The sequence below is a fragment of the Ambystoma mexicanum genome, chromosome 10 (assembly GCF_040938575.1).
Source record: "Ambystoma mexicanum isolate Mex_15411 chromosome 10, UKY_AmexF1_1, whole genome shotgun sequence".
Lineage (NCBI taxonomy): Eukaryota > Metazoa > Chordata > Amphibia > Caudata > Ambystomatidae > Ambystoma > Ambystoma mexicanum.
In genome coordinates this window covers 101,758,157-102,911,589 of record NC_090932.1, presented here as the reverse complement: position 1 = coordinate 102,911,589, position 1,153,433 = coordinate 101,758,157, and the positions used below count along the sequence as shown (strand labels likewise).

At 47.1% G+C, this 1,153,433-nt stretch overlaps 1 protein-coding gene and 1 long non-coding RNA gene across 2 annotated transcripts; one reads left to right on the top strand and one right to left on the bottom strand.

Moving 5' to 3' along the window:
• Window positions 1–9,048: 9,048 nt before the first annotated feature.
• On the bottom strand, window positions 9,049–15,812 carry LOC138493130 (uncharacterized). The gene is made up of 2 exons (XR_011276273.1): window positions 15,472–15,812; window positions 9,049–9,400 (listed from the first exon to the last, which is right to left on the bottom strand). It is a non-coding gene; the product is annotated as an uncharacterized lncRNA (long non-coding RNA).
• A 207,705-nt stretch (window positions 15,813–223,517) lies between these two features.
• LOC138491200 (cytochrome P450 2J2-like) lies at window positions 223,518–1,065,006 on the top strand. Its single transcript, XM_069617585.1, has 9 exons — window positions 223,518–223,714; window positions 270,543–270,705; window positions 474,039–474,188; window positions 562,597–562,757; window positions 665,073–665,246; window positions 808,845–808,986; window positions 811,438–811,625; window positions 916,022–916,163; window positions 1,063,583–1,065,006. The coding sequence occupies exons 1-9, from the start codon at window positions 223,544–223,546 to the stop codon at window positions 1,063,777–1,063,779; spliced, it is 1,488 nt and encodes a 495-aa protein (XP_069473686.1). The 5' UTR covers window positions 223,518–223,543; the 3' UTR covers window positions 1,063,780–1,065,006.
• The last annotated feature ends 88,427 nt before the right edge of the window (window positions 1,065,007–1,153,433 follow it).

The following is a 1,153,433-nucleotide window of genomic DNA, read 5'->3' as shown; positions in this document are numbered from 1 at the left end:
TGTGCTGTATCCATCATGCCGGGTGTCTAGCTGTGTAGTAGAGGTAATACGCTCAGCCCTTGGTGCTGGGAAATGAGCTTGATGGAAGCGTGTCAAACCCCACTTATCTAATGTTTCATAGGCAGTAGTATGTCTGTAGGTTGGCTCATGGGTGGCGCCTGAACATTTGGGCGGCGTCTGCTCAGTGCGAAAAAGCAGAGGGAAAACGTTCCGGGTAATGGAGGGTTTACAAGCTGTGTTTGATACGTGATGCGCATGTGCAGGGAATTAGTGTCTGAGCGGACCTGTTGGGCACATGCGCCCCAGCTGGTGCGTACCGTTGTTGGTGGCAACCTGGGCGAAAGCGTTGAACTAATGGTCTGGAAGAGGCTCGAAGAGAAGATAGGGCCAGCTGTTGGTACGCCGTGGGGGCTGCTGGTGCAGGATAAGTTTTAAGGAGACAGGTGCCTCAGGCTGGCAATATCTATGTTGGCGCATGGGCATCTCGCATGGCGCCGTGCACATACAGCAATAGCAGCACGTGCAGCTCTAGAAGCATTCGTAGAAGTCACATCTGTGTCAGCGAAGGTACAACAGTGGAAGGCGACTGTCCTTCTGGGGGTTAGACCTAGTGATAGGTATGTGGGCATGTGTGCGACCTCTGGTGTGAATCTAAGTGGCCTGAATCTAATTGTAAGGGCCAGTAGATTGTACTTCATTAAGGCCCCTGGTGGTGGATTTGAGTCTAAAAATCCACCAGGATTCTTTGTGATTGAGGGCGTTTGTCGCATTGGCGGTGTTGAGAACTTTATCAATTACCCACCACATCATGTCGTTGGGGCCATGTTGGTGCTCCATATAGTCTGTAACTAATGGTGCAGTGTGTGTTTTGCAGCGAATGTGGGATCTATGCTCTCCAATTCTTTATCTGCCTCCTAGTTTGTCCTACATAACGTAGTCCACATGGGCATTCTATCACATAGACTACATTAGATGTCTTCCAATTAGAGAAGTGCTTAAGTTGCCACTCCTTGTCTTCCACCATGAACAATGGAATTTTTTCCTCAGTCTGCATACTGTACAAGTTCTGCATGGGTAGTGTCCTCTGATCTCCCTCATGTTCCATAGTTCAGTCCTCATGGTTTTTTTGTTTAGTCTTGCATGGATTAGGAGCTCCTTCAGATTTTGTGCATGTTTTAGTGCCATTCTCTGTAGCGGTTCTTCTGGGAGGCTAAGCTGTATCAATGGGCAGAATTTTTTAATGAGTCCTTTAAGTTTAGTGGTAGTCGGACCAAAAGTTGTTACACATGTCATAATGTTTTCCTCTGTGTCGCGCACTTTAGGTAGAAATAGAGACTCCCTAGGTGTGTAACAGGCTCTTTTCTTGGTGTTCTTGAGGAGTTTTTTGGGGTATCCTCTTGCTTGCAGTCTCATTTTCTGGTCTGTTGCATGTTGTTTGTACTGATCCATGTCTGTGCAGTTTCTGCGTACTCTCAAAAACTGCCCGTAAGATAAATTGTCCCTTAGATTTTTAGGGTGACTGCTCCTATAGTGAAGGAGGGTGTTGCGGTCTGTGTCTTTTTTTTCAAAAGGGTGCATGTAAGTTTGTTGTTTCTGGGCCGGATGGTGAGATCCAGGAAGTTGATCTCCAGGTTGCTCCTATTCAGGGTGAATCTGATTTCCTGGGTCTGTGAATTGATCCAGATAAGAAAGTTGTCCAGAGAGCCACTGTTGCCTTTCCAGATGAAAATGATATTGTCGATGTATCGGTACCACTGGGAGATTTTATCCACAAAGGGGTTGGTGGTGTTCAGAACATAGTTGTGCTCGTATTCTGACATGTAGATGATGGCCATGCTTGGCACGAAAGCTGCCCCCATGGCAGTGCCACAGATTTGTTGGAAGAGCACATCAAATGTAAAGACATTTTGAGTCAGGGCTAGTTCTACAGGTTCCACAATGAGGTTGGTGGGAACCCGCCTCTGTGTCATATGGTGTATTAAGTAGTGGTCTATACATTCCACTGCATCTTGGGGTATGCGCGTGTAGAGACTCTTGATGTCCGTGGTTGCTAAAAGTTCCTCAGTTTGAATAAATGGTTGGTTTTCAAATACCGTTTTAGTGGCCATGGTATCACGTAGGTATATGGATGTGTGTTGGCTGAGTGGTTTCAAGAAGTGATCCACAAATTTGCGTACTGGTTCTAAAATTGACCCGCAGCCTGAGACTATAGGTCTACCTAGTGGATTTATCCTGTCTTTGTGCATCTTGATGAGGGTGTAGAAAGCCAGGATTCTGCCTTCAGAGGTGTTCAGGAAAGTTTCTTATTTCTCCTAGATCCAATTATGTTCAAGGGCGAACCTCGTCATTTCCTGAATTTTCATCTTGATCCCAGTTGTGCAGTCATTCTTAAGTTTCTTGTAATTGGATTCCTCATTGAGAAGGTTCATTACCATCTCTTTGTATTGATTGATATTTTGAATTACAATTCCCCCACCTTTGTCCGTCGTCTTTATTACTAGCTGCTTGTTTTCTTCCCGTTTTTTCAAGGCGCTTCGTTCTTCTGTGGTCAGGTTGTGTTTAAGATTTTGGGGTGCCTCCTGAAGTGTCTTCATTTCCTGCTTGATGCATTTTTCAAATGAGACTGTGGAGCGGGGTACTTCATTCTCCCTCGGGTTAAAGTTCTAGTTCACACTGAGGCCGGAGTACTCTTCAAGTTCTGAGTAGTTGCTCTCCTTGAAATATGATTTACGCCGGATTGTTCTAAATAAATTAGAGAGTTCTTGGTCAAGTTTAAACCAATTTGTTGGACTCATGGGCACAAATGAGTCCTATCGCAAGTACTGAAGTTTCTTCTTTGGTGAGGGTTAATCCTGAAAGGTTGAAGATTGGAATCTATGTCTGGTTTAATACCTCCATTGATTGCGGCATCTCCCGTGAGGTTGTCTCCATGGTGGATAACAGTAGAGTTGCATGGGCTGTGGTGGTGGACCCCAGTACCCTCCTCTGGGGCTCCCTCTCCCTAAAAAAAGGAACCAGGGGTGGTGGTGGTGGATGTTGTCCCTGGTATTGATGTATTCCTCGATTTTGAGACTGGTCGTCGGCAGAGGAGTCCGAACTCGATGTGTCTGAGAATGACACCCATTTGTGTCTGTTTCTGGTGGCGCCTGTCTGGTTCCGTGCTCTCGCCTTATCTTTGTTGTCCTTGAACTCTGGTGTAAGGTAATGATAAACATGCTCTATCTTGACATATTTTATGTCCTTGGTGAGTTTTTTATGTTTTTTTCTCAAGGGTGCAAGACATGAATTGGTCCAAAGCTGTATTAATCTCTTTCAATTTCTCACGTGCGTTGTCCAGGCTGGTGTTACTCAAGAATTTCACCTCCTCAGCTGCCAGTTGTTCTTGGATTTTAGTGTGTATTCGCTGGGCAGTAGTAATGGTTAAAACCATCAGGACTCTACTGCATTTCGTGGCTATTTGACTGTACCCAATCATATATTCTTTGTCCTCCAGAAAGAGAGCACTTTCATTGCGCACGGTCAAACATAAGGATACCAAATTAGCCTTCAAATACTCCCGCAAGAAGTGACTGTGTACCTCGGCTCTAAAGCATTTCTTTTTGAGCTTTAGTAAATCACCTCCAGAGGCTGTCGATGCTACATGTTGTTGTGCGCCATCCATGTTAAACAGTGTGGGTCCCTAGATAATGTCATTAATTCGCTCCTCGGAGAAGCTAAGTGTTTGTTCCATGATGGTCTTTGAGGGCCAGCAGGAAAGCTGTGTTGAATAGGTACCTTGGAGAACCGACAGGGGGACAGTGGTACTGGCTGTGCATGCTACGGTGTGCAAGTTCCTATTGTTCTATGTGCAAGCAAGCTTGGTACACGTAGCAATTGGTGGGTCCCTATTACAGCTAGTGCTGTATCTAAATAAGGGGTAACTGAAGGGACAGCCCTATTGGTGGGAGGACTTAGGGCTAAGTAAGTTATAAAATAAGGGGGGCGTCCTGCCACATATATTTTTGTATTCACATTCATTAATTCATGCAAATATTTTGATTTTTCCATCCAATTCTTTAACTGGGGCTTTTATTAGTTAGCCCATTGGTGATCTTAGCTTAGCCACCCATTGCTGTTTTCTTTTTGTAAACGCCATGGCGTAACAAAGCATACCAAAGCATACCAAAAGTACCTCCTGTTCTAGCTTGTTCCCTACAAATGTTCTCATTGTGAACAAGTACAGCCAGGATTGTTCTGGCCTCCATATCTTCTATGCTTGAATGCAACCTTTTAGGTCTGTACTTTAGTCACATATTATGGATACACCTCCAAATCACCAGTGTGGCAAAATTAAGTTAGGCCCTTCTAATTTCCTTACCATCGTGTTCATGTACACATTTGTGAAAATGCTCGTTATCCACCTATGAGTGTATGTTTGAACTATGATGGAGCACTGAACGCCACTTTTCAACCAGACTTTCGACGAAACACTCACAGGTTTTTGAACACCACCATAGATGCTTGCTGATTGACTGTGAGCATTTCAAAATGTCCTCTGACACCTTTTTGTTACATGCAGCAGTGATTTTTTGAATATTGATTTTGCGTTGTGCGCGGGAACAGCTCTCGCATGACCTATGCTATTCCCACATCCCTGTCCATGGCTATGCATTCTAATTGCAACCCCCTTGATTGCAGAAGTTCAATGAATTTAATGAAACCATATTTCTCCACGGCAACACAGGATGTAAATTCTGACACTTGCACTACAACAGAACTCACTATTTTTTGTGTGTCCATGTCCTGGAAGTGGTAAGTGCAGAACTTAGCTGAAAATCCAGGACTGTCGCACTGCCCATCACCAGCAAGCCTGACCCTTTTGAATGTGAGAGCATGTCTATGGTTATCTGTTTAAGATTGCAGGCATAACTAATATCAGGGAACAAGAACTGTCTCTGATACGTGTAGTAGGCAGTTAAAAAAAATATATATATATACATACTCCTACATGAGAGTGCCGTGTAACACAACAGGATATACACTCCAATCGGAATGGTTAAGAATTTGTGAAAAAACACCTTCCCTCTTGTCGCCACAGCTACAAACAGACCTAGTTATATCTTGGCACTCAAAATCTCCTAAACCAAATACACAACTCATCTCCTGTACATAATAATCAAATTAGTGGTGGTTAAACTCAACATCACAGCAAGCCATAAAAAATATAGATTGCAAAGAAACCACTGCTCTGTTGTTCAGTGGATAAACGTTTAGTAAGATGTCAAGTTTCTGTAACTCTGTAGGACTTGAGTTCATTTCTAAACTGCATACGTCTCAAATATTTGTGGGGACGCAGTAATGTACTCCCACCCTACTGGGCAATCTATCAGAAACAATATACTCAGCTCCTACATGGGAGTACCGTGTAACACAACAGTCTATACACTCCAATCAGAATGATTAAGAAATTGTGAGAAAAAAACCTCTCTCGTGTCGCAACAGCTACAAACAGACCCAGTTGTATAGAAAAATAGATTTAGTAAATCTCATACATCATAAAAACAAATGCAAAACAACTGCTCTCCTGGGACTCAAAATCTCCTAAAACAAATACACAACTCAACTCATGCACATAATCAAATGTGTGTTTTCTTTTTATGTGAGACTGATTACTCACTCACAGTTTTACACAAACATTGCGTGGGTATCACAATTGAAATACATTGTATACATGTGTGGTCTTTCACAGTATATTTAATTCACTGTTGTCACCCAACTGTTGATAGTCTTCACATAAAAAGATTCATAATTTCTAAACACTTGTGGTGCTGTGTCTTACGCCAAGCATTTTCATTGTCTCATGTTCGTGCAGCCACCAACATACGCTCAAATGTAACCATGTAACATCTCAAACAAGGTCTATAAACAAAACATTGATACTACTGTCTTTCGGCCCTAAGGTTCTTCAAGGTCTCCCTTGCATCATGCTTGGAAGCCTACTCTGTTACAATCTGGCCTTCATCAGGACTAGACAACCCACTTCATGCCCTTCATTGCTTTCTTGATCAGCTGTGTGAATTCCACAAAGTACAACAAGAACGTTTTCTTTTTCACTTCAACCAATGTGAAATGCCTGCAATCAAGCACAAAATGAGGGTGTAAATGAAATGAAATTATATTTTATTTATATCGCGCTCGTACACAAGTGTTTCAGAGCGCGACCAGGCAGAAAGGAAGGGGAACAAAGAAAAAACAGAAAACAGCGATCTTACTAGGCCGAGTGACATTTAAGAAAGCGCAAGTGCAAGGGAAAGGAAAATGGGGGAGAAGTGCAGGGGGTCGTGGGGAGTGGAAAGTGTGAAGCAGAGGAGAGGAAACATAAATAAATATTAAATAGAATAAATAATAAATAAGGGCTTTAAACCATGGTAGTGCAGCCAGCAAGTGGCAGGTGAGTTAGTCAGAAAGGCATATCTGATAAGTGCAGAAGAAACGTGGGAGGGGGACTGTATGGGTACAGATAGAGAACTCTAGTGCAGATGGTGGCCTGGAGGCAGTGCAGGAGGCTGGCAGGATGAACAGATACCTGGGCCCGAAAGAACAGAGGGTGGCCAGGTGCACAATACCATGAGAAGAAACAGATCAACAGGGGAGAAGGGGGGCAAAGGCAGAGGCAAAGAGGAAGGTCTTGAGAAGTTTCTGGAACCGAAAATGTTTTTCCTCAAGTTTCAAGGTGGCCGGGAGGCTGTTCCAAAGGGAGGCACCAGCCGAAGACAGAGGTCTACCCCCAGCTCGTTTTTCTGCAAAACGACTAACCCTGAGGGAGTTTGAAGTAGAGGAGCGAAGGGCTCGAGAGGGGAGTTATTTACGGAGGGATAGTTGAAGGTATTTTGGACCCAGTTTTATTCGTGATTGAATAAAACACTGCAGCACTCGTCACCCTAGTGCTACCTTCACCGTGGATAGGAGTGTCAGTAACTACGGACCTTTAAATGGCTCCCCTTCTGGACACAATCCAATTCTTGCCGATATGATTTCCAAATAAATAACTCTTTCATTGATCAGAGACACGCAAATCGCACGCCAATCAATGCTACTCCACTTTCCTGATTATGGAACGAAAAGGGATGGAGAGATGTGCTTGATTCCATCATTCATTGAACTCACTACACTCAGTTCCCACTAGTTTAGTGCCTAATTTCCAACCGCAAAAAAACACTTACTCTAGGGAGAATACCTTTTCTCTTCTTAGGAATTCTACTCTCCACAATACTTCGGTGTCTAGGCAGTACCCTCTTACGACAGCACCCTTATGTCACCTCTGCTTTTTCTGTAGCAAAGAGGTTTATATGTTACACAGTTTACATATAAGATTACTGCTCTGCCACTGCAATTAGGTACAGTCATGCTGTCTTATTCCAACTCACAAGTGTATAACCTATGCTTGTTTTAAATCATCCTAAAACCCAATCCTTATTAGTAAATAATGTCACTAAACTACCATTCTGCGTAGTTGCAACAAACAAGAGTAGGGCATCATGTACTAAAATGACCACACCATTGAGGATTACAAAAAACAGGAAAGCATATGTCTTTGAAAGAATGAAAGCTCACTGCATACTAGGGATGTCACGATATTGATTTTTTGACGGTATGATAACCTTCATTTGAAATGACGGTATACCGCGGTTATTGCAGTATGGGGCGCACGTGTGCTGCCATTTGCCAACATTTGTCATGGACAGGGTAGATCGCGGAGATCATCGACTTTACCAAGTACTGCATTTTAAACATTCCATGGAGTGAGAGCACGGGATCATTTGTGATGCATGTTCCCCGAGACCAGGGGAGGGCAGGATATGCTCTTACGGTGCTAGTCAATTATGCGAGTATACAGACTGACACTTCCTCAGGGAATATGCGCACACAATAAGCCCCCACCAGGCTTCATTCAGTGACAACATCTTCAATTAAGCAATGCAAGTGGGATAGATGTGAGTAGCTACAGATTAGGTTTTGGCCTCTGCACTTAGCACTACAGAACAAAGAAAGGTGGCCAGTGGGCTGCCAACTGCCGAAACCCTAAATGACCACATAAAGAAGTGATTTATGCTTTGTTTGCCAGAGTCACAGGGCCGCTAGACAGCTCTAAAACATTTAATTTGAAAAAAACTAAGGTTCTCACACCTGGCCTGCACCTAGACATGGTTATGGATTGTTATATGGAGAACAATGGGGAGAAAGGAAGGACGTTAGAGCTGTTTTTGCATGGATATGTTTGCTGAGGGCTGGTAGCTTACTGAAGAAAGCACTATGAGGGGAAGACGAGTGGGGAGGTATAATTAGAAAGGGCAGGGAGGTTGACGATAGCTGGCTAATTTTGAATGGCTGGCAGTCTGGCAAAAAGATTGGATTTAGGTACAGACGTTTCGACGAGAGAAAAGGTAACTTGAGTGACTCTAAAGTGCTCCTTGCCTAATCATCAATGCTGGGATTTTCTATACAGAGTTAGACGCCTGACAGTCTGCGCTTGCAGCTAGTGACCATGGATGTGCTTCACTATGTGCAGCCAGCAGGATGAGACAGACAGGACCGTCTTTGTGGTCAATTTAGAAAGCATAGTGAATGAGGAACCCCTCTGCAAGCTATTCCTGCAGGCTGGGCCATTAAGTAAAGTCAAAATATACAGGGACAAAGAAGGAAAACCCAAGCCATTTGGATTTGCCTGCTTTAAGCACACGCAGCCTCTGTGCCTTATGCTATGGCTCTGCTTAATGAAATCCGGTTGTATGGAAAACTGATTAAGCTTCAATAACGATTTGGGAGCTTGCACTTAACAGAGATGAACAGCCCTTACCAGGGTACACTACAGACAACACAAACCGAGATCCTTCTACAAATAGTAATGAGTGGTGGTCTGGCCATGCCTTTCCCCCACCTTCTGGATCAATGGAATCTGCCTTTTTATGTCCACATCCTTTCTTTTTCCAGGGAATAATGAATAATGAAGATTCCCCCTGCTAACAGCGCAGGGAGCTCTTGATTCTATTAAAGACAAGGAGGCGAGCATTATGCTTCATCTTCTCATTTATTTGCTCTCCAGCAGTTTCAACAAAGTCAATAAAATAAACATTTTTTTTTTTTCTTCAAACTTCCTTTAAAACTTAATTTCCCATCAACCCTAGGTCCCTGTTCCCAGTGTCCTGGTCATGTGACCTAGTCCTTCCTCTTCCTGTAACCTCCTCTTCTTTGACTGCTTTTCAACTGCAATCATAACTAATACTGAACTGTCAACTTGTTCCGGAAAGTCTCTGAACTGTAGACCTCAGCGGAAAACGATCCCTCGCCTTCTAACTTGCGATCTTGATCAACTTGTCTCGTTCTTCTCTTGAACTTCTTCAGTTGTTCTTCGAATCGTCTCCTAAGGCGGAAACAACAATACATGTTAGGGCGGCGGATACACACCCTATTCTGAGAGGAAAATCTTGTTATACATTCAGATACATAACACAGTACATTACTTTGTCCCCCCTCGGTCTCTCCTTTGCATCTAGGGCGGGAAAGTAATGCTCGCCTCCTTGTCTTTAATAGAATCAAGAGCTCCCTGCGCTGTTAGCAGGGGGAATCTTCATTCTATGTCAAGACGGAGGCGAGCATTATGCTTGTTCAAAGCTTTTTACCATAGCTTCTGCTAGTGAGCTAATAGGTTTAAAGTAAAACGTTTTGAACGTATTATCACTAGCCCAATCAGCTGCTTTCAGTATATCCTGTAACGTTGCGCCCTGCTTCAGCGCTTTGGATGCTCCTGCTCCTCGCACTGAGTGTGCTCCAAATTTCGGGATGAAAACCTCTCCTCCTGCACCACCTTGACCATCTGCTCCATGCTGCGTCGTAGCTCCTTCTAGTCGACGGAGCCCATGACTCTGCGATGAGACTCGCAGCCTCTGCCGAAATTCCTGGGAGATTCCAGCGTCTCCTGCTATCCTGCACGCCATCAGCGGCAGCGTCCCCTTCGCTCTCAGAGGGTGATACAACCCAACTGGGTCTGTGAGAAGGTCTTCTCTTTGTGGCAATATTCTCGGATAGTCTGCTATTAGTTCCATCAGCGCTGGAAACCATACTTGCGACTTCCATATCGGGACTACTATTATCAGACTCGCTGCCTCCCTGCGGACTTTCGTCAATGCTCTGCTTATCATTATGAATGGTGGAAACGCATAGAGTATCTCCTCCCTCCAGTCTTGGAGGAAGGCATCTGTCCCTGCTGCTGCTGGGTCTAACCTCCAGCTGAAAAATCTGGACGCAAACAGATCTGTGTGAATCTGTCCCCAGAGCTTTTCTATCTGTAGAAAGACTGTCCTGTCTAGTCTCCAGTCGCTGGAGTCTGTTAGATGTCTGGAGTTCCAGTCCGCCACTACATTCTGGGCGCCTGGTAAATACTCTGCTATCGCTGCCGTCTCGGACTCCAGACAGGAGTGCCAAAAATCCTTGGCTATCTCTGCTAACAATCTGGACTTCGTGCCACCTAAGTGATTTATGTATCTGACTGCTGAGATGTTGTCCATCTTCAGCAGTATACAAGAATTCACTTTGTCTTTCGTGAAGGCTCTGATTGCAAAAGAGCCTGCCAATAGCTCCAGGCAGTTTATGTGTAGCTTGAGTTCCTCCGAACTCCCTCTGCCTCCCGTTTGGAGCTCCCCACATCGGGCCCCCCAGCCTGCTCTGCTGGCGTCCGATTCTATCACTATGTCTGGGCGATCGCCGAAAATGGCTCTGCCGTTCCATGCCTCCATGTTCTGGATCCACCACTCCAGCTCTGTTCTTGACTCTTGGTCCAGCGGTACCTGCTGGTGATATTCGAGCCCCTGCTGCAGGTGTCTTATCTTCAGCCTCTGTAGGGCTCGATAATGCAGGGGTCCTGGAAAGATCGCTTGGATCGATGCTGCTAACAGGCCCACAATCCGAGCTATCGTTCGCAGAGATGTGGTCGGGCTGCCGAGACAGTTCCTTATCTCCCTTTTTATGTCTCTGATCTTCCTGCTCAGCAGCTCCAGGGTCGCTGTCCGGTATCTATGATAAAACCTAGGAATTCTATCCTTCTTGTTGGCGCCATTTCCGACTTCTCTATATTCATGAGGAAACCCAGGGAAGTTACGAGGTTCGCCACCCAGCTGGTCTGGTAACGGAGAATATCTGCGCTGCTCGCCATTATTAGGATATCGTCTAGGTAGATGATAATCCGTATTCCTTTCTCCCTGATCGCCGCTGCTACTGGCTTCATCAGTTTCGTAAACGCCCAGGGAGCGGACGCTAACCCGAACGGCATCGTGGCAAACTGCCATAATCGCCCGTTCCAGTCGAAGGCCAGGAAGGATCGGTATTCTTTTTCTACTGGAATCGTGAGATATGCATCCTTCAGGTCTATTCTGGCCAGCCAGTCGCCCTGTCTGAGTGTGTATCTCAGTTGGTGTGTCCCTTCCATTTTGAAATGGTTGTAAACTACCCACTTGTTCATGTCCTTTAAATTTATGACTGGTCTCACTTTTTCTTTTCTGTGAACCAGGAACATATTGCTGATGAACTTCGGAGCCCTGCACGGCTCGATAGCTCCCTTCTTCTCTAGGCTCTGTAGTTCTGCATGTAACAACTCTCTCTCTACTCTTGCCGACACTATAGGTCTGGGGGCATTGCACTGGGTCGGGGTCTGGATAAAATGTATATGTAAACCTCTGACTGACTGCAGCCCCCAAGCGTCGGTGGAAAGCGCGCGCCAGTTTTCCCAGTACTTCGCTGTTCTCCCCCCTACTGCAGGATATAGGGATGCTCTCACCTGAGGGGACATACTGTCCTCTTCCTTGACCTCTTCCTCTCTTTCCTCTGGGGAAACAGCCTCTGGGTTGGAAGAAGGTGTCTGGTTTCTTATCCTCCCAGTATTGTGCTCTGTTTGAATGAAGCCTTCTGGACGTTTGATAGCGACTGGCCGCTCGGCCTCTGTATCGACCGATCCCTCCAAAAACCCTTCCGGGAAAAATCTTTCTTATTGAGGCCTGTGCTTTTTCTAGCGAGGTGTAGGTCCCTACGAACCTCCCCATCTCCTTTCCGAATGTTTCACCAAAAAGTAGGCCCTGAGCTGCTTCGCCTGCCCCGTAAGAGGATAGGTCTCCTAATTTCTGGTCTATTTTCAGGAGTAGGCCTCTTCTGCGCTCTGAAGATATCGCAGTTTGCATTCCCTAACAGACATACGGCTCTTTGAGCCCAGTTTGCCAATACTTCCGGGTCGATCTCTTCTCCTGTATCCTTCGCTCGTTCTGCTGGGTCCATAATCTTTGCCAGAGGCCCAGCTAGATCTAGGACCTTCTCCTGGCAACTCCTCCAGGAGCGGTCAATCCCTTTTCTCGGATCTCTATTTGACTTAGATACAAAGGCTAGCATTTTGGGGTCTAATTCCGGTGCTTCCGCCACCTTTCCTGGGAGTTACGGTCTGGGGCATTCCGCCCTCATCCTTTGCCTCACCTCCTTTTCCAGTGCTTTTCGAAGCCTCTGTGTCATATATCGCGCCACTCTCGGAGAGGGCACCCATTCTGAAGATTTCGGGTTTCTGATCTCCTCTGGCTGAAACATGTCAGAGGTTTCAACTTTCTCAGCCTCTTTTTTGGAGGTGGCAAGCTCCCATCATCTCCTTCTTTCTCACCTTCCTCCTGCGAGGATGTCGGAGATTCGGCGGGTTCCTATTCTAGAGGGACCTCTTCTTCTGTATCTCCCATATTATCTTCCCCTGGGTAGGGGGTCATGAGGCATGGCACCCCCGACTTGGACATAAAAGCTTCTTTCAGCCTAAGGAAAGCGTTGGATGCCTCTGGGGCTTTAAGATCTACCCCGTCAAGTTGGCCCGGGGGGTCAGAAGAGTTCGCGCTTTTCCGGGCCTTACTACACCCCTGAGGGCCCTCTGGCGCGGCCCTTGTGGACGTGCTAGGTCGTGGTGAGGTGCTTTTATCTCTTTGGCTCAGGAAAGATTTGATCGTGTACAGGCGTTCCTGCAGGGGTCTAACCCCAAGAGCCACTGCCTCTAGGAGTGATTCGCCTAGCACATCTTTGAAGCTTTGGGCTAAGTCTTCTGAATATGTGGCTTCTTGCTCCTCCTCACTCCATTCATATTCAGCCATGATGTGTGTGCTGGCTGGTGCCCTGTAACACCTGTGTAGGTGTCTTGGCACGTCCACTAATCACTCTCACCTGAGGCTGCACCTGTGCTGCAAGGCAGTTTCTATGATATTGAGTGCAGGGCACTGTAGTAATGAGAAAAAACTCTCACTGAGCTGTGAATCTGCAATATTTCGTTTTGAAATTATTTTCTTTGACGGCTCCGTGCCTCTAGGTAAAACTATTCGCGAGTGTCACAGACGGGAGACCGAAGCGCAATGCCGGCGAAATGCTCCGGAGCGTTTCCGGCTCCTCCTTCCCAAGGGAGGGGGGGGGCCGAGCGCTCCTCCAATCCTAATGCCGGTCTCTCGGCGTTAGGCTCCACCCATGCGAAGGTGGGGGCTGTGAGCGGAGCTCTGTTCGAGCTCTCGCTCCGCCCCCCCAAGGGTGGGGGCCGCTGCCGTGCTCGCGTGCGAGCGGGCCGCGGCGCAGACAGGCTCGAAGCCTCTGTCCTCCTCCACCCGAAGGGTGGGGTTCAATCCTTCGCTCGCGGACTGCGAGCGTGAGGCGAGGAGACCCTCACAGGCTCCTCCGGGTCCGCTCACGGTTCCTTCGCTGTGAAAACGGAACGTTCTGGCGCCACCCCTGAAGTGCTGGAAATGCAGCACGGGGCCGCCGCGTTAGCAAAACTACCTAATCCGAACTCGGAATGATACGCTGCGCGGTCTCTGCCTTCGCAGCTCATATGCTCATATACAGTTCTAAAATACAAACTAAAATACTATCCAACCCTCATACAAACGCTGTGGTGTTACGCAGCTAGATGAAAAGGGTACTTATCTCTGGAGAGCAGGAAAAGAAGAGGAGGTTACAGGAAGAGGAAGGACTAGGTCACATGACCAGGACACTGGGAACAGGGACCTAGGGTTGATGGGAAATGAAGTTTTAAAGGAAGTTAGAAAAAAAAAAATGTTTATTTTATTGACTTTGTTGAAACTGCTGGAGAGCAAATAAATGAGAAGATGAAGAATAATGCTCGCCTCGTCTTGACATAGAATGTAGCTCAACAGTACGGCCCAGTCACTGAAAAACCTTACCCCCAAATGATTCCACAACATATTGGGAACTGGCCCTTAGCCACCTATGACAAGTGGTGTTCAGGATTTCTTGGCTGCACCTAGCCCAATGGAGTGTCTGCCCCAAAACCAGAGGGATGAAAAATGTAAACCGAATACTCGTCGGAGTTTCAAAACAAAACGACAGTTGTAAGTTGGTTAACATGACTATGACAGCAACCAGTGGTCGAAGTGTACGAAAAGAAGTAGTGGAACTTTGTTCCCTACTGGCCTGCAGCATTCCCCACAAATCCCATCGCCACACACCCTCCCACACACAATACAAACCCCAAAACACATGCTCCTGCTGTTTAGGGGAACGCTCAGTGCAGTGCACTGAAAAGTGAAAGTTTCAACTTTTTCCTATACTTTTATTTTGAAACGAAACCATTCCCGGTTTCTTTTTAAAATATAAGTATAGGAAAAAGTTAGGAACTGTAAAACTAAATTAAGCACTGCTCCCGCCCACTGACAGCAACATGGGAAAGAAAATGCACTGCAATCGAAAAAAACGTCAAAGCACGGAAACACTAAGGAGTGTCATCTGATCACGTTAATGCTTGCCTTATAATGCACATTGTAAGGAGTAACCTGGGCTCTTTGCACTTAAACAGATGAATGTATAGTGTGCAACGCAGATTGGGGCACTAAAGCAGCAGCCAAAAACGAATGTGTAAAGTGTGTGTTTTTTCTTTTTCTTTTAAAAGTTGATGCTACGCCTTTCCAAAGCTCACCAGTAAATAAATAAGTATCCCCTATAGGAACAATATTGCAGGTATAGCATGGGCATGGTGGGGCCCTTGTTTGCTTCCCATGTGCTCGGCACGTTCTTTAGTGACAATGTACAAGTCGGGATTCAGGAAGGATCTACACTGGCTGTTTCATGTCTGTAATTCTAAAGGAATGTCTTGTGTTTTAGACATAGTTAGTTTGGTGTGTACAGCAGATCGGGGGTTACTGGCAACAACTCACAGCTTCCAAGTGGTTCAGGCAAGACCAATAGGTAGCATTTCACACCCTCATCTGCAGTGCCTGCCGAGTATGCACACATTCGGGCTCACAATAACATACATAGAATAACACCTTTGAGACGCACACTAACAGGCACACATGCTAGACTTCAACAAAGGAGGAGAAGCGGGACAGAACAGACAGGTGGAAAGAAGGCCATGAGACAGAAAGGGAGGGAAGAAAAGAGGATATCGGTCCCGGTGTGGGGGCTGTAGTGCTCACCTACCTTCCTGGAACATTTAAACTCCGAGGCACAGAGTGACAGCAAGGTTCTAATATGAAGCCCGAACAGTGCACTGCTCAACTTTCGCTGACATATACATAAGGATTCTGGAATGTTCCAGCCTGGGCCCGGGCAAACTCCATCTCCTGCACGCTGCTGAAAAAGCCAGCCCAGCCTGGGCCCAGGGAAAACTCCACCTCCTGCAGTCCCAGGCTTCTGCAGCCAGCCCAGCCCGGGCAAACTCCACCTCCTCCAGGCTGTTGAAAAAGCCAGCCCAGCCTGGGCCTGGGGAAAACTCCATCTGCTGCAGTCCCAGGCTCCTGAAGCCAGCACAGCCCAGCCCGGGCAAGCTCCACCTCCCCCAGGCTGCTGAAAAAGCCAGCCCAGCCCAGCCTTGGCCCGGGAAAAAAACTCCACCTCCTGCAGTCCCAGACTTGCAGAAGTCAGCCCAGCCCAGCCTGGGCCTGGGCAAACTCCACCTCCTCCATTTCCAGTTTTGCTAAAAGCCAGCCCATTTGCAATTTGCAATTGCAAGCAATCATTGAAGTTCACTCACTGCACAGTGCATAGTTCACGTGAAAAACAAAAACATAGTTGGAATCGGTTTACCGTTACAAACAATTGACCACAGTGTTTATACCGGTATACTGGTATACCGTTACAACCCTACTGCATACAGTGGAAAGTCTCCTATTCTTTCCATTGCTTTATTCGCAAATCACCCACGTTTTTCACATACCCACGAAATAACTGGGCGCCCACACCACACGCATTCTACTAAAACAAAGGCTTGCACTAAAACAAGCGCGCTGCGCCTTCTGCAGCCATCCATGTGGCGCACTCCTGCTTCGCCGGCTTTGCATGTGTCTGCGCACTGGTCAAGCATTCGTCACACTAGCACACTCACGCTGTCAATAGATTGGACGCAGTCTGACTCCCAAAGGCATCCTGGAGGTGCACAATCACTGCCTATGCTCTGCTGCGATCAGGACAAGGATGTCCGTCTCAGCGGCTCTTCAAAGCCTAGTAGCTTTTAATCTAAAAAAAAAAGATCTCTGTGTCATCAACTTCAGCATTATACAGATCAACGTCACTCTCCCGTCGTAATCAATCTACTGGGCTCATACGCTCCGGGTCCTCTCTTGACATAACTGCTGCTATTACGGTGCCGCTATTTCATGCACCGATTTGTGTCACTGCAGACTTACCCAAGGACTAATATCGCTGCATGTCATTCAGCATGCAAGTGTGCCCCGGGCTGCTAGTGAGCGTGGCTGCTCACCATGGAAAGCAAACAGCCACTCCATGTCGGAGACTGCGCTAACGAAATAACCTCGGCTCCGCGTGCAATGAAGGTGATGATGAGAAAAACCCAAAAATGGAGGAGATACCCCGATAACTCGGGCAGGGTCCTCCTCTCCTCCCTCCCCCCTGGGTAAAGGGAGGAAAAATGAGTAACGCGCCAAAGCGCTGGAAAAGCCTGCAAAGGCTGAAAAAAGGAAGGGGGCGGGCTAAGCCCATTATAAGCGGCAGGCGGCCAGTGGTAGGAAGTTCCCAGCCCCTCCAGAGAAGGACTTACCCCGCCGCAGCAGAAAGGAGTTTTTGTTTTCGTTCGTGTTGCTGTTCCCAAGCAAGAGGAGGAAGAGTTCCAGCCAGAAGATGAAGGGTTCCTGTCTTATGGGGTTCCAGCAGAGCGGCGATAAGGTTGCAGTCAGGAAGGTGCGTCGGGTAAGGAGCGGGCTAATTCGCTTGGTGGAGGTGCCAGTATCGGATAAAGGGTTAGTAGTACAGTCGGCAGGGTGGCGAGTTGCTGACAGCAAGGGGTTCCAGCAAGTTAGTGGGCCGCATTGAATTTCCACTGTTACCAGCTGTACGATGGGTATGCCGGACCAAATGGTATTAGTGTACAGGGTTGCCTTGCGACATGGGGTTAGCCAGCAGTCGGGTGACCTGTGGTTAGAGGGGCTGGCAAGGTTGGGCGGTAAGGGGACACACTGGTTTGCCATTGCCCAAGCCGACATGCGTTAAACAAGGATAGACGTGGTTATATTGTATGTATACTGTGGTCTCATGGGGCATGTCGGGTGGCGAATTAGCAAAGGCCTGGACAGGTTTTCCACTGTGGATTGCATCAGCGCCCAGCGTCCGGGCATCCAGGGGTTAAAACGGCTACCGCACTGCATGGGAATGATGAGGGAGGATCTGCGGTTCACGCACGTTTTCCAGAGTGCACAAATTAGGTAGTGGACGTTTTCAATGTCGATAGGCCTGGCGAGGTAGGGTTCCAGGGTGGCACTTAGAAGTGGCGCACTAATTGCGAAAAGGTACCGGCGTATTTACTGTATGTACCTAGGATGATGGGTTGGGAAATACAGGAGCAACGCTTAGGACGACGTGTTATCTGGGGGGCCTTGAAGTTGTAAAGGGTTTGAGAAATATGTACATTCAGAGGCGGCCGCTTTGTCTGTGGGGGTGCTGCTATAGCCACCGAATTTAATGATCGGGGGAAAGGATCTATGTGATCACTGCGCCCCCGCAACTGCGACGGCCGAAAATGCCGACACCAGTTACGGCACGGCACGTCGCAGTGAGCATATGGATCACTATGCCTGCTTCCCCCGGCCTACATTACCCCTCCCAACCCCCCCACTCCACTCACCTTTAGGGCGGCACACGCAGAAGTGTGCCGCCCGCCCCCTGTGATCCCTGCAGAGTCAGCTCTTCCCACTAACATGGGTTAGAGCTGACGATGCAGGGTGCTTTTTTTTCTTTCTTTTTTTCTTACGTGTCCCCAGCTTTCCGAAATGGTAAGCGGGGGACACCCCCGCAACCCCTGACCCCCGTTACTACACCCAGGTAGAGCGGGGGACACCCCCGCAACTCCCGCTCTGCTTGGACGCAGTAAATGTCACCCTCATTTTGTGCGCCGCCAAAGTCGCAGTGACTGCGGGGGCGCACAAATGAGGGCAACATTTTTGTCCAATACCGGGGAAAGAGGTATGTTTGGACGATGAGTGTCCATTGCTGGAATGACAACACACGGTTTTTATTTACCTCCGCCACGAAGCTTCTGAAACAGGAGATTCGAAAGCCACCCGAATGTTATTTTAACTGTTAGGGGGAAGCAGCTCTTCCACAGGCCACCTGCTGATGTTGTATTGCCTACCAGCCTCTTGGCTTGAAACTGCAGACTTCTCATGTAGCGGCAGTGATACGGAGAGTCCTTTTATCGCTGCCTGTACACAAGACGCAACTACTTTGGGAGCATGCGAAATGTAGATTCTAAAAGACTGATGAAAAGTTGTGTATGGGTTCTTTGCATCTAGTTGTGGATCTGTGCACTCACAACTACAGCAGTGTATGACCTAGTAACATATGTTAGTCTGAGCCTTATTTTATAATAGGTCCCAAAAAGGGATGACGGAAGTAATGTTACGAAAGCATTGTAACGACTCCTTTCTTAACGTTCACAGTACCGTTAAGACCAAAGGGAGAGAAAACTGGACCCGGTAAAAAGAGGCAAGAAAAGGAAGGGTGAATTGAAATAGCAGGGGCAGGCGACGGTAGTAAAGGGGAAATAAACTCTGCATTGTTGTCCATTGCAAGCCCCCACTACCCTCAACCCGTCCTCATGACCAGCACACTGTTGGCTTAGTGGGCATTGTTGTTTCAAGGTAAAATAGCTATTCCGAATATTCTCCAAAAGTTTGTAATACAAGTAGTGCTACATTCAGGGGAGTTGCTAGGACTGGAAAAGACCCGGGGCTAAGCTGATGTCGGAACTGTTGGGACTGGGGGCTAGCTAGTCTTTTGGCTGTAGCTCCTGAGATTCTATCTGGGGCTACAACCAAAAGATCAGGGGCTATAGCCCCCTTAGCCCCCCCCTAGCAACGCCCCTGGCTACATTGAAGACTTTTAAGTAGTTGAGGCCTTCTCTGTGGTGTTATAGAGCGGCTCCCTTGGAAGAGCTTATAGGGGGGACTCCAGACATAGTTATTTTACAAATAAGGAAAGTTCAAGGGTGGTCATTTTATCAAGATCCCCCAATGACGACACAGAAAATTAGATCAGACATCCATTGACCCGGATAACATCACAGGAAGGGACATTTGTCAAACTGTGTAATGTGCCTTTCGGCATCCACCTGTGCCAGCGTACTGTGCCATAATAGGCCAGAGTTGTGTTTTTTCCTAACACTACGTGTAGGATCCTCTTATCGCATGGAGAGGGGCGCTTGAGTGCCTCTACACAAGCTCCAGCCTCCACGCCAGTGAGCTACTGGATGGCTGAAGAGAATAGCGTGGGCTTCAATACCAACCGACCCGTCAGACCACTGCTCCCCCTGTGATGTTCTCTTTGCAGCAGCATCTCGCCACTCCTACTTGTATGTTTAGTGGAAGCTTGTTGTAGAAGAACCCCTGCCACGTTTTCTCCCCAAATATGTCTGCTGCTGGGGGTTTAGGGGAGGCACAAGCAGTGGGAAAGGCGGGGAGCACACTGGACTCTAACAGAGTCTGTCTACTTCTGAGAACATAGTGGCCAAATGTGGGATCCTGCACTCGGGAACGATGGTTGGCCCACATGTCCATGTGGTGCTGCCGGCAGGTTAGAGGGAGGAGTGCCTACACCAAGCACAAGGCTTGCACGGAGGAACGAAGCAGGCAACGGTGGCTGCTTGCCTGGTGCAGCGTGTACACAGGCGAGGACGACTCATAATAGTCAAGGATAGCGAAGTCGCACTTCCCGTCGTTGGTGCCCCACATTAGTTAAGATCAGTCAACACAACTAAAGGGGTTCGTTGGGAGGAATATTAGAAGCAGCTTGCAGTGCCCGCGCTGGATGCGCGTTATTTTACCTTGTAGTGCGCAAACAAGCGTTAAGGCATAGGTGGGTGTGAAGAATTCTTCACTGCGCACTACAAGAAGGCAGGAGGAGAGGCCTTTGGGAAGTGGCCAGGATTGGCGTAGGGAGAGGTTGTGATTGGTACGATGATATTAGACGGGTACGCAGTACGCAGTCGTCAAAGGGAAGTAACTGAGGATGCAGGGAGGAGTCGAGCAGTTGCCCTAAAGCCCGGGGATAAGATTACGCTTCGAGGTGGAAGCGGTCGCCGGATATCATTGAAGCGCAGTAGCTTCAAATAGGATGCTACAAAAGGGGGAAGCGAATAGAGGTCTGGGTGCTTTGATCGGATGCTGTAGGGGTCATTTAGCTCTCCTGGGCAAATGAGTTATGGTACAGGTGGTAATATCAGCACACAAACAATAGACCATATGTGGTATATATAATCAGTGTAACAGTAATAAAAAGAGAAATACAAAGGTTTCCATCAGCAGTGTGGTAGCCAGTGCTGATGTCCCCAGCAGTTCATCCAGCAGGCTTGAGTTGAATTCCCAAAGAGGGAGGTTAGATCTTGGTTGGGTCATGATGGAAGTTGGTGATTAAGGTCCACGGGGCTCTGACTGTTGGTTAAAAATACATTTCAAACCCCTGGGCGAATGCAGGGTTGTGTACATTCAACGGCATTGGGCCGGGCATTAAGGGGTGTTACGCAGTGGTCAAAGGCAAGGACGGGGGTCTGAGGAGTATTTGGGGCCCGAGGGCCGAATGAGTAGCAGGATCATGGGCCAGCGGCATGTGGGCAGTTGGTTATCAGTTTGGCACACAACTGTATGGACCACTATTCTGCACATGTCGGCAGTGCCAGAATACAAGTGTACAGTAGCCTCGAGTTTAGGTACACTAACACAGGGCGAAGGCCAGGGGCAGAGTTAAGGAGATTGGTGCAAGGAGGCTGGCCGAGATAATAAAATAGCACCATAGATAGTACAATAGAACTGGGGACTTGGCGGGGCGCAACTCGCATCTCACGGAGGGATTAGTAATATGATCACGGACTCATGGGATAGTGCGAGTTTTTAATTTATGACTGGGGGCCATTGGCCATGCATTACCAAACTACACTGTAAATGGGGAAAGAGAACGTTCTGAAGGGTATTGAGGAGTACAGGGGATTAAGCAACGCAGTGTGGTACATCGATATCATTGGAATGGTTTGGAGGTGCAGGTTGTCAGGCCCTACTCCACCTTTTTGCCCGACTGAGACAACAAACAAATACACCTGGTAATTAGCAACATAAATATTATGTTAATACTACTTATAGGGGCAGAAGGCTGGGCGAGTCGGGCCTAAATAAAACAGGGACAAGTCCAGATAATTTGGGATTTGTACAGCATTACTCCACCCTGGGAATGCCGGGAGAGTAAGCAGTCTGCTTGGTCCATGGCAGGGGAGCTTCAGCTTGCACAAGGAATAGTAGAGAGGAATGGGGTCTGGTTAAAAGGGGTATGGCCCAGCCCACCCTAGTCATGATCGGCACTCCTCTAGACCAGGAAAACTCTGGCAAAGGCTGGCGAACCACAGAGGAGTGGGGGGGGAGTGAGCGTGGGCCTATATGTCAGGCGAGAATAGGAGGTGGGAGCCTCCCTTTGAAGCCTAACGGCGAGGGGGACTTCAATAAACAAAGGAAAAGGTCAGCTGCCCTCCGGCAGAAACGGCTCCTCACCAACACGATATCTCCAACAAGGGGTGTGCAGACCGAAGGTCTTGCCAGAGGCAAGTGAGCCTGGTAAAGAAGGAGGAGGTCTGAGCGAAGGTGGTATGGAAGCGAGCCTGGTTTGGATATGGTAACAATAGGATAAAGTAACTTCACCTGTCAGGAACGGCGCTCCCCCAGCATGATGGCTCCTGCAAGGGCATGCTGAGTAACAAGGATTTGGTGGGGAGCGTTAGCCCAATAAGAAGTGGAGACGTACAGTTCAATGGTGAAGTAGGAGCAATGAAGGGGGTACCCGGGAGCCTGGTTAAGCTCATTTCATGGTAAGAAGGGATGGTCGCTAAAGCCAGTTACTACGAAGCCACAAAGGGGGTACGCAGGAGCCTGGTTAAGCTCATTTCATGGTAAGAAGGGATCGTCGCTAAAACTAGTTTCTACGAAGCCACTGGAGTTAGGAAGCAGGAAGAGGGGGAGCCGTGGTGGGCGGTAACCCACCTTCGGCTTATCGGTGTTTTGGTGACCAGTGACAAGAGACCGACTCCGAATGAGCCATGGGAAAGTCGGAAGGGTCTTCGCTCTTCTCGGACCAGCGCCTCTTGGGAGTCTAAGTGGTGGCGGCGTCTGGTGGAAACAATGAGAGGCTCGGCTTCCCCGGAACAAACAGCACTCTCCCTTCTATGGACTGTGTTGGGAAAAAGGGAAAGCAGGTTTTGGACACGGAGCGGTTTTCACGGATGTTGGCTGTGTTTTTATTATGTGTGTGAAAATAAAATCCGCAGCCTTTTATGCCAAAAAGAAAACATGTCTCATTCTGCACCTTACTGGCTGGGAAAGGAAGGGGCCAAGAGGAATGAGCAAGAGTAATGTATGTTGGCCCAATAATGGACAAATGGCCGGCTTATGGAACGGCCCTCTTCCGACAGCGCCCTTATGTCTCCTGCGATTCTTCTCTAGCAAAGAGGTTTATATGTTACATATTTTACATATAAGATTACTGCTCTGTCGATGTCATAACATTTTTTTTTAAAAAAGATTACAACTCTGTCACTGCAATTAGGTACAGTCATGCTGTCCTATTCCAAGTCACAAGTGTATATCCTATGCTTATTTTAAATCATCCAAAAACCCAATCCTTATTAGTAAATAATGTAACTAGACTGTCATTCTGCGCAGCTGCAACAAACAAAAGGGGGGCATCATGTACTAAAAATTGTCATCGCATTGAAGATTTCAAAAAACAGGAAAACATAAGACTTTGAAAGAATGAAAGCTCACTGTATACAGTGGAAAGCCTCCTATTCTTGCAATTGCTTTGTGACTGGGGATGCCGTCAAAAACATTTTAGATCACATCCCTATCGGATCCAATAACACATTTTGAAAAATACTCCGCATCCAAACGAGTGACATGTCTCATACAAACAGTGTGTTTGGTAATACTACGCTGAATGCAATGGAAAATAACGGGAACGCTGCATTTCCTCTACTACTCTGGAATTACAGTAAGGGGCCCATTCTACACATGTATCCAGGGCTTTTTTCACGGTGTCAATCAAACGGCTTCATAAGTCTCTGATCCATTCTGTGCATTTGTTGTTCAGCCTCCCAGAGGCTGATTTTGTCTGTATTTGTAGCATCACAAACCATAGTAGTTCCTCAATTTTATGTTTCTTAGTGACCCATTGTTCTACCAACACACTTGTGTATAGGCGCGCTATACATGCCATATGATATGATAGGTTATGTATAACGCGTGGACCTGGGGATCGAACCTGTGGTGCTCGTGTAGTCTTGCTTCCAAGGCGAGCACGTTGCCCCTGAGCTATCCTCCCGAGACTGGTCAATGGTTTGTCCTGTACCTGGTATTTTATAAAGGACTGCTGCTCACACATCCTCTTTCTCACTCCCATTTTTCTTTTACCTATATAGGCCAAATTGCAAGGGCACATAATACCGTAAATAAGCCATTTGCTTTTACAATTTGAACAAATCCTTCAGTCTAGAGGTTTTACAGTGGATTTCAATTTCTTTGATATTACTAGTGAGGTCACACACTGAACAGCCCCTGCACTTAAAATGGCCTGTTAGAGGTGCAAAGCCCCACATTTGTCTGATATCACTCCTCTCTATGCCTACTATTAGCGTTCCTTTTGAACCCAAAAAGGGGTTTCTTGATGTTGCTACCAACGCCTCTGCAGTTTTCCTTCTAGAGTCTGAACTTCCACCACAAAATATGTTTTGTTGGTGCAGTTTCTTCTGATACGAAGAAACTGTCCAAATGGGAGGCTCTCTTTCATGCCCTGGGGATGGTAGCTGTTAAAATGTAACACACTGTTCCGATCCGTAGGTTTCTTATGAAGGGCAGTCATGATTTTCCCTCCTTGTTTTCTGACTCGGAGCCGGGTTATTTCGCTAGTGTTGTCTCTCACATGGAGTGGGTGTTTGCTTTCCATAGTGAGCCGCCAAGCTCACTAGTAGCCTGGGGCACACTTGCATGCTGAACGACGTGCGGCGATATTAGCCCTGTGGGTAAGTCTGCGGTGACACGAATCGGTGCATGAAATAGCGGCAGCGAAATAGCAGCAGCAGGCGGTGTGTGGCACAGTGTGTCAGGTGGAGTCAGGAGGAGGACCGCTGTGTTTTTTCTCTGCGGATCAGTGAACTTTGAACTTTCTCTTCAAAACCAACGCGCAGGCGCGGAGCGCGGCGCGGTGTGTGGCACAGTGTGTCAGGTGGAGTCAGGAGGCGGACCGCTGTGTTTCTTCTCTGCGGATCAGTGAACTTTGAACTTTCTCTTCAAAACCAACGCGCAGGCTCGGAGCGCGGCGCGGTGTGTGGCACAGTGTGTCAGGTGGAGTCAGGAGGCGGACCGCTGTGTTTCTTCTCTGCGGATCAGTGAACTTTGAACTTTCTCTTCAAAACCAACGCGCAGGTGCGGAGCGCGGCGCGGTGTGTGGCACAGTGTGTCAGGTGTCGGGAGTCGGAGCCGGAGCAGTGAGAGGAACCCAGAAGCGGACCTGTGAAGCGGCTGGTAGGAACGTTTGAGAAAAGTACTTCTGGTACTCTACCCTTCCTTTCTTCCTTCCTTCTCCCCCCCTCCACCCCTCCCCCCTCTTTCTTTTTCCTTGTCCCTAGATTTCCCTCCCCCCTCAGGGTTCCTCCCGGTTCCTTTTCTTTGTCCCTAGTCCCCCCCCTTTTCCCCTCTTCCCCTCTCCCCCTCTCCCCCTCCCCTCCCCCCCGTGCCTCTTCCTGATCCTACCTGGGAGTCGGTGATTCGGTGAATCGACGAACTCTTTTCTCCGCCGCCGACTAGCCTGGTGGTCTCTGATACCCGGAGCTACATCGACGGACAGTAGTGTCCAACGGCGGTTGTCTGAGCGCCTTAGGCACCATGACGTCTCCTACCGCTACCAACGAAGCAGAGTCGGGTCGATGGATGCGCAGTAACAAACTGCAACCCGAACTCGCAACGGATCTCAGAACCACGCCTGACAAAGTCGCGGCCATAGTTACAACGATTACCCCTGCAACGCAGGCACCACCCAGCAGGCTTACCGCGTCAGCGAATGATCATGAGCCGAGCAGCGGAAGACCTAGGCGGGGGTCGGCTGGGCAGGGGAGATCTACAATTGAAGAGGCCGACCCTCCTATACGGGTGCTCCCAGGTGAGCTGGGGGTTGAGGGGGAAAAACCCACAAACAATGGTGACCAGCAAATCGAGAGGGCGGATACGCCGCAATTCACTACAAGCTCTTGTCAGGGCATGATATCGACACTAACACCAGAAGAGTCAATTAGTAGGATGGCCAGTATGGTGTCATCAAAAGACGAGGCAGTCTCTCGTGACGCAGAAAATAATGACGACTCGGTGTTTGAAACACAAGACTGCCTAAACTCCTCAGGTCAGACCTCGTCGTCTGAAATTAGAACAACCAGCAAAACGAGTAGAAGACCTAGAAGAGCAAAGAGCCAGGAAACCAACGGCGACATAGGCGGAAAAACTACTGAAGTGTCTTCAAAGAACTACAAAACCATATCATCATTGGACGTCGACTCTGAATCAGAGAGGGAAGAAGAAAAGAGTCGAAGGAATAATCACGAGGTCCCAATAAGACCAAGGCCCTCATTACGACCCTGGCGGAAATCGAAAAACGATGGCGGAAATGCAATACCGCCATCGAATAGCGCTCGGTGCGACTATGACCCGTCACCGCAAAGTACGAAGCCATTAGCGACACCGTAGTGAACGCCAACGCTAACTGCACCAAGCACGCGCGCGCGCGCCATGCCAAACCGCAAACACCACCATGGCGCAAGGGTACGCCAATTCCGACCCTAGCGGACATGTACCTAACGCCATCAGGCATGGCGTAATGTACCATTCCGCCATGGCGAGAAGTACGGCATCGCGAATCAACCGTAAACGGCCCCACTGAGTGCCTGTACACCGCTCCCTGCCCACAAAGTACAACTCCCCGTAGGTGCAATGAAGTCACAATGCAACCATTGAAATGTACAAGTCACCCATGCATGCCAACGAACAAAAGAAACACAAGAGGGGCCAATGGGAGCTGCAGGGCACAGATGGCACGAATACAGAAGCCATCCCAATGGACATGACCACAGTCCCCCACCAAGAAACGCACGCAAACACAGGCACCTGTGACCAGCAATATTCCGAAAATCACATCATTTCACCAGTCCACCTGGCTGACCGGCATCTGTCACACAAAACCCAATCCCCCGCCCCTGAGCATGACAACATTCAAACTGTCATATAGGCAGCCCCCATCCCTGACCTCACGGGCTTAGTAGGCAAACGCGCCCAGTACAGTACCACGCAACTAAACCCCGAAGCTGGAACCCAATGCAGATCTCCTCACAATACATCGCCCCCCAAATAGGCATATGCCACATCACTTGCAAAGAAAAACGCTACACGGGCCAAATCAGAATAGAAATTTATGCACATCAAAGTCACCAAGCCCATACAGCCATCAGGCCATGAACTCCAAAACACTAATCACCATTGTGGGCTGCATCCGCAAGAAATGACCAGCCACTACTTGTGTGTCGCCCTGTTCCCCCATGGCACACAGAGCCACATTCACGTACGAAAAGGCAACATGGAAGCGCACAGAACCGCAGGGCCGTCCCAATGGGGAGGCACTAGTCCAGCTGAAAGGCCGAAATGTTGCTCCGAGCCACCAGTACTGCGTAAGGGCATGTGGGCCATTGGCGATCGTCCCATAAGATCGTAATGCTGCTCCACTGATTAACACGAAGCAGCAGGTGTTGGGAGTAAAATCCATCTGCAGGAGTGGCATACAGATGGCAGTGGCAAAAGGGGAGGAGATACCTGTCAACCAAAAGAAAAGAAAAAGAACAGAATGGCCATCAGAACTACATTCCAACAACTCACTTCAATGATCACACGAAATCCACAGCCATATGCATGCTAGCCCACTCAAAAGGATCATCACCACCCCAAAACCACTTGCGACTCATAACCATCTATATCGAGGTGCAAACACCATCACAAACGAGTGTACCTGTGCATGCGTCTGTCAAAACAGAATCCATCAGATGGGAATGTTAACGTGCATGGACACAAGTGTCTGAGGGCGCCTCGAGACAGGGAGGGCTCAACAAGGCCAGATAGACGATGGTCCCACTATGGCAGCCCTGCATCACATAGCGTAGGGGAGGCGGATAGATCCCAAGAAGCCCTGTACATGGCAAACTCTGTATCAAATCACCTGCCCATGCATCCATTCATCATTCCCTCATCCCGGGATCAAAACGCCTGAATAATTACTCACATAACATTAGAAACATCCATTGAGTCTGTGCGTTATGCAGCCTGCAAAATCCACAGTGCCCCAGCCCGTAATTCCAGTGTTGTGAAGTAACATGTATTTGGGAACGGCTGGCCTCATCGCCCACGTAGCTATTGCGCATCCCAAACTATTCATATCAATCATTGCTCCCTCGCCATGGGCCCTGTCTCAAGGACATTGAACAATAGAACGTTATATTTGCAGTCAGACCTGTGGGCATCTCCTCGCCGCTAGCTGGAAACCGAAAGCGCCGCCCTTCGAATTCCACATTTGCAACATCACGTCGAAAAGGCATCTGTGGCCGTTTGAAATCACTAATTATTCCATCGAGTGCGGCTGTGTGTGAAAATGGCAACTGCCTTCACCCACGAATGGGACGCCCCGCCCGTCGTTGCAACTCGGTACAGTGATGCATGAGGGCCCACAGTTACTCGAGTACTACGTTCCACTGACCCTTCACAAGTCTGTTCGCGACTGCACAGATAGTATGGGAAACAATGGGACCACAGCAGAATGAACATATCAACCAATCTTACACGGCCATCGGGTACAAATACATGATAGCAATAGCAAGATACCATTCCCCGAATTGCAGCGTTGTGCGCGTGACGTGCTCGGCCAAAGGGGAGAGCAGTTTGCACAGGTGGAATGAATCACCACAGGTGGAGGCCATACAGCCTGAAAACACATAAATTGCACAGCCAGTCTCCTCCCACAACCACACCGAAATGCTACCGGCAGGACTCGCGATGTTGGCCCTGGGGGACCTGATAGCACTGCAAGTGCTCCAACTCCAAGAAGAAGACGAACACCAACTACAACCAGCCGCACGGAGGAGACGCAGGAGGAGGAGGAGGCCAAGGCAGGGCCAGCAAGGCCCACCAGCACAGCCACTACCACCACGCAGGCAGCCCGCAATACCACGCCTCCGAGCACATCCGTTCAACCTCACTGATGAGCAGATCCACACCCTCTACCGTCTGGACCGGGACACCATAGCCGCCATTGTGGACATGACACAGGCTGACCTTGTCAGCATGATAGATAGCCCAACCGCCATCCCACCCCTACTGAAGGTGGTGTCTGTACTCCACTTCCTGGCCACAGGCACCTACCAGCACACAGTCGGACAGTTGCATGGCATTTCTCAGCCACTGTTCTCACGGACACTATTGCAAGTGCTCGATGCCCTCCTGCAGCACGCAGACGACTACATCTCCCTACCACGCTCGGAGCAGGAAATTACAAACACGAAAGTGGGATTCCATGCACTTGCCGGCATACCGGGTTGCATTGGTGCCATCGACTGCACCCATGTTGAATTGGTCGTCCCACATGCCATGGAGGCCCAGTACCGCAACCGAAAACAATTTCATTCCCTGAATGTACAAATGGTGTGTGACTCCAACAGGATCATTACACATTGTTGTGCCCGATTCCCTGGATCAACCCATGATTCTATGGTCTTGAGGAACTCTACAATACCACGCTACATGGAGCGACACGCAGGGAACAGATCCTGGCTACTCGGTGAGTCTCATTACATGCATGATGATGTGGGGTATGTGATGCGGCAATGACCTGGCAGGAAGGGGGGGGGGGTGTGCGTACGTATCAATGGCATTCCACATCATACGTTTCTCGTCCACATACAGGTGATGCTGGATATCCACTGAAGAGATGGCTCCTCACACCAGTCCGGAACCCACGGGACCAGCATGAGGAGGACTACAACCATGCCCACTCACGTACCCGTGTAGTCATAGAACAGGCATTCGGCCTACTGAAGGGCCGTTTCCGCTGCCTCAGCAGGTCTGGCGGGGCACTCCTGTACCGCCATGAGAAGGTTGCAAAGATGGTGATGGCATGTGTCATGCTCCACAACATGTGCGTACGTAGAAATGTGCCCATGCCCCCTGACGCAGAACTGCAAGCACCTGAAGATGGTCATGATGAGGGTGGGGATGTGGCAGCACCTCATGGAGTCTGCGAGGCACCGGAGGCCTGTGACATTCGTCAGCATCTCATTGATGTATGCTTCTAGCACTCACGCCTGGTGGCTGATACATGGACACGGGACTCGTGGCACTGCGTGTGTCTGGGACATGCACAATATGGTCTGTACGCCTATGATGGCCTAGTACACAAAGATCAATGTCCACACATCTCATTGGTTGATCGTGCACTTTTTATGGCATATGTGATGTCATGTTGAACACCCTATCGACCCGCCACCCAAGTGAGCCCAACACACCCCCTCCACCCTCCTACCTCCCCCCCGAACACCAGTGTCCAAAGATGCTCATTGTCAGTGGGCTGTCGCTATTGCATGCCCCCTCTGCGGGTATCAGGGGCACCCCTGCCTGTGGAGCGCAGGTTCCTTCCAGATCTACGTTGGGGGCTGCCCTGGACGGAACTTGCAACGGATGATGTGTCTGCCTGCTCACGTCCATGCATGTCCCTAAGGGTTTGCGAGAGCTCAGTGAGCACACGGCGCACTGCGGCAAGTTCGGCACATACGTCCTTGGCCGTCGCATGCAGTTCCCCCCTGAGGCTCTCGGTGCTTCTCTCCATTTGGACTCTCAGGCTCTCGGTGCTACTCTCCATTTGGACTCTCAGGCTCTCGGTGCTACTCTTGATTTGTGCCCTAAGTGTCTCAGTTGATGTTTCTATGTCTGCCTTAGTGCCCCCACATTCATCAGCATGGTCCTTGAGGAGCGTGGCCAGTTGCTGCTGTTGTTCGATCAACTGGTCGAGGGACTGTTGCCTCTGCTGGGCCATGGCCATTTGCGGGGGTGTCACAGAGGGGCTGTTGTCCTCATGTTGCCTTGCCACAGGGCTTGTGGGGGATGGCCAGTCGTCGTCTTGTGGGTGCCCCTGTGTGGTATCCTCATGTTGTACGGGATGGGACAGACAGGGGGATTGGGACAGGTCATGGATGGATCTGACTTCGGCATCCCCGTTTTCTGTGTCCGAGCATGCTGCCATCAATGGGGTGTCACCTATGGTGCTGCTGCCACCAGAGGCAGTGCCTATCCATTGGGGGGACCTGTGGTGGTGGTGTTGTGGGCATGCTGGCTGCTGGGGTGCCTGTTGATGTTCCCTCCTCTGTGCTGCCACCTGATTTGTGCTGCTGCCGTGTCTTGATGCGTGCAGCTGAGGTGGAGGGTCTCTGGCCGTTGGTCTTGGCCCTCTTTGCAGGTGTGCTGGTAGGGGTGTCCTGTAGCTCGTCGTTTGGATCGGACCCTGTGGTGGAGTAAAGGAGGGCGAGGGTTATTGATGGGTCTGTGGGAATTGGAATGGCATTGTATCACATGCATTGGGGTGGTACCTGAGGGTGATTTGGGTCGGGGCCTTGGAGGTGCTTTGATTTGTGTGTGGAGTGAGGGTGCAGTTGTTTGGCAGCCTGCAGTTAGGGTGTGCCTGCTGCACGTGTAGTGCGTGTATTGGGGTTTTTAATTATTTATGTATTTATTGTGGGTTTTAACGTGCGCTATCAGGCCGATGTGTGTGGACGTTCTCCTGGACATGTGTTTCTGTTGCACTATGTGGACGCATGGTACTTCACATGGATGGACTGTGTGGATTTGGCATTGTTTTATCTGGCCCACCTACCTGAATCTTCGGATGTCTGCACTCCTTTCTCCATCCCTCCGACTCCCTCTATGCTCTCCATTCCGATGGTGGAGGCACAGATTTCTTCCCAGGGGGTCAACTTGATGGGTGATTCAGGACCTCCCCCGGTGGCTGTGGCAATGTTGCGGTTGGCAGAGAGTATGCTGCGGACGCGTATCCGCAGGTCGTCCCATCGCTTGCGGCATTGCTGTGGGGTGCGGGGTGCGGTCCCCACCGCACTTACCCGCTGTGCCACCAGAGCCCATATGGCCTTCTTGTTTGCAAGTGCCGTCCTGGTCATTTGCGTGCAGAAGACGACGGCAGCATTCTCCTGGAGGGTCTCTGTTAGCACGGTGAGTTCCTCACGGGAGAAGTGGACCTGCCGCTTGCGGTCGCACGCTTTCTTCGCTACTTTTCCCATTTTTCTTGGTTTCGCTCGGGTGGTTGACGGGTTGGGGTGTGTTTCAGGGTAGTGATTTTAGTGGTTGTGTGGTTTTAGTGTATTTATAGGTGTACGCCGGGATGTTTCCCGTTCCGGGCCCATGTTTTAACTTCCGTTTCCGTATATTTCCGGCCACCGTACTTTCCGGTAGGCGCACACTGCGGTGACCGCTAAGAGGGGTGGCGGTATTGCACCTAGGGCGCCGTACGGCGGCGGTGTGGGCCGTTTTGGGGTCATTTCCGCCATCGCGGACTTTGCACTTCCGCCATGCCGTGGTGCTCGTGCCCGATGGGTCGGAATGGGCCGCACTTTGCTCCTTCGTGCAATGGCGGAAACGCTATTTACGCTGTGGCGCTCCGGTCAGTCGCTTTCCGCCAGGGTCGTAATGAGGGCCCAAGACTCGATAAAAAACCAACGAAAAGCAGACCAAAAGAGAAAGTCCCGGAAGAGAAGGTCTGTGTAAAAAAAGGGCGGAAAACGGCCCTAAAAGCAACAGTAGGAGCCAAGGAGATGACAAGACCACCAATACTCCCCTCGCTGAAGGATTATTTCCTAAAACACAGTAAGAGAAAACTCCACTCGGATCAAGAGTTGTCTGACGCGGAATTACTAGAGGCAGCACAAGAACCTCCGCCAGTGAACAAATTTCGGAAAACAGATCTAACTGAAAGTAATCTAGCCCCCATGATCAAATGGCATGCGCGCAAATCTAGCAGAGAAGGTGGGATCCCAGTTGGAGTAAGGGCGGAGGCCGGCCAGCAAAACGACCCGCCTAAATCGCCGCCACAATTGGGAAATCCGCGCTTGGAGCATTCAAGGAGCTCAGTGGAAGAAGCGATATTGGACGAACTAAACACACTGTGCAATCTGGTGGGCGAACCAGTGCAAACAACAAGAGCCGAAGAGCTTATTTCCGTACAGGCGAAAAATGTAAATGACCTCCGACCAACAGACTCCGCGAAAGAATCAGTAGCAGCCCCACAGATCCAAATGCCTTCACAGAGTGCGTGCATGGAGTTGAGTGATAGACCCCCAAGTGCAACGAGACACACTCAAGCAGAAGACCGTAACGCCTGGACTCGCCCACACTCACAGCGCAACTACGAGAGAATTGGGGCGGACAAATCAGCTGACAACCGGGAGTCTTCATCAGTATTGGAAAAAAACTACATAGAAAGAAGACAGCAGCTACAAGCCGAAAGAGGCCTACATACGCCGATTAGACTAAGAGGGCAAAGTGACATGTCGGGGCTGTCCGACAAAGAAATACCATCAGCCAAAAAAAAGACGGACCTTCTGACAATTATGTCGGCACTCACAATAGCCCTCAATCCATTCAGCAAACTTTATGAATCGATTCATGAAGCACTAAAGGATAACACAACAATGATTACTTCTCTAAAGGAGAAATTGACATTTATAGAAGGCTATGTAACGGCCGTAGAGCATAATTAAAAAAACATGCAACTAAGTCTCGAAGAAAAAATAAAGAGTCTAGGGAAGGAGCTGACCAACATTACCCCCAGAGCTCCATATACTGCAGCGCTAATTACTAACAGTACTCAAACGGAAGAAACACCAACAAAAAAGAAAGATATAGCTCCAATCTTCGCAAAAGGTACAGTGAAGTTACGAGAGGCGCCCTCTGTGACAAGACAAGCAACAACAAAACATATTGAAGTGAAAGGCCAGACAGAAGGACCACTCCTGTGCATCTCCAGAGAGAGGTCGCCAGTACATACACCCTGTCTACTGGCCAGTCCGCAAACTAAGAGTGCAAAGTCACAACACCGGAGCCCTGTTATAATAAGAAAAAAACAGGGCTATAACAAATCAGACATGGAGACCACCCTAAAGACCAACAATGACCAGATAGTACTGTTAAATGGGCCCGGTGACGTAAGCCCCGAGCAGGACTCTCCAAATGATTGCCAGCTGGTGGAACATGCCAACGCTATGTCATCTCCCACAGAATCACCGCGAGATGTAGACGCAAGGAGTCCACCCAGAGATGAGCATAAACTGGCAAGACAACGGAGTTCGCCGAAAGAAGGAAACTTGGGTTCTTGGAGGACTAGTCGCCGAGAAAGGCAGAGGTCGAGCTCACCCAGTCTGGGATTAGAAGCGATAAAAAATCTAAAAAACAAAGAATTGAACCACCTCGAGAGCAGAGAAACCAGAAAATCGGTTTGGAAGTCCCGAACACAAGAACAACGGTACCATCGAAGACCCTCGCACGCAGATCGTAGTAGACGGAGAGAAACTAATGTAAAAAAAGATCTAGATCTCTCTGATGTCTCTCTATTTAAACTAGAGCAAATTTCGGCAAGAGACAGTTACATGGTCCTAAACAGAAGAGCGGTCCTAAAAGTAATATCCAAAATAGACAAACTTCGACACCTGTCAACAAGCGATTTGGTACTGATAGAACCGTACCACAGAGGCCATAAAGCGAAAGCCTACCTGCACGTAAGAGCCAATGCTCTTAACGAAGAACCCCTAGAAATATCCAAAGACCTTCAGCGTATGGGCTTAAAACTGGAAAAACTACAGACAAGGAGAAAGGAGTTGGGAAAGGACGGAAGGACAGAAGAAAGTCCTGCGTTAAGCGAGAAAGCGGAGCGAACAGTCGCACTGGTCCCAGAAGAAAAGAGCCGAAGAGACGGCGTAGCAGACCGCCAAAAAGAAGTATGGAAAAACCAAGACCTTGATCCTACTAAAAGGTTTGGATCTAGTAATAGAGCACAAAATGGTCGGGGACGACGAGAGGGTAGTCTAAGGCCTGATCAGCAAGGCTGTGCCCAGATAGTGCGGTCCAAGCAAACCACCGCAGCAACAAATGCATCTAAACCGTGGCAATGGATTGCTGATACCTTCGGCAGGAAGAAAAAGGATTAGCAGTTAATCCATGATGCCGTCCCTTCAAGTAAGCCGTCTAACAACAAGGCCCAACAATGGCAAGAAACGGTGCTGCAGATGGCTTCATGGAATACAAGAGGGTACCATCATTTAACTCAATCAAGCGGTACAAACTGGAATAAAGTTGATCTAATATGCTTCCAAGAAACTTGGCTAACAGACAAACCGTCGTTAGAAGGATTCATAATCGAGGTATCTACAGCCCATAAATCTATGGTGGGTAGACCATCAGGTGGACTGCTAACTGCTATACGCCTGGGCTCAGGAATAACTATGGGAAAAAAAATCAGAGAGGAGTATGGCATGCTAGCCATAATGGCCAGCTGGCACCATCAAGGCGAGGGCGAGAAGGGGAGGCTCTGCTCTGACCTTGCCATACTAAATCTTTATTGGAACCCTGAAAAATCTGCTATAAAAGACTTCTGCAATCAAGTGGCGGACACCATCGACGACATAAGAATCAGTTACGATATCCCCAATCTTATCATCTGTGGGGATCTGAACGCCAAATGCGGTTCAGGTCATCTGGACTAGAGGGTGTGCCCAGCCCTTAGAAAATCTGATGAGAGAGGCACTGCATGGCTGGCCCTGATGAGGTCCAGACAGTTGTGCAACGTGGCCACACTCCAAGAAGGAGGAACGTCATTCCCGACCTGGGAAAGAGGATCATCTATGGCTGTTCTAGATTACATCTTTATCTCAGAGGGCCTAATTCCATACTTCAAAGAATTCCGAGTTAAAAGAACAACTGAAAGTGATCATAATCAACTGCTCCTGTCCTGGAATGGTGAAGTAAAAGACCGCGTAATCTATCCTTTCGAAATTGACACGAACAAGCAGCAAAACCGAATCCGGTTGACTTCGAATAACATAACTGAAGTAAAAGAAAGATTACGGAAAAAGCAACGACTTAACAACAAGGGAGTAGAAGTTCAACGTCCAGAATATGTATCATTATTGATACCACACAAAGTGAACTTTGGTGGGAAAGCCCGACAGCAACCTCCGCATGCCCATACTTATAACGCTGTGATTGTAAGGAAACGCAAAGAACTCAGAAGATTAAAAAGAGTAGCGCTAAAAAATCTAAATGAAGAATGTTGGGAAGCCTACAAAAGGGAAAAAATAACATACAAAGCATGGTTGACACAAGAACGTCACAATTTATATCACAAAGATGCAGAGGCAATGCTGAAAATTGGGATCTCCAAAAGCAGTCGTGACTTCTGGTCTATACTAAAAACGGTTAATGGCCAGAAGCCACTTCAGATTACAAGTAACGTTACTGAACAACAATGGAGCACTCACTTCACCGAGTTATTTGCCTTGCCATCAACTGGAACTATGAAGAGTATAACTCCATGTCAACAAGAAGACCGGACTGAGCCTTGGGTGAACATGGCTGTCCGGGAAGACATTGTGAGCACGATCTCACGTTTGAAGAACTCGAGGGCCCCAGGCCCGGATGGTCTTACCAACCTGGACCTGAAGCAGCATCCCCAAGCTTGGGCGAGCCTGATTTGTGAACTGTTTGAGCAATGTTGCAAACAAAAACAAATTCCAAAGACCTGGACAGAGGCGGTCCTAGTGCCGATCTATAAAAAGGGGACCAGATCGGACCCAAACAACTACAGACCGATTGCCCTACTTGATATCATTGGGAAAATATTCGCCACACTGACATTGAACCACTTCAAAGATTGGGCCAAACAAGCGCCACTGCTCGATATTTTCCAGACCGGATTCCAAAAAGGAGCGGGAACAGCGATTAACATTCTAATCTTGAACACCATCAAAATGAGAGTTAAAGGAGGAGCACCGGGAGTTCACATGGCTATGATTGACCTATCCCAGGCGTTTGACACCGTGGATCGAGCCAAATTATGGGCAAAGTTAGAAAACTGGAAGTGCCCGGAATCAATCTTGGACCCGATTAAAGCCCTCCACTCTAAAACAACGCTAAGAGTGAGGTTGTGCCAGCAGGGAAGCCTGTCGGACCCAATCCGTACTAAAAGAGGGGTTAAGCAAGGATGCCCACTAGCCCCAGCGCTCTTCATCACCTTTATTGGTGATTTTCAAGAGACTGAAGACTCGGTGCGTGCGTTTCCGCCGAAGCTGGGCGAGGTGAAAATGTCTCGACTGTGGTATGCAGACGATCTGATCTTGATGGATCAAATGGCCATCGGACTGCAAAGACAGATTGATAATGTGTCAACGTACATGGAGGCTAACAACCTAAAGATCATCTCGCAGAAAACAAAAATCATCTCTTTTCACAAAACGTCGAAAGATCAGAAAAAAACATACACATGGTATCTGAATAAAACTAAAATTGAGTCCGTGAATGAATTTAAATATCTAGGCGTTATGATAGACAATTCGTTGAAAGACAATTCCCTTTTGAACTCATTATGGGAAAAAATGCGCAACCTTACATCACAGACCCGAGCCGTGGATAATAAATTCGGCAAATTTTCGTGGACACCAGCTATTCAGTTTTACAAGTCGAAGGTCATACCAGCTATAACTTATGGAATGGCGGCAAACTTGTCCCTACCAGCGGAAATTTGGCTTAAGCTGGAGGGGCACTTATGGAAGTCGGTCTTAGTACTCCCCAAATCTGCACCCATGCCAGCCATTCGCCGTGAACTTGGATTGCCATCGTTAACAGCAGTGATAACCCAGAGTGCGGTTCAATTGTACAGAAAAATCCTAGCGCCTGACTCACTACCAATTTTCCAGCTCATGAAAAGCGAAATCACAAAAGGCGCCTGTAAACCGCTCGTGACCTGGGTTAACAAAATACACGGAAAACTGGAAGAGGTGGCCTGCTCAGACGAAACCCTCCTCAATAACCCGGGGAGGGTAAAGAGGAAACTGGAGGATCAAGACTGGATTAACACGATCGAAAGAAGCCTCCAATACAAATCTCTGAAACACCTACCTCCCGCACACAATCGGCTGAGGGAGCCATTAAAATACTGTGAAAAATTTCCGGAAAAGAATCTAAGGAGGATATTTATGAGAGCCCGATTGAACTTATTAAATACAAGGGAAATCCTAACGACTCGAAAGAACACCATAGACAACAGTTGTCGCTTATGTGGAGACATCACCCAAAAGGAAACGATTTACCACCTCCTAATGTCATGTACAGCTTTAACAATAGAAAGATTAACATTTCTGGCACCACTTGCATCAAATGAAATCAGTCTTGACGATGAAACCCGCTGGAGCAGGCTAATCGCGGGCGACTCGCCAAGATGGGCGAGGATGACCGCCAAATTCCTGGACGTTGCCCTAAAAAGGGCGAATACCCCGGCCGAAGGCGAGCAATTACTCGGCGCGGAGCAGTAGTCGGGGCCGGGCGGTCATTAATCCAAAGCCGACCAACTCAAGTGGTGTCCTAGGTGTCCTAGGTGTTCTAGATGTCCTAAGGAGAATGACTGTTTTGTAAAAACCTAAGGGTTAACACAATAAAAAAAAAAAAAAAAAAAAAAAAATAGCAGCAGTTATGTCAAGAGAGGACCCGGAGTGTATGAGCCCGGTAGATTTAGTACGACGGCGGCAGTATAATGCTCAAGTTGATGAGACAGAATATTTTTCTGTGTAGGCTTTGAAGAGCTGCCGAGACGGACATCCTTGTCTCCTGATTGCGGCGGAGCTCAGTCAGTGATTGTGCGCCTCCAGGATGCTTTTGGGAGTCACGCCGGCACTGATCTATTGACAGCGTGAGTGTGCCCTTGTGACGAATGTTTGACCAGCGAGCAGACACATGCAAAGCCGGGGCAGCAGGAGTGCGCCCCCTGGATGGCTCCGGAAGGTGCAGCGCGCCCGGTATAGTACAATCCTTTGTTTTATTAGAATGCGTGCCTGTGGCCCCCTTCATTTCATGGGAATGCAAAAACATGGCAGATTGCTTTCCTGTTTTTTGAAATCCTCAATGCGATGACAGTTTTTAGTACATGATGCCCTCCTTTCGATTTCTGACCTGGAATAAGGCAGCATGACTGTACCTAATTGCAGTGACAGAGCAGTAATCTTATATGTAAAATATGTAACATATAAATCTCTTTACTACAGAAAAAGCGCAGGTGGCATAAGGGCGTTGTCGGAAGAGGATACTGGTCAGACGTCGAAGAATTGTGGAGAGTAGAAGTCCTAAGAAGAGAAAAGGTATTCTCCCTAGAGTAAGTGTTTTCTTGCTGTTTGAAATTAGGCACTAAACTAGAGGGAACTCAGTGTTTACTGGGTGTAGTGAGTTCAATGAATGATGCAATCAAGCACATCTCTCCCCACCTTTTCTTTCCATAATCAGGAAAGTGGAGTACCATTGATCACCGTGCGAGTTGCGTGTCGCTGTTCAACTAAATAACTTTTTATTTGGAAATCATATCAGCAAGAATTGGATTGTGTCCAGAAGGGGAGCCATTTAAAGGTCCGTAGTTACTGACACTCCTATCCACGGTGAAGGAAACACTCGCATGACGAGTGCTGCAGTGTTTTATTCAATCAATTATTTACACCCTCATTTTGTGCTTGATTGCAGGCATTTCACATTGGTTGAAGTGAAAGAGAATAATTTCTTGTTGTACTTTGTGGAATTCACACAGCTGAGAGGGCGGACCTCTCCTCCTCACTCTGGCCTCTACCACTTAACTGCTCCTTCATGGAGACTTCAACATCCACCTGGATACCTCCTGTCCTCCCTCCGGTCTCTTTCGCAACCTCTGCGATTCTCTCTCACTCACTATTCTCCCCTCTGGCCCGACTCACTCTACAGGGCACACTCTGGATGTTCTGATCTCCTCAGACCTTCCCCTCTCTGTCCCTCTCTCCACTCCTCTCTCCTGTAGTGATCACTTTCTCCTATCCTCCCACCACATACTCCCTTCCCCTCAGGCCAAGCCACCTCCATCACTGCCACCCACCTTCTCGGTCATCCGACCCATGAAGCGCGTGTCAGCTGAGGCTTTCACTGCCACCTTCTCGCCCCCTCCTCCCTCTTTGGCTGACTCTCACCCTGACACAGCCCTCTCCACGCTCCACTCTGCTATATCTGATACTCTTGACATGCCCCTGTCATGAGAATCTGCCTGAAGCCCAAAGCCAGGTGTAACTCCTGGTATGACTCTGACCTCGGAACCCTAAAACACAAGTGTAGGGTGGCCGAGAGGAAATGGCGGGCTTCATGTATATCCTCTGACAAACTGGCCTGCCGCCTGCTGCAAAGGCAATACCGTCTCTCCGTCCTCACCAAGAAGCGAGCTCATATCCAAGCCAGCATCTCTGCGGGATCTAACAACTCAGCTGAACTCTTTAAAATCTGCAAGGAACTGGCCAATCCTGCTGCAGTCTCTACCTCTCCTGTCCCCTGCCAGGCCCTCTGCACGGCACTGGCTTCTCACTTTATCTCTAAAACTCAGGACATCCTGTCCTCACTCTCCTCCTATCGCCTCCCTCCCCCTACTTTTTGCTCTTCCTCTGGCCCTTCTGCAGCCAGCTCCCCCCCCTCCTTCTCTGCCTTTCCCCTTTTCACTACAGATGAGGTTTCTAGACAAGTCCGATCTATGAAAGTCTCATCGAAACAGGTTCACCCCTGCTCCTCCAAAACTATCAAGGACCACATCTACTCCCTGTCTCCTGCCCTGGCTGATTTCTGCAACCACTCCTTTGCCACTGGAATCTTCCCACCCCCCTGAAGCACTCCCTTGTGACCCTCTCCTTAAGAAACCCTCTGCCGACCCCTCCTGCCTGGCGAACTATCGCCCAATCTCCATCACTCTGGGCAAACTCCTGGAGAAACTGGCCATCTCCCAGCTTAATCTCCACACTGAATCTGTTGGTTGTCTTCATGACCATCAGTCTGGCTTCAGAGCTGCCAGAAACAAGGAAACTGCTCTCCTGAACATCCATGAAGACCTGCTCTCCAACCTTGACTTTAACACCCCCTGCATCCTCATCTTGCTTGATCTCTCCTCTGCCTTTTACACTGTCAACCATGCCATCCTGCCCAACCATCTCGGTGATAACCTGGGTATCAGTGGTCAGGCTCTGGCTCGGCTGACTTCTTTCCTCTCTGACCGACCCTCCCAGGTCCAACTTGGGTCCTTCCTCTCCTCTATCTGTTTCTCTATCTGTGGTGTCCCCCATGGGTCTAACCTCTCTCCCTGGCTGTTCAACCAATACCTGGCACTCCTTGCCCACCGCATCACCGCTCTCTGCCCCAACTTTCAGTGCTATGCGGATGACACACAGCTCATTTTCAGGCTACCCTCGGCCTCCTCCTCTCCCTCCCTCATCTCTGACTGTCTGTATGCTATCCAAGAGTGGTGTGCCGCCAATGACCTCTGCCTTAATGCCAGTAAGACTGAGATTCCTCTCATCGGCACACCTGCTCCCTCCTTCCCTGTAGTTCTCTGGCTGGCCTCTCTTGGCCCTCTTCCTGCTCCCACCTGCAAGTCTAAAAACCTCAGGGTCATCTTTGACTCCACACTCTCCTTCTCTCCTCACATCTCTGATGTCTCTAAGAAGTCACACTACCAGCTGCACCTCGTGAGAGGTATTCTTCCTTTCCTCTCCCTGCCCCAGAAGCTCACTGTCTCCAGAGCTCTGGTTCTCTCTAGGCTGGACTATTGCAACAGCCTCTTTCTAAATCTGCCTGCTTCTACTCTCCGCCCTCCGCAACTTATCCAGAACTGGACTGTGAGACTTGTCTTTGGCTTCAAGCCGAGGAATCGTATCCCTCCAGGACTGAAATCTCTGCACTGGCTCCCAGCGTCTGCGAGGTTTAAGTTCAAAACCCTTTGCATTGTCCACAAGGCCTTCTGGGGCCTGGGGCCTCTGTACCTTCAACGTTCTCTTCCTAAATATCTTCCTTGCCGAGCTCTTCGCTCATCCGCCTCCAACTCCCTCGGGGTCAGTCGCTTCTCCAAGCAACGAGTTGGTGGTAGATCTCTTTCCTCGGCTGGTGCCTCCCTCTGGAACAGCCTCCCTGCCTCCCTCAAACTTGAGGAGAACCATCTCCGGTTCCGGAAACACCTCCAAAACCTTTCTCTTTGCTTCTGCTTTTTCCCCTCCACTCCTCTGCTGACATCCTGGCTGTAACAGGAACTGCAATGGCTACTTGTACACCATCTGATCTTGGGACAAGGTCCCTCCTGCGCCAGCGTCTCACACCTGCACTGGCCTCATGGCAACACCCACACTTGGGGACTGTTTCTGTATCCCTACAGTCCCCCTCCATGCCCGTGACACCTGTTGTCTGCACTTATCCATGCACTTGCCACATGCTGGCCGCTACTTACTTACTGTTATCATCTTGCCATGTACTGTACTGTCCCTGCCCCCTTCCCACGCACTTGCGCGATCTGCATGACACCTGGCCTAGTAGGATCATTGTCCGTCCTCCCTTTGTTCGCCTCCCTTGCCTCGTTGCGCCTTGAAACACTTGTGTATAGGCGCGTTATAAATGCCATATCATATCATATCATATCATATCATATCAAGAAAGCAACAAAGGGGATGACATGGGTTGTCTAATCCTGATGAAGGCCTGATTGTAACAGAGGAGGCTTCCATGCTTGATGGAAGGAAGACCTTAAAGAACCTTACGGCCGAAACACAGTAGTGTTGATGTTTTGTTTATAGAAATTGTATGAGATGTTACATGGTTACATTTGAGCATATATAGGTGGCTGCACAAGCATGAGACAATGAAAATGCTTGGAGTAAGACACAGCACCACAACTGTGATGAAATTATGGATTTTGGTGTCAAACTAGTGTTCCCTCTAAGCTCTGTGCATGTGCGCCTGCCCAGCTTCCTTCTAGGTGTAACGCTCACCTGATTCCCACGGAGGCGCCGATCTGTTCTGGACTGCTATGACCTCTTCTAAGGTGATGCGCAGGACTCGGAAGACGGACTGGACCGGACCCCCAAACTTCGCCTGTCTGGCCCGTAGAAGAATCCTTGTGTAGATGGAAAAGGGGATTAACTGTCTGCTGGATAATGTGTCGGATTCCCCCCTTCCCCCTCTCACACTCCTCGAACCCCCTCCGCGATTCCCCGTAGAGTCTCACCTTAGAGTCTGAAAGGACGAGCTCTCCATCCTGCTTCCGATGCAGGGGCGCGTTGATTTCCAGTTACTTCACTGGATCTCGGGTTTGGTGAGTATTCAACTCCGCTTGACTTTTCCGATATGAGGCCGTAAGTATTCAGTTGCAAAAGTTCAAGCCTTAATTGTCCGTTGTCCTTTCCTCTATTTCAGATGTAGGATGAAGAATCCGCGTAGAGGAACTGATTCGCCGAAGGTAACTCTGGTGAGTCTTTTTGATGGATGGTTCCCTTAGTGATCTTGCTTTCACCCACTAATGCGTGTGTCTTTTTCCCCTTAGGGGCCGGGGTACGGAAGTGCCAAAGAAGCGGCGCCGACACGAGGTGAGGAAAGATTGTCCCAACAATAATCAGGTAAGTCTTAAGGTGGAAGAATCAGGCCTTCCTCAATCTGTTCCTTCGCTCACCTTTGTTTTGTCTCTTTTTCTCCTTAGGCGCTGAAAGGTGACGGATGGTGCCAATGGTGGCTGAAGAGCCCGAGGGTGCCTCGTGAAGGTGAGTGGAACACGGCGCTGCAGCGAGCGATGCGATGCGCTTCTAAAAAATAATGTCTTTTCTCAGGATCATCGGAGTGATGGTTCCGGACTCCGGATGGAGGTAGGTAAAGTTCAATTATTCACCTTTCTCTCCTTTCCTTCCTTTTCAGGTGTTCCAGGTTGCAGGCAGGCGTGGCTGGAGCCAGGATGCAGGAGCAGACACGGTGAGCGTCCAGCTGCTAGATGAAGAAAAATGCGAAGCGTGAGCTGCTGTCTGGGCGTGGTTTAAATAGCCCCCAAAGTAGTTCCAGGTAAGTATTCTTCCTCAGCCACGCCCGAGTGGTAAAATAGTCCCATAAGTAAAATAGTCCCTTTCAGACCTCAAGGAGGTCTGGATCCGGCAGCATGGTCTGCATCAGGTAAGTCCATCCAAGCACTCCCATAATGAGCCTGGCGCCTATGGTGCCAGGACTGATGCCTTCTATGAGCCTGGCGCCAAAGGCGCCAGGACAATGTCCAAAGAGCCCCTATAAGGGGTTGCTGGGTCCCTCCCTGGGGACATGATGTCTGCTTTCGGGGACGCTGGCCCTGAACTGGCTTCCCGGGAGTAGGCATCATGACAGCACTCTCCCCCAAGGCCCCTCCCAAGATTGTTCCCTCCGGGGGTTTTGGTTTGTTTAGGAAGATCCGGTGGAATTTCTTAATTAATCGAGGTGCATGTACATGGTCACTGGGTTCCCACGACCTCTCCTTAGGCCCGTATCCCTTCCAATCGATTAGATAGAAAAGTTTTGACCTTAACATCTTTGAATCTAAAATGTTCTTCACCTCGAATTCAGGTTCTCCATCTATTTGCATGGGTTCTGGAGGCTTGATTAGTCTGGTTCCAGGTTGCACTGGTTTCAAAAGTGACACAAGAAAAACAGGGTGAATTCGCATGTTAGCTGGTAAATGAAGTTTAACGGCCGCTGGATTGATTATGGCCGTAATGGAGTAAGGCCCCAGATATTTTGGATTAAAAGTTCGAGGTCCCTTGAGCGATAAGTGCCTGGTAGCCAGCCATACTTGGTCCCCAATTTGGTACTGAGGTGCTTCACTCCGATGCAGGTCAGCATTCTTCTTGTATTTTCTCTTGGCTTGTAAATGTGTAGTTGCTTCTTTGAAGGCTTGGGTAATTGTAGAATGCAGATGGTCCACTGCGGGCATTCCGAGGCCTTGAGGCGAGTCGAGGTCTGAGGTTCGAGGGTGATGCCCATATAAAGTATAAAAAGGACTTTGCCCAGTTCCAGAGTGTATCGAATTATTATATGCATATTCGGCTATCCAAAGAATGTCTTTCCAGTTACTTTCAGATTGCTGCAACATACACCGTAAATATTGCTCAAGGGTCTGATTCGTCCTCTCTGTTTGACCATCGGTCTGAGGGTGGTGATTAGTCGATAATCTTACATCGATTTGTGCCAATTGACAACATCTACGCCAAAAGTGGGAAATGAATTGGCTTCCCCGGTCTGAGATTAGTACAGACGGGAATCCATGTAAACGAACAATATTTTCAAGGAATTTTTTGGCTAGAACTGAAGGTGAAGGTAAACCTTTCAATGGAATGAAATGGGCCATTTTGGAAAATAAATCCACAATAACAAGAATAGTGTTATATCCTGAACAAGGAGGTAAGTCCGTAATAAAATCCAATGACAGGGTGTGCCAAGGTGCTGGCAGAATGTCTAAAGGTTGAAGGAGACCGGCTGGTCTTTTCTTTTGGCCTTTATTTTGGGCGCAAACACCACAGGACATCACAAATGATTTAACATCTTTTCGCCAAGAAGGCCACCAGAATTGTCGTTTCACCTTTTCTTCCGTCTTGGCAATAGCAGGGTGCCCCTCTATTAGTGTATCATGATAACGAGAAATAACAAGCTCTTGTAATTCCTTGTGTGGCAGAAATAAGCGCCTTTGGAAATAAGGTAAATCATTATTTATAGTAAAGTCAGATCGCTTTTGTACCCAATCCTGTAAGTCTGTAGGGTCCAGGAGTTGTTTAACTCTAGCTTGAATGTCTTCAAGCGTTTGTAAAGAAGTCATGCCCAAAATTCTCTGTTCGGGAATTATCGTTACAGGTTCTGAGTTAGTATCAGTTTCTCCCATTCCTATTCGGGATAGAGCGTCCGCTTTGCCATTCTTACAGCCAGGACGGTAGGTGATTACAAAATCGAATTCTGCAAAAAACAAAGCCCAACGGAGCTGTCGAGATGACTGAGCCTTCGCGGTCTTTAAATACTGTAAATTCCGGTGGTCGGTGATCACCGTGATGGTATGTCTAGTGCCAAGTAGATAATGCCGCCAGGCTTTAAAGGCAAATTTAATGGCTAACAGTTCTTTGTCAGTGATTGTGTAGTTAACCTCGGGTGCCGAGAATTTTCTGGACCAAAATGCAACGGGATGCAGTTGGTTAGTTTCGGGATCTCTTTGAGACAGGACAGCTCCCATGGCTAGGCTGGATGCGTCAGTTTCGACAACATAAGGGAGATCTGGGCGCGGGTGCTTCAATACAGGTGCGGAGGTAAATTTAGCTTTTAGTTCCTCAAAGGCCTGCTCGGCTTCTTCAGACCATTCGAAACGTTTATTTTTCCTTAAGAGCACAGTAATGGGTTGAACAACACGAGAAAATTCCGGGATGAACCTGCGATAAAAATTGGCAAAGCCAAGCATGCTTTGAACACCTTTCACGGAGCTAGGCGATGGCCATTTGAGGATAGCATCCACTTTTCGTGAGTCCATGCGGACTCCTTTAGGTGTCAGGATGAAACCAAGAAACTCGACTTCCGTGGCATGGAAAACACATTTTTCAAGTTTAGCAAATAGTTTCTGTTGGCGCAATTTCTCGAGAACTGCCCTGACATGTTTTCTATGATCAGATTCCAAAGAGGAGTACACAAGAATGTCATCGATATATACGACAACACAAACGTCGATGAGTTCCCGAAAGACATCGTTCATGAAGTATTGGAAGGCAGCCGGTGCATTGCACAATCCCAAAGGCATCACCTGGTACTCGAATAGCCCATATTTGGTGCGGAAGGCAGTTTTCCATTCATCGCCTTCCTTTATTCGCACCAGATGGTAGGCCCCCCGGAGATCTAACTTGGTGTATATGCAGGCATCCTTCACCTGGTCAAGGAGTTCAGGGATCAGAGGCAAAGGGTATCGGTTTTTAGCAGTTATCTGGTTCAATGCGTGGTAGTCAATACAAGTTCTGAGGTCGCCTTCTTTTTAGGCACGAAGAATAAAGCAGAGGATGCAGGAGACTTAGACGGGCGAATAAAACCATTTGCTAGGTACTGATCTAGATATTGTCGTAAATGAAGATTCTCGGGTTCGGTAAGGGCATAGATCCTGCTGCAAGGGGGTTGTGCACCGGGCAATAGATCGATCTGGCAATCGTATGACTTGTGAGGCGGTAGAGTGTTGGCCTGTTCCTTTTGGAGACGTCTTGAAATTCTTGGTATTCTGGCGGTATTTGCAAAATGACAGGGGTTACTGTAGCTAGGCCAATATTTGGATTTCTTGGATAACAGGTTTGTGCACAATCTGGAAAGGTTATCCTCTTTGCTCGCCAGTCAATTCGAGGATTATGTGTTTCCAACCAAGGGATTCCTAGAATTACTTGAAATTGCGGAGCCTTGATTACATCAAACACAATTGCCTCCCGATGTCCGTCTTGACCCAACAATGTCACTTCAGTAGTGGAGTGTGTTACCGGCCCAGAGGCGATTTCGGTTCCATCCACTGTGGTGATGACATCCTTACTGGTTTTAGGGCAAAGAGGGAGGTTGATCCTGGAAGCCAATTCACGATCCACATAGTTTCCTATAGCCCCACTATCGATGTATGCCTTAATGGCATGTAACCGCCCGGCTGCTTCGGATTTACGAGGACCATTGGCATGATGAAATGCGAGGTCAGAGAGTTAGTTTTTAAGCTCGGCAAGCGGACCCCTACGCTTGTCGGGCGTGGTCGTTTCCCGACTCAGATTCCATCAGGTTCTTATCAGCGACTCCTACTGCCGTCTTAGACGGTTTTATAGGGCAATCTCGTAAAAAGTGTCCAGAAGCCCCACACTAAAGGCATAATTGCATTTGCCGTCTTCGTTCACGCTCTTTTTGAGTTAAAGGTCCTTTAACTCCTCCAATTTGCATAGGTTCAGTAACATCGGCACCCTTGGGGTTAACATGGGTTTTGACCAAAACCCGGGTCTCAAACTTGGACCGATCTGCCTTTCTGTTTTGAAGTCTGTGATCTAATTGGATGTAACGCTCACCTGATTCCCATAGAGGCGCCGGTCTTGACTGGGCGTATACCGTATCTTCAAAGGTGATGTGTAACCCACGGCTGGCTCTTTGGGCTGGACCTCTGTGCACTGTATGTCTAGCTCGAAGGGTAAGATGTCTGCAGATAGAAAATGTGGGATTAATGAACTGGGTTATTGAATGTCTCTCTCTTCTTCCCTTTCTCTTCTCCTGTAGAACCCCAAAGGTTAACGCTCTCACCTTAGGTAAGTGAACGCCGTGCTCTCCATCTGCCTCGAGGCAGGGTGCTGTAACCAGTTTCCTCACTGGATAAGGGGAGCAGGCCTCTTGACTTCAGAGGACTGCTGTCCGTCGTTTACTGCACGAACGGTAAGTTTCGAGTAATTCTAATGTCTTTAAAGTCTTTAGTAATGATGTCTCTTGTTTTGCAGGGTTCCGGCGATGGCGGATGGCGGGCTGAAGTGAGTTGAAGATGGAGCCCGTGTGATGAATAGAAGCGCCTGGAAGCACGTAAGTAAGCGCTTGTTGCCTGCTTCACGATGCGCTCTAACTGTCTTTTTATTTTGCAGGTACAAGTTTGGGGCGGCTGCAGGGTGCCGGAATACCCACTGGGTTAGATGTGGAAAGGAGTAATGGCACATGAGTATTAAAGTTCCCCAATGTCTTTAAACGCACCTTGTTTTGTCTTTCAGATGCGGGATGCAGCGCCGAAGGCCTCCGGAGCGTGCGAAGAGTTGGTAAGCTTTTGTCTTTCAGATGCCGGAATGCAGTGTGAAGACCTCCGGAGCGCACGAAGAGTAGGTAAGCCTTTGTCTTTCAGATGCCGGAATGCAGCGCGAGGCGTTGGTGACAGCCGATGGACCAGGTAAGTGAAGAGCTGTCACTGAAGACTGTAATGCTAATCTGTTCTTTCTTGTCTTTATAGGTGTTGCTGAAGACTGGATTCAGGATGGTAAGCCTTTTTCCTTAGGCACAGGATCAGATGCAGAAGACACGATGAGCGTTCTGCTGCTGAGGATGCAGAATAACGCAAAGCAAGATTCATCCATCGGGTGTGGTTTAAATAGCCTCCTGTAGTGCTTAGGTGTCTCCTTCCACAGCCACGCCTAAGTAAGAAAAGAGTTCCTGCTTTCCAGAAGAGTTCCAGTGTTCTGAATCTAGGGAGTGGCTCCTGCCCCACCCTACAGGAAAAGTAGTTCCAAACAGAAGAGGATCAGAGACTCAACTGGCAGGCAAGTAAGCAGCATGGTCTGCTGCAGGTAAGTCCACCCAAGCATTATGAGCCCGGCGCTTCCAGCGCTGGGACTGGGCATATTTATGAGCCTGGTGCCACTGGCGCCAGGACTGGGTCCAAAAGGTCCCAATTGGGACTGGTTGGCACTCGGAACCTGGGTTATGGATCTGCTTCCAAGGGATTTCGGATAACCCTGACCTTTTGGAAGCAGAGATCATGACAGTACCCCCCCTCAAGGCCCCTCCCAAACCGGGCTTCTCCGGGGGTTTTGGCTTGTCAGGAAATGTTCGGTGAAATCTTTTGATTAGGCGAGGAGCGTGGACATATTCAGCAGGTTCCCAGGATCTCTCTTGGGGGCCGTAGCCTTTCCAGTCAATTAGGTAGAATAGTTTAGATTTGGAGATCTTGGAGTCCAGAATGCTTTTGACTTCAAACTCGAGTTCTCCATCAACTAGGATAGGTTTTGGAGATTTGGTTAGTCGGGTTTGAGGTTGCACGGGTTTTAATAGAGAGACGTGGAAGACCGGATGTATCTTCATGTGCGGGGGCAAGTCCAACTTGACCGCTACTGGGTTTACTATGGTAGTGATGGAATAGGGACCAAGGTATCTTGGGTTGAATGTGCGTGGCCCTTTTAGAGGTAGATATTTGGTGGATAACCAGACTTGATCCCCTACTTGATATTGAGGGGCTTACTTCCGATGTTGATCTGCTCCTTTCTTGTATTGTTCTTTAGCCCTTTGAAGGTGAGAAACAGCTTCCTTAAAGGCTTGGGTGATTGTAGAATGCAGGTAGTCTACTGCTGGTGTTTCAAGATCTTGGAGGGGATCCAACTGCGAGGTTCGAGGGTGACTGCCGTACAAAAGAAAAAAAGGGGTTTTCCCAGTTCCCGAATGGACAGAGTTATTGTAGGCATATTCGGCTATCCAAAGGATGTCTTTCCAAGTTTTTTCAGTTTGTTGCAGCATGCAGCGTAAATACTGTTCCAGAGTTTGATTGGTCCTCTCGGTTTGTCCGTCGGTCTGAGGGTGGTGACTGGTCGATAGTCTCACATCAATTTGAGCCGACCGACAGCAACTTCGCCAAAAATGAGAAATAAATTGACTACCTCGATCCGAAATTAGAACCGAAGGAAAACCGTGCAGTCGGACGATGTTTTCGAGAAATTCTCGGGCCAGAGTTGCTGCTGTTGGCAAGCCTTTGAGCGGAATGAAATGCGCCGTCTTGGAGAATAAGTCCACGATTACTAGAATCGTATTGTATCCGGAGCATGGAGGTAGATCGGTGATGAAGTCCATAGAAAGCGTATGCCAAGGGCGAGGTGGGATGTCAATAGGGCGTAAGAGGCCTGCTGGTCTTTCCTTTTGACTCTTGTTTTGGGCGCATACTCCACAGGACATTATAAAGTCTCTGATATCTTTTTTCCAAGACGGCCACCAGAAGTAGCGCTTGATCTTTTCTGAGGTCTTGGCCATACCGGGATGTCCTTCCATTAAAGAATCGTGATAACAAGAGATTACTTTTTTCTGTAAATCTGTGCTGGGTAGGTATAATCGTTCTTGGAAATACAATAAGTTGTCCTTTACTGCAAAGTCCTTTCCCTGCAGATGCCAATTCTGTATGTCTGCTGGAGTTACAAGTTGCCTGGCTTTATCCTTAACTTCCTCTATGGATTCTGTGGCGATTACACCCAGAATTCTTTGTTCGGGAATGATTGGTACAGGTTTAGGGTTGATCAAGTGTTCTTCCACTCCCATCCGAGAAAGGGCATCAGCTTTACCGTTTTTTGTACCAGGTCGATAGGTAATTATGAAGTCAAACTCGGCAAAGAATAATGCCCAACGGAGTTGTCTAGAGGATTGGGCTTTTGCGGTTTTCAAATATTGCAGGTTTCGGTGATCCGTAATCACAGTAACGGTGTGTCGGGCCCCCAGCAGATAATGCCGCCAAGCCTTAAAGGCAGACTTGATAGCCAGAAGTTCCTTGTCAGTAATCGTGTAATTGATTTCAGGAGGCGTGAATTTGGGGGACCAAAATGCCACGGGATGCAACTGATTGGTTACCGGGTCCTTTTGTGATAGAACTGCCCCCATGGCAAGGCTTGAAGCATCAGTTTCCACGATGTAGGGGAGTTTGGGGCGAGGGTGTTTTAAGATTGGTGCAGAGATAAATTTAGTCTTCAAATCCTGAAAAGCTTGTTCCGCCTCGGTAGACCATTCAAAACGTTTGTTTTTCTTTACCAAGGCAGTGATGGGCTGGACTATTCGAGAGAATTCGGGGATAAACCTGCGGTAAAAGTTAGCGAAACCTAACATGCTTTGCACACCTTTTACGGAGGATGGTGATGGCCATTTGAGAACTGCATCGACCTTCTTTGAATCCATACGCACTCCGCCAGGTGATAATATGAATCCCAAGAATTCAACTTCAGTCACGTTGAAAACACATTTTTCCAACTTGGCGAAAAGTTTGTGTTGACGCAATCTTTCGAGGACCATTTTCACGTGTTTCCGATGTTCAGATTCCGATGAAGAATAAACGAGGATGTCGTCAATGTAAACAACAACACACACATCTATGAGCTCTCTGAGGACATCGTTCATAAAATATTGAAAGGCGGCCGGGGCATTACAAAGTCCGAAGGGCATGACCTGATATTCAAATAGCCCATACTTGGTGCGGAAGGCCGTCTTCCATTCATCGCCCTCTTTTACTCGTACCAAGTGGTAAGCTCCTCTAAGATCCAGCTTTGTATATATGCATGCTTTTCTGACTTGGTCCAGGAGTTCAGGGATCAAAGGTAACGGATATCTATTCTTAACGGTGATCTGGTTCAGGGAGCGATAATCTATACAAGTTCTAAGGTCTCCTTCCTTTTTTGGAACGAAGAACAAAGCTGAAGAAGCAGGGGACTTAGAAGGACGAATAAACCCATTTGCCAGGTATTGATCCAGGTATTGTCGAAGGTGAAGGTTCTCAGGCTCGGTGAGGGCATAAATTCTACTACAAGGAGGAGTAGATCCAGGTATCAGGTCGATCTGGCAGTCATAAGACCTATGAGGAGGTAGAGAGTTAGCCTGATCCTTCCGGAAAACATCTTGGTATTCTAGGTATTCGGGAGGTAACTGGGGAGTCTCTGAAGAAATTGCTGCCAGTGCAACACCAGGTGGAGGGTGACAAGTAGAGACACATTCTGGAAACTGGACCGTTCTTGCTCGCCAATCGATCAGAGGATTGTGTTTCTCTAACCAAGGTATTCCTAGAATAATCTGAAACTGAGGGGCCTTGATCACATCGAACACGATCTTCTCATGGTGTCCATCTTGACTTACTAGCCTCATTTCTTGAGTGGTATGCGTTACTGGCCCGGAGGCTATCTCCGTACCATCCACCGTAGTAATGATGTCCTTTACAGCCTTGGGACAAAGAGTTAGATTCATCCTCAAAACCATTTCATGATCCACATAATTGCCGATGGCACCGCTGTCGACGTAAGCTTCAATTGCATGTAATCGATCCGGATTATCAGGGCTAATGAGGACCATAGGTATCACGAAATGCGAGGTCACGGAACTGGTTTTCACGCTCGGCAAGAGGACCTCTATTCTTGTCGGGCGAGGTTGTTTCCCTGCTCAGAGTTTGTAACTTTGGTAACTGCAGCTCCTACTGCCTTCTTGGCAGGTTTCACCGGACAGTCTCGAAGAAAGTGCCCTGAGTTTCCGCAATAGAGGCATAATTGCAACTGTTTTCTCCTTTCCCGCTCCTTTTGTGTTAGAGGACCTTTCAGACCCCCTATTTGCATGGGTTCCCCGGAGTCTACTCCTTTGGAAGGAGTTGGCGGTTTGGAAAATACTCGAGCATCAAACTTGGAACGATCGGCCTTCCTGTTCTGCAGTCTGTGATCTATTTGAACAACTAAGTCTATATAGTCCGAACAATCTTGTGGGGGATTCACTACTTGGGCTAACACATCTTTGAGCTCTCCGCGTAGACCTCTATAAAACAGCGTAATCCTTTTGTCCTCAGGCCAGTGGGTTTCCACTATCAGTCTGTTGAAAGACGCAATATAAGCCAAAAGGTCTTGATTACCTTGTCGCAACGAAAGAAGCTCATTGTCCAAGGCCTGCCCCTGTGAATGTCTTGCGAACAGTTTTTCCATACTGAGCTGAAAAGCTTGAAAATTATGGAGGACCGGATCATCTTGATTTACTAGAGGGATCGACCAGTCTGCCGCATTGCTACTGAGGTACGAAAGCACGAAAGCTACTTTAGCTTGATCAGTTGGAAAGGCTGCTGGCCGGCATAAGAAATGCAACCGGCACTGATTGATAAATACTGCAAACCTCTTTGGGTCACCAGAAAATCGTTCGGGCGGAGCCAGAGGTACATTCCCAGGTAGGTTGATCTGCACTGGATTCATAGAGGATGTAGAAGGAAGATTTCCCCCAGATGCGGGTAACGGGGTCTGTCCGGCTTGTGACTGTAGCAATTGTCTAGCGAGATCATCTGTTCGCTCCTTGGAAATAATCAGTTCCCTTCTTAGAGCGTTCGTTTCCTGACGGGCTGCATGCACTTCTGCCCTTAGTTCCCCAACTAACTGGGCTAGCTGGTCGGTATCCGAGGTTTCCATAGCGCCTGGACGGGAGTTTTGTGGTAGGCTTTGCGTTCTGTAATGCTCACCTGATTCCCGTAGAGGCGCCAGTCTTGACTGGGCGTATACCGTATCTTCAAAGGTGATGTGTAACCCACGGCTGGCTCTTTGGGCTGGACCTCTGTGCACTGTATGTCTGGCTCGAAGGGTAAGATGTCTGCAGACAGAAAATGTGGGATTAATGAACTGGGTTATTGAATGTCTCTCTCTTCTTCCCTTTCTCTTCTCCTGTAGAACCCCAAAGGTTAACGCTCTCACCTTAGGTAAGTGAACGCCGTGCTCTCCATCTGCCTCGAGGCAGGGTGCTGTAACCAGTTTCTTCACTGGATAAGGGGAGCAGGCCTCTTGACTTCAGAGGACTGCTGTCCGTCGTTTACTGCACGAACGGTAAGTTTCGAGTAATTCTAATGTCTTTAAAGTCTTTAGTAATGATGTCTCTTGTTTTGCAGGGTTCCGGCGATGGCAGATGGCGGGCTGAAGTGAGTTGAAGATGGAGCCCGTGTGATGAATAGAAGCGCCTGGAAGCACGTAAGTAAGCGCTTGTTGCCTGCTTCACGATGCGCTCTAACTGTCTTTTTATTTTGCAGGTACAAGTTCGGGGCGGCTGCAGGGTGCCGGAATACCCACTGGGTTAGATGTGGAAAGGAGTAATGGCACGTGAGTATTAAAGTTCCCCAATGCCTTTAAACGCACCTTGTTTTGTCTTTCAGATGCGGGATGCAGCGCCGAAGGCCTCCGGAGCGTGCAAAGAGTTGGTAAGCTTTTGTCTTTCAGATGCCGGAATGCAGTGTGAAGACCTCCGGAGCGCACGAAGAGTAGGTAAGCCTTTGTCTTTCAGATGCCGGAATGCAGCGCGAGGCGTTGGTGACAGCCGATGGACCAGGTAAGTGAAGAGCTGTCACTGAAGACCGTAATGCTAACCTGTTCTTTCTTGTCTTTATAGGTGTTGCTGAAGACTGGATTCAGGATGGTAAGCCTTTTTCCTTAGGCCCAGGATCAGATGCAGAAGACACGATGAGCGTTCTGCTGCTGAGGATGCAGAATAACGCAAAGCAAGATTCATCCATCGGGTGTGGTTTAAATAGCCCCCTGTAGTGCTTAGGTGTCTCCTTCCACAGCCACGCCTAGGTAAGAAAAGAGTTCCTGCTTTCCAGAAGAGTTCCAGTGTTCTGAATCTAGGGAGTGGCTCCTGCCCCACCCAACAGGAAAAGTAGTTCCAAACAGAAGAGGATCAGAGACTCAACTGGCAGGCAAGTAAGCAGCATGGTCTGCTGCAGGTAAGTCCACCCAAGCATTATGAGCCCGGCGCTTCCAGCGCTGGGACTTGGCATATTTATGAGCCTGGTGCCACTGGCGCCAGGACTGGGTCCAAAAGGTCCCAATTGGGACTGGTTGGCACTCAGAACCTGGGTTATGGATCTGCTTCCAAGGGAGTTGGGAAAACCCTGACCTTTTGGAAGCAGAGATCATGACATTGGACCACCAAGTCTATATATTCAGAGCAGTCTTGGGGTGGATTTACGACCTGGGACAGGACATCCTTAAGTTCTCCACGTAGACCTCGATGGAATAACGTGATTCTTTTATCCTCCGGCCATCCAGTCTCCACAATTAACCTATTGAAGGTCGCGATATAGGCTAAGAGGTCCTGGTTACCCTGTCGTAGGGATAGAAGCTCGTTGTCCAGGGCCTGTCCCTGAGAATGCCGCGCAAACAGTCTTTCCATGCTTGTCTGGAAGGCTTGAAAGTTCCGAAGAATTGGGTCATCTTGAGTAACCAGTGGAACTGACCAATCCGCAGCACAGCCGCTGAGATATGATAGTACAAAAGCGACCTTGGTTTGGTCGTTAGGGAAGGCTCCAGGTCTGCAGAGGAAGTGGAATCAGCATTGATTTATGAATACAGCGAACCTTTTGGGGACCCCGGCAAAACGTTCCGGTGGGGCCAGTGGTATATTTCCAGGTAGATTAATTTGCACGGGGTTATTAGAAACCACTGGGGCGGAATTACCCCCAGAACCTGGTAAAGGAGTTTGACCAGCCTGACCTTGTAATAGCTGTCTGGCAAGATCATCAGTTCGTTCTTTAGATACAATTAACTCTCTCCTGAGGGCATTCGTCTCCTGGCGAGCGGAATGAACTTCAGCCTGTAATTCCCCCAATAGCTGGGCCAGCTGGTCTGTCTCGGAAGTCTCCATAGCGCCCAGGTGGGAAATTGTAGGGTTGCTTCGCGTTCTGTAATGCTCACCTGATTCCCACGGAGGCTCCGATCTATTATGGACTGCTATGACCTCTTCTAAGGTGATGCGCAGGAATTGGAAGACAGACTGGACCGGACCCCCAAACCTCGCCTGTCTGGCCCGTAGAAGAATCCTTCTGTAGATGGTAAAGGGGATTAACTGTCTGCTGGATAATGTGTCGGATTCCCCCCCTTCCCCCTCTCACACTCCTCGAACCCCCTCCGCGATTCCCCGTAGAGTCTCACCTTAGAGTCTGAAAGGACGAGCTCTCCATCCTGCTTCCGATGCAGGGGCGCGTTGATTTCCAGTTACTTCACTGGATCTCAGGTTTGGTGAGTATTCAACTCCGCTTGACTTTACCGATATGAGGCCGTAAGTATTCAGTTGCAAAAGTTCAAGCCTTAATTGTCCGTTGTCCTTTTCTCTATTTCAGATGTAGGATGAAGAATCCGCGTAGAGGAATGGATTCGCCAAAGGTAACTCTGGTGAGTCTTTTTGATGGATGGTTCCCTTAGTGATCTTGCTTTCACCCACTAATGCGTGTGTCTTTTCCCCTTAGGGGCCGTGGTACGGAAGTGCCAAAGAAGCACCCGAGGTGAGGAAAGATTGTCCCAACAATAATCAGGTAAGTCTTAAGGTGGAAGAATCAGGCCTTCCTCAATCTGTTCCTTCGCTCACCTTTGTTTTGTCTCTTTTTCTCCTTAGGCGCTGAAAGGTGACGGATGGTGCCAATGGTGGCTGAAGAGCCCGAGGGCGCCTCGTGAAGGTGAGTGGAACATGGCGCTGCAGCGAGCGATGCGATGCGCTTCTAAAAAATAATGTCTTTTCTCAGGATCATCAGAGTGATGGTTCCGGACTCCGGATGGAGCTACGTAAAGTTCAATTATTCACCTTTCTCTCCTTTCCTTCCTTTTCAGGTGTTCCAGGTTGCAGGCGGGCGTGGCTGGAGCCAGGATGCAGGAGCAGACACGGTGAGCGTCCAGCTGCTAGATGAAGAACAACGCGAAGCGTGAGCTGCTGTCTGGGCGTGGTTTAAATAGCCCCCAAAGTAGTTCCAGGTAAGTATTCTTCCTCAGCCACGCCCGAGTGGTAAAATAGTCCCATAGGTAAAATAGTCCCTTTCAGATCTCAAGGAGGTCTGGATCCGGCAGCATGGTCTGCATCAGGTAAGTCCATCCAAGCACTCCCATAATGAGCCTGGCGCCTATGGTGCCAGGACTGATGCCTTCTATGAGCCTGGTGCCAAAGGCGCCAGGACAATGTCCAAAGAGCCCCTATAAGGGGTTGCTGGGTCCCTCCCTGGGGACATGATGTCTGCTTTCGGGAACGCTGGCCCTGAACTGGCTTCCTGGGAGTGGGCATCATGACACTAGGTGCCGCTCAGAAGATTTTTAGCAGCGCACACAGACAATTCTCACCTATACAAAAATATTTAATAAAACACAAGCCACAGCAATTAATTAATTGAAATGTGCGTTCTCTTAAAATAAGTAGCTAGTCTTGATATTCTGCTAATTTGCATTACACTACTATGCAAGAGTGACCGTAAACACCTAACAACAAAATACACACATAAAAGGTTAAACACGAATATGAATTGGGTCGGGGAGGGGGGGTCTTTGTTCTTCTTTCCCTTTTCTGAACCCTTTCACTCTCTTTCCTTTTTCTATTCTGTCTTTCCGGATTTGTTGGAAAATTGCTAAAAGATGTAACTTGTAGATCTACTTGTTGATTTGTACTGCCATACAACAAGTTCATTTATGTTTTGTAATAAAAATAATTAAAAAAAACTAATATGAAAATCTTGCTCCATGAACAGAAGAATCTAACCAAGATATGCCTGCACACATTAACCAAATAATGTACCCTCCCCATCTATGACTCCTAGCTTGATTCTTCCACACTTTCACCGTATGACTCTAACTTCTGCCCCAGAACACATTCAGATAGCACCGGACAACCTTGACTCCTCCTCTCTTGGCTCTATGAAAGGTTAGCAAACGTGTACCTACATCCACTTCTTTTAGGTTTGTTGTAATATGAATGACATGAATATTATGAATAACGTTCACGTGCCAGAATTTCTGTTACTTATTGTGCCTTACTAAAAGTGTCACCCACACGATACAATAGAACTACCAGCTAAAATATCGGATACTAACTGTAAGTAAGCAGGCTACCATGATGTGTAACCTCATCCCATACTTCCTCTTCTTTGTACATATGTCACGCAAGTGCTTTGAAGCGGCCCCCTTGCAAGTTAACACATTATAAAACTCAAGTATTAATTTTCCCTATAAGGATTTTGAGAAGACAAATGTGATGCTCAGCGTCTCCTACTTTAGCATTACTAACATTACCCTATAAGTGGGGAGTAACATTGCAATATTGTTAACTTTGCCTACAAGGGATAATGGGTATGGACTATGCCTGGGATTACTTGTTCATAGTATTGGGGCACCGGATATTCAGACAGGAGAATGTGTTTTTTAATTTTGTTATATTTTTATTAATTTTCAACAGAATATTACAGTACACATTCTTTTGGGCATAGACCTTCACACATTATATGGTAACTCGATGCTATGTAAAACAGTTTCTCTGAGCACTGTGTAATCCTACACAATGATATAAGGGTGGGGTACGTTGCAAACAATCTTGTATGCACTGCAAAAGAATTGCATACATGCAGAGTCATGACATTCTTAAAATGCAGATAATATGTTGAGGAATTAAATATGCATTGCTTGCAAAGTATTGTGGGTCTGCAAATACCCAGTGAGTGTTTACTGCTACAATCCCTCACTTTTTACAGTGCTCTATCAACTAGCATTGGAGGCAAGCACAGCGGCCGGGGAAGGTTATGGGCGGAAGAGCACACGTCATCACTCCTTGTGGGTGATGAACAAAGCAGCAAATTTCAAAAACCAAGTCAGATGTTTCAGTACACCAAAGGAAATGTGTTGCTTGTTTGCTAAAATATAAGAAATTCTAGTACCCGTCTAGACAACAGCACCTTCTTTTTCTTTCCATGCTCAGCTTCTGAGGTCTTTTCAATATAACCATGTGCTCTGTATTGTCTCTAGCATCTCCCTGCATCTTATTTAACTCATAACAAAGAATTACAGAAGAGGGATCCATAGTTACAGATGAAGGGGCTCAATCTATTCACTCTCTTGAGATTTGATGCCATTAACTTAAAAGGCATATATATGTGATTTTCTTACACCGGCATCCATAGTAAACCTCAATGAAGCTCTTGTTTCATTTTTCTAGGCTCCGGTGCAGAAGGGTGGTCAAAACTATGGACTACATTATGTTCCATGTCATTTCACTTTCTATGACAGGGTTACAAGCAAGGATCTAATCAGATATTGCTCCCTGCTTGGAGGCACATGATTTTTCAGGGTGTAAAAAAGTAATTAGCTTTGCCAATAGGGATACATTCTGCTTATTAAAAGTGGTTCTTCCCCTTAAAATTCCTGTTGAGTTCAGGCATTAATATTATTAGAGTTCCTTCCTATGCCACTGCTCTACTGGTCATTAATTCGAAAAAATATCAGTGGAGCTTTTTGGGTTGAAGCTACAAAATGTTTGTTGTTTTTCGTTTTTGTTGGGCACATTTTCTTTCATATTTATGGAGTACAAATGGATGGTGTTTGTTTCCTAGCTGTAAGGTTGTTGTTACCACTACCCAAAGGACAACCTAATGTGGATAGTAAGCAGAGGCACAGGAATATTTGATCATCATATTCTGAGGTGCAGTTATTCTGATGCAATTATCATCCTTACACAAATTATTAGAAGCATGTTCTCCTGGCCCTTGAATTACTTCATTAAAGTGGCACTTGAACTCCTATCAGCATGTTTTTGACACATTGCTTTTAATTGACATTAATCCATCGGCAAATGTATCTTGTCTGAATTTCTTGACAGCCACATCGGTTTATGACGAGAGATATTTGTGTTTTGTATTACACATGAGTGATTTTCCAGTGGGATAAAACGTTTGCAAGGTACTGTGGCAGATGTTGAAGTCTTGGACTGGTTGATGCGTATTCTGTATAATCACATATGATATATTCTATTTTAGCCTATGTGTTTGTAAAAACGTGTTGTAAGATTTGTCAAGAATTGCAGTGACTGGGAAGAGGAAATTCCTTTCTAAACTCTCTTCTGCGATGACGGTAGTTCACTAAATTCATATGCTCAAAAAGTGGCATACCTCATTAGTCAGTTGCGCACATGGAAAATAATGTGCGCATAACAGCAAACCAGTTCCGCACATAGAGAAAAATAATTAGATGGAACATTGGTCAAGACTATCAACAGTTGGGTGACAACAGTGAATTCAATATACTGTGAAAGACCACATATGTTTACAATGGTTTTCAATTGTGATACCCAGTCAATGTTTGTGTAAAACCGGGAGTGAGTAATCAGTCTCACGTAACCCCCACACATTTGATTATGTGTATGAGTTGTGTATTTGTTTTAGGAGATTTTGAGTCCCAGGAGAGCAGTTATTTTGTATTAGTTTTTATGAAGTATGAGATTTATTACATCTATTTTCCTATACAACTGGGTCTGTTTGTAGCTGTTGCGACAACAGAGAGTTTTTTTCTCCCAATTTCTTAATCATTCTGATTGGAGTGTATACACTGTTGTGTTACACGGTACTCCCACGTAGGAGCTGAGTATATTGTTTCTGATAGATTGCCCAGGAGGAGTGGGAGTACATCATTGCGTCCCCACAAATGTTTCAGAAGTCTGCAGTTTAGAAATGAACTCAAGTCCTACTGATTTACAGAAACTTGACATCTTACTAAACGTTTATCCACTGAACAACAGAGCAGTTTTTTCTTTGGAATCTATGTGTTTTATGCCTTGCTGTGATGTTGTGTTTTCAGTTTTATGTTTTGGTGTTCTTGGAAAACTAATTAATTTTTTAAATCATTTGTATAGCGCACCAAGCCAGAAGGTACCTAGACTCTGGTTACAGAAAGCTTTGCCATACATGAAAAGTAGGTAGGCATTTGGCCTTGGTTACAGTTACAATATATCTCACCCTTGTAGCAGGAGCCTTGGACGCTGGTTACAGAAGTCGCATCGGAAACCGCATAAGAGGGTGGTACATACATTGCAGTCTAGATCAATAGCTACTATGGAGTTCATGATTCAAGGGAGAAAAAACAAGTTTTGAGGCCTTTTCGTAAGGACCAGAAAGCGGATTCCATTCTTAGGTTTGGAAGTTAGACATTCCAATGTTTTGAGGGCATTACAGGAAAACTACTACCCCCTTCTCTTAGTAGTTTGAATCTGGGGATAGTAAGGAAATGCAATTGTGCGGCCCACGTGGGTCTGTTAGAGGGGGATTTAATGAATTTTCTAGTGAGGTATCTAGGTGCAGTATTTTAGAGGAATTTGTGTGTTAGTGTCAGAGTTTTAAAGAGGACACGTTCACAAATAGGCAACCACTTCTTCTGGCTAGAGGGATATGGTCCTTTTTGGGAATGTTCAGGGCTGTTCTGCACTGTTTTGAATCAGTTGCAGATTTTTTGGTTTTCCCAGCATTGGTGCCTGCAAAAAAGGCGTTATCGTAGGTTAGTCTGGAGATGATGAGTGCTCTGGCAATTGTCACACAGTTGTCCTTAGTGATGAAGGGTCTGCATGCATTAATGAGTTTGGTTGTGTAGGCCAAGGACGATGCAATTGCGTTGACTGGTCTGGTATGAGAAAGGGTAGAGTCTAGGTACACCCCCAGTGTTTTGACTTCTTTAGAGACTGGAATGGTTATAGCGTCAATGTTGAAGGATTTGTATTTTGTGTCAAGATTGTTTAAAAGGGTTTGTGACCCTACAATGAGTTGCTCGGTCTTGTCGTCATTTAGGCAGACAGAGTGTTGTGCCATCCAGACTTGGATGTTTTGGTAGATTTTGTTCAGAGAATTAGAGTCCGCGTCATATGAACCAGTGACGGGGAGAACGATTTGGGTGTCGTCCGCATAATTAGTATAGGAGATACCAAAGGTGTCGAGGAGGTTGAAGAGAGGCTTTGTAAAGATTTTGTAGAGCGTCTGGAAAATACAGGAGCCTTGGGGAATTCCACAGGAGACTGGAGTGGGGCAATCTGATGCCGTAGAGAAGACCCTCATTGTTCTGTTAGAAAGGAAGGAGTTGGCCCAAGCTGTTGCTTTCATCGAGAAGTGGTCTGCTGTGGTTAGATGCTGACAGAGAATTTTGTGGTCCACTAAGTCGATAGCTGTGGAGAGGTCTAGCAAGAGCAGGAGTGCAAGTTTGCCATTGTCTTTAAATTCGTCCATCTGAATATTTAAGTCGAGGAGAGCTGACTCTGTTCCATGACTAGGGTGGAATCCAAATTGACGTAACCCAAGGAGATTATTAGTTTTAAGATACTTCTGGATTTGTAGGTATGCTAATCTGTCCAGTATTTTAAGTAACAAGGGGACTGTCATTATAGGATGGTAGTTGGTTGGTATATTAGGGTCAAGTGTTGGCTTCTTGAGGAGAGGGAAGATCCAGGCATCTTTTAAGTGTGAAGGCACAATCCCAGTGTTTTTGATGAGGGATATGATAAAGGGAGCCAACTCAAACAGACAGTCTTTGATGACCGAGGCTGGGCAGATGTGCCAATGACATCTGGAAGGTTTCAGGCCTTTATAACTTTAGTGACTTCTAGGTCAGAACCGAGGGGTATCCAGTGGAGGTGGGAAGGGTCTAGGGCAGGGGTGCACAACTGATTTTGACAGAGGGCCGAAAGTACCTTACATGAGGGCTATAGTGGGCCGAAAAGTAAATGTGGGCGGGGCGGTAGGCGGGGCGTGGCAGGAGGCTTTTTAAACCTCCAATTTCTACTAAACACATGGAAAAAGAATGTTTTTTAGGGGTAACGATTTTTATTTGCATTTCAAACTTACATTTTGTACTACACATTTTCCATTGTTATAATTTATTTCTATTTAGTTATTGTATCTCGCATGTTTATTTAACTTATATATATTTTATTGACCCTAGATTGGACATGCCGTTATTTTGGACTGCTACAGTTTGCTATTTGGGTTGCCCAAGAGGAGTATGGCCTTCATTGAGTCAGGTTTCCTCAAAAAGCCAAAGATGAACATCTCCCAACTGTGCCTGTTTTAGCTTTATTATTGGGTTCACTCTTGGAGTGAAACACTATGCCCCATGTCCCTCACCCCCAACCAAACACTATGCCCCATGTCCCTCACCCCCAACCAAACACTATGCCCCATGGCCCCCTCACATCCAACCAAACATTATGCCCCAGGGCCCCCTCACCCCCAACCAAACACTATGCCCCATGGCACCCTCACCCCCAACCACACACTATGCCCCATGTCTCTCACCCCCAACCAAACACTATGCCCCATGGCCCCCTCACATCCAACCAAACATTATGCCCCATGGCCCCCTCACATCCAACCAAACATTATGCCCCATGGCCCCCTCAACCCCAACCAAACACTATGCCCCATGTCCCTCACCCCCAACCAAACACTATGCCCCATGGCCCCCTCACATCCAACCAAACATTATGCCTCATGGCCCCCTCACCCCCAACCAAACACTATGCCCCATGTCCCTCACCCCCAACCAAACACTATGCCCCATGTCCCTCACCCCCAACCAAACACTATGCCCCATGGCCCCCTCACATCCAACCAAACATTATGCCCCATGGCCCCCTCACATCCAACCAAACATTATGCCCCATGGCCCCCTCACATCCAACCAAACATTATGCCCCATGGCCCCCTTACATCCAACCAAACACTATGCCCCATGGCACCCTCACCCCCAACCAAACTCACCCACACACACAAACATGCACCCATACAGACCCCACCCCCCACCCCAAATCAGCGCACACACACAGACCCGAACCCCCCACCCCCAACTCAGCACACACACAAACATGCCCCCATACAGACTCGAACCCCCCACCCCACCCCAACTCTAAACCCCCACCCCCCAACTCAGCACACACACTCACCCATACATACCCGAACCCCCCACCCTAAACCCCCCACCCCCCAAATCCGCACACACACAAACATGAACCCATACAGACCCGACCCCCCACCCCAAATCAGCACACACAGACCCGAACCCCGACCCCCCAACTCAGCACACACACAAACATGCACCCATACAGACCCGAACCCCCCACCCCCCCAACTCCAAACCCCCACCCCCCAAATCAGCACACACACAAACATGAACCCATACAGACCCGACCCCCCACCCCCCCCCCAACTCCAAAAACCCCCACCCCCCAAATAGGAACACACACAAGCACCCAACCAGACCCGAACCCCCACCCCCCAACTCAGCACACTCTCAAACATGCAAACATACCTACCCAAACCCCCACCCCCCACACACATCCAACACCCCCCCACCCCCGCATCTCAACATACACACAAAATACATTCAAATCCAAACATCCGAGACACATCCAACACCCCCCCACCCCAACATACACACAAAAAACATTAAAATCCAAACATCCGACACACATCCAACACCCCCCCACCCCCGCATCTCAACATACACTCAAAATACATTAAAATCCAAACATCCGACACACATCCAACACCCCCCCACCCCCGCATCTCAACATACACACAAAATACATTCAAATCCAAACATCCGACACACATCCGACACCCCCCCAACCCCTGCATCTCAACATACACACAAAAACATTAAAATCCAAACATCCGACACACATCCGACACACATCCGACCCCCCCTCGCAACATACACACACAAACAAACAAAGCAAAACAGACCCGACACACAAACACAAACAGACCACTTACCGGAGACGTGCTGGAAGGCAGGCAGGTAAGCGGCAGGTAAGCTGGAACGCTGGACTCGTACTACGGCTGACGTGGTCCAAGGCTGAAATGCCTTCCGGCATCAAGCCTTATGGACCACGCCAGCCGTAGTGCTGGCCCTCCATTGGTGCAGCACACACGCATTACGTGGCTCGTAGGAGCGACGTGGTGCGTGTTTGTGCTGAGCCAAGAGGGCCAGTGTTTTGCTGAGCCAATGAGGGCCAGTGTTTTGTCCGGCCCGGAAGACAACAAAGACTTTCCTAATGGAGGGCGGCCGCCATTAGGAAAGTCTTTGTGCCTCGCGGGCCGGACAAAAGAGCATGGCGGGCCGCAACTGGCCCGCAGGCCGTATGTTGTGCACCCATGGTCTAGGGTCATGTTTCATTAGCTACCTCTATGGCTGATAGTTTATTTTTCTTGGCTAGAATTTTGGATTGTAGTACTAAGAATTTGTCAAGTAAGGCACTTTGGATGTTGGAGCACCAGGAGATGTCTTTAATGCAGCTGGCTGATGGGGGGACCGGCGACTTGAGTTCCTGCAGTATGTCGAAGAGCTCTCGGGTCCTTTTTTGATTCGGTCATTGTATGTGGAGCTTTTAGCTAGCAGAATAGCCTGTTTATAGATTTTGCCCAAGGAAGCAAAGAGATATTTGTTGGAGGCTGTGGGAAACCTTTTCTAGGTGGACTCGGCTGCTCTTTTGGATTAGCGAAGAGCTTTGATGTTGGACGAGAACCATGAATTAATGTGAGCTAGTGGTTTAGGTTTATGTTGGCTCAGAGGAGCCACTTTATCAATGACATTTAAGAGAGCATGGTTGTATAGTTCATTTAATGATGGTTGATGGTCTGTAAGGGGCTTTAAGAGCGGTAGCAGACTAGCTGGAGTTATATTCCGGGCATTTCTCGCTATAGTGGCTATTCATGAGTGTGAAGTAGCTGGGGAGTGACTCTTCAAGGGAATGGTAAAGGAAATGATATTATGGTCAGACCATGGGCAAGGACATTAGATAGGATGCTAATGTTGCAGTTGAGTTCTAATGGCCAATCTAGTGTACGACCTTTGTCATGAGTAGGGCCTGTGATGTGTTGGGGGAAGCCTTTGGAGTTAATTCTGTCTTTCCTAAAAATGGTATAGTTTGCAGGAATGGCCAGGGATAGGGCGGGGGCCGGCTGTATCATGTAGCCATGTTTCTGTGATGTCTGGTAGGTCAAGATCATTGGCCGTGATGGGGTCAGAGATATGTTGGGCATGGGCTAGAAGGAATCTGGCATTGATCAAGGCGTCTTTGATCGTAAAACACACTTTTTGGTCAGGGGTGGCTAATGCCTTTATAATTGCCTGTGCAAGTAGGTTCGAAGAGCCTGTGAGGGCGTTTGTGTTGGTAGAGTTGCTAATACAGTGGCTCATGTCTGAGAAAATCTGTTCCGTGATTATAGCGGATGCCTCATCTACTCTGACAGGGGTGTTAGTTTTATTTGCATTGGTGGAAGAGCTTGTGGCCTTATCCACCAAGGTGAGGACTAGTGTCCGTATAGGTACACCAGCAGCAGATCCATTTTCAGTACAACTTGTGGCAGGTCTGCACATAGCAGGGAAATTAGCTGGGGCATTGTTTCTAATTTCAGACACACAAACAGTGGTTGCAATAGCATTGGATATATTTACAGAAGCCTTATTTCTTGTTTCACATGCACATACAACAGGTATCATGGCTGTGACATGGTTGTTTGTTTGAAGAGCATAATCAGCTGATGCCTTTACATGCTTTTGGGAGATGAGCATGGGGTTGTTGTTGGTGAGGCCAGGTTTGACCACAGTTGGCCTGGGGGTGTTGGCTAGGGTGCTTGCATGATTTGTACTCATATTGATAGTCTGGAGGGTGCTAAGCAGGTTTTTGCTAGCACGGTTACCCAGTCTCTGATCAGTGTCAAGTGCGGGCAGAGCAGGAGCCGTGGCACATACGTTTAGATGCAGTTTGGAAGGCGCTCTAATACTGACAGGGGTACTAGAAGCAGGTGCAGTATTGGAATAAAACATTTTTTTTAAAAAACAACAGAGCACAAGAACAAAACCAATAATAAAAAAACATCAGAGCACAAGAACAAATTAAATGTCCAGCAGGAACTTTTCCAAGAATGGGTTGCGCGGACTACAAAAATGTTGAGTGGTCGTGAACACAGCTCCCTTTGATCTTTAAGGTGGTGCCTTTGACTTCCAGAGAAAACTTCAGAAATGGCTCCCCACAAATCCTCCCACATTTCCCATAGTTGCGTTTAATCATTTTTGTAATCTGTATCAAGCAGCTGTCAAAATCAATATATTTTGGTTTCCTTAATAGCCATTCATCCTGGGATATGGTGGTTTCCGATTCTATGGTGGCGGATAACATCATCATCGATGAATTCCGAAGATGCCTCAGTGATTTCTATCTGTGACATATCTAGATTTTCAGAATGTATTGGGGAAACACAGAAGCTTATGTCTTTCTTTGACGAAATTGTTTCGAAGGCGTGGATTGGGTGAAAGGGTCGGCAAATATTGGTGAAGCCTCTTCTGTACGTTGGACGTTGTGTGCTGTAACAATGATCCATTGCTACTTTCCACGGCTTGCTGGTGCTATTCAGTTCAAATTCTGGCCACTGGACATTGGCATCCTGATTCTGAACCTTCAGATGAGCAGTCGCAACCTCAAACATTAGTTGCTCCCAAGTAACATTGGTTTGGCAAGCAACATCATTTGTTAGTGGTGTGCTCTGAGTCTTCCTGTTCTTCTTCTTCCTAGGCATCTACTAGCTAAAAAAAAATACGCATTATTTTTTTCACACTTACAAAATGTATGAATATCAACCTTACAATTCGATACCAACAAACAAATGTCCAAATAACCACTTTGAAAAAAATGTAAAAGACTGGATCATATTTACCCTGGTTGTCCCAGTGCATTTTGATACAGTCAATCTTAGTGTGCCTTGTTCATCCCCCATCTGTAACAGAACATTCACAAAAAGTTGTAAACGACTGTAAATATCTTCAGTGCCAAGAAGCATAAATACAATTACAACAAATACACTATTTCACTTTGATAAACATTTTACACAATTAACGGAACATTAAAAGTCCAACGGATGATAATTGATGACTGTCAATGTGACCTGTGGTCAATGTGTCTCTTGCATCTTGAACCCTTCAATAGTAGACTCCTTGTACATAAAACAGTTGCAATAAACATTGGATAATAATTAGACAATGGGCCTCATTACACGGAAGGCGGTAAGGGTTAATGGTCACCGGTAATGGTACCGGTGACCGTTAACCCTTACCGCCTTAATACGTGGTTCCTTTGCGGGTAGGTACTTTAACGCCTGCTGTTTAGCAGGCGTTAAAAACCAACCCGCAAAGGGACTAGGGTGCTAATTACGGTACCGCAATTTGCGCCTTCCCCATTCCCATAGAGCCGTATGGGGCAAAAATGGGAATGGGGAAGGGCAATGGGGGAAGGGGGAATTACCGCCCCACCAACCTTGGAATAGGGCGGTAATTCCCCTTTCTACCAAGGCGGTGCCAGTATTTTACCGGCATGGACCAAGGTGCTAATAGCACCTTGGTCCTCCGCCTACCGTGTAATGAGGCCCCCTGTAATGTTAGCTTGTTTGATAACAAAGATTACATCTTGATAAGTTACCTGCTATGCTTGTCAAATTTCAACAAGTGATGCAACCGCCAAATAAAAGGTAAATGTATTTAAAAAGAAACAATTTTTTATAATTTGATTTTTTTTAAAAAATGTATAAAGAGTAAGTCAACCATTCTGACTAACTAACAAGTGTAAAAATAATTGATTTTGAAATGTACCTGTGGAACTTCAGTGATGTCACAGGGAATTGGCATTAGAGTTAGCACAATACTGTCATCCTTAAAAAATGAAAATAAATTATTTACACCAAAAATATGTAGTATTATAATTTTGGTTTTCATTTCTTGCACTTTAGATATACAACATAATTTTATAAATACAAACATAGAGCATTTGGAGAGTTCAAGAATCAATGTTATTGATATACAATCATACTATTCGGAATGGATTACTGTCAATGTTGCATGTTGGAAGGGGAATGACACTAATACACTGACGATTGCATGCATCCATATTTTTCGAAAATGTTATTACTTGTAAACAAAATGTCAAACTTTCAATTATTTCCACAATCCAAGATGATTACATTCTCATACATTTTACTATTTTAAATAAAATAGTTGCAATTTAAAGTAATATAATTCAATAAAGTATGACGTGCAATACCTCATCCGCCTGACCGTTTACAATAGAAGAAGAGTATGTTGCTGAAGTACCGCAATCTCCTTTGTATAAAAAATGTTTTTTTTTATAATTGTAATGGTTGAGAAGAAGTATTAAATTAAAATTCTACATTAAAATATTGTCAAAAAGACAAATAATCATCATCATCAATTTGTTGAACTTAACCATAGACATTATAGTGCAGCAGACGCCACACTATAGTTAAGTTGAGTATCAGGTTTCCACCCCAGACTGGACATTTCGGGAAAGATTTGTTAAAAAATGAAAACGTTAAGAAAGAAAAACGCTGTTTTCAGCCTACTCCCATTCATTTTCCCATAGAGAAAAAGTCAAACCTTCTGTGCAGCACACCTCAAAAACCGCTGGACATAATTAGACCAAGTACAAAACAACTTGGGCACAAATCATTGACTGGATTTCCGGAAGGGCACTGGGGTTATTCCATCGAATAGTTGTTAAAATAGTTGATGGAGAAGGGGGTGCCACCATCTCCCAAAATGTTAGCTATATCTCCCATAGTGCTTTGCAGCAGAGAGGCTTTTTCAGAAATGAAAAAGTCGCCATTTCTTTGTTTGTTTCATGCGACAGATAACCAGGGTTATTTCTGAAATAACCAGGGTAAGCAAAAAAACAAAAAAGTGGATAAAATGCCATTTGGAACAGGGAAAAGTGTGAAATGGCATCAGGCCAGAGGTGGGGAGGGGTAAAGGGGACACCATGGGAAATAGGAGGGGTTCGAGTGGCTGGGGACCAACTTTAGAGCTCAAAGGTTTTCTCATAACAGTGATTATTTCTGCATAACTGGGGTTATAGTAGAAAAAGGGATTGGGAATGAAAGTGTGTCACATGAATAACCGGGTTATTTTACCAAAAACCAAGGTTATTTTATGAATAACCAGGATTATTTGTAGTGCATTACTATTATTGCGGTTATACTAATGGGGAGAACATCTGCCACTCAAAATTGCACAATGGACACCTGGAACACTGTGTGCCTGGAACTTGGGATGGACACACAATGGAACACGGCCTGGTGAGATGACACCAAGCACACGAGATGCCCTAGTCCCACCAAGTACAGAGTTGTGAGGCAGACACATCATCCCCAAAAGGAGGGGAGCGGGCACACGAGTGGGATGAGTGTGGATTCCAGACGCGTACCACCAAGGAACAGCCAGGGAATGCACAGATGACGTGAGGCCCAGTAACTGCAGGCCACAACAAGCTGAATGTCAGTAAGTGTTAACGTATGCAACCACAGAGTACACACAACTCATGATGACACTGCAACGCTGCCCTCGAGGGTACTGACAGTGAGGATTGGTTGGGAACTGCAAATGCTGATGCACACTGCATACCAGAACCACCTTGCATGAGAGATCAGAGGGAGAGGGCACCACCTAGAGCGGCCTTGACACACCATTAATGGCCAACCACCTCATGGCAATGACTCCACCACACCCCCCACAGACAACTCCACTCCGTAAGAGTGCACCTCCCACATCCCTCCACCCAATATGACAGCCCATGACCAAGACATCAATAGTGTGAACATCAGTGGACCTACCTCAACAGTCGTAGGAACCCGCCCAGCAAGCAGTAGATTGCAATAGAACCCCTGCATGGACCACATGGAATGACATCTCTCCCCACACCCGCGCATAGCCACCTGGCATGAACGTGAGTGAAGCAGAAAGTAGCCAAATGCGCGTAAGAGCTGCAGCATGAACAACAAACACCATGTATGACACACAAAGTACCAGGTTATTTTACCAATAAACATTTGAAAAATCACATATTTACAGTATCAACAATCCTTTCGCCATGAACATCAGACTGTGGAGTCGTTATATTGACGACATCCTGGTGCTATGGGAGGGCACACGTACTGCTGCTGATAATTTCTTCACCTGGCTAAACTCTCTAAACCCCCATCTACAATTTACGATGCCAGCCAGTAATGAATTCACTAATTTCCTTGATCTGACCATCTTTCTTTAAAATGCTGTTTTAAAGATCAAGCCTTACCACAAAACCACAGACAAGAACTCGTTATTAGATTACTCCAGCCGTCACATTAAACATCTGCGAGATAATCTACCTTTTGGCCAATTTTTGCACCTAAAAAGGAACAGCTCAGACAAAGATACATATGAAACAGAAGCTGCCTCCCTTAGTAAAAAACGGAGACAAAGAGGCTATCCCAAGAGGCTAGTAAAAAAATCGGCCAAGAGGGCCTTTAATAATAACCGTGAGGCGCTGTTGGAACCAAAACCAGTTAAAACGAAAGATGATCGTATTGTCTGTGTCAATAATTTTACGTACCAGAGCTTTAAAATTACCAATATCATCAAGAAACATTGGAGAATTTTCAATACGGCCACTCAACCGCTACCAATGCCGATTTTCGCTTATAAAAGAAGCACCACTGTAGGCAACAGAGTGAGTAATAGCAAATTGAAATGCATAACTACACCGGCTCCCAAACTGACCACTATATGGGGCCTGCCTGACGCCACCGGACACTACCCTTGTGGGTCCTGTGGGGTCTGTAAATTAACCTCCAGGAGTAAATAAATTGATATTGGCCTTTCAAAGCTCTGGATCCAAAAAAGCCTCACTAACTGTAATACTGAGTTTGTTGTCTATCAAATTACATGTAAATGTGGTTTACTGTACATGGGAAAGACTATTCGAAAAGTGAAGACCCGAATAATGGAGCACCGAAGTTGTATAAAAAACAAAACTGAGAATGCACCTTTAGTCAAGCACTTCAGCCGCCAAAAGCATAATCATGAGGACTTTACATGGACTGTTTTGATGTCATTGAAAGGGGGTAATTCTCAAGAACTTGAAAAAAATCTGCTTGAAAGTGAACAGAAAATGAATTACATGCTGCATGGTGATGTCACAGGCTTGAACGAGTCCGTTGAATGGCACAAGATTTAGTCCTAGTAATATGCAAGTTTATTTATACAACTCCTCTCGAGAATGCTGAACTCTGGCTATGCACCACTGTATTCTGCTCCCGAGACAACTGTGTTGCCTAGAGCCGGGTGGACTTTGTGAGCAAGCTCGGGCCTCATTGTTTGACCCCGTTTGCACAGCCTTTTGCTCGTACTAACAGCCACTTTGTGCTCTATCCAGTCTACTTCCTTAAATTTCATGTAACTTATGATGAGGCTAGTACAGATAGATTTTCCTGCCTCAAGGTACTGCCCTTTGTCAGTTGGTGCCATGTATGGGTGGCACCTTGTTTTACCTCTCCTGATGGGGCATGGTTGGGTATACATTGATTCTACTATGTTGGTACACTCCTCCCTCCTCCCCCCACTTGTCCTCCATCTGGACGTTTCTGGCTTCAGCCGTCGTCATGTCGATGGCTTACTCGATGTCCTGGCAACATTTGCCATGTACTCTGGATAGGGCCTCCTATCCATATTCTATCTCCTGAGCGCCAATCCTATTGGCCGCCAGCCGCGCAGTGGTACTGACTGCTGATTACGCCGTACACATAGTCAGCTTACTGAGTGTTTTTTGACTGTATACTGAGTGATCCTTTCACTCCCATGACTCGACACCTTAGTTTCCCGCACACGTGATTCATGTACGTTCACCAGTTCACTTACCCCTGGGGAGGTTGTCCCACACGTAGCTTCGTTTTTTTATTTCTTTTACTGTTCTAAGACGGCCGCCCTCTTATCACACATCTACTTCTTCCACTCTATAAACATAGCTAAAGGACTTAGGCTGTCTCCATGACGATGCCTATGCTTTTACTCACCTCGCACGGCCAGCCTCTCCCCAGTGTTATTTGCAGCGTTACGAGGCACATTCCGATGCCCGACTACGACATTCAGGTACGCACCCTTTGATGGCAGTCGGAACACTGACTCATCACTAGATCAGCACTGCAGTCTGACTTGGGTTTTCCGTCTTTTTTTTGCAGTGTCGTGAACGGGATATACACCGCATTCTATGAACACGGGAGTTAGATAGGCCACGTTTAAGTGTTGTTGGAGACTTTTTCCTTTGCCGATACGTGCGTCTCATGTACTTTGGCCGTCACTAGCGGCAGGTATGTAACTTTGGAATCCTGTGGGTTCTCTTCGCCTCAGCTATCAGCGGGCAGACCTTTTAGTTACGGATTGCCACTTTTTTAAGGGTGTTGCTTTTCTGACCCTTCTCACTGCGCTATGCAATTGCCTTTTCCATTCACTCCTGTTCTCGCACCTATGGCCACTCTGATGGTACGTCTTCATCCGACCTCGGGTCATTTTCACCTTTCCGTGGCATTTGCCACGCTGGCCCAGTCTGATTTCTCTTCTTGCTGGCTCGCTAATTTATGATTTGGGACTTTCTCCCCATCTGTCTTCTTAATGGGCTCTCTGCCGGGTCTCTCTTACTATCTTCTATGGCCCTCCTGTACATTGAGAACAGCTCCACTGACACCAATTGGATCTCCACCTTTTCGTGATCTGTTTCTTTGGCATTTGCTACTGGATTCTGTTTGCAGGTTCACGCTTGGGGTTCTACTTGTCCTGTGGTAATTAACTGCAGTATTGTGTAGTGAAGATTCTCACGTACCGGACTTGTGACGTTGTGGTTGCCTGCCCTCTACCTACATAGGCAGGTGAGAGTTCTACCCTCAGCATTACTTGTAGTACTTTTTCTACTTGTAATTCGGCCCTTCTGGGTTGTTTTACTGATTTAGTGTGTGTTTTGTGAGCACTGATATTGCTATGTGTAAACGCTCATATTAGAAGCTTTTCTTGTATTATATACCTTGTAGGATTGATTCATCCACCCTTATAGAAAGAATTGATTCATCCTCCTACTCCAACTTATCCATTGAAGTTGAGAGCCCCCACAAGCACCAGATAAGGTAAATTATCCCCTTTTTGGTCCTCCAGTTCAGTAATTTAGAACTTTCCGAAGTATTTAAGCTATTCACCAGCTGATCCTTTGTTTTTATATGTTTTAACTATACATGTGCTATGAGACTGACCCAGATCAAGTCTGTGATTCTATAGGAACTAGGTTTTTCATTGTAATTACTCTCTCCTGATGAATGTTCGTTATTTGTGTTTGTGAACAGAAACATGTTGAAACAGCTCTCTGGATTAAAAACAGAGACATGAAAATATGACATACTAATCCAAATGGAGTTTGGTACACAGCAGGTTGCCCTATATGTACCCTGTTTTTTCTTGAAATTGTTTTAACTAGCATTTCTTGCATAGTACGTAATCCTTTGTTTTGATATATTTTTTGCTTAGTTTTGTATTGTGGACCTGTGAATTTAATCATGTTTTTAACCATTATGATTTATTATAAAAAATTATGCTAATTTTTTAGATGTTTCTGGTCCTCCCCTCTCTTTCAGAGGTTTAGAGTGTAGCACCTGTTTCACTAGCTCTGCCTTCTATTATATTTTGACACAGACTACTCCATGGTGCCAGGAGCGACTGTAAACTTTATTTGAAATCTCGCACATTGCATCACAGAGGCAGCACAAGTATGGCTGTCACCATTGTGAGGGGTCAGCAATGAGAGGCGGACAATTGTTTGATGTCTGGTTAACATATGCCATTTTATTAAAAAATAAATGAAGAAAAATGACTCACTGTCCCTACTCTGCTGAGGATTTCCTTGCCTCACGAAAGCGAAAGGGAAACACTAACACAGAATGTCTGGCACTCACACTAAACAACAAATACACAAAGAGAATATATGGCATTTCAAATAACATCAACAGTATTCACAGTTTCTTGATAACCTCTGGATAGCCTAGGTGGATTCTCTTCCGCCGGGTTAAAAGTGAATTCTGCTGCAATTTTCAAATGAGGAAAGCCGGGTGTGTAAGATAGTCTCAAATCAGTTCTTGATGTTTCGATGTCAAAATAAAGTTTTGTTAACCAAAGTTCCAACAATAGCAAATCTTTTCTCCTTGGTGAAATATGGACTTTCCAATTCCTCAGAACAGCACCAATGGTATTCCCAGCCAAGATGCTTTGTCACAACTTGCAGCAATCCAAGAAGCCCTGCACAGTTAAAAAAGAAATACAACTTCTACAACTTCCAGTGAAGCACAGTTCTTTGTTAACAGTCAGTATGTCATTAATTACATGATTAGGATTCACAATAGGTATATTTATCAGGATGACCTCACAGTGCTGCAGCTGCTTCTACTTCAACAACTTCCCTTCTACTCACGTTTACTATGAGAACAGTCTACTTTGCCTCATAGTATTCCACTTCTTTTAGACTACTGAAATGTTGCATCTACTGACAACCAGATGTATTTCCATTGCTTCAGTACTTTGGACTACTACCACAGCTTCAGTCATTTGTGATTCAAGACAGGATTTACTGTAAAGTACTTGAACACCTTCAAGTAAGCAAGGCGCTCTTCCTCTGAATATCTATCTTTAAAAGGGGCAGCCTCTTTGCCTCTCTTGTCTGCCTGCCACAACAACTTAACAAAATGTTCATCAATAGCAAGTTTCCCTTCCCCAACTTTGCCTTCACCTCTCTGCCAACTGTTAGCCCAAGTAATTACATAGATGCCTTGGTGCCACTTACTTGGCTTCATGCAATGCTTGCACACTTGTAACTTGGGCAAAGTTAAACTGTTATTGTGTTCACAGTAATAGTTAGATTGCTTTTTGGCTCTGAGAAAGGCTGCTTTCAATCTTAGTATGGGGAGACTCTTGTCTTGGGCAATGCTTGCTCTTCTCTCCAATTGTAGGTACAGTGTTTCACAGTTTAACTTATTTTATAAGAAACGAATGCCCACGTGAAATAAAGGATAGAGTTAAGTCTTCCTTTGGAAAGCACAATTAGGCACACGCAACCACTTCTTCATGTAGATTTGAAAGGTTGAAGGTTTCACAATGGTATTAGCAACGTTAAATGTTCAGCAATGGCCTCTGCAACATTTACTCTTCCTAATGAGAGACACATGACCACTTCTTCATAAGGTTTACAGTCATCTTTCGTAGTGTATACTCTTCACGTGAGTAAATGGGAATTACCTGATACACACAAGTGCCACATTTCCAATGTTCCCTTATTACAGCTTCAACAAACAAATTCAGCTCTCTTCTGAATATTCGCGAGTTAATAGGAAACTGGATACTGTTGTCGGCAGTGCTCGCGCAAGGAATCAGAACGTCCGGTTTCACTCACTGACTTCTTTGAGCTGTTTTCTGCAGGTTCCACAACTTCCACGACTTCTGCCACAACTTCTACTGCTTCTGGCTTCTCAGGGACCCACACCCTTCCCTGCTGAAGGTGTCTCAGGTACAGCCACTCGTTTAAGGAGCCCCTCTTGCTCCTGAGACCGTCGCTTGACAACAGCTCCTCGCATTGGTCTCCGACACGTTCTTTGCACAGCAACCACTGCAATCAAGCTCACATGGGGAAAGACAGCCTTCTTGCGCGTCTTCCGCTGCGCAGCCTATTCACTTCAGAGTTTGGCAGAGCAGGACCCTCTCAGAACAAGCAGGCGAAATCTGGTGCATCCACATTCCGACGTCCCTCTGGTTCTCCCACCTCTGGTTTGTTTGCCAGTTCTATGCCTTCTTCTGCTTCTGCTACTACAGCACACACTCCAGTCCCAGTTCCAGCTCCTTCATATTGCCTGCACCTGAGGGGGCCTTTTATGCCTCACCGATTCCTTCAGGTGTTGGCTGATAGGATTAATTGCCTGATTTCTACTACAGCATACCCCTTCAATCCTCTTCCTCGTCTCAGTACTCACGGGATTATGGGACTCAATGTCCCCAACAACATTTTTAAGGATAGATTTTGTCCCCTTAAAGTTATTTAAAGATAAATCTGTGCTCTAGCACCTTGAAGCGTCTCTTGTGCTAGACGGGATTACCAATAAATATCTCAGACCAAATAACGGACAGACTCAAAGAATATGGCAAAGTACTCCTTTATTCTCAATTTAATAAAGCAGGGTCAACTACCAGACATCGGACTGATGAATGCACACTCACACACAAACTTGATTACACAGGCGTTTTATACCTAATATGCGTCATCTATGATGTCAGCCTACGTGGCTGTCTTGATATTGGGAAAATCGTCCTTGGGACCAGCCCTTGAGAGCAAAAATTACCCAATTCAGCCCAAAATACAGTTTCTCTAACCTGGCCTACACAAAATACGTAAATAATTATTGTATAGCAGCATGCAGTTAGAATATAAAGGCAATCCGGTGTAGTCTAATCTACAATGCACTATTGCATTTATGTATGCTTACCAATTCTAAACCTGGCAGCCTTTCACTCTAAGGGCCTACCCTCCCCCTGATCCCAGGGCATTCAAACGTGACTATGGGCTGTGTGATTAGACACTTCCCCCATGTATGTGGAACCTAACCAAAAACCATCTAATTCCATGAGCAAGGTGAACCCATGGGCACCAGGTTATCTTAAATAAAAACAATTCTACTCATTTGCATTAAAGCATGGCATGTGTTATTCATGCAATCAAAAGCAAGCAATTTGATCCAAATGTTTGCTGGTAACTGTAGCTCTGTGTGCCAGTGTGTTGAGGATGGTCGCCCCCACTCAGAGTGAAAAGCCAACACCTGCTGATTAAACAATGTTTTCCATAAAATGCATTGGCCCTCATTACGACCCTGGCGGAAAGCGACTGACCGGAGCGCCACAGCGTAAATAGCGTTTCCGCCATTGCACGAAGGAGCAAAGTGCGGCCCATTCCGACCCATCGGGCACGAGCACCACGGCATGGCGGAAGTGCAAAGTCCGCGATGGCGGAAATGACCCCAAAACGGCCCACACCGCCGCCGTACGGCGCCCTAGGTGCAATACCGCCACCCCTCTTAGCGGTCACCGCAGTGTGCGCCTACCGGAAAGTACGGTGGCCGGAAATATACGGAAACGGAAGTTAAAACATGGGCCCAGAACGGGAAACATCCCGGCGTACACCTATAAATACACTAAAACCACACAACCACTAAAATCACTACCCTGAAACACACCCCAACCCGTCAACCACCCTAGCGAAACCAAGAAAAATGGGAAAAGTAGCGAAGAAAGCGTGCGACCGCAAGCGGCAGGTCCACTTCTCCCGTGAGGAACTCACCGTGCTAACAGAGACCCTCCAGGAGAATGCTGCCGTCGTCTTCTGCACGCAAATGACCAGGACGGCACTTGCAAACAAGAAGGCCATATGGGCTCTGGTGGCACAGCGGGTAAGTGCGGTGGGGACCGCACCCCGCACCCCACAGCAATGCCGCAAGCGATGGGACGACCTGCGGATACGCGTCCGCAGCATACTCTCTGCCAACCGCAACATTGCCACAGCCACCGGGGGAGGTCCTGAATCACCCATCAAGTTGACCCCCTGGGAAGAAATCTGTGCCTCCACCATCGGAATGGAGAGCATAGAGGGAGTCGGAGGGATGGAGAAAGGAGTGCAGACATCCGAAGATTCAGGTAGGTGGGCCAGATAAAACAATGCCAAATCCACACAGTCCATCCATGTGAAGTACCATGCGTCCACATAGTGCAACAGAAACACATGTCCAGGAGAACGTCCACACACATCGGCCTGATAGCGCACGTTAAAACCCACAATAAATACATAAATAATTAAAAACCCCTAATACACGCACTACACGTGCAGCAGGCACACCCTAACTGCAGGCTGCCAAACAACTGCACCCTCACTCCACACACAAATCAAAGCACCTCCAAGGCCCCGACCCAAATCACCCTCAGGTACCACCCCAATGCATGTGATACAATGCCATTCCAATTCCCACAGACCCATCAATAACCCTCGCCCTCCTTTACTCCACCACAGGGTCCGATCCAAACAACGAGCTACAGGACACCCCTACCAGCACACCTGCAAAGAGGGCCAAGACCAACGGCCAGAGACCCTCCACCTCAGCTGCACGCATCAAGACACGGCAGCAGCACAAATCAGGTGGCAGCACAGAGGAGGGAACATCAACAGGCACCCCAGCAGCCAGCATGCCCACAACACCACCACCACAGGTCCCCCCAATGGATGCCACAGAAGGCACTGCCTCTGGTGGCAGCAGCACCATAGGTGACACCCCATTGATGGCAGCATGCTCGGACACAGAAAACGGGGATGCCGAAGTCAGATCCATCCATGACCTGTCCCAATTCCCCTGTCTGTCCCATCCCATACAACATGAGGATACCACGCAGGGGCACCCACAAGACGACGACTGGCCATCCCCCACAAGCCCTGTGGCAAGGCAACATGAGGACAACAGCCCCTCTGTGACACCCCCGCAAATGGCCATGGCCCAGCAGAGGCAACAGTCCCTCGACCAGTTGATCGAACAACAGCAGCAACTGGCCACGCTCCTCAAGGACCATGCTGATGAATGTGGGGGCACTAAGGCAGACAAAGAAACATCAACTGAGACACTTAGGGCACAAATCGAGAGTAGCACCGAGAGCCTGAGAGTCCAAATGGAGAGTAGCACCGAGAGCCTGAGAGTCCAAATGGAGAGAAGCACCGAGAGCCTCAGGGGGGAACTGCATGCGACGGCCAAGGACGTATGTGCCGAACTTGCCGCAGTGCGCCGTGTGCTCACTGAGCTCTCGCAAACCCTTAGGGACATGCATGGACGTGAGCAGGCAGACACATCATCCGTTGCAAGTTCCGTCCAGGGCAGCCCCCAACGTAGATCTGGAAGGAACCTGCGCTCCACAGGCAAGGGTGCCCCTGATACCCGCAGAGGGGGCATGCAATAGCGACAGCCCACTGACAATGAGCATCTTTGGACACTGGTGTTCGGGGGGGAGGTAGGAGGGTGGAGGGGGTGTGTTGGGCTCACTTGGGTGGCGGGTCGATAGGGTGTTCAACATGACATCACATATGCCATAAAAAGTGCACGATCAACCAATGAGATGTGTGGACATTGATCTTTGTGTACTAGGCCATCATAGGCGTACAGTCCATATTGTGCATGTCCCAGACACACGCAGTGCCACGAGTCCCGTGTCCATGTATCAGCCACCAGGCGTGAGTGCTAGAAGCATACATCAATGAGATGCTGACGAATGTCACGGGCCTCCGGTGCCTCGCAGACTCCATGAGGTGCTGCCACATCCCCACCCTCATCATGACCATCTTCAGGTGCTTGCAGTTCTGCGTCAGGGGGCATGGGCACATTTCTACGTACGCACATGTTGTGGAGCATGACACATGCCATCACCATCTTTGCAACCTTCTCATGGCGGTACAGGAGTGCCCCGCCAGACCTGCTGAGGCAGCGGAAACGGCCCTTCAGTAGGCCGAATGCCTGTTCTATGACTACACGGGTACGTGAGTGGGCATGGTTGTAGTCCTCCTCATGCTGGTCCCGTGGGTTCCGGACTGGTGTGAGGAGCCATCTCTTCAGTGGATATCCAGCATCACCTGTATGTGGACGAGAAACGTATGATGTGGAATGCCATTGATACGTACGCACACCCCCCCCCCTTCCTGCCAGGTCATTGCCAATTCACATACCCCACATCATCATGCATGTAATGAGACTCACCGAGTAGCCAGGATCTGTTCCCTGCGTGTCGCTCCATGTAGCGTGGTATTGTAGAGTTCCTCAAGACCATAGAATCATGGGTTGATCCAGGGAATCGGGCACAACAATGTGTAATGATCCTGTTGGAGTCACACACCATTTGTACATTCAGGGAATGAAATTGTTTTCCGTTGCGGTACTGGGCCTCCATGGCATGTGGGACGACCAATTCAACATGGGTGCAGTCGATGGCACCAATGCAACCCGGTATGCCGCAAGTGCATGGAATCCCACTTTCGTGTTTGTGATTTCCTGCTCCGAGCGTGGTAGGGAGATGTAGTCGTCTGCGTGCTGCAGGAGGGCATCGAGCACTTGCAATAGTGTCCGTGAGAACAGTGGCTGAGAAATGCCATGCAACTGTCCGACTGTGTGCTGGTAGGTGCCTGTGGCCAGGAAGTGGAGTACAGACACCACCTTCAGTAGGGGTGGGATGGCGGTTGGGCTATCTATCATGCTGACAAGGTCAGCCTGTGTCATGTCCACAATGGCGGCTATGGTGTCCCGGTCCAGACGGTAGAGGGTGTGGATCTGCTCATCAGTGAGGTTGAACGGATGTGCTCGGAGGCGTGGTATTGCGGGCTGCCTGCGTGGTGGTAGTGGCTGTGCTGGTGGGCCTTGCTGGCCCTGCCTTGGCCTCCTCCTCCTCCTGCGTCTCCTCCGTGCGGCTGGTTGTAGTTGGTGTTCGTCTTCTTCTTGGAGTTGGAGCACTTGCAGTGCTATCAGGTCCCCCAGGGCCAACATCGCGAGTCCTGCCGGTAGCATTTCGGTGTGGTTGTGGGAGGAGACTGGCTGTGCAATTTATGTGTTTTCAGGCTGTATGGCCTCCACCTGTGGTGATTCATTCCACCTGTGCAAACTGCTCTCCCCTTTGGCCGAGCACGTCACGCGCACAACGCTGCAATTCGGGGAATGGTATCTTGCTATTGCTATCATGTATTTGTACCCGATGGCCGTGTAAGATTGGTTGATATGTTCATTCTGCTGTGGTCCCATTGTTTCCCATACTATCTGTGCAGTCGCGAACAGACTTGTGAAGGGTCAGTGGAACGTAGTACTCGAGTAACGGTGGGCCCTCATGCATCACTGTACCGAGTTGCAACGACGGGCGGGGCGTCCCATTCGTGGGTGAAGGCAGTTGCCATTTTCACACACAGCCGCACTCGATGGAATAATTAGTGATTTCAAACGGCCACAGATGCCTTTTCGACGTGATGTTGCAAATGTGGAATTCGAAGGGCGGCGCTTTCGGTTTCCAGCTAGCGGCGAGGAGATGCCCACAGGTCTGACTGCAAATATAACGTTCTATTGTTCAATGTCCTTGAGACAGGGCCCATGGCGAGGGAGCAATGATTGATATGAATAGTTTGGGATGCGCAATAGCTACGTGGGCGATGAGGCCGGCCGTTCCCAAATACATGTTACTTCACAACACTGGAATTACGGGCTGGGGCACTGTGGATTTTGCAGGCTGCATAACGCACAGACTCAATGGATGTTTCTAATGTTATGTGAGTAATTATTCAGGCGTTTTGATCCCGGGATGAGGGAATGATGAATGGATGCATGGGCAGGTGATTTGATACAGAGTTTGCCATGTACAGGGCTTCTTGGGATCTATCCGCCTCCCCTACGCTATGTGATGCAGGGCTGCCATAGTGGGACCATCGTCTATCTGGCCTTGTTGAGCCCTCCCTGTCTCGAGGCGCCCTCAGACACTTGTGTCCATGCACGTTAACATTCCCATCTGATGGATTCTGTTTTGACAGACGCATGCACAGGTACACTCGTTTGTGATGGTGTTTGCACCTCGATATAGATGGTTATGAGTCGCAAGTGGTTTTGGGGTGGTGATGATCCTTTTGAGTGGGCTAGCATGCATATGGCTGTGGATTTCGTGTGATCATTGGAGTGAGTTGTTGGAATGTAGTTCTGATGGCCATTCTGTTCTTTTTCTTTTCTTTTGGTTGACAGGTATCTCCTCCCCTTTTGCCACTGACATCTGTATGCCACTCCTGCAGATGGATTTTACTCCCAACACCTGCTGCTTCGTGTTAATCAGTGGAGCAGCATTACGATCTTATGGGACGATCGCCAATGGCCCACATGCCCTTACGCAGTACTGGTGGCTCGGAGCAACATTTCGGCCTTTCAGCTGGACTAGTGCCTCCCCATTGGGACGGCCCTGCGGTTCTGTGCGCTTCCATGTTGCCTTTTCGTACGTGAATGTGGCTCTGTGTACCATGGGGGAACAGGGCGACACACAAGTAGTGGCTGGTCATTTCTTGCGGATGCAGCCCACAATGGTGATTAGTGTTTTGGAGTTCATGGCCTGATGGCTGTATGGGCTTGGTGACTTTGATGTGCATAAATTTCTATTCTGATTTGGCCCGTGTAGCGTTTTTCTTTGCAAGTGATGTGGCATATGCCTATTTGGGGGGCGATGTATTGTGAGGAGATCTGCATTGGGTTCCAGCTTCGGGGTTTAGTTGCGTGGTACTGTACTGGGCGCGTTTGCCTACTAAGCCCGTGAGGTCAGGGATGGGGGCTGCCTATATGACAGTTTGAATGTTGTCATGCTCAGGGGCGGGGGATTGGGTTTTGTGTAACAGATGCCGGTCAGCCAGGTGGACTGGTGGAATGATGTGATTTTCGGAATATTGCTGGTCACAGGTGCCTGTGTTTGCGTGCGTTTCTTGGTGGGGGACTGTGGTCATGTCCATTGGGATGGCTTCTGTATTCGTGCCATCTGTGCCCTGCAGCTCCCATTGGCCCCTCTTGTGTTTCTTTTGTTCGTCGGCATGCATGGGTGACTTGTACATTTCAATGGTTGCATTGTGACTTCATTGCACCTACGGGGAGTTGTACTTTGTGGGCAGGGAGCGGTGTACAGGCACTCAGTGGGGCCGTTTACGGTTGATTCGCGATGCCGTACTTCTCGCCATGGCGGAATGGTACATTACGCCATGCCTGATGGCGTTAGGTACATGTCCGCTAGGGTCAGAATTGGCGTACCCTTGCGCCATGGTGGTGTTTGCGGTTTGGCATGGCGCGCGCGCGCGTGCTTGGTGCAGTTAGCGTTGGCGTTCACTACGGTGTCGCTAATGGCTTCGTACTTTGCGGTGACGGGTCATAGTCGCACCGAGCGCTATTCGATGGCGGTATTGCATTTCCGCCATCGTTTTTCGATTTCCGCCAGGGTCGTAATGAGGGCCATTGTGTGTATTTAGCAGTATTGTTGACCTGCCCTATGGCAGTAAAAATGTCTTCATACCTAAAGTTTTGCCATCTGCAGTGGTGGCCAATACTTGTAGCAGTGTAGGGCGTATCAATGGACCCACTAGGCCAGACGTTTTATAGCAGAGCTGGCATCAGAACTCATAGTGGCTAGCTTATTGTGCACAGTTTCTATGTCAAAAGCGTATAAAGCTCCTGTTACCCCCCGCTGCTCCCGCAATTAATGAATCTAGCTCCTAGCTACGCGCACTTTGGTGATGGGCCATAGGAATTGACTCCATTTGTAGCAGCTTGGTAGTACTAAGGAAACATTGCCTTGTGATAAATATATGTCTAAGTGTATCACTGTAATAATAGAGGTGTGCATTACCAGCCTACAATTTAATTGTTGCCTTACTACTGGAAAATCTAACATGTTCACAGTTTCTACCTTGTGTGACTTGGAGAATACCCTTCTTCAAGTGGGATGCCTACCATATACAATATTAGTTTTAGATACAAACACCATACTACCATCCGGCAGTGGCTGTTTCATCGTACCATTGTGTGAAATGCATTTAGTCAAATTATAGTCCATAAAATCTTGGCAAGAACACTCGCTGCAGTTCTTGGTCATAAAAAACATAAAACAAACAAATTGTTGGATCCATTCACTGAAACATTTGGGCCTAGGATTTCATAAGCACCAGTCATATGAGTCAGTGACAAAAGATGCCCGACAATGTGCCAGGCCAGTACGTTAGCAATTCCATGTGGATACTCATTTGTAGCGCTTTTCCAAGGAATTATTCTACATGTCTACAATCAAAAGGTGACTTTTTGCATCAGCGTGCTGGAGACAGCTGTCCCCACGGAAACATGAAACTGGTTGGTTTAACAAAAACTGTGTCACACACTGTGTCATAAAATCAAATATCAAGTCAGTTTTGGTTTCATTTACCCGCCTTAAGGCTGGCTGTAAAAGTATCCAGTGTTTCAAAGGTTACCATCTCAAATTAGAACTCACACACTTGGCAGCATTACTACAAATTAAGAACCTTAACCTACGCACAACTAACTTTGGTGTGCGCACTCATTTTATCTCAAAATATATTACGCTCCTGCTTGCATAACCCTGCTGCCCCAACAACTCATAAATCATTTTCCTGCCTACGTGCAACGTAAAAGTTTTTTTTTTCTTCAAAAAAGCAAAGCATCTCTGGTTAAAGCAATTCAGTTGGAAGAGCAAAACATTTCGTTTTTTCAGATTCATCTCAAAAAGTGCATTTAAAAACCATTTTTCAATGTGTCACACAACTTTTTGTGGTGCATGATGTCACAGTTCACAACCCATTGTCCACAGTCCTTTAAACAAGAAAGGCAAAACATATCAACCAGGTTATTTCCAGCAACTGAATCATTTGAGTGTGCAGCATCAAATGTTTGATAACTAGCCAAGTCTGCACCGTGTCAGTTCAGCAAAAGTTATTACTCTGTTGGACATCTTTCGCAGGTTGCAGAACAAATGTCCTCATACGTCATGCATGTTAGCAGCATTGAGTGCGGTGCAGGACAAGTTCAAGGTTCACATATCATCTCGCAGTGACTCGCTTTCTCTGAGAATGCGTCTGCTTGACTGATCAGTGTCACCCGCAAATTGCACACATCTACCCCAATCATGGCACGCAACTGTCTTAGTTTTTTGCCTAGGCAAAATACAAACAGAAATGTTAGGATTTCATCAAAAGTACAATGTCATTGTTCTTCAAGTTAGGATGTCATCAAAACTACAATATCAGTGTTATCCACCCCTTCCCTTAACACCACCCCCACTTTCAGAAGTCTCATCAGGTAACTACACACTTTATCATTGCTACCACAATTATTTGGTCACCCTTCTGCATGTTACTGGGGGATTATTTACACTCAACCATACGGGGTGTAATTGCCTAATCACAAACTCATTTGTGCAATGCGATCATAGTTGGTCAATGGTACTTCAGACTGATCTGTGATTTTACAAAAGCCATATAATAAGTACCCAGGTCGCACTTCTCAATGGATCAATGCTTTTCTTTTTTACCAAAGCGATCACGAATGCCAGGCGCCAACTTGCTTTCAGTGTTTCATGATCTTGATTTAGGTTGCCCTGCTGGCATCACTCCATTTTTCAAAGGTAAAGTCCTTCAATCCAATACCGCCTGCAGTTGCACAAGCAACTTTGTTTATTTTTCTCCATACAGCTAGTGTCTTTCAAGCCTCTGGTTTTCCACTTGTCATTTTCCCAAAGGGTGTCTGCTGATTTCTTGGGCCACCCCTTTGAGCGCGATAGTCTAAGTCAGTTTCTTTATTTGCTTCAACAAATCATTCATTCTTGCACTGAGCCGTGAGGCTTCTGGATCATGGCTAATCTGCAGTGTTCATGTTATACTCCAAAGCCCCGCTCTGCATGTTGTTTCTTGCAAAACGGCTACCTTTGTCAGTTTTGCTTCCATCTGGAACACCATAATGTCTTTGTCAGTTACTCCAGCCTTGGCAATGTAGCTTGCATTTTTGCCAGCTGTGTATTTTCACTTCTCAAAGTGCCTAGAGGTTTCTTCTCCAGTGCACAGCGCTTTACTTCAGTTCACATCACATGGAGTAGTAGGATGCAGCTTGCACGGCAATGTCTCTTGAAATGGGCAGCTGCCTTTTCTTAGCCCATTCACAGATGCACAGGTTCCCCAAATGTTCAGATGCGATGAGCCCATTCTGCATGCAGCATTTGTTTTCCTTCCAGTATTGATACTGGGTTAATTCTTTACTTCTGATCAGCTCTGTTATTGCATGCCAGTGTCAGAAAGCATGCATACATCAGCATGTGTAAGGTAGATTGCGCTCTTTTTCATCTTCTCACTCACAGCAATTATTGCCTTCAGTTCTGTTTCAGCATTCTGTCTTTGCACCCCCCTCCTCAGTCTTTGCTCACACTGATGGTGTCTCTCACAGGGGATGGAATGCAGGAATGTCATTGTTTATCTTTCCTGTGCACATGGCAGCGCCATATACACGCAGCAAGCTTATCTCTTTGCCTATAACTCTTAAACTGTGGCGGCTTCAATGGAAGGCACTCGTTTCAGACAGTTCATTCAGATTAACTGTTTTCTGCACTGCTTGAGCAACTCAGAAAAGCTCCCATATCTGCCAGCTTTTATAAACACCATTTTACTGAACAGGAGCACGGCATTCTGCTTTCCTGCCTTCCTCCAACAGTTTTTTTTTCTTTCTTTCGCGCACCTCGCCCAAGACAGTGCAAGTTATCTTCAAGGCACAAGCTCTGCACAGCAAAACTCTTATTTTCAAAAGAGACACTTTTTCTTGTCATCAGATTCTACTCCATGTAATTTTGCAAATCAGCAAAGCGTCTTTTAGCCTGTTTTGAACTGATCAATGTTCCATGTAAAGGCATACATTTTTCTTTTTCCTCGTAACCTTGTAGTTTGGCTTCACAAACTCACTCCAATGCAATGTGCGATCTTTCAAAAGAACCCGCAACCCACTAAATCTTTGTGCTGTCTTATCACACACAGATTTTTCATTCTGTTGTACCATTGCCAAATTGTAACCACTTATTTCAGTGCATTTAAAACATGTCATGTGTAGTGCAGCTCCCTGCACATTTTTCCTGCAAAAGCAACCCACACTCTATATGGCTTGTGGGCTGTTAATGTGTCAACAACATTTTTCACCATGTACCGCAGTCAACAGGTCACTATTTCCAAAACATACATCACTTATAACTCAACAGTGCTTTAATCCATAGCATAGTGTGGGAACAGTCAAAAAATACTCTAGGGGCAATTTAGGGGCAATTTAGAAAAATATAAATTGTCTTTTCCCCCAAACCATTGCAAACTGATTCTGCAATTCCAAATCAATACACAAAAATCGAGAATCCAAGTACCATTCACTCACTTTCTCTTTGAAGTGAGTCTCTCACCCATTGTAAGCATGGCACAGCTAAAATGCAATGTAGCCATTTTAGTGTGTTTCCTTAAACAGAATGCACCACCAGCACATGGAATTCACAGTTGCCAAAAAAACAAACCCTTTAGGCTCTCAACACAGATGTTACTCTTTCTCCTAAACACGACTCATTCCCACGTTATCTTCAGGGATGTCAACACTTCAAAAGCATACATTTAAAAAGCGAACCTTCGCCTCCTTACATTACAGCCCCCCACTCGCTAGCACACTGGGGCTGAATCAATGTTTAGATCTATTCACAATTTACATGTCAAATCCTCGCAACTGTTTTTCCTGCCCTCATGACAGAATAGAGTTGAGAACTCCGTCTCACTTTGCATTTCAAATTACAACTTTAAACTGGGGAAACCGCATGATAAAATTCTTTCCTAATTGAACATAAATCTTTCTTGACCATTCATCGGAGCGCTTTAAACATAGCCATTTCCCGCTTGTTTATCGCCTTGTGCTCCCTGGCTTCGTTCCCAAGCAATAAGTCAGCCTCGACTGATTTACTGAAGGGGAAAGTCTTAACCACACAAGCTATCGGCCGCGGCAAGCCGACACAAACGTTGCTGTCTTTTTGAAGTCTCAGAGCTGCAGTGAGACCACCAAGGAAATGCGACAGCCTGCTCCTCACTCTACACTGTGTTCTCTCACACAATTTGTCATTTCACAGCAAGGCACTGCTCTGCACAAATCCCCAAGCTGCCACCAAATGTCTTGATATTGGTAAAACCGTCCTTGGGACCAGCCCTTGAGAGCAAAAATTACCCAATTCAGCCCAAAATACAGGTTCTATTGTGCCGAGCAATGAACTCATGCTAGTGACAAAATGACACCTTCAAAAAGTTTTAGCATTTATTCTAAACAGTGAATTTCAGCAACATCTTGGGATTCAAGTTAGAGAAGATCACAAAGCACAAAACTTAGAGAAATACAAAATATAGAGAAACATAGAACTTAGAGAAACATAGAGAAACACAGTCTTACGCCCCTTCAATCAGCACTGGGAGACCCTGGCCCTCATAAGCTAGCTGTTGCCAGCCCCGCTCAGAGGACAGCGCTGCAGGGTGCCGACAGAGCAGCAGGTTCTGGACACTCGATTTTGCTCGAACCAAGTCCACAGATCCATCTCCCACCTGAGTCATGTGGGCATGCATTTTTATAATCTCGTTCTGTCAGTCCATGACGCACAGTTCTAGAACCTTCCCTGTGCAAAATATAGGCTTGCTCATGGAAAAACCCAACTCTGTGAATTTCCACTGTGCTCCTTTCCTGTGCCCCTCCCTGCTTGGAGCCCATCTGCGCGAAAACTCAGGAATGTCTTATCAGTGCCTTCCCAGAGAAAGAGGATTTGTTTACGAAACCATGCAGGGCTACAGTTAGAAAGGCAGAATATTCTAAGAGAAGTCGAGATGAATTAAGCCTATGTGAGCAAGCTCTAAAAGGCATGCACTCATAGCTTAGTGTTCATTGCGCTTAAGATTGGCTATCTAAGCGCTATATAGGTGCCATAATGTTCCAAACACTCCAATAATTTCTATTAGCTACAGAACTGGGGCCTTCGCCCTGCCTGTCTATCTACAATGCATAATGTGACCTACCACCCCTACTAGGCCTGCATATTCCTTGTAGCTCACTACTGCGTAATGGAAGTGCTACAACAGACTACTGTCAGCATTTTTGGCACATACTTTGAATAAACTATTGGCTTTCAGCGGCTAATGCTGTCATCTAAAGCCCTGATTGGCAAATTTGCAATTTTGTGTATCACTACAGTGGCAAACTAAAACCTATCAATGGGGGGGATTGGTTAGGGGAACATATCTATTTATAGAATACATATGGGTAAGTACTTCATTGGCTGTCTCTTATTTGTGAGGCAGACCTCAAAGTACCTCTAAATACGCATGACACTGATTATGGCAGACAAAATGGCAATGGATTGGTCTATGCAACATTGTATAGAAGGTTGCCCCATAGACCCACTGATTGGTTGGCATTCCTACCCAACCTTGGACTTTTGGTGGGCTAGCAGCATGTTAGCTTAACAAAACCAAGGTGCTTGAGTTACGTCACATTACTTGCCACTTTCCCAATTAGTCCATCATCTCTCATCAGTCCGGCCATGAGCCAAAGTTTCCCATTTGTAGTTGACCTTGTAGCCTGCTCTCTGTTCTGGTACATTCAAAGAAGTGTAAGCACATCACTATGTTCATCCACAGCTTAATTAATAGCCCTTGCTTTCGAATTTTGTATCACGTGTGAGGAGACTGCAAATGTGTCCATTTCAACCTCCTATTTACTGCTATTTGATTTAATTGTACTTGGTTTCATTGCCCTTCTTGGCCTCTAGAGACTTGCTCATCCATCTTGTAGGAGCCTTATTAATTGTTAATTGTTCAATACTTCAGATCTTGCAAATGTTTACTTCTTCTTTAATCTAAGAGAAATATTTCTCATGCCCATGGCTTATCTGTCAGCCTCCCTTTGTGCTTTGCAGCTATTCCTTGAAATAGCGGTATGCAGTGATTTGATCAAATTAAAAATAATTAATAACATTTTTATCTAAACATTTTTGCTGAAAAGAATACTGAATTTTAAAAAATATATATGCGGTAAGGGGTCAAAACGGGTGGGATAGGGTTTGGGGTGCAATTATAAGGGGGCGCAGGGGGCTTTTTTGGTGAAAATGTTTAGTTAAAAAGGTTTTTGTTATTTTCTAATTCAGTAAAATTACATGTAACCGAAATAGCATCCTTGATCCCAGGCCAACATAGACTCCTCTTTGTTTTGCACATGAAGCTAATTCTCCAACGTCTCCTGACTCTGTAACCCTGGTCAGTTTCTGAGGTAGTTGAAGAGAATCTTTGCATGAGCCGGCATCCGTTTTCCTGGCCGTCCTTGCCACGTTATATTTTCCTCTAAAGCAACCTTCTATATGTCCAATCTACCTTGCCTTGCTGCGTATTTACACTTATTGGTCAACAAATTACTTAATTCCTCTTTGTATATAGGCTTACTTTATCGTTTCGTACATAATTCTCTTATCACTTCAGTTACATCATTACTATTCAGTATATTCATATCGTTTCAGTAGGTTCTAGGTCATTTGGTCGAAAATAAATGGTCGACAGGACAAATGGTTGACACCAAAAGGTCGACAGGTTAAATGGTCGAATTTTTTTTTTTTGTTTTTTCACATTTTTTTTTTTTTGGGGGGGTCCCCCATCCCTCTTTTTTTTGCTAAAAACCTGTTTTTTTCCCTAAACAAAAACCTACAATATATATATATAAATTAAAAAAAAAATTCGACCATTTGACCTGTCGACCAAATTGTGTCGACCATTTGTCTGTCGACCATTTGACTGGACACCGTTTCAGTATGTCTTCATAAAGCTTCTTTGCCATCACTCTCCCCACATCAGATTTCACTCAGTACATGATATCCAGTGGTGCAGGCTGACATCCCCCCACACAACATCCTTCCACTCATTCAGTGCGAGGATACATTCAGTATGGTTGTCTGAGTGCAAATCTTCTCTCGTGCACTCGATGCGATATTGGCATAACACATGGAGTCCCACATAGGGCCCGTCTCCTGCTGTTCCAGTATGACGGAGGTGCGGGTCAGGAGTTAGGGATTATGTGCCCACATGCTCCTCTACATTCCCCCCTCTGGTCGAGTCCTCAACCACATTTTTCTCTTCATTCTACTTTATACTGTTGTTTCTTTGGGATCCATATCTTTGTCACCCCCCTCAGGTGACCTGCATTTTTTATATGTTGATCCACACTCTAGGTCATGTGGCAGCAGTCTCCTGATGGTGGACAAAATATCCAACGTCCTACATATTGTACCTTATCCTTGAGATAGTACAACTGCATTCCTGGAGGTGCATGGGTAACTTTCTTCATATTCTCACGGGTTCTTTCCTCCTTTGCACCTGTTCAACCAGTTCCAGCATCTATATCAATCATGATCTTCATCACAATAGCTTTCTTGGTTTGACTTCTGGCACTGTCCCAGGAGGATCCTTACAAGACAGAATCCCAGCAATACCAACACGAGTATTGCTCTGAGTATTTTGAAAGCACTGGCCAGGCAGGTTGGAATCCATGACAATAGGATTGAGAACTAGACATCTCCTGCTGTCTCATCAGCTTCATCTTCAATCTTTGTATGCAGGGTTGCCAGCATAGTTATTGCTTCTGTCAGGGCTTCTCCATCTTGGGATGGTTTGAATGTAGAGCAAGAAGGCCCGACCTTGGCGGACACGCCTCCTTCCATTGCTGTAATTAAGTCCATGACACACTTCTTCTGGAGAGTCATGAGCCTGATGACTCAATTCCTCTCTGATTGTATTGAATCCTTTTATTGTTGCATTAATCTTCTGCAGCAGCTCCCATCTGGTGATTTGCAGCCACTTGGCGTTCACTGCAGTCTGGCGTCTTGGCATAAATATAGATGTCATTATCATTGTTGTACTGCTGAATAGTTTGTGTTAATCTGGAATGTCTTCATAAACCGTTATCGTTTTTGATGAAAAGTAGTTCTCCCTTTTCAGCCAGTGAAGAATAAGCAATCTCTTCCTTCTCTGTTGTTCATTCATCTTTGGAAATTCACTGATATTGAGATCACTTTGAGGGATCACTAATGCTGGAACATGTATTAATTCAATGCAACATATTCCTCCCCAATTTCTATGCAACTGCATGTAAACTCTGGATCCACAGGCCCAATATGGGTCCATCAGTACAGCAGTTCCTCCATTCATCCCTGGGACCTTGAGTGTCTGTCCACATCCTTTGTTCTCTCTGACTAGAACCGAGCCTCAATTCTTGAAGCATGTTGTTGCATTCTTCAATGGTATTATAGATACTGGTCCTGCTTCATTTTCGACCCATGTTAGTTACTTGGAATACTTGTCCCATGATTCTAGGCATCTGTCATTCACTATTTGCACTATGGCTACTGGTTCTTTCGTCAATAAATGTGCAGGACAAGATAATAGTCCATCTTCCCATCTGGTACTGGTGGTAACACTCTCATATACCAATAGCTGAGGTCTTTCCCAACATCCTGGCTCTCCTGACCTTTCAGTGATGTCTGAGCAATCCACCCCCTTCATTTCCAAAATTTTGATTTGTTCTCCAGTCTAGGATACATACATTTGTTGCTTGTCCACCCCATCCCACCCATCATCCTTTTTGTCTTTACATAAGTATCTTCATATGGAAATATTCCACTTGATCACCATCGTAAAGTTGCCCATTTTCCTTCAAATTGTCTTCCTGTTGTAAACGCTGCTAGATGACTGAGGCATATTGCATTCTGTGCAGGCATCTCTTTGGCAATAAATGTCCTGGCTGCACTCATGGCATACGGTATTAAGGAACAGACATAACAGCTTTCATCTGACATTCTCTCTCCCACCTCCTTCATGTGCTGATACCATAGGTTATTCTAGAAATGTAGCAAAATATCAAAATATGTGTTTATTTTTTTTAATTTTTTTTATTTGTAGCAATTAGTTTTATTACAAAACTTTAATTACATATAAGATTCTATCAACATTTTATTTTCCTTCATTCAATTCATTTAGTTAGAGATTATGTGTTTATATATTCATGATCTTCTCCAATATCCCTTTTAAATCGAAATAGATTGCTTGTACGAGTATAAAGGATACTGTTTGTGCGTTCATCAGGGGAAATAGTAACGGTTTCATTGTTGCCCTCCATGTCTATATCATTTCTCATAACATGGCTAAATGCCATAAAGATCAGGAGGAAAATACAAACTATAACACAGAATGATATCACAATTATTACTCCACGAAGGCTGATCGACTTTCTTTATGGCAATGAGCCTCTTATATTATATTCTGAAACCTCCCCATTGTTTCCCAGATCTTTACTATATAGCTCTGTAAGTCTCTATGAATTACACCTTTATATCAAGAACTGCAAGATGATTATTTCTATGATTATTCTGAAAATAATATTATTGTTTTAAGATTGCCAAAAAACATCACTATATTTACATATCTTCTACCTAAAGCAGGATATGTAATAAGTATGTAAAAACAGCATGCAAGAATGTGTGTATTGTTATTGTAATGGGTAACATAAAGATTAAATGTGCTTCTCTTCTTTCAGCTCCGGTAATTCAACGCATTTTTCCTTTAGCCTATCTAAAAGGGTTCCAGGATAACCACAAGTCTGTTTATTATTTGTCAAATGTTAAAAGATATTGGGTGCTGTGTTCTTCAATTTCCTTGTCTTTACTCTTGGCCATAGAACAAATCTGCATACGTGGAACCTCTTCTCTTGCTTCACAGTCAAAAGTTGCAGGAGGGGTCTGGGTTTCTCCTTTATATGGTTTGATGTCGTGCAATTTCAGCCAAGCTCTTCTTTCTTTTAACTTGACAGGTATAGGGGTAACTTCTTCCACCTCATATGGACCTTCAAAGCGATCCAAGTGCATACACACTTTAGTACAGCACCTGGTACCCTGGGTATAGGCTGGATTGTTTTAACAAATCTCTCTTTGATCCCCCACCCTTCAGTTTTTGACATGTTGAGACAGGAAAGAAACACTAGCAGTCATTGTTGTTAGGTAATCAAGCATCTCATCACCTAATGTCTTTGCTACACTGTGGGCATCAGTTTTGAACCTAGTTGGAGGAGCCATGGGGGTTCTCATACAGCGTCCAGTCACCAACTCATGAGGAGTCAAATGGTGATTTGAGCCAGGCTGGTTTCTTAGGTCATATTAGGCAAGGGACAGGCAATATAGCCATCCCTTCTTTAAAGTCATCTTTACTTTCGCAATCCTCTCCTTCAGTAATCCATTTAATCATTCACAGACACAATTTGCTTTTTGGTGATAGGCAGAGGAAAATGTATGTTTAATGCCTAGTAGAACAGGTCATTTACAAAATGTGGTCCATTGTCAGTCTCCAAAACTCACACACACCCCATCGTGGGAACACTTCACGCACAAGGAACTTGGCAGCACATGTGGCGTGAGTGTGTGTGCATGGATCTGCCTCAATCCATCTGCGAAAAGGACATACCACGACCAGCATATATCTGTAGCCATTGTATGTCTGCAGCATATCCACATAATGTATATGTAAATGCTAAAATGGGCCGTTGGGTCTAGGAATTGCTCCCCTCATCGGTCACAAAGTGTGCCCTGCAGTACATTTCCTGCACACGATGCAATTTATAATAAACTGCTCAACATGTTCTAACAGATTTGGCGAGAACCACTCTTCTGCTATTGTAGCAGCTAGACTCTCTTGAGTCACATACGCGGGTTAGTGGAGCTGCTCCAACGCTACCCTCAATAATGCTAGAGGCATAACTGGTTTTCCGGTGCTATCCTGTCTCCAAATTGCCTCAGTGGTGCATAAAGAACACCACTGCTTTTTCCATAAAGCTTTCTCTTCTTGTGGTGCTCGACCTTGTATCTCAATTAACTGGCCAATAGACAGCATGTTAAAGCCCTCTTTTGCCAATATGCATCATCCTGTCATCTGTATAACACTTTCTATTTCGAAATTAGAAATGGTTGGGAAATAGGCTGCCTTTTTGGCTTCTTAGTTTGCAGCGTCGGATCTGAAGGAAAATACATATTTTCTTTTAGTATGCACCGTGCATTTTACGACTGCTAGAGTCAATGGGAGTGCTAGTACTTCAATACGTTTATCCAAAAGGGCTGCATGTTGCACTGGAGTGCTGTCTGCGTGGAGGAAATCCCTCCTTTTCCAGCGTGACAAGCCTGCATGTACGGTTGACGTCATATATGCAGAGTCAGAGTACATTGTCACTTCCTCACCTTCAAATCGCTGAAGCGCAGCGATAAGCACCACTAATTCTGCAGCCTATGCTGAGCAATGCGAAGGCAATCTCATGCTTGTTACTACTTCAAATTCACCCTCTCAGTTCAGCTTTACTACTGCTTATCCAGTATGCCTTTCGCCAGTCGTTTGGTAAATTTTTGATGGACCATCAATAAAAGCAACTTCCCCGCTCCCGAGGGCATTTTCTCTAGCTTGGGGAATTTCATTATAGTTTTCAGTTGTGCAATCATGTACATAATCCTCATCCCCTAATGGTTCAGCTATGAACGTTGCTGGATTCACAGTCTTACATCTGACCATTTTAATCACAGGATTCAATATAATTACCTTGTATCCAGATACTCTTTGTGTCTTCAATGTAGTTTTAGGTTTCTCTAAAATCCCAAATAATGTATGCTCCACAAATAATATTACTGAACACCCCATTGTTATACTTGAAGATGTTTCGATCGCGAATGCAGAAGCAGCTAAAGACTGCTCACAGGGATAGTGCCCTTTCATTACTAGATCTAAAATTCCACTATAATAGGCCAGTGGTTTGTGTGCATGTCCTAATGTCATTTTCCTTATAAGGACTGCTGACATGACTTCTCCATTTGAATGGGAAAATAAGTAAAATTATTCATGATAATCCAGAATTCCCAACACATGGGCTGTACTGATCACCTTTTTTAATTCTTCAAATCCTTCAGTAATTTCATCTGTCCATATTATTTTGCTCTTGCCCACCTGTGTTTCTTTAAGCTCTTTTAAAAGTGGTAGAATATATGTACTGTAATTGAAAACCCAGGCCATGCAATAGTTACATGGGCCTAAAAATGGTTGCATTTCCCTCACTGTTCAGGTCCTGAGGTCTTCATAATGGCTTCTGCTATCTCAGGTGCCACTTTCCTCCCCTCATGAGCAATCAGCTGTCCTATATACAAGACCTCTTCCTGACAGTATTGTAGCTTCTCTTTGTCCACTTAATATCTTTTTTCTGAATGTATAGTCCTGAGCTTAACTGAACCGTCTCTGCATCTTTCTTCTGTCTCACTACACACCAAAATGTCATCCACATATTAGACGATTGCACTTTCGAGCTGAAAATTACCTAGGTCCATCTGAAGGACTCTATTAAAGATTGAAGGGGACTCACAGTACCCCTGGGGCAAGCAAGTATGTTTCAGGCAAATATTTCTATACGAAACAGAAGTCAGATCCTGTTAGTCTTCATGAAGCGGAATTGAAAGAATGCGTTCTTTAAATCTATGACTGTGAAATACTTGGCCTTAGATGTGATGTTGCACAATATCGCCACAGGATTTGGAACTAAAGGAAACTCGGCTTCGGTTATGTTGTTTAGGGAGTGATGGTCCTGTATAAATCTCCACCTCTCCCCCATTGATTTTCTCACTCGGTACACAGCAATGTTACATGGAGAATCGGATGGTACTAATATTCCTTGCTTTATTAGAGAAGAGATGGTTTCAAATATACCTTCATACGCCTCCCTGTACATGGGATATTGCTTTGCACGTGGCAATAGGGCTCCTGGCTTAAGTTTGATTTTAACTGCTCCTTATCTTTTTAATAGGCCAACGTCATATGGACTTGTGGTCCATAAAATGTGTATGACTTTCTCTAAATCCTCCTGAAAAAATAATGTATTTCTTTACCAACGCCATTCTCTGTGGTATTTCTCTATTCTCTACTTTAATCCAATAAATGAGACTTATGAAAAATACGAATTCATCATCTGAGTACTGATCCTTAAACAACTCCCCATCTGTCAAATCTGTCAGCTTGTATCCTTCAATGAGGGCTATCACTGTTCTCCATCCTCTTCCCTCATAATCTGTCCCATGAAGAACCACACTTTCCTCTGTGACCACTTCTGCTTCTAACTCCAAGGGGATAATCTGCCCTTATTCATCATCCATAGGGATTTCTGGTCTGAACAAAAACTCATCAGGTATTCTTAATACTTTACCTATCAATCTGGATAACCACGATAGTAAAACAGTCACTCCATACAAAAATACTTCTGTACCTAAGGGAATTCCTCGTAATGCCTTCTGGCCTGTAAAGGCTAGTATAAACTCTCTCACATTCATATACTGTATCCCTGGAGTGGAACACACTATTCCTTCATCAGTAAAAGATATTGGCATGTTAAGTTTTGTCATTAAGTCACGCCCCAATATGTTAACCAGCATTTGCTTAGTATATAATAATGGCATTAACATGTAATGTTCTCCTATAGAGATTAGTAATTTGTCTGTAATAGGAACTAAAGTCATTGACCCAGAGACTCCCTGCACATTCATTTCAATAACTGGCATTGGATATTTCACCTCACAGACACAGGAATGAGCTGCTCCAGTGTCCACAAGAAGTGAACATGTCTTGCCTCCCATCGCCACCTTGACATTTGGTTCCTCTAGGGGTCTGGTGTCACAGATAGTACTGAACCCATCAGGTCGCTCTGTGGGCTGTCCTATTGTGGATATAAATTCATCACTGTACCTGTGAAAGGATTTCCTTCTACCACAGTCACACTCTCCAATTTGGGTGCGGGTACTTGCTGATCTCCTGTAGTCATATTCCATTGTGGCACCATAGCCTGCTGTGTCTGTGCTTGCTGAGTTTGTACTTGTTGTGATTACATTTGTAATGGTGCTTGCTGCATTTGCTGTGGTTACAGTGCATATTTCTGAGCTTGCGTGTGATCTTGGGCATAATACTCCTGCGATTCCGCATTATATTGGGGTACATAGACCATCCCCCTCTTGGAGCTTGCCTATTTTGCTGCATGCCTCCTCTGCTTCTACATGTTCTCTCTGTGTCCTATTCTTCTGAAATTCCAGCATTGTTGCGGCTGTCCGCCATTAAATCCTCCTCTTCCCTGAGGGTTTTTAAATCCCCCTTGTCCTCCTCTAGGCCCATTTCCTCTTCCCCTTGGCCGAAAATGTTACCCTCTCTAATCTCTGGGATACACTATGTTGTTTTGCTACACTGATTGCATCTCCTGTGTCACCCCACCTTCATTACTCATCAATCCTGCACCTTCTATGGCTATTTTTGTAAACTTTTTCTGGACTAACTTCGCTTCCTCCTGCTTTCTACTCTCAGCTTTCTACTTATTCTTCTCCTGCATCAATCGGCAATGGTGAACGATCGTCCATTTTTTTCTGCCCATGGCTTCGCTTCTTTTCCCACCTATTTCTTCATCTGCTGTTGCACTGGCTCATGAGGTATGACACAAAATATGATAAAATAATGCCACTGTTTTATCCCACGGTTCACACGTCTCAAGGTGCAATCTCTCTTGAAAGTGTTGAATATAAGTGACAGGGTCTTCATTTTCCCCCCATTTTCCTAGTCATAATCGCACCCATATCTGATGTATCAGGGTATTGTACTTTGAGCGCCCACCATACATCTACTCTGAAATGATTAAATGGCGCTCCGTCATGTATCGTGTTTTGTGCCGTCACACCTGCATATCCTGCTCGTTTCCAAATGTCATCAACTCTCTCCCCATGGACTATATCGTGGTCGTCCCAATAATGGAAATTGTGAAATTCATGCTCCATAATCATACCTACTTACACTTCTTGTTTTCCAGGCGTGACTAGTCTTGCCATTTTGTTTCCGTCCTGGTAGTGCCCTTAATCTGCTTACATAAGATGGGGATACGTCTCCTGTACTTCGCAATCGTGCTTGTGTTCGCTCCGTGAATGGTGCCGTTTCAGGTGTTTTCTCTTTGAGGTCCTCTAAATCTGACCATTTTACCCCTTTTTCAACAATCGATTCTTTTGTAAACCTGCATGTGCCCTCCCTTGGCACTCTCGTTTTCTTCCCTTTCTTCATCTGACATCATTATGCCCCAGCTTGTAAGACTATTATCGTTGTCTCATCAAGATCTAGTCAACTTAAAGACAGCGTTCTGTGCTCCTCTGTCATGTCGTCATCTAGCCTTCCTCCAGTTTCCCTTGATAGAGATCTTTCTATATTCTCTTGGGTTGTATGCCCTTCTTTATTCTTGGTACCCGTTGCAGCTCCCTACGGGGCTGGTGTGACCCTCTTTCTTCCTCAAGTCGTTCTTGTGCTGTGATCAGCACTATGCTTCAATGACAAAGATACTCTATTTTGTCATCTTTTAGTCCCCTACTTCTGTTCATTTCTTCTTCCCTTCTCCTTATCTCTCTTAATTCATCTTCCTTTCGCCTTTGCTGTAACTACATTCTTTCATTTTTTTTGCGCTTTTACCTCCTCTCTTCTCTTCTCTCTTCTTTCCTCACCTCGTGCCTTCTTTGTTCTTCCCTTTGCTTGCATTCTTTCTTTCTCTTCTTTATATGTCCTCTCTTCTTCCTTTTCTTTCTTTTTCCGCTCCTCTCTTCTCTTTCTCAAACCCCATCAATGCCCTGATCAGCCGGCTTGAGTAATATTTGTCCTCCCATTCATTCATTATGTACTATTGTCATTCTCTTAGCTTTGTCCTTTATTTCTTTCTGTTTCCTTGCTTCCTCCTCTATCTCCATCTGTCTTTCTTGCTGGTCCTTCCTCTCATCACGTTTGTTTACTTTCAACTTGTGTCGAGATATATTTGCCTTCTCTGCTTTTAATCTCTTTTGCATTGTCCTCAATGTTAAAAGTGGGGGGCTTACTGTTATACACGGGGGCCTCATATATCCCTTCTCCTCTGTGTCTACACTCTTATTTCCAGTAGGGGAAAGAGGAGCCAAAGGCATTACATCCTCCCCTTTATGCTGATTAAGCATCCACTCATTCTCAGCTGGAACTTCTTTCTCGCTCTGATAAATTTTCCATAATTCTAAAATAGCCAACATTTTCTGTAACTTATTTCCCTTATATGTGGTATACAAATCTGTCGTCATATTTCATAATACTGTTTTTGACAATGAACCCTCCTAAGGCCACGGCATAAGTGTCTTATTAGTCATGCCTCGAACCCATTCCGAATGATACTTCTTTATCTTAGCTGTGTATTTTGGTAATGTTCTGCATAAGTGTAAAGGAGGAGTGTCTCATATGATGAAAAGTCGTTCTTGACTGTCTATATTTACCTGACCTTTTATTCTTTACTTTATTCTACCAAATATACCACACTGATCAATTTGGGCGGGCACCATCAATCACTGCTTAGTAATCCGAAAAATCAAAACTATGTACATATGTGTTTTTTAACCACTTTTAAAATCTATGCAACACTGTTCTTTTTCTTCCTTCTTTTGCACTTGCCATCAATTTTTAGTATTGTGTTGTTTTATCATTGATATTTTAAGAGTCTCTTCTTTATTTATTAGTTTCCTTTGATTTTTATCCTCCTGATTGACGTCAATATCTTGATTAAAAAATCTAATAATCACCTTCATTTTTAGCTATGATTTTATATCTATTAGTTTAAACACAACAAAAGCTTTATACTGGCAGTCATGACCCCACACATGTGCACATTTAAAAATGTTCTGCGTACGCCTTCCTTTACTATCTTTAGTAAATGTATCTCATCTCATTTTTACTCCATCTTGGAGCTTGATACGCACTCTTCTTGTTGGCCTTGCCTCAGGAATCCTTAACACCCCTATTTGGAGTCTTTTTATTGCCTATCCTTCCATCCCCCTAGAACCGGGAATCGAGGTATCTGCTTCTCTTCTTTATAATCCCCAAAAATCCAGTTACTTTTATATATATTATTTACAATACAGTCCCTCCCCCTATTTTTGCCAGTTTCAATGTTCTTCTTACATCCGTGGCTCAGCTCGAGTCCCTCGGCATCGACTCTCCCTCAACCGACCAGTTCACCTTCCATCCAAGGGGCTCCTGCGGGGACAAGACAGGAATTTCGTCAAAGGGGGACCTGCCAACCGTACCTTCCTACACGTGTTTTGTTGTGCACCATTATCCACAGGTAGCTTCGGATTCTTCTAGCTAATGGTGGGAGCAGTCGAGCATCCGGAGGTCTGAATCTGGGCTTAGGTGGATTAGACCTGAGCCATCCGCACTGCTACCAAAATGTGCTCTAGCACCTTGAAGCGTCTCTTGTGCTAGATGGTATTACAAATAAAGATCTCAGACCAAATGGTTTCACACAGAAGATTCATGACTTCCTCAATTTTAACACAAAATGTGTAGTGTACAGAATAGTTTGTCACTGCGGAAAATGGTACATTGGAAGTACCATCAGAAAACTTAAATTAAGAGTCATGCAGCATCTAAGAGCTATATAAAACAGGGACACAAGATACCCATTAGCTGTCCACTACGACCTAGAACATCAGGATAAAAAAATGGAGGACCTCAAATTCCTAGGTTTATCAATGACTAAAGATACCTGATGAAGAGGAAACAAGATTCAAAAATGGAGACTTCTGGAATGAAAGTGGATAACCCTAATGGACAGTTGCAACAGCGGTCTTAAACAAGGCAATGAGTATTGGTATTTCCAGTAAATTAGGCTAGTTCAGCCTTTGCGTCTAAATAGTAGCATAAACTAAAAAATAATAATAATAATATTGAAAAAACAAATTAATTAAAATTAAACAATAAAAATTACATTTAACGAAGCAAACAATTTCTTGGTTAGTTTCCAATTTCACAACTCACATTATCTCTATGTAGATTTTGTGACATCATACCTTTCTCCTTACCAAGAGCTTTTCAAATTTTATCTCTTAGATTACGAAACTGATCTCATGCACAGATTTGTGAATTTGAGGCTGTTTTTTATTATTTTAAATATTTTTACTATTCTCATTCCATAAAATATCTAAGAGAATTGCCTTGTTTGTGATGAAAAATCATCACCTCTTTAATCAGCGGTTCACTTTATTCCGCAGTAAACAGATTAAGATGCATACACGATTACGCCATCATGTCAAATATGCGACACATTTGACCATGATATAAGCAGCCAATTTGTAGACATTTGCCAAATAAGCAGGGATTATCGTACATGCCTGCATTGAGAGAAATCTCAAATTATTTTCTTCTAAAGGTAAGCCACAGCGAATAGCACAGTTGGTATTCTTTGATGGATCCCTATTTTGAGAGCCCATTTCGACTGTTTGTCAACACATTATTTCACCTCTTTATTTCTCCATGAACAGATTAATTACCATATTTAGGTATCTTTTCGATTTTCTTTTCGTACTTTTTAGTATTTATACCAAGTGCCAAATAATCTATGGGTGCAGCATAAGCTTGAGAAAACAAAGGCCACCCATTGAAACAGCCTATGAAAAAATAAGGCAGGGTAAGTTGTTAACACTCCATTAGCTAAGCCAATACAATATTACAACCAAAGCACATGGGGGAACTTCTTTTTCATACAACTCAAACCCAATGAGATTATAGTGTGACCACCATCACCAAAACATTTTCATTTCCATTTACCTTTTAGATTGAACTTTTTCTTTGGACACACATCTAGCTGCCAAGTACAACATAATCATTTTGAAATTCTCCTCCTGAAGAGCCACACACAGGTGGTGAAACATGTGTAGAGTACAAGAGGATACGATACAAAAAGGGACACAAGAGGATACAAAAGAGGACTGAATACAAAGAGGATAATTGAGGATATATAAGAGGACAGGACACAAAGAGGAAATATTAAGAGGATATAAAGAGGACAATGCTAAGAACAAAGGCTCATAGATGAGCATTCACAAGGACCTTCAAATTAAGATTTGATACCTTCCTGCGGTCGAAGAAAACTATTTCCTTTGTATTTTTCGTGAATAAAAAGAGGATACGATACAAAAAGGGACAAAAGAGGATACAAAAGAGGACTGAATACGAAGAGGATAATTGAGGATATATAAGAGGACAGGACACAAAGAGGAAATATTAAGAGGATATAAAGAGGACAATGCTAAGGACAAAAGGCTCATAGATGAGCATTCACAAGGATATTCAAATTAAGATTTGATACCTTCCTGCGGTTGAAGAAAACTATTTCCTTTGTATTTTTCTTGAATAAAAATGAAACATTTGTTTTGCTTACTCACTGGTCTCCCCAATTATTTCTGGCGCACACGGGCGAGTACCGGATTGAGTACCGCTTACCCGTACTGTTTCCTGCTCGTGTTTATTCGCACTGTTCCAAGTGCCGGACTATTGGACTGTTAGTGATTCTACTTGGAGTTGAATCGGGCATTTGGCGCCAGAATTGCGCGAGCATTTTTTCGGCTCCACCCCAGCTCGCAGCGATTGGCTGTACTGCGCCCCTGCCTAGCCTTCAAATCTATTGCACACGCGCACAGCGCGCGCGCACACGGGCGAGTACCGGATTGAGTACCGCTTACCCGCACTGTTTTCTGCTCGTGTTTATTCCCACTGTTCCAAGTGCCGGACTATTGGACTGTTAGTGATTCTACTTGGAGGTGATGTGAAGAACTGGTCAGAATTGAAAAAGGAAAACTTTATTGCTACTGATATGAACAAAACTGAAGTGACATTGTGCTGTTTGTTTGTTTGCTATTTCAGTTGAATCGGGCATTTGGCGCCAGAATTGCGCAAGCATTTTTTCGGCCCCACCCCAGCTCGCAGCGATTGGCTGTACTGCGCCCCTGCCTAGCCTTCAAATCTATTGCACACGCGCACAGCGCGCGCGCACACGGGCGAGTACTGGATTGAGTACCGCTTACCCGCACTGTTTCCTGCTCGTGTTTATTCGCACTGTTCCAAGTGCCGGACTATTGGACTGTTAGTGATTCTACTTGGAGGTGATGTGAAGAACTGGTCAGAATTGAAAAAGGAAAACTTTATTGCTACTGATATGAACAAAACTGAAGTGACATTGTGCTGTTTGTTTGTTTGCTATTTCAGTTTAATCGGGCATTTGGCGCCAGAATTGCGCGAGCATTTTTTCGGCTCCACCCCAGCTCGCAGCGATTGGCTGTACTGCGCCCCTGCCTAGCCTTCAAATCTATTGCACACGCGCACAGCGCGCGTGCACACGGGCGAATTACGGATTGAGTACCGCTTACCCGCTTTGCCGCGTTGTCGGTTGAGGGGTGAGGGAGCCGCTTTTATATCTTGACTTACGAGTAAGTGCTCATTTTAGCCCCCCCCCCAGACCTTAATTTATAAACAGCTCTGAAGATTTAGCATTGGTGTGATCTTGTCGTTCTATTTGTTTTTTTCAGTCTTCTTGAAATGTTGAAGCGGGGTCGGCTTTACTCACTAAAAACCGACATGCCATCAATAGTACATGTTGACAATAGTTTTAATGGTAATCAAAATAATTTACACAAAAATAAAACGTCCGCCAACAAATCTATTGTTCTGACTCCTTGCCCCATGACCCCAAAAGGACCCAGTACTACCATGTTTGACCCTGTGTGTCTGTCAACTCCTAATCAAAGTGTCCAGTCGCTTACCCAATTTCCACGGCCACTTAAGTCTTTTAAGTCTAATAATAATTATGACCTACCACATCAGCGACCACTCATTAGAACAGTGGCTGATCTAAAGACACCATGTGAACTCTCAGATAATACTATGTTAAACTCACCCTGTCATGCTCAACCAGCTATAGTAGACCGAACCATTCATTCACCTGTGTCTATTAATTACAGCGCAGACTCTATTGACCCAAATGAGAATCAAGAGGTCTCTCTCTATGCGAGTCAATGTGATTCCCCAATTCCGATCCTCAACTCGCAGATTTCTCACCAAATATCTAATGTGTCACTACCAGCTCATTCCGTGTCTGCGATTTCATATGTACATCCTACACCGCGCCGTCCCAGTGCACCTCCTCAAGGTGATTCTGCAGCGGCTCAATCTCTGTTGTTACAAACTACATTGACAGCTATCAATACAACTCTAATGTCTCTGTTTAAATTATTTGAAGTATTGAACTCCAAAATAACAAACCAAGAATCTAAGTTAAATGATTTGTTGTTATGGACACAGCAAGTAAAGCTGGCACCTCCGCTTCACTCATGCCCAACAGAAGGAACACAGTGTGGTGATTCCTCTGGCACTCGGATGGTTGCTGACCTAGTCCCGTTAACACCATTGCACACGCCTTACCCGGCGTTGCCTTCTATTGCGCAGATTATTACAGTAAATCCTCCAAAACTGGCTGTTTCCCTAGCTCCTTCTAATCAATCGTGGGTGAGTGTGCAAGACTCACCAATTCCTAACTCTATGCTGGAAAACGCCCTGTCTGTAATGAATCCTACAGCCCCAGATGCATGTCCCTCTGTAGTTTCTTCGAAAGTTAAGAAGATTGTCAAAACCAATGCCAAAAAAAAGACCAAGAACATGCCTGCTGCACGAATGTCCAAAGCCTCAATACATGCTTTTTTTAAAAAAATTACTATGGACCGTCCCGCAGCTGCAGAAATAGTAAAACCCCCTTTAACCTGTCCTGTATCTATTAATCTTGATGAACATGCTCCACCTAAAGTACCTGTGACTTATGACCCATTAGACTCCCTTGTTGAGGCTCTTGAAGCTGATCATACCGATAACATCGATGTTCCGATCTGGACTGACACTCGGGCTACCTCTTCTGCTCAACAGTTACCAACTTCTAGCAATCAGGACTCTAAATTACAACGGTCTGTTATATTGAGTGAAATGCGTCGCGCTTTGGACGCCTATATGGATGAGCGATGTCTGTCAGTGAATGATCATGCTTCAAAGCCAGCAGTTGATTCCCAAACTAAATCAGTCTCTTGGACGTCCCTGGTGGTGCAATCTAAAACTCCTCTACATCGACCTAATAATAGAGGTCTGTCTTTATCTAAACACGTTTCATGCCAGTCTCTAGAACATCAAAAATACACCGTGGAAAGAAATAATGTCTCATTCAATAATCTTGAGACGAAAAATGTCAGCAATAGGCAATCTCGCCACCTTCCCACTACTGCGACCACCTGCCACACGCTAATTCTGAAATGTCGCGATGGTCCTTACCCTAAATACAATCTGAACAGGCAAAGTGTCTTGAATATATTTGGGGATGTACCTGAACTAGAAGACCTAACATCACACAATATAGCTCAAGTCGAATATATTTCTGACACTACTACAGCAATTGTGAGACTATGGATCCCCTCAGGTTTAGTCTTAAATACTATATGGCTTGCCAAAATGTCTCTATTTGAAATGGGTTTCTTGCTGACGCAAGACCCGGAGCGTACCACAAAACACGTAGATGCCCCTTTAGTTCATCAACCTAAAATTTACATGAGTTCCCGAGAGGACATGCAGACATCTAGATATTAACCATCATCCACATTACAGCCTCATGTCATTAAAATAGCTTCCTGGAATACTCGTGGCCACTCGCATTTACATACCTCATTAAAAATCCTAGCAGACTATGCCATAATTGCTTTGCAAGAGACTTGGTATCTAGAACCTCCAACCTGGGACAATTTTGATGTCATTTTATTATCTGCAAAGATGGGAGCACGTGGTCGACCCTCGTCAGGGCTTTTGGTGGCCGCTAATAAGAAATTGGGTTTTAAAGTTGAAGCCTGGAAGCATGTCAGCGACTATATGCAATTGGTGAAAATTACCTGTAAAAATCATATAATAGCCCTTGTTAACATCTACCGTAATCCGGTTGGAATATCGGACGAGGCTTTCTTTGAGGGTCTAACAGGACTCATTGATTTGATAGCAGTCATGCCCGGCATTACTGATTCCCTTATCATGGGCGATTTAAACATGGACTGTTTATCTCTGGCTAATAGAAATAAGACGAGGGCGGCTACCACGTGGACCCACATCATGTCTGACTGCAATATGTGTATGGTAAATGGTTCTGTAGATAGTGACATTCCACCGAATCCAACATGGCAGCGAGGCACTAGTCAAAGCATCATTGATTATATATATGTCGATCGAACCATGCTTAACCGCATTCGTCTGTTTGAGATAATACAGGGGTTTGTAAGTGATCACAACCTTCTCTCCCTTCAGTTAGCTTGGACGCCTATAGATCCTTCTAGACAATGGCTTGACCAGCACTTCATGGTCAATAATACCAAAAATCGGTTTAGATGGACGCATGGAAATCTTATGAAGTTCACGAATGCAATTCATCAACACGATAAATCATCTAAACTGATTGAGTATACAGCTTTTCTTGATCCGTTTCGGCACACAATTGTCCCAAATCCAAATATAAAAACTCATAAGCATACATTTGACTCTGTAATTAAAGCTTGCAAGGCCGAATATCGCAAGGAAAAAAGAGTAATACTTATGACAAATAACGCTAACATTAATGTCAACTTAAAAACAGCTAAATGCAAATACATGAATTGGATTCGAGGACACCGAGCCAAGCTTTTTCAACAAGACAGTGAAGCGATGCTATCTGCAATTTGTTCTAAAAACTCAGCAGAAATATGCCGATATCTTAACCAAAAATCAAATGTAGCTCAAGCCCATGTACAATCAAATCCTGTAACAGAGGCCGCTTGGGTATCGCATTTTTCTGATCTCTATAGCGATCCAGAATTTGATCCGAACGATTACCAGATCCAGTCCTCTAAACCCTGGGACATTCATTGCTCCCCTCATCTTCTTGAAGCAATGATTAAAAAATTAAGCACATCACGAGCTGCCGGTCCGGATGGCCTCCATAATGTCATTTTGAAGGATAATCCAAGACTTTGGGCTTCAAATCTTCATGCAATCTTTGTACAAGTGCTGACTAATCGCAGACTTCCAGCCTCCTGGCTAAATTCTGTGATAGTCCCTATCTATAAGAAGGGTGACCGCACTGATCCTCGTAATTACTGGCCAATCGCCCTACTAGATACCCCAGGCAAACTGTTTGCAAAACTAGTATTGTCAGAGTTCAATCACTGGACCGAAACTTGTGGTAAACGCGATCTTTATCAAACGGGTTTTGTTGGGGGCATGGGCACTTGTGTCAATCTCTTTACGTTGAACACAATTAAAGCCCTCTGTCAGTCTCATAAACAGTCAGTTTATTTCGCGTTTATTGATTTGCATGCTGCATTTGACTCTGTCTCTCGTCCACTATTATTGGCGAAACTAATAAGAGATAATTGTCCATCAGACCTCTTTGACATCATCCATGCATTTCATGGTGCAACCTCTATTCGCGTAAGGCTTACTTTGGGGGGGTTGTTATCTGCTCCTATTAAGACTGCACGAGGCTTAAAACAGGGTTGCCTACTAGCGGCAGCAATCTTCAATTATTTCATACACGATCTGAGTACTTCCTTCTTACAAATATGTTCTGATGCCCCTGTTTTGAAAGGGTTTAAAATCACTAACCTGAACTATGCTGATGACATTGTCCTAATTTCTAAAACACCGACAGGCCTACAGAATCTTTTAGATGCGTTTAACCTGTACCTACGTAAGAACCAACTGGTGGTCAATACTAAAAAAACACAGATTGTAGTCTACCAAGCTAATAAACTTAGTAGGTCTAGGCCAGTGTGGTCAATAAATAATACACCATTAGATATAGTACCAACTTACACCTACTTAGGCGTTGTCTTTGATGGCCTAACCAATTCACGCAACCAGGTAGAGCGCATGGAGGCAAAATTGACCGCGGCCATTTCGCAAACTAAAATAATATTGTATAAATTTGGAAAATTTTCCATTAAATCGGCAATAGTCTACTGGACTGTTAAAGCCATCCCATCGATTATATATGGAACGGAATCCATCTTGAATTGTCAAAACCTTAGAAAGTCTATTTTTGATAGATTCAAGGGTAAATTTTGGCGAGCGGTGCTATCATTGCCGAACTGTGTTCCCGGTCCCTGGCTGTGTTATGAATTGGGTCTCGTCTCAATGCATGCTATCTATACATGGCGCTGCTGTATGTTTTTGCGCAAATGCATAATGGCTTCTCAAAAAGTTACTATTCTGTCGATCCTCTCTGGCTATATATTAAAAACAGATAAATTGTTTGTAAAACTATGGATTGACTTCTGTTTAGAAGCTCTTGCGGCTGCAAGCATACCAATAGCCTTGCTAATCGCTAATCCAACAAAGGAAAAAACCTTTTATACCAATTAGATTGGATTAAGACCATAGAGAAATGCCAAAAATACCACCAACCATGCAAGTATCGATTCTGGCCTAAACCGGTTAAAAGTCCAGAATCTTATCTACTAAAATTTCCATCAGTAGCATTGAGATCAGGAATAATAAGGGCGCGATTTGATCTATGGCCCACTCATCAAGTCCTAGTGAGACGCAATTTGAGACCTCGAGCTCTTATGTCATGCAGATTCTGTAATGATTCCACAACGATTGAATCTCTCGAAGGTGAGTGGGGCGGTAAATCCCCATTTCCCATTTTACCCTTCCCCATTCCCATATTTGCATCATGGGAGTGGGGAATGCGCTAATTACGCCACCGTAAATCACGGTGGCGTAATTAGCACCATGGTCCCTTAGCGCCATGGATTTTAATGCCTGCAAAAAGCAGGCGTTAAACTCACCATGGCGCAAAGGGACCTCGGAATCAGGCGTTAAGTTTACGGCGCCGTTAACCCCTTAATGCTTGATTCGTAATGAGGCCCATTGTATCTTTCTGCACGCATGCAAGTCTAATATGTATCAATTCTAAGCAAAACTAACTCTTGAATACTAAAGTAACATATTCCATCCATAATTATGCACACTGGATACATATGAAATTGCAAAATTACGTCTATTCACCACACCCCCATTCATCAACATGGTGCCTGCAACTTGAACCCCTCGTGCTTGTGGGGACCTTTCCTTACCAGCCCAACATTCCCACCTTTAGTTAATACTTTAACTAACAAATCATAATCATCTTCTTGAGGACCAATCCTACAATTATCAATCATACTGGTCCCAAAATGGGCCTACTCCTATGCTGAATAACCCCAACTTGTCCACTCATCAGGTCAGCAATCTACCCACTGCTCCACACAATCAGCACAACTTGGTGGAGGACACAAAACAGTTTCAGTCTGAGTACCAATATGGGATGAAGTGGTAGTGGTCCTAGCTTTGGACAGTATCACAGTCATGGTAGCTACTTTTGGTACCTGGGCAGAACAACATCATAAGAGCATTTGACAGGAACAGAACTCAATAAGAAAAAAGTCAAAAATAGGTAACAGCATCTTCACAGCGAGGCTCTTCCAAGAAGGTACCAAATAGAAAATAGAGTCAAACCAAGAATGATCAATAATACCTGCCTCATTTTCCATGATCACTCTGAGTTTATCAAAGCAGCGATAGTTTGTGTTAGGTTACCATTCTCCGTGTCACTGGGAGGCACAAATGTGCAGCAACTACTCCCAAATGTTTGACAGACTCCCCCCTCCATTGCTGTCAGGAGGTCGGGGATGTAGCGATTCTGCAAAGTCATTCTCCTCAGTGCCCCTTATTCTTCCTTAATAGCACTAAACGCTGGCTCAGAAGTGTTGACAAACAGTAAAAGTTCATATCTGGATACCAGGGCTGGCGCAAGGTGTGTGCGGTTGCACTTGGCTCTGTGCTGAGGGAGCTGTTGCCTCCCTCTTGCAGGCGGCAGCATGGGCCGTGTGCTCAGAATCCCTACGTTTGCTGTAGTCCATTCTCAGCACACAGGCGGCACATGCTGCAGCCTGCATGATGACGGGGAAGCTTGCCGGAATGCCATTTTCAAAAGCGTCTGCTCTCCCTCAAGGTTTGGCTCCCTTTTGTTTCTTCTGGGGAGACAACTTGTCACCTGTCAACCTCCTGCTGTGACTCTGGGGAGACAACCCCCACCCCTCCCAGCATCCTAATAGGCGATGCAGGCCTCATAAGCACTGCTGATCACTTTCTTTCTTAAAGTAGAGTGTTTAAAGTGGGTGCAATGTACTATTCATGGCTTATTTAAGAGACCATTTTTGTGTTATGAAATTTATTTTTATTTTGAAAGCACATGCAAAGCAGAAGTTAGCTGCTTAAAATATGTGCCTTCCTCCAGCACAATTAAACAAATTGCACAAAACCGTTTTAGCTATTTGCATTTCCACATGTTTATATTTCCCAAGCCAAAAAGTGTTTAAGTAGAATGTAACATTTTCCTCACATTATATATGAAGCATGCAAGTGAGCCATGAATATTTACCATGGATGTGACAAGAGAGGTTGTCATCCTGGAGAATGGAGGGGATATTTTCTCTGGTTCTGGCCCTGTACTGATTTTCAGGGCACAAGTCGATACATGTGAGTGGACACCTTTTTCAACAGGTCAACGCAAACCCGGTTCTGTGTTTTTAAGGCCAGCATTAAAAGAAATGTGCTTGCTCAAGTGTTCAGCTAAAAGGATTTCACACCAGGTAGTCACGTTTCTAATGCAGATGCTTACCCACAAGAACACATAGTGCCATTAAAGCTCATGTCTGATGTTTAGATTTTGTTTTCTTTAGAATATTTCATTATAAATTGTTGGGCTTAAAAGGTGCGCACCTTTTATATTGTGCTAGTGTAGTTATTGGAAATGTTCCTCTCGATTACCATGTTTTCGCTGCTGCATACATACATAGTGGTAGTTATCTTGTGATGTCACGTCCTGTGATGTTATCACATGCAAATTAAGGGGCCCACACTTAATTTGGTGCACTTGGCCCTGCAAATCCTAGAGCCGGCCCTGCTGGACACCTGGAGCCACTTGGCATTCCCTGCGGTTTGGACGTCAGGTGCCAGAAGCGAGGTGAAGAAGGTTTTGGTGTGGCTGAACAGTCGATGCTGATCAGGAATGTCCATTAAAGCTTTTAATGAGGCTCCTGACAAGTAACTCGAGCGTCGGGTGCATTGCAATAGTTCCTGATTTTCATTGTCGAACAAAGTAATTGGCTTGTGTATATAAGATGATGAAGGGGACGCAAGGGGCATAGGGGACAAAGGGGGCACAGGTGTTGCTTTGGGTACTGGATGGACCAAGACTAGATGCTCCTCAGGGATGATGAGCACTGGCATGTGAAATGTAGAGAAACTGCCCGCACTTCGCCAAGCTGGAGGCAACTACCTTTATGCTTTTATTCCACAGGTCAAATTGTCCAAAAGGGCAGCTGTACCTCCAGCCAGATCAGCGATGCGAAGCGTGCAGCTGCAGTTCCCATTTGTGCCAGTGAGCACTGTGCCATCGCCCTTGAAACACAGAGAAAAATGGGTAAGTGTATGTATCTTAACAGGTTTTTCTGGCTCTTTAAATCAAGTCAGATGCTTCACGTTACTTTGCCACAGAGTCCCACATTTTTGGTTTATTTGTGCCACGCCTTCTTCTGAGAATCCCCTCATTCCTCCAGCTCTGCAACTCTTCCCCCATTGCTCCCATCGATTTTTTAGAAAAAATAGCCCCTTCCAGACTCAATTGAGCTTTTGGATACAGGGTATATTTTCTGCCCTTTATTATCAGCAACTGAACAGTCTTCATCAATAGGTATGATTGATGCCGACTTATTTCCCTCATACCCTGCACAGCGTCAGATGCACTAGGCATAGTGCATCTTCTACTTCTACATCGTTTCGGGATAAACACCCGAGGGACACCAGAAGCCTGGGGATGAGAGAGCAGATGTAGCCATATCCTACTGATCTCTCTCTCGCAACCTTCCTCATATGACTATACCAGACATTACCCACTGCAAAATCATGTGCATTTGTTGTGGATCTATTGTGTCATCCCCATTATTAAATAAAATCAATATTAACATTTCTTTGTTTCTCTTTAATATACATCTTGCAAGTACCTCAAGTATCGCTTTGCCATGGGACGCTCTTGCAGTTGGATCATTATTTGTATGGAACTTTACTGTGCAAAGAACGTTTAGTTCACTGCTAATTGTGAATCTAATTGTGAAGCCACACCCCCTGCATTGGTGCTGCCCATTTCAACGGTAACCCGCATGCGCATCCAAGCAAGTACCTCAAGTACCGCTTTGCTGTGGGATGCTCTTCCAGTTGGATCATCATTTGTATGGACTTTTACTTGGCAAAGGCGAATGTATACATAACTCCACTCTCACTGTACACTAACTGTTTTATATATATATATATATATATATATATATATATATATATATATATATATATATATATCAGGGATTCAGGGTGTGGGTACGATCTGGCTTGTGTGCACTATTGACCACTCTCACATTTATATGAATCTGGTGGCCCAGAAAGAAATAGGTGGCAGCGAGCACCCTATTCCCGCAAACCTCCCACAAAGTCTGCAAATTGTGAACATTAGAATATGGATTTGGGAGGTTATCTCGCGCTCAACCAAAATTAAAGACTCATGCACTTCCAGAAATGATATCACTGTGACAAATCAGTTTATAAAGAGTTTACAATTTTAATTATCTGTATTGAACAGCCGACATGTGTTTCGACCACCTGGTCGTTTTCAAGGCTGTTAAGGATTACCAATAAGCATTAAAATCATACCAACAGAAGTTAGACCATCACATATGCAAGTTCAAAATATTAAAAATCAAATTATATTCATTAATTTTCAGGGGGGCGGGGGAGAACACAAGTTATTAAACCATCTGGATCAACATTAAATTGCAATAATAAGATTATGAAGCATACCATAGTGTGTCACAGACCAGGTCAGAAAGGAGAGTTGGAGTCAAATGGAAACAGACGTGAAAAAAAACAAATATTAGAATACATCACCATGTTGGTCACAAATGAATTGCTGATTATTTTTTGGGACACTGCAAGTGAGTGATATGAATTATTGGTGGACTTGGTCATACCCCCACACTCTTCAAAAAGATAAGAACTATCACATTGTGATGCCATCCTGTGTATCCATTGTGCAAGTCGCGCATTATTTCCCACTTTTGATGATATAACCAAACCAATCAAAATGATCCCCAGATGTGAGAGAAACCAAACCCGGTGGGAACCATATATAGAGTTATTAGTATTGTGTTAAAGATACACATTCCTGATTATATGTAGCAAACTTTGGTGAAATAGTAAGAGGCATTCGTGACTAATGAAGACTGGATCAGCTTGATTACCCCACTGATCAGCAGAAGGTTCTTGTGCTTTTCAAATTAAATACTCTCCTTAAACGAGAGTGGAATTCAAGCCGGACTTCACTGATTGGTTCTAGGAGTATGCTACGGGCTGCACTAAGACGTACCAGCCAAGGTTACTCCAGCACAGGGCTCTGACGATGCTGCTCAGGTCAGGACACCAGCCGTACTTGCATGCACCACATCCTTGTTTTTATTGATGTGGGCCTCCCCTCGTCGTGCATGGCAGGTAAGGCCGGGGGCTATGCTTTTTTGTAGCGGAAAGGTCCCTGGAATGGTTCGGATACCCAAAGACATCCAGGCAGAATCAGGGTCGGACTGGGACAAGAAATAGGCCCAGTCACCTAAAAAAAACAGTAGCCCAACACTCTCCTCACGACTCTGGACCTCGATGACATCACCGGAAGTGATGTCATTTGACCCAACCCCAAAGGGACATCTCGGGATGCGATGAAACACGACCTTTCAGCCCTTGACAAAACAATTGCCATCAAAAATCATTGTTCCTAAGTACACTAAATTACTGTGAATCCAAGCAGACGTCCAAGGCCAAATGATAATATGTTATTTTATAGCACTTACGCTTAAGCTCCTTTTTTAGAAAACAAATATGTATCCAATATCACCCAACCTGTAGTGGTACTCATTTATCGACCTAAGAAGGATGAATGGCTTTTTGAAAGGAAAAAAGAATTGAAAAAAATAATCTTTTTTTTCATTTTTTTTCTTCTTCCAAACAGGCCCAGGCATGGCCCCACACCCCAGGGACGATTTCGGCCGGGGCCAGGGGCCGAAAGGCCGAAGAGCCAATCCAACCCTGGGCAGAATACAGACTCGATTACCCGAGTCTCGTGGCTGCATATGCCAACAATGGAAATGTCAGCCTGTAAAATGGACGAACATGTTTAGTTCTCAGTGTTAATTAACATCTATTTTTCAGCAGTCAACACAGTGAGGGAGCAGGTGCGCAGAAGACTACATGATTTGCCCAGGAACACGTGTGGCCAAATGCAGAAGCTTAGATCAGAACTCTAGTCTTCTTTTCCATAGTTGTGAATGTAGCCACAAACCCCCAAGTCGCTCTTGTAGTTTCCCTCTTCTACTTACGTTGGACATGGGGTGTTGCTAGCTAGGTCTGGAAAAGATGTGAGGCTAGGCCAATGTCGGGACTGGTGGGACTCGGGGCTAGCTAGCCTTTTGGTTGTAGCTGCTGAGCTTTTATCCGGGGCTACAACCAAAAGACCTGGGGATATAGCGCCCTCATCCCCGCCCCCGACCCCAACAACAGCGCGGCATTGGACGCAAATTGCAAGTTCGTTTCCCTTCCCGTATACCCCCACGCACCCAGCGCAGTATGAGTCAAACGGCCGCTGTGGTTTTAGCATTAGGCCCCAGCACTGACTCGCTGTCTGATTACAGCACTCGGCTCCTTCCAGGAATGTGTCTGCCTGGTCCGGGCAGATCACACGGGACAAGCCCCCTCCCTGCTGTGTGTGCAGACCCCCTTCTCTCTCTGATGTCCACCATGTTCCTGTCCTGCATTTTTGCAGAAGTGTGCTCCCCGAGCCAGGGCTGTGCCACCGAGGATGGAAATAAACACCCGCCGATCTGTAAAGGACTCAATGCTCCACTGTGAACTTCAATGTGCCAACCGAGGATTGCATGCCTGGACAAGATGATGAAATGCTGGACCCTTGGCAGATCCACTCGACTCTTCCTCGGCCGGCAGCTGCCTCCAGTCGAGGAACAGGGTGGGGGTGACTCGGCCCCTTGCACGAACATGCCAAGCAGGGCTGGTTAGACCAGATTGCACCCCAGGCGGGAAGCATTGTTGGCGCCCCGCCATCCCCAAAAATGACAACCAAATAAATGGTATGTTACAAATGTTATAACTAGGGCACCCGATAAATAACTAGATGGAAATACCGACCTTAGAGCGCTGCCCGCCTAGCAACCCTGCACTCCACACCCTAGGGTGCTCTTCCCCCTCTCATGTCCGTGCATTACCAACCTAGAGCACTGCCCCCCTTAGCAGCCCTGCACTACACACCCTAGGGTGCTCTTCCCCCTCTCATGTCCGTGCATTACCAACCCAGAGCACTGCCCCCTTAGCAGCCCTGCACTACACACCCTAGGGTGCTCTTCCCCCTCTCATGTCCGTGCATTACCAACCTTAAAGCGCTGCCCTTTAGCAACTCTGCACTACACACCCTAGGATGCTATTCCCCCTCTCATGTCCGTGCATTACCAACCTAGAGCGCTGCCCCCTTAGCAGCCCTGCACTACACACCCTAGGGTGCTCTTCCCCCTCTCATGTCCGTGCATTACCAACCTAGAGCACTGCCCCCCTTAGCAGCCCTGCACTACACACCCTAGGGTGCTCTTCCCCCTCTCATGTCCGTGCATTACCAACCCAGAGCACTGCCCCCTTAGCAGCCCTGCACTACACACCCTAGGGTGCTCTTCCCCCTCTCATGTCCGTGCATTACCAACCTTAAAGCGCTGCCCTTTAGCAACTCTGCACTACACACCCTAGGATGCTATTCCCCCTCTCATGTCCGTGCATTACCAACCCAGAGCACTGCCCCCCTTAGCAACCCTGTACTACACACCCTAGGGTGCTCTTCCCCCTCTCATGTCCGTGCATTACCAACCTTAAAGCGCCGCCCCCTTAGCAGCCCTGCACTACACACCCTAGGGTGCTCTTCCCCCTCTCATGTCCGTGCATTACCAACCTTAAAGCGCTGCCCCCTTAGCAACCCTGCACTACACACCCTAGGGTGCTCTTCCCCCTCTCATGTCCGTGCATTACCAACCTAGAGCACTGCCCCCCTTAGCAGCCCTGCACTACACACCCTAGGGTGCTCTTCCCCCTCTCATGTCCGTGCATTACCAACCCAGAGCACTGCCCCCTTAGCAGCCCTGCACTACACACCCTAGGGTGCTCTTCCCCCTCTCATGTCCGTGCATTACCAACCTTAAAGCGCCGCCCCCTTAGCAACCCTGCACTACACACCCTAGGGTGCTCTTCCCCCTCTCATGTCCGTGCATTACCAACCCAGAGCACTGCCCCCCTTAGCAACCCTGTACTACACACCCTAGGGTGCTCTTCCCCCTCTCATGTCCGTGCATTACCAACCTTAAAGCGCCGCCCCCTTAGCAGCCCTGCACTACACACCCTAGGGTGCTCTTCCCCCTCTCATGTCCGTGCATTACCAACCTTAAAGCGCTGCCCCCTTAGCAACCCTGCACTACACACCCTAGGGTGCTCTTCCCCCTCTCATGTCCGTGCATTACCAACCCAGAGCACTGCCCCCCTTAGCAACCCTGTACTACACACCCTAGGGTGCTCTTCCCCCTCTCATGTCCGTGCATTACCAACCTTAAAGCGCCGCCCCCTTAGCAGCCCTGCACTACACACCCTAGGGTGCTCTTCCCCCTCTCATGTCCATGCATTACCAACCTTAAAGCGCTGCCCCCTTAGCAGCCCTGCACTACACACCCTAGGGTGCTCTTCCCTTCTCATTTCCGTGCATTTCCAACCTTAGAGCGCTGCCCCCTTAGCAGGCCTGCACTACACACCATGGGGGCTCTTCCCCCTCTCATGTCCGTGCATTACCAACCTTAGAGCGCTGCCCCCTTAGCAGCCCTGCACTAGACACCCTAGGGGGCTCTTCCCCGCTCATGTCTGCATTGCCAACCTTAGAGCGCTGCCCCCTTAGCAGGCCTGCACTACACACCATGGGGGGATCTTCCCCCTCTCATGTCCATGCATTACCAACCTTAGAGCGCTGCCCCCTTAGCAGCCCTGCACTACACACCCTGGGGGGCTCTTCCCCGCTCATGTCTGCATTGCCAACCTTAGAGCGCTGCCCCCTTAGCAGCCCTGCACTACACACCCTGGGGGCTCTTCCCCCTCTCATGTCCATGCATTACCAACCTTAGAGCGCTGCCCCCTTAGCAGCCCTGCACTACACACCCTAAGGTGCTCTTCCCCCTCTCATGTCCGTGCATTACCAACCTTAGAGTGCTGCTCCCTTAGCAGCCCTGCACTACACACACTGGGGAGCTCTTCCCCTGCATTACCAACCTTAGAGCGCTGCCCCCTTAGAAGCCCTGCACTACACACCCTGGGGGGGGCTCTTCCCCGCTCTTGTCTGCATTGCCAACCTTAGAGCGCTGCCCCCTTAGCAGCCCTGCACTACACACCCTGGGGGGGCTCTTCCCCGATCATGTCTGCATTGCCAACCTTAGAGCGCTGCCCCCTTAGCAGCCCTGCACTACACACCCAGGGGGGCCCCTCCCCGCTCATGCCTGTGCATTACCAACCTTAGAGCGCTGCCCCCTTAGCAGCCCTGCACTACACACCCTGGGGGCTCTTCCCCGCTCATGCCTGTGCATTACCAACCTTAAAGCACTGCCCCCTTAGCAGCCCTGCACTACACACCCTGGGGGGCTCTTCCCCGCTCATGCCTGTGCATTACCAACCTTAAAGCGCTGCCCCCTTAGCAGCCCTGCACTACACACCCTGGGGGGCTCCCCCCTTGCATTACCAACCTTAGAGCGCTGCCCCCTTAGCAGCCCTGCACTATACACCCTAGGGTGGTCTTCCCCTCTCATTTCCGTGCATTACCAACCTCAGAGAGCTGCCCCCTTAACAGCCCTGCACTACACACCCTGGGGCGTCTCCCCCCCTGCATTACCAACCTTAGAGCGCTTGCCCCTTAGCTGCCCTGCACTACACACCCTGGGGGGCTCTTCCCCTCTCATGTCCGTGCATTACCAACCTTAGAGCGCTGCCCCCTTAGCTGCCCTGCACTACACACCCTGGGTTGCTCTTCCCCTCTCATGTCCGTGCATTACCAACCTTAGAGCGCTGCCCCCTTAGCTGCCCTGCACTACACACCCTAGGGTGCTCTTCCCCCTCTCATGTCTGTGCATTACCAACCTTAGAGCGCTGCCCCCTTACCAGCCCTGCACTACACTCCCTGGGGGGCTCTTCCCCGCTCATGTCTGCATTGCCAACCTTAGAGCGCTGCCCCCTTAGCAGCCCTGCACTACACACCCTGCGGGGCTCTTCCCCGCTCATGTCTGCATTGCCAACCTTAGAGCGCTGCCCCCTTAGCAGCCCTGCACTACACACACTGGGGAGCTCTTCCCCCTCTCATGTCCGTGCATTACCAACCTTAGAGCGCTGCCCCCTTAGCAGCCCTGCACTACACACCCTAGGGTGCTCTTGCTCGCTCAGGTCTGCATTACCAACCTTAGAGCGCTGCCCCCTTAGCAGCCCTGCACTACACACCCTGGGGGGCTCTTCCCCCTCTCATGTCCATGCATTACCAACCTTAGAGCGCTGCCCGCCTAGCAACCCTGCACTACACACCCTAGGTTGCTCTTCCACCTCCCATGTCTGTGCATTACCAACCTTAGAGCGCTGCCCCCTTAGCAGCCCTGCACTACACACCCTAAGGTGCTCTTCCCCTCTCATGTCCATGCATTACCAACCTTAGCGCGCTGCCCCCTTAGCAGCCCTGCACTACACACCCTGGGGGGGCTCTTCCCGCTCATGTCTGCATTGCCAACTTTAGAGCGCTGCCCCCTTAGCAGCCCTGCACTACACACCCTGGGGGGCTCCCCCCTGCATTACCAACCTTAGAGCGCTGCCCCCTTAGCAGCTCTGCACTACACACCCTAGGGTGCTCTTCCCCTCTCATTTCCGTGCATTACCAACCTTAGAGTGCTGCCCCCTTAGCAACCCTGCACTACACACCCTAGGTTGCTCTTCCCCTCTCATGTCTGTGCATTACCAACCTTAGAGCGCTGCCCCCTTAGCAACCCTGCACTACACACCCTAGGGTGCTCTTCCCCCTTTCATGTCCATGCATTACCAACCTTAGAGCGCTGCCCCCTTAGCAGCCCTGCACTACACACTCTAGGGGGCTCTTCCCCGCTCATGTCTGCATTGCCAACCTTAGAGTGCTGCCGCCTTAGCAGTCCTGCACTACACACCCTAGGGTACTCTTCCCCTCTCGTGTGTGCATTACCAACCTTAAAGCACTGCCCCCTTAGCTGCCCTGCACTACACACCCTAGGGTGCTCTTCCCCTCTCATGTCCGTGCATTACCAACCTTAGAGCGCTGCCCCCTTAGTAACCCTGCACTACACACCCTAGGGTGCTGTTCCCCCTCTCATGTCCATGCATTACCAACCTTAGAGCGCTGCCCCCTTAGCAAACCTGCACTACACACCCTAGGGTGCTCTTCCCCTCTCATGTGTGTGCATTACCAACCTTAAAGCACTGCCCCCTTAGCAGCCCTGCACTACATACCCTGGGGGGCTGTTCCCCGCTCATGCCTGTGCATTACCAACCTTAAAGCGCTTCCCCCTTAGCAGCCCTGCACTACACACCCTGGGGGGCTCCCCCACGCATTACCAACCTTAGAGCGCTGCCCCCTTAGCAGCTCTGCACTACACACCCTAGGGTGCTCTTCCCCTCTCATTTCCGTGCATTACCAACCTTAGAGTGCTGCCCCCTTAGCAACCCTGCACTACACACCCTAGGTTGCTCTTCCCCTCTCATGTCTGTGCATTACCAACCTTAGAGCGCTGCCCACTTAGCAACCCTGCACTACACACCCTAGGGTGCTCTTCCCCCTTTCATGTCCATGCATTACCAACCTTAGAGCGCTGCCCCCTTAGCAGCCCTGCACTACACACTCTAGGGGGCTCTTCCCCGCTCATGTCTGCATTGCCAACCTTAGAGTGCTGCCGCCTTAGCAGTCCTGCACTACACACCCTAGGGTACTCTTCCCCTCTCTTGTGTGCATTACCAACCTTAAAGCACTGCGCCCTTAGCTGCCCTGCACTACACACCCTAGGGTGCTCTTCCCCTCTCATGTCCGTGCATTACCAACCTTAGAGCGCTGCCCCCTTAGTAACCCTGCACTACACACCCTAGGGTGCTGTTCCCCCTCTCATGTCCATGCATTACCAACCTTAGAGCGCTGCCCCCTTAGCAGACCTGCACTACACACCCTAGGGTGCTCTTCCCCTCTCATGTGTGTGCATTACCAACCTTAAAGCGCTGCCCCCTTAGCTGCCCTGCACTACACACCCTAGGGTGCTCTTCCCCTCTCATGTCTGTGCATTACCAACCTTAGAGCGCTGCCCCCTTAGCAGCCATGCACTACACACGCTGGGGGGCTCTTCCCCCTCTCATGTCCGTGCATTGCCAACCTTAGAGCGCTGCCCTCTTAGCAGCCCTGCACTACACACCCTGGGGGGGCTCTTCCCCCTCTCATGTCTGTGCATTACCAACCTTAGAGCGCTGCTCCCTTAGCAGCCCTGCACTACACACACTGGGGGGCTCTTCCCCGCTCATGTCTGCATTGCCAACCTTAGAGCGCTGCCCCCTTAGCAGCCCTGCACTACACACCCTGGGGGGCTCTTCCCCGCTCATGTCTGCCTTGCCAACCTTAGAGCGCTGCCCCCTAAGCAGCCCTGCACTACACACCCTGTGGGGCTCTTCCCCGATCATGTCTGCATTGCCAACCTTAGAGCGCTGCCCCCTTAGCAGCCCAGCACTACACACCCTGGGGGGCTCTTCCCCGATCATGTCTGCATTGCCAACCTTAGAGCGCTGCTCCCTTAGCAGCTCTGCACTACAGACCCATGGGTGCTCTTCCCTCGCTCATGTCTGTGCATTACCAACCTTAAAGCGCTGCCCCCTTAGCAGCCCTGCACTACACACCCTGGGGGGCTTTTCCTCGCTCATGCCTGTGCATTACCAACCTTAAAGGACTGCCCCTTAGCAGCCCTGCACTACACACCCTGGGGGGCTCTTCCCCGCTCATGTCTGCATTGCCAACCTTAGAGCGCTGCCCCCTTAGCAGCCCTGCACTACACACCCTAGGGTGCTCTTCCCCTCTCATGTCCGTGCATTACCAACCTTAGAGGGGGCCCCTTTAGCAACCCTGCACTACACACCCTAGGGTGCTCTTCCCCTCTCATGTCCGTGCATTACCAACCTAGAGCGCTACCCCCTTAGCAGCCCTGCACTATACACCCTAGGGTGCTCTTTCCCTCTCATGACTGTGCATTACCAACCTTACAGGGCGCCCCTTTAGCAACCCTGCACTACACACCCTAGGGTGCTCTTTCCCTCTCATGTCCGTGCATTACCAACCTTAGAGCTCTGCCCCCTTAGCAGCCCTGCACTACACACCCTAGGGTGCTCTTCCCCTCTCATGTGTGTGCATTACCAACCTTAAAGCGCTGCCCCCTTAGCAGCCCTGCACTACACACCCTGGGGGGCTTTTCCCCGCTCATGCCTGTGCATTACCAACCTTAAAGCACTGCCTCTTAGCAGCCCTGCACTACACACCCTGGGGGACTCTGCCCCGCTCATGTCTGCATTGCCAACCTTAGAGCGCTGCCCCCTTAGCAGCCCTGCACTACACACCCTAGGGTGCTCTTCCCCTCTCATGTCACTGCATTACCAACCTTAGAGGGCGCCCCTTTAGCAACCCTGCACTACACACCCTAGGGTGCTCTTCCCCTCTCATGTCCGTGCATTACCAACCTAGAGCGCTACCCCCTTACCAGCCCTGCACTATACACCCTAGGGTGCTCTTCCCCCCTCATGGCTGCATTACCAACCTTACAGGGCGCCCCTTTAGCAACCCTGCACTACACACCCTAGGGTGCTCTTTCCCTCTCATGTCCGTGCATTACCAACCTTAGAGCGCTGCCCCCTTAGCAGCCCTGCACTACACACCCTAGGGTGCTCTTCCCCTCTCATGTCTGTGCATTACCAACCTTAGAGCGCTGCCCCCTTAGCAGCCCTGCACTACACACCCTAGGGTGCTCTTCCCCTCTCATGTGTGTGCATTACCAACCTTAAAGCGCTGCCCCCTTAGCAGCCCTGCACTACACACACTGGGGGGCTCTTCCCCGCTCATGTCTGCATTGCCAACCTTAGAGCGCTGCCCCCTTAGCAGCCCTGCACTACACACCCTGTGGGGCTCTTCCCCGATCATGTCTGCATTGCCAACCTTAGAGCGCTGCCCCCTTAGCAGCCCAGCACTACACACCCTGGGGGGCTCTTCCCCGATCATGTCTGCATTGCCAACCTTAGAGCGCTGCTCCCTTAGCAGCTCTGCACTACAGACCCATGGGTGCTCTTCCCTCGCTCATGTCTGTGCATTACCAACCTTAAAGCGCTGCCCCCTTAGCAGCCCTGCACTACACACCCTGGGGGGCTTTTCCTCGCTCATGCCTGTGCATTACCAACCTTAAAGGACTGCCCCTTAGCAACCCTGCACTCCACACCCTAGGGTGCTCTTCCCCCTCTCATGTCCGTGCATTACCAACCTAGAGCACTGCCCCCCTTAGCAGCCCTGCACTACACACCCTAGGGTGCTCTTCCCCCTCTCATGTCCGTGCATTACCAACCCAGAGCACTGCCCCCTTAGCAGCCCTGCACTACACACCCTAGGGTGCTCTTCCCCCTCTCATGTCCGTGCATTACCAACCTTAAAGCGCCGCCCCCTTAGCAACCCTGCACTACACACCCTAGGGTGCTCTTCCCCCTCTCATGTCCGTGCATTACCAACCCAGAGCACTGCCCCCCTTAGCAACCCTGTACTACACACCCTAGGGTGCTCTTCCCCCTCTCATGTCCGTGCATTACCAACCTTAAAGCGCCGCCCCCTTAGCAGCCCTGCACTACACACCCTAGGGTGCTCTTCCCCCTCTCATGTCCGTGCATTACCAACCTTAAAGCGCTGCCCCCTTAGCAACCCTGCACTACACACCCTAGGGTGCTCTTCCCCCTCTCATGTCCGTGCATTACCAACCCAGAGCACTGCCCCCCTTAGCAACCCTGTACTACACACCCTAGGGTGCTCTTCCCCCTCTCATGTCCGTGCATTACCAACCTTAAAGCGCCGCCCCCTTAGCAGCCCTGCACTACACACCCTAGGGTGCTCTTCCCCCTCTCATGTCCATGCATTACCAACCTTAAAGCGCTGCCCCCTTAGCAGCCCTGCACTACACACCCTAGGGTGCTCTTCCCTTCTCATTTCCGTGCATTTCCAACCTTAGAGCGCTGCCCCCTTAGCAGGCCTGCACTACACACCATGGGGGCTCTTCCCCCTCTCATGTCCGTGCATTACCAACCTTAGAGCGCTGCCCCCTTAGCAGCCCTGCACTAGACACCCTAGGGGGCTCTTCCCCGCTCATGTCTGCATTGCCAACCTTAGAGCGCTGCCCCCTTAGCAGGCCTGCACTACACACCATGGGGGGATCTTCCCCCTCTCATGTCCATGCATTACCAACCTTAGAGCGCTGCCCCCTTAGCAGCCCTGCACTACACACCCTGGGGGGCTCTTCCCCGCTCATGTCTGCATTGCCAACCTTAGAGCGCTGCCCCCTTAGCAGCCCTGCACTACACACCCTGGGGGCTCTTCCCCCTCTCATGTCCATGCATTACCAACCTTAGAGCGCTGCCCCCTTAGCAGCCCTGCACTACACACCCTAAGGTGCTCTTCCCCCTCTCATGTCCGTGCATTACCAACCTTAGAGTGCTGCTCCCTTAGCAGCCCTGCACTACACACACTGGGGAGCTCTTCCCCTGCATTACCAACCTTAGAGCGCTGCCCCCTTAGAAGCCCTGCACTACACACCCTGGGGGGGGCTCTTCCCCGCTCTTGTCTGCATTGCCAACCTTAGAGCGCTGCCCCCTTAGCAGCCCTGCACTACACACCCTGGGGGGGCTCTTCCCCGATCATGTCTGCATTGCCAACCTTAGAGCGCTGCCCCCTTAGCAGCCCTGCACTACACACCCAGGGGGGCCCCTCCCCGCTCATGCCTGTGCATTACCAACCTTAGAGCGCTGCCCCCTTAGCAGCCCTGCACTACACACCCTGGGGGCTCTTCCCCGCTCATGCCTGTGCATTACCAACCTTAAAGCACTGCCCCCTTAGCAGCCCTGCACTACACACCCTGGGGGGCTCTTCCCCGCTCATGCCTGTGCATTACCAACCTTAAAGCGCTGCCCCCTTAGCAGCCCTGCACTACACACCCTGGGGGGCTCCCCCCTTGCATTACCAACCTTAGAGCGCTGCCCCCTTAGCAGCCCTGCACTATACACCCTAGGGTGGTCTTCCCCTCTCATTTCCGTGCATTACCAACCTCAGAGAGCTGCCCCCTTAACAGCCCTGCACTACACACCCTGGGGCGTCTCCCCCCCTGCATTACCAACCTTAGAGCGCTTGCCCCTTAGCTGCCCTGCACTACACACCCTGGGGGGCTCTTCCCCTCTCATGTCCGTGCATTACCAACCTTAGAGCGCTGCCCCCTTAGCTGCCCTGCACTACACACCCTGGGTTGCTCTTCCCCTCTCATGTCCGTGCATTACCAACCTTAGAGCGCTGCCCCCTTAGCTGCCCTGCACTACACACCCTAGGGTGCTCTTCCCCCTCTCATGTCTGTGCATTACCAACCTTAGAGCGCTGCCCCCTTACCAGCCCTGCACTACACTCCCTGGGGGGCTCTTCCCCGCTCATGTCTGCATTGCCAACCTTAGAGCGCTGCCCCCTTAGCAGCCCTGCACTACACACCCTGCGGGGCTCTTCCCCGCTCATGTCTGCATTGCCAACCTTAGAGCGCTGCCCCCTTAGCAGCCCTGCACTACACACACTGGGGAGCTCTTCCCCCTCTCATGTCCGTGCATTACCAACCTTAGAGCGCTGCCCCCTTAGCAGCCCTGCACTACACACCCTAGGGTGCTCTTGCTCGCTCAGGTCTGCATTACCAACCTTAGAGCGCTGCCCCCTTAGCAGCCCTGCACTACACACCCTGGGGGGCTCTTCCCCCTCTCATGTCCATGCATTACCAACCTTAGAGCGCTGCCCGCCTAGCAACCCTGCACTACACACCCTAGGTTGCTCTTCCACCTCCCATGTCTGTGCATTACCAACCTTAGAGCGCTGCCCCCTTAGCAGCCCTGCACTACACACCCTAAGGTGCTCTTCCCCTCTCATGTCCATGCATTACCAACCTTAGCGCGCTGCCCCCTTAGCAGCCCTGCACTACACACCCTGGGGGGGCTCTTCCCGCTCATGTCTGCATTGCCAACTTTAGAGCGCTGCCCCCTTAGCAGCCCTGCACTACACACCCTGGGGGGCTCCCCCCTGCATTACCAACCTTAGAGCGCTGCCCCCTTAGCAGCTCTGCACTACACACCCTAGGGTGCTCTTCCCCTCTCATTTCCGTGCATTACCAACCTTAGAGTGCTGCCCCCTTAGCAACCCTGCACTACACACCCTAGGTTGCTCTTCCCCTCTCATGTCTGTGCATTACCAACCTTAGAGCGCTGCCCCCTTAGCAACCCTGCACTACACACCCTAGGGTGCTCTTCCCCCTTTCATGTCCATGCATTACCAACCTTAGAGCGCTGCCCCCTTAGCAGCCCTGCACTACACACTCTAGGGGGCTCTTCCCCGCTCATGTCTGCATTGCCAACCTTAGAGTGCTGCCGCCTTAGCAGTCCTGCACTACACACCCTAGGGTACTCTTCCCCTCTCGTGTGTGCATTACCAACCTTAAAGCACTGCCCCCTTAGCTGCCCTGCACTACACACCCTAGGGTGCTCTTCCCCTCTCATGTCCGTGCATTACCAACCTTAGAGCGCTGCCCCCTTAGTAACCCTGCACTACACACCCTAGGGTGCTGTTCCCCCTCTCATGTCCATGCATTACCAACCTTAGAGCGCTGCCCCCTTAGCAAACCTGCACTACACACCCTAGGGTGCTCTTCCCCTCTCATGTGTGTGCATTACCAACCTTAAAGCACTGCCCCCTTAGCAGCCCTGCACTACATACCCTGGGGGGCTGTTCCCCGCTCATGCCTGTGCATTACCAACCTTAAAGCGCTTCCCCCTTAGCAGCCCTGCACTACACACCCTGGGGGGCTCCCCCACGCATTACCAACCTTAGAGCGCTGCCCCCTTAGCAGCTCTGCACTACACACCCTAGGGTGCTCTTCCCCTCTCATTTCCGTGCATTACCAACCTTAGAGTGCTGCCCCCTTAGCAACCCTGCACTACACACCCTAGGTTGCTCTTCCCCTCTCATGTCTGTGCATTACCAACCTTAGAGCGCTGCCCACTTAGCAACCCTGCACTACACACCCTAGGGTGCTCTTCCCCCTTTCATGTCCATGCATTACCAACCTTAGAGCGCTGCCCCCTTAGCAGCCCTGCACTACACACTCTAGGGGGCTCTTCCCCGCTCATGTCTGCATTGCCAACCTTAGAGTGCTGCCGCCTTAGCAGTCCTGCACTACACACCCTAGGGTACTCTTCCCCTCTCTTGTGTGCATTACCAACCTTAAAGCACTGCGCCCTTAGCTGCCCTGCACTACACACCCTAGGGTGCTCTTCCCCTCTCATGTCCGTGCATTACCAACCTTAGAGCGCTGCCCCCTTAGTAACCCTGCACTACACACCCTAGGGTGCTGTTCCCCCTCTCATGTCCATGCATTACCAACCTTAGAGCGCTGCCCCCTTAGCAGACCTGCACTACACACCCTAGGGTGCTCTTCCCCTCTCATGTGTGTGCATTACCAACCTTAAAGCGCTGCCCCCTTAGCTGCCCTGCACTACACACCCTAGGGTGCTCTTCCCCTCTCATGTCTGTGCATTACCAACCTTAGAGCGCTGCCCCCTTAGCAGCCATGCACTACACACGCTGGGGGGCTCTTCCCCCTCTCATGTCCGTGCATTGCCAACCTTAGAGCGCTGCCCTCTTAGCAGCCCTGCACTACACACCCTGGGGGGGCTCTTCCCCCTCTCATGTCTGTGCATTACCAACCTTAGAGCGCTGCTCCCTTAGCAGCCCTGCACTACACACACTGGGGGGCTCTTCCCCGCTCATGTCTGCATTGCCAACCTTAGAGCGCTGCCCCCTTAGCAGCCCTGCACTACACACCCTGGGGGGCTCTTCCCCGCTCATGTCTGCCTTGCCAACCTTAGAGCGCTGCCCCCTAAGCAGCCCTGCACTACACACCCTGTGGGGCTCTTCCCCGATCATGTCTGCATTGCCAACCTTAGAGCGCTGCCCCCTTAGCAGCCCAGCACTACACACCCTGGGGGGCTCTTCCCCGATCATGTCTGCATTGCCAACCTTAGAGCGCTGCTCCCTTAGCAGCTCTGCACTACAGACCCATGGGTGCTCTTCCCTCGCTCATGTCTGTGCATTACCAACCTTAAAGCGCTGCCCCCTTAGCAGCCCTGCACTACACACCCTGGGGGGCTTTTCCTCGCTCATGCCTGTGCATTACCAACCTTAAAGGACTGCCCCTTAGCAGCCCTGCACTACACACCCTGGGGGGCTCTTCCCCGCTCATGTCTGCATTGCCAACCTTAGAGCGCTGCCCCCTTAGCAGCCCTGCACTACACACCCTAGGGTGCTCTTCCCCTCTCATGTCCGTGCATTACCAACCTTAGAGGGGGCCCCTTTAGCAACCCTGCACTACACACCCTAGGGTGCTCTTCCCCTCTCATGTCCGTGCATTACCAACCTAGAGCGCTACCCCCTTAGCAGCCCTGCACTATACACCCTAGGGTGCTCTTTCCCTCTCATGACTGTGCATTACCAACCTTACAGGGCGCCCCTTTAGCAACCCTGCACTACACACCCTAGGGTGCTCTTTCCCTCTCATGTCCGTGCATTACCAACCTTAGAGCTCTGCCCCCTTAGCAGCCCTGCACTACACACCCTAGGGTGCTCTTCCCCTCTCATGTGTGTGCATTACCAACCTTAAAGCGCTGCCCCCTTAGCAGCCCTGCACTACACACCCTGGGGGGCTTTTCCCCGCTCATGCCTGTGCATTACCAACCTTAAAGCACTGCCTCTTAGCAGCCCTGCACTACACACCCTGGGGGACTCTGCCCCGCTCATGTCTGCATTGCCAACCTTAGAGCGCTGCCCCCTTAGCAGCCCTGCACTACACACCCTAGGGTGCTCTTCCCCTCTCATGTCACTGCATTACCAACCTTAGAGGGCGCCCCTTTAGCAACCCTGCACTACACACCCTAGGGTGCTCTTCCCCTCTCATGTCCGTGCATTACCAACCTAGAGCGCTACCCCCTTACCAGCCCTGCACTATACACCCTAGGGTGCTCTTCCCCCCTCATGGCTGCATTACCAACCTTACAGGGCGCCCCTTTAGCAACCCTGCACTACACACCCTAGGGTGCTCTTTCCCTCTCATGTCCGTGCATTACCAACCTTAGAGCGCTGCCCCCTTAGCAGCCCTGCACTACACACCCTAGGGTGCTCTTCCCCTCTCATGTCTGTGCATTACCAACCTTAGAGCGCTGCCCCCTTAGCAGCCCTGCACTACACACCCTAGGGTGCTCTTCCCCTCTCATGTGTGTGCATTACCAACCTTAAAGCGCTGCCCCCTTAGCAGCCCTGCACTACACACACTGGGGGGCTCTTCCCCGCTCATGTCTGCATTGCCAACCTTAGAGCGCTGCCCCCTTAGCAGCCCTGCACTACACACCCTGTGGGGCTCTTCCCCGATCATGTCTGCATTGCCAACCTTAGAGCGCTGCCCCCTTAGCAGCCCAGCACTACACACCCTGGGGGGCTCTTCCCCGATCATGTCTGCATTGCCAACCTTAGAGCGCTGCTCCCTTAGCAGCTCTGCACTACAGACCCATGGGTGCTCTTCCCTCGCTCATGTCTGTGCATTACCAACCTTAAAGCGCTGCCCCCTTAGCAGCCCTGCACTACACACCCTGGGGGGCTTTTCCTCGCTCATGCCTGTGCATTACCAACCTTAAAGGACTGCCCCTTAGCAGCCCTGCACTACACACCCTGGGGGGCTCTTCCCCGCTCATGTCTGCATTGCCAACCTTAGAGCGCTGCCCCCTTAGCAGCCCTGCACTACACACCCTAGGGTGCTCTTCCCCTCTCATGTCCGTGCATTACCAACCTTAGAGGGGGCCCCTTTAGCAACCCTGCACTACACACCCTAGGGTGCTCTTCCCCTCTCATGTCCGTGCATTACCAACCTAGAGCGCTACCCCCTTAGCAGCCCTGCACTATACACCCTAGGGTGCTCTTCCCCTCTCATGACTGTGCATTACCAACCTTACAGGGCGCCCCTTTAGCAACCCTGCACTACACACCCTAGGGTGCTCTTTCCCTCTCATGTCCGTGCATTACCAACCTTAGAGCTCTGCCCCCTTAGCAGCCCTGCACTACACACCCTAGGGTGCTCTTCCCCTCTCATGTGTGTGCATTACCAACCTTAAAGCGCTGCCCCCTTAGCAGCCCTGCACTACACACCCTGGGGGGCTTTTCCCCGCTCATGCCTGTGCATTACCAACCTTAAAGCACTGCCTCTTAGCAGCCCTGCACTACACACCCTGGGGGACTCTGCCCCGCTCATGTCTGCATTGCCAACCTTAGAGCGCTGCCCCCTTAGCAGCCCTGCACTACACACCCTAGGGTGCTCTTCCCCTCTCATGTCCGTGCATTACCAACCTTAGAGGGCGCCCCTTTAGCAACCCTGCACTACACACCCTAGGGTGCTCTTCCCCTCTCATGTCCGTGCATTACCAACCTAGAGCGCTACCCCCTTACCAGCCCTGCACTATACACCCTAGGGTGCTCTTCCCCCCTCATGACTGCATTACCAACCTTACAGGGCGCCCCTTTAGCAACCCTGCACTACACACCCTAGGGTGCTCTTTCCCTCTCATGTCCGTGCATTACCAACCTTAGAGCGCTGCCCCTTTAGCAGCCGTGCACTACACACCCTAGGGTGCTCTTCCCCTCTCATGTCTGTGCATTACCAACCTTAGAGCGCTGCCCCCTTAGCAGCCCTGCACTACACACCCTAGGGTGCTCTTCCCCTCTCATGTGTGTGCATTACCAACCTTAAAGCGCTGCCCCCTTAGCAGCCCTGCACTACACACCCTGGGGGGCTTTTCCCCGCTCATGCATGTGCATTACCAACCTTAAAGCTCTGCCCCCTTAGCAGCCCTGCACTACACACCCTGGGGGACTCTGCCCCGCTCATGTCTGCATTGCCAACCTTAGAGCGCTGCCCCCTTAGCAGCCCTGCACTACACACCCTAGGGTGCTCTTCCCCTCTCATGTCCGTGCATTACCAACCTTAGAGGGCGCCCCTTTAGCAACCCTGCACTACACACCCTAGGGTGCTCTTCCCCCTCTCATGTCCGTGCATTACCAACCTAGAGCACTACCCCCTTAGCAGCCCTGCACTACACACCCTAGGGTGCTCTTCCCCTCTCATGTCCGTGCATTACCAACCTTAGAGGGGGCCCCTTTAGCAACCCTGCACTACACACCCTAGGGTGCTCTTCCCCTCTCATGTCCGTGCATTACCAACCTAGAGCGCTACCCCCTTAGCAGCCCTGCACTATACACCCTAGGGTGCTCTTCCCCTCTCATGACTGTGCATTACCAACCTTACAGGGCGCCCCTTTAGCAACCCTGCACTACACACCCTAGGGTGCTCTTTCCCTCTCATGTCCGTGCATTACCAACCTTAGAGCTCTGCCCCCTTAGCAGCCCTGCACTACACACCCTAGGGTGCTCTTCCCCTCTCATGTGTGTGCATTACCAACCTTAAAGCGCTGCCCCCTTAGCAGCCCTGCACTACACACCCTGGGGGGCTTTTCCCCGCTCATGCCTGTGCATTACCAACCTTAAAGCACTGCCTCTTAGCAGCCCTGCACTACACACCCTGGGGGACTCTGCCCCGCTCATGTCTGCATTGCCAACCTTAGAGCGCTGCCCCCTTAGCAGCCCTGCACTACACACCCTAGGGTGCTCTTCCCCTCTCATGTCCGTGCATTACCAACCTTAGAGGGCGCCCCTTTAGCAACCCTGCACTACACACCCTAGGGTGCTCTTCCCCTCTCATGTCCGTGCATTACCAACCTAGAGCGCTACCCCCTTACCAGCCCTGCACTATACACCCTAGGGTGCTCTTCCCCCCTCATGACTGCATTACCAACCTTACAGGGCGCCCCTTTAGCAACCCTGCACTACACACCCTAGGGTGCTCTTTCCCTCTCATGTCCGTGCATTACCAACCTTAGAGCGCTGCCCCTTTAGCAGCCCTGCACTACACACCCTAGGGTGCTCTTCCCCTCTCATGTCTGTGCATTACCAACCTTAGAGCGCTGCCCCCTTAGCAGCCCTGCACTACACACCCTAGGGTGCTCTTCCCCTCTCATGTGTGTGCATTACCAACCTTAAAGCGCTGCCCCCTTAGCAGCCCTGCACTACACACCCTGGGGGGCTTTTCCCCGCTCATGCATGTGCATTACCAACCTTAAAGCTCTGCCCCCTTAGCAGCCCTGCACTACACACCCTGGGGGACTCTGCCCCGCTCATGTCTGCATTGCCAACCTTAGAGCGCTGCCCCCTTAGCAGCCCTGCACTACACACCCTAGGGTGCTCTTCCCCTCTCATGTCCGTGCATTACCAACCTTAGAGGGCGCCCCTTTAGCAACCCTGCACTACACACCCTAGGGTGCTCTTCCCCCTCTCATGTCCGTGCATTACCAACCTAGAGCACTACCCCCTTAGCAGCCCTGCACTATACACCCTAGGGTGCTCTTCTCCTCTCCTGTCTGTGCATTACCAACCTTACAGGGTGCCCCTTTAGCAACCCTGCACTACACACCCTAGGGTGCTCTTTCCCTCTCATGTCCGTGCATTACCAACCTAGAATGCTACCCCCTTAGCAGCCCTGCACTATACACCCTAGGGTGCTCTTCCCCTCTCATGTGTGTGCATTACCAACCTTACAGGCCGCCCCTTTAGCAACCCTGCACTACACACCCTAGGGTGCTCTTCCCCTCTCATGTCCGTGCATCACCAACCTAGAGCGCTGCCCCCTTAGCAGCCCTGCACTATACACCCTAGGGTGCTCTTCCCCCTCTCATGTCCGTGCATTACCAACCAGAGGGCTGCCCTTTAGCAACCCTGCCCTACACACCCTAGGGTGCTCTTCCCCCTCTCATGTGTGTTCATTACCAATCTTAGAGTGCTGCCCCCTTAGCAGCCCTGCACTATACACCCTAGGGTGCTCTTCCCCTCTCATATGTGTGCATTACCAACCTTAAAGTGCTGCCCTTTAGCAACCCTGCACTACACACCCTAGGGTGCTCTTCCCCCTCTCATGTTCGTGCATTACCAACCTTAAAGCGCTGCCCCCTTAGCAGCACTGCACACCCCAGGGGGCTCTTCCCCTCTCATGTCTGTGCATTACCAACCTTAGGGTGCTGCCGTTTTAGCATTCCTGCACTACAAACATTAGTGTTAGGTTCCCCTCTCACAACCATGCACTAAATCTTAGGGTGCTGTGCCTGGCCCACGACCTCTGCACTAGAAAACTTAGGGTGCTACAAACGATGGATTGTTGGTGTGCTGCAATCCCTCCTTGCAACCCTGCAATCCATAGGGTTTCACTCTCCCACTGTGCGCTGGAGACTCGGTCACTGCTGCGCCCCACCCAAGACCACTGTGGTTTCACATAGTTATGGGGGTAGCTGCATCTCCCCAAACCCCTCATGTTCAGTTTACACTGAAACTAGTTAAAACAAATATTGTATTCAATAATATCGTGCGCAAAATAGTTTAAAAAACAATACAAATATTGCAGTACAAGATAAGCTCCTGATCCTAACTCCAGTCCTGGTGTATGTGAGTGCAAAGTGAACACACGTTCTGCAGTGCACATGCAACACATGTAGTACCCCCTCGTCCATTCCTCGCCTCCTTACAAAGGCTGACATTGGGTGGCACATTCTACTGGCCCGATTTATCAAGATGCCACATTGATAGCTGCCAGCTACTATTCAAGGCACTTTTTTTTAAACGCTGCTGTTGATGCACGGCTCCAGGGTGATGCCATTTGATCGTTCAGCCTTTCCTACAAACCTCCGGGTGTTGTTGTATATAGTTCGTGTTGTAAAGTGTCTTTTGCTCTTGAGTGGAATTCTACCATGTAGAATTCCACTCTATCTCTGATGTCATGTTTACTTCTGTTCAGATGGGAGATTCTATGAAGAGCCGTTAGAAGCTGAGTGAAGAGGTGCTGTGTAGGCTGAGTACTGCTGGCTCAGGCTGGTTACCAATAAAGGACCTTCACTCACCTGCAGTGTATGCTTCCTTATTACACTGGCGACGAGAGTAACCAGCCTCTGACACACATTGCCTTTGTAGCCGCCAGCAGTTGCCTACATTCCTCTTTTCGCCTTTGGGAGAGTGCCTGCTCCGGAGGAGGAGCGGGGGGCCATGTAGAGGTGAGCCCTCCCGCCGATGCTGTCCGCGTCGAGTTGCCCGTCCGGAATCAACTGGGAGGAGCAGCATTTCCCAGCCCCTGCCAGTTCGTCCGTGGGCTGCAGCGCCTGTTGTCCCGTGGAAGGGAGGCCCTCCGCGCATGTCAGCATCAGGACAGCCGACATGCTCCCAACCTGTACTCCCCGGCCGGGGTTTAGCGCGGTGTCTCATCTGACAGCAGGTGAGAGGGGAAGAGGGGAAGGGATCCCTGTTTTCCGGCGTGTGTCCGCCCTGCGTGGCGAGCGGGGCTGGGGGCCAGGTCGAGCCCGTGTCCGCTGCCCCCGTTCCCTTAGTGGATATCGATGCCGGCTGGAGGAGGGCGGGACCAAACGCAAGGCGCCTCCCTTCTGCTTCCTTCCTAGGGGTGTTCCCTCCAGCCGTTCAGAGAGAGAATTAACCCTCTGAGGGTCGTCCGAGTGTTTCGTGACTGTATCCTGGTCACATCTCTCTCTTTGCTCAAAGCACGTTGTATTGTACAGTGACACTACAGCATTGGTTGCTTCGCCAGGCACACGAGTACATCTGTGACCATGTAATGATGCACATATGCGATGTACGTGTCGGGGAGAGACTATGGATTGAAAAAGACCCACCCCTAGAAAAAGTCATAGAGATTGCCCGCGCAATTGAAGAATCTAGGAAGAGTGTGAGGGAAATGGCTGATAAAGGGGAAGCTGTGCATGCTGTGATCCCCCGTAGGACTGTTGAGGCCTAAGTGAGGAACAAGGATGGCAGAGCAGGACCCTCATCGAAGGAACAGTGCAAGCGGTGTGGTTGGCGAGGTCATGCAGCGGGTGCAAAGGAATGTCCTGCTACCAATGTGGACTGCAGGAAATGCAAAGCCAAGGGACATTATGCCCGCATGTTCAGGGCGCTGCCTCTACTAAGGAGTCCGTGAAAATGGTGGACGTGAATGATGATGATGATGATGATGATGATGTGATGATAGTGGGTACATGGGTTGTTCTGACAGGGGTGAAGAAGGTAGGTGTGCCTGAAGGGACATTGTTGAGTGTGGGGAGCTGCAAGAAGAGAGCTTGGGCAATGCTCATGGTCAATGGCGTTCCGTTAGAGATGATGGTGGACACAGGTTCCCCATACACTATGATATCTCCTGAACTATATGAGTCCAAGTTGCACAAGAAGGTGTCTGAACTCTCCTCTTCTGATATAAACCTGTATGCCTATGGACGAGTGCCCATCAAAGTTTTAGGGTTTGAATGGGCTGACATAGAGTTTGAAGGCAGAATGAATAGGGGTAAGTTGTATGTGGCCCACAAAGGTGACCCTGTAGTGGGTTGGGACGAACAAGCTGCCCTGGTGCTGCAAATTAGACCGGGGAAACCTGTCCCTGTGATGAGTGTATGTGAAGGGAATGACTGTGCCATGTTGCCTGTGGGAATCACAGCAGAAGTTTTGGAGAGCAAGTTTCCCTCAGTTTTTACTTCAAAGTTGGGCAAATTGAAGGGTTTTGCACACAAGATAGTTCTCAAGAAAGGTTCTGTGCCTGTTGTACACAAGGTCAGAAGAGACCCGATCATGGCTCGTGATGCTTTAAAGGAAGTGTTGCACAGACTCAAGGAGTCTGGGGTCATAGGGGAAGTAGAGTGTTCAGAATGGTTGGCCCCGGTAGTATTGGCACGCAAGGATGATGGAGGAATGAGGAGGTGCGTAGATCTCACAGATCTAAACTCAAGTATTTGGGTTGACAGACACCCCCTGCCCAACATCAATGAGATGCTTTCCCGGGTGTCTGGGGCTTCCTGCTTTTACACTTTTGATCTTTCCTCTGCCTATCATCAGATAGATCTGCATGTGGAATCTTGCCCGCTTACATCCTTTGTCACCCCTTTTGGCGCCTTCCGTTTTTGTAGGATGCCCTTCGGCCGGCCTCCATCTGCAGTTTTCCAGTGGACAATGCAGAAACTTATTTGGGGGCATTCGGGGGGTAGAATGTTTCCGGGATGACATTTTAGTATGGGGTAAGTCGCGAGCTGAACATGATGTTAGGGTTCTGGAGGTGATGTGTGTCTTGAGGGATTGTGGTCTCACTCTCAAACTTAGCAAGTGCAAGGTGGGCATTCCCAGTGTGACTTATTTGGGACATTCGTTAGATGCCCAAGGTATTCATCCTAGGGCAGAGTTGGTAAAAGCGTTGAAGGATGCACGGCCCCAGCAAACAAAGATCAGTTGAGATCCTTCATGGGTCTCGCAGAGTACTACAGTAGATGTGTCCCTTCATATGCCGACAAGACTGTTGGCATGAGGTTGTTGCTGAAGAAGGGTGTGCATTTTGCATGGTCAGACCAGAGCCAAATGGAATTTCTCAGGTTGAAGGAGGAGATTGAGCAAGACCCGTCCTTGGGTTCCTTTTTACCAGCCAGGAAAACTTATCTTATCTCACTGTGGATGCGAGTATGGCATAGGTGCTGTCTTGGAGCAGAGGGTGGAGGGCGAGTTTTGGCCTATCGCCTTTGTATCCAGAGTGCTCAGAGAGGCTGAAGGCAGGTACGCTGTCATAGAGAGAGAGGCACTGGCTGCTGTGTGGGCCTCTAAATATTTTAGGACCTTCCTGTGGGGAATTGAATACACCTTGCGCACTGACCACAAACCTTTGGTGCACGTGTTGACGACTAAAGGGTTGTCCCATGCGTCTTCAAGGATTATGAGGTGGATGGCCGATATGGCGGAGTTCAATTTCAAGGTTGAATATGTCCCGGGAGCGAGGAACGCAGTAGCAGATTGCCTGTCGCGGTTTCCGAGGTCTGATTATGTCGATGTAGTCCAGGATGTAGTGGGGGATGACTGCACCTTGGTTGCGAGTGTGGTGCCGGCTGTATCGGAGTTGGAATGGGGTGCAGAATGTTCAGCGGATCCTGAATTGATGGAAATAAAGACTGTGCTCAGTAATGGGGTTGTTGGTACTGCGTTGTCTAAATTGTATGGTCACGTGTGGGAGGAATTGTCTGTAGGTCCATGGGGTGTGGCTAGAGGTCTGAGGTTGGTTCCTCCTTGTTCCCTTAGGGGGAAGCTCATTGATTTGGCCCACGAGGGGCATGTAGGAAGGTCCATGACCAAGAGGAGGCTCAGAGAAGAGTATTGGTGGCCCCGAATGGACGCTGATGTGGAGGATGTGGTGAAGGATTGTGCGGCCTGTTCCACTAGTGACAAGAGCAAAGTTCCAACTCCCCAACCCATTTATCCTGTGGAAGTGCCCCGTGAAGCATGGTCCAAGGTGGCGCTTGACATAATGGGCCCCATAGATTCATTGGGGGGGTCTAAGATTTATTGTGGTTTTGGTGGATTACACGTCCCGATGGGTTGAGGCCACAGCCTTGGCTACGGTTACTGCCCAGAAAGTGGTGGAGTTCCTCCAGTTTCATGCAACACAAGTAGCACCCCCTTGTCCATTCCTCGCCTCCTTACAAAGGCTGACATTGGGTGGCACACTCTACTGGCCCGATTTATCAAGATGCCACATTGATAGCTGCCAGCTACTATTCAAGGCACCTTTTTTGAAACGCTGCTGTTGATGCACGGCTCCAGGGTGATGCCATTTGATCGTTCAGCCTTTCCTACAAACCTCCGGGTGTTGTTGTATATAGTTTGCTTCCCTGCCCACGTCGCCTTGAACGAGCTGTGAAGTATGCCCTAGGAGCGCCAAGCCACCCAGCAACCTCTTTAGGTTCCCATTGCCCAGATCACCTGGAGTCCCCTGCTGCCAGTGCACTCACCACAGCAGACAGCGGGCACTCTGCTCCTCACTTCACACTGTCCAATACCGACCACTCTGTATTCTCCAGAGAGAGGAGTCTGTGTATGAAAGGTGGGGGTAGGTGGTAGGTGTTAGGAAAGATTTCGTAATTGTAGGTAATTTTCCTTCCATGTGGCAACCCCTAAACTTTTTGCTGTTGTTATTCACCTTGTTCTCGACTCTGCCAGAGAAGTGCAGCCTTCTGCCGCACTCCTCTGGGCTTTCGCTCCTTTCTTACGGGGAAACTGACATGCCCTTAAGACTGTCAGTACCGGGGAACGCTGTTTCCCGTAGTTTCTTTTATCATGTTGCGGCTTTCGTGCAACATGACACAAGAGGGCACTGTAAGCTAAGTTACAGCTCTCTTGGGTCTCTAGCCTTCTACAGGCCCTAGATACTCGTTTAGGATTGTATCTGATCGGTGCAAGTGATTCAGGGACAGGAATGGTGGCAACGATCGTTTCTTGTGTTTTGAGCTCCTTTTGGCGTTCTAAGCGCGTTTCTCGCGCTTAACCCAAAATGGTGGCCTGGCTCCCAAAATGGCCAGACCACGAGGCTCCTTTGTCCTGTCCGCTGACCGTCTTGCTCCCTTCACCTTCCCCAGGTCGAGCCGACCCGGGGCCTTCCTTATTTGGGCATGTACTTTCCCGAGAAACACGGATGCTTTCGCGGACTTCTACATGTCTTGTGTGTGCCTCCAGGATGTGGGCTGGGATGTCTGGTCCCAATACACATCCTGGGTGCCAGAGAGTCTAGGGTGGTGTGAATGCCTGGGACCACCGTGGTCCGTGATTGGTCCACGAATGGTGTGAGTGTTGATGAGCGGATCTCCCATTGGGTCCCCTCCGTTTTGGCGCGAAGGGAACCGTGGATAAGAGGGGGCTGGAAACATCACTACCATGTCGATCTCCTGAGTTCTCACGAACGAAGGAATACAGGAGCCAAGTATCCTGCAACCACGAGGCTGGACCGAGGAATCGCTGGTGACCCGCTGAAGGACTTCTCCTCTGCACTCCTGTCGCCTTGTGAAACCCTTTTCACCTTTGATCGAACCAGAAGGCCTGTACTGGTACTTCGACCCTTGGAATAGCGGGAACAGCTATTCTCGGCATCTTCACCATCTCCTGCCAGTAAGCCTTCGGAAGCGTATCTGGGCCATCCAGCTGACTGACCAGCTTACACGGGAGTCTTGCTCTGTAACCGCCGCCAGGTTGTGTAGTATTTCGAGTCCTTGTCACTCTCACACGCTTCGTACACTTGGCGTTCCCAGGTCTGAAGTGAGTAGTGTACATTTGGCTCAGATACACACAGCCGCTCCGTTGCCCTGCTGTGGTAACAAACTGTGCGGGTTTCTTCGATTGGGACGTCTTTTTACTCAACACGACGACAAGGCGTTCCCTGCTCTTCTGAACCTTCCAGCTGCTGAAACTGACGCGGAGAAGCCTGGGTCTGCTTGCATCGGGGACCGGTGAGTAGCATAGCTAGGATCTGGTCGCCCTCCTGCAGGAGCCCATTGCTTTTCCCCGCTGTGTCAAACAGCACCCTTTTCCGTACTCGCACTCTGCTTCTGCCCGCTGTGGAGGCTGCGCTTGAGTCGCGGAACTTGTTCTTCTTCTTTTGTGCACTAAACTGAACTGCCTGATTTCCCTCGAAGAGCTTCTCCTTTTGCCCGTTGGCACCAGCGCGTGCAGGTACTTTTGAGCACAAGGCTCCACTCTTCGCAGGGCTCGGACTTCCATCTAGTTAGGTGCCTCTGAAGGCGAACTGGGTCTAAGCATTATTGCGCACTGCCTGTTTTCCCTCCCTTTTAGGTGTATATTTGTATATATATATTGTGTTGATATGGTATGTGTTGGTTTACTATCGTTATATTGTGATTTTCACGCTACGGTCATTGTTTTAAAGGCCTTGGAATAAATGTGTATATATTTTTAATATAACAACTGTTTGGAGTAGTTTGTAAGTGATCTTGCTTTGTGTGCTCATTGCAGGCTTTCAGTCACCCTCACCCCTCTTGAGACCTAGTCTTGACCGCCGCGATCGCTACCTTGATTGGTCTGGCTCGTCCAGAGGTTACCCTGTTCCAAGTAATTAGGTTGGCCTTCTGAACTTCTGCGCCACCAGGACAGAGTTCAGAAATCCGTCTTAACAGTAGGCACTGCGTGCATGTGGAGAGGCATCTACACAGGGAAGGGTTCTTGATGGGCAGCATTTTACCGTATAAATAATATGCTTCATGCAAACAATAGTTTCACTGTGCATGGCTGGGATTTACTGCCAAGATCTTTGAAATGAATACTAACAAATGATGATTTGTAATCGACTCTGCTGGTCAAATACTTACAGGAGATATTCAATAGCGAGGCCCAACTCCACATTTCTCTCTCCGTCCTGCATGTCTATTTCTCTACGTGTCTGTCTCTCATACTTTTATAACCATCTATATTGCCAAACATATATTCCATCATCCTTCCTACTAACCTCCGACCACCCATCCCCCGCCACCACTCATCCATTATTCTACACATCTGTCTCATTGTCTATCTTTCAATTATTCTCTAGGTGTGTGAACATTGTCAGTGAGGCATCTAAAATTGCGTTGCTTAGCTTTAAAATAACTTGAAGAGAAACATGAATTCTATTGGATGAGGGAATTCAGCTGCAGCTTCTTCACTGTGCTCAGTACATATGTATGGTGGAGGTTGATTTACAAAAGAAGGCCGGATAGCTCAGGGGACGTATTTGTCTTGGAAGCAAGACAACCCACAGCAACACAGGTTCGAACACAGGGTTCGGGTTTAAAACATTTTTTTTTAAAATAACCCTTATAACACTTGATATACATGCGAAAATAATTTTTAAAAACTTGCAAATGAGGCAAGGCACGATATACATGACAAAATAATGGCAAAGTAGTGAAAAAACATGCAAATAAGGAAAGGTTTGTGAAAATTATGTAGAGATAGAAAATGGAGCTATGCAACTATAACAAATATGGATAAAGATCTCCTTCAAACAATAGCAAGTACGTGCGCATGGTGCAAACAGTAGCCTAACCCACAAGCTGCCAATTTGCTCGTGGATAGCTGGATTAAGAGAGAGCACAGGCCCGTCCAATAACCCCATAGTAAAATGTCTTACCAATTAGAACGGTTAACACCGTTATGCCAATCTTGGCAGTGGCAGCTGGCACAAGGGTGGTTTCTGGGCTCTGGGTTCCTCCTGGCTGGGCACCTGACCACATCCTGCCTGTATGGGCCTTGATCCTGATTCCTCTGGCAATTTCAGCACCAACTGTGTGATGGTGGAAATGCATTGGAGGGACATGGCCTCCGTATCCTTGTCCTTTACTGCTTGTTATCGTGTGTTCTGTTGTGTTTTCCGCGCAGGAGTTCATGTGGGACTCCTGGCGGTGCAGCTCTCCCTCTTTTGGTTTGGTGAACGGACCCGTGGGATACCCTTATGGCACCCATGGGTGTGGGGTGCAACCCTGTGCCCCTAGTGTATGTTTTTGGGCACCTGTGGGTGGCCCACAGAGGAGGGTATGGGCTGGTGGCAGCTTCATGCTGAATTCGACAGGTGCGCGGAGTATCCTCCATTTTGGGATACCCCGGCCCTGCCATTGGGATCAATTGATTCCGGATGGAAAAGAAAATGGCCCCTGCGGCCTCTTGCTTTCTATTACCCATTACCTTGTTTTTCCAAAGTCCTGGGAAGCCCTGACTCTGTCCCTTCCCCCTGACTGGCTGTTGGATGGAAGTGCCATATATGGTGTTGTTGTGAAGGCCCGGCCAGACTAGCTGGAGCCTTCCCGGTGATGTATGTTGTGGGCACCTCCTGTGGGTGGGACCCGGGTGAATAGAGTGTGTGACGAATATGCATTCTGTGTTGTGGATGTCTAGTATCTGGTGGTTGACACAAAGGCTGAGACAGCCCTGCCCGAAACCGGTATGAATGCAGTTGGGAGTGTTAAATGGCTCGGTACTTGTCCCAATACACATAACTTGTTGTGAGTGTCTGGAGAGAAGTGAATGGCCTGAATACCTCGTGTGCCTGATTGGCTAACTGCCTGCATGAATGCCCTTAGTCGTGATTGGATGCTTGAGTGTGACCCAGCAGAATGAATGGGAGATCAACAGTATATCTGGGGACCTCTCACTGCTAGGAATCGTGTTCAGAAGCTGAAGTCCACTACGACGAATAACTGGAGTAACTGAAGCTTGACCTTGAAGCCCTGCTGGATGAGAAGAATTGCTGTTGCTCTCCTTCACAATCTGAAAGCTGCTGTCTCTCCAAGGACTGACTCACAGAGGACCTGGTAGGGCGCCCTCTTCCCGAGCTACGAGGGACCATCGTGCACAGCTGATCTTTGCCAAGGCTCCCTGGTAGACAGACCTTTGACAGGCTGCCGCCCCGAGACGCGGACTGCCGCGGAATCTCAAAGAGAAGCACCCAGACTGTTGTCCGCCACTGTCGATGACCGCCGTCGCCGACCGAAGCCGCCGTGCTCCCGTTTGCCTAAGAACTTCATTTTGATCATCGGACGCTCTCGTCTGCATCGTCGGCCGCTTTATCCCGCTGGAGAAGGCCCGACCGTCGACGTGCCGAGGAGCATCCGCCGGTGGGTTTCCCGCCACCTAAAGACCACAGAGACGCCGATGACTCGACGCCCTTGCTGGGCCACAGTTCTTCATTATCTCTTTGCGGTCCAGAACTATCGTCACCGAGGTGCCCCGCACGCCTCTTCCTTGCAGGATGCCAACGCTCTGTCGTCGACGAGCACCGCTAGGAACCTCACTGCCGTAGTTCAACCTGTTCGCCGTCGGACTATCGACGACCCATGACTCCTGCCTTAAAGGCAGGGTACTCAAGAAGGGCCGTCGATTCCCCGACACCGAACGCTGAGTTCCTCGACGCCTCTCGACGATCCATGGCTCCTGCTTTAAAAGGAGTCACTCAAGAAGGATCGGTTGACGCATCTTCGGAGAACTCTACTCCACCAGGTACATTGGGGGGGGTAAAACCTTAATAGGAGGAAATAAGACTATTGAACATTACATGGACTGGGCGTGTGCTGTATATCTTTATTTACAGGTTGCCCAGGTGGGGGGATCTCCACACAGAACGGTGCCTATTGGTAGTGGTCAGCATTCTGCCTATTGTTTCAACCATCTTACGTTCCTGCCTATCTCTATTGCTGGTTTCCTCTGTATTGATCTGTGTGACATTTTAACCGTACAGTTGATGCACTTTAATGAGATTTGATAACATTGGTGGTACCAATTTAGAATTGTATATATATCATTATTGACTTCCGAGTACAAAGTGCGTTATTGTGATCGTGTACATACCTTTGAATATTAATTATATAAAGACTGTGTTTTCAGTAATACAGTGTGTGGACATTCCTTTGTGGGGGTTCGGGGACTACAATGTACTTAAGAACCAGCCTGCATCACCTCCTGAGAAGCTAGGCCTTGATTGCTCGACTACGTTATCAATAATAGAGAATCTTGGCTGGGGTCCTCTGTGCCTCTCCTCTACCATATAGAGAGCAGAAGTACAGACACCCCCTACCAGTCTTTACAAACTGACACAGGGTCACAGCCAGGGCAAGCTGCCAGCTTAATCAATCAACCATCTGTGTCAATGCCGCTCATCGCTGAAGGGCACGTGGGGCCTGGAGCCAACCTGGGGTAGTAAAAGCAACAAATATTGCTATTTGCTGTGTGAGGCTGCTTAGTGCTAGCATTGTAAAAATGAATGTGGTGCAGTGCCTGGCTTTGCAGATGCACCCGCAAGCACGAAATTGGAACACAGAGACTCCTATCAGTTGCATGCACTCAGTCAGACTGGGTCTGGCGCAGTAAAATTGTGACCACAAACAGTATCATTCTTTTTTCACTAACTTGTGCAGCCATCCATCTTACGGGCAGCTCCAGGCAAGAGAATAAGAATTTCTGCCTCGGCGCCTCGGTAGGCCAATGCTTTGTCTTCCAAGGGCTCCTTTACCCCAGGGATCAGGCCATCCGCTACCTTGAACCCAATGAAGGTCTGAAACAGCACGCTCCCTCCCTACATTTCCATGCCACGCATGATAAGCAGAGGCGGTCTCGTACAGTTTCATACTTGCCAACATTCTGTGACCAAAAAGATGTGGGATCTTTCAAGTTTGAAAAATAATAATTCCCATAACAATGACATGACAGGAAAATACAAAACATACAAACAGCTTTACATGGAAAGATGTTGAAATGTTAAAAATGTATAATTCTGAATGCTAACACCAAATTGTTGGCAGATGCTGTGTGATGGTGTTACAGTCTGCCATTGCTTTTCACTGCTGGTTCACCTAAGGGTTGTCCCAGCAAGAGTGCAGGACAGAGTCACGCAGCTGTCAGGTCACTGGATTGGTCTGAGCCCAAAGTATTCACCTACCAGCCCACTGTTTAGACAGATTAACTAATGTGTTGCATGCTCTGTCCTGGAGCCTGCGTTAGAATCACATAAATTACTTGCCACAGTAAAAAGCAGTAGGATCTGTCAATGAAATCTGTAGGTGGTAGGGCTGCTTCAAAAGCAGTAGCCTACTGCCTAAATCAGTAGGGTTGGCAAGTACGCAGTTTATTTACATCCTGCCGTACACGCAGATCAAGCCAGCTCCTGTTTACTGCGGCACGGCTCTGCTTGCAGTAGAATGTGCTGTTGAGCTGCATCATGAGTAGAAACTCCTTCCTCTAAAAGCACGTACTCTTTCCTACTTTATGCAAATGTTCATTTTGATCCCCGGATGCCATTGCGGGTAAAAAGTAATGTTCTCTACTCTCACACCTCTATCGTCCCAATATTTTCTAAACATGCCATTTTGTTCGCAAAACCGATAATCTTTTATCTGTTTTCGGAGACGCACACCACAGACATACCCTCAGTGATTGGCCTGGACTTTCGGGGTTTCCATGCGAAACATTTTATTAGCGTCAGTGCATAGAGCACTTTCAGGTGGTCCCACAATGCCCTGTATTTTGGAAAGGGGAAGACCTCAAGCAGGTGAATATGGAATGTAGTGCAACAATTAGTACACAGGTGTTCCGGGGCCCAGGCCCCCCCCTTTATGGGATACTGGACGGAATCTCGAACTGCTGGTGCCGCGCTTCTGAGAGGCTGACATCAGGCAGCCGCCTGCACTTACTGACACAAAGACCGGCCCTGGTGCCAAGGCCACTGAGATCGGCATTGTTGGACTGGACGTGACACCCCCCTGCATTTCTATCAATCATCCTATCTATCTAGCAACTGTTCATCTATCTAGCTATCCAGGTGTATCTCTATCCATCCAAAAGACTATCTACCAAGCTAACGCTCTACTTATCTATCTGCACCTGTCGGTCTATCGATCTGTCTATTGTTAGTTATTGGTCTATATGTACGCTTGTCTACCTATCTGTTCATCTGTCTGACAATCTATCTACCTTTGTCTATCTATCCATCTAGCTGTCTTGTCTATCTACCTGCCTGTCTAGCGATCTCTGTTAGCTATCTGTTTATATTTACTTCTGTTTACCTATCTTTCTGTCTCTCCAGAGTCTCTTCATCTCTCGATCAATAGTCCCTCTATCTCTCAATGTCGCCCTCAATCTCTCAATGTCACCCTATCTCTCTATCGATCTAAGCCAGTGCATACAAATATGTACAGAAAGGCACAACTCGCCCCCAACTGCAAAGGACAATTAACGGCTTTGGGCCTCCTTAAATTAAGTGTTTCAGGGGCGAATGGCATTTGTTTCATGAAGCCCCCGCTCACCACGAAGGCTGCCTCTGGCTTCAATGCAGGCGTTGTGATGTTACACCAATTGTAATAAATAATCACAGTTGGTTATTATATCTTTTTTGTGCATGTGATCATTGGCGATACAAATAAATTTCGAAAGTGTGCCTAATAGCATCGCTGTGGTATAGTTAAATCTAGAAAGTGTGCCTAATATCACCACTGTAGTATAGTTGAATATAAAAAGTGTGCCCAATAGCGTAACTGTGGTATAGTTGAACCCAAATATTGTGCCTAATAGCGTCACTGTGGTATAGTTGAATTTAGATATTGCACTTAATAGCGTCACTGTGCTAAAGTTGAATTTAGAAAGAGTGCCTAATATCATCACTGTGGCATAGTTGCACTTCGAAAGTGTGCCCAATCTCATCACTGTGCTAAAATTGAATCTAGAAAGTGGGCCTAACAGCGTTGAATTTAGAAAGTGTGCCTTAAATTACCCTGTGGTATAGCGGAACTTAGAAAGTGTACCTAATAGCATCACGGTGCCAAGAGTCTGAACTTAGAAAGTGTACTTAATAGCGTCACTGTGCTAAAGTTGAATTTAGAAAGTGTGCCTAATATAACTGCTGTGGTATAGTTGAACTAAGAAAGTGTGCCTATTTAGCCTCACTGTACCAAAGTCATATTTAGAAAGTCTGCCTAATAGCCTAACTGTGGTATAGTTGAATTTAGAAAGTGTGTCTAATATCATCGCTGGTATAGCGGAACTTAGACAGTGTACCTAATAGCGTCCCTGTGCCAAAAGTCTGAACTTAGAAAGTGTACTTAATAGCGTCACTGTGCTAAAGTTGAATTTAGAAAGTGTGCCTAATATCATCACTGTGGTATAGTTGGATCTAGAAAGTTTGCCCAATAGCGTAACTTTGGTATGGTTGAACCCAAATAGTGTGCCTAATAGCATCACTGTGGTATAGTTGAATTGAGATAGTGTGCCTAATAGCGTCACTGTGGTATAGTTGAATCTAAGAAAGTGTACCTAATAGCATCATTTTGGTATAGCTGAACTTAGAAAGTGTGCCTAATATCGTCACTGCGGTACAGTGGAATCCTGACATTACAACCAAACCCTAACTCTGCCATAGCCACGCCATGAGTCCATCCCGCCCAGCGAGGTCCACAGAAAGAGCCTCACTCTGGCGCGCCTCCCCCCTCCCTAATTCCCTTCCCCTCGCACCCCAAACCATCCCACCCTCCACCACACTCTCAGCCCAATCCCTATCCAACTCGCAAGCCAGAAGAAGCCTCCCATCCCAAACCAGCCCACCCTCCACCACGCTCTCACCCCACCCCCTATCCAAACATCTAGCCAGAGGAGCCCGATGGCGGGCCAACCATCCTAAGACCCCTGTTCCTCCCATCCCGTCCACCCCCAGCACGCCTGCACCCCCGGCCCCTCCACCGTAATTCCAGGCACACCTAGCCCCGACACCACCCTCTCCCCTTTCCCCGCTTCAACTCCCACCAACATCCTCCACCGACCTCACACCTTCCCCTTCCTAAAAACGGCACGTCTCGCCCTGGCAAGAACAGTGGCCGCATCCTCTTCACCCTCCGACCCCACTACCCTCTCACACACACCAACTGCAATAACAAACCTGAAAATAAGGAAACAGACCTGGTCTCCTTCAATCTCCCATCACTCCTCTGCCCTCCTGTCTCGACCCACCACCTAACTCTCTCAACCTCGAACATCACCATCCTCCTCCCCTTCCTCACCCTGCTTCGAACCCCTCTCCCTTTAATTTTATCCAACCACAACTAGAACCCCTAACCCCCTACGCTTCAACCTGGAATTCCCAACCCCAAATCCGTCTTCCCTGCCGACCAACCTCACACACCCATCCAACCCCACCCTCCCCACACCCACCTCCTCCACCACCCGCCTACTCTTCCCAACCACCATCGACCAACCCGCCTCTCACCCCCCAGATTCCACTCACTCCCCTCACTCCCCACCGCCCTCCTCCCCCACCACCCCTCCTAGCCACTCACCCACCCCTCCCAACCTCCACCCCTATATCCTCCACAACATCCCCCGTACCGAAGTAAGATGCATCCTCTTTAATGCCCGATCCATAGCAAAAAACAGACACAACACCTTTGATCTCCTCGCCTCAGACAAACCAGACCTAGTCTTTATCACGGAAACCTGGCTCTCCAATGACTTTGCCCCTATTGCCCATGAAGCCTTCCCCCCAGACTACTCCCTCATCCCACTCAACCGACCCTCTAGAGGAGGAGGAGTAGCAATCGCTTTCAAATCACACTTCTCCGCCACAATCATCGACCGCCAGACAATCATCCCTTCCTGAGAATCGCTTCTCATCAAACTATCCCTCCCCCCAATATTCTCCCACAGCTTCCTAATCATCTACAGACCTCCTGGCTACAACAGACAATTCTCAAGCTACCTCTGTGATTCGATAGCCACCATCCAAATAAACCATCCCACCCTCACTCTTCTATGAGACTTCAATATCTGGCTAGACATTCCCACCAACCCTATGACCCACTCACTGGTTGACTGCCTAGATGCGCTTAACACCCGCCTCCACATAAACAGCCCGACTCACTCTAAAGGACACACCCTTGATGCCATCTTTAGCTCCCATGACCAGATACATCTAAGACCACCCACACCGATCATATGGTCTGATCACTTCATTGTGCCTTTCACCATACTTGAACCAGAACTCCCAAATCAACGCAAATGCTGGAAGAAACAAAATCAACCCGGACCTAGCTGACAAGCTCCTTCAAACTCCACTCCCAACCACCCCACGCAATGAACCCTTAACCACCAACGCCTTTGACTCATGGTTCAATATCTCATTAATCCCCCTCAGCCCCACTTGCCAATCTTCTGCTTGCCGTTGACCTTTTCCCAGATGGTTTACATAAGAACTGAAGATGGCAAAACAACTGTATAAATCCCTTGCACGCAAATGGCAGAAAGATAAATCCTTCCTGAGTAGATCGACCCTAGCCCGGCACCATCGCCACTACAAAGCCAAAATCCGAAAAGCAAAAAAAGTCCACAACTCTCGAATTCTCAACTGTGAAAACCCCAGCAAGGAACTCCACAAAATCATCTCTGAATTCATTCACCAAACCAACCTGTACCACCATCCAATCAACCCTATCTCAGTCACTCTGTGACTCACTCTCTCTCCACTTCTACACCACTGCTCTTGAAAGAACAAATTCTCTAAACAACAAACTGTCCCTCATGTCCCTGCCACGTAATCCTCCCACCGTACCTGTCATCCCCCCGCCTGCCCCAGCAAATGAAACCCAACCCACCTTCGACTCGTTCACACCAATATCAACAGATCAATTTCTCAAACTTCTCTCTGTCCAGAAACCATCCGGCTCCCCCCCTACACCCCTGCCCCGCCTCAACCCTCAAAGAAATATTCGCATCTACCTGCGCAGGAGGGCACGCAAGAACCATCATAAATGACTCCCTCTCCTCGTGAATTTTCCTGATGCGTTCAAAACTGCTCATGTCAATCCTCTTCTAAAAAAACCTTCCCTCGACCCCAAAAACTACCACCCCATCTCAAACACCAGGTTTCTTGCTAAACTCATCGATGGAACCGCATACTCCCAACTAAATGCCTTTGTTGAAGCCAACAATCTCCTAGACCCTGCACAATCAGGATTCAGACCTCGACACAGAACCGTAACCACTCTGACCTCAATCTGGAACAACCTTAAAATCACTGCAGTCTCTGCGGGATGCGCTGCACTAATCCTTCTAGACCAATCTGCCGTCTTTGACACAATCAACCCCTCAATCCTCCTCAACCGCCTCCACTCCCTAGGAATCTGTGGAAACGCTCTCAAGTGGATAGCATCCTTCCTCACCAATAGGAACCAAATAACTCTCCTCTCCTCCTTTTCTTCCGCTGCCCAACCATTCAATACCAGAGTTCCACAAGGAGCGTGCCTATCAGCCCTCCTTTTCAACCTCTATATGTCCACCCTCCCAGGAATAATCCGCTCGCATAGTATCCTGTGCTATAACTACGCTGATGACACCCAATTAATCCTAAAACTCATTAACTCAAACCCCAACTGTCAGCCCGACCTCGCTGCCTGCCTCCTTGACATTGATTGCGGGATGACCAAAAACCCCCTCCTCTTGGACCCCACCAAAACTGAAATCATGGTGTGCGGCAACACCAAGATTCTCCCCCCCCTACCCTGGCAATCATCCATTGGCAATCCACCAACCAACTCAACCACAGTAAAAAACCTTGAATGCACTCTCGATTCTGACCTAACCCTCTCTCACCAAATCAACAACGTCTCCAGGTCCTGCCATTACCATTCTTGGACTCATTTTTCTGCACCTCTCCTTTCCCAACAGACTCACTGCTGTCCAATTTATTGTAATGTCAAGACTGGACTTTGCCAACTCCATCTACCTCAGGGTCCAAGCATGCCACCTCATTAAACTACAAAGAGCACAAAACACTGCAGCCAAATTGCTTCTAGCACTTGGCCCAAGGGATCACACCTCTCCAGCTCTCAGAACTCTCCACTGGCTCCCAGTTGGACAAAGGGTTACTTTCAAATCCTTATGCATCGCCCACCGAGTAATGCATAAAACTGGACCTCTATACCTACAGGACAAGCTAAAACCCTACTACCCACCGCACGCTCCAAGATCAAGCTCTGCCCTCCTCCTAGCGATACCAAACACCAACTCAGGCTAGGAGGATCATAATTCTCAGCCTTGGCCCCCACTCTGTGGAACACGCTTCCACCCCACATTCAACTCACCGAAGACTACATGTCTTTCTGAAAACTACTGAAAACGTGGCTCTTCCCTTAAAGAATCGGTGTGCCTTGAAACACTTGTGTATAGGTGCATTATAAATGCCATATCATATCATATCATAACACCTCTGTGGTTTATAGAGATAAACGTGTTAGGACTCACTAAGAAATGAAACCATTCTATCTTAACAGGTGTATTCCTTTCTTTGAATTCTCATTTCTGGTGTCCAAGCATCTTAATAGGCAAGCAACCTATTTGATCATGCCTGACTATACTAGACATACATGAGATGTGGTGTAGATTTAAGTTTACCCAACATAGGATTTTTCATATATATATATATATATATATATATATATATATATATATATATATATATATATATATTGTAAAACAAGGGGAAAAGTCATTGCACTTCTCCACATAAGGACAGCACTCTTCGCGGTTAGGACGCCAGTATGAATCTCCAAGAAATAAATCAATTCACCATTCGCCAAATGTTCTTATGCCATATCCAGTTTTATTCAAGGCATTAAACTCACGACGCGTTTCGCAACGCTCCTGTTGCTTGCTCACATATACAATATGATGAGGTTGCAAACTGCTTTTAAGTACAGAAGGGCTCGATCTCTATGATTCCGCCCAACACATTTTGTCCTTCTTCTTTTTCAACTCTTGAAATACCCCATGAGCATTCTATGTTGAATGCTAGCGGCCATTTTGAGATGTGTGAATTCCCATACATAGTGTATTAAAGCGAATACTTTTTTAGAGATATCACAATTATTTTATAGGGCCGGTCATTGTGTAGTAACAGGTTTTCATTTTCATTTTCACAATGGTTAAAATATATTATTGCTGTAATGATTTAGAAATAAAACCTGCTCTTTGTACAATTACATATTATTCCCAATCACAGTCTGGAGTAACAATCAAATGCTGGCATCGTGTAATTCAACAATTGATTAACTAATAGTACACTGCCCGAAATGGATTTTCTATTTACAAACTGTATCCGTGTGAAGAGCTGTATTTTCCTAATCACTACGTATTTCGTAGGTTCAAGATTATAAAGTGCAAAGTGCTGTAAACATAACTCTCAGTCCATTTGTCTTTAAAAACCTAATGTGCATAGTGCAAAAGTGCTCTGTTAGTATATTGAACATTACCCTTCACACAATCAGTTGGCTTTTATAAATGATTTCTTAGGAATTCAAGTTGTTATTTGTGGCAGTTTGTTAAAGAAACTAAAGAAAAAATGATGCTAAAGTGCTCAATGCTAAACACATGCTGTAGTATTAATGGCCAGCATTGAATATATAATGTAAAAAGCAGGATTGGGACAATATTAACAGGGGTATATCGAAGGACAAGATGAATAAAATCAGACCTAAAAAGCTAAGCAATTCTCACTGTTCCATAAAAAGTCAACACACATATAAAATGTAGAAAAAATTAAAGTTAAAGTTAAAACGAGCTCAAATATCAAAATCAACAAAAAGTGTTTTCTTATGTTGCTGACTAAAGACATTATCAAGACTGAGGCATAGGAGAAGATTTATGTCCCAAGGAATGTGTACAATTCTTCATCCAGGTTATGTCCTCCTGGTTTCTTGGTTTGAAAGTCTAGGATAAATCGCATCTCCATCTGGCGTAGTTCCAGCTCACGATTCCCTCCACGTGGATTGAGTTTAATGTGGTGAACTCCAAAAAATCTGAAATTGTCCAATTTGCTCTGGTGTTGATCTCTGAAGTGTACTGCCATTGGGTAAGAAGCATCTACATTTTTGATGGCCCGCATATGCTGTAATATTCTCAATTTCAGCTTGCCAATAGTGCTTCCCACATACCAAAGGTTGCATGAACAAAGCAGTACGTATACGACAAACTCTGTATTGCATGTTATTTTAGTTTTCACCTCAATATTACGACCTAATATTGGATGTGTAGTTTGTTTTGTTTACCGCAAATTTGCACGCTTTGCACTTAGTGCATTTGGAGAACCCAGTGTTCTTGTTATTGAACCATGTGGATACAGCGTAAGTTTCTTTCTTCCGGGACATGAAGCTGTTGACCAGTGTGTCTTTAATGGAGATAGATTTTCTGTAGGTTATGTTTACTCTTTCTCTCATGAATGGAAATAAAGTTTCATCGGTTCTTAAGACATGCCAGTGTTTATTTTGTATTTTCCTTATTGTTTTGCATGTGAGCTATATGTGAGTATTAGTCTCACATCGTCAGGTTCTTGAGTCTTTTCAGATGTTCGATTGGTGGAGAGTAATGCTGTTCGATCTAGATTTCTCGCTTTGATATAAGCTCTTTCAATGATTGCCTTAGGGTACCTTTGTTTGGCAAAGTTCCGAGCTGTGATCTTGCATTCTCTATCGAAACAATCTAATTTGCTGCAATTACGACAGATCCTAACAAACTCACCGTATGGTATGCTCCATTTTAATGGAGTCGGGTGGTTGCTACTTGAAAATAAAGGCATGTCAGAACTTGTTGGTTTTCGATGACGTTTAGTGCTGATCTCTTTACGATCAGTTTTTACCAGTACATCTAGAAAGATTAGGGATTCTCGGCTGTGGGTTTCCGTAAATCGGAGATTCAAATTGTTAACATTTAATATAGTCACAAAGTCAAGCCAATCCTTTTCTTTTCCATTCCATAAGATAAATAAGTCATCAATAAACCTTAGCCACAGGACTACTTGGTTAGTATACTTTGTATTGGCATCAGTCCAGACAACACATTTTTCCCACCATCCCATTGTCAGATTTGCATAGGACGGTGCAAAGCTTGTTCCCATCGCAGTTCCGCGAAGTTGGTTATAGTAAGTATTGTCGAAGAGAAAGACGTTATTCGTTAAGCATAGATCTATAATTTCCATGATCATTTGTCCATGGCTCAAATAATTTAGCTATCTACTGTCAAGGAAGTATTTACATGCTTTTTTTCCATCATTATGTTGAATGGAGGTGTAGAGCGATACTACGTCCAGTGTTGCAAACATAAAATCTCTTTCCCAGCTGATCCCTTCAATTTTACTGAGAAAGTCTTTGGTGTCGTGTAAATATGAAGGTAGCGTAAATACCAGGGGCAATAATGTTTGATCAACATACTTCGACATATTTTCCAATGATGCACCGTTTAGAGTGACAATGGGTCTTCCTGGGGGGCAGGTGGGGTTCTTATGAATTTTCGGTAGGAAGTAGATTGTGGGTATGACAGGTGTTTTATTGAAGAGGTACTTCGAATCGTCTTCATCAAGAATATATATATATTACACAGCCACGGTAGTTAAGTTGCTCTTTCCATAGGAAGAACACTTTTTGAGCGGTTCATAACTTTGCGCCCCCCTGGACGAATCCTCACCAAACTTTGCAAAAAAAAGTATATGGCCCACTCTGAATCTTTTCGCAAAGTTTGGTGAGGTTTGGTCCAGGGGGGGGAAAGTTATAAGGGGGTCCCAAAATGTCTTTTTTTCCCATAGACTGAATGGGGGGAAAACTTTGCGCATGGCTACATGTCAAACCGCTGGACGGATTTTCACCAAATTTGCAGCAGGTGCAGGAGCTTGGTCTAGAAAGCGTGCTTTTGTAAATTTGGTGACCTTCCGTGCAGTACTTTTCATTAAAATGACCAATAAGTAGGTCTGAAAAAATGTGTGATATCTATGTCCGCTTCTCGGTCCACGGACAAGACACCGATTGGCTAAAGGGCTGGCGTCATGACCACGGACACGCAACGTCTCTGCAGATTGGCTGCAGCGAGATGTGTTCTGCGTCAGATTGTTTGGATGCGCCCGACATCTTGGATCTGCTGATAGCAGAGCGGTAACCAGCGGAAACATGCTATATTTATAAAACTCTTTTGCTGTGTCATAGTGCGTTGGGAAAGGTTCAGACAGTAAGACTTGGGTGATGAATGCATTTCTGGCGGTCGGTCTTCATGATGTATTTTCTATGGCCACCTTGTACGCACAGAAAATGAGAGGTCTAATAGCGGTAGTATTTCAGTCCATGCAGTGCACAGGGAACTTGTAACTGTTGTACGGACACGGGTGGTGTTAGCGAACATTGAAATTGACAACATGCCGAAATTGCATTACTTTTTCCTACGGATATTGCATTCATTAGTACGCCATGATGTATTTTCTATGGCCACCTTGTACGCACAGAATATGAGGGGTCTAATAACGGTAGTATTATTTCAGTCCATGCAGTGCACAGGGAACTTGTAACTGTTGTAAGGATACATGTGGTGTTGGCAAACCTCGAAATTGACAACATGCCGTAATTGCATTACTTTTTCCTACGGATATTGAATTCATTAGTACGCCGCCATGGGTGTGACATGCTACGGTGGTTGTGGCCAGGGCCTAGAGTCTTGGATGCATGGCCATCAGCAGAAGGCCGAAGGCCTTACTTCCAAGACTGTAGGCCCTGGCCACAACCACTGCAGCATGTCACACCCATGGATACACCCGTAGTATTGCATATACTTTGTTCTTGGGTGCAAGGCCAAAGGCCATGTACCCAAGAACAAAGTTATAAGCACTGGACTTCCAAGCCACTGCACACCCATCGCATGTAATATCTATGGACATACAGCTAGGAGTGCAGCCTCTGGCCAGAAGCACTTACGGATACCACACCTATAGAAAAACCCCAACTACCACACATCACTGAGGTGGTTGTGGGGAGACCCTGCACTCTTGGTCATGCACCCAACAACAAAGTTATAACCTCTTCATGATGTATTTTCTATGGCCACCTTGTACGCACATAAAATGAGGGGTGTCATAAGGGTAGCATTTCAGTCCATGCAATGCACAGGGAACCTGTAACTGTTGTAAGGACAAATGGACAACATTCTATAATTTCATTACTTTTTCCTACGTTTATTGTATTCATTAGTACGCCGCCATGGGTGTGACATGCTACGGTGCTTGTGGCCAGGGCCTAGAGTGTTGGATGCATGGCCGTCGGCCGAAGGCCTTACTTCCAAGACTGTAGGCCCTGGCCACAACCACTGCAGCATGTCACACCCCTGGATACACCTGTATTAATGCGTATCGATTGCCTGGTTGCCATGCCCCAAAAGCAAATTTGTACGTAGTGTAGTTATATGCCCCAATGGATGTCATATGGTGTGGTAGTAGTGGGCAGGATGTAGAGTATTTGAACAAAACAATAAGCACTGCAGTTGTAAGCAACTATGGATTTTATATACTGTATACCCATACATTGATAAATCTGTGGCCTCACACTCACGTCTGTAGCCTGTGGCTACAAACTACTGCAGCATAGCACAGCTATAGGTACACTTGTACTATGCAACATCATTAAGATGGTTGTGGGGAGGGCATAGCGTTTTGGGAGCATGGCCTTCAGCCATGCTCCCAAGACCAAGTTTGTATGTAGTGAAATTACAAGGCAGAATGGTTCTGATATGCTGTGGTGTTTCTGGCCAGGACCCAGAGTCTTGCCTGCATGCCCAAAGGCCATGCACCCAAGACTGAAGTGGGGTTATAAGTGAATATGGGTGTGGTGTAATGTGGTACTTGTGTGCACGTCCTAGCGTCTTGGCTGCATGGCTGCAGACGATGGTCTCAAAAGTTAACCTATAAGTAGTTAATTTACAAGGGCCATGGTTTTGATATTCAGCAATGGTTGTGGGTAGGAACTGTACTCTTTGTACCTTGGTCGTAAGGCGTAGGTGGTAGGGTACACAACCAAGATGCAAGGGCCAGCCTACAGCCACTGCAGCATATTAGTACCATAGATTAGACGTGTAGGTTCACATGTGTACAAAATGACTGCCAAAATACTTACTCCTTACTTTGTTCAGAATCCATATATGTGTTAAATGACTTTAGTACTTGGCGGAAGTATCCTTTTTTAATTACTGTGATAAAAGAAAAAAGTATGTTAGTCTTTGCATTTTATAAAAACGTACTACATTGCATAATAGACAGTTTACCTTTTTTTACCCTCATATTTAGTTTACAAACCAGTGTACTGTGCATTCTGCTCAGTTTCTGTGTTTGCTTTTCTAATCCTTGGGTCTGGGGAAAAATATCCATGTCGGATTAAAAAAAACCTTCATTTGCGATGATACTAACTACTTCCTTGTTTCCTTTGAGTGTTTCCTTCATCTTTCTGAATAATGTTATGTTTCTTGCCTTGCTGGTGATTTGTAACAACAGTTAAATACCTGTAGGCGTATTCTAATTGTGCATTTGTTCTTACAGTTCTGTAATATTCATTTATTTGTGTGTGTCGTTGTTATATCCTCTTGGGCAGTTCGATAACTGTTGGCGTATTCTGTTTGTAGTCTTTTCCATAATTTTTTGGTAGTCTTGAAGTACACATTATTTATTAAATTTTGGCTTTAAGAAGATTAAATACGCATTTGTAAGATTAGCTGGCAATCTCTGCTTTAGAGTAATGGTGCTATTATTACATTTGAACCATCCACATTTCTTTTCAATGTATGCAGCGTAGTGACCTGCATTGGTTGTAGCTCCTGCATGGTAGATTATACCTACTGTTGTAAAGGTTTTCTTTCCAAGTGACACTTGTCCGTGTGTGAATCCAGTCAGTTTGCAGTTTTTTTTGGTACCATCTGCATTATAACATAGAAGCATAAGTATTATGTAGGCACTATGCGATTGTATCAGTAAGGGGGAGCGATTGGCTGAATTGCAAATAGTACATAATCTGCCATGGTTTGCATTCTGTACAAGTTGCTGAAATGAAATGGATTCACAATTAGGTATGGAAACATACACAAATCGCTCATTTGGGATTTGTTCCTGTATCACATTGTTACAGAGAGTGCATGTATGTTTCCACATGTACGATATCTGGAAGATTTCATTTACAGGTATGCTTTTGTTTTCCATTACTAGTAGTAAGTACATTAGAAATTCTTATGGATCTTCTTGTGAGTTCATAGTGAATCTCACCATTCCAGTACAGTAGTCCAATTATTGCCTTATTCCATGAACACTGTATGTGTTGTCAGGATTCTTTGTTGCATTTCTATGAAGCACTAACATTTGCAAACACAACTGGTCTGTACTGTCTAAGTAAATATTGTTAACAATTGGTGGCAATTGAAATAGAATATTCATTGCTACATTTGCATAGCAACTTACCCCAGTTTCATTTGCAAATTTGAATGGACCAGCTAGTTCTGTATCTGAGTGCATTTTTCGGAGTTTCTGTTCCTTCTTTGAAGCCGTACCTGGTTTACATCCCCTAATGGGTTCTTCTTTGTTTGTGGTAATTGATGAAGCTTTAGCTTCTTTTGTTTTCTTTGAGGGATTTGCTGTTGGATTCTGTTGCATTTCTGTTTGATTTAGTTTTCTTTTACCACGTTTTACTTTATCTGGAACAGGATATTGTTTCAGATGGGGGGTGTACAAAGACCGCAGTCTATTGTACTCTAGAATGCAAAGAATATCAGCTTTGACTTTACTTGCATCAAAGTTCATTAGCAATAGACCGTCAAGTGTACGTAAGCGTGATAATGCTACGTAGCTCATGCCTTCTTTAAAGACTGTGTTTCCTATATCTATCAATGCTTTGTCTAGGGTAAGACCTTGGGATTTATGAATGGTAACTGCATATGCAAGAGTTAGAGAAAATTGCTCTCTACGTACATACATGTCTTTGAAGAGAAGGAATCGAGCAATTGAGCGTCCTATCCTTTTCACTTCTGAAAGTTTATCAAAGCTAATATTGACAAACTGAATGTTGCTGTCATGTGGGTATGATTGAAAGCCAACAACTGTACCCAGTGCTCCATTAACTAGTTCTTGCTCAACGTCAAGGTTACGTTTAAGCATTATTCTACAATTTAAGGATCATTTTAATATTTTTTCCAACCCAGCTGTGTTGGAGATTGAATTTTCTAAACTATTCAGTCTTGTTGTGGCTTGCTCACACATGGGTACTGTCATACCATGTACGTCTAGTTTGTCTGTGGCGCTAATTTCAATTATTGGTTGCATTTATTTAACATTGTTTCATTAAATTTGAAACAGCTTGCAAGAGTTGGCATTAAGGCCATACAATTGACATTTTTGTGCGCAATTTGTTCCATAACATCAGTTGCACATGCATTAGCGCCATAAAGTTCATGAATGTGCTGGTTTTTCAATACTGCTTGTGCTTCTTGCGATAGTACACCAACACTAATACTTTTTAAGATGTTGGCATAAGTGAGATCTGCAGATTGGCGCATGTTCTCTGTTAATTCTCTGTATTGGAAATGTTGCCAAAGGTTGACATTTCCTATGCTGCCAACAGTTTTATGGCAGAGTTTGTGGCCTAAGGTTTTAAAAATAGGTTCACCTTTCACTGGTGTCAATTGTAGAAGATCTCCGAAAACCATAATGTGTTTCCCTGCAAAGAGTTCTTCGTTGTTACTTTTAAGTACTTCTTGCAATCTGAGGTGAATCAAAGCCAACATTAGGTTGGCGACCATGATCACTTCATCTATTAGTAGAATTTTCATTTGTTTTAATATTGGGCGTACTTCCATTGCAGCTTCTGCAGAAAGTTTGTAATAGTCTCATTTATTTTGATGCTCTACTGGAAGCAGTAGTAATCGGTGTAAAGTGACACTGCCTATGTTGTAGGCAGCTAAACCTGTGGGGGCCGTTACAACAGCTGCCAGTTTGTTGTTTGTCAGTTGTTGAAGGAACTTACTGATGATTTTGATTAAGAATGTTTTTCCTGATCCAGCTTCACCACTCACTTACAGCAGTATAGGTTTGTAATTTTGGCAGGTACATTCTTTATTTTCGTGTTGTACACCATGTACAATTTCTTTTGTTATGTCTTCAAAAATGGTGCGCTGATCTTTAAGTTTTGCTTGTTGTACAGTTAAGTCTTCTGTATCTTTTTGATCCTGATACATGGTGTTTTCTACTTCTGCTATAGCTATGTCTACCTCATTTGCTATTAGTGGTTGTCCTAGTGGTTCTTGACTTCCTGTTACAGAAGGTTGACTACTGTCAGAAGAGTCCTTATGTAGTTGGGCCTGAAGTTCCTCTTCCTGTTGCTGCTCAATGTGTAACATTGTTTTGTACTGCGTAAAGTTCACATCAGTGATAGCGCTTTCATTTGCTTTAAACGCATCTTCATAGCAGTCATAGTTATCTAGTATGTCTTCCTCCTTTCTCCATGGTTTAAAAAGTTGTAACAGAGACATGTAATATAATTCTTTCTGTTGAGGAGTTATTAATGATAATTATACATGATTAATTAAGCTTCGTTTGGTAAGTTTCACTAAGCTCTCTTCACAATTGGTCACTCTATATCTACCTTTGCTTTCATCAGGTTTTATATTATTTTTGTATGCAAAGTTTTGAGCTAAGTGGTATAGACACGTGCTTTCCAAAGTGCTACTCCTGTTCAGATAGTATGTGTCCAGTAAATTGTTTTTTAGAATGTCTTGGCAATTGTTTCTATGTCCTCATATGATTTCAGAACTTTTTTTCTAGATTTAGCAGGACCAAGACTTAGCCATACTATGTTGTCTGATTTTCCATACAAAGCAGTACCGGTTAAACGATCTGCTGCTTCATAGGCGCCACATTCTCTATGCCTAGGCTGTACAATTTCTGTTATAGTGTTTTGTCTGATGCTAGGTCATCCCAGAGGTCTTGAAGCTCTATTTGTTCTGCTTTTGTTAAGTAGGCTGTAACATATCGTGCAACAGCAGTAGAATTGTCTACAATGTACTGCACATCTATGTTTGCATTCCATAAGAGGGCAATGATTGCATTGTAATCATTGATATATTTGGATTCTTCTGTTCTTTTTATGTAATACGTGTTGTTAAGTGATTTACCTTTAACACTATGTCGAACTGAAGACATGAAGTTGTTTACTTAACCTGTTTCTGTGACTGGTCTAGGGAAACCAAAGCGGCATTTGGTGTAGTATTTACCTTTTTTTGCATTTGCGGCAACAATATTTGCCACATTTGTGTCTTTGAAATTGTAAAATCTGCCCATGCATCTCACTATGTGTCTGTTGTGAAGGGATTTCACAAGTGACATATTTTTGGATAAACTGCAAAGCAGTGCTATCACTGTCGTGACCAAATTTAGGTGCACCTTTGATCCATAACAGCATGTGAATATGTGGTGCTCCTCTCGCTTGATATTCTTTTCTCCAAAAGAAGTGTTGCACTTCTCCAAGGGGAGGAACAGTTTTATTGCGAATAAAGTGTAGCATGGCAATGAAACGATGATGAAAATATCTTGACACATTAACTGGATCTAGAGAGCAAAGTTCTCCAGGTGTTAATATATCTATGTTGCTTTTGTTGCTGTTTGCTATGTGTAGGAACTCATGTAAATCTTCCCATGCATATTCTGCACAACTTAGTGTAACAAACCAAGTCGGTGGTGCAAGGTTTCTGATCATACAATGCACGTCTCCGTGCCGTCGGAACCAGCATTCCTTTGTACCACGCATGTTTGCAAACAAATTTGTTACACTTGATTGTAAAACCTCATCTTTTTCCTGTACTTTTTGTATTAACTGCGTAGCTGACATATTTTGAAAGTGGGTTCCAGATTTCAAAATGTGTCCAACTCCATAACATAGCGTTGCTAAATCACTTTCATAGAGTAGGTGGAATATGTATTCCACATTTTGTCGAAATCTGGGATCTTGTGAATACATTCGTAATGAGCGGTATTCTGATGCCCCAAACTGAGTGGGTCTATCATCATACCTTCCACCTTTGCCAGTAGGAAATAGCAGTGGAAAAGCATGTCTTTCAATACTTTTTTCCCATATACTCATTGGTGAACGTTTGGTTTGCCGCATTTGATATGTTTCTAGTGCATCATTTATGCTTTCATTGGAATGCAATGGGTGAATTGTGTACTGGTCCAAAATAGTGGATACTGTAGCAGGATCCAGAAGTTTGAATTGTCCAGTTTCTGATGGCTCTTGAATTATTTCTGTTGTTTCCCTTAAGCTTTCTTCAATATTTATTTCCTTGTAGTACTCGTTATTGTCTTTTAGATATTGCAATGCTTGTCTAACTTAATGTAAATCCACCAGTTGTTGCCAAATTCTTTTATCTTTTGTTGGTACACCATTTACCAAGACTATTAAAGAAAGCTCTATTGAACGTTACACTCTTAGAGTGTGTACATTTTCAGTTAGATCTAATGGCAAATAAACTACTTTGCCACGAATGCCTTTCACCAATTCAGAGGGAGGTAATTTTGCTGTTTTTGGATGAAGGCGTATAATTGCTTGAAATGGGTGAACTGTTTGAATTATGATACACTCATACAAATTGAGCTGTTGCAGGATTTTTGGTAGTGGAAACAATTCCAAATTATTGGTAATAGCACGTGAAGGAATGTGGTTGTTGTCTAATTTTGTAGTACGGTAACTGCAACATATTAGGCGTTCAGTTAGTTCATATTTGTTTTCTGCTAAAAGGTAGAGAGCTAATTCAAACCATTTGGAATCTTCATTGTCTTCTTTTGTATGATATGTCTACATTTTTTGTGTTCCTTTTGTAAAACATTCTGCGGCAACACACACACACACATGGTTTGATACTTCAGCCGATGCCCTTTTAAATGTTTGTATTTCTTTTCTGTATGTGTGTAATAGAAGGTTGCTATGTGCAGATTTTTTGCTACTATGCTCTAAAACTATTGCATTTTGTAAGTGGTTTTCACTTCCAAAATACTTTCTCTGAGTATGGTCAATTTCTTCTTGGAAGTATTTGGGTGTACCATGCAGAAGAGTGTTATTTACATTGCCTAATTCTGAAGCTGGACTTTTTGCATAGTATATTTCATACACTACATTTCTAACATTTGAATGATGTACTGATATCCTTTTGATGTCATGGAAGGTGCTTTTGCAAATAGGCCCAGAAATGCAGGCTAATGTAATGTCCTTGTAGTCCTGTGTATTTGGGCACTGGACAAATATCCATATTTTGCAGTACTTTCATTTTACTTTCGTCTTTCCCTTTTACATACAGATTGAGGAGCTGACGTAAGGATTTGAAAGATTTGTTTGGAATGGCACATATTGATGTGCACGGCCATTTGTATACTGATTGGTGTGGATCTGTTGAATCAAGATGCAATTCTGAGTTTTCAGGGGATACTTTTGTAAGCAGTGTTTCTTGTTCCATAATGGTACTATTGATTTTCTCATACCATCGTCCACTGCTATGGATGGCATTTGTGTTTGTTTGATTTTGTTTTTATGCTTCCTCATTAAAATATGGTTCTGTGGTTGTCGTGTGGCTCCATTCAACTCCACAAACATTTAAGAAATAATTTTTGTTCACATTCCGTTTATTGCTGAGTTTCTTTTGTAGTTTGGTACTTAGTTTTGTTAGTGCTTTCATCCTACTTAACACTAATATAAACAACTTCCTTTTGAGAAGGATTGCACTGTCCACGAGAGCTTGTAGGATTAACTTTCTACGGTAGGTTTTAAGGGGTGAGGATGATTTCGGTCCTCTTCTTAGTAGATTCTGAAGCACTTTGTGACGAAACATTTTTGCTAAAATACTTTTTTACTATGGGTTCTTGTTACTATATCAGGATTATTAGGAGCATTGTTAGCTGTACTTGTAGCCGATTTTTTGCCACGCTCCTTGTGTTTTGTGACACGTTTTGATGGAGGAGGTAAAGTTTCGGTGCTTGAAGCTTCCTTTGTTTTGCTAAACGACTGCATTAGCTGGTTTGTTCTAACATTCTCTACAAGCTCTACTACAGATGGATGCTTAGATTGACTACTTTTATTTGTATTTGCTCTAGTTCTGCGTTCCTTTCTACGAAGTTGCTTTTTGGTAGGCATTCTTTGGTGCCTGTTGAAAAAAAGAAGGCATGCTTTGGTCTGTTGTTCAATGTATGTGTGCTGTGTGCATGCATTAATGAGTCTCATAGGGAAGCTCTTTGTCATGGTGTGTGAATGTGCATTGGCCTCTTAAAATGATTTGGGAAGGCTATTTTACTGTTTGTATACTATTACAATGTGCTTCAGATGAGAGTACAAAGTGGCCTAGTGGTGACGAGAAGCATTATTAGTAAACAAAATGCCATAAACTTGAAACAGCAACTTCTTTTCTAGAGCTAACATTCTAATGATTCTGTATGTTATTTGAGTTCCAAACACACAGGGATTTGTGAGCCATTCTGCCTGTTATTCTCTGATTAATAAATGGTTATTTGTAGGTAAAATGGTTCAGAAGAACAAGTTACTTACCAACTGTAACGTTCTTTCGACTGGATGTTCCTCCCACGTATTCCTCATTTTATGATAATTCGTTATCTCCACCTTTGCTGCTTCGGAAAAAAATATTTTCTCTCTCGGCAGAGGGCGCTGTGCTCGAGGTCGTGGCATCGATTGTCCCTCGACGGACTCCGTACTCTGTCTACGTCACCGATCGTATAAATAGCTCGAGCCGCGCCCATTGCTTCAGTTCTGTTTTTTCGATGAAACATATAGGAGGAACACCCAGGCGTGCCCCGTAACTGATGCACTCTTCGTGAGAGGAAAGTGTAAGAAAACGTAAACTGTACTGTGGGGTAGGATAGGAGGGTCGATGAGGAATACGTGGGAGGAACATCCAGTCGAAAGAACGTTACAGTTGGTAAGTAACTTGTTCTTCGAATGGATTGTGTCCTCCCACGTATTCCTCATCTTATGATAGACTCCCATAGCAGTGGCAATTTTGGAGGTAGGAGTAGTAATTACAGTTTTGATGTACAGAATGCAGAACTGCTTTGGCAAATAACCCCTCATTGGAGGAGGCAGTATCTAAGCAGTAATGCTTGATAAAAGTATGCATTGTTTTCCAAGTTGCAGCTGCACAAATATCTGCTGCCAGGACTCCCCTCTTTAGAGCCGCAGAAGTAGCCATTCCCCTTGTAGCATGAGCTCGAAGACCATCTGATGGGTCTTTTCCCACCAATCTGTAACATTCAATTATGGCCAAAATGATCCATCGGGATATGGTCTGTTTTGTTACTGATAAGCCCAGTTTGTTTATGACCAGTATAACCCACAAACAATTGGTCATCTTGTCGTAATTTAGACATCCTCGAGATGTAAAAACTAAGAGCCCTCTTGGGATCTAGTCTATGCAGTCTCTCCTCTTCCTTGCCCAAATGAGGAGGAAGATAAAATGTTGGTAGTATTATTTTTTGTGACAAATGGAAGTCCGAAACTACCTTTTGTAAAAAGGAAGGTTTAACTTTAAGGACTACCTTATCGTTATAAAAAATAGTATATGGTGGTTTGCAAGAGAGAGCCAGAAGTTCACTAACCCTGCGGGCTGATGATAGAGCCACGAGAAGGACAGTTTTTAGTGTTAAAAGCCTTAATGGACAGGAGTGCAGAGGGTCAAAAGGTATGTAAGTCAAGAATTTTAGTAATAAATTTAAATCCCAAGTTGGGACATGAAAAGGTACTGGAGGGTATACGTTAGTAAGCCCATTTAAGAATTGAATTATTAATGGTATTTTGAAATATGAAACCTCTTCCGATGTGCGCTTGAAAATGGACACCGCAGCAAGGTATCCTTTGATTGTTCCTATCTGGAGCCCCAGATTAGCTAAATGTAAAAGAAAAGAGAGCACTACTGGAGTGCCACATTGAAAAGGGTCCACATCCTTATCTTTGCACCAGTTACATCGGTACAAAGATTTTGTTGCTGGCCTTCTGGCCGAAAGCAAAACTTCCATTACGTCATCCGGAAGATCCCAATCCTTGTATCTCAACCTTTCAGAAACCATGCGTGAAGGTTGAGTGTCTTGACCTCTGGATGGATAACCCGACCTTCCTCTTGCGAGAGAAAACCCTCTCTTTGCGGAAGACGTATTGGAGGGCAGATGGACATGTCTAGAAGGTCCGTGTACTACGTCCTCCTGGCCCAATCCGGGGCAATTAGGATCATGGTTTTCCTGAACTTTCTCAACCTCCTGATTACTTGAGGAATCACGGGGACTGGGGGAAACGCATACAGTAGTGGAAAGGTCCACTCCACTACGAATGCGTCTCCCAGAGCTCCTCTTTGAGGAACATTCCTTGAGCAGTACTGATCGCAGTTCCGGTTGATCTCGATGGCGAACAGATCCACTTGAGGGGTTCCCCAAAGGGCGAAGATCTCCAGAAGGACTTCCTGAGCTAGCTCCCACTCTGCCTGCTCAGAGCGTCTGCCACCGTGTTCTTCTCTCCGTCTAGGTGAATTGCCGATAGAGAGATTCCCTCTCGTATTGCCCAGAACCAGAGCTGCATTGCCTCTCTGCACAGTGGTAGTGACCCTACACCTCCCCTCTTGTTGAGATACTACATGGCCACTGTATTGTCCATCATTATCAGGACATTCTGGCCCTGTACAGAGGGCAGAAAGGCCTTCAGCGCTAGTCTGATTGCCCTCAGCTCCAAAAGGTTGATGTGTAGTTTGGACTCCGATGGAGACCAACGTCCGCTGATTGTCAGATCGTTGGTGTGTGCTCCCCACCCCGTGAGTGAGGCGTCCGTCACTACTGTTATCTCCGGCCATGGTTGCCAAAAAGATTCTCCCTTGAGAATGTTGTCATTGCAAGCCCACCATAGAAGATCCTGAGCAACTGCGCTCGGGACTTGCAGAAGATCTGACATATTCCCTGAGAACTGGGACCACTGAGTTCTGAGTGCCCATTGAAGGGATCTCATTCTTAACCTGGCCTCTGGTACCAGGAAAATGCAGGATGCCATGAGGCCGTGCAACCTGAGAAAATCAAAGGCCGGTAGACGTTGGGCATTCTGGAACTCTTTTACCATCTGCTGGATGTGGAGAGCTCTCACTTCGGGAGGCAAGGCTTTTCCAGAGGAAGTATCCAAGACTGCTCTGATAAACTGGAGTTTTTGGGATGGTATCATATGGGACTTCTTGAAATTGAGGGAGAAGCCCAATTTGTGGAGAAAATGGCAGATGATCGAAAGATGTTCCTGAGCTTGTATTGGAGAACTTGCTCTGATCAACCAGTCGTCCAGGTAGGGATATATGTGAATACCTCCTCTCCTGAGACTCGCTGCCACAACTGCCAACAGTTTGGTGAAAACCCTCGGGGCAGAGGTCAACCCGAATGGCAGAACTCGAAACTGATAATGAGAATTGCCAATCGCGAACCTCAGGTACTTTCTGTGCTTTGGATGGATTGGCACATGAAAGTAAGCATCCTGAAGGTCCAATGTTACCAACCAATCTTGGAGTTGGAGAGCCTGAAGTATCTGAGAAAGAGTCACCATCTTGAACTTGTCCTTCCTGAGGAACTTGTTCAAGTTTCTCAAGTCCAAGATGGGTCTCAGTCCTCCGTCCTTTTTTGGAATGAGAAAGTATGGGGAGTACCAACCCCTGTTCTTTCCGCTACAGGTACCTGTTCTATGGCACCTTTCTCTAGCAGGGTTAAAATTTCCTGCAACAGGAGCGGATCTGGAATTTTGACTGAGTTTGCTCCCGGTGGATGATTCTGAGGCCTTTTTAGGAAGGGGAGACAGTAACCTTGGGCTACTGTTTCCAGTGCCAAGCATCTGAGGTAATGCCCTGCCATTCCTTCAGATGCTGAGAGATCCTGCCTCCCACTGGTGTGTTGTGCAGCAAGGTCTCAGAGAGATTTGGAGGTGGCTGCAGGAGTGGCTGAGGGTACAGATGCCGCTCCTGAGGCTGATTTTGCACCTCTTCCTCGTGCTCCACGAGGGAAGTTTATTTTGCCCCTTTGAGAAGCCTGTCCTCTTCCTCTACTAAATGAGGAGTAGTAACGAAAAGAACGACCCCTCGAGGAAGATGAGCCGGAATAGGGTTTTAGAGGCTGGCGCAAGGAGGCGCTAAGCGATTTAGCTGCCGCTTTCGAGGTCTGAAGTTTTTCTAGGCTTTCATCAGCCCTGCTGCAAAACAGCCTCGAGCCATCAAAGGGAATGTTAAGGAGTCTGGCTTGCACATGTGGAGCAAACCCTGACTTCCTCAACCACTGAAATCTGCGTAGAACAATGCTTGCAGCCATGGATCTGCTGATACTATCAGCAGTATCCAGTCCAGACTGGAGACATTCCCCCATTGCCTCCTTCCCGTCTTTGACTATATTCAGGAAGCCTTCCCTTTCCTCGCCTTCCGGAATATGATCAGCCACCGCCGAAATACAGTCCCACAGGGTATGGGTAAACCTGGCCAGGGTACAGGTGACATTTGTCGATTTAAGGGCCTGTAGTGATAAACAGTACCCGCACCTCCCTGGGATCCAGCCCTTTGTGCAAAGTTAATCACTCCTAATTACCTTCCCACACAAATAAGGTTTAAGACGCACGATGAACTCAGTCTGGAAAAAAGCCAATCACACAGAATATGATGCTTGCATTTATTATCTACAATGACTAATGAAAACTAAGCAGCAATTTATAATAATGTGGAAATAGAGAGTGCAAGCTATATAATGCCAATTATCAATCACAGATGAATATGCAATTATTTGGTCTTACGCTCCTAATGAAATGTAGATGAAGGTACGATCTGATCACACCCAGGACCCTCGCCGCTACAGGTGCCTGGCACTCCTCAGCAGAGGAGGGGAGGACTGGCCAAGCCCCCACAGTCCTACACCAGAGCGGGGATGTGATGTTAGGAGTCTCGGCCCAGATAGCGCACAGCTGGTCGTCCAGGCACTGTCCTTGATACGCGCGTCTTCCCAACAGTCCAGGATGAGTCCCCCTCCCTGGTCCAAGTATAGTTCTCTTATTAGGAGCTGCACGTCAATCATCATGACGTGTCAGCTCTTCGAGAAGCTTCTAGGCTCTCCCCTCCTGGCAGTAAACATCTTTTTTGCTTGGAAAGTTACAAGACTGGAAACAGCCAGCCTTGGCTCCCAGGCTTCGGGCACTGTGTTTTGCATTCTTGCCTTATCAGTGCACCTGACTCGCAGAGCGAAGACGAGCAAAGCTATGCCTGACTCCCAAGGGCTGCACAGAGCCTCTTGTGCTAGATGTTTTATGTCTTCAGAAAAGGCCTTTGCAATTAACCCCTTGCAAGCAGGCTCACCCAGTTCGAGAGTCCTGGTTGATGTCAGCATTTTCCTCCCCTTCGAATAGGCTCTAGTACACACAAGATAGCTCAGTGGGTTAGTGCAAATGCAGGTTACTGCAAGCGCCTAGCAGCTTATCACGACAGGGCCATACTGCCTGACGTGAAAACTTTACGTGCCCATGCATCAACTTTTTATCCTCTCTATCTGGAGGGATAGTGGGATATGCAGTTTGCTTTGATGTGGATGCTGCCTGAATGACTAGACTTTCTGGAGTCGGATGCTTGTTTAAGTATTCGGGATCCGTACCAGCTGGTCTGTATTTCTTGGGAAAATTACTGTCTGCAGCAGCAATGCTCTCAGGCTTTTCCCAGTTTTTCTCCACCGTCATCTGAAGAGCCCTGTGAAAGGGGAGAACTGGATCTTTTGGAGGACCTCTGACAATTATATCCGTCATGTCATCCTGTTAAAAAACGGGTGAAGTGTTACCCCAACCCATATACTCAATTACTCTGGTCATAAGACTCCTGTACCCAGCGTCTGCATGCTCTGCAGGATCAGGTCTGGCAAACTCTAACTCTGGGGAGGTGCCAATTCCACTGGCAGAATGTAGAGTGTCACTCAGGTCTCTCATTTTTGATTCTTGATCAATGAGTTCCTCAGGAACTTGCTTTGTGCCATATGAAACTCCAAAAGGAGTAACTTCGTCTTCCTCTGAGCCAAATTCCTCATAAATTGAGGATATGGACTTAAAAAAGTCTGATCTGGGCAATGGAGTGAATCTTCTTTCTTCCTCTACCATACGCGTCGAAGGAATAGAGAAATCCTTCGAAGTTGTCGAAGGAATCTTCGATGACTTCGAAGATGACTTTGATACGGGCGTCAAGGTTGTTTTTGGTTTCGATGCCGAAACGGTCGACGCCGACGGCGTCGATGAAATCGTCGAAGCCTTCGACGACTTATGTTTTTTATATGGCACCGGAGAGGTGCTCGACTCTCGAAGAGTCCTCGACGACTTGGCGCGACTCGAGTTTTTCGAGTATCCTCGACACTACCGGTTTTTACAATGGTAGTCTTGGACTTCCTTTGTCGTCCAATGGAGCGACTTTAGGGGTATGGCTTTTCCGCGGTTCATTCGAGGGGGTCGGGCCGCATTCTGGAATACCTCCATCATCTTTTTATGAAATTCTTCCCATTTTCTGGGAGAATCCGATTTTGTCGGACATCGAATTTCTTCGGTCGACTCTGAAGATGATGATGAGGGAGATCTACGTCTCCTCTTCATTTTTTTGGACGAGGAAGAAGAGTGTCTCGATCTACTCCTAGATCGAGATCTCTTGGAGTGCCTATGGCGATCCGATTCCTTTGAATCAGTCACTTTCTCATGTTTTTTGGACATAGCCTTCTTAGAGGTTTCCCTCCCCACCGACAGTTTCCCTCTCCTCTCACGAAGAGCTTTCTCGGTCATGGATTGGCAGGAACCACAGTTGTCGGTCCGGTGACTGGAACCGAGACACCAGAGACAAACCCGGTGAGGATCCGTGATCGTCATTTTTGATCCACAATCTACGCGCTTCTTGAACCCAGTCTTGGGTGTCGAAGGAGCCGAAGATGACGACATTTTCTTCACAGAAAATCTCAAGCGCGCCATTCTCGATAGCGAAGCGATCGGAAAAACGGAACTGAAGCAACGGATGCGGCTCGAGCTATTTATACCATTGGTGACATCGACAGAGTACGGAGTCCGTCGAGGGACAATCGACGCCACGACCTCGAGCACAGCGCCCTCTGCCGAGAGAGAGAATTTTTTTTTTTCCGAAGCAGCAAAGCTGGAGATAACGAATTATCATAAGATGAGGAATACATGGGAGGACACAATCCATTCGAAATGAATGTTTGCTTTGGTGTACAAATTAAATAAATAACCCAAGCAGGCTCTTTGAGGAATAGTTACAATATAAAGTTAGTACTGTGCTTACTTTTTTTGCGAAATGACCAGGTTTCTTCGGATATGTCGTTTGTAGTGTAGATGCTGTTGATTCTCAGGAGAGTAGTCTTCACTGCGATTGAAAAAAAAAACATTAATTACTTTGTGTGTTTACAGCAGTGATGATACTGCACACATTAATTGTGTATCTTTCGTCAGAGCATTCTCCATTCATATTTCAACCCAGTGCATGTGTGCACTTCACTTCACTCTGCGCAGCTTTTGCATGTTACTTGCAATATGTTACTTGCAAGTCCTTCTGAATTGAGAACAATTTTAAGGTTAAGGTAATGCCTTGTTTTTTAAAAGGTATACTATCTATAGGAGAGAGGTTTGTATGCAATAGGGCATAATAGTAGATGTGAAAAAAATGTCTACTTCCAAATTATAAGCACAATGCCGACACATCGGAAGACCCTCAGAGGGAGATGTCACCACAGCAATGGGGAGCGCTTATTTTTCTCATGCCATCACATTGCAAGTACGATTACTGTAGGCCGTACACACGAATGCAAAATCCAGTTTCGCGCTAAATAGGCATGCTTGTAACGTATGTATAGGTTATGCGGAAGACAGTAAGAAGTCGTGCGGTTTGTCAATGATACATCGGACATCTTGCACTTAAAAGGGGGAGCGTTGGTATATATTGCGTATGCACATTTAGCGGTATTAATTTATTTAAATTACATCATAAGGGTTGCACATGTTCTCTGATTAAAATATGCGTACCTGTCCTCTATACTCATGCATGTGGGCACGCATGGAGCTGCACATAGAAATCCACAACACTTGTACAGTAGTTTGTGAAGTAGGTGCTTTGAAATGATATGCGACTTCCAGTCAGAGTCATCGACAGTACATTTGAAGTGCGCAATGTTGATGACAGAGGTAGATTTAGCGATGTTGAATGTGATTGGTGGATGGTTGTGTGACTGCTTAGTTGTGTCCAATGAGGGACTCGATTTGATACCGATGTGGAAAGGGTAGAAGGACTGGGTAAGAGTTACATGCTGCACGTAGGCAACGCTTGTCCGCGGGTAGGGCGTGTCACATATGGGTTTCTACAGCAAATCCTGCATGGAAAGGGGACTGTAGGCATCAGCCAATCAGATGTTCACATTACTCTTTTGTTTCGAAAGACAGTGCGTATACTGAAGATGGGAGAGGTGGAGAGGGTCAGGGTTTTGGTGCTTGGAGACATTTTTGTCCATGGTTTACAACACTATGCCGAGAGTAGGCATGTGGCACACCATTTCGATGTGAGAGGAGTGGAGGTGGTGTGGAGCGCTGACACTGATGCCAATGCTGCGGCAATTCTGCAAGTTTGCAGAGACATGCGTACGATGACCACTCCTCATGTGGTAATTTTACACTACGATGCTTGCCATTTGGGCTACGTGAGTTCACATACTTTGTTGGCAGATTTGGGACAGTTGGTTGAAGCACTCATGAACATCTTCCCAACAACAAAAGTAATTTTTTCTGGTTTACTCCCTTGAGTAAAATGGGACAACAATTCTGTTTTCTGCCCAGATCAAAGTATTGGGATGCGTATCATCAATTGCGGCATGCGTGCTTTCATGTTACAAGCTGGTATGTTTTTCTGAGCCACGATAACATTGTTCCAAGTAATGAGGATTATTTTGAGGCAGATGGTGTTGCGCTATCTTCTTTGGGAAATGCCATGTTCTTTTGGAATGTAAGGCTTGCTTTAGAGAAGGTTCTGTAATGGTTGTCGGAGTACAGTAAGCACAGAAAATACAAAACAATAAACAAAATAACAGATGTCTGTAAGGCATCTGCCCAAAAACAAACAAGAAACTGCTCTTTTCAGAGCCTGCCTTAAAGGGGAAAAAGGGGAATAATACTTTAATGTACCGTCGTCACGCTCTAATCCCATACATGTCCGCGGATATGGCGGTAGTTTGCAGGCTGCGCATATCAGCAACGGGGATTCTGGGATGGAGACGCATGCAAATGAGAATGAGCGGAGCTAGGGATTCGTCAATAAAGTTCAGTAGGTGTGTTCTGAACGACGAGATTCAGTAAGACCGTCTTCTCCCTGACAGGAGACCACACAGCCATGGCTCTGCGTACTCGAAAACAGATTATCTGGATTTTGGGAGTCTCATGGATACATTGGTTGAAGGTGCATGCAGAAAGCTGCCGTCTATCTGCAGATCTCGGATTTCCTCATATGGAAGTGCACTGGCATGGCGTACGTGGAATGAGGTGGCTGGACTTGGTACCTCTCTGTGTTATTTAACTGACAGAGCGTCCTCCAGATATACTTATCATTCATTGCGGAGGCAACAGCTTAGGCCATGTCTCTGGAATTTCTTTGCAATTTGCAATGAAGGATGGACCTACGAAGGTCATGGACATGTTTCCAAATTGTCAAATACTGTTTTCTCGTATTGCACAAATATGGCCGCATTCTTCTGCATTTGGTCCACAAATGGAGAAAGCGAGACGCAATGTAAATAAGGCTGTTTGTGCCTTTCTAAGAGATGTTGGCATGTCCTCATTCCACAATGAAAACATTTTGTTTCGCAGCTCTTTAATTTTCCGCAGAGATGGAGTCCATCTCACATGTGCTGGCAATCAGATTTTTCCTCGCAATGTACAAAATGCATTGCAATCTCTTTTGCATTCACAATAACCTATGTGACATTCTGTTTTCTCCAATCCACAGTTTTTGACCCACCCAACACACCACCGAAAGGCTCTTTTCAGAGCCACCACTTACTCCCAGCGTCCACTTCATTGGGTTTGCTCTGATTGCACCCTCCTTTTTTGTGTGTCCTACCACTGTCCGCAAACTTTTTCACGAATACGCAGAGGCCTATATCGGTCACTTGATAGTTCTATTGTTAAACTGAGAAAGGCGGCTCTGAAAAGAGCCATTTTCTTTATTTTTGTTGTTTTCCACTTTCCTGCTTTTGGCCACACGACACACTAGGAGAGGAGGACAAAGGAGGGTAAGGAAGGGACACCAACCACGGGGATAATAAATTGCAAGTGCACAGAGAAAGATATAGGGTGAGCTTCACTTAGGTAAGGAGCAGATCTTCTGGTGCTCCGTGACCGTAGCCTCAAAAGCACTTCAAAAACTCTCCCCCTTGCAGAGTATTGCATCACAATACATACACACTATTGTCACCTTTGAAAGGTAAGGCTCAACAGCATTGTGAATGGCTTGTGAGGCAGCTGGAGGGAGCCGCTCCCCCACAGGAGTGTCTCTTGTGGTGAGAGGATCGGACACGAAGGATGCTGTGGAGGAACTCAATCTACTACGCTCTTCACATGGCACCACCTTGCGAATGTCCGCACTGTGGAACGAAGTGAGGTGTCGCTTCATGGTTGTTGTACCAAAGCTGTACGCACCAGGTCTCCCGCGATTCAGCACCACCCGGCACTGGTTACAGCTCACCAGGTTCGCACGTGCTTTTGGTACGTTCCCATAAACGGAAAACAACCGCCACACCCACAACTTCCGGCGAGTGCTTGTAGTGCGGAGTTCCTCCACCTCATTCTCTTCCTCCTCTTCTTCCTCGATCTTTACATCCTCACCCGTATAGTTCTCTGCAGGCCCTTGGGGAGGTGGTGGTGGTGGCGGGTTTGGGGGTGGTGCAGAGGCTAATGAAGCAACAGCAGCCATGGATGCCATACCGATTACTTTCCTTTTGGTCACTACAGCAGTAAAGGCAGTACACCTCAATCTGCTATAGCTAGAAGGACAATAAAGATGCGCTCGGGGTGTGGCCACTTATAGGGGTGGCGGGGTGCGCCTCTTGACCTTCTTCATCATTGAAAAGCGTTCTGAAAATGTTATACAACATGTTCACAGGTAAGCTATTGTCTGGGATATGTGAAATGATATTTTTAGACTGTACAATAATTTGTCTTGTGTGCATAGGTTCCTTTTGTACTGTTGCGGAAGCACACAAACTGCGCAAATTAGTCCTCACGCTCAGCCTTGGTGCGGTCACATGATGGCGTCCTGAACAACACATCCACGCCAGAAACGGGTGTCCGCTGGACAGCAAATGCAGACTAACAAACTTGCGCGTGCGCGCAAGTGTCCTAAGGACAGTGTTCGGGTTCTCAAACTAATTCAAAGTGCGACACAAGTGAGACGGACAGTTAAGGTCAGGCGCGATGTTCGCTGTACTTATGGTTGCACTGCGCATGTGCGTACATGATATGCTTACTGTATGGACAGGTCCATTGTCCTTAGGACACCTCCATTTTGTTTGACTACGAACTTGCCGGCCACAGCACCTGTCCTACGGATGCCACCATCTTGCCTGCAGACCATACAGACAGGTATACTGTCATTGACACACTCCCATTTTGCTCATTCACTTCCATCCCAGACACCTGGTGTGTTCTACGAACATGTTTTATCTCGTTTGTCAGCAGTACGGCGAGGTTTAACGTCTTTAGGATGCCCCTTTCTGTTTATGTACGCACAACTTGCACAGATGGTGCCGTCAAACATCAACTCCATCGCACTTGACATTAGTAAGGGTAGGTGTACTGCCTTCACAACATCCACATTCCATTCCTTACGGATAGGTCGAACAGGCGCACAGTTCGCGAACATTTTAAGTCTTTTTTTAAAAAAAAATGTATTCCTCACCCTCTTTAACTACAACTACTATACAAAAACATTCCAAACACACACACACCTTTCATTCCAAAGAAATACCGGTGCAAGCAGATACTGACACAAATGTAGGGGAATTAGGATTCAACACGGGCTGGTTATGGGGGGGGAGATTTGTGAGGGGAAGAAGGGATGGATGTTTTGTCAAAACGTCTATTTTCTTCTTGAAGGTTTGGGATGGTTCATTAGGGAATGGAGAAGGGGCGCAGGTACAGGTGGGACAGTGGTAACGTACTTTCCCTCTCACACAGTCCTCCGCAAACTCCCTTAAACTTTTAAAATTCTCAGTCAACGTGTCCATTTTCCGCTCAATCCTTTTCATCCTGTCTTCTTCTGTCTCGTTTGTTGACCTTTCTTCTTTTCTTTCCTGGTCTGTAAAAAATAAATATATATCTATTAAATGGCCATAAAATACTGCCCATTACTTTGCATACGCAGAGTGTTGTGTAACATTGCTATCGCTCTCCTCCGACATTTCCCCATGCGGAAAGTACTGTTCCAACCACTCCAGATTACTCATCATTTCTGTGTCAAAACAACAGCAAGGCATTATTATTTCTGCACCACATACCAAAAAAAAGTCACACACATACAAAAAAATGACCTTCACTTACTATTTTGATGTTATTTCCCTTCGTCCTACTGCACCCGTCCACTGTCGGTCCAGGCTGCAGATTTTCTGTGAAGTAATTACGATGGAGGCATCCTTTTTTTTTATGGTACCATCCATTTCATTCTACATGGCTATTAAATGCATCTTTTTCATTTCACACGTTCAGGTTTCCTTATTTATTTACTTATGCTTATAATGTCTTCCAGTCCTTTTTCTAAGTTCAACATTTTTGTGTAAGAAAATAGTACATTTTCAGATACTCCCTGCCTGTTTGGGTACTGTTGACCTCGTCCGCCCCCGTCCGCAAACAGGCGCTCAGTCCGTCCCTTTCTAATATCAATAGGGAGGGGGTTGTGTATGTTCTATGATACATGTACATCAAGTACGTGCATTATACTACATTTCTCCCAAAATCACATGACAACAGTGTATATTCAGCACACCATTTCATTATCACAATCTTACCATTAAGTTCCCCTTCCAAAAACCTGTAAAATTCACTACAAAAAAAACTTTGTTAAGGGGACGTTATGGTTAAGTTGCCCTACCAAAAACCTGTAAAATTCACTACAAAAAAAAATGTGTTAAGGGGACGTTATGGTTAAGTTGCCCTACCAAAAACCTGTGCACTTCACTACAAAAAACTTTTCAACCTCCCCATTATACTTCAAAGTAAAACCAAAAACTCCCTGAAATTCGCCAGTTATGGTAGAGTAAGCCACCATACCTGCCATCACCACTATGCACTGCTAACACTAACACCCAGAACATGAAAGATGGCATCTCAAATGTAATTGATGACATCACTGACGACATCACATGTTTAGGCCCTTTGTTTACGTTCACTGCCATTTACATATATGTACATTCAGTAAAAAAACAGTGAAACCAAAAAACACTGCACATTCCCTAATTATGGTAAGCTAAGCAACCATAACCCACACCACCTACGTGCATTGCTAACACTAACACCCAGGACATCAAAGATGAAATCACAAATGTCATTGATGACATCACTGATGACATCACATGTCTAGCTCCCTCTTTTTTTGTTCACTGACATATGTAAGCCAGGTGCCTTTCTTCACTGTCAGTCAGGAAGTGAAAAGGTAAAAGGTGCTATATTTGTAGTTGTAACCCTTCTCAGATGTTCTTAAAATACTTTCCTTAGGGTACAATGACAACATATCTTACATATACATAGGATAAGAAGGAATCCTGAAACACAGCAATTTTTTCTGTGCATGAAGGTATTAAGGACGGTTATGAACAGTTTCTGGTAATATAGGAGGTTGGTGTGCTTACGTTACGGTCCCTGTATATGCCTCTATTGGTATGCATTGTGGTCTCTGTGTGTTTTATGAGTAATAGTGCAATTATGCAATAAGGGAAGCATTCGTAGATGTTTATGTTGCACAGTATGCATAAATCTGTAATGGAAGCATATATCAATGTAGGGGTGGCGTGGCGTGAAAATGAAAAGCACATTTGATGTCATCAGTGATGTCATCAATGACCTTTGTGATGTCATCTTTGATGTCCTGGGTGTTAGTGTCAGCAATGCACGTAGGTGGTGTGAGTTATGGATGCTTAGTTTACCATAAGTTTTTAATGCTTATTTATAATCCTTAAAACCCTTGAGAACGACCAGAAGGTCGAAACACGTGTTGGCTGTTCAATACAGAGAATTAAAATTGTGAACTTTTTATCAACTGATTTGTCACAGTGATATCATTTTTGGAAGTGCATGAGTATTTAAGTTTTGGTTGAGCACGAGATACCCTCCCAAATCCATTTTCTAATATATATATATATATCATATGCTGATACATATGTTATTTTGTTTCTAGAATGTGTAATTCACTGCTAATTGTGAAGACACACCCCCCATTGGTGCTGCCTATTTCAACGGGAACGCACGCGCAGCCGCACGCACGCACCCAAGCAAGTACCTCAAGCACAGCTTTGCCTCAGTGCAGCGGAAACGCAGGTTATCTCCAGTGTGAGGTATTCCACTTTCGTAATTGCCAATGCGCAACTGTTTCTATAGTCTCAAAACTGATATGATGCCTTCCCGAATCAGCAAAACTCCTGTAAATGGCAGACGACAACTACCTGACAGCACTCCCCACAAGCGAACCGTAACGCTACCGCGAAATACGCTGAGATCTCCAAAGGTAAAAATGCTGTCTGCCAACTCTGGTGGAATTCATTTGAATGGCAACATCAGGCATTTTTGCCGCGAGCACCCGGTTATTCCTCATGTCTCCAGACTAAACATGTCAGTTTCCTCGCACGAGCCGAGGAATGTAGTGACTCGAGACACGTGCAGTGAATCCATGTCTGATGTTACCTTAACCACCGGGTGCGATGAAATACCCCTTTTCAAAAAACAACATTCGGCATCATTCGAGTTTGCAAACTTTGCAGCTCATAAACCCGATGAGGTCCGCTCTGAGATTTCTTACAGCATTGCAAACGTTCTATTTATTCCTAATTCTGATGTACCAATGCCACATGATTCGAATCATCCTGTATTTTCTGCTACTCATGTCGAACCAGCTTTGATCGATTTAGAATCAAACAGCTAACGTTTCTTGGTTGATGACGAGCCAGACATTCTTTCTCAATCACCCATCGTATCTGCCAACAGGTCTGAAGTGGAATGTATATTAGACATGTCATATGCTAGCCAACCCTGAGGAAACCAACAAATCGTTCCCTGCATGTTCCGACTCCGCCAACTTCAACCCTTCTGTCCAGACTCGTAGAAACCACATTAAATGCCATGAATTTAGCAATTTCGTCTCTATTAAGATTATTTGAAACTCTTGATATGAAGTTAAATAAGCAAGCTGCCCAAATTGACAAAATTATTAACTGACAGCTTGCTCTGAGTGAATCTAGTGAAAAGTATGTATTCATTCCTGATCCTCATACTAAAGTTATTTTTTTTTTAATTGTAAAACTTCAGTTCAATTAGTGTATCGTACTTTTGTTACATTGAAGTGTCGCATGAATTTAACTTTTGTGTTCCAGTCAAGGTTAAATTAGGATGCTCATCTCCTTACTTCTTGTCGTTAATGATCTTTCGAGTTTTTCAGACATAATATAATTCTTGGTTCACTGATTTAAGATTGTTCTGTGACCAGAATTGCATCGAGGAAATTGATTATGCTACATGATAGCATGATGTTTCTTCCCGCCAAAACAATTTCCCACCATTCGTCAGCATCGTAAAGTGTGGGTTTGAATGTGCGGAGTTGTAACTCTCCTGGAATAGTAAGCTGAGTACATGCCGTTATGAGATGTTTTAACGACTCAACTTCTCCTGTTTTACAAAACCTGCATTTATCAGAGACGGTATCTTTTGCTCGACGCCGCCATAGCGTTTCTCTGGTATTCAGTGCATTCAGTCTGAATCTCAGAAATTGGTTCCTGTGATGACGTGACGGACAGATTGTTAGATATTTTGGTTGAGAGTGTAGTTTCAACATGCTTAGGGAACCGGGGAGAGAGGATTTGAGAGATGCTTGAAGCTCATAAGTAGAGATCCAATCCCAGGCTTCTAGTTTTTTTTTTGCATGCTGAGGGCGATCAAGCAGCTCATCGGTGGATATGTTAGCGGCTTTCATTATAACTTTTATTTTTGATTTCCACAGGTGTAATAAAGTCGATTGTGTGCATTCGTTGTCATTAACGAAGATTTCATACGCTGGAATTTGCAGTCCGAGCAGCATTTTCCTCAAGGACGATAAGGATTTCCATAATATCGTCATATAGAGCGAGTTCAGGGTCAGTTCATATCTCAGAGCCACCATTGAGATATATTTGGGAAGCCCCTAGTCTAACCTTCCAGCCATCACCTCTTTGTTTTTGCTATGTCACCCCGAGTGGGACGGGTATGCCCAGACGTGGGTCCCGTGCCTGCTGGGCCTAGAGACCCAAGCTACTCCTCACTGATGAGCCCCAACAAGGGTGAAACATGTTTGGGGATGCTTGTGGTCTCGTGCAGAAGGGATGTGGCCTAGCAGTTCGGGCTGGACTGCCCCTTTTGGGGTGGGGCCAAGCCTGATTTGCATATGGTCTTTCCCTTCTGTAATGGCTTGGCAGGTGAAGAACGGTGGTCTGGAGGGTTGCCCAGAGCCTTGCCAGTGGTTAAGATTAATTCTAAACCTTCCAGCCATCACCTCTTTGTTTTTGCTATGTCACCCCGAGTGGGACGGGTATGCCCAGACGTGGGTCCCGTGCCTGCTGGGCCTAGAGACCCAAGCTACTCCTCACTGATGAGCCCCAACAAGGGTGAAACATGTTTGGGGATGCTTGTGGTCTCGTGCAGAAGGGATGTGGCCTAGCAGTTCGGGCTGGACTGCCCCTTTTGGGGTGGGGCCAAGCCTGATTTGCATATGGTCTTTCCCTTCTGTAATGGCTTGGCAGGTGAAGAACGGTGGTCTGGAGGGTTGCCCAGAGCCTTGCCAGTGGTTAAGATTAATTCTAAACCTTCCAGCCATCACCTCTTTGTTTTTGCTATGTCACCCCGAGTGGGACGGGTATGCCCAGACGTGGGTCCCGTGCCTGCTGGGCCTAGAGACCCAAGCTACTCCTCACTGATGAGCCCCAACAAGGGTGAAACATGTTTGGGGATGCTTGTGGTCTCGTGCAGAAGGGATGTGGCCTAGCAGTTCGGGCTGGACTGCCCCTTTTGGGGTGGGGCCAAGCCTGATTTGCATATGGTCTTTCCCTTCTGTAATGGCTTGGCAGGTGAAGAACGGTGGTCTGGAGGGTTGCCCAGAGCCTTGCCAGTGGTTAAGATTAATTCTAAACCTTCCAGCCATCACCTCTTTGTTTTTGCTATGTCACCCCGAGTGGGACGGGTATGCCCAGACGTGGGTCCCGTGCCTGCTGGGCCTAGAGACCCAAGCTACTCCTCACTGATGAGCCCCAACAAGGGTGAAACATGTTTGGGGATGCTTGTGGTCTCGTGCAGAAGGGATGTGGCCTAGCAGTTCGGGCTGGACTGCCCCTTTTGGGGTGGGGCCAAGCCTGATTTGCATATGGTCTTTCCCTTCTGTAATGGCTTGGCAGGTGAAGAACGGTGGTCTGGAGGGTTGCCCAGAGCCTTGCCAGTGGTTAAGATTAATTCTAAACCTTCCAGCCATCACCTCTTTGTTTTTGCTATGTCACCCCGAGTGGGACGGGTATGCCCAGACGTGGGTCCCGTGCCTGCTGGGCCTAGAGACCCAAGCTACTCCTCACTGATGAGCCCCAACAAGGGTGAAACATGTTTGGGGATGCTTGTGGTCTCGTGCAGAAGGGATGTGGCCTAGCAGTTCGGGCTGGACTGCCCCTTTTGGGGTGGGGCCAAGCCTGATTTGCATATGGTCTTTCCCTTCTGTAATGGCTTGGCAGGTGAAGAACGGTGGTCTGGAGGGTTGCCCAGAGCCTTGCCAGTGGTTAAGATTAATTCTAAACCTTCCAGCCATCACCTCTTTGTTTTTGCTATGTCACCCCGAGTGGGACGGGTATGCCCAGACGTGGGTCCCGTGCCTGCTGGGCCTAGAGACCCAAGCTACTCCTCACTGATGAGCCCCAACAAGGGTGAAACATGTTTGGGGATGCTTGTGGTCTCGTGCAGAAGGGATGTGGCCTAGCAGTTCGGGCTGGACTGCCCCTTTTGGGGTGGGGCCAAGCCTGATTTGCATATGGTCTTTCCCTTCTGTAATGGCTTGGCAGGTGAAGAACGGTGGTCTGGAGGGTTGCCCAGAGCCTTGCCAGTGGTTAAGATTAATTCTAAACCTTCCAGCCATCACCTCTTTGTTTTTGCTATGTCACCCCGAGTGGGACGGGTATGCCCAGACGTGGGTCCCGTGCCTGCTGGGCCTAGAGACCCAAGCTACTCCTCACTGATGAGCCCCAACAAGGGTGAAACATGTTTGGGGATGCTTGTGGTCTCGTGCAGAAGGGATGTGGCCTAGCAGTTCGGGCTGGACTGCCCCTTTTGGGGTGGGGCCAAGCCTGATTTGCATATGGTCTTTCCCTTCTGTAATGGCTTGGCAGGTGAAGAACGGTGGTCTGGAGGGTTGCCCAGAGCCTTGCCAGTGGTTAAGATTAATTCTAAACCTTCCAGCCATCACCTCTTTGTTTTTGCTATGTCACCCCGAGTGGGACGGGTATGCCCAGACGTGGGTCCCGTGCCTGCTGGGCCTAGAGACCCAAGCTACTCCTCACTGATGAGCCCCAACAAGGGTGAAACATGTTTGGGGATGCTTGTGGTCTCGTGCAGAAGGGATGTGGCCTAGCAGTTCGGGCTGGACTGCCCCTTTTGGGGTGGGGCCAAGCCTGATTTGCATATGGTCTTTCCCTTCTGTAATGGCTTGGCAGGTGAAGAACGGTGGTCTGGAGGGTTGCCCAGAGCCTTGCCAGTGGTTAAGATTAATTCTAAACCTTCCAGCCATCACCTCTTTGTTTTTGCTATGTCACCCCGAGTGGGACGGGTATGCCCAGACGTGGGTCCCGTGCCTGCTGGGCCTAGAGACCCAAGCTACTCCTCACTGATGAGCCCCAACAAGGGTGAAACATGTTTGGGGATGCTTGTGGTCTCGTGCAGAAGGGATGTGGCCTAGCAGTTCGGGCTGGACTGCCCCTTTTGGGGTGGGGCCAAGCCTGATTTGCATATGGTCTTTCCCTTCTGTAATGGCTTGGCAGGTGAAGAACGGTGGTCTGGAGGGTTGCCCAGAGCCTTGCCAGTGGTTAAGATTAATTCTAAACCTTCCAGCCATCACCTCTTTGTTTTTGCTATGTCACCCCGAGTGGGACGGGTATGCCCAGACGTGGGTCCCGTGCCTGCTGGGCCTAGAGACCCAAGCTACTCCTCACTGATGAGCCCCAACAAGGGTGAAACATGTTTGGGGATGCTTGTGGTCTCGTGCAGAAGGGATGTGGCCTAGCAGTTCGGGCTGGACTGCCCCTTTTGGGGTGGGGCCAAGCCTGATTTGCATATGGTCTTTCCCTTCTGTAATGGCTTGGCAGGTGAAGAATGGTGGTCTGGAGGGTTGCCCAGAGCCTTGCCAGTGGTTAAGATTAATTCTAAACCTTCCAGCCATCACCTCTTTGTTTTTGCTATGTCACCCCGAGTGGGACGGGTATGCCCAGACGTGGGTCCCGTGCCTGCTGGGCCTAGAGACCCAAGCTACTCCTCACTGATGAGCCCCAACAAGGGTGAAACATGTTTGGGGATGCTTGTGGTCTCGTGCAGAAGGGATGTGGCCTAGCAGTTCGGGCTGGACTGCCCCTTTTGGGGTGGGGCCAAGCCTGATTTGCATATGGTCTTTCCCTTCTGTAATGGCTTGGCAGGTGAAGAACGGTGGTCTGGAGGGTTGCCCAGAGCCTTGCCAGTGGTTAAGATTAATTCTAAACCTTCCAGCCATCACCTCTTTGTTTTTGCTATGTCACCCCGAGTGGGACGGGTATGCCCAGACGTGGGTCCCGTGCCTGCTGGGCCTAGAGACCCAAGCTACTCCTCACTGATGAGCCCCAACAAGGGTGAAACATGTTTGGGGATGCTTGTGGTCTCGTGCAGAAGGGATGTGGCCTAGCAGTTCGGGCTGGACTGCCCCTTTTGGGGTGGGGCCAAGCCTGATTTGCATATGGTCTTTCCCTTCTGTAATGGCTTGGCAGGTGAAGAACGGTGGTCTGGAGGGTTGCCCAGAGCCTTGCCAGTGGTTAAGATTAATTCTAAACCTTCCAGCCATCACCTCTTTGTTTTTGCTATGTCACCCCGAGTGGGACGGGTATGCCCAGACGTGGGTCCCGTGCCTGCTGGGCCTAGAGACCCAAGCTACTCCTCACTGATGAGCCCCAACAAGGGTGAAACATGTTTGGGGATGCTTGTGGTCTCGTGCAGAAGGGATGTGGCCTAGCAGTTCGGGCTGGACTGCCCCTTTTGGGGTGGGGCCAAGCCTGATTTGCATATGGTCTTTCCCTTCTGTAATGGCTTGGCAGGTGAAGAACGGTGGTCTGGAGGGTTGCCCAGAGCCTTGCCAGTGGTTAAGATTAATTCTAAACCTTCCAGCCATCACCTCTTTGTTTTTGCTATGTCACCCCGAGTGGGACGGGTATGCCCAGACGTGGGTCCCGTGCCTGCTGGGCCTAGAGACCCAAGCTACTCCTCACTGATGAGCCCCAACAAGGGTGAAACATGTTTGGGGATGCTTGTGGTCTCGTGCAGAAGGGATGTGGCCTAGCAGTTCGGGCTGGACTGCCCCTTTTGGGGTGGGGCCAAGCCTGATTTGCATATGGTCTTTCCCTTCTGTAATGGCTTGGCAGGTGAAGAACGGTGGTCTGGAGGGTTGCCCAGAGCCTTGCCAGTGGTTAAGATTAATTCTAAACCTTCCAGCCATCACCTCTTTGTTTTTGCTATGTCACCCCGAGTGGGACGGGTATGCCCAGACGTGGGTCCCGTGCCTGCTGGGCCTAGAGACCCAAGCTACTCCTCACTGATGAGCCCCAACAAGGGTGAAACATGTTTGGGGATGCTTGTGGTCTCGTGCAGAAGGGATGTGGCCTAGCAGTTCGGGCTGGACTGCCCCTTTTGGGGTGGGGCCAAGCCTGATTTGCATATGGTCTTTCCCTTCTGTAATGGCTTGGCAGGTGAAGAACGGTGGTCTGGAGGGTTGCCCAGAGCCTTGCCAGTGGTTAAGATTAATTCTAAACCTTCCAGCCATCACCTCTTTGTTTTTGCTATGTCACCCCGAGTGGGACGGGTATGCCCAGACGTGGGTCCCGTGCCTGCTGGGCCTAGAGACCCAAGCTACTCCTCACTGATGAGCCCCAACAAGGGTGAAACATGTTTGGGGATGCTTGTGGTCTCGTGCAGAAGGGATGTGGCCTAGCAGTTCGGGCTGGACTGCCCCTTTTGGGGTGGGGCCAAGCCTGATTTGCATATGGTCTTTCCCTTCTGTAATGGCTTGGCAGGTGAAGAACGGTGGTCTGGAGGGTTGCCCAGAGCCTTGCCAGTGGTTAAGATTAATTCTAAACCTTCCAGCCATCACCTCTTTGTTTTTGCTATGTCACCCCGAGTGGGACGGGTATGCCCAGACGTGGGTCCCGTGCCTGCTGGGCCTAGAGACCCAAGCTACTCCTCACTGATGAGCCCCAACAAGGGTGAAACATGTTTGGGGATGCTTGTGGTCTCGTGCAGAAGGGATGTGGCCTAGCAGTTCGGGCTGGACTGCCCCTTTTGGGGTGGGGCCAAGCCTGATTTGCATATGGTCTTTCCCTTCTGTAATGGCTTGGCAGGTGAAGAACGGTGGTCTGGAGGGTTGCCCAGAGCCTTGCCAGTGGTTAAGATTAATTCTAAACCTTCCAGCCATCACCTCTTTGTTTTTGCTATGTCACCCCGAGTGGGACGGGTATGCCCAGACGTGGGTCCCGTGCCTGCTGGGCCTAGAGACCCAAGCTACTCCTCACTGATGAGCCCCAACAAGGGTGAAACATGTTTGGGGATGCTTGTGGTCTCGTGCAGAAGGGATGTGGCCTAGCAGTTCGGGCTGGACTGCCCCTTTTGGGGTGGGGCCAAGCCTGATTTGCATATGGTCTTTCCCTTCTGTAATGGCTTGGCAGGTGAAGAACGGTGGTCTGGAGGGTTGCCCAGAGCCTTGCCAGTGGTTAAGATTAATTCTAAACCTTCCAGCCATCACCTCTTTGTTTTTGCTCCGTCTCCAGAACCTGCCTTCAAGCTGCTGCCAAAGGCGATAGTCGAGGTTCCATCGTGTTTCTCCACCAAAGGTTATAGTGGGGATGAACTTTTGCAAGTAAAACGTTATTATTGGAGCAATTGAGAATTTACCATGATCTTTGTTGATGTTTGCTCCTTGTAGACCTAAATTATTAGCTCTTTCAAGTAGGTCATTTGTCCATGCAGATTCACAGATAGAGTCGTTGACCATTATGCCTAAGTATCGTATAGATGTCACGATACTTAAAGGAGCTTTTTCAATTGCCCATTGAAAGTTTTTGTCTTTCCTCGATAAACTTTTTCCAATGCACATGATCTTCATTTTTTCTACTGCCCTTCTTGTATATCGGTACCACTATTGCCTTTGCCCACGAGTCAGGCATTTTCCTTGATCTTGAAATTTGACGAAACAAACATTCCATGAATTTGGCCCAGTGAGACTTGTGTTTTTTTAACATTATGTTGGATATTCGGTCTGGGCCAGCTGCTCTCAAATTCTTTAGCTTTTGAATTGCTAGTTTGAGATCTTCACTACAAGGTGTTATATCCCAAGCTTTTATGGAGTTAGGAGGAAGATCTTGTGGATCTTGATATGGCAATTCATATGTCTTTGTGTAGTACTCGACCCATTTTGCACTTGGTATTTCATTTGACATATTTGGAATTTTTTTTTAGTATTTCCTTTATTTAGGAGTGCCCATATTTCTTGCGTGTTCTTGCTGATGATTAGCTTTAACATAGTTTCCTCTCTGTTTTATTCGATTATCACAGAGTGAGATTTAAGCCAATTTCTATAGGCCTGGCGTCAATCTTTTACTTTCCTTTGTGTGACCGCCTAATGACATTGGGACTTTCTTATCGTATGTAAATCTTTCCTCAGTGCCTTTTTTGCCAAAGCAATTTCGTTGCTGAAGAGATGTTTCGTGATATGGCCATATATTCTTACGTTGTTATATTTTGGGATGAACTCAGCCAACATCAGGGTGTATTTGACATTATTTGAGTCGACCAAGGTTGAAGTTAGTTTCCGAATTTGCGGGCCGTTGGTTGTTAGCCGGTTTCCAGCTGCAGTTATTGACAATGATGCTTCATATTTGTCAGGCTGCAAGTGTGTTTCATGGTCTAATGAAAGCGACAACATGTCGTGATCACTAAGGTCCTTCGGGATTACCTCTAACGACTCCACTCTTTCAAATATATTTAGAGAAAACCAGATATAATCTAAGGTGTTTCTACAGTGGAGTCGATTCCAGGTTGTTTTAAACGGTTGGTCGCCCTTGGTGTTGCCATTGACCATCTGACAGTTTGGTAAGGCAACGGCTTGTGACCAAAGTTGCCCTCGTTCAGGCACTTCAGATTCAGGTATCTGTATGTTTTCCAACGTTTGGATGTTAAATCGAAACCAACTACAATTCAAGTCACTGCATATAATCACTGATAAATCAGTATAATTAAGAAAAGCATCATCAATCAAAGTTGTTATGGTAGTTATGAAATCAGTGGTTGAAATCATAGCCGAGTTCCAGTAACCATTGATTACAAGTAGATAACTGTGGTTATTGGAGTTCGTCATCACAGTTTGAATTACTGTGCCTTGTACAAAAGTATTCGGATTTACCGATACTATAGGAGTCATCCAATTATGTATTTTTACTAATGTTATTAAACCTGAATATGGACGACCTTTAGCGTTTTTTTCCGCTGGATTCAAGAAAATCGTAAATCCGTCTCGAGTCGGAGCATCACGGAGCCAGGTTTCTTGAAGACAAATTACGAAAACATCGTTCAGAGATTCTGAAAAATCATTGAACAAGTAAGTAAATCCACGGGTGTTCCAGGAAAGCAACCTTAGCATAGTTCGAGTTACTCATTGTTATTGATGTTCATCGTGGCTCAGACATGTTTCGAATCTGTTTTCTCCAGTTTTGGCTTTATAGTCCGTGTCACTTCGTAGTCTGTGTGGGAACGACAATGATTTCCGTAAGGACACACGGTGGGCAACACTTTGGGATTTGTTTGTGCTTGTTTTGCTTATCGGTGTTCCTTTTGGACTTGTAGAGTCCAGTTCCAGGGTGATATCAAATCCAAAGACCAGCAACTCTTCCAATGCTTGTAATAGGGTGTTTCTTACGGCACTCAATGTTATGTGTAGTAATACCTGATCTGTGTTTTTTTCTGTTGCATGCTCAACGATTTTTATGTCGTTGGTTGTTATTGTCCGAAGTTGTGGAACACAGGCAAATCATTACAAGACATTAGCTCTGTTCAGCTTTACTTCGTTTTCATCAGTTTGGATGTTCTGTAAACAAAGTTTCCACAAACTCGTGGTAGATTTTGGATTTCTGTCACCATGGACTCTGGAACGAAGATGTGGTCCGTATTTCCTCTGGTTCATTGTTTGCTTCGGATTTAGATTTGAGCTTACAGGTGAGTGCAAGACCTTCGAAGCATAGGAGTTTCCCTTATTTGATATGTCGCAAGTGTATCGTTTGATCACTTGGTCTTTCGGAGGAATTTTCTTCTCTGCAAGTTTGTTATTGAGATTTGGAGCAGGAGCCTCAGAAGAGGAGACATAGTTGGTTTCACTTCCGATTGAGTACGCTGATAGATTACATAAATCTACAGAGCTTTCTGCTGCGGAACTGTCTGAGCTTTGGGTATCAGAGTCCATTCGTCGGCGCTTTGCCATTTGCTTAGTCGGAACTTTGTTTGGTCCGTTTACCTGAACAGGCACTTGTAATTGTTGAGAATCAAGTTGTGATTTGCCATTTTTTCGGTCAAACAGGCTGTTTTTTTTTGGCGTTGTCAGATTCTTATACATTTTTTATATTTTGTCGTGTACTTTTTTGTTGTGTGTCTTTTTGTCCACACTTAGTGATTTTTCTTTTGTCAGGCTTTGATCTCATCTTAGTAATTTTTGTTGTGGCTATGGTGTTGGCTAAGCCACTGAAGATGTTGAATGAGTTTCGTGAGGTCTCGCTGGACCGGGAATTGCCTCATGGACCGCTGGAGTATCCATCAGGGGAGTGAGCTCTCTTCCTGGGGGATCAGCATTATTCAAAGGGCCTGAAGCTTCCCTGAAGGGCTCAAGTTCTATTTGGGGAGAATGTGTTGACGAAGGAACCGAAGTGTCAACATTTAAGGGAGGGACACCATTGTTTAGAGCAGGTTTTGACACATTTGAAGGTCGAGCGTCGCCTTTGGTGACTGCTGAGTTGCTTTGTGCAATTTGGTTCATTGCTTACATCTGTGTATCTTGATTGACATTTTTTCTCATCCATTTTACGGCGTCTAGTAAACCTTCAATTAATGTGTCATTCTGGCAATGATGTCTTGCGGCCAGATCGCTGAGACGCTCTTGCCATCTGGTCGATAGGTCCGCGTTTTACGTCATATGTTTTTGAAGGAATTCTGTGAAAAGGTAAATTTTTTTTTATTTTTTTAACCAGATTTTGAATCACTGCTCCTTGGTCATTTAATTGACCTTGTAGGGATTCATATAATTTGGTGAAGGGTGCAAGAGCGACAGCAGTTGCCGCAAGAACGTTATTATGAATTTGTGTTAATGCCTCAGCAGAGACACTTGCCTGCAGCGCAGTGACTGGGGTGACTTCTTGCCCAGTTGAAGATAAGTTTGAACAATCCAAATAGAACTTTGAATTAATTGGAGAGAGGTTTCTTGTTCCGTTGAGCGGTTGAGAGTCACCATAGGAGGTCTTATTCGAAGCTTGGGGTGTGCTTGCTTATGCCGCTTGCTGATCTTGGTCTCTTGAAAGATATTGGGATTTGGACTTTAACTCGGCAATTCATTGTAGGCGACGCGCCCTTGCAATAGAGCTTGATTCCAAGTCAAGTGATTTTGGTACTGCTAGTGGCATGAGCAGGTCGGAGGGACGTCCGAGCGAGGCTCTGGGGGTTGCTCCCAGTTCCTCGGGCACCTGACAAGCATAGCTGCTGCGGTTTTCTTGGACTGAGGGATCAATCATTTTATTCAGCAATAAATTGCCCCCCCTAATCTTTGCAGTCGCTCCTGCTAATGGCGAAGGGGTCTTGCGTCCTGTTAAAGGATCTACCGTCATTGGTGATGGCAGACACGAAGACAGGCAGCTAGGAAGATTGAGGGCTGGCCTTGGTAATTGCAAACCTTTCTTTCGTACTATTTAGTAATTCGGATACAGATGATTTCAGGTGTACAGGTGGTAATGTTGCATCCGCTGAGTTTACACAGTTCGAAAAGAGATGGACAGCCTCGTCATTTGGTAGGCTTAGAAGTTCGTCGTCACTCACCCTGAAAGGAGGAGAGACATTATTGGTGAGAAGCAGAAGGTGAGTGGAGTTTGCGGCCTGCGCACAAGCTCCAAGTGGTTTAGAGGTTCAATGTACTTTTCTGAGTTTAGTTGCGTTGCAGCACTATACTTCGCGTGGGGTTCAGTCACAGTATGCAGAGGACTGGTAAACTGAGCAACCGACTATTTGTTGAGGGTGTTGATCGGCTGGTGTAGCAATGAGTTCACAGAAGAGACACAAAGAGATGCCACAGAAGCTGATTCTTCTCATACTTCCCCTTCAGTGGCGTTTGATTTCTCGTGTCGGCGATGAAGTAGATTTCCTGGGGTTGCCTTGGTGAATTGGATTCACAAAAGGATTTTCAGCTGAGCCTATGTTTAAGCGCGGCTGGTAGTCACAAGATCGAGAAACCAATTCAGCTTCGCTTACACATTCGCGGCTCCGCACTTCCAAACATGGGTGGAGTGTTTGGGGGGCTGAAGGCCGGTCAAGTGGGGCTAGCACTGCAGGTAAGGGAAGCAAGCAGAGTTCGGCTTGCGGATTTGCTTACCTTTTTCCGGCTGAGGCTTTCATCGCAGTCCATGGATTGAGTATTTGCCGATGTTGAAGGGTTTTTTTACGCGTCTGAGGGCCTTTCATTGTGAGCGTCATCAGTCAGGAGACACCGAAGGTCGAGCGGGCGGACATGCGCTCCGTGCGCCAGGAAGGTTTTTAAAGGCAGAGTCAATGGAAATAGAAACAGGGCTGAAACTCGTAGTGCAGCTCCTCTCGCAGTGACAAAACAGCAGATACTAGGGCAGACTGGATAATTGCCTTAACACTGGTTCAAGTTTGCACAAGACTTCACAATCACAGCAAACTAGCATAAAGGCTAAATGGACAAACCGCAGTGGTACCATACTTTGCATTGATCAGATTATTTTGACGGATGAATCTGAAGAACTGACGGATGTAGGCTCTGATACAGTAGCCCTGATAGTATCACAAGAAACTATTCTGATGGAAAACACCACGGTGGACAGTAATAAACGTGCATACATATGATTTGCTGCCCCACAGAAATGCAATACTAAAAAGAAGGGCAGGCAACTATTTCAGGGGAAAAGAAAATGCAGCTAATCTCTAATCATTCTACCACAAAACATTTCTTCAAATCATTAAATCTCCCGAAGAAGGACACAACCTTGGCATCAGTAGCTGTCCAAAAAAGATATTCACAAATAGCCCAAAAGAAAAAATCAATTTGAATAGTAAAACCCCCATATCTTATGCGCCTCTCAATAATTTGATTAACGTAGCTGGTGAAATTCACAAAGATGAGACTGAAAAATTCATAGAGCACTATGATACTTCAACCAGTAACATCAATACAAATCTAAAAACCCTATTAACTGATAAACAGCACTTGAATTTCAACCACAGGAAATTAGAAAGGCGGTGGATAGTTACATGGCCTCTCAAGAAATTTAGCTGCCGTTCAAAAGTATTAGTTTAGTTTATTTATTTGTAAAGCGCACCTAACTCTGAGGTAACTGGGCGCATGAGCTTGATACATGGTTACAAAGCAATTAGAAATGACATACAGGTTGAAAACAGTGGCCAGACAATTTGGGGTTACAGAGTAGGCAGCGTACAGATTAATACAGGTAAGTGCTGGAATAGCCAGTATTTACAGTTAGGTGACAATGCAGGTGTAAGGGGTAAGAGACCGTTAATAAATCTTGTCTGTGAGCCATTAACTTTGGCTTTGAAAGGCCAGACAGATTGCTCAGTTCTGATCGGGAGAGGGAGAGAGTTCCAGCATTTAGCGGGCAGGATTGGGAAGCTGGCTCCTCCAGCTATTTTTATGTTAAACCTAGGGATGCTAAGGCAGTGTGAATAGAAGGATCTGGTGGGTCTGGCTGGTTGATTGCTAGTGAATTTGTCAGAGAGATATTTCGGCACAGTGTTAGAGAGACATTTGTGCGTGTTAGCAAGCATGCGAAGCAGGACTCTGTCACAAATCGGGAGCCAGTGTGTGTCTAGTCTAAGGCTGGATATATGGTGAGACCTAGGTATGGTCAGCGTTGCCCTCAAGGCATTATTCTGGAGGACCTGAAGTCTATTAAGGTTTGGTTCTGAGGAGCTTAGGAATAGGGAGTTACAATAATCAAGCTTAGATAAGACTAGTGCCCTAGCTAGGGTAATGCAGCTTTTAGGGGAAAGGTAGGACTTACATGCATTGATAAGCTTGTTAGTGTAGGCAGTTGTGGATGCGGTAGCACTCACTTGTTTCTTAAGTGAGAGCGTGGAATCTAGATAGACTTTGAGAGTCTTAACCTCCTTGGCGACCTTAATAGTGTTAGCGTCAATGTTAAAAGACGTGCAGCGGGGGTCCAATTTGTTTAGGCGAGCCTATGTCACGATGATCAATATCTCTTTCTTGTTGTCATTGAGACACAAGCTGTGGGAAGCCATTCAGGCTTGTATTTCCTGGTAAATTTCATTTATCAGGTTGGAATCATTCTTATAGCAACCAGTGAGCATAATGAGAACCTGGGTGTCATTGGCATAGTTTGTGTAGGTGATACCCATTTTGTCAAGGCAGTCAAAGAGAAGTTTAGTGAATATATTATAGACCGTCGGGGAGACGCAAGAGCCCTAGGGTACTCCACAGGAAATAGGGACTGGCTTAGCTGAGGCTGAGGGAGCAAAGACTCTGCTGGTTCGGTTTGATAGGAAAGATTGAATACAGTTTGACGCTATTGGGGAGAAGGCAGCAACTGTGGTTAGATGATCTGTAAGGATCTGGTGATCGACAAGATGGAATGCTGCAGAGAGGTCTAGCAGCAGGAGTACGGCCAGCTTTCCGTTATCTCTGAACTCATCCATTTGGATTTTTAAATCCAGGAGTGCTGTTTCTGTTCCGTGTCTCGTTCTGAATCAAGATTGGCGGAGACCGAGTAAATTGTTGTCCTCCAGGTGTTTTTGGATTTGAATATAGGCAACTCTGTCCAGTATTTTTAGGAGGAACAGGACAGTCGTAATGGGCCTATAATTGGTTGGAATGTTGGGATCAAAATTGGGGTACTTGAGAAGGGGCATAACCCAGGCCTCTTTGAGGCTATTTGGGACTAAGCCAGTGCTGAAGGATGAGTTGATCACCGAGGCAATGAATGTGGCCAGGTCTTTTGCACCTTCCTTGATAACTGGGCAGATATCACCCTGACACCTTGATGGTTTTAGGCTACGAATAATGTTTTCCACCTCCTTAGGAGTGACTGGGGAGAAGAAGAATGGAGGGCAGGAGGGGGGTTGAGGGTCCAGGGGGGTGTTTGTGTCAGAGCTGTTGGAAAGGCTAGATTTCTTTTTCTCTATTTTGGCTTGAAGCATCGAGATCTTTTCAGAGAGGGCCTTCTGTATATTAGTGCACCATGCTTCGTCCTTGACACAAGCTTCTGTTGGTGGAGCTGGAGACTCTAATTCCCTCAGGATGGCGAAGAGTTCCTTGGTGCTGGATTTAGCATTCAGGATTCTATTATTATAGGTCTCATTTTTGGTTTCTATGGCCACGCCTTGCTACACTCTGATACATCCTTGCAAGTAAGGTTAACTTACGACGGTCTTATGATAAATACATTCTCCACGCATTGAGGGCTCAAGCAAGGGTGCATATTAGCAACTATCCTCTTTATATTAGACATGGGAGAAAACTTTATCAACATAAACTCTGATGCGCCAAAGATAGGATCTCAGCAAATCCCTTGGCTACTCTATGCTGATGATCTTATTTTGCTATCCAAAATGCAAGGAGGTCTTCAGAGGCTAACAGAGGGGTTGAGCCTATATGCCCAAACAAACCACATGGCAATAAATCTTGAATAAATCCAAATAATGGAATGTGTGAAACCCAAACGGCGACAGCCACCATTTACATGATTCTACAAAAAACAAGTTGTTAGTTACACCTTAATATAAATATCTAGGAGTCATCACAAATAATCAGCCAAATGACAACCTGCATGTAGCCAAAATACAGTGGGCCTCATTACGACCCAGGCGGTAAGTTACCGCCTGGGTCGTACCTTTACCACCATGGCGTAAACTACGTTTACGCCATGGTGGTTGGCGGACTTACCGCCCCATTCCGAGGTTGGCGGGGCGGTAAGTCCCCAATCCCCATTTACCCTTCCCCATTCCCATTTTTGCCCCATAGGGCATAATGGGAGTGGGGAAGGCGTTAATTACGCCACCGTAAATTACGGTGGCGTAATTAACAACAAGGTCCCTTAGCGCCATGGATTTTAACACCTGCTAAAAGCAGGTGTTAAATCCTCCATGGCGCTAAGGGACCTCGGAATCAGGCGGTAAGGGTCGGCGCTGTTTACGCCGCCGTAAACCCCTTACCGCCTGGGTCCTAATGAGGCTGAGTGTAAGCTGGCTACTGCTATTTTGCAAACTAAACTAGTGATTTACAAATTCGTGAAATTTACTTGCAGCCCTGTAATGGTGTATTACACTCACAAAGCTGTGCCTATTATAACCTATGGTGCTGAAACGAAACTGCTGCGAGAAAGACTATTTTGAGACAAGATTTCGGGAAAATATTGGCGAACAATTTTCAATCTACCCAACTCCACTCTAATCTCCACGATTCATTTTGAGTTGGGTGCTTTATCGCTGTTTGCCATTTATTCCTGGAAACTATGCTTATTGTTCAGGAAATGACTAATAGCAGCAAAAACTGTTGATCTTTTGTACATCCTTGCATCTCATCTGCTATTATCAACACAACCATTTTCAATAAAATGGAGAAACTTCACTTTAGATCTATTAGCTGATGCAGATATAGCAATTGAACTTTTAACACATAATCCATGTTGTGCTCAACTCAAGCTTTACCAACATGACTGCATAATGACCCATAACAAATTTTGTACTTACACAGATTTTAAATCTACATTATTTGGTTCCAAATAATTTCGAACCATGGCCTCATATCTTACAAAATATGCATCTCCACACTTTCGGAATCAGTATATGACATTCAGATTGAATTTATGGCATACAAGAGACATTCAACTCAGATGTGCGATTCTTTAAAAATGAACTTCACAAAGAAACCTTGCAGCATCTGCTAAATGAATGTCCGGTCCTATCCGAAAGACGGTACAAATGTTTTAAACACTTGTTTATTACTCTCCAAAGTTTGTGCAACTATGAGGTTTGGCAAAAAAATGTTAGCACAGAAAAACCTACAATAAGAATTGCCAATATCCAATTTTTGGAAAGTTTAGAACTGAATGCACTGTAACTTAGAGCTTGAGGTCTAGGTTCTGATATTGACAAACTACTAAGGACCTCTACATACAAGAGATATTTGCAACAAATCAATATGTTATCTCTGGTATTTAAAAATATTTGCAATTCCTTGCGTTATATTGTACAATGTATGTATATTTTATAAGTGGTTCGACCAATATTTTATGTAAACTTTATGTGAATTTGACTAACAAAGGACCTACAATCCTACATTATTGTAAATGACTGCTTCATTCTTTTTTCCTTTTGTCATATTGTGGATTCTATGTTCTTTTAAAATATGATATTGTATGTTCATATAAAACTATGACAATTTACATGATTAGATTGTTGAATGTAAAACTGTGATATTGCAAAATTGTGTTATTTTAAAACTGTAAATTGAAAGGTTGATTATTCAAGCAAACAAAAAAAAATCATCTTTGAGTTTCATAAAATGTAATACATTTGAACGTTCTATATTTACACTTGTCAACTTCAGACATGATGACAAAAGAACCATAAGGTCCATAAAAATCCTTATTTGCACACACATTATAAATGTAAACATGTTCTCTTTTTCTAGACAGAGAGATTCAAGTCCCAGATCTTTGTTCACTCCCCACCCCCTTTTCACTGGAATGCACAGTGGATAACTTTGTGCCTGCTCCTGGGGTGTGGGTATCCCTTTGGGTATCACTGAGGTGAATCCAATTCTTGTTGCACTCCACCTTCACAGCAGTCGGCGTTTAAAGGATAACGCAGTGAGGCCCATGGAAACGTTGCTCATTCAACGACGTACAAAGATACAGATAAAGATCTGGTCTCCTGGGAGTACCTGTGACTTGTGTTGATCGTCGGTTTCCTTGCTGTTTTCTCCTGTAGTCTGTTGGTGAGAAGTGAGAAGACAAAACCTGTGAAGATGTAATCTTGACAATTTTGGTTAAAGCTCTAAGGTACTCCCTAAATTCGTCTGCTAGGACCTCTGCGGTCTTGTGTTGGTCTGATGCTGTGCGTGCAGGCGAGAGAGATGTGTCTAGCCTACGCCCCATCACGATTTCATGGGGGCTAAAATGAGGGTATTTTCCTGGCTGTTTTTTTAAATAAAACAGTGTAAGCGGAAAGCAATAATACCAAGACCTTTTCAACTCAGTACACATTTTTGCTAACCAGGCCTTGAGGTCCCCATTGAGCTTCTCCACAATCCTGTTAGCCTGTGGGTGGTAAACTGAGCACAACTATAACAAAAGGTGTCCTAATAATCACATTCAAAAACATACATTTCTGTATCCTTCATTACCCCATTTTTTATTGTCTACTTTTTATTCAAAGAAATGGTGTTGGTTCATTCATTCTGTTCAAACCGAGACTGTCATTTTTCATTTTGTTCATGCCTCTTTCATGTGAAGATTGCTCAGTTTATCAAAATAATGTAAATATTCCCAACAAACATTGGAATAAGTTTATAGCACCCACCAATCAGTGCTTTCCATATACATCCATTTGTTAAAATCACATATGTAGGTATATAGACACATATTTTAAATACAACACATATACAGGTACAAAAAAAGAGGAACAAAATTCAATTAATACACCATCCAAATTTCTACTATTTCCATCTATAAAGTGTTCCTGATTCATTTAGCTGCCTGAAACAGTCAGCTATGTGCAAAACCTTAGTTTAGTTTAGTTTATTATTTATATAGCGCGCCATACCCTGAGGCATCCGGGCGCAAACAGACAAGGATATGTTCATCTTAGTTACATGTACATGATAACTAGGAAATTAGTGTTATTAGTGTGTGTGTATATTCCTCAAGATTAATTATTCATCCCGGGGGCTCTTGACTGTAGCACAAAATGTCTTGTTATTCATTATTTTCTACAAAGGTAATTTGACGAACCCTCGGTCAGCCTATGCTTGATTCCTAAAGCAAAGTAATTTCTGCTAACAAGGCATTCAAAAAGTGGGTTCCATTGTCGAATTTTAAGACCTCACAAATTCCCCACTGTGGAAATACCTCTCACCAGAAATCTTGCTGCTGACTTAGCATCAGGATCTATGCAGGGACCAACCTCAAGCCACTGGGAGAATGCACAAGCAATCACAATTAAGTATCAATAGTTATTGCACCTCATGTTCATATCTGCAAAGTCTATGTGGAGCTCCCTGAATGGCCCAGAGGGCCTAGGCAGGACTCCCCTTACTGACTTCATGCTATTTCTGGGATTGAATTCTTTACACACTGCACAGTTCCCTACAAATCTACTTAGCTCTGCCTGTAGTTTCGGGATAAACCATTCTTCCTGGAGCTCTGCTGCAATGTGTCGCTGAGAAGGGTAATGTAGTTGCTCTAGAGTCAAAAGAAGCAGCTCTACGGGCATTGCTACCTTCCCCGTCACCTCCTGTCTCCACAGCATATCTGTGGGTGAGCGAACACATCCTCTCTTCTTTCAGAGCTCCTGTTCTTCTCTAGGGGCTTTCCCTTGCATCTCTATAATCTGCAGCACCGAGACAGTGGTGTATGGGGCTGGCAACTGTGCCTGCTGGGGCACAGTTTCCAGTTTCTGGGAATCTGTAAACGGTAAATATGCCACTTCCTTCGCCACCTTGTCAACAGCATCATTTCCGAGAGTTATTAGATTAATGAAGTTAGTATGTGCAGCGCATTTAACTAACCCTATCTCTGCAGACAAAGTTAACACTTCAATTAGTCGAGAGAGCAGTGCAGCATGCCAGGACAGGGGTTCCGTCCGACCTCCTAAACCCTCTTCTCTGCCACACTGATATCCCTGAATGCGCAGTGGAGGTGACATAAGCAGAATCCGAATAATAGTGGCTGCCTTCCACTTACTAATTTCTAGTGCCTCTATGAGTGCCACTAGTTACACTGCTTGCGCGGAGTAATACGAAGGCAATCGTCTCTTCCGTCTGACCCAGTATTCCCCACACACAAGGCTTACAGCCGCTGCCCGGTATGCCTTTCACCAGTTTCCTGATTGATGGTTGAAGACCCATCCACGAAAAGTACCTGACCTGCCTTCAGGGCATCCTCTTTAACATTCATTCTCTCTTCCTCTTCTTCCTCATAAGTGGCACAATCATGAAGAATGTCTGCAGGTTTCACTGCTTTGGCTACAAATGTCGCAGGATTGACTATGTGAAACCGCACACGATGTATCGATGCATTGGATAAAATGACCTTGTATCCTGAAACTCTTTGGGTTGGCAACATCGACTTTGCTTTTTGCTCCATGTACAAAGTCACTGGGCAACCTATAGTAATGGGCAAAAGCTGCTGCCGCTAAAGCTTGCTCACAAGGGAACTGTCCCTGCATCACAGGGTGTAGAATTTTGCAATAGTAGGCTAAAGGTTTGAGACCTAACAATGTTCGCTGGGTCAGGAACGCTATTATCACCTGCCTGTGCGAATGTGAAAACAAAAAGAATGGCTTCTTGTAATTCGGGGTCGCCAAGACTGGAGCATTGGTGATCGCAGCCTTGAATTCCCAAAAACAAGTGACCATTTCCTCTGACCACTCTATCTGACCTTTCACCTTCTGGGCTTCCTTGAGTCCCTGCAATAAGGGCCTCAAGTACCTAGAGTAGTCAAATATCCATGATCTACAATAGTTACAGAGCCCCAAAAACTGAAGCTGCATCTGTTTTACCATGACTGGCTGATGCACATTCTGAACTGTGGTGGCTCCTTCTGGCATTACCTTCTATCGTGTGATAAGGTTGGATGGATGCACAGAAGAGTGCATCACTCTCCGCCTTCATCATCTGTGCCTGAGAGAACGACCCTGTTCTTCTTAATCACTACAGCCTCTAAAAGAATCTTTAAAATTGTGCCTGTAATTTCCTGTGGCACAACAGGCCAAAATAAAAACTCAGTCGGTACCCGCCACTTCTCATTTCTGACCCCTGGATCCAACTCAACAAAACCATCACCCCATAAAGAAACAACATTAAATGTACAGTGACCCCCTGATCGCACTGTTGCTACAATATGTATGCAAACACGCTGCTTCTCTTGCCGGATACAAACCTGGATTCGAGCAAACTATACCTTCCTCTGTGAAAGAAATCAACATCTGCAGCGTGCTCAGGAGGTCGTTTCCCAAAAGATTTGCCTTGGCGTCTGTACAATACAAGGGGGAAGATACATTTTGAGTACCGACCTTAATATGGAGATCTTCAATATAAGGAACCGACAGGATAGCCCCAGAAAATCCTTGTGTCCATTGTTCTGCCTGACAAGGGGAGCTCACCTTCCTTAACGCAAGATTTCATAGCCCCTGAGTCGACCATGAATGAGAGCGTTTGGTAACCTACCTGAACACCTATCTGGGGGTCCTCTTCTGGATCGTTGGTAACGGACAGGACACATCAGAGACCGGTGTGGGCTCTCCCACTCTGGGTACATAGCACTGTGGAGCGAAAAAGGACTCCCTCCAAAAACACTTTCTCCAGTGTAGTGAGTAACCGTTCCTTGGGTGAAAGAATTCTTCTCCCATGTCTGCATTGATGCTTGTGCTGGCATGGTCGGAGGGATCCCAAAGTTCTGTGCAGTCCCAGTCGCTGGGTTCTGTTCAACCCGTGCCTGCTGAGTTTTGCACAGAGCCTGGGGCATATGGCATTGTCTGGGATTGCATCTGCTGAGCTCCCATGTTGAAATACTGTGGCCTGTTCTGGTAGTAAAAGGTTAAGTCTTTGCCAATGTTCTTAGAAGTAGTTTGCCAGAAAAAGAGTTATATGTCGGTTTAGGAGCGAACAAGACTCCAAAGTTGAGAAAGTTTCATAAACGTTCACTGCGGCAGAAAGGATTTCCAAACCGCGTTTGCACAGTACCTTAAGTATGAAGAAAAGCTGTAGCTGAGGCAGTTGTTCCAGGCAGTTCCTGCAGATCTCGCTGTTCCTGAGCTTCAGTCATGGGGACAAGAAGGAGGACATCGGGAGGTGCCTGCACGGCCCAGGGAAGAGGCCACAAGCTTAGCAAAATGGTTTTAAGGTGTGAGTGCTTTAAAGTCCACAAACTGGTATCCTTCTCACTGGCTATCTGGTTTTCAAAAGCACTCTGATGCAAATTCGACCAGTATGGAGACTGTGTCCAGGTGGCTTACGAGTTGATTGTTCCCACCAGCTCAAGGGAAGAAGTTGTCCTTGAAGGAGCTTCTCTGTCGATGGAGTTTCAGGCGATTGGGACCTACAGCAGGGCTTCAACGGGCAATCCAATGGTCCAGGAGTTGCAGCTCGTCTTCGGTTCTTTCGTTCCAGTGGTCGACTCTGCCTTCCAAGTCCCAGGAACCTTCTTTTAAACAGTTTTCTCCCATTCATTCCAGCCTAGCTGTCACTCACCCAGCAGGGTGGCTGTCCTTGCCGGACAGTCAGCTAGCCAATCACACCAGAGTGCATTCAGGTCTCCTAGGAGATTAAGCACAGGGAGTTTCGGGCACCTCCCTTCCATCCTGTCAACCCCAGACACACAGGCACCAGAGCAGGGCTTCAGCACTGAAGCCCGCCAAAGGGCATCGAACAAAGGGACCAAACGTGGTTTGGCACGCAGAGTTAAACACAAGAAGGACCTTTCCTAAAAGAAATGGCAAAAAAAAGATGACCGGAGTCTGTTTTTATAGAGGGGTATTGGGCGCCATATTGAAAAACATGGTTGACTCGATTTTTAGTTACCGATGTTCGCGGTTGGGAAAACTCATGGTAGTTCATTCTAAAACCACTGCCGCTAGCCATTTCAAGAGGAAAGGGTAACATTTGACTGTTACATGAGTGTTTAGACGCAGGGGATACTAGGCAACCCCTCCAGCACTCTATAGGAAGATAGTGTGCGCTGGGTCTATGAATTTAAAAAGACTAGCAAAGTCAATTTAACTTTACATGCTCTGGGAGACAGTAGTCAGTCCCAGACAAGGTTTTTAAACCTTGGGAAGTCTGAAAGACGCCCCTGTGCCACTGTACTGAAGGTACTGTGCGACACACAAGAAAAAGATGATGCCTATAGAGTTGTTTAAAACCCCATATCAAATGAATAAACACAGAAAACACATTGAAAATTAAAAGTTCAAAGTCACAAAATAGAGCAAAAGAGCTAGAGGGCTCTAAGGTAGAGGGAATGTAGCACTTGGGTGAGAATTCTCCCTAACAAAGACTTCAATGCAACGTGAAAGATTACATCTGTTCTCTGCTGAACTACTAAGCCATAAACCTGTGTCCTGTCCGACGGCTGACCTTCTTCTGAATTATTCATTATTTCTCTGTCAGCCCCAAGCCTGCAAACCCAGAACTTCCCAGTTACCTAAAATTCACTGCGTAAACTGCCAGCTGCAAAGTCCGAATAAATTCACTAAACCCCCCTACATGCAGATTTATAAATCCCCCCCAATACATTTCCTAATGTGCAAATCTATTGAATAATACAATCTCTTTGTTACAGTGAAATCTCCCCGGCTCTCTGTTTCTGCATACTTCAGAGCACACGATGTGTGAATCATGTTCATTTTACAAATGGAGGTTTTAACATGATATCTTTCTGCGTGCGTCCAAGACTGACATGTATCAATTCTAAAGAAAAGTAATACTTGAATACTAAAGTAGCATATCCCATCCATAATTAACTACACTGTGTACATATGAATTTGCAACAGCGTGCTCAGTTCGCTGCACCCCTTGTCTTTAATATGGTGTGCGCAACATGAACCCCTCATGGGGAATTTTCCTGACCACCCCAACACAACTCATCCACTTTTGGCTGTCACCCGTCGTAGAGTCAGTTCACTCACCCACCAATCCCCTTGCCCATCCATTGGCGTCAATGGGCTCTCACCTGTCAAAAACAAAATCCTCTTTCTTTGCCCACTTGGGAAACTCACAAGGTTGACAGGCATGTACCACCATTCCACACCACCTAATGTCTATACCACTCTATGCCACCTAACCACACCACCTCTACAACCTCGTGCCTCCACAAGCCCAACCAACACACCTCCCATCTTTACCACTATTCCACAGTACCACTCGTAAATGTAAAATGCAATAAAAAACTGTAAATGCTAAAACTATTGTGTTTGCCAAGGGTTTAGGTTATGGCCATAAACCCTTCCCCTAGATTTGTTTGCCTGTCAGATAACAAAGGAATACAAAAATAAAGTATAGATGAATACACTCAAGCAGATGCACCTACCTTTTTTCAACGCAAACACCTGGAATAGAAAACCCATCAAACATTGAAAGTGTGATTCTGTGGTATCTGTTGGGAGTCAGGCACTGCTGGGGGTGCTGTGGTCAATAACCGAAGGGCAGCATTCATTGCAAAAGAAATTACAAAATTGAAAAGGAACCTGGCAAGGTTTTCTGGTAGACGACAGAGGAGCAAATAAAGTTGGAACAGGCAGCGTCAGAAAATGAGTTACAGACCTGCACACGTCGAACCATGTCTCTTCACCCGTGCTTTTTCTCTAGTTGACTTTTTTAAATTTACATGAATTCTCGTATAACATGAACATTCAATTTTAAGAGGCAAGAGAAAAACAAAGGAAGAGAACAAAAGTAATAAGGAAAAAATGTGCAAATCACATTAGAGTGCTCATCCATTCCTGTGGGCTTTTTAACTCTGCAGTTTTGACATATCTTTTATGGTCATTTTTTTAGAGGGGGTTTCTTGATTCTTCTTAATCCATTGTTTCTCTCCTTACTACTTGCCCTACTCTCCTTTAATATCTGCTTGGATTTTTTCTTCTTTTATTTGATTGCTTGGAAGGGACCCAAGTATGAATTTTCAGTTAAAAGGTACACACCACAAAAGGCGTGTTCAAACTGTGACTGAAGAAATGCGTCGCCAAGGAAGAAGTAAAGCCAGAAGTCGCAGCATTAGTGAGTGAGAGCAAGACAGCGTGAGAAAAAAACGACACAGGCACACACACACACTGGAGAGAAACATGGAGGCGACTCTACTTTAGACTGATACTGACAGTTGGAGGAAGCGAAGGAAAGCCGGCGGAGGGAGAGAACGCGCCCTCACGTGCCCTGGGCGGGGCTAAAGCCTCCGTGAGTGACTACCATTAATCACCAGGGGGGGTGTTAAGTTTCCAAGCACCTCAGAGCAGACCAGCAGAGGTGGGAGATGTTGGCGATAACTGAGATTCTAGTCTTTCTCATAGCGGCGGCCTTTGTGGCGCAGTTTATAAGACTTCAACATGTAGCAAAGAGGCTTCCCCCTGGGCCGACCCCTGTCCCCCTCTTGGGGAATTTGTGGACCTTGAAGTTCACCTTTCATCACAAGACCTTCATGCAGGTACGTATCACTCGACATGTCTGTGGTGGGATGGTCCAAACCGGAAGTAGTGCAACTAGGGGGCGGCACTTGAAGGAGGGATCTCAACAACTTATGAGCTCTATGATTAATGCGTATATAAAGTTTGACCATTTTTCACAATCCCCACTATTAGTTATTGGGAAACAGGTGGCCAATTGCGCGAGAGGGAAACAGTCATGAAAAGAGGGATTATGATTCCAGACTAACGGTTGCGATAGGGACATTGTCACATTTTATATATTTGGTTATTTATTTGTATAGCCCTGCCCAGTGGTTGTTGAGGCCCCCTCGTTGTTGTCAGTGCCGGTGCAAGGCATGTTGCCGCCTTAGGTAAAAAGCTAATTTGCCTCCCCCGTGCCACAACTGACCTCAACATCAAAGTGTAAAAAGAAAAACTGGCTGGTTAGTAACGGTCTGAGGTACTCTGGTGGGTCGCAAAAAGTCTTTGTTGTACTTTTGTTGGAAACTTTCATTTGCAAACAGCTTTATCAAATTCTCAGATGGCATACAGATATTTGTCAAAAGTTTTTAAACAGTCACAGACCCGAAACGTGAAACTTTTCCTGACGTATTACCAAAAACGCCTCTGATTTCCTTTAGTGTTTTCCTATGATGAGGTAGCTCAATGAGTTAATGTGCCTGTTGTAGAGATCTATTTGGATCCTGAAAAAAATATGTTCCATAGCCAGCAGGATAGCCCAGGGTGCCTGTTAAAGAGCTGTGTCAGTAGCCTACTGGTTGCAGTTTTAAGTACACACAATCACGTGGGCTAAGATCTAGAGAAAAAAGCTGCAGATCACAGGTTTGACAACCAGTGCGTCAAACTCAAACTTTCAACCTTCTATGGTGGACATAGCTGTGATGCAGGCCCTGACAGGGGTGAGCCTGGCCGGATGGAGGCAGATGCACAGCGCCAGCCGCACGGAACAAACGCACACAGCCACTACCGGTGCTAGAGCGGGAACTGCCCCGCACCTTTATTTCCTTGCCCACGTGACAAGGGTCACGTGCACATCACATCCCTTTCCAACTTTGGGTGAATGAAACAGACAAACAAAACAGATGAAACAGTGGTCACTTTAGTCTTTCTTGTTCTTTCTCTCGGCCGTTCCTCTGCGGCCCGTCTTGGATCTTCAGCTTCTCGTGTGGGTGTAGATGCTGTTCAAGATGTATCCTTGTAGCCTAGTTGACGGTACTAGCCATTTCCGGGGTGAATGATGTTCCCCTCGCTCTCGCTGTGCAGTATGGGACCCGGCCGCACTCTTGTCTACTTTATCCGGTGCCGGGCGATCTTGACACTGATCTTCTTCGCGTCCTTTACCTGTTGGGGGGGCTGTCCTCCTGTGTTGGGCCGGTTTCCCTGGGGCTTGTTTTCTCTTTCGACTCTTTGCATGGGGCCGGAGGGGTCAGTTAGAAGTGAGACACATTCCGGGTCACAGTCTCACACCCTCGTGTGGCGGTAACAAGGCCATGTTCCCTGTGGGTTATAGTCCAGGGGACCGACTGGTAGGGGAGGGTCACCTTTCCTTTTTGTGTTATGTTCTTCACAAGTGCTGTGTACCCTACTTGGAGGGTGCTTGGTGCAGCCTTCCTGACTCTGTCTTCCCGGGTGTTGTGCTCTCGTCGCCAGCACTCTTTTTGTTCCAGGTCTACAGGCGGGGGTCACCACGAGTAGTGCAAGGGTAGGCTCCCTTGGATGGGTACCCCGAACATCATGGTAGCGGGGCTAACTTGAGTTGCTGAATGGGGGTTCAATCTGTATGCTCGTAGGAACCTGTAGAGTTCGGGTAGCCATGGCCATCCTTTGTCTTTTGCGATCCTTACTGATTTGTTTATGGAGGCCATAAACCTTTCGGCGTCCCTGTTAGCTTGCAGCCATTACGGGGTGATGTGGTGATGTTGGATCCCCAGGCAGTCAATGATGTTCTTGTGAAAGGTGGGCCATTGTCGCTTTTAATGGAGATGGGGATGCCATGAGTTGCAAAAGAAATTTCTAGCGCAGTGGTGACTGATGCGTCTGTCGAGTTGACTGGCTCCACTTCCGGGTAGCGGGTGTGCTCATCTCTAGGCCACGAGGAGGTACGCTTTGTTTGCGATGGTGCAACCGTCAATGCTGATGGCGTCCCAGCGGCGTTCGCTCCTCGGGGGACACTCCATTGGTTCAGGCGGTCCTGGTCGGCGTGTGGCTAGTCTCGACGAGTATCATGACTTTTCGTTGCATTTGTGGTATCCATATGTAGGATTTGAGGAATGCCTGTGTCTTTACTATCCCTTGGTGGCCTTCATGCGCCAGTTTGAAGGCAATCTCGTGGCGAATGTTGGGCAGCACAATTCGATGACCTTTGAGGAGGAGTTGTTCGAGTGACACTATTAGCTCATGGTGTTTTCCAAAAATTGCCTGTGTATTCCAAAAATTCCAAATATTCCTGCGCTTGGGTCATCTTATGGGCAACCGCCGTGAGGAATGTCTTCCATTCTCCCGTCAAAGTCTGCTGGGTTGTCGGCCTCTGCCCGGTACTGGACTTCAAGATCAAATTGTTGTAGTTGGAGTAGCCAGCGCTCAAGCCTGGCTGGGGGGTGTGGTGCTGAACCTCTGAAAATGGGGACCAGCAGTTTGTGGTCTGTCGGCACTTTCACTGGGTGTCCTAGAATATACACGTGGAAGTGTTTGCACCGCCATATGATTGCTAATGCCTCTTTTTCAATGTGGGGGTAGTTCCGTTCGGTCAGCGTTAGTACCCTGCTTGCAAAAGCGATGGGGAAGACAGTCCCTTCTTTGTCAATCTGTGTGAGCACGGCCCCTAGCCCTACCGGGCTGGCATCCACCAGTAGTTCTGTTGTGCGTGTCGTGTCTAAGAATGCCATTGTGGCATCACTGGAGAGGGAGTCTTTGATTTTCCGAAATGCATGCTCTTGGGTCTCTCCCCATTCCCAGGGTGGCCTTGTTTTCGTGAGTTCCCGCAGGGGGGTGGCGATGGTGGCTAAATTGGGGATGAAGCGTCCGCAGTATGTCGCCATGCCCAGGAAAATGTGCACTTCGGTTGCTGTGGTTGGGGGCTGCGCGTCCTTGATGTCTTCCACCTTTCCTGAATCCGGTGATACGCCCTTCTCTTTAAAGACGTAGCCAAAGAAGCTTAGAGTGCGTTTCCCAAATTCACACTTTTCCTCGTGCAGTGTTAGTCCTGATTATTCCAACCGCTGTAGGGTGGCTGCTAGCCGGTCTTGGCGTTCTTCTTCTGACTTGCCATATTCTATGATGTCATCGCTGACATTTGTGACACCTGGTAGGTCTTGGAGGACAAAGTTGTCAGGTATGTACCACCATTCCACACCACCTAATTTCTATACCACTCTATGCCACCAAACCACACCACCTCTACAACCTCGTGCCTCCACAAGCCCAACCAACACACCTCCCCTCTTTACCACTATTCCACAGTACCACTCGTAAATGTAAAATGCAATAAAAAACTGCAAACGCTAAAACTATTACGTTTGCCAAGGATTTAGGTTATAGCCATAAACCCTTCCCCTAGATTTGTTTGCCTGTCAGATAACAAAGGAATACAAAAATAAAGTATTGGTGAATACACTCAAGCGGATGCACCTACCTTTTATAAACGCAACCACCTGGAATAGAAAACCTATCAAACATTGAAACTGTGATTCTGTGGTATCTGTTGGGAGTCAGGCACTGCTGGGGCTGCTGTGGTTAATAACCGAAGGGCAGCATTCATTGCAAAAGAAATTACACAATTGAAAAGGAACCTGGCAAGTTTTTCTGGCAGACGACAGAGGAGCAAATAAAGTTGGAACAGGCAGCGTGAGAAAATGAGTTACAGACCTGCACACATTGAACCATGTCTCTTCACTCGTGCTTTTTGTCTAGTTGACTATTTTAAATTTACATTAATTCTCGTATAACATGAACATTCAATTTTAAGAGGCAAGAGAAAAACAAAGGAAGAGAACAAAAGTAATAAGGAAAAAATGTCCAAAGAACATTTGAGTGCTCATCCATTCCATTGGGCTTTTTAACTCTGCAGTTTTGACGTATCTTTTATGGTCATTTTTTTAGAGGGGGTTTCTTGACTCTTCTTAATCCATTGTTTCTCTCCTTACTACTTGCCCTACTCTCCTTTAATATCTGCTTGGATTTTTTCTTGTTTTATTTGATTGCTTGGAAGGGACCCAAGTTGAATTTTCAGTTAAAAAGTACACACCACAAAAGGCGTGTTCAAACTGTGACTGAAGAAATGCGACGCCCACGAAGAAGTAAAGCCAGAAGTTGCAGCATTAGTGAGTGAGAGCAAGACAGCGCGAGAAAAAGACGACACAGGCACACACACACACTGGAGAGAAACACGGAGGCGGCTCTACTTTAGACTGATATTGACAGTTGGAGGAAGCAAAGGAAAGCCGGCGGAGGGAAAGAACACGCCTTCACGTGCCCTTGGTGGGGCTAAAGCCTCCGTGAGTGACTACCAATAATCACCGGGGGGGGGGGGTGTTAAGTTTCCAAGCACCTCGGAGCAGACCAGCAGAGGCGGGAGATGTTGGCGATAACTGAGATTCTAGTCTTTCTCATAGCGGCAGCCTTTGTGGCGCAGTTTATAAGACTTCAACATGCAGCAAAGAGGCTTCCCCCTGGGCCGACCCCTGTCCCCCTCTTGGGGAATTTGTGGACCTTGAAGTTCACCTTTCATCACGAGACCTTCATGCAGGTACGAATCACTCGACATGTCTGTGGTGGGATGGTCCAAACCGGAAGTCGTGCAACTAGGGGGCGGCACTTGAAGGAGGGATCTCAACAACTTATGAGCTCTATGATTAATGCGTATATAAAGTTTGACCATTTTTCACAATCACCACTATTAGTTATTGCGGAACAGGTGGCCAATTGCGCGAGAGGGAAACAGTCATGAAAAGAGGGATTATGATTCCAGACTAACGGTTGCGATAGGGACATTGTCACATTTTATATATTTGGTTATTTATTTGTATAGCCCTGCCCAGTGGTTGTTGAGGCCCCCTCGTTGTTGTCAGTGCCGGTGCAAGGCATTTTGGCGCCTTAGGTAAAAAGCTCATTTGCCTTCCCCCTGCCACAACTGACCTCAACATCAAAGTGTAAAAAATAAAAACTGGCTGGTTAGTAACGGTCTGAGGTACTCTGGTGGGTCGCAAAAAGTCTTTGTTGTACTTTTGTTGGAAACCTTCATTTGCAAACAGCTTTATCAAATGCTCAGATGGCATACAGATATTTGTCAAAAGATTTTAAAAAGTCACAGACCCGAAACGCGATACTTTTCCTGACGTATTACCAAAAACGCCTCTGATTTCCTTTAGTGTTATTCCTATGATGAGGTAGCTCAATGAGTTAATGTGCCTGCTGTAGAGATGTGTTTGGATCCTGAAAAAAAATGTTCCATAGCCAGCAGGATAGCCCAGGGTGCCTGTTAAAGAGCTGTGCCAGTAGCCTACTGGTTGCAGTTTTAAGTACACACAATCACGTGGGCTAAGATCTAGAGAAAAAAGCTGCAGATCACAGGTTTGACAACCAGTGCGTCAAACTCAAACTTTCAACCTTCTATGGTGGACATAGCTGTGATGCAGGCCCTGACAGGGGTGAGCCTGGCCGGATGGAGGCAGATGCACAGCGCCAGCCGCACGGAACAAACGCACACAGCCACTACCGGTGCTAGAGCGGGAACTGCCCCGCACCTTTATTTCCTTGCCCACGTGACAAGGGTCACGTGGACATCACATCCCTTTCCAACTTTGGGTGAATGAAACAGACAAACAAAACAGATGAAACAGTGGTCACTTTAGTCTTTCTTGTTCTTTCTCTCAGCCGTTCCTCTGCGACCCGTCCTGGATCTTCAGCTTCTCGTGCGGGTGTAGATGCTGTTCCAGATGTATCCTTGTAGCCTAGTTGACGGTACTAGCCGTTTCCGGGGTGAATAATGTTGCTCTCGCTGTGCAGCATGGGACCCGGCAGCACTCTTGTCTACTTCATCCGGTGTCGGGCGATCTTGACACTGATCTTCTTCGCGTCCTTTACCTGTTGGGGGGGCTGTCCTCCTGTGTTGGGCCGGTCTCCCTGGGGCTTGTTTTCTCTTTCGACTCTTCGCATGGGGCCGGAGGGGTCAGTTAGAAGTGAGACACATTCCGGGACACAGTCTCACACCCTCGTGTGGCGGTAACAAGGCCATGTTCCCTGTGGGTTATAGTCCAGGGGACCGACTCGTAGGGCAGGGTCACCTTTCCTTTTTGTGTTATGTTCTTCACAAGTGCTGTGTCCCCTACTTGGAGGGTGCTTGGTGCAGCCTTCCTGACTCTGTCTTCCCGGGTGTTGTGCTCTCGTCGCCAGCACTCTTTTTGTTCCAGGTCTACAGGCGGGGGTCACCACGAGTGGTGCAAGGGTAGGCTCCCTTGGATGGGTACCCCGAACATCATGGTAGCGGGGCTAACTTGAGTTGCTGAATGGGGGTTCAATCTGTATGCTCGTAGGAACCTGTAGAGTTCGGGTAGCCATGGCCATCCTTTGTCTTTTGCGATCCTTACTGATTTGTTTATGGAGGCCATAAACCTTTCGGCGTCCCTGTTAGCTTGCAGCCAGTACAGGGTGATGTGGTGATGTTGGATCCCCAGGCAGTCAATGATGTTCTTGAAACCTTTGCTTGTGAAAGGTGGGCCATTGTCGCTTTTAATGGAGATGGGGATGCCATGAGTTGCAAAAAAATTTTCTAGCGCAGTGGTGACTGATGCGTCTGTCGAGTTGACTGGCTCCACTTCCAGGTAGCGGGTGTGCTCATCTATAGGCCACGAGGAGGTACGCTTTGTTTGCGATGGTGCAACCGTCAATGCTGATGGCGTCCCAGCGGCGTTCGCTCCTCGGGGGACACTCCATTGGTTCAGGGGGTCCTGGTCGGCGTGTGGCTAGTCTCGACGAGTATCATGACTTTTCGTTGCATTTGTGGTATCCATATGTAGGAATTGAGGAATGCCTGTGTCTTTACTATCCCTTGGTGGCCTTCATGCGCCAGTTTGAGGGCAATCTCGTGGCGAATGTTGGGCAGCACAATTCGATGACCTTTGAGGAGGAGTTGTTCGAGTGACACTATTAGCTCATGGTGTTTTCCAAAAATTGCCTGTGTATTCCAAAAATTCCAAATATTCCTGCGCTTGGGTCATCGTATGGGCAACCGCCGTGAGGAATGTCTTCCATTCTCCCGTCAGTTTTGCTTCCTTGGTTAGCTGGAGACAGGGTCATTGTCCGTTTCTTCCTTGATTTCATCAATCTTCATGTTTTTCGGCCTGGCACAAGTAATAACCTGGCACACATGTTCTTCCGTCTCCTTGGCTGCTTCGCGTTCTGTGGCGGTAGCTGGTTGGGGGTGCCGTGACAAGAAGTCTGCTGGGTTGTCAGCCTCTGCCTGATACTGGACTTCAAGATCAAATTGTTGTAGTTGGAGTAGCCAGCGCTCAATCCTGGCTGGGGGGTGTGGTGCTGAACCTCTGAAAATGGGGACCAGCAGTTTGTGGTCTGTCGGCACTTTCACTGGGTGTCCTAGAATATACACGTGGAAGTGTTTGCACCGCCATATGATTGCTAATGCCTCTTTTTCAATGTGGGGGTAGTTCCGTTCGGTCAGCGTTAGTACCCTGCTTGCAAAAGCGATGGGGAAGACAGTCCCTTCTTTGTCAATCTGTGTGAGCACGGCCCCTAGCCCTACCGGGCTGGCATCCACCAGTAGTTCTGTTGTGCGTGTCGTGTCTAAGAATGCCATTGTGGCATCACTGGAGAGGGAGTCTTTGATTTTCCGAAATGCATGCTCTTGGGTCTCTCCCCATTCCCAGGGTGGCCTTGTTTTCGTGAGTTCCCGCAGGGGGGTGGCGATGGTGGCTAAATTGGGGATGAAGCGTCCGCAGTATGTCGCCATGCCCAGGAAAATGTGCACTTCGGTTGCTGTGGTTGGGGGCTGCGCGTCCTTGATGTCTTCCACCTTTCCTGAATCCGGTGATATGCCCTTCTCTTTAAAGACGTAGCCAAAGAAGCTTAGAGTGCGTTTCCCAAATTCACACTTTTCCTCGTGCAGTGTTAGTCCTGATTATTCCAACCGCTGTAGGGTGGCTGCTAGCCGGTCTTGGCGTTCTTCTTCTGACTTGCCATATTCTATGATGTCATCGCTGACATTTGTGACACCTGGTAGGTGTTGGAGGACAAAGTTGACAGGTATGTACCACCATTCCACACCACCTAATTTCTATACCACTCTATGCCACCAAACCACACCACCTCTACAACCTCGTGCCTCCACAAGCCCAACCAACACACCTCCCCTCTTTACCACTATTCCACAGTACCACTCGTAAATGTAAAATGCAATAAAAAACTGCAAACGCTAAAACTATTACGTTTGCCAAGGGTTTAGGTTATAGCCATAAACCCTTCCCCTAGATTTGTTTGCCTGTCAGATAACAAAGGAATACAAAAATAAAGTATTGGTGAATACACTCAAGCGGATGCACCTACCTTTTATAATCGCAACCACCTGGAATAGAAAACCTATCAAACATTGAAACTGTGATTCTGTGGTATCTGTTGGGAGTCAGGCACTGCTGGGGCTGCTGTGGTTAATAACCGAAGGGCAGCATTCATTGCAAAAGAAATTACACAATTGAAAAGGAACCTGGCAAGTTTTTCTGGCAGACGACAGAGGAGCAAATAAAGTTGGAACAGGCAGCGTGAGAAAATGAGTTACAGACCTGCACACATTGAACCATGTCTCTTCACTCGTGCTTTTTGTCTAGTTGACTATTTTAAATTTACATTAATTCTCGTATAACATGAACATTCAATTTTAAGAGGCAAGAGAAAAACAAAGGAAGAGAACAAAAGTAATAAGGAAAAAATGTCCAAAGAACATTTGAGTGCTCATCCATTCCATTGGGCTTTTTAACTCTGCAGTTTTGACGTATCTTTTATGGTAATTTTTTTAGAGGGGGTTTCTTGACTCTTCTTAATCCATTGTTTCTCTCCTTACTACTTGCCCTACTCTCCTTTAATATCTGCTTGGATTTTTTCTTGTTTTATTTGATTGCTTGGAAGGGACCCAAGTTGAATTTTTAGTTAAAAAGTACACACCACAAAAGGCGTGTTCAAACTGTGACTGAAGAAATGCGACGCCCACGAAGAAGTAAAGCCAGAAGTTGCAGCATTAGTGAGTGAGAGCAAGACAGCGCGAGAAAAAGACGACACAGGCACACACACACACTGGAGAGAAACACGGAGGCGGCTCTACTTTAGACTGATACTGACAGTTGGAGGAAGCAAAGGAAAGCCGGCGGAGGGAAAGAACACGCCCTCACGTGCCCTTGGTGGGGCTAAAGCCTCCGTGAGTGACTACCAATAATCACCGGGAAGGGGGGGGTTAAGTTTCCAAGCACCTCGGAGCAGACCAGCAGAGGCGGGAGATGTTGGCGATAACTGAGATTCTAGTCTTTCTTATAGCGGCAGCCTTTGTGGCGCAGTTTATAAGACTTCAACATGCAGCAAAGAGGCTTCCCCCTGGGCCGACCCCTGTCCCCCTCTTGGGGAATTTGTGGACCTTGAAGTTCACCTTTCATCACGAGACCTTCATGCAGGTACGTATCACTCGACATGTCTGTGGTGGGATGGTCCAAACCGGAAGTCGTGCAACTAGGGGGCGGCACTTGAAGGAGGGATCTCAACAACTTATGAGCTCTATGATTAATGCGTATATAAAGTTTGACCATTTTTCACAATCACCACTATTAGTTATTGCGGAACAGGTGGCCAATTGCGCGAGAGGGAAACAGTCATGAAAAGAGGGATTATGATTCCAGACTAACGGTTGCGATAGGGACATTGTCACATTTTATATATTTGGTTATTTATTTGTATAGCCCTGCCCAGTGGTTGTTGAGGCCCCCTCGTTGTTGTCAGTGCCGGTGCAAGGCATGTTGCCGCCTTAGGTAAAAAGCTAATTTGCCTCCCCCGTGCCACAACTGACCTCAACATCAAAGTGTAAAAAAAAAAACTGGCTGGTTAGTAACGGTCTGAGGTACTCTGGTGGGTCGCAAAAAGACTTTGTTGTACTTTTGTTGGAAACTTTCATTTGCAAACAGCTTTATCAAATTCTCAGATGGCATACAGATATTTGTCAAAAGTTTTTAAACAGTCACAGACCCGAAACGTGAAACTTTTCCTGACGTATTACCAAAAACGCCTCTGATTTCCTTTAGTGTTTTCCTATGATGAGGTAGCTCAATGAGTTAATGTGCCAGTTGTAGAGATCTATTTGGATCCTGAAAAAAATATGTTCCATAGCCAGCAGGATAGCCCAGGGTGCCTGTTAAAGAGCTGTGTCAGTAGCCTACTGGTTGCAGTTTTAAGTACACACAATCACGTGGGCTAAGATCTAGAGAAAAAAGCTGCAGATCACAGGTTTGACAACCAGTGCGTCAAACTCAAACTTTCAACCTTCTATGGTGGACATAGCTGTGATGCAGGCCCTGACAGGGGTGAGCCTGGCCGGATGGGGGCAGATGCACAGCGCCAGCCGCACGGAACAAACGCACACAGCCACTACCGGTGCTAGAGCGGGAACTGCCCCGCACCTTTATTTCCTTGCCCACGTGACAAGGGTCACGTGCACATCACATCCCTTTCCAACTTTGGGTGAATGAAACAGACAAACAAAACAGATGAAACAGTGGTCACTTTAGTCTTTCTTGTTCTTTCTCTCGGCCGTTCCTCTGCGACCCGTCTTGGATCTTCAGCTTCTCGTGCGGGTGTAGATGCTGTTCAAGATGTATCCTTGTAGCCTAGTTGACGGTACTAGCCGTTTCCGGGGTGAATGATGTTCCCCTCGCTCTCGCTGTGCAGTATGGGACCCGGCCGCACTCTTGTCTACTTCATCCGGTGCCGGGCGATCTTGACACTGATCTTCTTCGCGTCCTTTACCTGTTAGGGGGGCTGTCCTCCTGTGTTGGGCCGGTTTCCCTGGGGCTTGTTTTCTCTTTCGACTCTTCGCATGGGGCCGGAGGGGTCAGTTAGAAGTGAGACACATTCCGGGTCACAGTCTCACACCATCGTGTGGCGGTAACAAGGCCATGTTCCCTGTGCGTTATAGTCCAGGGGACCGACTCGTAGGGGAGGGTCACCTTTCCTTTTTGTGTTATGTTCTTCACATGTGCTGTGTCCCCTACTTGGAGGGTGCTTGGTGCAGCCTTCCTGACTCTGTCTTCCCGGGTGTTGTGCTCTCATCGCCAGCACTCTTTTTGTTCCAGGTCTACAGGCGGGGGTCACCACGAGTGGTGCAAGGGTAGGCTCCCTTGGATGGGTACCCCGAACATCATGGTAGCAGGGCTAACTTGAGTTGCTGAATGGGGGTTCAATCTGTATGCTCGTAGGAACCTGTAGAGTTCGGGTAGCCATGGCCATCCTTTGTCTTTTGCGATCCTTACTGATTTGTTTATGGAGGCCATAAACCTTTCGGCGTCCCTGTTAGCTTGCAGCCAGTACGGGGTGATGTGGTGATGTTGGATCCCCAGGCAGTCAATGATGTTCTTGAAACCTTTGCTTGTGAAAGGTGGGCCATTGTCGCTTTTAATGGAGATGGGGATGCCATGAGTTGCAAAAAATTTTTCTAGCGCAGTGGTGACTGATGCGTCTGTCGAGTTGACTGGCTCCACTTCCGGGTAGCGGGTGTGCTCATCTATAGGCCACGAGGAGGTACGCTTTGTTTGCGATGGTGCAACCGTCAATGCTGATGGCGTCCCAGCGGCGTTCGCTCCTCGGGGGACACTCCATTGGTTCAGGCGGTCCTGGTCGGCGTGTGGCTAGTCTCGACGAGTATCATGACTTTCGTTGCATTTGTGGTATCCATATGTAGGATTTGAGGAATGCCTGTGTCTTTACTATCCCTTGGTGGCCTTCATGCGCCAGTTTGAAGGCAATCTCGTGGCGAATGTTGGGCAGCACAATTCGATGACCTTTGAGGAGGAGTTGTTCGAGTGACACTATTAGCTCATGGTGTTTTCCAAAAATTGCCTGTGTATTCCAAAAATTCCAAATATTCCTGCGCTTGGGTCATCTTATGGGCAACCGCTGTGAGGAATGTCTTCCATTCTCCCGTCAGTTTTGCTTCCTTGGTTAGCTGGAGACAGGGTCATTGTCCGTTTCTTCCTTGATTTCATCAATCTTCATGGTTTTCGGCTTGGCACAAGTAATACCCTGGCACACATGTTCTTCCGTCTCCTTGGCTGCTTCGCGTTCTGTGGCGGTAGCTGGTTGGGGGGTGCCGTGACAAGAAGTCTGCTGGGTTGTCGGCCTCTGCCCGATACTGGACTTCAAGATCAAATTGTTGTAGTTGGAGTAGCCAGCGCTCAAGCCTGGCTGGGGGGTGTGGTGCTGAACCTCTGAAAATGGGGACCAGCAGTTTGTGGTCTGTCGGCACTTTCACTGGGTGTCCTAGAATATACACGTGGAAGTGTTTGCACCGCCATATGATTGCTAATGCCTCTTTTTCAATGTGGGGGTAGTTCCGTTCGGTCAGCGTTAGTACCCTGCTTGCAAAAGCGATGGGGAAGACAGTCCCTTCTTTGTCAATCTGTGTGAGCACGGCCCCTAGCCCTACCGGGCTGGCATCCACCAGTAGTTCTGTTGTGCGTGTCGTGTCTAAGAATGCCATTGTGGCATCACTGGAGAGGGAGTCTTTGATTTTCCGAAATGCATGCTCTTGGGTCTCTCCCCATTCCCAGGGTGGCCTTGTCTTCGTGAGTTCCCGCAGGGGGGTGGCGATGGTGGCTAAATTGGGGATGAAGCGTCTGCAGTATGTCGCCATGCCCAGGAAAATGTGCACTTCGGTTGCTGTGGTTGAGGGCTGCGCGTCCTTGATGTCTTCCACCTTTCCTGAATCCGGTGATACGCCCTTCTCTTTAAAGACGTAGCCAAAGAAGCTTAGAGTGCGTTTCCCAAATTCACACTTTTCCTCGTGCAGTGTTAGTCCTGATTATTCCAACCGCTGTAGGGTGGCTGCTAGCCGGTCTTGGCGTTCTTCTTCTGACTTGCCATATTCTATGATGTCATCGCTGACATTTGTGACACCTGGTAGGTCTTGGAGGACAAAGTTGACAGGTATGTACCACCATTCCACACCACCTAATTTCTATACCACTCTATGCCACCAAACTACACCACCTCTACAACCTCGTGCCTCCACAAGCCCAACCAACACACCTCCCCTCTTTACCACTATTCCACAGTACCACTCGTAAATGTAAAATGCAATAAAAAACTGCAAACGCTAAAACTATTACGTTTGCCAAGGGTTTAGGTTATAGCCATAAACCCTTCCCCTAGATTTGTTTGCCTGTCAGATAACAAAGGAATACAAAAATAAAGTATTGGTGAATACACTCAAGCGGATGCACCTACCTTTTATAATCGCAACCACCTGGAATAGAAAACCTATCAAACATTGAAACTGTGATTCTGTGGTATCTGTTGGGAGTCAGGCACTGCTGGGGCTGCTGTGGTTAATAACCGAAGGGCAGCATTCATTGCAAAAGAAATTACACAATTGAAAAGGAACCTGGCAAGTTTTTCTGGCAGACGACAGAGGAGCAAATAAAGTTGGAACAGGCAGCGTGAGAAAATGAGTTACAGACCTGCACACATTGAACCATGTCTCTTCACTCGTGCTTTTTGTCTAGTTGACTATTTTAAATTTACATTAATTCTCGTATAACATGAACATTCAATTTTAAGAGGCAAGAGAAAAACAAAGGAAGAGAACAAAAGTAATAAGGAAAAAATGTCCAAAGAACATTTGAGTGCTCATCCATTCCATTGGGCTTTTTAACTCTGCAGTTTTGACGTATCTTTTATGGTAATTTTTTTAGAGGGGGTTTCTTGACTCTTCTTAATCCATTGTTTCTCTCCTTACTACTTGCCCTACTCTCCTTTAATATCTGCTTGGATTTTTTCTTGTTTTATTTGATTGCTTGGAAGGGACCCAAGTTGAATTTTTAGTTAAAAAGTACACACCACAAAAGGCGTGTTCAAACTGTGACTGAAGAAATGCGACGCCCACGAAGAAGTAAAGCCAGAAGTTGCAGCATTAGTGAGTGAGAGCAAGACAGCGCGAGAAAAAGACGACACAGGCACACACACACACTGGAGAGAAACACGGAGGCGGCTCTACTTTAGACTGATACTGACAGTTGGAGGAAGCAAAGGAAAGCCGGCGGAGGGAAAGAACACGCCCTCACGTGCCCTTGGTGGGGCTAAAGCCTCCGTGAGTGACTACCAATAATCACCGGGGGGGGGGGGTGTTAAGTTTCCAAGCACCTCGGAGCAGACCAGCAGAGGCGGGAGATGTTGGCGATAACTGAGATTCTAGTCTTTCTCATAGCGGCAGCCTTTGTGGCGCAGTTTATAAGACTTCGACATGCAGCAAAGAGGCTTCCCCCTGGGCCGACCCCTGTCCCCCTCTTGGGGAATTTGTGGACCTTGAAGTTCACCTTTCATCACGAGACCTTCATGCAGGTACGTATCACTCGACATGTCTGTGGTGGGATGGTCCAAACCGGAAGTCGTGCAACTAGGGGGCGGCACTTGAAGGAGGGACCTCAACAACTTATGAGCTCTATGATTAATGCGTATATAAAGTTTGACCATTTTTCACAATCACCACTATTAGTTATTGCGGAACAGGTGGCCAATTGCGCGAGAGGGAAACAGTCATGAAAAGAGGGATTATGATTCCAGACTAACGGTTGCGATAGGGACATTGTCACATTTTATATATTTGGTTATTTATTTGTATAGCCCTGCCCAGTGGTTGTTGAGGCCCCCTCGTTGTTGTCAGTGCCGGTGCAAGGCATGTTGCCGCCTTAGGTAAAAAGCTAATTTGCCTCCCCCGTGCCACAACTGACCTCAACATCAAAGTGTAAAAAAAAAAACTGGCTGGTTAGTAACGGTCTGAGGTACTCTGGTGGGTCGCAAAAAGTCTTTGTTGTACTTTCGTTGGAAACCTTCATTTGCAAACAGCTTTATCAAATGCTCAGATGGCATACAGATATTTGTCAAAAGTTTTTAAACAGTCACAGACCCGAAACGCGATACTTTTCCTGACGTATTACCAAAAACGCCTCTGATTTCCTTTAGTGTTATTCCTATGATGAGGTAGCTCAATGAGTTAATGTGCCTGCTGTAGAGATGTGTTTGGATCCTGAAAAAAATATGTTCCATAGCCAGCAGGATAGCCCAGGGTGCCTGTTAAAGAGCTGTGCCAGTAGCCTACTGGTTGCAGTTTTAAGTACACACAATCACGTGGGCTAAGATCTAGAGAAAAAAGCTGCAGATCACAGGTTTGACAACCAGTGCGTCAAACTCAAACTTTCAACCTTCTATTGTGGACATAGCTGTGATGCAGGCCCTGACAGGGGTGAGCCTGGCCGGATGGAGGCAGATGCACAGCGCCAGCCGCACGGAACAAACGCACACAGCCACTACCGGTGCTAGAGCGGGAACTGCCCCGCACCTTTATTTCCTTGCCCACGTGACAAGGGTCTCCCTGGGGCTTGTTTTCTCTTTCGACTCTTCGCATGGGGCCGGAGGGGTCAGTTAGAAGTGAGACACATTCCGGGTCACAGTCTCACACCCTCGTGTGGCGGTAACAAGGCCATGTTCCCTGTGGGTTATAGTCCAGGGGACTGACTCGTAGGGGAGGGTCACCTTTCCTTTTTGTGTTATGTTCTTCACAAGTGCTGTGTCCCCTACTTGGAGGGTGCTTGGTGCAGCCTTCCTGACTCTGTCTTCCCGGGTGTTGTGCTCTCGTCGCCAGCACTCTTTTTGTTCCAGGTCTACAGGCGGGGGTCACCACGAGTGGTGCAAGGGTTGGCTCCCTTGGATGGGCACCCCGAACATCATGGTAGCGGGGCTAACTTGAGTTGCTGAATGGGGGTCCAATCTGTATGCTCGTAGGAACCTGTAGAGTTCGGGTAGCCATGGCCATCCTTTGTCTTTTGCGATCCTTACTGATTTGTTTATGGAGGCCATAAACCTTTCGGCGTCCCTGTTAGCTTGCAGCCAGTACGGGGTGATGTGGTGATGTTGGATCCCCAGGCAGTCAATGATGTTCTTGAAACCTTTGCTTGTGAAAGGTGGGCCATTGTCGCTTTTAATGGAGATGGGGATGCCATGAGTTGCAAAAAAAAAAATTTTCTAGCGCAGTGGTGACTGATGCGTCTGTCGAGTTGACTGGCTCCACTTCCGGGTAGCGGGTGTGCTCATCTATAGGCCACGAGGAGGTACGCTTTGTTTGCGATGGTGCAACCGTCAATGCTGATGGCGTCCCAGCGGCGTTCGCTCCTCGGGGGACACTCCATTGGTTCAGGCGGTCCTGGTCGGCGTGTGGCTAGTCTCGACGAGTATCATGACTTTTCGTTGCATTTGTGGTATCCATATGTAGGATTTGAGGAATGCCTGTGTCTTTACTATCCCTTGGTGGCTTCATGCGCCAGTTTGAGGGCAATCTCGTGGCGAATGTTGGGCAGCACAATTCGATGACCTTTGAGGAGGAGTTGTTCGAGTGACACTATTAGCTCATGGTGTTTTCCAAAAATTGCCTGTGTATTCCAAAAATTCCAAATATTCCTGCGCTTGGGTCATCTTATGGGCAACCGCCGTGAGGAATGTCTTCCATTCTCCCGTCAGTTTTGCTTTCTTGGTTAGCTGGAGACAGGGTCATTGTCCGTTTCTTCCTTGATTTCATCGATCTTCATGTTTTTCGGCCTGGCACAAGTAATAACCTGGCAGACATGTTCTTCCGTCTCCTTGGCTGCTTCGCGTTCTGTGGCGGTAGCTGGTTGGGGGGTGCCGTGACAAGAAGTCTGCTGGGTTGTCGGCCTCTGCCCGATACTGGACTTCAAGATCAAATTGTTGTAGTTGGAGTAGCCAGCGCTCAATCCTGGCTGGGGGGTGTGGTGCTGAACCTCTGAAAATGGGGACCAGCGGTTTGTGGTCTGTCGGCACTTTCACTGGGTGTCCTAGAATATACACGTGGAAGTGTTTGCACCGCCATATGATTGCTAATGCCTCTTTTTCAATGTGGGGGTAGTTCCGTTCGGTCAGCGTTAGTACCCTGCTTGCAAAAGCGATGGGGAAGACAGTCCCTTCTTTGTCAATCTGTGTGAGCACGGCCCCTAGCCCTACCGGGCTGGCATCCACCAGTAGTTCTGTTTTGCGTGTCGTGTCTAAGAATGCCATTGTGGCATCACTGGAGAGGGAGTCTTTGATTTTCCGAAATGCATGCTCTTGGGTCTCTCCCCATTCCCAGGGTGGCCTTGTTTTCGTGAGTTCCCGCAGGGGGGTGGCGATGGTGGCTAAATTGGGGATGAAGCGTCCGCAGTATGTCGCCATGCCCAGGAAAATGTGTACTTCGGTTGCTGTGGTTGGGGGCTGCGCGTCCTTGATGTCTTCCACCTTTCCTGAATCCGGTGATACGCCCTTCTCTTTAAAGACGTAGCCAAAGAAGCTTAGAGTGCGTTTCCCAAATTCACACTTTTCCTCGTGCAGTGTTAGTCCTGATTATTCCAACCGCTGTAGGGTGGCTGCTAGCCGGTCTTGGCGTTCTTCTTCTGACTTGCCATATTCTATGATGTCATCGCTGACATTTGTGACACCTGGTAGGTCTTGGAGGACAAAATTGACAGGTATGTACCACCATTCCACACCACCTAATTTCTATACCACTCTATGCCACCAAACCACACCACCTCTACAACCTCGTGCCTCCACAAGCCCAACCAACACACCTCCCCTCTTTACCACTATTACACAGTACCACTCGTAAATGTAAAATGCAATAAAAAACTGCAAACGCTAAAACTATTACGTTTGCCACGTGTTTAGGTTATAGCCATAAACCCTTCCCCTAGATTTGTTTGCCTGTCAGATAACAAAGGAATACAAAAATAAAGTATTGGTGAATACACTCAAGCGGATGCACCTACCTTTTATAAACGCAACCACCTGGAATAGAAAACCTATCAAACATTGAAACTGTGATTCTGTGGTATCTGTTGGGAGTCAGGCACTGCTGGGGCTGCTGTGGTTAATAACCGAAGGGCAGCATTCATTGCAAAAGAAATTACACAATTGAAAAGGAACCTGGCAAGTTTTTCTGGCAGACGACAGAGGAGCAAATAAAGTTGGAACAGGCAGCGTGACAAAATGAGTTACAGACCTGCACACATTGAACCATGTCTCTTCACTCGTGCTTTTTGTCTAGTTGACTATTTTAAATTTACATTAGTTCTCGTATAACATGAACATTCAATTTTAAGAGGCAAGAGAAAAACAAAGGAAGAGAACAAAAGTAATAAGGAAAAAATGTCCAAAGAACATTTGAGTGCTCATCCATTCCATTGGGCTTTTTAACTCTGCAGTTTTGACGTATCTTTTATGGTAATTTTTTTAGAGGGGGTTTCTTGACTCTTCTTAATCCATTGTTTCTCTCCTTACTACTTGCCCTTCTCTCCTTTAATATCTGCTTGGATTTTTTCTTGTTTTATTTGATTGCTTGGAAGGGACCCAAGTTGAATTTTCAGTTAAAAAGTACACACCACAAAAGGCATGTTCAAACTGTGACTGAAGAAATGCGACGCCCACGAAGAAGTAAAGCCAGAAGTTGCAGCATTAGTGAGTGAGAGCAAGACAGCGCGAGAAAAAGACGACACAGGCACACACACACACTGGAGAGAAACACGGAGGCGGCTCTACTTTAGACTGATACTGACAGTTGGAGGAAGCAAAGGAAAGCCAGCGGAGGGAAAGAACACGCCCTCACGTGCGGGGCGGGGCTAAAGCCTCCGTGAGTGACTACCAATAATCACCAGGGGGGGGGGTGTTAAGTTTCCAAGCACCTCGGAGCAGACCAGCAGAGGCGGGAGATGTTGGCGATAACTGAGATTCTAGTCTTTCTCATAGCGGCAGCCTTTGTGGCGCAGTTTATAAGACTTCAACATGCAGCAAAGAGGCTTCCCCCTGGGCGGACCCCTGTCCCCCTCTTGGGGAATTTGTGGACCTTGAAGTTCACCTTTCATCACGAGACCTTCATGCAGGTACGTATCACTCAACATGTCTGTGGTGGGATGGTCCAAACCGGAAGTAGTGCAACTAGGGGGCAGCACTTGAAGGAGGGATCTCTACAACTTATGAGCTCTATGATTAATAATGCGTAAATAAAGTTTGACCATTTTTCACAATCACCACTATTAGTTATTGCGGAACAGGTGGCCAATTGCGCGAGAGGGAAACAGTCATGAAAAGAGGGATTATGATTCCAGACTAACGGTTGTGATAGGGACATTGTCACATTTTATATATTTGGTTATTTATTTGTATAGCCCTGCCCAGTGGTTGTTGAGGCCCCCTCGTTGTTGTCAGTGCCGGTGCAAGGCATGATGGCGCCTTAGGTAAAAAGCTCATTTGCCTTCACCCTGCCACAACTGACCTCAACATCAAAGTGTAAAAAATAAAAACTGGCTGGTTAGTAACGGTCTGAGGTACTCTGGTGGGTCGCAAAAAGTCTTTGTTGTACTTTTGTTGGAAACCTTCATTTGCAAACAGCTTTATCAAATGCTCAGATGGCATACAGATATTTGTCAAAAGTTTTTAAACAGTCACAGACCCGAAACGCGAAACTTTTCCTGACGTATTACCAAAAACGCCTCTGATTTCCTTTAGTGTTATTCCTATGATGAGGTAGCTCAATGAGTTAATATGCCTGCTGTAGAGATCTATTTGGATCCTGAAAAAAATATGTTCCATAGCCAGCAGGATAGCCCAGGGTGCCTGTTAAAGAGCTGTGCCAGTAGCCTACTGGTTGCAGTTTTAAGTACACACAATCACGTGGGCTAAGATCTAGAGAAAAAAGCTGCAGTTCACAGGTTTGACAACCAGTGCGTCAAACTCAAACTTTCAACCTTTTATGGTGGACATAGCTGTGATGCAGGCTCTGACAGGGGTGAGCCTGGCCGGATGGAGGCAGATGCACAGCGCCAGCCGCACGGAACAAACGCACACAGCCACTACCGGTGCTAGAGCGGGAACTGCCCCGCACCTTTATTTCCTTGCCCACGTGACAAGGGTAACGTGGACATCACATCCCTTTCCAACTTTGGGTGAATGAAACAGACAAACAAAACAGATGAAACAGTGGTCACTTTAGTCTTTCTTGTTCTTTCTCTCAGCCGTTCCTCTGCGACCCGTCCTGGATCTTCAGCTTCTCGTGCGGGTGTAAATGCTGATCCAGATGTATCCTTGTAGCCTAGTTGATGGTACTAGCCGTTTCCGGGGTGAATAATGTTGCCCTCGCTCTCGCTGTGCAGTATGGGACCCGGCCGCACTCTTGTCTACTTCATCCGGTGCCGGGGGATCTTGACACTGATCTTCTTTGCGTCCTTTACCTGTTGGGGGGGCTGTCCTCCTGTGCTGGGCCGGTTTCCCTGGGGCTTGTGTTCTCTTTCGACTCTTCGCATGGGGCCGGAGGGGTCAGTTAGAAGTGAGACACATTCTGGGTCACAGTCTCACACCCTGGTGTGGCGGTAACAAGGCCATGTTCCCTGTGGGTTATAGTCCAGGGGACCAACTCGTAGGGGAGGGTCACCTTTCCTTTTTGTGTTATGTTCTTCACAAGTGCTGTGTGCCCTACTTGGAGGGTGCTTGGTGCAGCCTTCCTGACTCTGTCTTCCCGGGTGTTGTGCTCTCGTTGCCAGCACTCTTTTTGTTCCAAGTCTACAGGTGGGGGTCTCCACGAGTGGTGCAAGGGTAGGCTCCCTTGGATGGGTACACCGAACATCATGGTAGCGGGGCTAACTTGAGTTGCTGAATGGGGGTTCAATCAGTATGCTCGGAGGAAACTGTAGAGTTCGGGTAGCCATGGCCACGCTTTGTCTTTTGCGATCCTTACTGATTTGTTTATGGAGGCCATAAACCTTTCAGCGTCCCTGTTATCTTGCAGCCAGTACGGGGTGATGTGGTGATGTTGGTTCCCCAGGCAGTCAATGATGTTCTTGAAACCTCTGTTCGTGAAAGGTGGGCCATTGTCACTTTTAATGGAGGAGGGGATGCCATGAGTTGCGAATTTATTTTCTAGCGCAGTGGTGACTGATGCGTCTGTTGCGTTGACTGGCCCCACTTCCGGGTTGCGGGTGAACTCATCTATAGGCCACGAGGAGGTACGCTTTGTTTGCGATGGTGCAACCGTCAATGCTGATGGCGTCCCAGCGGCGTTCGCTCCTCGGGGGACACTCCATTGGTTCAGGCGGTCCTGGCCGGCGTGTGGCTAGTGTCGACGAGTATCATGACTTTTCGTTGCATTTGTGGTATCCATATGTGGGATTTGAGGAATGCCTGTGTCTTTACTATCCCTTGGTGGCCTTCATGTGCCAGTTTGAGGGCAATCTCGTGGAGAGTGTTGGGCAGCACAATTCGATGACCTTTGACGATGAGTCGTTCGAGTGACATTATTAGCTCATGGTGTTTTCCAAAAATTGCCTGTGTATTCCAAAAATTCCAAATATTCCTGCGCTTGGGTCGTTTTATGGGCAACCGCCGTGAGGAATGTCTTCCATTCTCCCGTCAGGATTGCTTTCTTGGTTAGCTGGAGACTGGAAAAGTCTGCTGGGTTGTCGGCCCCTGCCCGATACTGGACTTCAAGATCAAATTGTTGTAGTTGGAGTAGCCAATGCTCAATCCTGGCTGGGGGGTGTGGTGCTGAATCTCTGAAAATGGGGACCAGCGGTTTGTGGTCTGTCAGCACTTTCACTGGGTGTCCTAGAATATACACGTGGAAGTGTTTGCACCGCCATATGATTGCTAATGCCTCTTTTTCAATGTGGGGGTAGTTCCGTTCGGTCAGCGTGAGTACCCTGCTTGCAAAAGCAATGGGGAAGACAGTCCCTTCTTTGTCAATCTGTGTGAGCACGGCCCCTAGCCCTACCGGGCTGGCATCCACCAGTAGTTCTGTTGTGCATGTCGTGTCTAAGAATGCCATTGTGGCATCACTGGAGAGGGAGTCTTTGATTTTCCGAAATGCATGCTCTTGGGTCTCTCCCCGTTCCCAGGGTGTCCTTGTTTTCGTGAGTTCCCGCAGGGGGGTGGCGATGGTGGCTAAATTGGGGATAAAGCATCCTCAGTATGTCGCCATGCCCAGGAAAATGTGCACTTCGGTTGCTGTGGTTGGGGGCTGTGCGTTCTTGATGTCTTCCACCTTTCCTGGATCCAGTGATACGCCCTTCTCTTTAAAGACGTAGCCAAAGAAGCTTAGAGTGGGTTTCCCAAATTCACACTTTTCCTCGTGGAGTGTTAGTCCTGATTATTCCACCTCTGTAGGGTGGCTGCTAGCCGGTCGTGGCATTCTTCTTCTGACTTGCCATATACTAAGATGTCATCACTGACATTTGTGACACCTGGTAGGTCTTGGAGGACTTTGTGTATCTCATGCTGGAAGACTTCGGGAGCCGATGAAATGCCAAAATTGAGGCAGTGGTATCGTCTGAGCCCCAGGTGTGAGGAAAAAGTGGTGATGTAACGTGACTCTTTGGACAGGCGAATTTGATGGTAACTTGATCGTAGGTTCAACTTGCTAAAGACGGTTGTGCCGGTCAGATCCACAATCAGCTCGTCTATTGTGGAAGTAATGTGTCTCTCTTTCCCTATTGCCCCGTTAGGGAGGCACATGTCGATACATATGCGCACTGCCTGCAGTTGTTTGGGTTTGGCTGTGACCACCATTGGCGAGACCCAGGGGTTGGGGCTGGTGTTTTTTTTCCAATGATCCGGAGGTCTTCCAGTTTGCCCGGTTCGGCTTGAACGGCTACTTTCATGTGGAAGGGCACTCTTCTGTGCCGTACTGCATGTGGTTCTATGGTGGGGTCAATGTGAAGTTTTACTGACCTGCCCTTGAGACATCCGATTCCTGTGAACAGTTTCTTGTGTTTTCCGAGCAGATTCTTGATGACCTTGGATTGGATTGCGAAGTTGAACTGGATAACCTCTAGTCGTTCTGCCATTGGGCAACTGAGTAGGGTCCCTATCCCAGTGTCCACGACCTAGATGCGGGTCTTGCAGCTGATTCCATGATGTGCGAGAACCGCTTTGAAGTATCCCACGACAGGAAGAGGCTTTTTGCAGCTGTAGGCGTAGAGCAGTACAGACCTTCGTCGAAGGATGGGTCTGGGGTCGAGTTTTTCAAACCTGGTGGGTTGGCATGACTTTTACCGTCACCCCTGAATCGATCATTATGGTCACTGGTATGTCACCCACTGTTATGGTGCAACAGCGTGATTTGTTTTCACTGGTTTGCTTGCCATGCCTGTGCTTGATAGCCGATATCATGTGGATTTTGTCTCGCCGGGGTGTTCTGGGGCCTGCTTGCGTACTTTGGGGATTGTTATCTGCTGGATTGCTCATCGTCACTACTGTCGGTGTCTTCTCCTTCCATGGCTCGTGCCTGTCCTTTCCTGCTTCCGCGTGCTCTTCCAGGTTGGTTCCTATGTCGGCGGTCGTGCTGTCTTGGATGGACTGGTGGGTTGCCACAGGCATTTGCGTCGTTCCTCCAGTCTGGGGTGTTTCTCAGGGGTGCGTGGTCCCTGGCTTTTCGAGAGCTCAGACTCACTGATGCGTAATGGTTCACTTTTCCGCATTTGTGGCACGTCATGCCATATGCTGGGCAGGGTTCACCCCTGTGTTGTTGTCCGCCACACCACAGGCAGTCTTCGGGACGGGCGGCCGGCTGTCCTTGCCGGGGTTTTTGCTGCCACAGGGAGTTGACTGTGGACATGTTGTTGTGCTGTGTTTCGGTGTCTAGTGGCAGACGGCTTATTATCTGCTCCATCTCCGACACGTGTTCGTCAGTCCTTTCCTGCAGTTGTGCCATGGACAGGATGGTCTCAAGAGGTAGGTCGGTTTCAGATAGGATGGCTCGCCGGAGCTTGTCTGAGGATAGTCCATGTATAACCTGTTGCCTCACTGAGAAATCTTCGTTCGGGAAGTCACAGCCGAGGGCCATCTCCCGAAGTCGGCCGTGGAAATCATCGATGTTTTCCTGCGGGAGCTGTCTGGCTTGGCTCATTTTGAACCTTTCAAAGTCGGGGTTGACCTTGGGTTTGAACTTCTTGGTGAGGACATCCTTTGCAGTCTCGTAGTCAACTGCCGTGCCCTCTATGGGAGTGCATTGAACACTCTAAGGGCCATGGTTCCTAGGTTGAGCATGAGGCAGCCTCTCTTCTTCTCTTCGCTGGTGATGTCCCGTGTCAGAATGCTCAACTCGAACTGCTGGATCCAGAGCTCCCAGCGGAGTCCAGTGCGGGGCCCAAATGCCTGAAAAGGTTGCATGAAGGTCCCCTGTGTGGTGTCCAGTAATGTGCTGGTGTCGGGGTTTCGGCCTTGTGGCGTCACCGTGGGGTCGACTGCCATGGTCTTGGCTGTGTAGGATGGCTTCGCTTGTGGTCTCATGCAGTCTTTTCTCCTGCTTAACTGCGCAGTCCGGCGAGCTTCCAGCTGTGAGGTGTTGGCAGCGTCTGCCACTGTCTTCGGTGGTGGAAATCTGTGTGTTGGAGCCTGAGCTTGGCATGTGTGATGGCTGCTTGTTGTCGTTGTGCCTTCAGCGCTCCCTCTTGCTATGGCTGCTCCCAAGGGTCCCTTCGTGTCGCTGGGTGTCACGAGGGGCATTTTGGTTATTTTATTTCAATACATGTGGTGGGCTTAGTAAGGGTCCATGTTGTGAGTGTCGCCGCCTGTGGGGCTTATGTGGGCCTGTGGTTAGGTCCTGCGTGTGTGCTGGGCCTCTGCGTTGGGTCTAAGAGTGGGACCTTGTTGCCAAAGCTTTTTGTTCCCCGAAAATGCTGCACGCATCGCGGCTGGTGCACTTACTTCATTTGAAGTGCTTTTTTATTTTCTTAACTCCTTTCCGGCACCCAGGCACCTGACTGGGAGGGCGCGAGAAACTCAGCAGGCCTTGGGGGTGCCTGGGGTGTAGCGTCGAGCAGACCGTACGTCTGAGGGCTCTGTGTTCGTGCAGGCCGTCACCCAGGCACTGCGGGGCACAGGCGCGACACAGGTCTGCTGGCCCTGGTGTGCTTGGGGTAAGTCTGGCGTGACTCGTCCTTCGCCGGGTGGTCGGATCGGGTGGGAGGCGAATCTCCCCTCGTCGCCAGTGTGATGCGGGCCCTGGCAGGGCTGAGCCGGGCCTGCTGGAGGCAGATGCGCAGCGCTAGCCGCGCAGAACAAATGGACACAGACACAGCCGCTACCGGTGCAAGAGCAGGAACTGCCCTTGGCGGGCTTTCGCTGCACCTTTATTTCCTTGCCCACGTGACAAGGGTCACGTTGACATCACATCAATGAGTACCTTGAATATGAGATGCTGTCAGTACAGGCTTTGATGCCACCTCACAAAAGATAAGAATACAATGTGGGCTGTGAGTATTTGCTTCACCAAATTCTGCAAGTCAGAAAACAGTACCTATAAATGACACAAAGACAGTTTACTTAGAGAGGAGGTAGTTTTATTAAGCGCTTAAAAGCCGGCTCTTCAAGGGAAACCCATTAATGCCGGGACACAAAAGAATAGAAAAGGTGCAATTTATGGGAAAGAAGGGGTGCAGGTGATAATTTTTAAATTACACTTTGACCTCATGGTAAATGCGACCGGCGAACCTTTTGACTTCCATGCCAAACACCCCACCTTGTCTATCCCCTCACACCTTAAAATGTATTTTTATTGCACAGATAAATTAAACAGTGGGAGCTGGTGATCTTTCCTTACTGTTCAGGTGAAAATACAAGCTGCATAACAAGCAGGCACCACCAGCCTTTCCAGAGAGGTTTGGAGTGAGGTTACTCAAAAATGTAATTTTATCCAGTGACACATACAGTTTACTTTACAACAGTAATTTCCTAAGAACATAGCTTTCTGACTGGCAGCTTATGAACTATTATAATTCTTATTACCTCCACGTCCTTCCTCCTCGTTCCACTACTCATGCATGTGTGAGGTGTCCCACCTCCTCTAGGAAACCTTTCTTTATTTTAAAACTCTGTCGGTCCCGCCCCCTTGTTGACGGATATCAGCAGTGTCCACCCGACTGGCCACAGTTCTTCTTTTTGCTGCCCTGGGCAGGAACTCGCCTGCGTGGGAAGTCTTCAATAAAGTGGCTCGTCAAATACAGAGAGACGGTGAGTGGAGAACTATATGCTTAATTTTACTAGCGGATCGGCACACCAACCATCCTCCTCCTCTGTCTCTCACCAACCGTCACCATTCCCATCTGTTCTACATGCCAAATTCTACACTTGCAAACACTGCGAGTATAGCTAACATCACAACACATCCCCCAATCCAGAAAAAAAAAACAGTAAAATCCAAAACATGGGCAAAGCATATACAATAGCCTGTAAATATATAATACCAACTAAAATTACACTATTTCAAAACATAGTCCTTGGGCCAAGTTCCCTCATTTCATAACTTAGTCCTTGGACCAAAACGGTGGTCTGCGAATACTACTCCCTGCAACTGAATCATTCATATTATTCCTATCTCACAACATGTTCTCATCTTGTATCCTACCCTCACTACTTCCACTGGTGATTCTTGCCTCTGCAATATCTACATCCATATCTTCATCCACCCACAAATCACGCTTTCTTCTACAATTACCAACGCCCACACATCCACCATTCCAATTCCATCCACTCAAGCTACTGACGTTCCACATGGTTCCATCTTCAATTCTGACAGACTTGTTAAACACCTCTTTTATTCCGCCTAGATGTGAAAACTTGAAACCTCCTTCACCAGGGGACGCACCCTTTTTTTATTCTCACAACATCACTCGGCTTGAACTTCCTCTTATTAACACTCATGCTCGACCTTTCTTCATCTCTGCACTCTTTTCCCCAAACTTTCCCCTATAGTTTTAAAATAAATGTATTGTACATTTAGTTTCATATAAAAATCTTTAAACACTTAAAAAGAAAAAACAATAAAAAGAAACAACATATATTGACCCATGCTGGATTAAGCACAGCATTGGGTTCAGTATGAAGTTCATTCATCGCCCGTTTATTTTCGCAGAACTTTTTGCAGAAATAGTTTTGCTGAAAAATATCTTTGAAAAATATGGGGGGCTTATAAGGGGTAGGTATGGGTGGTGTATAGGGAATAAATAATAGAGAAGGGGAGGTTTGAGGGGACCCACAAATAAAATAAAATTCAAAGATTTGTTTTGGCAGAAATTTGTCTGCAAAAAGTTTCGCGGTAAAAAACGGCTGATGAATGAACATAGAACCTTAGGTTCTCTGCGCCTCATAATCACAAAGGGTAACTTCTCTATATAGATGTCCTTGTACACCACAATCTTTCCACAAGGGCCGATTTCACATTCCAATTGTTTCTCACAGCTTGTCTTACAGCTTCCACCATTACTCTTTTTTACACCTTTCCTCTCTCCCATTGGTCTGTGGGTGGTAAAGTGCTGCAACCCTCCACTCAATTCCAACACTGCGAGCATACTTAATAATTTCCACACTTCTAAATTGCACCCCATCATCACTGCCTATCCTCTTGAGGTTACCTTCTCTTCTGAAGTCACCTTCCAAAAACGTAACCACTTCATATGCACTGACACCTTGTATCCATTTGGCTTCAACCCATCCAGAACAATGATCAACCATCACTATAAGAAGTCTCCTCTCGTGAATCTATTGTTTCGGCCAACAATGTCAATAACCAAAAGCTCCCATGCTTGTTCAGGATTAGGTACTACACACAACTCATTACTTTGAATCTTGCAACTTTTGTAAGATGTCTGACAAGGCCACAGTTCCTCACAAACCTCTCTACCATCAAATCCATGCCTGGCCTCCAGTACTTAGCTTTTAAATTGTGTTTTGTCCATGTAGAGCCAGGATGGCCTTGATAAGCCTTCTCTACTAAGCCCACTCTTAACTTCTCCAGTGGTACTAACTTGTCACCTCTGACTAACACTCAATTGAATACTCTTCTCTAATGTCTAACTACTAAGCCATAAACCTGTGTACTGTCTGACGGCTGACCTTCTACTGGATTACTCATTATTTCTGTGTCAGCCCCCAAGCCTGCTAACCCAGAACTTCCCAGTTACCTAAAATTCATCGCGTAAACTGCCAGCTGCAAAGTCCGAATAAATTCACTAAACCACATGCAGATTTATAAATCCCCCTTATACATGTCCTAGTGTGCAAATCTATTTAATAATACAATCTCTTTGTTACAGTGAGTTCATCAGGAAAGGTCCCTTCTTTGCATGAACGTTTAAAATCTCCCCTGCTCTCAGTTTCTGCGTACTTCAGAGCACCCCATGTGTGAATCGTGTTCATTTTTCATTTGGCGGTTTTAACATTATATCTTTCTGCACATGTCCAAGTCTGATATGTATCAATTCTAAACAAAAGTAACACATGAATACTAAAGTAACATATCTCATCCATAATTCTCTTCCAGTGCTCCTTTAGCTGGCCATCCTTTAGTCATGTACTTTCCCAAGTACCTGGTCCCCTACACATTCCTCCATCCATTTGTCCTCGGAGATAACCTCACTGACTACTGCAGCAACATCCTCTTCCTGATCTTCTTCGTCTGCAACTTTATCCTTAATCCGTAACTGCAAAAGAAAATCTGCTACATTATTCCTCACTCCATGCATGTACCTGACCACAAAATTGTAATCTTGTAATCTCACACTCAGTCTTGCTAACGTTGGCGTACCTTTGCATAAACCCTTGACTGTCAACAATTCCACTAATGGTTTATGGTCTGTACACACTGTAAATCTGTTTCCCCAGATGTATTTGCAGAAATAATTTATCCCAAAACGCAAGCTAACAACTCTCTTTATATAACTGAATATCTACTTTCTACTTCTGTCACTGCCCTTGATGCATAGCAAATCACCCATTAGCGCTTTTCCACAACCTCAGACAAAACTGCCCCCAGTGCTACTCCACTCGCGTCCACCGTAAGCTTGGTCTTTCTACAAACGCAAAATCCACCAAGTTCCACGGCTCCACAAAAATAGCCTTTTATGACATTGAAAGCATGCACACATTTCTCGTCCCACACAAATCCGCTGTCTTTTTCTGAGCAGCTTCTTAATAGGTTCTGTGATACTTGCAAAATCACACACAAACTTACTATAATACTCACACAGACCCAAAATGACCACACTTCTTCCTTATTTGTAGGTGCTGGAGCATTCCTTATAGCTTCCATTGCATCCACCTTAGGTCTGTATCCTTTCCCACTCCAAATAGTCCACTTCTCGTTCCTTGAATTTACATGTGCTACTTTCCACCTTTAAACCCTTTTCACCTAACTTTTGCAAAACCAGCTGCAATCTCTCATAATACTCATTCTCTCTCTTTCTGTACATTATTATATCATCTTGGTATACTAGTGTTCCTTTAAGTCCCTTGAGCACCTGGGTCGCAGCTCTTTGGAACCCTGCGGCTGCCGATGTCAGCCCGAAAGGCATCCTCTTATAACGATAAATCCCACAGGGTGTGATGAACGCTGTTAGGTCTCTACAATCAAGTTTATCTGGTGATACGCATTAGATAAATCCAATGTCATAAAAACATTCGCTCTTCAATACAGTTTAACATTTCTGATATGATCGGCATCAGATAATTGTCCACTTGCATGTCTGTTCAGATCTCTTATGTATACACATAATCTGAGTTTACATTTTTTTTCTTCACCACAACAGCAATAGGGCTCACCCATTGTGAAGATTCAATTTTCTCGATGACGTTCTTTTTTTCCAAACTGTCCAATTCTGCTTCCACTTTGTTCATGAACGCAAAAGTGACAGGTTCGGCTTTCTTGTGGATCACCAGATAAACTTGACAGTGGATTGTAGAGACCTAATGGCGTTCATCACACCCTTCTGGATATATAACGATAAAAGGATGCCTTATAGTTCTTGAAAGCATATAGTTCTCCACTCCCGGAGATGGTGAGTGGAGAAAAATATGCTTTATTTTACCAGCGGATTGGCACACCGACCATCCTCCTCCTCTGTCTCTCACCAGCCATCACCCTTGCCCTCATTTCTGCATTCCCGTTCTACACTCGTGAACGCTGTGATTATAGCTAACAACGCAACATTCACCTTCTCTTGCTGGTCTTGAGGGGGCTCTGTACTGGTGTTGGAGTTGGGTCCGGCTGCAGAGCTGCTCAGGGTCTTCCTCCGGCATGCGCTCCGGGTCCCATAAGGAGCTCTGGGTCCCGGTTGCACGTTGCCATGTTGCTGTGGACATAGAGGCTATGCTAAAATCCAGCCTCAGTGTATGTTGTCTGCCATGCACTGGCTGTCTCCTGCAAGGCGGTTTAGGCACCAGGTGTTCACCATGCCCAGTTGATCATGGCGCTGCGGTAAGAGGTTGGGGGGAGGTCCAGGGGTCCTCGCCTGCTCCGAAAGTTCCGGTAGGGGTTGCTAAGGAGACACTTGACTCCAAGACCATCTCCATGGGGCCCTCTCAGTTACCACGTTTTCCTTTGGTACTTGTTCACTTACTGCTATGACAGTGAGTGTTCTTGTGGTGTTGGCTCCTGGTCAGGTTCTGCCATACTTCATCTCCATGGGAAAGCACATGGAAAAGAGGGACCACCTGGTGTGCTTCTCTTCTTAATCACAGTCCTCCCCTGAACAGCCTTCTAACCGTAGGGCTCAATGGTTAGAAAAACAGCTCTTACAGGGTTTTAGAAAGGCTCTACGAGAAAAGAAATCCAAATGCTGCAAGGGAGAGTCTTCGGACTTGCCCTCTGCTGTCCAATCTTTCCTCCTTTTATTCTGATTCTTCAGACTCCCGGACGTGCAGATAGGGGGAGCTTCGGATAAGGAGGCTGTGGCGTATGTGCTTATCCAAGTAGCGCATTACATGGACTTTGTCTCACCGGATCCTGTTGTTGTACTATGGAGGAGACTGTTGCGGTTCCTCCTTCTCAGTTAAAAAAAGCTCTGAAGTCTGGTCTTCCTCTTCGGACTGAAATAAAGGAGGAAGTTATAGCAGCTTGGAGCGAACCTGATCAGATTATTTCCCCTTGTTTTCTATCTAAGCTGTACCCTCTTCAGGGTGAAGAGAAGCCCCTGTGGGTGCGGGTAGATGATTCTTCCAAACCTGGTGGATTACTCTTCCGTGACCATTAAGGATAGGACTGACCGGAAAGCAGAAGGGTCCTTACAGAATACTTATGCTGGAGCGCACTTGTCTTTATGCTCGCTACGTATGCTACATATTCCTCTTATATTGCAGAGACACCACATGATGGCCTGCGGACTGTCTTGAAGGCCTTACAGGAGAGGTCCGACCCTCTGCCTCACATTCAAATGGTCCGCTCGCAGCTGGACTTCTTGTTGGTTTTGACTTACGATTGGGTCAAGGCTGCGGCCATGACCATGGGTTCCTTGGTTGCTGGGTGTCAGCATTTACATCTTTGGGACTGGCAGACAGACTCACACAAGAAGGCGGTCACCCTAAAGATCCCCTTTGAAGTGCATACTCTCTTTAAAGAATCCTTGGAAGAGCTGGAACACAAAGAGTTTCGGGGCAAATAGGCATGCAGTGAAGTTGCGTAAGAAGCCTGATTCAAAGCCTCCCACACTAAAAGCTGACAAGTTTAAGCCTCTGCCCTTGCTATGCTGCTCAATTGGCTGGCTGTGAGAGAGCGAGGTAGGTTCCTAATGGCGAACGCCCGTCCCCTAGCTGGAAACAGCCAAAGTCCTTCCGCCAGGCCTGTTGGTGTCCGTTTTTGAGGGTCCTGGTAGGTTTCCAGGGATCCTTGGGCCAACCGATCTATGCAGTGGGGCTGCTACTTGGAGTTCTGCTTCCTCCCAGCAGCCTCGGGGACAGTCAGGACGCTGCTGCCCAAGTACTTGGTGAAAAGGTCGGCCACGCGACTGGCTGTTGTGAAGCTCCTTAGGAAGATGGTGGTGTCTCTAGTCCCTCATCACGAGAGGGCCCGAGGACGCTTTTCTGTCGTCTTTTTGGTCCCCAAGCCAGGGGGGAGTTTCGTCTCATCATCGATCTGAAGAAATGGAATCTGCACATTGTCATCTACCACTTCAAGATGGAATGTTCGCAGCAGGTTATTCCTCTGGCCCAGAAAGGGGAGCTACTGGCGTCTCTCGAACTCAAGGAGGCTTATTTACAGATTCCCATCTGGGGTCCTCATCAATGCTTCCTCGGCTTCTCGGTGGGGGGGTTGCATTATCAGTTCTGTGCTCTCCCTCGAGCCCGTCTTCATCCTCTCTTGGATCATATGCACCTGTATTGTTGGGAGCCAGAGCATGACTTCAATCGCCTTCTTCCTGTGCGCCCCTTCATGAGGGGGGCCCTGGGATGGTGGTTGAGGCCAGGGATTCTTCAGAAGGGTTTTTCCCTCTCCCAGCCCTGGTTGATCACTCATACCACTGATGCCAGCCAGAGCGGTTGGGGTGGTTCTGGGGGATGTGTCCTGCCAGGGGGAATGGATGTCCTGGGAGTCCTCTCGCTCGTCCAACTGGTGGGAAATGGCAGCTGTGTTTCAGGCACTGGGTTTTTTGGCCTTTTCTGACAGGGTGGGCGTGTTGGTGTGGACAGACAATACCACGACGGTGTCATACATAAACAGGCATGGGTGTTGCCAGTCCCGGTGATTCGGGGCCCTGGCAAAGTCCCTGGGGTTCTGGGTGGAGCGGCACCGCCTGTCCCCCAAGGCTGTGCTCATCAGGGATGTGCACAACACACTAGCAGACAAGCTCAGCAAGGTGGGAGTCTTCTGGGTTCTCTGCTTGAAGTAGGGAGTCCCTTGGTTAAATCTGTTTGCTTCGCGCCAGTCAGCTGTAGTAGCCCAATTCTGCTCCCAGTTTCCTTTTCTGGTGTTGGTGGGGCTGGATGCGTTGTCCTTCCTGTGGCCTCTGGGTCTCTTTTACGCCTTCCCTCCTTTGCCCCTACTTTCCAAGGTCTTGGTCAAAATCAGGCTCTCAAATATTGTGGTGATTCTGGTCGCTCGCATCTGGCCGTGCAGGAGCTAGTCCCCCTTGTTATTGGACTTGGCAGTGGGGTCAGGTCTTACTCTGCTGCAGGTTACAGCCCCGGTCCTTCCTGTCTGGGGGAGTGGGGTTCAGTTGGGGGGGGGTGGAAGTTGAAAGGGACCAGCTGCAGGTGAGGGGGCTATCCGCAGGAGTGGTGGCCTCTATCCAGGGGGACTGGTGGGCGTCAATGGTGAAGTCGTACTCCAGGCACTAGGGGGTTCAGGGTATGTGCACTAGAGCCATGGTTACCTCTTGGGCGGAGGCACAAGGGGTTTCCCTTGAGGGTATTTGTCAGCCGGCCACATGGGTCACTCCTAATACTTTTATCCATCATTATTGATTAAATCTGCATCGGGTGGGTGCTGGGACTTTTGGTGCCAGTGTTTTCGGGCTCGGGCCTTCTGAATCACAGCTTGTGTTCTGAATAAAATGGTACTGACATTTTGCATCTCATATTTCTGGTTTGTTTGGTTCTTGCCCATTCAGCTTGTTGCCTTTTGTGTACCTCACAAGCAAGTACTAGAACGAGGAAGAGGGATGTGGAGGTAATTCAGGGATTACTTACCGGTAATCTTCATTACTCTTAGTCCTACTCATCCTCGTACAGTACTGTAGTCCGCCTCTCCCTCCCGACTTGGCTGAATGGGGATGTGCTTGGATATTGCTTACTGTGGCCAGTCGGGTGGGCATTGCAAGGGGGCGGGATCAACAGTGTTTAAATATAAAGAAAGGATTCATGGAGGAGGTGGGACACCTCACACGTATGTACTGTAACGTGTAGTACTAGGAGCAATGCAAATTGCCAGTGTGTAATCCCTGCATTCTCAGTTATCCAGGATCACAGAATTAGTTCAAGCGGTGGAGCTGGCATTCACATCAGAGATCGTGGTTTTGCATATCAGACTGACTCACCCAGTCTCGGATTTTCCTTTCCATTTTCGGATTTGTAGTTCAGCATTTATTATGCTAAATCAGGACAATAATCCCCAGAATGCATATAATAAAACAGAGGAATGGCTAAACTTCTCACAGAGACTTTTGAGGCTGGCAACTTTACCAGTGATTACATCACACTGAACTGAACCGAAATGAGCCCAAGAGTCTGGAAAACATGTTAAAGTGAAATATTGGACCAATTTGTTTATGTTTGCATTTGTTCCAACACATACATTGTAGAGCGAAAAAATAATCTCAATGTGTCCATTCAACAATGCTGTGCACTGGAACTGATTGATAAAACTAGGTTCTGTAACAGTTTCGAAAACCGTGGGGCAAAGCTTTCGTCTCTAGCTAGATTCCTCTTTTGCATAAATGTATTGACATAACAAACCTATACAATATTAGCAAAAAACGAAGTGTTTTTTTTCTTTAGCAGATGAAGATGACAGGTACAAACCTCTATCCATTTCAAAAACTATCTGAAACATGGCTCACAATAAACACTCCTCAAAGGGCTGCAGCTCTAGTTCGCCCTCAAGGTACTTTCTACTTACTGTGCTCCGACCATTGAGTGATTACGGGCCATATAGAACATTTTGATCAGTGCAAGCACTAGGGCAAAAATTGCTCTCGCGAAAAAAATTATATCTTTTTTCAATGTATTTCTGTACCAGGCAAAGAACTAGTTGAGACAACATTGCCCTGGTGAACAAAGTTCTAAAAGCGTTTTGTTTTGCACCAGTGCTCTGGCGGCCCACCTAATAATACCTCCTCAGGCAAGTATTAGATGGCCTTGCACTTGCACTGGCCAGGTCCATTTGTCCAGTGTCAACAACCAGAAAAAGCTCCAGTCCCATCACTGTGCTTGAGACTCATGCATTGCAGGTAGACAAATTAACACGGAGATGAATAGTTAAGGCAAAAGTAGTTGTGAACTCTTGTCAGCTTGTTTCAGAGGGCCTCATTTCGAAATTGGAGGTAGCCATGGAGCTATTAGCTCCATGGCTGCCTCCAATACCGGGTCCGGCACCGTTGTTGTTCAATGGGGGCTTACCGGTCCATTCCGACCCTGGAGGGACCGGTAAGTCCCCATTGAACAAACCAATCTCCATTCCCATTTGAGCCCCCATAGAGCTCAATGGGAATGGGGAGGGTGCAAATAACGGGCTCACGAATGGCAAGTCCGTTATTTGCGCCCTGGTCCCTTAGCGGGACCCGTAAAGGAAGTGTGGTCCGACCACACGTCCCTTACGGGTCCCGCTAAGGGACCTCGGAATTGGGCGGTAGGGGATTACCAGCACCGGTCTCCTTACCGGTGCCGGTAATCCCTTACCGCCCAACTCATAATGACTCCCTCTGTCTTTTCAGCCTTTTAAGCTTATGTCAACCCCTTCTTCCCCTGCCTAACCCTGGGGACTGACATTGGGGTGGGTATAGGGACAGGTAACCCCCAAGCTAGAGGATGTGGGGCCCAGAGAAGGGGAAACAGAGGACCCCCCAGACCACCCCCGCTAAGTCCTCTGAGAAGGCCAGAGCAACCTTCAATGAAAAAGAACCAAGACCACATTGATCAGGGGGCGGCACATCCCTGCCTGTTTTCCCTTGGCCCAGAGGAAGCAGTCCCTCCCTGCAAACCCGAACCTGCTGCCTCGTAGAGGAATGGGTGTCTGCCCCTTTAAGGGATATAAACGGCATGGTTCACCTAGTGAATCAGTGTTGTCCAGCTCATCTGAGGTTTCAGACATTGGGCCTCATTACACGGATGGCGGTAAGTATTTACCGGTACCAGTAAAATACTGGTACCGGTAAATCCTTACCGCCGTACTACGAGGTCCCTTTGCGGGTTGGGGGATTTAACGCCTGCTTTTTGCAGGCGTTAAAAACCAACCCGCAAAGGGACCCAGGGAGCTAATTACGGTACCGCAATTTGCGGTACCGCAATTAGCACCTTCCCCATTCCCATTATGCCCTATGGGGCAAAAATGGGAATGGGGAAGGGCAATGGTGGAAGGGGGAATTAACGCCCCGCCAACCTTGGAATGGGGCGGTAATTCCCCTTTCCGCCAAAGGCGGTGCCGGTATTTTACCGGCATGAACCATGGCGCTAATAGCGCCATGGTTCTCCGCCATCCGTGTAATGAGGTCCATTGATTCTGATACATTCTTTCCTCCGGCAGCGTTGCCAGAGGAATATGAACTTGAGAGTGGAGGTTTTGACACATTAATTTTGGAAACAGGAGTTTACATCAAATATATTTCGCCGAATTACCTATTATTGCAAAACCATTAAATCCCGATATGATCGGGTTTCAACAGACATTTGTTCGCATATAAGAAAACGTTATATATTATACCTTACATACTGTATTATACTGCTCGCCTTGTACGGTATAATGGGATGGGGGGCTGTAGCGGTGTCCCCGCTTCCATTGGAAGGATTGCATGGGAAAAACATTTCTGCAATCATGTGATACTGTCAAATTCTACACAATATGCAATGGTGCCATTGTGTGGGATGTGACCCTATTGTTAGATGACATTTCGAAAATCGCAAAGGTTCAGTGCTCTTTTCGTTTTCGATGAACGCTTTACGAGCGTTTCCTCCTGTGCTCAGGGTTATCACGTGATCAAATCGGTCGTGTTATAACCACCCTAAACCTTCAGTTCTTCAGCAACACAAATAGGAAATCGGGCTAACAGATGAAACAGATATGCATGTTCAAGACTGGTGCTGATGCAATCTTACCACAAACAATGATTGAGTAGATGTTCAACCCGGCCCACTGAATCAGTGGGGATACTTTATTACACTCCCATTGTTCTTCTAGGTAGTCAGAGAAATACTTCCTGACTCACCCGAGGGGTTTCCGACTTCTGTTCCACATAGTGGGGTGGCAGAGGAACTCAAGACCTTTACACCTTTAGCACAGCTCCAAGGAAAGAAAAGGGCAGCTCGCAAATGGCCAGAGCCATTTTGGAATCCAAGATGGCGGCAATCATTGATGTATGTAGCCTCAAACCAGGACCCAGGCAGCCCACATGGGCACAGGCACATGGGCCAATCACAAACTATGCCATCCCCCACCACAGAGTTGCTACACATCCCCTTAATCCCCACCTCTGGGGAAGAAGCACCAAACTCGAAAAAGGGGTTTGCTGCTAGTGCAGGAAGGTATTTGGGGAAAAGGTAGTTTTCTGTCACTTTAAAGCCGTTAATTGACAAAGAACTCTTTATGATAGAATGTTTACCGTTACCGTGTGCACTTCTGGAGTTCAACACATGTGAGCAAGAATCTGCATGTTTTTACTTACTTTAAAGCACAGCATGTACACCTTTTCGCTACTTTTTATTAAACTCCTTGAATTATTTTTCTGCAACACATTAGGAACTGCATTTCTGATTTTTTTAAATCCATACTGATTCTATATTGCTTACATGGATCAGCAAATGAAAGATCTCTTACATTATGTTATACAAGAGATGAGGTTTTAAAGGGAATTGACAGTGTGTGGCCATGTATTATTTGGAATAAAATACACCCTACCATACATAAAAATGTTTTTTTTATTTTTTTTATTGACATTAGTTTTGTAAATGAAAACAAACTTTTTTGTCATTCATTCCATGGTTTACATAATGAAGTCCTCTTCGACGAGACAAGAACGTTCAAAATGAAATGAATTAAACAGTGGAAGCAAGCGAAAATATGGAAACACGTGGAAATGCGCTAAGCCAGCAACTACTTGTCTCACTTTATGTCGATGTTTGGTAAAATCGAATCCATGAAGTTAATAGTTGCACAAGTTAGTTGGGTGTTTATCCCTGAAATTAGGTAGCTCCACCAATACTGCATATTTCCATCTTTTGGCGCGAATCGTGCCAAATGCAAAGAGCGTTGGGCAACGATCTCTGGGCACTCCGTTATCAGATGTTTACTCGTTTCCACGTCTTTTGTGCAAAACCGGCAGATGTTACTCAATGTCGTTGGATCTTTTCTTTGCGTCAGGACCTCAGGAGTTTTGTAGAAGTTTACACGTAATCTTAGAAATTGATTTCTGTGGTGTCGAGATGGAAATTGCGCAAGGTATCTTGGCAGGTCTCCGAGCCTGTTTGATGACAATCCTAGGTCTATTAACGAAGTTAAAGCTTTTCGTTTGTTCGTATTTGTTATCCAGTTCCATTGGTGGAACTTTTTTTTCACTACCTGCGGAGTCAACAGTAGCAGGCTCATATTGATGTTGGCGTCAAGTAAAATTGCCTTCAGTTTTTCTTCCCATTGATTTAACAAGCCTGCTGATGGATCATTGCTTTTCTCATTTAGGATCTCATAGGCTTTTTCTGATGGTGATAGATGCATTTTTTGAAGCGCAGAGAGTGACTTCCAAACCACTAGATTGTGTTATTGAAAGCTGCCTTGGAGTTCCGTGACCTTTTAAAGGCACTCAGCCTTGTTCCTGTATTTGGTCACGAAACTCCTCTGTGATTTACAATATCCTTATAACGTACGGTAGGGGGTACTTTATCACATATATACAAACTGACAATTCCCCACATCCCCACTATTAGTCTGTCATCTCCCTCTTTTCACAACTGTTTTCCCCTCTCCTGCCATTGCCCATCAGTTCTTCAAGAACTGACAATTTCCCTCCCATCACTTACATTTTATATATTTGTTTACTGAATTGTATAGCCCAGGAGTTTTTGAGACCCTTGATTGTAGTCAGTGCAACAAATATTGCAGTCTTAGCTCATTTGCCTCCCTTCCTGCCACAGCTGTAGCTAACATCTAAATTTAAAAAAACCTCTGGTGAGTGGCAGTCCGAGGCACTCGGTGGGTCTCAAAAAGTTGTATCTGTCCTTTTGTTGGCAACCTTCATTTGCAAACATCTTTAAAAGAAATGCTCACATGGGGTACAGTTATTTCTCAGTTAGTTTAAACAATCACAGACTCGAAATGTGAAGCTCTTTTCATGATTTAATACCAAAACCCCCTCTCGTCTCCTTTACTCTTATTTCTATGATGAGGTAGCTTGATGAATTAAAATGTGTGCTGTAAAGATCTATTTGTATCCTGAAAATAATATTTTCCAAAGCCAGCAGGATAGCCCAGGGTGTAAATGTGCCTGTTGAAGAGATCTGTGAGTAGCCTTGTGGTTACAGATTGCAGATCACTGGTTTGACTACAAGCCGGGGCCACTAAAAAAGTCATGGTGGACATAGCGAGTAACTTGGATGTGATAAGCTGCTAGTACAGTACTTTGATACCTCATTACAAACAACAAGAATACAATGAGGGTATTTGGGTTCAACAAATTCTGCAGGCTAGAAACCAGCAGCTGCAATTGATGCAAAGACAGTTTAGCGGTTGAGGAATGTCGATTGCTCTTAGCCTCTAAAAGAGAGTCAGGATTCTATTATTGGCACAGAGGACAGTAAAATGCATTACTTTTTTTATTTTACTCCACAACAGCAAGAAAAATACTTTCAGTTTTAAACTACCATTCCCATAATCTCACACCCCAGCCTCTCTTCCTGATCCCCTATAAGAGGCCTCGTCCAACAAGAGTCCTTCATGTTTTCGCCAGCGACACAACAGCTACCCAACATCAAGCATTGAGCTAGAAACAACAGGACCCATAGTGACGTCCATATCCATCGACACCATTCAAACAGTCCAGACTCCCCTTCAGTAAAAGGATTGACCACCTAAGCCGTCATCTGTGAGAAGACCCAAAGGCAGACCCAATGGGGGGGTACACCGGGAGGGATAATACTTACCTCAGTGCCATTAACAGAATCCCAACTCTGTCATAGGCTATGAGCAATCAAAATTCCAAGGGGTGGGCACGTAGGCTTCCTATTATTCATGTTCAAAGGTGTTCTAACACAGCCTGGGACTCGTGCGCAATAGGTTTACAACACAACCTGTAAAAATTGACCGCGCTAGACTGATCTGCAGCCACAGAACATCCTCCAGCCCAGACCATGCCCAGCAAGCCTTAGAACCCATAGCCCACTCCCTGAATGTACATCAAAAAGTGGGGCATCCACCCCAGCGTGAACTAATACCCATGGAACTCAACGTGCTAATGTGGGTGACGAGACAGGCCAGAAAGGTTTGTAGCATGACAAGAAAAGCTGGTCCGTTCTGACTCTAAGCAGATAATTGCATGACTCATATTCCCAAAGACATTGCACCAAACACAATTGCAGAAAATCTGGGTAGGAGGGAAAGGAGCTAACCGAGGAACCTGTTTTAGTCCTACAGCAAATGTGGAAACTGACCCCCTCAGCGAAAAAGAACATGCCCGAGAAGTCATAAGCTCGAAACGTCCCCCACAGACCTAAAGGCCGGAAGTGGTCTGGAAACTCTGATCCATTTTAGTAAACGACAAATGAGATTATGCTCCCCCAAGAAAAACGCAACGCCAACTTGTGCTTGGAGGAAATGGCCAGAAGGTAGACATTGACATCATCATATGACATGGATGAATCCAGGCCCATATGCACGACCCCTGCATGAATGTGATTCAGACAGTAGCAAAAAAAGACTCCCCTTTGTCCCTCATAAGACTGCGCTGTACTGAGTGCCCAAGATTGCCGAATGAGAGACGAAGCCGACTGCTGTAGTGCCCCCTGGAGCAATAGCTGGATCCAATAAGTGCGGTGGAAAGACCAGAAGAAGAATGGAAAGGGCCACAGACATTGACAGTGCCACAGAAAACCAAGGCTGCCTCCTCCAAGGAGGTGTCACCGGCACCAACTCCAAGCCCTATATTTAAGATTGCAGGAGCACTCACGCAATGACCGCAAAGAGAGGAAATGTGTAACGTCGTCTTCTGACCCAATCCTGAAAAAGGGCATCACAGTCTTTTTTGTGTTAATGGGCCTCATTATGAGTTTGCCGGTAAAACGCTGATAATTCTGGCGTGCCTGAATTAACATCCCCGGCAGGACGACCACTGGAAATACCAGCGCATTACAAGTCTTGAGGGCACGTGAAACCCCCTTGCCGGAAACGGCAATACCAGCGTGACAGTATTACCTGCATCAGCATCAATCCACTCTTATTACTGACAGAAAAGTGCTGGCAATACTTATACCGGCCCCCAAACTGCCGGAATTACCGGCAGCGGAACTAGCGTCACCACCAGAGCGAGAAGCACCCCGGTGGCCATCTTTAAAACTCAGTCCACTTTGAATCCCCACTTCCAACTATCATCCTTTGCTACACGAGATGCCAAGCATTTCTGGGAGCAAAAAGCCACAAGTACCTGACATCTGCCTGCGGAAACCAAAGTTCTCGGAGGCATAGCTGACTGCACTGTCTGACACTGTGGTGCAGCATGCCGAGACACTCTTTGGGACTTGCCACAGAATGACCAGTCAGGAGAAGGCTACTACATGGAAGGAAGTGGCAGAAAGGGTCACATCCATGGGGACTGTCCCCTGCATGCAAAGGGACTGCAATAAGTAGTGTGATGACATGCGCCAGAGGGTCTGCAACCTCATTGCAACCCACATGAGGGAATCTGCTGACACAGGATGGTGGCTCTCCTAAACCTCATGCCATGGGAGGAGAATTGCAGCTCCATCCTGCACTCGGGAGGATAGCTCGGGGGCCATGTGTTCGCCTTGGAAGCAAGACGACGCGGCGCAACATAGGTCTAATCCCCGGGTCCGTGCTTAGAAACCTCTGGGTATTAAGCGCGTTATAAATAACATATCACATAAATAACCTATCACATGGATGGAGTTGGGACAGCAGAGGCAAGAGCTGGGACCCAAGGTGATGGTAGTAAGTACACCAACCCCCATATAATTGCAAGGGAGTCCAAATACATGCATCTCCAGGCAGAGAAAAACCTAATGGACAAGGGAACACGTCCAGCACGCGTCAGTCACTGCAAATGGCCAGATCACATACACACATGCTAGGGGATTCGGGTAAATGTAGCCATACACAAGCACTGTAGCCAAAATGTACAGCCCCACACTTGTGAACCAATACACAAAAGGGAGGGAAACCCAAGAGTACTACCTAAGTAGTAGCTCTACCTTTTATCGGGAAAGTGAATGTACTACACAGAGGTAGTTAGCTCATATCAACAACGTAGTCAACATTCATTAAATCAGTGCTGTAAAAAGTACATATCTAATCATTTATTAATAATCAATTTCATAGAAAAACACATTTAAAGCTTAACAAAGCGGTGGGTCAATCCCATTCACTTAACTTGATAAAACATTAGAACACTGTCTAAAAAGGACAATTTAGTGTGACACATAGAATTAGAGGCAGTCCAATAACGTATGTCTGATCGACAAATATGAGATTCAATGAACTAGGCAGGAAGCATTTGCTGTCTTGCATTGATCGTGGAACCCTATGTTGAGATAACAATTTAATCAATCTAGTGATTGCTTATCTAGATGGAAAAAACTCAACATGTTTCAGTTCTCTGATATTTTTTTTCGGAACCTTCTTCAGGAGTTGTGTCACTGTATCTAAATAGTATTACAGTAAAAAGCAACAAGAAGTACTATAAATGTCTATCTCGAGTGATAGTCTTTCAAGTTGGCAGTGTGAGGTATCGAACTTAGTTGTTCTTTCTGCACCTGTTGATATCTACGTAAGGCAGAGACATGGTCCCACTTCCTTAGAAGCCCAACCAGCCTAACTGCTGCATTCTGGGCCTTCTGCAATCTGTTGATCTGATTACCTGGCAATCCTGCCAGCAGGCTATTGCAGTAATCTAAATGCGAGTTTGTTAGTGCCCCTACCACTATTGCTTGATCTGCCTTAGGGACAAATGGGAGCACATTTCTCAACACCCTCAGTGAATGGTATACTTCTTTCACCTTTTCTCCACCCAGGTATTCCTGACACAGACTGTTAAGGAGAATTCTCACTTTATGGCTAATTTCCCTTACCTATAGAGTCCCCCAGCAGCTTTGCTGGATTTGAAGGGTTTGTTTCTTTTTACCTGCTAAGAGTGAGACTCTTTTTCCCACTCTTAGGCATTTTTTTATGTGTGTTCGGTATTGTACAAAAATGTCGCCCTCATTTGTGCGCCTCCACAGTCACTGCGACTTTGGAGGCGCACAAAATGAGGCTGACATTTACTGCGCCCAAGCAGAGCGGGGGTCGCGGGGGTGTCCCCCGCTCTACCTGGGCGCAGTAACAGGGGTCAGGGGTTGCAGGGGTATCCCCCGCTTACCATTTTGGAAAGCGGGGACACGTAAGAAAAAAAAAAAAGCACCCTGCAGCATCAGCTCTAACCCACGTTAGTGGGAAGAGCTCACGCTGCAGGGATCGCAGGGGGCGGGCGGCACACTTCTGCCGCCCTAAAGGTGAGTGGAGGGGGGGGTTGGGTGGGGGAATGTAGGCCGGGGGAAGCAGGCACAGTGATCCATATGATCACTGCGACACGCCGTAACTGGTGTCGGCATTTTCGGCTGTCGCAGTTACTGGGACGCAGTGATCACATAGATCCGTGTGTTCTAGGCTATTTTTGTGTTTATTGCCTATGAGATTTTCTCTACCCCAAAGGAACCATCTTTACTCACTTGTGTTACACAGCACCCTCCGTGCAGTGACACAGGGGTGTCGTAGCGACCCCCAAACATAGACTCCATGCTCTGGGACTGACTACTGTCTCCCAGGGCATGTAAAGTCCCCATTGACTTTACTAGTCAATGTTTATGAACCTAACCAGTACAAACCATCTTAATATGGAGGTGCTGGAAGGGGTTAATAGTTTTTCCCCTATGTTCATTTTCGAGAGGGTACTGTACAGTACCTCTCTCAAAAGTTTCTGGCTGGTGGCAGTGGTTACTACCTTTTATATTCGACCGCAAATATTTCTCTATGGGATTTTCCCATTGTTCGAGGCTACCACTTTTTCTCACAACCTCTAACATACCGCCGGTTTATTTTATTATTAACTTTACTCCGGTAGGTTTTATTTGCCAGAACTTTAATATAAATTCTTTTTCGTGTCTTACTCTAAACTCCTAACCCAGGTTGGGGATCCTTTGTTCGCTCTTTTGGCGGGCTTCTGCCAAGAAGCCCTCCTTTCGACGCCTCTGAGTCAGGGGTGGGTCTGTTGTTTGGGAGGGGGAGTAGAACCCCTGGACAGAGTTGCCACAGCAACTCAGGTCGCACTCTAACCTGATAGGCTGGAGGGTCTCCCGCCAAGAAGACCACTCCACTGTATGAGTGACAGCTAGGCTGTATGAATGGGTCTCTTTCTGCATAAAAGCAGGGTCCTGAGGACTGGAAGAGCAAGCCGTTGCCACTGGAACTACGGAACCGAAGGGGAGAGAAGCCACAGACATCTTCAGCATCTACACCACCGGTGAAGCCCTGCCGGATCGTCTCACCACTTTTCGACGAGAGGAGATCTTCATCGAAAGACCCTCCTTCCCTTGAGATAGTGGGACCAACTAGTTCACCCATCGCTTCCTCGGACCTGCCTTGGTCGAATCGACAGTGCCCAGCACTTGGAGACCGGATAGCCAGGCAGCTATCGACCCGGACCGCGATTAAAAGGAGCGTACCTTTTAAACTTCGTTTGGCAGCACCGCAGCTGGTTTCATCCCTAGGTAGTGCAGTGACTGGAACCTTCCTCCATGACGAGAGCCTCTCTTCGTCCGCTGGACCCCTCGAACTGCTGGAACTACCAGGAAGACCGCCACCGCAGGAGCCACTTCTACACGTTTAAGGTACATTGTTCCGCCAGGCCTCCCTTTCCCCGTGGTAGCCCTAAAGGTGTTTTAAATCCTTTATCTACTTGGTGGGTTGGCCGTCCTCTCTCTTAACATTGTCTTTCGCCTTGCATCAACCTCTTCAATATTCGTTTACCAAAGACTTGACTGCAGCTACAAGAACATTTTTGCTCCTAAGTTCTTAGTCCTCTACCACTGACTCTGGCTCAGGCCTATTGACTCTGGCTGATTTGTTAGATCTACTCTCAGTAGATTGATTTTCAATGAGAAATGTGTTGATGCACCTGAATCTTCTAAACCCCTCTTCCTTCCTACCTTTTTAACTTGTGAAGTGCCATTTTGCTCAGTTTTCATTCTCTGATCTTTCTGCTAAAGTGTTACTGTGCATTACTTGTTCACAAAACTTCAGGGACGTGTTGCCAGGGGGTGTATGAAGATATTTTGGTTTAACTTGTGCTTTCCCTCCCTTTCGCTAACTTGCTAGAGTGCCATTTGTAGTTGGTTTTCACTGTGCCGTTTTGCTCAGTTTTCACTTAACCGCGAACTTGTCTACAAGTAACTAGGGAGGTGTGTATACTTTTCTATGACTGAATTTAACTTGCTTTATGAACTGTGAATTATGTGTTGAACTAGAAGTGTGTACATTAAATATACATATACTTTTTAATACAAAGCTTTGGTCAGTGTTTCCTTGTTCCACAGTGCTGTGACACCTATTGTGTAAACCCTGAATACTGCTCATCTCCCTCTTGAGATACGTCTGACTGCTTAGCCACAGCTACCAACTAAATCTTTGTGGTACGGACTAATACCAAATGGGATTTATTGCTCTCACCTGTAGTCCTAATCTTGTGTAGTGCTCCCTAAGGGAACTGCACGGGATTCTGCCTAACATAGACACCCAAGATGTTTTACTTTCTTTGAGTATTGCAGTTCTTCCCCTAATATTCGAGGGGAGGGCTGTTGTTTCTCTTGCCTCATTTTACCTTCCGGTCCAAACAATATAAGTTTGGTTTTTGATGCATTCAACTGCAATTGATTACTTGTCATCCAGCTCTTAATGTCCCTCATGCATTGCTCAGTCTTTTCGAATGCATCCTCAAAATCATATCAATATAAATTTGGGTATCATCTGCGTAGGAGTGGAATTGCAAACCATGTCTCCTTAGGATGTCAATTACCGGACACAAGTATAAGTTGAAGATCAAAGGGGACAGTGAGGATCCCTGAGGGACTCCCATGTTTCAGCCACATTATTTCAGAAAGAAACCCTCCCAGGGATACCTTAAGGAAGGAACTGAACCACTGTGTCACCTGATCGGATGCTCTCCCTACTTATGCGCTGGAGCGCGATCCGGGGGTCCACCGTTTCGAAGGCCGCGGACAGATCCAGCATTAACAATGCTGTAGATTTCCCTCTGTCCGTGGCCTCCAACAGATCATCCTGGACGGTCAACAGTGCTGTCTCCGTCCCATACGTGGGACGGAAACCAGACTGCAGATCGTCCAGGAGACCTTCACTATCAACAAATGCATGGAACTGGCCGCAAACCACCTTCTCAAGGAGTTCAGGCCCCTACCTGCAGGTTTTTCACTGAAGCATGGTTACCAACAAAGTCCTATGGAACTTACTGTACCACCGCCTCTTGTGATATCCCGGTAGCACCGGGATGTCAGGCAACGATAACGGTAATACAGGGTTACTGCCAACCTCGTAAAGAGAACATTAGATATTAGTTACACCCCTCCGATAGGGAGAGGATGTATGGCAGGCATATCTGTAGTAGAACAGAGGAGTGTGTAGATGGCGGCAGACTCTCATTAGATAGGGTAGTGCGTAGTGCAGGTGATTGTATAGTTGTGTCATTCCTTATGGGATTGAGTGATGGTACGCATTGATGTATTGGTGTGGAGTGCGCGCGGTAGAGTAGACATATTGTGGTATATTGTGTTTGCCAGGGTGAAAGGGCTGGCACAAGATGGTTGCTGTAAATAGTAGTGCTTAGTGGACTGTTGAAGTAACTTAGTGGCCGAAAGAGGAGGCAGGGCCAGGCAATTGTATTTTAATAATAGCGTAACAGGTAGATTTGTGTGGGCCTGTGGAGAAGGCTGTTAGGTGTAATCAAGAATAAGTGAGTGGGTCCGTGGAGAGGGACATCGAGTTTGATAAAGTTGAGTGTGCGGGCCTGTGGAGAAAGCCATTGGATGTGTTTTGGAGCAATTTATATGAATGGGAAGTACGAGGGAAAGGGAGTGTTGGGTGGTATATATATCGACTGTGGTAAGTAAGTCGGAGTGAACCGTTGGGTGGAGGATGGTGTTTAATGGAATGATGTACATGCCCCTGGATCATTTAGTTAATAAATTGCCCCAGTATCGGGATAGAATTTTAAAATACCACTTCCAGTGGGTGCCGGACACAGCTGGACAATTTTTTCGAGAATGGCCTGGAGAAGGAACGTTCAACAGTGACATCATCGAAAACATGTTCTCATATTTGCTGGCGAAATACAAAGGCGCCAAATTAAAAGGCAAAATATTTTAGGACTATGGAAGCTCTATGAAGAGAAAAAAGAGGAACCCGACAAAGTGGGGCGGGAAGGGTAGTGACATGGCGGCACCGCCCTGTGCCGTCCCCTCCCTAATGGGCTGTACCCTATGCTGAAGCCTGCCTGGGGGTACACAAACCCACAAAGCGCGTCCCCAGGTAGGGACAACGCAGAAATAGTGAAGGGATGCCTGTGAGCTGCCGGTGCATTATAAATACGTAAATAAAATAAAATAAATAAACAATAGTCACTACTACTGAAACAACAGCCGCCGGTCATAAGAAGTACTTAGTCGACATACAAAAAAGTGCACAGCGGCAGTTAGAAACTGTGTTCAAAACTGCCAAAAGTGTGATAGAGAAGGAAGTCCAGAAAAGGGAGGGGGGGTAAGGGGTGGCTGGACGTTAGGAAAATTATGTTTAAATTAGCTAGAGCCTCCGGAAGAGGAGGAGGAGAGCCCTGTGGAGTCCGAAGCAGTCCATGAGGAAACCGATGGTGGAGGAGCAGGGCCAGGCAGTGGGGAGATATGGGGACGACGAGCAATGGGACGAGGACAGAGAGAAGGAACAGAGAGAAGGAAAGGGAAGAGAGGAAAAGACGAAGGAAAAACAGTAGAGGAAGAAAGAAAGGGAGATAGACATCCGGAGCAGAAGGAACTAGTCCCAGACCCCACGAAACAGAGTAGTAAGGATGGCGGTAGCTAGCGCTGCAAAAGGCATGGCTACCCCGCACCACAAACACAGTTGTCGCTGTTCCAGAAAGGCTGAGGAGGAGCAAAGTATGTACCATGGCAGAGCATGGACAGAGATAACTTAATGTACAGCTTGCCATCCCTCGGAGCGGGCAAATGGATATATACTCTCAAGAAAGAGAATGCAGGGGTTACTCTGGCGATCAGAGAAATGAAGAGCCTATTTGCAGCCTTAATGGGCAAAAGGGGGGACAAAATGTGGGAGCAGGCAGGTTATAATGGAGTAAAAATGATTAGTAACATACTTGACGATGCACCCTTTAACAACTGCTGCGCACATGTGTGGAAAGTATTAAGAGCTATGTGCCCAGATACATCAGAGTTTGGCATGCAAAATGAAACCTGACAAAGACCCTGCAGAATACATACAACAGATACAGGAGATGTGGACGCTAGAGATGCGACAATCACGGGACGTAAACCTACTAATATTTTGTCACATACTGATTTGATGGCTTCCTCGGATGTTCAGACATCCATAGAAAAGATGATTGTGATTGAGGCAAAGGAATGGCCAGAAATTCAGACCACCGTTGTAAATTTTTACAAGAGGAAACAGGAAAATGAGAAGGACACAGCAGACAATGCAATTTAGGCAGAGGCAAAATTGGTGTAAAGGAGATTAGCAAAAATATCCATGGAAGGGGCTGAACATACTGACATTGTCCCAGGACAGCTCGAAGTTGCCTTTGTTCACCAAGGAGTGTTCCCTGCGGTGGGCGTGCCACAGAGAGGAGTGTATCTACAGCAAGGGGGGTTCTAAGAGCAGGGAGGGTACCAGCAACAGGATTAGCAGCAAGGGGGTATTACCCACAGACAGGATACTATGAACAGGGTAGAGGATACGCACAGAGAGGGAGGGGGTTTGGATATGGTGGAACGGGACCCAGATTTGGAGGCTCATGTTTTATATGTGGGCGAGAGGTCATTTTCAATTTACTAGGAAGGGACATACTGAGCAAGTTAAATATGACAGTGTTGTTTTCAGAGAAGGGCATAGTATGCTCGACACTTGGTATCTTTCATGAACGGGTCGCAGCCATCATATAAGCATTTTGTGCACACAGCACTTTACGCAGGCACTACACCACCCTGAGGTATTCTTTTTTGGGGTACAAGTATTGATAGGGTGGGAATCCAGAATGAATGATAAGGTATTCTGATTGGCCACATAATTTTTGTTTAGACCAGCAGTACACAAAGAAATAGTACAAGAAAGGACATGGTCATTTTATGTGGAACAGATGAAGATAACGCAAAGTGGCGCACAGTCCTTTGCCTTGACCTGATGCTCAGACTAATAGGCTTAACTGACGACAACTGTTTTCAGAGGACGAAGAGGAAGGGGAAATGGTATTTCAAATATGCATCCCTTGTCAGATGAACTTAGAGGAGACAATGAGCAAGGCATCCACTCACTAGCAGGAAGATTTGAATAAAGTACGAGAGGTACTATGGACCATTGGCCCCCATGATATAGGGTTGTTGAAGGGAGCAGGGGCAGTCTGCATAAAATTGAAGGAAGGGGCACTGCTGCCCCAGGTTAAACAGTACTCACTATTGTGAGAAGCAGACAATGGTATGTAAAATGCACTACACGCACTATGGCGACATGGTACAATACAAATGTCAGTCAGACTCCCCATGTAACATGGCCATCAACTATCTACCCTGTTAATAAAGTGAAAGGAGGGGTGTGGGGATTCATTCAGGATCTCCATAACTTGAACAACGTGGTGGAGGCAGATTTTCGATTCGTACCAAATCAAGCCACATTATTATGTAACATACCTACAGAAGCAACATGCTTCACAGTCCTTGATTTAAAGAATGAATTTTTCTCCATCCCGTTGTATCCAGATTCACAATACCTCACTGCATTCACTTATCGTGGGACAAGGTTCCAACATACTAGTTTACTAGTCAAATAGCCAGGGATATCCCAAGCGCCCCAGCGTGGTGAAGAGACCACCAAAATTCAGTCTTAGATTACTGCTTTACATCTCTGAATGTGTACGACGTAGCACAATCGTTAGAAGTAGTACGCATGCAAAATAGTGACCACGACTTAGTGAGACTGATACGGAATGCTCCATATGAGAATTTATTTTAAAAAAAATGTCTGATGAGGGTAGAAGTTGTTTCAAATATTATCAGACTGCATATTAAGCCAGAGGCAGTGAATCAATTAACAGAAAGTTGTAAAGAAAAGGTGAATGCATATAAGAGCACCACAGACTACCTACCTCTGTTGGAAAGTTTAAAGGACAAAAAGGGGAGACTGAGAAACTGTTATTGTAGGCATAAGCAATCGCCTCAGGTAATACTAGAGAATTGTGGAAATGTAACGCTTACCTGGATTCCTCAGAAGCGTAATGCCTTCTCAGCCTGTGGACCTATTACTTGGGCACTTTTAGGATTCCTTTTCTGTGTGAACAACCTTAACAACAATAGTAGTTACTGTATAACTGTGTACCTTTGGTAATCCCTCCCTTCTCACCTGTGTTTGTTTTGTGGAGCTCTCCATCCTGTGATTCTACAGGGGCGCGTTGGAATGAAGAAACTTAAAACTTGGAAGGCTGCAGTGTTCCATAGACTCTTGCCTTTATAATGTCTTTGCATTTCCAGAATTTGTCTTTGGGTAAATATCTGGAGAATATACTATAGTCTTTTAGATTTGGAAGAGTCCCTATGTTGGAGAGATCTCTCTTTCTAATATTTTCTCATTTCTCTTGCAGGTTCTTGGAATTCGGAAAGGTTAATGGCTGCGGAATGACTGCAACGTTACTCAGGATGAAGAAACGTTTAACAAACGTAAGTTCGTCTATACGGAATAAGTGCAGCCTTCAGGGAAGCGTGCGGTAATAACTGAGCTGTGAAAACTTGAAGAAAATTCAGGTACGTAAACTTATTTAAACTTCTTCTTTCTTTAATTCTATTAAGTTCGATCGTTAAAGAAATACCTTATTTGTCTGCAGGTTTTTTGGAAAGCTGGGGAAAAATACCTTCGGAAGATGCAGAGGCTGCTGAGGAAACTTCTGAAAGAAGGTACTGCGACTGCGTACGAAGACTGCTGCTCAAAGATGCTGTGGCTGTGAGGGAACTTCTGACAGAAGAGGCTGCAGCTACGAAAGAACACAGCTGACTGAAGAACTGCTTCGGAGAGAACTTCGGTTCGGTAAGTCTTTTCTATAACCATGGGATTCTGTTATTTTTTTCTGTAAAAACTAATGTCTCCGTTTTCTCTTTTGACATGTTCTGTAAGGAGAGATGCCGGTAGCGTTACCCGCTGTCAGCGGAGCAGATGCGAAGCGAGTGCTCCAGCGGAGGCGGGGCTTAAGTAGCGCCCTCTGCAATATGTATAAAGCGTGCTTTAAGTTATCAATGGATCTGGCGGCGGCCATGTTTACTGTATGAGACCACTGTAAGCACTATGAAAGACTATGGGAGCATTTGCTATTAATGGTACAAATGCCATGTTTGCCAGGCTTGTACCCACTTTTGACCTGCTGACTGATGTGATTTCCCTTGCTTCTTATGCATGCTTGAATGGAAAACTGCTCACTTACTGGGATCATGACAGGAAATTGCTAAATGACGAAGATAACCCAAATCAATCCCGTATCAGAAGCTAAGTGGGTTGAACACTTCGGAAAATTGTTTAAAAAACCATAAGGGGGGAAACTATTAGTTTAGATGCCTCTGATGGGAATATCATGTTTGAAAAAGAAGAGCTGTTAGAGCTGATCGGAAAGGCCTGTAGTTCTCAGCCCCCGAGCCCGGACGGATTAACAAACGCAATGCTTAAATCAGCCCCTGAAGAGTGGGCTGATTTTGCAATGGCATTATTTACAGAGGTGGTAAAAACCAAGACGATTCCCTCTTCTTGGAAAAGGGCAGTGGTGGTGCCTATCTTTAAGAAGGGCAACAGACTTGAGGCAAGAAACTATCGGCTGATTGCACTGCTGGATGTGCTGGGAATACTCTTTGTGGTTGTATTGTTACGAAGAGTACAGACCTGGGCAATAAAAGCAGGATGCATAGACGAAAGACCAGCAGGATTCACCAAAGGCATAGGTTGTGCTCTTAATGTATTCCTGATCAATTCATCAAATGCTAAGGCTCTGCGGTAGGGGAAGAAATTCTACGTCACATTTATTGATCTAGAGCAGGCCTTTGATGGAGTAAATCGAGAAATACTATGGTGCAATTTATCAACTTGGGGGTGCCCAAATGGCCTAATAAGAGCCATGGAAGCATTATATGCAAATACATCAATCCAGGTGACATTAAGCCAGTCAGGGACCATGACAAAAGAAATTGGTACAGCGAGTGGCCTAAACCAGGGATGCCGCCTTGTACTGGCATTATTTAGCTTATTTGTCACTGATTTGAAAGAGTGAAATTGGCCTCATTCTAACTCTGCCGGTAGCCGTGCCGGAAAACCGACACGGATACCGCCAGAGTCATTTATTTTCCGACACCCGGGAATGGGCAATTACCGGGGCATTACAGCCCTGGCAGACTTGGTAATTGCCCATTTCCAGGCGCTGGAAAATAATGCTCCCCATTGGAGTCCTACTGGACTCAATGGGAATGGGGAGGACGGATGCACCGGCATTGTTAATAATGGTGCCGGTGCATCCGTCATGGTCTGTGAGCGGGTGCGGGTCCGCCCACCAGGTCAGACCTGGCAGGCTGACAGGCACCCGCTTGCAGAGTTCGTAGTATGGCGGGACGGAAGCAACGGTGCCGGTATCTTACCGTCACCGTTGTTACCTTACCGCCATACTTGTAATGGGGCCCAATGAAAGAATCTAGCACTTTTTGACCTAGAATAGCAGGGGCGCCTCTGGGATGGCTGTTAAACGCAGATAATTTCGTTATCGTTGACCAAATCCAAATTGAGTCGCAGCGGAAATTAGTAATGCTGAAGGAGTATATAGATCGGAAAGGCCTTGATATAAATGCATTAAAGACGGAGATCGTAGTCTTTCAAACGGCAAGGGTAATGAGGAACGTACCATTTTAAATTTGGAGCTTCTCCATGGTTCTGTTAATAATGTTCTAAATGAAAAAAGTGGCCCCAATAATTTATTATGGTGCAGAGGCACTGCTATGCGTACCCTGGGAGATGGGGGTGGGGAGGAAACACTGGAGGGAATCTTTTGGAGCAATGTGTTAAGATTCCCAAATTGTGTTCCGATTACCATCATTAGATATGAGCTAGGGCTGCCGTCATTGTACACAAGAGGGGTATGGTTAACGCTGTCACTTTTCAGGAAAATAATCTGCAAAGATAGTAAAATTCCATTTGAAATCTTTAAGGGTCAAGAAAATTAACAGAACAATAAAATTGTGGTGCAATGCATGCGAGAATATCTTAATAAAATTGGGATTGTCGGAAGAACAATTAAAAGCGAACCCAGATTCTGTGAAATAGCATTATGGGCAGATGATTGCAGAGAAATGTGGGAGAAAAAGAACAAGTAGAACCTGTTTATACTTTTAAGGGAGGATGTTAAACATTTTGAACAGGTTGCCAAAATACATGGAAAAGTTTCTGAGTGGATATCACTGAGATCATTTCATTTGTTTTCGCATGAATCTATTACCCACTAAGGAAATATTGAGATATAGGAATGCAGCAATGTATGACAATGACAATGGGCGTTGAGGATGTAAAGAAAAAAGACACATTATTTTTGTTTTCACATTCTGATGGCACAGTGATGATGGTTGTCCTCACTCGCCACAGGGACACAAGTCCCTGGCCTACTACAGTGGTCTCTTAGACCCAGTAATGCAAGACCACTTCCCATGTGAACAGGCACTCGCTGCAGCAGCATTTTCCATCAAGTCAGCAATAATAACGATGGGCTGCGCAGTCATGCCGTATGTGGAGCATTCGCTTTTTGCGATTCTCGAGAAATCAAAATCCACACTGACAATACTGAACAAGTATGCCCCCAAACTAAATGTATTTAATTCCAAAATGTTTGAAGATGGCATTAGGGGCAGTTTATGTGTGCTCTCTCATTCCACACATTACAGGGGCACCAAGAGGTGTCAGCAGACGAGGGGTTGGGGGTGTCTGATGCATTTGTCATTGTCTAAGACAAGGACCCTGTTCCAAGGAAATTCAGTTACAGTACAGTCGATGGAGGAGTGGGAGGAGGTATATGCAGACAATTATTTGAAACTCACAAGAACGGTGAAAAAAGAGGCCACAAAATGCATTATATTACAATATGTCACACAAGGGGCGAGATGGGGGGTGCAATTTTTCACAACCCATAGTAGATGTTACAATGAAATGGGGCACAGCATCCTGTGGTGCCATACAAGACCATTAATGCAAATTGAGGGCTCAGTCTTCCATGATGGGGCATGGGAGGAGGGGGAAAGTTACAATGTAAGGCGGAAGGGCTGGTAGGGTTTTTAAGATGTAGTAAGCACAATGAATACTAGTTGTCGTACAGTTTGGAACAAACATGTTCACGCTTTCACTTGGATAGATGAGAAAAAACAAGCTTTGCACAAAAAGGAACTCGCGTGCTTTTCTTTGTGTTTCAGATCCATGCATTTGGGGACAAATACTAGATGTACTAAGGTGATGTGTTTCCCGTCGCTGAGAAGCGGGACTGCAGTTATCATGGACCAATAGTGGGCTTGCGGAAACCAGTCATACGTTTTGCTCCCTGCAGATTGGGGAGGCACATGTTCCCTCGTCACCCTGCACAGCCCTACCCTCGTGGTGCCTTGTTCAAAAATCATTCAGTTCATAAATCATCCTGCACTATTGAATAAAGATGTACACATTAATAAAGTATTGAGCAGGGGTGTGCGCACATGACCAGCCCAATCCTTGAACTTGAAGAGAAATTGCAGGGACAGTAATTACTGGTCAGAAAAGTATTCAGACAGACTGACTGCTATTCCACCGGAGTTGAGATTGTTTTCCAAAGCATCAAACTTCTTTGCGTTTGTATTGTTTCCAGGTGTCCAAATTGCAGTAAACGCAAAATGGCTGCAGATCACAAGCTATGAGGTAGTCGAATTGGCAAATTAGACGGAGAAAGGGCTCAACTCTCTGAGGGAAGAATTGAGGGTGGTCCGGAATAGGTATATTTTGCCCTATTAGCAGCAATGGGGTTGGGGGGGCGTTTGCAAGAAGATCGGAAGCAGCTTCTGCACTTTTTTTTAACCTGCAAATGACACAGCAAACAGAACTTTGACAGAGGCTATTGAGGAGTGATATACGCTCCACGAGACTATGACGAGGGAAAACAAGCACAATAACATCAGATAACCGGCTCAACAATCTATTTGCCTGGGTTCCCATGTGGTTGGCGACAGCCTTTAAAGTAACTGCCCCAATACTCGTTCTGACGCTCATCACCTTATGTACATGTCAGTTAGGATTACGACTTTGGATGGGAAAAAGGGAGAGGAGGAAATATATGATGTCCCTGAATGTTGACGGGCCAGAAAAGTATACACTGCGTACACCACACACAACAGAAATGTCTTAATATGGTCCCCTAGGACTGCTCACAATGCTACCCTTGGATATAGGCAACTATGAGGCCTTTTGGGTAGACTGTTCAGCTGATGGGGAAGCATGTGTGATAAGAGGTTGCTCAACGGAGCAGTACGAGGCTCAAGAGGAGAGTTTGCGGAGGGTGACAAGGGTGTGGATACCGAAGGAAAAAAGCTAAGAACTGGTAGCCCAAAATGTGTCGATTGAAGAGGGGGAATGTTGTAATGGTCCAGATCCAACACTGCCAAGGGGAAGGCACATAACAATTGCGTAAGTAACGTTGTGACATCACAAGTAATGTAGTGGGTGACATCGGCGGTGGGGATATCATTGAATGCGGTGCTGCTTGCATAAAATAAAATAGAAGCAGACAGCTCAAGAAGTCCCTTGGTGGAACTCAATGGGTGGTGGGTTTTACTGGGCTTATTGGGGGTAGTTGTGTAGAGTGGGCACAGGGTGGGGGTGTAAGATGCCCTAGGGGGTATATGGTAGGGGGCTTTTTAGCGATATGTGAACAGCAAAGAAAACATTTATTTGTAGGCCCACGTTTGGAAAGCATTTCTCGCAGGCAGCTCATAAGAACAGAGCTGCTGGTCTGTGTATGACAAGCAGTAGTATTTTTTGACCATTCAGCCGAAACAGTGTGTTGGAATGTTGCACAGCTGGGATGTTTCCCCGGAGAATGCAGCCACAGCGAAGAAACCAGAAAGCACAACCGGAACAGCAGATTAGTTGGGAAAGCGGCAGCGGAGAGGCTGACCGGGATCCTGGGAGAAGCGAAGGACAAAAGACAAGGAAAGGGGCAGGGCAGGCGAGAAAAGGGAAATGCACGAGAGGGGAAGACAAGGGGAAAAAATCAAGGCTCCGGGGATAGTTTCGAGGAAATGCTCGTAAGCGGGGCACTGCAGAACAGGCGAAAGTCCAAAGACCGACGAATGTGAGTTGCAACGCGACTCGCAGGGGGCGTGGCCTCCTTATATACCTGCCGGTCCAAAAACTACTAGAGTGTCAAGCAGACCTGTAGAGGGGTCTAATAACGCCTCCATCTTGCCCAGAGTTTCCACGGCCGCGGTGTGACAGTATGCCCTCTCTTCATCCACTCTCCCCTGGGTTTTCCCGGATGTAAGGGATGGAACTGTCTTAGAAGTCGTGGGGCGTGGATATGACGTCTAGGTTCCCATGATCGTTCTGCAACAGAATCCCCCTTCCACTGGACCAAATATTGTACCATCCCAGGCCTGTAACGTGAATCAACCAGCCTCTCCACTTCATATTCTTCCGGGTCGGGATCTTGGAGCATTGAGGAGGAGGGTATACGACGGCTCATGGGATCTGGGTGATAGGTCTTCAGGAGAGAGGTATGAAAAACAGGGTGTATCCTTTTCAGACTGGATGGCAGTCGTAATCGAAAGGCCACAGGGTTTACTTGAGACAAGATAGGAAATGGGCCTATAAAGCGGGCTGAGAATTTACCAGGACGGACCCAACGTGGAAGATATTTGGTTGACAACCAGACCTTAGTTCCCACCTCCCATTTGGGGTTAGGTGATCTCTTCTTATCGGCATACTTCTTGTAATGAATCCTACTCGCCTCCAGTTTCTGTGCAGCCTCCTTCTGGATGGAACGAAGATCATGAAGGCGCTGATCTACCGAAGGGACTGTAGTTGGAGGAACCCCAAAGAGAGGTATATGTCTCGGATGATATCCGTAGGTGAAGAAGAAGGGGCTGAAACCAGTTGCAGAATGTTGGGTGCTGTTGTAAGTGAACTCTGCCAAAGTTAAAAAGGACTTCCACTTATCTTGTTCCTGGTGACAAAAACAACGGAGGTATTGTTCGAGAGTGGCATTTAAGCATTCTGTTTGTCTGTTGCTTTGGGGATGATAACCAGAGGATAAAGCTCTCTTTATACCCAAAGAGCTACAAAAAGCTGACCAGAATCGAGACGTAAATTGGGACCCTCTATCGGACACAATGGTCCGAGGTAGACCATGCAATCTCACTATCTCTCTCAGGAATACTTCGGCTACTTCGGGTGCAGAAGGCAGGCCAGGCAAGGGAGAGAAATGAGCCATCTTGCTCAATGTATCCACCATAACCATGATTCCTGTGGAACCCATAGAAAGAGGGAGATCCACGATGAAATCAGTAGAAATGTGTTCCCAGGGTTGCGATGGTAGCGGTTCTTGTTGGAGCAGACTTAAGGGTCGATGAGTGACGGGTTTATTAGCTGCACATACCGGGCAAACGTCACATATGTCTTGATGTCCTGGTCCATAGTCGGCCACTAGAAATATCTGGATATCAGATGTAGTGTTGCCCCTTGGCCCTCATGTCCTGCCGAAGGAAGGTCATGGCACCAGAACAAGGCTTGTGTTTGGAGTTCCTTGGACGGTAAATACAGTGAACCTTGATGAAAATATAGCTTCCCTCTCTTTTCCAAGAGGGGTATATGGTCTGGAGAAACTTGTGTGAGACTGGTAGAGCGCTCTACTTCTTGTATGAAGGAGCTGACCATTCCTAGGATTCTCTTACCAGAGAGTATCTCACCCTGACCTTGAACGTCTTTGGGTTCCAGGCTGTGGGATAGAGCGTCAGCTAAGGCATTCTCCTTTCCTGGAAGGTAGGTTATCTCAAAGTCGAACTGGGAAAAAAAATACGCCCATCGGGCGTGACGAGAATTGCGACACTCCATCTGTTGCAAAACCTTTAGATTTCGGTGGTCTGTGCGGACCAGAAAAGGATGGGCGGCCCCCTGCAGTAAATACCTCCACTCAATACATGCCTGACGGATCGCCAATAATTCCCGTTCCAACACTGAGTAGTTCCTCTCGCTAGGTGTAAGAGTTCTGGAGTAATATGCTACTGGATGTTCTGCTCCATCCTCGCCTGATTGTAGAAGAGCAGCTCCGATCGCACCTCCGGAGGCATCCGTCTCCACCACAAAAGGAAGAGATTGATTAGGCTGCGCTAAAATGGGAGCGGTAGTGAATGTCCTCTTAAGTAGTTGAAAGGCCTGATCCGCCTCCTTATCCCATTAGAACTTCTGGCCTTTCTTAAGCAAACGGGTGATTGGTAGAACAATATCTGAGAAGCTGGGAATAAATCTTCTATAAAAGTTAGATAGTCCCAGAAATCTCTGTATATCCTTGGGACTTCTTGGAGTAGGCCATTGAAGAACCGCCCTCACCTTCTCGGGATCCATCTGCACCCCCTCCTTTGAAAGAATAAACCCTAAATAGGATACTGAGGAGGCTTCAAAAACGCACTTCTCTGGTTTAACCAGTAGTTGATGTTCTCTCAGCCTTTGAAGGACTTGATTGACATGACTTCGATGTTCAGAGAGGGAGGAAGAGAAAACCAGTATATCGTCTAAATAGACCACTACTGAGGCATATAACATATCCGAGAAGATCTTGTCTACAAAGCGTTGGAACACGGCAGGAGCATTCACAAGTCCAAAGGGCATTACCCTCTACTCAAAATGTCCCAGAGGAGTTCTAAATGCCGTTTTCCACTCGTCTCCCTCCCTTATTCTCAACAAATGATAGGCTCCTCGAAGGTCTAATTTGGTAAAGATTGAGGCTCTTTCCACGGCTTCAAGCACCTCCTTTATGAGGGGCATAGGGTACCTATCCCGAATAGTCAGGCTGTTCAACCCACGGTAATCTATACACGGTCTCAATTCCCTGGTACCCTTCTTAGGGATGAAGAACATTGAGGCCCCTGCTGGAGAATGAGATTCCTGAATTAAACCGTTTTGAAGATTGGCATCCAAGTACTCCTTCAAAGCTCTTCTTTCCGGGAGTGAGATAGGGTACATGCGACCGAAAGGAACAGACGCCTCAATCTTTAGATCGATGGTGCAGTCCTCAGCTCGATGCGGGGGTGAAGTACGGGGTAGTCTGTCTTGGAAAATCTCAGCATACTGTTGATAACACGGCGGAATCATTTGGACCACAGCCGTGGAAGTTGAGACTGCGACCCCTTTCCCCATCAAAGGAGGGGCCTGCGGTAGGCATGCCTTCGAGCAGTACTGTGATAAAAAACAGATGGTATTAGCAGACCAATCAATCCTGGGATTATGTTTACGTAGCCAGGGTATGCCCAGGATGACTGGGAAATGAGCTGCTCTAATCACATCAAAGATGATCTGTTCTTGGTGCTGAGACAAGGACATGGTTGCCGGAACTGTCTCCTTAATAATGGGACCGGAGGAAAGGGGTGCTCCATCTACCCATTCAACAGGCAAAGGGCAGGCTTTCTTGCGTAGGGGTATGCCTTGTTCTTGAGCCCACTGGATATCAATGAAGATACCGGCCGCACCACAATCCAACATTGCTAAGATTTCTACTGATGGGGAGGATTCAAATGTAAGTCGCACCGTAAACACCATGAGGCTATGAGCACCAACGGAATTATCCTGGTGGGTGGAATTGCAGGGATTCTTCGACTCTGCCTGGTTCTTTTCCCTGCTCAAGACCGGAGGAGGCGCGTTTCCCGAGCGTCTCGGGGGTACTTCGGGACAATTCCGAAGCAAATGTTTTGAAGATCCGCAGTACATGCAGAGACCCAGGTCTCTGCGTCTCTTGCGTTCCTCGTGTGTCAAAGGACCTCGGGTTGTTCCTATTTGCATAGGCTCATCCGATTGTGGTCGGTTTTGAGGGCTTGCAGTGGGAATTCCTACTGAAGGATGAAGTCTGAACCTCCTTCTTTCTAGCTTCCGCTCCTGCAGTCTGTACTCCAATTGCAGGGACAACGTGACCAACTCTTGAAAGGAAGCAGGACGCGCCATCCTGGCTAGCTCATCCTTAAGTTCATCATGTAAGCCTCGACGAAAAAGGGTCTGCTGTGCCGAGTCTGGCCATCCTGCGTCTGCGGCCAATTTGGTAAAGGTAGAGGCATAGGTCTGTACATCTTGATTTCATTGACGGAGATCCAGAAGGGCTTCATAGGAAGATTATTGGACCTCTGGTCTCTCAAATCTAGAACGCATCAATTGAGTGAACTGAGAGTAGTCATTTATGGCAGGATCCGACTGTGCTATCAGCGGAGTTGCCCAGGCCAACGCGTTGCCCACAAGGTTGGAAACCCAACTTTAGCTCTATCCAGTTCATATGCCTTTGGTCGAAACGTAAAGTAAATCATACAGGCATTCAGGAATTCCTTTAGGAGTTTAGGACTGCCATCATACTTCCCAAAGGAAAAGGTCAGGGGAGGCAGATCGCCTTGGGAATCTTCTTGTGCTGCTACTTGTTGGCTTAGGTTAATGTTCTCGGTTCGGAGATTCTGAACCTCAGCCTGAAGGCCCTGGATAGCGGTCACCATCTCCTGGTATTAGTCCAAGGAGGCCATGTTGGTTGGGTGGCGTTGCAATCTGTCACTGTATGCAGAAGTTCCTTCCCCCTGAGACTCCTCACCTGGATCTTCAGTGGGGTTTGATGTCCTCTGTCTCCTTCTTCTTTCCTTCGTGGGATTCTCTCCTTCGTCACTCGATTTGACAGTCCGTCTTCCCTTCTTGTGTTCGAAGAGGTAGGGACGGTCTCCCCCCGAGCCCACCTTGCCCGCCTGTTGATCTGGCAGTCAGGTGAACCCAAGGGAGACCGTCCCTTCAAACAGGGAAAAAGCCAGGTATGGCAGAAAAAACCCTGTGTAATAGTAGATGGTATTGGCCGAACCGAAGTGAAGGTTGGAGAGGCTGGTATTGTCGTGCACCAAATTAGAAACTGGAAGTTTGAATGAATGATGGTAGAAGTCTCTGATCTTCCTGGATAGGGATTAGCTCCAAGCTTATGCTCTGTATGGGAATAGGGATAGGCTGCACCTTTGGGACTAAGGAACAACCCCAAACAGAAGGCAGACCTACAGGGAAACAGGTAAGATGACAGGAGGCTGAAAGAATTAGGGAAAGCCACCAAGGGAAATCCGGAACAAAATAAGAGGAAGAGAACAAGCACGAGAGAGAACAAGAGAGAGCAAGAGAGAGAAAGAGAGAGAGAGAGAGAGAGAGAGAGAGAGAGAGAGAGAGAATGGGTGATCGAATGGAATGGAGAGTGAGAGGAAACCCGGAATAGAATGTGACCGCTCTGAAAACACAGCGGACGGATATTCGAGAGCCCACTAGACCACAAGAAAAAGGGGGAAAAGAAACCAGAAAGCACAACCGGAACAGCAGATTAGTCGGGAAAGCGGCAGCGGAGAGGCTGACCGGGATCCTGGGAGAAGCAAAGGACAAAAGACAAGGAAAGGGGCAGGGCAGGCGAGAAAAGGGAAATGCACGAGAGGGGAAGACAAGGGGAAAAAATCAAGGCTCCGGGGATAATTTCGAGGAAATGCTCGTAAGCGGGGCACTGCAGAACAGGCGAAAGTCCAAAGACCGACGAATGCGAGTTGCAACGCGACTCGCAGGGGGCGTGGCCTCCTTATATACCTGCCGCTCCAAAAACGACTTGAGGGTCAAGCCGACCTGTAGAGGGGTCTAATAACGCCTCCATCTTGCCCAGAGTTTCCACGGCCGCGGTGTGACACCTGTCTTGAAAATGTAACCAAAATGTTGTATGACAATTTGACAGGTTTTGTATAAGAAGTCCAGCCACGGGCGTCGTGAGCCTCTCTTCATTCTGTTCAGTTCGACAGGGTTGCCTGAACCGTGCTTCCCAGCTGTTTGGGTCCAATACATTTGCATTCCTTCTTGCTTGGTGTACGCTCCTTTTTGTATTACTTTTTCTTCCCTTGGATTGCTTTTGATAGATGTCCCCTGGTACACCATCATCATCAGGCCCAGCAGCTGCAGGCAGACCTGCGAAGGCCACACCACTCGCCAGCAGGCCCAGGCAGCTGCCCCACCATCTCCAGCTGCAGCTGCGTCACCACCTCCAGCTGAGGCAGCCCCACCACCTTTAGCGATGGCAACCCCACCATCATCATCGCCACCCACCACTGGAGGTGGCAAAGCAGCTGTGCATGTGGCTGCTACCATCACCACATCTGTGGTCGGGGACCCCACTGTCCCTCCTGTGCCCTTCACACCACCTCAGGCACAGCAGTCACCAGGCCATCGTGGCAGGGACACCACTGACAAGGAGGATGATAACACGTCCTACCCAACGGCATGTTATAGCCCTAAGACACCACACAGCCACCTCCACATGCCACTGCCCAGCATCCATTCCCTTGATGCATACAGGCGTGCAATTAAGGATTGCCACGTTGAACTTGCTGGTATTGCAGGCCAGCAACAGGAGGAGAGGAGGATCATGCAGGAATGCATGCAGGCCTCCAGATGCAGCAGTGCCAGGTCTCGAGACCATGCCACTGCCGCCCTCATCACTCTTGCCCAAAGAGTGCCAGAGGGCAACAAGCTTGCCTCTGTCACAGCTGAGGCCATAAACCATGCTATGTTATGGCATTTATAGCACGCCTATACACAAGTGTATATACAATTGACCCTGGAACACGTGCAGGGCCAGGGGTCTGCACCACTGACATCGGTCACCACCACTGAGAACTCCCAGCATGGCAGCCGAAGGTGCCGCTCACAGCGACTCGGGTCGCCATTGGAGTCTGCAAAGAGCTACATGCCAAAGAGGGGCCACAAGTGACACTGAACACTGACTTGGGTGCTTTACTGGGTGTGTTTACGATAGGGGGAAGGGGGTGTTTGGGAGGAAGGGGGCATGGGGTTTTTGGGGAGGAGGTCTGTGATTGGGAGCATTTGGAGAGGGGGTATTGGGCTTGTGCCTGAAGCACTGACAGGACTTTCCTTTTTTCCGAACAAGTGTTTACTGTGATGGTGCATGATAACTACAAAGGTGCAAGTGGTGTACAGAGTGGGGGGGGGTAACTAAAAAATTAGTCAAGCAGTTCTTTGCGGGCCATGCACCCATTCCGGGCCTCCATGCGCACATGCATGGGCCCAGCTGGTGCAGCAGCACCATCATCATCAGATCTGGAGGCTGCGGGTATGTTGCGCCAGCCGCAGATGTTGTACAACACTGCACAGGCCAGGACTGTCTGCCCCACCTTCTCTGGCCTGTACATGCGCGTACACCCAAACCGGTGTAGGCATCTGAAACATGCCTTCAAGAGCCGCTAGGTCCACTCGATGGACACCCTGGTCTCACATGGGCCCTGTTATATTTCACTTCCTGCTGCATCTGGGGATTCCTCAGAGGGGTCATCAGCCATGGAAGCAGCAGGTATCAAGAGTCACCTACAAGGGCTTAGGACACAGGTGTGAGTAATGCTGCTCGCCAGTGGTATTGCCTGTGACAGTGGCATCGCAATGGTTAGTCTGAGCATGCATGTCCCATGTCTCATTGTGCTACGCTGTTTCACGTTCCATTCCTTACATGTGTATTGCTTTGAGACAGAGAGAGATGGGGAGAGAGAGAGAGAGAGAGAGACAGAGACAGAGAGAGAGAGAGAGAGCGCGAGACGGGGCATTGTCTGCAAAATGCCAGGGGTAGGGATGCAGGTTGATTTGCCTTGTAAGGCCTGCTCCCACTTTCCCCCAACTGACTCCCCTCTAAGATTTCCTACCATATGGCATTACACACACACCTCCCCCCAACTCCTGCAGAAGATTACCACAGGCCTACCTGTTAGCACATCAACACTAACTGAGCAACAACTAAGCTCTCCTCTTTAGCCTTGTCACACTCTCCCACATCAGTGGCTTACCAGATCCAAAGTGCTGTAGTCGATCAGATCTTGGGCTCTTCACTATGGATAACCTACTCCAAAGTTTCTTCCGCCAAACCCAGAGAGAGCAGATTGCCACTCAGGAACCAGGTACTTCCAACCTCCACTCATCAACGCCAGAGGTTTCGCATCTGCCTTTCTCACTGACCCGCTAATGAACCCCACCCCCTTTTTCTGTTACAGAGCCAGGCACAGCAAGGCCACCAATAGTGGCAGACAGGCACTATATGAGACCACTTGCATTATATTTAAGGTACCTATTCTACACTCTGATGCATTGTTTTTCTGTTCAGACTCGGATTCTCAAGGTCAGATTTTCTGATATTTACACGGCAGCCAAACTCATTTTTAGCCTGGCAATTGTCTATCAAAGCCCTGGATTCTGATTTCAATGAAGGTTTGCAAGCCCATCTGTCAAAATATATTTTTTTTTGTTTTTTGTTGAAGGGACATTTTTACTTTATTATTTTTTATGAAGGGATGCAATGATTTTACACTGGTTTTGAGGAAAAATATTCCATTTGGGGTCAAAATTGCCATTTTATATTGTCACCTCCCGCCTCCAATAGTTTTATTACCTCACCCACAGGGGAAACTTAACAAACGTTTCCAAAAATATTCAGTGTGCGGTAAACATTTTGTTTTGAAACGTTTGCTCTATTTCGTTAATGGGTACGCAAATTATAAACTTCCAAAATGTACTTTTTTAAATAAGAAGTATAACCTAACGCTAAGTGAAAATGCCCAGACTTTGCTGGTAAAATGTATGTATAAATCCGATGATGCTGTTCCTGCTGGTTTCCCAGTTACATATTGCGACCTTGTTTAGTTTAGTTTAGTTTAGTTTAGTTTAGTTTAGTTTATTATTTGTAAGGCGCGCCTTGCCCTGGAGCATCAGGGCGCACAAGACAAGAATATGCTCAACTTCGTTGCAGGTACATCTACATGGTCATAGTACAGTATGCAATAGAAAAAATATGTACAAGGCAGGAACTAGGTCCAGCAAGCAGGTGATACAGGTGAGGGTATACTTAAGAATATAAAGGTAATATACAGTGTAATAAATACAGTAATATAAAAAAACTTGTGAAAAAAAAGAAAAGTTATTACATTTAATAGTTGAGTTCTTGAACAAAGTACGGCCATGATCATCTCTAACGCTCCTGATTAGACCACCACCAAAATGAAATGCCTGATGCAAGGCTGAGGAGACATGGTCATGTCACATTTAAGACTCATGTTGGACTCGATCAGAAGGCTCAGATAACTCAGGACTGTAGGCCCCTCTATGCAGCATAGCAGGGGCTCTGCAGAGTAAATATCGCAGACCAGAAACAGAAATCAGTTTAAACCAGTGGAGGGTCAAGGGGGAGGATTGGGAGGAAGGATGGATGGTCACCCCCTAAAGGGTCTTTTCAGATGCTAAAGGACACCATTGCCACATGTTCTTTAATACCTTCACAGTAGCAATTAGCCCCAGGGAGGTTTGGGAAATAGTACCTGCATTAAAAAAAACGGCACTTCTATTAATTACTCGACGCTGAAAGTGATTATCTGATACGTGTTGTTTCGCCATATATTAAACATCAATCCTTTTTGTAACATTCTCAGCTTGCAAAGACGTATGGGAACATTATCACCGTGTGGGCAGGACATACGCCGCTTGTTGTGGTCAATGGTTATGAAGCTGTGAAGGACGCACTGATCTACCACTCAGAGGAGACCTCTGGACGTCCACTGACACCTGCCCTAAGGGCTTATGCAAAGGAAAAAGGTACAGATGCTTAATATTTTGAAACACATGTACACGGCATGTACTAGAGTGCCTAGTGATGTGTTTGCAGGTGAGAGCCCACTGTGTAGTATAAAGCTAATTTGAGTATGAGTGTGTATTCTTAAAAGGGTGCTAGACATGGCAATGAAATGGACTTCGGTAAACTGTTGCTCCAAAAACACTACTCAAGAAAAACTACTTAATACACAGAATACTTTCTGGTAATCTTCATAAATTTGATTCTTCTGTCCTCGTACCAGTTCTTACAAATCTCTGAGATGTGCCACCTCAAGACACGCTCCTCAATTCCTCTACACCCATAGCAAGTCAGTTTTTTACAATTCAGTTCTCTCAGCTTATTTTTAAATTGTTTTTAAGGTGAGTTAGTTCCTTAACCTGCTTTCTTCACAACATTAACATGTTTCTATTCTTATGATTCAGAACAGGAGGTTGTTTGTTAAAATGGATTTCCAAAGTCAACTCTGAGACTGGACTTTGGGAGGCCAACTTCTTATGGTGAACATTAAAGACACTAAAGTCTAGCCAAACCCAATCTAGGTAGCAGAGCTGCAAGGCTTAGACTTGGAGGGATGTAAGATTGGTCTAGGGATACAATTAGTCCACAAAGAACAACATAAATAATTCCAGTTAGACAGATAAGTACAAAACTATACAATGATTTACTAGGCCTTTAAAGCACATAAGCAAATTAAACCTATAGTCAAATATTGTCACACACTTAGTATAAAACAGATATGTACATTGACTCTTAGGAGAACACAGAAAGCATTTGATTCAATAACCAGTGTAAAACAGGGAAGTATTCAGATGCATAATGTTCACTAGAATGTATTTATTTATTTGCATTTGTTAGGTGCTTATACAGCAAGTAAATTGTGTTTCAAAGCGCCCACAGGGCAACATGGAGGGAACATGGGATTGAAAACAATTAATACACTGGAGGATAAAGAGAGACCTACTAGGCCTTGTGAGTATTCAGAGCATGCAAGTGCAGGGAGAGGAGAGGGGAAGAGGCGGTGGGGGGAAGAGGGAGTGGGTGTAAGTGCTGGAGTGTCCGTGCTCGTGAGTGAGTAGCAGATGTAAGTGCCCATTGTAGGAAGTGCTAGGGAGCGTTCAGCTGCAATAAATAGCTAAGTGCAGGGCTACAATGGTATAGGCCAGTGGGTGCCAAGGCAAGTGCTGTGGGCGGGCGGAGGCTGAAGGCGATTAGGTGTGGGAGTCCAAGGCCCCGAAGGACACATAAGGGCCCTGGCCACCAATCTCAGCAACTCTGGAGTTAGCAAGAGGAGGAAGAAGGGAAGGAGGAGGTGAAAAGGAAAGTCTTGAGGAGCTTCTGGAATTTGAGGAGGTCCGGCTAAAGATGTAGAGGAAGGGGGGGCTGTTCCATAAGGGTGAGCCAGCTCAGGAAAGAGATCGGCCACCGGCCCTCTGTTTAGCGAAATGCTTGCTACACAGAGAGTTGGTACCAGAGCAACGTAGAGGTCTAGAGGGAGAGTATTTAGTAAGAGCAAGTTGCAGATAGCGTGGTCCTGGCCCCAGACAGCCTTATGGATGATGCAGAGGGGTTTGAATTTGATCCTTGCAGCAACCGGCAGCCAGTGATGAGTTTTTAGGCCAGGAGAGATGTGGTCCATGGGCTAGAGGCCAATCATAAGTCTTGCTGCTGTATTCCGGATTAGCTGGAGGGGTCGCAGGGAGGAAGAGGGTAGATTCAAGAGAAGGCTATTGCAGTAATCTAGCCTCGAGAGAACCAGATCTCTGTTAACATTGAGTTTCTGGGGGAAAGTGAGAAAAGGGAGAGAATTCTTTTTAGAAGGTAAAGTTGAAAGTGGGACTTCTTGGCAATGTCCTAAATGTGAGGGAGGAAGGCGAGAGAGGAGTCGAAGATGACTCCAAGGTTTCTGGCTTCAGATGAAGGAGAAGGGGGAGGGCCCATAGAAGATGGCCAGAGTGAAGGGAAGAAGGTGGTCGCAGGGGTTCCAATAGGAAGGATCTCAGTCTTGCTGGCATTGAGGCAGTGCTCGTTGTAAGTGCATCAGGACTGGATGTCAGATAGGCAGTCCGGAATGATGGAAGAAGTAAGAGGGTCAGCGGGAAGTTTGAAGAAGTGATCTGTGTCATCTGCGTAGCACTGGATGTTAGGGGAGAAGGTTGAAATGATGAGTGCCAGTGGATGCGCGTGTTAAAGAGCCAGGGGAGAGGTTGGAGACACCACAGGTGGAGAAAGAGGTAGGGGAGGAGAAGGTACCCAGAATAACCTAGAGTAACTATAAACAGTTCCCTAGCACTTAGTACATCCAGCCCTAAGATAGTTTGGAGCCTTGTGCCCTAAAGTCATCATTTCCAACATTATACTTTTGTTATTGGACAATGGCAGTAGTTTTGGCTAAAGGTTCAAAAAGGTGAGGAAAATCAGGTAACTAGCTCAATCCCACTACACTAGGCTAGGCCTAGGAAGGGATGCTTGACCTGGTTCCCACCAACGAAATGTCAAGAAAGAGCGAGATAGGGACAGCACTTTACACCCATGTAACCCTATGGAGGACAGGCGGGACAAGAAACAGGTATGTTAACTTGCCCCGACTCATATTTCTCCAGAGACCACTGCTGAAGTTCCGGAATCCATTGAGGGCGCACAATCTTCTGTGCTTGGTCCGGTCGAGGAAGGCCCAGGGGGCAAAGGATTTAGTTTTGGTGCTTGAGTCTCAGTTCCAGGCACCTTCCAGTTGAACACCCTTGTAAAGTAAAGTTGAAGACTTCTGTAGAGTAGGCGACCTCTTGACCTCAGGTGGCGACAGGCGATCTTCAGTGGATGAACAAAGGAGCAGGCCCTACACAAATTTCGTTGATTCAAGAAGGCTGACAATGCAGGACCAGGTGTCCTGTAGTCCACGCTGAAGATCCTCAAAGTTCCAAGGATGCTCTCTGAATGGTGATGGCTGTAGCAATGTAACCCATTAGAGAGCTGGTCAGTCCACCGATTGGTTCAGGGACAGTTCAGAAGTCACAGACCTTGAGCGGGGGTTGGCACTGGTTGTTGCCGACCAGTGCAGGGGGTCAAAGCACTGACAAGGATCTTCTGAAGATCAGGTTTAGGAGTGGGGCATCACCAGAACCTCACTGAAGGTGGTGGCGGTCTGCTGCCCCATTCGTTCTTGGGACGTCAGCAGGATGCTCTTCTTCGTAGGGGTCTTGGCTCCAACTATGATCTGTCGAATGGCTGCAGGAGTCCACCTTTTATCTTGGATTTGGACTGGAACCTCGCTGAGGTCCACCAATGGTAAGCATCTGCACCATTCAAACTGGCAGTGGCTTTCCAATCATGGAGATAGCCACTGGCCACACATTCTGCGCAGCAACAGACATGAAGGCTCCAGGATGTGGCCTGGGACCAGACAGTCAAAGTCCCCACCTCTTGCCACTCACACAGACTGCCCCTTAGCCTGCGAAAGCAGCAGCTTCCCCCGGGAAAGGGCATTCCATATAAGGTAATTTCGTCCTTAGGAAGGCAGGAAGAAGCCTAAAGATCAATATGGCCAAAGGACAGGCAAAGATCTTGTGGCACTGCCGTCTTTTACTGCTAGTCTCTCTTAGTAGCCATTTGCGGTAATTGCAGAAATGCACGAATAAAAAGGTTAAAACATGTTTGGAAAATATCTGCTACCACCAGACTATTCTGGACACATTGTATTGGTAACTCAAAAGTTACAAAAGAATAAATATAAGGATACAAAGTATTCTAACCACACTTCACTTTAGGGTGATGTGCACAGTTGTAAAAATACAAGAAATCCATAGAGACGTAGTCGCTCAGCACTGATAATCCTATGCACTGATTTTGCACAAAGCAAGGGAAGTAAAGCAAACGCTTTACTTACCTCGAAAAGTTAGGTCAGGATTGAAGACAAAGCAAAAATAAAAGATTAATCATAGAGGTTTATGGGAGGAAAACAGCAAAAAAAAATCTTTCCTAACACTGGTTTTTTCATCAATACACCATTTCATTATGGTCATTAGAGTAGCCTGATAATGAAAGTCGTACTTTTCTTTTCATAGAACAATCAATTTTATAGCATATCTCATATTACTCATTTAGCAATTGTTGAACTGCTTTTAAATATCTGTTATTTCACATTGCTATTTCCCGCTAATTGTGAGTAAATTAACTCTCGCTACACTAGCTTGCCTCCATTTTCTTAAATCTACTTTGCTATGAATGGCAATGTATTTGACTAAAAATGTTAGTTCCACTGAATCTAGCCACTCACTTTCTTGGTATATGAACCACAGATCTGAATTTTCCATATGCTGGACATGAGGGATCGCGGATAAGCTCTGCAGGGGGTGCAGAGAGTCTGAATGATCTTGTAAGAGACAAGGGTTCAAGCTGCAGAATCTAACACTGCAGTTGTTATTTTCAATCTTTTGTCAATTATTGGTGTTTGTGCATACTTTAACAAATGTGTTTTGTCAGTAGCCCTAAATTCCAAGCACTGGCCAGCATGCATAATTAAACAGTACCTTGGTGCTAACAGAAGAAACAAGATCATTTGTTTTAATCGGAGTGTAAACTTTTCCCAAACCACAGGACATTTTGAGAATAAAGAGAAATGTATTTTATTCGGACAATGCTCCATTAACATAATGATACAACAATACATCAAATTATCAACAAACGCTGTGTAAAATTAGATTCCTTTTTTCCATAAAATATTTGACACTTTAAAAGCTTCCCTAATAAAATTGGCTGCATCAGATAAAAATGTTACATCATGGAGGCCACCAGGGGGCGTGGGCAAGATGGCCGCCTGAATCTCAAGCTCCCTGCATGGCCCCGGAAAACCACGGAAAAACATGCCTTAAGTGCTTTTTAACCCCATCTATCAGCGATCGTTGAGAAGGGGAACTGCTGTGGACCACCCAGAAGCTGGTCCGGACTCCGGAGATGCCCCCGTTCCCGAGATAACGACCTGTGAATGGCGACCCCCCTGCACCTGAGGGAAGGCCCTGCGCGGGAGCCGCACATTGCCCAGCTGCGTAGCGGTGGGAGGAGTCGAAATCCCCACCCGCTCTGACTCGTGCAGCGAGGCCTGGGGTCCTCTCGACGGCTCGGGCGGGCCCTGCGTAGATCCCCTTCAGCAGCTTGGGCCGCACGGCTGACGGCCCCTGCCTCTCCGGACATCTCAGTGGAGTCCCACGCCGGGCGGGCCCTCCAAGAAGTTCCAACGGCTGCCGGCGACCGGCCCACCCATCATTGGCGATACGGGGCACCACTGCCACACCTACCGCTCTCACCACCAGTGATTCGTCTCTGCCCGAACCGACGCGGCGGCGCATCGCGGAACCACCTCAGCGGCCTACGTTTCCACACCTGACCACCGCCCCAACGGCCTACCTCCTCACAGCCCCCACGGGGTTCCGGATTAGTGGCAGAGGCGCCCACCCGACCACCGGAGAAGGCTCAGGCCGTCGCGAGAGCACGCCTGGACCACCCCGCCACCTGGCGGACACCTCAGGAGAACCTTATAGCTTGGTGCGATCGATACCCCATGAACTGGAGGGAGACCCTTGCGCAATACCAATACACGCCTGGGTCCCTCGAAATGGGGACCGGCCCTGCAGCCTCACAACCCCCGGACATGAATGCCATACAGAGCAACATCCAAACGATCTTAGAAGAGATTAGGGGTATGAGGACAGACACTGGGGCCAAGTTGGCGGACCTCACGGCCAAGGTTTCAACGCTGGAGGATCGGGTAGAAGGGGTTGAGTGTAACCAGGCATCGACGGACATCCTCGAGGCACAAATGGAAACTAGATTTCAGGAACTGCACCCCCGCGAGGAGGACCTCCGGCTCAAGGTCGACGACATGGAGAACCGGGAGAGGAGAAACAACTTGAACATTTTTGGCCTTGAGGAGACAGAGGGAGAGACCCCGGCTGGACTCGAAAGCAAAATCCAAGACATCATCAGGATTGTCCTGGGGTCGGACTCGGGAGAGACTCTCCTGCTTGATAGAGTCCATCGGGCCGGCGGGGGTGGGGCAGAGGTCCACGTTCACTTCTTGCAAAATTTCATTATTATAAGGACAAGGCTAGGGTGTTGGAGAGGGCTAGAACCCTATAGGATATTCAAAATGGTAACTCCAGGGTGACGATTTACCAGGATCTCTCGGCCCTCACTCTCCAGATGTGAAAGAAATGCGGCACTATCACCAGGTGGCTGCAGGAAAAGGGGACACGCTATCGCTGGGGCCACCCATTCCACCTAGCATTTGAATGGCAGGGCCAGAGGTACCAACTAGTCACGGAGGCGGAAATCCGAAGGGCCACCGAGGATCTCACAGGTGACATCGCGGGACCATCAAAAATCGGGATGAAACCAACGGAAACCGCCCTCGTGCCCCTCGAGGCCCAGACCTCTCCCAGGGGAAGCTAAGGGTCAAAGGCTCACGTAAATTCCGAAAAACCAGACATCCACCCACAGACCGAGGAGATCCCATATGAGCGTACGAGCAGCAACCAAAGCCCGCCGTTCATAGTGTTTACGCCCCACGACCCGTGGGGAGTTCTTTGTTTAATCGACTTCGGTCAGGGTTGAAGTGTTGCCCATTTAGAGGCTGTTGTATGGTTTCATAGGAAGTAGCACGGTGACTCCACACGGACAACGGCCGATGCCTCTCCGGGCCTCATGTTGTGATACGCCCCGCTAGGGGCAAAGGAGACACGACCAGGTACCAGAGCCGGGGGGGACCTGGCTCGGGAGTCGCTACAGCCAGTTCCCCACTGCGGATCAGAAAGGGCTGGTACTTAACAAAGAGAGACAGGTTGGAAAGCGCTACACCTAAGAAAATGTTTTCCCGGGGCCAGGGAAGCGACCCTGGTGGTTCATTGCCAGTCACATCCCCACCCGGGGACCCGGCGGCGAACGCCCCACAAAACGGGTAAGGGGAGGGGGAGGTAGGGGAGAGGGGGAGGGGGGTAAGGGGGGAAGGGTAGTTGCCCCACAGGGGGCATGAGGGGAAAGGGGAAACCAGCTCAAACTATGGACACTTTTTTTGCAACAGGCTCCTAGTAGTGGACACTTAGAGGCGATATCAGTGCGCGTAACGAAAAATGACAATGATTGAAGCAAAGATAGGCACGTTGAACGTCAAGGGCCTTAACTCCCAGAATAAGAGATCTCTCACGAGCAACATGTTCTGTAAGGAACACCTAACGGTTCTTTTCCTACAGGAGACACATTACAGGCAAGGCAGGGAATCGAAGATCAAGGGGAAAGACATCGGGTGCAATTACTGGGCCTCACACAGAAGTTCTAAGAAGGAAGGGGTGGGAATCCTCCTGAGCAGGGCGTTCCATCTCACAGACATAGAAACCAAGAGGGGTTTTGGTGGCCGTTTCTTGGGCATTAAGGGAACCTGTGAGGGTCAGCGCGTTACCCTGGCCACTGTATACGCGCCCAACTCAAAACAAATACACTTTCTCACCCAGGTCTTTTATGTCATGGATGAGTGGGCAGAGGGAGCCATGATACTGGGGGGGGACTTCAACCTTATAATGGACCCGAGGCTCGACTGGTGGTCCGCGAGAGGGGGGACACCCAGGGGCATCTCCAAGGACAATCTGGCACTGCAGGCCCTCCTGAGAGAGCACTATTGGGTGGACATCTGGCGAACAGCAAACCCGAACCAGGGTGGGTACACCTTTTTTTCACCCCCTCATTGCACCTACACCAGAATCGACCTTTTGTTAATCTCGGAGGAGGGGAACGGGGTGGCACAACAGCCGAAGGTGGAAGCCATAACTTGGTCAAACCACAAACTCCTCATAGCGAATTGGTCACTGCCCATCTCCCCAAGATCCTCCCGATGGCGTTGCAAAGATACACTCCTCAGGGACCCACTATTTCGTGATTTCATGTGGCAGGAAATGCTGGCCTATTTGGAGACAAACGATACCGGCGAGACGGATATGTCCATGGTGTGGGATGCCGCAAAAGCCACTTTCAGGGGCCTTCTCACAGCGGAGGGTTCGAGACGTAAACGGGAGAGAGGCCTAATCTAGGGTAAACTCCGCGCAGAGCTGGGCGCTCTGCGATCCAGACTGGGCCTCCCGGGGGTGGATCGAGGGGCTCTCCTGGAGGAGATGCAGGGCAAAAGACAGGAACTCCATACTATGAACGGGGAGATAAGGTGGGGACCCTACTGGCGCAGAGGGCCGGGGCTGCAGGGTTGAGAGGGGAGTCACTTGTCTCAGGGATGGAGCGGGCGGGATTCACGGGGGCCGCGAGGAAATAGTGGAGTGTTTTGCTGACTGTTACAGCAAACTCTATTCCAAAGAGGTAGGCGAATCACTGGAGGACATCTGTGCCTACCTGGTGGAACACCCTCTGCCTAGGCTGTCCGATGTGGAGCTAGAGGTCCTGGAGAGAGAGATATCGGAGGAGGAGGTGGAGGGCGCCATCAAAAGATTGAAGGTGGGAAAGGCACCGGGGGAAGACGGCTACACAGCTGACTTTTACAAACAGTCCCAACCCGTCCTGCTGAAGCCCCTGGCCAAATTGTTTAACCAGATCAGGAACCGGGAGTCCATCCCACCGACATTTTTGCAGGCCCTCATCACTGTTATACCCAAACCCGGCAAGGACCAGACGGAATGTGGGTCTTACAGACCCATCTCACTCCTCAATCTGGACGCTAACATCTTTGCCAGAGTCCTGGCCACCAGACTTGAGGGCTGCCTCCCGCGCCTGGTACACCCCGACCAAGCGCGATTTGTCTTGAACAGGCAGGGTTCTGATAATATGCGGAAGACGCTTCATGTGCTTACCTCGAGAGGGGTCCGCGACGAGGGCACGCTTCTACTGGCCCTTGACACGGAGAAGGCCTTTGACAGGGTCAGCTGGGCCTTTATGAGGGAGGTATTCACGACCCTGGGTATGGGCCCGAGGTGGCTGGGTTGGATCTCCGCGCTCTACTCCTCCCCCTCCGCTAGAGTTGTGGCAAATGGGACCGAGTCGAGGACATTCCCCCTCGAGCGTGGTACACGGCAGGGATGTCCTTTGTCCCCCCTAATTTACGCGCTCGTGATGGAACCATGGGCAATCTCGATCCACAACAATGCGGCCATCATTGGGGTGCAGGTCGGAGAGTTGCAGTGCAAAGTCTGCCTTTTTGCTGACGATTCACTGCTCTATATCACAAACCCATCCCAAACAGTCCCCCGAATGCTGCAGGGCCTCTCGTGCTATGGGGACCTTTCGGGGTACAAAGTTAATCTGGAGAAATCGGTGGCGTTGATAGGGGGTAATTTACCAGACTCAGAGATGACCTTTGTTAACGGGCTCCCCTTCAGGCTGAGAGACGACGGATTCCGGTACCTTGGAGTCCAGGTCACCCGTGACCCCGAGGGCCTATACCCGGCCAATTTCCCCCCCTCTGGTCAGCAATCCGGAAAGACATAGAGCGATGGTCAGGGTCGGGGCTCTCCTGGATGGCACGTCTCAACCTCATAAAAATGGTAATCCTCCCCAAGTTTTTATTTCTTTTCCAAATGCTTCCGGTGCTGATGCCCAAAACGTTTTTCAAGGAAACGAAGCGAGTCCTCCTCAACTTTCTCTGATCAGGGAAGAAACACAGAATCTCCTACGAGGTGCTGACCAGACCGAAGGAGGATGAAGGGGTGGGATACCCTGACCCTGTTATATACCATAGGGCCTCCCAACTGAGGGTCCTGGTCGACCACTTTGCCTCGGGGACGAAAAAAAAATGGGTAGCCATGGACAACGGGCCTCTCGCGCCGTTACCATAGAGGAAGGCGAGGGGTTATAACTGGTTTCCTGTTTATTCATGTTTAAATATTCTCTGCATTTTTGTAACACTGGTGCGAAACCTAATAAAATTTGATTTTCAAAAAAGATGTTACATCATTAGTATTCATAAAAAAAGTAAATTGCCCCTGTGCAGGTTTTAATATTATTTTGGTTAAAATGTTGCCTTATCCAGCATTTCCTCACATGAATTGTGAACCTACAGACTGTTAACAAATGAATCGGATCCCCCGTACGACCTAGACCACAGGGAGACGTTTTCTCTGACCGCAACTATGACACACTTCCTTGCAATGGTAATACATTTATCCGTGCCATAAGCAGCAACCTGCGGCTGTTAGGAGAGTGTAGTCCTGCTATTGTTGGTGAGTATTTCGGAAACATCAAGACAGGACCATAGAACCTTAAGGACGGGAGCGTAATCACTCGCTCTAAGAAGGCAGCCACTTCCAACTCAGCTGCCCTTTTAAATGCTCTGCCCGTCCCTCCTCAGCTGTAATTTTACAACAAGACATTAAGTTCTGCCCACACGAGAGACAATTTTCGCTGACTATGTTTGCTTGTTTGCTGAGTTCCAACACTGCCGCCAATACATTTGGGTTACAAAAAGAACCATGTAGCACTTTAAAAAATAGTCCAAAAAGCACTGTTTTGCTAAAAGGGAGATATTTACCACACGAAGCGAACAGCATCTGCAGGGGAGTTAGGAGGTAGACCTATCAACCTGTGAAGACCCTTGTTTTGCAATGTCTCCAGGTGTCTGCACGGGGTGGTACCCCACACTCCGTAAAGAGTAGCCAAATTGATCTTGGACTGCATTACCTACAAACATTTGTCCAGGCGTTTCGCTCCGAATTGATGGTAGAAGCGCATGAGTCCACCAAAGGCGACCTGGCCTTGGTTAGAAATGTATGCCTATATGATTTCTCCATGACCCATTGTAGGTGAATAGCAAGCCTAGGTATTTATACTCGTTCCCATCCTCAAGAGAGTCACTCTTAAGTGACCAACTAGGGGTGTGCTTCATTTTTTTCCCAAACACCAAAATCTTAGATTGGACAAGGTTTAGTGTCAGCCCATGGTTTTTTAAATACATACTGGCATAGTCCAAACTCAGCTGTAAGCCTCTGGGGGTTAAATCCAGCAGCAATGTGTCATCTGCATTCACTGATGTGCTTACCCGGACCCCGTTAATAGAGGGTGGGATAAGAGAATGTTTGTCTGGCCATAGGATTAAAATCACATAAAAATAGAGAGAAAAGAATGGGGTCCAGGGGGCAAGTTTGTTTCACCCTTTTGTTGCTGCTAAATTCTCTCGAGTACCCGCACTGATCATCACACCTGGCGGATATCCTAGACTCTCTGTATAAAGATTTAATTGCAGCCAGAAGTGCAGGCTGCACCCCAATAGATTTTAATTTCTTTCACATTAATACACGGCTAATGGAATCGAATGCTTTGGACAAGTCAAGAAATGCGGCAAATAGCCGCAGCTTCCGTCCTTTAACATACTTTGCGACAATTGCATGTAAGATACAGCACTGGTCTACTGTTGAGTAACTTTTTCGAAAATCCACCTGCGTATTTGAGACCACATCATTCTCAGAGGCCCACGCATACAATCTTTCTGCCAGACAGGCCGCGTGAATCTTATTGGACGTGTCAGCCAGTACTATTGGGCAATAGCAGTGTGGTTTGGAAATATCCCCTTTTTAAAATAGGGGGACAATCAAACTCATTTGCCAAGCAATAGGAGGGGCCTTCAGGATGGTTAGGGAATTATAAATCTGAACCAGTACCAGGGCCCACCAATCGCTGGCCTGCCCATAGATTTGAGGTCTAAGGGCATCTGGGCCCGGGGCTTTCCCTTTTTAAAAAGAAAATCCTTAGTTGACCTTCAATTTCAGTTAATTTTAGGCCCAAAGAGTGGTTCTATCTTGGATTGCGGATACGGGGGATGCAAGAACCCACGGCGGGGTCCAACATGATTTCTTCAAAATGGGATGCACAGTGTTCTGGATTAATTGCACCTGCCACTTTTGTTTTAGAACCTACCTACAAGCCTCTTTGAAACTAGACCCCAGAATCTTTTTGTTTGGTTATCTTTCACTGACCTGTCCAACAAGTCCCATTGGGACTCAACAAACAGGTTTTTCTTTTTCTTAAGCAATTTCTTATGACTTCTTCAGGTGCAAGCGGTGGCAGGTGCCTGCATTCAACTGCTTACATTCACTGGCCCTGTAACGCGCTGCAATGCTACGGAGATGGGCACAACTCATTTGCTAATTCCCAGCTGAATCCATTCAAACAGGTTCATCACCTCGGCATGCAATGAGGCCTTCAATATCTTGTCGCAACATTTTGAGAGACATAATGGTGCGCATTCATGTCAAAGGCATTCATGTCAAAGGAAGCTATCTAAAAAAAATATTTTTTGTACTAACATTGTAAGCTGTCTCTTTGCCAGTGTTTATTTCTAATAAACACTTCCAGTATATCTGATAGTCATGAGGAAAACATTGCACTTGTCTACAGAGTAAAGCACATAAAGACCTAGCATAACTACATACATTTTGTTTTGATAGAAGTTTATCATTCCAAGATGGACGGTCTACTACACTCCTATTGCACTCATGTCCCATCCTCATTTCACTTTTCACAGCACGCGCCACCATACCATTAAAGTGTTTGTGACCCTTATCCATATTTACTCATTTGGACTGCCTCAGTATTGGGTTGTCAGAAACATGTATGTAAGCAAACATTTTAGAAATTGGAGTAGTCCAATAAACTGGCGCCTTATAGAAGTTAAGTTAAGATAATGGCAAAGTATACAGCGCAATCGGGGAAAACCTTTTTTTAATAAAAAAATATGTATTCTGTTAAAAAACCACATCAAGGTTTTTCCATATGAAGCCACCAACATTGCATTACAAAAATAAACTGTCAAAGCTTAAACTGCTGACTTTAAATGTATTTTTTTAAACTATTTTTATTAGTTTACAACTCACAAATAACAAACAACTCGACAGTTTCGGTTTCCAACTTCTCAGCATACAATTTGCATATCTTTATTACTGTCATCCTCTCCCCTTCCCCCTTAACTCGAGCTTCCTCCACGTGTCATGTCTCAGGGGGCTCCTCCCCTTCACTACTCTAGGGTGTATCTTGTTCACTTGGGCTGGTTTGGGTGGATCCCGTCAGTGTGGCCACCAGTTGTCTCCATGCTATCAGAGGACCTACTTCATTTTCTTCCACTTTCTGACTGTCTCATACCATACCACTGTTTCGGCGTTGGCCCAGTTCAAGAGATCATGCCACCACACCTCTATTCTGGGTCTTGGCTTGTTTTCCAGCCCATGGCAATTCTCTGTTTAGCCAGAATGTAGGCCAGATCCTTGAGTTTGCTCACATGTTTCAAACTGCGTGGACTGGTGAATCCCCCTACCATGCATGCCCACACAGATCCTACATCTAGTTTAATTCCCTTTTCAGCTAGACATAGGTTAACTTCCCTCCAAAATGTCCCCACCTCAGGGCATGCCCAGAACATATGAATCATCCCTGCTTCCACCTCTCCACACTTGGGGCATACTTGGCGATCTTTCGTGGGGTCATGTATGCCATATGTGTTATGTACAACCTTTTTATGGTATCTCTGTGCCCTTTCCCATATCCCATCTTGCATGGGTATTCCCGCCTCCTCCTCCCAGTCCATTCTCAGCTGGGACACCTCTTTACCCACTCTAGACATCACCAATACATAGATCCGGGATACCTCATGCCCTCCTTCCGAGATATCATATATCGTTTCTATAGCCATATCTATAGCCATATCAGGTTGTTCTGCTAGCACTATCTCAGACCATGTCCCCTTCACCCGATTAACTAATCTGGTGTAAGTGATGTATTGCCCCGGTGTAACCCAGTTTCATCGACTAACGTTTGGAAATCCAATGCCTTCCCTTCTTGCCATATATCTCCCAGAGTTGCTATGCCTACCGGTTCCCAATGTTTACGAATCCCCTTTCTTAGTTGCTCATCCACCCCGCAGAGCGTCACAAGTGGTGCTTGTGGGGAGTATGGGGATGGGTTGCCCATAGCCCGGCATGCCTTGTGCCATGTCTTACAGCCTAGTTCCAACAATCTTGATCGCCCTTTTAGCTCTGATTTGGGTAGCCAAATCAGCTCTTTCAGAAAATACGGGTCACATTCGCCTCTTAGCAGTCTAGATTCTGCTGTTGTGTCTTCCGACAGCCACCTAGCGACATATTGTAGTTGCCCGGGCAAGTGGTATATCTCAAAGTTCGGCAAGTTTATGCCCCCTCTGTCATGCGTGTTCTGTAATTTCCATAGGCAATTCTTTTTCTGGTGTTGTGCTAAAGAAAGCCCATGCATAGGCTCTGAAGTTTAATAAAAAAGCATCTAGGCAACATGTGTGGGATGTTTACAAAGAAGTGTAGTAGCCTGGGCAAGACCTCCATCTTCAGCAAAGCCGCCCTGCCCACCATGGCTAGGGGGAGCTTTGATCAGAACCCCATGCTGTTTTTAATCTTTTCTACCGCTTTCTCAGCGTTATATTTGTGTTCGTCTACTATAGTGTGACATAGGTTGATCCCCAGGTATCTGAACGTTCTAACCTCCCAGGCTATCTGCAGGATTGGTAAATTTTCCCATGGGACTCCTTTGTATCTACCTAGGGGAAACATGCGTAACGCTCCATCACCTCCAAAATATACTGTACATTTTCCTCGTGGTACCTCAGATACAGCAGCACATCGTCTGCGTACAACGGTATCACGTGCGGTCCCCCCTTGGTGTCTACCCCGATCTCTTCATATTGTTGCCTTAGGTAGATCGCTAGAGGTTCTAATGCTAGGATGTACAGCATCGGGGACCATGGGCAGCCCTGTCTAGTGCCTCTGCTGAGTTGCCATTTGTCTGAGATGATCGCTCCCGTTTTGACTCTAGCCAGTGGAGAGCTGTACAGCAGTTTTACCCACCTCAGGTACCCGGGTCCCATCCCATATTCCTTCAAGGCCGCTATCAGCCAGGGCCATTTTACTGAGTCGAAGGCTTTCACTGCGTCAAGTGAGACTATTGCTATTTCACATGGGTCGCCTTCCGCCTGTTCCATAATGTGGTGGAGCCTTCTATGGTTATCAGATATACTCCTACCTGGGACATATCGAGTCTGGTCGGGGTGTATGAGTTTATTAATTACCCGTTTTAGTCTGTTCGCCAGTACCGTTGTGAGGATTTTGCTGTCCTGGTTTAGCTTGGATAGCGGTCTGTACGATCTGCAGTCTGTGCTCGGCTTATTGGGTTTCTAGTAGCGGGGGGGCATGTCCTGCCTGTATGTTTTGTAGAATTCGCTAGGGAGACCGTCTGCCCCTGTGGCTTTGCTAGTGGGCAGGTGTTTGACCACTGCCTCTAGTTCCTCTATCGTGATTGGGGCGTCTAGGTTCTCCTTATCTTCTGTATTCAATTTAGGTAACCCTATGTCCTCCATTTCCTGGATCTCCTGCTCGGCCATCTCCCCAGTGTCCTCGTATAAGTGTTGGTAGAATCTCAGGAAACTCTCGTTTACGCTCTCCTGGGTGTCCCATATTTGGCCTGTTTCACCCCTTATCTCTCTGATCACTGTTCTGGGTGTGTCGTTCCTATACAGCCATGCTAGCAGCCTCCCCGGCTTGTCTACCCCTGCGTATTGTCTTTCAATTTATTTTTTATAATTTAGGTTGCATAGTCTTTCCCAGAGCCTGCCGCATTCTGGTTGCAGTTGGCTCATGGTCTGTTTCCTCCTATGTGATGTCCCCTCCTTTCATGATTGCTTCTATTTTCTTTTCTACTTCTTGTAGTTCTCGCGTTATGCCCCCTTGAAGCCCTTTTGATTTGGATATGGCCGCTCTCCTCACCACCACCTTAAAGGCCTCCCACAGAGTGCCCTCCGACTCTACACTGCCAGCGTTATTTTCAAAGAATTCGGTTATCTCTTACTTTAAGTCTGCCCAGAATTAATTATCTCTCAGTGCTTCGGCTCTGAGCCTCCACGTTGGAATCCTGGCTCTGGGGGGCTGGTGTCGCCACGTCAGGACCAAAGAACAGTGGTCCGATAGTATCTTCGCTTTATATTCTGAACTCTGAACCTCCCCAATGAGTTCCGGAGTGGCGAATATGTAGTCCAGTCTAGTGTATAGCTTTTGTGGGGCTGTGTAGTGTGAATAGTGCCTATCGTTCTGGTGTTGCTGCCTCCATACATCTTCCAGCTGAAAATCTCCCAGCAGGGTCTGCAGGGTTTTGGCTGCGGGGGTGGGTCTGTCTAGTTTTGTGTCTGATCTGTCCATTTTGGGATTTAGCGTGCAATTAAAGCTCCCTCCCCATATGACCCCTCCTCCCAGGTGGGGGCTGATTTTGCTGTATAATGTCTTTAAAGTATGTCACTGTGTCTTGGTTTGGGACGTATGTGTTGATTATGCTCAGCTCTCTATTCTCTAACATGCCCCGCATCACCACCAACCTCCCGTCCGGAAACACTGTGGCCTGCAGAAGCAGAAAGGGCACCTATGGCGCTACCCAGGTGATTACCCCCCTGGCATATGCCGAATACGTTGCTCCAGCAGTGGTCCCCCTCCATTTTCTTTTATCACCTCCTGTTTCTCTTTGGTGAGGTGGGTTTCTTGTAATAAGGCTATGTCTATCTTTTGCCTCCTCAGGTACATCATGACCTTGTTCCCCTTCAGGTAGCTGTTGAGTGCCCTGACGTTCCAGGTTACTATTCTAAGGTCTCCCATCTTCATCCATGTCCCGTCCCATCTCCGCCCCCCCCCCCCTTGTCCTTGGCCCCATGGTATATAGGTATAAGCTTGCTCCCTAACTATTAACCCCACTTCAGACCCCAACAAATAACACTACAAATTCCCCAACTCCCTTCCCTCCCCCCACTCCTCCCATCCCCACCCACTCCCATTTCCCAAACAATTGTCCAGCTCCATCCCTGGATCTCAGGCTACCCCACATCTAGTCCCTTTCTACGGCCTAGCCGATACTCAGAACCCAGCAGGAGGATACTTTTCTAGTAGTATCCTACCTAATTGGACTACTGGGGGTGTAGGTGCGTCTCCTCGCTCCTGCATTAAAGCTACAGTTAGTAATACTTTGCTGTATGTTAGGCGCTGCGTACCTTCCATCTTTCAGATCCACTATCCTCACATATGATATAAATCTGGGATTCGGATCTAGTGCGCCATTATAATCTAGTCCCAAAGTCTGTATGCGTGCTGTACATATCTCCATTGAGTCTGTATGACCACCAGTGTGGCCTAGCGAAGGTGCAGATTTACTTCTCTTCCTCCCTTACTGCCTGGTCTCCCAGTCCTGACTGGCAGTTCCTTGCGTCTAGCCATGCCATCACGTCCTCCGGAGAGTAAAAAAAAGGGCCTTGACTTTATGGAGCACGTTCATCGTTGCCGGATACATCAGCATATATCGATAGCCCGCCTCCCGCAGCCTCCTTTTGACCGGCACTTAGTTCATACGCTGTCTCTGCACCAAGAGGGTGCAGTCCAGGTTTGCCGTGATGGTTGCCGACGCTCTGCTTATAGTCCCCCCTTTGCGGAAATGTTCCAAGATCTTCTCTCTGTCTTTAAAGTTTAGTATTTTGGCAATGATCGGCCGCAGGGAGGCTCCTGGTGGCGGCCTCCTGGCCAGAGCCCTGTGCGCCCGTTCTACTGCAAATCCCTGGCTGAGTGCTCCATCCGTTATCTCTTGTAATAACATATTTTCAACATAGTTTGTCGGGTCCGATCCTTTCTGTCGTTCCGGAAGTCCAACAATACGTATATTGTACCGACGCCCATGCCCTTCTGCTTCTACAGCTCTGCACTCGAGGTTGTGCACTTGTTGTTGTAGCACGTGGATTTCCTTGGCATTGGTCGAGCACGTGCCTGTGTTGGCTTTCACTTCCTTTTCAAGTTCCCTGTGCGCTCGGCTATCGCTCGAACATCTTGTCACAGCAGGTTTACGTCCACACTTACTGCGTCAATTTTGCACTCAAGTGCGGTCTTCAGTTCCTGGATAGCAGCGCCCATCTTGCTCTCCCAAGATACTTTCAATTCAGCTATGGTGTATAGTATTTGTTTGTTGCCGCGAGCTGTAATGTCTTCCTGTTGTGAGTGCTGTCCCTTGAGTCTCGCCCCTTCCCCTGCTGGTGGTGATTTGGTGAACTCTTCCAGGGTGGGTTGTTTCCCTCTTGTTTTGGGCACCTTAGATGCCATCGTTCCACGAGTAGGGTCAAGAGTCAGGTGCTGCTTGTGATAAGTCTCTCTCCGGTGGGCGTGCCCTCGAACAGACGCAGTACTTGCCGTTCGCTGAATTAGCTGGGGGCACTGTGGGTGTCAGTCGGGTTGATGTTGTCGCTCTCCTTGCCTCTGGCCTCCCCTTCCTGGAGCCCAATCGCCTGTATGGCAATGGGATGTATGTCCCGTGAAGGCGCCCCTTATCTACACCCCATATACCCTTGATGGCAGGGGTCGACAGGTTTAAGCCGGAGGTTGTGTAGGTCTGGCTGCTGTATTACTCGGGTGAGCAATGATGCTAGGCGCTTCCTTGGTTTTCTCTTTCTGCTTTCAGGCGTGTGTTGCAGTTCCTTGTGCCCTCTCTCCGGTACAGGCCACTGGTATCATCGGGGGGGGCTATGTTGTGCCCGTCTCTGCGTGGAATTACTGCTATATGGGCTCACTTACAGCAGTAATTGCAGTGATTGATGGTTGCGTGCAGGCATTGATGTGTCTCTTGTGCTCCGTTGCGTTACTAGTGGAGCTTCCAGGTTCAACCTCCTCGTATTGTTAAGAACGCTGCTGTTACTGACTGTTATTTAAAGTAAGCATTACCCACAAGTTCCTTGCCACCTTTTCTACTGTGCAGCCAAAGTTCGCTATTCACCCGGACGTGTCCTCTGTGTTTCTTTATTTTAACTGGTGTGGTTATAAAAACATGCACTCCCGTGGGAAAATGACCTTGCTCACCGTGTGTTCGTCAGCTTCAATACAGCCGGGGCCCCAGCGTTTATTCCACTCCTCTCGCCTGCTACTTTGTGTCCGTGCCTTCACATCGCCTCCACGCACTACGGAGAACCTACGTTTTGATCTCCTTGAACCACGATCAGGGCTCAGGCTGCTCACGGTTGTGACTATCTGCCTTTGTATTGTCCGGTCTCAACCACCATACTCCTGTCGGCCACCTCCAGCGTATAGTTCCTTTATACTCTGTATGTTGCTTTATGAGTTCTGTGAACTGTATGTCACTGTTATCGCGAGGTGCCGCTACCCTTTTCGTTCTGTGCCTGCTTAATGGGATTCTTTTTGCTAGCTTAGTTGTCACGTTTGAGATCACTGTGCCGTTTCGCTTTGTTATTCACGTCCCAGCAGCTCTGTGCGTATTAGTCGGGTCCCCGCCTCAGGCAACCGTCAGCTGCAATTGTTTGTTGCTACTCCATGGCAGCGGGGATCTATTCCGCCCCCATGCGCGTGACTTTGGTAGGGATCACTGTGCCTGTTTTGTGGCAGGATTGAGTCAGCCTCTGCGCCCCCTATTCAGAGGGAGACTTTTTATTGCCTGCAGCTGCGTTTACCATCTGCTGTTTCCGATCAGCCATGCCCGCCACACAACTCAATTTATTATTTTTTCGCTTTGAAGTCATGAGCGCCCCTTTGTTCTGGTGTGGGCGCCATCTTGGTTCTGCCTCAGTGATTTCTTCTCCTCTTATTATCCGCTTATGTCTTCATTTCTACGCCAGGTCTCTCGCCGCCAGTACTATCCATATGGACTGTACACATTCCCACAGCAACGATGTCATTTTTGTCTGCGATACTCCGGTCTCAGTACTCGTGCATCAAAGGATCATGTAGGATCTGCAGGAGCGCTTCTGAAACACGACCTACTCCATGGCTTCTTAGCCACGCTGACTTTAAATGTAATCTAAATTACATTGTAAGTATGTTACTCCAGGTTTTTCCTCCTACCCAATCAAAGTGAAAGTGACAGTGTACTTTGGGAAGGGAGAGAAGTTTCTGTAGACTGGGATGCGGAAGAACGAATTACAGTAATGAAGATTTCTACCAACTAATCAGTCCATTGCTTCCTCCTCTCCTACCTCACCTTAGGTCTTACATATCCTGAGGATTTATGTAAGCGGCGTGCTTGATCTTCAGTCAACTTAAGCCTTCACAAGCACTGATAGTAACATGAACCACAACGGCACAACCCAATGTGTCATGTCTCCCTTGGTAAGCCTCAATTCGAAGATGAAAATGGGGGGCTAGCCCTAGAAGTGCAGCTACTGATGTCTGGAAGAAAAACATAATCAAGCTGAGCTCCAGAGATGGCCGCACCACTTGTTGCTAAACCCTGAACTAAGCAAGTTAACTGCATGCCTGCTTAGGAATTTGCAGATTAAATCACCATCACTTACACTCTCCTGGCAACGCCATTTTAACAAAGAAGCTGTACAGATTATGTAGGAAACAGAGTGCTCTAGGTGTACAGTCACTTCTCTGCTTAAATTCAAAGTGGATTATAAAGTAGGTAGCTTGATCTTTTCCCATATGAAATGCAGAAACTGCCTTTGAGACAAACCCTAATCACATCAAAGTGTCATCAGAACAAGAACATTGAGAGATATACAGGAAACAAAGAAAACCCTGGCTGAAGCTATGGCTACCATGAATACCACCTTCGAGATGAACATGTCAAGGGATCCTTCCAGTAAAGGATTATAAGGAGGATCCTAGAGAAAATCCGACACTAGGGAAAAATCCAATGCAAGACAAAGAGATTTCATAACTGCACAGGAGAAAGAAAAACCCATTAGGAGCCGACAACCATGGCCCTCAATGGCAATCAGGCCTCCAAGGTTCCATAAATGTCTTCTTTGTGGGCCAGTCCTCTTTGAGCGTTAAGAATTGTCAGATCCATACTGGCATCTTCCTGGAGGAGCTGGCAAGAGTGCCTCCTGCTCGTGGCACCAGGACTGGTAAGACTTTCAGTACCCTCTGGTTAGTGCCTACTGCAGGGGCTTTGCTAGGTCTGGAAAAGATCAGTGGCTAAGCTAATGTCGGGACTTGCGGGACTCCGGGCTAGCTATAGCCTTTTAGTTGTAGCCCCTGAGTTTCTATCTGGGGCTACAACCAGAAGACCCGGGGCTATAGCCCCCTCAGCCCCCCTAGCAACGCCTCTGGCCTACTGGCAGACTACCGGAATAAGGTGCTGTAGCACCTCCCAGGTCCACAAAAGCAGATGTCTGTATGTGAGGATGGAGTCAGAGAGCAGGTTCTTTAAGGCGAGTGATGTTTGGGGCAGAGACCTACTTGAAAACAGGAATCAGGAATCTGTGACGAATCCAGGGAATTCATCCCTTCTCCCCAAAGGGGAGCCACCCCCTTTGAGACTAGGGAGGTAAACCCGCTATGCAAAACACTCCCTAGGGGATTGGGCAAGTGGATTCTCACTCGAGGTGAACCCGCGGTTAGGGGACAAGGGCTCCCCAGTGAACACATCTTCAACATTTCCCTTGCTACCAATGTCCAATTGGGTTATTGCATACATGTAGACTGATAACAATGTTAAACGAAAAAGGACCTTTTACTATGTTTGGTTTGGCTGCTGACCCTTCCCTGGGACCGGAATCCCAGGACTAATGGAATCATGTGTCTCCTTACAAGGAAGAGACCTACCAGAAACAAGACCCTTACCTGTTGTAGAGGAGCCGATACAGAACAAGTTGACAGCTGGGGAAAGAAGAACCAGAGAGAGAGACAGCACCATATGGAAGCCGCTGCTGTAGGGTGGAGCCAACTCATCGGGGAGGCAAAATGAAGATGCTTACATGGTGGGCAGAGAGCCTGCGGAACGCTGCAGAGCGCTGGAAGCCCCAGGCTCGAAGGTCCTGAGAGGAGCAAGACCAAACCATGACCGAAAGGTAAGACCGCATGCCGAAACCGCAGCAGCCGATGGAAGCAACAGGGAACTAAGAGCGCAAGGAGCCCAGTTCCACTGCAGAAAGAGTGACCACCTCCCCCAAAGAAGGCAGCCTCGAATAAGCAAGTACACAGTTCTCGGCAATGAGAGGGAGGATGGTTTTTTAGCTATGCGTGGCTCCAAGAGAAAGTCAGAATGATAAGGCAAATCAAGTGCCAAAGAAGACCGATCAGCCTTTATGTCAACACGAGACTGACAGATATACACAAAGAGGGTGAACATGGGAACCGCAACCCACAAGGGGTTATTAGAAAGCAGAAAGCAAGCGAAATACCAAATAGGGCTGAACTCGAGAACCACGACCGGCGAGGGGTTGTTAGAAACCAGAAAGGGAGCAGAATACCCAAAGGGGGTGATTTATAATGTTGCAACTCGAGAAGCCATATAGCAAAACCAGTATCAAAACGGAACAAACTTAAACCCACGGTTAAAGGTAAAAGGTGGGACCACAAGCACTTACTATTGGCACAAATATGAGATCCCTGGAGGGGTGAGAGCGAGTCAGCATTTGAACTGCAAAATCCACAAATCCAAGAGACTTGTTGTTTTCCAGAACTGTTTGAAAAGACAAGAACTAAAACTTGGTGGAGGGGCCAGGAGTGTGCCCATTGTACGTGTGTTGGGATCCAGATGTTTTTTGTTTTTTACTTGAACTTCACGAGAAACCCTGGGAAGTAAAGAGGACTATTTTCAGAGACATTGTTGGGAGAGGTCGACATGCACCAGCCAGCATAAGCCAAACAAGGGGGAGTACGAAAACATCTCTTAGCTAAATTTGTCTTTCTTTGTTAGTGGTAGGATCAGTTAAAAATATAAGATAGGTTTGGACAGAAGTAGAAGAATTTAACGTCTTCAACCTCCAGAAAAAATCATTGCCACTTCAGAAAGACAGTCTCTTTACAAAGGAGAGCATATCCATACTTGTTGCCGGATTACAAACCCACTCAGTTTACAAACCTCTCGAACTATTCCAACTTTAGTGGTCCAAATAGACCCAGTAAAAGGTGGGTCACCTTTTTCCGATACAAGTAGTACCTCAAGCGAGGAAAGATCTACACGGGAAGCACCAGTACAGACTTCAACCTCAGGACAATCTTTTTTAGGCCGGGGTACAGCACAAGGCCGACGCCCGATGAGGAGAGGCGGGGAGCAACAGAACCAGCAATATAAGGGCAGGCTATACTCCTTTGACACCAAGAGGAGGAATTACCCTTGCAAAAAATACACATCTTTAATTTAGCACAGATCATACTGAGTAAGGCCACAGAAGAGTGTATTAGAAAAAGGACTGAGCTTCGTCTGCACACAGTTTGTTTAATCGAATCAGACCAAATTAGAATTGAAGAAATCTTTCAGGACCATTGGGCAGAGAACATTCTTCCAAGGATGTAAAACTATGGAAGAACTGGCAGCAACGAAATTCAAGCCGAAGTCGACATTTACTCCCAATGATTCAGGGGTTCCTCCAGAAATCATTACCTTTGAAAGAATGGTTGCAAAAGATTTAACCAATATTTTCCAGGAGATCAACCACCACAACCATTATAGTGATATAACGCAAGCGGAAAATCAGGCACTGAAACAACTAGCGGGCAATACACATCTAGTAATTAAACCTGCGGATACGGACAGTAGGATCGTACTAATGGATAAACAGATGTACATTAATATGGTTCAGATGCTCATATTGAATGAGCAGCATTATATCAAAATATGATCCAATCCTACCAATCAAGTCCTGACTGAACCTATTGACCTATGTGAGAGGGGAAATGAGGAAGGTTTCCTCCATGGGAGGGAAGCGAATTTCCTGACACCATCAAACTGTAGGGTCTCGCGCCTAGAACCACTTGTGGAAAGGCGTGTTATAAATGCCTTATCATATATCATATAGGGTCCCGGCATTTTATGCCTTGTTTAAAATGCATAAATCCATCACAGATCCCCCAGACCAACCAATTGTGGCCCTTTGTGGGTCGATATTGGAACCTATGGGCCAATATATATTGATTCCTTTTTGCAACCATTTGTGCCACACATATCTTTTGTTAAGGATACCACTGCAGCAGTTAACATCTTTGAGGGCTTTAGTACGACCCGGTGGTCCAATGGTTAGTGAACGAAGAACTGCATTGGGCGAGTTTGATCAACAAAACCAACTTTTCGGCACTATTAGGTTCCAAGTCTGCCTTTTGCCGGCTGACATGCTGCAACTGGGTTTCTCTTCCTGCCTCATGATTCAGCCCTGATTGGACGAATCATAGGGGACCATGGACTGAGGTAGCTGGACTACTTGTCATAGGCCCAGTACAGTGTCTCTCCTTAGGGTGGTGTCCTATGCCTGTATTCATATAGGGATCCCATCATTAGACACCTCAGATATAGGATTGCAGCATTGGGATCCTTATTCCATTTGTGGGTCTCACAGTTGCTTGTATCTCCCCATAGACCCATCTTTTTTCCATATGCTATGACAGTTGGTTAAGGCCCTGCAGCTATTTATGTAGTGCAGGTGGTTTCCCAGTAACTAGCCCTTTCCGAACCGATCGTTGACAGCAGAATTGTCCCCTTGGTTGGGCAACAGTGGCACTCAGACGGTCTGTGTGAGTGGGATTCTTAAAAACATAACTAAAAAACGAGACCGTGACAGAGGACATCATGTTACATGGTCATACAGTGTACTATATTGGAGACCTATGGCAGTGACTAGACTATGATGGCCGCCATATTTTGGGAGCAGTCTAGAAGGTAGTCCTACCTTCATGTTTGGTAATTGGTTTGGATACAGACACGCTACCCGCACCGCAGCATTCAGTAGCTGGAAGCAGTGTTTTTGCCCGAGTTTTAAGTTAATAAGAAGTGGCGTGGTCCTGATACCGGTAAGCACTACATGCGCATTATATAGTTGGTACACCTTGTGTGTTCCATTGGATGTGCCGAATCTGAGTGCGCCGTGTTTGGAATTCATACTATCGCTTGTCTAGCAGCTTGGCTCATATGATTTTTGTTTGGAACAGTTTGCCCTGGAAACAATTGACAACCTGAGGGAGCCACAACTGTTTTTGCTGTGTTCATACAGGACCTTCTGATACAGAAAATTAGACACTCCTGTCTCTACACAGTTCATGGCTGTATGGTGAGTGGTGTGTCTTCCGAGTGAGGCCACGATTCATTTGGATAGATGACCGCTAACAGTAATGTTAGAATATGGCCAGTGGCCGGTTGAATAATGATGCAGCTGTTTTTTACGGTTTTGCAGAGGAAGGATACATAGACCTTGAGTAATTTGGCACAGTTATTGGCTGGTACCTGATGGATTGGGTGGTCTGATTTAGATAAACAGGTAAGAGAAGTCTACATACAGTTCAGATGGGCACCAGGAATTGGGCGCACTGGTTGTGATTCTTTCACCCCTATTAATCATTACATTGATATACCATTAATACATGTGGATCTGCTCACTGATTTACTTAGTCAGCACCTTGCATGCAGTGCATGGAGATAGTAGGGACTCTTGCACCGGACACTGAGGGTTATCCTTTGGGAAGGATATGTCCCTCGTGATACTGGGCAGGATGGCAGATTTGGGAGCACCGCCACCATCACTAACTGTGACCTGAGCAGTGACACATGGGTGAAACTAGTCATTGCCATGAACAATAGAGCCCCTGTCGGACGAGCTATACCCTAGTTGGTTTATTTTTGTATTTCTTCACAGCATTTGAGCCCCCACCGGTATCTTGCGTAATATTGGGAGTCGGAGGAATACGTTACATCTAACCCAGCTGAATGTTATGTTCCCTGAAGAAGGGTGGGTTGTGGCAAATTATTAGTGGATCCACAGAGTCAAAACTATAGTTGGCAATTGTTGATTGCAGTACATGCTGTATAAAAAGAGATGTTTTTGAGAAAAAGTCTTGTGTATTGAAATTTAGTTCATGTAGGTGTTATAATATCATTTCCACATAGTACAGGCACACAGTATTAGCTAAATCGGTGCTGGATGAGAACTAGTGATACCACCCGCTCTTCTTTATGGTTTGTTGTTATGTTTATTAATCGTATACGTGAGGAGGGTTTGACTGTGGGTTTATGCTTAGAAATCTGGTCGTGTTAGTGGGTTAGGTAGGTATGGTGTGCAAAATTAATTGTCTCTTCCTTTTGAATTTTTGTGCATTATTACCTACAAAAAAGTAAAAAACCTTTTTGATTAATAGTATATTTGTCTTTGGCACATTATTGTTGTTTTGTTCTGTGCTGCAAGTGTTTATCTCTTTGTTTTATGATGTGAATTGTGTTGGTTACGTCTAATTTGTGCAACGTCCTGCACCAGCCAGCATAAACCAAACAAGGGGGAGTAAGAAAACGTCTCTGAGCTAAATTTGTTTCTTTGTTGGTAGGGTCAATTAGAAATTTAAGATAGGTTTGGACTGAGGACAACGTTGAATTTGACACGACATCCTGACAAGCACCTTTTACTTATTTTCCTAGAATAGGGAACCTCCTCAGTAGCAATAGGGCTGGATGAGGGCTTTTTATTTTACTAAACACCCTACACATGGCCACAATGGAACAACCGTAAGGACAGGGTTGACATCTTGGGAGGGGATTCTGAAGTGGAGAATTACATGAAAGAGCATGCTAGGCCAAAGGGACAGAAGACCAATCAGCCCTGCTACCCTCAGAATCCCCATGTTGGGCACCATGACTTAAACAAAAGGAAGAGAACATTAGATGAGCAAATGTAGAAGTCCAACCTAAAACTTCTGGACCTCCTACATATGTCGGAAGACCTATTTGCAGAGAAATGGAACATCTGTGAGGATGGTAAAACCTTGATTAAGGAACACACCCTCATGTTCATCGCCCCCACAATGTGGAAAGTGGTGAAGAGCCAATCAGGAAGGTGATGGCTGCTCAAGAGTTGGCCCAACAAACCCTCCACCATCCTCCCCCATCGTTTAATACAACTTTGTTAGTAAACTTGCCTTGAATATTTCTTGTAATAGGGCCCCATGATACTGGCGGAAGCATGAATCAAGTCTTTATGTTGCTTTGTGGCCAGAAACCAACGTTGCAGCAGGTATAGAACCACCAAACTCAGATGCATCCACAAGCCTGCTGCCTAGATAGGGTAAGCAAAAACAACCTGCATCAAAAAAGCAAAGCCATTGATCAATAGAAAGTAGCTCTGTATCCAAGTGCATATACTATGTCTGGTGTACCTGCTAGCTAATCCCTACCTGAATCCTTGTCCATTTGCAGCTGCCTGGATGAGCATGGCCCCAACTTCAGATAGAGAGTTTGTCTTTGGCAGGAGAACTACTTCCAGGGGAGTCCTGTCAAGAGCACATATATGCTCTTGGTCAGAGGAGGAGTGGGATTTTCTGAGGTTAAGAAGCAATTCATGGGGCCTCTGCAATGTGCATGTTGCCTCCGTGTCCGTACAGCGAATCGGCTAATCAACCCCTTATTATACAACATATGCACCAGAGGGGCTAGGACATTTGTAAATACTGTGGGTGGATCAAAGGTGGGAGCCACACTTAGTGGCGATATGGAATAAAGCATGAGGAGGTCGACTGAGGTCGAGAATTCCCCTGAAATGATGATCAGCAAAATGTTGTGGAGAGCCTGTGTCTGTAAATGCTTTGTCTACACAAAAGCAGATGACCACCTATGTTTATGAGCGATAAATATCCAATGAAGTTCATCTTGATGAGGAACACAAATTAATAAATCCCCACGGACTGGATCTGGGACTGCAGCCCCCTTCTTGCCCAGCACCAGTGCTCACTCCCACAGAGCCTTGTTTTTGAGGTATGCAGTGATAAAATCGCAGCGAAAATGTTTAATTGCTGCAAAAATGCTGTGGTTTGACCTGTTAAAGGTGTACCCCATTACATCATTTAAGGGGAGCGGAGGTTGTGGGGGTGTTCCCCTGCTCCTCTTACATGGTATAATGGGTCCAGAGGTTGCAGGGGGGTCCCCCACATCCTTTACATGGATTGCAGCGGCAAAACCACTGTCTTTTTGCAGCAATATTTTGTGTTCACAGCCATTTTTGCCGCGATTTTAACACATGGAACCGTTTTTGACAGGAATCAGAGGCCAGGAGGTTAACACTAATCCAGCATTGGGAGTCAGAGAAGCAAAGTATATTAGATGAACACTTCTGATTATCGTAAATACCCATCTGATCAAAAGATACTTTTGGCAACACTGGGGAAAGTGAAGAATTCTCCCTCCACCTACCAGACCTAATGAGTGTGGAGGGATAATCAGCTCTGATGGCGCCCCTTTGATAGAGGAGTTGTGGATCACATGCCCACTTATCTTTTAGCTTTCTGGGCTGGGAATTTGGCCCAGAATACCCGCTAGAAGTTGCCTTATGTGTACCTCTGAGAGGCTATGAAATCCTTAGTCATTTTATGATATACATACTATGTCAGAAACCGCCTTACTAGACCCGAAGAATCAACTAGACAAACTCAAGGACGGTGGTAAGTCAGCCCTCCTCTTGCTACTAGACCGGTCCGCTTCATTTCACTTGGTGGACCACCACATTTTTTGCCATTCCTTGCCTCAGCAACTCACTTCTCCCCAGAGGCTATCGCCTGGATATCCTCATTTCTATCTGACAGATCAATGAGAGTCTTCTCAACCACTGCCGCAGCACCACCAGCCCCTGTCACATGCAGAGTCCCTGGGGCTCATGCGTATCTCTTACCCACTACAACATATTTACCAAACCTCTCTTTGACTGCCTTGATGAAAATGGAATATCGTACACAAACTATGCGGACGATAAGCAGATATTGACTGGGCACTACGATACCGACAACTAAAACTTACAATCAGTCTACCACAACATTCAGACCTGGATGGCAACCCATGGCCTTTGTATGAATGACAATAATACTAAAATACTTGTGGTAGGCACCCCAACACCCTTACCAAACTGAGCCCATCCTACAAATCCTTTTCCATCGATGGTATCACAATCAAGGTTTCTAACAATGTCAGAACCATAGGTGTCTATCTCGACTCCGCACTATCACTATATAGACAGGTCAATGCAATTGCATTCTCTGCCGCATACACCTGCAAGTTAATCAATGCTTTTAAACCCTTCCTCACATCCGAAAACTTTGTTAGTATTGCCAGAGCCCTGATAGGCTCAAGACTGGACTATTGCAATGCCCTCTTTGTCGGAACATCACAGCACAATTTGGACAAACTGCAAATTATTCAAAATAATGCTTTCAGGGCAGCCCTCAACATCCCTAAACGCAACCACATATCTGCGGCTAGAAAAAGGTGCACTGGCAACCCATCCAAGAGCGCATAACCTTGAAAGCCCTAGCCATCACGCACAAATGCCTTGCCAACAAATCACCCAAGTATCTCTCACAGAACCTCACTAAAAACACTCAAGCAGACCAACCCGCTCCCTATACGGCGTCCAACTCACCATCCCACACTTCAGGCGTTTGAGAGCGGGAGGCTCCAGTTTTCCAGTAACAGCGTCCAAGACTTTGAACTCACTATCTCCATCACTCAGATACGAACAATCATACTGGGTGTTTAGGAAGCCCCTCAAAACAGCTTTTTCGCAGAAAACCCTTCACTAGGGTGATCATGGGATCCAAAAATAATGTACTGTACTTGCTAGATCTATGAACTCTCGTTTGCTAAGTATTGTGAGACAGGCATGGTATCAAAGAGAGACACAGACTCAAAAGCAACAGTTTGAAAAACTTTATTAAAGAATGGTGTGGGGTTGGTATAATACCTAACTGGCCCTAACTCTAAGGGGTTTGTTCTCTCAACTGATGTCTCTAAATACCGTCAGTGTCTGTGAGTCCAAAACCAAAATCTGTTTGTGTCATAACCTATACTTGCATTCACTAGTTGATAAAAATGTGATTGGGATCTTCTTAAAGGGAAAAATGGTGGCTCAAAAGAAAATATAAACCAAGACTGGTTTCCGATAATCTTACCCTCAGGTGCAGTTCTGCCAGTTTCAAGAATTAATTCAACTTAAAGCATTGCCCTCAGAGCCTTCCACACAGGGCCCTTGCAGCAAGTCAACCAAGTTTCAACTGTCTCTGGGTCTCTTGGGTCTCTTTGGTCTCTTGGGGTTCCTTTCCCCAAGCTTCGAACCTTCCAGTTTCTTTTCTAGGCCTCCTAGGGTTCCCTTCCTCTAGTCTAGGCCTTTTCTCCAGCCTCTCTGGGTTTCCTTTGTAGGAAAGCCCCTCAGACGCTCACACCAGAAAAAATACATCCCACTAGGACAACAAAAGGCCCAGCACACCTTTTGCAAGGATTTAATTTCCATACAAAAGGAAAAGCGCCAACAAAGAACTCTGCTGCCAAGGAACGTTCTGGTCATCTCGGCATATGCAGTACATTATAACAGTACTCATCTGTGTGTACTTTGTACACTTGCACAGTAATAAAGAAGGCAACTTGTTCTGTAATACAACGCCCTCTGTGAAGTTCGCATTGGGAAAGGCGGCCTTGGCAAAGGATGTGTCCACTCGCCTTCTTCTCCTGATGGGCAAAAAGAATGGCTACCCAATGCATATGAAGAGTTTGATCCGCTGGCAAGGAACAATAATGGTAATGCAGACATTCCTCCACAAAAATCTGCAAGGGGGACAAGACTTATAATCTTACTGATGAAACAATGCTTGATTTGAATGAGCAAAACTGTCATACATCTCCTGTATTAACACGGATTCTGAACCTTTTAGACAAAGGGCACGAATTTACGCACTTTGCTGTAAGGAAAATGAAAGGATCTTTGGGTGAGATGTTGGGGAAGTTGAACAAGTTAGAGGGCTTTATGTTGGCACACAAGGTTATGGTAAATTCCCAGGCTAATCAAAATTCCAATATATATGCTAGCAACACAAATCTCCCCGGTGCTAACAATTATACTACTATCATCAGGACAACACAAGCGACACAGACTATTGATACAGATAATAAAGTTGATAACCCTTACATTGAGCATGAATTAATATGAGGTAAAAGAGATACATATAAGCCGTCACAGGAAGAGATAGATAAAATTGACTTAATCAAGGTGAAAAGTTACACCATGATAGACTCCTGGTACTAGGAAATCTATTTATAAAAGAAATGGTGGGAAATAAAGCTATAAGTGGAATATCTAAAGGTGAGCCAATAAATGATGTACCGAGGGTCGACGCCTTGGAAACACCTGACAGTCCATCAGCACTTACTGTGCTGTTGGGTCAAGTAGATCGAGAAAAGAAGGAGGAGGTGACTGTCGACACTCCAGAAAAAGACTCGGAAACTAATCACGAATGGACATTTTTTTATGTCTAGAAAAGCTAAAAAAACTCCAACCAAGAGCAAAAAACGCAAGGAGAAAATAAGGAATCGAAATGCTAGCAATTCTCTAAACAAAACAGAAAATAAGAAAGAGCAGCAAAGCAAAAAAAAAAGGGTGTGAATAAAAAAAAAAGAATAGTAAAGTGGTAACGATAGATCTGACACAGGAAAATGGCCTCGAACTTTGTCAGCTAGATGCTGAATCTCGGGCCCATCTGGAAATGGAGATTCAGGAGCATCAAATTGAACCCGCGAATATACAACAAGAGCTTGGGAATACACAACAGAATCCACATCTATCTCAGAATGGGCAAAATGTAGTGAAAGGATCTGCAGCTCTTAAAGGTGGTCCAGGCACTTGTACTCCAAACAGTATCAAGAGCCAAGGAACCAATATGAAACAATCTAACTTAGTTGGGTTCTACAAGTTAACACAAAATAAAAAAAAACCTTTAAAAGAGACAGCTGCAATGGACAACAAGCCCAAACAATAACTTTGCTAGGCCCACACACTCAACCACAAGTAAAAACCCCATACATATGCCTGAAACACAGTGATCCGGGTAATGGAAATGCTGGTCTCTCGGATATACAGAGTATCAGTCAAACAGTCATGTCAAGCCTCAATGTAAATGTTGAGAAACTTGGGCCTTTAAATGAATGTCAAAATCACATGCACCAAGATGGCACAGGGGTCGAAACAAAACCAGAGGGGGCACAACCAGGTATAAAAGGTATCAATGAAGTTTGTGAAAATCAGCAGTCATGGGAGGCTATTCCTAAGGAAATGCACACGATTATTGAATGCAGTAGTGACTCACAAATGCATGGTAATGACAGAATTAACCGCACTTATCTACTGAATATGTTCCAGAAAATACAAACACTCCAGAATTTGAACACACTGGATATTGAATGGATTAAGTTGTCGCTTTCCAATAACAGGATGTTATGTAAGGTTCAATCTCCCTTAATCTTCAAAATGTTATGGGATCAAAGTGATAACTTTCATATGTTGGGTTATAAATTGCATTGCATTGAAGATATGAACGAATCTACAAGCTTCATTGAATTTCAACCTCAACAGATGTTAAGCACTTCTCCTAGAGGTGTACAATTGGCCTCAGACCCAGCCATGACCCAAAATGTGTTAATCCAGCTTACCTCGGTGGTTAACGCCATAAAAGGGTTAGCAGGGTTGGAAACATTACTGAAAGATGTTGGTTCTAGATATAACGAGCAGAGTCACACATAACTGCCAGCGATTTCCATACTAAGCTGGAACTGTTGTGGCTTTAATAACCTCCAGAAATGTTTTAAGAGTAATTTGGCATTGATCAATCCTAGTATAATTTTGATACAAGAGACCATGGCTGTTAACCCCATTAACGTAGATGGTTTTAAGTATTTTAGTTACCCAGCTAAGCGTGGAGAGTTTGTTCGACCAGCAGGAGGTCTATTGACGCTCGTCCATAATAGTGTGAAAATGGCAGCCAACTTATTCTCCTCTTCTAATTAATTACTTGTTATCAAAGTAACATTAAACCATACCAACATAGTAATAATTAATTTGTATAGCAATCCGAAACGAAGCTCGTACCTTAGTACAATTAATGAATTAGATGCTATTTTACAGAAAGAGTTTATCAGGAACGAAGAATATGAAGTCATTTTAGGTGTTGATTTTAATTCTATCTTGAAAGACTCTTCCTCTTAGAAACCAACACTTGCAAGTCAAGTACACAATCCTGTGGCATATTAAAGAGGGTATTGTTGGTTGAAGTTTCTTGGAAATTGGAATATACATATCATCTCACATGCAAAAGACCAGAGTGATTGCACATGGTTTAGAGGGAACTCACAGTATTTGATTGATTACATTGTTGTATCAGAAAATGTATTGGGAATATGTAAGCCGATCGAGGTAAATAACATGGCTGCAGTGATTACATGATGCTGAAGCTAAGTTTAGAAGTTCAAATAGAAGTGTTTCCGAAATCTAGACACCTGGCTCTAATTGAAGCGGACAGACCCCCCAAGTCGATTAGATGGAATCCTAAACTATGCAGAAATTAAACATATTTGGTCAATCGGGACATGTGGTGTAGAGAGACCTGTCCCCCTTTGTTTTGGACAAAAAAGAAAATTAATGAATTCATTATTAATGTGGTAAACGTCACCTGGTCGATATTGCGCAGTCCCAAAAGATGTGTGTAAGTAGTAATCCCTGTAAATATAGTGCTGAGATTGCCGACATAAAATGCACACGCAACGGGGATATTAGAAGGGTGAAGAAGACAATTAAGATCTTAACTTATTAATTTCCACAAAAAACAGATCCAATTGTGATGCAGATATGCACCTAAAAAGGTGAAGAGGGCATAGCATTTGGCAGACAATCAAAAAATGATTGGGCTTATATGTAGGCGCAAAACTTAAGATATTTCGGCGATACTTCGCTCTCATGGTAAAGTGAATAATTCGATCTTTGACTCAGCCATTATGGGTGAGAAGTGGAGCGCGTATATCCTAGACAGAAATGCGCTACCGAGAGGTTTTGCGCCTGCCAACATCACTGCTTTAATTACCAGGATCCCAAGTGAATGCACATGGAATCTGGAAGACGTGAGATGGGCTATTAAGAAGCTAGTATACTCCAAGGCTGCAGGGCCTGACGGGATTCCGCCATGTTTACTAAAAGATGACCCGCATTTTTGGGCTAAATTGATAAAACCTACCTTTGATTCGAACTTTGAAAACAGAATGATTCCTCATTCATGGCTTGTAGCGATAATCGTACCTATCCACAAAAAAGGGCCAATTGATGACCAAGGTAATTTTCGGCCCATTTCATTGATTGATGTGCCTGCCAAAGTATTTGCCACTATTCTTCTAAGGGAACTAGATAATTGTGTAGCAGTCAATCATATGTTATCTAGATACCAGGTAGGATTCAGGAAGGCAATAGGGACTACACTTAAGGCTACAATCCTTGCCCATCTCTTGGAAACCTCCCATCACACCTCTTCAGGTGCCATTTACATGGCATCACTGGATCTGTCCGGAGCCTTCGATAGCATTATAAGGGCTTGGTTATGGAGTAAGTTGATTGGGTATGGAATTCCAGAACATATAGTGGGATTAATAGTGCTAATTCACAATAAAATTTCGTACATGGTACGGATTAATCAAGATGGGTCTAGCAATTGACACAGAAATATTGGGTGAAGCAGGGCTGTCAGTTGGCAGCTATACTCTTCAACCTTTACATCTGTGACATCGACAAAATATGGGAAAACTTGCAGTTATTTCCAAATAGATTAGGAGACACTAGAATCAATTGGTTGGCATTTGCAGACAACATCATTCTGTTTGATCGAATGGCATATGGGCTACAAACCAAATTGAATGTGCTCTCTGTATATGCGAAAACAAACAACCTTGCCAACAATCCAAGTAAATCGAATATAATAGTATTTGCAAATAGAAAAAAAGTTTGCAGATTTACTTGGAAAATGAATGAAGTGGTAATTAACCGGGTACTGGCAACTAGGTACTTGGGATATAACCGATGTGATTCCAATTCCTTAGCCATGTGGAGTAGTACGCTAAACAGAAAATAAATACATCTCATCTGTGCTCATGTTCGCGGCCTAGGCCAGGGGTGCTGTCTGCCATGCCGCGCTTAAGCTGTGTGCTACAATATGTCTGCTAATATCGAAGATGGCTGCTATTCCCGCATGCATACTATACATACAAAATGCACAATAATGTGATCATGTGGACACACCGATAAGGCCACATCCTCCACCCCACTGGTCACTTACAATGGGCTTTACCTTATCCTAAAGCGCTTGGGGGGTGTGTCAAGGGTATGTCCCCTTCCCAACATTCCCCCCTTTTGTTAATTCTACATCAACCAACTCCCCTTTCAGCCCACCCTTTCTCGGTCCCCTACGATGTTCTTCCTCCAACCGTTAAGCCTCTAAATAAGGTGGCAACCCATCCTTTCGAACCCATGCTCTGCATACGTGACTTAAACTCTGGCCAGACTTTGCATATTCTTCAGGGGTGCAAGTCATGTTTATTTACAACCCATCTCCTGCTAGGTCAACCCGATGTTCTGTATAGTGCTCGGGATTGGATGGGGGTGGAGTGATAGTACTGGGAGGGTGCAAACGCTGCTCTACTATCACCATTCGTTGTTTGTTTGAGTCATCTGTTTGGACAGCACTGTCTTTTGTACCGTGAGGTGCATTTGATCCCCCAATTGAAACCATCATCATCATGGCACTGTCAGGTTTTGCTTTGGAACAATATGAAAGCCCCAATTGGCCGGTGCAAAAAAGGACCAATATTAACACGATACGGGCACCAGCATCTTCATGATCGTCCTCATCCAGGAAGGTGCTGAAGCGAAAAGACCATCAAACCAGTCTGTTTCCTGTATGCAAGCTTCTGTTTGCATGTCTGATCTGAGGGAGTACAGTGCTCCTATCATTTGCATCAGGGAGCCATTCTCTGCGTTGTTTGGAGGCACAAATGTGCAGCAGGAATTGGCAATTATTCGGCAAACCCCTCCTTCCATTGCCGTAAACAAATCCACCACATAATGATGTGATTTATTTAATTATTTTATTTATTTGGATTTGTAAAGCGCATTAAAAGCCCAGGGGCATCGAGGCGCTGTTGCATGAAATTGTCTTAGTAGCATGAAGTTGTCTTAGTTACATTCAAGTTAATTGCTCCTGGTTACATTGAGCTTGCAAACAGAATATTCCTTCTCACAAGAGTTTGAGCTTACAGTAGGAGGAAAAACATATATGGTTGCAACTTTTAGTATATTGTTCCGAAACTTTCCACGTCACATGAAAGCAGGGGAGCAACGTTGTGTTTACCTCAGTAAAAAGGCCTAGAACTAGTTTAGTTAAACAACATTGGGGGTCATTACAAGTTTGCCGGTCCGGGAACTATGGTACCAGTAAGCTTGCCTGTACCGTAGTTCCCGGACCAGAAAACTACGAGTTCTGCTCGCGTGTGCCATTACGACTGCCAGGTCTAACCTGGCAGCCGTAACGGCACCGGCGAGCTGAGCATGTCGGATGCACCGGCACCATTCTGAATGGTGCCGGTGCATCCAACCTCCCCATTCCCATTGAGCCGTACAGGGCTCAATGGGAATGGGGACAATTCCATTCCGGTGCCCGCAAATGGGCAATTACCGGGTCCAGTAGGGCTCTAATGACCCAGTAATTGCCCATTCGCGGGTGCCGGAATTCTTCGCAAGTTTGGCGGCAGCCTGTCGGTTTTACCAGCAAGGCTACCGCCAAACTTATAATGAGGCCCATTGTTTTTAGTGCTTTCCTTGAAGGCAATGTGGGACTCCATACACCTCATGTGAGGTGGAAGAGCGTTCCAGTGCGCTGCTGCCAGGACTGGGAAGCTGGACCTACCAGCCCGCATTCTCTGTGATTTGGGCATGGAAATCCTTTTAGCGTAGGCAGAGCATATAGGTCTGGCAGTGGTGGGTTTGAAAACTCTCTGAGCAAGGTATGCAGGTGCTAGTTTATGGACACATTTATGTGTTAGAGCAAGGGTTTTAAAGATTATCCTTTCTTTAATGAGGAGCCAATGCACCTGCTTCCTGGTTTCAGAAATATGTTCTCTCTTGGAAATGCCAGTGGCAGCCCTTAAGGTATTATTCTGTACGGTCTGGAGCTTAGTAATTTTTGTACGGATGTCCCTACAAAGAGGGCATTACAGTAATCCAGCCGAGATCCAATAATTGCTCTTGCAATTGTGAGACAGTTCTGTTCCGACAAAATTGGTCTGGCTATACAGCAGTTTAGCGTGGTAGGCTGAGGATGACGCTATGGCATTGACCTGCCTGTTCATGGAGAGGTCAGAGTCCAAGTAGACCCCCAAGATCTTGACAGCTTGCGATACAGGGATTGGTAGGTTGTCAATCGTGAAGGAACTGTATTGTTTGTCTAGTTTCTTAAGGGTCTTAGGAGATCCAAACAGTAGAAGTTTGGTTTTTTCACCATTAAGGCATAACCAGTTTTCTGCCATCCAGGTTTGGATTGTGGAGTAAATGGACTTAAGGGTCACTATGTCAGCCTCATAGTCAATAGTCAGTGGGATAATGACCTGAGTGTCATCAGCATAATTTGTGTATGTGATGCCCAATGTGTCCAAGATGCGGAACAAAGGCTTTGTAAACAGGTTATAGAGGGTCGGGGATATACATGGTCCCTGAGGGAATCAACATTTAATGTTACTTGGATGTGCACAGGCTGAGTCTGAGAAGACTTTCATAACCCTTCCTTGGAGGAATGAGGTGATCCAGGCAATGGCATTGGGGGAGAAGTTGGCGGCGGAAGAGAGATGGTGGCACAAGGTCTTATGATCCACCAAGTCAAATGCTGCGGATAAATCAAGGAGCAGGAGGAGAGCGGGTTTGCCCGCATCTCTGAAGTCGTCCATTTGATTTCTTAAATCTAGGAGTGCCGTTTCGGTGCCGTGTCCTGGACGGAATTCCGATTGCCGGAGATCCAGCAAGTAATTTGCCTCTAGGAATTTCTGGACCTGCAGAAAAGCTGCTTTGTCCAAGATTTTTAGCAGGAATGGGACCGTAGTGATGGGTTTGTAGTTCCCGGGGACAGTGGGGTCAAGAGAGGGTTTAGCCAGACTGGAAGGAGGCATTCATGAAGACTGTGAGAAACAGGATTAAGGTGGGGCCATAGTCTTTAATGATCTGAGCCGGGCAGGTATCTCCTTTACAGAGGGAGGGTTTGATGGACTTTAGGAGATTGCTAGCTTCCTGTGCACTCATTTCCTTGAAAGCGAATGTGGGAGAGTCACCAGCAGTCCTACTTTGTAATTCAGAGATTTGGTGACTGAGTGCACGTTGATTAGCACAGATTTTGTCTTGCACGGTGTTGAGTTTATCTAGCATTGCTGATTGGATCTTATTGCACCAGTCTTCATTTTTCTGAATGGTAGGTGGAGGGGGAGTGGGTGTTTCTAACTCTCGGAAGATGGCAAAGATCTCTTTGGTCCCAGATTTTTAATTCGCTATTCTTGTGTTAAAAGAAGAGGCTTTTGCATTGATAGCGGCTCTTTTATATACCTTTGAGATAGACTGAAATGCTACTTTAGCAGAATCATTAGGGTTCGCTTTCCAGTGGGAAAGTGCAGTCCTTTTCCTGGCGCGAAGGTCAAGAAGCTCTTGGGAGAACCACACGTTGAGTGTTTAGAACGCTTGGCTTTCCGTTGGGTGAGTGGGACAATGGCGTCAACTGCTTGCGTGATGAAGGTTTTGAATACCTTGGCCAGGATTTCTGGGTCACTAGAGAATGGTGCCTCATTGCCAGGTAGGAGATAGGGGGTGAGCTTCTCTTTAGTGAGCAAGGCTTCTGAAGGGTCATTAGTCTTTTATTTTTATTTTTTATTTCTTAAACCTTTTATTGGTGTTTTCCAACACAAAACATAACGTATAACAACTTAAACAACAACAAACATCACATCACTCTGTGCACATTCAAATTGGAGTTTATGCTGCTTTCTGCCCTTTGTTGATTCACGGCGAGGCCTCCTCTTCTTTGTCTGAAATATTCGTACGTTTCTCTTATGTATCACCAGGGTGCGAATGTGTTTGAGCCCCCTCTCCCTGACACCTCTTTCTCTTGTTTGCAGAGTCTCCTCCGCTAATGTCTAGTAAGTCCTCCTCCGGATCTCTTGGATCTTCCATACTATCTTCGTCTTCGCTTGCGAGCAAGTCTTGCACTAGGGTGGTCCACCCTTATACTTTGGCCCCACTTTCCCCTTCTCCCTTGTGCAGCGCCCGTGTCCATACTGTCGTCTCAGCTACCGTCCATTTCTGCAGGTCCGGCCACCACACATCCTTGGACGGTCCCGTGCTTGTGTTCCACGCCATTGCTATGCAGCGTTTCGCCAGTATTGACATCAAGTCTGTCATTTTTGCCAAGTGTGTTTTCTGATTACCTCCTCTTGGGAACAGGCCCAGCAGGTAAGATTCCGATGACCTTGCCTGCATGTGGATTCCTCCCCTTGATCGGCTCCCAAAAAGACGTTATCGCCGGGCATGTCCAAAACATATGCAATATATCTGCCAGTTCTACCGCGCAGTGCGGGCAACTACGGCTCTGCCTATCCCCCATGGTGGACATTCTTTTTGCCGTCAGATATGCTCTGTGTATAAGATAAAGCTGCATCTGTCTAAACCTTGCAATCCTGGAGACTTTCTTTGCATATTGGAGGACCCGGCCCCACTCCTCATCCGTGAAGGGTTTCTGGAGCACGTCCTCCCATCTGGTGCGTGCTTGTAGTTCTCTTGTGTTGGTGGTTCCAAGTAGCTGCTCGTAAAGCCTGGACACTGTGTGTCCCCCCTCTGAGATGTCATACCACACATCTAATGCCCCCTCCTTCATACGCCTCCGGCAAGGTCTTCCACCTTTTCCTAATCGTTCTGACTATATTGTTGTACAGCATAAATTGGCTGTTATGAGCGCCCTGCACTTCTGCCAGTGTCTGAATGTCTAACCAGTGTCCATCTTGCCGCAAGTCCCTGACTTGGGCCACTCCCTTGTCCTCCCACTGTGTTCAGTACGTCGCCAGAGTTGTGACGCGATCATCGACAAATCCTGTTAGAGGAATTTGCCTGGAGCAGGGGTCACTTATCCCTTGGATTTTCCACACTCTTTTCCAGAGGGCCAAGCCCAACTTAACCATGTTGGGAAGTGTGTTGGCTGAGGCTGTATCTATCCACAGGAGCTCCCTCAAATAATATTTTTGCAGTGCCGGTTGGAACAGTATTGAGTCTATAGATGTGTCTTTGCCCATCCACCGGATCACAAATTATAGCTGCCCCGCTGAGTAGTATCACTCAGTCTGGGACCCTGATGCCCCCCGATTCATAATATCTCTGCAATGTGCTTAGTGCTATCCTGTTTCTCCCTCCCCCCTACAGGAATTCCCTTGCCTTGGTGTGTAATAGTTGAAAGAATGATTTAGGGATGTTATAAGGAATGTTGGTGAAGAAATAACGGAGACTGGGTAGCACCGTCATCTTCAACAAAGCCGCCCTCCCCAGTGGTAGCACCGCCCAGAACTGCATAGCCTTCTCTATTTTGTCTAGGGCCGCCTGGGTGTTGGCCTTGTGCATCTCTCTAGTGTCATGATGGATGTCTACTCCCAGGTATCTAAAAGTGAGTGGTGTCCACGTGAGTCCTAAGCCCGGTAGGTGTTTAGGGGCTGCTCCTCTCAGGCACGCCAGAGGGAAAAGTGAAGACTTTCCCATGTTGATAGTGATTCCCGATAGCCTCCCGAACACTTTCAAGGCTTCGAGCAGGACCGGCAGGTGTGTTTGTGGGTTCTCCACATAGAGGAGCATGTCATCAGCATAGATTGATATTTGATGCACCACCCCATCTATCTCTATTCCCGTATCCCTGTATTCGGCCCTAAGAAAGGCAGCGAACGGTTCCAGGGCAAATATATATAACATCTGGACAGTGGACATCCCTGCTTCGTACCTCTCGCAATGTTCCACTCTGCTGAGACATGCCTACCTGTCTTCACTCTGGCTCTTGGATCCTTGTATAGGAGCCTAACCCAGTGTAGGAATCCCTCTCCTATCCCGAAATGGGCGAGAAGCTCCAGGAGCCAGTCCCAGTTTACTGAGTCGAAGGTCTTTATAGCATCTAGTGATGCTACTGCGCATTCTCCCCCTCTCTTATTCGTGTGGTCTATGATGTGGTGGAGTCTGCGGAGATTCCACGTTGTGTTCCTTCCTGGTACATATCCCGTTTGGTCTGGGTGCACCAGTGTGGGAGCACAGCGTGGGTATAACCGCCGTCAGGATTTTGGAATCCTGCGTTATTAAGGAGATCGGTCTATAGGAGCCGCACTTAAGGGGCGGTTTCCCCATTTTCAGTATGGGTACAATTATTGATTCTGACATGCTCCTCGGCAGCTGCCCCCTCTCATATGCCTACTGCAGTGTCTCCAGCAGTCTCGGGGCCAGGCTTCCCTTGTATTGCTTGTAGAATTCACTGGGTAGCCTGTTGGGTCCCAGGGATTTACCCGTCATTAGATCAGCTATGACCGCCGCCAGTTCCTCCACTTTGAGGGGTGCATCTAGCATTTGAGCCTGCTCCTCTGTTAGTTGTGGAAGATTGATCTCTGCCAGAGATTCAGCTTTATCCCCCTTTTCTGTTTCTTGGACCCAGGAGTACAACTTCTTGTAGAATCGTGAGAAGACCTTGTTTATACCTTCCTGGGTTCTAATCTCCTCTCCTTGCCCATGTCTGATTGCATGTATTGGCTCCTGCTTGCCCTCCTGTTTGGTTAGCCAGGCTAGGAGCCTGCTGGGCTTATCCCCCTCTGCGTGTAGCCGCTGAATATACTTCCCATAGTCCAGCTTCCCCAGCCTCTCCCAGAGCACCTCAGCCTTATGGTAGCGAGATCTCCCAGCTCTTCTCCCATTCCACCCGCTCTTCCTTCCACCATTCAATTTCCTTCTCCACCATGCCCAGTTCGGTCAGAATACTTCCCCTGAGTCCTCCAGTCTTCCCTATTGCTACGCCCCTCAACACCACCTTGAGAGCTTCCCAGACCGTTCCAGTGCTGTCCACACTCCCTGCATTGTGATCAAAATAATCATCTATCGTGCCCTGGATATGCTCCTGGAAGTCCCCATCCCTCAATGCCTCTGCCCGCAACTGCCATGTGGGTACGGGGGCCCTCCTGTATGGGGCGTAGTCCTACAATGTTCATGCGTGTATGTGTGCCCCAGTGAATTCCCCTAGTGTCTCCTTGCCTGTGAACAGATAGTCTATACGACTGAATGTCCCGCGTGGGGCGCTATATTGTGTATACCTCCTAGTGTCTGCGTGTACCTTCCTTCAGATGTCTTCCAGTTCAAGCTGGTCCAGTATCTTGCGTAGTGTGGTCGGGAGCGCTGGCTTCCTGCGTTTGTCGTCCGATCCATCCAGTCGAGGGTCCAGTGTGCAGTTGAAGTCGCCGGCCCAGATAACCGTCACTGCTCTGTGTGGGGCCAGCTGGGGCATAAGTGTCCTGAAGAACCCTGTTGCTTCATGGTTGGGGGTGTATGTATTCACTAGGCACACCTCCCGGTTCTCCAGCAGTCCCTGAACGATAACCACTCTACCATCCTTATCCTTTTCCTGTTTTGTGAGCTGGAACGGGGTCCCTGGAGCAATCCATTTCAGCACTCCCCTAGCGTAATTTGAATATGTAGAACTGTACATTTGGCCTCACCACTTCTTGGCTATCTTGGTTTGCTTCTCGGCCATCTGGTGTGTCTCCTGTAGCATTGCGAGGTGAACTTTCGCCCTATTCAACCAGGCATAAACTCTCAGCCTCTTGACATAGGCATTTAGTCCCCTGACATTCCAAGTGACTACGTTCAGTGCTTCCAGGCCCATTTATTCCCTGAGTCTAGCGGCCCCCTCATTCCTATGGGCCCATGTGCTATCCTTCCTCCGATGACCGGTGTTTCCTGATCTAGCTTCACTGTTCCTCTCCTATTGGGGTGGTGCTGACCTCACCGCATCTGTTTGATTTCTGTTTGTGTCGGTTCTACGCGGGTCCTCGTCTTTAGCTTCCCTCTCGGGATCTTTGTATATTCACACCTCTGGTTGTTCTCCCTTTCTTCCTCTGCCGTGTCTTTGTTGTTTAATGCTTTTTCCTCCACTCGTGCCTTCCCCTAACAAAACTAACCATACAACTTCTACAACTATAAACAAACGCCTGGCCTCCCTCCCCCTGCTCGGGCTCCACCGCTTTCCAGGTGCTCCCCTCCCTTCTGTGCGAGTACTCATTGCGGCTTGGTGCCTTGAAACTGGCATCACAAATATTGTTCTTCTGCGGGGACGCATCCGTGGATCTTGGCGGCCTGCTCTCGGAGACTGCGGGCTCCCGCGTTTAACAAACTGCTGGTTCTAGTCTCTGTACTGTAACTCATCTGTCCGGTGCACTTCTTCGTGGGTCATCAGGGGGCGTTCCCGTTGTCCTACTCGTCCCTGTCTCAGTTGCGGGATCCCCTGCTGGTCCATACATTCTTGGGCCTCGGTCATGGTCTCGAAGATGGATGGCCTGCCATTATATAACACTTTCACTTTAGCCGGGTACAGCAGCATGAATTGTACCTTGGTGTTCCTTTGTTGGCTAAAATTGGGCTCTGCGCTTTTGCACTTGCGCCGTATAATCTGGATAAACAGTTATTATGGCAGCATTCCTTGTTATGACCCCACCCTCTCTCGAAAATGTCAAGATCTTTTCTCTGTCTCTGAAGTTCATGAACTTTGCTATCATGGGTCTTGGGGGCGGCCCTGGGCGAGGTTTTCTAGTTAGAGTCCTGTGTGCCCTCTCCACCATGAAACCCTGGGATAGATTCCCTGCCCCCACCTCTTGGAGCCGTAGGTTCTCTACGTATCCCATGGGGTCTCTGCCTTCTTCACCCTCCGGCAGCCCCACTATGCGCATATTGGTGTGGCTGGCTCTTCCTTTTGCGTCCTCAGCCTTCTGCTCCAAGGTACGTATGCGGTCCAGCGCCTCTGCCATTTGACTCTGGGTAGCACTTATGTTCGCTGTGCTACTCTGCACTTGCTGTTCTGCCGTGCCAACCCTCTCTGATAGGTTTCTTACATCTTGCCGCAGGAGTCCCACGGCCACTATCACTGCATCCATCTTATATTCAAGTGAGGTTTTCAGCGCTGTTATGGCTTCGAGGATGCGGCCCTCCTCCTTTCCCTTCTCAGCTTGTGCAGTGTCAGTTGTGTTGGAAACAGCTTCTGGTACCTCTGCCTGGGGCGCTTCCTTTTTCCGGGCAAACATCTCCATGCTTGTTTGTTTTCCTTTCCCCCCTCTCTGCTTTTCTGACATGTCTGTGCTGGGGGCGCCTCGTCGCTTGCGTCGGTGCACCAGTCTTGCTTCCTCCCTGTTGTCGCTGTATGTCTGGCTGTCGTCCCGGCGCTAATTTCTGCACACTGATGCTGCCCCTTGTGTTGTGGGTCCATGCTGCAGTGACACTCCAGGCTTTTCTGGTCAGTGCGCTTGTATGTCCGCTCTTCTTGCCTCCGTCGTGGCCTCGATCCTCTTGTTCGAATAGGGCCCTGCTGGTGTTGAGTTGTTGTGACTTGCCACCTGCAGTTTTTGTTTTGGCTCCCTTCTGCAGTCTGCTCGCCTGTCCGGGGCTCAGGCTCCCTTTTCAGCATGTGCTGTAATGCTCTGGTCTGTTAGGCTAGGCCTCTATTTATGTAGGCCTTTATCAGGGCAGTCTGTGCTCTTTATACGTGTCTTCGATGCCAGGCTCGCCCTTTTCCTGCTAGCTGATGCGTGATTGTTGGCCAGTGGACTGTGACCTCCCTTGTAACGTATATTTTGCCTTGCAGCGCTGTTCCGCCCTGACTGCGTGTCAAATGCTATGTGACCGTAGACTTTGGGTGCCTTTGTCTTGGCCCCGCTGCTGTTATCTAGTTGTCAAGCCTCATTCTTGTCTTCCCTATTATGGGCTTGTCTTGGCGCCTCCATGCGTGACTCTGTTGTGGAGACCCGTGTTACTGAACAGTCCGGGCACCCCCGGACCTCTAGTGCGTCCTTCCTCCTCCTTCTAGTTGGTGGATGGCCCGCTGCTCTGTGGTGGTTTCGGGGTGTTCGCCTGCCACCTGCCCGTGCCCTTTCTTCCTTCCCGGGGCCCACCACGAATCCCAGCCGGCTTTCCCTGCAGCGAGGGCCGCGTTGTCCTGGCTCCTCCCGCCTTTTACCGGCCAGTGGTTTGGCCCACTGCTGTATGGGCTCTGGGGTGCCCGCCCGCCTCCAGTCTATGCTCTTCCTTCTTGACGTCCGCTTGGACCTTAGCAGGATTTCCCCCCGGCGAGGGCCACTACGTCCTGATCAATAGACTGTGCCCTCCCACGTGTGTGCCTTTGTTAAAGTCTGATCGGGCGTCCCCTTATTTGCTCTCAGGTCAGTGTCCCCTGGGATACGGGTGGCACTCTCCAGGGATCCGATGCGGCTCTCCCCTGCTGGCTCCGGCTGGTCTGTCACCTTGAGCTATGGGCTTTGTCTCCCTCTTGAAGTTCGCTTCGATCGTAGTGGGCTGACCCTGCAGCGGAGGCTGCATAATCCTGCCCAGTGTACTGTGCTGTCCCTCGTACATGCCTTTGCCAATGTCTGATCTAGTGGCCTCTCACCTCGCAGATGTTACTGTTTCCTACATGCCGTCCTGCTGGTATGTTGGGTCACGTCTGTCTGGACCTGCCGTGCGTCGCTTTCTCACTTAGGTCCTCTCGCACACGATGCCTTGGGCGACCTCGTCAGATGGGGGTGGCCCTCACCAGGGATCTGATGCGGCTCTCTCGCTGCTCGTTCCGGTGGTCCGCCTCTATGAGCCCTCGGCACCGCAACACCTGCCACCTGATGTCCTTCTCTCCCTCCTCGAGTCCAGAACGGTTCCCTTCTCGGCTGGGCTCACGGGCAATGTCTGCTGTCCTCACCACCTCGGGATCACTCCTGCAGCATCCTCTGTGTCTTCGGTGTGACTTTGCTGCCCAGTCCCAGCGTCCGTCTCGGTTTCTGCTGTGGCAGACCGGGTCCTCTCCCCTGCTCCACGATGTTGTAGGACTGCACTGGCACCCTCTGGAGGCCACACCTCAATATCAGTGGCCTTCTGGTGCACTTGCTTGTGTGCCTCGCTTACAGTGCCTCAGTGCATTCCTTTCTGCCTTTCACGGCTTCCGGTGGGGCTCCTTCACCAGGTCAGGGTCGCAACAGCCTTTTTGTGTGGCAGCGCGGCACTCGCTTCAAACTCCCTCCCAGTCACTGCTCCGCTCGATTTTCTTCGGGTATCTTGCCAGCTGGCCCCTGGTCCCTCAGGCACCTCTCCTCCACTTTCCTGCTTTAATCTTTGCGTGTTCGCTCAGAAAAAAGGATCGATTCTGCGGATCATGCAGGAGCCTAAGCCTTCCACTCCCTATTGCCGTCATTAGCCTTATGGCGCGCATCACTACTTTTATTGCGTTTAGGCCTTATTCTGTATCGTTAGCCAGCTGCACAACCTTCCATCTGACAATTTGCAGCCACTTTGCATTTGTGGCTGCTTGGACGGCAGGCAGAAGTAGAGATGCAAACAGAGGCTCTAATTTGCTAAACACTATATTCATTCTTTAAGCAATTCGGAGGAGTCATGGGACAGATAATTAGACCTTCTTTTTCTGCGCAGCTTGCTGCCCTTTTCCTTCTCCGGCAAGACATGGAAGATGGGGCGTGGTGATGTGTTTCTTGTGGGCCCCATTGTAGTCAGAGCTGGGATTAGGGCAGGAAAAATCTTCAATCCCAGTGCAATGTGCTCTTCAGGGATCACAAGGATTGCTGAGTGCAGCGTGGCCGGCGAGCAATAGCCCCTCCATGGTGACGGGAGGTACAAGAACGCCTGTTGTCCACACACCCAGTAGTAGTCCATTACTGCAGCAGTACCTTTTTCGAGGTCTGGGCTAAACAATGTCTTGTTGCATTTAAGATTGGCCCCCACAAAAACAGTTCTTTCATTGTAAAAGCATAGTTCATGAGTATCTTGCTGCTGCACTGTTACTGGCCTTTCCATCGCTTTGACCCACGTTACCTTTGCAATATGTTTGATCCAGAATTGTGCACATACTTTGTTCACTTCAGTCAACACAGAATCCCTGAATACCAGTAACACTCCTGCTGCACAGCCCATTGAGGTTTCTTGCCATCGGCTGTCTATGTATTTCACTCCTTGCAAGTTCATGTACGGCCTCCGCAGGCACTGGGAGCTTTTGGGGTTTTGTTTGCAGTGTAGCAAATCAGGATCCATAGTCTATAGTTGCACAGAATGTGCCTGGAATGTGCCTCACAGCCTACACAGTGCCGGATTAACCAGGCATTGAGCCTCTATAATTGGTAATTCTTGTGGTATTAATGCCTTGGGTGCCCCTGATGCGTGTGGTATCAACTAACAGACATAACAACTTCCATTCACTCTATTCTTTCCCACTGAGCTCATGTCGGCATACCAACTGTTTGAAAGTTTGTGATGATGCACATCTTCTACTGGATCTAAGCCTAACCCAGTATATTTATCGTTATCTATATTTTCTGAGTTGCCTTTTCTTGCGTGTTAAGGCTCTACTATAGACACTTTCAAGAGACATGATAGGATCAACAGGTGTCATGGGAGGGGCCCCAACATTAATAACATCATGAGTGGGGACACTGTTTGTGAAATATTTCGGGCATATTTACATCCTGCATTTCCCTTCCAGGTACTTCGGCATTGTGAATGGACCCATTGGCAGTGACATTAGCTTTTGTATACCCCCTCTTATATTTGCCCTTCCCATATAAAAGAAGATCCTAAATATATTCATAGGCCAAACATGACTATTGCAAATAGTCCAGCAATGTAATGCATTGCACACAAATACGAAATTGAAAATCGTGACATACTATCACTACTATACACATTACTGGTGATGACCTGAACAATAATCATTTGGTAACGAGAACGATGGAGAAATAGGAAAATAGATGCAGAGATAGAGAAAGATAAAGAGCTAAGAAATAAGATAGTAGGAGAGAGAGTGAGAGAGAGAGAGAGAGAGAGAGAGAGAGAGAGAGAACCGCAAGAATGCAGTTCCTGTGCAAATATAATGTGTAGCAGCGTGGTATGTAGGTGGCAGTCAGTATCTTTTTATTCGTTTTGATTGAAAAGTGTTTGGGTAGGTCCTAAGGGTGAGGCGGTAGGATTACAAGCAAGGGGGCAGATCAATCCTTTGGTGCAGGTTGGGGCAAAGGTGCCTTTCTGACATCAGAGAGGTTCAGCCAGTACCATAGTTCTTTCACCTTCGGTGTGAGGGGAGTGGCATAGATCACTCGAAAATGGGCCGCTGTACCTGGGTTGGTTCCAGCAGCGACCAAAATTCTTGATATACACCAAGTCTCCAGGGAAAAGCTGCAGAGGGGGTGACGTAGTGCATATGTCTGCTGTGGCACCAGTTGTTTCTTCTGTCCAGGGAGATGAAACTGTTGGGAGACAAATGTTATTGCCTTTATTAGGGTTGTCAACAACGCTCGGCTGACAAGAGAGAGCGCTGTGTGCATGCATCGGCCCGTGACCACTTTGTGGGGCGATAAGTGGTGGTCTTTACTGGGCTGTGTGCGAAAACTGAATGACACGAGTGGCAGACAATGCACCCCGTTTCTCTTAAATGTGGTGCACAGTTTCGATAATTTGCTTTTTAACAGGCCGTCTATCCCCCGTTGGCCTGGGGGTAAATGGTGCACATCCGATGCTTAGTGCCCAGTATGATATGATATGATATGATATGGCATTTATAACGCGCCTGTACATGAGTGTTTCAAGGCACAACGAGGCAAGGGAGGGGGAAAGGAAGTCTCTTTAAAAAGGTCATTAAAGAAATGTGTGCTGTTATCCGACCTTAATACATCGCACACACCCCATCGAGGAAAAACCTCTTGCACCAAAAATTCTGCAGCGGATTTAGCATGTGCACAAGGTCCAGCCTCCACCCATCGTGAGAAGGGACATACGACCACAATGAGGTAACGAGAACACTTGCACCTTTCGCCCATGTCCGCATAATCAATATGGAGTTTGCGGAATGGCCTAGTAGGATGGGGCAGAATGCCTCTGATGGTTCTTAAAGGTAGGCCTGTATTGTAAGATTGGCACGTAGTGCAATACGTGGCCATATTTGTCAACTTCTCTTGTAGGTTTGGGACAAACCGATCTTCTTGAATATCTGCTGCAATGTGTTGATTAGAGACATGTAACGGATGGTGCAGCTGGTCAAATGCTACTCATAATAACTCATGGGGCATCACTGCCTTTCCGGTTAACTCTTGCCGCCACAGGAGATCTGTTGGGGGCTGTTTGCACCCTCTTTTTCTCCAAAGCTCTTTCTCCTCCTGCGGCGCCCGTCCATGTAACTCGATCAACTGGGCAATTTGTAGGACATTGTATGAGGTGGGAAATTGTTCTATGTTGGGTGTTAACACGGGATACTCTGCCACTTGTGGCACTGCGAGATGCGGGGAACGCGGCAGCGTTACCAAGTGCGACCTTGTCTTTGTTGTTAGTGTGGGCGGCGCATTTAACGTCCGCCACTATAGATGGTTGGCAAAGGGCATGGATGAGCTTGTCCAGTAAAACAGCGTGTTGCACAGGGGATCCGTCTGCCCTCCTAAATCCCCTTCTCTTCCACTATGCAAGATCTGCATGCACTGTGGTAGTAATATATGACGAATCAGAGTACATGGTCACGTGACACCCTTGGGACGATTGAAGTGCCTCAATAAGCGCAATGAGCTCTGCTGCTTGAGCCGAGAAGTGCATTGGTAATCTATTTTTCACCAATGTTTCATATTCCCCATCTACCAAATGGACCACTGCCGTACCAGTATGCCTCAAGCCTGTGTCCTGGTCACTTGTTGCTGACCCGCCTTTGGGATATCCTCTTCCTCACCAGTCCCTGCAACTTAATGAACTGGGCAATTGGTAGGACATTTATGGGGTGGGCAATTGTTCTATGTTGGGTGTTAACACGGGATACTCTGCCACTTGTGGCACCGGGAGATGCTGGGAACGCGCGGCGGTAATGAGTTAGACCGTGTCTGTGTTGTTAGTGTGGGCGGTGCATTTAACATCCGCCACTATAGATGGTTGGGAAAGGGCGTGGATGAGCTTATCCAGTAAAATAGTGTGTTGACCATGGGATCCGTCTGCCCTCCTAAATCCCCTTCTCTTCTACCATGCTAGATCTGCATGCACTGTGATGGTACCATATGCCAAATCAGAGTAGATGGTCACGTGACACCCTTGGGACGCTTGAAGCACCTCAATAAGCGCAATGAGCTCTGCTGCCTGAGCCGAGAAGTGCATTGGTAATCTCTTTTGCACCAATGTTTCATATTCCCCATCTACCAAATGGACCACTGCCGCACCAGTATGCCTCAAGCCTGTGTCCTGGTCAATAGTTGCTGACCCGCCTTTGGGATATCATCTTCCTCACTGTCAAAGGTTACACAGTCATGATTAGCCAAGTCTTCATCAGAACACATTTCAGTCAGGAAAATGGCCGGGTTAACTGTTTTGCACCGCACAATGTGAATGTTTGGACTGGACAGGATTATCTCATATGTGGAAGCTCGGTGCATGGTCAGTATGCATTTAGAGCGTTCTAAGATGGCGAAGACCGCATGCTTGACGTAAAATGTTACGGAGCACCCCATGACATTGGTAGAACATTTCTCGATAGCAAATGCTGCTGCAGCAAGTGCTTGTTCACAGGCAAACTGTCCCTGCATTACTGAATCTAGGATGCCACCATAGTAGGCCAGGGGCTCGTGGCCCATGGAGCATTTCTGCGTCAGTACAGCAGTCATTAACTGTCTGTTAGCATGGGAGAATATGTAGAACTCTTGCTTGTAGTCTGGGGTTGCTAACACTGGTGCTGTCAAAATTACTTCATTGAGGTAATTGAAAGTGGTACACATCTCGTCTGTCCATATTATTTTACTGTCGCCTTTCTGAGCTTCCTTAAGGCCCTGCAACAATGGCCTCATGTAAGCTGCGTAATCGAGTATCCATGCCCTGCAAAAATTACAAAGTCCCAAGAATGTTTGCATTTCTTTTACTGTTTTGGGTTGTGAGGTGGCGCACACAGATGCTGCATTATTCTTTTGTCATTGACAGAAATTAACTGATGCAAATATGTCACTTCCTAGAGGCAATACTGAAATTTAGACTTGTCCACCTTGTACCCCTTGCAGGTCAGAAGGAGTGTTATGGAGTCCTGGCTGCACTGCTGCTCACTGGCACTACACATTAGTAAATCATCAACATATTGAATGAGGGTGCTATGCACATGAATGTTACTTGAATCAGCGTGAAACTATGTGTTGTTTAGAGACATGGTACGGATGGTGCAGCTGGTAGAATGCTACTAATAACTCATGGGGCATCACCGCCTTTCCTGGTATCTCTTGCCGCCGCAAATGATCTGTTGGGGACTGTTGCTATGACCAGAGTGGCGGCCTCTCTATGCTTTCTAAGCCTCTTCCCTCCACACATCTATACTCTGTCACCGTTCATAATGCGATGCACACGATGAAACACCACCCACCATTGCCACCTCCTGTAAAGGACCCCGAGGCTAAGGACCACTCCCACATCAGATGCTCCAGTTGGTATTGGCCAGTGGCAGCCCAGGAAGCAGGGAGCCTGCAGCTGTCAACCTGCAGCAATCAATTCAGGAAAGTCGAATCTGGGTTTTTTGCATTACTGTTGTGTTTAAAATTGCTTTGCATTTTCCTCCTTGGTGGTAACTGTGGTACTGTTAACTGTGTCTCACTAGGCGTCCCACTTCCTAGACCCCCTCCCCGCTGGAAGTACCTTGTACTGTTGTGTGCCGTGCCCCTCCTGTGTGTCCCAGGCTATTCTACCCCCCTCTCCCTTGCACATCCTCTGCTGTGCGGCACTGGCCTGTGCATCCCTGCTCTCTATTTTACACTCCCTCCTCCTTCTTCCCCTCGCACTCTCCTCCTCACTCATCCCTGACGATCTATCCGCAATTCAATCTTGGTGTGCTGCTAACGATCTCTGCCTGAATGCCAGTAAGACAGCAATCATCCTCATTGGGACCCCTGCTCCCGCTTTCCCACTTTCACACTGGCTGGCCTCACTTGACCCTGCATCCTCACCTACCAATGAGGCAAACAATCTAGGGGTTATCTTTGACTCCACTCTCTCCTTCTCTTCTCACATCTCAGACATCTCCAAAAAGTCCCACTCCCAACTGCAAATCCTCAGAGGTATTTTACCTTTTCTCACTTTCCTCCCAGAGGCTCACCACCTCGAGAGCCCTGGTTCTCTCTAGGCTGGACTACTGCAACAGCCTCTTTCACAGTCTTCCTACTTCTACTCTCCGTCCTCTACAACTCATCCAGAATAGAACTGCAATACTTATCCTTGGACTCAAGCCCAGGGACCACATCTCTCTGGCGCTGAAATCCCTCCACTGGCTCCCCGTGGCTGCAAGGATCAAGTTCAAGACCCTCTGCATAATTCACAAGGCTTTCTGGGGCTTGGGCCTGCAATATCTACAACTCTCTCTTCCTAAATACTCACCCTCTAGAGTCCTCCGCTCATCCTCCTCCAACTCTCTGCGGGTGAGCTCTCCACCATGAAACCCTGGGATAGATTCCCTGCCCCCACCTCTTGGTTCTCTACGTATCCCATGGGGTCTCTGCCTTCTTCACCCTCCGGCAGCCCCACTATGCGCATATTGGTGTGGCTGGCTCTTCCTTTTGCGTCCTCAGCCTTCTGCTCCAAGGTACGTATGCGGTCCAGCGCCTCTGCCATTTGACTCTGGGTAGCACTTATGTTCGCTGTGCTACTCTGCACTTGCTGTTCTGCCGTGCCAACCCTCTCTGATAGGTTTCTTACATCTTGCCGCAGGAGTCCCACGGCCACTATCACTGCATCCATCTTATATTCAAGTGAGGTTTTCAGCGCTGTTATGGCTTCGAGGATGCGGCCCTCCTCCTTTCCCTTCTCAGCTTGTGCAGTGTCAGTTGTGTTGGAAACAGCTTCTGGTACCTCTGCCTGGGGCGCTTCCTTTTTCCGGGCAAACATCTCCATGCTTGTTTGTTTTCCTTTCCCCCCTCTCTGCTTTTCTGACATGTCTGTGCTGGGGGCGCCTCGTCGCTTGCGTCGGTGCACCAGTCTTGCTTCCTCCCTGTTGTCGCTGTATGTCTGGCTGTCGTCCCGGCGCTAATTTCTGCACACTGATGCTGCCCCTTGTGTTGTGGGTCCATGCTGCAGTGACACTCCAGGCTTTTCTGGTCAGTGCGCTTGTATGTCCGCTCTTCTTGCCTCCGTCGTGGCCTCGATCCTCTTGTTCGAATAGGGCCCTGCTGGTGTTGAGTTGTTGTGACTTGCCACCTGCAGTTTTTGTTTTGGCTCCCTTCTGCAGTCTGCTCGCCTGTCCGGGGCTCAGGCTCCCTTTTCAGCATGTGCTGTAATGCTCTGGTCTGTTAGGCTAGGCCTCTATTTATGTAGGCCTTTATCAGGGCAGTCTGTGCTCTTTATACGTGTCTTCGATGCCAGGCTCGCCCTTTTCCTGCTAGCTGATGCGTGATTGTTGGCCAGTGGACTGTGACCTCCCTTGTAACGTATATTTTGCCTTGCAGCGCTGTTCCGCCCTGACTGCGTGTCAAATGCTATGTGACCGTAGACTTTGGGTGCCTTTGTCTTGGCCCCGCTGCTGTTATCTAGTTGTCAAGCCTCATTCTTGTCTTCCCTATTATGGGCTTGTCTTGGCGCCTCCATGCGTGACTCTGTTGTGGAGACCCGTGTTACTGAACAGTCCGGGCACCCCCGGACCTCTAGTGCGTCCTTCCTCCTCCTTCTAGTTGGTGGATGGCCCGCTGCTCTGTGGTGGTTTCGGGGTGTTCGCCTGCCACCTGCCCGTGCCCTTTCTTCCTTCCCGGGGCCCACCACGAATCCCAGCCGGCTTTCCCTGCAGCGAGGGCCGCGTTGTCCTGGCTCCTCCCGCCTTTTACCGGCCAGTGGTTTGGCCCACTGCTGTATGGGCTCTGGGGTGCCCGCCCGCCTCCAGTCTATGCTCTTCCTTCTTGACGTCCGCTTGGACCTTAGCAGGATTTCCCCCCGGCGAGGGCCACTACGTCCTGATCAATAGACTGTGCCCTCCCACGTGTGTGCCTTTGTTAAAGTCTGATCGGGCGTCCCCTTATTTGCTCTCAGGTCAGTGTCCCCTGGGATACGGGTGGCACTCTCCAGGGATCCGATGCGGCTCTCCCCTGCTGGCTCCGGCTGGTCTGTCACCTTGAGCTATGGGCTTTATCTCCCTCTTGAAGTTCGCTTCGATCGTAGTGGGCTGACCCTGCAGCGGAGGCTGCATAATCCTGCCCAGTGTACTGTGCTGTCCCTCGTACATGCCTTTGCCAATGTCTGATCTAGTGGCCTCTCACCTCGCAGATGTTACTGTTTCCTACATGCCGTCCTGCTGGTATGTTGGGTCACGTCTGTCTGGACCTGCCGTGCGTCGCTTTCTCACTTAGGTCCTCTCGCACACGATGCCTTGGGCGACCTCGTCAGATGGGGGTGGCCCTCACCAGGGATCTGATGCGGCTCTCTCGCTGCTCGTTCCGGTGGTCCGCCTCTATGAGCCCTCGGCACCGCAACACCTGCCACCTGATGTCCTTCTCTCCCTCCTCGAGTCCAGAACGGTTCCCTTCTCGGCTGGGCTCACGGGCAATGTCTGCTGTCCTCACCACCTCGGGATCACTCCTGCAGCATCCTCTGTGTCTTCGGTGTGACTTTGCTGCCCAGTCCCAGCGTCCGTCTCGGTTTCTGCTGTGGCAGACCGGGTCCTCTCCCCTGCTCCACGATGTTGTAGGACTGCACTGGCACCCTCTGGAGGCCACACCTCAATATCAGTGGCCTTCTGGTGCACTTGCTTGTGTGCCTCGCTTACAGTGCCTCAGTGCATTCCTTTCTGCCTTTCACGGCTTCCGGTGGGGCTTCTTCACCAGGTCAGGGTCGCAACAGCCTTTTTGTGTGGCAGCACGGCACTCGCTTCAAACTCCCTCCCAGTCACTGCTCCGCTCGATTTTCTTCGGGTATCTTGCCAGCTGGCCCCTGGTCCCTCAGGCACCTCTCCTCCACTTTCCTGCTTTAATCTTTGCGTGTTCGCTCAGAAAAAAGGATCGATTCTGCGGATCATGCAGGAGCCTAAGCCTTCCACTCCCTATTGCCGTCATTAGCCTTATGGCGCGCATCACTACTTTTATTGCGTTTAGGCCTTATTCTGTATCGTTAGCCAGCTGCACAACCTTCCATCTGACAATTTGCAGCCACTTTGCATTTGTGGCTGCTTGGACGGCAGGCAGAAGTAGAGATGCAAACAGAGGCTCTAATTTGCTAAACACTATATTCATTCTTTAAGCAATTCGGAGGAGTCATGGGACAGATAATTAGACCTTCTTTTTCTGCGCAGCTTGCTGCCCTTTTCCTTCTCCGGCAAGACATGGAAGATGGGGCGTGGTGATGTGTTTCTTGTGGGCCCCATTGTAGTCAGAGCTGGGATTAGGGCAGGAAAAATCTTCAATCCCAGTGCAATGTGCTCTTCAGGGATCACAAGGATTGCTGAGTGCAGCGTGGCCGGCGAGCAATAGCCCCTCCATGGTGACGGGAGGTACAAGAACGCCTGTTGTCCACACACCCAGTAGTAGTCCATTACTGCAGCAGTACCTTTTTCGAGGTCTGGGCTAAACAATGTCTTGTTGCATTTAAGATTGGCCCCCACAAAAACAGTTCTTTCATTGTAAAAGCATAGTTCATGAGTATCTTGCTGCTGCACTGTTACTGGCCTTTCCATCGCTTTGACCCACGTTACCTTTGCAATATGTTTGATCCAGAATTGTGCACATACTTTGTTCACTTCAGTCAACACAGAATCCCTGAATACCAGTAACACTCCTGCTGCACAGCCCATTGAGGTTTCTTGCCATCGGCTGTCTATGTATTTCACTCCTTGCAAGTTCATGTACGGCCTCCGCAGGCACTGGGAGCTTTTGGGGTTTTGTTTGCAGTGTAGCAAATCAGGATCCATAGTCTATAGTTGCACAGAATGTGCCTGGAATGTGCCTCACAGCCTACACAGTGCCGGATTAACCAGGCATTGAGCCTCTATAATTGGTAATTCTTGTGGTATTAATGCCTTGGGTGCCCCTGATGCGTGTGGTATCAACTAACAGACATAACAACTTCCATTCACTCTATTCTTTCCCACTGAGCTCATGTCGGCATACCAACTGTTTGAAAGTTTGTGATGATGCACATCTTCTACTGGATCTAAGCCTAACCCAGTATATTTATCGTTATCTATATTTTCTGAGTTGCCTTTTCTTGCGTGTTAAGGCTCTACTATAGACACTTTCAAGAGACATGATAGGATCAACAGGTGTCATGGGAGGGGCCCCAACATTAATAACATCATGAGTGGGGACACTGTTTGTGAAATATTTCGGGCATATTTACATCCTGCATTTCCCTTCCAGGTACTTCGGCATTGTGAATGGACCCATTGGCAGTGACATTAGCTTTTGTATACCCCCTCTTATATTTGCCCTTCCCATATAAAAGAAGATCCTAAATATATTCATAGGCCAAACATGACTATTGCAAATAGTCCAGCAATGTAATGCATTGCACACAAATACGAAATTGAAAATCGTGACATACTATCACTACTATACACATTACTGGTGATGACCTGAACAATAATCATTTGGTAACGAGAACGATGGAGAAATAGGAAAATAGATGCAGAGATAGAGAAAGATAAAGAGCTAAGAAATAAGATAGTAGGAGAGAGAGTGAGAGAGAGAGAGAGAGAGAGAGAGAGAGAGAGAGAACCGCAAGAATGCAGTTCCTGTGCAAATATAATGTGTAGCAGCGTGGTATGTAGGTGGCAGTCAGTATCTTTTTATTCGTTTTGATTGAAAAGTGTTTGGGTAGGTCCTAAGGGTGAGGCGGTAGGATTACAAGCAAGGGGGCAGATCAATCCTTTGGTGCAGGTTGGGGCAAAGGTGCCTTTCTGACATCAGAGAGGTTCAGCCAGTACCATAGTTCTTTCACCTTCGGTGTGAGGGGAGTGGCATAGATCACTCGAAAATGGGCCGCTGTACCTGGGTTGGTTCCAGCAGCGACCAAAATTCTTGATATACACCAAGTCTCCAGGGAAAAGCTGCAGAGGGGGTGACGTAGTGCATATGTCTGCTGTGGCACCAGTTGTTTCTTCTGTCCAGGGAGATGAAACTGTTGGGAGACAAATGTTATTGCCTTTATTAGGGTTGTCAACAACGCTCGGCTGACAAGAGAGAGCGCTGTGTGCATGCATCGGCCCGTGACCACTTTGTGGGGCGATAAGTGGTGGTCTTTACTGGGCTGTGTGCGAAAACTGAATGACACGAGTGGCAGACAATGCACCCCGTTTCTCTTAAATGTGGTGCACAGTTTCGATAATTTGCTTTTTAACAGGCCGTCTATCCCCCGTTGGCCTGGGGGTAAATGGTGCACATCCGATGCTTAGTGCCCAGTATGATATGATATGATATGATATGGCATTTATAACGCGCCTGTACATGAGTGTTTCAAGGCACAACGAGGCAAGGGAGGGGGAAAGGAAGTCTCTTTAAAAAGGTCATTAAAGAAATGTGTGCTGTTATCCGACCTTAATACATCGCACACACCCCATCGAGGAAAAACCTCTTGCACCAAAAATTCTGCAGCGGATTTAGCATGTGCACAAGGTCCAGCCTCCACCCATCGTGAGAAGGGACATACGACCACAATGAGGTAACGAGAACACTTGCACCTTTCGCCCATGTCCGCATAATCAATATGGAGTTTGCGGAATGGCCTAGTAGGATGGGGCAGAATGCCTCTGATGGTTCTTAAAGGTAGGCCTGTATTGTAAGATTGGCACGTAGTGCAATACGTGGCCATATTTGTCAACTTCTCTTGTAGGTTTGGGACAAACCGATCTTCTTGAATATCTGCTGCAATGTGTTGATTAGAGACATGTAACGGATGGTGCAGCTGGTCAAATGCTACTCATAATAACTCATGGGGCATCACTGCCTTTCCGGTTAACTCTTGCCGCCACAGGAGATCTGTTGGGGACTGTTTGCACCCTCTTTTTCTCCAAAGCTCTTTCTCCTCCTGCGGCGCCCGTCCATGTAACTCGATCAACTGGGCAATTTGTAGGACATTGTATGAGGTGGGAAATTGTTCTATGTTGGGTGTTAACACGGGATACTCTGCCACTTGTGGCACTGCGAGATGCGGGGAACGCGGCAGCGTTACCAAGTGCGACCTTGTCTTTGTTGTTAGTGTGGGCGGCGCATTTAACGTCCGCCACTATAGATGGTTGGCAAAGGGCATGGATGAGCTTGTCCAGTAAAACAGCGTGTTGCACAGGGGATCCGTCTGCCCTCCTAAATCCCCTTCTCTTCCACTATGCAAGATCTGCATGCACTGTGGTAGTAATATATGACGAATCAGAGTACATGGTCACGTGACACCCTTGGGACGATTGAAGTGCCTCAATAAGCGCAATGAGCTCTGCTGCTTGAGCCGAGAAGTGCATTGGTAATCTATTTTTCACCAATGTTTCATATTCCCCATCTACCAAATGGACCACTGCCGTACCAGTATGCCTCAAGCCTGTGTCCTGGTCACTTGTTGCTGACCCGCCTTTGGGATATCCTCTTCCTCACCAGTCCCTGCAACTTAATGAACTGGGCAATTGGTAGGACATTTATGGGGTGGGCAATTGTTCTATGTTGGGTGTTAACACGGGATACTCTGCCACTTGTGGCACCGGGAGATGCTGGGAACGCGCGGCGGTAATGAGTTAGACCGTGTCTGTGTTGTTAGTGTGGGCGGTGCATTTAACATCCGCCACTATAGATGGTTGGGAAAGGGCGTGGATGAGCTTATCCAGTAAAATAGTGTGTTGACCATGGGATCCGTCTGCCCTCCTAAATCCCCTTCTCTTCTACCATGCTAGATCTGCATGCACTGTGATGGTAACATATGCCAAATCAGAGTAGATGGTCACGTGACACCCTTGGGACGCTTGAAGCACCTCAATAAGCGCAATGAGCTCTGCTGCCTGAGCCGAGAAGTGCATTGGTAATCTCTTTTGCACCAATGTTTCATATTCCCCATCTACCAAATGGACCACTGCCGCACCAGTATGCCTCAAGCCTGTGTCCTGGTCAATAGTTGCTGACCCGCCTTTGGGATATCATCTTCCTCACTGTCAAAGGTTACACAGTCATGATTAGCCAAGTCTTCATCAGAACACATTTCAGTCAGGAAAATGGCCGGGTTAACTGTTTTGCACCGCACAATGTGAATGTTTGGACTGGACAGGATTATCTCATATGTGGAAGCTCGGTGCATGGTCAGTATGCATTTAGAGCGTTCTAAGATGGCGAAGACCGCATGCTTGACGTAAAATGTTACGGAGCACCCCATGACATTGGTAGAACATTTCTCGATAGCAAATGCTGCTGCAGCAAGTGCTTGTTCACAGGCAAACTGTCCCTGCATTACTGAATCTAGGATGCCACCATAGTAGGCCAGGGGCTCGTGGCCCATGGAGCATTTCTGCGTCAGTACAGCAGTCATTAACTGTCTGTTAGCATGGGAGAATATGTAGAACTCTTGCTTGTAGTCTGGGGTTGCTAACACTGGTGCTGTCAAAATTACTTCATTGAGGTAATTGAAAGTGGTACACATCTCGTCTGTCCATATTATTTTACTGTCGCCTTTCTGAGCTTCCTTAAGGCCCTGCAACAATGGCCTCATGTAAGCTGCGTAATCGAGTATCCATGCCCTGCAAAAATTACAAAGTCCCAAGAATGTTTGCATTTCTTTTACTGTTTTGGGTTGTGAGGTGGCGCACACAGATGCTGCATTATTCTTTTGTCATTGACAGAAATTAACTGATGCAAATATGTCACTTCCTAGAGGCAATACTGAAATTTAGACTTGTCCACCTTGTACCCCTTGCAGGTCAGAAGGAGTGTTATGGGGTCCTGGCTGCACTGCTGCTCACTGGCACTACACATTAGTAAATCATCAACATATTGAATGAGGGTGCTATGCACATGAATGTTACTTGAATCAGCGTGAAACTATGTGTTGTTTAGAGACATGGTACGGATGGTGCAGCTGGTAGAATGCTACTAATAACTCATGGGGCATCACCGCCTTTCCTGGTATCTCTTGCCGCCGCAAATGATCTGTTGGGGACTGTTGCTATGACCAGAGTGGCGGCCTCTCTATGCTTTCTAAGCCTCTTCCCTCCACACATCTATACTCTGTCACCGTTCATAATGCGATGCACACGATGAAACACCACCCACCATTGCCACCTCCTGTAAAGGACCCCGAGGCTAAGGACCACTCCCACATCAGATGCTCCAGTTGGTATTGGCCAGTGGCAGCCCAGGAAGCAGGGAGCCTGCAGCTGTCAACCTGCAGCAATCAATTCAGGAAAGTCGAATCTGGGTTTTTTGCATTACTGTTGTGTTTAAAATTGCTTTGCATTTTCCTCCTTGGTGGTAACTGTGGTACTGTTAACTGTGTCTCACTAGGCGTCCCACTTCCTAGACCCCCTCCCCGCTGGAAGTACCTTGTACTGTTGTGTGCCGTGCCCCTCCTGTGTGTCCCAGGCTATTCTACCCCCCTCTCCCTTGCACATCCTCTGCTGTGCGGCACTGGCCTGTGCATCCCTGCTCTCTATTTTACACTCCCTCCTCCTTCTTCCCCTCGCACTCTCCTCCTCACTCATCCCTGACGATCTATCCGCAATTCAATCTTGGTGTGCTGCTAACGATCTCTGCCTGAATGCCAGTAAGACAGCAATCATCCTCATTGGGACCCCTGCTCCCGCTTTCCCACTTTCACACTGGCTGGCCTCACTTGACCCTGCATCCTCACCTACCAATGAGGCAAACAATCTAGGGGTTATCTTTGACTCCACTCTCTCCTTCTCTTCTCACATCTCAGACATCTCCAAAAAGTCCCACTCCCAACTGCAAATCCTCAGAGGTATTTTACCTTTTCTCACTTTCCTCCCAGAGGCTCACCACCTCGAGAGCCCTGGTTCTCTCTAGGCTGGACTACTGCAACAGCCTCTTTCACAGTCTTCCTACTTCTACTCTCCGTCCTCTACAACTCATCCAGAATAGAACTGCAATACTTATCCTTGGACTCAAGCCCAGGGACCACATCTCTCTGGCGCTGAAATCCCTCCACTGGCTCCCCGTGGCTGCAAGGATCAAGTTCAAGACCCTCTGCATAATTCACAAGGCTTTCTGGGGCTTGGGCCTGCAATATCTACAACTCTCTCTTCCTAAATACTCACCCTCTAGAGTCCTCCGCTCATCCTCCTCCAACTCTCTGCGGGTGAGCTGCTTTCACAAACAGAGATTTGGAGGTAGATCTTTATCCTCTGCAGGTGCCTCCCTCTGGAACAGCCTCCCTTCCTCTCTCTGTCTTGAGCTGGAGCACCTTAAGTTCCGGAAACTCCTCAAGACCTTCCCTTTCTTCCTCCTCCTCTCTCCCTCTCCCCTGCTAACCTCCGTTCTTTGTCTCCCCACCCTCCTTCCTTCCTCTCCTTCCTAACTCTGTTCAGCTTTTCAGCTTTTGCTGACTGGTTGCCTGGTTCAGCTCCAGAGCCTTACAGGTCCCAGGCTCCCCGTCCAGTCTTTTCAACTTGCCTCTGGGCTGCTGCACTATGTCTAGCATTACTGCACTTTCAGCGTACTCTCCGTGAGCGGGGCAACCTCCCTGCACTTAACCCAGGGCACTGTTGGACTGTACGTGTTTGTTCCTCCCCACCCCCCTTCCTCGCACCTCCATCTGTACGTATGCAACACCTAAATTTACTGGGACCTGTAAGTTAGTCTGTCCTGACCCCCCCCTTTTTTGTCCCCCCTCCCTAGCTTGGTCACAACTGTCATGCACTTTCACTAGGAGTAATGCCGTCAGGCCTAGTATGCTAGATTTTCTGTTTATATCATTCGGAAACTTCAAGGCCTAAGATTGATCACTATATTCCCTTGTTCCCTTCCCGCCTTGAAGCGCTTTGAAGCACTCCACCTGTGTATAAGGGCTTTATAAATTTACAATTACAATTTACCTTTTATGGTTCTTTAAGTCTCCCCCATCTTCTCTAAATGTTTCTCTATCTCCTATCCTTCTCCTCTCACTAAGACTGGTAGGAAGAAGCTTAAAGGAATGGTTCGGTCAGAAATATTATTGTCCCTATGGTTCAGCCATGTGTTTTTAACCATAAGTCTATGGATCGTACAAACATTTCCTATGCACCTTACCCGAGTTTTCGTCTCTTGAACACAACACAAGCGAAATCAGGCAGCAGGGCACGGCCATCTAGTCATAATCTTATCACTTGCTGCATCGCCCTGGGTGACCTGCCTTTGCGGCACTAAATCATATCCCCCGCCCCTGAGCCTGACATCACCAAATCATTGATATTCTCTGCCTCTCTCCGTGACGTTACTAGGCAGCGTATCCAAACGCGCCCAGTCGTCACCTACGCGACTAGACGCGGAACCCAGAAAACAACACACATCGTCTCACAGCACAGCGCGTCACTATTAGAAATATGAAACTGTACTTTAAAAGGAAACAGCAAGACTGTACAATTGGTAAAGTACATTTATTTCATATTGAATGTTTCCATAACATTCGGCGTCTGACATATTCAATCTAAATGGGACTTTTTTTCTTTGCTCTCGACCGGCAAATCCGCAAATGTTTATCGTGAGTCACGCGCTGTTCCTTTTTGGTACACAGGGGGCCTCATTACGACCCTGGCGCTAAGTGAAAAACGATGGCGGTAACTGGTTACCGCCATCGTTTTCCGCCAGGTCCGATCATGACTCGTGACCGTAAACTACGATGCCAATAGCGGCATCGTAGTTAACGCTGCCGCTAACTGCGCCAAGGGTGCGCGCACGCGACCGCCCACACCGTACTTAGCGCCATGGCGGAAAGGTACGCGAATGCCGACCCAAGCGGACATGCACCTAGCGCCATCACCGAGGCCGCTAAGTACCTTACCGCCATGGTGCAAATAACGCCATCGCGAACCAACCGTAAAGGGCCATGTCAAGTGTATGCAGCTGCCACAGGTGCACAGAAACAGCACAGGTGAAGGCAATACAGACTCAGGGGAGTACAAAAAGAGCACACCCCACCCCTAACCACACCCAGTCACACTCCACAATGATGCCAATACGACTAGCAATGTTGGGGCTGGAGGACCTGGTAGCAATGCATGTGCTACTACAACAGCAACAACAACAACAGGCAGCACAGAGGAGACGCAGGAGGAGAAGGAGGGCAAGGCAGGCCCAGCAAGCCCCACCAGCACAGCCAGTGCCACCACGCAGGCAGCCCCCAATCCCACGCATCAGAGCCAATCCAAACAACCTCACTGCTGAGCAGATCCACACCCTGTACCGTTTGGACCGGGACACCATCACTGCCATCGTAGACATGACGCACGACGACATCGTCAGCATGATAGCAAGTCCAACCGCCATCCCCCCCCTACTGAAGGTAGTGGCTGTACTCCACTTCCTGGCCACAGGCACCTACCAGCACACAGTGGGGCACCTGCATGGCATTTCACAACCATTATTCTCACGAACACTCATCCAAGCGCTCGATGCCCTCCTCAAGCACACAGACGACCACATCTCATTACCACGGACTGCCCAGGAGATAGCAAACACCAAAGTGGGTTTCCATGCACTAGCCGGCATACCTGGATGCATTGGTGCCATCGACTGCACCCATGTGGAATTGGTGGTTCCACGTGCCATGGAGGTACCGTACCGCAACCGGAAACAGTTCCACTCAATCAACGTGCAAATGGTCTGTGACTCCAACATGATCATCACACATTGTTGTGCCAGATTCCCCGGATCAACCCATGATTCTATGGTCCTGAGGAACTCCACAATACCACGCTACATGGAGCGACATGCAGGCCCAAGATCCTGGCTACTCGGTGAGTGCAATGTCATGGAAGTGGGCATGGGAATGACGTACCAATGCATACTCCACCTGGCAGAAAGGGGGGGGGGGATGATGCATACTCCACCTGGCTGTGAGTAACACAGAGAACGGAGACAGAGGAAGGGCACCCACAATGCACACAACCCCACTGCATGCATAGGGTGATGGCATGCAAAACAGGCCATGGCAGCAATGAGCATATACTGGTTGCATTGTGTGAATCAATTAGTGCATGTAGAAGTTAGCCAAGGTAACAGTTCGATGCCAGCCAGGGTTGAACACCATGTTCCTGATCAGACAACATGACTGACACAATCATTCTCGCCTACATACAGGTGATGCAGCCTATCCCCTGAAGAGGTGGCTCCTCACACCAGTCCGGAACCCGCAGAACCAGCACGAGGAGGACTCCAAACATGCACATACACGTACTCGTGTGGCCATAGAGCAGACATTCGGCCTCCTGAAGGCACGGTTCCGAAGCCTCAGCAGGTCTGGTGGGGCACTCCTGTATGGCCATGAGAAGGTGGCAAAGATCGTCATGGCATGTGTCATGCTGCACAACATGTGCGTCAGACGGAATGTGCCCCTGCCCCCTGACGCAGAACTGCAACCACCTGACGATGAGGATGAGGAGGGTGCAGATGGGGCGCCACCACATGGAGGAGGCGATGCACAGGAGGGGCGTGCCATGCGCCGAAGTATCATCGACCACTGCTTCTAGCACACACGGCTGGTGTTCATCGCATGGAGACTGCACTTGGGGCACTCTGGTACATGGACACTGTGGACTGTACACCAATAAAGCACACATACGCAATGAAAATGTCCACACATTTCTTTTTAGGAAAGAAAAAAGTGTATTGGTAAAACAAACTGTCGTGTCACTCCCCCTCCCACCTCCCCCCTGCACACCCCAACACACCCCCTCCCACCTCCCCCCTGCACACCCCAACACACCCCCTCCCCCCTCCCCCCTGCACACCCCAACACACCCCCTCCCCCCTCCCCCCTGCACACCCCAACACACCCCCTCCCCCCTCCCCCCTGCACACCCCAACACACCCCCTCCCCCCTCCCCCCTGCACACCCCAACACACCCCCTCCCACCTCCCCCCTGCACACCCCAACACACCCCCTCCCACCTCCCCCCTGCACACCCCAACACACCCCCTCCCCCCTCCCCCCTGCACACCCCAACACACCCCATGTAGGTGTCTACAGATGCCTGTGACAGTGTCCACAGTCCCTCACAAGGCCCCTCTCCCGGCCCCCGGGGCACCCCTGGCTGTGGAGCGCAGGTTGCGTCCGGACCGTCGCACGGGGCTGCTCTGCACAGAACTGGCAGTGGAGGATGTCCCTGGCTGCCCCTGTGCATGCTGCTCCTGTAGTGTGTGGTTGAGGTCAGTGACCGCACGACGCAAGCCCGCAAGTTCGGCACAGATGTCCCTTGACATGGCCTGCATGGCATCTCTCAGGGTGGCAGTGCTCTGCGCCACTTCGGCCCTTAGGGTCTCCGTGGCCTGTTCAATGCTGGGCCCAGCCCCCACACATTCTGCGGCATGCTCATCCAGCTTTGCCGACAGCTGATGCTGCCGTTGAGTGATCTCCTCTAGGGAGTGCTGGCCGTGCTGGCCCATGGCCAGTGCAGGTGGAGTGATGGAGGGGCTGCTCCCCTCCTGTGGAGTGTGGACAGGGCATGGGGTGGAAGGCCACTCCTCTGCCTCAGTGTGCCCCTGTGTGTCACCCTCATGGGGGCTGGCGTCAGAGAAACAGGGGGAATGTAGTTGGTCAGTGGGGCTTCTGACCTCCTGCTCCATGTCCGAGTCAGAACATGCAGCTGTTGCAGCTGTCTCCCCGATGTTGCTGCTGGCCGCTGACCCCCTGCCTTCTGTGGCAGGCAATGTCGGTGGAGGTGGAGCAGCTGCTGCTGGCCTGCTGCCGACAGGGGTGCTTGCCGGTGGGACCTCCAGTATGCCTGCAGTGGGACCTGCTTGTCGTGGGGTCTGCCTCACTGCAGCTGAGGTTGAGGGTGCAGGGACGTTGATGTTGGACTTCGCCCTCTTCGGCGCAGGGGTGTCCTGGTCCTCTGGGTGTGATTCAGTGCCTGTGGTGGAGCAAAGGTGGGAGGCCGTTATTGATGGGTCTACGGACTTTGGAATGACAATGGTTGACATTATTTAGGCCAGTGGATGAGGCAGATTACAGGCAGTGCCATGCAGGGTGTCTCCTTCTAGTGTGGTGTGTGGACGCAGGTATGCGGGTGCCAGCAGTGTATGCAGGGTGGTGCTCGCATGTGGCTATGGCCAGTATTGATATGTGTTGCATTTACACTCTAGGGCAACCTTGTGCTACACATGATTGGACTGCTGTGACTGTGGCATGTCTTGTCAGAGGCACCTACCTTCATCGCCTGATGTCGGGGCTCCCCTTTCCATCCCTCCAACACCTTCGATGGACTCCATGCCGATGGTGGTAGCACAGATCTCCTCCCACGGTTGGAGTTTCAGGGGGGATTCCGACCCTCCACCGGTTCCCTGGGCAAGGTTGCGGTTTGCTGAGATGACCGCTCTGACCCGTATGCGCAGGTCATCCCAGCGCTTCCGGCACTGCTGTGGGGTGCGGGGTACGGTCCCCACCGCGCTGACGCGCTCAGCCACCAGGGCCCAGATGGCCTTCTTCTTCCCGATTGCTGTCCTGGTCATTTCAGGGGAGAACACAACACCTGCGTTGTCCTGCAGGGTCTCTGCAAGCATGCAGAGTTCCTCCCGGCTGAATCGCTCCTGGCGCTGGCGGTCACATGCTTTTTTGACGCATTTCGGCATTTTCAGGGAGTTGGATGGGTGGTTGTTTGGTTGGGACAGGTGTCAGGGTTGGGTCTGGTGTTGTTTGGTAGGATGGCAATGGATTGTGTTTTTAAAGATGGCCGACGGGATGCTTCCCGTTCCGGCGCGATGACGCTATTTCCGGTTTGGCCTTTTACGGCCAACGTAATTTACGGCCGCCGCTAATTACGGTGGCCGCAAACTACGGTGGCCGCTACTTACGCTGGCGGAAGGGCACCTTGCTCACTCAACGATGGCGGTAGGGGCCTTTTACGCCATGGCGTTAATTGCATTACCGCCATGGCGTAATGCTCGTGCGCGATGGGTCGTAATGTGGCGCTCTTTACGCCATCGACTCACGGCGTAAACGCTCATTACGCCATGGCGGTAATGACGGGCGATTAGCGCCAGGGTCGTAATGAGGCCCAGGGTGTTCGTTTTGGCTAAATGAAGCACTTCGGTCGCACAGTGAATTGCAAGTCTGGTGCATCAACTTGGCACTAGGCCACCGTAAAGGTTATGTTGCTCCTAATCGCTGGTACCGCGTACGGGTATATTGGACCTTGTCTGTCGTCTCAAAAAATGGTCAAGTAGATCCAGTGATTGACATGTAGCTGCAGCTGGCGATTGAAGAATCCATCGGTCGGGGTCTGGAATAGATGACAATCGCAGAATAGCACGATGTACCTGTTTGCAAAACATAAAAATAGAAATGTGTCTCAGTAGTTGATATTTATTACAATTAATCATTTTCTTTATTAGCGCAGAGGTGACACAATGTGAACCGAGAGAATACAAGGTGGAATATCAAAGTACTCCGCTATTTGCTTCCGAGGATAGTGCAATGGAGTATGTTGAGCTCTAAGCGTAATGCGTAAACTGGGGCAACAATTCGAGGTGCACACACAATGTAATGATTTATTAGTGTAGAACCAGGGGGAAACCAGTGGTGGTCTACATGCGTCTCGATGCTGGCCCAGTAATAACGGTCAGCTATTCGTATTTCGACGAGTTCTGGTATGAAATCGTCTAAAGAGAAACTTACATTATATTCGGCATTTCCATCCTCTTGGCGTTATGCAGACCGTAATGCAGACTCCTCTGTTCGTGTCAACGATTTTTCATAAACTGAACTTATATGTAACCAGGTCCAGTTTTGGAATGGACAACCTTATCATATCATACGTTATTACACCCCCCCTTCAATTCAATCCCTTTTGGAATGGTCATTGTCTCTTAAGGTCAAAAAACAATAGAACCTTATACTGTGCGCGGGACGCATGGCCCTCCCAGCTCCCAAGCAAAAATTCAAAACTGGTGACCTTCACTCACAATGATCATATTTTCTAACTTTGCAACATCCTGTGTCAACGCATCCATGAGAACATGAATTTTGAAGCACGGGCCCTGCAGGAAACAATTGGGGGCTGTCACTGCTCGTTGTTCCTGGCGCTGCTGAGGGGTAGGGGAAACTTGCCAATGACAGAATGCCCCCTACTCCCAAATTATAGTCGATGTAACACAAAAAACGGAGTCAAAATGTGTCTAGTAATAGGCCCACCTCTGCTTATATCATGGCCTCCTACCCCATGGCATGTTTTCACAATCAGTACTTCTTGCGTGCCTAGAATGTTATGTAGCCTAGGTCTAATCCCTTTTGTGTGACGAGCAAATATTCAGCTGTTTGGGGAACTTTCTGGCAAGGCAATTGCCAAAACCCAAAGATTCTTACACACTGTTATCCATTGGTCATTAACACAAAAAATGAAGGTCCCACAGTAGCTCGACTAAACTGTGAAATGTGGAAGCAATCGTAATAATTGTACTATTTTTTTTTTAAAACGGACTAAGAGGATAGATTTCAAAAGACAAATTGCATACTTTATTTGGACACTTTATAAAAAAAATTTGGCAAAAATAAAAACAGATGGTAATCATTTGTATCGGGATTTGAACAGTTTAACAAGCTCTGCTTTGGGTGGACATGGCACATTGGCAATGTTTTGTGGCAATGTATGTGTGCTCTGAACAGATTTGTGCGCAATTCCATGAGTATGCATGTCTACAACATTAATAATAAGATCTTTCACAAAATCAAATTGCATTTTCTCATATACTGGTTTGACAACCCATTTTTTGCTTCTTTTCGTAAAGGCCATAGTGTAGCAAAGCATCGCTAAGTTTCCTGCAGTCCTAGATTGTTCCCGGCCTACATTCTCGTTATGCGCTAATACCGCTAGTAAAGTCCTAGATTTCATCCCTTAAATGCCGAAATGCAATCTATTTGGCCTGTACTTTAGGCACATATTGTGGAACACCTCCAAATCTCCTGTGTGACAGAATTCTGAGTCCCTTTAGATCTCTTGATAGAGTTTTATCAAACACAATCTTCTCAAGGGCTTTGTGTGGAGGTGAAGATGGGATCAACCACTTCTTCTTCCGTGCTTGCTCTGGGGACAAAGGGCCATGTTCACATTGGTGGAAATGTTGGTTTTCTGTCCAGTGGTGAGCGTTAGAACAGTGGTGCATTAGTGAACGCCATTTTACCAGTAGAATTTCCACAGACCCATCACATGTTTTGGAGCTCCACCAAAGATGGTGGCTGAAAGACTGGGACCATTGTGAAATACTTTCCAAACCTTCAGCCGAGATTTTTTTATTGATTGATTTGGCAACATCCCATACATCAAATTGATGTTTAATGTTTGGATACTGCTCTCTCACTGTCTTGGCTATTGAAACATGTCTCTCCGTGGCTATGAGGTTGATTTGCATTCTCCTCGATTGCAGATCTTCCAGTGATTTTATAAAACCAGGTTTCTCCATGGCCACTGAGGATTTACATTGGGACACCTGCACGACCACCTAACTCACAATTGTCTTACTTTCCATGTCCTGAAAATGGTATGTGCAGTACTTAGCAGAAAATCTGGGGCTGTCACACTGTCCATCGCCGGCTAGCCTGAACCGTTTGTCGGAGAATGTACTTTGAATAGCCAATTGTTCAATTTTCCAAGCTTCACTAATGGCAGGAAATAGATAATCACGTTGGTATTTGTAGTATTGCATTTTAGAAATTAAATGGAGTCCCACAAACTGAAAGAAACTGGATAACTTTGTGAAACTAGAGCCACTGAAAAGTAAAGCTGCTGCACACAGTAGATTGCCAGCTGGCAGTTTCCCCAGCATCGGTTGAGTGGACAATGAAAATGTTTTATGTAACTTTTCACAGGTAGCATGTATTTTGAGGTTACTGCCTTGTGTTAGACGAGTTATGTTCACCAATGGCTTCCCACATACTTCCCCTCCCACTGAATGCACACATTTCAGCATCAAGCTGCTGTCGACTACTTTGTATTTGGCCTCTTTTATTAGACTGTCATCCGGCAACACTGTTGTTTCTGACTGAACCGTTGTGGACATATCAGCCAAACTGGACATACTATAGTTGATATCTTTGTCTAGTTCGTTGTTCAATAGTGTTGATGTTTCGGTCTCTGTCATTTCAACATCTGTTACTTGACCATGGATAGGAGAAAACATCAATGTCGACTGTGTTTTGGGGGGCATTTTTTGGCGGGTGTCGATTGTGTCAAGTGCTCAGCAAGTAATGTAAAACTATCTTCTATAAGTTCAATTTCATCTTCATCTGGCGGAGCAGGCGCATTGTAGCAATGGTCCAAAAACACTTTGCTGGATTTGCCGGTCACATTAAATTAATTTTCTGGCCATTAGACATAGGCATCTCGAGTATGAACACGCCGCTCCTCAATTAATAGTTCCTCCATGGTGAAAACCCATCGGGCAACTACAGGACAGATAGGTAAAGGGATGTTCAGTGTAAATCCAACATACACTGTTGTACAGTTTACATTAAAAAAAAACATATAATGAAGGCCTCGACACAAAACAATTACCAAAAATATAAACTGTTTATAACGAACCTTATTTTTCTCTCTTTTCTTTGAAACCTTCTTTACTCGAACATCACCATCAGCAAGCTGGCGCACCGACTCAGATCCATGTGCCTCCCGTTCAATATACGGATCTTGTATACATCCCTACAAAAAAAGAGTATCCATTTAAAATAAGTCATTTGCATTACACATATAATTAGACCAACTTTCTTTCATTAGAGGGTACTGTCAGTACGCATACCTCTGGCTCCGGATCAGCTACAAGGTCTGGTTCCGGAACAACTACAAGGGATAATGTAATTGTAGTGGACGCTTCAGCATCTCCCTGAAACACAGTACTTGCATTAGTATGGATTAAAATATTGGAAACTGGACACACAATTTGGAAAGACAACAAAGGTACATATCAATAGCAAAGTACGAATGAAACATTGTGTAAAACAATTCCACAGTATGTAAATATGATCAAATTATCTCGTTCAATTGAACTGCCAAGACCCATACCTCTGGCTCCGGATCTACTACGAGGGATGTTGTAATTGTAGTGGACGCTTCAGCATCTCCCTGAAACATAGTACTTGCATTAGTAAGGATGAAAATATTGGAAATTGAACACACACATTGGGACGCGGACAAAGGTACATATCAATATCAAACCACGATAAACATTGTGTAAAGCAATGATACGTTGCGAAAATATGATCACATTATCTAAAATTCTGTGCATAAAACCGGTGTTGAACAGAATAGCTAGGTAAGATTACCTGATACGCGCTCGAAGTGGTTGATGACTCCAGGCAAGACATGGTTGTTGAATCTTGTTGCTTCATATTCGGTGGATAGTCATGGAGTTGTAAAGGTAAAGTATTATTCGATTTAGAAAAGCCAACATTAAAAGTGACATGTAAGGAGACTGAATACGAGAAAAGTATGCTTATGTAAATGCATAATATAGCACAGTTATCTGTGCCCATAAATCAATTTTCTATGGGGGTTCTCAAAAACAAGGACTGATGTTTAGCAAAATAGTCATTATTTAAACAGCTATTCAATCGAAAGTATTATAAGTGACATTTACACAGAAAATACAGGCGTAAAGCTAAATCCGGAAGCGTGACTCACCTGTGGCGGCATTTTCACAAATAAAGTCGGAATAACGTTTGGGAGCGATTTTTGAGTTGTTCCCAGTTGATTCTTCTTTGTGTACAAAGATGTGTCGTACATAACCGGGATAAAGTGCAGGCTGCAGATGCGGTATCGATGACCCCTCTTGTCCTCCAAGACTTGTTTGACTCTACTTTCAAGCTCTTCCGGTGGATATCCGCAATATCTGACCCATTCTCTTATTCGATCAACAGTCTTGGGGAATACATGCATTGTAATTCCTTCAGATTTGTCATGGATCTTCGAAGGGCACCCGAAAATAGAACATGCAGGCATTGTTGTAAATTCTGCAAAATAAAGGTCAACATTATTTGAAAAATATTTTGCTTCAAAATGTGAGAAAGAAGGAATTGGACCATACATTGTTCATTGCACGCTTTCTTTTGGGCACCACAGCAAAACCAGTGCAGCGTGGGCGGCTGTATTATAGGATAACTTTCACAAACAATTCATTGATGTGTTGAAAATCAGAACATGTTACTCGTCCTTTGAATGTTCTATCGTGCATGAAAAGGAAACATGCTTATACTATAGACATGGTCGGCGAAGGATGCAATTCAATGCCAATTGACACTGATAAAAATTGATATATCGATATCAATTACAAAAGAAACAAGTCAATAGCAATGAGACAAATTAACATAGCACTACTGAGTACGTTAATTTGAAATAGATATAAATTTACAAATGAAGGAGATATGGTTAGGATACATGCCCTTACCTTGACCAACAAACAGTTAGATTCAGCAAGCAGAGTAGTTAGTGGCAGGAGAACAGGGAGATGTTCACAGGTAGCACACTGACGAGTTCACTCAAAGCGGTCACAGAAGTTCACAGATAACACGACGAAGAGCAGATTAGCATCGGTCACCGGGCTTCTCGAGTAGCACGTTCACGAGTTGACTTGCAGTGCTCAAAGATGTTCTCATGATTAATATCAAGTGGTATATAAAGAATTACAAAAAGGGGAGTGTTTGTGAATGAATGACTTGTATATGTCGTGGTATTATGTGTATTGCCGAGGCGTGGCCTGCTTGAAGGGGAGCCTGTCTGGAGACACAGGGTCTGAGGAGGCCATGTGAACAATGGCCCCTGGGCGTAAGATACCTTTTGAAGTGTACATGGTGTTTGGCACCTTGGCCGTTCGCGCCCCTGACAGCACCCCTTGCTAGCGCACATCCACTGGTGCGAACTGCCTTTGATAGTGGAGGGGGGATGGATGGGTCGGGCCGTGCAGACAAGGCACCAGAACACTGCTGAATGGAGACACACTTATGTGTATTGCAGGGGAACGGCCTGCTTCAAGGGGAGCCTGTGGGAGACACGGGGTCTGAGGAGGCCTTGTGAACAATAACCCCTGCATGAAAGATAGCTTTGAAGTATACATGGTGTTTGGCACCTTGGCTGTTCCCACCCCTGCCAGCCCCCCTTGGGAGGACACGTGCCATCCACCCCTCCAGTCATTGATTCTGGAGGGGTGGATGGATGGGCCAGGGGCGTGCAGACAAGGCACCGGAACACTGCAGAATGGAGACACACTTATGTGTATTGCAGGGGAACGGCCTGCTTCAAGGGGAGCCTGCCGGGAGACACGGGGTCTGAGGAGGCCTTGTGAACACTAACCCCTGCGCGAAAGATAGCTTTGAAGTATACATGGTGTTTGGCACCTTGGCTGTTCCCACCCCTGACAGCACCCCTTGCCAGCGCACATCCACTGGTGTGAACTGCCTATTATAGTGGAGGGGGGATGGATGGGCCGGGGGCGTGCAGACAATGCAACGGAACACTGCTGAATGGAGACACCCTTATGTGTATTGCAGGGGAGCGGCCTGCTTCAAGTTGAGCCTGCCTGGAGACACGGGGTCTGAGGAGGCCATGTGAACAATGGCCCCTGGGCGTAAGATACCTTTTGAAGTGTCAATGGTGTTTGGCACCTTGGCCGTTCGCACCCCTGATAGCACCATTTGCCAGCGCACATCCACTGGTGCAAACTGCCTTTGATAGTGGAGGGGGGATGGATGGGCCGGGTGCGTTCAGACAAGGCAACGGAAAACTGCTGAATGGAGACACACTTATGTGTATTGCAGGGGAGCGGCCTGCTTCAAGGGGAGCCTGCCTGGAGACACGGGGTCTGAGGAGGCCATGTGAACAATGGCCCCTGGGCGTAAGATACCTTTTGAAGTGTACATGGTGTTTGGCACCTTGGCCGTTCGTGCCCCTGACAGCACCCCTTGCCAGCGCACATCCACTGGTGCAAACTGCCTTTGATAGTGGAGGGGGATAGATGGGCCGGGGGCGTGCAGACAAGGCACCGGAACACTGCGGAATGGAAACACACTTGATTCACTTACAAACTGAAACAACCATTGATACAGAATATGTTGTGTTTTATTTGGTTTCTTATTTTGATGGCACACAACTACTACACATTGTAAAGGTCTGGTTGCAGCACAGCGAGGGAAAATCCCCTGTACTGACCACTGTCACTGAGGAAAGTTTCTCTAATGGCACCAACGACACAGGCTGGTATTACTCGTCGAACGCGGTGTCCAAGCCTCCCATGAAGCCACCATGTAAACGAACGATAGGCCACCAGCCTGTACCAACTGTGAAAAAGAAAGATAGAAACTGTTTTTAAATGACCAATATAAGTTTATTAAACCTTAGTTGTCAGTGACAATTCTTGTATCCAATGGCATTTTTGCCAGGACAAATGCTAACTAGACACTGCACAATATTGAACGACTTTTATGCGACTATTACTAGAGAATTGCAAAACTAAACTGATATGACAATGATATATGGAAGTTACGAGAATATAGGCGACCACCATGAAATAGTAGTGGCCTAAATGACATCACAACCAGACTATACCTACTCGTTACTTGGATTACGGGGGTGAACTATTGCGCGAAGTCCGTGTATAAGCACCATCTCAATCCTCAACACGGACCGTGTGAGGCAGGCTGCCCTGAAGTCTGGCAGCTCGGTAATGCATTGCGGCTGTGGATTGCCTTGCGATATGTAGGACAAGCATCCAGAGTTTTCTTGGCAGCAGCAGTTCTCCTCCTCGGTTGGCATTAGCGCGCACCGATTGCAGGTACACCAGGTGGAAACACCGTCCATGCGACTAGGCCCAGGATCTTCATCTGTTGAAACGTCCGCCCAACTGTCGTCCAAAGCCCCATCGTTTCTGCATCTTTCTCTTTCCAGCAATTCCTCCTCGGAATACTCAGGCTCGTAGCGCATTATTGTTGCCATTGTGTGGTAAACAAATTAAAATAATTTATAGCGGTGGTACTGGTATCTGTTCACACGGGCTACAAGCAACGAAGGTAGCTGACCAGAGCACAGAAGCAAGTCACAGAATACTCAAAGAAATACAGTGAGAGGAATGGAAAAGAAAATCTGCTGCTGTGTGTTGTGAAACGGTCTGTTTATACTTATCGAGGAAAGAGGCTTCCTGCCATTTCCATGGCGACACGTCATTAGCTGAAGCGCAGAGAATGTTGACACGGGACGTGCTTTGGCGTTGTGAAATGGGCGGTACGCGTCTAGTGATGTCAGGCTCAGGGGCGGGGGATATGATTTAGTGCTCCAAAGGCAGGTCACCCAGGGCGATGTGCCAAGTGATAAGATTATCACAAGATGGCTGCGCCCTGCTGCCTGATTTCGCTTGTGTTCAAGAGACGAAAACTCAGGTAAGGTGCATAGGAAATGTTTGTACGATCGATCGACTTATGGTTAAGAACACATGGCCGAACCATTGGGACAATAATATTTCTGACCGCACCATTCCTTTAAGAAGGACGCACTGGTCTCTAACCCAGGCCTTCCCATTGTTGACACCTTTGTCGGTGCTTCCTCCATAGAGACTCTCACCAACATACGCTTTGTCGTTCCTTCACCCGACCTATGGACCCTTCATATGGTCGCTCTTCTCTCCCCTTACTCCTCCTGACCCTTTAATGGTGGCACACAATAGGAGGTCCTCTTAGCCTCCTTCCATTTCTCCAGAGTCATCATTCATGTCTATCTCAATGGTACCATACTGGTACAGGGGCCTCAGCCCAACCTTTTGCTATTTGATAGGCGCCTCCCTCGCCTCATCAACTTTCTTCCTTCTGCCATTCCGGCTACCTCTTCTCTGGCTCCTCTTCCACCTTCTTCCACTGCCCTGGCTCCTTTGCCATCTACCTCCTTGTCTCCCTTGCCAGCTGCCTCTCTCCTGGCACCCTTGCCACCCTTGGCCTCCACCTCTCTGGCTCCCTTGCCAGTTGCCTCTCTTGGCTCCATTGCCACCCTCCTCTCTGGCTCCCTTGCTACCCACTGCCTCCACCTCTCTGGATCCCTTTCCAGCTGCCTCTCCACGGGCTCCCTAGCCACACTCTGCCTCCATCTCTCTGACTCCTTTCCAGCTGCCTCTCTCCTGGCTACCCTGCCACCCTCGGCTGCCACCTCCCTGGCTCCGCGGCCTCCTCTCTCTACCTCTCGGGCTCCTCTGCCACTTCTGCTGGGGACCCCAGTTCACTGTACCCCTCCCCAGAAGTCTTTCAAAAGTGGCAACCCGCTGCACATTGCTACTCTCAACACTTGCTCTGCTGTCAAACACTCCTCTGACATCTGCCACCTCCTTGAACTTCTGGATCTAGATGTTCTCGTTCTTACCGAGACATGGTTCAAGATCAGCTCTGTCACGAGTTTTGACACAGACCTACCTGTGGGCTACAAGATCCCCTCCGAGCACAGGTCCAACAGGCCTGGAGGCAGAGTGGCCCTGATCTTTCCTGAGTGGATTCCTGCCTTCATCATCCACACTCAAACCTACTCCTCCTTTTAATGCCTGCCTGGTCTGCCGGCTCCCTGTTTCTCCTGGCTCTCCTCTGACCTTGGTCACCTTCTACAGGCCAACCTCTTCCTCTCTGAAGGGGCTGACCTAATTTCTTGTCTCCTTTCCTCTACCTCCCAGCTTCTCCTCCTTGGGAATCTCAACATCCACCTGGACTCTCCTGACTTCTCAATTTATGTGACTCTCTCTCCCTTCCCATTCTACCCTCTGGTCCAACACACTCTGCCTGACACACTTTGGATGCTCTCATCTCTTCAGACATCCCCCTCTCTAATCCTTCCACTACTCCTCTGTCCTGGACTGACCACTTCCTTCTCTCTTCTCACTTGAAGGTTCCAGTCCCCTTGGCCAGGGCCCACCCAACACGGCCACCTTCCTTAGCGATCATTCGACCCATGAAGAGAGTGTTACTGGCAGCCTTTGCCTCCACTTACTCTCCTCCACCTACTCCTATGGCTGACTCACATCCTGACACAGCCCTTTCCAACCTTCACCTTTCTATCTCGAACACTCTTGACATCCTTGCCCCTGTCATGAGGATCCACATGAAGCCTGGCAAAAAGTGCAATTCTTGGTACGACTCCAATCCGGCCGTCCTGAAACGCAAGTGGAGAGCAGCTGAATGGAAATGGGGAGCTTCAGGTACACCCTCTGACAAACTGGCCTGCCGCCTTTTCTAAAAGCAAAATAGACTCTCCATCCTAAAAAGAAGGTCTATATCCAAGCCTGCATCTCTGCGGCCTCTAACAACATGGCCAAACTATTCAAAATCGGCAAGAAGCTGGCCAATCCTATTACAGTATCTACCCCCACTGCACCCACCCGGGTCCTCTGCTTAGCCCTAGCCTCTCATTCCACCACTAAAACTCAGGGCATCCTCTCCCCCCTCTCATCTGCTCCGCTCCCACCCCCTACCTCTCTCAGGCCCTCCTTGGCTACCCCCCCTCCTCCTCTCCTCCCTCTCTCATGTCACACCTGATGAGTTTTCCAGACAAGTCCGGTCTATGAAAGTCTCATCCAAACAGGTGTCCCCCTGCGCCTCCAGAACCATTAAGGACAACATTGACTCTCTCACTCCAGCCTTGACCAACCTCTGCAACCACTCTTTCGCCACTGGAGTCTTCCCCTCTCCTCTCAAGCACTCCCTTGTCTACCACTTCTAAAATAAAGTCTGCCGACGCCTCCATTCCGGTAAACTATCGCAAGATCTCTGTCACTCCTTTCCTGGGAAAACTCCTGAAGAAATTGGCTATCTCCCAGCTAACCCTCGACGCCAAAGCTGTTGGTTATCTCCATGACCATCAGTCTGGCTTCAGAGCAACCTGAGGCAAGGAAACTGCTCTTCTGAACACCCATGAAGATTTGCTCTCTAAACTTGACACTAACTCTCCCTCGGTCCTCATTCTCCATAACCGCTCTGTCAGTCTAGAAAAGCTAATCACCCCTCGAGAGGAGGGCAATGCATGATAATTGGTTGGCCGAAGACCAACCGCCTCATTTAAAGTGTCAAGAATATATGCTCATGAGTCATTAAGTAGCTATTAGCTCAACTAGAGTACGCCATTTTAAGATGACCAGAATCGTCATTTTGTTTTCTCTCTGCTCTCTCTTACATTGCCACTTTGCCTCATGTAAAACTGCTTTGCTGTAGATATTATTTCGCTTCAATGGTCCAAGGCTACTAAAAGACATGTTGAAACATTACACTGGAAAGCCAGACAGAAGTGCCCGGTTCCCTCCCTCACATATCCTTGAAGGCAGGGAGCAAGGCATTTTAATCAGTACACGAATGCCAGCGAGTCTCCTAAAAGAATAGCAATGTACGAAACTAACATTTAAAGAGTTGAATTATGTTCTTCTTTACGGCCCCCGTTTTTGAGCACAGTGAGGCCCCAGAGAACAAGCTGACCTCTAGAGCATGAATCGAAACTAAGAGATAGCAAGACCTGGTATGTGCCAGTCTCCTACGCGCAGCTTGCCCATGAAAACAGAAGCGCTGTGTTCTCGCAAATATAGAATGGTGTCTGTAAATTCGAGATTCAAACTGTTACTAAATATGGTGGTCCAAGGTGTCATATTCGTCACGATGGTCAATTATCCCCTCCAAATCAAAGAGAATGAATTAGGGGCAGCATCGAATATGTCATTACTGATTGTAAGATGCTCATTTTGTATATATGTAACTGATGTATGTTTTTCTCTCTCTTGCGTCCCCCGAGGTCTGTTAGACACACGTCGCGGGGCGTGGGACACTTTGGCCAACTGGGACTATTTTTATTGCAATAAACCCTATATTTTGGGAATACAACCTCGTGTCTGGCGTTGGCGTATTCATTCGTGTGTGGTGATTGTCCCTTGTTTCCACATCCGAGGGTCCCTCAGGGGCCCCTTCATCTCCACTGCTTTTGACACAATCAACCACAACATCCTGATCACCCGTCTCCGAGATACCCTGTGCATCACAGATCAGGCTCTGGCGTGTCTATCCTCTTTCCTCTTGGACCGACCTTCCCAAGTTGAATTAGGGTCCTTCCTCTCCTCCACCACACTCTCCACATGTGGTTTCCCCCGGGACTCTATCCTCTCCCCTGGTTTTTTAATATCGATCTGGCCCCTGGGCCCTCTTTATCTCAACCTTTTCCTCTAACTTTCAGTGTTACGCAGATGACACACAACTCCCTTTCAGGCTACCCTCGGCCTCCTCCTCGCTCATCCATGACTGTCTCTCTGCTATTCAGGCATGGTGTGCCTCTAATGATCTCTGCCTTAATGCCAGCAAGACGAGATGCTTCTCATTGGAACCCCTGCTCACGCTTTTCCCCTCTCTGGCTGGTCTTCCTTGGCCCTGTGCACTCTCCCTCTTGTGAGGCACAAAACCTTTGGGTCATCTTCGACTCTACTCCTTCTCTCCACACATCACGGACATTGCCGAAAAGTCAAATTTCCAACTGCACGGGGGCGCTGTTGCGCTTAATGGAGATGGCAGCCTGAGTGCCGAGCTCCGGACTGGGGGAATAACCCCAATTACGCTGTGAATCCTTACCTCCTTGCTGTGGCCTGTGTGGAGACCCCATACTACACCCCCACCAACTTTCAGAATTAAGGACCCTGCGGAGGCGGAGAAACGACCGAGGCAGGAACCAGCAGCAAACGCGCCCATCTCCCACTGTGTGGTGGCTCCGGCGCCCGCAGCCCCTTCGCCTACTGTGTGCCGCGGTGCTGCAAGCCTCTGTGGGGGAGGGGCGTCTCTGCCCCGAGTGCGCGCCGGTCAGCCATAATACGGCCAGGGGCGCCCCGCGTTCCCCCTGTGCAGTGCTGGACTGAGGACTTGGGGCTGCGGTGTGAGCCGACCTGGGGTCGACTGGGGGCTCCCTCGCCGGAACATATCCTGCACATTGCGGATCTCCCGCCTTGGCGAGTGCCACGCAGAAGGAGGCGCTGCGGGGGGGCCACAACACCGCCGTTGGACCTGCACCGGGGTGCAGATCGCCGGGCCCCCCCCCCCCCGCTACCCGCCACCTGGCTCTACACTCCGAGGGATAAGAAGACACTATAGGGGCCCTTGGGGAGGTGGGTTGCCCAACGGGTTGCGTCAGCATTGCGGCTGTGCCTGCCCCTGCGGCCCTGGGGGTCTCCTCGCTCCTAACCCCGGGCTCAATGATCTACAGATGTTGCCCGGGAAAATGCTGGTAAAGACATTGTAGGACACTGCTAACTTTGACATTCTGCGGACAACAACTCCTCCGCCCTCAGGGACACTAGTGGCTGGTCTCTACGGGTATAAATACTCTGGCCCCCCCATCATGAACTACCCGCCCCTGCCCTGATAATTGGAGAGTGGCGGACGCGGGTTGGGCTCAGACTGACCTATATATCCTGAAACACCCTCAGCCACTCTACAGGGCCCCATCCATTGGCAGGGCCTAATGCCTACCGGCAGCGCCCATCCTGCACAAGTTTGATCCCCAGACCGCCACCGCTGGTAAGCCGGTTCCTCACTGCACATCTTCTGAGGGGTCCCCCAGCCGCCACGGCCACAGGTGCGACTCAACTGAACTTGTAACGCCGACATCTGGTGCGAATCTATAGACAGTCAGAGCTAAGGCACAGCTGCTGCTGGGACACACTCACACGCTCCAAAGAGCACTGGGGTCATAACTTAACTAGGAGAATACGATACCGCTCTGTAAGAGACCCGTGCAACCAGCTCATTCAGATACCCCACTGCACTATACGTTACAACAGAACCTCAACACCTCTGACCACTCACGCTTACCTCATATTGCTGGAACCCTCCTTCGTTGACACCATGACCAAAGGAGCTGGCGCAAGGAAAAAACAGAGTTCTCTGAACTTGTTTGCAAAAACACCAGCTAGATCGGCGGGTGAGACCCTGGAGGAGGTATCCACGGCCTTGCCCCCCTCCCGACCCCGGATGACTCGCAGAAGATGCTGGAGTATATCCTTGAGGGGTTCATCACATTGTATACCAAACTCAATGTCATGAATGGCACCATCTCCTCCATAAAAGCTCATATCGAGAAAACAGATGGCCGGGTGGCCGAGATTGAACCAAGGGCGGGGGCTGCTGAGGATGATCAGGGCTCCCTGCGGGCTGTGGTCTCCACACTCTCCAGTCGGGTACTGGCAGTTGAATAAAAGAATGATGATCTCGAATCTCGTTCAAGACGTAATAACCTACGTATAGTCGGAGTACCCGAGGACAACATCAAGGAACCCACGGAGGACTTTGTGGAACGCATTCTTCTAACACTTCTGGATACGCCTAAACTGTCTCTGCAATTTGCAGTGGAAAGAGCCCATCGTTCCCTAACTGCGAAACCCAGACCTGGCTCGCCTCCACGTCCCATCATAGCCAGAATCCTAAACTTTCGGGATCGTGATGCCCTCCTGAGGGCGGCCAGGGCCAAGGGGGAGCTGCTTCTTGGAGCGGCGAGAATTCATCTCTACCCGGATTTCTCCGTAGCGGTGCAGCAGGAGCGCAAAACCTTCATGGCAGTGAAAAAGAGACTCCAAGACTTAGGGGTTAAATACTCCATGTTATTTCCTGCGAAGCTGAGTATTGAACACTTGAATCAAACATTCTTCTTCACGATTCCGGAAGAGGCTTCAAAATGTATTGATGAGCATTTCCCTGGCTGATCCCTCACTACTACGGTGGCACTGTGGCTCCTTCTTTTTTGCTCTTTCAGTGCCAACTAGCCCTTGCCGGAAATAGGTCCATATACTGCCGTGCGCATGGTTGCGGCTGTGCCACAAAAGAACGCATTAGTAATGGGTCTTGTTCTTTCTTTGATCAGTTGATCCTCAATCCATGTGTTTTTCTTATTAGCCACACTGGTTAACTTTGTTTAGTAATACAAATATCCTTATGCACCCCAGTCCGGAGTAGTACCGCCTCCGGGCTGACACCCAATGTGGCTCATACCGGCCCCTTTCACTAATTAACTGTGATGTCAAAATGTATGCCAAACTATTAGCCATGCGACTAGCCCCGCTTATCTCTCACATCATCCATCCAGATCAAGCAGGGTTTGTCCCAGGCCGCTCCACCTCCCTGAATCTGAGACGCCTATTCAATGTGATCAGTAGTATCAGCCCGAAAGTGCAGGCAGTGACGGCCACCCTAGATATGCAGAAAGAGTTCGACTCTGTATCATGGGAATACCTATGGCGAGTCCTAGAGAAATGCACATTTGGCCCCACCTTTCGGTCCTGGGTTAAACTACTCTACACAAACCCATCGGCCAGAGTCCGCACTGAGGACAGGGGCTCTTCTCCCTTCCAGATGGCCAGAGGAAGGCGACATGGCTGCCCCTTCTCCCCATTAATATTCGCCATAGCTATGGAACCATTTGCGGACATGATGCGTCAGTCGCACACTCAGAGAGGCTTGCGAACGGCGGGCCAAGCCAATATAGTTTCCCTATACACCGACGACGCCCTCCTTTGTATCCTTTCCCCAGATGCCAACCTTGCCCTGATCATGGAGGATGTGGTCAGTTTCGGACGCATATCCGGACTAAGGGTGAACTACTTTAAATCCATCCTGTTCCCGCTCACTGACTGCACACAACCCCCCTCTGACCTTATGGGGTTTACATGGTCCCAGTCCAAGTTTACTTACCTCGGGGTGGTGGTCTCCCGGGACGCTGAGATGCTACATGAAGACAACTACTTAAACTATCTCACAAACCTAGCTACTAAAATCACAAGCTGGGCCAAACTCCCTATCTCCCTAGCAGGCCGAATAGGAATACTTAAAATGGTTGTTCTGCCCCAGCTCCTTTACCGATTCACTAATCTTCCCCTATGGCTGGGTGACGACTTCTGGTTGGTTGCACAATCCCAATTCACGTCCCACTGGTTTAATACTGCGGAACCCCCCTCATGTTCGGTTGGAGAGGCCGGCGGTCAATGACCGTGAAATTTGTTCCCTTATTCTCAAACCCGCCCCCAGTGGACCCCAGGTCAGCAGATCCAGTCGCTAGTACATCCCTGGCCCTTTCTAAACTTTGGAAGCTGTTCGACACTCCATACCCCTTTCAAGGGGACCTTCCGCTATGGAATTTCCTCCCGGAGGTTCCGCGCGTCTCGCAATCCATCGTGTCCCGATGGGCTGACGCAGGCTTCTTAGCACTCCCCGAGATTTATGTACAGGGTAACTTCCTCGAATGGTCAGATCTCCCACCATCCCTTAAACGGAAACCATCGGCTTGGTTACAGTACTCCTCTCTCTGTAAAAATCTAAAAACAAATATCCTAATTTCCCTACAGTGCCACCTGACGAACCCATAATAGCCGAGCTATGCTCCTTCGACTCCTCGAAAGGGAAGATGTCTAGGCTTTATACCCTGCTACAAACCGGAGCTTTTCCCTCATTCACTAAACTGAGGCACAGGTGGGAAGAAGATCTTGGGGTAGAGATAACAGATGCGCGCTGGTCCCGGATGTGTGCACACACCCACAATGTATCCTTCAATTCTCGATTTAAATTAATACAATTTAAGGTGTTGCACAGATATCATCATACTCCGAGCAGGCTACAGCATGTGTTCAGTGACCCTCCCTCCAACTGCCCTAGATGTGGCTCTGAGCAGGCTGCATACATTCATATGATCTGGTCCTGTTCGCATCTATCGCACTTCTGGACCGAAATATGTTCCACATTATGGGCTATACAGGACCACACAATAGACCCTTCTCCGTCACGATGCCTGTTCCATGACTTCCCCCAGTTTGGGCGAGACTCCAGAAAGCTAGCTGGGCTATGCATGCTGCTAGCGGTGCGCTGTATTTTGATGAACTGGCTCCAGCCTAGAGCACCCACGTATTCACAGTGGCTCAGGGCAGTTACTTGGGCATCAGACACTCAGGAGGCTTGGGGAGTAATGCAACGTACACACTCGGGGCCAAGAGATATTTGGCGGAAATTCTGCAGCTACATGTTCTCTATGAACTCGGACTCGGACACTGAATCCTCCATCCCCACACTCCCAGCTTCTGTCACCGCCCAGGTGCAATGACTCTTTAATCCTCCTGTTGTAGTATTGCCTGGCTCTTGACCGACTAATTTGTACGCGATGTCCATCAGGCATTGGTATTGTATTCATTATGTGAAATTGTGTCCTGCTATCACACTGTGTGCATCTCTTATCGTTGTTGTGTGTTGTCAAGTCAAATAAAGAAAGTTTAAAAAAAAAGAATAATCCAACTGCACCTCCTCAGAGGTATTCTACCTTTTTCATTTTTTTTTTATTTATTAGACTTTATAAAGCGTGCAGAGGCCCTGGAGCATTGTGGCGCTGTTACAGAAGATTCAAACAAGATTCACTTAGATACAGAAGAGATACAACATGGTGCAGAAGAAAGCAGGACAGAGAGACATTTGTACAGACATTTACAGTATTAGGACTGTCCAGGGTTACATGGGAACTGCCTGAAGGAGGTGCCTAGTTGAACAGCTTGGTTTTCAGAGCTTTTCGGAAGGCAGTGAGGGAGGTTTCCTTCCTGAGACGGAGTGGCAGGGCATTCCAGTTTTTGGGAGCTAGCACAGGGAAGCTCGCTCCTCCGACTTTGGCTCTTTTAAAGGTAGGGACCGTGAGCTGGTGGGAGTACTGGGCCCGCTTCGGTCTAAGGGAGTTTGACCAGTGAATTATTTCTCACAGATACCGGGGTGCAGAGTAGGATAGGCATCTATGGTTGATAGTGAGGATCTTGAAGAGAATACACTCTTTAACTGGAAGCCAGTGGGCGTCTCGTCTTGCTTGGGTGATGTGCTCCCTCCTAGGAATGTTTAATGTCGTTCTAAGGGCATTATTTTGGGTGATTTTCAGTTTGTTTAGATTTATTGCTGAGGTGCCTAGGAACAGTATGTTACAGTAGTCCAACGTTGCCCCGATGGTGGCTTTGGCAATGGTAAGGCAGTTTTTGGATGAGAGGTATGGTTTGACTGCATTAATGATTTTGGTTGTAAGTGCAGCTGATGAGGAGAAGGCGCTGACTTGACGTTACATTGAGAGGGTGGAGTCAAGGTACACACCCAAAGTTTTGACTGCAGCAGAGGCCGTGATTACGGTATCCTCAATGCTGAAGGCCCTGTATTGTCTGTCAAGTTTAATAATTTCCTTGGGACCTACCAGTAGGATTTTTGTTTTGTCTCCATTGAGACACAAACTGTTGGCCGCCATCCAGGCCTGGATAAGGACATAGGTTTCACTGAGGGTGGCTGCATCTTGTTCATAGGAGCCAGAGAGGGGGAGAAGAACTTGAGCATCATCGGCATAGTTTGTGAATGCTATGCCGTGCTCATCTATATCATTGAAGAGAGGTAGGGTAAAAATATTGTAGAAGTTAGGCGAGGTACATGATCCCTGTGTGACTTCGCAGTGAATGGGGGACGGGACAGCACAGGCCTGATCAGAGAAGACTCTCATAGCCCTTCCTTCAAGGAAGGACGTGATCTAAGCTGTGGGTTCATGGGGAAAATGGGCGGCTTCCCTGAGGTGTCTGCAGAGGATCTTATGGTCCACTAGATCGAACGCTGCAGACAGGTCAAAGAGAAGGAACAGCGCTGGCTTGCCTTTGTCCATTGTTTCCTGTAACTGGTTCTTAAGGTCGAGTAGTGCTGACTCGGTACCATTCCCCCTTCTCACCTTCCCCCAGAAACTCACTGTCTTCAGAGCCCTGGTTCTCTCTAGGCTGGACTACTGCAACAGCCTCTTTCTCAATTTACCCAACTCTACCCCGCCCTCTTCAACTCATCCAGAACAGGACCGCAAGAATTATCCTTGGCCTCAAGCCCAGAGACTGCATCTCTCTGGCTCTGAAATCCCTCCACTAGTTCCCGCTGGCTGCAATTATCAAGTTCAAGATCCTCTGCATTGTCCACAAAGCTTTCTGGGACCGGGCCCATACTATCTCCAACGCTCTTTTCCTAAGTACTGCTCTACCAGAGCCCTCTGCTCGTCTATTTCCAATTCTCTGCAGGTGAGTCGCTTCTCCAAACAGAGAGTAGGTGGTAGATCTCTTTCCTCTGCAGGTGCCTCCCTCTGGAACGGCCTCCCTGCCGCTCTCAGCCTTGAGCCGGATCTCCTCAAGTTCCGGAAGCTCCTCAAGACCTTCCTTTTCACCTCTTCCTTCTCTCTGCCTCTCCTGTGCTAACCTTTCTTTCTCCCTCTTCTCTGCTAACCTTCCCCTCCTCCTGCATAGTTATGCTGACTGGCTGCCCGGTACTCCTCTGAGTCATACACGACACCAGCCCCCCCATTTCTCCCTGTCCAGTCCCTCGCGCTTCCCTCCTGGCCTTCCTACACTGCCTCCTGGCTGTCCATGCTCTACCTGGGTGTTATTCCTTAGGGAGGCCCTGCCCTCCTTGCACTTAACTCAGGGCCCTGCTGCTGTTTGTGCACTTCTCCCGGACAAATGTGGTGCCCTGGTCATTATGAATACTGATGAATATCAATCAGAATGTTCCAGACAGTTGAGCGACTCGAGAGTGTATTACATCCTACCCTGCAACCCGACCAACGAGATCACTAGCAATTTGAAATCCATTTTGGATATTGCCAAAGAAAATGGATACATCAGTGAGAAAACAAAGGCGTTTCTTACAGAATTCTCCCAAAACACTGCATTTTTATCTTCTACCGAAGATACATAAGTCTCTTACACAACCTCCGGGAAGACCGATAGTGGCAGCTACAAACAGTATCCTCCAACCACTTGGTGTCTACAACGACACAATACTGCAACCTATTATACAAAAATATCCAACTTAAATTAAGGACACAACCGACTTTTTAAACAGACTCACCAAGATAGAGCTCAATGAACAGGATCTTCTAGTAACCATTGATGTGAATAGCTTATGCACCTCTATTCCACACTCTCTAGAACAACAAGCAGTAGAGTGGCTGCTACTATAAGAAGACGAAGTAGGAGCATCAAAGGAATGGATCATGGTACTTTAAGAATTCATTTCACTGAACGCATTTTTTCAATATGACCAGACGTACTATCTGCAGACGAGTGGCACAGCCATGGAAGCACCGGCATATGCCAATGCATTTATGCTCAAATTTGAAGAGGATCATTTTATCAAACACCCGGTTTGGCACCGCCACATCAAACACTGGGGAACGTACATCGATGACATTTTCGTGGTCTGGGGGGGACATAAAAGAATCACTGGATTCATTTCTGATTTATTTAAATATGATTGACAAAAGAATTCAGTTCACACACGAGATCGGTCAACCACACACCCACTTCCTGGACGTACTCATTACCCGTAATGCACCATCTTTTGATACCAATGTATATCATAAAACGACCGACCAGAACAATCATCTACATAGGATGAGCTTTCATCCTCCGGCCACCATCAAGAGTCTGCCATACAGTCAATTACTACCCATTAAAAGAATCACAAACTCAGAGACAAAATATGAGCAAGAAAAGAATAAGATGTTAACCAAATTTAAGGAAAGGGGCTACATGGAAGAAGAACTATGTGCGGCAGCCAAAAAAGCAGCAACCAAAGAACAACCGTCTCTCCTAGCCTCCAGTACCACCCTACATCTGAGAGTCCACTAGTTTTTGTTAGCAGATACAAAATCCAAACACTTATAATTAAAAAAGCCATACTCAAACATTGGCCTTTACTGACATGCGACAGTAAACTCCAAGATTTATTTAAGGACAACCCGATATTTGCATGCCAACACAGCAGTAATTTAAGAGATCTTCTTGTTAAGACAAAACCTAAACAGACCACAAAGGCAAAAACCAAAAAGAAGGGCACTTTCCCATACATGTCATGTGGAAACCGCAACAGTATCATTAAAGGCAGTATGGTCACACATCCCAGGACAGGAGAGAAGATTGCAATCAAGGATTATTCAACATGTGTCTCGGAAGGAGTGATATACTCCATCAAATGTCCCTGCGGTCTCCTATACATTGGGAAAACCAACAGGAAGGCCCGACTGAGATGGAATGAACACAAGTCTTGTTACTCACCGGACGGGGAGTACGCCAAACCGGAGAACCGGAGGGCGCAGGACTGGGCTATTGATTGAAGAGCTTGGATTGGGGCCTGCAGCCGAGCCTCCTCTCTGTGAGGGAACAAGATCTTTTCAACGATATGACTCTTTGCTGGGTAGAACCAGGCAGAGAGACTGATTGCTTAAAAGAGCGGGGAGAATGCACCGCCACAAAACCAGCTGTAAGGAAAGAACAAGAGGTAAGCAACTGATAGCCACAAAAGGTCCCCTCCCCTGAATACTTCTTCTCTAGTAATACCTGAGCAACACCCTCCCCTTGGTTCAAGACAAGCTGGACAACCACCTACAATTAAAGAAGGGAATTGACAACGGAAGGGCAAAATTACAAGCAGCTAGGTTATTTAGGGAAGCTATGCCCGGGCAGGATGAGGAGCGCACTAGTGTCGGGGTGGTGCACTGTCAGCAAAGCGTCCCTGTGTGCACTATTGAAGAAAGCCAAAATGAAAGTCTAATTGCAGCAAAAGGTTGTTAACAGTAAATGAGTTACTTGGCAGCAAATGGTGGAATGGATGCAGATGGTTTACTTGGCAGCGAGTGGTGGAATGATGCAGATGGTTTACTTGGCGGCAAGGTTGAATGAATGCAGAAGGTTTGCTTGGCAGCAAGTGGGTTGGATTCAGAATACGGTGGATGTTTGCCAAATAATGGATCAATGGATTTACCGGTGCAGTGGTATCAAGCAGCGCCTCGACCCTGCTATCGGCGTACGTGAGCGAATGGAAAGAGTCCTGTGTCACTATGCAGCACCAAAGCACCGGAGAACCTGCACACCGCCAGCCAGCAGGAGTAGATGAAGTAATGGCCAACAGGGGAGTCTGGAAAGGCACACAATTCCAGTGTGCAAACAAGTTGTCAAAAAACAGGAGACAAAATCAATCCATGAGACGGAAGCAGGGTCTGGTACACAAGCGGGCAGAAATTATCCAAAACGGCAAGCAAGGCAGTCCGTGGATGGAAAAAAGGGTCTGAGACACGAGGGAGAGTAAGAAGTCTGTAGGGAGCAGGATTCGGAATCCAATGACGTAAGCAAGGTTCGGTATATGGTAACAACAAGTCTTGGAAAATAGAAGACGAAACTTCTTTATGACGGTTTGCAACTTTAATCAGAAGCAGCGTTTTGTCCGGTTCCGAGGTTTAAATCGGGTGGTGGAACTGGACAAAAATGAGGCTCACGTGTCATCGCCTCCGGGCTGACATTGGGAGGTGGAATCATGGGAATTGTAGTCCGAGATTGCCGCAGGGTGAGCTGAACTCACTATTCTCCAGGGCAGGTGCCAGTGGGAATAGAATGGGGTTGCACAACGGCGCATACCGCTGTGGAGGGCAACAACCCTCTTGTGGGCTCGCCGAGGCGTAACAGCATCCACCCCCAAAGGCGGCACCAACCCCCTGCGGGCATGGAAGCGGCGAAGCAGGACCGAGCAATGAATATTAGACAATTGTTCCCAAGACCTATCCTCGGGGCCATACCCCTTCCAGTCAACCAGGTAGAAAGGACGACCCCCATTATCTCCGTCCACCCGAACCGGGGGCGGCCGGACCGGCAACCGCATAGCGGATGGGCAAGGCTTTAGCAGGCTGACATGAAACACCGGGTGCTGCTTCCAAGAAGAGGGCAAGGAAAGACGCACAGCAACCGGATTTAACACCTTTGTGATAGGAAAGGGACCCACAAACTTGGGTAAGAGTAGTCGCTTACCAGGAATTCTCAGGTTGCGTGTTGACAACCATACTCTCATACTCACACGGTAGCTGGGTGCAGGCGTCCGACACCTGTCAGCATACTTTTTTGCCTTTGCCCGAGAACGCAGGAGGTGCTGACGAATGGCCCCATGAATGGACTTGAGGTCCCGAACACACGCATGAGCTGCCGGATTGTCAATAGGAAGGCCAGGATCTATGGGCAAAGACTGTGGATGGTGTCCATACAATGCAAAAAAGGGCGACACCCCGGAAGCAGCATTTAGAGAGTTATTATAAGCAAATTCAGCGGGCGGTAGCAACGCCAACCAGGAAGACTGGAAACGAAGAGCGAGGCAACAAAGGTACTGCACGAGAGTTGCGTTGACCCGTTCTGTCTGCCCATCGGTCTGCAGATGGAAGGCAGAGCTGAACCTGTCATCAATGCAAAGAGATGCCGTCAGAGCCCTCCAAAAACGTGATGTAAATTGCGGCCCGCGATCCGAAAACACAATAGAAGGCAGACCAAAGAAACGGAACACATTCTTGACGAACATTGAGGCCAAAGCCGGGGCGGAAGGCAAACCCGAACATGGAATGAAAAGAGCCATCTTCGTAAAATGGTCTATTACCACCCAAAAGGTATCAAAACCGTCCACCGGAGGCAGGTCTACAATGAAATCCATAGAGACCATATACCATGGATTGTGAGGGACCGGGAGTGGCTGTAATAAACCCACATGTTTGGACCGGGATGCCTTACATTGGGCGCACACAGAACAGGAGGCCAAATAGTCAATCACGTCTTTAGACATAGCCAGCCACCAGGCCCAATGACGGAGCATCTCCAGTGTCTTCTTTTGGCCTGGATGAGCAGCCATCAATGAGTCATGGGACCAAGCAAGCGCACAGAGACGAGCCTCTCCAGGTGGCACAAACAGGCGGCCCTGAATATATGGCAGTCCTTGTACCACGTCAAGACTCAGAGTTTCACACTCCTCCTTGTGAGTAGTAACCCAGTCAGATATCAGAGAACAGAGTAAGGGTCGCGGAGTAGGCCCACAAACTACCCTAGAAGGCACTAGGAGAGGGCAATCCAGCTTGGCCTGCTCCAGGTGGGAGGGTAGGCGAGACAAGGCATCTGCACAAATGTTGAGACGGGCCGGCCGATACGTAATGACGAAGTTAAACTGGAAAAAGAAAAGATGCCAGCGGGCCTGCCGGGCAGTGAGACACTTCATTGACTTGAACGCCAATAGACTCCGGATAACGGGCACCCAATAGATGGTGACGCCATTCAGAGAAAGCGTCCTTGACTGCCAGTAATTCTCTTTCAGTGATAGGATACATGCGTTCGTACTGGGTCAATTTTCTTGAAAGGAACGCGACCGGGTGAATCTCACCAGAGTCCCGACAACGTTGCAAGACTAAAGCCCCGATGGCTGTCCCCAAAGCATCTGCTTCCACCAAGAACGGCAAGAGTGGGTTGGGGTGTTGCAACACCGGTGCAGAGGAGAAAGCCGCCTTTAAGGCCTCGAAGGCAGAATGTGCCTCTGGGGACCATCGGTATGGTTGTTTTGAGCTGGTCAAGGCTGTTAAAGGAGCCGAAATGGAAGATAAAGTGCCTGTAGAAGTTCGAGAACCCCAGAAATGACTGTAGAGCTTTGGTTGTAGTAGGAACAGGCCATTCCAAAACAGCCTTCACCTTGGACTGGCTCATCCGAATGCCATGATTGGTAAGGTCATATCCCAAAAATTCAAACTCAGATGAGTTGAAAATACACTTCTCAGCTTTGACGAAGAGACGGTTCTCTCTCAGCCTTTGCAAGACAAACCGCACATGTTCGGTGTGCTCGCTTTTGGAAGAAGAATAAATCAGTATATCGTCCAGGTAAACCACAACAAACTGGTCCAGACAATCGTGAAATATGTCATTCATAAACGCCTGAAATGTGGCTGGGGCGTTACACAAGCCGAAGGGCATCACAAGGTATTCAAATAAACCATACCAGGTCTTGAAGGCAGTTTTCCACTCCTCCCCCTCACTTATGCGAACGGGATTATAGGCACAGCGAAGGTCAAGTTTAGTGAATATAATGGAAGAACCAAGCTGGTCCAAGAGTACAGAGATCAGTGGGAGAGGATACTGATTCTTGACTGTGATCGCGTTCAAAGCCCTTTAATCAATACAAGGGGTGAAGGTCACCTTCTTTTTTAGGGACAAAAAACAGGGGAGACGCTGCTGGCTATCTTGACGGTCTGATGAACCCTGTAACCAATGCTTTGTCAATGTACTCTTTTAGTACCTTGTCTTCTTGCAGTGTGAGCGAATATACCCTGCCAGTAGGTATTTTAGCCCCCGGTATCAGGTCGATAGGGCAATCGTACGGCCTGTGTGGAGGTAATTGGTCTGCGCCTCCTTTATCGAAGACGTCCCAGAAGGAAGCGTATTCCACAGGAATGCAAGGTTTGGTGGCATTGGTAATGGCACCGAGCAAGGCCATTGAGGCCACCAGGGCTTGACATGAGGAACCTAGCCTAACGTTACTGTTCTGAAAACACTTGTCGTTACACTCAGGGGAAGGGAATTGTACTACCTTTTTTGCCCAGTCGATATCGGGGTTGTGGTGTTGCAACCACAGAATACCCAAAATTACACGAACCTGGGGACCTTAATCAGGTCATATGAGAGTGTTTCAGTATGTCCGTTGTCTGTTTGCATACGGACAATGGACGTGCTTTGAGTAACCAAACCCGAGACCAGGGAAGAGCCATCCACAGCATGCACCGATTCGGGTTGTGTCTTAGGTACAACATGAATGTTATTACTCATGGCATAGTGTTATGTAGTGAGCCAGAGACAGAAAGGAGTGGTAACAGATATTTATTTAATGGCAGCAGTTATCACGACGCTCAGTTAAGTATGTCACCTATATTTCATAAGGCAGAATCAGTAACATAGGACTTTCTCCATCATTTTCAACGTTCTTCAATAAAGTTTGTCAAGGGCAAACTAGAGCGAGCCGGGTTTCAACTTAAATGCAGTCCATAAAGCCTTTCCTTAAAAAAAAAAATGCAATTCGCACCTTAATAATATGGATGGCAAACCTCCTGGAAGCCAAACGTACTTCGCACTGGATTAGAGCGTTTTCTCCGCACGCCTTCTACTCCAGTGCTTGGTTCATAACCTTTCGCCGGCTTGCTGATGGCTCTCCAGGATGCAGTCGTTCCTTGCTGGCCTCGGGCTTGGAATCACTTAAACAAACAAAAACGTCTGGTGTCTGTTTTCACACTGGAATCTCCTTTTACTCAGGAGCCTTCATCCGCTGAGCATTCGGTCTGCGAGTCTGCAAACCAGGTATGGGGCACTTCGGTGTGTTTTTTTTCCTTCTAATATGCCCACCGATATGGGGAACTGGCCTCATACCAGTCCGAGTTCGCTCTGTCAGCCTCCTTCCACTCCTGCAAGGCGAGAGCCAAGTTGAGTTGTTTTCACCTGTTTTTTTTTTTTTTTCAACTTAGTTTTATTGGCATTTTCATAATATAACAAAAGGGCGCAGAACATTTTCACAAATTGTGCGAGTAACAGGCCCAAAACCCCCCCACCCCCCCCCCCCCAAACACCACCACCCCCCCCCCCGAAAAAGGGAAAAACCAAAAAAACGTAGTGCTCATAGAACCATTCTGCTGGGGAGCCACTATGTAAGCTCCGAGAGTCTGGAGCTCCAGGAAGAGCGAGAGCATTAACTATTAGAAATGGCTTATGAACTACCATCGTCCCCCGGGCCGAGGGCCCTGTCCGCTCCCTGTCCCCCTTGAGGATCAGTGCACATCCCAACCCCATGTCTGCTGTGCCTCGTACCAGTTTGCGTGGAAAGAGCCCAAATTATTGTTCATCATTGCCGTCAGTTTATCCATCAGGTACATGTTTTTTACCTTTTTTAGCCAGATCTCCTTCGATGGGGTCTCCAGGCTCTTCCATTTCTGGGCCAGTGCTACCCTTCCCGCCCTTAGCATTGTCTCCCACATCCTAGGGTATCGGGGAATGTCCGAGTCCTCCGGGGGGAGGCCCAGCAGCATTGTCAGGGGGTTCTGGGGGAGAAGCTCATCAGAAACTTCGGCGATCCAGCCCCTCACCTTCTCCCAGTATGCTTGGGCTTTCGGGCAGTGCCACCACATGTGCCCTCTCGTACCGACCTGGCCACATCCCTTTGGGCATGCGGGGGACACTCCCGTGTGCATTTTAGCCAACTTCATTGGATCTCTGTGCCACCCCTGTAAAATCTTGAAGTTGTGTTCCATATCCGCTGTGAATAAGTTCCCATGGAAGGCTATTTTAAATATTCTCGCCCAGGCGTCCTCTGAGATCTCATCCCCCGCTAAGTCATTCCAGAACGAGCGGAACCCCCTTCTCTCCCCTAGGTTGACCGTGTTCAGTAGCTTGTACATCCCTGATACCGCACCCTTCTTGGAGGTTGCCGAGTCCAGGAGCTTCTCGAAGGGGGTCAGCTGTCTTTTCAGGTTCTGGCCCCAGGCCTGGTCACATAGAATACCCTTCAGGCGGATGTATTCAAATATGGAGAGGGACCCCTGACCGAGGGCGTCCCTTAGTTCCTCATATGGCCGGAATTCTCCCTCCCTGAACATCTGCCCCGCCCACTCCATTCCCTTGTCTGACCACGACTGGGCGTTGCGGAACCCCCTGCTTCCCAGTTTGAGGGGGTGACCCCAAAGAGAGGACATCGGTGATGGCCATGATGTTAGGTGTGCCGTCTGGGGACCCTCCCTCCAGATCGTCCAGAGGACTCCCAGGGTTGGGTGGGATTTGAGTCTGTTTGGAATAAACTTGCTAGGGGCCCAAAGGAGGTCCCGAATCTTCAGTGGGTGGGCGTCCATGTCCTCCAGGTATGACCAGTAAGTGACCAACCCCTCTTTCATATGTTCTAGGAGGACGCGTAGTTGGGCTGCCCGGAAATAGAGTTGAAAGTCTGGTAACCCAAACCCTCCCTCCTCCCTCGGTTAGGTCAGGACCCTATTGGCAGTTCTCGGGGTCTTACCCTGCCATATGAATTCCCGCACTGCATTCTGAAGGGCTCTGAAGGACCGGTCAGGGACTACAGATGGGAGGGCAGTGAAAAGATATAGAAGTCGCGGGAGAATGTTCATTTTCACAGCCGTCATGCGGCCGTACCAAGACAGAATCATAGACCTCCACCTCCTCAAATCTGCAGTGATTCCTGCCACAACGGGGTCATAGTTAGCAGGGGCTAGATTGGTTAGGTCCCGAGTAAGGAGGACTCCCAGGTATCGAATGGAGGCCTTTCCCACCGATATTCCCTCCAGGCTGGCGAGGGCGTCCAAGCCCGGGTCCCGGGTTCTCATAGGGAGCAGGACTGATTTGGACGCGTTGATCTTGAGACCAGAGAAACGCCCGTAGGTAGCCATCAAGGAGAGGAGCGGGGGGAGCGAGGATTTCGGGTCTACTAAGTAAGCCAGGATGTCATCTGCAAACAGGGATAGCTTAAATTCCACCTCCCCCCTCTTAATCCCCTTAATCTCTGAGTGGGCTCTGACTGCTATGGCTAGCGGTTCCATGGAGAGGATATAGATTAGAGGGGAGAGTGGGCATCCCTGTCTTGTCCCCCGCGACAGGGGGAAGGGCTCCGACAACCCACCATTGACTTGGACCCTGGCCCTCGGGGCCCTATATAAAGCCGCCACCCATTCCCTGATGTGTGGACCAAAGCCCATTTTTTGGAGGGTAAGTTCCATGAATCTCCACTCCACCCTGTCGAACGCCTTTTCCGAGTCTAGGGACAGGACGCTCGCGTCCAGGTCTGACCTCTGGGCATAGTGCATCAGGTCTATGGTCTTCCGGATGTTGTCTGAGCCCTGTCTCCCCCTAATGAATCCTACCTGGTCGCCATGGACCAACTTCGGCAAGACCCCCTCCAACCGTCCCCCAAGCACCTTGGCCAAAATCTTCATGTCAACATTCAACAGGGAGATGGGTCGGTAGGAGGAGCATTCCCTAGGGTCCCTGCCGTCCTTGGGGAACACCACAATAATTGCCTCCATCATGGAGTCCGGAAGAGACCCCCCCTCCAGCGCCGCGTTGAACACTTTTACCAAATGGGGGGAGAGGGCCGAGCGGAACCTTTTGTAAAAGTAGACAGAGTACCCGTCCTCGCCCGGGGAAGTGCCCACCTTCATTCCTCCAATCGCACGCTCTACCTCGTCCTCGGTCACCGGGCCCTCCAGCCCCTCCGCTATCTCCCTGGTCAGGGCCGGGATCTGGATTGAATTCAGGAACCCCACCATCTCCGCCTCCTCCCCATTGTACTCGGACGAATATAATTTCTCATAATATCGGCGGAAGGCTTCGCCAATGTGGGGTGTGTCGTGGCCTACCTTTCCCACCTCGTCCTTAACCTCTTTCACTAATCGGCTTTTCTGCACCTCCCTCAGTTTCCAAGCCAGAATCCTGTCCGCCCTGTCCCCTTTTTCATAGTACTTTTGTTTGACCAGTTGGAGACTCCTCTCCGTCTTGTGGAGGAGGAGATCCTTCAATTGGAGACTGTAGTCGCCCAATGCGGTCACCTGCTCGCTATCTAGGGGAACCGTGGGGAGACCCCCAGGTTGGAGTAGTGCGATTTTCTCCCTGAGGTACCTTTCCTGGCCCTCCCTTTGCCTTTTTTTCTGGGCTCCTATTTTAATCAGGGTTCCCCGTAAGGTTGCCTTAAAGGCGTCCCAGAGGGTATGTGGACCCACCTCCCCATTGTCATTAAGGTCAAAGAATTCCGTGATGGCCTCGAGGACCTCCTGGGATAGGACTTCGTCCTTTAACAGGGAGTCGTTGCACTTCCATCTCCCTCGGCGTTCGTGTAGACCTCCCCTTGCTATTGTAGCTCGGACCAAGTCGTGATCAGACCAGGGGACGGGGTCTACCCTGTGGCCCGAGACAAATGGACGTAGGGTCTCGTCTACCAGGATGTAGTCTATCCTGGAGAACGACGTGTGGATGGCCGAGTAATATGTAAAGGAGGGGGAGTCTGTTCTAGGGATGGGGATCGTGTCCAACAGGCCCAATTCTAGGTTAACTTTTTGGAAGGTGCGCGCCATGATCTCATCCGCAGCTCTAGAGGACTGCTGGCCTGCTCGTTTCCTGTCCAGGGTGGGGTCCAGAACCATGTTGAAGTCCCCCCCCACCACCACCGTGCCATGGATGAAATATTTGAGTTTGTCCCCCACCTCCTCCCAGAACTGGGCTTGGCCTTCGTTTGGGGCATAGATGGCCGCTAGGGTCAGTGGGGCCCCCTGCAGGGACCCCCGCACCAGCAGGTAACGGCCCCCCGGGTCTTTCAGCGTGGCTTCTTTCTCAAAGCCCACGTGTTTCGCTACCAGGATGGCGACCCCTCTTTTTTTGCACTTGTGGGATGCACTGTGGACCTCGCCAATTCCCCCTCCCCCCTGTGGCCAGTGAGTCTCTTGAACGAAGAGAAAATCCAGGTGTGCCCTTCTAAATTCCCTGCAGAGCAAGGACCTCTTGGTGGGGGTGTTTAACCCACGGACATTAAGTGGGCCCACTCCCAGGGCGGGCAGCCCGTCAGCCATAGTCTCTATTTTTCTCTCTCTCGGTCAACTCCTCCCCTACGCTCTTCCCCGTGTGCTCCGTTATTTCGACTCTGTGTTCCCCTTTTCCTCCCGCGCCCTCCCCCCGGGTGGGCTTAAAACGAAACCCCAACTGCCCCCCCTCCCCAAACTGTAACTGAACTTCCCCAACTCCCGTGGTCCCCCCCACCCCCCGCCCCGGCGTCCAGCCAAGTAGTTCTGCCATTGCTGGCTTTTGGCCGAACCACCAGCCTGCCCACCTCGGCCAGGCATTCTGCATTAGAAGCTCATCTCCTTGAGCCCCCTAAGATCTCCCGCGTCTGTGACCCCTCTGCGGACCCCACCTACTTGCAGGTCGTAGGAACGTTGATAGTGGTGAATCCTCTGAGTCTGCGTCCCTCCGACCAGGGCACACCAGGGTGCCCCCGTGCTCAGTCCTCGGAGTCGTTACGTTCTCCGTCCTTTGAAGGGGAGGGGGTGTTCATTTTCCTGAATTTCCTCGCGCCGGTGCGCTTTCTCCTCTCGCCGGGCTGGCCAGGGCCGCCGGGTCTCCCGTGCTCCGGCCCCGATGGGCCCCTCCGGGGGTTCGTGTCCACTGCGTATTCTTGTATGGCTCCCCTTATGTCCTCTTCCGTGATCAGGGTTGATCTTTGGCCCATGTATTCGAAAGTCAGGGAGAAGGGGTAGCCCCATCTGTAGCGCACTCCCTTTTCCTTAAGCACCTGTGTGAGAGGGCGGCACATCCTGCGCCTGGCCAGCGTGTAGGCGGAGAGGTCTTGGTATATCGAGACTTGTGCGTTGTTATAAGTGATTTCCCTAGCCTTTCTGGCCTCCTCCAACACCTTCGTCTTCTCTGAGTAGTAGTGAAACCGGACCAGAATCGACCGGGGGGCCCCGGCCCTGCCCCCCGCCCTGTGCACCCTGTCAAAAGTTGGCTCAGTTGTCATTTCCTCCGTGAACAGGAGAGTAATGATGTCTTGTACTGCTCGGGTGACGTCCCTCTCCGTTTCCCCCTCTATTTCGGGCACCCCAAAGATTCTGAGGTTGTTCCTCCTCTCCCTGTTTTCGAAATCGTCCATCTGCCGGGCTCTCTCCTCGTCCCTCCTCTCCAGGGCCTCCAACCTCATGCTATATTGTATGTCTTGGACAGCTATGGAGGATTGGTTGGACTCGACCTGCAGGAGCCTGTCCTCAATCTTGTCCACCCTCTGGTCCATTTTTTCAAATTTTTGGGCAATGTCAGAGCACATGTCCCTTATTTCTTGTAGGATCGAGGCAAAGCCCCTTTCCATTGCCGCCGAGGAGGGGGAAGCTTCCCCCGATTGGGCCATGGTTCCTTCGCGGGCTAAGCCTTTGTCACCTCTTTCAACCCCCCGGAACCGGTATCTCTGCAAGGCTTCCCTCCAGCTCATGTGGTTCTTCCCTGTGTCCTGTCGTCTAAGTCCCCGCGGCCCCGGCGGGGGGTCCCCTACTGGCCCGTCCTTCCTTGCTTGGGTGTGCGCTCCACAGGTGACCCAAGTGGGGGGGGGCAAAGTCCGTGGGGCGGGCACACGCCCCACCTGTTCTCAGGCAGGGGCCTCACACCCTTTTCAAGTGCCTTGTGGTCTTCTGGGGCCTCCTCCGCTCTCCTTGGGTGGGGGGGATGGTGGATCAAGGGGGCCCAACCTTCCAATCCAAATAAGGGGGGGGACGTTGTGGCTCGCTCCGTGGGTCCTGGGGGGGGCACCTCCGGGCGGGCACACGCCCCACCAACTGCTGGCGGGGGCCTCTCACCCTGGTCACCCCCACTTCGGGCCTTGTTGTCTCTGGGGGGGGGGCCCTGGTCCACAGACCCTGCCTTTGGTCTTCTTGCTTTTGGGGTTCCGCCCCGCTTGGGATGCTCGCCTGTGGGGGGGCGAGTCCCCTTGCTCTGCTGTGCTGTGTTGGGCTCCGGCGCTGGTAACCCCCGCGGGGGGGGAGGGGCCTCCCCACTCCTTTCTTTCACTCCCGGAGGGGGGAGGGCTCCGAGTCCCCGGGGGCGCCGCTCCAGGCCCCAGGGTGCCGCCTCCTCCGCTGACCTGGTCTACGCTGTCGTCCCGGGGGGGGGCCTCCCCGCTCCTTCTCTTCACTTTCGGGGGGGGGGTGCCGACTCCCAGGAGCCCTGCTCCGATCCCCCTGATGCCGCCTCCTCGCCGCGCGGGCCGCGCGGGCCGCCCCGGCGCTCTTCGCTCTGGACTGGGCCGCGGGGGGAGGGAGGGGCGGAGAGAGCCGCCCCACTGCCACGTCCCCGAAGTCCCGGGGGCTCGGACCTCGGCCGGGTCTTTCTCCGCACCCTGGGGGGAGGGTGGTGCTGATGGGGGGAGCGAAGGTCCGTCGGGCTGGGGTGCCGTGTGTGCCCGGGGTGAGACCGCCTCGCTCGCGGTCCCAAGGCCGCTCCTTTCCTGCTGCTTCTCCCGCTCCGGCGCCACGGGCTTCGTGCTCCGGCTCCCCGGGGAGCTCGCGCTCCGTTCTTTCTCTCGTTGGGGGGCGGGGGGGCGCCGAGTCGGTCGCCCCAGTTGTGCTCGCGGGGGGTTATCGGGGGGGCTCAATCCCGTGGGATACCCGGGCCTCGGCGGGAGCTATGCACTCAGGCAGCCATTGCCTGTGCGCCCCCTGGTGGCCTCCGTTTTCACCTGTTTTTAACTCCCGTGGCCCTCCTCCCCAGCAATTAACATCAGGCGTTCCCAGCCATGTGTTTCTCATCCCTGAGGCTAATTCTCCTCCTCCCTGCTTAACCCTCTCATAGTTGGCTGGTGGGGCATTCTGGAATATGTAGTTTTTCCACTGTCGACTCTTATACTTAATATTTTGGTATCTTGTGGGACAATTGGCTTGTCCTCTTCACTGCTGTTTTTCCCCGCAATGCTGGCCGCTACTGTTTCCCCATCACATACTCCCCTCAAAGAGCCATGCCGTTCGGGCATGTCAATGGATCTAGATAGATAGTCCGCCACTAACTGATATCTTCCAGGTTTGTGTACTGTTGTGAAGTGGTAGGGCTGTAAGGTCAAAAACCATCGTAGGACTCTATGGTTGGAGTCCTTCTGGGTCGCCAACCATTTCAGAGGAGCGTGATCAGTAAATAGGGTGAACCGCCTCCCCATTAGGTAGTATCTAAGTGCCTCTACCGCCCACTTAATTGCTAGGCATTCCTTTTCGAGAGTAGAGTATGGCATCTCATGGGGCAAAAGTTTCCTGCTGATGAAAGCTGTAGGACATAGGTCTTGTTCGGTACCCTGTGACAGTACTGCTCCCAAACCGCATCCCGAGGCATCAGTTTGTAAGTAGAATTCTCTGGAAAAGTCTGGACAATGAAGAACGGGTTTGGTGGAAATCATTTGTATTAGGGTTTGAAACGCTAGTTTCGCCTCAGGGGAAATATACAGAGGACGGTTTGTTTTCAGTGTGTCCCTAAGGGGGGCTGCTATAGTTGAAAAATGAGGCAGGAATCTCCTATAATACCCCACAAATCCTAGAAAGGCTCAAATCTCTTTTCTGGTTTCTGGCATTCTCAATTTTTGTATGGCTTGTATTTTGTCTTGCAACGGGGTTACGATTCCACCCCCTGCCTCATATCCCAGGTATTTGGTGGTTTGGGTTGCCAATTTTGATTTTTTTGGGTTAATGTGCAAACCTGCCCCTTTTAACGCCTGTATTACTTGAGTTAAATGTGACAAATGATCGTTCCATGTTCTACTGAAAATGATAATGTCATCTAGATAGGCAGCCGCATATTGTTCGTGTGGCCTCAGTATTTTATCCATCAGTGCCTGGAAGGTAGCCGGAGCCCCATGTAGCCCAAAGGGCAGAACTGTGAATTGGAATAGGCCCTGGGGTGTGGCAAATGCGGTCTTCTCTTGGTCCGCAGCATCGAGGGGAATTTGCCAATAGCCTTTTGTCAAGTCCAGTGTACTCAAAAATGCAGCTGAACCTAGTCTTTCTATGAGCTCATCGATTCTAGGCATTGGATACGCTTCATACTTTGAAATGGCATTCAGTTGCCTAAAGTCCATACAGAACCACCTGGTGGAACCGTCGGGTTTTGGTACTAAAACTACTGGAGAACACCAGGCGCTTTTTGAGGGCACGATGGTTCCCAGTGCCAGCATCTCATCTATTTCCTTGGCCATTTCTCCTCGTTTTGCCTCCGGAATGCGGTATGGCCTAAGGCGTACCGTTTTCCCCTTCTCTGTGGGTATGGAATGGGTCGCCAAATGTGTCCGTCCTGGTATCCCAGAAAAAGTCTCGGCTACCGGGCTCAACGTAGCAAACAATTCAGTTCTTTGTTTCTGACTTAATTGCTCCCTCAATTGTACGTCCTTTAGGCTACTAGGTTGGTTTGGGACCAATTGTTCAGGGACGGACATGTCTGATAAGGTTGAACACATCACACTGTGAGTTCCTTCCTTCCACAGCTTGAGCAGATTGATGTGGTAGTTTTGATATTTGTTTTTCCGTTCGGGTTGTTCTACCTCATAGTTCACTGGACCCAAGATTTTGGTTACCTGATAAGGCCCATGCCATTGAGCTAGCATTTTGTTTGTGTGGGTAGGCAGTAGTACCAATACCTTGTCACCTATCTTCAAGGACCTGGGTCTACTTCCTTGGTCATAGTATTTTTCTTGTTTTTCTTGCGCTCTACTCAGGTTTTCTTGAGCGAAGTCTTTTAGTTTCCCCAATTGTTCCCTCAGGTCGTGAACATATTCTGTGAGGGATGTTTCTTCTTGTTGTTCCCAATTGTCTTTTAGTAATCCTAGCACCGACTTGGGTTGTCTCCCGAATAACAGCTCAAACGGGGAGTACCCGGTGGATGATTGGGGCGTATCCCTTAGAACCATCAGCACCCATGGTAAAACCCGTTCCCACCCCAATCCAGTAGGGGTGGTGGCTCTTTTTAGCATTTGTTTAATAGTCTTATTATATCTTTCCACCAACCCATCTGTCTGTGGGTGGTACACTGAAGTTTTTAGGTGATGAATACCCAGAGTTTTGCACACTTCCTTCATTACGACTGACATGAAATTGCTCCCTTGGTCCGTCACGATCTCACTGGGTATTCCCACTCTAGCAAAGAAGGGGAATATGACATCGCACACCTGTCTGGCTGAGGTACCTCTTAAGGGGAACGCCTCGGGATATCGGGTGGCGTAATCCACTATTACCAGGAGGAACCGAAATCCCTGACTAGAGGGTTCTAACGGCCCTACAATGTCCATTCCTATCCGCTGGAATGGCTCTTTAATCAAGGGCATGCGCTGCAGGGGTGCTCGGGCTGGTGTGTGGTTGCTCGTTTTCTGACATATGACACACTCCTGGCAATATTTGGCTATGTCCGCATATATCGTAATACCCTTTTTCCCGTCATGTTTTCTGCCAAATGTCCTCCTGTGGAATGATCATGTGCTAGTTGAACCAGGGTCTTCCGATATGACTGAGGAACCAATAGTTGTTCTTTCTCTTCATTGTCTGTTCCTCTGGTCACCCTATAATATAGCCCTTGTTTCCCATTGAAGTAAGGTGTTGTAACTGGGGTTTTGCTCTGGGTTAAGGCTTGTTCACGGGCTCGTTTTAGGGTTTCATCTAACCCTGATTCAGTACGGAAGGATGGCAGATGATCCCCCACGTGCCAGTCTATGAGGGCAATTTCCTCTTCTTTTCTCTCGTCTGGTTGGTTTTCCTCTTCTGGTTCTTGGTGGTTTTTACCCTTAGGTCCCTCCCTTTTATCCCGGTTTGGGAAAATTGGGCTTCCTTTAACCATTGATCAAACTCAAGAATGTCTGTCCCTATAAGGACGGGAGCAGGTATGGTGGGTATAACGGCCACTTTAACCGGTACTTCCTTTCCCTGTAACCCTAACACTATTTCCTTTGTTGGGTACCGTTTAACATCCCCATGAACACATTTAATGTCAACAGTTCTCACCTGTCCTGGAACTGGTTCGCTCACATGTGGTTTTATGGCCGTCTGTCGACTTCCGCTATCCATCATAGCCTGTTGAGGACTCCATCCACAGTTACCTCTATCACATGGGGCAGTTTTTTCTGATTTCCATGCTGTTGCAAGGATCCTATTTCCATGGGTTCGGTTTTGTTTGTTTTGGCACAGAACCGGGCAATGTGTCCCCATTCTCCACATTCAAAACACTGTGGCGTCTGTCCTTTCATTAGGCTGGTGCCGTTGTGGCCTTTCTGTTCCGGTCTTGTTCTCTGCTCCGGCACACCTCCCCGGTTGTTACTGCGCAAGGTGAGAGGATCATGGTGATGTCTTACTGGTGGCGTGGAAACAGGCCGAGGGATCCCCGCCTTTTGGTAGGCTGTGGCCACATCAATGGCTTCAGACAGGCTCAGGCGGTGATGTTGCTTAACCCACCTGTGTATCGGCCCTGGTAAGGCTTCGATGAACTGCTCAAGCATTATATTCTCTTTTATCTGCCCAATTGTGGCTGTATGGGTTGCAACCATTTCTCCGTTAGGTCTTGTACTTGATAAAAGAGCTGCCTTGGGCTCTTGCCTGGTTTCAGTCGGGTTTCCCGGAATTTGAGCCTGTAGGATTCATCGTCCATGCCTAGCCTCTCCAGTATTGACTTCTTAATGTCCGCATATGGGGTGTCCCCATTAGGATTGGCCGCCTGATAGGCTCCTTGCATCCCTCCAGTGAGAAGGGGCGCCAAAAAGAACGACCATCGGTCCTGTGGCCATTGTGCTGCTCAAGCTATGCGTTCAAAATTTACAAAGAAAAAACTAGGATCATCTCCCGCCTGGTATTTTTGAAGCACTGTGGGGGGAATGGCTGGATGTGACCGGTGTGCCGCTACCGATTCCCCCAAGATTCTCAGGGCTTCTCTGCCTTGCTCTTGTGCTGTTGTTTGTACCTGTATAGCCTGTTGCAAGGCTTGCCGGTCTGCTTGTGCCTGATGTCCTTGCACCTGCACTAGTTGTTGTAGCTGTTGCTGCCCTTCAGCCAATGTCTTTATGATTGCCTCCATGGTGTCAAGAATAGACGTGTCTCTGTGAATCCCACCGCTGCCACCACTGTTATGTAGTGAGCCAGAGACAGAAAGGAGTGATAACAGATATTTATCTAATGCCAGCAGTTATCACGACGCTCAGTTAAATATGTCACTTATATTTCATAAGGCAGAATCAGTAACATAGGACTTCCTCCATCATTTTCAACGTTCTTCAATAAAGTTCGTCAAGGGCAAACTAGAGCGAGCCGGGGTTTCAACTTAAATGCAGCCCATAAAGCCTTTCCTTAAAAAAAAAAAATGCAATTCGCACCTTAATAATATGGATGGAAAACCTCCTGGAAGCCAAACGTACTTCGAACTGGATTAGAGTGTTTTCTCCGCACGCCTTCTACTCCAGTGCTTGGCTCATAACCTTTCCCCGGCTTGCTGATGGCTCTCCAGGATGCAGTCGTTCCTTCTGGCCTCGGGCTTGGAATCACTTAAACAAACAAAAACGTCTGGTGTCTGTTTTCACACTGGAATCTCCTTTTACTCAGGAGCCTTCATCCGCTGAGCATTCGGTCTGCAAACCAGGTATGGGGCACTTCGGTGTGTTTTCCGTTTCCTTCTAATATGCCCACCGATATGGGGAACTGGCCTCATAGCAGTCCGAGTTCGCTCCATCAGCCTCCTTCCACTCCTGCAAGGCGAGAGCCATGTTGAGTTGTTTTCACCTGTTTTTAACTCCCGTGGCCCTCCTCCCGAGCAATTAACATCAGGCGTTCTCAGCCATGTGTTTCTCATCCCTGAGGCTAATTTTCCTCCTCCCTGCTTAACCCTCGCATAGTTGGCTGGTGGGGCATTCTGGGATATGTAGTTTTTCCACTGTTGACTCTTATACTTAGTATTTTGGTATCTTGTGGGACAATTGGCTTGTCCTCTTCACTGCTGTTTTTCCCCGCAATGCTGGCCGCTACTGTTTCCCCATCACACATAGTCATAATACATATAGTTCCCAGTAGCACCGGAATCAATGATAGCCTGAGAGGAGAAGGAACTGTCAGTCGTAGTGGTTAACACCACCGGCAGACTGACAGGTATGGTAACCGCAACGTGCGAGTCCAAAGATAGTACCCCTGGCGTAGGGACTCTTACTATCGCCAGGTTCTGGCGTTTCCCGCCTTCTTAGTGGGTTTCTTTGGACAATCCTTAAGTTGGAGTTCAGCCGAACCACAGTACATACATAAATTGTGGGATCGTCGGTGCTCACGTTGTGCAGGAGTCAACGGACCTCGCACTGCCCCTATCTGCATAGGCTCTGGAGAAGAAGAGGAGGAAGGGTTGATGGAATCAAGGGAAGGGGGCACTTGAGCTTGCTGTTTACGTTCTCCTTTTCTTTCAGATCGTGTAGCGTCTATTTGAAGCACCAAATCCAGTAGCTCATCAAACGTGGTGGGAATCACTGGTACAGTAGCCAGGACGTCTTTTAACTCCTCAGACAACCCCTTGTAAAATACAGCAGATTTCTTCTCTTCTGGCCAATCCGTCTCGGCTGCCAGTTGATTGAATCTAGTGAGGTATGTAAACAAGGAAGACGTACCCTGGCGTAAATTCAACAATTCTAGGTCCGTAGCGTGTGACTTATATCGGGTATCGAATACCCTATTCATGGCTGTGATAAGAGCGTCACAGTCATATAAAACATAGCTATTGGACTCAAGCAGGGGATTAGCCCAGGCTGTCGCTGTCCCTCCAAGGTGTGAGAGGACAAAAGCCGCCTTCGTGGTGGAATTGGTAAAAGCCGAGGGACGGCAAAGGAAATGCAATTTGCATTGGTTGATAAATGTCCGGTATTGCTTTGGGTCTCCAGTGAAATGTTCCGGAGGGGCAACGGGAATTGTGGGGCCATCAGAATAGGGCCGGAGGTGAACCCAGAGGTGGAGGCAGTAGCACCGGACGTGTCAATACCCAGCGTCTGGGGTGCTGAGAAGGGCTGCAGGTTATCAATCCGATGGTGTAAGGCAACATGCGCTGCTGTCATGTCTGCCCGTAGTTCAGACACCAAATGAACCGGAGTGGTCAATGGATCCGCTTCTTCCATGGCTTCTGATTTTGTTACTTACCGGATGGGGAGTACAGCAAACCGGAGACCTGGAGGGCGCAGGACTGGGCTATTGATTGAAGAGCTTGGATTGGGGCCTCCAACCGAGCCTCCTCTCTGTGAGGGAACAACATCTTTTCAACGATATGACTCTTTGCTGGGTAGAACCAGGCAGAGAGACTGATCGCTTAAAAGAGCGGGGAGAACGCACCACCACAAACCCAGCTGTAAGGAAAGAACAAGAGGTAAGCAACTGAGAGCAACAAAAGTTCCCCTCCCCTGAATAATTCTTTTCGAGTAATACCTGAGCAACGCCCTCCCATTGGTTCAAGACAAGCTGGACAACCACCTACAATTAAAGAAGGGAATGGCAAGCTGTCCTGACTATGTTTGTCTAATAGTAAGGGAAGTGAATAACCAAAAAAAACCTTACCACTAGTGAACAGTTGAATCCGTAACATCCAAGGAGGAATTGACAACGGAAGGGCAAAATAACAAACAGGTAGGTTAGTTAGGCAAGATATGCCCGGGCGGAACGAGAGGCGCGCTAGTGTTGGGGTGCTGCACTGTCAGCAAAGCGTCCCTGTGTGCACTATTGAAGATGGCCAAAATGAAAGTCTAATTGCAGCAAAAGGTTGTTAACAGTAAATGAGTTACTTGGCAGTGAGTGATGGAATGATGCAGATGGTTTACTTGGCGCCAAGGTTGAATGAATGCAGAAGGTTTGCTTGGCAGCAAGTGGGTTGGAAACAGAATACGGTGGATGTTTGCCATATAATGGATCAAAGGACTTACCGGTGCAGTGGTATCAAGCAGCGTCTCGACCCGGCTACCGGCGTACAGTGAGTGAAAGGAAAGAGTCCCATGTCACTATGCAGCACCAAAGCACTGGAGAACCTGCACACCGACAGCCAGCAGAAGTAGATGAAGTAATGGCCAACAGGAGATTCTGAAAAGGCACACAATTCCAGTGTGCAAACAAGTTGTCAAAAAACAGGAGACAAAATCAATCCATGAGACGGAAGCAGGCGAGCAAAGCAGTCCGTGAATGGAAAAAAGGATCTGAGACACGAGCAAGAGTAAGAGGTCTGTAGGGAGCAGGATTCGGAATCCAATGGCGTAAGCAAGGTTCGGTGCACAGTAACAACAATTCTTGGAAAATAGAAGATGAAACTTCTTAATGACGGTTTGCAACTTTAATCAGAAGCAGCGTTTTGTCTGGTTCCGAGGTTTAAATCGGGAAGGAGGAGGCGGAACCGGACGAAAACGAGGCTCACGTGTCATCGCCTCTGGGCTGACATTGGGAGGTGGAATTATGGGAATTGTAGTCCGAGTTGCCGCGGGGTGAGCTGAAGCTACTATTCTCCAGGGCAGCTGCCAGTAGGAATAGAATGGGGTTGCGCAACGCCGCATACCGCTGCGGAGGGCAACAACCCTGTTGTGGGCCCGCCGAGGCGTAACAAGTCTAATATAAGAACAAGGAACCAACAATCGGCAGTTGTGCGGCATAATGAACAAGCAAGACACCATGTTGTCACAGATTAGATTTCAAATTCGGGAGGTCGTCAATTCCACCCGCCTCAGAACCAGCTTCACCAAGAGTCTAGAGCAAAGAGAGGCGTATTGGATAGAAAAACTGGACACAGTGTGTCCCCGTGGTTTGAATGAGAAACTCAACCTATATTGCTTTTTGTAAAAATATATATTGTCAAGTTTACACATAAAAACAACTTATCAGTAGTTATGATATTCTGAGACACCACATGCAGACTGACAGGTTAAATTCCTGGACTCAAGAACATCTTTTGTACTTGACATTATCTGATTCTGGACATTCAGCTCTACCTAAATGTTTTATGCTGTTGGACCTCCTTGTCGACCAATTTACATGCGTGGGAATCATGGATGTCTTGTGGCCCACACAGTATGTCAGCATTATGTAATTTCTGGTATACTCACTTTCACAAATCTTTTTGACGAGATTGCTTATTTTACACACTAGATTTTGACACAGCATCTAGACTATTGGCCTCCACAGGCGTCCTGTGGCCCACCCAATTCCCTGTTACATTTCTTATCACATAAGAATGTGGGGTCCTTTTGGTACATAGCCAGCATACTAGACACAAGTGCTAACCACTGCATAATCGTGCCCCATGATTCATCCTGTATTCTGTAACTACACAACCAGCCTAAAATTACCATGCTGCACCGCGGTATATCATCTACACCTTTGTTCTCCCTTACACTTATCTGTTCTTGACAGAAAGTGCATATTGCTTTACACATTTAAACATCAGTACACCTTGGACCATCGCACTACGTAAGATGGATTGTTTACTGCAGAGATCTCATTACACTTATTTATACACGCTGTGCATGTTGACACATAGTCACATTCGGCATACCAGCACTGTCTGCTTTTCCTGCAAACATGCATGCAGTTCCTCTTTCTACAGAAAGTTCTGTCTGCATATGTTTTGTCAGCGCGGTGGGCTTGCTGTACTGCATGCATCTCTGGTCACCCTAGCAACCACAGACGCAGTGTACACAGTCATCAGTCTAAATTAGCATGCCACATTGCACTTCAGTACGTGGTTTCCATAACTACACTTCCAAACTACGCCCGCATTCTTGCTTGGAACTTGTAGAAGCACGCCGTACACGGATAGCGAATATCGCTCATTTCATCACGGAAAGAGCATTTCGCATCAATCCGCCCGATAGCTAGACTGCAGGTCTCTTTAACCCATGGTACAATAATCTCTGTATTCTCAAAACAGGCTAACACTAGGTTTCAGCCATGAGGGATTCACCCTGTGCCTGAATGCACACGCGTACCACATTCTGTCTCCCTGACAGCTCAATCCCAGATTGTGGATACGCCTCGCCAAGCACGGTAGGCATATCCCCGGCCCTACATTATCACAGTCAAATTAGAAGGCATTTCACCCTTGAATCATGTTCACATTTATGTGACAGGCCAAGACTTGCCATGAGGGTCACGCTGTGTATTATATTACATATATTACATACGCTGCTGTGAAGCCCATCTACACGACAACAGAATACAATTAATCCGTTTTCAGTGCACGGTTGGACGAGCAGCACAGAGGTAAGGGAACCATTGGGTAGTCATAACCAGTCATGGTTGTCATGACCATCCAATTACATGATCAAAAGAGAACAGAGCACGGATTTAGGTAATTGAACTACCATTAGATATGCCTTGTTTATGCCTGAATTTTGAAATTGTTACACACGCATGCGCAGCATTTGGAGTTCTCAAGATGGCAGGTACCATGAGACTTCTTTTTGACTCTCCGTCAATCCATTCTGATGTTCTGTTGTTCAGCTTTTACTTTCTTGTATTATGCAGCCATTCAGTTGGTGGAATCCACACTTTTTCTAAATAAGTGTTCATATTGTTGTTTGGTATTGTAGCACTCGCCCTCGGTCCGAAATGCATCAGGGCTAGTGATTTTCTGCTTTCTTACAAGAACAAAAAAAACTTTAATTAAAAAAGGAATGTGCGCGTTATCTGTTGCATCTACATATTTTTTGTTTATGAATATATCAAGATGGAATAAATGAAAGACATTTTTCAGTAGTCTTTACTACGATATTTTGGCAACTCCCTTGTTCCGTTCCCTTGCCTGGTTGCGCCTTGAAACACTTGTGTCTAGGCACATTATAAATAACTCATCAATCAAGCAATCAATCAATCAGAAGTATTCTGTTAAAATTGATGGGAAACTATCAGTACCCATGAGGCAATCTCGTGTGTTCGAAGCGCATCCCACCTGTGTGTAAATGCGGTAAGGTACCGTGAATCTGTGTGTAGGTGAACGGAAAAGAAGACGTTTTTGAGATCCACAACAGTAAAGTGGGTTGCCTCTTTGGGGATGTTGCAAAGTATTGTTGCAGGGTTTGGGACCACTGGAAATTCTGCCTGTGGAATGTCATTAAGAGGGCGCAAATCTTGAATCGTTCTCCAACTCCTCCCTTTTGCCTTCTTTATCAGATAGATCGCTGTGTTGCATGGTGAGGTAGATGGTACAATTTATCCCCTGGTTTAGTAGGGGGACATTGGTGTCCCTTATCCCTTTCTCTGCTTCCCTCGACAAAGGTTACTTTCTTACCTGAGGCAACACCGCTCCTGGCTTGAGTGTTATTCTAACTGGGGTCACCCCCTGTAAAAGCCCAACATCGTTGGCATTTGTCGTCCACATCTCTGAGGGACCTGCTCTAGCTCTGCGTCAGTGAAGGGGGACGCGGCCACAAGAGCCATCAAAGGGCACTGCACTTTCCGATACTGCACCATAATATCACAAGGAATAGAAATTGCCAGCACAATCTTGTCATTTTATGGTTTGTCCTTAAATAAATCAGCATTTGTCTTGAGAGGCATTGTAGGATCGATACACAACACTGTGGGCCACTCGCATCCATCTGAGTCTGCTTCAATTACAACAATCCGATTTGTTGACACCACCAGACCCTGCGAATCCAGGGACAATATTGTTCCTGCCACCAGTTCAGCGGACACTACAGGTCTAAAAATGAAGTCAGACGGCACACGACAGCAAGCCTTGCCAATCTGGGGCACTGCCTCGAGAAGTACTGTTATGCCGTACGCAAACACATCCGGATCTACAGAGATACCGCGTACCACAGCCTCTCCGCAGCATGCATTATAAGCATCACTCTTATGACATACATGACCGGAGCGGCGCACACTATGCTTCCATATGTGCATGACACAGTCATATTCAATTTGCTCAACAGGTGTCTCCCCAATAAGTTTATCGGGGAGCATTCAGAATATAGCAAAGGTGTACGCACACTCTTCCTCCTATTTTAATGTCAAGTTCTTTTGTGTATGGATCCGTGGGGACAGCCCCAGGCAAGCTCTGCATGCCGAGTTTCACCTGATAGTGGGAAGTTTCCCCCACTGATGCATGATATAGTGGCATGTCAACCATGAAGATGAATTGCTTGGTACCTATCTCAGCGCCCGCCAAGGGTTCCTCATCAGGGTGGACTGTCATGGACAGAACGGGGCACGCAAGAGTTCTCTGTGGGCTGTTCTAGTCGGGATATGGTTGGTACCGGGGAGCCTGAAGGGGTTGTTCCCCACCACGCTCACCCCTTGGTAGGGTACGACAGTGTCGTTCGGCACTGTGTCTGTCACTGGCATATTACTCCCATACATGGCATTCTGCTGGGACATTAATGGTTGTGTCATTTGTTGATGTGACACTTGCTCACTCAGGAGTAATGGTGGAACCTCGTGTACGCTTGGTGTATCTCGTAGGGTATGGAGGTTGGCCTTGTGAGCTGTACCTGTGGTTGGGGCTGGGGCCGTGGGCAGTAATTGCTATAAGGGTTGTATCCGGCCCCCTACCTGCTCCTACATTCCCTTGCGAAATGTCCCCATTTCCCACAACTCTTACATTGCGAAGGTCCCATCCCTGCTCACCAGAGTCCCATCCCTCCAAATCCCTCTGTCCTCACCCCTCCCGCACTGCTGACCTCCTTGTTGCCACTCGGGGTAGGGGTCATGCGGCCCACCTCCCCACTGTCCTTGTTCTCCTCCTGGTAAAATGCTGCTATCCTGAAATCTGGGGGGGGGACTGGGGTCTGCTCCGCCACCTCCGTTCACGTGCTCAATGGTGTTGCCCCCTCAACTGCGATCTTCACCAATTTCTTTTGCACTCGTTTTGCTTCCTCTGCCTGTAGCCATTGGGCTGTTTCCTTTTCTCATTCTTTTATTGTTTTACAATGATGTATTATGAAAGTTTGTATTTCGGCCCACCCTTTAGCTTCAATGCCCACAATTTTCCCCAGTGCCTTCTGAACTTCCTTGGGAAAACCCCTTTAAATAACAAACTAGAAAAGAGGAAATTAATGGTCTCCCTTCCCCCTCCTTCACATCTCCCGAACCTTAATAATGTATTGCGCAGGACTTTCGTCATCTCCCATGGTATACTACATGATGGACTGGACTGCAGATCTGGTGTGTTGGGATACGTTCGCTGCAGCATGTCCCACACCTGCGCTCTTATGTTGTTAAATGGTGCACCATTGTGTGCGTCTTCGTCTAGTTTTAGTCCAGGGTATCCTGCTTTGGCCCACACATCTGCAGCCTAGTCCCCCACTATTGCAACAAGCATACTTTTCATGTCCCCCACAGATAAGGGAATCCCTGCATAGATCCACTTCCCGGTCCCAGAAGTAAGGAGCGGGAGCAGGTTAATCAAATTGGTCTTATCCATTTGCACCCATGGCACATAGTGCGTTCTCCCTACACCTCTGTGCAGCAACGGCATCTGAGTACCTGTGTTTTTTCCCTCCTTCTGCCCACCACTTCCCTTTTTACTTGCTACTGCCACTCAGCCAAACCTGTTTCTTAGCCGCAGTCCCCACAAACTGTCTACCCGTGGCGTAATTTCTGGCGTTTGCGCATTCCCTTCCTCATACTCATCTATGGTGTCCCATTCCTCTTTCCCTTAATTCCCTGTCTATCCCTATGTCCGACCTTACAGTCCCATACCCTGTTCTTACTGCTGCCCCTCTGCCTTCTCCTACCTTTTGGATGTGCACATCCTTGATCGCCGAACTATCTAACCTGAACAAAATATCTCCTGCTCGCCATTTATCTAGCCCAGTCCCCTTTTCCCCCCTCCATCCTGTGCTGCTCTCAATCATGCCAATTCCACCTGTGTAGCCTCTAATGCTTCTTCTAGCTCTTTCTGTATCTTGCTATCCTGGAGTGGGATAGTACTAGGTGGTGGGATGTAGGGAGGTGGTGCGGTTGCCGGGGTGGGTACGTACGTCTGGTTGGTATACCCTGTGGCTGGGCGAGTGGTAAGCAGATAGAGCCCTGTGTGCGGGGACCCAGTCCCGTTCCCCCGCGTTGTCGCAGTCATTGTATCTAGGGTGACCCCTTCAGTATTCTGAGTCCCAACCTCGTCCCCATCCTTCCCATCCTCAATCAGTTGCCATAGCTCCAAGATCTCTTTTCTCTTTTGGAGTTGTTTTACACTATACTTGGCAGCTAAGAACATGCTCATGTGGTCCAGGATCCCTATAGTATGGGTGCCCCACTCTGGCCAGGAGCGAGGCACCCCCCCTTACGTCTCTGCCACCCATTGTTTATGATATTTTTCAATGTTGTCTCTATACATGTACTGCATATGTACTCCAATGGTGTCCCCCTCCCATGTCTGCGAGTCACGCGCCCCACAAAAGGCTTCCTTCACAAATCTGCGCTGCGCACACTTTAATCATACAACATCTCTACCAGTCCACTGTCTCCCACCTCCCTGTCAACCCCTGGGACCTCCTCCCTCTTCTCGCCTTTTCACATGCACACACACACACACACACTCTAATACACCACGCGATCTCAGATCAACCTATAACCACTGGCTCACCTCTGACCTCCACCTCGTTCACACAAAATGGTAGTACACTAAAACAACATGCTAAAACAACAACCACTACTTCCACCGACCCCACTAACTATACGGAGCTCCCACTGATTTTCTTTTATCTCCTTGTTACACAGCAAATGATGTCCTCATCTTCCCTCACTCAGAAAGGTTCCCCACACTCCTGTTTTTCCCCTCCTTAAAATCCTCCTAAAATATCCCAAAAATAATAATAATAAAATACTAATTTCCGTCACGTGGTTGCACCCACATTATTCACACTTGTGCATATCACACTCCCCCATAGACGCTATCCCTCGTTGTTATCCCTTGCAAGGGGTGTACTCACGATCTGTGTGTTCCCCCAGCTCCTCCGTCACATGGTCCCAATAACGGCCTGCACTCTCCCAGGAGCTGCGCCCCGCTCCAAAGAGCAGAATGGAATTCTGTAAAAATGGCTCCTTCACATCTCTGTGGGTTGCACGCTTGGGACTGGTTGCTGCACGTGGGCCCCTTCAGAGAAGTGGCCTGGAAGCCTGCGTCATCACGGGGGCCGCTGGTATCACGTTGCGGTCACCAAACGTAGGAAAGCCCCTCAGATGCTCACACCAGAAAAAATACAACCCACTATGGAAAAAAGGCACAGCACACCTCTTGCAAGGTTAACAAGTTTTATTTCCATACAAAAGGAAAATGCGCCAAAAAGGAATTCGAGGGGATTGGGTCCTCCGACGTATTCCATATCTATGACATGTAATCACCACAGCTGTGCTGCTTAGGAAACTTTTTTTGGCGTCTACGTCGATGACGTCGATTCGCCGTCGTCGAGGACCTCCTCCGACGTCCGACGTCATCCGATGTGATAAGTAGGACGCACGACGCCCATAGCCTCAGTTCCGTTTTTTTCCGTGAACGTGTTGCTTCGTGAATCTCGGTTAACGCCTCGACTCTTTGGAGTTCTGTTCTTCTTGGTTCTTCGAACCTGTTCGTTTTTGTGAAAATCCTTCGTGTGAAGATGTCTTCTACTTCCTCTTCGACCCAGCATCCGGGCTACAAGAGGTCACCGACATCATGTGGGTCCAAGATGTCGGTGACAGACTTGCACGACGCCTGCCTCTGGTGCCTCGGGGAGACCCACGACACGGATGAATGTATCGACTGCCAGTCGCTCACGTCCAAAGCCTTACGTGAAGGTAAGAAGAAGTTCTCGGTGGGTCGGGTGTCCCAGCCCCGGAAGTCGAAGTCTGCGGGGCTTTCGACGGATGATTCGAGAGGAGACTCTCCGCGTCATCGTCGGAAGTCTCGTGGATCTCCTTCTAGGAGTCGGTCTCGCCACTCCTCAGCCTCTTCGAGGCATTCTTGGAAGCGCCGACACCGGTCGTGTTCCAGGTCCTCTTCGGAGGACTCTGCCCGGCACGTCGCTTACCCCACCAGCCGTGCGACGCCGGAGGAATGGGCTTCCTCTGGGAAGAAAATGCTGGCGATTCTCGAGTCGCAGGGTACTAAGCCGTCCGCGCCCCCGAGTGGGGTCAGTCGTGAGAGGTCGAGAGACACCGCTCGCAAGAGTGGTCGGCACGAGTCACGGGAGAGATCCCGTTCTCGACGTACCCGTTCCAGGTCCCGGTCCTCGACGCGTTCGAGACAGTGTGCACCTGTGGTGTCTTCGAGGAAGACATCGACGTCTGAGGCGTCGAGGGCGTCGACAGGCTTTCTCGAGGCTCCGGCTCCGAGGAAGTCGTCGAAGCCGTCGACGCTCAGGTCGTCGAAGGACACGCTCGGAGCTCCGGCTTCGAGGAATGTGTTGACGCCACCGATGCTGGCGGCGCTGCATCTGACGTCGACGCCGATCTCCTCGACGCCGACGCCGATCTCCTCGACGTCGACGCCGATCCTCTCGGCGCGATGCCTGTTCTCTTGACACCAGCGCCGATTCACTCGACGCCCTCGACGCCTTTCGTGTCGGAGGTACCCCGTGGAACGGGGGAACCCCCTAGGAAGGCTCTGGTTAAGAGCAAGCACTCTCGGGTGCCTTCTTTTCGCCACCTGGAATATATTTCAGAGGCGGATGAGGATTCTGATGGCCTGGTTCCTAGTCAGGTTCCAGATGAAATTGTCTCGGGCCATAGTCAGTTTGACGATTTGAGGCAGTCACTGCATGATGCCAGTGGACTGGACACCTCTCCGGAGGTGGAGTTTTATAGGCCTGAGCCTGGCTCTCATGCCGATTCCTCGTACCGACGCCTTATGGCTATGGTTTCTGAGTACTTGGGATGGTCTGTTCCCCCAGGGGAGTTTGTGCAGGATAATCTCACGGACATCCTTGATGTTGGTCCCCCAACTGACCCGGTACTGCCGTTCCATATGGCTTTACAGAGAAGGGTGGCGGCGGCTTGGACTGCTCCGGAGAGTCTCCCGGCGGTAGGCAGGTCCTTGTCGCGAAAATACCGTCGAGCCAGTAGCGACCCCTACTACTTGACCAGGCACCCCACTCCGGAGAGTTTGGTGGTGCAGGCGGCCACGGCCCCGGCAAAGCAGGCGTCGTACCCTACCATCCCTCCTGATAGGGACGACAAACGTTTTGATGGCTGGGCGAAGAAAGTGTTTTCTTCTGGTGGCATGGCGCTTCAGGCGGCCAACTCCATTTGTGCCTTGTCTCATTTCACACACACTCTGTGGAACTGTATTGCATTAGCGGCTGAACATATTCCCGAAGGAGATGAACGGGATGGTTTCCTTGCTATGGTCCAGGATGGTAAGGATGCCATGTGTGAGTCCGTTCAGTCGGGTTTGGACTTGGCTGAATGCGTCAGCAGGTCCATGGCGGCGAGCACCGTGATACGCAGGTTTGCGTGGTTGCGGAAGTCGGGGTTTGCTCCTGATGTGCAGTCCCGGCTCCTCAACATGCCCTTTGATGGTGAACACCTTTTTGGCAGCAAGGCTGACGAGAGCCTTGAGAGGTTGCAGACCTCAAAAGCTGCAGCGAAGTCGTTGGGCGCTGCAGTTCGCCAACCTCCGCCTTTTCGTCCTAGGGGACAGCAATGGAGGGGCGGTTCCTTTCGCTATTACTCGTCCTTCAGTAAAGCGAGAGGAGCTGGCAGTCAAAGAGGCCAATGCAGGGGTACCAGAGGTGGACGACAGGGTACCCGTGGTGCCAAGGCCGCTCGGGCAGTTGCCTCTTTGCCCTCAGGTAACGCTGCAGCCACTACCACTCAGTCATGAGGCCATGCGGTTGGGGGAAGGCTGGCGCAGCATCTTGTAGAGTGGCGTACCATTACTTCAGATGTGTGGGTTCTGGAGATCATAACCCACGGCTACTGTCTTCCCTTTCGGCACAGGCCTCGCGACAATCCACCGGGGAACCTCTCTTTGCAGAGTCCGGATCCGCTCCTTGCGCAGGAAATTCAAGCCCTGCTGGAGAAAGGCGCCATAGAACTGGTGCCTGTAGCGGAGAGGAACAAGGGATGGTATTCCCCTTATTTTTTGATTTCGAAGAAAGACGGGGGATTGAGACCCATCATGGACTTGCGCGGTTTGAACAAACTCCTAAGGAAGGACAAGTTCAAGATGGTTACTCTCTCTCAAGTCCTCCAGGCCCTCTAGCTTCAGGACTGGTTGGTGTCTCTCGACCTCAAGGATGCTTACTTCCATGTGCCGATCCATCCCGAGCACAAGAAGTACCTGAGGTTCGCGGTTTGGGACTCGCACTTTCAGTTTCGGGTCCTGCCGTTCGGATTGACTTCCGCCCCGAGGGTTTTCACCAAGCTCATGGTGGTGGTGGCAGCGCATCTCAGGCAAGGGGGGATTCACGTCTACCCCTACCTGGACGATTGGTTGATCAGGGGGAGCTCTCCCGAGCAAGTCCTGGATCATCTGTCTGTCACCTGCCACTCCCTTCACAGGCTGGGCTTCTCCCTCAATTTAAAGAAGTCCCATTTGACGCCAACACAGCGGCTCCAGTACATCGGAGCAGTGCTCGACACTTCCCTGGGGCAGTGTTTTCCTCCCCAGGTGAGGGCTCTTCACATTCAGCAGATGGTGCACAAGTTTCAGCATGCCCAGACGCTCCCAGCGTTCGAGTTCTTGAGGTTGCTCGGCCTCATGGCATCCTACATTCTTCTGGTGCCAGGGGCTCGCCTGCGGATGAGATCTTTGCAGTGGGCACTCAAGATGCAATGGTCGCAGTCCTCCAGCAGGATGTCGGACCCGGTTCAGGTGCCGCCCTCGGTCGCCCGGCACCTCCTGTGGTGGGCCGTCGAAGGCAACTTGATGAAGGGGGCTCCATTTTGGCTTCCCTGGCTGGAGGTTACGATCGTGACGGATGCATCCCTCACGGGATGGGGAGCTCATGCCAACGGGCTAACAGTCAGCGGTCGTTGGTCTCCGTCGGAGTCCAGACTCCATATCAATCTGTTGGAGCTGAGGGCCGTCAGGCTAGCCCTGAAGGCTTTTCTGCCGACTGTGCGAGGAAAGAGTGTCCTGATCCTGACGGACAACATAGTGGCCATGCACTACCTCAACAAAAAGGGGGGGCAGGGTCACTTCCTCTGTGCAGGGAGGCGATGCAGCTCGAGGTCTGGGCCATCCAGCAGGAAGTTTCGATCTCGGCAGTTCATCTGGCCGGAGACGAAAACGTGACGGCGGACGCTCTGAGCAGGCAGAGCACGATCTCTCACGAGTGGGAGTTGGCTTAGGAGATTCTCCTGGAGATCTTCGCCCTTTGGGGGACCCCTCAAGTGGATCTCTTCGCCTCCAGTGTCAACCGGAAGTGCGAAAGGTTTTGCTCGTGGGAATTTCCTGCAAAAGAAGCCTTAGGAGACGCGTTTGTGGTGGAGTGGTCATTCCCGCTGCTGTACGCGTTTCCTCCAGTCCCTGTCATCCCGCAAGTGCTGCGGAGGTTATGGAAGTTCGGTTCCCCGGATGATCCTCATTGCTCCGGCGTGGGCTTGGAGGACGTGGTACCCGGACCTTCTCGACTTGTCCATCTGCCCTCCACGTCGTCTTCCCTACCGAGACGATCTGCTCTCACGGGAGTGGGGTCAGGTTCTCCATCCAGAGGTCAGATCCCTCAACCTTCAAGCTTGGCTTCTGAAAGGTTGAGGTATCAGGATTGGGACCTCCCTGAAGACGTGATGGAGGTGTTGCTTTCGGCCCGAAGGCCAGCGGCAAAGTCTCTGTACCGTTGCCATTGGCGTAAGTTCTGCGACTGGTGCAGAGTTCAGAATGTGGATCCTTTTGTATGTGACATCCCCATGGTTCTGTCCTTTTTACTTTCTTTGGCCCACAGGGGCTTGCAAGTGGGTACCATTAAAGGTTACCTGGCGGCGCTGTCCATCTTTAAGCGCTCGGCTGAAGAGTGTTCTTACTTTAAAATCCCTTTAATTTCACAGTTTCTGAAAGGGCTCACTAATGTGTTCCCTCCGTCACCTTTCCTTGTGCCCGGTTGGGATTTAAACCCTTTGAGGCTGTTAACTCTGAAAACTGTGTTTTTAGTTGCGGTTACTTCCGCTCGCAGAGTGAGTGAGTTACAGGCACTTTCAGTTAAGCCACCCTTCACTGTATTTCACAAGGACAGGGTTGTCCTTAGAGTTCGTCCTTCTTTTCTTCCGAAGGTAGTGACGGAATTTCATTTGGCCCAGAAGGTTGTTCTTCCGGCATTCTATCCTCCTCCGCATCCTGGTAAGGAAGAGGAGAGGCTCCATAGGCTTGATCCTAGGAGAGCTTTAAGCTTTTATGTTTCACGCATGTCCCCGGTCAGAGTGGACGATCAACTCTTTATTGGTTACGCTGGAAAGCGTTTAGGGCAAGCTGTGACGAAACAGACTGGATTATTTTGACCATCTCGGAGTGTTACCGCTTGGCGGGTAAGGACCCACCGGCTGGCTTGCGGGCCCATTCTACCAGGGGTATGGCTGCATCTACTGCCCTGCAGAGGGGTGTTCCTATTCGCAACATCTGTGATGCAGCCACCTGGGCTTCAGTACATACATTTGTACGTCACTATTCCCTCGATTCCATCCGAGGACAGGATCTGGCCTTTGGCAAGGCGGTCCTTTACCCTGCTATTTGATTGGCAATTCTAAATTTTGATTCTAAATTCTTTCCCTCCTCCTTGTTCTGGTACTGCTTTGGGAGTCTGTCATAGACATGGAATACGTCGGAGGACCCAATCCCCTCGAAGAACAAGTTACTTTCTTACCTGGTAACGTTCTTTCGATGGGATGGTCCGACGACGTATTCCATATCGCTCCCTCCCTGCCTTCCCCGCTGCAGAATTTCTTTTGCGATTGCAGCTTACGTTCCGCAAGGCTTTGTTGACTAATGTCACACGTTCTGGGGGAAAAAACTACAACTGAGGCTACGGGCGTCGTGCGTCCTACTTATCACATCGGATGACGTCGGAGGAGGTCCTCGACGACGGCGCATCGACGTCATCGACGCAGGACGCAGACGCCGAAAAAAGTTTCCGAAGCAGCACAGCTGTGGTGATTACATGTCATAGATATGGAATACGTCGTCGGACCATCCCATCGAAAGAACGTTACCAGGTAAGAAAGTAACTTGTTCTTCTGCTGCCTCTGAACATTCTGGGCATGTGCAGTACATCATAAAAGTGCACATAGTCATTGGTGATGTCATTACATACATGCTGGTTAGTGAGGCCTTACACCTAGGTCACCTGCTCCATAGGGGATGCCAGGCCATTTTCTCAGCCCCATCCATCCATCTTCTTTAACGTGGGTGATGCTGCAGTTGTCATTGGTCAGCAGGCAAACACATAGTAATTATTTTACAAACTAATAAACACATATCTCTTTGCAACACTGCACCTGGTAGAAGCAGACAGGGCCGGCCGGAAAGTGGAGGTCAAACTAACTCACACACTTCACTCGCTCCCAGACAGGCCGACATTCGTACAAAGTCTCCCACCCTCGTTCTGGGCTATAAATTCATCCCACCCTGCACCGTGCAGCACAAATCACGTGACCTAGGGTGGGAGGGTCCTGCTTTCTGATCCTTTGACCGATCGGGGGTCCAGCAGGTTTATGGGCAGTGGTCTGAGGGTTATCTGGTACACTGGAATTCAGGGGTCCTAAAGCCAAGACATTTGGGTGCTATAATTTAGGATTGGGGCTGGCGGGGGTTAGAGGGTGTGCCCTCCTTCTTATGGGATTGCGCTGTTTAAAGGCTCCCCAGCCCTCCCCCCATGGCCTTGCAGGGCACATTCTTACAAGGCGCTAAGTTTGGCAACATTGTAGGACAATAAAGGGCTTTATGGATCTGTGTAGCTCTGGGCTTTCTCATCCATGTTTGCAATACAACCTATCATGTGCTTATGTTCGCGGCCTAGGCCTAGGTTTAAACTGTGTGCTACAATATGTCTGCTAATATCTAAGATGGCTGCTATTCCCACATGCACACACTATACCTACAAAATGCACAATAATGTGATTGTGTTGACGCTGTTCAGGGCACCCCCTCCTCGTATCCTATGTCTCTTACACTGCTGATAATGGCTTTTGCCACCTAGGGTACTCCTTCGAGCTCCCCTACCCAGGTGATCCTCCCTCGTTCGTCCACGCCCAGGGTTGGGATCCAAGAGCGATGGCCTTCCCCTGGCTTCTGAATAAAGGATTCTTGGGGTCTACATGTGAGAATATTTATATATTTCTGAGGCTTGTGGTATCTGCTTAGATCACATGCTATGCATAGGTCGACATCTAGTGGTAGCTGTTGAGTAATACAGTTTTTGTTTTCGAAATTTGAAAAAGGGAGGTCGATGGGGCGTGCCAGTAATACTATCCCTGGTGTGACGTCTACTGCACCCATGGTGCTTCACGCGTTGAGGTCCCTCAGATTGTTTTTTTCCCGCCATCATAGTCTGACGCATATCGCAGAGTTCCTTCTTGGCTGACGCCGTCATTTAGAGAAAGTTTAACTCCAGTATTTCTATCCTTTCGATATCCGTTTACCGCAAGAACTTTGGCGACGGCTTCAAGGCCAAGTTTTTATCGACGACTACAACAACCCGTCTCGACTATCCTTTGTTTACGGCCTCAGAAGGCCCCAACGGGCCTTGGCCCTGTACAGTAGGGAGAGCGGGGGAGGTTCATACTTGGTCTCGTTAAGAGAATGCATATGCCCCTTTACTCCGATCTATTTTGCCAGGCTGCCACCCCATAAAGAATGGAAAACGCACCTTTTAAGTTTTGCCCTTCATGTAATAGGAAATTCCCCTAGAAAGACTTGCACCAGGTGTGCAACCTTTGTCTCATTAGGGATCACTCAGAGGGACAGTGCAAGTCGTGCAATCTGTTCAGGCCTAAAACACTCAAGGACCATAAAACCAAATGCTGGGCCCACCACACCTTCCAGGCCGAGGCCGCCATGGACGTTGAGGGAGCCTCCAGCGATGGCAGCATCGTCATCTTCAGTGACACCTAGGGCGATTGGGATCCTTCGGATTCCGTGTGCGAGTCCCAGGCCCCAACAGGCAGGCCGGCGGTTCTGCTACGGGGACGACACCCGGGGGCTCAAGCACAACCAAGTCTCATCATACAAAGCACACCTACCAGGGCCAAAAGTCGACCACGCCGCTGACTGAAAGGCCACACACGACATCTAGGGGGGAGGTCCGAAATGTCCCTGTCCTCTGGGCCATCATGGTCACGATCACCACACGACAGGTCCCCGAAACAGATGGTGAAGTCTGTTACCGTGTAACGCTCACCTGGCTCCCACGGAGGCGCGGGCGTGGCTGGGACTGCTGTGACCTCTTCTGCAGAGATGCGTAAGACCCGGAAGATGGACTGGACTGGATTCCCCAACCTGGCTTTTCTGGCTCGGAGGAATATCCCACTGTGTGTGAAAAGGAAGGGTTAATAGTCTGTGGGTGATGTTCCGACCTCCCACTTCCCTTCTCTCCCTCCGTGAAACCCTTTTGGGATTCCCTGCGAAGACTCACCTTAGGGACCAAAATGACGAGCTCTCCATCCTGCTTCTGATGCAGGGGCGCGTTGTGATTCCAGTTACTTCACTGGATTGATGAGTTTAAACTAGTTTGTCCATTCCCGTCGTATAGCAAATGTTTATGGCAAGTTTGGGTTTATATTCACTCATCTGTTCTTTTCTTTCGCAGGTGCTGGAGAAGATTCTGGGATGCAGGCGATTTGGATGAAGCCAAATTCTGGTAAGAGTTCCGATGAGAGATTCCTTTGCTGTTTTAAGTATCTCCTTTAATGTCCAATGTCTTTTTCCCCATAGGGGCCGGGGTACGGCAATGCCGGAGGTAAGGCGCCGACCCGAAAAGAGCTGCTGTGTCTCTCTTGCAAATGGGTAAGTCTTGAGTGAGCGTGTTGCTAATGTTCTCACATGCACTCACTAATACAATGTCTGTTTCTTTTCCCCTTAGGGGCCGGGGTGCTGAGATGCCGAAGGTATGACACAAACCCAAAGGCGGAGAGGGAATTGAACCACAGGTAAGTTCTACTTAGATTCGTGTTTCCCTTCTCACCTCTCTTTCTCCTTCCTTCCAATAGGTGCTGGATGGCGGTGGAAGCTCCGGATGGACGTCGCAGGACTCGAAAACGCCACGTGCAGGTGAGTGAAATGCAGCGTGCTGCGCGCGACGCGATGCGCGTTTAAAATGTTTGCCTTCTTTGCAGGATCGTCGGCGTGCAGAATCCGGAGTGCAGATGTATCAGGTAAGGTTTTTGTTTTCACCTGTTCTCTTCCCTTTTCTTCTTTAGGTGTTTCCAGGATGCTGGCAGGCGTGATGGAGGACCAAGGCCGGAGCAGGCACGGTGAGCGTCCAGCTGCTGAGTGCAGAACAATGCGAAGCGTGGTCTGCTGCTTGGGTGTGGCTTAAATAGCCTTTCAAGTAGTTCCAGGTATGTATTCTTCCCCCAGAAATATGTATTCCTCCACCGGTCACACCCTAGAGATCAAGTAGTCCCTAGAAAAATAGTTCCTTCCAGTCTTGGAAGTTGCAGCATGGTCTGCACAGGTAAGTTTACACCAAGCACTACTCCCAACCTACTTCTGTATGAGCCTGGCGTCGATGGTGCCAGAACTGATGTCCCCTATGAGCCTGACGCCAACGGCGCCAGGACTGAGTCCAAAGGGCCCCCATCTGGGGCTGCTGGGACTTCCCTTGAATGCATGGTGTCTGTCTCTGAGGGTGCCGGGCCTGGTTTGGCTCCTTGGAGGCAGGCATCATGACAGTACCACCCCCCAAGGCCCCTCCCAAGGGTGTCCAACCTGGAGGGCTCGGTTTATTTGGGAACTTCCGGTGAAAATTCCGTATTAGTCGAGGTGCATGTACATTCTCTCTTGGTTCCCAAGATCTTTCCTGAGGTCCATATCCTTTCCAATCAATCAGATAAAAGAGTTTTGACTTGGACATCTTAGAATCCAATATGTCCTTACCTTCGAATTCCAATTCCCCATCTATTGGAATTGGTTCTGGTGGTTTGCATAACCTGGTTCCGGGTGGTACTGGTTTCAACAGGGATACGTGAAAAACGGGATGGATTTGCATATTAGGTGGCAGATCGAGTTTGAAGGCTACCGGCTTAATGATAGCTTTGATTGGACAAGGCCCTATATATCTTGGGTTAAAAGTTTGTGGACCTTTAAGCGGTAAATGTCTAGTTGCAAGCCACACTTGGTCTCCTACTTTGTAAGGAGGTACTTTACTTCGATGTAAATCAGCATTTTCCTTGTACCTTTCTTTGGCTTGTTGTAAATGAGTCTTTGCTTCCTTGAAGGCTTGGGTTATTGTGGCATGTAAATGATCCACGGCGGGCATTTCAAGGCTTTGAGGGGATTCAAGGTCCAAAGTCCTGGGATGATGGCCGATTAGGGTATAGAAAGGAGTCTGACCCGTTCCAGAATGCACAGAATTGTTGTACGCGTACTCGGCAATCCATAGAATGTCCTTCCAATTACCCTCAGATTGAGGTAACATACACCGCAGATACTGTTCCAGGGTCTGGTTTGTTCTTTCGGTTTGACCATCGGTTTGAGGATGGTGGCTGGTGGATAATCGCACATCAACTTGGGCCATTTGGCAACACCTTTTCCAGAAATGAGAAATAAATTGACTTCCCCGATCAGAAACCAATATGGAAGGGAAGCCATGTAAACAAACAACATTTTCAAGAAATTCCTTTGCTAAGGTGGGGGCTGAAGGCAACCCCTTCAATGGGATAAAATGAGCCATCTTGGAGAAGAGGTCTACAATCACCAGGATAGTATTATACCCATGACAAGGAGGCAGGTCAGTTATAAAGTCCATCGATAAGGTGTGCCACGGTGCCGGAGGGATGTCCAGGGGCCGTAAAGGACCGGCTGGTTTTTGCTTCTGACTTTTATTTTGGGCGCACACTCCGCAGGTCATCACAAAGGATTTAATATCCTTTCGCCAGGATGGCCACCAGAAATGCCGTTTGATCTTTTCCTCTGTTTTAGCGATGCCCGGGTGTCCTTCCATTAGTGTATCATGATAATGTGCTATAACGAGTTCTTGCAATTCCTTGTGAGGCAGAAATAACCGCCCTTGGAAATAGGGTAAATCATTATTAATAGAATAGTTTGAGCCTTTCTGGCTCCATTCTTGTAAAGCTGTAGCGTTGAAAAGCAATTTAACTCTACCTTGAACATCCTCAATAGTTTGAGAAGAGATTACATCCAAAATCCTCTGTTCGGGAATAATCGGAACTGGCTCTAGACTTGAGGCAATGTCACCCATTCCAATTCGAGATAGAGCGTCTGCCTTGCCATTCTTGCAACCCGGGCGATATGTGATTATAAAGTCAAATTCTGCAAAGAACAGAGCCCAACGGAGTTGACGAGAAGATTGAGCTTTGGCCGTTTTCAAGTATTGTAAGTTCCTGTGATCTGTAATCACTGTAACGGTGTGTCTTGCGCCGAGCAGGTAGTGACGCCAAGCTTTGAAAGCTGACTTAATAGCCAACAGTTCCTTGTCTGTGATTCCGTAGTTCACTTCAGGAGCTGAGAATTTCTTGGACCAAAAGGCTACGGGATGTAGTTGATTTGAAACTGGATCCCTTTGAGAAAGGACAGCCCCCATGGCTAAACTAGAAGCGTCGGTTTCCACAACGTAAGGGAGGTCCGGACGAGGATGTTTTAACACAGGTGCGGAGGTGAATTTGGTTTTTAGTTCCTGAAAGGCTTGTTCTGCCTCCTTAGACCACTCGAAGCGTCTGTTTTTTCGTAGGAGCGCCGTGATGGGTTGAACCACTCGAGAAAATTCCGGGATAAACCTTCTGTAAAAATTGGCAAAACCTAGCATACTTTGAACTCCTTTCACAGAACTAGGAGATGACCATTTGAGGATCGCATCCACTTTCCGTGAGTCCATTCGGACTCATTTAGGTGTTAGGACGAATCCGAGAAACTCAACTTCCGTAACATGAAAAAGGCATTTTTCAAGTTTTGCAAACAGTTTGTGCTGGCGCAGTTTCTCCAAGACAGTTCTAACATGTTTTCGGTGATCGGATTCCGAGGAGGAGTACACCAGGATGTCGTCAATATATACAATGACACAAACATCGATGAGTTCTCGAAAAACGTCATTCATAAAATATTGAAAGGCAGCAGGTGCGTTGCACAACCCGAAAGGCATTATCTGGTACTCAAAGAGTCCATATTTGGTGCGGAAGGCAGTTTTCCATTCGTCGCCTTCTCTGACGCGCACCAGGTGGTAAGCTCCCCTTAAATCTAACTTAGTATAGATACAAGCATCTTTTACCTGGTCAAGAAGCTCAGGGATCAAGGGCAGAGGATAACGATTCTTGACCGTTATCTGATTTAAGGCACGGTAGTCAATGCAAGTTCTAAGATCGCCTTCTTTTTTCGGTACGGAGAATAGAGCTGAGGAAGCAGGTGACTTTGACGGGCGAATAAAACCATTGGCAAGGTACTGATCCAAATACTGTCGCAAATGAAGGTTCTCCGGTTCAGTAAGGGCATAGATTCTACTACAAGGCGGTTGAGCATTGGGTACCAGGTCGATCTGACAATCATATGGCCGGTGAGGAGGTAAGGTGTTGGCCTGTTCCTTTTGGAAGATGTCTTGAAAGTCTTGATACTCAAAAGGTAATGGTACTGTTGTGGAGGTTACTGAGGCTAGACCCATCTGTGGATTTCCTGGATAACACTTTTGTGCACAATCAGGGAAGGTTATGCTCTTTGCTCGCCAGTCAATTCGAGGATTATGTGTTTCTAACCAAGGGATCCCTAAGATTACCTGAAATTGTGGAGCCTTGATTACGTCAAACACTATGGTTTCCCGATGGCCATCTTGGCCAACCAGTGTCATTTCCGTGGTAGAGTGTGTTACCGGCCCGGAGGCAATTTCGGTTCCATCAACCGTGGTAATGACAACCTTGGTGGTTTTTGGACGGAGAGGGAGACCAATCCTGGAAGCCAATTCAAGGTCAACATAATTTCCAATAGCCCCACTGTCGAGGTAGGCTTTTATTCCGTGCAACCGTTGAGGCTGTTTTGGATCTATGAGGACCATAGGCATGATGAAATGTGAGGTCAAAGAGTCTGTCTTCACACTCGGCAAGCGGACCTCTACGCTTGTCGGGCTTGGTCGTTTCCCGAATCAGGTTCTGGAAGATTACTGTCTGTGGCTCCAACCACCTTCTTAGGTGGTTTTACCGGGCAATCCCGCAGGAAGTGTCCAGAAGCTCCACAGTAAAGACATAATTGTTTTTGTCTTCTTCTTTCTCGTTCTTTCTGAGTTAGTGGTCCTTTAATTCCCACAATTTGCATTGGCTCTGAAGCGTCGGTACCCGTGGGGCTTGTGTGGGTTTTGATCAGAACTCGGGTTTCAAATCTGGACCGATCCGCTTTTCTATTCTGGAGTCTATGATCAAGTTGGACCACTAAGTCAATGTATTCTGCTTAGAGTTGAGGCGGGTTCACTATTTGAGCAAGAACGTCTTTTAGTTCTCCACGCAGACCTCGGTGGAATAATGTAATTCTTTTATTCTCAGGCCACCCAGTCTCTACGACCAATCTGTTAAATGTGGCTATATAAGATAGGAGATCTTGGTTTCCTTGCCGCAAAGACAGAAGTTCGTTATCCAAGGCCTCACCCTGAGCGTGTCGAGCGAATAATCTTTCCATGCTTGCCTGGAAGCCTTGAAAGTCCTGAAGGATTGGGTCGTCTTGATTTACCAACGGAATCGACCAATCGGCAGCACTGCCGCTGAGATAAGATAGCACAAAAGCCACCTTGGTTTGCTCATTAGGGAAGGCCCCAGGTCTGCATATGAAATGTAAACGACATTGATTCATGAAAACGGCGTATTTCTTGGGATCCCCAGTAAAACGCTCAGGGGGAGCCAGAGGCATATTTCCTGGCAGGTTCATTTGCACCGGGTTGGTTGAAACCATCGGAGTGGAATTCATCCCGGAGCCGGGTAAAGGCGTTTGTCCTGCCTGACTCTGCAAAAGCTGTTTAGCCAAATCATCAGTTCGTTCTTTGGATAAGATTAGTTCCCTTCTAAGGGCGTTAGTTTCCTGGCGGGCGGCATGCACTTCTGCCCGTAATTCCCCCAATAATTGGGCCAGTTGGTCTGTCTCAGAAGTCTCCATGGCGCCTGGGTGGGAAATTAAGGGTAGGCTTCGCGTTCTGTAACGCTCACCTGGCTCCCACGGAGGCGCGGGCGTGGCTGGGACTGCTGTGACCTCTTCTGCATAGATGCGTAAGACCCGGAAGATGGACTGGACTGGATTCCCCAACCTGGCTTTTCTGGCTCAGAGGAATATCCCACTGTGTGTGAAAAGGAAGGGTTAATAGTCTGCGGGTGATGTTCCGACCTCCCACTTCCCTTATCTCCCTCCGTGAAACCCTTTTGGGATTCCCTGCGAAGACTCACCTTAGGGACCAAAATGACGAGCTCTCCATCCTGCTTCTGATGCAGGGGCGCGTTGTGATTTCAGTTACTTCACTGGATTGATGAGTTTAAACTAGTATGTCCATTCCCGTCGTATCGCAAATGTTTATGGCAAGTTTGGGTTTATATTCACTCATCTGTTCTTTTCATTCGCAGGTGCTGGAGAAGATTCCGGGCTGCAGGCGATTTGGATGAAGCCAAATTCTGGTAAGAATTCCGATGAGAGATTCCTTTGCTATTTTAAGTATCTCCTTTAATGTCCAATGTCTTTTTCCCCATAGGGGCCGGGGTACGGCAATGCCGGAGGTAAGGCGCCGACCCAAAAAGAGCTGCTGTGTCTCTCTTGCAAATGGGTAAGTCTTGAGTGAGCGTATTGCTAATGTTCTCACATGTACTCACTAATACAATGCCTGTTTCTTTTCCCCTTAGGGGCCGGGGTGCTGAGATGCCGAAGGTATGGCACAAACCCGAAGGCGGAGAGGGAATTGAACCACAGGTAAGTTCTACTTAGATTCGTGTTTCCCTTCTCACCTCTCTTTCTCCTTCCTTCCAATAGGTGCTGGATGGCGGTGGAAGCTCCGGATGGACGTTGCAGGACTCGAAAACGCCACGTGCAGGTGAGCGAAATGCAGCGTGCTGCGCGCGACGCGATGCGCGTTTAAAATGTTTGCCTTCTTTGCAGGATCGTCGGCGTGCAGAATCCGGAGTGCAGATGTATCAGGTAAGGTTTTGTTTTCACCTGTTCTCTTCCCTTTTCTTCTTTAGGTGTTTCCAGGATGCTGGCAGGCGTGATGGAGGACCAAGGCCGGAGCAGGCACGGTGAGCGTCCAGCTGCTGAGTGCAGAACAACGCGAAGCGTGGTCTGCTGCTTGGGTGTGGCTTAAATAGCCTTTCAAGTAGTTCCAGGTATGTATTCTTCCCCCAGATATATGTATTCCTCCACCGGTCACACCCTAGAGATCAAGTAGTCCCTAGAAAAATAGTTGCTTCCAGTCTTGGAAGTTGCAGCATGGTCTGCACAGGTAAGTTTACACCAAGCACTACTCCCAACCTACTTCTGTATGAGCCTGGCGTCGATGGCGCCAGGACTGATGTCCCCTATGAGCCTGACGCCAACGGCGCCAGGACTGAGTCCAAAGGGCCCCCATCTGGGGCTGCTGGGACTTCCCTTGAATGCATGGTGTCTGTCTCTGAGGGTGCCGGGCCTGGTTTGGCTCCTTGGAGGCAGGCATCATGACATACCGACCCACGAAGTCCTCAGGTGCTGACGTCCGGGCATCGAAAGACACGTCGACAGCCTCCACAAAAGGTACACCAGGCTCAAAGATGAGCGAGTTAATCAAAAAGCATGTTCCCGTACCCTGTTGAAGGGCCGTACATCGAAAGACCAGGAGTCTTCGACGTCCCAGGGAGAAGGCACTCTTTCAGGGGCAATGCACCATAAGAGAAACCCTGGCCCAGACCCACCATCTACACCGACTACCCCTACTCTTGCTCCTCCTGTTTTGCCAAGTTCCTCACAATGGACAACAGAACAATTTGATAAAGTAATGAGGCGGATGTCCTGTTTTATTAATTTCTTTGATGACCACCCCGAGGTCCTACAAAACCTTCAGGTTAGTCCACAATGCGGGGCAGTAGCTACTCAAAGTGAGGCAGCAGCCACCCAGCTTTCCGCCAAAAAAGCACGCCTAGCCTTCACACAGGCTTCGATCTTGCATCAGGACTTAGGGCAAGATGCTTCCTATTACATCATGCAAGACTCCCAGGACCCTGGCACCTATGCAGACCCAGACAACCAAGGGGAAATGGTGGATGTGGACCAATATTATGCTGACGATGATGACGATGTTCACATCATCCAGTCACCAGATCATACTGACCCACTGGTGGCAAAACCACCAGTGGATAACCAATTACAATATAATGACCTGCTCCTGAAGGCTGCAGAGCACTTCAAGATAGACACACAAGAAACACAAGTCAATAAAGACTTTGTAGAAGACATCCTAGGGGATAAGAAATCAGCAACCCATTTATCCCCCTGCTGCAGTCGGTGCAGAGACGCATCCAACCCTCTCTGCTCACACCCAATTTAACACAGGCAGTCAACCTGCGCATCGATAAAATATTCAAGCCAGCCCCCTCAAACCCCTTATACATTAGGGGGCAGTTAAAGCCAGACTCTTTGGTAGTAACTACTACAAGAAAGAGGGCAGGAACCCCTCTGGCCTCTGCCGAGGCACCTCCTGACCAGGAGAGTAAGAACATCTACACTTTTGGCACGAAGGTGGCTACTTCGGCAGCTCAGGAGAGTAAGAACATCTACATTTTTGGCAGGAAGGTGGCTACTTCGGCAGCTTCCCAAACTAGAATTGCTAATAACACGACGTTATTAGCCAGTTACAACTGTCACAAGTGGGATAGAATCGCTCAACAGATCGACTCGGTCCCAGAGCCCCTCAAAACGCAGCTCTCTGTCAATCGCAGAGGGGAAACAAGTAGCTAACTGTATCCTTAAAAACAACTTGGACGCAGCAGACAATGCAGACAATGCGGGGAGAATCGTGGCAGAAGGCACACTTATTAAGTGCCACGCATGGTTACGGCAATCAGGATTCAAGCTTGAAACCCAGACAACCCTCCTCAACATGCCAATTGAACCCAACGCTTTGTTTGGCAAAGCAGTGAAAGATGTTCTCAAAAGCGTGACAGAGGAATATGACACCCTCAAATCCCTAGGGCAGCTCACCTACAAGCCCTTTGGGCAAAGACGGGGTTCTAACTCTCGACGTTTCAGAAAGCAAAACGCCCAACAGACCTCAAGTTACAATCAAGGTGGCCAAGGGTCTTCCTGGGGTTCGTCACAGGGACAATCCTCACAACGGGGGTTTCAAAGAGGCCAAAAAAGGTCTCGAAGTAGGGGCAGATCCTCCTCTTCTAGAGGCGGCTCAACACCCCCTAAGCAATGACCGCCCGCTACAGGCTCCCTCCCATGCCACTCCAGTAGTAGGTCGCGTTTCATACTTTACCCACACATGGGAGTGAATCACTTCTGACAAGTGGGTACTTTCCACTGTGGCGGGTGGTTATTGTATAGAGCTGATCCAACAACCCGCCAACCACCCGCCAAGACAGAGGAACACCTCCCAGGAAGAACAACGTATCCTGTTGGAAGAGGTGAAGGCGCTGCTCCTAAAGGAAGCCGTAGAATTCGTCCCGGCAAACCAGGTAAACACGGTTATTTATTCAATGTACTTCCTTGTGCCAAAGAAAACCTAGCGATGTGCCCTGCCCTAGACCTGCGCCCTGCAAACACCTATGTCAATAATTCTGCATCACAACACTACAGGAAGTAATCCCACTGCTGAAGCAGGGGCACTACATGGCAACCTTGGATATGAGAGATGCATACTTTCATATTTCAAAGTTTCCAGCGCACAGAAGATTCTTGCGCTTCAAAATAGCGAACCAACACTACCAATTCAAAGTACTACCCTTCGGAATAGCCTCTGCTCCAAGCGTATTCACCTAGGTACTAGCAGAAGTGGCAGCGCATCTACACAGAGAATCAATCCCAGTGTACCCTTATCTGGACAACTGGCTGATTACAGGGCAGAACCCCCAAATTTGGAAGCAAAATACCCAGAGAACAATCAATCTCCTGTTCCAATTGGGTTTCTCAATCAAAAAGAAAAATTAAAGTCTTGCACCGAGCAAGGCCAAACAGTTCTTAGGAATTGTCAAGAAAACATAAAAGGGTCTAGTCTTTCCGTCAAATGAAAGAGTGCAAAACATACTGTTGCAAATACCTCAGTATCTAGCCGGTCGCCAAATAACCGTACGCAAAGCAATGCGCTTGCTCGGGATGATGGCATCATGCATTTACCTGGTCCCACACGCACGGCTGCGCATGCGTCCAATGCAAGAGTGTTTGGCGAAACAGTGGTTTCAGGCAAGTGGTCAGATCTAGTGGTAGTTTCGCCAACCTTAGTACAAGCTCTGCACTGGTGGACAAAAGAGAACTTGTTAAAGGGAAAGCCCTTTCACAACCCTTTAGTGCAAGCATTTGTCACAACAGACGCATCACTCACCGGGTCATGGGCCCATTACCTTCATCACACTGCGCATGTCCTGTGGACGCAGATCACAGCCCAGAATCACATAAACCTTCTGGAACTACTAGCAGTGCTCGAAGCACTGCAAGCCTTCCAAGTGCACCTGTCTGGTCAGACAGTACAAATACTCACAGACAGCACTACTGCCATGTTTTACATAAACAAGCAGGGGGGCACACACTCTCCAAGTCTGTCCAGGCTAGCACAAAAATTTCAAAGTGGGCACTCAAGCGGGACATGTTTCTAACATCGCAACATGTTCCAGGGGAACTAAGCAGAGATCCTCTACCCAAAGAGGGTGAGTGGCAACTCGACAAAGATATTGTGGACAGGACCTTCACACAATGGGGGTACCACCCTCTAGAATTGCTTGACACAAAACAAAACACGCAATGCCCAGACTTCACATTCAGGTTTCTCCAACACGATTTCAAGGGGAATGCCCTGTGGATGAACTGTCAGGAAAATGTGCCCACGCGTTTCCCTCATCTCCTTTGATGAGCAAAGTGGTAAACAAGATGCACAAGGAACAACTGACACTAATCCTAGTTGCTCCTATGTGGGCAAGACTATGTTGGTTTCCACATCTGCGCAATCTGGCAATGTGCAATCCAATCAAACTCCCATGCCCCTTCAACATGCTTACACAGCACAGGAGGACAACATTACACCCTTAACCTCAGTCTATGAACTTGGCAGCTTGGCTCCTGAAGTCATAGAATTTGGTCATTTTAATCTACCGCAAAGGTGTATGGACATCCTCAAGGAGGCACGTAAACCAAACACTAGACACGGTTACTTTGACAAGTGGAAAAGATTTAATATGGTGCCAGTCAAAACAAATAAACCTGATAGAATGTACTCCATCACACATTCCTCATTACATGCTCCGCTTACTAGATTTAGGGTTAGTATTTAACTCAAAAAGTTTACCAAGTGGCTCTATCCGTGTACACCACTTCTCAAAGTTAGGAGTCCTGGTGGAAAATCCCTGTCATTAAGGCGTTCATGGAGGGAGTAAAAAGACTCCATCCTCCCATTTCAAACCCGCCTCCAGGGTGGGACCTAAATGTAGTACTTGCAAAGCTCATAGCCCCCCTCCCTTTGAGCCCATGCACAAATCCAGCCTTAAACGCCTCACACATAAAACGGCTTTTCTGGTGACTATCACCTCCGTAAGAATAGTCAGTGTACTACAAGCTTTTTCAGTGCAAAACCCTTTCTTTGTTATTCACAAAGACAAATTGGTATTAAGAAGGCACCCTAGGTTTTCACCTAAGTTAATTTCGAAGTTACATGTCAATCAGTCCATCGAACTACCAGCTTTCTTTCTAAATTCATCAAGCTCAGCTGAGAAAAAACTCCATACACTTGATGTAAGGAGGGTGGTCCTTTACTACGTAGACAAGACCAGACCGCTAAGGAAAACAGACCAACTGTTTGTCTCCATAGCTCCTGGCAGGGAAGGAGACCATGTTTCCAAGAACGCCATCTCCAGATGGATAATCAGATGCATACAGCTCTGCTACTCTGTCAAATAAAACTCTACCTTTCACACCAAGGGCTCACTCTACCAGGGGTACAGGAGCTAACTTGGCCTTTATCTCAAACGTCCCTCTGGATGCCATTTGCAAAGCAGCTACATGGAGCTCTATCCATACCTTTAATCAGCACTACTGCATTGACACTCACTCTAAAGCAGATTCCCAGGTGGGACAAGCGGTGCTAAAACATCTATTCGCCTCCGTACCTTCTCACAATCCACCACGTTCTCCAAACACTGCTCGCTAATCTATGCATAGCATGTGATCTAAGCAGATTCCAGAAGCCTTAGAAGGGATACATTACTCACCTTAATCATATTTCTGATGCTTGTATCTGCTTAGATTCACATGTGCCCACCCTTCCTCCCCTGTGGAGTAGAAAGTGCATAGATGTTTTATGGGCTTCTTCTGTTATAAATCTGCTTTACTACACCTGTACTCGCGCTACACTTCATGCAACTGATGTCAGAAACAAAATCATCTGAGGAACCTCGACACGTGAAGCACCATGGGTACAGTAGATGTCACACTAGGGATAGTATTACTAGCACGCCCTGTCGACGTCCCTTTTCGAGTTTCGAAAACAAAAACTGTAATGCTCCGCAGCTACCACTAGATGTCAGCTTGTGCATAGCATGTTAATCTAATCAGATACAAGCATCAGAAATACGATTACGGTGAGTAATGTATCATATATATGTTTCTGATGCTTGTGGAATCTGCTTAGATGACATGCTATGGCAGCGACGCCAATCTTTAGGGATGGCAGCGATGCCGTACTTTTGGACGGCGAGGGCGACGGAGTTGCTTCAGCTAATCAAGCGCAGACCGCCGACCCCGCAGAATAGGCCGGCGGCCATGTTGTGGGGACTACTACACCTGGCGGCGGCAACGCTACAAAAGAACACACCACCAAGCACATAAGCCCCAGTCGAGATTCGACAAATGAGTCGAACACTCAATAACGTTCGACACCCCAAGAAAGGTCCACCGAGTCCCGGTCCTCTGGGCAATCTCGATCAAGATCGCCACACGACAGGGTTCAACCGTCGAAGGACAGCAAGGGTGTCGCTCGTAAACCTCCTCCCGGAGGTCGATCGTCCGCGGACGAAGCCTTGGCTCACACATCCGAAATTCGACGCTCGATGTCGGATAAAGCAGCAGACCCTGAGAAGCCTGTAAAACACTCCTGAGGGCCTCAGGGCCCCAGGGTGGTGTGGAAAAACATCACAAAAAGACCTCTGGAACAAGATCCCTGCTAGGGAGAAGACACCACAGAAGGGAAAGGCTATATTATCCAAGCCCATAGAAAAACCTAAGGATTCTAGGCCTAAAGTAATACCTCCCACTAATGAGGACTTATGTCTTTCCCCACAATCTATTGTGATCCCAAGTTCCAAGGAATGGTCTTCCCAAGATATTGAGAGAGTAATGCGAAGAATGACCTTTACGGGAAAAACCCAGATTACTTTCAGAGTTTCCATTCCACTCCTCCCATCACAGCCCCTTCCGGCTCTCAAGCCTCTGCCTTACCTACTCAACCCCCTTCTAAGAGGTCTCGCTCTAATGTCCTCTTACAAAGTACAGTTATAGATTTATATGGCCCTGAATTAGACCAAGAAGACCAAGAAGATCTCTCCTTTGTGGAGGCATCTGACCCTCAACTTATTGAAGAAGATACAGATGAACCTTATTATGAGGATGACGAGGACCCAGAGGCAGACCAAGAGGCTAACATGTAGTCCATAGATTCCCCTCTTAATCAAGACACTCCAGTTGTTGATTCCCCTTTCGATAATCAACTCCTCCTCAATGAAGTATTAGCCAAGGCGGTGGAACACTTCCAAATTGACACACAGGAGGAACAGGAGGATAGAGACTACGCAGAACAAATACTGTGGGACAAAACGACAGTGGGCAGTTTATCACACTACTAAAATCAGTGCAACGCAGGATACAGCCATCCTTAGAAGCACCCAATCTCACACAGGCCGTTAACCCGTGTGTGGAGAAATTATTCAGGCCTGCACCCTCAGACCCTTTATATATTAGAGGCCAACTAAGACCAGACTCCTTAGTTGCCACCACAACTAGAAAGATAGCAGGCACACCCCTTGCTTCCTCCAAGGCACCGCCAGATAAAGAAAGCAAAAAGATCTATGCCATGGGCAGAAAGGTCGCATCCTCTGCAGCCTATCAAACCAGGATAGCCAACAACACAACCCTTTTGGCTAGTTATAATTGCCATAAGTGGGAAGAGATTTCTGTGTTACTTTCATCTGCCCTGGAGCCACTCAAATCACAACTAGCTCAGGTGGCAGCAGATGGAAGGGCCGTATCTACCTGTCTCCTTAAATCAAATTTCGATGCAGCGGACAATGCCGGAAGAGTCATTGCAGAGCGGACTGTTATAAAGAGGCATGCATGGCTGCGTCAGTCAAGCTTTAGGCCAGACACACAGGCCACTCTAATAAACATGCCAGTGGAACCTAATGTGCTCTTCGGTAAGGCCGTGGAAGATGCACTTAAAACAGCAAAGGACGAGTATGATACTTTAAAATCTTTAGGTCAGCTCACAAACAAGCCTACTGGTCAGAGAGGTAACAGTAATTTTTCGCCGTTTTTCGGGGCCAAAATTCTCAAAGAGGATCTGGCTACAATCAGGGCCAAGGCTCCTCCTGGGGAAATAATCAAGGACAAGCCTTCCAAGGCTATCCCAGAGGACAACGCAGAGGTCGTGGTCGGGGCAGAGGCCCTGCTCGAGGTGGCACTCCACCTCAGAGCAAGTGACGTTCCGCTCCAGGTACCCTCCTATGCATCTCCAGTAGGAGGACGCATTTCCAACTTCACCCACGCATGGGAGGGTATCACCTTGGACAGATGGGTACTGTCCACGGTAGCAGGGGGCTACTATATAGAACTACTTCAACGTCCTCACAACCACCCCCTACAACAGAAAATCCACTCAGAAGAACATCAGCAGATCCTTCTAGAAGAGATAACTACACTTCCATTAAAGGACGCCATAGAAGTGGTCCCAGTCACCCAGGTAAACGGGTATTTATTCAACTTACTTCCTTGTGCCAAAGAAAGATCTAACAATGCGTCCTGTATTAGATTTACACCCTGCAAACAAGTATGTCAAACAACAAAAGTGCAGCATGAATACGGTACAAGAGGTAATCCTGCTACTAAAAAAGGGGGATTACGTGGCAACACTGGATATGAACAATACCTATTTTCATATTTCAATGTTCCCAGCGCACAGAAGATTCTTGCGTTTCGAGATAGCGACCAAGCACTACCAATTCAAAGTGCTGCCCTTCGGAATAGCCTCGGCGCCAAGGGTATTCACAAAGGTAGTGGCGGTAGTGGCAGCGCACCTACGCAGGGAGGCAATCCCAGTGTACCCTTACCTGGACGACTGGCTCATAACAGGGGAATCACCACTGATTTGCAGACAAAACATCCAAAGATCAATCAACCTCCTCTTTCAATTGGGCTTCTCCATCAACGAGAAAAAATAAAGCCTAGTGCCAAGCACTTCAAAATAGTTCATAGGAGCTGTCTTAGACACAGAGGAAGGATTGATCTTTCCTTCAGAGGAAAGAGTAAGAAATGTGTTACTGCAAATACCACATTATCAGGCCAGCTGCCAGATAAGGGTGCGCAAAGCAATCCGTTTAATAGGCTTGATGGCATCTTGCATTTACCTGGTTCCTCGCGCGTGCATGCACATGCGTCCCATTCAAAAGTGGTTGGTGAAACAGTGGTCTCAGGCAAGCGGTCAGTGGGACGATCTAGTGTTCGTTTCGCCAACACTTGAACAAAATCTTCGCTGTCGGACAAGAGAAAACCTAACGAAAGGGAAACCTTTCTACAACCCAGAGGTACAGGCAGTGGTCACAACAGACGCCTCACTGGCAGGGTGGGGGGCTCACTATCTTCACCACACAGCTCAGGGTCTGTGGTCTCACACTGCAGCTCAGAACCACATCAATGTGCTGGAGCTTCTGGCAATATTCAAAGCCCTTCAGGCATTCGAACCCCATTTAACAAAACTGTCGGTGCAGATCTTACCAGACAGCACTACAGAGATGTTTTATATCAACAAACAGGGGGGTACATGTTCTCCAAATCTGTCCAGAATTGCACAAAAAATCTGGAAATGGGCACTCAAACGGAAGATGTTCCTGTCATCACAACATGTTACATGGGAACTCAACGCTCTAGCAGACTCATTGAGCAGATATCCCCTACCAGAGGAACACGAGTGGCATCTACACGAAAGAGTCGTAGAACACCACTTCTCTCAATGGGGTTTCCCAACTATAGACTTATTCGCCACAAGGGAAAATCGTCAATGCCCAGACTTCGCGTCCAGGGTCCCCCAGCCAGGCTCCAAGGGGAATGCCCTATGAATGAACTGGTCAGGGAAATTTTCCCCCAACTTCTCTCATGAGGAAGGTGGTGAACAAGTTACACAAGGAACGGATGATGCTTATCCTAGTTGCTCCTATGTGGGCAAGACAACCGTGATATCCACATCTGCGCAAACTGTCGATGTGCGATCCCATCAAACTCCTGTGGCAGTACAACCTACTCACCCAGCACGAGGGACTAACAGTGCACCTACAACCACACTTAATGAACTTGGCAGCATGTCTCCTGAGGTCGTAGAGTTCGGGCATCTCAATCTACCGCAAAGAAAACAAAAACACGAGGCACTGTTATTTTGACAAATGGAGAAGATTCGTAATTTGGTGCCAGACTAATCAGATCAACCCCATAGATTGCACTCCATCTAACATTCTAACCTATTTGCTCCACTTGCTCCACTTGCTAGATGCAGGGTTAATGTTCAACTCACTAAAAGTCCACCTGGCGGCCTTGTCAGCCTACACCACTTCCCATAATAAGGTCTCATGGTGGAAAGTACTGGTCATCAAAGCATTTATAGAAGGGGTAAAGAGACTCCACCCTCCAATTATTAACCCACTGCCAGGTTGGGACCTCAATGTGGTACTCGCTAACCTCATGGGACCCCCATTCGAGCCTATGCACAAGTCTAGTCTCAAACACCTGACTTATAAGACTGCCTTCTTAGTAGCTACCACTTCCATAAGAAGGGTTAGTGAAATCCAAGCATTGTCAGTGCAGGATCCTTTCTTTACTATACATTAAGAAAGCTGGTTTTACGTACTCACCCTAGGTTCTCACCTAAATTAATCTCCAAATTTCATGTAAACCAGTCTTTTGAGCTACCGGTTTTCTTCCACGAGCCCAAGAGCTCTGCTGAGGTCTGAGGTAAAACTCCACACACTAGATGTGAGGGGAGCGGTCCTCTACTACGTAGACAAGACCAGACCGTTAAGAAAGACAGATCAACTGGTTGTCTCCATAGCGCCAGACAGAGAAGGTGACCACATCTCTAAGAATGCCATCTCTAGGTGGATAGTCAGATGTATCCAACTGTGCTATTCCCTATCAGATAAAACACTGCCTTTTAAGCCAAGGGCCCACTCCACAAGAGGTAATGGAGCCACTCTGGCTTTTATTGCAAATGTCCCCTTAGACAGTATTTGCAAAGCAGCTACATGGAGTTCAATACATACTTTCACTCAGCACTACTGCATTGACACTCATTCCAAGACAGATACACAAGTGGGACAAGCGGTTCTAAACATTTATTTGCTCATGAACCTTCTCACATCCCACCTCCTCCTCCTTCTTCCACTGCTCGCTAATCTGTGCACAGCATGTGATCCAAGCAGATTCCACAAGCCTCAGAAGGGATTACTCACCGTAATCGTATTTCTGATGCTTGTATCTGCTTAGATTCACACGCGACCCACCCTTCCTCCCCTCCCTCGGAGAGAAGGCGCATGGTGCTTATGAGCTTGTCTGATACATATCTGCGTGGACACAACTGTACTCACGCTACACCTCATGTCACCTCATGTCAGAAAAAATAACAATCTGAGGAAATTCGACGTGTGAGGGATCATGGACGTCACAATAGGGATAGTATTACTGGCACGCCGTGTCGACGTCCCTTTTCGAGTTTCGAAAACAGCATGTGAATCTAAGCAGGTACAAGCATCAGAAATACGATTACGGTGAATAATGTATCCCATATACATATTACACGGCCCGCAACAGCGGCCGTGTAGTTGTGGTTAAGTTGCAAAACTCATAGGAAGAACACTTTTTCGGCGGCTTATAACTTCACTCCCCCTGGAAGAATCCTCACCAAACTTTGCAAAAAAAGTATATGACCGGCTCTGAATTTTATCGCCAAGTTAGGTGAGGTTTTGTTCGAAGTTATAGGGAGGGTCCCAAAAATTCTTTTTACCCATAGACTGAATGGGGAAAAACTTTGCGTACGGCTACAGCCCAAAAAGCTGGATGGATTTTCACCAAATTTGTGCCAGCAGCGGGGAAATCCGACAAGTAATTTCTTTGTAAAATATTGAAATGTACGTCCGAAAAAAATTAGTGATATCTGGGTCCGCTCCGAAGACCCATTTACCTGTTCGCTCCGCGGACAGAAGTGTCATTGGATCGCGGTACGGCGTTGCGTCGGAGAAGTTTGGACACATTTTTTGGGAAAGCCACCATGGTGTATCGGAGTACAGTGCGGCGGCGGAAGGGTCTGGAAAATGTACCGTACGCATTGTGTTGGTGGCAATAAGGGAGGGAATGGCTGGGGGAGTGAGAAGTGGTTCATGTGACATATGTATGCTAGTATTTTCTGTGGTGATTGGAGGCAGTTGTTGTAACGGTCCCTTAGCTTCTGCCGTGACCTGTTTGCGGCGAACTCTTTTTGTGGTGAGTGGTGGCATGTCATTTTCAGATGGGGAGTGAATTGCACATGACAAAAGTTGGGTGGGAGCGGGTGACAGTGTGCTGCAGATGGAATGCTGTAGTTGGGCACATGAAGTCATGCATGGGTGAATGAAGGTGCATTGGGTCTGTGGAAGGATTACACTACTGGGTGCATGGCCGAAGCCCGTAAGCTGTAGGGCATGCACTGAGGAGCGTAGGGCTGCAACATACACAACGCAAGAAGGCATGTTTGAGTCTGCATCCGGTATAGGGCGCTGCTTGCATACTGCGGTGTGTGCAGATTGTTTGCAGTAGCGTTGGTACTGCAAACTGATCGTAGATAGGTTGGCATATTCACAGTACTTTGTGAATGGGAGTGGGACGCCTATAGTATGTGAATGAAAGTGTATAGGTGTGCTGGAGAGAGTGTTTTCTTTCCACATTATGTTAACTGTTGCAATTTGTTGCTATATAGCTACATGATGGTGCACAGGTTGGGTAGGACTGCTGGTGGCAGTGGTGTGTATGTCGATAGTCGTAGTTGGTGAAATGGTGAAATGCATAGTGGCATTACGTTGCTGTAGGTGTGTTCAAGACCTATGCTGTGTGCAGAATTGTTGAAGTAGGCCGACTGTTGTGAAAATGTTGTGGCTAGTGACACAATATTTTGTGAATGGCTGTGGGTAGAGGTGGTGGAGGATGTGGTATGTTTGTGCATTCTGGTAAGTGCGACCTGTGTTCGTGATTCAGTGTTTTATGGTGTGTGCGAGTTGGGGTGAGGTGCTGCTACCTATGTGTGCATGTTTGTGCAAAATGGTAGCTGCTCACATGGCCATTATGTTAACTGTTGCCATTTGTTGCAGCGTAGTGCCATGGCGGTGTACAGGTTGGGTAGGAGTGTTGGTGGCAGCGGTGTCTATGTGGATTGTCTCAATGCTGATATGGAGACATGCATGGTGGCATTACGTTGCCGTGAGTGTGTTCACAGCCTAGACTATTGGATGGATGGCCGAAGGCCGTAAGCAGTAGGCCATGCATTCAAGAGCCTAGGCCTTGAACACACTCACGGCAGTAATGCATTTTTCAATGTGCATGAGTTAGAGGGTGGTGACATGTAAGGAATGGGTGTGGAGCACATTTAAGTCGTTATAGGCCACTGTTGCAAACAGATTGTGGGTAGGTTGGCAGTGGCACAATACTTTGTGAATGGTAGTGGGTACGCCCATAGTATTTGATTGAAAGTGCACAGGGATGCAGGAGAGAGTGTCTTGTTTGTACATTATGGTAACTCTTGCAATTTGTTACTGCATAGCTCCATGGCAGCGCCCTGTGTATTTGTATTTGTATTTATTTTATTTATAAAGCGCACAAGGCCCAAGGGTAACCGGGCGCATCACTTAGTTACAGACATAATACAGACACAGTAAACTGAAATATATATACAGGAGATATAAACAAAAAAGAGTTAAATATACAGGAATATACAATATAAAGCAAGGAAAATACAGGTGTTGAGTAGCAGTTTAAGGCAACTGGCAGTAGATGCTATAGCTTATGACTCTATAGGTGAGGGCATGGTAGGTCGCAGGAGGACAGCCAGGCTTTGGCTTTGCGCTTGAAGACTGGGAAGGAGGTTTCAGCTCTCAAGGGATTCGGAAGCGAGTTCCATAGCTTGGCTGCTAGGACTGGGAAGCTACGTCCACCAGATCTTTGGAGGTTAAAGCGTGGGATGTCAAGGCAGTTGGTTTGGGCACTTCTGAGTGGTCTGGAGGTGATGTGTCGGGTAAATCTGCTGGTTAGGTAGCTGGGGGCTTGGTTGGCGAGGCTTTTTTGTGTGAGCGCCAAAGCTTTAAGAGAAATTCTTTGGGTTACTGATAGCCAGTGGAGATTCCGTCTCGAGTCTGAAATGTGTAGGTTTCTAGGGATGTTGTGAGCCGCTCTGATTGCATTGTTTTGGATGATTTGAAGTTTTTTTAGATTGCATTGGTTGGTGCCCAGGAAAAGGGCGTTGCAATAGTCGATTTTGGATAGGACCAAGGTCCTGGCTAGTGTGGTGCAATTGGCTGGTGAGAGGAAGGGGCGGCATGCTGTGATGAGCTTGCATGTGTAAGCTGCTGAAGATGATACTGCATTGGTTTGTCTAGAGAGTGAGAGTTTGGAGTCAATGTAGATACCAAGTGTTTTGGTATCCTTAGCAACTTTAATAGTGTTGCCATCAATAATGAAAGTTTTAAGCGCAGGGTCAAGCTTGCTGAGTCTTTGGTGCGAGCCAAGGATGAGGAGCTCAGTCTTTTTATCATTTAAACACAATTCATGCTGCGCCATCCAGGCTTGAATGACTTGGTAGATAGCGTTGATGGCTAGAGAGTCAGTTTTGTGGTCTGCTGTGATGGGGATAAGTATTTGGGTGTCGCCAGCGTAGTTCGTATACGTGACGCCCAGTAAATTCAAAATGTCAAAGAGAGGTTTTGTGAAACCATTGTAGAGTGTCAGGGAAACGCATGATCCTTGAGGGACTCCACAAGTGAAGGGAGAGGGTTCAGCAGTGGCGGTAAGAGAGAGACTCTCATGGATCTATTGTCAAGGAAGTGGCTTTATCCGAGAAGTGGGCAGCGGTTTTAAGGTGGTGGCATAATATTTGGTGGTTTACTAGATCAAAAGCCACAGAGAGATCTAGAAGGAGTAGTAGGGCCAATTTGCCCTTGTCCTTTAGATCCTCAATCTTGGTTTTGAAGTCTAGGATAGCAGTTTCGGTGCCTTAGCGTGGTCGGAATCCGGATTGCCTTAGTCCTAAGAGATGGTTGGTTTCCAAATACTCTTGGATCTGTAGGTATGCTGCACGATCAAGGATTTTAAGAAGAAAAGGGACTGTAGTGATTGGCTGGTAATTGGTGGGTATGTTGCCATCCAGAGTGGGTTTTTTAGGAGTGGAATGACCCAAGCATCCTTGAGGTTGTTTGGGACAATCCCTGAACTGAAGGAAGTATTTATAAGTGTGGTGATGAAGGGGGCTAAGTTATGAGCGTCCTCCTTGATGATGCGGCCCGGGCAGAGGCCCCCCTGACAATTAGAAGGTCTGAGGGTGTTAATGATGTGTTCAACTTCAGTGATGGAAAGGGGAGAAAAGCTAAATGGTTGCAGAGATTCAGCGTTGGTTTTGGAAATATCCATGACAATATTCTGTGAGGGGTTGGGCTGCAGACTGTTTTTTTCCATTCATTTTGGTTTGTAGGGTGGCAATCTTACCCAGTAGGGCTTTTTGAATGTTGGCACACCAAGAGCTGTCTTTGGAACAAGTGTCAGGCGGGGTAGCAGGGGATTCCAGTTCCTTAAGGATTTTAAATAACTCCTTTGTGTTGGATTGGGCTAGTTCGATGCATTTATTGTAAGCCTCCTTTTTGGGAGTATGGCTTCTTTGTAGATTAAAGATGCTAGGGTAACACTTGCCTTGTTAGCTTCTGTTGGGTGGCTCTTCCAACGTGATTCAAGGATTCTTTTTCCTTGCGAAGGGTTCTCAACTGAGGCGTAAAACAGGAGTTGAGGTGGGCCCGAGGTTTGGGTTTACGTAACTTGCCGGGCGCAATGAGATCAAGTGCTTTTAGCATGATTTGATTGTACGTGTCAACCAGGACTGTGGGATCAGAGCATGTGCTGGAGAGATCATTAAGGACAGGGAGGATGAGTGGGAGTAGTTTGGTGCAGGTAATATTACCCTTGTTTCTTGTGGTAATGGCTGGTGCAATGTTGGGGATGGTAAGGTTGATTTTAGTGGGGATGCTGAAGGTGATGGTCGGTCCATGTGCATGGTTGATTAGAGTTGACCGTGGTGTCACAGTTTAGGTCCGCTATCCAGTCAAGGGTCCAGCCCTTGGAGTGAGTAGGAGAGGTAACACGTTGGTTGAAGCCTAGGTTAAGTAAAATGTTGTTGATTTAGTGGGCAGGGGCATCATTGGGGTCAAGGTGGCCAAGATTGAAATCACCTAATACGATGATTTGGGACTTAGATTTGGTGTTGTCGGTGAGGACGTGGCAGAGGTCTTCGGCGAAGGTAGAGAGTGGACCAGGAGGTCTATATATGATATGGAGTGTAACAGTTTGGTTGGGGGTGATGGCTAGTTTAGCTGTGAGTAGTTCAGCTGAAGTGATTTGGCAGGGAGTGGCGGATAATCTGAGATTAATCGTGGTTTTGTGGATGATAGCCACGCTGCCTCCTTTAGATTGATCAGTGTTACGATCACTTCTGATGATGGTGTAGCCTTCTGGTATGGCTAGAGAGAGAAGGGGTCCTGAAGCAGCGTGTAGCCATGTTTCAATAATGGCTATGAGGTCAAGGTCATGTGTTGTAATGAGGTCAGCCATGTCGAGGGCGTGTGCTGCGAGTGATCTAGTGTTAACTAAGGCAGCTTTGAGGCAGGTTGTGGTACTAGGCGCTGAGGGGATGTCAGGAGTGGATATGTTACGTGTGGGTGTGAGAGTGGGGTGTTGGGTGTGGGCTGCAGGCGTAGTGCATGAAGGTTTGGCTAGTAAGTTAGTATTGGTAGGGTGGTGGGAAATGTGCGGGAGTCTAGAATATAGTCTAAAGTTTCTTGCAGATGTCGTGGAAGGTTGGTTGGGTGTAGGCTTTATTGCGAAATGTTGGAGCCATAGAAGAGGATGGTTAAGGTAGGGGTTGGCAGCTGGGGAGTTGACCGTCGCGGGCAGTGGGGTGTGAGGCTGCTGTATGAGACACAGGGCGATGCTGGTACTGTGTGAATGCATATTAGGTACAACTTGTGATGTGCCACGGGTTAAGGAAAGTGTGTGTGGGCAGCTCAATAGTGAGGCAGTGATATTGGTGTGAACGCAGTATATTGTTGGCCCAAGTAGTGCTAGTAGTTGATCTAAGAGAAGGTGTATACGTTGGTAGCAGGTGAAGGTGGTGCTCTGGGCAAGCATAGCAGCAAATGGGTAGGCTGGCTAATGTAGACGGTAAGTCATCAAGGCACCGGGTGGGGAAACAACCAAAGGTATGCTGTGCTGTCTATTCTTTACAGGTAGAAAGGTGTAGCCATGGCGTGTCGATTGCAAAGGGAGGCTAGTACTGATTGGGCAGACATGCAACGAGTAGAGGCTGACAATGTGTTAGGTAATCAGGGGAAAGATGCATCACATGAGAATGTCAGATCGAAGACATTCGTGGGGTTACAAGGCAAAATCTGCAGGGTGGCAGACCGCAGACAATAATAAAGGCAGCGTGCAGAACAGTAGTAAGGCGGACAATAATGAAGCTGCGTACAACGCAACTGCAGGCGGCGGACCGCAGACAATAATGAGGCTGCATACAACGCAACGTAACAGTTGTATATAATGATGTGCATGTCAATTGCGGTGTCGGTGTTAGTTAGGAGTGCTGGTGCCAGTGGTGCATATGTGCATAGTGATAGTTGGTGATATGCTGAACATGTATTGTTGAATTACGGTGGGGGGAATGTGTGCAAGGAGCAGACCCACTGGAGCAATGCAGGTTTGGCAGTGTATGAGCCACAGGGTGGTGATCTTTGGAGAATTCGTGTGGAGCACATTGTCAACGTGCTACAGCAGCATAAGTGAGTTGCAAAGCGTGTATTGTGCATTCTATGGGTGTGGTGATAGTTGGAACATGCTACAGTATTTGGTGTGTGGCAGGAGAGGGTGCAGTGAGAAGTTGGGTAGTGTGACCACAGGGTGCAGTACGTACGTAATGTGAGTATGCAAGTGGGTATGGTTGAAGGGCAGTTTACATGTGGTTGGTTACTCTGCTGTGTGCAGATTTATTGAAGTAGGCCCAATGTTGTGAAGGTGGTGTGCATAGGTTGGCAGTGACACAATAGCGTGTGAATGGTTGTGCGTAGAGGTGGTGCATGCTGCGCTATGTTTGTGGCTTCTGCTAAGTGTGACACATTTTCGTGAATGGGCGTTTTATGGTTTGGGGGAGTTGGGTAGAACTGCTGCTACATATGTAACGTTTGTGCATAATGTTAGGTGCCCACAAGGTCGCTTGCTTGGATGTATAGTGTTGTGGTGGGTGTGGAAAGGGTTGCAATGTTGTGTGCATAGCCAAAGGTGTGTTGGGGGCGTGTGAGGATGTTTGTGGATGCTCCAATAGTGCATTCTTTAGCAGACGTTTCTGGTGGAGGGGCTTTGCAATCAAATGGAACGTGTACTGAGAGTGTTTAATGGTAAATAAGGAGTGGTGTATAGAAATGACCATGTGCAATGCAGAGGTTTTGTATGTGATTGGTGCTTGCGTGTTTTGAAATGTGACAGCACCCAATTGGGGGAGTGCTGCAAAAAAGTGACAGTTCAAAGGGAAGAAGTATTGTCAAAGCTTTACTGGGCCGTGGCCCTCACTGTAGATGGGAAAGCACATGTGCACATCCTCCCATTATGAGCAGGGTGGAAATGGAAATGGAATTGTGGGAAATAGGCAATTAGGAGTTTAGGGTGTGGTTCATAGGAAGGAGCGGTACCATTTCATCACAATACTGTGTCGTGAGGGTGGTCGACACGCACAGTGCTTCTCGTCGGTGATACCTTTGTGCACCATCTGCATAGGTGTTGCGTGCAAAGAGGCATTGCTGGTCATTTCGGGTTGGAAGGAGTAGGCACTTTCTGGGCCTGCCAGGGTAACTGCAGTTTCGGGGGGATGGTTCGCCTGTGTAGATATGTGGCATCTGTCACGAACGTGGACTGTGTCGTGGTGCACTCTGGAAGTGTACATTTGGATTACATGTCGTGTGGGCGATTAATCCGTCGCCTGAAGAGGTTGCTGACCGCAGTGATGCATATTTTTCCTACTGCCATGGTGTTTTTCTCATGCATGACACCAAGAGCAGTGTGGGTTCATGACAGTGTAATTTGTCCCCTGCTAGAGGTCGGAAAGTGTGTTATAAACAGAATTATTTGTCTGTTTATGCAGACTGCTGGCATGTTCTCCACCCACTATGAGATCATGAGGTCGCAAAATATGCAGTGATTCCGTAGAAATGGCATTTATTTGAGCGCCATTGGAAATGCCGTTTTCTTTTACACTGTGCAAGAAGCATTGACCAGAATGTTGTAAAAATGTGAGGGCAGGCAAACAGAAACATATATAAAGAGAAAATACAAAATAAATGCTTGCACGCAGGTAAAAAGAAAAATACACTTTACATATACGCTGGAAGACTGAATCCCCTGCCCAGTTTCAGATTGTTTACCACCCACCCCCCCTCACGAAAAGGTAGTGGATTATACTGTACTTTCAGGAATGCATATTCCACATCCTGGGTGGCTATGTGGATGTATGCGGATGGACAAATCGTGCATACTTTCATTGAACTTTGTAGTGGACGTGCTTTGGAATCGCACATTTCTACTGTAAATATGTAACAGTGCATTTCAAGTGTTGTACAGCAGTGAACATGTTCGTTGATGGCGGCCTTTTTTGTAATTTACTGGTCTCAACCTATTCGCCATCACTGCTGAGAGTATCTTGCTATCTTGGTTGAGCATCGAGAGCGGTCTGTAGGACCCACACTCTGTGTCCGATTTATTGGGTTTAAGGAGCGGAATGATAATTGCTTCTCATACGGCCTCTGGTAATGTGCTCATATTAAACGCCTCATTCAACATTGCCAACATTGCCAGCAGCCCTGTAAGCTTTATAAAACTCACTCGGAAGTCCGTCTGCCCCTGGGGCCTTATTAGTAGGTAGTGACTTAATCACATGTTCTAGCTCATCCAGCGTTATTGGGGCCTCTAGGTTCTCTCTCTCTGTATCCCCAATCTTAGGGAGGGTAATCTCTGTCAATGCTTCTTGTATGTCTATTTCTTCACCCCCGGCAATATCTGCATATAGTTCCTTATAATAATCAAAAAAACATTAATTCACACCTTCCTATCTATCTAGTATCTTGTGTCTGTCCATCTACCCCTTGCATTGTTCTAATTGTTTGTCTAGGGGTCTCACTTTTATATAACCAGGCTAGTAGCCGGCCTGGTTTGTCTCCTTCCGCGTGCTGCCTCTCCACATATTTTTTATAATTTAAGGTACATACCTCGTCCAGTGGTTCCGGCATTCTTGCTGTAGTCGATATATGATCTCGGCTTCCTCAGGGGACCCTGTGCGAACTTGCATCATTGTTTCCAAACTCTACTCTGCGTTGTGTAAGTCCCATGTTATGCCGCCTTGCAGCCCCTTCGAATTCGATATCGCCCACCCGCTCATCAACACTTTAAACGCCTCCCACAGTGTCCCTGCCAATTATACACTACCGGTATTGTGTTCAAAGTATTCCTTTATCCCTTCCCTCAGGACCTCCCTAAATGCTGTGTCTTTCAATGCCTCGGCTCTAAGTCTCCATGTCGGTATTCTCGCTCTAAGGGGTAGGTTCTGCCATGTTACTATCAATGGTGCATGGTCCGAAAGGACCCTAGTCTTATATTCTGTCCTGGTCACTTCCTTTATTAGCTCCTGTCCAATAATTATATAGTCTTATATAGTATACAAGTTTTGTGGGGCAGAATAATGTGAGTATTCCTTCTCCTGTGGGTGGTGCGTTCTCCACACATCCACTGATTGAAAATCCCTTAATAAGTCACCCAGAGCCTTTGCTACTGGGGCATGTCTGGCAGCCTTCCGATCTGACCTATCTAGCCTTGGGTCCAGGGTACAGTTGAAGCCCCCCCACCCCCCAGATGACTGCCCCGTCCATATTTGAGCTTATCTGAGTATACACGTTCTTAAAATAGCCGGTAGTGTCCGGGTTAGGGCCATAAACGTTGATAATGCTCACCTCTCTATTTTCCACCAACCCTTTTATTAACACCATTCTGCCATCTTTATATATAGTAGATTGCAGCAGCTAAAATGGGTGTGTGGACCTACCCATGTTATGACTCCTCTGGCATATGCCGATTATGTCCCTCCCAGGGTTGTCCCTTTCCATTTTTTTGTCACCACCCCTTACTTCTCCTTGGTCAGATGGGTTTCCTGGAACAGTGCAATATCTATTTTTTGTCTCCTCAGATACATAATGACCTTGTTACGTTTAATGTAGCTATTTAACCCCCTCACAATCCAGGTCACTATCTTCAGGTCTCCCATTCTATCCTTTTACTACCCCTCCCATCTCCGCCCCACCCTCCTCCTCCTACTTAGTGGCTTGTGTTTGTAGGCTCGCTCCCTTGTAACTCCCCAAACACCCACCCTGGCCCCCCCAATGAAATTCCACAACTTTACCCCTACCCACCACGCTACCCATCCCCAACTGTTGCCCAGCTCCATCCCTGGATCTCAGGCTACCCCGCATCTAGACCTTTTCTCTGCCTCTGCCGGTACTTGGAACTCAGCAGGGGGATACCGCTCCACTGGTACCCTCACTACACTAACTACATGGGGTAAGAACGCAGTCCCTCCATGTCTCCTTCACTAGTATCATTGTCCACTACGCGCAGCTACCTTTTAAGCCCTTCCACGTCCATATCACGTTCTGCATTTTAATCCAGGGGACGTGTTTGCTGAGCCCCTCAGGATTCTAGTAATATATGCAGTATAATTCTCTCTAGATTGTGTTCATTATCCATGCCCGCGTCAACATTACAGCCGCTGACCATCAACTGTTATTTCAGTCTATCATACGTTTCAAGTGGAATACAGGGTCACTTATCCTGTCCGCTCTGCGACTGTCCTTCCGCCTCTGCTGGGCATCCTACCGTGTCCAGCCAGCTCATCACATCCTCAGGGGTCTCGAAGAAGAACGCCTTGCTCTTGTGTATGACCTTTAACTTCGCTGGGTATAGCAACATGTATTTGTATCCAGCTTCGCGCAACCGCCTCTTGACCGCCACGTAGTGCAGCCGTTTTTTCTGTAACTGAAAAGTGTAGTCCTGGTACGCTGTGATGGTCGTCGCCGCCCTGGTTATCGTCCCACCTTTACGAAAGTGTTCCAAAATCTTTTCCCTGTCCTTATAGTTTAATATCTTGGTGATGATCGGCTGGGGTGGGGCTCCTGGTGGAGGCCTCCTAGCCAGCGCTCTGTGCGCTCTCTCCTCGGTGAGCCCCTGGGTAAGCGTGCCTGCACCTATCTCGTGGATCAACGTATCTTCTATGTAGCTTGTCAGATCCTTGCCTTCTTCTACTTCCGGCAGCCCCACCACGATTATGTTGTTTTGCCGGGCTCGTCCCTCTGCTTCCTCCGCCTTGTTTTCCAGGTTGTGCTCCTGTTGTGCAATCTCGTAACCTCCATGGTGTTGGCTGTCCTGGCGTCCGTGTTGGTTTTCACTTTGCTTTCTAGCCCGCTAGTGCACTCTGCCAGTGCCTTTACGTCTTGCCGTAGAAGGTTAACGTCAACACTAACGGCATCAATTTTAAATTCCAGCGAGGTTTTGAGCTCTGCCATAACTGCATCGATTTTGGTCTCCTATGAAGTTTTCAATTCCGCAATGGCCTCCCGGATATGTCGGTCACTGCACACTGGGTTTGCTGCTTCTCGCACATCTCCACCTTTGTGCATGGGAGATTCGGGCGTCTGGAACCGTTTAGTAAAGATGTCTATCGAAGGTTGTTTCATCTTGGCAGTCTTAGACACCATCTAGTCTGCTGATTGTGTCCTGATTATAGTTCCCTTGTCTCGGCTTGAAGTGTTCAGTCGCCCCCATATGATTCCCCAGCCGGCTGTCACTTCTGGGTGTTTGCTGGGTCTCACATTGTATTGGTTGTTCAGCCGTGTGGGGGTGTCCCTTATGCACACCTGATGGCAGGGGGTCCACGGGTTCAAGCAGAGGATTGGGCAGATCTGAATGTTATGCAGCCTTGGTGGGCAATGACATCAAGCGATTCCCTTTTTGTCTCTGGCTGTTGAGAAATTGCTGATCAGTTGCGTATGTCTTCTCTCCTATGTGGGCCCCTGGTACACCCAAAGGGAGCTGAACCAAGTCCTTCTATATCTGTCACCAATCCCGTGTCAAAGCTCTAACAGTTCTGTGTCATAACTGGGGTGTTTGTGCCCCTTGCCCACCCCATGGCGTCACTTATTCGTCTGGCCTCATTACGGCGCCTGCCTCCTCAATGTCTCTGGGTCTGCCAGATACCCTTCAGTGCTTTATCATTGTGCCCACCACTCAGTGATGTACTCTAACCCTCGTCCAGAGACGCCTCCTGTGGGGCCGTGGGGCTGTCACACGTGATGTCTGTGCTTAGGAGCCTTATGGTATTGTGCTCCACCCAATGTTCAGTTGTGGTTCTGGGTGTCCCCAGGCGCCTCCCACCTTCCCCCTTCTATGTGCAGGGGCCCGGGCTACAGCCAAGGTATCAGCGGTGTGCAGCGCAATGCTGTCCACTCATGTTGCCGCTTGCACATCTGTATCCACTGAGCTCCCAGTCTTGTTGGCAGCCCTCCTTGACTGTGTTATCTGTAGCTTGTGTCCTCTTATTTAGGATAGTATCTCCCTCCTGCCCTCCACCATTGCGCAAACTGTGTTGTCAAGTCTGGGAGTGCCTGTCTGGAGCCCTACTGCCAGTGTCTCTCACTGCATGACTTCTGATGTTGTTTTCGTGTGCTGCCGGGTGTCGTGTTTTTTGCAGAGTATCCCTACAGTTCGGGTCCGCTCATCCGAATACCTCATCAGTTTCACTGCCCGCTGAGGTAGAGATTCCCGTCCAGGACTCCATCACTTGTGTAGTAGAGGTGAGCACTTCTGTGTTGTCACCCTTTGGGTTTTATGTTCTCTTTTTTCCGCCGGGGTGCCCTAATCTGATGTCGACGGGTCCTTGGACTTGCACACAGTGCGATGGGGCTCCTTGTGCTCTTCCTCGCTCGGTCTCGGCGGCACCTGAGAGCATCTGGCTCGCAAGGGCTCAGTGCTCCGTCACAGTGGAAGCTGCGCAGAGATCTCTAATGGGCACTGTACCCACGCGCCACTGACTACTGCGGTCCAGTCAACTTTTCCGTTCTGCCCGCAGTGTCACCTGTCATTGCGACAGAGCAGGCGCCATTTCTCTTGTTGCAATCCAGGAGTCCCCGGTCCCATATGTCTGTGTGGCTGCGGCTCTTCACTATGGCAGCCATCTGCAAGCCTCAGATCCTTCACAATGGACCACCCAGCATTAGCCGCTTCTTTATTCTGTACGACCCGCTGCTGGAGCTCTGCATATGTAATTTCTCGCTCTGCTCGAGCAGCCCCCACCCTCACTGGGTCCACCAGGGCTTGGGCGTCCACTGATGTTTGGGTCTGCACTGCGTGTACAGATGGGTGTTGTGTCTTCACACCACTGTATCGCCACGGTCAGATCATCTCCTCCGCTTTGACCGCAACATTTTGTCTTGCAGGCTTAGATCGGGCGCCATTTTCCTTTGTTGTTCCGGCTGAAGCGCTCACTTCTTTTGTCCGTGTAACTTCGGTTCCTCACCCCAGGTCTTCACAGCATTCAGGTTTCCATGTGTACCACATGTTCACACTGCAGTAGCTTCATTTCTGGCATGATTGCTCTGGTATTAGCATGTGTGCACAGCAGGATCTTGAAGGATCAGCAGGAGCATTGAAGAGACACATCCTATTCCATGGCCGCTAAGCCACGCCCCGATGGCGGCTTTAATGTGATTAGTGGATGCGTGTGTGCCTATTTACCAGTAACCCAATGAGGTAGAGCTGCAGAGAAGATAGTGCAAAGGGAATAAGGACTGTTCCATTTTTACCGGGGTGTGGCCCACCTGCTACTTTGGGAGGCACACCTGCCAAAATCTTCCCTTTACACCTCCTTGCCCAATTGCCATGGCAGTGTGGGGATTAGCCAGTTAGGTAGTGTGGGTGTGGTTAACAGGAAGGGGAGGATGAAACAGTTGCACATTATACTCTGCGTACTGAGGGTGGCTGACATGGTGAAACATATTGGGCCTCATTACGACCCTGGCGATAATGGGTTAACGCCAGCGTTAGCTGCGCCGACCCCTTACCGCCAATTACGAGGTCCCCTAGCGCCATGGTGCTTTTAACACCTGCTTTTAGCAGGTGTTAAAATCCATGGCGCTAAGGGACCATGGAGTTAATTACGCCACCGTAATTTACGGTGGCGTAATTAACGCCTTCCCCACTCCCATTATGCCCTATGGGGCAAAAATGGGAATGGGGAAGGGTAAATGGGGATTGGGGACTTACCGCCCCGCCAAGGTCGGAATGGGGCAGTAAGTCCGCCAACCACCATGGCGTAAACGTAGTTTAAGCCATGGTGGTAAAGTCACGGCCCAGGCGGTAACTTACCGCCTGGGTCGTAATGAGGCCCATTGTGTTGACTGTTGGTGATCCCTTTGCAATAGATCTGCACAACTATGCCCTGCAAAGAAACTTTGACTGCAATTTTGGTTTGGAAGGAGTGGACGCATTGTGGAACTCTGTGTATGAGTGCCATTTCTTCGATATGCATGCACTTTGCAAAGACCTCGCCACGTTTCCAGTAGTAGATGTTATCGTAATTCATTAAGGTGGCATGCATAATGGTTACCTGCCTTGCTTACATTTGTACCGTAGACTGATGAGGTTGCTGGATGTCGTGAGGACGCTTCATCCCACCGCCAAGGTGCTTTTCTCATCTATAATACTGCAAAGAGTATGGCCTAATGATCATGGATTTTGTTCCGAGCCAGACGAAGGAAGGTGTCTTATCAACAGAAGCATGTACACCTTTTTGTCCGCTCGTGGAATGTTCTTCTGCAACAATGACCTTATTAATTGTGAAAATGCTGATTTTTTCCAAGAAAATGGCATTTTGTTGTCATCCATTGGCAATGCAGTTTTGTTTGCTCGTCTACAGGATGCAGTGAAGAGCTTACTGAACTAATGTGCATATAAGAAAATACAAAAGCTACTAAAAACAGACAAATAAGGTCTTTTTGTAGAAGGATCTACACAATAAAACACTCTTTTAAGAGTCGCCCCTTACTACGAAGTCCCCCTGCTCTGGTTGCAAGTTACTCCCCCACGCCCGCACTCAGCATGAAAGGCACATGCAGGGATTTTGCGGATGGCGGCCACGAAAATGGAAATGTGGGGATTGTCCAATGAGTTGCTTAGGATGTGCAGCAATAGGTAGAGGGACTCCTGCTGCACTGGGGACCGGCCCTCGACGTACTTGGGGACCCGCACGTGCCACATTCAACGCTCCTCACCATGCTGGTCTATGGAAATGGGACTGTAGCGATTGTCCTATCATGTGCTGCTCAGGGTGTGTGTCAGTGGAAAGCGCACCAATAGGAAGATGGAATCCTCCTGCTTTACTGGGGTGCGGCCCTGGCGGTACTTGGAGAAAGGCATGTGCCATATTCTGCATTTGTGAGCATGCTGGCCAATAGAAATGGGACTATGGCCTTTGGCCAATCAGGTGCTTTGGGTGTGCGCCACAGGAAAGGGAGGCATTCACCTTCCCCATTACTTTGTGTACTGCAGCTGGCAAACATGGCAAGACGTACAGTTTTCGTCGTGGGTGATGGCTTTGTGGAAGATCTGTGCCTGTATGCCCTCCAAGAAGACATGTCTGCCAATTTTGGTTTGTATGGAGTGGACGCTTTGTGGAGTAGTGTCGAGAATCGTGCTTTTTCAGTGGACTGCTTCTAGAATGTCAACCATGGCCTCTTCGTCAACTGTACATGTAGTGACCGTGCACTTTGGAGCCTTCTTTATGGGTAACATGCCTTGTTCCTGTGTGTTCTGTCAACTGAAGATTATGATGAAAGTAATGCAGCGTTTCTTTCCTACTGCCAAGGTGCTTTTCTCATGTATACCCCCGAGAATAGTGTGGAAGTATTCCAATGATTCCTGTAACTTCTTAAGTGCTGCTGGGATGTTCTACTGTGAGAATGAAAACATTGGTTCGCGATACATACACCTTTTCCCGACAAATGGCATGCCTTTGTCGTACAGTGGCAATTAAGTGTTGTTTTGCAATCTACACACTGCACTGAAGAGCCTACTGTAAGAATGTGAGCTAACGTTGAAAACACACATTTACGTATAAAAACAGCAAAAACAGTGTTTCTAGGGAAGCACCTTTTTAAAAAAAACACAAAGACCCCAAAGGTTCTTTTTAGAGCCAGCACAACTATCGACGTCCGTCCCCTGGTTCAAAGTTATTCCACACACTCCTGCGTGCGCCCAGCACGAAGTCCGCGAATATCGCGATAGTTGCAGGGTGGCACGTGTTACATACGCCCCTTTTGCAGATGACGCTCATAGAAATGGGCGCAGACACTACAGGATTGGGTAACAAAGTTTGTGGGTGTGGTGTCTACAGACAGACTGTGCTACACGGTGTATTTGTGGACAGAAAAATAGAGGATGCGGCTATGGCTGTGTGTTTCACGAGGCACAGCGTGCAGGTTTTAGGCGATTCCGACAAACATTGACGGAAAATGAATGGTAAACAATATTCAGTGGCTACTCATTTTGCAATCTATGATGTTAATGTGTAGTGCTATGGAGTAGCTACAATGAAGCGCCTGCTTTTGGTTTCTCTGTGTGACACTTTGGTGGCAAGCAATCATGCCGATATTGTTGTTATTGATTGTGCAGGGAAAATTACACAGCGTGTTACACGGGTTTCAGTGCTGTGTGCAATGAAGGAGGCACTCTCCCAGTTCACGTGTTTGTTTCTGATCTTTTGCATATGTTTTTACTGCATTATGCAGTCCCCGATGCAGGAGCGTAATTTTTTATTTGGTCCGTGAATGCAGACAGCGCAGTACATTGCAAAGAAGTGTATTTCTGCCATTCTTTGACATGTGCCAATGACATACTTTGCCCTTGGGAATATGACGTTTCACAGCACGAATCCTTTTCGTCAGCTATAACGTTCATCTTAGTATGCCAGCGATCCCGATTCTTGTACACCGCCTCTACATTGGTTTGGTGCCCTTCTTGAAAGTATTCATACTTATTTGTAGTTAGTGTTGCGCTGTGACTCTTGAAAACGCTCTGAAACACGTAAAGAAACCTATTTGTACAGCGACTCCCCTTCTAACCGATTGCACTACAGTGTTTCCCACACTGCCACATGTCTAGCCGTGCATGTGTGCATTGGCAATTCTGTTGTTGCTCTGTGAAAGGTGCTTTCTTTATTTACCTTTTTGTTCCTTTCCCAGTTCATTATCATTTAGCATGCTGTTCTCACACACGCCACAGAAGGAACGACAGCAAAGGTCAGGTACAGAAGAGGCAGCACCTACCTGGATACTATAGGGGACGTGCCAGGAGACAGAATTATTGGGTGGCTCTCACGTACATAGGCGCCAGTCATTGTAATGCTCCCGTAAGGACCGTTCCCACACACTTTGAAGTACCTTCCCTCTGTACAGTAGCGCGTTCCAGTACATGCACACTACAATGCCCTTTGCAGGGTCAGGGTCTGTAGTGTGGCACATGGTTTGCTAAGGTTGTTTCAGCGCTCTGCTGCCCTGCAGGAGTGTCCCTCTTGTAGCCCATAGCAGTTGTGGGCAATGCTGTACCTGAAAGTAGGTTACGTAATTGTTGGAAGGGTGGTAGCCTGCCCACTGGTCCTCTGTGCTTTCATTTCAGTTGTCGTCACATACAGTATAACCACTTTATGCTACGCCATTAGATTTAGGGGTAGCATTCACGGATATGCATACATTGGGGAGTACAAGAATGTTTACAACAATGGGAAACACAGTTCTTCATTACGTGCAGCAGGAAGCCATTTAATTATTTGTGTGCGACCCATGCAACTAACACACTTTTCTAACCACCACTAAGGTTGTTTGCGCTCTGCATATTCTGCTGTTTTTTTATTTGCCTTTACATGCACTAGTATGTGCATGAGGAAGGTGCACAAGCTTTGCCATTTTGCAGACTTAGTACAAACTATCACGCCTGCAGTTACATGTTTTCTTCAACTGCCTGACCGGCAGGCTACCTCTTTATACTTTCAGTCACACTGCTGAATGCACACACAATGTATCTGTTTAACGGGTCATGGAAAGTCAAGCAGCAGATAAATCAAATTAATGCGACATTTACCACGCCCGCGTGACATTGCAGGTTGCAGTTCCTTGTTTACCAGTGGCCATTATATAGTTAGGAGTACTTTCGCTACACATTGGTAGGTTTGCAGAGCTACCCAGGAAGTCAGCACCAGTACTTTAAATGCGGTAGCCTACTGCATGAATCCGTAGGGCTAGCGACAGGGGTGGTGTTACCAGCACACAGTGCATGACCTATGCATGGGTCTAGGTGTGTAACAGAAACATGTGCCCTTCCCCAACTACTTACAAGCACATTCGAAGATGCAGACATGCGGCCACTAATGGAGTCCTACGGATAGCTGCAGTGTGATTGCACATATGACAACTAGCTGTAGTGTCCCTAGGAAACGTCCATGTTGCTCATTTGTAGTGATCTCGGCCATTAGTGTGCGGTACAGATTCATCATGAACTGTTAACAGAAAAAGAGAGCGTCCTGACACATTAAACAACATTTACTATGTACATCTGTAATTGGTACGATACATCATCTCCATTCGGAAAAGTAAGGAGTAGCGCAAATGGATACATACACCAGACAATTTGCCCTTTCCACACGTTTATCTGAGGGCAGGCAAGGAATCCGTAACAAACCGTTGTTGACGGGACGTTATGGTTATTATGCCGTACCAAATACCCATGGTCTTTTTTTTTTTTTTTTTTTTTATTGTTTATGTTTTATGTTTTACAAACCTTTACAAAATTCTTTTAAAAACATAACAAACAAGACAATAATATCTCATATAATTCACATACATCATAACAAGCACCCTCCTTTACATCCAAACCCAGACAACATCTCTACATAGATTATTCCTAAGAATCTAAAACTATTGATTATACATCAACATAGCAGACCACCGCTAGTATTACTAGACCGGTTTAGACATCAACATCACATATTAAAAGTCCAGGGTTCACTACTTGAATCTTGACAGAGGTAAAAAACACTCAATTCATTTCATTTCATTTCATATCCCAATTGTACACAAAAACATATACATAGGGCTACAACTTTGAAAAGAACTACCCAAGCTGGTACAGAAATTAGTACAAACACAATTTTCCTCTAGTGAAGCCATCTTGATAAGTAGTTCATGGTTCATCACTTTCAGTTGGTAGCTTTTCTGACAATTTTTTTTCAATAATTGTTAAGAAATTTGTTAAACCAATAATGAGGCTTTGATTCATCCCTACCATGCATCTTTGCCAGAGGGCCTCTCTGTTTAGGGTAGATACTGTGTAAAGATATTTACCAAGTATGTGGGTTCTAATAGATTCAAAATACACACAGTAAACTGTCAGATGTTTCAATGTTTCCAACATGGTATTATCATTGCAGAATCTACATTGACCATTATTAGGTGAATTATTATAGGATCTCATTTGTAAGTAACTGATTCAAGCGAAATCTCAAATACGTCTTCCTGGCCCGTTCGCAAGGAAAAATAGCCTGATACATAGGCCGATGTCCCCACTGCCATGTAAATTTTGCGTATTCACCAAAAGTGTGATATTCATTGATTTTATCAATCAATAAACACCACTGATATCTGAAGTATTTAAGTTTGCATGAAGGCAAGCACAGTACCAACTCATCCCGAGAGATCATGGCACTAAATAGCAACTCCTCCATCTTGTTGTTATATTTTAGAAATGATGGAGGGTGTCCTTTCTTTATCATAGTTTCTAGATCTTCATAGAGTGAATCTTTGGGGGGCACTAGCATTTTACCATAGTGCCTGAGAAGTCGCCAGTGCCATTTCACTGATAATAGTAGTAAGCCCATCTCATGACACACAATAACATTTGGGATCGAATCAGCCAGACCCAAAACAGTTTTCCACATTTTACCTTGGATCACGTCAAGAATTGGTTCCACATCAAGCAAACATATATCTACAGCATACAATAGTATTGGTTCAATCTTTTGATTATAAAATTTCATTATAGGGATCATAGAGTATTTCCCCAGACGATGATGAATCGTTTTCATCTGTATAGTTAACATTTTTGCCTTATCGGCCAGAAATATCTTCCATCCTTCCAAAGAGTACGAATTAGCAAGTTGGTAGCCTAAATAGCGGATGGCAGTGGATTTAGGAATAGCAATCCCATTCAGTCCCCATTCAAATTTAACAATTTTTTTACGACCTTCAATAAACGTTATTATGAAGGATTTTTTAAGTTTGATCTCAAGATTATGTTTGCGAGCAAAGGAATGAAACAGGGCCAATTTTGTCTGTAACCCAAAGGGGGTCCTATCAAAAAATAACAAATCATCTGAAAAACTCAACCAATTTATCACAGTTGCCCCCAGTTTCACTGGAAAAATGATGGCATCCCTCCATTGCTCGTCCAAGTCTAATAGATATAAATTGAAGAGGACTGCAGCAAGGTTACATCCCTGTTTCAGTCCGATCTCAGTGGGAATTATATCGGTGAATGCCCCATTGCTAGTCAACCGAATTCGATAAGTGGTTTGTTTATGAAGGGCAGCAATGATAGACACCAGCTGCTCAGGAAATCCAAATTTGGTCAATTTTGTCCATAAAGTGTGTCTAATTACCGAATCAAATGCAGCAGTGAGATCCAGTGACGCCATGTATACCGGTCCTGCCTGATAAGATCTACTTTGTTGGTATACATGAGCAATGAGTGTCGCGTTAAGTTGACAACCCATTTGGCGTCGGAAGCCAGACTGATATTTCGAGAGAAGATTGAACTTTATGATATGCTGATTAATCTGTTGGAGTAGTAGGCTAGTAAAGATCTTTGCTGCATCATCCATCAAAGCTATCAGCCTATAATTGGCCGGATCATTCAATTGGCCCTTTTTGTAGATAGGTATGATATTAGCCATACACCACGACTTAGGAATGTAGCACAAACAGTAAATCGCATCAAATTTTATTTTGAGCATTCTTGCCCACAAGTCCGGGTTAAGTTTAATAAGACACGGAGGAATCCCATCCGGACCTGGGGCTCTAGATCCTTTTGTTTTCTTAATGATTATGGTTATGTCTTTTATCGACCATGGGCAGCCACACCGGGTAGGCCTAAAGATTAAAATATCCCTATAGCCGCAGAAAGCCGAAGGTTTAGTAAATTTAGCCTTAATATACGCCATCCAGACAACTGCCGATATTGCCGCTTCTCCAATTGACTCAGTATTGGCAAACAGGGATCGCATGGTAGCCCACACCTGTCTAGTATTGTTCTTTAATAATAAAGTAATTAGATGTTGATTATCCTTATTTCTTAATTCATACCTCATTAGTTTTAGGTGTCTTTTGTAGGTCATGTTAATTTGGGCTTTGCTTTCATTAAAAACATTGTTTAGAACATTAGATTTAGTAAGCTGTCTAAGCAGTGTACGTTTCTCTTTCCTTAGAGCGACTACTTTTAAATTATAGTGATGATGGTGCGTAATTATAGGCTTAGTAGCCTTATATTTCATTAAACAAGCTATATGAAATGCAACTCTAAAGGAATTCTGGATCTCAACAATGACCCCTGAGATACCACCAGAGACACAACTCCTGTTGATCAAGATATCATTTTCAATTTTGGCGGTAACTTCATTACACGTGCTAGAAGTCCACTTAATTGTGTCTCCTGCGCGATCAAATTCAATTGCAGTAAGCATGGGAATATTATCAAAAAGTGTCACATTTAATCTAAGGTTAGAGTTCAAGGATAAATGATCTCCCTTCCCAAGATTACAAATCGCTATAGGGTCCATTAATTCTAAGAGCCTAGTAGACACAAAAATATAATCAATAAGTGACGCACAGGTACCTCTTGCCCAGGTATAATGGGCACTCCCCGGTAGGAACGGGACACATTGAATGTCCCATTGGAGAAAGAATTCCAACCACCTTAAACCATAAGCCTGGGATTTTTTTTTTTACATCATGTATAGCCTCTTTCCCATTCTTATCTATGACTACACAGGTGGAATTGAAGTCACCTCCAATGATTACATTCAGGGTTAGGTTCTGAATCACAGCCTGTTCGAAAATATGGTTCAGTCGATTAGTGATTGTTTCAAAAGAAACTGTGACCTCATTCCAATATAAGTCAACAATCAGAATCTCTTGACCCACGATATCTTTGTATACAATTCCCACCACCAGTAAAGCTTCATCAGCCCACACAATAGAGGATTCTAGTTTTAACTGCTTATCAATCAATATAGCAAGGCCTCCAGCAGGACGGCCTTGATCACCTCTTCTAGCAGGCTGTAGATAAGCATCGAATCCTTCTAGGACCAAGTTACCCATGCACATAGTTTCCTGTATCAGACAAATCCCAGGGCGACTGTCACTATCTAATGTCTCATTCCATGACCTTAAATTAGCACTTCCGCATGAGTTCCACGAGAAAATCCCAATCCCCAAATTTTCATCCTATTTGCTTCCTAATTTAGTAGACCCATGGTCTTTACAGAAAACGGTATGCTAAAGCAACGTTCTGCATACAGTACCCTACTAAAAACCTATGAAATTCACGAACAAAAACATTGTTAAAGGGACGTTATGGTTAAGTTGCACTAGCAAAAACCTATGAAATTCAATGCAAAAATGTTGTTACAGGGACATTATGGTTACAGGTAAAACCGAAAAACCCACGAAATTCGACAGTTATGGTAAGCTAAGCAACCATAACTTGTGCCACCAGTGTGCACTGCAAGGACTAACCATGACATCAAAGATGGCATCACAAATCTCATTCATGACATCACTCATGTTAAGCACAAACAGAGAGCTGCATGTCAATGTGGAAACTAGGCAGAAGTCATGCATGCCAAAGACACTCAACAATTCACCTCCCCGTCAGGAAAACTTTAAAAACCTAACTGTTCAAAACACTGCAAGAGTCAAACTTGCATGCTACCCTCAAAGACTGGACCAAATAGATCTCCTCATACTAACCACCTCGGGCTCTGACACTTTATTCTGCTAGCACTGCTCAAGACAAACCATCTCAAACATGCAAATGCCAAAGGGGTTCTATGTCATTTTGCTGACGGTAATTACTTCGAAGTAATTTACTTCACATTTTTATTTTTTTCATTGTGGGCCCCCTAAACTAGTACCCCTGCCCCAAGCGCCTCCCCACCCCTTTTTAACTCCTTAACCCACAACTCCCACAACACCCTATAACATTCAAAGTGTTTTCAAAGTAAATACATTGAGAGAAAAAACAATGGGTTACCCCAAAAGGCTATACTACTCCGACAATAATAACATAAAAGCCATCATGATCTTTGACCAAAGCTCTGACCATAAAACTAACCTAAAAAACCAGGGCAAAATAGAGACTAGGCCTTTATGGGTCAGTTTCATTGATAAGTGCAAATTTATGCTTTATCGAGAACGTTTGGCAATTGAACTCAGTAGAGTCAGTTACCCCAACTATGTCTCCACATCACCCCTACAACACGGCTGTCACCTCACAATAATAGTAGAGTGAGAATGCATAACAACATGATGGGACCTCTGATTTCAGCCAAACCGTAGACTGAAATTCTACTGGTTCAGTCGAGGACTTCACAAGAATACTCAACCACTCTTCTCAACCAACCGATTCAACCGTAAACCTATCAGCACCCTTATACTGAACACACAGAACCTTACGCACACAGCAGCTTTGTGCCTCAAAGCACCAGCCCTATCCTCCATCTTTAGCCCTATTACCTCCATCTTCCAGACCAACAGGTCCCCTCTCGTTCCAATACTGTCATCTAATAACACCTTGCATTTGTCCCCTTTGAATAAAACATGTACCCAAGTGTCACTGCCGTAAATTACATAAAGCCTTTCCAGCCATCAGTGCTCAGGTACTTTCAGCCTGCAGTCTCCAACACCACACGATTCACACCAGCCCCTGGCTCTAAACAACTAACCATCCCTTCCATGTTTGTGACAAAATCACATACCATGAGGCCGCTTAACAAAGGTAGAACTGCATTTTACAAGATCGCTTTATATTACATTAACCCTAAAGCCTGTATTCTGTTGCACTGTAGAGATAGCACCTAGATCACCAGAAGACACAGGGTTGCATATCTGTCTGCCAGTAAAGTGCTTGCAGCAAGCATTGTTTATCTTGTACCATCAAAAGGCTATATAACCAAATCAAGAGGTGTGATGACATTGGACTTCAAAGATGGGGACAACTCTTTCTGAAAATGGTTTATGAAAGGGCGGGGCTGAAAGTGGCCTAATTAACGCCGCTTACAAGAGATCCTTTATGATGATTGAAATGCGAAGAAGATACCTTTCCATTTTTTTTGTATAGGAGAGTAAAATCCAAAGAGAGCAGGAACGCTACTTTGTACAAAAAACTGTAGGTGCTTCCTGTTGGGCATCAGATGTGTGTGGGAAGGGAGAAGAGAGTATTTTGTTGAATTACTCTATAGGTTTTCACATTCCAGAAGTGTAAGAAATGTTGAAGGGGAGACTAATTGGTGAAGGATTGTATGGGAGGTGTGAAGGCATCATGAAGCAGACGCTGACAACAGGTTCAAGTTTGGTCCACAAAGTTTTATTAACTCAAAATGCAGGATGCAGTAAGGCCTATCTTGCCCTATGTTAAGGTGGGATTTCCCTACCTAAAGAAAAATAAGGATAGTCTGTGTCAGAAAATCCAAAGCAAATGTATCTCTGTGTCCAAAACCTATACTTGCTCTCATGTCTAAATGTATATAATGTGTAGGGATATCGGCATCAAAATATAGTGTTCAAAGTATTGTTCAGAGCTTCTTCCAGTCCTTGGCTTGCAATCAGCTTCCCCTTCCCCAAGTTCAAAATAGTTCCAAAGACACAGGGATTTCCTTCCCCAAGAGTTCAAATCTTCCAGCTTTTCAAAACAACACAATTCCTTTGGACACTTCCCAGCTCTTATGATATTGTTACTTTTCACTATTTCAAATAAGCAGTTCAGTTCACATAAGCAGTTCAGTCTCTTGACTTCAAAAACATATAAGAGGTTGTTGTAAAACACAAGTTTCTTTATGGGTGCTTACAGTGGCTTTTCCATACAGGGGTGCACTTGGTCTAGGTGCAGTTGTCGGACCACACGGTGCACCCAGTACAGGTCATGCAACCGATACCCCGTCTTGGCTGCTTTACCATCAACACTATGCCACTGCTTCAACTTGACAGTGATGCTCGATTTATGCACCTGTGTCACAATCTCCTGACACTGTACCATGGCTTGTTTGGCCAATATGCATTTGTTACGCTTTCTTGCATTCTCCTGGCTCTTGCCAATGTGTACTTCCTTATGACATACAATTCCTTGAATTCTCTTGGCTGTTGCCAATGCTCGTTTTCTCATATAATACAATTATTTTCATCAGGCAGATTTATAAACTTTCTTTCGCTCTGCTCAATCTTCAAGAGTGCTCAAAACTTGCTTTCACTTCGTTCGGTATTCAAAAGTACTTATATTTGCTTTCACTTCATTCAGTATTCAAAAGTACTTATTGTGAGAAATCTGAAAGGATCTCACCCACTAGTCCCTGGGGATCTGCATCCAGGTGGCCAGGACACTGCCATTGCTTTTGCATCCAGTTCCTGGCCACCTGGATACCAGTTATATTAAGCAACTCGTCATGTGTCCTTGGTTCCTACAACAAAGCAGAGCCAGTGAAGTCAACACAGCCGGTGAGTCGGAGAGACTGATAGTAGACCGGTCTGTGTTAGGACCAAGGTTGCAAGCAGCAACATTGTATGGAGAAATCTGAAAAGAACAGAGTGTGAGGCGTAAGTGATGAGGGACGCAAATATAATTGAATATCCAAGGAGTTACTGAACTTTTGAAACCAAGAAAGATACCATATACAGAGTGGTCCGGCACCACGTGGGTGCTCATTGGAAGGTCTCAGTTAGGTATCCAACTGAGTGTAAAATTGTGAACAGTGAAATCGAAGTGGTCCTGCAACGGGTCAAGCCAAACCCTGTGCACATTCAAAAGTCTTCGATAGTTAATACGAACTGTAATTGGTCCGAAACCAGCAGAGGGAGACTAATTGCGTAAAAAGGAACTGAGCCCGGCTGCGGGGGATCCAGGGTGAAGACTGAATCGCCCGTTTTGGTACATCAGGCCCTCTGAATCAAGAGACTTTGATAACTTAAGAGACTTGTGCATAGAAGGCCCTGCTGTTGGTAATGGAACTGTGTCCTCATGCCGAAGAAGCCCAGGAGTGTGCTGTGCTCGAGTGAACCGCCTGGTCCCGTGCTTTGAACATGGGAAAGGGAGGCCAATTGCCTGAACATCCTGACTTATCATTTTTGTGAACACTTCTTTCTTTTTCCTGAACATTACCCCACACTATTTGTAAATTAGAGGTAAAGATTGGCAATAGTTGTTTTATTTGACGAGACTCCACTAGGACTATGTTATTATTTGATGGTCCTAGCTTGCTCCCATCTGTAGATTTAGGTTTAGATAGGCGTTTATCACACCCTTGATGAAGTTCAATAAACACCCTTGAACTGTTGCCACTTGTGTCTGTCTTACCCGATTCCATGCCTTCCTTACAGTCTGAATCTTATTCTACCTGATCTTACCACTAAGATAACTAACAGAAACAAGTCCAGGAAATTCTCTTGGTGTGCCACTATCTTCTGACAGTCTCTTTGTATCAATGTCTCTGTTCCTTGTGCTGCACGATCTCTGTAATAGTTTCCATTTATCCCTCGTATTAACTCTTGCAGCTCTTTTACAACAGTCTCTGGTTTTGTGCTCTCTTTAGTGATGTATCTTTGACAACTTTCCTCGTGATACTTTCTCACATTCTTGTTGGAGGTTTCAGACCTCTCATAATCTATTGATCCAGGCTTCCTCAGCTTGGCTGCGGTTTCTTGCCACTTGATATTTCCCCTCTCCTGGGTTCTCTTTTTGTAACTATCTTGTTCACTTGATAGTCTTGTCTGTCCTTCTTTATTCCAAGATTTCATGCCACAGTTTCCCCCCCTTTTCATCTTTGTGCTCATATACTCATTTCCCTTCTTTATCAGGTCTTTGTTGGAGTCTTCATAGACTTTCCACACAGTTCCAATTACACAGATTTATATTAAGTAACTCGTCATGTGTACTGGGACGAGATTTTCTTTTCGTATTCAGCTGTCCCGGCAGTCTCCTGCATCTCTCGTTCTCTCCGTTACCTCTCGGTATGTTGGGGAATGTTGAAGGCCATGGCATTCACTTGTGTGATCCTCTGCGATACTGCCTTTCTCATTCATTGGTTTTGTTGCGCTCCTGTTCTCTGCTTCCCTTTTGCCGTGTATGTGGGTCGACTTTGGGAAGCTGTTCGCGTTTCCATTTGACTTCTATGATGGTCTTGTTGTGTTTTGTCGGGCGTCCTGCCCACCACGATATGGATGTGGTCTCTCCACCACCTGACACCAGACTCTGCTTTCCTGTTTCACAACAGCTCCTCTGTTGTTGGGTACGTCCGACCTTCAGCATCTCACTTTGGTGTTCTGCAGTTCTTCGAACGTTACGGGCTCTGCGGCTCGTCTCTGGTCCGCCTCTCCAAAGCATGCTCATGTCAGGGGGCTTCTCTGTCGTAGGATACTCTATGCTTCTCCATGTTCCTCCGCTCGCCCCAGTTAAGTATGTGTCCTCTCTTAAAAAGACATTCTCCTTTCCTTCTCCAGGCTGGTTGGTTGCGGCATTACCTTCAGCTAAATATGCAGATGTTACATTAGTCTTTGTAGCAGATAGTCCCATGTATGTTAATATGCTGCGTGGTTTAGGGAGTTTCTCACAGGAATTGGAGTCCTTGTCCCCTAAGGTCGAGTCTCTCCCAGTGAGATCCCACTTGCCCAGAGGCCTAGGGAGGGTCTTGCGGTGCAGACTCACCTCCCTAGCCTCAAAGGTGGAGGCTTCCCCTCGGGGAGAAGGGACGAATATCCTTTGATTAATCATAGTGCATAACCTGTGTGAGAAAGAAAGCCCATTCGTGTCTACAATGGGTTGTACATTCCACATCCCACTCCACATTAACTCACATTAATTATCTGCTCATGGATGTAAGTAATATTTGACCGTAGATTGTGAGATTAAGGAGGGAGGGCGGATGAATAAGGATTTGGTGGTGATGTCAGTGGACTAGGGCTGGGCGATATGGACCAAAAGTCATATCTCAGTATTCTCTTTTGCTGAATGGTGATGTACGATATATATATCGATATTGTTTATGTGGCTTAAATGCTCAATTGTAAGCTGCCAACTACATGTGAGATGTCACAAACACCTTTATTTAGACGACGTTGATCAAAATAAAGTGCACATACAGGGTCCCTCTTCCTGTTTGAGAATACACACAGCTTTGTAAATATGAACATGTAAATAAAAATTCTACTAAATGTAATAATGTGTACATATATGTATATATCTCGATGTTTATGATATTGTCTCATCCTGAATCTATTTTGAAAATATAGCGATATATCTCCAAAGCTCAATATATCACCCAGCCCTACGATACCTTTGCAGCACAGGCAATGTAATGATGCTTTGGTAAGTTAGCCCTTGCTTAGAACTGATATGAAAAGAGAAATAAAAAGTTATTTTAAGCTTAGTGATACTGGACAGACACCATGGAGTATAATATGGGATGCAGCTAAAACCAGATTTCGAGGCCTATTGATTAAAGAGGGCACTAGGAAAAGCATAGAAAAGGCTAGCAGAGACCAGTCTGAGAAAGGAAATATGATATTTAAAAGACTCCCTGCAAACAGGACAAGGAGATGAGACAGAAAATTTCAAAAGCATACAAGTGAAATAAGAAAAGTTATAAGCAATGTTAGTTGGAAATGTGTGTAAAAAAACGGATATTTCTAAAACAGAGGTTCTATGAAAAGGATGACAAGGTGCGGTGCAGATATTACACAGAGAGTAACCGAAGTGAGAAACGCACTGTTGCAGTCGGCCTGAAGACTTGGCACAGTGGTTTGCTGAATATTATGACTCCCTCTGCAGAGAAGGTGAAGTGGAAGCAATAGAGCATGACCACACATAGCTCCATGTTTTTGGGCTCCCTACGTTGTCAGAGATAGCAAAAGGCCTGTAGATATCCCTTTAACACTTCACACAGTTACAACTGCAATATGATGAATACATTTGGGGAAGGTGTCCGGAAGTGATTTCTATAAAAGATTCTCTGAAGACTTAGCACATTACCTGACAGTGGCATTTAATAAGATATTAGAGGGAGAGCGAAATCCTCTATCACTTATGGAAGCAGCGATCTCTGTAATACTAAAGGGAGGGAAAGATCCCAGAGACAGTAGACCACATAGGCCCATTTCTTTATTAAATGCTGAAATCAAAATCTTGACAATGACATTAACTGCTAGGATTGAGAAGTATCTTCCCACTCTCTTTCATTCGGACCAAGCAAGTTTAATTTCTGGGTGACAAAGAGTTGACAACATAAGGAAGACCCTGAACTTGATAGCAAAGTCGGACTCGGTACTGATTTCGCTTGATGAGGAAAAGGCATTTGACGTTTTATGCAAAGAGTATATCGAACCATGTGGTTGTTAGGTGATGGCTACGGTGCATTGAGTCTCTTTTCCTTAACCCCTCTGCAATAGCTTTAGTTCATGGTAAGAATTCTAGAAATATCTTGTTAGGGAGGAGCACCAGCCAGAGCTGCCCCCACCACCCTTGCTCTTTGCTACATTGAAGGAGACTTTACAAACTTTCATCAGGCTAAATGCTGTTATTCAGAGGTTTAAATCTGCAGTGTGTGAATTTCAGTTAAGACTTTTTGCTTATGCGTTTTTGCTTTATATCTCATGCCTTATGCCCTCTCCCAAGTCTCTTGATTGAAATACAGGTATATGGTAAATACTGAAATATGGAAAAGCAGTTCTTCTACCATTAGCGATCTTCAACACAAATACTTTGTTAGAACTCCAAACCTTTGCCTTCAAAATTGAATCTGAGAAGTTGAAATATCTAGGAGTCCCCATATCCACATCAATTGAAGATCTTTTTGTCTAAATACATTGGCGTATGGGAAAATGTTAAACTAGAAATGAGGCATTGGGCTAAGGTTATTCCATCTTGGAAGGGTAGATTGAATTCAAATAAAATAAATGTTCTCCCCTCATTTGTACCGATGAAGATCCTAGACACCTTTTTTAAAAAGGTAGATAAGGAAACGCTTAAATGTCTATAGGAGGGGAATACATTTCGAGTGACCTGAAAAATATGAGTTCTTCCTAAGGAGAAAGGTGGGGTGGGATTCAATATGTGTAAAATTATTATAGAGCAGATCAGCCGCAAGTTATGATAACACACTTGAAAAGTTTTAAAGACACAAAGTGAATTTTTCTAGAAAATCAAATAATGTCACCAGTAACAGTTGGGGAATTGCTGTGGATCCAGGCAGACAGGATGCCCAATAGGATTAGATCTTATCTAGTCTTAGCCATACTCTGGGAATTGTGGATGGATAGGAAGGATACTATGGCCATCACCATTTAGCTGCATCTAGGCCCATCCGATTAGAGACCTTATTTAGAATCCCGGGAGTTACCATTTACGTGAAGCAGGATTAGAAAGAACCCAGCAGGTGTGGAGGAAGGGGGAATTGTTTTGCTTAGCCCAGCTCGAGGTAGAATTTGAATAGCGGCAACTTCTGGTATTTATTTTCTACCACTGAAGGGATGCCTGCTGGAAAATAAACGCATAGCCAAATGGAGTCAGTCCTTGACGCCATTTGAACTAGGTTTGGATTAGAACTCTGGGTTGAAGAGGCTGAAAACAAGGCTTTGTGTAGAGGTCTATTTATGGCGAATGAATGAAAGGGAGCAACAAACAGCCAGAGTACTTTGGGAGAGGGATATTGAAAGAGCGTTCTTGGATGAGTTATGCAACCGCATATGTGACAGGGCCCACAAGCCTTCATTAGCTTGCCAAAATAAACTACATGGAACAAAGTTTCTACACAGTTGGCATTAAAAACCCTGAAATGTATCAATGATGTGCCCTAAAACGAGCCCCCTCTACTGGAGATGGTTTGGGAATATGGCCACATTTTAGCATATTATGGTAATTTGGTAGGATGCAAACATACTGGAAAAAGTTACTATCTTTTATTAAAACATCAAAAGGGAGAATCAAGAGTGTTGAACCCTTTTTTGCATTGTTTGGCCTATTGGGGAGTGAGGCAGCGATCCCCCACCTTTACCACATATGACCCTCAACGTATTGCTATCTGCCAGATCATTAATGCTCCGACCTATAAGGAAAGGTTCTGAAAAGTATGGGAGATATTTGGGATGGAAAGGCTGTCCTACCTGGCGAAGGAGTCCGGGAGATATATAGAATTAGAGTGGTTCCCATTCCTCTTGAATATATAACCTGGCCAGAGAAGTTAAGTGGAAAAAGGAATATTACAGGGCAAACAACCTAGATTGGGCTGTTGGGAAAATTGAAATCATATTATATGTAAAGTACCTTGATGGGGCATTGAAATATTTATGACGTTTTCACCTCACTCAAAACATGAAAGGCACATTTTATGCGACAGGTGTGCTGATTGCTGAGTAGCGTTGATTTAAATTGAATTGTTTTGTATCCACTCAATATGTTAGTCGATGAGACCTAGAACCTATTGACAGAATTGCTGTAACATTAAGTGTATGAAGGGCAAAAGCTGAGAGTTTGGATTATTTTGAGGGATCATTTCTGTTCTGTAAGTTTTTTTTATTGATTATTTCAAAAAATGTAATTAAAGGATGTATTGGGGAACAAAGTGTGTAGGTTAATAGTGCATCTCGCCATTATGGATAGGAATTTACCATTTTTGGATTCTATACCTCAAATGAGGAAGCCCCTCGATGGTGCAGAAATTCATTCAGTTTTGAGTTGTGCAGATGGGCTAGGCCTTTGTGCATGTCTGGAGATTGCTATGAAGCAGCTGACTAAAGTTAAAATAAAACATCACTCAAAATGAGGGGGACCCAGCCAAAGCCTGAATAGCCTGCAGTGATGTATGCAGGCGGTACATCAGGATATTCTTCTTGCTTGCATTCTCATACGCCTTATTCTTGCATTGACCATGCCTTTATAAGTGAGGACTGTGTTAAAGGTATGACATGCAACTATTTTGGCCTATTGTTTTCCGACCATGCACCTCTGAAGTTGTCATTAGCAAAGGAATCGGGAAGGACTAACCGCCACTGTACTTTCATTTGATAACCCATGAAGCAGGTTGTCTTTTGAAAATAATTTCAATGTAAATGTTTTAGGGAGTTTATCTCTCTGAATGAGGAAACTACTAGTTATGTTATACTTTGGGATTCCATGATGGCTTCTATTAGATGTATCATTACATCCTATGCTATTTGTTAGAGCTGGGATACCTCATTGTATCAGTCCAAGCTGGAAATTGAACTCGGTCTTTTGCTGCCGAAACATCAACAGAGGTTCTGAGAAGATCACAGGGGGCTATTTTTTCAGTTTTCTTCTAACTTGTATAATCAAGAGGAGGAGGTTGGTATGGGAGATGCTGAGCAATTTGTCAAAATGATCTTGATATCTTAAGTGAGGTACGGTCTGAGAGCCCCCATAATGGAAGATGAGATCAGAACTGCAAACTGGGAGTGACCGGCAGGGAAAGCTGATGGAGAGGACAGTCTCCCATTGGTGATGTAGCAAGAATTTGCTGAAAGATTTGCTCCACTACTCTTGAATGTTGTTCAGGAAATTGCCACACATGCAGATTACCTCTTTTTGACAATGTGCGAATATTGTTTTCATCACCAAGAAGGATAAAGGTCTACAATTAGTTAAGTTCTACCAGCCTATCTCCCTGCTGAATTGCGACAAGAAAATATACACCAACGTTGTTGCTAATCACCTGGAAGTGCTTGTCATCCTATGTTGTCCGGTCGTATCAACACAGATTCATTCCGGCTGCTCTATGGTCACGCATACCATCTGGCCTATTGACGTTGTAGCCTGTGGAAGACTACCATTCTTGTTCAACTTTATGAATTCTGAATTCAGTGATGAGCTTGGGATTTTCAGCTGGTCTAATTGTATATATTAATGACTCGTATTTTAGTGTCCAGGCCTCAGTGATTATTGATAGACAGTCATTATGGGAAATTCCTCTTTACTCATGGAGCTTTGCAGTGGTGCCCTGCGCCCCCACTCCACTCAGACTGCCCTTGATTTTTGCCCATTTTATTGAACGCTTTGCTTGAATGATGAGGGAGGATGCTTCAACAGTCCCTTTTGGAACAAATGCAGGTATTTTCTGTCGGTCCTGCATTGTTTTCAGATGACATTGTTGTATATTCTGCAGAACCTTTGTCATCTATCCCAGTATTTGTTTTATGCCCAATCCTTTGGAACGGTGTCCAGCTGTTGCCGTAATAAAGATAAGACCCATAGTTTGGTTTTAAATGTCACAGAGTACACAGAAGGCAGGATTGACCAGGCTACATATCTTGGTATCGAACTATGTCAAGATCCAGAGAAAATTGGCAAAACTCATTTTCAGAGGATTTCTCAAGAAACTGAGGATCTGGTTTATCGGTGGTCTACCCCATCAATACCAATTCTTGGGTAGGTAAATTGGGTGAAGATGGCCATATTGCATACATTCTTATATATCTTTTGTGTGCTACCTCCTCATTTGACAAAGGTCCAAGTTAGGAAAAAAAGTACTATGATCTCAAAGTTTACATTATACTGAAATACTCCATGCAGATGCATTAAACATTTGTTTAAAGAATGGAATGGGGGTGGGTGGATCTCCCGGATATCAGCCTATTTTGTCAATTGTGCAGTTAAATCGGATTAAGTGCTTATTTGGGGGACTTATTTCATTTCAGCTCCACAAGGGTAAATTACGTCTGACAGGGAACACGAAGTTCAACCACCCAAAATGTTCAAAACAGTTAGAATGAAGGTGTTGCAAGTATAGCTGTGCACATGGATAGACATTGAGTGCAGCAAGCAGATGCCTATATTTTATACGTTTTGTAGTTGATGGCATAATACATCTCTTCCAGGTATCTTCTTGAATTTTACGGTTGAACTATGGGGAAGCTTGGGTAGCGAAGTCTGAGACAACTGTATGAGAGAAATCAACTATGTTCTTTTGAGCAACTGCAAGCTAGCTATCTGTTTCCCAATATCGTTTTTTTTCTAATTTGTGAAGGTGCAAGGTTACCTTTATGATTATTTGGTGCATAATGCGTTTTCTGATATAATTGAAATGATAGTCTAGTAAAAGGTGGTAGAGCAATGAACGCTTTCAGTTTACTATGGGCAGCTAAATAAAGGAATACGTTTGAAAGACGACACAGCCAATCAGGTAGCTGGGAACGTGTGTGTAACCTGCCAGTGACTGCAGCATTCTCTTGGCAACTGGAGCACCTCACCCGGATAGCATCATTCACTTGCACCTGTCTCCCCTAGCCACTGGCCCCCAAGGTATGTCGCAACCCCACCCTCACCTTTCCCGACTCACCTGACTTTTCAGCCTCTTCCTCCTGGCTGCCCCTGTTCCCTCGCCATCTGTGCCACCAGCATAGAACGAACAAGCATTGGCAATGCCAACAGTTTGGGCTTTTGTGTAGGCATGGAAAAGGCACTTGCAAGGCACTGCCGTAGTTCTATTAACTTGCCATTGGTGGTAGCAGGCACAAAATGGTGCGAGTACCTGCACATATAATAGCAGTGCCTGGCAAATGCATAATACTTATACACAAGCCAAAACTGTTGCCTTTGCCAATGCTAATTTTGAACAGGACTTCAGTGAAGGACATGTATAGTGTTTATAAATCAAGCAGTTGAAGGCAGACCTGATTGAAAAATGTATATTACACCAGTAGTGAGTTTACAGCTCCAGTTAAGTCATTAACTCACAGAAGACGCTTTGAAAAAAAAACGCTGCCAAGCACTTTGAGTGCAACATTTGGTAGTAAGGCTTGATTAAAGCAAGCTAAAAGAGTTCCCATGAGGAGGTGTTTTGGGTGGAGAGGGGCAGGAGCTGGGTGGGAATGGTCATGGGGATTAGCATGCCATGGGCATTCAAGTAGGGCTCAGACACAGTGGCATGATGAGTGTTGATTATCAACTTTTATTTATCACAAAATAATAAGGGGATTGGGAGAAATCCTATCCATTCCTAATCCTAAAAGGGGTTTTCCCACCTCAACATAACTAAGGAACGTCTATGTCAGGATTTTACACAAAAGAGCCCCCTCCGTCCTGTGTCCAAAACTCTAAACTGACCCCTACACACTAAACTCAATATAAGATGTAAAAAGGTTTTTTTTTGTAAGCTTTGCACCTGTAGCTTTCTTTCAGAATTCAAAACATAAAGTTCTAAGCTGTCAAAAACAAAGGAATAAAGTTCCACCAGGAAAGGGTTCTTCCCTCCCCTACATTTCTTCTGGTAGTTTGAATGTCACTTTATCACAGTTCAAGGAGAAAGACTCTTCCCTTGAGTCTCCTTTAAATACACAGCTCTTTTAAATATTCAGTTTATCCCAATCTGTATCTCAATTAACCTTAAAGTGGTATGGTTCTTCCCTTTCCCTTTAACTGTTCCTCTTTTCACCCCTGGTGTACTCTCCTGCCAGGCTATTGTTACTTTATCAATGAACCTTAAAAGCGCTTTGGGTCTTCCCTTTTGTATTTATTCTTACTGTACCACGGTTTCGGGTTTACTTCTCTTCTCAGTCCTGGTTTGCTCCCCTACCAGGGCTTTATATCCTTTCATGGGTGTGAGTCCCAGACGCACCATTTGCCTGGTTCACTATCCTGACGGGGACTTTCCGTTCTCCACTTATTCATTCTTTCATCCAAGAAATAATGTTTTCCAGTTGTGGGTCACCAACCCTTTCTCAGCAAAGTTCTTATTGGTATCAACTCCTCTTTTGAAAAATTGTGTCACCAACGCTTTCTTAACACTAGTCGTATTTGTGTCAATGTGTCAGACTTCGCCCGTGGAGCTTGTGGAGGACCTGGAGGTTATGGCCCCCGGTCTAGTCCTCACCCAAGATGGCGGCCGCAACTATAAGACGAGACCACGCCCCCTCTTCGGTGCGTTGTATCTGTCCGTGTTTTTCGTACGCTGTCAACGCTGTGTTCTGCTGCCGGTGTGTCTGGATCCTGCTCCGAACTACCTTTTGCCTTCTACTTGCTTCCCCTTACCTAGTTTCTATTCCTAGACGCTCTCCGCGTACTCCTCTTCCTTACTTCTTAATTTCATTTCTTTTTCATCCTCCTTCCATTAGCGTCCGGGAGCCTTGCTCGAACGCTCCTGTTTAGTTTCCGGTTCCGCTTGGTAAGCGTCTCCGGTAACTACTGTCTTCTTCCTCTTGGTCTCATCTCACGGTAGGTGTTTCCGTTGTTTCCTTTTGGATTTGGGGTGTTTCCTTTCTCCTCTAACCATCCATTGCTTACCTTTCTTCCGTGACACTATTTCCAGGTTTTTCACCCTTTCTTCAGTTTCTGTCTTTCTCTCCCTGGTCTCAGGACCTACCCCGTTCCTGTCATTACACCCACGCTTAGTTTTGCTCTTTGGGCCATTCCCTGTATCCTGTTTATCTTTTGGACTTCTGCTTGCATTTATCCTGTTTCCCGGAATTGCCTCAAGACTAAAGGACAAGGCTTGTGAAGTCAGCCACTTATTCATCATTACAATTCATCCAGGGTTTTTTGGTGCCCGAGAGGCTTTTTCCCTGGTACTTTGGGGGTCTAGCTCCTCGGGGTTCACCTTTGATAGGTTACACTTCCTGTCAAGGTGGCCTCTGGGGGAGCTAGGCCCTATTTACACGACAAGAAGAGGAAGTCGAAGAAGGAACAGTCCTCAGAAGACCGGCAGTTGTGCAGGAAGACCCCCGCCAGTTCCAAGGACAATTCTTCTGAAGGTATTGGTGAGGAGGAGGTTGGGGAGGCCGGTCCTTTGTTTGACAGAATACAACGCCATCCGATAACCATGGCATCCTTGGAACAATATGAGGAGTTGTTTGCAGCCATGCAAAATCTCACGATAGAATTACAAACCCTCAAGACGGAAAACACCACACTGCGTCAACAAGTGGCCTTACAGAGAGAGGATCGTGGAGATCTACCGCCTATGACCTTGTCGTATGGCAAATATGATGGTCACCAAGGGGGACTAAAGGACTTTTTAGATGCCTGCCAGGTCTACTTTACATTTAGACCACACGCCTACGAGTCAGCCAGATCCCGAGTGGGGTTCATCATCGCCAATTTGATTGGAAACGCATTGGCGTGGGCAACCCCTCTGGTGACAAACAATGATCCTTCTTTGAGCGACTACCACCTCTTTGTGGCCCAATTCAAAGAAAGGTTTGATCGTCCTGAAGTATTGTTTACATCTTTTGAAGCAATCCTTGATGTTAGACAAGGAACAACGGATGTGCAGACCTATATCTCCAGATTCCTGAGACTGGCATCCAAGGCAGACTGGCCTGATTCAGCCAAACACACCATATTCAGGAGAGGTCTACACGAGGATATCAAGGACGAATTGGCTCGCATCGCTCGACCAGCTACCTTTCAGGATTTGATGACTATTGCTCTACAAATAGAGTTTCGTCTGCAGGAACGTCGTCAGGAAAGAAGAAGACTACGTTCATCTTTTCAACCGAGTACCCCCTCTCCGCCTCCCAGGGAATCTCAAGCGGCGGAAGAACCCATGCAGATTGGGCCTTGAACAAGGTAAGCTTTGACTCATCATACTGTGAATGTCACTGCATGACAGTTCCTCTTATTGGACCATTGAAGGAGGAAGAGACTATCAAAACCGTGTCTTCTGTTCCGTTACAATACCAAGGTTATGCCGAAGTCTTCCAAGACGTAGTACCAAGGCAGTTACCCCCACACCGAGCAGAAGATTGTTCAATCGAATTGATCCCTGATGCACAAGTTCCGTTCGGTCGGATGTATCCGTTATCTTTACCCGTAAAGAGCACCTTGAGAGAATACCTGGACACACACCTTCAGAACGGGCTTATTCAAGACTCCAAGTCCCCTTGTGGAGCATCATTGTTCTTTATTCCTAAAAAAGACACTTTGGAATTAAGACCCTGCATAGATTATCGAGGTCTTAATCAGGTGACTATCCGAGACAGATATCCGATGCCCTTGATTAGAGACATCCTGGAAGCAGTCCAGGGTTCACATTACTTCACCAAACTAGATCTGCGAGGAGCGTACCATCTCTTGAGGATCCGCCAGGGAGACGAATGGAAGACGGCATTTAGGACACCCCTTGGGCTATTTGAATACAAGGTAATGCCGTTTGGATTAGTCAATGCTCCTGCCATTTTTCAAAGATTCATGGACAAGTTATTTTCAGATCTCCTCTATTTGTCGGTAGTAGTCTACCTGGACGATATTTTGATTTTCTCCCGCAACTTAGAAGAACATAGGAATCAAGTCAAGGAAGTACTACATCGACTGCACACCAACCAACTTCTGGTTAAACCAGAGAAGTGTACCTTCGAAGCCAAGACCGTTTCCTATTTAGGCTTTATCCTTTCGAAGGAGGGTATACAGATGGACAATCGCAAGACTCAAGCAATACTGGAATGGAAGGAACCAAGATGTGTTAAGGATATCCAAAGATTCTTGGGCTTGGCAAATTTCTACAGACGATTTATACCCAAATTCTCTGATCTAATCCAACCAGTCACCAAACTCCTTAAAAAAGGGGTCAAGTTCGAATTTGCCCAAGAACAAAGACAAGCCTTCAACACTCTTAAGGAACGGTTTACCACTGCTCCCGTTTTGGTTCAACCAGATCAAGACAAACCGTTTATATTGGAGACAGACGCCTCGATAGGAGCAGTAGGGGCGGTCTTGTTACAGAAAACAGAAGATGGTATTGAACATCCATTGGCCTACTACTCTAAAACCCTCACAAGCAGTGAAAGAAATTATGCAGTTCTAGAGAAGGAGTTATTAGCCATCAAGTTAGCATGCCTAGAGTGGCGCCATCTTTTGCAAGGAGCCAAGCATAGCTTCCTCATTCGTACTAATCACCGAAACCTGAAGGTCCTTCAGCAGATGGAGTGTTCCAATGCCCGTCACGCTAGATGGGCATATTTTTTCCTTCAGTTTGATTTCAGGATTACCTACATTCCAGGAACGGAAAACCAGGTAGCTGATGCTTTGTCACGCAGTCAAGGGGAGGAGATTGGTACCTACCAAGGGCATGACCTTCTACTACCTGGCCTAAGAACGGTCGCCATAGTGGGGACGTTCGTACAGCAACTGTTGCAACAGTATCAACAGGAAAAGGAGTTCCCTCGGTCTGTAAGACAAGGCAGTGAAGGACTCTTCTATTACGAAGAAGCCTTGTACATTCCTTCCAAGTCCTTACAAGAACAAGTACTCAGATGGTGCCACGATACACCGTTGGCTAGTCATCCAGGCGTAAAGAAGACTCAAGAGTTGATCAAGAGACGTTTTTGGTGGCCTTCAATCCTTCATGATGTTAACAGCTATGTGTCATCCTGTCCAGTGTGTGCATGTAATAAGCAGGTCACTGGAAAACCAATTGGACTCCTTCAACAACCACCACTACCAGGTCGACCATGGGAGCATATCTCCACTGACTTCATAGTTGAATTACCCATATCTAGGGGTATGAATACGATAATGGTCACGGTAGACTCATTCAGTAAGATGGCTCATTTCTCACCCATCTCACATCTTCCTTCGGCCCCAGAGGCAGCGGCCGTGTTCTTACGGGACATTGTTCGGCTACATGGTCTCCCAAGAACCATCATTTCGGACAGAGGTTCACAATATACCTCAAGATTCTGGTCTACCTTATGCCGACAATTGGGGGTTCACAGAGCCCTATCTTCAGGCTATCATCCCCAAAGTAATGGCCAGACAGAAAGACTTAATGCCACACTTGAGCAATATCTCAGATGTTTCTGTAGCAACAAACAAGAAGAATGGGCCTCATTCCTTCCTCAAGCCGAATTTGCCTACAATAACTCATACCATACCTCCATTCAAATGAGCCCCTTCTTTTGTACCTATGGCTATGATCCTCAACCCCTACCCTGGACAGGGGTACCTTCCACTAGCACCCCGGCGATTGACAGTCTACTAACTGAACTTGCAGAAGTCCAGAAGACGGCAAAGAAGGCACTGGGGGATAGCAGACAATCACATAAGAAGTGGGCTGATTTAAGGAGACGAACCAACCCGGACTGGAAGCCAGGTCAGCTGGTATGGTTGGCTACCAAGTATCTACCAAGATGGGTCCATACTGGCAAGTTTGCTCCTCGCTACCTGGGACCCTATCCCATCCTCTCTCAGGTTAATCCAGTAGCTTACAAACTTCAGTTGCCCAAGAGTTTACAACGGATACATCCTGTGTTCCATGCCTCTTTATTGAAGGTACACAGACTAGACCCGTATCAAAGAAAGCCGTTGAGCCTCAAGCCTCCCAAGACACAGACCCCAGAAGAATACGAGGTGGCCTATTTAGTGGACTCTCGGTATCGCAAGGGGGGAGTGCAATACTTGGTTCATTGGAAGGGCTTTTCTACAGAAGAAAGAACATGGGAATCGAAGAGCCACATCCATGCCCCACGGCTGCTGAGAAAGTTCCATCTTCTCCACCCAGGGAAACATGGAGGGCCCCCTAAGGGGAAGGGTTATACTGTCAGACTTCGCCCGTGGAGCTTGTGGAGGACCTGGAGGTTATGGCCCCCGGTCTAGTCCTCACCCAAGATGGCGGCCGCAACTATAAGACGAGACCACGCCCCCTCTTCGGTGCGTTGTATCTGTCCGTGTTTTTCGTACGCCGTCAACGCTGTGTTCTGCTGCCGGTGTGTCTGGATCCCGCTCCGAACCACCCTTTTGCCTTCTACTTGCTTCCCCTTACCTAGTTTCTATTCCTAGACGCTCTCCGTGTACTCCTCTTCCTTACTTCTTAATTTCGTTTCTTTTTCATCCTCCTTCCATTAGCGTCCGGGAGCCTTGCTCGAACGTTCCTGTTTAGTTTCCGGTTCCGCTTGGTAAGCGTCTCCGGTAACTACTGTCTTCTTCCTCTTGGTCTCATCTCACGGTAGGTGTTTCCGTTGTTTCCTTTTGGATTTGGGGTGTTTCTGTTCTCCTCTAACCATCCATTGATTACCTTTCTTCCGTGACACTATTTCCAGGTTTTTCACCCTTTCTTCAGTTTCTGTCTTTCTCTCCCTGGTCTCAGGACCTACCCCGTTCCTGTCATTACACCCACGCTTAGTTTTGCTCTTTGGGCCATTCCCTGTATCCTGTTTATCTTTTGGACTTCTGCTTGCATTTATCCTGTTTCCCGGAATTGCCTCAAGACTAAAGGACAAGGCTTGTGAAGTCAGCCACTTATTCATCATTACAATTCATCCAGGGTTTTTTGGTGCCCGAGAGGCTTTTTCCCTGGTACTTTGGGGGTCTAGCTCCTCGGGGTTCACCTTTGATAGGTTACACTTCCTGTCAAGGTGGCCTCTGGGGGAGCTAGGCCCTATTTACACGACAAGAAGAGGAAGTCGATGAAGGAACAGTCCTCAGAAGACCGGCAGTTGTGCAGGAAGACCCCCGCCAGTTCCAAGGACAATTCTTCTGAAGGTATTGGTGAGGAGGAGGTTGGGGAGGCCGGTCCTTTGTTTGACACAATGTCCTTTTCCAAGCATTGGGTCACTGACCCTTTCTTGACACTGTTCGTTTTTGTATCAGTTCCTCCAATTACTTTAATTGGGCTTTCTTGCGCTGCTAATGATATCCAACACTCGCTCTCTCTGGGCTTACAAGGCAGCTCTGGCATTTGTTGTGTCTGTAAGGAACCCATGGTGATAACAGTAAAGACAGACGCAAGTGATCACAATTCAAGAGTGTTTATTAAACTGTAAGTGCAGAATGGAAAAATGCCTAACCTAAATCTAAGATGGGAGCAGGCGTCGGCCGTCAAATGAAATATAAGGCAGTCCTTGTGGCGTCTTGTCAATGTAAAAAGCTTATACTTAAAAAAACTATTGCCAATTCCTTACAACTAATTACAGAAAGAGTGTGGCATAGGGTATTCAAATAAAGGAAACAGTTTTCAAATAAGAAGTCAGCATGTGATTGCCTTAAGGTCTCCGGTCTGCATGTTTTGGTAACGGACAATGTGGGACTTTGATCACAGCACATGCTCAAGCCTCCCAGCACGAGCTAACAGATACATATCAGATATCAGGTTCTTTGATAGTTAAGTCTCTTTTCAATTAAAGTCTCTCACCTTCGAGGTCTGATCCTCTCAACAAACAAACACAAAAGTCCTATTCTACCAACACTTTGGGTGATGGCTTCACCTCTGGGCCCCCCTCTTCTGGGCACAGACCCCTCATAAATTGTATTCAAATTCACAAGACAGTTTCTTTCTCAGTGAACTTTGGGTGATAGCTTTCCACCCCTGGATCTCCCTCAGCCGGGCTCGGATCCCAAATAACAATGAGGAGACATCCCTTCCCCTTGTCTTGCAATACTTCTTGCTTTCACAAATATTAATGTCTTTTTTAAACAGGTTTTCGGGCTTTGCCCCTTGTTGTCGGTTTCCCTCTGCCGGGTTCACTCTCGCCACCTTTTGGTTGTCGTCTTCCCTCTGCCGGGTTCATCCTCGCCGACTGTTACAGACAATTCATCACAGGACTTTAGACTTCGTCCCTTCTCATTAGCATCCCTCTGCCGTGTTCACTCTTGCTAATGTTTACGAAATACAGTGTATGTACTAATTTTCACCATGCAGGATTCACTTTCCTTAGCTTTCGAAATCATCTGTCGGTCAAACATTTTCAACGGTACAGAGGATTTTACAAGACTCCCTGTATGACCACTTTGACCTTTCTTCGCCTCTTCCCAAGGCCTTCTGGTTATGGTAGTCTTTAGCGTGGGGTAATCACCCAGAGTTTGTTGAGTGAGCACCCATGTGGTGCCGGACTCCTCTGCTGCTGGTTTTCCCCCTCCTTTGTTACTAGTGCTGTTTGCTTTTCAAAGTTCAATTTAGCCCTTGGCTACTTTTCGTTCAACACAGTTCGGCTTCTTATCGACACTCACCGGCTGTGATGAACTGATTGGCTTTCATCCTCCTTGGAGTCAAGGTTGGTACCACAGAGACAAGTGTCTCTCCCCGGCTTGATAATCAGCGTAGGAGGGTCTTGTGTGCCGTTCACATCTGCTGCACACACACATTGGCTATTGTTCGCAGACTTATCATTCCCTCTGCGGAGGTTCCACAGGCCTTGGTCAGAAAGGGCAAGGTCGACTCTCTCCTTGTCACCCTCTCGGTCTGCGCCGTCTTTCTCCTCCTCTTGAACTGCCCTGCTGAGTTAGCTCTTACGTTGTGCGGTCTGCCTTGCTCGTATTGTGCTCTTTTAGGCTCTACCTTTTATCCCTGTGGGGAAGGGAAAGGGCCATCAGGTATGTGTGATCCTGGTCTATTGCCTGACTTTGCCTGAACCTGGTATTGGGACATGTCAGGTAAACGGCTCTGGTGTTAGTCTGTTGTCTTTCATGTTGTGAGAAAGTGTTCATATGGAAAAAGGGGAGGGGGCAGTGTTTTGGAATATATGAGGAAATGGTGCTGAAAGAAGGGGGATACTGTGTCTCGCCCATCGGTATCCCACTCCCACTCAACAAGGACCCCCATCCAGATGATACTCCCTCACTGGTCCTCCCCCAGGAACTGGATCCAATAGTGATGGCTGTGTCCTGTCCACCTGGATGATGGATTCCTGGGGACTAGCCAGGGAGACACCGTCAGGTTTCTCATAGCATCCTTCTGTCTTCTTCTCCTTCGGTTCGCTGACTGGGGCGCGTCCCATTAGCCATTTGACTCCCGCTTTATCTTCCTTTGCTTCTGGTGTCTCCAGCTGCCTATATCAATAACGCAGTGAGCTTCTCTTGGCCTGGTCTCTCTGCACGCCGTTCTCATCTGCCTCTGTGCTGCCTTCCACAGTGTGCTCGCCTCCGACAACTAGCTACGTTCTGCTGCAGTCTCTGCCTCTCACCTCTGCTTAAACAGCGCTTTCGAATTTCCTGCTCCCGGTTGTGATGAATCTAATGGTGGCATCAGTGATCTCCCGGCAGTGTCTTCCTCCCATGTGGCCAGAGGACAGCAGCCCCTACATGATCCTGACCCTGGGGGCGGCTATATGAGGGAGGATCACATGGGAGGAGACAGCCTCCAAGGAGATGTCATGGCTTCATTGGATGAGACATGGTATCCACCATTAGCCCTTATAGATGATCCCCTTAGACCAAATTCCCTCATGGCCTATTGCCATAAGTCTGCCTCCTCCCCTAGAGAGAATAGAGAAAACCTTTCCCCAAAGCATATAGACCAAACTTCCATTCCTGGTCTAAAATGTGGTCTAATTATTCATCATACAGAACTGACTTACCATTCAGAACTATTGAAAGTGATTTTCAAAGCTATTTACATCAACCGTCAACAATGGACTCCTTTTCCCAGAATCACCTGAATACTGGGATGAGGAAGAGGGAAAGTGCTGTGTAGAGCGGAACGAGGCACAAGCTCAATGAGTACTCTAGTTGCTTTCGGAAAACACCTCTGCCTGGGAGATTTAGAGACCAGAGGCTAAGTGTTAGAGGCTGCTGCTATTGGAGAGAAAATGTCTCACCTCTCTGTGAGGCTCGAGAAGCTTGGAATCACGAGCCAGTGTGGCAGAGCCCAGCAGATCCCCAGCAAGGGAGAAGAGAGACATTGTGAGGACAGACGTGTTGCAGAGACACCAGGAGCCTGTGGAAGACTCTTGGATGTGCGCTGACCGCAGAAAGCAGTGTTTTACCTACCGGAACCAAAACCAAAACAGTCGTGCTGAAGCGAATCCGTGGGAGACACCAGAACGAAGAGAAAGCAGTCACGGGAGGAAAGCAGGCAGTTTGACTGTGAACTAGCCCGAGAACAAGAGCCAGTGAGTCAACCCGAGGATAGTGGGGACCCTGGGGCATAACGGCATCTGCGCCAAACACGAACAATCATAATTAAAGCAGCAGAAGGATAGAAAGTAAGGAGACCGATTGAGAAACAAGAAAGTGTATTGCGGGAGCTGCCAGGGGGCACTGAGATGTGCTAACGTCTCTCGGCCCATCTCCGTCCCGGGGCGCCGAAATTATGGGAATTGAGCCCCTCAGCCCCGGTGAAGTTGGATACTGACCCCCATGTAGGCGGGCTGAACCTTGGGCGAGCCTGCGGTGAGCGGTCCCGGAGTCCTGCGGCCCTGGGAGACCGAAGTTGGACAGTGCTCTCACCCGAGACGTATGTGGCCTGTTGTCTTCCCCGGCGGGCGGGGCGCGCGGGAGACGTCTGCCCGGCAGTGGGGGAGGTGCGGCTCTGGAGGTGTGCTCTCTGGCTGGACTGCGGGACCAGGGCTGAAGTGTTGGGAGCGGCGGCTGCCTTCCTGCTCCCCCGAGGATCGTATGTGGCGGATGGCGGGGCTGCTTATTGAGCTTGTGTGAGAGCTCCGGTGTGGCGGGCGCTCGGCGCGCTGCTGGAGTTGTGTCCGTGGCCCGGACAAGGGCAGAGGAGTTTGCAGCGGCGGTGGCCTCCCCGCTCCCTCGAGGATCGAGAGCGGTGGATGATGGAACGGGCTGCCGGGCTTGGGTGAGAGCCCCGGTGCGGCGAGCCCCCTGGAGCGAGCATCCAACGAGGCATGGAGGCCTCCTCAGCAGCGTCCTAGGAGGCTTCCCGTGTTTTCCTGCAGTGTTGTGTTGGAGCGGGGGGGGCTACCCGGAGTCTCAGCCCGGGCTGTGGCAGTGAGTGGAGCCGGGATGGGCTTGGTATACGTGCCCTGTGAGTCGGCTCAGTGAGTTGGTTAGCTGCTCTTGGTGGAGGGTTGTAGAGGGCGAGTGGCCCCCCCCCCCGGAGACTCTTTTGGGCTAAACAGCCGCTGGACACTGGTGTGGGTGTGCATTGTGGGGGCGCACTGAGCTGCATGTGTCTCTCACTGCTGGAGTGTCTGAGTGGGTGGAGGGTAGAGGCCACCCGGACCGGGCCGTGGGCCCTAATACAACTGCCCCAGGAGGTCTACTGTTATTCTGCCTGGGGTGTCCTCTTGATCCCCCTTGAATGGACTGGGCGCAGGCCCTACAAAAATATCGGAGAGTGGTGGTAGAGAAGGGGGGGAGGCCGTCATGCAGGCTGGGGCCCAGTTGGAGGCATCAGAGGCTCTGTCGGTGAGCCGCAACATGGCAGCTTTGCTGGAGCAGATACAAGGCTTTAGAGCGGACGTCAACAAACGCCTGGACTCCTTGGATAAGAAGGTTGACGCCGTAGAAGATCGTGTTCATGCCCTTGAGGCCAACCAGTCCTCGGCAGACCTTTTTGAGACGCAATTTGTTATGAGGCTGGCTGAGCTTGAGAGGTGGGAGGAGAAGGTCACCCTCAAGCTGGACGACTTAGAAAATAGGGAACGGCGCTCTAATCTAAGGTTTTTTGGTATGCCGGAACTGGAGTGGGAGTCTCAGGCGGACATTGTGAGAGGGGTCAAGTCGATTGTGAGTAGCCTTTTTGATGGCGAAAATACCGGCGAGCCCACAATCGATAGGGCCCATAGGGCGGGGGGACGCGTGGGTGAGCCCCGTACGTTCCTTGTGAAATGTCATTATTTTGCAGAAAAAGCCAAGATCCTGGATTCAGCACGTAAGAAGGGTCCCATCGACTGGAAGGGCGCTCAAATCAAGATTTATCAGGATCTTTCGGCGCTCGCCTTGCTCGACGGTGCCTTTGCAGACCTTTGACGAGCTGGTTACAGTCTAAGGGGGTCCGTTATAGATGGGGCCCACCCTTTTTCACTTGCCTTTGAGCTAGATGGCTACAAATACTCTCTCTCCTCAGAGGCTGAAATTCAGCGAGTAACTCGTGAGCTGTTGGGAGACCCCCCTTCTAAGGACGATGCAGGTAGGGGGAAGGGATCAGACAGAGACCGCCCTGGCCCATCGGAATTTGTGGGTCGGCATCGTGTGTGGGGGCACAGGAAATTCAGGAAAGTGGCGCCCCCGTCCCCGAAGCAGTCAACGCCCTCACTTTGTTGGAGAAGATTTTTGCGCTGGCTGTTAAGGGGGGATTGGTGGGGTCAACTGGTTGGTCTTGGTTTGGTCATGGCCACCCCCTGTGTTGCTGGTTCTTTGTTCTGTTCCAAGCTTATGATGGGGTCTTGGGGCCGGGGGGGGTGGCAAATACAAGCTGTGGTGTTTGGGGCTTGTTTCTTGTTTAGGGATGGGGGCTCCAAATGTTATTTGCTCGTTTGATGAGGGAGGCGCCCGGGTGGAGGCGATCTCTGGCGGCCTGGTAGTGCAGCTGTGATATGTCGCAGTCTATCCAGGCGCTCGGGGGTGGGGTTAAGAGGGTGCTGGTATTGTTGGGATGGTTTTGGGTGGGAAATGGGGGGTCTTGTTGTTTTCATGGTTTTGGGGGTGTGTCTAGGGTTGATGGGGGTTTCTGAGGTGTAGGGGTTATATAGGTCTTTTCTTGATCTCTTCTGGTGCGCATGAGCTGGGGGTGGGGACATTCAAGTGTGGCCCCCAAGAGGGGGGGCATTTCTTATGGCCTATCAAATGGATGCTATTATGCAGAGGCTGTTGGTGGGGTCCCTGAATGTGCGGGGGTTAAATTCTCCTACAAAAAGGTCCCTGGTGACGAGGGAACTCTCTAGGCTTAAACTGCACTTCTTTTTTGTGCAGGAAACTCACTGGGTTAGGGGGAAGGAACCGCCGCTTCGATCCAAAGCTATTCAACATTTGTTCCATTCCCCGTATATGGCGAAGAAGCGTGGAGTGGCTTTGTTGGTTTCTCCCAAGGCTCTTTTTGTCCAAAAGGCTCATAAATCCGACCCGGAGGGGTGCTATATTATGGTTAAGCGGTCAGTGAAAGGCAGGCTGATTACCCTGGTAGGGGTTAATGCACCAAACGAGGCGCAAGATCACTTTTGGGAAAAGGTGGGGGAGACTATTTGGGGTTTTGCAGAGGGTGCATTGATAGTGGGTGGGGATTTTAACATGGTTCTCTGGGCGGATAGGGATAGGAAGTCCCTTTCCCCTGCCCGACCAGCGGGTTCAGAGGAAGTTAGCAGACTCATTTCAACGGACTAATGAGGTGCTGGGCTTGGTGGACGCGCACTCTGTCGAGGGGAACCGCAACCCTTTCTTCACTTTTTACTCTGCGGTACACGGGGCGTTCTCTAGGATAGATCTCGTTTTAGTGGATTCAACGCTCCGGGACAGTGTCACGAACTTTGGTGTGGATGTTGTCCCGTGGTCCGATCATGATTTAGTTTGGGTCACGTTGGGGGTTTCCCCGCTGATTCCGTTAGGACTCGGTGGATATGCAATGATACATTTCTGCTAGATAAGGAGCTTAAGGAGTCTCTTTTGGGTTCAATTAATGAGTATTTCCTTCTTAACGACACAGGGGAGGTGGATGTACTGGGAGTGTGGGATGCATTTAAGGCCACAATCAGGGGCGCGCTCATAGAGATGGGCGCAAGAAGGAAGAGGGAGCGTGGTCGGGAGGAACTAGTTGAGGAAGCCAATAGCTGCCATTCAGCCAGGAGGAAAGCTGAAGTCTCAGATGGCCCCGGGAAAATGGGAGGAGCTTCAGAATCTTAAGGCTAAATTGTCTGCCTTGCTCGTGCGACAAACGGAAAGAAAGCTTGCATTTTTGAAACAGCGGTATATGGAGTGGGGGGAAAAAGCGGACAGGATCCTGGCGTGGCGCCTAAGGGAACTTCGGAACAGCAGGAAGGTGAATCGTATTATGGGTCGGATGGGGGAGGGAGTTCTGCAGGATGACATGATAGCAGCAGAGTTTGGGCATTATTAGGAGGGTCTTTACTCATTGGAATACTCAGGGGACGGGGCGACTGATGTGGACCCGTTTTTGGAATCACTTCACATTCCTTGCCTCGCTGCTGAGGGCGTCGATGTGTTGGAGCTCCCAGTTTCTCCCCAGGAGGTGGTGGATACCATCTCTTCCTTGAAGAGTGGCACAGCTCCGGGAGACGATGGCTTCACTGTCCGGTTTTATAAGACGTTCCGCTCCGTGGTAGCCCCGTTTCTGGCTAAGGTGTTTAACTTCGCCTTGGACTCTGGTTCCCTGCCCCGCTATGATGTCAGCTCTTATTTAGTGTTACCGTAAAATGGGAAGGATCCCACACGATGTCAGTCATATAGACCCATTTCACTTAAGATTTTGGCTAAACTCTTGGCGAATAGGCTATCTAAATTTCTTCCCTCCCTGGTTCACGGCGACCAAGTCGGATTCATCCCTGGTCACCAGGGGTCGGATAATGTGAGGAAGACTTTGGGGCTAATGCATGAGGCGTCAAAGCGGGACTTGGACGCCTATCTCTTGTCTTTGGACTCTGAGAAGGCCTTCGACCGTGTTGAATGGCTGTACACGGGCAGGGTGTTACGGAAAATGGGCTTTGGGGTCAATTTTTGTAAGTGGATCGCTGTTCTGAACAATGGTCCCTCGGCTGAGGTGTTGGTTAATGGCTGCATGTCAATGGGGTTCCCGCTCTCTCGGGGCACACGTCAGGGGTGTCCCCTCTCTCCTCTGTTATATGCGTTGGCAATGGAGCCTTTTGCCATTGCGATCAGGGCTGATGGGGGACTTACGGGGGTACATTGTGGAGACCATGAATTTAAATTATCCTTGTGGATGATATTTTGGTGTACCTGACAAGTCTCCGCGTGGCTCTCCCGCGGTTGTTGGGTCTGATTCGTTGTTTTGGGTCTTTCTCTGGGTTAAAGGTTAATTTATCTAAGTCATGTATTATGCCTATGGGGGGGTGGATCTTGAAATTGAGGGAAGAGAGGAAGTATATGGTGTGCGTGTGGAGCGAGAGTTTACCAGGTATCTGGGCATTAACATTCTCAGGGATCGAGGCAAAGTGTTTGAGCTAAACTTCCTTCTTTTCAGGCAAAAATCCAGGGCAATCTCTTAAGGTGGGCCCCCTTGACCCTTTCATGGTTTGGGTGAATGGGTGAATGGTGGTGATTAAAATGAATATTCTCCCGCGGCTCCTCTATCTTTTCATGTCCCTTCCTTGTCTGGTTCCGGATTCCTTCTTTGCTTCATTGCAATCGCGTATCCTTCGTTTCATCTGGAATAGTAAGAGACCTAGAGTAAGTTTGACTACCTTGACCCTTCCCAAGTCCTTTGGGGGCTTTGGTTTCCCGGACTTTAGAGGTTATTTTAAAGCAGCTCAACTGCAAGTTATGTTGGAGCATTTGAGGGACGATCTGCGGACATACTGGACGTATGTGGAAGATGTTCAGGTTCATCCAAGAAAAGTTAGGGACCTTTTGTGGGCTCCCCCGAACTCCATTCCAGAGCCCATTAAATCACACCCTATTCTTGCTGTCTTGTGGTCGGTTTGGAAGCCCTCTAGAGACAATAGGCTTTTTTCCCATTGGCCTTCCCCCTTGTCATCTTTGTGGGGTCCCCGATTGATCTGGGTGCAAGGGGGTTCCGGGAGACGCAGTCCTGGTCTGATCAGGGGTTGGAAAGGGCTGCTCAGCTGTTTTATAAAGGGTGTTTCATGGAATACGACCAAATGGCGGAGGTGTTTGAGGATAATCCACTCTCGGCCTTTGAGTATTTGAGGCTCAAGGGAATCCTCACCCAACCGTGGTGAGTGGCTGACTTATCGCGCCCCTTAACTCCTTTTGAGAGGATTTTTGCAGAAGCCAAGTCCAGGAAGGGATCCCTCTCTAAGATTTATAATGTGCTCATTTCCTCTAACCTAATAGGAAGGCAGTCATTCACGCGTATCTGGGAGGGCTTGTCCTTGGATGACTGGACTTGGCACTCAGTGTTTAGGTCGGTGCTTCCTGGGGGGCTGTACACGGCGGCTATGGAGCATCATTTTAAGATTTTGCACTCCTGGCATCGTCCCCCGGTGGCCCTGTGCAAGATGTTTGTAGAAGTGTCCCCATGGTGTCCCAGATTGTGTTCCAATAAAGGCACCTGGTTCACATGTGGTGGGAGTGCCCAGTTATCGGGTTATATTGGGTGGAGGTGCTTAGCTGGATTAAAGACATCCTGGGAACATGTCCCTCCCTGCACCCACTCGAGGTTCTTCTGGGCACTCCCCTGCCCGTTAAAGAGGTGGGTTCCTTCTCGGGGGTAATGGGGGCCATGTTGAGAGCGGGTAGACTGGCTCTGGCTCAGAAGTAGAAGAGTTCACTAGCGCCCTCCAAGACAGAATGGTTTACCAAGTTAATTGCTATTCTTGAGTACGAGAAACTCTCTGCTATTGCCAATGATTCTATGTCATCTTTTTTGCAGGAATGGACTGTGGTTACTTAGTGCGGATTGTGAAGCCTTGAGACTATGAATTGTTTAGTGGTTCTATGTACCCTGTCGCCGGGGAGGGGTTGCTGATGCTTTTACCGGCGGAAACGTGCTTGGGTGTTTGCGGGTACTCTGCCATTAGCTTGGCCTAAATGTACTGATGCGTATGTGTTTAGTCCCTACTCTTAGTCTCTAGCACCATGGAGTCTCAGAGACCTAGTCAACCCGGGGTTAAGGTGGGGATAGCGGGAGGGATAGGTTGGGGGGATAATGGGAGGGTTTAGTTGTCGGAGAGATTCTTTTGTTGTTAAATGTCCCTTGGGGAACTTGTTATTCTTTTGCTGAAAATTTCAATAAAAATAAAGTGAAAAAAATAAAATTAAAATAAAGTGTATTGCAAAAAAGACCTCTATCAGTATGTGAATGTATGGAATGCAAATATATGGGGAACCCAAATCGAATGATATGTCGAGAAGATATATTTTGCAACAAGGGGGATGCACAAGTAGGGGAGTGGAGGGAAACATTGGGCCTCATTACGAGGTAAGAGGTAGCCATGGTGCTATTAGCACCATGGCTACCCCCTTACCGCATTCCGGGTCCGGGTTCTCGAAATAGGGACTTACCGGGTCATTCCAACCTTGGAGGACCAGGTAAGTCCCCATTCTGAGAACCATTCCCCATTCCCATTCGAGCCCCCATAGGGCTCAATGGGGATGGAGCTAATAACGGGCCCGTTATTAGCTCCCTGGTCCCTTAGCGGCTCCCACTAAGGGTGCCTGATAAAACAAGGCGCCCATAGCGGGACCCGCTAAGGAACCTCGGAATACGGAGGTAAGGGGTTACCGGCACCGGCATCCTTACCCTTACCGGTGCCGGTAACCCCTTACCTCCAACCTCGTAATGAGACCCATTGTGGGAATATAAAAAGCCCTAGCAGAAAAGCACACCAGGCAAATTCAAGTCTCTAAATACAAGAAGTCCTTGCAGGAGAATATACCAGGCAATTACAAGTGTGTGTGAATGTAGGAAGCCCTGGTCGGAGAGTATACCAGGCAATTACAAGTGCATGAATAGAAGAAGCCCTGGCAGGAGAGTATACCAGGCAGCTAAAAGTACATGAATATAAGAGATCCTGGCAGGAGAGTATACCTAGGAATCTCAAATGTATGAATGTAAAAAGCCCTGGTAGGAAAGTATACCAGGCAATTGCAAGCGGTGGATACCAGAAGTCCTGAAAAGGAATATCCGGACTGTGTTCATTGACAAACGAGAAGAAAATTCCTGGAAGGAAGGAATACCAGGAACCGTGAAAGCCATATATAATTATTAAGATAATCAACAACAGTGCTATTGTGGGCCAATATAGACCCATGGAACTGTTAGATCAAGAATCATTCAAGAGGAAATCCAGGGGAAGGGAACCATCTTCTGAAACAAGAACCTTTTTCCTATTTGTGAACTGTTTGTTATTGAAGGAGAATCCAGGGGAAGTGTATCACACTCTGGAAGCAAGACTCTTTGTCCATGGAGAACTTTGTTGTTGGAACTATTTATTTTTCCTTTACAAACTCTTTTTGCAAGAACCTACGGTTAAAGACATTTCCCTTTTCACCTCGTAGTTTAGTTTATAGTGTGAGGGTCAGAAGAGAACTTTTGGACACAAGGACAGTTTTGATTTTGATATCCTGACAAAGATCACGCTTAATTCTGGTTTTAGGTAGGGAAATTCCTCTTAGAGCAGGGTAAGAGAGGCCTTTTCCCAACCCTTTTATTTTCAATTCAGGTATTGAACCAAAAACATGGCTAACGTGTGAGTTTCATTCCTGATTCCCGCACTTGCAGCCTCTCAGATCTCTGCCCTGGTGTCTGACAGCTTCCTGGAGTTCATCCTTTCTGTTTATAATGATTGAATACTGATGGTTGCCAGTTGTGTTTAAGTCTGTTCTCCCTTTCTCTGACTGTATTGCAAATAAAGCCTTGCTTGTCCTACTCTATCACGGAATTCCCTAACTATTCTAAAGCCTAAGGGAACAACCTCTAACATGGGTAAACAGGCCCTCATTCTAAACAACCAACATTTAAAATAAAGTAATGAAGCAACATAAGACAATAAACAAGAATTGAACAATATTTGGATGACCTTCACCTATCCTAGGTAGATCCCTTCCCCAGGTTCTAAAGTCAGCTTCACAATGTTCAAGGAAAATAAAAGTCTTGAACCAGTTCTTATTAGTTCCAAGTCAAAACCAAAGTTCATCAAACAAAAATCCATTGGTAGCAATTCTGTGGTTTCGATTGAAAAGAACCCCTTCCAATTCCAGCAAAGAAAACAGCACCAATGGTAATCCTGGATATCTTCTTTCCAAGATTATTTGCCACAGTTCAAAGAATAGGTATATAACTTCTTCATCTACTACTTTACAGTTGATAAGGATTTCTGCAGTACATTTGGTCTATGCGTCAGGATGCATCTCTTTGGGTTGCTGCTTCCCTTCCAACAACAACCCTTCTACTATAGTTACTATGAGAACCGTTACTCTTGCCCCATAGTATGCCACTTCTTTGTAACAATAAATCATGACATCCAATGACAATTTCAAACACTCCTCTGACATCTGCCGCCTCCTGAAAGAACTTGGATCTCGATGTCCTCGGTCTCACTGAGACATGGTTCACAGCCAACTCTGTCACAAGCTTTGACACTCTCCTACCTGATGGCTAAAAGATCCTCTCTGTGTCCAGATCCAAGCGTTCCGGAGAGGGGTATAGTCTTGATCTTCCCGGAGTGGATTCCTGCCTCTGTCATTCCTATGCAGGCCTACTCCTCTTTCGAATGCCTTGTCTGCAGGTTCCCTCTCTCTCCTGGCCACTCTCTTGCCGTGGCTACTATCTATCGGCCACCTAGTCAGATCACCTCCTTCCTCTCTGAGTGGGTGGACCTTTCCTCCACCCTCCTGGCCTCAACCACTCAACTCCTCCTTCCTGGAGACTTTTAACATCCACCTGGATGGATCCTGGCCCTCCCCTCTGGACTCTTTCATGACCTCTGTGATTCTCTCTCTCTTTCTATTCTCCTCTCTGGCCCAACTCACTCTGCAGGGCACACTCTGGATGTTCTGATCTCCTCAGACCTCCCCCTTCTATATCCCCCTCACCACTCCTCTCTCCTGGAGTGATCACTTCTCCTTTCCTCCCATCTCTCCCAATCAACCATGCCATACTGCTCAATCGTCTCTGTGATAACCTTTGTATCACTGATCAGGTTATGGCCTGGCTGACCTCGTTCCTCTCTGATCGACCCTCCCAGGTCCAACTTGGGTCCTTCCTTTCCTCTATCTTGCTCTCTACCTGTGGTGTTCCCCAGGGGTATAACCTCTCTCCCTGGCTGTTCAACCAGTACCTGGAACCCTTCGCCCACTGCATTGCCGCTCTCTGCTACAACTTTCAGTGCTATGCATATGACACTCAGCTCGTTTTCAGGCTCCCCTCTGCCACCTCTTCTCCTTCTCTCATCTCTGACTGTCTGTCTGCTATCCAGGAGTGGTGTGCCGCCAACAATCTCTGCCTTAATGCCAGTACGACAGAGATTCTTCTCATCAGCACATAAGCACCCTCCTTTCCTGTGACTCTCTTGCCGGCCTCCCTTGGCCCTCTTCCTGCTCCCACCTGTGAGGCTAAGAACCTCAGGGTCATCTTCGACTCCACACTCTCCTTTTCTCCCCACATCTCTGATGACTCTAATAAGTCAAACTACCAACTGCACCTCCTCAGAGTTATTCTTCCTTTCCTCTCATTCCCCTAGAAGCTCACTGTCTTGAGAGCTCTGGTTCTCTCTAGGCTGGACTACTGCAACAGCCTCTTTCTAAATCTGCCTGCTTCTACTCTCCGCCATCTGCAACTCATCCAGAACAGGACTGCGGGACTTGTCCTTGGCCTCAAGCCTAGGGGTTGTATCTCTCCAGCTCTGAAATCTCTGCATTGGCTCCCAGAGGCTGCAAGGATTAAGTTCAAGACCCCCTGTGTTGTCCACAAGGCCTTCTGGTGCCTGGGTCCTCAATACTTCCAACTCTCTCTTTGTAAATACCTTCCTACTCGAGCTTTTCTTTCCTCCACCTCCACCTCCCTCAGGGTCAGTCACTTCTCCAAGCAACGAGTTGGTGGTAGATCTTTCTTCGGCTGGGGCCTCCTTCTGGAACAGCCTCCCTGCCTCTGAAACTTGAGGAGAACCATCTTCGGTTCCGGAAGTACCTCAAGACCTTCCTCTTTGCTTCTGCCTTCTCTCTTCCTCTCCCCTGCTGATTTCCTGTCTGATACTGCACTGGTACCCTGGCTACCCTCTGATTTTGGGCCCGCCCAGTTGGACACCCGCACTGCCTCCCGGCAACCCTTACACTTGGGTCTGTATCTGTAACCCTGCAGTCCGCCTACCTGCACTTTTGGACACCTGCTATCTGCACTTACCTTTGCACCTGCCACCTGCTGGCTGCACTTCTTGTTGTTGTTTTGATCCCATGTACAGCACTGCCCCCTCGCCTTTCCCCTGGTACTTTTCATCTTCCCCTCCCATGCACTTGCGCAATCTCAATGTCACTTGGCCTAGTAAGATCGTTGTCTCTGCCCTCCATCTGTTCCCCCTTCCTTGCCTCATTGCGCCTTGAAACACTTGTTTATAGGTGCGTTACAAATGCCATATCATATCATAATCTGTCTCTGCCTCATGACACTTCCTCTCAGTTTCGACAGTCTTCAGCATTACAGGTTACTTCCATAATATTCTTCACAAGCACCCAGTTCCCTTCCACAGCTTTACTCACACCTCCTCTGTTCAAGTCACCACCCAGAAGGTTTAGTGCCACTCTTTCAGCTTCATGTAACAACACCACACTTGTATCAGAGAGCACTGGACCGTTGGCAAAAGCAACTTCCCAGATTGGGTTAATGGGTTTAAACAGGACTTCTTTCAATATAGAAAGGGTTTGCCTCTTGGCTTGGGAAATGCTTGTCCTCCTTGTCAATATAGCAACTTCTTTAAATAAAGAAGGACAATTCAGGCTACTACAAGGTTCAGTCTTCAAAGGGAAAGCCTAATTCGGCACACGCGACCACTCTTTAAGATAAATCTTTAACCTTTATGGGTTGCAATTAGTTGTATTCCCTTATAATATCAGGGAGAGGATTTCATACTTCTCAATTATGAAAACGTGACCACTCCGGTAACAGATAGAATATTCAACAATGGATGAAATGTTCCTTAATTCTCGAGCGAACACTACGACTTTCACAATTACGCGCGTGTTACATTTCCATTGTTAAGAATTGGTTTCAAAGCAACAAACAACTTTAACTCGCTTTTAAATATACGTGAGTTGTTTTAGAGCTGGCGACAGTTACCAGCAAGATTGTTGAGTGAACCTGAATGCAGAGCTTCACTCACCGGCTCCAGGAACACTGTGGTTGCCGGTTGCTTCGCTTTCCTGACTTCCTCGACTTCTACTACTTTGGGCTCACTTGGCACCCACACCCTTCTCCAGTACGGGTGTCCCTGGACCGGCCTTGTTGATTGGGGGTCTTATTTTACTACCCTGTCCATCGGCTTGCCTTCTGCTTCTGGCCTCGGGCTATAGCACAGTCACAGCTCTGCAATCACAGCAACTCGGCGCACATGGGGAAAACTTTACTCTCAGCACGTCTTTCTCTGTGCAGCTACGGCAATACATGTTTTGATCACACAGGACCCTTTCAGAACTTGTAGGTGAAATCTGCGGTCTCCATGCTCCAGCGTCACTTCTGTTCTCCCACTTCCTCGTGAATTGCCAGCCTTGTGCTTCTCCCCTGGTACTACTACTGCCAGCCTCCTATTTCATGCTCCAGCTTCTTCTTCCTCTCCTTTCCTGCTCCTTCCTTTTATGCTTCATAGTTTTGGCAATTGACTTCAGGTGTGAGCCATTCATCTCAATTGCCTCACCCCTGCAATCATTGTTAGGCCTAATTGCCTGACTACTACATCTACATGCTTCTTCAGTCCTCTTCCTCGTCTCTGTCTCTCTCGGTTTCTGGGACATGTAATTTTTCTTTAAATCTATTTGAGTATTTTTAAAGGTAGATTTAATTCCCATAGTCATTTTAACAGAGGGGTTGTGGGTTTTAACTTTTATAGCAGAAGATGGTTTAGAGAAGACAACATTTCCGCCATCCTTTGTAGTGTACCCTTGGAATTGAGGAGGACATTTCATTTTGAAACCAAAATGATTCTTTCTTTTGGTATAGTATGCTTTGGTGTTACAACCTTAGGGTTCACCTCATTAGATTTAAAGGGAGGTTGAGTGACATTGAAATGACAATAGGCCATAACCTCTTTTGGCACATTGTCAAGAGTCTCCCTATTAGAGGAGAAATACTGTGTCTCATCCCACAGAATCGCCTCACTACCCTGGGCCCTGTCTCCACCCAGGTGATACTCCCGCAGGACACCACCCCCAGGGTTGGTTCCTCACAGTACTCCTGTGGTCCCAACTCCTGTTGCTCTTCCTCGTCCCTGTTCTGTCAGGAAAACAACTATAGTTAAATAATTGGTTAAGTTGAGCCTTCTTAACAGAACTATGATTAGTATACTTAGAGGAGAGGACATCACAGGAGTATATTTTAGTTGTTTCAAATCTCTTAAGTTTAGGCTTTTCAGGAATGGATGGGTGCATTTTCCTCCCTTTTACTATATAGGGTTCACTAATTCCAGAATCAAACATATTAGGAGTTCTAAAAGGGGAGTAAGAATTATGATTAGAGCATGTGAAGAGGGGTAGTCTGTGTTCGGGGAAAGGAGGATACCATGTGTCATTTGGCAATGCCTTTCCATGTGGTCCTCCCTCATATAGCCACCCCAAGGGTCAAGATCAGGTAGCTTCTGCCTTTCTCGGGCCACATGGGGAGAGACTCACTCCGGGAAAGAAGTAATGACATTGCCAGATTCATCACAGTGGGCAAATAACCAAACACCTACAAACTGTGTCTCCCACCTCAGGTGCCATTTCTCCCTATCTGTACTCTAATGCAATAGTTTTGTCTTATAGATGGTGCAAGCTGTCTTTGTTTTTTGACAGGGTATTGGAAGAACACACTATGTGCAGAAGCTGTCTCTTGTATAAAATATACTTTAAAACTACTTGCACCCTAGAGGGAGCCCAGGTTGTGAATAGCGATTAACTCTTTGTTGGTGTCCAGTCAAAGGATCGAAAATAAAAGATCGAATGACCTTTTGATCGACAGTCAAAGGATCGAAAAAAAAGGGTCACATTTTTTTTTATATATTTATATATTTCTTTTTTAGTTTGGGTTGGTAAAAAAAATGTTTTTAATAAAGAAAACAGGGGGTTGGGGGGAGAACCCCCCACCCCAAAAAAAAAAATAAAAAAAAAATGCAACCCTTTTTTTCGGTCCTTTGACTGTCGATCAAAAGGCTTTCGATCCTTTTGTTTTCGACCCTATAACTGGCAACCCTCTTTGTTCACAGGTGCACAGGGCTGGCAGGGTCAGGCTGGCAGGTAATTACAGGCCCCTTTAAGCCCCCAAACAAGGGGGTGATCCCTTTATTCTCTCTTTGTTAAATGGGAAATGCTTCTGTAGGTTTGACATGGAGGTATGTATGATGAGTGTTTATGCATGGACGAATGCCCTCCTAACCAACAAACATATGCTCCACCACCATAGACTGCAATTTCTGTACTATCGCACACCTGAGAAACTGAGCGGTTGGCACCCATGGTAGGTGTTCAAGTGTCTACGGTGTGGGCTGGTATCTACAGATATAATTCATATGTTGTTTCTAGTTTCTTTCTTGGGAAAATTGATAATATTTTAGATCAGTCTTATTTGATTTTGATAATTACATTTTTGGGACTCAGGCAACTTTTCCTTTGCCTATGTATTAATGAAAGCTGTGATTATTCTGCCACTATCTCTTCCGTGTCGTTGGAAGGACATTACTCCACCTGGGGGAATCAACCTGCTTTCATGAAAAGTGTATGTATACTTTTTGCTCAAGACCAAAACAAACACTTTACTCGAGTATGAGGGGTATTCATGAAATTTGCAAAATCTCATGTCAGGGCTACTGACATGTAGATTAATTAATATTGTGTTCGGAATCCTGCTCCCCGGGGTTTACTCCATATGAGAAATGCTGGTTTTGATCCATGGTGTTACCCTCCCTGGGGTTTTCCTGAGGAACTGATCTTACCTTTTAGTTTGTAAAGAATAGTAATGAGAGTATGTATGTTGTGTCTACAATACATACCAAAAGAATGGAGGTGACTTGGAAGAGCACTTGAGGTGGAGTGTGTCCTTTGGTTGCTACCGCTGAGAGGGTTGGGATTTAAATGGGTTGCAGGTGACGTACATCTTGATCAGGGTCCATGTAAATAGTTGGTGCACCAAACGTGTCTTAAACTCGTTTTATTTACCGGTATTCAATACCAGGTTTCCTTTAAATGAAATAAAAGTCTGGCGCTTTATAGTGTGTAGTTTTGGCACGGTTGTGCTCGCAGTCTATAGAGTCAGAGGGGGAATGCTGAGTGTTTTACCTGGCCTCTTACATGCCAATATCTATCTCTCTCCTCCTCTCTCATCCCCTCTTCTCTCTCCCCATCCCCTCCCTCCCGTCTCCCCTCTCCTCTGCCCCTCTCCCTTTCTCTCATTCTCTTTCTCACGCTCTCTTTCTCTTTCTCTCTTTCTCCTTTTTTCTGGTGCTCTCTCTCCCCCTCTCCCTGCACTCCCTTTCTTTCTCTTTCTCCCTCTATAATTTGTTTTTTTCTTTGTGAGTGAGAGTTACATTGTCCAGTGTGTGTTTGCTAGAGCCAGCCCAGCTGTTGCGACAACTGTGTGTGTGATCAGTGAAAAACAACAGCTATCGTGGGAAGAGGGGGGGTCTGTGCTTTTTTGTTACAACAGCGATTAAAATATAATTAGTCTCTGATAAAAGGGCGGTATGTTTGAACCACTAAATACATAATGCTTACTGTGCTTTGTGTTCACTCCAGCAGAAATTCAGCAGGTGTGGGAAGTCATGACAAGCTTATCTCAGCGCATTCCCGTTGCAAAGCCCATGAGCGCATAGATATTATAAGAGAAGGGATTCACAATGACATCCAAAATGGCATTATGGCAGACATCAACAGGAGCGAGCCACGTTAAGATGGTCAGGACTTTGCATATCCGCTGTTTCAGTGAATATATACATAATACATATACATCAATGCATACAAGATTAATTATATACATTTCAAGTTATATACCTTTAAAACTATGTACAATGGTTACAAGGGTGTGACTGTCACCCACACCCTTCTCAGTACTTTTTCTTCTGTTTGTTGTTATGGGGCGGAGCCTAACGCCCGGTTCATGTATTGAGGTGAACCCGACCCTCGTTCACCACTTGGGGCACCACAATCACTGTGGCGTGGCGCCCTCAGTTGCAAATGTCCCATGCCCTTGGGAGACGCTGTGAACACCACTGTGCGGCTAATGCCTTCACCATCTTCCACCTTCACTATCAATACCTCCCTAAACATATTCCCTATTCCTGTTGCCCAGTTGGTTTCTCCCAGGTTATTTTATGCTCCCCAATCCTTGGCCCTTTAGACCCTTTCTTTAGCCAATCTTTCTGTCCTTTCCTCCATTCCTTCACAGGTGTGCCTGCCCGCTCTAGGACCATGTATCTATCCTTCTCCTCCCGGCTTTTCCCCAGCTTAACAAACTCCCCCATATTGTCCTTAATCGAACATAATTTATTCCATTTCACACATGGTGGGCTAGTTGGTTCAGTCTACTCTAACACAAAAGGTAAGATTAATAAATAAAGTAAACACACAAAAACATAAACAATAAACAAAATACTTACCCACCCTGGTGTCTGCGTCTATTTATTGATGTCACTCAGGGGACAAGCTATGTATCCCTCACAAGCCGGGACGAAATCGGGCCATGGCTACACATTTCTTCCTGCTTCACCTCCAACAGTCTCCAAAATCACTCTGTCATGAAGAACCCTGTAGTTTATCTACTATATCCGTCCTCACCTCTGAGTTTCCGCCCATTTAACTCTATTCATATGTTCATAGTTATGTGGTTTATGGGATTGGTTAAGTTCTGTTGACTCGCAACTTGCCGGCTGATTCTGGGACCCACCTCCTCCTGTGCAAAAAACCCAGTCTGAGCATTAAAATGGCGCATCCTCCATTTTGTAATGTTCACTCACGCATGCATTGAGCACAGTTGTTCCAGTTGAGCTCTGTGCCTCGTGAAGCCAGCTGGAATTGCTCAGTCACAGAAATCTAGAAATGTCCTGGTGCAAGGTAGTTTCCGTGCTTTGTTTTATTGTGTGGGACTTGATGTTTTGTTCACTGGCCCTGTATGCTACTGATCCTAGTACTTTCAGAATCATTCTCCCTTTAAAAGTAGGATTTAGTGACCTCTGCTTTCCCAACGTTCCTTATATTGCTGAACAAGCTTTTATAACTGTCCTGCAAGGATCTCCCCAGGGAAGTGGGGGTGCCACTAATTCAGCATGGGGCATTTTTTAAGTATTATTGTGCCACAGGAGTGTTGATGCTATAAGGCTCTTGCCACACTGCTCTTTCTGGCAAGCCACTGCAAAATGACTGAGGCATTGTCGGCTAAGCCAGGGGCTACTCCCTGCACCACCCCTGGGCCCAGCATTGCTTAGCAGGCAGCAACACCCATTAACCATGGCCACCCCCACCCAATCCTTTACCCCAAGTGTCAGACAGGGGCTTTGTCACAGTATAAGCTTGCAATTGAAGAGGAGGAAAATGACTACAACGGCCTTTTTGATTCCTATGTCCTTGCTATTATCATTTTAGCTTTCTTTGTGTATTTTTTACTGCAGGAACAGCCGCTTTGGTACAACCCACCCATATGTTCTACCATTGACATGTTGCACCCTATAAGAATGATCCCAGTAGCATAACTGTACATACAGCCATACCTGCTATGGAGCAGACATATCAATGGTAATATATCCTTGTCTGTTTATGCTTCCCACCATCTTTCTGTGCACATCGTCTCTATGGTGCTCTGAGGCAACCAAACAATTGATGCCTAACAAGTCCCATAATGCATACATTATTAATCTTTCATGTGATTGAATAAGATTGTGCCCAACTGATTGAGTCTTTAAATTAAGGAAAGAGTTTTGATCACTATAAGACCAGAAAAAGTTAGAGCAAGGGACTTTCTTCACTATACTGGTCTATCTGTTGACATGGGGAATAAGACAAAACGTATTATCTGAAATAAATGTAGACATTTGCGTGATTGCTGTGAATGATGTGTGTTTGATGGCTGCAGGTGTCTCTTTGTCCACTGGTGAAACATGGAAACAGCAGAGAAGGTTCCTGGTCACAGCACTACGACATCTGGGTATCAAGACGAGAATCCTGGACTGCAGGATCCAGCAGGAAGCACAGGACATGGTAGAGGCCTTTACAGCTACTGAAGGTAAAATGCTTAGTGTATCATTTCTTACACCACACATGGGACATTGGGAGGCACCACACGAATGAAGCTGTGATGATTGATTTTAATTTGTGAATACATAAAGGCTGTAGTATTTCATGTCAAATCCTTCTATAATATACAAACACACATGGATCTAGGGTCAATTTTTCCAATTGTCTATCCTAGTTCAATACCACGATTCTTCACTCTTCCCACCTCCCTTATTATTCTCTCACTAAATGGTTTGGTCCAACCTGTTTGTCAGATGTTTGGTGCCAGTCTATTTCTTCCCAAATACTTGGTCCTTTCTGACGTTCACTTGGATAAAACTTTGTTTACTTTTCTCCCTTGCTTCTCAGGCTTACCTACCCACTCCAGGACCAGCTATATTGCCTTCCACGCCCATATTTCCCCCAATTTAACAAACCCCTCCCAAACTGTTTAACTTAACATACTTCATTTCATAACTTTATTTACTGTCTTTTATCCGGAATCTGACTTTGTGATAACCGATAACAAATGACAAAAATGAGCAACCTCCAAGTATCTCTCCCGCCCACCATCCGATTCAGTCTTGATCAAAAGGAAACTCATCTAAACTCCTGACTCCTTGAGATCAAACTGAAAGAGGTGTGTGGGTGGGCCATGGCCGCTGCTGTGCTCGGCCCAATATGCTGGACCTTTTGTGCACAGCGTCCTAGCAAGTGGGCACTGGCCAGCGGATAGTTCCTGTCTAGGCTGCCACCCGACTTCATAATGCTGCACCCCCATTATCCGCCTGCTGATGGCCCTGTGCAGAAAGCAGAGACGCCTTCCCTGTGCAGCCATTTTGGGAAGCATAAAGCAAATGACGCTATGACCATTGATTTTAAGGTTTGATGAAAAGTTGTTTTATTTCAGGGCTTGTCTATTTATGCCATAAAAGCATTGATCTTATTTCCATCTTTCAATTCTTGCCTATCCCATTTCATGCACTAATTTCTGAACCTCTTTCACATTCCTTATCAATCCCTCTGTGAAAACATGGCCTACTTCGGTTGCCCAGTTGGTTTCTCCCAGGTAAATTCTTAATCCTCCTTTCTTGGCCTTTTTTTTATTATGGTTTTATTGAGTTTTGTCAAACAAAGAGAACTTTAGTTTACATCTATATTTGAAGCGCTTTAGTATAATGATGTCATATATTTACGTCACACATTTCAAACAACTTGGAACTTCCAGCATAAGCTATACATTTCAAGTTCTGTTTTCTCCCCTCCCATCTCCTACCCCCCACTCCCCATGGCAAAGATCCACTTCTAAGTTGTCTTCATGGTTCCAATTGTTCCTTTCGTTTCAGGATTGTCTATAACCCAGTTCAAACGGCTTTAAGGCAGACAGTGTTTTATCCCTATGTTTTACCCCGGACCCAATATCCATTGCAATTTAGTGAGGGGAATGTTCCTTTGACCGGTCTAATTTCCATCATGTAGCTTTCCAGTGGGAACTGGGCAAGTATTTGTTTACAAAGTCGCTCCACATTAGTTCATTTTGGGCCACTCTTCCATGAAGAACAGCAGTAATCCGCTCCATTGTGTATATAATGGCTGCAACACTTGACCATTCTTTCTGACTCGAGGTCAGGTGTGATTTCCATTTTAACGCTAAACAAGCTCTTGCAGCTAGGAGCAGAGGGGCCACAATTCCATTCACTCTATTCACTTCATCATCACACTCTTCCAGGTTGAACAATATTAGAAGGGGCGAGGGTTCCCTATGAATTCCGTCTAGCTGTTTGATCCACCCAAGGACCTCATTCCAATATATTTGAACTCTGGGGCATCCCCACCACATGTGCCAATAGTCTGCTTTTATCCCACATTGTCGCCAGTACGCCGGCTCTTTGGTTTGGAACATTTTAGACAGTCTATAAGGGTCATACTGCCATCTATGTAGTAATTTGACAGCATGAAGTTTATATTGTGCTGGGTGGTGTCTGTGAGGCCCCTTTACCTATCGTGGCTCATGTTTCAGGATCTAGTTACTTTCCAAAATCCCTTTCCCATCTTTTCCTTAGGTTGTCTGTTGAACCCCTTCCTGCGTCTAATAGTGTTTTGTACATATTTGAGATCATCCCTTTGGTCGCGGTTGTTGTGTCTAATAGTTTTTCAAAGGGGGTGAGGTCTCTCTGAATTTTATCGCGCCATTCTTTCCTCATGAGCGTGCCTATTTAGCTGCAGGAAGGGGAAGACTGGCAACGGGTGAATTCCCAGTGCCTCCTCGAGTTCTGTGATCGTAATAAAAACACCACCCCTCCACAGTTGTCCCACTCTCCCGAGGCCCGCATCGTACCAGGTGTGAAATTTCGCATGGTCTATTTCTTCACGTATTCCTGGCGACCATATGTGGCTTAGGGGTGAGGGCCATGTAGTGACACCTTTCATACCCGCTCCTTCCCTCCAGATGTCCCATATTGTGCCCAGTATAGGGTGAGTTCGGAGCCTACTCAATAGCTTCTTTCTTGGGATCCATAACCATTCTGCTTCTGTAACTGGAGTTAGGTTGTGGTTATCCAGTTGGACCCATTGTAAATCCCTTCTCTCTCTCAGATGAGAAATCAATACCCTCAGATCTGGGAGGCCTACCCGACCTTTCTCTTTAGGTAGAGTGAGAGTGTCGTATGGTATTCTTGGCCTCTTCCCCTGCCACAGGAAATTTACGGTAACTCTTTGCTTCTTTAAAAGAAAATCAGGGATTTTTATGGGAAGCTTTTTGGAACGGGTATAGGAACCTTGGTAGGCAGACCATTTTGATTGCGTTCAGTCTTCCCATCCATGATATCGTTAGTTTTTGCCATTTCGTTAAATCTTCCTGGAATCTGATTAAAAGTTGGGGGAAATTAGCATCATATACATCATCCAGCTTTCTGGTCAGATTTATTCCCCGATAGCGGAAGGTGTCATCTTCTATCACTAGTCCTAGGGACATCAGTGCTCTAGTGTAATCGGGAGTTGGGTCTTGTAGTGGAAACAGGATGGATTTGGATCTATTAATTTTGAAACCAGATAGTGCCCCGTACTCTTCAATCAGCTGGAGTGCCCTTGGTATTGATGTCATAGGATTTGTGATGTGGAGCAGTAAGTCATCGGCATAGAGGGCAACCTTATATTCTGTATTTGCCACTTGCATCCCTTCTACCTGGGGGTCTGCCCTGAGTACCTGGGTGAGGGGTTCTACCAAATGCGCAAACAGGATAGTTGATAGGGGGCAGCCCTGTCTCGTGCCTCTAGATAGGTCAAACCACCTGGAGTATTCCGCAATGACCATCACTGAAGCCTATGGAGACGTGTATACAGCCTTAACTCCCTTACAAAAGATTGGGCCAAGGCCAACTTTCGCCAGTACTGCTTCAAGGAAGGACCATTCAACCCTATTGAATGCTTTCTCAGCGTCTATTGATTGGGTTGGTCGTCATTGTCCTCTCTTCATGAATCAGATGGAGCGTCTTATGCATTGTGTCTGCCCCTTGCCTTCCTAGTATGAATCCGACCTGGTCGGGATGGACCAATTGAGGCATATGGCCTTCTAGTCTTGCTGCTAGCACCCTAGTGTAGATCTTTGCGTCTATATTAAGGAGGGACATGGGGCGGTAGGAACTACACAGCCTGGGGTCTTTACCTTCCTTGGGTATCACCAAGATCAGTGCCTGCGAGAATGTGTTAGGTGCCACTCTGGTTTGTATGATTTCATTAAATAGATCAACCAGGAAGGGCAGGAGGGAGTTGGCGAAGGTCTTATAAAATATGGCCGTATAGCCACCATTCGCCGGCGCTTTCCCCAGCGGGAGCCTTTTGATTGCTTTTTCCACCTCATCTGACGTGATGGGGGAATCCATCTCTTCACCAACATGGGGTCTGGCATGGATTCACATGCTCATGAATATTCCCAGTCGTCAGGCTAGGAATCCTCGGTAAAGAAAAAATCAGTTTCAGTTTTGTTTCTGAAATGTCTTTCTACTAATAACTAATCACTGGTCCCTCGGTCATACTGCCCCCAGCCAATGACTGCCCTCTACCTAAGCCCCTCCTGTGGCAGCCATCTTCAGATTTTTACCGCACGTTCAAGTGTTGGGAGTCCTTGTGCTGTAGCTCTCGAGCTTTTACTGCGTATTGCGTTTTTTAAAGAGTTTACTCTTATTTTTTTGGTCAATTCGAGCCTCAAGCTCCACCGATTCTTCTTCCGATCAACGGGGACCCATTTTGGAATTTTCTACGCCCCTCAAGGGCGGATTTTCATCAAATTACACTTCTTGGAGGATTCCGGAAGACTTTTGAGGCCTACCCCGATTCAGACATGGCCCAGGACAAAGGAGATTCAAAGCCTACTGGATCCAAACTGTTCATTAACTGCCCAGGATGTGGACTGCAGAACGTCTTTAAGGAGGACGAGCACTCCCGGTGCCTCTACTGCCTACACGCCGACAAGTCGCACGTGGAGGAGGACTGTGCGTTCTGCAAGAACATGTCCGTCTGGACCATGAAGGACCGTTGTAAACGGCTCGCTGACTGGCTGGAGGCGAAGAGCCCAGCAGCAGGTGAGAAGAAGAGGTCCAAGCGGTCTTCTAAGACCTTTGAGGGCGCTCTGGCGACGGTGGCCCAACAAAAGGCAAAGCACTGCAAGTCAGCAGGCACCGCCGTTGGTTCGAGCTCCTCGGCTGCCAGGCAGGGCGCGATGTCACCAACGCCATCATCCAGGAGCCAACGCTCTGGCTCGGGGAAAAGGAAGTCAGAGAACCCGGGTAAACTTCGGGAGAAGCCCCGGTCGATCCCGATGGAGATGCAGTGACCCTCCCCCTAAGGTGAAAGCCTCAGACGCGTCCAAGGTCATAAAGGCCCTGATTCACCCGGCGAAGGCCTCGATTGAAGGAGTTGTGGCAGCCCTGGCAAAGCCTGTGGAGGCTACCCCAGTGGAGACAACTTCCGGGGCTAGAGTTTCCCTGCCACCCCAGAGGGAATCATCTTTCCAGCCTATCGAGAAGACCCCTGTGAAACCCCGGGACGAGAAAGAGGGGAGGGCACGGTAGCCATAACAGACACAGATACCACCTCCGAGGATGAGCTGGCTGGCGCCAAAGCTATCCTGGACAAGAAGTTCGAGGCCTACAGGAGGGATCCCGACGAGGCGGACGTGGAGAGCAACGGTCGAGCCGCCGAGGAGCCGTGGAGGAAACAGAGGACCCCGCGCCCTAGCCGTCACTTCCGCTGCAACTGATGCCTACGCCACAGGACAATTCAGGAGCAATCTTGATGGCTTTGCAGACCCTGTGTACGGATATAAGGATAGGGATTCCCTTACCCCCAGCGGGTGATCCAGCGGCACCTGGACCATCAGGGAGCCCACCGAGCAAGCGGAGGTGAATCCAGCCTCCCCCTCCCTTCCATTCATCACCTCCATTCCCTCCACCGAGGGATGAGACAGGAACAGAGACGGCGATGATGGGGACGGACAATGATGGTGGTGACGACGGGACGGATGTCCCATCACCCACTGCCGACCCTTCCCTCCCCTCCCGACGAAATTGGCTCCTTTCACGCCATGATCGCCAGGGCATCAGAGCTTTTCCAGCTATGCCCAGAAGAGCAGAAAAAGGAAGGTTTCCTCTACCAATGACGGGAGACCAAGAGGAAGACCTTCCTCTCAGTCCCGTTACCTGACGACATCTGGGACGAAGGCCTGTCCCTGCTGAATAACCCGTCCATGGCCCCTGTAAAGAGGGACCGGTACGAGAAGAAGTACCGGCTCCCAGACTCAGCTCCTATGTGCCTCAGGGCACAGCCATCCCTGGATTCGATGGTCTCTGCGGCAGCCAAGAAGAAATCGGCAGGGGCACCGGTATCAACTTCCACTTCCCCACCTGACAGCGAGGGGAAGAAGCTGGACGCCATGGGACGATGGGTCATCTCGTCGGCAGCGACGACTATCAAGGCGGCCAACGCCCTTGCGATCGTGGCACGCTACGACAGGGAGCTGTGGTACAAGACCAAGGTCCTAGACTTCCTCCGAGATGACAAGAGGGCGGAGGCCCTTGAAATCCTGCAGGAAGGCGAGGTTGCTTCGGACTACGCCATCACGGTGGCCACAGACATCGCTGACACTGGCTTTCGCCAGATGGGCAACGGTGCTTGCCTTCACTGGCGCCGTTGGTTCAGGGCCACCGATTTCCCTCAGGACGTGCAGACCAGGGTACTGGACATGCCCTTCGACGGGAACAACCTGTTTGGCAAGGCAGTGGACGAGTCACTGCAGGCCATCAAGGCGGACACCACGACAGTCCGGGCCTTGGGTTCTCTCCATCAACGACGGCCACCCTTTTGGATCTCCGGAGGCAAGTTTCAATGTGCCTCATCAGCGTGTGGGAGTCCATCTCCACTGACCATTGGGTGCTAGATGCCCTGGCACACGGGCACACTCTGGAGTTCCAAAGAAAGTGTCCCTGTTTACCACCTGTGGCCAGGAAGAAAAACCACGTGCCACAGCTGCTTCTGGAGGTACGAGCAATGCTAAAAAGGGTGCGATAGAACTCATCCCGAAGAGGCTCCGGGCCTCCGGAGTATACTTGTGATATTTTCTCATCCGAAAGAAGACCGGCGGCTGGCGGCCCATCGTAGACATCAAGTCCCAGAAGTTCCGGATGGCCACCCTTCAGGACATGCTGGGACAACTGGAGGAGGGCGACTTCCTGTCGTCGCTGGACTTGGAGGATGCCTACTTCCACATCCCCATACACATTGGGCATCAAAAGTTCCTACGATTCGTGGTCCAAGGGCGGCACTACCAGTTCAAGGCCCTGCCCTTCGGGTTGAAGTCAGTGCCAAGGCTCTTTACCAAGTGCCTGGCACCGGTGGCGGCGTGGTTGTGCCTGCAGGGGATCCCTACCTGGACGAGTGGCTCATCAGAGCAAAGTCAAGAGAACTCTCAGTCGATCACACAGCGATCTGGGATTCTCGATCAACTTCGTGAAGTCCCACTTGGTACCGTCGCAGGACGCCCTGTTCCTGGGAGCCAGACTCCACACAGTGACACGGTTGGCTTCACCGTCGGAGGACGTAGGCCATCCTGGGCAAGGTACAACGGTTGTTGACCATGGAGCTGGTCCAGGGTGAGGTCCATCAAGTCCCTACTCGGTGTGAGGTCATCGTGCATCTACCTCGTGTGTCTGTGCAGGTTGCGGATACGGCCACTGCAGGAGTTCCTGGACGCCCGTTGGATGCAAGCGGCGGGCAGCTTTGAAGACAAAATTTCCCTCAATGAGACTTTCCATCAAGCGATCCGGTAGTGGGGCATCCGCGCGCATCTCGCGGTGGGCATGGACTTTCAGACCCCAGCGCATCAGGAAACGGTGATGACAGACGCCTCCCTGGAGGGATGGGGAGCGCACACCGGAGATCTCCACGCAAGAGGCATCTGGCTCCCGGAGGAGTGGTCTCTTCACATCAACATCCTGGAGCTACGAGCCGTGTTCTGGGCGCTAAAATTGTTCCTTCCGTCCCTCAAGGACAAAGTGGTGAGGATCTTCACCGACAACACCACCACGATGTTCTACATCCGGAAGCAGGGAGGCACCAGATCCCCAGCCCTATCCAAGGAGGACCAGGTACTGTGGCACTGGGCCGTCGCCCAGGGGATGTTTCTGGATCGGCTCTTTCAACGATGGGGCAAACCCCAGATCGACCTGTTCACGACGGCGACGAACTCCAAGTGCCAGAGGTTCACCAGCATGTTCGCCCAGCCGAGGAGCATGGGCGATGCTTTCTCATTCCCTTGGGATGGCCTGTTCCTGTACGCGTTCCCCCCGTTGCCATTGCTGCTCCGTCTCATCAACCAGCTCAAGAGGTCCAGGTGCAGGATGATCCTCGTCGGACCGGCGTGGCCGAGACAGATCTGGTTCCCGGACCTTCTGGACTTGTCAGCGTCCCCACCTATCAAGCTGGCGACGGACGCAGATCTTCTCTCCAGAGAGGGAGGCGCCATTCTCCATCACGACCCGGTGTCGCTGAACTTGCAGGCTTGGCTCCTGCAGCACTAGAGTTTGGAGGATATGATATCCCGGCTGACTGCAGAGAGGTTCTTGCAAAAGCCAGGGCATCCTCAACTCTCAAATGTTATGGACATAAGTGAAAGAGGTTCTCTGTCTGGTGCCGTGCACAGAAGATTAACCCTCTGCGGTTTACGGACGCTCAAGTATTGCCGTACCTACTGTCGCTGGCCAAAGCTGGACTGGCTCACGCCTCCATCAAAATACATCTGGCTGCCATTTCCCGATACACCAGAACTACAGGACGGGCGTGCTTGTGGTCTCATCGCCTGGTGAAGGAATTTATGAAGGGACTATTCCGATCGTTCCCGCCGGTGAAGGCCCCTGCCCCGGCATGGGAACTCAACGTGGTGCTGACCAGGCTCATGGGGGCCCCATTCGAGCCTATGCACTCGCCACCGTTGAAGTTCCTGTCGTGGAAGACAGCATTTCTTGTGGCCATCACCTCCGCACGACGAGTGGGAGAGATCCAGGCCCTATCTTGCAAGCCTCCATACTTGACTTTTCACGACACGAGGGTGATGCTGAGGACGCACCCCTCCTTCATGCCCAAGGTGCCGGCGGACTTCCACCTCAATGAGCCCTTGGTGTTGCCAGTTTTCTTCCCGTCGCCTTTGTCGCCGGCCGAGAGGACTTTGCACTCGCTGGATGTGGCTAGAGCGCTGAAGTTCTACGTGGACCGTACGAAGAGTTTTCGGAAGACGTCACAGCTGTTTGTGAACTTTGGACCTGTGAATCAAGGGAAGGCTCTCTCGAAGGCTTCCATTTCCAGATGGCTCTCCGGCTGCATCATGCACTGTCACCGGTTGGCAAACCGACCGCTGCCCGGCCGTCCGAGAGCCCATTCGACCAGAGCGATCGCTGCTACCACGGCGTTCCTGTCTGGTGTGCCCCTGTTGGACATCTGCAGGGCTGCTACGTGGAGGTCGACGCACACCTTCACGAGATTCTACTGCGTCGATCGGGACTCCAGGGAGGAGTCCAGGGTCGGCCAAGCAGTGCTGCGCAACCTGTTCGCTTAAAGGTGAGCCTGGTGAGGAGGTAAGAAATGCTTAATGTTGAGTTGTTGTATTGCTTAATGTTGAGCCTGTTGCCACCTCCTGTGGTTGTGCATGTGTATACTGCTATGTATTCTTATATTCATGAGCATGTGAATCCATGCCAGACCCCATGCTGGAGAAGGAACAAGTTACTTACCTGTAACTGTTCTCCAGCATGGGTCTGGCATGGATTCACATGCGAACCCTCCCTCCTTCCCCTCTGCGGCTCTTCACTTGGTCATACTGCCACTTTACGTGCTACCAAATCTGAGGATGGCTGCAAGGGGAGGGGCTTGGGTAGAGGGCAGTCATTGGCTGGCGGCAGTATGACCCAGAGATCAGTAATTGGTTGCTACTAAGATAGACAGATCAGAAACAAAACTGATACTGATTTTTTCTTTACCGAGGATTCCCGGCCTGACGACGGGGAATATTCATGAGCATGTGAATCCATACCAGACCCATGCTGGAGAACAACAGTTACAGGTAAGTAACTTGTTCCTTACCTGTTTCTGGGGGACAGTAGTCTGCCCCAGAAAAATGGAGTCAGGGGGAAGTCTCAAAGACAACCCTGTGTCACTGCACTGAAGGTGCTGTGTAACACACACAAAAAGTGGGGCTCATGGAGTGGTGTAGCTTCAGAGCCCAAGATCACACAAACAGTAGAAATACACATGGCAAAACACATGTAAGAGTGGGAAAAAGGCTCACACTCTTACCTGGTGGAATAAATAGACCCCAGAAATCCAGCAAAGCTGCTGAGGGACTCACTAGGTGAGAGAAATTAGCCATAAATGAGAATTCTCCCTAACACTTGCTACCTCCCGTGGTTGTGCATGTGTGTACTGCTATGTATTCTTGTATTCATGAGCATGTGAGTCCATGCCAGACCCCGTGCTGGAGAAGGAACAAGTCACTTACCTGTAACAAATTCAACAAAGGTAGCAGGTGCCCCTCTCTTGGAAGAACAAGGCATGATAAACTTTTCATTGGTTGTTAACCACATTGAGAGGTTGCAGCCATCTGCTTTTAGCTCACTGTACCTTTCACAGATGGGAAATGGCCATTTGCATATCAGTCTTTGTCCCGCCCACATGGGCAGTCCAGCACAGAAATGCTATGGCAATTCCTCTCTGATCAAGAGTACCAACAGCAACCCATACACGTGTTTCAGCTTTGTTGGGCATCATCAGTGAGGTGAAGCTGAGCCTATGTAAGCACAGTGAGCAGGGAGTCCACGTCTGGTTGCCCCCAGTTAACCTAGAGTGACCAACCCCAAGTTCCTTCAAAGAATTCAACAAAGGTAGTAGGCGCCCCTCTCTCGGAAGAACAAAGCATGATAACATGTTCAGTGGTTGTTAAGTCATCTGCTTTTTGCTCACTGTACCTTTCACAGATGGGAAATATTCATTTGCATATCAGTCTTTGGACCGCCCACATGGGCAGTCCAGCACCAAAATGCTATGGCAATTCCTCTCTGAACAAGAGTACCAACAGCAACCGCATACACGTGTTTCAGCCTTGTTGGGCATCATCAGTGAGGTGAAGCTGAGCCTCTCTAAGCACAGTGAGCAGGGAGTCCATGTCTGGTTGTAAGAGTGGAAAAAGGCTCACACTCTTACCTGGTGGAAAAAATAGACCCCAGAAATCCAGCAAAGCTGCTGAGGGACTCACTAGGTGAGGGAATTAGCTTTAAATGAGAATTCTCCCTAACACTTGCTACCTCCCTTGGTGGTGCATGTGTGTACTGCTATTTATTCTTGTATTCATGAGCATGTGAATCCATGCCAGACCCCATGCTGGAGAAGGAACAAGTTACTTACCTGTAACTGTTGTTCGAAGGGATTGTGTCCTCTGACGTATTCCTTATCTTTGATGTTATCCATTCCAGCTTGCTGGCCTCAGAATTTTTTTTCCAGTAGAGGGCGCTGCGCATCAACGTCCCTTGAGTCGGTGTCCCTCGACAGCCTCCGTATCGGCACCGATGTCATCATGCGTATAAACAGACTTGCACAGCGTCCGTTGCTCAGTTCCGTTTTTCCGCGCTTCGTGGGCCTCGGAAACGTAACGCTCGGTTCCTTTCTTCAGGAAAACCTTCTTATTCTTCGAAGATTATTACCTTTATACGATAGCTTCTTCATCCGAACCATTGACTCCACGGTCCGGTTTCAAAAAATCTTGTGACTGTGGGAAGAAAATGTTGTTAACAGATCCTCACAGGGTCTGTTTGTGGTGCCTGGGATCGGAGCATCACTGTTCGGAGTGTGAGGACTGTATGTCCATGATGGCGAAAGCCTTGAAGGAGCGTAAGGGGAAGTTAGAAAGAGGTAAGGACTTTAAAACTTCTACTCCCTCGAAAGTTTCTTCGGCCGAGTCGAGACATTCGTCTCCTCGTCAAAAAAAGAAACATTCTCGTTCAAGATCTCGAAGCGGTTCTCACCAGTCTTCGAGATCAAAACACTCTAAGAAGAGGTGTCGTAGATCTCTCTCTTCTTCTTCCTCTACTTCTCCAGAAAGGGTCACCTGTCCCACGAAACACAGCTCTCTGGCTAAGTGAGAGGAATTCTGTAAAAAAATGCTTAGCGTCTTCGAGAAAGCGGTCTCGACCCCTTCGGAGACATCTAAAGGTGATACCCGCGGTGAAAGACCCAAAAAATCAAAACGCTGCGAGTCGTTGAACCCGGTGAGAGAAAATACTCGAGAGCGTCATGAACCCTCGAGTAAAAGCAATAAAACCGTGTCATTAACGCCGTTGTCGAAGATTACTTTGACTCACAAATCTGCGTCATCGACGCCTTTGTCGAAGAGCCCTTCAACGCATAAATCGGTTTTATCGACGCCGTCTTCGACGCCACTGTCGACCCCGCTAAAAGACAAACCTATAACTGTCACTACGTCACAGGTAGTAGAGGCGTCGAAAGCTCCGACCATGACGTCGAAAATGCCATCGACAATCTCAACGACGCAGAGTAGGATTCCTATCCTCTCGAGTGCATCGAGGTCTTTTCAGACTTTTTCAACGCCTTTTGCAGGATTTTCGAAGCCTACGACGTCCATGTTGACAACCTCAACGCTTTCTCAGGCAGTGACAACATATTTAGCTCCTTCTGCTCTAGAAATGGGTTTTAAACCTTATCCTAGGTCTGACTACTTTAGAGCCTTGTCCTCTGTATATGAGGAAGGGGAGGATTCCGACAATGAGAGACCCTTTGGTTTGCAAAGGACTACAATACCTATGCCAGAGGAATTAATCTCTGAGGAGAACAGTTTTAAAGACCTTCAAGAGTCTCTACATGAGGCAAGTGGTTTGGATACTTCTCCAGAAGTAGAGTATGCTAAACCAGACCCTGGAGAGCATGCTGAGACTCCCTATAGGATTCTGATGGCCAGAATAATCAAATTCATGGGGTGGACTACACCTACACCTTCTTTTCAGCAGGATGATCTTACTGATATTTTAGAGAAAGGTCCACAGGAGGATCCTGTTGTTCCTTTTCATACTGCTCTGAAAAGAAAAATATCTGCTAATTGGGAAACTCCTGAAGTTATCCCTGCAGTAAATAAAAAACTTTCTGCTAAATACAGAGTATCAGCTTCAGATCCTGAACATCTGAGCAAGCATCCAACTCCAGAGAGCTTAGTTGTACAAGCAGCGACTTCGTCTAACAGTAAGTCAGCATACCCCACTATTCCACAGGACAGGGAAGATAAAAGATTGATGCCATGTCAAAAAAAGTATTTTCGGCATGTAGCATGGCGTTTAAGTCGATTAACGCCTCTTGCGCGCTAGCAAGATTCAGCCACACATTTTAGGAGTGTGCGGCTGACTGTCTCCCAGAAGGAGAAGAAAGGGATGCATTCTTAAACGTTATCAGGGATGGAAAGGATGCAATGCGCGAGTCCCTTCAAACAGGCATTGATTCTGCTGACAGCATCAGCAGGGCTATGGCGGCAAGTACCACAATCTGCAGATTTGCGTGGTTGTGGAAGTCTGGTTTTGCTCCAGATGTACAAGCCAGACTTCTGAACATGCCCTTTGACCGCACTTCTTTATTTGGAAAGAAGGCTGATGACAGCCTGGAGAGATTACAAACATCCAAGGCAGCAGCGAAATCCCTTGGGGCTGCAATCCGACAGACTCCAAATCACCCCTCAGGAGCTTCCTGGAGGGGTAGGTCCTTTCGCTTTTTCTCTGAATTTCGGGGCCAGAAACGATTCACCCGTGGTGGACAGGTCAAAGGTACAAAAGCCGCAGCAGCAGGTGCCGCTTTACCCTCGGCATCTGCGTCAGCCGCTTCGAAACCCCTCTGAGGTCTCCCCTCACAAGACAGCAGTAGGGGGCAGGTTAACTAAACATCTGACAGAATGGCAGGTTATTACGTCAGATGCTTGGACATTAGAGACAGTTGTCCAAGGTTACTGCCTGCCCTTCCTACACACTCCTCAGAGTCATCCACCGGGGAACAGCTCTTTGAAGCTTCCAGACCCGCTCCTTATGCAGGAGATTTTAGACCTGCTAGAGAAAAGTGCCCTAGAACCAGTACCCGTAGCGGAGATGAACAAGGGTTGGTATTCCCCCTACTTCCTAGTACCAAAGAAGGATGAAGGACTGAGACCCATCTTGGACTTGCGAGAATTGAACAAATTCCTCAGGAAAGACAAGTTCAAGATGGTAACCCTTTCTCAGACCCTTCAGGCCCTCCAGCTTCAGGACTGGTTGGTATCTCTAGACCTTCAGGATGCTCATTTGCATGTGCCAATCCATCTCAAACACAGGAAATACCTGAGGTTTGCAATTGGCAATTCTCACTATCAATTTCGAGTTCTGCCATTTGGGCTGACCTCCGCCCGAGGGTCTTTACCAAGCTAATGTCGGTAGTGGCTGCCAGTCTAAGGAGGGAAGGGATCCACGTCTACACCTACCTGGACGATTGGTTGATCAGAGCAGTATCTCTGGAACAAGCTCAGATCCAGCTAGATTATGTCTGCCACTTCCTTCACAAGCTGGGCTTCTCCCTCAACTTAAAGAAGTCACAGATGATACCATCACAGGGACTCCAGTTAATTGGAGCAGTCCTGGACACTTCCCTGGGAAAAGCCTCGCCACCAGAGGTGAGGGCTCAAGATATTCTACAGATGGTCACCAAGTTTCAAAATGCCCAACGTCTACCAGCCTTCGACTTTTTGAGGTTGCTAGGCCTCATGGCATCCTGCATCTTCCTTGTGCCAGAGGCTCATCTGAGAATGAGATCCCTCCAATGGGCACTAAGAACCCAGTGGTCGCAATTCTCAGGAAGAATGTCAGATCTCCTTCAAGTCCCGGACAGAGCAGCTCGAGACCTTCAGTGGTGGGCCTGACGACGGGGAACATTCATGAGCATGTGAATCCATGCCAGACCCATGCTGGAGAACAACAGTTACAGGTAAGTAACTTGTTCCTTCTGCCGTTTTTCAGGGGAGTTTTGGGATGTCTACCTTCTGTATGTATTGATCTATTTCAGTTCCCCTTGTTCCCCCCTCAGATGTATACAGATGTCAATAAAATTTAGCAAAAGCCTCTGGGATATTCCTCGAGTCTGTCCTATGGGTGTCATTCACTTCTTCTATAGTTGTGACCCATCTCTCCGCCCGCTGTCCCCTCAACCTAGTCGCTAGCAGTGCATCTGCCTTATCACCCTTCTCATAATGTTTCTGTTTAAGAAACTGTAGTTTGCGTATCACCTGTCCCTCTTCTAGTATCTTAAGTTCCTCTCTTTTTTGTGCTGTCTCCGCTAATTTCTGGAGCCTCTCTTTGTCTGCTTTCCTTGCTGCTTCATCCAGCTGGGCGATCTCCTTCCTCAGTCTATTTTCTATCAGGGTCCTTTCCCTCTTATTCGCCGCCTCTTCTTTGATTAGAATCCCCCTCCAGGTCGCCTTTGCTGCCTCCCATACCATTCTTTTGGACTCCTCTCCTGTATCATTCACCTTAAAATACTCGTCGATTTCACGTGTCATTTCTGCTCTGAATAACTATACCTTTCCAGAGTGACTCATTACAGCGCCACTTTCCGATTTTTTGTGGTAGAGCATGCAATTCGATGTCTACTGTGACCATGTCATGGTCTGACAACGTGATCGGGACAATGTGGGAGGCGTTTACTACTTCATTTATCTCATCCGAGAGGTAGAGGTACTCTATTCTAGTGAAAGTCGAGTGTGGAGCTGAGTAGAATGTGAACCCTTTTTGAATAGGGTGGGAGATGCACCAGGCATCCCGTAGCCCGTACAGTCGCATCATCTCCACTACGTCTGTCCGTCCTCCATCCAGCGGGAGGCCTGCTTCTGGGTTGCCCTGCAGTCTATCGAGGTCTGGGTTGACCCATAGGTTGAAGTCTCCCCCTATGACAATATGCCCTGTTGCTTCTAGCATTATCTTCGGGATTGTGCGCTTCAGGAAGCATGTTTGGCCAGTGTTGGGGGAGTAGAGAGTCGCTAATGTAAAGATAGTGTTGTGTATTCTACCCACCACTACCACGGTCCTACCCTCCACATCTGCCCATATCTTAGTTATTACGAAATTGAGTCCCCTCCTCACTAGTATGCCCACTCCAGCCTTTTGCAGGGGGCGGAGCTCCAATGTCCTAACCTGGAGTGGAGAGCGTTACTTTCCTCTCCCCGTATGTACTTGGTTTCCTGGAGGAAGAGGATGTCCAGCTCTGCCCTCTTGAATGCTCTGTTCACCTGGGATCTTTTATTAGGTGAGTTCAACCCTTTCACATTCAGTGTGTCCACCCTAAGCGACCTGGCTGTTATTTATCGACGGTACTGCCATAGCCCCTCCTTCGTCTATTCGATATACGTGAGGGCAACATACATTTTGCACGTATCATTTTCTGTAATTTCTTGGAACTGTTCTGAAGTTTTGTGTACTTTGCCATAACCCTTCCCCAAACCCCGCCCACCCCAGTCCCTCCCCCCTGCGGTGTCTGATTCGACCAAGTCATTGTCACCTAGTCAATTCCGGACCACCAATGCGGATCGTGCAACCCACGATTCCTCCTTTAAACACCTCAATCAACCTTGAGCCCCTTTTCGTCACCCCTGTGAAGATGCCGGAGGGGGGGTCTGTACTTCTGCTCTCTATCTGGTAGAGGAGAGGCACAGAGGACCCCTGCTGAGATTCTCAATATTGGTACGCGGTCGAGCAATCAAGGCCTAGCTTCTCAGGAGGTGATGTGGGCTGGTTCTTAAGTACAGTGCAGTCCCCAAGCACCCACAAAGGAATGTCCGCACACTGTATCGGTTAAAACACAGTCTTTATATAATTAATATTCAAGGTTATATACAATATCACGATAGCGCACTTTGTACTCGGTTATCTATAATGGCAAATATACAATTTTACGTGGTACCACAGTTACTATTAGATCTCTATAAAGTGCATCAACTGGACGCTTAAATGGCACACAAATCAAGTCGTAAAGGAAACCAGCAATAGAGGTAAGAGGAAAGCAGTTGGTTGAGACAATTGGCAGAATACTGGCCCCTACCGAGACACAGTCCTGTGTGGAGATCCCCCCACCTGGGCAACCTGTAGAATAAAGAGATATCACAAGCCCAGTCCATGTATTGTTCACCAACGATTTCCCAATAGTTCTGCAACCCCAAAGTACCTGGCGTTGTAGCGTTCCTCGTCGGGGAATCGATGGCCTTTCTTGAGTGTCCTCCCTTTCAGCCAGGAGTCACGGGTTGTCGAATATCCGACGAAGAACAGGGTGAACTACGACGGTGAAGTGGCCGCTTCGTTCCTAGTGGTGCTCGTAGACAGGGAAGCGTAAACGTCCTGCAAGGAAGAGGCGTGTGGGGCACCTCTATGTCGATAGTTCTGGACCGCAAAGAGTTTGAAGAACTATGGCCCAGCAAGGGTGTCGAGTTGTCGCCGTCCCTGTGGTCTTTGGGTGGCAGGAAACCCACCGGTGGATACTCGTCGATGGTCTGGCCTTCTCCAGCGGGATACAGCGGCGACGATACAGACGAGAGCATCCTTGGATCAAGAGTTCTTAGGCAAACGGGAGCACGGCGGCTCCGGTCGGCGACAGCGGTCATCGACAATGGCGGACAACAGTCCGGGCGCTTCTCCTTGGGATTCCACGGCAGTCACTGTCTCAGGTCTGCAGCCTGTCGAAGGTCTGTCTACCAGGGAGCTTTGGCAGAGATCAGCTGGTGCACGAGGGTCCCTTGTAGCTCGGAAAGAGGGCACCTTACCAGGTCCTCTCTGGGTCAGTCCTTGGAGACACAACAGCTTTCAGATTGATGAAGGAGAGCAACAGCAATTCTTCTCTTCCAGCAGGGCTTCAAGGTCAAGCGTCAGTTTCACTCCAGTTACTCTTCGTAGTTTGGACATCAGCTCTGAACACTTCTGAACACGATTCCTAGCAGTGAGAGGTCCCCAAATATACTGTTGATCTCCCATTCATTACGCTGGGTCACACTCGAGCATCCAATCACTACGAAGGGCATTCAGCAGTCTGTCAGCCAATCAGGCACACGGTGCATTCAGGTCGTACTTCTCCATCCAGACACTCATAACACAGAATGTGGATTCGGACAAGTACCACGCTATTCAACACTACACACGGCATTCATACCAGTTTCGGGCAGGGCTGTCTCAGTCATTGTGTCAAACACTAGATACCCGACATCCACAACAAGAAGTACATATTCGTCACACACTCCATTCACCCAGGTCCCACCCACAGGTGTACCCACAACATACGGTCGTTGGGAAGGCTCCAGCCAGTCTGGTCGGCACTTCCCCATGCTACCATATATGGGTCTTCCACCCAACAGCCAGTCAGAGGGAAGGGACAGAGTCAGGGCTTCCTGGGACTTCGTGAAGATCAAGGTAACAGGTGATGGAAGGCAAGAGGCCACGGGGGCCATTTTGTCTCCATCAGGAATCTACCGATTCCAATAACAGGGCCTGGACATCCCAAAATGGAGGATGCTCAGGGCACCAGTCATTTCATCACAGAGCTGCCACCAGCCCGTACCCTGCTCTGTGGGCCACACACAGGTGCGCAAAAACATACACTAGGGGCACAGGGTTGTACCTCCACCCATGGATGCCATAAGGGTATCCCATGGGTCCGTTCACCAAAACCAAAAGCAAGAGCTGCACCACCAGGAGTCCCACATGAACTCCTGAGCGGAAAACACGACAGAACACACAATAAAAAGCAGTAAAGGACAAGGATACGGAGGCCCTGTCCCTACGATGCATTTTCAGCATCACAGTCGCCCCCCCCACCCAGACTGAGGTTAGTGTGCCTTATCTCCCACGGGATAGACACTCTCATCCAGACGGTCAACATACCTTCTGGAAAGGCCATCTGCATTATCGTGACTCTTCCCTGGTCGGTGCTCTATGGTGAAGTCTAGCCCTTGCAGGCTAATGGACCACCTGAGCAGTTTCGGGTTCTCACCCTTCATCTGCATAAGCCACTTCAGGGGCTTATGATCTGTTTGGACCTTGAAGGTAGACCCGGTAAGGTAGGGCCTAAAACGCCTAAGGCTCCAAACTATACTAAAACATTCCTTTTCAACAGTAGCCCACCTAAATTCCCTACCCTTAAGTTGTCTACTGATGAATATGATCAGATGTTCTCTTCCTTTGTCATCTAACTGGGACAAGACAGCTCCAATTCTGGTGTTGCAGGCCTCAGTTTGAACGATAAAGGGCTTGCTGTAGTCAGGCGCACACAACACAGGTGCCCTACACAAACTTCCTTTCAAGCCATCAAAGGCCCTCTGACAGTCTTCAGTCCAATTAACCTTCCTAGGCTATTTGGGTGAAGTCAGAGCTGTCAGAGGTGCAGCTATGGTTCCATAGTCTGCCATGAAATTGTGATAATACCCAGTGAGACCCAAAAAGGCTCTCACCTGGGTTTGAGTAGTGGGAGTCTCCCAGTCATGTACGTCCTGTACTTTAATGGGGAGAGGTTGGATTTGACCCCCCTCCTACCTCATGACCAAGATATGTGACTTTCCCCTGAGCTATCTGGCACTTGGTGGCCTTGATAGTGAGGTTAGCCCTTTTCAAGGCCTGCAACACCTTATCCAGATGTGTCAAATGCTCTTCCCAGGTGGAACTGTAGACGGCAATGTCGTCTAAGTAGGCCACACAAAAGGCCTCAAGCCCACTGAGCGCATGATTGACCAGTTTCTGGAAGGTGGCGGGGGCATTCTTCAACCCAAAATGCATGACCCTAAACTGGTAGAGTCCCTCTGGTGTTAAGAATGCTGTCTTTTCCTTGGCATGGTCCGTCAGAGCTATTTGCCAATAGCCTGAGGTAAGGTCAAAGGTGCTCACAAATTTGGCAGCACCTATGGTGTCCACAAGCTCACCAGCCCGGGGCAATGGGTGCGCGTCCGTTTTGGTGACAGCATTGACTCCTCGGTAGTCCACACAGAATCTCCAATCCTTGGTACCTGCCTGGGAACTTGCCTTGGGGACAAGGACCACTGGACTGGACCAGGGACAGGTTGAGGGTTCAATAACACCCAGATCCAACATCTTGGCGACCTCAGCCTGGATGTGGTTCTTAACGGTATCTGACATACGGTAGCACCTGCTTTTGACAGGCACACTGTCACCAGTGTCAATCTCGTGCCTACACCACGGTGTAAGGCCTGGTGTCAGTGAAAACAGAGAGGCATACTGCCGGAGCAAAGCCCTGCAGGCCCTCTGCTGCTCTGTCGTCAGATCAGGAGAGAGATGGACTCCCTCCACTGAGCCATCCTGAGGGTTGCTATGCAGCAAATCAGGTAGGGGCTCACTCTCATCCTCTTCTTGCCCTGAAGCTAGCAAGAGACACGAGACTTCGGCTCGCCTGTGGAAAGGCTTGAGCCAGTTAACATGGAATACCTGAGGGGCTACCCCAGAGGCTCCCATGTCAACCAGATAATTGGCTTCTCCCATCTCGAAGATTATCCTGAAGGGTCCAGTCCATTTATCTGCCAAAGCCCGAGGCTTGGTAGGCTCCATCACGAGGACCTGCTGTCCCGGAGTCCAATCCACTTGCGAGGCTTTAAGTTCATGCCAGGATTTATTCAATTCCTTGCTAGCCTTGAGATTCGCTGTTGCCTGATCCATCATCTGTGTCATCCTCCATCTGAGGCCTAACACATAGTCCCCCACTTGCTTGGCGGGACCGGGTGGGGTGGCCTCCAAACCTTCTCTGATCAAGGCAAGGGGCCCCCTCACGGGATGTCCAAAGAGTAACTCAAAGGGGCTGAAACCAACACCCTCTTGAGGTACCTCTCTGTAAGCAAACAGCAGGCATGGCAGGAGAAGATCCCACTTCTTCCTTAGGGGCTCTTCCAAAGCACCTAGCATGCCCTTGAGAGTTTTATTAAACCTCTCAAGCAGACCGTTGGTCTGGGGTTGGTAAGAGGTGGAGAACTTATAGGTTACCCCGCACTCTTTCCACATGGTTTTCATGTAACCCGACATGAAGTTGGATCCTCTGTCAGAGACAACCTCCTTAGGGAATCCAACACGGGTGAAAATGCCCAGGAGAGCCCGGGCAACCACCTTGGCAGTAACAGTCCGAAGGGGTCCTTGGAGACACAGCAGCTTTCAGATTGATGAAGGAGAGCAACAGCAAGCAATTCTTCTCTTCCAGCAGGGCTTCAAGGTCAAGCGTCAGTTTCACTCCAGTTACTCTTCATAGTTTGGACTTCACCTCTGAACACTTCTGAACACGTTTCTTAGCAGTGAGAGGCCCTCAGATATAATGTTTATCTCCCATTCACTGGGTCACACTCGAGCATCCAATCACTACGAAGGGCATTTAGCAGTCTGTCAGCCAATCAGGCGCACGGTGCATTCAGGCCATTCTTCTCCATCCAGACACTCATAACACAAAATGTGGATTCGGACAAGTACCATGCCATTCAACACTACACACTGCATTAATACCAGTTTCGGGCAGGGCTGTCTCAGTCATTGTGTCAAACACTAAATACTAGACATCCACAACAAGAAGTGCATATTCGTCACACACTCCTTTCACCCAGGTCCCACCCACAGGTGTACCCACGACATACGGTCATTGGGAATGCTCCAGCCAGTCTGGTCGGCACTTCCCCATACTACCGTATATATGGAACTTCCACCCAACAGCCAGTCAGGGGGAAGGGACAGAGTCAGGGCTTCCTGGGACTTCGGGAAGATCAAGGTAACAGGTGATGGAAGGCAAGAGGCCACGGGGGCCATTTTGTCTCCATCGGGAATCTACAGATTCCAATGACAGGGCATGGGCGTCCCACAATGGAGGATGCTCAGGGCACCAGTCATTTCAGCACGGAGCTGCCACCAGCCGTACCGTGCTCTGTGGGCCACACACAGGTGCCCAAAAACATACACTAGGGGCACAGGGTTGTACCCCCACCCATGGGTGCCATAAGGGTATCCCATGGATCCGTTCACCAAAACCAAAAGAGAGAGCTGCACCGCCAGGAGTCCCACATGAACTCCTGTGCGGAAAACACGGCAGAACACACGATAAAAAGCAGTAAAGGACAAGGATACAGAGGCCCTGTCCCTCCGATGCATTTCCAGCATCACACCCCCCCCACCCTCCCAATAACTCAACTTTCTATATCATGTGGTGACCACCTTTCTTCTCACCCACGATCTCTGAACTAGTCTTTGGTCAGAGCACTTCTCAGTTACCTTCGGGGACAGTGCCATTCATCTCTTCCTGTCGTGTATACAGTCTTCAGCTTGTTGTGAGATGGTCTGTACTTCTCTCGAGTGTTCCGATGTCGTGAGCGGTCGCCCACCGTCTTGAAACAGGTCCCCTATTAAGGTATATCTATTGTCAGAAATTATCTTTCAGAGGCCGTTCACTTCAAAATTCAGCACCCGTGGAACCGTTTACTCTCCTGTATTTTCTGGATCCTGTATTTTCTGGATCCTGGGATTTCCTTTCGCCTCGGTCCCTGGATACGCCATTGTCTCTCCTGTCGCCGTCCTTCCTCTGGGTTTTGTTGGTTGGACTGGTTATTCACCAGGTCTGTAATGCAAGTGGTTATGTCTTTTCCGGACCGCAGTTGTATGGTGTTTGCTTCCCACTCGAATGTGAGGGAGAACGGATATCCCCATCGGTAGCGGACCCCTTTCTCTTTAAGCCATTTGGTCAGGGGAATGTACATTCTCTGCATTGCCAAGGATGAGCGAGGATAAGTCTTGGTAGATCATCACTTTCGCATTGTCGAGAAGGAGTTGTGGTGTATTCTTGGCTTTGTCCAGAATTCTTGCTCTATCGGCATAATTGTGGAACCGCACCAGGACTGTTTTCGGCCCACGTGCCGTTCCCCCTGCTCTATGTATTCGGTCGATTTTAGGATTGTACACCGTGTCATCGGTGAACAGTGTTTTCAGGACCATGTAGAGGATCTTTTTTAGATCTTGCTCGGATTCTCCTTCACAACTCGGTATGCCAAAGATTCTCAGTTGTTGTGTCTCTCGCGATTTTCTAAATCGTCCATCTTTAAATGAAATTCTTCCTCTCTTGCTTCCAGGTCAGCTAGTCTCATGTCCATCTAGGACTCCAGCGTATCGAGGGAGGTCTGGTTGTGTTCGACCCCATCTAGCCGCTCCTCGAGTTTGTCAATTCTATTCGTTATTTTATCGATTTTGCCCCCAATGTCCGCTCTCATGCTTTTCATCTCATTTAGGAGGGCTGTGATGTCAGCCTTTGTCACGGCCGCTTCGGTTCCGGATGCCGCCATTGTCGCTGTTGGGCTGGGAGCTATCTCTGGGTTGAGCGGGCTATATGAATACTTGGCGAGCTTGTGGCGTATGTCCATGTGCCTTTTGTGTCGGGGTTGTTACCCGGTAGCGCGTTTTATCTTGTTTCCTGTATATGATGCGTCTACCTGGTCAGGTGCGGTTCCAGTTTCTACTGCTCGTTGTAGAGTTATAGGACTGAGTTTGTTTATATCAAGTCATAGGGATCTAGACCTTTCTGGGCAGGTACTTGCTGCTATAAGGGGATATGCCTTGGTGGACTGTTCGGTGAGGTCTGAGTTGTGGAAGCGTGAAAAGGGAGGTGGGGCAGACCCCAGTGTTTTATGGTGTGGGCTTTTCTTTGTTTGGTTCAGCGCCTTTACCAGGTTGTGAAAGGTGAGGGACCTATACGCAAGGTGCCACTCGCTCTGAGGCAGGGGTGTCATAGGTTTCAGAGGAGGGCACACGCCCCGAGATCGGGGTCCTAACCCTCTGGTTTCCCGCTTTGATTGCGCCCCTCTATTCTTCAACTGGGGTTCCACCAGAGTCTGTGTGCAGTCGAGCATCTATTGGGTCCCTCTGCAAAATTAGGTTGGGGTCGCCTCTAGTGTTGTTCTGGTTCCTTTTGCGCTGTGTATTAGCCCAAGCTTAGCAGGTGGAGGAGGTCAAATGGTGTGCAGCTGATGGAGTGGGGTTTCACTGTCTCTAATGTTTTATAGGTTCACGGGCCAGTGACTTCAGAGTGATTCCGGGATTACCCGGGCGGGGGTTCCAACCTTCCTCGTGTTGCTTGGCGTAATATCAGGCTTGTGTTTCTTCACCTTTGGGATACAAGAATGAGACCCTACGGTGCGCGTCTTTTTATGCTCATCACCCTCGGTGTGGTGCTGAGTGACGTTGTACCGTCTGAGTCTGGGATCTGTTGCTGGCCGGGGAGCCTCTAGCACTCTTGCTGTTGTGCGAGTCTTCCATTCTCAGATATTGTGATACGAGGGATTCGGGGCACCACATTCTTTTCAGGGCCTTCCGTGAAGTGCTTTGTGACTCCGCTACACTTCTCTTGATGGTGCTGTCAAGGAAAAATCCTTTCTGTGCCTTAGCTGCGGCCTTATGATGCTTTCATACAATTTGGTGGACATATCTTATGTTGTGTCCCCAACACGCAGTGCTCAGAGGTAGCGCGCTGTTCTCTTCTGTTCCGCGCTATGCCCTGTCGTTGCAGGTGTTAGGGTTAATGGTTGTTACTTGTGTGTTGCAGCAGTTCTATAGACACTCTGTATGGGTCAGATCGGGCGGTCCCGCAACTCTGCTCCCGTTACGATGGGGGGGGTTCACAGTGTTTACTCACTGTTTGGAATGGTCCATCATTCAGATTGATTCCGCCTTGAGGAGAGCAGTGGCACCGGATCAATGGGCACTCCAACGTCCGCACCTCGGGCCCCGGAAGGTGTACTGGTGCAGTTTTCTGAGTCGTTCGATGAGTCGGGGGTTCGCCGGTGGTCCAGGTCGCCACCCAGTCTCACGCAGCAGTGTCTCGTGAAGAAGGCGGCTCCTGCCTGTCTTTACTTGGTGGTCTGGGGGTCCTCTGGGGGGCTGATGAAGCGGCCAGGGACGGATGCAGTGCCAGGGTGCCTCTCCTCATCAGAAGGCGGGCTCGATCTCAGAGCTGTGCCCGCATTAAGCTCCCATGTAGTGGTATGCGTGGAGTTACGCTTTCATTTTCAGGGCATCGTAGTATGAGCGACCGTTCAGTTCACTCGGTTATTTCTCGGCAAAGTCTTTAGCGATTTTCTCTGGGTTTTCTGCTGCAGATGGAGAGCACTTTCATGCAGCTTGGTGCCTTTTCTGTCCGTGGGGGGTACGCAGAATTAATTAATTCAAAACCATGCAGGGTTCATCCCTGCCACCTCCAGCCATTTCCACAGTCACTGTGGTCCCTGCTCTCATGAACAAAATGCTGACCCTTTTTCTACCCTGGTCCCAGAAACCATTTAACACCATCAGTGGGCAAATTCCCTCCTCCACCCAACCATCCCAATACCACCACAGATACTCTGCTCCGTCTTGCTTTTCTGGTAATCAACAGCAACTCAGCTTCACACCACTCTACATTTTCAGTCCACAGTCCCAGCTGCGCATATAAGGCAGACGTTCCTGCGTGTCATAACGATGAAGCAGATTGTAAAGCACTGAAATTCTCCCTTTTCTACACCCAGCCAAACATGTTAATTCCAAGGCATTAAGCTCCCTGGTGCCCTTCCATTTAAACGTGGGCTGACTAGCCCATTGGTGCAACTAAATATAGCAGAATCTCTCCGTCTCCTGTAGGGAGAATCCCTGTTTGCATTCAGCAAACGTGAGTGGGGACACATCATCATATAGTTGTCTCAATTCCCTAAGTCAACCCCCAGTCGAGTGCGAAAAAGCTGCCTTCTGCAAGCGCTGGGTGAAGTCTGGATTGCCAACAATAGGTGACAGTGGGCAGTGACCTGGTGCATTACCCCATCTCTTGATTGCTATATTCCAACATGCAACGGTATGTTTAGCAGAGGACAAAAGGGCAGATCTAATAGTGTCCTGCGAAGATGTCATGAATGAGAGTTCCTGCAGCGGACCCTGAATCGATAGTTGTTCCAGTTGAGCCCATAATAGCGAATCTCTCCGCTGAGCCTATGAGAATACATGCAAGAGTTGGGCTGTCAAATAATATCTATAGACATCTGGGACTCTCAGACCCCCAGGTGTTCCCTTCACAAAAGGACCTTCTTTGCTATTCTAGGCTTATGTTGCCACCAGATAAAGGTGAGAAGCTTTCCCTGCAGTGTGTGTAATTTCTGTATCAGGATGCTAGTTGGGAGGGCTGCAAAGTGATAAAGAAGTTTAGGGGTTATGGTCATCTTGATTGCCGTCACCTGCCCCAGCCACAACATTATTTGTTTTTCCCATCTTTTCAAATTGGCCTCGATGCTGGTACAAAGAGGGGGGTATTTGATTTCATACATATCTTTAAGACTCTACACCGAATCATGATCCCCCAAGTACCCAATACAATCCTGTTTCCAAGGAATTGGAGACAACACTGATAAGGCCTGAATTTCTCCTGGGGATATGGCTATTGAGATTTCGATTAGTTGACTTCAAACCCAGAGGCCTGACCGAAGCTGGCATGTTCGGCCATCAGGCTGGCCACCAAAGTGCTGGCCTCCGTCACTGTTACCAGGACATCATCGGTGTACAGGGAGATCTTATACTCCTGGCCCTGCACTGAGGTCCCTCTGATGGTGTGGTTGTTGTGTACTCGGATCGCCAGGGGCTCCACTGAGAGGGCATAAAAGAGAGTGGACAGAGGGCATCCCTGTCTAGTATCTTTGGCCACTCTCCCTGGGGGGATGGAATTTCCGTTCATCGCCCAGGTAGTAGGGGTTGAGTAGTTTACCATCGGGTAAGCACAGAATGTCCGGCCAAGGCCTACACAGTGGAGTAGGGCTTTCAAATAGGACCAGTCGAGATGGCCGAGCGCCTTATGTGCGTCGAGGGCTATTACCCCTGCTCTGAGGCCATGACTCTCCACGACCTCCACCAGGTTCAACGTCTTCCTGATGTTATCTTGGGTGCATCACCCCATGATAAAGCCTGTCTGGTGTTGATGAACCAGTGATGGTAAGACCGTCATCAAGCTTGAGGCAAGTATTTTGGAGTATATTTTGGCATCATTGTTAGTGAGGGTGATCGGCAATCAGAATCCAAATGTTAGGAGTCTTTATTAGGTTTCAAGATTAAAATTGTGGCCATCTCCAGCATCGACAGGGTCGTGGTCCCTGTTTCCAGGAATTTATTGAAAAGCCAGTGAGGTGTGGGGACAGAATCTCACAATATGTTTTATACAATTCTGCTGCAAACCTGTCGGGACCTGGGGTAGTATTCTTAAGGGATTTGATAGCTGCTTTCTGTATCTGCTGGTCTAATTCTACTACCACCGTAGAGGGAAGCAAGGGGAAGGCGGCCTGATTCAAGTAGTTCTGTAGGACCGTCTCATCTGGAGGGGAGGCTCTATGAACCCAGGGTAGCATGCTACCTTCATCCCTGCATAATACCCTGTCATCGTCTAATAGGGCCAGCACATTATTACAGGCTTTACGCTTAGCTAATTTGCGAAAGAGAAGTTTATTAGCGCGGTTGCCCCTAGTGTAGTAGTGTGGTTTTACCCTAAGTAAAGCCTGTGAGGTCCATTCAGCGGGGTGCGCTTCCAACTTGGCTCTAGCAGTTTTCAACTGATGTCTGTCTTTTAAGGAGCCCGTGAGTTTATGCATTTCCTCCTTGGCCTGGACTTGTGCCTCGAGTGCCAGCCGTAGGCCGAAGTCAGCTTCAGGAGTTCCCCCTGATCAATGCATCCATTGCATCCCAGACCAGACTATAAGAGATACCGTTGGTGAGGTTGGTTTCGAAATAAGTAAAGAGCGCCGCTTTTATCCCTGTCGTATCACTGTGTCTTTAAGCACCGGATCGTGTCGCCAGGGCCAGCGCAGTGGAAGCTGTAGACCTGAGACTGATAGGGACATAGGCATTGGTGCATGATCATAGAGTGCTGTCACGTGAATGAAGGCCCCTGGGATAGCGGGAACCAATTAAGAGGAAGTCAAGATTGTTTTGATACTGGAGAATACCCTGTGTACATCGGAATAGTGTGTGTAGTCCATCAGTTGGGCATTACGGAAACCTCCAGATGCCAATCCGGTTCAGTTTACAAAGTAGCTTGGCAAATGTCAGGGAGTTTCGATAGTCCGCGATAGTGGCTGGTAGGGTCTTATCTACTGCCGGGTCAGGAGCTAGGTTGAAGTTGCCTCATATAACCAGATGTCCTTTCCACAAAGGATCATAGGCGTTTGAATACGTCAACAAGTACAAGATCTTGCCGGTCATTCGTGCGTAAACCCCCACAAATGTGAACGTGTTCCCCAGAAATGTCCCCTTCACCCCCTGAAACCTCCCATTAGGGTCCCTCAAAATTCCTGATTTCACGAAGGGGGTAGATTTGTTTAGTAATATTGTCACTCCCCTTTTCTCGACCCCCTCCCCCTGCTTCCCCTCCAGAGACTAAGAACACCAGAGAAAAATATCTGTGTTTAATGCGCTGCTTGTCCCACTTGAGCAGGTGGGTTTCCTACAAAAAGACCACTGCAGGGTAAAGTCTGTCTGTTTCACTAGGATGGACTTAAGGCCTTGAACATTCCATTTAGATGTTCTGCTTCCTTCAAGTTCCTTATCGTTATGGGCTTGTTATGGTAGTTGAAAAGGAGTGCTTTCCGGAAGCCCCATCTGTAGCGAATGTCTTTCTCCTGGACATTCTGCCAGTGGTCTGAGAGCCTTGCATTTAAATATGGTGATCGACGCCAGATCTTGGTAAAGAGTGATTTGTGACCACCAAAAGAGAATCTCGTCTGTGCGTCGGCTTGTGACAGGATTCTTTCCTTTAGCTTGAAGAAGTGTACCCTTGTCAACACATCTGGGACTAAGCTCTGGCCGGCGGGACCTGCGAGGGGAACCCTGTGGGTTCTGTAAAGCTCAATCAATTCTTCTGCTTTTGTCCCTAAGACCTGTTGGAAGAGGTCCAACAGAGCTCCTGGTCCTACACTGATGTGGGGATTCCTCTAATGCATATATTGTTTCGGCGGGAGCAATTCTCTGAGTCTTCATGCTTAGTTTCTAGCAAGGACACCTTGTCTCCAAGATATACTATTCACTGGGCTCATTTTCTCTGACTTCGTAAGATTGCTCACACAGGGAAGTTTGGACCTTCTCAATACGCCGCTCAGTGGTAAACACTCGATTATCCATTGTTGCGATTTTGCACGACATCTCTGCCAGGCTTCACTGGATCTCTGACTTATTTTCAGCGAGCCATGAAAGGAAGGAAGGAATTTCACAATGAACCTGCGCAAGTCCTTTCTCCTGTCTTGAATGTGCAGGAGCAAGGCGATGTCCCCTGTTTTCTGCGATTTCCCTGATTTCGCCCTGGTGGAGGGATAGAGGGAGACCAGCTGGATTAGGCCCGTAGGACAGGCAAATGCGTCAGACCCCCAGACCGGTTGCAGAGGTGGCACACTACTGCAACGCCTGACAGGAATCTGCAAGAGTGAAGCAGCGTGTGGTTGGGAGGAAGACAGTGAAGGATCTGCTGTGTACCTGGTTCCTGGGGTCCTAGTGATTACAAAAGGAAAGCAACTGTCAAGGTCTGTGCGCTCTGCCTCTCCAATGATGGGAAAGCCTCCCCAAGGCATATCACCCACAGCCCAGGCCCAAAGGGCACTCTCCCCGCAGAAACCTTGAGGCAGAATAATGGGGCCCCTCTCCCAGAGTCTGTAGCTGGACCATTGGTGCGTGCCTGAATGCTGGCCCAGGCAGTACCTGTGGTTATTGGGACTCATGCACTTTCCCACTCACCGCTGCCGGCTGCAGGTTCTTCTCACAACAGCCACTTAGTAGGGCACCCACCTGGCCATGGCTCCACCCAGCTCCTGCCAGGCGGTCAGGCATCGAAAATCCCCCAACCCGGGGGTTTACTCCCACAGCGAGGATCGGGCCGTGCATAGTGTAGCAGTCCTCGAGCAGAGCGTGGCGCTTTAGACCATGCCGTTGACTGGCCAGGAAGAAACGCCTCTTCAAGGCCCCCCAGGCCAACAAATACATCTGCGGCACAGGTCGGGAAGCCGCCGCCTGGAGCTCAGGGCTCCAGCATCAGATGCCAATCCAGGAGAAAACTTCAAAAAGGGGGCGTCCTTTGTTTCTCGCCACACCATGCACGCAAACCCCTCAGCATCTACGCCCAGCCCGCAGGAAGGACTGGAGAAGCCGGAGCGGGACTGTTGTATTATCCGCCAAGGCGGGACAGCAGGTGTTCGTAGGCTCCCCAGTGGTTTGGAGGGACAGCGCTGCAGCCCGACACTCTACTATTGTCACCATGTCCGCAACTGTAGTTTTCAGAGCAGATGCCTGTCCTGAAGCAGGGGCATTCTCAGCCGTTGTCTCTGGTGGTGCAGGAGGCATTCAGGTGACCATCTCTTCCCCCTTGCCTGCCAGGACACGCCCCTACATCAAGTATTTCTACAGTACATGTTGTGTACTGCAGTTGCCACCATGCTTCATTTAATTCAAATATGCTGGTGCTAAACCAGTGGTAGTATTAACCTTGTATGATGGGACTTAGAGTCCTGGTTTTATCATTGGAAACACTGTAGTCTGGGTATTGGTGCTTTAACCTGAAGTGGTAAAAAAGCATCCTTACATTGCATGTAGTATTTGCATGTAGTGTGTGTGTATGTGGTGTGAAGAGTCAGAAATTAAACTGTTACACAAGTTAGCCAGGGTTGTGGTTAAAGACTTTTTTGAAAATGAAAGGGGATGGGAAAATGCCTCAATGACCCTGTTCTATGAGGGATTTCCCTATCTAAACTAAAAACTAAGCATCCGTCTCTGTCAGAATGTCCAAACAAAAAACTTTACTGTGTCCAAAGTTCTGTTCTGACCCTCACACTATAAACTACCTCTAAGGTGAAAAAGGAAATGTCTTTAACATTGGGTGGTTTAGAAAAGTGTTCATACAGGAAGAATAAATGGCTCCCAACAAAAAGTTCTACAAGGATAAAGATCCTGGCTCCAGAGGGTAGTTCCCTTCCCCTGGGTTCGTCTTTACTCCTTAAGGTTTTATACACAACTATTATTTAGGCCCCTCTTGGCCAATTACAAGACATGCACACAAAACTGTCTGGCTTTATATAATCTTGGTTTATTTGGTTTTCTTTCAGGACACCTGGTGTATCTCTGTCAGGTGATATTGCTCCTTCTCTATTGTATAACACAAATTGCCTGGTATACTCTCCTGTCAGGCCTTTTGGTTCTCACACATTTGTGACTGCCTGGTATACTCTCCTGCCAGGGCTTCTGGTATTCACACACTCGTGACTGCCTGCCATACTCTCCTGTTTATTCAGGGTCTTTGCCCGCTACCAAAGTTGCTTATGTATTGTGTTGGATAATGTATCCTCCTGATACATTATCCTCTGTCTGTTTCTTGTATACTTGCACTGTGCGCATTCACACATTAGGAAAGGGGTTGTTTGTAACTTAATTCCCCCCTTTTCAATATGTTCTCTTTTCCTTTCTCCCAGTAAAGTTGTTCACAATTGTTTGCTCTCTGCATGCTTGCCAATACACCCCAGTGACCTGCTACTTCTGGGTGGACTCGCCAGCTTTTCTTGGCGTTCCTGGATTCTCTCGCAGTCATCCGATGAAGGGTTCTGTCTGCTTTCTTCTACCGGCCGCCTTTACTTTGTTTGCCAGTCTCCTGCAGCATCCACTTGACACGTCTGCTTTCCTCTTGGCTCTGGTAAGTGAAGTGTTTTTTGCCTTCACCTGCAAACACCCAGGAGCCCCTCACCGGCTCCTGGCATTCCCGCAGCGTGTCCTGGAGCAGCAGACTCTTTTTTTCTGTCTGTGAGCTGCCTGGCTCCACCACGCCGGTCCCAGCCTTTCTGTTCTCCGTTCCTCGCAGAGAGGTGCAGCTCTCTCTCGCTCCAGTTTCTCCAGCAGCTGTTTCTGATTCTCCTCTCAGGCTGCTTACATTTTATGGGCGTATGTGTGTGCTCTAAAATACTACAGCGCTCTCCGAGCTTGTAGTCTCTTTTACTCCACGTTGCTCTATCCCTCTTCCTCGTCCCAGTATTTCGAGAATTCTGGGAACTGAAGTCCATTGTTGACAATTGACTCAAGGAATTTGGATAAGCATGTTTAAAGAGTTTTAATGGCAAGTCAGTTCTGGTTGATTGACAAGTGGAATTAAAAAGGCGATTTCATCAGATTGGCAAGGCATACCAAAGTTGGAAGGTTGGTCCATAGGTTTGGTAAAAAGGTTTCCCCTGTTCTTCATAGGAAAGGGAGTAGTTGTATGACAATATGCCATGAGGGTTTTAGATATTGGAAGGTCATTGTCAAGGGAAAATGGGGGATATCATGTCTCACCCGATGAAGCCATGACATCTCCTCAGAGGCTGTCTCCTCCCATTTGATCTTCCCTCATTAGCCACCCCCATGGTTAGGATCAGGTAGCTACTGCTGTCCTCTGGCAACATGGAAGGGGGAGGTCACTGCTGGGGAAATCAGTGATGAGTCCACTCAATTCATCTCAGTGTCTCAGTGGGTAGTTCATTAGTGCTGTGAATCTTTTATGTTGTAGCCTGTTACCTATGATCTGTGACAGTAACAAGGAGAACTGGGCGCTGTAAGCAAAACAGTGCATTGAGACAGGTGATGTTGAAAACAGGCAGTTCACAGACAAGATATCCATCACGCTTGAGACATTCAGAAGGCATTTCAGAAGAGATGGCACCTGTCAAATCACAGCCAAAGCACCCAGTAAAAATCCATGTCTCAGGGTTTCATGAAGCAGAGCAGGATCAACATCTGAAACAGCCTAAGATAAGATAATTAAAGGTTTATTAAGGGTAATAACAATGATGGGCCAAAGTAAATCAATCAAATGCCTTTCCACTACTCCCCAGATTGCCTAGGAGCTTTTCCCAGTTAAACCTGTGAATTTCGTCTCTTCTGGACATAAACTCAGAATCTGGATGACTTCTCCTTACAGTAAAGCAAGATGTTCCTGACTTTCGTAGCCTTCGATCTGGGGTTCCCTTCCCGGAAGGTATTGTTAACTCTCACTAATAAAAATGTAATTCAGCAACTGGTTATCTTTACCTTGAAGGTATAACAGCAAAGTCTCTGTGTTCAGCAAAGAGTCAACTAAGACTCTGATTTTGTTTTCCACAATCCAGGTGTCTTTTCCCGATATGGCCTCCCTTGTCAGTCACTCACAATCTTAGGGGGGCTTGAGTGTCCCCTACATTCTTTTCTTGGTCTGTAGATTTAGGTATCCTACTACTTGGTCTTAACTCTTTGGAGAACCTTTGTTAGGGTCTCAGGCCCTGTGTGTTCCCACACGTTAGGCCTGAGACATGCCAAAGGTTAAAGCTGGGTCAAGTCGAAATTAGCCTTAAAGCTTCCCCCTAGAGACTGGCCACCTGAGATTCTTTACTAGTTGGGTCTGTATACTTTCTTTTTCCACCTTCCTGTCAACAGATCATGGTTCTATTCCACATTACCTCATCTTAGTCTATCACCTTAATGAGGTGCAATTATCTCATATTTAAAGGCAAGTATCCCGTGCCTCCTGGCTTATCCTCTACTTATTCTCTGTTTCCCTTTTCCTCGATGCCTCTCCACATGCTTGTAACTCCAAACCTCCTCCACTCAAACCGCTCTTTCTTTACCTCCTCTTGGTCTTCATATGTAGTATCCTCCCCTTCTCTTCTCTCAACATCTTCTCCAGACTCTTCTTGAATATACTCCTCCCTTGGTGGGTCCTCCAACCATCTCCTGCTTCTTCTTCTTCTCTTTACTTCATCTGATGTTCCACCTCGCCTTGCCATTTCTGCCTTCTCCTGATATTCATCCGTGCAACTTCCCTACTCTTCTCCCCCACTTCCTCACTGCTGTTTCTACTTACAAATTCCTTACTCTCATCCATCTTCCTCAAGCCTTCTGATGCCCACCCTCACCACTTCCTTGCTCTTCTCTACCTATCCCTCACTCTGTCTAACATTTGTTTTTTTTGTATTTTATTTTATTTATAGAGCACTTTTGCCAAGGCGCTTTAAAAATCATTGAAAGTAACAACAGTACAAATAGCAGCAAAGAAAGTCACAAAAACAAGAAAAGTGATCCAGGTTTGGGATAATGACGGAAGCAGATTGGTTTTGAGCCGAGTCCGAAAAGCATGAAGGTAGGGAGAGAAATGCATAGGGAGGTGGAAGGGAGGTAGAGGAACTCATGGGGAGGTGGAATGGAGTTCCAATGTTTGAGAGCAAGGAGCACGAATGAACGGTAGGCGAGAGGAGGCGCAGGGTGGTTTAGGGACAGAAAGAAGAAAGAGAGGCTGAGAGTGGAGAGAACTTACAGGAGCTATTAAAAAGACCAAAGAACAAAGGTAGCGGATATTCACCCAAACCACCTCCATTATTCTCCAGCACTAAAAATCTCTTCTCCTGCACTCTGGTTTCATCTCTCTAGCCTCATTCCTCTTCATCCAACTCCTTCTTCCTCAATTGCAACACTCTCCAGAGGCACTCCTAGTCTACCTCCCACATGCCTATTGGCAAACCTATAGCTTAAATAACATGCCAGCCCCACCCCTGGAGTCCGCCTTGCTTAACGTCCTTTCGATGTGTGTTCTTTTTTGGTTGGGAATTGGATTTCTAGAGCAGATTGATGTGGCCCGATCCACCTCTGCAAAGGTACCTGGAGGGTGCCTAGGTGATGGCCGGCTGCCATCTTGGAACGTCATTTGCATCATTTGGCAAAAGCTGGTAACAGTGCTACCACAGCCGAGGTCAGTGCTCTATGATTACAGATGGCCTCACTGAGACATCTGCAGAATCAGTACAACAAAGGTCTCCTTGTACATGTTTGACCTCTGACCTTGTTGGTACATAAGAAGGAGCACACACAGTCTTATCTTTGTGCACAGGGTCTGATAAACCATTCTTCTCTGGCTGGTCGAGTTATCGCTTGCCAGGGTTGGTAGCCAAAAAGCAAAGGCTCTTCATGAAAGATGTGAGCCTTGCACTAAGACATTTATCTTTGGGAATGTTTGTACCTTAGGCCGGAGCTGCCATGCGTGAGCTTCTCTCAAAGGGACAGGGGCACATTCTTACTCAAAGGACAAGCCCCTGCTAACCTACTGGGGCATGGTGGGATTGACCAGTGGAGCCTACCCACACTGCCCTTGTGCCCAGTATCGCATTACTGTAGGTGGTGGCACCGGACCCCCTTGACCACCCAGTTTGGTTGTACACATTTGGTTGATTCAACCAAATTCTCACACACATATACATATGGGGGCAGGGGAGTAAGGAGGGTGGATAGCTGGCATTGAGGTAGTGACCCCCCCCATTCCAGAGTAGGGGAGTGTGGAGAGAGAGCAGAAGTGAGAGCGAGATCAGGGGGCTTGAGTGGTGGCAAGGAGGTGAGCTGATGATGATCTTAACGAGTGCAGAGGAGAGTAGGGAGTGAGATGAGCAGAGGGTGGGACGAGTCCATTGATAGTTTTGAAGATGATGAGAAGAAGTTTATACTTAGCCCTTTGTTTCAAGATGGCCTGCCAATCTGACACTGGGCAGAGGAGGTAGAGGTAAAGCGAGAAAGGCTGAAAAGTGTGCAGACAGCGAAGTTGAGGACTTTGTCCAGAGGTGAAAAAGCACAGTTGACAAGCCCATAGAGGAGATTGGCAATGCAGTCCGATCTAGAAAGGACTAAGGAGGAGATTAGCTGTTTAGCATAATTTTTTGTTGTTGTTTAATCTTTTTATTAGTATATAAACGATATAACAATCAAGGATGGTATGACCTATATGTAGACATTCCACATTTGCCGTTATCACCATTGTCTCCAAATCCTTGTCCCCTCCAACTTTACACCCCCCCTAGAGAAACATACATACAACAAAATCCAAACTAGATAGGTGGCAGCATACACTGGGCAAGGCATTGTTTATCCTCAAAAGCCTTCTTACATTGTGTCAAAATGAAATCAATGCATCAATAATCAAATGCATTTCAAAAGTATGCCAATATGAGAGGCCATCAAGGGGCGCAGGCAAAATGGCTGCCTGAGTGCCGAGCTCTGTCCCCTGCCCTGGCGTAATCGAGGAGATGCAGTGATTGAAGGCACCTGCTTCCCCGCTGGAATGAATGCCTGGACGTGTGAAGTTGCTGTGGTTCAGCGGAACCTCCAGGATAGCAGTGCAGCTGCCCCGATCCTATCATTCTGGGCAGACCCTGGTGGTGGCCGCCACTGCCCGCGCGTGGCAGATTGTGAAGGCCAATCTGGGAGTAAGGAGCCCAGATTGCAGCAAGGTGGGAGCCCTTGTCCTGCACCCCTGACGAGTTTCAGCCCTGCGCCAACTGGGACAAGGCAGAGATGTCGCCCGCCCACCTGGTGGATGCGGCGGAGGCGGGCTGAGTGTGCTTCGAGCACCCCGGGTGGCCTGCCCGCTTACTGCAGCAGCTGAGAAACTGGCAAATCCGGCGCCTACACCGTCAAGCGCACAGTGTGCGGCGCACTGCGGGCTCCGGGGGAGTGTCCGGTCCTGCATCGCTGGCGGGCCTCAGCCGCACATAAACAGGGTCAAGGAGGAGGTTCCACCCGCCCGCCTGGAGGACGCGGCGGGCGGGCTGTGCTAGCCCTGATCACCCGGACCTACTCAGCCATGTGGGTCAGTGGTGGAAGGATAGCCGGACCCGACACCCCACATCAAGATAGAACTGTGTGGGGTGCAGTGGACCCCGGGAAGAGACATCCACCCACAGGAGATGAAGTGCTGGGATCACAGTGGTCTGGACATCCCAGACCCCTTGGGGGAGTGTGTGTGGGGGTCCCAGCCAGCAGGGATACTTGAGGCAGCCATTAGGACTCACTGAGGTCCTGGAGCATCACCTGCTGGCCCTCGGAGCGGGGAGACAACAGTAGGGTGGAAAGAGACTACGCAGCCTGGTGAACAGTAAGGGCCTGCCCCTTGGAGTCCCACTGTCTGGAGGGAGAAACAGGGAGTGGGGGGGCCTGTGGTGGTGGAGAGATTGGTCTGGCTCACCCCCCCGCAACAGGCTGAACCCTGCTGGGTATCCACACGCTACTGCCATCCCTGACTGCAACTGACCACCTAAGGGATACTTGAAGGGACGTCCATGAACCAAGGTAGCCAAAGCCAGAGCAGGGCCAGCGGACCCCTGACCAGTTGGCTGTGGTCCTGGTGCTATTTCACTACCAAGATAAAGAAGCTATGGCAGAGGCCAATGGAGACACGGGACCTCCCCCAGCCCCAGCCAAACTGGGTTCTATCAAGAGTGACATACAAACTATCCTGGAAGAGATCAGAGGGATGAGGACAGACATGGGTGAGAAACTGGCAAATCTCTCAGCCAAGGTGGTCACTCTCGAGGACAGAATGGATCCCGGGAGACACAAAGCGAAAGTCGCTGAAGTTGTAAATACAACGCGGTTGTATTTATAATTGCCATGGTTTTCTTTTATGTTTCCCAGGTTCCCCGGCCCGGAGGAGCCCGGGAAACTTAAAAAGAAAACTTTGACATTTATAAATACAACTCGGTTGTATTTATAAATGCCGGTACTTTCGATTTGAGTCTCCCGGGCTCCCCCTGCTCGGGGGAGCCCGGGAGACACAAAGCAAAAGCTGTTGCAGATATAAATACAACGCGGTTGTATTTATAATTGCCATGGTTTTCTTTTCAGTTTCCTGGGCTGCCCGGTCCGGACGAGCCCGGGAAACTTAGAAAGAAAACCACGGCAATCATAAATACAATACAGTTGTATTTGTAACTGCAGCGGCTTTTACTTTGTGTCCACCCCCCCTGTGGTTTACTTTTTAAGTTTCCGAGCTCCCCCGCGGACACCTAGAAAGAAAACCACGGCAATCATAAATACAACACAGTTGTATTTATAATTGCGTTGGTTTTCTAAGAAAAAGATTTTTAAAAAACACTTACCGACAGAAGCCTTCCTGCCTGCATTCTCTGCTCCCCGGCAATAATGAAGCAAAAGCTGCTGTAATAAAAGCTACCAGTAGGTGGCTTTTGCTTCATAAGTACCGCAAGGGCAGAGATTAACACAAGCTGAGGAGGCTCATCCATTGCAGAAAATGGATGCCTCCTAGTGCGTGACATTTTTGGGCTTGAGCCTTATTTGCTCAAAAGTTTACATAGGAACTTTCTTTAAAAAGATGTTTATTATATGTTTTTGATCATTGCCCTTCATTTAAAACAATAACATTTTTGAGCGCACTTTCCCTTTAAATCGATTGCCATTGCAACCTAAACTGGGCCACTCTGCCCGGATCCCATGATATATCAAACTGCAATGGCATTACCTCCGATTTATCACAGTTAACGCTATAACCATTGATTGGCCCATATTCCTATAGTATTGTGCAAATGCGCAGAAGGTACAGAGAGCACCCGCCGATATGTAATAAGAGATCATCAGCATACAGGGAAACACGATGTTCCATGTTACCCCTAGCGATTGCTTTTCATTCACTATCGATGCGGAATTGAGCAGCCAACGGCTCTATCGCCAGTGCGTATAGAAGGCATGACAGTGGGCATCTTTGAGGCACTCCAGTATGTAGCGGGAACGGTTCAGTGGTATAGCCGTTCGTAACAACTGTTGCCATCGGGTTTGCATACAGGAGTTCTATCATTTTTAGAAAATGCCCTCAAATGCCAAACTATTCCAGAACAACGAACATGTAGCCCCATCTTTCCTTGTTGAATGCTTTTTTGAGACAGAATCACATCTTTTCTGTCCGCCCTGCCGGTAATAATATGTGATAACCGTCTCATATTATCAGAGGAATAACGATTCATGATGAACCCCGTTTGGTCATGATGGATGAATGTAGGCAATAGTTACTCTAGTTGTCTAGCTAGAGATTTAGCTAGAATGTTGGCATCTGAATGAATTGGCAAGATCGGAGTAAATGAGTTACACTCAGTTGGGTAACCTAATTCTGCTGCTTGCACAAAAAATGCTGTTAACATCGGCATAAGTGACTTTAGCTGTTTAGCCTTATTGAAAGGAAGATGGTGATGGATTTTTCTGATATGAGTTGGTTGAGTCCGGCTGCAGTGGCAGATTTGGAGATGAAGAGCTAGAAGTTGCATGATGGGCTGGAGATGACGCCAAGGTTGCAAATGGAAGCAGAGTAAGGAAGTTAGTCAGGTGAGAAGAGAAGAAGTGTGGGGGAGAGGAAGAAATAGCCTATTTGGCTGGGAAGTAGAGAAGTTCAGTGTTAGTGGAGTTAAGCATGAGCGAGTGAGATGCCATCAAATATGTGATGGTGGAGAGACAGTTTGACATTTTTGACAACAGCTCATCAGACAAGGGGTGAAAGGAGAAGAAGATCTGATTGTCCTCAGTGAAGAGTTGATGGGAGCCATAAGTGGAGATCACAGTGCCAAACACTGAACTATAGAGAGTGAAGAGAAGTGGACCAGCGAAAGACCCTTGGGGAACTCCAACAGTAAGGGTGTGGGTGGGGAGGTAAGGCTGTTCCAGGACACCTGAAAGTGTCTGGGGCAAGGTATGAAGCAAACCAAGCAAGGACCTTATCTCTGATGTCAAAGAGAGATAACGTAGAGATCAGAATGGTTGACAGTATCGAGGGAAGCAGAGGTTGAGAAGAATAAGAATAGATTTACCATTTGCATGCCAAGCGGAAGAGATGAATTTGTTGACATTGCGGAGAGCTGTCTCAGTAGGAGGCAGAGTTCGGAAGCCAGATTGAAGAGGTTCCCCGGAGGATGCAACACTGGGAGCTATGTGCTACATGTGCGGGGACAGTAGCTCAGTGGAGGCACAGGAAGGGTTAGCCTTGAGGAGTAGGGAAAGAATCTCATCAGGGTTGGTGGGGACAAAGGAAGACATAGTAGCGGGAGAGAAGGGTAGGAGTGGTAGGAGTGGTGGAGAGAATATTTAAGGTTCTTTGCCTTTGCTTTGTCTTTTGCAGCATTAAACTCTCTTCTCTCGTCCAAGACATCCCGGCTGAGATCCCCAAAAATCATCACTTTGTGACCACTCCAAGTTAGATCACGGAACTCACAAGCCTTTCTAAGTACCATTTCAAGCCTTTCTTGAATAGCAGGAGGAGTGAATAGAAGGTAGTTTAGGAAGGGTATTGTGAATGGTAGAACATTTAGAAGCAAAGTAGAGAGCAAGATTATTTACAGAAAGAGTAGAGGAGATGGAGGTGGGCTTAGGAGGTGAGAGAATTGAGTTAAGAGATTTTGGAGAAGCCTAGGTTCGGAGGATTAAGACAAAATGAGAGAGAGAGATAGAAGTCAAGTTTGACCGTGTCGAGAGTAGAGGAATAGTTTTGAAGAGCAGTGAGATAGAGTTGGAGATCAGAGGAGTGTCTTGGCCTTTGCCAAGTACAAAGCTTTTTTCGTATTGTTGATTTCAGGGTTTGGCTGAGAGATGTAATCCAGAGCCGTGGAGGGGAGTATTTAGGAGTGAGTGTAGAAAAAGGAGCAGTGTTAAAGTTAGTGTAGACTTCTTCAGTGGATAGAAAGGTGAGTTCAGTGTAGGAGGAGAGAGAGTGGTGTGGGTCAGAAAGGTAGGATTCTAGAACTGTCAGCTCCAGGAATGGATGCCTGAAGGCTGAGCTCCTGCACCTGAACTAAATCCCCACTCTGCGATGGCTGATTCAAAAATAACTGATCCAAAACAACCCGCAAAGAGACAGAAAGGGGATGGAGAGATGGTCTCAGATGAAAGAAAAGATAAAATACTATATATGCTTACCAAATTGACTGTAGATGTAAATGAAATTAAAGAGAAGATGTCAAGAGCAGAGGAAAGATATGTTGAGCTAACTTCCAACATTAACAGAGTGGAGACTCACTTCAATGAAATGGATGGCACAGTGGAAAGGATGAAAAGCCAAATCACAGACTTGCAATTGAGGAATGAAAAGTTGTCCTCCAAGCCCTCTGAGCAAGAACATTTCTCAAGGAGAAACAATGTGAGGGGGGCTGGCCTTCCTGAAGACTTAGAGAAAGGAAAACCCATGGAATTTCTATGCTCAAACTGACCCCTAAGGTGAATTTGGAGTTGGAAAGAGCGCATAGAAGCCTGGGACCAAAACTAGCCTTGGGCCAGCGACCCAGACACTTTGTAGTAAAGTTCCTCAGGTTTCCAGTGAAAGAAATGGTACTTAGAAAGGCTTGTGAGTTACGTGATCTAACTTGGAGTGGTCACAAAGTGATGATTTTTGGGGATCTCAGCCGGGATGTCTTGGGCGAGAGAAGAGAGTGTAATGCTGCAAAAGACAAAGCAAAGGCAAAGAACCTTAAATATTACATGGTCTATCCGGCCATATTCCGTGTAATTAAGGATGGCAGACTGTTTTCCTTCCGTGATTACAAGGTTGCTGAGGCTTTTTTAAGTGATCTGGAAAATGATGTGAATTTGGAACCCATGGAAGCTGCCTCTGTCTCACAGAGATCACTACCAATTAAGAAGAAAAGATAAGATGAAATATATACCACTGGATATGCTTTGTGTTCATTTGACTTTTAAAAAACAAATGATTTACTTATATTACTTGGTTTGGTGAATAAGTTATTCTGTTTACAATTTTTTGGCATTTTAATTAATTAATATGGCCGCTGCAACAATCCGTTAAAGAGGTTACTTTTGTTTGTTTTCATTCGTATCATTGTACCATTAGATGAAAGGCACTAACAACGCCTTTACGCTCTCGGGAAGTGAAGAGTTTTAGAGCCTTGGAGTCTGCCGATCGTAGAACGCCTTGGAGAGTAACAGCATATTATTATCGGCATGCTGCTGGTTGCGATCCGGTTACTACATCATGCGTCAACCATAAGCTGGCAAGAAAACTGATCTGATCTCACGATGGCGGTTGGGCTGGCTCTCTATGGCAGTAAGGCTGGCTCTTTTTATGCAACTCGTATTTTTATGCTCATCTTCATACCAATGCGCCGGTCAAGATGTGTGGGTGAAGGTCCTCGCTGCAATGAAAAAGAACGAGCATTCTAATGCATGTATGATATTCAATCCAATCATACGAGCTTTGCACTTCATTATATTCCATGAATACGTATTCTCTTGCATTCTAAACAAAATATAATATCATATCAAATGCGCATATGAAGACTCGATATATCCTGTGCAGTGAACTCTGATGATCAAAATAGTCATTGGCACGGAATTGCAGACCGAGTGACAGGGACATGGAATAGTGCACATGATGTTGTTCCAGTTAATTAACTTGGACAAGCGCTGGTATGAAGGTGAGGAGACCCTCTGTGGAACGGGGCAAGTTGGAGTTGTAGGGGCATGATCCAACTCCAACAACACTAAGGCACTGAATGCAAATTACTGTGTCATCACAGATCAAAAAATCCAAGAGAGGGATGTCATGGGAGCGCATGTATTACATCACGTACTTGGCATTGGCAGTAGACATTTCTGTGTATAGTTCTCTGATAATTGCAGGTGTCTGACAGCGGTACCCTGGCCTACCCGGTTAGGGCACAATTTTCTGTGGAACAAGCAAGGGAAGAATAATATTTAATACAATTACACGCCAGTGGCTTTACCACACATTCCTTTGAATATGTTCAGCAACATTTAGTCATAGGTTATATATCTTGAAGGACTCAATGACTTTGTTCACAGCTTCCAGTAAATCTGTTGCCATTTTTCTGCGTGCCTGGATAGCTAATATACCAGCCTCTATGCGCACATTTTGGATTTTGGTGCCACTGGTGTTGGGGCACAGTCTCGCTAACAGTTCAAACTGAATAATATAGGCAAGCTGAATTTAATTTTTCCGGTCCGGGCATTCAGGCCTCATCAATGCAGGCCTCATCAACGCAGGGTCCAATGTGTCTAGTCTGTTGTCTACCATAAACACTTTAATATTGCCCCTCGGGTCAAACCCATCCAGTTGGTTGATCAATTCCAACATAGTATGCTGCGCTTAGTTGTCGCCACCAGCGCTGTCATCGGGACATGCCACTGCATTAGCATCAATTTCTTCTAAAGACTATAAGGCAGGCTTTATTGGTTCGAGCTATTTCATAAAGTTCACGCACCATTCTTGCTCCCTCGCCACCATACTTTTGCACCAACTCTGAGCCATTCACTCTAGTGAAAAAGTCATCTATCCTTTGACTGCCGGACAGTATCAATGTGTAGGTGACATTCCACCCCACTCAGCTAAATGTGGGGGGCAGGTGATTTGGTGCTCTACTTTTCTCTTGCCAACAGGATTGTACACTGTCTCTTCAACTGGTATTTAATGTCTATGTTCTTCAAAACTGGAGTCATTTAGTCATTCTTATACGCTAGAGTACAGACTTTAAATGATGAAGACTCTGTAAATGCAATTACCACTTAGTCCATCTCATAGTAATTAAGACTGGGGTGGTGTCATCCAAGATTTATTGTGCAAACCCTCTGCATTTGTTAGCAATTACATAGCTTTGCTGGAATGTCTCATATTCATGCGTGCTATAGGGGGTTTTGAGGTGTTGGCTGTGTTGATGCGATGTTGTTTTGAGCAGAATTACTACTATGGAAGTAAATATTGTTCTCTGACTGATGGGGCTATATAATTATGACTTGCAGGGTTAAAAATGTAGGATGGTAATGGTGGACTGTGTTGAGATATTCGATTGTCACAACCTGTAGTTGTGAGTATGTTATGGCCGTGCAGGTTCGGCAGGGAAAAAAAAATCTGCATATGCATATATATGTACTATGGAAATAGGCTCGATGTTCCTGGGCTCCAATGGATTTGAACCTCATATTTGGTTAACTTTTGATACACAGCTTGATGTACCATATTATAGTCACAATTCGTATTTACTTTTCGAGTTTTTACTTTCAAATTCCTTGTCATGGCACTATGCATTTTGAATGATGACTATTGGGGGTTGTGGTTGCATGGCCTATTTGGAGTGTATACATTAGTTGATCAAAATTCTGGATGATCACATTGATGTTCGGATTATATGTGATTAATTGTTGATCTCCTACATTAATAGGGGCAAGACACTCTATTTACATTATTCATTTGAGAATTCCACCCCAACTTGCTTGGATAAGTAGGAATATAACCATGCTTAGGGGTGTCTTTACTTGAATTGGTGTCATAATGATTAATCGTGGTATCTATAACAGGGTGTTTTTAGGGCAATTGGTGTTGTTCTTAGAAGGGTAGTTAGCAAGGAAATAGGCCAGTAGAAAATAGGACTGAAGAATGATATTAGAATATGGATAGTTTTGTGTGTGTTACAGATGGGGGTGACCAAAAAGTGGAAATGCAATTGCATTGAAAATATATTATGCAAAAATGTATATAACAAGAAATATATAAATATTGACTTGGAAACTGCTATGAAGCTATATGGGGAATGCAGTATTGTTAGGGCAAAACTGATGGGCTATGAAGGATCTTGAGGCCTCTGGTGATGAGAGGTTGATGATGGAGGTGACCTGGTGGTTAGGCGTGACATTCTCAAGGCAAGGGAATGGGTGAATGACTTGTAAACAGTGGCCGAAATGACTTGGAATGTTAATTTATCAATATGGGGGGAGTGGGGTGGGGATGAAATTGCTATATCGTATGCATTTCATTAAGGAAAAGGGTGCAGGCATTGGGGTAATTACAGTTTAAGAAGTTGGAGTTTTTGTAAATATTGTGACTCAATATCACCTTGCGGAGGCGCTGGGTGTAGGGTTATGTTTATTTTGTATGTGTTTAAATAGTTATGTGTATTTGTTTGTGTTATCTGTTGTCTTGTGGGCACATGTACAACTCATGATCCTTAAGCCCCCTCATATCCTGTACAAGGAAATTAGTTTGAATTGAATGGTTGGATATATCTCGAGACGGGACGATTGATGGGTGAATTAAATGTATGTTCATGGAATGTTAAAGGCCTCAACATCCCAAGAAAAAGAAAAGAGGTATTGACCAGACTGAAGAGGGAAAAAATAGATATTACCCTGGTGGTTCAGGAGACTCACATACTGGAAGAGTCAAAGCATCTTCTTAAGAACAATTTGTTTACAAGGGTACTCCTGAACCGTTTCAACACCAAATCAAGGGGAGTAGGTATACTGTTGCGCAAGGGCCTGAATTTAAATATGGAAAAAGTAGTAATGGACGAGGAGGGGAGGATAATTCTGATTGACTCAAAATATGAAGGGAAATTAATTATGATAGGGTCTATTTATGGACCATTCCCTAGTGGAAGCACTTTCTTTAAGAAGATGTTGAGACTGTTGAGGGAAATGAATGGCAAATACACAATTCTTGGGGGTGATTTTAACTGTTCTTGACAGGAAAATGGATCGTTCTGCCCAATGTAGATATGCAGCAGAGAGTACGAGTAAGGCGTTTAATGAATTCTTGCATGGTCTAGATCTGGTTGACGTTTGGAGTTTTATGCACCCGGTGGGGAGGGCATTTTCTTTTTATTCTCCGGTCCATGAATCACATTCAAGGATCGACTATTTCCTGGCTTCAGAGAGGCTGGCTGAAAAAGTCTGTAGTGTGGACATTAAAGAAAGGGTGCTGTCTGATCACTCCCTGATGACAATGTGAGTGAACATGGGGTTGGAAAGCTCAGGTTTTCAAAATGGCATTTGAAAACTTACATATTACAAGAGCGAGGTGTGATTGAATCTCTAAAGCATTTGACTAAAAACTTATTTGATATAAATATGGGTTTGACCTCCAATGTTATGGTTTGGGATAATTATAAGGCGGCCATGCAGGGGGAATTAATGAATATTATGTCTCGTACTAGGAAAAAGGGAATGGCTAAGATTAAGAGGTTGGAAAATGAGTTGGGGGTGGCCCAGAAAAAATATGCATTATTTAAAAGTAATGAGGACAAGGTATGTGTGGGAAGATTGAGGGATTGTCTTAAACAGGAAATGGATATCCAATATGAGAAAGGCATGTTCTTCATGAAGCAAAAGTTCTGGGAGCAAGGAGGCAAAAATGGTAGGTTGTTAGCAAATAGACTGCGAGTTCTAATTGATAATTCCTTTGTCCAGAAAATAGAGGGGGAAAATGGAGATTACAAAACTAAGAAAGGGGAGATATGCGAAAGCTTCAGGAAATGTTAAGAGTCTTTATACAAGAAAGATCAATTCCCAACATCTGAGGATATGGATGCATTTTTCAATAAATTTAATCTACCCAATTAAAACTCCAGGCTTGGATGGCCTCCCGGTTGAATTTTATCCGGAGTTGAGCGAAGCGCTGGTGCTGTTTTTGTGTCCATTATAAATGGTTTCATGACCAATGGGGTAGTTTGTCCAACAATGAGAGAAGCTTGTATTGTGGTATTTCCAAAGCCAGGCAAAGACTGCAAAAATGTGGAAACTACAGGCCGGTTTCATTATTAAATGTTGACCTCAAAATATTTACAAGGGTAATGACTAATCGGCTTGATAAATGTATTGGTGACTTAATCAGTAGTTCCCAGGTTGGTTTATGAGAGGTAGATATGGGTATGACCATATTAGAACACTAATTGATGTTATGGGACTACCAAAGGAGAAGATTCAGGATACTTTATTAGTTTTTATGGATGCTGAAAAAGCCTTTGATAGTCAATTGGGCTTTTCTGTATCACACTCTTAAAAAAATGGGTTTTGGAGACACGTTTATAAAAGTTATTAGGGCATTGAATTCATCGATCAGTGCCAAGGTCTGGGTGAATTGTGTTGTCTTCTCCATTTTTTCTGTCTAGAGGTACTAGGCAGGGGTGCCCATTGTCACCATACTTGTTTAATTTGGCATTGGAGCCACTTATTGCATTCATAAAACAAGAGCGGAGTCTCCACGGACTTAAATTTGGGGATGATGAAATTAAAGTCTTATGTTACACAGACGACATGACTGTCATTTTAACAAACCCAATTGAAGAATGTGAGAAACTTAAATGTATGTTTAAGGATGTGGGATTGTTATCCGGCCATAAAATAAATTGGGAGAAAACAGTGGTCTTCCCTCTAGATGTTGGACAGCCTAGGAATTGTATGGGCTTCTGGAATTGTCAATTGGAGGTGGGTGCAATGAAATATTTGGGTGTTTACATGGACAGGGTCTTGAAAAAGATGGTGGAATATAATATTTCAAAAGTATTAGAGAGAATCAGGAAAGATATTTTAAAATGGGGTCACTTGAAACTAGGGCTATGGTCTAAAGTTAATGCCAAAAAAATGGTTCTTCTTCCAAAACTACTCCACATTATTCAGTCTATTCCCCTGAAGTTTGCAAAGAAGGTCACCCTTAGTATTGATAAAGTTTTTCAGGGGTTCCTTTGGGGGGAGGGCAACAGACCAAGGATTCCCAAATATATTTTGATTTGTTCTGTGAAAGAAGGTGGATTTGGGTACCCCAACCTGATTAATTATTGTGCTGGGTTTGTCCTTAAAAAGTCAACATTTTACCTTTCTGAAGTTAATAATTATGTTCCCACTTGGCACGTTATTGAACATGCACAGTTCTCGCCTTATGCTCTGAGTGATATGTACTCAATGTCCAAGATGCCAAATTCTACAATAAAACTACCTACTATGAGTACGACTAGAGAGGCATTACAACATTTTATGACAAATAGAGGAGAAAACAGTTGAGTACATTATGACGCATCTTTGTGGCATAACATAGGGCTGCAGATAGCAAATAAAACTTTATTCTGGCAGAGCTGGATCAAAAGGGGCATTCGTAAAATTTGCGACGTCTGGGAAAATGATCACATGATTTCCTTTGATTGCCTGAGGGAATCCTTCGGGATTGGGGGCCGGAAACGTGGGTGCTACAAGGTTTTAAATACTCTTTTAGTAGAAAGTAAAGGAATGTTGGGTGACCCCATGAGAGAGAGACCCTCAGTATGTGAGATCATTCGCTCTCTTCCGTGTACAGTTTCTACGTACATGAAACTAATGCCAGTGGAAAATACCCATGTGGAAGCATGGGAAATACTTTGTCAGGCTCGGGTGGAAGAACTAGGCATGGATATCCCTATGGAGGATTTGGAATACCTTCTTCGTATAGGGATACAGACAAAAATGGACCTGGGGCTCAGGAATGTTAGGCAAAGGATTATCTGTAGACTATATTGGACACCTTCAAGAATGGCCAAGTTGGGGCTTTTAAATTCTGATGCCTGTTGGGGTTGTGGTGGGGGCACCCTAATGCATATGCTGTGGACATGTTCTAGAGTTTCCACCTTTTGGAGTGAAGTTTTACATAGATTAGACATTGTGGTGGGATAGCCTCTTCCGCATACCTTCTGCTCGACAATTTTGTTGTCTAACAGGGACAGAGGGGATGAAGCCAAAATAAGAACAGATCGGATTGATAAGGTTTTGGTAACGGCGGCAAAGCAAATACTTAAAGTTTGGAAATCGAAGAAAAAGCCAAATGTAGATGAATGGCTTTTAGATTTTCGAGCCTTCTCGAATTATGAGAAAGTTATGTTTTTGAAACAGGGGAGAGATAGACATTATTCCCGAATTTGGGGATCCTTTAATGAATTGGACAGTTAATAATCGTTAGTCACTTGGGTTATCTTCTGTAAATATTAGTTAAGGGGCTATTGTGAATATTATACGAAATCGTCGGTTGTGCCTATCTATGTTGTATTGTCTTTTTAAGTCAAGAACCTAAACGCTGGTTGTGAAAAAAAGAGATTTGTAAATATTAATGAGTATTACTATTCTGTGATTTTGGAACTGTACTATAGTTATCGGATTTATGCATTTTGTAATCTGAATGTATAGTCATGATGTTATGGATATGTTGTAGTTTTGTTCTTTGTATGTTTACTCTTAAATAATAAATAAAGTGTGTAAAAAAAAAAATTACAAAAGAAAGGTAGCCAGGGAGTTTGGAGGAGGGAAACCTGCACTTAGTAATAGTTGTAGTAGATGAAGAGAGTGAGGAAGAAGCAGGAGTGGAGATTGAGGCAAAGACGATAGTGATCGGAGAGAGAAGGTGTGATGGAGATATTCAAAGGGTGCAGTGGAAATATTTGAGGGGGAGAGTTGAGATGAGAATACGGTCAAGGGAGTTTGCATTTGAATGGGAGGGCAGAGTGTGGACAAAAGAGTGTGAGTGGTTAAGTAGACGAGTTAAAGTCAGTGGCTAGATCAGCAGAGAGTTATATGGGAAGTTGAAGTCACCAATGAGTAGGTGATCGGGAGGAAGAGAGTCAATTAGTTGGGAGATGTGGTCGAAGAATTGACCTTCCGGACCCCGTGGCCGGTAGAGAAAGATAATATGTATGCCATAGGTGGCAGTGATTCTGGAGATTGTGTATTTGATGAGGGAGATTTAGCAGGATATGGTTGAATTTGGGTCGACCAAAGGTGCACAACCAAATTGTAGACTATCAAGCGTTAGTCGATGCAACAATGTACAACCCAAATACCTTGACCAGACTGTGAGCCACTGATTGCTGTGCCTTTTTCTCTGATTCTACTCATGACTCTTGGTACTGCAAAACAGCACCCTGACGTGACTACCGAGAGCAGAGAGTGCACTTGGATCTTGGCTATGTAGGTAAAATGACCAAGGAAAACATGACTGTCAAACATCAAACTCGAAACGAATAAAAAGTGGGGTAGGCAATGTTGGGATGGGCTTACAGCATCCCAGCCAGGCAAAAAGGTTCAGGCTGAGAAAAACATCAGTTTGTGCCACAGTGTGAGCAGGTTGAGTTTTGCGTGGTGGAAGGCGCACATATCACTTGTAGTTAGTTTTGGCACATAATAGATACATCATTCTAGAATGAGCACCACATATAATAATTTTGCGTTTTCAGAGGTTATAGATAGGGCACCGTTATAGGCCGTGTTTAGAAGTAGTACACAAAGTTTAGTTTAGTTTAGTTTATTATTTGTATAGCGCCGCCTGGCCCTAGGGCATCCAGGCGCTTGCGATGAATACAACAAGAATAATACAACAGAAATGTACAAACCGATTACATATTTACAAATTTACAGTCTTGGTGCATGCTAGTAAGGTAGGGCTAGGCAGTTTACGTTTCTTTGGATAGAAGCCAAGTTTTGGTGTTGTGTCTAAATCTGTGAAAGGAAGGTTCTGATCTCAGCTCGAGTGGAAGTGAATTCCAAAGTTTGGAGGCAAGCACGGGGAAGCTGGAGCCACCTGCTTTTTGGAGCTTAAATCTTGGGATATTTAAGCAATGTGTTTGAGCTGATCTGGCAGGGCGCGCTGGGGTGTGGTGATTGAGATTGTCGGATAGGTATCTGGGTGCTTGGTTAGCTAGGCATTTGTGTGTGAGTGAGATGGTTTTATATTCAATTCTTTGTGGTATGGATAGCCAATGGCAGGTGCGTCTGGCGTCCGAAATGTGTTCATGTTTGGGTATGTTCAGGGCTGCTCGCAAGGCGTTGTTTTGTATGACTTGTAGTTTGTTGATGTTTTTCTGACTGGTTCCCAAGTATAACGCATTGCAGTAGTCAACTTTGGAAAGGACTAGCGCTCTGGCTAAGGTGATGCAGTTGGATGGTGAGAGGTAAGGTCTGCTGGCATTGATGAGTTTACAGGTGTAAGCAGTGGCTGATGAGATGGAATTGATCTGTCTTGTCAGTGTGAGGGAGGAGTCGAGGTAGATTCCTAGGGTTTTGACGCTGTTAGAGACGATGATGTTATTGCCGTTTCTAGTGAATGCTTGATAGAGTTTGTCGAGTTTATTAAGTCTGGGTTGGGAACCTAGGAGAAGAAGTTCGGTCTTGTCGTCATTGAGGCATAGGCCATGCTTGGCCATCCATTCTTGGATAATGGAATAAATGTTGTTGAGAGCAGTGAGGTCGGTGGAGTAGTCGCCTGTTAAAGGGATCAGTATTTGGGTGTCATCTGCGTAGTTGGTGTAGATGACACCCAAGCGGTCCAATATGTCAAAGAGGGGTTTCGTGAACACATTATATAGAGTGGGGGAGACGCAGGAGCCCTGGGGGACACAGCAAGTGACTGGGGCTGGGATGGCAGAGGCTGTGGGTGCGTAGACTCTCATGGATCTGTTGTTAAGGAAGGAATGGATCCATGCGTTGGCGTTATCTGAAAATTTGGCTGCTGAGGATAGATGTTTGCAGAGGATGTTGTGGTTGACCAGGTCGAAGGCGGCCGATAAGTCAAGAAGGAGAAGGATGGCTAGTTTACCATTGTCTTTAATGTTGTCCATCTGTATCTTAAGGTCAATCAGGGCGGTCTCAGTGCCGTGTTTGGGGCGGATTCCTGATTGTCTGAGTCCTAGTAAGTTATTTTTCTCAAGGTGGTTCTGTATCTGAAGATAGGCAGCTCTGTCGAGGATTTTTAGTAGGAAGGGTACGGTCGTAATGGGTCTGTAGTTGGTGGGGACATTAGGGTCAAGGGTGGGCTTCTTAAGTAAAGGAAGAACCCAGGAGTCCTTGAGGTTGTTGGGCACTATGTTGGAGGTGAAAGATGAGTTGATGAGGGAAGTGATGAAGGGAGCAAGTTGTTTGGCTGCATCTTTAATGACTGGGGCTGGGCAGGTATCGCCTTGGCATTTGGACGGTTTAAGAGAGTAGATTATTTCTTCAACCTCTTTGATGGTTATGGTGGAAAACTCAAAGAGGTTATTGTCATCATTTTGGGGGGTGGTGTGGGTGTGTGTAGAGGGGGTGATGTTATCAGTGAGGGTGAGGCTTTCTTTCTTTGTCAGGATTTTGGCTTGTAGTGTGGCAATTTTGCCTAGGAGTGCTTCCTGGATGCTCGTGCACCAGTGGATGTCTTTGTTACAAGTGTCTGGAGTGGGGGAGGGTGATTCGAATTCTCTCAGGATATTGAAGAGCTCTTTGGTATTAGATTTGGCGTTGCTGATTCTTTCATTGTACATGTTTTTTTTAGACTGGATGATGGCTGATTTATAGATGTTCGATGCCAGTGCGTAAGATGTCTTATTAATAGTGGATGGTGACTGTTTCCATGCTAATTCAGCTTGTCTTTTGGATTTGCGGAGTGTTTTTAGTTTGGGGGTGAACCAAGAATTGAGGTGTGCTCGTGGTTTGGCTTTCCGAAGCTTGAGTGGTGCTATGGTGTTTATGGCCTTAAGGATAGTTGTGTTGTATAACTCTACTAGTTCAGTAGGGTTGGTCATGGTGGGTGAGAAGTCGATGATGGGTTGGAGTAACGGGAGGAGTTTCTCTAGTGTGATATTTTTGTTGTTTCTTGTGAGTGTGGGTGGGGCATTGGAGGAAGGCCCTGGTGTTTGAGTGCCTTTGTTGATGGTGAAGGTAATAAGGTGGTGATCAGTCCAAGCGCATGGAGTGTTGGAAAGGATGGTAGTGTTGCAGTTGAGGTCAGCTATCCAGTCAAGGATGCGGCCTTTGTTGTGTGTGGGTTGTGTGATATGGTGGGTGAGTCCTAATTCTGAAATTGTGTTGGCGACAGTGTGAGCTTTGTCATCTTTCTCATCATTGAGACCTAGATTAAAGTCTCCTAGGATGAGTAGTCGAGAGTTAGGTTTGATATTGTCAGAGAGTAAAAGGGCTATGTCGTCATTAAAGGATAGTATAGGGCCTGGCGGTCTGTAAATGAGGTGGATGGTGATAGTGCTTGTGTGCGTTGTGTATAGTTTGAGGGTGAGTAGTTCCGCTGATGGCAGTGATTGGTTTTGTATGTGTCTTATGTTGATGGAGCTTTTTGCAATAATGGCTACTCCACCACCTTTAGCTGTTTGTCTGTCTGCACGGTAGATGGTATAGTCATTGGGTATAGCAAGTGATAGAGAGGGGCCAGACGCTGGGTGGAGCCAGGTCTCTGTAATAGCTATGAAGTCGAGATCATTGAAGGAAATAATGTCGGCTATGTCTAGGGCATGGGCGACTACAGATCTCGCATTGATGAGTGCACCTTTGATGGTTTCGGTGGTGATGCATGATTTTTTGATGTGGGTGCGGGGGGAGGGTGCGTTCAGGCCGTGTGATATCTGGTCTGACGGAAGTGTAGGGCGTGTGCAGGGAGGGGCAGATTTGGTTAAGGTTATATTTTGTTTGTTGCCTAGATTGAGGAAGGATACGGGTGTGTGTGTTCTGGATCTGAGTCGGGTGAGTCTCGATAAGCCTGAGCAGGGATAGGATTTGCTGGTAGTGAGGTTCGTGATAGTGGATTGGCCGATGGGAGTAGTTTGTGATGCTTCTTGGGGGCTGGAGGTGTCTGCTGTGCGATGAGAGTCGATGGAGGAGGTAGGCTGGAAGGGGTTGATGTTGGGTAGGAAGGGGGTGGGGCAGGGTATGGGATAATGTCTGGGGCAGGCTAGTCTGCTGAGGCCATTGGGGTGTAAGCGAAAGTGTGGCCCTGTACAAGGGGTGTCATGGGGGACCAGGCAGAATGGGAACATAATGAGGAAGGTCCAGGTTATCATATCTGAATTTAGAGGGAACTGGCGCACAAAATCATCAGAGAGAAGCTAGTACGCAATGTTAGTGCACAATGGTGCTGCAGTGAGGGTACTAACGCAGAGAATCAGAGAAATGCTAGTACACAGTGCTAATACCCAGTGCTAATACACAGTGCTAATACACAGTGTACTCTAAGCGACCATAAGGCACTACACAATGTCACAGTGGTCTCTAAGCGACCATAAGGCACAACACTATGTCACAGTGGTCTCTAAGCGACCATAAGGCACAACACAATGTCACAGTGGTCTCTAAGCGACCCTAAGGCATAACACTATGTCACAGTGGTCTCTAAGCGACCCTAAGGCACAACACAATGTCACAGTGGTCTCTAAGCGACCATAAGGCACAACACTATGTCACAGTGGTCTCTAAGCGACCATAAGGCACAACACAATGTCACAGTGGTCTCTAAGCGACCCTAAGGCATAACACTATGTCACAGTGGTCTCTAAGCGACCCTAAGGCACAACACAATGTCACAGTGGTCTCTAAGCGACCCTAAGGCACAACACAATGTCACAGTGGTCTCTAAGCGACCATAAGGCACAGCACAATGTCACAGTGGTCTCTAAGCGACCATAAGGCACAACACAATGTCACAGTGGTCTAAGCGACCATAAGGCACAACACAATGTGAAAGTAGTTTGTGTTAGACCGTACTGCAAAAACAGGGTTCAGTGAAGGCTTGAAGCAGTTCAGGTTGCTGGCTGGAGCAGTGGAAAAAAGGTTGCTGTAAGGGGCAGTATGCTTGCCCCAGAGGAGATGGGCAGGGGATCTAGCCCTATGCTCGATGGCGTATACAGGCTAGAGATAGGCACCGTGTACAGTGCCTTCGAGGTGGGCCGGTTCGAAGCCTGCTGGCTTGTGGTTGGCTCCCAGTAGAGGAGAGGGGCCAATCACGATGTTTGCAGAGTTGCGGGGCCGGGTGGATGGCTGAAGATGCGACGGTCAGCCATCTTTAAATGGTGTGGACCTAGGGGCTTCAATTGGTGGCTGGATGCACTCTGAGTGCAATAATGGGGCAGATCCTGGCTGGAGAAGGCCACACGCTTGAGCGGCGCGGATATTATTAAATAATCCGCCGCGTGTTGCCTTCAAGACGCACGCTCGTGCTGCGGCTAGGGACTCGTGACATACCTGGTGTCAGGCAAGGCTGGCTACTGCTCCAGCAGTAGATGGAAGGAGCTCCTGCTCATGGTGGCTCTGGAGTGGTAGGGGCAGAGTTCCTGGTCCCTGGCTCCTTAGGCTCCGAACAGGCACCCAACAGGCCTTAGTGTGGCCTTTGTGAGGGCCGGCGAATCCGCCTGCCGGCGGATGCTCGTTCGAGCTAAGAGGCGGTCTCAGCCTCGTTTTGGCGCCGCGCTGCGCCCGGCATGGAGAGGTCAGGCAGGGTCGAAGTTATGTTCGAGGGGATTGTGTCCTCCGACGTATTCCACATCTATGACAGGTAATGACCACAGCTGTGCTGCTTTGGGAAATTTCAGCAGAGGGCGTCCTGCATCAATGACGTCGATCTGTTGTCCCTCGAGGGCCTCCGTCGAGGGTCGGCGTCACCGGATGTTATATATAGGATGCGCAGCGCCCATAGCCTTAGTTCCGTTTTTTCTGCAAACGTGTTTGCTTCAGAATCTCGACGCGCTCGATTCTTCTCTTTGATAGCGATGTCTTCGTCTTCTTCTACTACCCCGAAGTCGGGTTTTAAAAAATGTTGGGACTGCGGTTCGAAGATGTCCATCATGGACCCACACGACATCTGCCTATGGTCCCTCGGCGAAAGCCACGCCACCGACGACTGCGAGGATTGCCAGTCCCTGACGTCTAAGGCTTTGCGGGAATGTAAGAAGAAATTGAAGGTAGGTAGGGTGTCTAAGCCCCATAAATCGAAGTCCGCTGGGCTTTCGACCGATGATTCGAGGGGCGACTCTCTGCATCAGCGAAAATCCAGGGGGTCTCAGTCTAGGAGTGCTTCCCGCCATTCCTCTACCTCGTCGAGGCATTCTAGGAAGCGCCGTCACCAGTCACCTTCCCCGTCCTCGTCGGAGGAGGACTCCGCCAGAAGGTTGACTTGTCCCACCAAGTCTTTGTCGCCGGCCGAATGGGATGCATTCCGCCAGCAGATGATGGTGATTTTCGAATCGCAAGGCACAGTTCCGTCCGTGCCTTTGAAAGAAGCCGGCAGGGAACGGGCTCAGTCCACCACTCGCACGCCTCTGGCCTCGGGTGGTTGGCACGATCATCATGAGGCGTCGAGGTCCCGCTCAGACATGGGAGATCGCCATAGCCGTGCCAGGTCCAGGTCCCGGTACTCGACGCAATCGAGACCGTCATAACCTGTGAAGCCTTCGAAGAAGGTGTCGACGTCATCAGCGCCGTGTCCGTCGAGGGACTCTCTTGGGGCTCCACCCTCGAAGTCGTCGATGCCGGCGGCACCGTATCTGTCGAGGGACACTCTCGGGGCTCCGCCCTCGAAGAAGTTGTCAACGCCGTCAGCGCCTCGGTCGACATCGACGCCGATTCCCTCAGCTGCCTCGACACTGTTTGTGGAGGATTTGCCGGAGGTACCCCGGAGGGCTGTGGAACCTCAGAGGAAGGCTGTCAGTAAGTCAGTGAGGCCTGTTTTTTAGCCCGACTCTGTTCCTCCTCCCAGATTGGATTTGTTCCAACCTTTGGAGTATATTTCAGAGGTGGAGGAAGGGTCTGATGAGGGGATGGCTTTGCCTCCTGATGTCCCTGATGACCTTTTGTCGGGGCACAGTCAGATGGAGGAACTCCGTCAGGCCTTGCATGATGCCAGTGGTCTTGACACCTCTCCGGAGGTGGAGTTTAACAGGCCTGAGCCTGGGACGCATGCCATATCCTCCTATAGGCATCTCATGTCCAGGGTGACTGAATACTTGGGGTGGTCTGCTCTGCCTGTTGAGTTTGATCAGTGATGATCTGATGGACATCCTCGACCAAGGTCCACCCACTGACCCGGTGCTGCCATTTCACGTGGCTTTGCAAAGGAGGGTGGCAGCGGCTTGGACTGCTCCGCAGAGTCTGCCGGCAGTTAATAAGTCGCTTCTGAAATATACTGTCCAGCCAGTAGTGACCCCTGCTACTTATCGACACACCCTACTCCAGAGAGTTTGGTGGTGCAGGCGGCTACGGCCCCCTCGAAGCAGGCGGCGTACCCTACCATCCCTCCTGATAGGGACGATAAGCGCTTTGATGGTTGGCGAAGAAGGTATTTTCATCTGGGGGTATGGCGTTGAAGTCGGCCAACTCCACTTGTGCCTTGGCGAGATTCACTCACACTCTGTGGAACTGTGCATCTTTGGCGGCTGAGCATATTCCCGAAGGGGAAGAATGGGATGGTTTTCTAGCCCTCGAGCAAGACGGCAAGGATGCCAAGTGCGAATCCGTTCAGTCGGGTTTGGACACGGCAGACTGTGTCAGCCGGTCCATGGCTGCGAGCACCGTGATACGCAGGTTTGCGTGGTTGCGGAAGTCGGGGTTTGCTCCTGATGTGCAATCCCGGCTTCTGAACATGCCCTTTGATGGTGTTCATCTGTTTGGCAGTAAGGCTGACGAGATCCTTGAGAGGTTGCAGACCTCCAAAGCTGCAGCAAAGTCTTTGAGCGCTGCAGTACGTCAACCTCTGCCTTTTCGTCCTAGGTGACAGCAATGGAGGGGAGGTTCCTTTCGGTACTACTCTTCCTTTGGTAGATCGAGAGGAGCTGCCAGTCAAAGGGGCCACCGTAGGAGTACCAGAGGAAGAAAGCAAGGTACTCGAGGTGCCAAAGCCGCTAGGGCAGTTGCCTCTTTTCCCTCAGGCACTGCCGCAGCCGCGTCCGCTCAGTCATGAAGCCATGTCCCATGGTTCGCCGGTTGGGGGCAGACTTGCGCAGCATCTTGGAGAATGGCGAGCCATTACTTCAGATGTATGGGTTCTGGAGATCATAGCCCACGGCTACGGTCTTCCCTTCCGGCAGAGGCCTCACGATAATCCACCGGGGAAGTGCTCTTTGAAGCGTCCGGATCCGCTCCTTGCGCAGGTAATCCTATCCAGGCCCTTCAACTTCAGGATTGGTTGGTGTCTCTCAACCTCAAGGATGCATACTTTCATGTGCTGATTCACCCCAAGCACAAGATGTACCTGAGGTTCGCGGTGGGCGACTCGCTTTTTCAGTTTTGGGCCTTCGCGTTTGGATTGACACCAAGCTGATGGTGGTAGTGGCAGCGTATCTCAGGAAAGGAGGGATTCACATCTACCCTTACCTGGCTCTGAGCAGGCAGAGCACGGTCTCTCACAAGTGTCAACCGGAAGTGCGAAAGATTCTGCTTGCGCGAATTTCCTCCAAGAGGAGCCTTAGGGGACGCGTTCGTAGTGGAGTGGTCCTTCCCAATGCTATATGCGTTTCCTCCAGTCCCCTTCATTCCACAAGTGTTGCAGAGGTTATGGAGGTTCAGTTCCCGAATGATCCTCATTGCTCCGGCAATGGGATAGGAGAGCGTGTTACCCGGACCTTCGAGACATGTCCATCTGCCCTCCACGCCGTCTTCCCTATCGAGACGATCTGCTCTCCCGCGAGCGGGGTCGGGTTCTCCATCCAGAGGTCAAGTCTCTCAGCCTTCATGCTTGGTATCTGGAAGGTTGACGTATAAGGATTGGGACCTCCCCGAATACTTGATGGAGGTGTTGCTTTCGGCCAGAAGACCCGCAACAAAATCCCTGTACTGTTGCCGTTGGAGAAAATTCTGTGATTGGTGAAGGGTACAGAATGTGGATCCTTCCCAATGTTCCATTCCTTTGGTTTTGTCTTTTTTGCTTTCCTTAGCCACAAGGGCCTGCAAGTGGGTACCATTAAGGGTTATCTGGTAGCGCTGTCCATATTTAAGCGCTCATCTGAGGAATGTTCTTATTTTAAGATTCCTTTGATTTCTCAGTTTCTAAAAGGGCTGTCTAATGTGTTTCCACCGTCGCCTTTTCAGGTGCCGGGATGGGATTTGAATTTGGTTTTAAAGTTCCTACTGGGAGCTCTGTTTGAGCCCCTTACATTCTTGTCTGTTGCGACTGTTGTCCTTTAAAACTGTGTTTTTGGTTGCGGTGACTTCCGCTCGCAGAGTGAGTGAGTTGCAGACACTTTCCGTCAAGCCACCCTTTACTGTTTTCCATCAGGACAGGGTTGTCCTGCGGGTACGACCTTCTTTTCTTCCGAAGGTTATGTCGGAATTCCATTTGAGCCAGAAGGTGATTCTTCTTGCGTTTTATCCTCTTCCACATCCTGGCAAGGAAGAGGAGAGGCTCCATAGGTTGGACCCTAGGAGAGCTTTGAGTTTCTATCTCCCATGGATGCTCCGGGTCAGAGTGGACGATCAGCTGTTTGTTGGTTATGCTGGAAGGTGCTTGGGTCAGACTGTTTCCAAACAGACCTTGTCCAGATGGATCATTTTGACGATCTCTGAGTGTTACCGTTTGGTGGGAAAGGACCCTCCATTAGGCTTACGGGCTCACTCTACTAGGGGTGTGGCTGCCTCCACTGCTCTACAGAGCGATGTTCCTATTCGCAATATTTGTGAAGCAGCCACATGGGCCTCTGTCCATACGTTTGTGAGACATTATTCCTTGGACTCCATCCATGGGCAGGATGTGGCCTTTGGTAAGGCAGTCCTCTATTCAGCCATTTCATTGAGCATTCTAAAATTCTAAATTCGTAAATTCTTTCCCACCTCCATAAGTTGGTACTGCTTTGGGAGTCTGTCATAGCTGTGGAATATATCGGCGGACACAATCCCCTCGAATAACAAGTTACTTACCTTATCTGGTAACGTTCTTTCGATGGGATGTTCCTCCGACGTATTCCACATCGAACCCTCCCAGCCTGCCCCTCTACAGAATTTCTTATGCGATTGCAGCTTACGTTTCCGCAAGGTTTTCTGCAGTCATACTGGCAGGAGATTGGTGCCACATGTTCTGGGAAAAAAACTGCAACTGAGGCTGCGGGCGATGTGCGTCCTATATATAACATCCGGTGATGCTGACCCTCGACGGAGGTCCTTGAGGGACAACGGATCGACGTCATTGATGCAGGACGCCCTCTGCCGAAAATTTCCGAAGCAGCACAGCTGTGGTCATTACCTGTCACAGATGCGGAATACGTCGGAGGAACATCCCATCGAAAGAACGTTACCAGATAAGGTAAGTAACTTGTTCTTCTTCAGTGAGGTGCGAGGAGAGAGCTGAAGTAGGTGGAAGATGGAGTCAGACCGGTACTGTGGTAAGAGTGAGGTCAGTGTGTTAGCATGGCAGGAGTGCCGCCATATTGGATTTTAAGATTTACTATACAATGAACAAACCAAATGAAGGCCCTGATGTGGAGTTGAGGCTCTGTTCAGCACCATCCCGAGACAAATCCCTTTTACGTCCCCCAAGAGAGAAGCCGAGTTCACAGGCATCTGCGGTGCACATATAAACGCTAATTGCCTCCAGCTGCCGAGCCTGAAAGCGGTGGGAACGGAATGATAGCTGTGGGGAGGGCAGGTGGGGATGCGCCCCTCGAAGGACAGATTCATGAGAATAGAGCATGATGATATGTGATGCCAGTAGTCCAGGTGAAGATTTAGGGCACTACTGCCCTCACCCAAGGAGCGGTCACCCCTTTTGAACTACAAGTAGATGCATAACCAAAGCAAATAAATCCCTGAAATTCAGAATCAAGAGCGGTCACGGGATCCGTGTCTAGAACGTTCTGTGATTTGGATAGTAGGAGCAGAGGTGATGCCAGTAAATTTAGTACAAGGTGGGTGGTTCAGCTTGTGTGCGCCGCAGCGTCTGGTATAATGAGAAAGACCATTGTCTTATCAAAGCAGAGTTGGCCTTGCCAGTCTCACTTTGAAAGTGTCTGGGCCAGAGCAGTGCACATCACGTGACAGTCACGATTTATTAGTTTATCAGTGTACCTGTAGGCCAATCATGTACCTGGGTTCAATAGTGACGATGTAGTGGTGTAAGGGCATAGGGGAATGGGTTTAGATAAGGTGTGGCAGATCGGTCCAGGGACTATAGGGGGGTATTAGCATGTTCTATAGGTGGTAGCCAATGAGGGTGGTGGGATGACATTGTAACCTATGTATGCTAAAATGCATGTTTCTACTGTATAACCTGTAACATCTTGGGGCATGACGAGCTCCGTGACAGTTTGGTTCTACAGGACCATCTGAGATCTTTTTGTAGGATTTATACTAATTGACCGTTTCACAATTGACCGCGGGAGAATTGACCTCAAGAGAATTGACCTAATTTAAAAGGCCAATTAGGACATATATGCAGGGGGAAACCCCTCGTAATCCCACACCCAATACAAAACCCCCCGCAATCCCCACCGAATCCCCTTATATTATTTAGAATCCAAATCCAACCCAATACATATATAAAATAAATAAAATAATATAAAGGTCAATTGTGTAGAAGGTCAATTAGGACCACTGTAATTAGGCCAATTAGGACAAAAGGTCAATTGTAAAAGGTCAATTTGGGTAATACCCTTTTTGTATGCAATAAACCTTGTTTAGTGTTAGTGCAGTGGTTATCTGGCCTTTTGAATTATTTTTATTGTACAGGTTTTGGGTCACGTCTTTCTTTACACCATGCAAAACACATATTATGCAGGCATATCTACACCATGCCCCGCGCATGAGCCTCATGCCCGCAACGACACTGTGTCATGCCTCACACCCCCCAACAATGCAAAAGTTACATGTATGCTTTGTGCTTGATGGTACCACATTTCCCAGAATGCATACAGAAGGAATTTAGTAAGTAGCCATAGCCTATGTAACAACCTCCCTGGTCCGTGGTCAGAGAGTTACTCGGGTATGCAGGTAGCAACATCCCACTAAGAGCAGTGTACAACTGCAGTGTGACATATAACACAGCAGTCAAATAAACTGAATTATTAAATCCAGAGCAACAATTTTAGAAGACCATGAACAACAAATAATTGCTGGGAAAGCATTCATATGCAAAGTACCGAGTGGGACGTGCAAGCCATGTGATTATGCTGAAAATGGGGTGGTTTGGAGGGTGCACATATGCCACAGAGCAGGGTGAGCGAACTCATTTGTCTTTCCCAAGTGCAAGGAATATATATATCCTCGTAGCACCTACATTAATGCAGTGGAGTCAACTGTACATGAGGAAAAATAAATGATATCCACACTGTACTAGGATTGATGAGTACCTGCATAAACAACATTGCCATCATCCAGTGTCTTTATATTTGCCAGTGACTCAGGCTATCCACAACTACCATGGCTCATTCCCACATCAGGATCACAGCAATGCCACAGGAAGTGGTTTACAACGAGGCATCCATAATGACGAGGGCGTTGTGAGAAACCTGACTGTATTCTCCTACCTACTCCCTCTGGATCTTCCATTCAGCTGGCCAGGGAAAGGCCATTGCTTTTGTATCCCGGACCTGGGGGTGGACAAGCGATGGAGGGTCACAAGGGATTGGGAGGAGGATACCCAAGGGCCAGAGATGGTACTCCCCCAGTCCTAGTAATACCCCAACCCACTCTACCTCAGCCTTCGTGCAGTATTTTCAATGTTACCCCGTATCCTCATTTTCAACAAAAACTGAGACGACGAGGAGGCAACTAAGAGCAGTAAAAATTACCCATAGAAACAACAGGGAGAAAGTAAGGGATACCGACTATAGAACAAACTTAAACTGTCGCACTAATAGTCAGGCATTTACTGATTATCGCTCACACCTGACTCCACTTGACTGTTTTCACAAATATTAAAGGTGTGGTCTTTTATCAAGAGGGAGCGAGCTGGGGATGCTGTCTGGACAAGTGGAGCCAAGGAGCAGAGACTGACAGGAGCTGAGGACTGAAGTAGAATGGTGTGCCAATACGCTGGCTCGGTGTCTGTGAGGGGCTGCAGCGTGGCCAGGGAGCCGTGTCTCCAAGGAGGCAGAGTGAGGCTGCTTGCATGCTGCTGGTCGGCATCCAGTCAAGTCCTTTTTCCCTTCAGACCTATGCCGGGCGCAAGGGTGTCTGAGGGGCAGGTTGTGAGACCCTGACCTCAACCCAGTGTATCCTGAAGGGACCGCCGGGTAATGCGATGCTGCCAGGTGTGTTTCGTAAAAGCAGTGAGAAAGAAACTCGGGAGCGTGCGTGTGACTGTAGCAGAGTGGGAGAAAGGCACAGAATATAAAGCTGCACGGAGCAAAAAGCAAGCGACAGAAAGTAAAAAGGTTTTGAAGCTGAAAGTGATTGAAAAAGAGACTAAAAGGAAAGTGAAAAGCAGAAGTGTATAAAGAAGCGCTAAGAGAACAGAAAGAAAAGGAAAGGTGCAAATGAGCACCGGAAGAACAGAAAGGTGTGGAAAAAGGATACAAGTAACCCACAATGAAAAGAAGGGTGCAAGTGAGCAACCAAAGGACAAGAGAAGCGTGCAAGAGGTTATGGTGAAAGCAAGCGAGGGGCAATGCAAGTGTGCATGAGAAAGCAAGAAGGGTACAAGTGTGTACAAGAACGTAAGGAAGATGCAAGTGTTCACAAGAAAGAAAGAAAGCAAAAGACACAAAGGAGAACACGAAGGGGTGCAGGAAGCACCTGAAGGTGAAAGGCTTAAGAAGGAAGAGCAAGGAATAAAGAGGGGGTCACAGATCAGAGTTGTCAGGCCTAGGAGGAGTAAAGAACCAGGCGGTTTTGAAAGTCTCTGATTGTGTCCCACAAGAGAAGTGTGAAAGAAAGAACTGTGTTTAAAAGGAAAGGTACATCCTAACAAGTTGAACTTGTTTTGAAATCGAAAAGGGGCCAGAGCTTGAGGGAGGGAACCCTGAGAGGCCTAACGAAGAAAGCAAAGTGCATCCTGACAAAACTGAATTTGTGTTGGAAACTGAAAGGGGCCTGAGCTTGGTGAAGGGAACCCTGATAGGCCAAACCAAGTTGGAGACTTATTGTTATGCAGTGTTGAAAGGATTGAAACTCGGGTAAGGAAACCCTGAGAAGCCTCTCAAAGAACTGTGTTACATTTCTTTTGTGGTATTTCTTTTTTTTAACTTGGACAAGTTTAAAAGGGCCTGAGAGGCCCAATTTGTTTTGATTCGAGCATGGGGAAGGAAACCCTGAGAGTCCTAACTTGTTGTTTTGATTGAAGCGTGGAACTTGTTGTTTTGATTGAAGCCTGAGAAACCTAAACAGAACTGTTATATTTCCTTTGTGATGTTTGGAACTCGAACAAATTGAAGCTTGGGGAAGGGAACCCCAAGGAATCCAAGGACACTGAAGGTATTTGAGAATATTGTAAGGGCTCTGTGGAGAAGGTCTTACGGACAACCCTTTTTTATTGAACTTATTTTTGGGACATTGACCAAACTACACCTGGTGAGAAGACCACCTGAAACCAACCCTGGTTTCCTATTTCCTTTTAAAGACTTCCTTATATATTTTGTCAAAGAGTGAGTGCAAGCACGGGTTTAGACACAGTCAGGTTTTTACTTTGGACTCTAAGGCTTTCACAGCCCTTAGAAACATCAGCTTAGGGGACCATCCCTTTATTGTGGGGGCCAGTTAGGCATTACACCAACCCAGGAACTTGAGTAACTAAAGGTTTTGAAACTAACATCTTGGAGTCTGAGTCTCTCTCAACACCATGTCTGTCTCACAGTGTGTAATGAACACACACGTGGCCTGCAGAAAGAAAACCTCGGCCTTGACAAAGTTATTAAGATCATCCTTACGTGTGTGATTTTTCATAACGTGCTTCACAGGGAATGAATCTACGCCTGCTAAAGGGAATATTTCACCCCTGTGCTCAGAGGAGGATGGTGATAATGCACGGTCTGGCAGGCTGCAGAGTGGTTCTGCTGAAGGAAGGGCAGCTGGCTAATCCATCAAGAAGTGATGGAGAATATGTTCTGAACATATATATGCACACAGTTCATTGTTATAACTCTTCACTAAAGTAAAATCTATGACACAACCCAAGTCACCAGTCAACTAATTTCATACGTTGCACACTAAGTTTATTAACTGTGAATTACGATGCCCTCCGTCTACCCTGAATCCCCACCATCCCCAACACCCTGGCTCTCCCTCTATCCGGAAAACCCAGCACTCATGCCTTCTCTCCATTGTGAATGAACCCCCAACACTCATGCTCTCCCTCCACACAGAATCCCCAACAAGTATGCCCTCCCTCCACCCTGGATCCTCACCACCCATGTCCTCTCTCTACGTCCCTCTATCATGATTGCCCTTCTCATTGTAACCTCAGTAAGTCAACTATCTTTTTCTTCTCTTCTATTGCTTGGAAGGTATTTGCGTGATACTGCGCTCTGACCACTGAAGCAGACTTTCCCTGCTGCTAAGCCTCCTGTGGGTTTAGCGGATGCTGCGTAGACCGCATCCAGGTCTCAAATGTGCTGCAATGTTAGAAGTGCGCTGTGCATGTTTTCCTGGCCAGTGGACACTGCCTCAGCAAACTTCCCCCTGGCCCATTACAATATTAGTTGCACCTGACAAGCTATTTCCCAAGCGATTCTGCGTGAGGCCCCTGCACAGCACCTGCATTTCCTGTGCATGCTCAAACGGGAGTTCAGCTAGTTGTTATATCGTCTCCTGCTGCTGCTCCTTTCTCATAAGCCCTCCCCAGGTGGCAGACACGGTGTCCCTGGGAAGGTTGCTGTGATGGTGGGCATTGGAAGCTGTGTCTCAAATATCTCTTACCCCCATTCCACTTGTTCCGGCTTCTGCAGTGTCATCATCATCATCAGTGATATGGTTGTTAACCTGATTTTTATGCAACTACTGATCACCAGCGATAGAGGATGGGAAGGAGAGGTCACGACAGGATGGGATGGATAGGGTATATGAGGTCAAGGTGTCCCCAGTGCTGCCCAAAATAGGTGACATTGTATGAACACTTGAACCCAGTGCAGGCTACGCCAGCGGTGGTCATGAGAGGATCTTCCTCAGGTGTGGGTAGCAGGCTTGCTCGTGGCAGTGAGAGGCATCGCTCCAGGAGAGGTTGCTGATTAATTGGCAACTGTGGTAGAGAGGAGGTGCTACTCCTGGACAGGAGTCAGACTGAGTTATTGTGGTGGCTGCTTCCAATGCTGCTGCTGAGGTATGACCAAGGCTTGAAATGGCAGCAACTACTGATGGCACTGTGAGTCCTGTGTTAGTGTTGGTGTCTTCCATCTGTACGCAGCTGTATGGAAAGCAGTGGTGGTAGAAATTGTCCTTTGGGTAGTGGTGGCCAAGGGTTGATGGTATCTGTTTGTCAAAGTGCAGCTGCACTGCCACTTGTACCGTCTCCCTGGCTCTCTTCTATGCTTGTTGTAAGTAATTACCTGTATTCAGATGCCTTTCAGGAAAGTGTACTTTTAAGCAAGACACCAATGCAATTATTATTAATATTAGGGTATTTGAGCGTAGACCTAGCTTTGGCAAGCAACAGAGCGCTTTACAATCACAGGGGGAAGAACACAGTGAGGGAAGCAGAGAAAAAAGGAGCGGGGAGCTAACAGACAAGGGTGGGCAATTGGCAGCATGGGGGAGGACAGTGCTGAGCAAATCACTGCGTCTCAGGTAGGGTGGGGGGTGCAGGGTGTGTGAACATAGCTATTAAGTAGGAGCCAATACTTGAAGAGGAAGGTCTTGAGCTATTTCCAGAACTGTAGAATTGATGGGGCAAGTGTAAAGTTGACGGGGAGGAGGTTCCAGAGTCTAGGAGCATAGACCGAGAAAGCTTCTGGCTCTTTCCTTCCTGCACTGTTGTAACTCAAGTCTGCACGTTTCCTTACTTCTGGTGGATCTCAGGCCTCCGAGATGCTGAGTTTCTCAGTGGGGTAGCTTTGGGAATTCAGGAGGACAGCCCTGTAGATGATGCAACAGGATTTGAAGATGATACGGGCTTGCAGTGGGCGCCAGTGCCGTTTGATGAGGGTCGGGGTGATGTGGTCGAATTTGTGGAGTCCTTTAATTAGTCTTTCTGCAGCATGCAGGACACATTTCAGGGGTGCCAGGGTTAGTCGCCGGAAGACATTCCAAAATGGCATTGCTACCATTCAGGTGGGAGACGACCAGGGCTTGAACCGTTGATCCGAAGTTGTTTTCTGGGATGAAGGGCTTGATTTTCTGCAGGAGAGAAAGTTGGACTCAGGTCATTTGTGTCTCCCTTGCTATGTGATATGCACTGCTAAGGAAAGTGGGTACATCTTAGGATGTGAGGGTATAGCGGTCACACATGTCCATGTTGATTTTCCTAGAGGTGCCACCTTTGTACTGTTAAGTCCAAGTGCCTTTGTATGCTTGTGATAAATCATTTGGGCCTAGTACTTGGCACATGTGTGCTTTGTGCAGCCCTTACTTCTTCTGAGTGCACGGGTACAGTGGATATGTGATGTCCTTGTGACCGTTGCAGTTTATCTTGCAGGGTTCATACGGCATAACCTATGATTTATTAGCATGATTGGACATGGGCTTTGAGCATCACAGTCTCTCAATATTGTATGAAGTGATAATTATGTTGATGCCTTCATTCATTGCCTGGTTATTTATTTATTTATTTATTCATATTTGTAGAGCGCACAGCAGCCCAGAGGCATTGTGGCGCTTGTTACAGAGAATGAACATCACTTAGTTACATATCAGGAAACAAACAAGCAAAGTCGCTGAGAACTGTGCATGGAACAATTTAAGGGAGCAGGTGGATAGGGATCGAGGGGAGGGAGTGGGAGAGAAAGGCAGGTTAGTTGAAGAGCGAAAATGTGAAGAGGGAGAGGGGGCACCACTAAGTAAATTCAGTCTTTTTGATTATCAAATACATTAGTTGAATTGATTCCAATATTTTGAATGTTTTTGCCTGGAGCTGCCAGACCGAAATGGTCCTATAGCACAAGGACCTGTAGAAACATATGATATCCAGAAAACAAAGTAACTCTACTTTGTTAGGAAAGGCGCTTCACAGTTGGCCCCATTTGGTTGCTGCTAATTTATCTGCTGTGAATTTTGCATAAAAAGTCTTGGCCATAGGTGAGTGATAAATTCAAAACAGAATGATTTATTGCAGGAAATGTTTAATGCACATTCCTGAAATGTCCGTTAACATAATTTGTCTTTACAAATCGCACACTGGGTTCGCATCTCAGTTTGCCCGTTATACTCTAGTGCCAATGCATTTCGGATAAAACCTTCATCAGGGCGGTATTTAGGCAAAATTGATGTCACATGACTGATATTTCATTCATCTCTAGTAGATGTTCAACGTATTTAACACTTTAAACCAATGCATTTTAGTGAAATCAATACAAAAACACATACCATTCCGTGAGCGAGCCACATCCGTTTACATAGGTAGATGAAATAAGACAAAATTGAAGTGTCAATTAGTTAATTGATAGTGTAATGTTTACTATGTGTATCCGCAAAATCTGAATAAGCATGTCCTACCTGAGTCATGCCAGTTTCTCGAAAATGTACTTCTGTACACAGATACATCTATAATAAAAATAAAGACTTGTAACCCTATTGCTGATGTTTAGAAAGAAAACCTATAGTCAAATGTACACGGATAGTACTTACCGAGCCGCTTGTGCTCTCAGGACGTGTAAGCCGAATGAGCCGCTGCATTACGCGCTCACGGCAGGTTCGCTTTCTTTTTATGTGTTACCATGGAGACGGGGCGAGGCATCGTGGTCCAGCAGGAGCACGTACGCCTCGCGCCCCACTCCCGGGAGCGAGCCCTGGGGCGGGGATGTCTCCAAAGAAACGGACGCTTGGGGAGCGCATGTTCGTGTGAAGAAGGTGCGCGTGCGTATATATGCAATTTACTTAGAGAAACGAATCTAGATGTTTGTACGGAGGAAAGAACCCACTCCGTGTATGTCTAAAGAAACGGAGGGGAGGGCCAGAGGCTTCTCCTAATGCTCTTACAATGAGGGATATCAAATGTGTCATATCTTATATGGTTGGCGGTGTCATAGTAAGGTATGCTGGAGGTCCGGTAATGGCCTCAGGCTATCCTGTCGAGAGTGGAGGTGGTTAGTGGAAATACAAGTACTAATGGTGCCTGGCATGTAATAAATGTGTACAACAGAAAATCCAAGAAAGCCAAAAAACAGCCCTCGAGGGTGAGCACTAATTTGTCCACAGAATGTGGATGGAAAGTAAAAAATGTGTTAACAAAACTTTTTGGTGTAACAAGCTTATATCTAACAATGCAATCGAACAAGTCTTATAAAAAGCACAAGAAATTGATTTCTTTGTTGAGCCCCCTAGGAGTTAGGGAGCTCAGGCGGTCAATCCAGAAGGATTCTCTTTGGTCCATCCTTTTTTGGAAATTCTCATGGATGTCTCTCTTAAATACCACTTCCAAAATCACAAATTGGATTTGAGCCAAGTTATGTTTCCTTTCATCCCAATGTCTTGCCACAGCTGAATTTGGATTGTGGTTCCTTATACATGACCTATGTTCATTTCATCTTGTTTTAGCTACCCTCAGGGTCTGACCTACATAGTACAGTCCGCATGGACATTTGATAGCATAAATTACGTTATTTGAATCACAAGTAGCAAATCTTTTTAGTCTGATTGTCTCCCCGTGTGCGGGTGCTTCACTGTTTCGCCTTTCATAACGTAACTGCAGTTGCTGCAATTCAAACAAGGGAATGTTCCGATACTTTCTGTAGTTCTCTTCTTGAGTGCTGGTTTGGTTTGGACTAGCCTGTCTTTAAGGTTCTGACTACGCTGATAGTCGAATGTGGGAACTTCTTTGAACAGATGTTCTACTCGTTGGTCACACAATAATGTGTTCCAATGCTTTTTAATAATGTACTTGATGCGATTACTCTGTCGCAAGTATTTGGACACGAAGACCAGTGGTGGAACTTCATCTTGTTTGCTCTTTATTTTCAGTAGGTCTTCTCTGCTCTGGGTAGCTACACGTGATTGTGCTGTGTTAACTTCTTCCTCTGAATACCCTCTATCCAAAAACCTCTTCCCCATTTCATTGATGGCAATGTTGTAATCCTCTGGGTCACTTACCAAACTTTTCACCCTGAGCATCTGGCTATACGGAAGATTTTTGATGAGACTCGGTTGATGGAAACTGAGTCGTTGTAACAGATTGTTGTGGTCTGTTGGTTTGCGAAAGATGGTGGTTTGATATCCCATATTGGTGATCTTAATGTCTACATCCAAAAAATTGATATTTGCTTGTGAGTATTCATATGTAAATTCGATTCTGGCATCTTTGCTGTTCAAATATGTGAAGAAATTCAGTAGTTCTCCCTCTGTGTCTTTCCATACTCCAAATATGTTGTCAATGTACCTAATCCATAGGCACAATTTAGGATTCCATTGCTCATTCTGTAATATGTATTCTGATTCAAATTTATGCATGAAAGAGTTTGCATAAGAGGGAGCCATGGTTGCTCCCATGGCAGTGCCAGCTACTTGAAGATAGTATTGATCTTTATATCGAAAGTATGAGTTGTTACTTATGAATTCTTTTTGTGCTGGGATTTCTGCAGAAGAAATACCAGCACAAAAAGAATTCATAATGGTACTCCTCGATGCAAGCCCAAGAGGCTGCTTGATCGGAGAAGTGTGCTGCATGTGTGAGGTGTCAGGTGAGAGTTTTGTGATCCACAAGATTGAAAGCCGCTGAGAGGTGAAAGAGGAGAACGAGGGCGGGCTTGCCATTGTCAAGGATTTTGGTGATTTGGTTCTTTAGATCAAGCAGGGCGGTTCGGTTCCGTGCCCTTTGCGTAATCCAGACTGTCTTTTGCCTAGGCTGGAGTTAGTTTCTAGGTAGTTGAATCTGTCAATGAGCAGCCTTGTCCAGTAGTTTGAGAAGAAACGGGACGGTTGTTATGGGTCGGTAGTAGTTCGGCTGGGCGGGGTCAAAGGTAGGCTTTTTTAGGAGGGGACGCACCCAGGCCTCTTTAAGGCTGCCTGGGACAATGCCTGTTTTAAAGGCGGAGTTGATGAAGGCTGTCAGTAGTGGAGCTAGTGGCTCGGCAAATTCCTTGATGAACTAAGGGGGGCATATGTCGCCCTTTCACGGCAATGGTTTCAGATGTTTGAGGATGTCTATGACTTCTGATTCAGAGATGTCTTTAAAGGTGAATTTAGGGCTATTGATGTTTTTGCAGATATGTGGGATCTGTACAGGCTGGTTTTGGTTCAATAAGGAGTTGTGATGGTGTCGGATTTTGTGTTGTAGGAGTTCTATTGTTTTGAGCATGGCAGCTTGTATGCTATTGCACAAGGCTTCATCTTTCACAATCTCATCAGTGGAGATGGGAGGGTCTGTAAGTTCATTAAAGATGGAAAAGAGTTCTTTGGATTGAGAGTTGCCTTCCGATATTCGGATATTGTATGCTTCAGATTTGGCATTGAATATGGCGTCTTTGTATTTTTTGGCCGTAGCTTTAAAGTTGTCTTTAGTGGTGTCACTGGGGTTTGCCTGCCAGTTTTTGAGCGCCATGCGCTTGTTATTGCATAGGGTTTGCAGGTCCTCTGTGAACCATGCGTTGGAGTGGAAGGACTTCTTTTCTTTCTTATCTTCAAGAGGGGCAATGGTATTGATTGCGTGGGTGTGGGTGTTCTTAAATATATCCGCTAGGATGTGAGGGTCTTGCGAAAATGGAGGTGCTAGACACGGTAAGTCAAGATATGGTCGGAGGTTATCAGCAGTTAACTTTTATGAGCTTCTGTCTTAGGTAGCTGGAGCACGAGTATTCTTTTTAATGATAGGGGCAGTAGGGATGGAGAATTGTATACAGCTTTGGTCTGTCCAAGGGTAGACCGTGTTGGACGTGATGGGGGCCTTGCAATTGTGGTCGACTAGCCAGTCCAATTTACGACCTTTGGAATGGGTCGGTGTCATAATTTCTTTGGGAGAAGCCAAGGTCTGAGAGGCCCTTGCTGATAGATATAGTGCCTTTATCGTTAGGGTCTTTGAAACCAAGGTTGAGGTTGCCAAGGAGTAGGGTTTTGGTAGATTTTGTTATATTTTTGCTTAGTAAGTGGGTGATGTGTCCTTGGAAGTCTGCTGGGAGTCCTGGGGGCCAATGGATAAGATGAATATTAATGGTGCTGTTAAGAGAGAGTGTCAGTTTGGCTGACGGGATGTCTGCGTTGCCCTCCCAGTGGTATAGGCCTAAGATGTAGGGCATTTTTGAAGATTATAGCTACCTCTCCTCCTCTTATTTTGGAGGGTCTATCTTGTCTGAAGATAAAATAATCTGCGGGTAGGGCTAAGGTTATGGTTGGACCAGAGGCTTTGTGGAGCCATGTTTCAGTAATGGCTAATATATCTAGGTTCTTGCTTGAGATGAGGTCGTTGATTTCAAGTGCATGGGCGTTAAGAGAACAGACATTGAGCAGGGTGCATCTGAGATGCGGTGCCGGGTTAATATTATTTGTTCGTGCCTGTTTACCTACTTTGGGTGTAGAATCATGTACATTGGTGGGGTTGAAAGTAGGCTTAGTTTTGGATGGGAGTGTGGTGCAAGAGTTCAGGGTGTGCAGTCCCTGGTGGGAAATGTGACATTTAGCAGGTGTGCGAGTTTTAAGTCTGAGGTTCCTATGTGATACTTGCGTGGGAAGGGAGGGTATGAGCATGGGTAATGTGCGTGTTCTGAGTCTGTTGAGTCTAGCGTGGTAGTTGGGAAAGCGCGTGAGAGCACGCGTAGTGTAGTGAGTTGGAAGGTCGGGCCTGCACGTATCAGTCATAGTGTGATTGGATAGGTTGGCTGAGTCAGGACAGCTAAGGGCATGCAATCTGGCATAGAGAAGTATAGAGTATAGAGTTCAAGAGGAGAACTGTGCCTATTGTGCTACAGTGTAGGAGCGTGGTGCACATATTGGGCCTCATTACGACCCTGGCGGAAAGGGGTTTACGCCAGCGCTAACAGCGCCGACCCTTTCCGCCTGATTACGAGGTCCCTCAGCGCCATGGTGATTTTAACGCCTGCTTTTTGCAGGCGTTAAAATCCATGGCGCTAAGGGACCTGATGTTAATTACGCCACCGTAATTTACGGTGGCGTAATTAACGCCTTCCCCACTCCCATTATGCCCTATGGGGCAAAAATGGGAATGGGGAAGGGTAAATGGGGATTGGGGACTTACCGCCCCGCCAAGGTCGGAATGGGGCGGTAAGTCCGCCAACCACCATGGCGTAAACGCAGTTTACGCCATGGTGGTAATGTCACGGCCCTGGCGGAAACTTTCCGCCAGGGTCGTAATGAGGCCCATTGAATGGAGGGGTGGAGAAGAGCTCCCTGATGGGCTAGTACATAATACAAAGAGACAAGGACAGATGGGCTGTATTGAGTGGAGTGGCAGATGTATTGTTCCGGCACACAATAGGCAGAAGGCTAATTCAAAATACGTTAAACAAAAGGGAGCAGGCAATTTCAGCATACAGGTGGCTCCTGCCATTAAGCAAAGTGCACTTGATGGGGCGTTCAGCCTATGGCAGGCTAGCATAACAGCAGAAGGACCATTAGAACCATGATTGCATCGGCCGTTAGTACAGACACAATGTAGATATTCTGATAAAGTGTACAAGAGTGTGTGTGGAATTATCTAGGCAAGGCTAGCAAACGGATATGCCGGTTACTGCGACTGCAGTGAGATGAGGTCAAAGGAGCAAAAGTAACTTGAAAGATAGGATCACAGAGCCGTGGCGAACAGGAGGCAAACAGGGCCTTACTCCTGGCCTTTCTTTCTTTCTTTCTTTCTTTCTTTCTTTCTTTCTTTCTTTCTTTCTTTCTTTCTTTCTTTCTTTCTTTCTTTCTTTCTTTCTTTCTTTCTTTCTTTCAATTATCGGAGGTGTGGGCGGACCCACGCAGGCGCTGCCCCATCCTAAAGGATGATGTGCACCAGACCCACCAATCAATACTTAGCTTACATAAACTCACAACTCCTCCCACCGCCCCGTCTGCCTCACAAAATCCAACATCACACTGCTCCTCCTCCTGCCTCCCACCCTGTCACCTCCCAGCAAAGTCCTCCCACTCAGCTCAGCCACACCTAGCGCAGTCAACCGAACCCTCATTAGTTCTCTCTCTTCAACATGTCTCTCACACCTAAGCAAAACATTTCCCACAGTCTCAGGCACCCCACACACTGCACAGTCCCTCGACTCACGCTTCCCCACTCGAAACAGGCAGTCATTCAGCCCCACATGCCCTATCCTCAACCGATTCAGCATCACCTCCTCCCCCCTCCTCCATTCCAGACTCCCCGCATCCACCTTCACCGACACTTTTCCACGAGCACCAAACATCCACCTGCCCTTCACCCCACGCACCCACCTCTCCTGCCACTCATCCATGACCCGTCTCACCATCACAGCCTTCACCTCATCCACACTCAAAGGCAACCTCACATCAACCGGTCCCCTCCTCATACCCTCACCCGCCGCCAGATCCACCAACTCATTACCCAAAATGCCACTGTGACTTGGGACCCATGCCAACTCCAAATCCATTCCCCCACGCACACACTGATCAATCTTCCTCCTGATATCCAAAATCACATCCTTCCTATCGCCATCCCCTGCCACAATCGCCTGCAACCCACTCAATGAATCCGAGAACACCACCACCTTCTTATACCCCAACTCGCACACCCTATCAATCGCCAATGCAATCGCCACCAACTCAGCCGTACAAATAGACACATCATTCGTCAGTCGCCCCACTTTATACTCACCATTGTTTTCCAAATAATACGCCACACCCACTCTCCCAGACACAGGATCTTTCGAACCGTCCGTGAACACCTTGCATCCTTCCTTCCCTGCCACATACGCCTTGATCTCACCCCGCAAACCTTGCTTCTTCGACACCACACTCGCCAACTCTAAACACACCTTTGGAGACCCCATCATCCACATCGGCCATCTCACCAAATCCATACCCGTCACAGCCAACAACTCGCCTACACCCCACTTCACCCCTTTCTCCCACATATGAAATCCCAAAGTGCCCCCCTTCCTCCTCCACCGGTCCCTATAGTAGTCAAACCTCCAATTATACTTCAAACATTCACGCACCGGATGAGCTACACTCTTCGCACTGCACTTCACCCACCACCTCATATTCAACGCATCCCTCCTCAACCCCAACGGCATCTCCGCCACAAGCACCTGCACCGCATTCACTGGCGAGGACCTCATCACACCCGAACACACCCTCAATGCCCTCGCCTGCACCCTATCCAACTGCAACTTCTGACTCTCTGTGAAACCCACTGCCACCTGACATCCAAAATCCATCACACTCAAAATCAACCCCTTATACAACATTCGTAAACACTTCTGCTGCGCACCCCACTCTTTCCCAGACACCGCCCGCAACAAATTCAACCTACGTTTACACTTATCCACCACACCATCCACCTGCAAATTCCAGTTCAACTTCCTATCCAGAATCACCCCCAAGTACCGAAACTCTTCTACGCTCTTCACCCTCACACCTTTCAAAACCAATTCTAACTCCTGCTGCACCCTTTTCCTCGAGAAAACCATACTTACACTTTTATCCACAGACACCGAAAAGCCCCATTTCCCACACCACTCCTCCATACGCACTATCGCAGCTTGCAGCCGACTCTGCACCAACAACAAACTCCGCCCTCTTACCCATACCACACCATCATCTGCAAAGAAATCCACCTGACATCCGATTCCCGCCAAATCCCGAATCAACCCATCCACCATCACATTAAACAGCATTGCACTAATCACACTCCCCTGCGGCGTCCCATTCTCCATCTTCCAAACCTCAGACATCACCCCCCTCACTCTCACCTGAAAGGTCCTATCAGCCAAAAACGCCCTAATCCACCGAAACATCCTCCCTTTCACACCCATCTCCAACAGTCTTATCAACAACCCGCTCTTCCATACCATATCATACGCTGTCTCCAAATCCAAAAAGAACGCCCCCACCAACTCCCCATCACACAACGCCTCCTCCACACCAGTCACCAACCTTACTAACGGATCAGCCACCGACTGATTCCTCCTAAACCCACTCTGGAAATCACTCAATCGCCCATTCGACTCCAAATAAAACCCCAATCGCTCAACCACCATCCGTTCCATAACCTTAAACATCACAACAGTCAGCGCAATCGGCCTATATGACTTACATTCCGTCGGAACCTTGCCACCCTTCAAAATCGCCACCAGAATCGCTCTCTTCCACAACTTCGGCAAAACTCCACTCTTCCAGATCTCATTGAACAGCGGCAATACCTCCAACTTACATTCCACTGGCAACTTCTCCAAAAATACATACATGACCCCATCCACCCCTGGGCTAGACCACTTCCCCTTCCGAATTGCCCCATCCAACTCCACCATAGAAAACGGAACCTCGTACTGTTCCTCCCAAGGCCCAATATCCGCCAACAACTCCCACATCTCCTCCTCAACCACACCCATACCTAGCCTCACCGCTTCTGGAAAATTCCCTGAACTGGGCACCACCGCAAAATACTCCCCCAACAAATTTGCCTTCTCCCCTTCCTCACTGACCACCTCTTCCCCTTTCAACAACACAGACATGCCACCCTGCGGCCTCATCAATCCCGACATCCGCTTGAACTGTCTCCAAACCTCACCCACACCAGAATCACTCCCCAGGGACCCACAATTGCCCCTCCAATGTCCTCGCTTTCTTTCCCTAATCACCCTCTGCACCACCGCCTTAGCCTTCTTATATGCCACCAGATCCACCAACATTCCCGTTCTCACCGCCCTCGCCCTAGCCTTCTTCCGTGTCGCCACTGCTCTTGAACATTCCACCGACCACCAAGGAACCTCGATCTTTCCACCCTTCCCCTTCTCAATCTCCGGAATTGCTGCCTCAAACGCTGCTCTCATTCCCTGCACCAGATGCTCATTCCATTCATCGACCCCCCCATCCCTTCCCCATGGAACAATCAAATCCCGACAAACTCCCTTATACACCTCCCAATCAGCCTTCCTAAAATTCAACCGACTCCCAGACATACGTGGCCTGATCCCTACCTCACCCCTCACAGTCACCAAAATAGCAGAATGATCACTCCCCATGTCCCCATCCTCACGCACCTCCCAATCACATTCACCCGCAATTGCAGCAGTCACCCAGGTCAAATCAAAGCACGACAACTTCCCAGTCCTCACATCCAACCGCGTACCCGAACCATCATTCAGCAATACCAGACTCAATTCATCCGCCATGTCCTCCAACAGTTCCCCATTCGTATCCGTCCGATCACTACCCCACAACGTGTTGGCACTGTTAAAATTGCCACACAAAACACAAGGTCCCACATGTCCCCTTATCACTCCAGACAGCACACCTACTTCCACCACGGATTATAATAATTCAGCACCAATACTTCCGATCCTCCTACCCGAATCCCCGCCCCAATCGCCTCTACTGCTCCATCCACCACAATCTCCCTTGCAACCAACCCCTTTCGAACTGCTAGAGCCACACCCCCTCCTCTCCCCTCCATCCTATCTTTACGAAACAACTCAAAACCCGGAATCACAAACTTCAGATCACCCCTTAACCACGTCTCCTGAATACAAACCACGTCAGCATTCAATTCCCCACACAACACCGCTTTCAATTCCTGACCATTCCTCAACAAACTCCTCGCGTTCCACTGCAAAATCCTCATGCCGGCACCCCACTCTGCTTCCACACTTTAGCAACCATCCTAAACACATCCTGTTCCGCCACATCCACAACACTCAAAAACCTCCTCCCCGCTTCCACCACTCTTTTCGTAAGATCCGACACACTGATAGACACATTCCCCTGGACCAGCTCCAGCACACTCAGTATGAGGCACATAAACTCAGTTTTCGGGACAATCACCATTTCTACGCCTTTCACCTCACTCACCACTTTCTTCCTTCCCACAGCCTCATCCACCACCGGCTCTTTCGCACTCACCTCACTCACTACCCGTGCCGGTTTCAACTTTGCTACACCCTCTGCGTAAGACAAACCTTCCGCCGCCCTCACCTGCACTACCTCTCTCGCCACCCTGTGACTCTCACACCCCCTATATGCGGTAGAATGCCCCCCCCACAATTCACACACTTCTCCGTGGTCTCCACCTTGCATTCCTTAATATCATGATCTCCACCACACCTCCCACAGTGTCTCTCATTCCTGCATACTCTCGCCACATGTCCAAACTGTTGACATTTATAACATCTCAAGGGCAACGCTACATAAACTTTCACACGGAACCTCTGATATCCCAACTCCACCACCTCCGGACACTCCGTCCTCGCAAACCTCACTGCCACAGTCGTAGACACCACATCCCCATGGGCATCTCTCCTCCCCAACCTCCATGCTTCCACCACCCCCACATCCGCCAATTCCTTTTCCACCTCAGACATATTCACAGACACTGGCACTCCATACAGCACCCCCTTACACGACACACCACTTTGATCAATCACTCGCACCGCATGCCTACCCAGACAACGCACCTCCAGAATCTTAGCCTTGCTATCAGCATCCATCCCCTCCACCAACAACCGGCCCCCAGCCACCACTAACACCCGAGTAACATCCCCAACAGCCGCCTCCACCCATCTAGCAATTTCCAACGGATTCACCACCAGAAACGTCTTCTCTCGACTCTCAGGCTTCAACACCACCTTCCACACACTGTCACCCTGCATCTTCTCCTCCCCAGACCCACCGCTCTCTGAGGCTTCCAGCCCTTTCAAAATGCGCTTTTCCTGGATTACCGACCCAGTGTTGTTCCGGGCCAGCCCCCCTTCATCATCCCTCTGGGATCTGCTGCGATCCTGTCCCCCACTCTCCTCCTTCCCTCCTTCCACAGATGTAGGTTTTATAGTCATCGTCCTCCCCCTCTTCACCCCCTCCTCCACCTCCTTTTTCTTTCCTTTCTCCTTACCCATCCTTACCTCCTCCTTAGAGCTCATTCACCCCCAGCCTTGAGAGTCCGCTCCACCTCCTCGAGCCCAGCACCCTCCACCCAGTCACCGCTCCGCCCTGCCTGAGTCCGCCCACTGTTCTCATCTGCAGTCTGACTGTTCGCATGATGATGACTTCCGGCGTGATGCCTCTCCTCCTGGCCTTCCTCCGACAGCTTCCGCATACTGGTAGCGGGTGCTGGGTAAAATGATTACAGGTTGCTAAGCAACAGAGTCGAGCCTCGTTGTGGGCCCGATCGCGCCAGCCATTTTGAAACAGGCTGCGCGCTTCGTGGAGAATGGTGAATGAGCACGGATCAGCTGTTCGGACGAAATAGGGTTGCTTGCCTCGGGGATCATCTGGATCAAAATTCATCTCAACATGGTGTGATTTTCTGGTGTTCACCTGGAATGTGTCATCATCTGTATTACAGTGGTATTATTGCTGGTGATTCTGAAAAAGACTTGGCACCAGAAATGTCAGCTGTGTGCCGGCTGCTGATCTCTTGGTACTCATGAAGTACATTCACATATCCCTGACCAGACAATTTTCATTTTTACTCACCACGGTTAATTTGGCTGTCAGCTCTCAACTCCAGTTCTCCAACTCCATTGATGGACCTAGACCTAATTATCTCCAAGTTACTCTTTAAATCGCCCTATCCCTCCCAGGATTGCCAACTACTCTTAGCCAATGGCTTACGTCAGAAAGGGTGTGACAAGGGAGGATTTAGGGGGGGCTTCATAGGGGTTTGTAAGCTCTGCCCCCTTTATATTACTCCATGTTGCCGGGTTTCTAGCGCGCGGGGTCACACCATGACCCACAGAGAGCAGTAGCTCCCCATTGCCATGGCCAATCTCTAGGCATATTTGTATACTGGAATCCCTGCCGTGTTAGTGGATATCTCCTCTTTTATGCACAGGCTCCAGCAGATGAGATTTGCTGGAGCCGCACTCTCTTCTTGAATGCCGTGCCGTCCTGCATCTTACACCGTTATCTTCCTCTGTGCATCGCCCTTTTCACTTTCTCTGTGGTGGAGTTGCACACGATGCCTGCCTGTGCATTCCCTGGATTGCTGCTGCTCAGAGCTGGCTTGCAGCAGGGCCCTTTCTCTCGTTTCCTGTTGCAGTGCCATCTGCTTCTTCCTGGTGTCTTGCTATGGCGCCGTCCCTGCTAGAGGTAAGGAGGAGCTGGGCGGGGGCCTGCTGGCATGCACTCTGGCACCCACAGGGGTGCTGGGGGTCGGGCTCCCTTCCACCCCAGACTGGGCCTGAAGACAGGTCCTGTCATAGGGCTGTGGGTTCCCCTGTATGCAATTTTAAAAGGTCACATGATGGAGGGGGAAAAGGAAGCGTAAAAGCAAGGCACGCTTACTCTTTCATTTGCCTCTGTGCCTTGTGAAAAAGTTAACAAAGCCTGCAAATGACACTTTGCAGACAGCGTTTGCAAATGGATTCACAATGGGCCTCATTACACGGTAGGCAGTAACCATGGCGCTAATAGCGCCATGGTTGCCGCCGGTATTTTACCGTGTCCGCCTTGGTGGATAGTGGAATTACCACCCTACTCCAAGGTGAGCGGGGGCGGTAATTCCCCATTCACCAAGGCTCTTCCCCATTCCCATTTTTGCCCCCATAGGGCATAATGGGAATGGGGAAGGTGCTAATTACGGTACCGCAAATTGCGGTACCGTAATTAGCTCTGAGGTCCCTTTGCGGCACCCTACTTTAACGGCTGGTAAAATCAGCCGTTAAAGTCGGGTCCCGCAAAGGGAACTCGTAGTATGGTGGTAGGGGTTTACCGGTACCGGTGCCCTTACCGGTAAACCCCTACCGCCTACCGTGTAATGAGGCCCAATGTCTTTATCAGGTGCTAAATAAGGTGAAATCAAAAGAAATCCAATTTGTTTCACGCCTGCATGAAGATTTCATGCAGGCGAGAAACAAAAAGCGCTGACAAGACAGAAGAGGAATTCTCGGTACCCCTCTACCCCCTTATCACAGTATTGAAATGGGCAACGAGGTAAATCAAGGGGTAAAAGCATTACACCCTGATTTACCACACTGCTCCAGTGTTTGCATGTTGCATCTTGAGTTTATGGACCCTCACAAAATGAAATCGCACCAAGCCAAGTGTGGTATCCTGCATGCTCTGATGGTTGTGCTGTGAGCTGTCCCTGGAATGTGTGAGGGATATCCATACTTATGTTTAGAAATGTGTGCCAGTAGAACATATGCTTGCATAGTGGCCGTCAAGAAGGCCAAGGCACAACAAATGACCCAACTGATTAGCAATGTTGCAAGAAATACTACTGGGTTCTCTTTGGAAGGGTTAATTACCCTATAGAGCCAATGCTTTTGCCCCATGGTTTTGTATGGTCTGGAGGCACTGTCCATGGGTGACCTGCATTGACTGGATTTAATTGAGAACTCCTTCTGGAATCGCATTCTGAGGCTAAGCCCTTCTACCACTGTCAGATATCTCTGACTGGAGACAGGACTGGCTTCTCTCAAGGGCCAGATGTTGAGTAGACAGGGACTCTGGCATTTGAAAATCCACATCAAACCGAAATGTCGGTTACTCTCGCTCCTGGGTCATGGGCAGAATTCTTGCCAAAGCCATAGGGAAGAGGGGTTTGACTCTTATATAAGAGTATTGGATGGTGTCCCGACTTCAATAGAGGAACCAGGTATGACGTTTTAAGATGTATCTTTAAACATAAATTGAAGCAGTGGGATTGGATCGACAACTATGGCTACCTTACGTATCTATACTTATGTCTCAGGGGTGGTGCATACATTTCTCCAACCTCAAGGATACCCGAGACAGTGCCCAAACCCAGCAGTGCAGAGTTTTCGACTGAGGCTATGAATAAACCTGCTGCCATTGTTTATTTTACGTGGGGCCCAACTCGGGCTTCCAGTCCAGGTACCGGTGCTGTCATATATGCACATTTCCTGGTAAATTGGAGACGGCAAAGCACCTTTTTACTGAATGTGCAGCTATGGGTAATGTATATATGACCATCCTGGGCAGCTTGGTACACAACCACGAGTCGATAAAGGAGGAAGCATTTGGGAATGACTGCCTCAATACTGAGACTGAAAGTGTCCACATTGCACTGCACTGGTTATGGTGATCATCAAGACGCCTGCCTAATTTAAATTGATTCGCTTTTACGGGGATTGGCCCCTATGAACCAACTCTGGTCTATGTTATGGTCATTTATATGACTATGGATTATTTAATGTTTTATATGCACAATCTTTGTACTGTAAGCATTTACGGAATGCTATGGTATGGTATGTATGTGATGTAATGTATATATATGATGACTGATTTTAGTTGATTGTACACGACCCGCAGATATTAGCTGCGAAATGTTCAACACGTTACACTACGTATCGATTAGGAGTGGCTAAAACAAAAGAAGAGGTAATGAATTACACTAACCTGTGTACAGCATGAATTACACTAACCTGTGTACAGCATGAATTACACTAACCTGTGTAGAGCATGAGTATGACTTCATGGAATGTTTTTTAGATACTTTGGGATTTTGTGATTTTCCTATTTTGATTTGCAGTCTGAATTGTAATTGGTAGCTTGTAATTTGTAAACGTTCTTTTGTAACTGAATACAAATAAATACATTTTAAAAAGCACTCTTAATTATGGGGTATGACCTCACGAGATCATCAAGAGAAATTAAACCACGTGATTCTCGAGAAAACACTTACGTTCAAGAACCCAAAAGGAAAACTGAATACCATCAACCGTCACACCAACCCCGACCTTTGTCCAGAAAAGAACAAGTAAATACTCCCGTGAGGGTCCAAAAATTAGCCATGAGCAAAGTGAACCAAAAGCCAAATCACACTAGACCAGCTAAAAGTTTGGAAAACCCGACTCCAACGCTCAAGAAAATCGAAAAACTTGCAACAACCGTAACAACCAATCACTCAAAAGAGCCTCCAAAGCTCCAAAGGACAGTCCAAAACGAGACATACCAGGGGGTGGCAAAAACATCTCAACCCTCACCTCCCCAATCATTCTGGTCTTGGTTGCCGAAAGCCCTCAAACAAAACCTACAAAAATAGCCACCCAAGAGAAGATCCCACAGCAACACCTACATCCACCAGATCCTCAAAGCCCAAGACCAAATAAAAATGTGTTCGTGGAACACTCGAGGCTTTCTTCACCTAACAACCCCAGGATCCAGGAACTTAACAACCTACGACATCATCTGTCTTCAGGAGACATGGCTTCTTTTACCACCAAATCTCGACGGTTACGAGACCCACACTGTGGTGGCCAAGAAGAGCCTCTTAGGCCGCCCTACAGCGGGGCTGCTCATCGCCATCCGCGGTGGTCGAGGCCTAACGGACTCACAAAAAATAAAAGAAAGCCACTTCATGTTGATGGTCAAACTAAACTGGGAAACAACAGACAAAAAATCAAACAAACAAACAACGAAAATAATCATAATTGTCACCATTTATTGGAACCCGGCAACTGTCGAGTGTGGGAAATTCATTAAAACAATAGAACAAGAACTGGACTGGGCGCAAGTCACACATCACCCAGACTATGTAGTCTTATGTGGAGATCTAAACATCCATAGCCAGCAGAGCGAAAAGTCAAAGGCATCCAAAAGTAAAAAACGTCCAATTGACCAGAGATCCACCAAATGGCAAAACCTTATGAAATCGAGATCTTTCGACAACTTGGACCAAGTCTTTGCTGACCCAAACAGACTTCCAACCTGGGAAGGAATGAATTCAAACTCCACAATCGACTACATTCTGGTATCACGTCCTCTACTACTTCACATTAATTCCTTCAATGTGATCAAAACAAGGGAAAGCGACCACAACCTGCTGGAGACTACTTGGTCAACAAATCCGCCGAAAAACTACTCAATGTGTGCAGAACTCGATCTTAACGCTCAAGGGACAAGACTCCGGATCACGGAAAAGGCAATAACAACCATCTCTAAGCTCTACAACGACCGAGTTAAATACCGACACACTTTGGCGGTTGATTATACACCTTTGTTGACTGTCTGTAGAGTCCCTTTCAAGACCAAAAAGCCAAGGGCAGCTGACCAAAAACATATGTATGACAAACTGGTTGTCGAACGAAAAAGAGAGCTAAGGAAGACAATAAGGCTAGCACGAAAACTTGCCCCCTCGCAGGCTACGACCGTCCTGAAAGAAGCAAATACAAAATACAAATCTTGGTTAAAAGGCCACCGGCACAAGCTCTACCAACAAGACGCAGAAGACATCCTGAAAGCCATAACAGGCAATCACGCAAGAGACTTTTGGTCCCTCCTACATTCAACAACTCCAGGCGAGCGCCCAAGTCAGTTGAACGGTATTGGTCAGTTGGCCTGGGAAAAGTACTTCAACACCCTGTTTAAGCGCACCTCGACAGAAACCTCTAGGATGGAAAATAACGACACCTCTTGGAGATGCTTAGATAACATCGAAGACATTACAATGTTAATCAAAAAACTGAAACCATCTCGTGCCCCCGGCCCTGACGGCATCACGAACTTTGATTTAAAAGCACATCCGGAAACCTGGGCGCCCCTGTTGAGTCAAATTTTCAGACGATGTTCCGCCACAAAAACCATCCCTCCAACGTGGAAATGTGCCAACGTGGTACCTATCTTTAAGAAGGGCAACCGGTCAGATCCTACTAGCTATCGCCCAATCGCTCTCCTTGACCCAATAGGAAAGCTGTTTGGGTCTCTTTTGCTAAATCACTTCATTGCCTGGGCAAAAGAATCTCCCTGCAACGACAAACTACAAACTGGCTTCAAAAAAAATCTGGGGACAAATGCAAACATATTAATACTGAGCGCCCTGAAAAGTAAAATCATGGAGGGCCGTCCACGCCTATTCATCGCCTTTGTCGACTTGACACAGGCTTTCGACAAAGTGGACCGGGAAAGACTATGGAGGAAACTAGCTCTATGGAAATGTCCCCCAGACATACTCAACCCCATCAAGGCCCTATATACCAACACTTCAATGAGGGTACGCCTGAACCAACAAGGTTTGTTAACCAAAGAAATAACAACAGCCAGAGGAGTCAAACAGGGCTGCCCCCTGGCCCCCGCCCTGTTTTGGTCCTATCTGGGTGATTACCAAGACTCAGAAAAAGAGACTCGAGCGTTCCCCCCCAAACTCGGAGGAGATCAGATCAGTCGGCTCTTATACGCAGACGACTTAATTCTTCTGGACAACACTCCGATAGGACTACAACGGCAATTAACAAACCTAAAACAATATATTGCGACAAACAACCTGGAAATTAACCAATCAAAAACTAAAATGATGGTCATGGAGAAATCTGCAACAAAGAAATCTACCCTACCGCTAAGACTAGGCGAAACAACCATCGAAAAAGTCCACAGTTTTAAATATCTTGGAGTCATTTTAGACAGCTCTCAAAGAGACAATGCGATGCAAGAGGCGCTCCGTGGAAAAACCACAAAACTAGCGACACAAGGCAAAGCCATTGATATCAAATTTGGCCGTTTTTCAATCATTCCAGTACGAGATTTTTACAAAAAAAAAGTCATACCATCCTTGACTTATGGTGTGGACGCAATGCCAACCATCCCCCAAGAACTGTGGCAGAATTTGGAAGCATCCTTCTGGAGAACAGTCTTAGGTCTCCCCAAATCCACGCCAATAACACTGATCAGACGTGAACTCACGCTCTCATCTTTGAAAGCATCAATCGACTGTAATAGCGTCCTGCTCTATCGGAAGTGCATTCAGAACGACGCTCCATATGCCTATAAACTGATAAGCGAAGAACTCCGTCTTGGAACTTGCCGAATGCTCTCTCACTGGGAAACAAAAATCTTATCCATCCTAGACTCAGTGGCTTGTAGCAAGGAGGACCTTATCAACAATCCAGCCAGAGTCACGAAAAAAAATCAAAGAACTGGATTGGATTCTCACCACCGACACGGCGACGCGATACAAACTTACCAACCATCTACCAGTCTTTTGCAAGAAACTTGATACAGTCCAACCATATTTGAAATTATTTCCGAATAGATTGGCGCGAAACTACTACCTAAGAATAAGACTAAATCTATTGGAAACTAACGAAATCCTATCGATCAGACACCTATCCACTACTAGCAGTTGCCGGCTTTGCAAATCAAGTTCGGCAAAGGAAACCATACGCCATCTTCTTCTGACCTGTCCGTCAACGACAGATATCCGACGCACCTATTTGAAAGACATTTTCACAAACTTTATCTTACAAGATGAAGAAGCGTGCTGGAATAAACTGATAGACGGCGACAAACAGTCGTGGCAATTTGCAACAATAAACATCATGACTTTCATCTTCAACGTGCTGCTCCCACGACAGGCTTCAGGAAACGCCTTGTGAACTTGACCACCAAATTTGACGGATAGGTCTCAGCCGCCGTTTGTTAAAAAATCTTTTAGATTAAAAAACAAATAAAAAAAAAAAAAAAAAAAAAAAAAGCAAAAAAAATGACAATAAAAAGCAGAGAAAACCAGGAAGTGCCTATACACACATTTCGTTCGGAGAACTTGAGAAGAGCTGTGTAGCATCCAGGACATCCACTGCTATATGACGCCACCCAGATGACAAAATGGGGACGATGGAGAGGAGAAAGAGTGCAGTGCCCTAAACTTCACTGATGAAGAGGTTACAGTCACCGTCATGGCAGACAGTGAACCAACCCTGGTCTGCAGAGAGAGAAGCGAAGGGCCAGCCTTCCGAGCTCGCTGCAAATGTCAATGCCCTGGGTGTACAGGTGAGAACCATCAAGGAAATCAGAAAGTGTTGGGGTGATATGAAAACAAAGCTGGCAGACATGCATGTCCAGGCCAGTGCCACCGGTGGAGGGCCATCTACAGAGCTCACCATCACCCCCCTTGAGACCGTGGCTAGCATGATCGACTCCATCGCCTTAGGAGGAATCAGTGCAGTGGACATACTGCGCCAAGCCTAGGTTAGCCACACAGAGATGAGACAAACCTATGGGTGGGCACGTCCTTGCCAATTGACAGATGTACCCTGCTCTTACATAGTGAATATCACACATTCACATGGCAAAACCTGTATTCTCAAAAACCATGTGTCTAATTGCATGCATGTGCTATGAAAAATGCATGCATCCTCATGGAAGGTTTGCACTGTGTCTGCACGTTTGAACACCAAGAGGTGGCAAGATGGGAAGAACATCTAAAGAGGCATGCTGAATGCATTAGCAACCATGACTGTTGAAGGAAATGACAAGTAGTGGTTGTTCACATGTCACACATATGATGCCATTTCCCAAACATGTGGCAAGCCGCAGGAAGGCTTGTAAGACGAGCCACCACTCGAAGAGGATGATGAGGAAGACGCGGAGGCATCTACCGAGCAGGATACCATCACCACAGGGGAGAGTCCTGTACTCTCCCTTCCTGCAGGCCAGCAAAGTGGTGAGGAGCACAGGCGTATGGAGGTCCCTGGGGCAGTGTCAACAGCACCATCTGTGGTCGCACGCGTGAATGTGCTTGCCAATCATCTTGACACACGCACACCTAAGGAGAAGTTCACGCCTCAAGAGTCCACGTCCCACACCCTATATCACCTGGAAGAACGAAATGAGCTTGCCATACCTGCGCAGCTGACCTCCATACATTCCAGCCTGGGTGAGAGAATACAAGGAATAAGCAGCCAGGTGGTTGCAGCTAAAGAAGCACTGATTGGTGAACTCTTTGAGAGACCCACCAGCCAGATGCAAGCTGCCTGCAGGCAGCTCAGAGTGCAGGTGAGGCAGCATGCCAAAATCATTGTTGCCGCTAACCGCTTTGGAAGGTTATGTCACAGTGGTGACAACCATCCCCAATAGCCCCACTCCTTCCTCCAGTGGCACCCATGGCCAACAAGTACAGCCCGCGCCTGAGCCACCATCTGCACCGGAACCAAGAACCAGCCAAGGCCCCGCACTCGCCAGTAGTGCGCCAACAGCAGATAAGTGACACGTTTGTGGACCCGTGCCTTTTCTTTTTTCCACTTTTTTTCTTTTGTGGTGACATTGGCCCTTGTATGAGATTTTTGATAACTGTATTTTTTATATATAGATTGTCTGACGTTAGACGCTACATGTTTTGCAAATCATCTGTGTGATGCGTCCCCTTATTGAAACTGGTATTTCGTCGAATTGTAATCCTTTGCTGTTATGTTACCAGCCCGTGGTACTTTCTTTATGGCTGTTGGATTTAGTCTTAGATGTGTTGGTCATGTGATGCATCTTTCAATCACGTGTTCACTTTAGTGTGGTATAGCATGCGCTTTTATTGAAGGCAAGCAGGGGTCTCACTCACATTGTCAGATGACATCCTGTACTACATGAACTGTCGAAATGTGGATTTGGTTGATCGGCCCATCATCCTGTTATCAGCTGTACACCCTTACCTACACCCTGGCCCTCATCCTGCTACTTCTCTGCTTATGCTGTTGGGTCATGTCAATTGCATCACTAATTGTTGGTTATTGTGTCAGAATATTTGGGCAATGTTAGCTAATTGTGTAGGCCTTCCATGCTGTGGTGTGCGCCTTGTGAGAAGGGGGAGCATCACTAATGTGGGTGGCCAGTGCATATTCTCACTTTCCGAGGGCACTTTCTCCAGTTTGTTTGGAGTAAATGCAAGCTTCATTTTCTGCTGAAAATCAGGAGGCCAAGTTTTGTGAGTTGGGGCTTTTATGCATCGTTGCCCCCTTTCAGTGGTCACTCCCCCTTGCATGTCTGTGCTTTGTCACCGTTCAGCGGAGTCGCAGTGGAGCTGCATGGCGCTACCAGGGACCAGAGCAGGGTGGGCAGCCACAACATTAGTAACTGACTGCTCTCTGGGATACAAGGCCTCTGGGAGGCCTGGGGGCCGGCAGTAGATCCCCAAAGTCCTTCCGGGCCCCACAGCTGGTACCTAGTCCAAAATTGTTATTAGAAAGGGGTCACGAGACATGAGCATGATTCCTGAATAACGAAAAAGAAAGAGCAAGACCTAAAACCTAAAATAAAGGATCAGGGTCCAAGCTACTAAATTTTACTGTACTTGCTTAGGAAAGCCTTTATCGGGCAAAGCTGGAGATATTTTGTTAGTAACCTGAAGTTATATTAATTTCGATTTCCCCTCATTCCTTTTAAGAAGACTCCGAATTATCTCTATACAACAAATTCATGTTTTTAATTATTTGTATAAATATTGATGTAAGAAATTACGTGCCCAGCTATATTTTTGTAATTACTGCTATATATCGATCCATTCAAGCTTCTATTGTATTCTGCGTGCCATTTTATGCATATATGGCAACCTTATTTATCGTGGACTGTTGGCATATCTTTCTGTGCTCCTAGGCAGAGCCATTCATTCTTATCCCATTATGGTGACGGCTGTGGCTAATGTGATAAGCTCCATGGTGTTTGGTCATCGCTTCAGCATTAATGACGACAGCCTTCGTAAGATAATGGAAGCCACGGGCAGCATAACCCAGTTCGTGGGATCCTACCGGGGTCAGGTGAGAAAGCAATTTTTTTTTTATCAATGTTGGTTTGCCCACCTTTTAGATTTTGTTGTAAAATCGTGTCTTGTGCATTGAGTTCTCAGGGATGTAACCCATTAGAACCATGGATGGAAGCTATTGGTAGGAAAACAGGCATTATACAAGCCTTGGAATGTGGCGAGAGCATTCTGCTTAAATCCTTGTTAACTCATGCACGCCACACATATATCTGCATTATTCAATATTCACCAATCTGCAGCCCTTCTGGGTAGCGACTTCCAAATATGCTAATACATGGAGCCTGGTTCAGAATGTTTTGCACTGGAGAAAATCAGGAGTTGCCCAGAGTACCGCTGAGATACCACACTGAGCAAATGTTTGTGAATCCGATTACCAGGTGGGCTTCAGTTGTATGCTTTGTGAACCAGGTATCGGAGGGTATGTGCAAAACTGAAATGCTTAGCAGCATCTCCTGGTGTGCTGTACTACATATCTTTGTGAATAAAACCTACGATGTGTAATTATTGCTAGATTTGCAATGTGCATTCAAGTCCGTTGTTGGCTCTGCTAATACTTTCAAACACATAGGGCCTCATTACACGGTAGGCGGTGAGCCATGGCGCTATTAGCGCCATGGCTCATGCCGGTAAAATACCGGCACCGCCTTGGTGGAAAGGGGATTTACCGCCCCATTCCAAGGTTGGAGGGGCGGTAAATCCCCCTTCCACCATTGCCCTTCCCCATTCCCATTTCTGCCCCATAGCGCTCTATGGGAATGGGGAAGGCGCTAATTACGGCACCGCAATTTTGCGGTGCCGTAATTAGCTCCGAGGTCCCTTTGCGGGTTGAATTTTAACGCCTGCAAAAAGCAGGCGTTAAATCCCCCAACCCGCAAAGGGACCTCGTAGTAAGGCGGTAAGGATTTACCGGTACCGGTATTTTGAGGCAATGTCTGCCCCCCCATGCCATGCACCTGTTCAACAAGAGGAGCAGACCCGGGGAGGCCAAGCCAAGATCGGGATCCCATTCCAGTTAATCTACTGCCACAGCCCATTGGTGCCTCATGGCACAAAGGGTAGGGATAGGTGCACAGATAGTAGTGAAAGGGGCACACAGAGTGGGGAAAGCAGCACATGCACTGGTGGGGATAGTAGGTTTGGGGCGAGTGGTTACACGCCCGGACCTACTTTCAGATCCCAAATTCACCCCAAAGCCACCCAGAAAGTAGTGAACTGGCATTGACCGATCCACAATGACGAGCCCTCAAACATGAAAACCTCCCCTCCCACTGAACACACAGGTGGAGAAAGCAGCACCTAAGCAGGGGGAACAGGCCCTAGAATGAGAAAGAGCATTTACATGGGTGTGTGCACTGGATCTCTTTCCCAGTTACCACATTGCAAACGAGACACCAGGCAAAAGCAGGAGTTATTTTTACCCCTTGGTTTATGTTTATATTTTCATGCTCCAAGATGGCTGCAATGAAACTGCTCACCTTTGTTTAACTTGTGGGCAGTTTTATGGCAGCCATATTGAAGCATGAAAAAACAAACAAAACTGAAGGGGAACAAAGAACTCCCACTGCTGCACCATGTAACCCTCAACCCCACATACAACAAAACATCACCAGCTACACTCAGCCTCCCTGATGGCATACCACCAGCAGGCCTGCTTGCTGCAACACAGTGATGACACAGGTGGCTGGTGAAAGAATAACAAACAAAAAAGCGAGAATAGGAGCAAAACAAGACGCAGTGGAGCAATTTGATTTTATTTTCATTTATGAACAGCCCATTGATAACAGAGTCAAAGGGGCATCGGTTTACAATAGTTATGCAGGAGAGCTCACCACACTTAGATACTCGAAAGTGACATTTCTCCGGCATGGGGTCTGGCATGGATGCACATGCTCATGAATATTCCTTGTCGTCAGGCTGGGAATCCTCGGTAAAGAAAACATTTGTTTCAGTTTCGTTTCTGAACTGTCTTTCTCCTAATCACTGGTCTCTGGGTCATACTGCCCCCAGCCAATGACTGCCCTCTACCCAGGGCTTTAAGTGGGGTAAGAAATCGAGGGGGGGCCTCATTTGGGGGTGTGGCTTGTGGGGGGGGCGTGGCCTAAAAAGTACGCAAATCGTAGGGTATACACACAAATATATATAAATGTTATATATTTGTGTGCATACCTTACTGTGGTTTGTGTACTATGCAAGCCATCTTTTCTAAACATAGAGATATGTAACATATTTCTACGTTTATAAAAGATGGCTTGCAAAGTACACAACCATAGTAAGGTACGCACACAAATATATAACATTAAAATATATTTGTGTGCATACCCTACGATTTGCCTAGTTTTCAGGCCATCTTTTTTTTTTAAAGATTTCGGGTTTATAAAAGATGGCTTTGAAAGTACACAATTCAAGCCATCTTTTATAAAGCTTTGACTACGGACAAAATTGTCCGTCGACAAAGCTTTATAAAAGATGGCTTGAAATGTGTACTTTCAAAGCCATCTTTTACAAACGTCGAGGAATCCCCAGGTTCGCCGAGGGTTAAAGACGCCTCGGCGACCTGGGGAAACAAAGGGACAGTAACTGCCTCTGGTGACCTCTCGTCGCGCGAGGGGTCACCAAAGGCAGTTACTATGACTGACAGAAGTGGCAGCCAGTCACAGCGTCGCTGTGGCTGGCTGCCACTTCTGTCGGCTCGCCTGACTTCATGGCAGGCGCATCTCCCGTCACGGCTGCGGCCGCGACGGGATAATGCATTCCGCCAATGTTGCGGTTGGACGGGGGCCCCGGCAGGGCCCCGGCTCAGTCCCACTTTTTGGAGCAGGCCCCGGCCCACTTTAAGCACTGCCTCTACCTAAGCCCCTCCTCTGGCAGCCATCTTCAGATTTTTACTGCACATTCAAGTGTTGGGAGTCCTCGTGCTATAGCTCTCGAGCTTTTACTGCATTTTGCGATTTTCAAAGAGTTTACTCTTATTTTTTTGGTCAATCGAGCCTCAAGCTCCACCGTTTCTACTTCCGATCAATGGGGACCCGTTTCGGATTTTCCTACGCCCCTCAAGGGCGAGTTTTCGTCGAGTTTCCCTTCTTGGAGAATTCCGGAAGATCTTTGAGGCCTACCCCGCGTGGACCTGGCCCAGGACAACGGAAACACGACACCAGGATCCAAGCTTTTCAGGAGCAGCCCTGGATGCGGATTACAAAATGTCTTCAAGGAAGATGAGCACTCTTGGTCCCTCTACTGCCTTCACGACAACAAATCGCAAGTGGAAAAGGACTGTGCGTTTTGTAAGAATATGTCTGAACGGACAATGAGGGATCGTTGTACTCGACTCACCAACTGGTTGGAGGGGAAGATACCAGCAGCAGGTGAGAAGAAGAAGTCCAAGCGGTCTTCTAAGACCTTTGAGGGCGCTCCGGCGACGGGGGCCCAACAGAAGGCAAAGTACCACGAGTCCGCGGGCACCGGGAGCGCTGATGGGTCGGGCTCTTTGGCTGCCATGCAGGGCGCAATGTCACCAACGCCATCAACCACGAGCCAATGCTCTGGCTTGGGGAAAAAGAAGTCGGAGAACCTGGGTAAGCTTCGGGAGAAGTCCCGGTCGATCCTGACGGCGCAGCCGAGGGGGAGCAAGGCAGCGACCCTCCCCCCAAGGTGAAGGCCTCAGGCGCTCCCAAAGTCGCGAAGGCTCTGATTCACCCGGCTAAGGCCTCGATCGAGGGAGTCGTGGCAGCCCTGGCGAAGCCTGCGAAGGCTATCCCAGTGGAGACGACCTCCGGGCCTAGAGTTTCCCTGCCACCACAGAGGTAATCCTCTTTTCAGCCTATCGATAAGACCCCCATGAAACCCCGGGCGGAGAAAGAGGGGGGACGGTAGACATTACAGACACAGATACCACCCCTAAAGATGAGCTGGCTGGCGTCGCAAAGATCCTGGACAAGAAGTTCGAGGAGGTCCGGTCCTACGGGAGGGATCCCGACATGGCGGACGAAGAAAGCGACGGTGGTGCTGACGAGGAGCCACGGACCGTGGAGGAGATGGAGGATCCTACTCCCCAACTGTCGCTCCCGTCGCAACCAGTGCCTATACCACAAGACAACTCAGGAGCGATCTTGATGGCTATTCAGGCCTTGTGTACGGAGATAAGGACAAGGTTGCCCTTACCCCCAGCAGACGATCCATTAGAGCCTGGACCGTCGAGAAGCCCACCGAGCAATCGGAGGCAAATCCATCCCCCTCCTCCTTTCCAGCCTTCACAGCCTTCTCAGCCTTCACCTCCTTCCCCTCCTTCCCCTCCACCGAGGGATGAGACGGGAACGGAGACGGCGACGACGGGGACGGACGACGACGGTGGTGACGACGGAATGGACCTCACATCACCACCCGCTCGGGCCCCCACCCCAACGAAATTGGCTCCTTCCATGCCATGATCGCCAGGGCATCTGAGCTCTTCCACCTCTGCCCCGAAGAACAGAAGAAGGAGGGTTTCCTGTACCAACGGCGGGAGGCCAAGAGGAAGACTGTTCTCGTAGTCCCGTTACTGGACGACATCTGGGACGAGGGGCTGGTGCTCCTGTAGAACCCGTCCACGGCCCCTGCTAAGAGAGACCGGTACGAGATGAAGCAACGGGTCCCGAATTCCACCCCGATGTGCCTCAGGGCACAGCCGTCCCCGGATTCAGTAGTCTCCGCAGCGGCCAAGAAGAAAGCGGCGGGGGCAACAGCTTCAACTTCAACATCCCCGCCGGACGGCAAGGGGAAGAAGCTGGACACCATGGGACAACGGGTCATCTCGTCGGCGGCAACGACTATTAAAGCGGCCAACGCACTCGCGATTGTGGCACGCTACGACAGGGAGCTGTTGAAGATCACTCCCCTGCTGGACTTCATCCCAGACGTCAAGATGGCTGAGGCCCTAGAAATCATCCAGGAAGGCGAGGTGGCTTCGGACCACGCCATTATGGTGGTCAGGGACATCGCCGACACTGGCTTTCATCAGATGGGCAACAGCGTTTGCCTTCGCCGGCGCGGTTGGCTTAAGGCCACCGACTTCCGCCAGGACGTGCAGACCAGGGTTCTGGAGATGCCCTTCGACGGAAACAACCTGTCGAGCAAGACAGTGGACGAGTCACTGCAGGCCATCAAGGCAGACACTGAGAGAGCTCGGGTCTTGGGTGTTCTTCAACAACGACGGTTGTCCTTTCGGAACTCCGAAAGCAAGCAAGGTGCCTCCAAAGGATTCAGCGGTGGTTCCTCGTCATACCACCAAGCGGCCCGCTCCTCATCTCAGGAAGCCTACAGAGGACGAGGCAAGACAGGAGGATCGCATCGTCATCGCCAAGGAAGCCAAGGCGGCAAGGCCGTGATGAAACAGGACTGAACCGGCCGTGGCGTCGGGCCCCCACCCGAGCACCCCGGTGGGAGGCCGGCTGGCGAAATTCATCAGCGTGTGGGAGTCCATCTCCACCGACCGTTGGGTGCTGGATCCCCTGGCCCACGGGCACACCCTGGAATTTCAGAGAAGGTGCCCCGCATACCACCCGGGGCCAGGAAGGAAAACCATGTCCCACAACTACTTCTGGAGGTACGAGCGATGCTAAGAAAGGGAGCCATAGAACTCGCCCCAAAAAGGCTCCGGGGCTCCGAAGTGTACTGGCGGTTGGCAACCCATCCTGGACCTTCGTCGTCTAAACAAGTACATCAAGTCTCAGAAATTCCGGATGGTCCCTCCAGCACGTGCTGGGAGAGCTGGAGGAAGGCGATTTCCTATCGTCGCTGGACTTGGCGGATGCCTACTTCCATATCCCCATTCTAAAGCGACATCGCAAATTCCTACAATTCGTGGTCCAGGGATGGCACTATCAGTTCAAGGCCCTTCCCTTTGGCTTGAAGTCGGCACCCAGGGTGTTCGTCTAGTGCCTGGCACCAGTGACGGCGCAGCTGCGCCTGCAGGGGATCCACATCTCCCCCTACTTAGACGATTGGCTCATCCGAGCAAAGTCAAGGGAACTCGCCGTCGATCACACATCGAAGACCGTCCAACTGCTCACGGATCTGGGATTCTCAATCAACTTCGCGAAATCCCACTTGGTACCGTCACAAGTCGCCCTGTTCCTGGGAGCCAGACTCGACACAGTGGCGTGATTGGCTTCACAGTTGGAGGAAAGGACGAAGGCCATCCTAGGCAAGGTACAACGGCTGTTGACCATGGACGTGGCCAGGGTGAGGTCCATCAAGTCCCTACTGGGCATGATTTCCTCGTGCATCTACCTTGTGCGCCAGTGCAGGCTGCGGATGTGACCACTGCAAGAGTTCCTCGACGGCCGTTGGATGCAAGTGGCGGGCAGTTTCGAAGACAGGATCTCACTCAACAAGACTTTCCGCCAAGCGATCCGGTGGTGGGGCAGCCGCACGCATCTTGCGGCGGGCATGGACTTCCAGACCCCGGCACATCAAGAGACGGTGATGACGGACGCCTCCCTGGAGGGATGGGGAACGCACACCGGAGATCTCCACGCAAGAGGCCTTTGGCTCCCGGAGGAGAGGTCACCACACATAAATGTCCTGGAGCTCCGAGCCGTGTTCTGGGCCCTCAGGTCATTCCTTCCGACCCTCAAGGGCAAGGTGGTGAGGGTCTTCACCGACAACACCACTACGATGTTCTACACCCGGAAGCAGGGGGGCACCAGATCCCCAGCCCTATCCAAGGAAGCACAGGATCTGTGGCACTGGGCCGTCGCTGAAGGGATGTTTCTGGTACCCTTCAATCTGGAAGGAATAAAGAACACTATCGTTCAATCACTCAGCAGGGAACTGCGCTCGCGCCACGGGTGGGAGCTGCGGCAGGATCAAGTGGATCTCCTATTCCGACGATGGGGCAATCCCAGATCAACCTATTCGTGATGGCGACGAACGCCAAGTGCCGGAGGTTCGCCAGCAGGTTTCCCCAGCCGGGGAGCATGGGCGATGCCTTCTCATTCCCTTGGGACGGCCTGTTCCTGTATGCGCTCCCACAGTTGCCGTTGCTACTGCGACTCATCAGTCAACTCAGACGGTCCCGATGCAGGATGATCCTCGTCGCACGGGCATGGCCGAGGAAGATTTGGTTCCCGGACCTTCTGGACATGTCACGTCCCCCACAGTCAAAATGCCGATGGACGTGGATCTTCTCGCCAGAGAAGGAGGCGCCATCCTCCACCACGACCCGGGGTCGCTGAACCTGCAGGCCTGGCTCCTGTAGCGCTACAGTTCAGAGGGTACGATATCCCGGTGGACTGCAAGGAGGTGCTTGCAAAGGCCAGAGCGTCCTTGACTCTCAAGTACTATGGACACAAATGGAAGAGGTTCTCGTCTGGTGCCGCGCACAGAAGATTAACCCTTTGCAGCTTACGGCCCCTCAAGTGCTGCCGTACGTGCTGTCATTGGCCAAGGCGGGGCTGGCTCATGCCTCCATCAAGATCCATCTGGCGGCTATCTCCCGCTACACCAGAACTCGGGGGCGATCATCTCTGTGGTCCCATCGCCTGGTGAAGGAGTTCATGAAAGGACTGTTCCGATCCTTCCCGCCAGTGAAGGCCCCGGTGTGGGAAAGCAACGTGGTGCTGACCAGGCTCATGGGGCCGCCATTCGGCACCGTTGAAGTTCCTGTCGTGGAAGACAGCGTTTCTTGTGGCCATCACCTCCGCACGATGAGTGGGAGAGATCCAGGCCCTTTCCTGTAAACCTCCATACCTGACATTCCACGAGACAAGGGTGGTGCTGAGGACGCACCCCTCCTTCATGCCCAAGGTGCCATCGGACTTCCATCTCAACGAGCCCTTGGTGTTACCTGTTTTCTTCCCGCCGCCGGCCGAGAGGACTTTGCACTCGCTAGATGTGGCTAGAGCGCTGACGTTCTACGTGGACCGCACGAAGAGCCTGCAGAAGACATCACAGCTGTTTGTGAACTTTGGACCTGTGAATCAAGGGAAGGCCCTCTCAAAGGCTTCCATTTCCAGATGGCTCTCCGGCTGCATTATGCACTGTCACCGGTTGGCAAACCGACCCTTGCCCGGCCATCTGAGAGCCCATTCGACCAGAGCGATCGCTGCTACCACAGCGTTCCTGTCTGGTGTGCCCCTGCTGGACATCTGCAGGGCTGCTACGTGGAGGTCGACGCACACCTTCACGAGATTCTACTGCGTCGACCGGGATTCCAGGGAGGAGTCCAGAGTCGGCCAGGCAGTGCTGCACAACCTGTTCACCTGAAGGTGGGCCTGGTGAGGAGGTAAGAGATGCTTAATGTTGAGTTGATGAAATGCTTAATGTTGAGCCTTGCCACCTCCCATGATTGTGCATGTGTGTACTGCTATGTATTCTTGTATTCATGAGCATGTGAATCCATGCCAGACCCCATGCTGGAGAAGGAACAAGTTACTTACCTTTAACTGTTGTTCTCCAGCATGGGTCTGGCATGGATTCACATGCAAACCCTCCCTCCTGCCCCTCTGCGCTCTTCTCTTGGTTCTACTGCCACTTTACGTGCTACCAAATCTGAAGATGGCTGCCAGAGGAGGGGCTTAGTTAGAGGGCAGTCATTGGCTGGGGGAAGTATGACCCAGAGACCACTGATAGGTTATTAGGAGAAAGACAGTTCAGAAATGGAACTGAAACTGATTTTTTCTTTACCGAGAATTCCCAGCCTGACGATGGGGGAATATTCATGAGCATGTGAATCCATGCCAGTGCCATGCTGGACAACAACAGTTACAGGTAAGTAACTTGTTCCTTTTACCAACTGCTCCTTTTTTTTAATGAGATTTAATCGCCGAAAGCAATTTTTACAAGAAACTGATTTCTTAAAATAACATGAAGGTTTCGTAAAAAAGATTCAGTAGAGTGCTGACGAAGAGCCCAAAGCTCAGTTTGACTCAAGTAATTTTTTTTGTTGTCGCCGTATTCACAGTACCTCAAGGAGAAGGTGGCGTGATCGTCGGGTTTGGCATGTCTGTTGATTGAAAAATCTGCTCCAGAAGTTTTGCTGCTGCAATTGCCCATGAGGTCCTTTCGTCTCCGATCAGGCAAGCCCACCAGATTTCCTCTTTGTGTATGTGTGCCTCAGCCAGATTGTGTGCCAAGTAGGGAGATCTGAAGCGGCTAGTTCCCGGGCATGTCAATAAGAGGTGTCGTATCGTTTCAGTCTTGAGAGGGGTGTCACAGAATCGACAGCTGCTTGTGGGTTTGAGGGTAGAAGGTTCGACCGGAACCTTAGAAGAATATGTCTCAAGTTTTTGTTTGGATGCTTCTTTAAGAATGGCTGGGTTTCATTTAATTTTCTCGCCACAGGTGGCAAGTGAGATGGAAGCTTATATTTTAGAGCTTTGTCCAAAGTTGACATCGAGTCAGTTTCGTCCAATCTTTTATTTGTTTTTGTCAGATTTTGTATTAGTTCTTCCGGGGAATTGCTGCAAGCCGCAAGTTTTTCTTTGCATTCTTTTTCCCACTGGTTTAACATTTTACAGAGTCTGTGTGTCATCTCTGTTCTTGCTAGCAAAAAGACCGGGGGACTGGTTGGGTCGATGATTTTTCTATACAACATGATGCTGTTTTGTTCGACAATTGCCTCGAGAGGGTTTAGGTTTAGTTCTCGTCGAATCAGGACCATTGGCGTAGACTTAGGAAGGTTGAGTAGTGTTCACCAAAAGGAGCTTTCTACAAGGGACCAGATAGTTTTTGGAATGAGCGGCATAGCCTCCGCACCATATGTGATCGATGGTGTAACTTGGGCTGTATAGAAGTTTATTGTCGGTTGCAAGGAAAATCGCCCGTACTTCCTATCGAGAATTTTGGCTTGTGAGGTGAGGTTTCTCATTTTATTGTGAAGTTGGTTTTGCATTGATATTTCTGTTTTTGAACTGTCGAACATTACGCCTAGGTATTTGAACGCCAGAACCTTTTCGACACTGCACCTCTCCTGGTGCCAATTTTGCTTTTCTCTTTTTTTTCTCCAGTTTTATTCCAGAATCATGATCTTTGTTTTTGATTTGTTTATTTCGAGATCGTTGGCAGATGTATACTTGGAAAGGGTGTCCAGCTGACTTTGTAGGCCGATGGCTGTTTTGGTCAAGTTGGATCAAATCGTCAGCGTAGAAAAGTCGGGGCACCTTTTCTCAGCCAATTGACGGTGGAAAGGATCTTATCAAGGCGTTGGCATGCTTGTAGTCTCCCAAATATTCCCAAAAAAGGGCCGGGGCAAGTGGACATCCTTGTTTAACCCCTCTGGCGGTTGGTATTTCTGTTGAGAGTAGGCCCTATTTGCTTAGCCGCACTCGGTCACTGGTGTCTGTATGGAGGGCTTTTAAGGGCCCTAGAATGCCCGACCGGCAGTGCCAACCTGCTAGCTTCTGCCAAAGCGTCGATCTGTATACAAGGTCGAACGCCTGAGTGAGATCTATAAAGGCCAAAAAGATGTGAGGGCTGCCTTCGAAGACCTTAGCTTTGAGGATACCTAGCAGCATGATGTTAACACTTGTGCCTAGTGCTTTCTTAAAGCCTGATTGTAGTGGGTCAGCACAAGGTGCATTACTTGCCCAAGAGTGGAATTTATTTAGTAACATGGTTCCGTAGACTTTCCCAATGACGTCTAACAGGGCGATTGGGCGGAAGTTCCGAGGGTCGTCCTTGCAGCCCTTCTTGAAAATCGAAACTATAACCGACGTGGGCCAAGATGACGGGATTCTTCTGAGGTCAGCGCATCTTTTGAATATAAGGCTTATTAGGTTGGACCATTCGACTGGAGATGTTTTTAAGTCGATGTTGGTTATCCCGTCTGGCCCTGGTGCTCTCGAGTTTTTAAGTTTTGATATTGTTTGCCAAATATCCTTCTTGTCATGTAGGTCAACCCACAGTAAGTTTTGGTTTGTGGGTTTGGCTTCAGATATCAGGATAGATGATTCAAACAGGTTTGAGTAGAAGTTTACCCAAGGGTGTTCAGGAATGCCGTTGGTAAGTGCTTCGTCTGGGGATTTTCCCAGTGTTCTAATCAGTGTCCAGAAGTCGCGGGAGTTGCAGTTGTTTACTTGCTTTAACATTTCCTCTGAGTCACGTTGGCAGAGTGGCAGCCGATATGACCTTAACCAGGATTTATATCTCTTTGATAAGTCTTTCGCCAAATCTCTGTTAGTTTCGGTGTTGTAGCGAAATGCTAACCTTTTAGCTTTGCGAAATTCATTTTGTTTGGTGGCCAGGAGAGAGTCAAAGGTGTGGATGTGGCGTCTCATCTCTTGGTCTTTCTTGTTGAATGTTTGTTTGTGACCCCTAAATGTTTGTAGAAGTGGTCTATAATCGACTTGCATGCAGTTATTTGACCCTTTATATGATTTTGTTAGTTCCTTGATGTTGTTTGTGGACAGGAACAGTTGATTGCCTTTACTGGTAGGTTCTACCGCTGCTGAGTAATAGAGCTTAGGTGTGTTTGTTGAAGACCATTTGATATACAATAGGTTGTGGTCGCTTTGCGATGTTTTTACCTATCTTGGCTGCAGTCAGGAGAGGTAAAAATGACTGTGACATGAAAATATAGTCGATTGTTGATTTTGAGAGTCCTCTCTACCACGTAGGGGTGTCATTTTTAGCATTTAGTGTAGTAGCTCTTTTGAAGAGGTTTCTTGTTGTCATCAATTTGGACCAAGCTTTGCCTCGTGATTCTGCCTGGACACAACTTGACCCTTTAGCTCGTGGCGCAGCAGGGGTGCAGATTGTGTTTAAGCCGCCACAAATAAGCAAGTCTGCCCCTTGGTGATCCAGATATGCAGAGTCGATTATGGTCGCTACCATTTCCAGTAGTGCTTCTGTCTGTATCCCTTGCGGGTTCCAATAGATGTTTGTAATCAGTAGTTTTGTTTGCGAAAAAGGTTACCAGTGGTCCTTTCCTTGTGTGTCCACGAGAGCAGGGCTGTCAGGATAAATGGGCTTAGCAGTAGTATTTTTTCGATCTGTAAACCACTTCCTGAACGTACAGCCATCAGGAGGCCAGAGGATGGACAGCCTTTTTCTCCTATGTTTGCCGGGGAAAAGACTATATTGAAGCCGTCCAAAGTTGGTTTGTCATTTAGCCATATTTCCTGCAGACACAAGATGTCAAAGGAACTCAAATCTATCTCCCCAGGGACTGTCAGGTGCAGGAAACCCCGAATATTCCAGCAACGTAGGGATAACCTCAATGCTGCCTGATGAGGTTTTTGAGAAAGAAGGTTGCTTGAGGGCTATTTGTGGAGTCGCTCTGATAAGACTTTAGGAAGCCATGACCATGAATGGAGTTTGAGGGCTGACCTGGTCATTCTGTTTGCTGCCAAAGGTCTTTCGTCCGTGGCCTGAGTGATGGATCTTTTTGCTGGTGGCCATGGTCCGTTTGGGTGTTGGCTTGAGTTGATCTTGGTCGAAGGTGGAGAGGGGCTATGGGCCCTGCGGCGAGAAGGAGATCTTTCTTAAAGGCTCGTAAGTCCCGTTTCCAAGACCTGGTTTGGCGACTAAAGCAATTGGTGCATTTAAAAAAAAACGGATGAAAACACAGAGGCCAAGGAATGCCCTTCTTCGTGCCGGTTTGAGCTCTTTGTCTTTAAGTGGTGTGCTTTTCTGATCGATGCGTGGTGGGAATTTGTCAGAGCTTTTTAGGTATGTCAGCTCAAAACCTTGATTTTGAAGTGTGTCCGAAGAGCTTCTTAGCATATTGTCTACTGCTTTGGAAGTTGTGTAAAGGTAGGAGATGGCTTTTTCCCTTCATGACTTGGCTCTATAATTTTAAAGTCTTCAGACTTTACAGATCGAGGTGTGTTGAGACTGTGGAACAGATTCAGGACTGTGCGTCTGTTCTAAACCATGTATTTCTTATTTCCCGTACGTTGTCTGAGTTTAAAGGTTGGTACCCTTTTCTCTCTGGGCTGGTCATCATAATGGTGTGTTTCTCTTTTCGAGAATCTTACAAGCTCTGCTCTTGAATGTTGACTTTGTTCTGTATTTGAAATAGGCACTCGTTTGCCCTGAGTACGTCCCGCTTCAGTTTTTGGCGTGCGATCTCTGAGTGAATAAATAACTGAGTTTTTGTCAGTTTGCTTAGGCCTAACATGTGGTTGGTTGATCATTAGACCTTTCTTTTTGGTGCCAGCTACATTTTTAAATCGATTGTTTAAAGTCAGAAGACTTTGAGGGTCAACTTGGACGATTTGGGCCCTTCTAAAAGCGGGGCTTGGTGACAGTTCTTGTCCCCGGGGTGATTTGGCTTCTAAACCCTCATGATGCTGGGTAAGCTCCATTAAGTCCTTCCAGAAAGTCTTTAATTGTTCTTGAAGTTGTCTGTTTAGGTTGGTCGTCTTCCAAGTGATTGGTCGTGTTGGCAGTAACCACTTTTTGTTTCTTGTAAGTGGGCCTTTCTTTTGTACAGGTTCGCCTACCTTGTTCGATTTTGCAAGTTTTAGACGAAGAACTAATGGGGTTTTTTGATATATTTTTTTTTTATGGTGAAGGTGACCTTTCTCAGAAGTTTGAAGGTTCGAGTGCTACCACAGTGCTTTTCAAAGTTGTTTGCCTCAGAGGTCTTGGTGTTTTGTGGGTTTTCATGTCTTCGGTACAGATCACGTCCTCATCAGGGGAGGTGCAGGTCTTTTCAGCTCTAGTTTTGTTTTCTGTCTTTGAGACCCCAAGTGGCTGAATCGTGGTGTCAAGGGTAGCCATTGTACAGTTTCCTCTTAGCTTTGTTTGTGGGTTTGTTAGTGTGTTCACAGTCTGTGAGCTTGATTCTGTGGTTTTGCAAGCTCCTGTTTCCGCCGTTGCCAGAGGATTTTCACCAGCTCGGTATGGAAATTTTGTTTGGTCCAAGACAGATGGTACGTTGTGTCTGCGTTCTAAGGCGTTTATGTACCCTTCCAGAAAGTTGATTTTAGAATGCATCATTGCAAAAATTGAGGTGTGGTCTTTGAGGGTATCATTTATGGACTTGTAGAGTTTTCAGAAGGGTGCCAGTATTGTAACTGATGACATAACTGAGAAAACGTCTGGCTTTTTTGCTGGGGTCTCCTTTGCATAGTTGTGGGGTAAGTCACTCTGTCTTCTGTATTTATGTTGATGTGGAGACAAGGGCGGAAGTGATTTTCTTCTAGAATGAAGGTCTTTTGATTGATTGTTGTCTAAGTTTATTTCTTTAGGATTGAAGACACAATCGTTGTTAAGTTTGTTTCCGTCGTCCTGGTCCTAAGGCCACTCCTGGGCCTGCCTATTTGTCCCGGGCCACTCCGGAATGAGGGCAGAGTTTGGAGACGCCTAGGGCGGTGCCAGATGAGCGCCTTCATTTATTGTTTCTAGGTGCTGCCCACACGCTGGCACCAGAAGGATGAATTCCAAGTCGTCTGAGGATGGTAAATCTTGGGGAGGCGTTTAGTCTGGGGCGCCCGACTCTTCCCAGGTAATTTGTTTGGCGTTAGGTGTAGGTCTGTGAACGGGTGTTGCCAAGTTTTGACAAAGGGAAAACTGTGAGTCAGAAGCCCGTCCAAAGTGCCATCTTGGGCTCTTGGGTGTAGTTTTTGCAAATCTGTTTGTTCCATTTCCTGTTTTTCGGATTTTAGTGGTGGCCTGGGAGTCCCAAACTGCCTCCAGCATTTCCGCATCCGAGACCTCTCCCAAACTGTCAAATTTCTGCTTGCATTGCTTTGTGAAAAAATCTTTTAAGGTGTTTTCCAATGAGGGGTTGTTCAAGGCCGTGGTCATTAGGGCTCTCTTTACTGATCTTTTCCCATTTCACGCTTAGTTTGTATAGTTGGTTTGCTGTTTTGCTTGCGTTGACTAGTTTGTCCACGTGTTATACCTGAGGTTTTGGACAGTTTAGCAGGACGTTTGGACCTTGTTTGCTGGACCCTGGCAGGCATTCTTTTCCCACCAAGGTGTTGTCGGATCTGTGGTGCTGCTGCTTTAGCCTGTATGTCCAAATCTTTTAACTCGTCTCCTTTAGGGACTGTTTGTGGCTCAGGTGATCATGTAAATGCCGCATTGGATCCATTGGGTCCGTGGATCAGCACTTTTACACACATGCGCAAGCCAGGGGCTGAGTTTTCAGTTTGAGAGCCCGCCCCTCTGGGGGCATGGTTATCGCCTGCTTCGAGGACTGCATCGAAGGCTTGTTGTGTGTCTGGCTCGCGGGCGAGGTTCAGGCTGGTCCGCCCTGTATCGTGCCCCCTCTGATTAAGTCTGGCTCATTGGACGGCCGCCTCCCCCTTCAGACTCTCCACCTCTTCTGGTCCCGTAGCATTTGCATCCTGCCGTGAAAGTGCCTCACCCACCACCCAAGACCTCGCCTCCACGGAGGGACCCTCCTCCGAGGGGCGGATACCCCCCGCCGTCCACAGGTAATGTGGCTGCAAGGCACAAGGCCTCGGGTGGGGGCGTTTAGCTGGTGGAGCTGGGGTGTGATGTTTAGTGTCGAGGGCGAAGTTTCCCTTTTTTCCTCCTTGTCCTTATGCAGGTCACGCGCAACCCCTGAATTTTGTGATTTTTCTAGCAAAGCTTGCGGATTGCTGTGTTTTTCTACGACGCTTGTAAGTTAGCCTGTTTGCAGCCGTACTAGGTGAAGGGAAGTTTGTACTTTGGCTGCATTCCCCTTTAATGTTGATGTTGGTATGCTAGGTCCAGTGACGGTATTTGGAGGGCGAAAGCTGCGGAGTCGTCAGCGATCCTCCTCCTGGCTGGCACCAACAGTTGCTGAACCAGGGGTGGCCTCGGGGGACGTGGCCCTCTCAGCCATAGACTGCCTCAGACTGGCCACTCGTCGTCCACTCCGCGGCCGCTCTGCGGGATCCAGAGATTTTTAAGGGTAACTCCTCCATTGAAGGTAGTAGCAACTGGAAACAGGCAGCCAAACAGAGTAGGGACTGCCTCAGACTGCCCACTCGTCGTCCACTCCGCTGCCGCTCCATGGGATCTGGAGAGTTTTAAGGGTAACTCCTCCAATGAAGGTAGTAGCAACTGAAAACAGTCTGCCAAACAGAGTAGGGACTGCCTCAGACTGCCCACTCGTCGTCCACTCCGCGGCCCCTCCACGGGATCTGGAGAGTTTTAAGGGTAACTCCTCCCTTGAGGGTAGTAGCAACTGGAAACAGACTGCCAAACAGAGTAGGGACTGCCTCGGACTGCCCACTCGTCGTCCACTCCTGCTCTATCTAAGAGCTGAATTGGCCATCTCCCCAACGCATCTCTGCACTGTTTTGTGCCTAATTTATCTATGCTACACACTAGATACAACCTTCCATGATGTTTATCATTTCACAACTAGGTGGCTCCTTGTTTATTTATTGTAGATTGAAGCACCGGCACCTTCCTGCGCTGCCCATGGCAAATGAGTGTGACGTAGGCAGTTCTGTCAAACGCAGTGGTGTACAGATGTCTACAGTCGCTGCTTATTCTCCATAGGAGTGGTCAATGCGCCAGATATTATATTGAAATTAGAGCATTTTAGTGTTAGGAATAAAGTGTAAAAAAGTAAATCCTGCTCCCAATAGAAGGATTTTATAAGCTAGTAAAGCTGTTTTAATTCTAAATCAGAAATGTTTTTATGATTAATATTTGATTGTACCTAATTAATCATGCCCAGTAAAAGATAGTTTTACCTCTTCAGATCGGACAGTAATACTTCTTCCTGTGCACTACACGAACTATTGGTACACGAATATCCTTGAAGCTGCTTGGGTGAAAGCAGAAGGGCAGGCTCCTAAACATCACTTTCCAAATATTTCATTGGGAGTATTTTTAATCCCAGTTTTTCTTAGTTGCCAGTATTCGCCTATTTTTTGGGCAGTAAAAGTGGCTAATATGCACCTTATCTGTAAGGTTGGCTGTGGTGGTTGCAGGGTTGTGGACCTATCTGGTGTATACTATGAGGGGTCAGAAATGTGAGGCTGACAACTTTGAAGGTTTTTCAAAAGATGCCATTTTATTAAACTTAAAAAGGGTTTGATAAACGCCTCACTGTCGCTATCCTGACGAGGATTTCCCTACCTAAAGTCAACTAAAGATTACACTCTAACAAAAGGCTTCTGTCCCTCACACTTGTACATACAACTAACTCAATAAGATAACATATGGTAATTCAGATACAACAAAATCAGCAGTTATATTCAAAATCAAGTAACTGTTTCTCCTTGTAACCTGGGTGAATCTCCCTTTCCCACATTCAGTCAGAATTTCAACCGACAGTTCAAAAGAATAAGGAAATCCTGTCTTGCAACAAAATTGCAATGTAGTTCCTATAAGTCTCAGCTAAATTTAACCAACGTGTTCAACCTGTTCAACAACTTGTTGGTCTCTCCGCTTGAAGCAGAGCGTTCTACACACCTTTTGTTCAGAAGTTTCCACACTTCATCAAGAATAACAAAAAGGCTTCTGTCGAGATAATTCTGTAACAGTTCACAACACACTTGCATCAGCAATGTTGATTTGTCAGGATGTTCCCACAATGATTCACAATGTGCTTTTGTTGACTTGCCACTTCTTCTTCAATACTTTTAACCACACCACAGTACTTCAATGACTTTTGCCTGATCCACTCGCCTGCCAAACCTATACTACACAGTCCCTTGTCCTGGTGTACTCCTCTGCCAGGACTAGCAAACTACTCCTACTTCTACTCTTGTGGTTTAGTTTTATCTTCATACAACTCAAAAAGTCTTATAGTTTGATCAACAACAATTTTGACTACTTCTTCGGGGTAAACATGAGACGCATTGGTGCTGTTTGTTCCATACTTTTGATTGTCACATGCAATGCAGGTTATGCTAGTCTCCTCCTGAATACCTTTTGCCAGAAGGCCAGCCTTCCTGCCACTCTTGTTTTCCGCTCGTGCTGACAGTGGCTTTTTCTCACTTCTGCTCCTCTTTGGCTTAAGCAATGCTTATTTAGGTCAGTTCCCTCTATTGTCTCTCTCTTCCTCTGACAGTAAGGTGTACACATACGTTGTTTCTTAATTGTTCTCTCTTGACTTTGGCAATGGTTGTTTGTTTCTTACAGAATTGCCTGCTTGTATTGTTGGTAATTGTTCTGACCTTTAAATTCACAATGATATTCTGCTGGTCGGCTTGCCAAGCTGTAATACTGCCACTTTCTCCACTTTACATTTGCTAGGTATGCAAAAGAATTATCTTTCTGATTTACATCATTTTGACATGCTTTATATTTATGTTCCTGCTACTTTGCTTCTTTTTGATTAGTTCCATATTCAAAAGACCCACTTCGGGCCAGCGGGCGGTTACGGAGCACTCCGGGGTCACAAGACACAAGAGAACTCACTCACTGGGTTTTCTGTGCGCATCCGCTCGCCTCAAGGTCTACGGGTTCTTGGCTTCTTCTGCTCTGGGTGGTGGTGGAAAACAGCCTTGCTTGGTTTTCCGTGCCCTGCGTTGAGCAAAACAGGAGCCTTCTGTGCTCCAAAGGCTCTATGATGCTCGCCTGCCACTGGAGTCTGCCTTGCTGGGGGGGAAGCTTCTTGGCTTCACGCTTTCTGCTGCGCTACCTCTGCAGCAATGATCCCCCTTGCAACATCTTCAGGGGGGGGGAGCTTGTAAAAAGAATGCTTCCTGCTGCGTGACCTCTGCAATCACGAACTTCAGGGGGAAAGCTTGTACAAACAACACTTCCTGCTGCACAATCTCAGCACCACGGGTCTCTGAAGGAAGAGACACTCTCAGAACCGGCATCCGTACTGCAAGCCACAGCGGTTCCGGCATTCTCCTTCATCAGCAACTTCTGTAATGTGGAGCTACTCCAACCACTCCACCTTCCACTGCTACTCTTCTCCATGGCCTGCACCTAAGGGGGCCTTTTATGCCTCCCATTCTGCCTTACATATGGGTCGTTAACCCTATTAACCTGACGCTTGCAGTCTAGGGCCTCTGCATCCCTATTCTTCGTCTCAGTACTTTTAGCATTATGGGACTTGAAGTCCCCAATATTCAAATTGCTCCTTATAAGGGGATAATTTTCACACATTTATCTTTTTAAATGGGTTTCACTAGATTCTACTGAATCGTTTTATTCTCTAGGGGAATTAGGACTCTCAGAATTTAATAAGGTAACATTTAAAGATTCAACTTTAATATTCCCCTGCTGAATATGGGAGCATTCACCTCTAAATGTGTGCTTAACTTTGGGCAGAAGATTCTTACTCCCAATACAGGATTGGTGAGAACAGATTTGCACCATTATCAGGATAAATAGCATTGGTAAAGAATAGCTCCCTCTGACAGCAAGCCATTAGTTATGCAGGCATTACTGACTCTTCCACTTCTTAGGAAGAAAAATAAAATACTGTGTCTCTCCCAACTGAATATTCCTGTTCCCTTGGTACCTTCTTCTCAATACCACCCCCTGTTATGATCCAAGTGTGCACTGACCCTTACCTTGATGACTGCCAGGATTCTGGGAGGTCTTCAGTTCTCTGTATTGTAGACTGCTGAAGAGAAGTGAGAGCCTCCCAAAACGTACCCGTCTCTGGATGAATACAAGAGATTGTGTACGTCTTGGGAAAAACCCTCAAAAGGGAAACAATACCCAAAGTGAACCACTTCTGCAGAGTTTTAGGTGCAATGCGCAGATTCCAGCACAAGGTAATGTTGGAGCAGCAGAACGCGGACCAGAATAGTTGCAGGATACTGATTTATCAGTCAGAGGTCCAAAGAGGAAGGCTGGGAGCCACTGTAGGAGGCTAGAGATCTGAGATGTACAGGCCGCTGAGAGGAAAAAGTGTTATTTGGGATGAAGCTGGGGGAGTTGGCAATAAGCCGCTGAGGATCAGAGCGGCACGCGAAAGCCACTGAAGAGGATTTGGGCTGACAACTGGTGAGCTGGTAATAAGCCGCTGAAGCTTGGAGTGGCAAGCAAAGGCTGCAGAGCGGGGGCTAGACAGGCAACCACAGGGAGGAAGAGAGGGGGTTGCCGTAAATCCGAAAGGCACACAGTGGAAAGGAAAGGTAAAGAAAAAGAGGGCATTTTATGGGGAAGCGACTCCGTGAGGAGACACTGAAAGGAAATAGAGCAGATTGGAACAAGGAGAGAAGAAAGAAAGGAAAGCGGGAAACTGATAAAGCTACAAGGATAACACAAACAAGTAAAGTATTCACAGGGGAGCACCAGTATCAATGGTGAAGCGAGGCACTATGCTCATCTTCCTGAATGCTTAAATTGAGAGGTTGATCTGCTTCGATCTGAGTGGGTGCCGCCATCTTGGAATAGCACTAGACCGTTATGTCTAATCCGGGAGGACATGAGGGGAGCGCCATGTTGGGAGGGTGAATATCCGTCTAATAGGGAATCTCATCCACTAATGCCAGCGTGACCAATCAATTCCCTGTTTCCTGCCACCCGCAGGGCCGGGATCAGGTAGTGGATGTCTTCCCCTGGCACTTAAGAGGAGACTTTAGGTAGGGGTTTTGTGAGGACTCTGCAGGATTCATCACAATGCCCTCTGGGAGTTTGGGGACCAGAGTTCAGACTTTGTGTGCACCTCAACTGGGCAAATGCCTCATAAACGGGGCAGCCTCTGAATCAACTGGGTCCCAGGTTTAATCTGCTTCACTGTTTGAATTCATTCATTGAAGAGTTAATTTAACACCAGGGCTAATTATTTATTGTGTATGTATTGCTTAATTCATTCCCTGCCGTTTTCTGCATGCGTTTTTTGCACATACAATAAAAGTGTGAAACAAGCACTGGAAGTGCTGGTTAATGCATGTAGTATTAACAAATCCATTCATATTCAGCATGTATTGTTACTTGTCATTTGTTTTATGTATGCTCTAAATATTGTCGTTAGTGTGTTTTATGAGTTATAGACCTTTACAGTAGCATTTCTGTTTTTGCCATTAGAGGACCTGGTGTCCAATAATTTTTAGGGCATATTGATATGTACTACACACAGCGCATGAACCCTAAACTGAGCTTGACAACGCATTTGGGAAGGTATTGCATACTGTTGTAGGGAAGTCATGGTATCTGTCACGCTCTCAGCGGCACACCAAGGCAATCCTTGCACACACACAACACATCAGGTTACCTCTCCCCTGGATCCGTCCCAGCAGCAGCAATGTGGCCAAGCAGTTTGCCGCTGCGGGCATCCAGCAACAAGAGGAGCTCCGTTTCTTTGAGTTCGACACTCCTGGCGGCTGTGGCCACGTTGGCGGTGGCGGTTGCCATGGTATCTGAGGAACACCCACACACCATGCTTCAGGCCGCCCAAGTGTCACAGACCTGCTCACGTGACCCTTTACATGTGACACCCACACCACGCTTCGGGCTGCTCACGTGTCACAGACCTGCTCAAGTGACCCAGTGCGGCCCTGTCCACGTGATCAAACAGGAACTGCTACAGCATAAAGCAACGCCGGCCGCTCCGAACAGCGCTTCTCAGCTGTTTTTCTTTACCGGCGAGTGGCGTGTAGCACTTTGGATGTTCGCTCTTTTGGATTCTGACCTGTTTTTTGCTTTCTGGACCTGCTGTGCTTAACCCTTGGCTACGAAGTCTCTTGGCTGCCTGACTTCATGGTTTTCTTTGGACTCGGCTCTGTTCATACAGACTGCCTTTCTCTTAGCGTCTTGCCACGTTGCTCTTGTGTCCTCCAGACCTACCAATCTCAGAACTTGCACCTGGACTGCCTTTCTTGGTGCCATTGTTTTCCACGGCACACCCAGTTCTGGAACCCCCCTGCATCAAGCACTGGACTACAGTGGCCATACATCAAGGGCTCTCAGGGACTCTTGCTACACACCCTCTCTGGTCCTCGTTCTGCTACCACCTTGCGGCTGCTGGTCTTTCCTTCCCCACCACTTGCATTTCCTTGGGTAGGGTACACAAAGGGATCCTTTCCCCTTCACCATTCCCAGGCTGGTCTGCTGGTAGGTGCCCTATTCCTGTATAAGTATTACTGTTTGTGGGGTTTTTCATTGCACTGGAGTGGATTTCATGCTTGATTTACTGTTTCCTTTGCAGCTGCCTGGGTTCCAGTGCATTTGTTCCAGCAACCTTTGGCCTCAATAACTGGTCAGGGAGTGGTCTGGTTCCTCCCTGACCGGTGCTTGAGGACGGGGGTATACATAGTCACAAGTATGATACTGACACAATGGGTGCAATTTGTAAAACCTTTATAGAAATTGTTATGGCTGGAAAAACTCCTACTTTGCCCTAAAACTAAGATGGGAGTAGTCTCCACCATCAAATAATAAATAACTCAGTCCTAGTGGAGTATGACAAATCGAAATGGCCTATGCTAACAAAACCTAGTGCCTTCCCTATCTCTTGTACAAACAAGTGCGAAAAGGAGAAATGTATGCAAAAGGAAAAATCAGTGTTCCAAAGATAATGTGGTTGAACCAGCTCTCCTCCCCACGTTAGATCTCACGGAGTAAGGCGGTCTCTGTAGGCAGGATGACACACTCTGGCTTGGTTTCCAACACAATATACACTTCAAAACCTTGGATCGAGTCACGCCTGGCCTTCCACGTTAAAGTCCCTTTCTCTGACCTCAAAAATAATGTTTCAACCAAAACATTCACAAAGATCCCCTTTGTTGGCTCAGACCGTTCTCGATAAATTTCCACACATACTTGCAAGGGGCCTCCCTTCCCCAAGCTTACTATACTTCGGGTCTCCCTCTTTTGGGACCGGACCACTTTCGGATGTCAAACATTTGAATGTGTGTGGACTTCTTCACACAATTTTCGTAATTCCCCCTCTGTCGGGCACAGACCTCTCTCGATAAAGTTCAACACAAGTTGCAAGGGGGCTCCCTTCCCCAAGCTTCCTATACTTTGGGTCTCCCTCTGTCGGGCTCGGACCACTTTCGGATGTCGAAGACTTACAAATGTGTGGCTTTCTTTACAGACCACCACAGGTCCACTTCGACTCAAAGTTCATGGTTTAACTTTCACTCTTCCTTTCTCTAGGAATTAATCTTTATTTCACCTTTGCTGTTCATTCGCTTTCTCGCTTTAAAAAAAACTACCTTTCAAAGAGACTTTCGAGTGGGCTACTTCCTTTCACCGGACCCCTTTGTATCGCTGATTCCACAGCTGTCCTTTACATCAAAGTTCACTCACAGGTCTGCCTTTCTTTGCGTCTCATCCACACGCGTGCTGCCTTCACTTGCGATATAATGTTTCTATTTCAAATGTTAACACACACCGATCTCTCAGGTCACTTGCCAACTCACCAGCGTTGTGTGTTTTTTTCTGGGTTTTGCAATTTCTATTTCACTAGTCAAGATTAGTACCACAGGTTTGGCCTCGCCTCCCCAACTCTGCCGTTCACCCGGGAGGGTCGCTGGCGTCCTTGAAACATAATGCAGTCTTCAGTTGTAGGATATGGCCTTCTCCGCGTGTCTTTTGCGTTCTGTCGGAGGCAAGGACCTCCAGTAGGGAATCCTTGGGGTTTTCTACCCGCTGCTCTCGGCCCTTGGTTCATAACTCTGCTCCAGTAGGTGTGCCTTCGTCCCGGAAGTCCTACTAGTACTCGTGTTCCGCCTTGCTCAGAGTGTGTCTTTAGGTGTTGCCTTTTATCCGTTTGAGGGGAGCTAATAGGTGTCAGGTGTATGCACTTGAAGTCAAGTGCCTGACTTCGCCTGACCCGATTAACAAGACATGTCCAGTGTGATGTATGAGAGTTAAGTCTTGTTACTCTCAGTCACACTCTTCCTCGGCCCAGTGTTTGTGTAAAATGGTGGGGAGGGAGTTGGGCCCTGGGAGTATCCTAAAAAATAGGATGGGGTAGATGAACAAAAAAGGGTTGAATACTGCGTCTCACCATTGGCTGCCTCACACCCACTCCCCAAAGACCCCTCACTCAGGTAATCCTCCTGCCCTGGTCCACCCCAATGAACTGGTCCAAAAGCGATGGCCGAGTCCTGGCCACCTGCATGACAAGTCCCAGAGGACTAGCGGGTGAGACACCCTTTGGTTTCTCACACTGTAGACAGAAACAGTTTCCACTTTTTAATGAATTCTCCCTTCCCCACAGAACCAGCATGTTCAAAAGTGCTGTTCATCTTGAAGCTGCCCTCCCCTCACTCTCCTTCCTTCCAATCTCCTTCCTTCCCCAACCCGTTCACACCTGAGGGCTAAGTGTCAAGGCCGACTGTTTGGCTTAGCAGCACTGCAATGCTACTGATATAGAGTGGGGCATAGGCATGTTTCAAGTACAAGACATTCAGCAGATTTCAAAGTTGGTGGGAGCTGTTTAGCTCTTCCTTGTAGCTTCACACCAACAGCTACCCAAAGTTAAATTTGACTCCCCAGGCCACTCAATGACATACACACATACCTATGTGATATTAACACTGCATGTTTGTCATTATGTTTAAAGGGCAAATAAAGGACACATCTATAGGATATTTAAAGGACAATGAAACATATAAATATTATATAGAGTTAGTCTCTCAGGCAAAATCTCTCAGGCAAAACCTACATTTGTGGCGTGATAAATGCTAGCTCCTGGTTCCCCAAAGGTATCGCCTGCCTACCAAGTGATTCCAGATACCCAAGAGTTGCTTTGAGGTCCTGCTCATCAAATCCTAATTTCGATCCCTGCATTCAGGTGCAGGTTTTTCTCTGTCTTAGTGTGGTTAGGGGTTTATGTGCCTTCCTGGTATTCCCTTGAAAGATTGGGGACAATGGTTTGGACCTAGTGTACACCTCATGAACTCATTTTGGTTCTCGTTTTGATGTTTTTCCCCTGTTTTTTATTGCATGTATTTGTATATACCCTCATTGTTTGGGTGCAGGAGATACACACTGGAAATCAGCACCTGTCAATGTGCAGTATTCGTTGTTACCTTTTTTTATTGTTTTATTATCCCCTGCTCTTTTTACAGCAAATATTGTAGTTAGTGTATTTTATGGCTTACATATTCTCACATATGTGTAGCCCTTGTCTGCATACCCTGGTCTGTATCTGCGAACTCATTAGCACCAGGTCAGGGGTGACCATATCAGCTGTGGAGAGAAAACCCATGTTAAGGAACCTGTATTAAAGATAACACACAAAACATGCGATGGGCTACAATTCTGCGTTCCTTCCAATACCCATGCTCTTTTTGTTCCAGAGGCGAACTCCATTTTAAGAATAGTGAACATATATACATGTTTCAACCCCATACACTCTCCTGCCCATACCTGAATAACTGTTGCACGTGCCTGACCCTGCAAAGACTATGCGCCCCTCCCTCAAGGGGGTCTCGATAGAGGACCCCTTGAAATGAACTTTCGGAGCAGTTCCCTATTGGATTCTCGCACACTCTGTGCTGACCCTTAGTTTTGGGCAAGAAATTAACTCTTAAGGGTGCCCAATCCACAACTTGGGCCTGTAGCAGGCTACGTATTACGCTTCCCAGCAACCATCTCGGCTAAATTACCCTTCTAATAATATCCCCCGGATAATGCTTTACTGGACACCACATTAACTGCAGGCTGCTTCAGCCACTACCACAATGCATTAAGTAGTCAGTACTTTCAAATGGATCACCACTGTCTCCTGCGGTTATCATTGATATGCCCAGTCATGGCACAGTAACTCCTTGTTGCCCTTAGTAACACAGCCCGTCATTTCCCCCACAATTCCATTGCACCTACTGCTGTCCCTGCTAGGAGGCCGACAATGGACAGTCCTGCTTATTTACCTATGTAGCTGTTGTAACATCTTCAAGTGAATTTGCCATAAAGCGTTTGTTTTCTTTTCCTCTTCTTTCTCTGTGGCGCCAAACCTTTCTTTGCAATCTCTCCAGTTTCGTATTTCACCCGTGCAATGCACTTATACCTTCCCTGTTGCACTGTTCATGAGGGGGTGTCACGTATTGCATATGATTGAACAGTTTCTAATCCACAGAAAGCTGCATGTGCCAGGACCCTACGTGCAATAATGCCTATTGACTTAATTCAAGTTTTAGCAAACTATTACTGAGATTCATATTCACATATGTGATTTCAAATATATTGCACATACAAGTAACATACACAAAGCCATTATTAAACCCTTTCACAATGACATTTGACTCTTATTGAAGTAAAACCTGTATCCGCTGGGAGTGACATGGGAAGTGCTGATAAAGGCAATAAGCTTTTTTACATATAAAATATATTTGTTTCTATGCAAACTGCACAGAACATGAAGAACTACGAAAGGGTTTATTTCTATCTTGCATTGCTTACACATCATTCTGTGAAAATATTGCTTTGTGTTTAATGCCAAAATGTGTGTGCGCTAAGCAAATGTTATCAGCTATCCTCATTTTATTTTGCAACAGAGAATGCAGCATTCAAAATATAGCAAGGCTATTTGTTAAATACGTGTTATTTTAAAAGGAGTTATTAAACACTGCAGTTTATGAAAACTGTATTTACATTCTCTTCCAGATCACGCTCTTGAAAATTGTAAGATGGACAGTTTAGTTTAATAACAGCCATGTACATGTAAATATTGAAATTACACTATCTTGGAAATTTGACAGGATAAAAAGGAAACATGTGTAGTCCTCAATGTCAGTCATATGAAGCAGAAGCTAATTGACTGCAACTATGAGCACAGCGTACATGGTCTAATCTGGTTTGAAATATAAACATTTTGCAAATCAAATGTTGTGCTATGGGTGACAGACCTCACAGGAAGGTCTAACTGATGAAAGACAGCATCAGGTCGTAGAATGGCACTATTCGTTGGAAGCGTTTCCAAAATGGACTACTTTTGAACGATAAACATTTTGCAAATTCTTATTTCGATGTGCACAAACCTCACAGTGAGGCCCAACAGACCAAAACTACCTATTAAATTAATGACACCTACTAACAATCATTGGCTAGCAAGGAAGCAAGTGTGGTTCTGATGAGCCTCGGGGGTGGGCTTTCCCCCTATTTAACTAGCTTCTCAGAGCAGCAGTAACAGACTACAGAAGAAGCCAGAGGCCAGTTTCCTGAAGAAGCCAGAGGAGGTAGTGCTATGAGGACGTAGCTGATTCACAAGCTGGACTGCCTGTGTAAGAGAGACCGCATTGGCCATGACAATAGTTCTTTTTCAGGGTCTAAAGTTGGCACTGCCAGTTGTTACAAATTCAAATAGCTAAGTCTGCCTGCACTGATTTTTTAAGAAAAAGCCAACGGGGGCGGGGGTGGTGTGGCCTGGCTGGAGGCTAATGGAGACAAGAAACGGCAAATCCAGCCTGTTAAATGCCCGAATTATCAAGCGCTAGGTGTGGGACCATGACGGGAACGAGTCAGTGAACTCTGGGGTCGTACAGAAGTATAGGACGCTGGTGGTTGAGGCAGACTTGCGACCCGGCGGCGGTGCGGTCTATGAAGAAAGGCAAAATGCGCTTGCGCCAAAGAAAATGCAACAGGAGCTGCAGAGGCCATCCCTGGCGCTCTATTGGGTGATAGGCCGGGTGGTGAGCCGGAGACCTGGGCTGCCTGCCAATATTGTGAGGAGCGGAGCAGGTGCAGGAGCCCCCCTCAGGCGGAGGTGAGGAATTTGATTGCCTGCTGCAACGGCGAAGCGGGTGCGGTTGGAGCTGGTGGGCACCCTCCACGCACTTGGGGAACGCCACCGGGAGATGCTGATCGGACCCTGGACCTACAAGCAAGGGGGGGGGTACAGGCACCCCTCTTCTTTCATCCCCCGAAGAGTGGTGAGCCACGGCCCCCCTGACCTTTGCTGGCGTCGGGCGGGAGAGCACAGAGGGCTGAGGCAGTTATGGGGGAGCTGCATCAGCTGGTTGAGATAGCTGCTACATGCGGTCCGGCGGAGAAGCAGTCATTGCTGGAGCGGCTGTATATACTCTGCCATCCCCTGCTATTAAGAAGCAGAGCATGCAAATCTTCAGAGAACCCGTAGAGCAGCTTGAGGGACTGGCCACAGAATAGTTAAGGCTCCACAAGGCTGCGTTAATGATATGCAAGTGAAGAGCCCAGCCCACAGAAGCCTATCAACCAGCAAGCCAACTTAGAGGAGAGCATAACTGGGCTGGTGAAGAAGGGGCCATGGGCAGGAACAGACCACAAGAGCAAGCAGCACCCCTGTCAGGGTGACCCACCAGGTGACCACCGGACCAGAATTAGCATTTTTAAGTGTGGGAGGGGAGGCATTGTGCCCTAACAAAGTCGGCCAGAAGGAGCAACACCAAAGCAAGTTGCGCAGGCAGTGGAGAGCTGGCGGAGGGCTGGATCAATCTTGACCGGGATAACAAAGGTGGCTGCGCACACCGTTGACTGCAGCAGAACTCTAAACGTCGCCCCCTCTTGCCTAAACACAAAATGAAGTCTGGGACATCAAAGGACAAGCCAGCCACTTCTATCAAAGAGATGCCCCAACTGGCCAAACCAGCAGCTGAACCGCCCTTGGTACGGGAGGATGAGATTCAACCCGCCACGAGAGGGGATATCTCGCGCCTGTTCCAATCAATACAGAAAGAGATGGCAACCACAATGCAAGAACTAAAAAGCTCCTTTCAAGACCTATATCGCAATGTGTTGCAGAACGAAACTAAACTAGAGGAATTTGGCCGTCTGCGATCAGGCAAGCGCGCAGGATCAACTAGAACAGAGAGTGGCGGCACTGGAGGCATATAGGTAGGCTGCAGAGGAGAAGCAAGAAGACATGGAAAATCGCTCCTGAAGGAATAGCATACCGGTCGGAGGAGTGCCCAGGAAGATTAAGGACCAGGAGCTGGAGAAATATATTAAAGGACTGTTCCAGGAGATATTAGGAGATGCAGAAGTTGACCTCACGCTGGACCGCACGCACAGGGTATACTCTAACTTCCAAACATGGCAGAACTTGCTCCCGGATCTGCTGACGAGGGTTCAGTTTTTCAAGACCAAGCAACAGATTTTTCAGAAAGCAAGGGAACGACGTGGCCTTGAGTACAAGGGGGCAACCATTCAGCTGTTTCAAGACCTCTCACAAGGAACAATTCAAAGGCGGCGGCTCATGAGACCCTTGACCAACTGGCTAAGTGATAAAGGGGTTATGCAAAACAAGGGGGGATCTGGGGGTCTCTCTACCAGCACAAACACAGCCCAATGACCTGTTCTTGGGTGAGTAACCCCTGGGAGAGTCTCTACCAAGTCTTTAGCTCACAGACCACCCCTTGTTTTGCATAAATTAACTTTGGGTTAAGTGGCAAGGGTGGAATTAAAAGCCCTATGGGCAGATGATAAATACTATAAACTACTTAAGACAAAACACTTTTATCATAGCACCTCGAACAAGGCCTCACAAGTGCTGGCCTATAAACTCCAGGCTCAGAGGAACGGGACAGCAATCGGGGGCTGAAGGACACTCAGGGCCAGCTACATGAGGGGGAAGCGGCTAAGATCAACCTCTTGACCCAATTCTACACCAAACTGTATGTAGCAGACCCTTTGCATGGTCCGACACAGGGCGCGTTTCTGTTGGACTCCCCCATTCCCCAAATATCAGAAATGCATAAACAGACATTAGAATCTCCCATTACGACAGAAGAGGTCACGCAAGCTATCCAGGCTCTCCTCAGGAAAAAAGCCCCAGGACCCGATGGGTTTACGGCCCCTTCTTCGCTCCCCATATGGCAAAGGTGTTTAACTCATTTTTGGAGAGTGGATCTATTACTCCATCCATGGGGGAATCGACCCTAACATTGCTCGCCAAGGGTATCCAGTCATTGCATCGACAACCAAACCATCTAACACCAAACCATCACATTTTTTCCATCGAAATACCATTCCATAGAAGGGCCATTTCGTTGAATAAAATTTAATGGATCCATGGAAATGTAATGTTAAGATTAGGGATTAGATTAGGATTAGGGTTGGGTTAGGTTAGGGTTGGGGCTAGGGTTAGATTAAGGGTTACATTAGGGTTAGGGTTGGGGCTAGGGCTAGGGTTAGCTTAAGGGTTACATTAGGGTTAGGGTTGGGGGTTAGGGTCGGGGCTAGGGTTAGATTAGATTAAAGGAATGGTTCGGCCAAACATTTTTATTGCAAAAAAAGATGGGCAATAATAAAAAAAAATCGATTGCCACTTTGGGGCTCTCTGGCCCCCCGTAGGGAACCCGAAAGCCCCAAATGGGAAAGCAGCTTTAGGCAGAAACACAACGCGGTTGTTTTTTGAAATGCTAAACGCTGCAGTGTTTCTGCCTAAATCTGCTTTCCCATTTGGGGCTTTCGGGCTCCGAGAGCCCCAAATGGGAAAACAGCTTCAGGCAGAAACACCGCGGCATGGAAACACAACCGCGTTTTGTTTCTGCTGCCTTGGCTTTCACTTTGGGTCTCCTTAGAAAAAAAAACGCAGCTAGTGTTTATTTTTATTAAAAAAATAGCACTTACTGAGATGCAGCTGCAGCTTTTCTGCCTGTAGTCTCCGGTCTCCGTCCTCTGAGTCCCGGCACCAATGAAGGAAAAGCCACCTAGTGGTAGCTTTGTTTACTACAGCTGGCTGGCTTTTCCTTCATTAGTGCCGCAAAAGCCAAAGCAAGCACAGCGGCGGGCATCCATTTTACAAAATGGATGCCCCTGTGTGCTTCCCTTTGAGCTTCATTTTCTCAAAATTTTACATAGGGACTTAAAAAAAAAAGTGCCAATCGATTTTTTTTTATTATTGCCCATCTTTTTTTGCAATAAAATGTTTTGGGCGAACCATTCCTTTAAGGTTTACATTAGGGTTAGGGTTACATTAGGGTTAGGGTTAGGGTTAGGGTTACATTAGGGTTAGGGTTGGGGGTTAGGGTTGGGGCTAGGTTTAGGCTTAGATTAAGGGTTACATTAGGGTTAGGGTTGGTGCTAGGGTTAGATTAAGGGTTACGTTAGGGTTACATTAGGGTTAGGGTTGGGGGTTAGGGTTGGGGCTAGGGTTAGATTAAGGGTTACATTAGGGTTAGGGTTGGGTCTAGGGTTAGATTAAGGGTTACGTTAGGGTTAGGGTTGGGGGGTGGGTGTGAGTGTTGGGAGGGCTAGGGGAGAACCCCCATATACAAAAAAAAATTAAAACGTTACAAGGAGCTGGCCAGTGCTGAAATGTCAGCACTGGACAGCGCCATGTAACGTTTTAACGTTACAAAAAAATGCATTGAAATGCTATCTTTTGCATGTACAAGTGTATTTCTATTGAAACCAGTCCATTTATATTTTTGATGGACTGGTTTCGATGGATAGGCATTTTTCCATGTTAAAGATAGACTGTCGATGCTTTGCCATTAGATGCTTTGTTTTTGATGCTTTGGTGTGTCGACCCTTTGTTTTCGATGCAATCACTATACACCCTCGCCAAGCCAGGGAAAGACCCCACACTGTGCTCTTCATACCGGCCCATAGCAGTGCTAAATTACGATGCCTGCATATTCTCAAAAATACTAGCTACCCGTTTGGCAGGAGTGCTCCCAGCAGGGGTGGCAATGGACCAGACCGGGTTTGTGCCTGGCCGTCAAACATTTGACATCTGTCGAACAGTGAATCTTACGGCCTAGGCACAGCAATGTAAACTACCACTAGCCCTTCTCTCAATTGACACTGAAAAAGCGTTCGAGTGGATTGGGGATACTTTGCTAAGGTTCTCGGGGTGTTTCAGTTTGGCACGAGGTTTAGCAAACTGGTCCTGGGCAATTATTTTCTCCCCTCTACTAGGACTAAGGTGAATGGGGTACTGACAGGTCCGGTGAACTTGCGCAGGGGCACTCGCCAGGGGTGCCCATTGTCTCCCCTCCTTTTTGCCCTGGCGACAGAGCCTTTGGCCTGCTTAGTGCGGTCCTCGAGAGATATTAAGGGGCTGGAAGTAGCAGGCTACGATCACAAGTTGGCACTCTATGCCGATGACCTTTTATTTTACATGAGGGACTCCCTAACAATCTTGTTGCATGTTATCTTACTGTTGGACAGGTTCCGCGAGGTATCTGGTTTCAAAATTAACTAGTCTAAATCCACGTGAATGTGGAATACATTTATCTTGAATTTGACATAAAAGGGATATTGTATGTATACATAAGCCAATGTGTTCTGTCCTTTGAAAATATATGTAAACTTGAACAGATACGATAATTGTCCCTTATGTAAAGGCATTTCTGAGGTCTGAAAGCACACTAGTTGGTACTATGGGCAGACTGAGAAATCTCCACACGAAATGGACTGGTATGCTAACACATAACAGGCAGACTGTATCATATGGAGTGAAATATCAGTTGAAACGCAAACTGAAAGAAATTGGGTTTGAACAAAATCTCATTAATCTGGCGACAAAGTCGCATAGTGGCCAGTACTGTCATGAACGTATGTCTCTGTGTATTACACCTAAGTATATCCACGCTTATCCAAGTGTAACAACATTCCGTACTTATTTCTTACTAAAATTCAATATCTCAGAAGTGCTGGAAACGAAGAGTGAGAGGTTGGGTATACCATATGAAATGCGGATGTGCCTTCTATGTGGAAACAATACTATTCAGTCGCTTCACCACCTGTTATTGAATTGTGAAAGTCTGAATGATCTGCGATACAAGCACATGAAATCTTACAATAATATGATTGACCAGAATGAAATGGAGGCGCTGTGGGGTCTATTCATGAGAGGCAATAGTAATAATCTTATTTATTATATGATTGTATTGTATACAAAGATCGTCGCTATTTTAAAGTGTTTGGAATAGATATGTGAATGAATTATGTTAATTGCCTTTTTAATGTTGGATATGAACTTGTTTTTATGTAATGTTGTTGTCGTGTTATACAAAGCGAATTGGCTAAAAGTATATCTAAGAAACTTTGAAACTTGGAAATCCACGATCCTTAATGTTACAGAATCGCGAGAGATAATGGAGCACCTGAGATCGAGCTTCCCGTTCTCTTGGGCCTCCCAATCAATGAAATACTTTAGGCGTCCACCTCACAGCTAGTTACACTGACCTACATGCGGCGAATATCCCACCACTGCTAGCCGGGACCAGACAAGATTTGGTAAAATGGGGAACCTCTGACATCTCATGTCTGGGCAGCATAGCAGCAATTAAGATGACCTTACTACCAAGATTGTTGTACAAGTTTCAGGCTCTCTCAATCTGGATTCCTAGAGCTGACTTGAAGGAGCTGCAAGCACAGGTTTTCAAATTCATTTGGGCCCAAAAACTTCCCAATGTGGTCAAACTCATGCTTATGACAGCGCGAATAGCAGGGGGATTAGCATTACTGGATATGGACAGCTATCTGTTCGCTGCTCAAATTGCCCCAGTTTTAGAGAGCCAAGCAGCTGGTGATAATCCGACACACTGGGTCTCAAATGAGCAGGAACCCCTGGCGTTCCCTGTACATCACAGGTGCTGGCTCCCCCCAAGAGCAACAAATACCACACTAGAGTACTGGGACAAGGCTGTGCGGTGCTATGCCAACACCATGTTCCCCTCTCCCATGACAGGGATATGGTATAATGGTGAGTTTCTTCCGGTATGGGGTCACTCCTGCGATGGTCTGAAGGCGGGCTTCATAAGCTGGGGCAATTGTTCCAGGATAACCTCCCCCTTACATTCGACCAATGCAATCAATCATTCCAGGACGATGACACGGATAGATATGAGTACTTCCAGTTGAAGCATTGGATGGCACGGGCTTGGGTACTAAGCCAGGGGAAGCGGAGCACAACTTTCTTTGAAGATCTATTTATAGGTGACCCCCCCACCCTCCCAACAGCAAACTAGCATCCCTGTATAAAGTGCTAAATTCCAGGAGATTTAAAGCCATGCATGGTTATATGACTAAGTGGGAGGAGGATGTGGGGAGGCCCATTGATGACCTTGCGTGGTATCCCATATGGACAAGGGTGGGCAAGGCATCTCATGCAGTCCAACTCAAAGCAAATGGGTTTAAAATACTGTGCAGCTGGTACTTGATGCCAGAATGGCTGCACAAAATGAATCTGCAGTTCCGCTCCCACTGTTGGCGCTGTGGGACCTCTCCCGGCTCGTTTATACACATGTGGGGGTGTGTGTCCCCAGGTGCAGAGGTTTTGGAGAAGGTGGTGGCAGAGATAAAGGAGATTTGTGGATTTGAACTTGAACTTGACACCCTGGTGATGCTATTGGGTAATGAAGATTCCCAGGGCCATTATAAATTGAGTGGCAAACAATCACGCCTGGTCACCCACCTACTGGTGGCAGCTAGATTGCTTATAGAACAACATTGGAAAAGTCAGGGTGAACCAGATATTAAGGAGTGGTGGGCAAGAGTGTGGTATGTAGCTGCCATGAGTAAAATTGACGGGGCAATGCAGGGACGTATGCCGCAATATCTGGCAGACGGGGCCCCACTAATCGCATATGTTAGTGAACATGACAACCCTCATTTTATCACAAACCCCATGAGATGTCATCATTTTCACTGCTATAATGAAGGGCACAGGACCCAATATAGGGGTACCGGATGACAAGTGTCACCAAAACCGGTAGGGGATTACATGCCAGGCACGCATCGTAACTGCTGAGGATTACTGCACCCTCAGTGTGTTTAAAAAAAATATATATGTTTTAACTATGCTATAGGTTAATTTTTGATTTCATTACAGGGATTTTGATTTGGTTTGTTTTCGGTTCTGGTTTGTCTACGTGGTATGGTTAATGCAAAGCACAGATTTTATACGGGCACCTGATTACAACCCACCTGGAATGCGGAATGGGTGTACTGAGAGAGTTGTTTCTTATGGATATTGTAAAATCCATTCGTAAATGCTGTAAAATGAAAAGGTGTTTAACCCCTTAACTACTATGGGTTTTCCCTCCCAGTGCCAAGGCCTTTTTTGGTGATTTTGGTATGTCGCCATTCAATCCCTTGTAACATTAATGTTACATGAGATATCTCAGCCAAATGTGGCCCCTTTATTTCCCACATGTAGGTGGTTATAACGCCACCCAGGAATCCTTATTTGCTGTAGGGGCGTGGGAGAAAATAACCAAAAAGGGAGAACATTATTTTTTTCAGAAGATGGCAATAAAATGTTGTACAAAGATGCCTGTGGTTTTTTCCTTGTAAGAGGAAGGAACAAATGGTTTTCTGTGCTGAATTTGCCATTTTCCAGGCTTTCAAGAACAGGTTGAGTGGAAACCAAAAAAACATATTTTGATATGCTAATCAGCCGTTTTGTGAGACGTAGGCGATTTTGGCCTTTTTTGTCCAATAGGACATGCGTGAACGGAATGGAAGAAAAGGGTAGGAAATCTGAATGGAAAGCCAGAAAGACATACATTTCTGAAAAGTAGACAAAATTCCAAGTTTAGGAAGGGGTGATTTGCATAGGTCAGGCAACAACTATGTAGGGAAAAATTCCATAGTTGGGGGCAAGGCGGGAATCGGGAAAATGACAGAAAGAAAACACAATTTCTGCACATTTCACTCTGATCACCCACCGAAACACGCCACCAACAACACATGGCCTACCTTCCCGCGTTCGCACAGGTGTCCCGACAAAAAAGATACCTCAATGTATGGGTGCACCTACCTGGGCGCAAAGGGAAAAGGCTAAAACACTGGTAACCCCAAGTCTTTTCGCAGAGCAGATTTTCAGGAATTTTGCTCATGTGGACAACCTACAGATTTGGGCCTAGGGTGTCCAAGCCACCAAAGAAAACAGGGAACCTCATGCATTTCTGAAAAGAGGACACCCGTGGGAATCCACAGAGGTCTGACCTGCGCGAATCAGCCCAGAATTTAATAGCCACAATCCCCAGCAAAGTCCGATATTTGGCAAAAAAAACACAATTTGCGCACATTTCACTCTGGTCACACACGGAAACACGCTGCCAAAAACACATTGCCTGGCTTACCGCGTTGCCACCGGTGTTCCGATAAAAACGGTACCACACCATGTGTGGGTGCACCTACCTGGGTGAAAAGGGAAAAGCCTAAAACACTGGTAACCCCAACTCTTTTCGCAGAGCAGATTTTCAGGAATTCTGCTCATGTGGACAACCATGTGAAAAAAGCACAGGTCCCACACTCAGCTACCCTACGTTCCAACACACAGGTTGTGGATAAAGCACTCCTCTACTGACAGTAGAAAGCTATCGCCAAAATAAATGCGTAGCAGTGGACCAGATATATTAACATCACATATTTTAGTACAAATATAAATTCAAAATGACATAATATAAGCAACACAGATGTGTCTAAAAAATAAATAAAAGAGAAATCACCATTTGCAGTTAATGTACTTAATTGCGTTTTGAAGAAAAAAACACATATATGCGTGTTTTAAACAGATGATTCATATACACGCAAATGTACAACTGTTGACTCAGTATTGTGTGGTGCTAGTAACACAAGTGATCGTTTCACAACCATGTCTGAATATCTATGCGGCATGGGGCGCCACAACCATGTCTAAATGGCATGGGGCGTCAACACTGGTCCGTGTTTCTAGGTATTGAAGTTTACACCGGAGTGCGATAGTTCTTTATTTATATCGATGTATCTTCAGACCCGTCTTGATCTCGTCGCGTGGCGGGTTAGGAAATAGATTGCATCGGAGGCGTCCTCTGATGAGAGAGCCGCAAACGTGTTTGAACTGCTCGCAAATTGTCATTCGCGGCTCTCTCATTGGAGGACGCCTCCGATGCAATCTATTTCGTAACGCGCCACGCAACCAGAGCAGGACTCAAGCCAATAAAACAATCCCCGAGATTCGATACCCTTTGGTTATAAAGTCATCTTTTTGCAAACCTGGATACCACGTGGGGATTCATGTAACAAGAACTTGACCCAAAGGGACACTTTCAGAAATACATCAACAGAAAGATGAAGTAATGGAATAGACCCGACGCTGTTAAAATAATTGATGAGCGAAATGATGTTCATGAAAAGAAAGATCACTCCCAGCACTCTGTAAAACTAAAAAGAAGGCTTTAACGGTGATGCACAGGGCCCTGTTCATGAACCCTTAATTGATCTAATTACCAAGTGTAATAGCGCCCTGAAGACGGGTTTAAAGATACATCGATATAAAGAAGTAGCGCACTCCGGTGTAAACTTCAATACCTAGAAATACGAACCAGTGTTGACACCCCATGCCATTTAGACATGGTTGTGAAGCCCCATGCTGCATAGATAATCAGACATGGTTGTGAAACGATCACTTGTGTTACTAACACCACAAAATACTGAGTCAACAGTTGTGCATTTGCGTGTATATGAGTCATCTGATTAAAACACGCATATATGTGTTTTTTCTTCAAAATGCAATTAATTACATTAACTGCAAATGGTGATTTCTCTCTTTTAAAAAAAAAAACACATCTGTGTTGTTCATATTATGTCATTTAGAATTTGTATTTGTATTAAAATGTGTGATATTAATATATCTGGTCCACTGCTAAGCATTTGTTTTGGTGATAGCTTTCTACTGTCAGTAGAGGAGTGCTTTATCCACAACCTGTGTGTTGGGAAGTAGGGTAGCTGAGTGTGGGACCTGTGCTTTTTTTACATATCTGTCTCCACATCCACACCAGCCCCCTTATACAAAAAAAAGAGGACACACCCTTGCTCAATCTGTGTAAATTCATTTTGATAACCTACACATTTGAGCCTAGGGTGTGGAAGTCACCAATGAAAACAGGGAACCCCATGCATTTCTGAAAAGAGGACACAAGGTGGGAATCCAGAGGTCTGACCTGCGTGAATCGGCCCAGAATCTATTACCCACAAGCCTCGGTAAAGTCTGAAATTTGGCAAAAAAACCCATAATTTCTGCACTTTTCACTCTGGTCACCAACCGAAACACGCCACCAACACCACATGGCCTACCTTCCCGCATTCCCAGAGGTGTCTCGTCGAAAACGGTACCTCACATGTGTGGGTGCACCTACCAGGGCGCAAAGGGAAAAGCCTAAAACACTGGTAACCCCAAGTCTTTTTTCGCAGAGCAGATTTTCAGGAATTTTGCTCATGTGGACAACCTACAGATTTGGGCCTAGGGTGTCCAAGCCACCAAGGAAAACAGGGAACCCCATGCATTTCTGAAAAGAGGACACCCGTGGGAATCCACAGAGGGCTGACCTGTGCAAATTGGCCAAGAATGTATTGCCCACAATCCCAGACAAAGTCCGAAATTTGGTGGAAAAAAAACACAATTTCCGCACATTTCACTCTGGTCACGGACTGAAACACGCTGCCAACAACACATGGCCTACCTTCCTGCCTTCCCATAGGTGTCCCGATGAAAACGGTACCTCACATGTGTGGGTGCACCTACCTAGGTGCAAAGGGAAAAGCCTAAAACACTGGTAACCCCAAGTCTTTCGTCAGAGCAGATTTTGCTCATGTGGACAACGTACAGATTTGGGCCTAGTGTGTGGAAGCCACCAAGGAAAACAGGGAACCCCATGCATTTCGAAAAGAAGACACCTGTGGGAATCCACAGAGGTCTGACTTGCACGAATCGGCCCAGAATGTATTACTCACAGTCCCCGGCAAAGTCTGAAATTTGGTGAAGAACAACACAATTTTCAGAAATTTCACTCTGGCCACTCACCAAAACATGCCGCCAGCACCATATGTCCTACCATCCCGCATTCCCACAGGTGTCCCGACGAAAACGGTACCTCACATGTGTGGGTGGACCTACCTGGGCGCAAAGGCAAAACGTAAACATCTTGATTTTATTATTGTTTTGGCCCTTCCCTAGGGGCAGATGGGCACATGTGTGTGCCCATCTGCCCCTGGGGGGGACGTACTGCCCCAGGCTTAGGGGGACCTGTGCCTACATTTCTGGTGACCTCTCCCCCCCACCCTAAATGTATGGGGTGGATCTCATGTACCCCTTCCTAGGGGCAGAAATCTGCCCCCAGGGAGGACTACCTGAGTTCCCCTGCATCCACTTAGGGCGGGGGGGAGAGGGCCACCCACCTTTCAAAAATACTTAGTGGCCCCACCCCCACCCAAAACTCAGTTTTTTTTTTAATTCTTTTTTTTCCTCCATTCCCATCTGCCCCCAGGGTATTGCCCCCATGCTTTGGGGGCCGAGGGGGGAGAAGAGGGCCGCTTACATAGTAAGCAGCCCCTCCCCTCTTCAAAAATAGAGCCCTGGTGCACCCAGCTATACTTCAAAAAAGGCGTCGTTGGAAAGGGGAGAGTCTACCCTTTCCAACGACAGCTCCCTCGAACTGAACGGCACAATAGCCATTCAGATCGAGGGGGAAAAAGGTGGAGACTCACCTTTCATTTTTACAGCGGCAGCCCGAAATGGCTTCCGCAGTGAAAATTACTTTCAGTTTCATGTCGGAGTGCGTTACACACGCCGATGTGAAACTGAAGGAAATCCAACTCGCGGGCCGTGAGGGGGTACTTCCCCCTCACATAACCCGGGGGTTGGTTCACAGTTTAGTGCGATCCCTGCTTTGCAGGGATTGCACAAAACACAATGCCAAAAAGGACGAGCTATCTCATCCTTGGCAACACAGAAGTAATGTCAAGGACGAGATAGCTCGTCCTTGGCACGTAAGGAGTTAATAAAGTTTAAATTGCACAAAAAAAAAGAAAAAGCCAACGGCTTTCATATGCCTTCTCCACAATACACTAGATCTCTCATGAGCCTAAACTTTGGCACTTTGCCAATTTTTCCAAATTAAAGTTTTCTGACTGTTGCAATATTTAGGGGGCAGAAATTAGCAGTTTTTATCAATTTTTCCAATATATATTTTTCTTTTCCATATTAACACTATTAAGAGACACAATGATGTGTTTTTTTAAGGTATGCCTTTCAACTAGCTCTGTCCTGTTGAAACTCTGTGTTTATCATGATATTGAGTTTCTGCAAAGTAAATAACATCAGCCTGTGCTGCTCCTTGTATTTCTTTGCCCAGCATAAGTGGGTCCATGAAAGCACCCTGAGCAGAAGAGAGGAATTCTTTGAAGGGGGTTTACATTCTTTGCCTGTAATGTTTACTCCATGGATTTAAATTGTTTCTAGGTTGTTCTTAGTTCACTGCCCTTCAAAGCCATGGATCTAAGTTGTTCACCCTCTCCATTTAATGGGTTGTGGATGGGTTGCTGTGCATTACACCCCTTCTCCCCTGGCTCACCAATCCTAACAGCACCATAATTGTAATGATGATTTTAAGTTTTACAATGCTACAATGGCTACACACACATTGCCGATTTGTTGGAGGTTGCTTTAACATTTTCTAAGTGGATTGGAGAAGAGTAGGTTGGTGGGGCTCTTCAACTACTATTGTACGAATTCCTCACTAAAACCCTGCCTAAGGTCTCCTACCAGGTGACCAGGGAAAGGCAGATGCTTCCTGATCCTGACTTTGCAGGTGGGGTTCTGTGGGAGGATCACCTGGGGGGGGAAAGAGCCCGGAGGAATGGGAGGAATCCGTGGGGTGGGACGCAGTATTTGTCTTCCTCTAGGGAGGACATCTCACAAATGCCAACGTATGTAATGGCTTGTTGTCATAATAATTTGTCTATTCCACAATTTGAATATCTTAATGTGAGTAAAACAAATCCGAAACCCTCTGGCATAGAGAGAAATAAAATCCTTCTGAAACTCGGGAAACTGATACAGCTATCAAGACTGATGACTAATCCTTATGATGTTTCTATAGAAAAGGTTATGGGGAACAGAAATAAAATTAAGAGTGAAGAAGTAATCTGAAAACTAACTTTGTTACTCTGGACTTCAATTCTGGGACGAGGAAGAGTGCTAAAGAGGAACAATACTGCAGGAGTGGTCAATTCATTCATGTAAGTGACCCACACCTGAGGGAGATTGGGAGACTTAAAAGGCCCCCTCTGGTGCAGTCATTAGGAGAAGGAAGAAGCTGTGGTCGGATCCAGCAGGAAGAGCAGTGCAGACTGGGTATGCAGTCAAAGTCGGGACTGGAGGAGAGAGAAGACGCCAGGACCCCTTTGGAGCCAAAGACAATGGCTGGTTCCGAAAAGGGTCTATGCCTCAAGTAATCCCAATTGCATAGGTCATGCAGCGGGAAGCGTGCAAAAGGTGCCCTTGCCCTTTGAAGGTCTGTTGTGTAGAGGTTGCACAGCGCGAAGCGAAGCATTGAGAGAAGTTTTCCCTCTCGAGATGTCTTCAGTGGCTGGAGTGCAGCAAAGAGTCTCGGAAGCAAAGGAAGCTCCTATAACTAGTTGCGCAGGCAAAGGCGGGTCACAGGGAGCCACAGAAGACCTGCAAACCCAGAGAGGATTGGAAGGATGCGACTTACCCGGTGATTTCACATGTTGAACGTGACTCTGGAGCGCTCCGATACTGCACATGTGTTCCAGGCAGTCGGTTTCACTCACGTATGAGTGGAAGAAGTGTTCTTAGTGCTTTTGAATTCTGAACTATCAAATAGCAGCGAAAAATGTATTCAGTGAAATCAAGTGAATGTAAATTTAAGCAGGTTTAGTTCATGGAAAATCCAGCAACCCGGTGGGGCAACATTGTTAAAAGCTAATGCATGCAACCATTACCTAAGCCAAGAGAAACTAAAACCTAAGCAGATATTGCCAAAGCTGAAAAGGGAGTAATGGAAGGCCCAACGGTTGTGAAATTTCATATTAATGTTTTGTGAAATATATAACAGCTGATATAAACACACATTGCCAAAGCCAAGAAAGGATCAGGAAAAGACTCTTTCCTTATCAGTATTTTGTTACTTGTGCAGTGGGGAAACGAAAGTGTGAAAAAGGCTGCCCTTCTGAAAAACGTTATTCAGAGTGAGAGGAGCATTATTTGCAGAAGAGTATTACAGAGCACTAAAGTGAATATTGTTTCCCTCAGAGGTAGCTAAAAGTTTATCCTGCAAAATAACAAACATTGTGAGGTTGATGTAAAGCTGTTATGAGTTGAAGGTTACCACTGCAGGGGAGTATACCTGGATGTCAAACCTTTGAAGAAGTAGGCCTAGCATGGGAGTAGACCAGGCGGCAGTTGATGCTGTAAAGTGATCCTATCAAAGACAATTTATGTTTGTGGTGCTGAAGCAAGAACTGTACAAACCTGCTAGAGAGGAGTTACATTTCTTCAGAAGTATTCAGTTGTGACAAACATCCTGACAAAGACATTATTGTTGCTCATGTGACGAAAATAATTCAGACGGCTCATTCCTAGTCAAAGAAGAGAAAAAACATTTTATTTTGGTATATCAGTGAAGATTCCGAACATTCTCAAGTTCTTCAGAAATATACAGTTGTGGCAAATCATCCTGACAAAGACAATCATTGTTTGTGTGAAGAAGATAATTCTGAGGCTCATTCATGCCCCAGGAAGCGAAATAACTTTTTATTTTCCTTGTTGTATCATTGAAGTGGTGGAACTTTCTGTTGTCAAGTTGATGTTACAAAGAACCGTGTTGGAACTTTGTTGCAAACTAGGATGTTCTTATTTCTTTTTGAACTGTGCAGCACAATCCGGATTGAAGTTGGGAAGGGGAATTCACTCAGATCATAAGAAGGGACTGTGGTCATATTACGGCTCCAATTTTTATATTATATTTGGTAAAGCCCGGTGCGCGTTAAGGGCGGTCTGCAATTTGTGGACACTGTTTCGCTGTTTGCTGCTTTGCCGTGCGCCGTGCCAAGGTTATATACCTACGATTCGCTCCATTTGAAGGAGGCTTGCAGAGCGACGTACGGTGTGCTGCATCATCAGCTGCAAGAAAGTGCAGCGAGCAGCACCTAAGTCAGCACGGGCTGAACGTGACTTCAAAGTAAAGGAACGTCAGCCACTTCAAGTCAAGGTAAACACAACCACCTTACTACTAATACTCTTTCTGGCAAATATTGACTTTAAATTACTTACAGACAATGTCAAGGGTCGTGCTATCGCCCTCTATTGAAATTACAAATGCTACTTCATCACACGAAAATCAACTGCAACCACATGGGGGTACCACGGACCGACAAGCCACATTTACTCCGCAGCCAAATACAAATGAAGCGTCTGATTCAATTCCTGTTACCCCGTTCGAGCCCCCGTCATTGGAACCTATAGCCGGGGTAGTGGAGGCTAAGGGGGACAATCTTTTACATGGGGACACGGGTGATGAGGCACTTAAACCAGCGGCCAGTCCACTACCAGCTCCGCACATCCCCCAAAAGGAAATCCAATCCCTAGACCAAGGAGGCCTGCCATCTTTGATGAATGTACCTCAAGTGGTGGGCCAGAGCGGCACCTCAGATGCTGCTTTGCTACCACGGAACTTATTTACCTTTGGAGCAGACACACATCTCAAACAGAAAACATTTTGTTTCAATGAAACTGCTAAAAGTTGGAATCCTCCTGGACTTACCACCAATCTAGGTCCCTACACTGACATCTTCAGCATGGGCCAAAGTTCTACAATGGCACAGGGCAATGATGGACCATATCCAACCCAGGATTCACTATCGTTGACTCACCAACAAAAAAGAGTTGGCGCGGGTCTCAAGGCTCGCCCTAACGCTGTAGACAAACCACCACATCAAAAGCCTGTGCCGCACTGGCAAGGGGGGCCCTCCTGTAGGCCTCCCCATGCGAAAGTACGTCAGCAGGCACCATTTTCTAGTAAAAAACAACGCTGCCAAGCCCCTCTGTCGGATGAAGATCTTTTGTTGGACTTGGCAGCGGCACAGGTCGAGGAGCAGTCTCAAGGAACTACACAAATTGATGCAAAAATGATTTCAGCTTTCGCCATTACTATGTCTCCATTCATGAAATTAATTGAGACTCAAACGGAGCAACTCCGTAAACAAACAACGGTTCTTGCCATGCTGCATTCTAAGATGATCTTTGTGGAAGGTTTTATTTCAGCACTCCAGTCTAATCTGGACAAAAACACCAACCAAATCACGCAAATTCTCAAGAGCATATTGGACCCAATTATTCTCCAGAAAGAAAAACGGAGAGTTGACAGGTTGAGTTGCAACTCACTGTCACTAAGAGCTCAAATAGACCCTGCACGCGCAGAGTCTCCAGCCCCCTCAATTCTATCAGATTCACCGCCCATAACTGCGCCATCAAGAGAGGACTCCATAGTAGTTCCAACAAGAGACGTATCAACCAACACTGAAAAGTCCACGGCTATTCCATCAAACCAGGTCTCCATCTGCCTAGACAGCAACAAGGACAAGGCTAGTCGCCTGCCTTTGCCTGAGAAGAACAAGTCTGCCAAATCAGGGGAATCGGCGACTCACCTTACAAGACCTCAAATCAAAATATACGACATGTTTAAGGTCCAATCAAAAGGATTGAGGGAATTGCCAAGTCTCGAGATGGTTCTCAACAAAAAGGGATCAAATACCTACTTGAAAAAACAACCTCCTCTTTCTGACACACAGGGTGGAGAAACGAAAACCTCACAAATTAAACCACTTCCAGTAGTGTCTAAAAAGGGGGCCCGCAGTCTGATTAGGCCGAACAAAACCACTCTTCCTAGAAATTTTCAAACTTCAGGTCTTGGGGCAGTTCGTACAAGGACCACGCTGAACACAAAAGGCCCACTATCCTATATGGGGATAGACCAAGATTCAAGTAGTGAAGAAGACATCGAATATGAATCATCAAATAGCGGCACAGAGAGTGATTTAATGAATCTGTCAATTTACTCGGACGACACAAGCATAAGGGTACCGGAGACAAATGACTGTCAGCAGCAGGCTTCTAGTCGAGTAGAATCAAGGGACTCTGGGCATCCAAATGCTACTGTAAAAATAAACTCTGCGCAAAACCAAAATGTGGGCAAGGAAGATCCCAGGAGCCGTGAACCAAGGTCCATTGTCATGTTCGAGAAAAAGGACAAGAAAACTCCTAAATGGAGGTCGAAGCGAACCAACAAGGTGGTATCGTCTGACGGATCAATGGACATGGGCGAAGACACCTCTTCTTCTGACTGCAAACTGCAATTTCTGACAATGGAACAAAGAAGACTCAAGTTAATACAGAGGGCACCAGTAGAGGCGCACGAGAAACATCTTAGTAATTACCGCGGGCTCACAACCGTGGGGGACCCAAAACGATCTGTTACATGGGCAGAAACCAGCAAGCCGGGGAGAGCCGTCAAAAAAACTAAACAAACAAGGGAGCAGGATTTTAACAACACCCCACAAAACAAGGTGTTCAAATTATCCTTGACAAGAACTTTAGGATTCCCAGATAACCTCATCATGAATAGAAATAATGTGATGAGGCTACTGAGATGTGTACCAACTCTAGACCAGGTAAACTCAAAGGACATCGACCTAATTGAGTTTCCTAGTGAATCCTCTTTTGACAATGTGATTCTCCACATAGAATCATGTTACATCAAAAATGTACTTGTCAAAGAAGGGACAAAACTGAATGCTCATGGGTTTACATTAAAGGAACTAGAAAACGACATAACAAGTTCAAGTGAAATCCCACCCCAGGAACTGGACGAAGTTCTAAAACCATTCCCGCAGGCTAAGATTGTTGCCCCATGAAACATAGGTAACCACTCTAAAGAAGGCACAGACGATCTAAAAATTGGCATCCATAAGGGAAGCAGGTGTGTTACTCTGAAGGGAATGGTGGGACAGAAGGGTGACAGCGAAGAAGACTGGAGTTAGCTAGCTAGAACACTGGCAGGTTCATCAAAATGCCAGTCCAAGACCATCACTAACCCCTTCAGGACTAAGAAAATAGCTAGTTGGAATACTAGGGGTTTTGCACATCTGTTCGGAAAAAGTGAAATAACTTTAACAAGATACAATGTTATTTGCCTCCAGGAGACCTGGTTGAAGGAGACACCTGTGCTGGAGGGCTACAAGATATACCTAAACCCGGCCACGAACGGGGTGAAAGGTCACCCAATGGCAGGCCTTCTAACTGCAATAAAAAGAACGAGAGGCTTAACTGTAATCGCCTCAACCAATATTAACTCTGAAATCCAGTTCACCTTTGTACAAACAACTGCAACCCACAGGGAAACCAAGAACCAGACGCTGCTAATTTGTAATATCTATTGGAGAAGCAGTGCGGCAAACGAGCAAAGTACCAAAAACATCTTGCTCAGGGAAATCGACGAGGCCAGGACTACTAGGATAAACCTGGCGGTACTCCTCTGTGGTGACCTCAACATGGAGTGCTTCGACCAGACAGGGAGCAAAATAGAAGTGCTACCTACCGGGGCGGCAGAGAATATAAGAAGGGGACTGGTCTTTGAAAAGGAGATGTTTGAGAGAAATATATACATGGCCAATGGCAACTTGCCGGTGGATAAACCAGCAGCCGCCACATGGAAGAGGGGGGTTTATTCAAGTACTCTCGATTACATCTTTGTCACAGAAAATATACTAACAAAACTGACCTCCCTAAAAGTAATACCCACAGAGCTAAGTGATCATAATCTCTTGGAACTCGAATGCATAGACTGGGCCTCCCCAAATCCATCAAGGAGGTACCACCAAGAAGATCAGAATCTCCAATCTTCTTCGGGAGGTAACCGATTACGGATTAACAAAAGAGACATGTCGTTTGTTACATCCTCCTTGTCGGCATTGAACTCAGACTCACTGCGTCAATACGACAGTATACTGCAATACCCAGATTTCTTACAGGCCTTCAGAGAAAAGCAAACCACCTCTATGAAGCCAACCTTTGTACCAAAGCATGTATTTAACATTCAGATCGCAGAAAGAAAGAGTTATTAACAGATTGGGAAGACGAGTGAAAAAATACAAAACAAATGAAAATCTAATTTTGCTCAAAAAAGCCAAAAATACCTTTAAAAACTGGTTATTTCACCACAAACAACAAATCATTCAACAAGATGGTGAAAAAATGCTGCAGCTTGCCACCCGGAAAAACACAGCAGGTGCGTGGAAGCTAATAAATGATTTGAATACCCCGGAGGAATCTAAAATAACAAACTCAGTATCTGCACAAGTGTGGGATGCACACTTCAAACGCTTATACGCATCGAAAGGGCCAGAGCCCATCAAGTCACTCACAAAGTCAGATGCCGCATGGGACTTCAAATTCGACATTCATGAAATAATCAATCTCATAGAGAAGTCAAATGTGTCGAGAGCAGCAGGCCCAGATGGGCTGGACAACGAGATTCTGAAGGAGGATCCAGTTGGCTGGGCAATATTTATGTTGAAACTATTCAACACCGTCATGAGAGAAAAGAGTCTGCCACTATCCTGGACCAGTTCTATAGTGGTCCCCATCTTTAAGAAGGGGGACAGGTCGGACCCCTGCAATTACAGGCCCATCACCTTTCTAGACGTGGGTGGCAAAATATTTGTGGCAATTATCCTGAGGCACCTAAATGAATGGAGCTTGACGGCCCACCACCAGGACCAGTGGCAGTCCGGCTTCCGAAAGGGGATCGGCACCAGTTTAAATATATTTATCATCAGTATACTCAAGTGCCTGGTCAATCAGAAAAAGATACGGTCGATTTATATCGCTTCAATCGACCTGGAACAGGCTTTTGACTCTGTGGACCACAGAATCCTGTGGGGCAAACTTAAGAAATGGGGTAGTCCCTTAGCCTTGAGAGAACCCATGGAAGCCCTTCACTGCGATACCACCTTAAGAATCAGGTTGGATAGGAGGGGGTTACTGTCAAATGAAATTCCATCAGAGAATGGGTTAAAGCAGGGTTGTCGCTTGGCCCCAGCGGTCTTTTGCCTATTCATATCAGATATGGCTGAGGCTTTTACAAACACGAGATGTTTTCCACCCAAAATCGCTGGCCATCCAGTGGGTAGACTACTATTTGCTGACAACCTGCTACTGCTCGACCAGATGGAAATTGGGCTGCAGAGGCAATTAATTGACTTGTCTCTCTATATTCATAAAAACGGCCTCAGAATAAACGCAAAAAAATCTAAAATCCTGATACTGGGTGACAGAGGCAGGGTCAGTAAGCGGAACAAATGCTGTTGGACTCTGAACGGAGAACAAATACCAGTGGTGGCATCGATGATGTATCTGGGAATAAGCCTAAATAACAGTTGGGGAGACGTTCCTGGCATCGACCAATTGAGAAGTAAAGTCAACAACCTGGCATCTCAAGCGCTGCTTATTAAAGGGCGCTATTGTACATTTTCCATGATCCCAATTCTGGACTTTTACAAATTGAAAGTTGCGCCTATACTTACGTATGCAGCAGAGGCCAACCTTTTTATGGACCCCAAAAACTGGAACCACTTGGAAGGCCTGTTTTGGAAGAGGGTTTTGGCACTTCCAAAGTCTATACCTATAGAACGGGTTCGTAGGGAACTGGGCCTATCCTCCCTATACTCTCTAATGGAATGGAAGTCTTTATCCTTTCTGAGGAAATGTATTCACCCACCAGGAGTAAGTGGGTTTTCTATAATCAAGGAGGCCATGGAAGGGAACCAGGTAGAAGTTTTAAAAACTTGGCTTGAGTCCTGTTCTTCTATCCTGTTGTCTCTAGCCCTCTCAGGCAAAACATTAACTGAAAACCCAATGAGGGTGAAGCATAAATTACTGGACTTCGACTGGATTCGGACAGAGCAAAAAGTAAAAGGCTACAAACTGTATGTGGACGAACCAGTGGAACACTACAGTAGGGGTTCGGTCAAACCTTACCTTGACAGATTTCCTTCACTGTCTGAGCGTCAAAACCTCCTAAGATTTCGCTTAGACCTCTATCCAACACGGATGGTCACAGAAAGGAGAACAAAGGCCCAGGAAGAGAGAGTACTAAACTGTCAGATGTGCAACAAAAGTTTTGAGTCTCTGAAACATTTTGTGCTGGTGTGTGAGCCTTTGCACTCTAAAAGAGCTAAATACCTGTGGAGATTTATTGTAGTTGCGCCTCGTGCAGTGTCTAGTTATTTGAGGTTGTTCCCGGTAGAAGAGAAATTTAGATCTTCATGGAATGCTCTTCGACTTATGTGGTGTGCTGAACTGGGTGGAGATATTTCTATGCAGGATTGGGAGGTTCTATGGAAGGTTCCAGTTAGGATGTAAATTGATCTAAATTTACGATATATTCAACAGAGGATTTTGGGACGTCTGTTTTGGACTCCAGTTAAAATGCACAGATTTGGGGTAAGGGAGGATAGTATGTGTTGGAGTTGTTCTACGGAGGAAGGCACTTTGCTTCACATGTTATGGAATTGTTCGAGGGTTAAAGGTTTTTGGAGTGAGGTTTTGGATAGAGTTGATTTGGTCGGGAACATCTCTTTTCCAAGGACACCATCATCAGTTCTTTTGAAATCACCAGTGGGCACTCGTCACTTTAGCTATGCGACTCTGTGTTGGGCTAATAAGGTGTTTTTGGTGGCGACTCGTCAAATTTTATGCCTTTGGAAGACGAGAAAGAAACCAACTATTGATGAATGGTTATTGCAGGTGCAGTTGCTGTCAAGATTTGAGAGGATTAAGTATTATGCTTTACATAAAGAAGAATTTTATAAGGAACAGTGGGAGGCTTTTAATGAACTCTATGTGTGAATTAAGTGCTGATGGGCGATGGTTTTTGTTTCAGAGTGGTTAATTTACTATTGTGTTCTTTGTATTGTGTTTGTCTTGTGTTGTGTGGTTGTGTGTTTGTGTTTTTTTTTTCCTCTCTTGTTTTCCTCTGATTTTTTGCTAGTTATCATTTCAAATTAGGTTTGTTGCGATTAGTAGAGATAATTGATAGGTTTTTCTTATTTATTCTGTACTATTTGTATCAACTTGTATAATGCTTTTTTCGTTTTATTTGTCGTTTTCTTGTTATCATAATTGTTGTTTTGGAATGATATGTATTTCTTTTGATAAATCCTTAAATAAAGTTGTCAAAAAAAAAAACGCTGGACGAATGGTGGGCTCACATCAGATGGGGGGGCTTGGCTCTTGCTGTCGTTAGCTGTACTCCAGTTTGTGAGGTCAATCTTCACCACTATGGAGGCGCTCGAAAACCCACAAGTTGGATGAAAACTTCATAGACTGGGCCTTTTGAGGAGGAAAAGTGTTCGCCTTTCGTTTTTATTTTCTTTTTTTTTCTTCTTTCTTGTTCCTTTCCTTCTCCTCCTTTCTTCGCAAATAGTTCCTGCAAATAATGTTTTTTTTCTGGAAACAATTTTTATGTATGTATTGATTAATTGGACGCATCTAAGGTTTAATAAAAACGAGGTGATGTGTGAATAAAAAAAAATGAAAAAAATATTATATTTTGTTGAATTTATAAGTGTGGAGGACAGATATCATTTGTTAGTGTTTCCGGTAGCTTATTTTAGGTAGGGAAATCCCCATCACGGTAGGGATAGTGAGGCGTTTATCCAACCTTTTTATTTAATAAAATGGCAAATGTTGAAAACCTTTAACAAAGTTGTCCGCCTCACATTTCTTACCCCTCACACTGTATTGCTAACATTGGGAACTGTATATTTGACTACACACTTTTCAATGCTCATATATACCTCTACAAGACAATAAATATGCATAAATGCTAAACGGGAGCGTGAGAGCATTTCTGATGTATTTATGTTTTTTAAATATTGTAGACCTGTGTCACGCCGCCTGTCCTGGGGTCTCCTTACCCGCTACGGCGCTCCCCGTCTTGGAGGTTGTATCCCCGCTTTCGGCTTCGGGGTCCGGGGTTGTCCTGGGTCTCGGGCGCTTCCGGGTCTCCTGTGCGTACTGCTTTGCGCATGCGCGGGCATCCGCTCTCCGCTCTCCGTGCATGCGTGGTGCGCAGGATGCTCTATTCGGGGAGATATGCGGCTCAAGCCTCGTTGTGGGGTATCCAATGCCTGGGAGACGGCACGGCTTGCGTTGCAAGCCTCCCAGGTGCTGGTGGGCCTATTTAAGGAGCCCTGATCCTTTTCCAAACCGCGTCTCAACGCGGTTTGTTCGGATCGTGTCTTCGCTGCCTTGTGTTGCCTTCCTGTTTTCCTGTTGCCTTCCTCCTGCCCTTGTCCTGCCTGGGGTATCCCTGTCTACCTACCTGTTCTGCCTCGCTCCCTCCATCCTCCTTCCTTCCTGATTCTGAGTTCCCGCTAGCCCTCCTTGGTTCTGGTCCCTGTCATCCCTTTCCTGCCTCCCCGGCTCAGTCCTTCCTGATTCCATCTGGCTCTGAGTTCCCTCTGCTCCTTCTGGTTCCCGTGCTTATCTCGTTTACCAGCCTGCTCCTCCTGCTGCCTAGTCGTCGCTCCTGGAGGTACTGTTCTGCTTCTGGTCTCCTGATCTTCATCAGCTTCCGTCGGGATCACACTGCCTCCTGTGGACCTTGCACCTTCTACTCAGAGGCTCCCCCTGCCAGTGCTTGCACTGTCCTAACGCCACGCAAATCAGGGGTGAGCCAACCCGTGGCGTTGGGAGCCGGTTCACCTCCAATCCGGTTCCATTCGGGCTGGTGTTGGGCTGGTTCCCCGCGCCATCAGTCACGTCTCCTCGGATCATCTGACAGTCTGGCCTCATCACCAAGGAACCCAACCGGACGAACAGGTACGCGGCGTTCCCGTGACGCTATTTACAACAACCTGGAGTGATTTTCTGGAAACAATAAAGAGACGCACAAATTGCAAGAAAACAATTTTAATGCAAATGCAGTAGCATTCGGGAGGTCAGCGGGTCTGTTGAGATCGCAAAAAATTGAAAACTCTCAACCCGCCCATAGTGGGCTACAATATTTAAAAGCGAAAACATTCTAACCCTCCTGTTGGCTCCTGCCTAGATAGACTAATTTCAGCAGAAATTGGCCTACCTTAATAGGATACTGCAACAGTATGTAATATTCTGTGTGCATCCCATCGCAGTTGACCTAACCTGCAGTGAGTGAGGAGAGTGAGACCTGCCCCCATAGCAATACCGAGATACAGTCATATTGCTTCCTTTGTGACCAGACATCTTGGCATCCCAAGCTATTTCCAAACCTGCTGCTCTACCACGTTAAAACATGCTCATGTTCCTACCGTGTACCTGTCTGCGTATACCAAGGACACAAACTGTTAATTCTTGGAACATTCTCATCTCTGGGAAAGATTTTCAATGAGAAAATACAATCTAGGCCGAATTGGTGGACAATGACTCATATTTGCGCTGCCAGCCATCCAGCCGTATACCTGCCAACCTTATAGGTTCTCTAGGATGCTGCAGAGATGAAACTCAATTCAATAAATGGCGGAAACATTCACTTCAGCAGTGTTTGCAAAGCTGAATTCAATAGCCACAAAGCCTAGGCCCAATTCAATAAAATGGTGGAAATTCTCACTTCAATAATATTCATGCAGCCTGTATTTCTTTCCACGTTTAGGACTTTGGAGATACATGTTTACATTCCCCCCTCTAGTTGATTTATCAACTTCACCACCGTTCCCTTTCATCTTGTCAAAGGGAGTTTCCAGTACCCAAACTTTGGAAACATTACGCAAATCCACTCTATACTCTTCTGGGCTACATGGACAAAAGCAACAATCTTCATCACCTGTGTGATCAACATACATTTAACAGTCATTTTCCAGGTCTTTAGGGCATTCAAACAGTGTTGCCTCTGGGCCAATGAGGTGTTCTATTCGAACCATGCAAGGCGTGTCCTTGTGCGTCCATGCTTCAGTTAGGGTGTGAGCATTTTTTGTCATGGAGCTATTGTCAATGATCAGTATTGTGAGAATTATCATGGGCATTACTTTAACCATCAGTCTTTTGCAACATTTTTTGCAGCAGTAGGCACGTGCAAAAAATAACAAAGAACAGAACTATGATAGGCATCAATACTTTGAGAAGATTGCTCATTCATGAGGGCACCCAGGAGAAAATCGTTGTGAACCAATCGTCATTCTGCACCCTACCCTTCTTCTCCATGGTGGTACGCAGGGTGTGTAACGCATGTATTGCTTGCATGAGAGTGCCATTGTCCGTGTCATTGGAGGGCATGTATATGCAGCAAGATGTGCCTAGTTTAGTGGAAACCCCCCTTCCGTTGCGGTAATGAGATCAAGTTCATAACGATTCAACAAGGTGGTTAGTCTTATGGCCCGAAGTTCTTCCCTAATAACATTCAGCCCATTCTCTGTGTCATTGGCCATTTGATTGTTTACTGCGTGCACCCCTGGAACAAAAACTGAGAAAAAATAATTTATGCTTTGCTAAACAGTCTGTATTCCTGCAGTCGTGGCAACGCAGGTTGAAAGATCAGAGAACTCGCTAGTGCAATAAGTACATGGGCTTTCTCGTTGGATGCTTGCGGATTGCACTGATGTTAAAATCAGGTACCACCCAGACAGGAGCTTGCAGTGTTGCCATGGATCAAAGACCTCTCCAGGGCAGAGGGAACTGGGTGTATGCGAGTCCACCGCACACCCAGTAGAGATCCATGAGAGCAGAGGTACACCCTCAATATCAGGAAGATCAACAGTTACATTGCAGTTTGAGTTTGCCCCCACAAATGTGTTGCAGTTGTTTCTGAAACACAAGGAGAACAGTATGTCATGACCCTTGACCCTGGCACCTGGCCCTCACTGGCAAGTCAGCCTTCCAGTTAGGGCCAGGTCAAAGGCCTTAAAACCTCATCCAAGATTCTCTTGGAGTCAGTCCTGGCGCCTTTGGCGCCAGGCTCATAACCATCATGAAGACCAACATTAGAATGGGACTATTTACTTGGGACTATTTAACTGGGGGGGGGGGATTCAGCCAATATGGAGGCACACACATAGCTCAGTTACAAGGAACTGAGCTATGCGGTCTAGTCTTTTGGGTGTGGCAGGCCTGGGACTACTTTACCTTGACTACTTTACCTGAGACTATTTAAACTGCACCCAAACAGCAGAACATGCTTTGCGTTATTCTGCTGTGGGCAGCGTAACGCTCACCATGTCCAGTTCTTACCTGAAACCAAGCACCTGCAGAGAGAGGAAGAACACTACAAAACTTACCTGGAACAGTATCCTTTCTTCAATCCACCGCCGACTTCAGTTCCACTTACCTGAAGGTACGTACTCCATGATCCGGCACCGCATGCATCCTGGAATGCCATAACCTGGAAAGAGGAGAAAGAAAGACAGCATTAGTAAGCGTTTACTCACGTTTCCTCCCGAATGAAGAAAGCCACACAATTCTTACCTGGGTAGTCATCTCCTTGTCAGTATCATTGCTGGAACATTACGGCGCTCGGCGAGGAACATCGTAACCTGCAAGGAGACAAAAGACACAGGTTAGCAATATAAAAGGCGAAACAGCATCGCGCATAACTCACCGGACAGCATCGCGCACACTATGCTTTCTCCTACCGGCCCATGCTCATCTTCAAACTGCATGACAACACCAAAATACCTTTCCATACCTAAAAGGAAAGAAGCAAGACATTATTATTCGAACTAAGTGGAACATAAGAACTGCATATAAAGACTGTAAAGCAGAAAACCTACGGAGTCGCAGAAGGCCTGGATTCCCACAGGGGGGCTTGCACCAGTGAAGTAACTTGGTCACTGCTCGCCCCCCACATCTACACACCCCTGCCACAAGGAGCAGGACGGAGAATCCACCTTTTACAATGTTAAGGTGAGGAAAGGTCCCAAAGGGGGAGGAAAGAGTTGAGGCCAAGGGAGGTGGGAAAACATAAAGACAATCTGGTATTGAATCCAGCTCTCCTATATTGCAGACCCATCTTTAACCAGAGGCCTTACCAAGGGACCGGGAGAGGGTTCGAGAGTGCAAATCATCCACCCAGGGCTGGGTGGCGTCCCCGTGGATACCGGGTGAGCGTAACAGAACGCAACGACTAAATGATATTATTCACCTGGGCGTCATGGAGACTTCAGAGGCTGACCAGTTAGTTCAGTTGTTGGGACAATTACGGGCTAAAGTACATTCAGCCAGGCAAGAAACCAACGCATTAGGAGGGATTTGATTGTTACTAAGGATCGTACCGACGAAATAAGTAGACAATTGCTCCAATCACAGGCAGGACAGACCCCATTGCCTGGTAACATTCCGCCAGCACGTGTACCAACTTCTTCCACCAATCCAGTACAAATAACCCTTCCTGGGGCAGTTCCTTTAGCTCCACCTGAACGATTTACAGGGGACCCCAAGAAGTACGCAGCGTTCATGAACCAGTGTTGTCTTCACTTCCTTTGCAGACCTGGGGCTTTTCCTAACGACCAAGCGCGGGTTGCTTTTGTCTTGTCATATCTAAGTGGCAGTGCTGCGGATCGGTCCGTACCATTGGTAAGTCAGGATAACCCGTTGTTACATGACTTTGGGGGTTTCCAGATGGAAATGGAAAAACTCTTTGCTCGTCATACCCAAGGCCAAGCATTAGACAACAAACTTTTTAACTTTTGTCATTCCGTCAAGGAAGTCAAGACTTGCTTACATATATAGCAGCATTCAACAGACTAGTCGTTGAAGCTGGGTGGCCTGAGGAAAAAAGGACCACACTATTTCATCAGGGTCTACGAGGGGAACTAAAGGATGTCCTTGCTCAAGTGGTTAACCCACCTAAAGACTGTGGAGAATTCATCAACCTTGTGGTGCAATTAGATCACAGATTACAAGACCGAAAAGCAGACCGGATAAGGTTAGTCACTCGAGATGTGTATGTCCGGTCAAAGGATAATGTTCCACGTACATTGGAAAACACTGTAGAACCCATGAAAATCGGAGGTGTATGGCCCCCTTTAACTAAAACTGAAAGAGACAAGAGAAGGCAACAGCAATTATGCTTATATTGTGGAAAATCAGGCCACTTCCTCAAAGAATGTCCAGTGAAACCACAAAGGAGAACTGTTGGAGCCACAGAGAAGGAATATAATAACAAGGAGTCGGAAAACTATCAAGCCCGGCAAGCGTAGAGATCCGCTTGTCGAGCGAGAAGGATGAGCCACAGACCTCACATTTTGCATTACCAGTAATTTTGATCAATCACCAACAACCTTCTCGGATGCATGCTGTCGAAGCATACATAGACAGCGGATCAGTTGGGAATTATGTAGACCAAGATCTGGCAGCAGAGAGGGGGCTTCCCTTATGCTGTAAGTCGACTACTGAAAAAGTCACTACTGTTCATGGGACAGGAATAGGTTCCGGACCAGTAACCCAATGCACTGCAGCACTAACCCTACTGTGCCAGGATGGACACCAAGAATCTATTGCATTCGATCTCATCAAAGCTCCTCAGTTTCGACTAATCTTAGGGATGCCATGGTTGGTAGCTCACAACCCTCTAATAGATTGGAGTGCCAAGAAGTTGGCCTTTTCCGATGATTGCTTGCACCTGTTATTACCAAGAAAAGGGGAAAACAGACTTATGTACATCTGCTACTTCCAGTACGGCGGCGATTGTACTAGGTGTGACCAGTACTCTACCAAATGAATACCAGGATTTTCAAGACGTGTTCCAGAAAGAACAAGCCAATACTCTACCACCGCACAGGCCCTACGATTGTCAAATCGACCTCATACCTGGTGCGCAAATTCCTTGTGGTCGAATCTGTGCACTTACTGAACCAGAAAACCTCCATTTGAAATCTTATCTTGATCAGTACCTGGCAAATGGATTTATCCGCCCATCTAAATCACTGGCAGCCAGTCCCTTATTCTTCGTACCAAAGAAGGAAGGAGATTTGAGGACTTGCATCGACTATCACGCATTAAACCAGATCACAGTAAAAAACCGTTATCCACTGCCCCTTATTCCTGAATAATTGGATGAAGTCAAAGACGCCCAAATCTATACCAAACTGGACCTTAGGGGGGCGTACCATCTTGTTCAAGTGAAGAAAGGAGACGAATGGAAAACCGCCTTTCGTACCAAATACGGCTTGTATGAATATGAGGTAATGCCTTTTGGACTTTGCAACGCTCCTGCTGCATTGCAGTACTTTATGAATGATGTTTTGCGGGAGTTAATCGACGTTTGCGCCCTGGTTTACATTGATGACATTTTAGTGTATTCTGCTACAAAAGAAGACCATGTCAAGCATGTCTGCTCCGTCCTTACTAAACTCTGCCAACATAAACTGTATGCTAATCTTGAAAAATGCTCTTTTCAAGTCACTGAAGTGGAGTTCCTCAGTTTTATCCTCACACCAAAAGGTATCAGAATGGATAAACCCAAGGTAGATGCCATTCTTAACTGGCCGTCACCAACTTCATTTAAAGGAATCAAGAGTATGTTGGGCTTTGCAAACTTTTACCGGCGATTCATCCCAGATTTTTCCCAAAGAGTGCATCCAATTACATCCCTATTGAGACTGAAGAAGCAGAGAAGGCCTTTCAAGAAGTTAAGAAAAAATTCACTTCTGCTCCAGTTCTACGGCATCCTCGCCCAGACCTACTGTCACGTTTAAAGGTACTCTCCTTTAAACGTGACAGTAGGCATCTCTCTGTCTATACTTGCCAAGTAAAGATTTACAAGAGCAGGTTATTTTGGGTTATCACGACTCCCTGATTGAAGGGCATCCTGGAATTGCCAAAACTCTAGCTAAAGTAAGACAAAACTATTGGTGGCCACATGGCATAAAGACATCATACAATTTATCCAATATTGCGGTGTAGGTGCACAAAACAAGTCCCAGAAGCAGAAAGCAGCTGGTCTTCTCCAACCATTGGAAATTCCTCCCGCACCATGGCACACACTGTCCCTTGATTTCATTACAGATCTACCTCCCAATAAAGGATTCAACACCATCTTAGTAGTTGTTGATTTGTTCTCTAAAATGGCACACTTTATTACTTTTAAGGGTCTTCCAAATGCATCCAATTTAGCAAAAGTATTCCTGGAGGAAATCGTACGGCTCCATAGCTTTCCATCGGTCTTGATCTGAGATCGAGGTAGTCAGTTCGTATCCAACTTCTGGAGGAAATGCTGTTCAATGGCCCAAATTGACATTCGACTATCCACAAGTCACCATCCTCAAACAGATGGCCAAACAGAAAGAACAATCCAAACCCTCGAGCAATACTTGCGTTGCATGTTACATCAAGTGGAAAGAAATTGGAAGGACTTGTTATGGATAGCTGAATATGCCTATAATAATTAATGACACACCAGCACTGGACAAACCCCTTTCAACACTATGGGCATCATTACGACCCTGGCGCTAAGGGATTACTGGTACCGGTAAGGGTACCCGTACCGGTAATCCCTTAGCGCCTGATTACGAGGTCCCTTTGCGGGTTGGAGACTTTAATGCCTGTTTTTTGCAGGCGTTAAAAACCAACCCCCAAAGGGACCTTGGTGCTAAGTACGGTGCCGCAATTTGCGGCACCGTACTTAGCGCCTTCCCCATTTCCATTGAGCCCTATGGGGCAAAAATGGGAAGGGCCATGGCGGCATGGGGAATTACCGCCCCGCCAACCTCGGAATGGGGCGGTAATTCCCCATTCCGCCATGGCGGGGTCGGTAAGTTACCGGCATGGGCCATGGTGCTGTTAGCACCATGGTCCTACGCCAGGGTCGTAATGAGGGCCTACGTATGGTAGACATCCACGTACTTCAGAATTGGATCTCCCAACACCTTTGGAAATGCCAGCGGTTAAAACCCTACATACGACTATTTCCCAGGCCTTCAAAGAAGCAGCAGAACATTTACCGGTAATCCCTTAGCGCCTGATTACGAGGTCCCTTTGCGGGTTGGAGACTTTAATGCCTGTTTTTTGCAGGCGTTAAAAACCAACCCCCAAAGGGACCTTAGCGCCTTCCCCATTTCCATTGAGCCCTATGGGGCAAAAATGGGAAGGGCCATGGCGGCATGGGGAATTACCGCCCCGCCAACCTCGGAATGGGGCGGTAATTCCCCATTCCGCCATGGCGGGGTCGGTAAGTTACCGGCATGGGCCATGGTGCTGTTAGCACCATGGTCCTACGCCAGGGTCGTAATGAGGGCCTATGTATGGTAGACATCCACGTACTTCAGAATTGGATCTCCCAACACCTTTGGAAATGCCAGCGGTTAAAACCCTACATACGACTATTTCCCAGGCCTTCAAAGAAGCAGCAGAACATTTACTCCAAGCCAAGAATAGACAAAAGAAATGTACTGACCAACATCGTAGTAAAGCCCCCGACTATCAAATTGGAGACAAGGGGCCTTATTCCGACTCAGGCGTTAAGGGGTTTACGGCGCCGTAAACGGCGCCGACCCTTAACGCCTGATTACAAGGTTCCCTTTGCGGGATGGCTGTTTAACGGCTGCTTTTTGCAGCCGTTAAAAGCCATGCCGCAAAGGGACCTTGGCGATAATTGCGTAATTATCGCCTTTCCCCATTCCCATTATGCCCTATGGGGCAAAAATGGGAATGGGAAGGGGCCATTGGTGAATGGGGAATTACCGCCCCACTCACCTTGGAATGGGGCGGTAATTCCGCCATCCACCATGGCGGAATTGCAACCTTAGCGGCATGGACCATGGTGCTAATAGCACCATGGTCCTCCGCCAAGGTTGTAATGAGGGCCAATGTGTGGTTAGCATCAAAATATGTGCCCTTAAAAGGGACTTGGACCTTTCGTCCCTGATATCTGGGACCTTATTCTATTGAATCCATAATAATTCCAATGGCAGTTAAATTAGCCCTACCACCCACTATGCAGATTCATCCTGTGTTTCACGTATCACTCCTGAAACCGCAACAACCCGGTACTCGGGTTACAACACCACCAAAACCAGTATTAGTTGACGGAGAACCAGAGTATTAGTTGAAGTAAAGGATATCGTAGACTCAAAATACACCAGATCCAAACTATACTACTTAGTTGACTGGAAGGGATCATGGGAACCTAGTGAATACATCCATGCACCTCGTTTGATTAAAAAGTTCCATCAGAATTACCCAGCCAAACCAGGACCAGGCAGAAGTGCCACCGGGAGAGGAGCCTTGGGGGGGAGTGCTGTCATGACCCTTGCCCCTGGCCCTCACTGGCAAGTCAGCCTTCCAGTTAGGGCCAGGTCAAAGGCCTTAAAACCTCATCCAAGACTCTCTTGGAGTCAGTCCTGGCGCCTTTGGCGCCAGGCTCATAACCATCATGAAGACCAACATTGGAATGGGACTATTTACTTGGGACTATTTAACTTGGGGGGGTTCAGCCAACATGGAGGCACACACATAGCTCAGTTACAAGGAATTGAGCTATGCGTTCTAGTCTTTTGGGTGTGGCAGGCCTGGGACTACTTTACCTGGACTACTTTGGGTGTGGCAGGCCTGGGACTATTTTACCTGGACTACTTTACCTGAGACCATTTAGACCGCACCCAAACAGCAGAACATGCTTTGCGTTATTCTGCTGTGGGCAGCATAACGCTCACCGTGTCCAGTTCTTTGATGCCAGCTTACCTGAAACCAAGGACTTGCAGAGAGGGAAAGAACACTAGGAAACTTCATGGAACAGTATCCTGTCTTCAATCCATCGCCGACTTCAGTTCCACTCACCTGAAGGTACGAACTCCATCATCCAGTACTGCAAGCATCCTGGAATACCACAACCTGGAAAGAGGAGAAAGAAAGACAGCATTAGTAAGCGTTTACTCACGTTTCCTCCCGAATGAAGAAAGCCACACAATTCTTACCTGGGTAGTCATCTCCTGGTCAGTATCATTGCTGGAACATTGCAGCGCTCGGCGAGGAACATCGCAACCTGCAAGGAGAGAAAAGACACAGGTTAGCAATATAAAAGGCGAAACAGCGCTACGCATCGCGCATTACTCACCGGACAGTATCGCGCACACCGCGCTTTCGCCTGCCGGCCCATGCTCATCTTCAAACTGCATGACAACACCAAAATACCTTTCCATACCTAAAAGGAAAAAAGCAAGACATTATTATTCGGACTAAGAGGAACATAAGAACTGCATATAAAGACTGTAAAGCAGCAAACCTATGGTGTCGCAGCAGGCCTGGATTCCCACAAGGGGGGCTTGCACCAGTGAAGTAATTTGGTCGCTGCTCGCCCCCACATCTACACGCCCCTGCCACGAGGAGCAGGACGGAGAATCCACCTTTTACAATATTAAGGTGAGGAGAGTGCGCAAGGGGGGAGCAAGGAGTTGAGGCCATGGGAGGTGGGAAAACATAAAGACAATCTGGTATTGAATCCGGCTCTCCTATATTGCAGACACATCATTAGCAAGAGGCCTTACCAAGGGACCGGGAGAGGGTTCGAGAGTGCAAATCATCCAACCAGGGTTGGGTGGCGTCCCCGTGGATAACAGGTGAGCGTAACACTGTGTGAGTTTCATAACTTTAGTAGGGTGTTCATATTGGTTCATCCTAATCAAACTGTTTATATACTTGCACCATTTGGCAGAGCAAGTTTAATTTATTTTTAGATCCACATTTTTGGGTAGCACAAACATTCCCCCTGCCCTGCATCCAATCAGCCATTCAACCCATTCGCCTTTATAGAAGATGGCACCTTTCATCTGTAACTTAGGCCTAGCTCTACAATGAGACCTGCCCTGCCCTATATCATTGGAACAATGGGATGCATTCAATGCCGTAAAAACGAACTCATTCGAATGGGTTGTGTCCTCCAACGTATTCCTCATCTTAGATGTATTCCATCCAGCTTTAGATGCTTCGGAAATGTTTTCTCGGCAGCGGACGCTGTGCGTAGATGTCGTCGAGTAGAAGTCCCTCGAAGTGACTTCATCGGGTATCAGGTATACAAATAGCACGTGCGGTGCCCTTTGGCCTCAGTTCCATTTTTCCACTGTACATGTTGCTTCGGAGACTCGGCACGCCTCGAGTAGTTCTGTGACGCAGTTATTGTGAAGTGATGAAGCAATATTCGAGATGTCCTCGTTGTCGACCCCGACTACCCCACGTTCAGGGTTCAAAAAGTGTAAATCCTGCAGTTCCAAAATGTCCATCACAGATCCGCACCGAGAATATCTGTGGTGCCTCGGTGAAGGCCAGGACATGGAGGCCTGTATGAAGTGTCAGGCAATGACAGAGAAGGCCTTCGAAAGAGGAAGGGAAAACTGTAGGTAGGTCGAAAACCCGACCGAAAAGCCTCAAGCGTCGAGTCGAGGTCCCGTGAGGAGAAATCTCCTCGACGCGAAAGGCAAAAGCATCGTTCTAGGTCCCGAACTGGTTCACACCACTCTTCGTCTTCGATGAAAAAGTCCAAAAAAAAGACACCACCGGTCCACTTCCACCTCTTCCTCGGATGAATCCCCAAAAAGAATGAAATGCCCCACAAAACATTCTTCCTCCGAAAAATGGGAAGCATTTAGAATTAAAATGATGGAGGTTTTTGAAAAGGCTAAGCCCTGGTCTGTGCCTTCCTCGGAAGCCCCCCGGGAGCATTACCGTTCTGATACTTGCGTGCTCTCGAGCCCGGGTGATCGAAGGAGAAAAGATCGGGAACCCTCCAGGACCCCAAGCGAAAAAGATCGCTCGAGTCGAGTCGACCACTCGAGGTCACCGACGCCGTCCGGAACCCAACGCACCTCGAAGGGCGAGCCTTCGAAGAGCGCCTCGACGCCCTCGAAGCCAGCTCCGTCGACGATTACTATTTTGTCGGTGCCATCGACGCCCTTGTCGACGTCGACCCGAAGCCCTCGGCACCGGATGTTTCAAAGGCTCCAATTCAGCCAGAAACTGTTAAAATAGCAGCAAAAGAAAAAGCTGAAAAGACTGTCTCTACTGTTACACCTCCTCCAGAAAAAATGTACAAACCTCTACCAAGGAAAAAATATTTTAAATCCCTAACTTCAATTTTTTAAGAACAAGAGAGATCTGAGGAGGATGATGTTCCTTTTGGCCTAGAGTATGGCACCCCGAATGTCCTAGAATGCCTGATTTGATTTCTGAGGAAAGCAGAATGAGAGATCTGGAGGAAACCTTGCATAATGCAAGTGGAATTGACACTTCACCTGAGACAGATTTTGGAAGGCCAGAACCAGGGGAACATGCCAGTCTCTCTTACAGGCAGCTAATGACAAAGGTGGTCGATTATTTAGGGTGGGCTAGACCACCAACTCAATTCATCCAGGATGATCTGAGTGATATATTGGATCATGGCCCCACCGAAGATCCAATTTTACCCTTCCATGTAGCCTTACAAAATAGGGTGGCCAAAAATTGGGAGACCCCAGACTCAATTGCTCCTGTGAATAAGTCCCTCACTTCAAAATACTGTCCTTCCAATAGCGACCCTGGCTATCTGTCCAAACACCCTACTCCTGAGAGTCTGGTGGTCCAGGCAGCCACAGCTTCTAATAAGGTGGCGTACCATTCCATCCTTCCGGATAGGGACGACAAGCGTGTGGATGGTTGGGCGCGCAAGGTATTTTCAGCTGGGAGTATGGCGTTAAAATCGGCCAACTCCACATGTGCCTTGGCAAAATTCTCCTACACTGTGGGAGTGCATTGCAATGGCGGTGGAGCACATACCAGAAGGGGAAGAAAGGGAAGGATTCTGAGACATTGTTAGAGATGGAAAGGAAGCCATGCAGGAATCCCTTCAGTCTGGATTGGACACTGCAGATAGTGTGAGCAGGTCCGTGGCCACTAGCACATTAATGCGCAGATTTGCATGGTTGCGAAAGTCGGCTTTCGCACCAGACATGCAAAACCGTCTTTTGAACATGCCCTTTGACGGGTCTTACCTTTTTGGCAACAAGGCTGACAAGAGCCTTGAGAGGTTGCAGATCTGTAGGAGCTGCTATTAGGCAACCTCAGCCTTTTTGTGCATCAGGACAATTTTGGAGGAGACGATCCTATCGTTACTACTCCTCATATGGAAAGGCGAGAGGAATGGCCTGTCAAAGAGGCCAGAAAAAAGCCACTCGTGGTGGACAAGGAAAATGTGCAAAGCCAGCCCCAGCTGCAGCCTCTTAACCTTCAGCGGCCGCAGCAACCGCCACAAAACCACTTTGAGGACTTGCATCACAAGACACCTGTGGGAGTCAGGCTGTCACAGCATCTGCAAGAATGGCGAGCCATTACTTCAGATGTTTGGCTCTAGAAATAATAGCCCAAGGTTACTGCCTTCCTTTTCTAACTCACCCTCAAAGAAATCCACCAGGGAGACACACTTTGAAGTTTGCAGACCCGCTTCTACAGCAGGAAATCTTAACCCTGCTGGAGAAAGGTGCTATAGAACCAGTACCTGTAGCGGAGAGGAACAAGGGATGGTACTCCCCATTTTTTTTATCCCCAAAAAGGACGGCGGACTGAGAGGCTTGAACAAGCTCCTCAGGAAAGACAAGTTCAAGATGGTCACTCTTTCTCAGATCCTTCAGGCCCTTTAACTTCAGGAATGGTTGGTGTCATTGGACCTCCAGGATGCTTATTTTCATGTGCCAATCCATCTCAAGCACAGAAGATACCTGAGGTTCGTAGTTGGCGACTCACACTATCAGTTTCGAGTCCTGTCATTCGGGTTGACCTCCGCCCGAGGTTCTTCACCAAGTTAATGGTAGTGGTGGCAGCGCACCTCTGGAGAGGGGGAATTCATATCTACCCCTACCTGTACGATTGGTGATCAGGGCACGTTCTGCCAAACAAGCCCTGGATCATCTGAAAGTCACCTGCCACTTTCTCCACAGACTGGGCTTCTCGCTCAATTTCAAGAAGTCACAAATTACACCTTCCCAACAGCTCCAGTACATAGGGGCTGTTTTAGACACATCCTTGGGAAAGAGCTCACCTCCCAAGTCGAGGGCTCAAGACATTCTTCAGATGGTTTCCAAATTCCAAAATTCACAAAATCACCAGGCCTACGACTTCTTGAGGTTGCTTGGTCTCATGGCATCCTGCATTTTCCTAGTGCCAGAAGCACGCCTGAGGATGAGATCCCTTCAATGGGCTCTAAAGACTCAATGGGCCCAGTTCACAGGTCAAATGACGGATCTCCTTCAGATTCCGAACAAGGTTCGGCAGGATCTTCTATGGTGGACTTGCACAGAGAACATCCTAAAAGGAGAACATTTTTGGCAACCATGGGCAGAGATTACAGTAGTGACGGACGCCTCACTCATGGGGTGGGGAGCTCATGCCAACGATCTGACAATCAGTAGTCGTTGGTCTCCATCGGAGTCCAAACTACAAATCAACCTTTTAGAGCTGAGAGCAATCAGACTAGCGCTGAAGGCTTTTCTACCATCTGTCAGAAGAAATGTCCTGATAATGATGGACAACACAGTGGCCCTGCATTACCTAACCTAAAGAGGAGGTGTAGGGTCACTACCTCTGTGCAGAGAGGCAATGCGGCTCTGGTATTGGGCAATTCAAGAAGGAATCTCCTTAACGGCAGTTCATCTAGCCGTGGAGGAGAATATGACGGTGGACGCTCTGAGCAGGCAGAGTACGGTGTCCCACGAGTGGGAACTGGCTCAGGAAGTCTTTCAGGAGATCTTCACCCTTTGGGGAAACCACGCAAGTAGACTTGTTTGCAACCAGAATCAACCGGAAGTGCGAAAAGTATTGCTCAAGGGAGTTTCCCCCGAGAGGAGCCCTAGGGGACGCATTTGTAGTGGAGTGGAACTTCCCACTGCCATACACGTTCCCTCTGATTCCCGTCATTCCTCAAGTCATCAGGAGATTGAGACGGTTTGGAAACCGCATGATCCTAATTTCCCCGGATTGGGCCAGGAGAATGTGATACCCGGACCTTCTAGACATGTCCATCTGCCCTCCGTTACGTCTTCCTCAGAGAGAGGACCTTCTCTCACAAATGGGGGGCCAGGTTCTCTATCCAGAGGTCAGGACTCTCAACCTTCATGCTTGGTATCTGAAAGGTTGAGCTACAAGGATTGGGACCTTCCAGATGACATCATGGAGGTGTTGCTTTCGGCAAGAAGGACAGCAACAAAATCTCTACACCGTTGCCGTTGGAAGAAGTTTTGCAACTGGTGCAGGGAAAAGAATGTTGATCCTTTTCTGTGTTCTATCCCAGAAGAGCGCTCTTCGGAAGAATGTTCCTACTTTAAAATTCCTTTGATAATACAATTCTTAAAGGGACTCACCAATGTGTTCCCTCCTTCTTTCCAAGCCCCAGTTTGGGACCTTAATCTGGTTCTAAAGTTTTTAATGTGTGCCCCTTTTGAACCCTTGCACCCTTGTCCATTAAGATTACTAACGTTGAAAACCGTTTTCTTGGTTGCTTTAACATCTGCATGAAGAGTGACCAAATTGCAGGCACTGTCTTCTGGGCCACCCTATACTATGTTCCACAGGGACAGAGTTGTATTGAGGGTTAAACCCTCATTCTTACCTAAAGTTGTGTCTGATTTCCATTTAAATCATAAAATTATTATGCCCGCGTTCTATCCTCCACCTCATCCCAGTAAGGAGGAGGAAAGATTGCACAGGCTGGACCCGAGAAGAGCTCTAAGCTTTTACATTTCTAGGCTTTCCAAGCTTAGAGTGGATAATCAACTTTTCAATGGCTACACCGGAAGGAAATTGGGTCAATCGGTGTCAAAGCAAACCATATCAAGTTGGATTGTGCTTTCCATTTTAGAATGCTACAGATTGGCGGGCAAAGACCCACCAGAAGGCTTAAGGGCCCTGTCATGGGTACTAGCATTTGGACCCACACCTCAGTAGCACAAACACCTGGGGAAAAGCTGAAGACACAATTAGGGGCTAGATGGGTAAAGGCTTGGCAAGCAAAACATACATTGAGGAAGTCTTAACATATACATCATTCACGTAAGCTTGTTCTGGCATAGCCTTTATTTTCTCGTCACTTCCTGTACTCCCAACATGGATGCCAGTGTGACTTTCAGGAAATGCAGGGAACTGTGTAGCACACTCTAGTGTTGGGGCGTGGCTGCCTATATAAGCCACACCCAAGAACTGGCCCATGCTTCGTGTGCTTTCTGTAGCTTCGAGCACACGTTCACCGCAACCCGGATCTCCAGTGGATACTTACCTGTTTCTGCTTCCTCGCAACCTGTTTCTGCATCATTGCGATCCGGACATCCAGTGGATCTCTCACCTGCTTCTTCTTCTTGATCGAGGCAAGTTTCTTCTTGCTCTTCTCTCCAGCACTTCGGACACGATCTAGGCAAGTTTCTTCCCTGCTCTTCACACCAGTGCTTCGAACCCAATCTATGAAAGAAGAGAAAACAAGCCCGAATTAGTAAGCGCACTCATTCAGTTAACCCTTCAGTCTCCCGCGCGACCAAAGGAACTTACCTCCGTAAGCGAGTCTGTTGGAACTCTTCTCGCTGCGCCAGCATCCAGCTCGCAGCTCCATGCCCGAAACCTGCAACGACAAAGAACAACAAGATTACGCAACTCGCGCGCAGTGAAGTAACTGGCCCCATTGGACTTACCTTCCGCTTTTGGTTAAACTAAACAGCAGCTTCTTCTTCGTGTGTTCCTGGAATTAAGCCCGTGTATAACCTTACGAACAATTCCCAGTGCTGTAACTGGGTACGTATCACAGACTGCGTATTCATCAGAACCTACCTGAACCTAGTGAAGCAACTAGTTCTGGACCCCAGACTACCGCTCCCCTGCAGATGCAGGATGGAGAGCGCGCCACACTAAACCAAAAGGTGAGCCATGCCCTAAGCAAGGGAATACGCTACACTAGGGACACTGGGAGGGCAGAGGGAGATTAGAAAGGCCTCATTATGTAAAACCCTCTAAACACCCATTCTTTTGGCAGGTCAGCCTCCCAGCCCAGGGGTAACGAGAGGAAGAGACCGGAGGAATCCATTGCTCCTGCAGAGACCCAGGTGAGCGTGACAGGCCCATTCTACCAGAGGCTTAGTCTCTTCGACAGCCCTTCAAAAAGGTGTTCCCATAAAATCTATTTGTGAAGCAGCAACTTGGTCATCGCTGCACACTTTTTCTAAATTCTATAATCTGGATGCTTCCCACTCTAAAGAGCTTGCTTTTGGTAAAGCAGTGTTATATTCAGCTATATAATATAAAAAATCTACCTCCTCCAGAGAGCTTTCTACACTGCTTTGGGAGTCTACCTAAAATGAGGAATATGTTGCAGGACACAATCCATTCGAAGAACAAGTTACTTACCAACTGGTAACGTTCTTTCGACTGGATGTTCCTCCAACGTATTCCTCCTCGCCCTCCCATCCTACCCCTGTGTAGATTTTCCGGTGTTATTACCACTTCAGCTCTCTCAATGCTGACACCTGGCTACCTACATTATCTATACAGCAGAGCAAGAGGGGAAAAACAGAACTGAGGCCAACGCTGTGCGTGCTACTTGTATACCCGATGACATCACCCTCGAAGGAGGCCTTAGAGGGACTTTGACTCGACGACATTGATGCACAGCGCCATCTGCCGAGAAAAAACTTCTGAAGCAGCTAAAGCTGGATGGAATACATCTAAGAGGAGGAACATCCAGTCAAAAGAACGTTACCAGTTGGTAAGTAACTTGTTTTTCTTCCTAACTTGCTTTTTCTGAAAGTCATTCATTTGCACCTGTCCTCTTCTTTGATACCTCTGTATGAGATCACTCAAACCATTGTCCTCTGTTATCATCTTCAACTCCACATAATTTTAGTCATATACTGTTGTGTTAACTTTCACCCACTGTATCTGAACCTTATGTCCCTGAATGCTGCCCCGCACTTGGCATAAGGCTTGGTGAACTAAACAACCTGCTACCTCCAGTGACATCTCATGAGGTAAGGACAACCTGTGTGTGGCTGCTGCATAACAAAATCAATCAGCAAACAAAAAAGGAGTCACTCGATTTCTTTTTCCCCAATGCCTGCATGCGGTGGTACCACGTCTTATATGTTATCCTTTGCGTGGTGAGGCACACTATCAGATCTATTTGGGATAACTCTTGGATCAGTAATATCTCTTTTAATACTGGACATCAAAACATTAACATTCTTTAGCAGTACAATGTGTTTAGAAACATTACAACTCCCTAGCAATTCAATGGTTTCAGCATTGGTAACGTTCTAGCCAGCGTTATTCCAGGGGAAGAGAAAACTGAAAGAAAGGAACATAAGAAAACACAAACTTCAAAAAAGAAGACCAAGGTAAGGCATATACTGTCTGAATCGGCTTGTGTTCATTTGGTGTTCATTTGATACCGCAATGAGGCCATAATGTCCTGTCGTCCAAATGAATGTAAAGAAGACATTAACGTTATTGGATGCAAAAATGTCAAACTAATACTCACCTTGGTACACCTTCTTTTTCCGCATGTTGGCGGAGGGGGGCAAGGGAACTGTTGTCCTTGTGGACGTCACTGAGGTGGATTGGATCCCTGTCTTTTTTCCGGCGACTTTGACGGCTGTGGGGTTAGCTTAGAGAACCTCGAACGGTCCGTCAAATTTAGGGTCCTTCCACTTCCGCACAAAGTTCCGGACGAAAACTCAAATCCTCTGTGAAGAGCGGTGGTTGCAGACAATGCGACAACTCTTTTTGCGCAGGCGCTGGCTCGTCTACAGGTGGATCATGGTCGTTGTGATGGGGCCCAACCCGGCGAGTCATAAAGCTCACAGATTTTATTAGAAGGGACAAACCACAACAATTTGATAACGAATGTTACTGCACCTGTTAACCATGTCCACATAGTCGATGTGTAGGTGTCAAAAGGGTTGCCTTAAGCGTTCTGAGAGTAAGACCTGTGGTGTTCCTTTGGCAAGTAATACAATTTATATGAAATCAGCATCAAGCTCTTGGAGATTAGAGATGAACCATTGCTCTTGCAAATCGGCGGCAATGTATTCTTTGGACGTGTTTGTTGGAAAGTGCAACTGCTCACGAGCAACAGTGAGTAATTCTCAGAGCATGACTGCTTTTCCTGAAATATCGTGTCTCCATATGAGGTCTGTTGGGGAGAGAGAACACCTCCTCTGTGTCCAGAATTCTTTTTCCTGTTGGGAGCCTGTGATTGCAGTTCTCTAAGCTCTGTCAGGGGAAGAGAGTTGTAGGGAATTGCAATTTCTACGAACTGTAATGATAATTCAGAGGACACTGCCATTGATGTTTTCTAAATATGCTTCTTCTTTTGCTGCCAAGTCTGCTTCGCGGTTGCCATAAGCAATTTGGATCTGTGTTGTTTGTATGAGCTGCACATTTTACTACCGCGTCTGCTGCAGGGAGCGCTAATGCGTCTGTCAACTTGGAGAGTAATGCGACATGCTGCACGGGTGTACCATCTGATTTTTTTAAGCCCTCGCCTCTGTCATCTGGACAGACCAGAGTGTACTGTGGATGTGACACAAGCTGAATATGAGTAATTGGTAGTGGAGCACCATTGCAATAGTTCGAAAGCTGTTATTAGGACTATGAACCCTGCGGTTTGTGCTCAATAGCACGAGGGCAGTGGCACCTTAGCTAACACGTGGTAATCCTCTGATTCAAGGCTCACTACTGCTAGAACTTTGCGCCTGACACTAATGCTCTGAATGATCATTGACGAATCGCCAACAAAGATCACCTTCCCTTCTTCGAGCTCATCCTCCCTAATGTGTGCACTTTCGTCAGTGGTGTCCTCATACGTAGTGCAATTGTCTACTGTGTCATATGCATGTACTGCTTATGTGATAACTGTTGCTGGATTAGCAGTGTGACACATTTCACAATATGGATAGAGGGATTTGACAGAATAACCTCATACCGTGATGCTCGTTGGGTGGTGAGAGTGGATTGTGAAAAGTGCCTGCTCCATGTAAAGGGTGACATGGCATCCCATGGTAATGATAGACAATTTCTGTTTGGCAAATGCAGCGGCTGCCAGAGCCTGCTTGCATGGGAAGTGTCCCTGCATGACTACGTCCAGGAGGGCACTTTAATAAACCAGAGGCTTATGTCCCAGTGAGGTTCACCTGACCACTAGAGTGTGAGCACAAAAATAATTGTTTTTTATAATCTGGTGTGGCCAGAAGTAGGGCAGTGTTGATTGCTTTTTTAAGCTCCTGAAATGATTCGATTATCTGGATTGTCCAGACAATGTACTCTTTTGCTTTCTGCGCTTCCTTTAGCCCTTGCATTAGGCGTTTGGTACATGTTGAATAGTCAAATACCCATGCTCGGCAATAGTTACATAAACCTAAAAACATTTTCATCTGCTTGACCGTGGTAGTCTGTGGTGTGTTCTGCACTACTGTGCCCCTTTCTGGGGTTATTTTCTTGACTGCCGATTAGGCACACAACTTCTTGCTGACAGTACTGCAGTTTTATTTCTCCACTTTGTAACCCTTCTCTGCCAATAAGGTCAGAGGTTTTACTGAGTCATTCCTACATAGCTCTTCTGTCGTACTACAGACCAGGAGGTCATTGACGTACTGAATCACTGTGCTCTCTGTTTTTAGGGTTCCCTAGATCCATTTGCAATACCCTGTTAAAAATACTGGGGACTCACAGCAACCCAGGGGCAAACAAGTGTGTTGGAACCTTTGGCCTCTGTAAGTGAACACTGTAAGGGGTTGGGACTCAGGGTGTGATGGGATAGAAAAGAATGCATTTTTGAGGTCTATCACAGTGAAACAGGTGGCTTCTGTGGGAATGTTCCACAGGATGGTGGCAGAATTGGGGACTACTGGGAATTCTGCCTCTACCATTTTGTTCAACAGGCACAAGTCCTGAACCATCCTCTAAGTTGAACCCTTCGCTTTTGTGGGGAACACTTCACTCTTTTGACAGGATAAATAGCTGTGTTGCATGGTGACTCTATTGGCTGTATTATGCGCTGCTGCCCTAAAGCCATGATGGTGGAATAAATCCCTTCATCCGCTTCCTCTGGCATGGGATATTGTCTCACTAGGGGCAGAACTGCACCTGGTTTCAGTTTGATGCAAACTTCCCCTAGGCTTTTTAGCAGCCCTATGTGACTGGGCAACTTCTTTAAATCTTCCTGCAAGTGCGATAGTAATGTGTTGGCAAGGAGCAGGGTATGCAGTACCTGTCTGTTTTCCACTATTACCCTGCACGGTATGGAGATTTGAAATACTATCTCCCCTCATCTTCTGTCTCCTCGAACAGCCGTTCATCGGACACATCCCTCAATCGCTGTGTTGAGTCAATGCATAAAAGTGTGCTCCATTCAAGATCACCCTCATCCAAACCGGGCAGGATTACTATGTCAGCCTTGGTGATTACTGATTCCAAATGTAACGTGATAGTGGCACCTGGCTCCCTTTCCTGCTGAATCACTGGCCTAAACAAGAATTTGGCCAGTATGCACAGAATTCAGTCTCTAGTCCCTTAAACCAGACCTAACAGGACAGTAACCCCATAAAGTAAAAAGTCTGGATGGAGTGGTAGGTGTGTCAATGCACTGTGGCCACAGAGTGCTTGTATTACAGCGGCAGTCCTGGTGTGGTACATGCCGGGTGTGGAGCACACTATGCCTTCCTCTGAAAATGAACTAGTCATATTCAGTTTGCTCATGATATCTCGGCCCAGGAGATTGACTGTGGTGTCTTGTGAATACAATGACGGGACTGATAGTTCTTGTTTGCCTATGGTGATGGGTACATTTTCAGTGAAAGGAACCGCTGCAATTGCCCCAGAAAACCCTTGCATGTCCATTGTTTTGTTCCAATTTGGGAATGTCCCCTCCTTAATGCAGGATTTGGTAGCTCCAATGTTCACCAAAAAAGAGAATGTTCGATTCCCCTATCTTCAATCTGTGAGGAACTCATGATGACCCAAGTAAGACAGACACAAGTGATCACGATTCAAGGGTGTTTATTGAACAATGAAAGATGGAGTGTGGGTGGAAAAATGCTTAATCTAAACCTAAATCAAATAAAAATTAAGGCAATTAAAATAAAAGGGCCTATACTAAGAAACCTATTGCCAAACCTTACAGCTAAATACAAAGGGTGTGGGGGTTAAAGTCAGGAAGCGGTAGCCTGTGTGACCCTTCCCCACGTTTTGAGCACGGGGTAAGGTGGAGTTCATGAAGCACAGTACAGTGTCGGGCGTCTCTAGCACGCAGCAACAGTTCCACTGGCAGTTCTCAGGGCCATTGATGGCCAAGTCTCATTTCCTCTGAAAGTCTCTTGCCTTCAGGGCTTGATGTGTTTTAACAAGAAAAACAAAAGTTCCTTTAACAAATGAAAGTTTGCTAGGGTGATAACGATTCACCCCGTGTCCCGCTCTTCTGGGCTGACCCTTTTCTCAATAGTATTTCTTTGCAATCATTCCGATGTTTGCAGGTATCCCGTCCCTTTTCCTTATTTACTATACAGGATTCACTTCCCTTACTTTCATGCCAATTCACAAACCAAAGTCTTTCGAATGTACAGGGATTTTGCTCGACCCTTACGTATGACCACTTTGCGTTCCTTTGGCGGCCTTCCTATGGACTTCTGGTTTCTGTAGTTTCTCAATGTGGGGCTCGACCAGAGTCTCTTGAATTGACACCCACGTGGTGTCGGTTTCCCTCTGCCGCTGCTCTCCCCTTCATCCTTCTTAAAGTTCACTTATAGTTAATCGCTTTTAGTTTCAGAGCTTGCCATTCTGCGATTCTCACTCAACACCTCCTGGCTTCTATCGATTCTCCCCTCGGCTCACCGGGTATGCTTAACCGCCTGGCTTTTTGCTTCTTTGGAGTCAAGGCCTGTACCATGGGCGCAAGAGCCTCCTTTGCTCCGCCTTACCAGCATAGGCTGGCCCTGCGTACCGTTGACATCTGCAGCCTGACACTGGGGCTATTGTCTGCGGTCTTAGCTTCCCCTTGACAAAGGTTTTGTGGGTCTGGGATGAAAAGGGCACGGTTACTTCTCTCCTCGTCACTCTCTCGCCTCCCACCGCCTTCTTCATTTGAACTGCTGCGTGGTAGTCGTCTCGTCGTGCTGTCTGCTGTACGCTCCTTGTTCGTACTGTGCTCTCTGGCTCCACCTTTTATCCCTGTTGGGAAGGGAAAGGGCTGTCAGGTGTGTGTGATTCTGATCAATTGCCTGACTCTGGTATTGGGACATGTCAGGTAAACGGGTCTGATGTTAGTCCATTGTCTTTCGTGTTGAGCGAAAGTGTTCGAGTCGAGGCGTAGTGTTTTTGAATGTCCTACATGAGAGGATGGGGGAATAAATGTAGAAGGAAGAGGGATAACGCATCTCACCTGTCGGTGTCCCACTGCCACTCCCCGAGGACCCCTCATCCAGGTGATCCTCCCTCACTGGTCCACCCCAAGGAACTGGATCCAATAGCGATGGCCATGTCCTGGCCACCTGGACGACAGATCCCCGGGGACCAGCTAGGGAGACACCGTCAGGTTTCTCACATTGCCGATAATAATAATGTGTTATGTGTACGTGTATTTTTTGCCCATGATTTGGCTTCTATTCCAACCACCTTATTTAAGTCTGCTTGTACTTCTAGAGAGAGCACCTTGTGTAACATGTGCTAAAAATGACGATGTTTTTGTCCCAATCCTCTCCTGTCTCTAACTGCCACATCTCCTGTATCTGCTGTATGCAGCACTCCAGATAAGAGGCGCATCTGACCTTTTTACGCATTGAAATCGTGCAGATACTCCTAGTTTCATTTTTCTTTGCGTAACATTTACGCATATTGGCCACGGCATTTAATTGAGAAATCTTTCCTCCAGTAGATGGAAGTCAAATACTTGTTCGGCACATCCAAGCCTTGTCATACTTGTCAGACAGTTTGACCAAGTCCGGGGTGACTATCTGGGTAGGCCAGGCCGCAATGAGGAGCCTGGGCTTTCTTGCATGCAGCTTGATACAGAGACAGACCCTTTCTCCCGGTGCTCTCGTGGAGGGCCCAAATCCCCCTCTAACCTGTTTCAGGAAGGGTCAATCGATGCAGTCGCCAAGCTCAGTCACAGTGTGGACAGTGTCATGACTCCTGATGTTACGTTAATGTTGTTTGATAATAGGGTAAGAGGCTGGGGTAGGCCCATAATATTCCTTGGAGGAACTCATTCTAGAACGTGGTAAATGTGCTTGCAGTTACCTCAGACAAACACAGGTTTTAACTGCACGCATTTGACTTTTTTATATTAATGAAAATTAAATCAACTCCTTTGTGATAGTCAGACTGAGTTTCACACCACTTGATCAATGCAAAAGAAGAGATTGTTTACTTTAAAACGTGCTTTCCTGATGTTTGCACTCACACGTGATGCTCCACTGCAGAGCTCATTCTTTCTATTGCAAACCTGTCCTTTGAATGAAGCTTTTCCATATTCTGCAAGTATTCATTAGCTCTGAGTTGTGGACTGACCTTCATTACAGAGTCTGATAAGGGGCATGAAAAGACATCAATTCAATGTTCACACATTTACTTTGTGTGTCATCAGATTATTTGTGCTCCTAACTTATTGATTAATGGTTCCCATGAAGCGTTGCTATTGTGTACTGCCTTGTCCAATGGATAATCTCCCAAGTGTAGATGCACCTGCTGCCCTGAAACCAAGAGAAAGATCTGAGCACTGGAAGCGGCTAAGTGGAGAGTGATTGAGAATAGAGCTCTGACATATCAATGCAAGCCAGGCGAGCACCTTGTATTGAAGTCATTGGAAAGTAGTGGCCTGGGCAGGGGCTGTGCAAAAAGGACTCCTCTGAAGGGGAAACTGGGCAAAGCAGATGGGCATATTGACAAGGAGTGGGATCAAATGAGAACATGGAAGGGGGGCGCGGGGATTGTGAGCAACTGCAACAAAAAAAGAAGGTTGGCAGGGCCCCGTAAGTGATGGGAGTGCATACTGTGAAGTAAAGGGCTGGAAGGATAAATTGCAGAGAGGAAAGCAGTGGCAGGAAAGTGAGCACTGCTCTCAGCCTATCGGATGCAATGCAGTGACAAAGACATTCATCAAAAAAACCTGGCGTAACTTTACCTTAGTGTATTCAAATTGGCTTTGTGTAATGGAGGACATTTTGGCATTGAAACGGAAGAGATACATTCACACATGAGAAACAAACATGTCATACAAAGCCACACCTGAAGAATGAGAATGTCTCAGAGGAACCGTAGGTGCCAGCTTGAAACCGGTCAGACACTCGCCCCTCTCCTCTTCCATATCTCTCAAGGTTAATGGGGTCATACAGCTTTTGGTTCCTTACATTAGCCACTGGGGATCTGTCCCTATGGTGTAGGCAGAAAAAGATTATGAACATCCGTAGTGACAGCCAAAGTAATTTGCAACATCATGTGACTCTTGTGAAACGGAGAAGCCATCAATACAGCTCTTATTACAGCTCTTATGTGTTTAACTGCCTTACCAACACACGCGCGATGCACCATCAACACCCCCATGATAATTTACACCCCTTTATGATACCAACTACCGGAAAAAGCATCTATATTCGGTGCCATTATTAATGTATGCCTACACCAAAGAGAAGCCCAAACTAACGCATACCAACTACTTCCATTGCCCATTTCCACCAAGCATTTTTTTCTGTTGACTATTAATGACTGAGGGTTTTGCGTCACCATACCACACAATCCTATCACTTGAAATATTCCTCCACCCCAGTGCTCACTCCACTGTTCAGTGGCACTGCCTCCATAGTGTCCTCTGCCCACAGTCACATGCTGTTCTCCATGTTTTACTTGTCAAATCTCTCATCAGTTGGCATGGCCTCACCTTCACGGCATTTTCAATGTCACTTGGAGCCTGGATGTCTGCCCGGCCACAGCATACTGCACCACAAGGATATAGTGTGCCTAAACACACATTCTGGCCAAACTGACCAGATCCTTAGTGTGCGTCTGAATTGGAGCCCGAAGGATCGGCAAGGATGCAAGTGGTGGATTTGGTGCTTTCTGAAGCCCGCTCCAGACTATTAGTGCATGCATCAGTTTACCTAGTTCTTTATCTTACTGGTCTTTTTCCTGGCTAACATGGGGCTTTTGTTTCTTAAGAGCAAATCTTTTTGGCACAAGTCTATATTTATATAAAGCTAAATTTCCAAACCCAGACAAGCATAAAAAATGAAGTGATTTGAAAATGTTATTTATTTATTTATTTACAGGACGAGCAACGCTCTTTTGATCACAAGAGAACGTACAATAGATAAGAAATCTGATTTGACGGGAAGTAGTGAGCTTCTTACGATGGGGTGAGTTTGAGGGACATTCTGACCAGGTTGTGGAGGGGATTAAATGGAACAGTCACCGGGGACAATACATAAGTGGCCATACATAGATTAAGGACAACCATTGGACATTTTTAAGTGCAGGTAGGCAGTACGGCCAGCTGTGCTCGGGATGTGACCATGATGAGTACAGTGCTAGAGCGGAGGCAGAGGAAGGGACAGAGGCAGGCTAGAGGCAAAGGGACATTTTTAGATAGCAGGCAGATGAGAGGTCAGTTAAGAGGTTAACCCAGAGGCGAGGAGGGAGGCTTTTGTTTGATTTTGAACAAATCCATGTGAACTGTTTCTCGGATGTCCGGGGGGGAGAATTCCATGCAAGTGTATCAAGAAGAGAGAAGGAGCGGAAGGGAGAGAAGCACAGGGGGTATCATGGTTCACACTAAAGGCTCCATGGATCTGATGACCCCCCCCCCCCCCCCAGTCAGCAACTCCCATAAGGGCTTTTCAAGCCCCCAGAGCCTCTTGTACTCAGTCCTGGTGTTGGCACCAGGCTCATAATATGGGATAAATCATGTGGAACTACTTGCCCAGTCTAGCCAGGCTGAGCCTTTCTGTTTCCTCAGGGTGTGGCTGAGGGACTATTTTATTCAAAGAACAGGGTGTGGTTAAGGGACTACTTTACCTGGGACTACTTGCAAGGCCATTTAAGCCACGCCCTGCATACAGAACACGCCTTGCGTTATTCTGCACTCCTGCTGCGTAACGCTCACCGTGTCTGTTCTGTTCCTGAACTTCTACAGCCACGCCCGTCCAGGACTTCATCCATCGGTACCTGGAAGGGAAAAAGACAGAGGAAAAACTAGTCAGTACAACGGCTAAGCCTTACCTGCAGCATCCTTCCATCGGTTGCTTCTTCAGCTTCTTCAGCCGCTCCCGGGCCTTCGCACCGGCTGAAGGGGACAGTCTTTGTTCTGGCTGTAAGAGTCCTCTCGGGTTCAGCATCCTTCCGGAGCATCTTCGGAGCGGTTTCTCCATTCTTCATTCCAGCGCTCTGCCGCCTCCGAAACCTGAAGAGTGACAGGTTAGGAAAAACAATACTTCAGACTCACAGCGCTTCATTCTTGCGCTTCCACTCACCTGCAGGACATCTGCTCAGCGCTCTATTTGAACCTTCATGCCAAATCCATTCGAAGTCGCGCCTGAAAGTAAAGACAAAGTCACTGATTAAAAGGAGTTGGGGCAAAATAAAGACTCAAAGACTTATACCAAGCAGTCATTGGCATAGAGACTTACTTGTTTGAACAAGCTCTCCAAGACTCTGCAATCGCTCATTGGATCAGTGAAGTAACTCGATCCTGGAAAGACTGTTATTCGCGCCCCTGCTAGATAGCAAGACGGAGAGCCTACCTTACAAAACTTCAAGGTGAGAGCGAGTGGTGGCAGAGGTGGGTCCAACTCAACTCCCTCCCCAGTCGCTAATACCTTATTTTGACCTTGCAGACCAAAGCCTTGGGAGGGTGATAACAAGGGAGAAGTCGCAGCGACATCAACAATCACGCAGCACCACGCCAGCACAGACATCATTCGTGCAGCCACGTGCTACGCCCCCGTGGAGACCAGGTGAGCTTGACAGAACGTGAAGCCTTATACAAAAACCTCTACCCGGGCGTAATGGAAATCTCTGAGACAGATCAACTAGCTCAGCTTTTGGGGGAACTCAGGGCTGAGGTACATTCAGCTTGGCAGGAAACCAATGCCTTGAGGAGAGAACTGATCGTGGCCAAGGATCGTACTGATGACCTTGCTAGACAATTGCTTCAGTCACAGGCGGGGCAAACACTGTTAACTGGATTGGGGTCAATGGTTCCAACAACGCCAAGTAATCCAGTCCAAGTGGTCCTTCAGGGGCCGTACCTTTGGCACCTCCGGAACGCTTTGCGGGAGACCCAAAATGGTATGCAGTCTTTATCAATCAGTGCTGACTGCATTTTCTTTTTTTTTCAATTTGTTTTATTGACAACATACATATAGGGCTGAACGAAATGGTCCGTTCCACCAGTAAGACACAAAAAGAGGAACAAGTTGTCGGTTTTTCCAATAATAACTCCCTTCCCACCACCCCCAACCCCCCACCCTCGCCCAATTTCAACATACCAAGTTTTGAGGATTCACAAACAATAATAGCTCTGGGGAGAACGATTGCTTGCCAAATACCAATTAGACAAATCACTTGATACAGTGGGTTCAGATCGTGAATTAACCGGTTGGGAAACAATCACAGTCTCAAGGAGGCATGGAGATAGGCATCTTATGGAGGCAACCTAAGATACATTCTCCAGGCGCATAGAAATACAATCCTCATGGAGAAGAACTGCAGTCCATTCTTGAACAAAGTCCGACATGGTGTCGTTCGTGATTGCGGTAAGCTTTTCATACATGAAAATCGACCTGAGTTTGCAGAGCCATTGCTCTTTGGACGGGGCCAATGCACTTTTCCACTTTTGGTCGAGCGCTAGCCTCCCCGCTCTCAACATGGCTCCAATGACCTTAGGGAACGCATTCAGTTCTGTCTCCGGCGTGGGGATGCCCAGGAGGATTTCCAATGGCAGTAAGGTCGGGCAGAACCCCTCAATTTCCTTAATTCAACTAAGTAGTTCCGACCAATAAACCTGAATGACTGGGCATTCCCACCACAGATGAAACCATGTGCCTCGTTGGTGACAACCTCTGGGGCAAAAGGGGGACACATCCCTAAACATTTTGGACAGGGTGGCCGGGGGGCGGTGCCATGAGTGGAGAATTTTGAAGCTATCTTCCATAGCAGCCGTATATAGAGAACCCGTGAAAATGTATTTAAAGATTGCCCTCCAAGTATGGTCATCCAGAGGCATGCCCAGCCTAGCTTCCCAGATCTTTTTGAAAGGTTGTCTGCCCTCCAGGTCCGCTGTTATCAAGACGCTATAGAACATAGATAAGGAGCCCTTCCGAGTTGTGCTTTTGGCCAGGATAGTCTCGAAAGGGGTGAGGGGGCGTTTGAGATGATCGGCCCAGCGAGGGTGGGTCAGGATCCCCTTCAAGCGTAGGTATTCGAAGAATGAGGGAGGGTTGTCTGCCAATGCTTCGGTCAATTTGTCATATTCTATAAAGCCCTCCTCACGATACAATTGAGAGATTCTCTCCAGGCCCATGTCTGACCAAGATTGGGTGTCTCGGAATCCCTTGGAGCCCAGATCAATAGGGGGGCCCCAGAGCGAAATCAGGGGGGATGGCCAAGAGGATAGCTGTTTGTTAGCGGCGTTAGGCTTCCAAGCCACCCAGAGGACCGCCAAGGTGGGATGAGTTCTGAGATGTGAGGGGAGAGCCCTGGAGGGAGCCCACAAAAGGTCTCTAACTTTTCTCGGGTGGGCATGAATGTCCTCAATATATGTCCAATATGTTCCCATGTCATCCCTCATATGTTCCAACATCACTCGGAGCTGGGCTGCTTTATAATAAAGCCTGAAGTCCGGGAGACCGAACCCACCATCTGACTTTGGAAGGGTCAAGGTAGAAGTCTTGACTCTCGACCTTTTGCCATTCCAGATAAATTGGAGGACCCGGGATTGGAGTGCCTCAAAAAAGGCATTGGGTATCACCACGGGCAGCGCCGCGAAGAGATAAAGGAGGCGGGGCAAGATATTCATCTTCACCGTAACCATGCGCCCCAGCCAAGAGAGTGTAAGGGGAGCCCAACGTTTAAGGTCACTACTAACCTGGGCCAAGATCTCCGGGAAATTGCATTGGTATAGTTGGGAGAGGTCTCTGGTGTTGGTGGTGCCCAGGTATCTGGTGGATTCCCGCTCTATTCTTACCCCCAGTATTTCGGTGCTGCCCTCAATATCTTGTTCCCCTGGACCCATGGGCATTATGCTAGACTTGGACGTGTTTACCTTCAGCCCCGAGAAGGAGCCGAAATAGTGTATGAGATCAAATTACCGTGGTAGGGAGACCTGGAGGTTTGTTAGGTAGCCCAGGATATCATCTGCGAATAAGGATAGTTTAAAGTCGCAATCACCACACCTTATCCCCGTGATCTCCTGGTCTGTCCAGACTGCTACAGCCAGAGGTTCCATCGCCAAGGAATATAAAAGGGGAGACAGGGGACATCCCTGTCGGGTGCCCCTGGAGAGGGAGAACGGTTCCGCGGTGTCTCCGTTGACCAATACTCTCGCTGAGGGGCCGTTATAAAGTGCTGCGATCCACCCACAGAAGTTGTCTCCCAACCCCATCTTGCGAAGAACTCTGCCCATGTAAGGCCACTCAACACGGTCGAAGGCCTTTTCTGAGTCTAATGAAGGAAGGTAGCCTTCCACCTCTTGTTTTGAAGCCTCATGCATGAAATCAAGGGTTTTCCTAATGTTGTCTGATCCCTGGCGCCCCGAAACAAAACCCACCTGATCGCCATGTACTAGGGAAGGGAGGAGTTTCGCCAACCTATTTGCTAGGAGTTTAGCCAGGATTTTAACATCAGTGTTGAGAAGGGAAATGGGGCGATATGATTGGCAATAGGCGGGATCTTTTCCCTCCTTGGGGAGAACTACAATCAAAGCCGACATCATCGTGGGTGGGACGGAGCCCTGATTCAACGCAGCATTGAACATCTTGGCCATGAATGGGGCAAGCGTGGACCGATAAGTTTTATAAAACTTGACTGTATAGCTATCGTCCCCTGGGGCCGTTCCGCTTTTCAGCGAGGATATAGTATCTATTATTTCTTGTGGGGTTATGGGCAGCTCCAGTGACTCAGCTTTGTCGGGGTGGAGGCCCGGGATCGGGAGGGAATTGAGAAAGCTGTCAACTTCGTTCACATCTCCCACGTATTCCGAGCTGTACAGCCTTTCATAATATCGCCTCAATTGTTCCGCGATTTTACTATCCCTCACTGTCGAGTCCCCCTCCGGGGTGTAGATGGAATTCACCTTTCTGCTGTTTCTGAACTCACGAAACCTCCAAGCCAATATCTTATCCGCCTTTTCCCCCTTTTCCATATATTTCTGTTTTAAGAAAGAGAGCTTCTTTTCCGTCTGTCCCACGAGGAGGTCCGCCAACTTGGTTCGTAACCTGTGCAATTCCTCCCATTTCCCAGGGAACATCTGTGTTTTTAATTTCCCCCCTGGTTGTATAGCTTCTATCTTTTCCCTTAATGATTTCTCCTCACGGGCTCTTTCCCTCTTTTTCCCCGACCCCATCCCAATGAGGGTGCCTCTAATAGTTCCCTTAAATGCCTCCCATACTCCCATGACCCCAACCTCACCGTTATCATTGAGGGAGAAATAGTCCTCTATGGCCACCAGAAGGGATTGGTGGATCTCTTTGTCCTGTAGAAGAAGGTCATTACACCTCCACCGGGAACCTACTGCTGGGGTATGGGGGAGACCCAGTCTAATTTTTACCATGTCGTGGTCAGTCCAGGGGACAATCTCCACTCCCGAGTCAGTGACCTCCCCCTGAAGCGAAGTCTCAACCAAGATGTAATCAATACGGGAGAAAGCTGCATGGGGCCTTGAGTAAAAAGTAGTCGGGATTCCGACCCTGCTTGGAGGTACATGTGTCACTCAGGCCCAGTTCCCTGTTCACTTCGCGAAAGGCCACAGCAAGTCTCTTGTGAAGGCGCATGTTCGGGCAGGGTTTAGCAGATTTCCTATACCTCTCGGGGCATAGAACCATATTAAAATCTCCACCAACCAATAGGGTACCCTCCGAGAATTATATTATTATTTCTTTCATTCCAACCCAGAAGGCATCCTGTGCTTCATTCGGGGCATAAATACACACCAGAGTAAACAGCCGGCCCGCACCTCCCCCTTAACCATAAGATATCATCCATCTGGATCTGATTTCAAGGCTTTGAACACAAAGTGGGCCCCGGGGGATACCACTACTCCTCGCTTCTTTGCCTGAGAAGATGCTGTGAATACCTGTTCAATGGTTTTAGCTCTGAGCTTTGGTTCCTTGCCCCGAACTCAGTGAGTTTCCTGTACAAATAAGAAGTGAAGCCGGAGCCTTGCAAATTCCCGCACCAACAACGACCTCTTTGTAGGCGAATTGAGCCCACGCACATTTAACGATCCCACTGTCAAGTATTGGAGCAAATCATCCATTAGTACACTGATAAAGGCTCGTAGCTCCCCTCGAACAACAGCAACGGTTCTTGCTCCCACAGTGCTTGCCCACCCCATTAGAGGCTCGTGAAAGCCCTGGGGGTGCATAGTAGACCCCAAAACTTGGCGTTCCATAACTGTAACCCCAACATCCCAACCCCCTTACTTTCCCCCCTCCTCCCCCATCCCCCCTGATCGCCTGGCAGGTCTTCGGTGTCATCATATCGCCAACCAGGCCACCATTGTTTCCCCCTCCGGGCTCAATAACTCTTGATTAATAATAACTCGAGCCCCCCCCCCCCACCCCCAAGGTCGTCCCTGGGTTTAAACAATTATTTCCCCCATCCACTCACAAAGTCCATTACGGGCTTTTTCATTGAACACCACAAGCCCTTTCATGTGTCCGGGAGCTCCGGGGATGCCGGGGCCAGTCTCCTGAATTTCCTTTGGCCACAAACCCTGCGTCTTTCCCTTGGGGCCCTGGTCCCTTTTGGGCCTGTCGGAGCTCGCTCACCCTCCTGGTCACCCAGTTCCATATTCGGACCAGCCAATAGTTCGCCTGACACTCTCTGGATGTCGTACTCCGTCACCAGGGCATACTTATCAAAGGAGAGTGAGAAGGGGTACCCCCACCTGTATCGGACCCCCTTGGACTGGAGCATTTTTGTCAGCGGAGAGCAAAGGCGGCGCCTTGCCAATGTAAAAGCTGACAGATCCTGATAGACTGAGATTTGGGCCCCTTCCCACTCCACTGGGCCTGTCTTGCGAGCCAATTCGAGAATCTTGCTTTTCTCGGCAAAATAGTGAAAGCGAACAAGAATGGACCTGGGGCCTCTGGAGGATGCGCCCACTCTGTGGGCCCTGTCGATGGTGGGCACATTCGTGTTGGCCCCTCCGAACAGCAGACCGACCACTGCGCTAACAGCTTTATTAATGTCCGCTTGCGTTTCACCTTCGTGCTCCGGGAAACCTAAAAAGCGCAAGTTACACCGACATTCCCTGTTCTCTAAGTCATCCAACTTCAAGGAGCATTTCTCTTCCCTTCTTTCAAGCTCCGCAAGGCGCATATCGAATTGGGTCTCGAAGATATCGTTGGAAGCAGTGTTATTCTCAAGCGCGAGAACTCTATCGTCTATTTTGTCAACTTTCCTGTCCAGGGTGTCCAGTCGCAGCGCTATATCTGCCCTGAAGCCTCTGATTTCCTCCAGGAGGGCCGCCATGCCCCTGGTGACAGTGCTAGTGTCCGCAGCTTCCTGGTGTGTCTGTGCCGCCATTTCAGGACGTACTTGGGGGCCAGGGACAGACGGCGAAATCTCTGTAGTGCCTCCTTCCAGCTCATAGGCCCCGACCCCGGACATCTCTGACTCGAGGGCTCTGCCTCCAAAAAGCGCGTGTTCAGGGGGCCTCACTGCCGGCTTCGCTAGGGGCAGGGGCTGATCACTCTGGAAGCACAGGGAGCAAAGAAGCTTCTCAGGAGGTCCTGGTCGCTCACAGGCTCCCCCTTGTAGGTGCAGAATGCACCGCCACCGGTCTTCCACCTCGTATCCGCACTTCTGCGTCTTTCCTTGTCCTGCAGTTGGGATCTCCTGGTGCATGCGTCTTGGCACACCACCCCAGCCAGGCGGGAGATGCCTAAAGGATTGGTCGCGGGCCCTCTGCCAAAGAGTCTATACTGTCTATGACTGGCAGTTTTCCCCATGGGGTCCCGCGGGTGCCAGGAGACTCCCTCAATAACCCTCCCGGTTCAATGGAAGGGATAGTGGACCACCCCCTGTGTTACTCCGTTTCCTCCCACGATCTTGGAGGCCCTCAGGGTGCCGTTCGAGTCCCGCCGTGATCTCCTCACCTCATGGGCCCGCTGGTGCCACCCCGTAGGGTAGATGCCGCATCTGATCTGAGCGGGCCAGGGGGAGGGCCCCGCCCGCCGTCCTTGTGCCTCGGGTCCCGGTCCAAGCTCTCCACTTTCGCACCTCTCACGGCGCAGTATGCCCTCGGCGGGGGCTCTCTTCCTCTGCCCGATCTCGCTCTCCACGGGCCTCGAGGCAGCTCTCCAGGCGCAGGGGGACCCAACGGCGTCGCTCCGGGCCCTCCCTGGACGTTGCAGGGGGCTTGTGTCCGCCCCAAGGAGAGCGGGCCCGGCTACTTCTAAGGCGCGTCCTGCCACCACTACCTCCCTCCAGGGAGAAGGGGGAAGGCGCCAGCCAGCGTCGCTCGGCCTTGCCACAGGCCGCTCTCGAGTCCGGGCTCCGCGTAGCTTCTCGTGGAGCTGCGGCGCCGAAGGGGGGAGGGGTCACTATCCATCCAAACTAAAACGGGTCATGGTTTCACGGCGGCTCCACCACGGAAGTCCAGATTTCGGGGTGATGTGCCCACCAACGATGGCAAGGTGGGGGTATGGTCTACTCCTCACTCCGGGGGTGCTGGGAGGGGGCTCAAGACGCTCAAACGGTGCCCTTCGGAGGAGACGAGCTGAGATGCTTCAGCACATCTCTGCGCCCCCTGGTGGATCTTCCGCCGACTGCATTTTCTTTGTAGGCCAGGAGCCTTTCCGAACGACCAAGCCAAGGTGGCCTTTGTGTTTTTATATCTCAGTGGCAGCGCGGCGGACTGGTCAGTTCCCCTAGTAAGTTGGGATGATCCTATTTTGAGGGATTTTGAGAGGTTCCAATTGAACATGGAGAAGCTTTTTGGCCGTCATTCTCAGGGCTAGGCATTGGATAACAAACTCTTGTCTCTACGCCAAAGCAATCAAGATCTGTTAACTTACATCGCCACTTTCAACCAACTGGTAGTGGAAACCGACTGGCCAGACGACAAAAGAACAACACTGTTTCACCGAGGGTTAAGAGGTGAATTAAAGGATGTTTTAGCTCAAGTGGTTAACCCTCATAGAGACTGTGCTGAATATATAGACTTGGCGGTTCAGCTTGATCATACACTACAGAACCGTAGGGCGGACCGAGCTAGAATGGACACTCGGGTATTTGTACGCCCAAAGGAAAGCGCGTCTAGAACCACCGACTTGGCCGAACCCATGCAGATTGGAGGGGTACGCGGGCCACTATCCAAGGCTGAGAGAGATCGGAGACGGCAGCAGCAGTTGTGTTTATATTGTGGGTCAACCAGCCATTTTCTCCGAGAGTGCCCCATGAAGCCTCCGAAGAAAGCATTTGGGGTTGCCTGCAAAAAGGAAGCAGAGCCAGAGTGGGAAAACTACCCCGCCCGACAAGCATAGAGGTCCGCTTGTCGAGCGAAAAGAAGGACTTCCAGACCTCGCACCTAGCCTTGCCAATGATCCTTATAAATGACCAACAGCCGTCTTGAATGCATGCAGTTCAAGCTTATATTGACAGCGGAGCCATTGGAAATTATATGGACCATGAATTGGCTACAAGGATGAATCTTCCTCTCTGCGAAAAGGCAACAAGATCTAGCACCACTGTCGACGGAACAGAGATCGCTTTGGGTCCTGTAACGCACTCAACAACTGAGATGACACTTCTGTGCCAAGACGGACATCGGGAAGCCATTGTGTTTGATATCATTAAGGCCCCACAATTCCAAGTTATTCTGGGAATGCCTTGGCTAGTATTACACAATCCTTGCATCGACTGGCGTGCTAAGAGTCTGACCTTCTCAGGTGAACGAGTTCAGAGTATGCTTGGATTTGCGAACTTCTATCGTCAGTTCATTCCAGGTTTTTCACAGTTGGTGCACCCTATTACCTCGTTACTGAGAAAGAACAGGCGTTTTCAATGGTCAGAGGAAGCAGAGAAGGCGTTTCAGGACTTAAAACAAAAATTCATCTCAGCCCCAATCCTGAAACATCCCTGCCCAGATCTACCGTACGTGGTTGAGACCAACGCTTCCAGTTTGGCAATGGGAGCGGTACTCTCGCAAAAGGACCCTGAATCTGGCCAGCTTCACCCTGTGGCCTTTTGGTCGTGGAAATTCACGGCCCCAGAATTGAATTATGCCATTACGGACAAAGAACTCTTGGCAATCAAGGCCGCCTTTAAGGCTTGGCGGCATTATCTCGTACCTGCTATCCGGTAAAAGAACCCCTGGTCAAGGAAGTGACAACGATCATGAGCCTAGTTAATCCACTGCCCCCGGAGTATCAAGATTACCAGGATGTTTTCCTTAAGGATCAAGCCAACACTCTGCCTCCTCATAGATCGTATGACTGTCAAATCGATATCATAGCTGGCGCACAGATTCCATGCAGTCGAATCTATGCACTCACCGAACCCGAAAACCTGCATCTAAGGAAATATCTAGACCAGTACCTGGCTAATGGTTTTATTCGACCATCTAAGTCCTCGGCAGCCTCCCCCTTATTCTTCGTGCCTAAAAAGGAAGGTGACCTTAAACCTTGTATTGATTACGGCGCATTGAACCAGATCACAGTAAAAAAACATTATCCCTTGCCTCTAATTCCTGAACTTTTGGACCAGGTTAAAGATACACGAATTTATACCAAGTTAGATCTCCGTGGGGCATACCACCTAGTACGAATCAAGAAAGGGGACGAATGGAAGACCGCCTTCCGCACCAAATACGGGCTGTTCGAATACCAGGTGATGCCCTTTGGCCTTTGCAACGCCCCAGCGGCGTTTCAGTATTTCATGAATGACGTCCTGCGAGAACAAATCGATGTGTGTGTCGTAGTGTACATCGACGACATTTTGGTGTACTCCCCATCTGAACAAGAATATGTGAAACACGTCCGTGCTGTTCTGGACAAACTCCGCCAACACAAACTATTTGCAAAACTGGAGAAATGCTTCTTCCACGTCACAGAGGTTGAGTTTCTTGGATTTGTCCTAACCCCTCAAGGTGTACAAATGGATACGCGGAAGGTGGATGCCATCCTCAATTGGCCCTCCCCGACCTCAAATAAGGGAGTTCAGAGTATGCTTGGATTTGCGAACTTCTATCGTCAGTTCATTCCAGGTTTTTCACAGTTGGTGCACCCTATTACCTCGTTACTGAGAAAGAACAGGCATTTGCAATGGTCAGAGGAAGCAGAGAAGGCGTTCCAGGACTTAAAACAAAAATTCATCTCAGCCCCAATCCTGAAACATCCCTGCCCAGATCTACCGTACGTGGTTGAGACCAACGCTTCCAGTTTGGCAATGGGAGCGGTACTCTCGCAAAAGGACCCTGAATCTGGTCAGCTTCACCCTGTGGCCTTTTGGTCGTGGAAATTCACGGCCCCAGAATTGAATTATGCCATTACGGACAAAGAACTCTTGGCAATCAAGGCCGCCTTTAAGGCTTGGCGGCATTATCTCTTAAGAGCAAGGCTCACGATCACGGTAATCACTGATCACCGCAATCTACAGTACCTAAAGGTGGCAAAAGCTCAATCATCTCGCCAACTTTGATGGGCACTATTTATTGTTGAATTTGACTTTGTGATTACTTATCACCCTGGTTGTCAAAATGGTAAAGCGGATGCTTTATCTCGTATAGGAGTAGACGAGGAGACCGTCAATCTAGATCCAGTGCCAATCATCCCTGGAGCAAAAATCTTGGGAATTACGTCTCTCACCTTAGATGACATCCATAAGGAAATCCCTCATCTCATAGATACCAACACTCTGAAAGCTTGGCCTGCCAAAAGTGCTCACCACTCAATCTCAGACCAATTACCATACTTTCAGGGTCGCCTTTATCTGCCCAGCAAGGAACTTCAAGAAAAGGTCATTTCAAATTATCACAAATCAATGATCGAAGGTCACCCTGGAATCGCTAAGACTGCAGCCAAGATAAAGCAACACTTTTGGTGGCCAACTTGGCGTAAAGACATCAAACAGTTTGTGTTATCCTGTGGGGTCTGGCACAAAACAATCTGGATGCTTCCCACTCTAAAGAGCTTGCTTTTGGTAATGCAGTGTTATATTCAGCTATATAATATAAAAAATCTATCTCCTCCAGAAAGCCTTCTACACTGCTTTGGGAGTGTACCTAAGATGTGGAATACGTTGCAGGACACAATCCATTCGAAGAAAAAGTTACTTACCAACTGGTAACGTTCTTTTGACTGGATGTTCCTCCAACATATTCCTCATCGCCCTCTCATCCTACCCCTGTGTAGATTTTCCGGTGTTATTACCACTTCAGCTCTCGCAAGGCTGACACCTGGCTACCTACATTTTCTATATAGCAGAGCAAGAGGGGAAAAACAGAACTGAGGCCAACGCTGTGCGTTCTACTTGTATACCCGATGACGTCACCCTCGAAGGAGGCCTTCGAGGGACTTTGACTCGACGACATTGATGCACAGCACCCTCTGCTGAGAAAAAACCTCTGAAGCAGTTAAAGCTGGATGGAATACATCTAAGAGGAGGAATATGTTGGAGGAACATCCAGTCAAAAGAACGTTACCAGTTGGTAAGTAACCAGAAGTGGAAGAAAGGGAAGGATTCCTAGCCATCGTTAGAGATGGAAAGGAAGCCATGCAGGAATCTCTTCAGTCTGGATTGGACACTGCAGATAGCGTGAGCAGGTCCATGGCCACTAGCACAGTGATACGCAGATTTGCGTGGTTGCGAAAGTTGGGTTTCGCACCAGACGTGCAAAACCGTCTTTTGAACATGCCTTTTGACTGGTCTCACCTTTTCGGCAACAATGCTGACGAGAGCTTTGAGAGGTTGCAGACCTCAAAAGCAGCAGCCAAATCTTTAGGAGCTGCTATTAGGCAACCTCCGTCTTTCGTGCATCAGGACAATCTTGGAGGGGACGATCCTATCGTTATTACTCATCATATGGAAAGGCGAGAGGAATGGCCAGTCAAAGAGGCCAGAGAAAAACTACTCGTGGTGGATGAGTCAAACGTGTTAAGCCAGCCCCAGCTGCAGCCTCTTTGCCATTAGCAGCTGCAGCAACCGCCGCAAAACCACTTTGAGGACTTGCATCACAAGACACCTGTAGGAGGCAGGGTGTCACAGCATCTGCAAGAATGGCGAGCCATTACTTCAGATGTTTGGGATCTAGAAATAATAGCCCAAGGTTACTGCCTTCCTTTTCTAACGCAACCTCAAAGCAATCCAACGGGGAGACACTCTTTGAAGCTTCCAGTCCCACTCCTACAGCAGGAAGTTTTAACCCTACTGGAGAAAGGTGCTATAGAACCAGTACCTGTAGCGGAGAGGAACAAGGGATGGCACTCCCCGTATTTTTTGATCCCCAAAAAGGACGGGGGACTGAGATCCATCTTGGACTTAAGAGGCTTGAACAAGCTCCTCAGGAAGGACAAGTTCAAGATGGTTACTCTTTCTCAGATCCTTCAGGCCTTTCAACTTCAGGATTGGTTGGTGTCATTGGACCTTCAGGATGCTTATTTTCATGTGCCAATCCATCTCAAGCACAGAAAATACCTGAGGTTCGCTGTTGGCGACTCACATTATCAGTTTCGAGTCCTACCATTCGGGCTGACCAGGGCGCGTTCTGTCGAGCAAGCCCTGAATCATCTGAAAGTCACTTGCCACTTCCTCCACAGAATGGACTCCTCCCTCAATTTCAAGAAGTCACAAATGACACCTTCCCAACAGCTCCAGTACATAGGGGCTGTATTAGACACATCCTTGGGAAAGAGCTCGCCTCCCAAGTCGAGGGCTCAAGACATTCTTCAGATGGTTTCCAAATTCCAAAATGCCCAAAATCTCCAGGCCTACGACTTCTTGAGGTTGCTGGGCCTCATGGCATCCTGCATTTTCCTAGAGCCTGAAGCACGCCTGAGGATGAGATCCCTTCAATGGGCTGTAAAGACTCAATGGTCCCAATTCTCAGGACGAATGATGGATCTCCTTCAGATTCCGAACAAGGTTCGGCAGAATCTTCTCTGGAGAACATCCTAAAAGGAGAACATTTTTGGCAACCATGGCCGGAGATTACAGTAGTGACGGACACGTCACTCATGGGGTGGGGAGCTCATGCCAACGATCTGACAATCAGCGGTCGTTGGTCTCCATCGAAGTCCAAACTACACATCAACCTTTTAGAGCTGAGAGCAATCAGACTAGCACTGAAGGCTTTCTGACATCTGTCAGGGGAAAAAATGTCCTGATAATGACGGACAACACAGTGGCCATGCATTATCTAAACAAAAGAGGAGGTGTAGGGTCACTACCTCTGTGCAGAGAGGCAATGCGGCTCTGGTATTGGGCAATTCAGGAAGGAATCTCCTTATCGGCAGTTCATCTAGCCGGGGAGAAGAATATGAGTGCGGATGCTCTGAGCAGGCAGAGCACTGTGTCCCACGAGTGGGAACTGGCTCAGGAAGTCCTTCAGGAGATCTTCACCCTTTGGGGAATCCCTCAAGTAAACCTGTTTGCAACTGGAATCAACCGGAAGTGCGAAAGGTATTGCTCAAGGGAATTTCCCCCGAGAGGAGCCCTAGGGGACGCGTTTGTGGTGGAGTGGAACTCCCCACTACTATACGCATTCCTTCCAACCCCCGTCATTCCTCAAGTCATCAGGAGGTTAAGACAATTCAAAAACCACATGATCCTAATTGCCCCGGATTGGGCCAGGAAAACGTGGTACCCAGACCTTCTAGATATGTCCATCTGCCCTCTGTTACGTCTTCCTCAGAGAGAGGACCTTCTCTCACAAAAAGAGGGCCAGATTCTCCATCCAGAGATCATGACTCTCAACTTTCATGCTTGGTATCTGAAAGGCTGAGATACAAGGATTGGGACCTTCCGGATGACGTCATGGAGGTGTTGCTTTCGGCGAGAAGGCCAGCAACAAAATCTTTGAACCGTTGTCGCTGGAAGATGTTTTGCAACTGATGCAGGGAAAAGAATGTTGATCCTTTTCTGTGTCCTATTCCAGAAGTATTATCCTTCCTCTTATCATTGGCACATACAGGTCTGAATGTTAGGACCATTAAAGGTTATCTTGTAGCGCTTTCCATCTTCAAGCGCTCTTCGGAAGAATGTTCCTATTTTAAAATTCCTTTGATAGTGCAATTCTTAAAGGGACTCACCCAATGTGTTTCCTCCCTCTTCTTTCCAAGTCCCAGTTTGGGACCTTAATCTGGTCCTAAGGTTTTTGATGTGTGCCCCTTTTGAACCTTTTCACACATGCCATTTAAGATTACTAACGTTGAAAACTGTTTTCTTGGTTGCTTTAAAATCTGCACGAAGAGTGAGCGAGTTGCAGGCATTGTCTCCTGGACCACACTATACTGTGTTCCACAAGGACAGAGTTGTATTAAGGGTTAAACCCTTGTTCTCACCTAAAGTTGTGTCTGATTTCCATTTAAATCAGAAGATCATTCTGCCCGTGTTCTATCCTCCACCTGATCCCAGCGAGGAGGAATGATTGCACAGGCTGGACCCGAGAAGAGCTCTAACCTTTTAAATTTCGAGGCTCTCCAAGTTAGAGTGGATAATCAACTTTTCATTGGCTACACCGGAAGGAAGTTGGGTCATTCGGTGTCAAAACAAACCCTATCACGTTGGATTGTGTTTTGCATTTCAGAATGCTACAGATTGGTGGCCAAAGATCCACCAGAAGGCTTGAGGGCCCATTCAACCAGAAGCATAGCCTCTTCGACAGCCCTTCAAAGAGGTGTTCCCATAAAATCTATTTGTGAAGCAGCGACTTGGTCTTCACTACACACTTTTTATAAATTCTATAATCTGGGTTCTTCCCATGCTAAAGAGCTTGCTTTTGGTAAAGCAGTGCTGTATTCTGCTATATAATATGAAAAATCTACTGCCTCCGCCAAAGAACTTTTACACTGCTTTGGGAGTCTATCTAAGATGAGGAATACGTTGGAGGACACAATCCATTGGAAGAACAAGTTACTTACCAACTGGTAACGTTCTTTCGACTGGATGTTCCTCCAACGTATTCCTCATCGCCCTCCCATCCTACCCCTGTGTAGATTTTCCGGTGTTATTACCACTTCAACTCTCGCAAGGCTGACACCTGACTACCTACACTATCTATACAGCAGAGCAATAGGGGAAAAACAGAACTGGCGCCGTACGTGCTACTTGTATACCCGATGACATCACCCTCGACGGAGGCCTTCGAGGGACCTCGACTCAACGACATCGACGCACAGCGCCCTCTGCCGAGAAAACATTTCCAAAGCAGCCAAAGCTGGACTAATACATCTACGATGAGGAATACTTTGAAGGAACATCCGGTCGAAAGAACGTTACCAGTCAGTAAGTAACTGGTTCTTCTATACACAATTGCTAACATCTAACCATAAAAACACTTATTTACACAATGATGTAGATCCTTCCTCTGTCTCCTTACCTCAAGATGAGGGTACTCAAAACCTCCTCGAGCTCCCTTTATTCTAGAACTGAGGGATATCCTGCCCTTTTATGATAGGACGATCACTTCAAATACAACTTTGTTTTTCCCCCGCTACGAGGAGCTTCCCCCAATACTTCATCAATTCACAAACAATAACAGAATATCAAAAAGAAAGCACTGTTTTTTATACAAAACTGGCACACAACTTACTATGCAATCTCCAAGCCCCCCCAATACTGTGTCCTCGTGAACTGCCTGCACAGCCCAGCGGCCCAGCATCCCCCAATCCAGAAACTAGGTAGACCTTTAGAGAAAAAAGACAAATTGTTTTACTAATTAAGGAAACCCGCACCCCCTGCACACTATCTATGAGGCAAATTGCCTAAATGTATTATTTAGTATTGGATACTAGCCCTGTTATGTCTGACTCCAAACCATTTGTCTTTTTTGTTAAATTTGCCAGCCTAGATACCAAGGCTGAGTACTTCTCCTCTGCACCTTGAATTACATTTACCTATTATATCAAAGCCTTGCAAAACTTCCCTTACTCACTGAACTAACTATTAAATTGGTGTGCTAGGTGTTTCTTAGCTTTTTCTAGACCTTTAGAGAAAGCAAGCACCTGCCCGCCTCTCTACTTGTGTGTGCACGAACTGCTCTCTGAACGTGGGTGCCGCTGCCTGGGAAATGTGGCGGGGGACCCCCCGGGAGGCACTGTGCTAAGGAGGCGCTGGAGATTACGTCAGGGTTACCAGATATAGACATCGAGTGATTTTCAGGAACCAATAAAGAGATGCACGGATGCAGTTTGATGGAAATGCAATAACGTCTGGGAGGTCAGTGGGTCTCGTGAGACCGCAAAACTGAATACTCTCAAACCACCCACATTGGGCTACAGTATTTAAAGGCGAAAACCACAAAATTTGAATATATTAAAATACATTCTAGACATTAGGTGTAAGTACATTCTAAACCTCTGATTGGCTCCTGCTACTACAACAATATGTAACCTTCTATGTGCATTCCATCGCAAATGACCCAACCTTCAGTCAATGAGGAGAGCGAGACCTGCCCCCCATAGCAACAACTAGATACAGTGATGTTCTCTCCTGTGTGATCAGACATCTTGGCATCCCAAGCCATTCCCAAACCCTGCTGCTCTCCCACATTAAAGCATGTCCTTGTTCCTACCGCTTCCCCTTTTGCATATGCCAAGAACTGTTAGTTCTTGGAACATTCTCGTCTCTGGGAAAGGTTTTCTATGAGAACATCCAATCGAAGCCTAATTGTTGAACAATGACTCCTATTTGCGCTGCCAGCCATCCAGCTGTCTACCTGGCAACTAAAAGGTTCTCTAGGAAATATGCAGAGATGAAATTCAATTTAATAAATGGCAGAAACATTCATCTCCGCAATGTTCACAAGCCCTAAGCTGAATACAATAGCCACAAAGCCTAGGCCATAATAAATAAGGGAGAATTGCTCACTTCAATAATATTCATGCAGCCTGTATTTCTTTCCACTTCCTGACCCAGTATGGCTGCAAAGGTGAAAGTGATTACCCCAGATTTTCAGCCTGGGGAGGCACCATCAATGCGGGGGGAAAACAATGGCTGGAGCATTTGAATGGTGGAGAGGAAGGAAAGTGGCAAATTCAAGTTGGGTTCCGCCGATCCTCTCCACCATACAAATGATTGAAAATGTGGTGTGGCATGAATGGAAGGTGTTAATGCCTTACACAAGGCTATTACACCTTCCATTCATGTTACACGACAATAAAGCCTGAGCTCCATTGTGTCTATTGCTCACTTTTGATTAGCCAACCTATGGTCCAATTCTGATGGAGTCCCCAATGTGGTGCCCTATGGATAGTGCCCTTGCTGGGCTGTTCCAAACCTGCATAGATGGATCAGTGATGCTCCTCATGCATGCGGTGAGGGTCCGGAAACCTTTGATCCTCTCTTTTCTGGTCCTTCACCTCAAGCATGATGTAGATCAGAGGTGATCACAGCCATGGGCGCATGTGCACTGCAAAGATCAGTAATGATGGCCTGCAGTGTACTGTATACCTCTATGCACCCCATTTTGTGGATGAGGTCTGTTTTTTACAAGCACAGACTTCAACATAATCTGCGAAAGTCATATGATTCTGTGGCAAGTGGAATGGCCATGTCTTGTGACAATGAGCATTTCCATACAGGTGTACCTATGGTGTCCGGTTCATGCAACCTATAGAAAAACTACACAAGGTATTGGAATATACAGACACAGGAATTTCCTGTGGCTAGACATAGTACCCAAGAAAATTGCTTGTTAACCAGGAGGAGGCACTCAGAGTGGGATAGACTTGCAAAAGAGTTGCTGGTGCGCATATACAAATGTGCATGACTTGGTAGGCAGTTAAAAAGAAGGAAGTTGGAAGGAGGGGGAATAGGTGGCTATCCACGTGGCCATCACCCCTGAGTTGTATCTGGGCCCTGCAAATGAGAGATGCGGTTGAAGAACCACTGGCATTCCTTTTTTTTTTTTAATCTTTATTTATTTGGCTTGACAACACACAATTAAACAGAGACGCTCACAGCATTACAACATTACATGGCATTACACCACGATGCATACTTTACAGTACAGTGCTGACATTTCACGCCCATCCAGGCGAGTAGGGGTCGGGGTGGGGCCACAGATATAAAATACAAGCATCACTATTCACCGGGTGGCACCAGGGGGAGAAGGGGCAGAGCTAGAGGGTGCAGTATCTGAGTTCGAGTTCATAGTGGACATATAGCTGCGGAACTTCCGCCAAATGTCTCTCAGTCTCGAGTGTGAATGCTGTAGTCCAGCCCAGGACTCCTCAGTATCATGTGCCCATGTGACTGTCCTGAGCCACTGTGCATATGTGGGTGCTCTAGGCCGTAGCCTGTTCATCAAGATGCAGCGGACAGCTAGTAGCATGCAGAGTCCAGCTAGTTTCCTAGAATCGCGGCCCAACTGGGGAAGGTCATGGAAAAGGCATTGCATAGTGGAAGGGTCTATAGTATAGTCCAGCATGGCAGATAGTGTGGAACATATTTCGGACCAGAATTGCGTGAGGTGAGGGCAGAACCAAATCATATGGATGTAGGGTGCTTGGTCGGCTCCACATCTGGGGCAACTGGTGGGCATATAGTTGAACATATGGTGTAGTCTGTCCGGAGTGTGATGATATCTATGTAACACCTTAAATTGTATTAATTTAAATCTAGAGTTATAGGATACGTTGTGAGTGCGAGCACACATTTGGGACCAGCGTTCATCTGTAATCTCCACCCCTAGATCCCCCTCCCATCTGCTTCTCAGTTTAGTGAAGGAGGGTGCGGCTCTAGTTTGGAGCAGGGTGTAAAGCCTTGACACCTTCCCTCTGAAGGAATCAAAAGAGCAAACTTCAGCAATTATGGGTTCATCCAGTGGTAGTGTGGGAAAGTTGTGGTATCTGGCTTTGAGATTCCTCCGGAGAGAGGAGTATTGTAGCCATGCTGAAGGCCTACTTTTGAGGGGGAGTGGGAGGTCTGCACATTCAATAAAGTTGCCCTGGTTATAGACATCCCGAAGTGCCAAAAAGCCTGTGTCAGCCCATCGGGATACAATGGATTGCGAAACGTGTGGGACATCCGGGAAGAAGTGTGTCCACCAGCCTCCAGATTTTAGAGAGAGCAAGGGATGTACTATTAACAGGGTCCGCTGAGTCCGGGTCAGTCGTGATGGGTTTGAGAATAAGGGAACAAATTATTTGATCGCTGACCGTCAGTCTCTCCAGCTGGACATGCGGGGTCGGGTCGACAGTGTTAAACCAGTAGAAAGCAAATTGGGATTGGGCAACCAGCCAGTACCTGGTAAAGTCGGGGCACTAAACCCGCCGAGCTCCATAGGTGTGGTCAATGTTGTTAATTTGAGGCAGACTGCGTCGGAGTGCCAGAGGAAGGTGTTTGTTATATGGTGGAGCATCGGGAAGAAATCATCGCCTGGCCAAAGGGGGAGATTGGTGAATCGCTAAAGTAATTGGGGTAGTACAACAATTTTAAGTATCCCTATCCGACCGCTAAGGAAATAGGTAGTTTAGCCCAGCTAGTGGTTTTAGTGGCCAAATGTGTGAGGTATTTCCGGTAGTTGTCCTCGCGCAACTTTACAGTGTGACGGGAAACCACCACCCCAAGGTAAGAGATGCTAGATTGGGACCATGTAAAACCCCGAAGGTCAGAAGGGGGTTTCGTGCAGTCTGTAAGCGGGAATGGGATAGATTTAAAGCAGTTTATCTTCAGCCCGGATATGTATCCGAACCGGATCACATCCTCTAGAATCGGAGCAAGGTTGGTTTCAGGGGAGCGGATATACAGGAGGGCGTCGTCGGCGTATAGGGAGACAATATCGGACTGGTTTGCGGTGCACAAGCCTCTATGAGCATGGGACTGGCGCATCATGTCGGCAAAGGCAGAGTTACTGGGAATGGTGGCCACTCAGGCGAGCCTACAATACTACTTTATCTCACTGAACCTTCCAGAGGAGAAGTATCTTACCAATCTCTCCATCCTCCAAGCCTATCTGAAAATGGGTCCAACCAGACAAATCCTATGGGAGCGGAAAAGGCAAAAGCATTTGTAAACACATGAAAAGCAGCATCTGAAACAGAACCATCTCTGCTCCTGTTTTGATTAAAAAGAAACACTGATAACCTTGCTGAATATAGGGAACTTGGAAATCTCATGCATTCATGAGAGGAATTAACGACTTTAGAAGCAACATCTGGAACGGGTGATTAGGGAGCAAGTTGTTCAAAACCTTGAAAGTCAGCACTTGCAGAATTTCCTTGATGGCTTTTAGACTAAAAACAAACGGAGTCACTCCTGCCTCTTCTCCAGAGCTAGAACTGGTAGCTCTGGGCCCTTCTGCAACAGTAGCAGAAACTCATCTATCAAGGTCTGCTCTTTGTTTGGGCACCAGGGAAAGGGGAGTGGTTCAGCAGACATCTAAGATTGGAGTAGACATAATGTCATTTAACTTAAACCACAGGAATGATGCACTCTACTCAGAGGATTTCTTGTAAAGCTCAATAATTATATAAAAAGGATAATTAAGCACAGAATTTGCCAACATTTATTTGAGTGCTTAGTGGTTATGGAAAAATAATAATAATTAAAAATTGCCAATGATAATTATTCATAAGGAATTTGCCTTAGACACAAAGAAATGATACTGAAGCACATAGTCTGCCAACACGTGTTTCGCCATTTATGGCTTTCTCAAGGCAAACAAATTGTAACATATACAATGTTCATAAATCTTATCCTAATCACAATTTATCATAGGAACTGCTCATTCCTGGAAAACACTTGTAATCGTTGACCTATTAAAGAAACTAAATATCAATCAGTGTTCTTTTATTTATTCAATGCATTCATATTTCTGATTCTGCACAAATAAAGCCAAGTGACATTACGTTATCACCAATGATTAACAGAGAAAAAGAGAAAACAGGAAACAAGAAGGTCAATACATGATAACAGGGTCCTAAGTGAAAACATAGTTTGCACTGGACTGAAGAAAAAAAAGATTGTTTTATAATGAACGCTCTGTGACCCCACAGAGTGGTCATTCTAAATCGAGCTGTCAGGTGAGTGTCTGTGGGTGTGTGTGTCTGTGTGAGTGTTTTTGTGAGCGTATGTGTGCGGATTTGGTTTGTGTTGTGCGTGGAAGGGGGGCGGGGGAGGAAACCCCCTGTTTTACATAGAAACCGCCGGAAGAGGGTGGAGGTGGGTAAGAGGTCATCTTGGAGGGACAGGAGAGGGGACGAATGATATCATATTGCTGCATTTAAAAGCCAACACAAAATCACCCGAAAAAAACAGTCTTTTTTTGTGTTCAGTCTTGTAAATATGGTAATATCACATAGAACTGATAACAGTGGTCACTGTTGACCTTAATTGTCATCAATATACAGTCATAAAATAGCAATATGATTTCTTACTTTCCAATGTTTTTAAGACCTATCCAAGGTTGACCAGTCTGTAGACAATCAGATCTCTCTACTCTGTACACTTAATATGTCTTGTCTGGTGTACCTCCAATGATCTCTTCCTCAACGGCAGCAAGACTAAGATCCTTCCAATTGGGACTCTTTCCCCCTCTTTCTTCCTCTCTCACTGGCCATCTTCTATGAGCTCTCCCCCTTCTCCTTGATCTGAAGCCTGAAACCTTGGCGAATCTACGTTCTTCCGGCACCAACTCTCTGTCAATCAATTCGCTAAACAGCGAGCTGGTGGCCGTTTTCTTTCCTCAAGCAGGATCCCTCTTATGGAACAGCCTCCCCCTTCCTCTTCGTCTTGAGCCGGATCTCCTGAAATTATGGATGCTCCTCAAGACTGTCCTCTTCACCTCCTCCTTCCCTTTCTCCCTCCTCTGCTAAACCCCACAGTTTCTGAGATTGGTGACCAGGACCCTTATGCGTTCTCCTGGGCCCTGGCCTCCCACCCCTAATCGCCATTAGCCTCCGCCCGCTCCCAGCGCTTGCATGGCACCCTAAGGCCTATGCCACCACATGCCTGCATTGACTTAGTTATTGGCAGCTGACCACTCACCTAGGCACTAACAGCTGCTCACCCCCTAGCACTTCCCTCTTGTACACCCAGCACTTACCCCCACTCCATCATCCCTCGCCTCTCTCTCTGTGCTTGCATGTTCTGAATGCTCACACGCCCTAGTAGGTCCGTCTCTATCTTTTATTGTTATATTGATTTTCATTCCCATGTTCCCTCCCCGCTGCCCTGTGGGCGCTTTGAAACAGAATTTACTTGATGTATAAGCGCCTTACAAATGCATAATAAATAAATAAAATAAATAAATATATTGAAGAGCTTCTTAATGTAGTTCATCATGTGAAATACGATGTATACCACTATGGAGAATTAGGAGAATTGCTCACTTATTGTTATCGATCTTATATTATGATATAACAGGTATCCTGGAATAATTTTCTTTCCATTTATATATAACTGCAATTAAAATAGCATAAATGCTCTGCTCGTATGATACAAGATTTGAATGAAAATATTGCTGAGCAAGGTATCCCAAAGTGCTGTCAATATACTAACTGGAAACAGTCCCAGCAAAAGCTGGAGATTTGTATGCAGTCTGCCTCATTTATGCACCAGCATAAAGCAGACAGACCCATAGGGACCCATTGTACAAGCTGCTGGCATGCTCGTATGGCAGCAGCGTGTACAATTATAATTAAACGATGCCGGATATACTCCCATCTCAGGCAGCGTTTATTTGTAATTGTGAAAGCTGTTTGCCATGCAAGCATGGCAAGCATCGCTCACAATTAAAAGTAAACGCTGCCTGGCATACGAGCATGACAGGCAGCATTTACTCACTTTGCACGGCAGAGTGCAAAAGTGCAAGGCAAAAGCTGGTGTACACACAGGTATGCTGCCTTTTCCCCTGCACATTTGCACTCCACTGAGAAAATGATGAATTTGGTGGCAGGGTGCTGTCTACGTTTCAGTGGTAATGTAATGTCTCCCCGCCATCAAATTACAATTAGGAGCAAAATGTGCTCCAATGAATCAAAGAATTATAGCAATTAGAAAAATACTGTAGCATTGAAGCAGACATGTTCTTGCTCCATTTGAAAAGCAAATTAAAAGGTGCTATCTAGTGAGTGATTAGCACTCTTGAGCATCACTGAAGTGATGAAGACACATCTCGTGTAAACTTTGCACTAGCACAGTAGATGTTTGACAGCATTTGCACAAAGACAAAAATGGCCTTACACCAAAATGAATTGCTGCAATACTAATTTGCACCCGGGAATATTTTGCCCATTTAAATTCTAGTGAAATAGGACACTTGGTATCCCAATCGAAAGTCCAAAAAATGGGTCCGAACAGGATTTGTTTGACACTGTTGGGGATCAATTTAGGAATTTGAGGGGAATTTTCTCAAAACTCCCTATCTTTGTAAGGGTACATTCACAGCGACCACAAGATCATTTAAATTACTTTAGGGGTCTTTAGCAAATGATTCTTGTCTGACTTTGATGACTTTGAAATAATGATTTTATATGGTTTTAGCAATATGATAATAACCTTTAATTGGTACATTTGCATGCCTAGGTAACCAGCTTACAAAACCTTACTGGAAACGTTCACAGGAGCTTGACACTGTGGTGATATCCGCAAAACATAAACAAATGATTACGTATTTGCTTCTTTCTCTTTTATCTTTCACTGTTGTTGTTCAATACATGTCTAAACAAGGGTGCGATGCAAAGTGAGAGGTGCTTGAGGTGGCAGATAGCTGGGTGGACTAAGGATGACATATATGAGGAGAGGAAAAAGGGGGTAAACCGTGGGAAATTTAAAAAATAATTTTTGACAAGAATACATTTGAATATATGGGTAAATGCTAAGACTATTGATGCCGTTGTAACTGCACGTTACTTTAGGTTCCCTAAGTATGTATTGTTTGGAAGTTGTTTAATTTAAAAAAAAGGATATTACAATTTTGAATGAACTGAGTCAAAGGTGCATGTGAATTCCTAGTGTGACACAGAATAAAACTGTACCCACTTTGGTAAATTAACTCTACCAGGTCAAGTGCCCTTATAATCTTATGCTGTTCCTTCTGACTGGTTCCTGACCCAATATGGCTGCAAAGTTAAGAGTGATAACCCCAGCTTTGCAGCCTAGGGAGGCACCATCAATGTCTCCTTAATCCTTTTACTCCAGAGGTAAGGGACTCTTTGGTACTATGGATCCCCATGGGGGAAACAATACATCTTTAGACAGATAGCGTCACTGTGCATTCCAGCACGCTGTAGTCTATTTCTCTTTCCGACATCGTTGGATGGCGTTTGCTTAATAGCACTTTCACTTGATGTAAGGTCATATTCTAAAGGTCATATTGGCTGAGGAATCCCTTAGATGGATTAGAATATACTAATCAGATGTGCTGGGTATTAAAACATGTTTCCATATTGTTCCCAACAGCTGTACAACATCTTCCCACAGCTCATGAAACATCTGCCAGGATTCTACCAGACGTTGTTTGAGAACATTGACTTTCTGAACAACTACGTGAAGCAGGAGATCAGGGCTCATTGTGACACTGTGGCAGACGAACCCCAAGATCTTATAGACCTCTACCTGGCTCAGATATCTAAGGTCAGTAGGAGGACAAGGGGCATGTAATGGTATCTTTTGAACATACACATCTGTTTTTTCCTGAGAAGGTTTTTAGAATACATTCAACTTTTACTGATCAGCTAACAACATAATGCAGGAATCTTTTTTTGGTTTTTTATTGTAAATTGGTTTAAATTGCACCTTATTTTTTTTTCTTTATTTGAATATAGATGCATTGCAATTTTAACAAAAGACAAACATACATATAAATCCCCTGTATCCACTGTTTGGTTTCTTTTTCCCATCAAATCAAATGTTCTAAAGATTTCTGCCTTTAAGTTCCTTGATTTACAAGTTATTGAGGAGAGCTGCGGGAGTCGATGGAAAAACGTTCCGAATGAATCTAACTACTGCAATCACCCACAAAGTAGAGGTTCCACTCATCAGCGCAGACCATTGTTGGTCGTCATACAGTGTTTGCAAGGAAAGGAAAAGAGGTGTTAGAAACTGCTGACGCGCGGCATTCAGGCCAGGACAGTAGATCATCACATGCTGGATTGATTCTATCGCCACCTTGTTCTTACAGAATCGACAGCCAGACGACGGGTTCAGGCCTCTTATGAACAAAATTTCATTAGTTTGGATTAAGTTAAGATGTGCTCTCATGAAGGTTTCCCTGTAACGATGATCTGGAAAAGGTAAGGCTGCACTTCATTTAGTTTCAAAGCACTCTGTGGTGTCTCTTTGACCAATTTAGAGGTGTTTGCCTTCTCCAAAGTTCGAATCCAGTCGGCACAGAGCAGTTGTTCCTTCACACGCATCAGGTTTGCGATAAGATCTTCCTCTGAGCAGCACAGATCTGCCAAAGTTGTCTTAAGGTGGCTAACCCAATAGGTCAGTCGTGGCAACAGTTTGTTCATGATTTCTCTATTGATTAGAACCAACACCATCGGCCCGTTTGGTATAATTATTTTTTGATATAATGCACCTTACACAAAAAGATAAAACATGTTACAAAAGATGTACAAATAGACATTATACAAATATATAAAATATACAGATCTCATAAAAAGAATCAGGAAAACATTTAAAGTAACACAATATTAAAAGTGAAATCATACAGTGTACCAACAATCCAAATGATCCAAAACATTTGTTAGGAATTGACATAGAGAAAGCATCAGAGATACATTTTCCCCCCACATCAGCTTGGACCATAATCATTCCCTTGAGACTACAGAATCGAAGCGTTCCGGGTGTTTAAAGTACCTAGCTCTCTTTAACAAGATGCTTCAGGGTTTCAATGGGATCACAACCAAAACAAAAGCAACATTTTACAGGTTTATCTGGAAATTGATATTGCCCTCTCCAGTATTTGGTCCGTTCCTTAGTAGGTAATTGATTACGTTTGAAGCACATGTAGAGAGAGCGCATTTTGGAAAACTAATTAGGTACATCGAGAAATATTCTATTTTTCTCAAAAATGTTGCATACTCCGTATGTGAGTAATATGATTGAATAGAATCAAGCGTATATAACCAGTCATGCCTAAAAAGTTTAAATTTTGCTCCTCCTCAACGATTTAGTAGTTTTTCCTCAGTTGACCCAATCATAGCAAGTATATCTGTCATCATTCCCACATAGTTATTAAGGAAGGTATATGTTTACCCTTCATGAGACTATTCAGCTCTGCATAGAGTGAATTCTCCACTGCACTGGTCTAAGGAACTTTGAATAGTTAAGCAATTGTCTCCATTGATATCTTGCTTATAGTGAAGTTAAGGCCAACTCATGTTGAATAACCGAGCTAGGTATAGACATTGCCAATGACAATACCTCATTCCAGAGGTGGGCCTGTAACTTATTCAAATAGTCTCCCAGATCCAAAAGTGAAAGATCTAAACCATACAAGAGCACGGGTTCAATTTTCAAAAGATAGTAACGAAGGGCAAGTAGCATTGAAAAACTGAAATATTTGTGTAGCGACCGTTTCTTATGTGGGACAAAAGGCATGATCTTATCCCTCAGTGACTGTTGCCACATAGAAATAGAGGCTGAATTGGAAAGGTTGTATCCTAGATATATGACAGACGGTACCTTTTCTATTTCTTCCCCTACCAGAACCCATCTCATAGTTTTAGGCTGCGTTGGGTAGTGAAGATGACAATCTTCGATTTCGAGCTGTTGGCCTTAAGAATGTTCGAGTGCATATTGAAAAATAAAATCCAATTTGCACTGCAGGCCAATCGGCGTGCAATCAAAAAATATAAGATCATCAGCAAATGCAAGCCAGTGAAGTCTAAGATTGCCCAACCTAGCCGGATTGATGTCATTCCTACATCACAGACTCTCAATATCACTCAAAGATTGAAAAGAGTAGGAGCGAGGGTACACCCTTGTTTCAGACCCACTTGGGTAGGAATTAGACTAGAGAGGGCACCTTCCCTAGTTAGACAAATTCTGATGGAAGTGTTTCTGTGTAGAAGCGCAATGAGCTGAACTAGTCTTAGAGGAACTCCAAACTTGATCAATTTGGCCCATAGTTTTTCTCGCAATACACAATCCATGGCAGCGGACATGTCCAATGATGCCATATAGGCTGACCCCCTGCAAAGACTTTTTTTTTATTTTTTATTAAAATGTTTTGTTTGAATTAACAAACTTTTCATTTGTGTACACGTAATCAATAAAGCAGAAAAGAACCTTCAGCTTAATCAACTATATTTCCACTAGTAATGTCTAACCAAAATTTGATGATGGTGAATATCAATCGTTGATTGGTTCCTTCGAGGAGTTCCGCCCATCTTTTCTCTGTAGCTGCTTGTTTGTCAGATATTTTGAAAAAGTCTTTATATAAGTCTCTTTTCTCCTTCAAGGAGAAATATCATAATCACATGGAACAGGGTTTCTGGTTTGATTAACTTGCAAAAGCGACAGGCGTCCGATTTGTTGTTTGTTTTGCCTATCAGCGCTTGATATTCACAGGTTGGCAGAATATTCAGTCGAAAACGCAAAAACAGGTCATGAATACTGCCACTGGGGAATTGTACTAAGTATTTAGGTAATTGATTAAGTGCCCTCACCTCTGTTTCTGAGTGTAGGTGTCGTTTGAAAGTTTTTTGTGCTTCTATTGTTCTTAGCCAATCATTCATTTGTAATTTGTATTTTGCGTATTGTGGTCTATTAAGTAACAACTCGTCTGTGATATCTTCCGCTGTCATTTTTGCTTTAATTTCATTCGACCATTTCGACAGAGCTGCTATTTGGACAGCTTCCTTTTTTTCCTTTAGAATCTCCAATGCTGGTATTTCTTCTTCAGACATGATTTTTCTTAGCAAGTCCATTTGCTTCCACAATACTATCGATTGAACTGATTGTTGTGCTAATTCAAATCTTAGTCTGGTCATTGGAAATGATTGCGGCAGGGCGAGGGTTTTCCTCCAAAACAGAGCTTCATAGTACGACCATCTCATTATATTTTGATTGACAATTGTCTCACTTGAATATGTAAGGATCGGGATTACTTTCTGTCTATACAGCAAAATGGTGGCCTTCAGAGAAAATGTCCCGTATTTTGCATGAAAAATACGTCCTTGTTTCGCCAGAGCTCTCGCTTTTCCTTCAATGTGCTGTTGCCATTCTGCTTCATTTGATGATGGGTTGATTATTGCGCCTAAATATTTCATTGTTTTGGTTGTCAGGAGCACTTGATTTCCTATCTGAATCCTGATTTTAGGTTGTTTATTTGCTTTGGAATTAATCAGTGTTATTATTCTTGTCTTGTCAATATTAATTTGTAACTTATTAACCATCATGTACTCTTCTGCTTTGTTTACTGTATGTTGCAATCCTTTTAATGTTTTATCCAGAATAATAATGTCATCTGCGTAGATTAACGTTTGGATTGATTCATTATTAATTTTTGGTGGATTCGCAAAGTTATTTTGGATTTTTTCTCCAAAGTCATACATGAAGAGATTATAGATACATGCAGCCAATGGACAGCCTTGCTTCAATCCATTTTCCGATGGAATAAATTCTGTTACTCTACCCTCTTTCGTCAATCGAACACGTATCGACGTATTAGAGTATAATTCTATTACAGGATTCAGAATGTTTGGCGGACAACCCCATTGTCTTAGCTTAGCCCATAACAATTGTCTATTTACTGAATCGAAGGCAGTTTTTAAATCTACGAAGATGGCATATAGTTGTTGTGATTTAACCATTGCTTCATATTTCAACATGTTCAGCAATAGGAGATTGACATTGGTGCCTATTTGTTTTACAAATCCTGTTTGTCTTATAGCTTTTTTGTTATCTCTTGCCCATTGAGTCACCTTTGTTTGAAGAAAACCAGCAAATAGTTTTCCCAACGGGTCCAGTAAAGCTATCGGTCTGTAATTAGCAGGATATTTTCTATCTCCAGTTTTGAAGATTGGTATCAAGACCGCTGTCGTCCAGGTGTGAGGTATCTTTTTCGTTTTAGCAATTAATCTTAATAAGTGGCTCATGAACTTGGCCCACTGAACTGGGGATTTTTTTAGATCGCTATTTGCTAATCCATCAGGTCCTGGAGTTCTAGAGGATTTGAGACAATTGATGGTATTAATAATGTCTTCATTCTCCCATTTAAGGTCCCATGGCTCTTCATCAGATGTTATACACTTCATACTTGTCTGTTCCGTATTATGATATAATGTTGAGTAGTGCTTCACCCATCTGCTTGCATCAACTTCTTGGATCATGTTTTGATTAGCCGATGACATGTTTAACATTGACCATAAATTTTGCATATTTATTTCTTTAAGAGCTCTCAAGATCGCTTGTGCATCATTCAGTTTTATTGAAGCTTTGATCGCTTTTATTTCATTAGAGTACTTGTACTTGGCTTTTTTTATTTCAATTTCAAAATTAGGTCCCCTGCTTTTCCGGAGTTTTCGTAGGACTTTGTAGTGTTGTTTCTTTTTTGTTTGAATTTCAATATTGAAGTAGTGGGAGTGTATTTGTTTTTGGATCTTCTTTTCACCCTTCTGTTGATATTTTTCTAGTATCCAACCGTATTCCATTTTTATGTTATCTTGTATTGGTGCATCTTCAAACGTTGCGATTATGTCCTCCATATGGGTCGGTTTTATCCTGAGTCTATTCATCCCATTTGTTAGCTCCAGGTCTGGGAGTATTAGGCGTTGCTCGGTTCTTATTTGAGTGGCCCTTTCTATCTGTATTAAATGGTGATCACTATCCTGCTGAGACAAGTTGGCTGTTGAAAAAATTAATCTATTGATTCTTTCTGAAGTAAATATGAAATCAATGATTGAGTTGGAAGTTTCACTTACCCAAGTTGGTAAAGGTGTACCTTCAGTATCTGTTGGTTGGGTACTTAAGAAGAGGTTCCTCTGGTTCGCTTCTCTCATCCATTTTGCTGCTCTAGTTGAGAGTGCGGTGGACTCTAGCTTTCCACCTTTTTTTATCGAATAAATGAAAGTTAAGGTCTCCTACTATAATGAAGTCCATTTCACTGTTAGTAATGGCCAGATTGTCAATTTCATCAAATATCGAATCAATGAAACTCGTCTCCGACATTGCCTTTGGGTTCCAGTATATATTAAATATGGATATCGCACAGTTGTCCTTGACAGCAGGTAAAACGTCCTTGTTGTCTGATGATATGTCAATAGTTACATATTGTGCCCACGGATGAATATTTTTACTTGTTAAGATTGTCCATGTGGGGACTATTTTTGTTAGAATCAACATACCTGATGCTGGTCTACCCAGTTGGGCTACAATCGCCGGATTGATTAGGGTACTAAATCCATCGCAAATTACCTCATCCTTTATCCATGTTTCTTGCAAACATATGATATCTAAATTCAGCAGGACTTTTGAGTGTTTTTCTAGGAGGTGTTTGTTTCCTCTTGTATTCCACGATCCCAGTGCTATTGAATCCTTTTGGGCTTCATTCCTATTTGATTGTTATAAATAGGTTTTGTTACCAGTTTGTTGGGACGTTGAATTTGGTTTCATGTGTGGGGACTCTTGATAGTCACGCCATATAGGGTGCTGCAGCAAATCATCCTCCGCGTGCCTCCTTGGTCTTGCATTATTATAATTTTGAGAAACCTTTGTCCCTTTGGTCCGTTCCTCCTTGTTGGTTGTTTTATAGTATTTAAAGGGAGCCATGTTTTTTGCCTTTTTTTCTGTTGCCGCCCTTGTGACAAAGATTTCCTCTACGCCGAAACCAAGTTTCTCAAACTGATAATGCGTGGCTAGAACTTTTTGGAATATATCCTGCTTGAAAAAATCAATTTGGACCTCTTCCATGTCTTGCTTATTTGGAAAAAGTACTAGGTCCAAATCATCCGATTTTATTTTCTCCAGTTGTGGAATAGCTTTAAACAGGCGTAAAATGTTTGCTCTATTCATTATTACCGGATCTTCTGTATTCTCTGTCATTGGATATAAAGCTATTCTATAGGCAGCTGTTGTGTCGTTTGGGTTTTGAAATTTAGGTCTAATTAAATTTGGACTGGGTTGGGGAACCAAATTATTAAGGATACTAGCTTCAGGAAGCATCTCACTTGCTAACCACGTTTCATCATTTGAAATTATTGAGTATTCCAAATCGAGGTCCACTGCCTCTTCTTCGTGAGATTTCATTAACATTTGTTCGGTTGCCGTGTCATGATATTCATCAACCAATATCAAGGTGTTATCTTGAGAGCTGATTGATATGAAATTATAATCGCTCATCGTCAGCTGTTGATAGATCAATTAGGAGTGGGATTTTCCAGTTGGACAGGAGGATCTTTATTAATTATCTCCAGGAGTGCATCCAATGGTTTGGTTATTACATTGTCATCAACATTGGTATTCTCTTTGTGTGTTATCATTTTATTAGCTTCTTTCGTTTTTTGTTGAATATCTTTTTGCTTAAGAGTCGGCTGCTTGTTATTTTTCTTAGCGTCCTCTGGTAATACTTTGTGTATTAAATTTATTTTTCTCAAAAATGCACGGGATCCATTTTGATTTCTTTTACTTGTGTTTTTGCCTTTAGGTCCAGTTGTCGGCTCTTGTCCTACAATTCCACGTTTTGTAAGATCAAATATATCAAACGGGGCACACACCGACGGTTCAGTATTGACAGGGTGTGCGGATATAATCAAGTTTGTTGGGACCATCGGGATCAATTGGCTCTCATGTTGAGCATTTTGATCTGCTTTATCTTCTATTTTATCTCTTGATTCCGTTTGTGTATGGCATCTTGCGTATTGTTTGTGTTCCAACAAATACGGCTTTTTTTTCGTTTTCTCTTCCATCAGTTTTTTGGTCAGGGTTGATACAGTCTCCAAGAGGTTCTGTTTATCTACCCGGTCGACTCTTGCGAGTTCTGCCAAACGAGATTGCCATAGTCTGGATATTCAGCTTCTTGATTTAGACGATCTTGAATGGTATTTAAAAATGTTTCCACATATGTATGTTTCGTCATTATCATAGCCAGCAGCGTTGCCTGGTCTTAAGTAGCATCAACCATATATTCTTGAATCTTCAAAAACAGAATCATTGCAGTTGACAGGACTGCAACCAACGTATTTTGTAAATCTAACATGGTTGTTGGGATTCTTTGTTGGATTTCGGATGCATGTTCTTGCTGTTCCGGTTGTACCTTTTACGGGGATGCATAAGGTTCTTCCATCCTGGGCTTATCTCGCACTTTAGTCAAGTGACATGTCTTTTTGTCACCAAGTGAGCTCGATCTTGGTCGCATAATAGGTGTTGAGGTCTTGATGTTTTTAAGATGGTTCGGGGTATTTGCCCCAGCAAAAGGTTCATTTCGTTTTTCCTGAGACTCCATTGTGGCCTCAATTTCAGTGATATCGAGTGAAAGTCGAGCAGTTCTGCGTGATGCAGTTTTGCTTTGATCACTCTCATGATTTTGTGCTGATGAATAAGTAGATTGCCAATGTAATTTTGCCGCTTTAGCTGGTTCTTGTCGCGACGGTGTCACAAAGGGTTCTTGTTTCGTCCTCTGTATATCTCCTGGTTGATCTGGTGGAGCTCTCACGTTGCTCTGCACCACTCGTAAGACTCTTTGGCTACCATTTGTTATTGGGACATCAAGATCTAGAATCTCAGAGTCATAGTTTGGCGGTATCGATTGGTTCATTTCCACCTGGTGCAAAGGAGACCCTTTTTGGACCTTACGTTTATAAGGACGACTAGAATCCATTGGGTGTTCTTCAATTAATTTATCTATACTCGGAAACTGCTCTTTCGGGGATTGGGGAACACGTTCCTCTAGCAGTGTTGTATTTGAATTTTTATTTGTGATTAGTTCATTATTATGTGTGGCTAAGTCTTCAGTTTTATTATCCTCATTAGGAGTAAGTGCCTCAGATGTCGTCTGAGGGACAATGATTTTGGATATGTGTGCAGGGGATTCTTCTAACTTCCCTTGTAGCCTGGTTCTTGGTTTTTGGCTTTCCATTGTTTGTATCAGGCCCCAATGTGATTCGATCAAGGGGATGAGTTCTTACTCTTCGGAGAGTACTTACCACCGCTACCAGCCGCAAACAGCCGACAACAGCGCGCCCTTGACTCCTCGCGGGCTTCATGCCGCAAGGGTCGCGCTGCACTGTATTTATGTGTCACTTCCTGGGGGTGTGTCTCAAATGTCACGTGACCGATGTCACGTGGTCAGGCAGTCAGAGGGCCCGCTCGCGTCAAACTGCTAGCCGCTCCAGGTGATATGCTGCCAGACTTACGCGAATGGAGCGGGTCGAGGGATTTAGAGAGGATTTCACAGATGCACAATTTCACAGGTAACAAAAGCACCAGCCGGGCACCAGATTGAGCCTCCAGCCGAACAGCCGACAACAGCGCGCCCTTGACTCCTCGCGGGCTTCACGCCGCAAGGGTCGCGCTGCACTGTATTTATGTGTCACTTCCTGGGGGTGTGTCTCAAATGTCATGTGACTGATGTCACGTGGTCAGGCAGTCACAGGGCCCGCTCGCGTCAAACTGCTAGCAGCTCCAGGTGATATGCTGCTAGACTTACGCGAATGTAGCGGGTTGAGGGATTTAGAGATGATTTCACAGATGCACAATTTCACATGTAACAAAAGCACCAGCAGGGCACCAGATTGAGCCTCCAGCCGAACAGCCGACAACAGCACGCCCTTGACTCCTCGCGGGCTTCACGCCGCAAGGGTCGCGCTGCACTGTATTTATGTGTCACTTCCTGGGGGTGTGTCTCAAATGTCACGTGACCGATGTCACGTGGTCAGGCAGTCACAGGGCCCGCTCGTGTCAAACTGCTAGCAGCTCCAGGTGATATGCTGCTAGACTTACGCAAATGGAGCGGGTCGAGGGATTTAGAGATGATTTCACAGATGCACAATTTCACAGGTAACAAAAGCACCAGCAGCAGGGCACCAGATTGAGCCTCCAGCCGAACAGCCGACAACAGCGCGCCCTTGACTCCTCGCGCCATAACTGTTGCATTTAGTGCGGTACCCATGTTTCGCGTAAAACCTACTTGGAACTTAGACAGAATAGGGGTCTGAGCTATAACCAAATTCAGATCTCTAAGAAGAATAGAGAAAACCTTCCTAGCAGAGTCTGTGAGTGCAATTGGTCTAAAATTCCCTGGTAATGTTGGATCACCCTTCTTATTGACTGCAATATCTATGGATTGAGTCCAGGACAGGGGAATTCTACGGGTTGCAAATATTTGATCAAAAAGGGCCTTAAGGTACCCAAAGATGTGTGGCCTCTTTCAGAACACAAGGTGGAATACTGTCAGGGCCAGGGGCTCTAGACGGTTTCAATCTGGTAAGTGCCCATTCAATGTCTTCCACATTCCATGTGCATGGACCAGCTGTAATTGGTCTCATAGTAGGGTCTTGGATATCTGACAGAGGCCCTTGAAGGGTAAACTTGGCTGTACAAAAATGGACCAATCTATCAATTGAACATTCTCTCCTGTAGGTATTTACTTCAACAGTATTGTTAATGATACCCCACAATTGTCTGGTATTTGCGTGTGTAATGTGATGTAACATGTTTTGATTATCTTTGATATGTAATTCAATTCTACATGATTTTACCAAATTTCTATGCTGTTGACAGATGCATTTTTTAGCTTTCTGAAATTCTGTCAGACTCAGTCCTTCAGTAGCCAGTTGTTTCAAGGTGTTACTTTTGGTCCATTTAGAGTTGGCAGTTTTGAAATCAAATTGATGAGTGACATTTTTTGTTTGTTTTTTGTATAAACTTTCTGAGTGTCAAACAAACATTTCATGCAAATACCAGCAATTTTGGTTAATCTAGAAATCAATTCGACATTGGTAGCGACACAATCTTTACACACTCCCACATCCTCCATCAACTCAGAGATTGAGCGAATAAACCCATGACAAAGCTTATTATCTCACCCAAGTCTCTGGCCTCCTCCCTCCAGGGAGATACAAGATGCAGATAAAAAGGAATTGTGAGCCCTATGTGGTAAATCAAACAAGAAAATTAATTCCAAGTGATCCCCAGCTTTGAAGTCAATTAGTTGACATGGTCCAGAGGTTGCGTTAACTATGGAAGACATATAGATACAGTTGATCTGTGAATGATGATACAGTCGATCTATGAACGATGGAAACCTCTATGCCATGTATATGTGGGTAACTCATCCAAGGGTAAGTACTGTAACAAAAACTTTTCCCATTTTGACGGAAAAGAATCCCAATCCTTTCCTCTGTTAAGGCTAATATTGGAAGAGTAGGTAACTCCTTTGGCCAGATTCGACATTCCCCCATCTTCACAGTTATTATTAAAATCCCCACTCAGAATAATCGAATGGGAAAACCCATCTATAAGCCAACCTTCAATCAATGAAGTTAGAACCATATGTATAGACTTCTTAGACTGTCTAACAGGATTCCAGTATATGTTAATCAAAAGTAACAGTCGTACAACTGATTGAGAAGGAAAATGTGAAAAAGGGAGTTACCTGAAGGAATCAACTCTGATTTAAGTTGGAGAGAATTGTCAATTGCGATGACCAGTCCCCCACTTGGCCTGCCCCTGTCCGCACGTACGGGCAAACTAGTATACGTGTAATAACCCTGAAGATCGAAATGTGTAGTCATCATTATAAATAAATACAATACATAACTAAGTTTTGCAACCGTCTTGCTGCCTTTGCGCCTGGCTACCCCTGGGTTAGGTGCGCATTATAAATAAATACAAATCATAGTCTCTTGCAACATAAGCACATTACATTCCCTCAAATTGACTGAAGTACAAAATATCCTATAAAAGTTTGCCCATACACAAACATTCCATGATAGAGCCTTAATCAGGCGAGGGTTAGGGTTGAGTCGATGCCTGTCACAACCCCATCAAGGATTTTAGTGCCATCTCCACCTAGGACCAGTCCTGCTGGATTCCATTGGGGATCAAGGGATATTGGACAGAGTTCACAGTCACAGTATCTACTGGTGTTGGATTCCCACCCTGGGGAGGTATGGACAAAAAAGACTTGGCATCATCTTTAGTTTTGATATGAAAATAATTGTAAGCTAAGGAGAGCAAATTGTTTCTTTGTAATGGAAAAGGATAATTATTTGATTATTATTTACCAATGGTAGATCAAGTCAATGGCGTTCGAATGTAGAGAGCTCAAAAATGGAATCTGCTGAAAAATTCCCAGAATCTTAATACGATTCATACGTGTCTGGCTGTTAAAATCGATGTTGCTCTCCCATCCCAACGTTTTTGATGCGAAGCTTTCTGAATCTGAAAGTTGATAACCCGATTCGAGTTAAATTCTTCAGTATCATTCCCATTGTATCGGTGGGAGGATTGTTGGAGAATTTGATAATCCCCACTCTGGACATTTAATGGCGGCATGGTGACAGATTGAACCACTGCTTGAGGCCCACTGGCTTGAGTAATTGTAGTCAGCGCATTGTTTGAGTCTTGAAAGTTGCAAAAATGTTGTAATTTTGCTCGATGGCCCTTTGAGTGTTTCAGAATAGACTGGGTATCCACATTGGGAAGAATGTTGTGCATGATAGCTTCCCTATGTGACCCTGTTGTGGTTGGAAAACATGGGTCAGTACCGATCTCCACAGTGTCTGTTACACTGTGATGTCTCCTTGTATTGGAGGGCAAATAGGTTGGTGAGTCGTGCCTCTTCCCTTTTAGGGTTTTTCCAAGCAAACCACTGCAGCATGCAACTCCCCATCCGGGGTGTTCCGTGATCTCAAGTCAATGAGGCTATTAGTCACAGGCAGTTGACATAAGAATTTTAAGGAGGATCTCCTGTTCTTAGCAGCCGGCATATTTTTGTTTTTTCTCTTTTGGTTTGTTCTTATATCCCTCTTGTGGTAAGCAGCCCTGAGCCTCGTTTGTCAAAATGCTCTCAATCTCCACCGGAGCATTTATTTGCACAGGCACAGGGGAATCGAAAAGGAGAAACACTTAACACTTAATAGATTCTAGATGCTAGCTCAACCAGAACGGACAGACTGGAGTTTGTGTAATATGGACAGGGTTTACAACCGGGGAAACATCCACTACGGCAGGTGGCAAATTCTCTTCATTGTCCGTAAAAACTGGTTGAACGATTCTTTCATTAGTAACCAATTTATTGAGTTTAAGAATGTTTAGCTCCACTGCAGTAAGTCAAACTGCATTCATTGTTACAATATCTTTGATGTTATCATACAGTCTGAGCATCGATTCCCAGACTAGATGGAGTGCAGAAATAGATGCGGGACCTAACATAAAAACACTCTGCAGAATGTTTGATTGGCTGCGCATCTCAATGTTTTTGGGCGTGAACTGGTCCATGATTTTTCTGTCCTCTTTCAGAATCATTTCCACCTTTCAGATGACAATATCTCCTTCTATTTCCTTAGGTGAGATGCCTTGTCCTTTCTAAACAAGCTTCTTTGACTATAGGCAGGACTCAATGTTTTCTTCTTGTAAGGGCACAGCAGATAGTTTGTGACCTTATCAGGCTTTTTCTGCGTTGCTCCATCATCACGCACGGCATAGCCTTACATTTTCAGTTTGAGTGGAATCAAAAGCACAGATGTATATCTTACATGCTTTTTTGTCTCGATCCAGGCAAAGTTACTATTAAGATTCTCCTCATTCAAGATTCCCTGGACCATATTTCAAGCATGATGAACAAGTGTGCATAGTAGGAGAGAGATTCTGTTGTGCCTACAGCTGGGTTTCTGAGTAGAAATACAGTTGTGTAAATGCAGCAGAAGAGAGTCAACTGGACAATAACGCATCTACCCACACATGCACAGTTAAACAAAATTCCCATGTGTTTGGTTCCTTTGCTTTCCTTACGTGTTCATCACCAGTGTTTTGGCATATGTATTTTATTTTTCATCAAGACATTGTATACCTCACAAAGAATCTAACTTCTGCTCCAGTAAAGTTATTTTAGTGATTGTATTGTTCATGATTTTAAGGTGGTTCTATGTCAAGACCGGAGGCGAGCATTATGATTAACTCTTTAATGCCACTCTTCACAGGAGCCTTTCTTGAAAACAACTTTTTTTTTTACAGTAAACAACCAAAAAATCAAACCTTCCATAAAAACGTGAGGGACTACCAATCCCCAGAAGTCCCTAGTGTTCCTATAGTTTTGTGCTTTTCCAAACAACCAATCCTGGCCCAGCACACTACTCATGCCATGTCCTCTCCATAACTACTCATCTTTCTTTGCTGCTCTTCCAAGCAGATAAGTACTGTTTGCAGTGCTCATGTTGTATTTTTCATGAACATGCATTATCAGGTTCTGAAAGAGTTAGACTAGTATTTTACTAGCAACGGAATGACTAGTTGCAAGGTTTCTGTGTAGCCTATTGACGCGCTGAGGGGGTTTTCACTAGTGTTATTAGCAGCCCGATCTTATCCAGCGTAAGCGTGGGCAAGCCGGACCGGACCCGTATTTTGGGGTGGGGAAGTGCCGATCGGGATATCCAAGCCAGCACTCCTCCTCCCTCCATAGTGGGGAAGGGAGTGAGAAGGAGCGTGTCCGCCAGCGAGGCTTAACACTTGTTGCGTTGTTGCATGTAGCTCCAATGAGCCTCTTAAATGAGGTAGCCCCCGTAGAACTGAGCATTTAAACATCTATAAGCAATTTAGAAGGAACAATGCAAGGGGTTGAAGCCTTGAGGCAGTTCACATTACTTGAAAAATGTGTCAGCTTATGTATAAATTACATTTCCCCAGATATCAAGTAGATGTTCTCCTTTAGTAGCGACCTCCTAAGGCAAAGTCGTTTTGCTTTTGCGACTTGGAGTTTGTCAGCATTTCTACTTTTTGGTTTTGGCGCTTTTTGGGCATGCAAAACACCATCATATATGACAAAACCTTTACTATACAGAATGGAGCGAGAGCGAATGGGTAAGGTTGGCAAGGCAAACAGCAATGGAGTGGGTATGGAATGGAAAAAACACAATTTGTTAATTTAAGTGTCATTCCGCCGTTAGAGGGTTACAGGGGTTTTGCAAATATTGTAGCAAACCTGAATGGCCTTTGGAGCCACATGCTTTCATTCTTTCATTATGTTTTGGTGTTCAGTAATCCTTGATTTTTCTTGTTCAGCCCGTGTGTGCCTTGTTAGGAACTCATGGTGACAACAAGTAAGACACACGAGTGATCACAGTTCAAGGATGTTTATTGAACAATGAATGCTTTATGCAGGTTGGAAAAACACCTAATCTAAACCTAACTCTAAGATGGGAGCAAACGTCAACCATCAAATGAAAATTAAGGCAGTCCTAGTTATGTCAAATCAAAAGGGCCTATACTAAGAAACCTATTGCCAAACCTCACAACTAACACAAAAAGGGGTGTGGGATAGTTCTCAATAAAAGAAAGAAGTGTTCTCAAATAATATGTCAGGATGTGGTAGCCTTGGTCTCCCTTCCCCACGTTTTGGACATGGGGTAAGATAGGAGCTTGGAGCACAGCACAGTCATGGCTTCTCCAGCACGAGACGACAGTTCCAATGGCAGTTCTCAGGACCGTCGATGGCCAAGTTTTGTTTCCTTGAAAGTCTCTTGCTTTCAAGGACCTGACGTATTTAACTAACAAAACAAAACCACTGTCTCTTTTCCTTCGGTGGTGGGTGACGACATTCACCCGGGATTCCCCTCTTCTGGGTGCTAATCTCTAGAAAGTTCTTTATTGATATCAAGATTTCAGATAGCTATAGTCTCTCGCTTTCGAGGGCCTCTCCGATTCCAAATATAAAGTTTCTTTAACAAATGAAAGTTATTTTCCAATGTTCACTGGGTTATGGGTTCAACCCTGGGTCCGTCTCTCTGGCCTCTGACCCTTCTCAATTGCTTACTACAGTTTCACATACAGTGATGGCTTCACCCCTGGCTCCCGCTCTTCTGGGTGCTGACCCTTCTCAGTTGCTTGTAAATCTTGTTGTCTTTTCAAACAGTTCTAGTGGATATCCCTCTGCTGGGTTCATGCTTGTCAACACACTGTTTCCTGGGACTTTAGAGTTGGCCCCTTATCATTAGCATCCTTCGATCGGGATCACTCTGGCCACTCTTTATCTTCTTGGGTGATGGCTTCACCCCTGGATATCGCTCTGTTGGGTTTGGACCCCTCTTGCCTTTTGCGGGATTTAATTCCCTTGGTTTCCCAATGATTATCCTCACTGGGGGATTCACTCCCCTTTCTCTCATTTAATTTTCTGATCAAAGTCTTTCGATTGTACAAGGAATTTGCTCAACCTCATGTATGACTACTTTGACCCCTTTTGCTGGCCTTCCTACAGCCTTCTGGTACTTGTAGTTTCTCTCATATGGGGCTCGACCAGAGTCTCTTGAGTTAGCACCCACGTGGTGCTGCTTTCCCTTTGCAACTGGTCTCCCCTTCACACTTTTAACAGTTCATTCAAAGTTCATCAGCTTTGGTTCAAAACTTGCCACTTTCCGATTCTCTCATCACAGCCCGGTTCTTATTGGTTCTTCCCTCAACTCACCGGCTCTGTCGAACTGCTTAGCTTTTGGTTTCTCTTGAGTCAAGGTCGGTACCATGGGTGCAGGAGCTTCCCTCGCTCCTGCTTATCGCCATAGGCTTGCCCTGTGTACTGTTGACATCTGCTGCAGGACACTTGTGATATTGTTCAAGGTTTTAGGCTCTCTCCCACGAATGTTCCATGGGCCTGGGACGAAAAGGGAAAGGTCACTTCTCTCCTCGCCACCCTCTCGATTCCTGTCGCCTTTCTCCTTCTCTTGAAGTGCCGCTTGGTAGTCGTCTCGTTGTGCTGTATGCTGTACTCGCCTTGCCTACATGCTGCTCTTTTGCTCCACCATTTATACCTGTGGGGAATGGAAAAGGCTGTCAGGTGTGGCTGATTTAGGTCAATTGCCTGACTCTGCCTGACCTTTTTGTCAGGATACGTCACGTACACCGTCTGAATGTAACAGGGTTTGATATTCTAGGGGATAAGTTATATACAGAGGGTCAGTAGATTTGGGTAAAAGCTTCAATCTGAAGAAGGGGGCAGATGTGGCATAGCCCATAAAGATCTCGGGATCTAATTCTCCTCATCCTTTTCCCTGGTATAGTACCTCGTCTCCCTTCAGTTATTCCCTCGAGTATAACCCTGGGCTTCCCTATCCCGGTGAGCCTTTCTCACCCATTCACCCCTAGAGTGGGGATCTGAGCGGTCCAGCCCTTCTTTGGCCACCTGAATGAGGGTTTCTCGGGGTTCGTTATGTGAGAAACCCTCAGGTATTTCACAGCCTCCAACTGCTCTGTTTCCAGCACAATGCTGTGGGAGATCTCATCTGTGCTCCCTGTGATGTCCTCGTACATTTTCTGGCCATAACCATACACCCCTCCTTCCCACTCACCCTGCGGTCCCAAGAAACATTTTGAAAGAAAATAAAAATTAAAAATTCGTACCTGGTTTTGATTGTGAGCGTCACACCATTGTTACATTGTCACACATTTGGATCTCTGAAGGAATTGGGGCTTGCTTCGAGACAGCAAGCCTAAATTCCCTTAGACAGAGACCACCTCATGTGTAAAATATAACAATGGAGAGGGTTGTAATGTAGGCACACAATGGCATGCAAGCTTTCTTTTCCTCCAGTCTTTGGACAGCAGATAGGAATATTCTTCTGTGGGCTAGGGTAACAGAGTGGCAGGTAGGGATATTCTGCTGTGGCGTGTCCACCACTAACCCACTCCACACCAGCACTCGACACCACCAGCACACCCCTACACCTTCACACCCTCACCAACCACACCCCCACTCCACACCTCAACCCCACACCTTCACATCACCACCGCTCTACACCACCACTCCACACAATCACACGCCTACATCTCCACATCCCTACACATCCACACCCCTACACCTCTACACCCAACCATCACCCCTCCACACCAATCCACACCGCCACTTTGCCCCACCATCTTAAACCTCCACACCCTTACAGCTCCACAGTTCTTCACCTTCACACTAAATACTGCTTCACATCACCCCACCACTCTTTACCAACACTCCACACCACACCATCACACTCCACACCATCTCAACTACACAATGAAAATCCATACTTCCCCAAACGTTCACATCACTAAATGCCTCCACACCACCACTCCACACTGCTAATCCACCACACCCATACACCCATACACCTGTACACCACATTTTCCACACCACCAACATACACAATTACTCCAGAACAGCATTCCACACCACCACCACTTTACTTCACCACTTTAGACCACTACTTTATTCAACGACACCACACCACCAATCACCGCCACACCACAATAAAATCCCCACGTCTCTGCACCCTTCCACTTCCACACCTATAGGCCTCCAACCCCCCCTTTTGCCACACATACCCATGCCTCCATACCCCCAACTGCCACACCCCAATTATCACACCCCATTTCACACCACACCACCACCTCTCTGTAACACCACTCCATGCCACCATCAATCTCTACTCTTACTCCACAAACCCATTCCTTTACATCACTCCCTGCCACCACCATACTCAATACCTTTCTACCATCACTCCATACCTCCACACCTCATGTACCACCACACCTCTACACCGCTCCATGTCACCACATCACTCCATATCACCACTACACTCCATGCCACCGCACCAAGCTCCATGCCACTACTTCATGCCACCTTACCACCACTCCAAACACCTACACCTCCACGTTCCCAGCCACCACCACTACTGCAATAAACAAATGCCAACACCAACACTATTGCCTTTACTAATGCTTGTTTCTTATCCTTTCTGTACATTGGTTATGGCTGTCATTGATTCAGGTGATTCCCAAATGGCAGGAGGTAGAGGGAGAGAGGTGTCGTTTCCTGATTCCATTGGCATCTAGATTTTAGATTTTACTTTTGAAAAACTCTTATTGGTATAGATTCCAGACTTCATTTTTGATGTCCTTTGTAGTTGTTGTTTTGACTGTTGATTACGTTCCTGAAGGTCTGTTATAATTGTGTGGGAATCATGTATTATCTAAAGTGTCATGTGGGTGCACTGAATGTTTTTAGACAACCTTTTCCCCTAGAGGGGACCTCCTGGCAAGTATATGTTCTCTTCTGTTTTCGATCTCTCATTCTTTTTTTGCTTTTCTCAAGAACCTAGAGGAAATAACTAATTGATGGCACAGGCCCATTTTCCTAAACATCCTTATTCAAGTTGTCGTTGGTCTCCCTAAAAATTTAGCAGAAAACTATCAGTTCCACTAGTCTTGCCAAAAGTTACAGAAGCTGCCTGATCACCTTGAATTTGTGGGTGTAAGCAGGGAATATCTTCACGTGTAATAGCGCCTGTGTGATGTGCAACATGGGGCACTGTAGTAATCAGGGTGGCTAAACATGATTGTTCACTTGTATAAGTTGAACAGGCACCTAAGCAATATTAGATCACTTCATTTGAACATTAACACTAAATCATTGATCATCCTTGAATAAAAAAGGGCTTAGTTGCGCAAAACATGTGTCATTTGGCATAATGAATGCAATCATGGAGTGATAAACCCAATTGATACAATCCACTCTCCCATTTGTTTGAGGATACACATTGTCATTGGTGCCTAAGGTGCTGGGTATTTCTGGAATTCATGACTGCAGTTGTCTCTCTTTAGGGCCCACTGCAGTAATGATGACTCTTGGAAGTAGGTGGACACAGTGGTCATGTTGACAATGGGATGAGTGGCTGAGGGAGACGAGTGCAGAGTCAGGGGCAGTAGTGTTCCTGATGCCTCTTGCAAACCATGTAGCATTTTAGGTAGCTTATTTTTCAAAACATGGGGTTCCTTCTAGAATATTTATCTGCAATTTCTCTGGGCAACCAGGCTTCCTAGTCCTGCAGGGTAGAGGCCTCTGTTGCATGTTCCTTGATTGATGATTTAGTCTTGGCCATCATACTAAGCACTTTGGCTTTTCCTTGCTACCTCGCTTCCTCCTCCACCCTCAGTTGTCATACTTTACAAATACAAAACAAAGGTTCGGGCAAAAAAGAACCAAACCAAAGCGTGGAGGTACTGTGTTGTAGTTATTGCAATCAATGCTGATAATGTAATAGGAATAGAACCAGCAGGACCACTAGTCTGCTTGAACAGTACCAAATGTGATGTATAATACCTGAGCAGGGTGCTTTTGTGCCACATTGATTAAATATGTGCGCTCTCAGATGCAGCTGTAGATACTTGTTCACATCATTTTAAATAATTATCAGTATATTAACTTTGGTGGGGGATCAAAACAGTTGAAATAAATTGGAATAAGAGGGAGTGATACACCAATTCTAGAATATACTGTACTTGATTCTGAGATCTGGGAGGGCACCTGCTTGTTTAGGCTATGAGCGTGAAATAACCAGTGTCTGCTAGCAATGGTTAAAGCAGCACACACAGATTTAGGATCCGAGCCTTAAGGCCTACATAAGTCCCTCATCCTATTACCACATGAACCATAGGCCAGCCTCATCACTCACTATGTCCACCTCCCTTCTTCTGGTCCCCTTATGCATGAGCACCACCTGCATGTGCATACTCTACACCTGGAACAGAGTGCCCTTCCTGCTCAAATCCACCCATGTATGGTCATCAGTGTTCAATAAAATGTGTTTCTTCTGATGCTATTTGGAGGTCATGCCCTTAATATCAATCATTATGGTGATTTGATGTCGCTGCCTGAATTCAAACTTGAATATTACAAAATGGTGTATGCAGCTGGCACTTTACGAATTAAACCATCTTGCTGTCAACACATCTTTCCAGCTAGTCTGCAGGTTTACACCTTTACACAATAATAGGTTATCTGTGCCGGCATGTACTATTGTCATTCATATGTTTAGTATGAGATAGAAATCCCGAGTATAGGACTGTGACTGATTTGAAGGAATGCTGTAACATCACCCTTATAGTACTCACCTGGCAGAGGAAGGTGTGTGTAAATGGACAACAGAAAGGGCCGCTGTTGTAGAACTTAATGGCGAATTACCACAGACTATGGCACCCCTGAAAGATAGGTGAGTTTTTACAAAAGGTATTCCAATTAGTTCCATCAGGAAGGATAATTACCATTACCTATCGGGAACTTTCTGAAAAGCACAAAATGAAATATCGTTCTCTAGCTGGCAGGAACCAGCACAAAGTATTTATAGAACTCAAATGTTGTCTTTAGCTGAGCCTTGCAGGGAAATAAAGTCCAACTACAATATTCCCATGGGGAAGAACCCATCTCAACCTTTGTTCTGCACATGGGTGCTTGGTCAGCCTGCTCTTACTTCTTAGTGCGTATATGAGAAGCTTGCATGGGGAACAGGAAATTCCAAATCTCCGCTAAGGAAATGTCCAAGTCTTAGAGTTACATCTTTTGGCAAGGTTGGAAGCTGTGCAATGTGTCAAGAGTGGAATCAAAAGACATCAGGGTTTTTTCCTACCTAGATTTCCTGGAGAGCCATGCAGACCGTGCCAGGAAACAAGCACAGTATGGTTTGACATCAATTGGGCTAGGGTGGCTTGGTGTGTGCTTAAATGTAGACTTGTGGCTGGTCACTGAGATCCCATGCGAAGATGCCTTCTTAGAGTTTACCCTTTGGTAGATAGTACAAACATGAACCTAGCCATAATAGTGTCCCCTGTCATTGCTTTATGGCTACAACCTGGGCTCTCCACATGTTTAAGAATAGGACTCCCATGATCCCTTACCATTAACTATGCTGGCTAGGGTAGATGGGAGTTCTAGTCTAAAACATCTGGAGACCCCAGGGTTGCAGACCCCTGCTTTATTGATAAGATAAACTTGGTACACATCTGTGCCATTGAAAAATAAAATTGAAACTAATGAGACAATCCTTATCCATATAAAAACTGTATTTTATAATTGGATGTTAATCTATCCCTTTGTTAAGCAGATTGAGCTTCTGAAGATTAGGGGCAGCCTGGTATCAGAATGCAGTCTTGTAAAGATTAAAAAAAAATGCAAGGTGTAAAAACCACTGGGCTATTTTAATGGGGATTGCACCATGCGCTACTGCCATTTACATGGCCTCCAGGCACTGTGGTGTGGTAGAAATAGGATAAAGCGCAGTGCAAATCATTAGTAGACATTTATAAGGTGACTTTGATGTTGTTAATTTTGTCTACCTTAGCAGTCGAGAGTTGGACAGGAACAATTTACCTGAAAAGTCTGTGTGTCGACGGTGTCCATCACAACAGTCACAAATTGCCTTCGATAGTGATCCCCCTTGGGCCACAGCATGAACATCCTGTCTGACGTGCCCTTGACCCATTCCGCACTATACTGTCTAAGCTTGGGTGCATGTTTTGGCAGCTGTCTACAGAGATGTGCAAGTGGAGTAATATCCTTCATTTTGACTTGTCACACTTGACTGTCAATACTCACCTTTACTCTTCACAAAATAAATACGTTTCAGAAAAATAAAACCATATGAGCGTGCACCAATCGTCGCAGGCTCGAAACCCTCTATAACACGTTTTACTCCAATCTATTTTGTTCACAAAACAACAGTCACAGTATCAAGGCAAGTTGCAGGAAAAGGTTGAAGAAAAGATACTGCAAAAGCAATAGAGAAGACTGGGAGCCCGAACTGTGGCTGTTGCCTGCGATAGATGTGACGTATCTAACGATCAAAAGGTATTTAAAGTAAGTTATAGCACATAGGGACAAATACCTCAAAGGTTTCTGAGAAGAGGGCAGTAATTCATGATGTTGTAGAGTACAGTCGGAAAGATAGAGGCAGTAAATGAAAGACAGAGAAATACGGTTATGTGAGTGACAGTTATGCGGCAGCTGTATTCAACTGAGCTAGAATAAATATGCTGGCAAACTGTGGTAAGAGCTTAGGTTCCACATTGATAAAGTCGACTGACTGATCATTGCGGTGATGGTTGGGGTTGAAAGGTAGCCCAACTTACAGGGGGACCCCATAATTATACGAGTACCCCAAATCACGCTCACACTAGAGTAAATGCACCCCTCTAGGGAAGCAAGGCCAAGAGTCTTATCTTGCAAGGATAACAAATTTCATCTGCACAGAATATGAGGATGGGGCAAAGAACTCTGCTCCCTGAACGGCATTCTGTCCCTCTTCCGTTCCTGGCTCCTGCAGACTGGTGCCAGGCAGAGAGCTTAAATTCTCTTGACTTGGTCACTGGATACTGGCATGGCTCATCCAAAACTGTCCTTCTTCCCTTACAAGGGGAGCTGCAGTCTTCCTTCCTGCATGGCCAGGTTTCCGTTTAGGGCATACTACTTAACATACTGCTGCCTATACAGGAATACATTGTAGCTCCTGTTTATCACCATTTTGCTACCCATGAACATTTATATATAAACACATTTTCCCGTCATGCTCTCCATACTTCACTCATCACATTTATATTTTATCTGGTCCAGTAATTCCCCTTAAAACCCTTGTTTTTCATAATTCTGCATTGTGTGCATTGAGCCTTTAGCCTGCATGGGTTTTTGATGGACAAGAAACAGCTGCTGAGTTACCTCGTGCTCTCTGCCAGCCTTAGCAAACACCACAGCAATACCTGTAGTCTATTTTTAGCACAGGCTGCATTCCTTTTGGCACAGAGCCTGTTGCCCTGTACTGTGCTTTGAGAGAAACTAAGTACAATTTAACATTTTTACAAATATATTCAGTTAATAGTTATTTACACCTTATATTTAAATACTAAATATCTTCATTTAGTGCCTGGCCACGTCTGTGTGTATATTTGTATGAAATAATCTTTCTCAGTGCTCTAGTGCTTAGAGAGGTCTTGCCTAATTTTAAAGCGCTTGGGGAGTGCAGGAAGGCACTAGCTCCTCCTCAACAGGGTGGCCAACGAGGCTGGTGACAACACTTCCACCATGATGCTAGGTCTGGTGGCAACATTGGGAGGATCGCCTAGCTACTGCCACCATGCCACAAACAGGAGGCAGGGGATCACCACATGAAGGCACCTTGGGTCTCTGCCCCTTTAAGCCCCGTACAATATTGGTCCAAACCCTCACAGCAAGTCAGGTTTCCAAGAGCAGTCAACATTTCATCTTCCCAGACCACTTCATAATAAGATCAGTCCAATTATGAACACAGAGAATGTGAAAAGTGACAGTGACACACTCTTGCTCGCACTGTCACATCACAGCAGCCCAAAGTGTGGTGAATGCATTTCACAGGCTGGAAAAGTGCAGAGGAGTTTGATGCAGCAGAAAGCCAGCACTGAACTGCTCAATATGGTGAAATCAGGAGAGCATAAATCCAAGATGGCGTTGTTGTCGAGTTCCTCCCCAGAACGGGGCAAGTGCCTGACGGAATCAGCATCTCCAGCTGAGTGGGAGAATTTCGGATTAAAAATGAAGAAGGTATTCAAGAATGCGGCCTTGAACCCCTTGAAGACTCATGAAAGCCATTCCTAGGTCGAAAAACTCAACAAGAAAAAAAGATGAGGGCAAAACCTGTGCACCCAGGAGGCAAGGAAAAAACTCCTCGAGAGCGGTCGAAGGATCCCTCGAGTCGGGACAAATCTCCTTCGAGGAAGAACTCATCGACGCTATCAGCACCAAAAGACTCCTTGTCAGCCCCTAAAAAGTCTTCGACGCTGCATGCGTCGAAACCCTCGACGCCGACTTGACCACCACAGATCTCACCGCTGTCATTGACGCCATCGAGGTTTATTGAAAAATACTACACACCACTACCAAGAAAGGATTTTTTGGAACACTTTCTTCTATTTATGAGGATGGGGAATCTTCCACTGATGACTCGCGTCCCTTTGGCCTACAATATGGTGCACCTGGGGTCCCTGAATCCTTGATCTCAGAGGAATCAAAGATCACAACTCTACAGGAGTCCCTGCAAAATGCAAGTGGACTAGACCCGTCCCCAGGAATAGAATTTGAGAGACCTGATCCAACTGACCATGCAGATGGGTCTTACAGACATTTACAGGCCAATTCATGGAATTAATGTGCGCTGAAAATTTCTGCACAAGCATGCGAAAGCGTGCGAATCGCAGCGCAAGTGCGAAAATCGCAGCGAAACCCGCGCACAGCGATTCATGGAAGTCTGTGCGCGTGTAAATCCATGGATGTGTGCTAAAATCCTGTGTGGCGCACGTGGGCGCACACGTCATAAAACAGCGTGCGCTACGCGCTCAGCGAAAGCGCACTTAGCGCAGCGCACACAACAAAAGTAGGTGGAACACGAGGCGTAACACGCGGAATGGTGAACAACGCGTGAAAATGTGGGCGTTACGGGGAAAGTACAGGAGGCAAATGCGCGGAACGCCCACACGCGCGCCTACAACACGTATTCATGGAATCGAAAGGGGCTAATGCGTGCACCAAAAAAGATGCGCTAATCCGGAAACACATACGCCAGCCTGAAGCAGGCATACGTGGACCCGCGCAGCATAAAAGTGCGTGCAAACAACAAACAATCTCAGACGCTAAGATGAATATACCGTTCCTCGCAGCAGTGGTCGTGGGATACCGCAGGAGGAGGAGGATAGTCAGGGCCAGAATTTTTACACCCAGAACCAGCCTTTTTGGGATGCCTGATGACCAGGTGTATGGGAGGTACAGGTTTCCACCTCACATAATACTCGACCTGGTGAGTGAGTGGGAGGATGACCTCACATCACCCACCCTGTGCTCCCAAGCACTGAGCCCCTTGGAAAAGGTGCTCAATGTACTGCACTTCTTGGCTACTGGGTCATTTCAGCGGACAAGTGCCATAGTGGGGGGGTGTCACAGGCCACGCAGTCACGCTGCCTACACCAGGTCTTGGCCATCATGACTGCACGCCCCTCAGTCCGCAGGCACATATACCTGCCCAGAACACCTGCAGAAAGGCAGGCTGTTGTCCAGGATTATTACGGGGTGGCACACTTCCCCAAAGTGCTAGGTGCCATTGATTGCACCCATGTGGCTCTACGTCCTCCCAGGGCATCAGAGCACATCTATAGAAACCGCAAGCACTGGCATTCCATCAATGTGCAGGTAGTATGTGATGCCAAGGGAATCATCACCTCAGTATATGCCAACTATCCAGGGTCCACCCATGACAGTTTCATATACAGAATGTCAACCCTAAACCGGGACCTAGAAGCTGGGCGGCATGGCGATACATGGCTGCTTGGTGAGTATAAATGCCACTGCACATGCCTGCATGTCAGATACTGGGTAATGTCACAACCCCACTAATGATACCCATCATCACCTCCCCAGGGGACAATGCCTACCCTCTGAGCACCCACATGATGACGCCAATTTGGAACCCCACCACAGCACCTGAGGTAAGATACAACACAGCCCATATTGCAACCCGTGGCATAGTGGAGCGCACATTCGGAGTGCTCAAGTCACGCTTTCGCTCCCTTGACCGTTCTGGTGGGCAGCTGCTATACGCTCCCCCAGTAGTGTGCAGGATCATAGTGGCAGCATGTGTCCTGCACAACGTTGCAACACGTCGGGGCCTGCCGGTGGACATGGTGGTGTCCCCACATCCCCAACCACATGCACGGTCGCTGCGCATGGGAGGGGAAAGTGCATGTGGTGAGGCAGCCCGTACGCAGCTGGTGGCTAATTACTTCACCTAAAATCACACCCCTGTGGAGTGCACACAGCCCTGGCACATACCAGCTGACAATCAATGATGATGACATAAGGGACCGTCAACTGTCACAACCATACCAGCCTGAGATTGGTCACCTGGAAGTGTTACATTGTGTGCATCCCTACCTATCCAAAGACAACCAATGCTGTGTCATTAAAAGACATACATTCATGCTGCATGAATGACTACCCCCTAGCAAAATACAACATGAAAATAGCGCCATGTCACCCAACCCCTCCCCATCTCCGCCACCCAACACACCATGGCATGTTATGCAATGATGCAATGTGAAAGCAAACAAAGCAATGCACAAGACCTGACACAAGTGTCACAAAGTGCACTGTCCCAAATGGAAACAGCCCACAGACAATATGCTCCCAGTAATCAATAACAAACAGCACACATGACCAAATACTTACCACCAACACAATACATCAACACAGCATGAAACATTGCAAGAAAATGACAGTACAAAGTCAAAGTAGTGGTACTCTTACAACCTGAATAAGCCAGCACATCGACCCTTTCCAACTGCAGAGTGTTGCTGTCACGCAAATGTGTCAGTGTACTGCACACAACATGAACTCCATCTGCAAAGGAGACGGCCTTGTGAAGACATGAAGAAGGTACCTACAAATTTTGAGGAAGACATGGATGCACAAGCACATATCAATACACCATGCAGTGTTCAATACAACAACAATACCCACTAGGGATGTCCACACAGTATTGACTACAGACTGCCCACACAGCTCATGGGAGCCCAATGTCACCGTGTAAGTGACTCTCACTTGGTCACACCCTTTGCAAGCCCATGGAAATGGGAAGCAGGAGGGGTGTGTGTGTCACGAACCCAAGCATCTAACCCAAACTCAGGACAAGCCTGCATGTGCCCAGCCGGAATACACAGTGGATGCCCAAGGGAGCCACACAAGGCAACACACTGTAAAACATGTTTTTTAAAAAAAATCAAAAATGGCCATGTGGGGGCCAAGGGGGGGGGGCACCCAGGAGGTTCGAGGACAGGGTACACACCAACACCCACCTGCATGGATGTTGGGAAAAAAAATACCTCCAGGGGCTCATGGCCTGCACGGCTATGCCATTGTGGGAGAACTGCTGTCAGCCTCTTCACCCTCTGCTGCTGCATCAGGAGGTGGTCGTGCAATGGGAGGTAGCCCACACAAAGCCCTGGTATGGTCCTCCATGGCAGCAAGCATGCGGGTCTGGAAGGTCTGATTCTGGAGGATGATAGTGCGGAGATCCCCATGCAGCACCTCACGGGTTGCCTGCATTTCTGCACGCATGGCCTCGCGTGATGCCCGGATCTCCCCACGGGTTGCCTGCAGCTCAGCTGAGAGTGAACGTGTGAGCTGCACCAGCTGCTGTTCTGCTCTAAAATTTCGGGAAGCCTCAAGTTCAAGCAGAGTCTCCCTGATGTTATGGAGTTCTACCCTCAGGGCTTCCCTGTGGCCCTGTGACTCTATTGATATGGCTTCGCACAGAGTCTCCAGTGCCACCCGTCGGTCCCTGTTGGACGCCAACATGTCTTCGCTGTGTGATTGGCAAATGGAGTCTGTTGCCTGCTGTTGTTGCTCCATCTGCCTTTCAGGTGGGATAATGGAAGTGGCCACCCTCTCCATTGCCTGAGCCATCATTTCAACTGATGCTGCCTGTTGGGTTGCCATACCGTACATGGAGTTTTCCCATACAGTATTGCCTGGTGGCGCACGGCCACCGCGTCGGCGGGCAACACACCTGTTTGGGGCAAGGCGATCTGCACCTTGCTGTGCTGGCACTGCCTGAGACTGCAGGACTGCATTCCCCCTCTGATCTGCTGGCCCAGGAACAGGATCAGATGTTGTGGAGTGTGACCGTGCATCCGTAACCGCCAAAGGCGGACCGTCCAACACTGACATCCCCATAGAGGGTTCTACCCCTGGTGCAGGTGGGTTGGACAGAACAGAATCCCTGCCAGAATCACTCACCTGCGACAGCACATAAGTCTCATCATCCGATTCAGCACCTGAATAGCTGTCTGGGGAGGTGCACCCAGAGGCACCCCTGGACAGTATGGTCTGCAGTAACAAAGGGTTTTCACCCACCACCACACCACCTCCTCCACTGGTGCTCGGTCGTGGCTGAGATCCCTCCTGGGTCTGCACCATCTCCTCAACCTCAACAGCATCAAGTGCGTCATCACCTGCAAAAACATGAAATACAACAAATGCAATCAGGCATAAGCACCATAGCACAGACATAGGCCTGACAAGACAGAGATCCTGTACATGATTTACACATGTCCCACATGTCCCACATGACTATAACCCTGGCATGCATGCACTGTCAATGAGTTGGAAGGGGAGGGAAAAAGAAGACACTGAGGACACCAAGATGGAAAAGCAACACACTTGCTGCATGGTGGGTAGAACTGGCATCACACATTAGCCTGTGAGTGGCATGTCCAATACACATACATGACACATGCCTGCACACAGATGGCATGTAGCATAGCCATGGTACCTTAGACAACTACAGTGATATGTCAGTGAATGAGTACTGTCACCCATCCATGTGAGATGGACATGATGAGATGAAAAATGCTAAATAGTGTGGCAAAAGCTGCATGTGCCACACACTGAAAAACATCCAGTGTACAATACTACAGTGATTGTAGGCAGATGTACACATCAATGGTTGGTCACTTTAACATGACAGCAAACAACTATCATGTTCCACATTCAAACAGGCCCCATAAATTAATGTGAGCAGGCCAATACTCAATCAGCCTGAATGGTCTAATCATTCACATAACAAGGCAACACATGTGGGCCAATGTGGGGTGTAATCAATGACAGAAGCATGTCACATATGTGGCATTAGGGCTGAAAAATGTGTAGCAAAAATGGGAGAATTGAAACAATCAGCCAGAATGAACACTGAAAAAATCTCGACAATGTTGTTGAAAGATGACAGGTCAAGGGCAACTGCAGTAATGTGGCGCTAATTGGCTACTGTGGGCAGAAGGGATACTGTCATACCCAAATCCAAGGCACGTGAATGTATTGGAGTAAGCACATGGGTGACCCATACCACTCTGGAGTACACACCCTCACCTGGCACTCAATCAGAACCCGTCACCCAAACAACATACACATGGATTACACACACATGCATGGGCACTCACCGGACAATGCATCGTAATCAGGTAGGTCTCCCACGCCTTGGATCTGTTCCTCTGTGACGAAGGTTCCAGCAACAGACTCATGTTCAGTGAGTTGGTTGTCCTCTGGTGGAGACCCACCGCCAGTCACCAGAGTAGAGGCATGATTTGAGGCCAGCTTGTTCTTTGCTCTGCGTTTCAGGTCATTCCACCGCTTGTAGCAATCATCAGCTGTGCGCCTCACAAATCCAAGGGCACTAATGTGGTCCGCGATGGTCTGCCAGTGTGCCCTACTTTGACCAGGTGTGGTCTTGCACCCTGCAGTCACAACCATTTCGCGGCTATGTTCTGGTACATAGGCCACAAGTGCATCAAGTTCGGTGTCATTAAAGCTAGGCTTCCTCGACGTGCCGAAGTGTGTAGCCGTGTCTGGGGTCTCAGCCTGTAGTACCAGAGCACCCTTCTTCTTTTTCAAAGGTGGTGCAGATCCTGAGTGGATTATGCCGCTCTGGTCAGTAGGGGCAGAAGCGCCGGTGGACTGTGTACTAGGAGTGTGCGAAGGCACAATGACCATAGGTCTTGGTGCAGGCATTGGCTGCAGGGTGATGTTGGCAGGGGCAACGTCGGTCTGATGGACCTGGACTAACACTGTCCCGGCTGGGAGACTCAGAGCTGGGATGGATAGAGCTGTAGCCTCCCCACCCTGCCTACTTGGGGCAGCAGATGACATTGCTGCCCCAGATCCACGTGGCCTAGTGTCAACAACTTGCACCGCCACACGTGGCTTAGACTTGCTGACCTGAAAGTCAGCCTGTGAGTCTTCCTGTGCCGGTTCAAGTGCCACAATGGGCCGGTCCAACAAGGGCTGAGCTGGGATGGTGTCAGCTACGTTTCCCACAACCATGGGGGGGTGGGGCATGGGTGTCCCTGATTGGTCCTCCACATATGGGGGTCTAGGGGTACCCTGCAAATCTTGGCCACGTCCCCTACCGCGCCCACCACACCCACCTTTTGAAGGTCGGCCACCTTTGCCTCTCTTACCGCTTGGTCGCCTCCCAACCATGGCACTGATGTTGTTGTGAGTATGGGAGTAGCAGTAAACTATTGTCCTGGGTAATTGGGGGTGAAAGGGGTAGGGTACTAGATGGAATTCGTACCCTAGTGCTCTAGCAAGGCTGTCTGTGACCCCTGGGGGAAGATGACGGGTCACTCAACGCACAGGCACCCCGAAATCAAAAATGAACGTGCACGCAACCCCTCGTAGACCACGTGCGTGGAAAAATGAACCCGCACTACGCTGTGGCACCCAGAAACACAAAAATAAGCGTATGCGTAATACACGCAGCCTACAATAACCTCTGAAGGGGTACGCAACACACGGGGCAAGCACAGTTGGTAAATACGTGCGCGACTCACTGTATGCCTGGAAAAATAACCTGAAAAAGGCGCGCGTGTGCGTGTTGACAACACCCCCGCCAAAAGAAGAATTGTACGCTGTCTGAGGAAACAGGACAAAAAAAGAAGTGAACGCTGTTTGAGGAAACAGGGCCAACCAAAAAATTGAACGCTGTCAGAGGTAACAAGGAGTACGAACTTGAAACGCTGTGAAGTAATCGCGTGTGAACCGACAAGAAGTACAAAATTCACCCACTCGCTCTTCACGAAAAGCACGTACAAGTAAATGGTGTCCTACACGTACCTTTTAAACCGGCCCACACGTACAACGTCACTTACCCGTGTACGTGCTAAGACCCTTTCCTCCAATTACACGAGCTGACACTCGGACGTGCAGTTTTTGTACGTGTACGATGAACATGCACCCATGTTGAGGGAAACGCCCTTGCGTGTCACGTCACAGACGCGCTTACGCGCTAAAGGGCCTTTGGTCCAATGAATTCACGTATGTGCGGTGTATTCACGTGCTGATTCACTGTGCACCCGTCACGAGGGAAATACCCGCGCGCATTACGTCACAGACGCGCGTAGGCCCTTTCCTCGTATTACATGCATTCACACGCGGACATGCAGTTTTTTCACACGCGCTGAACCACTATGCCCACGTCACGAGGGAAACGCCCGCGCGCGTAACGTCACAGACGTGCTTGCGCGCTAAGGGCCTTTCCTTGAATTACACGCAGACGTGCAAGATTTTCACATGCCAAATCACTCTGTATCAAGCTGGCCACGCAACAACACATGAAAGACCACGCTCCTGCCCAGAAGGCCGAATTACTGCCCCCCAGAGCCCCGAGCACGCTCCCACTTGCCATCTGCTGCTGCCTGCCTGCTGCCCACGTGCCCTGCTATTTGGTGCCTGCATGTCAGCCAGGGTTCCAGTTGCTGTGTCCACCCCTGCTGGAACAGGAGACTCCCGACTGGGATCCCATCGCTCCACGGCCCAGCCCCAGGACCCAGTTACCCACCCACACCTGCCTCGGGGGTCGCCATGTCGGGGCAAACACCATCTGAGACCACTGGCGACCCCCAGCCAGAGAGGCAGAGGGCCACCAGCTTCAGTGTGAAGGAAGTTGGTGTCCTGGTGGAGCACGGCCTGGGCATTTTGATGCCCTCTTCGGAACATCACGCGCCAACAAGGAAGGACGGGAGAGGATCTGGGACGACATAGTGGTTGCCATCAACGCGGAGGGGGTGGCAACCCGCGACATCAAGCACATCAAAAGGCGCTGGGTGGACCTCAGGTCCAGGACCCTCTACAAGGCCCGGCGCCTCGCGGAGGGGGGCCGGGTCAGCATGAGTGACATCCAGATGAGGGTCCTGGAACGCATATGCCCAGCGCTCCATGCCCAGATCCTTCGGAAGAAGACCCGTCTGGAGTTGAGCGGTAAGTGGCCAAGCATTGGTGTGTGAGACAGGGCATGTTGCAGTGTGCTGGTAGTCTGATACTTGCCTGTATGTGTGACATAGGCCATGTATGGATGTGTGTGTGCAGGGACATCATGGTCATGCATGTGAGACCAGTAATGTGTGAACCACATGATTGGTGCATGTGTTACAATGCAACATGGGGAGCTGTATGCCAAATGCACACATGAAAGCATGCCAGTCTCTGTTCTTGGACATGGAGGGGGTGTGAGGGATGGGTGCTGCTGTCATGTACATGTATGGTGCACATGTGTGTGTGTCTGAGAAGTGTGTGTGTGACTTTGAAACGCCATGGATGCATGACACATGTCCGTGATGATGTGTAGATTTACTCATGCAGTGCGGTCACAGTTGTATGCACTGTGTCTATCCACTGTGTCTGTGGTGTACAAGCCATGATGCATGACCCTCCGGTAATGTGTGTGCATGGGATCAGTGTGAGCCATGATGCATGCGAGTTTGAAGGCAACATTTTGGTTAATAGAGGCCCTTGTACATGGATGCTGATGTTGATTGCAGGCGCCGTGCCTGTTTCTGCATGTGTATTGCGTGCATTCACCCATGTGTTGTGGAGGGACAGGATGGAAGTGACGTTTGACACTGCCACTCATGTGTTATTGCTTCCTGTCTAGGGGAATATTGTACTGTACCCTGATGCTTGTGTTCTATGTCTCCCTCTATGCAGTGTCAAGTGAAGAAGAGGGCGGAGACGGCGCTGTGGAGCCAAGCGGCGGGGATGCCTCCACCGGGCGGCGACGCAAGCCCCAGCCACCCTCCCAGGACTTGCCATCATCCGGAGCGAGGGGGCTGGTGCCACTTCTGCCACTACGGCTGTGGTGGAAGGGCCGGGTGAGCCCCCACAGGGGCTTGCAATGGCGGAAGACGGTGCAGAGACATCCAGGTTGGTGGTCTCCACAGAGGAGGAGGAGCCCGCTACTGAGCCGCACATGGGGCCTGGTGGGGGTAGTACCACTGGTGCAAGTGGTGCAGTCCAGGGTCAGGAGGCAGCACAGGTCACCGTGGAGGGGCCTGTGCATGTCGCTGTCCTTGACCCTGTGACTGCACCACCATGCACCAGCAGGGATGCCCTGTCCCAGGCCCATCCGCAGGTAGGGGAGACTGCCATGTCATCTGCCTCTCCACTACCCGCGGACGAGGGGTCCCATGAACGTATGGGCTCCGTCCTGATTGGTGTCGCGTTGCGCACGCGTGACATTCGTGATGATGTGCGTTCTTCCTGGGCGGAGAGCGCACGCCATCACGAACGTCAGCGCGCGACGTGGCACTGTTGGGAGGGGCCCTGGTCGGTGGGTTCCTACATGTAACGCGCACTCTGGCGGACCTCTCCTCCTCTGTGGAGACTATGCGCCAGTCGTTCTCCCTGCCGTCTTCCGGCCAAGATTCCACCAGGGCCCCCTGTGGACCTGGCCTGACCAACACAGCCAGCTTGGTGGAAATCCCATCCCTGCCACAGTCGGGAGTCGGCGGTCCAGCAGGGGTGGCCACCACAACTGGAGAGCAGCTGATGGAGGATGTGCAGGCATCATCAGACAGGGCACATGGACAGCAGCAGCAGCAGGAGCAGGCTCTAGGTGGGAGCAATGATGGCTCGGGGCCATCGACATCAGGGGGGCAGGCATCGGCCAGAGGGCAGGAGGACCCTGGAATGGGTGTGTCTTCCGTGTGGCTGCGGTTGGGCCAGCGTATAGGTGCGGAGCGGCAGCGGGTGGAAGAGGCGCGGCTCACCATGGTCAGGGCGGAGTTCTCCATGCGTCGGGCGTTGAGGCGGGCAGAATGCCTTGATGATGCCCTGGCCGAAAACATCACTGAGTGAGTCGCAGGACTTTCCCGCCGCCATTGTAAATAGTTTATAGTGTTAGGTTTCCTTTTCTTTTTTTTATTTTGGGGCTTTTGGACTATGCCCCACACTTTTGTATATAGTTTTTTTGTTAGGTAGGTTATTAGATAGGTTTCATTTATTTCGTTGGGCTCATGGACCCTTGAAAATTGGATTGTACATAGTTGGACGTTGGATTTATTTGGACATTTTAATTTCATTTCACCATGGATCAATGGATTTACCTTTTTGCGTTTCATTTGGATTTGGTTTGGTGGACAGAGAGTTTTGGCCATTTTTCTTTTGGATTACTTTGGATTTTTTGAGGATTTTTTTTTATTATTTGGACATGCATTTCATTTTTGCCATTATTTTATGCTTTCATTACTTTAAATTGATTTTCATGTTAATACATTTTGATGTTTTACTTCAATGTGTGGGATTCGCTCATTGGGTTCATGCATGTCGACATCTGGGTTTACTCAATCAATGGCAACCAGTGTGTGTGTGTGTGTGAGACGGACATGTGTTGATGTACATAGTTGACTTTTGGTTTGTGTCATGAGATGGGCATGTCACTGCTGGGTGGGTGAGTGGGTGGGGGGACATGAGTGGGACATGAGTGGGGGCCTGCTGGCAGGTGCCCCTCACTGCTGGGGGTTGGGGGTGCTGGGGGACATGAGTGGAACATGAGTGGGGGCCTGCTGGCAGGTGCCCCTCACTGCTGGGGGGTGGGGGTGCTGGGGGACATGAGTGGGGGCCTGCTGGCAGGTGCCCCTCACTGCTGGGGTGTGCTGGGGGATATGAGTGGGGGCCTGCTGGCAGTTGCCCCTCAATGCTGGGGGTGGGGGCGCTGGGGGACATGAGTGGGACATGAGTGGGGGCCTGCTGGCAGGTGCCCCTCACTGCTGGGGGTGGGGGTGCTGGGGGACATAAGTGGGACATGAGCGGGGGCCTGCTGGCGGGTGCCCCTCACTGTTGGGGGGGTGGGGGTGCCAGGGGACATGAGTGGGGGCCTGCTGGCAGGTGCCCCTCACGGCTGGGGGGTGGGAGTGCTGGGGGACATGAGTGTGACATGAGTGGGGGCCTGCTGGCAGGTGCCCCTCACTGCTGGGGTTGGGGGTGCTGGGAGACATGAGTGGGGGCCTGCTGGCAGGTGCCCCTCACTGCTGGGGGGTGGGGGTGCTGGGGGACATGAGTGGGGCCTGCTGGCAGGTGCCCCTCACTGCTAGGGGGTGGGGGTGCTGGGGGACATGAGTGGGACATGAGTGGGGGCCTGCTGGCAGGTGCCCCTCACTGCTGGGCATTGGGGTTGCTGGGGGACATGAGTGGGGGCCTGCTGGCAGGTGCCACTCACTGCTGGGGTTTGGGGGTGCTGGGGGACATGAGTGGGACATGAGTGGTGGCCTGCTGGCAGGTGCCCCTCACTGCTGGGGGTAGGGGTGCTGGGGGACATGAGTGGGACATGAGTGGGGGCCTGCTGGCAGGTGCCCCTCACTGCTGGGGGTTGGGGGTGCTGGGGGACATGAGTGGGTGCCTGCTGGCAGGTGCCCCTCACTGCTGGGGGTGGGGGTGCTGGGGGACATGAGTGGGGGCCTGTTGGCAGGTGCCCCTCACTGCTGGGGGTGGGGGTCCTGGGGGACATGAGTGGGACATGAGTGGGGGCCTGCTGGCAGGTGCCCCTCACTGCTGGGTGTTGGGGGTGCTGGGGGACATGAGTGGGGGCCTGCTGGCAGGTGCCCCTCACTGCTGGGGGGTGGGGGTGCTGGGGGACATGAGTGGGACATGAGTGGGGGCCTGCTGGCAGGTGCCCCTCACTGCTGGGGGTTGGGGGTGCTGGGAGACATGAGTGGGGGCCTGCTGGCAGGTGCCCCTCACTGCTGGGGGTGGGGGTGCTGGCGGACATGAGTGGGGGCCTGCTGGCAGGTGCCCCTCACTGCTGGGGGGTCGGGGTGCTGGGGGACATGAGTAGGGGCCTGCTGGCAGGTGCCTCCCACTGCTGGGGGGTGGGGGTGCTGGGGGACATGAGTGGGGGCCTGCTGGCAGGTGCCGCTCACTGCTGGGGGGTGGGGGTGCTGGGGGACATGGGTGGGACATGAGTGGGGGCCTGCTGGCAGGTGCCCCTCACTGCTGGGGGTTGGGGGTGCTGGGGGACATGAGTGGGACATGAGTGGGGGCCTGCTGGCAGGTGCCCCTCACTGCTGGGGGGTGGAGGTGCTGGGGGACATGAGTGGGAGCCTGCTGGCAGGTGCCCCTCACTTCTGGGGGGTGGGGGTGATGGAGGACATGAGTGGGACATGAGTGGGGGCCTGCTGGCAGGTGCCCCTCACTGCTGGGGGGTGGGGGTGCTGAGGGACATGAGTTGGTGATCACTAGTGCAAGGTGACATGTGGCCTGGCTGGGGGCATGCCCATGGTGGATGGTCTGCCTGCGGAACATGACCAGGGGTGCTGGGTAGTCCCCTGTGGTGTGGGTTGCCTGCAGGGTCCGTGGAGGGGGTAGAGGGCACACCTGTGAAAACCCACACTGCCTACATGTGGGACTTTCCGCGCACCCCCCTGGATACACGTACCCCGCACGCACAGGGCCAATCGCGTGTGAAACTTCCCACGCACCCCAGTGATACACGTACCCCGCTCGCACTGGTCCAATCGCGTGTGAAACTTCACGCAAACCCCATTAATCCACGTACCCCGCTCGCACAGGCCCAATCGCGTGTGAGACTTCCCGTGCAGTGGGGTACGTGTATTCGGCGGGGTGTGCGGGGAGTTTTAAAGGCATTTTCGTGGTTGTGGGCCTGTGCGCCATGTACGGTATTTGTGCGCTGATCATGGCGCACAGGGGGGGGTTGGGGGCGTAACTGGCGCTGCTGCAGGGTCGCTGCGCCACTCTGCGCCACGGCTGGTTTTGGATGTTAAAATCCATGAATACGCTGTGCGCGGAAATGGATTTTAGCGCACGCGGCTGGCACTGAAAGTCGCACGCGCACACTGTGCGCCAGCCGCGTGCGCCACTTGTGCGCTGAATTCTATGAATTACCCCCTTAATGTTCAGGGTGGTTGAATCGATGGGGTGGAAAAGAGCCATACCAATATATGAGAAGGATGACCTTACAGATATCTTGGATAAAGGACCCCAGGAGGACCCTATTCTTCCCTTTCATCTGGCTCTGCAAAGGCGGGTAAATGCCAATTAGGAGACGCCAGAGTTAATTCCACCAGTAAATAAAAAGTTAACAGCTAAATACAGGGCGTCTAGTGATGACCCCGGTTATCTGACGAAACACCCGACTCCTGATAGTTTGGTAGTGCAGGCTGCCACGTCCACCTCCAAAACAAAATGCCTACCCAACTTTTCCCCCAGACAGAGATGACAAGCTTTATGATGTTTTGGCGAAGAAAGTTTTCTCAGTGGGGGGTATGGCCCTAAAGTCAGTGAATGCTACGTGCACGTGGGCCAGGTTCACTTTCACCCTTTGGGATTGTATAGCAATGGCGGCTGAACATATCCCCGAAGGGAAGGAAAGAGACAGATTTTTAAATCTAGTAAAGGATGGGAAAGACGCAACTTGCGAATCCCTCCAGACAGGTCTCGACTCTGTTGACAGTATCAGCAGGTCAATGGCAGCTAGTACAGTAATGCGCAGATTTGCCTGGTTAAGAAAGTCCGGTTTTGCTCCAGATGTGCAGTCTAGACTTCTTAACATGCCCTTTGAAGACACACATTTATTTGGTAGCAAGGCTGACGAGAGCCTGGAGAAGTTGCAGACCTCTAAAGCAGCCAAATCCCTTCGTACTGCTCTTAGACAGCCTCAAAACAAGCCCAACGGGACACCTTGGAGCGGTAGGTCCTTCCGCTATTGCTCCTCTGTTGGAAGGGGGAGAGGACTGTAGAATCAAAGAGGTCAAAAAAGATTCCCCCGTGGTGGACAGGGAAGAGGGACTAAGACCGCCAGGCAGCGGCTACTTTACCACTATCCACTGCTTCAGCCGCCTCAACACCTCTCTGAGACCTTAATTCACAAGACCCCGATGGGAGGCAGACTCTCACAGCATCTGTAAGAATGGAGAGGCATTACTTCAGATGTGTGGGCATTGGAAACAGTTGCCCAGGGTTACTGCCTTCCCTTTCTAAAAAAGCCTTTATCAAGATGGATCATTTTAGGAATATCTGAATGCTACAGATTAGCTGGAAAGGACCCTCTGCAGGGTCTCAGAACTCATTCGACCAGGGACATGGCTACTTCCTCTGCCTTATAGAGGGGAGTCCCAAATAAAGATATTTGTGCGGCAGCCACCTAGTCGTCCGTACGGTTTATAGTGATAATACCGAATTACAAAATCTCAAAAAAAAAAATCTCGAGTTCAAAATCTCGAAAAAAAAAATCTCAAAATTTTTTTTTAATACGTTTTTATCTCGAAATGGGGGGGTTCCCCCCCAAACCCCCTTTTTTCTATTTTTTTTATTTTAACCCTTTTTTTACTTACCTGACCCCAAAAACACATATAAATAAATAAATAAATAATTCAATATTTTTTTTTTCGAGATTTTGTACTCGAGATTTTTGCAGTTCGAGATTTTATTTTCGGTATTTTGACCGACCACCCGTCCGTACACACTTTCACCAAACACTATAGTCTGGACTCTTCCTCAAGCCGGGAAGGTTTATTTGGAAAGGCAGTTTTGCATTCTGTGCACACAGACCTATAAAGGAACTCCTAAATTATCCTGAGTCTGAACATTCTGACTCCCTCCTACTGCTTTGGGAGTTTATCATAACATGAGGAATACATGGGAGGACACATCCATTCTAAGAACAAGTTACTTACCCTTGTTAACGTTCTTTCAACTGGATGTTACTCCCATGTATTCCTCATCACCTCTCGCAACCTGCCCTGCAGTAGAATTTTCCAGTATTCGCTCTTTCAGGAGGAGTAACTGTAGGATATCCTATACATCTAAAAAACGGAACTGAAGCCAGCGGTCGCTGCGTGCGCTTTATGACATCAATATCGAGAAAGAAGCCTCCGAGGGACATTGAGTCGACAAGCATCGACGTGCAGCGCCCTCTGCTGGAAAAAATAGCTGAAGCTGGATATGGAAATATCATAAGATGAGGAATACGTGGGAGGAACATCCAGTCGAAAGAACGTTACCATGGGTAAGTAACTTGTTCATCTGGCTGAAATTAAGTCACAGTCCCACTCTGCCAATCCAAGGACACCACACCAAGGACACCAGGTTCCTTGTTATGTTGCCAGTTTTCAGCCCTCTGGGACTATAAAATGGAAAGCTGAATCGGGGCAGTGTGGTTGTTTGGAGAAGGAGTTAATTTGGAGGAGTTTGGAGGTGAAAGCAGATGGAGCAAGAGCAGGAGGTCAGGACTTGGATTGAGGATGAACATGAGAAGAGAGAGAGGAGCGGAAGAGAGGCAGAACACCAACAGTTAGACTGAGGAGAAAGAAAGAGCAGCGTGAGATAAGAGTAGATGGTGTACATCAGGCCTGGGAGAGAGCAGAAGGAGGCGGGTGAGAAGAAACAATAGGAGGAACATCAGGAGCTGGAAAAAAGAGATAGGGAGGCTGAGGAAAGCGAGGAAGAACATCAGGATCTGGAGAGAAGAAGAGGAGACGGAGGAGAGGGCGGAGCAAGATAACAGAGTAGAAGAGAAGGGCACATCAGACCCTGAGAAAGTCCATGTGGTAGTGTGTAAAGAGGTGAACCCTGAGAATGACAAGGAGGGGCATGGGATGGGTGGAGGAACAGACATTTGAGAAAGCATTGAGGAGTTAATGGTAAAGCCGGAGTAGAGAGAGGAGAAGGGAATAAGATGAGGTCCCCCCAGACACCTAGAAAGGGGTTGATGAGGAGAGAGGGAATGTGCTTGTGGGCCATAGCCAGGACCCTGAGAGAGGGAGCCAGTGACGCGTCCAGTGGATGTTCTGTATGCCTACGGCTCTGGGCCCTTTGGAGAGATGGGCTCTGATTGCACATTTGTCAATGACCTTGTGGCCACTCCGGGCATGAGACCCTGGAAAGATATCTCTCCACTCTACTCAAAACACCTAAAGACACTGCCAAGAAAGCAGGAATTTCAAGGGAGATAGTTCACCCAGAGCCTGCGAAGGACAGGTAGGAGGCCATGAGAAGCCACAAGAGGAGTTGCCAGAGACTTTCCAGTTCAAATTCATTATGTTTACCTTTCAGCCAACCTTGGAAATTAACCCCAAAAACCCTTGTTGAACTACATTTCTGGTGCTGTGCTTTCGTGGGAAGAAATCCACTTTGTGACAACCACAGTCATTTGCATGGAAGTTTAAACAAGGAAATGCTGTGAGTATGTTGTTTACTAAAGTAAGGAATGTTCAGATGCAGATCTTTTCTGCAGATTTTAGTGTACCCAAAATCCTTTGCGCGTCGAAGCCCCACTAGATTGTTATTTTCTGCCTTGCTGGTCCGTCGTTTAATGCAGAGCACGTCTTTTGAGTTTATATTGCTACTTGTTGCGTTCTGTCGTGTCCACTTCCAGGCATCTTCGACAGCTGATCGACGACTATTCGATATCCCTCTCGACAGCTGATCCTGTATTGCTGACTCTACACCTTCGGCGACTCGACACTGTTGCTTCTCGGCCTCGGGCCTCTGGCACTGCTTTACAGTAGGCAGAGTGGGGACATGTTTCTACTGACTATTCTCTTGAGAATGCCTTTTTTTGCCCCTCCTCCTCTTTCTCCTGACTGCTTTTCCCTCCACTATGGAGCAAACTTTTAAATGTTGCCTGTTGTGTAACAGGAAATTCCCTTGGAAGGACACTCATAAAGAGTGTAATCAGTGCCTCCCCTGTGACCACGACGAACGGCGTTGCAAGGCTTGTAAGCTCTTTCGGCCCAAAACCCATAAGGACAGGCGCAACAAGGGGTGGGCGGCCTACGCCATGCAGGCTGAGAGTCACTCTCCTGCCTTAGTTTCGGTCGAGGAGTCTGTAAGCAGCCACGGGTCCGCTTCAGAGCCAGTAGGCGTGACCGTGGAGTGTACCGATTCCTGCGGGTCTGGCCCTGATAAGTATGCCACCCGCAGTGCGATGGGGAGTCTACACCCCGGCGACAAAGACACACACCAACCCATAAAACGAAGCACACAACTCCTCAGCCTCCCTCGACAGATTTGTTCAAGAAACCATCGACGCCTGTAGAAGGTTTTGGTGGGGCCTACTGAATCTCGCGGTTCATGACCTGCTGTGCCCCGGCCATAGCGGCCGGCGTAAGGCCCTAAGGCTTCGACCTTACCGGGCACCTCCCATAAAACTTCAGTGCATGTTACAGTGGTGTCAAAAAACGTGCCGAAACGGGACTCTAGCTATTCCGAAACTTCGGGAGAAGCTTTACAAGACCAATTCTCATGGCTCTTGCCTGAAGAAGGCTTCTCCTTTACCTGAGGGGTATTCTCTAGCCTCTCCTCCACTGTCTCAAGCCCTACAACAGGACTCTACTTCAGTGACTCCTTCTTAACCTCCCATTGATGAATCCTATTCCTCTGTATGGACCAGGTAGAGATTAGAAACCCTCATGGAGAAAACCTCTGAATTTATCCACTTTTCTGATAAATTTGATTATATTCTGAAAAGACCACGACCTATGGATGACTGCCCTAGACCTTCAAAGGCACCACTCTCCTGCGGCTCAATTATTCTCTCCACCTAGACAATGTCTACCTGAGACTCCTGTGGACATCCTCCAAGATGACCAAAATAACCCAGATGATGACATCTATGAAGTCCCAGATATGGATCAGGTCTCACTAGACCCGATTTCTCAAGATCCAGATACCTGGACCCCCGCTGATGACCAGGGTACTTGGCCCAATACCCCTGGCCATGAGCCTGACCCAGACAATGGGCCTCATTACGAGTCCGGCGGTAACCATGCCAGTGATACCGGCAGGTTGCTGCCGGACCTGTAATGATTTACCGGCGCCTGATTTGCCTTGCACACCGGGGTATAACAACCCCGGCGGTCCAGAAAGTCAGGTGCCAGTAAATTGTAATTCCCCAGTCCCATTGAGTCCCAAGGGACTCAGTGGGAATGGGGAGCACAGAAGTACTGGCACCGTTATTAACGGTGTCGGTGCTTCCATGACGGTCTGCCTACCGTGGCCACTGTGTCCAGCAGGGTCAGACCTGCCGGGCATAGCGACCTCGACAGGCAGACCTGTAATATGCCGGTCCAGAAACAACAGTGCCAGTACTGGCTTCATGACGCTTCAGGTCCAGCAAAATCACTAGCCCTCCCTCCTGGCTACTCCATACTCAGAAAAGATAGACAACAGATGAGAGGAGGAGGAGTGGCCCTCATCACTAAAGACTTGCTATTCATTAGGCAATGCATCACCCCTTTGGAAGGTCAGGCCGACCTCATCTCTGCTAAATTGTCCCCATCGCCTAGCTACACCATTAATATCCACACCATCTATACGCCACTCACCCCCACCCCAGAGCTCCAAGCCCAGCTCTTGCATCTATTAGGAAACAACCTCAAAAAATCCACCAAAACATTACTAGAGGACCTCAACCTTGCTTTCAATGATCCCAATGATAAAACTACAGCTGCACTAAACAAAGAACTCACAAACATGGGTTTCCAACAGAATGTCACTACCCCCACACACTGCAAGGGCCGTACCCTCGACTGGGTGACGGATCATAACTGTCTTACCTCTATTACGTCCATTGCTGCCCTCCCTTGGACGGACCACAATTGTATACATTTCCCCATCCCAGCAACGCAACCAACCAGAATTCTTACACATGCACCACCAGCTCTAGCCAGAAGCTCCAAAAAACGTACCAAAGAAAACATCCTTCCCTCCCTGGATTCCCCTGAACTCAAGACGCCCTTTTCCAATGACCCAGCCATCCTTGCAAACATTTACGCCCTCACGATAACCAATGCCATCAAAGACATTGTGCCACTTGAAAATAAGAAAGAAAAGAAATCTATGCACTCCAACACATGGTTCACGGACGACCTAGCCATATTACGGTCCTCCAAGCGTGATGCCCTGGCCTCGTGGCAATCTAACCCCAATAACATTACCAAAGAAAATTTCAAACAAATATGCTCACAATATAAAAAGGCTATCACACATGCAAAATCTACCTCCTTCAATGAACAAATCCTAAAAGCCAATTCTCAACCAAAGGAACTATTTACCATCTTTAGAGAACTTATCACTCCAGCCTCTAGCCCCAATGTGATTGTCAGAGAGGCAGCTTGCTGCTCCAGCATTCAAGCAGCCATGCTAAAAAAAATAGAACAGATTCAGAACAAAATTTCAGCACAATCAAAAGACCTGCCCAAGATCAACCCCAACACCTCTCATGGCCAAATGCTCGACGAGCCTCCCAAACAGCTCTTCACCTTTCAAGACGTCACCGAACAAGATGTCCTCAATCTCCGTAAACAACTCAAACCCATGTGTAAAGGCAACATCTGCCCCCTAACCTAGTGAAAGACTGCGCCAAGCAACTAGCATCACTCCTTAAAACATTCATCAATGCCTCTTTCACCTCTATGTCTGCCCCAGCCAGCCTTAAAGAAGCCTGGGTACGCCCCCTTTTAAAAAACAACTTCACTAGACCCACTATAATATTGATTATGAGCTGTTTTATCACCAAACAACTATCGCCCTATTACCACTCTCCCCTTCGTCTTAAAAATTCTGGATAAAACAGCTCATAATCAAATCTAACTATTTCTCAAGTCCAATAATATCCTTGGAAGAAGACAATCTGGGTTTCGCAAAAGACACAGCACAGAAACTGCCCTTCTTGATCTCAAAAACCAAATCACCTCAATCGTGGACAACGGCAAGCCGGCTCTCCTTCTACTCCTGGATCTGTCGGCTGCCTTCGATCTCGTAGACCACAAGACTCTCACCTCTAACCTCATCAACGTAGCCCAATTCTTTAACGAGGCCTCTACATGAAGTACCTCTTTCCTAAACAGAAGAGCCTTGAAAGTGTTCTCTAACCAGTCTTACGCTGCCCCCACAACCATACACTGCGGAGTCCCACAGGGCTCCTGCACAGCCCCCACCCTCTATAACTTATTCACCTAACCGCTCTTCGACAAACTTGACTTGCTCGGCATAGCCTTTACAAACTATGCCAATGATACTCAGGTTCTCCTGCCCCTCTCTGGATCATACGATCAAGACGCGACTGCACTCCATCTTATCTAAGCACCATCCAAGCATGGATGGCCATAAATGGGCTTTGTCTTAACAGTGACAAAACCGAGATCATTATAATAGGCCCCAAAGAGATCTTAGCAAAACTAGACCAACAATATTGCAACTTCACCATAGACAATTCAATCATCCCTGTCTCACCATCTGTCATTACACTAGGTGTCTACCTCGACTCTACCCTGTCCATGACACGCCAGGTCAGCGCCATTGCCTCAGCCTCCGCCCACACTACGAAGCTCATCAACGAGGTTAAACCCTACCTATCCAAACAAAACTGCCTTGCTATCGCCAGAGCCGCTATGAGAGCTAAACTAGATTATTGCAACGTCCTCCATTCAGGAACCTCCACAAAAAATCTAAGCCGTCTGCAGGTTATCCAGAACAACCTCCTTAGAGCCGCTCTCAACCTACCTAAAAGGGATCATATCACGCAAGTTAGGCGTGACGCGCACTGGCTCCCTGTGAAAGATCGGATCACGTTCAAGACGCTCACGAACAAGTGTCTCACACTGAATGCCCCACCCTACCTCTCTGACATCATTGCACGAGATGCATCCACTCACCTGAAAAGAAGCTGACACGTCAACAAACTCTGTACCTCGACCATTAAAAGGTCGAAAGCAGGAGGCATTGGCTTCCCCCATATTGCACCCACACTCTGGAATGCACTCCCCAACTCACTGAGAGCATAACCATCCCTCTCAATATTCAGGAAAGTGCTAAAAACTGCCCTATTCAACTAACCTCCTGCCCTTTCCACCTTCCTAGCCTGTCTCTCTTTTTCCCTTGTCTCTGCAACTAAGTATGTACTGTATGCTCTTCCTCTGTCATGTACTATGTAATTAAGTTTGAATCTCCTCTAACAGCGCCACAATGCCTAAGGGCTGTTGTGCGCTCTACAAATGTGAATAAATAAATAATAAGCTTACCGGCACCATTGTTTCCGGACCGGCATAGTTGGAATGTCTTTCTGGATGCTCCTCCCTGCTCAGAAAGGCTGCTGACCACTGTTACGCTCACCTGGCTCCCACAGGGGCTTCGGTCAGACCCGCACAGCTGCGGTCTCCACCCACGTGATGCGTAGTGCAGCGATGACTGACTGGATCTGCCCTCCTAATCTTGTCTGCTTAACCCCTAGAAATATTCTCCTGCAAGTGGAGAGATGGATTTAGCCACTTGTGGATTCAAGTGATGGCACACCCACAATCCTCCACAACTAATCACCTCCGAAATGCCCTCACAGCAATCTCACCTTATATTCTTGAAAGATGAGCTCTCCATCCTGTGTGGATTTGCAGGGGCGCGTTGATTCCAGTTACTTCACTGGTTTCAAGGCTCGGGAGAGTTCCGGAGAGTATTGACTCTGAGGTTCCTGGTGAGGACCAGTAAGTATTAAGTTCATAGAGTTCAATATGTCCGATGTTCACTCTTGTTCCCCCCTTCCTTTCTTGTCTTGCAGCTGGCTCGTAAAAAGATGCTCTTGTGGCAGCTGGTGGCGCTCAGGTAAGAGTCTGTATTACCCGGCGCTGTCCGGTAAATGTTGCACAAGGAAAACGTGTTGTTTTGTCTCTCTTTACAGATGCGGCATGTGAAAATATGGAGAGTCACAAAAGGATGCTTCCGGTGGTAAATCAGGTAAGTCTATGGTGGTAAGAATTATATTTGTTGGTTCCCTCGGCTCACCTTGTGGTTTTCTTTTGTCTCCTAGGTGCCGAAGTTCGGCGAAGAAATGATGGAGGCAGCGCCGACCCGAAGGATGCTGTGAAGACTGGTGAATATGGCGCGGCGCTGCAGCTGGAGGTGCGACGCGTGCAGAAATGATGTTCTTTACAGGTCCGGAGACAAGATGGATCCAGAATCAGGTGTGGAATAGAAATAAGTTCATTTTCTAACCTTGTCCCTTTCTTTCCTCTTTGTTTTAGGAGCTCCGGATTCGAGGTGGGCTTGGCAGAAGACTGGATGCAGGCTGCAGGCACAGTGAGTGTTACGCTGCTGGATGCAGAATAACACGAAGCGTGTGTTGCTGGTCGGGCATGGTTTAAATAGCCTCAAAAGTAGTCCCAGGTAAGAAGTCCCTAGAACCACACACGAGTAAAAAAATAGTCCTGTAGAAAAATAGTCCCTTTCAGGCTTCATGTTGGATTGGAGTCATTTGCAGCATGGTCTGCCTGAGGTAAGTAATGATTATGAGCGTGGCGCCTTAGGCGCCAGGACTGATTCCTACTATGAGCCTGGCGCCTAAGGCGCCAGGACTGAACCCAGATAGCCCCTAGCCGGGCTGCTGGGGTTTTACTAAATGTCTAGATGCCTGCTCTCGGGGCTGATGGGCTTGGTCCGGATGCCTGGGGGTAGGCATCATGACAGCACTCCCCCCCCCCCAAGGCCCCTCCTAAAGTTGTTCTTCCCCTGGGCCCTGGTTTGTCTGGGAAGTTCCGATGGAATCTTTTCACCAACCGAGGTGCATGGACGTGGTCACTAGGTTCCCATGACCTTTCTTGTGGTCCGTAGCCCTTCCAATCGATTAAATAAAAAAGTTTTGATTTAACCATCTTGGAGTCCAGGATATTTTTTACCTCGAATTCAGGTTCTCCATCTATCAAGATGCGGTCGGGTGGTTTGGTTAATCTTGTTCCTGGTTGAACTGGTTTTAAAAGTGAAACATAAAAGACAGGATGAATGCGCATATTAGAGGGTAATTCCAATTTGACGGCTACCGGGTTGATAATGGCCTTAATAGTGTAAGGTCCCAAATATCTAGGGTTAAAAGTCCGAGTTCCCTTCAGAGGTATGTGTTTTGTAGCCAGCCAAACTTGATCCCCAATCTGGTATTGTGGAGTTTCACTTCTATGTTGATCAGCATTTTTCTTATATTTCTCTTTTGCTTGTTTCAAATGTTCTGTTGCCTCTTTAAAGGCTTGTGTAATAGTAGAATGCAAATGACTAACTGCAGGCATTTCTAAATGCTGAGGCGAATCTAGTTCTGAGGTTCGAGGGTGATGTTCATATATGGTATAAAAGGGGCTTTGTCCAGTTCCTGAATGTACAGAGTTATTGTATGCATACTCGGAAATCCATAAAATATCTTTCCAATTACTTTCGGTCTGGTGTAGCATGCAACATAGGTACTGTTCAAGGGTCTGGTTGGTCCTCTCCGTCTGACCATTGGTCTGGGGAGGGTGACTGGTTGATAACCTCACGTCGATTTGTGCCAGTTGACAACATTTCTTCCAAAAATGTGAAATGAATTGACTACCTCGGTCAGACACCAATACGGAAGGAAATCCGTGTATTCGAACAATGTTTTCGAGGAACTCCTTGGCCAGAATTGAAGCAGAAGGTAATCCCTTTAGAGGAATAAAGTGGGCCATCTTGGAAAAAAGATCCACAATTACTAGAATGGTGTTAAATCCATTACATGGAGGTAGATCTGTAATAAAGTCTAACGATAAGGTGTGCCATGGTGTAGGTGGAATATCCAAAGGTTAAGAGGCCAGCTGGTTTTTTCTTCTGACTTTTGTTTTGGGCGCAAATGCCACAAGACATTACAAATGACTTTACGTCTTTTTTGCAAGGTGGGCCACCAAAATTGGCTCTTAGTTTTAGCTTCAGTTTTTGCGATACCTGGGTGTCCTTCCATCAGGGTGTCATGATAATTGGATATGACTAGTTCTTGTAGTTCCTTGTGTGGTAGAAATAGTCGCCCTTGATAATAAGGTAGGTCATTGATGACTGAGTAGTCCGGGCCTTTCTTCACCCAGTCCTGCAGGGCTGTTGGATCGAAGAGTTGTTGGATCTTTACTTGAATATCCTCTAGTGTCTGTAGAGTGTTTATGCCAAGAATTCTTTGTTCTGAAATTATAGGCGCCGGTTCCGGGTTCGCATATGCTTCTCCCATCCCTATTCGGGATAAGGCATCTGCCTTGCCATTTTTACAACCTGGTCGATAAGTGATCACGAAATCGAACTCGGCAAAGAACAATGCCCATCGAAGTTGACGCGACGATTGGGCCTTGGCTGTTTTTAAATACTGCAAGTTCCGGTGATCGGTGATTACCGTAATGGTATGCCTGACACCGAGAAGATAATGCTGCCAAGCCTTGAAGGCGGATTTGATGGCTAATAATTCTTTATCGGTAACCGCATAGTTTAACTCGGGTGCCGAGAACTTTCTGGACCAAAATGCTACTAGGTGAAGTTGACCGGTTTCAGGATCCTTCTGGGACAGGACAGCTCCCATGGCTAAACTGGATGCATCAGTTTCAACTATGTATGGAAGTTCGGGGCGTGGATGCTTTAAAACAGGTGCAGACGTGAATTTCGCTTTCAGCTCTTGGAAGGCCTTTTCAGCTTCTTCGGTCCACAAGAAGCGTTTGTTTTTTCGCAAAAGTGCTGTGATAGGGTGTACAACATGTGAGAAATCCGGAATGAATCTGCGGTAGAAATTAGCAAATCCGAGCATGCTCTGTACCCCTTTAACTGAACTGGGTGATGGCCACTTGAGGATTGCGTCCACCTTTCGAGAGTCCATTCGGACTCCTTTTGGAGTCAAGATAAATCCAAGGAATTCAACTTCCGTAGCATGTAAAACGCATTTTTCCAATTTTGCATATAACTTGTGCTGGCGTAGTTTCTCAAGGACTGCACGAACGTGCTTCAGATGGTCTGATTCTGAAGAGGAGTACACTAGAATATCGTCTATGTATACAACAACACAGACGTCAATGAGTTCACGAAGGAAATCGTTCATAAAATACTGGAAGGCTGCTGGTGCATTGCACAACCCGAAGGGCATCACCTGGTATTCGAATAACCCGTACTTAGTGCGAAAAGTAGTCTTACATTCATCGCCTTTCTTTACACGTACCAGATGATATGCCCCTCGGAGATCTGATTTAGTGTAAATGCAAGCGTCCTTTACTTGGTCTAGTAATTCGGGGATCAGAGGCAATGGGTATCGGTTCTTAACCGTGATCTGATTTAATGCACGGTAGTCTATGCACGTTCTGAGGTCACCTTCCTTTTTAGGCACGAAGAACAAAGCTGAAGATGCAGGGGACTTGGATGGACGAATGAAGCCATTAGCAAGGTATTGGTCCAAGTATTGTCGTAGGTGAAGGTTTTCGGGTTCCGTAAGGGCGTAGATCCTACTATATGGAGGTTGTGCACCGGGTATGTGATTGATTTGACAATCGTATGATCTGTGAGGTGGTAGGGTGTTTGCCTGTTCCTTTTGGAAAACATCCTGGAATTCTTCATATTCCTGAGGTAACTGCACGACTGGAGTAGCGACTGTGGCCAGGCCTTGGTTCAGGGTTTTTTTTGGGTAACAAGTATGTGCACAATCCGGGAATCAATACAAGGATTATGTGTTTCCAACCAAGGTATCCCCAGTATTATTTGGAACTGCGGGGCTTTGATTAAATCAAACACAATAGTCTCTCGATGCCCATCCTGACCCAATAGTGTCATCTCTGCGGTGGAATGAGTTACAGGCCCAGAGGCAATTTCAGTTCCATCGACTGTGGTGATGACATCCGAAGTGGTCTTTTTGCAGAGAGATAGATTTATCCTAGAAGCCAACTCGTGGTCCACATAGTTTCCTATGGCCCCGCTATCAATGTATGCCCTCACTGCATGCCTACGTGATTGCTGCCTTGGATCTATAAGGACCATTGGTATGATGAAGTGCGAGGTCTGAGTATCCTTCTTCAAGCTTGGCAAGCGGACCTCTACGCTTGTCGGGCGTGGTCGTTTCCCGAATCAGGCTCTGTTTGATTTTTATCAGCAACTCCGACTACTTTTTTAGATGTTTTTATAGGGCAATCCCGTAGAAAATGTCCTGAGGCCCCACAGTAGAGACACAATTGCATCTGCCATCTTCTTTCTCTTTCCTTTTGAGTTAAGGGTCCCTTGACCCCCCCAATCTGCATCGGTTCTGATACATCTGTTCCTTTGAGGGTAACATTGGGTTTAACCAATACCCGATTCTCGAACTTAGCTCGATCAGCCTTTCTATTCTGAAGTCGGTGGTCTAACTGGACCACTAAGTCTATGTATTCTGCACAATCCTGAGGTGGGTTCACAACTTGGGCCAAAACATCTTTGAGTTCTCCCCGAAGTCCACGATGAAATAATGTCATTCGTTTTACCTCTGGCCATCCGGTTTCCACCACTAACCTATTGAAAGTGGCAATATAGGTTAGTAGATCCTGGTTACCTTGTCGTAATGATAAAAGTTCGTTATCCAGGGCCTGTCCCTGTGAATGTCTGGCAAATAGTCTTTCCATGCTAAATTGAAAACCTTGAAAATCCCGAAGAAGAGGGTCATCCTGGTTAACTAACGGAATTGACCAATCCGCTACGCTGCCACTAAGATATGATAGTACAAAGGCTACTTTGGTTTGGTCGTTCGGAAAAGCTCCAGGTCTGCATAAAAAGTGCAAGCGGCATTAGTTCATAAACACAGTGAACTTTTTTGGGTCCCCAGCAAAACGTTCGGGTGGAGCTAAAGGAATGCTCCCTGGTAGAACCACCTGCACAGGATTGCTCGATGAAACAGGAGTTGGATTCCCCCCGAGTCCAAGTAATGGTGTTTGCCCAGCTTGGTTTTTCAGTAATTGTCTAGCAAGATCATCAGTACGCTCCTTTGACACAATCAGTTCTCTCCTGGGGGCATTAGTCTCTTGGCGTGCTGAGTGCACTTCTGCCCTAAGTTCCCCTAACAATAGGGCTAGTTGGTCGGTTTCTGAGGTTTCCATAACGCCTCAGGTGAGGATTTGTAGATAGGCTTTGTGTTCTGTTATGCTCACCTAGCTCCCACAGGGGCGTCGGTCAGACCCGGACAGCTACGGTCTCCACCCACGTGATGCGTAGTGCAGCGATGACTGACCGGATCTGCCCTCCTAATCTTGTCTGCTTAACCCGTAGAAATATTCTCCTGCAAGTGGAGGGATGGATTTAGCCACTTGTGGATTCAAGTGATGGCACCCCCACAGTCCTCCCCAACTAATCACCTTCGAAATGCCCTCACAGCAATCTCACCTTATATTGTTGAAAGATGAGCTCTCCATCCTGCGTGGATTTGCAGGGGCGCGTCGATTCCAGTTACTTCACTGGTTTGAAGGCTCGGGAGAGTTCCGGAGAGTATTGACTCTGAGGTTCCTGGTGAGGACCAGTAAGTATTAAGTTCATAGAGTTCAATATGTCCAATGTTCACTCTTGTTCCCCCCTTCCTTTCTTGTCTTGCAGCTGGCTCGTGAAAAGATGCTCTTGTGGCAGCTGGTGGAGCTCAGGTAAGATTCTGTATTACTCGGCGCTGTCCGGTAAATGTTGCACAAGGAAAACGTGTTGTTTTGTCTCTCTTTACAGATGCGGCATGTGAAAATATGGAGAGTCACAAAAGGATGCCTCCGGTGGTAAATCAGGTAAGTCTATGGTGGTAAGAATTATATCTGTTGGTTCCCTCGGCTCACCTTGTGGTTTTCTTTTGTCTCCTAGGTGCCGAAGTTCGGCGAAGAAATGATGGAGGCAGCGCCGACCCGAAGGATGCTGTGAAGACTGGTGAGTATGGCGCGGCGCTGCAGCTCGAGGTGCGGCGCATGCAGAAATGATGTTCTTTACAGGTCCGGAGACAAGATGGATCCAGAATCAGGTGTGGAATAGAAATAAATTAGTTTTCTAACCTTGTCCATTTCTTTCCTCTTTGTTTTAGGAGCTCCGGATTCCAGGCGGGCGTGGCAGAAGACTGGATGCAGGCTGCAGGCACGGTGAGTGTTACGCTGCTGGATGCAGAATAACACGAAGCGTGTGTTGCTGGTCGGGCGTGGTTTAAATAGCCTCAAAAGTAGTCCCAGGTAAGAAGTCCCTAGAACCACACCCAAGTAAAAAATAGTCCCTGTAGAAAAATAGACCCTTTCAGGATTCATGTTGGATTGGAGTCATTTGCAGCATGGTCTGCCTGAGGTAAGTAATGACTATGAGCCTGGCGCCTTAGGCGCCAGGACTGATTCCTACTCTGAGCCTGGCGCCTATGGCGCCAGGACTGAACCCAGATAGCCCCTAGCCGGGGCTCCTGGGGTTTTACTAAATGTCTAGATGCCTGCTCCCGGGGCTGATGGGCTTGGACGGATGCCTGGGGATAGGCATCATGACAACCACTTTAAGATCGTGACACAGGAGACAGTACCCAATTCGGATTTCCTTGAGGATGTCCTCAAAGAGAAAGTTCCCATCAGTCTGCCCCCGCCTCTTCTGAACTCAGTTAAGGAGTGCCTTGACCCCTTCTTACTTACACACCCTCACTCACTCGGGCTGTCAAACGCCTGAGAGTCGAAAAAAAATGTCGTCCTGTCCCCTTGGATACTTTACACTTCAGAGGGCATGCCGTTCCAGACTCCCTTGTTGTGACAACCACCAGAAAACATGCAGAAGTTCCACTGTCCTCGTATGAGTCACCTCCTGACAAGGACTGCAAGAAGCTTTACTCTTTTGAAAAACTTATCACCACCTCAGCTGCTTTCAGCACCCGTATAGCTAATAACATCACACTCCTGGCTGGCTATAATAATATACGGGACGATTAACATCTTTCATCCACGCATGGGAGGTGTGAGAAACCAAAGGGTGTCTCACCTGCTAGTCCCCGGGGATCTCTCTCCCAGTTGGCCAGTGCATGGCAATCGCCTTTGGATCCAGACCACGGGCTGGACCAATGCAGGAGGATCACCTGGGTGACGGGTCTTCGGGGAGTGTGGGTGAGGCAGCCGATGGTGAGACGTGGTATTCCCCCCTTTATTTTGTACATCCAACCCCTCCTATTTAGTAGGATCCGATGTCCCAACTCCCCCTCCCCTTTTCTGCACAAACACTAGGCCAAGGAAGAGGGTGACTGAGAGTAACAAGACCAACTCTTATACATTGTACTGGACATGTCCCACTAATCAGGTCAGTCAAAGTCAGGCACTTGACTTTAAGTGCATACACCTCATTCCAATTAGCTCTCACACGGATAAAAGGCAGAACCTAGAGGCACACTCTGAGCAAGGTGGAAAACGAGTATGAGCAGAATTTCCGGGGGCGAAGGCGAACCTACTGGAGCAGAGCGACGGACCAAGGGACGAGAGCAGCGGGTCGAAAACCCAAAGAGTTCCCTACAGGAGGTTGTTGCCTCCACAAGACCGCAAAAGACACGTGGAGAAGGTCAGATCCAAATATAGAAGACTGCATTGTGTTTCAAGGATGCCATCGAACCTCCTGGGTGAACGGCAAAGTTGGGGAGGCGAGGCCAAGCCTGTGGTACTAACCTTGACACGTGAATTGGAAATCGAAAAAGCAAGAAAGAACTGCACACAGTGGGTGAGTTGACAAGCGACCTGAGAGACCGGTGTTGCTACGAAAGATTGAAGTTTGCAACAATATATCGCAAGTGAAGGCTTGCACGCGTGTGGATGAGACGTGAGGAAAAGCAGACTTGTGAATGAACTTTAAAGTAAGGACAGCTGGGGAATCAGCGATACTGAGTAATGGAGTGGTTCAGCGAAAGGGAGTAGCCCACTCGAAAGTCTCAGTAAAAGGTGCATTGTTTGTAGCGATAAATGTGAATGAAGCCTGACAGAGGGGGGACCAATGTTGAACTGTGAGAGGTCTGAGCCTGGCAAAGGGGGGACAAACGTTGAACTGTGAGAGATCTGAGCCCGGCAGAGGGGGAACAATGTTGAACTTTTGTTTTTGAAAAGGTCTGTCATGATTCCTGCCCCTCATGTCCCCAGCCCTCCAAGATGTCAAGCTGGAGCCAGGCCACGATCACCTAAATGGCCCTCAAGGGCCTCTCCATCCCTCCAAAGACCCACTTGGAGTCAGACTTGGCGCTTGTGGCACCAGACTCACTCACTCCCATAGGATAACATTGGGGATTGGACTTGTAGTACATTGATGGGGACAAGATAGATGCCCCCACATATTTCGGCTCCCAGAACTTCATGTGCAGTCTAGTCTTTTGGGTGTGGTTCAGCCCAGAGACACCTGGGATACCCAGAGACTATTTAAGCCACGCCCAGGTTGAGAAGCATGCTTTGCGTTTTCTGCACCTGCAGCGTGACACTCAACGTATTCGGATCGGTCTCCAGTAGGCCTGCATCTTTCTTCTGCGCTCAGCTCCTGCAAGAACAAGAACACCGTTAGGAACAGCCTTACCTTGTGGCGCTTCTGCCCATCGTTCATCGCTCCTTCTGTTCAGCGGGCATCTTCGGCGGTGTCCTTCCCATCCCGGCACGCCGCTTCCTAAAGAAAAGGGAAAAGAACAGAAAAAAGGCATTAGTAAGCATTCAGCAAATCTTCGCTTATTTTTTAAAGACTGTACGAGCTTCAAACGCTTACCTGAATCCCAGCCACTCTGGGGGGAACTCTGTTTCCGGAACTTCTCATCCATCTGCAAGAGAGAAAAGACACTCCAGGTTAGCGTGGAAACATCTAGAGGCGGCGCATACCGCACTTACTCACTGCATTTCTTCTTCATAACCGGCATCCACGCTGAAAACGTCGCGGCACCTAAAAGACACAGAAACAGAACTCAGTTCAATACAAATACGAAAGGGTCGCATTGCGCATTGCGCTCTCACTCACCTTCAGCGCTACTCATCTCAGCAGCACGTCGCCATCCCCGGACGCCGGCCATCATCGAAGGAAGCAAAGGAACGAAGTTATAGAACTGTTCAAAAGACTCATTATACTTACCTGTCGAACTCTTGCCAGTGAAGTAACTAGGCAGCAACGAGCCCGCATCAATCAACGCTCCCCTACGCTGAAAGCAGGACGGAGAGCACACTTTCCAAGAAAACAAGGTGAGCTGTGGATCAAAGGGAAGGGTTGGACCCCGGGGAAGAAGGGGTTCAAGCACACAGAGACAATAGGGAGTTAAACTCTACCAATCCTGTGTTTCAGGCCCAGTCTCCAGTCGAGTAGACTCCAGTGAAGGGTTCCAAGTCGTAAGAGGTCAGAACAGGCTGAGTGACGTCCCCGTGGATACCAGGTGAGCGTTACAGAACGCAAAGCCTCACATCAAAATCCACCTGGGCGTCATGGAAATGTCAGAAACCGACCAGTTAGCCCACATGTTGGGGCAGCTACGTTCCGAAGTACATGCAGCCAGGCAGGAGACCAACACCCTGAGGAGAGAGCTGATAGTAGCCAAAGAACGCACTAATGATTTAAGCCAGCAACTTCTCCAGTCACAAGAAGGGCATGCACCATTGCCACGAAGCGTGCCCTCGATGCCAGCACCATCAGCCAATCCCGTTCATATAACCCTTCCTGGGGCAGTTCCCTTGGCCCCGCCCGAACGATTTACAGGGGATCCCAAGAGGTTTGCAACGTTCATGAACCAGTGCCGACCGCACTTCCTCTGTAGACCAGGGGCCTTTCCGAATGACCAATCACGGGTCGCTTTTGTGCTATCCTACCTGAGTGGTAGCGCCACGGACTGGTCTGTACCCTTTGTGGCCCAAGACGATCCTTTGCTGCATGACTTCAGGGGCTTTCAGCAGGAGATGGAAAAGCTGTTCGCCCGTCGTACTCATGGGCAGGCATTAGACAATGAACTTCTGTCCCTACGCCAAGGGAATCAAGACCTATTAACATACATAGCCACGTTCAATAGACTCGTAGTTGAAGCAGAATGGCCAGTGGAGAAGAGAACCACGTTATTTCATCGGGGGTTGCGGGAGGAGCTCAAGGATGTTCTCGCACAAGTAGTGAACCTCCCGAAAGACTGCTCAGAATTAATTGACCTTGTTGTTCAACTGGATCATAGGTTGCAGGACCAAAGAGCAGATCGAACCAGACCGGACCCTTGCCCTATGTATGTGCGTTCAAAGGACAATATTGCCCGCACAACGGAAGGTTCAGGAGAACCAAGGCGAATCGGGGGGGGACAGATCCCCCTTGACAAAAGCGTAAAGGGATAAAAGGAGACAGCAACAGTTATGTCTGTACTGTGGAAGGTCAGGTCATTTCCTTAAAGAGTGCCCTGTAAAGCCACTGAGGAGGACGGTAGGGGCCACGGACAAGGAAGACACCATCAAGGAATCGGAAAACTCCCCAGCCCGGCAAGTGTAGGGGTCCACTTGTTGAGCGAAGAAAGTGAACAACAGACCTCCAATTTTGCACTATCTGTGGTCTTGATCAATCACCAGCAACCATCTCGGATGCACGCAGTAAGAGCGTACATTGACAGTGGAGCCGTTGGGAATTACATCGACCAGGATCTTGTGGCAAAGATGGGGCTTCCGTTACGCCCTAAATCAACCACCGACACTGTTACCACTGTCGACGGCACGGAAATAGCTTCTGGTCCAGTATCCCAATGCCCTGCAGCTTTAACCCTTCTGTGCCAGGATGGACACCAAGAATCTATCGTTTTCGACCTCTTTAAGGCACCACAGTTCCAGTTGATTTTGGGAATGCCATGGTTGGTAGCTCACAATCCTCGAATCGATTGGCGAGCAAAGGAATTGACCTTTCCCGAGACTTGCGCCCACACATGCTATCGCCAAGAGAAACAACCAATAGACACCAGAACTTCCACGCTTGCGACTGTGGCAATCGGCACCCTACCAAGTGAATACCAGGACTTTCAAGATGTCTTTCAGAAAGAACAGGCTAATACCCTCCCACCGCATAGACCATACGATTGCCAAATCGACCTGATAGCCGGCGCACAAATCCCTTGTGGGCGAATCTACGCACTCACAGAACTAGAAAACCAGCACCTGAAGGCCTATCTTGACCAATACCTGGCCAATGGGTTCATCCGTCCCTCGAAGTCTCCAGCAGGCAGTCCTCTATTCTTCGTACCAAAAAAGGAGGGGGACTTGAGAACGTGCATCGACTATCGTGCACTGAACCAGATTACCGTAAAAAAAACGCTACCCCTTGCCACTGATCCCAAAATTGCTTGATCAAGTCAAAGATGCCCAAATCAACACAAAACTAGACCTGGGGGGGGGGTATATCACCTTGTTCGCGTAAAACAGGTGGACGAATGGAAAACCGCTTTTCGCACCAAATATGGCTTGTACGAATATCAAGTAAAGCCCTTTGGCCTTTGCAACGCGCCTGCAGGATTTCAATACTTCATGAATGATGTCCTACGGGAATTGATTGATGTCTGTGCTCTAGTGTACATCGACAATATTCTAGTATATTCCGCATCAAAGCAGGGCCACGTTAAACACGTCCGATCCGTATTGGAGAAACTCCGTGAACACGAGCTCTACGCCAAGTTCGAAAAGTGCTCATTCCACATCTCCGAGGTGGAATTCCTGGGCTTTATTCTCAGCCCGAATGGAATCCGAATGGATGTACACAAGGTAGATGCTATCCTGAACTGGCCATCCCCAACTTCATTCAAGGGGGTTCAAAGTATGCTGGGTTTTGCAAACTTCTACCGCCGGTTCATCCCAGGATTTTCGCAAATCGTGCATCCCATCATGTCATTTCTAAGGAAAAGCAACAAAAAGTTCCATTGGACAACAGAAGCCGGGGAAGCTTTCCAGGAACTCAAAGCAAGATTCACATCTGCCCCAATCTTCCGCCACCCTCGCCCTGATTTCCCATACCTGGTGGAAACGGACGCCTCAAGCATGGCTATGGGAGCTGTCCTCTCACAAAAGGACCCGAAACGGGCCAGATACACCCTGTTGCCTTCTGGTCGCGTAAATTCACACCCCCTGAACTCAGTTACGCTATCACAGACAAAGAACTCCTGGCCATTAAGTCAGCCTTTAAGGCATGGCGGCACTACCTCGTGGGCGCCAGACACACAATCACCGTAATAACTGACCACCGGAACCTCCAGTACCTAAAAACGGCAAAGGCCCAATCCTCACGACAACTACGTTGGGCTCTTTTTTTTGCTGAATATGACCATGTGACTACATTTCGACCAGGGGTGAAAAACAGGAAGGCCGATGCCCTTTCCCGTAAGGGGATGGAAGAGAAAGGGTATCAGACCCCTGACCCAATAGCAATCATCCATAGTGACAAGCTCCTAGGAATCACAGCAACCATAACTCAGAAAGAATTACATGAAGAAATCCAAAACCTGATGAGTCCGGAGCAATTACAAGCGTGGAGTGAAGAATTCATCCTATCTTGTGGAGTGGGTGCTCAAAACAAGCCATCCAAGCAGAAACCGGCTGGGCTATTACAACCATTGGAAATCCCACCAGCACCCTGGCACACATTGTCCCTCGATTTTATTACTGACTTACCACCCAGTCAAGGGTTTAACACTATTCTTGTGGTCGTGGACCTATTTTCAAAAATAGCACATTTCATTCCTCTTAAGGGTCTCCCAAATGCCTCAACTCTGGCAAAGGTATTTCTTCAAGGCATCGTACGGCTCCATGGGTTTCCTTCAGTTTTGGTCTCAGACCGAGGTACTCAATTCGTATCTAACTTTTGGAGAAAATGCTGCTCTATGGCCCAGATCGACATCCGGCTATCCACCAGTCACCATCCCCAAACGGATGGTCAAACTGAGAGGACAAATCAGAGGCTCGAGCAGTATCTGCGTTGCATGTTACACCAAGCTGAAGGAAGCTGGTTCGACCTATTATGGATAGCTGAATATGCTTATAATAATTCCTTACACACCAGCACTGGGCTGACACCCTTTTATACCATGTATGGCAGGCACCCACGTACTTCTGAGTTGGACGTTCCTACCACCCTGGAAATGCCAGCAGTCAAAACCTTGCACACGACCATTTCTCAAACCTTTAAAAGGGAAGCTGAACACCTACTTCAAGCTAAGAAACGCCAAAAGAAGTTTGCTGATCAACACTGAGCAAAGGCCCCCAACTACCAAGTGGGAGACAAAGTCTGGCTGGCGTCTAAACACGTGTCCATTAAAGGAACCCGAACTTTCCGTCCAAGATACCTGGGTCCATTCACTGTCACCTCTGTGATAAATCCTGTGGCGGTCAGGCTAGCTTTGCCGTCAAACATGCAGATTCTTCCTGTGTTCCACGTGTCTCTCCTTAAACCTGTTCAACCTGGGACCTGGGTAGCAACGCCACCGCAGCCAATAGTAGTCGCCGGGGAGCCAGAATTCCAAGTCAAGGACATCCTGGATTCAAAGTACGTCAGATACAAATTATACTACTTAGTAGACTAGAAGGGGTATGATCCCCAAGACAGGACATGGGAGCCTTGTGAGTACATCCATGCACCTCGCTTGCTTAGACGATTTCATCAAAACCATCCAAACAAACCAGGACCAGACAGAAGAGCCACCTTGAGAGGGGCCTTGGGGGGAGTGCTGTCATGATTCCTGCCCCTCATGTCCCCAGCCCTCCAAGATGTCAGGTTGGAGCCAGGCCAGGATCACCTACATGGCCCACAAGGGCCTCTCCATCCCTCCAAAGACCCACTTGGAGTCAGACTTGGCGCTTGTGGCACCAGACTCACTCACTCCCATAGGATAACATTGGGGATTGGACTTGTAGTACATTGATGGGGACAAGATGGATGCCCCCACATATTTCGGTTCCCAGAACTGCATGTGCAGTCTAGTCTTTTGGGTGTGGTTCAGGCCAGAGACACCTGGGATACCCAGAGACTATTTAAGCCACGCCCAGGCTGAGAAGCATGCTTTGCGTTTTCTGCAGCGTGACACTCACCGTGCTCGGATCTGTCTCCAGTAGGCCTGCATCTTCCTTCTGCGCTCAGCTCCTGCAAGAACAAGAACACTGTTAGGAACAGCCTTACCTTGTGGCGCTTCTGCCCATCGTTCATCGCTCCTTCTGTTCAGCAGGCATCTTCGGCAGTGTCATTCCCATCCCGGCACGCCGCTTCCTAAGGAAAAGGGAAAAGAACAGAAAAAAGGCATTAGTTAGCATTCAGCAAATCTTCGCTTATTTTTTAAAGATTGTACGAGCTTCAAACACTTACCTGAATCCCAGCCGCTCTGGGAGAACTCTGTCTCCGGAACTTCTCATCCATCTGCAAAAGAGAAAAGACACTCCAGGTTAGCGTGGAAACATCTAGAGGCGCTGCATACCGCGCTTACTCACTGCATTTCTTCTTCATAACCGGCATCCACGCTGAAAACGTTGCAGCACCTAAAAGACACAGAAAAAGAACTCAGTTCAATACAAATACGAAAGGCTCGCATTGCGCATCGCGCTCTCACTCACCTTCAGCGCTACTCATCTCAGCAGCACGTCGCCATCCCCGGACGCCGGCCATCATCGGAAGGAAGGAAAGGAACAAAGTTATAGAACTGTTCAAAAGACTCATTATACTTTCCTGCCGGACTCTTGCCAGTGAAGTAACTAGGCAGCAACGAGCCTGCATCAATCAACGTGCCCCTGCGCTGAAAGCAGGACGGAGAGCACACTTTCCAAGAAAACAACGTGAGCTGTGGATCAAAGGGAAGGGTTGGACCCCAGGGAAGAAGGGGTTCAAGCACACAGAGACAAAAGGGGGGTTAAACTCTACCAATCCTGTGTTTCAGGCCCAGTCTCCAGTCGAGTAGACTCCAGGGAAGGGTTCGAGGTCGTAAGAGGTCAGAACAGGCTGAGTGACGTCCCCGTGGATACCAGGTGAGTGTTACAAGGTCTGAGCCCTTCAAAGGGGAACTGGTGTGAACTTTTGCTTTGGTTATTTGGGAAAGACTGGAACAAGAGCTTTTAACGTGGAAGGCCAGGCGGGCCTCGATCCATGTTCCAAACTGTTTCAGTGTTAAAGCCTGAGCCAGTGTGTCTCATCCTGCCTACAGAGACTGCCTTATTCCGTGCTGTCTAAACGTGTGGAGGAGAGCTGATTCAGCCACATTTATTCTTTGTTGAACACTGATTTTCCTTTACTATACATACCTCCTTTAAATACTTTTTTGTGCAAGTGATGGGGCCGGCATTAGGTTTTGTTAGCATAGGCCATTTTGATTTGACAGATACGAATTAGGCTGTTTTCTTTATTATTTGATGGTCGAGACAACTCCCATCCTAGTTATAGGGCAAAGTAGGAGTTTTTCCAAACCCCACAAAGTTAATAAAGGTTTTACAAATCATCTTTTGTTTCAGAGTCATACTTGTGATACCCCTACATATGGTGTCAGGGTGGGATACGACTGAATCGAGACAAATTGGGGGACCCTACAGTTCCAGGAACCTAGCCATAGAGCCTCAGATCCCTCCATCACCCCAAAAAAATTCATGGGCTTTGACATTTGAAGCAGCAGGGAGTCCACTATCCCTCCTGGGAAACGAGGGATGATTCTTGCAGACTTAGTCCTAATACTCCCTGCGGGTTGTTACATAAGATTGGCCCCAAAATCTTGCCTGGCCTGGACGTTTGGTCTAGATGTCCTCGCAGGCGTTATAGATCCTGACCTACTGGGAGACATAAAGGTTCTCCTAGAGAACCATGGTAAGACCCTGTTTGAAATACATCCTGGGAACAAAATTGCACAGGGAATTCTCAAAGGCTCTATTTCCCTGTTTTGATGAAGAAAATGAACCAGAGGAAACTGAGGGTGTTAACTTAAGTTTTGGAGAAACTGATGAGACACCTATCATCGAAGCAAAAAGAGAAGAAGAACCTATGATCTTTGCCAATTTAGACTTCGCCCAGCAAAATGATCCAGTACTCACAGAAGCTTTCTTACAAATGATTCCCGAGGGAAAAGGACAAGAAAAGCGGAATCCCTTTTTCGTCCTGAAACAGGAATTACTGTATAGAAGGGAGACCTCCAGGGAAGGGCTAAGTAAAACTCAGTTAGTAATACCCAAGACCCATCGTAAAATCGTACTAGAGATTGCACACTCTCATTTGACAGGGGGGACACTTGGGACAATATAAAACGGAAGCTCACATCAGTGGCAAATTCTATTGGCCGGGTATCCATGCTGATATAAGGAACTTCATTAAGACATGTGAGATATGCCAAAAAAACAGCACCCATATTCCCTTGCCTGCCCCTTACATATCCATTACCGATAATATAAATCCCTTTCTCTCGAATCGGGATGGATATCATCAGACAGTTGGGAACTTCTAGAGGAGGAAATAAATATTTTCTCGTAATCGTTGATTATGCTGCCCGGTACACAGAACCTTTCCCCATGCGGAACAACACAACCCAGCAAATTTTAAAACATCTGTTGCCATTCTTTTCTAGGGGTGGTTTCACCAATGAAATTTTAATGGATCAGGGATCCATTTTTATGAGTAAGCATATGGGTGACGTCAAGGAATGGCTACATATTACCACATTAAGAACCTCAGTTAACCATCCCCAAATGGACGGATTGGTAGTGAGATTTAACAAAACCCTAAAAATTATTCTGAGAAACTTGGCAGACGAGGATGGGAAGGACTGGGATCGTATGATCCTGTGGTCCCTATTTGCCGTAAGGAAGACCACTGAGGCATCCACCGGTTTCTCCTCTTTTGAGTTACTCTATGGTCGAGAACGAAAAGATGTCTTAGACCTGCTCCGGGAGACCTGGGAAGACGGAGAAGAAGCACCAATTCCCCTATCACAGATGGCCACCCGGCTGCGAGAGCATATGAAACCCGTCCAGAAAAAGTATTAGTTCTCCTGCCTACCTCTGAAAATAAACTTGTCTCAAAGTGGCATGGGCCATATTGTAATGCATCAACCATGGAAGGTATGGAGCCGATGGAGACACCCATAAAATGGATCGAGAAGTGCCAGTCAGCGGTCTATGCCTTATTCCAAGATGAGCGCCGTGACGTATATACGTCACACGCATCTTTGCTCCGATGCGTTGTATCATCGCTTCCCCTTGTAGGAAACTTCTAACGCTCAGTTCTCGTACTTTGCAAGCCCTAACAGTATCTTTCTACCTTTTTCCCTTTCCATTGCTTCTCCATATTTCTAGCACTTCCTAGGTGTTTTCCGCTATTCGGGTGAGGGTATATCGATTTGCTGTCTAGACTCACGGAGGAGGTAAGGGTTATTCGGTCTCTCTCTGTTTACTATCTATGCTACCCTGACTCTTACTTCTCCTGTCTTCCCTGTTCCTCATCTTAATGCTACTTCTGCTGCTTTTGTGTTGTTCTATCACGCTTCCCTGTAGCGCTCTTTCAGAGGAGATCGCGCCCCTCTGGCGTACCTCACCCTCCTTCTTTTCGAGCTTTTCACTTACCTTACGCCCGGCTGCTTCCATCTGGGTCAGTCGGCAGGATCGCCGGCAGTATTCCTTCCTAGCAGGAAGGTGGATTCACAGCGGCTTTCCTTTCCGGCCAACGGTGGAGCGGTACTGTTTGTTTACGGCAGACCTAGACTTCATCTATATCATACTCTGGAACAATCATCAGTAACATCGTATTTACAATCAGAAGAAGAGTGGGATCACTCCACACAAGCCACACTTTCAACCTTGGTCTTCTTACCTGCCATTCTTCAGGAAGAAAGGGACTTCTTCGCAGGGTTTTTTCCGCCAACCGGCTTTTTCCCTGTTTTTGGACTGGCTCCTTGGGGGTCTCCGGGACCTGGTTCCATCCTGTCACGACGGCCTCTGAGGAGCCACGCCCCTATTTGCATCGTAAGAAGGATAAGAAGGAGAGGAAGACAAGAAGCCTCCGTAAGAAGAAGGAGACAGAACAATCCACAGACTCAACAGAAGAAAGAGGTGAGGAGGAATTAAGGGAAGAGGTTAAAGACATTGTCCTGCATGACACATATAAGGTACTAGACCAAACCAGAACCTGTACCTATAAAATTGCCCAACCTGACAGAAAACAAAAGACTCACCATTACCATGTAAATCTCCTAAAAGAGTGGAAAGAAAATCCTTCCGCTACCACCTCCTCTATATTGTCCTGTTTGGTACCAGAGGAGATAGACAATTTTATTATGGCTTTCCCCAATGTATTCTGCAAGAAACCATGGAGATTAAAGGGTACTTATCCTTATATCAGAACTCCAAGTGGAAAAGTGGTCCATTTGAAACCATATAAACTCCCAGAAGCACGAAAACAGATAGTGGTTGATGAAGTTAAAGAAATGCTGAAGGCAAACATTATCGAAACCTCTTCGAGCCCATGTTCCTCCCCTATTGTGTTGGTAACTAAACCCAATCATTCTTGGAGGTTTTGCATACACTGCAGGCAGGACAACGCCATCTTGGCCTTAGATGCCTATCCTATGCCACGCATCGATAAACTTAGAAATGCCACCTTCCTGTCAACCCTAGATTTAACCAAAGGATATTGGCAGGTCCCTGTATATGGACCTGATAAGAAAAAGACAGTTTTCCTGAGACCAATGCGACTATTTGAATTCAAAGTCCTCCCTTTTGGACTGCATTGGGCCCCAGCTACTTTCGAAAAGGCTTATGGCAGGCTATTACAGCCTCACTCCGATTTCTGTGGGGCCTATATTAACGACATAGTCATTTATAGTAAAACTTGGGAAGACCATCTTTTTCATCTTTCTCCTATTATGAGAACCCTCAGAGTGGCCGGCTTAACTTCAAATCCATCAAAGTGTAAACTAGCTCGATCAGCCGTGAAATACCTAGGCTTCTTAGTAGGGAATGGCAGTGTTCAGGACCAGAAAGAAAAAGTGAAAGCCGTCCTAGATGACCCCACACCCAAGATCAAGCGAGAGCTCAGGAAATTCCTAAGATTGATTGGTAATTATGCCACATTTCTCAGATAGAACAGCTAAATTGACAGATAAGCCAACAAATTGCTGAACCCCTTAAGAGTCATTGGGCTGATGAGGACGATGCATGCTACAGCAATCTAAAACAAACGTTATGTCAAAACCAAATACTCAAAGTGGTAGATTTCTCAAGAGAGTTTATCCTACAGACTGATGCCTCCCTCACAGGGTTAGGGGCAGTGCTATCGCAAATATGCAATGGATTAGAACACCCCATTCTATTCACTAGTCGTAACCTCTTCCCATGTGAAAAGAATTTCTCTGTCAAATGGGCAATTATCCATCTGAGATACTACCTTCTAGGGAGAAAGTTCACACTTGTCACCGACCACTCACCTTTGGTATGGATAAGTCAACGAAAGGATTCTGACCCTCGAGTCATGCGATTGGTTCTTAGACCTGCCACCCTACTGTTTCAATGTGGAACACCGAAAGGGCAAAGCACAGTGGAACATAGATTTCCTTTCCTGGTTCCCCTATTGAAACAGATGTGGCTGTCATGATCTCTGCTTCCAAAAGGTCAGGGTTTTCCCAACTCCCTTGGAAGCAGATCCATAACCCAGGTTCCGAGTGCCAACCAGTCCCAATTGGGACCTTTTGGACCCAGTCCTGGCGCCAGTGGCACCAGGCTCATAAATATGCCCAGTCCCAGCGCTGGAAGCGCCGGGCTCATAATGCTTGGGTGGACTTACCTGCAGCAGACCATGCTGCTTACTTGCCTGCCAGTTGAGCCTCTGATCCTCTTCTGTTTGGAACTACTTTTCCTGTTGGGTGGGGCAGGAGCCACTCCCTAGATTCAGAACACTGGAACTCTTCTGGAAAGCAGGAACTCTTTTCTTACCTAGGCGTGGCTGTGGAAGGAGACACCTAAGCACTACAGGAGGCTATTTAAACCACACCCGATGGATGAATCTTGCTTTGCGTTATTCTGCATCCTTTGCAGCAGAACGCTCATCGTGTCTTCTGCATCTGATCCTGGGCCTAAGGAAAAAGGCTTACCATCCTGAATCCAGTCTTCAGCAACACCTATAAAGACAAGAAAGAACAGGTTAGCATTACGGTCTTCAGTGACAGCTCTTTACTTACCTGGTCCATCGGCTGTCACCAACGCCTCGCGCTGCATTCCGGCATCTGAAAGACAAAGTCTTACCTACTCTTCGTGCGCTCCGGAGGTCTTCACACTGCATTCCGGCATCTGAAAGACAAAAGCTTACCAACTCTTCGCACGCTCCGGAGGCCTTCGGCGCTGCATCCCGCATCTGAAAGACAAAACAAGGTGCGTTTAAAGACATTGGGGAACCTTAATACTCACGTGCCATTACTCCTTTCAACATTTAACCCAGTGGGTATTCCGGCACCCTGCAGCCGCTCCGAACTTGTACCTGCAAAATAAAAAGACAGTTAGAGTGCATCGTGAAGCAGGCAACAAGCGCTTACTTACGTGCTTCCAGGCGCTCCTATTCATCACACAGGCTCCATCTTCAACTCACTTCGGCCCATCATCCGCCATCGCCGGAACCCTGCAAAACAAGAGACATCATTACTTAAGACTTTAAAGACATTAGAATTACTCGAAACTTACCGTTCGTGCAGTAAACGACGGACAGCAGTCCTCTGAAGTCAAGAGGCCTGCTCCCCTTATCCAGTGAAGAAACTGGTTACAGCACCCTGCCCCGAGGCAGATGGAGAGCACGGCGTTCACTTACCTAAGGTGAGAGCGTTAACCTTTGGGGTTCTACAGGAGAAGAGAAAGGGAAGAAGCGAGAGACATTCAATAACCCAGTTCCTTAATCCCATATTTTCTATCTGCAGACATCTTACCCTTCGAGTCAGACATACAGTGCACAGAGGTCCAGCCCAAAGAGCCAGCCGTGTGTTACACATCACCTTTGAAGATACGGTATACGCCCAGTCAAGACCGGCGCCTCTACGGGAATCAGGTGAGCGTTACAGTGGCTACATCGCATAGGGGAAGAGTATTTGAGAAACCAAAGGGTGTCTCACCTGCTAGTCCACGGGATCTCTCTCTTAGGTGGCCAGGGCACTGCTATTGCCTTTGGATCCAGACCCTCTGGTGGACCAATGCGGGAGGATCACCAGGATGAGGGGTTTTCGGGGGGTGAGGCAGCCTATGGTGAGACGCAGTACTGCCCCCTTTTCTGTGCATGCAACATGTCCTATTTTGTAGGATCTGATGTTCCAATCCCCCCCGCTCCCTTTCTGCTCAAACACTAGGCCGAGGAAGAGGGCAATTGAGAGTAACAAGACTAACTTTTATACATCATACTGGACATGTCCCGCTAATCAGGTCAGTCAAAGTCAGGCACTTGACTTTAAGTGCATACACCTGATTCCGGTTAGCTCTCCTTACACAGATAAAAGGAGGAAGAAACCTAGAGACACACTTTGAGCAAGGTGGAACACGAGTACGAGCAGAACTTCCGAGGCGAAGGCGAACCTACTGGAGCAGAGCGACGGACCAAGGGACGAGAGCAGCAGGTTCCCAAGAGTTTCCTACAGGAGGATGTTGCCTCCACAAGGCCACGAAAGACATGTGGAGAATGCCAGATTCCATTATAGAAGATTGCATTGTGTTTCAAGGAGACCAGCAACCCTCCCGGGTGAACAGCAGAGTTGTGGATGTGAGGCCAAGCCTCTGGTACTAACCTTGACTTGTGAATTGGAAATCGAAAAATCAAGAAAGAACCGCACACAGCCGATGAGTTGGCAAGCAACCTGAGAGACGGGTGTGTCCTACGAAAGATTGAAGTTTGCAACAATATATCTCAAGTGAAGGCTGCACACGTGTGGGTGAAACGCAAGGAAAGGCAGACCTGTGAATGAACTTTAAAATAAGGACAGCTGTGGAATCAGCGATACTGAGGAACGAGTGGTCTGAGGAAAGGGAGTAGACCACTCGAAAGTCTCTGTGAAAAGTGCATTGTTTGTAGCAATTAAAGTGAATGAACTGTAAAAGCGAAAATGAACAAAGTTAACCTCGAGAGAAGGGGAGAGGAAAAGCTGAACATTGAAATCTGAATCGAAGTGGTCCTGCGGTGGTCTGTAAAGAAATCCATGCCCATTTGAAAGTCTTTGACATCCGAAAAGTGGTCTGAGCCCGATTGTGGGAGACCCGAAGTGTAAAAAGCTTGGAAAGGGACCCCCGGCAGGTGTTGTTGAACTGTGAAAGGTCTGAACCCGGCAGAGAGGGACCAACATTGAACTGTGAGAGGTCTGAGCCCGGCAGAGGGGGACTAATGTTGAACTGTGAGAGGTCTGAGCCCCTGAGCCTAGCAGAGGGGGACCAAAGTTGAACTGTGAGAGGTCTGAGCCTGACAGAGTGGGACCGGTGTGAATTTTTTGTTTCGTTGTTTGGGAAAGACTTGAACAAGAGCCTTTAACGTGGAAGGCCAGGCGGGCCTCGACCCACGTTCCGAACTGTTTCATTGTTATAGCCCGAGCCAGAGTGTGTCATCCTGCCAACAGAGACTGCCTTATTCCGTGCTGTCTAAACTTGGGGAGGAGAGCTGATTCAGCCACATTTATTCTTTGTCGAACACTGATTTTCTTTATATATGCATACATCCTTTACACATTTTTTTGTACAAGAGATAGGGCAGGCATCAGGTTTTGTTAGCCTAGGCCATTTTGATTTGACAGACACGACTAAGACTGTTTTCTTTATTATTTAATGGTCGAGACAACTCCCATCCTAGTTATAGGGCAAAGTAGGAGTTTTTCCAAATCCCACAAAGTTAATAAAGATTTTCCAAATTGTATATTTTGTGTCGGTGTCATACTTGTGATACCCTGCCTCCCCTACAGAGGGGATCACCTCGGATCAGTGGGTCCTCAAAACCATCAGCGGCGGCTATTGCTTAGAATTCCTGCAACCACCCCGATACCACCTAATAAAAAGCAGACGACTGTCGCCGGAACATCTACACATCCTGCTAGAAGAAGTCCAGATCCAGCGGCAAAAGGGAGCGATCGAGGTCGTCCCAGATCTTCCGGTAAACAAGGGTATTTATTCAATATACTTCCTTGTGCCCAAAAAGGATCTAACCATGTGCCCTGTTTTATATCTAGTATTTCAAACCTCAAAAGCTCAGGATGACAACTCCACAGAAGGTAATCCCGCTGCTTCAACAGGGGGATTACATGGCCACCATGGATATGAAAGATGTGTACTTTCATATTTCAATGTTGCCAGTGCACAGAAAGTACCCCAGGTTCAAGAACGAGAATACTCACTATCAGTTCAAGGTACTCCCCTTCGGCATTGCCTCCACTCCAAAGGTGTGTACAAAAGTACTAGTAGCAGCGGCAGCTCACCTGCGCAGGCAATCCATCCGAGTGTACCCTTATCTCGACGACTGGCTCATAACTGGACACTCACACCAGGCGTGTCTGGAGAACACCCAAAAGACTTTGGGCCTCATTACATGGTTGGCGGTAAGGGTTTACCGGTACTGGTGGAAGGGGGAATTACCGCCCCGCCAACCTTGGAATGGGGCGGTAATTCCCCTTTCCACCGGCATGAACCATGGCGCTAATAGCGCCATGGTTCTCCGCCTACCGTGTAATGAGGCCCTATAGATCTTTTTTTCAACCTGAGGTTCTCAATCAATGAGAAAAATTCGTCTGGTCCCCAGTCAAGTCAAACAGTTTCTAGGAACACTTATTCGAATTGAAGACCGACTAGTCTTCCCCTCCACTGAGAGGGTTCCAAACATGTTGTTCCAGATTCCTCAGTATGTAGCCAGTCATTGAGACCATGCAGAAAGCCATGTGGCTGCTGGGGATGATGGCATCCTGAATCTTCCTGGTTCTACAGGCCCGTCTGCACATGCGCCCTATGTGGGAGTGGCTCTCGAGCCAATGGTGTCAAGCAAGCGGTCAGTGGGGCGATCTAGTGGTTGTCGCGACAGCCCTCGTTCAGTCTCTGTAGTGGTGGTCGAAGGAAAATCTTCTGAAAGGGAAATCCTTCACCACCCCTACAGTAGAAGCCACTCTCACCATGTACGCATCCCTGTCAGGATGGGGAGCACATCTCCTAGAAAAGACAGCGCACGGCATGTGGCGTCCATCAGTAGCAACCAAACATATCAATCTTTTGGAACTACTTGCGGTGTTCAAAGCCCTAAAAGCTTTTCAAACACACCTACACGGGAAGACCGTTCTAGTCCTTAGACAGTACCACAGCCATTTTCTACCTGGCCAAACAAGGAGACACTCACTCTCCAGGGCTGTCCAAAGTGTCTCAGAACATTTGGAAATGGGCCCTCAAACACGATATGTTCCTACTATCACAACATGTTCCAGGGGAAAACAATCTTTTGGCAGACATACTCAGCAGAGACTTGCACCTACCCGTAGAGAACGAGTGGCGCTTGCAAGAACACATTCTGCACAACGTCTTTGCAGAATGGGGTTATCCAAACATCGACTTGTTTGCAACTCTGGAGAATGCTCAATGGCCAGATTATGCCTCTAGGTACCCCCATAAACAGTTCAAAGAGAACAGTTTCTGGATAACATGAGCTGGGAGGTTTTTCTGTTGCCCCCCCTAATTCCCCTATCCAACAAGATTGTTCACAAGATAAACCAGAAACAAGTCACACTGATCCTGGTAGAACCAATGCAGCCTCGACAGCCATGGTTCTCTCATCTCATGAGAACGTCAGTCTACACACCCGGGAAACTGCCTTGCCCGTACACTATGATGTCACAAGACCAAGGGAAGATACTACACCTGTGCCCTCAAACACTCAATTTAGCAGTTTGGTTCCTGAAGTCATAGAGTTCGGCCATCTTCAACTACCTCAAAGACGTATGGACATTCTTAGAGAAGCAAGAAAACCTAACACCAGACATTGTTACTCCAGTAAATGGAAATGTCTTGCCATCTGGTGCAATACTAAGAACATCAACCCTATTGACAGTTCACCTAAAGATGGGCCTCATTACGAGTTAGTCTAGGAATCTGCAGTACCGTTACCGCCATGTCCCGTAGCGGAATTGCAGCCGTATTCCAACATGGTGGGCGCATGCACATAGCAATCGCGGTAACAGTAATTCCGCTCAGCAGAATTACTGCCAAAAACCGTGGATGTGGGGGAATTTGTGCCACAAATCAGCGGAATTAACATTACCGCTGTACAGGATGCTGGAGTTTCCAGCAATGGAAAAACGTCACTGCTATATATGGAAGCACAGCGATGGCCATTTTGGACATTACAGTCTATTGGATATCAAAACACAGGAGTGCTATCCAAACTCACTGACCATCAAAATCATGTCAGTAGGAAAGGGGAAAAGCAGGGCCTACGATATGAGGCTCAGGAAGCCTGAATTCATGGAGAATGAATCAACAGTACTCACTGAGCAGGTGGTGGCCCACTCAAAGGAGTCATATGGGTCGTAACGCAGGTTGTAATACAGAAAAACAAGGCAGCAGAGGAAGAATACCATATGGGACGACATTACGGACAAGGTGGTGGCTGTGGGCCATGTGCAGAGGGAGACGGATAAGATGAAAAAAAAAGGTGGAATGACCTAAAGGCCAGGGTAAGGAGTCTCATCTCCATCCACCGAAGGGAGATGGTAGCCACTGGTTCCGGGAGTGTGGAACCCCTCCAACTCACACCCTGGGAGGAGATGGTGAGCTGGATCCAACATGGATCCTCTCTCTCTTTTTCCCCATCATATCTCATCATATCTCTCTCACCTCTCGTGCCTGTCGCTTCCACCTCTTTAATATTCGCAAAGTCCGCCCCTCTCTCACTTTCCATGCTACTAAACTTTTAATCTCCTCCCTTATCTTCCCTCTTCTACTGCTCATCCTTACTCTTTGGACTACCTACTTCTCATCTCACCCCCCTCAAATCTATCTACCATTCTGCCATCCGTACCCTCTGTCTCCTTAACTCCTGTGACTCTATTTCTGCTTCCCTTTCTTTCCTTGGCTGGCTTCCCTTTCACTCTCAACTTAAATTTCATTTTCTCTGCTTAGTCTTTAAATCTCTCCATGGTCTTGCTCCCCGTTATCTCTACTCCCTCCTCTCTTTCTACACTCCCTCCAGCTCCCTTCGTTCTGCTGACCACTTCCTTCTCACTGTTCCTCCATCCCCTTGTGCCCCCCTCCCGTTTCCGCTCCTTCCAGCTCCCAGCCCCCCTACACTGGAACTTCTTACCTCTCTCAATCCGCTCTATACCTACCTTCTCCTCCTTCCGCACCTCACTTAAATCTCTCCTTCTTCATCCCCCACCATGAAACCCTTCCCCCTTCTTGCTTCCCTTCCTTCCTTTATCTTTTCCCCTTGATCATCTCCCTCCCCTTACCCCCACCCACCCCCTTCTCGCCTTTATTACCCTTCTGTTTCCCTCCTCCTTCTCCTCCTCACCCCTTCCTCTTCCCTCCCAGTTCTGCTGCTCTACTCTCCCTCCTCCCTTTCAGTTTAATTGCTCTACTTACTGTTTTGCTGGTCTGATTCATAATTGTAAATTGCTTCTACTGTTATAATGTTAAATGTATCCAGTTTTTAAAATGTTCAGCATTTTGGAGTAAAGCGCTATATAAACATAATAAATACAAATACAAATGCAAATATGGCTGGTATTGATGGCGTGGGCACCACAGAGATTGGAGCCAGCAGCCAGGGTGAGTGCTTGAGTGAATGAGCGCCCCATAGATGTACAACCATGTAGGCATACACAAATGCAGTAACTGCCATGCATGCAACGGCAACAATGCATGAATCATCCACGTGAGACAGCATGCCACAACTACATGAGTCACTGAAGCCATGATACCCCAAACATGGTGTTGGGGCGGGGAGTTCCCTGTTGAGAAGAATAAACACTGTTGAATCCAGATCATCTTGTACATTTTAATTAAATGAAATTGAGACTTGTGCATTCAACGCGTGTATGGGCCGCATGTCTCCCAAGTCAAAAGAAATTGTCCATTTGTCCTTCCCTCACACCCCCACGTATGTCCTGTGGTAACCTTCATTGTCTTCCTCATCTAAGCTAAGGGGGTTGTGGCCCTCATCTGCAGGCATTTCAATGTTCCTTCGTATGCACAAGTTGTGCAGCATTGCGCATACTACTACAATTTTGCCATCTTTCTCGGCACTGCCTGTGTGGTGAAAGCACCTGAACCTTGATTTCAGCATTCCAAATGTCCACTCGATGCATGACTTGGTCCTCATATGTGCCTCATTGTAGGCTATCTCCTATGGTGTAGTAGGGTTTCTCACAGGGGTCCTTAGCCATGGCAACTGCGGTATCCAGCGCCACCTGCAAAACATGGGTCAGAGGGACAAGTTAATGGTCCTGACATGTCAACCCTATGTGCATGACTCAGTGGTTGTGCATGGTGCACCTTGTGTGCATCGAGGTTGATGGGACTTGGGCTACATGGTTCACTTGCACTCATTCACGTTGTGGGAATTGACAGTCATGAGGTATTTATCAATGCTATGTCATTAGCAATTCACTGGCCAACTATGGTGTTACAGTACGCCATGTAGGGTCCATGGCAATCCTTTCAATGGTTGTATGTTGCCCTGATTGCGTTGTGCTGCATTGCATGGCAGAATGCCCTGTGTCGTCAAATGGTTCAAGTCTGTGTCCTGTGGTGGGTCAGTATGGGTTCTGGGCCTGTTCTGTGCATTTCCGTTGTTGCATCATGGAACTTGTAGTTGTTTCACTTTGGCAATGATTATGTACCCCAGGTGTGTGTCGGTGATTTTGGCAGTCAGGTCTGAGTGCTACTTACCCACAAGCCAGGTGGGCTGTCCTCTATGCCTCTCCATGTACACAGGTTGGGTACTGTTCCGCAGTATCAAGTCCTGTGTAGGCCCAGGGTATCGGGCATAGTGGTGGCTGATGGTGATGTCTGCATTGCAGGTCATTTGCACATTCAAGGAATAGTACTGTTTCCTGTTCCGGTATGTCTTTTCTGTTGTCTGGGGTACCAATGCCACATGTATGCAATCCAATGCCAATATGGAATTGGGGAAATGGGCAATGTTGTAGAAACGTGCCTTTGCTGCATGCACCTGTGCCTGGGTGGTGGGCATGGAGATGTGCAGATGGGCATGCCTCATGAGCGCATACAGGATTTGGTCCAGCACCTTGGAGAAGGTGGGCTGTGACATCCTACCCAGTGTTCAAACTGTGTGTTGGAATCCACCCGTGCCACAGAAGTGTAGGACTGCCACAAGCTTCAGCAGGGCGGAGGGGGGGGGGAGTTCTGATGGTGATGGCACTCTGCAGTTCTGCCTGTATCAGGGTGAGCAGTTCAGTGATGGTGGGACGGTGCAATCGGTATAGGATCACTAATAGACTGTCGTCAGTGTTCATGGGGATGGGCAGACACGTTGTATGGGTGCCCTCTGCAGAATATGTCTCCTGCACCTTTGTGGTGCTTGTCTCCTTCGCTGCTGTGGTCCAGCATGCTGCTGTAGCTGGATGTAGAGAAGCAGGTTGTGGAGCCCATAATCGGCGTCTGCTTGTGGCTGCATGTTGCTTGGGTGCGTGTTTGGGGTAGGTGTGGCCCTTTTATACTCCTGCTGAGTGGTTCTGGTCCACCTGTGCCTTGATTTGTAACACATGTATGCATTTACCTTTTTTGCGAAGGTAACTGTGCTGTGTTTTTGCTGGAATTTCCTCCAATATCTGGAGGTAAATTTGCTAATTTTGGTCTTGTAATTAGGTGGAAATAGATTTTATTTTTTTGGAGGTAATTCCACCGACGGAATTAGACTCAGCGCTAATTCTGCTAACTATTGTAGGAATTACTGCCGGTGGAAATAACGCCACTTTTTGTGAAGTCAGAATTTGGTTTAGTGCTAAAGTTGATAGTAGCAGAATTACTACCAATTTTACCACTTACTGCCATACTTGTAATGAGGGCCATAATCCTTTATCTAACACACCTCTTAGATTCAGAACTTGTTTTCAACTCACTTAAGGTCCACCTCGCTGCCCTCTCTGCATACACCACATCTCAGAGCAAGGTTTCCCAGTGGAAAATTCCAGTAATTAATACATTTATGGAAGGAGTAAAAATACCTCACCCTCCTATTTCTAACCCAACTCTCGGATGGCACTTGAATGTTGTTCTTAAAAGACTAATGCAATTTGAGCCAATGCACAAGGCTAGTCTTTAGGCTCTCACATATACGACGGCCTTCCTAGTTGCTATTACCTCTATCAGGAGAGTTAGTGATCTGCAGGCTCTCTCAATTCAAGGCCCATTTGTTACCATTTATAAAGACAGTGGTACTGCGCACACACCCACTCTTTGTGCCTAAATTCATTTGAAGGTTCCATGTGAACCAATCCATCAAACTTCCAACTTTTTTTCAGAATCCCACTAACTCAGCTGAAAGAAGCCTCTATACACTTGATGTTAGGAGAGCAGTGGTATGTTACCCCAGAAGGTCATTGTCTCCCAAGCTCTGGTCCTTTCCAGGTTGGACTATTGTAACAGCCTCTTTCTAAATCGTCCTGCCTCTACTCTCCGCCCTCTACAACTAATCCATAACAGGACTGTGAGACTTGTCCTTGGCCTCAAGCCCTGGGATCGTATCTCTCCAGCTCTGAAACCCCTTCAGTGGCTCCCAGTGAATGCAAGGATTACATTCAAAACCCTCTCCATTGTCCACAATGCTTTCTGGGGCCTGGGTCCAAAATACCTTCAGCTATCCCTCTGCAAATACCTCCCCTCAAGCTCTTCGCTCCTCTACTTCTAACTCCCTCAGGGTCAGTCGTTTTTCAAAAAAACAAGCTGGGGGTAGATCTCTTTCTTCGGCTGGGGCCTCTCTTTGGAACAGCCTCCCTGCCACTCTGAAACTTGAGGAAAACCATCTCCGGTTCCAGAAGCACCTCAAGATCTTCCTGTTTGCCTGTGGTTTCGCCCCTCCTCTCCCCTGCTGATCTGTTTCTCTCTTGGCACTGTGCACCTGGCCACCCTCTGTCCCTTGGGCCCAGGTACCTGCTCACCCTGCCACCCTCCTGCACTGCCCCCGGGCTACCCCTTACACTGGGGACTGTATCTGTATCCATACAGTCCCCCAACCACTTTCTTTTCTTTCTGCACTTATCAGACATACCCAGTCTGCTGCCTTAAACACAGCACTTACCACTTGCTGGCTGCACTACCACTGTTTATTGCCTTTCTCCAGCATGGGGTCTGGCATGGATTCACATGCTCATGAATATTCCCCGTCGTCAGGCTGGGAATCCCCGGTAAAGAAAAAATCAGTTTCAGTTTCGTTTCTGAACTGTCTTTCTACCAATAACCAATCACTGGTCTCTGGGTCATACTGCCCCCAGCCAATGACTGCCCTCTACCTGAGCCCCTCCTCTGGCAGCCATCTCCAGATTTTTACCGCACGTTCCAAGTGTTGGGAGTCCTCGTGCTATAGCTCTCAAGCTTTTACAGCGTTTTGCGATTTCTCGAAGAGTTTACTCTTATTTTTTTGGTTAATCGAGCCTCAAGCTCCACCGATTCCACTTCCGATCAACAGGGACCCGTTTTAGAATTTTTCTACGCCCCTCAAGGGCTCATTTTCGTCGTGTTTTCGCTTCTTGGAGGATTCCAGAAGATCTTTGAGGCCTACCCCGCGAGGACATGTCCCAGGACAAAGGAAACACGACGACTGGATCCAAGCTGTTCAGGAGCTGCCCTGGATGCGGATTACAGAATGTCTTCAAGGAAAATGAGCACTCTCTGTGCCTCTACTGCCTTCACAACGACAAATCGCATGTTGAGAACGATTGTGCATTTTGTTAAGAATATGTCCGAACGGACAATGAAGGATCGTCGTACTCGACTCACCAACTGGCTGGAGGGGAAGAGCCCAGCAGCAGGTGAGAAGAAGAAGAAGTCTGAGCGGTCTTCTAAGACCTTTGAGGGCACTCTGGCGACGGGGGCCCACCAAAAGGCAAAGCACCGCAAGTCCGCAGGCACCGGGAGCGCCGATGGTTCGGGCTCCTTGGCTGCCAGGCAGGGCGCGATGTCACCGACGCCATCAACCAAGAGCCAACGCTCTGGCTTGGTGAAGAGGAAGTCGGAGAACCCGGGTAAGCTTTAGGAGAAGGCCCTGATTCACCCTGCTATAGCCTCAATCAAAAGAGTCGTGGCGGCTCCACCGAGGGATGAGATGGGAACAGAGACGGCGACTACGGGGACGGACGATGAGGGTGGTGACGACGGGACGGATCTCCTATCACCTCCTGCCCGAGCCTCCCCCCCCAACGAAATTGGCTCCTTTAATGCCATTATCGCCAGGGCTTCGGAGCTCTTCCAACTTTGTCCCGAAGAACAGAAGAAGGAGGGTTTCCTCTACCAGCGACGGGAGGCCAAGAGGAAGACCGTCCTCTCAGTACCGTTACTAGACGACATCTGGGACGAAGGACTGTCGCTACTCAAGAACCCGTCCACGGCTCCTGCGAAGAGGGACCGGTATGAGAAGAAGTACCGGGTCCCAGATGCCGCCTCCGATGTGCCTTAGAGCTCAGCCGTCTCCGGATTCGGTGGTCTCTGCAGCGGCCAATAACAAATCGGCAGGGGCGACGGGATCAACTTCCACTTCCCTTCTGGACGGCGAGGGGAAGAAGCTAGATGCCATGGGGCAACGAGTCATCTTGTCGGCATCAAAGCGACCAATGCCCTCACGATCGTGGCGCGCTACGTCAGGGAGCTGTGGTTCAAGATCTCTCCCCTCCTGGACTTCCTCCAGACGACAAGAGGGCGGAAGCCCTTGAAATCCTGCAGGAAGGCGAGGTGGCTTTCGGACCATGCCATCACGGTGGCCCCAGACATCGCCGACACCGGTTTTTGCCAGATGGGCAACATCGTTTGCCTTTGCCGGCGCGATTGGCTCAAGGCCACCGATTTCCATCAGGACGTGCAGACCAGGGTACTGGACATGCCCTTCGATGGGAACAACCTGTTCGTCAAGGCATTGGACGAGTCACTGCAGACCATCAAGGCGGACACCGAGACGGCGCGGGCCTTGGGTTCTCTCCATCAACGACGGCCGCCCTTTCGGACCCCCAGAGGCAAGGCTCAAGGTGCCTCCAAAGGATTTGGTGGCAGTTCCTTGTCGTACTGCTAAGCGGCCTGTTCTTCGTCACAAGAGGCCTACAGAGGGCGCAGCAAGGCCAGAGGACGTCGTCGTCGCCAAGGAGGCCAAGGCCTCGATGAAGCAGGATTGAACCGGCCGCGGCGTCGGGCCCCCACCCAGTACCCCGGTGGGAGGCCGGCTGGCGAAATTCGTCAGCGTGTGGGAGTCCATCTACAACGACCGTTGGGTTCTGGACGCGCTGGCCCACGGACACACTCTGGAATTCCAAAGAAAGTGTCCCCGTCTACCACCTGTGGCCAGGAAGGAAAACCACATGCCACAGCTACTTCTGGAGGTACGAGCAATGCTGAAAAAGGGCGCGATAGAACTCGTCCCGAAGAAGCTCCGGGGCTCCGGAGTGTACTTGCGGTACTTCCTCGTCCGAAAGAGACCGGCGATTTGCGACCCATCCTGGACCTTCGTCGTCTAAACAAATACATCAAATCCCAGAAATTCCAGATGGTCACCCTTCAACACGTCCTGGGACCGCTAGAGGAAGGCGACTTCCTGTCATCGCTGGACTTGGAGGATGACTACTTCCACATCCCCATACTCAAAGGACATCGAAAGTTTCTACGATTCGTGGTCCAAGGACGACACTATCAGTTCAAGGCCCTTCCCTTCGGATTGAAGTCGGCGCCCAGGGTCTTCACCAAGTGCCTGGCACCGGTGGCAGCGCGGCTGCGCATGCAGGGGATCCACGTTTACCCTTACCTGGACGATTGGCTCATCCGAGCAAAGTCAAGGGAACTCCCCATCGATCACACAGCGAAGACCGTCCAACTGCTCACGGATCTGGGATTCTCGATCAACTTTGCGAAATCCCACTTGGTACCGTTGCAAGACGCCCTGTTCCTGGGAGCCAGACTCGGCACAGTGGCGCGATTGGCTTTGCCGTCGGAGGAAAGGATGAAGGCCATCCTGGGCAAGGTACAATGGCTGTTGACCATGGACATAGCCAGGGTGAGGTCCATCAAGTCCCTACTCGGCATGATGTCATCTTGCATCTACCTCGTGCGCCTTTGCAGGTTGCGGATGTGACCACTGCAGGAGTTCCTCGACGCCCGTTGGATGCAAGCAGCAGGCAGTTTCGAAGACAAGATCTCCCTCAACGAGACGTTCCGCCAAGCAATCCAGTGGTGGGGCAACCACGTGCATCTAGCGGCGGGTATGAACTTCCAGACCCCGACACATCAGGAGACGGTGACGACGGACGCCTCCCTGGAAGGATGGGGAGCGCACACCGGAGATCTCTACACAAGAGGCCTTTGGCTCCCGGAGGAGAGGTCACTACACATCAACATCCTGGAGCTTCGAGCCGTGTTCTGGGCCCTGGGGTCTTTCCTCCCGTCCCTTAAGGGCAAGGTGGTGAGGGTCTTCAACGACAATACCACCACGATGTTCTACATCCGAAAGCAAGGGGGCACCAGATCACCAGCCCTATCCAAGGAAGCACAGGATCTGTGGCACTGGGCCATTGCCCAGGGGATGTTCCTGGTACCCTTCCACCTGGCAGGAGTAAAAAACACAGTCACCGACTCGCTCAGCAGGGAGCTGCGCTCGTGCCACGAGTGGGAACTCCGGCAGGATCAAGTGGATTTGCTATTTCAACGATGGGGCAATCCCCAGATAGATCTGTTCGCGACGGTGAGGAACACAAATTGCCGGAGGTTCGATGGCATCTAAGGTGCCCAAAACAAGAGGGAAACAACCCACCCTGGAAGAGTTCACCAAATCACCACCAGCAGGGGAAGAGGCGAGACCCAAGGGACAGCACGCACAACAGGAAGACATTACAGCTCGCGGCAACAAACAAATACTATCCACCATAGCTGAATTGAAAGTATCTTGGGAGAGCAAGATGGGCGCTGCTATCCAGGAACTGAAGACCGCACTTGAGTGCAAAATTGACTCAGTAAGTGTGGACGTAAACCTGCTGCGACAAGATGTTCGAGCGATAGCCGAGCGCACAGGGAACTTGGAAAAGGAAGTGAAAGCCAACACAGGCACGTGCTCGACCAATGCCAAGGAAATCCACGCGCTACAACAACAAGTGCACAACCTCGAGTGCAGAGCTGAAGAAGCAGAAGGGCATGCGCGTCGGCACAATATACGTATTATTGGACTTCCGGAAGGAGAGAAAGGATCGGACCCGACAAACTATGTTGAGAATATGTTATTACAAGAGATAACGGATGGAGAACTCAGCCAGGGATTTGCAGTAGAACGGGCGCACAGGGCTCTGGCCAGGAGGCCGCCACCGGGAGCCTCCCCGCGGCCGATCATTGCCAAAATACTAAACTATAAAGACAGAGAGAAGATCTTGGAACATTTCCGCAAAGGGGGGACGATAAGCAGAGCGTCGGCAACCATAACGGCAAACCTGGACTACACCCTCTTGGTGCAGAGACAGCGTATGAACTATGTGGCGGTCAAAAGGAGGCTGCGGGAGGCGGGCTATCGATATATGCTGCTGTAACCGGCAAAGATGAACGTGCTCCATAAAGACAAGGCCCTTTTTTTTACTCTCCGGAGGACGTGATGGCATGGCTAGACGCAAGGAACTGCCAGTCAGGACTGGGAGACCAGGCGGTAAGGGAGGAAGAGAAGTAAATCTGCACCTTCGCTAGGCCACACTGGCGGTCATACAGACTCAATGGAGATAAGTACAGCACGCATACAGACGTTGGGACTAGATTATAATGGCGCACTATATCCGAATTCCAGATTTATAACATATGTGAGGATAGTGGACCTGAAAGATGGAAGGTACGCAGCGCCTAACATACAGCAACGTATTACTAACTGTAGCTTTAATGCAGGAGCGAGGAGACGCACCTACACCCCCAGTAGTTGAATTAGGTAGCCTACTACTAGAAAAGTATCCCCCTGCTGGGTTCTGAGTATCGGCTAGGCCGTAGAAAGGGACTAGATGCGGGGTAGCCTGAGATCCAGGGATGGAGCTGGGCAATTGTTTGGGAAATGGAAGTGGGTGTGGATGGGAGGAGTGGGGGGAGGGAAGGGAGTTGGGGAATTTGTAGTGTTATTTGTTGAGGGGTTTGAAGTGGGGTTAATAGTTAGGGAGCAAGCTTATACAAGGACAAGGGGGCGGAGCTTAGTTAATGGTATTCACAGACATAACATCACTGGACTGGTAGAGATGTTGTATGATTAAAGTGTGCGCAGCGCAGATTTGTGAAGGAAGCCTTTTGTGGGGCAAGGAAATCTAGAAATGTGGGCAAAAATCTTACACACCTTATTTGAAAATATTGTAGCTAAAAAATCTTTTCCTAAATCCTGGTCCTCATCAGTTATAATACCAATTTATAAGAAAGGAAGTGGACTATTGCCAGTGAGCTATCACCCTATTGCACTCCTAGATGTTGAGAGCAAAATATTTATGAAATGTGTCTTGAAGAGTCTGGAGGAATGGGCAGCTACTACAGGACGACTTTCCCACTATCCAACTGGTTTTAGAAAAGGAACAGGCACTGATGCAAGTGGACTATATATACAATCCCTGATTGATCAGGCATCTACAGAAGATCACAGCCCTCTGTATGTAGCCAGTATTGATCTCAGCCTAGCATTTGATTAGGTGGATAGAGCTAGGCTGTGGTCCATACCACTGGAATTGGGTATTCCACTACAACTACTAGATATCCTAACCCAACTACATAATGATACACACGTGAGAATCCAACTAGGTCAAAACAGTGAAGGCTCTAGACCAATAAAAACAGAGCGTGGTGTAAGGCAGGGGTGCATTCTTGCAGCATGTCTTTTCAATCTGTACATCTCAGATGTAGGTGATTTTCTCAAAAAAGTAATAATGTATAGCGCCAAAAAATAGCAGGTGAACCAAATGGGTGGGTGGCTTATGCTGACGACATTCTATTAGTAGATAGAACACCCATTGGCTGTCAAAGACTACTCAACAGTTTCCATGAATATGTTGAACTAAATATCCTATCAATAAATCAGACAAAATCAAACATACTGTGCTATAATGGGAAATAACTCAAAAAAATAAAGTTTACTTGGAAAATCGACAAGTTTGCCATAGTGTTCACTCAGCAAATAAAATATGTAGGGTTCAATTTAACTAGACCCTCGGAACACTAGATCGGGAAAACAGCTCTATGGACAAGAGGAACCCATTATATATGCCAAATGAAATATATCAAATTGAAATATTGTTGATTTACATATAAACCGCGAGTCGATTTCTACACTAGCAAAGTCATCCCATCCATCACATATGGACTAGAAATATATACTAAACTCGATAAACTACACCTATGCAAACTAGAGGAAAAGATCTGGAGGAAGGTGCTCTCGCTGCCGACTTGCATTCCTCTGAGTATCCTACGTTTTGAACTAGGACTGAATTCTATTTTGTCGCTCGTACAGAAGAAGAAGCTGGTCCTATTCCGTAAATTGAAGATTAATAGGCCTGATTCTTTATATATGCTAATAGGACAACACATAAAGAACGGACTAGGAAAACCTTTCCACAGCTTCATCCAACAGTGTCACCAAATAATGACCTACTTTGAAATAACCACAGACTGTTAATATGAAACCAAGAAAAAGAAAATACTATATACTGATTGGGTAAAGACATATGACGATCAAAGAAAATACAATCTATCAAATGAAATCAGTCTACATTGTAAATCAAGAGGGGAACTACCTAGCTATCTAAAGCATTGTCCAGATAGGTGCTTTGTAGAAGCCTCTATGCAATTTTGTTTTAATATGTTACCAACTGGAGAGGTTCTATACCTCAGAGGACAACAGGAACATGCAAAATACAGATATTGTCAAGACCCCCATAAGTCGCTGAAACACTTCATGGTATATTGCCGTAACCTACAGAATAGTCGCAAAGCTAGCTTTAATTGCATCACACATTGTTTTAAACACTTGAACAAAGAGGGTTTATGATGGTATATGTTACAAGGCAGATCCACAAAACTCCTCTGCAATATCTAAAAAAGTTAAAAGTTAAAACTATAGAATGAAATGTATGTACAATGAACTCCCAGCATTTGTTTGTATAAGTGACCTTAGAGAACTGAAGAATATGAAAGTTGAAAGAAAGAAAGAGTTGATAAGGAAATTGAAACAGAAATATAGAAACTGGACTAAAATGTACAGAATAAATCTGGATCTTAAAGACTCGGAAACAATGCTAAACTCTCTAGCTGACATCAAAGGGATGAGCTTTTGTCAACTAATAAATGAAAATGAGAATCCAACTACTTTGTGCCTTCTTAATCCGATCCCTGAGGATACATGGGTGAAACTATTTAGCTTGTTATTTAACAAACCGAATGAACTGAAGAAAGATCCAAGCAAAGGTACATCAGAGAAAAATCCCTGGGGACTACAGTCTGAAACAGATGAGATTTTTGATCTCATAAAGAAAAGTAGTAAATCTCGAGCACATGGCCCTGACGGGAATTCTAATGCGCTAATGAAAGAAGCCCCAGAAGAATTGGCTGAATTCTGTAAATGTTTATTTAACAGAATATTTGAAAGGCGTAAAATACCAAAATCATGGAATTTAGCCATTATGATCCCTATGTTCAAACAAGGGGATCAACAGGTACCGACGAATTATAGGCCAATTGCCTTAATGGATAGGGTGGGAAAAATCTTTGCATTGGTTATTCTAGCAAGACTGAGGAAATGGATAAAAGTTTCTAACTCCGTTGATAAAAGACAAACTGGTTTTGTCAAGGAAGTCGGCTGCAATTTGAATTTGCTATTTCTAAATCTCTTAAAACATTGCTCTGAGCAAAGTAAAGAGAAAATCTACACAGCTAGTATAGATTTGTGTCAGGCGTTTGATAGCCTTGATGGGGATTTATTGGGGGCGAAATTGAAGACCAAAGGTTGCCCCAACGATTTGCTTGAAATTATTCAAGAATTATATTCCGTCAAGTGAAGCTTGACCGTATGGGAAATCTAACCAGAGTGATTAAAACCTCTAAGGGGTTGAAGCAGGGTGCCCCCTGGCAGCAACCCTTTTTTAACTTCTTTATAGAGGTGTCAGGCTGAGCTTACTCCTCCCCCTGCTCCACACCTGGGGCTTCCGTCTGGTTGTCCTTGGAGGATGAAGATTGCTTCCGTGAGGCTTTGGAAGGCTCCTTGCTTTGTTTCTCCTTGGACTTCCTGTCGTGTAAATAAGGCCTGGCTCCCTCGGAGGCCACCTTGACAGGAAGTGGAACCTATCTGAGGGGGGCCTGAGGAGCCAAGCCCCCGTTGACAGGGAAAAAGCCGAACGCGTAAAAAAACCCTGTGGCGGTCCTGCTTCTTAACAATGATGACAAGAAGATATTCAGGTAAGCAGGATCAGTATAACAAATTCCAGGTATGAGTGAAGATTCTGGTATAAGTGAAGATTCTGGTAGGAGTGGAGACTCTGGTAAACCCAGTAGCTGCCGTGAACAGAAGAGCGGGACAAGAGGACCTGAAGACTCAGGACTCTAGTCGGAGGTAGGCAGAGTGGGAGATCGGCTGAACCGCGGTGCAGAGTGCGGTGAGTGAACCTCTACAAAGGACGGGAAAAAGAAAGAAAAGCACAGACGACAGTTCCCACTTACCAGTAAAGGCATGTACCACAAACAAAATTAGGGAGGAAGGCGAGAACCGCGAGGAAGGCGGAGACTAAGCCGCCAGTAGGAGAGGTGAGCACGCCGAGGGTTCTTAGAAAAGGCGGAAGAGAAAAAGGAACGGCAGGGTGCCGAGTGAGAGCGAAATTGAACACAGGAAGGAACTGACAAAGGGAGGCAAGGGCGAACTAGGCTGGGAGCCAGGGACTGAAAACGCACAAAAGGCTGCTAAGTGGGGTTAGCAAGGAGCGCATGTATCGGCTGGAAAAAACACAGATACAACGCGCCGGGTGGTGGGCGGGGCTTGCTCTTATAATGATGGCAGCCATATTGGGTGAGGGCTAGTCCGTAGCCTGGAGTATCTATGTGGCATTACTCTTCCAGTAATGCCAAAGCTTCCATCGAAGGGTTCTGACAAGAGGATATAAAAGAGGCTTTCTCAGATCACTCTTCTTTCCCTCCGAAAATCAATGGGGAGGCTGTGGGGTGGCTGCTTTATGCAGACAACCTGATCCTCCTGGACCAGACCATAATTGGGCTGCAGAGAAAACTAACTATACTGCAAAATTACATTGACAAACATTTGCTGATGATCAATACGTCAAAATCTAAAATAATGATCTACGGAGAGAAGCGCAATAAAAAGAAAGCTTCATGGACGCTGAATAAAGAAAGGTTAAAACCGGTCTTCGAGCAAAAATATCTAGAGGTCATTATTAATGGTTTTAAAAGTGAAAAATTGTGGATTGGGAATATCAAAAAGAAGTTACATCAGCTGACCGCGCAAGGAGTTGCCTTGAACAAACGTTATGGAAAATTCTCCTTAATCCCGATTTTAAAATACTTTAAACAAAAGGTAACTCCTACAATCATCTATAGAGCAGAAATGAATAAAGGATTAAAAAAAGAAATGTGGGATCACTGTGAGAGCTATTTTTGGAAAGAATATTGAAGTTACCAAAATCATTACCAGTTCAAATAATTAGACTTGAGTTAGGACTGATCTCACGTCATGCTAAGATCATGTGGAACAAAATCTCTTTCTTCAGGAAAGTGATTAGAGAAGTTTGTCCTCCACAATTTGAAGTTCTCAAAAAAAGAGGAAAATCAGAAGATGAAAAGACAGCCAAGAACTGGAAGTTGGAATGTACTATGCTCCTCTCTCTGTTTGGTTCATCTGAAGAAGCATTGTGCCAAAATAAAGATCTTGTAAAGAAAACTATATGGGCAGAGGATTGGTGGAAAACTGAAGAGATGAGAGCAAAATCTAAAATCCATTGTCTAAAAACAACATTGGATTCCCAAATGTAACAAAACGTTACTTAAATAAATTTCCTAACGATATGGGGCGGAATTTACTATTAAGGCTAAGATCGAATATTTTACATAATAACAGCACCCTAAAGAGATACAAAAAAATAACAGTAGACGAATGTCGGCTGTGTGGTCATAAAGAAGAATCGTTGAAACATTTACTGTTATTCTGCCCAGACCTTAAAGATCTACTCTCGATTCATCTTCTCCCTGTGCTGGGACACATTGTGGGTTTAGACGCGCAGAAGTGGTGGGAAAGAATCAATTTAGCTGACAACCAGAGAACTAATTTTGCCACTTTGAACTTTGTGAAAGCTGCAATGAAGAAATTAACAGACAATTCAGAGTGAGGGTTGGTCAGTGTGGACCTGAAAATGAAGACTAAAGAAATTTTAAAGACATTTTAAAGATAAAGAACATGCAAAGGATAATATCGACTAAAGCACTATCTAGACCACTTTGTGAAGACAAGAGACAATCAAGGATCTTTTTTTAATTTTAGCTAAAAGTTTGTCATAAACTAAATGCTAATAAAACATAAAAATATATCCTATAAGGTATTTTTTAGTGTAAACTGGTAAATCTGAAAACTTATTTTTACTATGCAATTGGATTTGTTGTTTTAAAATGTTAGCAAATCTTTTTCCTTCCCTTTTTCCTTTTTTAGTATGTATACCTTGTTTTCTGTGAATTATGAATTGATCTTTTCATTCTCTTTTTTCCTTTTCCTTTGAAATGAGATTGTATAAAGTTTAAAACTCTTGGAGGCTGATTTACCATCTCAACAATTTTGGATTCTCCCCCTTCATCTGCATTAACCATCTCAAGGGTTGGTAGTCTGTCTGAATAATGAAAGTAGAACCATACAAGTATGGCCTAAACCTCTTCAGAGGCCACACAATGGCAAAGCATTCACGTTCTATGGTTGCCAACCTTGTCTCGCAGTCCTTCAGCTTCCTACTGATGTAGCAGATAGGGTGTTCCCTGCCTTTCTCTTCCAGTTGGCTCAAAACTGCACATATCCCAGTGTTAGAAGCATCTCTATGTACAATGAAGGATTGGTTGTAGTCAGGAGGTCTCAAGACTGACAAAGGGCTTTCCCCAGTCCTTCAAAAGCCTTAGTAGACTCCTCATTCCACCAAACCTTCTTGGGGAATTTGGGTGAGCAGATCACATTCAAGGGAGAAGCTATGGTCCTATAGTTATCTATGAAGTGTGACCTAGGAATTTTCTCACTTGGGCTGAGTTGTAGGGGTGGCCCAGTCCTGAACAGCTTGTGCTTTGCTAGGCAATGGCCTTATTTCACCTCCTCCTACCTCATGTCCTAGGTAGACCACTTTACTCTGACCAATTCTACATTGACTCGCCTTTATGGTCAGATGGGCCTGTTCCAGAGCCTGCAAAACATAACCTAGGTGGTGAAGATGCTCTTCCCAAGTGGGGCTAAACACTGCAATATCATCCAAGTATGCCATGCCGAAGTCCTCTAACCCACTCAGAACTCGATTCACCATCCTCTGAAATGTAGCAGTTGCATTTCTGAGTCCAAAAGGCAGAACCTTAAACTGGTATAGGCCTCCTGGGGTGGAAAATGCAGTTTTCTCCTTGGCATGGTCTGTCAGAGCTATTTGTCAATAGCCTGGGGTCGAGTTAAATGTACAGAGGAACTTGGCTGAACCAGGTTTGTCCACCAGCTCATCTGCGCCGGGTAAAGGATGGGCATCAATCGTGGTGACTGCATTAAGAGCTCTATAGTCCGCACAGAATCTCAACTCTTTGATTCCTGCTTTTGGCACAAGTACCACTGGACTAATACATGGACTTGTAAATGGCCCTATAACCCCAAGATCAAGCATCTTCTTGATCTATTCCTTTATGTGGGTTCTGACATGATCTGACATTCTGTAACCCCTGCTTTTGACAGGGAGACTGTAACCAGTGAGAATATCATGGTGGCCCAAAGTGGTCAAGCTTGTTGTCAGTGAGAACAGGGAGGCAAACTGATTCAACAGAGCCTTGCACGCCTCATGTTGTTGCAGAGTCCAATCTGAAGAGAGTTTCACTCCTTCAACTGTCTCATCTGAGGGTTGTCCCCGAGGAGATTAGGGAGAGGCTCACTCTCCTCCTCCTCTTGATCAGAGGCTAGAAGCAAAGCTCCTAGTTCTGGTCTGGAAACGTAAGCCTTCAGACGGTTAGTGTGATAGACCCTAGCCGCCTACTTGGGGTTGTCCAAGTCCACTAAATAATTGACCTCTCCAGGTTTACCCACGATTTTGAAGGGTCCAATCAATTTGTCCTGTAAGGCTCTCTGCCTTGTGGGTACTATAACCAGGACAAGATGGTCTGAAGTAAACTACACCATGTTGGCCTTCTGGTCATGCCAATGTTTGACTAGAGCCTGACCTCCTTTCAGGTTTTCTGAAGCTTCTGTCATCAGTGCCATCCTCTTCCTGAGGCCTAGCACATAGTCAGCGACTCTCACTGGCTCTAGAGAAGGAGCACTCTCTGACCCTTCCTTGATCAGGGCCAAAGGGCCTCTGACTGGATGGCCATAGAGAAGTTTACAGGGGATGAAACCAACTCCTGCTTGAGGGACTTCTCTATAAACAAAGAGAAGGCATGGCAGTAGAAGGTCCCACTTTCTTTTAAGAGGTTCCTCTAAAGCACCTATCATGCTCTTCATAGTACAATTAAACCTCTACACCAACCCATTGGTTTGGGCATGGCAGGCTGTTGAGAACTTGTAAGTCACTTCACTGTTCTTCCACATGGTCTGCATGTAGTGGGACATAAATTTGGATCCCCTGTCAGAGGTGACTTCCTTAGGAAAACCTATCCTGATAAAGATATCAAGGAGTGGCTTAGCCACTTCCTGCGCAGTAACAGTTCTCATAGGTATGGCCTCAGGATATCTGGTGGCATGGTCTGCCACAACCAATATAAATCGGTTGCCTGAGGAAGTTGGAGGGTCTAGGGGACCAACAATGTCAATCCCCACCCTCTCACCAACATTCTTAGACCCAGTAGAAGTGTAGAGATAGCCTCTTTTTGGTCCTCCTGAAACTCAAGTGGCCAGCCAAATGAATCTCATGTGCTAACTGTAGGAACTGTTGTCTCACCTCCTGGGGTACTATCTGTCTCCTGTAGTCCCCTGGGGTAGTTTCAGTAGGTTCACTGTGGAGCCTATGCTTCCCTGGCTCTTGCCCTTCCAGCTGGGAAGCTATCTGCTGGCGTACATCTTCTAAAGAGGGATACTCCTTGTCCACTGCTGAAGTCTGCCCTAAAGGGTCCACCTTCTGCAAGTAAAGTCTGCAGCTCAGGATGGTCTCTAGGATCCAGATCTCCAACGCAGGGAAGGTTTTCTACCAGCTCTGTGTCACCAGTAGCTGTCTCCACAGAGTTTGGGTGGTTCTCCCACTCAGCCTCTGCTGGGGAAAGGGTCACTGGGGTGACCTAGTACAGTGCTCTCTGGGATGGACTTGTCCTATGAACAGGCTTGGGTTTGAGACCTTTCTTTTTCCCAGGGATCTTGGATTTCTCCTTTGTCTCTTTCTTTTTCTTGGGAAGTGAAGAGTGGCCTTCCTGTGGACTGGAGGCATTGGAAATCTCCTCAACCTCAAACTGAGAGTCTCTCAATGTTGCCTCTCTGGTCAATCTTGTTGGCTTCTGCTTCTTTTTGCTGGGAGGCCAGGGGATACTAGATACAACTCCAGGAGTTTTAAAATCATTTCCCAACAGGACTCCCTCTGGCACTTCATCCTGTACACTAACAGGAATTCTAACAGTCATATTATTGCACTGGATGAGAGCTGGCAGAATAGGAACTATTTGAATAGGCCTCCTGTAAGTTTAGTGGGACCTTTGGGTGCCTTAGCTACATCCTCAGGTTTGAAAAATCATTCATCTACCACTATAATGCTTGCCCCAGTGTCTCTGATGGCAGGGGTTTCCTGACCATTTACAAGAACACTGTCCTTATAATATTCTTTTCTGTTGTCTGGAATGGAGTTGTACACATTATCTTGTTCCCACAGACCCAGGGACACTAGAGAAACACTGGCTTGAACTCCAGTGGGGTCTTCAGCCAGTAGTTGAAAGTGTGTACTTGCCATTTGTGCTTCTCCCTCTGGGATCAAGGCCAAGGAGGCAGTGTGGATCCCTGAACGTTTACCCTTACATCTGGGATCCACTTTCACATGGTCTACAGACGTACATACAAAACATTTCCCAAACGTTCTCTGCAATGGGGTTTCTGTTGGCCTCCCTCTGGTTTGGCACCAGAGGGTTCACTAGACCTACCAGGTTTCCCATGGAATTTACCCTTGCTATGTTTGTGGCCCTCTTTTGGATGGTTGGAATTATAATTCTCTTTACCCCCTTTCTTGTGCTGCTTCCCTTCTTCCTTTTTGTGAGTTGCCCCAGAGTCCTTGTGAGTGGCCCTGTTGGCTACCCATAAGTCATCAGCCTTTGCTAGTTTTTTAGGATCAATTTCTTTTGAGTCAGCCAAGTGCTTTCTCAGCTCAGGAGAGCAGGCATCAAAAATAGATTCTAGCAAAAAAAAATTCTCATTCCTTCAAAGGTGTGTACTCTGTACCACTTAACCCAACCGTCTAGGGTTTTCAAACATTCACATACCCAGATAGCCCAAGGGGTACCATCAGGCTTTTTGAGGGTCATAAACCTCTTAAGGTACTGGGAAGGAGTTTTCCCAAACCTCGCTATTAATGCCAGTTTCACTAATTCATAATTCTTTCTCTCACTGGTACCCAATTCCATTACAGCATCACAGCCATTCAGGGGGAGCCTAGACATGAACCATGGAATTCAATCATTCCCACATATTCCCTGAAGACCATAGGTGTATTCAAACGTGCCCAGCCAATCCAACACATCAAGTTTAGGTTCATTCATACTCACTGCTTCTTTGGGCATGCAAGGCCTCTTGGGACTAGCATACCTAGAAGACCCTGAAAGGCAAGCAGAATCAAGGGACATCTTTCTCATATCCATTTCATGGTGGTCTCTCTTTCTCTTAGTTTCACCTCTTGACGTTTGGCTTCAACTTGGACATTTAGTTTCTTGAATTCCAACTCTAATCTTAGTCTCTCAAGAGAAATATATTCTGGGCTTAGGTTTGGACCTTGTTGGGGTCCCAATGGGAAGTAACTAAGGAACAAGGGCAAGTTGTTGTACAGAGGATCTCCCTTCGAATGGATTGTGTCCTCCAATGTATTCCTAATCTTAGATGTATTCCATCCAGCTTAGCTGCTTCCGAAATGTTTTCCTCGGCAGAGGGCGCTGTGCGTCAATGTCTTCGAGTCGAGGTCCCTCGGAGGCCTCCGTCGAGGGTGACGTCATCGGGTATACAAGTAGCACGCGCAGTGCCAGTTGGCCTCAGTTCTGTTTTTCCGCAGTACGTGTTGCTTCGGAGACTCGGCGTGCCTCGAGTAGTTCTGTGACGCAGTTACTGAAGATGTTCAATATGTCCTCGTCATTGACCCCGACTACCCCGCGTTCGGGGTTCAAAAAGTGTAAATCCTGCGGTTCGAAAATGTCCATCACGGACCCGCACCGAGAATGTCTGTGGTGCCTCGGCATGGAGGCCTGTACGAAGTGTCAGGCAATGACGGGGAAGGCCTTGCGAGAGAGGAAGGGAAAACTGCAGGTAGGTCGAAAACCTGACCGAAAAGCCTCTAGCGTCGAGTCGAGGTCCCGTGAGGAGAAATCTCCTCGACGCGAAAGGCAAAAGCATCGGTCTAGGTCCCGAAATGGTTCACACCACTCTTCGTCTTCGATGAAAAAGTCCAAGAAAAGACGCCACCTGTCCCCTTCCACCTCGTCCTCGGACGAATCCTCCAAAAGAATGAAATGCCCCACAAAACATTCTTCCTCCGAAGAATGGGAAGCATTTAGAATAAAAATGATGGAGGTGTTTGAAAAGGCTAAGCCCCGGTCCGCGCCGTCTTCGGAAGACGGTCGGGAGCGTTACCGTTCCGACACTCACACGCCCTCAAGCCCGGGTGATCGAAGGAGAAAGGATCGGGAACCCTCCAGGACGCTGAGCGAAAAAGACTGCTTGAGTCGAGTCGACCGTTCGAGGTCACCAACGCCGTTCGGAACCCGACACACCTCGAAGGGTAAGCTTTCGAAGAACGCCTCGTCGCCCTCGAAGCCAACTCCGTCGTCGACCACTATTTTGTCAGCGCCATCGACGCCTTTGTCCGCCTAGCCCCCGAAGCCCTCGGCGCCAAATATTCCAAAGGCTCCAATTCAGCAAGAATCTGTCAAAATAACAGCAAAAGAAAAGGCTGCAAAGGCTGTAATGCCTTCAGGCTCCACTGATACACCTCTCCCACCTCTCCCAGAAAAGGTTTTTAAACCTCTTCCAAGGAAAGAATATTTCAAATCCTTAACTTCAATTTTTGAAGAACAGGAGAGGTCTGATGAGGAGAATGTTCCTTTTGGACTGGACTATGGCACCCCAAATGTCCCAGAATGCCTGATTTCTGAGGAAAGCAGGATGAGGGATCTGGTGGAAACCTTAATGCAAGTGGAAACAGATTTTGGCAGGCCAGAACCAGGGCAACATGCCAGTCCCTCATACAGACAGCTAATGAGAAAGGTAGTCGAATATTTAGGATGGGCTAGACCACCAACTCAGTTCATCCAGGATGATCTGACTGATATATTGGATCATGGTCCCACCGAAGATCTGGTTTTACCCTTCCATGTAGCTTTACAAAATAGGGTGGCCAAAAATTGGGAGACCCCGGACTCTATTCCTCCGGTGAATAAGTCCCTCACTTCAAAATACCGCCCTTCCAGTAGCAACCCCGGCTATCTGTCCAAACACCCTACTCCCGAGAGTCTGGTGGTCCTGGCAGCCACAGATTCAAATAACGTGGCGTACCCTTCCATCCCTCCGGATAGGGACGACAAGCGTGTGGATGGTTGGGCATGCAAGGTATTTTCAGCTGGGAATATGGCATTAAAATCGGCCAACTCCACATGTGCCTTGGCAACATTTTCGTACACTCTGTGGGAGTGCATTGCAATGGCGGCGGAGCACATACCAGAAGGGGATGAAAGGGAAGGATTCCTAGCTATTGTTAAAGATGGAAAGGAAGCCATGCAGGAATCCCTTCACTCTGGATTGGACACTGCATATAGTGTGAGCAGGTTCATGGGCACTACCACAGTAATGCGCAGATTTGCGTGGTTACGGAAGTCGGGTTTCGCACCAGACGTGCAAAACTGTCTTTTGAACATGCCCTTTGACGCGTCTCACCTTTTTCGCAAAAAAAGGCTGACGAGAGCCTTGAGAGGTTGCAGACCTCAAAAGTGGATGCCAAGTCTTTAGGAGCTGCTATTAGGCAACCTTAGCCTTTTCGGGCATCAGGACAATCTTGTAGGGGACGATCCCATCGTTACTACTCCTCATATGGAAAGGAGAGAGGAATGGCCAGTCAAAGAGGGCAGAAAAAGGCCACTCATGGTGGACGAGGAAAACTTGCAAAGCCAGCCCCAGCTGCAGCCTCTTTACCATCAGGAGCCGCAGCAACCGCCACAAAACCACTTTGAGGACTTGCATCACAAGACACCTGTGGGAGGCAGGCTGTCACAGCATCTGCAAGAATGGCGAGCCATTACTTCAGATGTTTGGGTTCTAGAAATAATAGCCCAAGGTTACTGCCTCCCTTTTCTAATGCAACCTCAAAGCAATCCACCAGGGAGACACTCTGTGAAGGTTCCAGACCTGCTCCTACAGCAGGAATCTTAACCCTGCTGGAGAATGGTGCAATAGAACCAGTACCTGTAGCGGAGAGGAACAAGGGATGGTACTCCCCATATTTTTTGATTCCCAAAAAGGACAGAGGACTGAGACCCATCTTGGACTTAAGAGGCTTGAACAAGCTCCTCAAGAAGGACAAGTTCAAGATGGTCACTCTTTCTCAGATCCTTCAGGCCCTTCAGCTTCAGGATTGGTTGGTATCATTGGACCTCCAGGATGCTTGTTTTCATGTGCCAATTCATCCCAGGCACAGAAAATACCTGAGGTTTGTAGTTGGCGACTCACACTATCAGTTTTGAGTACTGCCATTCGGGTTGACCTCCGCCCCAAGGGTCTTCACCAAATTAATGGTAGTGGTGGCAGCGCACCTCAGGAGATGGGGGATTCACATCTACCCCTACCTGGACGATTGGTTGATCAGGGCACGTTCTGCCGAACAAGCCTTGGATCATCTGAAAGTCACTTGCCACTTCCTCCACAGACTGGGCTTCTCCCTCAATTACAAGAAGTCACAAATGACACCTTCCCAACAGCTCCAGTACATAGGGGCTGTGTTAGACACATCCTTGGGAAAGAGCTTGCCTCCCAATTCAAGGGCTCAAGACATTCTTCAGATGGTTTCCAAATTCCAAAATGCCCAATATCTCCAGGCCTACGACTTCTTAAGGTTGCTCGGCCTCATGGCATTCTGCATTTTCCTAGTGCCAGAGGCACGCCTGAGGATGAGATCCCTTCAATGGGTTCTAAAGACTCAATGGTCCCAGTTCTCAGGTCAAATGCTGGATATCCCTCAGATTCCGAACAAGGTTCAGCAGGATCTTCTGTGGTGGACTTGCACAGAGAACATCCTAAAAGGAGAACATTTTTGGCAACCTTGGCCGGATATTATAATAGTGACGGACGCTTCACTCATGGGGTGGGGAGCTCATGCCAACGATCTGACGATCAGCGGTCATTGGTCATTGGTCTCCATCAAGAGGCAATGCGGCTCTGATATTGGGCAGTTCAAGGAGGAATATCTTTAACGGCAGTTCATCTAGCCGGGGAGGAGAATATGACGGCGGACGCTCTGAGCAGGCAGACCACAGTGTCCCACGAGTGGGAACTGGCTCAGGAATTCATTCAGGAGATCTTCACCCTTTGGGGAACCCCCCAAGTAGACTTGTTTGCGACCGGAATCAACCGGAAGTGCAAAAAGTAAGGGAATTTCCCCAGAGAGGAGCCCTAGGGGACGCGTTTGTAGTAGAGTGGAACGTCCCACTACTATACGCGTTCCCTCCGATTCCCATCATTCCTCAGGTCATCAGGAGATTGAGACGGTTCGGAAACTGCATGATCCTAATTGCCCCGGATTGGGCCAGGAGAACGTGGTACCCAGACCTTCTAGACATGTCCATATGCCCTCCGTTACGTCTTCCTCAGAGAGAGGACCTTCTCTCACAAATCGAGGGCCAGGTTCTCCATCCAGAGGTCAAGACTCTAAACCTTCATGCTTGGTATCTCAAAGGCTGAGATACAAGGATTGGGACCTTCCAGGTGACGTCATGGAGGTGTTGCTTTCGGCAAGAAGGCCATCAACAAAATCTCTATACCGTTGCAAAAAGTTTTGCAACTGGTGCAGAGAAAATAATGTTGATCCTTTTCTGTGTTCTATCCCGGAAGTGTTGTCCTTTGTCTTGTCCCTGGCACATAGAGGCCTAAATGTTGGGACCATTAAAGGTTATCTTGCAGCGCTTTCCATTTTCAAACGCTCTTCAGAAGAATGTTCCTACTTTAAAATTCCTTTGATGACTCGATTCTTAAATGGACTCACCAATGTGTTCCCTCCTTACCCTTTCCAAGTCCCGGTTTGGGACCTTAACCTGGTTTTAACGTTTTTAATGTGTTCCTCTTTTGAACCCTTGCACACTTGTCCATTAAGGTTGTTAACATTGAAAACAGCTTTCCTGGTTGCTTTAACATCTGCAAGAAGAGTGAGCGAGTTGCAGGCACTGTCTTCTGGACCACCCTATACTGTGCTCCACACGGACAGAGTGGTATTGAGGGTTAAACCCTAATTTTTTCCTAAAGTTGTGTCTAATTTCCATTTAAATCAGAAAATTATTCTGTCCGCGTTCTACCCTCCACCTCATCCCAGTAAGGAGGAGGAAAGATTGCATAGGCTGGATTCGAGAAGAGCCCTAAGCTTTTACATTTATAGGAATTCCAAGCTTAGAGTGGATAATCAACTTTTCATTGGCTACACCGGAAGGAAATTGGGTCAGTCGGTGTCAAAACAAACCATATCACGTTTGATTGTGCTTTGCATTTCACAATGCTACAGATTGGCGGGCAAAGACCCACCAGAAGGCTTACGGGCCCATTCCACCAGAGGCATAGCCTCTTCCAGAGTCCTTCAAAGAGGTGTTCCCATAAAAGCTATTTGTGAAGCAGCAACTTGGTCATCGCTGCACACTTTTTCTAAATTGTATAGTCTGGATGCTTCCCAGTCTAAAGAGCTTGCTTTCGGTAAAGCAGTGCTATATTCGGCCATATAATAATAATTTTAAAAATCTACTCCCTCCTCCAGAGAGCTTTCTACACTGCTTTGGGAGTCTATCAAAGATGAGGAATACATTGGAGGACACAATCCATTCGAAGAACAAGTTAATTACCAACTGGTAACGTTCTTTCCAATGGATGCTCCTCCAACGTATTCCTCATCGCCCTCCCATTCTACCCCTCTGTAGATTTTCTGGGTTATTGCCACTTCAACTCTCGCAAGGCTGACACCTGGCTACCTACACTATCCGTACAACAGAGCAAGAGGAGGAAAAACAGAACTGAGGCCAACGGGTGCCACGCGTGCTACTTGTATACCCGATGACGTCACCCTCGACGCAGGCCTCCGAGGGACCTCGACTCGACAACATCGACCCACGGCTCCCTCTGCCAAGGAAAACATTTCCGAAGCAGCTGAAGCTGGATGTAATACATCTAAGATGAGGAATCCGTTGGAGGAACATCCAGTCAAAAGAACGTTACCAGTTGGTAAGTAACTTGTTCTTCTGGAGACTCCTCTACCTCTTCTTGCAGATTGGAGCTTGACTCTAAACTAGCATCATCATCATTATCTTCCACATTACTTGGATGAGTAGGGGTTATAGGCCTACTACCCAAACTTTGGTGATTTAACAACCTTGCAATCAATTCACATTATTTTCCTTTCAGAGTCAGACCTTTCAAGACATATCTTTCAGTTGTTCTACTGTTGGGACAATCAGGGCTGCCTTATTAAAGTCATCCATATTCGGCATGTTACAATTGCTTAACTCTTTGGTGGAGCTTAGCCTTGTGGCTGCTTCATTTGAGCACAAGTACAGCAAATAGTAAATGTAACCGCTCTACGCCAATTCCACTGCGTGCCACCAGTGTTAGGTAACACTGTGTGAGACTACACAACACTTATCTGCTTGGTATTAGGTAACCCACCTTTTGGTGTAGGTCTGTACTGCACAAGTTGGTAGTGTGACTGAGCAGCCAGGCCTATCTCAAGAGGGGTAAACGTGAGCTGTAGAGCTGTAGCAATGAAATTTGCCAATACAAGTAGTCAAGGAACACTTACACTCAAGGTTTCAGTTATAGTTATTTATTTAACGCCAGTTTTTAAATAAGCGTTCTTTAAAAAGGGCAAGATATGTAACAATCAAATGTACTTTTAAAATAGAATAGGCACAAGTTAGTGGATACTCTTTGGAGATGTTTTTTACACATTTCCTACACCCGCAGGTGACTTAATTCACAAGGACAGTAATGGCTTTTATATATCACTAGTTATACTTTGCAGACTGTGAGGTTGCAGAAAGGAAAGGTTAAAGGAAGGAAACAAAGATTAAACAGGTTCTCGATATATGTGAGGACAACTAAATCTTCCAATGAAATCTAGACAAGCCTTTCCCAGCAATAACAGTTTAAAACAAGTTACCACCTCTGAGGGACCGAAATATCAAAGTCAATGGAATAGAAGAGTCTGCAGGGAGCCAGGACAGCCAAAGTTAATTGTAGCACAGTCTAGGGATCTGAGGCCCTTCTTAGATAATAAGAAGTATTGCACAAAGTTAGAGAGTTTTGTAAAAATCACTTGAAGGGTCACAAGATGTTAAGCCTGTGAAAATCAGAATCAACTCTAAGGTAAGCCACTGCAAGTCTCAACTGAGAAAAGCACAGCTCAAACAAAGACACCAGAGGTAAGTACCCTAGTCTAAACAGTACCTCTGGTTTGAAGAAGAGTGGTCCAGCTAGATTTGGTCCTGTTGCAGCAGTGCAGACCCTGGGTTCCTGGTCCTCAGTCGTGGGGACAAGAGGGAAGCCGTCTGGAGGGCTCCTGCGACAGCAATTGGGAGGTCGTCTGCAGCTACGGGCTTTTTTCAGATCAGCGGCACTTCGCAGTTTCAGTGCTCTGTAAACAGCACCACCACAGAGCTCGGATACCCGTTGGGCTTCCTTCACTCCTTGGGTCCTGCACTCTGGTGAGCGGACTCGAACTCTGGTCGTCCTGCTTCTGGAGGATCCTTAGGAGACTCTTGGAGCTTCTGGCTGGGTTACAGATGTTGCACTCAACTACGAATTTCTCGACCCCTGGCACTCAGTTCTTGCAGCAGCGAAGCAGTACAGCCAATCAGAGAAGATGGTCCAGTGGAGTTCATCTCGGGGTTAGTTGGTCCCACTAACCCAAGGGAAGAAGTCATCCCTTCCGGAGCTTTTCGAGTTTCAGCACAACAGCAGGGCTTCACCGGGCAATTCAAAGGTCCAGCAGGATGCAGCAAGCTTTGTTCACAGTTTCTTCGTCGGGTGTTTCTCCCAGTGGTCGACTCTGACTCTAGTCCCAAAACCCTCACCTTTTTAAGCAGGTTTCTCCCATTCATGCACAGCATAGGCTGTCAATCAGACAGCAGGAGGGCTGCACTGAAAGGACAGCCAGCCAGCCTATCCGGACTGGTTGCATTCATGCATTCCTAGAGACAAAGGACCGGGGAGTTTCGGGAACCTCCCTCACATCCTGCCTTTCCAGACACAGTGGAGCCAGAGGCGGGCTTCAGGGCTGAAGTGCGCAAAAGGCAAAACAAACAAAGGGCTTGATGCAGAAAGTAAACACCAAGGAGTTCCCCACAAACAGAAAATGGAGAAAAAAGACGACCGAGCCATTTTGACAAAATGGTCTCCTGTAGGTGCCATACTGCAGCTGATAATTTGGCATACGGTAGAAAAGCACAATGGTAGGAAAATTAAACCACTGCCACCAGTCATTTAAAGTTGTGAGGGTAACATAAAAAGGCTACACGAGAATGTATGATAAGGGGCTACTAGGTAAACCCACATCACTCTGCAGAAGATGGTGTGTGCTGGACCCACAAAGAGAAAAGGTAAGTAAAGTCAATTTCACTTTACTATTCTTGGGAACAATAGTTCACACAAGAAAAGGTATTTAAACCTTATGAAAAATCTAAAGGATTTCCCAGTGGCACTGCACCAAAGGTGCTGTGTGTCGCCATATAAAAAGTAGATGCCCATGGAGTTTGTCAGACTCCAAAAAAAAAAAGGAAACATATGATCCAAATCCGGTCAAAATAAATGAGAGAGTGAGAAAAAGGTCCCACTCACTCCAGGGTTGAAATTAAAAAGTCCTAAAGTCCAGCAAAATAGCTGGGGATCTCTAAGGTTGAAGGGAATTAGGACAGAAATGAGAATTCTCCCTAACACTCCCGACCTAGCCTTCACCCAGCAAAAAGATCCGGCTCTCGCTGAAGTTTTCTTGCAAGCTATTCCAGAAGGGGAAGGTATAGTGAAGGGAAGCCCCTTCTTTTCCCTAAAACAATGGCTGCTATATAGAAAGGAAACTTCTACAGAAGGCTTAGAAAAAATACAACTAGTGATCCCAAAAACCCACCAAAAGGTAGTTCTAGAAACGGCGCATTGCCATCTAACCGAGGGACACTTAGGATAGTCCAAAAACCAGGCACGTATCAGTAGGAAGTTCTACTGGCCAGGTATCCACGCTGATAGAAAGACCTTTGTCCAGACGTGTGAAATATGTCAAAATACCAGCAGCCACATCCCATTACCTGCCCCTTTGAATCCACTACCGATGACAAAAGTTCCTTTTTCAAGAATAGCAATGGAAATCATTGTGCCATTTGAAACATTTAGGTTGGGCATCAAATACATACTTGTAATTCCTGACTATGCCACCAGGTACCTCAAGGCATTCCCTATGCGGAATAATACCACCCACCAAATTCTCAAACACCTCCTACCGTACTTTTCCCGGATGGGTTTCCCCAAAGAAATATTGATAGACCAAGGTTCAAATTTCATGAGCAAGCTCATGGTTGAAGTGTAACGCTCACCTGATTCCCGTAGAGGCGCCGGTCTTGACTGGGCGTATACCGTATCTTCAAAGGTGATGTGTAACACACGGCTGGCTCTTTGGGCTGGACCTCTGTGCACTGTATGTCTGACTCGAAGGGTAAGATGTCTGCAGATAGAAAATATGGGATTAAGGAACTGGGTTATTGAATGTCTCTCTCTTCTTCCCTTTCTCTTCTCCTGTCTCTTTTCTGAGGTCTTGGCCATACCGGGATGTCCTTCCATTAAAGAATCGTGATATCAAGAGATTACTTTTTTCTGTAAATCTGTGCTGGGTAGGTATAATCGTTCTTGGAAATACAATAAGTTGTCCTTTACTGCAAAGTCCTTTCCCTGCAGATGCCAATTCAGTATGTCTGCTGGAGTTACAAGTTGCCTGGCTTTATCCTTAACTTCCTCTATGGATTCTGTGGCGATTACACCCAGAATTCTTTGTTCGGGAATGATTGGTACAGGTTTAGGGTTGATCAAGTGTTCTTCCACTCCCATCCGAGAAAGGGCATCAGCTTTACCGTTCTTTGTACCAGGTCGATAGGTAATTATGAAGTCAAACTCAGCAAAGAATAATGCCCAACGGAGTTGTCTAGAGGATTGGGCTTTTGCGGTTTTCAAATATTGCAGGTTTCGGTGATCCGTAATCACAGTAACGGTGTGTCGGGCCCCCAGCAGATAATGCCGCCAAGCCTTAAAGGCAGACTTGATAGCCAGAAGTTCCTTGTCAGTAATCGTGTAATTGATTTCAGGAGGCGAGAATTTGCGGGACCAAAATGCCACGGGATGCAACTGATTGGTTACCGGTTCCTTTTGTGATAGAACTACCCCCATGGCAAGGCTTGAAGCATCAGTTTCCACGATGTAGGGGAGTTCGGGGCGAGGGTGTTTTAAGATTGGTGCAGAGATAAATTTAGTCTTCAAATCCTGGAAAGCTTGTTCCGCCTCGGTAGACCATTCAAAACGTTTGTTTTTCTTTAACAAGGCAGTGATGGGCTGGACTATTCGAGAGAATTCGGGGATAAACCTGCGGTAAAAGTTAGCGAAGCCTAACATGCTTTGCACACCTTTTACGGAGGATGGTGATGGCCATTTGAGAACTGCATCGACCTTCTTTGAATCCATACGCACTCCGCCAGGTGATAATATGAATCCCAAGAATTCAACTTCAGTCACGTTGAAAACACATTTTTCCAACTTAGCGAAAAGTTTGTGTTGACGCAATCTTTCGAGGACCATTTTCACGTGTTTCCGATGTTCAGATTCCGATGAAGAATAAACGAGGATGTCGTCAATGTAAACAACAACACACACATCTATGAGCTCTCTGAGGACATCGTTCATAAAATATTGAAAGGCGGCCGGGGCATTGCAAAGTCTGAAGGGCATGACCTGATATTCAAATAGCCCATACTTGGTGCAGAAGGCCGTCTTCCATTCATCGCCCTCTTTTACTTGTACCAAGTGGTAAGCTCCTCTAAGATCCAGCTTTGTATATATGCATGCTTTTCTGACTTGGTCCAGGAGTTCAGGGATCAAAGGTAACGGATATCTATTCTTAACGGTGATCTGGTTCAGGGAGCGATAATCTATACAAGTTCTAAGGTCTCCTTCCTTTTTTGGAACGAAGAACAAAGCTGAAGAAGCAGGGGACTTGGAAGGACGAATAAACCCATTTGCCAGGTATTGATCCAGGTATTGTCGAAGGTGAAGGTTCTCAGGCTCGGTGAGGGCATAAATTCTACTACAAGGAGGAGTAGATCCAGGTATCAGGTCTATCTGGCAGTCATAAGACCTATGAGGAGGTAGAGAGTTAGCCTGATCCTTCCGGAAAACATCTTGGTATTCTAGGTATTCAGGAGGTAACTGGGGAGTCTCTGAAGAAATTGCTGCCAGTGCAACACCAGGTGGAGGGTGACAAGTAGAGACACATTCTGGAAACTGGACCGTTCTTGCTCGCCAATCGATCAGAGGATTGTGTTTCTCTAACCAAGGTATTCCTAGAATAATCTGAAACTGAGGGGCCTTGATCACATCGAACACGATCTTCTCATGGTGTCCATCTTGACTTACTAGCGTCACCTCTTGAGTGGTATGCGTTACTGGCCCGGAGGCTATCTCCGTACCATCCACCGTAGTAATGACGTCCTTTACAGCCTTGGGACAAAGAGTTAGATTCATCCTCAAAACCATTTCATGATCCATTTCATAAGCTTCAATTGCATGTAATCGATCCGGATTATCAGGACTAATGAGGACCATAGGTATCACGAAATGCGAGGTCACGGAACTGGTTTTCACGCTCGGCAAGAGGACCTCTATTCTTGTCGGGCGAGGTCGTTTCCCTGCTCCGAGTTTGTAACTTTGGTAACTGCAGCTCCTACTGCATTCTTGGCAGGTTTCACCGGACAGTCTCGAAGAAAGTGCCCTGAGTTTCCGCAATAGAGGCATAATTGCAACTGTTTTCTCCTTTCCCGCTCCTTTTGTGTTAGAGGACCTTTCAGACCCCCTATTTGCATGGGTTCCCCGGAGTCTACTCCTTTGGAAGGAGTTGGCGGTTTGGAAAATACTCGAGCATCAAACTTGGAACGATCGGCCTTCCTGTTCTGCAGTCTGTGATCTATTTCAACGACTAAGTCTATATAGTCCGAACAATCTTGTGGGGGATTCACTACTTGGGCTAACACATCTTTGAGCTCTCCACGTAGACCTCTATAAGACAGCGTAATCCTTTTGTCCTCAGGCCATTGAGTTTCCACTATCAGTCTGTTGAAAGACGCAATATAAGCCAAAAGGTCTTGATTACCTTGTCGCAACGAAAGAAGCTCATTGTCCAAGGCCTGCCCCTGTGAATGTCTTGCGAACAGTTTTTCCATACTGAGCTGAAAAGCTTGAAAATCATGGAGGACCGGATCATCTTGATTTACTAGAGGGATCGACCAGTCTGCCGCATTGCCACTAAGGTACGAAAGCACGAAAGCTACTTTAGCTTGATCAGTTGGAAAGGCTGCTGGCCGGCATAAGAAATGCAACCGGCACTGATTGATAAATACTGCAAACCTCTTTGGGTCACCAGAAAATCGTTCGGGCGGAGCCAGAGGTACATTCCCAGGTAGGTTGATCTGCACTGGATTCATAGAGGATGTAGAAGGAAGATTTCCCCCAGATGCGGGTAACGGGGTCTGTCCGGCTTGTGACTGTAGCAATTGTCTAGCGAGATCATCTGTTCGCTCCTTGGAAATAATCAGTTCCCTTCTTAGAGCGTTCCCTGACGGGCTGCATGCACTTCTGCCCTTAGTTCCCCAAGTAACTGGGCTAGCTGGACGGTATCCGAGGTTTCCATAGCGCCTGGACGGGAGTTTTGTGGTAGGCTTTGCGTTCTGTAACGCTCACCTGATTCCCGTAGAGGCGCCGGTCTTGACTGGGCGTATACCGTATCTTCAAAGGTGATGTGTAACACACGGCTGGCTCTTTGGGCTGGACCTCTGTGCACTGTATGTCTGACTCGAAGGGTAAGATGTCTGCAGATAGAAAATATGGGATTAAGGAACTGGGTTATTGAATGTCTCTCTCTTCTTCCCTTTCTCTTCTCCTGTAGAACCCCAAAGGTTAACGCTCTCACCTTAGGTAAGTGAACGCCGTGCTCTCCATCTGCCTCGGGGCAGGGTGCTGTAACCAGTTTCTTCACTGGATAAGGGGAGCAGGCCTCTTGACTTCAGAGGACTGCTGTCCGTCGTTTACTGCACGAACGGTAAGTTTCGAGTAATTCTAATGTCTTTAAAGTCTTTAGTAATGATGTCTCTTGTTTTGCAGGGTTCCGGCGATGGCTGATGACGGGCTGAAGTGAGTTGAAGATGGAGCCCGTGTGATGAATAGAAGCGCCTGGAAGCACGTAAGTAAGCGCTTGTTGCCTGCTTCACGATGCGCTCTAACTGTCTTTTTATTTTGCAGGTACAAGTTCGGAGCGGCTGCAGGGTGCCGGAATACCCACTGGGTTAGATGTGGAAAGGAGTAATGGCACGTGAGTATTAAAGTTCCCCAATGTCTTTAAACGCACCTTGTTTTGTCTTTCAGATGCGGGATGCAGCGCCGAAGGCCTCCGGAGCGTGCAAAGAGTTGGTAAGCTTTTGTCTTTCAGATGCAGGAATGCAGTGTGAAGACCTCCGGAGCGCACGAAGAGTAGGTAAGCCTTTGTCTTTCAGATGCCGGAATGCAGCGCGAGGCGTTGGTGACAGCCGATGGACCAGGTAAGTGAAGAGCTGTCACTGAAGACCGTAATGCTAACCTGTTCTTTCTTGTCTTCATAGGTGTTGCTGAAGACTGGATTCAGGATGGTAAGCCTTTTTCCTTAGGCCCAGGATCAGATGCAGAAGACACGATGAGTGTTCTGCTGCAGAGGATGCAGAATAACGCAAAGCAAGATTCATCCATCGGGTGTGGTTTAAATAGCCTCCTGTAGTGCTTAGGTGTCTCCTTCCACAGCCACGCCTAGGTAAGAAAAGAGTTCCTGCTTTCCAGAAGAGTTCCAGTGTTCTGAATCTAGGGAGTGGCTCCTGCCCCACCCAACAGGAAAAGTAGTTCCAAACAGAAGAGGATCAGAGGCTCAACTGGCAGGCAAGTAAGCAGCATGGTCTGCTGCAGGTAAATCCACCCAAGCATTATGAGCCCGGCGCTTCCAGCGCTGGGACTGGGCATATTTATGAGCCTGGTGCCACTGGCGCCAGGACTGGGTCCAAAAGGTCCCAATTGGGACTGGTTGGCACTCGGAACCTGGGTTATGGATCTGCTTCCAAGGGAGTTGGGAAAACCCTGACCAGAGATCATGACATGAAGTCAAAGAGTTACTCCATATTACCATTTTACGAACTTCCGCATACCATCCCCAAACCGATAGTCTGGTATAAAGATTCAATAGCTCTGAAATTGATCCTTAGGAAATTGGTAGACAAAGACAGGAAGAATTGGGACTGAATGATCCCCTGGGAACTATTTGCAGTCAGGAAACCCCTCAGGCCTCTACTGGATTCTCTCCTTTTGAAATGCTTTATGGCAGAGAACCTAGAGATATCCTGGATCAGCTCTGGGAAACGTGGGAAGAACGAAAAGAGACACCCATTCCTCTCTCGCATACTGCCTCTGGATTGCAGGAGCATATGAGACTGGTTCGAGATCTAGTCTGTCCCCATATGGAAAATGCCCAGAGTCAACAAAAATCTGCTTACGACAAGAAAGTAAATTTAAGATAGTTCTCTGTAGGATAATCAATATTAGTCCTCTTGCCCACCTCAGAAAACAAACTGTCTCTAACGGGCATAGACCTTATGAAATATTAGAACAAACAGGGACCTGTACTTATAAGGTAACACAACCGGACAGAAAACAGAAGGACCATTTATATCATGTAAAGGAGTGGAAAGAGAACCGTCAGCCACCCATGCCACAATACTATCCTGTTTGGTTCCCGACGGAATAGAAAACTTTGAATTAATTCCTTTAGCACTGTCTCTTCAACAACAAGATGACCTAAAAGATATAGTCACATCATTTCCTGATGTATTCTCAGAAAAACCAGGAAGAATAAAAGCAACCTATCACTATATTAGAACACCTAATGGAAAAGTGGTTAATCTAAAACCATATAGACTCCCAGAAGCCTGTAAGCAGATAGTGGTTGAGGAAGTGAATAAGATGTTAAGAGCAAATAGTATTGAGCCTTCATCGAGTCCGTGGTCCTCCCATAGCGTACTGGTCACCAAACCTGACCATTCCTGGAGGTTCTGCATAGATTTCCACCAAGTTAATGCCATCTCTGACTTTGTTGCCTATCCCACGCCGCACCTCGATGACCTAATTGATAAACTCGGAAATGCCACTTTTCTATACACCTTAGACTTAACCAAAGGGTACTGGCAGGTCCCAGTATATGGGCTCGATAAAGAAAAACAGCTTTCTCAATGCCCCTAGGACTATTTCAATGTAAAGTCCTCCCTTTTGGCTACACAGTGCTCCAGCCACTATCCAATGCCTCATGGATAAACTATTACAGCCCTACTCTGATTTCTGTGGCACTTATACTGACAATATCGTCATTTATAGTAAAACCTGGGAAGACCATCTTTTTACTATCATGAGGGTCCTCCAAGAGGCCGGTTTAAAACGCTGCCAATCTATCCAAATGCAGATGGACACCAGTCAGCCGTGAAATACCTTGGCTTCTTTGTAGGGAATGGTAATGTACAACCACAACATGAGAAAGTGAAAGCCTTCTTAGATACCTCTATGCCTAAAACCAAAAGAGATCTCAGAGCTTTTGTAGGATTAATTGGATATTAATGTAGGTTTATCACAAACTTTTCAGATAAAACAGCTAGGCTGACGGATAAACTTAAGAACGTCGAACCTCAAAAACCTCATTGGACTGACACAGATGATATATGTTATAACAACTTGAAGCAAACCCTGTGTCCGAACCCAGTCCTAAAGGTAGTAGATTTCTCTAAAGAATTTGTATTGCAAACAGACGCCTCCCTCACAGGGTTAGTGGCAGTCTGTCCCAAGTCTGCTACGGATTAGAACATCCCATCCTGTTTGCAAGTCGCAACCTTTTCCCATATGAAAATAATTACTCAGTACTGGAATTAGAAACCCTAGCCATCACATGGGCCATTATACACCTGAGATACTACCTCCTAGGAAGAAAGTTCACACTCATCACAAACCATTCTCCTCTAGTTTGGGTTAGCCAACGAAAACACTCCAACCCTAGCGTTATGCAATGGTTCCTAGACCTGCAGCCCTACTGCTTCAGGGTGGAACACAGAAAAGGTAAAGACCAAGGGAATGTAGATTTCCTCTCCCAGTTCCCCTGTGAAGTAGATGTGGCTACATCGCATGGAGGAAGGGTGTGTGAGAAACCTGAAGGTGTCTCACCCGCTAGTCCCCGGGGATCCGTCATCCAGGTGGCCAGGACACGGCCATCGCTATTGGAACCAGTTCCTGGGGGTGGACCAGTGCGGGAGGATCACCTGGGATGGGGGGGGGGTCTTTGGGGAGTGGAAGTGGGACACTGAAGGTTGAGACACGGTATTCCCCTTCCTGTAACACCTTTTCCCCATTTTACGAGGTAGGGTGCTTGGAAACTCAACCCTCCTCCTTTTCCGATACAAACAATTACTCACAGACAGTTCATCGTGAGCAGCAACAAACTAACACCAGAGCCGTATACCTGACATGTCCCAACACCTTAGGCAAGATCAGGCAATTACTAATCATTACACACACCTGACTCCCATCATACTTCACCACACGGATAAAAGGCGGAGTACGAAAGCATACTCTGAGCGACGACGAGCACATGAGGAAGCAGCAGTTCCAAGGTGGCGATTTAACACAAGGAGAAAGGCAGCGAGACCAGAGAGGATTGCAAGGAGGGGAGAACCCTTGACTTCCAGAAACTGCTATTATTACGAGCCTTGGAAAGTGAGATGCCTAAAACAGGGAACTGAAGCTTAACAGACCTACGCTGTGCATCAAAGGTATCCGGGGCGCTCCTGTGTTGATACGCCAGGCCGGGAGGAGTGATTGAGGCAGTGGTACTGACCTTGGCTCCAAAAAGAAAGCTGCCCGAGTAAAAGCAGCACAGCCGCTGAGTCAGAGAAACTGATACGAAATCACCCTATGTTTGAACCAAGGTTACGAGCGGCGACATTGAATGAGGAATTCCACAAAGAACTGAGTTTGAAGTGCATGTGTTAAAGGGCACGAACAGGTGGAAACTAAGGAGTGAATTAACTGTTGAAAGCTAAAACAGATACTGTATACAGAGTGGTCCAGCACCAAGGGGGTGCTCATTCGAAGGTCTCTGTTTAGTATCTCACAGAAGGGAAACTGCGTTGTCAGAAAAGAACTTTTAATCGAAGTGGTCCTGTAGCGTGTCGAATAAAAACCTGTGCACAATCAAAGGTCTTCAATACATTTAAAAGTGAATAACAATTGGCCCAAACCCGACTGAGGGAGACTAGTTGAAAGTGAAGAGGAATCTGAGCCCGGCTGAGGGGGATCCGGGGTGAACCTTGAGTCCCCCGAGAAGGAACATATTCGGAAATAATACAAGGAAAAGGAATCTGAACCCAGCTGAGGGGGACCCAGGACGAAACATCCAAGATCGTTTAGTTACAGAAAGAAAGGAACTTTACACATTTTTGTTTTTTATATCAGGCCCCTCCGAAACAACAGACTTTGATGAAACAAGAGACTTGAGCACGGAAAGCCCTTATTCTAGAACTGCCAATATATCCTCATACTGCAGATGCCAGAGTGTGCACTTGGCTCAGAGTGAAACACCTTACCTGTGCTGAAAACGTGGGGACGGGAGGCCAACGGCCTAAGTATACTGATTATCATTTTTGAACACTTCTTTCTTTTCATTAACTAAACTCCACACTATTTGTAACTAGTAGCAAGGATTGGCAATAGGTTTTATTTTTAGTATAGGCCCTTTTATTTGACAAGGCTCCTCTAGGATTGCATTCTTTATTATTTGATGGTTGTTGCTTGCTCCCATCCTACATTTAGGTTTAGGTAGGTGTTTTTCCCCCCTCTTTGAAAGTTCAATAAACATCCTTGAACTGTGGTCACTTGTGTCTGTCTTACTTTGATACCATGTCTTCCTTACATTAGACACACACTCCAAGTCTGATTCTCAGGTGACACAAGCGGTGCTAAGACATCTCTTTGCTACTGTTCCTTCACACATCCCACCACCATCTCCTGGTTCTGCTCGCTAGTCTATGCATAGCATGTGATTCTAAGCAGATTCACAAGCATCAGAAGACATACATTACTCACCGTAATCATATTTCTGGTGCTTGTATCTGCTTAGATTCTCATGCGCCCACCCTTCCTCCCCTCCTGGAGTAGAAGGAACATAGACATCTTACACCTTCTTTTCTTCTGTACTCACGCATTCTATAAGGCTCCCTCATGGCAGAACAAAAACAACCGGTAGGACCTCGACACGAAGGATTTTGGGTGCACTACACGTTAGTGATAGTGGTAGTCACGCCAATGTCAAAGTCCCTTTTCGATCTTTGAAAGAAAGATGCAATACTCTGTGATTACCTCCTAGATGTCGGACTATACGCACGGCATGAGAATCTTAGCAGATACAAGCACTTGAAATACGTCTACGGCAAGTAATGGATGTCATACGATAAACATTAGTAACACTTATAGGTGTTATTAATACTGATGACTTTTTAGTATCTAATAGTGAACTATTAAGGTATACTTGTAAGAAATTGATCAAATCTAAAACTAAAAAGAATTCAAGACATGCAGGAGGACATGACAATGACAAACGGAAATAGAAGAGTAGAAAAGAAGATAGGTGTGGAAGGGATACATTTTAAGATCTTGATACATAGGGTACATCAATGTACATTCTAATTCATGTAATGACATGACTAATCACTTTGGCAAGTGTTGGTTTCTTATTACTGATTCAGTTATACAATGAGTATTCTAACTAGTGCTACCTAAATAATCTATAAAAAATGCTGTTTCTCCATTCTATGAAGATTACCAATATAATTCCATCATGCAATAATGGTTGTAATATTTTTGAAGTCCTTCCAGTTAGACGCTATCAAACGGATTGCTATCAGAAGGAATAAATCAAAGATAACATCTGAATGATTAATTCTATGACAAGACCGGAGGTGAGCATTATGCTTATTCTTCTTTTTTTACTGCTTAACAGTACTTCAAAACTTCACTTTATTCATGTTTTTTTTAACAGTTAAACATGCCCAACTGGCTTGAAAAAACTAAAATAAACCAAAAACGTGGTGAAAACTCAGAACCGTCTGTAAACCACATATCCCATAAATCCCTGCAGGCTAGTTGTTCCTAGCCTCAGTTCTGTCCTCCAATGAGGGCTCCATAGTGGGTATAAGTGCCTGTGTCTGTGGGTGCCTTCCTCTTCTTTTTTTGCTGCTTCGACAGCTAAGTACCCATTTACCTTCTTTTGTTACATTAGTATAGTGATAGGCTATATATGCGTTATGGGGATAAAAACCTTATTAAATTACATTTGAGTACAGCTTAATGATGTAGAAGTGCAGCGTTGTATACAGTGCGCGCAGTATTATTATAAATTGTTTTCCAAGCGCTTCGTTATGTTCGCGCGTCGAAATAATTTACTCATATTTTCATGGTAACTTAATAAATATGGAGATGACAAGCCCGTGAGAGACCTCGCTCGCATTTGGGATGTCACTCTCCTTTCATCGGTTCTCTTTGTCTGCTGCGTAGTGCTCCAGCGCCACACACCCATAATACAAGCAGAGACGCGTATTACAGTGTTTGCGCATGCGCGATGTCGTTTTGCTCCTTCAACATTCTTTTTTCAAATAGAAAAGTTACGAGCAGCGCTCCGGAGCTCCTGAGCCCCCAGTCAACACGGGAGCTTGGTGTTTCAAGTTACAGAGGCTTGATTTTGATAAAAAAAATTACAAAAAAAAGAAAAGAAAGGGGTGATATTTTAATTGAAGCACCCTACCAATCCACTACTTGCAGACAGGTACACGGTGTATGGTCACATTACCCCTCACACAGTTCCTGAACAATGGCCTCTGACAGAGGAGAGGAGTATTGGGAAGAATTTAGTGACCAGGAGCAGGAGCTGCAGGAGGAGGAAATAGACCTCTCCCAAAGCTTTAAGAGAGTTTTGGGAGACTCCCTAGTCAGAGCTGTGGCACAGGGAGTTCAGCCTCTACAGGACAGGCTACAGGTCCTGGAGAACATTTTGGGCACTAGAGCTGGCCTGCTGGATGATCCAGGTGAGGGGACCTCCACTATTAAGCCTCTGCTAGAACCTCATAGGGTGTGTAAAGCCGCCCGGAAGAGGAAGCACTCTTCTACCCCCCCGGGCACAGATATGGGGACGAGAGAGAAGCCCCAGGAGGCAGCTGATGCCTTTAATAGGCTTAAGGACGCTTTGCTCGCAAAATCAGCAGTGCCCTGCCTCATACCCCCTACCCCAGGGGCGTAAAATATAGGGAAAGCACCCTCATCCTCAGAGGAGTACGATCAGGAAGAACAAGAGGAGGATGAAATAAGTCTGTCAAGAGGCAGCTCAAGAGCACAAGAAAAAGACAAATCATCAGAGAAGAAAGCCAGCTTGGTGGAGAGTACACCCGATGAAGAGGATATTTCAGATATGTTTGAGCCGGATGCCATTAGGCACCCCAGGTCCACTGAGTGGACCCCATCCCCGAGAGTAGCTCTCTATATGGCTCAAAAGATTAGGAAACCTTTGGAGAAGGAGACCAGGTTTCGACTCAGAGCGGAGTGCCCGAGACCAGAGCTTACGGGGAGGGTGACGGATACTCCGGAGCTTGACCCTAAAATGCTAACGTTTGCCACTAAAGCCGGTACAGACGCCAGAAAGGCGATGGACTGCGTATGGAGGTCTTGCCAGGATAAGATCCTGGACCTAACAGGCCCCATAGCAAAAATTATGGACCTGGCGGAGAGATCTAAAGACAATGGAGAGCCAGTCGATCCTTTCATTTTAGCAGGGTGGGCCCAGCGAGCTGTGTGCCTACTTGGCAACACAAATGCTGCCATTTCAGCTGAAAGAAGAAGGTCAATGTTATTGAAAATAGACAACAAGCTAGGTGACCTAGCCTCCTACGTGGCAGGGGAAGGCGCCCAAGGCCTACTCTTCGGAGACACATTTGTGAAAGAAATTAATATGTTCATAGGAACTAATCCATCTGTTAGCAGGTCTCCTCAGAAGAGACGATTGGCTGGCGCGGATAGATCTAAAGGATGCATATCTGACGCTATCCATAGTCCCACACCATCGCCGCTTCCTACAATTTGCATGGAAGGGAGCGATATGGCAGTTCAAAACATTGCCTTTCGGCCTAGCCTCGGCGCCTTGGGCCTTTACCAAGATAATGAGGCCCCTGGCGACTGCGATGAGAGAGCAAGGAATCAGGATGATCATATATCTAGACGACATCCTGCTCATGTTAGAAGACAAAGCGAGATTGCAGAGGCAAGTGCTGTGGGCTACGTCCTTCATCTCAGGCCTGGGTTTTCTGATCAGCCAGGAGAAATCAGCTCTCATCCCATGCAAGAAGCTAGAGTTTTTAGGTTTCACCATAGATACAAAAAAAGCCACACTAACGCTCCCGTCCGCCAAGATAAGATCCATCAAGAAGGATCTGAGGGAAGCCCTGATGAGACCGGTTATATCACTTCGGAATCTAGCCAGGATAGTGGGTATGCTTGTAGCCTCGATTCAGGCGATCTTTCCTGGGCTGCTACACTATCGAGCCCTTCAGAGGCTCAAGATCAGGTACCTGCAAATGGGATGGAGATACCATAATCAGGTACCTCTGGACGAAGACAGCAAGATAGAGCTTCGCTGGTGGTTTCACAACATGGAAGCATGGATCGGCAGAGCGATCTTCGGAGACCTGCCAGAGCTCATAGTAGAATGAGACGCCAGCAGATCAGGCTGGGGAGCCAGATGCAGGCACACAGAGGCGGGTGGAAAATGGTCCCAAAAGGAGCTAGAGTTACACATCAACTGTTTAGAGCTCCTCGCAGAGTCTTTCGCAGTCAGGGCCTTTTCCAAGGACAGAGCGCAATGTTTCATCCTCCTACACATGGACAATATATCCGCAGTGAGATATATTAGCAAGCTGGGAGGCATGAAGTCCAAGATGCTAGTAGAAATTGCCAAGGACTTCTGGCACTTCTGTCTAGACAGGAATATATCGGTCAAATCGGAATATCTTCCGGGAGTGAAGAATACAGTGGCAGACTGGAACTCCCGCTATCTAATAGACTCGAGCGACTGGAGGCTACACAAATCAGTAGTCGACAAATTACAGCTCAGATGGGGTGCTTTACATACGTATCTCTTCGCCTATAGTCTAAATACCCAGCTGCGGAGCTACTTCAGCTGGAAGCTGGATCCAGGAGCGGTAGGCACGGATGCGTTCCTGCAAGATTGGAAGGATCACATTCACTATGCATTCCCCCCCTTCGCGATGCTGGCGAGGACCCCAGCGAAGGTGCGCAGAGATAAAGTTGAACTAGTCATGGTAGCTCCGGAATGGAGATTGCAAGCCTGGCTTCCGATTCTGATGGAACTTTCCACGGATTTCCCTCAGAGGATCTCTCACAGAACAGATCTCCTCACAAATCCAGCAGGAGCCACGCACCCTCTGGTACAGGGTCGGACGCTAACCCTCCTGGCCTGCAGAATTTGAGGGGAAGGTGGTGCTTGCAGGGACTTTCAGAGGAGGCTACGGAACTCATCAGAGTATCATGGGCACCCTCTACAGTCAGGAGCTGTAATTCCGCTTGGCAGGCCTGGGAGTTATGATGCAGGGGGAGGAGTCTTTCTCCCATTTCAGCTCCTATAACTCAGATTATAAATTTTCTAGCGTCTCTTAACACAGGAGGGAAAGGATTTAGAATAGTGGGAGTGTACAGATCAGCCATCTCGACAGGCCACAATCTAGTGGACGGTGTACCAGTAGGAGAGCACCCGGCAGTAATTAGACTTATGAAGGGTATTAAAGTGAGCAAGCCCCAGCTACCTACATACTCAGTCTTGTGCGAGGTTAATAAAGTCTTGCATTTGTTTGAACAGTGGCCAAGAAACGACCTCTTAACAGGATAGCAACTGTCCGGTAAGTTAGACACTTTGCTCTGTTTAGTATCTTGTAGAAGAGTATCAGATGTAAAGGCTCTCGAAATAGACCGAAGGATTTTTTATCCTGAAGGAGTGGCGTTCAACATAGCGCAGCGTACTAAGACCATCTCCAGAGTCATTATGTACCCGTACTTTCCAGATAACAGCAGCCTCGGCGGAGCACAGTGCATAAAGCGATACGAGGCAGTCACCGCAGCGATAAGGCCACAAGGTGTGACACAGCTACTTATAGCGCACAGGAAGCCACATAAGGCAGTTGCCCCAGCTACTATAGCGAGATGGGTAAAGGAGATTATGGAGCTAGCGGGAATAGACATTTCTGTCTTTGGTGCTCACTCGGCCAGAGGAGCTATGGCTTCTGGAGCTTTTGCAGCTGGTGTTCCGCTGCAGGAGATCATGAAGGCAGCAGACTGGTCAAGTTATTCAGTTTTCAGGACTTTCTATTTCAAGCCGGTATCTAACATTGCTTCAGCAGTAGTGCAAATCTTTGAACGAGCATAATGCTCGCCTCCGGTCTTATCTTAGAATGAAGTTTGCCCATGCGCTTAGCGCAGGAAGTCTTGATTCTATTAAAGACACAGAGGCGAGCATTATCCCTCCATATGGAATTCTGTTGTGTAAATGATGTGTACTACACTGTTATTATAATATGAGGAGTGCGACGAATTCCCCGCCCTTACAATCTCGATTTCTCTTTGGCCATAGGAGAGGAGCAAAAGAACTCTCATGATTGATATCTAGCAAGTCAGCGCAAGGTGGCTTTACCGCCCAGTGTAGTGGAGGTAGACCAAGTGGTTAAGAAGTTGATCATTTAAACTGTTGCAGGATTTAAAGCAGCGAGAAGTTAAAAAGAAGCGGAAGGCACCTACAGACACAAGGACTTATACCTACTAAGGAGCCCTCATTGGAGGACAGAACTGAGACTAGGAACTACTAGCCTGCAGGGATTCATGGGATATGTGGTTTACATACTACTCTAAGTTTTCACCATGTTTTTTGGTTTATTTTTTGGTTTATATTTGTTTTTTCTAGCCAGTTGGGCATGTTTAACTGTTAAAAAAAACATGAATAAAGTGAAGTTTTGAAGTGCTGTTGAGCAGTAAAATAAAGAAGAATAAATATAATGCTCACACAATTCCACTCCGGCAGATTACGAGGTGGCACAAATGCTGCCGGACACTAAATGTACCAGTGCTATTACAGCCAACAATATTACAACCGGCTCTCATAACGCCGACAACACAAAGTGCAATCACAGCCGTATCCCATGCACATGTACGGTGGTTTTAGCGCTGAAAACCGGCTAATACAGCTGAGAATTATCTCCAGCTTCCAGCTGGAGGTAAATGAACACTGGTGCAGCCAATCCACCCCAGAGGCCTACATGAACCACACCCAAGCCCCAAACACTGTTTCCAACACCATGCTGCCATTAATTGCTGCGAGCTGGGACAGGCAACTGCTCATGCAGCGGCTGGGCTTTCAGATGCTGAACAACCAGGCCAGGGCACAGGGAGAACAGGGTAGGGGGGGAAAGAAGGAGGAAGAAGAGGAGGATAGCCATCCAAGCAAGGCGAGCACCCATCCCCAGGGTCAGGCTACCACCATGGGCCCTCAGCGACACCCAGTTGGTTACTGAGTACCACCTCAAAAGGGAGACCATCGCTGAGCTGCTGGCTACAATCCAGGAAGACATTGGGAGCCGGATCAAAATCTGTACAGTTGTGCTCCCACTGGTGAAGCTGGTGTCAGTCCTGCAGTTCCTGGGGACAGGCAACTTCCAGCACACTGTGGCCATGATGCACGGTATGGCACAACCCACATTCTGTGCAGTCCTGGCCCAGTTGCTGGATGCCGTAGTGCGCCATGTCAACCAACATATTGCACTGCCCACCACCCAGGCCCAGGCCAACGACATGAAGGCAAGGTTCTATGCCACCGCACAACTGCCTTATGTCATAGCAGCCATTGACTGCACCGATGTTGTGTTGGTGGCTAAACTGGCCTATGAGGCCGTGTACAGGAACCGGAAGCACTACCACTCCCTCAACGTGCAGGTGACATGAGGACCTGACCTCATCATCACCCACTACTGTGCCCGCTACCCAGGTTCCACCCATGACTCCATAGTCGTATGCAACAGCACACTTTCAGGATACATGGAGAGACACAGAGGACAACGGACCTAGATAGTGGGTGAGTACAATCGTTGCCACATATGCACAGTGAAGCACTAGACCAAAAAGGGGAGGCGCGGTGGCAACACTGAAAAGAAGCATGACATGACAAGCGGATGCACTGGCAGAACCCGGGTAGCACCTGCACCAGCAGGTGGCATCCAAGGGAGCATGCACCCGTCCAACACACTTGGACACACACAATGATGTACACAAAGCACTGACATCACATAGACACATTACACTGCATATTCCACAATGCATCAGGAATGCGGCACTGGGCAGATCCCAACAGCATGTCCACCCATGCCACAACCATGTGCCCATGTGCAGTCACCTGGGGGACGCCACAGAACAGGTAGGTATTGTCCTATTTGACCTAATGCCAATTTGACCTACTCCATTTGACTGCATCTTTTTGACTTAATTCGATAGGTAAAATGGTACACTTAAAAAATAGTTGTGGGTTAGGGTCAAATGAGGTCAAATAAATTAGGTCAAATGGGCAGTAGGTCAAGATTTTTACGTCAAACAACCCATATCCTACATGTATGCACACGGCTAACTATGGCATGTAACTTTGTGATACATAAAGTTCCCAAGATAAGGGAACTCCCGTCCCCTGCACACTGTTACCGGCATAAAGAAAGCCAATAACCTAAGTCAATTTAGACAGGTTGTGTATAGGTTAAGTAACTTTAGACTACCGCGGGTATGTATTAAATCTATGGTCAATATATACATATCACAATGAACCTCAATACTTTAAATAAGACATAGATCTTTGTTCAAATGGTGACCTAACACATTTCAAGAAATCTTTTCTTCATCAGGGGTCTTGATGCAGTTCTATAATCTACAAATGATCAAAAACTTAATAAATCTAGTATCAATCTTGACATAATCCTTGTTCTAAAATTCTGACCAAATTTGTCATAATTAAGAGTCAAATATGGCACCTATCCTCCTAGTATAGGGAAAATGTTTATCTCTAAAGACATCCGCGGTACAAACTACAAGAGAACAATAAACATTGTTCAGTATTGTGGTCATTCTATGAATTGATGAGCATACATTGCTCTTATAACAAATTAACATATAAAGTCATGCCGTTAACAAACAAATATTTTTATTCTGTTAGTTAAAATGTGAAAGGAAGTACCTTAGAGGTGTCCTTATCCTGGTGGACTCACTAATCTACATAGTGAAGGCACCACACCCTTCTAAGCACGTGTCCTCACACCAAACAAATACAATTGACACCCCAGAAGGGAATAAGACTAAGATATAAATTGCAAGAGTCAACAGACTTTATATAGAATAAAGTTAGCAAGCAAAGAACTCTGATGCACGAGAGCGCTCTGCCAAAAATTACACAGGAAGCACCTTATAAGACGAAATGGCGTCAGAAGTTACGTTATCACATACAGTCGAATAATACAATGTGGATTGGGTGAAACCTAAGGTGCAGCCTGCTCTATAGGAGATGCCTAGCTGTGATTGCCCGCTACTTCCCAGTCGCTGTGATGGCACCTGTAACTGCTGGGCTCATCTTCGCGGTGAAGGTCAGGGCAAAGAGGCATTACAAAACTAATTATCTACGCTAAACAACAGGAACTGATCATGAGTGAATAATGGCGAACATAAAAAATCACTACATGGGGGTACGTCAAAGACCATAGACTAATTTACTGACATTCCAACTGAGGAAGGGTTCAATGTCATCAAGTGGGAACTAAGAGCCCTGCGGCTGATGACAATGCAGTATCGCTACATCCTCGACCTCCTCACTGCTATTGAGGGCGAGGTTTGCTGAAAAATCAGAAGCTCATGTTGCACATTCATACTTTCTTCATATGCTGATAATGGGACACTTTCACATGTGATTGCAGCTCTGCATGAGCTTTGAGTACAGATGAAAAACGTAGGAGGTGTGAAAAATTCTGACTTGTTCACTATAGCTTTCGACTGGGTACCCTCATGGCTTGCAACAGCAATGAAAATGCTGGTTCCAATCATTGTATTCCTTTTGCTTATTTTCTGTGTGTGCCAGTTAGGGCTACAATGCTGTACTGAAGCGGTTCCCCATGGTGCGAGGATGATGGTAACAATTGGTACTAGTAACACAATCTGATCCGGGTGATTTAATTTGTTAGTGGTTTTTCGAGAAACCCAATTCTTGGTTATTTACTGTTGCCTTCCTGTTATCTAAAGACTGCCTTCCAAATGAAACATTATTTCCTTCTTTATTCGGTTTCTATGGAGAGCAGATTAATTTAAAAACCGACAGGTTCTTGATAAGTGTCACAATGTTCATATCATAGACCAATGGTTTCCATTAGTGGGTGAATTCTAAGATGGTGAATTGACCAAAGTAGTTCGGTAAATTCTCCTAAATTCTGGTGTATGGCGCGATTGAAAGTTGTTTACCTATGCTCCAAACCCAGTGTGATGAGATATCTTGGTCCTCTCTTTAGATTCATAGGAGGTTCCAAAATTGTGATCTGGCATAGGGTCTTTGATTTTTAATCCATCTGTCGCCAGGCCACAGAAAAAATGAGCCGACCGGTTTCAGTGGTATCAAGTGGTTAGAGCACTTTCATCAGGGCTATTGAGACCAGCATTAAGTAATGGGCTGTCTTTGTAGATTTAGATTCAGCTGAACGTGTCTGTTTTGTAGGAGGACCCGGCCTCATTGAAGTGTTCCCCCTCTAATGGTCCTTGTGCTGAGAGGAATAATTTTGGCCTTCCCAGTAGAGACTTGCGTCATGCTTCGCATTCCATATAACCTTGGAAAGTATTTATTTTCTCGTATAATCATCAACGAGATGTTTCGTCGCGGGCGGCGTCTCGGCTCCTTTTGATACTAAACATGGAGACAACAAGAAAGTGTTCCATGACACTAAAGATGTACAGTTGCAAACTGGCGAGAGTGATGAGCCTAAATATTGCTTGGTAGCCATATACCACACCGCGGATGAAGTACACAATTATTATCAGACAACTATTAAACAGGCCCAAGACCTAGAAAATTATAAGGAAGTTTGGGTGGACCTGGATGGGGATGGGGACTGTATTTATATTATCTGTACTCCTGAGGAATATGCTTGACGTGGGGAGAGTCTAAGAAGTGTGTGCAGAGCATGGATGCCTATAAAAGGTACCCCCGTCTGGGACGAAGCGGTAAAAAGAGCTGAGGAACGAAGGAATACTGGAGGTGGATATTTGTTACTTTAGGAGTAACGAAAGGGGGGGAATGATGGGAAGGAGATGGTCCTATCCCAACCCCCTCGTGGCCCTCCACAGTATTCAGATGATGTGATGGCCAAGGGGGGAAGACACCCACCCCTACAGCCCTAGTGTTTTATAACTAACATAGAAGCCATTTTGTGTTACCGCATCCTCCATCTTTTCACTAGGCCCAAAAATCATCCTTCTGCAAAGCCAGCTCTCCCACTCCCAGCGCCGCGTGCAAACAGCCCACAGCCCCTGTCACCCTTTGCCAGTTCCGCACAAGTCTTGTTCTCACGGACGTCCAACCATTTATTGTTACAATTGGTTAGTATCATTTCCAGTGACTGTGCTCTCTGCTGATCTTGAGACCAGAACAGGCCAAAGTCTGAGTGCCCATTCATCACCACAAACCTGCCCATGCCCCCTTCACTCCACCTTGCCAGGCCACAGTCCACCGGCCCCACAGCCCTCCACTCTCTTTTATATAGATAAACACTTGCCCCTGATCCCAGTGTACTGACCATTCCCGGACCACCACTGCGAGCCTAATCCTGTATTGTAATACATTGCCCCTAATACTCGCACATGACCACATACATCATGAGCCATCAGGTAGATCAAAACCCCTCGAGGGACACACCTGAGAGGGGGACTTAGCTCTCAACGAACCCCTAAGAATGCAGGGGTTGGAATGTCAGTAAATTAGTCTATGGTCTTTGACGTACCCCCATGTAGTGATTTTTTATGTTCGCCATTATTCACTCATGATCAGTTCCTGTTGTTTAGCGTAGATAATTAGTTGCCAGTTAGATAAGCTGCCACCTCACTATTTGGAGCCACTTGGCATTTGTTCTTGTCTGTACAATGGGCACGAGTGATGCAACAAAATGTTTCTGCTGAGTTGAAAAGTTTGTACTCGTCAGGTATCTGTGCAAGTAGGTCAGATGATTCCTGTGAAATGTAGTTAGAGCGCCTCTTCCGGAACAGACGATTGTGCTGCTCTGGCTCGGGCAGGATGTGAAAAAAGGGGGGCCCTTCAGTGAATGTTGCCGTTGCTTTTGTTGGCTTTGTTGCAAATTGTTCATGAGGCAGCAATGACCCCCCTTTTAGGTGCTCTTCGGGTATTAGCAACAGTGCGTAATGTAGTGTCACAAGCGCGCAGTAGCCCCTCCATGATGGTGGGAGGTGCACATACGCCTGTTTGCAGCACACCCAAATAGTCCATGTGGGCCGCTGTGCCTTTTCGAAGATCAGGGATAATGATTGTCCTGTTGCAGTGTGTGTACGACCCCACTACTGTTCGCCCTTCACTGTAGAAACAAAGTCCATAAGTTTCTTCATACACCTTGATGGGCTTTTCGAGAGCAGAAATCCATGTGAGTTTTGTGACGTGCTCAGACCAGATTTGTGCACATTGCTTTTCTGCATAGTCCAATTTTGCATCCGAGATGCCACGCAGCTCCTCTGCTTTGCACATGAAAGTGGAGACCTGCAATTTTCTGTCTGCGAAGCCGGTGCCCTAGATTGCCAGGAAAGGTTCTTTGAAGCACCTCGGCCCTGCGGTCCCTTTTTTGCAGGTCTTTTCATCTGGTGGCAAAAGTGTTCATTTTACTGTGTGTGCCTGGAAGGTGCTCCATATCCTGCATCATGCGAGATGAGTGACTTCTTGGGGTACGAAACTTTGGGTGTTCCTGAGGAATATGGCATCAATGAACACACATAACAACTTCCATTAGTAGCTTGCTTTCCCGTGGCATATCGGAATACCAGCTATTGGACTGCCCTGGATGGTTGAGTTCTTCCATGGTATCCTGGTATCTTCCATTTTGTCCAATCCTAACCAATGATAGGCGTCATACCTGTGTGGGCTTATGTCCATTTCCCCCCTACTAGTACGCAAGAGGGGTGGGTTGTTAGCTGCCATCATTTTACACCATTTCACCCTATCGTATAATATTTTATACACATTGTCTGGTAGTAAATGAAGAAACTTGCTTTTGCAAATACTCGATTGGGTAGTATTACATGGGACATTAGTATTGTTTGTCCTTAAATATTGCATGTTATACACTGGGGACACAGTTCATTGAGCTGCAAATCTTGTATGCATATGTTGTGATTCATATATGGCAATAGAGTTTAGAGGAGGCAGTTAGAATTTCGGTAACCTCAGAGTTAGGTGATTTATTAAACATTTCATTTCTTTCTGAGGTAGGTAACACGTTAGGTTGTACAGTTACATGTTCGTCTGAGCCCAGGTTATAGGGAAATGGCAATGTAGTAGGGGCCAACAATGTAACATTCAGTGCATTCGATATACTTTCATTTCTGTTGTCCATCATAAGCACATTGTCTGATAATGAAAATGCAATTGCAGGTGTCTGTTTAGTCAGGTTTTTGTGCTGGGTTGTTAAATGTAAAGATGCATTACTATTTCCCCTCCATTCTACCCCCCTCTTTTCTATGGTACCCCCAGATAAAAGCAGCACTCCAATAAATCCCCAAAATTAGCATTGTCACCGTAAAGAAAATTGCCACAAAGTTCAAGCCACACTCGAAGCTGTATGCTCTCATGGAACGTATTGTATTCCTGCTGCTATCTGACAACATTCATGTTTAGAGGCGTTTATTCCATTGTTGTTGCACCTGCAGAGAAAGGATAAAAACGGGGTGGGGGTTAATTAGTTATAGATGGGTGCGACAAAAGAGTGCAAATGAACAGGAAACATTAAAACAAGAAAGATGTCGAGAACAGGAGAGACTTTTGAGATAATGTGAGGCAGAAATGAAAGGAAGTATAGGAAGATAGAGAAAAATATTTAGAGCAGATATAAAACAAGAAATTTACTTCATTTTTAATTTTGTATAGTTTCGTTTTATACGCTACCCTTTACATATTCATATACGTATCCTTTTGTCTTTTATATGGGTGGTGATCAGCAGCAATTCCGGCACACGGTTTTGCTGCGTCCTTTTCGTTGTCACTAGTGTCTTGTGCTACACTGTCGTGTGCTTTCCTGATGTCCGACAGGTGGATCCAGTACCTCAATCCTTTCACTTTGACAGCGAGGGTGGTACAGTAGATCACCTCATAGTGCCCGTGGAAACATGGGGAGTTCCACTTCCTCACAAAGCTCTGCACGTACACAAGCTCTCCGGGCATCAATGGTTGTGCGGGGCTATCTGGTTCTGGCGTTGTTGTGTTGTCTCACTTTCTCTTTTGAATAGTGGCGCGATCTGTTTGGCAATGCTTTGTACATCACGTGTGAGTTGGGTGAGGTATTCTTTAAATTCTTCACCCAGTACTGCTGCTGTGCTGTAGGCGTCAAACATTCTTCTTACTGGCGACAGTGGCGTCAAACATTTTTCTTACTGGCAACAGTGGCGTTTGCATGCGTCGTCCAGTTACTATTTCATCGGGGAGACAGGTGGTGGCCTTTACTGGGCTGAGTGCGCAGCTGGAACAGGGCCAATAGCAGGCAGTAAACCAAATTCTTTTGTAGCGAGTGGCATAGTTTGGATAATCTGCTTTTTAGGAGTCTGTTGATTTTTTTCTACCATACTGTTTGCTCCAGGTAATAAATTGAGCACATTTTGTGTTTTATGCCGAGCAGGTATCCTTGAATAAGTCATTTTCAAAATGGGTGCCGTTGTCTGATCTTATAACATTGCATATTTCCCATCGCGGGAACCCTTCCCTCACTAGGAATTTAGCTGCATACTTTGCGTTTGGGTGGGTCCAGGGCCCTGCTTCCACCCAGTGTGAAAAAGGACAGACCACGACAATCAAATATCTTGCTCCGTTGCACCTCTCTTCCATGTCTGCATAGTCAATATGCAGCTCACAGAATGTTCCGATTGGCCGGGCAATGTCCCCCTCAATGTCATTCCTGAATTGAACACCTGACATGTCGTACACTCTATACCATTTTGTTGAGGTGTTCCTGTAAATGTGGTATAAACCAATATTACTGGAGATCGCATCAATGTGTTGTTTTGAGGTGTGTGCTGGGAAGTGTAGTTGTTCAAATGCCATGTGCAATTGTGCCAGTGGCATTACCACCTTTCCTGTATTATCCTGTCTCCAAAGGTCGTCAGTGGGCGATTGTGTACACCCTCGCTTGGCCCATAATTCCATATTCTGCAGAAGGTCCATCTACCTGTAAGTCAATTATCTGTGCAATTGACTATGAATTATAGCCATCTGCTTTGGGATCTTCTTGTCTATTTACCAACATGAATTCTGCATTATTGTGAATGGTGAGGTAGACTGCTTCTTTGGCGGCTGTGTCCGCGGCTGCGTTCCCTAAAGAAATGTTGTCATTGCCGTGGGAATGAGCTTGGCATTTTACCGGGGCTACTGGTGGTTCTGCGAGTGCCTCAATTAATTTATTTAATAGCTCTGCATGTTGCACCGGGGACCCGTCTGCTCTTAGGAACCCCCTTCTTCTCCATCGGGACAATCCAGCATGTACCATAGTGGTTACATATTCTGAGTCAGAATAAATTGCCACTGCACATCCTTTTGCAGAATGGAGTGCCTCAATCAATGCCACTAATTCTGCAGCTTGGGCGGAGTAGTGCATAGGTAATCATTTTTTCACCAGTACCTCATATTCCCCATCCTCCAATCTTACTACTGCTGCCCGACATGTTTTTCTCCTGTTTCTGGGTAGATGGATGCTGATCCATCCGCGACATATACCTCCCCTTCTACTAGTGAATTTTACCAGGCTTTTGAAATGTCATCCCCTTCTCCCTCATAAGTGAAACAGTCATGTTCCTGCATGTCTTCGCCAGTGCAGGGTTCTGTAAGGAATGTGGCCGGGTTTACTGTTCTGCATCGTACAACATGGATATTAGGGGTTGACAGAATTACTTCATATGCTGATGCTCTTTGGGTAGTGAGTGTTGATTTGATCTTTCAAGAATGGCAAATAAAGAGTGTTCCACATAAAGGGTGAAAGAACAGCCCATCACAATTGTTGAGCTCTTTTCAATTGCAAAGGTGGCTGCAGCAAGAGTCTGTTTGTAAGTGAAGTGTCCCTGCATTACCGCATCAAGTGTGCGACTAAAGTATGCTAGTGGTTTGCGGCCCAAGGAGGTTTTCTGTGTTACAACCGTGGTAATTAATGTCCCATTTCAGTGTGAGAACAGGTAAAATTTCTGTTCATAATCTGGTATGGCCAGAACTGGGGCTGTGCTAATGAGTTCCTTTAAGGTCCCGAATGTAGCTTGCATTTCAGGTGTCCATATAATGTGTGTTTTGTCTTTCAAGGCTTCTTTTAGTCCTTGCAAGATGGGCCTTGTGTATGATGCATAATCGAGTATCCATGCCCTACACTAATTGCAGATGCTGAGGAAATTCTGCATGTCCTTAACAGTATGTGGTCTGGCTGAGGCACACATTGTTGCCGCTCTGTCAGGTATTATCCGTTTGCCATCTTTTGAGATCAATTGTCTCAAGCGCAGCACCTCAGTCAGGCAATCCTTCAGTTTGCTTTTGTCTACTTTGTATCCCTTCTGGGCAAGTAATTTAAGTAAATTGATGGAATCTTTTCGACAGCTGTCTTCTCCTTTGCTGCATACATGCATGTCATCTACGTATTGAATGATGGTGCTCGAAATCTGAATATTGCAGAGATCTTGGTGCAGTATTCTGTTAAAAATGCTTGAGCTCTCGCAATACTCTCGGGGCAATCGTCTGTGTTTGTACCTCCTCCACCCTAGTGTAAATGCTGTCAGATATTGTGACTCTGGGTCGAGGGGCACTGAGAAAAAGTCATTCTTCAATTCCATCACCGTTAAGTGGGTGGCTTGCTTTGGAATACTGCACAAGATTGATACCGGATTTGGAACAAATGGGAATTCCTTTTGGACGACGTCATTAAGGAGGAGGTGGTCCTGGATCATACGCCACAACCCCCTTTTGCTTTTTTAATGGGGTACACACCGGTGTTGCATGGGGAATTTGAGAGGACAATAATGCCCTGTTGTAGCAATGCATGTATTGTTTCTTTAATTCATTCCTCAGCTTCCCTAGACAGGGGACATTAGGATACTCCGGGTGGTACAGCACCTGGTTTGAGTTTGATTTTTACTGGGGTCACTTCTCTTAACAGACCTACATCATGAGGGTGAAATGGCGGAACTTGTTGTAAGTCCGTGTCACAGAAAGATGGCAGTGCACTGACGACGGCCATGAAGGGGTTCGATATTTTCCTGTTCTGGACCATAATATCACAGGGCATGCACATTTCCAATATGATTTCCTCATCAGTGTCATTATCAGTGAACAGTTCCTCATCTGTCAATTCTTGTAATGGAATATTCGGCTCAATGCACAACACTGCACGCCACTCACACCCATGTTTGTCCAGGCCAATGGCCACAATACATCTAGCTGACACTTGTACTGCTTGTAAATCGAGAGTAAGAATGGTACCAGGCACTATCTCAGGGGTGGCTACTGGGCAGAAGACAAAATCAGAGGGCACTCTCCACTTCTGTTGTGTTAACTCTGGCACTGCTCCTGCAAGCACTTGTATTCCATATACGAACATGTCTGCGTTTATTGGGACCCCCCACACTTGTATTTCATTTGCTATGGTATGCATTATCAGCATAGCTCGAAGTTGGCACATTCTTGGTGTAGAACAAATGATCCTCCTGTCTGTAAATTATATCGGCATATTTAATTTACTGAGCAAATCTCATTCCAATACATTTACAGGTGAGTTTTCATAATATAGCAGGGGTGCTCACACTGTTTTTCCCCCTATCTTAACATCCAAATCTTCTGTGTAAGGAACCGTGACCACAGCCCCAGAGAATCCCTGCATCTCGAGATTTCTGACAGATAACAGAAAATCACCTTCACATACACATGATTTTTGCGTCCCTGAGTCCCCCATAAAGATGAACTGTTTGTTGCCCCCACCAGCGGTTCCTCGTCTGGCCGTAAGGGAGTGGATAGGACCGGACACACACGTACTCTCTGTGGGCTGTCCTAGTCTGGGTGTGTGTCTGTTCCTGGAGAAGAAAAAACATTTTCACCAAGCACACATGCTCCATGATGTGGGGCTGGCACACCATTAGCAGTGGAGGCAAATGGGTTGGCGTGCCGATGTGTCATCTGGTTGGTGCGGTTTGGGTGCGATAGCATGTTATGTGGAGGGTGTCTGAGGGTGTTGTATCCTGGTATTGGTCTAGTGTCGGGCTGTTCGTCTTGTTCGTACTTTCCTTGTTGAAGGCCGTTGGGGCTGCCGGGGTGGTGGTGAATATAGTGCGGTTGTTGGTACTGCTAGTTTCCTTTTTGTCTGTTACGGCATTCCCGTGAAAAATTACCCCACCTCCCACATGACCAATACTGCCCTTGGCTCCCCCCTCTTGGGCCTTGTCCTCCATATCCTCCTCCCCTCTGTCCCCAGAACCCACCTCATCCTCTTGTCGGTCTTCTTTGCCACTGGGGTCCCATGTACTGTTGATCTCCTCCCCACTGTTCTTGCCCGTTGTCTGTCCATACTGCAGCCATCCTTGCCTGAGTCTCTAATGACATACTCCCTTCTTCCTCTGACTGCTCTGAGGCGGTGTGGCTGCAACTGCCGAGACCTTCGGTAGTTTTTTCTGCACCAATTTTGCTTCATCAGCTAATTTCCTCTGAATTGTTTCCTTTTCCCTCTCTTTGATCCTCCTGCAGTGGTGTACTATAAATCTCAGGCCACCCTTTGGCTTCTATCCCAGCTATCTTGTCAAGGGCCTTTTGTACTTCCTTTGGAAGGCCTTGTTTAATGATGAAGTAAAATAGGGAGGTAGACTGGTCCCAGGCTGTGCCCGTCTCTGCCCGCCATATCTCCTGCACTCGAAGAATGAACTGCGCAGCATCCTCCTCATCACCCATAGTGGACTGCATTATGGAATGTAAATCTGGGAGATCAGGGAAGGTTTTCCGCAGGCCATCCCACACTTGGGCCCGAACATTGTTAAACATTGCTCCATCATAGCTGTTGTTACTTAGGGTCACTCCTGGGAACCCTGCTTTCTCCAGCATTGGATCCTTCATAGATTCAGTGGCTTGAATAGTCCCCCTCGTCAGACTGGGAAGCCTCGGTGATAAAGATAATTATTAATTTGTTTTAGTATATATCCATTATTCCATAGCGAATGCATGTAAATGCCCCATTATGGCCTATGGCCCATTCCATTGTGTAGTCCCTCCACCTCACTTTGGTCCTTTATGGCCCCAACCAACGAGGAGGCAGGGCTTAAGCTGTGCCCCAGTCAGTCATCTTCAGATTTTTCACCGCAGTCTGACAGAGGGAATCCTTCAGCTCTCAGAGCTTTCGAATATGTTCTCTTTTTTTGGGTAGTTTATATTCTTAAAATATATTCTACTGTTTTCCCCTGCTTAGGGACTATCTACTCTGAACCTTTGGGCTCCAGAAATCTTTTTTCTTACCCCAATTTCATCGAGTGAATTTCTCCTCAGCATGGCTGAACCTCAGGCTGCCAAGAAGCCTTCCCTATTTAGGGACTGCACGAGGTGCAGGAAGAAATTGGTCTACATGAAAGATCCACATGACTACTGCATCTACTGCCTGTACCCACATGACATCAATAAATGTGACATTTGCAGAACTTTTTCCACCAAAACCCTACAAGACACACACAGGAGACTTCTGTTGAATCTAGAAGCCAAAGGTCTGTCCTCTGAAAAACAGTCTGCCAAAACAGCTCCTGTACTTTCTAGCAAACCATCTGAGAGACAAACTTCTAAGAGAAAGGCCTCTTCAGTGGAAAGGAGTTTCTCTCCCACTCAAAAGAGTAAGAGAAAGCTGGAAACAACTTCTTCCATGACTCCCTTGGGCTCTGGAGACCACAAGATGCGGCATCCTGAAGAAAAAACCTCCAAAGGTAAGCAGGCGGTTTAAAAAAACCGGGCCTGGGAGTAGTCGTCCACGGAGAAGCCGTCTACGAGCAGCAGCAAAGATAGAGGTCCATCGACAACCAAGCCGTTGACAAAAACCTCATCGACACTACAGACCTCATCGTCCACGACCAAATCCTCGTCGTCGAAGCAAACATCCATGAAGCAGTCATCGACGAAGGAAGCTCATGACTCGTCCACGAAGCTCTCGTCCACGAAGCCACCGTCAACGGAAGCTCCGTCGACGACACCGCAAGTTTCTTCATCTGCGGAAGAAATAGGGCCCAAAACATCCCTCGCGGACGCCACAGATAGACCATCCAATGAGAGCAATCTCCCCAAGCCAATGGGACAAGGCCCGTGAACCAGTGGGAGTACAATTATCTCCTTTAAGAGAGATGACAGAACTCCCGGACATCATTCTTCAAGAGGAGTTCTTGGACACGGAATTTGTTGGTGAGCAACCTTTTCTCACCCCGAAGGAACCGACTACAGAGGTCATTGCCGATCCGTATGACCCTGCGCTCATGAAATCGATGCAAAGGATCATCGATGAATTCAACAGATGTCGAATAGAATAGGTCATCTGTACCGAAGAAGTCAAGATCCCCCCAGAGGGACATCTCACCTCGGCATAGCATGCCAAGACATTCTCCTTCCAGGAGTAGACCACAGAAAAGAGCACGATCACCTGAGCCTCCACGCAGATCCAGGAGCAGGACACTCAGTGCTTCACTGACAAGGGTCCCATCTCCAGCATCGTCATATAGACCACAATCTCCTGTTCGAGATCTGACTATGGTTCCATCGTCTGTGTCAGTCTCAGATTGGCAATGGCACCCTTTCAGGAATTTCTCAGACCATGAGGAAGGTGAGATCACACAGGAGCCTGATGCTTCTAGAGAATGGGATGATTATATTGTTGAGAAGCCCAGAAAGAAAGATTCTTCACCACCGGACGATTTAGTATCGTTTCATACTTCAAATTACAAGTTACATTGGAAGAAAAGAAGTCAGTGCTCTCTGAGCACAGGGACAAGCATAGAAGAACGGTTACCACCATTCCTCTTCTCGACACCATATGGGAGTCTGCGTCAAAGGTACTGGCCACGCCATTATCCATTCCTGCTCTGGTTTCAAGACCTGAGAAGAAATACAAGGCACCCGATACAGCACCGCTTTGTCTAAGGGGGTCATACTACGCCAGATTCTGTCATCACAGTAGCAGCCAGAAAGAAGCTAGCCAACCCTTCATCACTACTGTCAGCACCACCAGACAAGGAAGGTGGTAAATTGGAGGCCATGGGCAGAAAGGTATCTTCCTCAGCATCTCTCACTAATAGAGCAGGCAACGCGCTAGCCATGACAGCTAGGTTTGACCACAAGCTATGGCTTTGTATGTCCAAGCTGACCAAACATCTGCCTGCAGAGCTTCAGGAAGAAGCCAGGTCAATCATAGCAGACAGCGAGGCTTCTTCAGATCACGTGATCGACGCAGCAGTTGATGTGGCTGAGTCAGGATTCAGACAGATAGCCCACAGCACTGTACTAAGGAGACAGGCCTGGATGAAGGCTACAAATTTAAGACCCGAGGTCCAATCACAAATATTGGACATGCCCTTTGATTAGCAAGAGTTATTTGGTAAGAAAATCGATGACCACCTAAAAGGAATAAAGACGGACACGGACAAAGCTGAAGCCATCAGTTCCTTAAAGGATAAAGAGAAAGACTGTAGGTTTTTCGCCCCTTTCGAGGCTCATCCTCGAAATACAGAGGATATAATAATTATTCCTATGGTCAAAAGACGCAAGGAAACACATTCCAGGACAACAAATACCAATCCTCCGACAAGTATTCCCAGAGAGCAAGGCGTGGCTCTGCCCAAGGTAAAGCCGAGAACAAACAAAATTGGGTCTTCCCCCTCAATGTCACACTCCTGTGGGGGGAATGGAAAGCCAATTTTTTCAACGCTGGCATTCGATAACATCGGACAAGTGGGTGGTACAGGTGGTCCGTGAGGGTCACACCATAGAATTCCTAGACCAACCTCCATCCCTTGCTCCCACCCCTCGCAAAGTGCATGTGCTAAGGCACGTCATGTCCAAAGTTAAAAAATTGCTGCAGACAGCAGCGAAAGAGCCAGTTCCTTGCCCTCAGAAGGGAAGAGGTTTCTACTCCCGTTTCTTTCTGATCAAGAAGAAAAACGGCCATTGGAGACCCATATTGGATTGTAAAAAAACAGCAACAGCAAAATGCTACTCTTTAATTGTGCACTGTTCAGGTGGTATTTGACGTTAAATACCACCTGAACAGTGCACAATTCTAGCACTGTTATTGTTCTTTGTGACTCTTTGTATACATGTTCATGATATTGAGTTTATGTTCTTCCCTGTGACCGCACAAGTGTTATGATTGACCAAGAGTAGCATTTTGCTGTTGATGTTTTTTGCTTTAAGATCCAGTTCTGTCCACTGGATCATACTTATTTGTATTGTATTCTCAAACACCCCTTGCTGCTCTATCCCCATCAGTTTTATCCAGATGCTATTAAAACACATTTATGTGAAGAAAAATGTATTTCCAGGGACTGTGTTATATATTTAGAATGTTCGAGTGGTGTGACCTCTCACCCTGATCTTTTGTTTTTGTATATCTTAGTATACCTACCTGGGTTTTTCAGGGTTTTGCCAGGTGCCCTAAAATTTAACCTGGTGCCCATAGCAGCAAAACTCAGAAGGACGGGAACGGAAGTCTTTCCATATTTGGCCGACTGGTTGATAAGGGCGAGCTCCTCCAGTCACGCTCGCGTGGCGGTTTGGAAAACTGTAAACCTCCTAAAAGGGTTACATTTTTCGATAAACGACACAAAATCCTGCCCAGTACTCAGCAAGACAGTTCTCTTCCTGGGGGCCGAGTTCGACACCAGAATTCCCAGGGTAAGACCATCAGCAGACGGAGTAACAGCTATCCTCCGCTCAACCTCATGGTTCCTAGAAAAAGGGACAACCACGGTACGCTCTTTCAAATCCCTCCTGGGCATGCTGTCCTCTTATATATTTTTCATACCAAATTGCAGACTTCACATGAGACCAGTTCAGGAGGCCCTGGACCGCCAATGGAAGCAGGCTATAGGTTCATGGGAGGATGTATCCAGATACCGACAACAGTACACAAGGCACTTCAGTGGTGGAATACTCAGTGGAACCTGTTACAAGGAATGCCATTCCAGACATCAACATGCACCCTTCTATTAAGGACATATGCATCCCTGTCGGGCTGGGGAGCTCACCTAGCGGTTTTGTGGGGGTACCCTGGTCTTCTGCTCCTCTTACCCACTCTCCCAGTCAACCCATTACTTCCATCTTCCCTAACCCCCTCATCCTTTACACACAAAGGGCCTCTATACCGGGCTCCAGTACCGGGTTCCTCCAATGAGGACTTACCGGGCTATTCCAACCATGGAGGACCCGGTAAATCCTCCTTGGTAAAACCCATCCCCATTCCCATTGGTAGGTCCATTCGGCGGTGTCCTGAACATGCACATGTGATCCAAGATGGCAGAGACACATCACCAGCAGGTAAAATCAATCAGAAAACAAACTCTTAACCTAATCCCATAACAGCCATCAAAACTATGCACACATGCCTCTATCCCAAATAGGATAGCCTAATGAGAGGGGCTAGGCCCTTTTAAGAGGGGCATGGAGTGTGGCAGAGGTGTAGTCACAAGGAATTGGCAAACCCAGTGGAGAGCTGACTGGAGAGAGGTGGAAGGAGTGAGCATTATAAGAAAGGTAGAATTAGAGGGACAGAGAATGGAAGCAAAGACTTTAGTAGAAGAGGAGAAAAGAGGCTGCAGAGAAGAAGAGAAAGAGACTGAGGCAAGAAAGGGGAGGAACAAGGCCAGGAGGAGGAGAAACAGAAGGGACTGCGAAGGGTTGGAGCAAGGAGGTTGGGAGAAAAGGAGTGGCAGTGTAGAGCGGAGAAGTGGAGAGAATATCAAAATTCAGGTGAGAGGAGGCTGTAAGAAGGGAGATGAGGAAAACGCAAAAGAGGAAGGAAGGAGATATGGGGAGGGAGTTGGAATGAGACATGGTGAGAAGGGATACTAGTGGAAGGAGAGGCAGAGAGCGAGAGAAGAGGAAGAGGTTGGAAAGAGACACAGGAAGAACGTTGCAGACAGACACCAGAAGGAGGTTGAATAGAATATTTGAGAGAGAGGTGATATATGGGAGATAATTAGGAGGAGAGGGAAAATCAGAAGGGTGTGGAGGAGAAATTAGTAGGTTTAAAGGGGAGAGACAGAGGAGGTTGCAAGAGATACTAAAGATAGAGAGGGGAAGAAAGAGAGAGTGAGAGATCTAGAGAGGAAGTGAGGGAGAGGAACACTGAGTAGGAGTGGAGACATACAAATCAATAGGACTCAAATACAATGCCTGGGCCTAAAAGGGGTGGAGGTGCAAGCTAGTGGCGAGAAGAGGAAGAGGGAGAGACAGGCAGTAAGTTGAGAACCCTGACACAAGGACGTGGTTAAGAAGCAGAAGTTGCGGCTCTAGGCAACTTTAGACAACCAGGTTCCACCATCCTACTCCTGCTATGCAACTCTAAAGTTATGATTTCAGATTAGTGACCCACAGTATTCATAGTACTGCTGGCCCGACTGTCCTCCTGGGTCCTTTCCTGCTGTGCTGGGTCCACATTAAAATGTCCTTTGGTAATGTGGCGACAGGAAAATAAAGAGGGACTACAAAGAAGAGTTCTACTTTTTTTTTAAATAAATGTTTTTTGTTGTGAAGACCTTTATAAGACCACTCTAGCTTTCCGTTTTACACAATTGCAGCTCTCTGAAGGTTAACTTTCTAATCGGACTGGGTAAGCTGTGACCAAAAGATCCAACATGTAACACGGGTGTTTTGCTTCACTTTCTCACTAGTGTAAGGACCGCATGGTATCAAACAGTAAGACATACAGAAGTGATCGCAGTTCAAGGGTGTTTATTGAACTTCGACTGGGTTTGAAAAACACCTATCTAAACCTAACTCTAAAGATGGGAGCAAACTACGACCATCAAATTACAATAAAAGAGTCATAGTGGTGTCTCGTCAAAGGTAAAGGGCCTATACCAATAAACCTATTGCCAATCCTTACTTTTAAATACAAATAGTGTGGGAAACAATGGTTATGCAAAAGAAAAGTGTTCAAGAAATGATATGTCAGGATATTCAAGCCATTGACTTCCCTTCACCAAGTTTTCAGCACGGGACAAGGCGGCACACTCGAGCTTAGCAATGCCTCCGGCTTCTCTAGCACGAGGGTGCAGTTCAAAACTTCAACATCATGGCCTTCTGGCCCAAAGTCTCTTTGCCATTCAAAGTCTCGTTTCCAGAGGGCCTGATGCAATACAGCAAACAATAAAGTTCCTTTCTCCTTCTGGGTTTCGCACGTACAAATTCTCTGGTGATTTTCTGTTCATCCCGGATCCCCCTCCATCGGGCTCAGACCCACTTCAAGACAAAACCTTCTCGGGTTATTTTTGCTTCACCCTGGATCCCCCTCTGTCGGGCTCAGACCCACTTTCTTAGGATTTCACACAATTCTCGGGTGATTTTCGCTTCACCGCGGATCCCCCTCAGTCGAGCTCAGGCCCACTTTAAAACTGATATCCCACTGCTGGGCTCGGACCAACTTTATCAACGTTACCACAAATGTTCTTTACTGTATCAACATTGAGGGCTTTCGATTGTGTGCAGGGTTTTGCGTGACCCGTCGCAGGACCATTTCGATTCACAATTCTCTACTTTCACTTTTCAGCTGGATACCCCACAGAGACCTTCGATTGAGCACCCACATGGTGCCGGACCACTCTGTCAAAGGAATTGTATCTTCATTTCAAAGTTCAATCACTCATCAGCAGTTCAACTTTACTTGTGTGTTTTTATCGCACGTATTTCAAACAATGTTGGCTCCAGCGCTCGATATACAATGTTGCCGCTTGCAGCCTTGGCTGCAACATATACCGGTCTTGCATCGGTTTACCCAACTCACCGGCTGTGTTGATTTCACTGACTCTGCTTTGTTCATGGAGCCAAGGACAGTACCATGGGGATAATTCTCCCCGCCTTGATTCTTGACGTGGGAGCGCCCTGGGTATCTCTGACACACAATGCAGGATTATTCAGTCTGTTTTCCTGGTCTTGTGCTTTCCAATCTCGAGGGCTCATGAAAGTAATGGTGCCTTGACGAAAAGGTCAAGAGAACTTCCCTCCTTGCAATCCCCTTCTGTGTCACTGTCTTTCTCCTCTTGTTAAACTGCCATCTTGGAAATGCTGTTTCCTTGTGTGCTTTGCCTTGCTCAGAGTGTGCTCCCGTGCTCTGCCTTTTATCTGTGTTGGGAAGTTTAGTGGAAGTCAGGTGTTTGTTTTGGTCAGTAATTGGCTGACCTTGCCTGACCATTGTATTGGGACACATCCGGTATACGGCTCAGGTGTTAAGTCTGTTGTCTCTCATAGCGGGCTTTCCTGTGAGAAAGTGTTTGTGTTTTAAAGAGGGAGGGGGGATGGGTTAGAGTTCCTAAATATCCTACTTGGTAGGATGGGGTAATGGTGTTCTAAGGAAGGGGATACTGCATCTCACCGTCCGGTGACCCACTCCCACTCCCCGAAGACCCCTCGCCTAGTTATCTTCCCGCACTGGTCCACCCCTAGGAACTGGATTCAAAAGCGATGGCCGTATCCTGGCCACCTGGATAACAGATCCCAGGGACTAGTGGGTGAGATGAAAGAGATATGTGTGAAGGTGCACACTATTTGTCTGAGTAAATTAAATTCAAAACAATGTGTTCAATATATGGTAATTAGCTTGCAGGTGCTCCTTGTTAAGTCTGTGCTAGCAGCTGACAATTTAAACAAGAAGAGGTCCCCTGTAATTAACGGGCGGCAAACAAGGGCACACTTCAACTCAAAAACGAGTAAATATTCAAATAATCATTTCTCAGTTTTTCAAAAAAATGTATTCATATAAGTTTGTCAAATATAAAAAACATAGTTTCATTTTCATCACTTTGAGTTATCACAGGTTAAGTTGTTCGTTTTTCTCAATGATTTTTCAATACAAAGATAGTGATTAAACATTGTAATTCAACTTCATTACAGGTATCTGTCATCTCTCATTCAATTCATTAGTTCATTGGTGACATATATGCCTTTATACACAAACTTCTAGTGCTGTCTTCGTTCAGATATCAAATTCATTCTTGTCTAGGTGTTCCAATCCAGTTGAGCACTTCCTAATTCTCACTACGCGTTTCGGGCTTCAATGAGCCCTTCTTCAGGTGAAGATATCTAGACTTTAATTGATTCTTTCTAAAAGTAAATGATACATAAGGCTAATTTAGTATCAAATCTTAGTAACTTTTTATCAATAACGTTCTATTGTTATAGAGTTGATCTCTGTTCAAACTCTCACTGACCTGTGTGTCTGTAGTACAACGCTGAGTCTTTTGGAGTTTTTCCAAATTCGGATCATCTCATGTTTACTGCGACATAATCATGTACAGATTTGCGAGTCCCTTCTGTAACGAAAGGGCATATGTTTAATAAAATAAAAGCTCAGTGTCGGTTGCTGGTTAGATAGACTTAACTGGTAGCTGCTCTGCCGTGGTGTCCTGTGGGAAAAGTCGCTTTATAGGCGCTGGGTCCCACATGGAACCACATTCAGATAGACCAGTATTTTTGTACTCAGTTTCACTACACTCACCTTAGTTCTGTTATTTCCATACACGTGATGGATGAGGGCTTTCTGTTGTTCATTTCTGTAGGACTCGGGGTCCTTGCTGCAAATAATTATACCGAACTCATGTCAATCTCTAATTTTGTATATCTAAATGTCATTAATGACAACAATTATGCATCTCTTAGACGGGTAGGTGTAACCTACCTTTTTCGCTGTGTTTTACAGCCACAGTGTGTGCGGTTTCATGATAACGCGTGCGTGATGAATTCCTGTCTCATATCAGTACGAGTCTCATCGTTACTGTCTCTGTGGAAACATGTGTCTAAAGGGGTTAATGTCCTTGATCAGCCCTCCAGCAGTCCCTTTGATTCACTCCTCTGTTCGAGCCTTACCTGTAGTTCTGCTTCGTATCCTAATCCGGACGCGTACGGTCAGCTGCCTGGAACTCCCTCTGCAGTTGCATCGGGTAGTTGCTTGGCGACTCAGCGCCTAGTCAATTATTTGTATCATTGCCTCTTGTTCTCTGGTGCTCGGCCGTCCGCCATATTGGATGAGTGGAGCTAGAATAGCTATCCCATTTGATTGACTGTTTGGTGCTCAACACGCATTGATCATTCTGCGCTAATCTCTTGGGTACATATTAGTTTATGATAAATTCTATATTTCCACACTAACCGCTTATTAATTTTTGCTGATGTGATTATAATTGTTGAATCCTCCATATTGACTCGAGATGTTACAGTAATGTCAACTAAATTCATTCTAGTTCTTAAATTACGAGAAGGAATTCATTTAAATGTTATGGATATACAGTCAATTGACATCTGTTTTGTGCAAATTGCAAATAAGCACATCTTAAAGATTCCCTCTTGCCTACATTTCCATTACAGTAATAATCATGTATACATCATAATCCTAAAGGTGATTGAGTTTATGCATGACACGCTCAAAATTCATGTCGTACTTCTGCCACAAGATTATATGTCATATTTATGGCCAATCATAAATTGTTGCTGAATACATTGCAACCAATACGAGTGTTCACTGCATAATAGTCCATTTATAGAAAACAACTGAGACCCATTCTAAATTCATCCCATGGGGGTGCATACTGTCTAGTTTCTCTATCCAAAAGATTTCTCTTTGTTCCAGTCTTTTAGTTAGATTGCCTCCTCAGCTGGGCAGGGTGACGTGTTCAAGAATCACAAAATGAATCTGTGCCACTGTTGTTACGCTCACCTGACTCCCACGGAGGCGCAGGTCTGGTTTGGAGTGTTGTTGCTTCTTCTATGGTGAAGCGCAGGACCTGGAAGATGGACTGGACCGGACCTTCGAATCTGGCTTGTCTGGCTCGCAGGAATATCTTTCTGTATGTGAAAAGGGAGTATTAACAATCTGCGGGAGAAAGTATAAGCCTCCCGCTCCCTTCTCACCCCTCTACGAAACCCTCCTGCGACCCCCACGTGAAGTCTCACCTTAGGGTTTGAAAGGTTGAGCTCTCCATCCTGCTTCTCATGCAGGGGCGCGTTGTATCCAGTTACTTCACTGGGATTTTGATTGTAGAGGGTTCAAGTTTTGTTTTCCCGGTATAGTACCGTAAGGATTCTGTTAATGAGTATGATTCCTCAATAATATTTGTTCGTTGTCTCTTTTTCAGGTGTGGAAACTATTCCGAGAAGAGCTGTGGAACCGAAGAATGAGACTCTGGTGAGCTTGATGAGAGTTCTCTCAGTGTCCTTGTATCAATGCGCTCACTAACGCTGATGTCTTTTTTCCCAATAGGGGCTGGGGTCCGGAAATGCCTGGATGCGGCACCGACCCGAAACGAAGCTCAATCCAGAAGAAATCAGGTAAGTCTTTAATGGGCGTTTGGGCAATGTCTTTTCATGCGCCCACTAACGCTGATGTCTTTTTTCCCCATAGGGGCCAGGGTCCGGAAATACCTGGATGCGGCACCGACCCGAAACAAAGATCAATCCAGAAGAAATCAGGCAAGTCTTTAATGGGCGTTGGGTAACGTCTTTTCATGCGCCCACTAACGCTGATGTCTCTTTTTCCCCTTAAGGGCCGGGGTCCGGAAATGCCAGGATGCGGCACCGACCCGAAAAGAAGTTGGAATAACCCAACAGGTAAGCTTTGTAATGGAAATTAAGGTTTCCTTGTTTTCTTTCCCCTCTCACCTTTATTCTTGTCTTTTTCTCCCTAGGCGCGGTGATGTGGCTGCGAGTCCAGATGTCGCCGTAGAACGTGGCGGTACCTTGTACAGGTGAGTGAGATGCGGCGCTGCAGCGATCGATGCAATGTGCTTTTAAATGGATGTCTTCCTTTTCAGGACCGTCGGCGAGATGTCTCCGGAATGCGGATTTAGCAGGTAAGGACACTTCTTTACCCTTTTCTCTTCTCTTCTCTCTCTGCAGGTGTTCCGGGATGCTGGCAGGAGTGGCAGAAGACAGAATGCAGGAGCAAACACAGTGAGCATCCAGCTGCTAGATGCAGAACAACGCGAAGCGTGAGTTGCTGCTTGGGCGTGGCTTAAATAGCCTTCAAAGTAGTTCCAGGTATGTATCCTTCCTCTCAAGTATGTATTCCTCCCCTGACCACACCCGTGTGGTAAAGTAGTTCCAAAGATAAAGTAGTCCCATTCAGGCCTCAGAAGGCCTGGATGTTGCAGCATGGTCTGCATCAGGTAAGTTAACACTAAGCACCTTTAACACAAAGTCCCCTTTTATGAGCCTGGCGCGTATGGCGCCAGGACTGTGGCCCTATATGAGCCTGGCGCCAAAGGCGCCAGGACTGAGTCCAAAGAGCCCCTACTTGAGGCTGTTGTGACTTCCCTTGAAGACATGATGTCTGCCTCTGGGGTAGCTGGGTCTTGTCTGGCACCTTGGAGGTAGGCATCATAACAACTGTGTATTTTTGCTCTTTAAAATGTTGGGCCACTGGTGATTTCACAGATTGCTGTCTAATGTTGGATTTGTGCTCTCCCCATCTTATTTTAGCTTTACTACTTGTTAATCCTACATAGAATAATCCACAGGGGCATTTGATCCCGTATATCACATTTGTAGTATCACATGTCGAAGTGTGTGTCAGAGGGATTTGATGTCCTTTTCCTGGATGGTTAATGTAGTTCCCTTTTATTACATGGTTGCAGCAATTGCAATAGTTGCAAGGGAGTGTTCCCCTGAATGACTTTTTGTTTGTTCTTCCATAACCAAAATCGGATTTGATTAGACAATCCCGTATTGATTTGCTTTCCCTACATGCAAATAGTGGTGGATTTGGGAAGAGTGCAGCTAATGTTGGATCCAGGCTCAATAGTTTCCAATTTTTTTAAATGATTTTCTTAACACTGTTGCTCTGTTGTGAAGATGTTGTAACATATACAAATTCAGTCTCCTTTGTTTTTGTACTGAGTTTCAGAGCTACCGATCTTGTTGTGTTTTTCACTTTCGCAGCATGTTTTGATAATGATTCTTCCTTGTAGCCTCTCTTTAAAAATGTTCTCGTTAGTTCTAATGCTTTCCCATCATATTCTTCTTCCTTTGAGATAATCCTTCTATATCTCAGAAACTGACTCAGTGGGATGCTCTCAATAGTTTTTGTGGGATGAAAACTTGAGGCCAATAGTAAACTGTTTCTGTCCGTTGATTTTGTGAAGACTGTGGTTTCCAATTTGTTAGATTTGAGATGTATTAATATGTCTAGAAATTCTATGGATGTTTTACTGATTTTATGCGTAAATTTAATCCTTGGTGCCAGTGTGTTCATAAATTTAAAGAATTCTTTCAATTCTCCTTCTGTCACATTCCATATGTCAAATAGGTAATCGATAAATCTCACTAGACATTTCAATTTATTTTTCCATCTTGGATTTCTCAGTACTTGATTTTCTTCTAGATAGCTCATTTAAGTATTTGCATAGCTTAGTGCCGTGGCTGCACCCATTGAGGTTCCTGAAATTTGAACAAAGTAACGGTCCTCGAACATGAAGAAGTTGTTGTTTAAAACTATGCTCAGAAGTTTAAGTATCAATAGGCGATCCCCTCGCACAATTTCTGTTGTATTCAATAGAAGCCATTACATGGCTTCTAATCCACCTTGATGTGTTATATTGTTATATAAACTTATCACATTCATAGTGAACAAGATATCTTTATCTCTTTCAAATATTATAGATTCAAGTTTTTTCAAAAAGTCATTGGTATCCTTGATGTAAGTACTGGATCTACGCGTTAATGGTTGGATAACCTTGTCGATGTATTGTGCCAATGGCTCGAGGAGACTGTTGTTGGCTGCAATTATGGGACGTCCTGGTGGATCCTCCAGGCTCTTGTGTATTTTGGGTAAAATATAAATAACTGGCATCATAGGGTGCGGATTGTCAAGAAACTTTCTGGTTTTATGTGAGATGATTTCTTCTGTTTCTACCTCATTTTTGTAATTATTTCTCGGACTTGTTCTGTTGGGTTCAGAAAGACTTCAAGATACGTATCTTGATCATTCAATTGACGCTCAACTTCATTTTTATATTTGATGGTATCCAGAATGACTAATGCTCCTCCCTTGTCGGCAGGTTTGATAATCAAATCAGGGTTTTTCCATACTCTATCTAGGACTTGTTTTTCTCGATTCGTCAAATTGGCGTGTCCTCGGTTCTGAAATTTTATTTTCTGCAAGTCCTTGAGTACTATTTTCTGAAATGCATCCAGTACATGATTCTGTATTGGAGTTGAGAACATGCTTTTAGGTTTTATTTCTAGATGTTCTGACATTGGTCTTTTTTCTGAAACTCCAGCGCTTTCGAAGAAAACTTTCAATTTCATTTTTCGTGTTAATTTAAAAAAATCAATCTTCTCTCTTATTAGAGTGCTTTTGTGTGTTGGAACAAAGGAGATTCCCTTCTGGAGTGTTTGTCGTTCGAAGTTAGTCAATCTATGACTTGAGAGATTCACAACTAGGTTTTCTTCTGTTGGTGGTTCGCTTTTCTCTATGGATTTTTTCTTTTTCCCCCTTCTGCTCTGACTCGGTTGAAAAAAGAGTAGGTGTTAGTAGGAGCTTGTGAGGTATCCTTCGATGTAGTTGGTACGTGGTTGGTTCCTCGGGTTTCTCTATTTGATTCTACTGTGGTTTCAGGAGTTATCTCTTGATTTTCGATTTCCCCACTTGATACATCAGATGAGGGTGGTGTTTGGTTGGGTGTTTTTATGTTCTTATTGTAGCTTGGTCTCCCTCCTCTCCCGTTGTCTTTCTGAAAATAGTATTCTTTCCAAGTGTATACAATATCCAACGTATAATCCAATGTATCTCTTCTAAATGTTCTAATCTTTTTTGATTCTATCTCTCACCTATAGTTGTCTAATTTGTTGTTGATTTCTTCAAGCAGTGTGGATAGTTCTTCCTTGGTCATCAGAGTCGATAATGTTTTCTTGGTAGTTTCCAAATCCACCTCAATCGATGTCAACGATTTGGATAATTCTTCAATCGTAAGAAGGATTACATCTAAGGAGCATTTATTTAGTATCAGTCTCCATCGCTTGACAAATTCCAGATTTTCTTTATAATGTGGGTTCTAATTCTATCCTGAGGACCCTTGGGATTCGTTGTGCTTCATAATATTGAGATAATGTGGTGGCATGTCATCGTTGACTGATTTCTCTCTGTATCAGTCTCTCTAATTGTACTACCAGTTCTTCATGTCTTGCTGTAGTGTGAAGATCTTGTTCAGTATCTTTAATAAGTTTCAATATGCGTATTGCTTCTTCTTGGGAAAAAGCTAAGGTTTCTGCCCTATTACTTGTGAGTGATTCTATTTTAGAGAATGACATATTCTGTTTCTTACTTATGCGGTGCAACCTTCAGATTTGGTGTAGCAACTGGGGGATAAATCGAAAGATATGTGTGAAGGTGCACACTATTTGTCTGAGTAAATTAAATTTAATTCAAAACAATTTGTTCAATATATGGTAATTAGCTTGCAGGTGCTCCTTGTTAAGTCTGTGCTACCAGGCTGACAATTTAAACAAGAAGAGGTCCCCCGTAATTAACGGGTGGCAAATAAGGGCAGACTTCAACTCAAAAACGAGTAAATATTCAAATAATCATTTCTCAGTTTTTCCAAAAAATGTATTCATATAAGTTTGTCAAATATAAAAAAATATAGTTTAATTTTCATCACTTAGAGTTATCACAGGTTAAGTTGTTTGTTTTTCTCAATGATTTTTCAATACAAAGATAGTGACTAAACATTGCAATTCAACTTCATTACAGGTATCTGTCATCACTTATTCAATTCATTAGTTCATCAGTGACATGTATGCCTTTAAACACAAACTTCTAGTGCTGTCTTCGTTCAGATATCACATTAATTCTTGTCTAGGTGTTCCAGTCCAGTTGGGCACTTCCTAATTCTCACGACGTCACCGATGAACTAATGAATTGGGGTTCTCTCTGGTTCCTACACTCCTACTGGCCAGACAGCATGTCACTGATTATCAATGATGTTATACCTAACAATGATTCCTCTCTTTATATCCCCCTGGGCTTTGTTTTTTCCAAGTGTGGTGCAGCAAGCTGTTTATCCAGATTACAGTCAAGGAAGATATACTGGTACATGATCCTCAACTGTGTATTCTTGAGGGAAATTAATTCCATTAATTTCCCTTAATCATAGGCTGTACTGGCAAACACAAATATCCCATGCTCTAGAGGTTTCAGAAAGTCGATTTGGGGCTTGGACACCTGTTCTAAATCAGATTACTGAAAAATTGGCTGTTTGGGTAATATGAAAGGTGAAAAGCCAAAACCATCTATCTGCAGCTGGAAATTGGCAGAAGCAGCATCATATTCAATATAGTCCTTACATTTCTGTACAGGGTGACAGAAGAAAGACCTATAAAAACACACATGTAAAGTCTTGCTAGCTCTATAAGAGCCTCTCACGCAACCTCCCCTCAATCCACAAGGTCTAATTGGCCTCAGCAGCGGGACATAGCTGCTCTTAGCAGGCCTCCCATATTACTTGCCCAACTACGGGAAGCTCAAAACCAGTTGTTTAGAAAACCAACAACTCAATACCTGCCTTATACGCTTAGGAGGAGATAAATGAACATCACCTTGAGATGGATTAGTGTTGAGTACTATAGAAATGTATGCACATAAAAACACTGAAATGTTCAACATCTTGAATTCTTCTTGCAGTTCATCCAAACAATATACATCAGGATATGCATACTTAGATCTTTTAGGCACAGTGTGAGAAGTTATCCCAGATCTCCCTTAGGATACTGTGGATTGGCATAGGTGTTTGGCCTGTCTATCTTCAAAGGCAATGTTGGCTGGTGACAGCCTGACTATCTCATTCAAAGAAAAAGAGAGATGCACTAATATATCAGAGAAAAGCACAAATGAGTACAGGACCCACGCCCCACTGGTATACAGGTAATCATGGGCTTGTCTCAGCAGGAGCAGAGATATTTGTGACAAATTGTGGTAAGGCTAACACACTTAGAGATATCATTATCTTCCCACTCACTGCAGAACAAAAGTGATCCCGACTCTGGGTTTGATGAAGCCAACATGATACAGATTGTGATTGATGCCTTCTTAGCCGGGACCGAGACAACTGCTTGCATTTTGGAGTGGACTCTGCTATACATGGTGTTGCATCCAGAAATCCAAGGTGAGGACTTTGTAATTGGAGTTTAAATAATGCATACACTTTAGGGTGCCTACAACACTGGCTGCATATTAGCTTAACTCCTTGAACTCCTTGAGGGGCTTATTGAAGCAAGGCATTAGAATAGGTTAGAGTTAGAAATGTTGATGTCTTTCCCTTCATCCTGGGATGTACTCAGGGTTTCGTCCACTCCACAATATTGACATAAAAGGCAAACGCGGCAGTCCGAGGAAAGAATGGCAATGTTTGACATAAGACATGCTTTCAGAAAATATAAAAGAGCCTGTAATTAAGTGAATTGAATGATGAAGAGACGCTAGCACTGGTGTATTTATAGACATGCTGTCACATGACGCTCAAGAGTGTTTTGGGAGTGGGTGCAGTTCTAAGCAAGTGTCCCATTTATAGGTGAGCAGCATCAATGGCATGATTAGGGAGAGTTAATTTTGGATGCCTGATGAAAAGGCAGATTGTTATACCTTCTGAGAACTTGCACAGGGGTCATCATGGGTGCCTACTGCTTCAGGACAGTGTATGGCTTGTTTGCAGCTTTGGGTGTCTGGGTTGGAGAATTGTCATGTTTCTCAGGTTTGCAGAGCTACGGTACGTAGCATTGATGCCTGTGGCGGCAGCTTGTGTTTGCAATGGTAGCACAGATTAGACGTCTGACGTTATAGTCTTGCTTATCATTCGAAGATGCCTGCTAGGCTTTATAGCAGGGCTTTGCCTTTAGGTGATGGCTGGGAGGAATCACAGGTCATCATGACAGCTAAGCACTTCCTTCCTGTCAGGTGGTATGCTGGCAGTATAAAAGGGTGCCCAAGAAGAAGGAGGCAGTATGTGTTGCTTCACAATGGATTGACAGATGACATAAAAAGCAAGTTAATCACATGTTTGCCCAGCCATCTGTTAGGACTAGATTGAGTAGTGATGTAAATCGACTGTTGCCTTAATGTCCTGAACAAAGACAAGGGGGTAACCCCTGGGGCCTTCTAATCCCCTATGTGAATGTACAGGCAGACGAGGGACATTGGATTGAGTTCTGAGCAATTTGTTTTCTGAAGATGGATGAACCAGTCAGATAAGCACTGCTTGCGATCCACTCATGTTGGAAGACAAGGGCAAGCATTTTTGGCTTTGATTGCGTTTGCACAGTGGATAGAAGGGCCGACTAGTAAAGGTCTTTGGGGGACACCCACCTTCACATAATCCAGATAAGTCCAAAAGAAGTTAATGTAGACAAAGGTAAATAGAAGGGGGGGGATTTCCAATGACCAGTCACTAAGTTACTTTAAGCCTTTCAGAGAGTTCTGAATGCAGTTCGAGTTGCAAGTGATTTGTCAATTACCCCGAAACTGTAAATCACAACAATCAGGTTTTCTACATCAATTAGTGAAATGTGTTACCATGTACTCTAGGTACTACGTTGGGCCCACGATTTAGCTGCAAGTTTGCTCAAGCAGCAACTAAAACATGCACATTAAAAGTTCCATTCCAGTGTTAACAATGCACCGCCCGAATATAGTCTTGTAACCTTCAGCAATAACCTAGCGCCCATAGTTTTGCATTTGAATTGCTGATTTCTCTGTCTGGTATAGGTATTGGACCTTACTGTCAGTGTTTGATATGTGTAGTATGTCTGAAGGTGTCACAAGGAGTTAGTTCCTTTGAACGTTGATGACTGCTTGTTCACTCTCCCATGCATACATTTGCTGCACACTAATTTCGGCCCTCATTACAAGTTGGACCGTGCGGGTTAAATGCAGTGGTATTAACATATACTGCCGCACTGGCCAACTATAGGTTTGGCAGAAAGTTGGAGGATTCACCTCCAGCCATCCAACCATGAGCTGGAGGCGTATCCGCCAGCTTTCCGCCAAATTTGTGTGAAATTACCGCAGCGGAATTACTGCTGCGGTATTTCTGCCGAAAATGCCCCATTGAGTCCTATCGACTCAAAACAATGGGGATTTACACTTCCCTTGCCACTTATAATCCAGTGGTAATATCGCCAGACCAAGTGACGGTGGCAGTAATACAGTTTATTGGTATCTGGGCGGATTTACATCCCAGATACAACCAAACTCGTAATTAGGCCCACATGTTGGCTACTGGTCCAACTTTCTATATCATGCGTTTTGTGTCAACAAAAGTTACATTTGTATCTGCTAAGCATCGATAAAAGGACACCCAAAATCATATCTGTTTGAATGAGGTGGCCATGCCTCCCGCTGAATGTACATTCACAAAATGGAAACATTCAGTGCATATTTGAAAATATATGTATTTAAAAATAACTTTGAAAATCCATTAAAGTTATCAGTTTTTTAAAGAGTGATAATGTTATTAATGTAGTTGTACTCTGAAAAGTGTCAGCATTCATATCTTGTTTTGTCACAACTGCAAACACCTCATCTGCTTCTACTCCCAGTAATGCTCAATTTCTCTCCTCAGGGATGGCCCAGCAAGAGCTGGACGCTGTTCTCGACACTTCCCATATTGTACAGTATGAAGACTATGAGAGGTTGCCATACACGAATGCTGTGATACATGAGATCCAGAGGCATAGCAGTGTACTTCCAATGGGGGCGCCACGCTCTTGTCTCATGGACACTGTAATACAAGGGTTCCCCATTAGGAAGGTAAGGGAAATGGAGTTGGGTGTGCTCAGGGTTTAAATGTGAAGGTAAGTGTCCTTGCCTTGCCCTGTGCCCTTGAACTGCCTTGTCTGGAGAGATTGTTCCAAGAAGTATCCCACTCTGGTGAACACTCACAGGCTTTGATGTGTTTTCGCAAGACATCCTCCTTATATGGACTCCTCTAGCCCCCATGAGCGCTGCATTGAAAAAGGAGTAACATAATCAGAGTGGAACCACAAACACAATATTCCTTTCTGCTCTGCGACTGAGACACATCCCTGATGGCCGAGGTATCAGCAAACATCTGCAGCCCAAAGCTTAGGTCTCAGAGTTTATTATGTATCTTATCACAGTGGTTATGGGGTCTAAACCAATAGCGACTGGGCTTGGGTCAAAAGTACGAGTGACCTGAGTTTACACTTGACTCTCTGCATCATTTAGAACCTTTGTACTGAGTATTTCCGACCCTTTCTAGGTCAAGAGTCTACACCATGCACAGATCACGCAGTCACTCACAGTACTGAAATTGCTGCCAAACTGTTTTTTTTTGGTCCCAGTCATTTTTTAATTGCACACAATTTGTTGTATTGCTCCTCCTAGACTCTTTCTGCTATGAGGCGCCACCACCAAGTACCCCTTAGGTTGCCTGATTGGAGTATAGGTAAATAATGTGGCCAACAGTAATGAAACATCTACAGACTCATTTCTGTTGGCCACTGGCTGTTCCTATACTCGGTTTAAGGACTTCCTACCTGGGAGGCAGTTGAAATCCTTACTATTTCATTTCTTTAATTAACTCAAGCCTTGGTCGATAGGATACCAGCAGAAACTTCAAAGTGATTATGTTTTAACATGACTATCAGACAGTAACAAAGTTGTGGCCCATCAAACTCTCACTGTTTGCTTTATACTATCCAACTACCTCGTACATATGTTTTACTTTAATATCACACAAGCAAATAGAGAAGGAAGGAGTGGGGGTAGCCTTGCCATATCCCACAGAAATCACCTAATCGTATAATCAGTACCACAAACCGACATCCAAGATTGTCAATCCCATCTTGTCAACTTCAAACTCAGTCACAACATTACCTTATTATTCCTATTCATATACAGACCACCCATCTATAATCTCCGTTTTGTAAAGAAATTCCCAGATGGCAGCAGCCAACCTAGTAGCGGAACAGGAGAACATCATTATACTCTGATATCTTAAGATCTGGTTTTAGAAAGAGAACTACATATCAGCCAATTCTCACAGTACTTACCTGGCAAGCCTTAATTTCAAACAAATGGTCAACAAAGCCACTTGTCTGGACATCCACTAAGTGCATTTTTCTGCAGGGAAGGACTTGCCACTGCCCCCAGTCTGGTGAACTGGAGTGACCAACAAATTATCTCTTTTACAGTCAACACCTCAACTTGCACAGCAGCTGTAGACAGGAAGCTAGCAACAATAGCAAAAAGAAACTGGAAAAACCTTACTCTAGAGGACCAAGAACAGTGAATAGAGAACACCAAGCCCAATCCACCAAATCGAACCGGATGACAAAAAGCCAGTATACGATTGTGCACCTAAAACCATTCACCCCACTATGTAAAAAAGAAGCAGCAAAATGGTTTACTCTGCAACTTAGAATACTCAAGCAGATAAATAGAAAATTTGAAAAGTCCTTGAGAAAACATTACAACCAGTCCGACAGTCAAATACCAACAGATAATTTGGATGTACAGAGCAGCCATGTTAAAAGCCAAGAACTTTCACTAGACTGACAAAATCAGAACAGCAGCCAACCGACAGACTGGAATGTTCAACACCCCAATAGTTCTAAGAAGCCCTGCAACAAGATATTAAATGTAAGAAATAAAAATAACATCCAGCATGCCATTGACGCAGAAACCTCAGATACAATTAACAACCTCCCCCATACAGAAAACCGACGCCACCGATAGAACTCATTTATTTCATACCAGTTATCACAGAAACCTTTCTCAAACTAGTGAAGGAGAGTAATAAGGTCAGATCACTCAATTAACCCTACACACTGGGCATTTTCAAAGACATATTCAGCAAAGAAACACCAGCTTACTATTTCTAAAAATTGTGAACCGATTGCTGGAGACGGGAATAGTTACAAAGACTTTAAAAGCCGCCTGCATTAAATCTCTCCTGAAGAATAATAGAGCAACATATACAAAGAAATCCTCGAATATGTGCAATCAAATGGAGTAATGCACCTGTGAGAAACCAGAGGGTTTTTCACAACCTAGTGCCCGGGGATCCCGTACTCAGCTGGCCATGGAAATGCCATTGCTTTTGGATCCTGGCCCTGGTGGTGGACAAGCGAGGGAGGATCACTTGGGTAGGGGGTCCTTGGGGAGTGGGGGAGAAACACCCAATTGTGGGACATGGTATCCCCTTTTTCCACAACCCATTTACCCCCTGTCCCTGCTTATTTTTTGAGAAACTACAACTCCTATAATTCCTCCCCACTTTGGTGTGACAAAAGGACTGCACCAAGGAAGATGAGGAATGAGGCTATAAGGATTACCTCCCCTGACCTGCATTGGCCCTGTCCCTCTAATGAGGCCAGGCAAAGTCAGGCACATAACTCTTAACATTGTACACCTGTCACTTATTAGCACTCCCTGTGAAAATAAAAGGTGGCGCGCACAGGCACACTTGGAGCTAGGCTGGGTACAAGAAGGAACAGTTCTTCTGAGGCTGATGCGTACCAGTCTTTGGAAGGTGGAAGGCCAATGGGCTAATCGACAGTTGAGAGAATCAAGAGAAAGCCAGGCAAGATTTCCATTCTTTTGGGAAGCTGTGAGCGTTCGAAGAGCAAAGCCGAGCAAACAGAGGAAAGAAACTTTCATGTTGCCAGAAAGTGACCCGCGACCGTCCCAGGTGAGCGGCAGATTTGGAGAGGAGCAGAAGAGGCGTTGGTAACGGCCTTGAGCTGCAAGAAAGAAATTAGAGAAATCCAATTAACATAGCCGGTGAGTTAAAGATGAAAACAAGTCTGGTTGATGTTAAAGGGAAAGTGACTGTAGTTTGAAAGTAGATGGTTGTGTACGTGCTGATAACGCGGATGAAGAGAACAATTGATGAAAAACAAGGGTACAAAGTAGTAGAGTGGTCATGCGAGATGAAGTCGCACATTCGAAAGTCTCTGTGAAATGTTATGAATTTCTGAACAATATTACAAGTGGAGATCAAAGGACACTGCAATAAGGGAAGAAAGTTGAATTGGAGGAAACGGACATTTGCGAACTGTGAAATGTGCCAAGAAGGCACTAGTGAAATAAAAGAACTTTGGAAAGACAATAACTACAAGTACCAAGAGGCATTAGTGCTGCAAGAGAAAACTGTAAATTGAAGGATTGTTGAAAAAGAGGTCGAAGTGGTCATGTAGAGGTCTAAGAAAATTCCCTGTAGTCTCGAAAGTCTTCGGCAGTGAAAAGTTATATGGGATAAAACGTGGGGAAGGGAACCCCCACGAAGGAGAGACAGGCTTGAGCGCGGCAGAGGGAAGCCTGTGAAAAACTGTGAAAAATTGTGTGATGAAGTGAAACAAGACTTGCTCGAGCCCGGCAGAGGGAACTGTGCAGAACTGTAAACAATTGAGAATATATGGGTATTGATGCTTTGATCCTATTGATGGCAAGGCGGGCAAAGCCTAAAGAAGTGAGTAAAGTACCAGAAGTTGAAATCCTAAGATTGAACTGTTGAATTGTACCAGTAAGCAAAAGTGTGCAAGACTGACAGACTGTGCCATCCACCCATCTTTTGGTTTTTGGGAGACTCTCTAGACCCCGTGGGGTTGAACCTGGGGAAGGGAGTTGGTGCTGAAGCCATTCTGACATTTCCTTTTGAGACTCTATTTTCATTTTGTATTTCCTTTAACTCATTTGTTATTCTAAGAAGGATGGCAAGGTTAGGTTTTCTTAGTATAGGCCTTTTTTGTTGTTGACCAGACTGACTTGGACGTATTTGTTTATGTTTAATGGTCGATATTACTCCCATTTTAGAGTTAGGGCCAGGTAGGAATTCTACCGTCCCAATCAAAAGTGTAAATAAGGGTTTTCAAACTTGTATCCATTGTGTCTGTGTCTACTGCTCAATACCATGCCTTCCTCACAGACCTTGTAGGATTTATACAACTTAAAGGAACAGAATCAGCACTTCCATCCATCTGGGAAGACCTAAAATGTAACGATTCCATTAACATATTTTCAGTCTCCTTCTACTGGACCTTTCACCATTAGCCACACAAATTTTGCGAAAAGATTACAAGAAGCTGGCATCTGCAACGCCACACTAGAATGGATAAAAGACATATAGGGCCTCATTATAAGTTTGCCGGTCCGGACCAGCAAACTACAAGTCTCACTGCCGGAGCCACTGTGCCTGACAGGTCTGACCCTGCCGGCGCAGCGGCCACGGTAGGCAGACTTGTCACGGGAGCACCAGCACCGTTGTTAACGGTGCCAGTGCTCCTGTGTCCCCATTCCCATAGAGTCCTATAGGACTCTATGGGAATGGGGATTTACAAAATTGCCGGCGCCTGACTTCCCGGCCACCGGGTTTGTAATCCCCTGGTGTTACCGGGAAGTCAGGTGCCGGTAATTCATTCCGAGTCTGGCGGCAACCCGCTGGTAGCACCGGCAAGTTTAATGCCGGACTCGGAATGAGGCCCATATAGTGTGGGGCCAACTTTGTTCAGCTGCGCTTGGCAAAAAGAATGCTGGTTAGACTGCTGCTTGGGTAGGTGTATTAGGTCTTACCCACAACCCAAGAACATACAAAAGAAAGTTATTACAACTCAAACCATGCCCATGTCGCTCAGTATTGAAGGCTCTTTAGCTGTGAATTATAATGAAGTAAAGATGTGTGATAGCAGTCTCGGTTGTTAAATGTACTGTCCCATCAGTGAGGGGATGTCACTCTTGAAATTATTGTTTAACCATTTATTCCATGTTCCAAAAAAGAAACCATTTGTGGGTTGAGAAGTTACAAATGCCCAAGTGCCAACACGTGTTTCGAGATAATATCGGTCTTTCTCCAGCATTGGATCTTTCATGGATTCACATGCTTAGAATATTCCCTGTCGTCAGGCTGAGAACCCTCAGTCTTTTTTTAAAAACTTTTTCCTTTGGAAAACTTCGACACTTTAGTGTCCGATCGACGTCCTTTTGGGACGCTTATGCACCACCCAATAGGACATAGGGCATAAATAGACCTGCCCCTGCAGCTTCTCCTCAGATTTCAACCGTCTACAAAGTGTCGGTATCACCTCATGCTTTCTACACTTTTGTGGGTTGTAGTCTTTTCTTTCCCAATGTCAGGGAAAGCGTTGTTTCTCCCACATGGACTGCCTCTATTGCCTCTACCCTCCTCACCCCGCGGATACCTGTGACATCTGCAAAGTTTTCTCGCAGAAAATGTTGAAAGGACCGCAATCGGCATCTGATATCATGGCTGAACGAAATGGCCTACCCTCTATCTGAGGTAGGATCGGTGCGCAGTCTAGCATCGGAGAGGCCTTCCCCTGCAGTTCCTCGCCGGTCGGTGTTGGCTGAGTCTCCAGCAAAGAAGCCACAGCCTACAGAAAAGAGTCGTCCCTCTTCTGGGAAACATCTGACAAAAGGGGCTCCTTCATCGTCAAAACATGGTCAATCTGACCACTCCCGAAAGCCTGAAAAATCTTCTTCTTCTACTTCTTCGAATAAAGACAAAAAGGACTCTTCGAAACGCCCCTCCTCAGGAGACCATCATAAGTCTTCTCGAGTAGAGACTCTTCGAAGCACCTGTCCAGAGACTCGAAAAAGGCGGGATCGCCTGACAAGTCTGCGCCACAACTGCCAGCTCCATCGACGGGAGACCCGTCGTCAACGGCTTCACTGCCGGCTGCACTATCGGTCTCTACAGTGGTGTCGTCGGCCCCAGTGGCGGCAGTCGACGAGGGCCCCAGGCTTTCATTGTCGACGGTCGATGTACCAGGGTCTTGGCAGCCTTCGGCGTATGACACCATTCTACCGGATACCCTACTGCAACAGGATTCGTTAGCGATTATGGCACGCTACGACCACGAAATGTGGCATCACCTGGCCCCCATATTAGAACATCTGCCCGAAGAACACCGAAAGGCAGCCCTGCTGCTGGTGCGTGAAGGTGAGGAGGCATCAAATCACAGCATTAACATCGCTGTAGATTTAGCAGAATCAGGTTTCAATCAGGTTTCAATCAGATAAATAATGGTGTGGTACTAAGGAGGCAGGCCTGGCTAAAGTGCACAGACTTTAGGCCGGAGGTCCATTACAAGGTGCTGGACATGCCCTGTGAGGGTGAACAATTGTTTGGGGAAAAAATAGATGAAGCCCTCAAAAGCATGAAAGAGGACTCCGATACGGCGAGGTCACTAGGAGCTTTACAAAGCGGGTGAGCGTTTCGGCCCTTTCGTCCCTTCTGTGGAGCTTCGGGGAACACTTGATTTGCCGCATCCAGAGACCGAAACTACAATCGGTCTGGATACTCCTCACAAGGATACAGACGAGCAGTTCAGGCTACACGAAGAAGCCGTGATTTTCCAACATCCAGAAGGAGAGGAGGACAGCCTTCTTCCACCTAGAGTAAGCAAACGAAATCGCAGCAATGACAGTCTTTGAGATGTCCTGGGAGGCAGAGTGGCCCTACACATCGACGAGTGGGAGAAAATTACATCGGACCGGTGGGTATTGGACACGGTCAGGCTGTGCCACTCTCTCGAATTCAAGGACCCACCACTTCCCATTCCTCCCAAGTATTCTGCGCAACCTCATCTTCACATCTTACAGCAGGAGGTTGTACTTATGCTGCAGAAAGGGGCTATAGAATTGGTTCCTGTTACTTCGTGGTAAAAAATAAAAATGGCAAGTGGTGACCCATTCTGGACCTTCGGGCCCTGAACAAGACTCTGCAAGGCCTGAAATTCAAGATGCTTACACTTCAGGAAGTCATCCATTTGGTGCAACCAGGAGAATTTCTGGCGTTGTTGGAGTTGCAAGACGCGTATTTCCACATACCTATGCATCGATGACACAGAAAATTCCTACTGTTTGTGGTGGGTCAGAATCATTACCAATTCCAAGTGCTGCCGTTCGGTCTAAAATCGCCTCCCAGGACGTTTACGAAATGTTTAGCACCGGTTGCGGCGTGGCTCCGATGAGAAGGTCATCACGTCTATCCTTACCTGGACGACTGGCTGATACGGGGCTCGTCTTGGGCGGTGACGCAAGCAAGTCTCAACGTTACCATGCAGCTGTTACAACGGTTGGGCTTCGCGGTGAACTTCGAAAAATCATTTCTGTCTCCCTCAAGGAGCTTGGTGTTTTTGGGTGCGGAATTCCAGACTCAGTCAGGTCTGGTGAAGCCTTCTATCGAGAGAACTCAAAAACTCAAGCAGAAAGCGGCAGAGTGGAGAGTCGGAACGAGAGTATTGTTCAGGAACTACATGTCGCTGCTGGGAGCCATGGTGTCATGTATTCCGTTGGTGAAGGACTGTCGTCTCTTCATGAGACCAGTGCAGGAATTTCTGGCAGACCGGTGGGCTCAAAGTCGCGGATTGTGGTCTGACAAGGTGGTGATCAACAGCGACTTGCACGTAGTGCTTCGGTGGTGGCAACTCTCGGACAATCTGACATGAGGAATGCCGTTACTGGAGCCGGAATTTCAAGCTACAATTGTAACAGATGCCTCTCAAACAGGGTGGGGAGCTCATCTGCAGTCCTTCCAAGTTCAAGGTCTGTGGTCTCCAGTCGAATCGAGTCTTCATATCAATGTGCTGGAACTGAGAGCGGTTCATTGGGCTCTAAAATTGTTTTTGCTGCGCATGCGAGGCTCGGTCATGAGGGTGTTGACGGACAATACAACCATTTTACCTCACGAAGCAGGGGGGCACGCATTCCAGAACGCTCTTGAGAGAGGCTCAGGAACTATAGCATTGGGCCCTCAAACAAGACATCAATATTGTGGCGTTTCATCTACCACGGGTGATGAATGTACAATCAGACTCTCTCAGCAGGAAAATGAACCAGCTCCACGAGTGACAACTGAAGGATCAACAGGTGTGGAGCATTTTCAAGAAATGGGATTGTCTTTCACTAGATCTCTTTGCTACCCGAGAGAACAGAAAGTGCAAGCAGTTTGCCAGCAGATGGCCTGAGCCAAATTCGCAGGGGGATGTGTTCTCGTTCCCGTGGACGGGCAGGTTTGCATACGCATTCCTGCCGTTTCCACTCATTTGGCGGACCCTCCAGTGGATTCAGAAATACCCTTGCGGGGTGATTCTGGTGGCCCCTTACTGGGCCCGGCATCCGTGGTTCTCAGATTTACTCCATCTATCCGTAGCAGAACCAGTGCGGCTTCAAGTGATGCCCGACCTTCTGTTTCAAAACAAGGGGGCAGTTTGGCACCACGACCCGGGCTCGCTCAGCCTGACGGCTTGGCTTCTGACTTCTCTGAGTTTGGATTACTAAACATTCCTAGGGACTTTCGCCGCAATTTAGAGGCGGCTAGAGCTCCGTCCACGAATGTCTCCTATGCATGCAAATGGAAAAGGTTTTGTGTGTGGTTTAAGGATCAACCTGGGATAGACCCTTTAAGCATTTCATTGGAGCAAATTCTTCCCTACTTACTACACTTGGCAAAGAAAGGTTTGGCATTCTCCACCATAAAGGTTCACCTGGCTGCCATTTCTAGATTCACTCGGAAGAGACATGCTACCCCGCTGTTCAGTGATCGTCTTGTTAAACATTTTCTAAGAGGATTGTTTCTGACTTTTCCTCCAGCTCAGAAGTTCCCTCCTGGCTGGAGTCACAATCTGGTGCTGGCAGCTCTGATGAAAGCCCCGTTTGAACCAATGTCGTCGATGCCCCTGAAATGTTTGTCGTGGAAAATGGTGTTTTTAGTGGCCATTACTTCAGCAAGAAGAATTTTGGAGTTGCAAGCTCTAGTGACTGATCCTCCGTACTTATGTTTCTTCAAAGACAAGGTGGTGTTAGCTACTAAATCGCACCTTATTCCAAAGGTGCCAACTACGTTTCATAAACTCTCTTCTATTGTGCTACCATCATTCTTTGCTTGGCTTCCTCATCGGCAGAGAAGGCACTGCATATGCTGGACGTTAATAGAGCATTGAAATTTTATTTAAGTCGTGCTCAGGAATTCAGGCATTCAAGACAACTGTTTGTGGCTTATGGACCTTCAGTAAAGGGAATGGCAATCTCCAAACAAGGCCTATCGCACTGGGTCTCATCGGCCATTCCCTTCTGTCACTCTAAGGCGGGAAATCCTTTGGAGAGTCGCCCGAAGGCGCACTCAACGAGATCCACCGCGTCATCAGCTGCATTATGGTCGGGGATTCCGCTGGTTGTATCTGTCAAGCGGCCTCCTGGTCGGTGCCGCATACATTTACTCGCCATTATTGCCTGGAGCACCAAGATGGTGCAGATGTACAGATGGGACGTGAAGTCCTTCAACGCCTCTTTCAGTAAGGTAAGCCCCACAGTGTGGGGCACATGTTTCAATGTTACCATGGTTAATGTTTCTTGCTGGTAGTATATGTTGCGTTCCTAATGTATAGGTTTGCATTACACAACGCCTCTTTCAGTAAGGTAAGCCCCACAGCGTGGGGTACATGTTTCAATGTTACCATGGTTAATGTTTCTTGCTGGTAGTATATGTTGCGTTCCTATTGTATTGGTTTGCATTACACGCCACCATGTATGATGAATACTGCTATGTAATCTAGTCTAAGTATGTGAATCCATGAAAGATCCAATGCTGGAGAAGTTAGTAGTTTCTTACCTGTAACTCAATTTCCCCAGCGTTGGTATCTTTCATGGATTCACATGCGCCCGCTGGCCTCCCCTGGATGCAAACTTAGTTGGTGCCTTTACTTTGGAGGTTAAAATCTGAGGAGAAACTGCAGGGTGGGTCTATTTATGCCCTATGTCCTATTGGGTGGTGCGTAAGCATCCCAAAAGGACGTCGATATTACACTAATGTGTCGAAGTTTTCCAAAGGAAAATGTTTTTTTTTTAAACCGAGGGTTCCCAGCCTGACGACGGGGAATATTCCAAACATGTGAATCCATGAAAGATACCAACGCTGGTGAAAAATTGAGTTACAGGTAAGAAACTACTCCCTTGTCAACGCTCGGCTTGTTATGAACCTGTGGTAAAGGTGCAGATTCAGCGATGCCAAGGGGGGCACACCTACCAGTTGCGGGACTGACGGGAAGGAGACGGGGCATTCCCAGGGGTGGGTACATCATTGACAGCTGCACAGTGCAACCTATGTGCGGTGTGCGTAGGTGCAGCTAGAGGAGTCTGTGGGGAAGAGCAGGGTTGGGGGCACCAAGAGGGTTATGTGGCAAAGGGGCAAGGGATCAGGGGTAGGGGTAACGAGTGGAAGTGGCAGTGTAGTACACTATGAACCACAGAACAGCCATTTTGGAGAGTAGGCCACAGGTAAGTAAACCAGTTGTCACTTCACAGTCACAGGCTATGGGCCTCACCACGAGTTTGACGGTAGCCATTAAATGCAGCGGTAGCGCTAATACCACCTCATTTAAGGGTTGGCCCAATCTTGAGTTGGGTGGTAAATTGGAGGTAGAAATGGCCACTTACTGCCCATTATTCGGCTGTTTTTGGTGCTATTACCGCCGGTGCAATTACCGCTGGTGATAATAGCGCCCCTCCCCCCAAACCCAATGGGGAATGGCCAATAACTGCCCAACCGCTACTCAGGATCTGGCGCTAAATGCGGCAGACCGAGTAGCAGTAACGCTATTTGCACTGGCGGTATCCCGGCGGTAGGATGAGACCCTATGTGTCTTGGGCAGCAATGAATTTCCTGAGCGCTCGGCTACAGCATTGTGCTGGAGAAATGTTGCAAGCTGGCAGTTCCCAGGAGACCGTAGTCAATAGGAAATGGGACCCGCAGATACTTTTCGAGGTCAGCGAGCCAGGCACCTGGGCGCCCGCTGGGAAATGTAGGTATTCAACAAATAAATGCAGGCAAATAAAAGTAAAATCACGGTGGGGTAAGCAGTTTCAAATCACCCCTTGGCAGATGGGCTTAGGAAGGGGGTGAGCCGGGAGGGGACCAATCATCGGGAGAGTTTCAGTGTCCATAGGGTGTAACAATGTTTTGTGGCCTTGCTGATATACGCAGGGCACCTCATTGGTTGGATGCTGTGTGAATGTCTCCCCTTTGCCAAACTCTGGTTGTCTTGTGTGTCTCATGAGAACTGACCAATGGCAGGATAATAAAGTTCCAGCGGTCAGCACAATCACGTAATCTTCATAAATGTCAATTTGGGGCTGTGTGGGAAGGTTTGTGACGTCATGAGGAGTGGTGTTGGATAGCGGGGGCCAGGGTGGCCTGCTCAAATCATGAGTAGGTATTGTATGCTTAGCTATATGGGACTGACGTAGTCCGACCAATGAGTTTTGTAGGAGGATCTAACAACTGCTACAATGTTTTGTTATGCTAATTATGTGAGGAATGTATAAAAGGTGTGCCCGCAATAGGCAGCGCCGACAGCTCTCTTCATTCAGTTTAATTCCACTGTGCTGTTTGAACTGTGCTATCCAAGCTGCGTCTGGGCCCGTAATAAACTGTGTTACTTCCTGCATGTGTGAAGAAGGCATGGTATCGAGCAGTCGACACAGACACAATGGATACACGTTTTGAAAACCTTTATTTACACTTTTGATTGGGATGGTAGAATTCCTAACTGGCCCTAACTGTAAAATGGGAGTAATCTCGACCATTAAACCAAAACTAAATGCATCAAAGTCAGTCTGGCCAAACTAAAAAGGCCTATACTAAGAAAACCTAACCTTGCCCTCCTTTTTAGAACAACAACTGTGTTAAGGGAATACAAAATAAAAATAGTGTCTCAAAAGGAAATGTCAGAATGGCTTCAGCACCAACTCCCTTCCCCAGGTTCAACCCCACAGGGTCTAGAGAGTCTCTCAAAAAACAAAGGATGGGTGGATGACACAGTCTGTCTGTCAGTCTTGCACACTTTGGCTTGTACAATTCAATATTTCAATCTTAAGCTTTTAACTTCTGATAGTTCAATCACTTCTTTAGGCTTCACCTGCCTTGCCATCAATACTCAAATATTCTCAATTTTTTACAGCTCTGCACAGGCTTCCCTCTGCTGGGCTGGAGCCTGTCTTTCCTTTGTGGGGGTTCCCTTCCACACGTTTTACCTCCTATATCTTTCCACTGTCGAAGACTTTTGAAACTGCAAGGACTTTGCCTAGACCTCTGCATGACCACTTCAATTTCTCTTTCACCAATCCTTGACACTGTAACTTAAGTATGTTTAAGCAGAACAGGTTTACACTCGTGCCCATCCCTGCCACAAATCCTGATTGTTGTGGGTCGCGATATTTGCATTGTAGAGTCCAGGTACAAAAATCTCTCAGAACATACTTCGGCAAAATGTTTCCCGGTGTATCTAATAGGGCTATGGGTCTATAGTTTATAGGGAGAGACCGGCCCATTTTTTGAAAATGGAGACAATTAGTGAAGTATGCCATGATAGCGGTAAGGTTTTGGTACATAAAATGTGTTGAACTAAATTAAATAAAATATTAGCCCATAGCTCAGGATTGTCCTTTAGCATGTTGTTGTTTAGGCCTTCTGGCCCAGCTGCTCTAGATCTGTTTGCTGTTTTGATATACTGAATAATGGTATCAATGGGACAATCAAGGACCCATTTTGTTTTTGTTTGCAGAGTATATGTGAAGTTATCAAATTGTATATCAGTGTACAACTCCGTAAAGTGAGACACCCACTGATATTCTTGGACACCATTTGCTTGCACTCCTATTTGATAAGAACAGTGTGTATTATTGAGCAACCTCCATATGTCAGCCGCTTTTTTAGAAGCCAAGGTGTTCATCATTCTTTCTCCATCATGCTGAAACAGAATGGAGCGACGGGCTTGTATCCAATTAGTGTACCTGCATTTAGCAAATCGCAAAGCAGCATAAGGGTAAGTGGAGGCAGAACATAATAGAGACTTCCGTTCCCTTCGACATGCGGCTCTTCTATCTTTTAAATCTAAATCAAAGGTGTGCATATGGGTTGCCGGATAAGATTTCACAATCAAGATGTTATTTCTAAACTGATCAAGGACATGAGTATATTCAATTACAGAGTTATGGGCGGAATGCCATGCCACTATTTTATTAACTTTTCACAGCTTATTCGCAAAACATGAAAAACGGGCTCTAGCATGATTGATTATAAGAGGTTGCGAATGCCATTGCCTGTTCGTGCATGGTTGGACCTTATGCCTTTAAACTTCCAAAGCAAGTAGATTGTGGTCACTGTGTTGTTGTGTCACTACTACTAATGATCCCTACTAACTATCCCTATGCCAGGTAGTTTGCGCCGTTAGATCACCTACTATAGCCCCATTCACCATTTTAAAACTTTTCTCCGTCATAAAGTTACACCATTGTCAAGCCTCCGGAGTAGCATAATCATTTTTGGAATGAAGGCAATCAATATTTGTATCACTTACCAGGATAGTAGCTGTGATGTCTTTCGATGTTACAATGGCTTATAACATAAATGACAGCTCCTGTTAAAATTTATTATCCCTCATTCCAGGGGAATTTCAATAGATATTTAACAAGGCAATATTCCCATTTGGGCTCACCAATTTTACCAGTTGAATAAAAATACTATGTGTGAGCCAAGGTTCCAATCTGAAATCGGAGGTTAACTTTACAGCCACCAAGAGGCCCGATGATGGTCGTCCTGTAATCCCCCTGATGGCAGGAACCAAAGAAATCTCATAATTATCCCACACCGGAATAGTTAGCAACCATGTTTCTTGAAAGACCAAAAAATCATAGGATTGTGAAAAGTTTTGAATTGAGGTCTGCATATGGGAATTACCTCTCGTATTCCAGCTACATAATGAAATATGAGAAGTATTGTGCAAATTGGGTAGTTATGATGTTATAGAGAGATTCTTGGTGGATTGATAGATTTGCGTCTGAGGAGGCGCCATAGTGGGTCCAGGTAAAGGGTGGGCTACGGGTTCAAAAAGAGTTTGTGACCGTTAAGGATCATGGGTGATCAAAAATCCCATATTGAAGAGCGACATCTTCGCCTTCCATATGATAGTTGCGACCACTCCAGAAGGAATCCATAGACGCACCACTGTGAGATCCTGACCCGCTATGAACTCCACTAAAGCTAAATCACAAGTGGTGATATCTTCCAAGTCTGCGACATCATTCAAGATGTTAAGAACACATCTTCTATTAAGATCGTATACATTGTGCTGGCCACCTCTGCATTTCATTATTAGAGAATGGCATCTAGGATCCGATTTAGAAAAGTGAGTCATCTTTTTGTCATTAATCCTATTAGTTAACTTATTAGATGATGAATGTACAGCAGGTCCCGAAACAGATGCACACCTCGTTTGTGGCAGGGGTCCAGTTATGTTATGACTAAACAAACCCGGACTTGGTTGTGATGTACCATGATTATGAATTGTTGTCCAGCTTGGAATGGAGGGACAAGAAGTAGAAATACCAGGGGTCGTGTTGGAATTTGTATTCATGGAGCCAGAAATCATATGCTTTGCGAAAAAGGCATCTACTGTGTTCCTTATTCGTGCCGTTAGACAAAGAGAGTCAGAAGTGGTGTTTATTGGGTCTTGCACACTGACCACATTTGCAGGACATGATTTAAGTTAGAATTACTGGTCTGGGCCAATGTCAATTGGGGCTCTGGACGAGGCCATGCCAGATGCCAATTTTGTGTTCAAATATGTATCTACCATTTTCTTCATGTTGTCTACAGTTAGATTTACATCAGAGACATTCATACAGAGCTGATCAGAATTCTGTCTCTTTTGAAATGTCTTTTCATTTAATTTGATGGAGTCAGAAGACTGGACATTCATCATCACTTTCAAATGAGGATGCTCCAAGACATTTACAAGTTTATTTAGCAGAGAATAATGCAGTGGCTGATTTGGATCAATGGCAACACGTAAAATGATCAGAATCACCTTGCGGCAAGGAAATATTTTTAACAGCAGAAAAATCAGATTTAGAGCTAGTGGTGACAGCTTTGAAAAAAGTAGCTGTTATTCTTTGCAATTTTAGGGGCTGCCATATTTTTGTTTTCTTAATCAAGCACTGTCGTGAGACACATTTTTTTTTCAGTTGTTTTTTGTTTTGAGGGCCAGATTGAAGAAGATGTGTACGACCAGGCTGATCTGTAGCGACCCCTTGTATCGAATTCAGAACAGCAAGAGTTTGTGTCTCAATTTCTTGAGGTTCGCTCGTCCACAAGGCATCTCCCACAGATTGATTGCCTACAATATCTGGCACCTCGATAGGTCGAATGATTTCAGCAAAAGATGGAATTACAGGTATACCTTCCAATTCAGTGGGAGCAGGTATAACATCTATGATAACAATAGATGCTTGGATTTTAGCAGGCATCAAAAATGGAGTAGTCGACTTCAGAGAGGTTATCCATTCACATATAGAATCTATTTGATGTGATTGCCTGGAGGCTTTTTCATCTAGATGCTCCAGCAATTTGAATAGACTTAAAATGGTTGTGTTAATGGCTGAGAGAGTAACCTCCATCTTCGTAGGGTGTGATGAGTGGGAGTCTGAGGCAGTTTTAGAATGTTGTCGGGGAGTTGCTTGTGCATATAAAGATGTTTCCTCAACTACGCTAGAAGTCGAGGAAACATCATTTTGTTGTTCCATCCATTCACTGTAAATTGAAATGGGAGATTCACACTGACTCACGTATATTAAAATATTATCACTATATTGAGAACTGTTGTGCGAAGCATCTGGACACTGGGGACGTTGGGACAGATATAGAATCGATGCCCGCTGCTCCGTCTGAAAGTAAAAGGGTTGAATCAGAGAATAAATGTGGCATGGCTGCAACATTGCGCACAAACACTTTGCATAAGCAGTTTGATGTTGTCGATTGAAATCGCGGCCAGGTATTGAGCAAGAGCCGGAGCATTATGCTGGCTGCATGTTAAATGTAAACTGCCTCGTTGTAATATGGTCAGCAGAACTTTTCGTAGAACGCTTGTATGGAGTTAACAAGATGGACTTGCGGGAAGTACAAGGCACATTTAAATTACCAGATGCCGCCATCTTAGAAGAGTTAGGCAGGTATGCTGGCATAGACAAAGTTAAAGAATATAAATAATTAGACATACACTTATACAACTAGATAATGATAACTTTTCTGCCTAAAGTGCTTGTAAGCAAACACCAACCTCAACAGACCATGAGGGCACCGCAATGCACAGCCACGCTGGGCGAAGCGGGCAGAGCGATACTTTACAGTCGGTACTTCGCTGTCTGGTTGTTAGGACACCTACCTGTACTGGGCGGCGGGGCTCTGGGGGGCGTGCTGGTTCCTGGCGGCTGTACCCACGTCTCAGATTGTGGAGACGACGCGCCGCCCCGGGCACATTTCCCCGGTGGATTTGCTCTGTCCTGGCCCGTGTGGGGCACGGTTGTCGTTCACGCAGCTGTTCGAACATGTTTGCGTTCCAAACCTCGTTCGCGAGGCGACATCCATTCGCGCATGCGCATTGCAGCGCGGTTCAAGCCTCGTTTTCACACAGGACCGCTACTTAAGCGATCCGAATTGGTTTCCCATCGCGTCTCAACGCGGTTGGTTTCCTTCCGCTTAGCTCCCTGATTCTGAGGTTCTTGGGTCCTGATCCTGTGCCTGGGCTGTGTCCTTCCTGCCCCTACCCTTGTCTGGTTCCCCTTTCCCTTCCCTTACCTGTCTTCTTGTGTACTCTGGTCTAATTCCCTGGGGAATCCTCCTGCTTCCATCCTTGCCTGAGTTGCCCACCTCCTGCTGAGTCTCCTGTGGTCCTGGTCTGCTTCTCCGGCTCTCCTGCATTGGTACCTTGGACTCACTGCTTACCTGTACCTGTACCATAGACTCTTTGCTTACCGGCATTGGAACCTTGGACTCCCAGCTTACCTGTACTGGCTACTTTTGTACTTTCACTATCCTGGATAGCTGCTTGGGATACGTTGCCGGTACCTGCCAGAAACATCTACGACCTTCCCAGTCAGTGCTTGCACTGTTCTGACGCCACGTTAATATTGGGAAGCGTCATTCGTGGCGTCAGGAGCCGGCCCCAGTTCAATCCTGTATTACAGGACGGGTCCGGGGTTGGTTCTTTGCGTCGCTACTCTTCATTTGCGAAGACTTCATCAGCTACGTGTCTACCTCTACCACGACCTGGCTTCCTCGGCACGCAAGACTTCTGGAGATACAGGTACGCCCCGTCCTCGGGACACACAACTTAACAGATTGAGACGCCTTATCCCCAGTTCTGAGACGGAGATGGAAGAATCCCAGGAGATCCATGACGAAGTCAGAGCCTTAAGAGCAGAAATGGCGGTATTACGTCAGGAGAATCTCAATCTCCGCCAGATGGTCATGCAAGGAACCCCTGTTATTCCACATGCGGAGACACCAATGGCTTCTACCGCACCCATGAAGTTTGATGGTGATCCTAGGCGTGTGGCAGAATTCTGCAACCATTGCAGGATACATTTTTTGTTCCGGGCATCACATTTCACACAAGAAAAGGCTAAGATTGGCTACATCTTGGGAAATCTAACAGGAAGTGCTTTGGCTTGGGCTTCTCCCTTGGTATCGGCTAACAGTCCCATTCTTAATGATTTTGTGGCATTTGAGAAAGCATTTTTGGAGGTATTTCAGTCTCCCAATTTGGCAGTTACGGCACAGAATCAGTTGATGGATTTAAAACAAGGACCCAGTGATATTATCACTTATATAAGTCGGTTCCGTCAATTGGCTACGGACTCTCAATGGCCCGAAGTAATGCAAAAGACTCTGTTCAGACGCGGCCTAAGAGAAGAATACAAGGACGAGTTACTTCACATACCCGAACCTGAGACTCTGCCGTTACTCCAGGAGCAGGTCCTACGTATTGATCATCGCCTGGCCGAACGAAGAGGTGAGAGACGTCGGTTAGAGAGGTCCCTTCCCCGACCACTTCCTCAGGCTGGAGGCGCACCTGTCAGTTCGGAGATGGGTCTAGAACCAATGCAGCTAGGAGCACTCAGAGGACCATTATCGGAGGCTGAGAAAAGACGCAGGAGAAGTCTCCGTCTTTGTTTGTATTGTGGTACTGCCGGACATTTTCTCAGTGCTTGTCCATTGCGACCAATCAAGAAGGTGGAAAACTAAGAGGCCTGTCGCAACGGAGGAAGGCAGCGACAGGCCCTTCGATCTCTTCAGTCCTTCCCATTCCTGTGACGACCCATCCACCCATGACTCCGGTGGCCCTTATGGCTCTTCAGATCCGGGTTACCTGGCATAGCAAATCAGTGATTGTATTGGGTCTTCTGGATTGTGGAGCCTCAGGTAATTATGTGGACTTTGAATTTTCCAAGAAGAACGGGATACCTCTGCTTGATAAGGGTTGTGCTACCCTGGTGGAGGTAATTGATGGAACCCCTTTGGCCTCCGGTCCGGTTCGCCAACATACCGGAATACTACAGTTACAGATAGCTGAACACCACGAACTGATTTCTCTTGATGTGATTAAATCACCCTCATACCCGATAATTCTGGGGTTGCCGTGGCTATTACATCATAACCCCATTATTGATTGGGCTTCCCGTAACCTGACCTTCGCTTCCAATCGATGTAGTCGGGAGTGTAACACCTTCGGACCTAGTACCGGATATTCCACTATTGCCACTCAGACAGAAGGATCAGGACCGCTCCACGTGTGTACCTTGTCTTCGGTACCCTCCGACTACAACGATTACCATGAGGTATTTTCTGAACCTGGTACCATTCCTTTGCCACCTCACAGAGACTTTGATTGTGCCATAGAACTACTACCCGATGCAGTAATTCCTCATGGCAAATTGTATTCCTTATCACCTCACGAGAGAGAGGTCCTGCAAGAATACTTGGATGACTGTCTTCAGAAAGGTTATATAACACCTTCTAAGTCACCTGCGGGATTCCCTTTGTTCTTTGTGAAAAAGAAGGAGGGCACTTTACGGCCTTGTGTGGACTATAGGCAATTAAACGACATCACACGAAAGGATCGATATCCGTTGCCCTTGATACGCAACATTATGGAGTCTTTTCGGAATGCCCGTATATTTTCTAAATTGGATCTCCGAGGGGCATACCATTTAGTACGTATCAAGCCGGGCGACGAATGGAAAACGGCCTTTAAAACCCCAGCAGGGCATTTTGAGTATCGTGTAATGCCGTTTGGTCTGTGCAACGCTCCAGCCGTTTTTCAACGTCTAATGGACGACATTTTCTCGGATTTGATTGGTGTATCCGTATGGGTATATCTCGATGATATTTTGATATTCTCCAAAGAGAAAGAGGAACATCCACGTCATGTGAAGGAGGTTCTTGGTCGGTTACATCACAATCACTTATATGCCAAAGCTGAGAAATGTCACTTTCATCAGAGTAGTATCGAATTCCTTGGATATGTTATTAGTGAATCCGGAATACACATGGATCCTGCCAAGGTACGGGCGATTCAGGAGTGGAGACAACCTTACGATTTGAAATCTCTTCAGCGTTTCTTAGGATTCGCCAATTTTTACCGGCGTTTCATACCTGCCTATTCGGAAGTCACCGCGCCTTTGTCAGATTTGACCAGCAACAAGACTCCGTTCAGATGGACTGCAACAGCAACCAGTGCTTTCAAGAGACTGAAGGAGGCATACAGTACTTCCCCGATTTTACATCATCCTGATGAGAACAGGCCATTCATCGTGGAGGCAGATGCTTCCGATTTTGCTGTTGGGGCTGTCCTTCTTCAAGACGATCCACAGACAGGGTTGGAGGTTCCTGTTGCCTATTATTCCCGGAAGTTAACATCCAGCGAAAGAAATTATGCAATCATTGAAAAGGAGCTATTGGCCATAAAGGTTGCATTTGAGGAATGGCGTCACCATCTTCTGGGGGGAAGATTCTCAGTGGAAGTACGCACTGATCACCGGAACCTACAGTATCTACGCTCCTTACAGTGTCGTACTTCTCGTTTGGCTCGTTGGGCCTTGTTCTTTTCCCAATTTGATTTCACGATTTCCTACATCCCTCAGTCACGCAATTTGAAGGCTGACGCTCTTTCTCGCTCCCTGGAGAACAACGTTGAACTAGATCATCGAGCTCAACAATTACTTCCTTCCAAACACTTCTTGTTGGTTATATCTCAATGCTTGGATACCATCCTACAGGACACTCAAAAGGATCCCAAGTATTCCTTACTTCTCCAACACCCTTCAATTAGGGAGAACGGTGGCCTACTCTTCTTTCACAATCGGTTATACCTCCCCACTGAGGTACTTCGGACTGCCGTCCTGCAAGCATTACACGATTCTAAGATTGGGGGACATCGCGGCATTCGATCCACTCAGGAACTGATTTCTCGCCAATTTTGGTGGCCAGGATGGGCTAGGCAGACAAGAGAATATGTGGAATGTTGCCCAGTGTGTGCCCAGGTCAAGATTCCACGAAAGAAACCTATTGGACTTCTCCAACCCACCGAGAGAGCACCATATCCTTGGCATACTATTGCCACCGATTTTATTGTGGACCTCCCTCCCTCGGAAGAATATACATGCATCATGGTGGTCATCGATTGTTTTTCTAAGCTAGCCCATTTCATTCCATTCCGGAAGGTACCTTCAGCCGGTAGTATGGCTCAGGCCTTTTTACATTCTGTTTATCGCTTACATGGGCTTCCTGAGAAGATTATTTCAGACCGTGGATCTCAGTTCATTTCTGCCTTTTGGAAGCAGCTTTGCCGTCACTTGGGTGTCCAGCGTGCTCTCAGTTCCGGCTATCATCCACAATCCAATGGCCTGACTGAGCGGACAAATCGGTCTTTGGAGCAATACTTACGCTGTTTTTCCAATGCTTCTCAATCCAACTGGGCAAAACATCTGGATCTAGCTGAGGTGGCTTATAACAATTCTAAACACTCAGCCACTGGAATGAGTCCTTTCTATTGTTCCTCGGGTCTTCATCCCAGGTTGATTCCATTTCATCCTGTTCCTTCCAGTACAGTTCCTTCCGCGGATCAGATGGTTGCTGACATCCAGAAGAATCAGATCCAGGCCACGGGAGCTCTCGCCAAGGCATGTGAAAGTATGAAGGCACAGGCTGATAGGAAAAGGAGTAGTGAGCCAGCTTTCCAGGTTGGGGACATGGTATGGCTCTCTTCTAAGAATCTACCAGTACACAATCTCCCGACTAAATTAGCACCCCTTTTTCTGGGACCTTTCCGGGTGATCAGACGAATCTCCTCTGTGGCATTCAAGTTGGATTTGCCGCAGTCTTGGCGGATTCACCCCATCTTCCATGTGTCTCTCTTTAAACCGTTTCGGTCTGATCCGTACGGTCGTTCGCATTCTCGACCCACGGCCATTGATGTAGGAGGCACTCCGGAATTTGAGGTGCAGGAGATTTGTGACTCCCGTTTCTTCCGGGGTAGGCTTCAATTTTTGGTGGACTGGAAGGGTTACCCTGCTTGTGATCGGACTTGGGAACCTTGTGTGAACATTCATGCCCCCCGTCTACTACGGGAATTTTTTCGTAGGAATCCCTGGAAACCGGGTGCTCCGGGTCTTTCTGGTGGGGAGCATAGTGTTAGGACACCTACCTGTACTGGGCGGCGGGGCTCTGGGGGGCGTGCTGGTTCCTGGCGGCTGTACCCACGTCTCAGATTGTGGAGACGACACGCCGCCCCGGGCACATTTCCCCAGCGGATTTGCTCTGTCCTGGCCCGTGTGGGGCACGGTTGTCGTTCACGCAGCTGTTCGAACATGTTTGCGTTCCAAACCTCGTTCGCGAGGCGACATCCATTCGCGCATGCGCATTGCAGCGCGGTTCAAGCCTCGTTTTCACACAGGACCGCTACTTAAGCGATCCGAATTGGTTTCCCATCGCGTCTCAACGCGGTTGGTTTCCTTCCGCTTCGCTCCCTGATTCTGAGGTTCTTGGGTCCTGATCCTGTGCCTGGGCTGTGTCCTTCCTGCCCCTACCCTTGTCTGGTTCCCCTTTCCCTTCCCTTACCTGTCTTCTTGTGTACTCTGGTCTAATTCCCTGGGGAATCCTCCTGCTTCCATCCTTGCCTGAGTTGCCCACCTCCTGCTGAGTCTCCTGTGGTCCTGGTCTGCTTCTCCGGCTCTCCTGCATTGGTACCTTGGACTCACTGCTTACCTGTACCTGTACCATAGACTCTTTGCTTACCGGCATTGGAACCTTGGACTCCCAGCTTACCTGTACTGGCTACTTTTGTACTTTCACTATCCTGGATAGCTGCTTGGGATACGTTGCCGGTACCTGCCAGAAACATCTACGACCTTCCCAGTCAGTGCTTGCACTGTTCTGACGCCACGTTAATATTGGGAAGCGTCATTCGTGGCGTCAGGAGCCGGCCCCAGTTCAATCCTGTATTACAGGACGGGTCCGGGGTTGGTTCTTTGCGTCGCTACTCTTCATTTGCGAAGACTTCATCAGCTACGTGTCTACCTCTACCACGACCTGGCTTCCTCGGCACGCAAGACTTCTGGAGATACAGGTACGCCCCGTCCTCGGGACACACAACTTAACACTGGTGCGCGCCCACTGGTGCGCGAGCAAGCACGTTATATGCAAACAACAAAGTCACAGGACTTGGAAAAAGTCTCTAAAAGCAAGCAAAACAAACATAAGTTTCCAATATGATTGTGTCCCACTGTGTTCACGCTGGCCAAGTTCCTCACAGTCACCTGGAAAAGGCAAGTTCACAGCGTGGACACACAAGAGCGTTCCAACGTTCTAACGAGCGGGCAAAGCGGTACTTTACAGTTGGTACTTTGCTGTCTGGTGCCACCAATTGCCTTTGGTACTTGTAGTTCTTATTTGTAGTTCTCATTCTCTATCACTTGCCTTTTCCAAAGTTCTTATATTTTACTTTTGCCCTCTTGGCTTATTTCACAGTTTACAAAAGTCACTTTCTTGTTATTCAACTTTCGTTCCTTATCGTGGTTTCCCTTGAACTCCACTTTTAATACCTTTCAAAATTCAGAACATTTCACAAAGACTTTCGAATGTGCGACTTCATCTCGCAGGACCACTCTGCTACTTTGTGTCCTTGTCTTTCAACAATTGTCCTTTTGCATTTGCGTTTTATCGGCAATCGCGCAACCTTCAACATTCAAATTACAGTCGCTTTCCCTTTAACATCAACCGGACATTTGTTTCCTTCGATAACTCACTGGCTTTGCTAATTGGATTTCCTTCATCTTTTTCCCACAACTCTAGGCTGTTACCAACGCCTCTTCTACTGCTCCCCAACTCTGCCGTTCACCCGGGAGGGCCACAGGCTGCTTTCTGGCAACGTGAATGTTTCTTTCATCCCCTCTCTCTGCTTTGCTCTTCGAATGTTCACTGCCTCCTGAGAGCATGGAAATCTTGCCTGGCTTTCTCTTGATCCTCTTAACTGTTGATCAGCCCATTGGCCTTCCACCTTCCAAAGACTGGTTCGCCTCAGCCTCAGAAGAGGTGTTTTTTCTCATACACAGCCTCGCTCAAAGTGGGCCTGTGCACGCCACCTTTTATCTTCACAGGGAGTGTTAATAAGTGGTAGCTGTAAATTGCTAGAGCTACGTGCCTGACTCTGCCTGGCCTCATTACAGGGACAGAACCAATGCAAGTCAGGGGAGGTAATCCTTCTAGCCGCATTCCCCATCTTCCTTGGTGCAGTACTTTTGTCAAAGTAAAGTGGGGAGGAATTATGGGAGTTGTAGTTTCCCATAAAATAAGCAGGGATAGGGGTTAGATGGGTTGTGAAGAAGGGGGATACCATGTCTCACCACTGAGTGCTTCTCCCCCACTCACAGAGGACCTTCTACCCAGGTGAACCTCCCTCGCTTGTCCACTGCCAGGGTCGGGATCCAAGAGCGACAGCCTTTCCCTGACTACCGGAGTACGGGATCCCCGGATACTAGGTTGTGAAACACCCTCTGGTTTTTCACACATGGTTTGCGCTCCTTTTTGGATTACTTTGGTGTTCCAGTCGTTACTTTCCTTTGGAGGACCCCTGATACAAACCCATGAATATTGCTGGTCTAATGGCGTTTCCCGACCGATGTGTTCGTGATCTGGTAATCTGTCACGAGTTTCAACCTATTATCAGTCTTTGTCAAGGCTGTGCTAAGTACACAAATGTGAAATGAACATACATAATACACATCATAATCAACATATGAAATAAAATCAATAAAAAGAAAATGGTATGGAAGAGAGGGGAAAGGAGAAAACAAGATATCACATTAAATGCAACATTTTTTAAATACAACCTTTGAAATACAGTGAAAAGTGATCATTATCTTTTTTGTGTTCCATCTCTGCCCATTTGCCAACATTGTCCCAATATCACCACCAGGTGTACACAATTTTAACCAAGAATTAACTTTGATAATCTCTACATTGATTTGACTTGCTGAGTATGGTGTCTAGTTGCAGACTTGACCTATAACTTGTACCTGCAGGTGTGTTATTTGAATGGGCTAAATTAAAAACTATGTGAAATGCGGCCCAATTAGGCTCACCTTGTTATGAACATATGAATATTACTAGTATAAGGGCATTGCCCAACCGATGTGTCCGCAATCTGGTAATCTGTCCTAAGAAACCAAAAATATTTTGTTATGAATTGCCATTCTAGCTTCCGACATATTGCTGGACATTTGTTATACTTAGGGTAGACTAAAATAAGATATATTTGGGGTCAATTGGAGTTTGGTGCTGTGAGGGTGGTAAATCCGCCCAGATAACACCAAACGAAATGACCATTCTCCAGCATTGGATCCTTCATAGATTCACATGCTGTGAATATTAGCAGGCTTCAGGCTGGGCATCCTCGATTACCCTTGGGTTTCCCTTGCTGAAAGCAAGAAAAAACGTTTGTTGGTTGTTACCCTCGTTATGGGTGCTTTTGGTCCCAACCAATGGGAACTTGAGTAGTTTGGTACTAGCCCCTCCTCCTCTTCCTCCCTTCAGGTTCTAACCGTGTGTTGAAGCTGAAGGGAGTCCTTAGGTTTTCTCATAGAATCTTCAGTGGTTTCTTCTTTACATCATCTGGTGACCGATAGGTGGGGATTGAGGAGAAACGTAGACCCCTGTTTAAGGCCTGTGTATGAAGGAGCCAACCATACTGATTGTATATATTGTTTGTTCCCCCACCACATGGTTGACTGCTGTAACATTTGCAAGGATCTAAGTTCCAAGACCCTTAAGGAATGGGACCGCCGGCTAGTATGCTGGCTGAATGAGGGGAACTACTCAGAGTACCCCTCCAACGTCGAATCAGCGAAGGGCATGGCCATCCGCACTGAACAGTGACCACACTCCAAGGAGAGAGACAGGTCGGAGGAGCGGCCCTCAAAGAATCACGAGCACCTGGTCACCCACGGCTACGAGCTGTTGATGGGGCAGGACGTTCACATAGAGGGTGAGAAGAGGCCCATCAAAGATCCAGGACGCCCGCCGTCGCCTTGAAGGTCATCGTCATTGGACAAGTGGGTACACCCCCCGCTTCCAAGTAAGTTGATGACAGACAAGGGATCCGGTAATGCAGACAAACCCAGGCACCATAAGCACAAGGCCAAATCCGCATACGGATCAAAGGGGTTGTCTACGGAGAAGACATCATCGCCGATGGTGTTAATGCCAAGGACGCAAAGCCCAACACACCGTCCGAAATCACCAGGGCAGGCCAGGTCCTCAGGCCATAAGGCTCCTCCGACTGTGTCGACGGTCTCCACATCGAGAGACGCACCCACGTCCATGGGGATCCTCTATAGGATATCCTGGCAAGCAAGGGGGACATTCCAAGTCGACTGCACATGACAAGAAGAAGTCCTCGGCCTCGTTGACGGCATCGCTACGTCCCACAAAGGAGTCGTGCTGACAAAACATAAACAAAAAAACAAAAGGATGGTTCATCGACGGTCATGTCAATGAAGCAAAAGCAGGTGATAACGGGGCAGCAGCGGCAGATTCCCAGCAGGCCCTGCACATCACAAGGAAAGTCCCAGTTGACAGCGGACAGGAAATCCAATGACAAACACAGCACATAGTCGGTGTCGTTGACGAAACTCTCATTGATGGAGCAGCAAAACACGCCACAGTGCTCAGGTGTGTTACCCCATAAACCGGTCCTGTTGACAGCCCAGCCAACACCAGTTATCGGGCTGGATGAGCCTCTGGAATAGGTTGCACCATCATCAATTTCTCTAATTGCATACTTTGGGGTCATTCAGGAGGAAATATTGCAGCACAAGATCGATACAGACTTCAAAGCTGCAGTTTTCAGGCTCTGAGGAGTCAGTCATACTGCAGGAGGAAGCCCCGAGAAGGCCAGTCACACCAGGAACACACATTCCGGGAGTAGACCAAATACATCAGAGCCTGCAACAACCATGTGTGCAGATAGGGCCTCAACCCACACTGGGGCCTAGCCATTTAGCCGCGCACCAAGAGGAGATGCAGGCATTGCTGACATATCCGCAGCCCTTACTGTCACTGCAAGTCCTCTCGTATTTGCAGAGGGTGATTACCCAACTACCCGCCCATTGATGAAACCAGCACTGCCAACTCTGCTACTTCCGGGCCCACAGGCCCAGCAACCTCCGGCTCAGCCTCTACCACACTTTCGCCTTCTAGATCCAGATCTCGATCCATGGATAGGTCCATGACCAGGTCCCCACAGGACCTCTCACAGTCTAGGTCTCACTCTCGCTTGCCTTGCTGGTCTACAAGGCCACGTCCACATTTGAGGAGAAGAAGCGCCTCACCAGCATTGACATCGTCTCCGCCGAAAAGGTGAAGGACACTCGCCTCTGAGGCGATCTGCACAAGAAGAGGGTGAACCACAGATACAGACACGTCCAACCCCCATGATACGTCATCAACCTCCTCTCGCACGCCCAAGGGACGGTGACTGGGACATTGACTTCCCACAAGAGAATCCAGGCCCTCTCCACCAGATCCCATCTCTGGATTTCACTCGATGGTCACAATGGCATTTAAAGAAAATCGGCCTCCTGGGCTCAGAAGACTAGAACAAATGCTTCTTGTTTGACCAAATGGGCAAGAGGAGAAAGGTGGTGGTATCAATTCCGATCCTCAATCATGTGTGGCAATAAGGGCTCAGGGGATGAAGCGCCCATTCACAATGCCAGCGCAATGCAATACAGAGATTATACACCACAGCAAGGCCAGGTAGGGGGTAGGTCTTCAGGTATGACAACAACTGGAAGCGCATTAGGTCAGACAAATAGGTCCTGGATGCTGTGACACACAGACACCTTCTAGAATTTACAAAAAGCCCCTGCCCATTCCCCCAAATCACCAACCTCTGGCACACAGGGACGTTCTCCTCAAGGAGGTTCAGCTCATTCTGCATAAAAGGGCCATAGAAAAGGTTTCCAGAAGATTCAGAGGAAAGGGAGTGTACTCCCTGTACTTTGTCGTCCACAAACCGGACGGAAAATGGAGCCCATTCTGGATCTAAGTAGCTGAACAAATGTATAAAACGCCAACAATTCACCATGGTCACCTTGCAACTGGTAATAAAGACAGTCCAGCACCATGACTCCCTGGCGTCCCTGGACCTTCAGGATGCGTATTTTCACATTCCTGTCCATCCAAAGCCCAGGAAGTACCTACGGTTAATGGTCAACAGTGCTCATTATCAGTTCCGGGTGCTCCCGTTTGGCCTGAAATCAGCACCCTGCACATTCACAAAGTGCCTTGTACCACTGGCCGCCAGCCTCCGCAGGGAAGGCCACCATGTCTACCCCTATGTATGTCTACCCCTATGTATGTCTACACCTATGTAGACAATTGGCTTGGGTGAGCACCGACCATGGCATGGGCAAGGCAGTCCACGGAAGTAATGTTACGTCTCCTCCAGGAACTGGGCTTCGCCATCAATTACAAAAAAATCTTCTCTGCAGCCATCCAGGAAGCTGGTGTTTCTTGTGGTGGAATTCTCGACGGTAGAACCCAAAGTGTGTCCATCTCCGGAACAACTGACACCCTCAGGACGTCGCTCCTGATGTTCTTACCCAGCAGGTGGCTTGCGGTGTACCACTACATGCGGCTCCTTGGCACAATGGCGCCCTGCATACCCTTCATTCCACATTGCAGGCTCCACATGCGGCTGCTGCAGGAGTTCCTGACTGCAACCTGGTCCCAAGTCTCAGAGTCATGGGGGGACAAGGTATGCATCTCTCAAGGGTTAACTGACCCACTCCAGTGCTGGGCCAACAAGGGCAACATTAACAAAGGTAATCCATTCCAAGATCCAGACCCGCGCAAGACGCTTGTCACGGATGCTTCGCTACAGGGATGGGGGGCACACGTGGACCAGCTACTCGTCTCGGCTGTGGGCCCCCCACGAAACATCTCTGCACATCAATGTGCTCGAGCCGAAGGCAGTCAGATGGGCACTCAAATCCTAACTGCCAGTCCTCAAGGGACAGGCAGTCAAAGTCCTGACAGACAATACAACTAAAAATTAAAGATTAGTGGGTTCCATACAATTAATGTGCGCTAGTGACCATTCAGTAATATAAGAAAATGTGAAGTTTTGATCCGGCAGCGATGATCCCAAAACAAAAAACCACCCACTAAGGTCTGAAATATATAGAGCAAATGAATTGAGTTTTGAGATAAAAGATCGCCCTCTGGATACAAATATTACAGCTAATCTATGTCTTTTTGATTCCATATCCACAAATCACGTTTGTTAAATTTATATGCGCTATTTAAAGAACACATTTTCCCTTGGCACAAGTAGCCAAATTTATTCCATGTCAAGTATTGCCGACACATGTTTCGACCACCTGGTCGTTCTCAAGGCTGTGAAATATCATTATGCACTGAAATACTACAATGATAGAACTCAGCCTTTCCAATGCTCAACACCTGGCCTATTGACCTACCAGTAAACGCAAAGCACTGTCGAAGCCGGGCATATTGAGAGGATCTCTTCTACCATTGCCTTCTGTCATAAAATGATGGGGAAGCCTCTGCACACTCTTCCAAATGTTTATTCCACGAGAGCCACAGTGGCATCAGTAGCATGATGGGACGGGTCCCGATCACCGACATCTGCCAAGAGGCTACCTTGTCAGTGCTGCCTACATTTACCAAACACTACTATTTGGAGCAGCAGCACGTTGCTGACTTGCAGACAGTAAGAGCTGTCCTTCAGCGTCTATTCCAATAATGTATGCTCTTATGTTTTGAGGGTGAAAAGGTACAATCTTATGTTGTGTGGCAAAAATATACGTTTTACCTCCATGCACCTCCAACGGCTATATACTGCTATTCAATTTATTCACAGCATGTGAATCTATGAAAGATACCAATGTTGGAGAACAGGAGTTACAGGTAATCTACTTACTCCTTACCGCCAGATTACAAGTGGTCGTAGCCGGTGTAAGTCCCCATTTCATGGAGTCCTATTAGACTCCATACAGGATTTTGCCGGTATTAATGGCGCCGGTAATACCAGCGATTTTTGCCAGTAAGATGGTGGAATGACCTTAGCTGGAGGTCATTCCACCACTGCATCGGCCAACTCATAACTGGCCGGTGCAGTAATGTGCCGGTATACCTAAATACTGGCACGCTATTACTGCACCGGCCAACTTATAATGACCCCCATTGTCTGAGGTGCTCTTTTGTTTCTTGCTATGGCACAGTTTAAAAGTGAGCACTGTGCAAGATAATAGATGTCATCCGATGCCCATGAGGCACACGTTATTTTCTCTTACAAGCAAAATGCCCATCCCAGAATGTACCTTATTTCATGGCTAATCAGATTAACGGAAGGTTGAAGACATTTGTCATGCTTCCAGTAGTGGAAATAGTAACCAGTCCTTGAATAGACGAGGAGAAAACAGCTTGTATCTAAATCTAATGCAACATTCCCATTGTTAAATTCATGTGTTGCAAGAAAGTAAAATAAAGATAACACATTAAAGCCCCAGAGTTAGTTTACCCATCCCTTTCGGGTTTGAAGATGCAGGTCTCCCCGTTAAGGAGAGACGACTGCCGAATTGGCGTTCCCCATGTGATCGCTGCGGGCTCCATTCTGGAAGACTCAAAATATACATGCAGTATATGTGATCCAAACACACGATATAGCCGGGGTAACACAACCTTATGCTGTTATCTATCACCCAATAGTGAATGTTCAGTAACCATTGTGTGTGTAATAAAGATGAACGGCTACTTTCATTCTGTCATCTTATCTTATTATTCTTATAGTAGTCTATATTTACATGCCTGCAAGTAAGTACAGTGCTCATGCTATTACATCACTGATGGCTGTAAGGAAATCATGGTGGGAACAGTAATGACAGACACAAGTGATCACAGTTCAACAGTGTTTATTAAACTGTATTTACGGTTGAAAAAAAGCCTAATCTAAACCTAAATCTAAGATGGGAGCGTTGACCATTGAATTAAAAATAAGCAGTCCTAGTGGGGCTGTGTCAAATAAAAAGGGCATATACTAAGAAACCTATTGCCAACCCTTACAACTAATGCAAAAAGGGTGTGGCATAGTATTCAGAAGAAAGAAATAAGTGTTCATAAATAATATGTCAGGATGCGCTAGCTTGGGTCTCACGTCCCCACGTATTAAGCACCAGGTAAGGTGGGATCTTGGAGCACAGTACTCTCTCGAGCTTTCCCCAGCAAAAGATACCAGTTCCATTTCAGCTACCAGGGCCGTCAGTGGCCAAGTCTCTCTTTTCTTGAAAGCCTCTTCCCTTCGAGGCCTTATGTATTCAAATAATAAAACAAAAGTTCCTTCAATAAATGAAAGTTTGTGTTCCTTTCTTTACTTAGGGTGAGGATTCTTCACCCCTAGGTCCCCCCTCTTCCGGGCAATGACCCTTCTCGATACCGGGTTCACTATGGCTTTTCTGAGTTTCACAAATCTTAATGTATTTTTAAACAGTTCTCAGCGGACATCCATCTTCCGGGTTCACGTTTGTCAACGCACTGTTTCTCGGGACCTTTAACTTTGCCCCTCTTCCTTCACATCCCTCCTCTGGGTTCACTCTTGCCACTTCACTATTAACTTTGCTTTCAATATTTGCGCAATTTACTTCCCTTGCTTTTCAACAGTTTGTAGATCAAAGACTTTAGACTGCACAGGGATTTTGCTAGACCTCCTGTATGACCACTTTGACCTATCTTGGCGACCTTCCTGCGACCTCTGGTATCTGTAGTTTGCATCGATATGGGGTTTGGACAGCGCCTCTCGATTTAGCACCCACGTGGTGCCTGTTCTCTCTGCAGCTGGTCTTCCCTTTAACAATTTTACAGTTCTCTTTAGCTTCTTTCAACTCGCCACTTTGCGACTTTCATTCAACTGAGCCCGGTTCTTATCGGTTCTCCATTCGACTCAACGTCTGTGATGAACCGCTTGGCTTTCCTTCTGTCGGAGTCAAGGCTGGTACCACGGTTGCAGGAATCTCACTTGTTCCTGCTTATCGGCGTAGGCTTGCACTGTGTACCATTGACATCTGCTGCAAGACACTTGTGCTATAGTCTGTGGTGTTATGCTCTCTTCCATTAAGGTTCTGCATGCCTGGGAAGAAAAGGGCATGGTCGCTTCTCTCCCCGCCACCCTCTCGATTCCCGCAGCCTTTCTCCTTCTCTTAGACTGCCGTGTCTGGTTAGCTGTCTCGTCGTGCTGTCTGCTGTGCTCATACCTTGCTCTCTTGCTCCACCTTTTATCACTGTGTGGAAGGGAAAGGGCAGTCTGTTGTGTGTAGTTGATCAATTGCCCAACTTTGCTTGACCCTTATATTGGGACATGTCGGGTAAACGACTCTGGTGTTAGTCCGTTGTCTTTTATGTTGTGCAAAAGTGTTTGTGTCAGAAAAGGAGGGGGCAGTGTTATTTTTAATATATTTTATTAGCAATTCTTATGTACGTATACAAAATAACAAAGACCCTACCCCTATCACCCCCCAAACTCCCCTAACCTAGCCCCTTAGCCCCCATGCTCCCATTCTAACCAAAGATCATATAGTTTTTGCCATAGGTAATCTTGATACATATGGTACCTTTACATGTAGAAAGTCAGGCAATACCAAGTATGCACACACATGCCATTTTTGTTTCTGTCCTGCTTCTGCACCCTTACATATGGTGTCAGGGTGGGGATCTGTTCTAGTTGTTACAAACTGGGGAACCCTAAAATGTTCCAAGCTTAGTAACCGAGCCCCCAACTTCTCTGTGGCTATCAGTGAGGCCATAGGGTTTGACCTCTCCAGTAGCCGCAATGTTACAATAGAGTCTGTAGAAAGGCAACTCATACCAACTGACTTAGTCTTAGCCCCCTCAAGTGTACATACATACGATCGGTGTCCAAGTCAGGTCTTGCTTGGAAACATGGTCCAAATGTAATGGCTGGGGTAATTGACCCAGACTACCGGGTTGATGTCAAGGTTCTACTTCGGAACAAAAGTAAATATTCTTACCATGTAAAGAGAGTGGAGAAAATCACCCTGGGGATTTTTAGAAAATTTCCTATTTCCCAAACCTGTTGAAATCCAAGAGCAAGACCTGATGGAAAGAGGAACAAAGGCTTTGGGGAGGCTGACCAAGATCCGCCCCCTGAAGTAGAAACACCAAAGCCTCACATGGAAGAAAGTGAGCCTGAGATAATTCCCAATATATTGTTTGCATAAATACAATGACCCTATTCTGGCTGAAGCCTTCCTCAACGTAGTTTCCGTGGATGAAGGCAGAAGGAAAGATGGTCCTTTCTTTTTTTTATGAAACAAGAGCACTATATCAGGGAGATACCACCAATGAGGAAACCCCTCGGACCCAAATAGTGGTACCAAGAAGTCATCAGAGGGTAGTCCCCAAAATCGTACATACTTAACTTCGGGACCTTTGGGGATGACGAAAACACAGGGACAGGTTGTGAGCAGGTTTTACTGGCTAGGCATGTATGCAGACGTTAAGAACGTTGTCTCTACTTGTTCTCTCTGTCAAAAGTTCACTCCAAATAACCTTCCTCCAGCTCCATTACAACCATTGCCTATAATTGAGGTCCCCTTTTCCTGAATAGGGATGGATATAGTAGGCCCATTGGAACGATCTAAACTTGGGAATAGATACATTTTTGTCATTCTCGACTATGCCACACGTTACCCTGAGACCTTCCCTTTGAGGAATAATGCATCTCAGAAGATCTTTAAACATTTCATCCCTTTTCTATCACCGGTGGGCTTCCTAAAAGAAGTTTTGACAGACCAGGGACCGCATTTATGAGTAAGATCATGGAGGAAGTAAAACAAATTCTGCAGATTAACCTCCGTATATCACCCCAGACAGATGGGTTAGTTGAACGCTTCAATAAGACTTTGAAAAGCGTTTTGAAATTGGAAAAGGCTGGTGCCCGGAATTGGGATATGATGATTCCTTGGGTGTTATTTGCCATCAGGAATGTTCCACAAGCATTTCTGGGGTTCTCCCCCTTCGAGCTTCTATATAGACGTGATCCAACAGACGTCCTAGACATGTTGAGGGAGATATGGGAAGAGCCAAAATAAGCCATTGTACCTCTGTCTCAAACCACCCAACGGATTAAAGAACATATGGCCGTAGTGAGATATATAGTACATTCCCAACTAGCAAAGGTACAGGATAATCAAAAAGCCCAGTATGATAAAAAAAAGGCAATCCTGCGGTTGTTTTCTGTTGGACAGAAATTATTGGTATTTCTTCTCACTTCAGAACACAAAATAATGTCCCACTGCATGGCCCATTTGAGATCCTAGAGAGAACTGGCCCCTGTAACTTTCGAGTTGCCAAACCTGATAGATGAAATAAGACCAAAATGTGCCGCATCAACCTCTTAAAGGACTGGAAAGATGACCTAGTTGAATCTTCCTCCATGGTAATGGCCAGTTTATTGTCAGAAGAGACAGAGGGAACCAATTTAGTACCCCCTGACCTTCTTTTACAGCAACACCAAGACATCCAAGATCTTTTGTGCCAGTTCCCAGATGTCTTTAGATTCACACCCGCAACTACCTGCATACTAGTGCTGATTGCTCCTAACCAGTGGCGTCACCAGGAATCAAATTTAGGAGGGGCACAGAGGGGGCCAAAGACAAAAGTAGGGGGGCACAGACAAAAGTAGGGGGAGAACATGGTCACTGCTCGTCTTAGGTGGGGCGATGCAAGGGGGGGCACAGGGTTTTACAATTCCATGCTCATGGGGCTGCTTTAATGAAGGCCCCTTTTAACGCTTTACTGGTGTTGCATAAAGGTGTCTTCAGTTGATGCGTGTTATTAGATCTAAGCGATCTGAGATTGTGTTTCTCTGAGAGAAGACCCTTCAGATAATCTGGCATAGGTCCCACGCAACATTTGGGAGACACTAATAACAGCCAATACTGTACTATTGTTGCCAACGGGAGCCAGTGTAAGCTCTGTCTAGCCTCCGAGACATGATCTCTCCAATTAAGGCATTTGACAAATCCAGCAGCACTATTCTGGATCACCTGAAGGCGGTTACATTCAGATTTCGGAATACCTATCAATAGACTGCTGCAATAATCAATCTTTGAACCTACTATGGCTCGTGCAATCGTCTCAGTGTTTTTCTGAGAGATGAGGGGCTGGAGGTGAGCCAGCAGTTTTATATAGAAGGTTGAGTAAGAGACTAGGATACTGACTTGACGCCTTCATATTAAGATTCTAGTCCAGTACTACGCCTAGGGTTTTAACTTTCTTTATGACATCAATCTTACAGTCAGCAAAAGAAAAACATTTGTAGATTCGACCTAGCTTCGTAATCTGATTCTGAGTACCTACCAGCATAAATTCAGTTTTTTCCATGTTTAAAGTCAGGCTATTCTGCAACATCCATGATTGAATGAGGTCGTAGACCTTATTAATATTGCATTCATCCTCTATATAAGATCCTCTTAGTGGAATAACACATTGTGTGTCATCCGCAAAATTAGCAAATGCTATGCCATTCAACTCCAATAAATCAAAGAATGGCACCATAAAGATATTATGTAGGGACAGGGATATACAGGCGCCATGAGGAACACCATAGGCTGGGTTCACAGGCCTTTCCTCTGCCTCCCCACTAAAAACTCTACACTTTCTATCGCACAAAAAGAGGCGTTCCACAGAGCAGCATTATCTGAAAATTCAGCCACTTTCTTCAACCTGGTGATCAGAATGGAATGATCCAGCAGGTCAAAGGCTGCCGATAAGTCTAACAGCATAAGAAGAGAAGCTTGGCCTTTGTCCATAGAATCGAGTAACCTAGACTTCAGTTCCAAGAGTGCTGTTTCAGTCCTGTGACTTTGTCTAAAACCTGATTGGTATTTATTTAAGATCTGATGATTATTCAGATGAGAGGAGATTTGACCGTAAACCACACAATCCAATATCTATATTGTAGCTGAATAGATGTTTCAGCTTCACGATCAAGTCTGCCTTGTAAAGACATGATGGAAGATTCCGCATAAATCATTTTCAAGCCAAAATGTAGCTTGGTCCTTGAAGTTATCATTTATTGTTTCATAGAGTTTCAAAAATGGAGCTAAATAGATGGTTAAAGCAGACATAACTTTGCATTGTGTTTAAAATGCTGTAGAGTTAGAGCTGTTTGTGTCCTGTGAGTTTATATTTGGTGAAAAAATTGACTCGGAGGAGGAGCAAGGTGGGCAAACCGTAGATTCCAGGAGTCTTTGACATCTAAAGATGTCGCTCTGGTTCACCCTATCACTCTGATTTGTCAAGGTTCAGAGAGCTGGGCTGACCAGTGGGCACTCCATACTTGACGCCATGCTCTGCGCACTATCCTTCGACTGCCGATCGTACAGCCAGGTCACAAACTTCACTCAAATCCTCAGACCTCTTTTGTCGTTCAATCCTTTCCTTAATGTCTACGATGTCGTAGGTTAGCCGTGCTGCCAGATTTGGCGGTCACACCTCGTTTCCAGGGGTATCAGGGTTAAATGGAACTTCCGTTACAGGTTTCCCAGACATTTCAGGTAGCTGTAGGCACTGTACAGGCCACTCCTGGAAGGAGCAGGACGGATTGGGGGAAGACGATTCCAAGTTGCAAAGATGACTAGAGGAGATCACAACCTTACGAGCACAGCGCCTGTAATGCATGTGCGAAAATGATTGCAATATTATATTATGAAAGAGAGGAGCTCACTGTGAAGGATAGTTGTGGTATTGTTCACTCAAGGACAAACCGAGAAGGGAGTCAGAGATGTGAAGGTGCATTGATAAGGGGTGCTGGGAACGAGCGTACAGTAGACGAGCTGGGTTTATCCACTACTGTCTGGATTTTTCCGCTCTTTGCCTCCCATGCTTGCTGTCTGTCCTTCGGCCAGGGACAGTTTGCAACCTATGAGGGGTGGGGATTTGTCCCCCATAAGAAGAGAGGTATCCTGATGAGGAGACAGAGAATTGGAACTCCGGGTGATGAAGTCTCGCTTAGAGGTAGGACGCTCGGCTCCAGACCCCGTTAGTATGTGTGATTTCTTTGCCTAGCTGCCTTGGGACTGGATAGTGTCGTCGTGGCTGAGATTACATTTTCTCCTACAACTGCACTAACAGTGATGCAACTATCTTTATCTGTGTGTTTATGCATAACCAATTGCATTTATTGCAATAGTTATTTGTATGCCTATAATTTGTGTGATTAAAGGGCCAATAAAGAGCCAATTATATTCCAACTATTGGCCTGGGTGTGAATTATTGCCTTCCTGAGTCCAAGAACTTTTGGTCTGTGTAATAGGGTGAGTGTCATGCGACGCGTTGGTTTCTGGCGCATCTGGCCGCGCTTCCGCCTGGGAAGACGTTAGCCTCTCACGTCTTCCTTCTTAGCGGTCTAGTCTTTTTGCACGTGACAGAACAAGGGCATTATAGTCACGCCCCTTTCTGACTCGCGTCGTGTTGCAACTGCTCCGTCAGCTTGCCCTTTCGCTTGCTGACTTCTCTGTTGCCAGACGCTCCCTTTCTGCTGTGATTATTCTTATTTTTTCTTCTCTTTCACTGCCTCCTGTACAGTCCCGCTCCGCTCCTCTCCCTCTCTCTCTCTCTCTCTCTCTCTCTCTCTCTCTCTCTCTTTGTTTGCATGTTCAATGCCCGGACTGCCTTACTTTTGCTTTCAATTATCTTCATTCCTGTTTTTAATTTCTGTCCTCCGCTCTCCAGTTTTCCTTCCTTTCTTCTGTTCTGCCTAGTTTCCTTTTTCTTTTTGGATTTCTGACTGACCTGTTCCAAGTTATCCTCCGGACCTGTTGTCCTCCACCAGGTTCCTGCTTTCTGGCCCGCATTGTTTGTCATCACGGAGCCCACATTCCAGGAGGAAACCGCTGGTCCTGTTTTGGGTTTTTTTGCAGCCAAGTTTGGCTTTTTCCCCAACTTTTCCCTTCTTGGGAGGGGGACAGTGTGAGGGCTCTCTGCTATAGCCCTCACTCTGGCTTCCATTCGAGAGAGGAGCAAACCACGAATCCGGAAAGAGAAGGACTACAGAGCCAGAAGGTCGTTGAGTCCAGAGAGTCCAGAGGATACCTAAACAGGTGAGGAGGAGGAGGAGGAGGAGGAGGAGGGTATTTGGGAAGTACAAGTCTTGCCATCAGCCAAAGCTGACAGTGAGTAGTTCTAAAATCATTACACGTGTCTGAAAAGCAAAACATAATGGTGCTGTGAGCAGGGTCTTTGTGCTGAAATTGATGCCGGAGACCAAACAAATCTGAAGTTTGGACACGGAAAGGCAATTTCTATGCGTTTGTGACATGTGCAAGTGTGTATGAAGTATTGTTGATAGGGGCATGAAACACTAATTGACACCATGAGTTCCCTATTTAGGAAAAAGGGAAGCTCTGCAGGCGGAGATGGTACCGAAGTCATGATCCCATGGTGGACAAAGAGTCTGTATAATAAACTGGCACAGACTTGGGCAAGTGTTGCAGGTTTGCGTGAAACCTGGGACACAAGTATAGGAGAGGCGTGTCCGACCGAGGTGGCAGCTTCCTTGCAACAGGCACTTGTAGAAAAGGGAAAGGAGTGCTTAGCTTTGGGCAGGCGAGGTTGGATTTTGCTGCATGCTTTTTAGAAAGGTGCACCAGCAGAATGTGGAATTGCAGGCAAGCGTTTTGAAATTGGAAAAGGAGTTGGCCGCTGCAAAACAGATTTCTTTAATGCAGCAGCTTCAGATGAAATTGTATCATGATAAAACAGACACATATCAAGCAGTAGCCGAGCGAGCTGCTGTGAGAGTTGCCTGATACAAATATCAAAAGAGAAGAGGGAGGGTGAACACCAGCAAGGTGGCAACAGTGATTGCCTCTGCAGGGGTTGATTGTGACCGCGACCAATGGGATGGGCATGCATTCGATAGTACTAGTTCAGAGAGTGTTTCGGACAGGGAAATACCGTCCAGATCAGAGCCTGACAGGAAGGAGGTGACCACTAAACCAATTACGTGTGGACGAGCAGGACCACATCCGAATAATCCCAGAGGTGGTTTAGTGGATTTAACAACGTTGGAGGATTATTCTCAACAAGAGGTTGGGGAGATAATTAATCGACTAAAACAGAGGGATGGTGAGCCTCTGTTAAAATGGATGGTCAGAATATTTGATGCAGGTGCTTTTGGTAGATTCAACGGATTCTCTGAGGTTCCTGCCATTGTTCCATGAAACCCATATCCAAGAAGTAATGCGTGCAGGAGCGCCTCTGGATGGTCAAGGGAGAGATCCGCAAGTGTCTTTGGCCTAGCGATGAGAAGAAGTGGTACACACTGACACACTGAGAGAGGCCATCCAAAGGCACAGGGAGCATGCTATGAAAGAAGCCATCCATATCGATGATCCAGAACATATGTGGGTGGTGGTATTGTCGGTCTCAGCACGAAATACAATCATTCAGACTGCTCCACCGGCCTATAAAAATGTAATTATGACTCTGCTGGTGGGGATGACCGGTAAATTAACGGATGAGGTGGTGGATACTATTCGACAGTTAACAGACTTAGGGGAATGGGACAAAGCTGAGGAGAGGCCCCAAGAGAGAGATAGAGAGAGAGGGGCGAAGTGACAAACGAACCCCTGGAAAGAGGTTCAATAGTAGATATTCACAAATATCCAGAAAAGATATGTTTTTGGCGCCGCTAAAAGGTGGAGTGCCGCGCGAACATATTGATGGAATTGAGACTCGCGAAATGTATCAGCTGTATAAAAAGCGAGGGCTTGAAGGGAAAGAGCGGTATAAACAAGTGAAAAGGCAGGATGTAAACAAGCAAAGTGGGGATAAGTCCCCTTCTGCACCGCCTGAGGAGGAGACGGATGACGGCCCCCTGGGGATACCTTCACCATATCAGTCGACCGATGCTTATTTATGAATAGTTGTGAGTGCGATGTTGGAGACCGAATCCAAATACCCGCATTCGAAATACGAATAGGATTGTGCTAAAACTCTGGTAGCGTCTGCCCGGATTAAGGTAGACAGACAACCTCATGTGAATGTGAAATTATTCTGTGAAATTATTTCTGGCAATCAGGAAATACGCAAGAGGTTTGATCTTTGATTGAAACCAGAGCACAGGCCTTCAAGATTTAATGGCAGACATTTTACCATTACTGTACTGGGAGGGAAAGAGACCGCTGCAGTCCAAACGAGAGTGAACATGAAATTTGGAAATTTAAAAAGGCATACATTTCAAGTGTTGATTTTTCCCATACCTGAATACATTATTGGGTTTGATATTGTGGAATGATTGACTTTAGGATTAGGAGGTAAAAGTTGTCAGTTCGGGGTGAGTGCGTTGACATGTACCCGCGTCATTGTGGGAAAATTGAAGATTCCCCTATGCAGGTGCCTTTGACCACAAAATGGGTATCTATGAAACAGTATCGTATTCCTGGGGGGAGGAAGGAGATCTCGGCCACCATAGAGGGATATGTAGAAGCAGGCGTGCTATGTCCTGTAATCACTGTTAACAAAAAAGAGGGAAATCCACATAGAAACCAATATTCATATCCAGCCTCGGGTGGCCCCTGAGCTGTCTCTCAAATACCCCCATACCGATCTTCTATGGGCCCCCCGGGTGCATATGTTGATACCCTTTTCTTTATGTACCCCGTTTGCATGTATTATAAGAAATGTGCCGATTGCTCTGTTTGCTCTGAAAGCTCTATTGATACTCACCTGTATCTGTGTTACCAAGCTGAATGAATAAATAAAAGTTTAAAAAAAAAGAAACCAATATTCATTTCATTGTCATAAATTCACAGAGAAAGTAATAAACATATGGAGAAGGATTTGAATCAGTGCAATATAGGTCACTAGAGAAACCGACAAAATACAGGTGTACTCTGGTAGCTTTGTAGTTCTAGTATATTTAAATTATGAAAAAAGTAATAAGAACATCAATGTAACAACCAAAGACATGTGACAAAAAAGTTCAAAAACATACAAAAAAGTTACAGATATGTGCAAGCAAAGAATACATATATATTTACATAATTAGATTCTTGGATCAAAACAAAATTGCAAGTAGTAAGAAAAGATAGTCAAAATGAAATAATAGTTACAGTCATCGACACAGTAACAGACTTGTGTTTAGAGAATAAGTTGGACAAATCCTGTTGGGCAAAAAAGGAGTCAGGATATTGTTCTATGTAAAGAATACGGGGCTGTAGTCATTTACAGGACTGTGGACTGTTAGCTATTTGAACAGGTCTTCAAATTTGTTGAGTGCCAACATGTAAAGATACCAAATCTTTTAAGAAGGAGTGTCCAGTGCTACTCTGGAGGTTATTTTGGAAATAAATTCCCCCCGCGAAGTTGTTGTGCACCAGAAAACATGTTTCGGCTATGCCAGTAGTTGGTGGCATTTATATGTAGCCTTCCTCAGGGCGAAAAAGACGAGCTGCTGGCTCTGTGAGAGAAGAAGGCAAGGAAAAGAGAAAAAAGATACAAATGTGTATCAGATAGGATAAATGACTGCACCAACATATTGTTGTTTTAAAACCTCCTCCATGGAAGGTGTTTAGAAAGCTAAAAACAGGGAGGCGAGTCCACAGATTACTTACCCTGTTGCAGAGGCAGGAGTAAGCACAATGTGTGACTACACACGCGTATGTCCAGAGTCACATATGATGCATCAACCGGGGGCATGCTCAGGGGTCCACCTCGGCATTCCAAAGGGGCAGATATCTAAAGGCAAAGGTAAATAGGATACAGACCGGAATGACTAGCACTGAGTCAAATGAATACTCCTGCACATGTTAGTATTAGTGAATGCAAATAACAGTAACACCATGTGCAACATGCTTGTCATCTTACTCATGGGGAGAAGTGGGTTAGTATATGTCCTGTAATCACGGCATGGAATAACCAGGTCTGGCAGTTTAAATAAACAGACAGAATCTATAGGATGACTTTAGATACCGTGAATTAAACAAGTACACTCCTCTGTTAATACCCACAGTCCCAGATGCTGTTACCCTGATTGAGAATGTGCAAAGGTTCGAGGGAACTTGGTATGCAGTGATAGATTTGGCAAATGCATTCTTCACCAGGTTGCAGAAGAGTGTCAGGAGCAGTTTGCATTTTCCTGGAGTGGGAGGCAGTATACATTTCAACGTTTGCCCATGGGGTACATGGATAGTCCGACCATTTGTCACCAGCTGGTGGCGGCACATTTGGACAAGATCCTGTGCAAAACTGATGTACAGATTTCACACTACATTGATGACCTTTTGATACAGGGAAAGGATGAGCAGAGTGTGCGGACACACCTACACATCATTATTGAGGGTTTAAAAAAAGAAGGATGGGAAATGAATGAAACAAAAACCCAAGTTCCAGCAGAGACTGACTTTTCAGGGAATTCAGTGGCATAATGGGCATCGTGAAATAGTGCCAAAGGCCAAACAAAAGATTCTTGAATTCACTGCACCCGTGAATAAGAAACAAGCTTAACAGTTCATAGGATTGTTTGGGTTCTGTAGACAGCATATACCAAATTTGGGACAGATTTAAGCGCTTCTTTACAAAGTCACATGGAAAAACTTTGAGTGGGGCGAAGAGCAAGAGAAAGCATTTCAACTAGTGAAATATACCATCAAGGGAGTCCTTGATTTATGGGCATTAAGGGCAGGTGAAGTGGAATTAAATGTGTCTGTACATGAAAATTATGCCAATTGGAGTGTGTGGCAGAAACAGGACAGGAAGCGTGTTCCTTTGGGTTTTTGGATTCGTAAACTACCCGAGACTGGTGACAGATACACTGCCTTTGAGAAGCAGTTGTTGGCATGTTATTGGGCTATTGTGGATACAGAGCAAATGAAAGTGGGTCATGATGGATTGATTTGACCATAAATTCCGATCATGCAATGGGTACTGAGCTCTCCCACAAGACATTGAATAACACATGCTCAGGAGGCTAGCATCATTAAGTGGAAATGGTACATACAAGATCGTGCCAAAACAGGGAAGGGTGGAATTGCGAAATTACATGAGCAAGTAGCTGGTGTTCCACTGGTTGATTTGGAACCGTCGGAGGGGACTGAAATGTATGAGTCTCCTGTAAAATGGGGAGTTCCTTATGGGGAGCTAACTAGTGAACAAACTGAACATGCCTGGTTCACTGATGGTTCGGCTAAATATGTGGGGACTGAACGACACTGGAAGGTGGTGTCATATAATCCAAAAACAAAGAAAATCTTGACAACATCGGGGAAAGGGAAGAGTAGTCAATTTGCAGAATTGTATGCAGTTTATCAGGCATTAAAGCAAGAAGTGCCTGGCTGTTGTTATGTATGCACTGACTCATGGTCTGTCGCGAATGGACTTGCTGTGTGGCTGCCAACATGGCAGAAGAATGAATGGAAGATTCATGCAAAAGAGTTATGGGGAAAAGAACTGTGGCAAGATATCGCCGAAATGTTGATGCATAGCGAGGTGACCGTGTATCATGTAGATGCACACTGCGCGACAGACTCATTAGAAGGTTGGTTCAATTCTGTTGCAGACGAACATGCCAAGATTTTGGCTATGGACACGAGTTCTAAGGAAGATGATTTGGAAGGGATTGCTAAGTGGGCACACCAAAAAGTGGGCATCTTGGAGAAAAGGCTACTATCTGGTGGCCACAAGATTGCGGAATTAGCATTCCTTTAGAGATTGTAAAAACTGTGATTTTACAATATGCAGTGTGCCAACATTAAAAACAGAGATCTATTCCACATGTAATTCAAGGCTACTTAAAATTAGGTAAATTACCTGGACAAATCTGGCAAATCGATTACTTCGGTCCAATGCCAGCCAGCTAAGGATGTCAATATGCATATACAATTGTGGACACGTATTCAGGATACTTGATGGTGTTACCGTGAAAAAGAGCCACACAATTGAATACTATCAAATTATTAAACCAAGTGGCAGTATATTATGTAATACCTTTACAGATTCAGAGTGACAAAGGGTCGCATTTTACAGGAAAATGTATTCAAGACTATTGTCAGGAAAGGGCGTTGAATGGATTTTCCACGTTCCTTATCACCCCGAGGATTCGGGACTGATTGAGAGAATGAACGGTTTGTTGAAAGAGCAGTTGCGAAGGACTGGTGATGGTAACCTGAAAGGGTGGCTTGAACGCATTTTAGATGCGGTGCAAGTGTTGAATAACCAACCAATTGCTAACAGTGAAACCCCATTGATGCGCATGTTAACGTCAGCTTAACAAATGAAACCAATTAGGGCATTTGAAACATTGATGTATTGGGAAATATCACCTGGAGCTTTATCTCCTTATTGAGCAACACCAGAGTCTGCATGGTGGATCTGCCTGCTAGAGAGGAGATTAGACTGGAACCCAGAGGAATCAGTGTTATTGATACAGGGAATGGAGTACAAATTCCATCAGAACATATAGGATTAATTGCCCCTAGATCTGGGTTAGCGTTAAATGGAATCCAGGTACTGAGAGGAATTGTTGATGCTGACTATCAAGGAAAGATAAAAGTGATTCTAAGGTGATAGGTTGGCACAGTTAATTATTTTACTTGTGAAATTGTCTATGGTAAAGAAGGGAGAGCCACCCACTGTAATTACTACACGTGAGGATAAAGGTTTTGGTTCATCAGACAAAATGGTTCCGGGAGCAAAAGTTTGGGTTGAAAAACCTAGTGGTCCGCTGGTTCTGGCAGATGTAATTGCAGCAAGGGAGGACTAAGTTGTTCTTGTAATGGAACCAGGAAAGAGAAAATTGAGTCATGTTCCTGCTGACAAATGTTATTTATGTGAGTGATGTACTTCACTGATATCTTGTTTTTTTCTGATTTTTTTTTTCTCCAGACACTGTGTGTGATGTTTGCACTTGTGGATTTGTGTGAGTCAATTCGGGAGGGTCCAGGGATATGCGAGAAGGTGTGGCAAATGTCTCCATCTTGCAACTGAATTCGATGATCTGAATGACGACTAATGGCTTTGTTGTTACACGTTGCCTGTTGCTGAATCGACTGCGTGGTATCATGGCTTCCTGAGGAAACGTCTTGGACATGGGCGTGGTGATTTTCCTCCTTCCGCGACTTCCATGTTTTTTTGTGCGGCATGGCTGTGCTGCAATTGTCGAGCAGCCTGAGAATATATGGGTCTTCCTGGCCCGTCGTGTGTTGAACATCTCGCACTTCTGCTTGACAGATGTTCATGATGCTGCAAACTTAATTTCGACGTGCCTTGTGGCCATGCCTACGCCGGCCCCTGTATTGCGGCATGTTTTCGGAGTGCTGCACAATGATTCACTCGTGCAGGATTCGGAGGTTCTTTTTCTGTTTATGAGCACTGCAAATTTTGTGTTGATACTGATCTCAAATGGAGAAATATGACACGTGTTGTCAATTATGACATTGCTCATGCTGATGTTTGCTATTTCATGACTTGTGATCCACGACGCATCGGGCTATAACTGATTTTGGAAGCATTTGTGTACACGATCTATGGCTGTGTGTACTGATGTGTCTAATGCTATGTTCTGTAATTTTACTATTTTAAATGCCAGCCATCTTCGACATGTTAAGCTTCCGACAGGTTGGTTGTTTTTCTGTGGTAACCTTACCTACACCTACATTCCTGCTAATATTTCTGTTGGCCCTTGTGCTTTGGCGCAACTTAGTTTGATGGTGTTTCCCCTGCAGCCATTCGTCATTCTACACGTTCTGTTCATATTGGCCTGTCCCCTGATTATGATTATATTGTGCATTTGTTGTCTGAAACTGAGATTTGGGCTCTTGCATGTTCCTTTGTGGGTGTTTGAGGTTTAGCTGCTTGGGGCTATAAATCCTTAATTAGATTGGCCTATGAAGTGGTTAAGGGGCTTAATTAAACTTCTCAAGCTTTTACGGAATTGTTGCTTGATAGCAGAAATTTTAGAAAGGCTATTTTGCAAAACATGGCTGCTATTGATTATTTGTTTTTTAACCACAATTTGGGTTGCAATGCCGTTGAAGGGATGTGTTGCCTTGATTTGGGTGACTGTTCCCATTCTATCAAGAAGCATATTGGTAATTGAAATTACCCGATTTCCGAAGTCACTCAGGATCAGGGCAGGAGCTGGTTGGATCAACTGTTTTCTTCGATTCCTGAGTCGTTGCGCTATGTTTTTATTTGTGTTTTTGCAGTTATTTTTATTTTGGTTATTTGCTGCTGTTGTATTTCTTGTATTCCCAATTTGGTGGGGATGTTTCGTCAATTTCGGAAACAGTCTTTTGTTTCATTGGGATATGGCAGTTGATTGTCCAAAGGGTGGAGTGTAATGTGTGTGCGAAAATGAGCCAAAACATGGCACCAGTGAGTGGCCATTTTGGACATTCACTTCCAAACCGCAATGCAAGTCTACATTTCTGTGAGCTCAGTTAGAAGGCAGATATGAATTCTGCAACGATTGCAGTATTAGATTATGAAACAGAGGAGCTTGAGGGCGCTAGAGAGCCGTCCAAGATGGCTGCTCACTAGAGAGCTCTGCACCGATCCCGAGAAAGATCCTGATAAAATAGCTTCATTCTCCCCCGAATTACCCCCATCGGTCTCAATATCATACCCCAAGTCTCTAACGTCTGGCTGATATCAATTTCATCGCCGTCCTCCATTATCCTGGTCAACGCAGGGGCGGCAGGGGCGAGGCCGCGGTGGCGCGGTGCATCGGCGGCGGGGTGTTCGACCCTCCAGCGTCATCCTCACCCGAGCGACCACCCCCGGATTCAATCAGGGAGCGGGCTGCCGGGCGGGGTGAGCGGCGCCCAGGCCCCCTGGAGGTGGTGCCCGCGGCAGGCCTGAAATCCATGGCCCGAGAACAGCAGGGGCGGCTGGGAACCCGCCCGGCCCGCCTGCGCCATCGGCCTTCCGGTCAGTCAGGGCGCTGCCGATCGCCTCCAGCCTACAGAGCCCTCCAGACCCAGCCGGAGAGAGAGGGAACATATCTGAACACACTAACGGCACCAGGTAGGAGAGATGCCCCCGGCCTCGGCTGCCCCGCCCCAGGTCTCATCCTCAGCCTACAGATCCCCGCACGGCTGCCCGACCCGCGGGAGAGAGGTTCCACAGGCCTCCGACTCCTTGAAATACTAACGGCCCCAACCACAGCCCCATCTCCAGCGAACAATCAGGCGAGGGGCCCACGCAGCTGCCCCATCCAGGCCTTTCGGGCCCGGCCTTGGAAGTATTTTAAAACTCACAAACTCTCCAGCCTCCTAAATCTACACGGCCCGGGCCCCACCATCTCCAAAAGCCCTGCCGACGGGGGCCCCGAGCGCGGTCAAGCGAACAAAGAACATAGCGGGAAAACTCGCCGCTGGTGGCCACACTGCACTGCACTGCGACAACTCCTCGGCAGCGGCGACCTCGTGGAAGGCGTCTGCTGTTATTCTGAAACCCGACAACGGGACACGACGACCACAGCGCCACACAACTGTCACCCAAGCCAGACGAGCGGGCCCTTTGCCGCCACACCCAACAAAGTCGGGAATCCATACTAGCATGGGCAAAACGGACAAATCGCAGCAGAAATTGATGTTTGAACCAGGGGCCATGGCTAAAACTCCCAAGCAGTCGAATCGAGAGATAGCGCCATGACCAAGCATGGAACAGGAAACCGAGTCGCTACCCCCCCCAATCTCTCGACATACGAGAAATATTGCTCGAACTCAAAACAGGCATAGGCAACCTCAATGCCAAAATTGACACCCTCTCATCCAAAGTCGACCAAATACAACACCGCCTTGATAAATACGGCGAGAGGCTCGACATTGTTGAACAGAGGGTCTCCGATCTGGAAGACAACACCACGTCCCTGTCCTCCAAAGTGTCATCATTAGAGTGCCAAGTAAAAGAAATTGTCGCCAAAAACGAAGACTTAGAAGGGCGCAGCCGCCGCAACAACATTAGACTGGTGGGGATCAGAGAGCAACAAAATCCTGCAAAAATGGAAGACTTTGTGGAACGAATATGCAAAGAAATCTTTGGAACAACCACCTTCCCGCCACTATTTGTGGTTGAAAGAGCTCACAGGATCCCAACCAACCGCCCAATTCCAGGAACGGCACCTCGCACCATAATCGCCAAACTGCTGGATTTCAGAGACCGCGATCTAATACTCAGGTTGGCCAGGGACAAAGGCGACATTCAATTCGATGGCGACAAAATCCAAATCTTCCCCGATTTTTCACTAGCGGTGCAAGCGTCCCAAAGAGCCTTTGGTGGAGTTAAACGTCGCCTCCAAGAGGAGCAAATTCAATATTCAATGCTTTTCCCAGCCAAATTATGCATCCTCCTTGCTGAAAAAACGCAATCCTTCACGTCACCAGAAGAAGCCCACATCTTTCTTGATAATATTCGATGTCGCCCATTACGTGAAATGCCTAGACCACGAGGGAGAGTGAGGAATGGGGGCGATCTGCCCTGAAAAGCACCCCACATTCAGCTCGATTTAGGAGATCGGGAAATGAGCAAAAGTCAGTTATATACACCTCGGGATGGGTGTTCTTGGAGGGCACCAGCGCCCCGTGCACAGCACTGTTCACAATGTTACTTGGGGTGGGGTCACATTCGGGCGGGTTGGGGGTTGCCCGACAGGAAGGGAAAAAGGGGAGATGGGACACACGTTGGGGAAAGTGTTCCCAGAAGAAACAAGCCAAGAGTTTTAGACATGCACCGACTGGGGCCAAAACCAGCCCCACCCAAACCCGACCGAGAACAATGTCTCCACCTCGGACATACGAATATCCTTGTCGGATCAACATGCACTCCAAAAAAGCGGCCTTAAGCACTCAAAACCACCAAACAGTGACAGAGCAGCAGAAACAAAGCAGCAACTCTAAGCAAATTCAAACTAGCTACAAGGAACATTAAAGGAGGCAACCAGCCCTCCAAAACCAGGAATTTGCTACACTACTCCGACGTCACAACGTTGATGTGGCTCTCATACAAGAGACGCATCTACGACCAAACTCAGAAAACCACTCGGCGAAAACGTGGGGATGCCACAGATACTTCGCCTCGTTTTCATCATACGCAAGGGGAGTCGCCATACTCATCAGCAAATCAACAAACTTCAGACTAATTCGGACCCAGAGCGACTCCGAAGGGAGAACACTGCTCGTCCACGGAACCATAGACGGGGAAGAAATAATCATGATCAATTCCTACGGTCCCAACATCGATGGTTCCAACAAGTTCGACTGGGTCCAGACCCACCTTGCATCAAACAGGGAAGCCACAATAATATGGGGTGGCGATCTGAACACCCCGCTCGATCCTCGTACAGACAAAACACACAAAACAACCGCCCCTCGCTCCAAGGCGAGTATGCAAATATCCAAAATATGCAAAGCACACGATCTCATCGACATATGGAGAAGCAAACACCGTGACTCTCAAGAGTTCACCTTTTACTCCTGGGTACACAAATCCAGCTCGAGACTTGATTACATCTTAGTGTCGGCTCATAGCAGACTCCAATGGGGCGAATGCCAAATCCTACCCAGGTCCATCTCAGACCACTCAGCGGTCACCTTAGTGTGCACGACATCTCGGAGCGACTTCACCAGGTCCCAATGGAGATTTAAGCCCAGAGCCCTCCAAGATAAACTCTTTGCCGAGGAACTATGTTCCGAACTGAGCGCATTTCTTGAGACAAACCAAGGCACGGTAGCTTCGCCGGGAACACTCTGGGAGACACTGAAATGTTTTATCAGAGGAGTGTGCCTAGCAAAATAAAATGGAATCCTAAAGAGATTAAGGGAAGAACTAAACACATGCGAAAATCGCCTCAAAACACTTGATCATTCAGCTACAGTCACAAATACTCCCGGCTCGCTGGACGCTCTCAAGGCAGAATTGGAATCCTTCAGATCACTAGCAGATAGAGAAGCCAAATTCCTAGCAAGCCACCACAAAATCCGCCAGTATGGCGAGGGGCAACGACCCGGTGCGTTACTTGCAAGACTAATCACCGCAGAACGAAAACCCATGACAGTCGAGGTGGTGCGGGACACGTCGGGAACCCTCGTATACTCTGATGACGACATACTGGAAGCATTCTGCAAATTTTACCAAAACTTATATAACTCCAATTATTCCAGGGAGCCCGCCGAAATAACAGAATACCTAAATACAACCAAACTATATTGGACGAGTGCCGAGCTATGCGAGCCGTTGAACGCACCCATCACCTCAGCGGAGATCCTAGAAGTCAATAAAGAATTACCGAGCACCAAAGCCCCAGGACCGGACGGCCACCAGGTGAATTTTACACATTTTTCACAGACATTCTTGCCGCGCTCCTGCTCCAAGTCTTCGAAGAAGCCATAGCCAAAGATCAACTTACACCAACTCTTTACACGGCAAATATCATTCTCCTACACAAAACAGGCAAACCCAAGGACGATTGCGCCTCCTACAAGGCCCATATCGTTAATTAATCTGGATAACAATATTTTTGCAAAGATCCTGACTAGGAGGTTGATGCCACTCATGCCCGCAATGGTTCTGGCGGATCAAGCAGGATTCGTTCCAGGTAGAAATACATCATTCGGCCTCAGAAGAATGTTTGGACCGATGGAGGCCCTCAACCCAGAAAACCAAGCGGTAGCAGTAATTCTCGATGCCAAGAAGGCGTTTGATTCTGTGGAATGGCCCTTCCTATTTGCAATATTAGAACGAATGGGCCTCGGCAAACGATTCATCCAAATGATAGGCCTACTCTACAAATACCCAACATCTAAAATCAAACTCGGAAACAAATGCTCCTCCGAAATCCTCTTACGCAGAGGGACCAGACAGGGCTGCCCACTGTCAGCATTGCTCTTCGCCCTGGTCATGGAACCCCCTGCGTCCGACCTAAGGCTTTATCATCTGCACAGAGGTCTCGCCTTCGGCCCACACAAAATGGTGGTTTCACTTTACGCTGACGACATAGCACTCTTCCTTCGCGACCCGTATGACAACCTGAATCCGGTGATGCGAGCAGTCCTTAAATTCAGCAACTTTTCAGGACTAAAAATCAATAATGCAAAATTGATAATTTTCCCTCTCACAGAATCAACCAAAGAATTTCAGGACGACTTCGGCTTCCACTGGCAATACTCGAAGGTCCGATATCTGGGGATCCTCATGTCCAGAACCAGCACCGACATCATGCAACACAACTACGAGAAGACACTTGACACTATCCAAACAAAAGTGAACAGATGGAAAACGCTTCCCCTCACACTTTGGGGCAGAGTGGCCCTAGCAAAAATGGTGATCCTCCCTAAATTACTCTCTTTACAAACATCCCCCTACTACTCACGCAAAAATTCTTACGGCGAATCAAGTCCATCCTTCTTGACCTTATCTGGGCTGGCAAGGTTGCCCGAATAGCACACAGCACTATGATCCTGCCCATAACGCAAGGCCGACTGGCTTTACCCGATATAGAAAGTTACTACTGGGCAGCGCAAGCACAGTTCCTGAGCCATTGGTATGCAACAAACTTCATCCGGCCACATGTGCAAATCGAAAGAGCTCTGGCAACAAACACCCTATCTTCTCTGCGCAGTCATACTTAACGAACCACCAACACCCTCAACGCAGATGAACACAATGGTCACGACGCACACGATTTGGAAAAAAATCGCCAAAAGAAATGGAATCCAAACCAGATACTCTCCCCTCCTTCCGGTGAGAAGTATTCCAGGGATACCCATAACATCTGAAAAGGTTTTCCAGCTCTGGACCAAGAAACTGCAAATCCACTCATTGGGCGACCTGTTTCCGAACGGCTCATTCCTCTCGATTCAGGAAGCTCGAGACAAAGGTGGAAACAACGCCCTCGACGTTTTCATGTACTACCGAACTCGACACGCCATGCAGTCCAGCTTTGCCACATTCCTGCTCCAACCACCGACCTGGCCCCTGCTCCACGGAGTGATTCAAGCCCAAGGTGATGGCCGCCTGGTGTCAAATATCTACAAAGCCTTGCTAACAGAAAAACTCACTTGCTGCTTAAAAGCTCGAACAAGGTGGGAAAGAGCTCTGAACACTACGATACTCAACGAAGACTGGTCATACATACTATGACTCACAAAGAAAGTGGCGATAAACACAAGGTACAAACAAATTCACTTCAACTTTGTCCATCAGGTCTACCACACTCCAGCAAGACTTCACGCCCAGAGGACGATAATATCCACCTCCTGGTCTCGCTGTGGGCACTCGGAAGCCATGGCATGGTCGTGCCCCGAAATAGGAGCGTTCTGGACAGCAGTCCTAGAGAAAATCTCAGCTATAATTGGAGTGCAACTTGAACCTGACCCAACACTGACCATGCTGGGTCTAACCAACCAACTACCAGAACATACCAGAAAACTGGCAAACCTACTTTTAGTCCTGGCACGCAGAAGAATAGCTTGCAACTGGGGCAGAGGACCGCCACCAAAACTAAAGCAATGGCTCCAAGATGTCACCTACTGTCAAGATACCAAAATGAACTACTTACGAACTCTGCCCCTCCACGCATGCCCCCCCGATATCTGGGGCCTCTACATTGCATACCTGTTAAATGCAGATGACGACTCGAGTTCGCAGTCTTCACCTCCAATACAAAACTTTTACGAGCAACCGGACACTTCAATAGCAGCCATGAGTGCCGAACAACAACAACACTAGAACTGATATGAAACTGAACCCGACATTAAGCGGGGATCGTTCCGAGGGAGGGAAGGGGGATAAAGGGTCTCGTGACCGGTGCACGGTCTTGTAATGTCTCACTATTTAATTGTTGTAAAATGAATGAAGAAAGTTACAAAAAAAATGAAACAGAGAAGCTCACTATGAAGCATAGTCGTTGTATTGTTCACTCAAGGACAAGCCGAGAAGGGAGTCAGAGATGTGCAGGTGCATTGATAAGGGGTGCTGGAAACGAGCGTGCGGAAGACAAGCTGGGTTTTTCCACTACTGTCTGGATTTTTCCACTCTTTGCCTCCCATGCTTTGCTGTCTGTCCTTCGGCCGGGGACAATTTGCAACCTATGAGGGGTGGGGATTTGTCCCCCATAAGAAGAGAGGTATCCTGATGAGGAGATAGAGAATTGGAACCCCTGGTGATGAAGTTTCGCTGAGAGGGAGGACGCTCTGCTCCAGACCCCGTTAGTACGTGTGATCTCTCTGCCTATCTGCCTTGGGACAGGGTAGTGTTGTCATGGCTGAGATTAAGTTTTCTCCTATAACTGCACTAACGGCGATGTAGACCCTTTGTAACTATCTTTGTTAGTGTGTTTATGTATAACCAATGTCATTTTTTTGCAATAGTTATTTGTATGCCTATAATGTGTGTGAATAAAGGGCTGGTAAAGAGCCAATTATATCCCAACTATTGACCTGAGTGTGAGTTATTGCCTTCCTGAGTCCAAGAACTTTTGGTCCGTGTAGTAATATGAATAGTTCTAAGATCATTACCCGTGTCCGAAAAGCAAAACAGCACCCTTAAGTCCACCAACACCACCCCCCCTCCACCAACCTCCCAAATTTCCCTGAAGTTGAACCCACGCTCTCAAGCATTTCAGCATCGGTCGGCTGCAATGCTTGATTCACTATTTTGAGTTTCCATCTCATCAACCACCAAGTCGGCAGATTTCACTATAGCCGTTGTCAGTACTGGTGGTTCTAACCTGGAGGGGCAAGAGGGAGGCCTGTGGCCGACCGCTTTGATTTTAAGACTTTTGATAAACTCTCACATTCAACGCCTACCTCAGAGTCTTGTTGCCACAACAGCAGGATAGATGGTTGTGGGGGTGCCGTGCTTTCCTCCGAAGACGGCTGGAAGGCAGGTGATAAAACAATCTCATTAAGGCCCAACTGCCTTCATGTCGCTGGGCGCAGCTTCGCTCCATGTTATTCAAGCGTACGTTGATGTTCAGCGTTCAGAGAAGGAAATGTCTTGGAGTTGTCCCTCGACCTGCTCTTTCCTGCAGCTTGACTGAAGCTCGACTGAACTCCACTGCCGAACTCACGCGCCAGCGCCATGCGCTCGATTTCTCCTTTGTACCCAGTTCCAATTCGATCAAATGAGTTAAAGGCGCTGTCGTAACACCAGAACACTTTACTTTTCTGACACTCTCTGAAGCTCGACTGAACTCCACTACCGAACTCACGCGCCAGTGATACGTGCCTGGCTCCTCCTTTATACACAGTTCAAATCAGGTCAAATGAGTTAAAGTAGCCGTTGTAACACAAGGAGAACACTTTACTTTTCCACCACTGTCTGGAACTCGACTGAACTCCACAGCCAAACTCACGCGGCAGCGATATGTGCCCGGCTACTACTTTATGCACAGTTCCAATGAGGTCAAATGAGTTAAAGGTGCTGTGGTAACATCAGGAGAACACTTTACTTTTCTGCCACTCTTTGGAACTCGACTGAACTCCACTGCCGAACTCACACCCTGAAATCAATCCTATTTAATGAGCCAGTCTTAAAAGACCCCAACTTTAGTAAGGAATTCATCCTTCAGACTGATGCCCCCTAGGTGGGGTTGGCTACAGTGTTGTCTCAGGAATACAATGGTGTGGAACATCCCGTGCTATACATCAGCCGGAAGTTACTTCCGCGATATAGAAATTGTGCCACCATCGAATTAGAGCCACTGGCAATCAAGAGGGCCATAGGATACCTAAAATACTGTTAACAGGGAGAACATATAGGCTTATCACTGACCATTCACTCCTCACTTGTCTTAGTCTCTGAAAGGATACGCACCCTAGGATCATGAACTGGTTCTTGGACCCACAGTTCTTCTATTTTTGTGTAGAACATAGGAAGGGAAAAGAGCAAGAGAACGTAGATTTCTCCAACATTGGATCTTTCATAGGTTCACATGCTTGAATATTCCCCGTTGTCAGACTAGGAAACCCCAGCAATTTAAAAATAAATATTTATATACATTTTTCCCATAGGAAAAAGCAACAAAGGTTTGCCCATTATGTCTGATAAGACATTCACTTGTGTAGTCCCTTCACCTCACTTTGGTCCTTTTATGACCCCAACCAATGAGATGGCAGGTCTTAAGCTCCACCCCAGGCAGCCATCGTCAGATTTTTCACCGCAGTCTACCAGACAGAGGAGAATCGTCTCAGCTCTCCAAGCTTTTATCAGTTTTTACTATTTACCTTTACAAGCTACTACTTTTTTTCCCACTTTTTCAAATACATCTGGTCAAGGACAATTTCTGCACCTTTATTCATCGAGTGAAGACCACCTTAGCACCATGGCTGGGGAGACAGGACCCGCCAAAGGCATTGCAGCAGGTGCAACAACAAGTTGGTGTATATGAGGGATCCTCATGAACAGTGCATTAACTGTTTATATCCTCATGATATTCACCAATGTGAGAGCTGCAAAAACTTCACCAACAATGTGATGCATGCCCCGGGGACCCACACACACAGGCATCCATGCAGGCACACAAGGAGTACGCGGGACGCGATGTTGGTTCGTCCGCGTCCCGGCGGGAACTGCCGCACGGGCGCACTTTATTGCCGCCGCGCATGCGCGGGCCACAACGAGGCTCGCGCATGCGCGCTATACATAACTCGGGACGTCACATCCCTTTTCAACTTTAACTAAAATAGAACATAAACTTGCGGGGTGCCTGGTCCCCAATGCAATTGGTGGCTTTGAACACAGCCTTTGGCAATTACACTTACGTCCCATCAGGTCCCTTCGGCTTAGTCTCCCGAGTCCAGGACATAGTCCTTGAGATATCCTGGCAGCCTCCGCTCTCGGCGGACTGGATATCGCGGTGGGGTCTCAGGCCGCGTGGGACAGCCGAGTCCGGCTCCCGCTGGGGCTTGGTGCCCGCTCTCGCCTTGATCGGTGTGTGGTTCTTCCGTGTTTGTGTCTTCCTCCGGTGCTCCATTCTCGACTAGGTTTTCAATTCTCTTGAAGAATGACCGGTTGCGTGTAACAGTTCCCCGATCACAGGCCGCCGTTACCATCGTGCCCTTCACGTGTGTTACCTTCCAAGGGCGTGGCTCAAATGGGAGGGACAGTTTGCCTTCCGGGTGTCGATTCCTGACCAACACCGTGTCCCCTTCCCGCACTTCTTTTTCCTGTAGCCCTCGTCGTTCACTTTCCTTTTCGTTGCGCCTGATTCGCTCTTCCCGAACCTTCTCATTGTCAATAACTCCGGGTGTTCGACCTTCCTCCTCCGGTAGCAGTCCTCTTGGGCATCGTCCAAATAGTGCTTCCGCGGGAGCCACTCCCGTGGACTGGTGAGGTGTTGTGCGGTATTCCCTAAGAAATTCCACAAGCTTTTTCTCCAGGTCAGCCCCGCTGCTGGCGGATATTCGTAGGACTTTATTGAGGGTCCGCATCATCCTTTCGGCTTCCCCGTTGGCCCGTGGCCAGAGTGGGGACACCCTGCGATGTTGAATTCCTCTTTCTTTGAGATAGGAGGCGAACTGGTTGCCCGTGAATGGCGGGCCGTTGTCCGAGCATATGAGGTCTGGGAACCCGTGTGTGGCAAACATCTTGTCTAGTGCCTTAGTTGAGAATTCAGTCGCCGTTGATTCAACTATCTCAACCTCGGGGTAACGTGACCATTGGTCCACCGCTACCAGAAAGTACATGCCCCGTCCTGTTGACCCGAAGTCTACATGTACCGTCCCCCATGGTTTTTGGCTGCGTTCCATGGACTGGATCGGCGGAGCTCTGTCGCCTGGGGTCGCGGCCTGGCACGCTAGACATCTTTTCACAAAGTTCTCTACCATTGTCTCCAAATCCGGGAACCATACTTTGGCTCTTAATCGTGCCTTTGTTTTGACCACTCCCTGGTGGCCAACGTGCGCTAGCTCTAACATCCGGGTCCTCAGCGTCCTTGGCACGACAATTTGGTGGCCTCTCAGTATGAGCCCGTCGTCCGAGATGGAGAGGTCCTCTCGCACCTTCCAGAGCGCTTGGAGGTCCCTCTGGGCCGCTTCTTGTCGGCGCGAATTGTCCCGCAGCACCTCTTTCCAGTCACCGCTCCTTATTGCCCTTCGGACGATGCCGAAGACCTCGTCGTTGGCCGATTCCGTCGATACGACTGCCCTTGATATCGCCATCGGAATAGATCCTTCCACCACTTGACACAGTAGTCCGTGACAGTCGCTCGCGCCAATGTCCGTATCCGGATCCTCTTTGTTGGGGTGACGTGATAGATAGTCTGCCGGATTGTTTGTGCCTGGCCTGTATATCAGTCTCACCCCATACTCCATCAGCGCCAGCATCCACCGTTCGATCCTGGGTGGTGGTTTCGATGACACACCGGCTAGTATCGGTAACAACGGCTTGTGGTCCGTCACAACCACAACAGGTTTGCCCAAAATGTATAGGCGGAAATGGCGGCAGCCCCACAGGATGGCTAGTGCTTCCCTTTCGATTTGTGAGTATTTCATTTCAGTGGTGGAGAGGGCCTTGCTCGCATATGCAATAGGACGCATATTGCCACGCTCGTCCGGTTGCAGTAGTACCGCCCCAACCCCTACCGGGCTCGCATCTACCACCACCTCGGATTCCACCCTAGGGTTGAAATACGCCATGGTGTCGCCATCGGACAGGGCGGTCTTCAGGGTCTGGAATGCCTCTTGCTCCTCGGTGCCCCATTTCCATGCTGTGTCGTTCCTCGTCAGCGCCCTGAGCGGCTCTGCCGTTGACGCTAGCCCTTTGATGAACCGCCCAGAGTATGTTACCATCCCCAAGAAACTTCTCACCTCGGTGGGGGATTGTGGGGCGGCAGCGTTCCTGATGTCCTTGATTTTGGCTGGGTCGGGGGATACACCCGCTGCATGGAAGATGAAGCCAAAGAAACCTACGCGGTCCTTGAAGAACTCGCATTTTTGCCGATGTAACGTGAGGCCTAAACTTTTCAGCCTTTGGAGAGTGCTTTCCAGCCTCTTCACGTGTTCCGATTCCGAGGCCGCGAACACCAGGATGTCGTTGCTCATGTTCAACACGCCTTTGAGACCTGCTAGGGCCCCTCGGATGGTATTTTGAAATACTTCGGCGGCTGACGAGACCCCGAAGCTTAGGCGTTTGAATTGGTGAAGGCCATCGTGCGTCGTGAATGTTGTCATATATCTCGAGTCAGGGTGGAGCTCGAGCTGATGGTACCCTGCTCTCAGGTCCAGTTTGGAGAAAACCTTGGCGCCTTGTAGTTCTCCAATGATGTCATCGAGGGTCGGTGTTATATGTCTTTCCCTCTTAATCGCTGCATTGGGCAGTCGCATGTCCACACATATTCTGACCGCCCCGGGTTGTTTCGGTTTGGGCGTCACCACAATCGGAGAGACCCATGGCATCGGCCCCTCTACTCTCTCGATGATGTCCATGCTGACGAGAGATCGGAGTTCCTCCTCCACCTTTTCCCTGAGGTGGAAAGGTATCCGCCGGTGTTTCAGGGCTGTGGGCCTGATTGATTCGTCGATGTGGAGACGCACCGGGGGCGCTTTCAATTTCCCAATTCCCTCGAAGATGCCTGAGAATTTGTTCAACAGTGTCTCAATGTCTATCTGATACACCTCGTATGCGAAGTGGACGAGGTTTAGTGCCTCAGATGCGGCGCAACTGAGTATGGAGTGTGGGCTGACATCTGTGACAAAGAATCTGGCCTTGATCGAGACTTCCCCCTTTGACACTGGTGACACAAATACCCCTTTGAGAGGCAACGGGGTATCCCCCCCGAACGTGAAAATTATTGCCATGGACTTGTCCAGTGTTGGAGGGCCTGGGAGTCTCAGGTAGTGTTCCTCCGCGAGAACACACACTGATGCCCCTGTATCGATGAGAATTTGAGTTGGCACCCCCAGTATGTTCACTTCACACTTGGGCTGTCTTTTCCGTTTGCTCGCCGATGCAATGTTCGAGATGAAAAAGACCTCGTCTTCCTCTTCTTCGTCTTCTTCCTCTTCCTCGGCGAGCTGTAGCTTTTGGATTTCTAGCTCCAGCGCCGCGATACTCCGCTGTCTCCTGAAGCCGCTACCTCGTACTCTCGCGGGTCCTCTTTGCACCGGCACAGGAGCGGGGGCACAGCACATGCGTGCATAGTGTCCTGGTTCGTTGCACCTTCCGCAGGACCTACCCTTGGCTGGGCACTCCTCCGTATGTGGCAGGTCATATCCACAGTACCTGCAGGAAGATCCAGAAGTGGTAGGGGTGTTGTTTCCAGATGACTTTGGGGTCCATTTGTCTCTTGACTTGGGCCATTTGTTCATGGCATATGCTACATCCCGTGTGCTGGGATGAACTGCTGCGTCCATGGTCGCCCCTCTGGACTCTGCCAGCTCATAGGTTCGGCCACTGTCTTGGATTTGTTGCAGTGACCATCCTGGCTCCCTCAATATTTGCCGTCTCAGCTTGCCTGAGCTGCAGCCCTGGATGACCTGGTGTCGTATCATCGACTCTTCGTTGTCCCAGCGACATGCGCTAGCCATTAGTGTCAGCCTTGCACAGAATTGGTCAAGGGATTCCTCCTCCCGCTGTTTCTCCTTGGAAAACAGGAGTCTTTCATAGTCTACATTTGACTGGGGAATAAAGTGATTCTCCAATGCAGTCTTTACCGTTGCGTATGTGACTATTCGCAGGTTGAGTGATTCATATATGCGCATCACCTCCAGCCCCGCCGAATATAGGAGCGTCGCTCTTTTCGAGTCATCATCGGTGGTCCCTGTGGCTGTAAAATACATTTCCAGTTTCTTCACCCATAGTAGCCACCGGGGTCCTAGCTTGGACGGGGGGCCGGAAGTATCAAATTCCTGCATGGGCAGTAGCGACCCCTGTTGAGTCCTTATCACTCTTGTCGCAGTTTCTGTTCCCCATCACTTTCCGCCATCCTCACAGGTCGCACAGGCACCTCTCAGTAATTTGGAGGCCGCAAACCTGACTGGGGTGGGGTTCCACGTACCTCAGACTGCTGTTTTCCAGGTCCTTGGTCTCTGCGCAACCGTGTTGTGCTGTCTGCATCGTTGTGATCGTCCCCAGATTATTGGGGGCGGTCGGAGTTCCAAAAATTCGTCGTGTTTTCTTGAAGTGGCAGCGCACGAGCACCTTCTCAGGCCACAGGCATCCATGCAGGCACACAAGGAGTACGCGGGACGCGATGTTGGTTCGTCCGCGTCCCGGCGGGAACTGCCGCACGGGCGCACTTTATTGCCGCCGCGCATGCGCGGGCCACAACGAGGCTCGCGCATGCGCGCTATACATAACTCGGGACGTCACATCCAAGACACTACAGGAAAGGCACAGAAGGGTGCTGTTACATCTGGAGACCAAGTGCCAATCTTCTGATAAAGAATCTGCTAAAACAGCCCCTGTAACATCTCACAAGGGAAGTGAGAGACAAACTTCCAAGTGAAGAGCCTCTTCAGTGGAAAGGGGAATCTCCCCACCTGACAAGAGCAGGTAAAGGGTAGTGAAAAGTTCCCTTACTCCTTCCTCAAGCTCTGTGGATCAAAAAAGTCATCAACATGAAGGAAAAAGAACATCTAAAGGTAAGGAGGTGGCATCTAAACCTTCATTGGGGGAACGGCTGACTACTGGGACGCCGTGGACGAGTGGCAATACTACTAAAAATGATAGTAGTTTGTCGACGCCTAAACCGTCCACGAAGGAAAACCCATCCATGACCACATTAAAAATGCCCTCATCGATGAGCAAATCTCCCTCATCCAAATCGTCGACGGCGAAAGATTCATCATCGAAATCGAAGGAAAAACATCACTCGTCCACGAAACTCACGTTATCCAAGCCACCAACACCCGCGTCTGCAGAAAAGATTCGGCCAGAAAAGCGGTCCACGAGTGTCCCATCGATGGTAAACCCACCATCCATGGAGGAAAGCCCAAATAAGGCTAAGGACCTGTCTGACACAACAGGAGGACAGGAAGAGCCTGCAACAATTCAGTTATCACCAATAAAGGAGATGGTGGAATTACCAGATATTATTCACCAATAGGAATACTCTGACATTGAAGACATGGGTGAACATCTCACTCATACTCCGAAAGAAAATAGTCCACCATGGCATGCTACCGACCTCACTGACCCCTTTGATCCTACACTGATGCAGTCCAACAGACGCCAAAGAGTTCAACTGTCATGAGGAGAAGATTTCGCTGGTCCTTATGGCATAGGTGGAAGCAGTTTGGCTCTACGTTGTGGGATACTCCCAAGATGGCGCCCGACATTTGCTGCAGCGTTTCGGGCATCCTGGATGCATACTGGTCTCTGACTCCGCCCTCCACCAGGGAAACTGCTCATCTAGCTACTCGGACTGAAGCACTCTGCGTTGCAAGGTTTCCTGGTGAACGCTCTGTAAGTTTGTGGATCCCTGTCCTATGTTTCCTAAGCTATCCTAGATCTCCTTTGTTGTTACTCATTGCACTCTCTTTCTCATAGGATTCTCTTGCCCCTTTTCAGCTCTCCCGTTCGTGGCAGCTCCTTTCGGCACACTGTGCTCTTGCGGGTAGGAACGCGTTGGCAACATCTCCATAGCAACAGCTTCGTTTCGCAAGCATTTTACTCACTCTGCAATTGTAATTTCCTGGCAGACCCGTGGCGGCATGCATCAAGAAATCTAACATCAAAATCCAGTCCTGTAACGTTTCTCTGCTCAGAGCAGTGTCTGTCGGAACGGCGAGAGACCCAGCCGTTCCGCGGCCATCTTAGACACGGCTCAACATTGCTCGGCAACGGCTAGGTAGGGTTTCTACTCTCTGACACCTCCCTTCTAGCCTACCTTCTTACTATCTGTGTCTTCTGACCAGTTCCAGGCACACATCAACATTGATCCACTCTGCTTCCTGGCATCCAGTCGTCTATCTGCCTCCTTTAGAACTAGTCTGGGTACTTACTCCTTTCTTAAGTGCAGATTCTTTCTCTATAGGGTATTCACAGCTCTCCCCTTAACCAATTTAGTAATCTTCAATGCTACTCTCGTCCTCTTCAGCTTTACACGTATCGTCTGCAAGACATGGAAGTTACCACACCCACCAGTAAAGATCCTCCGGTGCCCAGCCGTCCAGCCTACGGAGGGATTCCAAAAGCATCCGGAGAAGATTCACAGGGTTTTCTACCCCAGAAGGTTTCCCTGGATGCTCTGTTCTCCCTGAACTTTTTACAGGATCAGGGGAATAGGGTGACCAGGAGGATTCTCTTATCCACATATTGCTGCTTCTGATTTAGGTCAGTGATAGGTCTGGTTCATGGTATTGTATAAAGGACACAGTTGTACGAGGTTTATCACATCAACTCTTGGGCCCCTCCACTTCCAGGCATAGGGATGCATCCACAGGTTCAGTGGGCACAAGGTCCCCACAAAGAAACAGGTCAACTCAACACATCACGCCCTGCTGCAAGAATATATTTGCAGCTTGTGTGCTGTGATCTTGATGCCAACAGCTGCCTGATACCTATTGCCACCATTAGCCTACACGAGGAGTCCTGCACTTTCAAAGATGGGTGCCCGCAATCTTTCTGCAACCTCCAGTGCTTAATTGAGCCCAGCAGACTATGCTGAGTACTGATTGGCTATTGATCTAATCTTAGCCACCTATCGTGAGCCGGTAGGCGAAGCCGGCCCACTCCCACCAAGGCCCAGGGAAACTAGGCCAATACCTGTCCTAGCCTGTCCTCAGCCTTCCTCGCCGTTCGCCCAGAACCTATGCCCTATTTCTGGTCCACTACCCTTGTGACCATCCGCATCGTGTACAGAGCCCTCGCTAAGATGAACTGCCACTGACTCTTTGACACGTTCATGTCGCCGTAAGTCTTGTAATTCCATCATTGATTACTTGTGCTACTTTACCTGTTTTTACCTATGCATCAGTGTCTATGCTCTGTGCCGTGTATGCTCTGTGCCTCATGGTCAGCCCTCACTTCCACGCTGCAATGTTTAGGCCGACCTACTGTGTGCTTGTAATTGCCTGAGCTATTATTTTGCCTAGTATCTAGTCATCACTGTATACTACTTTTGCCTGTACGCTCTGTGACCCATGCCCAGCCCCTGCTCTCACTCTGCGATTAGGCTGCCCTCGTGCTCTAACTACTATTGCCCCCTCGGATGCTCACTAGTGTGATCCACTCCTCCTACTACCCTCGTATAACAGTCAACCCGCCCTTACCAACTAATTTATGCAGTACCGCCTACCCAGCGACTGCTATCTGTACTCTGGCACTGCCACATACCGGCTACTATACTTGCCCAGAGCACCACTATCCACACACACTCTGCCCTATGCCTCACCCTTAATATAGCAGCATTGCTTGGTCTACTTACACACAGGCATAACACCCTACCTGTAGCCTCACCACTGACCTGCCCACACGCCCACTCCTCTTCATCTTGTGCATCTCAACCTGCACCCAACATGTCTCCTACCTTATACGTGTCTTACCTTAGCTGCACTTCGTTTAGCACACAGCAGCAACACACTACTTCAATGACTACGGTTGACCATCCTACCAACCTGTACCTCAACAATCCGTCCCTCTGGCTCAAACACTTTGCCATAAAACCCACACCTAACCAACCCTGCATTGGCCCCATGAAGAACCTCAGACGTGGTTCCAGACTCTCCCACTTCTCCCACAGTCCAACCTCTACTAGCCTGCCAATCAAACCATTGCACCTTGAGACAACACCCACTGCCCCTCGACACACACCTTTACCTACTTTGGACATCACCCCGGATTCAAGTACCCAACACCATAGCCCCTCTATTCTTCATAAGGCTGCCCTGATCAACACTAGGTCACTCCCGGCACATGCACTAGACACGGCTGACCTCATCATAACTCACGATCTGGACCTCATAGCCTTCACTGAAACCTGGCTCCATGCTGCCCCAGGACCTCTTCTATCCCTGATGGCTACACCATTATTAGAAGTGACCGTAACACCGATCAATCTAAAGGAGGTGGTGTAGCCGTTATACACAGAACGTTGGTCAATATCTGCCTCGCCACTCCTTGCCAAATTACCTCAGCGAAACTACTCACAGCCAAGCTAGCTATCACCCCCAACCAGACTATCACACTCCACATTATCCATAGACCTCCTGGTCCTTTATCTACGTTCGCTGAGGACCTATCCCACATCCTCGCCAACAACACTAAGACCAAGTCGCAAATCATTGTATTAGGGGACTCCAACCTAGGCTACCAAGACCCCAATGATGCCCCTGCCCATGATATCAACAACCTGCTACTCAACGTTGGTTTCACACAATTGGTCACTTCGCCAACTCACTCTAAGGGTAGGATTCTCGAATGGATAGCTGACCTAAACTGCGACACTATCATCGAATCCAATCTACCATGTGCCTGGACAGACCACCACCTAATTACTTTCAGCATCCCAACTAGAATCATCCACACTAGCACAAATATTGCACCTGCCACCACCACAAGAAATAAGCGCAACATAACTTGTGCTAAATTACTCCCACTTATCCTCCCTGCTCTTAATGATCTCTCATCCTCTTGCTCTGATCCTACAGTCTTGGTAGACATGTACAATCAGACAATGCTGAAAGCCCTTGATATTATTGCACCTGCCAAACTCAGAAAACCCAAACCCCGGGCCCACCTCAACTCATGGGTCACGCCACAGCTGAGAAACCTATGCAAGGAAAAAAGGACCCTCGAAGCACGTTGGAAAAGTAATCCAACGGAAGCTAACAAAGCTTGTACTGCCTTAGCTACTCTAAATTACAAAGAAGCCATACTCCAGGCTAAAAAAGAGAAGTACAACAAACGTATTGAAACAGCCCAATCAAACACTAAGGAGCTATTCAGAATTTTAAAGGAACTGGAATCCCCTGCCACTCCACCAGACATCTGTCCTAAAGACAGCACCTGGTGTGCGAACATTCAAAAGGCCCTCCTAGAAAAAATCGCCACCCTCCAAACTAAAATCAATGACAAAAAAATCAGTTTGCAGGACAGCCTGCATCACAAAACACCCCAGGTCAACATTAACGCCAACCCTGAATCCGTGAAACCATTCAGCTTCTCACCCCTCTCCAACATCGAAGTTGAACACATTATCAATAACCTTAAACCTTCCAATTGTCAGGGTGACTCATGCCCTGCCTCCATTATCAAAGAGGCTTTGCATAACCTGGCACCCTTTATCACCACACTCATAAACTCCTCATTCAGCTCGGGGATTGTCCCAGACAACCTCAAGGATGCCTGGGTTATCCCTCTCCTCAAAAAACCCACTTTGGATGCTAATATACCCACCAATTACAGACCGATCACCACTTTCCTCTTACAAATTCTGGATCGTGCTGCTTACTTATAGATCCAAGATTACTTGGAAACGAATAAACTCCTGGGACTGAGGCAATCTGGTTTCTGTCCGTGATACGGAACTGAAACTGCTCTATTAGACCTCAAAACCCAGATTGAAGACCTAAAAGACAAGGGTAAATTGGCCCTCCTACTCCTCCTAGATCTCTCCACGGCTTTCGATTTAGTAAACCACCAAATAGTATGGTGCCACCTCAAAACCGCAGCCCACTTCTCGGACAAAGCCACAGCCTGGATCACTTCCTTCCTTGCTAATAGGTCCATGAGGGTCTTCTCCCCTACCGTCTCTGCTGATCCCTCACCAGTCACTTGTGGAGTTCCTCAAGGATCATGCGTGTCCCCGACACTCTACAATGAGTTTACAAAACCCCTTTTGGACACTTTGGATTATCTGGGTGTCACTTATACTAACTACGCTGATGACACTCAGATACTTATCCCTATCACAGGCGACCACAATGCCGACTCACTAGCCATCAACACCATTTACCAAGTCATCCATGCCTGGAAGGCCCAGCCCAAACTGTGCTTGAATGATGAAAAGACTGAGCTTCTCATCCTTGGCTCCCACCAAAGACTCAGTAAACTAGACTCATTGTTTAAATCTTTCACCATTGATGGTAACACCATTAAAGTGGCTAAAGATACAAAAACGCTTGGAATCTACATCGACTCCAGTCTCTCATTAGCTAGGCAAACCAATGCAGTATCATCGGCTGCCTCCTACACATGCAAGCTTATCACAGCATGCCACCCCTTCCTATCTCCAGCCAACTGCACCACTTTGTATCTAAAATTGATTATTGTAATGCCCTCTACCTGGGCACCAACCCATGTAACATCAAAAAGTTACAAATCATTCAAAATAATGCCATCAGAGCGGCTCTTAGCTTACCCGGGTACATCCATATCTCTGACACCAGACGGAGTCTTCGCTGGCTTTCAGTCTCCCAAATAATCTCTCTTAAAGCACTTGCACTCACTTACAAAAGCCTTGCCAACCAAGCCCCTAGCTACCTAGCTTGTAGATTCACACCACGCACCTACGCAAGACCTCTAAGAAGTGCTCAAACCAACTGCCTTGCTATTCCGCGCTTCAAGCTCCAGAGATCTGGCGGTCGTAGCTTCCCTGTCCTAGCCTCAAAACTATGGAACTCACTACCTAATCTTCTTAGAGCTGAACCTACCTTCCCGGCCTTCAAGGGCAAAGTCAAAACCTGGTTGTCTGCCCAAGACCAGCCTTGACTGTGCTCCTTGGCCCCTGAGTCACAACTATATTGTTAGCAGCCCTCTGTTATGTCCTTTACGGTAATCTGTACATATACTGTATTTCTTTTATAATTTGTATAATGTGTATATTCTCTCCTGATGCAATGTCTATATACTGTATTTCCTGTATAATTTGTATAACTTGTATATTTTGTATATTCTCTCCTAATGTTATGACGGTACACACTTCACTGCTTTGTTTTTATGCTTGTACTAAGTGATGCGCCCGGATGCCCTGGGGCCTGGTGCGCTATATAAATAAAATAAATACAAATACAAATACGGCAAGGGGCTCTCCCATTAACAGTAGACACCGTAAACGTACAATATCCCCTGAGCCGCTGCACAGGCCCAAGGGAGACAGGTCACTATCCTGCATTGCTTCACTGACAAGAGTCTCACCTCTGAAGTTCTCACCTCCACTAGGGAGAACTTCACCATCAATGGATCCAATCACAATGTTACCCTCCACTGTGTCAGTTTTGGATTGACAGGATGACCCATTCAGGGAATTCACAGACATAGACGAACCAGAGGAAGGCGAGATCACACAGGACCCAGAACAGCATAGCGAATGGGGTGACTATGCGATAGAAAAAACATGAAAGCTAGATTCACCAGGGGAAACATCATCTCCTGATGACTTGGTATCCTTCCACACCATAATAGGCAAGGCAGCAGATCTTTTTCAGCTACAAGTGACTTCAGAGGAAACGAAATTGGAGCTCTATGAGCACAGAGATAAACGAAGGAGGACTATCACAACTATCCCATTGTTGGACACGATTTGAGATGCAGGGGTAAGGATTCTTCCTACCCCTCTATCAACACCGGCCTTGGTATTGTGCCCAGAAAAGAAATATGAGGCTCTGGATAGAGCTCCCCTATGCCTAAGGGGGCACACCAAACCCGACTCAGACATCACTGCCGCGGCACGAAAGAAGTTGACAAACCCTTCATCACCACTAACAGCGCCACCAGACAAAGAAGGCTGCAAACTGGAGGCCATGGCCAGAAAGGTCTCTATGAGAGATCGACTTAAGAAGGAGCTCTGGCTACGTATATCAAAACTAGCCAAACATCTGCCGGCAGAATTTCAGGAAGAGGCAAAATCAATAACAGCTGATGGTGAAGCCACCTCGGATTACATGATCGACGCAGCTGTGGATGTCGCTGAATTAGGTTTTCGACAAATGGCCCATGGAAGGCAGGCCAGGATGAAGGTGGCCAAATTTAGGCCAGATGTACAGGCGCAAATCTTGGATATGCCCTTCGACGGACAAGATCTTTTTGGTAAAACTATTAAGGACCATTTAAAAGGTATTAAATCAGACACTGACACAACCAGAGCTATTAGCTCGCTAAAGGACAAGGATAAAGATTGCTGCCCCTTTCGGCCCTTTTGCGGCTCATCCGTGAGATATAGGGGATACAACAGGTCATCGTACAACCAAAGAGCACAAAACAGTGCTTATCAAGACAATAGATATAAACAATCCACTGCCAGATACAACTCTCAAAGAGGCAGACGTGGTTCGGGCGACTTGAAAACCAAGTCTAAACAAAACTGACAATCCATGTGCACCCCCCCATACCTTACCCCAGTGGGAGGGCGAATAAGCCAACACTTCCACCGTTGGCAAGACATTACATCAGACAAGTGAGTGCTGCAAGTCATACGCGATGGACACACAACCAAATTCTTAGAACTGCCTCCCTCTCTTCCACCACTACCATGCAAAATCCATTTGCTGAAACATCTCAAATTGAAAATTCGCAAGCTGTGGCAAAAAGCAGCCATAGAACCAGTATCAGTAAACCAAAGAGTAAAAGGTTTCTACTCTCGTTTTTTCCAAATCAAGAAAAATAACAGTCAGTGGCGACCTATATTAGACTTAAGGGCGCTAAACATGTTCGTCAAGCGCATCAAATTCTAAACGACGTCCGTTCAAAATGTGCTCCCATTGTTAAACAAAAACGACTTTCTAGCAACCCTGGACTTGGAAGACGCGTACTTCCATATCCCCATCCATCCAACTCACAGGAGACACCTCAGGTTTGCAGTGGGAAATGCGCATTTTCAAGTCTGCGTTCTCTCGGTCGGCCTAAAGTCGGCCCAAGGGTCTTCACCAAATGCCTATGACCAGTGGTAGCGAACTTCAGATGCACAGGAGGTTTTTCCATACCTAGACTACTGGCTAATAAAAGCACGCTTGCACAACCTTGCAACAATAGTGGTCGTAAAGACAATGGGCCTCATTACGAGGGGTTACCGGCGCCAGTAAAGGTGCCGGAGCCGTTAACCCCTTACTGCCCTATTACTAGATCCGCTCGCGGCACCCGCTCAGGACGCCTGGTTTTACCAGATGTCCTTAGCGGGTCCGGCGAGTGGCCCAGCATGCTAACAACGGGCCCGTCACTAACGGGCCCGTTGTTAGCATGCTCCCCAATCCCATTGAGCCCTATGGGGGCTCAAATGGGGATGGTCCAGGTCAGGGTTCCCTGAATGGGGAAATACTGCACCCTCCAAGGTCGGAATGGCCCGGTATTTCACCATTCAGGGGACCCGAACCCGAGTTTTGGGGTAGCCATGCCCTTATTAAGGGCATGGCTAACCCCAAACTCGTAATGAGGCCCAATGACTTTATTCAAAACCCTAGGTTTTTCTATCAACAAAACCAAGTCCTGCCCAGTACCGGCCCAAACAGCACTCTTCTGAGGAGCAGAACTAAATACCTGCATCCCCAGAGTGTGACCTTCAGCAGACAGAATATCCACAACGCTAAAACTAATCTTGTGGTTTCTCGACAATGCCACAGCCATGGTACGTCGCTTCAAGTCGCTGCTGGGCATGATGTCGTCATGTATATACCTCATACCTAACTGCAGACAAAGGAGACCAATACAGAAGACCCTGGACCACGAATGGGCTCAAGCCTACGGGTCGTGGGAAGATGTCGTTCAACTTTCACCAGCGTTTCACAAAGCACTTCACTGGTGGGGAACTCCACACTATCTAACACAAGGGATGCCATTTTAGGCACCCACGTCTACACTTCTCCTCAGGACAGACGCATCCCTACCTGGCTGGAAAGCGCACCTAGCAGAACTCCAAACAAAGGGTACATGGTCAACCCAAGAGTCTCGACTCCACATCAACATCCTGGAGCTCAGAGAAATCCGCTGGGCACTAAAAGCTTTCCTACCCATACTAGCAGGACAGGTAGTCGCGAAACAGACACACAATACAGCCTCCATGCACTACATCAACAAATAGGGAGGTACAAGATCAGATATCCTATCCAGAGAAGCACAGAAACTCTGGGCATGGGCGTTGCAGCACAAGGTCCAGTTGAAAGCAGAACACCTACCAGGAATAGACAATGTCCTAGCAGACAAATTAAGCAGGGATTACTCGGCATCCCATGAGTGGGGAATTAGATGAAGAAGAAGCACAAGAGATCTTCCGCAGTTGGGGACACCCGGAGATCGATCTCTTCGCCACCAGCTGTAACACAAAATTTCGCCTCGAAATACCTGGAGGCCCAATCACTGGGGGACACATTCTCAATGACTTGGACGGGGCGGTTCCTGTACGCATTCCCACCAACCCCTTTGATGGCACCAGTGCTGCACAGGATGAAAGAGCCACCTTGTCAGATGATCCTCATTGCTCCAGAGTGGGCTCGCCAAGTTTGGTACCCGACCCCCCATCTCCTCTCGCAAGACACACCCATTCTCCTCAGGACACATCAACGATGGTTGACACAGCAGAACTACAATGTTCTCCACCACGATCGAGCAAGCATGTCACTCAAAGTATGGTTCCTGAACAGCGAAAGTTAGCAAACCTTACATTACTTTCGGAATGTTGGGACATTATTAGAGCGTCTAGGGCATAATCCACCAGGACCACATACGTCAAAATGTGCATCCGCTTCACTACATGGTGTGAGGCTTCACACATAGATCTGCTTACAACATCTGTGGAGCAAGTGTTACCATATTTGTTACAACTGGCCTCTCTGTGTCCTCCATTAAAATACACCTGTCGGCCATATCAGCATATACAACAAACCCTAGTCAAGCTTCGTTATTCACTGATCCAGCAGTCAAAGTCTTCTTCATGGGGTTACTATGTACGTTCCCACCAATGCTGAAACCGGTACCTACTTGGAGCTTAAACACAGTTTTGTCTGCACTCATGGAGGCACCCTATGACCCCATCCATAGATGAGACCCAAGGTTCCTATCCTGGAAGGTTGCTTTTTAAGTAGCCATCACGTCAGCTAGAAGAATCTGCAAACTCCAGGCTCTCTCAACGGAACCTCGTTTCACCATATTCCAGAAAGAACGCGTCATTCTCAGAACACATCCTCTTTTCTTACCTAAGGTAGTCTCTGAAATGACACTCTCAGAGTGTATTATACTTCCTTCATTCTTCAGTAAACACACTTCAACGGCAGAAGGCACGCTTCACCCATTAGATATTGCGCGAGTCCTGAAGTTCTACATACAAAGAACCAAAGATTTCCGTACCGCTCCAAGACTGTTTATGGCATTCAGTGCATTGCCAAACAAGGCCTCTCACTCTGTGTGACAAATTGCATCAGCCATTGCCATCAGTCCAAGGGTGAACCGCTCCCAAGACCTCCGACAGCTCACTCAACCAGAGGTAGAGAAGCGTCTGTTGCTTTCCCCGCAGGAGTGTCGATCAGACATGTAGAGCGGCTACCTGGAGTACACTACACACATTCGCCAAGCATTACTACTTAACAGAAGACACCAACAGGGAATCAGTGGTCGGACAAGCTGTCCTCCGCCACCTGTTTGTTTAAGGTAGGAGTAGCCTATTTCTCCCGCCTTCCCTATCTATATATAGCTTAAATTAAGTTGCAATAAACTATGGATACTGAAGTTTAACCTTCAATGTGTAGCCATTTATGGCATGCTTCAATGCACGTATTCTATTCAAGCATGTGAACCTATGAAAGATCCAATGCTGCAGAAGTCTTAGTTACTTACCTGTAAATGTATTTCTCCAGCATTGGTATCCCTCACATGCATCTACCCGCCTCCCCTGAGAGGCTGCTCCTAAGCACTGCGTTCATCATATATGCAGTCACTATACGGCTCAAAATCTGAAGATGGCTGCCTGCGATGGAGCTTAAGCCCTGCCACCTCATTGGTTGGGGTCATAAAGGACCAAAGTGAGGTGGAGGGACTACACAAGTCAAAGGCCCTCATTCCGATTTTGGAGGTAAGTAACGGTCCTTACCAGCATGGCGTAAATAGCGTGTCCAGGCAGTCATCAGTCCGCTAATAGAGGACTATTACGACTTTGCGACACGAGCTTTACGTCATGCCAGTAAAGTCATTACCGGCATGCCGTTAAAGGCACCTCAAATGCCCTTAGCGGCATCAAGCATAGTGCAGATAGCAATACCGACAAGGTCCAATGCGGCAATAGCGGTGATCGCTAATAAGCGGAACCGGAAGTAGCGTCATCGCACAGGAACGGGAAGGAGCACGGCGGCCATCTTTAAAAACACAATCCATTGCCACCCTCACCACACAGGACCCTTTGGTCTCTGCTGTTGTCGTGAATAGATGCACCTATTACACCACAATGCCCAAGGCCCTGAAGAAGGGAGCTGCCCGCCAGAGGAAAGAAAAATGTAATGAGGATGAACTGCAGATGCTGGTTGACACACTGCAGGAGCATGCTGGCATAGTATTTTCCAATAACATGAAGAGGGAGGCAATACTGAAGAAAAAGGAGACCTGGGCACTTGTTGAAGGTCAGTGCTGTTGGGAACACCCCACGCACCATCAAAGACTGTCGCAAGCGCTGGGATGACCTGCGACTGAGAGTCCGAAACATTCTGTCAGTGAACCAGAGCCAGGCAATGAGAACAGGAGGAGGTCCCAGCTCTCCAATCAAGCTCACCCCATGGGAGGACATCTGTGCCAGCATGATAGGGATGGAGGGGATCGAAGGTGTAGGCGAGATGGAGTGTGGCACCACAACATCGGGCGATGGAGGTGAGTGTCCTAATAAAACATTGTAATGCCAAGTCTGATGAAAGTCAACCAATATGTCAGTCTAAAGAGTCAAGCCATGGCCCAACACACACACACTCCCAGCAAAGTAGGCGGACGCATCACAGACACATGCAGGTGCCTGCTGTAAGGCAATGCCGTACCTCACACATACCACACAAAGTTGTAAATGCCATGAGTCACACAGCGTGCAGGCCCAAAATACCATGCATGTCAGATAGCATTTCTCTTGGCCAACAGGAGTGACGCAGACGTATGCCTGCATAACCCACCCATGTATCAAACAACATGGTCATCCAAACACAAATGCCTATTACCCCCAATGTTGTGGATGATCAATTGTCCAAATGTATGTGTGATGTCTATCAAAACATCACTCATGCCGTCCCTCTCTTCGACCCCCACAGGCTCCGACCATGACAGCGATGAGCAGGACGCAACCCCTGCACAGACCCAACCCCGGAAGAGGTACCGGGATGATGCCAACCGGCCTTCGACCTCGAGGGGACAACCCCAGGGCCGCTGTGCACCAACTAGCAAGACACCCCAGGTAGCCATAACACTGGTGCCAACTAGGCCTATAGAGGGCGAAGCACCACCATCACCACCCATCGGCCATCCTGACGAATCAGGCGAGGCACCACAGTCAGAGGAGTCCAGTTTGGCTGGGAAGGTGGCAGCCACAGCACCCCTGGCTGTGGAGGACCCACAGGAAGACATATGGGTGCCCATTGAGGACAATGTGTCGGAAGTGGTGCGTACGCCAAGTCCACAGGCATCCCCACTAATATCGTCACTCGATACAGAGCACGCCACAACCCTGGAGCAGTCTGGTCAGGAGCAGACGGAAGGGTACCTCAGTCCCATTTTGAAAACTAGGGAGGCTGAGCAGGCTGGGCAGGACAGGCAGGGACCAACAACCAGCACAGGTGCACCCGCAGGGCTTACCTGCTTACTGCCCTTGTGCGGGAGTTTGTCGAGGACAACAGAATGGCCGGACAGGAGTGGCGTGAAAACTTTGCCTCACTAGGCAGGTCCATCACGACAACACTGCCTCCATGGCCAAATCCTTTGCTGACAACACCAGCTGCCTTTGCGAGGAGGTCTCGGCCCTCCGCCAGGTCTTAGGCCGCATAGCGGATGTCATGGAGGAAGGGCATCCCGCTTCACAATCCCAGCAGGCGGCCACCCCGTCTTCATCCAGTTCGACCCAGACAAGCCTGCTCCGCAGGTCAGCACATACCCTGTGCCGGGAAGACATGCCACCACCTGGACCAGGGAGTGCCAATTGATCGTCAAGGCAGCCTCATGTAGGCATTGGAGACTTGATGGGACACGTGTGGGGGAGTTGTGGGGGGAGTGGGAGGGGAGTGTGGGTGTGTGGGGGAGTTGTGGGAGAGGGGGTGGGGGGTGAGGATGGTGGAGGTTTTTTGCACTTACGTTTACATTGTTATATTTAATACACCCGTTATGTGAAAAACAAGACCTGAGTGGACATTCATCATTGCGCATGTGTCATTTATTAATTTACAGTACATAGTGTGCATGTACACCCACACCCAGTGCCCTCTGTCCAACCATCGCGTCACCCTCTGCTGCCATGTGTGTCAGAAATATTGTGCAATCACAGACTGGCGCACATCACGTCCCTCCTGTGCATCGGCACCACGATGACATCCAGCCACATCTTCTTCTTCCCCTTCATCATCACCAGGTGGTTGAAGTTCAATGTCAGGGGGCAGGGGCACGTTCCGCCAGATGCACATATTGTACAGCATGACACATGCCATGATGATCTTGGCCACCTTCTCATGCCTGTAGTGGAGTGCCCCACCCGACCGGCTGAGGCAGTGAAATCGGCACCACGATGACGTCCAGCCACATCTTCTTCTTCCCCTTCATCATCACCAGGTGGTAGAAGTTCAATGTCAGGGGGCAGGGGCACGTTCCGGCAGATGCACATATTGTGCAGCATGACACATGCCATGATGATCTTGGCCACCTTCTCATGCCTGTAGAGGAGTGCCCCACCCGACCGGCTGAGGCAGCGAAATCGTGCCTTCAACAGGCCAAAGGTCTGCCCGATGACCACACGGGTATGGGTATGGGAACGATTGTAGTCCTCGTCGTGCCTGTTCTGTGGGTTTTGGACAGGGGTGTGGAGCCACAGATTCAAGGGATAGCCACTATCATCTGCATGAGAGGCAATAAAAGGTAAATGTTAGTCAATTCATGATGGACAGCTGCACTAGTCACACATGCCTGCAGTTTATCGTAGCCCACATGCACATGTTCATGGATGTATTTACGCCATCTCCAGCCCCTCAATGTGTCCTGTGCCATGGACTAATGGTGTGGGTTGCAACTTCAAGATGATACATGGTGTGCACTGACGGCTTGTTGCATATGCATCGTGTACGCATACAGCTGTGTTCGTGTCAGAATTGTGATGTGTTGTGTTCTGTGAGATTTACTTAGAGGGAGCATTAGCAGTAGTCTGTGCATTATTGTGCGATCAGCGCTGATCATTCCCATGGTGACATGCAGCACTCCTGTGGATGTGGTGGCCCTGTGACAGACTGCGGATTCCCTAGTTGGTTCAGTTTAATGCACTCCCAGGGATGCTTGTCCTGTGTGGTGATATGCTGGAGACAGCAACATAGTGCATATGCACTGCATGGTGCAGGATGGTGTTACGGAGGGTGAGGGCCGCTGATGAGTGGTGCACGTGTTTTGGGATGTGGGATGGTTTCCTGTTAGTCATGTAGTGATAGGTGTCAACCTAACTTCATTCTTATGGGATTTGGGCGTCATGTACCGCTTGTGATGCTTTGGGGCACAGTGTTAGGTGATGTGCACATTGTGCAGTCACATCAAATTTGGCAGCATGTCGCTCAATGAAGCGTGGTAGCGTGGAGTTCGGCAGGACCATAGAGTCATGAGTTGATCCGGGATATCGGGCACAATGTGTGATGATCTTGCTGGCGTCACATACCATCTGCACATTGATGAAGAGGTATTGCTTGCAGTTGCGGTACACCACCTCCATGGCATGCGGGACCACCAACTCTACGTGCGTGCATCGAGGGCACCTACACAATTTGGCATGTCTGCCAGTGCATGGAAGCCAACTTTTGTATCAAATATCTCCAAGGGAGTCCGTGGTAGGGATATGTAGTCCCTTGTGTGCTTGAGGAGGGCATCCAGCACTTGGTTCAGTATCCAAGAAAATAAGGCTTGTGATATGCCATGCATGTGCCCCACTGTGTGCTGGTAGGTGCCTGTGGCAAGGAAGTGGAGCACAGACACTACCTTCAGTAGAGGGGGATGGCGGTGCGTATTTCTATGAGGCTGACAATGTTGTTGTGTACCACGTCTACAATGGGGGTGATGGCGTCCCGGTCCAGATGGTACAGGGTGTGGATCTGCTCAGGGGTTAGGTTGAAGGGACTGGCTCTGATGCGAGTAATTGGGGACTGCCTGCGTGGTAACGGTGGCTGCACTGGTGGGGCATGCTGGGCTTGTCTCACCCTCCTTCTCCTCCTGCGTCTCCTCTGTGGTGCCGGCTGTTGTTGTTGTTGCTGCTGTTGTGGCAATACAAGCATGTCCTCCAGCTCCAGTAATGCTACTACTATTGAAATCATCTTGGTGTGGGAGGGGGTGTGGTGTGTGGGTGTGCTCCTTTTGTAGTGAGCCAGACTCCATTACCTCCACCTGTGCTGATTGTGTGCACCTGTGGCAGTTGGGATCACTGCACATGGCATTTTACGGTAGGTCTGAGATGCCGGTATTTACGGCATGCCGGCAACCACTTTTAACGCCTTCATGGAGCCGTTATTTGCATGTCCGCTTAACTTGTGATCTCCTATGGTTTACGGCATGCCGCTAATTATGGCATGGTGGCCCGCGTGCCCGCGCCCATGCCGCTATTAGAGACGCCATAAATTACGATGCCGCTAATAGTGGTCAGGCTGGTCAGAATAGCCTGTAGCGGTAATCAATGCCGGTAATCCTTTAACGGTATTGTTTGTCCCTTAGCACCAACCTTGGAATGACCCCCAATGTCTTATCAGACATAATTAGCAATCCTTATTGCTTTTTCCTATGGGGAAAATGTATATAAATATTTATTTTTAAATTACTGAGGATTGCCAGTCTGACGATGGGGAATATTCAAGCATGCGAATCTATGAAATATACCAATGCTGGAGAAATACAGTTACAGGTAAGCAACTAAGACTTCCTATCCCGTTTTCCTATGGTAGGAGATGGGGAAGCAAGCAGCATTAGAGGAAGGGTAATGACAAATCACTTGATGTCGTCACTTCTCCCAGAGGGAGAGTCCTTTCCCATGAGGCCAGTAATGGGAGGCTGCTACACAATAGTCCCCATGGGGATGGTATAATGTGGGAGGATCTCCTGGGGAGGGACTCCCCCCCGCACACCCGCCCTAGAGAGAAGGATCTAGGGTACAGCCTTTATGAGAACATCACAACCCCACATACTCAAGCATCTCCTTCTGCTAACATCTATGTAGACAGTAGACCTATGTACTGTTGTAAAGCAAACTACTTCAAGGTTCTGGAAAGTACTGAGATGAAAAAGGACATCAGGAACATAGGTAATCCAAGTACTGTACTGGGAGGAGTTGGCCCTCCAGAGCAATGACGATGAAACATGTGAACGAGACGAAGGACCTGTACATTGGGCCCAGACACTGCTGGTCACATTCTATAAAAATCGACAATGGACTAGGCACTGTGTCTCAGACAGCTGGATGTGATGGCAGGTGTGCTGAGCACCAAACGCGGGAGATACAAACCTGCATCGCTGATCTGGAGAGGGAGAACTCCAAGGATGCTGGCAGTCTGCTGCGTCTGATGATTGGGAGATCTGCATGAGCAGTTCTGCGGTGTCCAGCAGCGTCGAGAAGAGGTGGAAGGAAAGCAGAAGGCATCCGAGAATGCCATTGCACAGCCAGAGGGAAGACACAATGCCGTAAAAGCCGAACTGAGAGCCCGCCATACCAAGAAACCCCAGTGACGTGTTGAAGCCCTCAACAAGGTGCAAGGGTCGGGGACCCAAAACAAGAGAGAGATACAAGTCATCTTCCCTTTGGAAGTAGTTGGCAGAGAAGTGAACCAAGTGGGCCAAACCAAAGGAGAGAAACCCGAGTATGGGACCCAAACCAAGAGAATGATGCAAGTTATCTTCCTTGTGTTAGTACTTGGCACGGAAGTGAACCAAGTAGGCCAAATCAAAAAAGGAGAGAAACTAGGGTCGAGGACCCAAATCAAGTGAGTGATACGAGTCCTCTTCCTCATGGCAGTACTTGGCAGGGAAGTGAACCAAGTGGGCCCAATCAAAGAAGAGACCCCAGGGTTGCACACTTAGAGTTGTCTGTTATAGGTGTGAAACCTAGTGAAGAGAAGACATGGGGAAGGGAGTAATTCCCCCTGGTTGTAAGAGGCTGTTTTATGATTGCCAGGAGAAGAGTCATCCAGCAGTCCTGGGGAAGGGAGTCATTCCCCCAGGCTAATTTGAGACTGAGACCAAACGCCAGGAGATGGGATTAATTCTTCTAGCCCACTGAGAAAGTACAAAGTAAATATTGTTTGGAAATGTTTGACATTCCCCCAGTCTATCTGAGATTGAACGTTAGGAGAAGGGAAGCATTCTCCTGGCCCACCAAGGAAACATTGTGTGGAACTTTGACCATAACCTAGTAGAACTGAAGCAATATCCTGGGACCTGAGCAGTGCTTTATTCTTTAGTTTATAGTGTAAGGGACAGAAGTAAGGTTTTCTTGACACAGGAACGTGGACACATGTACGTTAACAGACATCCTGACAGTCACCTTAGATCTTCAGTTGAGGCAGAGAAACCCCTCTTGGGAATAGGGAAAGCTAGGTTTTCTCTTGCTTTATTGTTTAATAAAAGTCTTTAGCCCAAGCATGCTACCTTTGTATCAGTGTCCTTCTTCTGCACCCTTACACTGTCCAGACAATACCCAAATAATGTTTTATTGTGACAATGGATATAGGCTCAAGAAACTCCCTCACTAGCTGCGTTACCTAAATAGATTTTGGGTGACCAATAACAACTTGAAAGTAAATCCAAAGAAAACGAAAATAATGGACGCCCTGCATAATAACAATTGATTGCATGCTCTGCTACCTTGCCATGTAGAAATGGGAATGAGACCCGAAAATTCAACAGTGATAGAAAAATTGGAATTCTCATGGACAGTGAGCTCACACTAGAACCACAAGTCAAAGCTATTATACAGAAATGCTTCTTTCACCTATGTTCAATCAGATGTATCAAGCCATGTCTCAGCTTTCCACACAGGACCCTCACCATAACACCTCTTTTCTCTCGCTGCAAGACCATGGGGCCTGAAACAACTTCCTGGACATAGCAGAAGCCATCCTCTCCATTTTAAAGGGCTCTCGGAGCGTCATGTAGCACACTCACTCCTTAATCCGTTTCTCCAGCATTCCCAGGCTGGGCATCTGCAGTCAAGGGCCAAAAGAAGAAACAGGCAGCTTTATGTTTGCACCTTTTTGGAAGAAACAGCCTAGTGCAAGAAATCTTGGCCCTAAATAGGGTGTAAAAGCTCTTTTATCCAGAGAAAGTAGATGGAGAAAAAGACCAGAACCCTTGCTCCCTGCTGCTCACCTTTGGAAGTGGTATTCACCACCATGTTGTGCCTGATTGTGTCAGCCTCGGTATGTATGCTCCTTTTCCTCTCTTACGATCATGCTCCTGCATATCCATCATAACCACCCTCCTATTCCCTTTACGTGGGCACCCCATGCAATTCCCCTCATGGTTCCCCAGCTTCTTCTTCTCTCTCTCTCTTCCATCCTGTAAAGACTACAGGGGGGTATCTGTACTTCTGCCCTCTATATGGTTGGGGTAGAGGCACAGAGCACCCCATCCAATGTTCTCAATTGGTAACGTTGGACGAACAGCCAGGCTTAAGCTCTTGGGAGGTGATGCAGGCTGCTTCTCAAGTACTGTGAATCCCCAAGCCCCCCAAAGTAATGTCCACACACTGTTATGTGATAACAGTCATCTATTACCATCAATATTTTGATAAATAAGGTTCAGATAAATATATACATATAAATAATGACACTTTGTCGTTTGGCAATACTATTCAAATAATGGCAATATGATATAGATGCTATGTGGTATCACATACTACTTAGATTCATAAAAAAATGCACCAACTGCTGACAGTCTTTAAAACGCATGTGAATATTTAAGCAAGGGATGACTGCATAGATTAAAGAAACAAGGCAGGTAAGTTTCAGAACATAGGCAGTATACTTTCTTTAGACTTAAATAGTAATACTGTGTGAGGATTCCCCCCACCTGGGCAACCTGTAAGGGAAACATTAGGGTGTACCTTATCTTGTCTATTACAGCCCAGTCCAATAATTGTCTGCTTCACTTCTACAGGTTTAACCTCCCCAATGTACCTGAGATGCCACAAGAGAACAGGATCCAAGACGAATCTGGGACCCCTGGATAATTCCTGACGCTGGAAGATGCTCTTCCTCGTCACTGTGCCTTTGGTACCTTGGCAGGCAAAGAGGAGGAGGTTCTTGGCTTCACTCCACGGGACGCCTTGAGGATTTACCCCTTTGCAAGAAGGAGTCCCTGGGATGCCGAGGCCAAGAGAAAAGAAGGAACCAGACAGTGTCAGAAAAGCAGCATTTTCAGTCTTCGAGGTAGTCTCTGTTGGCGGGTCGTTACTCCGGCTGTGGATGTCCCACAAAGGTGAAACTTGCTGTGTACTCCGAAAAGGCCTGGCTGAAGAGGATAGAACCCCTGTGGCCCTTGGCTGCCTTTCGTTGATGACGTGCGGAGTGGCAGAAGTTGGTGTCAGGATGTCGCGGTTTACAGACTTGGTTCTTCAGTGCTGCAGCCGCAGCACGGACCTCTGGGTGGCTTATGGTGACTTGGGATCGACCACTGGACTTGACTATGGACGCTCACCAAGGCTGGACCCTCAGGACGCCTTATTCGGTTTTTGGTAGCAGGAAACCCACTTTCCCTTGCAGACAACGAACTGGGATTTTCTTCGGCAGGAAAAAGTGGTCAGATGTCGTCTCAGAGATGTCCCTTGAAAGATTCTTTGATCAGGTGGAAGTTTTGCAGCTCTGGATTTCAAGCAGCACTATGCCAGGGTGCCCCCTCTTCTGGGTGATACATAGGAATATGGGTTCCAGCAGTCACAACCACTCCCGGACCATGGGTGACACAGCTGGACTTCTTCGGATCAAGATATCTAGGGCACTCTTCTTCTAGGCTCAAAAAGACCCCTTCTCCGGACAATAGGCACACAGGACTGGCTTCCAGGGTACTTCAGATGAATAGTAGCACATGCACCATGGTCGCTCGTAGCTCGGGAAGACGTCTTCTATCCAGGTCCTCTCTTGATTCCGTCCTTGGGTTCGCTCAACAGTCTTTGGATTCCTTGAAGATATGCAGCTGCTGACTCCTTCCTCCGACTGGACCCAGGATTCAAGCTTCAGGTTTCAGTTTCAACTTTAGAACAAATTAGAGAGGGAGAGGTCCCTAGTTAAACACATTTATTCCCAATTCACTCAGTCTGAGCCAGGCTCAGTCAGCCAATCATTCACGAGTGCATTCATGCAGGCAGGCAGCCAATCGGGCTCACAGGCATTCAGGCCATTCACCCAAACCAGACACCCACAACACAGAATACGGATTGGAGCAAGCACCCAGCCTTTCAGAGCAATACACTACATTCACTCCAGTTTCAGTCAGGGCTAGTGATGGGTGGATCATGTGGTCTTTCAACTGCGTCTAGACTGAAGAACCCTTCCTGGAAGGAAGTCAAGAGGCTGAGGCTGGTCAGCCCAAAGTTGTTAAAGTGATGAAAAGAAAAGGCAAACTATACAAGTTGATTTGACTGTGAATTTGAAGCCTGAAGAGCTGCTTACTTGGGGAAGGGAACCCCAAGATCATTTTGTGCGAAACTGTGTTGAACTTGAGGAAGGGAACCCCAAGACGATTTTGTGAAACTGTGTTGAACTTGGGAAAGGGAACCCCAAGACCATTTGATGCAACTGTGTTGAACATGAGGAAGGGAACCCCGAGACCATTTGGTGGAACTGTGTTGAACTTGGGGAAAGGAACTCTGGGGCTATTTTGTTGGAACTTTCTTGAACTTGGGGAAGGTAGCCAAGAACAAGCCTGGAGCCGGAAGAAGCTCAGAACTTTAGGTTTGGGACACAGACAGACTTTAAATTGAATTTACTGACTCAGACTATCCGAAGTTTATTTAGGTAGGGAAATCCCACCTTAGTATAGGGTAAATTAGGCCGTACACCATCCTGAGATTTGAGTTAATAAAGAACTATATTTGAACTTTGAATCTGTTGTCTGTGTCCTGCTTCATGATGCCTTTACAAAGTTCAAATAGGAGCTCAACAGGGCTGAAACCCACACCCTTTTGAGGCACCTCTCTATAGGCAAACAGCAAGCATGGCAGGAGGAGATTGCATTTCCTCCTTATGGGCTCTTCCAAAGCACCCAACATGCCCCTGAGAGTCTTGTTAAACCTCTCAACCAGACCATTGGTCCGAGGATGGTGGGATGTAGAGAACATACACCACATTCCTTCCACATAGCTTGCATGTTACTAGACATGAAGTTGGTTCCTCTGTTGGAAATCACCTCTTTAGGAAAACCAACTCTGCTGAAAATGCCCAAAAGAGCCCTGGCAACCACCTTGGCTGTTATGGTCTGAAGGGGTATAGCCTCAGGGTACCTGGTGGCATGATCTACCAGAACCAGGGTGAACCTGTATCCACCTGATGTAGGGTCTAGGGGACCAACAATTCCCATGCACACCCTCTCAAATAGTGTGCCAACCACTGGCAAAGGTTGCAGTGGGGCACTGACACTGGCTCCAGTCTTAAAAGACAACTGACAAGTGGAGCAGATCTTGCAGTGAGCTTCCACTTCTACTCGCATCCTGGGCCAAAAGAAGTGGGCTAAGAGCCTTTGCTTGGTCTTCTTAGTGCCAAGATGACCAGCAAGGGCACCTAATTTACCTTCTTCAAAAAGAAGGGCCTGTATACCTTGGGTACAACAAGCCTCTTGACTGCACCAGGTTCAGGCTGAGTGGGCTCACTCTAAAGGAGCTCAGACTCTCAAGGGATTTTAAAAGACCTAGGCACTTCACCATGTGCCTGGGCTAGAGCTTGTTTCCTCAGACCCTCGAGAGACTTGCATTCTCTCTGACCCTTACAAGAATCCACCCTAGAGGGCCCATCTTCGACCAACAAGCACCAGAGGTCAGCATGATCCTCTGGTTTGGGTACCTCTCCCTGAGGAGGGTCCTCTGGTTCTTCTCTCTCAGGATTTGAGTCTGGAGTCACCACTGGGCTCTCAGGAGCTGGGACCACAGTGGGTGCTGACGAAGCAGCAGGTAGAGAAGGAGCGCCCTTCACAGAGGTGATCTTCTTAGTCTTTCTCTTTGACTTGGGTTTCCCCTTTTGCTTGGGTAACTGACTATCAGTCAGACTCTGGTTTGACTTATGACCTAGTGACTGCAGCAGCAGTCAGGGGTAACCCATCAGAAATTAACCCCATCTCAACTAAGTAATACCCCAACAGGATGTTGGCAGGTACATTGTCTTGTACCAGGACAGGGAGCTTTGCTGTCTTTTCATCAATCTGAATGGTGTCTAGGGCTTCAGGAGACTTTTGGGGGCCCACCAGCTAGCCTGGTGGTTCTCAAGAGGAGCACTTACATAATCATCTGGCCTCAGCAGGGTCCTGTCCACCACTGCCATGCTAGCCGCAGTTTCTCTCAACCCGGTGGAAGGCTGCCCATAAATGAGGACACTTCTAAAACATTTGCAAGTATTTTGTGGGATAGTAGCCAGTACTTCTCCAGCATTGGCTCGTTCATACATTCAGATGCTTGAATATTCCCCGTCGTCAGACTGGGAATCCTCGGTGATAAAAATAATTATAAATTTCTTTTTTTTAATATACACACGTTGCTAATAGCAATGCATGTGCATATGGCCTATGAGCCATTCTATTGCGTAGTCCCTCCACCTCACTTTGGTCCTTTATGACCCCAACCAATGACGTGGCAGGGCTTAAGCTCCGCCCTAGGCAGCCATCTTCATATTTTTCACCGCAGTCTAATTGAGACAGGGAATCCTTAAGCTCTCTGAGCTTTTTTCGAAATATCCTTCTATTTTCACAGTAGTTTATATTTCTATATACTCTACCATATTCCCCTGGCTAGGGGCTATCTCTAGTAGTTTTTGGGATTTCAAAAAACTTTATTTTGACCCAGAATTCGTCGAATGAACTTTCTCTTCAGATGGCTGAACTTCAACCAACTAAGAAGCCTTCCCTCTTCAGGGATTTCACGAGGTGCAGGAGAAAGGTGGTTTACATGAAAGACCCCCATGATCACTGTATATACTGTCTGTACCCTCATGACATCCAGAAATGTCACATTTGAAAGTCTTTTTCAACTAAGACCCTACAAGACAGACATAGAAGACTTCTTCTGCATTTGGAAGCAAGGAACTTTCTTCAGGTGAGGAATCTGCGAAGACAGCTCCTGTTCACTCCAGCAAATCATCTGAGAAGCAAACTTCTAAAAGAAGGGCTTCTTCAGTGGAAAGGGGTTCCTCTCCCACTCCCAAGAGTAAAAGGAAGCTTGAAATCATACATTTCCTACCTCCCCTGGACTCTACAAGCCATAAGATGAAGCATTCTAGAGGTAAGGAGGAGTTTGCAAAAAACGGGGGGTCAGTCGTCAATGGAAAAGCCGTCTACGAGCGGCTGTAAAGATAGAGGACCATCGTCCACCAAGCCGTCGACGAGACCCTCATCGATGACCACCACGCGGTAAACCACTTCGTCCACGACTAAGTCATCGTCGGCGAGTTTATCATCCACGAAGCAATTGTCAACGAAGGAAGCTCATCATTTGTCCATGAAGCACTCGTCCACGAGACATTAGTCCACAAAGCACTCGTCGACAGATAAGGTACCGTCCACGAACTCTTCGACCATGCACTCGTCGACGGATAAAGTCAAGTTACCATCCACGAAACCTTCGTCCACGGACCTGACGTCGACGAGGCCGTCGTCGACGAAATCTTCGACCATGGCTCCGTCGACGGCACCACGAGTTCATTTACCGTCAGAGGATTTAGGGCCCAAAAGGCCCCTCGCTGATGCCACTGTTACACCATCCAATGAAGACAGTCTTCCTGAGTCTATAGAAGCGCCGCCTCAGTTTGTAGATGCTCTCGAACCTCAGGGAACACAATTATCTCCCTTAGGAGAAATGCCAGAGCTACCTGACATCATCCTGCAGGAGGAGTTTTTGGGCACTGAGTTTGTTGAAGAACAGCATTGTCTTACACCTAAAGAACACAGTCCTCCTTGGCAACCTACTACAGCGGTGCCTGCTGATCCTTATGATCCCGTGCTCATGTTATCAATGCAAAGGATCATTGAGGAGTTCAACAGACGTCAAAATGAAAAAAGCAAGTCAGCTGTACCGAGGGAGCCAAACCCCCCTCAGAGGGATTTTTCACCTCGATAAAGCACGCCAAGACATTCGCCTTCCAGGAGTAGGCCACAGAAAAGAGTGTGTTCACCGGAACCACAGCACAGATCTAGGAGCAGGACACTCAGTGCTTCACCGACAAGGGTCCCTTCTCCAGCATCGTCACATAGAACAAGATCTCGAGTTAGAGATCCAACGATTGTACCATCCTCTGTTTCGGTCTCAGACTGGCAGGAAGATCCTTTCAGAGAATTTTCTGAACCAGAAGAAGGCGAGATCACGCAGGAGCCTGATAGTAGCGAGTGGAACGATTACATTGTCGAAAAGCCCAGGAAGAAAGACTCTCCGGGTGGCTCTTCATCACCGGATGATCTAGTCTCCTTCCATACTATCATCAGCAAAGCCACAGAATTGTTTCAGTTACAGGTCACATCGGAGGAGAATAAGTCAGTGCTTTATGAGCACAGGGACAAACGAAGGAGACCTGTTACTACCATTCCTCTCCTCAACACCATTTGGGAGTCTGGATCCAAGATACAAGAGGAAGCGCCGGCTCTAGTTTCCGGGCCTGAGAAAAAATACAAAGCCCCTGAGTCTGCACCTCTTTGTTTACCAGGTCATACAAAACCGGACTCGGTCATCACAGTGGCAGCTAGGAAAAAGTTGGCCAATCCAGCATCACCTCTATCAGCCCCACCGGACAAGGACGGTCGCAAACTAGAGGCGATGGGCAGGAAAGTATCCGCATCAGCATCGCTTACCATCAATGCAGGCAATGCGCTGGCCATGACGGCAAGGTCTGACCGAGAGCTTTGGCTCCGCATGTCCAAGCTGATCAAACAGCTAATGGTAGGACTCCAGGAGGAAGCCAGGTCGATTATCACCAATGGGTAAGCATCTTCGGATCACATGATTAACGCAGCAGTCAATGTGGCGGAGTCAGGTTTCTGGCAGATGGCCCATGGCACAGTGCTGTGAAGGCAGACCTGGATGAAGGCTACACAATTTCAGACCTGAGGTCCAAGCTCAGGTATTAGACATGCCCTTCGATGGTCAAGAACTCTTCGGGAAAAAGATCGATGACCACCTCAAAGGAATCAAAACGGACACGGCACGTGCCATCAGCTCTTTGAAAGATAAAGACAAAGATCGCCGGTCTTTTCATCCTTTTCGAGGTTCATCCTCGAAGTACAGAGGTTTTAACCGTCTTTCCTATGGTCAGAAGTCACAGGGTGGTTCGTACCAGGACACCAAGTACCAGTCTTCCTCTAAATACAGCCAGGGAGGGAGGCAGGGCTCTGCTCAAGGGAGTCGCAGAGCTAACAAAACTGACATTCCAGCTCCTCCCCCTCAACGTCACACCCCGGAGGGGGTAGGGTGAGCCAGTTCTACCAACTCTGGCAGTCAATAACATCAGACAAATGGGTGTTGCAGGTGGTCCGGGAGGGACACACCTTGGAATTTCTAAACCAGCCTCCTTCCTTGCCCCCGACTCCACGCAAGGTGCATATATTAAAACAAGTCATGGCCGAAATCCAGAAGTAGCTGCACAAAGCAGCAACAGAGCAAGTACCTTACTCTCTAAGAGGAAAGGGCTTCTACTCCCGCTTCTTCCTCATCAAAAAGAATGGTCAATGGCGACCCATCTTGGACCTGAGAGCGCTAAACAAATATATTAAGCGCATCAAATTCAAGATGATAACTTTGCAAGGAGTGTTCCCTTAGTAAAATAGGCACGATTTCTTGGCCACTCTAGATTTGGAGGACGCATATTTCTACGTACCAATCCACCAAGCACACAGAAAATTCCTCAGGTACACTGTGGACGATCTTCATTTTCAATTTCGAGTGCTCCCGTTCGTCTGAGGTCGGCACCAAGAGTTTTTCCAAAATTCCTGGCACCAGTGGCTGCAAAACTCAGGAGGACAGGAACAGAAGTCTTTCCATATCTTGACGACTGGTTGATAAGAGCAAGTTCCACCTCAAGCACACGCTTGGCAGTCTCAAAGACGACAAATCTCTTAAGAGGGTTAGGTTTCGCCATAAACAACACGAAATCCTGTACAGTTCCCAGCAAGACAGTCTCTTTCCTGGGAGCCGAACTCGACACCAACATTCCCAGGGTGAGACCGTTGGCAGAAAGAGCAACAGCTATCCTCTGCTTGACCTTGTGGTTCTTAGGGAGGGAAACGACATCGGTGCACTCTTACAAATCCCTCCTGGGCATGATGTCCTCATGTATATTCCTCATACCAAATTGCAGGCTTCGCATGAGGCCTGTCCAGGAGGCACTGGACCACCAATGGAAACAAGCTCTCGGCTCTTGGGAGGACATCGTCTAGATTCCAACGACGATGCATAAAGCTCTTCGATGGTGGAATGCTCCGCAGAACCTTTTACAAGGATGCCGTTTCAGGCACCAACGTCGACCCTTCTTTTGAGGACGGGCGTGTCTCTTTCGGGCTGGGGTGCTCACCCTGCGCAACTACAAACCAAGGACTCCTGGGAAGGGCTCCTGGTTATCCCAGGAGTCCCAATTCCACATCAAAGTGTTGGAACTCAGGGCCATACGGTGGACAGTGAAAGCTTTCCTTCCGGTAGTGGCAGGATAGGTACTGACTTTGCAGACAGACAACACAACCTCCATGCACTACACAAACAAGCAAGGAGGCACAAGGTCAGAAATCTTATCTCAAGAAGCTCAACTACTATGGGCATGGGCATTGCACCACGGAGTCCAAATCAAGGCGGAACACCTTCCTGGGGTGGACAATGTCCTAGCGGACAAACTAAGCAGAGACCACACGTCCTCCCATGAGTGGGAGCTGGTCGAGGAGGAAGCCCAACGGATCTTCGCCTTATGGGGCCATCCACAGCTCTATCTTTTTGCCAACAGGGCCAACAAGAAATGCAAAATGTTTGCCTCCAGATACCCAGAGAGCCAGTCAGTAGGAGACGCGTTCTCGGTGGATTGGATGAGGAAATTCTTATATACCTTTCCCCTCATTCCCAGGATACTACGCCGACTGAAAGAACAGAGGTGTCCTATGATCTTAATTGCACCGGACTGGGCTCAGCAGGTCTGGTACTCGACCCTACAGCACCTGTCCTGGTGGCCCCCGATGCACCTCAAAGCGCACCAGTATCTATTGACGCACCAGAACCGCAAGGTCCTCCATCACGATCCAGCAAGCCTGTCTCTCAAGGCCTGGTTCCTGAGCAGCGTAAGCTGATGAATCTCAATCTGCCTACTGAGTGCTGGGACATAATCAGAGCCTCAAGGGCTCCTTCTACATGCATCACTTACACTAGGAAATTGACTCCTTTTTCCAAGCGGTGTGAGACATATGCTATTGATCCTCTCATCGCCTCGGTTGAGCAAGTACTTCCCTTCTTATTGCACTTAGCCACTCTCCCTTCCGGCTGTTAAGGTCTTCCTTAAAGGTCATTTGCATACATACACGCCTACGCTCACGCAGGTTCCAACCTGTAGCTTGAACACTGTGCTAACAGCCCTCATTGAGCCTCCTTACGAGCCCATTCACAGGTGCGACATAAACTTTTTGTCATAGAAAACGGCTTTCTTGATAGCCATTACTTCGGCCAGGAGGATCAGTGAGTTACAACCTTATCATGTGAACCTCCCTTCACCTTGTTCCATAAGGACCATGTCATTTTGAGACCACACCCTAAGTTCCTCCCGAAAGTAGTATCGGAAATGACGCTCACAGAACGCATTGTCTTACCTACTTTCTTCCAGAATCATTCTTCGGAAGCAGAACAAACATTGCATTCTCTGGACATAGCAAGAGTTTTAAAGTTCTATTTGCAAAGGACTAGAGAGTTCCGTTCTTCAAATAGACTTTTCATCGCCTTCTCTGGCCATACAAAATGCCAGCATAATTTCCAACAAGGTCTGGCGCGCTGGGTCTCTTCTTGCTTCACCCACAGCCATCTAACGAAAGGCGACCCCCTTCCCAAACCACCCTCAGCTCACTCCACCAGAGGGAGAGCAGCGTCAACAGCGTTCCACGCAGCGGTGGCCTTGAAGGACATATGCAGAGCCGCCACGTGGAGCAGTCTGCACACGTTTGCTAAACACTATTGCCTGGCTGAAGATACCAACAAAGAAACTGCAGTTGGACAGGCAGTGCTCCGCCACCTCTTTGCATAAGGTAGGACCAGCCTCCTTTTCCCACCTTTCCCTGAGTATGTAACCATTGTGTTGCTGCATGGTAAAGGTTTGATGAGAAATATGTTTTTTCAGTATTTATGCATATATGTGTATTGATGGTGGCATGTTTTTAACTGCTTGGTATTCTATTCAAGCATCTGAATCTATGAAAGATCCAATGCTGGAGAAGTCTTAGTTACTTACCTGTACTGTATTTCTCCAGCATTGGTATCTTTCATAGATTCACATGCGCCCACCCTCCTCCCCTAAGAGGCTGCTCCTACGCTCAGCACCCATCATACTGTAATTCCTACGGTTCAAAATCTGAAGATGGCTGCCTGGGGTGGAGCTTAAGCCCTGCCACCTCATTGGTTGGGGTCATAAAGGACCAAAGTGAGGTGGAGGGAATACACAATAGAATGGCTCATAGGCCATAATGGGCTATGTACATGCATTGCTATTAGCAATGTGTTTATATTTAAAATAAAAGTTTAATAATTATTTTTATCACCGAGGATTCCCAGTCTGACGACGGGGAATATTCAAGCATCTGAATTTATGAAAGATACCAATGCTGGAGAAATACAGTAACAGGTAAGTAACTAAGACTTCTGAGTACTGGTCCCAGGCCCCAAGGGACACTAAGGCACAAAGGAAATCTCTGCAGGAGCACCAAAGGTGATTCCTGGAGAGGAGGGGAGGACAGGGGGCCTCCACCTCAGACATAGGGTAATGGTAGGTCAGAACACCCTGGTCACCAAGTGCCATACTCTCACACTTGGGGTCACCCTTCTTGAGGTCCGGAGCCCCCACAGTCCCAACAGGTGCCAGGAATGAGGGAACTAAATTGGATCCACCGGGAGCTTGCTTTGCAGCCGGAGAGCCACTACTCTTACTCCCGCCCCCATGAGACTTATCCCCACTAGATGTTTGGACCTTAGAGGGAGAATGTTAAGGTCTATTTGAATGTGGCTGCTTCTTGGACTCCTCAGCCTTCTGAAGGGTCCCTTTTTCTTTGTCCTTCCCGCTGTGAGCCTTAGGGGACACACTGTGGGAGACAATTGTGTCAGCCAACCTGGCCAAGTTAAAGGGGTCTAGGATTTTCTGGTCAGAAATGTACTCATGCAGCTCTGGTGAACATGCTAAAAAAAATAGGCGGTGAGACAATTCAACAAATGACTTCACTTTGGAACCTTCTACCCATCCCATCATATTCATATATGCCACACTCACCCAATCAACCCAAGACATATTCTCTCTCTTCTTATAATCCCTGACCCTTTTAAGGTACTGGGCAGGTGTCTTGCCAAACTTGGCAACCAAGCAGCTTTCATTACCTCATAGTGGCCTCTTTCTTACACACTGAGTTTCAGAATATAGTCATACAAGGCTGAGCTACTCTACTCAATAAACACTTAGCCCAATCTCTATGGTCAACATCATGGATACCACAAGCCATCTCAAATGCTTCTATCCATTGGAGAATATCTTAACCCTCCAAATACATACCAACCAAATCTTTCATAAATGTGGTAGCAGGAGACCTGACACTCTCAACTGGTCTAACTGTAGTTTCCACTAACCCTTCTCCAGCTGGTGTTTTTGACATTGTCTGTTTTTGAGTTCAAGGTCTCTTTATTTGAATATAACTCGCTGGGCCAACTCCTCTTTCTTCAGTTCAGCTTCAGTCCCTCACTTTTTGTATTCAAAGGCTAAATTCATCCTCAATAATTCAAGTTCCAGAGAATCCTCTGAGAAGCAAATGTTGGGTTTTGGAATTCAAGTGGCAGGAGAGGTGACAGTTCCATTTGTAGCAACTGTGACTTTACTAGGGGCAAGGTCCCCATCAGAGCCCTCCACACTTTCATCATGAGTATCACAATCTGCCTGGAAATCCACAAGGGCATAATCTCTGCTCTATATATATTGTCAAAATCTATTTCTCTTAATTCACAAGCACTTTGGAGAGCTTCTAAACACATCCTAGTCAATTTACCATTTGCAATATTTTCCATTGTTTGTAGTAAGGTAATACCAGTGTACACCACTAAAACTCTATACTAGCAAAATTGTGAATATTTTGTAGTAGCAAGGTAAAACAGAGTCTTAAAACCAGTGATACCACTGTTGTACCACCAGTGTAAAGTCTGTACGGGGGTGTCTGTACTTCTTCCCTCTATATGTTTGGGGTAGAGGCACAGAGCACCCCAGCCAAGGCTCTCAATTGGTAACGTTGGACGAGCAGCCAGGCTTAAGCTCTCACAAGGTGATGCATGCTCGTTCTTAAGTACAGTGAGTCCCCAAACCCCCACAAAGGAATGTCCACAAACTAGGTTATGTGATAACACAGTCTTTTACTACCATCAAGATTTTGATAAATAGGTTCAGATATATATATATACATATAGATAACATCTTTGTACTTTGGTTTTACTATTCAAATAATGGCAATATGATATAGATTCTATGTGGTACCACACAATAATTAGATTAATAAATAAATGCACTGCAACAGTCTTTGAAAAGCATGTGAATTACTAAGCAAGGGTTGACTGCATAGATTAAGGAAGCAAAGCAGATTAGTTTCAGAACAAAGGCAGTATACTTAAGACTTAAATAATAATACTGTTTGAGGATCCCCCTGTAAGGGAAAAGTTAGGTTGTGCCTTATCTTGTTTATTAAAGCCCAGTCCAAAAATGTACAATAATGTTTTGCTTTACTTTTACAGGTTCCACCTCCCCAAAGTACCTGGGATGCCACAGAAGAACAGGATCCAAGATGAATCTGGGACCACTGGATGATTCCTGAGGGTGGAAGATGCTGTTCTACGTGGTGGTCTCCGTTGGCGAGTCGTTACTCTGGCTGTGGATGTTCCACAAAGGTGAAACTTGCTGTAGACTCTGAAAAAGCATGGCTGAAGACCCTTGGCGACCTTGGATGCCTTTTGGTGACGACGGGTGCAGTGGCAGAAGTATGTGTCGGGTTTCAGGATTTTGCGGTTTATAGACTTTTGGTTCTTGGGTGCAGCCGCAGCACAGACCACTGGAAGGCTACTGGCGACCTGGACTCGACTACGGACCCTCATCAAGACTGGACCCTCGGGATGTCTTCTTTGATTTTTGGTGGCGGGAAACCTACCAGCGGACATTCTTATGGACACAGCGACCTGGGATCTTCTTCAACAGGTAAAAGTGGTCAGATGTCGTGTCAGGGATGTCCCCTGAAAGATTCTTTGATCAGGTGGAACTTTCACTGCTCCGAGTGTCAAGCAGCACTTTGTTGGAGTACGGCCTCTTCTGGGTGATACGTAGCAATCTCGCTTTCAACGGTCACAAACATTCCTCCGGACCCTGGGCGGCATAACTGGACTTCTATGGATCGAGATGTCCAAGTACTCCTCTTTTGGACTCCTTCTCCGTACCGCAGGCACACAGAACTGGCTTCCAGGGTACTTCTGATGAAGGGTAGCAGGTCAATGATGGTCCCTAGTAGCTCCAGAAGAGGTCTCCTATGCAGGTCCTCTTTTAATTCTGTTCTTGGGTCAGTTTAGCAGTATTTGGATTCCTTGAAGAAATGCAGCTGCAGACACCTTCCTCTGACTGGACACAGGGTTCAAGCTTCAGGTTTCAGCTTCAGAACAAATTGGTGAGTGAGAGGTCCCTGGTTATACACATTTGTTCACCATTCGCTCAGGCTGAGTCAGGCTTAGTCAGCCAATCATACACAAGTACAGGCAGGCAGCCAGTCAGCGAGAAGGAGACAGAGTCAGGGCTTCCCAGGACTTTGGGAAACAAGATGTAAAGGCTATAGAAACCAAGAGGCTACAGTGGTCATCTTGCCTTTCTTCAGGAACCCTATGGTAGGATCTGGGTGTACCAGAAATGGAGGACACTCTGGGCCACTGCCAACTCAGCATGTAGCTTCCTTTACTACAAAAAAGAGGTGGGGGTATAACTATTATACTGCTACACCAACAGCGACACCCCAAGATAGGTGGAAACCTATAAAGCAACACAGCGAGTGTTGGTGAGGAGTGCTCTAGTTCAGGGGGAAACTCTCATCCTTCTTTTTTTGAGATTGCAACATAAAGAAGTAAAACCTAACCTAAGCAATTAGTGGCTCGGTATATATTGCATTGTCTGTAGATTTGACAGAAAATACCAGACAAAAAAGAATACACAGGGGGAAAAAACAGTTCAAATCAACAGTTTCTTCAACTGAGTTGTCAGGCTAGACAGTGCAATGAGCCAAGCCCTGTGGTTAGCCAGAATTTTCAGTTGCTAACCACCAGTGTGCTGAAAAAAAAATATTCCATTCACTAACACACCAATCTATTCACATTCAACCCAACATGTTTCATTCCTCACACACTTCTCATGCAATAAAATCTAGGGAAATTCTTCAGGGGCGCGGATTTGCCTTTGAGCAATTTGCAATGTATCCTCTCCAAAAATAGACCACAATGATCTGTGTTTCAGACCCAAAAAAGTGGGTCAATGATTTGGTTATCCAATGTCCATTCAACTCGTTCCTACTCCGTCGGCCCTCGTCACTCGGTCGACTAGGAAGATGAGGTTTTCACACCTGAAAAAAGAGATAGGGCAAGGGTAAGTATAGCACCTCTTGTCCCGGGGGGGCAAATTAACTAGCCATTTCTAAGGTGAACAATTGTGTCACACCTAAAGAGAGTTTTAAATACTCTATGACCACAAAAATTAACAAAGTGCTTATTTTGAACCCGAACAGGGTGTCTGTTTAACATCTAGTCACACCCCGTTGTAACTCTAACTAAATAAGCCCCTCTGTCTCGCCAACCACAACGTGGAGGCTCTGGCTAGTGATGTTAGGGCCCACCAACATGGATTGCTATAAGTTCATGTGAAGAAGGTTCTCCTTGCCAGGCTTGCCCGACTAGTCTTATGTATAAGTACTGGGAGTGAACACTCACCAGCGACCAACTCTTCACGAGACAATTTTGTAAGTAAGTGTTGGGAAAAGTTTCGACCTCGTTGTTTCTCAGCTCAGGTGGCGTCACTTAGGCATGAGTTGCTGAAGTGTAATTTCTAAGTGTGTCCCTAATTAGAGAAAGAAGGAAGAGATGCAAATCATCGCACATTAGCAGGGCGGTCCTGACACATAGCATTGTTGTGTGTAGAAAAAGAGCATTTGCAGTCCATATTTACCTAGAGACAGATTTACAGACTCGATTGTCTAGAGGCAAGCTGGTAATTCCAACCCCATACTTATGGGTAGGTGCGGGCTGTGCCACGCAGACAGTGTCTTGTCTGGCTTGTGGTCAAGGCTGTGCGGACAGTATCTTGTCTGGCGTGTGGTCGAGGCCATAGAGAAACAAGTCGAAAAAGCACACCCAAACATTGTTAAGCTACGTTGTGTGCTTGGACTCAAAGCCAATCGTTTTTTATCTGAGTAACCTCCCAATCACCTGCAGGTGTCTTCGTGTTGAAATGGGCATCTGAAAGACTTGAGTCTGCACGAGTAGTGCACCGTTCATGGGTGGTATTCTAGTGGGTGGCAGGTAATTAAATGGCGCTAAAGTAGAACTCCATCCCTCGAAAAAACACACACATTGTCCGTTGTTCCACTAGCGTGGACTCGTAACGCTTTCTGGTAGTTGTAGTGGAAAATAGAGGTTGGCACTGAAAAGTTCTAATATTACTATAACCTAATCAATGCCTCCTTCAACTCGAGTACTGTCCCTATGAACCTCAAAGAGTCTTGGGTGCTACCACTCCTCAAGAAACAGACTCTAGATCCGGCTATCCCCACCAACTACAGACCCATCACTATGGTCCCATTCCTCCTCAAAATTATCGATAGAGTAGCCTATGTCCAAATCCAAAATTATCTGGAGGCCAACCGACTACTAGGATCTCGCCAATCCGGTTTCAGACCACAACCTGGCACTGAAACAGCTTTAATTGACCTTGAGACACAAATCGACGAGTTGAAGGATAAAGGTAAAACAGCTATGCTACTCCTCCTTGACCTGTCAGCAGCCTTTGACCTGGTGGACCATGCAGTGTTATGCAAAAACCTAGCGTCAGCTGCCCACTTCTCAAGTGAAGCTATAGCCTGGGTACAATCCTTCCTAGCTAACTGTACAATGAGAGTGTTGTCCCCCTCCTAATTACCTGTTGTGTCCCACAAGGTTCATGTGTCTCACCAACAATGTATAACATCCTTACTAAGCCACTCTTTGACAAACTTGACAGGCTGGGTGTCACATATACTAATTATGCTGACGACACTCAGATCCTCATACCCCTTTCGGGCAACTTTGTTGAGGACACAGCTCTAGTAAATAAAATATACCTCCTCATTCAGGCATGGATGGCATCTCACGGCCTCTGCCTAAATGACGATAAAACTGAGCTCTTGATTTTAGGTTCTGACTCCAACCTCAAAAATCTCATGCCCAGCTACGTTGCCTTTAACATAGTTGGCAACATTATCAAAGTAGTAACTGAGGTAAAAACACTAGGTTTTTATCTCGATTCCACACTACCCCTCAAAAAACAAGTCAATTCCATGGCTTCCTCGACAGCTTACACCTGCACACTGATTAGGGCTTGCAGACCCTACCTATCCAAAACAAATTGTATCAAGCTTGCCAATGCACTAATAATGTCAAAACTTGATTATTGCAATGCCCTATATTCTGGCGCTAACAAAAATGTCATAAATAAAATACAAATACTGCAAAACAATGCCCTAAGAGCAGCTTTGAACATACCCCGCAGAGAGCATATTTCCAACATTGGGAGAGACCACCACTGGTTAAAAATCAGCGATAGAATAACCCTTAAAAAGGTATCCCTCACCTTTAAAGGACTTAACAACTTCGAGCCACCCTATATCTCCGCCAGACTGTCCAGAAGAACCCCCACCCACCAAACAAGAGCCTCTAACCATCTTTGCCTAGAAATTCCAAGATTCAGACTGTCCGAAGCTGGAGGAGTGAGCTTCCTATTCAAAGCTGCTCTTGCCTGGAATGCATTACCCACTGCTTTAAGAGAACTCCAGCCATACTCTAGATTTAGACACAACCTCCTGAACTGACTCCGTACCAAGGATACCTCATACATTTCCACCCTTTACGGAACATCCTTCATGGCCTTCAAGTTGTTAGTACCCTGTCAACATATTCACCTTATGTATTCTAGATTATCCACTATGTACCTTGTATATATGTATATATGTAATATAATGTATGTATTGTAATGACCATATGATTAACTAAGCCTTAATTATTCTTGTAACTAAGCTTTAAATATTCTTGCTACCTGAGGGTTTGGTGCGCATTACTAAATAAATAAACAAACATACATTATTGCCAATCCTCAGTTGTAATGTTGTCTGTTATTCTAGTAACATGGACTTGCAACGCTTAATGGTGTAATGTAAATAGAAATTCGGACTGAGAAGTTCTAATGTTACGTGCATTGTTACCAATTCTGAATATTAATATATCAAGGGCGCAGATGTAGTGCGGGCATCGTCTTATTTGGCACATTCTGTTGCGGTCCCCGATCCTAAATTACCTACTGGAGCTAACATGGAGATTTGAAACGGTAGCACATCTTACTGATTGAAATGGGTTAACTCTGATGAAATTAAACAAACTTTCAACCTCAGACTGACCATTCCAGGTTGTCGTTTACCCTGTTGGCAGATGTTCTAGCCAAATAGATTAGTCTCTGCTCTCTAGTCAGTAAAACATTTTTTATATCTATTGCCATCGGCAGTAGGATTCAACTTCCATATGACTGTCCAACGTAGCTCTTCTACTTTATGGACATTCTCCACCCAGTGATCTACCAGATGAGCATTTTGCATATTGCGGATGCAGCTTTCATGCTAGCTTATGCAGGTTTTGACCTTCCTTTCGGTTTTACCTATGTACAGCAAATTACACGGACACCAAATGCCGTAGATAACCATGGATGAGTTACAATTGGTGAGGCTTTTTTACTTCCACATTGTTTTAAGGCCTAGATTGATGTCAGTGCTTTTGCAGGTGGAGTTACAGCAAGTACAGTGTCCACAAGGAAAATGGCCAATGAGTTTGGACAAGCCCCATTGTTCAGGGAGTGTATTTTGTTTGACCGGCCTTAGTCTGACATTGTTTCTGGAGATGTGTTCTTTTAAATTGGATCTCCTTTTGAATGCTATGTTCGGTTTCTCGAGCGACTTGCCACTGTATGCCAAAATATTCCAATTTTTAGGCACAATCTTTTTGATTGGATTGGACAAATGGCTAAAGGTGTCATTCTCGCCTTTTCTGGGACGTGTTTTATACTCGAGTAGAGCCTCTCCATTGTTGGTACTTGCTCGTTTCATGGCAGAGGAAGTTCGTTTCTCGCGATAACCTTGCGTATGAAGGCATTCCCTCAAGGCTGCTGCTTCCCTTTTGAAATCATGTTTATGTGTACTATTACGTTTTAAATGTAAACATTGTCCAAGTGGTAAGTTGTCCCTGACAATTATTATTAAATGTAATAAAGAGGTCTTTTCTGTGCTTTTGTGGAAAGGTTTGACACTCAAAACATTTGTTTCTTTCTGCTGTGAATGTGATGTCAATAAAGTTCAGTTCTTTAGTACTGCTGGTAATGGTGAGTTTTAAGTATGCATCTTTTGTATTGAGTCACTTGAAAAATTCTTCCAGATCAGTTGCATTCCCTTTCCAGATGAGGAAAATATCATTGATGTATCTCTTCCTTGTACGGATATAAGTTTGGAAAGGGTTAAGATTGGTGAGGACTTTATTCACTTCAAACTGCTCCATATACAAATTTACGACACTTGGAGCTAGGGTGGCTCCCATGGCCGTTCCCTGAATTTGCTTAAAAAAGTCACCATTGAAGTGAAAGTAATTTTCAGTAAGCGACATCCCGGCGCACCACAGCACGAAGGACATAGGAATAGTTGAGGTGGGGTACTCTTGTAGGAGTCTTTCTTCAAGCATGACTAGTGAAGCTCTTTGTGTAATGCTTGTTTAAAGTGCCACTACATCTAAACAGACTAGAATCTCAGTGTCAGGATCAAAATGTAGTCCCTCCACTTCATTAATCACCTGGATGGTATCTTGTACATATGAGCTCCTTTTGCGTACTAACGGCTGTAGAAAAAAATAAACAAACCACGAAAGCGGCTCTAAGACTGAATTAACACCCAAAACAATTGGTCTTGCTCGAGGCAATTATGTATCTTAGGTAATGTATAAAATTGGGGGATCTGAGATTTGTCAGTGCATAGAAAGTCTGCTTCTATCAGAGAAATCCACCCACGTTCCTTAGCTTTAGTCACCTTTGCTTGGATCTGTTCTTGTAGTTTCTCGGTGGGGTCGCTTGACAGGGGTACATAACAGTCTAGATCAAGCAGCTGTCTGTTGCATTCCAAAATGTAAGCCACACATTCTTGTAGAGCTATTGACCCATCTTTGTCTGCCTTGTGAATGACGATAGACCTATTGGCAAGGAGATCATTCATAGCTGTTTTTTCGCAGTTACTTAAGTTCTGGAAGAAAGATCTATATTTTGCTGATTTGTCTAGGGAAGCTACATCTTGTAGTACCCTTCTTTCGAAAACGCTCACCTCTGCTGTTCTATCATGTGTGGGTACACAAAATGCAGATTTCTTATGCAAGCCAGTATCAGTATCTGTAGTATACCCACCGCCCATACCCTGCTCTGTGGGCAACACACAGGTGGCCAATAACACACATAAGGGGTACAAGGGTGTACCCTCACCCATAGGTGCCATAAGGGTATCCCATGGGTGTTGTTCACCAAAAGGAAAAATGAAGAGCGGCACTGCAAGAGGCCCAGGCTGGACCTCAGTGCCAGAAAACATAAAGAAAATACACACAGAGAAGGGGTAGGACAAAGACTAGGAGTCTCTGTCCCTTCAAAAGGCATTTCCAGCATCACACATCCCTATCCAGATGCTCCTCCATTGTCCACAATGACATCGTCATCACTCAACTTACTCCCACTCCAACCTCATCTACCTCTGTTGTTTTCCTCCCTCTGCTCCCTGACTAAATTCACATGGGCTGTGGCATAGCCAATCTCTCTGCAACAAAACCCCCTTTCTTACCGACCATGTAGACTTTCACCACCTCCCTCTTAGCTTAATTTCTGTCACTAAAATACGGGCATATTTCCACACATGACACTGATGCTCTTGCAGTCTTGCACAATGTCGCTGCCTTTTCATACTCTTCTTTCTTCTCCAATAAAGGGGTGTGCTTGGTGGTGGTCTCATGATCTACAAAGCCAGATCATCTGCCTTCTGGACCCTTGTGATTTTCTTTCCTCTACCTTTAAATACATTGCTGTTCAACATCTTGCACCAACACGACTTTACTGTCGTCCTCATCTGCCAGCCCCCTGGCACCCTCAACCTTTTCTTCTTTGATAGTGACCTCCTCCTTAAATCTCTTTCCACAGAAGTCCCACTCCAGGTGGATCCCACTTTCTCTCTGACCATTCTCTAGACTTCCTCCATGATCTGCCAACACACAATCATTTAAACTCACTCAATCTGATACTTCTCTCTCCTCACTGAATTCTTCTGCCCCATCAACCTCTGAATTCTGTCCCGCTTGTCTGTCTTTCCTTCAATATCATTTCACCCCTTCCAAAATTACTAAACAGAACTTTAAACCTGACTCTCTCGTCCCCACATGCAGTATCTCAGGACTGCCCTTCAAGCGCTTTCCTGTCCTCCGGCTGACCCCATTACATTTCTGGAGTTAAAGTCACCACTAGCACCACCCTTTGAGTACCAATACCCTGCTAGAGCTTTTCTCCCTCTTGCCCATACCTTCGACAGCGGGTCTGATCAGTTTCCAACCACTGCAGAGACCCATGAGCTTCACCTCACGCCCCTGGTGTGAAACCTATGCTCCTTTTCTCATTGCTTCCTACGAGTAATCTTCCTTGCTCTAACTGTTGCTCTGGACTGACCTTATCTCCCTTGTTTGATCCCCTCTTCACAAGCTTTCCATCAACCAGTAGCCAGTGCATGTGCACTCTTTCTCACTTCTCCCTCCCCAACCTAAACCACCATAAGGACCTTATAGACTAACCTTTATTGCATGGAGAAGCAGCCTATGCTGAGGTGATGGACAAAGGTGGGTGAGGAAAATGAGAGTGGTAAAACAGTCTAGTGGGAAAGTCGAGGTCCTTGTTGATGGTATGTAAGGTATATTATCCAACATTTTTTGAGTGCCAAATGTCTCTCGAAAAGCTTGCTCATCCTCCATTTTATTGCGACTGGAAAAGAATTTGAAAGCTTGGCAGCCAGGACCGAAAAAGTTAACACACCCAAACTGTTATTCTTGTACAGCGGAAATACAGAGTTCTTTAGGGTAGTGTCTGAATGTTGTGCATCCATGGTATTGTAACAGTGAATATATTTCTAATAAACCTGTGTCCCTTTTCATAGTATGCGTTATGCACCATTCAAAGTGTCTCTATCCTAAGACCCCTTTAGTACACTGTACAGCATGTGATGGCGTCCAATATATGAAAATGTTTAGTAAATATTTTCACTATTTTTTATATTGTTTTTAGATATCGAGAAAACCAGTTTAGAAAAACCACTTCAATGCTGATAACATAACTACATCATATTAATACATGTTGCAAATGCACATTTTTAAAGTGCAAAAGCCTAACTGCCTGTACATGTATTGCGTGAATATCAGGTGACAGAATTCACATCATTCAGCCACGTTGCTCCATACGCTTGTGTCTCGCACAGTGGCCATTTTATATTGTTGACTACACTGTGTTATGGCATTTATACTGGGCGATCCAAGTAGACCTGTATGCAAAAAGCCCCATAATTTTCGGAATAGTTCACTACTCTTATTATCTACCCACATGTAAATCATCCCAGAGAACTACAATGTCCCGATATCTGTCCAGACGTAGATAGCTTCTTTTTACTTGTGGAGATAGGCTTACTGTAAAATAAATATTTGTATAACCTGGCATACAGAGTGTTCCAGTCCGTGTTGATGGAGCCACTGTGATTGCCATCAGAGTTGATAGCTTCACAGTTACAGTGTGAAGTTCAATCTAGTAAATTCACTGGTCATTTAAATTGGTTACAAACAGGGGACACATAAAATCGTCGAGGAATCACATGGGAAATATTCGGAAAGACACAAGGAAAATTTCCTACGTCTTTAAGAAACCGTTTCGCTGGCAATTGTATGTTCCAAAAAGGGTCCGAATTGTACAGGTTCTGGGGAGAATGTTGTTCATGGTTTGTGACGCGGAATGGTGATATGACACCTTGTATATTGACAGGCATACATGAGGAACGGAAACTTGATTTTTGAGGATCAGGTTTACACAGGAACTTGACCAGTGTATACAATCATTGAAGATATTTAGGAACCTTTAAACTGTATTTTATACTCGAACAGCGAACTAGATGTGAAACTAATTTGTACCATTTTTGGTCTATTATAAATTCTCACACACTGTACTGATGGTTAGGTTGTATCTTCACAAACATTTGGATATGGAAGACATTATTTAATATACCTCTAATTAAACAACATTCGGTCTTCACACTAAAGTTCGAATTTAGAGACCACACATTTCTGAAAATAATGTGTTGTTTCCTGAAGAATGTCAATATTTAGTTTTTATGACAGAAACATGTTGGACATAGTGGAAAAGATGTGAATGAAGTCACTTGTTTTTTAAAAATGTTCCATAATGAATGTTACTTACATAAAAACAGATCTTCAATGAGTTTTTGTTTATCACCCATACAGAAACTACATTTTGTGTAGGGGTGTTCTGTTGGGCATGTTTCACTTTAGTGGTAATTGCACATGGGGTTATGAATTTATGTTGATGGAGATGGAAAAAAAATGTTTTCAAAATATTGTTTGTGATCAGAAGTGTATATATATGAAATAGAAAGGTATAAAATTAAAAAAAGTTGAAGCAATCAGAATTAATTGATCTTTAATAAAAATGTTATCAGCATTGAAGTGTTTTTCTACACTGGTTTTCTCGATCTAAAAACAATACAAAAACAGAAAGAAAATATTTATTAAAGGTTATCATATATTGGACGCCATCTCATGCTGTAGAGTGTACTAAACGGGTCTGTGCGTATTAATTTGTGACTATAGGTAGGGGTGACCCATTTATGTTTAATCCCCTACAGTCTCTTGATAGGACATAGTAGTTTAAACTCTATCCCAGGCAGCCAATGTAGTGATCTGGAGTCTTTGAAGTGGATGAAGCAATTAAACAGGGAGGTGAATGAGTAAAAGGTTTGTCACCCGAGGAAACAAGCTGTAATCAAGCATGCTGAAGGCCAAAGGGACGATCAGGGTTTTAGCAGAAGAAAGTGACATAGTTATGAACTTCCAGATATTTTGTTGGCTTAATACAGTTTGGCAGTAGCGATGAAAAGCAATGATGTTTTAAGTCGCTAGAAGGGCAAACCCACACCTTCCATGCCTTGGGGAAGGGTTCAAAAGACTAGGTGAAAATGAGAAAAGAGCAGGGAAGGTGTTTGGGATGTCCAGAGCTGATATGATGATTGGAATGGAGATTACTTCAGTTTTTTGAAGGGTTGAGCATCATAGAGATGCTATAAACTAGTGATGCATGGCAGAAGGTTCATTTTAGATATTGGGGGATAAGTGTTTGGTGAAATAGGAGAACAAGATCTATGTATCATCAGCGAATATCTGCTAGGAGAAGCCAGATGAGGATAATAGTTTGCCAAGCGGGTATTTCTAGATTATGACCCAAGTTCCTATCCTGGAAGAAACCCTACTGGGAGAAGGGGGCAGAGGAGTTGCCATTAAGAGATTTAGGAGTGATTATTGAAATGCATGGACACATTGACATAGAATTGTTTCTATTAATCAGATCACATCTTTTTCGTAATAGTAGTCTGATAGGTCCACTTTTTCATGGACAAAAGAACCAATACTTTCCCTGGCACAAGAGTTCCCTTGTGATTTCCACCCAAGCAAATTCAGTGAGTTACAAATAATGGGGACAGTAGCAGGGAGTGTTATGACAAAAACATGTGGATGCATGTACTCCATGCAGACCCTTTAACATATTGTTCCATAAGATTACAAAACAGCAATTTTTTTAATGTTAGGCTACAAATGCATAACATGTTGGGGACATTGTTTGGAGCTTTAAAGTAACATGTTTTGGTATTTCTGTTTTTCTTCTGTTAACTATCTGCAATCTTTTCAATCTGTTTTTATCTTTTGTTTATATTTTTTCGGCTTTTAGAATGCATTGTTGGTTCGCCCTGCCATTTAAAAAAGAATCCACAATTAACTATGAATAATCCCTTTGATACAGATATGTTCTTCCAATTCATTATTCCAGATGATCATAATATGAATTTCCAATTATATGAGCATTTTAGACCTTTTATCAAAAGGCTGAAATATTGAGAAATGCGGACAAAAAACATGTCCCATTAATACAGCACATTAATATCCCATTGAGTCAGCATATGCTGCTAACTTATATTAACAAAGAACATTGATGTTAATGAGAAATTGAAGTATGTCTTACAGATCTCCTCAACTCCCTCTAAATCAAAAATGTAAACATTGTGAGAGTCAACCAACAGATACAGTTTAGTAAAATTGAAACTATTTTCAGCACATAAGCACATACTGTATAAAACATGTTGTGGTCTCAAGAAAAGTAATTTTGATTTCCAATTGGTTACATGTCAGGACACATAAGGTGAATAGAGGAGCTAAACAAAATCTTTTGGGACCCAGAGGATCAGAGTAGCAAATCCGAGTCCACATAAAAGCATTTTGGGGAAAAGGTGGAGCTGTATTTCAGGGATCAATGAAGAGTCTATTTTTTCCCCCAAATGTTTGCAAAAAAGAAGCAGCACTTTGAAATCAAGTGAAAAGTACAGCTTTTGGACTGACTAAGGAAAAGTGCTTTGTTTAAAATTTGGGTCTCTGTGCAATCAAATGAGGTAAATCAATGTTAGGGGACCTCTGGTGGATGGGGATAAATTGTATGTCACACGATGGTGACCATCAGTGCTGAGGGCTTAGACGTGAGTTTTGTCAATACCAGACCCGCTGTTATATGCTCCACCTGTGCACCATTGTTACATCTTTTCAACCAATAAGTGCTGCTTTTTGTTGTTCTTGCAGGGTACTACCATTCTGACAAACCTCACCTCTGTCTTGTATGACCCTGAGCACTGGGAGGCACCGCAAGAGTTTAACCCAAGTCACTTCCTGGACAAAAAAGGGAAGTTTGTGAAGAATGAAGCCTTCATACCTTTTTCCGCAGGTAAGACATTTACATCACTGCATTTTTAACTTCTAGAAATTCTGTATGTAGACCATCTGGAGTTTTACCACAGCCTAAAGACTTTTCTTCTCCCTAGATAATTTAGTTTCTGCAAATGTTTTACTTATGGGTGTATTTTGTATTTTATTTGCTTCAGTACCATGACACTTTTTTAAAGTGACCGAGTGCTTTCCAAATTAACACATCATACAATTTCAGTGTCAACTCTGTATGAGTGAATCACGTGCCAGTCTAGATAAAGGAATATTGCTGTATTAGTACCTGGCGAGGGGGATGTGGCGGCCTCCCAGCCAATGGGGAGGCTCAGAACGTGGGCGTTACCAGACGGTAATCCCGCCACACTGAGCCTCCTCAGGGCTGGCGGCAGCCATCTCCCATCGCCGGGAAATCAGGTAAGTCTTTCACGCCCCCAACCACAGAATTCCCTCCCCGCCCTCTCAACCCCACTTACCTTCTTTTCTGTCCATTTCGGAAGCGGACGCGCTGGGAACACTTCTGTCCCCAGCGCATCCACTCCCGCTCTGCGACAGGCCATCATGGAAAGGAAGAAGGGACTATACATAGTACCTTCTTCCTTTCCATGGCGGCCATTTTTTTGTTTACCTTTTTTCCTATTTTTTGAATGGCCACCAGGGAAAGGGTGAAGGGACTACATGTAGTCCCTTCTCCCTTTCCATGTCGGCCATTTTTTTTTTTTACACTTATTTACAATGGCCGCCATGGAAAGGGAAAATAGACTTTGTTTTCCCTTCCCCGGCGTCCTTTATTTGACAGGAGCGTTTTGGAACAGAAAAGAAAATGCATTTAGTTAAAAATGCTTTTAGTACCCCGGTCTTGCGGACCGGGGTACTAATAGCATTAAGCCCCTCGCAGGGGGGGAGGGCCTGTAAGTATGAGCCCCAGGGCATTACGTGAAGTGGTAATGTCCACCCCTGCTCTGGACTTATTGCTTAAGTAAATTATCTCCCTGAAGAGATTACTGTATTGCTGTGTGATAATCCTGTCAGAATTACCATTTCTTGTTACTACCTGAAATATGACTGCTGGGAAAGATATATTTCTTTTTGCTGCTTTCCCTCCATAGACATCAATGGTACACCTCATTTTATTGCTATTGTTTTAAAACTTTCCTGACTTTTCGCTTCACTTGGCTCGATAAGCCCATCTATTTGCGGCACCGATCAGGCTAAAACTATGGCTATCAGTGCAGTCTGTTCTCCATAATGAAATTCTCTGTTTATTTTTTCTTGCACACATGATTGTGAAATGCGGTACAGAGACTTTGTGTCTCTAATTTTAATTTTGATAATTTTGAGGTTACTTGCATGATGTGTCCAGCATGAGCTGGTGGCAGCGGATGCTTTTTTACCATTTTCTTTTTTTTATAGTTTTGTGCACTTTACTGCATAATGCCTTTTAGAGTTCCATGTACTCTAAAATGGCTGCACAACAATATATCAGCTGTCCTCTGGTCAGTTGTTTAACCTTCTTCCTGCCCCTGAGTGGCTGGAGTTTCAATATATATTATGCCCTTTCCCTGGGAAAGATGCAGCTTTCACAGCAGAAGAGGTGTTTCTGGACCCAGTCCACATCGATGCCAGAGTTTGTCTGTTGCTGTGCAGAATCTATATTTCCTAAGTATCGCTCTTACTGTAAGGGTCCTACTAAAATAGGGGTACTAATACAGATAATATAAGAGAGTAGTAGGAAACCCCATGACATCTGTGTCTAATGGAGCTACTCTCAAAGGTTAACAGAATGGATACAAGGCACAGGTATTAGAGAAACACAGTCAAAAACTCCCGCTTTTTGGAGGCATCCAAATGTCTTACCAAAACACTTGTTATCTCTTAATTTTGAGAGATCCCTGATAACATTCTATGCCATAGAGTATAACCCATGCCACGGTACATTATAAGGACAGTCTGCAGCAGGACATGCTGACATATTAGTCGAGAATTGATTAATTAAAAATGTATCAACAGTATTGTCTTTGGACTAATGTTGAAAGTACTGCATAAAAAAGTTTGTCTCCTTTTAAAATTGTAAGTTTTGTATTGTGTGTATACAACGTTTTGGTGTTTATTTTGATTAAAAGCACTTGTGCACTAAACCCCAGGCACTTTTATACGAGTTAGGTTGAGAACCTTTTTTTAAAGAAATACTATGTCATTTGTGGAATAAAAACAGTGTTTTGATTAGACATTTGAATGCCTACTGTAAGGGTGTGGAAGTAAGGCTCTGACACAGTAGTGGTGTGTTTCTTGACATATACTTTTGTTAAATAAGAAAGGGGGGGGGGGAAGTGCCTCTCTATCCCTAATGCAAAAAGGGGTTTGCCTGCCTCAAAGGAATCTAGTGAAATCAACAGGAAGTCCAAAACTAAAATGCCTGTCACTGTCGCGGTCCAAAACCTACCTCTGTCCCTAACACTAGTGATCCAAAATAACAGTACAAGGATAGTTTCTTCCATAAGTACAAATATGTATTTTTGGTGTTTCCAATCAACAGAAAAGTCTCCGCTTTCGCTGGTACGAGGTAACGCAAAATAATGTTCCAAAATAGATAAAGTTCCTCTAAAAAGAACAAAGTTCCAACTCAGAAAGTTAATACCAAGAAGTAACTCAATTATCTTGGTTCAGTCACAGCTCCTTTTGCTAACTGGTGAATGTCTTTTTTCTGCAGGGGTGCTATTCCCTTGCCCTTGTGTTGCGTCCCACATCGTGATAGACTTGGTTCACTCGCCTGCCAAGTACTACCTGTTGTCCCCCACCATGTGGGGGAAAAGGGCAGGGAGATTTCTCACCTGCGCACCACTGTTCTCCACTTCAACCGTAGTCTGTAAAGTTTTTGGGTTTGCAGCTTCCCTGTTTGGTGTCTAATCCAACCCACCCATTCAGCTACACATCTCCTTGATTCCAGGAGCCGTCTCCCCCACATAAATGCCTTTGGTAAGGTCTTGTTTGGTCTCTTGCAGGGTTCCTGATCTTCTCTCTGACTCTGGAATCTGTGGTACTGCGCCGTACTTCCTAGGATCGGCAATTGTCTCTGTGTTTCAGGTTGCGTTGGAAAACCCCTCCCGTGTACTTCCACTGACCACTTGACCTGTAGTTACTATGTTCTAGGACGGTCTGCCCTGCGTGACTCTGCCTCACTTCGGCAAGTCGGCGACAGCACCCACAGTTTCTCTGACTATTGCGTTAGTCCCCTACTGTCCTCAGTAATTTTCAGCTTGGCCTGAAGCTTCTCATGTCGCTCCCCTCGTTCGGCAGTCCCCTATCTTCCACAACCAGCTCCATCCTCTCTCTCTGGTTTGCTTCTACTGCTTCTCCTCGGACTTCTCTCCCAATCTAGTCCATCCTTCATTTTTATTTGATATTGGTCTTTGACCACAGCCTTTAGACAGAGCGCTTATTGTGGTTCTCTGTTCTGTTCTTTCCAACCACATGAAGCTTCCTTGTCTCAGTATAATACCCATAGGAAATGCTTCTACGTTACATAAATATATCGGTTTCTGTAGTATTTGAGTTTTTACAGCCAGGGAGGTTGCGGGAACCTTTTAGGAATGTTCTGTCTTGATCACCTGAGAAGAGTTTCCATCGGTAGGAAAGTTGACGGTGTCCACAGATTTGTCACACTAGAAGAGTTTTTGACTTTGTTTCCTTAATACCTTCCTCCCATATCCATTCTGCTCACCTTTGAGAGTAGCTCCATTATACACAGATGTCAGAGTGGGGTTTCCTACTACTCGCTTAGATTTCATATTGCTGGGCAGATGCAGTAGCCAGGGGCTGTCCATGATTGTGGAGTTTATTTAATAACTGGGTGGTGTGATGAATCCGATGGTGTCATCACTCCTTTTTCAGCTGTGATCTCCTCCCATGTGGCCAGCGGACGGCAGCCGCTACCTGATCCTGATCCTGGGGGCAGCTATAGGAGGATGGATAACATGGGGGAGACAACTTCCGGGGAGGTGTCATGGCATCATCAGATTAGACATGGTATCCCTTGAGGTAACCCTACATTATTTAATACCCTCATGGCCTATTGTCCTACATCTGCTCATCCTCCTATGAAGAATAGGGAAAACCTTTCCCCAAGAGCTATGGACCAACCTTTTAAAGAGCAGAAGCAGAGAGTTGATGTCTGCTACTGGCGTTTTGAGAAACTGAAAGGTTAAAACCGGTGTGGTGGAGCCAGGCGGCTCACAGACCAAGGAGAAAGAAACTACTGCAGGAGAAGATGATGTTGGGGGAACACTAGGAGCCGCTGAGAGACTCCTGGGCGTTCGCAGGTTACATAAAGCAGTGATTAATTTATCGGAGCATGGAACCAAGCAGACATGTCAAGTGGAAGCGGTCGCGAGAACAAACCAGACAGAAATGCTTCACCAGCTGACACCGGGTGAATCCAGGAACGCCAACCAGAGCCAGTGAGTCCACTCAGAAACAACAGGGACACCGGGGCGTATCGGTGGCCACACTGAATGCAAGTAATTGTAAATAAAGCAATCAAGAAAGAAAAAGTGAAAGGATTATTGTAAAAGGGGGGAATTGGAACTACGAGCAAACACATTACAAATATGGGAAAGTATACACTGCAAATATATGGTAAACCCGAATAGGATAATATATCAAGAGGAAACTATCAAAAAAAGTAAATGTGCAACTCTGGGGGAGGGCACAGACCCCGTATGAATAGAAGCCCTAGCAGGAGAGTATACCAGGCACCTGCAAATATATGAATACAAGAAGTCCTGGCCGGAGAGTATATCAGGCAATTACAAGTGGGTGATTACAACGCCCTGGGTGGAGAGCATACCAGGCAGTAATAAGAAATGTACAAGCGATAAAGAGGTCCTGAGAAGAAACATCAGGACTAGGAAAAGGATTATGTTAATCAGAAATGAAGAGGTCCTGAGAAGAAATATCAGGACTAAGGAAAGGAGTGTGTTAACCAAGATAGGAGGAGCAAAACCCTGGCAGAAAAGTATAACAGGAATCCTGAAGGAGGCAAAAGTACAAAGCCGGATAGTTTTGTTTGTCAGTGTTGTTGCCGGCCGAGGAAGGTACAAGGAACTGTTGTTTTACATCAAAAAGTAAAGAGGAATCCAGGGGACTGGAACCACCCCCTGGAACAAGGACCTTTATCCTTGAAGAAACTTTGAGTTGGAGCTATTTATTTTTCCTTTGTGAACACTTTTCTAAACCACCCAAGGTAAAAGACATTTTCATCTTCACCTTAGAATTTAGTTCATAGTGTGATGGTCACAATGGCACGTTGGATACCGGTTAGTTTTGTTTTGGACATCCTGACACAGGCCGATCCTTAGTTATGGTTAGGTAGGGAAATTCCTCTTAGAGCAGGATCAGAGAGGCATTTTTGCAACCCCTTTTATTTTCAATAAAAGTCTTTAGCCAAATTCATGTCGAACTTGTGTCCGTGTATAATTCCTGACTCCTCACAGCTGCCTTTACACCGATTTGCCAGTGTCTAGCCATGTTGGAACTCACTTGTGATAGCTTTGCCCAAGCATGCTAGTATTTGCCTCTGTAAAAACATACTTGTCCTGGCTTTGTCCCAGAATCCCAGTATTTGGCCCTGTTACAACACACATGTGATGGATTGCCCCCAAAATGCCTGTGTTTACCCCTGCAAGAACACACATGTGATGGCTGTGTCCCATAATGCAAGCATTTACCCCTGTAATAAAACACTTGTAATGGCCTTACCCAAACATACTAGTATTTGGCCATATAAGAACACACTTGTGTTGGTATTCCCACCAAATGCCAGTTTTTTCCCTTGTAAGAAGATTCTTAGGATGGCTTTGCTTCAAAATACCAGTATCTTCCCCCGTAAGAGCACATTTGTGATGGTTTTAACCCAAAATGCCCATATTTACCGCAGTCATAACACACTTGTGATGAATATATGCCAACAAGTCAATATTGTACACTGTTAGAACACAACATGCCCCAACATGCTTGAATTGACCTCTGTAAGAAAATGTTTGTAATGGCATTGCCCACAATACCAGCATTTGCCCCTGTAAAGAAACATTTGTAATGGCTTTGTCCCAAAAGCCGCTATTTGCCGTGTAAAAACACGCCCATGATGGCTTTGCCTAACGTGGTAAAGTCAGCCATTTTTAGAACACGCTAGTGAGGACTACGCTCCACCCTGCCAGTATTAATCACTGTAAGAACACACTTGTGATGGATTTGCTCCAGGATTCCAGTGTGTGTCCCAGTCAGAAAACACTTGTGATGACTTTGCCCCAACATGCCTGTGTCTACCCTGTTAGAACATACCTGTGATGGCTTTGCCCCAATATGCAGGTACCTGTTTGAACAAAAATGTAAGTGCATTGCTCCAAAACACTAGCATTTGCCCCTGCAAGAATACACTTGTGATGGATTTGCCCCAATAAGTCATTATGTGACACAGCTAGAACACACGTATGATGACTTTTACCCCTGTTAAGCACACACTTGTGATGTCTTTGTCCCAAAATGCGAGTATGTGTCCGTGTAAGAACACTAATGATAGTTTTGCACCAACATGGTAATGTCTGCCACTATTAGAACACACTAGTGGTGACGTTTCCAAACATTCCAGTGCTTATCCCTATAAGAAAACGCTTGTAAGGGCTTGTCCCAAAATGCCAGTACTTGCCTATGTAAAAACACCCTTGTGATGGCTTTGCCCCCAAAATGCTAGTGTTTGTCCCTGTTAGAACACACTTGTGATGGCTTTGCCCCAATATGCAGGTAGCTGTTTGAACAAACATTTAAGTGCATTGCTCCAAAATGCTAGCATTTGTCCCTGTAATAAAACACTTGTGATGGCTTTGAACCCAAATGGCAGTATTTGCCCCTACAAGAACGCACTTGTGATGGATTTGCCTGAACAAGCCATTATCTGACACTGCTAGAACACACTTATGATGTCTTTTGCCCCTGTAAGCACACACTTGTGATGGCTTTGTCCCAAAACGCTAATATCTGTCCTTGTAAGAACACTAATGATAGCTCTGCCCCAACATGGTAATGTCTGCCACTATTAGAACACAATATTCATTGCTCCGACGGCACCGTGTTCGTTTTCGTGTCGGAGGCGGCCTCCGCTTTGTGCTAGTGCTTGTGCATCTGTACGGAGCAACGGGGGTGCGGCTTGACACAGCTTGGTACGTCGTTGGACACACTACTGGGTCCTTTCCGCTCACAGCTTGAGAGCGGACGCAGAGAGTACGCAGCACCGCGGCTTGCTGGAACACCTTTGGCTCGCGGCCCCGCTTTCTGGCGTTGCAGCATTGACCAGGTGCCGGCGGCATAATAGCGGCACAACGGTGGAGCGGCGGAACGGCTGCAACGTGGTCCTGTGCCTTCATTAGTGCTTACTAGCTGCCCGCTCCTGTGCAGTGGCCCCTATGGTGCATTGCAGCAGGTGAGTGAGGGGCTGGGAGCGTGCTACTGATGGGCTATTTGTTGCACTGTTTGGCCTCCATCTGGTGACCTCTCCTCCTGAGGCATTTATCAGGGTGATTGGCCAGAGCAACACATCCATAGTTGCTCCTACACTTGATAACTACACTTGACATCTGACAAGACCTTGTTTCTTGTCGACCCTCGTGGTGTGCAACCTTTATTTCCTTTGGCTTGTGTGGTTGAGGGGTGCAGTATTTGGGCTTTGCATTACCGCTCCTTTTTGGCCCACTACAGCAGAGATTGCAAGACATACCAAATTTGATCTATAAGGCAAACTTCAGGGAGACTGCGGGCTCCGGCCTTTGATCCTGTGTGCCTTGATATTTTGATTTGTGCGTGAGGACTTTCTTGGACAGCCTCTGAGGCTGTGGCTCACCATTTCCTAGCATTCTGGGGTTGAAGGGAATAACAACCACCTTCTATTAGAACTTTTCTAGTATCCAACCCTGTACGGTAAAGTTTCCTTTCCTTTGAATAGACAACTTTGGCGGCCATCGACTTCCTTTCTTCCCCGGATATGCAGGAAAGGAAAAAGTCTTCCCATTCAAGTTACAACCTGCAGAAAACTAAGATCTTACCATTAGAGGGGAATATGGAGACTCACACGAAGGGTGGCAAGTCTAAGAAGAAGACGAAATACGACAAGCCTGTGACAAGGTACCATCACAGAGTTTTTTCCAGTAAATCCTCCTCCAGAAACAAACTAAACTATTATTGATGAAACCGCAGTCCCAGGCTCTAATGGCAGTACGTTAATGAATGCTACTAATTTCAACGACATTGATAACAATTCCCTCTTAGACTTGTGTCTAAATATCCAGAGAGGGATGGCTTCTCACACCCCTCTGACGATAATGAGTGGCTCACCACCACATAATATAAGCAATATGAGCACTCCTCCTGGTCTACATAACTCCATTGGAAGCAGCAAACGTGTGTCTGATTCCCCTAACTTAGCAATGGCATCTATGGAGGACGCACCAGACAAAGAGGATGTGGACTTGGACTGTCAACATTCTGGCTCAAGCGAGATTGCCGAATTGCAGTCATCAGTTGCTGCCCTATATTTTGCTCTCAAGATCTTACTCCAAATGTCAGGTCGTATCCTGACTAACACCAACACCCTTACCAGAGCATTAGACGAGAAGGATAATTTTCGCGAAGAGGCGGAAGCTAATCTATCGGACACCTTACATATTGTGGAAGGTAGTGACGACCAGGATAATATTATAGAAGCTGTAGTTAAGCCATCAGAAACCATAATTAGTGTCGGAGACCATGAGATACCCCAGGAGAACGTTGCTGACCCTGAGACAATACAAAGTCCTTATGTCTTTTACTCGCGGAAGCAACGTAGACTGGCGAGGAAGGTGCTTAAAAATAAAAAATCCAAAATAAGTGCCTCACCTCCTAATGCTGAACCACGGCTAGGGCCAGATATATGCTAAAAAAAATCCAAGAAAAAGCTAGCCAGAACAACTGCATTGGCGGCAACGGCCAAAGGTTCCCTCGCTGGCTGGCTGGTGCCTGAAGACGAATCCATCAGCCCAGAGGTGGACAAGGACTTTCTGAAAGACTTAGACTTGGACAAGGACCTTTTGAAAGAAGTGGACCTAGAATTGGAATCTAACCCACCAGTAGTCATTGAACTACCACCAGCACCCGTACAAGAGGGAAATCTATTGGCGCCTGCACATCCTAAACTTGGGAATGACCCTAAAGCCATTAATGTGAACCGCATCTGCCTCATTAAGAACCTTTACCAGAGTGGCAAAAACACTTGGCTTGCGCGATCTGAGCTACTAGTCACTCTATTGTATAACCCAACTTCGAGTACTGAAATCAGACGACTTTATGTTTGTTGAACCTTTGTCGGGTCCAAACCCATACGTCTCTGCCTTACATTGTACTTTTCTGTCAACAGCACGGTTGATCAGGAAATACAAAGAAGAATTTAGGGCTGTTGACATAGACATTGACGTGGACCTGAATGAAGTGGATCCTAACATTTGCCCTGATGACACTGCAGCTCCTGTTTCTGTGCTTAATTGTCTTAAACAAGCGGATGTGAAAAATCTTGAACTTGCTGAAGTCCAACAAGTGTTAAAGTGGCTAATGGAATCCCTCCTGGGGGTTCTACATAATCATTGAGCCTTTTCTTTTCTTACCTGGAATTGCAGAGGCTTTGCCCATTTATTGAGGGCAGAGGGCTCAGTTGATTCTCTCTGTAGACATAGCTGTATTTGTCTTCAAGAAACTTGGGCAATGGACCCTCTGCTATGGGATGGTTTTGTTGTATATCAATCTTTTGCAAAGCGGGGCGCTAGGGGCCGTCCTTTTGGCGGCCTGCTCATTGGGGTGTTAAACACCATGGTTTCCAGAAGGGTCCACTGCGAACTTGAGGATCACCTCATGGCAGTGGAGGTTGAGTATAAAGAAGAAAACTCGTTTTAGGTTTCTCCTTGTTAACCTCTACAACCCACCAGGAGCTACTATCAGTGAATCTTTACAAGAAGCAATATAGGCACTAATGTCATCTTGGACAATGAAACCTGGTAATATTGCAGTGGCGTTCATGGGGGACTTTAACTGCCACATGACTGGGGAGGGTCACATATTGCCTAACCCTAACCTTAACACAATTTGTTTAATGACCCATGAGAAAAGGGATGTTGAAGGGCTGGGCTGGCTACAATTGTTTTCCCTATGGCATCTTGAGATGATTAATGGCCGCACGCCCGGTGATAGGCCGGGGAAACATACTTGGACAAACGGGTCAGCTGCCAGCACTTTGGACTACATATTTATGTGCCCTGAGATGCAGACAAAAGTTACCGACATGAAAGCGATTAGTAACAGCTGGAGTGATCATGCGATACTCCAATGCTTTCTCCGACTACCTAGCCATACCACTTCCATCTTGAATATTGGCAGTGTTAATACCAATAGAGCAGGATCAAGAATTGTATGGTTAGAAAAATATATTAGACTAGCCACGGAAGCCATCACAAACATTCCCTTTGTAAACTCCCTGAACTTCAACAGCATGTCTATCAATGCCATTGAAGAATGGATTCTGGCATTCTCTGGAAAACATGCTGTGACTAAAACGAATTACATGTTAAGAACAGAGGGTGATAGTCAACCTTACAACAAAGGAATCAGAGATGCTAAGAGAGGGCTTAGAGTGGAAATTCGTAACGCTAAGACCTTGAATTTACCTGTAGCCCTTTACTGCGAGAGGATCAGAAGAGCCAAACATAGTTATAAAATGAGTATTAAGCATATAAAAAAGGCTGAGAGAAATAGTGCCTACCAAAGACTGATACTAACTATTTGCTCTAGGAACTCTCGCAGCATTTGGTCCCTGCTGAATGAGGCCAGAGATAACGGTAAAAGCCAAATAGCTAACCCTATCAGCGAGGAGACCTGGGTAAAGTTTTTAGAAGAAAGTAATCACGGGGAGAGTGAGTCTCTTAATATACCCTTGCCTATGGCCCCCTCCTATCCGCCTTTTGAAGTTTCCTCTGTGGCCATTTGGAATAAAATTAAAACTCTTAAGTCATCTAGAGCCCCTGGCCCGAATGGGCCGGCAAATGTAGTGATTATGAGCTACCCTGAATTCAGGGCAGAGGTGTTTGCACTTCTTTTTGAAAAGGTCTTAGCGGCGGGGAGAATCCCGCACTCTTGGCGAACAGCAATCCTCATCCCTATTTTTAAAAAGATCAACCGTGCTGACCCTAACAATTACAGGCTCTTATCAATGTTGGACATATCAGGTAAACTTTTTGCTTCACTGCTACTAAGCGAAATACAGAAATGGGCAGATGAGGCCAACATACTTAGTAAATTCCAGAGTGGATTTCGGCGGGACTACTCCACCTCACATAACCTGATGGTAATGGATATAATCTGCACACGGGCACTCTCTAAGGGGCAGCCTCCTTTGTATGCTCTATATATTGACTTTAAGGCCGCCTTTGACTCCATCCCTAGAGACAGACTGTGGCTGAAACTTGAAGCATTGGGATGCCCGGAAGGTCTTTTGTATTACCTGAGACTCTTGCACCAAAACACTTCTGTCCGCCTTAGGTTAAACCAAGAAGGCAATATGACTAAAAAAAGTGATCCAAAACAGGGGGGTAAAGCAGGGATGCGTTACTGCACCCCTGATTTACAACCTCTATGTATATGATATCCCGGCAGTATTAGCCGATACTGACAATTATCCACCTAAAATTGGCGAGGCGCCTTGTACTGTACTAGCATATGCTGATGACCTGGTAGTATTTGATAACACCATCAGTGGGCTACGGCGCTCTGCTACCACCTTATGGGAGTATGATAGCAGGAATGGTTTGACCATTAATTTAAATAAGACTAAAGTGCTCAGATTCACCGGAAAGAGAGCTTCCCGAGTTAACTTGATGGTGGGCAAAACAAATATACCTTATGCACCCTCCTATTGGTATCTTGGAGTTGAAATTGAGCCTAATGGTGATTACCATTTATTGCGACAAGTTCGCAAAATCAGGGCAGCGCAAGTCACTGCATTGATCGCTGCATTTACTAACAAGCAGGGTGGTTTTACGCTCTGGGGGACACAGCACTTGTACATACAAGTGTTTATGCCCATGATCACCTATGACCTTGAAGCCCTCCTCTCATTTGACTTAGCCTGGCTCCAAGTGATGGAAGGGAAATTCTGGCGTCGAATATTGGGATTGCCCACGGGAGTGCTGATGGCTTTGATAAGGCTGGAACTGGGTCTTCCAACACTGAAAGCCACGGTACTCAAAAGGAGAGCCGGATTGTACTTTAAAATGATTAGTTGTTGTTCTAACCCTCTATTGTCTGTGGTACATCAAGAGGTGGTCAAAAAACATTCCACTTCACCTCTATTTAAAGCAATGACTATATTTCTTGCAGACATAGGATGGATACATAGAGGAGTAGCTTACACTAAGGAAGTACATAAAGCACTTGGGAAAAGGGTGGACCTCTGGGACTGGCTCGGGAATTTTTCACACTTGAGCACTTTAAAGAGCTACCACTTCATTAAATACAGATTGTATTCATATATGAAGCCCCAAGCCTATTTGAACCTCTGCCCTACTAAAAGACTCAGACGCTTTATCACTCTATTTAGACTGGAACAATTACCTACTCTGAGGATCGTGGGAGCGAGGGAAAATATTCCAGTCCCTGAGCTAGTCTGTCGCCTTTGCAAGTCACCTGATTGTTTGGAGACAGCCAAACATCTCCTAACGGAATGCCGGTCACCAACTAGCACAATACTACTGCATCTTGGTGAATTTGTACATAACCCTCAATATATTTGCGAAATGCCTTTTTGGCTATATTGTAAAAATATTTGTACTATGCATTTATTCATAGCCCTTTATAATGTATGGCTTAAAATCGAGCTTAACCGGGGCCCACTGATTTGAGCTACCTGTGACCCGCAAACCAAAGTAAATTTAGGTCAGTACGAACTTGTTGACACAGCCCGGATTTAAGCTGCATATATGAGCCTGATGTGAGCTACTATTGTAAACACGCATATTGTTACACATAGTGCATAAGTCTGCACAACATTTTGGGTCAAGTTAACAACAATAATAATAATGATATTCTGTTTTCTTATGTTGGCATATGTTATATTTACTTGTTTTTATCTTTTACTTTTGTATATCTGCGTATAACTGTTGAATATTATTAATGTATTGTTTTATGGATATTAATGAAAATTGTTCTATTATGTGTAAAGTTTGAATTGATTTTCAATCTGTATCACATTAAAGAATAAATAAATAAATAAGAACACAATAGTGATAACTTTTTCCAAACATTCCAGTACGTATCCCTATAAGAAAACTCTTGTAAGGGCTTGTCCCAAAATGCCAGTACTTGCCTATGTAAAAACACCTGTGTGATGGCTTTGCCCCCAAAATGCAATGCTAGTGTTTGTCCCTGTAAGAACACACTTTTAATGGGTTTGCCTCAGAAATGCCACCATTTGCCCTGTAAGAACACATTTGTGATAGTTTTGCCCCAGCAAATGCCAGTACTTTTCCTTTTAAGAACACATTTGTGATGGGCTGCCCCAACATACTAATATTTGCATTTATAAGAACAAACGTGCGATGGATTTGCTCCAACACACTGGTATGAGCACCTGTCAGAACAAACTTTACCCCAACATGACAGTACCTTCCCCATCAGAAAATACATGTGATGCCTTTGTCTATCATGCCAAAGGCATGAACACCTGTGCGATGGAATTGCCCCAACAAGCTAATATCTGACACCGTTGGAACTCACTTGTGATGGCTTTACCCAAGCATGCTCGTGTTTGCCTCTGTAAAAACACACCTTTGCTGGTTTTGTCCCAGAATACCAGTACTTGCCCCTGTAAGAACACACTTGTTGGACTTGCCGAAAATGCCAATATTGTTCCTGTGAGAATACACTTGGGATGGCTTTGCCTCAAAATGCCAGTATTTGACCCTGTCAGAGCACACATGTGATGGCTTGTCCCCAAAATGCCTCTATTTACCCCTGCAAGAACACACTTGTGATGGATTTGCCCCAACAAGCCATTATCTGACACTGTTAGAACACACCTATGATGCTTTGTCCCAAAATGCCAGTATTTTCCCATGTAAAAACACCAATGATTGCTTTGGCCCAACATGGTAATGTCTGCCACTATTATAACACACTAGCGATGAATTTTTCCAAACATTCCAGTACTTATTCCTATAAGAACACTATTCTAAGGACTTGTCCCAAAATGCCAGTACTTGCCCATGTAAAAACACCTGTGTGATGGCTTTGCCCCCAAAATGGTAGTGTTTGTCCTCGTAAGAACACACTTTTAATCGGTTTCCCACAGAAATGCCACCATTTGCCCTGTAAGAAGACATTTGTGATAGTTTTGCTCTAGCAAATGCCAGTACTTGTCCTTTTAAGAGCACATTTGTGATGGGTTGCCCCAACATGCCAGCACCAACCTTATTAGAACTTGGTTGTGATGGCTTTGCCCCAACAACCTGATATGTGACACCATTAGAACTCACTTGCACTGTCTTTACCCAAGCATGCTAGTGTTTGCCGCTGTAAAACACACTTTTGCTGGTTTTGTCCCAGAATACCAATACTTGCCCTTGTAAAACACACTTGATGTCCTTGCCCCAAAATGCCAGCATTGTTCCTGTGAGAACACACTTAGGATGGCTTTGCCTCAAAATGCCAGTATTTGGCCCTGTCAGAGCACACATGTGATGGCTTGTCCCTAAAATTCCTGTATTTACCCCTGCAAGAACACACATGTGGTGACTTTGTACAATAATGCCAGTATTTGTGATGGCCTTGTCCCGATATATTTGGCTGTATAAAGACACACTTCCCGCAAATGACAGTATTTTCCCCTGTAAGAAGTTACTTAGGATGGATTTGCTCCAAAATGCCAGTATTTGCCCCAGCAAGAACACACTTGTGTGGGCTTTGTCCCAGAATGCCCGTATTTACCCCTGCAATAACACCCTTGTGATGGCTTTGCCCACAATATGCCAGGGTTTGTCTCTGTAAAAAGACACTTTTAATGGATTTGCCCCAAAAATGCTACCATTTTTTAAGAGCACAATTGTAATGGGCTGCCCCAACATGCATGTATCATCCCTTATTAGAACTCACTTGGCTGTGCCCCAACATGGTAATATTTGCCCCTTTAGTAACAAACTTGCAATGGATTGGCCCCAACACTCCAGTATGTGCACCTGTAAGAACAAACGTTTGATCAATTTACCCCAGCATGCCAGTACCTGCCCGAGTAAGAACATTCATGTGATGGCTTTGCCCCAATATACCAGTATTTCCCCCGGTAAGAACACCCTTGTGAAGGATTAGCCTGATCAAGCTAATATCTGCCACTGTTAGAACTCACTTGTGATGGCTTTTTGCCTCAACATGCTAGAATTTGCCTCTGTAAGACAAGACTTGGTGGCTTTGCCCAAAATGCCATCATTTGCCACTGTATGAACATACTTGTGAAAGCTTTGTCCCAAGATGTCAGTATTTTCGCGTTAAGAACACACTGATGATGGCTTTGCCCCAACAATGTAATGGCTGCCTCTGTTAGAGCACACTAATAATGGCTTTGCCCCAACATGCAAGTATTTACCCCTGTAAGAACACACATGTCATTGTGATGCCCGAAAATGCTAGTATTTGCCCCTTCAAGGACACAAGTGTGATGGATTTTCCTCAAAATGCTAGTATTTGCTGCTGTAAGAAAAATGCCTGTGATGGTATTGCCACTGTAAGAAAATATTTGTATTTGGTTTGCCACAAAAATGCCAGTATTTGCCTCTGTAAGAATACACTTGTGATGGCCTTGCCCTCAAAATGCCAATATTTGTCCCTTTAAGAACCACTTGTCATGGGCTGCCCCTGTTAGATCTCACCTGCGATGGCTTTGCCCCAACATGCAAGTATTTACCCATGTAAGAACACTTTAGTAAGGGCTTGTTTCTAAATGACAGCATTTACCTCTGAAAGAACATCTGTCATTGTGTTGCCCGAAAATGCCAGTAATTTCCCCTGCAAGGAAACACTTGGGATGGCTTTTCCCCAACATGCTAGTATTTGCCACTCTAAAAACATGCCTGTGTTGGCGTTGCCTCCAAAAATGCCACCTTTTGCCCCAGTAAGAATACACATGTGATAGCTCTGTCTTAAAATGCCAATATTCGCCCCTTTAAGAACACACTTGTAATGGGTTTCCCCTTTTAGAACTCCCTTGTGATGGCTTTGCCCAAACATGCCAGTCTGCCCCAGACAGAAAACACTTGTGATGACTTTGCCCCAAAATGCCACTGTATGCCTCTGTTGTAAGAAAACTTGTGATGGTCTTGTCCGAAAACATTCAAGTATCTGCCACTGTTAGAACTTACTTGTGATGGCTGTGCCCCAACATGTCATTATTTACCCATGTAAGAGCAAACCTGTGATGGCTTTCTCCAAGAATGCCAGTATTTTCCTATGCAAGAACACACCTGTGATGGCTATGCGGCACCCTGCCAATATCTGCCACTGTAAGAACACAATTGTGATGGTCTTGTCCCAACATTCAAGTATCTGCCGCTGTTAGAACTTACTTGTGATGGCTTTGCCCCAACATTTCATTATTTACCCATGTAAGAGCAAACCTGTGATGGCTTTCTCCAAGAATGAGGAGTTGGAGGGGGGGGAGTGACAGTTAGGATGATAGAGGAGACCAAGGCCACTGCCGTGACCAGAGGGGCGGGACAAATGAGAGAAAGAGGAGGAGGATGTGGAAAGAGAGGCAGGTACAGTAGAGTTGTGAAGGGGGATCCAAGTTTCTGTTATGCAGAAGAATTTAAGGTTAAGTCACATAAACATGTCCAGAACAGCTGCAGTCTTATTGCACAGGGATCTTGCGTTCCAAAAGGTAGAAGGGACATGGGGGGAGCTGGGGAAGGGGTTGAGTGAGGGGAAGGGCATGAAGATAAGGGAAAGGGATAGTTGAAGGGGGAGAATATAGGGGTAAGGGAAGTGGGGAGTGAGAGAGAAACAAGGAGGAAGAGGAGAGTGGAGAAAGGGAACACGCATGTCAGAAGGGGAGGAGGAGGGAGTGGATTGAGAAGAGTGAGGGAGTAACAAGTGAAAAGGAGGCAGAAGAGGGGTGGGAAAATTGGGAGATGGAGCTCAGGGGGAAAGAGGGGAGAAGGGAATAGGGAAGAAGGCGGGGTAGGGGATCTCAGGAGAAGGGTACGCTGAGGAGCAGTAGAGTATGGGTGAAGAGGAGGTGCAGCTTAATTGGTGGGGCAAGGAGTTGATAAAGATAGAAGGGCTAAGGAGGGCAAGCAAAGCAGTCCTGGTAAGGACGTAGAAAGAGAAGAGGAATGCAGCAGGTAGGGAGGGTCACTGGGTGTTGCACAGGTAGAGAAGGTCAGGGCAGATAATAAAAGTACCAAAGATGACCAGCCAGGGAGGATAAAGGGGAGGGGCCAGGGGTAGAGGGTCCAGAGTTAGCTGAGGAGAGTCACTGGGTGCTGGGTGCTGGGAGAGGTTTAGGAGGTGGGCAGGTGAGGGTATAAGGGTAGGCAGAGCAGAGAAGAGCGTCACGGGGGGTAGGGATAGGTGGGGGAGGGCTGACTTGTGGTGGGAGTAGTGCAGGGAGTGGGTTCCGGGTGGGGGGCACAAGGAGGCAGGTCAGTGTTGCAGGCGGCCACAGGACAGAGAGGGGCTGCAGGTGATTGGCCGCCGAGGGAGGCAGAGGCGTGCCCAGAAGCAGTGGAGGCCAGCAGTCAGGAGAACACAGATGGTAGGCCAGCAAGACCAGGTAGGTGTAGAGACAGGCCCCGGGAGAAAGGCATGCACAGGGTGGAGAGGGGCCAACAGTGATCTAGATGCTGCAGGAGAAGTGGGCGTGCCAATGGGGAGGGTGCTAGGGCCAGAGGGACGGTGGCACAACACAGGCCAACACAAGCACCACAACGGCAAGACCCACGACAACAAGGCAGGTCGCGGCAGTAGGCAGGTAGTCCCGTGATGGTGAGGGGGAGGGTTTTCAGAAAACAGCCCCAGCTGGATGAGCTAAAGAGTCAGAGTAGAGGAGGTCAGCAGCAGTAGGAGCGACGCAGTAGTCCAGGTGGGCAAGCACCCAGCAGAGAAGGCTCACACCGGAGAGAGGCGATGAGTAGGAGGTGAGGAGTTCCAAGGCAGCAGGATGAACCAACAGAGGGAGTTAGAAGCAGTAGGAGCGGTGCAGAAGTCCAGGCGGGAAGCACCCAGCAGAGAAGTCTCGCACCGGAGAGAAGGGTAAGTAGGAGGTGAGGCGATCAAGACAGCAGGATGAGCCAGCGGGCCACGGAGATGGAAGGCAGAAGCAGGAGGAGCAGCACCGTAGTCCAGGCAGGCAAAAGGCCAGGTATCTGGGCACTCGCGCCCCTATTCACTGTACACTCGTTCATTGACACACGCACCCAGCCCCCCATTCTTCATGCAGTCAGTCATTACATAATACATATCCACACTCCCTGCACACATGCATACATACATATTGAGCTAAGGTACAATAATGCTTCCCTCCCCTCTCTGCTTAACAGAAAGCAAGTGCACGCATCAGCCCCCTGCCCTCGGATATGAAAGAGCACATATGTTGTAATATGTTGGCTTGCATTCTTGTGGAGGAGGCTGAGGTGTGCATTTGATTTTTGTTAGGCAGAGAGGAAGGGAAGCCTTTCCTGAAACTGCCAGCTTTAAAGTTTTGCTGCGTTTGTACAAATACATTAAAACTTTAACGCCACCAGTTTCAGGAAAGGCTTCCCTCCCATCTCTGCTTAACAAAAAGCAAGTGCGCACACCCCACGAATGCGATCCAACAACGCTATGTGTTCTATCACATCTGAGGGGAGGGGGCTGATGTGCGCACTTTGCACAAGTTTCAGGAAAGAAAGTGTGGAAGCCCGGCCACTCAACTCACATTTCGGGCAGGGGGCTGGAGCCCGATTAGCACAATGGTGTTGCACCACTGCCCAAATTACTATATTCCCCTGTAATAACACACTTGTGATGGCTTTGCCCCAACAGGCCAGGATTTGCCCCGTACAAATGCACGCTTGATAGCATTGTCCATTACGTCAGTATTGAAACTATGCAAAATTACACTGTTGCAAGAAGTAACGCTGTTTATTACGTCCGGGCAAGCACAAATCAAACAGCACAGTGGAACAGAACTGGTTGATGAGAGCTGACAAAATCGACCATGGCGGATAGATCTTTTATGCAGAGAATACAATGTGTGCACGGTTAGAAACAGTCACACTTAGTGTATTGAGTTATTGCGTGTCCCACAAAGCTAATTGGTTTGGTCACGTCAATCCCCTATAGCTAGACATATGCTAGTTTGAAATGATTGGAGACGCCAGACCTGCCCTCCCCTTGCTAGTCACCTCCCCTCGTGGCGCCACGTTACTTCCCGCTCCACCCCATAGATTAGCTATGTAACTATGCTGACATCCGGATCTTTATTAACCTACCATTGGCCAGCACACCTATAAAAAACACAAGACACCCTGAGCTGGTGGGAAGGGAGACATTCACACGGTATCCGACCAATGAGGGGCCTTGTAGCCATCAGTGAGGCCACCGCATACTTGTTGCTTTTCAGGGACACCAAAACTTACCATCTGATTGGCTGCTCTCAGATCACCCCTTCATTCCACATCCTTCTTCCCGGACCCATCTGCCAAGAGGGATTTGAAACAGCCGGTTGTGCTATGCATGTGCCTCTCCGAACACTTCTTTGTACATTTTAAAGGGGAAGTTCACTTAAAAATGTTATTGTCTCAAAATATGGGGCCATGATAAAAAATATTTTTTTATGAAAGTTCCTATGTAAAATTTTGAGCAAGTGAGGCTCAAAGGTTTGACATTGGGGCATCCATTTTGTGAAATGATCAGCCTTCTCTGTTCATGTTAAGCTCTGCCCTGGCGGCACTAATCAAGTAAAAGCCCCCTAATGGGAGCTTTTGCTTACTTCTGCCCGAGAGCAGAGAGGAGGCTGCCACAGTGTTTACAATTGCCTTGACTTTCATTTTACGTTTTCTGTGCTCCCCAAGCCCAGGGAAGCACAGAAAACGTAAAATGAAAGGCACAGCAATTATAAATACTTTGCCGGCCACCGGGGAGTTTTCATAATTGCTGAGACTTTCTTTCCTAGTTTCCCGAACACGGGAAACTGAAAACGAAAGTCGCTGCAATTATGAATACTCTGCTGGCGGCCGGTGAAGTATTCATTATTGTCTGTACTTTCTTTTTAAGCTTTCTCCAGGGCTCCCCCTGGCTCGGGGGAGCCTGTGAGACTTAAAATATGGCCACAGCAATCATAAATACAACACAGTTGTATTTATAATTGCCAGCACTTTCGCCTTAAGTCTCCCAGGCTCCCCCAGCAGGGGAGCCCGGGAAAGAAGTAAAACAAAGAAGCACTCACCAGCAGGGCAGGAAGGAGCCTGACATCAGTCTGTGCTCTCCGGCTGTAATAAGCAAAAGCTACCAGTAGGTGACTTTTGCTTCATTATTGCCGCAGGAGCAGAGCTTAACACAAGCACAGGAGGCTCATTCATTACACAAAATGGTTGCCTCTTATTGCTTGAAATGTTTGACTTTGAGCCTCATTTGCTCAAAGTTTTACACAGGAACTTTCTTTAAACATATTTTATATATATATATATATATATATATATATATATATATATATATATATATATATATATATATATATATGTGTTAGGGAGAATTTTCTTTTATGGCTAATTTCCCTTACCTAGTGAGTCCCTCATCAGCTTTTTTGCTGCATTTCTGGGGTTTATTTTTTCCACCTGGTAAGAGTGTGAGTCTTTTTCCCACTCTTACAGTGTATTTTTTGTGTGTGTTGTACTTTTTGTGCTCATGGGCTATGGAGTGTCACCAACTCCCTAGGCATCATCTTTTTACTTGTGTGTCACACAGCACCTTTAGTGCAGTGACACAGGGGTGTCTTTTAGACTTGCCTTGTGAACTCCATTTCTGGGGATGACTACTGTCCCCCAAAAACATGTAAAGTCACCATTGGCTTTACTAAGTCCTTTTAAATACAAATCCATTACAGGCCATCTTATAATGGAGTACTGGAGGGGAATATCTTTCCCCTGTCCTTCTGTAACTCAAGGGGCACTCTGTGTCCCCCTTCCCGACTCGACATGGCTGGTGGCAGTGGTAACTATAATTTTTACACAGATTCCCGTGTTAGTGTTCTGGCTGTGGTGACAGACGTGAACATAAAACCTGCTACCTCTTATCATTTTTATCATGGGTCCTAGCGTGGTTTTTTGCCATTTCATGTTGGAAAGGTCTTTCTTGTTGTTTGCTTTTTGTGCCAAACCAGGTTTGGTTTCGTTGTTCACCGTCCTTTGGAGGGCTGCTGCAAAGAAGCCTTCCTTTGGCATCTGGGTGTCTAGGTGGGCTGAATGTGAAGGAGGGGTTTCGTAACCCCCTGCACAGGGTCTCCTTGGAGACCCAAGTCACACTTTGTGTCGATTGGCTCAGGTGGTTGTCTGGGCTAGACAACCCCCCTGCTAAGTGATTGACAGCCAGGCAGTGTGAATGGGGGATTTTGGCATAAAAGGGAGGACTCTTTGTTAGGCAGAATCCTGTGCAGTTCCCTTGGGGAACACTGCAAAAAGATTAAGACTACAGGAGTAAGCAGTAAACCCAATTGGTAGCAGTCTGTACCACCCAGATTTACCTGGTAGCTGTGGCTGAGCAGTCAGACTTCTCTCAAGAAGAGTAAGGCAGTATATAGAGTATACACAATAGGGCTAAAAACACAGTGGAACAAACACTGACCAGTGCTTTGTATCAAAAGTATATAATTATTTATTTAACACACACTTTAGAAAACACACTAGCACTATAAGTCAAAGTAAATTCAAAACACAATCAGAAAAGTATTTACACCACCCCTAGTAATTACTAGACAAGTCTAAGTTTAAACACCACTTTTTGCCAAAACGGAGGTGAGCGCGTAACTTAGATGGCACTCCAACAATCAGGTAAAAGGGGGAGAAAAAGGCAGAGCATAAAAATAAAACAGTTCCCAACACTTTTCTAAGTCCAAAGCAAGTCAGTGAAGGCAGTATACACGGTAGAGCCAAAGTTCATAGGCCAGGCCCACTTCAAATGGAGCAAAGCGAAATGTGCCCAGGATCACACGGTTTAAAATGCACTAAAAGTCTCTGCAGAGTGTTGAAAAGAGGATGGGGTGATTCGAGAAGTAAAGTTTGAAGGTCTAGAGCCAACCCAGTTGTAAAGCCAAGGATTTAAGGGTCACCTTTAGCAATCCGAAGAAAGGGAGTCCAGGTGGAACACAGTACCTTAAAGAGAGAGGAAGCTCCAGCGGTGGCAGATGTTCCTGGCAGTGAATGCAAGTCATGGATTCAACCAGGGGAAGAGAAGATCTCGTCGAGGAGGAACCTTGTAGTCGTTGCACTGTCCAGGGAAGAGACCAGCCGCGGAGTTCGTCGGTAAAAGGTGCGTTCCTTTTATTCGCGGTCAAAGTGGTGAAGCTTGGCTATCCGGTCGCCGGGGTGCTTGGCACGGGCGAGTCGACCAAGAGACATCTTTGGAAGGTGAAGTGGCGAACTGGTTGATCCCACCAGCTCAGAGGGAGAAGACTCTTCCAGCAGAAGATCTCCTCTTGTCGTCGGGAAAGTGGTGAGGTTGTTGCAGCAGGGCTCCACCGGTGGTGTCGTCGTTGCAGATGGCACAGCTTCTTCCCTCTTCTGATTCTTAGGTTCTGTGGCGACTTCTGAAGTTCCAGTCCCAAAAGCCCTGCTTTTATGCAGAAAAACCCCCATTCAACAGCCTAGCTGTCACTCAAACATGCTAAGTGGTGAGCCGGGCGGCTCACCACTGGCCCAATCAGAACAGAGTGCAACTTGAGTTGCTAAGGCAACGCAGTCCAGGGTGCCAATTCCCCCACCCACACATCTTGTGGAACCCAGACAGAGTGGCGCCATTTGGAGGGCTTCTGTGGAGAAGCCCGCCAAAAAGTGGAACAAAGGGCTCGACCTTGGTCAGAGTTACAGAGACAGCACGAATGCCATTTTAGAAAAGAGTTCTGGCAAAAAGACCCAACTGTGGATTTAATATTAAATAAATAAACCGGCAGTATCTTTAACATTGCATCAAAAAGTGGTGCGTTTAAAATCAATGGGAAAATCCTATAGGAAATATTCCGGTGGAATATTTTGCATGGTAACCACTGCCACCAGCCAGAAACTGTACTGGTTCTGTTCACAATTTAGGACTAGTAAAGTCAATGGTGACTTTACATGCCCTGGGAGACAGTAGTCAGTCCCAGGGTATGGAGTCTATGTTTGGGGGTCACTAAGACACCCGTGTGTTACTACACTGAGGGTGCTGTGTAACACACATGAAAAACAGATGATACCCTATGGAGTAAAAAGAAAACCCCATAGCCCATAAGCACATAACAAGTCAGAGACATACCTCAAATCATGCCTAAGATTGGGAGAAAAAGAGTCTCACTCTTAGCAGGAGAAAAAAACAAACCCCAAAAATTCAGCAAAGCTGCTGGGGGACTCACAAGGTTTGGGAAATTAGCCTTATAAAAGAATTCTCCCTAACACTCCTGGGCTGGAAGTCAGAATCGCCACTGGAACTACAAGAACCGAAGAGAAGTGGAGAAGAAGACGGCTGCTGCAACTCCTGGATCCTGGTGAAGCCCTGCTGCAGTCCTGAGCTATCCACCCTTCAACGACAGAGAAATTCCAGTCCGAAGTCTTCTTCCATTGAGCCTGGTGGGATCAACCAGCTCACCTTCTACAGCCAGAGAATCCTCTTCTGGGTCGAAATCGCTGCACTGAGCTGTAGTGGCCCGGATAGCCATCAGAAGAGCCCTCTCCTGTTTTTAAGGAGAGCACCTTTTATTCATCGTTGCTTTGCTGCTGCTGGCTTCATCCCTGGGTAGTGCAGATCGCTCCAGACGTCGTCCTTCTTGTCCCTACGACTGAAGCTTCAGGAACCGTGAGTCTGCAGGAACTACCAGGAACAACTGCCGTAGCACCAGCTTTCTTCATCCGAATAAGGTACTGTGTCCATTTGGTTGTTCTCTGCGTCCTACCTTGAGGAATCGGGGTGAACCCTTTTCCTTCGCGAAGCCTTGTCCTTTCTTCCTTCCGTCTTATAACCTTTGCTTCCCTTTGACAATATCCAGTACTCCTGGCAACTTTAATCTTGAACTATTCTAACTGTGTGATCCTCGACAACAGAGTCCCTGCTCCATTTGACACTGGCGCAGGCCTATTGACTTTTATCTGCCTCTTAGAAAACGTCCTCTGATTCTATTGCCTTGACAAAAGTATTGCCTATGATATTTATCCACTATTCCCTGGTTTTAATTCTATGTGCTAAGTGTGTTTGACTTCGGGTGCATTTCTTCTCACGGGTACGCTTTATTTTCGTAAGACCGAACTGTCATTACTGTCAAAAAGTGATCGCATATTAACCCACGGTAACTTCTTTGTTTCGAAACACCGGTCTGTCAAATCCTAATGTACTTACCTTGAATTGACCTGAACAAGAGGAATTGGTTGTGTGTAGTATATTTAGAGTGTGGTTTTATTTAATAGAAGTGAAGTGTTTTGTGAACAGATGGTTTAAAAATAAAGGTACTTATATTTTTTAACCAGAAACCTTGAGTCAGTGTTTGTTTGAGTCACAGTAATTGTAGTCCTTTGTGTAATCCCTATTATTGCTAATTTGCTCTTGAGATAAGTCTGGCTGCTCAGCCATCGCTACCACTTTACTGTGCAGTACATGCTTGTACCAAAGGTGAAATTGTACTATCACTTGTAGTCTTAATTGTATGTAGTGTTCCCTAAGGGTACTGCATATGATACTGCCTAACACTGGTGGCAGGGGTGGGATTTTTAAGTATAGTGATTACACTTGGAGTGCTGCTATTACCTTGGGTCAACTAACCACAAGGCTAAACACGACAATAATCTATTAACTGAAAAATCATGTAAAATATGGAAAACTACGGTGAGAAGAGCCTCTTAAACTACACTGCTGAAGTTTTAAGAAGCATGTGTAGGGAACAGAGCCTCTCTGGTAAAGGAAAACAATCTGAACTGGTTGCTAAGTTATTGGGAAAACAAAGTCTGGAGAGTGGGTCAGAAGGGCCCACCCCTACAGCAAATGTGGATACTGATGTTTCTGATTCTGAAAGTGTTGGATTAGAAGAAGTACATGAGTCTATGTCAGAAGGCCCTACCACTCCTCTCCCTGCCTAGAAACCACAACCTCTGTCCACAAGGACCCTATCAGGTCGTACACTCACTCCTGAATTTATTGCACTTGAGAAAATGAGACTTGAATTGGAAGTGAAACATATTGAGGCACAAACTGCCATGAAACATCAAGAAATAAGGCTCAGAGAAATGGAGATGGCTCAGGCTTTAGAGATGAAGAAATTGTCTGTAGAAAATGCTTCTCTCCCTGGATGTTCTAGGTCTTCCAGTCCTAAGAGACCCTGTATGCCAAAGGGAATGATTGGTATGTATGAGACTAAGCTTGATGTTTTGGATTGGTTATCAATGTTTGAATATAAACATGGGATTCAGGGTATCTCATGGAATCAGTTGATTCCTTTGCTTTTCTCTAGGCTTCCCCCTTTTGCAAGTGATGCTGTTATGGAGTTGGGGGAGGAGGATAAGCAGGATTATGAGTGTGTGAAGCTAGCTTGAAAGCTACATTTGGGAAGACCCCTTCCCAGTACCTTAAGAGGTTTAGGACCCTCAAAAAGCATGATGGTACCCCTTGGGCTACCTGGGTGTGTGACTGTTTGAAAAACTTAGATGGTTGGGTTAAGGGTTACCAAGTTAACACTTATGAAGGTTTGAGGAATCTTGGTATGTTGGAGTCAATTTATGATGCCTGCTCTCCTGAGCTTAGACAGCACTTGGCTGATTCAAAGGAGATAGATCCTAAGAAGTTAGCTAAGGCTGCTGACTTGTGGGTTGCCAACAGGGCTACTCACAAGGATTCTGGGGCAGCTCAGAAGAAGGATGAGGGAAAGCAGCCAAAGAAAGATAACAAGGAGAATTCTAATACCTCCCATCCAAAAGAGGGTCCCAAACCTAACCAGGGTAAGCCACAAGGGAAACCGAATCAGGCTAGTGTACCATCTGGTGCTAAACCAGGTGGAGGTCAGAGTAAGCCTCCATTCAATAGGACATTTGGTAAATGTTTTGTTTGTGAAGCTACAGACCATGTGAAAGGGGATCCCAGATGTAAGGGTAAACCTTCAGGGGTCCACACTGTCTCCTTAGCCTTCTCCCAGGTTTAAGAAGTACCTATGGCAAGTGGAAACATTCAGTTATTGGCTGATGAACCCGTGAGAGTCTCAGCTAGTGTTTCTTTAGTGTCCTTGGGTCTTTGGGAACAACAGAATTTAGATGTCTATAACTCAATCCCAGATAATACTAACAAGTATTGTAAAGATAGTGTTATTGTGAACGGTCAGGAGACCCCTGCCATCTGAGACACTGGACCCAGCATAACTGTGGTTGATGAATGTTTTTTCAAGGTAGAGGATGTTTCTAAGGCACCCAAATACATAACCAAGTTAGCTGGAGGCCCTGTGCAAATGGTTCCCCAGTTACCAGCTCTCATCCAGTGCAATGGCATGACTGTCAGAATACCTGTTAGTGTGCAGAGTGAAGTACCTGGGAGAGTTCTGTTGGGTAATGACGTGAAAACTCTTGGAGTTGTAACTAGTACCCCCAGACCTCCCAGTAAAAGGAAGCAGGAGCTCACACGGCCTGCAAGGGAGAGAACCTTGACAGGCTCTCCTGGGGACTTGATAGAAGAAACTATCACCCCAAGTCCACAGGACTTACTTACTGCTATTGCAAGACAAAAAGAGACAAAGGGGAAACCCAAGTCTGCCAGCAAGAAAATAGCAAGCACCCCTGTGCCCACAACAACATCACCAAGACTGTCCAAAGGCACGTCTGAGACTCCTCCAACAGCTGAGGCTGAGTGTGAGGTCCAAACCTGTGTGGTTCCACCAGATACTGAGGAATCAGATCTGGAAGAAGATCTTAGTCTGGTTGGAGATCTTGACCCTATTGAACATCCTGAGCTGCAGTCTTTACTGGCAGAAGGTGGATCCAACAGGGCAGACTTCAGCAGAGGACAAAGAGAGTGTCCTACTCTTGAAGGTCTTCTCCTACAGGCAGCTTCTCAGCTCGATGGGAAAGAGCCTAGGAAGTATAAGTTGCACTGGGAAGATGGACTCTTCTACAGTGAACCGACTGAGTCAACCCCTGGAGACTGCAAAAGACTTGTAGTACCTCTAGTGAACCAACTCCAGTTCTTACAGTTAGCCCATGAGATACCTTTGGCTGGTCACTTAAGTTTTCAGAAGACCAAGGAAAGGCTCTCACTTTACTTCTACTGGCCTAAGATGGGTTCAGAAGTAGAGAAATTCTGTAAGAGCTGTCACACATGCCAAACCTCTGGCAAGAATGGAGCCAAGAATGTGGCACCCTTGGTGCCTCTCCCAGTGGTGGGAGTTCCTTTTGAGAGGGTAGGTATTGACATTGTCGGTCCTCTTGATCCTCCCACATCTTCAGGTAACAGGTTTATCCTGGTGGTTGTAGACCATGCTAGTAGGTATCCTGAAGCAATACCTATGTTAACTGTTACGGTGTCATGATGCCTACCCCCGGGGACCCAGACCAAGTCCAGCAACCCCGGAAGCAGGCATCAAGTTACCCCAAGCAAGCCCAACAACCCCCGCTAGGGGCTATTTGGGTGCAGTCCTGGCACCTCTGGCACCAGGCTCACATGGAGAGTTAGTCCTGGCGCCATAGGCGCCAGGCTCATAGATTAAAACGTACCTGATGCAGACCATGCTGCAAGAGCTCCAAGCCAAACGAGGCTTGGAAGGGACTATTTTACCTAGGGACTATTTTTTTACTCGGGTGGTGCTGGGGAGGAATACTTACCTGGGACTACTTTGGATGCTATTTATACCACGCCCGAAGAGCAGCACACGCTTCGCGTTATTCTGCATCCAGCAGCGTAACGCTCACCGTGCCTGCAAGTCTGCATCCAGTCTTCTGCCACGCCCGCCTCGAGTTTGGAGCTTCTAGAAAAAGGGAGAAAGAAGGAGAAAAGGTTAGAACAAGAGCAATACCTTTGATCCTTACCTGAATTCCCGATCCATCGCGCCTTCGAGCTGGAAGAAAGAAGTTATTTTATGTGCGTCGCCTCGCCTGCTGCAGCGCCGCGCTGAACTCACCAGCCTTCGCAGCATCTTCACATTTCACCGCATCCTCCTGCATGGTCCCGCCGCACTCCGGCACCTAAGGAGAAGACAAGAGCAGCAAGGTGAGCCAAGGGAATACACAAAGGAATACCCCCCATAGCCTTACCTGATTTTACCACCAGGGGTACTATTCTCCTTCACGGGTCGGCACAGCTTCCACTTCATCCTAGCCGAACCCCGGCCCCTAAGGGGAAACAAAATGTTACACTTCAGACTTCCCCGCGGGCATCCTTGCAGAATACAACTTCTTTACAGGCTCCTCTATGGTCCAGGTACAAGCTACCATGGCGTCTGTACAAACGTCGACGCACTCCAGGTCACCTGATACGTCTTGTACGTGGAAGACGTACAGCAAGCCACGCCCCTCTTACGACTATAAAACCACCGTCTTCCAAGGGGCACGTTGCTGCTAATTAGCGTTACCAGCTACACACGGTTTCATCCGTTTCCTCTTCGTGTCTCCCTACACGAATCCTTATCTGAACTCCTGGTTTTGAACTTTTGCCTGAATTTTGGATTGCCTCGTCTCCTCCATTATTCTTGTCGTGATCGTCTGGTTGTTGGACTCGGAACGCTACTGGATACGGCTCTCTTCTGTGTCTTGCGGTTCTTTCCTGGTTGCCGCTCTGCACATCATTTTGCTGTCTACATCCGGATCATCTCTACAGCTACTCAACTATACTCGTGTGACTCAGGTACATACCTATTGTCTTCCATGGATTCTGTCTTCTGTTGGATTCTGGGACATTGAGTGACTTTCCTGTGAGATTGCTCTTTAGTGCATGAACGCTCTCCTCATCTGCACCAACCCGGCACTAGTGCGTCCCTCGTGCCGTTCGGGGTTACTTACCTATACTAACTTCCCTGTTTGTTATTTTCTCCTGTCGTTGTCTTCAGAATCCTGGACTCTTCTTACTCCATTTATCTTTACTCAGGTCAGTTGTTATCAATTCTATAACTATAGTGGGAACCGATACTGATCTAGTTCAATTCCACTCATTTGTGTTATTCTTTGTAGATTATCCCGGGGAAACGCAACTCCACTCCAATATCTATATAGGTAGTTGTCCAATCATTTCAACTGTTCTAATCACCTGTATAATATCAACCCTGTCTAATATCTTGGTATTATTTTGCAGCATTGGTATTGGCGGTGTGTTTTCTCCCCACTCTTTTATTCAATTGACATCTCTGTCTGTTCTAACTGAAACAGAAGAGAGGTACATTGTGGAAAAGATCTCCTCTTTGAGGAAGCCTGAGTCTTGTACTCAGGGGAGCTGGGATGGAAGGCTGAATTCGGAATCCTATACCACCAACATCTCTGCATTTTCTCTGCATCTTCGGCCTATTCGGAGTGGTGAGTAACAGAATTAGCAGCCTTAAAAAAATGTCCACAGAGGCCAGTGATGCTTTGAATCAAATCGTGCAAATGGTCACGGATCTATGTACCGACTTGACCAATGCACAAGAAGCACTGCGCCAACGCATGGACGCCATTCAGTCTTTGGTTACCACACCAGCATCACAGATGGCTGGTGCCAGAGCTACAGCATCCGGTTCAGGGTTTCCACCTCCACAGCAGGAACCAAATCCGATCATGCTTACAACCCAGTTCCCGCTAGCTCCTCCTGAACGCTTTCTAGGCGACCCTAAACAATACCGAACCTTCATCAATCAATGCAAATTGCATTTTCTGTCGCCCCACCTCATTTCCCACATCTACAACCAAAACGGCTTTTGTTTTGTCTCATTTGGGAGGCACTGCAGCCGCATGGGCTAACCCGTTGTTGGAATCTAATAGTCATATTCTTTACAATTGTGATGCTCTACTTGCTATGATGAGTAAAGTATTTGATACACATTATACTACTCAAGCTACTGATCTGGAACTCTTAAAACATCGACAAGGAAACAATTCTTTATTGGTTTATTTGGCACGATTCAATCAGTTGGCAGCAGAAACTGACTGGCCTGAAGAAAAGAAGACAGCTGTCTTCTATCAAGGTCTCTCAGATGAACTAAAGGACATCCTCTCCACTGTTCCTGTAGTTCCCGCGGCATTCGGGGAACTGCTAGATTTAGTCCTTCAGATTGATGCTCGTAAGCCCGAAAGACGCGGCGAAAAGAAAACAGCATTGTTCAGCACGGTTTCAGCAGAGGCCTCATCTTTGTCATCTCCTGCGCCTGAACCTATGCAGATTGGGGTGGTTAGGGGACCACTTACCCCTGCTCAACGAGAAAATCGTCGATCACGCAATCTCTGCATGTATTGTGGGGCCTCTGATCACTTGTTACCTGAGTGTACCAAAAAACCTAAAAGAAAGGCGGGAAACGCCAAATCCAGACAGTAGACAGAGTCCCTATGTCAGGAAACTCACCCCTAGACTCTACATTACAGAATTTAGTCCGCCTACCTGTTACATTTTCTTTATATCATGGTGTTTCATTCCAGACAACAGCTGTGATTGATTCAGGTGCAACAGGTAATTATGTTGATCAATGTTTTGCCACCATGTCAAGAATACCACTGGTTCGCAAAACTATACCTGAAACAGTGAATGCAGTGGATGGTTCACTTCTTGTCTCGGGAATGGTAACTCACCAAACAGTTCCATTCCATATGAGTACTGATGAAGGCCATACTGAAGACATATCATTTGATATCATTAAAGCACCAGCTTACAAAGTCATTCTGGGCATTCCATGGTTGAAACTTCATAATCCTGCCATCGACTGGTCGACATCTCAGATTGAATTCCCTTCCAATATGTGCAATACTCGATGTACTACATTACTCGGTATTACCCATGATAGTCCAGTCAGGGCGCTAGTTTCACCTACGATGCATATCGGAGCTGTCTCTAAAAACGTAACCTCTGTGATACCTTCTCAATATGCAGATTAAACAGATGTTTTTGACAAAAGGATGGCGGAGACTCTACCCCCACATAGAGCTTATGATTGTCCAATAGACCTAATTCCGGGAGTAAAAATACCATCTGGCAGAATGTACTCCCTCACTCTCAAAGAAGACGAAGTTCTTTAAGATTACATAGACAAGGCTTTGACCATGGGATTTATTCGTTCTTCCAAATCACCTATTTCATCACCACTTTTCTTTGTCCCTAAGAAGGAAGGGGATCTACGTCCGTGTATAGATTATCATGCTTTGAATGTAGCAACCATAAAAAACCAGTATCCTCTTCCTCTGATTTCTGTCCTTCTTGATCAATTGGGTTCTTCCAAAATATTCACTAAGCTTGATCTCAGAGGAGCTTACAATCTCGTCCGCATGAGAGAGGGGGACGAATGGAAGACCGCATTTAAAACACGTTACGGTCTATTTGAATATCTTGTCATGCCTTTTGGGTTATGTAATGCCCCGGCCACCTTTCAAGCTTTCATGAACGATCTGTTTTACGACATTCTTGATCAATTTGTTGTTGTCTACCTGGATGACATTTTGATTTACTCTCAAAACCAGGAAGACCACGAAAAACATGTCAAGACAGTACTCCAACGTCTGAGGGAACATAGATTGTTTGTTAAAGCCGAAAAATGCATATTTCATGCCTCAGAGGTGGAATTTCTGGGATATGACCTTACTAACAATGGTGTGCGCATCAGTCAATCCAAAATTAGTGCGATCCTGGAATGGCCTGTGCCCAATTCATTCAAATCATTACAATCATTCCTGGGATTTGCAAACTTTTATAGACGCTTCATCAATGGGTTTTCTGAAATATCTGCACCACTTACCTCTCTGACAAGTGCCAAAGTACCATTTGTATGGTCTTCAGAAGCTCAGAGAGCCTTTGATCAATTAAAATCAGCCTTCACTCCCGCTCCTGTTCTCAAACATCCTGATCCCGAGCTTCCTTTTTTTGTTGAAGCTGATGCTTCAGGTTATGCCATTGGGGCGGTATTGTCTCAAACCTGTCCGCATTTGGGAGAGATTCATCCTGTTGCCTATTTCTCTCGTAAATTAACAGCTTACGAAAAGAATTATTCCATCACAGAACGCGAACTTTTAGCCATCAGAGACGCATTCTTGGAATGGAGGCATCATCTTTTGGGGGCCAAACACCTTGTAACTGTATACTCTGATCACCGCAGTCTGTTAGCCTTCAAATCTATGAAATGTCTTACGGCTAGACAGGCGCAGTGGCATTTATTCTTTTCACAATACCAATTTGTTATCACATACCGTCCTGCTAAAGCTCAAGTTCCGGCTGATACTCTCTCGCGCTTACATACGGATGGTCAGTCCCAACAGATCGAAGCTCTTCCTCTTCTGCCAAACAAGGTTGTTTGTGGTTGTTCGGTTCAGCCCTCTTTGCGTTCAATCATCCTTGATTGGGTTTCAAAACATCCAAAAGAGATCATTGACCTCAATCTGGAAATCATTCAGGGTATGCCATTCATTCAAGGGCACGTATATATACCTTCAGGTCAAGCTAGAGATCTAGCTCTTCAGTGGTCTCATGATTCCTTGATGGCTGCACATCCAGGAAGTCAAAAAACTCTTGAAGCCTTACGGCATTGGGCTTGGTGGCCTTCCATGGTTCGTGATGTAAAGGATTACATTTTGACTTGTTCCATAGGCACTCAGTGTAAAACTTCTAGAGCCAAACCAGTTGGATTGTTGCAACCTCTTCCTGTGCCGTACAAACCTTGGCAGATACTGTCAATGGATTTCATTGTGGAACTTCCTGACGTTCAAGGCTATGACACTATTTGGGTAATCGTTGATTACTTCACTAAATATGCATTGTTCATACCATGTTCTGGTTTGCCTGCAGCTCCAGAATTGGCGAAACTGTTCTTGACGAATGTGTTTTGTTTCTTTGGTTTACCCTCGGTTATTGTTTCCAATCGTGGCACGCAATTTATGTCACAATTCTGGAAGGCTCTTACAGCTTCTTTGGGTATTGAGGACAGGTATTCCTCGGCTTACCATCCTCAAACGGATGGGCAGACTAAGAGAACTAATGCTACCATCGAACAGTATCTACGCTGTTTATGCCTTCAGTACCAACAGTCTTGGTTTACTTATTTACCTTATGCAGAATTTGCATATAACAACTCTATGCATACATCAACTGGAGTTTCTCCCTTTTTTGCCCTGTATGGTGGTCATCCTAGGGCACTTCCACTTGGTCCGGTATTACCGGCCATTAATCCTGCAGCAAAAGATTGCATCAGAGATCTCGATAAGATTCATCGGGACTTACGCTGACATTTACTCTGAGCTCAAGATCGTGCCAAGAAGTATGCCGATGTGCATCGATCCCTTGCTCCAGTCTATCGCAGTGGCATGAAGGTGTGGTTATCGTCCCGCAATTTGCGAATTGCAGGCAAACGCTCGCTTCTGCCCAAATTTGTGGGACCCTATGTCATTACTGATGTCATCAATCCTGTGGCAGTTAAGCTTTCTCTGCCGCGATCTTGGCGCATACATCCAGTCTTTCACGTCTCCTTGATCAAGCCTTTCATCCCTGGGACCCGTCTGCCTACTCGTCCTTCACTGATCTTGGTGGATGGTGAGGAGGAATATGAGGTCTTGCGTATCCTGGACTGCAGGGTGTCTAGGGGTACGTTGTTCTACCTCATGGATTGGAAGGGGTATGGGCCTGAGGATCGTACTTGGGAGCCACTCTCCAATTTGCATTGTCCGGTTCTTCTGAGGAGCTTCCATTCCACCAGGGGGTTGCCGGTGTCTTTGAGGGAGGATGCTGTTACACCTCAGACTTCCCCGCGCGCATCCTTGCAGAATACAACTTCTTTACAGGCTCCTCTATGGTCCAGGTGCAAGCTACCATGGCGTCTGTACAAACGTCGACGCACTCCAGGTCACCTGATATGTCTTGTACGTGGAAGACGTACAGCAAGCCACGCCCCTCTTACGACTATAAAACCACCGTCTTCCAAGGGGCTCGTTGCTGCTAATTAGCGTTACCAGCTACACGCGGTTTCATCCATTTGCTCTTCGTGTCTCCCTACACAAATCCTTATCTGAACTCCTGGTTTTGACCTTTGCCTGAATTTTGGATTGCCTCGTCTCCTCCCTTATTCTTGTCGTGATCATCTGGTTGTTGGACTCGGAACGCTACTGGATATGGCTCTCTTCTGTGTCTTGCGGTTCTTTCCTGGTTGCCGCTCTGCACATCATTTTGCTGTCTACATCCGGATCATCTCTACAGCTACTCAACTATACTCGTGTGACTCAGGTACATACCTATTGTCTTCCATGGATTTTGTCTTCTGTTGGATTCTGGGACATTGAGTGACTTTCCTGTCAGATTGCTCTTTAGTGCATGAACGCTCTCCTGATCTGCACCAACCCGGCACTAGTGCGTCCCTCATGCCGTTCGGGGTTACTTACCAATACTAAAATCCCTGTTTATTTTCTCCTGTCGTTGTCTTCAGAATCCTGGACTCCTCTTACTCCATTTATCTTTACTCAGGTCAGTTGTTATCAATTCTATAACTATAGTGGGAACCGATACTGATCTAGTTCAATTCCACTCATTTGTGTTATTCTTTGTAGATTATCCCAGGGAAACGCAACTCCACTCCAATTTGAGGAAGCCTGAGTCTTGTACTCAAGGGAGCTGGGATGGAAGGCTGAATTCGGAATCCTATACCACCAACATCTCCAAGGTCATTTCTCTGCATCTTCGCCCTATTCAGAGTGGTGAGTAACACAAAAGGATAGCAAGGTGAAACAAGGGACTAACAAGGGGAACCCTCCTCACCACAAAAGACTTACCTGATTTTACCGCTGGAGGCATTATTCCCCGAGACTTCATACATTCTCTCAGCGCCTGAATAAGGGAGAAAGCAACAGGTTACATATGGACATTATTTTATCGAACTGTGTTGCATAATACAAATCCTTACCAGAACATTACCGGTTGCCACGAGGAACTCTTCAGTAGGGTCAAGCTGCAACCTGCAAGGAATCGGACAAGAGTGAAAGTCAGGCATTTGAACTCTTACGAACTACATACTTACGGCGTCTTGACGGGAATATCGGAGTCAATATTGTCCTGGAACTCACCAATTCCTTCGAGCCAGTGAAGCAACTGGTTATCTACGTGCCCCTGCGCTCAATGCAGGATGGAGAGCTCATCTTTTCAAATCATCAGAAGAATATTCCTACGGGCCAAGCAAACGAAGCTAGGTGGGCCAGTCCAGTCCGTCATCTCGGCCCTACGTGTCACATTGGTGGAGACTGCAGCAGTCCAGTCCAGATCCATGCCTCTGTAGGAGCCAGGTGAGCGTAACAGAACGCGAAGCCTACCTACAAATTCCCACCCGGGCGTTATGGATACCTCAGAGACTGACCAATTGGCCCAATTACTAGGGGAACTGAGGGCCGAAGTGCGTTCCGCCCGTCAAGAAACCAATGCCCTTACGAGAGAACTGATTTTGTCAAAGGAGCGAACTGATGACCTTGCTAGGCAACTATTGCAAAGCCAGGCTGGACAAGCACCCCTACCTGGTTCCGGGGGAAATACAGCTCCTGTGTTATCGAGTAACCCTGTGCAAATAAACCTACCTGGAAATATTCCATTAGCTCCACCCGAACACTTTGCTGGAGATCCCAAGAGGTTTGCCGTGTTTATGAACCAATGCCGCTTGCACTTTTTATGCAGACCTGGAGCCTTCCCAAACGATCAAGCAAAGGTAGCCTTTGTATTGTCATTTCTCAGCGGCAGTGCAGCTGATTGGTCCATTCCACTAGTTACTCAGGATGACCCAATTCTTCGGGATTTTCAGGGCTTTCAAACGAGCATGGAAAGACTATTTGCCTGGCACTCCCAAGGACAGGCCCTGGATAACAAACTTTTGTCCCTACGACAGGGTAACCAGGACCTTCTATCTTACATTGCGACCTTTAATAGGTTTATAGTGGAAACTGGATGGCCTGAGGTAAAATGAATCAGGTTATTTCATCGAGGGCTTCGAGGAGAACTCAAGGATGTCTTGGCCCAAGTTGTGAACCCACCTCAAGACTGTGCTGAATATGTAGACTTAGTGGTCCAGTTAGATCACAGACTTCAGAACAGAAAGGCTGATCGAGCCAAGTTTGAGAACAGGGTGTTGGTCAAAACCCACGCTAACCCCAAAGGAGCAGAGGTTTCAGAACCCATGCAAATCGGAGGGGTTAAAGGATCCTTAACCCAGAAGGAAAGAGAAAGGGGACGGCAAATACAATTGTGTCTATATTGTGGAACTTCTGGGCATTTTCTACGGGATTGCCCTGTAAAACCACTCAAGAAGATGGTAGGAGCTGCTGATAAAAGCCATATGGAGTCAGACAAGGGAAACGACCACGCCCGACAAGCGTAGAGGTCCGCTTCCCGAGCTTGAAGAAGGATACTCAGATCTTGCATTTCATCATACCAATGGTGCTCGTAGATCCAGGGCAGCCATCACGTATGCACGCAGTTAGGGCATACATTGATAGCGGGGCCATAGGAAATTATGTGGACTACGAATTGGCTTCCAGGATGAATCTACCTCTCTGCCGAAAAACCACCTCAGATGTCATCACCACAGTTGATGGAACTGAAATTGCCTCTGGGCCTGTAACTCATTCCACCGCAGAGATGACATTATTGGGTCCGGATGGGCATCGAGAAGCTATTGTGTTTGATCTAATCAAGGCCCCACAGTTCCAAATAATACTGGGGATACCTTGGTTGGAAACACATAATCCTTGTATTGGTTGGTGAGAGAAGAGAATAACCTTCCCAGATTGTGCGCAAACCTGTTACCCAAAGAAAAATCTGAGTGCAGGCCTGGCCACAGTAAACCACAGCAGTAATGAACTACCTCCTGAATACCAAGAATTCCAGGATGTCTTCCAAAAAGAACAGGCAAACACCTTACCTCCTCACAGATCGTACAATTGCCAAATCGATCTCATACCCGGTGCACAACCCCCTTGTAGCAGGATCTATGCCCTTACGGAACCTTAAGACCTTCACCTACGACAATACTTAGACCAGTACCTTGCCAATGGATTTATTCGCCCATCTAAGTCCCCTGCATCTTCAGCTTTGTTCTTCGTGCCCAAAAAGGAAGGTGACCTCAGAACATGCATAGACTACCGGGCATTGGACCAGATAACTGTTAAGAACCGATACCCATTGCCTCTGATCCCTGAACTACTAGACCAAGTGAAGGACGCTTGCATATACACTAAATTAGATCTCCGGGGGGCATACCATCTGGTACGTGTAAAAGAGGGCGACGAATGGAAGACTGCTTTCCGCAGAAGGATACTCAGACCTCGCACTTCATCATACCAATGGTCCTTATAGATCCAAGGCAGCCATCACGTAGGCATGCAGTGAGGGCATACATTGATAGCGGGGCCATAGGAAACTATGTGGACCACGAGTTGGCTTCTAGGATGAATCTATCTCTCTGCAAAAAGACCACTTCGGATGTCATCACCACAGTCGATGGAACTGAAATTGCCTCTGGGCCTGTGACTCATTCCACCGCAGAGATGACACTATTGGGTCAGGATGGGCATCGAGAGACTATTGTGTTTGATTTAATCAAAGCCCCGCAGTTCCAAATAATACTGGGGATACCTTGGTTGGAAACACATAATCCTTGTATTGATTCCCGGATTGTGCACATACTTGTTACTCAAAAAAACCCTTGAACCAAGGCCTGGCCACAGTTGCTACTCCAGTCGTGCAGTTACCTCAGGAATATCAAGAATTCCAGGATGTTTTCCAAAAGGAACAGGCAAACACCCTACCACCTCACAGATCATACGATTGTCAAATCGATCACATACCCGGTGCACAACCTCCATATAGTAGGATCTACGCCCTTACGGAACCCGAAAACCTTCACCTACAACAATACTTGGACCAATACCTTGCTAATGGCTTCATTCGTCCATCCAAGTCCCCTGCATCTTCAGCTTTGTTCTTCGTGCCTAAAAAGGAAGGTGACCTCAGAAAGTGCATAGACTACCGTGCATTAAATCAGATCACGGTTAAGAACCGATACCCATTGCCTCTGATCCCTGAATTACTAGACCAAGTAAAGACGCTTGCATCTACACTAAATCAGATCTCCGAGGGGCATATCATCTGGTACGTGTAAAGAAAGGCGACGAATGTAAGACTGCTTTTCGCACTAAGTATGGGTTATTCGAATACCAGGTGATGCCTTTCGGGTTGTGCAATGCACCTGCAGCCTTCCAATACTTCATGAACGATGTCCTTCGTGAACTCATTGACGTTTGTGTTGTCGTATATATTGATGATATTCTAGTATACTCCTCTTCAGAATCTGACCATGTGAAGCACGTCCGAGCAGTCCTTGAGAAATTGCGCCAGCACAAACTATATGCAAAACTGGAAAAATGCGTTTTTCATGCCACAGAAGTTGAATTCCTTGGGTTTATCCTGACCCCAAAGGGAGTCCGAATGGACTCACGAAAGGTGGACGCAATCGTTAAGTGGCCATCACCAAGTTCAGTTAAAGGAGTACAAAGTATGCTCGGCTTAGCCAATTTTTACCGCAGATTCATCCCGGATTTTTCACATGTTGTACATCCCATCACAGCACTCTTGCGAAAAAATAAACACTTTATTTGGACTGAAGAAGCTGAAAATGCCTTCCAAGAGCTGAAAGCGAAATTCACGTCTGCACCTGAATTAAAGCACCCGCGCCCTGAACTTCCATAAATAGTGGAAACTAATGCATCCAGTCTAGCCATGGGAGCTGTCCTGTCTCAAAAGGACCCTGAAACTGGCCAGCTTCACCCAGTAGCGTTTTGGTCCAGAAAGTTCTCGGCACCTGAGTTAAACTATGCAGGTACCGATAAGGAGTTATTAGCCATTAAATCCGCCTTCAAGGCTTGGCGGCACTATCTTCTCGGTGCCAGGCATACCATTACTGTGATCACCGATCACCGGAACTTACGGTATTTAAAGACAGCCAAGGCCCAATCGTCACGTCAACTCCGATGGGCATTGTTCTTTGCCGAGTTCGATTTTGTGATAACCTATCGACCAGGTAGTAAGAATCGTAAAGCAGACGCCTTATCCCGAATACGGATGGGAGAGGCAGAAGTGAACCCTGAACCAGTACCTATAATTCCCAAACAAAGGATTCTTGGCATGGCTACTCTACAGACTCTAGAGGACATTCAGGTAAAGATACAGCAACTCTTTGATTCTACAGCCTTGCAGGACTGGGTAAAGAAAGGCCCGGACTACTCTGTCACCAATGATCTGCCTTATTACCAAGGACGGCTATTTCTGCCACACAAGGAACTACAAGAGCTAATCATTTCCCGTTATCATGATACCCTAATGGAGGGGCACGCAGGTATTGCAAAAACTGAAGCTAAAATTAAAAGACAATTCTGGTGGCCTACCTGGCGAAAGCATATTAAATCATTTGTGATGTCTTGTGGCATTTGCGCCCAAAACAAAAGTCAAAAGAAAAAAACAGCTGGACTCTTACAACCTTTAGACATTCCGCATACACCATGGCACACCTTATCATTAGACTTCATTACTGATCTACCCCCATGCAAAGGATTTAACACCATTCTAGTTATTGTGGATCTTTTTTCCAAGATGGCCCACTTTATTCCTTTAAAGGGATTACCTTCTGCTTCAATTCAGGCCAAGGAGTTCCACGAAAACATTGTTCGCATACACGGATTTCCGTCCGTATTGGTCTCTGACTGGGGCAGTCAATTCATTTCACATTTTTGGAAAAAATGCTGTCAATTGGCGCAAATCGATGTGAGGTTATCGATCAGTCACCACCCCCAGACCGATGGTCAAACGGAGAGGACCAACCAGACTCTCGAACAATACCTGCGTTGTATGTTACATCAGACGGAGAGTAATTGGAAAGACATTCTTTGGATCGCCGAATATGCATACAATAATTCAGTACACTCTGGAACTGGACAAAGCCCCTTTTATACCTTATATGGGCACCATCCTCGAACCTCAGACCTTGACTCATCCAACACTTAGAAATGCCTGCAGTGGACCATCTGCATGCTACGATTACACAAGCCTTTAAGGAAACAACTACACATTTAAAACAAGCGAAAGAAAAATACAAGAAAGATGCTGATCGGTATAGAAGGGATTCTCCACAATGCCAAATAGGGGACCAAGTATGGTTAGCCACAAAACATATTCCTCTAAAGGGAACACGGACCTTTAACCCCAGATATTTGGGACCTTACTCTATTAAGGCCATTATCAACCCAGTGGCTGTCAAGTTGGACTTACTTGCTAATATGCAAATTCATCCCGTCTTTCATGTGTCACTTTTGAAGCCAGTACAACCAGGGACAAGACTAACCAAGCCACCAGACCCCATCCTTGTAGACGGAGAACCCGAATTTGAAGTTAAGAACATCCTGGACTCCAAGCTGGTAAAGTCAAAACTTTTTTATTTAATCGACTGGAAAGGTTACGGACCACAGGAAAGGTCATGGGAACCTAGTGACCATGTTCATGCACCCCGATTGGTGAAAAAATTCCATTGAAATTTCCCAGACAAACCGAAACCACAGGGAAGAACGACTTTAGGAGGGGCCTTGGAGGGGAGTGCTGTCATGATGCCTACCCCCGGGGACCCAGACCAAGTCCAGCAACCCCGGAAGCAGGCATCAAGTTACCCCAAGTAAGCTCAACAACCCCCGCTAGGGGCTATTTGGGTGCAGTCCTGGCGCCTATGGTGCCAGGCTCATATGGAGAGTCAGTCCTGGCGCCATAGGTGCCAGGCTCTTAGATTAAAACTTACCTGATGCAGACCATGCTGCAAGAGTTCCAAGCCAAACGAGGCTTGGAAGGGACTATTTTACCTAGGGACTATTTTTTTACTCGGGTGGGGCTGGGAAGGAATACTTACCTGGGACTACTTTGGAGGCTATTTAAACCACGCCCGAAGAGCAGCACACGCTTCGCGTTATTCTGCATCCAGCAGCGTAACGCTCACCGTGCCTGCAAGTCTGCATCCAGTCTTCTGCCACGCCCGCCTCGAGTTTGGAGCTCCTAGAAAAAGGGAGAAAGAAGGATAAAAGGTTAGAACCAGAGCAATACCTTTGATCCTTACCTGAATTCCCGATCTATCGCGCCTTCGAGCTGGAAGAAAGAAGTTATTTTATGCGCGTCGCCTCGCCTGCTGCAGTGCCGCGCTGAACTCACCGGCCTTCGCAGCATCTTCACATTTCACCGCATCCTCCTGCATGTTCCGCCGCACTCCGGCACCTAAGGAGAAGACAAGAACAGCAAGGTGAGCCAAGGGAATACACAGAGGAATACCCCCCCACAGACTTAACTGATTTTACCACCGGGGGTTCTATTCTTCTTCACGGGTCGGCGCAGCTTCCACTGCATCCTAGCCAAACCCCGGCCCCTAAGGGGAAACAAAAGGACAGCAAGGTGAAACAAGGGACTAACAAGGGGAACCCTCCTCCCCACAAAAGTCTTACCTGATTTTACCGCCAGAGGCATTATTCCCCGAGACTTCATACTTTCTCGCAGCGCCTGAATAAGGGAGAAAGCAACAGGTTACATACGGACATTATTTTATCGAACTGTGTTGCATAATACAAATCCTTACCAGAACATTACCGGTTGCCACGAGGAACTCTTCAGTAGGGTCAAGCTGCAACCTGCAAGGAATCGGACAAGAGTGAAAGTCAGGCATTTGAACTCTTACGAACTACATACTTACGGCGTCTTGACAGGAATATCGGAGTCAATATTGTCCTGGAACTCACCAATTCCTTCGAGCCAGTGAAGCAACTGGTTATCTACGCGCCCCTGCGCTTAATGCATCATGGAGAGCTCATCTTTTCAAATCATCAGAAGAATATTCCTACGGGCCAAGCAAACGAAGCTAGGTGGGCCAGTCCAGTCCGTCATCTCGGCCCTACGCGTCACATTGGTGGAGACCGCAGCAGTCCAGTCCAGATCGACGCCTCTGTGGGAGCCAGGTGAGCGTAACAGAACACGAAGCCTACCTGCAGATTCCCACCCGGGCGTTATGGATACCTCAGAGACTGACCAATTGGCCCAATTACTAGGGGAAATGAGGGCCGAAGTGCATTCCGCCCGTCAAGAAACCCTTACGAGGGAACTGATTTTGTCAAAGGAGCGAACTAATGACCTTGCTAGGCAACTATTGCAAAGCTAGGCTGGACAAGAACCCCTACCTGGTTCCGGGGGAAATCCAGCTCCTGTGTTATCGAGTAACCCTGTGCAAATAAACCTACCTGGAAATATTCCATTAGCTCCACCCGAACGCTTTGCTGGAGATCCCAAAAGGTTCGCCGTGTTTGTGAACCAATGCCGCTTGCACTTTTTATGCAGACCTGGAGCCTTCCCAAATGATCAAGCCAAGGTAGCCTTTGTATTGTCATTTCTCAGCAGCAGTGCAGCTGATTGGTCAATTCCACTAGTTACTCAGGATGACCCAATTCTTCGGGATTTTCAGGGCTTTCAAGCGAGCATGGAAAGTCTATTTGCCTGGCACTCCCAAGGACAGGCCCTGGATAACAAACTTTTGTCCCTACGACAAGGTAACCAGGACCTTCTATCTTACATCGCGACCTTTAATAGGTTGATAGTGGAAACTGGATGGCCTGAGGTAAAACGAATCACGTTATTTCATCGAGGGCTTTGAGGAGAACTCAAGGATGTCTTGGCTCAAGTCGTGAACCCACCTCAAGACTGTGCTGAGTATATAGACTTAGTGGTCCAGTTAGATCACAGACTTCAGAACAGAAAGGCTGATCGAGCCAAGTTTGAGAACAGGGTGTTAGTCAAAACCCACGCTAACCCCAAAGGAGCAGAGGCTTCAGAACCCATGCAAATCGGAGGGGTTAAAGGACCCTTAACCCAGAAGGAAAGAGAAAGGAGACCGCAAATGCAATTGTGTCTATATTGTGGAACTTCTGGGCATTTTCTATGGGATTGCCCTTTAAATGCACTCAAGAAGGTGGTAGGAGCTGCTGATAAAAGCCATATGGAGTCAGACAAGGGAAATGACCACGCCCGACAAGCGTAGAGGTCCGCTTGCCGAGCTTGAAGAAGGATACTCAGATCTTGCATTTCATCATACCAATGGTGCTCGTAGATCCAGGGCAGCCATCACGTATGCACGCAGTTAGGGCATACATTGATAGCGGGGCCATAGGAAATTATGTGGACTACGAATTGGCTTCCAGGATGAATCTACCTCTCTGCCGAAAAACCACCTCAGATGTCATCACCACAGTTGATGGAACTGAAATTGCCTCTGGGCCTGTAACTTATTCCACCGCAGAGATGACATTATTGGGTCCGGATGGGCATCGAGAAGCTATTGTGTTTGATCTAATCAAGGCCCCACAGTTCCAAATAATACTGGGGATACCTTGGTTGGAAACACATAATCCTTGTATTGATTGGTGAGAGAAGAGAATAACCTTCCCGGATTGTGTGCAAACCTGTTACCCAAAGTAAAATCTGAGTGCAGGCCTAGCCACAGTAACCACAGCAGTCATGCAACTACCTCCTGAATACCAAGAATTCCAGGATGTCTTCCAAAAAGAACAGGCAAACACCTTACCTCCTCAGAGATCGTACGATTGCCAAATCGATCTCATACCTGGTGCACAACCCCCTTGTAGCAGGATCTATGCCCTTACGGAACCTGAGAACCTTCACCTATGACAATACATGGACCAGTACCTTGCCAATGGCTTTATTCGCCCATCTAAGTACCCTGCATCTTCAGCTTTGTTCTTCGTGCCCAAAAAGGAAGGTGACCTCAGAACATGCATAGAATACCGCGCATTGGACCAGATAACTGTTAAGAACCGATACCCATTGCCTCTGATCCCTGAACTACTAGACCAAGTGAAGGACGATTGCATATACACTAAATTAGATCTCCGGGGGCATACCATCTGGTACGTGTAAAAGAGGGCGACGAATGGAAGACTGCTTTCCGCACTAAGTATGGGTTATTCGAATACCAGGTGATGCCTTTCGGGTTGTGCAATGCACCTGCAGCCTTCCAATACTTCATGAACGATGTCCTTCGTGAACTCATTGACGTTTGTGTTGTCGTATATATTGATGATATTCTAGTATACTCCTCTTCAGAATCTGACCATGTGAAGCACGTCCGAGCAGTCCTTGAGAAATTGTGCCAGCACAAACTATATGCAAAACTGGAAAAATGTGTTTTTCTTGCCACAGAAGTTGGATTCCTTGGGTTTATCCTGACCCCAAAGGGAGTCCGAATGGACTCACGAAAGGTGGACGCAATCCTTAAGTCTCCATCATCAAGTTCAGTTAAAGGAGTACAAAGTATGCTCGGCTTTGCCAATTTCTACTGCAGATTCATCCCGGATTTTTCATATATTGTACAACCCATCACAGCACTCTTGCGAAAAAATAAACGCTTTATGTGAACTGAAGAAGCTGAAAATCCCTTCCAAGAGCTGAAAGCGAAATTCACGCCTGCAACCGTGTTAAAGCACCCGCGCCCTGAACTTCCATAAATAGTGGAAACTGATGCATCCAGTCTAGCCATGGGAGCTGTCCTGTCTCAAAAGGACCCTGAAACTGGCCAGCTTCACCCAGTAGCGTTTTGGTCCAGAATGTTCTCGGCACCTGAGTTAAACTATGCGGTTACCGATAAGGAGTTATTAGCCATTAAATCCGCCTTCAAGGCTTGGCGGCACTATCTTCTCGGTGCCAGGCATACCATTACTGTGATCACCGATCACCGGACCTTACAGTATTTAAAAACAGCCAAGGCCCAATCGTCACGTCAACTCCGATGGGCATTGTTCTTTGCCGATTTCGATTTCGTGATAACCTATCGACCAGGTAGTAAGAATGGTAAAGCAGACGCCTCATCCCGAATAGGGATGGGAGAGGCAGAAGTGAACCCTGAACCAGTACCTATAATTCCCGAACAAAGGATTCTTGGCATGACTACTCTACAGACTCTAGAGGACATTCAGGTAAAGATCCAGCAACTCTTTGATTCTACAGCCTTGCATGACTAGATAAAGAAATGCCCGGACTACTCTGTCACCAATGATCTGCCTTATTACCAAGGACGGCTATTTCTGCCACACAAGGATCTACAAGAGCTAGTCATTTCCCGTTATCATGATACCCTAATGGAGGGGCACTCAGGTATCGCAAAAACTGAAGCTAAAATTAAAAGACAATTCTGGTGGCCCACCTGGCGAAAGGATATTAAATCATTTGTGATGTCTTGTGGCATTTGCGCCCAAAACAAAAGTCAAAAGAAAAAACCAGCTGGACTCTGACAACCTTTAGACATTCCGCCTACACCACGGCACACCTTATCGTTAGACTTTATTACTGATCTACCCCCATGCAATGGATTTAACACCATTCTAGTTATTGTGGATCTTTTTTCCAAGATGGCCCACTTTATTCCTTTAAAGGGATTACCTTCTGCTTCAATCCTGGCCAAGGAGTTCCTCGAAAACATTGTTCGCATACACAGATTTCCGTCCCTATTGGTCTCTGACCGGGGCAGTCAATTCATTTCACATTTTTGGAAAAAATGCTGTCAATTGGCGCAAATCGATGTGAGGTTATCGACCATTCACCACCCCCAGACCGATGGTCAAACGGAGAGGACCAACCAGACTCTCGAACAATACCTGCGTTGTATGTTACATCAGACGGAGAGTAATTGGAAAGACATTCTTTGGATCGCCGAATATGCATACAATAATTCAGTACACTCTGGAACTGGACAAAGCCCCTTTTATACCTTATATGGGCACCATCCTCGAACGTCAGATCTTGACTCACCCCAACACTTAGAAATGCCCACAGTGGACCATCTGCACGCTACGATTACACAAGCCTTTAAGGAAGCAACTACACATTTAAAACAGGCGAAAGAAAAATACAAGAAAGATGCTGATCGGCATAGAAGGGATTCTCCACAATACCAAATAGGGGACCAAGTATGGTTAGCCACAAAACATATACCTCTAAAGGGAACACAGACCTTTAACCCCAGATATTTGGGACCTTACTCTATTAAGGCCATTATCAACCCAGTGGCTGTCAAGTTGGACTTACTTGCTAATATGCAAATTCATCCCGTCTTTCATGTGTCACTTAAGAAGCCAGTACAACCAGGGACAAGACTAACCAAGCCACCAGACCCTATCCTTGTAGACGGAGAACCCGAATTTGAAGTTAAGAACATCCTGGACCCCAAGCTGATAAAGTCTAAACTTTTTTATTTAATCGACTGGAAAGGTTACGGACCACAGGAAAGGTCATGGGAACCTAGTGACCATGTTCATGCACCCCGATTGGTGAAAAAATTCCACCGAAATTTCCCAGACAAACCGAAACCACAGGGAAGAACGACTTTAGAAGGGGCCTTGGGGGAGAGTGCTGTCATGATGCCTACCCCCGGGGACCCAGACCAAGTCCAGCAACCCCGGAAGCAGGCAACAAGTTACCCCAAGCAAGCCCAACAACCCCCGCTAAGGGCTATTTGGGTGCAGTCCTGCTGCCTATGGCGCCAGGCTCTTATGGAGAGTCAGTCCTGGCGCCATAGGTGCCAGGCTCATAGATTAAAACTTACCTGATGCAGACCATGCTGCAAGAGCTCCAAGCGAAACGAGGCTTGGAAGGGACTATTTTACCTAGGGACTATTTTTTTACTCTGGTGGGGCTGGAAGGAATACTTACCTGGGACTACTTTGGAGGCTATTTAAACCACGCCCGAAGAGCAGCACACGCTTCGCGTTATTCTGCATCCAGCAGCGTAACGCTCACCGTGCCTGCAAGTCTGCATCCACACTTCTGCCACGCCCGCCTCGAGTTTGGAGCTCCTAGAGAAAGGGAGAAAGAAGGAGAAAAGGTTAGAACACGAGCACTACCTTTGATCCTTACCTGAATTCCCGATCCATCATGCCTTCGAGCTGGAAGAAAGAAGTTATTTTATGCGCGTCGCCTCGCCTGCTGCAGCGCCGCGCTAAAGTCACCGGCCTTCGCAGCATCTTCACATTTCACCGCATCCTCCTGCATGTTCCCGCCGCACTCCGGCACCTAAGGAGAAGACAAGAACAGCAAGGTGAGCCAAGGGAATACACAGAGGAATACCCCCCATAGACTTACCTGATTTTACCACCGGGGGTACTATTCTTCTTCCCGGGTCGGCGCAGCTTCCACTGCATCCTAGCCGAACCCTGGCCCCTAAGGGGAAACAAAAGGACAGCAAGGTGAAACAAGGGACTAACAAGGGGAACTCTCCTCACCACAAAAGACTTACCTGATTTTACCGCCGGAGGTATTATTCCCCGAGACTTCATACTTTCTCTCAGCGCCTGAATAAGGGAGAAAGCAACAGGTTACATATGGACATTATTTTATCGAACTGTGTTGCATAATACAAATCCTTACCAGAACATTACCGGTTGCCACGAGGAACTCTTCAGTAGGGTCAAGCTGCAACCTGCAAGGAATCGGACAAGAGTGAAAGTCAGGCATTTGAACTCTTACGAATACATACTTACGGCGTCTTGCCGGGAATATCAGAGTCAATAATGTCTTGGAACTCACCAATTCCTTCGAGCCAGTGAAGCAACTGGTTATCTACGTGCCCCTGCGCTCAATGCAGGATGGAGAGCTCATCTTTTCAAATCATCAGAAGAATATTCCTACGGGCCAAGCAAACGAAGCTAGGTGGGCCAGTCCAGTCCGTCATTTCGGCCCTACGCATCACATTGGTGGAGACCGCAGCAGTCCAGTCCAGATCGACGCCTCTGTGGGAGCCAGGTGAGCGTAACATACAGCTCAGGATGTGGCTAAGGCCTTACTTGGTATTTTTAGCACAGCAGGTTTTTCGAAGGAAGTGATATCTGACATGGGATCACATTTTATGTCCCATTACATGCAAGCCATGTGGAAAAACTGTTGAGTCACTTACAAGTTCTACATTGCCTACCATCCACAAACCAATGGATTGGTGGAGAGGTTTAAAAGACCTATGAAGATCATGATAGGTGCTTTAGAAGAACCCCTTAAAAGAAAGTGGGACCTTCTACTGTCATGCCTTCTCTTTGCATATAGAGAAGCCCCTCAGGAGGGAGTAGGTTACAGTCCCTTTGAACTTCTCTATGGCAATCCAGTCAGAGGTCCATTGGCCCTGATTAAGGAGGAGTTGGAGAGTGCTCCTTTCCCCAAGCCAGTTCAGAGTGACTGACTATGTGATAGGTTTCCGGAGGAGAATGTCACACATGATGGCAGAGGCAAGTGATAACTTGAAGGCTGGTCAAGCTCTGGTCAAACATTGGCATGACCAGAAGGCTAACATGGTTGAGTTTATTCAAGCAGTACAAATGAGATCAAATCAAAACAAAAACAATCCCCACAGCAAGGTCCGTTACATAGACCTACTGTTTTCACTGTCTGGGGACCCCAAGGCAATAATTTATAGTATTGAAGAAAACAGTTCAAATTCACATTTTAATGGGAAGGAAAGGTGTAACACACAAAAGCTATATCATTAAGAAACATATTTTATTATAGAAAAAAGACATAATTCTCATTAAAACTGTGTTAAATAATACACAGATTAAGGAACAACCCTAAAACCAGGTTATCAAAAAACAGGACGGTTACATACACAACATCAATGTAAAAATAAAAAAATAACCATACCACATTAACTAAAAAAACAACATTTACCATACAAATATCAGTGAAAAATTCATTTGTTGCAATCTATATAAAACCCAACATGTTTCTGTCTGTTGACTCTTAGATGTCTGACATTCATCAGGGGTAGCTCTTCTTAGAATTCTACAGTGATCGTCCCCTCCAGTCCTGGTGGACATGGATCTGAACTTGATCCTTAATGCAATCTTGTGATCTGTGTATTTCAAGAATCCAATGTCGCCAATAATACAGTCACATCCAGCCGGATATCAGCCGCTTATATTAGTAATCCTTTTCAATGGATTTGAGTAAGAACACACTTGAAAAATGCGGTAGCCAAATGTGTTCCCAAAAGAGAATAAACCTTTGAGGAGAATGATCAGTCTTTAAAGTGAAACGGCTACTGTGTCAAGTTCTAACTCTTCAAACACAATCCGTAATGGACCAACAAAAGTCCAAAGTTCTTTTCAACCGCCGATTGCCGTGGTTCAGGTGCCACCATACAATCCTCTCAACGCCATTGTTGTAAACACACAAGACCAGCTTGTTCTTGTGATGGTGCCCACAAGGCAGAGGGTCTTGCAGGACAAGTGGATCGGACCCTTCAAAGTTGTGGGTAAACTTGGAGAGGTGAACTATCTGGTGGATTTAGGCAATCCTAAGGAGGCTCCCAGAGTCTTTCACACCATCCGTTTAAAGGCTTATGTCTCTAGACCTGAAATAGGAGCTTTGCTTCTAGCTTCAGCTCAGGAGCAGGAGAGTGAACCTCTGCCTGGCCCCCTCAGAGGCTTACCTTTACATGAGAAAGTGGAAGGAGTTAATCTCTCTTCCAGTCTTCTGACCAGCAGGATGAGTGCAAGTTACTGTTGAATAAGTTTTCCTCCTTGTTCTCACTTTCACCAGGCTTGACCCCTTGGGGCCAGCATGATATCCTCACTGGTGACTGTTTGCCTGTAAAAAGCAGGGGGTACAGAATGTCAGACAATGTAAGAACCCATATATGGAATGAGGTCAACAAGATGCTTGATCTCGGGGTTATAGAGCCCTCTACTAGTCCATGGTCTAGCCCAGTTGTGCTTGTACCAAAGGCAGGATCCAAAGAGTTGAGATTCTGCGTGGACTATAGAGTTCTAAATGCAGTCACAAAGACTGATGCCCATCCTTTACCTAGGACAGATGAGCTGGTAGATAAACTTGGTACAGCCAAGTACCTCAGCACATTTGACCTAACCTAAGGCTATTGGCAAATAGCTCTGACAGACCATGCCAAGGAGAAAACTGCATTCTCCACCCCAGCAGGGCCCTACCAGTTTAAGGTAATGCCTTTTGGAATAAAGAATGCACCTGCTACATTTCAGAGGATGGTCAATCAAGTTCTCAATGGGATGGAGGACTTCTGCATGGCATACTTGGATGACATTACAGTGTTCAGCCCTACGTGGAAAGAACATATTGATCACCTAGGGTATGTTTCGCAGGCTCTTGAGCAGGCCCATCTGACCATAAAGGCAAGTAAATGTCAAATTGGTCAGAGTCAAGTGGGCAGAGTCAAGTGGTCTACCTTAGACATGAGGTGGGAGGAGGTGAAATAAGTCCATTGCCTAGCAAAGTACAGGCTGTACAAGACTGGGCCACCACTACTATCAAACCCAAGTGAGAGACTTCCTAGGTCTCACTGGGTACTACAGGAACTTAATAGAGAACTGTGGGACCATAGCTTCTCCCCTGAATGTTATCTCCTCTGCCAAATTTCCTAAAAAGGTCAGATGGAATGAGGAGTGCACTCAAGCCTTTGAAGGCCTTAAGAAAGCCCTCTGTCAAGCTCCAGTCCTAAGAGCTCCTGACTACCACCAACCCTTCATTGTGCAAACCGATGCTTCAAAAACAGGTATAGGTGCAGTCCTTAGTCAACTGGATGAGAAAGGTAGGGAACATTGTCATAATCTGTGTGGGATTGATTATGGTTATTAGTGTTGTGGTGAAGGGCGGTGATGTCACTGACATTCTAGGTGGAATGTTGGTGTGGGGATGTCACTGGGGCCCTAAGTGGAATGTTGGTGTAGGTTTGATTGCAACGTTCTACTGAGGGCAGTTAGACCTAAGATACTGGACCAGATGGATGTCCCAGTGCTTTCTCTACTTACTAACTAAGAGAATAAAACCTACATGTAAACTACTTACCTTCTGGTGTTCCTGATTGGTGAAGGAGGCATAGTTTATGTCACTGGCGACGAGGATGGTTCCGGCGCTGCCGGGAAGGGGCAGCTGGTGAGAAGCGCTGCCTTCCTGAGAGACATCCATCAAAGTGGAACAAGCTGCAGGCCGGGTGGTGCAGTGGAGGTTCAGGTCGAGGTCCAATTGAAGCGGAGGTGTCTGGCGGGCTGGGCGGTGCTGTGGCCCAGGTTTCAAAGTCCAGGCTGGGGCTTTGAAGACTGTAGGTGGCCCAGTTTAGCCGTGCCAGGAGCGGAGGAACAACTGCTGGGGACGCTGTTGTGTGTACCGGTGGGGGGGGCTGTGGTTGCCCAGTCCTTGGAAGGTCCAGAGTCCAGGTGCCGCTGGGGCCGATGTGGCTCATTGCCTGGAGCTGCGCACCCACTGTGTACTTTGGTGGGTCGGTCCAGAGTTTGATGGAAGTTTGGAGGGGGCTGCCGTGACTCCTTAACAGCCTAAGGACTGGAGAGCGGACTGGGAGGAGTTTCCCTTTGGGCTGGTATTCCGCCCGGCCGGTAAGGCAGTAGGGTCGTGGCTGGATTTTGGTTTTGTGCGTGACCGTTGGCAGGAACGGCAATTGGTTCTTCCTAGGAGTGTGCCCCTGCGTCCACCAGGGGGAGCTGCTGTGCGCGGCCGTTGGCAGGAAGGGAGCCAGTGTGTTTGGTGGATTGGACTACAAGCTGGAAACCATTCCAGCTTGGGAGAGCGTCGTGTGCCCCTGCGTCCACCAGGGGGAGCAGCTGTGCGCGGCCGTTGGCAGGAACAGAGCCAGTGTGTCGTGTGTATTGGACTGCAGGATGGAAATCTTTTCATCTTGGGAGAGCGCGGAGGATACATCTGCGACAAGAAGTTTACTCTTGGAGATGATGGCAAGTGCGGTGGCCGGTACCGAAATTCTGGACGTCTACAAAGTGTGTGTTGGGGGTCGGAACATGCCATTAGCAGGTGATTTGTCAAGAAGGATGGCAAGGAAGAGAGCGCTGGATCCGGATCAGTGGGGGACAAGTGACGTGATGAAGGATCTGACAAGTCACTGAGTAGAGGTATGTGATTGGGGAGGCCGGTTTTAATGCTTATGCTGTTTGTGTTTTTGTGGTGGCCTCTGGGTTTAGTACAGTGTGGTTTGGGTCCTGGGTTGATGTTAGCAGTGTAAGGCCTGTGATCTAATGTACTGCTGTTGTGTTTATGTCGTGGCCTGCTGTTTAGGACATTTTCCATGGGCTTTTATCTATGGACTTGTGGGTGGAGTTCGTTGGCAAAGTTTGTAATGTGTACAATGTTTTTCTTCCAGGTGGGTGGAAGTGGACATGGGGGAGTGGGGTTGGCACAGACATTTTTGCGCCATGTCAATTTTTGCTTTTATTTTTCCTGCACTTCATGGGTATGCTGGATGGGTGCAGGGATTTTTATTTTTTGTCGCCAGGTCAATAACTTTTGCAATTATTTTCTTGCATTATATGATATTTTGGGATTGGCGCAGGGACTTTAGCGCCAAGGATTTGCATTTAGAGTTTTGCATTTCAGGGACATGTTGGGGTTGGCGCAGGGTTTTAAGCGCCATGGACTTGATCTGGTTACTACTTACTGTGGGTTTTACATGTTGTCCTGCTGTTTTTGTTTGTTGTGTTTGTAGGGGCATTACCCTTGGTTATATGTGGATGATGCCAGTACCTTTAGGGGCAGTGAGGTGCTTTCACTTCTTGCACATGCTGGGATTATGGTACACAGGATTTGCTTTTATGTGTGCAATTCATGGACATTTTGGGGGTGGTGCAAGAACTTTGGTGCCACTACGGGACAAGAATTTTGGCGCCATTGCGTCTTTTGGGTTGTTGTTTGTAGGGGCATATCCCTTGGTTATGTGTGGATGATGCTGGTGTTTAGGGGCAGTGAGGTGCTGCCTGGAAATTTTTGTGGTAGGGAGGGCTGCCTGGAATGAATTTAAAGTGGTAGTGAGGTGCCACTCAGGGTTTTTAAGGGGTAGTGAGGTACTGCCTGGGTATTTAAAGTGGTAGTGAGGGGCTGCCTGGTTATTTAAAAGGGAGTTAGGTGCTGTCAAGGACAGTGAGGTGCTGTCTGGTCTTTGTAGGGGTAGTGAATTTGGTTGTTTTTGGGGACAGTGGGGTGCTGTTTAGCGGGCAGTGAGGTGCTGTCCGTGTCAATTTTGGGGGCAGTGTGGTGCTGTCTAGCGGGCAGTGAGGGCTGTCGCTCTTGTGCGGCAGTGGCGTGCTGTCTGGCTATTTTAGGGGGGGCAGTGAGGTGCTGTCTAGTGGGCAGTCAGGTGCCACTTAGCGGGCAGTCAGGTGTTACCTAGGTCACCTTGGGGGCAGTGAGGTGCTGTCTGGTTGGTTCCTGGTGGGTTTTGGGGGTTTTAGGGCACTGAGGTGGTGTTTGTTGGGACCGTGAGGTGCGGTCTGGTTGTGTTCTGGTGTGTTAGGGACAGTCAGGTGCTGTTTGGTTGTTTTAGGGGCAGTGAGGTGCTGTCTGGTCGTTTGTAGGGGCAGTTGGGAGCTGTCTGATGTCGTTCGGGACTGGGCGGTGCAGTCTGGTTGTTTTTGGGGCAGTGAGGTGCTGTCTGGGTCATTGTTGGGGGCAGTGAGGTGCTGTCCATTAGGCAGTTAGGCGCTGTTTGGGTGTTTTAGGGACAGTCAGGTGCTGTTTGGTTGTTTTAGGGGCAGTGAGGTGCTGTCTGGTCGTTTGTAGGGGCAGTTGGGAGCTGTCTGGCTGTTGTTGGGACTGTGAGATGCAGTTTGGTTGTTTTAGGGGCAGTGAGGTGCTGTCTGGTCGTTTGTAGGGGCAGTTGGGAGCTGTCTGGCTGTTGTTGGGACTGTGAGATGCAGTTTGGTTGTTTTAGGGGCAGTGAGGTGCTGTCCACATGCTGGTAGGTGGGGTAGCGAGGTGTTGTGTTGGCTTTAGGTTATTGAGGTGCAGTCTGGTGTTTTAAGGGACTGTGAGGTACAGTTGGTGTGTTTGAGACAGTGAGGTGCTGTCTGGGTCATTTTTGGGGGCAGTGAGGTGTTGTCTAGGGGGCAGTGAGGTGCTGTTTGGTTGTTGTCAGGAGTAGTGAGGTGCTGTCTGGTTGTTTGTAGGGACTGTGAGGTGCTGTCGGGGGTTTTTGTAATAGTGAGGTGCTGTCTGGGTCATTTTTGGGGGCAGTGAGGTGCTGTCCATTAGGCAGTTAGGTGCTGTTTTTTTTTTTTTTTTTAGGGACAGTGTGGTGCTGTCTGGTTGGTTTCTGCTGTGTTTTGGTGGTTTTAGGGTACTGAGGTGGTGTTTGTTGGGATTGTGAGGTGCGGTCTGGTTGTGTTCTGGTGTGTTAGGGACAGTCAGGTGCTGTTTGGTTGTTTTAGGGGCAGTGAGGTGCTGTCCGGTTCTTGTAGGGGCAGTTGGGAGCTGTCTGGTGTTGTTGGGACTGCCAGATGCAGTCTGGTTGTTTTAGGGGCAGTCAGGTGCTGTCTAGTGATTGTAGGGATAGTGAGGTGTTTTTGGATGCTGTCCACATGCTGGTAGGTGGTGTAGCGAGGTGTTGTGTTGGCTTTAGGTATTGAGGTGCAGCCTGGTGTTTTAAGGGACTGTGGGGTGCATTTGGTGTGTTTGGGGACAGTGAGGTGCTGTCTGGGTCATTTTCGGGGGCAGTGAGGAGCTGCTGGTGTTTTGGGGATAGTGAGGTGTTGTGGGTTGTTTTAGGGGCAGTCAGGTGCTGCCTGGGTGTAGAGGGGGCAGTGAGGTGCTGTCCATGTCAATTTTGGGGGCAGTGTGGTGCTGTCTAGCGGGCAGTGAGGGCTGTCGCTCTTGTGCGGCAGTGGCGTGCTGTCTGGCTATTTTAGGGGGGGCAGTGAGGTGCTGTCTAGTGGGCAGTCAGGTGCCACTTAGCGGGCAGTCAGGTGTTACCTAGGTCACCTTGGGGGCAGTGAGGTGCTGTCTGGTTGGTTCCTGGTGGGTTTTGGGGGTTTTAGGGCACTGAGGTGGTGTTTGTTGGGACCGTGAGGTGCGGTCTGGTTGTGTTCTGGTGTGTTAGGGACAGTCAGGTGCTGTTTGGTTGTTTTAGGGGCAGTGAGGTGCTGTCTGGTCGTTTGTAGGGGCAGTTGGGAGCTGTCTGATGTCGTTCGGGACTGGGCGGTGCAGTCTGGTTGTTTTTGGGGCAGTGAGGTGCTGTCTGGGTCATTGTTGGGGGCAGTGAGGTGCTGTCCATTAGGCAGTTAGGCGCTGTTTGGGTGTTTTAGGGACAGTCAGGTGCTGTTTGGTTGTTTTAGGGGCAGTGAGGTGCTGTCTGGTCGTTTGTAGGGGCGGTTGGGAGCTGTCTGGCTGTTGTTGGGACTGTGAGATGCAGTTTGGTTGTTTTAGGGGCAGTGAGGTGCTGTCTGGTCGTTTGTAGGGGCAGTTGGGAGCTGTCTGGCTGTTGTTGGGACTGTGAAATGCAGTTTGGTTGTTTTAGGGGCAGTCAGGTGCTGTTTGGTTGTTTTAGGGGCAGTGAGGTGCTGTCCACATGCTGGTAGGTGGGGTAGCGAGGTGTTGTGTTGGCTTTAGGTTATTGAGGTGCAGTCTGGTGTTTTAAGGGACTGTGAGGTACAGTTGGTGTGTTTGAGACAGTGAGGTGCTGTCTGGGTCATTTTTGGGGGCAGTGAGGTGTTGTCTAGGGGGCAGTGAGGTGCTGTTTGGTTGTTGTCAGGGGTAGTGAGGTGCTGTCTGGTTGTTTGTAGGAACTGTGAGGTGCTGTCGGGGGTTTTTGTAATAGTGAGGTGCTGTCTGGGTCATTTTTGGGGGCAGTGAGGTGCTGTCCATTAGGCAGTTAGGTGCTGTTTTTTTTTTTTTTTTAGGGACAGTGTGGTGCTGTCTGGTTGGTTTCTGCTGTGTTTTGGTGGTTTTAGGGTACTGAGGTGGTGTTTGTTGGGATTGTGAGGTGCGGTCTGGTTGTGTTCTGGTGTGTTAGGGACAGTCAGGTGCTGTTTGGTTGTTTTAGGGGCAGTGAGGTGCTGTCCGGTTCTTGTAGGGGCAGTTGGGAGCTGTCTGGTGTTGTTGGGACTGCCAGATGCAGTCTGGTTGTTTTAGGGGCAGTCAGGTGCTGTCTAGTGATTGTAGGGATAGTGAGGTGTTTTTGGATGCTGTCCACATGCTGGTAGGTGGTGTAGCGAGGTGTTGTGTTGGCTTTAGGTATTGAGGTGCAGCCTGGTGTTTTAAGGGACTGTGGGGTGCAGTTGGTGTGTTTGGGGACAGTGAGGTGCTGTCTGGGTCATTTTCGGGGGCAGTGAGGAGCTGCTGGTGTTTTGGGGATAGTGAGGTGTTGTGGGTTGTTTTAGGGGCAGTCAGGTGCTGCCTGGGTGTAGAGGGGGCAGTGAGGTGCTGTCCATCAGGCAGTGTGGTGCTGTTTGGTTTTTTAGGGACAGTCAGGTGCTGTCCACATGCTGGTAGGTGGGGTAGCGAGGTGTTGTGTTGGCTTTAGGTTATTGAGGTGCAGTCTGGTGTTTTAAGGTACTGTGAGGTGCTGCCTGGGTGTAGAGGGGGCAGTGAGGTGCTGTCCATCAGGCAGTGTGGTGCTGTTTGGTTGTTTTTAGGGACAGTCAGGTGCTGTTGGTTGTCGGCTGGGCAGCGAGGTGCTGTTGTTGATTTAAGGTTTATTTAGGTGCTGTATAGGGCCTGGTTAGGAATAGTTAGTGTTTTTATGGCGGTACTAAGGGGTTTTTAGATGATATCTATGTTTTGGGTAAGGGCAGTTAGGTGCTGTCTGGTCATTCAAGGGGCTGCCAGAGCCTGTTTCTAGGTTAAGGGGCAGCCAGATGATGTTTGGTCATAAGTTTTATTTTTGGGTTCCAGCTGTGTGTTGTCAAAATTTACAGATTATGGGTTAGAAGTGTGGTGTGGTACAAGGGCTCAGCTGGGAGCTGTTCGGAGATGTTATGAGCCATTTAGTTCGGAACATTTATTGGTGGTGTTCATCCATCCTCATGGTGGGTGATGTCATGGTGTTGTGATGTGTCAGTCCAAGGGAGGGAGACATATGTCATGACCTGTTCTGGGCCCGATTATGGCTTTTAGTATTGGGTTGGTTTAGAGAGGGACATATATGTCATAATCTGTGTGGGATGGGTTGTTGCTAGGTGTGTTGTATTGGTTGAAGAGAAGGACATATGTCATAATCTGTGTGGGATTGATTATGGTTATTAGTGTTGTGGTGAAGGGCGGTGATGTCACTGACATTCTAGGTGGAATGTTGGTGTGGGGATGTCACTGGGGCCCTAAGTGGAATGTTGGTGTAGGTTTGATTGCAACGTTCTACTGAGGGCAGTTAGACCTAAGATACTGGACCAGATGGATGTCCCAGTGCTTTCTCTACTTACTAACTAAGAGAATAAAACCTACATGTAAACTACTTACCTTCTGGTGTTCCTGATTGGTGAAGGAGGCATAGTTTATGTCAAACATCCCATTTGTTTCATCAGCAGGAAGTTAAAGGATCCTGAGACAAGGTGGGCAACAATAGAACGTGAATGTTTTGCTATTGTGTGGTCACTGAAGAAGTTTAGACCATACTTGTATGGATCTAATTTCATTATTCAGACTGACCACCAACCCTTGAGATGGCTGATGCAAATGAAAGGGGAAAACCCTAAACTACTAAGATGGTCAATCTGCCTACAAGGGTTTGATTTTACCATTGAGTGCAGAGCAGCAAGTCACCACCAAATGCTGATGGTTTCTCTAGGATGTTTTTAACCGACTAGAGGTAAGAGATCCATACAGGAGTGGATTAAATCCTCCTGTCCCTTAGTCTGGGGGGGGGCGAGTGTTAAGGAGAATTCTCATTAATGGCTAATTTCCCTTACCTAGTGAGTCCCTAAGCAGCTTTGCTGGATTTCTGGGGTTTCTTTTTTCCACCCGGTAAATGTGTGAGCCTTTTTCCCACTATTACAGTGTATTTTTTGTGTGTGTTGTACTTTTTGTGCTCATGGGCTATGGAGTGTCACCAACACCCTAGGCATCACCTTTTTACTTGTGTGTCACACAGCACCTGACAAAGGGGTGTCTTTTAGACTTCCCTTGTGAACTCCATTTCTGGGGATGACTACTGTCCCCCAAGAAACATGTAAAGTCACCATTGGCTTTACTAAGTCCTTTTAAAATACAGATCCAGTAGAGGTCATCTTACAATGGATACTGGAGGCGAATATCTTTCCCCTGTCCTTCTGTAACTCTCAGGGCACTTTGTGTCCCCCTTCCCGACTTGACATGGCTGGTGGCAGTGGTAACTATCATTTTTACACGGACCCCCGTGTTAGTGTTCTGGCTGTGGTGACAGACGTGAACATAAAACCTGCTAACCCTTATCGTTTTTATCATGGGTCCTAGCGTGGTTTTTCGCCATTTCGTGTTGGAAAGGTCTTTCTTGTTGTTTGCCTTTCACGCCAAACCAGGGTTGGTTTCCTTGTTCGCCCGTCCTTTGGCGAGCTTCTGCAAAGAAGCCCTCCTTTAGTGTCTGAGTGTCTAGGTGGGCTGAATATGAGGGATGGGTTTAGTAACCCCCTGCACAGGGTCTCCTTGGAGACCCAAATCGCACTTTGTGTCGATTGGCTGAGGTGGTTGTCCGGGCTGGACAACCCCACTGCTGAGTGATTGACAGCGAGGCTGTGTGAATGGGGGATTTTGGCATAAAAGGGAGTACTCTTTGTTAGGCAGAATCCTGTGCAGAACACTGCAAAAAAGATTAAGACTACAGGAGTAAGCAGTAAACCCAATTGGTAGCTTCTGTACCACCCAGATTTACCTGGTAGCTGTGGCTGAGCAGTCAGACTTCTCTCAAGAAGAGTTAGGCAGTATATAGAGTATACACAATAGGGCTAAAACACAGTGGAGCAAGCAAACACTGACCAGAGCTTTGTATCAAAAGTATATAATTATTTCTCGTGGTCGTTAATGGCGGCGCCATTAGAAAATGTGACGCAGTATAAATATTTAGGGTTAAATGTTAATACATACAAGGCTGATTGCCCCGACTGGGAGGAACTAAAAAATAAAGTCAATACGTCAATCTCCCAGGCTTCCATTATTAAATACAAATACTGTTCTTTCTCCATGAAACCTATCATCTTGTTTTATTGTCAGAAAGTAGTACCGACAATTCTTTACGGTGCTGAAACTAGATCGTGGAGAAATGAACCGGCCTGGTCAAAAATGGAAGGCAAATTTTGGAAAAAGATCTTGAATGTTCCCAAATCTTTGCAGATATGCCTGTTGAGATATGAACTGGGATTATCTTCTCTTTACTGCATGTAGATGTGGAAACTATGTAGTCTATATCGTAAATGTTTAATGACTCATCAAGACAATTCTCTTTTGCATGTCCTGTCTGTTTATATGGAAAAAAGCGATCACAAGGTAATGGCCAAATTGCGTCTGCAAGTTGAGCAATTTTTATTAATAACTGAGGTTTCTAAGGAAATGTTGACATCTAACCCATGCAGAGCGAAACAGAAGATCATAATGTGGGACTGGATTAATACTTATGAACAGTGCCAAAAGACCAAACATGCATTTACTCATAGGATAATTGTTAAAAAAATCAGAACAACTGAGTGTTATTTGTTGAAGTTCCCTGATGCTAAAGCTAGACTTTCCTTTTTAAGATTCAGAATGAATTGCTGGCATACAAGGAATATTTTGGCCAAACGGAACCTTATATCTAAGGAAGAGGACGTTTGTCGATTTTGCAAAATTCCTAATGTATCTGAAACCTTATTTCACTTAGTTGCTGAGTGTCCCTCGTTACTGTACATGAGAATTGAACACTTTAGGAAACACTTTTGTACCTATACATATGTATCTACTGAACTCTTTTGGTATAGAATGTTCAATACTCAGCTAACTACTGTGAGAATAGCAATTTTAAATTACATGAAGGCTTTGAAGTTGAAGGAAAATATCTGTGAATCTGACTTGAATTGAGTATACGATACTAAAAGATATTGTTTCATTTTATCTTTATTGCAATTATTATGTTTTAGTTGCAATTATTATGTTTTAGTATGTTTTAGTGTTTATATATATTGTTTGGAGTATTGTCTTAAATGTGTTAAAACAAAATTGTGTTACTTTTATAGATGTGAAAATGCTGTTAATCTTGTGTTTTATATTTCTTGTTTTTTTGAAAAGTTGATTTTTTTCAACTGTGTCAATAAAAATAAAAAAATAAAAAAGAATAATTATTTATTTAACACACACTTCAGAAAACACACTAGCACTATAAGTCAAAGCAAGTTCAAAACACAATCAGAAAAGTATTTACACCTCCCCTAGTAATTACTAGACAAGTCTAAGTTAAAACACCACTTTTTGCCAAAACAGAGGTGAGAGCTTAACTTAGATGGCACAACAATAATCAGGTAAAAGGGGGAGAAAAAGGCAGAGCATAAAAATAAAACAGTTCCCAACACTTTTCTAAGTCCACAGCAAGTCAGTGAAGGCAGTATACACGGTAGAGCCAAAGTTCATAGGCCAGGCCCACTTTAAATGGAGCAAAGCAAAATGTGCCCAGGATCACACAGTTTAAAATGCACTCAAAATCTCTGCAGAGTGTTCAAAAGAGGATGGGGTGATTCGAGAAGTAAAGTTAGAAGGTCTGCAGCCAACTCAGTTGGAAAGCCAAGGATTTAAGGGTAACCTTTAGCAATCCGAAGAAAGGGAGGCCAGGTGGAACACAGTACCTTAAAGAGAGAGGAAGCTCCAGCGGCGGCAGTTGTTCCTGGCAGTGGATGCAAGTCATGGATTCGACCAGGGGAAGAGAAGATCTCATCGAGGAGGAATCTTCTAGTCGTTGCACTGCCCAGGGAACAGACCAGCCGCGGAGTTCGTCGGTAAAAGGTGCGTTCCTTTTATTCGTGGTCAAAGTGATGAAGCTTGGCTATCCGGTCGCCGGGGTGCTTGGCACGAGCGAGTCGACCAAGAGACGTCTTTGGAAGGCGAAGTGGCGAACTGGTTGATCCCACCAGCTCACAGGGAGACGACTCTTCCAGCAGAAGATCTGCTCTTGTCGTCGGGAAAGTGGTGAGGTTGTTGCAGCAGGGCTCCACCGGTGGTGTTGTCGTTGCAGATGGCTCAGCTTCTTCCCTCTTCTGATTCTTAGGTCCTGTGTCGACTTCTGAAGTTCCAGTCCCAAAAGCCCTGCTTTTATGCAGAAAAACCCCCATTCAACAGCCTAGCTGTCACTCAAACATGCTAAGTGGTGAGCCGGGCGGCTCACCACTGGCCCAATCAGAACAGAGTGTGACTTGAGTTGCTAAGGCAACGCAGTCCAGGGTGCCAATTCCCCCACCCACACATCCTGTGGAACCCAGACAGAGTGGCACCATTTGGAGGGCTTCTGTGGAGAAGCCCGCCAAAAAGTGGAACAAAGGGCTCGACCTTCGTCAGAGTTACAGAGACAGACACGAATGCCATTTTAGAAAAGAATTCTGGCAAAAAGACACAATCGTGGATTTAATATTAAATAAATAAACCAGCGGTATCTTTAACATTGCACCAAAAGGTGGTGCGTTTAAAATCAATGGGAAAATCCCATAGGAAATATTCCGGTGGAATATTTTGCGTGGTAACCACTGCCACCAGCCAGAAACTGTACTGGTTCTGTTCACAATTTAGGACTAGTAAAGTCAATGGTGACTTTACATGTCCTGGGAGACAGTAGTCAGTCCCAGGGTATGGAGTCTATGTTTGGGGGTCACTAAGACACCCGTGTGTTACTACACTGAGGGTGCTGTGTAACACACATGAAAAACAGATGATACCCTATGGAGTAAAAAGAAAACCCCATAGCCCATAAGCACATAACAAGTCAGAGACATACCTCAAATCATGCCTAAGAGTGGGAGAAAAAGAGTCTCACTCTTAGCAGGAGAAAAAAACAAACCCCAAAAATCCAGCAAAGCTGCTGGGGGACTCACTAGGTTTGGGAAATTAGCTTTATAAGAGAATTCTCCCTAACACTCTTTGGCTGGAAGTCAGAGTCGCCACTGGAACTACAAGAACTGAAGAGAAGTGGAGAAGGAGACGGCTGCTGCAACTCCTGGATCCTGGTGAAGCCCTGCTGCAGTCCTGAGCTATGCACCCTTCAACGACAGAGAAGTTCTAGTCCGGAGTCTTCTTCCATTGAGCCTGGTGGGATCAACCAGCTCACCTTCTACAGCCAGAGAATCCTCTTCTGGGTTGAAATCGCTGCACTGAGCTGTAGTGGTCCGGATAGCCATCAGAAGAGCCCTCTCCTGTTTTTAAGGAGCGCACCTTTTATTCATCGTTGCTTTGCTGCTGCTGGCTTCATCCCTGGCTAGTGCAGATCGCTCCAGACGTCGTCCTTCTTGTCCCTACGACTGAAGCTTCAGGAACTGTGAGTCTGCAGGAACTACCAGGAACAACTGCCGTAGCACCAGCTTTCCTCATCCGAATAAGGTACTGTGTCCATTTGTTCGTTCTCTTCGTCCGACCTTGAGGAATCGGGGTGAACCCTTTTCCTTTGCGAAGCCTTGTCCTTTCTTCCTTCCGTCTTATAACTTTTGCTTCCCTTTGACAATATCCAGTACTCCTGGCAACTTTAATCTTGAACTATTCTAACTGTGTGATCCTCGACAACAGAGCCCCTGCTCCATTTGACACTGGCGCAGGCCTATTGACTTTTATCTGCCTCTTAGAAAACGTCCTCTGATTCTATTGCCTTGACAAAAGTATTGCCTATATGATTTTTATCCACTATTCCCTGGTTTTAATTCTACGTGCTAAGTGTGTTTGACTTCGGGTGCATTTCTTCTCGCGGGTACGCTTTATTTTCGTAAGACCGAACTGTCATTAGTGTTAAAAAGTGATCGCGTATTAACCCACGGTAACGTCTTTGTTTCGAAACACTGGTCTGTCAAATCCTAATGTACTCACCTTGAATTGACCTGAACAAGAGGAATTGGTTGTGTGTAGTATATTTAGAGTGTGGTTTTATTTAATAGAAGTGAAGTGTTTTCTGAACAGATGGTTTAAAAATAAAGGTATTATATTTTTTAACCAGAAACCTTGACGCAGTGTTTGTTTGAGTCATAGTAATTGTAGTCCTTTGTGTAATCCCTATTACTGCTCATTTGCTCTTGAGATAAGTCTAGATGCTCAGCCATCGCTACCACTTTACTATCTAGTACAGGCTTGTACCAAAGGTGAAATTGTACTATCACTTGTAGTCTTAATTGTATGTAGTGTTCCCTAAGGGTACTGCATATTATTCTGCCTAACAATATATATATATATTATGGCCCATTTTATGAGACAATAAAATTAGTGAACTTCTCCTTTAATTCCCCCGTCTCCACAAGTACCCGTCAGACTGGGTCGCCAACCTTGTATGTATCAGCTGGAGCTGTTACCAGCGACTACTGTCTCCTGGGGACCGTCAGCCTGAATGAATCTTACCCCACCCCACTGCCGCGGAGTGTTAGTGCAGTTTTCTAAATGACCAGCTGTAAAGGGCCTATCCGAAAAGCATGGGGTCTGACATGGATTCACATGCTCATGAATATTCCGTTGTCAGGCTGGGAATGCTCGGTAAAAGAAAAAACTGTTTCACTTTCACTTTAAAACTGTATTTCTCCTCTTGACCAATTACTGTCCTCTGCGTCATACTCCCCCCATCCAATGACAGTCCTCTCCCTAGGCCTCGCCTCTGGCAGCCATCTTCAGATTTCTACCATACACTTTAGTGTTCGGAGACCTCGAGTTGCTCTCCGTGCTGTTTTGTACTTTTTTCCATGTTTTTCACGGAAAGGTTCTATTTTTGTTCCATCGAAGCCCATGTGCTCCTCTATTCATCGGCCAGCAATGGGGAACCGTTGTCGGTGAAGTTGCGCGCCCCTCAAGGGAGATTGTTTGTCGAAGTTACTGGGAGGCCATCTTGGGCCTACTTTTACTACTAGACCAAGACGGAGCAGAAAAAGGAGGGAAGGACACTTTTCAGGCCTTGCACCCAATGCGTGTTAAGAAACGTCTTTGTGGAGGACAAACATCTTAAGTGTCTATGCTGCCTGTACGCGGACCACAACGAGGATTGGTGTGAGATATGCCAGGGCTTCTCGAAGAAGATAAAGAAAGACAAGTATAGCAGGCTGGCGGCATGTTTCAAGTTGAGCAAGGCCTCTGACCCGTGCTCTGACCAGGGTCATGCCTCACCCAGAACCGGTCGGTCCGAGGAGCGGTCTCACTTTGGGAGGAGGTCAAAGTCATTTGATGGTGCCCTATACATAGGGGTCCAAGACAAGGCCAAGAACCGCAAGGCCAATTCCGTCGGGTTCGCCGCTGATGCGAGTCCCAGGTCGGAATCACTGCGATTGCTGTCCACCTCCTTAGCCAGCCTGCCATCGGGTTCCTCCTCACAGAGGAAGTCCTCCACCCCAGCCAAGTTACGGGAGAAATTGGAACAAAGGCAGGAGGAAGAGAAGATGGCCTCACAGGCTGATCAGGCGCAGTCAAAAACACTGTTGACCGCTTCGCCGACATCCTCTGGGGCAACTGCTACGGCGAGTAGTACCGACCCGGCGAGGGTGGTCCCTACAGCGCAGAGAGTATCCCTGCCTCCCAGGCAAGACACGGCCACCGAGGCAGCGGCGAAGGCTGCGAGCACACCTGGGTTCCTCATCCACCTTGTCTTTAACCATTCCTAGATTCTCGAGAAATTGCCCCTACCCTGTGGAATGGCCTACCTCCCCACATCCAAGAGCAGGCATCCTAACTCATTTTCAGAAAACTGCTAAAAACTTGGCTGTTTGACAAATACGACTAATCTGAAATTGGGGTCTCTACCCTGGACCCTACTTGACTCACTGTAGAATTTACTGTCATACTTATGTACCATATTTGTTTTTCTTTGTTGTTTTTGTTTCCTAAGTTTATCAGCGATGTGATACTTACAGGTTGGGGCGCTGTCAATAAATGCAATAAATAAATAAATACATATCAGGAATCCACTGCTTTGGCACTCTGCAGCAACATCGGTCATCATCTTTTTCGCTTCTCCAGGGGGAAATAGAGTAGATCATCCAAGGGATACTCCACATCGTACAGATAACCTCCCCGACCCTCCACACAAGAAGCCTACAGGGGTCGCTGCCAGGCCTACCGTACCAGAGGTCAGCGTCGCTGTCATCCATAGGGCAGGGCGCCGCTGCCCAAGCAAGCCTGAACTGGCCAAGACTTTGGGCCCCCACTCGTGCACCCCAGTGGGAGGCCGGCTGATGGTGTTTGTCAGTGAGTGGAAGAAGATCACCACCAACAGATGGGTGCTGGACGCTCTCGCTCAGGGACACACCTTGGAGTTCCAACGCAGGTGCCCTCGTATTCCACTGGTTCCCAGTCAGGAGCAGCACATCCCTCAGCTCCTGGAAGAAGTGCGAGCCATGTTACGGAAAGGGGTGATGGAGCTCGTTCCCCAACGGCTCTGGGGCTCTGGAGTCTATTCCAGATACTTTGTGGTCAGAAAGAAGACAAGGGGTTGAAGACCCATCATAGAACTAAGCCAGCTGAACAAGTACCTGAAGTCCCAAGAATTCAGGATGGTCACGTTGCAGCACCTGCTCGGCCAACTTGAGGTAGGGGATTTCTTGATGTCATTGCACCTAGAGGATGCGTACTTCCACGTCCCCATCCACAGGGAACATCAAAGGTTCCTACGGTTCGTGTTACAAGGTCAACACTACCAGTTCAAGGCCCTTCCATTCGGCTTAAAGTCGGCCCCAAGAGTGTTCATAAAATGTGTGGCCCCGGTGCCGGCCCACCTGGGTCTGCAGTGCATACAAGTATTCCCATACCTGGACGATTGGCTAATATGCACCTGATCCTGGGAACTGGCCAATGAGCACACGAAGGAGACCGTCCGTCTACTGACAGAGCTGGGGTTCTCTGTAAACTATCCAAAGTCCTGCTTAACGCCATCAACTAACGCACTGTTCCTCACCACCAGATTCAACACAGTGGCCTGACTTGCGTCACCCTCAGAGGAGAGGCTAGCAGCCATTCAAGGGAAGGTGCAGCGACTGTCGTCAGCGAAGACGGCCACGGTTCAGGCCATCATGTCGTTGCTGGGCATGATTTTGTCCTGCATCTACCTCGTCCATCTCTGCAGGTTGCAGATGCGAACCCTACAGGAATTCTTGGATGCACGTTGGATACAAGTGTCAGGGAGTTTTACAGACAAGATCCACCTCACCAAAGAGGGTGCGCTCCCGCATCACCCATGGGACAGGATTTCAAACTCTGCCATGCCAGGAGACGGTCACCGTGGACACCTCTTTGGAAGGTTGGGGGGCTCACACCGGACGTCTACACGCCAGAGGTCTGTGGCTTCCGGAATAGAAGGATCTGCACATCAACATCCTGGTGCTACGGGCAGTGTTCTAGGCCCTCAAGTCTTTCCTACCGTCTTAGAAGGGCAAGGTTTGTTTGTTTGTTTGTTTTATTCACTTATAATGCGCACCAGACCAGAGGGTAAGAGGGCACAGCAGTACAGGATATAGGCGAAGCCTAGGTTACACAGTTACATGATTATACATAATTACAAATAATTCTAATAAGATATACAGGCACTAGCAGTAATACAATACATTATATACATGATATTGTACAGAATACAGGTGAAATGTCAGGCGGGTGGTAGGGGGAAGGAGGCACTGGCTAAGGTAGGATTTCTCTACGTGTATAGTGTGAGGCAGTGTGTTCCATACTTGGGCTGCCCGGACCGGGAAGCTAGCGCCTCCGGTCTTGGTCAGTTTGAATCTTGGAATGATGAGTGTGTTGGCATAGTTGGTTCTTGAGGGTCTGGCGGATCATCTTTCTATAAATCAATCTGTTAGATTGGGAGGAGCCACATTGTTCAGGGCTTTATGTGTGATGTAGGCCACTTTCAGTAAGATTTTGTCTTGGGTCGACAGCCAATTGTTATTACGCCTTATTTTAGAGATATGTGATCGTTTGGCGATACCAAGAGTTGCCCTCACGGCATTATTTTGTACAATTTGTATTCTATGTAGGTTGTGTTTATTGGCCCCAATATATAAAGCATTGCAGTAATCGAGTCTAGAAAGAATGAGAGCTCTAGCTAGGATCATGCAATTGTTGTTTGTAATAAAGTGTTTACCTGCTCTGATAAGCTTACATTTGTAGGCTTTGGTTGAGGCCAGTGAATTCACCTGTTTGTTGAAGGAGAGGGTGGCATCTAGATGAAAACCTAGAGTCTTCACTTCCCTGGCTACCTTAATAGTATTCCCGTCGATCTCAAAGGCAGAGTAATCCTGGCCTAGTTTGGTGAGATTAGACTGTGTGCCCTGGATGATTAACTCTGTTTTATCATCATTCAGGTATAGACTGTGAGTTGCCATCCATGCCCGGATGATGAGATACACCCTATTTACCAAGGCCAAATCCTTAGTGTACTCCCCTGAAAGTGAGAGGAGGATCTGGGTATCATCTGCGTAGTTAGTGTAGGTGATACCAAGGTGGTCCAGATCATCAAAAAGGGGCTTAGTAAATAAATTGTAAACTGTCTGAGATATACAGGAGCCTTGGGGAATGCCGCAGAGGATGGGGATCGGGTCTGCTGCATTTGATGGGGAGAACACCCTCATGGTCCTTTCGCTGAGGAAGGATTCAACCAAAATTATGGCTTCTTTAGAGAAGTGTGCAGCGGAGTATAGGTGGTTACATAGGATCTTGTTATCTACAAGGTCGAATGCGGCCGAGAGATCCAAAAGTAAGAGGAGGGCTGTTTGACCTTTGTCTTTTAGCTCATCAATTTGAGCTTTCACATCGATGAGAGCGGTCTCAGTCCCATGTTGTGGAAGGAATCCAGACTGTCTTGCTCCTCTGAGCTTGTGCTGTTCTAGGAATTTTTGGATTTGGGTATATGCAATCTTGTCCAGGATTCTTAGCAGGAACGGGACAGTAGTAATGGGGCGGTAGTTAGTAGGGATGAGGGGGTCTAGGGATTTTTTTTTTAACAATGGCAGTACCCATGATTGTTTAAGGTTGGACGGTACAGTGCCTGAGGTAAATGAGGCATTTACAAGTTTAGTTATGAAGGGGGAAAGTTCTCTTGCGGCATCTTTTATAAGTTTTGCAGGGCACAGGTCGCCCTGGCAGTTGGAAGGCTTGAGAGTGAGGATGACTTTCTTCATCGGGTGAGGTGAGTATCTTCACGGATAACACCACCACCATGTTCTACATTAGGAAGCAAGGGGGCACTCTATCCCCAGCGCTCTCTAAGGAAGCTCAGGGATTGGGCACTGGCCCATTAGATAGGGGATGTTCCGCATCCTGATCCACCTGGTATGCGTCAAGAACACCATTGCAGACTCCCTCAGCAGGGAACTTCATCCAGATTAGGTGGGCCGTCAGTTCGTCAACTGTGGCAGACCCCCAATCGATCTTTTTGCCACATTCAACTTCAAATGTCAGAAGTTTGACAGCAGATTCCACCAACCGAGGAGCTTGGGGGACAGGTTCTCCTTCCCGTGGGAGGGTCTGTTTCTGTATGCTTTTCCCACATTTCCTCTCCTGCTAAGTGTGATCAACACACTAGGACAGTGTCAGTGCAGGATGATAATCATCGCCCCGGCGTCGCCCAGGCAGATTTGGTATCCGGACCTACTCACCCTGTCACCGTCGCCTCCAGTCAAGTTGCAGGTATTTCCGGATCTGCCACGACAAAGGGAGGCGCAATCCTTCATCACGATCCAGGATCCCTGAACCTGAAGGCATGGCTCCTGCAGCTTTAGAGTTTGGGAGTTATGAGCTGCCCGCGGACTGCAGGGAGCTCCTCGCCAAAGCCAGGGCATTGTTCACACTAAAGTGCTATGGCCATATGTGGAAGCGTTTTTCTACGTGGTGCCGGTCTCAGAAGATTACCCCTCTGAGGGTCACACCCCGCAGATTCTTGCACCGGCTTGGCAACTCAACGTATACCTGACAAGACTTATGGGGGAACCCTTCGAACCTATGCATCAAGCCCCACTCAAGTTTCCCTCATATAAGACGGCATTCCTTGGGGCCATCACCTCAGCCAGACATGTGGGTGAGATTCAGGCCCTGTCCTGCAAGCAGCCACATCTGACTTTCCACAAATCGAGGGTGGTGCTGCACGCACCCCTCTTTCATGCCGAAGGTTCCATTGGAATTCCACCTCAATGAGCCTTTGGTGTTACCCGTTTTCTTCCCGAAAGCTTTGTTGCCGGCAGAGAGGACCAGGGCTTTAAGTGGGTCGGGGCCTGCCGGGGCTGGGCCCCGGCAGGCTCCAAAATTTCGTTTTGAGGCAGGGCCCTGCCGGGGCCCACTAATCTCCCCTGGCAGCCCCGGCCACTACACGAAAAGGCATTTTTTTCTGCAGCCTGAAGCTCTCGCTCGTGTGCGAGAGCTTCAGGCTTCAGAAAAAATGCCTTTGAGCCATAATGGTGGCGCCGCACCTGCGCGGTATCCCTTTAATCAAGTGATGCCCGTGGGCCGGCGCCACCATTATGGAGAAAACGTGAGGTCGCTGGAAGCAGAGGCCTTGCTTTCTAAATACTGAAGCTCCCGCGGATTCGCGGGGTTTTCAGTCTTTAGGAAAAAGGCCTCTGCTTCCAGTGGCCTCACCCTTTCAGCCGTAATGGTGACGCTGCCCCTCCCCAGCAGGCGAGGGGCAGCGCCACCATTAAGGCTTAATAGGCGAGGCGCTGTCCCCTGCCAGGCAAGCCTATACAAAATAAATGCTGAGATCAGCAACCTCTCCCCCATAGGGGAGAGGGTGCTAATCTCTACAAAAGGCTGCCTGGCAGGGGTGCCAGTAGCCCATTGAGCCAGGGCTCGTCGAAGGGGCGTGGCCTAATGCGCCATCAAGACCTCCGTTGTTAGGCCACGCCCCCTCGATAAGCCCCGGCTCGATTTGTAGTGCCACTTAAGGCACTGGGGAGGACCTTGCATTCGCTGGATGTTTCTCGTGCCTTGAAGTTCTACGTGGCATGCACAAAGAGTTTTCGCAATACTTCTCAATTGTTTGGACCTGTGAATAATGGGAAGGCCTTGTCCAAGGTTTCCATCTCAAAGTGGCTCTCCGGCTGCATCATTCACTGTCATCGGCTGGTTAGCCCACTCCACCAGAGCGATCGCTGCAATGACGGCGTTCCTTTCTGGTGTACGCCTGCTCGACATCTTCAGGGCTGCAACACGCACAGCTTCACAAGGTTCTACTGCATTGACAGGGTTTGCTGGGAGTAGTCCAGAGTCGGCCAAGCAGTGCTACGCAACCTGTTCGCATGAGGTGACTCTGTTCCAGGTGTTGATTACTTCTGTTGAGCCTTGCCACCTCCCGTGGTTGTGTAATGTGTAATTGCTGTGTATTCGTTATTCATGAGCATGTGAATCCATGTCAGACCCCATGCTGAAGAACGTTTAAGTTACTTACCTGTAACTATTGTTCTCCAGCGTATGTCTGGCATGGATTCACATGCAAACCCTGTCTCCGGCCCCTCTGTGGTTGTTCTTGGTCATACTGCCACTTTACGTACTTATCAAATCTGAAGATGGCTGCCAGAGGCGGGGTTTAGGGAGAGGCCTGTCATTGGATAGGGCAGTATGACCCACATGACAGTGATTGGTTTAGAGGAGAAATACAGTTTTAAAGTGAACGTGAAACTGTTTTTTCTTTTACAGAGGATTCCTGGCCTGACGACAGGAAATATTTATGAAGATGTGAATCCATGCCAGACCCATGCTGGAGAACAATAGTTACAGGTAAGTAACTTAAACCATATTCAGTCACCTGTGGTTTTCATCTTCCTCGAGTTGTGCGGCAACACCCTATGTGTTTGCGTCATCAAATTTACTCTGTAACCCCCCTTGAACACCTCCACTCCGGGCCTCTCAGGCCGCGTACATGCTCCCTGCACTTGAAACACAGCCATTAATGATACTTTGTCCCACCCCAGGGGTGCTTCCTCAAGTCCCCACTATTCTCATAACTGGTAAATGTGCGCCCCTGGACGGCGCTGTATTAGCACCTTTATTGCATTCCGCACTTCGATCGATCTATCGATCGACACTTTTTTCTCTGTCATTTCTTTACTTACTTTCTTGGGTATCCATAGCCATGTTACCCAATCCATGAATCCTCCCTCATTTTCATACTTCTCCAATGTTAGTCTTATTATCATGCAGTCCTGCCCATCTAACGAACATGCTACCCAGTGGTCATCATAATCTTCTGCATTTGGTGGCGGTACTACAAAGACCACCTGTACCTCATCCTCCCCATCATTCTGTTACGCTCACCTGGTATCCACGGGAACACCACCCAGCTGTGGGGACTCTGGTGCCCTTCTCAGCCGCTCCCAGGTATAATCAGCAGAGAAGTTCTGTCTGGAAAACAGGTGGGCAATGTTCAAGACTGGGCAACTGGGGTAAGAGCCTCCCAACACCCGTATGCCCGCAGCCCCTCCCCAGACCTTTCCTCACCTTGTTATGGGTTTTGGCGTGCTCTCCGTCATGCCTTCTTGGCAAGGGCGCCTTGTCCTTGGTGGGCGAGTGCGATCTAGTTACTTCACTGATGCAGGCCCTTTAGAGTCTTTCAGGTAGGTCTTATTACTGTTGTACTGTATGACTTTCTTGGATTTAAATAATGTCTTTTCTCTCTCCTTAGGTGCGCGGATGTTCGCTGTGGAACGTTGACTGAATTGGGACTCTCCGGCAGGTGATGGTGCTTCGAGAGCCCCTTGATGCGGTAAGTGGGCACTATGCGCAGCGCTATGATGCCTTGCCTTGCTAACATGTTGTCTTTTGTTCCCGTAGGTTGCTGTGCTCACCCGGAGCAAGAAGTTCCAAGGCGATGCTGGTCGATGGGCGACTATTGAGGTAAGCTGCCGGCACAATTGTAAAATGTCTAATGTCCTGTTTCTCTCCTTTTTGCAGATCTGACGGTCCGGGAGGCTCGCTGTTCCTTGGATGCTGTTTGCAGGAGTGGAGGGCAGCTAGCAGTGGAATCACAGGTAAGCTGCTGCTATTAACAATGTCCTTTTATTTTTCAGATGCTGTTCTTCCGAGGTTTGCAGATGCAGCTGAACACGATGAGTGTCACGTTGCAGGATTGCAAAGTAACGCGAAGCGTGCTATCCAAGTCGGGTGTGGTTTAAATAGCATCAAGAAAGTAGTGCAGGTAAAATAGTCCCTAGGCTACCACACCCAAAACACTATACCGCATAGCTTGGTTCCAAGGAGCCAAGCTATGTGGATGCCTCCATGTTGACTGGCACTGAAATAAAGTAGTCCCCATGCACAAGACTTCATTAAGTATGAGCCTTGCGCCACTGGCCCTAAGAGGGCCTAGGCAAAGGATGCCTAAGCTTGTTGGGGGCCAGAGCCGAGACTCCTCCTGGCCCATGGACCTGCCAGGGGGTTTCAGTAAGTGGATCGTGACACATTCTTTTCCGGATGCTGTATCTCTGATCTTGTATCTTCATCCCCTACTTTATTAGTAGACATTATATACCATACTTTTCCCTTGTTGCAACTACAGTTTTTGATGATCCACTGTCCAACACAGAAGGCAGCGAGCATCATGACGAGCAAGGGGCAGTTATCTTGAACATGGATGCTAGCCATTCAGGTACCCATGCAAACAATGAGTCCAACCAACTGTCTGATCCGGTATCGTGCGTCTCTTTTACCATTTGTTCGTGCAATGAGCAAATCTCCTTGACGGCCTCCGTGAGCGTCCCATTGGCAGTGTCATTAGCAGGTAATGCCGTCCAGCAACTGTTGCCTATCTTGTAGCATACCCCGCCCTCCATCACTGTCATCATGTCAAGAATAAACCTATTCTGAAGTGCTACTAGGCGCAGGCCACAGAGTTCTTCCCTTACCGCATTCAGGGGGTCATTCGAGGTTGGTGCTAAGGAAAAAACGATGCCGGTAAAGGAATACCGGCATCGATTAATGCTACGGGACATTCTGACCTACCAGACTGCTATTAACGGCATCGGAAAGTACGGAGCCGTTAATAACGGTCTGGGCACGTGCACACGACCCACCATGCCGGCATTAGCGACATGCCGTAAACTGGAGCAGATCCCAAGTGAGGCGGAGATGCAAATAACGGTCTCATGAAGTCAGAAAAAGTGATTACTGGCATGCTGTAAATACCGGCATCGCCGACCTACCGTTAAATGCCCTGAGCAGTGTTCCCAACTGCCACAGTTGCACACAATCATCACAGGTGAAGGCTATGGAGTCTGGCCCAGTACAAGAGGAGCACACCCACACACCACACCCCCTCCCACACCAAGATGATTGCAATAGTAGTAGCATTACTGGAGCTGGAGGACTTGCTTGCATTGCCACAACATCAACAACAACAACAACAGCCGCCACCACAGAGGAGACGCAGGAGGAGAATGAGGGTGAGACAGGCCCAGCATGCCCCACCAGTGCAGCCACTGTTACCATGCCGGCAGCCCCCAATCCCTCGCATCAGAGCCAGTCCTTTCAACCTAACCCCAGAGCAGATCCACACCCTGTACCGTCTGGACCGGGACACCATCACCACCATAGTGGACCTGATACACAATGACATAGTGAGCCTCATTGAAATACGCACCGCCATCCCCCCTCTAATGAAGGTAGTGTCTGTGCTCCACTTCGTGGCAACAGGCACCTACCAGCACACAGTGGGGCACATGCATAGCATATCTCAACCCTTATTTTCCCGGAAACTGAACCAAGTGTTGGATGCCCTCCTCAAGTACACATGGGACTACATATCCCTACCTCGGACTCACCAGGAGATATTTGATACAAAAGTTGGCTTCCATGCACTGGCAGGCATGCCAAATTGTGTAGGTGCCCTCGACTGCACCAACATGGAGTTGATGGTCCCGCATGCCATGGGGGTGGTGTACCGCAACTGCAAGCAATACCACTCCATTAATGTGCAGATGGCATGCGACGCCAGCAAGATCATCACACATTGTTGTGCCCGATATCCTGGCCTGGATCGACTCATGACTCTTTGGTCCTGCGGAACTCCACACTACCACGCTTCATGGAGCGACATGCTGGACGACTTGCCTGGCTGCTTGGTAAGTAGCAGGACTGGCACATGCATTGAAAAGGGGGGAGAGATGCACACACCACCATGCTGCCAATGTTGATGTGACTGCACGATATGCACATCACCAAACATTGTGCCCCAAACCATCACATACCGTACAAGACACACAAATCCCATAGGAATGAAGTAAGGTCCACACCTATCACGACATGACTAACAGGAAACCACCCCACATCCCACAACACGTGCACCACCCATCAGTGACCCTCACGCTCCTTAACGCCATCCTGCACCATGCAGTGCATATGCACCATGGTGTTGTCTCCAGCATATCACCACACAGGACAAGCATCCCTGGGAGTGCATCAAACTGAACCTACTAAGGAATCCACTGTCCGCCACAGGGCCGGCACACTCACAGGAGTGCTGCATGTCACCATGGGAATGCCAATGCTGATTGCCCAATGTTGCACAGACTACTGCCACGCTCCCGCTAAGTAAATCTCACAGGACACAACACCTCACTATTTTGACACAAACACAGCTGTATGCATACACCATGCATGTGCAACAAGACGGCAGTGCACACCATGTATCATCTTGAAGATGCAACCCACACCATTAGACCATGGCGCAGGACACATGGAGGAACAGAAAATGGCGTCAATGCATCCAGGGACATGCGCATGTGGACAACGATAACCTGCAGGCATGTGTGACTAGTACAGCTGTCCTTCATGATTCCCCTGACATTCACCTTCATTTTCCTCTCATACAGGTGATAGTGGTTATCCCCTGAAGCCGTGGCTCCTCACCCCTGTCCGAAACCCGCAGAACATGCACAAGGAGGACTACATTCGTTCCCATACCCGTACCCGTGTGGTAATCGAGCAGACCTTTGGCCTGTTGAAGGCACGATTTCGGTGCCTCAGCCGGTCGGGTGGGGCACTCCTCTACAGGCATGAGAAGGTGGCCAAGATCATCATGGCATGTGTAATGCTGCACAATATGTGCATCCGCCAGAACGTGCCCCTGCCCCCTGACATTGAACTTCTACCACCTGATGAAGATGAAGGGGAAGATGAAGACATCATCATGGTGCGATGCACAGGAGGGACATGCTGTGCGCCAGTCAGTGATTGCACAATATTTCTGACACACATGTCCGCAGAGGGTGGCCTGATAGTTGGACAGAGGGCACTGGGTGTGGCGGTACATGTACACTATGCACTGTATATGAATAAATAACACATGCGCATTGATGAATGTCCACTCAGGTCTTCTTTTTCAAACAACCGGTGTATTGAATGTAACAATATAAACGTAAGTGACAAGACCCTCCACCACCCTCACCCCCTCCCCCCAAAACTCCCCCACACCCCATCACCGCCCTCCCACTCCCCCCACAACCCCCCCACACACCCTCACCCCTCCACCTCCCCCCACAACTCCCCCCAACAAGTCCCATTGAGTCAACTAAGCCTAGATGAGGCTGCCATAACAGTCACTTGGCACTCCTGAGCCAGGGGCTGGCATGTCCCATCAGCGCTGAGCACAGACTGACCTGCGGAGCGGGCTCGTTTGGGTGGAACTGCAGGACGACGGTGTGGCCTCCTGCTGAGGTTGTGGGGCGGTATGACCTGCCTCCAACACGTCAGCGATGCACCCTAGCACCTACCCCAGGTTCCAGACCTCCTCACAGAGGCAGCTGTTGTTGTCCGTAAACATAGCTCTCAACCATTTATGTCGCAAAGGCGGGTGAAAACACCCGATTTTATTTTTGGCGGGTGAGAGGTCCATTGAAACGAATGGGCGTGCATGAGGCTTGGCGGGTGAGACAGCTGTTTACAAGGCGGGTGACACCCGCCAAAAGCGGGTGAGTTGAGAGCTATGCCGTAAAGGACCGGCCTAGTGCTGCTAACTCTGTACGCCACTCCTCTCTGGCCTGACGGTTGTCCTCTACAAACTCACGGATGAGTGCGGTGAACAGGTCAGCCCGCTGCGGCCCTGCGGCTGCACCTGTGGGTGTGCTGGTAATCTGTCTGTCATGCCAAGCCTGCTCATCCTCCCCAACACTGAAAACTGGACTGAGATGTCCCTGGGTGTGGTCATGACCAAACTGCTCTCGGGTGTTGGTGTTCCCGGTATCGATCGATGATTCTTGGGGGGATGCAATTTGGGTTGGGGTATGGACCACATCCATTATGTCATCCTCCATCGTGCCCCAGATGTCCTCCTGGCTGTCATCCACTGTCAGGGGTGCCGTGGCTGCCACCTCCGCAGCCACACTAGACTCCTCCGAATGGGGTATCTCACAGGTGTCTCCAGGCAGAACAGTGGGTGGGGGGGTGGTGGTGCTGTGCCCTCCACGGGCCTTGGTGGTACAGGTGCAATGTGTACTTGCGGTGGCATGGTTGCTGGGACACGGTGCCTCCTGGTTTGTCCCCTGGAGGTTGACGGCTGGTTTCTGTCCTCCTGGCACCTCTTACTGGGTGTGGCCTGTGCAAAGGTGGTGTCCTGCTCTTCGCTCTCATGGTCACTGCCTGTGGGGGTGGAAGAGAGGGACGGCATGAGTGATGTTTTGATAGGAATCATACATACATTGGGACGATTGCTCATCCACACAATTGTGGGTAATAGGCATTTGTGTTGGGAAGGGCACATCATTTCATATATGGGTGGTAAATGCAGCCATATGTCGGCATCACTCATGTTGGCCAGGAACAGTGCTGTCGAACATGCTTACTATGTTGGTCATGCACGCTGTGTGCCTCGTGGAATTTCCTACTTTATGTGGTATGTGTCATATACGGTATTGCCTTGCAGCAGGCATCATCATGTGTCTCTGATGCTTCGGTCTACTTTTCAGGGAGTGTGTGTGTGACCGACCGTGGCGTGACTCTTTGGACAGACATTGGCTTTGACTTTCATCAGATTTGGCATAACAGTGTTTACTTTGGACACTCACCTCCATCGCCAGATGTCGTGGCGCCACACTCCATCTCGCCTACGCCTTCAATGGATTCTGTCCCAATAATGCTTGCGCATGTGTCCTCCCACGAGGTGATCTTTATGGGCGAACTAGGTCCTCCTCCAGTTTCCATGGCCTGGGTGCGATTGACCGATAATATGTTGCGCACCCTTAGGCGCAGGTCGTCCCACCGCTTACGGCAGTCTTTCACTGTGCGGGGTGTGTTGACCACTGCACTAATCTTCTGGGCGACAAGTTCCCAGATCTCTTTTTTACGTAGCACTGCCTCTCTCCTCATGTTGCTGCTGAAGACTGTGCCTGCATGCTCGTGCAAAGTGTCCACAAGCATCTGGAGCTCGTCCTGATTAAATCTTTCCTTTCTGAGGCGGGCAGATCCCTTCTTCAGAGCTTTCGGTATTCTTGTGTTGTAGGAGGAAGTTTTCAGTCGATCAGCAGTGTCCCAGGGGTCCTGTGTGCTGAGGATGACAATGGATTGTGTTTTTAAAGATGGCCGCCGTGCTCCTTCCCGTTCCTGTGCGATGACGCTATTTCCGGTTCCGCTTATTAGCGGTGACTGTAAATAGCAGTGTCCATTAATTACGGTCACCGCTATTTACGGTCACCGCTAATGATGCATTGGACAATGTCAGTAGTGTTATCTGTGCTTAGCTTGATGCCGGTAAGGCCTTTTTGGGGGCCTTTTACGGCATGGCGCTAGGTACCTTACCGGCATGGCGCAAAGCTTGTGCCCACAAAGTCGTAATAGTCCTCTATTAGTGGACTGGTGCAGCACGGACACACTATTTGCGCCATGCCGATAAGGGACGTTTCTCACCTCCAAACTTGGAATGAGGGCATTCTCCAGCTATAGCACCGCATACCAGGTGATCAGCAACCACTTGGCATTAGTGGCTGCTTGCACCCCAGGGAGTATTAACGACATAAAAACACCAATGCCTTGTTAAATAACCTCAAATGCTGTTGGATAGCGTACAGACTTTGCGAGGACTCTTCTGAGAAATAATTGCTGCTTCTTTTTCTTATGGTTACCTTTCTCTGTTCTCCCTTTTCTCTCTGCTCTCTCTCCATCGTCTTTTGCCGCAATGCAGAGAAGTCGTTGAAAGATACCAAGCCCACTTGCGGAATGACCAATGGAGGGTTGTGCAGTGTGACAAGCGTGCACACTCCTCCCCCATCTGGTAGTAGCTGGGCATACGCTTTGGACCCAGAGGCCCACCAATAGTCCATCACTGCCGCTGTCCCGTTTGCAATGCAATGATGCTGATAGTCTTCCCGTAGCCATTGTACACCTCTACTGCGGTCGTCCCTGTTGCTCTGAAACACAAATACAGAGATCCTTCTCATTGGGACCCCTGCTCCCTCTTTCCCTCTCACACTCTGGCCGCCCTGCATGGGCCCCCTCCGCTCTCCCTCCTCTGAGGCAAAAATCTTTGGCGGCATCTTCGACTCCTCTCTCTCTCTCTCTCTCTCCTTCTCGCCTCACATCACAGACCTTGCCAAGAAGCCCCACTTTCAGCTGCAACTCCTCTGAGACATTTTTTCCCTTTCCTCACCTTCCCCCAAAAACGTAAGGTCTCCAGAGCTATGGTTATTTCCAGGCTGGACTACTATAACAGCCTCTTCCTCAATCTGCCTAACTCCTCCCTTCACCCCGTTCAACAAATCCAGAACAGGACTGCAAGACTTATCCCTGGTCTCAAGCACAGGAACCGCATCCAGCCCTAAAACCTCTCCACTGGCTCCCGGTTGCTGCGAGAATCAAGTTGAAGACCCTCTGCATCATCCACAAGGCTTTCTGAGGCTTGGGACCCCGCAACATCCATCTTCCCTCTTTAAATACCTTCCTGCTAAAGCCCTCCGGTCGTCTAGCTCCAACTTTCTGCTGATCAGACGCTTTTCCAAGCAGTGAGTCGGGGGTAGATATCTCTCCTCCGCAGGTGGCTCCCTCTAGAATGGCCTCCTGTCCTCAGACTTGAGACGGATCTCCTTAAGTTCCGGAAGCTTCCCAAGACCTTCCTTTTCTCTTCTTCCTTCCCTCTCTCCCTCCCCTGCTAATGTCCCCGTTTGCCTTTGACTGGCTCCCTGGTTCCCTCTGAGTCTTACAGGGCACGAGCCCCCCATCTTCCCCTGCACTTGGTCACCCCTGAGACCCCCTCAACCTGCACATGCACTTTCAGGCCGGTACTAACCTCGCTGGGCCTGCTCCCTTGTAGCCCTTCCAGCCCTTTACCTCGCTCTTAGCTCATGGTCCTTCCTTCCCCTGCACTCTCTGCTTCCCCCTGGCTCTGTCCACCGGCCTCCCCTGACACTCGCTTTCTCACAGGCCCTTCCGCCCTGTCCGCCACTTCCATCCCCTCTTCCCTGCTCTTCTCATTACTGCACTTGCACAATCCAAATGTCACAAGGCCTAGTAGGATTGTTTGTTTCTCCAGCATGGGGTGTGGCATGGATTTGCATGCTCATGAATATTCACCGTCGTCAGGCTGGGAATCCTCGTTAAAGAAAAATCAGTTTCACTTTCGTTTCTGAACTGTCTTTCTACTAATAACCAATCACTGGTCTCTGGGACATACTGCCCCCAGCCAATGACTGCCCTCTACCTAAGCCCCTCCTCTGGCAGCCATCTTCAGATTTTTACCGCATGTTCAAGTGTTGGGAGTCCTCGTGCTTAGCTCTTGAGCTTTTACTGCGTTTTCCGTTTTTCCTAAGAGTTTACTCTTAGTTTTTCGGTTAGTTTGAGCCTCAAGCTCCACTGATTCTTCTTCCGATTAACAGGGACCCGTTTCGGAATTTTCTACGCCCCTCAAGGGCAGATTTTCGTCAGGTTTTCACTTCTTGGAGGATTCTGGAAGATCTTTGAGGCCTATCCAGCGTGGTCATGCCGCAGGACAAAGGAGACACGACGCCTGTTGGATCCAAACTGTTTAGGATCTGCCCTGGATGTGGATTACAGAATGTCTTCAAGGAAGATGAGCCTCTACTGCCTTCACGACGACAAATCACATGTGGAGAAGGACTGTGCATTCTGTAACAACATGTCTGTCCGGACAATGAAGGATCGTCGTACTCGACTCACCAACTGGCTGGAGGGGAAGAGCCCAGCAGTAGGTGAGAAGAAGTCCGAGCGGTCTTCTAAGAACTTTGAGGGCGCTCCAGCGACGGTGGCCCAACAAAAGGCTGAGCACAGCGAGTCCGCGGACCATGGAGGAGGCGGAGTACCCTGCGCCCCAGCCTTCGCTCCCGTCGCAACCGATGCCACAAGGCAATTCAGGAGCAATCTTGGAAGGCTTTGCAGCCCCTGTGTGCGGAGATAAGGACAAGGTTGCCCTTAACACCAGCGGACAATCCAGCGGCGCCTGGACCGTCGGCGAGTCCACCGAACAAGCAGAGGCGAGTCCATCCTCCACCTCCATTCCAGCCTTCACCCCCACTCCCCCTCCGAGGGACGGAGACGGCGACAACGGGGATGGACGACAACGGTGGTGATGACGGGACGGATCTCCCATCACCCCTTGCCCGAGCCTCCCCGCCCGAACAAATTGGCTCTTTTCACGCCATAATCGCCAGGGCATCAGAGCTTTTCCAGCTATGCCCCGAAGAGCAGAAGAAGGAAGGGTTCCTCATCCAACGACGGGAGGCCAAGAGGAAGACGTCCTCTCAGTCCCCATACTGGACGACATCTGGGACTGTCCCTTCTGAAGAACCTGTCCACGGCCCCTGCAAAGAGGGACCGGTACGAGTAGAAGTACCGGGTCCCGGACTCCCCAGATTCGGTGGTCTCCACGGCAGCCAAGAAGAATCGGCAGGGGTGACAGCGTCAACTTCCACTTCCCCATCGGACGCCGAGGAGAAGAAGCTGTATGCCATGGGACGACGGGTCATCCCGTCGGTAGCGACGACCATCAAGGCGGCCAACACCCTCACGATCGTGGCCCGCTACAACAGGGAGCTGTGGTTCAAGATCGCTCCCATCCTGGACTTCCTCCCAGATGACAAGAGGGCAGAAGCCCTTGAAATCCTGCAGGAAGGTGAGGTGGCGTCAGACGGGCACTCCCTGGAGTTCCAAAGAAAGTGTCCATGTTTCCAACCTGTGGCCAGGAAAGAAAACCATGTGCCACAGCTGCTCCCGGAGGTACGAGCAATGCTGAAAAAGGGCGCGATAGAACTCTTCCCAAAGAGGCTCCGGGGCTCCAGAGTATACTTGCGGTACTTCCTTGTCCGAAAGAAGACCGGCGGCTGGCGGCTGTCATGATGCCTACCTCCAAGGAGCCAGGTCCGACCCAGCGACCCCAGAGGCAGGCATCATTTCCCCCAGGGGAGTGCCAGCGGGCCCAAGCTGGGGCCCTTTGGATGCAGTCCTGGCGCCTTAGGCGCCAGGCTCATGTTGGACCTCTGTCCTGGCGCCTTAGGCGCCAGGCTCATAAAGCTAGACATGTGTTCAAGTGTTTTGATGTGCACTTACCTGATGCAGACCATGCTGCCACATCCAGGCCCTCTTGAGGCCTGAATGGAACTACTTTACCTGTGGGACTACTTTCCACCCGGGTGTGGTCGGGGAAGGATAAATACCTGATCGGAGGAAGGATACACACTTGGGACTTCTTCCAAAGCTATTTAAACCACACCCGATCAGCAACTCACGCTTCGCGTTGTTCTGCTCCTCGTAGCTGGACGCTCACCGTGTCAGCTCCTGCATCTGGACTTCAGCCACACCTGTCAGCATCCTGGGTTACAGAACGCGAAGCCTACCCACAATTTCCCACCCGGGCGCTATGGAGACTTCCGAGACTGACCAGCTGGCCCAGCTTTTGGGAGAATTACGGGCAGAGGTGCACTCAGCCCGCCAGGACACTAACGCTCTCAAAAGAGAACTGATCTTATCCAAGGAAAGAACAGATGACCTAGCCAAAAGGTTATTACAGGCCCAGGCAGGGCACACTCCTTTACCTAATTCCGGAGACATTTCCACATCAATGGGTTTGAGTAACCCGGTACAAATTAATCTACCTGGACACATGCCTTTGGCCCCGCCTGAACGTTTTGCGGGGGATCCCAAGAAATATGCCGTCTTTATGAACCAATGTCGTTTACACTTTCTATGCCTACCCGGAGCCTTCCCTAACGACCAGACCAAGGTAGCCTTTATACTATCTTACCTCAGTGGCAGTGTTGCCGATTGGTCTATTCCATTGGTAAATCAGGATGATCCCATTCTCCAGAATTTTCAGGGCTTCCAGGCCAGCATGGAAAGATTGTTCGCTCGACTCTCTCAAGGACAGGCCCTTGATAACGAACTGCTATCCTTACGACAAGGTAATCAGGATCTTCTGTCCTACATAGCCACCTTTAAAAGACTGGTTGTGGAAACTGGATGGCCAGAAAGCAAAAGGATCACATTGTTTCATCGAGGCCTGCGCGGAGAGCTTAAGGATGTTCTAGCTCAGATAGTAAACCCACCCCAGGTCTGCGCAGACTACATTGACTTGGTGGTTCAACTTGATCACAGACTTCAAAATAGAAAAGCAGATGGGTTCAAGTATGAAAACCGAGCACCGATCAAAACCCACGCTAACTCCAAGAGTACCGACGTATCTGAACCTATGCAAATCGGTGGTGTTAAAGGACCATTAATGCAGAAAGAACGAGAGAGAAGGCGGCAAATGCAACTTTGTCTGTATTGCGGGACTTCCGGTCACTTTCTTCGAAATTGTCCAGTTAAACCACTTAAGAAGGGGGTTGGAGCTACTGATAACGAATTAGTGACACCTGATTCGGGAAATGACCTAGCCCGGCAAGCGTAGGGGTCCGCACCACGGAGACATCACCGACGATCCTGAAAGGGAAGACATTATATTTAAAAGCATTTCGTTACGATCGCTGCAGCGCTGCATTTCACTCACCTTTCCTGGGTTCCTCCATCTTCAGCAGCGATCATCCGGATACACAGCCACTTCCCAGAGCCTAGAGAAAAAGACAAGAATAAGAGGTGAGGGAAGGAAGGGAATAAGACTTACCTGTTGGGTCATTCCCATTTCATTTCGGGTCTTGCCGCTTCCAGGCATTTTCCGGACCCCGGCCCCTATGGGGAAAAAAGACAAAGACATTGAATGAGCGTATACAAAGACAGTTCCCGAGCGCTCATCCAGAACTAACCTGCCATTTACTGGAACTGGAACTGCACGTTTCACTTCGGGTCGGCGCCATATCTCCGGCATTCCGAACCCCGGCCCCTAAGGGGAAAAAAAGACATAAGCATTAGCGCTTGCTGCAAAAAGACAATGAGCATTATTATTAAGCTTGGACTTTTGAACTTGCAACAGAACTTTTACAGAGCCTTACCTGAATAGTCAAGCTTACCTGAACTCCCATCAATCCTCAATCCAGTGAAGTAACTGGGTTTCAACGCGCCCCTGCATCAGAAGCAGGATGGAGAGCTCATCCTTCCTGACCCTAAGGTGAGACTTCACGGGGAATCGTGGAAGGGTATCGTGGAGGGTTGGAAGAGAGTGGGAGGCTTGAGCATAACTCAGTCAGTAGGTAATACTCCCTTTTCACGCACAGGGGAATATTCCTGCGAGCCGGAGAAGCCAGAATAGAGGGCCCTTCCTGTCCATCTTCAGAGTCCTGTGCTTCACCATTGAAGAAGCGTCAGCACTCGAAGCCAGACCTGCGCCTCCGTGGGAATCAGGTGAGCGTTACAGCGGCCCATCCTAGACCTTTGTCGCCTCAACAAATGCATCAAGTCCCAGAAGTTCCGGAAGGTCAACCTTCAGCACGTGCTGGGACAGTTGGAGGAAGGCGACTTCCTGTTGTCGCTGGACTTGGAGGATGCTTACTTCCACATCCCCATACGAAAAGGACATCGAAAGTTCCTACGGTTCGTGGTCCAAGGGCGGCAATACCAGTTCAAGGCCCTGCCCTTCGGGTTGAAGTCGGCACCAAGGATCTTCACCAAGTGCCTGGCACTGGTGGCGGCGCGGCTGCACCTGCAGGGGATCAACGTATACCACTATCTGGACGATTGGCTCATCCGAGCAAAGTCAGGAGAACTCGCTGTCGATCACACAGTGAAGACCTTCCGCCTGCTCACGGAACTGTGATTCTCGATCAACTTCGCAAAGTCCCACTTGGTACCGTCGCAGGACGCCCTGTTCCTGGGAGCCAGACTCGACACAGTGGCACGGTTGGCTTCACCATCGGAGGAGAGGACGAAAGCCATCCTGGGCAAGGTACAACGGCTGTTCACCATGGAAGTGGTCAGGATGAGGTCCATCAAGTCCCTGCTCGGCATGATGTCATCGTGCATCTACCTCGTGCCTCTGTGCAGGTTGCGGATGCGGCCACTGCAGGAGTTCCTCGACGCCCGTTGGATGCAAGCAATGGGCAGCTACGAAGACAGGATCTCCATCAACGAGACTTTCCGCCAAGCGATCCGGTGGTGGGGCACCCGCGCGCATCTAGCGGCGGGCATGGACTTCCAGACCCCGGCACATCCGGAAACGATGATGACGGACGCCTCCCTGGAGGGATGGGGAGTGAACACCGGAGATCTCCACGCAAGAGGCCTTTGGCTCCCGGAGGAGAGGTTGCTACACATCAACGTCCTGGAGCTCCGAGACATGTTCTGGGCCCTCAGGTCATTCCTCCCATCCCGAAAGGGGAAGGTGGTAAGGGTCTTCACCGACAAACACCACAATGTTCTACATCCGGAAGCAGGGGGGCATCAGATCCCCAGCCCTATCCAAGAAAGCGCAGGATCTGTGGCACTGGGCCGTTGCCCACAGGATGTTCCAGGTACCCTTCAATCTGGCAGGAATAAAGAACACCATCGCCGACTCATTCAGCAGGGAGCTGCGCTCTTGCCACGAGTGGGAGCTTCGGCAGGATCAAGTGGATCTCCTATTCCGACGATGGTGCAATCCCCAGATCAATCTGTTCGCGACAGTGACGACCGCCAAGTTCCAGAGGTTTGCCAGCAGGTTTCCCCAGGCGGGGAGCATGGCCGACGCATTCTCATTCCCCTGGGACGGCCTATTCCTGTATGCGTTCCCACTGATGCCGTTGCGGCTGCGACTCATCAGTCAGCTCAGACTATTCCGGTGTAGGATAATCCTCGTCACACCGGCGTGGCCGAGGCAGATCTGGTTCCCGGACCTTCTGGACGTGTCACTGTCCCCCCAGTCAAACTACCGACGGACGCGGATCTTCTCGCCAGGGAAGGAGGTGCCATCCTACATCACGACCTGGGATCGCTGAACCTGCAGGCCTGGCTCCTGCAGCACTAGAGTTTGGAGGGGACGATATCCCGGCGGACTGCAAGGAGGTGCTTGCAAAGGCCAGGGCATCCTCAACTCTTAAGTGCTATGGACACAAATGGAAGAGGTTCTCTGTCTGGTGCCGTGCACAGAAGGTCAACCCTCTGCGGATTACAGCCCCTCAAGTGCTGCCGTACTTGCTGTCGCTGGCCTAGGCGGGGCTGGCACACATCTCCATCAAAATCCATCTGGTGGCGATCTCCCGCTGCACCAGAACTCTGGGATGGTCGTCTCTGTGGTCTCATCGCCTGGTGAAGCAGTTCATGAAAGGACTGTTCTGCTCGTTCCCGCCGGTGAAGGCCACGGCCCAGACGTGGGGGCTCAACGTGGTGCTGACCAGGCTCATGGGCCCGCCATTTGAGCCTCTGCATTCGGCACCGTTGAAGTTCTTATCGTGGAAGACAGTGTTTCTTGTGGCCGTCACATCCACATGACGAGTGGGAGCGATCCAGGCCCTCTCCTGTAAACCTTCATATCTGACATTCCATGAAACGAGGGTAGTGCTGAGGACGCACCCCTCCTTCATGCCCAAGGTGCCGTCGGACTTCCATCTCAACGAGCCCTTGGTGTTACCGATTTTCTTCTCGTCGCCTTCGTCACCGGCTGAGAGGACTTTGCACTCGCTGGATGTGGCTAGAGCGCTGAAGTTTTACGTGTACCGCACTAAGAGTTTTCGGAAGACATCACAGCTTTTTGTGAACTTTGGCCCTGTGAACCAAGGGAAGGCTCTCTCAAAGACTTCCATTTCCAGATGGCTCTCCGGCTGCATCCTGCACTGTCACCGGTTGGCAAACTGACCGTTGCCCGGCCGTCCAAGAGCCCATTCAACCAGAGTGATCGCTGCTACTATGGCGTTCCTGTTTTGTGTGCCCCTGCTGGACATCTGCAGGGCTGCGACATGGAGGTCAACGCACACCTTCACGAGATTCTACTGCGTCGACCGGGATTCAAGGGAGGAGTCCAAAGTTGGCCAGGCCTGATGAGTCGGTAAGAGATGCTTAATGTTGAGTTGTTGAAATGCTTAATGTTGAGCCTTGCCACCTCCCGTGGTTGTGCATGTGTGTACTGCTATGTATTCTTGTATTCATGAGCATGTGAATCCATGCCAGACCCCATGCTGGAGAAGGAACAAGTTTCTTACCTGTAACTGTTGTTCTCTAGCTTGGGTCTGGCATGGATTCACATGCGAACCCTCCCTCCAACCCCTCTGCTGCTCTTCTCTTGGTCCTACTGCCACTTTACGTGCTACCAAATCTGAAGATGGCTGCCAGAGGCGGGGCTTAGGTAGAGGACAGTCATTGGCTGGGAGCAGTATGACCCAGACAACAGTGATTGGTTATTAGTAGAAAGACAGTTCAGAAATGAAACTGAAACTGATTTTTTCTTTACCGAGGATTCCCAGCCTGACGACAGGGAATATTCATTAGCATGTGAATCCATGCCAGACCCATGCTGGAGAACAACAGTTACAGGTAAGTAACTTGTTCCTTCGTCCTCCCTGCTCCCCCACCCTCTTGTCTTGTTGCGCCTCAAAACACATTGGAGGTCATTACGACTCTGGCGGTAGCCGTGCCGGTAAATACTGCACGGCTGCCCCCAAAGTCATTTTTTTTCGGCACCCGGCAATTGGCATTTAACGGGACATTACTGCCCCAGCAGACCTGGTAATTGCCCCTTGCCGGGCACCAGAAAAAAGCACTCCTCATTCCCATTTGAGTCCCTTAGGACTCAATGGGAACGGTGAGGACGGATGCACCGGCGCCGTTAATAATGGTGCTGGTGCATCCATCAAGGTCTGCGAGCGATGCCTTTCCACCCGCCAGGTCAGACCTGGCGGGCAGAAGGGCATCCGCTCGCAGACTCGTGGTTTGCCAGTCCGGTAACAACAGTACCGGCAAACTTACCGGTATCGTTGTTACCAGACCGCCAAACTTCTAATGAGTCCCATTGTGTATAGGTGCATTATAAATACCCAATAAATAAAATAAAAGAAAGTTGTGTAAGAGGCTTTATATGAACTGGTTGATGTCTCTCGTCTATACATGTCGAAGCATGTACATTGGAATTCCATATTGCCCGGCTACCTTCATTTACTTTTCTCACCACCCCTTCTTCAAATCCCACTAACCCTTCCGTGTGGCACTGCACCATTCGCCCTTCCCTTCGTGAAACACTGAACTCTGTATACGCATCAGGGGTCTGGTGTGGTACCACGGGACACAGTATCCTGTCAAATGTTTGCAGTGTACCCTCCTGTGAGTCGTGGCCAGCCCCCACCTTCTCGCCCCTTCTGTAACATATTAGTATTATGTGTTTTGTGGCTTCTTTTTTTGACATGCTTTCTAACTGTATATAATTAGCAGCATATACCTCCTCCCCTTCTTCTACCCAATGGACCGCTACAGCATGTCCCTGAAACAGGACCCTTGTTCTACACAATGATAGGTGCATGAGGCATCCCCACTCCTGTGCTGCTACCTCTTGGGACAGGAATTGCTTTGGTGTCCGTGTAACTTTTGGGATTAGGTAGCACACATAGCAGCTGCCATTAGTCGTCCCTCGCCTGCACATTTCATCTCATTCCAGACATGCACAGATGCCGTGTCCTGTCCCTCCCAATTGAGTCATACAATTTTTCAGTACTAAATATACTTCTTTTGTTGTGTGTCCCTTTATCATTTTGTTTAGGCAAACCACCATACTCTTTATGCGATAGAAACCAGAAAAGGAGAAGACAAAGAAGAAAGACACAAAACAATCCTACCCCTATTAATTTCACATCATTTTTACCTTTTCTCCCATTCCCCCCATGTTCATGTGCCATGTATTTTCCATGTTCATGTGCCCTGTATTTCCTTCTTCGACTGCCCTCCTGTAAATTCTTATAGCAGAAAAAAGTGTCAATGACAACTGGGTGGTACCTCACATCAAGTTGATCCCCTCTCTTCCTCCCCGGAGGGGGCGAGGATGTCTTTTACAAACATCTGAAATGTGTATCCATGCTCTTCTTTCTTTAATCTTTACGGCTGTGGCCGTCCCATATACCACCTCCTGCGGGCCCGTAAACTTCGGGTCCTGCCACTTCTGCACGAAGTTTCAGACAAAAACCTTGTCTCCCGGATAGAGAAGTGTTGTGTGTGGCAAGGTCTGTGCGCTCTGTGTATTTGTGGATGTTCCCTCGTTGATCTGTCCTCCTGTTGAACGTTGAACCTGGCGAGACACGTATTTGAGGGCATGGTAAGTTCAGTCAGATATGTTTGAATTTCTTCCCCCAGAACTTGTGCTGTTGTGTTAGCATCCGAAATTGTACGTGCAGAGGGGACAGGCGCATGCATCCTCCTGCCAGTAACAGTTTTGTGCAGAGTCAAATGGTGATCCACGCTGAAGAAGGCTAAAAGGAGCCAATAAAGCCAATTTTTGCACAAGGATATTAACTTTGCTAAGTGCTCTTTTAGCAAGCCATTTAAATGCTCCACAATTCTGTTCGCTTGCGGTTGGTACACTGTGCAGGGTTTGTGCTGTATTCCCAGGAGGTGTTATTTTCTTGAAAAGGTCTTTTGCAAAATGTTGCCCATTGTCTGACCTTAATTCATCACATATACCCAACCTCAAAAAGACCTTCCACACCAGGAACTTTGCGGCCATATGAGCACAGGGTCCCTCCTCAAGACAACGTGAAAAAGGACAAACATCCACAAGCATATGCCTGTAAGAGGTACATCTGTCTTGCATGTCGACATAGTCGATATGCTAGTGCCAGAAAGGCCTTTTCATGTCACGGCAATGTTCTACGCAACGTCTTTAAAGTATGGCTGGACAAAAATTGCTGTCACACCACACAGTTCCCAGTAAATTCTGCATACAGTCCTGTAGTTTGGGGATGTACCGCCCCTCATTTATTTCCACTGCAATGTATTCTTTGGACACGTGGGCGGGACAATGTAATTTATCTAACGCTACAGCCACCAATTTCTTTGGCATTACTGGTTTCCATGTGCTATTCTGCCTCCATTCTGACACAATACTACTGCACTTACTGATGTCTGTGCAGAAGCAGATGTCGTGCTTGGGAGTGCCATCCCGCCCTCGACCTGGCCCCCTGAGACTTGTTGCTGTGCTTGGGGTAGGAGACTGTCCCTGCTGTAGTGGTGCTTGGTAGGGTTGTATTTGCTGCCAAAAAGGGACACGTATGTGCAAATTTCCACATGTTCCTGCATATGAAACTGGTCCGAAGAACCTGCATCCCACCCACACGAATCCTCATCTCTGTTGCTGCGGGTATCCTCTCCCTAGTGGAAAAAACCCTTCTTGTGGGTAATTCCCCTGTTGCAGAACTCCCCATAGTGGAACATAGGGTGGTGGTACATATCCCCCAGGCCCGGGCATGATTCCTGTGGGAAACCCTCCTTGTTGGGCGGGCCCAACTGCGGCAGCGTCCACTACGAACTTTGCCCCTTTCATTGTGTACCATGCATGTTTTTTCTGCACCAGCCTATTTTCTAGCTAGTGGCATTTTCTGCTGCCTGTCAATCACTTCCTTTCCTCCTCTATACTCTGCTGTGTCCTCATCGGGTTTCATCTTATGGGCCATGACCGCTCTTAAGTCTGAAATGTCTTGATACATGCTTCGCAAGACCTTCCATGAGCTCGACAGATACTAAACAGAGCTCCATCATGTGTGTTGGTGCTTAGTTTCACCCCTTGATGTCCCGCTTGCTACCATATCTTATCCCGTCGCTCCCCTATTATTGCTGCAAATAAGCTTTTTGTGTCCCCTTTTGCTATCGTCACCCCTGCAGTTTCTTTCTGAAGCGCGTATATCCATTTTCTGGATAAATGAGGTTGTCTCAGTCCATGTTCTGCCACGGTATGTAGTGTGAGTCACCTCTCCCCTTCTGCAGTAATGGCATCTGCATCGCCCAGGGCCCCATCTCTACACCCCCTTTTGTCGCCTCTGCAAGTCCTATCTTGACTTTCTCCTTCCAGCTGCGGAGGACGCTTGACCAGTCCCCTTTTGGCTCTTCACGTTCTACCCTCCTTTGTTTTTATTCTCTTCACCTTTCCTTATCAGGTATCCACTGTTCGCCCTCCCCTTTGCTTATGTCCTCTTCCTCGTCTGACACGATACTGTCCTCGTCCCCTATTTCCATCTCCCCCTTCCTCTTGTCTTGTTCCTCATCATCCTGTTTAAATGTTATTCTCCCTGATGTCCACCTCTTTTCCATCCTCTTACTCCTACATCCCGTCCCCTTTCCTCCATCCTGTATGGGGCGTCCCTCGTTCGGGACAGGAACAGAACCTTTTTCACCAGAAAAATATGTCTTTCCCTTTAAATGTAGTTGCGTGCAGGGGCCGCAGACCCGGGCGCATGCGCTCCTTTGACCCCGCCCACTGGTGCCACGCCCCAGTCCTCTTCCGCATCGACGGGAGCAGACCGACTTCACCAGTGCTCGTGGTAGAGTCCCTACGACATGTTTTCCTCTATTTTCATAACTTATTTTAATCTTACTAACTTCTAATTCTTACAAGACACCATCCACAGTGCCCAGCCCGTCCCCGGTGCATATCGGCTGTGGCGGGCTTCAGCAGGTGCCCATCTTGCGATGGTTCATTTCCCACATCAGACCCGCATGCCCTCTGGCTGCGGTGCCTTGGCGAGGACCACGGATGGGACAGCTGCTCAGCGTGCGACACGCTTTCTCCCTGGTCCCTGAAGAATCGGCTGGCGCAGTGGAGGGAGTTGTTCGCCAGGTCTCCACTTGACCATATAAAGGAATACGTGAGAAGGAAATCCAAGAAGGGAAGTATATTATTTTCTAAAGCACCCCGCAAGGGCGACTCCTTCTCAGGGAAGCCTGCCTGCTGGAGGGGCCAATCAGACTCTGTTACAGGCGAGAGGGGTACCAAGGCTATGTAGCTACCGGCCTAACGGCTGAGGGATCTAGGGATCCTCCCGGTCCTGTTGCCAAGGAGCCAAGCGGCTTAAACACTGGGACACGTCCTGAGGGACATTGCTCTATTAACAGGCCTAGGCCTGAGGGGGCGCCTATACGCAGCACAGACAGCAATTCCGGCTCCATGGCCGAGGCCCAACAACCTACCAGGCCTGTGCCTGAGGTGTAGGGAGGGCCCAAGTCTATGCGTCCAAGCAATCAGACCGAACCCAGGCCCAGTACAACCACAGAAGCATGAGGAGTAGGGCCGGATAAAATGACGGCCCACGCGGACAAAATGACACCCAGACTAGAAGCGTGCCAATCCAGCGAATCCCAAAGGTGGGAAACCACCACCAGGGTGAAATGGAATCAAGTATCCACAACACAGGTCACATGGTGCACCACCTTTTGAAGCACTTGACTTGTGTATAAGCGCTTTACAATTAAACAATTACAATTACAATTGCCTAGCCGGCCACAGCGGGGCAAATGCGTTACACAGAGGCTTCTTATTTATTTATTTTATTTATTTAATAATAATATACTTATAACCTAAACGTTTTGGTATATCTTTGTTACAGTTGAAAACACATCATTTTAAAATACAGTCTACCCATCTTTACAGGGTATTAATATCTAATTGAGAATAGTGCATTTCAACTAAACAAGTAGATTTCTTAGAAAATAATCCTCAAGATATGCCCACCAGAGCTTCACACAGCATTTTTAGCAAGGTCATTAAAAATTCCACATTAAGAAAAAATGTAAATACGCCTCTTGACAATTCGTCTAAAATCTCTATACAACCTTTAAATAATGTCACTATAAAATATATATAATTGCTGTAGTTTCCTTCCATTAATTTCTGCCACATGTTTGATGTGTCAAGACTGTCACATTTGTTCTTATATGATTTCATCCATTTGGTTCTAATAGTGGTTAGACTTTCACTATCTATCAATATATGCTCAGTTGATTCAATAGTATTATTCCCACATAGGCAACACAGACGGTCTGCTCTGTTTAAATGGAGACGTGCTCCTATGATTTCCAACACTGGACAACTATTGAATTTAATCAGCCAATATTGTTGAATTGTTGTACTACTTGGGTAAGCCATGACATAGTTCAGGATTTGGACCTGCTGCATAATGTATGCTATGAACCGGCCACTGTTCACATTTGTTGCAAGTTTGACTAGATTAACTTCATAGTTATAAGACAAGAGTCTGTCCTTTAGCCATCGCTTAAAGCCTACTAGCCATGTTTTATGTACCTTTATGATTTTGGCTGTAGAACCCAATTGTTGATACTCTTCAATAGATTTGTAGGCTGCTAAATAACTCACTAGAGGCTTCTTGCACATACGACAAGCATAGCAGGGGCAGACAAGTACACATGATTCCGCCTACGCAGGTGCCGGTGCAGGAACGTGCTCAACCAGCCTGTGAGTAGCGCTTCTTCGATAAGTTCCTGACACTCATGCTGTCCCCACAAATTGGAAGCATTCTTAAAGGTATCATCCAGGACATGGTCCATCCCATGCTCCCCCCTCAGCCAGTGCCAGTACAGCCTCAGGCTCCAAGCAGAAGCACATCGCTCCCTCAACTGACTCTGCCACCGATCATGCCGGTTGGCACAGCCTCTAGTTGTCGCTCTTCTGTCCGGTATCACACCGCCATGAACCCCACAGACCCTCCAGACACTTGGGATCAACAGGACACAGATGAAGAAGAACAAGACGCGCCTTCCTCAGTGAGAGCATTTGATGAGAGGATTGACGGCCTGGCTGAGTACCTGGGCATTCCCCAGCCCCAGAAGGAGCAGCCGGAAGTAGGAGTCTTGGCGGAGGTCCTCACCATTCCCTCAGACTCTACATCTGGTATTCCACTGCAGAAGGACGTGGAGACCCTGGCTTGAAAGGGATGGACCAAGCCACACTCCACACAACCAGTCAACAAGAAGCTTGATGCTAAGTATAGGCAAGTGGAGGGCGACTTGCTACTCTTGTCCATGCACCCTCAGCCTCTATCATCAGTCATAGCGGCAACGTCCATGTATGCCATACCCCAGGCATCCTCAGCCAACACATCCACATCAGCGCTGTTGGGCAAGGAGAAGATCCTAGAGGCCTACGGCAAGAAGGTGTACTCTAACGCCAGGCTTCACCTCAAGCAGGCCAATGTTAACACCAATTTAGCTGCAGCAAATCAAAGGGTATGGCAGGAAATCGCTGACTTCCTCCCAGACCTGCCATCCCACAAGCAAGCCTCACTTAAGGCCGGGTTGGCGGAGGCCAAGATAGTGGTACAAGACCTTATGGAAGCCACAGTCGCACACATCGATACGGCAGGTAGAGCCATATGTGTGGCAAAGGACATGAGACAGACGGCCTGGCTTAGAGCCACCAGATTCAATCCCGATGTCCAGGAAAGAACTCTTGATCTTCCATTTGAAGGGGGTGACTTGTTTCACTCCACCACAGACAAGGAGCTAGACAAGAAGAAACGCAGCTCTTAGACCGCCAAATCACTGGCCATTCTTACAAAGCCAGCAGCCAAAAGGTTTGGCCAGGAGCAGGCTCGTACAGATAGGGTTCGAACGTTTGGCAGCTTTCAGGGTTTCCAGGACCGCAGAACCAGGCAACCAGACCGATCTCCCAGTCAACATCGGTGTAAACAACACAAATCATCCCATAAAGGGTTCTCCCAGTTTCTCTCCCAAGCCCAGCCCCAGCCTCTGAGGCAAAGAAAGAATGACGGGTTACACCAGATCCACAGCACCTCAGTGGGAGGCAGGTTAGCCCTCCATGGTTAGTCCTGGCGGACTCTGTTTGCAGACCCGCCGGTGGTATCGGTAGTCTCTCAAAGCTTCCGTGTTCCCATTCGGTCCTTCGCTTTTCAAAAGAAGAACCAGGCAGGCCTGCAAGTGCTCCTAGATCTATCCTTCTTAAACATGTACCTGGCCTTGCAGAAGTTAAAAATGGTTACACCAGCTCTTATAGCGTAGTCCCTGTGTGGGGGAGACTGGCGTGCTCCCTGGATATGAAGGACGCTTACTTACACATCCCGATTTGGCACCATCATCGTCCGTTCCTCAGATTTCGGATCATGGGACTGCATTTTCAATGTAAGGTACTACAGTTTGGCCTCAACTCAGCACCAAGGGTCTTCACGAGGCTCATGAACGCGGTTACTGTGCTGCTCAGGGCAGAGGGCCACCATGTATATCCATACCTCAACGACTGGCTAGTCAGTAGCCAGAGCAGGTCAGGAGCACAATATACGACCTGGGGTTCTCAATCAACTTCCAGAAGTCACAACTTCATCCTACACAAACCCTAGTGTACTTAGAACTCTTGTGGGACAGGCAGAGGCAGAGGATATTCCCCACAAGGGAAAAAGTAGCGGCAATCAAGGCAGCAGCGGGATACTTCCTCAGCAGAGCGGTAACCACAGCATGGTGGTATCAGCACCTGTTAGGGATAATGGCTGCGTGCCTCAAAATGAGGAGGTTGCAGCTGCATTTTTCAGCCACATCGAGCCAAGAAAATGGGGCTCGAGCGGCAGCATTTACCATACGGGCCTACCTCCACTAGGATCTCGAATGGTGGATGCAGGAAGCCAACCTCCTGGCAGGCAGACCGTTCAGACAGTCCAAGCTGGATTATACGATTACAACAGATTCCTCCCCTGAGGGTGGGGAGCCACTCTGGGCAGCCACGTGGTGCCTGGTCTTTGGTCCAAAGAGGAACAGTAGAATCATATCAACTGGTTGGCCATCTGGCTAGCGCTCAAGGCTTTCCTTCCTGTGGACAAGGGCAGTGCGGTCTGTATTCAGACAGACAACTCCACTTGCATGTACTACCTCGACAAACAGCGGGGCACCAGGTCTCCCCCTCTGTGCCGGCTTGCCATCAACATATGGGAGTGGGCCATCATGCAGAACATATGGATCTCAGCAGTCCATCTCCCCTGGGCAACAAATCTAGAGGCAGACAGACTCAGCAGACTGGGTTCCGACAATAAAGAGTGGCAGTTGAGCAAGAAGGTCCTTCTGGACATTTTCAACAGGTGGGGCCACCCTCACATAAACCTGTTCACGACAGAGCACAAACGGGCATGTCAACAGTTTGAGTCCTGGGGGCGCCAGGGCCAGGGATCGATGGGAGACGCACTGCAGATACAGTGGGACGGAATGTGGTCTTATGCATTCCCTCTGACCCTCCTCCTTCACAAGGTCATTCGCAAAATCAGAGCAGCTCATCAACTGCGACTGATCCTAATAGTGCTGCATTGGCCGGCCAGGCCTTGGTACTCGGACCTCCAGCAAATGTCAGATAAGCCTCCGGTTCCCCTACCTATCGGGACAGACCTGCTCCTGATGCAGCAGGGAGGAACTGTGGTTCACCCCTCCCTGGAGAGTTTATCCCTAGCAGCCTGGTCCCTGAGCAGATAATGCCACGGCACCTCAATCTGTCTCAGGACAATCTAGAAATCATCCAAGGCACCAGAAGCCATGCTACATGCAGGCAATACAAAAGCAAATGGACCAGATTCTGTTTCTGGGCCAGAGAGGCAGAAGTGGATCCCCTATTATGCACTCGAGACCAGGTGTTTTCATTCTCAGCACACCTAGTTAGGTCAGAGGTCCAGGTAGACACATGCCAAACCTTCCAGGCAGCCATTGGCACCTACTGAAACTTGGACAGGAATTCTGTCGCTACTTCCAAACCAGTGGTGAAAAGACATCTGGTGGGACTGACAAGGAGTACCCGCCTGTCAGGCAACCGCACCCAGTCTGGGACTTCAATATAGTCCTCAGCACCCTTGCACATAAACCTTTTGAGCCCATGGGGCCATATATATCAAATTAGTCACAATAAAGAAGGCGCTCCTAGTGGGCCTCACTTCGGCATGCAGAATTAGCGAGATCCAGGCTCTAGTGGCTACAGACCGAACAGTGTATTCAATCGAGACAAGGTAGTGCTTCTCACTCATCCTTCCTTTCACCCAAAGGTAAGGTGCTCTTATCATTCCACCTTAACGAGGAGATTGTGCTTCCCACTTTCTTTCCTAATCCCACAGATTAGGCGGAGAATGTGCTTCACTGTCCTGACGTCAGGAGAGCACTGAAATAGGACCAAGCATTTCCGCAAGTCGGATGCCCTGTTTGTCACCTTTGGCGGGTCGAAACCAGGCAGAGAGGGGTCCAATGTTTGATAGCTAGATGGATGGTCTCGGCCATTCAAGAAGCATATAAGGTGCAGCGTAAGAAGTTTCCAAAAAACATACACGCTCACTCTGTTAGGGCAAAGGCAATAGCTGTCACTTAACAGAGACACATACCATGGCAAGCAATTAGCAGGGCGGCCACATGGGCCACCCCATCAGCCTTCTGCAAGCATTATTGCCTGGATGCCAGTGCGCGGGCTCACGCAGCCTTCGGCCAGGCTGTGCTGCGAAATCTCTTTGCCTAAACTTGACAACAACACTCCTCACCAGGGCTTCAATCTGTAGTAATCGCCCATACAGGATGGAGGAAAGGTGACGGGACGTAGGAGTAATTACTAGTTACTTACTGGAGTGACTAATGTACTCCTAGTCCATAGTTCCCTTTCCTCCATATGTCCTACCATCCTTCCCCCTAAAATAACAGCGTCCATAATCGGTTTAATACAGCCGGCGTGTCAACGGGGACTGAGGTGTGGCACTGGTGGGTGGGGTCAAGGGAGCACATGCCCCAGGGCTGCACCCCCGTGTGCAACTATATTTAAAGGGAAAAACTATTTTTTCTGGTGAAAGAGGTTCCGTTACCATCCCTAGCAAGGGACGCCCCATACAGGATGGAGGAAAGGGGACTATGGACTAGGAGTACGTTAGTCACTCCGGTGAGTCATTTGTAATTAATTTCTCCTCTCCCAGTCCTTTTGCTGTACCTCCTTTTCAATCACTCTCTCTGCTCTCTGTGCACCCACCTGTTGTCATGTGTTCTTTTCTATGTCTGCTAGGTACTTCCTCTGCTCCTTTCGTGTAAGTCATCACATTGCGATTCTGTTTTTCTTATATCCCCTTTTCTCCCTCTTCTCTGTCTGGGGACACCCGCTGAGGGTTTGTATACCCTGCTGCAGTTCTTAACGCTGGGTATGCAAAGTATAGCGGAGGCGGGGCACTAGGCTGGTCTGTTTCCTCCTCCCTTTCAGTCTCTTTCCTCATGAGCTCACCCTTCTTTTCTTCATATAACTTCCACATCCCTGATATTTTCTGTCTGCTCTTTAACTTGGAGCCTTTATACCTTGTTAGTAAGTACAAGAACATATTTTCTATTATTTTACTATCGAACGTTCCCTCCCCTGGCCATACATAGAAACACTGACCTGCAGTTTCCTGATCCCATTGAAAGGTATACTTTACTATTTTATCATGATATTGGGCAATTTTTCACACATGTAGTCGAGGGGGTTATGCATATATGCCATAATTTGCCCTCTCTGTTCATCCATCTTTTATGCCCTAATGATCCCTTTTACCCTTTCTCTTTTCTTCCCCCCTTTCAAATCTTCCCCCTTTGTCCCTCTGTATCTACTTTTCCCACACATACACCCGAATTCACCCTTTTTCCCCTTATACTGCTCTTTTACTCTGGCCTTCTCCACAGACCCACCCTCACACTCCTATCATGCACCCTGGCCCTCTCTACAGGCCCACCCACTCACTTTGTGTTAGTACTTCACCGGCCCTCTCCATGGGCTCACCTTTCCCTATATTAGTGTAGGTAGGTGTCAGACTACGCCCTTCGCCTCCGCTGACGCCCACCGCTAAAATGCCAAGCACAATATTGTACACAGGTACCTTCCAGTATTGACCCTTCCACCTCGGTCAATGTCACAAGACGAACAAACACAACTTGCTAACATGTGCTCCTCCCTTGCTGCTCACCAAGACACTTTGTTAACAATTAAACTATAAAACGACACCCCTTCTCCCCTACTGACTCAACTATACAATTGCCTGGGCTATGTGCAACTCCAGTCTGACAGGGTCCACTTCCTGCTATGCACCTCCCCACTCTAACGGAGGTGTGCCCACACACACCCATTCACCCCCTATGGAGTAGAGTGTACTAAAATCTACAACTACTATGGCCGATCGTCCTCCCACCTTGAGGATGCATCCTAAAGATGGTGGAAAAAACAAAATATCTCTCCTTCCTTCGTGGGCATGCAACCACGATGCTATGCATTCTTACACAGGTGCACTTACGTGTCCTAGAAATCCTTGAGTCCTCTAGGTATCGAGCCGTGCATGCTGGCTCGCTACTCCTGATGAGCACGGGCGGTACTCGGGACCAGGCAGTCCTTCACAAACTCAGCATCTACAGAGCCTCCTCAGTGTTGCGCGTAGAACTGGTCTGCGGTCACCGGACCTGTGCTCCCCAGGAGGGCGGGCAGAATATCCTCAGTTGGCTGAGGGACTGAGGATCTCGCTGGGGCCTCCACAATGTATGAGGGGTCCTCTGTGAGCATGTAATCGATAAGTTACCAGTGGTAATCCAAAAAGGAGCGTACACAAGGCAAGAAGTAACGCTGTCGGGCAATCACAAATCAAACAGCACAGTGGAACACAACTGGTTGATGAGAGCTGACAAAACAGATCTTTTATACAGAAAGTACCATGTTTGCATGGTTAGAAACAGTTACACTTAGTGTATCGAGTTATCACGTTTCCTTCAAAACGAATTGGTTGGGTTATGTCAATCCTCTATAGCTAGACATACGTTAGTTAGAAATGATTGGTGCAACAGGAACTGCCCTCCCCTGGCTCGTTCCCTCCCCTTGTGGAGCCACGTTACTTTCTGCTCCACCCCTTAAATTAGTTATTCTTAGAAGCTATGTAACTATGCTGACCTCCAGATCTTTATTAAACTGCCATTGGTCAGCACACCTAGAAAAAACACGAGACACCCTGAACTGGTGGGAAGGGAGACATTCACACGGCATCCGACCAATGAGGGGCTTTGCAGCCATCAGTGAGGCCACAGCATACTTGTTGCTTTTCAGGGACACCAAAACGTACCCTCGAATTGGCTGCTCCTGGATCGCCCCTTCATTCTACATCCTTTTTCCCAAACCCATTTGCCAAGGAGCGGTTTGAAACCGCCAGTTGTGCTATGCATGTGCTTCCCCGAACACTCCATGGTAAATTTTAATTCCCCTTGTCTCCACGAGTACCTGTGAGACTGGCTTTCCAACCTTGTAAGTATCAGCGGGTGCTGTTCCCAGAGACTGCTGTATCCTGGGGACGGTCAGCCTAAATGAATCTTCTCCAGCATGGGGTCTGGCATGAATTCACAGGCTCTTGAATATTTCCCATCGTCGCGCTAGGAATCCTTAGTAAAAGAAAAAACAGTTTCACTTGCAATTTAAAACTGTATTTGGAATGGATTGTGTTTTCCCACATATTCCTCATCTTCTTTTGATATCTCCACTATCCAGCTTCAGCTGCATAAAGTTTTTATCAGAGGGCGCTGTTTGTCTATGCAGACGACTCAATGTCCCTCGAGAACCTCCGTCTCGAGGATGATGTTTCGAAGGTATATATAGTACGCACATCGTCCATTGGCTTCAGTTCCATTTTCCGAGTAAGTTTCTGCTTTGTGAACTACGGCGCGCTTCAGATATTTCTTCGAGAATGATCAAAAATGTCTTTGTCTTCGGCTCTGACAACCCTGAAGACCAGGTTTAAAAAAGGCCAAGACTGCGACGCCAAGATGTAACTCACGGACCCGTATCGAGTATACTTGTGGTGTCTCGGTGTGGAGCATAAGACCTCGCCTGTCAGAAGTGTCAGTCGATGACCGGAAAAGCTCTGAAGGCGTGTAAAGGGAAATTGGCGGTAGGTAGACTCCCCAAAAAATCCCCTTGGACTACTTTATCAAAGCCTTTCTTCTGGCAAAGCGAGAGACAACTCTCCTCGACGGAAGAAGACTAAAAGGTCCAGGCTCCCACCAATCCTTGTTGTCGTCGAGGAAATCAAAGGAAGGGCATCACAAATCGCCTACTTCGGCATCCTCGTCCCCAGATTGGACTATATCTTGGGAATCATTGAGGCAGAAAATGCTCAAAATTTACGAGAGCCAGAAACCCTTGAAGCAAGTAGACCATGCTCCTACCTTGCCTTCTGAATTCGGTAAGGAAAGGGCTCGAGCCAAATCCTGTATGCCCTCAAGCTCGGGATGAGGGCCAGATTCCCATTGAGAGCCGTCAAGGCCTCGACACAATGAAAAGTCATTGAGAAATCCTTCGAGCCATCGCAGTCTATAACGGACAAAGTCCAAGAACGGGTCGAAGTCATCGACGCCATTGACGTCTAAGGCATTTTCATCGACGACTCCATTGGCATCTGGCCCGAAACCTTGAAAGCAATCAACCCCTTTGCCAGTAATTCAGAAAACCGTCACTCCTTTGCCTAGGAAGGATTTCTTTAAGTCACTCCAGGGGTGTTGCTAGGTCTGGAAAAGATCTGGGGCTATGCTAATTTTCGGACTGTCAGGACTGGGGCTAGTGTAACGCTCACCTGATTCCCGCAGAGGCGCCGGTCTTGACTGGGTGAATGCCGTATCTTCAAAGGTGATGTGTAACACACGGTTGGCTCTTTGGGCTGGACCTCTGTGCACTGTATGTCTGACTCGAAGAGTAAGATGTCTTAGGTAAGTGAACGCCGAGCTCTCCATCTGCCTCGGGGCAGGGTGCCGTAACCAGTTTCTTCACTGGATAAGGGTGCAGGCCTCTTGACCTCAGAGGACTGCTGTCCGTCGTTAACTGCACGAACGGTAAGTTCTGGGCACTTCAAATGTCTTAAAAGTCTTTTGTAATGATATCTCTTGTTTTGCAGGGTTCCGGCGATGGCGGATGGCGGGCTGATGAGAGTTGAGGATCGAACCCGCGTGAGGAATAGAAGCGCCTGGAAGCACGTAAGTAAGCGCTTGTAGCCTGCTTCACGATGCGCACTAACTGTCCCTTTTATCTTGCAGGTACAAGTTCGGAGCTTTAGAGAAGCTGAAGGGTGCTGGAATACCCACTGGATTCGGCGTGGGAAGGAGTAATGGCACGTGAGTAATAAAGTTGCCCAATGTCTTTAAACGCACCTTCTTTTGTCTTTCAGATGCGGGATGCAGCGCCGAAGGCCTCCGGAGCGTGCGAAGAGCTGGTATGCTTTTGTCTTTCAGATGCCGGAATGCAGTGCGAAGACCTCCGGAGCATGCGAAGAGTAGGTAAGCCTTTGTCTTTCAGATGCCGGAATGCAGCGCGAGGCGTTGGTGACAGCCGATGGACCAGGTAAGAGATGCGCTGCCACTGAAGACCGTAGTGCTAACCTGTTCTTTCTTTGTCTTTACAGGTGCTGCTGAAGACTGGATTCCAGGATGGTAAGCCTTTGTTCCCTTAGGCCTAGGATCAGAAGCAGAAGACACGATGAGCGTTCTGCTGCAGAGAATGCAGAATAACACAAAGCAAGATTCATCCATCGGGTGTGGTTTAAATAGCCTCCTGTAGTGCTTAGGTGTCTCCTTCCACAGCCACGCCTAGGTAAGAAAAGAGTTCCTGCTTTCCAGAAGAGTTCCAGTGTTCTGAACCTAGGGAGTGGCTCCTGCCCCACCCAACAGAAAAAGTAGTCCCAAACAGAAGAGGATCAGGGGTTCAACTGGCAGGTAAGTAAGCAGCATGGTCTGCTGCAGGTAAGTCCACCCAAGCATTATGAGCCCGGCGCTTCCAGCGCTGGGACTGGGCATCTTTATGAGCCTGGTGCCACTGGCGCCAGGACAGGGTCCAAAAGGTCCCAATTGGGACTGGCTGGCACTCGGAACCGGGGTTATGGGTCTGCTTCCAAGGGAGTCGGGCAAGTCCTGATCTTTTGGAAGCAGAGATCATGACAGCTAGCTAGCCTTTTTGGTTGCAACCCCTCAGCTTCTATCCGGGGCTACAACCAAAAGACCCGGGGCTATAGCTCCCCCGCCCCCCCCCAGGAATGCCTTTCAGTCACTCACTTCCATTTTGAGGGCAATGAACCATCTGATGACAATGATGCACTCTTTGGATTGCGGTATGGCGCTCCAAATGTCCCTGATAGCTTCCTATCAGAAAAATCTAGGTTACAGGACCTGCATGAAAATGTACAGACGGCCAGTGGAGTGGACACTTCACCAAAGTTGGATTATGGTAAGCCAGAATCAGATGAGCACACAGATGCCTCTTACAGAAAATTAATGACCAAGGTAGTTGATTATCTGGGATGGAGCAGGCCTGGCCACCCATTCGAACAGGATGACCTCACAGATATTCTGGACAAAGGTCCTCAGAGGGATCCTATCCTACCCTTTCATGTTGCTCTACAAAAGAGAGTAAGTGCTAATTGGGAAGCACCAGAATCAAGTCTGGCAAAAAGATGACAAAGAAATATCGGCCGTCAAGTAGTGACCCCAGCTACTTGTCAAAACATCCTACCCCAGAAAGTCTGCTGGTGCAAGCAGCAACTGCTACCTCCAAGCAGGCTGCCTATCCGACCATCCCATCAGATTGGGATGAAAAATGTATCGACGCATGATCAAGGAAAGTCTTTTCTTCTGGGAGCATGGCTCTCAAATCACCCAACTCTACATGTGCCCTTGAAAATTTCACTTACACTCTATGGGACTGTATATCCATGTCGGCTGAACATATTCCCGAAGGGGGGAAAGAGACGGCTTCTTGGTCATTGTAAAAGATGGCAAAGAGGCCATGTGTGAGTCTCTTCAGTCATATTTGGATTCTGCTGACAGTATCAGCAGAGCCATGGCAGCACACACAGTGATATGCAGGTTTATGTGGTTAAGGAAGTCTGGATTTGTACTGGACATGCAGTCTAGACACCTTAATATGCCTTTTGACGGGTCTCATCTTTTTGGCAGCAAGGCTGACAAAAGTCTTGAGAAGCTGCAGACCTCGAAGGCGGCAGCCAAGTCTCTAGGTGAAGCTGTTAGGCAGCCTCAGCCCTTTCTCCCCAGTGGACCGGGAGGGGTAGATCCTTTCGCTACAACTCATTTGGAAGAGTGAGAGGACTGGCTGGTCAAAGAGGCCAAAGAAGATTACCTCGGTGTGGACGAGGGAGAGGTGCAAAGCCCGACCAAGCAGCAGCATCTTTACCATCAGCCAGTGCTTCAGCCACCTCAAAGCCTCTTTGAGGTCTTGGCTCACAATACCCCAGTGGGATGCAGACCGTCTCAGCATCTGAAAGAATGGCAGGGTATTACTTCAAATGCTTGGGCACTCTAAACCATAACCCAAGGTTACTGCCTCCCCTTCATTCCAAAACCTCAGAATCATCCACGGGGGAGCCATTCGTTAACGTTTTCAGATCCGTTCCCTGTGCAGGAAATGTTGGCCCTGCTAGAGAAAAGTGCTATAGAGCCAGTACCTGTAACGGAAAGGAACAAAGGATGGAATTCTCCATATTTCCTGATCCCCCAAGAAGGACGGAGAACTGAGACCCATCTTGGACTTCAGATACTTGAACAAGTTGCTTAGGAAGGACAAGTTCAAGATGGTCACACTTTCTCAGATCCTTCAGGCCCTCCAGCTCCAAGATTGGAGGGTGTCATTGGACCTACAGGATGCTTATTTTCATGTGCCAATCCATCTCAACCACAGAAAGTACCTGAGGTTCGCTGTTGGCGGTTCTCATTATTAGTTTCGAGTTCTGCCGTTCGGGCTGACCTCCGCCCTGAGGGTTTTCACCAAACTGATGGCGGTGGTGGCAGCGAGTCTCCGCAGAGGGGGATTCACGTCCACCCATACCTGGACGATTGGGTGATCAGGGCGCATTCTCCCAAACAAGTCCTGGATCATCTCAGTGTTAGGCAGAATCCTGTGCAGTACCCTTATGGACCACTACACAAGATCAAGACTACAAGTGGTAGTACAAATGTTTGATAGCTAGATGGATGGTCTCGGCCATTCAAGAAGCATATAAGGTGCAGCGTAAGAAGTTTCCAAAAAACATACACGCTCACTCTGTTAGGGCAAAGGCAATAGCTGTCACTTAACAGAGACACATACCATGGCAAGCAATTAGCAGGGCGGCCACATGGGCCACCCCATCAGCCTTCTGCAAGCATTATTGCCTGGATGCCAGTGCGTGGGCTCACGCAGCCTTCGGCCAGGCTGTGCTGCGAAATCTCTTTGCCTAAACTTGACAACAACACTCCTCACCAGGGCTTCAATCTGTAGTAATCACCCATACAGGATGGAGGAAAGGTGACGGGACGTAGGAGTAATTACTAGTTACTTACTGGAGTGACTAATGTACTCCTAGTCCATAGTCCCCTTTCCTCCATAAGTCCTACCATCCTTCCCCCTAAAATAACAGCGTCCATAATCGGTTTAATGCAGCCGGCGTGTCAACGGGGACTGAGGTGTGGCACTGGTGGGTGGGGTCAAGGGAGCACATGCCCCAGAGGCTGCACCCCCGCGTGCAACTATATTTAAAGGGAAAGACTATTTTTTCTGGTGAAAGAGGTTCCGTTACCATCCCTAGCAAGGGACGCCCCATACAGGATGGAGGAAAGGGGACTATGGACTAGGAGTACGTTAGTCACTCCGGTGAGTCATTTGTAATTAATTTCTCCTCTCCCAGTCCTTTTGCTGTACCTCCTTTTCAATCACTCTCTCTGCTCTCTGTGCACCCACCTGTTGTCATGTGTTCTTTTCTATGTCTGCTAGGTACTTCCTCTGCTCCTTTCGTGTAAGTCATCACATTGCGATTCTGTTTTTCTTTTATCCCCTTTTCTCCCTCTTCTCTGTCTGGGGACACCCGCTGAGGGTTTGTATACCCTGCTGCAGTCCTTAACGCTGGGTATGCACAGTATAACGGAGGCGGGGCACTAGGCTGGTCTGTTTCCTCCTCCCTTTCAGTCTCTTTCCTCATGAGCTCACCCTTCTTTTCTTCATATAACTTCCACATCCCTGATATTTTCTGTCTGCTCTTTAACTTGGAGCCTTTATACCTTGTTAGTAAGTACAAGAACATATTTTCTATTATTTTACTATCGAACGTTCCCTCCCCTGGCCATGCATAGAAACACTGACCTGCAGTTTCCTGATCCCATTGAAAGGTATACTTTACTATTTTATCATGATATTGGGGCAATTTTTCACACATGTAGTCGAGGGGGTTATGCATATATGCCATAATTTGCCCTCTCTGTTCATCCATCTTTTATGCCCTAATGATCCCTTTTACCCTTTCTCCTTTCTTCCCCCTTTTCAAATCTTCCCCCTTTGTCCCTCTGTATCTACTTTTCCCACACATACACCCGAATTCACCCTTTTTCCCCTTATACTGCTCTTTTACTCTGGCCTTCTCCACAGACCCACCCTCACACTCCTATCATGCACCCTGGCCCTCTCTACAGGCCCACCCACTCACTTTGTGTTAGTACTTCACCGGCCCTCTCCATGGGCTCACCTTTCCCTATATTAGTGTAGGTAGGTGTCAGACTACGCCCTTCGCCTCCGCTGATGCCCACCGCTAAAATGCCAAGCACAATATTGTACACAGGTACCTTCCAGCATTGACCCTTCCACCTCGGTCAATGTCACAAGACGAACAAACACAACTTGCTAACATGTGCTCCTCCCTTGCTGCTCACCAAGACACTTTGTTAACAATTAAACTATAAAACGACACCCCTTCTCCCCTACTGACTCAACTATACAATTGCCTGGGCTATGTGCAACTCCAGTCTGACAGGGTCCACTTCCTGCTATGCACCTCCCCACTCTAACGGAGGTGTGCCCACACACACCCATTCACCCCCTATGGAGTAGAGTGTACTGAAATCTACAACTACTATGGCCGATCGTCCTCCCACCTTGAGGATGCATCCTAAAGATGGTGGAAAAAACAAAATATCTCTCCTTCCTTCGTGGGCATGCAACCACAATGCTATGCATTCTTACACAGGTGCACTTACGTGTCCTAGAAATCCTTGAGTCCTCTCGGTATCGAGCCGCGCATGCTGGCTCGCTCCTCCTGATGAGCACGGGCGGTACTCGGACCAGGCAGTCCTTCACAAACTCAGCATCTACAGAGCCTCCTCAGTGTTGCACGTAGAACTGGTCTGCGGTCGCCGGACCTGTGCTCCCCAGGAGGGCGGGCAGAATATCCTCAGTTGGCTGAGGGACTGAGGATCTCGCTGGGGCCTCCACAATGTATGAGGGGTCCTCTGTGAGCATGTAATTGATAAGTTACCAGTGGTAATCCAAAAAGGAGCGTACACCAGGCAAGAAGTAACGCTGTCGGGCAATCACAAATCAAACAGCACAGTGGAACACAACTGGTTGATGAGAGCTGACAAAACAGATCTTATATGCAGAAAGTACCATGTTTGCATGGTTAGAAACAGTTACACTTAGTGTATCGAGTTATCACGTTTCCTTCAAAATGAATTGGTTGGGTTATGTCAATCCTCTATAGCTAGACATACGTTAGTTAGAAATGATTGGTGCAACCGGAACTGCCCTCCCCTGGCTCGTTCCCTCCCCTTGTGGAGCCACGTTACTTTCTGCTCCACCCCTTAGATTAGTTATTCTTAGAAGCTATGTAACTATGCTGACCTCCAGATCTTTATTAAACTGCCATTGGTCAGCACACCTAGAAAAAACACGAGACACCCTGAACTGGTGGGAAGGGAGACATTCACACGGCATCCGACCAATGAGGGGCTTTGCAGCCATCAGTGAGGCCACAGCATACTTGTTGCTTTTCAGGGACACCAAAACGTACCCTCGGATTGGCTGCTCCTCGATCGCCCCTTCATTCCACATCCTTCTTCCCAAACCCATTTGCCAAGGAGCGGTTTGAAACCGCCAGTTGTGCTATGCATGTGCTTCCCCGAACACTCCATGGTAAATTTTAATTCCCCTGGTCTCCACGAGTACCTGTGAGACTGGATTTCCAACCTTGTAAGTATCAGCTGGTGCTGTTCCCAGAGACTGCTGTATCCTGGGGACGGTCAGCCTAAATGAATCTTCTCCAGCATGGGGTCTGGCATGAATTCACAGGCTCTTGAATATTTCCCTTCGTCGGGCTAGGAATCCTTAGTAAAAGAAAAAACAGTTTCACTTGCAATTTAAAACTGTATTTGGAATGGATTGTGTTTTCCCACGTATTCCTCATCTTCTTTTGATATCTCCAATATCCAGCTTCAGCTGCATAAAGTTTTCATCAGAGGGCGCTGTTTGTCTATGCAGACGACTCAATGTCCCTCGAGGACCTCCGTCTCGAGGATGATGTCCTTGAAGGTATATATAGTACGCACATCGTCCATTGGCTTCAGTTCCATTTTCCGAGTAAGTTTCTGCTTTGTGAACTACGGCGCGCTTCAGATATTTCTTCGAGAATGATCAAAAATGTCTTTGTCTTCGGCTCTGACAACCCTGAAGACCAGGTTTAAAAAAGGCCAAGACTGCGACGCCAAGATGTAACTGACGGACCCATATCGAGTATACTTGTGGTGTCTCGGTGTGGAGCATAAGACCTAGGCCTGTCAGAAGTGTCAGTCGATGACCGGAAAAGCTCTAAAGGCGCGTAAAGGGAAATTGGCGGTAGGTAGACTCCCCAAAAAATCCCCTTGGACTACTTTATCAAAGCCTTTCTTCTGGCAAAGCGAGAGACAACTCTCCTCGACGGAAGAAGACTGAAAGGTCCAGGCTCCCACCAATCCTTGTTGTCGTCGAGGAAATCAAAGGAAGGGCATCACAAATCGCCTACTTCGGCATCCTCGTCCCCAGATTGGACTATATCTTGGGAATCATCGAGGCAGAAAATGCTCAAACTTTACGAGAGCCAGAAACCCTTGAAGCAAGTAGACCATGCTCCTACCGTGCCTTCTGAATTCGGTAAGGAAAGGGCTCGAGCCAAATCCTGTATGCCCTCAAGCTCGGGATGAGGGCCAGATTCCCATTGAGAGCCGTCAAGGCCTCGACACAATGAGAAGTCATTGAGAAATCCTTCAAGCCATCGAAGTCCATCACGGACAAAGTCCAAGAACAGGTCGAAGTCATCGACGCCATTGACGTCTAAGGCATTTTCATCGACGACTCCATTGGCATCTGGCCCGAAACCTTGAAAGCAATCAACCCCTTTGTCAGTAATTCAGAAAACCATCACTCCTTTGCCTAGGAAGGATTTCTTTAAGTCACTCCAGGGTTGTTGCTAGGTCTGGAAAAGATCTGGGGCTATGCTAATTTTCGGACTGTCAGGACTGGGGGCTAGCCAGCCTTTTTGGTTGTAACCCCTCAGCATCTATCCGGGGCTACAACCAAAAGACCCGGGGCTATAGCCCCATCCCCAGGAATGCCTTTCAGTCACTCACTTCCATTTCGAGGGCAATGAACTATCTGATGACAATGATGCACTCTTTGGATTGCGGTATGGCACTCCAAATGTCCCTGATAGCTTCCTATCAGAAATCTAGGTTACAGGACCTGCATGAAAATGTACAGACGGCCAGTGGAGTGGACACTTCACCAAAGTTGGATTATGGTAAGCCAGAATCAGATCAGCACACAGATGCCTCTTACAGAAAATTAATGACCAAGGTAGTTGATTATCTGGGATGGAGCAGGCCTGGCCACCCATTCGAACAGGATGGGCTCACAGATATTCTGGACAAAGGTCCTCAGAGGGATCCTATCCTACCCTTTCATGTTGCTCTACAAAAGAGAGTAAGTGCTAATTGGGAAGCACCGGAATCAAGTCTGGCAAAAATATGACAAAGAAATATCGGCCGTCAAGTAGTGACCCCAGCTACTTGTCAAAACATCCTACCCCAGAAAGTCTGCTGGTGCAAGCAGCAACCGCTACCTCCAAGCAGGCTGCCTATCCGACCATCCCATCAGATTGGGATGAAAAATGTATCGACGCATGATCAAGGAAAGTCTTTTCTTCTGGGAGCATGGCTCTCAAATCACCCAACTCTACATCTGCCCTTGAAAATTTCACTTACACTCTATGGGACTGTATATCCATGTTGGCTGAACATATTCCCGAAGGGGGGAAAGAGACGGCTTCTTGGTCATTGTAAAAGATGGCAAAGAGGCCATGTGAGAGTCTCTTCAGTCATATTTGGATTCTGCTGACAGTATCAGCAGAGCCATGGCGGCACACACAGTGATATGCAGGTTTATGTGGTTAAGGAAGTCTGGATTTGTACCGGACATGCAGTCTAGACACCTTAATATGCCTTTTGACGGGTCTCATCTTTTTGGCAGCAAGGCTGACAAAAGCCTTGAGAAGCTGCAGACCTCGAAGGCGGCAGCCAAGTCTCTAGGTGAAGCTGTTAGGCAGCCTCAGCCCTTTCTCCCCAGTGGACTGGGAGGGGTAGATCCTTTCGCTACAACTCATTTGGAAGAGTGAGAGGACTGGCTGGTCAAAGAGGCCAAAGAAGATTACCTCGGTGTGGACGAGGGAGAGGTACAAAGCCTGATCAAGCAGCAGCATCTTTACCATCAGCCAGTGCTTCAGCCACCTCAAAGCCTCTTTGAGGTCTTGGCTCACAATACCCCAGTGGGATGCAGACCGTCTCAGCATCTGAAAGAATGGCAGGGTATTACTTCAAATGCTTGGGCACTCTAAACCATAACCCAAGGTTACTGCCTCCCCTTCATTCCAAAACCTCAGAATCATCCACGGGGGAGCCATTCGTTAACGTTTTCAGATCCGTTCCCTGTGCAGGAAATGTTGGCCCTGCTAGAGAAAAGTGCTATAGAGCCAGTACCTGTAACGGAAAGGAACAAAGGATGGAATTCTCCATATTTCCTGATCCCCCAAGAAGGACGGAGAACTGAGACCCATCTTGGACTTCAGATACTTGAACAAGTTGCTCAGGAAGGACAAGTTCAAGATGGTCTCACTTTCTCAGATCCTTCAGGCCCTCCAGCTCCAGGATTGGAGGGTGTCATTGGACCTTCAGGATGCTTATTTTCATGTGCCAATCCATCTCAACCACAGAAAGTACCTGAGGTTCGCCGTTGGCGGTTCTCATTATTAGTTTCGAGTTCTGCCGTTCGGGCTGACCTCCGCCCTGAGGGTTTTCACCAAACTGATGGCGGTGGTGTCAGCGAGTCTCCACAGAGGGGGATTCACGTCCACCCATACCTGGACGATTGGGTGATCAGGGCGCATTCTCCCAAACAAGTCCTGGATCATCTCAGTGTTAAGCAGAATCCTGTGCAGTACCCTTATGGACCACTACACAAGATCAAGACTACAAGTGGTAGTACAATTTCAACTTTGGTACAAGCCCGTACTACACAGAAAAAGTGGTAGCAGTGGCTGAGCAGCCAGACTTATCTCAAGAGCAAATGAACAGTAGTAGTGAGTACACAAAGGACAACAATTACTGTGACTCAAGCAAACACTGACTCAAGGTTTCTGGGTAAAAAGTAAAAGTACATTTATTTTTAGACCATCTGTTCACAAAACACTTCACTTCTACTAAATTAAAACCACCGTTCAAATACACTACACACAACCAATTCCCCTTGTGCAGAACAATTCAAGGTAAGTACCTTTGGATTTGAAAGACCGGTGTTGTGAAACAAAGACGTTACCGAGGGTTGTTACGCGATTGCTTTTTGACAGTAATGACAGTTCGGTCTTACGAAAGAAAAGCGTACCCGCGGGAAGAAATGTTACCATAGTCAAACACCCTTAGCACATGAATTAAGACAAAATAATGTGGGATAAAAATCACAGGCAATACTTTTGTCAAGGCAGATAGAATCAAAAGGCACTTTCTAAAACGTAGATAAAAGTCAATAGGCCTGCGCCAGTCTCAAGTGGGAAAGGGCCCTGTTGTCGAGGATCACAAGGTTAGAACAGTTCACAATTCGAGATTGACAGGAGTACTTAGATATTGTCAAAAGGGAAGCAAAAGTTATAAGAGGGAAGGAAGACAAGGACAAGCCTTGGGTGAGGAGAAAGGGTTCACCCCAATTCCTTGAAGCTGGACACAGTACCTTATTCGTACGAAGAAAAGCTGGTGCTACGGCTGTTGTTGCTGGTAGTTCCTGCAGACTCATGGAGTTCGTGGAGCTTCAGTCGTGGGGACAAGAAGGAGGACGTCTGGAGCAATCTGCACTACCCAGGAATGAGGCCAGCAGCAGCGAAGCAACAGTGAATAAAAGGTGCGTTCCTTTAAAACAGGAGAGGCTCTTCAGATGGCTATCCGGACCACTACAGCTGTGTGCAGCGATTGCGACCAAGAAGAGGATCCTCTGACTGTGGAAGGTGAGCTGGTTGATCCCACCAGGCTCAAGGGAAGAAGACTCCGGACTGGATCTTCACTTGTCGTTGAAGGGTAGATAGCTCAGGACTGCAGCAGGGCTTCACCGGGACTCAGGAGTTGCAGCAGCCGTCTTCTTCTCCGCTTCTCTTCGGTTCCTTGCAGTTCCAGTGGCGACTTTGACTTCCAGCCCATGAGTCATGCCTTGTATGCCAAAATCCCCCATTCACACAGCCTGGCTGTCAATCACTCAGTAGGGGGGTTGTCCGGCCCGGACAACCACCTCAGCCAATCGACACAAAGTGCGACTCGGGTCTCCAAGGGGACCCTGTGCAGGGGGTGACTAAACCCTTCCCTCACATTCAGTCCACCTAGACACCCAGACGCCAAAGAAGGGCTTCTGTACAGAAGCCCGTCAAAGGTCGACGAACAAAGAAGGCAAACCTGGTTTGCCGCGCAAAGTAAAACACAAGAAGGACTTTAACAAAAAGGAATGGCGATAAAACCCAACTGGAGCCAAAAATAAAAAGTATTTGGTCAAGGGGGTTTAAGTTCGAGGCTAATACAATAGCCTAAAACAGTACCACGTTTATATGGTATACTCGCGGTAGAAAAGTTAGGGTAGATACCACTGACACCAGCCAAGTCTTAGTGTTAAGAGAGCAAATACTCCATGTAAGGTGGGGTGCATTGGGTCTGCAGTTTAAATGACTACAAAGAGTAAATGGCAACTTTACCTGTTTCTGGGGGACAGTAGTCAGCCCCAGAAAAATGGAGTCAGAGGGAAGTCTTAGAGACATCCCAGTCTCACTGCATTGAAGATGCTGTGTAACACACACAAAAAGTGGGGCTCATGGAGTGGTGTAGCTCCAGAGCCAAAGATCACACAAAGAGTAGAAATACACATGGCAAAACACATGTAAGAGTGGGAAAAAGGCTCACACTCTTACCAGGTGGAAAAAATATACCCCAGAAATCCAGAAAAGATGCTGAGGGCCTCACTAGGTGAGGGAAATTAGCCATAAATAAGAATTCTCCCAAACACTCCTCCCCCACCCCCCCAGACTAAGGGACAGGAAGATTTAATCCACTCCTGGATGGATCTCATACCTCTACTCAGTTATAAACATCCTAGAGAGACAATCAGCATTTTGGTGGTGACTTCCTGCTCTGTGCTCAATGGTAAAATCAAACGCTTGCAGGCAGATTGGCCATCTTAGTAGTTTAGGGTTTTCCCCTTTCATTTGCATCAGCCATCTCAGGGGTTGGTGGTCAGTCTGAATAATGAAAGTAGATCCATACAAGTATGGTCTAAACTTCTTCAGTGACCACACAATAGCAAAACATTCACGTTCTATTGTTGCCCACCTTGCCTCAGGATCCTTTAACTTCCTGCTGATGAAGCAAATGTGATGTTCCCTACCTTTCTCATCCAGTTGACTAAGGACTGCACCTATACCTGAATTAGAAGCATCAGTTTGTACAATGAACGGTTGGTGGTAGTCAGGAGCTCTTAGGACTGGATCTTGACAAAGGGCTTTCTTCAGGCCTTCAAAGGCTTGAGTGCACTCCTCATTCCATCTGACCTTTTTAGGAAATTTTGAAGAGGAGATAACATTCAAAGGAGAATCTATGGTCCCATAGTTCTCTATGAAGTTCCTCTAGTACCCAGTGAGACCTAGGAAAGCTCTCACTCGGGTTTGAGTAGTAGGGGTGGCCCAGTCTTGTACAGCTTGTACTTTTCTAGGCAATGGCCTTATTTCACCTCCTCCTACCTCATGTCCAAGGCAGACCACTTTGCTCTGACCAATTTGACATTTACTTGCCTTTATGGTCAGATTGGCCCGCTCAAGAGCCTGCAAAACATACCCTAGGTGATCAATATGCTCTTTCCATGTAGGGCTGAACACTGCAATGTCATCCAGGTATGCCATGCAGAAGTCCTCCATTCCATTCAGAACTTGATCGACCATCCTCTGAAATGTAGCAGGTGCATTCTTTTGTCCAAAGGGCATTACCTTAAACTGGTAGAGGACTGCTGGGGTGGAGAATGCAGTTTTCTCCTTGGCATGGTCTGTCAGGGCTATTTGCCAATAGCCTGACGTTACGTCAACTGTGCTGAGGTACTTGGCTGTACCAAGTTTATCCACTAGCTCATCTGTCCTAGGTAAAGCATGGGCATCAGTGTTTGTGGGTGCATTTAGAGCTCTATAGTCCACGCGGAATCTCAACTCCTTGGATCCTGTCTTTTGTACAAGCACAACTGGGCTAGACCATGGACTAGTAGAGGGTTCTATAACCCCGAGATCAAGCATCTTGTTGACCTCATACCTTATGTGGGTTCTGACATTGTCTAACATTATGTACCCCCTGCTTTTCACAGGCAAATAGTCACCAGTGAGGATATCATGCTGGCCCCAAGGGGTCATGCCTGGTGAAAGTGAGAACAGGGAGGCAAACTGATTTAAAAGTAATTTGCACTAGTCCTGCTGGTCAGATGTAAAACTGGAAGAGAGATTAACTCCTTTCATTTCTCATCTAAAGGTTAGCCCCTGAGGAGTTCAGGTAGAGGTTCACTCTCCTCCTCCTCTTGAGCTGAAGCTAGAAGCAAAGCGCCTATCTCAGGTCTAGAGACATAAGCCTTTAAACGGTTGGTGTGAAAGACTCTGGGAGCCTCCTTAGGATTGCCTAAATCCACCAGATAGTTCACCTCTCCAAGTTTACCCACAACTTTGAAGGGTCCTATCCATTTGTCCTGCAAGGCCCTCTGCCTTGTGAGTACCATAACAAGAACAAGCTGGTCTTGAGTAAACTCAACCATGTTAGCCTTCTAGTCATGCCAATGTTTGACTAGAGCTTGACCAGCCCTCAAGTTGTCACTTGCTTCTGCCATCATGTGTGACATTCTCCTCCGGAGATCTATCACATAGTCAGTCACTCTGACTGGCTTGGGGGAAGGAGCACTCTGCAACCGCTCCTTAATCAAGGCCAATGGACCTCTGACTGGATGGGCATAGAGAAGTTCAAAGGGACTGTAACCTACTCCCTCCTGAGGGACTTCCCTATATGCAAAGAGAAGGCATGGCAGTAGAAGGTCCCACTTTCTTTTAAGGGGTTCTTCTAAAGCACCTATCATGCTCTACATAGTTCTGTTAAACCTCTCCACCAATCCATTGGTTTGTGGGTGGTAGGCAGTAGAGAACGTGTATGTGACTCCACAGGTTTTCCACATGGCTTGCATGTAGTGGGACATAAAATGTGATCCCCTGTCAGATATCACTTCCTTAGGAAAACCTACTCTGGTAAAAAACCAAGTAGGGCCTTAGCCACAGCTGGAGCCGTAACAGTTCTCATAGGTATTGCTTCGGGATACCTAGTAGCATGGTCTACTACAACCAGGATAAACCTGTTACCTGTGGAGGTGGAAGGGTCAAGAGGACCAACAATGTCAATCCCAACCCTCTCAAAGGAGCTCCCACCACTGGGAGAGGCACCAAGGGTGCCACATTCTTGGCTCCACTCTTACTAGATGTTTGACAAGTCTGACAGCTCCTACAGAACTTGTCTACTTCTGAACCCATCTTAGGCCAATAGAAGTAAAGGGAGAGCCTTTCCTTGGTCTTCTTAAAACTTAAGTGACCAGCCACAGCTATCTTGTGGGCTAACTGTAGGAACTGGAGTCAGTTCACTAGGGGTACTACAAGTCTATTGCATTCCCCAGGGGTTGACTCAGTCGGTTCACTGTAGAAGAGGCCATCTTCCCAGTGTAACCTATACTTTCCAGGCTCTTCCCCATCAAGCTGAGAAGCTGCCTGTAGGTGAAGACCTTTAAGAGTAGGACACTCACTTTGTCATTCGGCTGAAGTCTGCCCTGTTGGATCCACCTTCTGCCAGTAAAGGCTGCAGCTCAGGATGTTCAACAGGGTCAAGATCATCAACCAGAATAAGATCTTCTTCCAGATCTGAGTCCTCAGTATCTGGTGTAACCATACAGGGTTGAACCTCACACTCAGTCTCAGCTGGTGGAGGAGTCACGGGTGTTACTTTGGACAGTTTTGGTGATGTCCTTGTAGGCACAGGGGTGCTTGCTGTTTTCTCGCTGGTAGACTTGGGTTTCCCCTTTGTCTCTTTTTGTCTTGCAATAGCAGTAAGTAAGTCCTGTGGACTTGGGGTGATAGCTTCTTCTATCAAGTCCCCAGGAGAGCCTCTCAAGGTTCTCTGCCTAGCAGACCTTGTGAGCTCCTGCTTCCTTTTACTGGGAGGCCTGGCCGTACTAGACACAACTCCAAGAGTTTTCAGGTCATTACCCAACAGGACTCTCCCAGGTACGTCACTTTGCACACTAACAGGTATTCTGACAGTCATGCCATTGCACTGGATGAGAGCTGGTAACTGGGGAACCATTTGCACAGGGCCTCCAGCTAACTTGGTTAGGTGTTTGGGTGCCATAGCAACATCCTCTTCCTTGAAATAACATTTATCAACCACAGTTATGCTGGCTCCATTGCCTCTGATGGCAGGGGTCTCCTGACCATCCACAAGAACACTATCTTTATAATACTCTTTAGTATTATCTGGGATTGAGTTATAGACTTCTAAGTTCTGTTGTACCCAAAGACCCAAGGACACTAAAGAAACTAGATGAGACTCTCATGGGTTCATCAGCCAGTAATTGGAAGTTCCCACTTGTCATAGGTACTTTGTCCATCTGGGAGAAGGCTAAGGAGACAGTGTGGACCCCTGAAGGTTTACCCTTACATCTGGGATCCCCTTTCACATGGTCAGTAGCTTCACAAACAAAACATTTACCAAATGTCCTATTGAATGGAGGCTTACTCTGACCTCCACCTAGGTTAGCACCAGATGGTACACTAGCCTGATTCTATTTCCCTTGTGGCTTCCCTGGTTCTGTTTGGGGCCCTCTTTTGGATTGGAATTCTCCTTGTTATCTTTCTTTGGCTGCTTTCCCTCATCCTTCTTCTGAGTTGCCCCAGAATCCTTGTGAGTAGCCCTGTTGGCAACCCACAAGTCAGCAGCCTTAGCTAACATCTTAGGATCTATCTCCTTTGAATCAGCCAAGTGCTGTCTAAACTCAGGAGAGCAGGCATCATAAATTGACTCCAACATAACATGATTCCTCAAACCTTCATAAGTGATCACTTTGTAACCCTTAACTCAACCATCTACGTTTTTCGAACAGTCACACACCCAGGTAGCCCAAGGGGTACCATCATGGTTTTTGAGGGTCCTAAACCTCTTAAGGTAGTGGGCAGGGGTCTTCGCAAATCTAGCTATCAAAGCTAGCTTCACACACTCATAATCCTGCTAATCCTCCTCCCCCAATTCCATGACAGCATCACTTGCAACAGGGGAGAGCCTAGAGAAAAGCCAAGGAATCAACTGATTCCCTGAGATACCCTGAATCCCATGATTGTACTCAAACATTGGTAACCAATCCAAAACATCAAGTTTAGTCTCATACATACCAATCATTTCCTTTGCATACAGGGTCTCTTAGGACTGGAAGACCTAGAAGATCCTGGGAGAGAAGCATTTTCTACAGACAATTTCTTCATCTCTAAAGCCTGAGCCATCTCCATTTCTCTGAGCCTTAATTCTTTATGTTTCATGGCAGTTTGTGCCTCAATATGTTTCACTTCCAATTCAAGTCTCATTTTCTCAAGTGCAATAAATTCAGGAGTGAGTGTACGACCTGATGGGGACCCTGTGGACAGAGGTTGTGGTTTCTGAGCAGGTAAGGGAGTTGTAGGGTTTCCTAACAAGAACTCATCTACTTCTTCTAATCCAACACTCTCAGAATCAGAAACATCAGTATCCACATTTGCTGTAGGGGTGGGCCCTTCTGACCCACTCCCCAGACTTTGTTTTCCCAATAACTTAGCAACCAGTTCAGATTGTTTTCCTTTACCAGAGAGGCTCCTCTCTCTACACATTGTTCTCAAAACCTCAGCAGTGTAGTTTAAGAGACTCTCTTCACTGTAGTTTTCCATATTTGACATGATTTTTCACGTAACAGAATTAGTGGTGTTTGGCCTTGTGGTTAGTTGACCCAAGGTAATAGTAGCACTCTATGTGTAATCACTATACTTAAAAATCCCACCGCTGTACACCAGTGTTAAGCAGAATCCTGTGCAGTACCCTTAGGGACCACCACACAAGATTAAGACTACAAGTGGTAGTACGATTTCACTTTTGGTACGAGCCGGTACTACACAGAAAAAGTGGTAGCAGTAGCTGAGCAGCCAGACTTATCTCAAGCGCAAATGAACAGTAGTAGAGATTACACAAAGGACTACAATTACTGTGACTCAAGCAAACATTGACTCAAGGTTTCTGCTTAAAAAGTAAAAGTACATTTATTTTTAGACCATCTGTTCACAAAACACTACACTTCTACTAAATTAAAACCACACTTCAAATACACTACACACAACCACTTCCCCTTGTGCAGAACAATTCAAAGTAAGAACCTTTGGATTTGACAGACCGGTGTTGTGAAACAAAGACGTTACCGGGGGTTGTTACAGGATCACTTTTTGACAGTAATGACAGTTCGGTCTTACGAAAAGTAAAGCGTACCCGCGAGAAGAAATGTTACTGTAGTCAAACACCCTTAGCACATGAATTAACACAAGAAAATTGGGATAAAAATCATAGGCAATTCTTTTGTCAAGGCAGATAGAATCAAAAGGCACTTTCTAAAACGTAGCTAAAAGTCAATAGGCCTGCGCCAGTGTCAAGTGGGACAGGGCCCTGTTATCGAGGATCACATGGTTAGAACAGTTCACAATTCGAGATTGCCAGGAGTACTTAGATATTGTTAAAAGCGAAGCAAAGGTTATAAGAGGGAAGGAAGACAAGGACAAGACTTGGGTGAGGAGAAAGGGTTCACCCCAATTCCTCGAAGCTGGACACAGTACCTTATTCATACGAAGAAAAGCTGGTGCTATGGCAGTTGTTCCTGGTAGTTCCTGCAGACTCACGGTTCCAGGAGCTTCAGTAGTGCGGACAAGAAGGAGGACGTCTGGAGCAACCTGCCCTACCCAGGGATGAGGCCAGCAGCAATGAAAGAACGGTGAATAAAAGGTGCACTCCTTTAAAACAGGAGAGGCTCTTCAGATGGCTATCCAGACCACTACAGCTGTGTGCAGCGATTTCGACCAAGAAGAGGATCCTCTGACTGTGGAAGGTGAGCTGGTTGATCCCACCAGGCTCAAGGGAAGAAGACTCCAGACTGGATCTTCTCTTGTCGTTGAAGGGTAGATAGCTCAGGACTGCAGCAGGGCTTCACCGGGACTCGGGAGTTGCAGCAGCCGTCTTCTTCTCCGCTTCTCTTTGTTTCCTTGCAGTGCCAGTGGCAACTCTGACTTCCAGCCCAAGAGTCCTGCCTTTTATGACAAAATCCCCCATTCACACAGCCTGGTTGTCAATCACTCAGCAGGGGGGTTGTCTGGCCTGGACAACCACCTCAGCCAATCGACACAAAGTGCGACTCGGGTCTCCAAGGAGGCGCTGTGCAGGGGGTGACTAATCCCCTCCCTCACATTCAGCCCACCTAGACACCCAGACGCCAAAGGAGGTCTTCTGGACAGGAGCCCGCCAAAGGTCGGCGAACAAAGAAGGCAAACCTGGTTTGCCACGCAAAGTAAAACACAAGAAGGACTGTAACAAAAGAAATGGCGATAAAACCCAACCGGAGCCAGAAATAAAAAGTATTTGGTCAAGCAGGTTTCATTTAGAGGCTAATACAATAGCCTAAAACAGTACCTCGTTTATATAGTATAATCGCGGTGGAAAAGTTAGGGTAGATACCACTGCCACCAGCCAAGTCTTAGTGTTAAGAGAGCAAAATAAAGCTCAGCGAGGCACAGACAAAAAGGGGTAGGAATTAACCCTTTCCAATACTCCATGTAAGATGGGCTGTATTGGGTCTGCAGTTTAAATGACTACATAAAGTAAATGGCAAATTTACCTGTTTCTGGGGACAGTAGTCAGCCCCAGAAAAATGGAGTCAGAGACATCCCTGTGTCACTGCATTGAAGGTGCTGTGTAACACACACAAAAAGTGGGGCTCATGTAGTGGTGTAGCTCCAGAGCCCAAGATCACACAAAGAGTAGAAATACACATGGCAAAACACATGTAAGAGTGGGAAAAAGGCTCAACCTCTTACCAGGTGGAAACAATAAACCCCTGAAATCCAGCAAATCTGCTGAGGGACTCACTAGGTGAGGGAAATTAGCCATAAATGAGAATTTTCCCTAACACTCAGCATGATCTGCCACTATCTCCACAGACTGGGATTCTCCCTCAATTACAAGAAGTCCTACATGATACCATCTCAAAAGCTCCAGTTCTTCGGAGCAGTATTGGACACATCCTTGGGAAAGACCTTGCCATCCGAGGTGAGGGCTGAAGACATTCTGCAGATGGTCACCAAATTTCAGAGTGCCCAGCGTCTCTCGACCTTCGATCTCTTGAGGTTGCTTGGCCTCATGGCATCCTGCATTTTGCTGCTGCTAGAGGCTCTTCTGAGAATGAGATCCCTTCAATGGGCTCTCAGGACACAACGGTCTAAATTCTTTGGCAACATGTCAGACGTACTTCAGGTTTTAAACAGGGTTGCACAGGATCTCCTGTGGTGGGCCTGCAAGGACAATATTCTGAAGGGAGAACCTGTTTGGGAACCATGGCCGGAGACAACAGTAGTGACAGACGTCTCGCGGTGTGGGGAGGCGATGCCAACAATCTGACCATCAGCGGTCGTTGGTCTCCATCAGAGTCCAAACTACACATCAGTCTTTTGGAGCTGAGAGCTATCAGACTTGCGCTGAAGGCTATTCTGCCCTCTATACGGGGAAAGAATGTCCTGATAATGACAGACAACACAGTGGCCATGTACTACCTCAAGAAGCGTGGAGGTGTAGGGTAACTACCACTGTGCAGAGAGGCAATGCAACTCTGGTTATGGGCAATTCAAGAAGGAAGCTCCCTATCGGCAGTTCACCTAGCCGAAGTGGAGAATACGGCGGCTGACGCTCTGAGCAGGCAGAGTACAGTCTCCCACGAGTGAAACCTAGCTCAGGAAGTCCTTCAAGAGATCTTCACCCTTGCGGGAACCCCTCAAGTCGATCTGTTCACGACCAGTGCCAACCGGAAGTGCAAACTGTTCTGCTCTAGCGAATTTCCCCCAAGAGGAGCTCTAGGGGACGCATTTGTAGTGAACTGGGAGTTTCCACTCCTGTACACGTTTCCTCCAGTCCCCGTCAGTCCTCACGTGATCAGGAGGTTGAGAAAGTTTGGGAAATACATGATCCTAATTGCCCCGATTTGGCAAGGAGGACATGGTACCGGGACCTTCTGGACATGTGCATCTGCCCTCCAATGGAGGGTCGGGTTCTCCATCCAGAGGTCAAGACACTCAGCCTTCACGCATGGTTTCTGAGAGGCTGAGGTATAAGGATTGGGACCTCCCAGATGACTTGGAGATTTTTCTTTCGCCCAGAAGGCCAGCAACTAAATCCTTATACTGCCATTGGAACAAATTCTGCAGCTGGTGTAGGGATAAGAATGTGGACCCTTTGCTATGCAAAACACTGGAGGTATTATCTTTTCTGCTGAATTTGGCCAATGTGGGGCTCCAGGTTGGGACCATTAAAGGTTATTCGACTGCACTTTCCATCTTCAAGCTCTTGTCTGAGGAAACGTCATATTTTAAAATACCTTTGGTGATAACATTTTTAAAGGGACTCACTAATGTGTTCCCTCCATCTTCTTTTCAGGTTCCGGATTGGGACCTTAAATGTTGTTTTAAAATTTCTCATGTGTGCACCATTTGAACCGCTCCATTCATGTCCCTTAAGACTACTAACAATCAAAACTATCTTGTTGGTAGGCTAACATCAGCCCGTAGGGTTAGTGAGTTGCAGGCACTATCTTCTAAATCACCTTTTTACGGTCTTTCATAAGGACAAGGTCGTCCTTGGGGGTCAAACATCCATTCCTCCCTACAGATTTTCATTTGGGACAAAAGATAGTATTACCTACTTTCTTCCCTCCACCTCATCCTGGCAAGGAAGAGGAGAGGCTACACAGGCTCGACCCACAAAGGGCTCTTGAGTTTCTACATTTCAAGGATGTCAAAGTTTGGTCTGGATGACAACTGTTTATAGGATACACTGGTCATCGGTTGGGACAGGCTGTAACCAAATAGATCTTATCCAGATGGATTATTTCAGCTATTAGCGAATGCTACAGGCTGGCCAGGAAAGATCCCCCAGAAGGCTTGAGAGCCCATTCCACTAGGGGCATTGCTACCTCTTCTGCTCTGCAAAGAGGTGCTCCTATAAAAAACATTTGTGTGGCAGCCACTTGGTCTTCAATTCACACTTTTACAAAGCATTACTGCCATGATTCCACCTTAAGTCAGGATGGAAGCTTTGGGAAAGCAGTCCTTAATTTCATTCATGACAACCCTTGTTTACAAAATTCTTACTCCATTTGAAGAACAAGGTACTTACGCTGGTAATGTTCTTTTGACTGGATGTTCCTCCCATGTATTCCTCATAGCCTCTCCCAGCCTGCCCCGCAGTACAATTTCCATGTTATTGCAGCTTACGCTCCTTCAGAGTCCAGTATGGTCTAATCCGTGTTAATGCAGGTAATCCTACTTAAGAATGACATGAAAAAACAGGACCGAAGCCAATGGGTGCTGCGCCTGCTATGAGGCCCTCGAGGGACATCGAGTCGACCGCATTGATGCACAGAGCCCCCTGCCGAATTTCTTTCCCGATGCTGGATATTGAAGATATCAAAAGAAGATGAGGAATATGTGGGAGGAACATCCAGTGGAAAGAACGTTACCAGGGGTAAGTAACTTGTTCTTCTCCTCTAAACCAATCACGGTCCTCTGGGTCATACTGCCCGCATCCAATGAAATTCATCTCCCTAAGCCCCAGCCCTTGTGGCCATCCTCAGATTGTTACTGCATGCTTCAGTGTTGGGAGGCCTCAAGTTGCTCTCCGAGCTAATTGAGGTTTTTTTGTAAGCTTTTTGCAAATTAGTTAATTTGACCCATTTTTTGCTTTATCATCTTCAACGAAGGATAGAGACCGGCAGCAGAGCTCAGCTACCGGTGAAGATCTTATTCCACCGTCGGGTCATCGAATTTTCGAGAAGGCCTGGCCTTGGGGCCTACTTCATACCCTTTCAGCATGGCTAAAGAGAAGAAGGAAGGTCGCAGGTCGCAGCCTCTTCAAGCACTGCGCGAAGTGTGGTTTAAGAAATGTCTTCGTGGAAGATCAACACCATAAATGCTTGTACTGCCTGCATCCGGACCACGAGGAGGAGGGATGCAAGGTGTGCTGTGGTTTCTTGAAGAATCCAAAAAAGATCAATACAGCAGATTGTCAGCGTGGCTCAAATCGAGCAAGGCCTCTGACGCAGCCTCAGGGCAGGGTCAAGCCTCATACAGGACCGGCCGGTTCGAGGAGCGTTCTCCCTCTGGGAGGAGGTCGAGTTCCTTTGAGGACACCCCGCGTGCTGGGGTCCAAGAGAAGACCAAGCTCTGCAACGCTAGCTCTGCTGGGTTCGCTGCTGATGAAGGCCCCGATTTTGCCAAAAGGCGTTCGCCATCACCATCATCCTCCACGGTGAGCCTTTCAACAAAAGGAGCGTCTTCAAACCACGTCCAAACTTTTTGTGTCTGCGGATAGTCTAACAAGGGAAAAGTCCAGGGAGGACTTGTTGAAGCCAGCTAAGGCCTCAACCAAGACCAAGTTGTCGACACAGTCAGCGAAGGCAGCGATGACAGCACCATCAACCAAGGCAGCCACAAACACTTTGTCATCTAAGTCAATGACATCCACCGTTGCTCTGAAAGAGAGCGCGTCCAGGAAAGGACTGGTGACCACCATGTGGCTGCCCTTACCCCCAAAGCGAGATACGGCTGCGGAAGCAGCTGCAACGGAACCGGCGCCAGGGAGAGACCAGGTGGCCGCTCCGAACCAACAGCCTCTGGAGAGGGAGAGGGTAACAGTCCCACCTGTGGAGCCTCCCAGGTATGCAGACAGAAGGCTACTAAGTATAGACCGGAGCAGATCTACTCTAGTACCGACGATGGCAATGATCTGCAAAATGGGTGCTGCTCATTCCACGGAGGGGGAGGACCTAAGGGAGGACCTCAGTCCCCTGTGCGGAAGTGGAGACGCATTTGCCGAGATCCTACTCCATTGGCTCAGTTTACCCCTAGACCTAGGGATATGTCTCTGGACATTCTATCCACCCTGCACACACTGGTAACCGAAATCCAGCAAAGGATGCCACCATCGGGGGCTGTCACCTCCAGAACCTCTCAGGGTCAATTCTCCTTCACTCCTCCCCCCCACCCTGCGGAAGTGAAAGTCCAACAAGGGGGGGGGGGGCAGGTCCCCGACCTCATCCGACTCCTCCGCCACCACCACCTCGTCAGGACAGGACTCCTACCGGAGCTCCGGATCTACGCACAGACACAGCTACCATGGCTACTGGTACCGACGAGGACAACTATTTCATTGCAGCGAACGGGAGACTCTGCACACAGACGAGCCCCATAGGGCCGCCCCTCGGGACGAAGTTGGATCTTTTCATTCTGTCATCTTCAGGGCCTCGGAAATGTTTCAACTAGTTCCCGAGGAGACGAAGAAGGAGGGTTTCCTGTACCAACGACATGAGTCAAGGAGAAATACCATCATATCTGTTCCCTTTCTGGACGACATCTGGGAGGAGGACCAAGTGGGACAGATTGGAAAAGAAGTACAGGATGCCCGTTTCGGCTCCCATGTGCCTAAGGTCTCACCCCTCGCCGGATTCGGTGGTCTCTCAGCTAGGAAACACGTGGCTAACTTGTCATCGGCAGCCATGTTACCTCCGGACCAGGAGGGGATGAATCTGGATGCAATGGGCAAGAGGATAATTTACATGGCAGCCTCTAACATCAAGGCAGTGAACGCCCTAGCCACTTTTTGCCATTATGACTGGGAACTCTGGTACAAGCTGGGCCCTATCCTGGACTTCCTGCCCAAAGACAAGAAGGTCGAAGCACTGAAAGTGGTCTCGGATCATGCCATCACGGTGGCAGTAGACATCACGGACACAGGGTTTCGCTAAATAAATGGGGAACAGGGGAGTCTCTATGCCATCAAGGTTGGTTGAAGGCTACACATTTCCACCAGGACGTTCAGACTAAGGTGCTAGATATGCTCTTAGATGGGGAGAACCTCTTCGGAAAGGCGGTTGACAAGTCTTTGCAGGTAATAAAGACTGACACGGAGATGGGACGTTCCCTCTGTACTTTGCAAAAGCGTCGATCTTCGTCCTATGGCTCCTCCGGAGGAAAGCCAGGAATATCTTCAAAGGGCAGTAGTACCCCTTACAGGCAGCTTTCATGCTCTTCCACTCAAGAAGCGTCCAGTGGGGCGCTCTCAAGGCAGCGGAGGTCAGCGGCGGTGCCGCCCACAAAGCATAACACCCCTCCCCCCAAGCATGTCTGTACCGGCCATGGCTCTGGGCCCCCACTTACGCACCCCAGTGGGAGGCCGGCTGCCAAGGTTTGTCAGCACATGGGAAAAGATCACCACAGACATATAGGTGCTGGACACTCTCGGACAGGTGCAAACCTTGGAGTTCCAACACAGGTGTCCTCGTAGGCCTCCGATTCAGTGGCAAGAACTACACAGGCCTTACTGCCTGAAATCAGCCCCGAGGGTGTTTACGAAGTGCATGGCCCCAGTGACGGCACACCGTTGTCTGCAGGAGCAATACACCTACCTGGATGACTGGCAGGTGCGTTCCTGCTCACACTCTCTGGCAAGCGAGCACATGGCCAAAATTGTACATCTGCTGACGGCGCTGGGGTACTCCATAAACTATCCGAAGTCTTGCTTGAAGCCATCTCACGACGCTCTATTTCTGGGCGCACAACTCAAAGCGGTGATGTGCTTCGCGTCCCTCTCGAAGGAGAGGGTGAGAGCCATACCAAGGCAAGGTGCATCGCTTGTCGTCGGCCCAGGCAGCGACGGTGCGATCCATCAAGTCACTTCTGGGCATGTTGTCCTCCTGCATCAACCTCGTCCGCCTCTCCTGATTGCGCATGAGGCCTCTCCAGGAGTTCCTCGATGCGAGGTAGATGCAAGTTTCGGGGAACTTTACGGACAGGACTGCCTTCAACCAAGAGTTCTGATGGGCGATACAGTGGTGGCAGCACCTCGTCCAGTGAGGTACTTTTCAGATTCCTCCTTAACAGGAGACAGTCACCACAGCCGCCTCCGTAGACATTTGCACGCCAGAGGCCTCTGGCAACCAGATGAAAAGGGCCTACACATCAACGTCCTGGAGCTTCGGGTCCTGTTCTGGACCCGCAAGTCTTTTCTGCCGTCATTGAACGACATGGTGGTGAGGATCTTCAAGGTCAACACCACAACCATGTTCTACATCCAGAAGCAAGGGGCGAGGAGCCGTCCCCGGCACTCTCCAAATAGGCCCAGGACTTGTGGCAGTGGACCATTCGTCAAGGCATGTTCCTCGTTCTGTTTCACCTGGGCGGAGTCAATAACACCATTGCGGACTCGCTCAGCAGGGAACTGCATTCTTGCCACAAGTGGAAGCTCCGCCAGGACCAGGTGAGTCTGCTGTTCGCCAAATGGGGTCAACCCAAGATCGATCTCTCCGCGACGGCAGCGAACACCAAGTTCCAGCGGTTTGTCAGCAGGTTCCCTCAACCGAAGAGCTTGGGGGGGGCACGTTCTAGTTCCTGTGGGAGCGACAGGCCCAATATGCTTTCCCCCCATTACTATGCCTGTCACTGTCCCCATCCATCAAGCTACCGCTGTTCCCTGACCTTCTCGCCAGAGAAGGTGGGGGGGAGCAATTCTGCATCAACACCTGGAGTCCCTGAACCCGAGCACATGGCTCCTGCAGCCCTAGAGTTTGGAGGTTATGTTTTACCCATCAGAATCTAAGGACATCCTGACCAGCGCCAGAGGCTCGTCAACGTTGAAGTGCTACAGACATAAATGGAAACGTTTCTATGTGTGGTGCCGGATTCAGAAGATTACCCGTCTTCCTGTCACAGCTACGCAACTTCTGCCATACTTGCTTTCCTTGGCCATAGCGGGACTAGCTCACGCCTCTGTCAAGGTGCATCTCGCCGCCATATCCAGGTACACCAAGTCTCCAGGAAGACCTTCACTGTGGTCTCACAGGCTCATCAAGGAATTCCTCAAGGGGCTCTTCACGACTTTCCCACCCGTGAAGGCTCCTGCCGCGGCTTGGGAGCTTAATGTTGTGCCAGTTAAGCTCATGGGAACGCCCTTCAAACCTATGCCTCAGGCTCCGCTCAAGGTTCTCTCGTGGTAGACGGCTTTCCTCGTGGCTATCACCTCGACCAGGTGGGTTGGGGAGATTCAGGCCCTGTCTTGCAAGCAGCCTTCCTTGTCTTTCCACGCTTCGAGGGTGGTACTGTATACACACCCCACCTTTATGCCAAAGGTTCAGTCGAAATTCCAACTCAACAAACCTTTTGTGTTACCTGTTTTCAAATCTGTCATCGCCGGTGGATAGGGCCTTGCATTTGCTGGACGTTGCTCGTGCCTTGAAATTCTACATATCACGTACAAAGGATTCTCGGAAGACTTCTCAGTTGTTTGTCAACTTTGGACCTGTAAATCAGGGAAAGGCCCTGTTGTAGGCTTCCATCTCCAGGTGGCTCTCCGGCTGCATCATGCACGGTCTTAGACTGGCTAGCAGGCCGCTGCCAGGAGAGCCCATTCCACAAGAGCCATCGCAGCAACAACGGCATTTCTCTCTGGTGTACCCCTACTCGACATTTGCAGGGCTGCTACGTGGAGGTCCATGCACACCTTCACGAGGTTCTACTGCATCGACAGGGATTCCAGGGAGGAGTCCTGAGTCAGCTAAGCAGTGCTACGCAACCTGTTTGCGGTGAGTCTGTTCCAGAGGTGTTTATTGCTTCTGTTGAGCCTTGCCACCTCCCTTGGTTGTGTATATGTACTGCTCTGTAATAGTTATTCATGAGCATGTGAGAATTTTTAAGTTACTTTTTTTGAAAATTTGGTTTTATTGGAGTTTTACAATTATGACATAATTCAAAAAATAATGTAAACATTGGTATATATCAAAGTGAGGTCACAACTTTCCTCAACCACCACCCCACCTCCCACACCCGCACCCCCCCCACCTCCCACCACCCCCGCCCTATCCAATGACATGGTTAATGGTCGAAAACAACAACAGGGTCCAGCACATCGTCTGAAGATGCAATGCGAGCATAGGGTTGCCTCTGAAAGAAAGACGGTGCTCAAAAAACAAGGTCCAACATATAAAAGTCACATTTCCTGTAACAATCGATCTCTTCTCACTCTAAGGGGGTTGCCCCGATAGTATTGTTCCCATCGAAAAGATCGTCTGAGCTGATTACTTATGCCTCAGTCTATTTTTCCATATTTATGAAAAAATGGCAGCCATAGGGCCTCGATGTTAGATTTGGATTCATCGATCAGGTGGGTAAGATACTCCATATCATAGATTGCCCGTGTTTTCGCTACCCACTCCCCCTCCCCGGGAGGTCGTGGTGGTTTCCATTTTTGGGCCCAGCAGCATCTAGCCGCGACTAGCATGACCTGCAACATATGGTCGTGTTTCACCTTGGGGCCACCCTCAACCTCAATGCCGAACAACACCAGCCAGGGGGACAGAGTTCTCACCATTCCGCCCACTCCTCTTATCCATGACAGGACCTCACTCCAGTAGGTCTGTGCCACCTGGCACTTCCACCACATATGGACATAATCCCCCTTTTCAACGTGGCATTTCCAGTAGTGGGGGTCATAACCTTTTCTCATTCTGGCTATCCTCTGTGGGGGGTAGTGCCATCTGTTTATCAACTTCAGGGCCTGGTGGCGGTATTGGGGTGCAGTTGTGGAACGGTGTGCCTGCCTACAAATCTTGGTCCATCTTTTTTCCGTTATGGGGGTGCCTAAGTCCTTCCCCCATTGTACTTGGGAAGATGGGGGGTCCCGTGGGGTAGAGAACAACAAAAAACTATAAAGCCGCGATATCACCCCCTTGGTACCTTTGTGTGTTATGAGGAATTTCTCAAAATCGGTTAGGTCCCGCCTGAGTGTATCCCCCCATCTGAACTCTGTAAGGGCACCCTTAAGATGTAGGTATCGAAAGGGGGAGAGGTTAGGGAGGCCCAGGGCATCCTTCAGGTCACCTAGAGATATAAACACCCCATCCACCCAGAGCTGTCCGGCCCTACAAAGGCCCACCTCGTACCATTGCTGGAAGGCTAGTGGTTCGTTGATCCCGTCCCAAAGTGGCAGAGCCCAGATGCAGCTCAAAGGTGAGGGCCACATCGTGAGCCATCTTAGGTAACCCCCTTCCTTCCAAATAGACCACAGCACTCCCAACACTGGATGTTTTAGAACCCTTTTCGGAACCCTTTTCGGAATAGATGTCTTGGGAACCCATAGCCACTCGTCCAATGTGACCGGCGAGAAGAGTGTGTTATCCAGTGTTACCCATTGTTTCTTTGGGCCAGTCATCAGATGATCAACAAGGACGCGCAATTGTGATGCCATATAATAAGTGCTTAGATTTAGGAAATTAACTCCACCCTCATCTTTGGGTCTAGTGAGAGTGTCATAAGCAATCCTGTGGGATTTACCGGCCCATAGATAGCGGAGAAGGGCCCGCTTGATCTCTAGGAGAAATGAGTTCGGTATCTGGGTTGGCAGCATTTCAAACAGATATAAGAATTTGGGGAGGATTACCATTTTGATGGAGTTGAGGCGAGCCATCCGTGAGTGGCTGGATTTTGACCAGCGTCCCAGGTCGTGTTTGATTGACCTCCATAGGGGCGGGTGGTTTACTTTAAAGAGATCTTCTAGGTGGAATGGAATTCGGATCCCCAGGTGAGAGAGTCCCTCTGTTTGTTTGCAAAACGGGAGATTATCGATGTATTGTCCCTCGGTCTCATTGAGCTGGCCTGCCGGGAAGGCCACTGATTTGTCTATGTTGACCTTATAGCCTGCCAGGGAACCATATCGCTCCAGACTATTCAACACCTCTGGGACTGATTGGGATGGTTTAGAGAGGTACAGGAGGACATCATCGGCAAACAGGGTTATTTTGTAGTCAGTTCCCCCTATTTTAACACCCTGGATCTGATCATTAGTCCTGATTGCTATGGCCCAGGGTTCCATAACCAGGGTGCATATGAGGGGAGACAGTGGGCATCCCCGTCTTGTGCCTCTCTCTAAAGGAAAGGACTACGACTCTCCTCCATTGACCACAACTTTGGCGGAAGGGCGAGAGTAAAGGGCCGTCATCCATCCCCGCCACCTGGGTCCCATCCCCAAGGACGACAGAACCCCCTCCATGAAGGCCCAGCTCACCCGGTCAAACGTCTTCTCTGCGTCTAAAGACAAGAGAAGAGCACCGTCGGATTTCACTCCATTTGAGCTCAGTATGTGCAGGGTTTTGCGCATGCTGTCTGCTCCTTGTCTATTTACTACAAAGCCTACCTGATCGGGATGGATCAGTCAGGGGAGACACCTTTCTAGACGTGTCGCCAGGATCCTAGTGAAGATCTTGGCATCTGTGTTCAGAAGCGAGATGGGCCTGTATGAGCCACACTCCGCTGGGTCTCTGCCCGGTTTAGGGATAAGTGTGATTATGGCCTGCAGGAATGTCGGTGGAATGGTTTCTAAGGTTTTGATTTGGTTAAATAATTTGGTCAGTGGTTGGGTTAGTTCGGACTGAAATTGTTTATAGAAATCTGCTGTGTACCCATCCTCTCCCGGGGTCTTGCCTGTTTTGAGCTTTTTGATGGCCTCTTCCACCTCCTCCCCTGTTATCTCCTTGTCTAGTGTCTCCCTCTCTAGGTCTGTGAGCTTGGGTAGGGGGTAGTCTTCAAGATATTTTCGAATTTCATCCCGTGATTCACCCTCTTGTTTGGTGTAAAGGGCCTTATAGAAGGCCGCAAATGATTCGGCTATGTGTTCAGTTCTTGTCTGGGCGTTACCCGCCCAGTCCTTGACCTTTTCTATGTGTCTGCCCGCCCTGTTTCCCCTCAGCCTATGTGCCAGAAGAGTTCCAACCCTGTCGCCCCTCTCATAGTATCTCTGCTGTTTCGTGTACCTCATTTTTTTAACTACCTCTCCAATTAGGATTGTATGCAGAGCTTGTCTCTCATTTCACTCAGGAGGTTTTCGCGGTCTATGTTTCCCTTGGTGAGCTGTGCCCTCATGGCCCGCAGGTCTTCCCGATTCTGGATTCTATCAGGGCCCTCTCTCGCTTCTTGCTTGAACCCTCTGTGATGAGGAGACCCCTGAAGGTGGCCTTTGCTGCCTCCCAAACTGTAACCATTGGGACTTCCCCTGTGTCGTTTGATAAGAAGAAGGCTTCTATTTCGTTCTTAAGGAATTCCCTAAACACCTGGTCCCTCATGAGGGTGTCGTTACAGCGCCACCTACGTGATTTCACGGCGGCTTGCAGCCGCCATTCCATAACGAGGAGTTCATGATCCGACCAGGTCACAGATTCAACCGTAGGGTTTCCAACCTCTCCCCCTCCCTCCTCCGACACCAGCAGCAAATCAATTCTCGTAAATGTTTGATGGGGAGGGGAGAAGAACATGTAGCCCCCGGGGGTTTGCCAGCATTTGTGCCATACGTCAACCCAGTAGTACTCTTGTAGGAGGTCCCTCAGGACGAGATTGTCTTTTGGTCCCGTCCCTTTGGCCGACTGCCAGTCAAGATGGGGGTCTGTAATGAGATTGAACTCTCCGCCCAGGATTGTGGCTCCCTCGGCCCACCCGTCCATGACCCCAAGAACCCTGTGGATAAACTTGACTTGGCCGGCGTTGGGCGCATACAGGTGGCTAGTGTGACTCGTGTGCCCTGGGCTGACACCTTGATTGCAAGAAATCTACCTCCAAATCCCCTTTTCGTCTCTACATCAGTGAGATGCAGCGATTTACCCAAGAGGATACCCACTCCCTCCTTCTTTGAGGATTTGTGCGAGGCCCAGAAGTTTCCACCTATCTCCTTTCCTTTGATCGTTGACTCGGCCCCCCTTCTATAGTGGGTTTCTTGTAGGAAGAGGGCCAGTAATTTCTATTTGCGGAATAAGTTGCTTGTGAGAGACCGCTTGTTTTGCGAGTTGTGACCTTTCACGTTGAGCGTACCGATCCGACCTTCAACCATGGTCGTCGCTATCCTTGCCCTGTAAAGCCTCAGTGAGTGCCCCCGTTACCATCCGTAGACTTGAACCCCAGAACCATGGCATGGCGTTCCCTATTTCTTTCCCCTACCCCCTCCGCTGCCCCCTCCCCGGTTCCCCACTTCCCTTACCCATTTTGGTAGGCGTCCGTCTCCATCGCCCGACATACATCGGGTTTAGTCAACGAACCACCAGGGCCGCTGCCAGGGCCTCGAGAGAGAAATAGTATGGATCGTACCCTACAGGTTATACCTATAGAAACATTTTACAGGTTTAGTCGGGGTCCAATCCTCCTACCAGACCTCCCCCGCCCCAGCCCCCTGTACTCCCGCTGCGTGTCTTGTGTCTCATAGGGTCCCACCGTGAACTAGCCTCCAATGTGACTCGGGGGAGGTTTTCGAAGGTCTCGGGGGATGCACCTGGCCACCTTCTGACAACTGAGAACACCACCACTCCGTGTTTCAGACAGGTGAGACCCGAAACCTTCAACCATCAATTACGGCATAAGCCTCGCCAACCGTGGCAACATCACAATACAACATAACACGCCCCCAAACATGGAGGGGCCCATACAATACAATACACTAACATCACATTTCTCAACTTTCTCCCCTTCCCTCTTAATCGTTCGGATCCATCGCACGGGCCTTGGCGTCAACAAAAGTGGAACAAATGTTTCTCCCCAATTCGCAAACGGCCACGGAGGGCGAGTGGGCGAGTGGACCACAACAAATCAGCACTGCATTCCTTTTAAACTTCTCCTCTGTCTGATAATCATGCGGGTCCTCCACGTCCCTCCGAGGGGTGCCTGGTTTTTCTGAATTTCCGGGTGCCCTTCACTTTGTGTTCCCCCTGGCCGAGGTCAGGGCCCCGTGGGGCACAGCTTGGGCCTCCGTCGGATCCACCGTTCTCCCCCGAGGGCCCGGGAGGGATCCCGATCAGTTTGTTGATGCCTCTCTGGATGTCCTCTTCTGTAACGAGCTGAAAGTTTTCCCCTTGCCATTCAAAGGATAGGTAGATGGGTGGCCCCAGCGGTACCGGACCCCCTTCTCCTGCAGCCACCTAGTGATCGGACCGCATTTTTTCCTCATTTGTAGCGTGAGGGCGGATAGGTCCTGGTAGATTGCCACCCTGGAGTTGTCGTATTGTATCTCTCTTAGAGTTCTAGCTCTTTCAAGTATTTTTGCTTTGGCTCTGTAATAGTGGAACTTCGCAAGCACGGAGCGTGGGCCCGTACCGCCTCCGCCACCTCGATGAACCCTATCAATCAGGATGGTTTCCCCAGAGTCAATTCCCAAGACAATCCTAATGATCTCCTGCACTTTACCCTACAGGCCGGTCTGGGTCTCCCCCTCCACCTCCGTCAGGCCGAAGAATCGCAGGTTACATCTCCGTTCACGATTTTCCATGTCATCCACTTTGAGGTGGAGTTCCCCCTCGCGCCGCTGCATCTCTTTAAACCTTGCCTCCATCTGGGTCTCCAAGAAGACGGTGGATGCCTGGTTATTCTCTACCCCCTCCATTCTGTCCTCCAACGTGGAGACCTTGGTGGTGAGGTCAGCTAGCTTGGCTCCCATGTACGTTTTCATCCCCCTGATTTCGTCTAGGATTGTCTGGATATTGTTCTGCATGGTGTTCATGTCGGGAGTTGGCGTAGGTGGGGAGTTGGTCTCCATCTCTTGTTTTCGGGGAGTGAATTGGTATCCTGCCAGGGTTTCTTTCCAACTCATGGGGGTGTCTCCACCTGTAGATCTTCGTGGTTCCCCAATGTTCCTTGAGGTCTCCCCCCGGTTCCGTACCAACTCCGATGAGGTGTGGTGGTTACGACGGGCAGGTCGGGCCCCAACCCCTCCGACAGCTAGTACTCATGGTTACTCCGACGTGGGGTCGGTGGCTGCGTTCAAAGGTCGCCGGGGTGGTAGTCGCTGTAGATGGCAAGTAGTAGGCCCCTGAATAGGGTGGTGAGCCTGCACTCTGCAGAGGGGCCCAGGCGGGCTCCCGCGTCGACCAGGGCCTATTAAGTGTATGCCTCTGAGGGTTGTATCGCAGCAGCAACCGGGGGAGGCCTTATGGTAGTTGTTGCAAAGATGTTCCCCACCGCCGGGGGGGCGAGGAGAGGAAGGGGTCCGGGCGAGACACACAGACGTGTGTGCGGCAGGCCGGGGTCCGGCCGTGGAGGCCCGGGGCATACTGTCGTCCAAAACTGCCGCAGCGGGAGCCGAGGGTGGGCTCGTCGGATGAGGACTCCAGTCTCCGAGGGGCTCCCACAAGCTTTTAGCGATGCCGGCAGAGGCGCAGGGTCTCGATTCCTCAGATTGATCCTGGCGCAGCGCCCTTCTGCGGGGAGGAGGGGCCCGGCCACAGAGCTTCACCTCGTGCGCGGCATGGGCCTGGAGGGGGGAGGGGGAGCGCGGAAGCTCCAAGCCAAATATCTCAGGGACCCGGGCACCCCCAGAGCTCGGGAGGGTATCGCCGGAATCCCCCGGAGTTCCCCCACCTGGATTCAGCCTTGTAGGAGGATAACATTCCTTTTATCGCAGTTTACTCCACAAATCTCTCGGGGCTTCAGGGGAGCCGAACGATCAGGCAGCCATCATGCCTGCGCCCCCTGGTGGCCTCATGTTTAAGTTACTTACCTGTAACTATTGTTCTCCAGCATGGGTCTGGCATGGATTCACATGCGAACCCTCCCTCCTTCCCTCTGTGGCTCTTCTTGGTTCATACTGCCTGCCACTGTATGTGCTTACCAAATCTGAAAGGTTGGGGCTTAGGGAGAGGACTTTCATTGGATGGGGACAGTATGACCCAGAGAACAGTGATGGTTTAAAGTAGAAATACAGTTTGAAAGTGATACTGTTGTTTCTTTTACCGAGGATTCCCACCCTGACGATGGAGAATATTGATGAGCATGTGAATCCATGCCAGACCCATGCTGGAGAACAATAGTTACAGGTAAGTAACTTAAACTCTTTCCCACCTCACTGCCGCAGAGTATTCGTGCAGTTTTCTAAATGACCAGCTGTAAAGGGCCTGTCTGAAACATCACCATGTATTTCACACACCAGTGGTTTTCACCTTCCTCAAGTTGTGCTGCAGCACCCTACGTGTTTGTGTCATCAAATTTACCACGTGTCCCACCTTGAGCACCTCCACCCATGGCCTCTTGGGCTGCGTACGTGCTCCAGGCACTTGTAACACAGCCATCAATGATACCTTGTCCCACTCCAGGGGTGCCTCGTCCCATCCACACTATTCTCACAACTGGAAAATGAGCCCCCCCCCCGGACTGCATGGTATCAGAACCTTTATTCCACCTTCTTGCTGTTTCTGTGGCTGCAGGGGTAAAAGCCTTGCAGGTCCTCTCTAGGGACAGCTCAGCAAATGGTGGTCTACACTGCTTTTGTCATTGTTGACAGTAATAATCATTCTGTCCTGCAGAGTCCTTCTGAAATGGAGCATTGTGCATTACAGAATGCATGATGACTGGTGCATATTGGAGGGGGCTCTGCCTCACCTCCCATTCTGCACCAACTGCCATTGGCACTCAAGCCATTCTCCAGAACCCCAGCTATGTGTGAGAACATACCTGCACCTGCAAAGACCCTAATGCTTTCCATGTCCTACCCTGGCAGACATCTTACCTAGATATCCCAGTCTGTGTGAATTACCATGGAGATGGCGTGCACTTGGAACCCTACACTGCTCCTGCGGTAATCGCCCCATCTAGAGTATTTCTGATTGAAAGGCACACCTTGATCAGTGAAATACAATGAATAATTGTTCCAGCAAATTAAGACTGATCTAAATCCAACATTGGAAGTGCTGTTCTTTTTTGTAGATGATTTACATTGGTTGTAGTTTGATTGATTGAGACAGACTAACTTACTGCACCCAAAAACATGTTTTGCTGGAAATATCTCTCATTTGAGAAAAATGTAGCACCATTCATATGTTTCTCTGCATGTTTCTGCATTGTGGACTCTGGACAACCCAAGATATGCCGAGCAGGGACACATACACGTATTTATGTGGACAATGATTGGTCTTCTGAGGTTAAACATATAGGATCTGATTTGCTAAGCATTTTTCAACCGGATTGCACCATTGTAAAACCCTTTTGTAAATCAGGCCCAACCAGTACAAATGGGTGGGCCTTCTGCCTTCTCTATAAATGTCATCTGTACCAAACTGTCTTGAGGGAAGATGCCTCTAGGAAATGAATGGCTTCAATCAAACAGCTGCAGTACTAGTTTATGTGTCTCTGTGTTTATATAATATTTGTGTATTTATTGCCTTCTTTTTTGAAGGTATCACATGAGGCCACTTTAAACTGCCATTTGTGAGATTGCTGCACAAATCGTGATCATGAATGTTCCTCACCAAAGCTGGTCACTTCAGTATCAGTAAACTGCTTAAGTGACAGAGAAAGGGCTGCCTATTGCCTGCAGTGAGCAGACATGCCCTTTTCTCTGCTTAATCAGGCTACTGGATCTCAATCCCGGTATCGGCTCAGAATGCCCCCACAATTCCCCAGTTTCGCAAATCTCTCAAAACGTGGCTTTTTTAACAACACCTGACCAATGACTAATCGCAGTGGGCGCACAGACCTCAATTCACAGTACTGGCCTACTGTTCCAATATGCCAGCCCAAACGCTGTCTACCCACACCTTGTATAGGTCCTGGCTTTAAGCAATAAAATAATACTAACAAATAATACTGACATTGTTGGTTGAATTTATGAATTGCCATCAAAGAAAGGGATGGATGTCTGTGTGGGTAAAAAGGGGACAATTTCCATGATCACCTGCACATTTGGAGTCCAGACTGCATATTATTATTATTATTATTATTATTTTTTAATTGTATATATCTGTATTTAACAGTTTTTACAAAAGAGGCTTTTCCTCATGAGCTTTGTTTTATTTCTTTAACTTCAGAGGATTAAATCCTTGAGCAGGATCCTTTTTTAATGGAGAGAGTCCAAGTCAAAACTCTGCAAAAAGTTACTAATTGCGTTTACTGGTATTCGATTTAACCCGTTCATCAGAAAGGCCCACCAATAATCTTCATCCAGCCTAGAGAACTGTGAGTATATGTGGTCTAGGTGGGTTTTCCTGTTACAGTCTAGTGCTGGGCATTTGAGGATAAGGTGCTTCAGGCTTTCGATTGTATTGCAGTCGGTGCAGAAGCGACAGGAGTTTACGTCTGTTTGCCTTCGAATTCACAAGATCTCGTTCATTTTTAAGATGTTTAATCTTGCTCTCAAAAAGGTACAGAGGATTTTCTTATTTGGGGATTTCAGTAAATAGTTGATGGCTTCATTTACTTTTTGTGCACAAGAAGGCAGATGGACAATGGACTTGTAACTCATTGCTTTTGTCTGTGTATCCCACCAGTATGTTTCCTTGAATTTTTTAGCGGTTTTGGTTGGATTTGTTAAGAGTTCATCTTCTGTGCTTCCTATTTCTTCTAGGATCGCCTGATTTTTGTCAATCCACGCTTGAAGCATTTTATTGGTGCCTTTCTTCATTTCCTTGTGAATAAGGACGTAGATTTTTTCTTTGGAAGATCTTGTTTTCCTATACAGTTCCAGACTGTTAAGGGACACTGTTCCTTTAAGAGAAATGAAACTGAGCTCTCTTCTGATCAGAGCCATCGGGGTGGAGGCTGGAAGGCGTAGCAGTTTCCTCCACAAGGAGCCTTCAAGTTTGATCAGATGGTTTTGGGGATCATAGGCATGGCTTCCACTCCGTAAGTGAGTGCGGGAACCACCTTTGCCTTATAGAATGTGATTGCCGCTTTGAGCGAGAAACGACCAAACATATTGTCCATCAAGATAATTTGGTTGGCCAGTGTTTTGTTTTTGAGAATCAAAGTTTCTTGCATTGGCAATTCTATGTTTTTGTTACTGAAGGTGACTCCCAAGTATCTGAAGGTTTCGACTTCTTCTAGTCGTTCTTTCGCTAGAAACCATGCACCAGGCTCTTTCCGTTTTGATGGCTTGTCTAGCCGCATCACTTTGGTCTTAAACGTGTTACTTTCTAGATCGTTGTTTTTGAGGTATTCATGCAGGTTATCCAGCTTTCTCTGTAGCCCAATCTTGGTTTGGTCAATTAAAATGATGTCGTCCGCATAAAGCAGCCTACTGACCTTTTCAGTTCCCAGAGTAGGTGGAAAGGCTTTTCCCTCTTTTTCTGAATGTTGAGAGTCTCCTGTATAAGCATTATATAGTGCGGGGGCCAATGGGCATCCTTGTTTGACTCCGCGGCCAGTTGGAATGTTTGTTGAAAGTAGGCCTGTACCGTTGAGCCGGACTCTCATAGATGTCTGCGAGTACAGTTCTTTTATCGGTTCCAGCCATATTATACATGCAACAAGATGATTACAAACATTGTGATTGCCACTGCCACACAGCTTGACAGTGCAGACTGAGAAACAGAGAGGTGATGTAAGCAGCATAAAAACTCACCACACACAGAGCTTCCAGAGGCGCAAGAGTGATTCTAAGCACTATGGGTTTCTCTTTGTCACACATGAAAGACACAACAAGCTCATTAGAGGACAAACAGTGCCTGTCAGAGTTCCTAGAGAGCTCCACTGAGAGAATTGCAAGGGAAGCTCATCAAACCGTACTTGAGAAAACCTCAGCAGAGCACACAAAAAGCTCATTAGCATCTACATAGAGCATGTGCACAGCACCCGAACAGCACATCTGAGAACGCAGAGCTCCACAGGGAGCTTATCGGGGCATGGCACGCACCCATGGCAGATAATAGCGTGCAGAAGAAACCTCACCTCCCATTTCCTTCTCCTCTCTTCCATGACAGGTGTGTGTTGACTTTCAAGTTTCAAAGCTCCTGATGCACCTGGAAGAGAATCGGCGACAGACAAGTAGAGTGGGAGACAGCCCAAGGGCTCCATCTGTGTAAATACACAATGTCTGGGAGGGGAGGACGACGCTATGTTCTCCCTCAGAGTGGTCCGATGGACCTAGCGTGCACAGGAGGCAGCCCTCCCCATGCCCTGAGTGGAAGCCCATTCAGTTATATTTTTCTGCCTAGGGGCCTCCCAGCCACACCCAGACAGACGGACCACTTACGTGTAATAGGAATTGAGGAGGGAGTGCTCCCACATTAAATCACTTCTCACCTCCCCTGAAAGGCCCTTTCTCACATCTTTGGGGATGATCTTTGTGTTTCCATGTGGTCTCAGCTTAGTTGTGTTTTATGTAAGCGTGGCTTAATTATAAATACATGACAGAGTGAAAGGTAGGTCATAGGCAGGACCAGGGACTCTAACATAGAGGCAATTCGCAAGAAGACAAGAATGGCTCAAAATGGGCTTCATACCACAATCCAGATCCCTACTTCTCAGGCTCCCAACAGTGTGAGTTTCAGATAGTGCACTTGTTTAATATGCCTGCTGCAAAGATTGATATTCAATCATGCCCAGGTAACTCTGTGAGTTATTGCTTATGTTGCAGGCACAGTGCAGACCTCAGCAAGCTAGAAGGTTCAATTTCAGTTAAATAACTCAGACGGTCCATGCTCCTCCTAGGTACAATCAGTGTGTAACTTAAAAGTCACACATTTCAATACTGGTAATATAACAAGTTAATGATTCCTCTGCAGCGATGTGTGTTTAACCAGAGGAGGCAAACGTGAATGGAGGATAGCACAGGGGCAACGTGCTGGTCTTGGAAGCAAGACCACGCAGAGCAACAGAGGTTCGAATCCTGGTCTCGCACTTAGAAACAGTTATAAAAAAACCAATTAAATAATTGAAATTCTATAGCATTTCTTTAAAGGATCTGGAGGCCAAGGAGGGGGGGGCGGTTGGCAGTAGATTGTTTATGTATGGTGCTTGCATTGTCCTAGTTCATCTTGAAAGGTCTGAGAGGGGAGGCAGGGAAGAAAACAACCTAATTTTGTTTCTGCGGATCTATAGCACTTTAACTCACCTAAGGGAGCTTCAAAACACAGAAGAATGGGGAGAGCCGGAAGGACTTAGGACTGTAGGCTTTTAAGAGGAAAAATAAGTTGAGGGCGTAGGAGAAATCAAGGAGTTAAACACCTAACAGTGCTCAGAGCGGAGGAGAGGTCAGAGGGGACACTTGCGGCGACCAGCTTTATAAAATAGCAATGAAATTATCACACTGCTAGGCCTGTCAGAAAATGCAGTAGGTGGGAAAAGAACCCTGTTTGTGTGTGAGACTCACACATGTCAGCAAGTGAGGCAGATGGGTGTTTGGTCACATTCTCTCTTCTCCCGCCCTTAGCACAAACCTGTCGTAAATCTCCCCCCGTCTCACCTGTGATCGGGATCTTCCTTGTTCGGCCACAGGACTCTTCCTGTGGATGGTTCGGGTCTTGAATAGGCTCGCCCGAGCCTCGTCAGGTTGCAGGACGCGTTCAGAGTTCCGGGAAGTTCGTGGTTCCAGGGTATCCAGGATAGCGATGAACGAGTAAGTAGGGGGGGAAATCCAGGAACAGGATGAAAGGCAAGGAAGGAAGTTAGAGGATCAAAGGAAACCAATGTAGAGAGTAACACACGTCGGGCCACTACCGAAGATAGCGTTGAGACGCGCGGACCCGCAGGGGCGTGACCAATTTATAGTACGTGCCACGACGTGAACGCTAGTGCGTAGCACGGAGCTTGGTGTGGCCATGTTGGGAGGAACAAGGAGTACAAGCCCTTCGTGACAGTGACCATGAGGTCCAGAAGGGGCAATTTCGCCGGGTCATGACAGCATGCCCCCTCCGAAGACTGGTTCCTCCAGGCTTGCTTGGGTGAATAAGATGGAATCTTCTGAGCAAACGAGGGGTCTTTAAATTACAAACTGGTTCCCATGTTCTCTCGCTAGGGGGGTAGCCTTTCCACTCAACCAGATATTGTAGTCGACCCCTCCTATACCTGGAATCACATATCCTGGACACCTCATATTCCAACTGGTCGTCCACAACAACAGGTGTGGGTTTGAAGGGTTTTCTAGTAGAACTAACGTAGGGTTTCAACAGGGAAGTATGGAAGACTGGATGTATCTTCTTCCAGGAATCCGGGAGCTTAAGTCGGAAGGAGACAGGATTGATGATCTCCTTTATAGAAAATGGACCATAATAGCGAGAAGCTAATTTGTTTGGTCGTAGATGTCGAGGTAACATTTTCGAGGGTATCCAGACTTGATCGCCAACTGAATAGGAAGGTGATGGTCTTCTCTTAGAGTCCGCATATCTTTTGGTTCGAGTCTGGGCCTGTTCTAACTGATCCTTGGCCTCTCTTTGTAAATCGATCAGCATCTGAATCCAAGAGTCAAGGGTAGGTACCGGAGTAGATTCTGGAAGAACTGATGGTAAAACAGACAGGTGATAACCTTGACTGCAATAGAAAGGGCTGATCTTGAGAGCTGAATGATCTGAGTTATTGTAGGAGAATTCGGCTAAAGGTATAAGGAGAGACCAATCGTCTTGAACCTTGGTGGCAAAACAACGAAGATATTGTTCCAGGGTTTGATTTACTCGTTCCGTTGCCCCATTGGTTTGTGGATGATAGCCTGAAGAAAGGGCACGTTGGATTCCTAGAACACGACAGAGATGTTTCCAGAATTGTGAAATATACTGAGGTCCCCGATCCGAAATAATCTTGGAAGGAAGGCCATGAAGACGAAAAATATGTTCCAGGAAAATTCCAGCAAGTTCTGAGGAAGATGGTAGTTTATACAATGGTGTAAAAGGAGCTAGATGAGTGAACAAGTCAATGGTTACCATGATGGTTGTATATACGTGGGAAGGTGGTAATTCAACAATGAAGTCAGTGGCAATAACTTCCCAGGGTCTGGTTGGCAACGTAGGTTGTAGAAGCAGACCCGCCGGCCTCTGATTATCATATTTGTTCTGACTACAAATAGCACAGGTCTTGATGTATTGAACTACACTGGACTTCATCCCTGGCCACCAGAACTATCTTTGTATAAGACGGAAGGTGTTGGTTACTCCTCGATGACCGGAGTGAAGAGTATCATGGCATAGATTCATTACCTTCTGTTGAAGTTCTTTTGTCGGAATGACCACTGAATTGTTCTTGAATAAATATCCTTCCTTGATTGTTAGACGCCAGGGATTTTTCGTCGATATGTCCTTCCAGAGTTCAGATAATTGAGTCTGTACTCTGATTTCTTCCAGGAGATTGATTGCTTGAGCTACAAAGATTGTGGGTGGAAACATTTTAGGATAGATCTTATCCTCCAAGGGAACGTAGTCGGGACGCCGAGAAAGGCATCGGCAATCAAGTTTTGCGATCCAGGAACATGTGAAATTTTAAATTGATATTGAGCAAAGAAGTAGGCCCATCGAGCTTGTCTACTGTTCCTGCACTCCATGGATTGTAGGACCTGAAGATTTCGATGATCAGTACGGACTTGAACTGGATATTTAGCACCCAGGAGTAGATGTCTCCATTCAGTGAAGGCATGACGAATAGCCAATAACTTCTTCTCCAGAACTGAGTAGTGAGTCTCGCTGGTGGTCAAGGTCCGTGAGAGATAAGCAATGGGATGTTCCAATTTATCATCGGATTCTTGTTTTAAAACTGCTCCTATGGCGTAATTGGAGGCATCAGTTTCCACTAGAAAAGGACGATTTATGTCAGGTTGGGGCAGGATGGGGGACTGAGTGAATTCTTCTTTCAAGCGTTGGAATGCCTTGTCTTGTGGTATAGAGCAGTTAAATGGAACGTCTTTCTTCAGGAGATTAACAATGGGTTGAACAATCTCGGAGAAGGTGGGAATGAATTTCCGGTAGAAGTTGGCAAGCCCCAGGAAGGATTGTATTTGCTTAACAGATGTTGGGGCGGGCCAAGCCAGTATGGCCTTCACCTTTGAAGGGTCCATACTAATTCCTTCTGAACTAAGGACAAATCCCAGATAGTGAACTGATGTAACATGAAACAAACATTTTTCTGGTTTGGCTAAGAGTTGATTTTCACAGAGACGTTGAAGTACTGCTTTTACATGTTCTTCATGTTTCAAGGAGTCCTTGGAGAAGATCAATATGTCATCCAAGTAGACGATAACATTGAGAAATAACATGTCAGAGAACACCCTATCCATAAAACGCTGGAAGACTGCAGGAGCATTAGTCAGACCAAAGGGCATGACTAGGTATTCAAAGTGACCAAAGGGTGTTCTAAAGGCTGTTTTCCATTCATCTCCTTCCCGGATACGGATCAAATGGTAAGCACCTCGGAGATCCAGTTTCGTGAATATCACTGCACCTCTCACAGCTTCAAGGATATCCGAGATCAGGGTTAGTGGGTATCTGTCTTTCAGGGTGTATTGATTTAGGCCCCGATAGTCCAGGCAAGGTCTAAGCTCTTTGGTATCCTTTTTTGGAACGAAGAACAATGAAGCACCAGCTGGTGATTTTGAAGGTCTTATCGTGCCGTTCTCAAGATTAGTGTCTAGGTATTCCCGGAGGGCTCTCTTTTCGGGTTCTGAAAGGATAAACATCCTGGCAAAGGGAATCACTGCTGAGGGTTCAGTATCTATGGCACAGTCTTCGGGTCTATGTGGAGGTAAGGCTTGAACAATGGCAGTAGAGAATACATCAGCATCCCCTTGATAGATCTCTGGAACTTGTACAATATTGGAAACCATGAGTGGTGTCTATGGACACCTTGGTAGACTTATAGGAGCATTGACTGAGGTATCCAGGTTTAAACAATGGTTCATACAGAGCTCCGAGCCCAGGAATAAGGATCCGGCCGTCCAGTTAATACATGGATTGTGCCTTTGTAACCAGGGCATGCCCAGAACCAAGGTAATGGGCTGATTTTATAATGTCAAACACAATTCTTTCTTGATGATGATTTATGGAAAGATGGATCTCCCTTGTTTGCAGACTTATGGGTCCTGAGGAAAGAGGTCTTCCGTCAATTGCTTCCACTGGCTGTGAAAAACTTCTTGCTTCATATGGAATGTTATGACTTCTGACCCAATCTTGTTCAATGAAGACTCCCATTGCTCTGCAATCCACCAAGGACAGTATGGGGTAGACCTTGTCCTTGGATGGCGATAAAAAGGCCTGTAATATCACCAATTTGTTTTGTCCAGGAGAGTTCAAGGATGGAATTGATGTGGAGCAAACATCGCTCTCCCGAAACCTTGCTCCATTTAGGATCGGGAGCTGGCGTTTCCCGAGCGTCGGGGAGGGGCCAGAGGACACTCTTTAACTAGATGTTTATCTGAGGCACAATACATGCATAAGCCTGTGTGTATTCTTCTTAACCTTTCCTGCGGGGAAATTGGTCCACGAAAGGCTCCAAGTTGCATGGGTTCAGAATCAGTGCTCGGATTCTTGGCAGATTCTGTCCTTGTAGTATTCTCTGGGGAGTTTCTTTGAATTGAGACTTTATTCTTTTTCTTTTCGGCCTTTCTTTCTTAGATTCTGAGGTCTACTTGCATAGACAAGTCCAGGAGGGCCTGGAATGAACTAGGACGTGCCACCCTGGCTAACTCGTCCTTAATCTCTTCATTTAGACCTCTGCGAAACAAGGTAAAACTGGCTTCCAGGGGCCAGTCCGCCTCTTTGGCTAGCTGTTTGAATCTGGTAACATAGGTCAACATGTCTTGGGATCCTTGTTGGAAGTCAAGTAACTTCTCTTGAGCACCATGGACCAGCTCTGGTCGTTCGAACACGGTCTTGAGTTCCGCGATGAACCCTTCATAATCATCCAGGAGAGCATCCCCTGAATTGAGTAAAGGAGTGGCCCATGTAAGGGCATTACCGGAAAGATGCGATATTATGAAGCCCACCTTAGCCCTAGGAGTTGAGAAATAGTAGGGCTTGAAGGTAAAATGTACCAAACAAGAATCCAGGAATCCACGTAAGGTCTTTGTTGAACCGTCGTATTTATCAACCACTCCTCCCAATAATACGCTGTCCTTGTTCGCGGAGTCACGTGACAAGACAAGCTGTTTTAGCACCGCATTCTCGGCTTTTAAATTCTGCATCTCTGTGGAAAGTTCTTGCATTCCGCGCATCAGGTCCTGAATAGCATTCTCCATGGTAGAATCCGTATTGATCGTTTGGCGTCTCAAACTGTCATAAATCTCCCCCCGTCTCACCTGTGATCGGGATCTCCCTTGTTCGGCCGCAGGACTCTTCCTGTGGATGGTTCGGGTCTTGAATAGGCTCGCTTGAGCCTCGTCAGGTTGCAGGATGCGTTCAGAGTTCCGGGAAGTTCGTGGTTCCAGGGTATCCAGGATAGCGATGAACGAGTAAGTGGGGGGGAAATCCAGGAACAGGATAAAAGGCAAGGAAGGAAGTAAGAGGATCAAACGAAACCAATGTAGAGAGTAACACACGTCGGGTCGCTACCGAAGATAGCGTTGAGACGCGCGGACCCGCAGGGGCGTGACCAATTTATAGTACGTGCCACGACGTGAAAGCTAGTGCGTAGCAAGGAGCTTGGTACGGCCATGTTGGGAGGAACAAGGAGTAGAAGCCCTTCGTGACAATGACCATGAGGTCCAGAAGGGGCAATTTCGCCGAGTCATGACAAAACCTCATTGTAGAGACAAGGGGCCAAGACCAATGTTAACCCCTGGGGGTGCTTTGACAGGGACATGCCAGGTGCATAACACTCAGAGAAAACCATAAAGGCTATTTCATCAATTAATAAAGCTAAAGCAACCTTCTATTGAATAAAGTTGGAAACTTTGCATTAATTTTCAAATTCTATCACCTTTAGAGGTGAAGTTATTAACAATCACATCACATTTGCAGCATGTATGGGCTCCTGACTCTTTCTCTTTCATGTGAGTAGGAGACTGGAGAAGCGTGTGCAGTCAACAGAGCCTAGGCTGCGCATAGTTGCAACCAGGGTCGTCCCTGGGGACTGGGGGCCGGTTTCTGGCCATGCCTGGGCCGGTATGAAAAATAAAATGTGAAAAAGAAATATTTCTTTTTTCAAATTTTTTTTCTTCAAAAAGCCTTTCATCCTTCTTAGGTCGATAAATGAGTACCAACACAGGTTGGGTGATATTGTGTGCATATTTGTTCTATAAAAAAGAGCTTAAACGTAAATGCTATACAATAACCTATTATCATTTGGCCTTGGGCGTGTGCTTGGATTCACAGTAATTTAGTGTACTTAGGAACAATGCTATTTGATGCCACTTTCTGTTTTGTCAAGGGGTGAAAGGTCGTGTTTCATCGCTTCCCGGGATGTCACTTTGGGGTGAGGTCAAATGGCATCACTTCCGATGATGTCATCAAGAGGTCAAGGCTCGTGAGGCGAGGGGTGGGCCACTTTTTTTTGGGTGACTGTGCCTATTTCTTGTCCCAATCCGACCCTGGTTCCAACAACGCTTGCGCCCAGTCTTAGCCGCAGCCTTTCCTGCTTGGTCTTTTTCACATCACCTGCCACGCCGCTCAGTTGTTTGAGGCAGCTTTTCTTTATTTGCAGTTTGCAATGCATGCAACGGTCTCTGGCAGGCCATGTATACGGTAGGTAGACTAGCTCTGAAAGCCCAGTGGACATCCGTCCCCTTGAACAGACCACTGCCCACTGCCCTCCCCAAAACGCCCCGATATCTGCCCTGCTATTGGATCAGGTCATTCACTAGGTTGCCAGGCATCAACTTTATCTCAGTAGCGGACACAGCCAATAAGAAAAGGGGCCCGAAACCCTGAGTCTGTGACTTAGAAAGCTATTTATTTCCATCCCAGAATCTCCCATGGTTACCTAACAAATTATTACTTTCAAAGTGTTTCAGACATGTTTGTAATTTGAATCAGAGTGCAATTCGTTGTTGATGCCTGTAACCATTGAGCACAGTCTGTTATCTATGTCTATAATCATCAATAAGAGTACCGTCAGTCAACGGTAACATAGAATATGCCATTGTTTTTGCCAGGAATTTGAAGGCTAAATGGACACAGTACACTAAAAGGCAGCCTCAGAAGCTTCTCCATAAACACCCTAACTAGTTGAACCCAAACCTGGGTCTTATAATGTAGATACTGTACATGGTGAGTGATAATCTAACTTATCATCTTCCTATCCCGCCTAGGGCAACGCATGTGCGCAGCGGAGCAGATGGCAAAGAAGGAACTTTTCATCTTCATCTCCAACCTGCTCAGAGAGTTCACATTCCACCTGCCTGCAGGAGTACAGGAAGCTACCCTGGACTGCACCTATGGGATTTCATTGAGACCGCATCCATACAAGATCTGTGCTGCCAGGCGAAAGGCAGAACCTCAACAATAAGCGAGAATGCCTGCACAGCCACACATCTGCACATGCAACGCTTTATACATGAATACATGCACAAAATGTATGCTTGCCAAAAGGCAAAAATAAGCATGGCACATGTTTGTACGTATGTATATGTGCTTGGTTTTATATAGCACAAACCTAGCCATGAAAGCAACAGGGAACTATATAAGTGGGTCCAGTAACGGGGTACAATCATATGGATACAATTGAAAGGATAGATAACGAAAGTTGGTCATGGATGGACATGGACCAAGGGTGTATATATAGAGTTAGAGGCAGGGGATATAGTTAAGAGAGCGAAAGGTAGAGCCAGTCTTTATTACTTGGTGGTTCTGCAGCTGTGCTCTGGTAGAAGCTATATTGCTGTGAGTTTTATACAATATGACCTTTCTATCTGCACACTTCACACCCCGGGTCTGCTTCTGTGTGCCGTATCAAAAATATCCACCACTATATTGCTTTTCAGGTAGCCGTATTCTTAAAATGTGGTCCTTTTTTATAAAGATATAGTGTTATATTGCTATCCAATTACTTGTGATTGATCAACCAATTTAATATTTTATATATATATATAGGTTATAGGGGATCGAACTTATAGGCTGCAGTGCGGGCAGGGAGATATTCCTTGCACCCATTGGCCTTATTATTAATGTCCTGTTTCAGGAGTCAGATTTTTTCAACAATGAAAAAGTCTGAGCTCAGACGTAGGCTGCATGCAGTGTGTTCTTGTAAGTCTCCCTGATGTGAATGCATATCCTGCATAGCTTTTGACCTTCTTGAGGTCAAATGATGCTCACAAGTTGCCCTTCAATCCCCTATGAAGCTATCTGCACCCTGCTCACTAATTTCTCACTGCGAACCAATCTAACCAGCGTTCCAATGTACCACATATACACAGCACTTAATTATTCCAATCTATTAATCTGCTGCGATTTTAACATATGGTGTGATGTTCAGGACAATTTGGATTGTAACATTCTTATAAATATCCTTCAAACTCATGACCTTTTGTTAAACACAACATCTGCCACCGCCTAGACATAGTTATGTCAAGAGGAAATACCTTACTCCACCAGGAGAATAAACCAGTGACTTGGTCTGACCACTTTGTCGTTAGATTTTCTATCAAGATTGAACACAATGGTCTGCAAAAAGCCCATCCTGCGACAACCATCCTCTCGCAATAAAAAAGACCTGAAGGCCATCACAGACTTACAACTAACGTCTGGATTGTCCCCGTTTTCTCCCAACTTAGATTGCATTGTTTTTATATCTGAATAACATGTACATTTTACAAAAGGTATGCGATTTAGAAGTTCCATTCAAAGTCATTAAAATAATCTAAGCATAAAAATAATGCATGGTGATCTGACTCCTTAAGGACTCTGAAAGAAGACTACTGTAGGAAAGAGAAAGGCTTCAATCCAGAAATCGTAAAGACCTCCAGGTTGCCTAGCTAGCCCTGGCCACTTATAAAACAAGAATCTTTTTGGCCAAGTGCTGATTTTTTCAAAATCAGATCGATGTCTCAAAAACCAGATCTAAGGAACTTTTGCAACCATAAAAAATCTAACTGCTCCTGTGTGCACTTCGTTGTTGACACTAGCTAATGATTTTAAAGATTTTTTCATGCCAAAAATCAATCTTATTCGGCAGAACTTTCGATATTCAACCTACTGATTCTTTTATATCCTCATTGGAAGCTGCTCCCCTTTTTTCAGCATGGCCTCCAAAGTTTTCATTCACCTTGGTTTGTTGCGATGAAATTGAGATCATGATTCAAAATCTTAAACCAGCAAACCATGACTAGGATTTAGTCCCAGCTTGTCTGTTTTGCTAAAAAACACTCCTCTCCCCTGAGCCCCTTTATAACTGATTTTGTTCATGTCTCTCTGTGTGTCCTCAGCTCTCCAAAAAAATATCTGACTCCTCTTCTTAAGAAACCCTCATTGGACCATACTCTTCTGGCCAACTACCGACACATGGCTGGTCGGTCATGGCCTTCCGAGATACTCGAAAAAAATAATTGCGATATGATTGCAGAACATTTTGGAAGAAAATTAGATTCTCGATATCTTTTTATCTGGTTTTAGGCCGGGTCGCAGTGCCTAAACTGCCTTAGTAGCCGTGTGGAACAATATACGCAGGGCCACGGATCAGGGTGATCTGAGCATGTTAGTCATGCTAATTCTTTCTGCTGCATTTGACCTAGTTGATTTTAAGATTCTGTCCGAAATGGCCCATTTCTCTGAGGCATCGTTGAGATGGTTTGCGTCCTTCTTATCTAACAGAACTCAACAAGTTAAACTAGATACTTACTTCTCTGATTCCCTATCCGTTCTTTGTGGGGTACCACATGGGTCCTCTCATTCCCCCTTACTATTGAATGTTTATATTCGGCCTCTATTGAACATCTTTTCTGAGTTTAATCTTAGATACCACTCATGTGCCGATGATATGCAAATTTGTGTGCTAAAAATAAAAAATGGGATGCTCCAGAAACAAGCTCCAACTCAATCCTTCTAAAACCAAGCTTATTGTATTAGGCCCTAAAAAAACAACTAACTGGTTTTCATCTAGAAATCCCCTGCCAAGCTCTTTTCCATGTTCTAACCATCTTTTCCAGCAGGGTCAAAAATCTATTTATGATCAACTTATTACTAAAATCAGTTTTGCCTTTCCCTGCAGAATCATATCACCCATAGTTGTAGGGACTCTGGTTAACTCCAGATTGAATTACTGTAATGCCCTTCTTCTGGGCATTCCAACTGTCCAACTGGACAGCTTCCCTGCCTTCAGATTGCCCAGAACACCGCTGTCAGATGCTTGTTCAGACTCCCAAGGTCTGCTTCGATCTCCCCATGTCTTTGGACCTTACACTGGCTGCCTGTACAGCAAAGGATTTTATTTAAGAGAAAATAACGTGGTTCGGTCAGATATCTTGCGCTCACACCATATGATTGTGCTTAAGTAACAACAAATTATTATTTTACAAGTCCAACATCCTTATTCATAAAGTCATTTCAAGTCAATCCAAAGAATCAATTGGCATAATGTTTCTCATTAATGAGTGGTTTTAATTCTTCATGCAAAGAAAACAGCCGACACGTGTTTTGACCACCGGTCGTTCTCAAGGCTTTACCAAATTACACATTCATTTAATATATAGATTTTGTAAATGTTTCAAAAAACCATACCATATAGTGTCACATGTCAGGTCAGGATGGTGAGAAATTCACGCTATAATCAAGAAATTAAAACCATTTTTGGTACAGCCTTGAGAACGACCGGTGGTCGAAACACGTGTCGGCTGTTTTCTTTGCATGAAGAATTAAAACCATTCATTAATGAGAAACATTATGCCAATTGATTCTTTGGATTGACTTGAAATGACTTTATGAATAAGGATCTTGGACTTGTAAAATAATAATTTGTTGTTACTTAAGCACAATCATATGGTGTGAGCGCAAGATAGCCGCCTGAACCACGTTATTTTCTGTTTACTTGATACAAGCTTTGTGGGAAGCTTGAGGGAAGCATATAACTTGCTGCCGACTTTTCATTTAGGATTTTAGAGTGGTAAATAGCGCACGCAATCCATTAGCGATCCCACAAAATTGTGAGCCGATTTTATTTAAGACCCTCTGTTTGGTCTTTAAATGCATTTATTGCACTGCACCCAGTTAACTTGCCTCTAAAGTTTCGCCAAACTATCCACAGCATATGCATAGGTCTTCTGGCCAAAATGTCCTCAGCATTCCTTTTTCCAGATTTGGTCATTGTGGAGATAGATGTGTCTTCATTGGCGGCCGTCCTGTTTGGAATTCGCTTCCTTCTGATCTCTGTAATATTGACTCTTTGCCTCTATTTTGGAAGAAATTGAAAACCCTTCTGTTTCATTGGCCTGTCTCTTGCACTTTTTCTTTTGTTCCTATTGTCATTGCCTATGTGCCTAGATGCAGTTTCTGTCCGGTTCTGTATGGCTATGCGAATTACAAATCTAAAAATCAAATCAAAGGACGGCCACCAGGGGGCACGCAGATGGAGGATGCAAGATAGAGCCACTCTGTGTCCCTGAATCTGCAAATGTGCCCCCATTTGCCCATACCTTGAAAACACCACAACACTCCCTGTGTCGGAGGACTGCCAGGGCATGTACTGGAAGAAAATCCGATTGAAATCGGTAACGCCGTTGCAGAGAAACACCGTCTACACCAACGGCCCGCAGGAGGTGGTGAAAACCACACGCGACACACCCTGCGCCCGCGTCCCTGAGGAAATGTGTGGGACTGAACTCGCCTGAGTGCCCCGACGGAGAGAACCTGCCGGAAGCAAGCTGTCCATCATCACAACAAACTGCACCCTGCAGACAGCCCAACTGGACAGCAGAGGCAACGAGACTGTGGAGCAGGTGCAGTCCCCCTGATCTCTACTATGCCCCATCGCAGCGGCCTGCCTGCTCAGCACGGGTCAGCAAAACATACGGAGCCCGGACGCAGACCCTCATGCAAGGGATGTGGAGGTCGACGGAGGCTCCCAAGCACCTGTAAACTCTGCAAGGTAGGAAGGACTCTAATCTGCCTCACGACAGGACACCCCCCCCCCGAAAATATAAATAAAAAGCAGATGCTGTATTAGCCGCAACCCCAGCTCACATGCTTCCACGACTCCTGCCTCCAGTTTCTTCCTTGTCCCTCTCCCTCACCTTTTCTCTCACTGCGCAGTGGTACTCCCATGAATTGGACTATCTTGGGATCCCGGACCTTACCACTGCTGATCCCAGGTGACATTGCCATAGCGCAGTGAAGTAACTGAACCACGGTCCACTCAGATACCATTCTCTTTGCGGATTGAACGCTGCGTAAGCGTTCCAAGAGAAACGCACACACCACCTCGCCTGCCAAAAGCCCACCCAGTGAACCAGGGCCGACCCTTCCAGCACTGCAGGGCCGGACACAACAGACATCGCTGGACGACGAGATGGTGGGACTGGGCACTGGAGCACTGTGCCAGGAGAGAGCCGACTAGACCCTGGAATCCCGTAGTGGATCGTGATACCGCAGCCCTACATGGTGCTCATTCTACACCACCAAACGCCTCCGACAGTTGTATGAGCTATCTTGGAGCAATGGCCAGATCAACCCCGGTGGTACTTAGTCCCCTTTCGCTATACTGCTTACAGGACAAACACGGAACCTTAAGAAGGGTGAGCCCTCACAAAGGAGAAACACCATCCCACTCCTATCCACACAGCAACGGGCCACATTGGTGAGCACCAAATACCCCACAACACCACAAATCACACCCCACATCCACGCAAATTGCTCCAGGACAGTGGTAGGACAGACCATCCCCTCACTACCATGCTTTGCATTCTCACACCACCGCCACAGTGTACAAACACCAAGCTGCACGCAGAACCTTGAGAAGGCGGCAAGGCGCAGCAGGCAAATACCACTGTCCACCAAAACAAAGACAAACCTACCTCCCAAGTCAGACAATCTTGCTCCGATGCACGCAACTCGCAATGTATCAGAAGGCCTACTTTTTTGACCCCTTGATAATTCAAAAACATTCAGGAGGTCAAGAGACTCAGAGAATTGGTCATACATTACGACAGACCTGAACGTAACCCCCGGGAGGAATCGTCGCCCTGGCTTTCCAGAGAGCAAAGCAGGATGCTTGAATGTAAGCAGGCCTGAAGTCCGGGACCCTGTAATCACACTGTCTTCTGAACACTACGACCAGCAGTGAGTCCTAACCAAATCAGAGGAGAGACCCGTGGACTCAGCAGAGGAATTGGACAACACCCAGGAGAGGCCCAGAGGGAGGGAAAGGGGTGTGTGGCCCCTGATAAGGGGCATGTGCCCGCCTACCCCCATACATACAGCTGAGATACTCAGGCCAGCCAGAGTCAAAACTGCACATAGATACTCTCGAATGAACAACACCAAGACCTAAAGCCTGAGGCCCAACATAAAACAAGTCACAACTAACTCAGTGACTTCGCAAACTCTGAATCCAGCTTCAAAAATGCACCCTTGATAACAACAGCCGGACACCATAAGCAGCCCCTAGCACCGCACTCCTAAATGCCAGACACGAAACTCGGCACGATCGTCCAGCTGCTACAACACCACGAGGTGACCTACAGATAAATACACCAGTGCATGGAGTACAGAGACACAGTAGACATATTTGTTTTCCCAGGTGGGAACAAGAACGACCCCCGAACGCAACCACAACAATGGCTTCAGGGAGCCAGGACTCAATGGCCACCAAGGGGGATGTTGCTGCACTGTTGGATGAAATAAGGTGTATGCGTGCTGACATTGGCAGCAAAGTGGACAAGATTAACAGCAGAATGGACAAAATGGAAGATAGGTTTAAGGAGGTGGAGCACAACCAGTCTTGCCTTGACACCATCGAAACACAAATAGACGTTTGAAATAGAAAGTGAAATAGAGCGACAAAAGGCAGACATGATCTTAAAGATGGACGACTTCGAAAACTGAGAAAGGAGAAACAACCTCTGCTTTTTCGGGATTCCAGAAAGAGAGGGAGAGACTGAGGGAGACCTGAAGAACACCATCCGCCGGATCCTAAAACACCTCTTCGATGACAAATCCATCGATGTCACAAAAATGGAAAGGCTCCATAGAGCCGGTGGACCAGCTGGAGACCCAAGATCTATCCTGGTTCACTTTCACAAGTATACTGACAGGCTTAAAATCCTGGAAAAAGCCAAAACAAAAAGGGTCAATAACACTGGACACAGCATGAATCACCATATTCCAGGACCTATCATCCCTAACCCTTGCCAAAAGAACGGCTATGTTTATCACTGACCAAATGGCTTAAGGAAAAGGGAATACGTTACAGATGGGGCTACCCCTTCTCCATTACGTTCAAGCTAGATAGCCAAAGGCACAAACTCATTACATAACTGGAAATTAACAATACCATATGGGAACTGGTCGAAGGAGGAGAACCCACCTCGGACAGTCAATCACAAACCGGGAGAAACACAGAATGGCGAATCAAGGGACCGAAGAAGAGAAGAATACCAGGATCAAGAAAATTCATCAAACTTAATGCATCCTCACCCAACGCAACGTGAAGACACGTCTTTCCAACAACGACTGACTACCATATGCAGTCACTCACACAGGCCAACCAGCTAGGAGGTCGTCGATGCTGAGTAGAACGATATCCTTTACTCCGCAAAGACACATAGAGCCTTGAACAGTCCACCTCAGTGACTCTAACTCAGCGGAATATCCGACACTGTTTGGAAAAGTTATTCAAAGTTTATAGTTCATAATGTTGCTGTTAACTAGAAAATGGTCAGCAAAGGCAAAGGGGGGAACCCAGCAATGCAGTGTAAAGGGGAGGGGTTTAAAGACCCTGCCGGTGGCTCAGACTTGCCTAGTGTTCACAACTGGGAGAGACCGGGCGCCTCAAGGGAAGGGAGATTTGGGATGGTGGGGTAGGGTCAGGGAGGCGAGGAGAGGAAGGGACGCCAGAGAGCATTCCACAAACCAAGAAGGTTAAAGTAATAGTCACCACTACAGGTGGGAATGACACAACCAAAGAATGCGTCTGGTCCACACAAATAGGCGAACTTCACAACCACCACTTATGGCGGCAATAATAGAAGCCCACAAAAATGACACACTTCGAATATGCACACTAAATATCAAAGGTCTGAATTCCCCCACAAAAAGGTTCTTAGTCACCAGAGAGTCTAGGAGGTCAGATATTGATATCCTATTTTTGCAGGATACCAGATACCAAAAAGGAGATGGAGATACCTAGTGGCCTCATAGGTGGAACATACTGGATCTCAGGTATCCTTAAAAAGGCAGGAGTAGGCATCCTAATACGCAAATGATTACATATGGAAGTCACAAAAACTTGGGCAGACACAGAGGGGAGAGCACTACTGATCTCTGGTTCCATTAAAAACACAAGAATCACCCTTGCAACCATTTATGCACGGAACAAATGTCAGAAGATTTTTACAAAGGACCACAGAAAAAATAATTGGTTTGACACAAAGACACCTTGTACTTGGGGGGATTTTAATTCTGGATGAACACAACCCTAGATAGACAAACCAAAAGTGACACACAGTGCAAACCCCAAAGTCAGGGAGCAGCGGAGGTCAACACAGCCCTAGAATGATATGGTATAAGGGACAGCTGGAGCTATCTTCACCCGCAACATAAAGGCTTCACCTTCTACTCCACCCCGCATTGTACCCTCATGAGAATTGATTATATATTAATATCGGAAGGTCTACTAGAAATAGTAAGCAATTCTGACATTCACCTAATTGCATGTTCAGACCACGACGTGTTGTTGGTAGAATTACACTGGGAAGGTATATTACCCCGAAATTCAAAATGGAGATGTAATGACTCTCTATTGAAGGACCCAGTCTTTAGAGAGGAATTGGAAAACGAGATTAAACAGTTCTTCATCACTAATGACACAGGGGAAATAAAGAAAGGATCGGTGTGGGAGGCAGCAAAGGCCACATGGAGAGGTATTGTCATCAAAGAAGGAGCCCGGAAAAAAAAGAGAACGATCACTCATAGAGAAGGGACTCAGAGCAAAGATCGGTACTGCTGAAAAACTTGCCCAATCCACCCCTAGAGATAGGCAGATGCATTTTATGAAGGCCACAAATCTAAGAGAAGAACTTAGGGCACTTGAGGAAGGAAAGATAGTCAGGAATTTGCAATTCCCAAAACAAAAATTCTACGAAAAAGGGGACAAGGCCGATGCCATCTTGGCAGCACGACTACATAAACAACGTGCCCATAGATGGGTCCATCTGCTAATCCACTTCTCGCTTCCAACTTTCGCCCAGTCTCACTTCTACCTTTTCTCTCTAAAATACTCAAACGCTTAGCCTATTCTCAGCTCTCAACTTTTGTCACTACCCACTCTCTCCTTCCCCCCTCTCAATCTGGCTTCCGCCCCAAACACTCCACTGATTCCTCTCTTACCCATGTCCTTAACTCTCTCTTTACCGCTCGCTATTCTAAGCAGTCCTCAATCCTCATCCTCCTTGACCTCTCTGCTGCTTTCGACACTGTCGATCACCCCTTACTTCTCAATTCTCTTTTCTTCCTTGGATTCAAAGGCTCTGTCCTTAACTGGCTCTCCTCTTACCTCTCCCACTGCTCTTTCGCCGTCTCTTGGGGCAGACAAACCTCTACTACCTTCCCTCTCGAATACAGCGTTCCCCAAGGCTCTGTCCTCGGACCCTTCTCCTCCTTTTGGATTTCTTACCATTTCTATGCCGATGGTACCCAACTGTTCCTCTCCTTTTCTTCCTTCACCTCTGACATACATCTCAATCTCTCTTCCTGTCTTACTGCCATTAAAAACTGGATGTCATCTCACTATCTCTCTCTTAACACTGACAAGACTGAAGCCTTATTCTTTCCTTCTAACACACTTCCTCCTCTCTCTCCCCCTCCTTCTATTCAATTTCCCCCTTCTAAACTTCCTATTTCCAACCAGGGTCGTAATCTTGGCATTTACTTTGAATCTTCCCTCTCCTTTTCTCATATCTCCCTCACCTTTCGGGCATGTCACTACCATCTCTTTAACAATTGTAAAGGCCGTCCCTCTCTCACCTTCCATGCTATCAAACTTTTAATCTCCTCCCTCATCTTTTCTCACCTTTTCTACTGTTCTTCTCTCTTCTTCAGTCTCCCCTCTTCCCATATTGCTCCCCTGAAATCCCTTTACCACTTTGCCATCCGCACCCTCTGTCTTCTCTCTCCTCACGACTCAATTTCCAACTTACTTTCTCACCTAGGATGGCTTCCTTTCCACTCCCAACTTAAATTTCACTTCCTTGTCTTGTCTTTAAATCTCTTCATGACCTTACTCCTCCTTACCTCTCCTCTCCTCTCTTCTCTCATTCTACACCCCCTCTCGCTCCCTACGTTCTGCTGATCTCTTCTTACTTTCAGTTCCCCCGCCCCCTTGTGCCTCCTCTCGTTTCCACTCTTTTCAGCTCCTTGCCCCCTTACACTGGAACTCCCTACCTTTTGCTATCTGTTCCTCCCTCACCTATTCCTCCTTCCACTCCTCATTGAAATCACTCCTTCTTCATTCCCCTCCCTGACACCTTTCCTCCTCTAACCCTTCTAGTACACTTCTCTTTGTTTTCTTTATCAAACCACTTCTCTCCTAAAATCTCCTTTCTTCCTACTACTCACTTTACTCACTACTCTCCCTCTTCCTTCCCCACCAACCCTCCTCTTCTCTTCTTTCTCATATGCAAATTGTTCTACGTGCTTATTTTCTGGTTTGATTCATGTATACTGTTATTGCTTCTACTGTTCCATATTAATGTGTTTTAGTTGTTAACTGTAAAGCGCCTTGTATTAAGATGCTATATAAAACAATAAATACAAATACAAATGAAATAGAGAGACCGGACACCAACCAAACAAACACTGTAGAGAGCACAGCCCAGGGAATACAAGAGGCATTCATCACCTTTTATGAAGATCTGTATACCAACGAAGGGACGGCACCCACAGAAAGCATCGACACATACCTCACAGAATCACACCTCCCCTCACTCTCTAAAGCAGAAGCCGAGGCCCTCGAGACACCAATCACAGGGTACAAAGTAAAACAAGCCATTGGACGCCTCAAGTTAGGGAAGGCCCCTGGAAACGATCGCTTCACTCCCGGATTCTTCAAAACATTCTATTCGATCCTCACCCCCTTTCTAACGACACCCTTTAACAATATATTGGGGACGGGCAAAGCACCTACATCGTTTGCCCAGGCCCTCCTTACAGTGATGCCCAAAAAAGGTAGAGACCCCAAATGTTGTGGTACCGTCCAATATCACTCCTCAATACTGATGCAAAAATATATGCCAAAGTGATTGCAGCTAGAATAGAAAGACACCTACCACAAATGATACACCCAGACCAAGTGGGTTTTATAATGGCACGCCAAGGAGCAGACACAATGAGAAAGACACTGCATCTAATAAACGAAGCACAGAAGTTAGAGGGAGACCCCATACTTCTCTCAATAGACGCTAAGAAAGCATTTGACAGGCTGGCCTGGGATTTCTTGGACAGGGTCCTCATAAAAATAGGCTTAGTACCGAAACTCCTCCAGGGCATTAAAGCGATAAACTCCTCTCCAAGGACCTGTGTAGTGGTCAATGGGGGCTACTCAAGATGGTTTGAACTTAAAAGAGGAACTAGGCAAGGATGCCCATTATCCTCCATACTCTTCGTCCTCTCTCTAGAACCACTCGCCCAAAAGTTAAGACCAGATAGAAGGGTGGAGGGAATCACAGTTGGGTGTCAAACCTACAAATTGGGACTTTATGCAGACGACATACTCTTGCACTTGACAATCCCCCTAACATCTATCCCAGCAGCAATAGAGGCAATTGAGGCTTATGGTCGCCTTGTGGGTCTTAAAATAACCACTGGAAAATCAGTCATCCTTCCTATAGACAAAGGCAGGGATGCTGAGGCGGAACGTTTCACGCCCCTAGGCATGAAAATCAGCTTAGACACACTACCATACTTGGGTATCAATGTCACCCGAGATCTCAAAGACCTATACAAAGCCACCCCCCTCCTTTCCACCTCAATGACGGTGATAGAGAAGGACCTTAAAAGATGGGATAAACTCACAATCTCATGGATGGGATGGCTTAACACTGTTATGATGGTAATCCTACCCATAATCTTGTACCTATTCCAAATGCTCCCCATCCAAATACCTGACACCTATTTTGTGACAACCAAAAGCTCCCTGCTATGCTTTCTATGGCAAAACAAAAAAACCTAGAGCCCTCAGTGCACTGCTTCATCTCAGCAAAGATAGAGGAGGAGTCGAGTTCCCAGATATACACCTGTACTACAAGGCCACTCAATTGAGAATTCCAATTCCACACCTTAGACAATGGAAAGACTTACATTGGGTGAACCTAGATAATCACCATCCCAGACCCTCCACTGTAGGAGAGTGGCTCTTGGTACCGAGACCAAAATGACTCAAGAGAATACGAGAACATCCCATACTGGGAACTTTATGGAACGTGTGGAGACCGGGAAAGGGAATGAAAGGTATTACAACATGGACATCCGCCTTGGGGCACCTATGGGTTCCGGGGATTTGAGATGCCATCCCAAATCCGGAGAGGTTCCAGGCCTGGTTTGAAGCCAGACTGGAAAGAGCGGGACACCTATGGAAGGGGGGACCCTTTCTTACCATACAAGAACTCGAGGAGGCACTCGGACTGGGCCCACTTCCAGTTTTCCTATACTTACAATTTAAAGGGGTGTTGACCAAAGAAAGCTGGAAAGATAAGTTACAAAGAGAGCTCACCCCATTCGAGAAAATCCTAGACACTGACATAGGTGCCAGTGGTTTGATAGGTGCACTGTACACAGCTTTAGTAGATACAAAGAGTTCTCCATCCAATAATTTAAAAGCAAAATGGGAAGCTGACCTAGGGCAAGACTTATCCCTACACACCTGGCTCCAGATTTGTAGAAGAACCGCATAACCATCCATTGCATGCCAGTACAAACTCCACGGTATCAAACTCCTCTATAGATGGCAATACGACCCAGCCAGGCTCGCAAAGATGTACCAAGGTGCAAGCCCATACTGCTGGCACAGATGTGGAATGAAAGCCGACTACTGGCGGGGGTGTACAGCTGTTCAGGCATATTGGGATGAAGTCCTAAATTGGATGAAAGTGCTAGATGGCGTAACTAGGGAGAAAGTTCCACTGCTAATTCTATTTGGTTTAGAAAAACATGACGATGTAGTTATCAAACTGCCAAAGATGACTCATGGTTTACACCTAGCTGCCAGAGCGTGTCTCACAACTTTCTGGAAAAGGGAATTTCTCCCCAAAATATCTGCATGGATTAACGTAGCACGAAATCTGTATCGAATGGACAGCCTAACTGCAGCCATCCACGGCGATCGCACCTCCGTTGACATAGCGTGGACCGACTTTTGCACCAAATATGTTGATTATACAACAGAACTGTATCGGACTCACAATGTTATCTGTGACACAATTGAAGTTCAGCGTAAGATGTATCTACTCAATGTAACATGATGGCCCCCTTGATGGTACCACTCATCATGGTGACACATGACTGAACCCGGGGTGGAAAATGAAGGGGCTGGGGGTGGGAATTTTGGTGTTAGTTATGGGAAACTTTTCATAATCTTTTAACAAAATATGTTCACACGAAATCTTGATATGTTACTGACGTCACTTTTTGCCAATTCAAGTGTTGAACTGATTGTTACGTATGTTTGATGTACACTATAAAACTCAATAAAAATAAAATTAAAAAAAATCAAATAAAAATTAAATCACAGTGCCCCTTCCGTCAGTCATTGTACTTTGAAAAAATCTTTTGTTCCTTGTAACTTTTCTGCTTCCTCAAGATCATGGGTCTACAACCTGCAGCTCTTCAGATATTTTGGCTACGACTCCATGATTCCTCAACATTGACTAAGTTAACTAGGTCTGATGGGAGTTGTAGTGCTAGCAGTGGTGGCTTCTCCATAATGGGTGACAATGAAAGGGGCCCCTAGGGGTCCCTCGTGCTATGGAAACAAGACAATGACCATACACGAAAAGATGCGCCAGACACGAGGTTTCAAATTCCCAACGCTAGGGTTTATTGCAAGCAAAAGATAGTATCAATTGGCCAATTCTGATCTCACGCCCCGCGACGTGAGTTTCCTAGACCTCGAGGGACGCAAGAGAGCGAATTACGTACATCAGTTACATATATACAAAATGCATATCATACAATCAGCAAAGTCATGTTCAACACCCCTCTGTATTAAGTTCCTTTGAACTCGGGATGACGATGGACATATCCGACGAGTATGACGATTATAATTCTTTCGATGTCTATTCTAGTAACAATGTGCAATTTAGAAAGTGCGGAGGCATCTTTTAGAACACGGTGGTTCTGTTCTTGGAAGCAATCTGTACACGGGGGAAGAGCCACATTCCAAGCTTTGCTATCTATGAGGTACTATTCGTGTCCTGGGAGCCGACACGTTCTAAAGGGTTTTGCGAAGGGGGTCGTAAGAGAAGCATAATTCAAGCCTTTAACTGTATTATTCTTACATATTCTACCATCGTACGAGACTGGCTGGCAGCTGTGAAGTGATTAAATGCCCTGTAACTTCCTACCAAGGCTACAGAGAGGGAGCGTGGGCATTCCTCTCTAGGCTACTCATGAGGACTTTCAGCAAACTCTTCAGTCCCGTGACCTTGTCCTTTCATATTCAGACAACAATGTTAACAGTTGAGCAGAGTAAGCAGAATCCGCAAGAATTGCAAGCTGCAAAGCAGTTGTTAGACAGAAAGCAATGAGCAATGGTTAACAAACAAAATGGCGATTCTTGCTACATTTAAAATGGCCGCTCGTCGGTCAAGCATAGCAAATTATATTTCTATAATTTGGTGCATAAGACGGTTGGCCCACGGTCATCAAGGTACTTCTATCATTCAAATGAAGGGTATTCATTTTTCCAGATTGACAAACCCTCCTTTTGGCCGTGTGCCAAAGGTCTTATTTATTTATTGTATCCTCCTCTTCTGAGGAGGAGTCTGGGGTATCTATATCTAAATTATCTCCATCATTAATATCTATCGCCATGAATTGTTTTACTATTTTTGTTTCCTCAGTGTCTCTGTTATTCCGGCCATGTGTTTATTTTCCTCTCAACACCATGTGCATACATCCCTTAGTACATCCATCAGTTAGTTCAGTGCATATTATTGGTAAACATTGTATGCAACAGCAGCATGTTATGAATACCCCGAGTACCATCATTAGTATCGAAATTAACTTCCATCCCCAAGACTGCAATAATCCCCATAACCAGGATTCTATCCCCAACCCCCTGCTTCAGTAGAGAGTGTGGAACTTATGATATGTAATTTCCGGATCACTTTAAATATCGTAGGGGAGTAGTCATCTATATACACACAGCATGCAGTTTTTACGAGCTTGCAAACTCCCCCACGATCAACTAATATTATATCGAGAGCCATCCTGTTTTGGAGTGCCATCAGTCTTATTCCTTTTTCTTCTAACGTCATATTCAATAAAATATCCTTTGTGGAATCTATTGTTTTTTGTAATATTCCAGACAGTTTTCTTACATTGTAATAATTTTCTATTTGGGACAAGAACAGTGTAAATGATTTGGCTATATCCATTGCTATCATTCCATCCTAACTACTCCTTCGAGTTCTACCTTTTGTTCGTCTGGCTACTTCCGCTGTTTCCAAGAGGAACACTCCTGGAAACAGTAGACCTAGGTAGCATGTACCTCCCCAGTTCCTAGGTAACCATGGATATGTTTTTTCTCCACATATAAAATAAACATGGTCTCCCACGTACACAGGTTCTATTTCATGTTTTAAAACCACTGTGTTCAGGCAGTTGCTAAACATTCCTACTTTATAGGAACCCTTTTTCTGTAGACATAGGGGAGCAGTTTTGGGGCTGTGATCCACTGTATAGGCAGGGGGCACAGCATCTTTGTTCCATTCATCCCTCATCCGAAATGTCATTACTGATGTTCTTTCTGCTGGCGAGGTTGGTTTATTCTGCCTATGTAATCTATCTAGTCTTGTTATTTTTTGTGTATTCTTTCTCACGGGTTCTAGTGCAAACACGTGAGCTTTTTGGAATATGGAACAACCCACAGGTCTCATGATTACTTCCTCAAATTCATTCATATTGGTCTCATCTAGCTGACCCGTATTGCTCTTGTTCCATTTCCCAAAGAACATTGCACTTAACGTTACTTCACAGGAATAAATCAATGGCAATGGTTGTGCGTACCAGCCTATCCCTTTCCCACCGTGCTGTGGTAAATGGGCGCAAACCCAGCAATCTTTTTTCTTTAACACCGCATGGGTCATGTTCATGATGAGCAGCAATGTATTGTTGCCGTATCCTTCTCTATGTCTCTCTTCCATTGGGGGCAAAGTACCAGTGATTACATGAACCAGGCTTTCAGTAGCTGCTTTTGGCAAAAGTGTTTTTAATGGGTGTATGTACTCCAGGAACCATAGTGTAATAGCTGTTGTTGTTGGTACTATCATACTTACGAAACATAGGACCAATGTCCAACTCAGTACCTTATTCCTTTTACCATGCTTTTTCCCTAAATTTACAGTCTCTAAATCTATTATCTTTTCAGCAGGGGTGCAGGAGGAGGCTAAAACCGGTCTTGACTTGTTCTTCATCGTCCTTCTTCTTGCTGACGAAGTTCGTCGTGAATGCCTTTCGTTCTTGATGCCAGAAAAGTTCAACGAAAAATGTCACAGTTCAATTCTGCCAGCCTTTTCACAGCCTGGATTATTTATCCACTCCCGATCAAGATTAGTTGTTCTTTCTCCCACTGCTCAGACGATTTCTGAACAGTTCTTTATTGATAGAGTACTATGTGCATCCAGCTTGTCCCACTCTGGCTTAGGACACATGTACTCTATCAGCCTTAGTATTATGGGCGTCCAGCTTGTCCTGCTCTTGCTCCTGATACATTTACTTTTATAAGCGCACCGAGGAGCCGTGAGTCTTGAATTGTCCGTCTTGCACAATTCTCACACTTCTCTCTTATACGCCCCTGGTTCCTACTCTGTCCGTGAGTAGAACCAAAGGCCAAAAAGAAAAGCACCAAAGATCTGTGGATCACTTTGCCTGTTGAGGCCGCAGATTATATCGATTCACTCCTGCTATTCTATGATCCGTGAATAGTGCCGTTGCATTTCCACTATCAGGCTCAGTGTCAGCCTGTGGCACAATGATGGGCAGTGATGGGCGTTGTGGCAATGATGTAGTTTCTTTCTCTGGCTTTGGTGCATTTGCGAGGACTGATGGGCGCCAAAGGGGTGCACGCGTTGTTTCTGCTCGTGTTTGCAATGCAGGGTTTGTGCCGCTCAGCAGTGATGTTGTTTCTGCTAAGCAATGTTGAGGCACTTTCCGCCCTTCCCCCTTACTGGCAGCCTCCTCAGACTCTGCTTCGAATTTCACTTCTCGTTTGCGCTTTGTTTCAACTTTCACTTCTCGCTCAGGCTGATGCTGTGGCACTGGACTGGCAACAGTTTATTTCGTTTCCGAGACTGTTTCCTTTCTCTGGTCATCAGAAGTTGTCAGCAGTCCTGGGAATCTTTTGGCATGTGTCGCATGGATCCATGCCTTCCGTCAGTCCACTCGGATGGCCGTCTGTGTTGCCAAAAGTACTTGATAGGGGCCGCGCCACCTGGGTGCTAAAGCTGTCTTCCGTTCAAAGTTTTTGATTAACACCCAGCTCCCAGCCTCCAGTGAGTGCCCTGGTCCTGTATATCGCATCGGCAACGCCTCCTGCACCTGCTGATGAATCAAACGCAACTTTTGTATTAAAAGTCCACAGTAAGTGCTTAACATAGGATGCTCGACCTCACATAATCTTTTGGGCTGCGGGGCGCACCATACATTTGCTGGTCTCCCCATTATAATCTCATAGGGGGAGAGCCCAGTCTTCGCCTGCACAGACGTGCGCATACACAACAGCGCTAGGGGTAATGCATCCACCCAACTCAACTTGCTCCCAGTGAAAATGTTCGCTATCTTTGACTTCAGGATTCCGTTGTGTCTCTCAACAAGCCCGGCAGAACTGGGATGCCTGGAACTGTGGAATCGCTTCTCTATTTGCAGTCCTGCACAGATCTGTAGCACTACTGCACCCACAAAGTGGGGGCCGTTGTCTGACCACAGGACACGGGGCAACCCAAACCGGGAGAAATACTCCTTCAGCATTACTTTTGCTGTGGACATGGCAGTACAGTCTTTTAAAGGATATGCCTCCACCCACTTGCTGAATGCACAGATTACCACTAACACGTACTTGTAGTTCTGGCACCTTTCCATTTCTATGAAATCAAAATGGACCACCTCAAACGGCATAGAGGGTGGGCCGAAACTACCTGCTGGAGTCACTGTTCCCTTCCCTACATTGTGTTGCAGGCACGTGATACAATTCTGCACTAGCCTTTCTGCATTCTTTTTTATGTGCTCATTCTTCTATACTGTAGATAAATGCTGTACCATTTTCTTTGCGCAAATGTGGGTAGGGCTATGCGCCATTATGACCATTGCAGTTACGTAACAATTTGGCAACATCCAGTTCTTTGTTTCCTTGTCCACCCAACATCCTTCCAAATCTAACTCAGCAGAGCCCTCAGCCCACCCCTGAATCTCTTCGGTCGTGGCCTCAGCCTGCATTTCTTTGACTGTGGCAACTCCATTCTCTATCATACAAGGTACTTCCTCAGTCTGTACTGTCATCATTTTATTCCCCAAATCTGTGGCTGTTTGCTTCGCAATCCTGTCTGCAAACGGGTTTCCCTCTCCCACTCTGCATGTTATTTTCTTATGCGCCTCGCACTTCACTGTAGCTAGGCGCTTTGGAAACGTGAGCGCAGACAACAATCGCACAATCAAAGGGCCATGCTGAATCCTGGCTCCATGTGATGTCAAGAAACCCCTCTCAGCCCAAAGTCGGCCAAAATTGTGAACCACGCCAAAGGCGTACTGGCTGTCAGTATAAATATTTACGTTCAGATTCTCAGAGAGTTCACAGGCTCGGGTCAGTGCTATTATTTCTGCGGCTTGTGCCGAATGTCGGGGATCCTTATGCTCTCTACAACTCTCTTTAGGGTAGTAATTGCATATGCAGCCGTTGATGTGCCATCAGGTAATTTAAAACAAGAGCCATCGCAAAATAACTCCCCATCTGGCTCTTTTTGTGGGATATCGCTCAAATCAATCCTTCCCTTTGTTTCTTCTTCAGTGATCATTAAACAATCATGGGGTGGTGATTCATTGTCACCAATTTCTGCTATGGGCAGTGGCATTAATTCTGCAGGATTCAATGCCCTACAGTTCATAATTTGGATGTGGGGTGCAAACAAGATGATCTCATTTCTTGTCAGTCTAGCTGAGGTGAGGTGTTGCGTCTGCGTCCTATTTAATAGAACGTCTATAGCATGTGGCACCATCAGAATTAAAGTGTGCCCCAATACCATTCCTTCCGTTTGTTTCACTGATGCAGCAGCCGCTGCGACGGATCGCAAACATCGTGGTAGTGCGCGCGCTACAGGGTCCAACGCGCAAAAAAAATAGCCGTACGGCCTATTTCTTCCACCTTGTTCCTGTGTCAAAACCGCCAATGCACATCCTTCACTCTCACTCACAAATAGTTTGAAGATCTTTTTATAGTTGGGAGTGCCTAAAACTGGCGCAGCACACAATGCAACTTTCAATTGCTCAAACGCTTTCTAACATTCCTCATCCCACTGCAAAGGCATCTCTGCATCCTTTTTAGTCAATTTTATCATCAGCTTCACAATCAACGCAAAATTACTGATCCACTGCCGACAATAAGAGGCCATGCCTATTACAGCTCTCACTCCTTTTTGAGTTTTTGGAATAGGCATACTAGAAATGCTTTCTATGCGTTCTGGTGTTAATCTTCTCCCTTCTTTCGAAAGTAGGTATCCCAAATAAGACACCTCCTTTTGATTATACTGGAATTTCTTCAAACTTGCCTTATAACCATGGGTCGCTAAATGTGTCAAGAGTAATATAGTACTTTCTTTGCAGATCTCTTTCGTGTCAGCAGCTAATAACAAGTCATCTATGTACTGCAAGAGTACGCAACCTTCGGGTAGTTCTAGCATGTTTAGCTGCTCTTTTAGCGTTCTGCTGTAAATGCTCGGGCTTTCTGTATATCCTTGTGGAATGCGTGTGAATGTGAATGACCGACCTCCTAGAGTGAACGCGAATAGATATCTACTGCTTTTATCCACTGGGATGCTAAAGAATGCGTTCTTTAAAACGACTACACTAAAGTATTCTGCAGTGGCCGGTATCATTATCAGTATTGTTGTGACATCTGGGACCAAAGGGAATTGTGGGTCTACCACTTTGTTTAATGCGCGCAGATCAATTATGAAACGATAGGGTACCTCATTGCCTCCTTTCTTGTAAACTGGAAGAATCGGGCTGTTGCACGTGCTACCTGCGATTTCCTCAACCACCCCCAATCTCACCAGGTCAGTAACAATGCTTTTCAATCCCTTCTCACCTTCAACAGAACTTTTATACTGGGGAATTTGTGGTAGTTTTACACCTTTTTTCAGAGTTATTTTTGCTTGCTCTATTTTCAAGCATCCTACATCATTATCATGCATTGCCCACAGACAGGTTGGTACTCTACTTAGCTCTTCTGGTAATTCTTTTGACATAAATTCCGTCACCGGTGCATCGTGAGGCCACATTGTGAGGAACACCCCGTCTGCCGTACAATGTATGACTGCCCCCAATTTTCTCAACAAATTTAATCCGAGCAAGTTCTCTCCACAATTTTCTGTCAAAAGAAATGGACACTGTTCCGTAAATGGTCCTGTTGTAATTGGGACAGCTTCGGACATGGGGTTAATTACTGGTGTACCTGCAAACCCTACAGAAACATTCTTCTGCCCCGACAGTGGTATCTCCGGAACTAAGTGATGGTCTATCGAGCACTTCTGTGCCCCTGTATCTACAAGGAAATAGTGCTCCTTATTCCCGACTCTCATTTCTACGTAGCGTCCTCTCTGATTCACGGGAATAGACACTGGTTCCGACCCCTCTCGTGGGCTGTCCTATCGCGAAAATAACACATCGTCCGATGTGTAGTCACCGCTACTGCTGTAATACGTGTTTGGTTGTGTATCAAAAATATTCCCATTTCCCCCTCGATGTCCTCCATTTTTCTGTTGGCCCTGCCCGCCCTGATTTTGGTTCGAAACACTTTGGTTCAATACCTGGTTCTGTTGTGCTTGGTTTTGGCCATATGATTGGGTTTGAGTACCTCCATTGGTATATCCCTGTTGCTGCTGCATGTTACTTCTGCTTGGGCAGCTTGACCCCTGATGTCCTCTATGAGGCCTTCTCTGACCAAACCCACCTCTATTCTGTAGGTGCGGGCATTGCGCTCGCCAGTGTCCTTCCTCCTTACAGTACGCACATTGATTTAATCCCAATGACACCCCATGCATATTATTCAAATTTCCCCGGCCTTGTGCATTACCTCTACCTCTATTGTATCCAGTGACCTGCTGCAATAACACCCCTACTATCGTTTGCATCGCTTCCTTTCTCATCTCCAATGGGTACCCATTACATATCTCACTTACTTCTTTTATTGACGTTCTTTTGTTCGACATCCATCGCATTGTTTCCCCTACTCATACCTGCAATCTTTGTTTATCACCTATCTGTCCCGGTACCGGCAAATGCTTTGTACCACCTGGAAAAACTCTCGGCCATGATTTTTTTATACTCAACCTTGACGCCTCCTTCCTACCTTTCTTAATAAACTCTCTACTGTACTCAGGTGTAGCAAACATTTCAGCATATCTGTCTTCCATTTCATTTTTTACTTCAATCAGTTTGTGTACATGTTTTCTTACATCCTCATCTCTTTGCTCACTGCGTGCTAACTTATTCAAATCTAGCAACCGCTGTGGCGGTAAATTCCCAAGTATCTTTTTCCATTCACCCACCAGAATTTCCCCCATGCATTCCAACACTACCTGTCTCTCGTCTCTTCTTCGGTACCCATACAATGAGGCCAATGCTGCCGTCTCATCATTTCCTTCTATGCACATTTCTGCCTCTTGCCGTAATTCAATCTTCCTCTCCTTGCTGATCGCGCTTCGAGTTACTCGTCCAAATCCTGTTCCTTCAGCCCCGCCTCTCGCCTCCCCAGTCTCAATCTCGACTTCGGGAGGGGCGGATGGTGCTGAATCTGTCTCTAGAGCGGGAGGTGCGGATGGGGCAAGTGACACAGGTGGCATCTGTGAAGGGCCTTGCTGGGTGCTGGGAAATTGCGTGTCCGCGCTCTGCGCTTGTGGGAGTGCTCGCGCTGTGGGCGGGGCTTGGGTTAACGCTTGCGTGAGGGGAAGTGCTCGGGCTGCTGGAGGGGGTATGAGAGCTATTGGTTGGGCCCGCGCAGTCACTGCTGGCGTGTTTGGTTTCGATTCTGGTTTTGGACCTCGACTCGTGTTAGTTAACAAATGTTCCATTAATTCATCTGCTATGTGTAGTTCCCGCTGCGGGTATATTCTGTCTATGTTCATCTGGTCCCGTCTCCCTTCCTGTCTTAGACTCTCAGTCCACTCCTCCTCTTCCTTTTCTTCTGCTATCTCAAGCTTCGTTTTATGCCTACGCGCATGCTTCTCTATACTCCTTAGTCGGAGCATCGCTTCCCTCCTCCAATCTTTGACGGTCTCAAAAGCTGCAGGTCGCGCTTTCTTTCTAATCAGCACCCTCTCTAGGTTATCTATCCTCCCCATCTCAAAACTACCATTAATCGGCCACTGATGGTCGGGTTGCTTTCTAGTTTGCCTATGCCAAATTTCACAAAATATTATCGCACCCACACCATATTTCGCATACATATCATAAGCCGGCGTTCCCCCAGCCGGTGCACTTTGGCCATATTCCAAGGACTGTCTACCGCAGCTGAAAAGCCCCGCTAAAGTGGACAGTACTCCAGGCATGTTTCTTTAACATTCCCCTTTGGTTAGCCCCTGGACGGTGGTCGGTCAAAAGGCCGAAAAAAAAATCTCGAATAACAAAAATCTCGAAAAAAAAGGCTGAAAAAAAAAAATATCGAATTTTTTTTATTTTTTATATATGTATTTTTTGGGTCAGGTAAGTAAAAAAAGGGTTAAAATAAAAAAAAAATAGAAAAATGGGGGGTTGGGGGGAACCCCCCACACCCCCATTTCGAAAAAAAAACCTCATAAAAGAAAATTCGATATTTTTTTTTTCGGCCTTTTTTTTCGAGATTCTTTTTTTCAAGATTTATTAGTTCGGTATTATGACTATAAACCGAGGACGTTTGAGTTTGCAAAATCAACACTCTACAAAAAATCAGGTTTCTCTTTGAATAGGGAATGACTCACCTGATAAAACAAGTCGCCTGTTCTAACGCAACCTCTCCCCACGTCGTGCCTGCGCTTCTCTGGCTCCTGCCTCGTCTCAGGACCCTCGCCTCCTTTGCCCTCTGGCCCGGTACGTCGATCAGGGATCAGATGTGTGCAGATCTGCGGAAGGAATCTCTCCTCACTTCTACAGGGCGCCCCGTACACTTCTTGATCCCGACTCGACGGTCCCGTCCTCGCCGTTCTTCCGCCTTTACTCCGTTACAACATATACGATGGGGCAAGTGGGGGAGGGTCCCTGTTCGGGTGCCATCTTGAAAGGGGCCCCTAGGGGTCCCTCGTGCTATGGAAACAAGGCAATGATCATACACGAAAAGATGCGCCAGACACGAGGTTTCAAATTCCCAATGCTAGGGTTTATTGCAAGCAAAAGATAGTATCAATTGGCCAATTCTGATCTAACGCCCCACGACGTGAGTTTCCTAGACCTCGAGGGACGCAAGAGAGCGAATTACGTACATCAGTTACATATATACAAAATGCATATCATACAATCAGCAAAGTCATGTTCAACACCCCTTTGTATTAAGTTCCTTTGAACTCGGGGTGACGATGGACATATCCGACGAGTATGACGATTATAATGCTTTCGATGTCTATTCTAGTAACAATGTGCAATTTAGAAAGTGCGGAGGCATCTTTTAGAACACAGTGGTTCTGTTCTTGGAAGCAATCTGTACACGGGGGAAGAGCCACATTCCAAGCTTTGCTATCTATGAGGTACTATTCGTGTCCTGGGAGCCGACACGTTCTAAAGGGTTTTGCGAAGGGGGGCGTAAGAGAAGCATAATTCAAGCCTTTAACTGTATCATTCTAACATATTCTACCATCGTACGAGGCTGGCTGGCAGCTGTGAAGTGATTAAATCCCCTGCAGCTTCCTCCCAAGGCTACAGAGAGGGAGCGTGGGCATTCCTCTCTGGGCTACTCATGAGGAGTTTCAGGAAACTCTTCAGTCCTGCGAACTTGTCCTTTCATATTCAGACAACAATGTTAACAGTTGAGCAGAGAAAGCAGAATTTGCAAGAATTGCAAGCTGCAAAGCAGTTTTTAGACAGAAAGCAATGAGCAATGGTTAACAAGCAAAATGGCGATTCTTGCTACATTTAAAATGGCCGCTCGTCGGTCAAGCATAGCAAATTATATTTCTATAATTTGGTGCATAAGACGGTTGGCCCACGGTCATCAAGTTACGTCTATCATTCAAATGAAGGGTATTCATTTTTCCAGATTGACAACAAAGTGCTGACCTGTCACCCAGTATGGAGGAGCATGATGGCTGTCCCAGTGAAGCCTGAGCACACATGCTAAAGCCATTATGCTTGTACGTACAGCATTATTGCAGGCCTTATTGGACAAACCCACGAGGAGTGTGTCTTACAGTAGCAGTACTGGCCCGATTGGACAAACCCATAATGTGTTTGCTTAAATTAGCATTACTGCCATTATTGGGTAAAGTCATCATGAGTCTGTACTTACAAAACCTTTAGTAGCATTATTTGGAAAAGCCACTATGTGGGTGTGTGCAGTTACAGTGGTAGTTCTGTTCTTACTCGCCGAACCTATCATGAGTGTGTACTTAGTGGCAGATCTGGCAAAATTGGCCAAAACCATTCTGTGTGTAATTACAGTAGCACTACTGGCCTTATTGGACAAAGCCATCATGATTGTGTACTTAAGGTAGCGGTACTGTCCACAAACCCAACACTAGTGTGAATGTAAAGTAGCAGTACTGGTCTTATTGGACAAGGACATCACATTGCCTGGCTTTTTCTCCAATTTTTGATTGAACCTGCTCTGTAAATTGCACCATGTTAGCCTTGTATTTAAAAATAATTATCAGGAGTAGAACCCCCAAAACACTTGGTTGGTTTGCCCTCCCTCACCATGCTTGCCCTCCCTCACCATGCTTGGTCACATGCTGATTAGTGGTGAATGTTTACTCGGCTCCACTTAAACAATTCAACTGCTGCCACTGAGCCCAAAACAGCTAGAAAGCCATCAGTTTCAGACCCCTGTTGTAGTTGGTGTAGATTAGAATGAGGGTTTCTGGCTGTAAACCCCGGAAATGTGAGGTTGTACTGGGATTGATTGATCTACTTGGACTTCGGAAAGTGTCCAACCTGGCTGGTGCAGTCCACAGCCTGCCACTTTCAAATTAATTTAAGAACCGGCATCAATCTGCCATCCATCATGGATAACATTTAAACTTACGAATGCTGTCCATTCGACATCCATCTTCTTTTTTATGCTCACAGAGAAATGAAAAGGACTCTTAATTAGTAGCGTCTCTCCTAGTGAGAGCGGACCAGTTTGTTGTACATTGAGAATGTGACACTGGGCAACAAGTAGGATGTGCACTAGTAGACGTCGCACAACATATAGAGTAAATGCCGCATTTTGTTTGTAAAAGTTCCACTTCAGAAAGAGCAGCGTGCTAGACCCCTCTGATCCCAGAACTGAGAGCTCACCTGACTCCCCGACCATGTCTTCATGAAGAGGGTATGCTCTACCTACTCTCATGAAAGGAACAAATGATTGCGAGTGAGGGCCTGTTCTGGTGCGCTTTGCCCACTCGAAAATCTTTAAACAGGACTGAGCTGCAGTGCACAGTTCACAAAAAAGGTTTACCCGCTAACACCTAATAAAGAGAACAACTGTTTTGGATTGTGACATGCATCGCGCTCTTCCCTTTTATATCTATTAGCATGTATACGTATAATAAGATTCTCCAGCATGGGGTCTGGCATGGATTCACATGCTCATGAATATTGCCCGTCGTCAGGCTGGGAATCCTCGGTAAAGAAAAAATCAGTATCATTTTCATTTCTGATCTGTCTTTCTTATTAGTAACCAATCACTGGTCTCTGGGTCATACTGCCCCCAGCCAATGACTGCCCTCTCCCTAAGCCCCTCCCCCAGCAGCCATACTCAGATTTTTACCGCACGTTCAAGTGTTGGGAGTCCTCCTGCTATAGCTATCGAGCTTTTTTTGCGTTTTGCGATTTTTCAAAGAGTTTAATCTCATTTTTTCGGTCAATCGAGCCTCAAGCTCCACCGTTTCTACTTCCGATCAACGGGGACCCGTTTCTGAATTTTCTACGCCCCTCAAGGGCAAAGCTTTCGTCGAGTACTCTTCTTGGAACATTCCAGAAGACCTTGGGGCCTACCCCGTGGACATGGCCCAGGACAAACGAAGCTTGACGCCCGGATCCAAGCTGTTCAGGAGCTGCCCTGGATGCGGATTGCAGAATGTGTTCAAGGAGGACAAGCATTCTAGATGCCTCTACTGCCTTCACGAAGACAAAATGCATGTGGAGAAGGACTGTGCGTTTTGCAAGAACATGTCGGAGCGGACCATGAGGGATCGGCGGATCCGCCTCACCAACTGGCTGCAAGGGAAGAGCCCAGCGGTAGGTGAGAAGAAGAAGAGGTCCGAGCGGTCTTCTAAGTCCTTTGAGGGCGCTCCGGCGACGGAGGCCCAACAGAAGGCTAAGCACCGTGAGTCTGTGGGCACCGGGAGCGCTAAATGGTCAGGCTCCTTGACTGCCAGGCAGGGCAGACTTTCACCTACACCATCAACCACGAGCCAACGCTCTTGCTCGGGGAGAACCCGGCTAAGCTTCTGGAGAAGCCCCGGTCGATCCCGACGGAAGCAGCCCAGGGGGGGCGAGGTAGTGACCCCCCCCCCAAGGTGAAGGCCTCAAGCGTGCCAAAAGTTGTGAAGGCCCTGATTCACCCGGCTATGGCCTCTATCGAGGGAGTTGTGGCGGCCCTGCGAAGCCTGTGGAGGCTACCACAGTGGAGGCGACCTCGGGGCCCAGAGTTTCCCTTCCACCATGGAGGGAATCCTCTTTTCAGCCCACCGATAAGACCCCCGTGAAGACCCCGGTGGAAAAAGAGGGGGGGCGGTGGCCGTTACGGACATGGATACAGCCTCTGAGGAGGAGCTGGTTGAAGTCATGAAGTGCCTCAACAAGAGGTTTGAGGAGGTCCGGTCCCAGGGGAGGAGTCCCGGGGAGGCGGACAGAGAGAGCGACAGTGGTGCCGACGTGGGCTCCCGTGGAGGAGGAGCAACCATCGCGCCCGTCGCAGCCGGTGCCCGAGCCTCCGGACAACTTGGTGGCCATTTTGATGGCAATCCAAACCTTATGCACGGAGAGAAGGACGAGGTGGCCCTACCCCCAACGGACGACCCAGCAGAACCCGGCCCCGTCGGGAAGCCCTCCAAACAAGCAGAGGAGAGTTCATCCCCTCCGCCCTTCCAGCCCTTGCGGCCCGCTCAGCCTTCATCTCCTTCCCCTGATCCTAGGGATGACATGGGAACAGATACGGCCACGACAGGGACGGATGACAATGGTGGTGACGACGGGATGGGCCTTCCATCACCACTCCCTCGGGCCTCCCTGCACGATGAAATTGGCTCCTTCCATGCCATGATTGGCAGGGCATCCATGCTTTTTCAGCTCTGCCCCGAAGAGCAGAAAAAGGAAGGCTTCCTCTATCAACGGCACGAGGTCAAGAGGAAGTCCGTCCTCGCGGTGCCGTTGCTTGACGACATCTGGGACGAGGGACTTGCACTCCTGAAGAACCCGTCCACAACGCCTGCCAAGAGGGATCGGTACGAGAAGAAGTACCGGGTCCCCGATTCCGCCCCTTTGTGCCTTAGGGCACAGCCGACCCCGGATTCGGTCGTCTCAGCAGCGGCCAAGAAGAAAGCGGCGGGGGCGACGGCTTCAACTTCAACCTCCCCACCTGATGGCGAGGGAAAGAAACTGGACGCCATTGGACGACGAGTCATCTCGTCCGCGGCGATGACAATTAAGGCAGCCAACGCCCTAGCGATTGTGGCCCGCTACGACAGGGAGTTGTGGTACAAGATCGCTCCCCTGCTGGACTTCCTACCGGGCGACAAGAGGGCGGAGGCCCTGGAGATCCTGCAGGAAGGTGAGGTGGTGTCGGACCATGTCATAACGGTGGCCACGGACATCGCGGACACCGGGTTCCGCCAGTTGGGCAACGGTGTTTGCCTTCGACGGCGGGTATGGCTCAAGGCAACAGATTTCCGCCAGGATGTGCAAACCAGAGTCCTGGACATGCCTTTCGATGGGAATAACCTGTTTGGAAAGACAGTAGATGCGTCACTTCAGGCCATCAAGACCGACACGGAGACGGCTCGGGCCTTGGGAGTTTTGCAGCAACGATGGCTGCCCTTTCGGAACTCCAGAGGCAAGCAAGGTGCATCCAAAGGATTCGGCGGTGGCTCCTCTACGTACCACCAGGCAGCCCGTTCCTCGTCGCAAGAGGCCTACAGAGGGTGCAACAAATCAGGAGGATCTCGTCGCCGTCGCCAAGGAGGCCAGGGCGGCAAGGCCACCTCCAAGCAGGACTGAACCGGCCATAGCATCAGGCCCCCACCTGAGCACCCCGGTGGGAGGCCGGCTGGCAAAGTTCGTCAGCGTGTGGGAGTCCATCTCCACTGACCGTTGGGTGCTGGATGCCCTGGCCCACGGGCACACTCTCGAATTCCTAAAGAAGTGCCCCTGCATTCCTCCCGTGGCCAGGAAGGAAAATCACGTCCCTCAACTGCTGTTAGAGGCAAGGGTGATGCTCAAGAAGGGAGCCATCGAGCTCGTCCCGAAGAGGCTCCGGGGGTCCGGGGTATACTCAAGATACTTCCTCTTCAGAAAGAAGACAGGCGATTGGCGCCCCATCCTGGACCTGCGTCGGTTAAACAAATACATCAAGGCCCAGAAGTTCCGGATGGTCACCCTCCAGCACGTGCTGGAACAGCTGGAGGAAGGCAACTTCCTATCGTCGCTGGTCTTGGAGGATGCTTACTTCCACATCCCCATTCTAAAAGGACACCGAAAGTTCCTCAGATTTGTAGTCCAAGGACGGCACTACCAATTCAAGGCCCTGCCATTCGGATTGAAGTCGGCGCCCAGGGTGTTTACCAAGTGCCTAGCACCAGTGGCGGCGCGGCAGTGCCTGCAGGTGACCCACGTTTACCCCTACCTGGACGATTGGCTCATCCGAGCAAGGACAAGGGAACTCGCCGTCGAGCACACAGTGAAGACCGTCCAACTGCTCATGGATCTGGGATTTTCCATCAACTTCCCCAAATCCCACCTGGTTCCGTCGCAGGTCGCACTGTTTCTGGGAGCCAAGCTAGATACATTGGCGCGATTGGCCTCTCCGTCGGAGGAAAGGACAAAGGCCATCCTGGGCAAGGTGCAGCGCCTGCTGGCCACGGACATGGCCAGGGTGAGGTCCATGAAGTCCCTTCTCAGCATGATGTCTTCTTGCATCTACCTGGTGCACCTATGCAGGCTGCGGATGCGTCCTCTACAGGGGTTCCTTGACGCCCGTTGGATGCAAGCGGCGGGCAGTTTCGAAGACAAGATCCCGCTCAACAAGGTCTTCCACCAGGCAATTCGGTGGTGGGGCACCCGCACGCATCTCACGGCGGGCAGGGACTTTCAGACCCCAGCACACCAGGAGACGGTGACGACGGATGCCATCTGGAGGGCTGGGGAGCGCACACCGGAGACCTTCACGTGAGAGGCCTTGGGCTCCCGGAGGAGAGGTCACTCCACATCAACATCCTGGAGCTCCGAGCAGTGTTCTGGGCTCTCAGGTCGTTTCTCCCGACCCCTCAAGGGCAGGGTGGTGAGGATCTTCACCGACAACACCACCACGATACTCTTCATTCGGAAGCAGGAAGGAACCAGGTCCCCGGCCCTATCCAAGGAGGCCAGGATCTGTGGCATCGGGCCGTTGCCCAGGGGATGTTTCTGGTGCCCTTCCATCTAGCAGGGATAAAGAACACCATTGCCGACTCACTCAGCAGGGAGCTGCACTCGTGCCACGAGTGGGAACTGCATCAGGACGAGGTGGATCGACTTTTCCGACGATGGGGCAAACCCCAGATCGACCTGTTCGCGATGGTGGCGAACTCCAAGTGCCAGAGGTTCGCCAACAGGTTTCCCCAGCCGAGAAGCATGGGCGATGCTTTCTCGTTCCCCTGGGAAGGCCTGTTCCTGTATGTGTTCCCCCCGTTGCCGTTGCTACTGCGACTCGTCAACCAACTCAGGAGGTCCCGGTGAAGGATGATCCTCGTCGCACCAGCGTGGCCGAGACAGATCTGGTTCCCGGACCTTCTGGACTTGTCAGCTTCCCCCCCAGTCAGACTATCGACGGACATGGATCTTCTCTCCAGAGAAGGAGGCGCCATCCTCCATCACGACCCGGGGACCCTGAATTTGCAGGCCTGGCTCCTGCGGCACTAGAGTTTGGAGGGTTCGATATCCCGGCGGACTGCAAGGAGGTGCTTGCAAAGGCCAGGGCGTCCTCAACTCTCAAGTGCTATGGACACAAATGGAAGAGGCTCTCTGTCTGATGCCGTGCTCAGAAGATTAACCCTCTGCGAATTACAGCCCCTCAAGTGCTGCCATACCTGCTGTCACTGGCCAAGGCGGGGCTGGCTCATGCCTCCATCAAGGTACATCTAGCGGCGATCTCCTGCTACACCAGAACCACGGGACGATCATCTCTGTGGTCTGATCGCCTGGTGAAGGAGTTTATGAAGGGACTGTCCCGTTCATTCCCGCCGGTGAAGGCTCTGACCCTGGCATGGGAGCTCAATGTGGTGCTGACCAGGCTCATGGGGGCGCCTTTTGAGCCTCTGCATTCGGCACCGTTGAAGTTCATGTTGTGGAAAACCACTTTTCTTGTGGCCATCGCCTCGGCACGACGAGTGGGAGAGATCCAGGCCCTATCCTGGAAGCCTCCATACTTGACTTTTCACGAGACAAGGGTGGTGCTGAGGACGCACCCCTCCTTCATGCCCAAGGTGCCGTCGGACTTACATCTCAACGAGCCCTTGGTGTTACCAGTTTTCTTCCCGTCGCCAGCCGAGAGGACTTTGCACTCGCTGGATGTAGCTAGAGCGCTGAAGTTCTACGTGGCCCGCACGAAGAGTTTTCGGAAGACATCACAACTTCTTGTGAACTTTGGACCTGTGAACCAAGGGAAGGCACTCTCGAAGGCTTCCATTTATAGATGGCTCTCCGGCTGCATCATGCACTGTCAACGGTTGACAAACCGACCGTTGCCCGGCCGTCCCAGAGCCCATTCGACCAGAGTGATCGCTGCTACCACAGCGTTCTTGTCTGGTATAACCCTGCTGAACATCTGCAGGGCTGCTACGTGGAGGTCGACGCACACCTTCACGAGATTCTACTGCGTCGACCTGGATTCCAGGGAGGAGTCCAGGGTCGGCCAAGCAGTGCTGCGCAACCTGTTTGCCTGAAGGTGGGCCTGGTGAGGAGGTAAGAGATGCTTAATGTTGAGTTGACGTAATGCTTAATGTTGAGCCTTGCCACCTCCCGTGGTTGTGCATGTGTGTACTGCTATGTATTCTGATATTCATGAGCATGTGAATCCATGCAGACCCCATGTTGGAGAAGGAACAAGTTACTTACTTCTAACTGTTGTTCTCCAGCATGGGTCTGGCATGGATTTGCATCCAAACCCTCCCTCCTTCCCCTCTGCGTCTCTTCATTTGGTCCTACTGCCACTTTACGTGCTACCGAATCTGAGGATGGCTGCCGGGGGAGGGGCTTGAGGAGAGGGCAGTCATTGGCTGAGGGCAGTATGACCCAGAGACCAGTGATTGGTTACTACTAAGAAAGACAGAGCAGAAACTAAACTGATACTGATTTTTTCTTTACCGAGGATTCCCAGCCTGACGACGGGGAATATTCATGAGCATGTGAATCCATGCCAGGCCCATGCTGGAGAACAACAGTTACAGGTAAGTAACTTGTTCCTTCTTGTTCCAATCAACTCTGGTTGTTTATTGTTTTATAGCGCCAGCCGACACGTGTTTCGACTTAAGTGTCGTTTTCAAGGCTGACAACATCATTCAAAATAATTATACAGTATATTACAAAATGTTCGACTTAGGGTGGAATATGGGAGTCCAAAATCATATTCGAAATCACAAACACTAGATTGAAAATGTAACAAGGTTCACATACCCCAATAGCAGTCATATTGGCAGGATACACGGAGGGAGAACAGAACAGCAAAGGAAAAAATAAATGAATTTGTTAAGAAACAATGGGCCTCATTACGAGGTAGGAGGTAAGGGATTACCGGCACCAGTAAGGGTGCTGGTGCCGGTAATCCCTTACCTCCATATTCCAGGTGTTAAGGACGGGACCCGCTAAGGGACTTCAGAGCTAATAACGGTACCGCAAATTGCGGTACCGTTATTAGCTACTTCCCCATTCCCATTGAGCCCTACGGGGGCTCAAATGGGAATGGGGAATGGTTCTCAGAATAGGGACTTACCGGGTCCTCCAAGGTTGGAATGACCCAGTAAGTACCCATTCCAAGAACCCGGACCCGGTATGCGGTAAGGGGGAAGCCATGGTGCTAATAGCACCATGGCTACCTCCTACCTCGTAATGAGGCCCAATGTTCTGCATATGTTGAACTAATATTTAGCGAATGCTGTCAGCATTAATGGAGTCGAACCACACACCATAGTGACACCAGAAATTGATGACCCAAAAAATGTGAAAAAATTGGATAACTCCTTAGAATATATAAACATTCCCAACACAGTTTAACAACAGACTGCCTATGGTGGAAAACCAAAGGATTGGTTTCTAGGTAGCCAGAGAGTCAACACGCCGGTAAAGATAGAGTGAGCACTCAACTGGATCTATGCGTGAAAAACAGTATTGTTTAGATTTTTCTCGTACGTAAATAGAACACGTCTCACCTATCTTCTTTGGGTTGAATGATCAATTGGGATTTCTGCTTTAGAAATGGCGGTGAGGATATTTCCTAGTGCACGAGTATTGGATATCAATACCTGTATAAAGAGTCAGTGCACAACCAAATGTTTGGCATATTTAGAAAATATAATTGGAGAATTATTATGAGGGTAGTTTACAAATCAGAAAGTTTTACAATACTCTCATGAAAGGTGTGGGTGGATTGCTTTGGGCCCTGCTGAAAGGAGAGAGATGCACACTGCCTGGCATGCATCCTCTTCAAGAAGCTGTTCCATAGAATGACTCTTCATTGTCCATCGCAGGTGAGAAGTCCTGAAGTAGAGTGTTCATCCTGTACAACCTCAAAAGGTGCAACCCAACCATTCTTTGCTCTCCATTCACACACCTTAGAGTTTTCTAATAAATAAATGGCCCAGTACTATGCAGCAACCCTATTTAATTTACACCTTCATTGGTATCAAAGTATACTTTTTAAATGTCAGCAATTGAAACCCCACAAGTCCCTCTCCTGAAATAGATTAAAAAAGGTATATTGGACATGAATGTAGGCCTGTCTGATGCAACATTTGGACAACAGATTAAAGGGACGGCGTCTTATTGGTTTTCAGTTTGTGAAGTGTGCATATTATAGTAGTATCGTGCATGCTGACCTACACTTGTGGAATCCCCAATGGAAGATAGAACCCGTGGGTCTGTACATTCTGGGAGTGAATGTTGGTAGGAAACTTCAGGACGGCAGCTTATACTGGATGGATGCACATATCCTGCTCTCCTGTCCTGGGTCTCAGGAGAAGCAGGAAGGAGGCAGGGACCACGCCAGACCAGGTTAGCTCAAAAGGAATATACTTTATTAGGTTACAGGTGTAGGTGGTAGATAGGAGGACAGGGTATTTGCATCCACCCAGTATAAGGTTTTGAAACAGCACATCATTCATCCCTAAGATTTGATTAAAGCAACATGTTGTGTTTTGAAACGTTTTATTTACATGTTGCGCTGTTAATCAATGAACCACTGCAGTGGTGTGTGCGTATGTGCTGCACCGCTGTGTGTTTGTGTTTTTGCTGCACCGCTGTGGTGTGTGTGTATGTGCTGCACCACTGTGGTGTGTGTGTATGTGCTGCACCGCTGTGGTGTGTGTGTGTATGTGCTGCCACTGCAGTGGTGTGTGTGTATGTGCTGCACCGCTGTGGTGTGTGTATGTGCTGCACCGCTGTGGTGTGTGTATGTGCTGCCACTGCTGTGGTGTGTGTGTATTTGCTGCACTGCTGTGGTGTGTGTGTATGTGCTGCACTGCTGTGGTGTGTGTGTATGTGCTGCACCGCTGTGGTGTGTGTGTATGTGCTGCACCGCTGTGGTGTGTGTGTATGTGCTGATGAATGAAATGATGTAGTTTGCCATGAGCAGTACATTTATTGCAGATATTAGCAGTAGTCACTGAGTCATTGAAGCCTTGATACAATGATACCTATTTGTTTAGCAGTTTAAAAGAGAACTGTGTAGCTAGTGCCTTAGAGCGTTTTAGCACTTTGTGTGTTGTGAGCTTGTGGTCACAGAGCCACTAAAGCACTTGAGTTTGTTGAGCTTTGTTTATGCTGATGCAAGTCATTGGGCAGTTATGTGCGGAAGGTTATTTAAGCACCAAATGTTTAGCAGTGTATGCATGTGTAATGGATGCCACAGCGCTTCAAGCCACAGCATGTACAGCCACTAATGCAATTCAGCTTTTTCAGCCCTGTTTATGCGGATTCAAAGACATTGAGTGAGTAAATGCGGGAGATTTATGAAACACTAAATGTTAGCACATAAGTGCAAGATTGTTTATGATTAAGTGACACTGAGTTTGAAGTATTTTAGTGCTAGAGTTCATATTAAATACAAGTATTTGGTGCACATACTAACAAGTTGTTAGATCACATCCCTGTAATATTGTACAATGTGTTACCATCTTACATTATTTCTGAACTTCCACACAAACAGAAACGAGAGAGGAATGACCCCAAGTTTGTTTGCTCTGCAACGTACTGTTTCTTTTGCAGTTTTGTTTGCTGCTTCTGTGTGATCTTTGTCTTGTGAGTTGCTTTTCTGTCCATTTCATACTTGTATTTGTTCCAAGGGAGATGTTTGGGTGTAGTGCGAGTTGATATGCAGGATTGTGGGTTCTTTGTTCCTCAGGTTGCCCTCTGTGTTGTGGAGATGTGTGCCTTTCAACTTGTATGAGAGGATTTTAGGGTTGTAAAGTGGTCGTTCTGTGGGTATGAGTGAAGTGTATGGTCGTGGGGTGGCAGAGCCGAGGTCTGGGTGTGGCAGACCTGGATAGGAGGTGAATACGCATTAGTCGGTTACGAGTGTGGAGATGTTTCCTTTGAAGGACAGGATTGTACTTGGGTGTGGCAGGCCCGAGATCTCAGTGTGGCAGACTTAGATGAAAGGTGAGTACGCATGAGAGGGGAGAGGGTTGCGAGTGTGATGCCCTCTTGTAGGGCAGGATGTTGCTCGGGTGTGGCAGATCCGAGATTCGAGTGCGACAGGCCCAGATATATGGAGTTTATGCTTTCTTATGCTGGTTGCGAGAGTAGTAATGTTTTCCCTTTTGTTGTTTTAAGGAAGGGAGACGTGTAGTAGCCTGCATGCCGAGCTACACTTGTGGAATGCCCATAGAACATAGAACCCAGGGATCTGTACATTCTGGGAGTGACCGTTGGAAGGGAACTTCAGGGCGGGAGCTTATACTAGATGGGTGCACATACCCTGCTCTCCAGCGTACCACAAATACCTGTCACCTGTTACATAATAAAGTACTTTCCTTTTGTACTCACCTGGGCCTGCGTGGTCCCTGCTTCCTTCCTGCTTCTCCCAAGACCCAGGACACTACATATATCTAATCATGTTTGCTTACATTTAATTATTTAATTCATATGTACTCTTTTAGGTGACTACTGTTTGTAGTTGTTTTTTTAAACGTGTCCTTTTTGTATCCTGCATTTTTTTTAACTGTCAATAAAACGTTCAAAAGTAATAGAAACTTGCTCTTCTAATCTTTGACTTAATTAAAGTTTTATTAATTTGTTAAAAGCTTGACACTCTGTTTCATAGCATTGCTGTGGTGGCAATGTGCTCTCCGTGGATGTGCAAGGTCCTTTCCTCTAATGTCACCGGTGCGGTACATGCTTATTTCGGCACAGCATGCAGAATTATGGGCACCCCTCACTGTGGCGGGGACACCGGACGGCACGGAGCGCCGCAGCTCACCCGCAAGTCCGTCTTAGGGCTTGTCGTGGTTGCCACACGCGTCGTACTTCGGAATTCACAATGGAAAGGTGACGTTGGTGGCGGTGGCGCCGGTGGCCTACATGGTAAGTAGACTCTGCTTTTTGCCAGTGATGCAATTAGCACGCCAGAGAACAATGTAAATTATATGCTTTTATTCTGGGAACGTCTACGTTGCATGGCTCGAGGCAGGTCATGAGATACAAAACACCTGTAATGAGGCGGCTGGGAGCCAGTTAAACATTAGTGTCACAAGTGCGCACCCGACACGAATATACGCAAGAAGGGTGGCCAGCACATCACTTACACTGCAGCACAGGTCCCTGGAAATGCGCAGGCCACCTTTGAGAATAAGGTGACCTGCGCATTTCTGAAAATATGGCATCTACAATTAACGCATCCTCTCCTCTATTTTTATATGTCCAATTTTATAAAGATTTGGCACAATATGTATATCAGGAAAATGCATGTTTCATATATTTTCCCCTCTTGTTTCCAGTCTGTCGATGAAGCGTACCATTCGGGCAAATGTGGGTACACTAAATTCCATATGTTGATGGGCGGGTTGAAATTTTGTTCTGACACATACAAAATCGAATATTAAAGTCCAACACGAGTGACAAAGAGAAGAAAACTACGTTTCAATGTACATTGCAACGAGAACTTGGTACATTTTGGTGACTCCGCAACGAGTTCTTAACAAAAAAGTGAACATCAGGAATACAAATAAAATTAGCCAACTCAGGACTTTGCCACTGACATACCATGGAGAATTCTCGCACAATGCCTGATGCCAGGCAACAAGCCTCAGGGAGCTGCTGGCCGTACTCTCATGCTGCAACACATTGAACCTTCCCGCCCCCCCAGAATTTGTGCAGCGCCCAAGTACACCTGCCATTTCTCAGCAGAGATGGAAGCAAGTTCTTACGTACTTGGAAGCATCAGATGGGCACCTGTGCATGGCCAGCAGAAGAAAAGACACGCTTCTCCACTGTCTGGAATCGGAAGCACGGGAAGTATGCACACACCTACCCCCCCATAACAGTTGCCCCCAAAGCGCCACCATTATGTCTCTTCGAGGAGACGTTCCAGACAGAGGCGTTGCTAGGGGGGGGCTAAGGGGGTTATAGCCCCTGGTCTTTTGGTTGTAGCCCCGGATAGAATCTCAGGAGCTACAACCAAAAGGCTAACTAGCACCCAGTCCCGACAGTTCCAACGTCAGCGTAGCCCGGGTCTTTTCCAGACCTAGCAACACCCCTGGTTCCAGATACTGGACAGATATTACTTACCAAAGATCAACACCGCTATGGAGAGGCATCTCTTCTACACGCGTGAACAGATGCCAGGGGAGTCCATAGAGCAATGTGTGAATGCGCTGCACACTCTGCCCGCCACCTGCAAATTTGGGCCATTTTAAAATGGGGTGATAAAGGATCAACTGATGGGTCACATGAACAATCGCATTTATGAGATAATGTCTGGTTAGCTGCAGAAACAGCCCTAGTTGAAGGTCTGAGTCTGTCCAAACGGATGGAGCAATCACTACTATGGAGTGACACCCTAGGAAAAGAGAAACTCGTAGAATCGGCAATAGGGGGGGACAAGCTATCCAACCCAGCCTATGCTCTAGATTCTGACAGGCGTTTCACCAAACACAGGTCCAGAAGAATAAAGACAGCAGCTGATCAACCAATCGACAATGCAATAAATCGGTGCCTACAATGTGACAGCGGTACTCACATCTCGGGATACAAAGCTTTCCCAGCTTGTGGATGCAAATGTGCTGCCTGCGGGTGCATGAACCATTTTTCTCAAGTATGTCTTCAGAACAAACGCAAATCTCTGGGAACTGAGCAAAGTTCTGCTGCTCGCAACACCCACATGGCAGGTATAAAAGAGTCCTTTCAATAAAGGCGGTGAAGAAGAAGCGTCTGAGCATCTCACAAATATGATGCTAGCCTTTGGTGAACCAGAAGAAGAACCAGGCCCTCCAAGACCCACCATACCTGTTGAAGTGGTTGGACAACAAATATAATTGATGGCAGATTCGGGATCACTCTACACGCTCATGTCGGAAGAACCTTTCATTAAAGTATTTCAGCAAGAAATAGGGCTATTGGCTTCCATAACCTTCCAACAAACTGCATATTCTGGTCATTGCATAGAATTGCCTGGATACTTTCACTTTATGATGAAATACAAAGCGTGGTCCACAACTGTCATGATCTGTGAAGCAGTGAAGGGCCCTCCAGTTCTTAGCTGGATACACCAAACTGTATTTCACCTTAAAATACGTCCGTGTGAGAAGCAACAAATACTGATGACAAAGTGTTGAGTGATAAAGAGCTCACTACGCCCAAGGACTTGCTTGAGGAACGAACACAAAAATGTCCCAAAGTATTTTCAGTGTTGATTGTGAAGATCAAGCATTTTAAACACCAGGTAATGTTACGAAAGGAGCGCAACCAATTAAACATCAAGTACAGAATGTTCCATTCAGACTGCAAGAACAGTTTCAAGCGAGGATTAAAGAACTGCTACAAGCTAACATAATACAAAAAGTGGTGGATACAGTGTGGTTGGCTCCAATAGGGTTGGCTCACAAACCCGACAAAGACATACGGATGTGTGTAGTTCTCCGTATCTTGAACAGAACATCAAAGTTGACTCGCATCCATTAGCAAATATGTCGAAATATGTCCTTTTTAGGATTGTGGGGGTTTTATGCCAAATTCACACCCAACTTTGCTGCAATAGCAGAACCTCTCTGACAGTTGATTAAAAAAGGAGTATTGTTTTGTTGGACATCTAAACATCAACGGGCCTTTGAAGACATTATTACAGCCCTTCAACACGCTTGACAAGTCTATTCTCACAGTAGACGCAAGTACCAAAGGTCTTGATGCTGTTTCCTCCCAGATGAAGGGAAGCAATGAACGAACTATCGCTTTTGCTTCCAGAGCTCTGAAAACTGAAGAGAAAAACTACTGTCATCAAATCAAGCAGCACTAGCCTATGCATGGGAGATACAGAACCTTTGGCAATATCTCTGGGGAGCATCCTTTATCTTGAGAAATTATCACAAACCACTGTTACAAATTCTGTTGGCAGCATGCGCGTCCAAGGTAGCCCCTAGACTGACGAGCCCAGCGCTACTTCAGGAATACAGCTACATTATCAAATACAAACCAGGAAAAATGAACATGGCTGCAGACTCTTTATTGCGGATTCCAACAGGAGTTTCAGAAGATCTGGAGGAGGGTGCTATGCTTAACATTGATGAACTGGACATGCCGTAAGAAATTGTTAGCAGACAAAAGTGGTCAATAGCTGAGAGCCAGGATGCAGTTTTAGAAGTAAAGGACTATGTGGACAAAAGATGCCATTTCCGAAACACCTCAAAGAAGACCTTTGTCCCTTATGAAAGGTACAAGATGAACTTTTGTTGTGTGGCAAATGCATCTACAGAATGGAAAAAATAATACCGCCAAGCAGCATCAGATCCCTCGTCCTCAAAGGAGCACACCGTGGACATTTGGGAATCACTATAGCAACGAAGGCCAGTACAGATAATTAATGGTGGCTAGCAATAGACATGGGCGTAGAAAGGTTTGTGAGACATTGAGCGGTATGCCAAGTCACCTGTCACAAGTCTGGCTCTGGTCAAGCCTCTAACTGTACCACATGGCCCATAGGTCCATACAACATTTTGAACATTTTCCAAAGGGGCCAGAAGTTTCCAAAGGGGCCAGAAGTTGTTTTGGTAGAATCAGTAAACATAGTCAGTTATAAAGGTGCTACAGGACCTATTTGGCAGGGAAGGTGTTCCTGAAATACTGATCTAGGACAACGGAGTACAGTTTACTTCAAGTTCCATGTTCTCTTTTCTGAGCTCATGCAATAATACACATTGTACTGCGTCCCTATATCATCCCCGGAGCAACAGGATGGTTCAACCGTGTTCTCACATCTTCAATAAAACTTGCATTGCAAAATAATCTAGAAATGTCGGCGGCTGTACAAAGCAAGTTGTTCACATTTCGGACAACACCACACTCATCCTCCAAAGTGTCTCCTTTTGAGCTAGTGAGGGGTCGCAAAACTCCACTTCCCTCAAAACCTTGGTGACTTTTTCAAACAGAAGGAAGAGACATTGCAGTTAAGACGGACATAAAGCAAGTCAGGGACAACTTATGCATAACACATTGCATGACTTCCAAATCTAGTAGTTTCCGTTCTAGACAACCATTCACGTTTCATGTTGGGGATTGGGCCAAAATTAAATTGCCCACAATGGAACCGAAAGGGTTGTCTAAATTCACAGAACCCATAATGGTGATTCAGGTTCTAAGTGGGGCGATAAGCACTACTGAGAAAGAATGAAACGTAAAACATGTTGCTCGCACCAGCGTCAAACCGCAAGAGCAACACTTAAGACGGCCAACTCTGAATTATGATGACATAAGGGCAAATGGTAAGACAAGACAGTTTGTAGAGGACAATCGTGAACCGCTGAATGTCACAGCTCACATTCCAAATGTAAGAACTTCTGCCAATTCCCTGAGGGTGAAAGAGAAAGGAGGAGTGTCCAAAATTCCAATTAGATACAAGAAATACAAAATGAAAAAATAATAAAAAAGGGAGCCGGGCATGATAGCAGTTTAATCCTAGCTAATGTTCCTGTTTGTTCATTGCATGAAGATGACCACAAATCTGACCGGATCTCCCCAACACTGTTTGAGTTTACTTGGCTCCCACTCCCCAACAGGATCAATTTCAAAACTGCATGTATCCCATACTAAGCAGTCTTAAACGGAACACCAAAAATACATGGTGGCTAAACTCCACACCTCTGAGGGCTGTAGCACCTCACATAGCAAAATTATCAAATGGTTGGAATCTAAGCTAGGCCCATAAAGTAAAGACCTTCAAGCTGTCCTTCTGCCACGCCAGATCATCTGGAACTCAATTAACTTTGGCAGAGCTTTCAAAATGCCCTCATCATCCTTCTGGACAGAAAAAAATCCCTCTCTCCCTCCACCAACTTTACCGCCCTACTGTCTAAAATGCTTACCCCAATGCTGGCCCTCTCATGTTGTGATTTGCCATTCAAGTATACACATTCAGAGAGGGTTATCTACCTCAGTGATAAACATACTCCATGTCAAAGTGTTCAATGCTTCGAGCCCCACCCCCTTTCATGCGTTCCCCTCTGCAGCGCTTTATACCACACTGCTGTCTCTGCCAGTGCCCATCGTCTTAAGTCTGCCCACCAGGCTTCAAGTCTGGGGCCCTCAGCTGATTTCCAGGGCATGGCAATTCTGCGTTTCGCTAATACGCAAATTAAATCTTTCATTTTGGTAAGGTGGACATTCTGTCTCCCGCACCTAGGGAACAATCCCAGCAAGCAATTCTCTGGGGGCCATGTCTGCATCTGGATGCCTCCCCGTGCCACCTTATCTGTTACTGCCTTCCAGAATCTCAGAATTACCGGAAACCCCTAGAACATATGCATCAAATGCGCTCTCTCTTGTGCGCATCTCAAGCAAGCCTGAACTCCCGTTCCCGCTATGAGAGACAGTCTGTGTGGGGTCATATATGCTCTGTGAGTAACATACAATTGGGTGAGTTTAAATCTAGCATTCCTAGAAACGACCTTGGTGTAAAGCAGTGTTCTTTTCCACTCTGCATCTGTAAACGCTCTTCCAATGTCTGTCTTCCACGTATTGCGCAGCTTAAGTTCTGTTTCCCCACCCTGTTCAAAAACAACTCATACAATCTAGAGACCATGCCTCCCCCTTCAGACGCATCGTTCATGGTGTCCAGTGTCACATTCGTTCCCACTTCCTCCTGTTGACCCGCCCATCTTCTCCCAATTCTCCTGACCATGCCCTGGTGTAACAGGAACTGACCTTTGTGGATGCCATGTTCATCGACCAGGGTCTGGCAGGTTATGAGTTTATCTCTCACAAGATCCCGATCGTGGCTATTCCACTGCCTTCCTAGTGTCTCCTGTACTGTGCCAGTGCACCTTGCCGTTCACCTATTACTCCTGCCAGGCGGACATGCACCGAGCAGGGATCTGGGCTGCCCAGGTGTTTCCAGGTTCTGCACCATATATCTTTACCCAGCTCCAGCAACTGGGAAGGACGCTCCAAGGCAGGTTCTTTCACCCACAGTACTTCCTTCAAAAAGTATTGCTTCAACAACGGCTGCAGCAGTAAGGTTTCTAGGGATGCTTTGTCTCCCAGCCATCGCACCACGTGTTGCATGCCCTGCTAAGTAGTAGCATTCAAAGTGGGGCACCTTCATCCCACCCTCAGCATAGTCCCTTTGCAGAATGCCCAGGGTGATTCTATTTCTGCCTCCTTCCCACAGGAATTCTCTTATCTGCTCATCCAGTTTTTGGAAGATGACTGCAGTTATACTATACGGCACATTAGTAAAGAAGTATAGGAGCCGCGGGGAGTATGACCATCTTCAGGAGAGCTGCTCTGCATGCAACTCTGAGGTGCAGCCTTCTCCAGAACTTCATAGAGTCGGCCACACCATCTGCGGCTTTTTGCATATTGCTCCTATGTGAGGCCGCCGGGTCATGTCGTACTGCAATGCCCAAGTAGCAGAAGGTTTGCGTCTGCCACCTGAGGCCCAATAGGGGCACGTTTTGCTCCCTGAGGTCTCTAAGTCCTGCAAGTGGAAACAGACAGGACTTTTCTCGGTTCACCTTGATCCCTGATTCCTTGGTGAACTCGTCAATGGCATCTAACAAATGTGGTAAGTTGTCCCCCGGCCTGCTTATATACAGTAGCATGTCATCCACATACAGGGAGATCAGGTGCACAACGCCATCTAAAGCTATTTTTGCTTCTGCATATTCCTTTCTAAGAAACACAGCCAGGGGTTCTATTGCTAGGATATACAGCAATGGTGACAATGGGCAGCCCTGCCTTGTGCCCTTCTGCACCTCCCATGCTTCAGAGATCTGTCTGCCTGTCCTCACCCTTGCCCTGGGTGCTGTATAGATCAGTTTTACCCATCATAAGAAGATGTTCCCTATACCATAGTGTGCCAGAGCCGCTAGCAGCCAGTCCCAATAGACTGAGTCAAAGGCTTTGACTGCGTCCAATGACGCGACTGAGCACTCCTCCGGCCGGTGATTAGTGCTGATTAGTGCTATTACAAGGTGTAACCTCTGCAGATTCCACGTGGTGTTTTACCCTGGGACATATCCAGTTTGGTCTGTTTGTACTAAGTCTCATATTAGCCTCTTTAATCTGTTTGCCAGGACAGCCGTCAGGATCTTGCAGTCCTGGTTTACCATGGAGAAGAGCCTAAAAATATCCGCAACACTCTGATGCCTTGCCTGGTTTAAGGAACGGTATGATGGTGGTTTCCCTGAGGCTGCTGGGGGGTAATACTCCCAGCTCAAATGCCTCTTTGGGCGCCAGTATATCTATGTTTTATAGCACTCTCCTGGGAGTCCCCCTGGTGGGTTTTAGAAGTAAGCAGCTTCCTCATCACTTTGCTTATTTCCTCTAACATCAATGGTGCATCCAACTCGTCTGCCTGGTCCTCCCTGAGTCTCTGCAGATGTATTTGGCATAGTGCCTCTTTCACGTCACTGTCTCTCTGCATTATGTCGCCTGTATATAGGGATTTGTAGAATTTTGAAAACACCTCATTGATCTCCATCTGAGTCCTGACCAAATTCCCTTGTGCGTCATTAATTGCACTGATACCTTCCCTTGGTTCCTCGCGTCTACATAGCCACGCTAGGAGTCTCCCATGCTTGTCTCCCTCAGCATGCAGATTTTGGGTATATTTAGCAAAGTCTAGGTGTCCCAGTTTTTCACATTCCCCCATGTATTTCTGTCTCAGTCCTATCAGCAGCCCCGATTCCACAGATGGTCCCCGTTCTGAGCCCTCTACTTTTGTTATCTAATTTTCGATATCTTCTAGGGCCTTCAGTGTTTCTTTCCTGAGGCCTCCCATTTTCCCTCTGGCTTTTCCCTGCATGACCACTTTAAATACGTCCCAAACGTACTCCATTGTGCTATGCTGTCTTTGTTGATGGTAAAGTACTCCTCTGTCTGGTCCCTTAAGTAGTCATTGAATGCCTCTTCCTGCAAGGCTTCTGCTCTCTGGCGCTAGGTGGGTATCTAGGTGGGTATCCTTGCCTTGCTTTGCCCTGCCCTACCGCTATCAATGGAGCATGATCTGAGAGTGTCCTGGCCTTGTATTCAATGTTTCTTCCCCCATGAACAAGTAATCTATCCGCTTATGCACTGCATGGGGGGCCGAGAGGTGTGTGTAGTCTCACTCTGCCCCGTGCCTCTCTCTCCATATATCCACCAAGTCTCGTAACAGGCCTCTAAGGGTTTTAGCCAGCAGCACCGGCTTCTTGTATTTAGTATCTGACCTGTCTAATACCGAATCCAGAGTGCAGTTAAAGTCCCCTCCCCACACCCATGTTGCCTCTCTGTACATGGACAGCCTTGTATATAACGATCTAAAGAAGACTGTGGCGTCATGGTTTGGAGCATATTTATTTACGAAGCAGACCTCCCTATTTACCCACCATCCATGTACAACGACCATACTTCCCTCATCATCCTTTTTGAACCCCAGCAGCTGGATGGGGGCAGTTGGCGCAATCCAGACGAGGACTCCCCTTGCATATGCCGAGAAAGGCGAGCCATACAGCTTGGCCCCCTATGATACTGGAAATGCATTGGAGGGACAGGGCCTCCCTGTCCTTGTCCTGTAGTTTTTTCATTTGTGTTCTGTATTGTTTTCTGCCCCGGAGTCCATGTGGGACTCCTGGCAGTGCAACTCTTCCTGTTTTTGGTTTGGTGTACAGACCCATGGGATACCCGTATGGCACCCATGGGTGGGGGTACAACCCTGTGCCCCTAGTGTATGTTTTTGGGCACCGGTGTGTGGCCCACAGAGCAGGGTATGGGCTGGTGACAGCTCCATGCTGAATTTGACAGGCGCTCTGAGTATCCTCCATTTTGGGATACCCAGGCCCTGCCATTGGAATCAGTTGATTCCTGATGGGAAACAAGATGGCCCCTGTGGCCTCTTGTTTTCTATTGCCTGTTACCTTATTTTCCCAAAGTCCTGGGAAGCCCTGACTCTGTCCCTTCCCCCTGACTGGCTGTTGCGTGGAAGTCCCACATATGGTGTCGTTGTGAAGTCCTGGCCAGACTGGCTGGAGCCTTCCCAGTGACTGTATGTTGTGGGTACACCCTGTGCGTGGGACCTGGGTGAATGGAGTGTGTGACCAATATACACTTCTTGTTGTGAATGTCTGGTTTCTAGTATGAAACACAATGACTGAGACAGCCCTGCCTGAAACTGGTATGAATGCAGTGTGTAGTGTTGAATGGCTGGTACTTGTCCCAATACACATTCCTTGTTGTGAGTGTCTGAGAGGGAGGAGAATGGCCTGAATGCACTGATTGCCTGATTGGCTGACTGCTGAATGCCTTTCTGATTGATTGTTTGCCTGAGTATGACCAAGCGGAATGAATGGGAGATCAACTAGTATATCTGGGGGCCTCTCACTGCTAGAAATCATTCAGAAGCTGAAGTTGAAACTGCCGCTTGATCTCGACAACCAAGCCTGAAGAAGAAGGTTGACTGCTGTCTCCATTTGCCGAAATCTGAAACCTGCCGAGCCGTTGAGACTGATCCAAGAGAAGACATAGTTAGGCAGCCTCTTCCCGTGCTCCGAGGGACCATCAAGCAGTGGTAACCTTCACCGAAGCTCCCTGGAAGTCAGACCCTTGACAGGCTGCCGACCGGAGACAGGGACCGCCGAGGAGAACGAAGATAAGCATCGGACATTCCACCCACCATCGTCGACCAGTGTTTGCTGGTTTGCTATAACCGCTGGAGGCCCATCAAAGCCGTGTTGCCCAGAAGCGGGGACCGCTTGATGCTGTGCCATCGACGACCGGAACCCCAATGCTCCTTTGCCTAAGACTTTTGATTCACGGACGCGCTCGTCCGCACCGCCGTCCGCCTTATCCTGCCAGAGAAGGCCAGGACGTCGACGTGCCGAGGAGCTTCCGCCGGTGGGTTTCCCGCCACCCAAAGACTGTAGTGATGCCGGAGACTCGACGCCCTTGCTGGGCTACAGTTCTTCACAAACTCTTTGCGGTCCTGAACTATCGACATCGAGGAGCCCCGCACGCCTTTTTCTTGCAGGACGTCTTCGCTCCACGATGCCCCAGGGCAGTTCTGTGCGCTTTATAAATGCAAATAAATAAAAAATAAAAAATCGTCGACGAGCACCGCCGGGACCGAAGCTGCCGTCTGGACGCCGAGTTCACTTTCTTCGAGGGATCTCAATGATCTGTGGCTCCTGCTTTAAAGGGAGCTGCTCAAGAAGGATCCATCGACGACTCGTCGTCGAACTCTGCTATTCCAGGTACATTGGGGCGGTAGAAACATTATAGAAGGAAAATGAGACTAATTGAACAATATATGTACTGTGCTTGTGGTATATCTTTATTTTACAGGTTGCCCAGGTGTGGGGATCTCCACACAGAGCTGTGTCTAGTGGTAGGGGTCAGTATTCTCCCAATTGTTCTAAGCAACTGCTTTTCCTCCTATATCTATTGTTGGTTACCTTTATTAAGTGATTGCACTTTAATGACATCTGATTATAATTGTGGTACCATTTAGAAATGTATATATTTGCCATTGTAGATTAACTGAGCACAAAGTGAGTCATTGTGATTGTGTATATAACTTGGAACCTTAATTATATAAAGACTGTGTTTTAACTAATACAGTGTGTGGACATTCCTTTGTGGGGGCATGGGGACTACACTGTACTTAAGAACCAGCCCGCATCACATTCTGAGAAGCTAGGCCTTGATTGCTCGACTACGTTACCAATAATAGAGAATCTTGGCTGGGGTCCTCTGTGCCTCTCCTCTGCCATATAGAGAGCAGGAGTACGGACACCCCCCTCCAGTCTTTATTCCCCCCCATTTCCTAGATAGCGTGGCCTGCCTCTCTGCCATCAAGTGTGTTTCTTGGAGCATTGCTACTTGTGTGCCCCTACTAGACAGGTAAGTACGTATTTGCAATCTCTTTACATAATTGTTAATGTATCTTGCATTCCAGGTGATTATATTCACTCCTTCAGGTACTGGTATAGTGGTTTACATTCAGGCCTTTTGGTTCCCACTGTCCCACTGATCTGCGAAGTGTCTCTCTATGCATTTGTTTGCCCTTTGCTGGCCTGGTCCATGGGGTGCTCCTGTGTTTATCATGACATGATGCAATTCCTATGCTAGTCATCCTTCCCCGTTGGTCCCATTCCCTTTTACATCTTGCTGTTGTGCATTCCTGATCTGTCTCCCTGTATTCATGGTTCCACCTGCCTGATAACCTAACAGTCCCCCGAATGTGTTCCTTTTTTTGCCCCCCTCCCTTTCCCGCTCCCCCCTCCCTGTTTCAATAATGATCTTTCAAAACTTTACCAAACCAAACAATAGCCGAGTATAAATGTCTTTGCTCAGACCCAGCTGCTTCTCTCACTCCCGTCTCTCCTGCATCGGGCAACATGCAGCAGCTTGATGTCTGAAAACTGACATATAAAGGTTCCAAGTGGGGTTCACAGCCGCTGCCAGGACAGCTGTCTTGCGGGCACCTGCTGTTGCTGCGGTGTCCCTGTTTCCATTGCACCCGCATTATTTCTCATTATGTCTTCCACCCTCGTATTGAGATCCACCGCGTGTGCCTTAGTCCTTGAAGCCTATTGCAGATTGAGCTCGGTGTCAGTCTGCTATGGTGCATTGTCATGTCTATCTGGTAGTTGCGGTATTCCCTGTGTATCCATCCAAGCTTGTGCTTCCTCCGTGCTGTCGAAGAAATGCGATCTCCCATTGTACAATATCTTCAATTTAGCAGGGTATATCAACATGTAGCATAAGTTTGCTCATCTCAGCCGTTCCTTAGTAGGGCCAAATAGTGCTCTTTGTTTCTGGACCAGGGCAGTATAATCAGGATATACTGCCAATTTCAAGGATCCTCATTTGATGATTCCCCTTTTCTAGAAAAGTCAAGAACTCTCTCCCTGTCCTTACAATTCAATATTTTAGCTATTATCTGTCTTGGGGGGTAGAGGGGAACCCGGCAGGGGTCTCTTCCTCAGCGATCTGTGTGCCCTCTCGGCTGTGAATCCCTGAGTTAGTGTGCCTGGACCCACCTCTTGTAAAAACATATTTTCGACATACTCTGTGGGGTCTCTCGCTTCTTCTCCCTCAGGGAGTCCAAGTGTCCTTATATTATTCCTGCGGGCCCTTCCTTCTGCATCTTCTGCACAGTGTTCCAGGACCTTCACCTTATCTATCAAGTCCTCCACTTGGGTCCAAGTGCTAGCTATATTCGTTGTTATCCTGCACTTGCTGTTCCGCTGTACCCAGCCGATCCGCAAGTGGCCTTACATCTTGTCACCGCAGGCCCACATCTACTATGACCACATCTATTTTATACTCCAGTGCTGTCTCAACGCTGCTATGGCCGCAAAATCGAACCTTCCTCTTGCGTGGTCACCTGCTGTGTTGAGGTTGACCCTGTTTGGTCCCCCTGCTGTCTCGTATTACTGTCCTCCTTTTGTGTGTAGGCTTCCATAACAGTTTACCTGCTCTTTTCTTTTCGGCCTTGGTCTGCCATCTATAGCCGATGTGCGTGCAAGGCTTTCTTGGTCGTTATAGGTCGCAGCTTTTTGTTATCTGCTCGAAGTGTATTTCTTCTTTCCACTTTGCATAAGTTCCATGTGGGTCCCGGTGTCACTCACTCCTTCTGGTCAGTGGGCACTCGGCGCACTCTACTCCCCTGCAGATGTTGTAGTTATCCTCCTGGAGAATGCCTCGGTTAGCCTTGTAAGTCTCCTTATCTAGTTGCCCCTGTGTCTTACCATTGCTTATGCACCCGTGCCCAGTCTGCCTAGGCAACCCCTCTTAGCAGTTGTATAGGTTGCACACCATGGGGCTCTCGCCTGCTGCTCAGTTATGCCTCAGAGCTCCCCCCTCTCAAGCCACCACTGGCTGCATGCCCCTTCGATGGATGGATGGAACACAGCTGTCCGGAAGTGCAGAAGACCCGAGGCCAGGGTCCTGCTTTAATTTTGTGTGCATGGGGGGTCAGTTCCAGTTTCCCATTGTGTGTCCCCCCACTCTGGCGCTCTCTGTGCTCAGGTCTCAGTGGCACCCAGGGCTCCTCACCTGATACTGCCAGTCCACAGGGGAGGAGCCGCGCTATCACTAGCCTGCTGCTTCACGAGGCTTGCGTGTCTCGGTCTCTGGCTCCTCAGATGTCAGAGTCTGCGTGTTGCACCACATGGGGCTTATTCACCAGGCACAGCACTTAGCGCAGTCCTTCGCTTCACTCAGCGCTCCCGCCGTGCTCACTCCCCCAGGTGGCACAGTTTTCGGATCCCAATAGAGCTGCACCCGGATAGGAGGCACCTGTCGGGCCATCTGCAGGTTCTCCACTCCAGTCGCCCGCAAGGGCTCATCCTCTTCACCGCTGATTTAGGTACGCTGGCAGCCTCCCAAGTGCAGAGACCGCCTACAGAGTAGTGTCCTGCCTCTGGCGTCGCTGTCTCCCCTGCCTCTCAGTCCATGGGCGCCATGATGATTCCTCGTGCTCCGGAGACACACAGATCTTCCTCCTCACCCGGTAGCTCTCTGGCCGCAAAACCTTCCCTGGCAGCTCCTGCACGATTCCAGTCTCCAATACTGCTTTTATCTCAGTATACGAACAAGTGGAAAGCTGATCTTTTGCCAGAACATGCAGGAGCTCACAGAAGGCTCTTATTGCATGACTGCTGGCCACGCCCCGCTGAGCACCACTTTATTTAATGATGCTTCGTGGCCCGTAAGCAACCTACACTAAAACTGATCATATTTTAAACAAGCATTAGCAAAGTCAATGGTTTTGGCGATTATGGTTGTTAATTGCATTGTACATTTAGCATAGAGGGAAGGAATGAGGAATGACAGCACAGGGAGGAAGAAATTATGGCATTGGAGGGAATGAAGAGCATCAATGGGTGGTGAGGGAAACACTGTGGGAGGAGAAATAAGAAATATATGGCAACATGAGGGAGAATAAAAAATCCAATAGCTGAAAGCTAGGCCAGCAACTTTACAGAGGAGCATTGTAGAACATTGGAAGGAAGGGGTGACAGCACAAATGGGGGAAGGAGTGACAGGGCAAGGGGGGCATGCATTAGCATAAAGGGGAGGCTGATCGACAGCACAAAGGCGGGCAGAGCGACAGCACTAGAGGGGGAAGGAGCGACAGCACAAGGGGGAAGAAGCACCAACAAAAGGGGAGGAATGAAGCACAAGGGAGGAGTGACCACCCAAGGGGGAGTGCAAAAACGCAAGGGGGAGGTGTGACAGCATAAGGGGCAAGGTGTGCTAGCGCAGGGGAGAGGGACAGCAGAAGGGGGAAGGAGTGACAGTACAAGGGGGAAGGAAGGACAGCACAAGGGGCGAGGAGGCCCAGTGAAAGGGGGAAATGGGACAGCGCAGGGGGAAGGAGGGACAGCGCAAGGGAGGGGAAGGAGCAACATAGCAAGGGGGAAGGTGCGATAGCGCAAGGAGAAAGGAGGGACCGTGCAGGGGAAAGGAGGGACCGTGCAGGGGGAAGGAGGGACTTCACAAAGGGGGAAAGGAGCAACAGCACAAGTGGGGAGTGACATCTGTTGGTTTTATGTATAATTGCATCTTTTGGTCATAGTTGTCCTATATTTAGTTTTGATTGTAATGTGATTTCTTACAAGGACACCTGTGTGTTGTCAGTGGTACTGCACCTCTCCAATGAACTATACCCTGCAGATATCCTCACATATTATTTTTTTGGAGAGTACCACTGACAACATACCGATGTCCTTGTAATAAATCACATTGACATTAGAGAAGTGCAGTACCACCGACAACATACAGATGTCCTCATAAGAAATTCTGAGGACATCTGTATGTTGTCAGTGGTGCTGCAGCTCTCCAAAAAATAACTAGACATGTAGCCAAAAGGGCTAGGAAAGTAGCCCTAATATAGCCCAACTCCCTCTGACTGCGAAGAGAACCATCAATAAGCATCCCCAGGTTTGAAGTGACACAGACATGTGACATGTTACAGTACTCCTGATTGAGAGAAATTAGTTAAACCACTATTGGATTACATCAGCCTAACGGTTCAACAAATAACAATAACATGTCGACCGACCATGCCATAGCATTTCCGGTTGCCATTCCAACCACAAAGTCAGCTTTCTGGCACCTCTTCACTCTCTCCCTTTTGTGTAGCAATGGGGTTGCGCCACCAAAATGCACCAAAACCAAAAAGCAGCATCACAAACTTACTTGTTTATGTAGGAATATCTTAATTGAAAAGTACCAGCACAGTCACTGAAGGCAGGCCTCCAAGATTCCGGTTGAGCATGGTTATTGCAGAGCCTGCAAGAGAGGTGTTGGTGAGGTAACCAAGACCGAATGTCTTTGATTTCATCGTTCAATAAAGTATTAAACCGAAATTGTAGAAAGGTATCAGAGAGACCTGCACTGGGGAACTTGTATAAATAGGTAGGTAGTGTTATATATAATGATATTGAGACGTCCCAGTGGAAGACCCAAAGCAGCAAGCTTTGATCATAGATGGGAGTTATTGACAGAGTCAGACGCTGCTGAAAGGTCTATGGTTGCGGCATAAATATCTGGGTTTTCCTTATGCCAAGCTTGAGTCCGCAGGCAGGCAACAATATAGCCATTCATTTGACAAACCACTTTTTTCCTAAAACCGGATTGGCATCTCATTAATCTTCCAGATTCAGTGGCCCATCTTTGAAGTTCCTGCAGAATAATGGATAGAAAAATGTTACTAGAACAATCTAGGAGGGATATTGGTCGATAGTTTGATGGAAAAGACTGGTTCCCCTTTTTGAGTATGGGAACAATAGCAGCCTCCGATCACGAAAGAGGGAAAGCCTGACAGCGAATAATCTCTGTAAAGAAAATGGTTGGATCCCATCCGAAATGGCAGGTGACCATTTTTAACACTTGATTAGATAGTCCATCTGGGCATGGCACTCTTCTTTTGCTTTAATGATTAATTTCTCTATTTGCTCTTTGTCAATCAAGAGAGACCAAGGTGCACAATGACAGCTCTCTGGTAAACGAACCGTGGCGGCCTTCCTGCGAAAAAGATTTATAAAAATGGTAAGACAATGTTCTCTGCTGTAAGGTTGCTTTGAAGAGAATACTGGGCACCCTGCTTAGTGAGTAAAGGTTTTGACATATGTTGGCTATCGTTATTCCACATTTGGCATCTATGGTGTTTGAGCCCATTCTTACACTGCTGTTTTAGCGATGTAGCGGATTAAAGAAAAAGCTGATGGTGACCAAAGTCTGGCTCTAAATAGTAATGATCTGCACTGTGCATGAGTTCCATGCCGATTATATGCCTGGGGCCGTAGCATGCATAGAAACACGGAATGTGCCGGATTCCTGTGTCCATGACAGCTACATGCAGGTAACCAGCAAAATCCGGCAGAGCGGAATCCAACCGAAGTGGCGAATGTGGTTGGGGTCTTTCTCTTTGATACCCCAGAATCATCACTATGAGGTCCTTTTGGTTCTCTGTGAAGTATAAGGGACCCATGGTTCTACGTGAACAAAGTATTTTACAAATTCTCTGAACTATTATGTGGTCACGTTGTACAATAGGCACACAGCCTGCAGCAGTGTTCTGTGTGTAACACTCAGACACACCTAGGCCCATGCCCATTGCTTGTCTAGTGTACAGAGTGCAAAACATGCAGCTGTGTGTGCTGCATCGCCTTCAAACATAGTCCTCAGCCTGTGTAGCATACATTTCAGGACCCACAGAATGCTCACTTTGGGCTGTGTGCTCTGTACTTCATATCTGATGAATCCATATACTGTGTGTCTTCTGATGCAAGTCTGGGGGTGCACTGTGTGATCCTCACACTCTGATGTTCAAAACACAGACAGTCTTTTTCTTCTTTGAAACATGTTAAATGTTTTTGTGTGGCGCACACATTTCAATTTCTTTGGACAGTCTTTTTCTTCTTTGAAACATGTTAAATGTTTTTGTGTGGCGCACACATTTCAATTTCTTTGGATTTGCACTGTTTGTGTCCCCAAATACACTTAACATTGCCCTCATCCATCAGCCGTGGCTTATGTTTATTGAATGTGTGGTGCATACACAGTACACAATGTGAAATCGCGCACTGCATTTCACATGCAGATTCAACTAAGCCCTTCTGCCAAAGATTGCAGCCAGTGTTTATCGAGTGTGCGGTGTGCACGCAGTACACAGCTTTTTGTATCGCTGAGTGAAGCATCTGTTGAAGCATACACACAAATCGTGGACCAATATGTACTGCATTTGTGGGATACGCACGTGCACTGCACAGATCTATGTTTGAAGGGCACGTACAAAAGACAGACCTTGCAGATTCTAGGCCGAAAAGGGTGCTACATCAAAATCGCTCTTTTGTGCATGGCCCTCTCCCTCATTCCCTTTCAGGGGGAGTCTCCCAAAACTCCCTCTGCAATGTGGCCCACTCTGCCCCCTTTTCTCTCCCCACTTACCTAGGCCCCTATGAGCTAAGGGACACATTCTTTGGTTGGTCATTTGCCCTGTGCATTGGCGTGGGAGGGACAAACTCACCTCCTGCCTCTTGGCTGCTGACACCAGCATCCGCTCCACTGACAAACTCAATCACCTCCATGTCAAGGATGTTGCTCGCCTTCTCCTCCCAAGGGGCCAGTGCCCCGTGTCTGTGTTGGGAGAGGAGGCTGTGTACTCTGACCCGAAGGTCATTCCTTCTTTCACAGCAGTTTTGCGCATCCCAGCGGACCATGCCTTCAGCTGCTACTTTCTGGTTGATGGATGCCCAGATAGCAGACTTCCGCTGCACCGAAGTTTTCCTCTGGCGTGTGCCGTAGAGTTCATCACAATGGGCAACCACCTCATCTGTGAGGACATGGTGCTCCCCTTGTTGAATTGTGGCGTGTGCAGCCGATGTTCGGACACCATCTCTCTGGCCTTCTCTTGGGATATTCTTTCAGTGACTTGTGGGTCCGGATGGCTACAGAAAGTGGGCGATTCAGGGTGGATTGAGTTGTTCAAGGTGGCCGCCATCATGCTTCCCACTCCGGCGATGAGGATATTTCCACAGGCGCTAATTACGCTGGCGGAATTGGCGCTGATTGGCCGGCAGTAACAGTAAATCTGCTGGGTATCAGTGGATTTACAGCCAGGGCCCTGTTTCAGCGGTAATTCAGCTGGGTGGAATTGCTGTTACCATCGAAGGTATGTGCGCGCTCCCGACAGATTGTGATGCAGCTGTAATTCCGCTGCATACCACAGCCGTGACAGTTATTCCGCTGGGCAGAATTACAGCTGTGTTACCGCCGGACACGTAATGACCGCCCAATGCCCGTCACACCTTAGAGTTCGTTTTAGAACGAGAGTGCTAGGAAAGGATTTCGGGCAAAGGGCATTTTTGCCTTGGACATCTTGACACCTGACAGACCCTTCGTTTTGGTTCAGTTAGGGAAATACTGTGTAGATTCGGGATTGTGGGGCATTTTCCAACCCCTTTATTATTTAATAAAAGTTTTTGCCAATCACCGTGAGTCCTCTGTGTCTCATTCCTGGTTCCTCACTCTTTTTTTTTTTCCTTTTATTTGTTTTGGTTTATATAAACCTTTACAAACAGAATAGAAAAGGGACATTTTAACAATTCAATAAAGTACAAAAAAGAGAACACATTCATAATTTCTACATTCTCATGTATCACATAAAAAAACTCTCCTAAAACCAAATTCCTTTAACACAATATAATCACAACCCAAATTCATCATTAACTTAGCCATGAGGAGTTCCTAAAAATGTACATAAAAAACACACAAAGAAAGGTCTATTCAAGAGCACAAACATTTTTAAGAAATGCAACAATTCTCATTTTCAATGCAATTGATCTTCCATGAGGATTTCATACCACAATATTTCACAATTTACTTGCGATGTGTCAATTACAAATTGTTTGAAATATTCTATTCTTTTTAACATTAATTTCGGGCACTTTAGTACAAGATGGTATAGAGTTTCCTTTTCCCCATCAATACATCAATGCCTGCAAAATTTGTATTCATCCAATGTTGGATAACGAATATTCCTAATTTCCTGAGTATTTAGGACATTTGATCGAAATCTCATTAGGGAATTCCTAATTGATCGTTCAAGATATTTCAAGATGTACGTTTCGGGTTTCGGGTACCACTTCCAGAAAGACACAGATTGGGAATATAAACTTGAATTTAATTTTATAGCATTCTTTCCCATCCAATCTAAAGCTTTTACCAAGGCTTTGACTTTCAAGGATTTATCCAGCAGTTTTTGTAAAGATAAACCTATTGTGGATAATGATCGCTCTACACTTTCATTCAAATTTTTCATGAAATATCATGTTTTGTCGTCTGCTAGATAACTATATAACTGTTTCCGATTGCCCAACAAACATTTCCTTAGTAAAGAAGCCTTTTTCCATATCATGTGGCTTTCAAGAGAGGAAAGACCAAGCTCATATCAGACTATTTCGAAGGGAATACATTTTTGGCAAAAAGACATTTCTCCATATGATACCTTCAATGGTCTTTAAATAAGGAATTATAGACTCTGGTAAAAATTCCAAACCATAACTAATTTGTGAGATTATTTCCTTCCTGTCAAATTCTATGAAAGCATACAAAGAATATCTACCATATTTTCTTTCAATAATTTTTAGCTGTTTGTCAGCATCAGTAGCTTTCAATTCCAGACATTTTTTAATACAATTCTCAGACGGGACACTTGGAAAAACATAGCCCAAAAATGTTAATGATTTCTGCATTTTAATTCTAGTGCCATTACAGTCCCATGAAAATCCTAAAGTTTTCCTATTGCATTGTCTCAGATTTATTATTACTGTTTTTGATGCATTTATTTTCAATTTTAAACCCTTTATATACAAAACAAATGCATTTATCAAACGCTGCAGCCCTGTTTGTGTGTTATCGAATAACAGGAAATCATCTGCATAAGCACACCATTGCACAGTTAGATGACCCAATTTTGGAGAAACTAGACCTTTCCCATATAAGAATTGCCCAACAGAAGTAACAAAGATTAAATAGGATTGTAGCAAGTGCACATCCCTGCTTTAGGCTGTTACTTGCTTTAAATGGATGTGTCATACGTCCCTCATTATTTAGCCTAACACTAATCATGGTATTTGAGTACAGACTGACCAAAATCGCAAGTATGTCTGCATCTATACCAAGATTCAACAGTCTTCTCCACAACGTAGGCCTATCCACCATATCGAAAGCTGCAGACAGGTCCATTGATGCAACATACAAAGGTCCTTTCTTATTTACCTGCGCATTATTTTGTAACTGGGTGACTAACATCCCCCCAGCATCTGTTCCTATGTTTTTTCTGAAACCAATTTGTCTAACATCTAATAGGTCGTTGTTCTCAATCCACAAGAGAAATCTTGGCCTCTATATTCAGCAGGGAAATTGGACGCTAATTATAATTTGTGACACAGATTCTATTACCCTTGTTGAAAATTGGCAATATACATGACACAAGCCAATCCTTAGGGATCATTTCCTTTTCTATAACATCACTATAGAGAATATGAAGTATTCTGGCCCACAAGTCTGAATTGTTTTTTAGAGTCATGAACGAAAGACTATTTGGGCCTGGTGTTTTAGCCTTAAGTATATAGCTCTTAACATTCTCTATAGATGCGTCAAGCTTCCATTTATGTAGGAGACAGTATTGTTGAGGTATGCCAGACTATGGAAGCGCTTGAGCGTATCACAATAAAGGAAAACCACTTCAATCGATCAGTTCTAGCTGCTGCATACTTGTGGAACAAGTAGGCACCTCAAACCTACTGCACGTCAAACAAAAACAGTCATTGTTCCACCTATGGATGCGCTGCTAGCTCAGAAAGTATGAGCGCAAAACTAGTAAGCGCTTGCAAATATCACAATTTGTCCAAGTCAGTATACAAAAGTGCTTCTCAAAGGAGACTCAAATAGATATTTGATTCTATTTTATTCTATTCGTGTTCAATTGCCAGAGTGATTTGCCAACATCTGTTTCGAACTTCACAGGTCTTTTTTAAGGCAAAGCTCTGCACCAAAAAAGTAAAATAAAATCATGTGGATACATAACACAGTCATTTAGAAAAGTAAACATTATAAACAATCAATTATGAATACCCCAACATGTGGGAACAAGGACACAGATTACAGGGAAAACATAAACCAATAAAATAAAGTATACATTACCAAGTCCCATTGTCAACAAGTAAACAGGAACATGCCATCATGCCATCATGAATAACAGCCCGAACAGCGCATAAAAAAAGGAGGGAAAAGCGTATACACATTGAGCGTAAAGACCAAGTCTCATCGGGTGTCAAAAACAAAATTATGTGTGTAACATCCGGTCTGTATAGCTTTTATACAATGTGTTCAATTTAATGAGACCCATGCAGTGAGTCCAAGTGTGACATTATCTGGAGCCCAGTGCTTCCAATCGCAGTGTCTCCTACTGCACCCGTTAGCCAAATGTAGTAAGCAAGATATGTTAATAGTGAGGGGATGTAAAGGTATCATTTATACCCCTAAGTGTACTTGTTTAATACAAATACCAAATAGGTCTCATGCAGTGTAGTGATTAAGTAGGCATATCTATTACCAAATTTTAAGTCCCTCCATTGTGTATCTGAACGTGGTCGATTTGAAAAAGAATCATCAATCAAGACTCTGGCGTCCTGTATTCCAAATTGGAAACAAGGATTAGTACAACTCATTCATATACCAAAATATCTTATAAAGTGAAATTCCTGAACTCATAGATACGGAGAGAAGACGTTACCTGTGCATGTATTCATGCAGACCTGTCCCGAGGCAATTTGTCTACTACGCTGATCAATAGAAACCATAAACAGCAAGCCCATGAATGGCGTGATCTAATGGGCAATAATCGTCCAGATTAGGAATGATATCTTTTGAAACCACGACTATACATATCACGCGTTTAACACGCAAATATTACTACCTTACCCCAAATATTCTAACGTCTGTTTGTATCGTCTAAAGCAAACCAAGTCATGTAACGGTCGTCCCTGGGCTCAATGTTAAAGTAAAGGACCTTATGCACACGTGACATGTTACTGATCACGTGACGGATTACAATCACGTGGTCGAGGACTGAAAATCTATAGGGCAATGCATATGATCCTTGTTCGTACGCGAACAAAGAGTTCGATTGTTGAAGGTTAAGGGACATTCAACAGTGTATTAATAATAACGATTCCATATAAAATAAATGGAAAAATTAACTTGAATTATAACACATCACTGATCACATGCTAATACAATCACATGGTCAAGAAACTTACAACCTGTATTGAATACTTGTCATCCTCAATATGTGCGCGACCAATTTGAATAAACACGAAAAGTTAGATAAAATACGAGAATACAAATTGATATTAGTGCTCACGGTACCATGTAATAAGAGTAAGGAGATCAACTTGTAATATGCAGCATGAATAACCGACTAACTAAAATGATCAGTATGAATCTAAATACTTGGCTAATTCTAATATCTTTGGCTTATGGGTGCAGTTCCGACAGTGCAGCAGTTCCCAGGCTCCAGCAATGCCACACAAATATAACACCTTGTCATGGACTTTAACCAGCTTAAAGAGCAGATCCGATAATTAACTCCTATCCATACGGAATATTGGTACCACTTCCAATCGCCCATTTACAAGAATACATGTAGTTCCGTGTCTCTGTTTAAACCCATAGTAGTGCATTGAAGTCGGCATATGGTACATGCTTCTAATGGGGGCAAAAGTGCAAGGCGGTCACCCCCACTGGGGTGAGCCCTACTTGCATTAAGCCAATAAACCTACTATCTCTCACATTATCCATTTGACGGTGTTCTTGCCAGTGAATGGAAAGAGGCAATTTGGAATCAGAATTTTTCAAATTGGCAAAATGTTCTCGGATGAGTGTTCGCAATTCCCTTATTGTAGAACCCACATAAACTTTACCACATATGCAGAGAATCCCATACACCACATATTTAGTTTTGCAAGTCATAAAATCATGGATTTGAATGGAAAGACCATTATGGCAAGAAAAAGTGTCAGAGCATATTACAAACCTGCAGAAATTACACGTGCCACATTTAAAAAAAAAACCTTCGGTTTGGGCGGTAACCATGATACTGGATCTGCGAAGTTAGATTGGGGTGCTTAAAAGGAGGGACACAAGTGTCCTTTAAGAGTGATTGCGTGTAAAAATAAACTTTGGTTTATCCGCTATATAAGGAGGTACATCCGAATCAAGCTTAAGTATATGCCATTGTTTACCTAGTAATGCATATAACAGGTCAGAATTTTGCACATATTTAATAATCCGCGCATCAGAGTAACTGGTGGACTTATGAGTCTCCTGAACAGTGAGCATGTCCTCCCGTGCTATATCACTAGCTCGTTGTATACCTTTCTGAATACACTGGCTAGAATAGACTCTTCTCTTAAACCTATCTTTAATCCGTCCACGTTCATTAATGAATTCTGATTCCAAATTGCCTTTTTCCATTCACTGGCGTGAGATGTGAATGTGAGAAAATTGATTTTGAAATTATTCTCTTTAATCCACTGCTATGTGAATTAATAAAAGCTTGTCATTTGGTTAAGAATCACCAATTTGTAATTTGCTGTTTTGTAGGCAAACGATAACTCTGTGGCTAATGCATTTCGGAAAACCTAGTTTCCTTCTTCAGAGCCGGGTAAATCTATTCAGGATTACTTAAATTGTTCTACCATCATCAAAAGAATCAAAAATGATACATTCATATTTCAATAGACGTATTGCAAGAACATTGAAAAATACAGGGTACCCACAGGGGACAAAAACGATTGATAAATAACACGTAAAGAGAAAGAGAAAACAACAAATGCCGCTGTTAGTGACTTGTGTAAAAATACCTATAAATTTATGCAAGATCCACAGTTAACATATATTATTGATTGCGTTCTGTTGACTGTTTAGATCAGCCAGTACATGTTTAGGATACTCATTGGCACCTGTAAGATGTCCATTTACATTTGTGGGATCACCTTGTTCATGATTTCTTTCAAGGCCACCAACAACTAAACATACCTCTCCTGTGGATGTTTCTGTCTTACAATTGCCATTGAGTACCAGTGTACACAATTGTCCCATTGCTGCCTCCTTCGTAATGACTTTGGGTACTACAGAACATACGTCATAAGCATTACTCAAAGCTGATTGCATGGTAGTACTCCAACAAGCAGCTGAAGTAGAAGAATCTGGACCCACAGAAGTGGGCGTATTAGAGCGTGAAACAGCAGCAGGGTTCTTGAAGATGTCGAAAACATCCTGTACCCCCCTCTCAATTGATTTTAAGTTCTTGTCAATTCTACCTGACATCTCTTTATTCTTAAGGGCATCCGATAGAGTGCTAGAGCTATCCACATAGTCAGGCTAAATTCCTTTTATTACTGCTTCACCTCCTACGGATTGTACAGATACTTCTTTTAATTCATTCAATGAATCATTTACAAGTATCTCATCCGTACTAAGCTGCGGGACAATTGCCTCATCCCTCAACTTCGGTTTCCTTAAGAATTTCCGAGATGAGGTATTCAACACCCTTTGAACCATGGTGTTTTTACGCCGCATTTTTTTCTTTTTGTTTGGACATTTTCACAGTAAAGTCACTAGCCATTTTACCACCTTCAGGGTCAGCTACAGGAGGCCTATCAATTATGTCAGCATCGCTGACCGCAGCTTCAAAAAGCGGGGCATAACGAATTTCTGACAACGGTATATTTGAATTATACTGCTTCTCAGGTTCAACTATGACGGTGTCAATAACAGACTTCCTGTCATTGCCTTCCTTGTCATTATCCAGTACATCTACAGTTTTAGTTTTCACCTGAGAGATACCCAACCATGCCTTACAGCACACTTCTGGCATAGAGGTCAACACCAGAACAATCTCATTATAAAGACGTGATTACTTCTTTAGCTCTTCCATAATCTGGGTATTTACATTTATGTCAACTCCAATTATAACATCGTCCTTCTTTATAGGACTTAGGATTGTGGTTACAAGCCCCTGCTCACATTCTTCTAAATGCTGAGATAAGCATAGAAGTGTGATTTCTCCTGTCGAAAATATAGGCGGAGTGTCAAGAAAAGAATGATTAGTTTCACATGAGTGATCGGTTGTTATTATGGGATTTACATGATTGCTATTCTTGATAACAACGGAATCCCCATCTCTTTCCTCAACAAACAATGATTGAGAAGACTCATGTATAACCTCCATGTTGTTCCCAACTATTTCAGAAGTACTTACTTCACTATCTAAGGAACGTTGTTGTGCACATTCAATAAGCTCATCGTCAGTATCAGAGGAACCTGGCAATGGTAACAAAGAAGCTTGTTCCAGACTCGTGCGTCTTGTTTTAGGCCCTACTGAAGTATACTTTCTCTCAATTCTTAGCTGTAGTATTCTTCGTTTCATTTCAAAATATCCTTCATAGCATGATTTCCCATACAGCAAATGAGTATGTAAATGGCTTAAGCACAGCAATACAATTTAGTACAAAAATACTCTACTATGCAAAAGATAAGTTTTCAGCCTGTACCATTGATATTAGCTTGCCTCAAATATTAATTCCGCTAGTGACAAACACAAGTATAATTACCAATCCTCTGCAAGTAAAGATGAAGCTTTCCTGTGCCCCACGCCCCCCGCAGCAAGCCAAACAGCCCACTTGCAGGCCACTTCCGGGTGCGCACGCGATATGCACAAGCGCGTCCCAGAAGTAGAGGGCTGCAGTGACGCAGCCCGGGCAGGGGACGGAGCTGAAATCAAGAAGGAGAACTTGATTACCCCGCACTACCTCAGCAGAGCGAAACAGCAAGTAAACCAGGTAATCCAACGTACAACAAGGAACTCAGTACAAAGATAGAATAAAGTCTGAAACAATTACTTTGCACACGTTGTATTTCCCGGATCAAGTTTCGGTCCCAATGCGTCTTAAACTCACTGACGGACGCAGTACAAAAAGATTCAGTGTCTCTACTAGCCGCAGAAAGTAGACCGCCAAACAGCCCACTTGCGGGCCACTTCCGGGTGCGCTTGCGTGGTGCGCGACCCAGAAGTAGAGGGCTGCAGTGACACGACGCAGGCAGGTGGCGGGGTTTGCACACGTATTTCCTGGATCAAGTTTCGGTCCCAATGCGTTTTCCACTCGCCAACGGACGCAGTACAAAAGATTCAGTGTCTCTCCTGGCTGCAGAAAGTAGACAGCCAAACAGCCCACTTGCGGGCCACTTCCGGGTGCTCACACACTACAAACCGCTAAACTGCTGCACTGTGGCAGCAAACTGGTTCAATGATGCAGCAAAATCCATTTAAAGGTCAAGAATGTGCCAAAAGCAGCACTGGCCATTCCTATTGGTTCGGAGGGTGTTGAACAGGGTTGGAAGACAGCTCAGAGCATTTTGACGGTGAAAACAGGGATTCTACCTGTTCTGGCTTTCAAGATGCCGTGAGTCCCAAACAAGGAGCTCATGGACAAGCTGGGTCCTTATTCTTGTTTTTCCCAGCACGGGAGAGGCTGGCAAACATCTGCCAGAGTCCTTCACCTCTAGTGAGGTCCTGGGTACCGGTGTAGCTGGCAGAGAGGCAGTTCTTGCTTCACCAGCAGGTCACCCAAATGTGTTCTGGAAGTGGTTAGGGAGCAGAGCTTGCCTCTATGTTGGAACTCTCATTCTTCACCTCACTGACGGAGGGCTCTGGAAAGATCAACCCTCCCAAATGAGGACCAAATTAATTCCTTTTGAAGGTCCAGAATGAAACAAATAAGGGATGGGAGACCCCCATCTTTTACTGGAAAAAGTCCACAGGTGATTGGACACAACAGAAGGAAGCCTACTTTAGGGGGTACAATCCCTGCACTTGTGGTCAGTGGTCTTTGACTTCTTGCATCATAGCCAAAGTGTGTTGTGCTAAAGGAAGTGGAGGAGACAGGAAGGAATGAGAGGTACGTAGAGAGAAATATGCTGGAATCTTCCTGCAACTGTTCTGAGCTTCCTCTGACCGCACTAACACTGCCTCCTTCTCAGACTTATAGTATCAAAGACCCTTGGGTATGTAACACCCTGGTGTGAGACTAGTCCTTTTGTTTAGGGTATGTACTCTGATTCCTCTTTTCCCCGGACAGCTCCTGCTGAGGGGCTGTCCTGCTGGAGATAGCTGTTGCCCGATCTCACAAAGGATCAAAAGAGAAGCATAGTATTTTAGTTTATTGTCCTGCTGGCTGGCAGAGACAGGCTGTCTGACTAGAATACACACGGCTGGCCCAGCTCACCGGTTCATCCAGGTATGACACAGATCAGATCTGGCTTTAATAATTATGTGAATTACCAGCCACCATACCCCCACACTCAGGTGTGACTTATATTGAAACATTAGACTGCCACCAGGATAGCAATTCCTCATAATTATGTGGTTTTGGAACAGAGATGTAGACTTTAAATGCAGCCTCTATGCTTAAAGCAATCTTTTTTTCCAAATAAGTATTGCTTTTAAACTCCACAGGCTGGTTCAGCCTCCACGATTAAATTGCACCAGTTGGGGAACACAAGCCCAAAAGAACGTTATGCATGAAACATGAATTGAACACAATAAGCCACCAAAAGATAAGTGGGGTAGGTGCGATGGGGCAGGCTGACATCTAGAAGGTTGCACAGGTCCATCCAGCCCCCTGGACCTTTGGAATGTCCAGCACCAGAGATAAGTACCTAATAGATAAGGATCCAGATATTTTGTCTGCAACTGCATGTTCCACACCAAGCTTTAATCTGGGCATTATGTGTCCCTGAAACTTAAACCGCTGAGCACAGTGTGGGCATAAGCAAGTTATAAGTGACTACAATGCCCGAGGGCAGGGTCCATAAGTCTATTATAAACAGCTTTGCCCCGACAAAAGCATTTTAGAAAGGAGAGAAAAATATATGTGGGAATTTGGCCAAATCAATTACAGAGAGTGCACTTTGATTTTATTGGGAGTCGGCAACATGCAAGCATGTGTAAATATGTGTGCGCGGGCGCACACACACACAAAATGTCTTTTTTTTCCCCTGAACTGTTTCCTGAGTCAGACCAGTTTTGAGGGGCTTGATGCTCCTCTCTAGGCCTCTTGCTCCCATGCTTAGCACAGCGTGTTAATTTGAGCTAGTAGGAATGGGATAGATTTGCGTAGATAAACATGCGTCACATCTAGACAGAATTGTGGAGAATAGCTTATGTCACATCTACACAGAATTGTGGAGAATAGCTTGCGTCACATCTACACAGAATTGTGAAGATTAGCTTGCGTCACATCTAGACAGAATTGAGACGATTAGCTGATGTCACATCTACATAGAACTGTGAAGATTAGCCTGCGTCACATCTAGATAGAACTGTGAAGATTAACTGACAATAGTGCATAAATGTCTTTATGGCCATGCACCTGGCTACTTTAAAGAATATGTTAACATCCACCATCCATCTAGATCAACCAGATCAAGCGATGAGGTCTGTCTCTTAGTCCCTAGGAGGAAGCGGGTCAGAGGAATGGGCAGATCCTTCTCCTCTCAGGCTGCCACCTAGTGCAACAAACTTCCTAAATCTCTGCGCGCTGAAACAAATCTTTTGAAGTTCTGCAAGGGGGTAAAAACAATTGTCTTCGGATAAGTTTCCCTCTCTGTTTTTCCTCATCATGTCTTAATGTCTCACATTCCCACTTCTGACCCTCTCTGCGCCCCGATGCCTGCGGGCTCTGGCGCATTAGAAGTGGACAAATAAAAAATAAATCACATCTAGACAAATTGGGAACATCAACCTGCATCACATCGAGATAGAATTGTGAAGATTAGCCTGCGCCACATCTAGACAGAATCGTGGAGATTAGCTTGCATCACACCTAGACAGAAATCAGGAGACTAGCTTGCGTCACATCTAGGCAGAATCCTGTAGATTAACTTGCGCCACAACGAGACAGAATTGTGAAGATTAGCTTACGTCACATCGAGATACAACTGTGAAGACTAGCTTGCGCCAGATCTAGATAGGACTGTGAAGACTAACATGCGTCACGTGTAGACCAAACTCGCATCACATGTACACAAAACTGGAAAAATTAGCTTGCGTCACATCGGGATAGAACTGTGAAGATTAGCTTGCGTCACTTTTAGTTAGAATTGGGAGCATTAGCCTTGCGTGACATCTGGACAGAACTGGGAAGCTAACCAGGTGTCTCATTGAGATAGTGTAGGGGAGGAGTGGTCCAAAAAACCCTCCTTGCCTACATCCCCTCCCCAGGTGAGGGCCATGGCTCATTGGGCGTCCCCTCAGACCACCCGGGCCCAGGTGGTGGAGGGTTCACCTGCTGAAGACATTGCCCACACGTATTGAATTTAGCTAGGCCCAGAAACCATTTTGCCTATCAAAGATGGTGTGAGCTCAGCGCACTGTAGCGCGGCCCCCACCCTCGGAGAGTTTCAATTATCCTTGTCGCCGCAGCACCCTGGCAGATCCGCTGTGAGCCCGTTCCCACGAACAAAACGGACATAAGCTAGCATAAGATACTAACACTGTAACATTTCACCGTCCACAGCGTATCACTGCTCCCAGCATGACCCGGTCAGCAAGGCCTGGGTGGTGGGGAGAACTGTAGAATGGTCATCCGATGAAAGCAGAAAAATACCCAAATACAAATGTCAAAAACGACTTGTAATATGTGTATCCTTTCCATAAAACTACTTCTACTAAAGAAACCTGTAAAATTGTGTAATTATTGTATGAAACGCATGTTTACATGACACCAGCAATGGAGGACCCACACCCCTGCAGGGGTGTGCAAATGATAAAAAGCATTTCCGGGGAATTGTTCTCTATATGTATCATTGAAAACCGTACACCCCGCGGTCCCGCGCCATAACTGAACTAATGCTGCTAGAGTGCAGGGGAGGACGAATGCAACTGTACATAAGGCTCGGGTGAAGAGACGCGGGCAAATGTGCCAGTCATGTATATATATATATATCTACAGCCCTTATATGCCATTACCGCCGCGTACAATGGCGGGTCTCGTTCTCTATGCTCCACCAACCACACTACTACCTCACGTAATGCAAATATATATGCATATTACTAAATGCCGTAGTTGTTAAAATATAATGTTCTAGTAAGGTGCTTAAACTGACTATATTCGAGAGACATATAGTGAGTTGAAATGTATGTTTTCAAGTGATCCAAATGAGTATTATAAGAATGTTCAAATGTTTATGATGTTCTCATTAAAAGTCTGCAACACACAAGAAAAATACCTTTGTGAATATGTGCAAGGCCATTCTCCCCCCCCACCCTGCAAAGTCTGCCAAATAAGAGAGCTAAGGCCTGCGCCACGCTGCTCCACCTCCCCCAACTAGGCTGTAGCCACTTCAAAGATTTGTAGTCCCCGTTACAGCACCCAAGGCCACGGCCTGCCACCTGCATTATTTACAGCCCAGGAGTAAACCTCCGCTTGACCACACAAATCCAAGGCGCCCCCTCATAAACCCCACAACCCCCCGGAACACCTCAGACTTATGACCCGGTGCAACGAAGACACCCAATACTGTGGTAACACACAACAGCCCATTCATAATAACTTCTAACGAGACAGAAAGACATGTACCGCCCGTCCCATGCCCGGAGACTTAGCCCCACGACCTATGGTACCGGTCAAACAGGACACTGGTAACCATGCACGGATAAATCACCATCAAACCCCTCACAAGGTGCATTCCTCCTGTGTTGCATTAACCTGTAGGATAACCTATTGATAGATTTACTAAAGGAGATAACATTGCAATGACTGAATGACTGCGGTGTGCATGGCATAGGGCAAATAAGTCAGGAAAAGACATTCATCTCTGACACTGGCCACAATGGCACAACAACACCGCCCGGATGAACTCAGCTGACCTACCAGGCCCAGCCCAACCCACGAGGCTGACAAGTGACGTCCTCCAGCCAAAGCCAACCACATCGCAGCAGCACCTATAGCTAGTCATCGCCACCCAATCCCATTGAACTTGTGCCCCTTATAGTATGTAGGTACTGATGACGTTTTTTGTAAATAAATACGCCTGTCTTTGCTATTGTCAGACAGAGCGCTCTCGGAGTTTGCAGAGTTCTTTGCATGCCCTATTCTGGTTGATAAACTCCCATTTAAGCTCACCCGCACTCTGTCTTGGCTTTATTCCCGACTTGGGAGAGTCCGTCATTGTCTCTCATTGAGGGGAGGATCGTGCTGGCTGGGGACGCTTGCCTTCAATAGTGATGCCACCAACCAACCCTACAAAAAAATGGCACCGCTCTGCATATACCTCTCCAATTCTGAATAAACATAACGATACCTCTAAAAGCTCAACAAACCGCATGCACCTCACTACACTACAACAAAACAGAACACACATAGCCCTGCACAACAGCACATGACGGCCACTGACCCGAAAGCATACCTAAGCTCAACAGCACTTCAAATCTCTCTTGCTCTCTCTCCCACTCTGTCCCACTAACTTACCCTACCCTCTCTCCTTTCAGATCCGCCAGAGCACCTGGGGACCACCCCGGTGGTGATAGTGCACGATATAAATATCTTTTGACATAACATTCAGGAAGCATGGAGAGCTTCCTAGTTTCTGATATGTGCTGTGGAGGCAGAGCGCCTCCATCTCACCACTGTACCCATGATGCTCATTCACTCTAACTAGAAATACACTATTCCTTTCTAAAGACAGCACTGAAGCCCCTAGCCCGCCCCTGTGACATGTGGCATCAAGTCCCCCGCACCACAGTGGGCTGCGGCGGCCCTTCCTACACCATGCAACAGAAGAACTTCCAAGAATCACTGTGTCCCTAGGGCTGAAGCTACGCATCCACACAACCCTTTCGTCTCTTTACCACAGAGGCTAGTTTTGGCTTCCTGTCTTTACTTTATTTTGGCTTCCTGTCTTTACTTTATTTGTGCCATATTAAGAGGAACTCTCCAGCCCTTACTGTCTGCTCCAAGTACTTTCCACCTTACCTGGCGCTGGCTTCTAGAGCTTCATGCCATATGAATTGTCAATTTACGTGCAGAAGATAGCAAGACGCATTTTCTTAAAATCTTGCCCTATTTAAAAAGCCGTTTGTAAAGCCTGTCCATATCTAATGGGGTGGTTCCATCTTTCACAGCTGACAGTGATTATTTGCAGATGTATGTTGAGTTCAGAGGTTATGTTGAGTTTATATTGAACGAATTTTGGTAACACATTTGTAGAAACTCCCTCTGGACACTGCCCTGGCCTACTCTGGGGCACTATCTTACTCTGGGGCTCAACCCCCTTCCCACCGTACATCTCCAGCCGCACATACCGTCTTGATGGTTTGATGATGAAGAGTGAACTTCGGGGTCCACGGGTTCTCCTGGATGGGGAGAGTGGTTGGCCCGGGTGGACGATTCTTTGCTGCACCGTGGAGTTTCATAAACGAAACTGGGGGTAGAACCATCACCAGACAGACTGCTGCTGCCGCTCGAACCAACCTCTGTGCACTTTTTACATAGGTTTCTTCCGATCTGGAACTGTGCTTTTCTGATCTCTTGAAATTGTTCCATTGATCCCCCTAACCAAATTTGTCATGCCCTTAATCCGGGGATTCTACTCTGTTACATCGAAATAAATGACTGTTAGTTACTTCGACTTAGTTTTCATTGTGTTTTATTTCTTTTAATGGGGATCACCCCATACCCACTTAGCACCCCCTGCCTACTCCTACCCCACACTGTCTTGCCTCTCCTACCCCCTCGCCCCAGCAATGTCGAAGTAAATTACCACACGTTAATTTACTTCCACAACACAACAGTGTACGGCATATGCCTGTGCCAGAGAAACTCACGCAGATCGGCTCCTGACTGCACAGGGGGGTTGGTTCATCTTCAGGGATCATGTCAGGTCACCTTTTGGGCATGCTCTGGATAATTCCTTAATGTGCACACCATGTGAAAACAATTTGATTGAACTGCAACGTGACAACATATTCAGCAATGTGTTTGTGTGCTGAAAAGGGAAAAACAGCTTAAAGGTGGTGAGAGAGAGGGAGCTTGGGAGTGGGTGGAAGTGCCAGAATGGGAGAGTGACACGTGGAGATCTTTTTTTTTTTGTTGCTGAATCTTAGGAGTACCTGCACTTCTTAACTGAACTCCAGTACTTGAAGAGGGTAGCAAAAGATGGCTATGACTGCCGGAGGGCTGCAAGTGCATCCACTTACTTTTCCTGATATTCTAGCATTAAAAAAGCGGAATGAGAGGTTACTGCTGCCAACAGCCAAAAAGAATATTGGAGAGAGGGATTAGCCGAGAGACTGACAGACAGAACCCAGAAGACGCGACTGTGAGAAAGCGATGTTGGTTCTAGCGGCAGCAGCAGTCTCCAGCGTGCAGCAAAGAAACTACCACCCGGGCCATTCCCTCTCGCCATCTTGGGGAACCGGTGGGCCCTGAAGTTCACTCTTCACCATGAGACCTTCATGAAGGTACGTACGTGCGGCTGGAGATGTACTCAAGGTGATAAGGGCTTGATTGGTGATGTGATTATGTGAACAGCATAAATATATTACGTTTGGTGATAAAGAAATACATGTAAGTGTTGACAGCCAATTTGAAATAAAAAGTAGTGAAATAATAGCAGTGAAATAATATTTTACCTTTCAATGAGTAATATAATAGTTGAGGTAGCAGTACTGAAAAATGTCTTTTAATAGCCGCAAATTTAGCAAATTTCATAATGAAAATCATGTCTTCTATGGCCAGTGTCCAACAAGCCTACTTTTCATTCAATAATCATATATAGTAATCCTTACAAGACCCTTGCTCGCCATTAACCCGTCTAAGGTTAAATACATTGTTTAGAGCTGAGAAGAGCAAAGGATTTAATCCCAAATCCTATCCCCATATATATCGTGGCTTTCCATCCAATTGATAAAACTGTGTTCCACTTTACTTTGCCATGTAGTGTTTTGAGTGAGACTGTTAATATATTTAAAACTAGAACAATGTACTGATTCACCTGGCAAGTGGGATAACTGTGACCTGATGGAACAAAGAGATTGGAAGACAAAGAGTTACTCCAAAGATTAACTCTGTCCTCATGGAGACTCTCTAAAAATCAAGTTACTCCCAAGATTCACTCTGTACTTATGAGTTTGACCCTAGGGATTGAGTTACTAAAAGGATTCACTCTGTACTCCCAGAGACCAACATAAAACTAAGTTAATACCAAGAGTCACTACTTATGGGACCCCGCCCCCCACCCCATAGAAATGGAGTTACTCTCAAGACATGCTAGAATCAAATTACTCTCAAGAATTACTCTGTACACACAGGGACCTCCTGAGAAATCGAATTACTCCCAAGATCACTCTGTACACCTGATATCCCCTTACCATCGAGTAACTTCCAAGTCTTAAGAAGACACTGTTAGGATTAAGTTATGATTTACTTTGTTCACATAGATACCCCTTACAATCAAGTTAGTCCCATAATTCCCGTTATGTTCCTGGAGATATCCCCACTCCTTTACAGTACCAAGTTACTTCCACACTACTGGAGACTCCCTAGACACAAGTTACTCCTACGTTTCACTCTTCAGTCATGGGCATCCAACTAGAAATGTATTTACTCCCAAGATTAAGTCTGTATTCCTGGCTGGCATGGCTAAAGAGCCAAGTGACAGGAGTTCCTGCAGATCCTTTATGTTCCTGATAATAAGTGATGCACTGAATCGGCTGCGACGTGCACAATTAATACTATGAATGCATGAATATGCATGGAACAGTGTGAGCAGACTTTCGAGAGAAATATACCATGGTCTGGGTATACTGAGCTGGAGAAGGGTCGCGGCATCCTGTCGGTGAATAAAACAAAATGGCGATCTGGTAGGAACAAAGGAATCAGCCGATGGATCACTGGAGAGAAGGGAGTGCGGCCTTACCACAGACGAGCTGAAGAAAGTGTTGGTCGGCTGAAACTACTGAAAGAAGGGGAAGCAGATAATAAACGTGCAGTGCCACACTGCGTAGGAGTGCACAAGAGGCTCCGCAAGCATGGAAGCAGAGCTGACAGTTCGGAACGGGACAAGGTGTGTATGAACAGACGGTCCAGGCTGGCAAGCTACCTACACTGCAGTTCCCGGTAACAGGAGCGGTAGAAGACCATCACGGAAAAATGCAGTGAAATCTCAGAAGCCCTGCTGACCTTCTTAGACGAATGAGATACGTGGAGAGATAATACAAAGCAGCGGTCGCATGGCTAAAGTAAAGCGAGTGTTGGCGTTTATGCGGAAATAAATTGATCAGAGACAATCGAGCAGAAAGAACACAGAGTGAATATACCGCTTTCACCCACACAGTAAGACCTTACTTGAAAAGCTGAAACAGCTACATCGGATGGTCACAAAGTGCAACAGTTGCAAGCAGAATGGAGACACAGGATTGACCACTGTGCTTGTGAAACTGACTAAGGTACTTGGACACGCCAGACTTGTGTATATTGGGGCAGCACGGATTACGCACACCACTAGGTGAGGAGGTTCCAAGGAAGTAAGAGCCAAGCAAACTGGAGCAACATCGCAGGTCAACACAAAGGGATGACTTTGCGGTAATAGCACCCACACATATTGAGCAAGGAGTCAAACTAAAAGGCAACTGCCTAGACAAATTGGAAAGCCTTGACACCGCAGGCAGCATAGCAGAGGGAGGACTCAGCATTGGTCATTTCATTCCGGAGCGCTGGAGGACTCGCAAGACCATAAGTTAAATAAGCTGGCTTAAAGTGGAAAGGGTAACCTCATAGCAGACACGACGCAGGGGGGGGGCGCATACGGTGCCAGATACAATCACGCAGACGCAGGATCTGTAGGCTGTGGTGACATCATAGACCAACAGTGTGCTGCACCGCCTATGACAGAAAATAGCACCACGGAAACTGCAATGGCGTCATAATCAACCAAGTCAAAAGCGAACCAATCATCAATGGACACATTCGCCAAGCCAGCACAGACGGAGGGGGGAGGACTATGGAGCAAGATATACAAGGAGATTGTGCCAGCAAGCTGAGTGACCAACAGATCCTGGAGGCCATAGCGGCGCTGAAATCATCACTGGAATTCAAGATTGCCGCAGTCAGTATCAATGTGAACCTCCTACGACAGATGTCAGGGCATTGGTGGAACGCACAGGAGTACTGGAGAAGGAGGTGTAGGCTAGTACAAGTAGTTACAACACAAACTCCCAAGATGTTTCTGCGGTACAACAACAGGTGCGTAACCTGGAGAACAGGGCTGAAGAGGCGGAAGGTCGGGCTCGCAGAAATAATGTATGCATCGTTGGGCTCCCGGAAGGAGTCGAAGGAGAGGACCCGACGAACTTCATTGAAAACTTGTTGCTGCAAGAGATAGGGGTAGAGTCTCTCATCCAGAGATTCACAGTTAAAAAGAGCACAAAGGTCTCTGTCAAGAAGGCCACCAGCCGGAGCCCCACCTCGGCCAATCATCGCCAAGATATTGAACTATAAAGACAGGGAGAGGATCTTGGAACATTTTCGGAAAGGAGGAACGATGAGAAGAGCGTCAGCGACTATCATGGCATACCCAGATTACACCTTCTTGGTGCAGAAGCAGAGATTCAGCTATGTGTCGGTTAAGAAGAGGTAATGCACGGCTAGCTTAAAGTACATGTTGCTGTACCCGGCAAAGATGAAGGTTTTACACAAAGACAGAGCAGTTTTCTTCAAGACACCGGAGGATGTGAATACATGTATGGACACTTTGAATTTCCCGTCCGAGTCAGAAGACCAGGCGAAGAGTGGAAGAGATAAGTAAACTGTGCTCCCAAGGTGCTGTTTAAGTGAACTGATTGGAGACTATTGGTTATTGACTGAACTAAAGACGTAAAAGTTAGAAATTGCATAGTGATTTTTGATTGGCTAAATGCAGGAGCACCGGTGCTGCCCAGATCTGGACGGCACCAGAACCACACTATCACCCCCATTAGACTAGGTTAGAAGGGATACTAGTAGCTTAGTATCCTCCTGCGGCACTCCAAATTTTTAAGTAAGCCGGATTCGGGGCGAGATGCAGGGATGCTTGAGCTTCAGATCTGAAGCTGGGCAGGTGTTGGGAATTGTTGGGGAATGGGAGGGAGGGGGAGTTGGGGGAGTTAAAAGGGGGTTTGCCTACAGACAAGCGCGACAGAGAAAGGGAGGGGAGATGACGGAAGGAGGGCGATGGCTGACTATAAAGATGGGTGAATTTAGGATTGCAACCTGGAATGTTAGTGGGCTGAATAGCTACATCAAAAGGAACAGAGTAATGGTATATTTGAAACACCAGAAAATAGATATAGCCCTATTTCAGGAGACACATTTAACTAAAGACAGACAAGACACCCTGGCACAGAAGTGGGGAGGGGTGACTCTAGGCTCCACGTACTCGGCATATACGCCAGGGGGGTACTGATATGGGTGGTAAGGACTGTCCCCTTCAAAGTTCTCCAGACCTACCTAAATACAGATGGTAGGATGGTCATATTGCGAGGGCAGTTGGAAAACAGAGAAATATGCGTTATTAGCACATATGCTCCGAATCAAGACACAGAGCCATATTTCAGATCCTCATATGCTAAGATAAGCCCGTACAGAGATGGGACACTGGTGTGGGCTGGAGGGGGTTAATTGTACGCTGAAACCCATGATAGACAAGTGAGACAAGAAATGTGCTCGCCCAGCCCTTGTGGCAAAGGCCTTGAACACATTGCTACACACTTTTAAGTTGGAAGATGTGTGGAGAACGCTGCACCAGCAAGAACGAGGGTACTCCCACTATAATGCTCCTACAAACCTATACACCAGGTTGGATTATGTGTTGTGGGGTGAGCTGTTGGGTGAACTGACACAGGCATAATACAAAGCTAGGTTCCTTTTGGATCATGCTCCTTTGGTTGTCACATGGCAGATTCTGCCCCGCGAGCCAGGATTCCTGGAGACTCAGAGTGGAGGCACTTAGGGACACCTGGTTTAGAGAGAACCTAAGGAAGTGAAGGAATATTTTCAGCACAACACAGGAAGTATGCCGTCAGCAGGCACACTGTGGGAGGTGTTTAAAGCAGTGGTGAGGGGAGTGGCCATATCACAGTCAAAAGGAAAGCAGGAGGTTATCTTGCAGGATTTGCTTAGGGTGGAAGATAAGTTGGAAGCTATAGTGCAAATGGGGGAGAGGTCCCTACCGGAGGCACAGGAGGTGACCCGACTAAACAGTAATGCCGGAAGCACTGGGACAGGTTAAATAATTTGAGTTACAAAAGATATATTGAAAGACAGCATGCAGAAGGGGACAAACTGAGACGATTGCTAGCTTGGCTTTACAAAAGCGAGACCAAACAGGAATTGATTAGAGCGGTGGTGGGAATAGATGGAGACATTTATGGATCACAGGAGGGTGTCAATGAATGCTTTTATGAATACTATAAGCATTATACGAGGAAACCTCGGGGAGTGATGTAGTGGAGATAAAGGAAGCTCTGTCCGAGATTGTTACCCAGGTTAAGTGTAGAAGACTGAGACAGATTAGAAGCCCCCATTACGATTGAGGAACTAGAGGGGTGTGATCAGAGAACTGCCCACTGGCAAAGCCCTAGGGACGGATGGGCTCCAGTGCGAATTCTATAAAGAGTATTAGACTGATCTCCTGATGCCACTGCTGGGAATGCTTAATGAAGCAATACAAACGGGTAGGTTTCATAGATCCTGAAGAGAATCCTTGATAGTCCCCCTGTTGAAACCAAATAAGCCAGATACAGATTGTTGCTCGTATAGACCCCTCCTGTTGTTGAATCAGGATGGGAAGATATTTACGGCGGTGATGGCACTCCGACTCAGGCCGATCATAGCCAAGCTTATACATTCAGAGAAGACAGGATATGTCCCACGGAGGAATATTGCTAATAACTTGCGTAGGCTGATACATGTGATAGATTGTACTCAGGGGACTGCCCAACAATGTGTGGTGGCATCACTAGATGCAATCAAGGCATTTGATTCGGTCAGATGGCCATGGCTGGTGGCGGTATTGGAGGGTTTGATATGGGTCCGACATACATTAAGTGGGTGCGGTTACTGTATAATGAACCAGCAGCTAGGGCGAAGACCGTAACAACAATCTCAGATCAATGGCAGTTGAGTAAAGGTAGGAGACAAGGATGTCCGTGGTCTTCAATGCTATTCATATTGGCATTAGAGCCGCTGGCAATCTATCTGCCGGACGAATATGGGGAGGCAGGGATTAAAACGTCGGGTGGGAGACATCTGATATCATTGTATGCAGACGATATGTAACTCTACTTGCAGCACCCAGAGACGAACCTGCAATATATTTTAGACGTGATGGAGCGATATGCTGCCTTGTCGGGCATAACGATAAGCCTGCAACAGTCGAGTCTGTTTCCATTAGGAGAATACGTTGGGAAGACGGCGAGACAGCTACCTGTGTTCCCGATTAAATGGGAAGTAAGCACATTCTGTTATTTAGGAGTGGACATATCATGATCCACAGTTAGAGCATACACATAACACTATGAGGGCACTGAACGGGATGGAAAACTCCACATTGTTTTGAGCTAGATTACCGCTCTCCATGATGGGTTGAGCAGCGTTGCTGAAAATGGTGGTGCTCCCGAGATTACTCCACTTTTTCACAAATATCCTGTTCGCAATCCCGAGATTGTTTATTAATAAACTACATAGTATATGCAGAGACTTCCTATGGCGTAATTCAAGATGCAGGGTGTCACTCTGGAAACTTCAGAATGCATATGACTCTGGGGGGATCAAGCTGCCCAACTTTGAGGTATATTTCTTCGCCAGCCAATTGCAATTTGTAGCCAAGTGGTTGTCGGATGAGCAAACACACGAGTCACGCTTGTTACACACTACAGGGGCGCAATTTTACCTGAGAGAAATCACATGGATGGCAAACTCTCGCACAGTTTGCTTACCCAGGTTAATGAGATTGGGGTGTGTGATGTGGCGAAGGGCCTGTCAATTGAGGGGGCAGGATGCCATATTCCCTGCAGATCCCCTTAGTGGCACTTGAGGGAGTGAGTGACTAATTGCGGTTGAATGTCTGGAAATACTGGGAACCTAATGGAGTAGCTACGGTGGGGGACCTGGTTCAGGAGGGGGCTCTGAAAGAATTTGGGGACTTGCTAGAGGAGGCTGGAATACATCCAGGCCAGCACCTTACACACTCGTGCTTACTACGGATAATGCGGCGTAGATGGCCCGAAACGGACACCCAGTTGCAACCAGACGACATGACTGAGACCTTTTATGATGTGTCAGATGGTGGGAACGAGGTCTCGAGGCTGTAAGAGTTGTTAATGTCTTAAGTGGGTAAGGAATTAAGCCAAACGAGACAACGGTGGGAGGCAGACCTGGGAGAACCAATGTCGGATGCAATGTGGAACAAAGCTAAGGTGTACCACAATGAGGTGTCTAGGAACACAAGGGTCCAGCAGATTCAACTATACATAACACACAGGGCGTATTTAATCCCAAACAGGATAGCAAAGTTTGGCCTTGCATCGACACAAACGTGTCCGAAATGCGGGGAGGTGGGTGCGGATTTGATTCACATGTTCTGGGCCTGCATAGAGATTGGCATATTCTGGGAAGAAGCAGCTCAGGCTTTAGTTTAAGCAGATATCGGATCCCCCCTGGCTTGTTTACTTGGAGGTTTCACAAGACCCAAAAGAGCTAAATGTGAGTACATTGAAAAGGTCCACCCTATATATTAGCAAAATATAGGATAGCAATGGGCTGGAAAGCACAGACAAGGCCTCTAGTGCGGGTGTGGTGGAAGGATTTGTTCAAATGGGCAAATGCGGAAACGGTGGCATGGCAGGAAGTGGTGGGTAGTTCATCGGATGAGAGAGGGGCAGGAGTGGAAGCTTGGAGACAGTTGATTGAGGACTTGGCCATCTCCACACTGGAAGTCACTGAACTGGAACGCAGTTCTGCGCAGCCTAGTGCCAATACCAGAAGTGATGCCGGGAATGAATAATAAAGTGATTGATTGGTGTGATGTCTAGTAAGCTGGGATGAGGGTGGGGGAACTTGGGCGGTAGCAGGGAATAAACAGACAAAATTGGTAATGTAACATGTTGCATAAATTAATACAATATCTGTACAGTTTCAGGTTAGGTTGAAAATAAAAATTGTTTAAAAAAAAAAGTCTGTATTCCTGGACACATGCTCCAGTGTCAACATCCCAAGATTCACTCTGCACTCTGGAATGTTTGCAGTTTCCTTTTTTTTCAAGGTAAATTTAACTAATGAAAAGAACAAACAGATTTTGCCCTAATCCATATTACACATAGATTTTTTAAATGAGGCAAAAATGAGCAGTCTTATTTTTGTACTATGTTTGATAGGTGAGATAAAGAGAATCAGCATTTCACAAAAAAAAAGGTAAGGTATTATTTTCCCCATGTGACATAAATAGAAAAAGAGAAAAAATCTGTTTGGGTCCTCAATTTTATTGCCTTACACAAAACGTTGTATTATGGATTTGTAGCTACATTTCAGGCAAGTTCTTTATGCTTTCATCCCTATCACACTGGCAAGAAAACAAGCAAAACCAAAAACAAATGGATAATATCAGCCTGAGGAAGCTTGTCAGATCGAGCGGAACGCGTGGCGTGTTCCACCCGAGAGGGTGAGTGTTTTTATGGACTTGACTGTCGTGTGGTAGGTTTATCTATGTTACCTACCTCTTTTTCTGTGTGTTGCACAAATATAATTAAATAAAACCTGTTTGTTTTAACAAAAGTAGCGTGGTCTTGAGTGCTTGGGTACTTTACATATATCACAGCAGGTTTTTTGAAGTATTACAAACTGCTGGAATGATGTGTTTTTATGCATCCATGGGAATTTAGCCAATTCACCCTTAAGCACCAGCGACAAGCTTTTAGGCAGAGCACTAAATTGGCTGAAATGTTTTTTAATATATATATATATATTAATAATATTATTACACAGCCACGGTAGTGGCTGTGTAGTTATGGTTAAGATGCTGTTTCCATAGGAAGAGCACTTTTTGGGCAGCCTATAACTCCGCTCCCCCTGGACGAATCCTCACCAAACTTTGCAAAAAAAAGTATGTGGGCCACTCTGAATTTTTTTGCAAAGTTTGGTGAGCATTCGTCTAGGGGGGGGAAGTTATAGGCGGGGTCCCAAAACGTCTTTTTTTCCCATAGACTGAATGGGGGAAAAACTTTGCGCACGGCTACAGGCCAACCCGCTGGATGGATTTTCACCAAATTTGCGGCAGGGGCTTCGTCCCGAAAGCGTGCTTTTGTAAATTTGGTGACAATCCGTCCAGTAGTTTCCTTAAAAATGATCAAAAAGTATGTGTTTACACATTAGTGATATCTATGTCCACTCCGCGGTCACACTTCCCTGTTCGCTCTGTGGAGAAGATTGCAATTGGCTATTCCGTGGCGTGCTGCCCGTGACCATGTTGCGCTTTCACCGATTGGTTGTGGCACAGCGTGAAGTGCGTCTTAATCTTTCGATACGTCTGCCATGTTTACTTCATTTTCTGTTGAACGCGGACATCGCTGCTAATATACCTAAACAAAGAAGACACCAATGAACTTGTTACACTTATGGAACACTGTTTCGAAGGGTGAGCATTAATGAGACTTGGTAGTAGAAAGTGAACCATTGAAGTATTCTTGTTAGCACTGTCATACGGTACAGTGAAACTTGCTACTCATTGTACAAAATGACCTCACTGCGTCCATTTTACAATACAAAAACAACATTACTGCGGACAGACTGGCGGGAATCTGAGGCAGCCACCTGCTCTATTTCCCACACACAGCAGTTCCACCCGTGTAAGGGAGTAGCGGTTCTCATGAATAGCCACTGATATGTTGTTGCAAAATGAGAATGTATTTGCATTCGCAGTGAAAGCCGCTTCATTTTCTGTTTAAAAATACAAGCTATGTACGGCTGCATATTTGTCGGCAGCTATAAGGGGCCGTTGTTTTTTAACCTTGAGGTCCAGGGAAAGAGCAGAAAGAATGTAGGGAGTAACAGTTAGAAAAACATATCATTTGATAAGGCTATGGTTCAAAAACGTTTGCACCAACCATGAACTGTCTGAGGCAGCCACCTGCTCTATTTCCTACACACAGCAGTTCCACCCGTGTAAGGGAGTAGCGGTTCTCATGAATAGCCACTGATATGTTGTTGCAAAATGAGAATGTATTTGCATTCGCAGTGAAAGCCGCTTCATTTTCTGTTTAAAAATACAAGCTATGTACGGCTGCATATTTGTCGGCAGCTATAAGGGGCCGTTGTTTTTTAACCTTGAGGTCCAGGGAAAGAGCAGAAATAATGTAGGGAGTAACAGTTAGAAAAACACATCATTTGATAAGGCTATGCTTCAAAAACGTTTGCACCAACCATGAAGTATTAGTTACACTACTGTCTGACTGCAGCTAACGCAATGGAGTCGGTCCACATCATGTAAGTGTATTTTTCCCGCCTATATATGAAATTGACAGCACATTATTACTTTGGGGGCAACAAATATTTTTTCCTACTGCATTACAAGGTTTAATTGCCGTTGAATTTTTTTTCCCCATTATGGACATTGCACATGGTCGCCGTTTGCAGGGTGCCAGTACATATACCCAAATTAAATCATTATTTAGTAATAAAATTATGTGTTACAACTTTGTTTTGTGCAGAGGTTGCGTATTGATATACATTTCATTTACGCTTCTCCCCTGAGATACTTCCTTTCCTATTGTGATTGTCACGGATTACAGATGGCGCGTGACGCCTTTTTTAACCATCAAATGCAACTGTTAATTACTGCTTGCCTGTGTGTCATATTGCACATTGTCGCTGTTTGTAGGGTGCCAGTATATTTCCCCCAATTTAAATTATTCTTTACTAATAAAAGTATGTGTTACAACTTTGTTTTGTGCAGAGGTTGCGTATTGATATACCTTTTATTTACGCTTTTCTCCTCAGATAATTCATTCCCTATTGGGATTGTCACGGATTACAGCTGCAGAGTGACGCCTTTTTTAACCGTCAAATGCAACTGTTTGTTACCGGTTGTCTGTGCGTTACAATTGAGTGGGATGATCGTGTTGGACCTCTCTGTCCGTACGCTGCTGTCGCAATAAAAAGTAACATTCCATCCTTTCTGGTGGTGTAGATCACAGCGGTTGACGTTGTCTTGCACATGAATGTGGGAGGAAAATGACTATTGTGGCGGCAACGCTTACTTTCTGTGTGTGAAAGAAACCAACGTGCCCATTACCATTTTCATTGTCGACGAAAGACAGAAACGTACTACTTGTATGGAAATGTGCATAGGGCAATCATTTCGCACAGTTCGTTGTGAAACACAACTACTTTACTAATTGCTCAGGGTGATGATTTCGCTTTTTTTATTGTGAAATAAAACTACTGTAGTAATTTTGAAATGTCAGTGTTTTTTTTACAAATGTACTCTCTGCTTTCACATTGTGGCATGGTACGTTGCATGTTGTAATGTATTCTTTTGTAGGTGCTACATCATGGCACATACGTCAATATGGACGCATTTGTTGAAGCTGCCAAGGAACGTTATGGAGAAAGGTACTGCATACCCCATCTGCTTTGGCTACGGGAGGGTCAGGCCCATATCATATGCTTTAGTGCCGTCAGGCCAATTTCTGCCATCGTCAGACCAATTTTTGTCACCCAGATGCGATATTAACCAACATTAGTTCAGAATACTTACTGTCTTCTTAAAAGCAGGAAAATGAGGTAAGGTGCACTGAAAGTGTTTGGTGCACAGAAATGTTTGTAAAATAATAAATGGTTACACCCTCCCAATACACATATCTTCACACCTTTCGACCTGTGCCACTTACAAAATTATGTGTTGAACGGTGAGTGGTAATGGTGTTGCTTCCAGTACTTCTAACGTCATTGCGCTTCCCATCACAGAGTTTGTTTCAGATTTTATGTAACCGTAAGTAGAGTACTCCTTTGCATTTTGTAAGCACATTTTTACAGAAAAAAATGAGTACATTTAAAACACATGTAAATAAAGGTCATTGCCAACATCCGAAAAGGTTTATGTTGTGTATGTGATAGTGTTTTGATGTTTAACAAGTGTACTCATGTACATAACAAATCAACGGTACAGCTTCCATCTCTGAGGGGTAAGATATATGTATGGTTAGTGGCCACAATGTCGGGGATGTGGCTACTGGCTATTATTGGAAGGGACAAAACATTGCATTGAGGTCGCCATGTCCACCAGGGACTGCCTTTCTGGTAAAGGTGTTGCTTATAACCATACATTTCTCAAGGAACACAAATGTGGTGCTGCCTTTACGGTCACAGTTTCATTTTTGCTTTCTATAGCCTGCAATGGAAAGCGAAGAAGGGTTTCTATCCAACACCCCTCTTCCCTTTCTATGGTGGCCATCTTAAAAAAGGATTTGTTTTCTTCAGCCGGGAACGCCGGAGGCGTTCCGGTTGAAGACAAAGAATCCTCTTTCTTGGTAGCACGGGTTACTGCTGTAAAATCTCGATTGCTTATGGCATTCATCCCCCACTCTTTGGGGAGGAATGGGGGTTAATGATCCAGATACGTCGGTATGCACTCTTCTTATATTGTGTTGCACGCTTGCCTTGTGGAGTTCTGTGCCGGATATTTTCCATTTTCAAGTTCATACACGAATATACAAAGTACTGCTCCACTATCACCCAGTTACACATGTTATTGTGAAGTGCGTATGACTTTTTGAACACGCCCCCATGCTGTGCGCCAGCATATGATAATGTGGAATTCTTTCAAAAGGAGGGCAGTTACTTCAAATGTTCCTTTACAGTAGTATGCCTATGTGTTACTATTGGAACCCTGATAAATGTAGTACAACATTTTTGTTAACGTACTGTTATGATGTATTTACACTACTAAAAACCTATGGCATTCAGTTAAAAAAAACTTTGTTAAAGGGACGTTATGCTTATGTTGCTCTCCCAAAAACCTGTAAAATTCACTACAAAAATAAATGTTCGCCCTCCCCATTATGGTTCAAATTAAAACCGAAAACCCCCTGAAATTCGCCAGTTATGGCAGACTGAGCCCCCATACTTGCCATTACCACTGTGCACTGCTAACAGTCACACCCAGAACATGAAAGATGTATCTCAAACGTAACTGATGACATCACTGACCACATCACATGTTTAGCCCCTTTGTTTTCGTTCCCTGCTTTATATATATATATGTACATTCAGTAAAAAAAACTTTGTTAAAGGGATGTTATACTTCACAGTGAAACCAAAAAACACTGCACATTCCCCCATTATGGTAAGCTCAGCAACCATAACTCGCAGCATCTACGTGCATTGCTAAGACTAACACGCAGGACATCAAAGATGACATCACAAATATCATTGATGACATCACTTCAGACGGAGTTATTGAGGGGTCCCAAAACGTTTGAAATCCTCATAGGGATAATGGGAAAAGATACTTTCTCCCGCCTACAGCCCAAAACGCAGGACAGATTTGCACCAAACCTACGCAACGAGTGGCGGCTTGGTCCCAAATTGGAAATTTGGTGTAAATCTGTCCAGTCGGTTTTTTCAAATGGCCATAAAGTAGGTCCAAACAAATTAGTGAATCTGCATCCGGCCCGTGGACTCATTTCCTGGTTCGGTTACGCGGACAACTCTGGACCAATCAAAGAGACGCGTGATGTTTACGGAAATTGAACACGCGCGCTGATTGGTCAATTAAAAACGTGAGGTGCGTCAAAACCTTTGAAATGAACCTCATGTTGGACTTGCGGACTGTGCCCGTAGTCTGCAAACGTTGCAGTAAAAACATATTAAAAAACTCAACATTACACTTGTGAAACTAATAAAACAATCTCTGGAAAGGTCATGAGTGATGAGAATGGGATGGGATATGGCCATATAATGCGAGGTGTCTTACTTCTGTGAAGTCCGCGAACATCTCAAAAGTTCGAGGACATCCAGGAATGTTTCTGCATTATAGGGTTGTCGAAAAGCAGTTTCCGAATGGCTTATAACTTTGGCGCCATTCAATGGAACGGCATGATATTTACCAATAACATTGTAGGCCAGACTTTGAATGCTTCTGAAAAGCGTAGTGCTGTTTTGCTGAGAGGGGGCAAAATTAGAGGGGGGTCCCAAAATGTTTGAACGGATTTTACATTTGGTGCTGGTTGACGAATCTGCATATAAGTTTGCAAAAAGATGTTAGACTCAACTTTGAATGTGTTTGCAAAGTTTGGTGGGATTTTGTCAGGAGGGGGCACAATTAGATGGGGAGGTCTCAACGTTTTTAGATGGCTTATAACTTTGGTGCCGTTTGCTGCACATAAGTTAGCAAACAGATTATAAACACAACCTTGAATGTTTGTGAGAATTTTGAATGAAATTTGGCAAGTGTGGGCTAAGTTATATGACTATTTTTCTGTACATACAGTTTGACACTTTTCAAAAAATAAAACATGGACAGATTGACAGCAAACATGTGCGGTGAGCATTGTCAAAGACTCGAAAGCATTGTTTCGCAAATGTGATTGTATTTTCTTTTTTGAAAAGTGTCGTAATGTAGGTACACAAAATAGTGATATACCTTTGGTGACTGATATATAGCTTGTGGTCATGCCAGTGACCAGATTGTCTGGGTCATATCTGGCCAATGCCATCGAAGGACTGGTAATGCAGTTAAAGTGGGCATGGCCACCAGGGACCCGATATGTGGTGAAGTTTTTTGAAATCGCGATAAGTTTGAATGGGAAAATAAATTCTGCTTATGGCTACACCCAAAGCTTGACAGGATTGCAGCAAACATGCGCGAGGAGCATCAGCAAGGACCTGCAAGCATGGTTTTGCAAATCTGTACTGTGTTTTATATTTTCCAAAGTGTCAAAATGTAAGTACAAAAAATAGTGATATAACTTTGGTGCCTGGGCAGTGGGCCTGGCCCTTGGTAAGGACTAATGTCTACTCTAATTTTCTTGTTGGGACATGCGGCATGGCTGAAGCCGTAGCTTTGAATGGGAAAATAAATTCTGCTTGTGGCTACAGCCCAAAGTGCTGTACATGATTACAGAAAAATTGTGCGAGGAGCATCAGCAAGGACCTGAATGCATGCTTTTGCAAATCTGTCCTGTGTTTTATTTTTTCAATAGTGTCAAAATGTAAGTACAAAAAGAGTGATATAATTTTGGTGCCTGGGCAGTGGGCCTGACCCTCGGCAAGGAGTAATGTCTACTCTAATTTGCTTATTGCGGCATGCGGCATGGCCGAAGTCCTCGGTTTGAATGGGAAAAATAATTCTGCTCGCGGCTACAGCCTTAAGTGCCAGATGGGATTGCAGCAAACTTGAGTAACGAGCATCAGCAGGCAAATAAAAGTATGCTTTTTCAAATTTGTCCTTTTTTTAAAATTTTTCTAAAGTGTCAAAATGTAAGTACAAAAAATAGTGATATAAGTTTGGTGCCTGGGCAGTGGGCCTGGTCCTCGGCAAGGACAAATGTCTACTCTGATGTTCTTATTGGGGCATCGGCAGGGCTGAAGCCCATGCCCCATGGATTTTGGAGACTGGCCATGGCTGCAACGTTTTTTCACTGAATTTGAATTACGACGGCCGAAAATGCTGACTTGTTTTTATTTAGACACATTTATATATATGTGTGGGGGTATGTGATATAATGGTAATATGGGGGAGGGACTTCGGGGGGTCTCCCCCCGCATATCTATGTGGTGTAAAGGGGGTTTAAAAAAAAGACAAAAAAGTCTGCATTTTCGGCCGTCGTAATTATGAGGGTCGCAATAATCAGATAGATCTGGTTTTTATTAGTGCAATTTATACAAAACATCCTGTTAACAATGCTTTTTCAGCGAATATATATATGTATATATATATATATATATATATATATATATATATATAAATAAATATATATATATATATATATATATATATATATATATATATATATATATATATATATATATATATATATATATATAATATATATATATACACATATTACACGTCCACGGTAGTGGCCGTGTAGTTATGGTTAAATTGCTGTTTCCATAGGAAGAGCACTATTTGGGCGGCTTATAACTTCGCTCCCCCTGGACAAATCCTCACCAAACTTTGCAAAAAAAGTATATGGGCCACTCTGAATGTTTTTGCAAAGTTTGGTGATGTTTGGTCCAGGGGGGGGAGTTATAGGGAGGGTCCCAAAACGTCTTTTTTTCCCATAGACTGAATCAGGGTAAAACGGATTTGCACCAAATTTGTGCCAGGGGCAGGGGCTTGGACCTGAAAGTGTGCTTTAGTAAATTTGGTGACAATCCATCCAGTGTTTTCCTTTAAAACAACCAAAAAATATGTCTGAATAAAGTAGTGATATCTATGTCCGCTCCACGGTCACATTTTCCTGTTCGCTCCGCTGACATGATACTGATTGGCCAGGGGGGGTGGCGTCATCACCGTGGACACGCGATGTCTGCACCGATTGGCTACAGCGAGCCGTGATGTACGTCAGAATGTGTGGATGCGCCTGACAATTTGGACCGAAGACAGCGCGCTACTTACCTGAGGCAAAATGCTGTTTTCGAAACTGTTTTGCTCTCCTACAGTGCATGGGGAGGATCACAGAGTAAGAGACGGATGAAATACTGTAATTGTTTGGCCGGTTATTGTCTATTATATATTCTACATTGGCACCTTCTTCAGGATGTTTGTACGTGGAGAAAATGAGGGATCTAATAAGGCTACTATTTGAGTCTGTGCTGTGTACAGGCACCTTGAAGATTTTCCCAGGACATGTGTGGCGTTAGTGACCATTAATTTTGAGTGTATTTCCCTATTATATTACATTTTCCTATGGGTGTGTTATTGCTTAGTACGCCACCATGGTTGTGACATGCTGCAGTGGTTGTGGGCAGGGCCTAGATAATCTGCATTGGCACCTTCTTCTGGATGTTTGTACGTGCAGAAAATGAGGGATGTAATAAGGCTACTATTTGAGTCTGTGCTGTGTACAGGCAACTTGAAAATGTTCGCAGAACACGCGTGGCGTTAGTGACCATTAATTTTGAGTGTATTTCCCGATTATATTACATTTTCCTATGGGTGTGTTATTGCTTAGTACGCCACCATGGTCGTGACATGCTGCAGTGGTTGTGGACAGGGCCTAGAGTCTTGGATGCATGGCCGTAGGCCGTAGGCCGAAGGCCATACTTCCAAGACTGTAGGCCCTGCCCACAACCACCGCTGCATGTCACGACCATGGCTAGACGTGTAGTATTAATTATCGCTTACATGGTTGAGGGGAAAGTGTACAGTGTTGGGTGCATGGCCTTTGGCCATGCACCCAACAACAAAGTTATAAGCACTGGAGTTATAAGCCAGTGCACATCAACACATTGCAATAATATCTATGTACAATCAGGTAGGAGTGCAGTGTCTGGCCAGAATAAGTGAAGCATAGCACACCTATCAATACACCCGTACTACTGTACATCGCTGAAGATGTAGAGTTTTGCTTCCATGGCTGCAGCCTGAACCCCATACATCATACTTGTAAAACCCTAGGCCCTGCCCAGAAACACCACTTCATATTACTGCAGTGCATACACTCGTCTTATAGGTTAGCATGTCAGATGGTTCTGGGGAGGGTGTACAGTCTTGGCTGCATGGCCGAAGCCCATGCACCCAGTAACGACCTTGTTAGTGGTGGAGGTATAAGCCATTGTACACCTATACATTCAAAAGTACGTGGACATATATCTTAACATCTAGGTCCTGCCGTCACCCACTGCAGCACATTTGAGAGGGGCGTTAGTGACTGTTGCTTTGGTGGAGTGGCTGTTTCCATAGAAAGAACTGTTTTTGGCTGCCTTATAACTGTCCTACCCTTGGACTAATCGTCACCAAACTTTGAAAAAAAAAATATCGCACACTCTGACTTTGGTTGGAAATTTTGGTCATGTTTGGTGCAGGGGGGTCAAAGTTATAAGGGGGAGGGGTTCTCAAAACGTCTTTTTTCCCCTTACACTGAACGGGGTCTCTTGTATATATATGTATGGCAGGGAAGGAAAAGAAAGGGGCTAAACAAGTGATGTCGTCATTGATGTCATCATTGACATTTGAGATGACATCTTTCATGGTCTGGCTGTTAGTGTTAGCAGTGCCCAGGGGCGGTGGCAGGGTTGGGGGCTTAGTTTACCATAACTGTCGAATTTCAGGGGTTTTTCGGTTTTAATTTGAAGCATAAAGGGGAGGTGGAAAGTATTTATGTAGTGAGGTGTACAGGTTTTTGTTAGGGCAACTTAAACATGACGTCCCCTCAACAAAGTTTTTTTTGTAGTGAATATATACATATATATATGGATAGGAACCTGCACCCTGCTTCCACCTTCATATCTCCCTGCACTATTCGGATCAGTGGTGCAAGCAGTGCCAGGGGAAGAGGATCTAATAGTATTTCTGGCTGATCAGAAGAGGACCTTTAGGTTAAAATGCATCTTTTAATTTTTATGAATTACTCCGCACAAATAAGTATGGATTACACTGAGGTATCACCTTTAGAGTAACATTATACATTTATTCACCAGAACAATACTCCCATTTGGGATGGCAATAACTCTTCTACCAGCGAAAAAATTATTTAGCTCCCAACTTAAAAAAATTCAGGAATACAATTCTCCCACTTCAGAACCTTACCTGGAACCACAGGCATTGCTTTGCTTTACATGGCGTTCTTCATGGAGCTAGTTTAGCATTGCAAGATGTGCCATCTTGGTTGCATAAAGTGGGGTTATCAGGCTTAGTTTATGAATAGTCTAATCAAAGTAACTCTTGTGACCTTTAACATCGAAGCAAATCACTGTAAATCCCAATCTCCTTATTTCAAGATCAGCTGAGTCCATTTGGAGATCATAGATTGTAAAAATGGTGGGTGCAAACGAGATTGATAGCTTCCATTCTAACGGCGCCATCAAGTGTCAATTCAATACCATTTACTTTCATAGATTGCTATTTCTAACTGCATTGATATGATATTTTATTTATATTGCGCCCATACACAAGTGTTTCAGGGCGCGACGTACGAGGCAAGGGAGGGGTAAAAGGGAGGAACAAAACAACAATCTTACTAGGCCCAGTGACAACGAGAACGCGCAAGTGCATGGGAGAAGGAGGGGGAAAGTGCAAGGGGCAGAGGAGGAGTGGAAAGTGCTGAAAATGTGATCAACAACAACAGGTAGTGCAGCCAGCAGATGGCAAGTGCAAGAATAAGGCTCAGACAGCAGATGTCTCATAAGTGCAGGATATTCACCCTTCCTTCTGCTCCATCTGCCTCTTCTAACATTGACTTGTGAGAGTTCCTTTCTCTTCCTTTCTGAACCATACTCTGGTCTCCCAGATTTGCCGTGCCACCGACAGTCTGTCTCCCTTTAATCATATGCATATTTGATGCCTTGCTCCCTCTTAATACGAGGGTGCTCTTGGACTGTGCACGTTTCATTGCTTATTGCTGGCATAAGGCAGGGATCATCATGCATTTTGGGCAGGCGTCCACATTTATACACAGCGGAGCATATAGCGATGCTACAGTGGACAGAAGAGAAAAGAGTTCCTATTTCAATATGTTTCTGCATCATTCTGTTCTTTACAAGTGTCAGCAAAATTGTGTTTGCATGTTAAAATGTGTGAATTACAATTCTCAATAAGCATTTGAAAACGTATACATGTATACATATGGGTAATCATGTTCGCCTACATAAATAATAAATGAGATATGTGATAACACGGGCTTCTGTTTGAAATTCATTTGCCCAGACTTGTGTTGCATGCCTCGTACACATTTGCATGCATTTAAAGTGGAACTCGCCAACCTGCTGCCACTGTACCTCACGTTGGCACTCTGACAACGACTCACCAGCGCCCAGATTCACTTATTGTACTCCTATACTCAGCACACCACCTCACTCACTTATACACTACAGCACAGCTACCACTAGCTAGACCTACCGACTCAGCCACACACTCGCAACTGTGCATAGCATG

Coding starts and splice junctions, on each gene's coding strand:
- LOC138491200 (XM_069617585.1), top strand. CDS start 223,544: ATGTTGGCGATAACTGAGATTCTAGTCTTTCTCATAGCGGCAGCCTTT. Junction 223,715..270,542: donor ATCACGAGACCTTCATGCAG/GTACGTATCACT, acceptor TAACATTCTCAG/CTTGCAAAGACGTATGGGAA. Junction 808,987..811,437: donor GTTGCATCCAGAAATCCAAG/GTGAGGACTTTG, acceptor TTCTCTCCTCAG/GGATGGCCCAGCAAGAGCTG.